The sequence below is a fragment of the Puma concolor genome, chromosome E4, assembly GCF_028749965.1.
Source record: "Puma concolor isolate L17-30 chromosome E4, mPumCon1.1.hap2, whole genome shotgun sequence".
NCBI lineage: Eukaryota > Metazoa > Chordata > Mammalia > Carnivora > Felidae > Puma > Puma concolor.
Window position 1 is genome coordinate 68,221,861 of NC_141683.1, and position 876,669 is coordinate 69,098,529.

At 49.4% G+C, this 876,669-nt stretch overlaps 12 protein-coding genes and 7 long non-coding RNA genes across 30 annotated transcripts; 13 read left to right on the top strand and 6 right to left on the bottom strand.

Moving 5' to 3' along the window:
• Positions 1–15,254: 15,254 nt before the first annotated feature.
• LOC147572773 (uncharacterized) lies at positions 15,255–18,545 on the top strand. Its single transcript, XR_015245816.1, has 2 exons — positions 15,255–15,329; positions 18,398–18,545. It is a non-coding gene; the product is annotated as an uncharacterized LOC147572773 (long non-coding RNA).
• A 9,487-nt stretch (positions 18,546–28,032) lies between these two features.
• On the bottom strand, positions 28,033–166,373 carry EPHX1 (epoxide hydrolase 1). The gene is made up of 10 exons (XM_086694334.1): positions 166,218–166,373; positions 154,241–154,428; positions 152,043–152,223; positions 145,029–145,256; positions 144,428–144,557; positions 143,818–144,023; positions 142,468–142,576; positions 139,348–139,464; positions 138,626–138,903; positions 28,033–28,050 (listed from the first exon to the last, which is right to left on the bottom strand). The coding sequence occupies exons 2-9, from the start codon at positions 154,421–154,423 to the stop codon at positions 138,702–138,704; spliced, it is 1,356 nt and encodes a 451-aa protein (XP_086550460.1). The 5' UTR covers positions 154,424–154,428; positions 166,218–166,373; the 3' UTR covers positions 28,033–28,050; positions 138,626–138,701.
• On the top strand, positions 29,606–34,690 carry LOC147572774 (uncharacterized). The gene is made up of 2 exons (XR_015246390.1): positions 29,606–30,250; positions 33,012–34,690. It is a non-coding gene; the product is annotated as an uncharacterized LOC147572774 (long non-coding RNA).
• LOC147572775 (uncharacterized) lies at positions 35,109–36,154 on the bottom strand. Its single transcript, XR_015246389.1, has 2 exons — positions 35,268–36,154; positions 35,109–35,188 (listed from the first exon to the last, which is right to left on the bottom strand). It is a non-coding gene; the product is annotated as an uncharacterized LOC147572775 (long non-coding RNA).
• SDE2 (spliceosome associated SDE2) lies at positions 36,281–51,040 on the top strand. The gene is made up of 7 exons (XM_086694615.1): positions 36,281–36,453; positions 42,336–42,453; positions 44,125–44,236; positions 44,483–44,652; positions 45,338–45,452; positions 47,520–48,015; positions 50,708–51,040. Exons 1-7 carry the CDS (start codon positions 36,334–36,336, stop codon positions 50,927–50,929), a joined length of 1,353 nt encoding a protein of 450 aa, XP_086550741.1. The 5' UTR covers positions 36,281–36,333; the 3' UTR covers positions 50,930–51,040.
• On the top strand, positions 74,831–78,410 carry LOC147572776 (left-right determination factor 1-like). The gene is made up of 4 exons (XM_086693900.1): positions 74,831–75,103; positions 76,111–76,357; positions 76,690–76,932; positions 77,203–78,410. The coding sequence occupies exons 1-4, from the start codon at positions 74,854–74,856 to the stop codon at positions 77,564–77,566; spliced, it is 1,104 nt and encodes a 367-aa protein (XP_086550026.1). The 5' UTR covers positions 74,831–74,853; the 3' UTR covers positions 77,567–78,410.
• LOC147572777 (uncharacterized) lies at positions 83,402–84,442 on the bottom strand. Of its 2 annotated transcripts, none has more exons than XR_015245742.1 (2): positions 83,775–84,086; positions 83,402–83,667 (listed from the first exon to the last, which is right to left on the bottom strand). XR_015245742.1 is itself a non-coding variant. In XM_086693068.1 (2 exons), exons 1-2 carry the CDS (start codon positions 84,440–84,442, stop codon positions 83,562–83,564), a joined length of 456 nt encoding a protein of 151 aa, XP_086549194.1. In that variant the 3' UTR covers positions 83,402–83,561. The 2 variants fall into 2 exon arrangements, 1 of the variants encoding a protein (XP_086549194.1); XM_086693068.1 differs by lacking the exon at positions 83,775–84,086 and adding an exon at positions 84,093–84,442.
• On the top strand, positions 84,353–87,655 carry PYCR2 (pyrroline-5-carboxylate reductase 2). The gene is made up of 7 exons (XM_025926189.2): positions 84,353–84,492; positions 84,573–84,643; positions 85,392–85,571; positions 85,658–85,879; positions 86,056–86,148; positions 86,361–86,524; positions 87,025–87,655. The coding sequence occupies exons 1-7, from the start codon at positions 84,426–84,428 to the stop codon at positions 87,188–87,190; spliced, it is 963 nt and encodes a 320-aa protein (XP_025781974.1). The 5' UTR covers positions 84,353–84,425; the 3' UTR covers positions 87,191–87,655.
• On the top strand, positions 104,158–107,535 carry LOC147572778 (left-right determination factor 1-like). The gene is made up of 4 exons (XM_086694316.1): positions 104,158–104,619; positions 105,631–105,877; positions 106,291–106,533; positions 106,806–107,535. Exons 1-4 carry the CDS (start codon positions 104,370–104,372, stop codon positions 107,167–107,169), a joined length of 1,104 nt encoding a protein of 367 aa, XP_086550442.1. The 5' UTR covers positions 104,158–104,369; the 3' UTR covers positions 107,170–107,535.
• TMEM63A (transmembrane protein 63A) lies at positions 109,659–137,853 on the top strand. Of its 4 annotated transcripts, XM_086694315.1 has the most exons (24): positions 109,661–109,763; positions 112,510–112,683; positions 113,898–114,097; positions 116,566–116,645; positions 118,342–118,408; positions 119,261–119,298; positions 121,407–121,549; positions 122,455–122,506; positions 122,673–122,781; positions 123,644–123,714; positions 125,070–125,150; positions 125,604–125,727; positions 125,814–125,947; positions 126,944–127,081; positions 128,214–128,367; positions 130,705–130,811; positions 130,904–130,990; positions 131,639–131,701; positions 133,352–133,514; positions 133,872–133,977; positions 135,332–135,499; positions 136,101–136,216; positions 136,454–136,516; positions 137,011–137,853. In XM_086694315.1, the coding sequence occupies exons 3-24, from the start codon at positions 113,912–113,914 to the stop codon at positions 137,188–137,190; spliced, it is 2,430 nt and encodes an 809-aa protein (XP_086550441.1). In that variant the 5' UTR covers positions 109,661–109,763; positions 112,510–112,683; positions 113,898–113,911; the 3' UTR covers positions 137,191–137,853. The 4 variants fall into 4 exon arrangements, with proteins under 4 accessions (XP_086550438.1, XP_086550439.1, XP_086550441.1 ...); XM_086694312.1 differs by lacking the exon at positions 112,510–112,683 and having other exon boundaries at positions 109,659–109,763; XM_086694313.1 differs by lacking the exon at positions 112,510–112,683 and having other exon boundaries at positions 109,659–109,763; positions 121,407–121,537.
• Positions 166,374–168,366: 1,993 nt separating the features above from the next.
• On the top strand, positions 168,367–174,598 carry LOC147572779 (uncharacterized). The gene is made up of 3 exons (XR_015245930.1): positions 168,367–168,499; positions 174,017–174,237; positions 174,350–174,598. It is a non-coding gene; the product is annotated as an uncharacterized LOC147572779 (long non-coding RNA).
• A 14,969-nt stretch (positions 174,599–189,567) lies between these two features.
• Positions 189,568–199,486, bottom strand: SRP9 (signal recognition particle 9). Its single transcript, XM_086694559.1, has 4 exons — positions 199,279–199,486; positions 194,187–194,255; positions 190,133–190,285; positions 189,568–189,770 (listed from the first exon to the last, which is right to left on the bottom strand). The coding sequence occupies exons 1-3, from the start codon at positions 199,348–199,350 to the stop codon at positions 190,166–190,168; spliced, it is 261 nt and encodes an 86-aa protein (XP_086550685.1). The 5' UTR covers positions 199,351–199,486; the 3' UTR covers positions 189,568–189,770; positions 190,133–190,165.
• A 6,129-nt stretch (positions 199,487–205,615) lies between these two features.
• LOC147572780 (uncharacterized) lies at positions 205,616–214,179 on the top strand. The gene is made up of 2 exons (XR_015246146.1): positions 205,616–205,808; positions 213,406–214,179. It is a non-coding gene; the product is annotated as an uncharacterized LOC147572780 (long non-coding RNA).
• A 64,878-nt stretch (positions 214,180–279,057) lies between these two features.
• ENAH (ENAH actin regulator) lies at positions 279,058–417,740 on the top strand. 7 transcript variants are annotated; one of them, XM_086693917.1, is made up of 16 exons: positions 279,058–279,366; positions 348,500–348,665; positions 357,731–357,908; positions 375,924–375,980; positions 380,727–380,811; positions 394,711–395,054; positions 396,159–396,953; positions 398,888–399,192; positions 400,105–400,250; positions 400,410–400,467; positions 401,199–401,247; positions 403,628–403,694; positions 406,546–406,608; positions 409,507–409,585; positions 414,225–414,282; positions 414,820–417,740. In XM_086693917.1, exons 1-16 carry the CDS (start codon positions 279,362–279,364, stop codon positions 414,855–414,857), a joined length of 2,493 nt encoding a protein of 830 aa, XP_086550043.1. In that variant the 5' UTR covers positions 279,058–279,361; the 3' UTR covers positions 414,858–417,740. The 7 variants fall into 7 exon arrangements, with proteins under 7 accessions (XP_086550043.1, XP_086550040.1, XP_086550042.1 ...); XM_086693914.1 differs by lacking the exon at positions 279,058–279,366 and adding an exon at positions 307,801–307,889; XM_086693916.1 differs by lacking the exons at positions 279,058–279,366; positions 406,546–406,608 and adding an exon at positions 307,801–307,889.
• Positions 417,741–421,071: 3,331 nt separating this feature from the next.
• Positions 421,072–445,353, top strand: LOC147572781 (uncharacterized). The gene is made up of 6 exons (XM_086693470.1): positions 421,072–421,221; positions 421,432–421,546; positions 428,548–428,666; positions 428,814–428,960; positions 430,224–430,755; positions 443,689–445,353. The coding sequence occupies exons 1-6, from the start codon at positions 421,072–421,074 to the stop codon at positions 444,204–444,206; spliced, it is 1,581 nt and encodes a 526-aa protein (XP_086549596.1). The 3' UTR covers positions 444,207–445,353.
• LOC147572782 (uncharacterized) lies at positions 430,762–436,651 on the top strand. The gene is made up of 2 exons (XR_015246053.1): positions 430,762–431,060; positions 435,857–436,651. It is a non-coding gene; the product is annotated as an uncharacterized LOC147572782 (long non-coding RNA).
• Positions 445,354–448,476: 3,123 nt separating the features above from the next.
• LOC147572783 (uncharacterized) lies at positions 448,477–451,058 on the bottom strand. Of its 2 annotated transcripts, none has more exons than XR_015245811.1 (2): positions 450,940–451,058; positions 448,477–449,471 (listed from the first exon to the last, which is right to left on the bottom strand). It is a non-coding gene; the product is annotated as an uncharacterized LOC147572783 (long non-coding RNA). The 2 variants fall into 2 exon arrangements; XR_015245810.1 differs by lacking the exon at positions 450,940–451,058 and adding an exon at positions 450,342–450,660.
• A 217-nt stretch (positions 451,059–451,275) lies between these two features.
• LBR (lamin B receptor) lies at positions 451,276–474,191 on the top strand. The gene is made up of 14 exons (XM_086693923.1): positions 451,276–451,392; positions 454,721–454,899; positions 456,369–456,572; positions 459,119–459,202; positions 459,932–460,121; positions 460,821–461,017; positions 462,012–462,066; positions 465,075–465,266; positions 465,887–465,990; positions 466,800–466,925; positions 470,225–470,393; positions 471,863–471,943; positions 472,041–472,163; positions 472,301–474,191. Exons 2-14 carry the CDS (start codon positions 454,735–454,737, stop codon positions 472,459–472,461), a joined length of 1,851 nt encoding a protein of 616 aa, XP_086550049.1. The 5' UTR covers positions 451,276–451,392; positions 454,721–454,734; the 3' UTR covers positions 472,462–474,191.
• Positions 474,192–474,840: 649 nt separating this feature from the next.
• Positions 474,841–809,313, bottom strand: DNAH14 (dynein axonemal heavy chain 14). Its single transcript, XM_086693941.1, has 86 exons — positions 809,169–809,313; positions 791,082–791,187; positions 780,791–780,954; positions 772,863–773,006; positions 766,758–766,888; positions 763,999–764,151; positions 762,732–762,844; positions 753,519–753,581; positions 748,207–748,351; positions 743,938–744,069; positions 736,745–736,995; positions 730,858–730,987; positions 722,679–722,958; positions 722,133–722,178; positions 721,949–722,046; positions 717,400–717,566; positions 716,338–716,682; positions 709,595–709,936; positions 706,747–707,116; positions 704,784–704,971; positions 701,607–701,852; positions 694,772–694,893; positions 692,745–692,916; positions 683,860–683,964; positions 683,653–683,771; positions 682,831–682,905; positions 677,351–677,438; positions 673,995–674,248; positions 669,435–669,666; positions 668,689–668,742; positions 667,115–667,260; positions 665,346–665,414; positions 664,360–664,546; positions 663,322–663,398; positions 660,334–660,505; positions 649,461–649,550; positions 647,042–647,176; positions 637,631–637,846; positions 634,958–635,051; positions 633,474–633,682; positions 632,469–632,721; positions 620,382–620,466; positions 619,024–619,253; positions 610,153–610,269; positions 606,593–606,751; positions 604,439–604,571; positions 602,837–602,898; positions 601,726–601,913; positions 600,408–600,536; positions 598,408–598,545; positions 596,276–596,443; positions 595,207–595,377; positions 590,745–590,912; positions 588,991–589,083; positions 579,883–580,080; positions 577,293–577,454; positions 574,688–574,879; positions 573,185–573,366; positions 572,538–572,646; positions 571,469–571,594; positions 568,505–568,599; positions 564,832–564,991; positions 557,077–557,208; positions 556,619–556,714; positions 546,888–547,028; positions 545,552–545,767; positions 541,811–542,041; positions 540,827–540,948; positions 538,735–538,979; positions 534,869–535,287; positions 534,592–534,790; positions 528,560–528,796; positions 526,207–526,292; positions 523,452–523,608; positions 521,961–522,171; positions 518,152–518,254; positions 516,062–516,289; positions 506,380–506,577; positions 505,153–505,349; positions 500,652–500,812; positions 499,177–499,373; positions 481,019–481,131; positions 479,981–480,120; positions 477,388–477,551; positions 476,174–476,320; positions 474,841–475,077 (listed from the first exon to the last, which is right to left on the bottom strand). Exons 2-86 carry the CDS (start codon positions 791,126–791,128, stop codon positions 474,862–474,864), a joined length of 13,845 nt encoding a protein of 4,614 aa, XP_086550067.1. The 5' UTR covers positions 791,129–791,187; positions 809,169–809,313; the 3' UTR covers positions 474,841–474,861.
• Positions 809,314–876,669: the final 67,356 nt, after the last annotated feature.

The following is an 876,669-nucleotide window of genomic DNA, read 5'->3' on the forward strand; positions in this document are numbered from 1 at the left end:
ACGTGTCCGGTTACTTACCTGGTGGATTCTGGAAGTTCACTCTCGCTGCGTGAATATATATCGAGCGACAGCTGCGCGTCAGGCACAATTCTGGATGCTGGGAACACAGCAGCGACCGCGCAAGCAACAACCCTGTCCTCATAGGGCTTATGATCTCTAGGAACATGGCTAGGAAGAGGCGCTTGGACGAGGGACAGGAAGGGGGTCTTCTGGAGCTCCTACGAGTGGCAGAAAGCTGTAGCCGACAGAAGAAGGCTTTCCAGTCCAGGCGATGGAGCGGGAGAGCTGCCCAGGCAAAAACAGGATGCTGAAGGGGCACCAGGGTGAGTCCTGAATTGGCTCTTCCTTCTCAAGCTCTTGGCTGGGGCGCCTGGGTGGCTCCATCGCTTAAGCGTCCGCCTTTGGCTCAGGTCATGATCTCGCGATACGTGGGTTCAAGCCCCGCATCGGGCTCTGTGATCTTATTTGTTTACTTGTGTATTATCTGCCTCTTCCCCCAAAGAATGTGAAGTCTAGGATAGTAGCAGGGTTATCTGTCCGTCTCCACTGGTCTAGTACCCTAACTCCACTCCCGGTTAGGGACCTTTCCGAATTTGCTGTACGTCCTTAGCCATGGAAATCATCAAAGATATGACCAAAGTAGAAAGAATAGTGTAATGAACCCCCATGCACCTATCATCTCGCTTCAAAAATGAGCTATTCGTGACCAGTCTCGCATTTCATCTACTCACTTGTCCTGCCTCTCCCACTTGAATTCTTCTGCAGCTAATCCCAGACTTTTTTTTTTTTTTAACATCATTTCATCTATAGATATTTCAGTAGGTATCGTGGGAGTCAAATAAACGGCTGATCTGCCTATTAAATCTCTTATCTATACATTCTCTCCTTTGCACTTTATCGAAAAATCCATCCTGAGGCTTTGGATCCCAGTGCTGTCCCCAGAACTGTTTTGCCCTTCAGTCTTGCCCAGTAAAGAGCACCGTGATTTACTCAGTCCTCACACCAGGAAGCACAGGCATCCTCCTGGAGACCCCCCTTCTCCCCCTCGTGGTCCTGCTGGTCCCTCCCTCTGAAAAGTCCTCAGGATGACCCACTTCTGTCTCTCCTCACCTTTATAGAAGGTAAATCAGCTGAAGTCGCATCCTTGCTCAAATCCACACAGGGGCTCCCACAGCTCTGGTGACAATCGGCGCTCGCAGGACGGGGATCGCTCCTGGAAATTGTCAAAGATATGACCAAAGTAGAAAGAATAGTATAATGAACCCCGACCTTGGGGCTGCAGCCCAGCCACCTTGGGGCTGTTTTCACAGGGAGCTACCTCACTGGTCTTGTCAGGCGGTATTTCCCACTTTCTCCTATCTTTTTACTCTTAAATTTTTTTTTTCCAACGTTTATTTATTTTTGGGACAGAGAGAGACAGAGCATGAACGGGGGAGGGGCAGAGAGAGAGGGAGACACAGAATCGGAAACAGGCTCCAGGCTCTGAGCCATCAGCCCAGAGCCCGACGCGGGGCTCGAACTCCCGGACCGCGAGATCGTGACCTGGCTGAAGTCGGACGCTTAACCGACTGCGCCACCCAGGCGCCCCTCTTTTTACTCTTAGAAAGGGATCCTGGGGGCGCCTGGGTGGCGCAGTCGGTTGAGCGTCCGACTTCAGCTCAGGTCACGATCTCGCGGTCCGGGAGTTCGAGCCCCGCGTCGGGCTCTGGGCTGATGGCTCAGAGCCTGGAGCCTGTTTCCGATTCTGTGTCTCCCTCTCTCTCTGCCCCTCGCCCGTTCATGCTCTGTCTCTCTCTGTCCCAAAAATAAATAAACGTTGAAAAAAAAAATTTAAAAAAATTAAAAAAAAAAAATCTCATTATTCATTTTTCTGCATTACATAATCACTAAACAAAACTGGTTGCATCTTAAGGAAGATATTAACCATGAAACTAGCGTAACACTCCCAAGTAAGATGTTTTCAAAGGTTTCAATTGGTAGCATTGAGCTTGTGTCTGTGAACATAATATTTTATATCAAGTTTTATGCTTGAAATGGCCATATTCCATTCCCGATCAAGACTTTATAATGAAGATCTCTTTAAATTCTTTTTTTTTTTTAAGTTTATTTATTTCTGCGGGAGAGAGAGTGCACGGAAGTGGGGTAGGAACAGAGAGACGAAGAGAATGCCAAGCAGACTCTGAGCTGTCAGCACAGAGCCCGACACGGGGCTCGATCTCATGAACCGTGAGATCATGACCTAGGCTGCAACCGAGAGCCGGACACTTAACTGACTGAGCCACCCAGGCGCCCCAAATCCAATGAACTTTTTTTTTTTTTTTCACCGTTTTTATTTATTTTTGGGACAGAGAGAGACAGAGCATGAACGGGGGAGGGGCAGAGAGAGAGGGAGACACAGAATCGGAAACAGGCTCCAGGCTCCGAGCCATCAGCCCAGAGCCTGACGCGGGGCTCGAACTCACGGACCGCGAGATCGTGACCTGGCTGAAGTCGGACGCTTAACCGACTGCGCCACCCAGGCGCCCCTCCAATGAACTTTTGAAAGGTCGAGTATTTACAAATAATCACGCAGCTCAAAGCTGTAGCAAGCACACGCGCCTGGGTCACCACCGAAAGGGCCTGTGCACTACAGTGGAGAGAAGTACCCGGCAGGGAGATGGAAATTCAGGTCTGCCCCGGGAGCCTGTTTCGCCTCCTTGCCTCCAACCCTAGCGGCTGCATTTGGGGACACACCAGTGCTCCTTGGGGGGCCTGGCGTGAGTATTCCTCGTGTCCTTGTCCACGATGGGACTGCTCCCCGCCCCGCAGGACTAAGACAGGGATGGGAGGGGCTGTGCTAATACCACGTGGAGCCGTGAGTGGGGGGGCGCCGCCCTCACCATGGGGCACAGGTCTGGCCCACGCTGCTGAGGCCGCCCTCCCAGGGGCCCTAGTCCTTAGGGCCGAAGGGACCTATCTCCTGTCCCCCCCGATAGCCCACAGACCGCTGGGCTGCTCTGAGGTCTCAGGGCACGACCCCAAGTTCCCGTGTTCCCATCCCTACCGCCCATATTGTCCTCTGTCACCTTCCCGGGATCATATCACAGCAATGCTCACAAGCTGATATTTTGCTGACTTGCTTCCTGATTTGTGGTCTCTCCACCTAGACTGTAATCGCAGAGGGAGCAAGGGCTTGGATACTTTTTATTTGTTTTTAATGTTTCATTTATTTTTGAGAGAGAGAGAGACAGAGACAGAGCATAAGCAGGGGAGGGGCAGAGAGAGAGAGGGAGACCCAGAACCCGAAGCAGGCTCCAGACTCCGAGCTGTCGGCCCAGAGCCCGACGCGGGGCTCGAACCCATGACCCGCGAGATCAGGAGCCACCCAGGTGCCCTGAGCATGTAGCTCTTGATCTCAGGGCCGTGAGTGCAAGCCCACATTGGGCGTGGAGCCTACTTTAAAAAAAAACTAAGGGGTGCTTGGGTGGCTTAGTTGGTTAAGCATCTGACTCAGGTCAGGATCTCGTGGCTTGTGAGTGCGAGCCCCACTTTGGGCTCTGCGCTGACGGCGTGGCCCCTGCGTGGTTTCTCTCTCTCTCTCCTCTCTTGCTGCCCCTCCCCCGCTCTCTTGGTCTCTCTCAAAATAAGTAAACTTAAAAAAACATTTTTCAAAAAGTATACGACAGAAGAATAAACAAAAAGCAACTGTACTACACAGGGTTTTGCAATCCGCACAGGGTTTTGCAATCCACCATGAGATGCATTTCGTAGGAGAGGCGCTTCTGGAAAGATGTGCCTTTCCTTGCACACGTTTCCTTGTATTCTCAGCGGGAAGAGGGCAGTCGGAAATGTTTTTCTCGGGATGAGGATGTGAGCGTGAAATCTGCCCGTTGGCCTGGGGCGGTCACTATTCATGTTTTATTGATTTCGGGCGCACTGTCAATGATTCGTGGCGTCCCCTCCGTATTCCCTGCTCCCCGAGCGGCCGTGGGATTGCAGCTGGGCCCCCTGTGTACATCGGGGATGCCTTCCCTGGACGCAGGAGACCTTCACCTTCTCCGTAAATGACGAAACAGGTGCCCTGGTTCCACCAGTCAGTGTCGGCCCGCCGTGAGGAGGGCGTGCCAAGAAGTGACAGCAGTTTCGGAGGCTGGAGGCCCAGGGCCACGCCTCGAATCGCCAAGCGAGTGGCACCTGGGAAGGTTTTGTTTTTTTTTTTTAATTTTTTTTTTCAACGTTTATTTATTTTTGGGACAGAGAGAGACAGAGCATGAACGGGGGAGGGTCAGAGAGAGAGGGAGACACAGAATCGGAAACAGGCTCCAGGCTCCGAGCCATCAGCCCAGAGCCCGACGCGGGGCTCGAACTCCCGGACCGCGAGATCGTGACCTGGCTGAAGTCGGACGCTTAACCGACTGCGCCACCCAGGCGCCCCTTTTTTTCAATAAAGTCATTTTCTTAAAAAAATTTTGTTTCAGGTTTATTTATTAATTTTGAGAGAGACAGAGAGAGGGAGAGAGGGAGCAAGCAGGGGAGGGGCAGAGAGAGCGGGGAGAGAGGGAATCCCAAGCAGGCTCCACGCTGTCAGCGCAGAGCCGACGTGGGGCTCGAACCCGCGAACTGTGAGATGGTGACTTGAGCCCAAACCCACCCCCCCCCACCTCCCTCCCTAACCCCCAGGCACAGCAGGGATAAAAGGAGGCCCGGAGGGAGGGGGCGAGGCTTCAGGATCGAATGGGCCTGAGTTTGAATCCTGCCCTGCTGCTTCCGGCTAGTTGAATATTAGCCTCTCTGGGTCTTAGCTTCCCCGTCTGTAAAATCAGTAAAATGTCCCTTGAAGTGTACCACTAATCCTGCCCCGCCAGGTCCCTGGGAGAGTTAGAAACGATGGGTACGGGGCACTGCCAGATTCCGGGCTCACTGTACCAACTCTGCCTCTACTGTTTCCAGAAGGCGTCATCTGCCGTGTCTGACCACAGTGTGCAATGGCCGTGTTCATTCTTACGTGCACGCCGTGACCTCTTTGGAGGCGGGCAGGGCCTGGTCACCTTTAGAGGATTCCTCATGCTTGATTTGGCTTCCGTCCCCTGCTGGGTAGCCAGTCAGTGTCCCCCGGGGCATAGCGCGGCCCGGTACTCCTACGTGAGGGTTAGGGAAGAAGCTTAAGGAAGAGGTAGACACGTTACTCGAAGCCCCACAATGTGCCTCAGTCCCTGCGGCAGGATGGTGATTGCAGGAACAGGACGGAGGGAGGAAGATCCTTCTGTGCCGGGTCCACAGGAGCGTTAACATCTCCCTGGGAGAAAGAGAGAGAGAGAGAGACTGAATCCACCTGGGCCATCTTTGGGCCTGCGAGGGCTGTCCTTCCCCGGATACTCGGCAAGGACACCCCAGTGTTACTCAGCATCAACGGGAAAAGTCCATTATTCCATGGAGAAGGGTTCCCCCCCCCCCACTTTATATAAGACTCAGTTATTCCGGATAATACTTTTGCACTCCCTCCAAGGGTGATCAGCTTTTCCTGGCTCTTCTGGGCTATCCTGGACACCAAAGTGGCTTATTCACAGCTACCTACCAGGAGTCAATGATGGGGCATCTCTTGTCATCATAGAGGCAAGGTTCTGTCCCTCTGTCCCTTAACCTTAGCAGGAAACAAAGAAACTCCAACACTAAGAGATAGCCAAGGGGCTCCTGGGGGGCTCAGTCAGTTAAGCATCTGACTCTTGATTGGCTCAGGTCAAGATCTCACGGTCGTGACATTGAGCCCTGCGTAAGGCTCTGTGCTGACTATGGAGCCTGCTTGAGATTCTCTCTCTGCCCCCCGAGGGTGCGAGCTCTCTCTTAAATTAAAAAGAGAGAGAGAGAGAGATCACTAAAAGTTTATCTGTTGCACTAAGGGCCCCTACAAATTTTCATTTGTGGGCATAGAATCCCTCTTCCTAATCGGCCCAGTGCTTGGAAAATTTAGAAGTCAGTATACGTGCTAGCAAATGGGAAAAGAAAATTAAAAAACATCGATCCAAATAATTCCGGTTAAAACGTAGTGGGTATTTGGATGGGTTAGATTTTTGTTTCTTACTTTATTGTAGTCTATGCTTCCCAGATTTTAATTTCTTTTTCTTTTTTAATCTTTATTTTTGAGAGCAAGCGAGCAGGGGAGGGGCAGAGAGAGAGGGAGAGAGAGGATCCCAAGCAGGGTCCACGCTGCCAGCACGGAGCCCGACTCGGGGCTCGATCCCGTGAACCACGAGATCACGACCCGAGCTAAAAATCAAGAATCTGCTGCTTAACTGACTGAGCCACTCAGGCGCCCTCAGATTTTAATTTTTTTGCAGTAAGATTGTATTCTCTCATCAGCAAAAATTGAAGTATAAAAACTGGGAGAAGGTGACCCCGGCTCCTGACAAAGTGGGAACAGCAAAGTCGCCTTTTACAGATGTGAGGCCAGGGTCTGCCCACAGGTCTTTCCCGGGCCTTCTAGTGGCTCACGAGGGGTGACGAGGGCAGTTTGACAGCATCTATTGAGTGCCTACTGTGTACCTTCTCCATGTGAGGCATTTGCTACAAAGGGAAAAATGTGGCTCCTGCCCCATTGAGAAAGGGGTGACCCTCAGCCTGGGGTGACGCATCGTCGGGAGGCACTCAGGGTTCTGTGGAAGCCTCGGGGGCAGGGAGCGTTGGGGAGGGGATGAGTCCTAACCTTTCTCTACAATGTTTTTTTTTTTTAATTTTTTTAAATCTTTATTTATTTTTGAGAGAGAGACAGATTGCGAGCAGGGGAGGAGCAGAGAAAGAGGGAGACAGAGAATCCCAAGCAGGCTCCACACTGTCAGCACAGAGCCCGACTTGGGGCTCGAACTCACAAACTGTGAGATCATGACCTGAGCCAAAGTTGGATGCTTAACCGGCTGAGCCACCACCCCTCAGAGAGATTAGTATCTAAATGCAAAAATCTTCCTGTAAGGAGGCTAAGTTATCAATCATTTGCCATGTGAGCAGTGAAACTTACCAAACTCCTTCCTTCTTCTTCTTCCTTCTTCTTCTTCTTCTTCTTCTTCTTCTTCTTCTTCTTCTTCTTCTTCTTCGTGTTTATTTATTTTTGAGAGAGAGAGAGAGAGAGAGAGCATGAGCAGGGGACGGGCAGGAAGCGAGGGAGACACAGAATCGGAAGCAGGCTCCAGGCTCCGAGCTGTCAGCACAGAGCCCGACACAGGGCTCGATCTCACGAATCGTGAGACCGTGACCTGAGCCAAAGGCAGACGCTCAATCCACTGAGCCGCGCAGGCGCCCTGATCCCGGCTTATTAGGGGAGAAACCCCGTGGGAAGGACCTGACTCCGCAGGTGCCCGCGAGTGCTGATGTCCCCGTCCCTGGGTCAGAGCCTAGCTGGTTGGTCTGTGTCTGGCCCCCGTTTACGACCACGTTGCAAAACGAGAGTCGTTCCCACATAGCACATCTATGAGCAGAGCTCGAAAGACGACACGGGGCAATGGTGCCTTCCAAGGGATCCGCAGAGAAGGAAGACTTTTCCTACGAGGCGGTGTGTGCGTTATCTTTTTTTTCTTCTGCTCACCTGGCTTAAAGACACCCCCGGCCAGTTTTTACTCTTTAGCATCTCTTCTGTTTCTTGTCCATTTTGTACCTGTACTTTCCCTTCTACAGTAGGGTTTTGGGGGCTCCTGGGTGGCTCAGTTGGCTGAGTGCCCGACTCTTGATTTCGGCTCAGGTCATGATCCCAGGGTCGCGAGTTCGAGCCCCGCGTGGGGCTCAGAGCCTGGAGCCTGTTTCGGATTCTATGTCTCCCTCTCTCTCTCTGCACCGCCCCCCCCAAGCTCTCTGTCTCTCAACAATGAATGAAACGTTAAAAAAATAATTTAAAAAAGGGTAATTTGTTGGAGAAAGTAGGATATAAAATTGTGTGTTTATTTTGGTAACGTGCTGGGAAAATTATACACTTGTGTATGCCTACCTACACGCCAGGCTAGTGGTATTATGGGTGGGATCTTTTTCTTCTTAATATTCCAAAATGTTAGTAATATGATTATATGGCTTTTATCGTGGAAAGATTTTTCATGCAAAAATTCTTCTAAGTACAATTAGAACCATATGATATTGTGATGCGCATTTTCACAACCAACAACACCAGGACACGTGGCCTGACGTCACAGTCTGGCAACTGGACCCCTGGTTTGAAATTGGAATTATTTTCCTGGCTCCCACACATACATACATGTGAACGGGCAATGACGGCTGCCAGCCAGAACGAATCGTGCCAATGGCTTTATTTGAGGGCCCCGCTCTGGCCACTGTGGTGTCAGTGACTTAAGGCCACCCATGGTGCCATCGTCTCAGGGCAGCGTTAGATATCGGGGCACCAAATAAAATCGATGCCCTGCCCTCCTGTGGCTAAAACAATGGGTCTTTTGAGTTACTATCAGACCCAGGAAGCGTCTCTGTTGGCAGGTGTCGTCATTCTGTACAAAGGCAGGTCCGTCAGTCCTGACCGACAGAAGCACTGTCCGAAAGTTTACAACTTTCGGGGGCTTTTGGGGGGGGAGTTCAGATGACCGCTTTGCCTGTCCTGGGAGAAGAGCCTCATTTCAGCGCCCGGTCCAGGGTGGAGGCCGGAGGAAAAAACCAGATGCTCCTTTTTGTGGTGGTTTTCTGGTTTCTGTGCCCCCCTGCCTCCCCCACCCCCTGGCCGCTATTACATAAACTCCAAATTTAGTTTTAATACAAAGGTATTGATGAAAGTCCTGAAGATTCATTCAGTCATTTGTTCATTCTATTAAAGGGTTAATTAAAACAGGCATCGTGTATTGTGCGCTGGAATTGAAAGGGCACAGAAATCATCCCTTCCCCTGCCCCCGGTTTACAGGCGATGACGTCAGAGTCACAGAAATTGCTGGGGAAGGGGAGTCCGGTCTGTGGGTTTAGGAGCTGGGGACTCCGTGAGATGGGCCACCTGTTCTGGGGGAGCAGGGCTCCCAGGGCAGGAGGGGAGGGGCTTTGGGGAGGGCAGGAGGGGAGGGGCTTTGGGAGGGCAGGTGACCCCCCCACCCCCACCCCAGGCATGCCACCAGCTGGAAACTTGGAGGGAGATGCAGAAAGGGGAGGGGAGGACATACTGGGGACGAACGTCACCTACTAGACCATTTTGCCTACGTCTGTCTCTTGAGTGAGGGCCAGCAGGACAGCGGCGTCCCCCTGTGGCATTCGGTACCCTTGGGTCCTTCTGCTGGTAGGAGAGGGTCACGGCCACCTGCCCAGGAGGCTCCCTAGGAATTTACTGAGCCAATGTCTCTCATGCCTGAGGTTTGACGCATGACAACAGTGGGCAGGCAGGGCCGACACTCAGGGAGACAGGCTACTTCTGCACCTGCCAGGGCTGTGTGGAGTGAGCGTGAGAGGCGGTGGGGGGGGGGGGGGGAGGGGGCTGGCCTTTGTGTTCTTTGAAAGGATTTCTGGAGAGGGCCAAGCCAGAATCTTCTGGGCCTAGGAGGTGGGAGGGCAAGGTGGACAGGTCTGACCAAGCACGAAAAGCCTCAACCCAAAGGCCCCGAATTTCTGTCTTCACATTGACATTGCGACGCGAGAAGAGAAACGCAAAGCAATCCTGCAGGGAAACTCAAGGGGCGATGCGCTTGCTGAGGCGGACGGACTACCCTGCCCGCTGCTGACGGACGGGGGCTGGGAGTCTGGCCCCCGGTCCCCCAGCTGGCGGGCTACACTGTGAATTAGCTGCTGGCATCTGATGGACGAGAGTGGCCGTGGGAGAGAAAATTAAGCAGAGGGCACTGGTCGAGACAGAGATGAGCAGGGCAGCCCCGGGAGAGGTGGGGCAGAAGGGACCAGAACCCCTGGGAGAGCAGAGGGGAGCCTCCCCTTGCGTCCATCGGTCCCCTGAGGCTCCACCCACGCGCCCCCCTGCCCCCCCTCCCTGCTCTTGGATCTAAGAAGTGAGATTTCCTATAGGGCCCTGCCCTCCACACCCTCTTTGGACCCGGCGAGCTCCAGTGGGTTCCTGTTCCTCCAGCCCCAATTACCTGCCTGGATCAGCACACTGTCCTCGTGGGGCCACCCCGCCGTCCCCTTCCCTGGGTGGCCGGAAGACGGAGCCCAGACATACCTGTCCTAGCCCTGCCTGGCCCAGCGCATTTCTTGTTAGACAGCGAACACCCCACACCAGTCTTGCCGTGAATGAACAACCTCAGACGGGCCCCAGCTTTCCTCTCGGGGACTCGTCGCCTGTCCTCGGTCCTCTCTCCTTCTCCACCTCTTCCGGGAGGCCCCTTCCGCCGCTCCCTCTGGACTGATTACAGCCGATGTGTCCTCGGTGCCCGCCGAGGGCCAGGCGTTATTCTAGGTGCTTTCCTCGTGTAAGTCTTTTATTCTCCTGAAACTTCAGAGCAAATCGCCCCATTTTATGGCCGAGAGAACTGAGGCGTGGGGCGAGTTTCCCCGTCCAGCCTCACAGAACAGGGATGATAGGACCGGACCAGCCCCGGGGGTGGCGTCCCTAAGCCCTTGTTAGTTTTGTGGTCACCAAACCAGCAGCGACCGGCAGCCTAAATAAGAGAGCAGAGCGAGGGCCTTATTCCTCAGGAGGGGCCAAGGCGACCACATCTTCAGGCAGCACGGTCTGGTTCTCCGTGGCTCAACCGTGGCCTCCTGGTTCACCAAGAACATCCAGGGAATCGGGCATCAGGTCCTGCTCCCCTGCAGACGTCCCCACCGGGCCACCCTCCCCGGCGTTCCTGGGGCTCAGAGACCTGGGTGTCCCCTCACTTTCCTGCTCTGGGTCCCCGTACCGGCCAGGGGAGACAGTGGTCCCGGGGCGCTGGGAGGGGTGCCTGGGAGAATGGGGTACAGTTGTGCTGGAGAGCAGCAAGCCTCGCCTCTCCCTCCTCCTGCCTCTCAGTTGTATAGAGAATTCTGGAAGCAGGAGGGAGAGGGACGCAGAGTAGGGCAGAGGAGGGAGGGTCTTGGCCAAACAGGGAAGAGCTAGCTCTCAGACATTCCCTCCGTCCGGAACTATCAGCCTCTCCCCTTTTTGTTGGTTTCTTTTCTGGGCTCCATCAGAGAGAACGTTCCCTCGAGGCTAACTTCCCCTCTACCGCCCACCTCTCCCTTCCTCTGCGGGCAAGCTCTTCCCCAGACTAGTTTATAATACTTTACTTTTTCCCTGTTACCTCTTTAAAAATCCTCGCTAAGTTTTAGATTTCAAACACTCACTGGGTTATGCAAAAAAAGAAATTTTTTTTAAAGTTTATTTCTTTTGAGAGAGAGAGAGAGCGCGAGAGAGAGCAGGGGAGGGGCAGAGAGAGAGGGAGAGAGGGAATCCCAAGCTGCCAGCGCAGAGCCCCATGCAGGGCTCGAACTCGCGAACCGTGAGATCACGACCTGAGCTGAAACCAAGAGTCAGACACTGAGCCGACTGAGCCCCCCCAGGTGACCCACAAAAGACATCGTTTTCAGTAGACTCCCTGTCCGATGTGGGGCTCAAACTCACGACCTCGAGATCAAGAGTCAAACGCTTCACCCGCTGAGCCGGCCGGGCTCAGTTACGCAAAATTGCCCCGAGTTAGGCAAAATCTGAACACTGTAAAAATATACAACATAGAAAGTAAAAAATCCTCCATCGTGTTAAGCACTTCCCTCCACACACACACACACACACACACACACACACACACAAACCCCAGAAATAACCACTCTGCCAAAAGTCTGATGCATGTTTGTTCAACTTTAAAAATATATATGTATAATCAGAATGGCTAAAAGAAACACCGATGACAACAGTAAATGCCAGCGAGGACACGGAGAAATCGGACCACGTGGATGTCGCCGGAGAGCGTGTGACACGGAACAGCCCATCTCCGAAGGACCGTGGTTGGGTCTTTCATCATTAAGTCAGCAGGCCCCACGTGACCCCGCCGTGAGCGCCCGGGGAACCTGTCCCAGGGAAACGGAGACTTACATCCACGCCAAAACCTGCGCACGGATGTTCGTCGTGGCTCTCTTCGCATTGGCCCCAGACCGGAAACACCCCCCCCCCCCAGTGCCCAAACCGATGACCTCCACTGTGGTGGCCTCCACCGTGGTCCATCCGTACCGTGGCATATGACTCCGCATCTAAACCAAAGGAGGTGCGGGTACACGGGCACCTGGATGGGTGGCTGAAGAAGCCCTCTCGGTGGAGACAGTCAGCCTGGAAGGCGAGAGCGTGTCGTTCTGTTCGTCTAACCGTCGTGAAGCGACGAAATTGTAGAGATGGCAAGCAGGGACCAGGTGCACGGGAGGAGGGATGGCTGGCCAGAAGGGCCACGCACCAGCGAGACGGGTGACAGGGGGCTCTCGACGGTGGTGGCTGTCACACCTGTTTTGTGGTCACAAACCAGCAGCGCCCGGCAGCCTAAATAAAAGGGAAATGGAGACGTACACGGAACTAAACACACACACACACACACACACACACACGCACACAGATGCACACAGACGGGTGTAGAACTGGCGAAACTCAGTGACCCGCCCTGACAGAGGCGCGGGCTGCAGGTTCGCGGCAATGTCCCCAGCTTCCCCGCTGTCACCCGCTGAACCGTCACGCAGATCGGTGTCTTCGGTAGAGAGGCAAACAGGCAATTGTCATTAGCTCCCCGACGTGGGGAGACTGAACCTCGACACGGTGGGAACAGTGGGGAACGGCCATCCGTGTGCTGAGTAAACACCTCCGGGCTCCTGACAGCGTGTGTCGTTCAGCGTGTGTGACTCCTCTGTGTGTTCAGGTGAGTGACGCTGTAGGGTGTCCATCCCGACGGGCAGCCTCGGGGCGCGTGGAGAGCCTTGCTCTCAGAGGTCAAGATCCAGGAGAAGGGAATACGGCTCATAGGCGCTCTTAGGCCGCGATGGCCGGCCGTGTGGCAGGGAGGCACTTAGAGACGAGAGTTTGGTCACCTTGGTCAGCGCCGGAAAGTCCCATAATCGCTGGAGCCTCGGCCATGAGGTCCTTCTGCACGAGACACTAAACGGGTGTCAGCAAAGGGACGAGATACGCCTCGTTCAGCAAAAGATGAACTTTCGTGCATTGGCAAGTCGAAGCGAAAGTAGCACCAGGGATATTTCTTCAACACAAAGGACAGGGCGGGCTTGACGGGAGAGAAGGCGTCTCGGAACGCTGAGAGAAGAGGCTACACCACCCGGTGGCCTCAGGGTGAGGGGGACGGGCCTCTTTTTCCAAAGAGCAAGCGGCGGCTGCAGGATGCAGGGTCAGCGGCCCGAGTCCCGTCCGGAGACCCCAGGGCGCGCGCGTCTCTTCCACCTGTTCGCAGAAGCGCGCATCTTGCGCCAGGGGACGAGTGAATTGGAACGCGCTCAGAACGCGGTGACTGAAGATCAAACTAAGCCGGCAGAGGAACGTGCCTCTGCCCCGGAGCTTCCCGTAATTTAAACGCGAGTGGTAAATGAAAAATAAACGTTTCCGTGTAACCCTTAAAAAAACGACAAGACAGGGGCACCTGGGTGTCTCGGTCGGCTCTTGACTCCTGCTGGGGTCATGATCTCGCGGTTAGTGGGTTCAAGCCCCGCGTGGGACTCTTTGCTGGCGGTGCAGAGCCTGCTTGGGATTCCCTCTCTCTGCCCCTCCCCCAGTCGTGCTCACGCTCAATCTCTCAAAATCAATAAACTAAAACAATTAAAAAAAAAAACCAAAGATAAACAAACAAAAAAACACAACTGCAGGATATTCTGATATATTGATATTCAGTTGTTTACAAAAAAATGTTTGATTGAGCTATGATTCGCCTCCCAAAAGGTTCACCCTTTTAATGCGTGCAGCTCAGGGGTCTTAGTATACTCTCAGAGCTGTGCACGCAACCACATGCTTCGAGAACGTTTTCATCACCCCAGAAAGAAACCCTGACCTCATCAGTCGCCACGCCCATCCTCCCATCCGTGGCCCCAGACCCACCAATCTGCTTTCAGTCTCCAAGCATTTGTCTGGCCTAGAGATTTTGTAGAAATGGAATCATAAAATGAGTGGCCTCTGATGTCTGGCTTCTTTCACTCGGCATAACGGTTTTCAAGGTTCATCCACATCGTAGCACGTATCAGGACTGCGTTTCTTTTCTGTCTTTTTTTTTTTTTTATTTTTTAATGTTTATTTATTTTTTTAACGTTTATTTATTTTTGAGACAGAGAGAGACAGAGCATGAACGGGGGAGGGGCAGAGAGAGAGGGAGACACAGAATCTGAAACAGGCTCCAGGCTCCGAGCCGTCGGCACAGAGCCCGACGCGGGGCTCGAACTCACGGACCGCGAGATCGTGACCTGAGCCGAAGTCGGACGCTCAACCGGCTGAGCCCCCCAGGAGCCCCGGGACTGTGATTTGTTTTTTGTTTTTTGTTTTTTTAATGGTCAAATCAGTTTCACTGAGTGGGATACGCTTCTCCATTTTCAGCAGTTGACGGACATTTGGGTTGTTTCCATTTCTGGGCTGTTATGCACGAGGCTGCTGGGCGCATTCGTGTCCGTGTGACTTTTGTCAACAGATGCTCCGGTGTCTACCTAGCAGTGGCATTGCTGAGTCGTGCGGTAGCTCTGGGGGGGACTCCGGACGAACCCCCAGGCTGCTCTCCGAAGGGCTGCACCGTTTTGCATTCCCGCCAGCGGTACAGGGATTTCTCCACACCCTCCCTGACGTTTGTCGCTGTCTTTATTATTACGACCCCCCTAGCGGGCGTGCCGTGCCGTGGCGGCTGAGCTCCTGGCTTCCCCCTTGGCCCCTCTCCAGCCTCACATCCTCTCCTCGGCTGCCCGCGGCGCTGGGGACACAGAGAGCGCCCAGAGCGACGACGACACGGTACGTCATGGTGAGCGCACGGGGCTTCGCCTCTAGGTCTAAGCTCTTGGAGCTTCACTGATGGGCCGGTGGCCTCACGGAGGCCACATCCCGGTAGAATTGAAACCGTTTTGTGAGCGGCAGAAAGAGGGACAGCTGGGGAGGAAGAGAGAAAAGAGGAAATGCCTTAGAGCCGCCACCTGGAGACTCCAAGCCGGAGCCCGCGAGAGAGTGTGCCGTCCCCTGCCGGGGGTGAAGACCGAAGACAAAAGGGAAGGGAGGGTACAAAACAACGCTGTCCCTGCTGTCCCTCCTTTGCTACATTCCGCCCCTGAATTCCCAGCTCAGAAGACTTTTATTTACCGAAAACACGTTCAGGATCCACGGCCTTAGACACTTGGTTCGTGTGTCCTCTTGAGAGCATTCTGAGACCCCCTCGGAGCAAATGTTGACCGATGGCTCTGCTGTCCCTCGGGAGCTCTTTTCTCCGGGAACACCCTCTCCTTCCAAGTAGGTGGGTGTTTGGAGTGAGCTCCTCTTCGGGAAAGCCCAGGAAAAATCCATGTGCATGCAATCGTTTCTAACTAGAAACTTATATTTGGGCAAAGATTCGTCCAGAGCAGGGGTGAAAAGGAATAAATGCACATGGGACTCACAGGGAAAGCCCCGTGCGAGCATCTGAACTTACCTCCAAAAAGGTTGAGTGAATTTTGCCAGTTTCTTTTGGCTTACACCGATTTTTTAAATTTTTTTTTCAACGTTTATTTATTTTTGGGACAGAGAGAGACAGAGCATGAACGGGGGAGGGGCAGAGAGAGAGGGAGACACAGAATCGGAAGCAGGCTCCAGGCTCTGAGCCATCAGCCCAGAGCCTGACGCGGGGCTCGAACTCCCAGACCGCGAGATCGTGACCTGGCTGAAGTCGGACGCTTAACCGACTGCGCCACCCAGGCACCCCCGATTTTTTAAAAAAAATAATCTTTTAATTTTAATTTTTGCTTATTTTTTTTAGAGTTTATTTATTTTGAGAGAGAGAGAGAGAGAGTGCTAGCAGAGGAAGGGCAGAGAGAGAGAGAGAGAGAGAGGGAGAGAGGGAGAGAGGGAGGGAGGGAGAATCTGAATCAGGCTCCACGCTGTCAGCACAGAGCACTTGAACTCACAGACTGTGAGAATGACCTGAGCCGAAATTAAGAGCCAGGTGCTTAATGGACTGAGCCGCCCAGATGCCCCTTTAGTAATTTTAAAAAAATTTTTTTAATGTTTTATTTATTTTTGACAGAGAGAGAGAGAGAGAGAGAGAGCATGAGCGAGGGAGGGGCAGAGAGAGAGGGAGACCCAGAATCCGAAGCAGCTCCAGGCTCCGAGCTGCCGGCACAGAACCCGACGCGGGGCTCGAACTCACGAACCGGGAGATCATGACCCGAGCCGAAGCCGGACGCTCAACCGACTGAGCCCCCCACCAGGCGCCCTGCTTATAGAGGTTTTATAAACGTTGTAGGATACACATGTATTAGTTCTGTAACAAGAAAAAAAAAGCCAGACGTTGGTTTCAAGGAAAACAGTTGCTGGCGGTGGACGCGGAGGAAAGGCCCCAGGAGAAGGCCGGAGGCGCAGGCGACGAGGAAGCGCGTTTGGCTCCCGTGATGTGCAGCGAATGACCAGAAACCCCGAGCCTCAAAGCCACGCTTGCTCGCTATCTCACGCCCCGGGGGTTCGGGAGGCCCGGCAGGTGCGGTCAGGCCCGGGTCCCGCAAGACGCCGTGGTCCCAGTGTCCGCGGGCTGCGCTTTTCTGGAAGCTTGACCGGCAACGGACCCGCGTCCGGGCTCAGCGGTTGGCAGGACTCCGCGCCTCGCCGCCGTGACCCCCGGGGCCCAGCCGGAGGCCACGCTCCTCCCCAACGAGCGGCTTGCCGCCTGGGTCCGTCCACAGGCCGTCTTGCGGTGTGGCAGCTTGTTCTGCGAGGCCATCGAGGACGGGAAGCTTTATAACGCAACCTCGTCCCCTTTGCCACATTCTGCCGGTGATCGCGGGTCACGGCGCATCCCGCCCCCCCTCGTGGAAAGTGGATTACATCAGGGGGTGGGTCCTGGGACGTGGGGGTTACGGGGGCCACCTCAGAGTCTGTTTGTCACCCGGGGTGTGAGAGTCCTCGTGGGAGGCGCATCTCCTCCCCATATGGCATTCCAGGACGTTCTCAAGGCTGCCCTACCCCAGGCACCTGTATGTAATTCTCTCCCTCCACGTGAGGGACAGACATGCCTGGACTTGACTCCCGTGGACTTGATGGGACGTGGTGGGGGGGGGGGGGGTCCCTCACTTCCTCACCCCTCGGGCAGGAAAATTCGGAGGAGTGTCCGAGGTTGTCTCCCAGGGTCCCCCGCAGGGCCGGGCCCCAGCCGCAGTCCCCACCGAGGTGGTTTTTGTGTCTGATGGAGACCCGCTTCCACCAGGTGGAAGGGGTGGGGGGCTCTCCGGGGCCTCTTTTATGGGGGGGGCACTAATCCCATTCATGAGGGCTCCGCCCTTGGGACCTAATCGCCCCCCAGAGCCCCACCTCCTTGGGCGTTAGGTTTGCAACAGAAGAATTTGGGAGGGGGACACAGACGTTCGGACCACAGCGGAGTCCGGCTGAAAGGGACCTGAAAGGGACCCGCAAGGATTCGAGAGAGAGCCTAGCGGGCCTGGTGGTGGACAGGAGGAAAACAGAAATCCAGACAGACTCCTCAACACCTTAGTCAAGCGGAACTAAGCTGGGAAGGGTTACGCTGCCCGGGTGTAGACGGGTAATACCCCAGGAATCCTCACGGTGTAATGAAGCGGGTTTTTGCACGCTCAGCCGCCGACCCGAGAGTGGCCGTGTGGACGCGTCACAGAGGAGAGGCCGGGCCTGGGCGCGTCTGACAATCAGTCAAGCGGTGTCGCTGGCTTTGGGGTGGCCCCTATCTATCTCCACTTCCTTCTCACTCGTACCCCGATTTTCCGTGCATGTCTTACGGGCACCTCAAAATCGGTAAGTCCCAAACCCAATCCACGGCGCTCCTCGCTGAACTTGGCCTCGTTTCGGCATTCCATAGCTCAAGGGGCGCCGGCACCCGCAGGAGGGCGAGAGCTGAACACGAAGGCCCCTGTCTGGCTCGCTCTTCTCCCTTCCCCTGCAGTCCCCGCCCAGGTCCGGCCATTTGACCTTCTCAGTTTCTGTTGAGTTCATCCGTTCCCCTGCATATCCATCACTGACTGCCCCGTCCACGTCCCTGCCATCTGGATTTCCAGAATTGTCTCCTGTGTCACTCTAGAACTCCTGGGGTTGGGGGGAGACCCTCCCGACTCCCACAGGCTCTGCTCCTTCCTTGGGAAGAGTTCCTGGCCATGCCTCCAACCCACCCCAAGACCCCCATAGCCTCCCACAGTGCCCTTTCAGCAGTCAATCGTGGCTGTGACGTACAACATTTGTAAACGTATTTTATTTTGACAAGAGAAATTGAGAGGAATTCAGAGACCGTATCAGGAACCTACACAGTCCTGAGCCAGAATGTACAGTGTGAACAAATGTTTCTTTCAAATGTTTCCCTTCTCTTCGCAGAGGAACCAGACTCAAAACGGATATGGTTATAATCCACTTTGAACACCGTTCCCCTCCCCCGTCCTGCTCTTTTCCCTTGTCAGAGAAACTGTGATCAAGAATCTCATTGTGTTTCTCTGCCATTCATATTTTTATGCTTTTAATATGCCACGTGTGTGTGTTTTTTTAATTATTATTTTAGAGAGAGAGAGAGAGAGAGAGAGTGTGCATGGGGAAGAGGGACAGAGGGAGAGAGAGAATCTTAAGCAGGCTCCACACTCAGCGTGGAGTTCGACATGGGGCTCGATCCCACGACCCGGGGATCATGAGCCAAAATCAAGAGTTGAACACTCAGCCGACTGAGCCACCCAGGCGCCCCCAACGTGTGTTTATAAAAATGAGCGGTGATGTTCCTGTTGGGTTTTTTTTTTTTTTTCAACGTTTATTTATTTTTGGGACAGAGAGAGACAGAGCATGAACGGGGGAGGGGCAGAGAGAGAGGGAGACACAGAATCGGAAACAGGCTCCAGGCTCTGAGCCATCAGCCCAGAGCCTGACGCGGGGCTCGAACTCACGGACCGCGAGATCGTGACCTGGCTGAAGTCGGACGCTTAACCGACTCCGCCACCCAGGCGCCCCTGTTGGGTTTTTAGATTATGTGAATGACACTCTATCATCAACGTAGAATCTCACACCTACTTGTATTCCTATTTGCTGAATAGTAATACTTGCTCGTAAACCCCATGAGAACAGAGTGGGTTTTCTCACTGTCAAGTCTGTAAACCTGCCACAGTGCCTTAGCACACTCTCCAGGCACCTAAGCGGCTCGGTCGGCCAGGGGTCTGACTTCGGCTCAGGCCATGATCCCACGCTTCGTGGGTTGGGATTAAAAATCCTGCTGAAAGTTGGGCCCTCCATCCCCAGCGGCCCAAACCGAACCGGACGCGTTTTTCTGGCAACCGCTTCGATTTCGTTCGGGCCGAGGCAATGCTGGTTCTCGCGGTGGGTGCAGGGGGGAAGCACGGGGGGGTTTTCAGCCCGTGTCGCCGCGGAGAAAGCGGAACGAGAGGAACCAGCTCCTCTTCCCGCCTGCTGCTGCTGTGTTCCTCCAGATACCGGAGCAGACCTGAGCAGAGCGCGTGATTCTTGGGGGCTGGCGTCTGCACTGCTGGTCTACTCCCGCCAGAGTTGGCGGGGGGGGGGGGGGGGGGGGGGGGGGGGTGTGTGTGGATGGAAATGAGGAAGTGGTAAGAGTGTCACCTTTGGAGTCAGATGGGCGTGGGTTCTTTCCTGGCGCCGTCTCTTCCCGGCGGTCTGTCCCCTGAGCGTCAGTTTCTTCTCTGTAACGCGAGGAGAAAGATCCCGTTTCACGAAGCAGCGTGGAGCGCAGCGTCCGGAACGTGATCGGGCCCCTTCATCTGAAGGTGGAAAGAGTAAAAGCTGAGACTGGGGGCTCTGCCCCGGGGGACTTAGGATGCGGCGTATGACATGCAGGGGACACGCAGGCAGCCGCAGGGGTCAGCGTGGGCGCCCGGCGTCCGCCCGCATCTGGTGGCCCCCAGAGGCCTGCCACGGTGACCCTATTCAGTAACCAGCAGGATGGTTCGGTGTTTGGGAGTGGCTCCCGTGGTTACTCACCGTGTCCCCGCGCCGGCCTCGTGTCCGTCCCACGCGCTGTTACTCACGCGTGGCAGGAGAGAGCGCGGTCTGCACTTTCAGAGAAACGTGCGGGCCGTGGCCTCCGGGAGCACACGGAGCTCCAAAGCTCCCAGTGTGGCTGGTTAGACCCTGTCCTGAGTGGAGAGGGCTGCTGCCGTCGGGCCCGTCGGGGATTTGTTTTCCCACGTTTGCAAGACTAGCAGCGGAGACAGCAGCGCTACGAGCTGACTCCACCTCTAGCTCCGCCTCCACCTCCACCCCCACGGTGTGTAACTTTAGGCTGGATAAACACCGCCGCCAAAGGAAGCATACATTATTCAGGGAATGTGAGCATGTAGGTCCCACGCCCACAGCAAGTATCGGCCCGCTCCAAAGAGGCTGTTGTGCACGGAGACTTGTGTCTTGCTCCAGATGCTACGAAGCTAGCAGCGATCGGAGCAAGAGGCTCAAGCGACGCATCTGGGGGTCCTCCTCCCAGGGCGGCAGGAAAGAATTTCGGTGGGCAGAGTTCAAGCCGATGACTTCTCCACCCAACCTCCCCTTCTAGCCCTTTCAAGCTGGTTTCACAAGGTCTTAAATAAGTCACCCCGTTGTGGGTGGGGCAGTACCTTCTGGGAACTACTCCTAGGTAGCTGAGATACCATTCGAGAATGAGCACAAGATCTGTTTCCGAGGCCAAGGGTCCTTCGGGGCTATAATTACTCTTCGTTGTACGCTGATCACGCACAGGCTTTCTGTTGGACTCCTAGGCTCGAACAGGTTGTTGGTTAGTGATTAAAAGATAAGCAGAATCATAAAATATGTGATATGTATCCTTCCTTCCTTGGTTATGACACGATTGCCCTGGAGCTAAGGCGCCAGGTATCAGAAAGTTTTACGTATACAGTCCGTGTCTTGGGTTGTGCGCTGCTTCTCAGATTCGGGCTTTGGCACAGATGCTGAACGCACGGATGCCAATTAGGAAACTAAAATCCAGTCATTACTCTGAGATTAAATATTTCAACACAGTGTCTCAAACTATAATTAAAGGCAGCGAGCTTCATTACTGGCATGAAAAAAAAAAAAAAAAAAACCCTGAGAGGCAGACAACTATTTTTGGAATGGCTCTTCTCTTCGATACGGTCTACTCTCCTTGAGGTTTTAGCCACTTGCTTACCTCGTACCCAAACGTACAAAAGCAATCCCGATGAGACGCCGCGAAGCGACACGTTTGTGAAATGGCCGAGGGAGACACAGGGGGGAAGGAGGCAGGTGAGGAGGTGGGGGGAACAGGGCAGAGGGATGGAGGGGTCCTTCCCCAAAAAGGTTGAGGAAAGACAGTGAAACAGTTAAACTCTGAAGTCTGTATTGGATTTCCTGGTGGTGGTTCACTTCAGTTGGGACCCAGATTTATCCTCTGTATTTTGTGACATCATCTGGCTCAAACTACAGTTGCAAGAATATAAAGTCCGTATGCACACGGTATGTCCGTGTCTCAAATATACACTAATGAGATTCATCGATTTGTAAGTATCAGGGTTTCTGTTGGGGTTTCTTTTAAGGTTGTTTTTTTTTTTATCATTTATTTTTGAAAGAGAGAGAGGGTGACGGACAGAGCGTGAGCGAGGGAGGAGCAGAGGGAGAGGGAGACACAGAATCCAAAGCAGGCTCCAGGCTCTAAATGGGTCAATATAGGGGCGCCTGGGTGGCGCAGTCGGTTAAGCGTCCGACTTCAGCCAGGTCACGATCTCGCGGTCCGTGAGTTCGAGCCCCGCGTCGGGCTCTGGGCTGATGGCTCAGAGCCTGGAGCCTGTTTCCGATTCTGTGTCTCCCTCTCTCTCTGCCCCTCCCCCGTTCATGCTCTGTCTCTCTCTGTCCCAAAAATAAATAAACATTGAAAAAAAAATTAAAAAAAAAAAAAAAAAAAAAGATAAATGGGTCAATATAGGTAAAGTGCTTAAAAGGACCATACAACTGTGTACGATTATTATTATTACTTCTGACTCTAGAAATTTACTGAGCTAAGGATATTTGACTATTTAGAAGGTATTAGAATATTTGACTGTATTTTTATTTTTTATTTTCGTTTTTGAGTTTATTTATTTTGAGAGGGAAAGAGAGAGGCACGCACAAAAGAGCAGGGGATGGGCAGAGAGAGAGAGGGAGAGAGAACCCCAAGCAGGCTCCGAGCCCAGCTCAGAGCCTGATGTGGAGCTCAGTCCCATGAACTGTGAGATCGTGACCTGAACCGAAGTCGGATGCTTAACCAACTGAGCCACCCAGGCACCCCAATATAAGAGTCAAGAACTTGAGAATTTTTTTAAGTAGTCGCCACACCCAACATGGGGCTCAAACTCACGACCCTGAGATTAAGAGTCAGAGGCTCAACCGACTGACCCACCCAGGTGCCCCCAGATCTTGAGAATTTGTTATCAAGGCTCTTCACCATTTGGTCCTGGGCCCCCTGGGTCTGTCACCTTATTGTTCACTGTTCTTCTAGCTGTGACAATATCAAGCCGTCTGGCATCTAAAGGAGTCAGGCACGTTCCTACCTCAGTCCCTTTGTCCCTGCTCTCATCCCCTGCTGGAATGCACGTGTTCACTTACACACACACACACACACACACACACACACACGGAGTATCCAAGGTCCAGTCCAAATCCTCCTCCGTGAAGCTCTCCTGGACTACCAGCAACCATGATGCTCTTTCCCACGGAAAACCTCTCGTTTTGCACTAATCGTGTCCTGTCTTAAAATAATTTTTATGTTATTATTCATTGTATGTACTTATCTTATCTCTTTAATAGGCTGTGAGCTCCCTGAGGGCGGGGGAATTCTTTGTACAGCCCAGAGACTTTGGCCCATGGCTATGTACTTAATAGGCAAGTTCATTTTCCCTACAAATTGGGGAAAAATAGTTACTTTTTCGTGAAGCGAATAATAGGATGGGAACTGACGTCTGCAGGTGTAGATGAAGCATCGGTGAGAGGCTCATGGGATCGTAATATCTGTTTACCTCCAACCAGTCCTGTGAGAATAATTAATGTTTACGTGGGTCTTTGAGATCTTCAGATGAAAGGGACTTTAGAAGATTCCAGAATGACGGCAACGGCTCCCGTGACTCCTTCAAAGCCTCAGACCACATATCCCGGCGTGCCTCAGGTTTCCCCAGACTGGGAGGAGGGTCCAGAGCCACCGAGGGGGCACCTCTCGACGCCACTGGGGACGTGCTGGAAAATCGAATTTAAGGCTGGAGGGAACTCCAAATCCCGGTGATGAACGCTTGGCTTCTGGAGCAAGACTGAAACCCGGATGCCCCTTTTCATGCTCCGGCCGGGAGACAGTGGACTCGGGGCCAGCTGTCCCCTTGCTGCTGGGGTCACCCTGGTCAGTCTTACGCCCTGGCTCTCCCGCGTCAGATCCTCTGTGCTCAGGGTATCGAAGCCCAGAGGCACTTTGGAAGTAGAGATTTTGGCCTGACTTCTGCTCTCCAGGAAGTATGTATTTGTCTCTGTCTCTCTGTCTCTGTCCCCCCTCCCCACTCCTGCACCCCATCGTGGGACAGCTCCAGGGGTCTCTTGATCCCGATCGAAAACCCATCCGTGGCCCAGGTTGGAGAATGTTGCATCACGCCGAAGCTCAGGGCCTCTCCAGCCTCCGTTTTCTTGTTTGTTTGTTTTTTAATTTGAGTTTTTTTATGTTTATTTATTTTTGAGAGAGAGAGAGACAGAGCGTGAGCAGGGGAGGGGCAGAGAGAGAGGGAGACCCAGAATCCGAAGCAGGCTCCAGGCTCCGAGCTGTCGGCACAGAGCCCGACGAGGGGCTCGAACCCCCGAACCGTGAGATCGTGACCTGAGCCGAAGTCAGAGGCTTAACCCACTGAGCCCCCCAGGCGCCCTGCCCGCCTCCATTTCCTTTGGCAACAACCTGCCTCTCTCTTCTCTTTGCTTTATTCCCGCATCCTTGTTTTGGTTGACTTGGCTGGGTACCTCTTTAGAAATAACTCGTGAACCGTAAACGACGGTCATCTCAGAAGCTGCCGCTGTGACTGCCTCGTGCTGGATGACAGGGAAAGACGTCCCCAGCTGGTACAGGCCCGGGCAGACGTGGGTACGGTTATAATTAAGCAGTAAATCACCGCAAGATGCTGTTCGAGCTTGCCTCGCAGGTGTTCGAAAACGTCGAGTGTCCTCACCTCGGGCCACCTGGCTTCTCGGCAGCGAGGCTGGCTCCAGCCACCTCCCGGTTGGCAAGGGGCGACTTCGGTTAGCCTAGCGCATGAGATCAGAAGTCCTCGGCCTGCCAGGGCCCGTGGGCCGGAAAGCCTGCCATTCGGTTGCAGCGGCGGCAGTGACAAGGCCCACGGTGAAAATGTCGCTCCAGACCCTTGGGGGGAAGGTGCCGGCCCTGACCCCGAGTCTGGCGTCGGTGAGCCAGGCTCGTGCTCCAGCTTCAAGGGCTCACTGTTGGGTTTGTCTCTGCGCGTCAGTGCGCGTGGCCCTTGGCTCCTGACTCAGACTTTAGGGAAACAGACAGGCCGCAGAGGAGGCCCGGACTCGACGCTCAGTCTCTGGATGCCCTTTGAGCCCAATTCAGGCCATGCTTCCGTGAGAGGACGTCTCTTCTGGGCAAACGTGAGCGGCTGATAACTCAGGCGTGCCTCCTCCCTGCGTTACTCGGACGGGAAAATGCCTCCTGAGCTATCACGGCTGGCCTATCACCTCTGGACCCCAATCCCTCCGTGGACAGCTGACTGTGCGTCCCGATCGCAGGCCCAGAGACGGTGTGCAAGCAGGGGAGGGGCAGAGAGAGAAAGGGAGGGAGAGAGTCCCGAGAAGGCGACACACTGTCCGCGCAGAGGCCGACGCGGGGCTCGAACTCACGACCTGAGCCGACGTCAGCGGTCGGACGCTCAACCGACCAAGCCCCCCGGGGAGCCCCGGACTCCACACTTTCTAATGGCTTCTCGTAGAAGGCCCGAGGTCCAGGGATCCCAGGGTCTGTCACGACCCAAGCGCCTCGATCTGGGACTCTGGAACGTGGTCTCGGGCAGCCCCGGGAGCTTGTTAGGAATGCAAATTCTCAGTCCTGCAGAATCGGAAGCCCTGGGGATGGGGCCCAGCACTCCGTTCGAACACCTCCTCTGGATGGCGCGGAGGTTCGAGAACCGCCGGTCCGTAGGAAGAGCACGCATGGATAGAGGGAGACAGGTGGGGAAGGATGTGCTATGGTCTACCTCGAGTGGACCCCACGCTCGCACGAACAACCCTCCCAACTCCGTGTCTTCACGGGGAAACTAGAAATTCTTTCCCCTGCTAACTGGGGCCGTAGGGAGAGGAAGCGATAGACAGGGACGCCGGGCAGAGAACCCTGTATTACCCACCAGGAGCGTGCTGTCTACGCACGCAGGACAGCGTGATGTTTTTGTATTGTTTTTAAATCGCACGGGTCTGCCAGTTTTCATGACATCTTTGTCAGGCCGTTTCCGAGCAGGTATTTAGGTCCTTGTTTATCTGTTTGTTTATTTATTTGTTTTTAAAGTGTATTCATTTTGAGAGAGAGACAGTGAGACAGAGAGAACGCGCGGGGGAGGGGCAGAGAGAGAGAGAGAGAGAGAGAGAGAATCCCAAGCAGGCTCCACGCCCTCGTTGCAGAGCCCGACACGGGGCTCTATCCCAGGGACCGTGAGATCATGACCTGAGCCGAAACGGAGAGTCGGATGCTTAACCGCACGAGCCCCCCAGGCGCCCCCTATCAGTTATTTATTGTAAAAGAAGCCCTACGTCCGATGCGGAGCTTGAACTCACAACCCCGCGATCGAGAGCCACACGCTGTACCGACCAGGCCCGCGGGGTGCCCCCGGTCCCGGCACATTGAGAACTCAACATACATTCGCAAAGCCCATTTCTACAGCTTTTATTTTATTTAATCTTTCTGCCCTCAGCATTGGGCTAAACACATCCTCCTCATTCATGCATGTGTTTATTGAGTTCTTTGTAACCACGCGACAGGCACCCCCAAACCCAGCCCCCGCGGACACCGGGGACTCCACCTGAAGGAACCTTTCGTCCCGAATCCTCTGCTCTCAGGCCCTTGCTTTTTTTCTTTTTACACCATTTTAGTCCATGCTGGTGTATTCCGGAAAAGTACGTTTCTATTTCGGTCATCTTTAACTTGACGCAAAGGGTATGTTGGGTTGAATGCAATCTTGCGGAATTTAATTTCTCACTTAATGGATTGCTGAGGTTCAGCCGTATCGTCATGGGTGGCTGTAGTTCATTCTCGTAACTGCCGAATCATTTTGTACCGTGGGGATAAAACACGGCTGCTCCAAGGGGGCGCCCGGGGGGGCTCAATCGGTCGAGCGGTCGACTCCTGATTTCGGCTCAGGGCGCGATCTCGTGGTTGGGGAGGTCGAGCCCCGCGTCGGACTCGGAGCCCACGGCACGGAGCCTGCTTGGGATTCCCTCTCCCTCTCTCTCTCTCTCTGCCCATCCCCTGCTCACGCTCCCTCGGCCTCAAAGTAAATAAATAAACTCAAAACAGAAACCCACAGCTTGTCTAGCTACTCTTGTCCTGAGGGGCATTTGGGTTGTTTTGGGTTTTTGCTCCTGTGAACAGGAGACGCGATGCTTGTAAAAGTTCTGCCAGACGCATCTGTCCCTGTAGACACCGAGGCCTATTTTGAATGATAGTAATCAGAGCTCTGCAGTCGTGGTGGCCGGGGCACCAACCGACCGGCGGAATAGAGCGGGCCGGTACGAAGCTGCCGGACGTCAGAGGTGACATTTAAGACAGTGAGGAAAGGAGAGACTGTTCAATAAATGGAGTTGGATGAAATTATTATCCGCATGAAAAAGGATGAAGCAGAATCCCTCCCTCGGTCTATAATAAAACTCAACACCAAATAAAGAACCTTCATACCAAAACAAAACATAAGAAACTCCGACTGGGAAACACACGTGAATCTTTCTGACCTCGGAGTTGGAAACATTTCTTAAGACAGGAAAACCCGCTCAACTCAAAAGGAAACACGGATACATCTGACTCTATTGAAACTAAGAACATTTGTGTACCTCTAGGTTTTCCGCACTCTCCAGGACTCAAGATTATTCTGCTGCTTTTGAGTAACTTTTTTTAAACATTTTTTTTTTAAGTTTACTTATTTTTGAGAGAGAGCACGAGCCGGGGAAGGGCAGAGAGAGAGGGAGACACAGAATCCCAAGCGGGATCCAGGCTCCGAGCTGTCAGCACAGAGCCCGGCGCGGGGCTTGAACCCATGAGCCGCGAGATCATGACCCGAGCCGAAGTCAGACCCTCAACAGACTGAGCCACCCCGGCGCCCCTGTCCTGCTGCTTTTAGCTCTACCCCCACGTTAAACCTTTCGTAATTTGAGACTAGATTTGGGTATAAACAGAGTTTCAGCTGCCTCCGTAGTCCTAGAGAGCACCCCCCTCTATTTCCCACCTGGAATAACGAAGGTCAGAGGCTTGTTTTATTTTTAGGGAATCTCCACACCCAGCGTGGGGCTCGAACTCACGACCCCAAGATCCAGAGTCCCACGCTCTTCTGACTCAGCCAGCCAGGCGCCCCCAAAGGTCAGAGCCTTTCTAGGCTGGGAACGGCGATGGGAGAAAAAGCTTAAACTCTGCTGTTTTGAAGCAAATAGGACGCGATCCCCACCCAAAAACGAGAACTTGAAGTTAGGAAAAATAAAGCTTCCAACGCAGCTAGTGACAATGAGTAAACGTTCCCTGGCCGAATCCGTATCGAGCACCGACTATCTGGAGGCTAGAAGCACGGAGGGCTGGTGGAGGGCGAGGGATGCTGGGGCAAGGCAGGCAGGGGTGGGTAAGGAGGTGGACACAGGAGCAGAAGAAGCCAGCAGGGCTGAGTCCGGTGGGGGAGGGGCGGAGGTCGGCAGGGCCAGTCTGGGGACCTGACTGTCCCCTATCTGACGTCACTAAGTCGGTTTCAGGGAGGTCCCTGGCAGCTGTGGAGTACAGGTGGGGGTTGCGGGGGGGGGGGGGGCAGGTGGGGAGGGCTGAAACCAGGCGTTAGCCCTGGGGGCAGAAGGGCTGGGAGAGAGGTGTAAAGGCCTTGGACAGCCATCAGATTTGGGGCATGACAAAGTATGGGGATCTGTGATGACCCTCGGCTTTACAAATTGAGGCCACGGGTAGATAGAGGTGAGGCGGTCACTGGGTTGGGGAATCCAGCAGGTTAAACAAGCTTTGGGGGGAGGGGGGTGGGGCCTGAGAGCAACTGGGACACCCTGAGGGCAGGCAGCTTACAGGTCTTGACGTCTTGTGAGTGTTGAGCTTTCATAGAAAAGGTAATGGCGTTTCCAGGAAGCCACTGAAGAAAGCCCTGAAGAAAGTCCTAGATGGCGTGCAAATGACCACACAGGGCCCCTGCTTCGGGGACAGCAAATGACCATTTCAACGTACAAACAAGGTACGAAGACCCGTCATGGGATTCTGGGCCGGGCGCGGACCTCACGTGTTCACCTGCACCTGCATTCCTAAAGTCCGTGGCAGCAGCTGGCCTTTTCCTGGGGTTTTTCTCTTTGCACAGGTCTGTGACGCAAACACACAAGCGTCTTCCAGATTCATGCAGATAACAGCAGAATATCACGAACACGAACTCACGGCGCGGCCTGTGGCGGGGGGGGGGGGGGGGGGGCAGACAGACCCGCGGAAAGGCGGCGAAAAGGCATCTGGCAAGAAGGTCCTTGATGATAAAGACACGACCGAAGGGAGCCCGGGACACGCCCCGCTCAGTACTTGGCAGTGACCTTGGGGGTTTCTGGCGGGAAGAAGTCGCCAGGCTGGAGGTTGGCCAAACGTCTCCTTTCTCGCTCCGTGACCTACTCTCTTCCAGGCGGTGATTTCTCTGGGCGGCCGCCTGTCCATTCTGCTTCCTCGGCGCCCCAAACCTGTTCTCTGACCCCCGCCAGTGCCCCATTCCCTGGGAACAGCAGACTCACTGTAGGTCTCCATGCTGCAGAATCAGAGCCGGAGCTGAAATCCTGGCTCTGACCGCCCCCCGCTCCCCGCCCTTGCTGTGTGACTTGGGTGAAGCCACTCAACCTCTCTGAGCCTGTTTCCATACTAGTCAAAGAGGAGTCCAGGGTCCAGGAGTCTCCAGGGTCATTGCTCTAAAGTACGCGTCTGATCGTGTCTCTTCTCTGTTTGAAACCTGCTCTGCCCACGGGGACAGAAGGCACAGGCAGGGAAAAGACTCGGGGGTATTGTAATCGCTGCAGGGTGACAGGTGGCAGCCTGCCACAGCATGACAGGGACACAGTGTAGACTTGTCCAGTCCCTATGTTGTACGCCTGAAAAGAGTGCAACGTTGTGCGGCGGCTGTATTTCAACAGAAACGCAAACAGAAACAGAAAGAGCCTTCTGTGGTCTCTCCTTCTGTGCAGATTGAGGTCTGGATGCCTCAGCCTGGCATTAAAAAGCCCAACGACTCCCCAGCCGTTATCTTCTGCGGCTTCCACCCCCTCCCCCCACCCCCGGCTGGGTGTGTGTGTGTGTGTGTGTGTTTTAACGTTTATTTATTTATTTAGAGACAGAGAGTGCAAACGGGTGACAGAAAGAGAGACACAGGATCCGAAGCAGGCTCCAGGCTCCGAGCTGTCGGCACAGCGCTCCACGCGGGGCTCGAACCCACAAACCGCGAGATCACGCCCTGAGCCGAAGTTGGGCGATTAACCGACTGAGCCACCCAGGCGCCCCCTGGCTGCACACGCGTTTAACAGTAACGTCGGATGGACTTCGCGCTGTTTCCTGAACCCCGAGCTCTGCTCCTCGGGGCCTTTCTAGACAGTAGTGCGTGTGCGCGAACGTGTGTCCCCAATCAGCTTATCCACACACACCCCTCCCAAACCCGGCGTCTCCGCTCCGGTCTCTCCTACGTGCCTACGGGATGCCGTGCGTGTGCGCGTGTGCGTGTGCGTGTGCGTGTGCGCGCCGCCACAACCGGTGTTGGTCTGAGATGCTTTAAGATGCTTGTATTTGCTAGGGATTTGGAGCATCTGGCGCACAGACCCTCGCCTGTTTATGTCGCTGTCTCTGCGTCCGGTCCCTTGCCGCCCACCTCTCCTCTCCAGCACTTAGGAGGTGAGAAATGGATGGCGGTGGAATTGAATTGAGCGACCAACTCACACGGCGGGCCACTAAATCTTCGGTGGGAGCTGGGACCATACAGAAGCTCTCTCGACACCGTAAGTTCCTCTGCGCGCTGGCCTCTGCTCCCGAGCAGGAGGAGGGCAAGTAATGCCGTTGTGTTCTGTTATTACCTTGTCCCCCCCAGAGGCAGAAAGAACGAGATAGCTCACCAGCACCGATGCTAAAAGCCAGAAAAAACACATATGGTAAAGTAGGTTTTGCGGGTATATGGAGAACAAAGTGTGCTTTTATGTATTACAATGAACCGAGCTCCCTAAATGCCCTGAGAAATTGCCCGGTTTCTCTCTCTCTCTGTCTCTTTTTTTTTAAACACCCCATTGGTTAATATTCAACACGTAGATAAAGGACTCCCACAACTCAATACCAAAAATGCAAATGATCCAATTAAAAAAGGCAGAGGACCGGAACAGACACTTTTTCCAAAGAACATTTTCCAAAATACATGACAAGGGGTTCAGCCTCATTGGTCATCAGGGAAATGCAAATCCAAACCACAGTGAGGTATCACTTCACGCCTGTCGGAATGGCCTGGGTGGCTCAGTTGGTTAAGCGTCTGACCTCGGCTCAGGTCATGATCTCCCAGTTCATGGTTCAGGTTCGTGGGTTCAAGCCCCACTTACGGCTCGGAGCCTGGAGCCTGCTCGGGATTCTGTGTCTCCCTCTCTCTGCCCCTTCCCTGCTCTCGCTCTGTCTCTTTCTCTTTCAAAAATAAGTAAACATTAAAAAATTAAAAAAATTTTTTTTCTTTTCTTTGTTTAATGTTTATTTTTGAGAGAGAGAGAGAGAGACAGCTTGAGCAGGGGAGAGGCAGAGAGAGAGAGGGAGACACAGAATCCCAAGCAGGCTCCAGGCTCCGAGCCGTCAGCACAGAGCCCGATGCGGGGCTCGAACCCACAAGCCGCGAGATCGTGACCTGAGCCGAAGTCAGATGCTCAACCGAGCTCCCCAGGCGCCCCAAGATTTTACTTGCAAGTAATCTCTACACCCAACGTGGGGCTCGAACTCACAATCCTGAGATCAAGAGTCAACACGCTCCACCCACTGAGCCAGCCAGGGGCCCCCTCCTTTAATTGAATATTAATATCAGCTGGAGGCTGTGTATGAATTTCTTGCATCTTCAAATTGCAGCGGCTAATGTGTGTCGTTTCGAACCTTCTGCCAGCGTCCAGAGGCTTTCCACGGTGATTACAGGATATCATGCATTCTGTTTCCTTTATGACTCCTTCCGAGAGCCCAGATACATGCATTGCAGATTTTTAGTAAATATTCAAAGGAGAGCCCTCTACGAATTTACAGAAAATCGGAGAATCCCTTTATCTTGTCATCCAGAGGGGCACAAGGCTCTGGGTAATTAAAAGAGAAATTATGGGGGCGCCTGGGTGGCGCAGTCGGTTGAGCGTCCGACTTCAGCCAGGTCACGATCTCGTGGTCCGTGAGTTCGAGCCCCGCGTCGGGCTCTGGGCTGATGGCTCGGAGCCTGGAGCCTGTTTCCGATTCTGTGTCTCCCTCTCTCTCTGCCCCTCCCCCGTTCATGCTCTGTCTCTCTCTGTCCCAAAAATAAATAAACGTTGAAAAAAAAAATTTTTTTTTAAATTAAAAAAAAAATAAAAGAGAAATTATGTGTTGAAATCACTGTCATCTTATAGTAACTGGAGAAAATTGGTTATTTGTACACAAAACAGTTTGTCTGACCCTCTATTTGAACTGCCTTAAAGTACAATAGGTGTTTAGGAGAGGGGACCGGAGCGGCTACGACTCTCGGTATCCAGTGCTTTGGGGACACATGCCGCCATATTGGACAGCTGAGTTTTCTTCGTTAGCGTTTAACCCGTGTGTTCATGAATGTTCAAATTTCTACCCTGTTTGGTGGGCTTCTAAAATGTGTATCAGAGGGTGCCCGGGGGCTCAGTTGGTTAAGCGTCCAAAGCATGGGTTAGGCTCAGGTCACGGTCTCTTGGTCTGTGAGATCGAGCCTCGCATCGGGCTCTGCGCTGACAGCTCAGAGCATGGAGCCTGCTTTGGATTCCGTCTGTCTCTCTCTGCAAAATAAATAAACATTAAACAAAAATTTTAAAGATAGTAAAAAAAAAGGAAGAGTCCATCGATGAGGCAGGCTTCACTGTCTTATTTTAAGAAATTGCCACAGCCCCCCAATCTTCAGCACCGACCACCCTGACCAACCAGCAGCCCCCAATATGGAGACCCTTCCAGACACAAAAGGATTACGACTCACTGAAAGCTCAGATGGTGGTTGGGGTGTTTTAGCAATGAGATATTTTTTCATTAAGGTGTGTGCATTGTTTTAGATGTAATGCTAATGCACACTTAATAGACTATAATATAGTGTAAACCTAACCTTTATATTCACTGGGAAACCAAGAAATTCCTTTGACTTGCTTTATTGTGATATTGGCTTTCTTGTGGTGGTCTGGAACTGAGCCCACAATGTCTCTGAGGTATGTCTGTACCCCCCCCCCCTCTCTCTCTCTATCCACCCTATTGGCTCTGTTTCTCTAGAAAACCCTAATACAGTCAACACATTCTAACGTCAGATCATTAAAAAATATTCCTACAGACCTATGAGTTTTCCAGGAGAAAAATCCCCTTTTCAATGGCTTGGCCATGCAGAATTCATAAAGAACTATGGGTCTTTATTGCCAAGAGAGAAATTGAATTTCAATGTTGAAAGAATTCCAGTGCTCAGATACTCCATTTATGGAAGATGTGTGCTACGCCAGTTTGCTTTATAATTCTAATACAGTGACCGAAATTAAATTTTTTTTTTTATCGTAACAGCATTATTTGATGGCGACTTACGAATGAGGATAACCAAGAGGCCCTTGGAAGCGAGTGTTGTGATAAATCAAACAAGGTAATATCCAGGGCGATCGGGAGTGACCGAATTTATTGATGAAAGTCCACCCCGAAGGAAGATCCTTCCTTCTTGCGGACACTGCAGAGAGGTGGGCTTCTGTACCCAGCACTGGCTGTGGGTCCAGATTTTTCTCCCGGCCGGGCACCGCCACCCTACTCCTCTGGAACCTCTGTCCTCTCCGGGTCCTGCCCAGCACCAGTGCTAAATGCACACCTTTTCTACCCTCAACTCCACCTCGCCCTTGACGCGTCCTGTTTCCTTCTGTCCAATAGAGGCGGCAGGGTGGGGCTGTGCCTTCTCTGGCTGCCACACGTCTTGGGTCCCTGTGTCAGGCTCCGCCTCCCATGCCATCCACCCCCCAGTGTGGACTCCACAGCTCCTACCCAGAAGCTGTTTTTCCATCCTAGGAGCTGACCTCATTGTTCCTGGGGCTGGAACCATCTAGAAGGCAACACTTGCCAGTTTAGGAGTTTATGCACTTTTGTGTTCGTGGCACAGGAGGAACCAAGCCGTACCATTGTCTTTTGTCATAACGATGGCATTAACAACTTCCTCTTCTTGCCCCTGAGCATGAACATGGCTGAAAACACATCAGTGTGCCCTGAATGTCACACGGGGACGTAGTCTGCAAATTCGCTAGTTTCGGAGCCCTGCTGTCGTTGGTAAAAATTGCCAGAATGTCCAGACTCGCTTCCTGTACTTGCGGCCCAGCGTGACATTTTGGCTCAGTTGAGCCCGTCATGGGTTGCCACACAAACATTGTCGGGAGCTGTCATTTCCTGGCAGGGGACAGTTATCCCACATCGCCCCGGGACGCTCTCACAGTGTCCTCCCGGCCCCAGCCAGTCCTCAAAGAGCAAAGGTGGAGCCAGAGTCAACCTTCTGGAGAACGCGGGCAGGAACAAAGTGTGGCTTATTGGAAAGAACACCTAATATGTCCCCGGAGCAGGGCTACCCTATTTTGCTAATAGAGGAACTGACCTCCACCCACTCACCACCTACTGGTCCCAACCCTACATGCATCTTCCTGTGCCTCCCCTGACACCATGAGGTGGGGAAGGTGACAGCAATTCTATGTTTTCGTAATCGCTGACCAGCCTGGCCACACAACAGTGCCCATTAGACACCACTGTATACTCTCAGCTGCCCAGCTAATCAGCTACCTGCCTAGAATTTTTTCTACTCCTATGACCTTGGCCAGAGCTCTAGCTTTAGGTAACTCAGTTTCCTCGTTATTGTTACTCATTTGTTTATTTCAGAGAGCTAGACCATTGTGTGGGGGAGGGGCGGAGGGAGAGAGAAGGTTCCAGGCTTAGTGTGACTGCAGGCTCCATCCACCAAAGTCTGGGATCATGACCTGAGCCGAAATCAAGAGTCAGACACTGAGCCCCCCAGGTGCCCCTCGAGTTGTTTTTTTTAATAATAGGAATTTAAGTGTAAGAATGAGATAAAGAGTGAACAGTTTCATTCAGACTTGGTTTTAGAAGGATGAGATTTAATGCCAGTAAATAAATGATGTGGACGTTCCTTACTAAAAAGGACTAATTGATCTTTACATATTTGAATCATTGCCCTGAAACAAAAATGTTATATAAAGCGAGGCTGGTCTTTTGTCTGCTTGCTTGTCGGAGAGGAGGACCTTTGAGATAGCCATTTTTTTTTTTTTTTTTAATCCCAAGGAAGAAGAAGAAATGAATGAACAAAGAGGCTTGGGGCTTGGCTCCCTCGAGGTTGCATGTTCAGGGGGCACTGAGGGTGGACAGTGGGGAGGCTCAAGTTTTCCAAAGTTTGGGCTGTGTTCTTTGTTTTTTAATGTTTATTTATTTTTGAGAGAGAGAGCGTGCAAGCAGGGGAGGGGCAGAGAGAGGGAGACTGAATCCAAAGCGAGCTCGGCGCCGAGCTCGAACTCACAAATGGCAAGATCATGACCTGAGCTGGTCTGCCGCTCAACCACCTTAGCCACCCAGGTGCCCCCCCCTTTTTTTTTTAATTTCTTTTTTAATGTCCGTTTATTTTGAGAGAGAATCCCAAGCAGGCTCCATGCTGTCAGTGCAGAGCCCCACGTGGGCCTCGATCCCACGAAGCAGGAGACCATGACCTGAGTAGAAACGCAGAGTCAGAGGCTTAACTGACTGAGCCGCTCAAGCGCCCCCCCGCCCCCGACTGTGTTTTCATACTTGGTGGGGCCACCAGAGCCACTCTCGGAAGCACTGCTCTCGAGGTACGACATCCTCACCATTTGGTGTAACTCTTCTGTCCCTGGGCCCTTTCTTTGCGTCCATTTCCCTCTGGTGTCAGGGAAATAAACACACCAGTTAGAGCCTGTAACTTCAGGGGCCTTGACCTTCCGAGTTCGCTCCTACAGCCACCCTTCAGTGACTTCCGAGTCTCTGCGAGGTGTCCTCTGCCCAGTGTCTTCAACCGCATAGGGTGGCCACCTCGGGTCAGCCCTGTGGAGTCCCCGCGCCGGGCGGTCTGCCTGCCTCGCCCTCTGCACCTCGGGGGACTTGGCTGTGCGGGCGGCCAGCCGCGGTCCCCATCGCCCCCGGGTCCCCGCACCGCGGGCCGCTGGGCTCTCCACCTCGCCCCACCCCAGCCCTCGCGCGGCCCGCTCCAGGGGGAGAGGGAAGGCGGTGTGCAAACGGCGCCGACAGCAGGAAGCAACAAGGCCCTGCGCGCGGCCGGCAGCGGCTGCCGAGGAGGTGGGCGCTGGGCCACCGGGGAGCCCCCGCGGCCGCTCCCTGGCCCTTGGGCGGGGCGGCTCCGAGGCCGGAGGAGGCCGCCCCAACCGCTTCCGGGACTGCAGGGCCGCGCCTCCCGCCCCGGGGGAGCGCGCCTCCTCCGGCCCCGGCTCGCCGAGACCCAAAAACAACCGCGCGGCGTCACCGAAGGGGCCGAGGCCCGCGAGCGGCGCCCCGCACCCGCCTTATCGCGCGCGGCCAGAGCGCTGGAAACCCGGCCCCGCGCGGCCTTTTATACGGGGTCCCCCGAGCCCCGCCCCAGCAACGTCTCCTAGCAACGCCTCGCCCGCGCGCTCCGGCGCCTTATCGGCCTCCTCCAGGCCCTTCCCGTTCCCCTCCCCCGCCGGCGCGGCGCGGCGCTGGGGCCCGGCCCACGTGACTGGCCCCAGGGGAGGGGCGGGGCGAGCGGCCGCTGTGGGGGCGGGGCGCTGAAGGCCCCGTGACGCCATCGAGGCGCGCCGGCGAGTCGTGGCTCCTTCTCCCCCGGCAGTCGCTCGCTGAGATGGCGGAGGCTGCGGCGCTGGTGTGGGTTCGCGGCCCCGGCCTCGGGTGCCAGGCGGTGCGCTGTGCCTCGGCCTCGTGCTCCGTACGCGATGTGATCCGCCGACACTGCCAGGATCAGGTGGGGTTCGCGCTCCTCGGGAGGAGGGAGACAGCGGCGGGCGGAGCGGGGCGGGGAGGGCAGGGCTGGGTGACCAGGGTCTGGCGGGGGCGCGTCTCTTCCCTGGGGTTGTGTTTCTGGGGCTGAAGGCCCCCCAGTGTGAAGGTGCTTCGAGCTGCTGCTGAGGCCTTGTTTTGCTTTTGTGTTGGGGTGGTGGCGGTTCTGTCTCCCTCCAGAGCGGGGAGCAGCCACTCCGCTCTCAGGCGCTCAGTCCAGCCCTCGGTCTGGACTCTCAGCGCCCCGGGGCATTGTTCCTCCGTGCGTTCAGGAGGCCGTGGGACCCGCTGGCTTCTGAGGCTCATTTCCTTACATTTCCCCTGCATGCACTCTATGCGTTTTGTCCCCTGATCACCCAGCCCGGTTAGCTCCAACCCGGGACAGAGTTCCCTGTCCAAACCCGGGCCACAGGATGGTGGCGGAGGGAGACGGGAAGTGGGTTGTTAAGGTCGCTGGTCGAGGCCCAGCCCTCCCACTCGTGTCCTGGTGAGGGCGTGGGTTCGTGCGGTCTGTCGTTTAGATCTCTTCATTTGGCGGTCACATTTGTCCGTGCATTATTTTTGAACACCTGTCACGGACTTGTGAAGTTCTGTGTGCGGTTTACTTAATAGTCAAGCAAGCAGCTTTTACCAGCCGTAAACTGGTAAACCTTGAACCTGTTTGATTCTTCAGTGGTCTCCCTGAATCTAATTTTAATTTTGGCACTTGATGGAGTCGTCTGTTTTTCTTTATAACTTCACAAAGTCCCTCTTTTCCTAGGCTGTTTCTTCTGCTTTGTTACTTACGGGCTTAACACATGTTAACACTGCAGTCTAAACCGAATTTGTATTTGGACCGGTTCCATGAGGAAGCAACACGTCTTTCCAAATAATGTGGTTTTTCAGCTTCCCCATTTGTTTTTCTACACTGCAGTCCAGTGTGAAAGCTGTCAGAGGTGTGTTTGGCCATCCAGGTGGGGAACTGTTTTACAAAATAGGTTTTAGTATCTCTGAAAATCTTATTTCATGAATAAGTGAAATATTAGTTTAGTGATTTTAATATCTCTGAAAATCTTATTTCATGAATGTAGTACGAAATACATGGGATTTTAATAACTCTGAAAATATTTTTTTTTTTAATTTTTTTTTTCAACGTTTATTTATTTTTGGGACAGAGAGAGACAGAGCATGAACAGGGGAGGGGCAGAGAGAGAGGGAGACACAGAATCGGAAACAGGCTCCAGGCTCTGAGCCATCAGCCCAGAGCCCGACGCGGGGCTCGAACTCACGGACCGCGAGATCGTGACCTGGCTGAAGTCGGACGCTTAACCGACTGCGCCACCCAGGCGCCCCGTGAAAATATTTCTTATCTCATGGCAGTTGATCCAAAATGACCAGAAAGAATAGGATCTTAATCATGAGAAGTATTGGAAAAAATAATTCTAAGTAAGAGGGGAGAAATATAAATGAAGGATTCAGTCGGGTGCTCAAGAAATCTAACCGTGGCATGTGTGAACAGAAACAAGAAACTTATAAAAGGGCATTTGATGAGATACTGGAACGAATAAAAATAGCTCAAGTTCACGTCTGTGCTTTTTATTTTTATTTATTTACTTATTAAAAAAAATTTTTTTTAAACATTTATTTATCTTTGAGAGACGGAGTGAGACAGAGCATGAGCAGGGGAGGGGCAGAGACACAGGGAGACACAGAATAGGAAGCAGCTCCAGGCTCCCAGCTGACAGCACACAGCCTGATGCGGGGGCTCAAACTCAGGAACTGCGAGATCGTGACCTGAGCCCCCCGGGTGCCCCACATCTGTGCTTTTTAAAGCCAAATTATTGGGACGCAGGATGAAGTCAGTGTTAGTTCCCACCGAGAGAGTAAAAATCTGTTGGCTGGTCTGCAGCCTAGGATAGCACAGATGAAGCCGGCTGCAGAATTAATAGGAAATTTATTTCTCCCGGGGACCTGGTGCGGTTGTGAAATGTCATCCTGACTCCCTCGGCAGTCTCCTGCTTTCTGATTCACCGAGAAGCCTCGATCTAGAAAATTACAGACTACGAGACACTTTCCTGTTTGAAACGTTATCAGTAAGAATGAAGCATCCCACTCTTGCCTGGAGATTCTAAGTCCCTTTGATCCAGAGAAGCACTCTCTCTGGATTTCCAGCCCGGGCGCAGAACTTCAGATTCGGAGTTCTGAACACGACATTCCACGTTTATCTTAACTTTGTGGTTTCCAAGGAGACAGGAGCCTGGATCTAATCTACTTCGTAGTCTGGACCTGATGTTGCCCCTTTTAGACACAGCTCAGCTCATTTTGAGTCTCTCGAAACACTTTCATTTAAATTTCACCCAAATTCCACCCTTGCGCCAAATCCTGCAACAATTATTTTTTGGTGGTGGTGGTGAGACACCCCTGCGAGTGCAATCCACCCCTCCACCCCCCCCCCCCCCCCCCAGTGAGTCAGTAAACTTGGCTTTGTTGAACTACTGGTCTGTCTCTGGTAGCCTCAGGCTTTGTGTTCGAAAAACTTGATAATGTGCAAAGGTTAAAGGCGCTTGAATTGATTCTAAATTTCCTTTACTCTTGGTTTCTACTGGTGATTGTTGACAAGAATGTGACAAGTAGAAAATGCAATTTTGTTGATCAGTCGTATTAACAAGCAGTTCTTGTTTGGAAATGGAGTGTGGTGTATATAATTTTTCTGCTTTCGCATGAATGTCTTTTAAAGTTATTTAGAATTTTGGGGGCACCTGGGTGGCCCAGTCGGCTAAGCATCCAACTTCGGCTCAGGTCATGATCTCACGGTTTGTGGGTTCAAACCCCACGTAGTCTCTGTGCTGATAGCTCGGAGCCTGGAGCCTGTTTTGGATTCTGTGTCTCCCTCTCTCTCTCTGCCCGTGCCCCGCTTGTGTTCTCTCTCTCTCGAAAATAAATGAGTAAACATTAAAAATTAAAAAAAAAATTGTAATTACCCTCGCTTTGCCCAGTGTCCTGTCCCGTCTTCCCTACTGAATGGCTTACTTAGCGTTAGTTCTCCCCTGCATTTCCCAGTGTTTTCCCTTTTTCCTGGATCAGTCCTCCCAGTGCGCATACTTGAGCCCACATCCCTTCCAGCTGTCCCCTCATCTTCCCTGGTTTTCTTTATAGAAAATACCCTTGAACGTAAACCTCTCTCCTTCGGTACGTCCTCCAGTTGGGCTTCCGTGCCCATCACTCCAGCAGACCAACTTGCGCCTCGCGGGTCAGGGTCTTATGCGTTGCCGTATCTGGTGATCAGTTTCCAGTCTTCCTCTCTCGTGGCCTCTCAGCATCCGTGGGCACAGGCAACCGTTCCCTCCTTGGCATGCTTTGCTTACCGGTCCAGACGTCACCCTCATTCTCTTCCACCTCACTAGCCTCCCTTCCAGTGTCTCTTGCCACTTCCTCCTTATCTCCCTGGTCTCTAAACCTTAGAGTGGCCGGGCCAAGTTTTCTGATCCTTGTTCTGACGCTTCCTCCTCCCCCACGTGGGCAACTTCGTCCATTCTCAGGGCGGTAAGTACCATCGGTGTGTTGACGTCTCCCAGATGTAAGGCTCCAGCCCAGCCCTCTGCCCCAGACTCCAGACTTGTGTCCCCACCGGGTTACCCCACATCTCGCATGGCTATTAGGCCTCTCAAAGAAGCACACCCAGCATGAGACCAGTACTCTCCCCAAATACGTGCCGTCTCACTCTTCCCCTTAGACCAGATTTTTGGGCTCCTCTGTATTCCTCTGTTGATCTCACTGCCCTCACTCAGGGCACTAGGGCCCCTCACGGTCCTCATCACCTTTCGTCTACCACCCCTGGTGCAGATGGCCCTTGCGTCTCACCTGGATTGTCATGATATGACGTCTCTGCTTCTGTAGTCTCATTTCCAGTTCACCAGCTTGAGTGATCCTTTTTTTTTTTTTTTTTTTAATTAATTTATTTATTTATTTTTTCAACGTCTTTTATTTATTTTTGGGACAGAGAGAGACAGAGCATGAACGGGGGAGGGGCAGAGAGAGAGGGAGACACAGAATCGGAAACAGGCTCCAGGCTCCGAGCCATCAGCCCAGAGCCTGATGTGGGGCTTGAACTCACGGACCGCGAGATCTTGACCTGGCTGAAGTCGGACGCTTAACCGACTGCGCCACCCAGGCGCCCCGATCCTTTTTTTTTTAAATTGTTTTAATGTGTTATTTATTTTTGAGACAGAGAGAGACAGAGCGTGAGCAGGGGAGGGGCAGAGAGAGAGAGGGAGACACAGAATCCGAAGCAGGCTCCAGGCTCCGAGCTGTCAGCACAGAGCCCAACACGGGACTCGAACCCATGAATCTCAAGATCATGACCTGAGCCGAAGTCGGATGCTTAACTGACTGAGCCACCCAGGCGCCCCATAGAGTGATCCTTAAAGACTATAACTCAGCTCTCAATTTGTTCAAAACCCTGCAGTGGCTTCACTCAGAGTAAAACCAAAGTCCTTACAGTGGCTTCTAAGGCCTTCTCCTTCCCCTTTTGTAGATTTCTTCCAGCCACATCGGTGGGGTTGCTGTTCCATGCGTATCTAGGCTTATCCCTCCTGCCCGCCTTTGCATTTGGGCTCTCTGGAGTGCTGTCCCCCACGTGGCCTGCTCTCTCCCTTTGCTTAATTCTCTGCTCAAATGTCACTTGGCCCGAGAGGCTCCTCTTGACCACCTGTATGTAAAACGTATTACCACCATGCCCGTCTGTGTATGCTGCCCCTTCACTCTGCTCATCGCCATTTGACATAGTATGTACTTCGTGTGTTCATCATCTGGGTTTCCCCACTGGAGTGTAAGCTCCGTGAGGGAGGGTCTGTGTTCACTGTATTATTCACTACAGCATCCCAGCGCTTAGAAAGTATCTGGCAAACAGTAGGGACTTCATATTTGTTGAATGAACAGGTAGTTCCTGTTGAAATAGCTGTGTGGTGTGGTTCAGAGTGAGTGTTCGTTGTGTCTATTTTAGGAAGATTCCAATCGTGCATTAAAAAAAAAATTCTTAGAGCTTGTATGTGCAAGCTGGGAAGGGGCAGAGGGAGGGGGAGAGAGAATCCCAAGCAGGCCCCACACTCAGCGAGGAGCTCAACACGGTACTTGATCTTACGACCATGAGATCCTGACCTGAGCCGAAATCAAGAGTCCGACACTCAATGGACGGAGTCACCCAGGCACCCCACTAGTCATGCATTTTTCCTTTTGTTGGGGTTTGGTCTCTTAGCACTTGATGTTACACATTTAATTGTGTACTTCGGAGGGTACTCCTCTGTTGTCTCACTTTATGGCATCACAGACTTGGTTAGAAAGACTTAACAGTTTATATATTTTTTATCTACCACTTGTTCTGAGAATTTTTGAAATACACGGAGCGGGCTTAGGGCTATGCCGGCTTCTGCTGTGAGTCGGGGACAGGAGCAGAGATCACCGCCGCCAGCTGGCCCAGAATACTTATGGTCACTTCCAAACCTGTTCGGCTTGACATTCCCCGTTTACAAAAGTCAGGACAGAATGGGACTTGCAGAGTTACTGGGTCTGAGCCCCATACAGCTCCCTACCTTGGCTCTGGTTTCCTGCCAGAGAAGAAGGCAGTGGTTTTTATTTTCACCCGAAAGACAAACAGTTGTCGTACGTGTCGTGGTGAGGTGTCAGGAAAAAATTGTGCGAAATGACTTTTTTCTTTCAGTAGTTTCGACTTTCAGTTCAGCAAATGCTCGTTGACCACTCGCTCTCTGCGTGTAACTGGAGTAATGAAAAGATAACGGGCCAGGCCCCTTCCTGCAGGAAACTCGTATTTGTCTCGTAAACAGCATTTAAAAACCCCAAACTTGTCTCTAGGATGTTCCAGTGGAATGCTTCTTTGTGAAGTGCGACGGATCGCTCACGGACACCAGTGACAGGGTGCGGCATGGCGCCGTCTATAGTCTGGAACCCAGGCTCCGCGGTGGCAAAGGAGGTAGGACAGGAGCGGCGGCTGCTCACCGTGGAGCCCCCACCTTGAGCCCCGTGCGTTAAATTCACCAGCTCCTTGGCCTCTGTAGTTTCCGGTTTTGTTTGCCTTCTGAAATCCTTTAGTTACTTACCTAGTTTTGAATATTTTCTCTTTTATTCCTTTTTTTTTTTTTTTTTAAAGTTTATTTGAGAGAGATCTCAAGCAGGGGAGGGGCAGAGGGGGGGGGAGAGAGAATCCCACACAGGCTCTGCACTGTCAGCACAGAGCCTGATGCGGGGCTTGATCTCACGAACCCTGAGGTCATCACCTAGTCAGGATCAAGGGTTGGACGCTTAATTGACCGAGCCACCCAGGCACCCGTTTCTTTTATTCTTTTTGAGGACTATATTGTCTGATTAGTTTCTACCTTCGTCAGCAGGATAGCACTCGGGCAACCTGGGTTCTAAAACTTCGGGGAAGATTTGATGAGAGATGATCATTACTCTGTCCAGTTTGCTGAAGGAGGAACGTTAAAACAACTAAATCGGCTGCTTTCATCAAGATTTTGTTTGGTTATTGTAGCTCCAAGGGAGGACTGACGTCGGCTTGTGAAATAACAGTCATTTCCAGGTCGGGGTAGATTAAGAGGGAAAAGAAACTAAACGAGCAAACACTGAGAATAACAGGGGTTCTGGGTATTTCTCCTGATGTACTGGCCTGTAATCCCGAAGCTTTCTCAACACCTACCGTGCTTTGGTGTGGTTTTCAGAGAGCTGGCGTTGAATTACAATCATCCTGCTGATGTTTGAAACTGTGTCCGGGAGGATGAAGCTGATCATATGAGCCAGTGACAACTTAAAATTGCTTTTCCTTTGAAACTCACTGCAAAATCTCACCATAAATTACTTCTTAATTTTTTTATTAAAATTTTTTCTAAGTGTATTTAAGACAGAGAGAGAGTTGGGGCACCTGGGTGGCTCAGTCGGTTAAGCGTTCGACTTCGACTCAGGTCATGATCTCGCCGTTTCTGGGTTCGAGCCCCGTGTCAGGGTCTGTGCTGACAGCTCAGAGCCCGGAGCCTGCTTTGGATTCTGTGTCTCCCTTTCTCTCTCTGGCCCTCCCCCCCACTCGCGTGCGTGCTCCCTCTCTCTCAAAAACAAAAAAAAAATTTTTTGAAAAATTAAAGAGACAGTGGACATGTGAATGCGAACGGGGGAGGGGGCGGGGGCAGAGAGAAGGGAGAGGGAGAACCCCAAGCAGGCTCCACGTTGTCTGCACAGAGCCCAATGTGGGCTCTGAACTCATGAACTGTGAGATCTTGACCTGAGCTGAAACCAGACGCTTGCTTAGCTGACTGAGCCACCCCATGGGCCCCTCACCATGAAGTTTTGTTTAAGTTCTTCATCCGGGAATCTTGGGATCTGTGGCACTGGGCAAAGCCCTCCGAAGAGCCCCAGTGGCGAGGATGCAGTGTTGCGGAGATCCAAAGGAAGGGCGAAGGTGTGAGGCTGAATCGAGTTTATCGGTACTTTTACCTGGGTGGGGTCCTGACATCCCTTTCTTAAAAAAAAAAAAAAAAAAGAATGAAAGAGATCCTTTTTACTCTTGTGGCCGAACACTGTTTTCGCGAATTGGCCTTTACCCACCCCCTTGAACCCCCTCACCTGCTCTCTCCAAATGTGTGTATCTGCTCAGGGTTCGGATCTATGCTCCGCGCACTTGGTGCTCAGATCGAGAAGACGACCAACCGAGAGGCTTGCCGGGACCTCAGCGGGCGGAGGCTGCGAGATGTCAACCACGAGAAGGCGTAAGACGCCCCCTGTTTTGGTTGTTTCGAAGAGAGCGGTGTTTTCTGTCGGTGGTGGTCGTGCGCGTGCCGTGCGTACGGATACGTAGACTTGAAATGTTAGCGCTCTCATCCATCGCTCTCGACTCTTCATCTCTCCCTGTCCGAGGGAAAGTCACAGCACGCGCGGGACAGGGTGAATTTGTCGCCGGGGAGGGGCTCTTTCTGCGTAAAGGGGCGGGCGCGTGATCGTCTCTTGCGTTCCAGGATGGCCGAGTGGGTGAAACAGCAGGCCGAGCGAGAGGCTGAAAAGGAGCAGAAGCGTCTGGAGCGGCTGCAGCGGAAGCTGGCGGAGCCCAGACCCTGCTCGGCCAACCCCGCCTACCAGCGGCAGTGCCACGAGATGGCCGAGCGCCTGGAGGACTCGGTCCTCAAAGGTGAGAAGGAGTCGCGCCGTCCCCCGAGGACCGGATGGAGGCCGGGGGGTGGGGGTCTCCACTCAGTGACAGCCCACACTCCTTACACCCCAGCACACATGGCACACTCACACGGTGTTTGTACTTGACTCCCGCGGGCCCCAGGTAAGAACCTCCTTGTGCTCGGTGGGGCTGTCCTGTGTCTTCAGGAGGAGCTGAGACCTCAGCACGTTTGTTTCTAGTTTTAGGTCAGTGTTTTTAACGGTATTTTAAGGAGAACGATGGTCCTCGGCTTCTGTGTGTGTTTTTTGTATCTGGAGCGTTAACGCTGGGGCCATTGGGGGTTCGGCTGAATAAGAAGGAATCTTTTCAGTCAGGAGGTTATGACAAAGTGATACCCAAGTAATGTGTACAAGGGGGCAGACGAGCAGGCGTGGGGAGGCCGGACACGAACCTGTCCGTGTCAGGGCTGCAGACTGGATGCCGGTGTTTTCCAACCTGCTTCCAGAGCCGGAATGCTCGGTGCTTAGCTCTATGTAAATTTGAGGTGACTCTCACAGTAACGGTAGCAAATCTTGGTCCGATAAGAGACTAAATCCAGAGCTTTGGATGACAACGCAGTTGTCTTGTAGTCCGTACTGGGTATGACTTCTTTAATTGTCCTTACTCCTGACAGCGTAACTGAGTTGTTAACACTTGTGGTTAGGTATGCAGGCTGCTTCCAGCAAGATGGTGTCGGCGGAAATTGGGGAGAGTCGGAAACGACCCAACAAATCAAAAACGGACAGAGGAGCCAGTTCAGGGAAGAGGAAATGCTTTTGGTAAGCATATGCTTCGTTTTCATCGCGAAGAGATCTGTGCGGACTGACGCATTTCCTTCTTGTCTCTCTGGCATAAACGCTTTTAGTTTTTCATTTTTATTTATTTTTTAAGTTCACTTATCTATTTTGAGGGGAGGGGAGAGGGAGGGAAAGAGGGAGGGAGAGGAGAGAGAGAGCATGCCAAGCAGCCTCTGCACTGGCCGTGCAGACCCCGACGTGGGGCTTGAACCCGTGAACTGTGAGATCACGACCTGAGCTGAAATCAAGGGTCGGACACTTATCCGACCGAGCCACCCAGGCGCCCCTGGCATAAACACTTTTTTTTTTTTTTTTAATTTTTTTTTTTTTCAACGTTTATTTATTTTTGGGACAGAGAGAGACAGAGCATGAACGGGGGAGGAGCAGAGAGAGAGGGAGACACAGAATCGGAAACAGGCTCCAGGCTCTGAGCCATCAGCCCAGAGCCTGATGCGGGGCTCAAACTCACGGACCGCGAGATCGTGACCTGGCTGAAGTCGGACGCTTAACCGACTGCGCCACCCAGGTGCCCCCATAAACACTTTTTAAAGTAATGTTTGAAGGGAGCTCAGAAATTTCCAGAATGCTTCGGTCTTCCAAGTCTGCACGGTTGTCACACTGGACACACCGCTCGTGGCTTCTGCCTCGAGTACCAGGCATGCCGTCTAAAGGAACAGGGTTTTTTTACAGTGAAAGATCACCCGAAAGTAAGTTTATACTTGAATTACTGTTTGGCGTTGAAAGAGTTAACTTTCAGACATTCTTGGTGGAAGCTGTACTTTCTAGATTGTTCTGTCTTCTCTGTGGTTTTTCACGGTCGTTACTGACGTGTTTGGCCGCTGCCCGACCTCTCCTGGCCGCTTGTGCACTTGCCGCTGGAAAGCACAGTGGTGCCTTTTCTTGTCCGTCCCCGGGAGCTCTCCCGCCCTTCCCACTTGGTCCTCCGGTTATTAGTTCTAGAAAACCCCTTGGGCCGAGTTCTAGAAAATCCGTCCAGATGGATCTTGCTTCTTTGTTGGCTTCTGCCTTGGGGATAGAAAGAAAATTATTAACCGAAGACCACGTAACTCTGCGAGTCCCGCATAGGATCTGGGGTGTTCTTTGTGAAATAGGAATCAAGCGTTCTTGAGAGAAAAGGTAGTGGTGTTGTGTGTTGGGGCAACGGCTAGCGAGACAGAGACAGTGTGAGCAGGGAAGGGGCAGAAGGAGAGGGAGACAGAGAGAGGATCCCAAGCAGGCTCTTCGATGTGGGGCTTGAACTCACGAACCGCGAGATCATGACCTGAGCCACAATCAAGAATCGGATGCTTAACCGACTGAGCCACCCAGGCGCCCCGAGATATGATTTATATACACCAAAATTCACACGTTCTGATTGAATAGTTGTGTGAGTGTTGAAAAATCGTGTAACCGCTACCAAAATCAAGACACAGAATATCGCATTTCCCTAAAAATTGCCGGTGTGCCCCTTCACGGTTAGTTCCCGCGCCCCCAACCCCAAACCCCGCTGATCTGTGATGGTTTTGTCTTTCTGGGGGTGTCCCACAGCCCTGCGTGTCTGGCTTTTCTCACTTAGCGCGATGCTTTGCAGCCTGTGGCTGGGATTGTATGCGTCATTCGTTCCTCCTTAGTGCCAAGTATTATCTTTTCTATCTCTCCATTCTCCTGTAGATAGTTTGGGAAGTTTCCAGTTTGGGGCAATTACAGACTTTTCTTTTAACTGCTTGTTATCTTATCTAGTTTCTAACAGTTGAGATTCATAGGCGATAGGAAAAATAGCTTTAGACAAAAATCAGTTTTGCTCTAAGAGATTCACGCCTTTAAAGAGGAGTCCTTCTCGGATCTTTAGGACAGTGGGTTCCAGGCGGGTTCCGGTCGTAACTGAATCTCGCCGTCCGCTTATCCCCGGGAGTATCTTCTGGAACTTACCTGCCCTCCATCTCCAGCGAGCAGATACTTGGATCCGACAGGGCCCGCTCCCTGGACAGAGGCGGGGGCTCTGCCCACATAGAAGCTGGGGGTGGTGTCACGCCTTTCTGTCCCCTGCAGGTTGGGCACGGAAGGACTAGAGACCGCGGAGGAGTCTAGCTCAGAGACCTCGGATGGCGACGGGGAAGAAGCTCCCGGCACTTCCGGAGTGAGCTTCCACACTCCCAGAAACGGCGATGGCGCTGAGGCGGCAGCCGAATCTGCCGGCAGCTGTCCGAGGGCGGGCGTGCGGGCTGCGGACTCTAGGCCCCCGGAGCCGCCGCAGGCGCCCGGGCCAGGCTCCGGGTGTGCAGTCTCCGCAGACGCCGGGCCGGGCCGGACCTCCGCCTGGGGGCGCGAGCAGGGGACCGTGGCCGTGGAAACAGAGAAGAGCCTGGAGCAGGGAGGGGCCGGGGGCGAGGAGCCCGCAGAAGAGGGGGCGGCCGGGGCAGGACCGACCGAAGAGTCACAGGCACAGGCACGGGAGGCGACTGACACGGCTGCCGAGGTAGCGCCCGGAGAGTGCGGGGGAAGCGCGCCTGTGACCAAACCGGAGGACGGCCGGTCAGGAAACTCGGTAAGTGACTTGGGGCCCCTTTCTCCGGCCACGTCAGCCTTATGGCCTCAGTAAGTCCTTGAAATGAAAACGTGCTTCCCCCCCGGGCTGCTTGGGGGAAGGTCCGTTAAATGACCAGCGGTGCGATGAGTGAAGCTTGCCTAACCCCTCCGAAAATCCTAGATTGGTTTCTTTTCAAGTCTGGGGTGTGTATCATTTTGCCACGGGGCGGTGTCCCTGGTTCCCTAGTTTATCGGTTCTAAGCTGCGCATTTACCATTTTAGTAATCTGTGAATTTGGACACACGTCACATATCATAGTTTAGTTGGTATCGGTTATCCTTTTTTTTTTTTTTTTATGTTTATTTTTGAGAGAGTGCAGGCGCCCACACGCGAGTGGGGCAGGGGCTGGGAGGGGGACACAGAGGGTCCGAAGCGGGTTCCACACTGACAGCAGCGAGCCCGACGCGGGGCTCGAACTCACGAGCCGCGAAATCACGACCGGAGCCAACTGCTGACGCCCAACGGACGCAGCCCCCCAGGCGCCCCTGTTTATTGTTTGTCGATAACACAGACGATAACGAGGCAAGATGCGGCAGATGGCATTTTAGAGGGGCTGAAACGTGCTCATTTTCTAGCACCGAATCCCCGGTTGCTTTGTTTCTTCCTCGCGTGCGAGACTGTTGGGACAGTTGGCGTCAGCGGGATGTGACGCTCTCTCTGCAGGGAGAGGGGCAGCTGCCTTCTAATTTGTCTTCGCATCTTAAGCTCTGCATCCCGCCATCAAAGGATGGTTTTCGCTGAGCACAGTGTCCCTCCGGTTGTTCAGGACTCGTGGCCTTCAGTGGACCAGCTTCCAGGAAGACTCTTCAACGTTTACCGTTTGATCTAATAATGATTTGCTTTTTAGACTAGATGCACCCGGAACCACCTGCTGTCCTTTGGCAAACACGAAGCCTGTCGTTACTTGTTTAACCAGCACCTTCCCTACCCTCAATTACAAAGCAGGAAGGCATCGATTGCACTCTCTAGGGAGGACAGTGGAATTGTTTATGCAAAGGGCTTTAATTTGGCTCTCACGCCATTTCTGCAGGGGTCAGCCTGTAGCTTTTGTGTTACTCTTTTTTTATGTTTACTTTTGAGACAGACGGAGTGTGAGCGGGGAAGGGGCAGAGAAAGAGAGGGAGACAGAATCCCAAGCAGGCTCCAGGCTCCGACAGCTCGGAGCCCAACACGGGGCTTGAACTCATGAACTTTGAGACGATGACCTGAGCCGAAGTCGGCCGCTCACCTGACTGAGCCACCCGGGCGCCCCTATAGTATTCTTATACATTAGAAGCTTTTTCCTGTCTGAAGTCATAGAAACGTGAGTAAAGGGATATTTTAGGCATAGGATGAGGAGTAAGACCCGGTTGACTTCTTTGAGCCTTCAGTCATGGAAACTGTTCTTGGTGGGGAGGTACGGATGTGTTCCTCACCACCGTGTGCAGCCGTAGGTGGTGATTTAGGATTTGGCCAGAAATAATGAAACCAAGATTTACTCCTGAAAGCTACCAAAATGGTTCTTTTTAAAAAATAAAGTTCAACAAGAAGGATTAAGATTCTGTCCCTAGAACTCTTTAACGATTGAAAGATAACTTACTGTGATGGAAAATTACTCTTCTTGAATATATATTTTTTATAATTTTTTTAATGTTGATTTATTTTTGAGAGAGAGACACACAGTGTGAGCAGGGGAGGGGCCGAGAGAGAGGGAGACACAGAATCGGAAGCAGGCTCCAGGCTCCGAGCTGTCAGCACACAGCCCGACGCGGGGCTCGAACCCACGGACTGCGAGATCATGACCTGAGCCGAAGTCGGACGCTTCACCGACTGAGCCACCCAGGCGCCCCATTGAATATATTTTTTAAAAACTCCCATATGTGAACATTTTTGTCCTTTGCAGAGCGTCCCTGGCTAGAAGTATTTCCTTGCGTCTGAGAGTCTGGAAAGGCTGCCGGACGGCTCGAACGATTACAAGGCTGTTGAACCGTGTTTGGATTTGTTGAGTTATAAACGTGGGAACTCAAACAGTCTTAATCATTAAGTTACAGAGCGTCAGGGTGATGGAATCAGAAGATGTGCAGGCCTGGAATCTCATGAATGTTAAACTTTACGAGGGTGCCACTCTTGGTTGTAACAGTGTGGGGCTGGGCTGGATGTGTCTTGCTGTTTGACCTACTGGAAAATCCAAAAAAGAGGAAAAGTCATATTAAGAATCTGGGGGGGCGGGGGTGCCTGGGTGGCCCAGTCGGTGAAGCGTCCGACTCTTGGTTTCAGCTCAGGTCATTATCTTGCAGTTTGAGAGTTCAAGCTCCCATTTGGGCCGACAGCGTGGAGCCTGCTTGGGATTCTCTCTCCCTCTCTCTCCGCCCCTTCCCCTCCCGCTCAGTCTGTCTCTCTTGAAATGAATACACTTAAAAAAGGGATCTGGGCATCTTGTAACTTCTGTGACTGTTCTGAATGCTTGTTTCTAAATGTACAGATAAATTCATGGTCGTCAGTGTTCGTAATGAGAATCTGTGTGGAATGACATGTAGACGATTATTAAAATTCAGTAGCGAGATACGGCTAATTAAATGAGAATTCCTTGATCAGCAGAGCACCGTGGACAGTTAAGGAGAGTCCTCAGGGGGAGGAGCTGGTTTTAAATACTTTCTTTTCTTTTCTCTCAGGATACTGGTCTGGCAACTCTAGACTTGCTGGCATTCACCTCCGCGGCGGAAATGGAGGCGCTGGGCTTGGACAGGCTCAAGAGTGAACTGACGGCCCGGGGGCTGAAATGTGGGGGCACCCTGCGGGAGCGGGCCGCCAGGCTCTTTTCTGTCCGCGGCCTGGCCAGGGAACAGATGGACCCCGCTCTGTTCGCCAGGCCGCCGAGGGGGAAGAAGAAATGAATGGCCGTGGCCGATTTCCTCCTCCTGTATCGTCTGGCGTTTCTAACGTGCATAGTGGTGGCTCTTGGCCATTCTTCCTGTTGATATTAAAGCTGACTTTTTAATAACCCAGTTCCAACTCTCCTTTTGTTCGCTCTTTATGGAATTAATGTGTGAGACCGTCTGGGCTGGAAGTTTTCTTTGCGGGATGGGTTTTTATAACAGATTTCATTTTCTTTAATACCTATAGGGCTGGTCGGCCTTTTGGTTTCCTCTTGTGTCGTTTAGGCAAGTCATACTGTTGACCCTTGAACATCACAGGTCTGGGAAGCACGGGTCCACAGGTATGTGGGTTTTTTTCAGTACGTACAGCACAGCACTGTAAACGTATTTTAGGATTTTTCCCAGTAACGTTTTCTTCTCTCGAGTTCACTTTATTGTGAGAATGCCACCTGCAAAGTAGGTGTTCAGCCGCCGTTTATGTTCTCAGTCAGGCCTCCCGTCCACAGGAGGGTAGGGGTAGCCGGGGTATTTGGGGACCGTCAAAAGTTATACACGGCTTTTTGGCTGCCCGGGGGTCGATGCCTCTAACCCCTGCGTCGTTCAAGGGTCAGCTGTGTTTTCGAGGAATTTATTCATTTGACCCAAGTTGTTAGTTTTTTGGACATAATTACTCATGGTGGTCCCTCCCTGTTTGTTTATTTACTTTTTAATTTAAGTTTTCTTTAATTTTGAGAGGAAGGAAGGGAGAGAGAGTGCGCACAGGGGAGGGGCAGAGAGAGGGAAAGAGAGAGGATCCCAAGCAGGCTCCGCGTTGCCAGGGCAGAGCCTGACACGGGGCTTGAACCCATGAACCGTGAGATCACGACCTGAGCCGAAATCAGGAGTCGGATGCTCAACTGACTGAGCCACCCAGGCGCCCCTAGGCCTTTCTCTGATACAAGTATTTAAAGTTACACGCTTTTCTTTAAGCACCGCTTTAGATTGGTGTTAGATTTATTTTGGGTTGATTATCTGGAAGTATATTGCCTACTTCACAGGGGTTTGTTTTCTTTCCCCTAAATATCTTACTGATTTGTGCTTTCATTCCATCCAGGTTGGAGAATATGTTTATGGTTTCAATCTTTGTAGTCTTACTCATGATATGACTCAGTATATGGCCTGTCTTGCTGAGCGTTCCACATACACTTGAAAAAAAAAATACGTTTTCCGAAACGGTGGGTGAATTTGTTCCGTAATACCAATTAGGTAATTAATACTATCGTTCACATTTCTGTGTCTTTACAGATTTTTTGTGTGTCATGTGTTGAGAGGTGTTCTAATCTATTGTGTTGTGCCATGGTCCCGTTCCTCTAATTGTATCGATTTACTCCATATCTGGAAGGTCTGTTACTAGGTTATGTTACATCCTACGAATGAATTGAGCATTTTGTTGTTACGAAACTTCCCTCTTTACCTCTGGTGACATCCTTTGTTTCCAACTCCGCTGTATCTGATGTGAATTAGAGCTTCTCCGGCCTTCTGATGCTGTTTGCATACCTTTTTCTGTTCATTCACTTCTTACCTCTCTGTGTCTTTCTATTTAAAAGAAGGGAAATTCCTGTAGACCCCATATACTTGGATCTCACACTTTTATCTGTTCTGGCCCTGCCACTTATTTATTTATGTCCTTATCACTTACAGATTTTTTTTTAGTTTTTAATTTCATTTATTTGTTTTTTCATTTACGCCCAAATTCGTCGCATATCATGCAACAGTGATTTCAGGAGTAGATTCCTTAGTGCCCCTGACACATGTAGCCCATCCCCCCCCCCAACCCCTCCCGTAACCCTCGGTTTGTTCTCCATATTTATGAGTCTCTTCTGTTTTGTCCCCCTCCCTGTTTTTATATTATTTTTGTTTCCCTTCCCTTATGTTCATCTGTTTTGTCTCAAAAGTCCTCATGTGAGTGAAGTCATACGATTTTTGTCTTTCTCTGACTAGTTTCACTTAGCATAATACCTTCCAGTTCCATCCACGTAGCTGCAAATGGCAAGATTTCATTCTTTTTGATTGTCGAGTGATACTCCATTGTGTGTGTGTGTGTGTTTGTGTGTGTATGTGTGTGTGTGTGTGTATATATATATATATATATACACACACACACACCACATCTTTATCCATTCATCCATCAGTGGATATTCGGGCTCTTTCCATACTTTGGCTCTTGTCGATAGTGCTGCTATAAACATGGGGGTGCACGCGTCCCTTCGAAACAGCACCCCTGTATCCCGTGGATAAATGCCTAGTAGTGCAATTGCTGGGTCGTAGGGTAGTTCTCTTTTTAGTTTTTTGAGGAACCTCCATCCTGTCTTCCAGAGTGGCTGCGCCAGCCTGCATTCCCAGACAGATTTTTAAAAAATAATATCTATACCCCACATGAGGTTCAAACTCACGACCCCAAGATCAAAAGTTGCATGGTCCACTGACTGAACCAGCCCGGTGCCCCAGGCTGAGCCTTTTTTGTGTGTTTATTAACATTAGATGTGATTATTGGTATAGTTCGATTTGGGTGTATCATTTTATTCTATTTTTTAAAAATGTTTATTTACCTTTGAGTGAGAGAGCACAAGCTGGGAGGGGCAGAGAGGGGGGGACAGAGGATCCTGATGGTGGAGCTCAAACCCATGCACTGCCAGATCATGACCTGAGCCGAAGTCTGATGCTCAACTGACTGAGCCCCCTGGGTGTCCCTCGGTTTATCATTTTCTTGTTTTCTGTTTGGCTTAGTTTTTTATTTTAGAATTGCATTTTAACTTATTGGCTTTTTAGCTGTACGGTCTTCGCATAATTTTTTTAGCGGAGGCTCTAGAAGTTACCATATACATTCTCAGGTTTTCAGTCTACCTAGAGTTAATGTACCACTTCCCATAAAATGTGGAAATCTTGAGAAGTGCCTGGGGGGCTCAGTCAGTTTGGGTGTCCGACTTCGGCTCAGGTCATGATCTCACAGTTCGTGGGTTTGAGCCCCGCGTCAGGCTCTGTGCCGACAGCTCGGAGCCTGGAGCCTCCTTTGGAATCTGTGTCTCCCTCTCTCTCTGCCCTTCCCCTGCTCACGCTCTGTCTCTGTCTCTCAAATATAAGTATTAAAAAATTTTTTTTTTAATGTGGAGATCTTGCAACTGTATAGGTCTGTTTACCATCCCTGTCTTTTATGGTTTTGTTATGTATTTTAAATTAAGAGGAGGGGCGCCTGGGTGGCTCAGTCGGTTGGGCGACCGACTTCGGCTCAGGTCATGATCTCACACTCTGTGAGTTCGAGCCCCGCATCGGGCTCTGTGCTGACAGCTCGGAGCCTGGAGCCTGTTTCAGATTCTGTCTCTCCTCTCTCTCTGACCCTCCCCCGTTCATGCTCTGTCTCTCTATGTCTCAAAAATAAATAAACGTCAAATAAAAAAAAATTAAAAAAAAATAAATTAAGAGGAAAAGTCTTTTATATTTATGCACATATTTACCATTTCTGATGCTTTTCATTCCTACTTAGAGATCTGGTATCATTTCCCTTTGGCCTGCAGAAATTTTTTTTTTAATTTTTCTAATATTTGTTTATTTTTGAGAGAGATAGAGTGAGAGGGGCAGGGGCAGAGAGAGAGGGAGACCCAGAATCCAAAGCAGGCTCCAGGCTCTGAGCTGTCGGCACAGAGCCTGATGCGGGGCTTGAACTCACAGACCGTGAGATCATGACCTGAGCCGAAGTCAGACGCTTAACCGACTGAGCCACCCAGGCGCCCCTTTGGATCTATAAACTTTAAAAAAAATTTTTTTTTTCAACGTTTTTTATTTTTTGGGACAGAGAGAGACAGAGCATGAACGGGGGAGGGGCAGAGAGAGAGGGAGACACAGAATCAGAAACAGGCTCCAGGCTCTGAGCCATCAGCCCAGAGCCTGACGCGGGGCTTGAACTCACGGACCGCGAGATCGTGACCTGGCTGAAGTCGGACGCTTAACCGACTGCATCACCCAGGCACCCCTGGATCTGTAAACTTAATACCATTAATCAGATTTGGGAAAATTGTGGCCGTTGTTTTTTCAGATTGTTTTTCTGTCCTATGTTTTCTCTCCCCTCCTTCAGAGACCTTGCCTACAAGGGCACCAGCAGGCCTCTGTGTGGTCCCTTCCGTGCCTGAGTGTTCTGTACACTGTTCCCACGCACACGTGTCTATCAACTTCTGCCGTGTAGAAGGTTCTCTGATGATCTCCTTTCCATTCTGCTAAGCCCGTATAAGGAACTGACTAGATTTTGTGATTTTTATATTTTTCAGTTCTACAATTTCCATTTTATGGATTTTTTTTTTTTTTTTTTTTTAAGTTTCTGTCTCTCTGCTGGCACTTCCTGCCTTCACATTACCCGCATGATTTCCGGCACATCCCTGAGCACGGTTAGGACAGCTGAGTCCTCGCCTAACGATCGGGAACTCCCTTGTTTGCTCAGCCTGACAGTGGATTATCTCAGCGTCAGTCTTGGTGGCCTCTCTTGAGAAGGGGTCTCATTCTCCCAATTCCTCACCCATGAGACGGCTTCAGATTCAGTCTTGGACGCGGTAAATGATGCGGAGAATCGGTTCTGTCCTGTGCCTCCCAGATTTCCTCGGTGTGCGAGTCCCCGGGGACGGTGCCCAGGGGTGGGGCCAAAGCTGTAAGAGTAGGAGACTTCCCTAGAGCCCTTGCCTCTTCTAAGTGTCAGCGCCCCTCCGGTCTCTGCCTGCTCCTGGTTGTTCGGCAGTGTATCCAGCTGGGTTTTTATATCCCGTCCAGGGTCTATAGTTCATAGTCACAGGAGGGCCGGTCGGCGTACCAGAAGCCGACCCTCTGCTGTCGCACTACGGATGCGTGTGCGCCTGCATCGGTCTGCAAACTGCCAAGAGATGCGTAGATTTTGAGATCCGAAGGGGTCATTTGAACTTGGCGAAACCGTTCGGACACACCCGTTCTGAGTCTTAACTCGGTGGGATGAGACGGTGTGCCTGGTTTCGCACGGACGCGCTCTCGTCCCGGGCAGAGCGACGCCTCTTAAGTGTCGCGGTTGAGAGCGTGGATTCCGGAGACCCTGTGGTCCTGGCTCTCGCGCGGCTTCACTCGCCGTGTGGCTTTGGACACGTGAACTGGCCTCTCTTGGAATCAGGCCAGCCCCTGTAAAAGGAGTAGGGGGTAGGGTTGTGGTGGAGGGTACACAAGGTATAATGTCCAGCACTCAACCCTGCACAGCACTTGGAAGACGCTCCCTTAGCTGTCGGTGTTAATCTGATTTTTCTTTCTTTTTTTTTTTATTTATTTTTTTTTAACGTTTATTCATTTTTGAGACAGAGACAGAGCATGAATGGAGGAGGGGCAGAGAGAGAGGGAGACACAGAATCCGAAGCAGGCTCCAGGCTCCGAGCCGTCAGCCCAGAGCCCGACGCGGGGCTCGAACTCGCGGACCGTGAGATCGTGACCTGAGCTGAAGTCGGACGCTTAACCGACTGAGCCACCCAGGCGCCCCAACTTTCTTTCTTCTTTTAATTTATTTTGAGAGAGAGACAGAGAGTGGGGGACAGAGCAGGGGAGGGGCAGCGGGAGGGGGACAGAGGATCCCTAGCGGGCTCGGAGCCCGACGCCGGGCTCGAAATCACGAGCCAGGATCATGACCCGAGCCACCCAGGCGCCCTACGTGATCTGATTTTGCAGATGATTTTCCTGAACGAAAGTCACTGCCGCGATGCCCTGCGCAGAGGGGGCAGGAATTCTTGGTTGGTATTCCGCGACATGGTTGGGCAAAATGGTACAGCGGACAGCCCCGAATCAGATGACTTCGGAGGGATCACGGGGCTTCAAGTTTCAGAGAAAGAAAAACCCTTTTCTGCGATCCCCTGTGATCTGTAGATTCCCCCTGGGGCAGGTGAGAGTCTGCAAGGGGGAGTGAGGTGCGGACGTATGTCCAGCATCTAGCCCGACGTTTCCGAGGCCGAAACAAATCTTGGGATTGAGCTCAGGTGTCTACAGAGAGAATCGACCGAAGTTTCAAAAGGAAGTGCGTTTTGGGCGCCTGGGTGGCTCAGTCGGTTAAGCGTCCGACTTCGGCTCAGGTCATGATCTCGTGGTTCGTGAGTTCAAGCCTCGCATCGGGCTCTGTGCTGACAGCTCAGAGCCTGGAGCCTGTTTCGGATTCTGTGTCTCCCTCTCTCTCTCTCTGACCCTCCCCCATTCATGCTCTGTCTCAAAAATAAATAAACGTTAAAAAAAAAATTAAAAAAATAAATAAAAAAAAAAAAACAAAAGGAGTGCGTTTTTTGGTATTTCCAAGCATGTCTTGAGTATTCGTTTCATGGTGATAGAAAACAACCTTCCAGAGGTTTTACTATGTTTTTCCTGGTTTCTGTTAATTGCTTTTAATTAATTAATTAATTATTATTTTTACTCTATCTGAACTCCCCTCCCTTCCCTTTTTTGTAATGGCTCAGGTTTTTATTTGGGCCCAAATGAGTGTTCATCGTTTGGCTGCCTGAAGTCTGGCCAGGTCTTTAATTCTTTATTTTTGTCTTTGGTCCTCTGGTATTCCTAATTTATTTTTCTTTTTTAATATCAACAGTATGTGAGTGGTGCACTTTCTGAACGCTCACATGGCCGGCATTCTGTTGGTTCGCACAGGCAAGGCCTTGACTGGGGCATCCAAACCTTGGCTTTCAAACGCCCAGATATTTGCTATTGTTTTTTGGTGTCAGGGAAGAGGAAGAAGCTTTATGCCTGTTTCTGAGTGTCATTGCTGTTTCATTACATACGGTGTGAGTTTTTCTCCTTAGACACCTCTATATTTTCTTTCTCCTTCAATCAAAAAAGGTCACCAGGTGGGGCGCCTGGGTGGCTCGGTCAGTTAAGCGTCAGACCAACTTCGGCTCAGGTCACCATTTCGCGGTTCGTGGGTTCGAGCCCCGCGTCGGGCTCTGTGCCGACAGCTTGGAGCCCGGAGCCTGCTTCGGATTCTGTGTCTCCCTCTCTCTCTGCCCCTCCCCCACTTGCGCTCTATCTCTCAAAAATGAAAAAAACATTAAAAAGTCGCCAGGTTATTTCTAGGCGTGGTCTCTTCCTTAATAGTTCTTAGTATCGGGTGACCCTTCTGAGGTTTCAAGACTGGCCTTATTTTAGACCATTTTTTTCCTACTAGTCAATTGTTGCTTTTTTCTCTGCTCTGTTCCCACGGAACCTGAGTTTTCTGTCGCATCCAGTCTGCCGTTTACCACTCTTCATGTCCTTGTCGATTCAACAGTTAAGATTTTTCCCGTAGAAAATCTTTCTCCCTCCAGATCGGACCTGGTCACGCTGGCTTTGGTCTTATAAATGTGCACGTGCACGCTGGGCTTGGCGAATCTCTTTCTTTCTTTCTTTCTTTCTTTCTTTCTTTTTTCTTTCTTTCTTTCAATTTTTAAATGTTTATTTATTTAAAATTTTAAAAGTTTTTATTTATTTTTGAGAGAGAGACAGAATGTGAGTGGGGAAGGGGCAGAGAGAGGGAGACCCAGAATCCAAAGCAGGCTCCAGGCTCCGAGCCGTCAGCACAGAGCCCGATGCGGGGCAAGAACCCACGAACGGCGAGATCATGCCCTGAGCCGAAGTTGGTCGGACGCTTAACCAGATCTTCTGTTTCTTTCATGGGGACACGTTTCCTCTCATCCCTCAAGTTGATCTCTTTGCAAATACTCTTTTTTTTTGTTTAACATGTCCACCTGTCCATGAATGGAGGTCTTTTGGGAGGAGATAGACGTCCAGGAGATCCTCTGGGGGCCGGTGCGGAATTGGGCAGGAAGGGTCCAGACGCAGGGCTCCCATGGAAGGCGAGGGAAGAAGAGAGGCCAGTGTAGCAGGAGTCCCAGACTGCAACGCATTTCCCGGGAAGGTTCGGCCAGGCCGACGAAGGAGCCTCCGGCCAAAGTGACCTGTCGCAAGGGGCATCTTGCTGGCTGGGGCTGCCTCATTGCCACCGCCGTGCTGACTGGCCGGAAAGCGTCGGCCCAAAGTGTGGCCCTGGTGGACCAAATCCTGCCTTTCCCACCTTGTAGTAGCGTTTTCTCAAACGAGCTACGTAAACTTTCTGAGCATCCGGTCCCTAAACCTGCCACGAGATGGGGGTCCTATCCGTTCTCGGCTCCCGAGGCTTAAATAAGATTGTAGGTAAATGCTTGACAGCTTGTGGGTGCTCAATAAACAGAAGGTGCCGGAGTATTCTGGGGACCACCGTCGTCCGATGGAAAAGCTGTGTGAGCCGCACACGTAATCTGAAATTTTCCCACAGTCACATTAAAGAGTACAGGGGCGCTGGTTAATTAAGCATCCGACTGCGGCTCAGGTCATGATCTCGCGGTCTGTGGGTTCGAGCCCCGCGTCGGGCTCTGGGCTGACGGCTCGGAGCCTGGAGCCTGCTTGGGATTCTGGGTCTCCCTCTCTGTCTGCGCCTCCCCTGCTCATGCTCTCTCTCTCAAAAATAAACAAGCATTAAAAAAAAAATTAAATAAAAAAAGAAAACGAACATTTTATTGAACCCAATATATTCAAAATATCATTTCAACATGTAATCAATATAAGACAATAATAAGATAGTTCGCTTTTTTGTTTTGTTTTGCTTTGGCACTAAGTCTTTGAAATCTGGTGTGTTTCACTCAGTCCGGACTAGCTGCTGCCCTTTCCCATCTGCCAATGCTCCTACTAGTTATTTTACTTATCAAATATCCCTCTCCCCCCATGGAGAATAAGCTCCATTCATGGCAGAGATTTTTGCCTGCTTCGTTCATGCCGGGTAATATTTGTTGAATGAGGGCACGTACTGTTGGACTAATGTGATGGTGTATCCTATAAGGCGATAATAGAATTCCAAATATTCTTCCCGTTCATCAGTGTATCACCCGGCCCATCACGGGGTGTGTTTGAAACCTGCGCCTGCCCACATGGGATGCCTTGGACGGCTGTTGAGGCAAATGACCGGAACTGAATGGTTTACTGAAAGCAAATCCGAGAGCAGCCCAAGCGCCGGTGTGAGAGCAAGGGTTCTCCACCCGGCGAACACGCCGCCCAGCTCTGCGAGGAAGGCAGGCCCTTGTTGCCAGCAGGGGGAGCTGGGCGCCTACAAACGGGATCGGCAAGCGAGGAGGGGCTGGCGGCGGGGAGGGTCCCTCAGACCCTCAGACCCACCGTCCCCCACACAGAATAAGGGACAGCTTACGGTTAGGGGCGGCCGGCCTGGACTGGACCAGACTCAGTCCTTCCTGGCTCTTGGATTCTCCCAGTTCCCCTCTGCCTCCGCGCCGCAGCCGTGAACCCATCATTTCCAGGCGTGCCGAGGGTCCCCCCAAACCTCTGCTTCTCCATAAACGCTTCCTTCCTACTCACTTACTCTTGTTTTCTGCTGGAGGAATTTGCATATTCGACAACCGCTTCCTTTTTGTGTTATAAAACATATTGGGGGGCGGGGCGCCTGCGGGGGTGCTCAGTGGGTGAAGCTTCCGACTGCGGCTCAGGTCATGATCTCCCGGTTCGTGGGTTCGAGCCCTGCGTCGGGCGCTGTGCCGACCGCTCGGAGCCTGGGGCCTGCCTCGGATTCCGTGTCTCCCTCTCTCTCTGCCCCTCCCCACTGGTGCTCCCGCATGCGCAGGCTTGCTCTCAAAAACAAAAGTAAAATATAAAGAAATAGGGTTTGTTGATAAAAACAATTTTGAAAGCATTTGGGCATTCATTCTTTATGGAAACGTGGTTTTTGGAAAAATGGAGAGTCCCAAACTGGGTAAAGGGGAAAGAATGGGTGAAAATGATGGCAAGATGTACGAACGGAATATCACACCTGGGGTACAGGTAAGAGCGGCCAGATATAAAAATCGTGCGCAGAGAATGCAAGATTATTATGCGAAAACAAAGATTATACCTCGGGAAGACGTCCCAGGACATTACAGGGGAAGGTTTGCCGGAATTATCACTGGGGGTGTGAAACGGATTATCTCCCCTCCCCGCCCCGATCTCCCATGTTCCCTACTTAATCTGTGACTTGGGGGTCAAAAGCTACTGTTGCGCCCCCGACACAACATGGCTATCAAGCGGGGGGGGGGGGTCCACATGCCACCCCGAGGTCTCCCGTACGCAGCTAGTGCCCGGGGCTGAGCGGGGAGGCTTGGCGGCCGCCCTTGACCCTGAAGCCCCCAGCAGACCGCCCCCCACCCCGGGCCTCCCCAGATAAACACAGCATCTGAGCGCCAGCGCTGTGCAAACACCTTCTATCTTGCTTCTCACAACCACCCTTCAAAGCAGACCCTGTTTCCACCCCGTTTTACAGACAGAACACCGAGGCTGACCAGTACTGACCCAGGCACACGGCGCAGAGAGGCCGAGGACTTGGGGCTCTGAGGCCCTGCTGTTTCCATCACCTTCCGGCCTCCTCACCCGCCCAGCCTCCCCGAGCTCGGCCTGGTCGGCCGGCCTCTCCCTCCGCAGAGCCGGAGCACCCCTCGGGGAGGCCGGGCTCAGCCTCCAGCCTGCAGGGCCCAGCCCACGGCCCAGAGGGGAAGGTGCCAGAAAGGCCTCTGAGGACCTCTGCGTTGCCCTCTGCCCCTGTGGGGCCCCGAGGGTTTCTGGGTGAGGGTCTGAGTGTCTCCCGAGGAGAATCCACCTCATCCCCACCCCGGCCCAGCCGGCTGACCATTCGACCTCCGTGAGCCTTACGTCCTCACTTGTGAAATAGGGGCCACCGTCCCTGCCTCCTAGGTGGCCTCAGGATTCAATGAGGCACTTCCCTAAAGCACCCCTCTTGGGCCCGGTGCCTTCTAGTGCTGGGGGGCTGGAGTTACGACCCTGTGCCATCAGACAAAGCCCAGGAGTCACGAGTGAGTGGGGCTCTTGGACCAGACCCCGCTGGAATGAGAGCCCTTACGGATGCGAGTTCCAGGCCGGCGTCCTGTGCCCTGACACGTGCCGGGCTTGGAGACTTGCAGTGGCCCGACATGTGGGCTTTTATTGGTTGATTTAAAAAAAAATTTTTTTTAATGTTTATTTTTTTTTTAATTTTTTATTTAAAAAAATTTTTTTGGGGGCGCCTGGGTGGCGCAGTCGGTTAAGCGTCCGACTTCAGCCAGGTCACGATCTCGCGGTCCGTGAGTTCGAGCCCCGCGTCGGGCTCTGGGCTGACAGCTCAGAGCCTGGAGCCTGTTTCCGATTCTGTGTCTCCCTCTCTCTCTGACCCTCCCCCGTTCATGCTCTGTCTCTCTCTGTCCCAAAAATAAACAAATGTTGAAAAAAAAAAAATTAAAAAAAAAAAATTTTTTTTAATGTTTATTTATTTTTGAGACAGAGACAGAGCATGAACGGGGGAGGGTCAGAGAGAGAGGGAGACACAGAATCCGAAACAGGCTCCAGGCTCTGAGCTGTCAGCCCAGAGCCCGACGCGGGGCTCAAACTCACGGACCGCGAGATCATGACCTGAGCCGAAGTCGGACGCTTAACCGACTGAGCCACCCAGGCGCCCCTTAATGTTTATTTTTGAGAGAGAGACAGAGCATGAGCAGGGCAGGGGCAGAGAGAGAGGGAGGCCCAGATTCCGAAGCCGGCCCCAGGCTCCGAGCCGTCAGCACAGAGCCCGACGCGGGGCTCGAACCCACGGGCTGTGAGATCGTGACCGGAGCCGAAGTCGGGCACCCAACCGACTGAGCCACCCAGGCGGCCCACGTGTGACTCTTGATCTCAGGGTCAAAAGTTTGACCCCACGGTGGGGATAGAGATTACTTAACAGATAAAAGTTTAAAACCTAAAACGCAAATCAGATCGTGTCACTTTTCTTGGCCTAGAACTCCTAGCGGCTTCCCAGGGCTCTGAGTCAGAGCCCTCCCATGGCCGGGGACCCCCTCCTCCTCCAGCCCCTGCCCCTTGCCTCTGTCTGCAGCCGCATGGGCCACTTCCTGGAACACACACCTCGCCTTTCCTGGGCCCCACACCCCTGCTGCCTCCCTGGATCGGCCCTCTCCGCCCCCCTTCATGCTGGCCCTTTCCATTCCAGACGACCCCCCCGCCCCTCGGGGAGGCCACCCCTGTCACTCTCTCTTTCATGACCCTGTTTACTTCCTCTCCCTTATCTGGTTTCTCTGGCGTCTTCTTTATTGTCTGTCTCCCCTCCTGGAAGGGGGGCCGTCCAGGCCCAGGCTGCGTCTGGGTCACAGCTGCCGGGCTCGGGGAGGATGTGCTGATGGGCGCCTGGCTGAACCCGTGGCTTGTGACTGTCCTACAAGCTCATCTACAACAACAGCAGTACTGGAGGCGGCGGTCGGCCTGGGAAGATCGGGGTCCCGGCTCCCACCCGTCCCCGCGCCCGTACCCCCGGATCACTCAGTGGGACAGGGTCAGGTCCCCCCACCTCACACCGAGGGAGGGGACCCCACCCCAGGCTCTTCCCCTTCCTTTCACAGGATGTAGGAGACAGAGACTCTGACAATATTGGGGAAAAATAAAGAGCTTGAGAAAAGAGCCTGTCGAATAATTTAACCACAGGGAAGAAAGAAACCCAGGGCAACATAAGAAACTTCTTTGAAAATTTTCCCCAGGGGCGCCTGGGTGGCTCAGTCGGTTGAGCGTCCGACTTCGGCTCAGGTCATGATCTCACGGTCCGTGGGTTCGAGCCCCGCGTCGGGCTCTGTGCTGACGGCTCAGAGCCTGGAGCCTGTTTCAGATTCTGTGTCTCCCTCTCTCTTTGCCCCTCCCCCGTTCATGCTCTGTCTCTGTCTCAAAAATAAATAAACGTTAAAAAAAATTAAAAAAAAAAAAAGAAAGAAAGAAAATTTTCCCCAGAGAAAGAGCACAAGTTCCACTCATCTGCATTCAGAAGTTCGTACTGGGGGGAAATCGATCCAATATACGCAAAAAGGAACTTAGTTTCCAATCACGCGTGTCTGCAGAAACACGTAAACTTACGTGGTGAGAGAAAGACGACCAGGCCCTGGTTTCGAGGGCAGGCAAGCCTCGGTGATGTTCTAGGGAAGTATTTCTTCCTGCTCTCAACTCGTCCTTCCATTAAGGGGCCTTGCTTTTCTTTTCTTTTCTTTTTTAACGTTTGTTTAGTTTTGAGACAGAGAGGATGAACGGGGGAGGGGTGGAGAGAGAGAGGGAGACACAGAATCCAAAGCAGGCTCCAGGCTCCGAGCTGTCAACACAGAGTCCAACGCGGGGCTCGAACCCACGGACCTCGAGATGGTGACCGGAGCCAAAGTCGGACGCTCAACCGACTGAGCCACCCTGGTGCCCCGAAAACAAATGGAAATGAACAAACCAACTGAGCCACCCAGGCGCCCTAATGGGGCCTTTCAACAAACGTACCGCTGAATGTCACAGAGAACCCGTGACTAAGCCGTAGTGCACAGGGTGGCTTGTTTACAATGCAACTGTGTGACCAGCACGCACAGCGAGAATCTGATTGTCACCAGCACCGGCAAAGCCCCTTGAGGCCTGCTCCTGGGCCGCGCCTCCCAAGGGCACATGCCATCCTGGCTTCCGGAAACCGAACGCGAACTCAGTTCTGTTGTGCGCACGTCCGTGTGGGATTCCGCATACCGCTCGGGCTAGTTGTCCATTCACATTTGTTGCCCTGCCACGTCCGTTCTACGACCGACGGACTTTTGCATGGTTTCCGGTGTGGGAGCATCACCGACGGCCGGCTATGAACGTCCTAGCACATGCTTTTGACGAACGCGTGACCCTTTTCTGTCGGGTACACGCCTACGCCCGTCATAGGAACGGATGCGCTCGGCTTTGGGAGACACAGAGGAATGTCAACCCTTTCTGTCCTTCCTGACAGCGGATGGTGGCCCGATGACCAGCGAGGCTGGGGTTTGTCGGCCACGTGGACGTCCCCCTCTAGTCTGGAAGACCATTTCGCAAATGCTCTACATCTGAGGGCTTGGAAGGAAGTTCCTTTGACTTTGTGGGTTAAGGAGCGTAGCTCAGCTTGTGCGGCCAAGAAGCACTTGAACGTTTTCCCAAAGCGTAAGGGCAGCAAACAGCCAATCCGTAAACAGCCTGGTTGAGTCCGACGTCCCTGGGGCGGGCACGACTCTTCCCCCGCGGCATCCCCTCTGGCACAAAGCGTGGTGAAGGGACGAGTCAGGAAATGGGCGCTTTCTGCCAGGCCGCCGGATCTGGCATTCTTTTCGCCCCTCGTTGTGCCTAACCAGACCCAGTGTCAGTGATTACGTCACTCACCCAAGGTTCTGAGCGGGCAGGTTATTGTAACGCCGTCTGTTGTGACGAGTTATCTGTTGTAACACCAGCATCGGTGCATTCAAAACAGCCACGCCAAAAAAAAAAAAAAAAAAAAAAAAAAAAAAAAAAACAAACCAAACCAAAAAAAACCCTCATTTTTCTGATTCTGGAACAAAAGCTTGCAAGAATTCTGGAAAACACAGAGAGTATAAAGATGACATTAAGGGGCGCCTGGGTGGCTCCGTCGGTGAAGCGCCCGACCTCGGCTCAGGTCATGGTCTCGAGGTTTGTGGGTTCGAGCCCCGCGTTGGGCTCTGCGCTGACAGTGTGGAGCCTGCTTGGGATTCTCTCTCTGCCCCTCCCCCACTTACACTTTCTCTCTCAAAATAAATAAACTTGAAAAAAAAAAAAAAAAAGGCGGCTCCTGTAAACACACCTGCTGACCGCCGCCTCTTCACAAGGGGTCCTCACTGACCACCTGCCTGCATGATGTTCCCTTCCCGCCGCCCAGGGCTGTGCTGTTCCTCCTGCTCCGTGGATGGGTCCTGCCCGAGGGCCCTGGGGTGAGTTAAACAGCCTCTGGGATCCTTTCTTTTCCTTTTTTTATCTTATAAAGCACTTACCTGGGGCTTTCCGTCTTCTGGCAACCGTTTTTTTTTTTTTTTTTAAAGTGAAATGATCACTTTTATTTATTTATTAAAAAAAAATTTTTTTTTTCAACGTTTATTTATTTTTGGGACAGAAAGAGACAGAGCATGAACGGGGGAGGGGCAGAGAGAGAGGGAGACACAGAATCAGAAACAGGCTCCAGGCTCTGAGCCATCAGCCCAGAGCCCAACGCGGGGCTCGAACTCACGGACCGTGAGATCGTGACCCTGAGCTGAAGTCGGACGCTTAACCGACTGCGCCACCCAGGCGCCCCGACCGTTTTAAGTGCTTCATAAGTACTGATTTAACAACCCTGCAAAGGCTGGGCCTTCTCCTTGTTCTGAGGATGGGGACGATGGCTCAGGGGCCAGCTGGGTCTGACCAGAGGGTGACACTGCCTGGCAGGAGGCGCTGGGGCCACTCAGAAGCAGGGAGGGGGGGCCTCTGCTGGGGGAAGAGGCCAGCCGGTCTGGCCTGGGTCTCAGGCACACATTTCCTGATTCATCGCTGTATTCCTTCCCTTCCCTTCCCTTCCCTTCCCTTCCCTTCCCTTCCCTTCCCTTCCCTTCCCTTTTTCCTTTCCTTTTTCCTTTTCTTTAATGTTTAGTTTTGAGAGAGAGAGAGAGACAGAGAGAGAGGGAGCCACAGAACCCAAGCAGGCTCCAGGCTCTGAGCCGTCAGCACCGAGCCCGACGCGGGGCTCGAACTCACAAACCGCGAGGTCATGACCTGAGCCGAAGTCGGACACTCAACCGACTGAGCCCCCCAACCCTGAAGTGGCCCATCCACTGGGATCAGGGGCTTGTTCCCCACGAGATGAAGGAGCAGTGGGGCAGCCTGGCTGCTCAGGGGCCCTGGGTTCAAATCCCAGTGGGGCCCCTGACAGGCTGCATGGCCTTGACACGGAATTAGTTTGGGCACTTTGGCCTCGGTTTCCCTTCCCAGCCTCCACTGTTTTAAGGGTAGAGACACGTAAGGGCCCGGAGCCCCGGACAGACACACACCGTGGGCGCCATGCCGTGGGGGTAGGGGCAGGCAGCCACGGGGCCCCGGCCTGCCCCTGCTCTTGGTCCTGCTGAGGAAAGGGGACACGGGACACCATTTGGGGTTCCCTGGCTGGACTTACCTCCTCTCCTCACAAGGGGCTCTGCCCTTAGACGGGCTTCAGCCGCCTCCCCGGGAAGAAACTGACGTGAGGGCAAAGGCCACTGGGGGGTCTGCCCAGAGACGTCCCACAGAGGCTGAGGCTGGGGTCTAGAAAGTTCTAAGCTTTCCTCCCACCTTTCCCACATTCGGGAGCAAGCCTGGTGATGTGGCCACAGCGCAGGGGGGACACAGGGAGCCGGAGGGGCGAGGGCCTGTCTCCGCCGAGCCTCCTCCCCTCCTGCCCCCTCCTCATCCCCTCTCCCACGAGGGCTGGGACCAGAGTGGGGTCAGTGACGCACTCACCTTGTACGCGACATTCAGGAGGCTCCGGAAACTCAGGAGTCAAGATAAATACTGTCTTAGTTGAGAATTTCAAAAAATCAAAATGAATGCCAAAGTGTCACATTTGAAACTAAAACCAGAATGGGTCTCAGACATTGGCTTCTGCGACATCCTGTTCTACTTCCATCTAGACAATTCCCAGGTTTCTACTTCCAGCCCCGACCTCCTCCCTCCAGCTGTGTCCTGGAGCTTCTGGAGAGTTCCACCTGGGGTCGCTGCCTTGGGTCCACGAGGGGTGAGCGAGCCCAGCTGGAGGCCGCCCCGCGGCCCTGACTGTGGTCCTGACCGCAACCCCCAGGGACCCTGGGCCAGAACCATCTAGCAAAGCCGCCCCTGGCCCCGTGGCCCGGCCTCTGTGAGATGGTACGTGTTTGGTGTTTTGGCCACGAGCCTCGACACCAGGCACCTGTCCCTGGAGAGACTTGGGCAGACCCCTTGTCTTCCCACGTGTCTTCCCGGGTGGCAGCTGTCCCCGGGGCTGACCCCTGCATTTATCTGGCGACACAACAGACCGTCTGCGGCCCCGGGGCCGAGACGCCAGGCTTGCGTGTGCTGTTTACACGTTTGCAAAGCGACAGAGGGACCAAGTCACCCACGGGATTGTTGAAACTCTGAGGGGAGGACGTCCTGCAGAGAGGGGGAGGGGCTGCACCTGGGGTTTCTGAACAGGGCGTCCACCGGGTCGTGTAAGTTAACACACACACACACACACAGACACATCATACACACGCACCCCCCCCCCCCCCCCCGCCCCGCACTCGTCTCTTTAGAAACCCCACCAGCTCCCACCAGGAACCTCTTGGAGCCAAATGCTCAAGGGGCAGCGAGAGCCGCGCAGGAAGCAACAGGTGTTCCCAGGAGGTGCGGGGGCTGCGCGGTGGCCCCGGGTGTCACACTCCCTAATGAAGAGCCGGGAGTGGGGGAAGTAGGCCGGAGGGGACAAAAGGGCCAAAGCTGGTTTCCTTCCCCAGACAGCTCCTGACAAAAGGCTGCGGCCTCCCGGGGGCCCCCTGTGCCCTTAGCCCACCTGCCCCGTCCCTGTCCCCCCCCCGGAGAGCGCGCACATCCTTCCTCCCCGCTATCAGCCGCCCTGCAGAGAGAGCCTCCCTGCTGCTGCTCCCGGGCTCTGGCTCCACGTGACCGACTCGGTACCTGCTGCCTGGAAAATGTGACTGCCCGTCTAGGGGCGCCTGGGGGGGCTCAGTCCATTAAGCGTCCGACTTCGGCTCAGGTCACAATCTCGCGGTCTGTGGGTTCGAGCCCCCCATCGGGCTCTGCGCTGACAGCACAGAAACTTCCTGGGATTCTCTCTCCCTCTCTCTGCCCCTCCCCTGCTCATGCTCTCCCTCTCTCTCCCAAAATAAATAAAGATTAAAAAAAAGAACTCGCCCACCCATGTATTCTTTCATCCCTTCCTCCCTCCCCCTGCCCCCCATCCCCACCCCGCCAACCCTGAGTGCCAACTGTTTGCCGGGCACTGGGCTGGGCAGGATTACTGGTTCCAACCAGAGGCTGTCCGTCCCCGGCCAAGCTGATAACTCTGTCCGGCACCAGATTGCCAAGAGGGAGTGTCACCCGGTGTTCCCATGAGGGGTCAAGGGCATCCAGGGAACAGAGGGAGGACCGGGCAGGGAGAGAGGCGGTGGTCAGAGCACCAGCAAGGGGTTTTCATGAAGGAAGTGAACTTTATGTTACACCTGCCAGTGGAGACTGTCTCCAAGGCAAAGAAGAAATGGAGAGCCAGCCAGTAGCTGACCTTCCCCGGGCTGTTCTGTGAGAGGCCAGGGTGCTGCTGGTGGCAGGGGTGGGGGGGTGTGGGGAGCCGGGCTGGGCCTCGGGAGAGCCTCCAGGGGTGCTCAGGAGGAGGAACCTGGGTCTTTGCCACAGAAGTGACAGGCTGGGGGTCCCCCAGGCAGAGGGGCCGCGGTTCAGACTTAGCACTGGCCTCCTGCTCCTGGGCCAGGGCTCTGGAAAGTGAAGATATCCAGAAAGACAGAAAAGAGTTTCTTTGCAGGAGAGGGTGGTGGTGGAGAATACTTATTTATTTATGTTCCAAATGTGTATTCGTTTTTGAGACGGGGACGGGGGGAGGGGGGACAGAGAGAGGGAGACACAGAATCTGAAGCAGGCTCCAGGCTCCGAGCTGTCAGCCCAGAGCCCGATGTGGGGCTCGAACTCACGAACCGCTAGATCATGACCTGAGCTGAAGTCAGTCACTTAACCGACTGAGCCCCCCACCCCCACCCCGGCGCCCCGAGAATTAACAGAGATTTAGAGGGAAATGTTGACCCACAGGGTGTGAACTCCAGAGTGTTGAATAGGAACCTCCGTTTGCATAGATCGTGATTGTGTTTGGAGTGTTTAGAGAGAGAAACCCCTTTCTGTCCCTCTCTTCTTACTCTCGAAGGCTCAGGGAAAGCCCAGAAAAGACCTCACGACAAAAATTCTTTTCCTTTTTTTTTTTTTTTCTGAGCCCTTTCTTTCCTCTCTCAGGCAATCAGGAAGCCGAGGAATTGTCTGGAACGGGCCAGGTTACCATGCCCTTAATGGCAGAACAGATGTCGTCTCCCTCACAGGCCTGCTCTCGCAGTCCCAGCCAGCCTCCCCCCTGCATCTGTCGGATTCCTGGACCGTGTAGCCCAGCGAGGCCCACTCAGGAGGCCTGGGGTCCAGCCGTCCGTGATTTTGCAGCTTCCTGGGTGATTCCGGGCAGAAATCACCGCACCCCGGGGCTCGCCCACGGAATAAACCGGACCTGGGAGGGAAGGTGCCAGAACGGGGCAGGGGCAGGTGCGGGGTGGGAAGCCCTCCTGCAAAGCTCAGGGTGGCCCGCGCTGTGGCTCCACCACGGCCAAGCTGTGCAGAAAGACTGGGCCGGGCAGCACCGGGTCAGGGAGAGCCACCGCAGGAACCGAGGAGTCCCCGACGCAGAGGCCAGAGCCAGCCGGAAGGCTGGGCTGTGCACGGGCCACCCGAGGAGGAGGGAGGGGACTTGGGTCGCGTGCTGAGCCCGAGTGCACATGCGTAGGGGTGCAGAGTACCGCCTACCCTTGAACGATGTGGGGGTCGGGGCGCCAACCCCTGTGCAGTCAAAATCTGCGTGGAACTTTCAACTCCCCCCCAGTTTAACCACCAGTAAACAGCCTGCTGAGGACCAGAGCTTTCGGACAGCATAGCTGGTGAACGTGTAGGTTGCATGTTCTGTGTGTTATATACGGTATTCTTTCAAGGAAGTAAGGCGGAGAAAGGAAAACGTCACCCAGAAAGTCACGAGGAAGGGGCACCGGGGTCCTCAGTTGGTTAAGCATCTGTCGTCGGCTCAGGTCATGATCTCACGGTTCGTGGGTTCGAGCCCCGCATCGGGCTCTGTGCTCATAGCTCGGAGCCTGGAGCCTGCTTCCAATTCTGTGCCTCCCTCTCTCTCTGCCCCTCCCCCGCTCAAGCTCGCGCACTCTCTCTCTCACTCTTTCGTAAACAAACACACAAACCTGAAAAAAAAAGGTCTTTGCAGAACTGGAAACCTACAGTACAGGGTGGTAAGTGGCTTGGCCTTCTGCCTTACAAAGCCCCGGGGAGCGAGGGCTGATTTCGACAGCTTTGTAAGTCTTCCTCTCGCGAGGTCAGAAGAGGTGATTTCGTAGTTCTCCCCCTTTTTGAGCCCACTCTGACCCCACAGGCTGCCAGACCAGACTGTCCACAGGTCACAGTGTTTGTAGGGTGGGCCTGCTTCCCGGCTCCGCATGACAAAGGCCACCACCCTCCCTCCTGCTGGCTGATGAGTCCCTCGGAAAAAGCATCCCAATCCACATTCGTGTTTTTTCTCTTTGGCCACTGGCTAATTGCCCAATTACTTTATTTCCCCAGCAGAACTTCAGTCGGCCTGGAATCCACATTCGGGACCAAAAGCCTGTGCCCAGGAAACCTCAGGAGTCGGGGGGCTGCCTGTCTGTCTGCTTCTCCGTGGCCCCCCGTCCAGTCCAAGCCGGACCCGGACTGACCGAGTCCCCAGCTCACTGGGGCCGCCGGGTGCGCCCTGCCGGCCTCAGCGTGAGGCAGGAGCTCAGCCTGGGAACTGGACGGCCTGGCTTCAACTGTCAGCCATCCATGACTGTGCGAGTTTGGCCAAGTGGTCGCCTCTCTGAGCCTCGGTTTTCTTGGCTTTGAAAACGGGAGGTGGGGGTGGGGGAGAGGGGCGCCTGGGGGGGGCTGCGTCGGGTAAGCTTGATCCGGGCTCAGGCCAGGATCTCCGGTTCATGAGATCGAACCCCGCGTCGGGCTCTGTGCTGACAGTGCGGAGCCTGCTTGGGATTCTCTCTCTCCGCCTCTCTCTGCCTCTCCCTCTCTCTCTTTCAAAATAATAAACAAGTAAACATAAAAAATAAATAAAGTAAAACCGGGGGGCGGGCAGAATGGCCTGGACGGTGCATTTCCGCTCTCAGATCCCTGAGGCTACAGAGTAGGGGGTGCGGGGGGAGAATTAGGGGCACCTTGCGGGGCAGTCCCTCTGGGGTGGGAGCTGAGGGCCCCCGGGCTCTCCCCCAGGCTACCCCTGAGGTCCCCACAATCCCGGAGAGCCACCTGCCCAGGTGCCCACGGCCCCCTGAGCACCCGGGCCCAGAAGCCCGTTCCTCAGTCAGAGGTGCTGGGTGTTGACTTGCGGTCCAGTTCGCACTCAGGACTCGGCTCTAGAGTCTTCTCCGTGCTGGGAGGCCAGGCCAGGAGCACGGTGACAGGCCTGGGGGAGGCAGAGATTCCAGCAGAGGAAGGTCTGCGGGTCTTTCTGCTTGACTTTCTTCTTGGGAAAGTGAAGTTTCAGGGTAACCGGTCGGTTTCCCCGTGGTGCAAAAGGGGCTTGGGGCACGGGGGGCTCCCAGAGGTGTCGGGGGCGGGGGGGAGCGTCCTGTCCGCTCGCAGCAACCTGTGACACCTCATCCTTGCTGGAACCAGCACAGGCGCCCACCGACCTCACCGCGAGGCTCCAGCCCCAGGGAGCTCCTGGGGCCGGGATGTTGGGGGCCCGGGGAGGGGGTCCCTGGCGTGCAAGAGGCAGCCCAGGTGTTACTTCCTTGGCACCTACTGGCCAGTGATAAGCCACCAGGCTTCCGCTCACCCCGCGGCAAGGGTGATGGACCGCTGCATATTTATGGGACACCAGCTCAGAAACGCTGCCGGGACTAAGGGACACGGTCCCGCTTGCCTGGGAATGTGACACTTCTGCACCTTTTGGCCCAAATGTTTGCATCGAGTAAGTCCCTGCTAATCACTCGCCAAGAAAAGCGACAGCTTCCCTGCTGTGGGAGGACGCACTTGGCCCAGAGCGAGCGACCGGGACGCCTGTGGGGCCGCTGGGGGGGGGGGGGGGCGGGGAGCGAGGGGCGGCGCCTCGCCGTGCAGGGGGGTTCAGACTATGGGAGACGTGAGCTCTGCCATGGGCTCCTGCCTGTGAATTGCACTGATTCTGCAGATGCAAGGCGGGTGGGGACGGGCGGGGGCGGTGGGGAAGGAGCTGAGGCCCCGATTCCCCTCTGGTGCGGCTGCTGCCTGGTTTCCGTCTTCCCCTTCCACGTACCGGGAACATATGTGCCAAAACCCGTTTCCTTCCCTTCGGACGACCTCGGGAAAGCCAGGGAGCAGTGTCGTGGCTCAGTTTCTTTCCAAAACGGGGACAATAGGGCACCTGGGTGGCTCAGTCGCTTAGGGGTCCGACTTCAGCTCAGGTCACGATCTCGCAGTTCATGAGTCCAAGTCCTCTGTCGGGCTCTGTGCTGACAGCTCGGAGCCCGGAGCCTGCTTCGGATTCTGGGTCTCCCTCTCTCTCTGTCCCCTCCGTTCACGCTCTGTCTCTCTCTCTCTCAAAAGTGAATAATAACCATTAAATTTTTCTTTCGGTACCGTCTTAAAGCTCTCGGCATAAGGAGAACAATTCTGTAACTATGTGTGGTGACCCATGTGAACCGGACTTACTGTGGGGAGCAGGTGGCCCAGTAAACAAATCATTACTTTGTATACGTGAAACTAACATAATGTTACATGTCGATTACACTGGAGTGTAAACAAAAGAGTTAATGTGTGTAAAGCACTCAGAACCGTGTGTAACCCGCAGGCACTGTTACCATGAGGTTCACGATCAGTGTTATTATTATTCCTCCAGTTCTAAGCGCCGCCCCCCCCACCGTTATTACAGGTTATTACATATTTCATATGCATACACCCATGGTGGCAATTTGTGCATGATGTCCCTGGGTTCTGATCCAGAGTATATTCCGCCCTTGAGCCGAGAAGTTTCTCTCCTCCTCTGCCTGGGATGTGTGGGAGCACAGAGGCAGGGGGGTGGCGTGGGAGACCTGTCAGTGATGCAGCGAACTGCGGAGGAGGCGGGGGGCTTCCTGGCTGCGGGGCCCCTTGGCGCTCAGGCACAGGCCGTGTCAGAACACCAGGCTATGAGGCCCACATGTTTCCTGCACCCCCCCCCCCCAAATCTCCTGCGCCACGCGGGGGCTTCTGGGGACAGATTCGGGCACTGGCCTCCTGGCCTCCAATGGCTGAGTGAGCCGGGACACCTTCCTTCCCTGGGCAGAGCTCTGGCTGCGTGTCGGGAGGGTACGCCTGCCGCCTCGGGCTGCTGTGAATCGTGTTCAGAGCTTAGAAGGCTTCCTGGCACACAGGGGGCACTCGAGAAACGATTGTTCTCGTTACTGGCATTTTTAGGAAAGCCGTGCCCTGAAGGTACACTGGGTGGACAGGTGATCAGGTGCACAGTCTCAACTGTGTGTTTTGTGGCACTGGGGGCTCCCACCCCCGTGGGCGCCATACCTGAGGCTGTGGGCAGGACGAGACTCTGGGCAGCTGTGGCCTCTGTTTTAGGGCATGGAGGGCCCCCAGAATGAAGTTCCTGTCTAAAGAGCTTCGAGTCTGTCGTGTGACAGCAAACACTTGCAAAACTGCTCTTCCTGGGACCCCTGGAGAGCCGGTCCTGACCGCAGGGGCCTCCTCTGTCATGGACGGGACACGGTCTTCCCAGGGCCTGTGGAGAGGAGCCGGGACGGGGGGTTGGGGGGCTGGCAAGGACAGAGAAAGGGGCAACATGAGTCCAGGGGCTTCTGGGGAAGCTCGCTGCAGGAACCCAGAGTCCTTCCTGCCTGATGACCAAACGGAGACCCACACTAGCCTCCAGGAGAGACTTAAACGGTCTCCTAATAGGACTCTCGTTCTCCCAGAATAGGCCCCCTTTTTCGCAGACTAGGACTGGGGCAGGGCCAGGGAAGTTCAACAGACACTAAAGTTGTCACTGAGCTGCCCAGACAGCAATAGCCAGAGGCCCCGGGCTGGTGCGGCATCCAGACGGGCCTCTGTGCCCTTTCCAGACGGCCCCCTCCTCGAGGCCCAGGGACCGTCTGGCTGCTGAGCTCCCAGGAGGTCCGAGGGGTGTGACCTCCCCCCTCCGCCCGGGCCCAGCTCAGGGCTGCCTATAAAGCTGGCCCGGCCCGGCCCTCCGCACACCGGGCTGGGACCCTCGCCGAGCCTCCTCGGGGGACGCGTGCTCTCTGACCCCCGCCCCCCCATCCCCGGGCGGCACCATGAGGCCCCTGTGGCTGTGCTGGGCGCTCTGGGCGCTGCCCCTGACGGGCCCCGGGGCCGCCCTGACCGGGGAGCAGGTGCGGGCCAGCCTGCTGCGGCAGCTGGGCCTGCGCGAGGCGCCCGTCCTGGACCAGCGCGACGTGGAGGGGCTGGTCACCCCGGCCCACGTGAGGGCCCAGTACGTGGCCCTGCTGCGGCGCAGCCACGGCGCCCACTCCCGCGGGAAGAGGTTCAGCCAGAGAGTCCGAGGTGAGGTCCCCCTCCCGCCGCAGCCCTGTGCTCGTTGGGAGCGGGGAGGCCGAGGCCAGCGGGCCTGTCCCGGGACGGCCGTCGTGGGGCGGGGGGGCCGGGCTCCACGGGACCGTGAGCGTGGCTGCGTCCGGGGCCCTGGTCTCCGTCTGCACCAGGGGCCCCACTGGCAGAGGCGAGGCAGGAACGACACCCTCGTGGGTGCAGAAGCCCCGTGGGAGGAGGGGAGACAGAGAAAGGGGACTTGGGGCTAGTGACAGGGAGGATGGCCTTGGCCGGTCAGGCGCCTGGAGGCCTGGGGACGAGGAGGCTGGTCCTGAACGCTCTGCAGAGCTGACCGCTGGCGGCCACGTGGCCCATGGTCAGGTGGTCCCACCGTCGGCCCGGAGCCTCAGGCGTTGGGGACACAGGGCCTGGTGCCTCTGGGGAACAGGAGCTGGTGACAGGCCCCAGGCGCCTCTTCCTCCGGTTGGGGACATTTCACTGGGCAGGAGCCCCCTCAGGCAGGGAGAGGAGAGGAAGTCGGGGCTCTTGCCCTCCCTCCTGGAAAGGCCACTCTCAGCTGGTGACCACAGATTTCCACGGTGGCTCTCTGCCTCCCTCTCTCCGCTGGCCCTCCCACTTTAGCCGAGCCCCTTCGCCTAAAGAAGGCTGCGTGTCGGGGCGCCTGGGGGGCTCAGTCGGTGAAGCGTCTGACTCTTGGTTTTGGCTCAGGTCGTGATCTCGGGGTTCGTGGGATCGAGTCCCACGTCAGGCTCTGCGCTGTCAGCACGGAGCCTGCTTGGGATTCCCTCTCTCCCTCGTTCTCTGCCCCTCTCCCTCTTGCACTTGCTCTCTCTGTCTATGAAAATAAATAAATAAACTTTAAAAAAAAAAAAAGAAGGCTGTGCAGGTGAGGCCCCGCCCCCACCTCTCCCTGCCTTCCTGGGGGATTCTGCTCACTGGCTCTGGGCCCCGCGCCCTCCCAGCTGGCCTGACCTGCCTCCTGACCCTGCTCCCGTCCCCAGAGGTGGCGGGCAGGTTGCTGGCGGCCGAGGCCTCCACGCACGTGCTGGTGTTCGGCATGGAGGGGCGCCTGCCCCCGAACAGCGAGCTGGTGCAGGCCGTGCTGCGCCTCTTCCAGGAGCCGGTCCCCAAGGCCGCGCTGCGCAGGCTCGAGCGGCTGTCCCCGCACGGCGCCCGCGCCCGCGTCACCGTCGAGTGGCTGCGCATCCACGAGGACAGCTCCAACCGCACCTACTTGGTGGACTCCAGGTGGGGAGGCCGTGGCCGGGCTGCCAGTGGGGAGGGGAGGGGGGCACAGGGGGGCCCAGGTCAGCAGGGTGGGTAGGGGTTGGTGGGGGATTGGGGGGAAGGGCTGTTGGAGGGGTGAGGGGGGAGGGGGAGGGGGAGGGGGGGAGGGGGAGCGTGGGCCCCAAGGGGGGAAGGGGGAGGTGGAGGGGGCTGGAGGGGGAGAAGGGGAGGATGGCATGTGGGCCTAGTGTGGGGGGGGAGAGAAGAAAGGGAGGGGAGGGGGAGGGGGGCAGGCTCCCCCCAGGGGGTGTCCCCAGCCCCAGCTCAGGCCCCCGTCTCCACGGGTGTCGCAGGCTGGTGTCCCTCCAGGAGAGTGGCTGGAAGGCCTTCGACGTGACCGAGGCCGTGAACTTCTGGCGCCAGCTGGGCGGGTCTGGGCAGCCGCTGCTGCTGCAGGTGTCCGTGCAGAGGGCGCACCTGGGCCCGCGGGCCTCGGGCGCCCACACGCTGCTCCGCTTCGCGTCCCAGGGCCAGGAGGGCACGGGGCAGGGCGAGCCCCAGCTGGAGCTGCACACCCTGGACCTCGGGGCCTACGGGTAGGCGCCTGGGCCCTCGGGGCCCCCCACGAGCGGGCGGGTTGGCGTGGGGTCTCCCAGGGGTGCCGTGGGAATCAAGGGACGCGGGGTTTCCCCCCCCTCCCGGGACTAAGGTCACGTACTGCGCAGGGTCTGGTTATTGGTGGTTCCCCGTCCCCGGCGCAAACCCCAGCCTGTGCAACGTGACGAGAGCTGGCGGTAAATCTCCCTCCCGGGTGCCCCCCCCCCCACCGTGACCTCAGCTGACCTGCGCCCCTCCCGTCCCCGCAGAGCCCAGGGCGACTGTGACCCCGAGGCGCCGGCGGCGGAGGGCACCCGCTGCTGCCGCCAGGAGACCTACGTTGACCTGCGGGGCATGCGGTGGGCCGAGAACTGGGTCCTGGAGCCCCCGGGCTTCCTGGCCTACGAGTGTGTGGGCGCGTGCCAGCAGCCCCCGGAGCCCCCGACCTTCAGGCGGCCGTTCCCGGGGCCGCGACAGTGCGTCGCCTCGGAGACGACCTCGCTGCCCCTGATCGTGGGCGTCAAGGAGGGCGGCAGGCCCAGGCCCCAGGTGGTCAGCCTGCCCAACATGAGGGTGGAGAAGTGCAGCTGCGCGTGGGACGGGGCGCCCGTGCCCAGGAGGCTGGGGCCTTAGGGCTGGCGGTGGCCACCGAGGTCTCCGATGGACGGGTGCACCGCCCGGGACCTTGGTGCAGATCTTCCAACTTAGCACCATAGCCCTGGCCCCTGCGGTAACTTTCCTGCCTACGTGCCCCTCCCCCTGTCCTCCTGTCCCTCCGTCACCCCAAGCACTTACAGGAGTAACTAATGCAGCGGGATTGCCGAGTTCCAGAAGGAGTCCCAGACTGCTCTGTAGAGGATGTAGCCAAGCACGGACAGATGGTCAGCCGGGACCTTCTCTGGCAAATTCGCAACGAAGCTTGGGGACAACACACCCCAATGACGAGAATGGGAGAAACAGACTGATTTACTCTATGGCAGCAGGGATTAAAACACAACCAAAAACTTCCTGTGTCCCCAACAACCGTTTCCCCAACACGTTGACCCATTCTCGACTTTTGTAAACGCCCTTCGGTCCCCCGCTCCCTGGGAGATGGCTGGGAGGGAGGACGAGGTGTCCGGCTGGGGGCAGTGGGCAGGGACCCAGGACACCTGGTTTCTGGAGCCAGCAGGGCCACACCTGTGACCTCAGGCAGATGGGGCAGCCTTTGGGCCACCGGGTTCCTCTGGAAAAGGAGGAGGTGGGAATCAGCTGTAAGAGTCATTACCCTCGGGGGCAGAGAGCCCTGCCCTCACCCGCACCTCCCCAGGCCCGGCTTTGCCTGTGCGAAGTTAGCTTCTTCCCCACCCCCCCCCAACCCCGTTTTGGAGAATTTACCACCAGAACCCACACGTGTTTCCTTTTTTAAAACAAATGTAGCAAAAACAATGGATTGTCAATCATCTGCCCAAAGAAAATAAAGTGATGTTTCACTGGGTCTCTGCAGTTGTTTCTAGCACTCTTTTTTTTTTTTTTTCAACGTTTATTTATTTTTGGGACAGAGAGAGACACAGCATGAACGGGGGAGGGGCAGAGAGAGAGGGAGACACAGAATCAGAAACAGGCTCCGAGCCATCAGCCCAGAGCCTGACGCGGGGCTCGAACTCACGGACCGTGAGATCGTGACCTGGCTGAAGTCGGACGCTTAACCGACTGCACCACCCAGGCGCTCCTCGTTTCTAGCACTCTTTACACAAGACGAAGGGGGGGGCAGTAACAGGGAACCGGGTCACGTGATGACGTGAAGAGAGGGGGTGACAGACCCCCAACCTCTGGGGTGCCGAAGACCGAAATCGCCAAGTTTGGACTACATTTCGTTTGTGTGTCCTCCCCGGAGTCTCATTCCAATACTAGTAAACTAGATCCCTCACATGTGCTGCCGCTTTAGAAAGCACGTCTGGGGGGCTCAGTCGGTTAAGCGTCTGACTTCAGCTCAGGTCACGATCTTGTGGTTCGTGGGTTCGAGCCCCGCGTCGGGCTCGCTGCTGTCAGAGCAGAGCCCGCTTGGGATCCTCTGTTCCCCTCGGTCTCTGCCCCTCCCCACTTGTGCGCTCTCTCTCTCTCTCTCAAAAACAAATAAACATAAAAAAAGGAAGAATTTAACTCTTATGGGGACAGGGCACGGGGTGACAGTGGTGGGGCAGGCAAGCTAACATGTCCTGAGTGCTCCCCATAAACCAGGCCACCTTGTATACGTGACAGCACTTAATTTCTGCAACGGATTCCTTGAGGTAGGTATTATTAGTCCCATTTTTCAGGTGAAGAGATCAAGATCGAGGCGATGCAGATCTGTGGAGAATGCGTTATAAAGCTCTTTCCCGCTGCAAGCCCCAGGAAGCGTGCTGGGCTGACGACTCGGGCATTAGTCACCGGGTCATTTGGAAGCCGCCACATCGGGCAGTCCCCCTGCATTCACCTTTCCCAGTCAGCTGGAGTCCCTTCTGCATGGCTGTTGAAGATCTGGGACTCAGTTTACCCGCAGAGCTAACAAAGAACAACTGGACGGTGGAGGGGAAGGTGGCGTTAGTCTCTGGACAGCCAGGGTCTGAGGACGTGGCGGGCATACCGTTGGAGGCGGGGAGGGAGGCTGTGGCTCTGACCCAGAGATGGCTAGGTCACCTCCAGAAGGCAGCCTTCCGCGTGGGATGCTGTGGGCACCAGGCACAGCTGTTTTCTCTACAGGAAGGATATCATACCCTTCTAAAGAATCCTACCAGCTACTCCGTGACCTCTCCGTGGCTCTAAACGACCTGTGGACCCCCAGCCAGTCACACTCCATCAGGGGCAGGGACGAGTCTGTTCGCATCATCCGATGTGAGCTAAAAAACAAATCCAGGAGATTGACTCCGTTTCAAAATGTAAGGACGTGTTCATCAGCGCAGGGAGACAGTGCGGGAGACAGAATATTCTCCCCGAGTACATCCAACCCCCCCAGTCCTTGGAGCCCGTTAGGTTACATGTCAAATGGGATTTTTTTTTTTAACTTTTTTTTCAGTGTTTATTTATTTTTTTTGGGACAGAGAGAGACAGAGCATGAACGGGGGAGGGTCAGAGAGAGAGGGAGACACAGAATCGGAAACAGGCTCCAGGCTCCGAGCCATCAGCCCAGAGCCTGACGTGGGGCTCGAACTCACGGACCGCGAGATCGTGACCTGGCTGAAGTTGGACGCTTAACCGACTGCGCCACCCAGGCGCCCCTCAAATGGGATTTTGAAGATGGGATTAAGGTTACAGACCTCACAGTGAGGAGGTGATCTTGGATGACCCAAGTATATCTGATCTTATCACAGGAGTCCTTCAAAGCAGAGAACTTTCTCTGGCTGGAGGCACAGAGATGAGGCTACTTGGGAAGGTCAATGAGAGGACGTGACTGCCAGTTGACCTGTGAGCTGGACCCGGGCAATGGAGGCGCCTCACCTCCTCTCCTGTCCTTGGAATGTGGCCCCGGGAGCCCTCTCCGGGAAGCTGCCCCAAGGACGGCCTTGAGACAGAGATGTGGCGCCGGGACCATCTGGAGGGTATGGGTGACCGAACCCCATTGCGGCCACTCTGTGAACTGTTAGGACGTGGCGGGCAGGTGCGGGGGTCCAGCATCCTGCAGCCTCGTAGGTCAGTTCCTTGTGTTCACTGCACCTGCCCCCTGCCCACCTGGAGCGGCCTCTTTCCTCCGTCCCTCCCTGTCCTCCGTGTTGGGGGGCCGGACTCAGATCGCAGCCGGGAGCTGCCAGCAGGGTGGGAACCAACAGAGGCAGAAGAGGAAGTCCCAAAGACTTGAAGCGGGGAGCCTGGATGGCATCCGATTCCTAATTTCGGCTCGGGTCACGATCCCACGTCTCACGGGATCAAGCCCTGCATCGGGGTCTGCGCAGACAGCATGGAGCCTGCCTGGGACTCTCTCTCTCTCTCTCTCTCTCTCTCTCTCTCTCTCTCTCTCTTTCTGTGCCCCTCTCCCGCTCACACCCCCACGCTCTCTCAAAATAAATAAACACTAAAAAAATAAAGAAATCAGACGCAGATGTAACACGTGCCCGATTTGTAAGCCAAAGAGGCGTCGAGCTATATTCCGAAGAGTCACGTTGGATCTCTTTAGGTGGTGGGATTAAACGCAATGACCGTTTTTCCCTTTGATCACGCTACATTTTTCTTTCTACAGCCAACACGAATTGCTGGAAGAAGTGCACGCAAAGTGTGCTTTCCTGGAGAACCTCCTCAGTCGGGAAAGGGTTGGGGGCAAGGGCTCTGCCACAGCGTTAGCGGGAAGCAGTTCAGAATCCTCCCTGGGTCATGTGTGGGTCACGTCCGTTCCTAGAACATGTGAGCCTGCTCATGAGGCCAGGAAGGAGGGCCCCTGGGATAAGCACCTGGACAGGTGGGGGCACTTTGTCGGGGAAGGGGGGGCGGGCACTGTGGGGAGGAAGGAGGGGGGAGGGGCCTCAGCAGCTGAACCCCCCTGAGTGGAGGAGGAGGTAGGGGTGAGGGAGGGAGGGAGGAGGGGGAGGGTGGCCGTCATGGGGAGCCTTTAAAGCCACTACCATGTTAGGGCGCCTGGGTGGCTCAGTCGGTTAAGCGTCCGACTTGGGCTCAGGTCATGATCTTATGGTTCGTGGGTTCGAGCCCCGTGTCAGGTTCTGTGCTGACAGCTCGGAGGCTGGAGCCTGGAGCCTGCTTGGGATTCTGTGTCTCCCTCTCTCTGCCCCTCCCCTGCCCATGCTCTGTCTCTCTCTCAAAAATAAATATTAAAAAAACATGGGGCGCCTGGGTGGCTCAGTCGGTTGAGCGTCCGACTTTGGGTCAGGTCATGATCTTGCAGCTTGTGAGTTTGAGCCCCGCGTCGGGCTCTGTGCTGGCAGCTCAGAGCCTGGAGCCTGTTTCAGATTCTGTATCTCCCTCTCTCTCTGCCCCTACCCTGCTCATGCTCTGTCTCTCTCGGTCTCAAAAATAAATAAACGTTAAAATAAAAAAAATTTTTTTAAATATTAAAAAACAAAAGCCACTAACCACATGTAACTAAGGAAATAACCAAAGAGTTAGGCAAAGGTTTCCTCACAGTAGTGTGAATAATTTTAAAAACTGATGTAAGTTTGTGAGGACAGGGACTTTGCCAATGGCTGTTCCCCACAACCTGGCTTGGTAGGCATCTGTGCAATGAATGGACCTCACTCTGACCTTTGGGACAGCGGTTACATCTGTGTGGCGCGTCCACATAATGGAATGCCAAGTAGTCACTAAGATCTTGTTTCAAATAACTTTTCAGTGGCCTTGGGAGATGCTTACTACGTATCTAGTATAGAAATTTCAAGACTGTTATGTTTATCATTTATTTCCAAAGATGGAAAAGTCTATACGCCTGTAAAATAAAACGTTAAGGAAATACACCAACAATGTTTCCAAAAAACTATCCCTAGGAGGTGTGATTGTAGGTGATTTTGACCCTTTTTAACTTTTACTGTTTTTGTATTTCCCGTATTTTCCTCAATATGCATGTATTCCTGTCTTTCTTTTTTGAGAGAGAGAGACAGAGAGAGAGAGAGAGAGAGAGAGAGAGAGAGAGAGCAAGCCGGAGCAGGGGAGGGGCAGAAGGAGAGAGAGAAAATCTTGAGGTTTCAGGCCCAGCGAGGAGCTCCATCTCAAGAGGTGGTGAGATCATGACCAGAGCGGAAATCAAGAGTCTGATTGACCTGAACCCCCCAGGCGCCCCTGCCTGTATTCCTTTTCTAATCAGAAAAACTTACGGGGCACCTGGGGGCACTCAGTCTGGTTAAGCATCCGACATCACTCAGGTCATGATCTCACCGTTCTGGGTTCAAGCCCCAAGTTGGGCTCTGTGCGGACAGCTCAGAGCCTGAAGCCTGCTTCAGATTCTGTGTCTCCCTCTCCCTCTGCCCCTCCCCTGCCCAGGCTCTGTCCCTCTCAACCTCAAAAATAAGTAAACATTAAAAAAAATAAAAACAAATAAAAACTTTTAATATAAAAATAGTGAACATTTGGCCTGCACCTTGAAGGGTGCAAGAACTGAGAGGGTGGGGCCTGCTCAGGGGGAGGAGGTAGAGGAAGCTCGCAGCCCAGGGAGGGGTGCAGGGAGGGGGCAGGGGCGGGGCTGCAGAACCGTAGGCAGACAGGGGCTGGGGAGGCAACAGTCTCTCCCGCTCCTGCCAATCCTTCAGGGATGCTGCGTTCTTCCTCCGTATTTTTTGTCACCCGGTCCCCGAGGCCCCTTACTTACACCTTTACTGCGGATGGAAGTGGAAACCGCCCGTGTGTGGGGCGTATACCGAGTGGTGGGGTGGCGAACGCATAGACCTCCCGGTACTTGGCGGGGCCCTACCTGTGCCCGGGGCGCAGGGGGCGAGAGCACCCGGCCCTGGGGGTCCCAGACAGACCAGATTCGGCTGCTGGCCACGCACAAAATCAAAGGCAGAGAGACGGATGGTGGGGAAACAGGAAAGGAATTTATTTCGGTGAGACCACCACCCGGAGACCGCAGACTAGGGTCTCAAAGACCGTCTCCAAAGCGCTCAAAGCACGTCCAGGTTCATATAAAGAAAGTGTGGGACACAGGTCGTGGGTCCGAGCAGGTGGGCAGCGAAGGTCAGGTCACCACGGTCTTGGGGTCGGGCACCAGGCTCAGGGCGGTCCCTGCGCTCCAGGGGGAAGTCTCGGTTCCCACGGGGGACGCTCTGCCCGCAGGTGTGTGCCTGGGTGGAGAGATCAGCCGGGAAGGGCGAATTAGGAAGCACAGACGGCGGTCGACCGGCAGGGGGCTGGCCGCCTCCCTACTTCACGAGTCCATCCTCCCAAGCACCGGAGAGAAGCCTATCCGCCACGCCTCGGGACCAGTTCCCGGGAGCCCTGCAGGTTCCAGCCGAGGACCGGCTGCTCGGCCACCACGCCCGCGGGCCGGGAGCGAGCGGGCAGCTGGGGCTTCCAGCGGCAGCCCCGCTCAGCCGGGGGCGCGCCGCCGCTAGCCGGCCCGATCCCCGCCCCGTTCATCCCTGCAACCCGGTGACGCCTCCTGCCCACAGTCGGCGGCGGCCGGTCCGCCCCAGGCACAACTCTGGCCATACTTCCGCCTGACCCGCGCCCGGAACCCCCGGACGTCTGGAGGAGCCCCCAGACGAACACGCCAGCTGAGGACACGACTTCCGGCCTCCGCTCCGGAGGCTCCGACCGCCCAATCCTGGACGCAAGGGGCGGGCACACGGCCCGAGCTCCCGGCCGCGGACTGGTCCGCCCGAGCTTCTGGCCGCGGATTGGTCCGTCGAGCTTCTGGCCGCGGATTGGCCGCCCTCGCGTGGCGCGCGGCGCCTTCTGCCGCGGAGGCAGTGGGGAGGGGTCCCGAAGCCGCCGGAAGCTCCGCGGGTCCGGCTTCCGGGGCGCGCGCGCGGGTCTCTGGGGGCTCTGTCGGCCCGGCCTCGTGTAGCTCCCGGGCGGCGCCGAGCCCCTTCCCGCGGTCATGAGCGTGGGCTTCATCGGCGCGGGCCAGCTGGCCTGTGCGCTGGCGCGGGGCTTCACGGCCGCAGGTGAGCGCGCGGGGGCGGACGGGCCGCAGCCGCGTCCGGGACTCCCGGGGGCGCCGGCTGACGGGTCCCGTCCTCCGCAGGCATCCTGTCGGCCCACAGGATCATAGCCAGCTCCCCGGAAATGGACCTGCCCACCGTGTCCTCGCTCCGGGTAGGCGGGGCCGGGGAGGCCGGGGCCGAGGGGCGGGCGAGGGGGCGGACGGCGCGGGGTGGGCCCGACACTGATGGAGGCCGAGGTGTGCTAAGCGCCCGGCACACTGATGCGCGGCGAACAACTGCCTAATTCGCCTGCTGGCAGTGCGACCCTAAGGTGCTCAACCACGCTGAGCCTCAGTTTCCTCTTTTGCAAAGCGGAGCCTACGGTAGCCCCTTTTCGGAGTTATTGTGAGGCACGAGTGATCGCTGGGAAAGCTGGCTGAGTTAGTTCTTCACCCTAAATCTGGGCAGCTCCCAGAACTGGAGGGCCCCGCTTTTCAGTTTGGAGCCCAAAGCGGAGGGGTGACCTCCGGGTCGCCCCTGGACCACGCGGAGACCGCGTGGCCCGGCGAACAGGTGTCCAGCCATGGTCCAAGGCTGGACCCAACTCCTCTGCCTCCCACTGGGCGCTCCCGGTTCACCTTTCCCTTTACCTGCGCCTTTTTCTATGCGAACCCCTGGATGGGAGACAGCTGTTTCCTGGCTGCCTCGGAGAAGCTGGTCCGTGCCCGGCATTTAGCTCACCCGCCTAGTAGTGGGACCGGGGACTTTGGGCCCCTGGGGGGAGGGGCAGGCTCCCCAAGGGACAGGAATTCCAGGCTACAGGGGCAGAGTGGGTTTGGCAGGGGCTCGCTTGCTCCCCGAGAGGACCTGGGCCCAGCGAGGCCTCCCCGCGCCCTGAGCTGGACCATCTCCTCCTGCAGAAGATGGGCGTGAACCTGACCCGGAGCAACAAGGAGACGGTGAGGCACAGTGACGTCCTGTTCCTGGCCGTGAAGCCGCACATCATCCCCTTCATCCTGGACGAGATCGGGGCGGACGTGCAGGCCAGGCACATCGTGGTCTCCTGTGCTGCCGGTGTCACCATCAGCTCTGTGGAGAAGGTGCCCCTTTTCTTTCCCGGGTGCTCCTGTGGGAGGGGGCGGGGTGCCGGTGGCAGGGACTCACTTGGGCCTCTTCCGCGTCCCAGAAGCTGATGGCGTTCCAGCCGGCCCCCAAGGTGATCCGCTGCATGACCAACACGCCCGTGGTGGTGCGGGAGGGCGCCACGGTATATGCCACGGGCACCCATGCCCTGGTGGAGGACGGGCAGCTTCTGGAACAGCTCATGAGCAGCGTGGGCTTCTGCACCGAGGTGGAGGAGGACCTGATCGACGCCGTCACCGGGCTCAGCGGCAGCGGGCCTGCCTACGTGAGGCCCTCTGGGGACCGAGGGCGGCAGGGGGGCTGTAGGCAGACTGGGGCTGGGGGCGTGGCCAGCTAGCGGAGGAGGTCAGCCTCTGCGGCCAGTTCCGATCACCGGGAGAGCGGGCCCTAGGGAATGCCGCGAGTGCCTGCTGCCCTGGGGCTCAGAGAGTGTCCCCGCAGGCATTCATGGCCCTGGACGCGCTGGCTGATGGCGGGGTGAAGATGGGCCTGCCCCGGCGCCTGGCCGTCCGACTGGGGGCCCAGGCCCTGCTGGTTGGTATCTACACGCTGCACCTTCTGGACCGGGGTGTGGGATGGGGGTTCCGTGGGTCCCTGAACTGGGAGTAGGGCATGGTGGGGAAGCCGGGGTAAGGCTGGGGAAGGGCGGGGCTGGTGTGGGGAAGGGCGCCGGGCGTGGGGAGGCTGGTCAAAGTTAGGAAGGCCCACCCGCCGCTCCCGCCTCCCCTCCTTCCCTCCCGCCCCAGGGCGCTGCCAAGATGTTGCTGGCGTCAGAGCAGCACCCTGGCCAGCTCAAGGACAACGTGTGCTCGCCCGGGGGTGCCACCATCCATGCCCTGCACTTCCTAGAGAGCGGGGGCTTCCGCTCCCTGCTCATCAACGCCGTGGAGGCCTCCTGTATCCGAACACGGTGGGTCACTCTCCCCGTGGCCCGTGGGCCAGCCCCGTCAGGCAGATCCTGCCGTCCCTGGTCCGTTAGCGGCGTCAGAGTCTGTGCTCTGCTCAGAGCCACGGTTCATTTGACTTTATTCAGCTGAGAGTTTGCAGGCCTTACTTCGCTAATGCCCGCCGTGGCTGTGGTGGCGGGGTGGCTGTGATCTATCGGGGTGAGGAAGGTGGGGCTTAGAGACGACGTCCCCAAGCTGAGGCGGCCAGTACGCGGTGGAGGCAGGGCCGGGGAAGCGTTGACTCCAAACCCGGGGCTTTTCCATGCCGACTCCTGCGACCGCAGGCACCGTGGGGAGCTGCACACCCGGTGGTGGCTCACACGTAGCTAAAGAGTGCTTCTGAGAAGCTTCCGGGGGCTCGTGGTTTGGGGCGGGCTCGGGTTCTCGGGGGCCCGGGGTCGTGCGCACCGGGCCGCCTCGTGAAGCTCAGGCTCCCGTAACCCCCGCGGGGCTCTGTCTGCAGGGAGCTGCAGTCCATGGCCGACCAGGAGAAGATCTCCCCGGCCGCACTCAAGAAGACCCTCCTGGACAGAGTGAAGCTGGAGTCCCCCACGGTGTCCACGCTGACCCATCCCAACTCCGGGAAGCTCCTGACGAGAAACCCGGCCCCCGGAGGCAAGAAGGAGTGAGGCCACCAGGCCTCCGATCCCCGAGGGGCTGTGCAGGGCCGGGCTCGGCTCCCTAGTGTGTAGGGCCTTGTGACGAATCCTCAGATGTGTTCAGGCCGGGCCACGCTGGTTTCCCATCCCGTCTGTGGGACGCTGCTCTGGGGGTTGATGCCGGCGGTGGGTGGGGGCGGTCCCGAGTCCCGCTCGGCAAGAAGGTCTGCAGACCTGCAGCCGAAGGCTCCCTCGGTCACGTTCTCCAGCCGGAGCCCGAGGCAGGGTCGGCCTGCTGCCGGCTTGAGGACAGAGAGGTACAAACGTGAGCGGGGCTGTTCGCTTTGAGTTACAGACGGGAAAGGTACGAGCAACTTAAAATTGTTCCAATTAGAAAGGTGTGCAGATAATTTAACTCGCCTGTCCTAGGTGTCCCACGGAACAAAGTGTTCTCTGGTTTGCTGTTTAGTTGCTTCAGTAAAGTTTTATTTTGTATTTTCCTGCCTTTTTTTTTTTTTTTTTTTTTAACACGAGCTCTACCCTCCACGTGGGGCTTGAACTCTCGACCCCAAAGTCAGTAGTTGTGCACGTCCTAGCAGCTGGGCCAGCCAGGCGCCCCTATTCCCTTGCTTTTTTATGCTTAATCTTAATTTCTTCTAGAAAACTCCAGGACCTTACTGGGCCCCCCCCCCTTCTGTGGGGAGCACTGTCTAAAGACAAGAAATTGTGGGCTAGACCCTGAGAGCTGGAAAGATACTCTGCTCCGTCCCGGCCCCCGGGAGCAGGTCAGGAGATTGTTCTAGAATGGACCAGAGCTCATGGCAGAGAAGAGCCTAGTGGCTGGGGTGCAGGAAGGGAGGGCAGCAGCCCGGACACAAAGGTGGAAGCTGCCAGCTCTGTCGGGCCTCTTACCTGCTGAACGCTGGGTCCAGACCAGCGCTCTCTGGGGGGGGGATGATTTTCCTCTCACTTTACACAAGATGCTGAGGCCCAGGGGCAGCTCTCCTCATGGAGCCGCTGATCGCTGGTGGGGCCGAGGCTGGGTGTGCCGTCCACACGGCCGGACTGAGCTGCCGTTTCCCCGTGCAGGCCAGTGTCCCTCGCGCATGTCCCCAGGGGCTGGCCGCCTGTGGCATTGGCATCAGCGTCGCTGGGTTCAAGTCTTGGTTTTGCCAATCCTCCACCCCCGCCCCACCAATTTGCTGGCAGTTTATTTTTACTTTAATTCCATCTAGTTGACCTACAGTCGTATTCGTTTCAAATGTACGACATAGGGATTTGGCACGTCCATCCGTCGCCGGGTGCCCATCGCGACAAGGGCTTCGACTCCAGACCCGAGAGCCTGTGGGCCAGGTTCGTCCCTGTGGGGCCAGAGTGACAGGCTCAACCCTGCTAAAAACCTGGGGCGCCTGGGGGGCTCAGTCGATAAAGTGTCCAACTTGGGCTCAGGTCACGATCTCACAGTTCGTAGGTTCGAGCCCCGCGTCGGGCTCTGTGCCGACCGCTCAGAGCCTGGAGCCTGTTTCACATCCTGTGTCGTCCTCTCTCTTTGCCCCTTCCCCCACTCACACTCTGTCTCTCTCTCTCTCTCTCTCTCTCTCTCTCAGAAATAAATGTTAGACAAATTCTTTTTAAATTAAAAAAATGTGAAGTGAGTCGCCCAAGTGTAATTGGCTGGAGAGTAGGCCCAGGGCTCACACCCACGTCTGACCCTCGATCCCGTCCTCTGGGTGCTGTGCCTGCTGGCGAACTGGCCTAGGTGACGGGTGACCCTCATCTTTCCTTCACCCCCCCCCCAAGGCCACCCCCTCCCGGGCCTAAATCCACCAACAGGCACTTACCCAGGACCTGCAACAGCCGGGCCCTGGCTCGTCCCTGGTGCACGGGGCCCACCCGGCACAGGGGGACCTCACCTGCTAAGGGCGCCTGCCCTTCGCTTCGGCCCTTTGAGCCGGTCAGGGCAGGGCTGGATTCGACCTCCAGGGAGAGGGAGGAGGGCGTCACCCCCCCGGAGGACACTTGCGTCCAGCTTCCCACAGAGCTGAGTGGCCCTGGGCTGGGGGGGGCCCGGAGCTGCAGGCAGACAGAGCCAGAGGCTGGGAGCTCCCGGGGGGGGGGGGGGGGTCGCGGGGCCCCCCGAGAGTCAGGCCTGTGCAGGTTTCGAGCTCGGGCCCGAGTGCCCCCTGCAAGGCTTTCAGGAGTAAGAGCTGGTGCTGGAGGCTCGCGCAGCCTCGCCAGGAAGTGCGTGCCGAGGACTCCCCTGCCTGGCGCCTGTGAGGCCTGGCCGCGCCCGGTCCCCGGTCAGTAAGACCGTCCTTGTTCGGAGTGGCCCGGGGGCCAGGGACACGTGTGGACACGGGACGTGGAGAACGTGGCAGGCAGAGGAAAAGGTGGTGCGGAGAGGGCTGGGGGTGTAAGGAAGGCGTGTGTGTAACTGCCTGCCCTGCCCCCCTCCCCCCTCCCCACTGCCCCCTGACCTCTGTCACCTGCCCTCTGCTCTCTGCCCTCTGCCCCCTGCCTCCAGCACCCCCACCCCCCACCCCAGCCCCTGCCCCCTGCCCTTCCCCACCCCCGTCCCCTGCCCCCCCCTCCATCAGGACCAGAGCAGGCCTCAATCCCCATTCCACAGGCCCATTCCCCAATCCCCAATCCACATTCTCTCCGGACCCCCGAAACTTCCTTCTCTGCTGCCCCAGTTTTGCTCTCCTGGGAAACGGTACAAATCTCGGCCCCACTGTTACCAGTAGTTACTTCCGGAAAGTGGCATCGAGGCTGTCTTCTCACCTGATTTTCTTTCTCTCTTTCCCTTGAGGTCGTGGCGGCCAGCGTGCAGACCCAGCATCCCCAGTTAGAAGGGGGGAGAGGGGGGGAGTGTCTGCGCCGCTCTCTGCCGGCCGCCTGGGGACACGTCCCTGTGCCCAGGTAGCCCTTACCAGGCGGCACACCCTGTCGCTGTTCCTGGTCAACAGTTCCTCCCGTGTGACCTACAACATGCGAAGTGCCTGAATCGACCGAGCGCCAGGCGCGATGTTACATGCGCGAGATGCATGACCTCATTTCATCTTTAAGTTGAGAATTATTATTATTACTTTGAGAGAGAGAGAGAGAGAGAGAGAGAGAGAGAATGAGTGGGGGAGGGGCAGAGAGAGAGGGAGACAGACCGAATCCCCAAGCAGGCTCCCCGCTGTCAGCGCAGAGCCCGACGTGGGACTTGAGTCCACAAACCGTGAGATCATAACCTGAGCCGAAACCCAGAGCCGGACACTTACCCGACTGAGCCCCCAGGCGCCCCTAATTTGAGAATTATGGTGGAATTAGTATTTCCCCATTTTACTGATGGGAACACTGGAGCTGGGAGAAGTTAGGAACGCAGCCAGTGAGGAGGAAAGCCCGTGGCCTAAACCTAAGACCCGTTTTCTGAAGCCCTGAGCTGTCCTCGCCCCTCCGACGGGCCCTCCGCGGGAGGAAGGGCGGGAAGGCCCGGCTGGTGAGGAGCTGGGGTGGAGGCAGGGGTCCCTGGCAGGGGCCTGGGAAGGAGACCCAGAAAGCCGAGGGGGTCAGGACTGGCCTCCTCACAGCCTACTCTGGAGGGTGGGAACCTTGTTCTGATGGTATTAAGCCTCTGGGAAACGTGCTTCAAGAAGTAGATGTTTTAGTTTTTTCTGTTTCGTAGAAGCAAATATTCCTCTTCCCTTTTTTTTTTTTAATGGGAAAAACTTCAAATTCCTAGTTGCTGACATTCTGAGTCAGTAAAGTCTTTTATGGATTTTTGAGAGAGAGAAAGAGACAGCAGAAGCAGGGGAGGGGCAGAGAGGGAGGGAGACACAGAATCCGAATCGGGCTCCAGGCTCCGAGCTGTCGGCACAGAGCCCGACGCGGGGCTCGAACCCACGAACCGCGAGATCATGAGCTGAAGTCGGATACGCAACCGACTGAGCCACCCCGGCGCCCTAAATTATACTTAAAAAAAAAAAAAAATACAAGTTATTCAATTCATTTATCTTTTTTTTTTTAACATTTATTTATTTTTGAGACAGAGAGAGACAGAGCATGAACGGGGGAGGGTCAGAGAGAGGGAGACACAGAATCTGAAACAGGCTCCAGGCTCTGAGCTGTCAGCACAGAGCCCAACGCGGGGCTCGAACTCACGGACCGCGAGGTCATGACCTGAGCTGAAGTCGGCCGCTTAACCGACTGAGCCACCCAGGCGCCCCTCTTCAATTCATTTAAACTAAATAAGAAAAACACTTCACCCATCTCATCTACCCCACAGCCACTGCCTCTGGCAACTACCAATCTATCCTCTGTATCTAGGATCCTGGTTTTGGTTTTTGGTTTTTGGTTTTTTAAGATTCCACATGTAAGAGAGATCGTATCATATAGTATTTGTCTTTCTCTATCTGACGAATTTCACTTAGGATAATGCCCTTGAGATGCGTCCTTGTTGCAAATGGCAAAGTTTCCCTCTTTTTTTATGGCCTAGTAATATTCCCTTATATTTACGCCGCATTTTCTTCGTCCGTTCACCTGTCGATGGCTGGCTGTTCCCGTGTCTTGGCGATTGTAAATAACGCTGCAGCGAACGTGGGAGGACAGACACCCTTCCGAGTTAGCGTTTTCGTTTCCTTCAGATGAAAACCCAGAAGTGGAGTAATATTTGTTTTTCATTTTTTGGGGAACCCCCGCGCCGTTTTCTGCGGTGGCTGCACCAGTCTGCATTCCCACCAACAGTGCCCGAGGGTTCCCCTTTCTCCGCATCCTCGCCCTCGTTTTCTTGTCTTTACGATTTTAGCCATTCTGACAGGCGTAAGGTGGTATCTCATTGTTTCGATTTGCATTTTCCTGATGGTGAGTGATGTTCAGCATCTTTCCACGTGTCTGTTGGCTGTCATCTGTCTTCTTTTTTTTTTTTTTTTAATTTTTTTTTCAATGTTTTTTATTTATTTTTGGGACAGAGAGAGACAGAGCATGAACGGGGGAGGGGCAGAGAGACAGGGAGACACAGAATCGGAAACAGGCTCCAGGCTCCGAGCCATCAGCCCAGAGCCCGACGCGGGGCTCGAACTCACGGACCGCGAGATCGTGACCTGGCTGAAGTCGGACGCTTAACCGACTGCGCCACCCAGGCGCCCCTCATCTGTCTTCTTTGGAGAAACGCCTCTTCCGATCTTCTGCCCATTTTCTGATGAAATGATTGTTACTGTTGTTGAGCTGTGTGGGTTCTTTATCTATTTCTGCTATAACCCCCTAATCGGATATGCTGTCTTCCCCTAGTCAGTAGGCCACCTTCTCATTTTGTTGATTGCTTCCTGAGCTGTGCAGAAGCTTTTTCGTACGATGTGGTCCTACTTGTCGATTTTCACTTCTGTGCCTTCTCCTTTTGGTGTCAAATTAAAAAAATCATCAGGGGGCGCCTGGGTAGCTCAGTCATTTAAGCGTCCGACTTCGGCTCAGGTCACGATCTCAAGGTCTGTGAGTTCGAGCCCCGCGTCGGGCTCTGTGGTGACAGCTCAGAGCCTGGAGCCTGCTTCGGATTCTGTGTCTCCCCCTCTCTCTGCCCCTCCACTACGCTCTCTGTCTCTCAAAAATAAATAAACATTTAAAAAATTAAAAAAAAAAAATCATCACCAAGACCAATGTCTAGTAGTTTACCACGTATGTTTTCTTCTGGGAGTTTTATGGTTTCAGGCCTTAACCTTCAAATCTTTAATCCATTTTGAGTTAGTTCCTGTGTGTGGTGTGAGAAAACGGTCCAGTTTTATTCTGTTGCATGCAGCTGTCCAGTTTTCCTGCGATTTATTGAAGAGACTGTCTTTCCCCGGTTGTATACTCTTGCCTCCTTTGTCGTAATTACCTGCCCGTATGCGTGTGGGTTTATTTGGGGGCTCTCTGTTCTGTTCCCTCGATCAACGTGTCTGTCTTCCCGCGGACACGATACTGTTTGTGTTACCGTAACTTTGTAACATAGTTTGGTGCCTCCAGCTTTGCTTCGGCCCTGCAGGATCTTTTGGGCGTCCACACGAATTTCAGGATGGTTTGTTCTATTTCGATGAAAAATGCCCCTGGAATTTTGACAGGCAGAGCATCGAGTCTGTAGATCGGGTTGGGCAGTACGGCCCTACCTGCCTTTTGGATTAAGAGAAAGGGTCGGGAAGTGAGCATTTCCAACCCCATGGCCTGGCTCTCCCCGGGAGGCTCACTTCGCCCTGCACGGACGTGTCTGTCTCTGCTGACGCCCTTCCCTGCCGCCCTCCCCGGCCGCACTTACACCGTCGCCTCTGCGGGGGACGCCTTCTCCTCCTTGGCTCCCCTGCCCCAGCCCCTTCCCCCACACCAGCCCTCCATCCGTCCGTGGCATCCGGGACCTGCGCTGTCACTTGTTTTCTCGTGAGCGCAATAGTTTGCTCTTCGGCAATGCTTTTGACCTGGCGAGGAGCTGTCACCTGTCTCTCCAGGGTCCCCGAGGCAGGCAGGGGGGCGGGGGGCGGGGGGCGGTGGGCATCCCTTCGCTCACATGAAGAACCCAAGGCACTTATTTAAGGCAGCTGGGGCCGGAATCCCAGCCTTCAGACCCCACTTCCTCTTTCCAGTGTCCCCCATTGTCCCCCAGAGAGCGCTCAGGGACAGCAGGTGGCTCCCATACGTGCCCCTGACAAAGGGACAGGCCCGGGAGGACGTTGTGCTCTGGCTGCCGGTGCCCCACTGCCCAGCTGCGCCACTAGAGGGCACCAGGCGCTAACCGCTGAGGCCCCAGGTCGCCGGACACGTGAGGAGACCCTGCAGGGACACCGGAGCCATCTCATTGCCTTTGCCAGCTGTGACAGGTGATTTCACGTATTCCCCACGACACAGTGACAAAGCGGCTTAGTATCCCTTAGAAGGAAGCTCTTGAATCTTCCTCCTCCGAGCCCCTGCCCCTGCCCCCAGCATCAGCGTCCCCGGTGTGCAGGCAGGTGACCTCTCGGCCACCCGCACCCCTCGCTGCCTCCTGGGTGGCCCGGCTGAGGGAAGGCCTTGTGGAGCGGCCCCCCGTGTCCAGGCTTCCCCTTGGTCTCAGCAAGAGGTCTGGAGAGGCACATCCCTTGGTAGCCATGTGACCTGAGGCAAGTTGCTTTGTCCTCCGGGAACTCACCTGCTGGGCTCGGTCCCACAGGACGCTGCTCCAATGATCAGGAGTTGCTCTTGTTCTCATGGGGATCGGAAAGGAATCTGGGGCTCAGGGAACATAACAGCTAGGAAGGCAGGTCCCAGATCCAGAGCTCTGGTCGGGGGTGGGGTGGGGGGGAGGGGGTGGCCACGGCCCCTGTTCCCGGCACCACTGGCTCCAGACTGGTTCTCAAACCAAGTGATCGCCTGCCCTTATTTTTAAAGTCATCTCTACGCTCAGCGTGGGGCTCACCCTCACGACCCGGAGATCAAGAGTCACGCTGCACCGAGCAAGCCAGCCGGTGCCCCCGGTCGCCTGCCTTTCTTTTTTCTTAAGTTTGTTTACTTATTTTGAGAGAAGGAGAGAGAGAGCAAGCGAGCAGGGGAGGGGCAGAGAGAGGGAGAGAGAATCCCAAGCAGGCTCCGTGCTGTCAGCACAAAGCCCGATGCAGGGGCTCGAACCCATGAACCGTGAGATCGTGACCTGAGCCGACACCGAGAGTCGGACGCTGAACCGGCTGAGCCCCCCGGGTGCCCCAATCACCTGCCTTTTTTAATGGAGGTCAGTGGAGAGGAAAGCAGCCTTGAGTCCCGTTTCCACTCTTACGGCCCTCTGCTCTCCAAGATGCTCCCTGAGCCCAGACCCCAGACCCAGCCTCGCCTGCACGCGCCCGGCCTCGTCTTGGTCGCCTGTCTGAATTGGCGGGTCCTCGTCTCCCACCCCAAACCTCAGAGTCCTCGGGTGGTCGGGGGGGCCGCCTCCTGGCACGTCCTGTGAGTCTGAGAGATGCTGTTGGACGGAGTCGAGCTGTGGCCACAGCCAACACGCCTGGGCCTCGGAGGAGACACGCCAGAAAGGAGCCGAAGACGGAGAAAACACGTGGCCGTTACGTCAGGAGGCGTTTATTTACGGCTTATCTGGAATGAGCTACAAAGTATTCGCGAACCGAGACCCTCGCCGAGCTGCTGTCAGTATCCTGAGATGTCCAGGGCAGCCCTGGGGGTCGGACACCCCGGGGACCGCGGGGTCAGGGGACAGGCAAGGCAGAGACGGAAGGTGGCCTTGAAGCCACCTTGTCCTTCCCCGGCCGTGGGAGGTGACGCGGGCGGAGGCGGAGGCAGCGCCCGGTTCGGTGGGAGACTCGCGTGAGGTCACCGGTCAGTGATTTACTCGATCTGCACGCCCGGAGCCCCACAGTGTGCGGGACACCAGAGCGGCGGATGTGACCCAGTCTCTTCCTCCCTGAAGGGCCTTCCGATCTGGTGGGGGAAGGAGACGTGGAAGGACGGCCGTAAGGCCGTCCCTCCGGGCGGTCAACGCTCGACAGGCGGTAAGAGTGCCGGGAGCGGACGGCAGGTGCTCGCGAGGAGCCCGCAGAGGCGGTGACGCTGCGGATTGGGCCTGAAAGATAAGGGGACCTTCCAGAGGGAAGAGGTGCCTGTGCCAGGCGGGGGCTGCCCGCCAGCACTCGGCGTCGGTAGCGTCTTCCACGTGGCAGGCGTCCAGAGCCAGCGTGGCACAGCTGTGGGACCCCACGATCGAAGGTGGGAGCACCCACGGGGATTTTAAGCAGGGGGTGGAGGGCGGGCCTATTTCCACTTAAGAAAGGAGACTGCAGGGGCACCTGGGGGACTCCGTCGGTTGGATGTCCGACTTCGGCTCAGGTCACGATCTCACGGTTCGTGGGTTCGGGCCCCGCGTCGGGCTCTGTGCTGACAGCTCGGAGCCCGGAGCCTGCTCTGGATTCTGTTGTCTCCCTCTCTCTCTGCCCCTCCCCCACGCTCGCTCGCTCTCTCTCCCTCTCAAAAAATAAATAAGCACAAAAAAACTGTAAAAACTGAATTTAAGAGGCGCCTGGGTGGCTCAGTCGGCTATGCATCTGACTCTTGATCGCAGCCCGGGTCTTGATCTCGGGGTCATGAGTTCAAGCCCCGTGTCGGGCTCCGCACTGCACGTGAAACCTACTTTAAAAAAAAGAGTTTGTGTGATCACTGTGCACATAAGCTGCCCCCACCTCCCCCACAGGCTTCACCCTGTGTGCTCGATAAACACCCTGGCACTCGCTGAGAAGGGGCTTGGTGGGGACCGGGGGCAGGTGAGGGAAAGCAGGGGCCGAGGCCCCAGGTGTGGGCGCACTAGCCTCAGCGTAACTTAGAGCCGGGTAGTTAGGGCTCTGCGCGTCCGAGTGAGGACACCAGAATATCCGTTTCCTCGGACTGTATAGAGAAGTCCCCCAGCCCGGGGGGTTTCAGCAACGAAAATCCCTTGTGGGCACCTACGCGACCTCGTTTTGCCTCAGTCACCTCCTTAGAGGCCGTACCTCTGAGTACAGTCACGTTCTGAGATCTGAGGCTTAGAGCTTCCGCCCATGAGTTCTGGGGACACCATTCAGCCCATAACACGCAGAGTCTGGGGGACAGGGACGTCACAGGGAGAAGGGGAAGAGAAGGACCAGAGAGCAAAGGGCAGGCAGTCTGGGGAGGGGCGCGGGGGTGCGGGGAGCTCGCAGGACGAGGCGGAGGAGAGGCCTGGCCAGCGACAGAGGCCACAAGTGATCCGGGTGGAGGGGGCTGGGCTCCGGAACCAGAACCCAGGGGAGTGGGGAGGCGCGCGGCAGGTGAAGGTCGTGGCTGGAGCGGCTGCCTCCACCTTGCAGAGTCAGTCATCTGTCCCACCAGTGCGGTCATGGGGGTCACCTCCGGCCGCCGCCGGTCGGGGCTGTGGTGTCTCCCGTTCTGTTCCTTTGCTGTCCCCAGGCTCCCCGTGTCTGGAGTCTCCCTACAGCTGTCCCTGCTCCGGAGACACCAGAACATCTCCTGGGACCGCCGCTAGCCTGCTCATGTCCCCTCGGTCCCCAGTGCTGCAGGGAAGGGATTGCACCATCACGCACACGCGCACACACACACGCACATGCACGCACCCCAGCGGATGCTTCTGTTTCACTCAACTGCTGCTCACACAGAGCGGATGCTTCTCGCTGTAAAAATGGACTCAAAATGAAACAGAGACACGTCTTGGATGATTCCCGACCAGGGAAGACGGCCGTGGTCTCGAACCGGCGTCGCTGGAGGGACGTGAGCACGCGCAGTTCGAATCCCTCTTGTCCCGAGAGGGCCCTGGGCTGCCCAAGGTCACACAGCTCACTGGTCCTGCCCGTGCCCCCGCGCAGGCTCCCTCAGCCACCCCGGGGGGCTGTGGTCACACCGGCCCGCAGGTGCCAAGACTGCTCCCCCGGCCTCCCACCTCCCCCGCAGCCTCCTTCCCTTCCAGGGCTCAGGGCAGGACACTGGGGCCCCGCACGGGGAACACGGAGCCCTGGGGACCGGCCCTCCCTCACTTTCCGTGTTACTGCAGTTTTGACTGTAGGGCTGAGGCTTTCTAACTGGAGTTTTGTTCTCCTGCAAGAAAGCCCCGTGGGCCCACTGCACAGAGCATGGGGGGGCGCGTGGGGCTCCGGGGGCCTGGGGTTGGAGACGTGGCGGGGGGGGGGGAGGAGGGCCCCTGTGGGCTCCCGGAGGGTGGGGGCAGAGCCTCTCCTGGGCCTGGGGAGACCGCATACCTCAGAGCTATTTTCCGGAGACGGAAATGAAGTCGGGCTCACCTCCTCAGTAAGGCTCAGGGTCAGCCCCGCAGCACAGAACCAACTGGGCCCCTGTGCGGACCTGGGGCCCCAGGCGGGTGCAGAGACTTCCCGGTCCACAGCAGGGCTCGCTGCACAAGGAACGGCCCTGCCCGCATGAGCCTGCTGCTCCAGGGGCTCCGGGGCAGGTGGGCCACAGCTGGGGAGCTGACGACCCTTCCCGGTCCCCGGGAGGCCATCCTTGGCGGGAACCTGCAGCCTCTCAGGCGGACGAGGGTTTGTCCAGGGAGAAGCCCCCCATCCTTCGCTCTCTCCTAGTGCTTTGGAGCTGGATGGAAAATCGAGTTTACGAAGAGACAGAGATCCTGAGACGTTCACCAAGTTCGCACAGAGTTAAGACTCCATCTTGCCATTCATTACTTCATTTATGCAATCAACAAATATTGATCGACTATCCAGCACAGGGGGCTGGCGGCCGTTCTCCCGCAGGGACACAGCCGTGAATGGGCCGGACAGAGTCACCGAGCCGTGGTGTCTACATTCTAATGGGGAGTCGGTCCACAAGCAGTTAAACAAACAGATAAAGAAGGTGATTTCAGATAGCACCAAGCAGCAGGAAGAAAATAAAGCTGGATAAGAGAGACCTTGATGGGTGGGGGCAGGAAGGGACGCACAGATTTTATGCATGGGCAAGAGAGGGCTTTCTGAGGACGTGACGTCTGATCTGAGTTCTGGATGATAGGAATTAGCTAACCCTGCCAAGGTCAGGGCACAGCACCTTGCAGGCAGAGGGGACGGCTAGTGCGAAGGCCCTGGGGTAGGACCGGCATGGCAGGTGTGCGGACGGTAAGAAGGCCCACGTGACCGGCTGTTGGGGAGCAAGTGAGGAACCGCGGGCTCGGAGGCAGGGAGTGAGCCTGGCCCAGGTCAGCCTGGGCTTTAAGATATTTGAGTTCCATCCAAAAGTACAGCAGGAAGTCATTGGAGGGTTTTTGCTTGGTGGTTGTTGTGTTTTAATCGACTTGATTTTTTTTTTATTATTTTTTTTGACGTTTATTTATTTTTGAGACAGAGAGAGACAGAGCATGAATGGGGGAGGGTCAGAGAGAGAGAAGGAAACACAGAATCCGAAACGGGCTCCAGGCTCTGAGCTGTCAGCACACAGCCCGATGGGGGGCTCGAACTCATGAACTGTGAGATCATGACCCGAGCCGAAATCAAGAGTCGGATGCTTGGACCTCCCAGGCGCCCGCATATATTTTTAAAAGTAAACTCTACCCCTGACGTGGGGCTCTTACTCACGACTCCCCAGATCAAGAATCACTTGCTCTACTGATGGAGCCAGCCAGGCACCTCTGCGGCTTTGCATTTTGGACTTAGATCTGTGATCCGTTTTGAGTTAATTCGGGAGGGTTTTAATTAATAGAGTACCTCTGATTAAAGTTTGTCTGGGATTCCTGTGGACTGTGGGGGCGGGGAAGGCAGAGGGAGGCGGCAGTCACAGCCTCCAGGACGAGGGATGGATGGTTGGTCCCAGATGGTCACCCCCCAGTGTGGGGGGTTGGGCCAGACGCCCCCGCAGCCAGGAGGAAAGAGAAGCCGGTTCATTCCCCGGCCTCCTGCCGTGTGCGGCTCAAGGGGGCCCTTCTGGCCCGGGGTCAGAGACACGGTGAGTTGCCTTCAATACAGCAGGCTGAGTGTGGACCCAGCGCGGGGACCAGTGGAGACAGACAGAGGGCCACTCTCCCAGACCTGTTAGCCCTCTGCAAACACAGCCCTTCTCCCGGATGTGGATTCCACTTGGGTTCAAGAGTTTTGCTGGGGACGTAAAACAACGGGGCAATCAAACAGAAGAAAGCCACTGTGGACAGGGACATTGGTCATGGGGGGGGTCGGCCCCCATGTTTGTCATACGCGGAGAGGGGCTCTGCCCCCCAGGCTGTGGGTCTGGGCAGAGCCGGGCCTTCTGTGGGGTCTGCTGGGCGGGGAAGTCATCTCAAAGCCAGACCTGCTGTCCCCGAGGGGAGGAGGGGGCATTGGGGTGGGGAGAATGAGGAGACCCTCGACAGCTCTGACCGAGGGCCTGCAGTTGAGGACATTTGGGGACTCGGGGCGGTGAAGGCTGGAGCCCAGGAGCGGCTTCACGTCGGCATCACCCTGTCCCCTCCTGTTCAGGGCCGGCACCGCTGTGGGTGCCCCAGAGATGGCCCGAGGCCCGGCCCCAGGTGCCCTGGGCTGTCCCAACCCTGCCGCCCTCAGCCTCCCAGACCCCGGACCTGGGGCCCACGTGGCCCCTTGGGGTCCTTCCAGGATGGCCGGGGTCCACGGGGCCACCCTTGCCCGGGGCTCCCTCCGCAGGAATGGGGACCCACGTTTCAGTTCGTCCAGCCCCTTCTTGGCAGGAGTGAGTCCTGGGCTCTCCTCGCTGTGCCGCCCACGAGCTGCATGTCGTCCGGCGAGTTTTCTACCCTCTTCAATATGTCTTCACCTGTAAACTAGGAATTATGTACTTTTTTTGGCAAGGAACGTCTTGGGGTTAATCGACATGTCACCAGAGTGCCCGCCATATACGTACAGTAGGTGCTTAATAAACAGGAGGAGTCTTTCACAGTGCTAATGTTTACAATGTTTTACTTTAAGAAAGTTAAGTTCGGGGCGCCTGGGTGGCTCAGCCAGATGAGATGAGATGAGAGAGGCAGAGCCCCACAACTATGGGGTGGGGTGGCCCCCCGAGTCTGGAGGCTTCCTCGGGCCAGAAGCTGTCTCGGAGGGGGCACCGTGATCTGGGGGGCACGTCTGGGGACAGGGGTGGGGTGGCCTGGGTCGTGCCCGAGAGCGGTGGCTGGAGGAAGGAGGCCTCCCGCAGCTGCGGAGCCCCCTTTGGCCCTTTTCTCTCCCTGGGGACAGTTTGGGACAGTGTCACTTAGTTGTCTGAGGCTGGAAGTACCTGAGGGGATGGGGGGGAGGAGGGACCGGACTGGAGGTGGGGGCCATCAGGTCAATGTGGGGGCCCCCATGTCCCCATATTCAGAGCCCACCAGAGTCCCAGGGAGGCTGGCTTTCCTGTCCCTGAGCTGTCCCACCCACACCGTCCTCCTGCCCGTGTGACCCAGGCAGGCTCGGGGCTCCCACTCCACCAATGCGGCCGGCGGCTGACCTCTGGCGGGTGACACGGGGCCTGCAGGGCTCCCGGCGCCCTGGACTGGGGCTGCTGGTGTGTGGGGAGGATCCCCCCCCACCCAGTGCTTGTCCTCTGTGCCCCCCAGGAGGGCTGCATGGGGACCCGCACCAGCCTCTGCGCAGCGATGCATGGTGGGCGCGTGCGTGGTTGCATGGGGACCTCCCTCCCCACCCCTGCATCTTCCTCTGGCGCTGGGGCAGGGGGAGCCTCTGGAGGGGGCGGGGCGGCTGGGCCCCAGAGGGCTTGGAGCTGGATCCCCGCCTGGTCTGCGGGGGCCCCCTTCCCTGCAACTTCCACGACGTATCTGACGAGTCTGTCTTTTGCTCTCTGTGTCACGGGCCTCACTCTGCCCAGAACAAAAGCACGGAAGCTCTGGTAGGACCTGGGATCGGTGACACAGGTAGGACAGTACGGTCGCCAGGGAAGGAGCCCCGGGACAGGCAGCGATCCCGGCGGGTGGATGGGCTCCCTCCCCGTCGGTGAACCACGGCCCGGGGGGGGGGGGGGGGGGGGGAGAAAACACCCAGATGTTCGTCTGGAGGACGAGCATCTGTTCCGGCCCATCTCCAGGCTGTGCTCCCCATGGCGGCTGTCGCCTGCCGCCTGCTGGTCTCTGTCCTCAGCGCTCTGGCCCGCCCTCCTCCCCATCCACCCCTCCTCAGTCCAGACGCCGCCCTCCCTCTCCCTTCTAATGACCCAGAGGCCCAGCGCTCAGAAACTCCAAACAGAACAATCACTGTTAGGTGGTAAGCCAGCGCAGATGGCTCCCTTCCTTCCCTCCCTCCCTCCCTCCCTCCCTCCCTCCTTCCTTCCTTCCTTCCTTCCTTCCTTCCTTCCTTCCTTCCTTCTCTCTTTCTTTCTCTCTTGGGGAGAGTTGTCAGCAATAATACTCTCTTTTTTGACTACCCAGTAAAAAACGTTCAAAAACACAAATGCCCACAGAAGCCAGTCTCTTTCCCCAAATCTTGCCCTGAAGAAGGATCTTCTGGAAGCCATGCATCTCCATAACCCCCGCTTCCTCCCTCCCTTTCTCTTCAGTTAATTAAGCAAATATTTATTGAGGACTTGGCTCCTTCTCCATGTCCTGGGGACACCTGTGGGGACAGAGAGGCAGCTGAGAGGAAAGGAAGCCCAAGTACAGCGTGGGGGCCCAGGGGACGGGAGGCACTCCCTGCAAAGCTGTGTTTAGGAGCTGAAGGGTGCCCCACTGCCCATTTTGGGGGATGCACAGTGGGCACTCTCACCCCGGCACAGCCTGGTGCCTCCCTTCCCTTTGGGGACCTCACGGTTCTCCTTCGCCCTCCCCACACCCTGGGTGGAAAACAATGTGGACATTTCACAGAGGCTCAGAGCAGTTGAGGCCCTTGCCCAAGGTCGAAGACTGTTAATGAGAGCACTGAGGGGTGCCCGGCCTGGCCCCTGACCTTGGACAAGTTCATCACCTGCCTGTGTGTGCTCTCCTTATCTGTCAGATGGGGGCATTAACAATGTGTGTCCTGTGAGCTCACGGGGAGGGGCTTAGGAGCCCGGATCCACATCAGCTCTCCTTGTCCGAATGCAAAGGCGTCCTTCCAGAAAGGCTCTACTGGCCTCACCCAGCTGACTAGCAGATAGCTGTCAGGAGGGAGGTTCAGTGACTCGAGAGGCCACACAGCTCGTGGGTGGCACAGCGAGGAGAACTCAGGACTCACTCCTGCCGGGAAGGGGCTGGACGAACTGAAACGTGGGTCCCCATTCCTGTGGAGGGAGCCCCGGGCAAGGGCGGCCCCGTGGACCCCGGCCGTCCTGGGAGGGCCCCACGGGGCCACGTGGGCCCCAGGCCCGGGGTCTGGGAGGCTGAGGGCGGCAGGGTTGGGACAGCCCAGGACACCTGGGGCCGGGCCTCGGGCCATCTCTGGGACACCCACGGCAGAGTCGGCCCTGAACAGGAGGGGACAGGGTGATGCTGACATGAAGCTGATCCTGGGCTCCAGCTTTCACTGCCCCAAGTCCCCTCTGCTTCTGAGCCCAGGTCCGGTCGGGCTCGTCCCCCAGCATGGAGGCCGAAGGTGACCTCCGAGCCCACGTTTTCCCGTGGCCCTCACTTGGCAGCCTGGACTCTGGCTGGGGTCAAATCCTGGCCCGAAGGGGCAGAGGGAGGTGGTGGTTCCCACCGCCTGCCCAGCCCGGCCCCCACCACCCATCTCTCCGGGACGAGCTGGGTGCCAGGTTCGCTGCCCACACCTCAGGCCGGTCCGGTGTCCCCCACGGTGCCCTTGGCTGGGTCCAAACAGGCCCTCAGGCAGTGGCACTGATCCCTCATTCCCTCACCCCCCTCTCCTCCCTCAGGACACAGGATCTGGCCCCAGGGCTGTTGAGCATCTCTGGCCCAAGGGACCCTGTGCAGGTGGAAGCCAGACTCCCGCCTCCGCATCACCACGGATGGGGCTGCCACGGCCCATTGTAACAAACGTCCCAATCCACACTGGCTTTCTGGCTGCCAGATTTAGCAAATCAAAGTATAGGACTCCCACTGAAATCCGGATTTCAGATAAACGGCAACTAATTAGTGAGTCTGAGTATGTCCCCCCTCGGTTTCTGGCTCAGAAGTCGGAAGGGGCCATGGATTGGTTTCCCCCCTCTAATGTCTGAATCCATGAACAGCCAAGAAGAGGGGGAGGGAGGGTCCTTATTGGACACCCACCCATCGGTGCTAAATTATCATAGGTTCCCTGGCCTGGGAAGGGTCCCCGGAGCAGGGGTTTCCCACCGGGGACAGCCCAGGATCTCAGCAGCCCCCACCGCCCTGCGAGCACCAGGCCGGAGGCTCATCCCTAAACCAGAACTGGTCCTTAATCCAAGAGCCCTGGTGGCGGGCAGGCACTCTACCTGCAGCCAGCAACTGGACGCCAGGGCCACACTCCGGTCGGTTCTGTGACCGGGGAGACTGGGAACGTGGCACAGAGGAGACGCCTGCTTCTTCTCCGGGAGACACATCTGTGAGGTTAACAGGGAAGGCGGCGTGAAGCAAGGCAGGGGCTCCCGGCCACCGTGCAGATAGCAACAGCCAGCTGTCCACAGTCCAGACGGGCCTCTGTGCCCTTTCCAGACGGCCCCCTCCTCGAGGCCCAGGGACCGTCTGGCTACTGAGCTCCCAGGAGGTCCGAGGGGTGTGACCTCCCCCCTCCGCCCGGGCCCAGCTCAGGGCTGCCTATAAAGCTGGCCCGGCCCGGCCCTCCGCACACCGGGCTGGGACCCTCGCCGAGCCTCCTCGGGGGACGCGTGCGCTCTGACCCCCGCCCCCCCATCCCCGGGCGGCACCATGAGGCCCCTGTGGCTGTGCTGGGCGCTCTGGGCGCTGCCCCTGACGGGCCCCGGGGCCGCCCTGACCGGGGAGCAGGTGCGGGCCAGCCTGCTGCGGCAGCTGGGCCTCCGCGAGGCACCCGTCCTGGACCAGCGCGACGTGGAGGGGCTGGTCACCCCGGCCCACGTGAGGGCCCAGTACGTGGCCCTGCTGCGGCGCAGCCACGGCGCCCACTCCCGCGGGAAGAGGTTCAGCCAGAGAGTCCGAGGTGAGGTCCCCCTCCCGCCGCAGCCCGGTGCTCGTTGGGAGCGGGGAGGCCGAGGCCAGCGGGCCTGTCCCGGGACGGCCGTCGTGGGGCGGGGGGGCCGGGCTCCACGGGACCGTGAGCGTGGCTGCGTCCGGGGCCCTGGTCTCCGTCTGCACCAGGGGCCCCACTGGCAGAGGCGAGGCAGGAACGACACCCTCGTGGGTGCAGAAGCCCCGTGGGAGGAGGGGAGACAGAGAAAGGGGACTTGGGGCTAGTGACAGGGAGGATGGCCTTGGCCGGTCAGGCGCCTGGAGGCCTGGGGACGAGGAGGCTGGTCCTGAACGCTCTGCAGAGCTGACCGCTGGCGGCCACGTGGCCCATGGTCAGGTGGTCCCACCGTCGGCCCGGAGCCTCAGGCGTTGGGGACACGGGGCCTGGTGCCTCTGGGGAACAGGAGCTGGTGACAGGCCCCAGGCGCCTCTTCCTCCGGTTGGGGACATTTCACTGGGCAGGAGCCCCCTCAGGCAGGGAGAGGAGAGGAAGTCGGGGCTCTTGCCCTCCCTCCTGGAAAGGCCACTCTCAGCTGGTGACCACAGATTTCCACGGTGGCTCTCTGCCTCCCTCTCTCCGCTGGCCCTCCCACTTTAGCCGAGCCCCTTCGCCTAAAGAAGGCTGCGTGTCGGGGCGCCTGGGGGGCTCAGTCGGTGAAGCGTCTGACTCTCGGTTTTGGCTCAGGTCGTGATCTCGGGGTTCGTGGGATCGAGTCCCATGTCAGGCTCTGCTCTGTCAGCACGGAGCCTGCTTGGGATTCCCTCTCTCCCTCGTTCTCTGCCCCTCTCCCTCTTGCACTTGCTCTCTCTGTCTCTCTATGAAAATAAATAAATAAACTTTAAAAAAAAAAAAAGAAGGCTGTGCAGGTGAGGCCCCGCCCCCACCTCTCCCTGCCTTCCTGGGGGATTCTGCTCACTGGCTCTGGGCCCCGCGCCCTCCCAGCTGGCCTGACCTGCCTCCTGACCCTGCTCCCGTCCCCAGAGGTGGCGGGCAGGTTGCTGGCGGCCGAGGCCTCCACGCACGTGCTGGTGTTCGGCATGGAGGGGCGCCTGCCCCCGAACAGCGAGCTGGTGCAGGCCGTGCTGCGCCTCTTCCAGGAGCCGGTCCCCAAGGCCGCGCTGCGCAGGCTCGAGCGGCTGTCCCCGCACGGCGCCCGCGCCCGCGTCACCGTCGAGTGGCTGCGCATCCACGAGGACAGCTCCAACCGCACCTACTTGGTGGACTCCAGGTGGGGAGGCCGTGGCCGGGCTGCCAGTGGGGAGGGGAGGGGGGCACAGGGGGGCCCAGGTCAGCAGGGTGGGTGGGGGTTGGTGGGGAGTGGGGGGGGAGGGGGGCTGTTAGGGGGGGCGGGGTGGGTGGGCCCTGAGGGGGGAAGGGGGAGGTGGAGGGGGCTGGAGGGGCAGAAGGGGAGGGTGGCAAGTGGGCTAGTGGGGGGGGAGAGAAGAGGGGGAGGGGAGGGGGGAGGGGGCTGGAGGGGGAGAAGGGGTGGGTGGCATGTGGGCCTAGTGTGGGAGAGGGGGGGAGAGAAGAGAGGGAGGGGAAGGGGAGGGGGCAGGTTGGCCCAGTGCCAGGGAGGGGGCAGGCTCCTCCTAGGGGTGTCCCCAGCCCCAGCTCAGGTCCCCGTCTCCACGGGTGTCGCAGGCTGGTGTCCCTCCAGGGGAGTGGCTGGAAGGCCTTCGACGTGACCGAGGCCGTGAACTTCTGGCGCCAGCTGGGCGGGTCTGGGCAGCCGCTGCTGCTGCAGGTGTCGGTGCAGAGGGCGTACCTGGGCCCGCGGGCCTCGGGCGCCCACACGCTGCTCCGCTTCGCGTCCCAGGGCCAGGAGGGCACGGGGCAGGGCGAGCCCCAGCTGGAGCTGCACACCCTGGACCTCGGGGCCTACGGGTAGGCGCCTGGGCCCTCGGGGCCCCCCACGAGCGGGCGGGTTGGCGTGGGGTCTCCCAGGGGTGCCGTGGGAATCAAGGGACGCGGGGTTTCCCCCCCCTCCCAGGACTAAGGTCACGTACTGCGCAGGGTCTGGTTATTGGTGGTTCCCCGTCCCCGGCGCAAACCCCAGCCTGTGCAACGTGACGAGAGCTGGCGGTAAATCTCCCTCCCGGGTGCCCCCCCCCCCCCACCGTGACCTCAGCTGACCTGCGCCCCTCCCGTCCCCGCAGAGCTCAGGGCGACTGTGACCCCGAGGCGCCGGCGGCGGAGGGCACCCGCTGCTGCCGCCAGGAGACCTACGTTGACCTGCGGGGCATGCGGTGGGCCGAGAACTGGGTCCTGGAGCCCCCGGGCTTCCTGGCCTACGAGTGTGTGGGCGCGTGCCAGCAGCCCCCGGAGCCCCCGACCTTCAGGCGGCCGTTCCCAGGGCCGCGAAAGTGCGTCGCCTCGGAGACGACCTCGCTGCCCCTGATCGTGGGCGTCAAGGAGGGCGGCAGGCCCAGGCCCCAGGTGGTCAGCCTGCCCAACGTGAGGGTGGAGAAGTGCAGCTGCGCGTGGGACGGGGCGCCCGTGCCCAGGAGGCTGGGGCCTTAGGGCTGGCCGTGGCCTCCGATGGACTTGCCTCTGTGTGCATCCAGGCATCGGGACAGCTGGGGACTAAGGACTGCTGATGGCCAACGCCAGGCCATCTACTGAGCTCAGAATTCGCTTCCTGTGTCCATTCAGCTCATCTCCTAATTTTTCTGCCCAGGGTCACAACTCCCGTGCTTTGCTCTGGTCATTCACTGCACATCCCAAGCACTTACCTCTGTCAGTTCCCAAACTGTCACTGTCTCCTCGTCCCCTCACTGGGTCTGGGCTCAGCTCTGTGGAAAGGGCCTACGTGGTCCGGTCAAGTACGGGTTATGCATTTCCAACCCGGATTGTAAGGGCATTATCTAATAAACAAATGAAACACGTTTTATTCTGTATTTCTCTATTTTCCCCGGAACCCCAAGGGAACAGAAAGTTCTATAGAGATTAGGTCAACCTGCTTAGAAAATCAAGGAAGGAGCAGAGCAACACAGGAAGCTAGGATTGAAACACATTGAGCCCTGTGTGTCTGTCCTCTTACAATCGAAACAGACATCTTTTTGTCGTGGTGGACGCCCTATGGGCACAGCAAGCCGGCTTTGTTTCAATGCTACTTGCTACAAAATAAAAAAGTCTGATGAAAATCATCAGTGGCACAAGCCTGTAGGTCACCCCTTTAGATTTAGGGGCACATGAGGGGAGCACCTGTGGAAAACGTTGGCTATGACAATTTATTTTTTATCATTTTTTAATGTTTATTTTTCAGAAAGAGAGACAGAGACAGAGCGTGAGCAGGGGAGGGGCAGAGAGAGAGGGAGACCCAGAATCCGAAGCAGGCTCCGGGCTCTGAGCTGTCCGCACAGAGCCCTAAGCAGGGCTGGAACTCAAGGACTGTGAGATCGTGACCTGAGCCAAAGTTGGATGCTTCACCGACTGAGCCACCTGGGGGACCCAGACAATTTAGAATGCCCAGATTATAGGGGCTGTTAAGCTGTGACTTTGTCGCAGGATCCTAGCCAGGACACTTTAATTCCTAGCAGGTCTGCACAGCACTAATTAGCAATTCCACACTCTGCAAACCCCTATTTCCTTCCCCATCAAACAACGATTCCTGACTCCCACATACTTACTGGAGATTTAAGCACCCCCTACACTGATCCATAACACGGACTGTGGTTAGTTACCTCAACACACCGTCTCACCCATTTGGCCTTCTCTTGATTTTGAAATAAACTTAACCTACTGAAAATAAAATTTAGAAATCCCTTCGCTGTGAAGTCAAAGACCCTGACGTTTCTTCTTCTCTTTTTTTGGTCAGTGGGTGGCTTCACCATTCTAATTACAGAGATTAGTTAGAACCAGGCATTTGCTGGGGCGCCTGGGGGGCTCAGTGGGTTAAGCATGGGGTTCTTGATCTCAGCTCAGCTCATGACCTCACAGTTCTTGAGTTTGAGCCCGGCCTGGGGCTCTGCGCTGACAGTGCAGGGCCTGCTTGGGATTCTCTCTTGGTCTTTCTCTGCCCCTCCCTGTCTTGTGCACATGTGCCCTCTCTCTCTCTCTCTCAAAATAGATAAACTTAGAACCAGGCATTTCCCTGGACCCTTCAGCACAGACCAGGCAGGTGCTGGTGACATTAACTGAGGCAGGGAAGCAGTGGGGACATGCAGGAGAGGGGTGTGAGAGGAGGTCTGATAAGTCTGGGGAGGTGGGGGGGGGCAGACATCCAGCCAACACCCCCCACCCCCATCACCTTGGGGGGGGGGGGATCAAGTGTGAGGCTCTGGGCAGCGGAGGTAAGAGCAGGGAAGGATAGATGTCCACGCACTTGCAGGGCGGAGCACAGGGGCTGAACGGACCGGGGCTGAGCTTAGGAGCGAGTGGACGGGCGGAGGGGACCAGGGCCCAGCGGACCGGGGCCAAGCGCAGGGGTGAGTGGACTGGGCCGAACGGACTAGGGCCGAGAGGGCCAGGGCCGAGAGCAGGGGCCGAGCGCAGGGGCTAAGTCGACGGGGGCTGAACGTACTGGGGGCCGAGCGTACTGGGGGCCGAGCTCAGGGGCCCTCTGCAAACTCCAGGAAATAACACTATAGTGGGGGCGGCAGCGGGGTGGGGAGAAGGAGGAGGCCAGATGGACGGAAAAGACCCCACAGGGAAGCAGCAGGAGACACCCGGACCCCAGCCCAGTGCAGGGAGTCACAGGCCGGGGCTCAGGTAGGGTCACAGTGATGGGTAGGGAGATAAGATACAGCCTTTATCGCTGCAACCCCAGAGGCCCGGAGGCGGAGGAGGCCGGGGCTGCAAGGGCACACGCCATCCAGGTCTCCCTCCCCAGCGGGACCCCTAGAAGGGCCTCAGGAGCAGCCACCCCCGCGCCCCGGGACCCTGGACCCCTGGACCTGCGCCCCCTCCCCCCGCGAGGTGGCCCCGGGGGCGCAGGGGCGGGGTCAGGTTCCGGGCGTAAGTCCCGGGGCGGCGCGCGGTCTGGCGGGGGCGGGGGCGGGATCCGAAAACAGGGCCCGCGGTGCGCATGTGCGGGAGGCGTCCGGAGTTTCACTTTGAAACTTTTCGGGGGCGGGACCCGCCGGTCAGGTGCAGCCGCTGCGCGGGCGCCGCAGGTACGGTGGGCAGGGGCGCCGGGTCGGGGTCGCCCGCAGCCCTCCCCGGGCCGAGTCCAGGGTCCCGGCCCGCGCGGACCCCGTCTCCGGGCAGGGCGGGGACGTGCTTCTCTAGCTTCCCCGCAGCCGTCTTGGACCGCCCCGCCCCCCGGGCCTTCGCTGGGGGGGCTGACCCGGCCGGATGGGGAGCAGGAGCGCAGCCGGGGAGGGGGTGGCTCTTCCTTCTCGGACGCCCCCCCCCCCCGGGGGGGTCAGGTGGGAGCCACTGGGCCCGTCCCTCGGTGACCCCTGCCCGCGGCCCTGCTGGAGTCCAGGGAGGCCGGGGTGTGGGGGGAGGGGGCCTTGCAGGGAGGGGAGGAGGAGGAGATCTCCACCTGGAAACCCAAACCGCCGGGTTCGGGGACCTGATAAGACGACGGGCTACCTGAGACTCCGGGGCGGCCTGCACGTCCCAGCCCCGGGTGGGGCGGCCGCTGGCGCAGGACTTGCCCGGGGTGATTGACCAGACGACCTCGAGCTTCCTTCCAGGCCCAGGAGTGCCTGCGTGCCACCCCCGCGTTGTCCAGGCTTCTCGGTTAAGCCAGGGGGCTGTGCCCACCAGTGCAGCCCGGGGCACAAGAGGGCAGGGGAGGGAGACCCGCCTTTCTGAGGCCCTGGCTCCTGCTCCGACAGGGCTGAGGCCGTGGGGGATGGGGACAGACTCCAGATCATCTCGAACCCGAGAAACAACCCGTATTGTTTCTCCTTTCCCTTCCGGCCCCGCATCACTGTCTTCCTCCCTCCTCCCCTCCCGGGACACCTGTCACAGCCCTGAGTCGCTTCTGCCTCCACGTGGACGTGAGCAGAAGCAGAAACCTCTCTTCACACCACCTCTTTGTTCAGTGTTGGGGCAAAGGTCTCCCTGGCTGTTCCCTGGGCTCTAACAGGGGAAAAACCTGGACCGGGTGCTGACCTTGTGGTTCCCATTGGCTGGAGGAGTGACTTAAAATAAAAGCCAGGAGCCTTTGGGTGCTCACGGACCAGGCGCTGGGCTGAGTGCTTCATGCACACGGTCTCAGGCGTGTGCCTCCCAACAGCCCGGGTTAAGAGAAATACCACCGCCCTGTTTCACAGGGATGGAAGTCAAGGCACTGAGCGTGTAAGCCGCTGTCTGAGCCCAAACTCCAGGGCTGCTCAGGTATCTGCTGGGCGCGCTGCCTCCCACTGTAGCCAAAGGCTGGGCCGTTTTCTTGACGCTCCAGGGCTGACATCTCTGGAGGTGGACAGCTGTCCAGGTTCCTGTGTACCCCCCCCCCCCGCCCCCCATTGTGTTTCCTTCACAACTTTCTTCTGCGTCTGGGAGCTCCAAGTCCGCCCCTCCCGTGGTGGAGGGACCCGGGCTGTTTGTGGTCTTGTTATTGTAACAAAACCGGAAGATCTGCGATGATAAAAATACCCTGAATTTGTGTGGGGCCTTTTTGTAAGAACTGATGATGCTCACGCACCTGGTGCTACGTTCTGGCGTATCCGGAAGGAAGGGGGAGGTGGTCAGGTGTGCTGTGTGGGCCGGTCCTTGCTGGACACACGTGGGCCGTGGGTTAGCACTGTGGCAAGTGGGAGACCAGCTGCCGGACCCAGCCCTCCCTCCCAACGGCCACGGCCAGGCTCTGGGGTGCACCTGGGCTGAACTTCGAGCTGGGGACCCGAGTCACCTGCTGCTCCAGGGGCTGCGGGGCCTCCACAGTGACTGTGGCTTTCCTGCCCTCACGTTGGTGGTGGGAACCCTCTGGAAGGCATAGATACGTGCTAGGCACTCACATAGGTCTGTCTATGCACACAGGGAGGACTGCACATCCATGAAGGAGGGCCTCCTCCCCAGCCCGCGAGGCTGCCCTGTGCTGGCTGTGTCCCCAGCGTCCTGTTGGGGAAAGTGCAGGGGAGCTGGCCCTGGAGGGAGCGCGACCTTTCAGCAGAGTTTGGACGCCATGTGTGTCCAGCGCAGGGACAGTCCACGATCGAGCCGAAAGGTCTGAGAGAGACCACCACCCTCCAAAGCTGTGCCCTCCCCCAGAAGGGGGCTGGCTCTGGGGAGCCCGGAGGCCCCCCCGACCAGGCTGGCAGTCCTTGCTGGCCGACCTGGCCAGTTCTTATCGGACTGTGTAAAACCAGCCAGGGAGCCAGTTTGGCAGGAGGGAAGGGACCCAGAGGTGTGCCCAGGGTGGAAGGAGGTACAAGGAAGACGAGCCTCGGGGGGCTTCCTCCCAGGGGACCTCTGCTCTGCTCAGCCTCAAGCGGCATCGGCCAGGGCCGCCCACCCCCAGTAGCCACTCCTTTCCAGGGACAGTGCTCCCTCTGTGAGCATTTTATGGGCGTGATTTTTCCTTTCCGCTTTACCTTTCAAGCCTTCCCTGTTCTGTTGTGTCCCTTTTCCTGATTCTGACCCTCGGGTAGCAGCTGCCCTTGGGGAGGCCCTTACCGGGGGCCCACAGCCACCCATGCTTCTGTGGAGTGGACCTTCCCTGGGCCCAGCGGGGCCTCGAGCCAGAGGTCAGGCTGCTGATGCTGGAGGAGGAGAGAGGGGCAGGCAGCACAGAGGAGCACCCAGAACCAGTTTGGGTGGTGGTGGGGGATTGGGGGGGGGGGAGCTGGGCGGGGGAAGCAGTGTGGAAACACCAAAGGCTGCATGTGAGGCCCTGAGTTCAGAGGCTTGGGGCGGGCGTGAGCCAAAGCGGAAAAGGCAGCTCCTGGTGACTCTGCGTTCCTTCAGGGAGGCCTGGAAAGGCCGTGCGGCCCGGTCCTGGGGTCGGGAGAGCCCAGCAGGAAGTGAGTGGCAGGCCTGAGGCAGCTTGGGAGGCGGCCGGGACTGTTCCTGTCTCTGCCGGCACTGGCTGAGGACCTCGCCCAGGGACTCGCCCGCAGTCCTTCCTTCCCTGGGCGTCTGGTATGTGTGAGGCAGGACAGGGGTTTTGGGTGGGGGGGGGGGGGGGCAGGCGCTGGCCTCAGTGTCAGGCCGGGCGCTCTGTCGGGGGTGGTGCCGCTGGGCGACCCTTAGAGCAGGGAAACCAAGATCTGCCTCCCAGAGGTAGTCTTTGTGAGTCTGTCGAGGGCCACCAGCTCCGTGGCTCTGGCGTCACACCGGCCGGCCATTGCCAAACCTCTCATAAGGGGTGAGACAGTGACTCAGGCTCCTGGGTCATCCTCCCATGCCCTTGCAGCTGCCTCTACCCGCTTCCTGCAGTCCATCCTGTGTGTGTGACATTGTCCCCAGCCAGCCCGTCCCGGGGGTCGAAGTGGCAGTCACCACCCCAGCCGCATCGCCAGGTAGTCCAGATATCTCCGTCCCTTTTCTTCTGGTCCCCAAGATTTTTGTCCCCGTGGCAGGTTAGAGAGAGCAGACCTCGCAGAAGTCCCCTGACAGACGAGTCGGAGCTTGAGGAAGGGTTGCTGAGTTATCGCTCCCGGCTCTCCAGCCACAGACGGTGTGAGGGGGCGCTAATTCGGGGGCCTTCAGGGGCCTTGGATGACAGGGACAGACACTGGTGGTTTCCTAGCTTCCTGGGGCTCCCAGAAGCCTCAGAAAGGAAAGGTCTACGAGCAGCCTGGAGTAACCTGGAGTCGTATTTGCTTTGAAAAGGCCAGGCCTTCCTGTTAGACTGGGGAGGTGGGGGGGGGGGGTTCCCCTTTCTGGCTGCCCCTTCAGGGCCTTCCTGGAGCTGACATGTGTATGCGTATTTGGATGGACGTCCCTTCCTCCTGATTTGTTTCTTCCTGCGTTTTCGTCTTTCCCACCTTTATCTCCCTCGTTTCTGTCCCCTGACTGTCCCCCGAGCCCCCAGGGGCTCCCCGGGGAGGACTTTCCTGGCAGGAGCTCAGGCACCTCTTAGGAGGCAGGCCCCTGTCTCCCCTCCCCCCCTTCCCTGCTGTGTCCTGATGAGCTGTCCACCGGGCCATCTGACCCTTGGGACTGTTCCCACAATGGGGCTATTCTCCTGGGCTCTGCCAGGCACGCGGGGCCCGGTGCCCGCCTCTCCCTGATTGCTTGCTGCTGGCTCCCAACGCCCAGCAGCCCCAGTGCCCACGTCGGGCCCTGCCAGCGCGGGTGGGGGACCCTCCGGGGACCCCTGGCCCTGACCATCTGCCCGGTTTGCTCTCCAGGGAGGAGGGGCACGATGAACAACTCCCTGATCCTGGAGCTGTGGCGGTCCAAGGCGGTGTCCGTGCGTGAGCGGCTGGGCATCGGGGACCAGCCCAATGACTCGTACTGCTACAACACGGCCAAAAACAGCACCGTGCTCCAGGGGGTCACCTTCGGGGGCGTCCCCACCGTCCTGCTCATAGACGTCAGTTGCTTCCTGGTGAGTCCCCTCCTGAATCGTGTCCCCCCCTCTCTTTCCGGGCCTTCTGGAAAACTCAGGTATGGGATCAGGCGTGCCCGAGTTCACACATGCGTGCCCCTCGCCTGCTGTACCCCGGGGAGCCTCGCTCTGCGGGTGGAGAACACGCAGCTGTCCCTCTGGTCACAGAGTCAGCCTGTTGTGTGGTGAGGCCCGTGGAAGGGGTCAGTCCACAGGGACCAGAGGCATGGGCTGGAATAGAGTGGCCGCACCTCCCAGCTTAGAAATGTCACCTCCTGTCCCCCGCTGGGTCCTGGGCCTTTTAGGGGATCAGTCACGGAGCAGAGGACACAGCTGGGGAAAGGCCCACCTTCGCGGCCTTCAGTGGCCCAGACCTGCCTGTTCCCAGGGGGTCCCCCGGTTTGCAGTATGCTGTTCTCCCCCGCGGGTGGTTGGGTGGGATTCCCGGGGACCACGGGGCCCCTTCTTGTGTTCCTGCCTGTGGGGTGGCCATACCTCCCGCTGAGGGTATAAATGTGAGTAGCTCGTGCCGGGGAGGGGGTGTCCCCAGGACTCAGATCCGCCCTGTTGCCCCAGGATTTGCCTCACAGTGGCACCTTAGAGGCTGGCATGGGAACCCACCTGCCACTCACGTCGCTTTCACGAGAAAGGGCTCTGTGGGGCACCCAGGGGGTTCAGTCGGTCAACCGTCCGACGCCTGATCTTGGCTCAGGTCCTGATCTCACGGTTCGTGGGTTCGAGCCCCACAGTGGGCTCTGTGCTGATGGGGAGGAGCCTGCCTGGGATTCTGTCTCCCTTTCTCTCTGTTCCTCCCTGGCTCGTGCGCTGTCTCTCCCTCTCTCTCTCTCTCTCTCTCTCAAATAAATAAACTTTAAAAACATTTATGAGAAGGGCTTTTAGGTGCCAGACAACCCGTTTCTTGGAGTCCACGTGTAGGTTGAGAACACCAGCCTCGGGTGACAGGGGTGGGGGGCCCGAGGGTGCACTGGTGACGCTGAGGGCTGGTGGGAGTAACGAGAAGGGACGCTGGAGAGTGAGGGTGGACACGGCTGCAGGGGCGCTGGCGAGGGGAGCTGGGTGTTTATCAGGGGACGTGATGGGTGCACACGTGAGCCAGAGTGGCCAGGAGAACATGGGTGCATGAGACACACACCCCAAGAAGGCAGCAGAGGGGGCGGCGGGGTGGGGAGCGCTTGCCGGACCGCCTTCAGCTTTGTCCTGAGACGTGACTCACCTGCCTCCGGGAATAGTCACCAGCTTCCCCGCCCACCTGGAGACGGTCCCGAAAGGGACGCGGCCCCTGTGGGGTTCTGGCCTCTGGATTCCCTTTAGGGAGACAAAACCACGTTTAAAAGGTCAGTTCTGGGCGCCTGAGTGGCCCAGTCGGTTAAGCATCTGACTCCTGATTTCGGCTCAGGTCATGATCTCTGAGTTCGTGGGTTTGGGCCCCACATTGGGGAGCCTGTTTGGGATTCTCTCTCTCTCTCTCTCTCTCTCTCTCTCTGCCCCCTCCCCTGGTTGCTCTCTCTGTCTCTCTCTCAAAATAAATAAATAAACCTTAAAAAAAAAAAAGCTTAGTTCCTAAAAAAATAAGTAAATAAAATAAAATGAAAATAAAATGAAAATAAAAAATAAAATGAAATAAAATAGAATGAAATGAAATAAAATAAAATAAAATAAAATAAAATAAAATAAAATAAAATAAAATAAAATAAAAATAAAAGCCTGGTTTGTGACCGAGGCTGGCAGGGGTAGGCGAATTGAAAACGGCTCTGTGTCACCCTCCCTGACCCTTGAAGGGAGGGGGTCTGTCCAGGCAAGACCGGGTCTGAGGACGGCCAAGGTGAACGCAGAGGAGGTGGTGTGGAGCTTACAGATTTTACAGCTGGACGGGGTTTAGAGCGATCTGCTGAGGGCCCCAGGCTGTGGAGACCGAGCTGCCAGAGTCCAGGCTCCTCGGTGGGCACTGTCCCCCCTCCAGGCTCCATGCTGGCATCCTCAGGGCTTGCCTGGGGGAGCACCCGGCTCAGCCTGGGGGAGCTCTGCTTCCTCGCTCTGTAATTAAGTGCAGTTCTGTGTAAGAGGAAGGAAGCGGGTCCTGGGCGGCTGTGAGGCCTGGTCTCGCCTTCCTGCTCAGGAGCACTGAGTGCTGATCAGCGCAGGGTCGGGGGGGTGGGGGTCCTGGCTGTTGCTGCCCTGAGAGCGAAGAGCGGGGCCGATGCTCGTGGTGAGGAGGGCGCCGGGGCCAGCTCAGGGCTGGGCTCATGGCCTCTGTGCCCTGGCATCGGCGACAGGCGCTCGTGAAGACGGTGGGCAAAGCGTCGGATGGTTGAGCTGTGTGGCCTTGGGCGGCTCGGTGCCCTCTCTGGGCCCTTGTAGCCCCGCTGGGTTCAGGCTGGTGGGCTTTGCCCCTAAGGCGGGCGTCTCTAATGAGAAGTCACTTTACTTGGTTTCTTTTCTCCTGTCAGTGTTTGATCTTGGTGTTTTCCATCATAAGAAGGAGATTCTGGGATTATGGCCGTATCGCCCTGGTGTCAGAAGCAGACAGGTAACCAGGACATATCACCTCAAGAGCGTGAGTGTGTGTGTGTGTGTGTGTGTGTGTGTGTGTGAGTCACTGGGACGGGGCTGGGGGCCCACACGTGATGCTGACACTACGTTGTCTTCACTGAGCACATCCGTCCGCCAGGCCTGGGTCAGAAGCCGTCTCTCCTCACCACAGGGGCCTCTCCCACGGCCGTGGCCTGGCCGTGGCCGTGGCCTGGCCGTGGTCGTGGCCGTGAACCTTGTTGGAGGAAGTCTAGTTGCTTTACACACTCGGGGCTTTCGTTATCAGCTGAGAGGGATGCCACTCTTCTTCCTCACCCTGAATGTGTCCCTTCTCTGACATGATTTAGCTGGGGGCTGGGGGCGAGGCGAGCCCCCGGGGAGCTGCTCCTGTCCCCGCTCAGGGTCAGCGTGGGCTGGTGGCCCTCACTCAGCCAGCGTCGGGTGAGTCTGGTGCAGCAGGGACCCCCTTGGCTGGACGTCACCTGGGCTCCGCTGGCTGCTCACGACTCCTCAAGGGGGGACCGTACTCTAGGTCCGCACCCTGGCGTCTCCAGCCCCCGCTGGCTGTCACACGGCCTGGGACCTGGTGTCAGATGCAGGACAGGAAGCAGTGGGGGGAGACACCCCTGTGGCCAGGCTCCCCCCACCGGGCCGCTCGGCTTCCCCCGGCCGACCTCCACCCTCGCTGCACAGGCGTTGGACTGTGGTCTCTGTGCGAGGCACGGGCCACGTCGCTGCGAAAGCTCCCTGCCGCCTCCTGCCTCCTGGGTCCTGGCGTTTGCGAAAGCCCGAGGGTGTTCACCTTGCCCCGAGGGCTTCTTGGGAGCCTTAGACAGTTTTGGGGGGACTCTGGGGACATGATGTGTTTGTGGCACCCCGAGTCCCAGGAGGGGCCGTGCACTGGAAAGGTACTGAGCCTGTGAACCCCAGGAGGCCCCGCTTCCTCCCTGGCTGCAAGGCGGGGGTCAAGTCCCCACCTTCTGGGGTTTTTCTCCTCCTGTCCCCTGTCCCCCGCAGGGCACCCGAAAGGTCAAATGAGAGAGCTGCCTGTGAAGGCTTTGAAAGTCAAGGTTCTTCCTGTCTTCTGCCCCTGCGAGTGAGGTTTTGGAATCGGTTCTAGAAAACTGGAAGTGAAAATGAACATAATTCACACACCGCAACCAACCCCCCGCACACAGGGCAGGAGAGGGGAGCCCCCCCCAGCATTCAGATGCCCGTGCTCCCATTTTTCTTGTCCCTGAAAGTGGGGTGCAGCTTACCATCAATGGCGGTCACACTTCAGTCTTTCTCATCGGTTCATAAGATTATTATGTCCCTTGCAGCCAGTGGTGGTGTCAATTTGATAAAACGAGGTTAATCTGACGTGCCGGGAGACGTATCGCAAACGTCAACAGCCTGAAGTCTCCTTGGGTGGGCCCGGAGCCGAGGCCCCAGGGTCCGGGGCGCGGGGACGGCCTGCCAGTGCCCTGACCCCTTGTCACCCGGCCCACGTAATGCGGGGTTTTGCGTCTTGCACGCCCAGGTGCGGCCGCCGCCCTGGTGGGTGTGTTTCACGGGCTGAGTTAGATCTTGTCCCAGACTTGGAGGAAGGCCGCAGCTTCGGTCCCGGGCCCTAAAGGATGGCGGAATACCAGACGGAGGTTTTCAGACTTCGAAAAAGGATTTCCTGGCATTTTTCCCTTTTGTGTTCCCAGCGACTCCAGGTTCCAGAGACTGTCATCGTCGTCCTCTTTTGGGCAACAAGATTTTGAGAGCGAGCTGGTTGGTATCGACCGGACAGGCGTGGCTGTGGCCGTGGTGGGGGCGGGGCAGGGCAGCCGGGTACCGGTTCGGGGGCCGACTTGGCCCCCCGCTTCCCGAGTGGCAGGTGCTGGTGGTGAGCCCCCTGGAGTTGGGACGGACCGCAGGGAGGATGCAGCGGGGAGGCCCAGGGGGTGACACGGGGTTAACTCTGAGGCAGGGGCTCCCGAGTCCCCTGTGGTCCCAGCGCTCGGCTCTGATCACACGCAGGGATCTGTGTGACGGTTCATTGCTGACGTGCCTGCTGGCGGCGAGTCAGAGGTGGGCGCCCCAGCCGGGTTCCCCGGCACCTGACCCTGAGGAGGTGCCCAGCGGGCCGGGGTCCAGCCCAGCTTTGGGGGCGGAGGGGTTACGATCAAGAGACGCGATGGACAGTCAGCCGACAGACCCTCTTCCCTCCAGAGTCCCACCTGGGGGGGGGGGGGGGGGCCTGTCCCATCCGTGAGGCTTGTTTCCTTGTGTCCGTCCTGCGTCTCGGTCAGCACTGCGGGCGATCCAGCAGAACAGTTCCAGAACCGCTCTGAGCTCTCACCGGCTCTCGGTTCAAGTTCAGGCCTCGGCCCTGGAGCAAACTGTCAAAACCTGAGAGGTTTTTACGAGCATTCCAGGCACAGGGTGCATGTCCCAGAGGACTGGGGGCTGGTGGACTCTGTCGCCTTGGGGACAAGCCGTAGCCTTTGCTGGATTTGGGACAAAAGCGCTGCTTTTATATAACGGGGGGTTAGATGGTTGGTGACCGTCAGAGGAGGTGATTCTATCCGCCTCCCGGGGACAGAGATGCTCAAAGCTGATCCCTGATCTCTCTGTTCCCAGGGATGCTGTCCCTGGCTGACTGCCATCTTCCGCCTACAGTGAGTACAGCGGGTGTGCGCGTGAGTGTGCGTGGGTGTGTTAGCGGGTGGGCGCGCGTGTCTGCCTGTCTTTCCTCGGCTGGCTTTGCCTCTGCGCTTGGCCAGCGAGGAGGAAAGGAGCCGGAATGCCTGACGCCGAGATGGGTCCCTAGATGCTTCTGGGTTCGAGGCGGAGCCTCGTGTGGGGGCCGGGCACGCAGGTGGCCCACACGGCCTGCACAGGCCACTTTCCCCTCGCTTTGGGCGGGGACGACCGCTCTGAGTGTCTAACACTAGCACAGCTGGAAGGAGGCTCTTCCGGGTCTTTGAGCGCAAAGCAGAGGAACGACGGTGGCCTTGCGCCTTCAACTCCTCCGGTTCCAAGTTTCCTTGTTGCTAACGTTTGGGGCCCGTGGGGAGAAATCCTGTGAAGCTGGGAGCGGCTGGGAGCGGAGGAGGCGCGGTTTCGGAGGTGGTGAAAGAGGAGGGCCTCTTAGAATTGATGAAATGCGGTGGTTGCAGGACGTCGGGTACGTCCCCCTCCCCGGGCCTCAGTTTCCACGACTGTAAGAGGGGCCCAGGCGACACAGCGGGAGAGGTGGGTCGGCCGGCCCCTGCCTGCCCACCGCCGCGAAATCACGTCACTGGGACGCGTTTCCTCCTGACGCGGCAGGTCACTCCGAGCGCGGGTCCGTCGCACACAGAGAGGATTTTAGGTCTCCTAGACCCTCCCCTGACACGTGCCCACGGCGGGTGCCCCTTGGGGGGCTGCGGCCTGTGGCCACTGCTGGGTGGGGCTCAGGAGGCTCCCCTGTCCCGGCGGTGGGGACCCCACTCAGCCTGGGTTGGGTGGGGCGCCGTGAGGCACGCTGCGTCGTCATTTCATGGTAACCCGCAAAGGCTGTTGGCAGATCTGCTCTGTACCCCTCCTCCCAACCCCCCCTTACCCCTTCCCTCTCCCCATGCCCCCCTTCTCCCCTCCATACCCCACCCTGTTCCGTGCCCCACCCCCCCAGTTCCCTCTGCTGGCACAGGCATTTCTCTGGAGGGGGGCTGTCACTGGTACTCTGAGTGTCCCCACTTTGTCCCTGTGACACCGTATCAGACACTGGGACTCCGCGTGTCCCTGTAACACTGTATTAGATCTGTTTTCAGGGTCCACTTCTTCCCTTTGCAGAAAGGATACTTTGACTGTTTTAAGGCCACAGTTGCGTTCTAACAGCTGCTCGCGGCCAGTGTCGCAGGTGACATTCAAAGCATCCCCTCAGTTTCCTTGGCTTTGCCTTCCTGGCAAGACAGGGAATCTGTCAGAGGTGTGTCTCCAGAAGACCTGTTGACGAAACAAAGTCGGAAGTCGCCGGGTTAGGTTTGGGCCCCCATCCTGTTTGTTTAGTGCGCACGGTTGGGGGCAGGGCAGGTACTTTCTAGCAGGTGATTGGGAAGTGCAGCCGGTGTGGTCAGGTGCAAAGCTCTGTCCTCCAGGTAAACAGCAGGCAGGGTAACGTCCGTCAGCAGGCTGGCTTCTGAGCATCCGCCCGGTGCCCGGCCGGCCTGGCGTACCCCCCTCACTGCCTCCCGTGTGGCCCGTGGCTCCCGCCGGTCTCCCACCTCTCGGATCTGCTTTGGTGCCGTGACACCCGCTTCTCTTACCGCTGCCCGCGCAGAATTTTCCTGCTTTTCTGGAAGCCGGACCCTCAGGGAGACCCCCCCCCTTTTCCCTCTGTGGCATTCTGGCTGTCAGCGCCTGGAATTTTCCAGGTCCCCAAGGGGGCCGGAGCGTCCAAATAGGGCAAGGAGGAAAGGGTGGAGCCCCCGTGAGGCCAGCAGGACACAGGCAGGGGGCCGGGCGGCAGGGTGGGGAGCCCGGAACGATTGACGTGTTGACAGAAGCAGGAGGGGCTGCGGGACCTCCCCCTGCACACGTGTCTGCAGGGATGTGGGCAGCAGGTGCCCGGGGGTGTGGTGTGGGGGGTGTGGTGCGGGGCGCTGGGAAGGAGGCTCCGGGCTTGCCCTGCCTCTGCCCTCCCGAGCTGCGAGACCGAAAGCTTCGTGTCCTGGGATGTGAGGAGACGGGACGGCCCGGCCCGGCCCTGCCGCTCACCCGGGTCCCCTGTGCGTGTCTTGGGCAGCGATGACCAGATTCTGGAGCGGTGTGGGGAGGACGCCATCCACTACCTGTCCTTCCAGAGACACGTCATCTTCCTGCTGGTGGTCGTCAGCTGCTTGTCCCTGTGCGTCATCCTGCCCGTCAACCTCTCGGGTGATTTGCTGGGTAATGTCCCCTCGTCTTGTGTGACTCACGGCCCGGGGTGGGGTTGGGGGGGGGGCTCGTGGGGCTGGGGCGGGCCCAGGTGTCAGTAGGCCTCGGGGTGACTCCGGGAACGTTCCCCTCTGCCTGGCCGTGCCTCTCAAGAGGCCCCCCCCACCCCCGGACCTGAGCCTGGGCCAGGAGCTGGGCCCCTGGTGTGAGCTTCGGTTCTAAGTAAGGGGAATAAAACCCCAAGACTTGTAGGATCGGGGGCCTTCGGAGAGCGTTTCATACTTTCCTGCCCCCACGCAATCACAATCGGGAGGCCTCGGTGAGTGGGTGTGGGAGATGTTCGTGACACTCAAAGTCACAGCCTGGAACCGTGTGTCCTGCCAGTGCGGGAGGCCGGCTTCCAAAATGCCAAAGAATCCGCTTCCTCCTCCCTCCCTCCCTTCTCTTCCTCCCTCTCCTCTCTTCCTCCTTCCTTCCTTCCTTCCCCTCTCTTTCTCCTTTCTCTCTTTCTCTCCACCCAACACGGGGCTGGAGCTCACGACCCCGAGATCCAGAGTCACACACTCTGCTGACTGAGCCAGCCAGGGGCCCCACAAATTCACTTCTCATGCCCAGGGATTCCCAGCTCGGTTTTGGGACCCGTTCAGGAGGATTTCAGATTCTCAAGGAATGTCACAAGAATCTCAAAGCAAGAGAAATTCCGATTGTGACTTACCCACGCGGCGGGTCGGGAAGAGGTTGTCGGGTAAAGCGGGGCCTTGGGTCGGTGCAGCTCTGAAAAGACCGGACGGCCGGTCCCTGCCCTCTGACGGGCCTGGCCGTCTCGTGCTTCCTCAGAGACCCACGGACCGAGGTGGGCCGCCCCCGTCCCCCTTCCCTAGTGTGACCCTAGGACTAAGTGTCTTGCTTGTCTGCAGACAAAGACCCTTACAGCTTTGGGAGGACGACCATCGCAAACCTGCAGACGGAGTGAGTACGGGGCGGGGGCCAGGGCTTTGCGGGCACTGCCCGCCCCGGGCAGTACTGCTGTGTGGGGTGGGGGTGGGGGGTGGTTAGGAGACGTGGAGGGCCCGGCACCCCCCCAAACCCCACCCTGTGTGGGAGCCGGGCCCTGATGGCAGGTGTCCCCGCTCAGCGATGACCTCCTTTGGCTGCACACCGTCTTTGCCGTCATTTATCTCCTCCTCACCGTGGGCTTCATGAGACACCACACCCGGTCCATCCAGTACCAGGAGGAGAACTCGGTGAGCGAGGCGGGGAGGGTCACGGGTGGGGCCAGAGCGGAGCCTTGACCCGGCCTGTTGCCAGCACACGGGAGCCGTGCGCTTAAAGAGGCCTCTGTGGGACCTGGCTGGCCTGTTTGTGCTCACGGTTGACTTCAGCTTTTCGTTCATTCGTTTGTTAATTTTTTTTTTTATTTCATAAATTTCTGTTTAACGTTTACTTGTTTTTGAGAGAGACAGAGACAGAATGTGAGTGGGTTAGGGGCAGAGAGAGGGGGAGACACGGAATCCGAGGCAGGCTCCAGGCTCTGAGCCGTCGGCACAGAGCCCGATGTGGGGCTCGAACCCACGAACGGTGAGATCGTGACCCGAGCTGAAGTCGGACGCTCAACCGGCTGAGCCACCCAGGCGCCCCAATTCATTTGTTATTTTTAAGGTTTTTATGTGTTTATCTTTTGAGAGAGAGAGAGGGAGAGATAGCACGAGCAGGGGAGGAGCAAAGAGAGAGGGAGAGAGGACCCCAAGCAGGCCTTGCCCTGTCAGCACAGAGCCCGATACGGGGCTCGATCCCACGAACCATGAGATCGTGACCTGAGCCGAAATCAGTGGTCGGACGCTTAACTGACTGAGCCACCCAGGTGCCTGACATTAGCTTCTAAAATTTTTCTGATTAGGGGCATCTGGGGGGGGGGGTCAGTCGGTTAAGCATGTGAAGGACCCCCTCTGGGCTCTGCCAGGGGAGCACCGGCCCCTCCGAGCTCTCACTGTGTTCGTGGGGAGGGGCGGGGCTGGGTGGGCTTGAACAGGGCAGAAACCCTGGGCCCACCTGGGGACTGGCGTGCCCTGGGGTGACATCCCCCTCCCCCATGTGTGTCTCTGGCAGGTGAGGCGGACCTTGTTCATCACGGGACTCCCCCGAGACAGCAAGAAGGAGACGGTGGAGACCCACTTCCGGTGAGCAGGGCTGTGGCCCCTCCAGGCGGGGCAGGTGCCTCAGGCGGGCGCTCTGTCTTCTCTTTGGGCGCCCAGAGACTTGGCGAAGGGCCCGGCCCTGCCATGCGAGCATCCCATGGCCGCCGTGTGCCAGCCCTGCTGTGGAAGGCTTCTAGAAGGCTGGGGTCTAGAAGGCTGGGGTCTAGAAGGCCTGTCCGCTGCAGGCCGCCCCGGGGGACCACAGCAGCTGGAGCACAGGCCAGGGTGTAGGTGCAGAGAAACAGCTCGAGGGCACGAGCGGGTCTCCGAGGGGGGGGCCTGCGCTGGCACAGGCGTAAGCCCACGGGTGTCTCTGGAGGGAGCACCTGCACCAAGGAGTCCTGCGGTGGAGGCGGAGGCAGGGCTCCCCTGGGGGAGGCCGTGTGTGTGTGTGTTGGGGGGGGGTACCAGGGATGCAGGGGAGGGGGTGTGGAGCAGGAGAGGGGAGGGCAGGTGCAGAGGCCCCGGGACCCCGGCTGGAGGGCTTGCCCCGGGTGGCGAGCCGAGGCTTCAGTCCGAATGCGCCCCTCCTAGTCCCGCAGCCACTAACTTGCAGCGGGGACTCGGGGTGACCACGGTGTAACTCAGCACTATTTGTGGACGACGGCGATTCGTAGAAACAGAGCGAGTGCCTGATTTTGCGTGTCTGGTGGGCAGGGAACATCGTTTAGCGGCCACTGGTGCCCGGCTGCCTGGATTCACATCTGGGCTCCGACAGCCACTCGCGGTGTGACCTGGGGCACAAGTCGCTTAACATCTCCGGCCCTTATTTTCCTCATCTGTAAAATGGGGACAGAACCTCCCAGGCTATGGTGAGGACGGCATAGTGAATACCGTGGGAGCACCCAGCCGGTGTGAGTCCACACACAGCACACTTGTGAGGAAGGTCTTACTACGGTTGTTAACGCGGGTGTAGACGTTTGCTGGGCTGCGAGCCCCCTGCGTTCATTGAGCCTGAAAGGTCTGTGATCTTCAAAAAGGGGCCACACGCTGGGTAGGATTTTCGCACGGCCCAAGGTAGGCGTGAGCCAGAGCAGACGATAGTGCTCTTCCTCCGGGTGGGTGAAGGAGGTCACGAACCGGATTCATCTGGCCCCACACGTGCCCGCTGACGTACAGCCGAGCGGGCACGAGCCTGTCAGTTTAAGGCGATTGCTTTCCTGCTGTTAGAAAAAAAAAAGGCCTCTTTGTGTTGAATTTCAAAATTTCGCCCTTTGTAAGAAGATGAAAGGAAAGAGGTTTCTGTGGGCACCGAAAAATACTCTCGGGGACTTGGGGGGGATCTCTCCTGCCGGGGGCGGGGGGTTCTCTTCTCCAATGGCCTGCCTTGTGCACAGGGACGCGTATCCCACGTGTGAAGTGGTGGACGTACAGTTGTGCTACGACGTGGCCAGGCTGATTCACCTGTGCAGGGAGAGGTGAGCGGGGCTGGTCAGCGGCCGGAAGCCTGGCCCTCCCTCCTGGGCCGCCCACCCTGCTGCCTCGCTGCTGGCGGGGGGCCTGGGCGGAGCCCCCAGGGGGAAGGCAGGAGGGGGGCTCTGCCCCTTTCTTGTTTGGAAAGCTGACCCCCTGGGGCGCCGGGGGGGGGGGGCTCAGTCGGTTAAGCGTCCGACCCTTGGTTTCGGATTGGTTCGTGAGTTCGAGACCCGCGTCGGGCTCCGCTTGGGCAGCGCGGATCCTGCTTGGGATTCTCTCTCCCCTGCTCTCCGCCCCTCCCCGGCTTGCGCTCTCTCTCTCTCTCTCTCTCTCTCAAAATAAACTTAAAAAAAGAAAGCTGAGCTCCTGGGCCTGGCGGTTGGACAGTGGGCGTGGGGTCTGTGCCGCAGGGTTATGGTGACTCTGACGTGGCCCCCCTACCCCCACCCCTGCAGGAAGAAGACAGAAAAGAGCCTGACCTATTACACGAACCTGCGGGCGAAGACAGGCCAGTGGACCCTCATCAACCCCAGGCCCTGCGGCCAGTTCTGCTGTTGCAAAGTGCCGGGGTGCGAGTGGGTGAGGGCCCGGCCCCCCGCGGGAGTGCCACGGGGTCCCCGCCGCCCGCGCAGGGCCCGTGGTCACGAGGGGGTGCGTGTCCTCAGGAGGATGCCGTCTCCTACTACGCGCGCATGAGGGACAGGCTGCTGGAGAGGATCGCGGACGAGGAGCGCCGGGTGCAGGAGCAGCCCCTGGGCATGGCCTTCGTCACCTTCCAGGAGAAGTCCATGGCCACCTAGTGAGTGGGGCGCGTCCGGGGCCCTTTGTCCCCTCCAGGTGACTTGGGACCCGCCCCTGGGACGGGCTGAGGCTGGGGCAGGCCACACTCCCCCCATCATCCCAGCCCAGGTGCGTGTGACACACGCGGGGTGATGCTCGCGCGAGGTGAGTCCCTCGTGGGTTGACGTGGCCTCACCCCCGGTCCGAGCTCCCACCAGCCGTGCCAGGGAAGGCATCCAGCATTCTGCCGCCCCCCTTCAGATGTCCACTCTGGACCGCAGATGATTTTCTGTGCTGGGCTTTCCATCGCACAGACGCACAGACCCCAGGCACTGGGGGTCTCCCTGCTGCAGAGCTGGGGGCCCCGGGGCCAGGCTGCGGAGCACACGTGGGCCCCAGCACGGGGCTCTGGCTCCTGGAGTGGCGTCACGCCTGGGGTGGGGGACGCAGGCGGCCACACAAGTGCCCCTTCCCTGCCCTCTCTGTGGGCACCGCACACCCGGGAAAAGTCCCCCGCAGCCAGGCCAGAGCCAGGAGGGGCTCGTGGAAAGGGGGGCGTGCCGAGGCAGGAGTGAGGGGCGTGGAGACGGCGGGGGTCCAGGTGGCAGTCCGGGGGGGGGCCCTGGGCGTCAGGGTGGGAAGAAGTGAGGACAGCGAGGCCCTGGCCCGGCCACGCGGTGCGTCCGTGGCCCCGGCTTCCTGGGCGGCCGGGGGTGATGATGGCGCAGGGAGCAGCCGTGGTCCGGGGGTGCAGCGGCCAGACGGGGTGCGCACCTGAGCCGGAGAGCCTCGGGATCCTGACGTGGAGGCAGGAGTGACCCCCGGCTTGCCGCGTGGTCCTGAGGATGAGACCAAGTCCTCCCCGTGAGCCGTAGCAACGGCTAACCTAGCAACCCGCTGATAGAGCAACAGCCTGGGGCCCCGCGGCGCCCGCCCTCACTGGGTCCTCTCTGCGCGTGTGCGCAGTGCCCCTGGTGCCTGGGCCACAGCCACGTCTGCTCTTCCTTCCTGGCAGCATCCTCAAAGACTTCAACGCCTGCAAGTGTCAGAGCCTCCGGTGCAAAGGCGAGCCCCAGCCGTCCTCCTGCAGTGCAGAGCTCTGTATCTCCAAGTGGACGGTCTCCTTTGCCACGTACCCCGAGGACATCTGCTGGTGAGGCCCCGGCCCTGGACCGGGGAGGGGGGAGGGGCCCCAGGCCGGGCATCACAGGTGCGAGCTGGCCTTCAGGGCCCCCCACCATAGCTCCTGGCTCCCCTCTGGGCCTGGGGCGGGCGTGGGGGGATGCGTCAGGTGGAGGGGGGCATCCACACCCGGCACTGCGCTCCAGTGATGCCCCCCGGCATCCGGGGTGTCCGGGAGCCACGTCTATAATTTCTAGTTTCCTTTCGGCCGCGTTGAAAAAGTAAAAGGAAACTGTTCAACTTAATTTCATAATCTCTCTCTCCCTATATATCCGAAATATTATCACTCTAACGTGATCAGTTACCTTCTAGTGGAGATGCGTCTCTTTTTCATACTTAGTAGCTCTGAAGTCCAGCGTGTATGTTCTCTTGAGTCGGACCAGCCCCGGTTCAGGGCTCGGTAGCCCCTGGCTGCTGTATCGTGTGGTGTTAGGTCTAGCCCGGGGACACGCTGCTGAGCTCGGCCGCGTCCACGGGGGCCGTTGGTGAGCCTTGAGCACAGTGCCGGGGGTGAGGGCAGCCCCAGCAGAGCCCCCAGCATGGCTGGCCTCAGCTCCCCACCCAGAGCGAGCTTTGGGAGCATCTCCATGGCTCTGAGCTGGCCTCTGATGGTTCACAGGGCTTCCCAAACGTGGGGGCAGCGTGCTGCTGTGTTCTCGGTGGGGTGAGAGGCCAGCATGGCTGCCGTGGGGCCTGGGCACTGCTGTCCCCTCCCTCCCTCCCCCTGCGTGCACCCAGCCCCCGGCCCCGTTACGCTGGTCACCAGTCCTTGCGGACATGGCCGTGTCGTAGCCTCGTTCTGTCTGTCTGGGTGACCGTGGAGTCCCTTTGGTGGGTTCTGGCCCCCGGGCTGTGGCCGGGGAGCCGTGTGAGCGGTGGATAACCTGTTTTCCCTCTGAACTCAAGGGGACCCCGCATTTGACCTTGCTGGAGCTGAAGGTCGGTGCAGAGGGCTCACCTGTACTCCTGGGGTCCAAGTGCCTCAATCTGGTCTCTTGCCGGGCCTTGATGTGACCTGCTGACCCACCTGGGGGCACCGGGGGCGTGGTCGGCAGCCCCGCCTGGGGGGGTTTCAGCCTCCAAGCCTGTGTCCCTTCCTGCAGGAAGAACCTCTCCGTCCAGGGCTTCCGCTGGTGGCTCCAGTGGCTGGGCATCAACTTCACTCTGTTCGTGGGGCTCTTCTTCCTGACCACGCCCGCCATCATCCTGTCCACCATTGACAAGTTCAATGTCACCAAACCCATCCGTGAGCTCAACGTGAGTGACCACGCTACAAGCCCGTCCTGCAGGGCTGGGGACGAGAAGGCGGGGGGGGGGGGGGGGGGGAGGCGGTGGCTGGAGCCCAGGGACGTGGGGGCTGAACCAGGAGCCGTGCCTCTCAGCTCACGTCCGTGCCTTTAGGCCTTGAGCAGGTGTGGCCACATTTATGACACTGGTTTACGACACACGCGCGCCCGTGCGTGTTTGAGAAATCAATCTGAACGTTCAACGGTAGGGTCATGTGAGCTGAACGGCACATACTGATGGAAAGTTAAGTATCTGTTACATAATCGTCGACTCGTTGATTCTAGATAGGCAACAAATGATTATTTAAAATCTTAGACGAATCGAGACAACGAAACGCTTCCTGAACTGGGCTCTGCTTGAAAACAATATTGGTTTCCCCAGGGCATCTGGGGGCTCAGGCGGTTAAGCGTCCGACTCTTGGTTTTGGCTCAGGTCGTGATCTCACAGTTCGTGAGATCGAGCCCCTGTGTCAGGCTCTGAGCTGATAGCGTGCAGCCTGCTTAGGATTCTCTCTCTCCTGCTCTCTCTCTCTGTCCCTCCCCTGCTCGCTCTTTCAAAATAAATAAATAAACGTAAAAAAATGAAAAAGATACTGATTTCCCATAATTGGCTCTGTTGAAATATCCCCCTAAATCTTTTTCTTTTTTCTCCAGTTCCACTTGGCATTCATTCAGTCACGCTCAGGGCAAGCACGCGGGGCTAGAAGGCGTGAGGGCCTCGCTGTGCCGTTCCCCAGCTGACGAATTCCGAACCCTTGGTTTTCATCCCAAAGCTGGGGCAGAGGCACCTGCCGGATGATCCTGGTGGGGTTCTGGTGATGGTGACCACATAAGCTGTTGTGTGGCCCAGGCCTTCTTACCCGACTACGTGTATAACAATAATAACCCCTTGCGCACATTAAGAATTTTGTTTATCTTTAAAAGCGTGTCAGTGTTCACGCCTTTGCGCATCTTTGGATGTATGGCCAAGTCTGTTCTTTTGAGAGTGGAATCGGCCGAGTGGAACCCTCTTTGCTGATTCTCTCTAAATCAGTTTCGGTTTCTTATGGTAAAGCAAGAATCTACAGATATTTGCAACACTGTTCTAAGAACAGGACCCTCCTGGATCTCATTCCGTCCGTTTTCTACAGTTCATTTACTCTAGTCTCATTCAGTAGCATTAAAAAATTTTTTTTATGTTTATTTTGTTTTTGAGAGAGAGAGAGAGAGAGACAGAGTGCGAGCAGGGGAGGGGCAGAGAGAGAGGGAGACACAGAGTCTGAAGCAGGCCCCAGGCCCTGAGCTGTCCGCACAGAGCCCGACGCGGGGCTCAAACCCACAAACTGCGAGATCGTGACAAAGTCGGATGTTTAACCAACTGAACAACCCAGGCGCCCCTCAATAGCACTTTTTAAATTTTTTCTTCGAGAGCGTGCACGGGTGGGGGTGGGGGAGGGGCAGAGGGCAAGAGAGAGAGAGAGAGAGAGAGAGAGACAGAGAATCTCAGGGAGACTCCAGGCTTAGTGCAGAGCCTGACATGGGGCTCGATCCCACGACCCTGGGATCATGACCTGAGCCGAAGTCGGACGCCCAACCGACTGAGCCGCCCAGGCGCCCCAGTACGCAGCTTTTTTTTTTTTCTTTTAAATTTTTTTTTTCAACGTTTATTCATTTTTGGGACAGAGAGAGACAGAGCATGAACGGGGGAGGGGCAGAGAGAGAGGGAGACACAGAATCGGAAACAGGCTCCAGGCTCTGAGCCATCAGCCCAGAACCTGACGCGGGGCTCGAACTCACGGACCGCGAGATCGTGACCTGGCCGAAGTCGGACGCTTAACCGACTGCGCCACCCAGGCGCCCCTACGCAGCTTTTTAAAAGTGCCCGTTTTATCAGGGAAAGCAGGCACCTCGTGTGATTGCAATAGTGAGCATATCAGGCACAGGCGGAGTTAGGTCACTGCTGGGCGGGAGGGAGCTGAGCGGGCCGGCCTCCTGGGTTCCGTGTTCCCACTTGCCCTTGGTTGCGCAGAGGGCAGCCGGCGGTGGGGGTAGGGGGGCGTGGTCGCTCTGGGCAGTCAGACAGGTGGAGATCGGTTGTATGTGAAGTTACTTTCTCTGCTCAACCAGCCCTACTAACACCGAGCGCTGTTCTGGTCTGTTCGGCCAACGGCACGGGACACCTGCTCTGTATGGGGCACAGTGTCGGCTCCGGGGGGCAAGGCAAGGGCCATCGGGAGTTCCCGGAGTTGCCGTGACAGCAGGTCGTGGCCTCCAAGCCCCCATGGCCACAGCCCCTCCACCTGTGTCTTCTGTGGGCCGTGTTTTGCAGGACCCGGTCATCAGTCAGTTTTTCCCGACCCTCCTCCTGTGGTCCTTCTCGGCCCTGCTCCCCACCATCGTCTACTACTCCACGCTGCTGGAGTCTCACTGGACCAAGTGAGTGAGGACGCTTGCCCGACGGCGTCCGTGGGCACCCAGCGGGGGTCTTGGGGGGGCACCGGGCAGGGCTCACCTCTGACTTCCTGCAGGTCGGGAGAAAATGAGATCATGATGTCCAAGGTCTATATATTCTTGATCTTCATGGTGTTGATCCTGCCGTCCCTCGGCCTCACCAGGTACGTGTCGTCACCTCCTGCCCTGAGTTCACAGTCAGGTTCTGGACGGCTCCGTCCCCAAGTGGTTTTAGAGGATGCAGATCCCTGATGACACTTAAGCTGGTCCCTCCCACTTGGGGTGCCGTTGGGCGGCAGGCTCACGGATTGTTCTGGAGATCCAATCTCTCTTCTTTAAAAATTTTTTTTTTTTCAACGTTTATTTTTGGGACAGAGAGAGACAGAGCATGAACGGGGGAGGGGCAGAGAGAGAGGGAGACACAGAATCGGAAACAGGCTCCAGGCTCTGAGCCATCAGCCCAGAGCCCGACGCGGGGCTCGAACTCACGGACCGCGAGATCGTGACCTGGCTGAAGTCGGACGCTTAACCGACTGCGCCACCCAGGCGCCCCCAATCTCTCTTCTTTAAAAAGAAGCTTGAAGACAACATTTCCGCCCAGGGGGAGGGTCGAGTCACGGCTGTGTTGATTTTAAGGGAGGGGGCCACCGTTGGAGCAGCCCCTCATTGGCTGCTCTGGAGTGGGGGGCACCTTAGACGACAGATGGGGTCCTGATGTCCCGCCTGCTGGTGAGAGCAGGAAAGAATAAAAACGGGTCGCGATCACCTGGAGGGCTGGACATAAATTCTTACGGGATTCATTTTTCTTCCAGTCTGGATTTTTTCTTCCGGTGGCTCTTTGACAAAACTTCCTCCGAAGCCTCTATCAGGTTGGAGTAAGTATGGGCCACGTTGCGTTTTGGAGCCGCGGTCCCGTGGGGAGGTCCCCCGGGGGCTCGGCCGTGGCTGCGCTGGGGCTGGGGGCACGGCGGCCTGTGCCCGGCACAGACGTCTCCTCCTGAGGCCATCGGGGCCGGGGAAGCCCCGGGTGCCTGGCAGGGCTGAGGCCGCCCTGTGGGAGCTGACCCGCTTTGTGCCATGTGTGCAGAAGTGTGGTTAATCTTTTAGGCTGAAACTCAATCAGGGGCAGTCTTGTTCATTCTTGGAAACTCACTTACTTACTGAGAACGGAGCCGCTCGGGGAGAGGGAACCCGTGGGTCCCAGTGGTGCCGGGGAGGCGGGGGTGGGGACGGCCACGCGGCTGTGTGGTTGGGCCTGGGCCCTGTTTACCCCGGAGAACAGAATTAAACCTGTCTCTGGGATGTGTCCCCCTGAGAGGGCGTTGCGGGCTAAATGCTTTATTCTTTTTCTCGTTGAACCTTTACGACAAGCTGTGGGGGTAGGCGCCATTGTTTCTCCATTTTATGGATGGGGAGACTGAGGCTCAGAGATGTTGGAATAGCTTGCCCTGGGCTACCCAGCCCGTTAACTTGGCCTGAGCCCCGACTGCCCTACCCTTTGGGCCCTAATACCGGCCCCCAGCCTTGGCATTGACTCGTCCAACCCAGGGTTGGTAGGAAGGCTGGCCGAGTTTCCTGGGGACATTAGACCGAATTATTCCACGTGGGTTCTTGCTGGTCAGGCTGAGGGCTCGGGGGCTGGTGGCCACAGGCGGGCACCCACACACCCGGCCAGCTCCCGTCTGGGTGGACCGTGGCTTCCAGATGGCCAGATCCGGCGCTCAGGGCTCGGCCCTCACTTTCATGAACCGTCAGCCACGTCTGACACATCGTCACGCCTTCGTCCGCGAAGGCTCCAGGATGGCCCTGTCCCGGTTCTCTCCTCCTCACGGGTTCTCCTGCATCTCCCCGACGCCAGTGGCCCTGCTCTCAGTGACCTCAGCTGGACCCCAGCCTTTGTGCCCCCGTGCTCCCGAGTTGGAGCCTGCAGGCCCCGTGCACCCGCGGCCCCATGCCCAGGGCTGCCCACGAGTGTCTGGCTGCTCCAGCCGAGGGGCCCTGGGGCCCTCCGTGCCCTCCCCCGCTGCACCTGGTCCACCAGCCTCTCCGGTCGCCCCGCCTCACCGATGCCAGCGGCCACTCCTGTGCAGCCCCAGCCCTCCCTGCACGCGTGCCCTGCCTCTCCCTGGCCCGCGGCCCCCCTGCCCTGTCGGTACGCGCGAGGGCCGCTCTCTGCCCGGTTCCTGGACTCTTGTCCTTGCCCTCCTGCTCCATGAGCACGGGTCTCACCTCCTTAGGCCTCTCTGGCGGCCCGTGTAACAGGGGGAACATCGTCCCTCCTCTGCTCCGGTTCCTCCGAGCACATGTCACATCTGGCACGCTGTGTGTCCCCTTTGCTGGGATGCAGGCTCCCACAGAGCAGGGCAGGGGCGGGGGTAGGGCAGAGGCAGGGGCAGGGCCCCCCTTTCATCTCTGAGCCCGGAACACGGAGCGAGCGTCCGCACCAAATGCAGGGGCTCCGCTCCCGCCCCGCCAAGCTCCCCTCCCGGGGCGGGAAAGAGGCTCACAGCCCGGCCGCCCCCCAGGTGCGTCTTCCTGCCCGACCAGGGCGCCTTCTTTGTGAACTACGTCATCGCCTCGGCCTTCATTGGCAACGGCATGGAGCTGCTGCGGCTGCCGGGCCTGGTCCTCTACACCTGCCGCATGGTCGTGGCCAAGACGGCCGCCGACCGCAGGAACATCAAGCAGGTACACCCTGCCCCCCTCCACGGGGCCGGTGATCACCCAGGAGGCGCGTCCTGGCGGGGGGGAACGCACTCTGCACCTGTCCTCTGCGTAGACGCGGGACTCTCGGGCCTGCTGCGTAGACCCGATTGGGGCAAGGGAAACACTGAGAGAACGAGACTCCTTTACCCCCGGCGGCCTGGGTGTGAGGCGAGCAGGGCCGGAGAGGTCCGTGCAGACGGCACCCGGGGCGGGCCGGAGAGGTCCGTGGGGCAGGGGGCAGCCATGAGCCTCCCATCTCCAAAGTCCTCCCCTTAAGGCCCCTGTGGCGTGGGCGGGTGGCGTCTGGAGCAAACCCTGCGCTCTGCCCTCTCGGCACAGAACCAGGCCTTCCAGTACGAGTTCGGAGCCATGTACGCGTGGATGCTGTGCGTCTTCACCGTCATCATGGCCTACAGCATCACTTGCCCCATCATCGCGCCGTTCGGTGAGTGTGGCCCCCGGGGGCGGTGGCTGACCCCTCGGGGCACCCTAGGGGTGCCCCCCGCACACTGAGGACTTCTGCAGCGCCCGGGAGCCACAGGGACATCCCTGGTCCTGCTGGCCATCCCTGGTGGCGCCCTGATCCCAGGGTCCGGGAGCTACCGCCTGGCTCGCGGGTGACTGCGCCGCGGGGCAGACACGCTCTGAATGTGTGTGCTCCGCGGGTTGTCACTCGTACCGCTCGACGCATCTCGTTTGTGGCCCCTTTCACACTCAGCGTGACACGAGTGAGGAGTAGACCCAGGATCTGAGCTGAGGACTGTTTGACTTTAAAGACCGAGGTCTTGCAGCTAAAATAAACGTGAGGAACTGCAGACGGATGGAAGATTCTAGAAGAAAGTAGAATACCCAGCACACTGTTGGCACTGCAGCTGAGGTTTAGGGGCGGGAGGAGGTTTTAGTTTTCCGTTTACTCTTGAACTATTTAAAAAATCAACAGGTTTACTTTTTTTTTTTTTTTTTTAGTGTCTGTTTTTTAGAGAGACGGAGTGCAGGTTGGGGGGGGGAGAGAGGGAGACACAGAATCTGAAGCAGCTCCAGGTTCTGAGCTGTCAGCACAGAGCCCGACGCGGGTCTCGAACTCACGAACCGTGAGATCATGATCTGAGCTGAAATCGGACGCTCAACCGACTGAACCCTCAGGTGCCCCAAAAGTATTACTCTTTGAAAACAAAACAGGGACACCCGGCTGGCTCTGTCGGTGGAATGTGTGACTCTTGGATCTCAGGTTGTGAGTTCAAGCCCTGCGTTGGGTGTAAAGATTACTTAACGATAAAACCTTAAAAAAAAATAAAAAACAAAACAAATTTTTAAAGATCCTGACATAACAGAAGCACATCCACCTTGTGTGCCGCCCCTGGGGCAGGACCCTCCGGCATCTGCTGACTGAGGAGTGCGGAGGGTCAGCTGGAGCCGGGAACGGAGGGAGAGAGGGAACCCGGCGGGACGGTGGGGGGCTTGCGGGGGAGGGCCCGGGCAGAGGTCGGGCCAGGCATCCGGTACAAAGTAACTTCTTTCTGCCAAATGATCCTAGAATTTCTGTTTTCCCTAGGGACAGAATGACACCTGCCTTTTACTCCTTGGGGTCAGGGAGAAGCTGGGAGAGGGCGGGGGAGAGAGCTAGCGAGCGCGAGAGTGCTCCCGAGCTGCCGGGATCTGCTTTGAGCCCCACTTTGCCTTCGTGTAGTCAGATGGCGGACCAGCCCGGCCCCGTGGACAGATCGATGCCCCGGGAGGGAGGGGGCACGGGGGCCCCTGGGGCCCCGCCAGGCTTGCTGCTCACGGCCCCGTGTCCGCAGGCCTCACCTACATCCTGCTCAAGCACCTGGTGGACCGTCACAACCTGTACTTCGCCTACCTCCCGGCCAAGCTGGAGAAAAGGATCCACTTAGCGGCCGTCAACCAGGCCTTGGCCGCCCCCATCTTGTGCCTCTTCTGGCTCTATTTCTTCTCCTTCCTGCGCCTGGGTGAGGGGCCCTCTGACCAGGGCGGGGTGGGGGCGGGTGGCGGCCCTCGGCCTCCTCTTTCCGCATCCACGCCAGCCCAACAGCACCCGACCCGGTGTCCGGCCGGAACGCGGTACCCGGGCTGAGGGCTGGCTGGGGACGGCGCCGACGCCCGGGTTCCCGAGCTGGCCTGAGCCCGGGGAACCCTGGAGGAGGCCGCGTCGCTCGAGAAGCCTTAGAATGCTCTTCGGGGGGTGGGTGTGGAGGAGGGAAAATGGACACTTTCCGGGAAAAGAAAGAGGCAGACAGGATGTGACCCAGCCCCGGCCAGTTGGGGGAGCCTCCGTCCCGCCTGGCCCAGGACGCTGGAGCCTGGAGGGGGCTGACCGTCGGCACAGGCCGTTGACTCGGTGTCCCAGTTCCTGCAGTCCAACCGGGGGCGAGGCCAGCGGGTCCCTCTGTCTGTCCCAGCTATGAAGACACCACCCCAGCTGCTGGAGGGCGGGGGGCAGGGGGGGAGGCTCTTTTCTTTCCCTTCTGCCCGAGGGAGAGGTCACGCGCGGCTCCTGCCCCAGACGTGGCCCCTCTCCCCCCACCGAGGCTGGCGTCCCTGTTCCCCCAGGTCTGAAGGCCCCCCTCACCCTGTTCACCTTCCTGGCCGTCCTGCTCACCATCCTGGTCTGCCTGGCCTACACCTGCTTCGGATGCTTCAAGCACCTCAGCCCTCTGAACTATAGGGTAAGGGGCACCTTGTCCCAGCGCGTGCAGCTTCTCCGTGGGGCAGGCCTGGGGCCGGGGTGCGCCCCGCGCTCCCCGCCCCTGCCCTGCCCTGCGCCGCCTGCCCCGGCCCCTGCTGCCGGGAGCCTGGTACCAGCTGGTGCTCTTATCCCGAGCGGTGCCGGTCTGTGTGCTGGGAGGGTGATCGTCCGGGAAGGGCCTTTGGTCTCTCATCGCGAGTTTCTGCTGTGTCTGCAGACGGAAGAATCGGCCAGCGACAAAGGGAGCGAGGCCGAGGCCCACAGGCCACCGCCGTTCACGGTGAGTGTCCCCGGGCGACGTGCCGAGCATCTCCTGTCCAGACAGAAGGGCCCCGACCGCGTGGCAGCCACGTTCCTACGTTGAGGTCACGGGAGAGGGCATCCCGGTCCCACGGGCTGGATGTTTCACCGGGTGCCCTCCTCCCTTCCCGGCGTGGCTAATGCCCGCTGCGGCCTGCTGCGTGAAGCCCCCGGGGTCCTGCTCCGGGTCCCTGACAAGAGCCAGGGCTGGGACAGAGACCCTGTCAGCAGCGGCCTTCTCTCCAGCCGCTTCAGGCACTCTGATGGGTGTCAGTCCTTGGACCAGCCCCAGGGAGACGGTTCTCAGATTCACTACCCAGGGGTGCACCTGCCTCCGTGGACGAGGAGACGGGCAGGCGGGTGGCGGAAATGCCTTTCTCAGCCAGGCTCTGGGGGAGGGGCCGGCGGGGGGAGTGGGGAGGACTCTAGTGCCCAGCCCCCACTCCGGGTGCTCATGCCCCTGTATGTCGGCAGCCCTACGTGCCCCGGATTCTGAGCGGCTTGTCCTCGGAGAGAACGGCCCTGTCCCCACAGCATCAGCAGACTTATGGCGCCGTCTGTGACATCAGTGGAACCGTCCTAGGGCAGTGTCCCGCCCAGGGCCCTGCAGACAGCGACAGTGACAGCAGGCCGGCTGCCTACCAGGAGGCCTGAGGGTGGCCGGGCCAGGCTCCGAGGACGTAGAGGAGGAGACCCAGGTGGAAAAGCGGCTTGACTCGGGCCCCAACCAGGCCCAGGACTACTTTGACCTGTGTGAAGCACACCTGCTCTGGGAAGATGGACCCAGAAAGGTTCCCCGGGCCCTTGGCCGAGGAAGACAGGGTGGGGCCGCCACGCAGGGAACGGCGGCCTTTCTGGTCACAGCAGCGGGGAGGGGGGCCGGTGCGTGCGGGGGACTCTGTGCGTCTCCGGGTCCCCCTTCTGCATAAATGTCCCGGCTCTGTAGCTGGGACACATCCCTGGTGACTCCGCAGGACCACATGTGGGAACGGTGCCCCAGCAGCCCCTGCGGCTGTCCCAGGTACCCGGGAGGACACAGCGAAGGACTGCTCCTCTGTGAGGACGGACTGCCCACCACTTCTGGGCACACACCCAGCTGATAACCAAAGAGCCTGCGCGCAGCTCCGGGCGGGTTCCTTCCAGACCCCCCCATCACCGCATCCAGCCGTCTCCCACCCATCGGGGCTGCACCGCGGGAGCAGGAAGGGACCAGGCTCCTTGTTTCTGTATCACACTGCCAGTGACAGTGGCTGGGTCAGGTCACCCTGCAGCAGGCAAGGGCAGGAGGACCACGAATAAAGTGCTCATTCGGCCAGACTGGTGAGGTCAGGGCCCCATCTACCTGCTCCCTCGCAGGCTGGGGCTAGTGCTCCCAGTGCCCTGGAGCCAGGGGGAAACCTGAGCAGGGCGGGGGGAGGAGGAGAGGGTGTCTGCCCCTAGCTGGGCCAGGCACCACCCTTAAGCTGTGAGGACAGGTGGCCCCTTGCCTTTTTTCTCCCCGTGGGACAGGGACTCCGCTCTGGGCACCTGCCAGAGAAGCAGCCTCTCAACTGCTATCGGGGCGCCAGAGGCCCAGGGGGCCCTTGTGCACAGGGTGGGTGGGTGGGGGCGGGGGGTGGCTCCATCCTGCAGGGGCGAGGCTGGGGCTCCATCCGGCAGGGGTGGGGTGGGGCTGGGGGGGGTGCGCTCCGTCCTTCAGAGAAGGGGTGAGGGGTGGGGCTCCATCCTGCAGGGGCAGGGCGTGGCCCAGGCCTCCTGAGACCCCACCCCTGCACCGCCCAGCCTCAGGCCCTGCTGGGTGTTCTAGGTGCCCAGGACACCCGGTGGGGGGGTCGAGTGGGGGCTCCTTCCCCAGCCCAGACCGTACGCCTGCCAGCTCTCCTGGGAGGGGACCCCATGTGGGGCTGGGACAAGCAGAGGTCACCTGGTTCCAGCTGCTCTGAGGACTAAAATCATTTATCGGCATCCACCTGCATGTGGGAGGGTGCGTGCAGCGCGCGCGGGGCTCAGGACGGGCAGGGGAGGGGGCGGGGGGGGGGATACACCTTCGCCAAGAGAAGACGGGGGAGGGGGGGAGGGAGGGGGGGAGGGAGGGGGCGGGGGGCTGCACTGGGAGGCGGCGGCTGACGGGAGGGAGAGTCGGCCCGGGGGCCACCCCCGCGGCATCAGGGCAGCTCGAGCAGCCCCACGAACTTGCGGATGTCCCGGGCCAGCAGCTCCGGCTCCTCTAGGGCGGCAAAGTGGCCCCCGCGGGGCATGTAGGAGTAGGACACGAGCCTTGGGTACTTGCCCTTCACCCACCTCTCCGGTATGTGCATCAGCTCACACGGGAAGGCGGCCAGGCCGGTGGGCACTGACACCTTGACCCTGGAAGGGACAGAGATCCCCTGAGAGGCGACGTTGCATCCTGGTCCCCTGCTGTCCCCACAGCGGGGGCTCAGGGACGGGGCGGAGGGGACAGGCGGTCAGAGCCAGGGTTGTGACCGCGCCCTCAACTCCAACCCACCCGGGGCCTTTCTGGAAGGGCTGGCCAGGCTGGGGAACAGGGCCAGGTGGGACGGGTGTCCCCTGTCCCTCCGCTGCCACCTGAGCGTCTCCGTGTGAGGTTCCAAGGGGCCCCGGAAGCAGGGGTGGCACAGCGGGCTGGCCCCGCGTTCCCTTCCTGAGCTAACTCCGGACGCGCGAGATTTCTCCCAGCGCCTCTGGCCCGCCCACAGATTCGTTCTCACGCTGGGCGTCTGCCCTCGGGTTCAAGGCCGGCTTGTCTTGCGGCTCCCTGCCCTGGAGGCCTCTGGGCTGGGCCAGGCTTACCGATCCTGCTTGAAGAGCTGCCCACTGTTCTCCTTGTAGAAGCGCTGGGAGGAGGTGATGGCGCCAGTCGTCCAGTAGAGCATGACGTTGGTCAGCAGGTCGTCCAGGGAGAACTTTCTGCGGAAGCAGAACCAGACGGCCGCTGAGCCCCGGGTGCACCAGAGGGCAGCCTCCGGGCCCGCCTGCTTTCCCCCCTCAGACCTCACTGCGACCGGGGCACAGGCAGGCTCCGCCCAGGGCCACCAGCCACCGTGACCGCAGGTGACGTGGCATGCAGACCGTGCACGAGGCAGGTTCCGCTGGCCCTCACGGCCGCCTGCACCCCCGACCACCCCCAGAGCGGTCCCACCTGGGCAGGAAACAGCAGGTGAGGACAACCGAACCCAGGAGCTTTGGGCTGGTCACCACCGGGTGCCCGGAGGTGGGTGCCCACCTCTGGCCCTCGTGGACCATCCCCACGTGGGCTCGCCCTGCCGGGGCCTGGGCAGGACGGGGTTTCCAGGCAGCGTTTGGAGCCCCTGGACGCGCCTGGCATTACCCACAAGCTTCCCGCCAAGTGAGTCACCCTAGGAGTCATGGGGCCCTGTGCAGAACCCCCCCCAACACACACACACTCAGGCTGGGACTGATGAGCAGGGGGACCCCACACAGGCTACGGGGCTCCACCCTTGGGGAGGAAAGAGCCATTTGGTCCTCTTGACCCTAGAAACCCCACATCCACTGCGCACAGACCCGCCAGCTTCCCACCCTGTCCCCCCCACTCTCATTCCCACAACGCCCTGCCAGTGCCCTCGGCCACCCAGACCCACCTGCTGGTCTACAGACCCCAGGGGACTCCAGCTCTGGGGACGGGTCCCAACCCTCGGTGCGTCCCGATGGCCACGTGCCACCCACAGCCCCCACCCTGCCAGCCTCCCTGAGGGAACCCAAGTCCGCACAGAGTTCCCCTCGGGCCTTCCCTGCTCCATTCCAGTCCTGGGGGCTTAGGAGATCTAAGCCTCCTTGTCGGGAGGCCCGATCCCTCCATCCGCCTCCAAGTCTCCCTCCCCTGCCCACGGTCTGCCGTCCGATGCCACCCGGGCCTGCCTTCTGCCTGCCCTCCCCCATGCCTCGGCACCCCCCCCCCCCCACGCTGCAACTCTCCATCCACACTCGCCCTTCTCACTACGTTCTGTCTTCCCAGACCTCCCTCCGTCCCCCTCCCGCGGCCAGTAAGCCAGGGGTCCCCCAAGCACCCCCCGATGCTGCCCCACCTGCACTGATGCCAACCGCTAATTTCCCCAAGCACAGAGAGGGTCATTTCCTCCCACTGGACCCCTCCCCAGGCTCAGATGTCAGTCCCGTTCCCCAGTGGGCACCTGGCACCCAGCATGTCCGGGACAGAAGTGTGCTCTGTGCCCAGCCCCTCTCGGACACACGCGCACGTGCACACTTTGAGGCACCCCTCCTCTGCCTCCCCTGCCACCTCCCTCACACCGACCCCATGACGCCCTGGCTGTCCCCCTCTGGGGGGGAGGCCCCGCAGTGTCACTGCGCCTGCCCAGCTCTCCGCCTCCAGGGAAGTGACTTCAGTTGAACCGAAGCCAATCTGCCGAATTTACTTGTTTGTGTCGGCTCTTTGGAGGCGGTCGGCCAAGTATGTTTTTATCCTCGGCACCACGTTTTAAGGAATGTTCGATTCACCCCTGCCCTGCTCCCCACCGGTGCAGCTTGAGACAGTGACGGGGGAAGGGAGAGCATTAACATTAATATGAAAATACGAAGGATTTGGGAGAAAAGAGGCTTCTCCGGAATGATGAACACGTTCATCAGGCATCTTCGTTTCCACATTCTCAGTCTCCAGCAACAGCGGCCCAGAGCGGGAACAGAGATGAGGGAACCTCCAAATGGAGAGCGGTCGATGGGAACAGAATGGTTAGAATCAACTCTCAAACCCTGTGAACTGGGCTTTTAGCGAGGTGGCTAAGGGCTCCCGTATTCCCTCGGCTCCGGTCCCGGCTTGGAAACTGCCACCACACCCGTCTCTGGCCTACCGCAGTCAGTGACCTTTCTAGAACACAGAGCTGATGGCACCTGCCCCCTGCTCCAGGCTCTGGTGCCCCCGGGGGCCAGGCGGCAGCTACAGTGGGTGGTCAGCCTGGGGTGGGGGGCGGTCTGGTGGGGCCCCTCACCTGGCTGCAGGTACTGTTGGGCAAGGAACAGGGCCAGCCCTGCCTAAGAGCTCCTGGTGGAGGCCCAGCCCCCTGGGGTCCTCTCCAATGTGGGGTAGGGAACAGACCCCAGGGTGAGGGCTGTGCATGGGTTCATGGCCCGGCCCCTGCATCCCTGCCCGAGGCCTCCGCCGAGCCAGCCTTTCCGGGAGCACCTGGTGTTTTCTCTTCGCCTAAATTCCCTTCTTCCACCCTGTCTGCCGGCAAACTGCTACTCGTCCCTCAAAGCCCAAATCCAGTAGATTCTCCCAGTCATTTCCGCCCCGCCCCTCAGACAAGGCAAAGCCTCCTTTCTCTGGACGGTCTCTCAGAGCTCATCCGTCCACTACAGATTTGTCGATTGCGTGCCCGGCATGGCCTAGACACGGTCCCCGCGCCCGAGGAGGGAGCCAGCCCCCCCCCCTCTGCTCCCACACCGGCACAGAGTCTGGCGCTCTGTGTGCCCCCGAAGTAACGAAGTCAGGGACGGATGCTGCAGAAGCCGGGTCAGGGCTGGCCGGGTAGCAGAGGCTGCAGCCTCTGAAGCTTCCCCAGTCTTTCTGAGGCAGCGTCCAGGGTTGCCTGCCCCGGGGCACACGGTCAGGTGGCCATGATGCCAGGCTCTCCTGGGTTCAGAGCAGGGGGACCCTGGGTGATCGCTGCCCTCTGGACCCCCTGATCCCGGGGGACGGGGGTGCTATTTAGCAAATGGAGCATAGACGTTCTCAAGGGCTCAACCCTGGTCTTGACCCCTCCGCGGCGAGGCCCGGAGCCAGTCGCCAGACCTCTGTCCGCTTCCTCATCCGGAGGACCTGAGGTGAGGGTCTGAGGAGCATCTGGCAGTGAGTGGAAGGTGCTGGCCGTCGGCCGGAGGGACGCTGGCTGCCGGGACGCGGGCCCATGGCTGGCGGGGCGGGGGTGGGGGGCTCACCTCTCCAGGCCCCCGTCCTCCAGCTCTTGGAACTCAGAATCGGTCCAGGTCGAAAACTTCTCCAGGATGTAGGCAGCCAGGCCCGCGGGAGAGTCGTTCAGAGCGCAGCCTGGCAAGGGGAGAGGCGGGGAGTGACACAGGCCTGGGACCCGCGAGCTGGCTGTCAGGACACGGGGTGCTGCGGGCCCCACAGGGCGGCGCCCAGGTCGGAGCACGGCTCTGCCCTAACTCTTGGGGTGCTCTGCACCCCGTCTACTTAACCCTTGGCCTTGGAATCCTGATCTGAGTAAAAGGGGGACACCCTCACGGCTTCCCGGGAGCCCACCCACTACGCGGGCAGCGTCCTGTGTTTGGGGAGGTCCACAAGCGAGATCTGTATGAATGCTGTTTTTTAAAAGGTGGGGTCTCGGGGGCACCCGGTCGGCTCATTTGGTGGAGCGTGCGACTCCGGATTTCAGGGTCACGAGCTGGAGCCCCTTTTGGGTGGAGATTACTTGCATACATAAATAGACCCGGGACGCCTGGGTGACTCAGCTGGTCAAGCGTCAGACTCTTGATCTTAGCCCGGGTCATGATCTCAGGGTTTGTGAGTTTGAGCCCCGCCTCAGGCTCTGTGCGAACACCGCGGAGCCGGCTTGGAATTCGCTCTCTCTCCCTCTTTCGCTCTCTGCCCCTCCCTTCTCAAAAATAAACATTAAAAAAAATAATAATAAATAAATAAATAAATTAAAAAAAAAAAAAATAAAGGGGCGCCTGGGTGGCGCAGTCGGTTAAGCGTCCGACTTGACTTCTCAGGTCCTGATCTCGTGGTTTGCGAGTTCGAGCCCCACATCAGGCTGTGTGCTGATGGTGCAGAGCCTGCTTAGGAATCTGTCTCCCCCTCTCTCTGCCCTTCCCCTGCTCACTCTCTCTCACGATAAATAAACATTTAAAAAGAAAAGGTGGGGCTTTTGGTTTATACGCTCTGATCAGTGAAAAGTAAGAAGCAGCCTAAACGTCCAAAACAGGGGATCCGTTACAAATGGACACGACCCCCTCCACCCCCCACGGTCCTGGGGCTGCCGGGCCCCCAGGCTTCCTGCTCCATTCAGGCTCATAGAGTCCGGGGGTCAGGGGTCAAAGCCAGTGCACACAGCATCAGCTCAAGCTGTCGTCTGGGACAACTGACCTCAAATGACCTCAGCGGAGACACGCAGCCTAAGAAAGAGCTCAGGTCCCTCCCAGGAGATGTGCGTCCCTGGAGCGCGGCTTCTGGGGCGGGTGAGCCCACCCCCCCCCCCCCACAGCGCCCGGCTGGATGGAAGGGGCGTGACCCCCGCCCTGGCCGCCGTGTCCCGAGCGCGGGCTCACCCACGGTGTCGGGCTTGGTGCTCTGGATGTGCATGTAGCCGCTCTCCCGCAGCGGTCTGTAGAAAATCTTCTCCTTGAAGGGCAACATCAGCTCCATATCCCTCTGGGTGAAACCGAAGAGCCTCGGGCAATGCCGAACCAGGAAGAGGGTCAGGATGCGGCCATTTAAAATAAAAGCCATGTTCAAGTGCAGGCCTTTCACGTGGCTGTGAGGGCAGAGAGCGGGCCCCGGTGAGGCTGGCGTCAGGGCCAGGGCAAGGGTGGGGGGAGGCCGGTAGGAGGAGGGAGGCGTTGTGGGGGGGGGAATACAGAGTTTCCAGAAAGTTCTGGCTTCTCCCAGGGCTCAGGCCACCAGAAGGGTCCACTCTGACGTTCCCCTCCTCTATCTGTCCCTCTCTGCCTGGGCACCTGGCCCAGCGTCACCAACCCCGTGTGATACCGAACGGAGAGGATCCACACCAAAGAGCTCCGGGCGCGGCTGGGTGACAGGGGACCCTCCGTGCTGTCCGCCTGGGCCCACAGACACCCCGCCCGGTGGCCCCCCGCAGGCAGATCCCGCCGCCCCTGTGCACACGGCAACCTCACGGGGGCTGTGCACATGCACACTCACCTGGGCACCATCTGGGCCATGTGGGTGCAGATCAGGGCCCCCCAGTCCCCGCCCTGAATGTAGAACTCCCGGAAGCCCAGCCGCAGCATCAGTTTGTAAAAGATCCTGGCGGTGGCCACTGAATTCAAGCCTGGTTGGGAGGGAAGGAGAACAGAGTCACAGGAAGTCACTCGTGGGGTCCTCTTGGGCTCCTGTGAAATTCCTCACACCCCTCTCGCCCCCTGCTGGGGTGACAGCAGCTCACAGGAGGGGAGGAGGCATCCCGGGCCCCAACGGTGGTGGCGAGGCCGCGGCCAGTGCCCCACAGGGAGCGAGCCTGGCATCCGCGTGGCAGGGAGGGACAGCGAGGGGACAGCCAAGCAGCGAGGGCGCGATGGGCTCAGGCCAGCCACCAGTGTGCTCCTGTGGGGCTCGGTCAGCCTCGCTGGCCTGGGACAGCCCGGGGCCCAGATGCGGGGAGCTCCCGAGGGCACGGGAGTCGGGGCCCCGGGGCCAGCGTCGGTCACCACTGCCCCTTGCCCGCCTCAGAGTCCGAGAGGGTGTGCTGGCTCCCTGCCTGGCGGGCAGGCCTGGTCCACGCCGCCCCCCGCAGCCCCCGTACCCTTTTTGGAGGCTGCCTCCGAGAAGGCGTAGCCAGGAATGGAAGGGCAGATGACTTCGAACACGTGCTCCTCGCTCAGGCCGTGGTTCGCGGGGTCAGTCAGGAGGGGGATGATCTTATAAAACTCGTAGAAGGAGCCGGGCCAGCCGTGTACCATGAGCAGGGGCTTGGGGGTGCGGCCGGGCGGCAGCTGGGGCGGCTTCACATGGACGAAGTGGATGTCCAGCCCTGGGGAGATGAGCACAGTCAGGCCGGCGGGCATCGGAGATATTGTCTGTCTTTATTTTTTAAAGTTTATTTATTTTTGAGAGGCAGAGACAGCGTGCGAGCCTGGGAGGGCAGGGAGGGAGGGAGACACAGAATCCGAACCCGGTTCCAGGCTCCTAGCTGTCAGCACAGAGCCTGACGCGGGGCTTGAACTCACGGACTGCGAGGTCATGACTTGAGCTGAAGTCGGATGCTTAACCGACTGAGCCACCCAGACGCCCCAAGATTTTATTTTTGTAAGTCATCTCTATGTGTCTCCCTCTCTCTGCCTCTCTCCTGCTCACACTGTTTCTCAAAATGAATAAATGAACTTAAAAAAAAAAGTGAAGGGGTGCCTGGATGTTCAAAAACCCAGAGGCGAGAGCTATTAAAGGGCTGTTCCCTTCCCGGAAACCGCCTGACCCCGGGACCACCTCGGGGTTCCCCAGGACGTCACAGCACAGAAACACCGTAAGCGCCACAAGGTGGGGTGACTCCCGGCACTGAGTCGTCCGGACAGCGGCCTGCGGTGGCTGCACCCAGGTGCCATCAGCCTCGTCCCCGCGCTGGTGGCCTGGCCCGGGCCCAGAGAGCCTTCGAGAGTCTTCCCCTGGCTCCCCGGCCCGGGTGGTCTCAGAGGGCCTCCCTCCTCTCCATTGCCTGCCGTCCTCGAACCTCACGCCCCGAACTTTCTGGGGTCCTCTCTGCCCCTACCCCCGGGCTCCAGCCTCTATGCTGGCTTCCCTGTTCTGCAAGGAGGCCTGGGCCTCCCTCGGGGGGTGAGGCAGGGCCTCCAGAGACAACAGCATTGCTGATCACAGGGAGGCTGAGGTTCAGGGCCCTTGTCCCTTCGCTTCCAGCCTCTGTCCCGGCGGCCGCTGGACCAGGACACCCCCCTCCAGGCCCCTCGTCACCCGCCAGGCCCGGGCCCAGCTCTGCTCCCGGGTTCTGAGCCCGCAGCCTGGGTCTGGGGTGCCTGGGGCTCCACAGACCTGCCGGGAAACAAGGAGGGCTTCCTCTTTGATTTTTTTTTTTTTAATTTTTTTTTTCAACGTTTATTTATTTTTGGGACAGAGAGAGACAGAGCATGAACAGGGGAGGGGCAGAGAGAGAGGGAGACACAGAATCGGAAACAGGCTCCAGGCTCTGAGCCATCAGCCCAGAGCCTGACGCGGGGCTCGAACTCACGGACCGCGAGATCGTGACCTGGCTGAAGTCGGACGCTTAACCGACTGCGCCACCCAGGCGCCCCTCCTCTTTGATTTTTAACGTCTGTCTTCATTTTTTTTTTTTAAAGTTCATTTATTTATTTTTGAGAGATAGCACGTGTGAGCAGGGGAGAGACAGGGAGAGGGAGAGAGAGAATCCCAAGCAGGCTCTGCGTCGTCAGCACAGAGCCCGACTACGGGCTCGAACCCACAAACCGTGAGATCGTGACCTAGAGTTGAACACTCAACCCACTGAGCCGCCCAGGCACCCCTTTGCTTTTAAAATTCAAACATTTAGGGGCGCTGGGGCGGCTCAGTCAGTTAAGCGTCCGACTTCGGCTCAGGTCATGATCTTGCGGTCTGTGGGCTGGAGCCCCACGTCCGGCTCTGTGCTGACAGCTCGGAGCCTGGAGCCTGCTTCAGATTCTGGGTCTCCCTCTCTCTTTGTCCCTCCCCTGCTCGTGCTCTGTCTCTCTCAAAACTAAAATAAACATAAAAAGCAATAAAATAAAACTCAAATATTTAAAATTCAAAAAGGATACAAGGGAACAGTGAACAGTCAGCCTTGGCCTCGGCCCTTCCCCCAGCCACCAGTCCCCTCCCGGAGGACAGCTTCCAAGGACCGCCGTGCGCACGCCAGCACGGGCGCGAATGAGTGGGTGTTCCCTAACTTTACACTCAGATGAAAAGGTGACAATCTGAATTCGAAATAACTGCACGCCGTGCAGTGTGTTCCAAAGGAGGTAAGGTCTCCTATGAATAGGAGTGCATTCATTTTCTTTTTCTTTTAAAAAAAAATTTTTTTTTTTTAACGTTTATTTATTTTTGCGACAGAGAGAGACAGAGCATGAACGGGGGAGGGTCAGAGAGAGAGGGAGACACAGAATCTGAAACAGGCTCCAGGCTCTGAGCTGTCAGCACAGAGCCCGACGCGACGCGGGGCTCGAACTCACAGACCTCGAGATCATGACCTGAGCCGAAGTCGGCCGCTTAACCGACTGAGCCACCCAGGCGCCCCCGAATAGGAGTGCATTCAGCAACGCGGAAGGACCCCGGGATATGTTGTCAAGTGGAAAACCACGTTCCAAAATAGAATGTACGTAGGGTTCTATTTTTGCTCAAGGCAAGTTAGGATCTGTGAGCCTTTTGTAAAAAGTCTGCACTGTCACAGCCCAGAGGAGCCTAGGGAGACATGGAAACAAAGCGTAATGGGGTGTCCAGGACGGGGTCCTGGGACAGAAATACAACATTAGGTGAAGACTGAGGAAATCTGAGCCATATCCCATTGTCTGTGGACACTGCATTGTTCAGTCTTTATTTTATTATTATTATTTTTTAATGTTTATTTATTTTTGAGAGACAGAGGGACAGAGCATGAGCGGGGAGGGGCAGAGAGAGAGGGAGACACAGAATCCCAAGCGGGCTCCAGGCTCCGAGCTGTCAGCACAGAGCCCGGCGCGGGGCTCGAACCCACAGACCGTGAGATCATGACCTGAACCGAAGCTGGACGCCCAACCGACTGAGCCACCCAGGTGCCCCACAACCAGAGAATTTAAAAAATAAAGATGTTTTTGAGGCACCTGGGTGGCTCAGTCGGTTGAGCATCCGACTTCGGCTCAGGTCACGATCTCGCGGTCCGTGAGTTCGAGCCCTGCGCCGGGTTCTGTGCTGACAGCCCGGAGCCTGGAGCCTGCTTCGGATTCTGTGTCTCCCTCTCTCTCTGCCCCCCCCCCCCAAATAAATTAACATAAAAATTTTTTTAAAAAGTAAAGATGTTTTTAACACTAAGGGAATCTGAATAAAGTATGGACTTTAGTGGAGGTATTAACATATCAGTACTGGTTCATTCCTTGTAACAAACGTACCAGACTAAGGTTAACAGTAAGGGGAAACTGGAAGTGAGTACAGGGGAACTTCCCATACCGTCCTCACGATTTTTCTGTAAATTTGAAATTGTTCCAAGGAGCGCCTGGGGGGCTCAGTCAGCTGAGTGTCTGACTCTTGATTTTGGCTCAGGTCGTGATCTCACGGTTCATGGGTTAGAGCTCCATGTCAGGCTCCCCACTGAGTGTGGAGCCTGCTTGGGATTCTCTCTCTTCCTCTCTCTCTGCCCCTCCCCTGCTTGCTCTCTCCTTCTGTCAACATAAGTAAATAAGCATTCTAAATCAATCAATCAATTAATCAATCAATCGTTCTGAGGTTAAAATAAGTGTTTCCAGCTTCTGCACAGCAAAGGAAACAACCAACAAAACTAAAAGGCAACCAACGGAATGGGAAAAGATATTTGCAAATGACATATCGGACAAAGGGCTAGTCTCCAAAATCTATAAAGAGCTCACCAAACTCCACACCCGAAAAGCAAATAACCCAGTGAAGAAATGGGCAGAAAACATGAATAGACACTTCTCTAAAGAAGACATCCGGATGGCCAACAGGCACATGAAAAGATGTTCAGCGTCGCTCCTTATCAGGGAAATACAAATCAAAACCACACTCAGATATCACCTCACGCCAGTCAGAGTGGCCAAAATGAACAAATCAGGAGACTATAGATGCTGGAGAGGATGTGGAGAAACGGGAACCCTCTTGCACTGTTGGTGGGAATGCAAATTGGTGCAGCCGCTCTGGAAAGCAGTGTGGAGGTTCCTCAGAAAATTAAAAATAGACCTACCCTATGACCCAGCAATAGCACTGCTAGGAATTTATCCAAGGGACACAGGAGTACTGATGCATAGGGGCACTTGTACCCCAATGTTCATAGCAGCACTCTCAACAATAGCCAAATTATGGAAAGAGCCTAAATGTCCATCAACTGATGAATGGATAAAGAAATTGTGGTTTATATACACAATGGAGTACTACGTGGCAATGAGAAAAAATGAAATATGGCCTTTTGTAGCAACGTGGATGGAACTGGAGAGTGTGATGCTAAGTGAAATAAGCCATACAGAGAAAGACAGATACCATATGGTTTCACTCTTATGTGGATCCTGAGAAACTTAAGAGAAACCCATGGGGGAGGGGAACAAAAAAAAAAAAAAAAAAAAAGAGGTTAGAGTGGGAGAGAGCCAAAGCATAAGAGACTGTTGAGAACTGAGAACAAACTAAGGGTTGATGGGGGGTGGGAGGGAGGAGAGGGTGGGTGATGGGTACTGAGGAGGGCACCTTTTGGGATGAGCACTGGGTGTTGTATGGAAACCAATTTGACAATAAATTTCATATATAAATAAAAAAAAAAAAAATTAAAAAAAAAAAAAAAATAAGTGTTTCCAACAGATGAACGGAACAGAATCACAATAAACCTGGGCATATGCAGTCAACTAAGCTTTAACAAGGGAGCCAAGAACACTCGATGGAGAGGAGATGGTCTCTTCAGTAAATGGCGCTGAGATAACTGGATGGTCACATGGAAAATAATGAGACTGGACCCCTACCTCACACCACTCACAAAGATGAAATTGAAAATGGATCAAAGACTTAAATGTAAGACCTGAAACCATGAAACTTCCAGAAGGAAACAGACACAGAGCTCTCTGACGTGGGTCTTGATGACAGTTTCTTGGAGGCTACATCCAATTAAAAGGCTTCTGCACAGCAAAGAAAACCATCAACAAAGCGAAAAGACCATCTGGGGAACGGGAGAAACTAATTGCAGACCATACATTTGATAAGGGATTAGTATCTAATATACATAAAGAACTCCTAATGACTCAATAGTAGAAAAACAAATAATTAAAACAATGGGCAAAGGACCTGAATAGACATTTCTCCAAAGAAGACAGACAACAACTAACAGACACATGAAAAGATGCTCACCATCACTCATCATCAGGGAAATGCAAATTAAAACCACAATGAGCTACCACTTCACACCTGTCTAACGGCCATGATCAAAAAAGGGGCACCCCTGCTCTCTCTCAAAATAAATAAATAAGCTTTTTTTTAAAGTGCCCCTCTCCCTCACTCACAGGTTCCCTCTCTCTCTAAAAATAATGATGATGATGATGATAATGCACCCCCGTTCACTGTAGCGTCATTTACAGTAGTTGAGACAAGGAAGCCACCTAAGTATCCATCAGTAGATGAACAGATAATGAAGATGTGGTCTTTCTCTATAAATATAAATGGAATACTATTCAGCCTTTAAAAACGAAGAAGCCTTGGGGGCGCCTGGGTGGCTCAGCGAGTTAGTGTCTGACTCTTGATTTCAGGTTCAGGTCCTGACCTTGAGTTTCATGAGTTCGAGCCCTGAGTCAGGCTCTGTGCTGACAGCATGGAGCCTGCTTGGGATTTTCTCTCTCCCTCTCAAGCAAATAAAATAAATAAAGTTTAAAAAAAAATGAGGAAGCCTTACCATTTATTTATTTTTATTTATTTTTAATTTTTTTTAACATTTATTTATTTTTGAGACAGAGACAGAGCATGAACAGGGGAGGGTCAGAGAAAGAGGGAGACACAGAATCCGAAACAGGCTCCAGGCTCCAAGCTGTCGGCACAGAGCCCGACGCGGGGCTCAAACCCATGGACTGTGAGATCGTCACCTGAGCCGAAGTCGGACCCCCAACCGACTGAGCCACCCAGGCGCCCCAAGGAGGCCTTGCCATTTATGACAACATGAGTGGACCTTGAAGGCACTGAGCTAAGTGAAATATGCCAGAGACAGAAAAAAGACAAATACCGCGTGATCTCATTTCTATGTGGGATCTAAAACGAAACGAAAGCCGAAATCGTAGAAAAAAGAGACCAGAGGAGGGGTGGGGGCGGGGGAGCCGGAGGGAGGGGTCAGAAGGTGCACACCCCACGTCGAGGTGAGCCCTGGGGGGGCGTCCGTCCAGCCTGGTGACGGGAGCTGGCACCGCTGTGGGTACGTAGGGAGGTTCAGAGTAAGTCCTGAGAGCTCAGCACGGGGAGAGGAATTTGTTCTCTCCTTGTATCGTCTCTGCAGGAGAAGCTGGATGTGAGCTGAGCCCCCCCCACTCCCTCTCCCCCCCACCCAGGCGATCACTTCACAGCAGATGTCAATCAAGCCATCACGCCCCACGCCTCACGCTTACCCGCTGACGGGCGTCAGTTACTTCTCAGCAGAACTGGGGGAAAATGCTTTTCCACCCAGGAAACTATTCCCTCACCCCAAATGATCTTGAGGTCACCTTGCCAAGACAGTTTTGGGCGGGAAGGGACCTCCCAGGTGATGCCGAGGGACAGCGGCGTCCCACAGCGGCAGGACGCCAGGTCTCGAGCCGCAGACAGGGAGGGCAATCGTTCTCAGGACCTTGACCGCCGGGCTGTCACGGCGTCAGGGACTCCAAACCCTCACGGAGCGGCGGACCAGATTCTGCGTATCTCTGGCTTTCAAATTACTGACGTGTCTTCCTGTCTCGCTCTAAAGCCCGCTGGATTTGTGGGGACTCTGCATTCTTTTTGCCCCAGTGAGGTCAGCCTGTAAATACACCCCAAGGACCAGTAACTGGATCCTAAGTTGGGTCCGGGTCCCCTCCGGCAGCTACAAGGCCGCTCCTGAGACACACACCCCTCTCCCGCCGGCGTCTGGGGAACGTACCTTCGATCCTGGTCTTGAAGTGAGGGTACCTGTTGAGCATCTCCACCTGCTTCCTCCAGTCAAATTCATTCCGCCAGTAGGAGAGGATCTTCTTCAGGTAGTTGGAGTTGAAGCCATAATGGAAGCGGCTGTCCTCCAAAGGTGGGGTTAAACGGGTCCCGTCGATCCTGCGGTGTAAGTCCTGGAGCAAAATGCAGGACCCCAGGGAGAGAGGGGTGGGTGGGGCAGAGCACAGAAGGTTTGTTTCCAGAAGGCGAGCACACCCGCAGCGGCCAGATACTGTGACAGGGGAGGCGAAGCCAAGTCCCTCGGGGAGGGTGAGGTCCCCCGGGTCCGCACAGGTGCCCTCGGGGTCGTCCGCTTTCCCCAGAAGGCACCTCGTTTCCCATGACCGCAGCTGTTCCCAAAGCTGTGTCCTTCACCCTCGACGTCACCCGTATATCTCCTCTTTGGGTTTTTTTTTTATTTTATTTTTTTATAAAATTTTTTTTTTTTTTAACATTTATTCATTTTTGAGACAGAGAGAGAGAGAGCATGAACGGGGGAGGGTCAGAGAGAGGGAGACACAGAATCTGAAACAGGCTCCAGGCTCTGAGCTGTCAGCACAGAGCCCGACGCGGGGCTCAAACTCACGGACCGCGAGCTTATGACCTGAGCTGAAGTCGGCCGCTCAACCGACTGAGCCACCCAGGTGCCCCAATCTCCTCTCTGTTTTTAAATGCATCACCGCTACATGCATCTTTAATGGACCTAGGCTGACCTCTGGCGGGGACCGGCACACTTTTTTGTAAGAGACCAGGCACTATGAACGTTCTAGGCCCTTTCCAGCTGCAGCTGGCCCACTCTGTCCTCGCAGTGCGGACGCAGCCACAGACACGGCGCGGACCAATGCACACGGCTGTGTTCCCGTAAAACTTTATTCGCAGACACTGACGTCTGAAGGCCAGGTGATTCTCACGGGTCACGAGACATTATTCTTGTCATGTCCTCAGCCATTTTAAAGACGTAAAGGCTATTCTTAACACGGGGGCTGTATAACCCGGGGGGCAGACAGATCTGTCCCAGGGCTGTGGTTTGCGGACGCGGGTACACAGCACTGAACGATACGCCGTAACTCGGCTGGGATAAAATGACAGACCGGGAGAGAAGTAAGGTGTGAGCCTAGCAGGCGAGGCCAGGGGACCAGCCCGGGCCCCCTCGGTGTCCTCCATAGCGCCCCGGGCTCCCAGATTCCGGACGTTTTAGACTCCAAGTCTCGGAACCCACGAAAGGCGTTATCCTCAGCCTGGTTTCTCTTGGGCGCAGCCCAGTTTCTGCTCTGTACTCTTTTCCTCCTCGGAAATCTCACGACTCGGGCACTTGTGAAAGCACGTACCCCCTGTTCATCTCTCAGCTACCTTTTCTCTGTGCACCTTCCTTTCTCAGCCACGGGACTAGGAGCTATTGGAGGGAGGGCCCCTCTCTTCTCCGAGCACCCAGCCCGCGCCTGCACACACACGTGCTCCGACGAGCTCAGAACGGGAGGGGACGTCCGGGTCACCCTCCTGGCCCAGCTCCCACGGCAGCACACCCCCCTGGTCACGTCCCAGCTGACTCCAGCGTGCGGGGTGGGGGCTGGGCTCTGGAGCTGACGGACCTGGGCTCAAATCCTGCTCATCCCTCGGTCACCTTGGGTAAAAAGCTTCAATTCCGGCACCTGCAGAGGGAACGACGGTCCTGCCTCCTACGGGGACTGAATGGGGCCTCGAACAGCTGTCACAGAGCAGGCGCGTCACCAATGCCGGCCCTGCGGCGGCCTCTCTGGACCCCAGCATCTGATGTCACCACGGCCCTGCGTCTCACTCAGGACCCCCGCCTAGGCCCTGATGACAACCTGCTCGCTTTCTCTGGCTAAACTCACCCCCAGGGTGGCAGGAGGGCGCGGAGGAGGGGAGAGCAGCTGCTGTCTGTGACCCGTGATGCCCGCGCCCAGGGCCAGCTGACACCCCCTGCCCACCTGGTGCTGCTGGGCTCTGGGCAGGGGTGGGTGGCAGAGGGGGACGGGGTGGGCACGGGGCGGGCTGGGCACGTCTCTGTAGGATCTGCCCCTGGCCGGTGTGAGAACAGCAGAGGGCGCCCCACTCCCAGCCTCCCAGGGAACACAGCCAGGCGTCCCCGCCCTCCCCTCGGCTCAGCCCCGCCTGGGGAAGGGGCCTCACCTTGATCTCCTCCTCTGACGTCTCTACCTTGAAAGGGCGGATGCTCTCGTCCTCTGGGGCCGTGGGCCTCGCCCCGGGGCCCCACCACCCATCTTCAAGTGGCAGCGTTTCCTCCTTGTCCCGGGAAACAAACCAGTAGACGACAAAGGCCAGCACTGAGGCGAGGAGAATTTCCAGCCACATGATTCCTGCAGGAGCGAGGAGGGCCCGTCAGTGCAGAGACCCCCCCCTCCCCGGCCGAGACCCCGACCCCCACCCTCCCTCCCACCCAGCCCCCGACCGCAGGAACTTGTGAAAGAAGAGTCTGAGCACGTGGAAAAAACAGAAATCAGCAGGAAAAAGACAAGAGCTGTGAAATTCATCCACCGAATTGGGAAAACACCAACACAGGATGGCCTCTCACGGCCCTGGATGCGGGGGCTGCACTTCTGAGGCCTCTTGTTTTTCTAAGGGGCCTTCTGCTCCATGCTTCTGGAAGCTTCTCTCCACCCTCGTGTGTGTGTGTGTGTGTGTGTGTGTGTGTGTGTGTGTGTGTCCCCACCCCCAGGAATGCTGGGCTCCCGAGGCTCCACCCCTGGCTGTCTCTGGGAGGGGCCTGTCCCCAGGGTGCCCATCAGGGGCCGGGCACACCCGGTTTGGGCCCGGCGAGTGTTGGGGGCCCGAACATGGCCACGCGGTTCAGCTGTATTTTTTTAAAGCAGGCTCCACGCCCCTGAGATCATGCCCTGAGCGGACCCTTAACCCACTGAGCCCCCCAGGAATCCTCAGCTTTTTTTTTAAAACAGCTCTATCGAGGCATAATTCGCGGGCCATATAATTCGCCCACTTAGAGTGTTCGATCTGGTGATTTTTTGTGTATGACAGACAGTGCGGCCATCACCCCAGCTTGACGCAGGGAGGCGGGGAGGCTGGGGAGGCCTCAGCCCTGCCACCAGGAGACTCAAGTGAGACCTTTCCCTTTAAGGAGGCGAGGGCACGTGGAGGGCACCGTCGGAACCATAGTGGCGGTCACTCCTAGAGAGAAGCTAGGAGAAGTCAACATCTAGCAGCAGACTTTTCCACCACCTCTCCGGAGCACTGGCGGAATCTACTAGAACTGGACATTCACAAACGCGAGGACTCCGCGATTCGCCCCGAGGCGCAGACCCAGCCCGAAGGTGCCCGTGGGTGCGCCACACCGAGCAGCTGTAGGTGGGGAGCCCCACACCTAGAAACGTCCCCGACGCCATCCGTCCACGCAGGGGGGGTCCCCAACGGTCCGCACCGAACGGGCCAGACACAAAACTGCATGTCCCGCAGACCGTTCCTAAAGGAAGACCGCTGTCAGGGCCACGGGACGGCAGTGTGGAGTTTCCTCTGGTGGTGGGGCCCGGGCCCGGCACTCACCGCGATGACAGTGTGCAGGGGGCACAGGCCTGTGTGTCGCCTGGGCCAGAGACACCCGAGGAGCCAGGCTCGGGCAGGTGCGGGACACAACTCAGGGGTGCACGGGGTCACCGCCGCGGGGACACCCCGTGGGGAGCCTGGGGTGGCCATGGTCACGGGCCTCCCGAGCCTGCACGCCGGCCCTCGACTGCGGCCCCCCGCCCGGGTTCTGACTCTACCCGGCGAGATCTGAGGATTCGGAGCCTGACTCCTGCAAGGTTAACGGCTCTAAACGCAGGAGGTCAAGCCAGGCAGGTGCTTCCCGTAGCCGGTAAACGGAACGTCGGCCTCGGAGTTTCACCGAAGGCGGTGTTTCTGTTAGGCTCGGGGCAAAAATACAAGCTTCAAAACCGTACCTACAACTCATTTGAGGCTTGGTCCTAAAAGCCGAAGTCAACTCTTGTAAGTTGAATGCGGTCTGGAAGGCACCAGAAGTCACTCGTTCTTTTCAGGTAAGAGATTCGAATCAGGGCCCCGGGAGGGGAAACGCAAGCTGGCTCGTGGGACCACAGGCGGGTTCGGCGGTCACCGCGTGGCTGTGACCGTGAGCCCGGCACTTTGCAGGCACAGGAGGTGGGTCACAGCCCTGTGCCGCCGGAGCTCATGCTCTGGTAGGACAGGCAGACAGATGAACAAGTGATGACAGCCGTCTACACAGACGAGGAGAAGCGTGCAAACGCAGCAGTGGTTAAGTCGGCCACAAAGGCTGCACGGACGAGGGGGGAGCGGAGCAGAGGTTTGAAGGATAAACAGGAATTTACGAGGCCGAGAGACAGTGCGCCGTGTAAGCAAGGAGCCTCTAGGATCTACATCCGGGTTCGGCGCAGGTGTGGACACTTGGGACCTCCGGGGTGCACTCTCTCCATTTCTACCTGCACCGGCCGAGACGGGTCTCTACCTCGCCTCCTGTGTATGCGGTTCCTTTTCCATGATGAAGCCCGGAGTTTTAACTCAGAAATCGGGTTTGCCATTCGGATGGCCCTCCTGTAAATTACAAGCCAAGACTCCGGAGAGAGGCGAGGACGGGCACTTGGGGAGGGGAGCACGGCATGGTTGTGTGAGAAAACGGGGGCCTGGGCAAGTTCCTCAAAACTCGGCACCCTAACCCCGGCCGCTCCGCAAACGCGCCCGCGGGTTGAGACACGGGGTGGCTGAGTCTGGCGGCTAAATTCGCCCCTTCCTTCCTCGCGATGGAATCGAATCGAGGGAATCGTTGTTGTTGGCAAAGCCCAGCTAAACACTGCATTTCCTGGTGCTCCCTGCAGCTTAGCAGCGAGCTGAGGATTTAAAGCAGCGATTAGGTGCTGACAAAGAGCTGTAGGTGTATTTGGGGCGGAGCACCCCCTCCTCCCCGCTTGTGGCCCAGACAGTACCTCCGTGTGAATTAGGAAAAGACCCCATTCTTCAAAACGCTGCCAGAAAATTAACCTAATCTGCTGCTTTTGTCATAGGATGCCTCATTGCCATCTGCCAGAAAGCACTTGTACGTAGATCTACATACATCTAGAGGATGACGTGCGTGGCATCCTCTAAGATTTGTGCAGTGCACAACGTGCACAACGGTGCATGGGTCCTGCCCGTGTGTGGAAGACTGGAAAGAGCCTGGACTCGGCTGGGAAGCACGCACCTTTTGCCCTTCCCCCTTCACGCTTCCGGGGGCATAGATGTGATGCCTGGACTCTGGTAGCCATTTTGGGCCATGAGGTTTTGAGGAAAGAGGTCAGCACCAGGACAATGACAGAAAATGGGTTCGTGCTAACCGCGGGACTACTTACTCCTAAACTTCCTCTGTGTGACAGGGAAACACATTTCTACATTGTTTAAGCCACTGCTGCTTTGAGTTTTCTATTATATAAACCTTAACATCATCCTCACTAACTGAACAAAGTCAGGGGGGGAAATAATATATCCAGTTCCCCGTGGACAAACTCTCAACAACAAATGCTCGGCCTTCAAAGTTGTCCTTTCGGTTCTTACAGATTTTATTTTTAAGTAACCAACGTGGGGCTCGACCTCACAACCCTGGGATCCAGAGTTGCACGCTCCACCCACTGAGCCCCCCAGGCGCCCCTCAGGCTGCTTCTGGGGGCAGGGAGGGGGGCCTCTCTCTGCGGATCATTGACCTCTGTTTACATACAATGCGGCCTCCCTGTTCTCTCGGTAGAAGGGTAAGACTGGCCACAACCTGGCCACAACCCGAGGGTCCACCAGTTGGGGATGAAATGCGAAATGCACTGTGACTGAGTCACAGAACGAATCTGTGCCCCTTTGGCAGAGTGATTATTTTACGGTTGTTTTTGTTTTTGTTTTTTTTTTTCAACGTTTATTTATTTTGGGACAGAGAGAGACAGAACATGAACGGGGGAGGGGCAGAGAGAGAGGGAGACACAGAATCGGAAACAGGCTCCAGGCTCCGAGCCATCAGCCCAGAGCCTGACGCGGGGCTCGAACTCCCGGACCGCGAGATCGTGACCTGGCTGAAGTCGGACGCTTAACCGACTGTGCCACCCAGGCGCCCCTCGGTTGTTTTTTTTTTAATTTTATTTTTTTAAAGGGGAAAGACCAGAAGGGTGACGGCCTTCCTGCGGCCCCACTTCCACAGTGCGTCAGACGCCCTCTCCACACAAGACCAATTGAGCAGCTGTGGCTGGGATCCTGCTGGGTGACTTTCTAGCGGCCAAGGACCCGTCGGGGGGGGGGGGGGGGGTAAAAAGGACGATCTGGAAACCCACAGGCCTCCGGAAACCAGTGGGTCAACAACGAAGCTGGCTGGGGCGCCAGAGAACCTGTGTCTGAAGGGGGCCACCCTTTCCGCGAACGTGGCTCCCGCCGTCACCCCTGCACAGACAGACAGGTGCGTGTTTCCCACCAAGATCCCAGCAGCCCCCTGCCGCCTCCCCTGCTCGTGAGCATCTCAACATCCCCTCCTCGCGCGTCTGCGGTCGCCCCGTGACCTTGTGCCCCTGAATTTGTCTCCTTCGGGGTTCCCTCGCTGTCGCGGGCACTACCCACCCCCTGAATGGCAAGCCAAGAGCCCAGGCGACGTCTCTGAAACCCCCTCCTTCGTCCCACCCCCGTGGATCCAATCAATCGGCAAGTTGCAAGGTCGATCTCAATCCACCTGCACGGCCGCCTCCCCTGGAGCAGAGCAAAGGCCCTGTCCGGTCCCCTCACACGTGCTCTGCCTCCCTGTCCCCGCCCCCAGCGTGCCCTGCGGCCAGAGTGACTTTCTGCAGATACAAACCTGACCTTGCACATCCCTGGTGTAAATCCCGGGACAGCTTCCTGCTGTCCTTGCAACAGCGAGATGCTGGCTAACCCTTCGGGGCCTGTGCTCTCTGACCCGCCCGCCCCTCCCCTCCTCGCCCTCCTGCGGTGGGGGAGCACCCTCTCCCCTCAGCTCCTGAATCCCTGCTCATCCTTCAGATTTCAAATCCAGCGTCCCTCCTCCCGGCAGCCTCCCGTGACCTAGTTCAGCTCTGTGCGCCTCCCACCCCTAGCTCGAGTCACGGTCACATCTGTTCAAGGTCCTGCGGCAATGTCGCCCCCACCCTCCCACCGCACCCCGGAAGTAAGCTCCCCAAGGGTAGAGGCCATGTCTTCTCTGGCTCCCCGCTGGTCCCCGGCACCTGGCACGTATTGGATGCTCAGAAAATCTCTGCTGAATGAATGAATTTAAAAATTCTTCGAGGGGCGCCTGGGGTGGCTCAGTGGCTTGAGCGTCTCAACTCTTCATCTCAGCTCAGGTCACGATCTTGCGGTTCGTGAGTTCGATCCCCGCGTCCTCTGTGCTGACGGCGCGGGGGCCGCTTGGGATTCTCTGTCTCCCTCTCTCTCTGCCTCTCCCCTGGCCACACATCCGCACCTGCCCGCGCTCTCTCTCAAAATAAATAAACATCAAAAAATAAATCAAAATAAAAAATTTTTCACTGACAATGTTGAAAATTTCCAGAGCTCGTGCCCAGAAAGATGGCTGAATTCTCCTTGAGGAGTTATATATATCATCTGCTTCTTAGACTATTCTGAGACACGGGCCGTGGGATGCAGGGAGAAGGCTGAGTAGGTGGGAGGTGGTGTTCTGGCAAATTCCCCCAGAAGGAAGACTGGAGAGCCAGGGTGCCCGGTGGCCTGCAGATATCAGGATTTGGGATCCAGAAGACGAGGCTCAGACTCTGGACCTTGCTGAACACTAGTGGGGAGTCCTGCCAGCCTGTCCTCAGAGACCCCCCCCCTCCCCCGGCCTCACACCCAGGCAGGTGCGAGAACCCTCAGAGCAGCTAAGCCCAGCTCTGAGCGCACCTGTACGGGCCGGGGTGGGGGCCGGGCATCCCGGGCTCTTCTTCGAGAAAAGAGGCCGGGAGGGCCCAGCTCTGTGCACAGGAGGCCTCCGCCCTCTGCCCTGCTTCCTGAGGGTTTTCTGCCAGTGACTCAGACTGACATGAGAGCGAGGGCCTCGGCTCCTTCTGGGGGAGGTCTGTCTGGACGGCACACCGCGGGGCAGAGCGAGAACGGGGGAGGCGAGCCAGACAGGAAGTGGGGCGCAGGGGTGTGCGTGCCTCCCCGGGCCCCGCGCCGCCCTCCCCACACCTCCCTGGAGGAAGGCAAAGGAACATCCAGCGGAAAGGGAAAAGCAGCTGGTTTCCCTTCGGAGCCAGGGCGGGCCTGCCAAGGCGGCGGAGCAGGGAGCCTCCCGCCCTCCTGCCGCCAACGCACGGCTCCCAGGGGCTCCCCGACGCCATCCCTGCGACGCCATCCCTGCTCGCTGTTGGGTCTGGTGGCAGCTGGCCCAGACAGAGCGGGAAAGCCTGGGGGGGGGGGAGGGGGAGGGATGGGGGGAAAGAGGAGAGAGAGGAGGGGGAGAGGACGTCCGGACTGCACCCCCTGTGTCCCCACAGCCTTTTCCCCGGAACCCCAGTGGCCAGACGAGGATGGGGACTCAAGATGGGCGAGGCGGGATGGGCCCTGCACCCCTGCCCGTGACAAGGGCCTTGTTTACCTCCTCCAGGCCGGGAGCCAAGCCCTGGGAGAAAGAACAGCCCAGAGCCAAGCCCCTAGGGAAGGGAAAATGCAGTTTGCAGGCAACCACAAAGCAGAATAATAGAGAAGTAAAAACAGGGGGGGTGGGGGTGGTGCAGGCTTCCTGGTGGGGGGGGCCCTGCTCTGGGCGGCAGTGAAGGGACATCCAGCTGCCTTGGAGGGGACTCTCCGGGGTGGACCCCTCGCCCCCCAACCCGACTCTCCAATTGCACCTGCGTGGACAGACAGACAGACAGGACTTGTGTTGCTGGTGTTACAGGGGCGTCCAGGGAGCCAGGGGTCAGCCGGCCGGTGTTTAGGCACCAACCTCTGGCCTCCAATCGTGCTCCTGCCACTCGCCAGCCACGTGACTTCAGGCTGGTGGCCCCACTTGTCCAGGCCTTGCTGAGCTGGGGATTCAATGAGTTACCTCGGTCAAGGGGTGGTGTCCCCACACGGGCACTCGCTAAAAATGGTTTTTTTTTTTAATATTTATTTTTGAGAGAGAGAGTGCCAGCAGGGGAGGGACAGAGGGAGAAGGAGACAGCATCCGAAGCAGGCTCCGGGCTCCCAGCTGTCAGCACGGAGCCTGACGCGGGGCTTGAACCCACGAGCCATGAGATCATGACCTGAGCCGAAGTCGGACGCCCAACCGACTGAGCCCCCCGGGCGCCCTGGGCATTCACTTTTGCACTTCAATCCCGAGAACGCGACAGGTGGGCGAGAGGGGGCGGAGGAGGCCGAGGGAACCTTCCCTGGAGACATGTGCTGCTGGGACCACGACAGGAAGCTTGGTGGTCTCTGTAGAGGAAAGAGCAGGCAGGACCTGGGGAACATGCGCCCCAAAGCCCAGGGTGGCGGAAGGCAGAAAGCGAGGGGCGCCCAGCACCTGCCGCAGGGGCCTCGGTGGGAGGAGGGAGGCCACCCGGCTGGGCTAGAGGCCCCCGGCACCTCTGGGGGGACTCGGCCGGCCGGAGTCGAGCCCTCCCCAGGCTCGTCTACACAGCCTTCCACGCAGGCCCGAAGCTGAACGATGCGAGGAGGGGCTTGGGGGCTCGCGCCCAGGGAGAGTCACTTGAGACCCTGTTCTGTCTCCTGGCTCAGTTTTCCATCGGTTTTAAGTGACGAGAGAAGGAGCCCGAGCGGACCACAGCTCGCCGCCTCGAGGAAAGCGCTGTGCTCTGTGGGGTTTCAGCACTTGGCATCTCTGAGCAGAGAAAAGACTCCGATTCCCGAGGATAAAGGTAACGGGCCAGGTGGCGCCCGGCTGAGCACCCCGGATCTCCTTCCCAGCGCTGACCTCGCTCTGCCGCCCTCGCCCCCCAGCTCAGGCAGCCCTCGACCAATGTGCTCCGGGCTCAGGACGCCTCCTCAGGGCTGTGTAACCGGAGAGCGCCCCTGGCTGGGCCCTGGCTGAGGAACCTAAGCCGCCTTCCCGTCTGGACGGCAGCGAAAGGGCCTCTGTGCTTCCTGTAGGGCGGCCCCTCGGGGCCGGGGTCCGGTGTCCGGGAATGTTCTGGGCCTGGGGTTCGTTTGCTTGCGGCAAAGTCTGGGCAGCAAAAAGGAATAAAAGTCGCAGAAGCCACAAACGGCTTCTGGAACTCCATCGAAGGTCCTGGTGGACAGAACAGCCCTGCCTCCGTGGGAGGGCGGGGACCGGAGCCGGGTGAGGGGGACGAGGTCACCCTCCCGCACCTGGTGGCGGGGCCCGTCAGCTCCTGCGGGGACAATGCGGCCTAGCAAGCAGGTCCTCCCACGGGCAAAAAAAACCTGGAAAGCCGGGAAGTACATCTGTTTGCCCCCCCGACTCCCCAAAAACCTGGTAAGAGACTCAGACTTCCCCGAGCTGTGCTGGACACCGGCCGGACGGATCCTGGCCCCGGAACCAAAGCACTTCTCTTACTTTCCAGAAGGCTCCGTCTGTCCAGTCCCAAGAAGAAGGGGAACACATGGGAGGATCACCACTCAGTGAGGCCAAGGGCGCCCGTCCCCCAGGGAAAAGCCAAGTCCCCCGGTTTCCTGCGCCCTCCTGGGCTCCGGGGGCAGGACACAGCCGGCTGAAGGCCGCCCGTGGGCCCCTGGTGGGGACGGTCCATCTGGGCACCACGGCCTTCTGTGAGGAGGCGGGGAGAAGCCCTGGGAGGGAAGGCTCTTCGAACACCCACTAACCCCGACAAGTGAGGGCTGGTTCCTTCTGTTTTAAAGAGACTCACAAAAACGAAGCTCGGGCGAAGCTGTTCTCTTGAGCCCACCGGCTCAGAAGCCCCAAGAAGACCCCTGAACACAGTTTACCCGGCCTCCCCAAAGGCAGCAGAAACCCCTGTTCCTGACCTGACCTCCTGTTCCTCCTATGGAATCTTCTGGAACATCTCTGAGCTCCTCAGACAGAAGAGCCCTTTTGTTCCCGAAATGCAAGCACCTCCAATGAGGCCTCAGAGGGGGAGACTTAGCTGCAGCGGGACCGTGTCCCCAGCCGCCGGACACGGACGATGGGGGGGCCACTTCAGGTCTGTGAGCCGCGCTGGGGGGGAGGGGCCTCGGCCAGGCCTTCAGGAGTCAAGGAACGATGAACTAGGACCTCCCTTGGCAAAGTAAACACACCTCAGCGAAAGCAAAAACACCAGTTTGAACTTGGCTGGCTCAGCTGTGTTACGTTATGTAAGCAGGGATGGGATCGCGAGGTCCTCTCCCGGGCGCCAGGGAGGATTTCCTGGAGCACCAACCACTCCTCCCTCCTCAGGGCAGCGGGTGGCTGGGTGCTCTGGGGGATCTGTGCGGGGAGAGGCCTTCTGCACCCCACCTTGTCCCCATGGCACCCGGGAGCGTCTGCTCCTAAAGGGCCAGGCCCAGGCCAAGAACACCCACCGGCAGTCCCCCGCTGTCCCCAGGAGGCCCGCCGGGCTGGGCAGTGACCCTTCTGCGTCAATCTGAAGTCCCTGCCCTCTGTCCCAGGGTTTGCCCCGCACCCTGGGGCCAGAGCCCTCACTGTCCTTGAAGCTGCCCTCAGCGGGCCTGGCACGGGCTTCAAGGCCACCCTGGCCCCTTCTGAACCGACCGCACCCCGCCTACGAATTTCCTTCCCTGAAGATCAGTTTGGACTTAACCACACAGTCACCACCCGCTGGAGCCACGAGGAGCCTTGCAGATAGATTGGCCCGGCCTCCTGTGTCCCCGGACCAGGCCTGGGCAGGGGACGTCTTGGCCCGGCCAGTGCATGACCCCGCTCTTCTCTCCACACCAGTTCTCTGTGCACATCGCTGCGTTCCCTCCAATCACTAGTGATGGGCTCTAGGGCCCTTGCAGAGGTGGGTTTTGAGCATGAGATCCAGGGGGGCACCCCCGAACCAAGACGCACCTTCTCCTTCTGCACACCCAGCCCCGGGTGGGTATCTTCTGGGCTCCTCCCTCGGCGGTGGCAACCCGCTCACGCTTAGATCTCCCTTGTTCATTTATTTTTAAGATTTTATTTGTAAGTAACCTCCACACCCAACTTGGGGCTCAAACTCACAGCTCCGAGATCAACACTCACACGCTCTACGGACTGAGCCGGCTGGGCGCCCCCGGCCCTCGCTTCTCCCCTAAGCCCAGCTCTGTGTCATCCGCTCAAGGGTGGAGAAGTGGGGCCTGGGCCTGGGCCAGGAGCCCGGGAGGGAAGTCAAAGCTGTCGGGTGGGTGATTATGAAGCCTGTGCAAGCTGGGCTCTCGGATCAACGGCAGGGGCTCCCTGCGAACTCCAGCTGATGCCCGGACGTGAGCGGGAGGCTCCTGGGGGAGGTGCTCTGCTTCCTGCAATGGCCAGTGCTCCTTCTTGAAAGGCCCCCCTGCCCAAGGGCATCCGGTCACTTCCGGCAGGCACCCCGCTCCCCAAAGCCGGTCTGGCCAGAGTGCCTAAGGCACAGGGGACCACGCGGGTCGGAGCAGATGGTGTCGAGGTTCACCTCGGCCGCCCTGCTGGGCAGTTACTGGCCGTGGAGCTCCTCCCGTTCCTGGAACTGGGGGGTCGGGGAGAGGCAGCATAGGTTCAGAAGTTCTGAGTCCTCTCGCTGTCAAGCTGGTTCAGTTTATGCAGGAGGTCATTCACACCAAAGGACACTGCTGGCAGCCAGGCCCGCCCGCACGCAGCAAACAGATCTAAAGCTCATCCATGCCAGGACCGCTCCTGCCACGGGGCCTTTGCCCCTGCTCTTCCCTCAGCCTGGTGCACTGTCACCCCCGACGGCAACCGGCCACTCCCAACTCCTCGGGGTCATTCAACCACCATCTCTCAGACGAGGCATCCCTTTCATCGGACACCCCCCTTCCCTCTTCCAGGGCTCTACACCCGACGGCACACGTACTCTACATTTTACAAGTTTATTTTATTGTCCGCCTCTCCCCAGCAAACCTGGGAGCCCAGTGAGTCCACGTTCCCTGCTGAGCCCCCCCCCCCCCCGCCGCCCAGGGCAGAAGGCGCCCCTGAGCACAGTCCACACTTCCTCAGGGAAACAAGAGTGTCCTCACATGGCCCTCCAAGTGCGGACGTTTGGGAAAAATGCTGAACAATCCCAGAACTTCTTACTAAGCCAGGCCCAGTGGGGCTCTGCCCTCCAGCCCCTACTCGCTCAGGCAACAACCTCCAGCCATCGGGGCAGAGGCCAGTGTTACTTTCTGGAGCCCCCGAGGCCTCCTGAGAACGGTTGCTCTTGGCGATGCCCCGGAGGGTCACAGAAACAGCTTTTGTCAGTGTCCTCAGCAATTTCCCACCAGAGATCACAAATCCGAGCAAAGGCGCTGAACGGACAGCAGGGACCCCGAATGCACAGGCCTGCCCGCCCCGCAGCCGGGGTGCTGCCCGGGCAGGGAGAGGGAAGTCTAGAAAGGGGGAGGGGTGTCTGCCCACGCGGGCGCAGGGCACATCCAGGCTTTGCGGACCCCGAGGATTATGGGGTGGGGGGTGGGGGGCGGGAGGGAGCAGGTGGAGAAAAAAGTCAAACTGCGCCTGACCACTGCTAGAGCCGCTGCCCCCACGATCCCGCCTCGCCTAGGCTTCAGAAAGGGGCGGGTGCAACTCAGGGCCACACGGCGAACTGGGACCCAGGCCCGGGTCCCCTCAGGTGGCTGTAGGCACCCCTTTCCCCCCGGGGGCGGGGGCGGCGGACAGCGAAGGCAAGAAAGCGCCTTCCAAACTCAAGATCCAAGCAGGGTTTAGGGGTCCAGAGACAAACACGTGCTTTTCACCGCGGGGCGCGACGCACCCTGTTAGCAGAACTCTCGGGGAGAGAGTGCGGGGCGGGGGAGGGGGGGCGCCGCCGCGCCCCTTCAGCCCCGGGGGCACGGAGGGGGCAGGCATGGGCGCGCCAGGCCCTCCGTCGGGTGCAGACGCGGGTCCCCGAAGCGAGAGTAAGTCACACTGCACCCCCCACCCCGAGCCCGCCCCCCGCGGAACCGCGCCCCCTCACCCACTCTTCCCCCCGGAATCGCGCCCAGACACCCGTCCCCCCAGCGCGCGCCCCCAGTCGCCCCCCCGACGCGTCCGCCCCCAGCCCGCGCTTCTTACGGTCGTCGGCTCCAGGCCCCAGGCTCCGGCGCGCGCTCGCTGGGACTGTGGCTCCGCCGCCCCGGGCGCCCCCGCGCTGATCCCGCCCAGGCTCGGCCCCGAGGGGCGGTCGGGGGCGGGGCCCACGGCCTAGGGACGACCCGGCCGGGTTACCCGGGCGACCCGAGAAGGGCGCGTCACCTGCGCGCCGCCGCGCACCTGCTCGCGCACAGGCGCGTCCGAGCGCGGCCCCTCGGCGGACTGTCTCGGGGCGGGGGGGTGTGTGGCTCGCACGCCGCGTGTCCTTCCCGCTTCTTCCCCGCAGACCTCGCCGCCCCTGCACCTCGCCCACGCGCGCGGCCACGCGCTGGCACACTTCCACGCGGTGTGCACGAAAGCGGGGCTCGTTCGCGGCCCTCCCGGTGAGGACCCGGGTCTGCGGCGCCGACTCGGGAGCGGCGGGTGCTGGGCTGAGTGCTCCCGCGGGCACCGATCCCCGGACCTTGGCCCTGGGACGGCCCAGGGTCGGTAACCTGCTCACGCCCCCGCGGCGCCTCGCTCCCGCGCTCCACAGGCGACTGTCCCCACGCCGGGCACCCTCAAGCCTCAGCCGGCGGATGGCCTGTCGCGGGGGGCGGGGTGCCGCGGACTGACTTACCCTCGGCCCCCTGCCTGGCCGCTCACCTCCGCCCTGGACTCTCCCCTGCAGCCAGAGAGGCTGCTTCTGGCCAGCGGACACACGGGACCGTCGCTGCCTCCAGGCCTTTGCTCGCGCCGCACCCGGAAGTGGTGCCCTCCTGCAGGAGCCTTCTGTCACCCTGCGGGCCCTGGCATCTCTATACTCTTCCAAAACTTGTCGTTACACACACACACACACACACACACACACACACGCCAACCTTCCCCCAAATCTTTCACATAGAAGTTCTGGCCGGTTCACCAAGGGACTCAAATTTGCTGTAACAAATCACCGTACAACTGGCGTGAGGATGGCAATCGCCTTCTAACCCTAAAATTAGGTCCTGGTGATGGCTGCACGCCCCATTGAACGGTACACTTTAGGAGGGTGGATTTCATAGTGTGTGAATTACATTTCAGTAACTGTTTTTATACGAACTACAGTGGGGGCGCCTGGGGGGCTCAGTGGGTTAAGCATCTGACTCTTGATCTCAGCTCAGGTCAGGATCTCAAGGTTCTTGAGTTCCAACCCCCGCATCAGGCTCTGGGCTGATGGTGCTGGAGCCCACTTGGGCTTCTCTCTCTCCCTCTCTCTGCCCTTCCCCTGCTTGTGCTCTCTCTCTCTCTCTCTCTAAATAAATAAACTAAAAATAAAAGATTAAAGAAATAAAACCAAGTAACTGCGGTGAGACTGTCACCTCAGGGCTCACTGCTGTGTCCTAACACCCTCCTCCTTGGTTACATCATCCGCCCAGCACTGGAATATGAAATCTACGATAGTGCAAGGCATTTCCAATCGCAGTCTGTGTATATGCAGTCCATAAATAAATAAGGCAGAGTCCCAGTCAACAGGGCAAAGTTTAGACAGTCATGTATTCACTGTCATGTGTCAAAAGCCACCGAAAAGGTTTATGAAGCAAAAGAGTGGATATAATGGGACCTCTAGAATACATTAGATTAAAAAAAAAAAAAAATCAGAACAAAGACTGTTCTGTGCTTGTAACATCTGGAAAGTTTCCAGGAACCTCAAGTAGAATGAAAAATGATTTCCGGGGGGTGGGGGTGGGGGGCAATCTTAAATAAAAATTGTAGATCAGTTCCGGATTCACCACAAAGGAAACAGCATTCTTTATGTCAAAAATGAACACATGAGGGGCGCCTGGGTGGCGCAGTCGGTTAAGCGTCCGACTTCAACCAGGTCACGATCTCACGGTCCGTGAGTTCGAGCCCCGCGTCGGGCTCTGGGCTGATGGCTCAGAGCCTGGAGCCTGTTTCCAATCTGTGTCTCCCTCTCTCTCTGCCCCTCGCCCGTTCATGCTCTGTCTCTCTCTGTCCCAAAAATAAATAAACGTTGAAAAAAAAATTAAAAAAAAAAAAAAATGAACACATGAGAAAAATCACCCAAAACCCAAATTAAGTAACGTTCCACAAACTGACGGCCTGTATCTCCAAAAATGGCAATGTCAAAACAACGTCAGTGTCACGAAACACAAAACAAGGCTGACAGGCTTTTCCTCATTAAAGGAGGCTATAGAGTCCTGAAAACCAACCCCAGTGTTGTACCTGGACCTGGCCCTGGGCTGAGAACAGTTCTAGAAAGGACTTATGGGGGACATCTGAGAAAGGTCTGTAGATTCAACAACGGCATTATAAATCTTGGAAAATTGAGTTCTTTTCTGAGTGAATATCTGTGCTCTTAGAAAATATACACTGAAGGGGCACCTGGGTGGCTCAGTTGGTTGAGCATCTGACTTCAGCTCAGGTCACGATCTCAAGGTCTGTGGGTTCGAGCCCTGCATCGGGTTCTGTGCTGATAGCTCAGAGCCGGGAGCCTGCTTCGGATTCTGTGTCTCCCTCTCTCTCGGCCCCTCCCCTGCTCACACTCTGTCTCTCTCTCTCTCTCAAAAATAAACATTAAAAAAATTTTTTTTTAAACTACACTTAAGTATTTAAGGAGTAGTGAATAGAACACCAGGTCTGAAATGGTTGTATCTATCTGTCTATCTATCTATCTATAGAAGGAGGGAGGGGGAAATTATAAAGGAAATGCTGTGAAGTATTAACAATTTGTAACTGGGTAAAGGGCGTATGGTAGCTCTTTGTACCATTCTTGCAACAACTTTTAAGTTTGGAATTATTTTGAAAGAAAAAGCTTAAAAACTTGTGGACCTAACAAACATATGCATTTGTCTCCGCTACTGAAAACAACGTGAAAATAACTACAGAGGGGGAAAACAGCTGTAAATTCCACAGGGATAAAGTGAGTGGGAGAAAAGATAGCAGCAGAGGAGAAATGTCAACGAGTTTTTGTAAGGTGGAAAACAGGGTGACTGAGTTAGCAAGACAAAGCTGAAAACCTTCCTTCAACCAGAAGCAAGCAGATTCTTGCTCTAGACCTGTGGGGCATCAGCAAACTACAGCCCACGGGCCAAATCTGACCCACCACTTTTTTTTAAAAACAGGAACCCTGTTTTGTGGTAGAGTCCCCTCCCTAAGGAAAGAAAAAAACAAAACAAAAAAAAACCTCAAGGCAACCTGGCCAAACGCCTATGTGACAGCATCCCTCACGACCTTGTAACAGGAGACCACTGAATCAGACTGCATGTTTGCATGTTACCATATACGGGAGACAAGGAAGTAGAAAATATATTTAAAAAACTACGCCACGTGGTGTTTGGGACTCAGTTCTTTGGGTAGGAACCCAACTGAGCGGTGCTGGCAGGAATAAAGTTGCTTCCAGGAAAGAAAAGCCTTGACGTCACGACTCTGTGTGAAAATCCTGCTGCATGACTTGGGGGCTCGTCCGGGATTCAGAGACGGTGCTGCGTTTCCACCTCTTTTGTCACCAGGGATGAGAACCCTGGGGCGCCGGGAGAGGCAGCTCACCTGGCACCAGGGGATCGCTTGATCTTTGCGAGACTAGCCCTCTGGCCGGGGCGAGGACCCCATGTGTGCCAGCGGAACCCGTGAGGCTCAGGAACCAGCACAGGGAGTGCCGCCCGTCAGACTGGTAAGAACCCAGGTTCGTTTCGGCAGACCTGCCCCTGAGAGGCAGAAGGGGAGCTTGATCACCTCCCGGAGCTGCCCTAGCTGTTCCAAAAGGGACAAGGAGGGGTCGGTTAAGTGTCCGACTTCAGCCAGGTCACGATCTCGCGGTCCGGGAGTTCGAGCCCCGCGTCAGGCTCTGGGCTGATGGCTCGGAGCCTGGAGCCTGTTTCCGATTCTGTGTCTCCCTCTCTCTCTGCCCCTCCCCCGTTCATGCTCTGTCTCTCTCTGTCCCAAAAATAAATAAACGTTGAAAAAAAAATTTAAAAAAAAAAGGGACAAGGAACAAAGCCACAACTCTAAGGCACTGGGCGCTCGGCGGTGGGTTGGAGTCGCCATGTGACTGTGCGGGGACTTGTCTCTCCCTCATTTGCTGGGTCAATGACTGTGATGATTAGAGCCAACTGTCTCTGGTTACTCTACCTCAGAATGGGGACCTCAAGGAATATTCCCAAGCAGCTGCTTAAACTCCCTTTGTTTCAGGGAAATTCCCTGGCTTCTCCGGACTGACACTGACTGCCTAATTCCACCTGTGGAAAACAAAACAAAACAAAACAAAACAAAACAAAACAAAACAAAACACAAAACAAAACAAACCTGGAGTTTGACCTCCCCAGAGGTCGAGGAGCAAAGACCCCCGAAGTCAGATTTCCCCACCAACTTCCCAGGGAAAAATCAACCACGGGGAACAAACTGTCTTATGTGGACCCAAGTAAAACGTATTCAATGTTTAAGCCAATTTAAGTTTGTTGGTTTGAGATAAAGAATGCTTATCAACATTAAATAAGAAAGAACTTTTACTCTCCCTAGATTTGCTAAAGGTCAAATGAGCTCACGTTATCTCTGTTCCAGTTTGTTAACAAAAGGATGGCTTAAAGTGATGGTTAATTTCGTCTGTCTCATAGTTTTCATGAGTAATTGTTAAGATAGCTTTCAAAGGGGCTCCTGGGTGGCTCAGTCGGTTGACTTGGCTCAGGTCATGATCTCACGGTTCGTGAGTTTGAGCCCTGCATTGGGCTCTGTGCTGACAGCTCAGAACCTGGAGCCTGCTTCGGATTCTGTGTCTCCCTCTCTTTTTGCCTCTCAAAAATAAAAAAAACTAATTAAAAAAATAAAAAAAAAAGATAGCTTTCAAAGTCTTTGGTAACCTAAAACGTTAGTTTTTGCTTGCATGATAAATTGGGATTGAATTCATTGGATGTCTAACGAGATAAGAGGCTAAAGCACTAATTATTAGATATGTAGGTTTGTGCTTCTGACTTGTTGCAAAAAACTAAGGATATTTGGATCTGTGGGAAAACATGTTTTGTGCTTAATTGATTCAAAAACTTGCCATCTAAGAAGTTCTGATGTAACAGGTCACAATTGGTTATACTTAGTTTTCACTGGAGACTAAAGTTTCTATGAGTTAAAATTCTGCTAAATGCAGTTAAGACTGATGAAAATAAGGAAAGCAATCTGCGTGTGGAAAAGTAGATATATAAAAAATATATAAGGAATGAAAATACATTTTTTGTTAAAGGTTAAAAAAAAAAAAAAAAAAAAAAGGTAATTTTGTCCTAAATGAGACTGGCTGTTTAGGGGAAAAAAAAAGGCTTAGGTCAAATCTAAAAGCAAAGTAAAATTGTAAAAGGTTTATAAAGGAAAATCTTTAAAAAGAAATTTTATATATGGTCAGGAGGTCTGAAGCTAAGCCTTTCAATTATGCTAAAGTAGCCACTGTCTTACAGACACATAATAAAACCCTGGTGGCCTGCCTGGAAAGGTTAAGGGGGCTCTCATGAAATATACGGCTATCCCCCCCGACACCCCTGAGGCTGAGACGATTCTAAAAGACAAATTTGTCACTCGATGGGCCCCAGATATTCGGAGAAAACGGCAAAAACTTGCTGTTGGTCCAGAAGGAGGAGATCTTACGAGCTGCCAGTTGGGTATATTACAACCAGGATCAAGAGGAGAATTAAAAAAAAAAGAAAAATCTGAGGCCTTAGTGGTGGCCTTCCGTACTATGTCAGACCAGGCTTCCCGAGGTCCTGGCCCCAAGTGCCATTTATACGGCCGTGAATTCAGAGCACTAAAATGAGAACATCCTCAGATGGGACAACCGAAATGAAAACCCCATAGGCTATGCCCCTTCTGTGGAGACGATCACTGGACATCTGAATGCCCTCGGGGCCCTGTATCTGTGAGGGCTCAGATAACCAGTGTCCCTGGAAGGGACTGACCGGGGCTTAGGGCTCTTCACGGTGGCTCCCCTAAACCAACTGTCCACCAGAAACCCAGAGCCTCGGGTAACTCTAAAAAAAATTGACCAGAGTGAACTTTTCTGTCCTCCTTTCCAACCATCCAAACACAGCGTGACGATTAGAGGCGTCTCCGGAAAACTTGTAACTAAATGTTTTCGCTCAGCCCCTGGGATGTCTTTGGGAAACCTAATTTTTTCTCTTTCTTTCCTGATAATGCCAGAGAGCCTTACTCCCTTGCTGGGAAGGGACATTATAACTGAATTAGAGACTGTGGTGCTACTAACTCCGAATAAACAATTGTGTGAGTTTTGGGGCATTCCTGGATGTCGTAGGCTGTAGATACCAGGGTTCAGGAAAATAGTTTGCCGCTATATCAATTATTAAGGAAGACTCAATTCCACCTACCCCCCCAAGAAACTAAACTGGGGTCTGACTCCTAGGCTCTGGGGTCTGTTTCCAGCCCTTGGAATGGTTACAAACAGAGCTGGGCAATTATGATTACCGAGCTCACAGAGCTAAAAAGATTAATAAAACACAGCATTAGGCCTTTCATTGAGGGAGGGACGAAACTTATCAAAGGGCCCAAAGGATGTTTACTGAAGAAAAAAAAAAAAAATCGTCAAGGACAGTTGTGCCAGGAATATCAGCATCTTAGAAACACTCCTTTCAAGCACAAACTTGCTCTCCCAGATAATCGAGGGACCGGAGGCTGTCCAGGGAAGACTGACAGTTAGGTTCACTCAGATGCCAAGGTCAAAGGAATCCCAACACCTGCCGGTATGGACCAATACTTGCACGAACTGAGTAAAGGCCTTCTCCTACAAGACAGAAAAGGCACGGAAAGTAATAAAAGTTCTGCCTTATAAAGTAATACCCAGGTATGGCTTCCCTAAACACCTGCAAATGAATAAGGGTGAACGACTGCTTTGACTCTTTCTCTAGTCGGACTCCTGGCTCTCGGAAAAGTGTTACACCTCAAAGTAAAGCACATTGTCTGCTTATACTCAGCAAAACTCCAAATAACACCTCACCAGCATCAGGGGCTTTAAAAAAGTTTTTTTAAACTAAGTTAGGGCCAAACTCCTGGAAACAGAGCCACCACTGATTACTTAATGCTCCTGCTTCTCCATCACCTGGGTTATGAGAGATTCCCTGATGTGTGTTGTTTACAAAGTCAGGGTCTCTCCGAGATTGTCCGGCGGGTTTGGAAACCGTAGACGCCATCTTAAGATGCCGTCTTGCTGGCCGGCAGAATCTTTACTTTGTGTTTTTCTCTTCACGTCTGCTCATGTTTATGCCGCCTCATGCCTGCCAGCCTCCCTGTCAACCATACCGTGGCCACTGGGCTGACCCTTGGGTTGACTCTGACTGCTGTACCCCCGCACCGCCCCTTACCAGCTTGAAGAAGCCAGAGCGGTCATCGTCCCTGTTCTCTAACCAGTCACAGGCCCTGTTCCAGGGGAGGAGTGAATAGGGAAGGGTTAACATCAGGCAGGGAGAGATCAGGGACCTTCCGGGAGGCAGACTGCAGCCGCAGGTGGGAGGCTGAAGAAGCCCACGGGGTTCTCCCCTTATGAAACCCTGTATGGGCGCCCTCCCCCCAATACCAAGGGCATGAGGGGGGATCTAAATGAGATAGACAATCTAACCCCGCGAGCACAGATGCGGGCCCTCGGCTCTACCCTAACCACCTTACACCACGGGGTCAGGGAGCGATTCCCTGCGAGTCTGACCACAGACGCTCGCCCCTTTAACCAGGAGATGCTGTGTGGGTGAAGGACTGGAGTGCCCAACCCCTAAGGCCCCTCTGGAGGGGCCCGTTCACTGTCATTTTGTCCACCCCTACCGCAGGAAAGGTGGCCGAAGTGGGTCCCTGGATTCACTACGGCAGAGCGAAGCCGGCATCTCGAAGCCGGGAGTGCTTTCCTGATCCATCCACGCCGCGCAAGCTGACCACACGGAAGGTTCTGCCACTCCAGAGGCTCCGGGAGACCGCAGCCCTGCTTTAGTCACTCCGGAAGCTGACTGAGCTATGCACGCCAGGAGCTTGAGGAATCGAAGGGGAATCGAAGGTCTGGTGGGACAAAAGACTGTCCTTATTTTCTAGATGTTTCCATGCTGTGACGCACTGTCACGCCCTGTTTCTTGCTCTTGTTGTGATTCTTGCTCTACTCTTTGCCACAGGATTGGCCGAGGCCGCCCGGGCCGGCTGCAAACGTGGGGAGAGGTTTCTGTGAACACTCACTCACCTGCCTCTCGTGGACAGGATGCTTCGTTGGTGCCAACACGGGAAAACAATGGCCATGAGAGACTAGAAAATCTGATCCCCACAAACCTTAACAGTAAAACAAAACACCCCAGTCCTGCTGGGGTTTGGCTTCTCTAAAGCTCAATTATTGGGAAAAACCTTCTTGCCTGGTGGGGCAAAGTTCATCGTCGTCTCTGTTAAAAACTTAACCTGCCTAGGCCAAAGACTTTATAACTTAACTGCCAGGAAAACCCAATGGTGGGGGACCCCAGATCACCTTGAACCAGATCCCCACCCCTTGTCTAACTTCTCTCTTCCCTGAGAGGCCTGGGACAGTGTCAGCGCAGCCATCAAATGGCGGGTCCAGGTGGACTGTCCTAGATACGTGGCAGGACAGCCTACACGGCCCTCCCCCCAGGCTGATCAGGGTCACGTGTGCTGGGAGCTCTTTGTCCACCTCTCTTCCTGCTCGCGCTTGCCAGAGGGAGACGTTTGGGAGTCCAAGTGTGTGGGGACAGGGAGACTCAGAGGAAGTGGCGTGTCCCACAAATCAGCAATTAAAAGACGACGAATGGCCTCCCGAGCGTATAATCCAATATTGTGGCCCTGCCACCTGGGCAGAGGACGGTGCCGGGACCACCACACTCCCACCTGCATGCTAACCCGCATAATCAGGCTGCAAGCAGTTGTAGAAATTATCACCAATGAAACCGCCAGAGCGCTTGACTTACCGGCCAAGCAGCAAACCGAAATGCACAATGCCATCTATCAAAATCGCCGGGCCTTAGACTACCTGCTTGCTTCTGAGGGAGGAGTTCATAAAAAGTTTAAGCTGGGCACCTGCTGCCTACAGATAGATAATTTTTTAAAAAAAGGTCATAGAAGAGATCACAGAGGAAATGAAAAGGACTTCTGCCCCCAGCCAGACCTGAAACAGTTAAAACCCCGGGGAGTTATTTAGAGGATGGTTTTCAACTTTCGAGGGATTCAAAACTCTCATAAAAATTATCCTCCTAATTCTGGAAGGGTGCTTAATCCTACACTGCTTAGTTCCCCTGGTTGTCTCAGTCTCACTGAGGACATGATTTTAAAAAAGATGGCCACTCATGTAGTGATGTTATAAAAGTATAAACCTCTAAACCAAGATGATGCTCTTTGACCCAAAATAGAGGGGTCCGAGCATCAATGGGGGGAATGTGGTAGGGTCCCCTCCCTAAGGAAAGGAAAAAAAATACACCCTCAAGGCCACTGGCCAAATGGTAATGACACTTGGGGGCCTCATAACAAAACTGTGGCTCCCCATCTTCCCTCCACTGAGGCCAACCTGGGGTCCTGCCCACCATGCACACAGACCTTCCAACTGGTGTTTTTGGGCCTCACTCCTAAATATTAAATGATCAGACACTTGGGGAAAGCCTCTGACATAAAAGGCAAAGCACAGAAGGAAAGTGTTCACAGGCAAAAGAAGAAGCTAGAATATCTACAGAGATAAGAAATGAATTGTATCTATGAAGCAGGAACAGGAGGTGATAAACCAAAGAAGCGTTCAGACAATTAGGTAACACTTTTTGAAATAAAAATTTCAACAGATAAGTCAGAACATGGAGTTAAGGAATTCTCCCAGAAAAACAGAACACAAACCAAAGAGATAGACAGTGGGAGAAAGAAGGAAGGAAGGAAGGAAGGAAGGAAGGAAGGAAGGAAGGAAGGAAGGAAGGGATGGAGGGAGGAAGGAGGAAGGAGGGAGGGAGGACAGCAAAGAGAGCAAGAAAGAAAATCAGAAGATCAATCCAGAAATCTGCAGACTAATCTGAGTTCCACAAGAGAGAAAAGATAATATAGACAGAAGTAAATTACTAAAGAAGTAATCCAAGAATATTTCCCAAATGAAAGGACAGAAGTCTCCAGATTGAAAAGACAAAATAAAAAGCCAGAACCACACCAATGCAAGTGGTCGTGAACTTTCAAAATACTGAAGAAAAGATAAGCTCCTAAAAACTCCTAAAGAGAAAAACAAAAACATAAAGAGGTCAACGCAAACACTCATTGGTCAGAATGTCATCAGTCTTCTATATTTTGAGAGAGAGAGAGAGAGAGAGAAGGGAGCACAAGCGGGGGTGGGGTGGGCAGAGGGAGTGAGGGAGGGAAGGAGGGAGGGAGGGAGAGAGAGAGAGAGATGGAGAGAGAGAGAGAGAGAGAGAGAGAGAGAGACAGAATCTTAAGCAGGCTCCACTCAGTGCAGAGCCTGAAGTGGGGCTCGACCCCACAGCCCTGGGTTCATGAACTGAACTGAAATCAGGTGGATGTTCAACCAACTGAGCCACCCAGATGCTCTCCTTTTTTTAAGTAAGCTCCATGCCCAGTGTGGAGCCCAAGGCGGGGCTTGAACTTACAACCCCGAGATGAAGATCTGAGCTGAGATCAAGAGTCAGCCGCTTGACCGACTGAGCCACCCAGGTGCCCCAGAATGTCACCAGTCTTCTTGGCAGTAATACTGATGCCATAAGATGGTGAAGCAAGGCCTTCAAAAGTTGGAGGAAAATTATCTTCAACAAAGAATCCTATAATGAAGTATGGGGACAAATTAGAGACATGTTCACACATGCAAGGACTAAAAACATTTTTATTTCTTGTGTACCCTTTCTTGAGATGTAACCAGCAGATGTGCTCCAGCAAAACAAGGGAGTAAATTATGAAAGGGGACACGGTCACTGGGAACAGGGGATCTAATACAGAGGAGCACAGCAGGCTGGTAACTGTGTAGCAGGCACAGGGCACAGGGAGGCAGGTCCCCAGAGAGGGGATGAAATACATACATTAACTGATAGAAGCTTCTGGAAAATAAAATGAATAGACATTTGTCGGATATGATGGCATATTTGGGGGGAAAAAACTAGGGAAAGGAACACAGAAAAAGAAGCAAAAGAAAGAGTTGAAAAACAAAGAAAACGTAATCACGGCACCCTGCTTGGCTCTGCTGTGAGTAGTATTTACGTGGTCACGATTGTGGAAACTGCTGATCTAACAAAAAGCCACTGTTACTATGTTGGGAAGGATGCATTCCAAGCAGTGGAGGTGGGGGTACACGACTTAAGTCTTTATCCACCATAACATCAATAGACAATGTCCCAAATCGACAAACCTGGAAATTCGCATTATGTGATTTCCGTTTACAGAAGGAAATGCTAAAAGACTTGGAAGGTAGAATAAGAAACGTGAGGGATGGGGATTGTTCTATTTTATTCTAAGCCTTGATTATTTTATTTTTTAAAAACCACGCACATGGATACAAATAAGAATTAACTTATAAATGTTATTTTCTGAGGTCACCGGACCCTCCCGGTTCATTGCTTTTTCCTTCATATTCTAGAGCATGCGTCGTGCCTGAGTTCAAACCCCAGGCTCGGATAGGTTCCTGTAAACCGCTGCCCCTTTCTCTCCTCACCTCAAGCGTTTCCTTCACCCTGGCTCACCCCCGGGGACTCCTGCCCTGCGCGATCTGCTATCTGGACACTCCCCATATTCACCAATAAATTCCTTTACCAGACACCAACCGAGAGCTTGCTGATTGCATCAGAACCTGCCCGCATCTTATTACAGTTTAGGTTCTCAAGAGGGCAGAGTGCCCACGATTCATTACTTCAAGATGAACAGATTGCAGATCCACCAGGACATTAAAGAAGCAAGGGTGGGGATACCAAACAGGCATTTTACAAAATGTCCTGGTGAGAGAGAATTTTGTAGCAATGTTAATTATATAGAATGGTTTCGTATCGGGCACCTGGCTGGCTCAGTTGGTGGAACGTGTGGCTCTTGATCTCGGGGTCATGCGTTCAAGCCCCATGTTGGGTGTAGAGATTACTAAAAATTAAAAAATAAAAATAAAATAAAAAGAGTAATTTCATATCTGTGTCGACTCATCATTTTCATAGTCCAGTATATTTACCAGTCATCTGTCAGTATATGGGGCTACCAATACATATGATAACCACCCACATGGGAACCACCCAATAAATAAAACATGAGCAGAATCCCTAGTTTCTAGAAACTTGACCGTGGACATGATGCAAGATAGTTTGCAAAGGTGTCTGTTGGGGAGATCAGGAATGACTAATACAGAATATATCCTATGTACTGAGTTACTACTAGGAAGTAGTCTTAGATTTTCTATGGATTTCACATTTATAAAACAGGCACCGGGGCGCCAGAGTGGCCCAGTCGGTTAAGCGTCTGACTTCGGCTCAGGTCATGATCTTGCGGTTCGTGAGTTCAAGCCCCGCGTCAGGCTCTGTGCTGACAGCTCAGAGCCTGGAGCCTGTTTCAGATTCTGTGTCTCCCTCTCTCTCTCTGACCCTCCTCCGTTCATGTTCTGTCTCTCTCTGTCTCAAAAATAAATAAACATTAAAAAAAAATTTAAAAAAAAAAAACAAAAACAGGCACCAATGAAAGATATGTTTTGTTGGATTTGAAAACATTTCCCCACGTCCCCAAAAAGGTAGGTTATTACTCACTGATCCCCAAAGTTCTTCCAAGTGACTTTGCACTGACTCCCCAGACTACTTCCTCCAGGTGTCCCGAGACCTTGGACAGTACCCTGTTCTCAGGGTTTCAAGGGCAATGATAAACGACATAATTGTGTGAGAATCAAGTCAACAGGAGGAAGTCAAGAAGCTCACAAGTAAACACAAAGTTCAAGGTCAGGAAGGGCCCTCTTCAGCCCTCTATGGGTCTGCCCCGGACACTTCATTGTTTCTACACCTCATTTGACTATGAAAATAATTTTGTTCCAGTTTGGCACTGATGGGGGGGGGGTGTTCTTTAAACTCCCCCCACCCCGTGTTTTAATCAGGTTTTTTTTTTTTTTTATTGTTGAATTTACATCCAAGTTAGTTAGCATCTAGTGCAATAATGATTTCAGGAGTAGATTCCAATGATTCATCCTCTATGTTTAACACCCAGTGCTCATCCCAACAAGTGCCCTCCCGAATGCCCCTCACCCATTTAGCCCATCGCCCCACCCAGCACCCCACCAGCAACCCTCAGTTTGTTCTCTGGATTTAAGTCTCTTATGTTTTGCCCCCCTCCCTGTTTTTATATTATTTTTGCTTCCCTTCCCTTATGTTCATCTGTTTTGTTTCTTAAAGTCCTCATATGAGTGAAATCATATGATATTTGTCTTTCTCTGACTAATTTCGCTTAGCATAATACCCTCTAGTTCCATCCACGTTGTTGCAAATGGCAAGATTTCATTCTTTTTGATTGCCGAGTAATACTCCATTGTGTGTGTGTGTGTGTGTATTCGTGTGTGTGTGTGTGTGTGTGTGTAAACACACACACACTTCTTCTTTATCCATTCATCCATCAATGGACATTTGGGCTCTTTCCATACTTTGGCTCTTGTCAATAGTGCTGCTATAAACATTGGGGTGCATGTGCCCCTACAAATTACACATCTGTATCCCTTGGGGAAATTCCTAGCAGTGCTATTGCTGGGTCATAGGGTAGTTCTATTTTTAATTTTTTGAGGAACCTCCATACTGTTTTCCAGAGTGGCTGCACCAACTTGCATTCCCGCCAGCAGTGCAGAAGAGATCCTCTTTCTTCGCATCCTCGCCAACATCTGCTGTTGCCTGAGTGGTTAATGTTAGCCATTCTGACATGTGTGAGTGGTGTCTCATTGTGGTTTTGATCTGTATTTCCCTGATGATGATGATGTTGAGCATTAGTCAGTTTTAATTTGAAGCGTCAAATGTCTCAAAGTGTTTAAGACAATAGTAGTTTCACCCCCAACCCCCATTCTCCTGGAAGAGTGAAAAGCCAGGTTTAACCCTTCCAGTGGATTCTTTTTATATTTGTGTACTTATGTTGGTTCCCTTTTTTCCCCACTCACATCTCCGCCACTACGTGTGCAAGGCCTCAACAGACGTGGAAGTGAGCTCTTACTTCAACTGACGTCCCTCTGTGGACTCCCATCCTTGCCCAAATCCCCCAACTAATTTTAGTTATATAATTGTTCACTGTTTTCATTGTTATGAAGCCAATTCAGGGCTGATCTATAGAACTATGATCAATTTTCTTTTCCTGTTTAACACATTTTCCCTAACATTAATATGTCTTAATTTTGCATGATCGGAGCCCCAACTTCAACACCAACCCCGCAATCGGTCATGCACAGCTCTTCCGAGTAAATTCATTCAGGTTGGATTTGCTTCGAGTTCATGGTTCTTAAGTGCCTGCGGAGACTTCCGACCTGCCTGGTCTGGTGTGTTTGCCCCACGCCTGGTGCACCACTGCGGCCAGGCTCCCCTTCACCTCTACCCTGGGGACCCTTTTGGGGCCCTCCTGTTACAAGTCTGCTTCCTGTATCCCACACCCCCCTCTTCCTTGGCTCACTCCTTTATTTTGGAGGAATGCATCCCAGAGGCGGGAGGTAAAGTTTTGAGACATCGTGTGGATTCTGTTCCCAGGCAATCCTGCCCTTTGCCTCGTGACCTCCGGTGCCTCCCTGCAGACGAGTGTAATTCCCCAGGTCACCGATGGCAGGCTTGCACGTGTCTCTTGCTTTGACCAATAGAATATGACGCAACATCTGAGCACCGGCTTTGAGAGCTGTTGTGAGATTTTGCTCTTTCCTCCTCGACCCTGGAGTCAAGACACTGGAGCAGGAGCAGGATGGTGGAACCACAGCTACCTCTAACGTAAGCAAAAAACTAAACTTTGTTCACGGTACTGAGATTGGTGGGGGTTGTTACCTCAGCAAAACATAATTGAAGTGTGGCTGGAAAACGTCTTTATTCGATGTTTCCCAGTGATTAATGCAAAACTCCAGAATGGAAAGATTTTCCCCTCAGAAGTTTGATGGCCTTGCTCCATGATCTCCTAGTTTCTGGTAGTAGCCACTGGCAAATCCAAAGTCATCCTCCTTCTTTTTTTTTTTGTTTATTTGTTTAAGTCATCTCTACACCCAACGTGGGGCTCGAACTCAACGATTCTGAGATCAAGAGCCAGTCAGACGCCCCAAGTCCAAAGCCATTTTGATGCGCGATCCTTTTAAAGAAGCTCGTTTTCCCTCTGGAAGCTTCTAGGATCTTTTCTTTACCCGCACTGTTCTGAAATTCCGTCACTGGCTTTGATACTCGGTTTACTTTTACGTGTTACAAGAGGCGCTAGGAGGGCCCTCCAGTCTGCAGAGTCGTGTCCTTTACTTCTGCCAGCATTTCCTAAGTCATCTTATTGAGGATTTCTTCATTTTCCTTCTTCTGTGATTCCTGTTATCCAAGTCTTGAACTGCTTTTCCTCTCCTCTCTTTTTCCTGCCTCCTTTTTTCTTTCTGGCTCTGATTTCTGAGATACTTCTGGAAGCAGAGGGTAAGACGTGGATTTCCATACAAGTAGCTCATTTGGGACATCATCCCAGGGACAGGAGTGAGGGCTGAGAGGTTCAAAGGAGGAAAAGACAATACAAGGATGTGTTTTCAACTTGGCCACTGGTGCTTGCTTCCATGGAACCTTCTGAGGAGCTCTAGAAGCTGAGTCCCGGAGCCGTCCACCAGGCTCCCAGGGAGTGGGAGGAATAGCTCCCAGCCCCCATTGGTCAAGTCGGCCAAGGGTGAGCTCACAGGCTTTGACTCTCCTGTGCTTCTGAGTTGTGTGTGTGAATGCCAACCACACTGACATCCAGTCCAAACCGTAAAGCCGTGGACTAGGAGAGACAGTGGCCAGTGTCCAAATCTGGAACTTGTGTCTGACAAAAGGCCCATCTCTAGCAGGCTGAGAAATAATGGCTCCCCCAAAGATATCCAGAACCTGTCAATATACGGCCTTAGGTGGCAAAAGCGACTTTGCACATGTGATTGGGATGGAGACATTATCCTGGAGTACGTGGATGGGCACTACACGTAATCACAAGAGTCTTTGTAAGAGGGAAGCAAGCAGGACAAACGAGGCAGAGGTGACGTGAAGACAGAAATGGGGTGCAAGAGGGGCGCCTGAGTGGCTCCGTCGGTTAAGCATCCGACTGCAGCTCAGGTCACGATCTCACGGCTCGTGAGTTCGAGCCCCGCGTCGGGCTCTGTGCTGACAGCTCGGAGCCCGGAGTCTGCTTCGGGTTCTGTGCCTCCCTCTCTCTCTGCGCCTCTCCTGCTCCTGCTCTCTCTCGAAACTAAAATAAACATTTTTTAAAAATTAAAAAAAAAGAAATGGGGCGATGTAATGTGGAGCCGTGAGCCAGGGGCCGGGAAAGGCAGAGAAATGGATTCTCCCCTAGAGGCCCCAGGAGGAGCGAGCCCTACTGGCAACTTCTCAGCTCTTTAAGAGTCCCTTTGGACTTCTGATCCTTTGAGGGAATAAATTCGTGCTGTTTTAAGCCACTAAACTTGTGGTGATTTGATGTGGCAGCCACAGGAAAGAAACTGGTTTGCAAGGAACCAAATCATCCCCACGCAAAAGTGCAGCACGAGGGACGGGTTGGGCAAAAACGTTTGCCACGTACATTGCAAAGGACATTCTGAACACACACAGGACCACGTTTTTTTTTGTGTTTACTGAACACGTAGAGACTGCTATGTGCCAGGCACGCTTTTAAGTGCTTTACACGTGATTAATTCCCTTCATCTGTATTACGACCCTACGAAGTAAATACTATTATCATTGCCATTCACACAGGAGGAAACTGAGGCACTGAGGTTAAGGAACTCGTCCGAGCTCCCAAGAACCCTTAAAGAAATGCCAACAACTCAACAGAAAATTAGCAAACATCTTCAAATTCAGATGACACACACGTGAAGGCACTGTATAAAGTCAAGTCCTCCAGAGAACACACCAAGCTGGAATAGGAAGCGTGCACATTTACTGGCAGAAACACCCACGAAGGGAGAGGCTGGGGAGAGCCTCAGAAGGCAGTGCCACCTGAAGTGGTGGCCAGGCCCCATGGGGCAGGACTGGCTCGCTGCTGGCACCCCTGCCGTGGTCAGATGCTGGCTGGGAGCAGCCCAGGAAGAGCGAGTTGGTGAAGACCCCTGTTACCCGCCCCCCCCCCCCCCCGCCCCGAGTGTCCTCGAGTCTCACTGCAATTCCTTCTGTTCACGTGCCCCTTTCCCCCAAGGGAACCCCTGATCTGCAGTCACTGTAGATTATTTTGCAGTTTCCAGAAATCTACCTAAGTTAAATCATTCGGCATGGAACTCCTGCACATCTGGTTCCTTTGACTCAGCATAATTATTTTGAGATTCACCCATGTTGTTGTGTGTGTTGAGTTTATTCCTTTTCATTGCTGAGTGGTATGGCCATGTGTGTGGACGTGCCACAACTTGTTTATCCAGTAACCGGACCTGTTGATGGACTTTGCGGTTGTTCCCAGTTTGGGGCTATCAGTGAATAAAGCCACTATCAACATTCATGTAGAAGTTGGGGCGCCCGGCTGGTTCAGTCCATAGAACATGCGAGTTTTGATCTCCGGGTTGTGAGTTTGAGCCCCATGTTAGGTGTAGAGACTACTTTCAAATAATATCACATAATATCACATACAGGCCTTTGTGTGCGTGGTAAGTGTATGCATAATTTTAAAAGAAACGGCCTGTTTTCCAAATGGCTGTATCAGGTTACATTCCAATCAGCTGCGTGAGAATTCCGGTTGCTTCTTCTTATTTTTAAACTTGATTTTTTTTTTTCAACGTTTTATTTATTTTTTTTGGGACAGAGAGAGACAGAGCATGAACGGGGGAGGGGCAGAGAGAGAGGGAGACACAGAATCGGAAACAGGCTCCAGGCTCTGAGCCATCAGCCCAGAGCCTGACGCGGGGCTCGAACTCACGGACCGCGAGATCGTGACCTGGCTGAAGTCGGACGCTTAACCGACTGCGCCACCCAGGCGCCCCTAAACTTGATTTTAAATGGCAACTAATGATGTTGAACATCTTTTCATGAGCTTTTGGGCATCTGTACATTTTCCCCAGTGAAGTGTTTGTGCAAATCTTTTGTGTACTTTTTTGGGGGGGGGCGGTTATGGAGTTTTCAGAGTTTTTTTATGTGAGAGTTCTTATATATTATATATATATGCTTTGCAAATAATTTTTTTTCTAGTTTATTTATTTTGAGAGAGCGAGTGAGCGCATGAGTGGAGGAGGCACAGAGAGGGAGAGACAGAATCCTAAGCAGACCCTGCTGACAGTGCAGAGCCTGATACGGGACTCGATCCCACGAACCATGACATCATGACCTGGGTTGAAACCAAGAACCAGATGCTTAACCAACTGAGCCACATAGGAGCCTCACAGATAATTTTTTCTGATACGTGGCTTGTCATTGTCTTAACAGTGACTCTGGAAGAACAGAAGATTTTAATTTTTTTTTTTTATAGGCTGCATACAGATTAAGAAATGTTTGCCTAACCAAGGTCACAAAAATCCTCGTTTTCTTCTAGAAGTTTTATGGCTTTATATTTAGATCCATAGTTCATTTTAAATTTTTAAAATACTTTCCTTTCAGTTGTCTCCATGCCCAGAGCAGAGCCCAATGTGGGGCCCGAACCCACGACCTTGAGATCAAGACCTGAGTTGAGATCAAGGGTTAGATGCCCAACTGACTAAGCCACCCAGGTTCCCCTGTGGTTCATCTTAAATTAATATTTGTGTATGGTACAAGGCAGAGGCCAAAGTTTACATTTGCAGGGCACTTGGCTGGCTCAGTTGGTGGAACGTGCAATTCTTGATCTTGGGGTTGTTGAGTTTGAGCCCCATGTTGGGTGTGGATTACATAATAAAATCCAAAACAAATATCTAATAATCTCAGCACCATTTGTTGAACAGACTGTCCTTTCTCCATGACTCGTTTTTGCATTTCTATAACATATCAGTTATCCACGTGTGTGTGGGTCTGTTCCCTATTCTCGACCAGGTCCTCCGCTCTTCCATGTGAATTTCAGATCAGAGTATCAATTTCTACAAAAAAGCCTACTGGGATTTTAACTAGAGATACAAGAGATACAATGGAAGTATAGATCAATTTAGGGAAAAATGACACTTTGATAATACGGATTCCTCTGACACGTGAATGCAATAGCTCACTCATTTAAATCTTAATTTCTCTTGGCAATTTCTCTTAGGACCTATCTTTTGATATTAAAATGTACTTGTTGGGGCATGGGTCTCTGAGTTTCCTGAATCTATAGGTTTAAGTTTTTCACCAAATTTGAGTGACATTTTCTAGCCAGTATTTCTTCAAATATTTCATGCTTTCTTCTCTCTTCCTGGGATTCCGAAGGCACAAATGTCAGACCCTGTATTATCGTCCTGCAGCTCTCTGAAGCTCTGCTCGTGTCTTTGCTGTCTCCCAATCTTTTTCTGTTCTTCAGATTAAATTCTCTTGGTTTATCTCCAAGTTTGTTCTTTCCTCCATTACACTAAAGACCATTCTGGGAGCTAATTTTGGTTACTGTGCATTTCAGTTCTGAAATTTCCACTTCGTTCTTCCATACATACATAACTATCTTCTATTTCTTTGCTGTGATTTGGGTTTTTTCATTGGCTACAAGACTATTCCTGATTACTTGCTGGAACACTTTTGTAATAGTTGCTTTAATGTTTTTGTCAAATAATCCCAACATCTGTGATAGCTCAGTGCTAGCATCTCCAGATGGTCTTTTTCTGAGAGTTGAGATTTCTCCCCATTTCCTGGTATGCCAGGTAATTCTGGACGGTTTCCTTGACATTCCGAACATCATTAAACCGGGTCTTGTTTAAATCCTACGGAAAATGCCAGGTTTTTCTTTCAGCAGGCAGTCAACCTGGTTAGGTTGCAGGCAAAGATTTATTTGTTTAATTCCGGCGTAACTGACATAAAACGTTAGTTTCATGTGTATAAGATCAGGCAAATGTTTTGACAGCTGATCGGACACTGGAATCCTAGCCTTCAGAAGGCAAGTGGGAATATGAGTTCAACTTTCAAAATCTTTGCAGTGCTTTTTGGACCTACTGCATGTGAATGCCTCCCAGTGGCCCGACTGGGATTTGGGTGGTGGTCTCTTTATTAGTTCAGGCGGAGTCTCTGGTCTGCTGAAAAGGATCAGATCATACATATGTGCAGGCTGGCAATGGACCCAGCAATGGACCCAGGAGTTCACAATTTACCAGGTCACTTTCTGAATTCTTCCTCTCTGTGATTTCTGGTACTTTCTGGTTCCTTCTATCTCTCGTTCTCCGGCCACTAGACTGCTTTTGCCGCGGTGTTTACACCCAGGCCAAGTAGATGGAGGGCAGAGAAAAATGCAGCGGAGACTGGCTCTTACCCTCTTGGAAATACAGCTAGAGTTGATGCCCTGACCATCCTGGGATTGCCTGGGGGGAGGGTTGTAAGGGAACACAAAACAAGGGAAAAAACCAAAACAAAGGATTTCTACACTCTCTTGGGCGTAGTAGGAGTTACCCTTCTCCTCCTTGAGCCAGACCGAGAGGGCTTGAGGTCCCCTGTCTGCGCCCCAGGACTCACTTCTAGGTTCTCAGTGTGCCGAGTTCAGGCTGGGGGATACCAGAAGGGGAGAAAGGACTCACCGCTGGCTCAGTGGTACTTCAAACTCTGATCTCCCCTAATCCACCGGTTTCCTTTCACGGTCCTCAAACAGCTGTTCCACGCACTCAGCTCCGCCTCATCGGGAACCAGCTCAAGCAGCGCTTTTGTTTTTTAGTAACCTCTACCCCCAACGCGGGGCTCAAACTCACGGCCCCGAGGCCAAGATCTGCACTCTCCTCTGCCAGCCAGGCGCCCCCCAACTAGCACAAGAGGGATGCCATACTTGGGACTCTCTTCCGCTCTCATAAATTTTAACCGCAGTACTAGGGGAACATTTTCCTTGCGTCTCGAAGAGAAATACTACGAACTACTACGATACCGCCATTACCACAAGGCGGGTTTTACTAGGTTGCACGGTAGGGGCGCAGTGAATACAGGGATCTGGTTTTTAGGTTCATTTTCAGTACGCGGGAAGGACGGGACCTCTTCCTGCTCCTGGGCAACTAATTTCACAGGTCTCATTTTGAACTGGTTTTAGAATACTGTGAAGGCCATGCCCACCAGGCGGTTGTTAACGTTAGGTATTTCTAAGGGCAGCAGGCGGTATCGACTGTAAAATTCTGCCAATCCCGCGTCTCATCAGTGACTTAAAAGCTGTGGCCGAGAAAGATTATTTTTAAGACAAAAGGTTGGCCGGCCAGGAGGCCCAAGGGGGAGAAGCCAACCCTTGACAGCAAAGAACACGTGTGGCCAACCAGCAACACTTCACGAGGTGCAGAGAGTGGGCCTTCGTCAGAGAAACACGAAATGCGACGATCTGACCTGCTAACTACATCTGGAATCTCAATCACCACGGTGACTTCTCCTGGCTTGTCTTAGCGTCAGCAGTGTTGGATCAAACACGCCACTGACAAGGTGCTGAAAATTCGTCCCCGGAAGCCGGATTACAGCGTCTAGAAACACTACATGATTAAAAAAACAACAAAAAACAAACAACGAAGGATACGGCACCGCAGTTTTCAGAACGTACGATGTTTGCTGTTTTGTTGTTTATGTGGTATTTTTTAAAAAAAATTTTTTTTTTTTCAACGTTTATTTATTTTTTTTGGGACAGAGAGAGACAGAGCATGAACGGGGGAGGGGCAGAGAGAGAGGGAGACACAGAATGGGAAACAGGCTCCAGGCTCTGAGCCATCAGCCCAGAGCCTGACGCAGGGCTTGAACTCACGGACCGCGAGATCGTGACCTGGCTGAAGTCGGACGCTTAACCGACTGCGCCACCCAGGCGCCCCTGTTTATGTGGTATTTAGGAAATGCAAGACGTTTACCAACGGATTCTCCTAATAACTTTATTTTGTGCAGGGACAAATAAACACAAGTTTTAGGTTCGAGGATTTCGGCTTCTCCCCACAGAAGAACACGCTCTGTTGCGGGCAGTCTCGTCTCACTTCCCAACTGGCAGAAGCAGCGTTTAATAGTAGACACAGCTCTCGGCAGAAAAGGCAGATGCGGTCTCTAAATAATCCTTCAATTAAAATTATGAGATAAAACTAAAGGCTGGCCATACCCTTTCCCTGAGAACCGTCCTCCTGCCGACAGCTCTTGTGATGGAGCTTTCCGCTGCGGGGACTGCGCCGAGGGCTTGAGAGAGGGGACGCCGTTCAGCCCTCGTCAAGTCCCAGGAGCACCTGCGAGCCCGGTGTCCGAAGCATCCTGAGACCAGGGTCGGCGAGCAGTGGGGCCAAGACCGGAGGCCAGGGAGTCTGGCGTGCGTGCGCCCTCTGCTCTGAGTTACGAGGACCCCAGGACCCCGAATCCCCAGTCTGTCCCTTCCAGGTTATTTTTACGAAGTACCGTTAAGAAGTGGAAGGTGTAAATGAGAGAAAAAAGATCCAAAAAATCCTCCAGTGACCCCATTCGTTCTAGGCGGCGGGGGTACCACAAACCCAAAATACCCTTTACTATTTGATGTTACTTTTCTTAACCAAGAAAACCACCTTGCCATCAACATAGATCTTCACAGAAAGTCATGTAATAAAAGGCACTGACAGACAAAAAAAAATTACTTACAGTATCACTAGGCTTATTTCAGACTAAATGAATATAGTATATGCCAGTCAAGAAATCAATAAATTCTTGAGAAGTTAGAAACTTCAAGAGACAACATACATCCATATAATATTTCATAGACTTCTCGGAAACATGAAAAAAGTCATATGGCTGACGGAATTTCCCAGGTTAAAATTTGTTCAACACGACAAATTCCTAACAAAAAATATTTTAACATAGGAAGCAACACGCGAACATTTAGGTGGTGAAACTCGGGTTACAATTATACGATGAGTATCAAATAACCTCATACTTCTGAGTATCAAATAACCTCATACTTCTGGTTCAGCGGACAACATAACATCGTGACAGTCACACAACATCCTGGTGAAGGGAGAGACGGGCAGCGGTGGCGCAGACACCCGCAGACTTCACGGGTCACATCGTTAGCCCTTCTGAGAAAACACAGACGGGAAACGTGTGGCAAGGCCTTCTGGAATACGGTGGTCTCAGTACAGCAGTGACCATGCGCTTGAAGTAACTGCGGTTGTTCTCGGGCACTGAAAGCTGGATTCAAAGCAAATATCTGCTCAACAAGCGAATGATACTACGAATCCTTTATGGTAAAAACTGCAGGCTAAAGCTGCAACGTTTTAGGTCAAGCACACTTGGTTCCATGATCACTTGGAGACACAGCTGAGACGCCTCGCCCACAGACAGGCGTGCTGCTGTGCACAGAATTCCACTCACCGTACCCGACGGTGGTGGGTCCTCAACGACACAATCGTTATGTTCCAAAAGAAACCTATCAATGCAGCAAAATGTGTACGGTTCATTTTCTTTTAAAGACAGATTCACTAAATTTAAGGAAGAATGGGCTTTTATTGACAGCTCATTTTCAAATTACGGATACAAACTTAACCATGGAATAATTATGTATTTCGCCCAACATCGATCTGCAAAAAGTTTCCAACATAGATGCATTTCTTGTTCAATTTCCAAAAATAAATAAAGGCTTTCTACCTGAAAGCATTTACAGTCCTAGCTCTCTAACGCAAACATTACAAAAAAAGTACAAAAAAACGATGTCCCGCTTCTGAAGAGCCCACTTAGTTACATAAAGTATTTTCTCTCCCGACACTGTTTTCAAATTCAAAAGATATTTACTTCCAAAGAAGGGTCATCTTCCTTCCAAACCATTCAGTCCGTTTCCATGGCAACGCTGCGGGATTCCTTGGCTACCATGAGTCGCATTAGTTGACTGTGGAATTTCTCAATCTTCTTGACATCTTGGGCTTGGTCTGTTCTATACACCAAACACTGTCAGAAATTTCAAAAGTGCACATTAACTCGTAAAACTGGATTAACAATGTAGCAAATGTAGGATTGGGTACAAACCTGAGTCTTTCCTACCACATTTTATCCCATTCCCTCCAGAGGTCATACTAAGGCAAATATAATCATTTCTTTCTTTTTCTAACGTTTATTTATTTTTGAGAGAGAGAGAGAGACAGACAGACAGAGAATCTGAAGCAGGCTCCAGGCTCTGAGCTGTCAGCACAGAGCCGACCGCGGGGCTCGAACTCACAAACCAGGAGATCATGACCTGAGCCCAAGTCGGAAGCTGTAACAGACTGAGCCACCCAGGCGCCCCAATACACTCAGGTTTTTAAGACCCCAGCAATTACATTCCTTTAGTATCTTACAGTATTCCCAACTCCACTGCTGTCAATTAAAAAAATGAAATGAACTCTCTCAGAGGTGTCTCAAAAATGACCAATTAAGTAATAAGCTAAATCCTGCTGTGGGGTCTGATGAGGACTCAAGGATTGGAATCAGCTTATTTCCCCCTGGGATCTGGTCATAAATCCCGGAGTCATGCTGGGGAAAGCAGCCGGATCAGGACCCCTTTCCCTACCGCAAACGGGAGATGGGGAGGAGGCGGTAATGAGAACTTAAGAGAAAATCCAGCGTCACTCGCTCACAGCTGCTCACTGCCTCCACTAAGCCGCATAAATCTGTCCAGCCTTGATATGCTGAAGGGATGTACGATGTTTAATCCAAACCAAATTCTTCTTTGCTGTAAGTTACACTGTTCACTAGGCAGGTACTTAAGACCTGCCGGAGGTCTCTCAAATACCATTTTTCTACAGTCTTCAAAAATATCAAATTTCGGCTGGCAGCTCTTTCCCTCATTTTGTAATAATAGGTCCATTTTTCTCCAGCCCATCTGAAGGGTTCACATGAGCCTTAAACAAAGGGAATGAACGATCCTGCAATAATGTTCATCAACTTAAGTAATCTACAGTTCGATCTTATCATCCCCAAATGGTCTGAATCCACTCTGCCCTCCAAAATCACTTACTGCAAATGTTTGCTCGCACATCGTGGGATGTGTGACAATCTCGTGATGAGGCCGTGAGGGCGAATGGATCTGCCTTGTCACTCCGGTCTCACAAAAAAGATTTCAGATTCATAGAAGATGTTTAAATCAGTCATGGGAGGAGGAAAAACCGATGCACAAATGGGATTATAGAAAAGCCAAAGCCACATGGGGACAACAATAAATGTAGCCCAAGGCTGAGTTTGCGAAGGGACCGTTAACTATTAAAACGCATTAGCAAGGGAGGTGCGCAAACTTGTTTCAAGGGTGAGTAGAGACCAGATTTTTACCGCTGGAGCGGATTCCCAGATCTACTGTTCAGGAGAATGGGTTCAACTGTGTCTGCTTCCTTCCAAACACGGACTAACTGTCAGCAATTTTAACAAAGAAACAAAAGATTGTATTTCGATCTGGTCACAGGAATCACAGGAGTGATGCATCAAGTCCTCCCCAAGACTGCCACCCGGGAGTCCTGAACCAGGCAGAATCACAACCAGACGCGGAAGGTCCTCAATCTGTGTGAACATCAGTTCTGTGTTGTTTGCTGTTTTAAACACAGAACGCAGCAGTTTCCACTCTGTGCCCGTCACACGATCCTCAGAGTGAACGCTCGAGGCTCAGGGACACGCGTGCGGCCCGAGAAGAGGCGGGGCAGAGCCGCGTCCTTCCCCACAGGTGGCTTACGGCCACGCCCCAGTCGGGTAAGTGACCGCCACCGGCGCTTCCAGGTCAGGAAACTGAGGCCCGGAAAGCCAAACTTTTGGCCCAAACCTCTCCAAGGCTGAAGGGCCGGGAAAGGGCCGAGCTAGGATTCGAACGCCTTGATTCCAGGTCTGACCGACTGCACCTCCGCTTACTTGTCCTGTCTCACGTTTCCAGTGACCTCACCCGACTTAAGTGGTTCCCGGAACACGTGGTGGTCATGCAAAGTCTGAATTTGTGCAACCCGACAATGGGACCTTCAACACAAATATACGATGCAAAAGTATAATACGTAACCGGAGACAAAAAGTGATTTCCAGTCACCATAAGATGTTTAAAAGAACTAACCTACGAAAAACACGTTTACCGGGGCGCCCGGCTGGCTCAGTCAATGGAGCCAGCGACTCTCGATCTTGGCGTTGTGAATTCGAGCCCCGCGTTGGGCGTAGAGAGAACCTAAAAAACTAAGCCTTACGAAAACAGTAATGGAAAGTAAACGCCTGCTCGCTGAGTACCGTCCGGGTCAAGGCCTCATCATGCCGACCACTAGCGACGCAGGTGGGAATTCTCTGCTCCCTGTTCTCTCGGAAGCCCACAATCCACTACAAAGACAAATACGGTGAAACAATGACGATACAGGACGAAGAGAGTGAGAAAGAAAAGCTGGAGGGAAGCAACCCTCTGAGCTGGGTCTGGGAAGAGAAGCATCAGTCTTGCCACACTGGGGCGGGGGTGGGATTCAGAGCCGCAGACACGGACACAGATCCCTCCGAAGCACGGAGAAGTGGGAAAGCTCACGACAGCCCGCAGGTCCCAGGAGCCCCCAGGTAACAGAAAAGGCGAAGGGTGGAGGGGCCACGCGAGCAGCAATGGGGAAGGCACTAAGGTGTCTTGGCAGGGTCCTAATGAGCAAATGTGCGTTTGTAGAAGTCCCTCGGGGCCACTGAAGACGAACTGGCGGCAGGCACACAGTCAGGAGACCGGTCTGGCAGGCTCGCCAGGTGAGGACGACACCCTGAACTGAGGGGAGAAGAGCGAAGACGGGGCCCTCGTGGCAGGACATGAGACAAGGGCGCTCGGGTCGGTCATTCCCGAAGGCCCGGGCGAGCACGTGGGCACGTGAGAGGATCAAAATACACGCTCTTCGAGTGCAGAACAGTGCAGGTGAGGACGGGAAAGGAGGGAGCCTGACATGATCCTAGGGTTTCCGAGCAGGTGGGTGAGAGTGTAACCAACCAAGGCCAGGAAACGGGAGGTGGCAGTCTGGTTCCACTCCAGACGGGCTAATTCCGAGAAGCACCGACGCGAGGATGCTCAACAGAGAGCTGGGCGGCAAGTCAGGAGAAAAGCACGAGCTAAATGTACAAATCTGGAGACAGGCCTAGACCCAGGCAGTCCTGGGCTCTGTGGCTGAACGGACTGCTCTAGAAGCAGTATGGAAAGATGGCCAAGGACAGAATCCTGGAGAAACCAATATTTATTAGCAAAGAGGAATGAAACAGAGAAGAGAAAAAAAAAAAAAAAAAGGAACCACAGATGTCAAAATAATTCCCACCGGAGAGTGGTTTCCTGTATCAGAGCAGCAGGGAGGTCCGGTAACACGCGAGCTGATGAGAACATGAGGTCTGAAAATGAGGGGCTGCTGACGGGGTCTCACCCAGAGTAGCTCAGCAGACGAGAGTAGCTCAGGGGAGAATAGCTCAGCAGACGGCCACTGGCGGTGGGGAGCAGTGGCCGGTGGGGAGCAGGTGGCAGGGGGCCGAGGGATTACTGGGATGTGTGCAAGTGACAAGACAGAGCAGACGGGGAAGGAGAGAGGGTGGACTATAAAGCCTAGAACCTGTGTTCAAATACCATCACCTTCTCACACGCTCATAAGGAGCGTCCACTTTGGGTCTCCACACTCCTCTCGCTTCAAGTCTGAAAGTAATTAAATTACACCTGACATACTGTATTGATGAAGGAAGTTATTCCCCAAAAGTCTATAAAGGCAGCTTCTAGAATGAGGTTGACTTTGGGACAAAATGCAAAGTAAGCATCCTAACAGGCGATCTGTATAAATGCTACATAAGTAATTTCAAAAGGATTAATTCCAACAAGTCTGGAAGTATGCAACAAATAAAAATGTATACTTACAACTAAATCATCTGTTACTTTAATACACAAACTCCCATCAGAATGCCTATATTTGAGAACCACACGTGCCTGAAATAAAAATACACATTTAGAAACAGTGAAGTCAGAAGACATTTTTCAAAAATAACTTAGTCTTCAGGTACGCTGAAAGCACTCTTTTAGAATTAATAGCCAAAACACCCAGAAGCATCTTTGCTATTATCGAAATGAGGTCGGAAAAGGTATTTCAGTCCATTCCTATCGCTACAATTCGTTTTTCAAAGACTTTTTTGAAAGCCGGGTATTTTATTTGCAGCCAGTTGGAAGAGATGTACTGAAAATTCCCAAGACACACCCACACGCAGGGAACGTCCAGGAGACTCTTCAGGTGGTTTGGCATTAAGAATACACAGACCTTTCTTAAGGGCGCCTGGGTGGTTCAGTCGGTTTAGGATACACAGACCTTTCTTGACTTATGATGGGGTCGTATCCCAATAAACCCACCGTCAGATGAAAATATCATAAACTGAAAATATCATGGGCGCCTGGCTGGCTTAGTCGGTACAGCATCTGACTCTTGATCTCAGGGTTGTGAATTCGAACCCCATGCTGGGTGTAGAAATCACTTTTAAGAAAGGGGGCGCTTGGCCGGCTCAGTAGACTCTTGATCTAGAGGTTGTTGAGTTCAAGCCCCACGTTGGGTGTAGAGATTACTTAAAAATAAAATCTTAAAAAAATACATATCGTTAAGTCGAAAATGCATTTCACATACCTACCTAACTTACCAAACGTCACAGCCTAGCGGACCTGAAACACGTTCCGAACGCTTACATTAGCCTCCAGTTGGGCCAAATTATCTAACACCAAGCCTATTTGATAACAAAATGCTGAACGTCTTATGTAATTTGTCGAACACCACACTGCAAACGATGCCTGCGTGGGTACAGAGGGGTTCGGAGCGTACCGGCTGTTTATCCTCTTGATGGTGTGGCCGATGGAGAGCTACGGCCTGCTACCGGCGGTTCTGGCTTCGTGGGAGCGTTGTCTGCTGATTACCGGCCCAAGAAAAGATCGAAATTCAAATTCGTAGCATGCGTTCTACTGAACTTATATTGCTTTTGCAGCACCGAAAGTCCAACCAACGTTAAGTTGGGGACGGTCTATTTACTGAAGGGGACCCCACCAAGCCACCTCAAACCTATCACTCTGGCATAAGGACTGACCCGAGCTCAGAGCAATTAGCTCTCTCTGCCCCTCCTGGCTACAAGCAGGACATAAATGAAGCTTTGTAAAAGTGACATGAGTTTCTTTCTTTTTTTTTTTTTCCAGTTTGTTTATTTATTTTGAGAGAGCCGCTCACGCAGGTGCAAGGGGGAGGGCCAGAGAGAGCAAGGGACAGAGAGAATCCCAAGCAGGCTGTGCTGTCAGCATGGAGCCCAACGTGGGGCTCAAACCCACCAACGTTGAGATCATGGCCTGAGCTGAAATCAAAAGGCGGATGCTTAAATGACTGAGCCCCCCAGGCGCCCCGACATAAACTTCTAAGAGTAAAGGCGTCCCTTTGTTCCTTACTGGGAAAAGAGGGCATCGCAAACCTTACGACTCTCATTCACCACACATTCCCACAGCATACCCTTCTTCCCGGAAGTTCCAAACCCGCTTTCCCTTGGGTACCCTCCTTTCCACACTTTAGGACCTTGGTAAGACAGGTTAGAGGCCCCGATTCTGTCTCCTCGGTCACACTGCTTTGTGAACTCGTGCACATTCATGCATGTGCACACGTGTCGGGGTTTTTTCCTCTGTTACTCTTGTCCTCTGTCAGGGTGATTTGCGGGTCCCCAGTTTTAAATACTAAACCTAAGGGGGGTAGAGGAGAAAGTTCTCCTTACCCTGCAATACCCACCACCCCGCCACAGAGGAATGATGGGAAAAGCAGTGGGAAAAACAGCAGACGGGGCGTCTGGGTCCAAATCCGTCTCAGGAAGCCCCGCCGCAGCAGTCCCTGCCATCCCTCCTCCAGGGTCTCAGGAGGCGGATTCGGACACAAACACGTCTTTATCACGATGGCACGACACGATGCGTTACGACAGAAAAGCAGAACTCTGTCTTGGAAAGAAGTCTCCATCTTCAACTTTTCCAAAATATTTCCTACATTGAGCGCCATGCTACACAGTTCCTTTCACTGCTCGGCATGCTACGGTTAGACAGCCAAGAAAATGACTCACCTAAAAGAAAGCGTCTCCCGACAGAGTTCACAACTTTGCTAACGTTATTCTTTTTTAAGAATAATGAGAGAGAGAGTGCATGAGAGAGGAAGGGGCAGAGAGGATCCCAAGCAGAGTCCATGCTGTCAGCGCAGAGCCCGACTCGGGTCTTGAACCCCTGAACCGTGAGATCATGCCCTGAGCTGAAGTCAGACTTAACAAACTGAGCCACCCAGGCGCCCCAGTAGGAACGTTTTTAAAATGGTTACAATGTAGAACCTGAAATCTCAAGACAAGTCTGGAAACAATATAAAAAGGGGTATTAAGAGCTGTAACCTACAGCCTTTCCCATCATGCTCTCTGCTCTCCCAGGACTGGGGGACAAAAAGGCCACCACCATGAGATTTGTTTTGGTGAAGGGCAAAAGGGAACTCACCAAGCACTTATGCAAATTACAACTAGATTATCTTTGGACACCCGATTCTATTTATTGGGCTATTTAATTCCGTTCTGCATGTTTTCAATAATCAGCTTTCCAGAAACACAATGAAACCTTACAATGTACAAAGCACGACAACTGTGCAAAGTCATCTCTCTGTTAAAAGAATGCCTGCTGGCTTCATGAGGAGAAATGAGAGTCACTGTAAGAGGGTCCATTTTGTAAGTCAGGGGGCACCTAAGACAACCAGGTCAGACGCCACAAAGAGAGAAAAAGCCATCAGGTTCTTGTTTTCTTATGAGTTCAACCAAAACACCAGACAGAGGACAGCACGGATCAAATCCCACGAAGGCATACTCGGGGTGGGGGGAAATGCTAGAAGAGAAAACAATGATTTAAGTTGGGGGAAGGGGAGGTGTAAGAAGGCTTCCTGAAGGCAGCTGTGGAAATGCATGCCGTTCTGCTTCTAGGGAAGAAGGCAGGAGAGAAGCTGAAGCAGCTGCATGAACGAAGACAATTCTGGAAAGTCAGGGCACCAGAGTGGAGGAAAAGCCAGAAAGACTGGAGAGGGTCAGACTGTGGACCGGGAGCCTGGACTTTCTCCGGCAATCGGCGTAAACACACCATTTAAGCAGGAAACAGAGAAGTCGGTTTTTGTCTCAGACAGTGTGGCCTGAGTGAATGAAGGAGGGACCGGAGACACAGAAGGACCGACTAGGAGGTTGTTACGTGGTCCAGCAGGAACACCGTCTCCAGCGACGTTAAAGGTGGCGGGTGTGCTGACGGGTTCAACGGGTGGAAGAGGACAGAGGGTTCCGCACTACCGGCTCCAGAGTCCCCAGGAAACGTCTCTTCGTCTTCACAGACCGGCAGGAAGAGCTCAGACTCGGGGTTTAGAGAAGTGGGTTCGAACTTTGGCTTCACCTCTTAGACCCCGGGGCAAACCAGCTAACGTATCAAAGACTGTTCGTTTCCCTCCAGGGAGAGTCTTAACTGCTCACATAAATCACACGCAGAAGGACCTGAATGGCTGTCACCTGGAAGGCGCCCAAGAAAACTTGGTCCAGCTCCCCCTCCGCACTCCTCCCCTCATCTCCATAAAACAACAAACACCCGCAGAAGGCTGTCATGAGGAGGCAGAGGTTTCCAGGGCACTGGGATTTTCTATGGGGTGAGGAGCTGAAAGGGTCCCCCTCTGGCCTCTTCTAGACTGGCCGTGTTCACAGCAATCCTCTGTAACTACCATTTTATTTTCATTTTCCCGACCCTGCTCTTGAAACATGATGGCTCCCGATGGGAACGTGTATGTTCTTTGCCCTGTTTTCAAACACTCTGGTAGCTGTGGGTACTGCTGGACGCGAGTCCTGGGCCGCACTGTCCCCGCAGCTGGAGCTGGAGAAGCAGCGTCCCTGCACGCAGGGAAGTCGACCAATGGAGGAGCCAGGGATCCGGTCATAAACAACATACTCAACCCCCAAAACATCTAACCCGTTCCACCACGTCTTATCATTGCAACCTTTTACTGTAAAGAATGGACTTTTTATTGTCTTACAGCTTCTTGCTACTTTTCTAGGTCTAGAAACCTAGCAAGCTTTTTAATTAGGAAGGAGCTATTTATTATTATTTTTCTGTCTTACTTTATATTTGAGAGAGAGACAGAGACAGACAGAGCATGAGCAGAGGAGGGGCAGAGAGAGGGAGACACAGAATCCGAAGCAGGCTCCAGGATCCGAGCTGTCAGCACAGAGCCGGATGCGGGGCTGGAACTCACAAACCCTGAGGTCATGACCTGAGCCGGGATCAAGAGTCAGATGCTCAACCGACTGAGCCACCCAGGCGCCCCATTATTTAAACACTCTTTGGGTATGACAACAAAATAAATAAAATCTCCAGCGGAAGAAAAATCAAGACCCGAAGGCTTAACTTCCCGCCACTGGGCCTTCCGTGCCCTTTAACGGTGACCTGACCTCTGGCATCTACTTACGACTTCTGGGGCGGTGGTGAACGAGCCCCCTAAACCCATCTGCAAACGCTGATGTTCTGGGGAAAGGGTGCAAGCACTCTCACTTACTCAAGAGGGCACCGACCTCCGAAAGGTTAAGAACCACGATTCTAAGGGGTACGGATGCCTCCCGACTGGGGGGCCTCTTTCAAGGGTCTCGGCGGGGACAGACAAACGTCCCGGTTTTATTTGCAGGAGGTCGGAAGAGGGCACCCGGGCCGCGGCTGCAGGGGGAGGAGCCCTACCCTGAGAGACACGTAAACCCAGCGAAGGCGCCGGGGAGGTTGAGGGCCTGGGGGCGAGGAGGACATGCGCAGGGCCGCGCGAGGACCCCGTCCGGCCGCTCCCCGGGGAGGAGAGAGTCCGTCTCCGCTCACCGCCAGCACGGGCCAGGGGGCTGGAGAAGCTCCGGAGGCCGCGCGGGCGGCAGGGAAGACATCCTGACCCGCGGCCCCGCCGGCGACTTACCTTCATAGGGTCGGCGAGATAGAGTTTCTCGGCCGCGCGGCTGAACTCCTCCCAGGTCTGGTACTGCGGCATCGTGGGGCCGCAGCGGAGCGCGAGAGGAGGCGAGGCCCGCGACCGCAGGCGGCACGACCCGACCCACCTTCCACCCACCTCGGGGAGCCAGCGACCGGTGCGAAGACCCAGCGGCCCAAGATGGCGGCGCCTCCTCGCACCAACGCCCCGTCCCATTGGACGGCCCGGCCCGCCCTCGCCCAATGGGAAGGAGGGATGCTGCCAGGAGGGGCGGAGCCGCGAGCGTGCGCGTCTGGGAGCTCGCCGGGAGGAGTCGAGAGCCGGGAGACAGGTGGCAGGGTGCCACAGCGCCCCCTGCAGGACTGGAGGAGCGGAACTGCGTGGTCAGGCCCAGGGTCCCGCTACCGCGGTGGAGCCGCTGGGCGGGAAGCGCAGGAGACAGCAGCCCGGAGACCACCGGGTCCGGCTGTCGCGCCCGCAGCCTAGCGAGGGAGAAGGAGACAGAAACGCAGGAGTACAACCGAAAAGTTTGGGCGACGGACCTTTATGTGGCTCGCGGGCCCCGGAAGAAGCGCGGTGGCCTGGGCGTCGCCGGCGCTCTAGCGGAGTCCGGGGGTGCCTGGGACAGCCAGGCCCACTTCAGATCTGGGAGCAGGGAGTGTGCGGGTGTGTAGGGGCAGGGGGAAGAGAAGAAGCCAGGGTGCCCTGCGCCAGGGTACGAGATGTGCCTTGGCTCTCCAGGCAGTGGGGTGACGCTTGCTTTCACCAAGTTTGTTTGGTTATATTTTACGTACAGTAAAACACACTGGTGTTAAACGTACAGTCCGCTGCATTTTGACCAACGTATATGTGTGTATACCCATTGGTCAATATGCCCAATACCACAATCAGGATCGGAGACCTTTCTTCATCTCCAGAAAGTTCCCTTGTGCTACTTTATATTTAATACCCCCCCAACACCCACCCCTGCCACCAGACGATCCCTGATCTGCTTTCGGCCACCATAGATGAGTTTTTCAATGCCTTTCATAGGGCTCCAGCTGTCACCCTGTACGGGGCAAGGAAAAAAGAGTAAGCTAGGAGGAGATTGGGGAAGACGGGGCGTTCAGTTCCGGGCTTGAGCTTCGGGACATCCAGGTGGAGCCCTCGGGTAGCTGAGCTGGTGTCTCCGTCAGAAACTGCAGGAGGGGTGTGAAGCAGCAGTCATCAGCAGATAGGGCATCAGGGAGCCTTCCTCGTGGGAGGACAGCGTGAGAAAAGGAGACTAACGGCAAACCTGGGGAACAGCCACAAGCTCGAAGGGTTAGAGAGACGGAGCAGAGCCCACAAAAGAGGCAGAGGGGAAATTGTCAAGAGAGAGAAAAGGAGGAGGCCAGGAGGGTTTTTGACGTGAGGGGAGGAGCAGGTTCTGAGGAGGGACCAGTCGGTGATCTCAGGCGGCAGACAGGGCACAGGTGCAAAGACCCGAAACAAGTCGATTGATGGTGGTCGTTGGTGACCTAGGCCGGAGGGGCCGCGGTCAGCCTGCGGGGTCTGGATGCAATCGATGGAGAGAAGCGAAGAGATGGAAAAGTGGAGGCGGCCGCTTTATACTCTATCAGAGCCTAACCATACATGGAAGGCTCACGATGTGGCTTGAAGACATTGGTGAAGAAAGAGTGTTTTGTTTTTTTGTTTTTTTTAAATTTTTTATTTGAGAGAGCAGGGGAGAGGGGCAGAGGGAGAGAGAGAGAGCAGCCCCAGTGCAGAGCCCAACACGGGACTTGATCCCACAACCCTGGGATCCTGACCCCGGCTGAAATCGAGAGTCGGATGCTCAACTGCCTGAGCCTCCCAGGCACCCCCGAGAGTGTTAATTTTTAAGATGGAAAGAGCTTGCGCCTGTTTGTAACTTCCAGAGATGGAATCGTACGAGGCGGAGAGATGAAAAGTACAAGAGAAATTGCAAAGCGGGATCTCAAAGAGAGCGTGAAGGGGAGGGCCAAAGGTACAGATGTGTGACCGGGGGAAGGCTCCCCCTTGCAGGGGACGGGGAGGGAGGACATGGTGAGCTGCGTTGTCCACACTTTACTAACATCACTTGTGGCTAGGAAAGACGGTATGATGAAGAGGAGGACTGAGGGCCAGGGGCCCAGTTAATGAGAATTGAGTGGAAGAGCCACCAAGAACAGAAGCGGGAGGCCTGGGGGGCTCAGCCTGTTAAGCGTCTGACTCGTGGACCGCGGGTCCGAGCCCTGTGTCGGGCTCTGTGCTGACAGCTCAGGGTCTGGAGCCTGCTTCGGATTCTGTGTCTCAGTCTCTCTCTGCCCGCTCTGTCTCTCAAAAGTGAATAGACATTAAAAAAAAAAAAAAAAAAAAACCCAGAGGAAAAAAAGACCATAGAAGTTGAGACAATGCCAGCTTTGCCCTCTGTTGCAGCGAGGAGCGGAACGTCTGTCAGTTGCAAGGCGGACCTCGTCCCAGCTTCACGGAGACCACACCTTGGCGGAAAGGGTGACAGTACAGCAGGGATTTCCAAGGTGAGGGTGCCCGTCACTCGGCCTGGGCCCGGCCCCTGAAGAGAGAGAAATGCGGATGAGGAAGAGGTTAGACTTCCGTGGATCATTCCAGTGCCCACGGCTACACTAGATGCATTCTCTGAACCAGGTTATTTTCCCAGCTGTAGACAAGCGGCTTCCGGAAGGCTACCAGAGGAGTGCCCTCTGTAAAGTGCACTTGGCTTCATTGTCACACACACGTATCTCATTTGGGCGTTAAAACAATCCCGTGAGGGGGGCCCTCCAGTCCTTATCAAGACCCTGGAAATCTGCAAAGCCCAGAAAAACAAAAGTATCTTAGTAACTCTGTTGGTAGAAAACTTGACCTGACCTCCTGGAAGGTTGTTTGGAGTCTTTATTTGTCCCACTTGGCGTGTTTGAGCACAGGGTGGAGCCCGGTCTGTGCCGGTGATGTTAGGTGGTTCACGGTGGGTGCACCGTGTTGCCTTGTGGAATCCAGTAAGCTGTGAATTCCCAAAAGCATGTGGCCGCAAGGAGTTTGGATAGGGGATTATGGGTCTGTGCAACTCTCCTTTCTAGGTGATGAAGAAACCAAGTCTGAGGGGCGCCTGGGGGGCTCAGTCGGTGAAGCATCCGACTTCGGCTCAGGTCACGATCTCGCGGTTCTTGAGTTCGAGCCCCGTGTCGGGCTCTGTGCCGACAGCTCAGGGCCTGGAGCCTGCTTCAGATTCTGGATCGCCCTCGCTCTCTGCCCCTCCCCCGCTCATGCTCTTGTCTCTCTCTCTCTCTCTCAAAAAATGAATAAACATTAAAAATTTTTTTGAAAAAAAAATAAAATTAAGAAATAAAATTTAAAAAATAAACAAAATCTTGGGGGGCACCTGGGCGGCTCAGTCAGGTAAGCCTCTGACTCTTGATTTCAGCTCAGGTCCTGATCTCGCGGTTCTTGAGTTCGAGCCCCGCGTCGGGCTCTGTGCCGACCGCCCCTGGAGCCTCCTTGGGATTCTCTCTCTCCTCTCCCTCCCCTCCCCCCCATAAATAAATAAACATTAAAAAAAAAAAGTGGAAACCAAGTCTGAGAGTAGATTATACTGCACAGGTCGGTGCAGGACTTCGCTCTCCGTTGCCCAGCAAGCAAGGCCGAAACCTAAAGCCCTTGCGCTCTCCCATCCTTGCCCCCCGTCAGCCCAAGCGCGTGGGTGGCATGTGTCCCCTCCGGCCACCCTGCGGCCACCCTGCAGCCTGAGCGGCTCTCACAGGTGTCCGCTGATCCCCGCAGACACCTCTCCGTCCTTTCTTGACTAGACTCTTCGGCCCCATTTGAGGCCACTCCCCACCCCGTTGTCTTTAAAACTTCCCAGACATGGGGCGCCTGGGTGGCGCAGTCGGTTAAGCGTCCGACTTCAGCCAGGTCACGATCTCGCGGTCCGTGAGTTCGAGCCCCGCGTCGGGCTCTGGGCTGATGGCTCGGAGCCTGGAGCCTGTTTCCGATTCTGTGTCTCCCTCTCTCCCTGCCCCTCCCCCGTTCATGCTCTGTCTCTCTCTGTCCCAAAAATAAATAAACATTAAAAAAAAAAAAAAAGTTAAAAAAAAAAAAAAAAAAAAACTTCCCAGACTTGCCAGGCCCTGTCCCTCCTTCTCCCCACCTGGCTTTACCTGCTCTGCGTCCTGGGGCCCCCAACTCCTTCGGGAGCCGTCCCGAGCTAGCAGACTTTGGGGGTCCCCCTTTGCGGTTCTTCCCCCCAGATTCCTGCTCAGTCCTGCCTTCCTCCCCGAGCCTCAGATTCGTGTGTCCAAATCCCTGCCAGCCCTGGGGCCCAGCCGAGTTCCGTTTGGGGAGATGAAAACAGCTTCTTGGCAAACTGAGGGGACTTGCTTTTCATGTTTCATGTTTATTTATTTATTTTGAGAGAGAGAAAGAGAGAGAGAGACAGGGAGGGGCAGAGAGAGGGAGAGAGAGAATCCCGAGCAGGCTTCCCACCCAGCACAGAGCCCGACGCAGGACTCCCACGGTGATGAGATCATGGTCTGGGCCAAAATCAGGAGGCCACGCTTAACCGACTGAGCCATCCAGGCGCCCCCACCCGACGCGACCTACAAGTGAGAAGTCTGATGAACCCACTAGACGCTGGGAGTCAGAGCAGCCACTGCTCCTCTGGTGCCTTCCTGGGTCACAAGAAATAAATCGGGTAAGAGGAGTGGACCGAGAAACCGGTTAGCCCAGTAGCTGTGTCCAGAGTGGGGAAGGTGTGTCCAGCGGAGGGCAGTGGTGAGCAGAAAGTCCCAGGGAGCTGTCCCTGTCCCGCCCCCCCCCCCCCCCCCCCCCCAGGAAGACGTCCCCAGGGAGCCACACTCCCAGCTCAGCCGGGGAAGCTGCTGGTGCCTTCGGTGACGGTGACGTTTTGCTCCATCAACCCTTCCTTTCTGGAAACACCGCCCCCCCCCCCCCCAGCCCCCGCACCGGGCTCCTATTTTGATCGCCAGGGACTTCCAGCCCAGTTTAATTCATTAATTACTCATAGAGCACCTCTCCCGGGCTCCAGTGAAAACAAAGCTGAGTGCGGGGAGCTCACACGCTAGTGAGAGCACAGGGGGACAGGGCTAAGGCAAGCTGACAGATAGCCAAAGCCCAAGGCAACGCCGAGCATGCATGGAGCCCCCAGGACCTGGGCACAGGGGCACACTGGGGAGTCAGGTGGACATAAGCATCCCCCCCCCCCAGGGGCTCAGCGGTGAGGACCAGACAGTAGAAGGTGTGACAGTATACAGTGTCCCAAACAGTTCTCCCTGGGGGGTCTGTGGGAGTAGCCCAGAGCTGCCCCTGGGACCCCACCCAGCACTCCGGAGCTGGTGGTGACAGTAGGATTACCCCGAGGCCGGGAGGGGCAAAGGGAGAGAAAGTTCCTCTAAGAGACAAAGCTCCTTCCAGGAGCCAGGGGCTCAGAGACCAGAGAAGCGTTAGAACCCGGATGCCCCCCTCAACCCCCAGCCTCTGCGGGTCCAGGCGCCCCCAGGTGCGAGGCTGTCCCAGGGGCACCCCGCTCCACAAGGCTGACATTGCCCTAGTTGGGCAGGTAATGATCTGTTTAAGGTGAAACAGACTGGGCAGAATGAAAATATCTCGAAAACAATAGGGTGTTCTGGAGCCCTGAGGCCCGCTGCCCGTGGAGGCGGGGACACCAAGATCCCCAGGCTCCTGGCCGTCAGTTGCATCTGAAATAGATTGGAATGAAATGCGAGTCCCAAGAAGCTGGGAAGAGAAGTCCCAAGTTCGCCCCCATGTGCTCCCCCCACTGGGCCCCAGCACGCTGCTGCCTGGCCGCCTCCCCCCCCCCCCCCCCCCGCCACCACTCAGTCCCCACGCTGCCCACGGGCCCCAGAGAATGGCCCCATTGTCCGCGAGACAAACCGAAATAGCAGCGTCCTCTGTTCTCCGCCTTAGGGAGATTCACTTGAACCCCCTAAGTCCCACGTGTGGGTGACAATGGAGGTGCTTGTTGCAAATTAGTGAGCCGGGGACAGAGGAGAGGCAGGTAGTCGGGAAGCAGCCAGGGCGGTGGGCCTGGCAGCCCGGGGACAAGTGCAAGTCCGCAGTCCCTCCATTAACCCAATTAGCAGTCACTGGTGGGAGCTCTGTTAATCACCACAGAAGCTGGGTGGGAAGGTGCGGGAAGGGGACAACCAGCTGGAGGGTGACGGGGGCCCGGGGGCCCGGGGGGGGGGGAGGGAGGGGAGAAAAGCCTGGGAGTTATTTCTAGGCTGGTAAATGTTATTTTTATCCTTTTTTTTTTTTTTTTTTTCAGTGTTCTGAATTTTTTTTTCTAACCATGCCCTGGAGCATTTGGATGAACTGTGTCTGCATTAATTAATAACTCAGATGACGTCTCCGCTCGGCGGCGAGGTCTGCCTCGGAAACCCTCTGGGTGGCCCGGGAAGTGGTGACTGCAGGCTCCTGACTGATCCCGGCTGCCTGTGTCTTCAGTCACTCAGTCCAGCAGTCAATCGACACGTTCTGAGCTGGTACTCGCCGGGGTTTCGTGAGGGCGGGGTGGGCCCAGCACAAGAAAGACAGGGTCCGGCCCAGGGCTAGCAGTAATGAGCAGCGTTCACGATCAAGTCTCAGAATTCTGCTGGGGGGGGGGGGGGTGGGTGGGAATCGGGACAGGCTGCACAGGGGAGCTGGGATTTGAGGATAAAGGCCAGATTATGACAGACGGAATGGCCAGGCCTTCGAATGCAGAGGGCGGGAGCAGAGACCAGCTTTCAGGGGGCAGGTGTGGAGCTTCCCCAGCGAGAGGTTGGGGTACCTGGGGTTTGGTGGGCTTGGGAGAGAGAGTGTTGAAGGGAGTAGAGGCCCCTGGAGACACGGAGGGCCGTGTGATCCCACCCGCCCCCCAGCACCCCGACTCGACTTTGTCTTTTTAAAAAATGTTTTAATGTTTAGTTATTTTTGAGAGAGAGAGAGAGAAAGACAGAGTGAGAGCAGGGGAGGGGCAGAGAGAGAGGGAGACACAGAACCCTAAGCAGGCTCCAGGCTCCGAGCTGTCAGAGCCTGATGCGGGGCTCGAACCCACCAACCGTGAGATCATGAGCTGAGCCAGTCGGAGGCTTGACTGCCCCGTCCCACGTCCCGTCCCCCCCTCTGGCCGCGCTCTCCACCTCAGACGCTGGGCGCACACCGAGTGTCTGTCCCTTGCTCTGGTCTCTGCCCACCTCACCCAGCCCTCCAGCCACTGCCAAAGAGGAACGGAACAAAGTGTGCAAAGCCTTTGTCTTCGGTACAAAGGTGGGGTGTTCCGTGTCCCCCCGGTGAGCGACCAGCTGCAAGCTGGGTGTGTCTGGTGGCTCAGGCTCCTGGGAAGCATTTCTGCCCTTTGTGGTCTGTCTTCAGGATGAAGGGGCTGGGGGGGGTGACGGGGGGGGGGGGCAGGCGCTGACCTTTGTAACCAGATACTTCAGAATGTCTCGCTCAGTCAGTGTTGCTGATGACATAGGGAGAAACTGCCTGCCCCCACCGACCAGTGATTTTAGGAAAACATTCTTTAATCACCCACTAGTGGGGTTTCTGTATCCCCTGAGACATGTCAGGTGCGCGTGCTGAGATCCGGACTGTCACACGCGTGGGGTGAGGGCTGGGAAACACGTCCCTCGTGGCTTCTAAACCTCCTTTCTACTGGACGTGGGTCGCCAGCATCCCACGGGCACAGCCGCCCTCCTGCCACTCCGGTTGGAAACCTCCCAGCTTCCCGGCCGGCCCGTCCACCCCCTGCATGGGGCCCGGATGGCGTCTGCACAGGGCCGACAGATGTCCTATGGCCGTCTGCACCCAATGGCACAATACGCCCCTGTTCTCCAAGCAGCGGCCCCAAGTCACTTCTGCTGCTTCTCAGGATGCGCAACTGCCCGGGGACGCGCGCCTGGTCCTGGTCCCCTGGGCCACAAGGCGGGGGAGCTGAGTCACCGTGGTACAGCTCAGAGGGCTCCTCGGCGTGGGCGTCTTCAGGAGTGAGCGCCCCCGCTCGGGGCAGGAAGACATGGGCGGGTCTCGGCCTCACCCGTGGGCAGAGGTGGGACACCTGCTTTGGCAGCGTAAGGGAACGTGGCCGGGCCGTGGCACGGTGCTGGGACTCTCCCAGCGTCCCCGAGTGAGCCCTGGCCCGTCTCCCAGCCGTGCTCGGCCCGGAGGCCCAGGCTCGGCTCTAGGCAAGCCCTGACCGCGGAGCGACAGGCCTCGAAAGCCTCCCGACTTCCTAGGGTAGGGGTGCGGCCATCGGCTGCTGCGGTTCCAGGGGGCCGGGCGCCCCCACCTCATCTCGGTCCAGACGCAGCGGACCACGGGCCCCAGCACCGCTCTGAAGCCGGCCTTGAACTCCCGTGGCCTATGTTGGTGTCGGGAAGCCCGGCAGCTGGTCCCGGCGGGCAGAACCTTCTCTCGCTGACTTGGGGCTTTTGGGGCCAGGGTGTTGGTGAGCAGAGTTCTGGCAAGAGCTGTGGCAGCTGGGGCCAGGAGGAGGCTGAAGGGAGATAATTGGACCTGGTAATTGGCTTGCTGATGGGCGGCAGTGACCGTGGCTGAGAGAGGAAGACGCGGAAGAAAGTTGTTCTCCGGACCCAAGGCTGAGCCGTCCCGTCCGGCCGTCCTGTCCCGTCTTGCCTAGCACATCTGTGTGTCAGGCTCGATTCTCTGCACCCACACTGCCCCCAGCGTGGCCACGTCGGTTCCCCGCCCCCAGGGCCACGCTCACCCGTGTCCGTGCCAAGCCTGGGGCCAGATGCCTTAGAACTTTGAATCTAAGAGTCATCTTAAACATTTTTTTAATGTTCATTTATTTTGAGAGAGACAGAGTGTGGCCAGGGGAGGGGCAGAGAGAGAGGGAGACAGAATCCGAAGCAGGCTCCGGGCTCCGAGCTGTCTGCGCAGAGTCCAACGCGGGGCTCGAACTCACGAGCTGTGAGATCGTGACCAAGTCAGACGTTCAACCGACTGAGCTCCCAGGTGCCCCCCCCGCCAAGGGTCAGGGGTCACCCCACTCTGGCTACCCCAAGGCGAGCGGCTGCTAGGCCTGTTGCAAGGACTTCAGTAAAGCCCTTGTTCATGGGCAGAGTCGACTCATCACTTCCCCCGCCAAGGAGTCTGCTCTCTGGGCGGTTTCCAGGCCCCTGTCCCTCCCGTGGGCCATTTCTGCAGACCAGCTGGCTCACATTAGGGCGTGCAATCCGCTGCCCCGTGTGGGCACATGTTCTGGATTTGTCCCAACCTGAGCAGCTGATTCGCCCGGACGTTCTGGGAAGGGCTCCCCATCTGATTCCGCCCTCCGCACGTGACCTTGGAAGCTGCGAGTCGGAGTCCCAGCTTTCGCGGGGAGCCCGTGGCCTCTAAGCGCAGACACAGAAGTGCGGCCCTGGGGACTGGCGTCGGGCGGCAGGCTGGGGGCCCCCGGAGCCGTGCAGTAGGTCCCGCCTTTGCAGGAGATGGTGGCTCGGAGTCCATCGGAGGGTGGGGTGTTTGGGGGTCTCGGGTAAAGCCTGGGAAGGAGTTCGTGCCCGGGGAAAGCCTGGGGGTCCAGGCTCAGACAGAATGGCCTTCCTAAGCCTCCTTCCCCGCCTCTGTCCTGGGCTACGTGAGTGCTTACCCAGCAGGTAGCTGCCGAGCACATCCGTTGTCCCAGACACGGTGCTTCGGGCTGGGGAATAAGGATACGGACGGTTGGTGCCTTCGAGGGACTCCCTGAGTGAGTCTGAGGCGGGCGAGCCCTTAGGACTAAGCCAGACGGCCCCGGTGCCGTTCGGGGACACCACAGCCACCACGGGCATCCGCTTCCTGCTGTGTAGAAGGAGCCTCATAGGCGCTTTGAGAGAATTCGCTTAGCTAGCAGATTCCGAGAGCCCAGCACCGTGCCCAGAGGGGTGACGATGGGCACAGCTGAGAGGTTTAGGGGGACCGACCGGAGGAAGGACTTGAGAGGAGTCAGGACCCCGGGGTCTGGACAGGTGCGGCCAGGAGAGCTGTGTCGGAGTCCAGGGTCCCCTGCTGTGCATATTTACTCTTGAACAATTGTGGCCTCGGTTTGTTCCCTTTTGGTGCGGGGTCATATTTTCCCTTCCAGCCTTATCAGAAGAAAGGAAGAGAGGCCGACATTTGAATCCACAGTCACCAGGCACAGCTGTATTCTGAAGATTGAGAGAAAGAACATATTTAAAATGTATTTCTTGGGGCGCCTGGGTGGTTCAGTCGGTTGAGCCTCCGACTTCGGCTCAGGTCATCATCTCACGGTTCGTGAGTTCAAGCCCCGCGTCGGGCTCTGTGAGGACAGCTCGGAGCCTGGAGCCTGCTTCGGATTCTGTATCTCCTTCTCTCTCTGACCCTCCCTCATTCATGCTCTGTCTCTGTCTCAAAAATAAATAAACATTAAAAAAAAATTAAAATAAAATAAAATTTCTTTCTTTTCTTTCTCTTTCTTTCTTTCTTTCTTTCTTTCTTTCTTTCTTTCTTTCATGTTATTTCCTTTGAGAGAGAGAGGCGTAGAAAGAGAGGGAGACAGAGAATCCCAAGCAGTCTCCATGCTGTCAGCACAGAGCCTGACACAGGGGTCGAACTCACGAACCGTGAGGTCACGACTTGAGCCAAAACCGAGAGTCGAACGCTCAACTGACTGAGCCCCCTGGGTGCCCCTTTGACTGTGTTTCTATTTTTAAAAAATCACGTTGTCGGGGCGCCTGGAGGGGCTCAGTCGGTTGAGCGTCCGACTTCGGCTCAGGTCACGATCTCGCGGTCCAGGCCCTGCGTCGGGCTCTGTGTGGACAGCTTGGAGCCCGGAGCCTGCTTCGGATTCTGTCTCCCCCTCTCTCTGCCCTTCCCCTGCTCACGCTCTCTCTCTCTCCGTCTCTTGAAAAGTGAATAAACTTAAACAAAATTTTTTTGTTTTAGAGAGCGTGTGCACAAGCACGAGGCAGGGAGGGGCAGAGAGAGAGAGAGAGAGAGAGAGAGAGAGAATCCCAAGCAGGCTCCGGGCTCAGCGCAGAGCCCAATGTGGGGCTCGTACCCACGGCCAACTGTGACCTCATGACCTGAGCGCAAATCAGGAGTTGGGCACTCAACCGATGGAGCCACCGGGCGCCCCTGGAAAGTGCTTTTTAAATGGAAGGAACTGGTCCAGGCACAGGATTGAGGGCCCAGAAGGCAAGAGTTGCTGAGCGCCGCCCTGGGGGCCTGTTCTGGCTACACGAGGCTCTTCTGCAGCCAGAGAGGAGATCTTGCCGGAAGAGAGCACCTCGCCTCGCTTCTCGGCAGTGGCCTGGGGTCCCAGGGAAAAGGAGTTTGCAAAGATCACAGAGCCGACTGGGCCATTTGCCTGGGGTCTTTGGGACAGCACAGGGGCTCCCCAGTCCGGGGCCAGCAGGGGCCCCATTTCCCGCAGGATTTGCGTTTGTACGCGACGGTATCTTCACCTTGTATCTAGCAAGGGTGAGTAATCTATCCGGGATATTCAACAAAAACCAGACATTACCTCACTGGTGTCTTATCCAAAGCTGCTCCAATCTTCCCGTTAACTCTAGTGACTTGGGCTCTTTTGCAGGGCTCCGCAGTGCAGGGAGGAATCCCTAGACTTTCTAGCGAAGGGAATCTAGTATTTGTACCCAAGCCCCCCTTTACCCCCGGAAACATCTGCGCCCTTCGATCTGAACACACCGCAGGGGGCGGGCAGGCTGTCACCGGCTTCTCTGGCTGCCACCTGATGGAACCTCCGGGGTCGTCCTCACGTAGAAGGACGGCCGTGGTAACCCCGGGGCCAGGCAGTGGGAAGTCTGTGATTGGCAGCAGAAAAATCAAAGCCCAGTGGAAAACTCCCAGGTACCCACAGTCACTACGCCCGAGGTGACGTGGCGGAGAAAGTGTTCATTTTGGCAGGTGTCACGGTGGCAGGATTACCGAATGTCCACCATTGTTTGACGGCTGCTGATGTATGTGGGGAGGACGTGATGTACAGTCTGGGATTTGCTTTAAAATGTGTGAGTGGGGGGGGCGCCGGCTGGCTCAGTCAGTGGAGCGTGTGACTATTGATCTCGGGGTCGTGGGTTCAAGCCCCACGTTGGGTGTAGAGATTACTTAAAAATAAAATCTTTTTTAACTGTTTATTTATTTTGAGAGAGAGAGTGTGGGCAATCGGGGGGGGGGGGTAGAGAATCCCAAGCAGGCTCCGCCCCGTCGGGCACTGAGCCCGACTTGGGGCTCGAACTCACGAACCTCGAGATCGTGACCTGAGCCGAAAGCAAGAGTCGGACGCTCAGCTGACTGAGTCACCCAGGGGCTCCCAAAATAAAATCTTTAAAAAATAGTAAAAGGGGCGCCTGGGTGGCTCAGTCGGCTGAGCGTCCGACTTCAGCTCAGGTCACGATCTCACGGTTCGTGAGTTCGAGCCCCGCGTCGGGCTCTGGGCTGATGGCTCAGAGCCTGGAGCCTGCTTCCGATTCTGTGTCTCCCTCTCTCTCTGCCCCTCCCCGATTCATGCTCTGTCTCTCTCTGTCTCAAAAATAAATAAACATTAAAAAAATAGTAAAAGAACATGTTAGCAGAGATAGAAGACAGAAAAAAGAGGTAAAGCGCACGAGACAAAGCCTTTTAGCAATTGAGCCTGAGTAACGGATAATATGATTTCATTTTACTCTTTTCTCAACTTTTGTGGTTGATTGAATATTTTCATAATGAAAAGGAAAACTAAAGACACCGACTAGTGTTAAAAGACAAGCCACAGACTGGGAGAAGATATTTACGACCACAGGCAACTGACAGGGGATTTCTGCCCAAAATATATAAAGAACTCCCACAAATTAGTTAAAAGACAAAAAAACAGGGGCACCGGGATGGCTCAGTCAGTTAATTTTCTGACTCTTGATATCCACTCAGGTCAAGATCTCGTGGTTTGTGAGTTTGAGCCCCAAGCTGTGCTCTGTGCTGACAGCATGGAGACTGCTTGGGATTCTCTCTCTCTGTCTGCCAATCTCTCTCTCTTTCTCAAAATAAATAAATAAACTTTAAAAAAGCAAAGCAAAACAAGACAAAATCCCAAAACTACCAACCCCATAGGAAAAAAGGCATAGATTACAAAAGCAATTTCAGGGCCGCCTGGGTGGCTCAGTCGGTTGAGCGTCCGACTTCAGCTTGGGTCATGATCTCGTGGTTTGTGAGTTCGAGCCCCGCGTCGGGTTCTGTGCTGACAGCTCGGAGCCTGGGGCCTGCTTCGGATTCTGTGTCCCCCTCTCTCTCCGCCCCACCCCTGCTTGTGCTCTGTCTCTCTCTGTCTTTCAAAAATGAATAAACATGAAAAAAAAAAAACAACTCTTGGGCACGTGCACGACATATATTTGGATCACACCTTCGATGCCCATTGATTTGTTGTTTGTGGAGAAATAAATCCTGGCATGTGCATATAAGGACATATGATATTAAAGTTAAAATAAATATAATACATATTAATATACATGTATATAATCATGGATGAATTTCCGACACATAACACAGGTATTGAGTGAAATAAAAGAAAATTTCAAAAAGATATGCATGTTATTGTACTGTGTATATAAACAATTTAGAATCCCTGCATAATATTTTCGGGTCCCTCTCTCTCGGTCGTAAGAGAAACATAAATAATTGGAAGGACCACAGAGCAAGAGGAGAATAGAGTTTCTCTCCAGGGAAGGGGAGGAGGGAAATGGGAGTGACCTCAGTTTTATCTGCGATGTTTGTTTTTTCTTTGGGGAAAAAATTTTTTTTTTTAATTGTTTTTTTTTTCAACTTTTTTTAAATTTATTTTTGGGACAGAGAGAGACAGAGCATGAACGGGGGAGGGGCAGAGAGAGAGGGAGACACAGAATCAGAAACAGGCTCCAAGCCATCAGCCCAGAGCCTGACGCGGGGCTCGAACCCACGGACCGCGAGATCGTGACCTGGCTGAAGTCGGACGCTTAACCGACTGCGCCACCCAGGCGCCCCTGGGGAAAAATGTTTTTAAAAGAATCTGAAGCAGATACATGGAAAGAGGGACACTTGACTATCTGAGTGTTTTTTATCAGGCCTACCTCGTTTTATTATGCTTCACAGGTATCGCATTTTTTACAGATTGAAGGTTCAGGACGTCAGGGGAGGGAGTCCCTGCAGCTGTGGTGGAAACAGCTAGGGAACCGGGGTCAGAAGTGGGGGCTGCAGACGGGACCGAAGACCTGCGATCTCCTTGTCAAACCTGATCGGATGCGCACATGGTTTCTGGAGGTGGAAGGTCCTCCCGGTGAAGACGCTGGGAAGACCGGTGAAATGACAACGGAGGATTTGGGACAGGACATCAGCTGAGCCGATAAGGCAGCGGCAGGGTCTGAGGCAGGACTCCAGTCCCGAAAGAAGTTCCGCCAGGGGTCAGATGCGATCAGGCTGCGTCGCGTGTTCCAGAGAATTCGCTCATGAAAGCAAGAGTCCAGCGATGAGGCGAACTTGTCTTATTTTCAGAAACTGCCCCGACCCCAACCTTCAGCCCCACCACCCTGACCAGTCAGCAGCCACCCAACAGGGAGGCAAGACCCTCCAGCAGCAGGCAAATCACGACTCACTGGAAACTCAGATGATGGTTAGGGTGTTTTAGTAATACAGTATTTTTTTTGAGTTTACTTATTTATTTTGAGAGAGAGACAGAGAGAGAGAGAGCACGCGCGCATGAACTGGGGAGGGGCAGAGACGGAGGGAGGGAGAGAATCCCAAGCAGCCTCCACGCCGTCAGCGCAGAGCCCAACACGGGGCTCGATCCCATGACTCTGGGATCATGACCTGAGCTGAAATCAAAAGTTAGATGCTTAACAGACTGAGCCCCCCAGGCGCCCCTACATTAAAGTATTTTTTGATTGAGGTATGCTTCTCGTTTTTAATTTTCTCGGACACTGTTTTTTTTTTTAATTTTTTTTTCAACGTTTATTTATTTTTTGGGACAGAGAGAGACAGAGCATGAACGGGGGGGGGGGGGGCAGAGAGAGAGGGAGACACAGAATCGGAAGCAGGCTCCAGGCTCTGAGCCATCAGCCCAGAGCCCGACGCGGGGCTCGAACTCACGGACCGCGAGATCGTGACCTGGCTGAAGTCGGACGCTTAACCGACTGCGCCACCCAGGCGCCCCTCGGACACTGTTTTTTAGACATCTGCTATTACGGACTTACCAGACTACGGTATCCTGCAAACATAGCTTTTATGTGCAGGAGGAAGAGGAAATTGATAATTTCTCTGGACTGGCTTTGTAGCATGGTCTGCTGGTCTGGGAGCACCCCCTTTCTGGGTCAGGGAGTACTCCCTCCCAGTCTGAGAGCACCCCCCCTGGTCTGGGAGCATCCCCCCTCCTGGTCTGGGAGCATCCCCCTGCTGGGTCTGGGAGCACCCCCTCCCCAGTCTGGGAGCACCCCCTCTGGGTCTGGGAGCACCCCCCTCCGGGCCTGGGAGCATCCCCCCTCCTGGTCTGGGAGCACCCCCCTCCAGGTCTGGAAGCACCCCTGCTGGGTCTGGGAGCATCCCCTCCCCAATTGGGAGCACTCCCTCCGGGTCTGGGAGCCCCCCCACCCCCCTGTGTGTCCGAGGTGCCTCTCTATTGTTGTCTATATTACTCCGCGTGTTTCAAATACTTTGTAACAAAAACCAGTTTCTCCGGAGAGGTCCTGAACCTTCCTTTCTGCTTTTCATCTTTTCCCATGACGTCAGAACCTCTGCGCGAGCGATTCCTGACCCGGCGTCCTCCCGTTCCCTCCCCAACGTCACGACTGCCTCCAGCCACCTGAAGGCTGATTCTTCTCCGATCTCATGTTGGTCATCCAGGTCGGTGACCTCTGCCCCCCGTGTCCCCAAACCGCTCTGTCTTGTCCTGTCCTCTTTCTGGTAATAGTCCCTCCAATAAATCTTGGGGTGTATTTTCCTTGTATTTTTTTCCTTAGGTGTCTCCCCCCTCTCCCCTGAAATGTTGTTTCACATCAATGATCCCCAAGCTCAAAATCCGGATGGTGGCCACGGCCAGCCCGAGAAGGTCCAAAACCCTGAAGCATTTGTGTACGACCCTGAAGTCAGCTGCCTACCTCTTCCTCCGGCTTTGCTGCCCGTGGTCAGCTGTCACTGAAGGACAGCACGGTCACCTGGTCCTGGTGCCCGTCTCTCTGCCTCCCTGCATTTTGTGGTCCTGAGATGCTTTGCCTCCTGGCTCAGATCGGACGCCTTCTTCACGGAGGCTTCGTTCAGCTCCGTGGCCGGGACCGTTCCTGCAGCAGGGTCTACACTGCCTCGGACACGGGCGACGCCTTACAGGCTCGTCCCTCCCCCTCCCCGGGTCCCTGTCCGTGAATCCCGAGCTCAGTTATTTGGCAGACCCAGGAAGCAGAGGCGGGGGGACTGGACTTGCTCACCCGTGTGGTACCTCGTCCTTGGAAACGCTGACTCCGTTCACCTCCACCTTCCTTTCCCCCCGGGCTTTCTCGAGCCGCATCAACTCCGGAGCAGGCTGGCCTCACATCAGACTCGCAGAGAGGGTGGGGTGCGGTGGCCTGACTCACTGCCAGAAGCTAATGGAAAAGAGATTATTACTCTGCGTGTGATATTGTATCAATTCTGAGATGCACTCCCCCCCCTCCATTTTAATATCTCTGAAATCAGGATGTGTTTTGCAATCAATGCAAGTTTTTTTTTTTCCCCCTTGGTGGTCTACAAAAATAAAAGCGCTTCTTCTATTGATGGTATCTATAATTGGATGAGATCAGGTACAGGGGAAGGTCATTTAAAATACATATAAAATGCAAATAAGTGGGTCTTTTTATTTGATTTGCATATTAGCTCTCAGTGTGAAAAGTGAGATTTTGGAACGCTGCTCTAGGCAGGCACACTGATTCATTCTTTCTTTCTTTCTTTCTTTCTTTCTTTCTTTCTTTCTTTGTCCAATGCGGGGCTCAAACTCACGACCTCAAGATCAAGAGTCGCACGCTCCACTGACTGAACCAGCCAGGTGTCCCATGGCAGGCACACTTTGAGAGGATGGTTCCAGAACATTCTAGCACATTCTCTCACAGAGGCAGCACTGTGTTCTGCACATTTTGTCAACTACTGGAGGGCAGAGAGACTCAGAGGAACAAAGAGCTTGGTATGCTCTGCGTGATAAAGAGCAGATGTGAAGCCCTGCGAGCAGCGGCTGTGAACCGGAGGGCTCTCTGGAGGAAGCGGCTGACCAACGGTGCAGAGACAATGTGCAGATGATCAGGAATTGAGCCCCAGCCTCCCGGCCCCCGGTCCTGGCTGCACTGCTACCCTCGGATCTCCCTACCCGTACCTCTCGCCGTGAGGAGAGCGTCTGGGTCATCAGACCGTCGCTGCGCATGACTGTCGTCATGACAGAGCGTGGCCCGGAATTCACTATTTGTACGTCTATGCTTTCCTGATTCGGTCCCCACCTGCTTGCACATCTCCACCGGCAAGGAGTCAGGCCCACCGGGCTCCCCCATCGTCCATCTGTCACCCCCTCACACCACTTTCTGGCGACGAGGGGGCCCCAACGAAGATCACTGTCCCTTCCTGGTCACCTTCTACCTCGCCTGCCCATCCTGTCTGGGTGACTTAGGCAGTAAATGCCCCGTGACAATCTGGGCGGTCGAGGGAGGCCCCGGATGCAGCATGGGCCTCCATAAACCGTGAACTGTGATCACTGTAAACGCAAGAACTCAGGAACCAGAGGGGGAGGAAAGAGAGGGGTTTGAAAACACACAGACACACACACAGGACGAGTTTTCTCAGCGAGCTGTCCTTATGTGGTTTTGTGTCATGCCCTTTCCTGCACTGGACCGCATTTACGGTCATAAATAGGCCGGTGGCCAGGTCGGTCCCTGGATGCGTGCTAGGGCGAGGGGCTGGCGGCGGATAACTTTTCCTGCTTACGGAAGCGGCAAGGGAACCGTGGGCTCCTTCCAAGGAGCTGGTGAGTGTGGTGACGGCCAAGGCAGCCCCGGGGGGGTGGGGAGCAGGAAGGTCTGAGGTCAGGGAGCCGCTGTGTGATGGTGAGTCCTCCCCGTGGCGCGCCCGGTGCGCCCCCGCTCTCCCTCTCCCTCCAGAGCCTGCTGAATGGAGGTCAGGGAATACTATTTTGAGGCTCGGACAGGGACGGGAGGCTGCTGGGGCGATCAGCCAGCCTGCAGAGGCCGAGGGGACAAAAGCATCGTCAATCAAGGCCGCGCTAAACACAGACGCTGTTCTTTGACCTTCACCCCAGGTGCTGCCTCGCTCCTGGTGCTTTATCTTTGCCAGAACCACGCTGAGAGGAAGCTGCTGAGACAAAGAGGTGACCGTGGAGCCAACTTCTATTTCTGGCCTGCGGTTGACCCTGGGAAGTAACCTTGAGCAGGCCGCTAACCGCCCACCCCAACCCAGGGTAATTATATTGGATTCCAGCCTATGTCAAGGGACTCCCGGGAAAATTGCAAAGTTGGGATTTTGAAGTGCTTTGAGATCTCAGGAGAGATAAGCAATCAATGTCTCGGGCAGGTGTTTCGGCGACCTTATGAGGGACAGTTGAAGAAACTCAAGTCCCGAGAGGTTAAGTAACTTTCCTAAGGTCACACAGTCAATAAGCCAGAGCCAGTATCTCCACTCTGGTCTCCTGAGTCCCGCGTCCGCTCTTCTCCGCGACCCTCGAGTGCAATTAACAACGGGCCGATTTGTCGTTAGTGAACACGGAGTGTGCGTTCTGGGCCGAGCTGGGCGGTATGAGATTGGGAACCGTATAAACAGGAGACAGGCAAAGGTGGGGCTCTGAATTGGTGATATCAAAGTGCTTTTGGAGATCTGAGCAAAGAGGGGTGAGTATGAGCTGGGCTTTTGGGGGAAACTCCAGGGAGACCATGAGGTTTGAGCTGTGCCGTGTAAACCGAGTTGAACGTTTAGGCTCTCCAGAATCACCGGGTCTACGAAGACGCCAATTTGTCCTGGGTGTGGGGAACGGGGCGCGGAGGAGGGACTCTTCCGAGGTCGAGTGTGGGGCCTGCACTGTCTCGAACTCGTTTGCAAGGCACCCTGACTCTCGAAACCTATGTGACGCTCTGCGCGGGGTGGGCGCTGAGACGACGCGGGCTGTGTGTCAATCACGTCTCAACTCCGTGTTAAAAAACCCGACTGGCACGTCCCCCAGGTGGTTTTGGCCGTAGAACGCGTCGTTCGTTGAACTTGTGTCAACCACTCGTAGACTTCCAAGCCTGGAAACCACGGAGGTAAAGGACGACACCCCCCTGGAAATGGGAGTCGTTGACGACTTAAGCAACTTAAGACCAAACTCCCCGGACGCCCAGTGTCATTTTCACCTTTTCAGAGCCGGCGCGCGTCACTTACCATTCTTTGGACACCTGGGTTTCTTCTCCGTGTTCCTACCCTCGCCAGACCACGAATATCTCATTTGCAAATACTCGGATGGTGTCCGTTTTAGGCACCACGGTTCCTAGCCCACGCCTTGTCTAAAGGTCAATGAAAATCTGTTGGTTTAAAATCAAAGGCAGAGGTAGGGGCGCCTGGCTGGCTCAGTCAGTGGAGCACGTGACTCTTGATCTCAGGGTCATGAGTTCAAGCCCCACTTTGGGGGTACTACTTACTTTTTTTTTTAATGTTTATTTATTTTTGAGAGAGAGCGAGACAGAGTGTGAGTGGGGGAGGGGCGGAGAGAGAGGGGGACACAGAATCCCAAGCAGGCTCCAGGCTCCGAGCTGTCAGCCCAGAGCCCGACGTGGGGCTTGAAACCAAGAACTGTGAGATTATGACGTGGGCCAGTCCTCAACGGACGAGCCCCCCAGGCGTCCCCCCAGATGTAGACCCTCCTTAAAAAAAAAAAAAAAAATCAGAGACAGAGCCGAGAGAAGAAAATGAAGAGGGGAAAAAAAAAAAGCACACTCGAAATGACAGCAATTATTGGCAATTTGCAACTGATTACTTGGTTGGTAATTGCTGCTGTCTATCAGTACTCTTCGGAAGACTAATCAATTGTTTAAAATGCAAATTAATGTAAATTTTTGTCTCGGTGGGAGCTGGATATGCGGTTACAGGGAACCAGCTTTGGGCCGTGATGTCTAAACATACCTTCCTGTATTATCTTAGACAGCCTTCTGCTCCGGCCACGGAGGTTTGACGCCTGGACCTGGGGTCTGACACCCGCGGGGTCAGCATGCCGCGGAGGGAATGACGACGTGTGATGCCACCATTCTCCGAACAACCCCCCGAGGGTGGTGGAAAGGCTGTGTTTGAAGGTACACGTGACGAGTGACGTGGTCCTCTGTCCCAACACGACCCCCTCCCTGACTTTGGACGCAGTGCCCAGGGCTGGGGAGGGCACCGTCTGGGAGGTTTGGGACTTCTAGGCTCTAAACGCCCTCACTCCTGACCCTAGTTTGGGGGCTAACCCACCCTCGGGGAAGCAACTCGTGAACCTTTGGCTGCTCCCACTTCGGAGGGGTCCCGGTGTGAGTGGGCAGGGACCTGACCGGTTTTCAGGAGGAGGGGGGACGGAGGGGGTCCTGATGGGGGTGGGGTCCCTGCACAGGGTGAAGGCGTTTCTGAACATCGGTAGCTTTGGCTTCAGAAAATCCTGGCTCCAGTGGGAAGAAAATTGATCTCGTTTGCTCTTTTGTTCTTGGTTGAGTTCCCAGTACGGACCTTGCAGGCGTCCTGCCCTTGGTGTCAGAACCACCCGGGCTTGGTCATCACTGGGCTGGACACTCCTACGGATTCCTGTCTCCCCCCCCCCCCCCCCCCGATCCAGGAAAGCCTGGCAGACTGCTGGAGGTGGTCTGGGGGCTTGGAGCCCGGCTGGCTGCGCGGCTACCTCCCCTCTGGAGGGGGGGTGAGGGGGGTGGGGGTGGTGGTCCTGGCTCCAGGCTATCTAGAAAAGACTGGAAGGAGGGTGTGGAGAGACTCAAAGCCTTGAAATTCGATCTGTGGTTGTTTTTCCTCTAAAACCAAACAGATCCCCACCCGCCACCTGGCCTGGGTGCCCTTCAAGTCCGGTAGTGACCCCTGGGAACTCGCTGGGAGGGGGGGCGGGTGCGAACCCCAGGCCCCATCTCCCGCTTCGGAAGCACTCAGGGACCAAGCTGGAGCCAGCGCGGTCCTCGTGACTGCCTCCTGCGCTGGCTCGTGTTTTGGAACCACGTGAGCCTGCCACGGCCACGGCCACGGCTGAAGTTTCCCAGTTAGCTTCCCACACTGATTCCCACGGGGCTGTGCCCACAGGGGTCTGAATGCTGATGCTGGCCTGGGGGGTTGGGGGGTGGGAGCTGGAGGCTGTTTTAAATCCGGCATTAAAGGGCGAGTGTCAGAATTCTGATCCTGATCCCGAATTTCTCTGCTGCCTGCTAAGGAGCCAGCGTGAGCATAGCCATCCTCCTGTCCCTGGCCCTGTCACCGCTGGGCACACCCACTGGTGTGACACAGAGAGTGTGTGGGCCCCTTGGTGTGAGGCTTGCGCCAGGCTCTCCTTCTCGTGACTCCCTCGTCCCCTGCCCCTCCTGCTCCGGTCACCCCCGCTTGTATCTGGTGTGGACAGTCTCTGCCCTGCCCTGCATTGAAGCTTGCGGCCAAGGGGCAGGTCCAATGTCCCATCAGTTAGCCTGGGGGGCCTGGCTTCCCTCGCGGGAGCCCCAGGGCGAGGGGACCATACAGCTCCCGGTCCGCTGGAGCAAACGGATCCCACCGCTACCTCATCGCGGGATTCCAGCGGCCTCAGCCGTGAACGGAATGCTCCAGATTCTTCCTCCTGACCGGCCTAGAGGCCGACACCCCCGTGGTCTTCCCGTGCGCCCAGCGCTCTCTGCCTGTCCTCTCGTGGGGGCCTCCCTATGACGCCACAAGGAAGGGTCGGTGCTCGCCCCAGTTTTATTGATGAGCTGAGAACAGAGAGGGGGCATAACTTGTCTGAGATCGTACAGCCAGTACAAGGCAGAGCTGAACGTTTAGGGATGAGTCTTAACCACCTTACCGTCTCTCGTGTAGGATGACTCCCCTTTGTCCCGGATTAGACCCTGTACATTTTGCCGAATCTGGGTCTCGTGTAATCGGTCTAGCCCAGGGGTCAGCAAGCTATGGTGTGTGGGCCAAATCTAGCGATAGCCTGTTTTTGCAAGGGCTGGTTTTTTACATTTTGATTTGTTATTTTATTTGCTTTTTAAATGTTCATTTATTCATTTTCAGAGAGAGAGACAGAGAGAGAGCACAAGTAGGGGGAGCAGAGAGAGAGAGAATCCCAAGCAGGCTCCACTCTGTCAGCACAGAGCCCAACGTGGGGCTCGATCTCATGAACCGTGAGATCATGACCTGAGCCGAAATCAGGAGTCAGATGCTTAACCAACTGAGCCACCCAGGCGCCCCCAGGTGCCCCCCCCCTTTTTTTTTTTACATTTTTTTTTTTTATTTAAAAAAAAAATTTTTTTTTCAACGTTTTTTATTTATTTTTGGGACGATAGACAGAGCATGAACGGGGGAGGGGCAGAGAGAGAGGGAGACACAGAATCGGAAACAGGCTCCAGGCTCCGAGCCATCAGCCCAGAGCCCGACGCGGGGCTCGAACTCACGGACCGCGAGATCATGACCTGGCTGAAGTCGGACGCTTAACCGACTGCGCCACCCAGGCGCCCTAAATATTTCTTCAAAAAAACATACCGTCAAATGTATCCTCGTCAGCGTTTTTAAGCGTAAGGCTCAGTAGTGTTGTGTTTTCACATTGTTGTTGTCGTTAGATGGGTCTCCAGAATTTGTCTCGCGAAACCGAAACTCTGTACCCGTCCCCCAGCACTTGTCAATTTCTCCCCGTCCCTGGCTACGTTCCCCCTTCTGTTTCTACGAATGTCCTTTAGGCGCCTCTCAGAAGTGGAGTCCACAACATTCGCCTTTCTGTGACGGGCTGATGACTCTCAGCACGACGTCCTCATGTCTCGCCCCTGTTCCGTCGCATGTAACGTGTGACCGGACAGGATCTTCTTCCTTTGCAGGGCTGAATAATATTCCATGGTGTGCATATGGATGTGTCTCATTTATTCATCCACTGAGGGCCGTTGGGTTGGCTCCACCTCTCGGCTACTGTGCATATGGGTGTGCAAATATCTCTTTGAGATCACGCTTCAGTCCTTTTGGATGTGAGCCGCACACCCGTCAGTGGGGTCGTGGGGTCTGTTTTTAGCTTTTTGAGGAAACGCCACACCGCTTTCCAAGGCGGTTGCACCCACTTTATGGTCCCACCTACAGTGCTCGAGGCTACCCAGTCTCCACATCCTCGCCAGCACACTTTATTTACTGGTTGGTCGGTTTGTTTTTCCTTCTGATCGGGACCATCCTCATGGGCGTGAGGTGATACCTCACTGTGGTTTTTGATTTCTGTTTCTCAAGTAATTAGTCATGTTGAGTGTAGGCTTGTTGGCCATCGTCTTGGGAGAGGTGTCTACGCAAGCCCTTGGCCTATTTTATAATTGGGTTATTTGATTTTTCTGTTGTTGACTTGTAGGAGTGCTTTGTATCGTCTGCGTATTAACCCCCGATCAGAAAAGTGGCTTTTGGAAATCTTCTCTCTCATTTCAAAGTTGCCTTTGGAATCTGCTGATGGTGTCCTTTTTTTTTTTTTTTTTTTTTAGTGTTTATTTATTTTGAGAGAAAGAAAGAACTTGTGTGTGTGCAGGGAAGGGGCAGAGAGAGAGGGAGAGAAAGAGACAACGTCTGAGAGGGGGAGGGACAGAGAGGGAGAGAGAGAATCCCAAGCAGGCTCCACGCTGTCAGTACAGAGCCCGATGCGGGGCTTGAACTCATGAACCATGAGATCGTGACCTGAGCTGAGATCAAGAGTCAGATGCTCAACCGACTGAGCCACCTAGGTGCCTTGAGTCAATTTAAAAAACATTTTTTTTTAATATTTATTTTTGACATAGAGAGAGACAGAGCACAAGCAGGAGAGGGGCAGAGAGAGAGGGAGACACAGAATCCGAAGCAGTCTCCAGGCTCCGAGTTGTCAGCACAGAGCCTGACGTGGGGCTCGAACTCAAGAACCACGAGATCAAGACCTGAGCCAAAGTTCGATGCTTAACCGACTGAGCCCCCTAGGTGCCCAGAGTCAAAAAAATTTTTTTAAGTAGACTTCACACCCAGCGTGGAGCCCAGCATGGGGCTTGAACTCACGACCCTGAGATCAAGACCCTGAAATCAAGAGTCAGACGCTTAACTGACTGAGCTACCCAGTCTCCCCGAGTTAATTTTTGTATATGGTGTAAGGTAGGGGTCCAATTGGATCCTTTTGCCTGTCGATATCCAGTTCTCCCAGCATCATTTTTTGGGGGGAGACTGTCCTTTCCCTACAGGGAAGAAGGTAAATTTTATGTTGTCTGTAATTTAACACAATTAAAAAAATTTTTTTCTAAAGGTTTTTATTTATTTTTGAGACAGAGAGACGGAACACAAGCAGGGGTGGGGCAGAGAGAGAGGGAGACACAGAATCCGAAGCAGGTTCCAGGCTCTGAGCCGTCAGCACAGAGCCCGACGCGGGGCTTGAACCCACAAACCAGGAGATCATGACCTGAGCCCAAGTCGGACGCTCAACCGACGGAGCCACCCAGGCGCCCCAACACAATTTTTTTTTCAAAAGTAGAAGAGGAAGGAGGAGGAGAAGGGGTGACAGAGGTGATATTTGGCCCACAAAGCCCAAAACCTTTCCTCTTTCGGATCCGGTCCTTTACAGGAAGATCACTCACACCCCAGCCTCCCTTTGCCCCCCCGGTCAACGTCGTGTTCCGTTATCGCTGTATCGACAGCGAGCCCCCGCGTGCTGGCTCTCATTCCCCGATTCTCGGATTCTCCTTGGACGCTGCCTCTTCCAAGAGGGCACTTAACAATTAGACACTCAGCGAACTCATCTGGGCGCGAAGACGGAGGTGCCCGTGGGGATTCTAAAACCTTTGGCCGCACCTTCGAGTCTGTGTCGACCTTGGCCCAGTTGCCTGGCGGGCCGGCCTGTGGCCCGCGTTTCTCGCTCTCCTGGCTGTGGAATAAGGATGAGTGAGACGTCTCGGCCTTGGAATGGAGAAGAATGAAAGAGGGGGAATCTGACCAAGGTTCCCCGAGACGCTGGCAGGGAGCCTGAGGCTTCTTAGAAGGAAGAACCGATACGGTTCACAGACGGCGAATGCTGGAGCTCCTGGCCTTCGGCTGGGGGAAATACCTTGTCTCGTGACGCTGGATGCACCCACGGCCTGGCTTTCTGTGTCTGGCCTCTCGCCCCGGGGCGGTGAGCTCCCTGAGGCCCGGTCTGGATCTCTAGTCCCCTGGTATCTTCTCTGAGCACAGGTGGTTCTTCCCATCTGCTACTGTCTGACTCCCGAGTTAAGAAAAGACGCTGAAAGGAACCAGACCCCCGGGTAGAGTCTGCTAGGGAGTAGGGGCCCCCCCAGAACAATCCTGAGGCCCGAGCTGGCTGGGAGTGCCCCACTGCCTCGGGCCGGGGTGCAGGGGGCCCAGGCTTGACTGCCCTCCCCTCCCTCCAGAAGCCAAACTCTTCAACCCCCGACCCTGATCAGTGCTCCGGGAGACATCACGAGGGTTAATTACTTCTCAGGGAGACTCAGTTTCCCCAGTGAGGGAGGCCTCGTAAGCGCTCAGGGAGGCAGGGGAGGCCCAGAACCCTTCAGACGTGCACCCCCCTCCCCCCCACCAACGTCGCGGGGCTGGTGCTGGGGGTGGGGCGGCCAGCGAGACAGGCCACGTGGGACACTCTCACCACCGGGGCTGCCTTTCAGCCGCCCCCCCTGGAGTCACCACCTGCTTTGCATTTTGTTGATTGGGGATTGTGTCCCTGAATGGAGCTTAATGTCCTCTCGAAATTATCTGTTCTTTTTTTCTCTCTTTTAAAAAATGTCTCCTGCTTTCTCCGTTCGGTTTAGATTGTCACTGTGTCCCTCTCTGTGAAGGTGGGTAATGAGCCGCCCGGAGGATAAGAACGATGGTGTCAGCACGGAGGGTCAGCTCTGAGGCCAAACTGGGGGCGGTGGGAGGAGGGAGGGTCAGTAGGGGACGGGCCCTGGGAGACATTTCTCTCCGGTCCCTACAGGATGGGAGCTGGGGGAGGGGAGCCTTGGGGGGAGGGAGGAGGCAGGCAGGGCCCCCAAACCAGAGCCGAGGAGATGGCCCGGGCTGTGGGAGCCAGGGAGCTGGGAACGAATGGATCCAGGGTGCTGGGATGGCTGGGGGGCGGGGTGGGGGTGGGGGCGGGGGCAGGAGAAGGCTCACTCAAAGAGGGGCGCCCGCTGCGCCAGTCATAGGAGCGTGAGACTCCTGGTCTCGGGTTGTGAGTTCGAGCCCCACGTTGGGTGTAGAGGTTACTAAAAAAAATAAACAAAAACTTAAAAGGCCCACGTGTGCTGGCCCAGAAGCCAGGCGGCGGGAGGCAGAAGCCACACGGCCCAGGGCTCACTCCGCGGCAGCCGGGGCCCCTGACCGGGACGGGGCAGCATGGTGTGCGTGGCACAGGGTGAACTCAGGTCGCGATCTCACTGTTCGTGGGTTCGGGCCCCGCACGGGGCTCTGCGCTGACAGCTCGGAGTTCTCTCTGCCCCTCCCCCACGCCCTCTCTCTCTCAAAATAACTAAATAAAAAAGAAAGTCCATTATAGAGCAGGAGGAGTGGACGTGGGCGCAGAGATGTCACGTGGAGACACTCCCGTCCCCGATTTTGTCTCGCTCCTGTGGCCACCGCCCACCTGCCTGCCGGTGGGCCGGAGACAAACCCTCTACCCCGCTCAGTGACTTGTCCTTTCGTGCGTGAGCTGGCTTGATTTGGTTTCTGCTACTTGGAACCAACTCGTTCTCGCCTTCAACGTGGACAAAAACTTCCTGCGAAGGGCAGGAGCGGCAGACCTCGATGTTATCAGGTCTGGGAGTGACAGTCAAACGGGGACTCCAGAGATCACCGGGGACGCTCCCTGCCCCTCACCCTCCTGTCCTCCCAGGCCAAGCCCACGAACGCAAACTGATCTGAATACGGAGTGTGACCCTCCCCTAAATCTACTCGTCGCCGAACATCAGGCTTTCTGACCCACACGCACCTGCCCCTTGCTCTGAGCCCTGGGAGGGAGTCCGCGTGGCAAAAGCAAAAGGAGGAAAAAGGCGAACTCCCTTCTGCACCGTGGGGACAGCGGTGGAGCGGAAACCAGTGTCGATCGCGGCGCGATCAGGGCAAACCTACAAGACTGTCAGCTGCCGTCATGGCCTGGTCGTGCCGTCCGTTAAAAAGGACTGCATGTCAGCTACAGAAAGCTTCTTTCTTTCTTTCTCTCTTTTTAAAAATTTTTTGTAATGTTTTTATTTATTTTTGAGAGAGACAGAGACAGAATGCGAGAGAGAGAGGGAGACACAGAATCCGAAGCAGGCTCCGGGCTCCGAGCTGTCAGCACAGAGCCCGACGCGGGGCTCAAACTCGCAAACCGCGAGATCATGACCTCAGCTAAGTCTGATGCTTAACCAACTAAGCCACTCAGACGCCCGATGGACCTTTTTTTCTTAATGTTTATTTCTGAGACCGAGAGAGAGAGAGAGAGCATAAGCAGGGGAGAGGCAGAGAGAGGGGGAGACACAGAATCTGAAGTAGACTCCAGGCTCTGAGCTGTCAGCACAGAGCCCGACGTGGGGCGTGAACTCACAAACCTCGAGATCATGACCTGAGCTGAAGTCGGACACTTAAACGACGGAGCCACCCAGGTGCCCCAAAAATGTTTATTTAGTTTGAGACAGAGAGAGACCAAGTGGGAGAGGGGCAGAGAGAGAAGGAGACCCAGAATCCGAAGCAGGCTCCAGGCTCCAGGCTCCACGCTGTCGGCACAGAGCCCCACGCGGGGCTCGAACTCACGAGTGGTGACACCATGACCCGAGCTGCAGTCCAGGCTTAACGGACTGGGCCCTAAGCACCCGGGGCCTCTTTTGTTTACAAGTTAGGAAACCCGCAGATCCGTAGACGGAGGGGTCCGCAGTCAGTACTTTGCTCCCCACTGGGAACAGTGAGCACAGGGGCAAGTGTGCAGGGGTGACCCCCGTGCTCTGCCTCTAGACCCTCGTCCCCCCAGGCACGTGGTCCCCACAGCGTCTTCCCCATGACACATCCAGAACCCCAGCTACCCCAAGATCTCTAATCAGCACGTCCTCAAACCGCGGCTGGATGGTCTGTGACACAAGAAATGTCCGAATGTGGGACGGCCGTGGTAAGGGAAGCACGGACAGGAGTCCTGCGCCTGGGCTGGGACCCTGCCCCTGTCCCTGCTGCTTTGGTAACATGTGGGGCTCCCCCCCCCACGCCCACCGAGTGTCCATGACCTCAGGGAAGACAGGAATGGTCATAACACCATGTCACGGGCTGCTCGGAGGCGCCCACAGGACAGAGTCGGTGACGGCAGGCAGTGGGAACCCAGGAGGACATGGCGAGCCTTCCTCGGGGCAAGCAGACCGCGCCCGCCGTTGTGAAGGCCCAAGCCCTGAACAAAGCCCCCCTGTGAAATTCGAGAACTTTGCGAGGCCTCGTTGGCTGCCATCCCAGGCAGGGACGGGCACTCACGGGGCAGAGCGGGGCCCCGGCCAGAGACAGCAGGCTCCGGACGCCCGGCCAGGCCCCCCAGCAGGTTCTCGTCTCATCCCGGGGACGCTGCGCTTGGAACGGCGTTATTGATTCTGTGGTTCGGGTCGTCGGAGGCAGGAAAGAAAGGAAGCATTTCGGCCTTCCTTCCGGACTTTCTGTTTCGCGAGACACTGGCGATCGTTTGAATCCCCTTAAAACAACCAACCACCTCGGAGATCACTGACTTCCAGTGCCTCGAGGCAGAGCACGGCGGGGCCTGGCCAAAGAGGGGCGGCCAAATGGGGGGGGGGGGCGTGAAGAGCTCACGGCTCCCGAACGTCCCGCTCCACCGGTGCCCGGCGGGGCCTCCGCGGTCACAGTCACGGCCGTGCGGCTCGCGTCCCAGGGGAAAGGCGGATGCGCGTATCTAGGCTACGGGACTGTGTTTCTTCCCAGTTGGGGCAGGAGGAGAAGGGTGGTCTGCCTACCAGCAGGTTCTGGAGCACAGAAGTGGGAGCCCATCTGGGGCACACGTCGCATCACAGCGCGGGGCCCCGGACACGGGTGTGGGGCAGTACAATGGCCCCTGGCAGCCCCTGTTTTCCCATCTGAGAGACATCATGGCTGGAGTGTGGCCCCGTTGGGGGGGGGGGGGTTGAGGCATAGAGCAGAGGCCCGTCCAGGGTCAAAATAAAGGTGGCTCACACTTAAGCCGCTGCACCTGCTGTGGGCAGAGCCCTGGTCTCAGACTTCACATCTCTTAGCTCATTTCTTTGCAGTGACTCTGTAAGGCATGTATGATCATTGTCCCTAAGCCCAGACTGTGCTGTTCACAATTCCCGGACCTTCACTGCCTCAAGCTGCCTGTCAGGACAGTCCCGAGGGTGAGCCCATGGAGCTCCGCGTGGGGCCGAGGCTCTGGTGGGGGGGGGGGGGGCAGCGCCCCTCACCCAGGAGCCCCCTGGCTCTGGCCACAGTAGTGTCACAATCTGTCCCTGATGCCACAGGGGGAGACCCCCTTGGCGTGTGCCCTGTGGGACGGGTCCATTTTCAGAGGACAGGATGCTTGGGGACCTGGCTGGAGCACACAGTGAGCCTGCGAGTCAGGCCGGGGACGGGAATTGGGAGGAGGGGGTGGGTTTGCTATGGCCAGCAGGCCCCTGAGATCAGCCCCCGAACCCGGGCCTCGCGTCACGGCTTCCTTGTCCTGGGAACAGCTCACCGGTTCCCAAGAACGCACGTTGCACTTCATTAATTCCAACACCCAAGGGGCTTCCTCCGCTCACTGTGGCAGAGCACCCCCCCCCCCCGTTCCAGAAAAATCCAAGCGACGACTGTGTTGGATTAAGTAGGCGACCCAGCGGAAGCTGCTCGCGTGGCCCCCCTCAACAGGGGTGCGGGATCCAGAAACCCCGGGACACCGAGCGTGTGCCCCTGCACGTCTGTTCCCTGCTGGCTGGTCACAAGCGGCCACTGGCGGTTTTCTGGACAAGGCTCGGCAAGCAAGCGGCTTGGGACAGTCAAGCTGACGCGCCGCCCGACCCTCTCTCTCTCCCTTCTCTGCTTCCTCCTAAGGCCTTCCCTCAACCAGGCGCTTCGTGGGACACATCGACAGCCAACGGGGTGGCAGCGAGTGAGCCACCGGGCCGAGCTGGCAGCGGTCACCGAGACTCCCCCGTGCTGCCTGCTGGCTTCCAAGCCGGGACGCAGGTGCCCGCCCCTCCCGTGGGGACTCTGCCAGATCTTTTGTAATATTTTAAAGCAGCCATTGAAATGCCAGCTGACAAAATTTCCCTGGGAGATGGAGACCTTGTGATTTGGACGATGGCAGGATTCTGGAGCCCGGGACGGATTGGCTCTCCAGGGGCTGGAAGGGGCAGGTCGGCGCTCCGGGCCCCCGTCTGAGCTCAGCAAAGGACCTTCTCTTTTTTGCTTCGTATACGGATAGCGGGTACAGACGTCCTTCGAGAGAGAGTTCTGGTTTTCAGACAACGTCCACGGGGGCCTGACTTGCGTTATCGCTGTCCTATCCACTGGCAGCGGAGTTTTGAAACAGGAAAATCCGGAGGGAGAGGGAGTGAGCCCTTGGGGACGTGGGGAAAGGATGCAAGTCACCTGGGGATCAGCAGGACGCCTGTGAAGGTGTCCCCACATCGGCAACACCACCTGCTGGGACCTGGAGGCGGGTCCTGGCCGAAAGGGATCCTGTCTGGGAGATGGGAAGGTCACAATTCGGACGATTAATCCGAGGTTGTCATCACATACCAAAGACTCCTGTATTCTCCATCCGCCGGATGACCCTACGTCATCCAGAGCTAAACAACGTGAAATTAAGGCACGGATTGCCCTCGGACATAGGAAGACATTCCTGGTCTCTCCCAGTCCCGAAAGGCACCACGGAGCCCGAGAAGAAACAGACGCTAACTTAAGGCTAATTTTCCCTTTCCCCTCTTCTCCGGGCGGCGTGAACCTCTGACTTCAAAGAGCCGGAATGGCGCATCTCAACCCATTTAGGTGGTGGCCTCTTTAAAAAAAAATTTTTTTAAATGTGTATTTATTTTTGAAAGAGAGACAGAGAGAGAGAGCGCGCGCGCACGAGCCAGCACAAGTCGGGGAGGGGCAGAGAGGGAGACGCAGAATCTGAAGCAGGACCGGGGGCTCCGGGCTGTCAGCACAGAGCCCGACGCGGGGCTTGAACTCAGGAACCGCGAGATCACGACCCGAGCCGAAGTCGGACATTTAACCGCTTAAGCGACTGAGCCACCGGGCACACCAGGCACCCCAGGCGGTGGCCTCTTTTAGCGCGAAATGTGAGGCCAGGGCTCCCTCCTGCCGCTGTCCGGAGTGTTCCCAGGAAGGCTCTCGGGCCATAACCGGGATGCCTGTCCAGTGGCCTTGGCTGGTGCCGCCTCTGGCTCCGCCTCCCCCGGGGCGTGCTGCCATCAGCTGACTGCTAACGTTTCCTTCCAGAGCCTTCTCCCCGCTGCCTGCCGGGTGAGCTCCGCGTACTAGCTTTGCAGGGTTCATTCACCCCAGGGCTGGGAGCTCTTCAGCAGTGTAGGAAGGTTACGCGCTTGCAAATCGGCATAGTAGGGGCAGAGTGACTTGGGAACCGCTTCATTTTTCAGTTCATCAAACGCCCACTCCCTGGGAAACTCTAAACCAGCCACGCGAAACCTCTATTGAGTTGTGACACCCTGTTGTCACTCATTTTATTTCATCAAACACCCACCCCTCTGAAAAAACGCCACGAGGCATGTATTTATTTTTAAGATTAAGGCGAATTGAAATTGGAAAATTACCTGAGAAAATTCTGGCACTCTAGCAAAAAGGAGATTTACGGGAGGTGATTGGAAATCAGAACTGGGGATCAGTACTGTCCGGGGGGAACGCGTTTGCCCAGACTGGGGAGTAGCAGGAACTTTGCTGTCTCCCTCCCAGCACACACGTCCTTCCCCCACTGGGCACCCCCTGCCCTGACTCCCGCGCCCCCTTGCTGCCCCCTCAAGCAGCCCCTCACCCCTGCCCTGGCCCTGCCTCCTTTCAGCGTTCCAGACACTTCTCCACCGCCACCTCCTCCTGCCGGTGGCTCTTGAAGGCTGGTCGTTGCTTTGGAGAGGCGCTGGGGCACCTTCCAAGTTCCCCTCGAGCACGAACACTTTACTAGGGTCAGCAGTAGTGAAAATTAATCCCTCCCAGGGATAATCGCAACGGAGCTGGAGGTAATACCACACCCAGAAGAGTGCATTTCCACTAGAATGTCAACAGGTGACAGAAATGGCCGGCGGGGAGTTGGGACAGGAGTCCGTCCGCTCCGCCTTACGGGATGCCCGTCCTCCCTACGCTTTGCTCCGGAGCAGCGTTCCGAAGGCACCGGATAAGGGTCAGGTGACGTGAATCTGGTTCGGAGTCAGCTTAGTTTCGGGCAGTGTTTAGGAAGCACCTGCTGTATGCCTGACATCGAGCGAGGTCCTAGGAGTCCACAAATGAAAGAAAGAGACATGCCCCGTGTCCTCAGTGAACTGCTTGTCTACCGGGAGGCAACTGATACCATGATCACTGCTTCCCCGGCGGGAGACGGAGTGTGGTGGGAACACAGAAGACAGGGTGATGAATTCTGCCTGGAGAAGGCACTCGGCCTTTCGGGGTGAGAAGGGCTTCAGCAGACCGAGAAACAAGGAGGACGGCGGCGGGGGCCAGGGGGCCAGGGGGACGCTGGAATAGAAGCACAGGAGGCGATCGCTTGGGGGGGGGGGTCCGATCATAAGGAGCACCATGAGGGAGGAGGCAGGCTGAAGCTGAAAAGCAAGGAGGGGGCCAGAGTAGAGTAGAAACGGTACCCTGCACGCGTGTGGAGCTGCGGGAGGTCCTCTGGACCTTCGTGGAAGCCCAGTTCACGGGACTGCCAGCTTTTTGCAGGCCAAGGTGATGGAGGGAAGGAGCGGGAAGGAAAGGGGAGGGAGTCAGGAGTGACAAATGAGGTGTCTTCCACAGGCTGCTAGGAAAAGTGGGGCCGTTAATCGCAGCCAGGGGCTAGAGCCCACGGGAGAGCATGAGCCTGGGCCGGGGCCCGGGACGTGAGGCTAGGGCGTGAGGTCAAGGTGGCTGTTGATGTCCCCGCAGAAGAGTCTTCTCTGGCTTATGAGCCGGTCATCTTAGAGGACGCCGATTCCTGTGGGAGTCTGTGCTAGCCGCATTCCACCTCTGACCTGGTTTTTCTGCCAATGCCGCCATTTCTTCTGTGAACCAGCAGAAAACGTTCGTGCTGGAAGGGACGAGGATGTATTAGCGCCTCTCCAAAGCAACGACTAGCCTACAAGAGCCACCCGCAGGAGGAGGTGGCGTTGGACAAGTGTTAACAGGGGTGTTGCGTGGGGACAGGTGCAAGGCAGGCAGAGTACGATCAAGAGTCCCTGGGATGGCTGCCCCATTAACCAGAGGCCAAGCCAGACGGAAGCTTCTGGAAGGTCAGGTCCCGCGCGAGTACAGACCTGTCTCGTCACGTTCTAGGCGTCCAGCTACCTTCCCTCTATCTATCTCTTCTGTTCTCTCTTCCGCAAGTAACGTCCTTGCCTCGGAAGCCGATTATTCTTCCAAAGAGAGCTTGTGACTTCCTTCTTGCTTGTTTCGGTGCATGTATTTTGTTCATCGTTGAGTGAAAAGCCAACGTTCATCTATGAATTAGAGCTCTGTGTGGAGATCGTGTAGTTTGGAGGTGCTTGGACAACTGGGAATGCATCTCGAAAACCCTGGAAATGTGCGCGTTCTTTGACCTCGTAACCCCACTTCTTAGCATTTACCCTAGAGTGATGGGGTCAGCTCCCACAGCAGGGAGAGGAAGCGGCAGGATCGGTCTGCGAAGCAGCCCCCTCGAGGCCGTCCGCCAGCCCCAAGGGCATGCAGGGCTGTCGTGGGTTAGGGCGCGGGACTAGGCCGTTCTGTCCCCGATTCCCCCGTCACGGGACGAGGACAGCCCTCGGGAAGGAACTAGACTGCACAACAGGGGTGAGTCCAGGACGGCTGACAGTGAGGCTGGGCACTGGCGGCCCCACCGGCCGCTGCGGGCGTAAGGCCCCGGGTCCCGATGGGGACCACATCGCAGCACCGCTTGTAACCACCCTTGGTGCGCCCAGATCCTCTCCCTCTAGAAGTTTCCCTCCAGACCCAGGGGGCTGCTCCTGGAGCAACTTAAGGGGGTGGGGCAGACCGTTTGGGGGCTCAAACTGACCCTCCTCTTCTCCCCTTGACCCCAGTGTCCACCCGAGGTTCCCCTCACCCACAGGTAGCACCTTTGCTGGTGGGGGGCCCAGAGCCTTCTTTCTGAGGCACCTGTCCCGGGTCACTGTGTGCTTCTCGGCCACTGTGGCTGCCCTTGCCCCTGAGCCGTCAGAACTGGGCGGGGGACAGCAGGAGTCACCTGCGTGCTGACACGTACTTTCCTGCCCCCGATGCGTCATAGCATCCTACCTCCTCTTGCCCATCGGCTGCATTTTCCCCCGACGTGATGCCTGCCGGTCGTTTGGCGCAAAGAGCCGGGACTCTCCACATGGGAGCCGGAGCTCAGAGAACAGGCTTTTCTGTGTCCCTCGGTGGAACCAGGACCTCTGTTCCCGCGTAGCCCAGAGTCACGGAGACTGGAGGCACAGGTCCCCTAAGCGGGGCGCGGAGAGAGGTGGTGGGGGGAGCTGGACGCGCTCCCACCTCTCGGTTCCCAGATTGAAAGGGTTTGTCGCCAACCTTGCGGTGTCCCCACGGGGATGCTTCAACAGGCCGCTCCAGCACGGCCTCTGACGAAGTGGTCGGGCAGGCATCACCCTCCCCGGCCTCTCTGGACCCTCTTTTGCCGTAACGTGGATCCCGTGGTCTGGTGGGACCCCGAGCCGGCCGACCGAACCCAGAGCCCTTGGATACTGGTGCTGGCTGAGGCCCCGCCTGGAGGAAGGCAGAGATGTCCCCGGAGTACCTGTCTAGCTCTTGCAGAATTAATTACAAAAAAGAAAAAGGAAAGAAAAGAAAAAAGAAAAAGGAAGCTCAAGTAAAATAAGGCTGTACCTCCTCACCAGCAAAATACATTGCAACCACTGAAAACTATTATTTTAAAAAAGTTTTTAAAAACGTGGGGCGCCTGGGTGGCTCAGTCGGTTAAGGGTCCAACTTCGGCTCAGGTCACGATCTCGCGGCTCGTGGGTTCGAGCCCCGCGTCAGGCTCTGCGCGGGCAGCTCGGAGCCTGGAGCCTGCTTTGGAATCTTGTGCTCACACTCTGTCTCTCTCAAAAAATAAATAAATGTTAAAAAATTTTTTTAATTAAAAAATATTTATTTATTTTTAAAAAAAAAATTTTTTTTTTCAATGTTTATTTATTTTTGGGACAGAGAGAGACAGAGCATGAACGGGGGAGGGGCAGAGAGAGAGGGAGACACAGAATCGGAAACAGGCTCCAGGCTCCAAGCCATCAGCCCAGAGCCTGACGCGGGGCTCGAACTCACGGACCGCGAGATCGTGACCTGGCTGAAGTCGGACGCTTAACCAACTGCGCCACCCAGGCGCCCCGAAAAAAATATTTATTTATTTTTTGAGAGAGACAGAGTGCAAGTGGGTTAGGGGCAGAGAGAGAGGGAGACACAGACTCTGAAGCGGGCTCCAGGCTCCGAGCTGTCCGCCCAGAGCCCGATGTGGGGCTCGAACCCACGAGCCGCGAGATCGTGACCTGAGCCAAGGTCAGACGTTTAACCGACTGAGCCCTCCAGGCGCCCCTCGTTTCTGCAACTCGAGTCCAATGCAAACTCTTCCCCAGTCTGTTGCCTCTGTATTTGCATAGAAGTTTTAAGTGTTAAAATATTCAAATCTGGTCATTTTTTTCCCGTCACTGGTCGCCTCCCTTGCTGTAAAGCCACGAAGGTAGTCATTCCCGCCCAGACCTCACGAATACTCGGTTTTCTGCCCGTCTGCTGTTAAAAACATCTGATTGCGACTCCTTTTAGGCGGCTGGCTGGACTCCTCGAGGGTTGAGACCAAAGAGAGAGCTCCGACCGGTCTCTCTGCCGGCAGGCAGGGCGCACAGGTCAGCGGCGCTGAGGGCACTGGCGCCATTGGGCCCACGGGTGGCCTGTGTCCCGCCCACTGTGGCCTGCACTGGGGTGACTCCAGCCCACCGGGTTATTGAGTACTTCTTCCTCGGCAGGTGCTATCTCGGGGACATTAGCGAGCTAACTGGCGACCTCGGCATGGCACGCCCCCTCCCATAGGTCCATCGAAGTGTCCGAATCACAGATGTCCTAGTTCCCGCCTTCAGATGTTTCTCTTTCAAGGCCAAGCCGCTCACCACTACTCACGAGCCCTTGTTTATTCCACACCCAGCTGCTTTTTTCTCACAAACCGGGTGACGGATTCATCACCGGAAGGTCTGGCCGCTGAGAGGACTCCGCCTACTATTGTTTCTCGAGGTCACCCCCGAGTGGTACCACGGAGCGGCCACCTTCCGTTTTCAGCTTGCACCCACACATCGAGCCAACCTCTCCACGAACCACGCTCAGGATCTTCCCTTCTCCGCTAACCGGTCATAACCTGCCATCCACATGGAGCCACGGGAGTGAGTTGAGAGGTGCTTGGTCAGTAGAGACGGGGGTCTGGCCCACCAACTGGCTCAGATCCCATCCCGTACGCCCTTCAGCCCTGCTCTCGGGCCATCCTGGATGTACCATTGCCATTTCACGGTGCGCCCTTTTAGGACCGCCTGGCCTTAGGATGCCAAAGGCTTGGGCATCCAAGCTCACGATGAGCAGTTCTGGATGCCTGGTCACCTGTCCCGTGGTCAAGGTCTGTCTCTAGGAGGGCCTACCGGCATGCCAGAAGGTTTCTAGAAAGGTATTTAATCCTCTGCTGCAGATGGCATGAACTCACTCCAGGAGCCTGGGGGATCTGAATTGTGATTCTCCCGCTGGTGCGTGTCACAAATTCCGCTGACACCTCTAGTCATGTAGGGTCACCCGGGCCATAGGGTCCACGCAGTGGGGCCGCGAATGCGGCAGCCCGGATGCTCTCCACAGAGCCCTCTCTTGCCCTTGGCCCTGCTTCAAGGTGACCGGCCTCCCCGCTGCCTGGTGCGTGGGTGGAAGTGATATTCCCGGGGGTGCAATGTGCTGCCTGTAAATCTCAGAGCCCCACAGGTGCGGGCTTCCGTGTTTGTGGCGGGACGTGCAGGAGCCAGTAACATATCCTTTACTTTGGGGGGACGTCTCGGCCTGTGGTCCACCAGACCACCGGACCCCTAAAACTATTGCTGAACATTGAGTGTTTTCCTCCCGATCTCTGGAATCCTGCGGTATGGAGGCCTCTAATGCACTAGGCGCTGCTGGCCCAGCTCGTCCGACGAGCGCGATGTCATCGACACCCAGCCGGTCGAGGTCTCTCGGGACCGCATCACGCCGAGAGCAGGAGCGTTAACGCCGCCCTGGGGCAAGACGTAAACGTATATGTTGTCTGTTCCAAATGAATCCAGTGTTCTGATCCCCTTTTGGTAGGGACGGAAAAGAATACGCTCCCTGGCTCCGTGGCCTCACATTATGTGCAATTATGTTAATTTGTCCCAGCAAACGGCAGCTGCAGATGTGGCTCCCGCCTGGTGGACCACAGTCATCTGTTGTCGTCGCCCGGGGTCTGCCCGACGCGTGCTGGCGCAGACCGGCCATCAACGGAGCCGTGATGGGGACCGCCAGCCCTAGACCCCTCGGGAGCCCGAATTCCTTCTGCAATCGCTTTGCAGGAGTTGCTGTGAAACCCCGTCCCCTCTCCATCCCCGCCGACGCGCGATTGTTTTTCATTTACTATCTTGGCTCCTGGGAACAGGCGTGGTACCAGCCAAGCCGTTTCAAAGGCCTTTCTGCTGGATAGTTTGCGTCCCGCAGGCCAGGAACCCAAGGTATGTGCATTCTAATGACACATTCAGGGGCTGGGGACATGACCACCTGCTGGGCCCGTAGACTCAGGTGGGCACACACGGGGCCAGTGGGGGGGGGGGCAGCCCCGGGCTAGCCTCCATTTACTAACTGGCCCCCCTCCGCACGCACTCTAACCGGGGTGCCGTGATGAAATTTCAGGTCTCAGGGTCTCGATCCTCGAAAGAGCAGCTAACACACGGCTACCAACATAAACACCACGGGCCGCTTTAGGGAAAAGCTGGGGGAACGCCCGCCGCGTGCACCGCCGTCGTGTTAAAGGGCCCTCCTACTGGGGACCTGAACTCTCCACGGGTCCTGGGTCTGCAAACTAGCTCCTTTCCCGAAACTGAGCAAAGGAGCACAACTGTGTATTGCAGCGGCTGACCTCGTCTTACCGATCATCCATTCTCAGTCCGTGGTCCTACGGACGGGGCAGAAGCTTTTCGCCCAGGTATGTTCGCTGTGTTCTATTCACTGCCCTCTGAGGGGCTCCGGCCCCCGGACTTTGATAACGGCAGCCACCTGGCTTCTGGGGGTTAACTTCTGGTCCTTGCTGTTTTGGGGTCTTCTCGCCCTCGTTACCATTTGTTATTGTGTTAACATTTATTTGTTTCTGAGAGAGAGAGAGAGACAGAGAGACAGAGCACGAGAGGGGGAGGAGCAGAGAGAGATGGAGACACAGAATCCAAAGCAGGCTCCAGGCTCTGAGCCATCAGCACAGAGCCCGACGCGGGGCTGTAATTCACAAACCTCAAGATCATGACCTGAGCCAAAGTGGGACACTTAACTGACGGAGGCACCCAGGAGCCCCAAAAATGTTTATTTATTTTGAGACAGAGAGAGAGCAAGTGGGGGAGGGGCAGAAAGAGAGGGAGACGAAGAATCCGAAACAGGCTCCAGGCTCCGAGCTGTCAGCACAGAGCCCGACGGGGGGCTCGAACTCACGAACCATGAGACTATGACCTGAGCGGAAGCTGGACGCTCAACTGACTGAGCCCCCCAGGCGCCCCAAAGTCCCCGTTACTGTTGGTGAGCTGACAGGCTCCTGGTGACACTGGTGCCCCCTCGCGCTTACCTCCGGCCCCCCCCAGGGAGTACAGTCTGCAGGCTCCCCTGCTGCACAGAGTGTTATCCATTCCAGCATGCCCGCCTCTCTGAACCTCGTCTCCCCTGCCTCATCGTCTGCCGGGTGACCCTGGCATCTCTCCCTCACTTAGCGAGGGCCGTCATTGGCTTCACGCTTCTAGAACCTTCAGGCAGCACGTTGAGTCTGTGCCCCTGGACTCCTGTGTCCTGAAGGACGACTCCCAAACTGATAATCTCTCTTTTGCAAACTCTTTCGCCCCTGGTCACCGCCCCCCCCCCCCCGCCTCCGTGCCACCACACCTCCCACGTAATCCTGCCCGCTGTCTCCCAGCGGCTCTAGGAGACAGATGCTCCCCTAGAGCAGCCTCTCTGCCCTTCTCAGACCCAGCCTGTCTCTGGCCCGGCCATGCCGTGGCTTCATCCTGGTTAGTGGTCAGAAGGGTGGAAGGCAGCAGAGTCCACGGGAGGGGTGCGCTGTCCCCAAGTGGACAGACGGAGTCGTGTCCGAGCAAGGAGGGGGTTCACCTCTGCGGGTTCGGGGGGGCTCAAGCGAGCTGGAGGCTCGAGATTTGGGGTTTTGCAGCGACTCGGATATTCACATTCACGTGACGTTTTTAAATTGCCGGTCGGGGCGCCTGGGGGGCTCAGTCAGTTAAGCATCCGACTTCGGCTCAGGGCATGATCTCACGGTTTGTGAGTTTGAGCCCCGCGTCGGGCTCCGTGCTGTCAGCACGGAGCCCGACGTGGGGCTCGATCCCACGAACCAACCGTGAAATCATGCCCTGAGCCGAAATCAAGAGTGGGACGCTCAACCGACTGAGCCCCCCAGGCGCCCCTGTAAGTTGTTAACATTAAAAAAATTTAATTGGGATTTTCTGGACGATCAAGAGAACGGACATCCCTAAGGGGCAGCGTCTCTCTATATCAGAGAGAACAATTGCTTTGACAGCACGCTTCAAATGGTCCTCTCTTAAGCTTGATCTTTAAATTGTCGAGTGCTTGGAACTGTGCCTGGCACAGAGCAGTTGTTCAGTAAATAGTTGCTTGCAAATTGAGGACAGAGACGGAGACAGGCATCATGGGATTTTAGGAGACATCTGCTCGGCTGTCGAAAACAGCATTGTCAGACCGAGGGGCTTAAAAATGCACCGTCCTGGTCTCTGTTTCCTATCTGTCAAACAGATAATAAATACTGGAGTACCAACAGGTGATAAATACTCCTGTTAGTGACCTCATAGACATACCTCAAGAACAGATGACACCAATACTCTCCCTACCAAAATCCCAGCTGCCTTTTTTTTTTTTGCAGACGTCCACAAAGGGATCCTACAATTCATATGGAAATCCAAGGGACCCAGAATAGTCAAAACAACGAAAACAACAGCAAAAGAGCAGTTGGGAGTCTCACGCTCCCTGATTTCTAAGCTTACGACAAAGATACAGTAGTCGCAAGAGAACGACAATAGCCTTGTCTATCATGTCCTATAAAAAGGAGCCCAAAGTGGGTCATGGACCTAAATGCAGGAGCTGAACTATGAAACTGTCAAGGGAAAGCACAGGAACAAATCTTTAAGCGCTTGGATCAGGCAGTGGTTTCTTAGATATGACACCACAAGCATGAGTGACAGAGGAAAAGATAGATACATTGGACTCATCACGATTAAAAACTCTTATGCTTCAAGGACGCCATTAAGAAAGTGAAAAGCCCGGGGGGGCTCAGCCGGTTAAGCGTCCGACTCTTCGTTTGGGCTCAGGTCATGATCTCACAGGATCGAGCCCCACGGCAGGCTCCCCGAGGACGGTTCGGAGTCTGCTTGGGATTCTCTCTCTCCATTTCTCTCTCTGCCCCTCCCCCTGCCCACGCTCTCACCCCTCTCTCTCAAAAATAAATAGATAAACATTTTTTAAAAATTAAAAAAACAAGAGTGAAAAGGCAACCCACAGAATTCGAGAAAATGTTTACAAATCATACGCCTGATAAGGGAGTCGTATATAGAATATATGAGGGACGTTTACAACATGACAATAAAAACAAAACCCAGTTTAAAAATGGGCGTGGGCGGGGCACCTGGGTCGCTTAGTCGGTTAAGCGTCCGACTTCGGCTCAGGTCATGATCTCGCAGTTTGTGGGTTCGAGCCCCACGTCGGGCTCTGTGCTGACAGCTCAGAGCCTGGAGCCTGTTTCGGATTCTGTGTCTCCCTCTCTCTCTGCCCCTCCCCTGCTCATGCTCTGTCTCTCTCTGTCTCAAAAATAAATAAACGTTAAAATAAAAATGGGCATGGGCTTCGAATAGACATTTCTCCTGAGAAGAGAGACAATGGCCAATGAGCACATGAAAACACACTGGACGTCGTCTGTCACAGGGGAGGTGCGAATGGAGACCACAGTGAGGAACTGCTTTGCCCCCCAGGAGAGCCACAGCGACAGCAAGTGGTGGGGGTGTGGGCAGTGGGAACGTCCACACACGGCTGGTGCGGGTGTAAAATGCAGCGACTGCTTTGCGAAACAGAAAGTTAAACGTGGGGGGCGCCCGGGCGGCTCAGTCGCTGGAGCGTCCGACTCTTGATTTCAGCTCAGGTCATGATCCCAGGGTCATGAGATCGAGCCCCCTGTCAGGCTCTGTGCTGGGGGATGGAGCCTGCTTAAGATTCTCTCTCTCCCTCCGCCCCTCTCCCTCTCCCCTTCTCTCTCTTCCTCTGTCTCAAATAAAATTAAAAAACAAAAAATTAAACACGGGCTTCCCAGAAATTCTGCTCCTGCAAGCATACCCAAGAGAATTGAAAACCTATGCTTATGCAAAAACGTATACACAAATGTTCAGAGCAGCATTCTTCTTTTTAAAAAAAAATTTTTTTTTAATTCTTTATTTCTTTTTGGGAAAGAGAGAGAAACAGAGCGTGAGTGGAGAGACCCAGAGTCTGACTTCAGCCCGGGTCACGATCTCGCGGTTTGTGAGTTCCAGTCCCGAGTCGGGCTCTTTGCCATCGGTACGGAGCCGGCTTCGGATCCTCTGTCCCCCTCGCTGCCCCTCCCCCCCCCAAATAGACATTAAAAAACCCACCTTTTTCAAAGATAAATGACAGCACGTGCTGTGTCTTGATCTTAAGAAGGGGAGGCTGGACGGGGCGCACAGCTCAGGGGGCCGGAAAGCCGCAGGGTCGCTGGGCAGCCCGCCCTTCTCCATCCGGGCTCACGGCGCAGGCCCGGGTGCCCCGTGCCCCTGGCGCTGTGCCCGCTGAAGGGAGCCCGGCTTAGCCGGCAGCCACGTGGGCCCCTGCCAAGCTGAGTGCCTGTGTCCCGGTCTGTTCCCACGACCCACCTGGGGGCTCTGGGTCCCCCCGCCTGGAAAGTCTCCCTGCCGCCCCCCACCTGTGTCCTCTCTCTTCTCCCACCAGATGACGCCCCCCTTCCCGCAGGCTTTTCCCCCTAACCCCCGAATCACAAAGTGCATCCACATCTCACCAAACCTGGTTGATCAAAAAACACCACTGGGTGATTTTTTTTTTTTTTTTTTTAAGGCGGATTCCTAAGGCTCAGCCCGCTGAAATTCTGAGTCAGTAGGTCTGGGTGCGTCTGGGAGTCGTGAGGCTCCCCCCAGGTGGTTCTCATGACCGGCCGGCCCTGGGAACCTTTGATCCAGTCCCCCCTCCCGCCCGGGCCACCGCATCCCTGCCAAGCGCCTGACTCAGCCTTTCCCAGGAACGTTCCCTGACTCGCCTGGCCCGCGTGGGCCGCCCCACCCACGAGCTCATCACCGCCCTTCTCAGTGTGCGGCTGGCTCACCCCCACCCTCACGAGACCGCAAGCTCTCCCGAGAAGGGGACTTTGTCTTATTTAATGTTTTACCCCCACCGCTTGACTCATAGTAAGGACTCCATACATTTGTTGAATGAACGAACGGATGGATGTCGCTGCTCACGGTGGTTGCTTCCGGTGTGACCATGGTGCTTAGAGAACATTTGGTCCAAGGAGTCTGGCAGCGACGGGATTTACATGGATGTTAGGGAAAGGGGGTTGGGATCTGACGGATGTGTCCATTCCGAATAGCTGACGGCGACCTAGCTGCCCGTTGGAGAAAGTGGTCGAGCTGTCTTCACAAGAGCGACATCCAGGAGGTTGGGCCATTGACTCGAAGGGTTGGATGGATGTCCTAGGACCAAGGATAGACCTTGACCCGGACTTGGGTGTCTGCGAGTGCCAGGTGAACGCGGGAGTGACCGTTTCTCAGCGCTGGGAAGACGGAGGCCCGTGCGTTCATCCGGCCCAGCGCACGTTCACATTTCGAGCGGCCGGCAGCTTAAATGACTCTGGAGGCCCTCTTTGAGAAAGATCTGGTCTCTCTGACACCCACACACCCACAGTGCCAGGAACCCAGGACATACTCAGTTTTGTGACCCCACAGCTGACCCTGCTCCCTCGCGTGGCACGGGCGAGTCTCCACGGTGGGTGGCTGGAATGTTCCTGGAAGTCGCTCCTACTCCGGCCAGCTAGAGATACCTCAGCACACCTCAAAAGGCAGCCTGAATATGTCCCCCATGGCCCATACGAAATGTCTCCCCGGTAGCTCCTCTTAGCCAGGTCTCCAAAGGCCCGTGGCCACTCCAGCGTCCCTTGACTTGAGGGCAGGGGATGGAGGGAGCTGGTTAGAGATAGAGGTGACGCCAGTGAAAATATCGTACTTTCGAAATTTTTATAAAAATGTAGAACTGTGACGGGGAGCCTGGGGGGCTCAGTCGGTTGTGTCTGATGCTCGATTTCGGCTCAGGTTGCGATCTCGCGGTTCATGGGTTCGAGCCCCGAGTCCGGGTTTGCACTGACAGCGTGGGGCCTGCTTGGAACTCTCTCTCTCCCTCTTTCTCTGTCCCTACCCTGCTCATGTGCTCTCTCTTTCTCTCAAAGTAAATAAACTTAAAAAACCCCAAAAACCTTATAACCGTGAAAGCACACAGTAGGGCCGCTCCCAGAGCCTGGGAAGGGGCCAGCGCAAGACGGGGTCTCCAACTTAAAGGTGGGAGCTGAAGCCTAAACTCCTCTGGCGTCACAGTCACCGCCCTGTGTAGCCAACACACGTTGGCTAAGCTGCCTGCATGCCGGGCACCGTCTCCGTCCTAGTCTGGCTGGAGCGGAGGCGTCCCCCGGCCCTGGAGGGGGGCGTCCACGCTGGATGAATCGGGTGCCACTGCCTGACTCTCAATAAACATTTGTGGAATGAGTGAATGAGCGATGGGGTGAGTGGAACATTCCAGAACTAAAAGCCGTCATGCTGCGGAGATTCGGCAAGTGAAAAATGAACGCTCGTACAAATTACAGTTGATCCAAGAGCCGGTGGAGGATTATAGGGACGGTAATGACAGGGGTGTGGCCGCGCAGTTTTCCAGGACGCAGCAGGACCATTGTTCCGACATGTGCCAGCAGGTGACCAGGGAGTCCTCCTTCTTTCTGGAACTACGTTGGCATTTTGGCTGGGACACCTCCAAGACAGGCCCTCCGTCCCTCCCTCAGCTTGCAGGGTGGAAGCGGGGAGAGGCAAGTGGGAACCAGTCCCCACTCCGGCGGATGGACCCTGCCAGGTGCTCGGCTGTCCCATGGCCCCTCCGCTGTCACCCCACCCTGAGTTCACAGACAGAGAGGACATCAGATGACCATTGCCCACGGTTTCCCGTCACCAAACCTGCCAAGCTGCCTGCGTCTGGGTCCCTCGTCCTTCCCTTCACTGCTGTTCACGTGGGACAGCCCCAGCCCCACGGCTTGCTAGCTCTGTGACACTGAGTGACTGGGGCAGCTGGGGGGGCCTCGGCTGAAAAGTGGCCCCATTTTAACTTATTTTTAACTAGGCGCCACGCCCGGCATGGAGCTCAACGCGGGCCCCGAACTCACCACCCTGAGATGGAGACGTGAACTGAGGTCGAGTGGGACGCTTAACCGACTGAGCCCTCAGGCGCCCCAACAAACTCTTTAAAAAAAATTTTTTTTTTTAAATGTTTATTTTTGAGAGAGAGGTAGACAGACAGAGTGTGAGCCAGGGAGGGGCAGAGAGAGAGGGAGACAGAATCCGAAGCAGGCTCCAGTCCCCGAGCTGTCAGCACAGAGCCCGACGTGGGGCTCGAACCCACAAACCGCGAGATCCTGACCTGAGCCGAAGTCGGACGCTCAACCGACTGAGCCACCCGGGCGCCCCTCTTTTTATAAAGGACTTTCTAGCATCAGAAAGACAAGAGACGACAGGCCTGGAGTGGATGTGGCCCAAAGGCAGCCCTTCCGGGTGTTGGTGGGAGCACCGGCGAAGCACGCGGGAGCACCTCACGTGGTGATGAGGGGCTCCCACGCGGTCCAGCAGCTCCACTTGGGGTGTTTGTCCCTGGGAAGCCAATCGCCACGTCCACCCCGTGCTCGTGTGCAAGAGACATCTGCCCACCCCGTGCTCCTAGTGCGTTATTTCCTGCAGCCAGGCGTGCAAACAACCTGTGTGCATCGACGGGCGGTGGGCGAGGAAGACACACACACGTGCACGCACATACACACGCACACTCACACGTGTGCGCGTACCAGGAAGGAAATCCTGCCATTTGCAACAACGTGGAGGGAGCTCGGGGGCGCGTGCGGAGGGACCGAGTCGGGCAGAGAAACGCCAATACCCCAGGCTCTCGCTTACACGTAGGATCTAAAACAAAGGGAAACAAAGTCCAAACTCACGGAGAAAGGGACGGGACGGGCGGCTACCAGAGGTGCGGTGGGGGCGGGGGTCAGAAGGGTGGAGCCCCCTGTAAAGCCAAGTGACCCTGGGGACTAACGTCAGGCCCGGAGACTGTAGCTGACGCTGCTGTGGGGGCGTCTGTGCAAGTCCCTAAGAGAGTAAATTCTCAAAGTTCTCGTCACGAGGAAGAAAACCGATTTTTCTTCGCTTTTCTGCGGGCGTATGCGGCGACCCGCGCCGAGCCGGCTGTGCCCGCCGCTTCACGACCCGGAAGTCAAGTCCTCATGCGCTGCGCGCCTCGACCTTCCACGTGGCTGCCGGGCCCTTAGACCTCAGTAACACGGAAAGACGGGCACCTGGGGGGCTCAGGCGGTCGAGCGTCTGACTCTTGATCTCGGCTCGGGTCACGATCTCACGGTTCGTGAGTTCGAGCCCCGCGTCGGGCTCTGCGCTGACGGCGCGGAGGCTGCTTGGGATTCTCTCTCCCTCTCTCTCTCTCTGCCCCTCCTCCACTTGCTCTCTCTGTCTCCAAATAAATAAATAAATAAACACTTAAAAAAAAGTTTAAAACGGAAAGAAGACAACGAGGAAAGGGAAGCAAGAGAGAGAAAAAAGACTCCCCTTTGCAATTCCTGCCCGCACTGTTTCCAACCCCCTTGCTGCTCGACCCCCAGTGTATACCCCACCGAAAATGCTCTCTTAAGGTCACCATGACCTTGCCTGCGCCTCACTCCCTCCACTGGCACAGGTGCCCTGGGTTTTCTACCTCGCCTTCCCGGTCACCCAACGAGAAGTGTCCTGTGTGCAGGTCTGTGCTGGGGGAGGAGAGGGGACCAGGAAGCGTCAGGTGTGGTCCCTGAGCGCCGAGAGGGGAATAAGATGAACGCACACGGAGCCTCATGGAGCCGGGGGTGGCGGGGTGCAGACACGTGCCGAGTCATGTCCTGGCGGGGAGGCGGGTGAACAGCGAAGCTGGACGGCCCCAGGGCGATGTTCAAGTGGAAGGTATGAGCTAAGCTGAACATGATGGGCAGGACTTGCGGGGGCCGGGGTGGGGTTAGGGAGCCAGGGCCCGTTAGAGCACGAAATGAGCAAAAGCCTCCCTCAACTTCCTTCTTCATACTAAGGTGTAAATGACTGACAAGAACTTCAAAAGAGACTACCACCTACCAGCTAACGCACGTTACGTGAGAGCCTTCGTTCAACTAAGAAGACGCAGCCTTAAGGATGAGATTTCTGGCGTCCGCTCTGAGCTGGAGAAGAATGTTAGAGTAAAAAACATAATACGCACCCCTCCCTCTCTGACTGCAAGTTTTCCCATAGAAGAACCGTGCTCGAATTTGCCAGCCCTGCTGTGCAAATATTTTCCTTGATAGGAGATCAGAGCCAGGTCCCAGCCTGCCTGGGGCACACGCAGCCTCTCGCCCTCCCGGCGGGCTGTTTATTCTCCGTGCTGTTTGACTTCAATCCCTGTTCAGCGTGCTTTCATAGCCCAAGTGTTACTTTCATCAAAACCGTGTTTTATTTTTTAAAAATCCTTTCTTATTTTGTGCAACATGGCTCTCTCCTGCATCACGAATAATAACATCAGACGCTCAGGTAGCGTTTCTGAACGCCCCGCGTGGGATCGCCCTGCTGAATCGTCATCAGCCCCATTTACACAGGGGGAAACTGAGGCACAGGCAAATGACATCGCGTGTCCACATGGAACAACTGGCTGTGAAGCTGGGGGACAGGACCCCACTCAGGAGGGCTGTGTGGCCACCCCCCTCGCAGGGAGGGAGGAGCTGACCCTCCATTGTTAGAAATGCTTGTCTTTTATTGGTGGCTTGAACGTTTCTAAAACTATCTGTTTAAAAATTTCCAATGATAGAGTGACACTTTTAAAATTGCTATGAAGTTTCTAAACGCTGACTTTTCTTTAAATCTGAGAGAGAGAGAGAGAGAGAGAGAGAGAGAATCTCAAGCAGGCTCCACACTCAGTGCGGAACCCGGCGTGGGGCTCGATCCCACGGCCCTGGGATCATGACCTGAGCCGAAATCAAGGGTCGGGCACTTAACCGGCCAAGCCACCCAGGCGCCCCTCAATGCTGACTTTCAGTGTCTATACTGATCTTGCAGGTCAACGGCCAACCTCTTGCGGACTGGCACTGGTTTGGGGACCATGTTTTGAGCGGCACAAATGCATAATTGTCAGCAAAAGCAGTCTCGTGCTTTTAATATCTCATTTCATTCAGTCAGTGATGCTTGTTAAGTGCTGACTTCACGGCAGACAATGAACCCGGTGCAGTAAACAAGAACGCTAGGGCCTTCGCCCAGCTGACATTCTAGCAGGGCAAGCCGACTTGAAACACTTCACTGCCGACTAGTATTTCAGATACACGCGAAGGAGATTGGGGTACTTGGCGTTCATATGAGTTTGCCCCACGCTAGACCGAGAGGTCAGGGAGTGTTTCTCCAGGGAAGCTCTCGTCTTAGAGCTCGAGAATGAGCAGGGAGTGCCAGGCCCAGATGGGGGAGAGAGGCTTCTGAGTAGAAGGAGGGGTAGGTGCAAGGGCCCTGAGGCAGAGAGGCAGGTGAGAGGCTCCTGAAATAAACAGGGGCTGAGTCCCCGGGGGTCTCTAGGGGACATGCCTAGGATTTTACATTTTACCTTCAAAGCTACAGAAAATTTCTGAAGGGTTTTAAGTGCAGGGGTTTGGGGGGGGAGGGGGAGTTGCAATGGTCGGATTTACCTTTTAGAAATGACCCAATTTAATTTTAACCCAGTGCGATTTCGTAATAATTAATTATATGGGGGAATTAGCATTCTGTTACAGAAATTTTCACACCTGGGGGCCCCTGGGTGGCTCAGTTGGTTAAACATCTGACTTTGGCTCAGGTCGTGACCTCGCGGTTCGTGAGTTCGAGCCCCGCATCAGGCTCTGAGCTGAGAGTATGAAGCCTGCTTGAGATTCTTTCTCTGCCTCTCTCTCTCTCTCTGCCTCTGTCCTGCTCACTCTCTCTAACAAAATAAATCAACTAAAACAGTTTTTTTCACGTACGCACAGAACTTTCTGGACTGCTGTCACATAAGCAAGGGACGCCCTTGTGTGGGATGCCTACCCCTCCGGGAACCCATGTGAACAACTGCTCAGCACCCTGCCCCCGCCGCGGTCCCCAAGTAGCCTCTGACCACACTTGGGCACTAACGGAGCCACGCTGTTCACGAGGGCAGCGCTCCCAGCTAGCACCCGAGCCTGTCGAGTGTGGCCACGTGACCCGGTTCAGGGTTCAGGGAGACCTGTCACTTCCCAGATGAAGGGAGGCCATCTGGCCAGCATGGCCCTGACCCCTTCTTCCTGCCTTAAAAACCCAGGCCGGTTAAGCGTCCGACACGGCCTTGCCTCCGTGACGGGGCAAACGCAAGGACACAGCCCGACCTGGCGAGGCTTGTGGACCAGGAAGAAGGGCTGAGTCTTTGATGACCCGGCCCGGCCCGCCGGCTTCCCGCCTCCTTGTTATGTGAAAAAAAAGAAATCTCTATGCGTCGGAGCCGCTGTGAGTCCGGTTTTCGGCCGCAGTTGAGCTGCCCAGTCGGAAGGGGATGGTCCGAAAAATCAGATCAAAATGCACAGCCCAGTACTCTCCCCTGTGACTGTGCCCATCTTTGGACGTTCGGGTAATTCAAAGGAAGAAGGCTTTTCTTTTTATTTCTGACGTCCTGTCCCCCTTCCCTCCAGGAGCCCTAACAGAATGAGCTGGCCTCCCCGGGGCTTTTGTTTCCTGAAAGGGACCGGGCAGCCATCAAGGCTTTGGGTGGAAACTGCTGATACATTAACCACATCAGAATGTGCTGTTCTCATGTGCTTTTCAATACAAACCCATCTCTGCATGCGGGCGCTGGCAAAAACTCGGCGGTTACGAAATGTTGGCGACGGAGGTCACATGGGAGGTAAGTGACTGGCAGCAAAGGAATCTTGTCTTCAAATTACACGGAACGCAAACCACTGTGGTTCGTGACATAGCTCCCACATTTTTTCCGTATGTACCCGCAGGGCCCCGGTGAAATCGATCGCCCCGTGCCATTTCTCAAGTGGACGCGCAAAGCCGCCTGGAAAAGCCGTGGGAAGGGCCGTCCCGCCGGCATGCTCCTGCATAAATGGTTCGTACAACGTCCGGGGATGAAGTTCAAGTTGTCGAAGAGGGCGACCACGTTCAGCGCCCAAGCAATCCGTGTACCTTTGTGCACGCGGGCGCAGAAGGCGTGGATACCAAGGGGCACTTCCGGGCAGAGGAGACATTGCAATTCTAGGCACACCCTGCCAGGAAACCCGTGCGTGTCTCCAGCGTAAAGAGCTTTTTCAGATTACTGGCTGTCTTTCAGGCAAAGCCGCCTCTACTAGAAATAATCCCATGTGATCAGACACGATAGGCAAAATGCTACTGCTTCGTATCTCAAGGGCAAAGGTACAATCAAAACAGAGTATAAACTCTGTGCCCACGAGAGAACCCCATGATGGGCTTTCTATCCAAGGAGTGACTTTCAAAAAAAAATTTTTTTTAATGTTTTATTTTATTTTTGAGACAGGGAGAGACAGAGCATGAACAGGGGAGGGGCAGAGAGAGGGAGACACAGAATCTGAAACAGGCTCCAGGCTCTGAACTGTCAGCACAGAGCCCGACGCGGGGTTTGAACCCACGGACCGCGAGATCATGACCTGAGCCGAAGTCGGCTGCTCAACCGACTGAGCCACCCAGGCGCCCCCCAAAAAAATTTTTTTTAATTTTATTCATTTATCTAGAGAGAGGGAGAGTGTAAACTGGGGGAGGGGCAGAGAGAGAGGGGGAGAGAGGGAGACAGAGAGAATCCCAAGCAGGCTCTGAGCTGCACAGAGCCCGATGTGGGGCTCGAACCCATGAACCGTGAGATCATGACCTGAGCTGAAACCAAGAGTCGGGCGCTTAACCGACTGAGCCACCCAGGCGCCCCAAGGAATGATGCTTTAAAGGAACTCACACAGCTATCCGGGAGGCCGAGTGAAAATAGAAAATGCTAAATTACATGCAGAGCAAAGCCTCCTTGGTTTCTAACGACGGTAAAATGCCACTGATGGGGTCTGGCTGGACGTCCACGTTAAGAGAACGAGGCTATAGTCCCTGTGACCTTGAGCTGGCAGCTGGAGACTTTAATGTATGTTCCTTCTCAGCCACTAAATTTTTGCGACATCTGCAGCATCATTAATGCCTAAAGAGGTTTAAGAACTTGTAATGATGCTAATAGCCACCGGTTGCTTCTGGAAAGCGGTCCCATTGTCAGAAAAATAACTGATCAGGCGCTTAAAGCCTCTGTCAGGGTGGAAAAAGGCATTTTGCCAAATATAGTCCCCTCTTAGAAATTGCTTGGCCGGCTTTCTGAGCTATATTTGAACTTCAGAAGCCCATGGTTTCTTCACCGGGTAAAATAGGTTTCCTGGTATTTTAAGTAGATTTAAAAAAATCTATGGAAAGTCTGAAAAGGTTCAGGTTCCCAATTTGGGGGGGGGGGGAAGCAATAGGATAAATATATGCACAGAAAACTACCTAAGGAAAAACTCTAACAGTTAAAGGGCGTGGTAGCATTAGTACTTTTTAATGCATTTCACATTTTGCAAATTTTCTAACATCAACATACGTTATTTTGATGACCAGGAAACTTTATAAGCTATTTTGGAGAAGGACAAAATGCTCTGAGATGCTCCTTAGAACGCCAGGCGGCCGCCCGTGGAGGGGAAAGCGAGTCGGTTTCCGCCTTGGCCATCGCTGGACCCCGTTATCGAGGGGGTCCTGCTCGATAACGGGGTCCTGGGGACACTGTTACGTAAGTGGGACAATGTACACGACGCACCTGCGACACTGCGGGGTACGAGGTAGGTGCTCAGGAAAGGACAGTTAGCGTGACCGTTCCTCCTCAAATGACGGTCAGTGCTCAAAACCGGTTAGGCGGGCCCCAGGTGTCAGGTTCCCTGGGACAAGAAAGTTCCCTGAATGTCCTAGTGAAACAGACAAACAAAGAAACAAACAAACAACTCTGTCCTGAAAACAGGAGAGAAAATAGTCCCCTCATTGATCCGAAGTGTGGGAACCCGCCTTCCCCCCCAGACTCCCTGGCAGGGACGAGGATGAGGTGGGGGGGGGGGGGCGGCGTGCACAGGGAACCACTGTTGGGGCCAGAGTCTGGCTCCCATCCACCTCCTGTTGGCTTCCAGACAGATGAAAACCATTTGTCAGGGATCCCCGGGCCCGGGGTCAGATGCAGTGACACGGGACACCGCGAATGCATCGCCACAGCTGTTGGCTCTCGGCCCTGGCGGGAGCTATCTCAGGCTCCACCCAGCCTTCCTTGCCCCATTAGCAAAGCTTCCAGAAATGCTTTGAACTCCTCAAGGGCAAAAAGGCCCCGCGTGGGGAGGAGGCCAGCCTTCTGCTAACTCAGCCGGGGTGAGGGTAGGGTTTCTCCTGGGTGGGGACGGGCTGCCGCCGCCCCAGGCCAGGGCTTTCGGGGAACAGACCCGGGAGCATCCCTGCTCCGGATCAAAGCCCTTGTGAAGATTTGCCGCTCGAGGTTTCTAGTCGTGGCCGCGAAACGTGGCTCGCAGCGTCTCAGAGGTCGGGCCAGGGTCGTAGCGGTGACTGTGGGCCAGGCTCACCGTGTGCCCGGCAGTGTCGTGAGCAGCCTGTATGTTGCAGCTTTTATTCCTCACGACGACCTTGGGACGCGGCCACAGCTGTGGTTCCTATGTCATAGACCACCGGCCCCGCCCCCCCCGTTCCCACGAACCCACAGCCACGCGTGATGCGTGTGCGCCTGGGAGCGTCCTCTCCCCATCCTCTCTCTCTCTCTTTCTCTCTCTCTCTCTCCTGTGGAATGTTATCAGTTTAGCTGTGCCCTTTGTCTTTACAAAGCTCCTGTTCCTTTTTCTCCACGCTCCCGCCGCACTGACCCCGCGTATTCCTCTAGAAGGCTCTGCGCGAAGGCTCCAAACAAGGTTTTTTCCTCTCACGTCCCTAAAGACTGACGCTCTGTGTCGTTGGCTCCAAGATTCTCCTGCAAGCCGCAAGACTCCTCGTTACGGCCCCGGGGGGAACAAATGTACCTCCACGATGACCGCCAGATAGGACGGGCCGGAGGGCCGGCCCGAACCATATGCACTGAATTTTTTAGCGTTAAGAAGAGCCCCGTGGAGACCGTTAATCATTTATCACACAGACGTCCACCGGGCGACAGCTGACAGGTGCAAAGATGGTGCGCCGCACGTGACCAGCTGTCGGGACACTGGGCGCAGCCCCCTCCTCCGTGCCCCCTTCCCCCGCCCCCCCCACCCCCCCTGCAAAGTCCACTCGTGGCAGACATATGGCAACCATTCGGGCCGGCTCTTTCTTTTCCCATGTCCAAGTTACATCGACAACAGTGGGGGGGGGGGGGGGGTGGTTCCCGACTGCCCCACATGGAGTGTTTCGTTCTCTTTCAGATTATTCCAAGTTTGGGGCCTGCTCAACGTTTTGTAACGACACAAAATATTTATCTGGAGGTTTTGGTTACTATATAAACATCACAAACACGACACCGGCCCCAGATGCAGTGGGTCACGTAAAAGTCTTCCGGTTACGAAAGAGGGGGGTGGGGAAGGGGCTAACGAAGGGCTTTGGGACTGATTCTTTTCATCCTGAAATATTTGTACCGCTATTTTTAAGGCCAGGCTTTTAAAATACTGAAGTGTGTTCTTCCTTGACTCTATGTAAATATTCAGACCTCACTGACTGTCCACCAGCCAACTTGCTCAAGCTTGAGCTGGGTCACAGGGACGCGGGAGAGAATGTGGAGGGGGTGAGGCACGGCTTCGCCTCTATAAATAAACTCAGGCGAAATGAGGAAAGCTGAAATTGACAAATGCCACTCTGGGCTTTGTCACCTGTGGAGGCAAGAGATCATTCTTTACGCTTGACGATCACGTCTTTGCGTCTGCTGGGGGGTCTGGCTGACACTTGAGGACGTCGGTAGAAAGAGCGGAAGCATCCAACGCCCCAGATGGTAATCACCGAGGGGAGCCACCAGGTACTCAGACCTAGGAAGCCCACGTTCACGAGAAGTATGGAGGGAGTATCGTTGTGCATTATTTTCTCACCCTTGTTTACCAGGAAGTTAACCCTCCAAAACCAAGGGGTGGAGTCGGTGAAGTCCGTGTTTTGTGCTCTGCCGATACGTGGTCTTAGGAGGAGGCCACTGACAGGACTCCCCAGCCCTCTGTAGAAAGGGTTGGTCCAGGGGCGCCCCACTGGCTCAGTCGGTGATCTCGGGGCTGTGAGTTCGAGCCCCACATTGGGTATAGAGGTGACTTCAAAATAAAATCTTAAAAAAAAAAAAAATAAGTGTTTGGTCCAGGAAAAGGGCATTGTTGGGCGTGGGCCCTGCTCCCTCCACCCTGGCCTGGACCCGTCTTACACATCTCTCTACTTTCCACAAAGTACATTTTATTCCGGACTTGGCTGGAGATGCCCCCAGCCACTCAGGCCCTTGCCTCGTTTTGCGGAGCCCGGGCCTCCTTCTGCTGAGAGCAGTGCTCTTGGTAAGCAATGTGCTTGGCGACAAATCTGGGTGAGGAGATCTCGGGGTGAAAGGTGATGAGCGTGAACGGCGATCGGGATGAATTTCTCCGGGGGGGAGCCCAGCCCCCGGGGCCGCGCCAATGCCCCGGTCTTCAGGAAGCCGCTTGCCATCCGAGGCCTTATTCTGCAAGTGCCTGGGCGTCTGGTGTGGACTCTGGAGACCTAAGAACACGGCGAATGACATCATCGGCGGTGCAAGGAAATGAGGGTTTATTTTTAGCTCTGACCCTTGTCTGTTCGATGGTCTGGATCCTCAAACAAAGAGGAAAGGAGGGAAGAGAGAGAAATATGGAGGCCGTGGAAGCAGGTGGGGTTCCTTCTTGATCTAAAGAGCAGCAGAGAGGAGCTCACGCACGGCTTTCCCATTTCTTTTCAGCCGGAAAGGTGCCGACAGGGAGAACGTATGAGCCGCGGAGGACGCGCGCCGTCTTCGGGGAATCCGGCCCCTTCCCTACACTCATTCATTTTGGGAACGTGGCTCCGAGTGTCTACGGTGGAGGTGATGGACTTTTCCAGATAACCAGCCTTGTGTGGCTTGCTGCTCGTTTATTCCTGGTCGTCGCGAGACGGGATTTCCAGGCGATCTGTCCTCCGGGGGGTCCTGGGCACATGCTGTGCCAAGACCAGGAGGAGAGAGAGAAGACCAGGCGCTGGGGTGAGACAGAAGGGGGTGTCTTCGGAGTGAAGGGTGGGGGGGAAGAGAAGACAGTGCTGGCAGGCAGAGGGGAGGACCCTGGGGTAAGGGCAGCGCCCCAGGCAGGAGACTCCGGAGGGCAAGCAGGAATGTCAGCCGTGGTGGGACAGACGAGAGGCCAAGGTCGAGAGACGTTTCTTTCCGCCGAGCACGGTGGGCTGACGCTACAGTGTGAAATGGGACCGAGAGTTTCGTCACGGTGCATCGGCATAGCCTACGCCCCAGGAATATCCGGGTTCTGGTCCCGGCTTTGTTGCTACATCACCGTGTGGCCTTGGAGAAGCCATTTGCGCTCAGTTGCCTTCTCTAAAAGCAAAGGAGGCTGTTGGGGCGCCCGGGGGGCTCAGTCGGTTGAGCATCGGACTCTTGGTTTCGGCTCAGGCCATGATCTCACGGTTTGTGAGTTTGAGTCCTGCGTCGGGCTCTGTGCTGACGGTGCGGAACCTGCTTGGGATTCTCTCTCCCTCTCTCTCTGCCCCACCCCTGCTCGAACTCTCTCTCTTTCAGAATAAATAAATAAACCCGAACAAACTAAATAAAAGCAAAAGAGGTTGGACCAGGATGGGGGGCCCCAGAGCAGAGATCTCATTCAGGACGGTCAAAGGGGATCTCAGACTCGCTGGGGGACCTGAGATGGTCGCCCAGCGGGGTCCCCCCCCACACCCCCTGCACCCCACTTCTGCAAGGAGGGAAGCTCTCTGGTCCCCGGGGGGGGGGTGTCTCTGTCTCCGTGTCAAGTATGATCCCACCCCACACCTCAGCTCCCCGGGGTCTCGGAAATCCAAAAGCAGCTCCCCCCCCCCCAGAATAGAACAAGCATCAAGGCCCTGAGACTTCTCTCGACTCTAAAACTATCGGATTTGCCGATTCTCTTCCAGAATAGGGTTGCAGACCACTCACGCGGCGACTGACGACAGACCCTTGGGCCAACCCGGAGGTGAGGTGTCCCCACTGCTGGGGCAGCCGAGCTTCGCACGGTCCTGCAGGGACCCTCCTATCGCTGTTCCTTCCTCCAGACTTGTCCTCGTCTGCGTGTGGGTGTGTGGGGGGATGTCGCTCAGCTTGGGCGATGGTGCAAGAGGGTACGTGGAGAAGCAGTTTCTTCTGTTCTCCCAGTGGAGAACACAGTCGTGCGGCCGCGCTAAACCATGGCAGGGCCGGGAAAGGAGGCGTCCGGCCGGGTGAGGGTGTGGGGCCCAAACTCCACTACTGGGGACGGAGGGAGCAGCGATCTGGAGAGGCAGCCCCGGTCGGCCACAGGAAGGACACAGAAGGTTATAGCAGCCAGGACAGGGGTGATTGGGAGTCCTTGAGCAGCCATCAAAATGTCACTGGAAGGGGGCGCCCCGGGGGGCTCAGTTGGTTAAGCGTCCGACTCTTGGTTTCAGCTCAGCTCATGATCTCGCGGTCTGTGAGTTCGAGCCCCGCGTCGGGCTCTGTGCCGACAGCTCGGAGCCTGGAGCCTGCTTTGGATTCTGTGTCTCCCTCTCTCTCTGCCCCTCCCCTCCTCATGCTCTCTCTCTCTCTGCTTCAAAAATAAATAAACATTGGGGCGCCTGGGTGGCGCAGTTGGTTAAGCGTCCGACTTCAGCCAGGTCACGATCTCGTGGTCCGTGAGTTCGAGCCCCGCGTCAGGCTCTGGGATGATGGCTCGGAGCCTGGAGCCTGTTTCCGATTCTGTGTCTCCCTCTCTCTCTGCCCCTCCCCCGTTCATGCTCTGTCTCTCTCTGTCCCAAAAAAATAAATAAACGTAAAAAAAAAATTAAAAAAAAAAATAAATAAATAAACATTAAAAAAAATTAAAAAAAAAAAAGAAACAAGTTGCATTTAGAAAAACAAGTTCTTACATGGGATTCAGCTTATAAAAAGGAAAACAACTGTTCTCTGGCTGAAGCAGAGGAGGGGGCCTGTTGGTCCCTTTGCTTTTGTTGGCTTGGCATCTTAGAGGTGGGCCCCCGAGGGGCTGGATGTCAAGTCCAAAGTTTCCCTCCAGGTGCGTGGGCTCCAAGAAGCCCAGGGTGGGAGCCCTGAAATGTGGGAAGCAGGGCCCAGAGCCGCTCCCGAGAGTAACGGCGTCGAAACAAAGCCACGGGAGCCCTGTGACCCTTGTCATAACAAAGTCGTGTTCCAGGTCACATGAGTGGCGAAGAGAACCTCGCTCGTTTTCAGGGTCAGAAGTTCATCCTTACGGAGGCCTGTGTATTGTTCGAATTTTGTGTTTAATGATATTGGGGTGGCTACGTTTATGCTTGATTTAGTCGACAACACAGACCCCAATTATAACATGGTCACCATGGAAAACCATCATCTGTTTGTGGTGTGGTTTCACGGACCCCACAGCCGCAAAAGGCTTCCTGGGACAAGGCCCAGGTGGCCCAGATGCGCCAGCACGGGGCCCTGGGCGAAACGTGCGGGCAGGGGTCCGTGAGCAGCACCATGACAATGCCACCAGCCCACGGTGGCCCGCGATTCTCCACCTCTTCTGGGGACACAGAGAGAAGGTCCAGAATTTCAGCTCCAGATGACAACACGGGTGCCATCAAAAGAAGTTTCTAGAGTGTGCAGGAGCCCATGATCCCAGTGTCAGGGGGGCAGGGGAGTAAGAAGGGTGGAAAAGAAATACGACAGGGTACCGGGCAGGGGTGGGGGCGGGGGGGGGGGGGGAGGCGGCTGTGTCTCCAGCAGTGTCAGTGAGAAGAGGTTGACAGCCTCAGATTGTCATCTTCGACAACTATTATGCATTCAAGAAAGGGACAAAGAGGGGCGCCTGGGTGGCACAGTCGGTTGAGCGTCCGACTTCAGCCAGGTCACGATCTCGCGGTCCGTGAGTTCGAGCCCCGCGTCAGGCTCTGGGCTGATGGCTCGGAGCCTGGAGCCTGTTTCCGATTCTGTGCCTCCCTCTCTCTCTGTCCCTTCCCCATTCATGCTCTGTCTCTCTCTGTCCCAAAAATAAATAAAAACGTTGGAAAAAAAAATTAAAAAAAAAAAAAAAAAAAAAAAGAAAGGGACGAAGAGAAAGAGCCCTGGGTCTAGCTGAGAGAGGGCAGTAGTCCTGAGGCACGCTTGCTCCTGACAAGGGTGACAGGAAGGCTTCGGTGGCAAAAACCCTCAGTTCCCCAAACCAGCTCAAGTTCCTTGGCTCCCCGCGCCCCGAACGGGGTTATCTTCCCACGTAAGCCCTGGGTGAGACGAGCCCACGCCGTGATGCCATTTGTCCAAAGGGTGCCGTGTCAGAAAGCCCGGCAGAAAAGTGGGCAAGAGGCAGGAGTGGTCACGTCGCGGAGAAGGTGAGGAAAGACTCAAAAACACGTCCAGGCTCATCATTCCTCCGGGAACTGCAAATGCAGACCTCGGTGAGATGTCCTTGCACAGCCCGCCGGTTAGCGTGAGCGAGCAGGTGTTGGGAGGGGGTGTGACACTGGGGCCTTTGCCCCCACCCCTGGAGGGCGTGTAGACTCCCAGGGTCCCTTTGGAGAACACTGTGGCATTTGGTTGTGAACTTGAACGTGCACAGAGCTACGGCTTGGCGGTTTCACTCCCGGGTACACAGTCGACCCTGGCACAGGGGGGGAGGCCAGAGGCAGTGGGCCCCAAGCAGTCGAAAATCCAAGTATAACTTTCGGCTTCCCCAAGTCCTAGTACACAGCCAGCATTTGTAACAAACCACGTGGAATACAATAGAGAAACTTAAGGGACGGTGTCCGTAGTAAGGAGAACTTCCGTCTCATCAAGGGCTTCATCTGAGCGTGAGTTCCCGTGTGGGGACTGAAGATGTATACAATTGTTACTGTACGTGCAGAATACGTTTATGACGCGTGTCCAGAATTTTTTTTTTTTTTTTAAGTTTGAAAACCAATGCCCTGGAGTAACTCGGGACATACGTACCGAGAGACCCGTGGAATGTTGGTTTATTCACACGAGGACAAAAACTGCTGACTACTCGAGTGTTCCTTTCCAGGAAGATGGACGAGTAAACTGCAGCATTAACACAAGGGACAATTACGTGACAACGGAAAGGAGTGAGAACTACGTGTGGCCATAGGGGTAGACCCCAGAGCCACAGCGCTGAAGGCAAAGAGCTGAGCAAAGATTACATATACTACCCTCCATTTATCTATCTATCTATTTTTTAAACGTTTCTTTTTTGAGAGAGAGAGCATGGGGGAGGGACAGAAGGACAGAGAGAGAATCCCAAGCAGGCTCCGCCCTGCCAGTGCGGAGCCCTGCGTGGGGCTTGATCTCACGACAGTGAGATCATGACCTGAGCCGAAATTAAGATTTGGACGCTTCACCCGCTGAGCCACCCAGACGCCCCAGTTTTATTTTATTTGTTTATTAAAAAAATTTTTTAACGTTTATTTGTTTTTTTTGTTTTTTTTTAATTTTTTTTTCAACGTTTTTTATTTATTTTTGGGACAGAGAGAGACAGAGCATGAACGGGGGAGGGGCAGAGAGAGAGGGAGACACAGAATCAGAAACAGGCTCCAGGCTCTGAGCCATCAGCCCAGAGCCCGACGCGGGGCTTGAACTCACGGACCGCGAGATCGTGACCTGGCTGAAGTCGGACGCTTAACCGACTGCGCCACCCAGGCGCCCCTAACGTTTATTTGTTTTTGAGAGACAGAGAGAGACAGAGCTCGAGTAGGGGAGGGGCAGAGAGAGAGAGAGAGGGAGACACGGAATCCGAAGCAGGCTCTGCGCCGACGGGCTGACAGCAGTGAGCCTGATGTGGGGCTCAAACCCATGAACCGGGAGATCATGACCTGATCCGAAGTCGGATGCTTAACCGACTGAGCCGCCCAGGCGCCCCTATTTATTTATTAAGTAGGCCTCACATGCAGCGTGGAGCCCAACTCAGGGCTTGAACTCACAACCCTGAGATCAAGATCTGAGCTGAGATGGAGAGTTGGACGCTTAGCCGACTGAGCCCCCCAGGCGTCCTGCACTCACTGCTTTCAGGGCGTTCCACACACCGCTAGGCAAAACAACACGTCGAGGACGTTACGTACATCCCGGGGGAGCGGGGAGTGACGGGTGATGTCTGGTCTTTAATCGGGGTGGTTGGTTTCACGTGTATTTATTTTATTGTTACAGTTGGTAATTTACAGATAGGTTTCATGTGTGTATCCACGTATACAATATTTGAATGTGCGCAACATTCCGTGAAACCGAAATCAATATAGTCATAAAAACATCTAATCCACTGACTCAAAAAACATCTGTTTCCAGTAAGCAATTATAACTTTCCCTCTCAAAATAGAGATTTCCATCAAAACCAACAAAAAATGGACCAAACAGAAGAAGAAGAAAAAAAGAACACCCCTTCAGGCTGTCCTCGCGGATTGTGTTAGGGCATCGATTACACCACCGATCTGAACCTGTTTTCATAGTTGGTAAGTGGATGAGGCGAGACCCTTGTTTGGGGACAGTGTTTGCTCCTGGGATCAGCCTTTGAATGTTAAAGCAGAAAAGGTGACCCGAGGGACCAGGCTCTTGGGTGGACGCAACTCATTTGCCGGTCTCTCTCTCCAAATGCAGTGAAGGTCTTTGTGTCCTGTAATCTGAACGCAAACAACGGATTCCAGGCATTTGGCTCACAAGCCCATCAAGTATTCATGATTGCTTATTCCTGAGAATAAAGTAAAATTAGCCACAGAGCCGCCCAGGAGACATATCTGCCCTCAGGCATTCAGCGTCACTACACTGTGGCAGAGTAGAGGGTCTTAAAATCATCTCTAGTCCCACGGAGTTCCTGGAATAAAAGCATCGATGATGAGCCATTGGGTTTGCGGAGGTGTGCTCTGGGTGGAATTGCCTCCCCTCAAAAATCCATGTGTCGACCCCCGGGACCTCAGACCGTGACTTTATTTGGAAATACAGTCACTGCAGATGTGATTTGTTAAGATGAGGTCATACGGGAGTAGGGTGAGCCCTTAATCCAAGATCACTGGTGTCCTTATAAAAAACGGGGGGATATTTGGACGCAGACACGTACATGGGGAACACGCTGTATGAACATCAAGGTGGAGAGTGAAGTCTCTTGGCAGAAACCAAGGGATGTGACAAGTTGCCAGAAAACCACCAGAAGTTAGGCGAGAGACGTGGAGTGGCCCTCGGGAGGAGTCACCTCACAGTTTGACTTTGGGTTCTTGTCTCCAGGACGAAGGCAATGATTTCTGTTGGGCTAAGCCACACAGTCGTGGTGCTCTGTTAAAGCGGTCCCGGCCAACAAATACGTTTTGGTTCTTTACGATTTAGGAAAATGCTCTATCTCCCATTCAAATGCCGAACATTGTAATTATGACCTCCGCAGTTTGACGGTCAACATGTGTAATCAAGAGTCCTGGAATAAAGATTCCATCCTGCCTTTTGATTGGCTGTCTGACCTCAAATAAATCTCTCACCCCCCCTTGGGCTCCTGTTCTCTTGTGCCAAACTGTCATGGTACCAGTAATGACCATAATGAGCACAGGCTCATCTCGCTATCCCCCATCTGTGTTCTTCCTCCCAGGGTCAGCTCTTCATTCCAACTGACTTTCTGCAGGAACTGTCTCTCCCCGTCTTCCCGAACCTCTTTCTTCTTGCCTTAAAACCCATTGCTGGGGCACCTGGGTGGCGCAGTCGGTTAAGCGTCCGACTTCAGCCAGGTCACGATCTCGAGGTCCGTGAGTTTGAGCCCCGCGTCGGGCTCTGGGCTGATGGCTCGGAGCCTGGAGCCTGTTTCCGATTCTGTGTCTCCCTCTCTCTCTGCCCCTCCCCCGTTCATGCTCTGTCTCTCTCTGTCCCAAAAATAAATAAATGTTGAAAAAAAAAAATTTTAAAACCCATTGCTAGCTTTGGTTAATCAAGCCCCGTGGTATTATAGATTTCTTGTCGTTACAAGAGCCCCCTGCACGGAGTTGTTTTATTTTAAGGAGACTTCGACCCAGGTGAACGGTGCTGTGTAGACGATTCTGGGTGAAAAACTGTCTCCGAGGGGGATAAGTAGATGCGTCCTCCGTTATTTACCTCTGTACCCATGTCTACCTTGGCTTCAAGACAGAGGACGGGGGCCACTTGGCCCGCTCAGCCTTTGCTCCCTCTGCTGTGCTGGTCACATAAAGTCTCCTTTAGATCAGCTGTGTTCAGCATGATGAAGATTTCTTTGCGTTAAAAATCAGAATAGCGGGGCGCCTGGGTGCATCAGTCGGTTGGGCGTCCGACTTCGGCTCAGGTCATGATCTCACAAGTTCGTGGGTTTGAGCCCCGCATCGGGCTCTGTGCTGACAGCTCAGGGCCTGGAGCCTGCTTAGGATTCCGTGTCTCTCTCTCTCTGCCTCTCCCAGACTTGTGCTCTGTCTCTCTCTGTCTCTCAAAAATAAGTAAACCTAAATAAAAAAAAATTTTTTTTTAAATCAGAATAGGGCCACTGGTTTAGAACTCAGACCAAAAACATCCATGTGAAACCGGCTGAATGAATCCAGATCCAAATTCTTGCCTCTACCTGTTCCCAGCCTTTCTGAGCCCCCAAAAGGCTAACTTTTTGCTTTATAAAGCTACTCTGAAGAACTGGTAATTCTCTCCTTCTGGGGCAATCACACGCGAATGAATGGTTCATTGTTAAGGAAGTCATTCCGCTGAACGAGACAATCTCTCCTTCATGCAAGGTTAGGAGCGTTGGACCAAATGTTATAATTAAGTCAAGTATTTGTCTACATTTCTGGTTTGCAGCCACGTGTGTATAGGCATTTCAAGTAACTGAATTTTGGGGGGTCCATCAATGTTTTCTGTCTTTTAAGACAAGTGACTTTATAGATGGGAGTGTAGTAAAGTACAGTCGTACGATCTTATATTTCCAAAAGGGTTCAGAGACACCTAAGATTTTCAAAAACGTGGACATTTTACTGGGAGTGGGGAAAGGAAGTAGCAGTTTCTGAAATGGCTAGAAGGATTTGCGAGCGTTTATATTACCACTGCTCTGATCCTTTTTCCAGAGGCCCAAGTCCCTGGCCCTCGTCCACTTACAATTACTACTGACATGTGAGTGTGAAATACAGATATAACTTACCGACTAAGCCAGTCCCAGAGTGACTAGAACAAAATAGGATATTCCAGAGAAGTAATAAGCACTTGTCTCTGATTTCTGGGAAAAAAACAAAAACAACCCCCCAAACTCCAAAAGTGATGTTAGAGATCCCTAAATTTCTGCTAAGAGATGTTACTTTTTTTTCCCTCCTGTGGGAAAATACACATACCGTAAAATTTACCATCTTGACCTTTTTTTTTTAATTTTTAAAATTTTTTATTTATTTTTGAGAAAGAGAGACAGACAGACAGACAGAGTGCGAGCAGGGGAGGGGCAGAGAGAGAGGGAGACACAGAATCTGAAGCAGGCGCCAGGCTCTGAGCCATCAGCACAGAGCCCGATGCGGGGCTCGGGCTCACAAACTGTAAGATCATGACCTGAGCTGAAATCGGACACTCAACCAACCGAGCCACCCAGGTGCCCCCCAAATCGCATTTTCAATGCACAGAAGAGCTGGCCCCTTAAAAGAGGCCTATAATCAATTATTTTAAAAGATCTTTTTAAAAATACCTTTCTTATTACAAAATAAGAAGCATTCATGATAGGAAATTTAGAAATTATGGAAAAGTAAGTAAAAGAAAAATAGTGCCACTGTCCAGAGATAACTTTGGTTAACATTTTCTGCATAGCCCTCCATTCTATACAATCCCCCCAACACACAGCCCACACATATGTATACGGACTTATGTACATAGGTACATATATTGTACCCGTGTGTATATGTTGGAGCCCGCATCGAGCTGGTTGCTGTCAGCTCAGACCCTGCTTCGGATCCTCTGTCCCCGCCTCTCTGCCTCTCCTCAACTGTCGCGTGCTCTTTCTGTCCCTCAAAAATTAATGGACGTTAAAAAATAAATAAATAAATGTTGGCCTTATTCTATTCTTACAATCCGAGAGCCTGGTTTTCTCATTTCACTGTATGTTAAAGAGCATTTCCCCATGTCCCCATATTTTTAAATAATTAACTTCCTTTTTGATAGCTGCACGGTAAAGCATCCTGAAAAAATAATCACTTCACATTATGCGTTTGGGAGGTTTTCCTGTTCTGGACTCTCTTGGGGATACTGTAGAGTTAAAACAAAACAAAACAAAACAAAACAAAACAAACCACGAAACCTGTTTTTGACAGGAGTCCCGCCGGGTAGACTCTTTCCCAAGACCGTTTCTCTCCTTTTCTAGATGGTGGAAGACAGCGAGCCAGAGGGGCAGTTCTGGCCTGGCACCTTTTTGAAAATGGTGGGAATATCGACCTGCTACGTATGGGAAAGACACCTGTAGAATGGGCCAATCCAATGTGGCTCTCAAACTGTCAGAGGAGGAAGAATGGCCCTAATTTGGACAAAACTCCTACAAAATATGAAGGGGTCTTGGAAGGCTGTTGTGACAGAATTCCATGAGCAGCTTTCACTTCTGAGTTACCTGACGGTTCATGGTTATTCGAATGCGGTTTCAGCTCCATCAGGCCTTTGCGGAGCGTGTCTTCACTTGCGTCTTTTTATAGAACAATTAATACATGTTGGCAGCGTGCTTGTGGTCTTTCTGAAATGCTTGCGAACAATGCTGTCGCTGCTGTAAGCTTGGTGTATTTTGGGTCTTACGAATGATTTACCACTTACTAAATTTGAAATCCAAATTATACAGCTGGCCCTGGCTGTTGCCAGCTAATAAATGCTGCAACACCGGGACCAAGTTCAGAAGCTCTCATAGACTGCTTCGATTTCTGACTTTTTCCAGGGTAATCATGGAGGAAAGAAACTCTTGGATTTTACGGGTCAAAACATATGATAGATAACCTGCGTTATTTAAAACAATATTTGTCCTGTTATATACAGAAAAAAAAGTCTCATCATATATTTTTAACTCGATATACCTGGTAAACAACCTTTTTTTGAAAAAAAGATGAGGGGCGCCTGGGTGGCTCAGTTGGTGAAGCATCCAACTCTTGATCTCGGCTCGGGTCATGATCTTATAGTTCATGAGTTTGAGCCCCGTGTTGGGCTATCTGCTGTCAGCATGGAGCCTGCTTGGGATTCTTTCTCTCCCTCTCTCTTTGTCCTGCTCTACTCACACACTCTCTCTCTCAGAATAAATAAATAAACTTAAAAAAATTTTTTTAAAGATGATCAATACTACAAGTTACAATTTAAGTCAGAATTACTAGGTCGCTTGAATTGTGACTATACAGCTAAATCGTATACTACGTGTTCCTAACTATTATCATTCTTCCTTCTTTAAAAAAAATTTTTTTTAATGTTTATTATTTTTGAGACACAGAGAGAGACAGAGCGTGAGCAGGGGAGGGGCAGAGAGAGGGAGACACAGAATCTGAAACAGGCTCCGGGCTCCGAGCTGTCAGCACAGAGCCTGATGCAGGGCTCGAACCTGCAGACTGTGAGATCATGACCTGAGCTGAAGTCGGACCCTTAATGGATGGAGCCGTCCAGGCGCCCCTATCATTCTTCCTTCTGCCTTCCCTCAAACTGTGGAAGAAAAAGCCCATGAAACATGGAAACATAACGGCATGGACTCGCGGGCACACGTGAGAACGTGCTATTGCTGCTACGCTGAGATTTAGCCCCAAAGGGTGCAATGTGTTCATCATCCAAGTTGGCCAGCAAAGGTGATTGGGAAGGGAACCATTTTCACCTTGTCACTTTCCTCTCGCATCAGACGCTGCTCCTGCAAGCATCACGGCCAAAGACAATCCAGTCATCTAATTAGCGCCCCTGGACCGTCAACCAGTTTTGGAATGCGGTGAAACCTACCCTTTCACCTGCTTTCCAATACAAATTATAGAATTTCAAAGCATTAGACCCGGAAGATGTTCTGAATCGGCTCTCGTACGTTCAGTGTACACGAGGAAATGGAGGTCTACAGAGGGTGGATGTCGGTCTCAAGGCAGGTGTTGTGTTTAACCAGTCAGTCACGCATCCCGTTCCAAGCAGGAGTCATTGCAAGGTCCTCGGGGTGCAGGAGGGTGCAGTGTTTAATAAACATTAAAAAACAATGTGCTGCTCTTGAAGAGTTACACTCCGGGCAGGCGGGCAGCGTCAGGTGCGGTGGGGACTGTGGTAGCAGCTCACGCCGAGCGCCAAAGAAGCATGAAGATAGATGTTAGCTCTACCCGAGGAGGTTGGGAAGGCTTCCCAGAAGAGGAGGCTTTCGAGCTGGACCTTAATGCGAGCATAGGGAGAAAAGATAAGGAAGGAAAGTGACAGGAAATTGGTCTTAAAAAAGTCTTGTGCCAACTTTATTCTGAGCAAATAGGGCTCCGTGAAGGCTTCTCAGTAGGGTGAGGATACGATCAGACCTAGATTCGCAGTGGAGTTGAATTAGCAGTTTACATTCGAGACCAGAGAGCCTAACCATGTAAGAGCGGCGATAACAAGGACCAAGGGAAGTATACAGATGGCCAACAAGCACACGAGAAGGCACTCAACATCGCCGGGCACCAGGGAAATGCAAACTAAAACCGCAGTGAGATAACAACACAGATCCACGGGAATGGTCACAATTGAAAAGGCTGACCAGGGGCGTCTGGGTGGCTTGGTCGGTTAAGCTTCCGACTTCAGCTCAGGACATGATCTCACGGTCCGTGAGTTCGAGCCCCGCGTCGGGCTCTGTGCTGACAGCTCAGAGCCTGGAGCCTGTTTCCGATTCTGTGTCTCCCTCTCTCTCTGCCCCTCCCCCGTTCATGCTCTGTCTCTCTCTGTCTCAAAAATAAATAAATGTTAAAAAAAAAAGAAAAAAAAAAGAAAAGGCTGACCAGACCAAGTGTTAACAGGATGTGGAGCGAAGGGAGCTCTCATATACGGGGAATAGAAAATGGCACAATAGTTTGGAAGCCAGTGTGGCAGTTTTCTGTAAAGTCAAAGTCAAATATATACTAACCATGTGATCCAGCCATTCCAAATCGAAACCTCTACCCCAAAGAAACGAAAACATACGTTCCCACAAAGGCTTGTACGTGAATGTTCGTACCAGCCGTATGCATGATAGCTTAAAAACTGGAAAGGACCCAACTGTCTATCGACAGATAGATGGATAAACAAGTTGCGGTCTATCCATACAGTGGAATACTACTCAGCAATAAAAAGGAACGATCTACTGTTGGACACAGCCTGGAAGGATCACGAATACATTTATGCGAAAGGACGTGATATATGAGTACACACTGCGAGATCACATCTGTATGAAACTCTAGGAAAAACAAACCTAATGTGTAATGACACAAAGCAGCCTGGAGGGAAGGAAGCTAGGAGTCACCAAAGAGCTTTTTGGGGTGATGGACTTTTTCTTTTCCTTGATTGTAACGGTGGTCACATGGCCTATAAATTTGCCAAAGCTCCTTGAAATAACGTATACGTAGGGAGTGCTATTATAGTACAATACATTTTATTTAAAAACAATAAGTTGAGGGGCGCCTGGGTGGCGCAGTCGGTTAAGCGTCCGACTTCAGCCAGGTCACAATCGTCGCGGTCCGGGAGTTCGAGCCCCGCGTCGGGCTCTGGGCTGATGGCTCAGAGCCTGGAGCCTGTTTCCGATTCTGTGTCTCCCTCTCTCTCTGCCCCTCCCCCGTTCATGCTCTGTCTCTCTCTGTCGCAAAAATAAATAAACGTTGAAAAAAAAAATTAAAAAAAAAAAACAATAAGTTGAACTTAGACGGTGGATGAAATCAATTAAAAACATGGCGGTTGATCCGATTTTACAGGCTTTCTTCTTGGTTCTATTTAGTTACGAATTGATGTCTTAAAAAATGTTTTTTAAACGTTTATTCATTTTTGAGAGACAGAGAGAGAGCGAGAGACAGAACGTGAGTGACAGAGGGGCAGAGAGAGAGGCAGACACAGGATCCAAAGCAGGCTCCAGGCTCCGAGCTGCCAGCACAGGGCTTGATGCGGGGCTCGAACCCACAAACCGTGAGACCATGACCTGAGTGAAGTCGGACACTTAACGGACTGAGCCGTCCAGACGCCCCTGGATTGATGTCTGAAAATAATCCAAATGGGCACAGACAGAAACAAATACAGAAAGACCTCTTGGTCCATCCAATCAACAAAGGGAGACATTTATACAGTAAAATTCAGTAGGCAATATAATACAAAGCCCCTGTTCCACACATTAGCGAAAAGCAACTCAACAAGATGTTAGCAGGGGTACTCACAAACTCCATGAGAATTAGAAATAATTTAAGGATTGACAAACCACCTTCCACCCGTTTGAAACGTTATCTTAATATTTTTCTGTGTTTTGAATGCATCTCTATTATGCAGACCACTGGGTTATCTTTAATACTGCTGGTTTTAAAAGCTTTCTTTATTCTTCTGTATTTTCGTTTTTATTGTTATGTTCACAATTTTGATTACACATCCAGGTGAAAAGAAATGCGGAGGGGCGCCCGGCTGGCTCCATCAGTTGAACATCCGACTCTTGATCTCGGGGTTCTGAGGTTGAATCCCATGTTCAGTGCAGAGATTACTTAGAAATAAAACATTAAGAGGAAGTCAAATATGGAGGGAGATAAAATGAAAAAAGAAAATAAAGGGAGAGAGAGAGAGACATTGCCCAGAACTCGGTCCGTAGGCACTCTGCCATTATTTAGACCTTATTCTGTTCTTTTCCATCTGACTCCTTAAACGAGCGGTCCATTGGGAAGCAGCAGGGCTTTGTAAGGAGGCCAGAAGAGTGTGCAGCTGTCTTATTTCCATCTTCAGAGAAAACCCCTCTCTTCTTTTGAGGAGCCTCCTTTGCTCTCCTTGCAGGGTCTCGTTCTAGAAGGGTTCCCCGGCCAGGCGTGGGACCCAGGCTAGACTGGGTGCTGGCACACGGCCCAGATGAGTCGATGAAAGTCGGTCTCTGTTTCCTCGCCCACGGTCGTTTGGAGTCCGTTGGAGTCCCCCCTCTGATGGCCAAGTAAGAGGCGAGCCAGGAGGTGCTGGCGGCCACGGTTAGAGCCAATTGGAGAGGAAGAAACTAACACTCAGGGAGGTAAAAACAAAAGACAGAGACAGTTTTGACTGAGACACCAGCCACCCCCCGCCTTTCCCGACTCTTTACTACATGAGAAATCATCCCCTCCGTGCAAGCTGGCTGTTACAACCGTTTAAGAGGGAGTGATCATTGGGGCGCCTGGGTGGTTCAGTCGGTTGAGCTTCCGACTCTTGATTTCGGCTCACGTCATGATTCCAGGGTGGTGGGATGGAGCCCCATGTCCGGCTCTTTGCTGAGCATGGAGTCTGCTTGGGAGTCTCTCCTTCTGTCCCTTCGCCCCCTCTTCCTCTCTCTCTAAAATAATAATAATAATAATAAAAAGGAAGTGATTGTTATAAGCCGTTCCACCTCTGGCATGCATGACAATCCAGTCGACCTGTCCAGGGCACCAGAGAGTGACTTGGGACCCCAAGGAGAAAAACACGGAGGGGTCCTCCAGTGAGGGCACACGTAATCTACTGGGTCCGGGACCCTCTTGTCCGACACTTCGCCCCAAGTATTTGCAAAGCACCTCTCATTCCTCTCCAGTCTGCCCTGGTTCTTCCCTCCTCCTGACCCCCACGTCCACATCTGTCAGACCTAAGTGTCTTGAGCTCTAAGTTTCCTTCTTACAGCCTCCTTGGATCTTTCACAAACTCTAGCTTTTCTGCAGTTGCTCCCCTGGATTGCCGCCTGGTACATCGACAGGCCAAGATCTAACATTTCGCTCTGAGACCTCCAGGAATATTTGCTTCCTCTCCTCTTCTCTCCTTGGAAGAAAATGGTCTTCTTGAACTCTTCTGGAGGATGACCTCAGTGTCTTTTTCAAATCGGAGAGAAACCTGGGTTTCATCCCAACTCACGCCTGGCTCCTTAGCCAGACAGCAGTCCCTCACTGAGAACTTTGCCAAGTGATTCTGAAGAGTCCGGTGGATTAGAGGGAGTATCGTTCTCATAGTTACCCTCACCACCAACCTGATGGCCTAAGAAGGGTGCTGTTCCCACTGGAACCTTAAACTTGAGCACAATGACTATTAATATCTCGTGAGCCCACTGGGAACAGTTTGGAACATTTAAATGAGATTTTAGTCAAGGCTTGAGGGATGCCCGGGTGGCTCGGTTGGTTAAGCGTCCAACTTTGACTCGGGTCATGATCTCATGGTCTGTGAGTTCGAGCCCCGAGTCAGGCTCTGTGCTGACAGCTCAGGGCCTGGAGCCTGCTTCGGATTTTGTCTCTCTCTCTCTCTGCCCCTCCCCCACTCGCACTCTGTCAATCTCTCAAAAACAAAATAAAAACATAAAAAAAATTTTAAATAAACTTTTTTAGTTTGTTTTACATTAAAGGTATTTATTTATTTATTTACTTATTTAGAGGAAAAAGAGAGAATTTCCAAGCAGGTTCCACACTGTCAGCACAGAGCCCGATAAGGGGCTCAAACCCACAAACCGTGAGATCATGACCTGAGCTGAAACCAAGAGTCAGATGCTTAACCCACTGGGCCACCCGGGCACCGTGCCCTCTTTTTTAAAGTTTTTATTTATTTTTAGGCCCTGAATTTTTATCATTTTGCTCACTCTTGCCCATCCTGCATTTCCTGTGCTCTCTTCTGCCTGAAGAACCCTCCAGTGTATCAACCAATCAACCAGTGAGGAGGTGTGCTGTCCCCACGTGGACCCTGAGGGGTCCTTGGAGTGGCCCTTGACATCGGAACCTGGACACGCTTCAGCTGGGCTTTCCCACAGATCGCCTCCTCACGACAGCAGCCATTGGCCTCCTCCAACACCGTGGGGACTTCTTGAAAAGAATCGGTATATCAGTTGTCTTGCTACATAGCAATCTGCCCATTATCTTAAGCGGCCTTCAAGCGATAACCATTATTTCTCATGGTTCTGTAGGTTGAGTGGGCAGTCGTTTTGGTCTGGATCAGCTCAGGTGGGGTTGGATGGTCTAGAACCCTCATTCACAAACTGGGGTTGACGGGCTGTTGGTCCAGGACCTCCACTCAGGCAACTGTCTTCTGTCCATGTGGCCTTTCATTCTTTGGCAAACGAGCCTAGCTTTCTTCACATGTCCGTGGCATTTTTGGTTTCCAAAGAGCAACACGTAAGGGCAGGCCCCAGTGAGCAAGACTTTACAAGTCTCTGCTTGTGTCACATTTGCTATTATCTCACTGGCCACAGTGAGTCACGTGACCGAGCTCAGCATCAATGTGGGAGACCAGCCCAAAGGCCTGGGGTATTATTATGACTATTCTAATATTATCTATTAGCATAAATTATATTTATCGTGATCATTTTTGTAAAGAATGTGACCACAGGGTGGACCCATGACCCATGTTCTCCTGGCCAGCTGGAGAACCTCTTTACCCTGGTCCCGAGGACTGGTTCGGGATGGTCATGCGGCTCAAGCTGGTCTGGAGTCCTTGATGGTTGGACAGGCTGTCCAGCTTGGGGATCACAGTGCTGGAAGAATGTGACATTGGGACTTGGGCAGTAGGAGAGACTAGGTTAGTGCACGAAGCTGGAGATGGTGACATTGAGCCCTGATCTAGCTTAGCCTGAAGATCGCACTTGAAATACATGGTAAATTCTTTTTTCTCTTTCTTTCTTTCTTTCTTTCTTTCTTTCTTTCTTTCTTTCTTTCTTTCTTTTGCATAAGCTACTTGGCATTGGGTTTTTGTCAGTGGCAATCAGAAGCCTGATAAAGGACCTGGAGGGAAGGACAAAGCAGAAAAGCTCCTTTTCTTTGACAAGTTGATAATAATGGCTAAGTAGCTGTGTTAGATTTAGCCTCAGGGCCCATGTTGCTGTATACCATTCAGTGTCGTCTCACCAGAAACCCCACCATTAGGAGACCATTCCGGGCCTCCACGCGATGGACTGATGTCAAGGAGGCACCAAAGAGATCAGATTGCCCCACGTCAAGAGGTTTGCTGCATCTCCGCTCACCACCTAGATGGTGCGAACCTTTCCCTCCCTGCTTGTAACCCCCCACCCAGTCACAGAACAGAGTTCCTTTGAAAGTCCCGGGAGTCAAACCTGACATAAACTATGAGCTTAGCTAGAGACGCCAACGTTCAATGTTAAACAGACTGTCCGGTGCTCCGGATACCAGAGGAAGATGAAGAATCGCAGGCCAGCTGTCTTAGGAATTGACTCTTAACTTAATTTGGGCATCGTTCAGTCAGAAAGGAACACCAGACCGGGCCTGATACTGAACAGAGGCCGGAAGATATAAATAACTCAAATCAAGCAACTCGAGGCTATCGTCTCATTAGCAATAGGGGAGAAAATAAAGTAAAAAATAAGAAGGAAAAGACCAGACTGTGAGCTTTTGAATTTTTTTTATGTTTATTTTTGAGAGAAACAGAGAGACAGAGAGACAGAGACAGAGCATGAGGGGGGGTGGGGCAGAGAGAGAGGGAGACACAGAATCCGAAGCAGGCTCCAGGCTCCGCGCTGTCAGCCCAGAGCCCGACACGGGGCTCAAACCCACAACTCTCGAGATCGTGACCTGAGCTGAAGTTGATCGCTGAACCACTGAGCCCCCCAGGCGCCCCCAGACTGTGAGCTTTTGAAGGGGAATGTTATTTGCAAGTGAGAGACGCTGAGTAAACTCAACTTCAGTGAGACGCTCAGTGAGGGCAACATTGCAAAAAACACACAAAACGGGAGCTATTTAAGGAAACATGAACGACGAGATGCTTGACAGATCTGAAATGCCACCTGGATTAGACAAGAAAGCACGGACGAGAGGCTAAGATAGTAAGTAGGCTTCCATTCAAGGCCTTTCCCTGACATATTATAACCACGTGCATTGGTGATATATTTTTAGTGAGTCCTTCAGGCCTAAAAAAGTCTCTCCCGAAAAGATAAAGGAAGAAAAATAGACGAGTCCTTTACAGAGATTTAAGTCTCCTATTAGACTGAGACTTTATGCCCGACTGCTCTGCAGACAACCAAAGTTCCAGGCAGCGTGGGGTCACCCAGGGGGTGTGGCACCTCCCCCATCTCGCCTCCCTGATACTGACTGGAAGATTAATAAGAAAGAGAAGGCAGATCCTTCTGGAGATCCCTTTATTTTTTTATTTTTTATTTAAAAAAAATTTTTTTTTCAACGTTTATTTATTTTTGGGACAGAGAGAGACAGAGCATGAACGGGGGAGGGGCAGAGAGAGAGGGAGACACAGAATCGGAAATAGGCTCCAGGCTCTGAGCCATCAGCCCAGAGCCCGACGCGGGGCTCGAACTCATGGACCGCGAGATCGTGACCTGGCTGAAGTCGGACGCTTAACCGACTGCACCACCCAGGCGCCCCTGGAGATCCCTTTAAAAACACACCTGGGCTTGGCCTCGTTGTCGATTGCCCTGTATCCCACCAAAAATGTCAGCCAACACACTCCAAGCGTTTCTACACGAGCTCTTGGTTCACTGAGTTGGTTCAAGAACCCGTTGCTCTGCTCCTCGTGAGCCTGGGATACCTGAGGTGAAGGTGTGGTGAAGGGGTCACTTCTCAGTAGCCTTACTATTCTGGAAAATAAGCAAACAAACTCTCATTCGCGTTATTATTGTGGAAAACAAACAAACAGACATTATTAGTGGTGTCTCATTGGAGACTCTTTGAGCTCATTTTTTGGGTCCCTACACTGCGCGAGGTATAAGCCTGGGTACTCAGGCTCAGGCTCAGGATACAAATCTCTGCCTGTGGCGGGGGGGGGGGGTGGGGGGGGTGGGGGGGGGTGGGGGGGGGCAGGTGGTGGTTATTTATGACCGGGTGGCCTGAGCCCCAGGATTTACTGGGCGGACCACCTGGGGCAGAAAGGAAGAGGTAAGTGACTTGTGAGTGTTTTGTCTTGTTTTGAAATGTTCGTCCCGTTTCCTAAGTGGACGTTGAACCCTTTTCTCTTTTTCTGTCTTTAATCGAGGAAGTGAAATCAAAGAGGCCATCGGGGGCAGAGCTTAAGAGCCTGGCCCGCGGAACCGGCCTTTCCGGCTTTCTCTTCTACTGCTTGGGTGGCTTGGGGCCAGCCTCCTAACCTCCCTGTGCTTCACTTTGGGGAGCTGTGAGGATGACCCTCAGGGGACCCACCTCCCAGGCCAGGCATGTCGGATGAACCGAGGTACATAAATGCCTGGCAGGCTGGCAGGTAACATCGTGGGCCAATCACAGCCACGCTCCGCTCCCATATTCCTGTGGCTCCAGAACATTACTTTTCTCAAACGTAGAGCCTGGCCGTATCGGCTTCCATCTAAAGCAGGTATTGTTAGTGCAGAGAGAGGAGAAGGAGAGGTTCTGTTCTGCCCTTCATTTCCTTACTTTTTGATCTGCAGTTCAATTCCCTTACTAGAAGTATTTAACCCCCGGCTACCTTCTCAAGGACTTTACAAATTCCACCCTTCTTGTGTAGAACTGATGGGACAACGCCATTTGATCTCATCATTTGACACCAAAGGCACTAAATGTGTGAAGGTTAAACCTTTCTTCCCGCTGTAGGAAGCCTTGACCAGAGACTGGATTTGGACTTTAAACTTAAGAAAAATCAAGATGCAAAGATAGTTTCTCAAACTAGAATTTGGTCGGATCACCGTGCTGGGCAACAGTTTCAACGAGAAGGATAATCAGGATTTTTATTTTTTATTTTTTTAACGTTTATTTTTGAGACAGAGAGAGACACAGCATGAACGGGGGAGGGTCAGAGAGAGAGACACAGAATCCGAAACAGGCTCCAGGCTCTGAGCGGTCAGCACAGAGCCCGACGCGGGGCTCAAACTCACGGACCGCGAGATCGTGACCTGAGCCGAAGTCAGACGCTTAACCGACTGAGCCACCCAGGCGCCCCGATAATCAGGATTTTTAATGGACTTTGAAACAACCTGGATGTGGGAGGGGAGCCCCAAACCACGTGGGGTGATGCAGTGTGAATTAATTCCCGACAGCTTCTTCAGGATACATGCTAGTGGTAATACCTTGCTTCTCTACTGCGATTAGGCAGAAACGAATCTTTTCTTTATTAACTTTCCTCCTGATCTCCTTTGAGGAGAGATTCCAAGGTGAGCTGTCACCTGATCGTCACGGTCCCTAAGGTGATTGCCCGGTATTCTCAAGTTTGATTACGTTACAGTACACGGGACGAGGAAATCAAGGCAAGAAGAACGGAAACCGCTAGCTTTTCTTCCCAAGCCACTGGCAGATTCTGCAAGACCCAAGAGCTCAGAATTAGATTGTGGTGGTGCTTCTTTTAATTTTAATTTTTTTTTCAACGTTTATTTATTTTGGGGACAGAGAGAGACAGAGCATGAACGGGGGAGGCGCAGAGAGAGAGGGAGACACAGAATCGGAAGCAGGCTCCAGGCTCCGAGCCATCAGCCCAGAGCCTGACGCGGGGCTCGAACTCACGGACAGCGAGATCGTGACCTGGCTGAAGTCGGACGCTTAACCGACTGCGCCACCCAGGCGCCCCAGGGCGCTTCTTTTAAATCCCATCTGTAAAGCACCATGATTTTATTGTTATCTAGAACTGAGCCCACCTGCCGTCCTCTTTAAATTAGCGGCCGGGGCTGAATTTTGTGGAAATGATGTAGCATTGCGTTTTATAGAATACGGTCTCTCCCAATTAATGTTACCGCAACGTTCCCGTTCGGGCTTTAACAATCTTCTGTCAAGTTCACACAGTGCAGCGCTGTGAAAAGAGACTCTGGGAAGAGGAAATGAAATTAACTGAATAAGTCCTAATTTGGAAGGGAGAAAATGACACATGGGAGAGGGAAAAAAAAAAAAAAGCAAATGTCAGAGGCAAATACTTTCCCCTCGCGTCTATGTCTCCTGATAATATTTTAGGACCCAGATTATATATGGGCGGCTAGAGCTGAAAGATGAGTAAGAAAAATATCTTGAGTCCTACTGGAATATCATGTTCTACATTATTTCTTTTTTCCATTCTTGGAGAGATAAACAAAAATTCTGCTGTGAACTGCCACAAAAGAAAAAAATACCGATACAGAGGAGTAGAAAAGGTCTCTGTATCGACCCACTGGATCACGACCCATCACGACCCACTGGAGACTACCTTCTCTTCCTTACCCGTCCCGTCCCTAAGTAACTCCTCTAATTTTTCAGGGGAGAGCCCTTTTCTGGGGCGCTGGGGAGACCGTGCCTACAATCTCTCGCGCTGTTTGCCTGACTGCTGAACCGCATTAGTCATGCCCATAAATGGAGGGCAAACCCACACTGATGTATCAGACGAATTTAAACACGGCATGTTCCGAGAGAACCCTCGGAGCCAGACTGACAACACTCCCAAAGCAAAGTCATCTTCGACAGAAGCGTATTTTCTGTTTCATCTTCCGCCTGGGTGCACCCTGCTAACAGAGGTGTAGACCAGCATTAAGGCTGTGGACGCCTGGGGCTCGGGGCAGGTCTATTCCGCTGGCTGTTCTAGATTGCCGCTGGGGTCTTGCTCTAGGGAGGGAGGTGGACGTTCATACACTTAGTATTAAGGAGAAAGCCTGTCTCTTTTGATGACTAGTCTCCTTTTCATCTTAGATTAGAGCAGGCAGCCCTTCCTGCCTTTCTAACATCTGGATGCCCACAGAAGGGCCAGGCATTGGGCTTCCGGCTGGACAACACTTGTGAGAGTTCAGACCATTTTCTCCATCCGGCCGAGCCAACAGAGTCTAATTGTTAAGCAGGGTCCACGAGAAGCGAATCAGCTTTAACTCTGACCGCCTCACGCCGCTGTTTCTCTTGCCACAGGAAGGTAGTGTGATGTGGCGGAAGCAGCAGTACACCGGTAACTGTTAATCTTGGGTTCAAGTCCGACCACAGAGGGGCTGTGTGACGGCGGGCAATTTACTTAACCTCTCTGGGTCCCACTTTCCCTTTTGGAAAAAAATGAGTGGGATGGACTTAAGATTCTTTCCATCTCTAAAATTCTTTTTTTAGAAAGAATATTTTTCTAAATTTTGTTTATTTAAGAGAGAGAGAGAGAGTGGAGGAGGGGCAGAGAGAGAGAGAGAGAGAGAGATACAGAATACGAAGCAGGCTCCTGGCTCCGAGCTGTCAGCCCAGAGCCTTACGCGGGGCTCGAACCCACAGACTGTGAGATCATGACCTGAGCTGAAGTCGGATGCTCAACCGACTGAGCCACCCAGGCACCCCTAAAATTCTTTAATTCTATAGGGTGACATGTTCCACAAAGTTTCCTCTGTGGCCAGAATTAGTCTGTGATTTCCCAGCTCCAGTTCCTCTCGGCCCTCTTTGACTGTTAAACCAAATATGCATGAGAAGCAATAACATTTTTGTCTTGGAGACAACAAATTGCCTTTCCACAGAATGACCTTTGGAGGTCAGGCCACCCGTTGCCATATCTAAATCCAAAGGCAATGGTATGACCGACTGGCGAGCTGCCATGCGAGAGGATGAAAATGGCCGTAGGCAGCCAAGATTCTTGGCTGGTACATTTTTAATAAACACAGGAAATAAGAGGAGGCTTTTCCACCCGGATTGCCTAATTCGGTGCCCGTACCGTTGGAATGTTTGCCGTCAGGATAGAGATGGGACAGATCGCTTACTGAGTGCGGCATGGATTAAATTTCACAAACGAGAAGTAAGTTATGGAGTCATCTGTAAGGCATTTTTATCCTTGCCTCTCTCTCTGACAGGGGGTGGTTTGAGTCATTACAGCAAAATCTCCACCCCTTTTGGCCCTTCCTGAGAGTTTTCCCTGAAACACAAGCTCTTGAATGGACTCAGGCAAAGTGGTGCAAATTCTCTGTGGTCGAACGTGTCTTATTAATACTTCCCCAACATACTTCAGCACGTCTTATTATTACTTTTCCAAGAAAAAAAGCCTCGGCAGCAAATGGTCTTTGGCTAATTGGGAGGGTAATATTGGGAGGGTAATATTGGAAGGGCCCCTGTCTTCATGATGGAAACCACCGCGGTACTGATGCGGAGACAATGACCTTCACAGTTGGTAGCTATCATTCTTAACGGTGCCCGTTGAACTAACTCGTCCAGTTCTTGAGCTCTTCACCTCCCTGTCTCTGCCCGGAATGTGGCAACAAGGACAGTTGACTGGCGAGGGTGTTCTCTCCCAGCGCTCGGAGGTCCCTGAATAAGATGCTGTGTGGCGGTAAGCTGTAATTAGGTGTGTGGGCAGAAATTAGCGTTCTTCAAGAACACCACGTTAAAGCAGAGGCACTGTGCTTTCCGCCACCTGAGGCCACCCTGGTCCTGTGCCATAGCTGCAGGTCACTGTTGGTTGGAGGCTGCGGGTTCCGAAAAGAAAATAACTCAGCGTCGAGTCTGAAACCAGGATGCTTTTTATAGTGAAAACTGGGCCGCGCGGTTCCATCACAGACAAGCCAGGCATTGACCAAGCATGCCTGTCGCCTGCTCACGTTTCCTTTGCAAGTGTAAACGGTCTCCAGTGGCATAACTACAGTTGGAATTGTACCTCCGTCTTAAAATAAACCATCCAAACTTTTGAACGGCTTCCTGGGGCCCTGCCTGGGCCTCCATCTTGGACGGGCCCGCGCAGGCCGCCGGGGAGCCCGCAGTAGCAGCCCTTTTCCTCCGGGCCACCTACCCCAGAGGAGACCCACCCTCCTCCTCCTCCTCCTCCTCCTCCTCCTGGCGACTGCAGGACGCCTGCCATTTGTCCAGACTGAATTCTTACTGGATTCCCGGATTTGCTTTGGGGGCCGACAACCTCCCACACCATAAATTCTGCCTCGCTGGAGGACGATCCCCAACCCCCCGCCCCCGTGGATTTCCACGGCGCCCCACTCGACAGCTCAAAGCGGGTGACTTGGAGCGCAGGGAAGACCTGCGCAAGCCTTTGCAACTGTCGCGGGTTCGCCCCCCCCCCCCCCCCCCCCCGGCCCGCGTCCTCCCCCCTCCCCCCCCCAGCGTGAGCCAGCCGATGAGGTCATGCCCGCCCCCAGTGCGCGTGTCTCCCGTGTCTCCCGGCTGGTGCGGCGCCCCGGCGGCCCTCGCGGCCCATTTAGGCGCCCCACCCCCGCCCAGGAGCCCGCTGGAGAGCCCGCAATCGCCCCCACCCACGCTGTCCCCCCCGACCCCCGCAGCCCCCCCAGGTCCCCGCTGTCCCCCCCAACGCCCGCTCCTCCCGCAGGCCTCGAAGCCCCCAGCTGCCGCCCCCGCAGGCCCCGCTGTCCGCCGCAGCACCACTGCCCCGCAGCCCCCAGCTGTCCCCCGCAGGCCTCCGCTGCTCCCGCCCCCGCACGCCAGGCAGCCCCCCGCCTCCCGCAGTCCCGCTAGCCACCCCCCCCCACCGAGGACCCGCTAGCCACTCGCCCCCCCCCGCAAGGCCCCCGCAGCCCGGCCGCCGGGGAAGGCCCGGGGGCAGCGCGGGCTGCGGGCGAGAGGCCACAAAGGGGCCCCGCCGAGCCCGCTCCGCAGGGCGGCGGGCCTGGGCGGCCGGCGCGGGGGCGCTCCCTCCCCGCCCCGCCCCTCCCCTCGCCGCGCGCCCCCCGCCCCGCCCCCGCGCCGGAGGGGGGGGAGGGGGAGGGGCGGGAGGGGGCGGGGAGGGAGCGAGGGCGGCGCCTGCGTGCTCCTCGGCCGCGCGCCCCGCCTCCCCGGCCCCGCGCGGCGCTCGCGGCTCTCCTCCGCGGCTGCGGCGCCGCCTGCACTCGGCCCGGCGGCGGCGGCGGCGGGCTCCCCTCCCAGGGCGGCCGGGCGCTCCCGCAGCGGGACGACGCGCAGCCTCGGCCCCCGCGCTCGCAGCCTCGCGGCCCCCGCCGCGTCTCCCGCGTCCGGCCGGCGCCGCCGCTTCGCGCGGGGACATGGTGTAGCGCCGGCCGCCAGCCGCGTCCCCGCCCCCGGAGGAGAGGCCCGGCTCGCGCCCCCCCGCGTCCCCGGCCGCCGGCACCATGAGGTGAGGGCGCGGGCGGGGGCGACGGGCCATTGTGCGGCGGGCGCCGCGACCCCGCGGAGTCCCCCCCCACCCCACCCCCAACCCCCGGCGGGCGCCGCCCGGCCTCGGCGCCTCCGTCCCTTTGTCCCTCGGGCCTCGCTCCGCACCCGCCGCCGCCCGGCTCCGCCCGCCGTCCCCGAGGCCCTGCTCGGCCGCTTCCCTCCCCCGCCCGCGCGCCCGGCCCGGCCCGGCCCGGGGGTGGGGATGGGGAGGGGGCCGCAGGCCCCGGCGTGCGCGTTGCCGGGAGACGGGCATTGTTCCGGGCGGAGGTGAGGAGTCGTGCGCCTTCGTCCCGAGAGCCCGGCTGTAACGGGGGTGGGCGGGTGGGGGGGGGGAGCAGAAAAGTTTGGGAGCCCCAAGCGTGCGGGCGCGGGGGCCCGCGGGGCGCCCGAAGGTGACCGGGAGGCGGCGGGGCGGGGGGCGCGGGCCCGCGTGGGTGTGGGGGGCGCGCTGGCTTCTGCCCCTGGGCGCCTCCCCCGCCGCCGAGCGCGGCCCCGGGGTGCCGTCGGGAAGCCTGGCGGCCTCGGCGGGCCCGGCGCTGCGGCGGTCTCTCCCCGCGCGTGGGGGCGGCCGCGAGGCGCCCCGGGGTCCGCGCAAGCCCGCCCGCGGGGGTCCCGCCTCCGGGGGTCCCGGGGGCGCCGGGCGCCGGCCTCGGGGGGCGGTGGTCTCGCGGCGCCTTCGCCGCGCTCGCTCCTTTGTGTTAAAGATTAACGGCCCGCCGCTGCCCAGACCTTCCGCAGGCGATGCGAGATTTCGGCGATCGAATCTGCGGATTCCTTCGCTTGGGCGAGAAAATGTCATGTCATGGGGATTCTGCCTCAATTTAAGTAGTTTCCATTTCCAACGCTAGTTTTCCTTCTTTTTATTCCATCAAGGTTGAACATTCCCCCCGCCCCCCCCTTTTTTTTTAATACATTCTCGTGTGACATAGCTGTATTTTTTCACTGTAGCTTACTGGGAATTTGAGTTCTGTTTTCTCTGATTCCAAGTTTCAAACCTTGATCTTCCTGGCCTTAAAAATGTGTTTAGTGCTGTGCCTCTAAGAGATCCCTTTTCCTTAGTCATTTCACACAACTTATTTTCAAACGGGAAGGATCAGTTTAAAATGTAATTATGGCATGCAAACCAAAAACATCATCTTTGTAAAATATGGCTTGAAAAACTTGAACCGTGGGTTTTGAGCATGGTTTTTTTCCTCCACGTACTGATGTCCTTGAAAACGCAAGAACTGTAATAAAACATGGGTAACCTTATATCTTCTCATACTATTGTTGATATTTTTTTCAAAGATTTAATGCTGTAGGAGTCTTGCAGACCAGAAGTTACAAGTTTTTTTTTACCCCCCCAAATTTTGGGTAAATTTATATCAATATTGAGAAATGTAGAACAGTGAAACTGGGGTGTTTTAAAATAAAATGATTATAAAGTTGTTTGATTCAGAGGTGATGAACCAAAAAAAAAATTAAAAAAAGTAGTTCTGGGTATTCAGTGAAGTTTGATCACTATCCTGTATAGTTGTCAGCCTGTCACAGGTAAATTATGTCTTCCCCTAAAAGTTCCTTTTCTAAGGAAGAATGATTTGTAATTTCTATGCTTCCTGCTCTGTTCCTTTCTAAATTTGGAGAGGAAGGAATCCCACGAATACTTTCCAGTAGCACAAAAACAAGCTGGTGCAGCGGTCTGAAAGGCTCGTCCAGGTAGTCCACGGCAATTCTTTGTAGGCTCATTTTGAATAATTTAAGAGCACAAAAGAGGATCAGCTTTTCACTTGGTAGGCATTAGATGGTTTGGTAGGTGGTTCGTACAACTCAGGTGGACACATTTCCACAGATCCCTATAAAAGTAGGCTGGTTTGGTATGGGAATAAAAGGTCCTTGGGCTGGTTGCAAAAGGCTTTGGGATATTTTGGTGCTTAAGGAAGGGCTTTTCAGGTTATATGAACATTTGACTTCATCTCAATGATGCTTTTAAGTGCTGTGGGACATACGCGTTGTAGTATTAAATTGAGTCTTTATATTAAGGAGTAGTTCTGATGTTTTAAAGTCCATCCAGAAATAGGAATGCATGGGCAGGAATTTCCATTTCAGTTGGTCAGAGTTCCGAAGAGAGGATATGATGAATATGTTGCCATTTAAGTATTTATGATAAGATCTCTCAGATGACTTCAATTTCAGGAATAGCAGGCTCGCTGCGTGTAATATTCCCAGGCTGGAGGGAACCGAGTGATGCTGTCCGTTCTTGAGACCATCTTAAAGGCATGCTACACGTGTCAAAGGCTGTCTGTGGAATTATGTGTTAATACTTCATTTAAAGAGGATCATTTACAAAACGAGAAAGTGTGTTTCTTACTCGAGACGGTGAAAAAAGGTGGAGACCCAGAAAACTGGTAGTTTTATTAGGGTAACGTGCAACTTTTTGGTTCTATTATTTTTCATTTGTGTAATGTTTTAGAAGTGGAAGAGGATTTATGTTTGAGGCAGGTGTGTGTATATGTAATTTTAACATAGTGTAGGCCTTTTGAGTGACTTTTTTTTTTTTTTTTTAATCTAGTTGGTTACTTCCTCAAGCTCTTTTCTGATGGAAAGAGGAGCTTGTCTGATATAACATAATTGCGTGTAGACTAGTGGCTAAGAGCTCAGACGTTCTTAGGTCCATATTACGTGTAAATCGTCCATACTTACACTCTCTACTGGGCGACTTTTTTTTTTTTTTTTTTAATGTTTATTTATTTTTGAGAGTGAGAGACAGAGCATGAGCAGGGGAGGGGCAGAGAGAGAGGGAGACACAGAATCCGAAGCAGGCTCCAGGCTCTGAGCTGTCGGCACAGAGCCCAACGCGGGGCTCGAACCCACGAACCTTGAGGTCATGACCTGAGCCGAAGTCAGTCGCTCAACCCACTGAGCCACCCAGGCGCCCCCCGGGCGACTTTCGTATTAAAAAGAAAAGGTGTGGTAGAGTTATGAGGGTTCATCAGAGCCATTTACTAGCTGGATACCCTTGAGCTAATCATGTTATTTCACTGATCCGCGTTTAAAAATATGTAAAAACAGGGACAGTTATTGCCTGGGTAGTGAGAGTCAAATGATAAGGGCAGAGAAGATGTTTTGTATGCTTTATAAAGCAGCATACAGTTCTATTCCTGCTCTTGTTTCCTGGCTCAGCTCTGTTTTAGACTAGTTATGTTAAACTTTCGGGCAGTTTGCTTTACCTTTCTGGGCCTTTTCTAGTTCAAGGATGGTAAGTAGGTTACATTTTGCTTATCTGCTCCCAACTGCTGGTGGCTGCCTTGTTGACTCACACGTAAATGCATTTCTGGGCTTGGTGGGAAAGCATGCATGAGTGGTGTTTGTTTGGGACGCGCGTGTGGCCACCCAGAGTGTGGCAGTGGGGGTGTCTCCTGGAATGGTCCTTCTCGTCTGATCTAGTCCAGCCTTCTTACTTCCTAAGCGAGGAGATTGATCTTTGACGTTTCCTTCCTATGTGGATGTTTAGAGTCTTCGAAATACTTGTTAGGATTTTGTTACCTTCATTTATGGTAATGATACGCTTAAGATGCACTTTAGAATGTACAATCAAGGCTCAGAAGATTCGGGATTTTCTCATTAATTGAGCAGACTGGTAAAAATGGAGGAGGTATCCTTTTATTTCACAGGATTGTCGTGTCAGGTGACAAGTGAGATACCCATGAAAGGATGCACAGACTGGCGTCTCTGTTGTCATTGCTCTTCATTTACACTGTACTTGTTGGATGTGTGACTTTCCCCCAGAGGAACTAGGCAGACCCCATTTGGCTGGTGTAGAAGGAATCACATACCGCACTGATGGTTTTGGTTACTTTTACCCTACTCACAGCTTCAATCTAGGGTAATTGTGTAACTTACAAAACACCCAGTCTTTATCGCCGGCGAAAGAAGGATTTGGGAAAATGTGATTTCAGTTTTTATGCGGTTGTGGGGGAGGAACGAGGGGACTTAAACACTTCCTGTGTCGACTTAACCCTCCCTCCCCCCAATTGATGGATGAGACTGAGTAAAAGTTAAAGGAGTCTGAGTTGAGCTGTACCTCAATAGATGTTTCTCCAAATAAGGGCTTATGAAGTTTTCTGGCATTCCCCTGTGTTCCCATATGCTCTGTATATTTTTTTGCTTTTGCGTTTACTGTGTTGTTTTATAAATATCTGAATCTATCTGTCTCTTTTCATTGTAAGCTCCTTGAAGGCAGGGATTGTATTTAAAAAAAAAAAAAAGTTTATTTATTTATTTTGAGAGAGCACACTTGAGGGGCAGAGAGGGGCGGGGCGCGGGGGGGGGGGGGGAAGAATCCTGAGCAGGCTCCACTCCGCACTGGTGGTGCAGTGCAGAGCCTGACGTGGGGCTTGATCTCACCAACGGAGATAGTGCCCTGAGCCCAAGTCGGATGCTTAACCAGCCGAGCCACCCAGGCACCCCTGCAGGGTTTGCATTTTTATGTTTATGGTATTGGTAAAATATTTGGCAAATAGTGGGTGTTCATGTAAATGTTTGGCTTTGACTAGGGTATTCCTTTCCAGGATCTGCTCACTGGTAATAGCAACCACCGTTTTGGGAGCACCTGTAATGTTCTTTAAGATGTTCTGGGTACGAAAGGGTGTATCATAGTATTTGGCATGAAATAAATGTTAATTTAATTCAAACAAATGCCAGCATCTGGAGCACAGGAATAGGTGTAGAGTTTGTTTCTTATTCAAACAGAAAGCTAAGAAATGGCCAAAAAGAGCGAGACTGGGGTTTGTTTAACTCCAGAGCCCTGTGGAGGATACCATGATCCTGGACTACCTTGTTGCATCCTGAATTAATAGAAGGGCCATCGTTCTGTTTTACAGTCTCTTCGATCATGGGACTTGTAAATACTGTTTTAGCAGAAAGCTTTTGCATGTGTGTGGGTTTAACTTACTTCCACTTAGTGCCTTCTTTGTTTTGTTTCTTACCACTGCTTAAAATGCTAATAATTGAATAGTTTCTGATACTCATGAAGGACGATGTGTTACTCAGCTCAGGCCGCCATAACCAAATACTGTAGACTGGGTGGCTTAAACCACAGAAACTTATGACCTCATGTAATCTTCATTACCTCCTAAAAGCCCTATCTCCGAATATAATCGCATTAGGGGTTAGGGCTTCAACTTGTGAATGTTGGGGGCACAGTTCAGTCCACGGTGGAAGATACCCAGATTTTTTTGGCCATTCATAGAACTTTGGCAGAAGAAGCTGATCTGTGTAATGTTTAGGCAATATATAGATAGGTTTTGTTTTCAGTAATACTGCATACAAATGTTATTTGCTAAAGAAAGTAAACAGTGAGTTGTGCAACAAGAGAGCTCATATTTTCTAGAAATTTCTTTCCATTGTGAAGCTTCTGTTTTAGAATGATTCTAATGAATTTAATTAACAAATAGCTTTTCCAAAGAATCATTTTGGTGTGAAGCAGTGTGCATGCATCTAAGCATACTGGTTGCTTGGCGGAGGGTGAAGGGGACCGGCTTTGAAGTCAGCCTGAGTTTGGCTTCTATTTTGTCATTTACTAAGTAGTTGATTTTTGAGTCGGTTATAGTCTGAGATTTGAATTTGTTTTGAAAATGGAGATACTTTTTGCATTATAGAACTACTGGGAAAACCAAATCAGAAATTCTATAAAACCCAGGCGTAGCACTTGGTGCACAAAATGGACTTGATGAGAGTGAATCCCTTCTTTGAAAGCCTGATGTCTCTTAAACTTGCGTTAAGAATGGTTACAGCTGCTGTGGGCACCTGGGGAGCTCGGCGCTGTCCCACCTCAGCTCCGTCCATGATCCCGTGGCTCGTGGGTTCGAGGCCCGTGTTGGGCTCTGTGCTGTCAGTGCAGATCCTGTTTCAGATCCTCTGTCCCCCTCTCTCTGCCCCTTCCCCGCTCCCGTGCACGCGGGCTTTCTCTCTCTCAAAAATAAACAAACATTACAAAAGAAAAAGAATGGCACAGCCGCTTTAGAAAACAGCTTGGCAGTTCCTTAAGAGGTTAAACGTAGAGTTGCTGTTGACCCAGCAGTTACTCTCCTAGCTGTAGACCGCAGAGAAATGAAAAGGTGGGTCCACGGAGAAATTAGCACGCAGACGTCCATGGCAGCATTATCCTCAATAGTCAAAAAGTGGAAACAGCCCGAACGTCCATTGATGATGAATGGATCATCAACGTGTGGTATGTCCATACGATGGGATAGTATTTGACCGTGAAAAGGAACAAAGTAGTGCCACATGCCACAGAGGGGTGAAAACATCTCAGGGAGGGAAGTCAGACACGAAAGGCCACGTTACAGGATTGCAGTGATAGGCAGTGTCCAGCAGAGGCGTCTTTAGAGACAGCGGGAAGATAAACGGTGGCCAGGGCCCGAGCAGGAGACTGAAGGAGGGGTGGGCAGTGGGTGCTCCTGTGGGTATGTGCCCGGCTCCTTTCTCCCGGGACGAAGATGTTCTGGAATGAAATGGTGCTGACGTTTGCACAACCCACTGAATCTGATCTTTTCAAATGGTGACGTTTAGGGTATGTGGATGATATCTCAGCCACACTACCTCATCCTGGGGTTATTATTTCCTCTTATTCACTAGAATAGATCTTGTCATTCGCTGTACACAGTTTCTGACATCTTTACAACTTTGGGCTAATATTTTAAATGGATGTGTTCATATTTTCTAAAGAAGAGAGGTCGGAGACCGAGTCCCTGGGCCTTTCCCTGTAGACAGCCAGGCAGGTGGGAGTGTGGGAGGGAAGCCTCACTGAGGCGCCTTGGGCGGCCTAAACAGCTTTGGGGCCCTCCCTCTGGTGGCCCCGGCAGGGGTCCTGATGGTGAGCTCACCGATGGTCCAGGAAGCAAATCAGGAGAATCTTAGGAGAACCGTGTAATCTGTTGGTGATTTTTCTTGGGTATGTCTGCAGTACCCTCAGATACCAAAGAGAGCTTTGTCTTTGGGGAACAGAGTAGTCTTGACATCTTTAGATGGACTGAGGACTTTTCCAGGGGTAAAGTTCTTCTAAAACATGTGGTCTTGGTATCCAGTGCATCTCATGGCACGAAGTCCAAAACTGACTGCCTTTCACTGTGTGTGCGAGGCCCTCCGTGTTCTGTCTTGTTCGGTCTCTGTGTTACTTGTGTCAGCTGGGTGCGGTGGAAGCTTCCTGAAGAACCCAGAGCATGAGTGAAATAAAAGGAATAGCTCTTTGGGTCGCATCGCAGGGGGGTGCAGGCTGGGCGTTCACCCCTGCAGCGAAGGGACCTTCCTGTGGTTTTAGGGTGACCACGCATTGGTTCCGTTTGAGTGTCTGCTTCGTTCTAGAGTCCTGAGATGTCCCTACCTCTCCCCTTCTCATGCTAGACTGGGGTTGCCAGCAAATTGTGACTCTTGAGTTTTTAACACTTTAAGATTTATGAATCATAAGTTTTAATTTAGAACATTGTTATTTTTATTGCTTTGTAATCTCTTTAATCTTTGCGTTTGCAGTATTTTGAGAAAATGAACCAATGACTATTGTCCCAATTAATGTCTGGTCAGTGTTTTGTTTTGTTTTGTTTTAGTTACTTTTTCCCTTCCCTTATAAACTCCCAGTACAGTTTTGATGTAGATTTCAGAAGGTATGGAAAGTATGAAGATGTTAATAACTCAAAATCAAACTATCTAGAGTTTTGCTGTTTTGATTTATAGCTTTCTAGACTTATTATAACGCACGTATGCAGCCATAAGTATGTTTATGTATATACGAGTGTGTTTTAAGTAAAAGTGAGATCGTACTGTTTGTAAGTGAAATTGTTCTACATTATATTTTTTGTAATTGATGCCTTTTTACATAATTCTTGTCACTCAGTACCGATCTATGTAATTTTAAGAGAATGCGTAGTATTTTCACTATGCTTTGGGTGACCTTAATCTGCTTAATTTACTCCTTAGGGGATGGACTTTTTGATTTTTTTTTCACCATTTTTGTTATTATAAAAACAGTGCTGTGAACATCTTCGGATATATGTCTTTGTGTACATATTTGATCTTTTTTTTTTTTTTTTTTTTTAAATTTTTTTTTTTTCAACGTTTTTATTTATTTATGGGACAGACAGAGACAGAGCATGAACGGGGGAGGGACAGAGAGAGAGGGAGACACAGAATCGGAAACAGGCTCCAGGCTCCGAGCCATCAGCCCAGAGCCTGACGCGGGGCTCGAACTCACGGACCGTGAGATCGTGACCTGGCTGAAGTCGGACGCTTAACCGACTGCGCCACCCAGGCGCCCCGATCTTTTTTATCTGCACATCTATTTATGTTCTGGGATAAATTCCTAGTATGTATTTTTTCCTCTCTCTTACTTTTTTCTGTTAGGTCCTCTGAGGTCAACCTGTTTGCTTCTTCGTCTCTCTGACGCCACTCAAATATGGGCCACCGGTCCCTTCGCGTGAACATTTATTTATTTTTAAGGTTTTATTTTTAAGTAATCTCTACACCCAACGTGGGGCTCACACTTAACAATGCCAAGATCAAGTCCCATGCTCCCCGGACAGCCAGCCAGGCGCCCCTCACGTGGACACGTAGCGTCTTCTCATTCCATCCTCATCCCCCCTTCTCTGGGCAGCAGTCAGAATGATCGTAAACGTGGCCGGTTGCTGTTGTCATTCGCTGCTAACGCCTTCTGTGGCATCTTAGTACTCCCAGAATAAAACCCGGATTATTAAGGTCCTGCCTGATCTGGCTGTGTTCCTAGTTCCCACCTAGGTGTCTACGAGTCCACAGTAAATATTTGAGTGAAAAATAAATGAGTTTACCAGACGAAAGGGAATTTTATTAGTTTCTGATACACGTTACCAAATTAGCCACAGTAGATGAGAGTGTCAGCTTTCCAACATTCCGTCCAATTTAGGGCAGTATCCAGCATTTTTAATCTTTGCCAATCTGGGGGCGCCTGGGTGGCGCAGTTGGTTAAGCGTCCGACTTCAGCCAGGTCACGATCTCGCGGTCCGTGAGTTCGAGCCCCGCGTCAGGCTCTGGGCTGATGGCTCGGAGCCTGGAGCCTGTTTCCGATGCTGTGTCTCCCTCTCTCTCTGCCCCTCCCCCGTTCATGCTCTGTTTCTCTCTGTCCCAAAAATAAATAAAAAATGTTGAAAAAAAAAATTTAATCTTTGCCAATCTGATAGGCAGAAGGCGTTATCTCACTGTTTTATTTTTTAGATTTTTCTTAAGCTCTTTCTATGCCCAACATGGTGGGGCTGGAGCTCACAACCCCCCGGGATCAGGAGTCATGGGCTCCACCGACTGGGCCAGCCAGGCACCCGTCAGTGTTTTGATTTGTGTTTCTTTGATTACTAGGAGAGTCGGACGTTTCCTCGTGTGATTATCGGACATCCCTGTACTTGTGCGAATCGTCTGTTCATGTGCTTGTCTGTTTCTCGGTGGGATGTTAAGTCATTCCTGCAGTGATTTATTGTGTCTTCAACAGGGAGCCCCTCATCGTGCAGGTATAACGTCTCCCGCGTGGTTGACACCCCAGCTCGCAGCCAGTAGGAGGCGCGTGAGGCACCTCCCTGGGACTCACCTGGGCCTTCTCGGGCCTTCTGTGGGCAGCTCACGCAGAAGTGGCAGCCTTGGTGTGCAGGCTCTTGTCGGACCCCTGCCTGTCACCTATCCCCTTGTCTCCTGGGCCCTGGCCGGTCATACGGTCAAGCCCAGAGTCTGCGTGGGAGCAGACTGCAGGGGACGGACCTGGGACACGATTCACCTTGGCTTTTAGTTTTCCTTGTTTCGGTAGAGAGGTGCCTCTGTCAGTCATCGCCTTGATAGTTTCTGCCTTTGCTGTCGTGCCTTCCCCAACCTAAAATTGTCTGTGTACTCACCTACGTTTTCTTCTTTTCTCTTTATGGCTTCATTTATGTTTCAGTGTAAGCCACCTACAATTTATTTTGATGTAAGGTGGTGGGAGTTTAGGTTAGGATCTGAGTATCGCGTGTCTGGTCACCTGTCACCATCCTCTGTTGACTAAGCCATCCTTTCTCATTGGCTTGAAACGCCACGTTCATGTGTACGTACTGGGTTTCCATAAACACCGAGTTCTGTTTCTGGACGCGGTAATGATCTAACTCGGTGCTATTTCCTCATGATTTAACAACTGTAAGTTTGTAGTTTAATGTCTAGTAAGGGAAGTTACTGTTTGTTTTCTTAGAACTTTCAAAACTTTGCTTTTCCATTTAATACATTCTTCTAAAGGGGTTTTAGAATTATTTTATCAGTTAACACAAATAAAAATGAAATAAAAGGAAAAGTGACACCCCCAAACCTGTTGGGATTTTAATTAGACTTGTGATAAATTAATGGATTAATTTGAGTAGAGGAGAGAATTGACCAAGTTTTCCATGCTTCCCCCCGCCCCGGCTTTCTGTACTCAGATTTTTCACATCCTCTCTAGAAGGTACGGCAACACAGTAGTTTCTAGCACAATAGATTTGATATGGTACCTTTAAAAAAGTTCTTCTCGGGGCGCCTGGGTGGCTCAGTCGGTCGAGCATCCGACTTCAGCTCAGGTCAGGATCTCACGGCTCGTGAGTTCGAGCCCTGTGTCGGGCTCTGGGCTGACAGCTCAGAGCCTGGAGCCTGCTTTGGATTCTGTGTCTCCCTCTCTCTCTGCCCTTTTCCCTGCTCACGCTCTGTCTCCCTCTTGTCTCTCAGAAATAAAAAAAATGTTAAAAAAAATAAAAATAAAGTTCTTCTATCTTTAGAAATTAAACTTATAGCTCCTTTACAGTATAAGTACAACATCTGTTTCCATGTTTGCTTGTCTTAATTTTATTTAAACTGTATGTGCTTGTATTTAAACATAATGCCTGGGATTTTAAGAAAGCTTTTCCTTTGCTAATAATTCAGTTCCACCGTTGGCGTTTATATACTTTGGTTGTCTTAGGTTTTGAAATATCATAGCTAACAGTTGTTGAGTACTCGTTGACTGAAATACTTTACATATTGCCTATTTAATGCTCCTCCAACAACTTCTGCCGTAGGAGCCGTTGTTACTTTGTAGATGAGGACACAGAGTCCCAGAAGAGCGGCTTCCACAGGGTCACCCACTAGTCCCCAGGGAACGGGGGTTCCGACCCAGGCAGGCCATTCTGGGGCTCACACTTTTGACCAGTCTGCCCCGGGGCCTCTGTGTCCTAGAACTTCTAGGACTTCTAGAACTTTTAAAATGCAGACATGTGAGTGAGTGAGTTATTTTCTTCGTGATCTCATCACATAAGGGATCTTTATTTTCTGAAGGTGATTGGTACAAGGCAAGGCCATGTCAAATGAATTGACCCTACAAGAGGAGTGCTACCTCAGTGATAGCCAGGTAGGGAGGAAAGGTTTTATTTGGGTTTCCTTTCGAAGAACGAAACAAAATTATGAAAACATTCGTGTTGTGGTTGCAGCTGTGTTAAATTCTTAGAATGGAACAAGAGTGAATCAAGTGTTAGTTGCTGATTTTTACATAATTTTTCTCTAAAATTTTAAGATAGCATGGAACTGCACCCTTCATATCGTGATAGACTTTTTTAAATAAACGTTTATTCATTTTTCAGAGACAGAGCGTGAGTGGGGGAAGGGCAGAGAGAGAGGGAGACACAGAATCCGAAGGAGGCTCCAGGCTCTGAGCCATCGGCACAGAGCCCGACCCGGGGCTCGAACTCACGAACCGCGAGATCGTGACCTGAGCCGAAGTCGGATGCTTAACTGATGGAGCCCCCCGGGCGCCCCTCGTGATAGACTTTTCTAGCGTCTTCCCAAAGAAAGTCGTTTTGCCAAAATGCTCAGGGGCTCCACTCGGAAGGCCAGGGGCTTTACCTCGATTTCCGGTGTATTTCTTTGACCTCCTGTTGCCTCGTCTGTCTTGGCTTTCTCCAGTCACTTGCTCATTGTCTCTGTTAAGATGCTTCTGGCTGCAAGTAACAGCCTGCCCCGTGCGAGGACGTTAGGCACGGTTGCTGCCCTGCACTGGGGGTCCCGGGCAGAGCGGGCCGCTGGCACCCTGCGCCCAGGGGTCTCTGCCACCTCTCTGCCTCCGGGGCCTGCTGGCTGTAGGGTTTCTAGGCTTCACATCCAGACCCAGTGCTTCTTGGAGGTCACAGGACATCTTGCGTTCCTTTTTCTCCCCCTTAAGGTCTAATGTAGATACGGCGGAGCGTATTGTAAGCGCACACACGGCGTGATGGAGTTTTACCGCGTCTACATGCGTGTGTAGCCACCACCCACGTCAGGATACAGAGCGCACCTCCCACCTGTCAGCCGCCCTCTCGTTCTCCTGCCCAGTCAGCGTCCCTCTCAAAATTGTCGTTTTTGTCAGCGGCTCTGCCGCTGGTTGGAAACTGTTCGTGTCGTGTTTGGTGACGTCACGAAGGCCCGCGTCTCCGGGAAGGTTTGCACTCCCGCTTCGTGCATGGTTTGCGTTGTGTTGCTCCGTCGTTGAAGCGTCCGTCAGTCACTGGGCCACTGACAGGGAGAAGGTGAACTGGACGGACAGGGGCTCATGCGACCTGGGAGGGATGTTTGATAGGGGCTGATTTTTTTTTTTGAAAAATTTTTAAGCTTATTTATTTGGAGAGAGAGAGAGCATGCACAAGTGGGTGAGGGCAGAGAGAAGGAGAGACAGAATCCCAAGCAGGCCCCACGCCATCAGTGCAGAGCCCAACGTGGGGCTCGAACTCACAAACTGTGAGATCGTGACCTGAGCCGCCCGAGATCAAGAGTCAGACCCTTAACCAGCTGTGCCACCCAGGCGCCTGATGGGGACTGATTTTATGAATGGTTAGTTCAGTAGTGGGTGTTATGGCAGTAGGTTACTTTTGCATCCCTGGGCAACCCTGGCATCTTAGGGGCATCTGGCAGCGAATCCCATCAAGACCCCTGAACCTGTTTTGTCCTGTATTACGTTTTAACATATGTATGCTTCTGGATTGCTGTTGCATCGGGCGGTTGTCCCATCTGGTCTCCTGTTACCTGTGCCACAGCAGCTCACAGGTGCTCTGCGTAGCTTACGGTCAGCTCAGTTTCCCGTATCACACGCCCCATGGCTTCCCCCTGCCGTGACACTCAAGACTGAGCTCCTGGTCATGGCCTGCAAGCATGGTTCCTGCGTGATCCTTCTTGCTCTGGGATTCCAAAGTTAGAGACACGGCCCAAAAAGATAAATCCTCAAAAACCACTTTAAAACAGTAAAGGTGAGCATAGACGTGACCCGTTCCCTTGTGCTTATAGCTTAGGCGGGGGCGTAGCGATGAATCACTTTTCAAAAGCTTTGAGGAATGGTATATGGATGGTATCGTGAGGCTAGAGACCATTTCGTGTATTTGTGTTTGATTTCTTTTGAAATATCTGCAAATCATACTTAAAATTTTTCTCATGTAGAGTGCTTTTTATTTATGGCAGATTGACAACGTTGTTTTGTATTGCTGTAGTGTTTTGTCATACTCATCTGTTATTTTGTTCGGATCGTCTACTTTAAGGAAAGTCTCTCTGTCATCCTCATGTTACTCTGGGTATGGAAGTTTTTCACAGTGTTTTCATTTTGGGAAGAGAAGTCAAGTTGAACAGAATCACCTTTAGCTTCAGAGCCCTTCCCTTTGCTGGCTGTGAGGCCTTCCGTTGGCTGCCCAGACCTCAGGGTCTTTCTGTGCACGATGAGATTACGCATCTGCTGCCTTGTCTTGCCGTCTGACATAACGCATTTGGAGGATTTATGGATTTGGTGTGCTCTAGTTATCGCTCTCTTCATGTTGTGCCTTTGCTTTTGTATTAGTAAGCACAGGCTTCTGAATGTTCTTTGCCTTTTTTCTTCAGCTTTTACCATGAAAGACTTCTGTTTTTAGGCACTCTAAAAGTAAGGAACGTTAAACTCTTAGAGAACCTAGATTTTAAAATGATGTCTGAAATATGTTAATATGATTCTTCAGATTGAGAAGCAGAGCCCTGAATGGTAGAACCATCACCTGCGCCACGGGGGACCAGCCTCCCTTCCCCACCATCGGACCCTCAGGCCTCCGCCCCTCCACCTTCCCGCTGTGTGTGATGCTTGGTGCCCCCCTCATGTCCTTCTGGAGAACCTCGGCCTGCCCCTGCGCGGCCCGCGGAAGGGGCGCCTCCGCCTGGCGCTCGGGGCCCTGCAGACCCTCCAGCCGTGCCTCAGTGCCCCTCGTTCATTTTGGAATGGTGTGCTTGAGGTTCCCCAGGGGCGCTACTGGGCTTTTGGTCTTGCTCCTTCTGTTCTGTCTTCCAGAAAGCTGCCTCTGTGCCCACGCAGTGTCTCTCGCTGCGGTTTCCTCTTCTAGTCTGCGTCTTCAGCGATCACTCCTGTAGTGAGCTCGGAGCATCTGTCCACCTTCCAGAGCGTTTGCCACTCCAGGCATAAACTCCCCTCGGAGACGCACTGGAGGCTTCTCTCTCTCCAGCCAGTTCCGTAAGCACTTTGCAACACCCCGGGTATAATCAGGGACTTCCAGTAACTCTAAAAAAAATACGTGTAAAAGCTAAACTCATGATTACTGATTGTTTTAGACCTTCCCATTTTAATTCTCTCTCTGAATCGTGATTTTCAAAGGTATTAAGACAGTACTTTGAACAATTTTGCGTTAAACACAGTATGTTTTTGTATCCCTGTGATCACGGTATGTGTACAGGTATGAATAAGTGACAAAGCAAAGGTGTCACGATGGGGTATTTGGATAAAGAACTTTTATATGTAAATGTTAATATGTAATGTACTTGAAAGCATATGGACAACACATCAAGTGTATCTTTTTCTGCCTGGAAACCTGATTATATGAATAAGTTCCTGTCACCCAGTCAGCAAGCCTGTTTCCCTTTAACTGATTAATTGATGCGGTTCTCTTTGAATCTGTGGAAAGCACTAAAATTAGAAACTGATTCATAAGGTTTTTTAAAATTTTATTTTATATTTAAAATTTTTATTTCTTGAGAGACAGAGAGAGAGAGAGAGAGTGCGCATGTGTATAAGAGCAGGGGGAGGAGCAGAGGGAGAGAGAGAATCCCAGGCAGAGTCCAAGCCCAGTGTGGAACCCGACTCAGGGCTCGAACCCATGACCCTGGGATTATGACCTGAACCATAATCAAGAGTTGGATGCTCACCCAACTGATCTACCCAGGCGCCCCAGAAACTGATGCAGTCAGGTTTTGGTATAGATCGTGGGCCACATTTATGAAGTAGGCAGTTTTTTCTTGTGATCTCCAGATCCCCTCTTTTCCTTTATTGATGGATGATTGGAATTGACTCATGGTATTGGGGGTTGATAAGTCTGAGCTTTGTAAGGCAGGCTGGAAACTCAGGGTTTTGTGTTACAGTCTTGAGGCAGAATTCCTTCCTTCCTTCCTTCCTTCCTTCCTTCCTTCCTTCCTTCCTTCCTTCCTTCCTTCCCTCCTTCCCTCCCTCCCTCCCTCCCTCCCTCCTTCCTTCCCTCGTCCAGCTTGTGGTGTTTGCTGGCAATCCTTGGCAATCCTTGGCAATCCTGGGCTTCTAGAAATGCATCACTCCCAATTTCTGCTTCTCTGATCATATGGCTGTCTTTTCCCCGTGTGTCTCTGTTTTCATGTGGTGGTTTCCTCTTTTAAGGAGACCAGTCATATTGGATTAAGGGCCCAGCCTACCCCAGTGTGACCTCATCACAACTAATTCATCTGTAATGACCCTGTTTTCAAGGAAGGTCACGTTCTGGGGTACTGGGGGTTAGGATGTCGATGTCATCTCTCGTCTGAGTTTCCCATTTGGGTGTGGACCGCAGCGTTGGCCTCATCCATCTCTCCCTTTAATCAGCTCACGGCCCCAGGTGACAGATACAGAGGCGGACGTGCACACACACACGTTACATATAAACACAGGCAGGACACCTGTAAGGCCACTAGAACTCATGAACAAGTTCAGCAAAGTTGTGGGTGTAAGATCAGCACACAAAAATCAGTTGTGTTTCCTTACACCAGCAGTGAACAATCCAGAAAGGAAAATAAGAAAGCAGTTCCATTTACTGTAGTGTCTAAAATAATAAAATACCTAGGAATAAATTTAAGCAAGGAAGGGACTTGTCTACTGAAAATTATAAAATATTGCCGAAAGAAATCAAAGACCTAATTAACTTGAACAGAGCTCTGTCCCTGGATTAAAGACTTAACGTTAAGATGACAGTACTACCTGCAGTGATCTACTACAGATTCAATATAATCTCTGTCAAAACCCGGCATATTTTTGCAGAAATAGAAAAACCCATCCTGAAAGTTAGATGGTATCCCATGGGACCCGGCATAGTCAAAAGCCATCTCGAAAAAGAACAAAGTTGGAAGACTCTCACTTAACTGATTTCGGAACTTACTACAGAGCTGCGGTAATCAAAACAGTGTGGTCCTGGCACAGACTGGCCCCATAGACCAGTGGATCCAAATAGAGACCCTGGACGTTAAACTTGCACATTTGTGGTCACGGGACTTTTGACAAGGGCGCCAAGACCAGTCGATGGGGAAAGGATCATCTTTTCAACAAATGATGCTTGGAAATCCTGGGTATTTCTAGTCGTATTGAAAGAAAGTTTAGTAAGAAAGCAAGTTTTCCTTCAAGATGGATCCCAACCTCTAAATCAGGGTTCCTCATCCTCGGCTGTATTGATGTTTGGGGTCAGATGATTCTGTTTCGTGGGGGCTGCCCTGGGCATTGTAGGATGCCCAGCCTTGCCCCTGGTGGCTGCCACTAGATGCCAGTACTTCACCCCACCCTACCCCCACCCCCCCGCCCCGTAGTGACAAGCAAAAATGTGTCCAGTGTCAGATTTTGAATGGGAGAAAAGTCAACCCAGTTGTGAACCACCACTCTGAATCCGGTAATGTCAGGAGCTACTGTACAATTTTTAAAAGTTAAAAAGTTTGACGTTTATTAAATTTTTTAATGTTTATTTTTGAGAGATTGGAGACAGAGTGCGAGCAGGGGAGGGGCAGAGAGAGAGGGAGATACAGAGTCCGAAGCAGGCTCCAGGCTCCGAGCTGTCAGCACAGAGCCCGACGCGTGGCTCAAACTCGCAGACTGTGAGATCATGACTTGAGCTGAAGTCGGACGCTTACCAAACTGAGCCACCCAGGCACCTCAAAAGTTTGACATTTAAAACATTTAAATGTTTTGTGTTTAAGTGAGAAAAAAAGGTGATTTTCATGCTGTTCCCTACTTTTATTGCAAAAGACTCATCTATTTGGTTATTTAGACTTTAGCTTGGTAACACAAGCACAATTTGTAAATAGTGTTTTAAAAAAGAAAATCTATCCTGAAAGTCCTTTCATACATTCCCATTTGAAGTTAGAAACTATATGAAGATGAAAAAAATAAGCTTTCGAATTTTAATGTGACAAAATAAAACCCATTCAAAGAAATTGTTATACCTCATTGTTAGTTGCATGTAAGTATTTAAAATAAACTTAGTGGTTTTTTTTTTTTTTAAAGTTTATTTATTTTGAGAGAGAGAGAAAATGAACAGGGGAGGGGCAGAGAGAGAGAGAGAGAGGGAGAGAATCCCAAGTAGGCTCTGCACTGTCAGTGCAGAGCCCGACGTGGGGCTCGAACCTACGAAACCGTGAGATCATGACCTGAGCTGAAATCAAGAGTCGGGTGCTTAACCGACTGAGCCACCCAGGTGCCCCAGTTCATTGTTTTTTAAAGATATTTTCATTGTTAACTTTTGTGTCCCAAAGACTTGCTGAATTGTCCTCATTGATCCCGATACACGTCGGGCACGGGGCACGAGTCCCTGGCCAGAGATTACAGTGTTTCCGAGGCTAACCTTTGCCTACACTGGGTACAAACCAAATGGGCCAGCCAGTTACATAGGACAACTTTTAATGTTCTCTGCTTACGTAGAATGAGTAGATCTGTGGTTGTCATAGCTACTCTTTGTTGCACTTTCAGGGACGGGCCAGGAGACTTGCTAAGTGCTTCCCGTGAGTCACTTTATGTGATGGATTAGGATGAGCCATGAGGTTGGTGTCCTCACTTACGGTGGAGGAAACTGAGGCTTAGTCGTGTGGTTGGTGAATGACAGCTGAGGTTCAAATCAGAGTCCTGCGTGATTCCAAAGACCCTGGCCCTAGCATTCTGTGTGGCCTCTAATTCTGTTACCTTCCGGTGCTGCTTCTCAGATTCAATTTCCCCTCCCTAAGATCGAATCCAGGGCGGTGTCTGCCTTCAGCTAGGAGTTTGCGCAGGAAGGAGGCGATGGGCCGTGTAGTGCAATTGGCTGGGCGTTGTGTGTGAGTCTTTGAACGACGAAGTGAAATGACGTGCTGTGTGGGCACAGCTGCCCTTTGGGGGAGGAATTCACCTCGGCGGTGCCCTGGCCCGGGAGTGCCCGGCCGGCGAGCGCTGGATCCTCCTGGACCCGGCGCCGTCTCAGTTCCAAACCTGGATGTGCTTTGCCCCAGGTCTTCAGAATGATTCCAGCTTTTCTCGTAGATGAATGACTTCCAATCGGTGGGCTCCGGGGGCAGCCGTAGGCTTGTCTTGAGGAGTCCGTGTGCACCTGTGTGCACCGAGCTTTGTCATCTGAGATGCCGTGTTCACGTGTGGTAGATGGCACGTGTGTGTACGTGCTGTTACATTACACAGATTAATTTAAAAGACAGGAAATTCAGACTGCTTTTAAGTCACATTTTCTCTGTCAATGCACATTAAAAATATACTTCATGAATTTAAATTTTTTTTAATGTTTATTTATAATTTTTGAGAGAGACAGAGACAGAATGTGAGTGGGTTAGGGGCAGAGACAGCGGGGCGGGGGGAACACAGAATCCGAAGCAGGCCCCAGGCTCTGAGCTGTCAGCACAGAGCCCGACACGGGCTCGAACGCACGAACCGCGAGATCATGACCTGAGCCGAAGTCGGTCGCTCAACCGACTGAGCCACTCAGGTGCCCCTACGCTTCATGAGTTTAAAGGGCCTTCTCTTTGAAAAGTTGGGGAACACGGTTGTGAGTTTATCTGTATTTAGTCGGGTTTCTTCGGTGGGGCTTGGCAGTCATTTCTCAAGAGAAATGGGGAAATCCCAACACAATGAAAGGATTTCAGACCAGGGCCAGAATAGCTGCAAGCTTTTGGTTTTCTTTAGACGAAACTGAATTCTGTTAAAAAAAAAAAAAAAAAAAAGTTTTATGAGATGTTACTAGTTACCCATATAGGTAATAACATAAAAATAGTTCCAATAAATTTTAAGTAGGAGAAAACTGTTAGGAAATTGTAGCCCTTGCTTATAAATTACGATTTTTAGAAACTAAACTGAAAGGATCAAATTACTTCTTTTAAATTATGCAACAAAAGGTGCGTGGGTATGTTATTACCTTGGAGTTTTAAAAAAACCAACTCTCGCAGGTGATGCTTTTAGAAGAAAGGCGTCCACCCTGAGTAGCAGTTGTTTCTAGCAGGGAAGCCCTGAGAGCGAGGAGACATCAGTGTCTTTCACGGTGCACAGGGGCTGGGATTTGGGTTTGGGATTCTCTAGTTCTAGAATTTGCATCCTCAGACCGCGGGTGTTGGTAGTGATGTCTGTAAAACGGTCTTTGCATCCTTTCTCAGCCTCGATGGGGTTAAGTGTGGCTCGGCGAGTCAAGAAAAGGGGTTCTGTCTGCTTTCAGACCGCAGGATCTCGTTGCTATGCAACAAGCATTGTCAGTCAGTATAGGGTGTAGTAAATTGGTATTCTCCGTCCCTTTGCACCGCGTGCTCATTTCGTAATCGGAGAGATGTGCTTTGGGGCTATTTTGCAAGGTTTTATTTTAAAACACACGTTTAAAGATGGTTTTTGTTGCTTTTTATAATGAGCTCCCTTTAAGGCCTGTGAGGTCTTTCTGCCCCTGTGTAGAAGCTACACCAAAATGCTTGTGTTCAAAGAAAGGGTTTCTGGTTTTGTTTTGTGTTGTATTTGTATTTTGGTTTTGTTATCATTTACTCAAAAATGAATACATTTTTCCTGGAAAATTCAAGTGAAATAATTCAGACCTTAGAGCTTTGCCGGAGCACAATACATTATTTTGAAATTTATATTTTAGAAGTATGACCCAGAAGTTGATATCAGAATCCCTTGATTGATAAAGATTATTTTTATAGGAATCCTAGATTTGCATAGAGTCTCATGTAGAATCTGATAGTGTTTTTTTTTTTTTTTTCCAGGAGAAATTAAAATTCTAATAGCAAAGCCTTTTTCTAAAAAATTGAGGCACGGTATAAACATGGTAAAACGTACTGTCCTAACTGTCCTCAGCGTGCAGTTTGGGGGCCTCACGTGCATTCACAGCGCTGTTCCGGCCACTGGCTCTGTCCTCCTCCAGGACTGAGGGACAGCTTCGTGTGTCTACTCTGTGACCTAGGCCAGGCCGGCTTCCAAGTGTTTTCGATAAACCGACTTGTCTAATCTTCGTGGCATCCCTAAAGGATGAGTCCTCTTGCTGTGTTCCAAATGGGGACAGAGGTGTAGAGAACAAACACAGTGCTGCTGGCAGCGGGGGTTCGGGCCCCAGCTTCCACAGCCGGCGCCCAGCTGCCACTGGACGGCGCCCTCTCTTGGCATCAGTTTCTTTTCTGGTTAGTGGTCTTCATAAAATTACCTCTGTAGGTTTTTCAAGTAAATTTAATGTACCTTAGTGGTATTTTGGACACTTAATGAGTTTAGTTTGACCACCAATCATAAATGTCATAAGTTTTAGGTGTTTTTTCCTAAGTATTTTTAAAGGATGCAGTTTGTATTATTTCATATTATGGTTAATTGTACATGAAATTATAAATGTTACAGCTAATCACATAAAGAAGATCGAGTTCCCTTTCCCAGTTTGTTTCTGGCCCATCTTCCGTGCTGTTCCTTCTGGGAGCATGTACAGAGAATGCAGGTCATTTTCCAACAGTGTAGAATGAACATAACCGGGAGGTACGTGGTTACTAGAGAATTCTGTGATGCCGTCCGGAGTCTTAAGCCAGTCGGCACCGGAGCACCTACTTAGTGTCTTCTGAATTCATGCTTTTCTTTTTCGCGGATAAGCTGGAGGTGATTTGGGGACTGGCAGTCTAATAACGGGCAGTGGGGCCAGAGTGAAGCCAGGTGTCACCCTAGCTTTCAGCTGATGTGAGGTTCCACTTCTTTTCTGCCGGACACGGTGTCTCTGTTCCCATTCTTCAGCTAAAGAACTTTTTCCCTCTGACTGCCTCCCTCCGCCCACCGAATATTCCGGCAAATTTTCTGCCTGAGACCCCCTTGCCCCCTATCCTCCCCAATTGGTATGCTCCCGTCCTGATCAACCAGAGTTGGCCTACTGTTTGCTTCCATTTCTCTTCACAGTTGCACCATCTTAAAAAAAAAAAAAAAAAATTCCTTTTTTTAAATGTTTATTTAAAAAAAAATTTTTTTTTTTACATTTATTTATTTTTGAGACAGAGAGAGAGCATGAACGGGGGAGGGTCAGAGAGAGGGACACACAGAATCTGAAACAGGCTCCAGGCTCTGAGCTGTCAGCACAGAGCCCGATGCGGGGCTCGAACTCACGGACCGCGAGATCGTGACCTGAGCCGAAGTCGGCAGCCCAACTGACTGAGCCACCCAGGCGCCCCGAAATGTTTATTTTTGAGAGAGAAAGAGACCGTGAGCTGGGAAGGGGCAGAGAGAGAGGGAGACACAGGATCCGAAGCAGGCTCTAGACTTCGAGCTGTCAGCAAAGAGCCGGACTCGAGGCTCGAACTCACGGACCGTGAGATCATGACCTGTGCTGAAGTCAGACGGTTAACTGACTGAGCCACCCAGGGACCCCCAAAATGTCCTCCTTTTATTTTTGTACATTTACATACATGTTTGATTATACTTTATGCATTTTTGTTCACTTGATGTTTTGCATTTTCTGTGCTTTAAAAAAACTCAATTTTATTAATTGCATATTTCACTGTAATTTACCTATTTCCTTGTAAATGGCTACTTACATGGTTGAAGGTGATTTTGTATAATGAATGATGCTTTCAGGAACCCAAAGGGTTTTTTCCTCCTTATTGCAGACTAATTCCTTAAGACAGATTTCCAGAAATAGTATTAGATCTCCAAATAAATAGAAACAGTTCTAAAATCTCCTGAATCGTAATGCCAAATGCTTTCCAGAAGCGTTGTAGCAGTCTTCCTGCCAGCCTGGGAAGGTACAGAGTGTCCACTTCACTGTAGCTGGAGCAGCGGACAATGTTTTGATGTTGACCTTTCAATCTAGAAGAATTGACTCACGGCTGCGCTGGGCTTTATCCTGAATCACACCTAGAGGCTAATGATGCGGGGATCGGGTTTGGGAGAAGGGGGGCCTGCCCACCAGCCTCTCCTTCGGCTTCCTTTAAGTTCCGTGGTGATGCATTGGCTGCCCAGGTGGGCTTTCATTAATACCGAGCCGTGGATGCAGGAAGCCACTGTCTTGTTCTGCTTCCAACACCCTGAATTGATTTGGTAAGTTGGGTGGTGTGGGACAAAGTGGTGAGTGTTTCCAGCGCCCTTCCCTTGGGAGCTGTCCCTGTCCTTCCCCCAGCCAGTGGGCTCTGCATGCTCAGCGGGGGCCTCCGGAGTCCCATTCGGGAGCCACCTGTCCAGGGGCACCTCCTCTGATGGAGCCCGAGTCACTGATGCTTCTTTAGCTGGCAGATCGTTAACTCTGGAGGCACGCTGGCTTTTCTCGAAACGGTCGTTCTAGGATTCCGAGCGGTTATGTGCTGGTAGATTGTCTTCTCCGAAGGGAGGAGGAGGAGGGAAGGGATTCCTGGTCGCCCCTGGCCTTGTCCCAGCCCCCGGTGCGGTGGGCCGTCCTGGCCTGGAGCCTCTGTGACGTGGGGACTTGCGGCTCTGGCTCCCACCCCCCCCCACCCCCCCACCGTTGGCTTCATCTCTTGGTCCTCCCCTGCACTCCCTTCTCTTGTCCCCCTCAGACTTCGGTCCTCCCCAGTGTTCGTAGCCCCTGGGCTTCACCCCTGCGTGCTGCTGACTCCCACCCTTCAATTTCTGGCCCGCTCTCTCTCGTGAGCTCTAGATGATAAGCTGACAGCTGAGTATCTACTCAGCACCCTAAATCTCACGTGTCCAGATCAACGTGTGTGGTATGTTCCTATGAAGTTATACTTGCTGATGAATAGGTATCACAATGACAGTGTTTTCTTAGAGTTTTAACTGAGAAAATAACGTAAAGGGCTAAATTCCAAAAAAATGTCAATATAAGGCTTGTAACATTAACACCAATATCTTCTGCCCTCATGTTGTAAGCTTTCGATGCCGTTATTTTCCTCCAGTGAGAGCAGTGTTACCTGTACCCCCCCGCCCCCCATGGCTGAGTGCGGGGGTTCCTACTGGGCTGTCCCTCGCGTGAGCGTCCCCCCGCAGCGTGGCCCCAGCCGGCAGACACTGCTCCTTGCTTGCACGTGGCACCGGTCCTTCAGCGGACGCGCGGCAACTTGAACTGTCGGCATGCTTGGCGGTTCAGTTTTGTCACTGCCCGGGCCTTCGTAGAGCCTACTGGGGCCCTTATTGGCATGAGGGCCCGGCGGAAGACACAAGAGGTTAATGACACAGCCGAGACCAGTCTGGAAGTCACCCGGTGTTCCCGAGGCGGCGGGGCTGCGCCCCGTCTGCACTTCAGCTGGCTGTGTCCGTGCGGGAGAGGAGGTGAAGGAAGTTCACGTCCACTGCAGAAGTGCGCGGCGTCCAGGACCCGAGCGGCCGTGGGGCCCGGGGAGGCGGGCAGAGCTGCGGTCTGGAGGCCCAGAGTCCCCCCCCGTGTCCCTCTGCGTGGCTTCACGTGGTTTCTGCACGTCCCCGCTCGTCCGGCTTTCGTAGATGGAAGTCAGGGAATGTTTTCTGTAGCCTTCAGGTGGAAACATCTTGGATTAAGAGTGGCGACGGCCCCGCTTGGGTCACTGTCCCTGTTCTCCAGTGCCGGTGGGGCACCGGGAGGAGCCCCAGTGGGTGGTGGGCACGGACACTCTCCCGAGTCTGAGGAGGAGCACCGGAAGCACACACCCAAGATGATCCCCAGGTGAGAGGAAGGTAGCAAAATTCAGTTACATATAAAAAAGATGGGAAATGTGTCTCAAAGGTGAAGATCTGTGATGGAAAAAGTTGATTAATACTTTAGGAATCTGTTGAATTTACAGGATTATAGAGCTTGTTGAGGAAGCAGGCTTGCAGCAACCCCTTTATGGTAACAAGAGAAGGTGAGGCTCAACTCGATTCTAGAAAATGTCAAAGAAACTTGGTAAGACAGCAGGTCATTTCTTATAAGACTCTGAGCTATTAAAAAGAAAATCACTTCCGTCTACCAAATGTTGTGTTGGGTAAGTCAGAAAAACTAGAATTAGAGGTGAGAATTATTTAGAAATAATGTACAATTATTTAGTATCATGTATTGCTTTTAAGTGGTTGCTTGTACCTTAGTGTTTGAAACTACAATATTCATCTCCTAACTAGGGATTTCATGTGTTTTGACTGTTGGAATGAAGACGCATTTTCCAGTTAGGACTGTTGCTAGGCTCTTGTCCACTCTGCTTTCAGGGGTGGGTCAGGTAGGAGAGTGGGGGTCCTGGGTGTTCCACGTGCACATCGTTGACCACAGCCTGCCACCGTCCAGTGTCAGACGAGGGGAGAGGCCAGCTCGCGTCCCACCAGGTCAGGCGCACTTTGTCCTTAGCTTTCCCACTTATTTGGGGATACAGGGATAACGGTGATGTCCACGCCGTGTAAGGGTGTGAGCTGGGGAGAATCGACCCTGCGACAGGTGTCACTAGTACCAGGACCCGGGCTGTGTCCCCTTCAGGGGACCTTCATCTGGGCTTCTTCAGCTCCTTGTGGTTAGAGTCCAGATGTGGGAAACAGAACGCCCTTTCGTTTTCTGGGACAGATCGCTTCACCTCCACTACCTTATGAAGCTTTTAACATGTAAAATCTCTATATTTTCCAAGAGACTTGTTAACGAGAGAGTCATTTTACTTTGGGTTAGCTTTAGGTGATTTTTTTCACCTCATTTATAGGTGAAATTATGGATTTGCTGATAAAAAGACTTGTTAGCGACTTACTTTCTCTTTTCTCAGTCTCTAAGGTAATACAGGTGTTTTTTTAGAATAGCTAACCAACCCAAAAGGGTTACCATCTAATCTGAGAGCCCTTGGGGAAGTATTTTACTAGTATTTATCAAAGTAAAAAGATTGGGAAAATATTTTAGGAAACAAATGGAAAGGACTAATTTACTAAATTATAGATAAAATACAAAAAACAGGGTAACCTATAAAAGCGAGGCACAAAGAGCATACATCCCTAAGCAAACAAGAAAACCCCCCACCTCTTTGTTTTATCTTGTCCGTTTCTCTGAGCCTATTTTTTCTGAGGCTTCTCAAATCCATGGGAAGAACTCTAGTGTCTTCAAAGTTCTTTGCTGCCTTTCTTCTGGGTTTTAGTCTAATTCAGAATCGTTTCTGCAATACTAAAGTTCTTCTCCTAACCCCTTAACTTGCAAATTCTTTTTTGCTTCAAGTAAAGAAGGCTTCTGCGCTCTGGGTGTGTGTGAGGGGTTCTCTTTAGAAGTGTATTTCTTTTTTTCTCGTGATTGTCATTTCTTCCTTTTGAAATTCACTCTCTGAGTGACTTTATGGAGGAGATTCCTGTCTGATCCCCCACCTTCCAGCCTGTCCTGTAGTTACATGTTTATGTCATTCTGCCATGGTTTCTCAAACACTGCATACCATGGAGACGTTTGAACAGCTTCATTGATGTACTCTTCATATACAGTCAGCGTCACATCTTCAGCGTGCGGTCTGATAAGTTTTGACATGCACGTACCCATGAAACCATCACCACAGCAGTCAAGCTAGTGAACCTATCCGTCACCTCCAATTTAAAATTAAAAGCACTGTCAACAAAAATGTGGACTACAGGAAAGCGAAGGAAGTTACCTATAAACCCTGACACTGTAGTTGCATAACCTTTGGTATCTTTCATTTAACACAGCATCCTGCACACTTTGCCATATCGTTGCATGGTCTTAATAAGACTTAAAGAGTTGACACGTTAAAAACACCCTCTCTGCACATCTAACGTGAGAGTACACAGAATGTTTCATGTTGGGGGTAGAAACAGATTTTTAGCTGCTTTTGAAGTCCGTGATTTGAGGAGAAGGCTCCCAGGAGAGAGTGTGTGTGAGCGTAAGTGGGTCCTGATGGTCCCTCCCTTCCGTAGCCAATGCTCCTGTCACCCCAGCTGTGGGAGTAGAGCTTTGCAAGGGAGAACAGGCACACCGCGGAGAGCTTAGGCGAAGCTGAAGCTGTGGGCCAGAGAGCGTGCCTGGGTGGGATGTGTTCAGTTGTTAGAGGTTCATGTGGCCCCTAGAAGTTTGAATTCAAAATATTTAATTTGATAAAAACCATTGAGGGGTGTGGTGGGTGAATGACAGGGTCCTCGCGACGTACGTGTAAAATAACCTCAGTGGTTGATTAAGAGGTAGGGTTGGGGGGGTCGCCTGGGTGGCTCAGTCTGTTGAGCTTTATACTCTTGATTTTGGCTCAGATCATGATATCACTGTTCGCAGGTTTGAGCCATGCATCCACCTGTGCTGTCCAGCTCAGAGCCTGCTTGAGATTCTCTCTGTCACTCTCCTCCTCTCAAAATAAATAAACATTAAAAAACAAAAAGAGGTAGGTTTAAGATGAGTGCCTGGGTGGCTCAGTCATTTGGGCACCCAACTCTTGATTTTGGCTCAAGTGATGATCTCACTGTTAGTGGGCTTGAGCACTGAGTTGGGCTCCTCACTCGAGCCTGCTTCGGATTCTCTCTCCCTCTCCCTCTGGTCTTCTTGTGCTTGTACGGGTGGGTGTGCATGCTCTCTCTCTCTCTCAAAAAAAAGGGGGGCACCTGGGTGTCTCAGTCCGTTAAGTGTCCGACTTCAGCTCAGGTCATGATCTTGAATTGAAGTTCGTGTGCTCCAGCCCCACCCACATCAGGCTCTGGGCTGACAGCTCAGAGCCTGGAGCCTGCTTCGGATTCTGTGTCTCCCTCTCTCTCTGCCCCCTCCCCCCCAAGATAAACATTAAAAAAATTTTTTAAACAAAAAAAGAGGTAGGTTTATTTATTACCTTACATATCCACCTCTTTCCCCGGCTTTATTGAGGTTTTGTTCACATATAACGTAGGTAAGTTTAAAGTGTGCAGTGTGAATCCGTGATGTTGGGATCCGTGTATGTTGGGAAGCGATGACCACAATAAGGTTGAGTAACCCCTCCGTGTCCTCACATAATTACCTTTTTCTTTGTGGTGAGAACATTTTTGAGATGCAGTGTGTGACCAGCGTTGCAGTGCACGGTATACGGTGAGCTGTGGTCACCGTGCTGTGCGGGAGACGTCCTGGAGTTTGGCTCCCAGCTGGACGTGTGGGACCCGTCCCCGGTTCCGCCGCCCCGGCCCGTTGGCAGCGCCTGGCCTCTGTTCCGGGGGGGTTGGCTCGTTTCCATTCCACTTGTGAGCGCGCACAGTAGCGGGGTTCCCCCGTGGCCGGCCGTTCTCGAGGCCACACTGCGTGCGTGGGACGGCGGTAGGTCGGGAGGGCTGCTGGCACACGAGCAGGTTACAGGTGGACCGGGGGTGAGGGGGCTCGTGTGCGGAAGCGTCCCTACGGCAGTGGCTTCGGCGGCGGCGAGGCAACACCGCGGGCCGTGAAGGGTGGCGCAGGTGTTCTGGAATTTGGTGTGACGCGGCCCGCTCTCCCTGTCCCGCGTCGGAAGATTCGGGCCAAGTTGAACCGGGGCAGGGATTTTCTGGCGAAGACCGAATCCCGGGCGGGTGTCTTGTTTCCCAGCACGAGACTCTGCACACAAGTGCATTTCCCCAGACTGGCGAGGGCCATGTCCACCGTCAGGGCCCGCACCCACTTTCTGAGGACTGCGCGGGGCCCGTGGGCGGAAACACGAGTGGACCGGGTGGGCCTCGCGGCGCCGGAAGGTAGCGTGCCCCCTCATCGGGGCCTGGGACTTCTCCGGTGGCTGGGGGACTGGCGCGGGGCGGGGACGCGGTCGGGGGGCGCGGTGCACCGTGGCCTCGACGTCAGCGGCGCATGAGGAGCGCGGCGCCTGTCCCGCCGCGTCCCCGCGTGTGTGGCACGGCTAGGCCCCGCCCCGGCACGTGCCGCGTCTGGAGGGTGGGTGCCGCCGGCCGCACTGCATGCCGGGAGGGCGGCAGCCCTGGCCGAGAGGGCGGCTCCGAGCCCGACGTTCTCGGGGCTGAGGTGTATCCCCCCCGCCGCCCCCCCCCCCCCCCCCCCCCCCCGCGACCGGCACTGAGGAGCGTCTCCTTTCTCGGCGCCGAGGAGCATGCCCCCAGCCGGCAATGAGGAGGACGTCCATTCCCGGGGCCGAGGAGCACCCCACCCTGGAGGGCCGAGGAGGCCCGGCCCTGGCGCGGTGAGTCGCGGTCAGGATGCACCTTGCAGGGCGTGCGCGGTCGGAAGACCGAGGACCGTGTCCGGAACAAAGACCTGTCGCCTGAACGCGGCTGGAAAAGGGCCGGCCTGTCCGACCCCTGGAGGCCAGCAGCCCCCAGCCGCCACGTTGTCCGGTTCATGCTCGTCCAGTCCCTCGTGCCGCCGGCGAGCGACCCCCGCCCGAGCACCCGCCCCGGGCTGACCGAGCTGAGCGGTGCCGCAGGGGCCGTCGTGAAACGGCCCGTGGCCCACACTCTGCGGCGGCTGGGCGCCCAGACCCCGTGGGGACCCCCGCGGACACCCCAAGGGGGACCCCATGGAGACCCCAGGAGAGGCCCCGCCCGCAGCGGGGACACCCCCCGGCGCCGTTGACACCCGCAGGCGGGACGCTGTGTGGCTCTTGCCCACGGCAGCTGCTGGCCCTCCCCAGCGTACTCTTCAGAAGTGGCCCAGGTGACCTACGGAGCGGTTAGAAATGGAAGATGTTCCTAAAGAGACCATTTAGAAAGCGGCGGTTTGATGTGGTTCGACCCAGTACGTTTAATCGTCCCAGATGTTTCCGGTGTCTGTATTCTGTTTGCTAGACACGTTGACCCGATGTCTTAGAAATCTTTCTCCGGACCACCCGTTCATCCCGAGTTCACACTGGGATGCCCGGGCCAGGAGGCCCCCTTCCCCTTGGTGCTGCTCCCTCACCTGCCTGGGGAGCGGGGACTCCCCTTCGTCTCCGGGTCCTGACGGGTTTCTCTCCAGTAGTTCTCCCTTTCTCTGTCCCCGCAATAAGGCTAGGGAGTGTTTTCGGGTGGTGGTCTTCAAACCGAGTTTTTAAACCTTGTTTATCACAACTGGAAGAGTAGACCGTGTCGGAATGCGTGGCACGTGACGGTGGCAGATGCCGTTCCACGCAGCTGTGCGTGTGCAGTGCTGGGTTGAAGTCTGCACGGCGTGTTCGTCACTGGCCTCAAAAGTTGGCAAATGCCATTTTGGGAGATGAATCGATGTGGGTTGGCCGTCTCTGCAGTTCAGGGTACCCATCGTAGGGGTGCTGGGGCTTCTTCTTAGCTTTTTGCCTTCCTACTGTGGCAGCATCCTGTGGGTTGTCTTGTTTCGCTTGAATGGCTTCCTGGTAGTCGTCCGTATAAAGGTAGTTAGAAAGCCTAAGGCACAGAGACAGCAGTCTCGTTCGTTCCAGCGTCGTAAGCAGATTATGAAAATCCCCAGTTGAGTTTTGCTTCTGAAATCCCTGAAGATTCATCAGTGACGCAGAGGAAAACAAGGCAGCATAGTGCTTGACATCTAGCAGGCTGTCGGGAATGGATGGATGGATGGGGGGAGCCCTGAGCGCTTTGTAGGGTCCGTGACCTCCTCACTAGTGAGTGATGAAGCAGGAGTGACAGTAGGCACAGAGGCGATTATTGCCACTTAGTTCCGTGTTCTACTCTCTGGGAAGGAGAGCGAGAAGGAGAGGGGAATCCCAGACCGGCACCTGGTTGATTAAAAGCAATCCCCGTGGCCAGTGTTGTATCCGGATGGCCATTCTTTTCAAGGGAGATGGGTAAGTAAGCCCTTCATACAAAGAGCTGCTGGTGGTGGTAGTTTTTAGGGATATTGGCCCTTGGTTAGCCCTTTCTTTTCCCCAGTTAGCGGAAAGTTGAATGTTAGGACGTTGTCATTTTCCTCCAGGGGGATGTTTGGAGGAGGCTGGAGGCAGCTTTGCAGGGGCAGCAGCTGCTGAGCAGTCCGTTTGGGGATTAGGTGCACATTGGTTGTAGCTGCAGTCTGCATTCTGGTTCCTTGGATCGGGTCGTGCTCCTTTGCCTCAAGGATGAGTGTATGCCCGCTCACTCGGTTACATTCACTTAATTCTGCTGGCTGGTAATGCTTCTGACTGATAACCTTTCTCTTTAGGGGAGCTTCCTTGGAAGAGGAGTTGACAGCTAGTATTGAGCAAATTAAAAATGTTGCTTCTGTCTTCTTTTCTTGCTCAGCGTTTAATCATGAGCTGGTGGTGGAAGAACACGAAAAATTAGCTGCGTGTTATTTTGGCAACGGCAGAGACACAAGTGCCTTCCTATTGTTTGGATGGCAGTGTGAGCGAGATTTATTCATATTTTGTGTTGGAATTTTCAATTCTAATAGCTTTTAGAAGCATTGGCATAGAATTTACTTGACTGCACGAATCCTGAGCTTGCCTAGTGGGTTTGGGTTGCATCCGGGGGGCAGATATCTTACCGGTTCTGATGGTTCTAGTTGTGTCAAGACTACAGAAGAGACTAACTTGATTGCCACCCTGTGACTTAGCACTGCCGTCTTGAGATTCTTTTGATCACGAGGGAACACTTCTTCAATACTACAGAAACGAGAACCTGCAGTGAGTACCTTTCATGTGGGTGTGTGCTCTACTTTTATATACCAGATAATGCGTCTGCATCCTAAGCCAGGATCTGAATAACCCCAGTGTCTATTTAGGCTTGGGCTTCAAGCTGTCAGTCATAAGCTAGGAAGTCTGCGTGTGCTACCTAGGGACGTCACCTAGAAGGTCTTTGGTGTATCTGAGCCTGGAAGGGTAAGGTGCAAGATTTTGGAGGTACGTTTGTGTATGTAGTTTGGTTGTATCATTGTGACTAGAACTTAAATCTGCATTTAAAATTGCTGGCACGTTGGCTAGTAGACTGGTAACTACAGAACGATAAGTGGAAATGACCGTTTTGTTATGTTTTGTCTTGATGTTCAGGGTTGCGTTCTTGGCCTGAGCTCAGTAGATTTTCAGCCCTTAAGCTGGACATCTTCAAACCTTGATTTAGTGGATGGGTAGTTTTCCAATCACTAGTGGAAACATAATAACAGTAAATTTTGAATGCTTGTATTTTATTGGAATCTGGCATTGTCCTCTACAAAATGGTAGCGCTTTTTTTTTTTTAATTTTAGAGCGTGTGTGCGCGCGCGCGAATGGGGGAGAGGGGCAGAGGGAGAGAGAGAGATTTTTTTTTTTAAATGTTTATTTTTGGCAGAGAGAGACAGAGCATGAGTGGGGGAGGGGCGGAGAGAGAGGGAGACACAGAATCCGAAGCAGGCTCCGGGCTCTGAGCTGTCAGCACAGAGCCCGACGCGGGGCTCGAACTCACAGACCACGAGATCACGACCTGAGCTGAAGTCGGACGCTCAGCCAGCTGAGCCACACAGGTGCCCCAAGAGAGAGATTCTTAAGCGGGGCTAGATCTCACAACTGGGAGGTCATGACCTGAGCTGAAATCGAGAGTTGGTTGCTTAACCCACTGGGCCACCCAGGTGTCCCAGCATACTTGATTCTCGAATATCTCAACCAACTCTTCAGAAAAGGAAATTTTTTTCAAGTTTTTATATATGGACGCAACATAAATATAATTATAGATACTAAATATAGTTATATTCTTGTGAAACTGCATTTCAGTTACAGATCAGAAGAGTAAATGCAGTTAGGCTGTTTTTTTTTTTTTTTTGAAATTCACTTATAAGAGTAAAATGAAATTTATTTATTTCTCAACATTATTTCATATTTTTGCATACTGTTTCCAGTGAGTTCTGAAATAATTTTCATGCCTCACATGCGACTCTTTTCAAATACCACTCAAATGATGTGTGTGTTCGGGGAAGGGCATGGGTGGTGGAACTAGAAATTTGGGACACGTCTCTGAGCTTCTGAAAATAGAAAAGATAGACTGTAAAGTGTACTAGAGCATTATCCTCTATTAGGAAGGATTTATAACTAGTTATTTTTGTTGTTAAGATTGGAAACCAGATCTTTGGCTTGTCCTTAGGGAGAATCCAACAAAGTTCTATATTTTCTTTGGTTTGGTAAGTAATTATTTACCCATTGAAATAGTTTTATATTTAAAAACAGGATTAAAAACAAAAATTATATGTGTTTATTATAGAAAATTGACAAACTGTGGGAAAGTAGACGGAACACGTTAATCAGTCAACTGGTATTCGTTGATTAGCTTCACAAATACTCATTTTTGCTGGCAGGTATGGTTATCTGGTGGGGATATGTGTCTAGACAAGGTAAAAGCCTCTGTCCCCAGGGGGCGTACGTCCTAGTAGGGGATGGAGGAGAAACATGTCCCAGTAAGTCAGTTATTCTCAGATGGGTGCAAAGAAGATAAAACGTGGGGTGGGAAAGGGGCGGGGCAGGGGATGCGCTGAGGCCTGATGTGATCCGAGTAGGTAGGGAAGGGGTGAAGTTTGAGGTGACCTGAAAGATGAGGAGACAGTCATGTGAGGTGAGGAAGAAGAGTACTCAGAGTCAGCAGAGCTGTTCCAAGGGCCCTGAGATGAGAAAGCTTGCTTTGTTCAAGGGACAGAAGGCAGAAAGAAAACAGTCACTGCAGCAAACCCATAGTAAACATTCTTTGAGGTGTTCTTGTTTATAGAATTTATATTCCTTGCTTTTAATCACATTTGCTTCGTAACATAAACATTCCCCCATTTTATGATAGATGCCTTTAGTAAACATTTTTAGTTTTGCCGTAATTTCTAACTATATTGTTGACTTACTTACCTATTCCCTGATGGCTTGTCATTTAGTTGTTTTTGGTGGTGTGTGTGTATGTGTGTGTGTGCTTGTTTTGCTATTATAAATGTTACAGCGGGCCCTTATGGATCTAAAGCTTTTTCGTTTCTTAGGGCTTTCAGGAGGAGACATGAACTGGGGCAAAGATGAATTACTTACTAATCGCCAAAATACTTTGCAAAATGGATTGTTTTTAGTTTATGTTCTAATTACCAATGTATGGAGAGTGCTTACTGTATTCTGGCCTGCATTTAAATGTTCCCTTTTTTCGAAAACATTTTTTTTATGGTGGTAAAATATGTAACGTAAAATTCACACCATGGTAACCATTTTACAGTGTACATTTGGGTGACATTAAGTACATTTATAATGTGTGACTGTCAGCACGATTTGGTTCCAGATTTCATCACTGCAAGTGGATGCCCTGTACCCATGAAGCAGTCACTTCCTGTTTCTTCCTGCCCCCGTCCCCTGCCCAGCCGTCCCCTCAGTCCCTGACAACCACCAGTCTGCATTCTGACTCTGCAGATTTGCCTATTCGGGGCATCTTATATAAATGGAATCATAAAACATGTGGCTTTTTGTGTCCAGCCTCTCCTGTCTAGCTGAGGTCTCGGGGGTCACCCGTGTTCCAGCAGGTGTCTATTTCAGTGGTTTTCACACTTTGATTCCTTTATACTCCTTTGTTGGGTATGTGGATAGGCTGCATCTCGATTGTTCGTTTATCTGTAGGTAGCTATTTGGGTTGTTTCTGCCTTCGGCTGTTGTCAGTAGAGCTGCTGTGGACACGTATATACAGGTGTTTGTTGGAGTGCCTCTTTCAGTTTCTTTGGACATACACCTGGGAGTGGAATTGCTGGGTCTTGCGCTAAATCCACGTTCAAATTACTGGCAGTGTGTCAAACCGGTTTCTCCAGGGGCCCTACTGTTTTACGTTCTCATCAGCAATGGGCGAGAGTTCCAGTTTCTCCACATCCTCTACCGACACTTGATTTTAGGTACTGTGTATGGGTTTTTGGGTTTTATTGTGGCCATCCTAGTGAGTATGAAGTGGGACTTCGTGGTTTTTGATTCATCTGTCCCTAATAATTAATGATGTTGAATATCTTTTCATGTGCTTGCTGGTCATCTGAATCTCAACCATTTTTTGATTTGAAGTTTGCATTGATGTATAACGTATACAGAAAAGTACACGTCCCGAGAGTGAACGCAGTTTTCACTGACTCAGCAGACCGGCGTAACTAGCACCGATTAAAGAGAACCCTGCTCCCTTCCTGCCCTCTCATAGTCACAGTCTGTCCCCACAGGGTAACCAGTGTCTGACATGTAACCACCTAGGTTGGTTTTGCCTGTTTGGGCACTCTGTAACTAGAATCGCAATGTTCTGGGTCTGGTTTCTTTCACTCTAACGTCAGATTTGTGTCACTCATGCATATCGTTCGTTTTACTCTGTGAAAGGCTGCTTTGTTTGTCCATTCTACTTTTGATGAGCGTTTGCATTAAGGTTGGGATATTATAATGTCAGGAACATTTGAGGATTTGTTCTTGCCCGAGCATGCGTGTGTGGGCCAAAGCCAGCATTCGTAGCGGTTGTCTTATAAATATTTCCTCTATTTTGTTGGTTGCCTTTTTTTCTCTTTGAATTTTAGCTCTGTTTTGGACATAAGGGAAGGTTTAAGTGGTTTCCTCGTTCCATCTCTTCGGTTACATTTTAAGCTTAGAAAGTGACCGTGTCGTCTAGCTGGAAGTCAGCTCTCTGAGTCTCGTAATCTTGGTGTGAAGTTTAAGACTGATGAAATGGAAGCACCCTTGGAAAAAAAATGAGAACACGTGAGGACCGGGCATTGTTTTGTTTTCTTGCTAGATTATAAGAGTGTCCCCCAGCGTTTTTATAGTATTTATCAAAATCACAAGTTTATTTTTAACTGCATGACGGGGCCTAAGTGACTTATTGGGGCAGGAATCAGTATTAATTTAATTCATCGGTCGTGGGGCTCTACTAACCTTTTACTCTTTCTTGGGTTGATTGAATTAGAAAGTAATGCACGTAAATTATAGAAAATTTGAACAACACAGAAAACTTATGTAAGGAAGTGAAAATAATGCCACTATTCCAGAAAAAAAACACTTTCAGTGTGTATTTTTATTTTTTTTCTTATGTAGGATTGGTTTTTTTAATTGAACATAATGTTCTATATTGTGATTCCTCCTTGGTAATGTACTGTGAATACTTTCCTGTGTAATTAAATATTGTTCTAAAGCGTGATTTTTAAAATTTAAAGCTGGATTCTAAAATGTAATTTTTATTAAAGTAGCATATAGTTCGTGAAGTCAAATAGTAATACGGGACCTAGAATTGAAAAAAAAAAGGGCTTCTTAGCCCTTTTCTTTTTTCCTGTAGAATCCAGGTCTCCACAGGAACCACTGCCACCTTTTCCTTGCTTCTACAGTTTCTTGGTATTTCCAACATTTAACCTGCTCCAGTTTTAGAATTTGTCTCTTGACTTCCTGTTATGGAAGATAGGGGTTTAGTTTTTTAGCACTGTCTCCCCATGATGTATGTGTGTTTTTCTTTTCGTCTTGTAGATAGATATGTAACAAATTTTGGTTAACCAGGATTTGCATTCTAATGATTACATAAACACCATTTACAGCTCAGCTTGGTTGTGTACCATGATCACATTTACCTTGCAAAAGACTGTTTTATCTAGATTTAGTGAATCTTAGTGTGCGTGTGCTTGATTTTCCATGCACTCACTACTTACTCAGGCTCAAACTCTCCCACTGATGGTTAACTTGCCTTTTAGCACAGACCAGGCTTATTTTCTTCTTGGATACCTTTAACCTTCTGTTCCGGTTTGGACCAGTTGTTTTTGTGGCCAACTTCTTGTAGTACAATTTTCACCGTCCCGGGGATTCTCTTTGCCTGTTTTTTGTCTTGGTTACCACTTGTAGCTTCCTAAGAAATGAGGCATGGGAAGCAAGTTCTTTTAGACCTACAATATTAAGAATACTAGAGGGGCCCTGGGTGGGGGGGGGGGGCTCAGTCAGTTAAACTTCTGATTCTTGGTATCTATTTAGGTCATGATCTCATGGTTTGTGAGATTGAGCACCACATTGGGGACTGTGCTGACAGTGTGGAGCCTGCTTGAGATTCTCTCTCTGCCCCTTCCCTGCTCTCTCTCTCAAAAATAAATTAAAAAAATAAACTAAAAAAAAGAGAGAATAATATCTTTTTTAAAATCTTGATTGGTAATTTGGCTGTGGCTAGAAGTCAAGGTTGGAAATTATTTTTCCTCAGAATTTTGAAGGCATCACTCCAGTGTCTTCAAGTTTCCAATGTTGCTCTGAAAAATTTGATGTCCTTCTGTTTCTCAGTCCTTTGGAAGAAACCAGTTTTGTCTTTCTGGAAGTCTTTAGGACTTGCCTTTATTCCTGGTGCTCTGAAACTTTACGTGTCTTAGTGTGAATCTAAAAAAACAGTTCATTGTGCTTGGCTTTTGATGGATGCTTCATTTATTTTTATTTTTTTTAAGTATTTTATTATTATTATTATTTTTTTTTTTTAATTTTTTTTTTTTTTTTCAACGTTTATTTATTTTTTTTTTTTGGGACAGAGAGAGACAGAGCATGAACGGGGGAGGGGCAGAGAGAGAGGGAGACACAGAATCGGAAACAGGCTCCAGGCTCCGAGCCATCAGCCCAGAGCCTGACGCGGGGCTCGAACTCCCAGACCACGAGATCGTGACCTGGCTGAAGTCGGACGCTTAACCGACTGCGCCACCCAGGCGCCCCAGTATTTTATTATTTTTAAGAGAGAAAGTGTGCAAGTGGGGGAGGGACAGAGAGAGAGAGAGGGGACAGAGGATCCAAAGCAGGCTCCATGCTGATAGCAGCCACCCTGATGTGGGGCTTGAACTCACGAAACATGAGATCATGACCTGAGCTGATGTCAGATCCTCAACCCACTGAGTCACCCAGGCGCCCCTTGATGGATGCTCTAAATCTAGAAACATGTGCCCTTCGATGCTAAAGCAATTTATTATTCCTTTGGTACTGGTTTGTCTGAAAAGGAAGATGTCTTGTTATGGGGTTTTGGGGCCTCTTGGACCAGTTTTTTTTATTTTTTATTTTTTTAATGTTTATTTATTTTTGAGAAAGACACAGAGCGCAAGTGGGGGAGGGGCAGAGAATGAGGGAGACACAGAATCTGAAGCAGGCTCCTGGCTCTGAGCTGTCCGTGCAGAGCCGGATGTGAGGCTTGAATTCACAAACTGTGGGATCATGACCTGAGCTGAAGTCGGATGCTTAACCAACTGAGCGACCCCGGTGCCCTGGACCAGTTTTTATTATTTTCTCTTTTCTTCCTCATTTATCTTAAAAAAAATTTTTTTAAATGTTTTTTTGAGAGAGAGAGGGACAGAGCGTGAGCAGGGGAGGGGCAGAGAGAGAGGGAGGCAAAGAATCCGAAGCAGGCTCCAGGCTCTGAGCTGTCAGCACGGAGCCCGATGCGGGGCTCGAACTCACGAACCATGAGATCGTGACCTGAACTGAAGTTGGACACTTAACCGACTGAGCTACCCAGGTGCCCCTATATATATATTTCTTCTAATAACATTCTTATTTCTCCAATGAATATCTTTATTTTTCCTTTGAAAATATTAATTATATATAATTTGCAATCTTTCCTCTTCCCTGCATTGTCTTGTTTTATAAAAAATTTCTCCTCTCCCTCTATTTTGTTTCTTACCTTTCAAGTTAGAAGATTTCTCAAATGTTCGAGGGCGCTTGGCAGTCAGTCAGAGTTAAGTGTGAGGCTTTGTTTTTTTGTGTTTTTCTTTTGCCATGAGCTGGGAGGAGTGTTTGTGCTGTGGGGCTGCATGAATGCACCTGATCTCCAGGAAGCGGGCAGCTGGCCGGGCAGGTGGCTTTTCCCTTCAGGGGACGGGGCTTCTGGCCTGCGGGCCTTGACAGGTGCTTAGTTATTCTGTTGGGTATGTGTCAGAGGGTCTAGTTCTAGGATTGTAAGGTTATTCATGCTTATTTTGAATGGACCAGCAGTGCTTTTTAACTAACATGGTGATTCTAGGAGGTTAAATTTATGTGTATTTCCAAAATGATGTAATATTTCTTTAAAAGTATTTGTAGGGGTACCAGGGTGGCTCAGTCAGTTAAGCGTCTGACTTCGGCTGAGGTCATGATCTCATGGCTTATGAGTTCGAGCCCCGCATCAGGCTCTGCCCTGACAGTGTGGAGCCTGCTTGTGATTCTCTCTCTCCCCCTCTCTCTCTGCCCTTCCCCACTTGCAGTCTCTCCCTGTCTCAAAAATAAATAAATAAACTTAAAAAAAAGTATTTGTAAGATATTTTCTTTTGGTGCTTTAGAATAATCTAGAAGGAGCATGTTTTCTTTAAAACCGGGGGACGTCATTTGTAGGTTTTTACAGCGTTCAGTATTTGTAGAGTAAGAGCACTGTATCAGCCTGCTACCGCCGCTGTAACAAAGTGCCACAGATGGTGGCTGAAACAAAAGTGTGTTTTCTCACAATTCTGGGGGTCGGAAATCTAAGACGAGGTATTGGCAGGTTTGTTTTTTTCTGATGCTTGTCTCCTCTGCCTGCGGTTGGCCCCCTTCTTGCCGTGTTCGCACTCTCTTCCCTTTTTGTCCTCATCTTTTCTCAGAAGGATTAGGGCCACCAGTATGGTCTCTTTTTACCTTAATTACCTCTCTAGAGACCCGTCTCCACATACAGTCACATTCTGAGGTGCTGAGGGTTAGAAGTCCAACAGATGGACTTTTTGGGGGGATACAACTCAGCCCCTAACAAATATTTTCATGATCTCTTGTGCTTTGAAAGCAGTATTATTTCATTTTTAATATACATGTTTTAAATATGTTCTGGATGTCTTTTACTGATTTTATTTTATAATATCAGTTCTAATACCACGGGAGAAAGGAATGTATTGGGGTGACATCTTGGAAATAGCATGGGCTTTGAGGTAGAATATATAAGGTCTGGTGTGAAGATTAGCCTTGCCTCGGACCGGTTCCCTGAATTACTTAACCTGAGATTTGCTCCCAAATCTGTGAAGTGAGAGCAACAGTACATTACAGGGTGATTGTCAGGAAATAAGGGACGATGTCTGTAAAGGTGCCAAGCATAGGGTTGACTGTAAGATATTCTCTTTGTAAATTTTTTTTTTTTTTTTTGAACGTTTATTTATTTTTGGGACAGAGAGAGACAGAGCATGAACGGGGGAGGGGCAGAGAGAGAGGGAGACACAGAATTGGAAACAGGCTCCAGGCTCTGAGCCATCAGCCCAGAGCCCGACGCGGGGCTCGAACTCCCGGACCGCGAGATCGTGACCTGGCTGAAGTCGGACGCTTAACCGACTGCGCCACCCAGGCGCCCCGTAGACCCATATTATTTAAAAAATTACCATATGCGTGTCTATTCACGAGTGACTGAATATCTGCAGTTTCATGAGATCTTTCATGCTTTCAAAGCACAAGAGATCATGAAAATACTTGTTAGGGGCTCAGTTGTATCCCCCCCAAAAAATCAGTCTGAAAATGTGTTTACCTAGTTGGTCCCATGTTGGAATTTTCCATCATCCAGAGGGCCTGTTGGTTTAGCATTCTTATATGTACATACACACTTACCTTAAGTAACGTGCTTGTAAACAATGTAATTGGCTGAGTCACTGCCTGTCTACATTTCAAAGACTCTTGATTTATAAGGGCAAATAGCCCTTGGAAATGGTTGTACCGGTTCACTTTTATCAACAAGGTAGGCCCCTTTCCCACATTGATACTATCAGGGTTTAAAAGGATATCTTGTTTTACTTTGCATTTCTTTGCCATAGAGAACTTGAATATTTTTCATCTCTGTCCATTTTCTCTAAATGTTCTATGAATTGTCCATTTTTATATCAGGGCATTTTTATATCAGGGCATCAGAGATTGATTGATCTCTCCTTTCCACAGCTTCTAGATCTGTCTTGTTTCATAGTTGAAAACACTATTGCTCTTTTTATGTTTGTTAGAATGTTTCATCACACGGATGAAGAAGTTGGAATGAAAAAGATCCAATTTATACACACTTGGTGGCAGTTTGGGGAAGCATCCTGGGCTCAGACGGCTCTTGTTTGAATCCTGGACTTATGGCTTCGTACATTTATAACCTTAGGCAAGTGGTTTCATGTCTGAGCCTCAGTGTCCTCATCTGCAAAATGGGGATAGCAACAGTACCTACTTCTGTGAATTTTGTGAGAATTGAGTATGACATGGTTGTGAAGCTCCTGTCCAGGTAGTCAGTGAAGCTAACCGTGAACTTGGCTGTCAGCCTTCGAATTAGTTAATGGCTGGGGGTAGAGTCCTTGATTCAGTGTTCTTCGTTTCCGGCATCCCTAACCTTCTCAATAGAAATCTCATTAGCATTTGATAGAATTTAAGAATTTTAAATAGTATTTATCATTTTTCACTTCAAGACACAGTGTGTATTTCCACCTAATTGTAGTTAGTGTTAAAATTATTTCTCGAATACGACTTATTTAGTTGCTTTTGCTTTTCTAATTCTGTGATGCTAGTTCAAAACCAGTATACGGTTCAGCGTCCGACTTTGGCTCAGGTCACGATCTCGTGGTTTGTGAGTTCGAGCTCCATGTTGGGCTTTGTGCTGACAGCCCACAGTCTGGAGCCTGCTTCAGATTCTGTGTCTCCCTCTCTCTCTGCCCCTCCCCCACTCATGCTCTGTCTCTGTGTCTCAAAAAATGAATAAACATTAAAAGAAAATTTAAAAAAAATAAGTAAAACCAGTATAGGATAGAGGACTCCTGTTGTAACTCAGCATTGGTTTTCAGTGGAGATCGGTAACCTGTGTTTGTGACGGTGCTTGCGTTTTTTAAGATTATAATTTGGTATTTCCTATTTGCATTTCAGAGATGAACAAGCATTTGATTGCTCTGGGTTCATATTTTTGGAATTGTTTTTCTCTTGTGTAGATTTTCTTTCAGAAACCCTGAGAGAAATCAACACGGTAGGGTGACATCATCCCCTTTGGGTATAAATTGTCTAACCCTGGACAGCCCCTCCTGTAATGTCTAATTGATGTTGACAAAAGTATGCTTGCAGCCATTTTGTGATCTTTTCACTTAGGGCTTCCCTAAACAGTCTGAATTATGCTTATTTTCAAGTCTTGTGTTTTCCCCATTTATAAATATATTGTGCTTTTTTGTGATACTCAGCTGAATACAAAAGGAGGCTTTCTACTGTTTGGTCTTATACATGTTGTTATTAACATAGTCCAGTGTTGCATGTTAACACGTAGGATTTGTAAACACTGGTGGTATTTCTAGTGGGTAAACTGTGTGTAGCTCTGCCTTGTTCGGTAGCAGCCAGTGCGGGTTTCCCACCAGCTTGTTTACGCTCCTGCTTGTAGGAAGCTCTGATTTCCCCTCTGGCTCCGTTTGTCCCTTCTCTCCCAAGGCACTGACATGGTCTGAAGGAAAAAAGGAACAGTAGTAACTTCATTGGCCAAAAATGGTAAAAAGAGTCTGGACTTTAATTTGCCTGGAATGCCCCCTAAGAGTTGGGTGTTTTCACAATGAAGGGACAAAGCATTCCCATTTTTATTGTCCACCACTAAAAATTGCTTAAGATTCTGAGTTTGTTCAGTGCGATGGATGACTTAATATTTTACTTATAATGTTGTACTGTTACTGAAAGTTTTTTGGCATACACACAACTTTTTGCTTATTAGCAGTTTCTAGCAGAAATTTCTAGCAGAACTTTCTCACAGAAAGTTTTACATTGAATTATAGTTGAAAAAATAACATTGACCCCTTACAACCTGATATGTGAAAGGCGTTTTTTGGTGGTTATTTTCATTTGTTTTATGTGACACATTTCTGATTTGACCATAATCTTGTTTCTTTATAATTCTAAGTGACTGACAATTTTTAATCTGACCATTCAGTCCCATAGCCATATGCTACTTAAGTTGTTGAAATTTTATATAAAGTGATTTCATTTTTGTTTTAATGTTTATTTATTTTTGAGACAGAGAGAGACAGAGCATGAACGGGGGAAGGTCAGAGAGAGAGGGAGACACAGAATCTGAAACAGGCTCCAGGCTCTGAGCTGTCAGCACAGAGCCTGACGCAGGGCTCGAACTCACGGACCGCGAGATCATGACCTGAGCCGAAGTCGACGCTTAACCGACTGAGCCACCCAGCCGCCCCTAAAGTGATTTCATTTTTATGTTTTTGTTTATTGGCTGATGCTATGATTTTTTTAAAACTTTACGTTTGGTAAATACAAATGTCATCCTTAATGTAGTTTTCCATAGTCCTTTTGATTTATATGCCCTGAGTGTTGTCTTTGAAAATGAGAGTGACTCATGGCACTAGGGACGAACTTTAGGATTTACAGAACTGCATTTTGGAGAAAGAGAAAAGCAAGGCTCTATTTGAAGGTGTACTTTGTCCACTTTTCTCTAATTTAGAGTATTATATAATTAAAAATAATTTTATGGGAGCTGCAAGCTATGGTATCTTGTCATTTCAGGGGTTGTTCCCTTTAATAGTTTCCTAGCTTATAAACATGTACTTTGAACTCTAGTAAAGAACTGTATGTGTTGTTAAAAAAAATCCTGTGAGGTTTCAAGAAGTTCCGCATCAGGGCACCTGGGTGGCTCAGTCGGTTAAACGTCCAGCTTCGGCTCAGGTCATGATCTCGTGGTTCGTGAGTTTGAGCCCCACGTCAGGCTCTGTGCTGAGAGCTTGGAGCCTAGAGCCTGCTTTGGATTCTGTCTGCCTCTCTCTCTGCCCCTCCCCACTCATGCTCAGTCTCTGCCTCTCAAAAATAAGTAAGTGTTAAAAAAAAAAAAAAAAGTTCCACATGTAATCTTAAGTGTTAAATTATTTACCTAATTTTTCTTAGGGAAAATGTTTGTTTTCAGGTAGAGTCCACATTTTGGACAGTTAAGAACCATTGATTAAACAGTCCATTTTTGGCCATTGATTTGAGATGCCCTTTTAGCCTTTATTAAGTCATCATGTCATTCTGTGTCACAGAGAAAGTTCCCATTTTTTCTGTGTGGCCCTTGTGCTTGGGCTCACACTTTGCTGTTCTCACTGTTGCATCTAGAATTTAATAGTATGTCTCACTGCCTGATTGTGCAAGTTTATTCTTTTTCAGCTTGATTTAGGTGTTGCATTATTTTTGCATAAATAGCTTAATTTATTGAGCTTCTTGAAGAAGCTGACTAAGGTTTGAGATTGCATGAAACGTACAGATTTGGTGGGGAATGGACTTCATCGGGTCTTTTAGCTAGATGGGGGTGTCACTGGCCATGGTGCCAGCTTGCTCTCTTCAGGTGAGCTCTCTTTCCTTTTTCCGTGTTGGCCAGTACAGTCTTCTGTGACTCACCGGAAGCAGGGGCTCGGCTGAAGTTTCTCTGTATTTGTTGTGGGCTTTTGTGGTGTATATAACCTTTACCAAAAGGAGGAAACTCTCCTCTGTTCTTGGCTTGAGAAGATTTTAAAATTGCTGAATAGACTCCTTCAAATTTTCTGCTTCTATTGAGGTAGACGTGTTTTTTCTTTTTATCTTTTAATATGGAGAATCTGTTTTTTTTTAATTATTTTTTAATGTTTATTTATTTTTGAGACAGAGAGAGACAGAGCGTGAACGGGGGAGGGGCAGAGAGAGAGGGAGACACAGAATCCGAAGCAGGCTCCAGCTTCTGAGCGGTCAGCACAGAGCCCGACGTGGGGCTCGAACTCACGGACCGTGAGATCCTGACCTGAGCGGAAGTCGGACGCTCAACCGACTGAGCCACCCACGCGCCCCCTGTTTTTTTTTTTTTAAGTACACTATTGGGTCTGTTTGGTCCGTAATTTATACGCCTACTTTTGTAAGTGAATTAGCCTGTAACTTTACCTGGTTTTTGAAGCGAGATCACGGTAGCCTGATAAAATGATTTAGGCAGCCTTTGGTCTTTACTTTCTGAACACACTTGTTTAAGATAAGAATGCTTTCCTCATTAGGTAAAACTTGATAGAATTTACCTAATAAAAATAGTCTCAGGAGTTTGTGTTGGTGTTGTCTGGGGTGTGTGTGTGTGTGCGCGCGCGCGCGAGTGGTGCATGTGTGGTATGTGTGATATGTGTCTGTGTGGTGTGTATGTGGTGGGCGTGAGTGTGAGAGGAACATTGCCATTTCAGTTTCTTTAGTCTTTTGATGTGTTTTTCGATCTGTTTTCTTTTCAATCTATTCAAATTTTCTATATTGTCTTGTGACAATTTTGGCAGTTATTCAGATTAGGCCTTCAGTAGTGTTTAGTTAAAATTCCTGTGTTGGGAACATCCAGTTAGTTCCCTACTCTTGGGTCGTCTTTCTCTTTTTCTTGATCATTCTCAGCAGCCTGTTGTCTGGCTTATTAGCATCGACCAGGAACAGGTTTGGTGGTGTTGATTTCCTCACTTGTTCTTTTGGTCGAAATTTGCATTGATCTCTGCCTTTCTTGTGATTTCCTTCCTTTTTATTCCTTTGAGTTTTCTCTTTTGGTTTAAAATTTTTTACCTTTTCTATTTTCTGATAAATGTGTTTAAAGCCACACATTTTCCTCTTCAGTTCCGCCTGTTCCGCCTTTGCTCTAACAGCTGTTTACTAAATGTTTCTTTTTTTTTTTTTTTTAATTTTTTTTTTCAACATTTATTTATTTTTGGGACAGAGAGAGACAGAGCATGAACGGGGGAGGGTCAGAGAGAGAGGGAGACACAGAATCGGAAACAGGCTCCAGGCTCTGAGCCATCAGCCCAGAGCCTGACGTGGGGCTCGAACTCACGGACCGCGAGATCGTGACCTGGCTGAAGTCGGACGCTCAACCGACTGCGCCACCCAGGCGCCCCTGTTTCTTAACTTTTACTGATTTCGTCTTTAACCTCAGGGTTATGTAATTATACTTTCTGGTTTCCAAGTTTGGGAATGTTTTGATACTTATTTTGTTATACATTTCTGATTTTATTGTATGATATCAGGGCATAATCTACAAAATAGACTCTTTGGCATTTAACAAGGTGTCCTTTTTTCCAATACATGGTTTATTTTTATAAATGTTTCAGATATGCTAGAAAAACTATGTATTTTCTCTTTGGAGTGGCATTCTGTGTACTTCCAGTTTGAGCCTTCTAATTGTGTTGTTCAGGACTTGATATTTTTGCTTGTATTTTGTTTGCTTGATTTGTCAGTTCTGAGCAGTAGGTTAAATTAAGAATAATTGTTGATTTTCTTCCTACAGTTTTGTTGTTAGGTATATTTCGAGGCATGTTGTTTAAAGTGAATTTGTTCATGGTAAATAGATCTTACTCTCCTGTTTTCATCAGTGTGTAATCTCTTTATTTATTTTGACATTCCTCTGAATTTACTTTTTTGGGAAAGACTTCAAAGTTACAAGAATGTTACAAAGAAAATTAATGTACTTGTTACATAGATTCACCAGTTAATACTTTTTCATATCTGCTTACCTTACAAGAGCATTCCTGTGCTCTACTCCCCAAGTATACTCCCCTTGTATATTTGTGTGTTGGGTACAGCCTTTGAGAGCTGCACGCAGCCCCACCAATGTGACAGCACAGGCACTTGCTTCTGTCACACAGCGAAGTCATCCCGCTGTAGGTGTTTAACGCTGATGCATGATGTCTAATGTACCGTCTTCACCCAGATTTTCTTAAGTTTACCAGCAACGTTCATTACTGCTCTTCCCCTCTGTCCATTCACCGGTTACATATGCTCATCCAGTCTCTTTGGTTTCCTTTAATCTAGATTCTGAAAACCATTCTTCAGCCTTTCCTCCCCCTTTTTTGCCATTGCCATTTTGAGGAATCCTGGCCAGTAGCTTTGTTAAATGCTCATTATTTTGGATATGTTCGATTGTTTCTGCTTGAGTGTACGTGGGCTAAACATTTGAGGCAGGGATATTACATAGCGACGTTGTGTTCTTTCCAGCCTGTCACGTGGAGCCCCGTGATGACCTTTTGCTCCAGTTCTGGGATGTTAGGTTTGATCATTTTGTTGACATGGTGCGCGTGCATCACGTCTCTTCGTTACAAAGGCCTCCGTGATGCTCTGTTATTATTAAGTAGTCTGTGGGGTGATGCTTTGAGACGGAACGAATGGGCAGCATCTCCATCTCAGTGTTTGGCATCCACTGATTTTTGCTTGAATCAAACATTATTATCACAGTTAAGATGGTAGTTTTCTGTCAGTTATCTTTTTATTCTGTTAGCTGCCATGCCTCTGTATTTTGCTTTATATTTTATTGGGTATTAAGACGGCTTTTCCAGCCTTTGTCTTTAATTTACTTTGCTTTTATTCTTTTTCACCCCTCTCTACTCTTCCCGCCTTCCACTGGATAGGTGGACTTTTCCCCTTTGGTTTGACAGTTATACTTTGTGTGCCCACGAGTGAGTGCCATCGGCTCTGAAAACGTGTATGTTTACTTTTGTTGGTTTTAAAAATTTACCAAAGACTGTATCTTCTCTAATGAGACAAGTACCTTATTACACCTGATGGTCTTGGTGAGGCCTCCCTTCTCCCGTTGAAGCTCCTGCTGATGTAGGACTTTTAGTGCCTTTTGTTATGGATACACCTTCTGACTGTCTTTCTTTTTTCCCTTTTTCTTTCTCCCTTTCTTCTTCCTCTTCTTCCTTCCCTCCTCCCTTCTCACTTTCTTGTTCCCTGTGTGCTTTTGTGTAGGTTTTTCTTAGACGGCAGCAGGAGATGGTATGTTTTATATTCTCTTTTTAAATGATTAATCATTAAAAATAAAGTTTCGGTACTTGGGGAGTAGAGCACAGGAATGCTCTTGTAAGGTAAACACCTTCCTTCTCTCTTAACTGCCCTGCCCGGAATGTGGCTGTAGTAAACTCTGTGTGAGGGGTCTGGGTCCAGCTGCACGCTCTGTGGTAGGTTCCCTCAGTCCTTCGCAGCTGCTACCGTGTCTTTAAAAAGCCATCAAGACACTGACCTTGCAGAGGTTTGTGAAGGTTAAGGTCATTTGAAAGCATAGAACTAGCTAATGCTGATACCGTACTTGTAAAAAACATTAAATAGAGGGAAACTCTTTATGCCACCGATTAAAAAGATTTAAATAAAAAGTTAAACAGCTTAACTTTGGATCTGGGTTGCCACAGACTATGATCTTAGAACATACCTTGTAGGCCTTATGAGTCGTTTATGGAAATGTGTTCAGATTTAGTGTAGCAAAGGGGTCCGCCCAGATGGCATGCGGGGTTTCCTTGTCACATGTCTCGTAACATGGAACAGGTCCTTGACCTGTTGGACGAAGACAGATTATTCTGTATAGCGTCCTCCAGCTTGGGTGGCGGGCTGGGTTTCAGGGTTAAGCTGGTCCCGGGGCACTACCTTTACAAAACAGAGTCTCTCTGGGTAAAGAGTCACGCTGTCACGCGTCCCTGGGAGAATCTTTGCTCTTTTGCGGACCAGAAGCACACACGAGTGGTTGCTGTGGGTAGGGGTGGTGTCCCGGGTGTGACTGGAGAGCTGCTCTGGTCTTTTTCGAGAGGGAGAAAGCAGGGGAGATACGGAAGGTGGGGGGAGGTTCCCCGTGAGTCTTGTGCCCCAGGTGCTCATTGAAATGACGCAAAGGGTGCCACACCAGCTGCCAGCTACGGCGCTTGTTCACCTGATGTGCCGTGTTCCTCTCACTGGTCAGGTGTTTCATTCTCATGAGAACGTGTAGAGCGAGTCCAGTCTTAGGTGGCAGCTGTGTGAGGAGTTGCCTGCCAGCTGCCGGCTGCGAGAGAAACCCTTTGCCACCGGGTTGCATCTGGATCACCTGCCTATGTTTTTATTTAGTGGCTTTTGAAGAGAAATGGCTGTCTGTCTAGTAGATCCAGTTTTTAACTCTAATCCTAGACCAAGTAAGTTAAATTTCCTGGAAATTGTTGTAACTAATTTAGAGTGGCATAATAGGCTAAATCACTCATTTCAGGCTTAATAATTGGACAAGACTATGTGGAGTCTTTGTTCTTGTAGTAGAATTTAAGTGCTACTTGATAAATTTAAATAGTTGAACTTTTTGAAAAAGCTTCATCGGAAGCCAGATCTGCCCCCTCCCGGCCCCGTCTTAGTCTGCAGCTGTATAGGGCTGTGTGTGGTCCTCCTATTTTGTGATACGACTTGGGTGACTTCAGGAGTCCTTTTGTTATAGAGATCAGGAAATCGTAGCCCAGAGAGAGCTGAAGTGCCCCTGAGCCCCCTGGACCCCCTGCTGATCCAGCCCAGGGGCTGACTGGTCCAGGGACCAGTCGGACAGGTTTGCTGGGTTACACCTAAGTGTAAGTCCCTGTTGTGATGGTCACTGAGGGGAGAAAAGTATCTGAATATTGGGTTTTTCAATAAGGAGTACTTCGCGTGAGATGGAGCCATCTGTCTGTCTCACTAGCGATGGGACTTGCAGAATAACAATATTAAAAGGTGACACGAACCTTTTGCAGTTTAAGTGGCTTATGAGGTCATTGGAGCAAAGACGAAGTAAGCCGGCTTCAGAAAAGTCTTTCTCTGTTACAGTTGTGGGAGGGCCGAGAATTATATCAGGATACTGAGGAAGCTATAGCTTCTAAATTTTTAGCCAAAAAGAATATCCTCTTTAGTAGAAGGAAAATAATAATAAAACGATTACTCTAAGTGCAGTTAGATGCAGGCATTACGTATCTTGAAGAAAAAAGAGGACACTTCTAAAATTAAAATACAGCCCAAAACGTTTTTATTTTTTATGAATTGGATTATGCATCATTTTGAATGCTGCCTTCTGCTAAATTACTTTAACGTGAATTAGGTTCAGTGATATTCCTAAATGCTAGATGAAATTCATTTAATGTTTGAACTTTATATTTTTAGATGTACTATGAAAATCCCACAGCTGTGCTTGGAGATGCTGTGAATGACAGAGGAATAAGATCAGGGTTTGGGACCTGTGCCAGTTGGTAGTCAGCTGCCACACATGGAAAAGATTAAGCTAACAGACGAGAACGTGGCAGAGACATCATACATGAGAATGTTCTGGGTAGTGTGTGGTATTTTAGGTACCCATTTGTCATGACAGAGCACGTTTCGTGATTCGGAGACTGTTGGGGAGCCGGGAGTACCTTCCCCTAATTTTGCTGGGAGTAAAGTAAGATCGGCCACCTACTCGTGTCGAGATGTGACTCGTTGTGATCTGATGAATAGAAATACTTAGTTTGAATCTTTGTGCCATGATTAGTGTGGTAGTTTTAAGAGTGAGTTGCTCCCAAGCTTCAGTGGCATAGACCTGATACTGTAAATGTTGAGTTTTCTATATGCCTGTTTTTCCTAAATTGTATCAATTCTGGATGTTTGGATAGTGCATTTTCCCTTGGTTTCAAATACGGAGTTGTAGGTTATTTCTGTGAAAGTTGATCTCTAATTTTGTAAAGTCTGAGAAGATTAAAATAGTGGTTGTCCAGTGTTTCATGTGGGCGTGGTAAATTGATTTGCTCATTTGACGTTCGGCCAACACTTGACTATGCTTCACGTATTAACATTGTGGATAGAGGTGCTGCCAGGACACCCCGCTGCCCTGCCACCCCTTCGGGTCAAAGAATCGTTGTAACACAGTGGGAATCATCGGTGGTAGGATTATTCCTGGACTGACTTCTGTGGCCCCTGCAGGCCTGCTGGAGGGGTGGCCCAGTGGATGTGAACGGGGAGAGGAGACTGAGCGGTAACAACTAACGAGATGATGAGACGAGGAAGGCTTTCCGCTTCCTCACGGCCGGCAGTAAATAGCATGCTGAACGGAACGGGGAAAAGAGAGACTGGTGCCTCCGTGGGCATGACAAGGTTTAGTAGATTGTGATGATGGGCTTTCGTTGAAGACATCCCAGAAACAGATTCTGTGCTGTGCTTGAAAGTGTCGTCGGTGAGGGGGCGCCTGGGGGGCTCAGTCAGTGGAGCCTCTGACTCTTGACTTTCGCTCAGGTCAAGATGCCAGAGAAGCAGTGTGTTTGGTTCTCAAGATGACAGAATCATCTTTCTATTCCTAGCCTTACCTGTACTTTTTTTTTTTTAACGTTTACTTATTTGAGAGTGAGCAAGTGGGCAGGGGAGGGACACAGAGAGAGAGAGAGAGAGAGAGAGAGAGAGGGAGGAAGAGAGAATCCCAAGCAGGCTCCTCACTGTCAGCTCAGAGCCCAGCGTGGGGCTCAATCTCATGAACCACGAGATCATGACCTGAGCTGAAATCAAGAGTCGGAGGCTGAAGCGACTGAGCTGCCCAGGCGCCCCTGTCTCACCTGAACTTTTATTGTGCATATACTCCTTTCGGCTTCTTAATGTAGACCACAGAGAATTTTTACGGCTGATACCAGGCAAGGTGCGTAACTAGGTTACCACTTTGGCAGGTGCCAGTAAACAGTCTTGCCTGCAAAGAAACCATTGACTGTTGGGGTGCCTGGGGGGCTCAGTCGGTTAAGCAGCCGACGTCAGCTCAGGTAGTGATCTCACGGTTCGTGAATTCGAGCCCCACGTCGCGCTCTGTGCTGACAGCCTGGAGCCTGCTTCGGATTCTGTGTCTCCCTCTGTCTCTGCCCCTCCCTCACTTGTGTTCTGTCTCTCTGTTTCTCTCTCAGAAATAAACACTGTAAAATTATAAAAAAAGAAACCACTGATTGTAATATAACTCCGCTTTGCCAGTAGTATCAGAAAAGCACAGCACTGAGGCCTTTTTGTCCAGCACCTTCTTTTTAAACACGTAATAGCTACCATTCCACCTCGTTTCAACATTTTATGGAAGCACAGGACAAAACGTGCCAAAATCTCTTGAACGGCATGCAGTTCGTATTGGGCCGAAGACCCGTGGTACGAGTGGGCCGCTGTTGTTCAGATTATGGCCGGTGATTCTCTTCGATCCTGCGGCGCTGTAATTCCTCTCTGAACACACCGCTGAAGTGTGTGAACGAAACATCATGCTAGTGACTCCTGAATCCCTCTTTGCTTCCGTCATGATACTCTGTTGTCAGTGACAGTCACATGACTTTTGTGCGGGCGCTCTCCTACCCTCGCGGGACAGGCCGTGGTATGCGAGATGAATTTGGCATACTTACCTGGAGGGTCAGTTCTATCGAGAGGCTTTTGGGGGAGCGTCATATTAAAATAAAACAGGTTGGATAATGGAGTGAATTGCAGAATACTCATTAAGTTTTAATATGAAACATGACACTTGCAAGAAATGTGTTTGCCATGGGCTCTCCAGGGCTCGCAGACCAGTGTACGTTATTGGAGGTCCGCCGTGTGCCATCTCACATAATCCTCGGATAGCCGTTTCTGTTATTCCTGCTGTGTGCGGTCCCGTGGTCTGGTTCGCAGAACTGAAGCGTGCCGACCTTGCCTGATCTAGTTAACTGTGCCGAGTGGTCCGGTGTGTCGCGTTTAGGGCCCGGACTCCTGGTGTGTATGCAGGAGCCTTACACGGGAAAGCGGTGAGGACATGCTTTCCCAGCTGCAGAGGACAGGCCAGGATTCAGGCCAGCATTTCGCAACATAGGAAATAGTTTTGAGCAGGAGTTGGCAGCTGGCGCATATGAATGTTCAAGAAATACTCTGGGAAAATTGAGGGTTTCCTTAGGATGATGAGAGAAGCAGGCTCAGGAGGCCATCTGCCAGCAGGAGCAGCATCAGGTCGTGATCCATTTAGTTTGACCAAGTATCTGAGGTACTACGGTGTCAAGTTTTGAGTTGACTTTTAATTCAAATATTAAACATTAACAAAAAGCACCTTCTTAGGACCCAGAGCACCCATAACCCTTGCTGAGTCACACACGGTGGCCGATCACGTAAATAGAAACAAGGGTGCGACGCTTCAGGGCCATTGTGAAGTCCCAGCCCTATAACTGGCCACCCAGCCTTGGTAGCTGCCCATAAAACAGCAGCCCCGGGATGAGCAGAGACAAGGAAGGCCCCGGTGATCACAGATGGTAGGAAGTTGGCCAGGCTCCGTTCACGCACGCCCACACCGGCAGAGTGGGAAGTCCCGATTTTGCACCTGTCGGAGGACGGCTCCACGCACGCGGTGGGTCTTCAGATTGTCAGCACGTTACATGTGAAGGGTGCACGGTGGTAGTCTGGTCGTGTTGTGCTCACCTGTGATTCTGGAACCCCGTTGAGTTGCTATCTTCCTTTGCCACAGTGCCGTTGCTGCAGTTCTAGTAACGGATGGTGTTACGGAGTATTCCCCGTGTGCCAGGCCCTTGAAGTGCTTGACGCACATGGTTTCATTCTCAGAACCGTTCTACGAGGTGGGTACTACTATGATTTCACTTTAGAAATGTGGAGGCGGAGGCTCTGAGAGGCTAAATAACGTGTTTGGGTCCACGGTTGTGTGAATGGAGTCCTCAGAGCTGGCAGCGAGGTTCACACCCATGATCTGTGCATCTGAAGACACCCGCTCCCTACAGTTTGCCACTGATGTTACGATTCCAGAAGGAAATGGGAAGCCTTGTTAACTGCGGGCTCTGTGAGGAAGAACGATATGGTTTGTGTAGCGATGGTTTTGGTAACATGTATACTTAGCGGTAGTTCTGTAATGAGGAAATCTAAGGTCTCAGTGTCATCTGGTCTTAACTACAGAAGTGGTGTGGTTATGTGAATAAACCGTCTTTAACAGTTTACCTGAAAGTGACATTAGTTAAACCAGCAGAAATGTGGATCTCTTTTGTAAAAGTCCTGCTTAAAATACTCTTAACTAAAGTCTCCTAGGGAGCAAAGTGGCACGTTCCATCTTGCAGGTAATGTTTGGAGGCCTGTCCTTGTCCAGGGCGTGCTGATGCTGGGCCGGGAGGCAGACATGGAGCCCCGCAGCAGCAGGAGACAAGGATGCGCCAACGCCTCGGCTGCCTGGCCGAAGGAGGAGGGTCCAGGAGAGACACTTGGGTGGCGCTGGCCAATGCAGAAATGGCAGTCGGAGCAGCCCTGCTCTTTCTAGCTGGGGCCAGACTGCAGGGGGTCTTCGGTGTCCGTCAGCTGGGATGGAAATGGAGGAGCACTTAGGGTGGGGAAAGCAAAGAGGGGGTGTTCTGAGGTTTGTTCGGGACATACTAGGCAGTCGTCCATGTGGGTTTGGAGCTGAGGAGAGAAGTATGGGCTGTAAATACCTGTATGGTGCTTACCCACAGCTACTGCTGAAACTGTCTCTGCGGGTGTGTGTGCGTGTGCGTGTGTGTGTGTGTGTGTGTGTGTGTGTGTGTGTGTAGTGAGAACAGGGGAGGGGACCAGTCATTATACTGCTGCCAGACTATTTTCATCTACACATTGTTTCTAAACTGATCCCGTTTAAAACTTTTAGAATTCTTATTTGAATGGATATGGAGAAATAAAGCATGCCAGTCTTTGTCTTTTCTTTATGTTAACAAAGATTTTAAAACGTACCGTGTCATATAATTGTCATTATGGGTGTGAAGTGTGTGCATAATTAGCTCGTTTACAGAGAATGCTGCACAGGCATGAGCCCTGGGTTAACCCCCTTACCCAAAAGTTTGTCGTGAGAAATTTCAAACGTACGAAACAGTTGAAAGAATTGTTCAGTGAAAATAAGTACACCCACAATCCAGATTCTGTTAATGTTTTTTTTAACATTGTTTGGGATTTTAATTTCAGCAGTATGAAATGTATATGCTTACTGGATTTTGGCACAAATGTGAAGAAAAATTACATGTGGTTATATCTTTTTTCTTCTTTAATTGAGATACAGTTGACATACTGGTTTCATGTGAACAGCATATAATGAATTGATGGATGTTTATACTGTGAGATGATCACCATAGGAAGTCTAGTTAACATCTGTCACTATGCACAGTTATAAATATTTTTTCTTGTGGTGAGAACTTTAAGATCTCCTGTCTTGCCCACGTTCAGGTGCACAATACATTGTTATCAACTATATTTGTCATGCTGGGACTTCTTTATAACTGCAAGGCTGTACCTTTTGACCCCCGCCATACCTCACCCCTCCCAACCTCCTGTCTCCAGCAGCCACCTGTCTGTCCATTCATCTTTTCCTGTATTTATCACATATCTATCCATTTATATGTGTGTGTATAAATTGCTTATTTAGATGTATGTCACTAGTTGCTAGCGCACTGTTCAAGGACTTCAGTATGTGTATCATTAACCAGGGTCCAGTAATAGTTTTTCTTCCTCTTGTGGCAAAACTGTTGGGAGAGTTTTGACAGATGCAGAACATGCTGGGAGGCAGAAGGCAGGGTTCCTTGAGGTCCCTTCCCATGTCATCCCCACTCTCGTCCCTCTCCTGCACAGGTAACCGCTGTTCTGTGCAGAAATAAACAGGTAACCGTTTATCTCTGCTATCGACGAGCGTTTCCCGTTCCAGAGCGTCATTGGTTAGCAGTCACAAAATGCATCCCTGTGTGTAAGTCTTCCTTCACAGCGGATGCGTGTGCCATTCACCTGTGTTGTTGCAGGTATCAGCCTTTCCTGCTCGGTGACACAGCATTGTGTGAACGCACCACAGTTACCGTTTTCCTGTTGCGGGATATCCGGGCACTTTCCAGGTCTTGGCGTCACCTAGCATTGGGATTGAAGGGTCAGAGGGTAGACACGTGTTGAGCTCTGTGAGCAGGTGCCGCATGGCCTTTCGGAGCTCCCGAGGCATTCGTGTGTGAAGGCCACGGTCGGGCCGCGTCGTAGCTATTCGGGTGGGTGGGCGGTGGTATCTCATTGTGATTTCCATTTGTGTTTCCCTGAGGACTAATGATGTTTAGCCCTTTTCTGTGGATTTCCTGACCGTTTATATATCATGTTTATATCATGTTTATCACGTTTATATATCATGTTCTATCTGTTCCAGTTATTTGCCCAATATTTGATGGGTTATCTGTCCTTTAATTGCAGACGGTTTCTGACTTCCAGTGGTTCAGCCGAGGACTTTCTGGCTTTACAGTGGCCCGAAACCGTGCTTGCAGCTTTGAATCTTGATCTTTTCCCAGGCCGGTGGTGTGCAGGGCTGCTCTCTGGCGGTGCTGGGCAGCGGCCTGGACCTCCCCTGCAGCTACACCGTCGGGGGGCAAACGATGGACGCAGCCATGCTGTATCCACACAGCCGTGCTGGGCCTCACTTTTTGTACGGCGTTCAGTAAACTACGTGAGATAGTCGACGCTTTGTTGTAAAAGAGGCTTTGTGTTGGAGGATTCGGCCCACCCGTAGGCTAGTGTCAGTGTTCTGAGCACGTGCGCGGTGGGTGGGGCCACGTGGGATGTTCCTTAGGCTAAGTGTGCTAGGTGCATTTTGACTTAAAAAATATCATTATCAAGACGTAATAACCTCATCCCATCATAAGTGGGTGGAGGATCTGTATTTAGTTGCAGGAGTTTTAAAAACAGAACCTGGATACATGTCAGGTTTATGTTTTGCTGATTTTTCCTCCTCTGAGCCTTGCTTTCCTCCCTCCTTCCTTTCTTTCTGTGATAGCTTTACTGAGATCTAGTTAGTGTTCATACATGTGCATTTTCTTAAAGGTGTGTGTTTGGATGGGAGTAAATTTTAACTTGCTGACTTTTTTCTTCCATGGTTTTTGCTGAAACTTCGCCTGTCCCCAGTTCACTGGACACTCTGTTTCTGTCTAAAACCTTTCTACGTTGAGCTTGTTTGAGTCGATGATATATCTTGAATTAATTTTTTTGGTGGCACGAGGTATGGATTGACATTCACGTTTTTCTGTCCTCTGGTCCCAGTTGTTTCTGAAGAAAAGTCCATGGTCATCTGAATTATATGTAATGTTTCATTTTTTTCTGGTGTTTCAAGCATTTCTCTTTATCTTGGGCTACCATATGCCTGCCTGTGGTTATTCCCACGTCTTTTACACTTGTTTTTGTTTTGGTTCCAGACTCTTCTTGCACGTATGTTAGACCTGCTGGTACCACCCTAAAGGTTCATCTTTTCCCCAGTCTTTTTTTCTCTCTCATCTTTAGATTGGGTAATTTCTATTGATACTTGGTAAAGTTCACCAATTCTTTCATCTGCCATCTCCATTCTGTTTAGGCCCATCCAGAGAATTTTAATCTTCAATAGTAAGGAAAACTACATATTTTCAATAATAGAGATTTCATTTGGTATTTAAAAATTTCTCACCTGTTCTTTCCTGTCTTCTCATTTCAGTTCTATCCTTGAACATGGAGATAGTAGCCGCCTTCAGTCCAACGCTGCTCACCTTCATCTTGTGGCGAGGCTCTGGTCTCTGTCTCTCCTCTGAGGCTGCTCAGTACTTCATTGAGTTAGGGGCCTGGTCGGTGATGTACTCTGGAGCCTGTGACTTCCCTTACAGTGATCTGCGGACTGGTGGTGACCTTGTTAGAGCAGGCGGGCAGCCACTCGTGTTTTAGTTGGTCTTTTAGCCTTGGAGAGGTTGCTCAGAAAGTTCCCGCACATGCATCATTTTAGGGGTCGCCAAGGGAGTTAGACCGTGCACCCCCTCTTTGTTCCCCTACAGTTATCCTCCCAATTTTCCAGCACCTTGCATTGCCCTCAGCATTATCTGTTGGTTCTTGAAGCTAGAAACACAGGGTTTTCTGTTGGGGCTGTTCTGCCTGGTAGCACAGACTCTGGGCCTGTCCTTGGGCTGAAGCTGTAAAATCAGGGATCTCTTCCTGTATTGTTTGTTTTTACCAGAGCTGATTGCCTTCCAGTCATTCTTCAGCACTTTCAGATAGTCGTTCTGTACATTTTACCCAGAGGTTAGCGTTTTATCTATAGGAGGCTCATTCGGAAAAAAGCCCATGAGGCCACTACTTGGGCCAGAAGCAGACCCTCCTGGCACAGACTTTTTTGGGGGGGGAAAGGTTGAGATCCTACAGCATTCTTCAGTTTTTCTCTCTTGATCGCATGTGGCACTTGTCTTTTGGTTTGTTGTCACACGTGTTCACTGAATTATTGCCTCAGGAGGTTAATAACCTACCAAAGTGAGAATATGAAGGATATAAGTGAAACCCCAGCCTCCCCTGCCCCACACCTGTTTTTACTTCTAAGTCAGTCCTAACTTGGTCCTGTCTGATGTCTTTATAGCTAAAATCATCTGTATGTGGTCTTTATAAAAATTGTTTAGAAGATTTTATTTTTTTAGGTAATCTCTACACCCAAAATGGGGCTCGAACTCACAACCCTGAAATCAAGAGTCACACATTCTACTAACTGAGGCGGCCGGGCGCCCCTTTGATATTTTTAACTCAGGCAGTGCTTGGAAGTACGGTGGCTGTTTTTTGCCCTATAACCTGGTGAAAATAATGTGAGGCCAAACCCCTCGGGAAACAGGTGAAATCATCTCTGATCAGTGGTTCTGAGAAAAATTTCTCGTTAACGGGAGGATTTGCCAGGATAGCGGAGGTATATGTTGCCCAGGGAAGTGTTTCCACATATTTCCCCCTTCTGTGACTGTTTCTAAATGTATATACTTTTTGTCAGCTCTCGTGCTATTAATGAGGTTTTAGGTTCGCTGGTATCTTGGAAATCGATCTTTGAAACTGCAAGTTCAATTCATAAAGGTGGGTGCCTGCCTAGAGAATATGCACCCTGTGTGTGTGTCACGTGCGAAGTGCCATGGGGTGTATGGAGTGTGAGATCCCCAAGGAGTCTCATTACAGTGCTGTGTTGTGTCTTTGTTAAGTTGTTAAGAGTTCTCATCACAAGAAAAAATATTTTTAACTGTGTAGGATGATGAATGTTGACTAGATTTATTGTCATCATTTTCACAATATACACACATATTGAATCATTGTCTGTACACCTGGAACTAATATAATGGGGGGAGAAGTTTAAGGTCTTAGGGACAGACGAGAGGGTATCGGTCCAGGTGGTGAAGTAATTCATGGCCATACAGTAAAACTACAGCAAAACATAATGACTTAAAACAATACACATTTGTTATCACACAGTTTCTGTGGATCGGGAATCCGAGTACGGCTTTCTCAGCAAGTGCTGTTGAGATGCTGGCCATGGCTACAGTCCCAGCCAAAGTCACCGCCGGAGGACCTGCTTCGAGGCCCCTTCACAGAAGTTATTGGTTGGATTCAGTTGCTTGTGGGCTGTTGGACTGAGGCGGGGGTCAGTTCCTTCCTGCCAGGTGGCCTTGTCATGTGGGCCTTTTCCTCAAGCGGAAGCCGCTGTCTTTGTAAATCGATCTTGGGAATGATATTCCATAACTTCTGCCGTAGAATGGAAGCAGATCGCTGGGTCCTGCCCACGTGCGGTGGGAGAAGATTACACGACGGTGTGAGTACCAGGAGGGTAGGGATCATTGGGAACCCTCTTTCTAGTCCTTGCGGGGGGCCAGAAATACATGGGGGTGAGATTTTACAGCCAAAGTTTAGAAGAAGGAAGAAATGGCTTGTCAGTAACAACCCAAAGAGATGTCTCAGAAACAAATCAGAGCAGTGGAGTATCTCAAACAAAGGAACATAACAAACCTTAAAGTTTTTATTATAACAAGTTAGATTAGTTCTGTAAGATGTCATCCGTTTTCTTTAGTAAAATTAAGTTTTTTAAACTTGTGTTAATACAACCTTTAACCAAATGCAAGTGAGGTGAACATAGTTTTATTCTTTGCTGGACAGGAATACTTTCTTACATTTTAAAGATATTTAAAACCATTATGTATATAGTTTTCACTGTGGTGAAATATATATAACTAAATTTACTATTTTTGTAATTTTTAGGTGTGTATTCAGTGGCCTTAAGTATATTCAAATTATTATGTACCCGTCACTGCCACCTGTTTCCAGAACTTGGTTATCATCCCAAACTGAACTTCGGCGCATTGAATAATCAGTCCTCATCCGTCCCTCCCTTCAGCCCCTGGCAGCCACTGTTCTCCTTTCTGTGAATTTGACCACTTCGGGTGCCTTGCGTAAATGGAGTCACACAGTATTTGTACTTTTGGGTCTCACTTATTTCACTCGGCATGACGTCTTCAAGGTTCATCCATGTTGTAGAGCGTGTCAAGATTTCATTCCTTTTTAAGACTAAGTAATATTCCGTTGTATATATAGTTGACCTGAACAGCACAGGGGTTAGGGGCACCGAACCCTCCTTGTGTAGTCAAAAATCCGCGTATAACTTCTGACTCCAAAACCCTTTACTACTATTATAGCCTCCTGTTGACTGGGAAACCTGACAAATAACATGAACAGTTGATTAGTACATATTTTATATGTTATATATGTATTATATGCTTTATTCTTACCACTAAGTAGGCTAGAGAGAAGGAAATGTTAGGGAAATCATAAGGAAGAGAAAATATGTTTACAGGATGGATCGTCATGTATCAGAAAATCCCCACACAATTGAAGCCCCTGTGTTCAAGGGTCAGTTGTATGTGGATTCCCTTCCCCTAGCTTCAAATAAAACATTACATAAAATATAATGTGGAAACAGTAGAAAACTTTGAAGAGGTAGTTTTGTGCGACTAGTAGAATTGAAAGACTCTGTTATTCAGGTAGAGTGGCCATGAGCCCGTACTCTGAAGCAGACTGGCAGCTCTGAACGCCCTTTCTGTCTCAATTTTCTGTCTGTACAATGGGGATATTGACGAATACCTACCAAAGAAGAAGGTTGGCAGATAAATGGATTAATAAAGGCAAAGTACGTAGAATAGTGTGTGGCACTTAGTGCTGTATTCATATATTCGTATTTTTGTTAGCATCGTTTTCTTCACAACACTGGCTCAGTAATTAAATACCTGTGTCACTGAAGTGTTTCTGGGTTTTAGGTCTTCGATAACGTAAAGAGATTTGGATTCTTACGACTATGACTTTTATTATTTTTTATTTTTATTTTTTTAGAAGTTTTATTTATTTTTGACAGAGTGCAAGCGGGGGAGGGGCAGAGAGCCAGGGGGACAGAGGATCCCAAGCGGGCTCTGTGCGGGGCTCGAACTCACAAGCCATGAGAACGGGACCTGAGCTGAAGTTGGACACTCAACTGGCTGAGCCACCCAGGCGTCCCATGCTATGACTTTTAGAGGGGGTGTGTCTGTCTGTACAAGGTACTATGGGGAGTAACCCGTTAATATATTTTCCTTCATTCTGTTAGGATTTTTGAGCATGCAGTGAAGTCATATGTTAAAACATAGACTCTGAAAATAAGTTTGTCCATGGATAGTTGTAGAGTGCAGTCTTCTGATGCAGTTGGTTTTAATATTTTTATAAAAGTAACATTTGCTTGGGACACCTGGGTGGCTCGGTCAGTTAAGTGTCTGATTCTTGATTTTGCTCAAGTCATAATCTCAGGGTCGTGGGATCGAGCCTCATGTTGGGCTTGAGAGCCTGCTTGGGATTCTCTCTCTCTCTCTCTCTCTCTCTCTCTCTCTCTCTCTCTGCTTCTCCCCGCCCCACGATAAAAAAATAAAACAAAACATTTGCTTTACTTTTGTTACCTAGTCTTCTTGGGTGCCCCAGAAGAGGCGGGGATGGGGGGGAGGGGCGGGCTTGAGTTTCCCTGTGCTCTTTTGTGGTGAGGCCAGATCTGCTTCCATCCGTGCCCAGTCTGGGTGGCCCTCGAGAGGTCCCCATCACCTCGCTGCTCCTGCTGCTTCCTGCCCGGCATGACCCCCTCTTCTTCTCTCCCCACAGACTCCCGTTCTCGTGTTCTCGAGAACCCCACGATTGTGCTTTTTCATTTGCTCTGTCGCTCCTCCCTCTCCAGGGACGCTGTGGATGGAGTCGAGCTCTTTTTTGTACTTAATTCAAGTAGGAGGCGTTCGTGGTGGAAGCCAGGTAGTACATAAAGGTGGCTATAAAGACCATCCTCGTTACTCCTGAAAACGCATGACCGCATGTATAAGTAAGTGGCCCCTTTCAGGTACTTCTACATTTTACCCAACCTAATGATTTCTCCCTATTTTAAGAGATTTTTTTTTCAGCCTACAGGAATACCCAACAGATTTGCTCAAACATTTTCTAACACATGCTATCTTGCCTTAGATGTACTGGTCGTTTTCCTTGGTGACTGGGTCATTTATTACGCCAGATTGCACGTGTGCTTCTCGCGTGCTGTGGGACAGAGTTTAGTAGTGACACACTGGTGTTTTCACTTGCTTTTTTAACCTTGGCATTTCTTAGAAAGGTGTACAACTGTGTGGTCTTCTCCGGAGGGTTTGCCTTTCTACGTACTTGGATCCGCTGCCTCCCAGATGGTTTCCCTGCCTTGCAGAAAACGGATTGCTGCCTTTATTTTGTCTCTGTCAGTGGCATTGACATCTCTCATGTGTCCCTCAGTGTCACAGCTGTGACAGCGGCACCTGACTGTTACTAGCAAGCAGCTTTCCCCCTGAATCTTAGCAAGTTTTTCGTGAAGGAGAAAAGCTTATTTAGCATTTCCTAACTGTGCCCTAAGCTCTCGAGCCCAGGGTGACCTGCCCTGGTGGTAATGGTAATGGTTGGGTAACCGAACTAGTTGACGTGTGGTGTCCTTAAAAATGATACGTGCCTTTAAACGTCTTAGTCTGCTTTATAACGTACGTGTTAATTCTGTACCCTTTTTCTCTTAAGCTTTTCATGTTGGTCTGGTGGTGAGAATTCTACATTATTTTTTTTTCCTAAGGCACACCCGTGTTCTATCATGCGTTTCAGCTTTGGTTTCTGGAAGGTGGGAGAGAACTGGGGCGCACGTGAAGTGTTCTGAATGTGAACCCTGCCAGACCCGGGTGAGCCCTCCGCCCTTGATAACGTGCCTCACAGCTGTTGAGTGATTCAGACCTTGACAGAGACTTTCCGAAACGCTCAACCTAATTTGGTAGGATTTCTATGTACTCGCACAGTGGCAGCTTAATCAGTTGCACAGTTGCGAGACAAATACAGTCGGAATGGCTACATTTGGGCACAAACACAGCTGACTCTTGATCAGGACACAAGGCAGCTGCTGGGAGAAGAGAGTGGGGTGTGGGGAGCCTCCCGGCTCTGGCTTTTGAGTGCTGATGATAGGTTTTACAGCCAGAAAGCAGAGGGCTTGGTAGGTTGTCCATATGGGTATTGAAAGTAAAAAAAGGGGGCTTTCCCTCGCATACTTCGGGGTTCTTACCAAAACTTACATTTTTTTTTTTTTTTTTTTACTTTTTTCAATTACTGTCTGTCACTACTTTTCAAGTCACTATTTTTAACAGATCTTAACTAGGAGAGGTGAAAAGATACAGTGCTTGCCCTTCAGGGGTTTAGTACGATGTTGGTGGAGAGGTGGTGCACATAGTGGGTTGTGAGAACAGAATGGGTGAACTCCTTTTGTGGGGGTGGGGGGGGCAGGAAAAACTTTCAAGAGGATGTGACACTTGTGTCTAAAATTGGGGGGCCAGCTGAGTACTAGGCAGAAGGCATTTGGGAAGAGGCAATGTGCAGGTAGGTAACGGGACAGGCAGGTGCAGGGTGTGGATATATGGACAAGGATGGCATCATGGTCACTGTGCTGTTGGGGGTGGACTGTTGTGAACACAGATGTGTCCCCAGCACTAGGGTGGTGGTGTGGTGCCTGGCACATTTTACATGCCTAATACATATGTGTGTTTAAACATTTTTAATTTTACTTTACATATTTTTTAATTTTTATTTTTTAAAATGTTTATTTTTAAGAGAGAGAGAGAGAGTGTGTGAGCGTGTGTGTGAGCGGGAGAGGGGCAGAGAAAGAGGAAGACAGGATCTGAAGCAGGCTCTGCACTGTCAGCAGAGCCAGATGTGGGGCTCAAACTCACAAATCTTGAGATCATGACCTGAGCTGAAATCAAGAGTCGGATGCTTAACCGACTGAGCCACCCAGGTGCCATCAATACATATTTGAAACAAAGAAAGGATGTTGAGGAACACAGAGGTCAAATCACCGTGGGCCTTGTCTGCCACGTTAGGAAGCCAGAGTCTGTCCTGAAATGAGTCTTTGGAATGTCTTAACCTGAAGAGTGACACGATCAGGCTTCACTTAGCAAAATGCCCCTGCAGAAGCGTTGGAGGAGGGAGTAAGATGCAGTCAGAAATACCAGTTAGGAGACTGCTGAGAAACTGGGGAGGGCCCAGAGCTTCTGAGCACTGTGAGCAAAGGGAGCTAAAGAATTTAGAAGTTCATTAGGAAGTAGAATTGGCAGGCCTTGGTGCTGAGTTGAGTGCCTGGGCGGATGAGGGTAGGGAGGATTCTGGAATGACCCATGGGTTTGCAGGGCTGCTGGATCCTGGAGTGGGGAGCCAAGAGAAAAAGCACTCTTGTGATTCTGCTGGTGCTTAACATCACACAGGTGTTCTTCCAGCTGGAGTGCATAATCTTTTATAACTGAGATGGCCTAGTTCCGTTTTACTCTGTGCCCGAGGAGCTGTGCAATATAGGCGTGAACGGTGTTTGTGGAATTGAATTGATATCTAACATTGTTTTGCTTTCAGCCTCTTTAATGCTTGACATGTTATAGAATTGCAGGCTTGAGCAAAAATATTGACATCAGAGCAGAAGATGGGAAATCCTGTCTTAAAAATTTGCAACTTTTGGTGTAATTTCTGTTTTAATATTTTATCTTCTGAATTACTGTCATCTTAGTTCATGGAATGACTCAGTATCACAACAGACCAGGTGCTAATTCTCTTTCTCTAAGAGGTTGGTTGTATAGTAGAGGTTGTATAGTATAGCCTAACCGCGGGTTAGGCTCTGTGTTGCATATTGGGGATTTCAGGGGTGCGGAAGGCACATTTATATGTGTGTAAAAATAAATAAGTGAATTGGGACCATGACTTTCAATAGTGATATGCACATGGCGTTGCACCCCATACTCCTTATCTGTAAAATGCTGGGTATTCATTATCTCTTCCTGTCTCTGCTTGTGCCCCCCCCTCCCGCCGTCTCCTAGCAGCAGACTGGTCTGGTGCGCTTCCGGCCTGGGTTCGCGTGCTGCCCTCCCCGTGCCTCCCCATGCGCACGGCCCGCACTGGTCTTCATGCCAGCCTGAGCGGCTTGAGTTCCTGTCACCTTCCTGAACTCTTTCTTGACACAGTAGCTCTGGTCCGCTTTTAAAAACAGAAGTCATGTTCTGCTTAAAGGCCTCAAGTAAAATCCCGGCCCCCTCTTGTGGCTCAAACATCTCAGAGAGTCCGTCCTGGTTGAAAGATCACCGAATGCTACGGCAACTCAGCGGGACCCCCGAAACACTTCTCAGAAGGGATGATACTTGATTCAGGCCTTGAGGAGTAGGATTTTGTTGGGTGAAACTGCACTGATGAGGCACTCAAAGAGCGCCTACTGTGTGCAAGGCACTGTCATAGTCATGCTTTATTGACAAGTTAATGACTAACGAGTGGTGTCTTTGAGAAGTTGCTGTTTTCAAAAATTCGGCTTTATGGCAACCTCAGTAAGTGGTGTGTAGGTAACCCAGCAGTCCTTAGTCTGCTGTTTAAACCCTGGGACCTATGAGAATAGAATTTGGCATGCCTTCTCTACCATCATGTAGTTTCGTCCCAGAAATTCGGCTGTATTCAGAAATGAATTACCTGGTGAAGCCACAAAATTGTAATGTAGTGTCATGGTTTTTATACCATGGTTTTTAAAATACCAAAATTAATATTAGGAAGATGAAATATCTTCCTGATGCATTTGGTCATAAAATGAAATTAAAAAAAAAATTTTTAATGTTTATTTATTTTTGAGAGAGAGTGAGAGAGGGAGACACAGAACTCGGAGTAAGGTCCAGGCTCCGAGCTGTCAGCACAGAGCCCGACGTGGGGCTCATACCTACGAACTGTGAGATCATGACCTGAGCTGAAGTTGGACGCTTAACCCACTGAGCCACCCAGGTGCCCCTGAAATTTTTATTTATAACTAATTTAGTGCTTGATCTTCACAAAACTGTAGCTTAGTAAAATATTAATATTAATATTAATCTTATGTGCAGTTCCTTTACTGACTCAGAATGTTGACTTCGACTAGGTGTTTATTTTAGAGGCTTAGTATAACACAGATAGAATGGTATTAGAAGGGTCATAAAATTTTTGTCTCTTGCTTTGCTTTTGTTTAGATCTTCATCTTCTTAATTTTTTTTTTTTTTTTTTGACTCTTCGGTAGCTTTGGTACTTAAATCTTTCACTTTTCCCTGAAAAACCACACATATGTATATAATTTCAGCAATTTGGAAGTTTACTCGTTTTCTCAGCTAAAATCCTAGAGAAAGCTAGAAATCTATCAGAAAAATCTGTAAGCTGTTTCTGTCAACTCTCCATTGCTCATATATACACCCACGTATAGGCAGTTCTTTCGTGACTGAGGCCAGTCCTACTTGAAAGCAGACCCTTTTAAGTATTTCACTGGACCAGGGAGAAATGGGGAAAAAATAGATTGTGTTCTAGAGAATTGTATAGAAAGCTAGTTATTACATTTACATTATTACATTACATGATTTTTATTTTGAGATTTTTAAGTTCCAGAATATCCTCATTTTAATAAGTTGCTGTGATGTTTCCTCCCTCCCCCCACCCCCCATCTCCTCCCTGGAAAGTAGACCAAAATTGTGTCAGCCGATTGTAGATCCATCCGGTCTATTTTTGAAGTCTGTGGGTTCATGAAATCCAAAACTGGGTACCACTGGCCTATTTTATGCTCACCTTTAATCGGAGCTGGTGTCTGTGTGGTTTTCTTCTTGCATCAACCAACCGCCAGTTCCATTTTCCAGCACCAACTGGGTGTCCCTGTTCAGTTCACTTCTGACACCCTCTGGAGTTAGCGCAGGTGCTATAGTTAAGGGCTCGGTCCCCCAGGACTGGCCCCACTTCAGGGACCAGCAGCCAGTGGGCTCCTTGGGCTGCCTGCACATTTAACGCCTAGCTGACCACAGATTCTGCTGTTCCCACCACCTCCCTTCAAGTTCAGGAATTTGCTAGAATAATTCCTAGAAGTCAGAAAACTGCTCGGCTTACTATTACTATTCTTTGTTTTGTTTTAAATAAAGGATATAATTTAGGAGCGGTCAGGTGGAAAAACTGCATAGTACACACTCTGGGGCAGGCACAGGGCTCCCGTGCCCTCTGCCGGCTTGCCACCCTCCCAGCACCGCGGGGTAAAGCTTGTCTGGGTGTGTTTATAGAGGCTTCGTTATGTAGGCATGAGTGATGACATGATTGCCCACTGGTGAGTGAAGTCAGTCTCTGGCCCTTCTACCTTCCCCGGAAGTGGGGGCTGGGGTGGAACTGAAAATTTCAACCCTCTAAGCAGGCTGGGTATTTCTGGCAGCCACCCTCCATCTTGAAGCATGGAGCCACTATTAGCATACCAGAGACATGTCTGTCGCCCAGGAGATCCCAGGGCTTTTAGGAGCCCCTTACCTGGAACTGGGGCACAGACCAAGGGATGTTTATAATGGCAGAGACGTCTGTCCAGTGAGGACAGGCCCTCCAATGCTGTGGAATGGAACTGGAAAGACTTGGTTTGCGTTTGTCACTAAGAATTCCAGTGGTCAGCGCCATCCCTTCTTGTCCGGGTCTTGCCGTGGCTTCCCTGAGCCCCCGGTGGCTTCCAGGACGACAGGGTTATTTGGGCATAACCTGTCCCTTACAGCTTTGCCACATGGCCGTGTTCCTGTTACCCGCTTCTTTTTCTTCTCTTTAATCTTGGCTTCTCTTGGTGCTTCTTGGCTTCGTTTAGAGCTGGATTTATATTTTTGACATCTCATTTTGAAGATTTCCTTTCATCTTCATTAGGAAACTAGTCAACTAATTTTTGCATTTTTGTCCTTGGCTACCTGGCTGTGTCCATCTGGCTTTGTTTCTGTGGTTGTAGCTTTCCCAGGGAAATGGAGGTGATCAGACATTTGATTGCTAAGTAGTTTGTATGTGTCTTGATTAATCAAGGATTAGTCAAAGCTGTTTGGTCAACTGTGTGCTTCAGTATTTGGAATGTCTCCAGAAACCCATTCTAGAGCAGTGGGGAAGGAAAATGGAGGTAAAAGTGGGGGCGTCTCTTGCTTTTAGATTTCCTACGTATATTAAAAAAATTGGGGTGGGGGGAACGTCTGGGTGATTTAGTCGAATGAGGGTCCAACTCGTAATTCTGGGTCAGGTCATGATCCACGGTTTGTGAGTTTGATCCTTGTTGTCAGCGCAGAGCCTGGCTTGGGATTCTCTCTCTCCTTCTCTGCCCCTCCCCTGCTCACTATATATCTCAAAATAAATAAATAAACTCAAAAACAGACAAACACTTTTTTTAGGCATGGAATGATTTAATATACAACAAATGGGGGTTTATTGCTTTGGCTTATATGATCCTGCTGGGACTTCTGGAGGAGATAGTGTATTTTGAACCTTAGGAAACATATGTCCCGAAATACTAATTTTTGAGAATGGGAAAATACTGTTATGTATTAATTTACAGATTTGTTATTTACGATTAATGGTAGATTTGTGTCTTGGATTGTATGCTGTAAGGGGCACTTTGCCTAAGCTTGTCTCACATAATCTTTGTGCAGGGCCCTGTAAATGCTGTCACTTGGCAAGTATTTCTGCTGTGAGCCATGAAGAGATTTCAACTTTTGAGCTGACAGGTGCTCTTTAATTAGGCATTTAGAGATAACTCACACTTTTTGTAATTAACTTGTTTTTATTCCCAGAACTAGTTTACCGAGAAATTTCAGTGCAGCATGGAAGTTTAGACAGTACCACTTTATTTCAGTGTTTGTGCTGCACACGTATTGTTATGAGTTCGTTTTTGTAAAGTTTCTCTGATGGAAAGGTAGAAATAGCGATGACCTCGCTGTTCTGAAGCAACCGTATCGCTCAGTGCTGTCACCCCAGTGGGTCTCCCCTGATCTTCTGTCATCACGTCACATGATAAGAGTAAAACACAGGCTATTGAGGGACGGGGCAGAGGTGTGAGTAAGAGGGGAGGGTCTGAGAGTGACTTGTTTTTGAGGATATTGGCCAAGAACCCACACTGATAACTGTTTAAAATCTTTGAGGCTAAAATTGGTAGAACGGGCAGTACTTTTGTTAAGGGTAAGGTTGGCTGAGCCACTGGGAGCACCTCCACTGGTCTCGGCTTTAAGCATCAGCTCAGTCTTGGACGTGGAGATTGAGTCGTTTCAATTGGTGTGGCCTAACATAACGTACCTGTTTTCTTCTGTTACCCACTCTTGGTACTTGATTTTTTAAAAATAAGATATGGTATGAAGTAATAAAATTCAAATCAGCCCTTTTTTCCCCAGTAGTAGTATAGAATATTTAAAAGATGAACTTAGTACATAATATGAAATTAGGATCATCTTTACATTTTATTTGTGTATCTCAGTCTTATTTGGTAACAAATAATGGGAATGAAACTGGGATTTAAAGATCCTTCCTGGAAATTAGTCTTTTCTTCTTTAATGTTTACTTATGAGGGTTAGAATCTAAAATCTCGAGGGATCTTTAGAAAGGATCTCATTTTACCTTCGCATGTTTAAATGAACATGGGATGTTGTCTTGCCCACGTGGAGTCAGGACTTAAGTCACATTGCCATCAGTTGATTGTTAGTGGCCACTCCATATCTCACGGACCGGATGGAAGTGGTCAGAGTTTGTTACGTTGGCCTTGCAGCGAGCCCGATGGTAAGAATCACCTTTCCAGTAAAGAGTGGGTAATCACAGGTCACCAGTATTATAAACATACGTGCAGTTGAACGATGACGGTTAATTTATATCTGTGGTTGTGTTCAGTTTGACGAATGTATTAGATACTCAGTGTATTAGATTAGAAAACATTTCTTGTGTTTCTGATTTATGTGCTCTTCGTGGATCCTGACTTCCTGCCGGTCCCACACTACACTTCAGTTTTTGGTCTCTTTTGCCCCCTTAGACTCTACCCATCGAGGCAGGAAGCCTCTGTCATGTTCCCCGTTGTTCTAGCAGCCAGTGAGGCACTAATTGTGGGCTCACTCTGGTTTGTAGAGCTGAATGGGAAACTTAGCATATTTTAAATGTCTTAAGTCTGCGTGTTTTATTTTTTACAGTGAACAGAGTATTTGTCAGGCAAGAGCTGCTGTGATGGTTTATGATGATGCCAACAAGAAGTGGGTGCCAGCTGGTGGCTCAACGGGGTTCAGCAGAGTTCACATATATCACCATACAGGCAACAACACGTTCAGAGTGGTGGGCAGGAAGATTCAGGACCATCAGGTAAGGGTCTCTTACCTTCTAGTGAAAGTTGGGTAGAATTACAGAAGGACTGTAAAGTAGTCCGCACCCTGAAGGAGCTCTTGGCCGCAACTACAGTCAGCCTACTCCGTGTGGGAAAACTGGGATGGGGTTGCCTTCCCACCCTGTCCACCTTGGATGGATGAGGATTTAGAGCTAACTGTACAAAAATACAAATATGACTTTAAATTATGAACATTCGTTAGATCTTCTGGCTTTCCCGCTATCTAGGTTTGGGAATCTAAGGTAAATTTAGGACCAAAAAAATGTGAAATACCACTTAAATAGCAGGTTGTGTTTAAGGAATTCATTTCCTGCCAAAGGTGTGGGGCTAGAGGAGGGAGTTGAAAATGTTAGTAATTTCAGCAAATACTGTAAATTCATGTATGATGGAAACATTGTAGATTTTAAGATTGCTGGAATAGTTGGGTTTTTGTAATTCGTACCTGGGATGAAAACTAAGCCTTTCCTATTTCCCTGCTCCGGATTTCTCAGAAAGGTGACTGCACTACCTGATGACGTGATGTCTGGGGTCTCAGCGGACTGCGAGCAGTGGTAGACAGAGGGAACGTGGGTGGGGCCTCACCAGCGCCAAGTATATGCCAACTGCAGCAAGAACTTGTATAACGGACAGATTTATGAAATACTTTTGGTTCTGGTAAGATGGTGGACTCGACCAGTGTCAAACCCCTGCAGGAAAATAGGAAATTTCCGGCTGAGTCCTTAACTAAGGAAAGGCCAGTCCCCGGGTTTCTGCCAGGAACCCTGGTGTAGTGTGCAGACAGGTGCGGCAGCAGCCTTGTGTTTCAGGATGGCAGTTAAGGACTGTGAATAGCTACGGACTCAGGTCTGTCGTCGATGTGCAGCCGCTGTGGGCCTGCAGGAGGTTGGGCTTTGAGACCTCCGTCTACACGGGGTGGGGCTCCGCGCTGGGCCACACACCATCAGCATAGGACGCAAAGGAGTGTGGATTTCTCTTTCTTCTTTCTTTTTTAAAGTTTGTTTATTTTGAGAGATAGAGATAGAGAGCGAGCAGGGGAGGGTAGAGGGAGAGGGAGAGAGAGAATCCCAAGCAGGCTCTGCACTGTCAGCACAGGGCTCGAGATCGTGACCTGAGCCGTAATCAAGAGTCAACGCTCAAGTGACCGAGCCACCCAGGTGTCCCAAAATGTTTGGAAACTTAAAAACACTTCTAAATTCATGACATGAAAATCACATCATTATGAAGAGTAAAAAATGTTTGGAAAATAAAAGACTTAGACTTGAGTGACAGGATGTGATATATAGAAACCTCTGGTACATCTAAGCTGCCCTCAGATGGACAAATCTTAATGGCTAGCTTGACCCAAAGAAAACAGAAGGAAATAGTAAAAATATAAGGAGAAATTAACTAAATAAAAAACATAAATAGAAATCATTAACCCAAAAGCTGTTTCATTGAATGGAAAAATTGGCAGAATCAAATAAAAAATGAAAAGTTACAAAAAATAGTAGGATTGGAAAAGAGATGTCATTATAGTTACGGTAAAGAGATCAACTGTACCATAAACAGCTTTATGCCAAGAAATGGGTCATTTTGTAGAAAAATACAATTGACCAAGACTGGCAGAATAATGGAAAGACAGACCCACAGTCAATAGTTAATAGTCTCCCCCCAAAATCTAAAAACCAAGGAGGGAGGGAATCTAAAGTATTTATAAACAAAATTTAAAAACCTTTAAGTTGTTACCTGTTTTATACAAACTCTTCTAAAGAGTAGTATTTTATGAGGTTAGTACAATTTTGGTATCTGAAACAGAACAATTTGAGAGAGGAAAATTATATGCCAGCCTCAGTTATGAACACTGGCATAGATACAAAAGTCCTCAATAAGATATCCATGGACCAAATGCAGCAATGTATATGAAAAAAATACCACCTCTTAACCAAATAAGGTTTGTCTCCATCTCAGTAATGTAAGGCTAGTTGAACATTAGCTAATTTTTTAATGTCCTTTACCAGGAGAAACATGCAAGAAATGAGAGATTCAGAAAAAGCATTTAATAAAATCCGTACATAAGCATCTCAGTATATTTGGCATAAAAATGAATTTTCTTAAGCTGATAAGGATGCATTGTATAAACCTACACCACACATCTTACAGGATAGTATAATATTGGGGGGGAATTTCCATTAAACTCGGGAATTAGTTGAGGATTTCAGCTTTCGTCATTTTCATTTAGCATTGCAGAGGCGGAGGTAACCTAGTGACATGAATATGGTGGAACACAAGCTATACAGATTGGAAACAGAGTTGACCTTATTCACTGAAGTACATAAAAAATGCCAAGAGCAGCTGCAGATAAAATATGAGAACTAGTAAGATTGCTCATCATGGTTGCTGGATGTAAGAGCAGTTTAACTAGCAACAAACAACTTGAAAATACAGCTGACCCTTGAACAAGCTGGGGGTTAGGGGCATCGCCTCCTGTGCAGTTGGAAATCCATGTATAACTTTTGACTCCCCCAGAGCTTAACTGTTAATAGCCTACTGTCTACTGGAAGTCTTTTTTTTTTTTTTTTTTTAATGTTTATTTTTTTTTTTTAAATTTTTTTTTTCAATGTTTATTTATTTTTGCGACAGAGAGAGACAGAGCATGAACGGGGGAGGGGCAGAGAGAGAGGGAGACACAGAATCGGAAGCAAGCTCCAGGCTCCGAGCCATCAGCCCAGAGCCTGACGCGGGGCTCGAACTCACGGACTGCGAGATCGTGACCTGGCTGAAGTCGGACGCTCAACCGACTGCGCCACCCAGGCGCCCCTTTTAATGTTTATTTTTGAGAGCGTGAGCAGGGGAGGGGCAGAGAGAGAGGGAGACACAGAATCGGAAGCAGGCTCCGGGCTCTGAGCTGTCAGCACAGGGCCTGACAAACTGTGAGATCATGACCTGAGCCAAAGTTGGACGCTTCACCGACTGAACCACCCAGGCACCCCTAGATTGGAAGTCTTACCAATAACATAGTCAATGAACATATATTTTGTAGTTTATATGTATTATTCATTTTGTTCTTAAAGTAAGGTGGGGCAAAGAAAATGTTCTTAAAATCATGAGGAAGAGAACATACACTTACAGGACTGTAAACAAGACTATTTTGGAAAAATGTTTGTGGGTAAGTAGACCCATGTGGTTTAAACCTTTGTCGTTCGAGGGTCAGCTGTATAATTTTATAAAGATATTGCTTGGAGTAACAAAAATGATTACCTAAGAATAAATCTGATAAATAATTGGTTTTCCAGAGTACCTTGTTATATTTTTCAATGGTTATCAGTGAAGCTGAAACAGACTATAATTTATTAAACAGTGTCTAAACTTTCTGTAGTAAGAGCCGTTTAAAAAATCACCTCCTCCTCCCCCCACCCCCCACTTTTTTTTGCTTCCCACTTGGTGCTTCCTGTGTTCTGGGCACCGTGCTTGGGTTTGCAGGAGGGCGTCAGTAGGGAATGGGGGGGAAGACACGCGGTGAGTGGTTTCAGCCTGGTACGTGCCATTCGCAGCACAGAGAGGTATACAAGAAGGATGTTTGCTGAGAAGACAGGGAAGAGGGTCGTGGACAACTTCGCAGATGAGATCAGGTGTTGAACCAAGGAGACCAGGAAGAGTTAGGCGTTCAGTGCACAGTGTGCTCGTTAGGGTCCGGAGGGGAGTGGGTGAGCACGTGTAGGATGGAACGTCACCGTTAATCTAGAGAATAACCCACGCGTTATTGTCAGGTCTGGACGTGAGGGCGCCCCTAGTGGACACCCAGCAAACACTTAGTGTTAAATGAACACGCGGGCTTTCCCTTACTTGTGAAGTTTGTAGAGAAGTGCCCGGCTGGCTTAGTCAGTGGAGGGCGCTGCTCTTGATTGCAGGGCCCATGAGTTCAAGCCCCATGTTGGGTGTGGAGCCTACTTGATAAAATAAAATAAATGAATAAAAAATAAAGTTTCTCGAGGTGATGTATGGCACTGCCTACCCTTGAAAGTTAAAAATGAATGAAGCAATTGAATGAACGTGTTAAATTTCTCACAGTGGAGAAAGTGAACCAGTGATGACATAATGTGATTTAAGTAATAATCTCCCCCCCCTTCTCTTAACATTCTGTTACTGAACAATTGAAAAAGTGAATGTGGCTGTTTTTTTTTTTTTGCCTGACCTTTTCAGACTGATTGCCAAGTAGGGATACAGACCCACCTTGCGGTGAGACTTACACCTTTATGGATGGCTTGTGTGTGGCCCCCCACCTCGATGCTTATAAACATCACATGACAAAAGGCCATCCTCTTTTAAATTATGGTAAAGTGCACACAATGTAAAATTTCCCATGTTACCCAGTTTTAAGTGTACGATTCAGTATTGAGCATCACCCCTGTTCATCTCCAGAACCATTTCATCCTCCCACACTGAAACTCCAAATCCGTTAAATAGGAAGTCCCTGTGTTCCTCTTCCTTAGTCCCTGGCAGACTTCATTCTATCTTTTTTTCTTTCCTCTTTTTTTTTAATGAGTTTGATTCTTACAGGTATTTCAGATAAGTGGAATGAGACAGTATTTGTCGATTTATGTCTGGCCTATTTCACTTAGTATAAGGTCTTCATATTTTATACATTTTATAATATAAGGCCATATTTTAAAAATAATTTCAAGTTTGGGTATTGGTAGATGAGGTAACATAGAGCTTCTCTGTGAGAACTAAAACAATTGGACAGAATGTTAAGAAGAAACTGTGTTTGGAGAGCCTACATGACAAAGAAGAATTCTGGGTCCAAGATCAGAAAGAAGTGAGACCCAGAGAAGTGAGCCCAGCTTCAGACCTCTGAGTCATGTCTTGGTTTTGAAAGAGGACTGAGCAGAGCTTTTGGCAGACTCCTGGGACCGGCAGAACAAAAATCCAAAGTTAGGGCCTGCTAATGAGGGGAGAGCTTTCTTGGTAATCCCCAGGCTGTGATGTGGGACCCAGAAGCCCTGTCCTGTGGGAAGAGGTTTGACTCCGAGTGAGGCTGGCCTTTATGGGAACTGAAACCCAGCCTGTAATCACTTCGTTCGCTGTTGGATGAAGTTGACTTCAGATTGTTAGTTTCCTAGCTGCTTGCCAGAAGCAAACATAAATCTTCCCTGGAAAACTAGAGCATCATTGTGGGTCTCAGACTTTCCATACAGTTGTCCACACACAATGTCTGGCATTAGGTCAAAGTAACCAGGCATATGAGGAGACAAGAGGAGCAGTAATAGAACAGATCCACTGGGAGTCCATCCAGTTAGCTGAATTATCAGAAATTGACTTTAAAATAACTAATACTAAATATATTCAGGGAAATAGCACAAAGGTGAGAATTTCAGCCGAGAACTGGCAGCTTGAAAAAAAGAACCAAAGGACATTTCAGAATTGAAGAATAACTGATACTGACGGGTCAGTGATGACTATGACGACAAATTAGTAACAGCTAAAAAGAATTCATAAACTGGAAGACGGATCATAAGAAAATGTTCAGACTGAAGCTAAGACACTCGGGGAGAGAAAAACATGGGCGTATAAAAAAGAGCTTAAGAGACCCAGGGAAACAAAAACTAATTCCAAAAGATATATGTACCCCTACGTTTATTGCAGCAATACTTACAGTAGCCAAGATGTGGAAGTAACCCAGGTGTCCACTGACACACGAATGGACAGAGGAGACGTATGTGTACACGGTGGAATGTTACGCAGCCAGGAGCACAGAAGGACATTGCTGTTTGCAATGACATGGATGGAACTGGAGAGTATGATTCTGAGCAAAAAATCTAATCTTTTTTTGTTTGTTTGTTTATTTTTGAGAGAGAGACGGAGCGTGAGCAGGGGAGGGGCAGAGGGAGAGGGAGGCACAGAATCTGAAGCAGGCCCCAGGCTCTGAGCTGTCAGCGCAGAGCCTGAAGCGGGGCTTGGACTGATGAACCGCGAGATCATGGCCTGAGCCGAAGTTGGACGCCTAACCGACTGAGCCACCCAGGTGCCCCTGAGCGAAAATCTAATCTTAACCCAAACCTCAGTGTAGTCCTAAAACAGAAACTGTGACCCTTGCCTTCAACTCTGCCCTCGGGAGAGGTCTCTGCACTGTGGGTGGATAGGCCCCTGTCTTCTCCTGGGTCCGAACCCTAACCCAGCCATGGCTCTGGCCCTACCCAGGCCCAAATCCTAGGTCCGAGGATACAGTGGATTTGGGACACATGACCAACACAGGATTACTCTGCCAGGTACACAGAAAGACACCGTGTCATTTGCAACGACCGGGATGGATCTGGAGGGTAGGGACAAGATGAATACCATAGGATTTCACTTACATGTGGAATCTAAAAAACAAAGGCTCATAAATCTTGAGAATAAATGGGGGTGGGCGGGGGTGGGGGGGCTGGGCGAAAGAGGTGAAGGGGATTAAGGGAAAAAAGACCTAGTGAATATAGTGGAAATTGTGTGTGTAATTGGGGGCCCGAAGGAGAGGAGACGATGGAGGGCAGAAGAAAAACTGAGGAGATCATGAACAATAATTTTCAAGTTTGTAATAGAATGTCAACTTAGAGATGCTGTAGACCTAAAGTAGGTAAATGGAAAGAAAACCATCTAAACCTGTCCCGTCGCGAACACCGGACGCTCACGCCTCGCAGCGTGAGGCCTGCAGGCTGCCAGTGGAAACAAGACTGAAGCGAGCGAGAGTGGTCAGCTGACTGACCAGCTGACCAGTGGTGCAGAACCAGCAAGAGCTAGGAAGGTACCGGGCTTGGAAGAAAACAAGTGACCCCTTCAAATTCTGTACCTGATAAAAATCCTCTCCAAGAATGAAGGTGAATTAAAGACACTTTCTGACAAAAATGGAGAGAATTCATCACGAGGAGATTTGCATCGAAAGAAATTGAAGTTCTAAAGCGTGTTTTTTGGGATCAGAAAGGGTCCCCTCAGAAGCCTGGAGAGGGCAGGAGGAATGAAATGCAGCAGAAAGTGTAAATGTGGGCAAATCCTAAGCGATCCGCTGTTGCATAAATGTGACAGTCATGTTTTGGTGCCTGTTGTGATCTCTAGGGCAGCCGCTAGCACAACAGCGGTGTGACTAGAGCTAGTAGAAGGGTAATAATAATTAAGTCCAAAAGAAGGTAGGATGGATTTAGACCCAAATTTATATGAAACATCATAAGTGGACTGAACACTCCAGTGAAAAGCAGAGACTGGCAGATGGCATAACCAACACGGAATGAATCGTGTGAATACAGAGCCGTGGCCGCACACAGGACTGAAGATAGCCCTGGAAGAATGAAGGGCAGAGTAAGGAGGACAGCACTCCAGCGGCAGTCAAGGCTTAGGAGAAGCCCACGATGAGGGAGACGCTCTCCTTTTGGCTCACAGGTGGGCATCTGACCAGTAGAACAAAATGGAGCTGTTGAGCCACCTGATTTGTGGAAAGTAGAAACCTGAAGCACAGTTAATAGTGCCGGATCGATTGGACGGCCATCCTGGGAAGGAAACTCGAGCCTTCTCTCACACCAGAGGCCTAAACCGTCTGCGGGTGGATTGGAGATGTAACTCTGGAAGTTAAAATGATAAAGCTCCTAAAATAACACGGGATAGTATTTTCATGGTCTTGGGACTGAGAAACACTTCTTAAGCAGGTTATAAAAGCATTAACTGTGAAAGGAAAGGAAGGCTAATTTGGACCGAATAAAAGTTAAGAACTTCCATTCATCGGAAGACACCGTTAGGGGAGAAGATATTTGCAGCACAGGTAACGGGGGTCTTGTTCAGAATATATAAAGGACTCTTACAGATCAATAAAGAAAAAGATGGATGGCTCAGGACAAAAACGGGCAAGAGATTTAATTAAAGCAGTGTTCATAAAAGAAGGTATCCAGATAGCCGTTACAACATGAAAAAGCACTAAATCTCATTAGTGATCAGAGAAATACAGTTCCAATAACGTGGTGGTGTTTGTGCACTCGTGCAAGCTGTCGCATGCTGCCAGGGGAGTGAAAATTGGCAGACCCAGTTTGGAATGCCACGTGGAGTTTTTTGCTGAAGCCGAACGTATCTTTGGCCCGTGACCACCCCACTGCCGGGTATACGCCCGACAGAGTGGGTGCTCATGTACTGGAAGACGGAAGACGTGCGGGATGTTCGTGACATCACTGCTTTTAATAGCGCTGAACTGCAAGTAATCCAAATGTCCAGTACTGGGAGGATGGGTCAGTAGGCATGGTCCGTACGATGGAGTGCCACCGAGCGGCAGCAGCGGGAGAGGACAAAGCACAGCCGCTCGCAGCGGACCGATGACGCCCACACACAGTTGTACTTGAGTCATGTGCCGTGAAGTTCAGAAAGCTGCAGGCCCGATCTGGGAGGTGGAACTGCGCTAGAGCCTTTGGGAGGTGGAGCATTTAGGAAGGAAGTTTCTGGTGTTAACATCCTGTTTCTCCATCAGGATTTTGGCTACGTGGGAACGTTCACTGAGATACGTGCTTACGTTTTGTATGCTTTCTGAATTGATAATGCTTTATTTACTTTTTATTTTCTTTAATGTTTGTTTATTTTTGACAGAGAGAGACAGAGCATGAGCGGGGGAGGGGCAGAGAGAGAGGGAGACACAGAATCAGAAACAGGCTCCAGGCTCTGAGCTGTCAGCACAGAGCCCGATGCGGGGCTAGAACTCACGGACCGCGAGATCATGACCTGGGCCGAAGTCGGACGCTCAAACGACTGAGCCACCCAGGCGTCCCGATAATGCTTTAATAAACATGTTAAAAATATATTTAACGAAGATATGGATTTTCTTTTGTCCTGCTGATTTACTGTTTAAAGGCCAGACCTTTGTAACCATCAGACAGCTAACTTCCGTCAGACTGTTATTTTTACAGGCTGATTTTACCATTGATAGTTGTTGTAACCAGTTTTGTTTTGTTTTGTTTTGGCCACGGTCCATCAGGACCAGTTTTGAATGAGTCTATCCAATCAGGATTTGTTGATATTGCCACTTACTGGGTTGACTCTATAAGGAATTACTGTCTTTTAGGTCGTGATAAACTGTGCCATTCCTAAAGGGTTGAAGTACAATCAAGCTACACAGACCTTCCACCAGTGGCGAGACGCCAGACAGGTGTATGGCCTCAACTTTGGCAGCAAGGAGGATGCCAATGTCTTCGCAAGTGCCATGATGCATGCCTTAGAGGTGTTGAATTCACAGGAAACAGGTACGGTGTCCAGGCTTACTCATTTCCTTGAACCGAGGTGCCATGTGTGTGTATGTGTTAAATAGATTTGAAATAATTCTTGAATTTTTGTTGTTTTCCACAGAAAGGTGAACTTTTGTTTGTTGATGCTAAACGTAGAGCCTGAAGATAGTCTTACGAGATTGGTTAGTTAGTAAATTTGTAACCCTGTCATTTGTAAATTAGTTATGCTCATTCTTCTCTAGAACCTCAGCTTTTGTTGCACGGATGTGAGGCTCAGAGAATGTGCAGTGGATAGAAATTACATGTATTTATCATCTCACCTCGTATGAAGACACAAGTGTTTTCTGAAACACGTTTTTGAAGCCACTACTGAGCCCATGAGCCTCAAGTAGGACTGGGTTTCCCTCATTCTAGTAGGCAAGAACTGGATTCTGAAAGTTGTTTAAAGGTTTTTAGGAGTGCCCTCAGGTGGTGCAAGCCATGAATTGCATTTCCTCTGACACTTGATGATGGTTAAAGATCTGCAGAGATAATTCACTGTAAAAACCCAGGATTTAAAACTATATAGGTATCAGAGATAAGCTGTGTTTTAATTTTGGTCCACAGAATTGAAAACGAAATACACCAATGTGTGGTTATCTCTTTGGGGAGATAGGTTTTATATTCTGAAAGTAAGTGTCTTATGTAAAACAATAGAAGTACAATTATTCTTGCCTTTGTTGTGTTGTTAGTAGTGATCTCGATGATATGAATGTGCTATCAACAAAATTTGTGTATTTTAAGAGGGGAGAGAGATTAATTTTGGATATTCTGTTGAAGGTACAGAGTTTGAAAACCTATCATAGATATGTTAGATACCTTATTTATACCATGCCTTATCTAGCCCATGTGTTAGTCTATTTCAGATACGAATTTCAGAGCAAGAAGACAGTTGGGAATCTTGCCGAAACTACGTTCTTATGCCTGTAGATGGTTTATGTTAGATCTTTTGAGGAAATTAAGATTTCTGCAGATAATCTGTACATAAGCTCTTACATCCTGTCGATCTGAGAAAATAGGCCTCTGGAGCTTCTGATGTGTCACTAAGTGCAGAAGATAGCATGGGACCGCTTGCTGGTGTGTACAGTCATGGGTGTGGATGGTCGAAGTGCCGCCAGTGGGGGTCCCTTGTGGGCGCCGTCGCGGGCACAGTGCTGCTCCTCTCTCGTCATGGTCTCACCCTAGGGAAGAAACCAGAGTTGTGACCCTTCACATCCCATGAAGAGGCCAGCTGCATAACACATAATCCAAGGACCAGAGTGTGGAGGGGGTATGTAGACAGTGACATTCGGCTTCGCTGTGTTTAAAACAGACTAGCAGTATTTTTATTTCTCAACCTTCAGAAGAGTGTCGGTGGACTTACATTAGGAACTGAATGCTATCGAAGTGGTTAAAATGATTGTTTTTTATCTTGTCATCCAGGTTTTTTTAATTAAATGGAAAGGATTGTTTTTATCAGCATGTAGTCCGATAGTTGGCTTTCGAAAGGCAAATGCTAATTAATGTTTTTTCTTCTGATCTGGATCTTTTGAAGTTAATGAGTCTTAATGTAGAGAGACTCAATTACATTTTCTTGTAATTTCCGAAGATCGCCCATCATCTCACTAGCTACAAACATTTTGGTAAGGCAGAAACATTTAGCAGAGTCTTCTCAGTTGGTCTTGAAGTTTTGTTCTCTTCTGTGTCGCAGCCTGAGCCTGTACTGCCGTGGGCTGAGGCGACGGAGAGGTTGCTAGGACAGGCTGGCCCGTCTTAACTGTCTCCCTGCATCGTGGCCCCTGTCAAGGCACAGAGGCCCTTGGTTTGATGGCAGTTTCATTAGAGAAAACAAAGCATGTGAGATGGATCGTGTTCTTTATAGTCTGATCTTTTTAGGAAATGACTTTTTTCATAAATTACTATAGATAAACGGTAATTTCTGATCTTTGATGGCATTAATTAATTGGCTTGGAAATGGAGGCACAGGAGGATTCAGATGCTAGGAAGCAGAAGGGTAAAATTTTTTCCGTGGATCTCCAAACTGGGATCTGGACGTATCACCCCAGTATTATTCAGGGGGCCCCTCCCAGCCACCTAAGCAAACACCCCCAGTAATGTCCCCCTCTCATCTGGAGCATGCCTTGCCTTCCACAGCTGTTTGCTCTGGGTCCACAGCCAGTTCCTTGCTGAAACCATCCATTGTCTTCCTGCCAAAACCAAGTCGAAAAAGCTTAACTTGTGTGTCCCCTCCCTACACAAACAATATACCCAATAAATCTCTGATCAGAAGCAACAGAAATAAACATTCCTAAGGGTAAAGCGACTGCAGATCCCCGTCTTCCTGCTTCTTCACGGTTAGCACTTTTTAAAACCACTTTTCTATATTGAATACTTGTGTTTCTTTGTTTGCTGTTTAGCTGTTAATGTCAGTACTAGCCACTGAATACCGGTTTATCCTTGTGAGTAAGTTTTAGGCTTGTTAAAGTCATACACACCTTTGTTCAGACAACGTCTTCTTCAGAAACCCAGTGCACACACAGACGAGACCGTGAAGCCGCTCTGACCTATGTGGGGGTCGGGGCCCCTGGCCGCCGAGGCGCCAAGCGGGGGCAGCGGTCACTAACCCGTCCATTCTGCCAAAACCCGCAATAGCCCGGTTTTCCTTTCTCTCTCCCTTGCCCCCGAGTCCTCTAAACCCTCAAAACAAATTTTTTTTTTAATTAAAAAACAGCTTTCTTTGGGGCTATTCATACTGACCTTTATAAGGTACTCTGTGTGGGGTGTGTGTGTGTGTGATATTTCCATCTCTTTTATGAAAAGGGAGGGTGGCAGGAATGTTTTCCTTTATTTTGTTTTTAACTTGCTGTGCAATTATCTAATATACTGGAAAGTACAGGAGGTGCTAAATACAGCCAGTTATATTTGGAATTTAAAAAACACAAATCACATGTTCTAACATTCTTGAAAAAGAATTGAATTAGGCTTCATTCTTTTATACCAAATGCTACAGTTTCTCGGTCTCCTTTCTCTAACGGACGTAGACTCGATTTTAAAGCGTTACATTCAAAATGTGTTATCCAGACTGATTATTTTTCATTTCTGTGTTATTTGTCAAGTACATTTATAACAGTTTTGCAGATAATAGTTGTGGGTTACATAAAATACACAGTTAGTCCTTGTGATGATTAGTGGAGGTAAATTTGCACAATCTGTTTTTGAGAAAGGTCCAGGTCATTTGAAAATAGGAAATAATCTTTTAAACTCACTTGTTTAAAAGGAAAATCAGACTGAAACCAGCAAGTATGTTCTGCTTTTGTTCTTTTCAACCAAGATTAAGCATACCTTTGTAGAAGGAACACCTTCAAATACCTTACCATTAACTAAGACTGTTTTTGATAGATATTATTTTATAGCTATTGAAGATGGGACCACAGTCAAAGAAATCCTCATGTTTAAAAAAATTTTTTTTTATTTTTTAAAACATTTAATATAGAGAGATTCCATTTTTTTTTTTTTTTTGCTCGAAACTTGGTCTGATATATCTTTCAATGGGAGCATTTATATGAATTTTATCTCAGCATTTTTTAATATTTTTGAGATATGCTTTAGAACTAATTGGATTTTAAAAATCTCAAAAAGTTTCTAGAAATATCTTAAGTTACCAGCGACACTTTCAGTCCTGAAGTTTTCAGTCCTGAAGATGGCAGTATCCACAGGACAATACTGAGGTCATGTTGCAGAAGCTGTCCTGTACGTTTTGAGCACAGGGTCTGTGCCAGGCACTGGGAATGTTCTCGCCAGAGAAGCCTGTCCCCGGCCCCTGGGCTTCCAGTCTGGCCGGAGCTGCTGGAAACGAGAGCGGCTCGTTGGCACACGGTGTGGAAGTGCTGTGAGTGAAGTATGCAGAAAGGCCTTTGGAATGCCCGAGAAGGTTCCAGGGTCAAAGTGGGGATTTAAAGAGAAGATGACACTTGAGTTATGTTTTGAAGAATGAGTAGGCCTCATGAGTGGTAGAACATTCTAGATGGGGTCGAGGGCATTGGAACTTGGGGAGATTGGGAAACAACAGAGAGACGTGTGGTGGCCTGGGCGCAAGGGGTTATGGAGGAGGGGACCTCGAAGGAGAAGTCGGGGAGGCTGGGAGGGCCTGCGACTCGGTGCCGGGCTGGGGGGACACTGGGTGAGTGCTCCTGTGACCAGGTGGGTGCTTTAGGACGGGAAGGGCTGCCCGGCAGGAGGTTGGTGCCACTGTGATGCTGCCCCGGAAGTGAAACAGCCCCAGCAAAAAGCGAGCAGAGTGGAGCACAGGTGACACTATGACCTTCCATGCCCGTCCGTCGGCATTTTGTCCTTAAAGCAGGGCTGAGGCGGGAACGACGTGTTCGTCAGGTGCCTGCTGCCCGCCGGCTCCCGACCGGGCGCATGCGTCAGTTGTGGTCTTTGTAATGGCCCACAGTCGGCCGTGACCTCCTGTGAGAGGCGGGGGCGCAGCCTGCACAAGTCCGGGGACTGGCCCCGGGCCACAGCCGCGACGTGGCCCTGTGCCCTGACTCGCTTACAGTTGTCCAGTGGCGTGCCGGGCGGGCCGGGACGAGGCTATGCCGTGGTCAGGTGGTGCCACATGTGTCCGGCAGGGGCCGTGGTGAACGTGGCCTTAAGCGGACGGGGACGGGGGTGGGGAGGCACAGATTCGGTGTGGACACCTGCATTGGGAGCACTTCAGTGCCCCCAGAAAACCATACAGGATCGGACCCTGGGAGGATCCCACACGTGACCTCGGGTGGTAGTTTCCACTTAGTTTGTTCGGTCACTTAAGCTTGTCACTATTGTCGCAGAACTGCTGCCTCATACTGAGGTTCGTTGTCTCGCCGCGTCGAACAAGGAAGGTGTGGGCGCAGTAGAACGAGCAGCAGGCAGAGGTTGATTCGAGTAGAAGATGAGGAAGGAGGAGTGCGGAAGCTCTTGTTACGGAGAGGGGACACGTGGGAGCGAGTGCCCGTGACGGTGGGCAGGGGTCCCTGTTCTGTAAGGTTCTGGTGGCTCCCATCCCTCTCCCCTCATCCCTCGCTGCTGGGCAGCCACAGGGGCTGGGTCGGCCAGTCCTGCTCAGCTCCCGTCTGTGGCCCCGTGGTCCCTGGTGTGGCGCACGTTTTATGCCACTCCTTATTTTCAGCCAGGTCTTCGGTCAGATTCCTAGGGGCACCTGAGGGGGCGCAGGTGGGGTCTGTTACATTCTTTAGAGGGACCTTAGGCCAGGTCAGCCAGGTCAGCGCTCCCAGCATCGTTCCAGAATATGTGTTCTGCCTCCCCACCCCCCCCACCCCCCTCCCCGGGACCTCAGGCCCTAATCTCTCCCTCTCTGCCTGTTTCGTCCTGTTTTTTCTTTTCGCACGATAACCTTTAGAAACAGGAAGCATTAGCTGCTCCTCAGGTTTGGGGTCGGTCGGTGGGACCGTCTTTTTGGAGGTGGCGTCACCATCACCTGCTGCTTCACTTTTGCCCTTCCCTCTTCTGCTTATGAAGTCAGTCTTCACAGTAAGGTGAGGTTGATCTGCAGGAACTGGGACCCCGGCTTCTAGTCACAAATATTGGCAGGGGAGACATGGGTTCCCTCAGGCCCTGCACAACCCGACAGACACACCCGGAGGAGGCCCGAGGCCGAGGACCCAGAGGGAGGCGGCCTGGGGTTGGGTCCTCTGGCCCTCAGGCCACAACTCTGCTTCTCAAATGGCATCTTCAAAGTGCATTTAAGAGGCTTTTGAGGAAAGTCACTTTAGGGTGAGAAAATAGGAAAGAAAGGAACTTTCATTTGTTTTTTGCTTTATGCCTTTCAGTAACATGTCACGGTCTTTTATTGTGATTCGGTGGAAAGCACTCACGATTGGAGCCCGAGATGTCTCCTCCTCTGGCGGGCACCTTCTCCAAAGTGGTTTCCCTTGTGGGAATGTGTTAGGATATCGTTATGGGAATTACAGGAGATGAAGGCGCTAGCAGTAGTGAGCTATAAAATGTTACCTTTGAACGCTGATATTTATAAATTCCTAGAAAATTCTGCTGTGTGGATTAACTTCAAGGACTAAAAAGTGGTAGAGAGACTTTGACATTTTCTCCGGCTTCTTCCGTGGCTTTACCCCCTGGTGAAGACCTGCCCAGTTGCTTTTATTTCCTCACAGGAAATTAGCGAATTCATCCATCATATGAGTGCATCTGAATGCCAGGGGTAGTAATTAGACTCAGATCTCCTCCAGGCTTCTTCTGGTCTCGTAGGATAAGACACAGCTATGATCCGAAAGAAGTTCCACGTGAAGGGGAGCGAGGCTGCTTTTCGCCGGAGCAGCTGGGCGTGCGTTCCTGCTGAGGTGGCGTTGTGAGCTGAGTGTGAAAAGTGCGTGCGGTGTAACAGTGTAAGTGCCGGGGTGGGGAGGCCGCCCGGCAGGGAAGGAGCCAACGATTGGGTTGTCCTGGGGCAGAAGGTAGGTGTGATCGCTTTGAGAGCCTCGTGACGCCGCTCAGTGGGGGGCTGGGAGCACGTGGATCCTGTGGATGAAGCCAGACCCCAGCAACCGGCGGTGGTTTGGCAAGGGGGCTGCGGGAGCCCGGGGGTCCTGACGAGAGAGGAAAACTGAAACCGGAGATTTCAGTGAGGGCCAGGCGAGTTTGAGCAGGAAGCCCGTGTTCCAGCACCGTGTCCCCTTAGGTGAGTGTGTGCATGAGAAAATCCCAACCGGTCGTTTCCCACGCCCCACGCCCGCTGTAGCCTGGGGGGGCGGCGTGTTTGCAGACCAAATGGCCCCACTGTCAGATGAAGAAAGTCCCCGGTTTGAGAGAAAGACATGGAAATGAAAATGTAGTTCAGCATAAAGCCGATTTCTCTATGAACCTGAGTCTGGGTTCTAGAAGGAAAAGCACACGGGCACAGTTTTGTTTTCAAGTAGCTCACGGTAGGGAAAAGAAACTTACTAACTTCTTTATTAGATGTTAAAATGAAATTAGAGCGCAAGTACGTTAATGTTAAGCCCACAGTTCAGTGATTTATTAAGAGAGTTAGCGTGTGCATTACATACGAATGTCCTTTTCCATGGAAGAGAATTCTGGTCAGATGAGAGCGGTGATTTTCAGGCTGTCACCAGAAGACCACTGGGACACAGCTGAAGTTGTGTGTCTTGGAAAGTTGTGGGAACAATGTGTGCCATACATTGTTACACGTACTTATTCAGATCCTGAGCTGCTTTGTTTGGGACTGAAATTTACCAGCTCTTCGTAGAGATAATTAGTCTAAAACCTATCAGAAGTTCTAATGGACTGTTGTTGACATTTAGGAATTTTCGGATCTTTTTGTGCTTTTGTGATTGTGCCAAGATACTGATAAGAAAAGTTGAAACAATCCCAGTACCTGAATTGAAAACATGACCCATTATGTATCTTTGATTACTTGTGAAAGATAGTTCTTTGGACAGGCTCACTCTGGACATCTGTCTGGTCGAGGGTGTTGGTTAGAGTAACAAAGGGTTTCCAGCTGTTGACCAGGCTAGAGGCTGCCGAGCTAGGCTCCTAGTTTCTGTGCCCCACCCGTCACGCAGCCTCAGTGTCCAGCCTGTGTCTCTGCCCTTCCCAACTGGGGTTCCATGGGGGAACTGAGGGTTTCTGGAAAGTGATTTGGGTGGTGGGTCTCAGCTCTCCCCAGCATGATACGTAGGTACCCTCACTTTCAGTGGGTACACCGAGCCAGATTTTCTTGGAAGGCTGCCTCTGCTACGTTCTGTTCCCTGGGCCTCCCTTTGCACCTCTGCTCTCTGATCTCACGTTCACCCACAAGGACTGCCTTGAAGTTCTGGGACAAGAAAGTGACTGTTGGATTCATGCAAATGATAATGACTCATGTATCACGTCCTTCTCATCTGTTTGGGATAACCCTGCCCTCTAGCATTTACACTAACTAATCCTTGGAATTATTCTGTATCTAGTTTTTTAGTCACCAGGGGGAAAGTTCGAATGTTCACTTTGTAGCTACCACTCCTTTCGTGTCGTGTCGTGTCGTGTCGTGTCGTGTCGTGTCGTGTCATGAGAGGGATTGATGCCTGGATTGAGGTCTGCCTGAGTGTTCTCCATATTCTCCTTTTCTTTGGGCTAAACTACCTGCAGCATCAGAAATCTTGAATTGAAAGCCCTAACTCAGGGATCTAAAAAGTGTGCTCCAAGGACCCTTGAGGACCCTCTCCTAGACCCTTTCAGGGGGTCCGTAAGGCACTCCATTTTCCTTACACTTCAGCTGGAACAGCGTGCCACACACAACACACCGAATGTGAATGAGAGTGAAATAATGCAGCTGTGTTCTACTAAACCAGACATTAAAGAGATTTGTAAAAATAGAAAAGCATGCTGTCCTAATAGCTAATATTTTTTTATCTGGAAAATAATAATGATAATTTTTAATTGCTATTTTTAAAGTGAATTACTAGAAGTTAAAAGTGGAAAAATATTGTCTATTTAATACAGCAAATGACAGCAGCTGTAACTCACGCAAATGCTCTTCAGGGGCTTCAGTAATTTTGAAGAGAGTTTGGGGGCCCCGTGACCAAAACTTTTGAGAATGACTGCCCTAACCCGTCATCAGGGAGACTGTTGACTGAGAAAAGAATTTCCAGCGTCTCTTTAGCTTTTCCCGGAAGCGTGGTGAAAACGTCTTGCCTGTGGGATAAGACTGGCTAGTGGATGAGAATTGATTATTGCATATTTTTTATTTCTTTAGTGCAGGATTCTGTCTTCAATACAAGCCTTGCTTTGCCTATAACAGAGAAACCTCCCTTCCTATTGTTATTATTCCCTCTTTTTCTGTTTTGTATCTTTTCTCCTGCCATCAGGATGACTTACTGGGGGCTGGGTGTGTGAGGGCGGGACTTCACCAGTTGGAGAAGTGGGCGGAGCCCAGTCCTGATCCCAGTCCTGATTCCCCCCCCCCCCCCCCCCCCCCCCCGTCGTCCTCATCTGTCAACAACAGGGAGAATGCAGGTCTGGTGGCCCTGTTTTGTGCCTGACGTATGGAAATTGCCCGGCGATTAGATTGAAACCACCTTCTGTCCAACACGAGTATCTGTGGTTGCTGTTCTAGCTCTGCCTCTTAGAAATTCAGGTTCTTCTGGTTTCTAACTGGTACGTTTGTGACTTCTTGGTTATGTTATGATAGATGAATGGTTACATGATCATATAATGTGGGGATTATTATTTATAATAAATGAACTGAAAATGGTTACTTCAAGACTTACAAGCTCCTGATCACTTGCTGTTTGGGAAAGCAAACAGCTTGGCCACAACTCAACTCTAATATTGCGCTGTTCACAAGCATGGCCTTCTTCATACATTGTAGGCCCAGGATACCTTGTCCCGCTCCAAGATGGATGTGACCGAATGACTAAAAGGGACAGATAGGACTTTTCTGATTAGTTTACGTGTCCTGGTCTTACCAAAGGTTACTTTAGCCTGAAGTTGGCTGTCAGGCAGACATGACAGTCTGTCTACGTCTCGTTCTCGTTTCTTTGCTTCTCTGGCAGACAGTTAGGCATCTCATAATGCCTGATGCAGGTCTAATGGGGGACCGCATTTCTCAACGTATTTTGCATTTAGCCTAAGTTTAATTAATTGTGCTGCAGTGACCCAAGGATGTCATCCTTGATGATTTGCTGGTTTCAGTACCTGAGAATAGTAATTTATGTACAATTACTTCACTTGAAGTCCTGATTTTAGTCTTACTTGTTGCCCATAGATTGGAGAAGCATTTGCTAGATGTCAGAAATTCAGATACCTGTTTTATAGGACTTTTCCATCTGTAAACACGGATGTAGGGGGTAGAGAGAAGCTTTAAAGGTTTTTTTTTTATGTTTGTTTATTTTTGAGAGAGAGAAACTGAGTGGGGAATGGGCAGAGAGAGGGAGACACAGAATCCGAAGCAGGCTCCAGTCTCTGAGCTGTCAGCGCAGAGCCCGACACGGGACTCAAAACCGTGAACCGTGAGATCATGAGCTGAGCCGAAGTCGGACGCTTAACTGACTGAGCCACCCAGGAGCCCCGAGAGAAGCTTTAATCGAATAGAGTCTATCCTGTTCATTAATGGTAAGAAATGAACCGTAGGATCCACTTCTCTGGGGAGACCGTCACAACCCACAGGCCTGCTGTGCAGATGTAATGGTTGGGAGTCGGCCGTGCTCTCATCCGCCTGGAAGTGTGGCAGTGGCCTGTGGGCTTGTCTGTCTGTGTTTGTATCCAGCACGTTAGTGCCGTGCGTGTGGGTGAACCTCGGGCATTCCTGTTTTATGTTGTAGGCAAGATAGGAAAATTCTAATCCATTTTTTGAAGATGGTATTAAACAGTGGTATCTTTAAAATTGGTATTTTATCCATAAGGAATATTGTTTTGGTAATCCATAAAAAACTCCTAAGAGGCAGGTGGTCTCATAATGTCAAAGAAGAAAAGTATTTGTTTTCCTAATAAGGTACTAGGTTGCATGCTATGAGAGAAACAAAAGCGAGTAATTTAAAGTAGTCGACCGAAGGGGCTGTGACCTGGGCAGAGAAGACAGACGTGGTCAGAAGTGTCTGCGAGGCAGCCCGAGTCCCACGCGTGGGACAGAGCGGCGGGGTCAGGTGGCGTGAGCCAACAGCGTACTCTCGTGCGGAGGAACCAGGAATAGTCCTCGTGAGTAGACCTGCTGTTTCCGTGGGCTTCTACAACGTCTGAGAAAATTCTCGCAGGAAACAGATGACCTCTGTTTTCTGGAAATTCTCAGGGGTATTTGGTTATGACGGTGTCATTCGTGTAGGAAGAGACACGTTTACAGGGAGGAGGTTCCTTTACAAACCCTGTTCTGCTCTTTACCGTGGTGCTGCCGTAGAAGAATTCCTTTTCCTTACTCCCTCAGGCTCACCGGTCTTCTACACTTAAGCCTTGAGTCACACTCGCCCAGTCTGAAGGTGACCGGGAGCGGGTCTCTGGTCTCTTCCGCAGATGGCACTCGGGGTGGACCTTGTGCTGATAGGACCGAAGTTAGTGTGATGTTTTCAAGGTTCAGCCGTCTTCTAAGAGCCTGTGTCCTGCCTGGCAGTGTGATAAGTAAATGCTAGTAAACAGCGTGTCTTCTGTGTCCAGGTGTGCTTTTTTCACCGTGCCAGTGGATTTGCACGCTTCAGCAATTGGCTTCCTCATTTTAAAGTTGTGTGACTGGTGTACAGTAAAAGTGATGACTGAATCTTAGCAGTTAAAAATTTTTTTAATGTTTATTTTTGAGAGAGAGGGAGAGCACAAGAAGGGGAGGGGCAGAGAGAGAGGGAGACACAGAATCGGAAGCAGGCTCCGGGCTCTGAGCCGTCCGCACAGAGCCCGACCCGGGGCTCGAACCCAGGAGCTGTGAGATCATGACCTGAGCTGAAGTCGGACGCTTCACTGATGGAGCCACCCAGGTGCCCCATGGATCTTAGCGGTTTTTTAAAGTAAAGAGCTTCAGAGCAAAGCAAAAAGCCTTCCACGGATTCTTTAGTTTAAAAAAACTGAACATTTTAGAGGCACCTGGCTGTCTCTGTGAGTGGAACGTGCGATTCTTGATCTCGGGGTTGTGAGTTCGAGCCCCACTTTGAGTGCAGAGATTACTTAATCTCTGGGGTGCCTGGGTGGCTCAGCTGGTTAAGAGTCTGCTGCTTGATTTTGGCTCATGTTACGACCCCAGGGTCGTGGGATTGAGCCCCACATCAGGCTCCGTGCTGGGCGTGCCTACTTGAGATTCCCCCCGCCCAACCCCCCCATCCCCCGCCTTAGCATTCCTGTGTGAGCGCACTCTCTGAATGAATGAATGAATGAATGAATGAATGATTTTTTTATACCCCCAGCATTTAAAAACTTGGTGAGTTATAGCAGAATTGTGCAGTAATTTTCCGTGCCAAGCTGTACATAGAGGTGAATGCATGACCGATTGGTGAAGTCTCTGACATTCATCCTCTTTTGTCTCTGAGCTCAGTTTTCCTGCCCAGAATTGCCTTGCCTTCATTTTTTCCCCACATCCAAGAGCATTAGCTTAGAAACTGTGTACTTTTATTGGTTCTGTTCATTCTTTTTCTCCTGTAAAAGTAGGGAAGAGACTTGGTCTTTGAAAGTCTCCATATTGTACATTTAGAATGAAAACACTTCTCGTGGTGACAAGACTTTCAGCTCTACATGTGGATAAGCAAGCAAAGTTGTGACTTTCCTTACAAATGATCTGAGACATCCTCATGTCACTGAGTGCACCCCCCCCCCCATGAACCTTGCCCACGGAACTGCACGTCTTTACCGTCACCCCCACCCGACTTCAGTTTTGTGGGCTGTCGCAAGTCCATTCTCTCTGTCTCTCTCTCATCCAAGTGTAAGTTTGGACCACTTTGCCTAATTGCAATATTATACTAAAACCTTTCTCCTAAGTCTTTAGATAGATTCTTCATCTTTCTCAGAAATTCTGATAATTATCTAAGTTTATATTTATGCTTATTATCTCCTTTCAGATTTTTTAAGTGGCTAACAAAAAAACATACATGATAGAACTTGAAGTAGGGGAAAGCGCTCCTGGTGAAGGGGGTAGTTCTCTTATTTGTCTGGGGGTAATAGGGACTCCAGTTGAGTGTTGGCTGCTCACAAGTTCTAGTTGGCTCAAAAGGAAATACTCCCGCCGACCACACCACGAGAAGAATGGCGTGGGCCTTCTGTGTGTGAGGTGGCCCTGTGGAGGGAGGGACATAGGGGGAGCACATCTGAAAGATGGAAAGACCAGTGTGCCTGGACCATCGGGAGACAGAGTATGGACTGGGTGAGATGGGCAGTGGTCACGTCACGGAGAGAAGGCACTGGAGTTTGCTATTTATCTTAAGAGCAGTGAGAAGCAGTGGAAGAAATTTTACCAAGGCAGGCAATTCCGTCTGGTTCGGTTGTTAGGGTCTCACTGGCTGCCGTGGGGAAGGGGAGGTACCGAGATCAGAATGGGCAGCTTCGTCCAGTGATGCTGTCGTCATCGCCCAGGCTGCTGGTATCTTCGTTTTTGAGCTTCTCCCCTGCTCCGGGTGTGTGTAGGGTTCAGTATATGCACTTCGGTGTGGACATACGGAGTACACGATAAAACATTAAGAAAGCAAGAAAAAGGATGAGAGAAAAATGAGCAGAAATAGAAATGCTGCTCTCTTGCCCACCCCAGTGTATGTTTAGCATTCTGGAGAAATGTGTCCCACTTTGAAAACCACCAGTGTGGACAAGAGGTCATGGAACATGACCCGTGGCAGTGGAGACCGTTCGAGAGATTACGGGGTTGCAAGTAGGTTAACTGGTAGTAGTAGAAAGGAGTGGGTGCGGAGGGCCCGAGGTTTCTAGTTCGTGCAGCCGAGATCACCATGCGGGCTGAAGAGTTAGCCAGTACTCCAGCAAACGCTGGTCGGGTTTTCGACAATAGTCTTCTGCTTGGCCGTGCACATACTTAATAATAATGCCTTTAGTGACCGAGGCAGGGGGGAGGTTGTCAGCTGGTCTGCTGGACGGCTCAGCTCTGCAGGGAAGAGGATGTGGGACGTGGGTCACTCCTGCCTTTACACAAGTGTTAGCAGGTGGCAGGACCGGGCCACTGCTTCCGGTTGACTCTTGAGGCTTCTTCGGCCGGAGGCAGAGCCTCCACGGCGGATCGGGTGCTGGGCTGGGAGCACATGGAGACTGTCGCCGTCCCAGCCTCTAGTAGATGATCGGCAGTCTGTGAGCTGTTAGCAGCTGTTCCACTCACGTTTTTGCTTGGAAGGAAATGAAATGCCTTTGAGGCCGTAAGTTGGGGAAAGATCGAAGAGATGAAGGGAGGCAGGGGAAGCCCATCACATGTGCAGTGTTGCCTGAGACACAGCACACGGACGGGAGAGCAGGGCGGCTGTGGGCGCTGTTCCAGGTGTGGCGTTAGATGCGTGGTGCTCCAATTCCTGAGATCGGTAAAGATTTTCTTTTGTTAAAAACCACATATTTTAAGAGGAAAAGTTTTTTGAAAATGTATTAAAGTGCCACTTTAAAAATGCCATCCCTCTGAACACAGTTTACTCTTTTCTCACCTCTTCTGGCACGGAGCCCTGCAGTCTGACACACACCCACACCCCCCCCCCCCAACACACACACGCGTATACATCCAGTTTTATTGAGGTATTACTGAAAAATAAAATTGTAAGATATTTAAAGTGTATGTCATGATGATCTGATATAGTATATATTGTGAAAGGATTTCTCCCATCTAGTTAGTTAACACATCCATCATCTTACCTCTTTTTTTTGTTTTTTTATGATTTTGGTGAGTTGGCAAATTTCATCTATACAGTACAGTGCTATGAAACTGTAGTCACCATGTTTTACATTAGATCCTCAGTCTTTACTCATCTTGCAGCTGAAAGTTTGCCTTTTTACCAACCTCTCCCTATTTACCCCCACGGGCCCTGGCAACCACTTTTCTACTGTTTCTATGAGTTTGGTGGTTTTTGTTTTGTTTTTAACATTTGTTTATTTTTGAGACAGAGACAGAGTGTGAGCGGGGAAGGGGCAGAGAAAGAGGGAGACCCAGAATCCGAAGCAGGCTCCAGGCTCCGAGCTCTCAGCACAGAGCCCAACGAGGGGCGCGAACTCATAAACTGTGAGATCATGACCTGAGCTGAAGTCAGATGCCCAACCACCTGAGCCACCCAAGCGCCCCAAGTGTGTTTGTTTTAAGTCACCGTACAAGTGATGCCACGTGGTCTTTTTCTCCACCTGGCTCATTTCACGTAGCATAATGCTCACAGGGTCCATCCATGTTGTTGCCAATGACAGGATTTTCCTCTTATGGCTGAGTAGTGTTCCACATCGTGTTGTGGAATGGAGTATTACACACACACACACACACTGCATCTTCTTTGTTCTTTCGTCTCAGGTAGTTTCCGTGTCTCGACCGTTGTGAGTGATGCTGCAGCAAACTGAGGAGTGTGGGTATTCCCTGGATACCATGTTTTCCTTTCCTTTGGATATGTACCCGGAAGTGGGATTGCCGGAAGTTAGGGTAGTTCTGTTTTTAATTTTTGAGGACCCTCCATACTGTTTCTGTAGTGGCTACAGCAGTCGGCATTCCCGTGGTACGTGTTTTTGTTTTGTGTTGTTTCTGATGCAGGCAGCGCAGTGTCTCCCTGCGTTCGGTTCTGGACACCTTAGAACAGACACACACACGTTTGCTTTCATTCCCTTTCAGTGTATGTAGTAGGACTTTGCAATCACGAGGGAAATACCGGGGGGCCCTTACTGATGGTCAGAAGCATGAACACTGCTCATTTGGAAGCTGGTGATGTGTGCTCACTCGACAGATCAGCTTTCCAGAGAGTAAATCAAATTAAAGCTGGCTTTAAGCAAACGATCTCATTTAATCCTCAGAAGAAATGATGAGATGGGTAATATCCCCTTTACAAGTGGCCGTGGGATGGGATGCTACGGGTCTGCTGTAGTGATCACATCTAGCGGGAAAATGTTGTCATGCCCATCGATTTGACCCGCCTCTCATTTTCGCTACTGCTGTCTGACCCGGCCTTCACCGTTGCGCCACTCGTACAAACACCTACGGGGAGAGAGTGGCGAAAGGCCGAGCCTGAGGGATCGCTGCCTTCCAGACCACGTTAGAAATGAGCAAACGGCCACGACGATACTGTTCTGTGGTCGGAGTAGCTGATACATGTCGTCAGTTTTCTTCTCCGGAAGTCAAATAGAGATGCTCAGTTTTGCTTTCTTGATTCCCCTTAACCTACTCCTCAGTTGATGCTTTCCTGGAGGGCCCGTCCTTTCTTCTCCCAGCTCGGAGCCCGTTCACAGCGAGGCCGACTCGGGGAGAGCCGCTGTTGTGGAGGCACATGCGCGGTGCCCGGGGTACTGATGGCAGCCGTGACCCTGCTTCCGCTGCGGGCCTCCCGGCACCGGACAGTGAGTGCTCCTTCCCACGCCCCTCCCTCCTCCTCCTCCTCCCCCCTCCCCCCGTGAGCTTCAGAGTTCAGCAGGAAGTGCCTGCAGGCGTATGCATGTGACTGAATGAATTATTCAGTGTCTCCGGGGAAGGGGAACTGCAGTAGGATGGAGAGGTGGCCGGGAGCTGGCCGGGAGCTGGCCGGGAGCTGGCGGGGAGCACGGGTCCTGGAAAGCAGGTGCCTGAGGATCCCAAGTGCAAGCGTGAGGCGTGATAGCGTAAACTGTGACAAGCACAGACGTTTCTGGTTGAAAATGTTCTGTCTCACGCAGTCCTAACGGTTCACCTGCATTCTGACAATTTGTCAGATGACTCTGCCGAAATGATCGGTACTGGAATGTGGCAGTTTCTTTGCTGTCAGAGGCGACATCATTTCTCAGGTTTTCCTTGTGAGTTTTTATATTTCCCTGACTCTTTTTCCCTTTAAATATGAATTAAAGGAACTGAAGAATAAAAGCTGAAGACCAGGCATGTTTATTTAATAAAGGCTTTATTAGAAGTGTCATTTACAGACATCGGTAAGACAGGTTCTTTTAAAGTTTAAACTTGAAATAGAATTATTGACAATTTCCTAAATCGTTTCTCTCCTCTGCAGTGATGTGCTTGACTTGGTAGACATGTTATATGCATGCCTGTGGTCTCTTCTGTCATTACAGTAATGTTGTGCCTGCGGCTCTCACAGGCCTCGAGTGGGTTGTTGGAGGTACTTAGCAAAGGTGCCTTTTATCAATCTTATTTATTCTGTTTCTGTTTGAAAATATCTGCTGTATGTATTGTTTTTAAAGCAAGATTTAAACTTAATTGGATTATATTAAATCTAATTTCTAAAAATGATAAATTCTCCTGATTATATAAGATTTATTACCATGTTCAGATGTACAATCTTTAAATATAAGTTGGTTTGTTCTGATTCTGTGGAGACTTTTTTAGTATTAATCGTGTTACCTAAAGAGCACAGTTCAGGGGAAATCTAAAATACCGTCTTGTTAGCCTTTATGCAGTCTTCCTTAAGCCAGTATGTTTTAATCTGTTCGTTGATTTTGGTTAATACCAGTGGAAAAGGAAAATATTTCCCATGCTGAAAAGAATTTCTTGGGGATTTTATAGAAAATTATTGATGTAAAGTTTTCGATGTCATTAATGTAATCCTAAGAAAAATACTAATTTTGTTTTTTCTACCCCACTTTTGAGCATCACCTTGATTTTATGTAACCCTTTCTTCCCCTTTTCATAAATTACCACCTTCTTCTTGAGTTTTTTCTCTTAAAGAGAATTTATTTCATTATTACTTAAGGTAAATTTTAATGTAGATAATCTAAATATTAAATGACTGTTTGATATGGCCACACGTTTTTAATATGATATCTTGTCAAGTATATATACACATTGAGGAGAAAAAAAGAACAAAATGTGGCTTCTTTAAACAATAGTTTTTTGATGCGTTTCAAAGTGCAAAGCAAACGAAGATGTTCTGATTTACATCAGTGACTTTAATAAGACACTTTAATTTCTCCAGGCTGTTTACAACGTCTTTTGTCTTTTTCAACTAGTGGAACTGAGTCCATCTTACGCTGAGTTCATCGTGAGCATTTCTCCAGAATGTTTCTCAGCCGTCAAGTCTTCTAAATGAGCAGTAATTCCATGGAACGAACTCAGCCTTGGGTCTTGACCTCATAAACCGTTCCATTTACTTTCTAAAACATAATCGTAAAATGTAAATGGATCGCACTCTCTGTGTCACCCGGAAAACAAGCTCTAAGGGCATCGTTTGGTCTGTGGCTTATTACAGGGTTTTTCCACAAATCAGATTACACATAAAAATTCATTTTCAAATTTATATTAAAGAAAATACGTTTTTATTAAATTACAGAGCTTCCAGAATGAGGATCTAGATAGGACGTATGTATAAAAACATTTTGAACCTTTCAAAGCACCTTTTAGTTTGTGTGAAGTTCTTCAGATGGCCCCGTTGTCCTTTGAAGCTTCTAACACCAAGGTGTCTGTTGCAGCCCAGAGCAAGGTTGCTGCTACCCAGGACAGCACTAATTTGCGATGTATTTTCTGTGGTAAGCAACATTATGTTTACATTACTTTTTCAAGCTGTGGTACATACTACTTGCACATTTCCATAACTTTTGTTTCCGTAGGCCATAGTCTGGTTTGTGGTGTTTGGGATCCACAGCGGCTACTGTTTCATGTTGTGATACTGTTGGGGCTCACGTAGGTGATTTGGGCAGCTTTTGAGTTGGCTTCTTAGTGGGGATTTGGTTAGAATGAGAGTCTTAAAACGAATTCCTCTTCAGTTCTTCCAACATGAACGAGAGGGGTTTTTGTTTCTGTTTTTAACTCTTTTGTTTGAAGCAGTCTTTTAATTTACAATTTCAGGGACAGCATTACACCCACCGTAGTGTGTTTTGAGGAATGTGCCTTATCTGAAGGGAGCTTTTGCTCAGGAATGAAGTTTGAGGTGACCCATGTCGTGAGGCAGACGTAAGCCATTGCTGCTTCACTGGGCTGGCTTGGGAGGGACGGCCTTCTTCCCGCACTAGGTTAGGCACCTGTTGCCGAGGAGTGGGTTTGGGCCTAGCGAGTGCTCTTCCGCTCCTGTGCACACGCGTGCGCACATGTGTGCCGTTCGCACGCAGCAGCCGACTGTGCCGCTTAGCTGCCCCAGGTTACAGGTAGTCAGACAGGTGCATCTTCGTACCCTTACCCGAGCAGAGGGCTGCGTGCGCACACACCCCCAGAGGCACGCACACACCAACCTTCGTCCGAGTTGTTTGTATCATTTGATTCTCACACTTTCCAGTTTGAAAACCCAAGTTCAAAAAGTGACTTGTAATTCTTAAAACTTCTTTTTTATTGGCTCCTGTATATATATATCTTTTTTTACTCCTGTATACCTGACTGGCCCAATTACCTTACAAGAGAGAAAATCATAAAGTGACCTACTGCTCAAATTTTAGATGAACAGTTCAGCTGTGTGTATGTACTTATCCATGTGACTCAGTTTTTGATGTGATTCTTCAGTATTTCTGATATTGTTTCTTTAGCTATAAAGAGAATTATTTTCAAATTTATGTACTTGCTGGTTGAGGCAAAGAAGCATGTGTTAGAAATTTCCAAAAATGAAAACTTGGATGTATTTCTTAATCACCTGAACATTCTGGGATTGCTCAGGGGAGACAGAGACAGCAGTGAGCCTGGGAGGGTGGCCCCTCGCGAGCCCCCGTCTTCCCCGGGGTTTATCTCACCTGTGATTCTCTGCCTCCTCCTGGGGGTTCTTCTAGGCCACCTTTTGAACTAGCCATGAGTTATTATTCGTATTGCTGTTATTAGAGGGCTTTTTTTTTTTTACTTCATTCTGAGAACCTACTTGGTGTTCTGTACTTTGCTACTTACCGTGTTGAGTTCCACATGCAGAATAATAGATACAGTTAACCCAATTGCAGAGAGAAGATTGATTTGCCCTTAATAAAGATGAATTTTTAAGTTGTAAAAATAATGTGTTAAAAAGCAGATTTTCCCCATTATTACCTTTAATCGATCTGTGTACAACAATGTAATGACCACATCGCTAAGTTTACACTTGATTGTATTGTGTATCATAGCACCTATTGGTCTTTTAGTCCTGTGTTTTTAAATAGTCTGTGGCTAAGTGTGAAAACTACATTTGTGAAAATTAAAACGTGGTGGCAGGTGGATGTGCTTTGGCCAAAACTCAGTATGAAGTCCTCGTTTCCAGGACCCTTCACTCTGATTTCCATCATTTATAGAGAACATAGCAGCGACATGGACACATTTTCTTTATCAGAAACTAAGTCACATCTCTGCTACGTGAATTGTAGCCAGGACAAATTAATATCAGCGCTTGTCTTTGGCTGTGGTAATAAAACAGAGGAACTAATCCTCGAATATCGCCGCTGTTCTTTATGACGCTCCAGGGGGAGCGAAGCGGGCTCCCTGGTTTCTCCTTACTTTCCCCCGGAGGAGAACAGTCAGCCAGCACACAAGCTCAGAGCTCATGATTCACCCGCTGCGTAGGAAAGTGCCTTTTTTGCATTCTCTGAGAAGACAGGTACCCATTTAGGAATATGACCCATGTGAAAAGTAAGATAATTGTTACATTACAGAAAATACAATGGCAGCTGGCAGCCGTGATTGGTCATAGTTGCCGTCTCATGTTGCTGTAATTGACCAGTTGTAGAACCCAGCGGGCTGACAGGAAGCATGACCTCGTATACCGGAGTTCATAATTGACCCAGAACTCTCCTGTCCATCGCTTTCAGTATATTTACATTATTTTTAAATGCACATGAATTTCAGTGTGTCACTGTCATGACTTGACAGTACTGATGGAGAAGAAGCCAACAAAACAACTAAAGTAAATAGAAGTACGAGAAGACGCCAGGGAGACGGCTTCTCCTCTCCGGCCACCGTGCAGAGGTCTATGGAGAGACCAGCTGCCCGTTATCACAAAGAACCGTGTAGAAAATCATCTTTAGAGTTTTTCTCGGATCAAAATTCCCCTCATTTTGAAAGGATTTTCCTTGAAGTTTTCCTGTTTTAGCTGCACGAATAAACTGTAGTACGTTATTTTTATAATTAATGATACCAGCCAGAAAATATTTCCCACATTCTTAAAACTTGCTTTTAAAACAAATTCATTAAGTTTTTAACTTAGAAAAAAACCAAAACAGTTTCTGTACATTCCTTTTAAAAAATACTTTTTTCTCATTCAAGCTTTTTCGAGTTCTATCGAACTTTTTGTTTTTTTTCAAATCTGTTTAATAAAATCAGGATTGAGTTGAAATTTTGACACCTTTTCCTTAAATTTACATATTTGAGTTAAAACTTGTATCAATAGATTTCTGTTGGTGAATTTCCTCTGTTGGCACGACGTGGAGGTAACACATGCTTGCTCTGGGTGTGAGCAGTCTGGCGCACCCGTGGAGGTGGAAGTGGGTGCCGGACTAGTCTCTCTGGCCTGCTGGCATCCAGCTGTTTAGTTATTCGAGCAGCATCAGGCTTTCATTTAAATAAACATTATTTTAAAAAAGAGTTAAACCATAATGGTCTCGTGAGTTGCCCAAGCTACATGCTCAACATTTAATATTTTTGGAAAGATGCAACTTTGGATTATAAAAAAATGCTTCCCCCAAATAGTTTCTATTTTCTCAGGTTTACCCCCACCCTGATCTTCTATTTTCTCCCTCCTTCTGCCAAAGAGGTGAGACATCTTCTCCTCATAAAAGTATTAGACATTAGTGTATGGCTTAATGTGATAGTCTGTTTTTAACATCAGTATGTTCATTCCCAAGAGAAGGAAAGAATTCCAGCCTGGTTGCTAGACAAGTTTTATTTTTTGTTTATGCAGATTTAAGTGCGTGTTTAATTTAAAAAGCTTTTTGATTTTTTTGTTGTTGCTGATGACATGGGGTTAATACATTTTAATACTTCCTTTATGTGGTTATCAAAATAGCAGACTGTTAGGAAATCTAATGAAATACATCACTGCAGTTGTCATGTAATTTGTCCTCCAAAAGACAAATTACATGATTAATCTAGAAATGGGGAAAGAGATGAGGAAAAAATTTAGTAGGTAAGTTTAGATCAAAGCATCTGCTTTTCTACATTTGGGACCTACCAGTACTGTATTATTATATTGCCATGTCCTTCTAGTTGTGAGGGTCACTTCACTCTACGGCACACAGTTGGTGCTCTTGTGCTGTTAACTTAGAGATACGAGCATTGGCATTAGTACACAGAAGTGTTTGTCCATCAACTCTTTCTTGTAGTAGTGGTCTACAAAACACTTTCACCATATCTGTTAGGGGCATTTGCTGACACACTAGATTTACTTGTTTACTGGATTCTTTTGTTTACTGGGTTAGAGTTCAAGATTGTTCTGTTTTAACCGTGGGCGTTGCATATTAGGTCCAGTGTTCATTTCTCTCATGATACATTTAATTTTTATATCCAGTGACATTAAAATGTCCCATATTTAATGGCATTCTTTATAAGATGCTAAAAATGGGTCTGCATTGTACATGGTACGTGGGAATGAAGGGTCATTAGTTTCTCGTGACAGAGCCGTGTTGGTTTGAACGCAGGGTTTTTGGTTTTTGGTTTTTTTTGGGGGGGGGGGTTTGTTTTTTACCCCAAGTGAAAAGTTGCTAAGATTACCTCTGTTACATTAAAAATTCAGAGAAGTAGGCTAATTCTGTTTAGAAGTTTAGCAAATGTTTGTTTTCACCAGTGCTGGAAATGCCAAGCCAGTAAATAAGAATGGCAGCTTAAATTGGGCAAATTTGATAAATGCATTAGCATACTTCATCCTAGTAATAAGGTTCTCATGCTCTCTCTCTCCTGTTTTTCATTTCCAGTGTTCTATTTAGGTGAGTTTTTGAATTCTGATTTTTTTCATTTAAGTTCTCCCTCCCCACTTCATGAATAAGTACCCTGAAGAGAATGTCTCATTGTCCTAGAAAATGCCAAGCTCAGGCGCCTATTCAGATGCTCATTGAACACTTGTTTTCCTCAAGCTCTTCATATGTAAATGTTTATTTTCCTTTATTGTTGGTGTTTTCCATTTGTTTCAAGTAAGCCTTCTGGGGATGATGGCAGTATTATGTCGCAGTCTTTCATTTGCTGTGTGTTATGTAAAGCTTATATTTTATTTTGCTAAACAAAAAAGAAGATACATTTGTAAATATGTGATGGTTTTATGTTATTCTTCTCATGATTTTATCTCCTCTGTCCAGCTAGCTATAAAGATAATGTTCATCTATAATGTTTTCCTCCCTTTTTAGGGCCAACATTGCCTAGACAAAATTCACAGCTACCTGCCCAAGTTCAAAATGGCCCATCACAAGAAGAATTGGAAATTCAAAGAAGGTAAATTTAAAAGTTGTTATTTGCAGTTTTTCTTTCTACTGCGGAAGGCCCGCGAGCATCCTGGTATAGGAAGTAGATTGTGTCTTGTCAGCCATTTAAAAGTCACTTAGCAGCACACGAAATGACTTTCACTTCACGGAGTCTTATTTTTATAGTGGTTATAGATTGATCTATGGTCATTACGGCTTTCACATAACTAATTTAACTAGAAAGTTGGCGTCGTGTTGGCTGTTCGGATAAGTCTCTGATCTTGAGATACTACCATAGAGCTTAGTAATGGATACAAACTCACTCTGTTCATGATTAAATCGCTGGTTCAGTGAGATCAATAGTATCATCTCGTTGCTTCAATGCCCTTTATAAAGAAATAGATTTGAAATTGTAACACAGCCTCAATTAGGTATAGTTTTTTTTTCTCCTGAATTAGCAGAGTTTCTGAACTGTAAGCTACCAAACTTGTAACAAAAGAGTTTTATATACATTCAGCAACTAAAACGGAATTAGTGAAACCAGGTGTTCCATTTTATTGTATTTTATTTTATCTTTTATTTATTTTGAGAGAGAGAGAGTAGGAGAGAGTGTGATCAAGGGCGGGGGGGGGGGACAGAGAGAGAGAAAGAGAGAGAGAGAGAGAGAGACAGAGAGAGAGAGAGAGACAGAGAGAGAGACAGAGAGAGAGAGAATATGAATCCCAAGCAGGCTCCACGCTGTCAGTGCAGAGCCTGACTCGGATCTCCATCTCACAAACCATGAGATCATGACCTGAGTTGAAATCAAGAGTTGGATGCTTAACTAACTGAGCCATCCAGGTTCTCCCAGGCCTTCCACTTTAAACAAATGAAAACTTTTTGGAGATGTTGACATTGCCTTTTTTTGTTTGTTTGTTTAATGTCTATTTACTTTTGAGAGACAGAGCATGAGCAGGGGAGGAGCAGAGAGAGAGGGAGACACAAAATCCTAGACAGGTCCCAGGCTAGAGCTGTCTGTCAGCACAGAGCCTGACGCAGGGCTCGAACCCACAAATCATGAGATCATGACCTGAGCCGAAGTCAGACGCCCAACCAACTGAGCCAGTCAGGCACCCCTGTTATTTTTAATCACTAGTAGGTCACTTGTTTATTACAGAGAGCTGATAACCGTCCTACAGATGGATTCTTCCAGTTGACAGACATTTGCTCCATGGCAAGCTAGAGTTTCTTCCTGTGACCTTTGATTTGGATCCATATTTGAAACACTCTTCATATTTTCCATGTTGTCTTGATATGTGTGTCATGTTCCTCTGAAAGACAGACAGACAGACAGACGGGGATCTTTCACCACGTTCTGTGTGTAAACGCGTGGCCCTTGGGGAAGGCCCTTCCGAAATGAATTTTGTTTTCATCACAACCTCTCTGGTTAAATCCCTCTCTATTTGGTTGAAAATCTGTCCAACTCTTTTGAGTGATGCTGTAACAGAAATAAAACTTAAGTTTTTGTAGAAATAAGGAAGGTTTAAAAGTTCTGTATTGAGTGTTTTAAACATTCCAAAATAATTTCAAGAGTTAGAAATTGTAATGATACTGTTGCCCACCCCCCCATACACACGGAAAAAGAATTAATAAAAAAATGATTGTAGTATTATCAGGAGTAACCCATTTGTAGAAAGCCAGGAAGAACCAGGAGAGAACCCAAATGTAACGGATAATTTTTCACGTTGTGGAGCAGACAAGCATGTGGCCCTGGGGACAGGTGCTGGGCGAGGACAGCACAGAGTAGACACCGGAGCCGCAGAGGATGCTGCCGGCTGGTTAAGGGTCTCTGAAGGGCCGTCCGCGACATGGAGGGCTGTCCACGACTTGCAGCTCGAGGCTGTACTGGAAATGAGTATTGAGCGAATTTTTTACTGATTGCTGTGAAAACGCTGTGTGTATCTGTCCCATCTGGGTGTTAGCCCTGCAGCGCTCAGCTGGACTTGAGGCTTTTCTGCTTGTATGTGGGAAGATACGTCAGGATTTGAAATTGGATGTTGTTTATATTACTTGTTTAGTTGAAGACTTGAAATCGTCCAAAAAATTGGTGTAAATTTTTAAATTATTTTCTGTCCATAGTCACACACAGACTTTCTTCTTTTTTTCTTTTTTAATTAAAAAAAAAAAAACAATGTTTATGTCTGCACCCAACGTAGGGCTTGAGCTCACAACCCCGAGATCAAGAGTCACAGTTCCCACCCAGCTGAGCCAGCCCGGCGCCCCTCTTCTTTCTCTTGGATAAACCTTCCATTGGACGCCACTTTCTTTCTCCTGGTGTTCATTTTTATCTCTGTTCCTTCCCTTTGCTCTCCTCCACCCGCTTCCATTTTTATCTGGTGAAATCTGTTGGTGTCTGCTCTGATCTCCTGGAAATGCTGCTTCCATCATCATTGGCTTGTTTCTGGTTTAGGTTTCTTCTCCTGGTGCACAGCCTGCCTCTGCTTTCTTCCTTTTGGTTCTGTAGTCTCTGTTCATCGCGGACTGCTCTCCCTTCCGTTTCTTCCGCAAGGGCGTGCGCTTAGCTGTCTCTGGGTTTTTTCCGTACATGGTATACCTTCAAAAAACTGAGGATTCTGTGGGATATTGTAGTTTTCTCTTAACTGTCTTATGCTGACGGCTCCCACGTTTACAGCCGTGATCCTGCACCTGAGATCTATATTTCCAATGAAATGGAATCCACGCGTCCTTTTGAGAATTTGGTGCCAGCAGCGGACTCCTGCCCTCTTCCACCCAGCCCTGCATCCTTCTTAAATGCGCGTACACGTGCTCTTCTGTGCAACACCTGCATGACATTTCGGAGGGTCACAGACCCCTCGGTTCCAACGAGTGGTCCTCAGTGAGTGTTCTGCTGCGGAACGCATGCGTTTGGGTATCCCGCTAATACCTCAGGGCACGCACACTTCCTTCTCTTCGTATTTCACCCGGACTTTCTGCTTTAGGAAGTCTGTAATTATCTTCATTCACAGGCTCTGTTCCGGCATACCCTGTGACTTCTGTCTCGGAAAGCCTGACAGATTGTCTCTTCGGACATTCTCGTCACCGATAGCTTTTCTGGCGTGTGTTCCCTTACGCACTGCCATCGTTTTCTAGTTGGTTTTCCTGCCTTTAACCTAGATCCCTTTCAGTTTTTCCCACTTGCTTACTGTCAGATTAATTCTTCTTTAAGTCGTGTGTTCATGGTAGAATCCCAGGTAGCGCCAGAGGGCCGGAGATGGGGGAGTGTGTGGCCTTCCTTTCGTGTTAATCTCCAGAATCAATCCCTCCTAACCGTTTCTGCTTTTAGTATTTTGGATGGCTTCTTCCATAGCGCGAGATAATATGTTTCTATTTCTGTCTCCTGATTAGTCGAGTGATGGCTAGTGGCGGCTGACTTTACTAGGAAACCCGAATTCTTCATGTCCCTGCCCGTTACCAGTGGCCACTATTTGTAGTCCTGTTGTCGGTTTCTCTTTCAAATTGAACCTGTGTCTCTTCACTGCTCCCTCTTCGAGGGGGGCTCAGTGGTCCTGCCGTCCCGCTCCGCCCCCTGGGTGTGCTGTCTTGTCCGTGTGTTTGCAGGGGAGCCCCCCCACCCCCTACCCCACTCTGGGGTCCCTTTAAACCTCATTAACCAGGGTAGTTGGAGTCCTCACGAATATGTGACTAGCTGAAGTTTTTGAGTTTTGTAGTTTCTTTCTCCCTCATTTCTTTCTTTAACCTCAATATTTAATAGACCTTTTCCATTTGAAAACTTAATAAGCACATCTCTTAATTTTAAAAAAAAAAAATTTATTTTTTTAACATGTCTTCTCTGTTTTCTCTGTTGACTTTTTTTGGGAACTCCTACATGTCAGATGCTGGCCTCCAGGGTTGTTGCTTTAGTATACTTCTATTTTTTCATTTTCTGCTTTTTTCTTTTTGTTCTGTATCATTGGCAATATTTTTAGCCACATATCCTAGATCAGCACTATTTAGTAGAAATACAGTATGGCCCATGTATGTAATTTTTAGTGGCCATATTAGCAAAAGTAAAAAAGAAACCTGTGACCTTAATTTTAATAATATATCGTGTTTAACCCAGTTTATCTAAAATCTTATCCCTCCAGGGGTGCCTGGGTGGCTCAGTCCGTTGAGCATCCGACTTCAGCTCAGGTCATGATCTTGCGGTCTGTGAGTTTGAGCCCCGCGTCGGGCTCTGTGCTGACAGCTCAGAGCCTGGAGCCTGCTTGGGATTCTGTCTCCCCCTCTCTCTGCTCCTCCCCCACTTGTGCGCGTGCGCGCTCTCTCTCTCTCTCTCTCTCTCTCTCTCTGTCAAAACTAAATAAACATTAAAAAATTTTTTTTAATATTATCATTCCAGCATAAAGTAAGTGTAGAAATTGTTACGGTGTTTTACATTCTCTTTTTCATACTGAGTCTTTAAAATTCGGAATGTATTTTACACTTACCACGCATTACTGTCCAGACAGGCCACATTGTACGCGCCCACAGGCCACACCCCTGGCCCACGGCCACCTAATCGGGTGGGACGTGGTGGATCTCTATTGAAAGATCAGTCTTAATCTCCAAGAGAGCTTTTTCTGTTTTGTAATCATTCCCTTTTTAACAGCCTGTTCCAGACTCACGATCGTATCTTAAGTCTCTCATGTTCTCGTCCTTTCTCTGAGTCCTCTCCCTCCTGTAGAGCTGGGTTGTTTGTCTTTTGTACTCCATATTCCTCAAATATCTGGTAATCTTGAGTGGTCCGCTTCTTTGTAAACGGATTCGATCGAATGGCATCCGTCCTTGGCTCGGGTTTCCCGTTGCATCATGGAGGTGACGTCTCTGCTGGACACAGCCTCCCTGAGAGCGAGGGCTGCCGGGGACGGGGGTCTGTGGAGGCGGGCAGAGCACACAGACTGGCAGGCTGTCCTTTAGGTAGGGAACAAGGGTGGAGGGCCGACCGGCCTCGGGACCCCACAAATGCGAGCTGGCCCTGGCTCCCCCAAAGCCGTGACTCACCCGAGGCCGCGCGTCTGCTTAGAGGGCAGTCTGTGGTCAACGCCGCTGCGTCTGTTGAGCTGAGCTCGGGGAGGAGAGGGTGGCGGTGCGGCTGCTCTTCAGACAGGGCGTGCGGTTATTAATCGGCCTGATCGTGGCTGCGTTGCCCGCTCGCGTCCTGTCCCCTGGCCTCGCGGGAGGCCTCTCCTGCCCCCTCTTCTCCCGTCTGCTTCAGCCACGTTCGGCACGGATGCCGGCTGTGGTCGCCCCCGCTCTGCGCCGCTCTGCGGCGAGGTTCCGGGCGCCGTCTGTTCCCCTGCTTACGACGGAGCGGGGCGGGGAGCGGGGCGGGGACGTCAACAGCCTTACCGCAGTCCGAGGGACCGGCGACCTCGTAGGCGAGTAGTGCCCCCGGAAGAGACCGAGTAGAGGGGACGCCGGCCAGGTCGGTGTCCGGGTGAAGTGCGCTGCGTGCGGAGGGAGCACCCCGGGCGGAGGCCTCGTGGTGCTCGTGCACGCGTGTGCCCGTGGACGAAGAGGCCCCTGGGGCTGGGGCCGAGAGAACAAGTGCACGGGGCGAGCGGTAGGTGGGTTTGAAGCCCGCGGAGAGTCCCGTCACGCGGGACGCGGCAGGCGATTGCGGAGAATTGAGCTTTCGTTCTGAGCGAAGGAGGAACCGCTGGGTGGTCTCGATGGACGTGAGTCGTCTTGCCGTCTCGGCCGTCAGTCTGGCTGCGCCGCGGAGACTAGCCCAGAGGGGAGCGCGCACGCAGGCGGGCGCGCGGCCGGGACCGTCCGGCGGGAGGACTCGGCGGCCGTCGCGGTCAACGAGGCGGGGACCCGGGGGTGGCTTCCGCCGAGGGGTGGACGGGGCGAGAAGGCAGAGTCTTGGGCTCCTTGGGGGCGGGGTGCCGGCAGGGGAGGGTCACGGCTTTTAACCGGAGCGGGTGGGGAGGGGAGGGTGAGTTGTCCTGGACGGAGCCGCGCGAGGGACTGTGCGAGCCGAGGGGGTTTTGTTGGGAGACACCGGGCTGGGGGAGCTCTTGACGGCGCCCGGTTGGGACCTTCGCCGGACGTGCGCGTAAGGGCGCCGGGCAGGTACTCGGCTACGCTGTCTACAGAGACGCGGGCGGGAGGCCGAGACTTCCGGCCCCGCTGTTCCCGCCTCCGTAGACCTGATGATGGAGTTGGTCTGCAGCCGACCCCTCCGTGTTCTACTTTGTCGTGAGTTTGTGTAGGCACGGTCAGGGTTTTTCCGGAATTCCGGGAGGGGAGAGTTTGACTGTTGACGTCTGCGGACCGGAATGAGTCCAGACAGTCCCGTGTGTCGCTTCCCCTCAGCGCTCCCGCGAGCCGTCCTCACGTCCGGCTTAGTTCTTTGGCCGGACGTCTGCGGGCATCGGGGTCCTGGGCCCCGGCGGTGTCTCTGCGCCCCGGCGTCCCCTCCGTGCCTCGCTCGGCGGCCGCTCGTTGTCCGCAGACTCTCCTCCGCGTCTGTCGGTGGCTTGCTTTTCTGAACCCTTGCGACTTAATCACCCGCTCTTTTACCTTTTACCGTTGAGGGTCTGGTTTACAGAAGGGCCTCCTTCACAGCGAACATCGTAGGCTGCTTGAGAGTAGAGAGCTGAATAAAGTTTCTGAGAAAAAGCCAGGAAGTTTCTGGTAGTGAATTCACGTATGTGTAGATGTTAGGTATAAGAGACAGAAAATGTGAGTGTATGTGGTTCGGAGTAGAGTTAGGTAAGACACGCTGTTTTCATGCCCCTTAGGCTTCTGTCTGTGCCGCTTGGGAGATGGCAGGAGGCTTCCCTGAGGAGATGGCTTTGAGCCAGGCCTTGAATGGGACCTGGCGGAGCGTTCCAGGCAGGAAGAGCAGAGGGTAAGGGCAGGGGCGACCAGGGGGCCCTCCTTCCTACCCCTCCCCCCCCACCTTAGACCAGTAGGTCGAGTCCAGCTCGCAAAGTGCTTTGTATGCCATGCTAAGAAACTGCTTTTTACTTATTTATTTATTTTTGAGAGAGAGAGCGAGAGCGTGCGCTCGCATGCTTTGGGGGGCGGGGGGGGGGGGGCGGGAGCAGAGAGAGGAATAGAGGGAATCAGCACAGAACCCGACATGGAGCTCAATCCCACGAGCTATGAGATCATGACCAGATCAAGAGTCAGACACTCAACTGACTGAGCCACCTAGGTGCCCCAGAAATTGCTTTTTAGTAGTCTTGTCTTGAATTTGTCGTATAATAAAAAGGCACCTTGCTTTTTAACACTTAAGTATTTTCCCATAACGAGAAAGGTATACACCATTTTCCTTTGGCCTGGATCCCGTAATCTGTCTTTGCTGGGCGGTTAGATCTACTGGGAAGAAGATACTTTGTAGCGGACCCTTAGTATTTGGTCCTTGCAGCAGCCAGCCCGGCTCCTGTGTTCTGTGGCCTGAAGACAGATGACAACAGACAGAACAAACTGAAGCTGGAGGAAATAGGTGTAATACAGGGAGCAGAAGAAAAGCTGAAAATACACTGTAACAGCTTTGGAAAACTAGGAGAATATATTTCACTCCTAAAGCAGAAACCCTAGTTATTTCAAAAATAATCATTCAGAGAGTAAGGAAATGTACTTAGACATTAAAAAAATAGAAGTTTTGAAAAATAAATTACCCTAGGAATAGTTATAATAAAAGATAAGGGACAGTAAACGAGAAAGAAAATAAAATAAGATCAGATTAGGAGGTCTGATATCCAAATAACGGGAGCTTTAAGGGAGCAAAGAACGAAAAGCCTGAGGAAACAGAATTTGCAAATAAATGACAGGAGAAAGTTTCCTGGACCTCAGTGATGTGGTCGTGTGGGTCAGAGCGCTGCAGACCTTTTCCGAGTAGGGCCAGGTGGTAAATGTTTTAGCCAGAGAGTGGCCACAAGGCTTCCGTGGCAGTGGTTCGCCTCTTTGCAGTTAGCTGGGGACAGCAGGGGCAAGCGGGAGTGGCCAGCTTTGGGCCCTGGGTTCTCACTTGTGGGGCCCCAGGTCTGGATGGACACGACTCGCCAGTGTCCGGCCCAGTAAGTGAGAAAAACAGACCCACCGACAGGGCCTGTCACTGGAGTTGTAGACTGCGAGAGTAGAACTTGGGGTGGGCGGGAGGGCTTCAAATCCTGAGAGGTTGTTTCCAAACTTCTTCTCTGTACGACTTCCCAGGAAGCTACTGGAAGGGGTGTTCTGTTAAAATGAGAGAATTGGGGCGCCTGCCTGGCTCAGTTGGTTAAGCATCCAACTTGGGCTCAGGTCTCGATTTCACGGTTCGTGAGTTGGAGTGCGGAGCCCGCTTCAGATCCTCTGTCTCCCTCTCTCTCTGCCCCACCCCCTCTCACGCATGCTCTCTCTCAAAAATAAACATTTAAAAATAAAGTGAGAGAATAAACCATTCAGGAATGAGGACGTCGTGGCCCCACCAGGAAACAAGGCACCCATCTTGGGATGAGATTAGGGAGTTCCCAGCGTCACTGAAGGTGAAAGCCAGACCTCGGGGCCCGTCCGATGGGCCAGGGATCCTGGGGTGCTTCCTGGGAAAAGCAAGAATGAGGGAACGCGAAATAGAGCAGATCACCTGATGCGCCGGGCCATGTCGAGAGGGTTTACAGTTCCGGTTGGAGAGTTTGGGGTGAAGTAGGGATAGTGTAAAGAAAAGAACCAGATGGGGAGGAGACCGTGATTTTTGACACCAGAACAAGGAAGAAATTGCTCGGAAGAGCAGATGTGATTGGCCGTGAATATTGGGATCCAAAGTGGTGTCGTGATTTTATCGGAAGAGCGAGGAAGGTGAGGTTCTGTGGCGGAGAGGGGCAGGAGGTGGCTCACCTGTGAAGGAGAAAGCGGGTACCGTGCGACTGAACAGCTGAGAACTGGGGAACTCAAGAAACCACCGTATGTGGGAACCTGACATCAGCGCCAGATCGAAAGGCTCTGCTTCTGGAGAGCGAGATCGGAAGCTGTGTTTTGTTACACGCTCTGTGACACGACTGTTAAGGTGTGTGTGCGTTTTACAAGTTTAATCTTTCTGTTTCAATGAGCGTGAATTCGAGTTGATGAAACAGATGTTGACTCCAGGCGTTGTCTTGGTGAGTCCAGTACCTTGACTCTGGTAGCGTGACGGTAGTTACTGGTTAGTTCTCTACCCCTGTACGTATCGTTTGTTGACGTCAGTCTTTGGTTTCTACTCGTATTAGTAATATCTGGCTTCTTTGACTGTGATGAAAACCGTATTTAAGAAACATGAGTCAGTCCTGTGTTCAGTCTCAACATAGGATGTAATTTAGTTAATGTCTATAAATAGCGAATGGGCACCACTACCTGAAAGATATAAAAGGGCCTGGTAGTCCCAGCACAGAGCAGGCCGGGAACCATGCGGTTGTACAGCCCCCCAGTCAGCCGGCCGGGGCCGGATGGACCCAGAGTCGACCGCCTGCTGCTGTGAGTACGGGCCTGTGTTGGGGGCTCTGTAACTGAGACCTGCATCCTCTGCTTTCATCTGGTCCGTTTTGTATTTGCTTACTAATGAAGAAGTGGAATAACCCACGGGATGTGATGAGAAGATGGATGTAGTCTTATTTTCTGACAAGTGTCGGTAGCATCGTAGTGTTACTAAATGTTGTCAACTCAGACTTTAAATCATTTCTCTATCTACCTAATAACACTCTTCATCATAGGCAAGGCTGTACGAAATGTGGTTTTAAATTTCATTATATTTTGCTCACTTTAAGAAAAATAGTCTTTGGGTCAACATAAACTAAATACGTGTCTGAATATATTTTTAAAAAACGATTACTCTCACCGTTGGCCAGTGCTTTGGGCATCTCTTGACATTTGGGGAGACTTCTTTCGAGGAAGGGGGTATTTGGGTGGTAGGAGGAACTATTTTTGAGTTTTTTAAATGCTCTTGGTGGCTATGATATTGGTCCTTTGCACTGTAATTGTTTCTGGAAAAATGTACATTTTCTCAGAAACTTTCAAATTATGGTAAAATGCACATCCTAACTTAAGAGAAAAATCAGTCTGGCAGAATTTGTGCGTACTTCAGGGTTAGAGCCCAGGTACTTTGGAGAGGTCCTCGGATGGTTCTAGCAAAGAGTGAAGAAACCGTGCAGCACAGCTCTAGGAGGAGGTGTCCCCTGCGTTTCCTGTATGAGAGTCGGGAGTGGTGTTTCTGGGAAAAGCAGAGATTATAAATTTGGAAACTGCCCCCCAAAAAGATAATACAAACGTTCTGCTTTAGAGATCAAAACGTGTGAATGTCATGTTTGTACGCCATCCCGTTTAGGTGAGAATTATTCACACTACTAAAGATTTGTAAGCCTGGGATTTTCTTGTTGACACACTACTTTGGGAAATATATTTAGATGCGCATCTTTTCAGTGAGCGGGCTGGAAATGAGCCAGGGGCTTTTAACGCTTTCCGTCCGTCCTTCAAATCAAGAGACTGTGCGGTCAGCGGAATCTTCTGCAGCTTGTGAACTGCCTCCTCCAGCCGTGTGTCCGTGATCGTGGGGAAGCCATCTGGCAATGTGCTCCTCTCCCACATCAGTAGATACTCTTGATCTTTGATAGGCTGAGAACCCTAGAATAAGTATCATAACCTGTGGAATAATCTTCTTAAGTCAGGATTCCCTGGCTGTAAATGCCATTATGCAGTAATCCTTCAGACCTGGCCTCTGCCTGTGACTTAAGCTTACTTTTAGTGATAAAAGCATTGTGTCGCCTGGAGAAGTGGCCATTAACTTGGAGGTAAAAACAAGCAAACAAACAATCAAAACCCAAAGAACTTAGAATGAGAACTGCAGTGAGGGGCGCCCGGCTGGCTCAGTCTGTGGAGCATGCGACTCTTGATCTCAGGGTCATGAGTTCCAGCCCCACCGTGGGTGCAGAGATTACTTTAAATAAATAAATAAAAAGAAATGCAGTGTAGTTTTAGGATACTCTATGGTTTAGCCGTGAACAGTATTTACATTATTGTGTCAGTGACATAAACTCTGATTATGGATCTCATTATTCTGCTGGGACTGTGCTTAGGGACCCCGGGTATGGTGAGGGCCCCACAGGAGGCATCGGTAGGCAGTCTCTAAAGTGAAAACAGAAGGAACGTCCAAAAAGAGTTGGCAGTAATGGTCTCTGGTGTTGGAGCCAGGGCTGGAAAGGTCGGAGCAGTCGTCTGTTGGTTTTGTTAGTAAGCTTCGCGCACCCACGTTATTTGACGGGAGTAAAATGAAAGAGGTGGCATGGAAGCGTGCAGGGGCCCAGTGACTTGGGTCTTTCGTCACACATTTCTCCGTGAGCTTCCGTGCCCTGAGATACCTCCCCTCAGCTTCCGGACGCAGATGCGCTCTGGTTAGAATAACGTGGGCGTCTCTTCGCCTTTTGGACCAATAGGTTGTTTAGACGATTCCATTATAGCGTATGCCCTTATTTTTTGACACAGACTGTGTTTTAAGTTTAATGGTACGTCCCAGCCAAGTTTATTTATTAGAAGGTATTACAAAAAGAACCGACTCTGTCTACCCAGTTTATTATTGAAAACATCCTTGTGAGTACACCGAATTTCTTGCCTTCACCCCTGCAGCGATATTGCTACCCTCCGTAACTTTGGCAGTTAGCGGTTGTCCAGGAGCATAACAAAGTCAGTACTGTGCCCTAAAACTCTGATTTATTATGTTCCAGCCAGTGTCTCCACCACTGCCTGTCCTGAGCACTGCCGTAGGTTTCTTCTGCTTCTCTCTTGCAATATTCTCTTTTAAAAAATATTTTTTTAGCATTTATTTATTTTTGAGAGACCGCGCGTGAGTGGGGGAGGGACAGAGAAAGAGGGGGACACAGAGTCTGAAGCAGCTCCAGGTTCTGAGCTGTCAGCCGACTGAGCCCCCCCAGGCACCCCGTCTCCTGCAATATTGTCAAGTCCGGTGACCTGTCCCAAGGGAGGCTTCGGGTTCTTCCGACAGAAGTGGGATTGGTTCACTTGTCAAGTGGGCTCTTTCCTTTTTTATAGTCAGTTTAGGAAACGGGGAGAGATTTCTGGAAGAATCTTAGTGGTTTATTGCTAGTGCTGGGAGGAACAAAGATTAGCATACACCCTCTGTCAGTTAGTTCTGCCTCTAATTGGAACCCAGCCAGGCTATTAGCCAGTCCAAGGAAAGTCCTAATTTGAAATTTCCAAACAATTATTATTATAGCTCACATTTATTGAGTGTTCATATGCTTTCAGGCACTTTTTAAAGAGCTTTCAAGGCATTACTTCATTTAATCTTACCCACGGTGCTATGAGATTATTATGTAGAAGATGGGGCCGAGTATTTTTATTTGGAGAAAAGTTAACTTTTATGGCAAGACTGTTGTTTGGGTCCAGGTGGGTACTTGGAGACCTTTGCTTGCTCTGTTATATGTATGTATGGAAGTTAAAAGCAAGCTATATGTTTCACAGCCACATACATTGGGCCTCTGTAGGTTTTAATATAATCACAGCGATTCCACAGCCAGCATTTGAAGTCCTAGCATGAAAGAAGGGGATTTTTAATTTAATTGCATAAATACTGAGACATTCCATACATTCTTAGACAAGGAGGTTAAAAGACATGAATGTTTTCCATCGATCTTCAAAGTTCAGAAAGTGTTAGTAGAACCGAGAAGGATCGGTCTTGGCAGAAGGGGTAGATTTAACAAAGTGATTCTAAAACTTAGCCAGAGAAAGCGAAGTATCTGAGAATCCTCTAGAAAAACTCAAAAGGATGAGGAATGAGGATGGAGGCACCCTACTAGATCGTTTCTTCCAGACGTCCAGGCATACTGGTGCCACTCTAGACAAACATCCACAAACCAAATGTTGTGGAATTTCAGAAACAGTCAACACACAGAAAGGTGGCATCTTCTGCCAGTAAAGGTACAGTATGTGGCTCACTACTGCGTGCCCAGACCCGAGATGAATTTCATATGAGCTAAGGATTTTGTTGTAAAAACATGTAATTCCATAATCTTGTGGGAAGGGGCTAAGAGGGATGTCAGAGGCAGAGCACATGAAGGAATCCCACCACTAGACTCTCTATGTAAAAGTTAAAAGCTGTATTACAGCTTTAACAAATCTAACATATTACAGTTTTAAATGACACTTTAAAAATCAAAGGCAGTTAAAAAGCCTAATAAAAGTTCAAAATACATACGACCAACATCTGTGACGATGGGTTGTTAGCTTTAATAGAGAAAAGAGCTCTACAAATGAGGATGGAATGTTAACTGTCCGGGAGAAAACCCATCAAAGGACACAGGCAGCTGTGTCCCAGTAGGCTGCAGGGGCCAGGAGGCCAGCTGTCACGTGACTGACAGCACGTGCATTAGCAGCAGTGAAAGACCCCAGTGGTGAAAGGAAGTTCTCTCTATCCTTGGGCTGCTGGGAAGCCCAGCCACTAATCCTGAACAGTTTGGAGCCATGTATCCAGAATCTTAAGATGTGTGTGCCTTTTCTCCTAGCAAATCTGCCGGTAGCGATCCTTCAGAAGCAGTAGGGAAACGGCTTAAAAATAAATGGAGCAAACTTTGGCGGAGCTGTTGTCGTGGCTCGCCGGCCGTTGTATTTCTAAAATTGTATCGTGAACATTCGAAAGAGTGACTTGGTCACTACGGTGGTACGCTCAGTTACTTGGAAAATTCATTTATTTGTGGCACTTCCCTCATGAACAGTGCACACTAAAATGAGCCGTTAGTGTCGTGTGCTACTAGTGACCCTGCTAAGTTACTCTCATCTCCGTGAGGCTGGGAAGTGGTGCGGGCCGCCGTGGACGGCAGGCTCCGCTCGCTTCGCCTGTGCATCGGAAGGGAGGCGCACGCGGGCTCCTCGCGAGTAGGCTTCTAAGGACGGCGGCCGTCGCCGCGCCGCTCTGATGGCTTTGGTCTCGGAATTCCAGGCAGCTGCAAGAACAGCAGCGGCAGAAGGAGCTGGAGCGGGAGCGCGTGGAGCGCGAGCGCGTGGAGCGCGCGGAGCGGGAGCGGCTGGAGCAGGAGCAGCTGGAGCGCGAGCGGCTGGAGCGGGAGCGCGAGCGGCAGGACCGGCTGGAGCGCGAGCGGCTGGAGCGGCTCGACCGCGAGAGGGAGCAGCGGGAGCAGCGCGAGCGGGAGCAGCGCGAGCGGCAGGAGCAGCGGGAACGCGAGCGCGAGCGGGAGCGGGAGCAGCGCGAGCGGCAGGAGCAGCTGGAGCGGCAGGAGCAGCTGGAGTGGGAGCGCGAGCGGGAGCGCCGGCTGTCGGCCGCCGGTAAGAAGGGCGCGCCGTGCTCCGTGCGGGTGCATGTGCGGGGGGGGGGGGGGGGGGCGGCGTGGGGGGCGGGCAGCAAGTGGGACACGGAGAAGCAGGCCGCACTTGTTGCTCTGCCGCCTCCTTCCCCCTCGCGGTGTTACTGCACTTAGCGCGGGGGGGGCTTGAGAAAGTCGGAAACGTGCCGCCCGGCTTTCCAAGTCTTCTCACTCCCTGTAAATTGGCTGTAAAGTGCAAGTGTGTTTTTGTGGGAAGTGTTTACTTTGGATGAACTTAGAACATGGCCCCCCCCTCCCCCGAGGTTGCTTAAATTGTCCTGACTCCTGTCCTGTTCAAGAACTTTGTTTGTGCTCTAAAGTGCTTGAAGGAGGAATTCAGAATAGTAGGCGAAAAGTACCCTCTCTAAAACTGACTGGCTTCCATGTATTCTAGTACTGCAAAAAATTAGCGAAAATTTCTAAATCGGATGGAATTTATCGAAAGATGTAAGCGTTAAAAAGCACAGTTTGAGACGTTCACTAAAATTGACATTTACTGTCATAGGATCTCAGAATTATTTTCCTATTCCATATGGCCTGTATCCGAGGTCTCAGTGTGGTTGATGGGTTGTCGTTTGAGCTAGTTTACTTGTTCTAGACTGCCTCGTTATTTTCTGGGGTTGTAGCCAACCAAAGAAACAAAACTTATCCACAAATAAGCACGAACAGGGGGCCCTTAGCCCTTTGTAAAACTTTTTGCCAGTTTCGCTATTTGTTGGTAAAACAACAAGCAGACTTACTCTTCTGTTTGTTTGTGGTCCTACTCACGTAACTTGAATGTCCTTTTAGTGGACTGAATAATGAGACTTGAGATAGAATCTTCTTCTTGCCAAAGACGAGCTAAGTAAGCAATGTCGTGTGTCAGTACGCTCGCCAGACGGAAAGCGAGCCCGTGTCCTCCTCCCCTGGGTCTCAGGATGCATGGACGAGTGAGCGCGTTCTCGGGGACTAACCGCGGTCTGCGTGTGTGCGCTGTGTCCGAGTGCTGGTTTTGTGGCTTCACTAGCTCCCTTTTTCTCTCTCCTTTTTTATCCCGTCTCTGCTGCCGCTCCCCACCTTCCCGCAGCTCCGCCCTCCGACAGCTCCCCGTATAGCGCGCCGCTGCCCGAGTATGCCGGCTGCCAGCCTCCTGCGGCACCTCCTCCATCCTATGCTAAAGTCATCGCAGCTCCAGGGTCAGACGCCAGTCCTGACTATGCTGTGGTGACCGCTTTGCCACCTACTTGCACGCCCCCCACACCACCTCTTCGGCACTCGGCGACACGTTTTGCAGCATCTGTAGGCTCAGCCTTCCACCCCGTTCTTCCCCATTACGCTACGGTTCCTCGTCCTCTGAACAAAAACTCTCGGCCTTCTTCTCCCGTGAACACACCCTCTTCTCAGCCTCCAGCCGCGAAGCCCTGTGCCTGGTCTACTTGCACTGTGTCGCCCCTCCCTCCATCTCCTCCGGTCATGATTAGCAGCCCCCCCGGCAAAGCGACCGGTCCGAGGCCTGTCCTCCCTGTCTGTGTTTCTTCTCCTGTGCCCCCACTGCCTCCGTCACCAACAGCACCCAACGGGCCGCTTGACTCTGTCACGTGTCCGGTGTCTCCGCCGCCTACCTCAGGGCCAGCAGCGCCGCCGCCGCCGCCGCCTTCCCTCGCACCGCGCTCACACTGTGGATCTCAAGCCTCTCCTCCTCCAAGCACCCCCATTGCCTCAACTCCCTCCTCCAAGCCTAGTGTTCTCCCTTCTCCCTCTGCAGCTGCCCCTGCGCCTGCCCCTGCGGAGACTCCTCTAAACTCTGTGCTGGGGGACTCCTCTGCTTCTGAGCCAGGCTCGCAGGCAGCCTCTCAGCCGGCCGAGACTCCAGCCCAACAGGGTAAGGCTTCCGTCGTTGCTGCTAACGACTCGTCCCTCGAAAGGTGGCGCGCCAGCGGCCGTCACTGCCTGGAAGGACGGGGAGGGTGGTGTCTCCAGGCGGACGGCCTCCCGTCACCGTGCCACGCTGTCTGTAGTTTGAACAAGTGGCCGACAAGTGAGGTGATCTGCTGGATCGGTTGCATTCGGAGGATCCATATGAGGAATTCCCACAGCGATTGGGACTTTGGTGTCTCCCACAGGATCACGGTGGGGGGGGGGTCCGGTATCTGGTGGCCCCCACGACACAGATCTTTTCAATTTCACTAGGAAGACGTTACTTACACGTTTGTCTGCACAGTGAATATGTGATCTCCCTTGTGTCCCTTTAACTTGTGGGAAATTTGGAGGATAGACTTGGTGCCCAGCTGTAGTCATTAAGCGTATCATCCTAGAGTCTGCTCTGGCACAGTTCCGGTCGTGGGCCCTGTCTCATTTGGGCTTCCCACATTGGACTCGAGGGGGTAGGTGCACCCTGAATCCTGTGGGGCAGCCTGACTTTGCACAAGGGGTGGGAAGAATGGCAGGCTTGCTGTATGCCCCAGTGGATTCCGTGCTCCCGAGTGACAGGCAGTGGTGGGCTGAAGGGTGGTTGGAAGGGAATACGCATCCTCTCCCGTTATCCCTCCCGCCCCTCCCCTTGCCCGGCTGTGCTGTCATGGTCACGGGGGAGGGCGGATGTGACCTTCTGAGGGTGGATTATTTGTAAGTAGAGGAGGACCTGGTTCTGGAAGTAAAGACGATGCTTAGCAACTCTTTTTTTCAAAAAGAGGATTTAGCAGGAAGTAAAGGAAGGAATAGGACAGATTTGTATTTATAAAGAAACAGTGTTACAGTCTGGATTTAAATTAAACACCTCCTTCAAAAAATCTTGGTTCTTAAGTAATAAGACTTGTTACTGCTGTGTACATATTTTTTTCTCCTTGACTTATCAAGTTGGCTTAAACACTGAGCCAGAATTCTAGTATGTGCAGATGCGTAACATGTGACCACAGTGCCGGACAGAGAGGCACAGTGAGCCTGACCTGACAGCCACCCCCCCCCCCCCCCCCCCGCCCTCGGGGCCCACTGCCCGGGAAGAGAGGCATCCCTGCTCTGTGCTCTTCTAGGAGCCATTGGTGTTCTCAGCTTGTGTGAACCGCTCAGTCAGTGCTCAGTTAGCAGCTGCAGAAAATCCCCACCCATTGTGCAAATAGCATTTTATTTGTCCTGAAACTCTCCAAGAGGGGAGTGCCTACTAGGTCATTCTTCTGATACGAAAGAAGTTCGTGTTCACTCTCTCTGTGGTTTTACTAGACGTGGAGACGTTTCTCTCTTCCCCTGTCTTCTAGACTAAAAAAACCTCTCTACTTCCAATTCCGGATCCTTTAATTACTTCTGGTTGTTTTGAGGTTGCGCTTTGTTCTAGTAGATTCCTTCATTTCGGTGATTCTGTGCACCCTGGATTTAAGTGTGGGACATGCGTAAGATACTGGAATGGGGACCCACGCCCTCTCATGGTCTCAGTCGGCACAGGCAGTGTCTCCACCACTGCAGACTTACCGTCTCAGCCTTTGGGGGTGCACGCAGACGACTTTGGGTCTGTTTCTTCAGGCCTTACTAACCGCCCTCACATACACTAGCTTGTTTTCGGGGACGCTGCCCCAGGCGCAGATTTTGCGAGCACTTATTTTATTTACCAAATCCCGGGAACACCCAAAAATCCAAAGTAAGAAGTCCTCTATTTTGGCTTTACAATTTAGTATCTTTTTCACCCCGATCCAGACTTTAACATTGTGCTAAGCGGAGCTCACGAACAGTAGTGAGAGTTGGAGGCGGTGGCGTCCTGCACCGCTTCCCAAAGAGGGTACCGCGCGGCGCCCCGTTGACCGGCTGTCTAACGTCTCTCTCCTGCAGGCGGTGTCTTGGGACCACCCGCACCTCCGCCCCCACCGCCGCTCCCACCCGGCCCCGCCCCGGCCGCCGCAGCACCGCCCCCCCACCCGGGGCCGCCGCCCCCTCCTCCGCTCCCCGCAGCGGGGCCACCGCCCCCACCGCCCCCGCCCCCCCTTCCCAACCAGGTCCCCCCCCCTCCTCCGCCCCCGCCCGCGCCCCCACTCCCCGCATCTGGATTTTTTGCGGGATCAGCGTCTGAAGACAATCGCCCGTTGACTGGACTTGCCGCTGCGATTGCCGGAGCAAAACTGAGGAAAGTGTCCCGGGTAAATGCGTTTCCGAGTGTCCCCTTTTCTGTGTGTGTGTCCTGTCCTTTTCTCAGCGACTCAAGTACCGAGTTTACCGTATTCTACTTTCACGAACTTCATTGACTGAGAAATTTGAGATAATTTATACTTCAGAACAGTTGAGAGAGTGCAGTTTCTGTGAACCCATCGCCCAGACTCACCGCTTACAGTATCTGCTTTGATTTTTCCGTGTGTTTGTGTTTCCTTCTGGGCGAACACAATACCCTCCCCTTTTGTCAGACACACCACTCCACAGTGTCCGTAAATCCTGCTTTGTAGGGACAGGGACATGCACCTGTGTGTCCGCTGTAGAATGATCAGAGTCAGGAAGCTGGATCGATGGGCTGTTAACAATCTACAGACCTACTCAGATTGCATCTGGGGTCAGTGATGTCTTTTCCGCCACTTTTCTAGCCCAAGATCCTGGAGTCCATCTCGTCGTGATGTCCCGAGTATGCTGTAATCTGTGTCAGCCCCTCAGTGTTTCTTACACGACGTTGACGTTGCTGACGTCTGCAAAGCACCGATTTTGTGGCTCATCCTTCAGTTTGGTTTCCCTGATAGGTTTCCTCATTGTATTATGCATTCTGGGGCAGGTTACCCTTTTTTTTTCCCCCTCCCAAAGTGTATGTCCTTGTCAGTGTATCGAACAGGGAGACATGTCTTATCCCATTATTTTTCTATCCCGTTTTATCCCATTACTGTTGACGTTAACTTTGATGAAACTTCCACCGATTTATGTAAATCCACGCCATTCACTCCATAGGTTCTTAAAAAGGTTTTACAAATAATACTCAGATGTTTGTATCGAAATTAAGTCTTCCTTCTGTTTTGAATGTAACGCTCAGGTCGTCTAACGTAGGGGCTCACCGTGTGTCTATTCTCATTAAGGTGGAGGATGCCTCTTTCCCGAGTGGAGGGAGCACCATCGGCGCGAACCCGGCCTTGTCCAAATCGGACACGGGTCGCGGGAACGGACCCCTCCCGTTAGGGGGCAGTGGGCTGATGGAGGAGATGAGCGCCCTGCTGGCCAGGAGGTAAGCGAGGAGTTACGTGAATGTGGTCACGATTGAGAGGGTTGTGTTCGTTTCATTCAGCTGTAATTGAGCCGGGCACAGTTCTTCCCCTCTGGAGAAGTAGCTGTTCTGCTAAGAGTTAGATGAATTTTTTAACAATCTGACTTACCCTCTTTCTAGGAGAAGAATTGCTGAAAAGGGATCAACGATAGACACCGAACAGAAAGAGGACAAACACGTGAGTTCATGAAGAGTCTGCCTGGCTGGGGCACGAGAGCCAGCGGAGCTCCTTCGGGAGACGGTGTTGGAGATTAGTTGGAATCTGTCGCTGCTTCTTTCGGTCCTTCACGTACAACAGATGGCTTGTTTGGAGCCTCACGTATAAATGTTTACTAGCATTCTTCGTAAGATGGGTTGAGTTTGTGGGGAAAGGACTGAATTCTAATCTGTAGAGTAAGTGCTGTACCTTAGGTGAGAGAATGACCTTTCACTTGAGCTTTAAAATCTCTTAGGGTCTCAGTTACCTGCTGTTGAAAACGAAGGAATTAGACTGAATCCTGGTTTTGAACTGTTTCCCTATGGTTCTGGGCTGTGCCCCCTCCTCCCTCCCCATGTCAGCCGGGCTTTATCTGCCTGGTGCCCCGGTGTCTGAGCAGTACAGGTGTTCTCCCCCGCCGTCCCCCCCGAGTTTGGTATTCCGTGCTATTACCCCGACCCGTCTGTGACATCTGGCTCTGTCTCGGTGGCTGGTGCCGCTCAGGGAGGGTGCTCGAGGACAGGACCCGGGGAGGGGAGTTGGGGCAGAGGAGGACAGTCTGTGCTGGAACGGAAGGGGCAGGAGGCTGACAAAAGACACAGCGGGCAGCGCACCAGAAGGGACTGGAGGCGGAGGAGAGTGCGGCACTGAGTCTGTGCCCCGGGTTATTCTAGCAGATGTGGTGTGGTTAATACGAGTTTCTGTATGTTTAGGAAGATTCCGAGCCCGTCACTTCTAAGGCCTCGTCGACAAGTACACCCGGTAAGTTTAGGAGATCTAGTTCAACCTTTGAGAACCTTCTCAAAATACTAACGCCCCTCAATTAAAAATTCCCCTTTACCCATGTTTGGACCAAGTACCTGCTTGGCCACGAAAATGTTAAAAGTGTTTCGTTCACGCTCAGAAGCAATGACTTGTTTTTCCTCTGCCTCTGTGATATTGGGAGATCCGTTAAAACCTGAAGATTTTTTCTGGTGATTCTTTCTTTGAAAATCATAATTTGTAACACATTCCGTGTGTACTAACTGTTAATGATTTGAAGTTATTTGCTAAAGCAAGGAAATATACATAGATGAAAGGGAAGTATCTTTAATCATTGATTCTTAAAGGTAAAGATTAAGTGAGGGGCGCCTGGATGGCTCAGTTGGTTGAGCAGCTGACCTCGGCTCAGGTCACGATCTCACTGTTCGTGGGTTCAAGCCCCGCGTCCGACTCTGTGCTGACAGCTCAGAGCCTGGAACCTGCTTCCGGTTCTGTGTCTCCCTCTCTCTCTACCCCTCCTCTGCTCATGCTCCGTTTCTCTCTTTCTGTCTCTTTCTCTCTCAAAAATAAACCTTAAAAAACATTAATGAAAAAAAAAGATTAAGTGAGTCTGTAGTTATTAGTACTAGCATCCATCTCAAAACGTTCTCAACTAGAGAGCATTGTCATTTTAACCATGCATTTGGGTGGTACTGATAAGGAAGTAAAGCTTCTAATTTGTAAGGTAAAAGGAAAATCTCGTTAAAGTCTTTGAAAAGCGTTGTTGAATTCAGTGCAGTTTCTGATGTGGAGAAATCTTGGGTGGAGAGTATTTCATGCAGAATACAAATAAACCACCTGTCACTGCGGGCACTGCAGGAGCGCGGTGTCCGTGCCTAGGATGTGAGGCTCTCATGTTTTACGTGTCATTTCCTTGTGTTTGACCAAAAGACAAAGAGCTGGACTGTCTCTTCAGCTTTTTTATCTAATTTGGAATAAAGCAACATGAATAAATTTGATGATTTCAATGAATTACTATCTTGAATGACCCATAAGTAATCACTGCAGAGAAATGTCCATGTTCATTCCTACTCGTTTTGATTTGGAGACTACCAGCGACCTCTAGAATTGCACTATTTAGAAATCCTAAAAAATTTCCATTTTTGTGATTGTAACCCATTCTCCAAAAAACCCAACAATAGTCTCATATTCTCATTATTGGATGGTGACTATTCGGTACTTCGATAGCTATCTTGTAGTTACGACTGTGACTTTGTAAATTGTTTTTCCTCTAAATAGGACTCAGATCACTTTGACATTGCCTTCCTTAAAAATCCTCTGTTTGTGAACCACTTACTGTAATAACTTTATCTTTCTTCCATAAGCCAAAATTTATATGTATGTTGTTACCAAGAGCACAGATTCTTCAGAGCTCCACTGTAAGTTAGGGTCCCAGAGCTGTTCACAAGGTGAAAGGAGCTGTGAATCCTCCCACCCCCAATGAGAAGGGGTGGCCGACTGTATTTTTATACAAACGTGTTCATAGTTCATTTGCATGTTCCCTGAGGCATGTCTATAGACCGCCAAGCCAAGAATTCCTCATCCGATAGGGAGCCCTGCTCATTAGACTTTTAGCCCCTGGCGTGCAGACATACACTGTTTTACATTTCACAGTCTGCAGTTTTCCTAGGGGGGCTGGTCACACTTGCTTATTCATTTCTTCCTGTTTTAAGGTCTGAGGTTATACAAATTAGAATCCTTATAGATTTTACTTTTTTTTTTCCAACGTTTTTTTTTATTTATTTTTGGGACAGAGCGAGACAGAGCATGAACGGGGGAGGGGCAGAGAGAGAGAGAGGGAGACACAGAATCGGAAACAGGCTCCAGGCTCTGAGCCATCAGCCCAGAGCCCGACGTGGGGCTCGAACCCACGGACCGTGAGATCGTGACCTGGCTGAAGTCGGACGCTTAACCGACTGCGCCACCCAGGCGCCCCAGATTTTACTTTTAAAAACAGTTTTTTAATGTTTGCTTTTGAGAGCGAGAGAGAGAGACAGGGCACAAGCAAGGGGGGGGGGGGGGGGCAGAGAGAGAGGGAGACACAGGATCCGAAGCCAGGCTCCAGGCTCGGAGCTGTCAGCCCAGAGCCCACGTGAGGCTTGAACTCACGGACCGTGAGATCATGACCTGAGCTGAAGTCAGACGCTCAGCAGACTGAGCCCCCCAGGCGCCCAGAATCCTTACAGATTTTAATTAAAGCTCAGAATTGAAATGAAAAATTTTTTGTTTATCTGTATTACTGCCTGAACGTGTATAGTGGCGTCTAGGATTTTGTTATTTGTTTCACAGTAACTCTGGGAGCACATAAGGTATTTAATAACTTATGTTCCATATTTTTAAGAACCAGCAAGAAAACCTTGGGAAAGAGCGAATACAGTGAATGGCAGCAAGTCACCTGTCATCTCCAGGTACCTGTGTTCTCTAAGGTTCACATTTACACGTGGTTAGCGGCTACATTTCCGTTGTAGGAAAAATCAAATGGTGGATTTGAGTGTGCAAAGGAGCAAATAAAACCTGTAATCCTACTGCTCTTGGAAACCACTGAGCACGTTCTATTCTTCCTAGTGATTGTCTGGACCCCACCGTATGCTTATTGTTAGCCAGTTGTCTGAAATTTTGAGATCGTTTTGGTCCTTCCGAACGGTTTTATTTTGAAGAATTCAGAACTACAGAAAAGTCGAGAGAAGAGCAAACACCCGTATGCCCATCGTCCAGACTCCCCAGTTCCTAGTTTTGCCACATTGGCTTTGAGCTCCTATTTACACATCCACGCTTGTTTCTCTGGAGTTCTGGAAAGCAGTTTGCAAATTTGCTTCATCCTGAATCCTTCATCCTTCTGCATTTTCCCTGAGGAGCAGGCTGTCCTCCTGCGGAACCCTAGTACCGTTCTCGCTTGCAAGAAAGTTAACATTGAGCCATGATGTGATGTGACATAGTCACATTTCCCCATTAGTCTCAGTGACATCCTTCATTTAGTGTTTAAGAAAGAGCAAAATAAAACCTGAAGTTCTGAATTTGTGAAGTAAAAAGATTGATTTCCCTCTCAGTTGAAACTTTAATTATAGTCAACTTAGAAAAAGTGCCCAGAAACAAGACTGGTTAATCTTGTTTATCCCGGGCCACGAGGCGTGGTCTTAGCAAACAGCATTTCTTAGCTGGGTGTGTTTTGTTGTCATAACTAATTTGTATCACAGGTCTTGAACATAGATGAGACTTTCCCTTGATTTCTGAGACAGTTTAAAGGACTTCTGTTTTTGGTTTTTGGTTTTTGTTTTTTGGGTTTTTTTTTCCAGAAAAAAGTATGTGTCTCGGGACCAAACGGTTTTTTGCCTTTTCTTTCTGGCCTTATTTGCCTTATTTTTGCCTCTTAAAAAGCAGACTTGACTCTAATGATAGAAACCTAAAAAGGGAAAAATTCGAGGATAGACACCCCTCCCCCCCCCCTCCGCCCCCGCCCCCGCCACAGATCTGTCCCATATCAGCCTGATCGTAAATTTGGGTGTGTTTCTCTGGGCTCTCTGTGCCGGCAGAGACGGGGCAGTGGCACAATTACGTGAGTTCCGCAAAGAAACGGAGCCTTTTTCAATGTATAGAATCTTCTGGTTTCTCTGTGACTGAAAGATGAGTGTATCTGACTTTCGGAAAAAATGCAGGAATTGCTTTTGTGGCCGTGTTTTCAGTGGAGTAGAAAGATTGGTGTTTATCAGATAACCTGACTGATAGGGCCTTCCAGCGCGTCCCTGGGAGTTTGCATGGCTTTTCTTCACGAGCACGTCTTGAAGCTCAGTTTATCCAGTGTGTCCCAGAGACCAGAACGGTGGTGTCCTGTGTGTCTGTTGAAGGTTGAAGTGCGGCGGGCTAGAATTCCTTCTCTCCTCGTCTAGTCCTCGTCCCCACCTTAGTGACCAGGGTTCCCTGCTGCGCTTGCCTGAAGCTAATCCCAAGTCCACGCCGGTAGGGGTATCTCGGGAGGGACCTGGGAGAGGTTCTCCAAACACAGGAGGTTCCTCGATGTGTTTGGGTTCATTTAAAAAATCTCTTTGAGGGGCGCCTGGGGGACTCAGTCGGTTAAGCGTCCGACTTCAGCTTAGGTCATGATCTCACAGTTTGTGAGTTCGAGCCCCCAGTCAGACTCTCTGCCCTTCCCCAGCTCGTTCTCTCTCTCCCAAAAATAAATAAACAGTAAGACAAGTTTAAAAAGAATTCTTTGAAAGAGTTTTCAGATTTCTAAAGGAAGTTAAGGAAGTGTTCTGAAAATCACGTTAAGAAAAGGAGTTTTCTGTTGAGTCACCAAACACTGGATCCTGTTACTCAGGAGTGTGTCGTAATCGTGTTCTGCTCTGGTGGATGGCTTGCTTCTCCTTTCCTGAAGTGGAAATTGTGAAACTGTCTGTCGTTTCCTGACCATTCATACACCTTTTGATGGATTCGATCCAGCCAGTGATTCCTGCCTTAAAATGTCACCACAAGCAGTTTTAAGCCCTAAGAGGGTTTTAGAAGTATGTCTGAGAGACTCAGAACTGTATTGCTTTTCTGCCCGTTTCCTCCCCTGTTCCTTCTGAGAGCCGGTGTATTGGCCACTTCACGTTTTCATTTAAGTGCACCTCACCTTTGCAGGGCAGTGAAAGTACCCCTTTCTGTCATGAATATCCCTGTCGAAGTTACGTCAGTGGTAAGGTGGGCGAATACCTTACAACACACGCCAGATAGTGCACTGTGCTGTAGTCGCTGAGTGAAGACCTCGGATAGTAGAGTGAAACCAAGAGTGTTCGAATACTTCAGACTGTGGCTGGAATGTACCATTGGAACCCTTGTGAGTTCTTCCTGTGGTTTTCAGTAAGAGCTCACAGATCTTACATCCAAGGCAGAAGAAAAGTTGTTTACGTGCTCTTTCGGAAGAGTCGATTTGTGTATACTTAAAGCGGCGGTGGTTTTTATTGGGTCTTGGTACTTGCGATACTCGGCGTGGGCAGCTTTTACTGTGTCTGCATGTGTGCTGTCTGTACAGAGGGTCAGCGCGCGTCTGTCCCCTTTCTGTCCTCAGTCATCAAGTAGAGGGAGTGACCTCACGGGACTGTAGACAGAGTTTGTGTCCAGATACCGTCTTCTGGACTGGAAAAAAATGATTGTTTTAAGGGTAAGGGACTCCTTTAATTGTTTTTGCTGTGACTGCAAACCTATAAAACGGTAACCTCATGAGAATTACTTTTTAAAAGTTTTCTATTGTATTTCCCTTTAAATGGTTTTTCCCCTTCATAGACGGGATTCTCCAAGGAAAAATCAGATTGTTTTTGACAACAGGTCCTATGATTCATTACACAGGTATCACCCTGATGTGACTTTGTGATTTGAGACTTTTAACTGACACGTTCAGGGCAGGGCTGAGCTTTTTCTACCTGGACTGGTAATCACCACGAGGGGGATACTTGGGAAGGTCAGACCTTTCACATTTAGCTTTATTTAGAGTTTTTTAAAAACTCTAAGAGATTATAATTAGAAAAGTTAATAGTATTCACCCCCCTACCATCACTCTGTAGTTGGCTGGGGATAAACAGCAGCGGGGCACACGTCCGCAGGGCCATGATAGGGGTCTCGGTCCCTGTGTTTTCTCCAGGCTCTTGGTAGCTTGTGCATTTTCTTCGAAAGGCTGTTCTCCATAGAGGTAGGAGACAAAACCTTTAAAAGGTGGAGCAGAAGATTTCTTACTGTTTGTCGGTGGAGCACGAGACTTTATTACAGCCGCAATTGTGAAAAATTTACGCTTTGAGGAAAATCTCTGTCTCCTACGTACTTGAGTGTCTTTAACAATCTGACATCTAACATCCCGAGCAGATTGTTCTCTAGGATAAGTCCTGTTATACCATTTTTTTTTTCATTACTAAAGTTAAGAGAAGAACCGCACATTTCATATTTTTTAATTAAAAAGTTGACAATTTTTAAAAATCCTCAAGTGCTTACACAATATTTAGAATTAATTTGGCAGAATAGGGACTTAAATATTATAGTACTTATTTTATAGGCAGGTATCCAGAGGTAGCACAAAAACCTCTGGGAAACCTCGTTTTGTTATCCATTTTCAGTGAAAATCCATGGGTTAGAAATAACCGAGATCTGCCCATGTTATTATATGCACCTGTTTTTAAAAATTCACATCAAGTCTACTGGGAACGTGACTTAAATAGTATACAGAGGGGTGTCCCTGGCGGTGATTTAGAAGTTCTGCAATCAGATTGTATTCGGCCAAATTGATACTAGCTAAAATTATTTTCATGCTGTTGATGCTGAAAAGATTTAAAGTTTGTCAGCCAGTTAAACCTGCATAAAATGTTTATATCACAAGTGTGAAATCATTTTTCCTGCTTTTTTTTTTTTGAGGTGGTTTAATCGTTGTAACCAAAAGACTTAGAAAATTTGCTAGTACGTAAGAGAGAAAAATAGCATTTAATGAGATTTTCTGTTGTTATTCTTCTCCATTATCTTGCTGCTTTCCCACGTAGAGCCCCCCCATAGAAGGTTGATAAACCTTTTTTTTTTTAAAGTGGTGATTACTTCTTTCCTTCAGTATGAAAAGTTCCCCCCTTTAGTTAATTATCATGGTGATGGGGCTGGGGGTGGTGATGGTGATGGTGGTGGTGGTGGTGGGTTGCATGTTAGCATGAATGAAAATTTCTTAATTGCATGTTTCCTCAATCGTTTATTGTATAATGCTTTGTATCATTTAATAAATATGGATATAGTCATAACATACCGCCCAGTTAATTAGCAGGCTGTAGGCACTCATATGAACGTCAGGGGATATTCATTATAGAACTAAGGAGGAAAGAATTTGCTGGTTGTACCACCTCAATGTAAAGAGTAAAAGAAAAGCAGAGGAATTAACAGTGTAACTCGACGAGCAGGAGCAGACAGCGTGGGGAAGGGAAATGCACACAGTGTGTCTGTCGACCATTAAGGGTTTTCACTAGTTGGGGCTCTGCAGGGAACCCCTGTCTTCCCTGCCGCGGATCTGCACGCCCTCGGTGACTAGGGGATTCAACAGTCCCCTCGGCGAAGTGTAAAGGGGTCTGTCCCCTCCCAGGGGAAAGGAGCTGTGTCCTGTAAATCTTCTCCCCGGCCCGGCTCAGTGCTTACTGAGGGGAGTTCTCGGAAAGGTATTATTTCCCTTGTTCCTAAGGGCAGAGCGGCGGCCGCCTAATGATACCAAATCGGTCGACTTGCTCCCTCCCAGCCTTTTAAGCAGTCGTATGTTGGATATGAAAGCAAAGTAACTCAATAGTTCATCTTCACGACCAGCGTCTATGGGTTTAGAGGATGATAAGCCTTGTAAGAGGCTTCGCAAAGTGATGGGTACCGAGTCCTGGTGCAGATTTGTGACGTTGGTCCTCCGCGAACTTGATGATATGTGACTTGACTACTAGTCTGCATCTGCATCGATGTGTGGCCCTCAGAGCGTGGCCACTTTACCAAGCTAACCAGCACCTGGGTGAACGCCCAGTAAAACTCCAGGTTTTCCCCTGGGCTTCTCTCTGGTTGCCAGAGTTGGAGAAGAGACAGGACTGGTTTATTTGATACTGAAACTGTTGTTTAAAATACCCGATTTCTAAGACTTAGTTCTTCACGTAGAAATTTTAGTAGAGCCTCGCGTTCCAAAAGTGTAGTCCTAGTTGGCAGTCTGCTTCTGTGTGGCATTTCCTTTTAAAACGAACGAACGAACGAACAAAATAAGTTTGTGGAAGTAGTTAGCTGGAAACGCGCTGTTCAGATGACATCTCCGTAAAAACTTCATCAGGAAAGTGTTTTTCGGCCCAAAACCAAGGCACAGGATTTGCAAATCGATTCACATTAGGGGTCAGTTCGCCAGACGTTTAGTGGGCACCGCACTGTTTTAGAAGAACGAGACTGTGTCGCACGCGGCCTCGCTCCAGCCCCTGCCCGGAGCACGCGCTCCTCCGCTCCTGCCGGAAGAAGCGCCGCGGTCCCATCGCGTTGCCTGGTCTCTTTACTGAGACCATTTACGGCTGGAAACGCTGAGTCCCGTGAGAAATACTTTCTGCTTTATGTTCCAGTCGGTCCTGCAACTTTGACAATTAACTTGTTAACACAGTGTGTTTTAAGAAAAGGACTTAAATCTGGTGTTGGGTTGGTAAATTTGCAGTTTTTTGTGGACTTCTTAAACATCCTAAGTGTCGTTTACCTGTCCTGGAAATTCTGTTTGTACAGACCAAAATCTGCACCTTCGTCGCAGCCCAGTGCCAACGGCGTCCAGACAGAGGGGCTAGACTACGACAGGCTGAAGCAGGTAGGCACGCTCATTGGCAGCTGCCTCTGGTGCACTGGTTTCTTTCTAGAACTGTCTCGTGTGCATGTGTTCGACAGAGCGTGAACGCACTTGAAAAGAATGTAGAGTTAAGGGGTGCCTGGGTGGCTCAGTCGGTTGAGAGTCTGACTCTTGATCTCGGTTCAGGCCGTGATCTCACAGTTCGTGAGTTCAAGTCCTGTGTCTGGCTCCACGCTGACCACACTGAGCCTGTTTGGGATTCATTCTCTCCCTCTCCCTGTCTCTCCCTCCCTCCCTCCCCCTCCCTCACTCTCCCTCCCTCCCTCCCTCCATCTGTCTCTCTGTCCCTCTCCCTCCCTCCCTCCCTCCCTCCCTCTCTCTCTCTCTCTCCCTCCCTCCCTCCGTGTCTCTCTCTCTCTCCCTCCCTCCGTGTGTCTCTCTCTCTCTCTCCCCCTCCCTCCCTCCCTCCATCTCTCTCTCTCTCTCTGTCCCTCCCTCCCTCCCTCCCCCTCCCTCTGTCTCTCTCTCCCCCTCCCTCCCTCCCTCTCCCCCTCCCTCCCTCTCCCTCCCTCCGTCTCTCTCTCTCTCTGTCCCTCTCTCCCTCCCTCCCTCCCTCTGTCTGTCTCTCTCTCTCTCCCTCCCCCCTCCCTCCCTCTCCCTCCCCCCTCCCTCCCCCTCCCTCCCACCCTCCCTCCCTCCGTGTGTCTCTCTCTCTCTCTCCCTCCCTCCCTCCCTCCATGTCTCTCTCTCTCTCCCTCCCTCTCCCTCCCTCCGTGTGTCTCTCTCTCTTCCCCTCCCTCCCTCCCTCCCTCCCTCCCTCCATCTCTCTCTCTCTCTGTCCCTCCCTCCCTCCCTCCCCCTCCCTCCGTCTCTCTCTCCCCTCCCTCCCTCCCTCTCCCCCTCCCTCCCTCTCCCTCCCTCCGTGTCTCTCTCTCTCTCTCTCTCTGTCCCTCTCTCCCTCCCTCTCCCTCCCTCCCTCCCTCCGTCTGTCTCTCTCTCTCTCCCTCCCCCCCTCCCTCCCTCTCCCTCCCTCCCTCTCTCTCCCTCCGTCTCTCTCTCTGTCCCTCTCTCTCCCTCCCTCCCCCTCCCTCCCTTCCTCTGTCTCTCTCTCTCCCTCCCTCCTCTCCCTCCCCCTCCCTCCCTCTCTCTCTCTCCCACTCTCTCCCTCCCTCCCTCCCTCCCTCCGTGTCTCTCTCCCTCCCTCCCTCCCTCTCCCTCCCTCCCTCCATCTATCTCTCTCTCTGTCCCTCCCTCCCTCCCTCTCCCTCCCTCCCTCCGTCTGTCTCTCTCTCTCTCCCTCCCCCCTCCCTCCCTCTCCCTCCCTCCGTCTCTCTCTCTGTCCCTCCCTCCCTTCCTCTGTCTCTCTCTCTCCCTCCCTCCTCTCCCTCCCCCTCCCTCCCTCCTCTCCCTCCCCCTCCCTCCCTCTCTCTCTCTCCCTCACCTCCCTCCCTCCCTCCGTGTCTCTCTCCCTCCCTCCCTCTCCCTCCCTCCCTCCGTCTCTCTCTCTCTCCCCTCCCTCCCTCCCTTTCCCTCCCTCCCTCCCTCCGTGTCTCTCTCTCCCTCCCTCTCCCTCCCTCCATCTCTCTCTTTCTCTGTCCCTCTCCCTCTCTCTCCCTCTCTCTCCCTCTCCCTCTCTCTCCCTCTCTCTCCCTCCCTTCCACCCTCCCCTCCCTCCGTGTTTCTCTCTCTCCCTCCCTCCCTCTCTCCCTTTCTCAAGTAAAGAAAAGTTAAAAAGAAGAATGTAGAGTTTAGATATTTTTATACAAATGAAATAGCATTAGTAGTGTATTATTGTTTTCAAACCTTAATTTTTTTGGTTCAGGGCATTAATGTAAAGTTCCAGCAGTGGCGCAATATAAACTTTAAACGTGAGTGCGTGGCGTATAATTGCGAAGGGAAATAGGCTTGCACTTGTCACCGGACACTGGCAAAAATGGACCCAACAGACCTGGCCTTGTCCAGAATGGGAGGGAGACGGGCACTCTCCGGTACCTCTGTTTTCTAGAAAGCAGTTTGGGAAAACAAGATAAATATCTTACCTTTGAACCCAGAAATTTCACTCCCAGGAATTTATGCTAAGAAAATACTGTAGAAGTATACGGATGGACAGTGCGGGGGAACACCCAGCGGCCATGAAGGAGTCACAGTTGAGAGCATTTAATACTGGATCGTGAGCCCTCACCCGTGCTGGCAAAGCAGTGACCAACCCGTGCCAGCAGTTAGCCCACCTTTATGAAAAAGAAAAAGATGTCCGTATTTTGGATACGTCGTACGGAGACGCACGCTGTACCCGAATGTGCGTCGTACGCGGACGTGCGTCGTACGTGGACGCGTGTCGTACGTGGACGCACGTTGTACGAGGACGTGCTCGGAAGCAGGAAAGGAGGAGGAGTGACGGGTGAGGAGATGGTGGACTTTCCAAGATTTTATTCCTAGAGGAGGTGGAATAGTTTTTAAAAATTGGTAGTGTTAACAGGATTCGAGGGGAAGGCCCGCCGGAGCACCTGAGCCCAGAGGAGCCGCAGCGAGAGCGTCCCCTTGGCCTTCCCGTCCCGCACACCCGGTGGCCTCTGGCAGCGGGGACCGCACCAGGCCCCGCGGTGGCCTCGTACCGACCCCCTGGCGGACGCGCAGGCCGGGCACTGGCCAGGCTCACGGCGCGGCACCGTCTAGGGGTCCTCGTGGAGGCCCGTCCAACAGCGTGGATACTCCAACTGTGTGCTTCGGAGGTTCTGAGAAGTTATGCCGCTCAGCCCCGCGGCTCCGTCCGTAGTTCGAGTCGGGATCAGAACCCAGACCTTTCCTCAAGGCCCGTTCTCCCCATGGCGTCACTCTTTTTTTTTTTTTTTTATTTTTTTTTCAACGTTTATTTATTTTTGGGACAGAGAGAGACAGAGCATGAACGGGCGAGGGGCAGAGAGAGAGGGAGACACAGAATCGGAAACAGGCTCCAGGCTCTGAGCCATCAGCCCAGAGCCCGACGCGGGGCTCGAACTCACGGACCGCGAGATCGTGACCTGGCTGAAGTCGGACACTTAACCGACTGCGCCACCCAGGCACCCCCGTCACTCCTTTTTTTAAATGCTAGCAGATGTTCGTGGCTCAAAAAGGGACGGATAATGTTGCGGGGGCAGGAGTTCGGAATTAAAGTCAAATACGAGTTAAGGAGAGAAATGCTAACAATGTTTCGGATAAACCTAATTTTTATAAACTGCAGAGCTGTTTGAAAAGTTAAATTGAGTTAGGTAGTTTGAAAAGGAAGCTTGAGGTCACTGATGATCAAGCCCCTATTTTCCCGTATATCTAACGTGACTTTCTTTTCTTGAAAACACTTTAAAGTAGAGTACTTGCACACGCTTGAGAACGTGGTACACTCTTGGCTGTCTGTAGGGGAGGAGAAGAGAGGAGAGGTTTGATTTTAGCGCTGATTTTCCTAGTGATTGGAATAAGGACACAGTGAGGCTGTTCCGATAACTGCTGTGCTTGTTCCTTATTGTAAAGTGGGGGAGTTACTGATAGTTTCGACCTTATTTTAAACCTGAAAAACCTTTTAAGAAAATGAACCTTAAGCAGAGCAGCTGAATCTGAACCTGAAGTGTGCAACGTTAAAGAAGGTCGCACGCAGGGAACTAGTCCACCCCGAGGGTAGCTGTTACTTTTCAGATTGCATCGCCTTGTCAAAAACCCTTTTAGTTGTCGCATGACCCCGTTCTTGGTCGTTTTTTAAGGGGGTGGGGGTGTCTGTTATTCCCAAGTCAACTTGGAAATCAAGATTTTGCAAAACATTCGAGGATGGAATGGTCTTCCTGGAGGAAGGAGCACCCAGGTCGACACTGTTGCATCGTAGTGTGACAGCGTCACGTGAATGCCGGAGAATCTGTGGCAGCCGCGGGAAGTCAGTGAAGTGGCGAAATTCATTCCACTATATCTTACTTAACCTAATAGAACTAAATAATATTTCCATATGTAATCAGTGTTTAAAAATTACTGAGGAGCTATTACACGTCATCACACATTATTGCTTCACGCCGAATCTTTGAACTCTGGTGCGTTTTACACGGGCGACGCGTCTCAGCCCAGCCTGGCCACGTCTCCGGTGCTCGGTGGCTGCGCGCGGCCGGTACCTGCCATTTCGGACCTGCGGGTCCAGCAGGGCCCCCTCCAGCCTCGTGTCCACCCGGTAGGGCAGCCCCGAGGGCCCGCCGGGGGAGTCCCGGAGTCCTCGAAACACAGCTGGCGGCTGTGGCGGGGCCCCCGGGGAATCCTGTGCTTCGGACCGGATCACCGCTTGGCCAGGATCTGCTCGTCTGGTGTAGTTTTCCTGTTCCTTGAAATTTCGTTCTGCACCAACTCTCAGACCGCTCCCAGAAGACGAGGTTCAAAGCAGAGCTGTTGTCTTTTCTAGAAATCAGATGAATCCTGCCTTTCTCTGGACAGCAGAATTATTTTTAGTTTTAGAAAGCATTCTGGTGTCTCATGTTTCGCTAGGCTGGAATCAGAGAAGACTGTTAAAACACGATTTGCCGAGGCTACCCTAAGACATAAGTGGTCTGGCAGCAAAACCGTACATCAAACTTCATATATTCTCAGAATTTTATGCAAGCAAGAGTATCTGGAGGAGTAATTTTTTTTGCATTCCTGTTTTTCTCTAATATTTTAGGACATTTTAGATGAAATGAGAAAAGAATTAACAAAGCTAAAAGAAGAGCTCATTGATGGTGAGTATGTCAGCAGATTTGCTGCCCCTGTACCGTTTGACGATACCTGTCTTTAAAGATCTGCACGTAAAGAAATAACCAGTTTATTGCTTGGGGGCATAAACCAATTACTTTCGCATAGTATCCTGCCCTTCGCGTGGGTCCGGGTGCGGGAAGAGCCCGCTCCTTACAGTGGAAGCCGTAAAAACCCAGGTAAAGAAGTCCTGACATCTCAGGTGTGGAGTCCAGGGGAGCTGGCCCGTCCCTGCCTGTCCTCCAGTCCCACCCGCTGCCCTCTTGTTCTGAGCCCGCGGCATCCACCCTTCTGTGTTGTAAGCAGGAGGGAGAGAGCGAGTGAATGAGTGTGCGTGTGTGTGTGTGTGTGTGTGTACACACATAAGAATTAGTACCATCTTTGTATTAAGAAAACAAAGGTCTGTGCAAGGTCAGTCCATCTTTTTTTGCTGGGCGCTTGAACACAGTCGCTGAGGGTTCTTAGGAATGAATCTTTCCCTCCACGTCAAATTTACTCGCAACGCGTTTCCTTCTCGTACCCAGCGATCAGGCAAGAACTGAGCAAGTCCAATTCTGCGTAGAGAAGCAAGCCCAGGAGAAACAGGACCGTAGCTGGAGGAAGAAAAAAGACCCCTGCAAACAACAGCTGTTAACAACAAGCCCCTACGTTTTGTGAGCCGCGAGAAGAAAGTGGATACAGATGGTCGGAAGGAGGAGAGCCGTTGCACTCGTGAGCCTTCAGATGCTGTTGCTCTGGCGATCAGCGATTTCCCTCCAGTTTGCTGCTTTCTTCTGACCTTTTCAACAGGATGGAAGGGTCGGATAAGAGTTCCCATTTAACGGTTATGCAGAAAACCCTAAGCCCATCAGGCAGAATCGCCGTGCATTGAGATATTTTCATGTCAAGATGAAATCGCACGTTTTCCACAACCCATTGCTAAAATAAAGAGGAGAAAGGCTTAAGAAGTTTGTTTTCAGAGAGTGCTGACGAAGAATTTAGCAAGTTACGCTATTGTATTGTAAATGTTTCTCTCAGGTTTGTCTTCCTATCACGTGTGATATTCTGTAATTGAGGTCAGCCCTGTGGAGGTTAAGATCCTAAAACGTGGAACAAATGGAATTGTATGTGCTTTCAAAGGGCGATATTTATAAGAAAGTGTCCTAAAAATGATTTGTCTGGCTTGAGGAATTTTAGAATGATAGGAAGTCTCTCGAGTTAGCCTTCATGCAATTTTGTAGATTACAACATAAAATTCATCCAGAATTTAAAGATTTAGATGCCTTCCTAAATTGTTAAAATGCTTTACCAAATCTATGACTCCTACATAACACACACCAGTGGTCAAATGTAAAACAATATATTGTAGATTTACTGTAGGTTTTCAACCTTTTTTAGATTTATGCATGTGGACATTTTTATAATGTAATTACAACCACCACAAAATTAGCTTTTTTAATTGCAAACAGTAATGCATGTCACACTAATATGTAGTGGCCTTTTCAAGGCCTGGTCCCAGGGAAAACATTTTGTAGAGTGTAGGGGGTGGGAGGAAGGGAAGGAATAAGTTTTCATTTAAAGTTAATTTCTGCATTGTCTTTTTTTCTCAATTACCTGCATGAATAATAATGAGGAATATTTTGTGACTTTAATTGGTAAATATGTTAGCAGAACCAAGTACTTAATCTTTTACATCATGTCTTCAGCTGTTCGTATTTTAGCTTCGGTAATTTCAGTGGTCTGAAACATGATTCTGAGCTTCACATGAATCACATCATACTGTGGGACTCGAAAACTCGATCCCTGAATCTGGCAGTTACTATGACCTAGGTGCCCTGCAGTCGGACAGGTGTTCAGGTGCATGTTCTGACCAGGAAAGCTGCTCTTGAATTGTGTTGTGTGGAAACATAAGAAGTGGCAATGTCAGCAGCGACTGAGGTCACAGGCGTCAGTCACGCGGCAGCGGGGACCGGCGAGGGGCTCTGAGTAGTTCTCTGGTGACAGAGTGAGACTTGGGGTAGGAGGACGGGATTAGATCCTCTGCTGACCCCGACTCGGGTGTGTGTGCGTGCGTTCGTAATCCACACCCTTCTCCTGGAAACTCATGAAGATTAAAATAGGGAAGACATTCTGTATGTTGCAACGATAGATTTTTTTTTTTTTGAAAATTTAGGAAATCAGAAACTCTCCAGGCTCTCCGTCTTGATGTATGCTTCAGTTACGTGCCATACTTGCTTTGAAATCTTTGATTATCTGAAGTTTCACTAAAGTTTTGAAGAAATAATCCATTTTCATCTGCTTTCTAGATTTCGTAATCTCATTTGGGAAGACGGAGCTTGTCGATAGCATAGTTTTCTAAAGGCTGCAGATTTGCCATTACCCTTCCAAACGGTGTGAACGAGGGAGGTTTTTCCTGCTTACGGTAGTTCCCGTTTGTGTAGAAACTGCAGTTTGACATTAATCTGTGATGGGTGAGCTGTCCTCACTCAGGTCTGTGGTTGTGTTTCCTGTCCCTCTTCATGGTCAGGCAGTAGTAAAGGCATTCAAGATGCGGCAGGCTTCTGAAGTACTGTTTTCTAGAAGAACTAGGAGGCATTTTCATCTTTATTACTGTACTTTCGGTTATGCAGACACTTCGATGGTATAAATGCTTATGTCCCCTATAAATCTGGTGAGAAATCACTTGATTTTGTTGGTTGTTGGTCTCTAGTAGGATAGGATGCTGGGTGCACGTGGTCCAAAGTGAGATAAAAGACTGCAGTAAAACGCTAGATCTCAAAAAGGAACCGGTTTACGCACTAACTGTCTCGTGCCTTTTGGTCTAACATTAGCAGGATGTCTGTGTAAAATGACAGAAAACCAGTGTTGAATCACGCCATTTTCCATCATTTTGCATTATCCCGGATTGCTAAATGTGTTCTTTACAAGACGTTTGATGAAATCACTGTACACATCCGCTGTCCTTCGTGACAGTTTTGTCATCGTTAGAGATTTCAGTAACTCACGCGGGAAGTTCTCAGAGCGATGTTCCTCGGAACCCCGTCAAATGATGGTTTTTGTGCTCTAGTCCACGGGCTGTCTGAAGCTGAGTGCAGTTCAGGGGTCCTTTCTAGTTACAGGAAGGCACTTCTTTCCTCAACACTGTGATCTGACCCGTGACCAATCCGTCCTGTGCGCTGTGTCAACGGCCGACGGTCCATCGCAAACCAACTGAATGTACACACCTCCCGCCGGTGCCGAGGTCTCTCCGGAACGGCTGTCCCGGTCGCGGTTCGTCCACACTTTGCCAGCGTCAAGCGTCCGTCGGAACCGAGGACGAAACACTAACGAATGTTGGATTCTCGTGCTTTAGGTGTGCTTCCTCTTTAGCCTTTTCGGTTCTCTGCCATTTTTACCGTACTGTTTCATTTAAATTTCCTACACGCTAACTTCGTTTGTGTGATTGAAATAAACTTGCAGTATATACGTGTTGCTTGTGTGTGACGCTCAGATAATACTGTGAAATAGGCTGTCGGCTCTGAAGTAAGTTCTGCTGCATGTGGAAAGCCCGTGCAAAACGCCCAGGACTTCACCACGTAAAGTTTACACGGCACGTCACCGTTCCCTCCAGAGTCCCTAAGTCGAACACACTGAGTAATGTAGACACAGATGTGATCGTGCGTACTTTTTGTTCTGAATGGCTGTTGTGTGTCCCCTCTCCTCTCAGCCCTGTTGGCGTCTCCCAGTCAAGAGTGACGAAAGTTTGATTTCACTCCGTTTTGTTCTGCGGCCTAGACGCTCACGCACGCAGTCCGGCCTCCCCGTGTGGTTTGCAGGGAGCAGGGCCTGAGCAAGCCCTGAATTCTAGACACCGTGAAGTCTGGTCTGCCGTGTCCATTTACTCAGTGTGCCAGCTTCTCGAAACCTTCATTAAGCAGCGGCACTTTTTACCTGACTTCACGAAACACTGATTTTTGAGTGCCATTTTACAGTTTGAATGTGTTCATCAGAGGTACGGGCTATCCTTGGCTTTCTTGTTTTGCCAGACCCGGGTTTTCCCTCCGTCAGCGTCCACCGTCCCCAAACGGTCCGCTGGTGTCCCTCTCCCTGTCCTGTCTCAGACTTTTGCTTCCCTTCATGTATCGATCACAAATCCCGCTCAAAAGTACATCAAGTAACGTGACAACCAATTAAATTTGCACAGCCACACGCGTGTGTCCGAGGACCTGTGTCTCCTTCCGGTGCCATCGTGAAGTGCTCTACAGAGCACCGTTGACAAATGCCACAGAGTCGCTGTCATTCTGTCGGTGGCCACCTTGTAATCCTGTCACCTCTGTCACTGGCAGCATGGAAATGGCATTGCATGAAGTGAGCCGTGTGAAAGAACTCTCTAGAGGCTCCTTTATGTCGACGCTCTGTAGTCTTGTTTCCTGAAGGCAGACCTTTTCCTGTGGTGCCGTTTTTGTTTTCACTACATGAATTGGTCCCTGTACGTCTCCTCAGAACTTAAGGGTTGAGAAAGGGATCGCGAGAGTAACACCGTAAGTCCTGGTGCTCAGTACTTCTGACTTGTCACTGAACAGTCACTCAGTATTTATACTTAGATACTTTTGAGTTAGAACTTGAAGTGTGTGTCCAAGGACCCGTGGATCTGAGTGAACAGAACCGTTGTAGGTACATAAAGGTGTGGTGGGGGACATTTACTTAAAAAAATTTTTTTTAATGTTTATCTTTTAGAGAGAGTGTGAGCAGGGGAGGGGCAGAGAGAGGGGGAGACACAGAACCGAAGGAGGCTCCGGGCTCCGAGCTGTCGGCACAGAGCCCGACACGGGGCTCGAACCCACGAGCTGTGAGATCATGACCTGACCTGGGTCAAAGTTGGACGCTTAGCCAACTGAGCCCCCCCAGGCGTCCCAGAACATGCACTGTTCAGAGTAGCTTTCTCCTGGGTCTGAATACAGTAAACGAAGACACTAGAGCGAACGGCCCTTCGGGAAAGGGCATTTGCGTGAGCCGAGCCCTGCTGGAGGTCCGTGGGCTGTGTGGGTCCCCTTGTGTCATTGCTAGATAATGGTTGAAGATCAAGAGATTTTTATATCTTAAAGATACTAGAAGAACAAAACATTAAAAAAAAAAAAAAAAGCCCAAGATTGATTAGAAAAGAAAGTGCTAAAACAGTGAGTTTTGGGTGGTCAGGATATAGAGCACTGACACAAACCAGCATCCGCGGTGCAGACCCCGTGGGCGGCTGGGGTTTCCCAGTGAGGGCACACGTGTGAACACTGCTCACGTACGGACTGGGTATGTGTAGCTGTCTTTCTAAGTAGTTTGTCTTTGTAAAGGACTTTTCCTTCCAACTATTACAGATGTCTGTTGCCCAGAAACTCCCTAACCTGGAGCCTCAAATAGGCCAGCGCACCTGCCGCTAGACGTGACCTGGCCTCCACGGTGTTCTGAGTATGACTTTCTGTTCGAATCAAAACCATTAGGAACACTCGCGTGTTTCATTAGAAAACCAAGTCTGTATTTATGCCCCAATGAAAAAATCCGTATGCGGGTGACAACCTCCGAGTTCATCGTGTCTAACTTTAACTCTTTCCCCCTCCCTTCCAAGAGTGATTTCTTCCGCAGCAGGTAACAGAATTGCTTCCATACGTAAAGAAGAAATCACTAACATAGCGAATGATGTTCCAGGAGTCTGTGTTCTTCATAAGTGGCGGTTTTGCGAGAAGGCTTCGTGTGTATAGAAAAGCGTGTAGCTGGCCCCTTTGGCCTTCATGAGAAACGACACTGAGAGGGAAAGAAATTTACACTAAGGATCAGGTACATGAGTCCTCATTCAGATCTAGAGACCAGGAAGGTAGGTTCTGGGCTCCCACTCGGCCCCTGCATCGCGGTCCCCCCGAGACTGTGCACCAACGGGCAGCTTTGCAAAATCGGTTCTCAAAACTCCCAACGTTCCGTGCCCTTAGTCACATCCATGGAGCCTGTAAGTCCCTTTTCTAAACAGCAAAGTCATTTTTAAACATCTCTGCGTTTGCTTCATTGAATTTTAGGTGGGAAGTCTCCACTTAGGAGTTTCCTTGTCCCGTCCCAGGGGAGCCCGTGTTCAGTTCTGTCCGCCGCACACTAGGGGCCCGGTGTCTGGGACTTCCCCTGGCCCTGTGCCCCCTCGAGTCTGGTGGCGCCTGTGTTCACAGCCCTCCTGTGTTCCGGCCATCACGCTGGTGGCTGGCCAGGCGACACGGGCGAGGAGCTAATGCAGAGCTGGGAACGGCCCGCAGAGTCCCTGTGGTGGGCACGGAATCTCCGGAAGCACCCTTTTCCCTGAGAAAACTACTGGGAGGGTTGAGATACTCAGAAGAGTCGTGCTAACACCCGGCATCGTTTTTCTTCTACTTACTAGGTATCCAGGGTGAGGGGTGGGGGTGTTCGGGCCTGAGCCGGGAGCTGGCCCCCCACGGGGACCGCTCCTTGTCACTGCCCCTGTCCTTGGCTGAGAGCAGATTTGGGGTTAGTGGTCTCTGAGAGCCGGTGGTGTTCCAGGATATGCGTTAATCCACCCTGCGCGCCTCCTCGGGCCTGATGCCCAAGTCACTGCTTTCACCCTGGCTGTGCGGGGCCCACTGGCTTCACCGGAGGGGAAGGGTGTGCAGGGCCCGGTCCCCTCCCTCTAGGCCTCACAGGTGGTGTCTCCTCTGCGGCCACTGGCTGGCTGCCTTACTCTTTCTTGATCCGAGAGAAGGGAAACTTCCCTCTTCTACCTTAAGCGCAGCTTGTAAGTGGCCCAAATCCTTAGGCCCCAATCGCTCAGGAACATGCATCCTCGGAACAAGGAAGAATCTGGGAGGCGACCACTGAGGTTGGTGCCGTCACTCCGGATCCTTGTGGTGCCCTCGGAACCACTGGTGTCTGCCTGGCAGCGTTCCTGCGTCTGGTCGCAGCCCTCAGCCCGGAGGCACAGTGCGGTGGCACTGTCTGTGTGCACCCCGGGCTCCTGTTCCCCTGCATCAACGACAGGACATCCTGTGACTCTGGTCCTGGAGCTGCTTCGGTGCACAGATGCGGAGGCCGCATGCCCTTGTGTATTGGAGTGGGGGGGGGGGGGGCTCCTCCACGGTTGGGTGTCCCCTGACCCTGCTATGCCCTGGCCCCCCCTGCCCTCTGCCCTTGTGTAGACGCGCACATGTTGTCACTCCTTCCTCGCCAGCCCGTTTGAGTGTCGTCCTGGGTACTTGCTTGGTGTCGACAACGGGAAGGTAATCGGCACGAAGTCAGAGGTCCAGCCGGAAGGTGTGGAGACTAAAAGTTGAGCCCTGTCTCGCGGATGTCCCGGTCCTTCAGTTCTAGGTGGGTGTGCATGTGCTCTGGAATTCTTTTTCTGTCGGCAAGAAGATAGGCTTTTCGTTACGCGAGTGTTCCTTTTTTGGGAAACTGAAGCGTTTCTAACGAAAGTGAATGAGCTAGGAAGAAAATTCTATCTTGAGACATCTGTAGTTGATGCGAAATATTCCAAACTCAATTACAGTATTTACATATTTTCATAGAAGTTCTATTTTTGGTTTGCTTGCGAAGACTGAATGAGGAAGCCTCCCGCGGTCGGTAATTACAGAAACTCACAGAAGATCTCTAGTCGGTAGCTGGGGGACGGAGCAGGTGTGCGAGGACCAGCCGTGACTGTGTCGTCAGCAGAGGTGGACGTTCGGGGTTCCAGGGTAAAGCTCCCTGCTGCCTTGCGTTTGGGAGGAACTTTCAGAAACTTCCTTTACGTGACCTAAACAAAAACTCCTCCTCCGATGTGCTTTCTGCTGACTCTTTGGGGGGTGAGAGCGGGCATCTGAGTGATAGGAAAGCTGGTTTGGCCCTTTGTATTTGGTCTTCGGTGGGGGGGGGGGGGGGGGTGGCCGCGACGACATCCGCTGTTTCCGTTATATTTCGGTTGTTAAATACATTGTCGTCTGCAGACCTGCCCAGGGGGTGGGCCGGAAGCATATGGGAGAATAGCACAACAGATAAAGTTTCAAGGCGAACTTCTAACGGTCCAAATGGCTTGGTCTCTCGTGATCTTGGTCTGTGACAGATTTTACCACTAGAAATGCGCATTTGTGTCCTTAGAAGGTTATGCGGGATGGTTTTCTTTGCTGAAAACACACAGCCCTCGAAAGCAGGACTTTATAACCTGGGAGTGAGCCACTGACAGCGGCGTGGACTGCACGCTTTAGAAGTTAAGGTTGATCCATGGGGCGCCCGGGTGGCTCAGTCGGTTGAGCGTTCGACTCTAGGTTTCGGCTCAGGTCATGATCTCCTGGTTCATGCGTTTGAGCCCCACATCAGGCTCCGCGCTGATGGTGTGGAGCCTGCTTGGGATTCTCGCTCACTCCCCTCTCTCTGCCCCTGCCCTGCTTGCTCTCGCTTTCAAAAATAAATGCATACACTTCAGAAAAAAATTTTTTAGGTTGATGTAAACAGCCACAAGGCGGTGGTGGTATTTTATGTGTACACAGAGCCTCATGAATGTTGCCTCACAGACTTTCTGAGTTACCGGCCGGGCTCCATTTCAGGAGTACAAGAAACGGCAGCGACTTGTCTTAAAGGCCGGGAGCAAAGGCAGGAAAGTAAAGATGAGCAAGTGGGGCCACAGCAAATTAAAAAGCTTCGGCACAGCAAAGGAGGCCATCAACAGAAGGAAAAGGGAACCTGCAGGATGGGAGAAAGAGATCTGCAGATCGTCTGTCTGGTGGGGGGGCTAATGTCCAAAACAGGCAGAACTCAACACAACTCAATAGCAAAAAAAAAATCTGATTAAAAAATAGTGGGAGGCTCGGAACAGACATTTCTCCAAAGAACACGTCCAGATGGCCACCAGGCACCGGAACAGATGCTCAGCGTCACCGATCCCGAGGGAAATACAGGTCAACACCACAGCGAGAGAGCACCGCACACTGTCAGGACGGCCGTCTTCAGAAACACAGAACAGCCGGTGTCGGCGGGGATGCGGAGAAGGGGGACCCCTCGTCCGGTGCAGGTGGGAATGTGACCCGGTGCGGCCGCTCTGGAGAACAGCACGGAGGTCCTTTGAAAAATTGAACGTAGAACGACCCTCTGACCCAGGAAGTCCTCCACTGGCTGTTTGTCTGAGGGAGACCCTGATCGGGACCCTAATTAGGACCCTCACGCTCACGGCAGCATTGTTTACAGCAGCCGAGGCGAGGAAGCCACGAGTGTCCGTGGAAGGGTGAGTGATGATACGTATGTGATTATACACATGATACTGGAATATGACTCAGCCATAAGGAAGAATGAAACTTGCCCCTTGGAACAACACAGACGGACCCGAGGACATTTCACTAAGCGACATGGGTCAGAGAAAAGTACCATAGGACCGTGTTTATAGTGAAACCTGAAAACCCAAACCCTGAGCTCATAGATACAGAGAATAGATTGGGGGCTGCCGGGGGTGGGGGTGAGGGTGAAATGGGTAAAGAGGATCAAAAAAAAAAAGGCCTTTCCTGTTGACATGACCCCATTTTGTTCATGTCCTTTCATCTCAGAAGTGTAGGTCCAGGCTGGGGCTGAAGGGGCCCTTGTTCTAGAGTGTCGTATAAGGGATGCCTGTTGCAAACTCCTGGGAAAGCCTTTTTCCCTCCTGGATTCGAGAAAGGCAAATGAGGAGAAATGTTCTACTCTGCTCTGCCCCTCACTTCTTTTCCTTGAATGTGATGTGGGTGTCTGATGCTCTGAGCAGTGGCAGCCATGTTGTAGTCATGAGGGGAAGGTGGAGAGAATCTCAGAGACCCCAGATCTGACATTACTGCATCACTGAACCAATGTCAGCAACCCTCTATCTTCCTACCTGAGGGAAAAATACCCACCCACCCCCATGTGTTGAAGCCACTGCTGGTCAGAATTTCTGTTACTTGCAGCCGAAGGGATTCCTGACCAGCATGAAAAAGGTACTGGGGGAGTGCAGAGGAAGACTTCCTGGCCGAGGAAGCGTCTGAGATCAACTTTGGAGGGTGAATGTGTGAAGGGCGTTCCAGGCTGAGCACTGAGGGGCAAGGGTATAGAAGTTCCAGAAGCCTCCAAGTTTTGATAATGTTGAATACGGCTGCTAAAACACCCACGTGGAGATTTTAGTGTGGATAGAAATTTCACCTCCTTCGGGGAGACACCCAGGAGCGTGATTGCTGGATCGTACGGGAAGGGTGTGTTTTTTAGGTTTTGTTAAGAAGGCACCAAAATGTCCTCCAAAGCGGCTGCACGACTTTGCGTCCCCACCGGGCAGGGAAGGAGAGTTTCCGCTGCTGCAAATCCTCACTTCATTGGCTGCCGTCACTGGACCTCCACCCTTCCACTAGGCATGTGTAGTTAAGTGGTCATTAAAAAAAATATTTTTAACGTTTATTCATTTTTGAGAGAGACAGCATGAGCAAGGGAGGGACAGAGAGAGAGGGAGACACAGAATCCGAAGCAGGCTCCAGGCTGCGAGCTGCCAGCACAGAGCCCAGCGCGGGGCTTAAACCCACGAACCGTGAGATCATGACCTGAGCCGAAGTTGGATTCTTAACTGACTGAGCCCCAGGGGCCCTGTTAAGTGGCCATTTTGACACGGGAACATTCCGAACTCTCAAAAACACAACATGTCAAATATTCTCTCGTTTTTCCAGAGTGAAAGTAATTTTTTTTTCTGATTAGAAAAGTATGAAGTTAGCAGTGTCTGGATGGCTCAGCCTATTAAGCATCTGACTCTTGATTTCTGCTCAGGTTATGATCTCACAGTTTGTGGGATCGAGCCCTGCATCGGGCTCTGCGCTGACAGCGTGGAGTCTTGGGATGCTCTCTCCCTCTCTCTCTGCCCCTCCCCCCCAAATAAAGAAACAAACAAACATACAAACATTAAAGAAAAGTAAGAGGTTGGCACTGAAGGATAACAAGACAACACTAAAGTTGTTACATATATTTAATTATGGTTCTACCCCCTGGAGGTAAGACTCCTGCTGCATACTCGTCCAGAGCATATTCTGTGGCTGTCTTATTACCTTCAAAAGAACTCAATACTATAATGTGGACTCGTCTCTACATGTACAACTATAGACCTACATCCTCGCGTTTAATCGTTACGAAAGATTTTGTTATCAGGATCCTGGCCAGTTACTTAACTTCCTGTTGATGGCCGCTGGATGGTCTTTCCCGCTATTGTAGCGGTCGGTGCAGCCCTGTGGAACCAGTCAGGATTATGGGAACGAAAATTAAACTTACCAAATCAATCAAGAGAAACGATTGTCCTGGGAGAAGTCTCTGGCGTGGGGCTGATGTGGCTCTAAGTCTTTCCCGGGGCTTGGGATCGGCAGGCTGGCCATCTCCCTCGCGGTGGAAGATGGCTCCCGGGAGCCTGACAACTGTCTTCTCAGAAGAGGAAGCAAGCTCTCTTTAAAAAAATAAAAATAAAATCAGTTCCTGCATTTACTCATTTACCCTAATTGGCCTGGCGTGGCCAGGGGCCCAACCCTGAGCCAGTCTTTGTGGCCAGGAGGCTGGTTTGATTGGCCAGACGTTGGAGCCCCTTGACGAGGGAGGCCGTGGGTGCTGGCGGGTGGGGGAACCACAACGTCCTCATGAACGTCGTTAACGTGCGCGAGACGCCCCCACCACGTGCAGCTGTTTCCAAGGACGGGCTCCAAAGAGGATATGTTGACTCGACAGATTTGCACACGTGCCAATTTCCTCCCTGTGCCCAAAGGACTGGTCTTTGCCACTGTGGCAGAAGAGAGTAAGACGGTGTCGTGTTGCTCCTGATTAGAACACCGTATTAGGGTTTTCCAGAGAAATAGAACTAGATGCGTGTATGTGCGCATAGCAGGAATATCATATATAGACGTATATGTGTCATATAGACACATAAGGAATATCGTATATGTATGATGTATATATACATATATACGTATAACGTGATCACAGAGGCCGACAAGTCCCAAGTGTGCAGTCAGCAAGCTGGAGACCCAGGAGGGGTGATGATACAGCTCTAGTCCGAAGGCCAGCAGGCTGGGGACCCGAGAAGAGTGGATGTTTCAGTTCAAGTCTATAGACAGGAAGAAGCTAATGCCCCAGCTTAAAAACAATGAAGATAGAGGGTTTTCCTCTTAACTCTGGGGGCCTCAGCCTTTTTGTGCTAGTCAGGCTTCAACTGATTGGGCGAGGCCCACCCACGTAGGGAAGGCAATCTGCTTTGCTCGGGCTACTGGTTTAAATGTTACTCTCGTCCAGAAACACCGTCACAGACACATCCAGTCTAACATTCGGCCAAACGTCGAATAGGGTACCCTATGGCCTAGTCAACTTGATATATAAAATTGACTATCATAGATCATGTCCTCCTGATACTCCCTTGGTTGCCAAGACCTGGGCAGATTCTTTGGAAACAGGACTTTTTCTCTGTTCTAAGCTAGATGGACCCTTGGCTTCATCCTCCACTAAGAGGAAGGGGCCCTGACCGGAAAGAGGTTTGGCCCCATTTCCTTGCCAAGAGGAGGAAGTGGAATTCAGGTATCTGCTTCTGTGTCCCAGGCATCATTCCCCAGACCCTTTTACTTCACCACCTGGGCCGCCTGTCTTGGTGGCCCTGGAGCGTTCTCCACTGAAGGGACCCTGTTCTGGGAGCTCTCATGCAGGGTAACGGGCATGAGGGGTGACAGGGTCCGTGAGGGTCACCAAGGCCGGGTGAGCGAAGGGATTGTTGGGGAAAGCGCCAGACTCAGCTCTGCCGTGTTCTTGGCCTTGACCGGGCTGCGGGTCACATGCATTCTTTCAGCAAATCTGCATCACACCCGGTCACACTGTCCCCGCGATTCCCACCAGGCACCCTTCACACCTGCTCATCGGCCACAGCGCCTGAGGTTTGATGCACATCTGGGGGCGGGTCTCTGACACACTCAGCCTTCCAGGAGGGAGGTGGGGTGCAGGGAAGGCGCAGCTGGTTCAGGGGTCGCTGGGAGCAGCTTTCCTGGCCTGGGGCTGTGGGTCAGAGGTGCAGCCAGGACCCGGCACAGCGTGGGGCGGTGGCGCTCGGGCGCCCCCTGGCGGCGGCCCGCGGTCCTCGCCTCCCCTCCCTCCGCAAGCCTGCTGGGCAGGTGCTCTCTGTGCTCGCCCCATTTTACAGTTAGGGAAACCGAGGCGAAGGTGTCTGCAGTGGATGCTCCTGAGGTGGAATGTGCGGCCGGGAAGGTCGCACAGTCCGCACCGGGTCTAGGAGGGCTAATGAGACCTCAGGGTACATCAAACAGGAAGGTGTCTGTGGAGCCATCCTGGCCCCAGCCCACCTGACCCGTCCCTGGGCACCCCACCCGGGGGAAGTCACCAGCAAACGGCAGCACGTCCAGCCTGCGTGGCCAGAGCGGTGGGGGAGCATCGGGGGCAGCTGGGGGCTGCAGGGACACGTGTGGCTGGCACGGAGGGATCTGGGTGGGTGTGAGGAGACCCTTCCTGGCGCTGACGGCCCTTCTGGGGGGCACAGGGCCCCAGGACCACCACCCCTCCGCTCTCCCCACTTTCCTCTGACCCGGGGTCCCCAGGCACAAGCAGGCAGTCACTAAAAATTGGCATCCGTCTCCGTACGTTGGCCTGGAGGGGCGGGGGCCGGGGGGTGGGGGGTTCAACGACGAACACGGATTCCTCGCGGCTCTGGAGGCTGGGGTCCAAGATCCGGACGCTGGCCGAGCAGAGCTGGGTCCACACCGCCACCCAAGCCAGAACCAGGAAGGCTCCTGGGGCTGGAGGCCGCCCCAGCGGGGCTCCCCCAGGTCATGGAGCCGTGGAAACCCAGAGCTCCAGGCCGCCCAGCTGTCAGCACAGAGCCCCACGCGGGGCTCGAACCCACGCACTGTGAGATCATGACCCGAGCCGGAGTCGGACGCGTAACCGACTGAGCCACCCAGGCGCCCCAGCCTGGTGTCGTGACCTCACCGTGTGGACGCTGGAAGTCCAGATCAAGCTGTGGGCGGGTTGGATCGTCTGGGCGCCGAGGGGGGGGGGGGGGGGGAATGTGTCCAGGCCTCTCTCCGTGAGCTGCGACGCCGTCTCCTGCCCGCGTCCTCACCGTCTTCCCTCCACACGCGTCTGTGCCCAAGTCCCCCCTTCGGGTGAGGTCATACGGGACCAGGCCCACCCTCCTGACCTCACCGCCTCCTGACGACGTCCTGAAGACGGTGTTAAGGTCAGACTCCGGTTCAGCCTGCCTCCTTTGTAGGGAAAACTCCAGATCTTTTCCTCCCCGTCTGTCTCCCTTCCTACTCGCACAGAACCTGTCGCTTCTGACACTTGGGTGCACCAGACGTGTGGCGTTTTCCCCGCCAGCGAGCAATTCTGCGACGCGAACCGGGTCCTGTGCTTTAACTCGGTTCTGACCCTGTGCACCCGGGTATCGCGTCGAGCCCACAGGTGAAGGGCTCGGTGCCCCGAGACCGCCCCCCACGGCCGACGCCAGCGGCAAGTAGTAAGCCCCCCGGGTGACCCACGACTCTGCCACTTTGGCCACAAACCGGAGTTCCCACGATCCCTCCCCCAGGGTGGATTGATCCGCGAGAGCGCCTCACAGAAGTCGGGGAGCGAGGTCCGTGTGAGCTCCAGGCCCCGGGTGCCTGTGTCACTCTCCCTGCCCCCCCAGAAGCTCTCGGAACCCACGACTAGTGGGGTTCTATGGGGGCCTCATCACGTAGGTGTGACCAAGTATTAACTCCATTTTCTGTCCGTCTCCCTTCTCAAGAGAATGGGGCGGGGAGGGGGCTTCTGGAAGTCCCACGCTTCCTGAGAATCACCGCTTAGTCTTTCCTGTGACCGCCTCCACCCAGGAGCCCATCGGGAGTGGCCTCATTAGAACAGGAGACAGTCGGGGCGCCTGGGTGGCTCAGTCGGTTAAGCACCTGACTCTTGACCTCGGCTCAGGTCACAAGCTTGTGGTCCGCGGGTTCGAGCCCCGTGTCGGGCTCTGTGCCGACAGGGAGGGACCTGCTTGAGACTCTCTCCTTCTCCCTCACTCGCGTGCAGTCTCTCAAAATAAATAAACCAGGAAATGGCAAGGGTTTCAGGAGCCAGGGGTGGAGACCAACATGTTTTCTATCAGCTCACAGATCCTGTCTCCAAATTAAGGTCACATTCCAGGGCCCTGGGGCTAGGACGTCAGCACAAACCAACCCTCGACTCACCCCAACCCCAAGTTGCCATAGTTCCTGGCGTCCAGGGTGGGAGTTGGCCATTTCTGAGTCGGCCCCATGGAGCCGGCTTCCTCGGGCAGGGGTCCCCGGGTCCCACGTGGAGCAGGTGACCGACCTGCCGTGACCCACGCTCACGTGTGTGACCACCTGGGGTGGGCAGACGAGAGAAGAAAGAGCCTAGGTCCGGTCTTGGCCCCCAAATCCCTATGCCCCCTCTGCAGGTGCCCAGGCCCGCCCCAGACCACTTGCCTTCTCTCTGGTGGGTGGGGGCAGGTGACAGGCGCCCCCGCCTGCCGCCCCTGAAAACTCCAGCTTGCAAACGGCCTCCTGTCTCAGGGGCTGGGGGTGCAGACCCCCCCCCCCCAGGAACCACAGATTTAGCAAATGAAAATACAGGGCACCCAGTTACATCCGAGTTTCAGGCTAACAACGAAATCTTTCTTAGTGTGTTTCCCGAACGTTGCTCAGGACGTGCCGATTCTGCAAAACGGCTAGTTTGTCTGTTAGACCAGGCCGTCGGGAAAGACCTCCGAGGAATGTTCAGCAGAGACGGTGAGACGGAGGGAGCGCGGCGCCGGTCTGGGGGAAAGCGGGGGCACAAGGGCTCTCGTGGAACAAGTGCAAAGGGCCTGCAGTCGTATGGTCTTGGGTCTTGGCGCGAGCTCCTGAGAAAGCAGTTTCTGGGCCCCGCCCCTGACTTGGGGGGGGACTCACGGTTTTAAAGAAGCCCTCTCTGAGTCTGCCTTCGTCACTCCTCCTTCTAGAGGTTTCTGCACACATTGCAGGGGGTTCTACTCACAGTCTTGGGGGTAGAGCCAGCAAGCCCCCCGGGGATCCCCTGGCCAAACCCACTCCGGGGGCCTCTCAGGGCCTCATCGAGGAGCACGGGGCCACAGCGAGGGGCCAGGTGTTTAGTTCTGTGTGTTTCTGGAAGGAGCCTGGGAACAGGTGCATGGTCTTGGAGAAGCTGCTGCCCCCACCCCCACTCCGGCACTGGCTCCCCCGGGGGAAGGAGAACTTCCCCGCCGGCCCTGCCCCTGCCCTGCGACGGCTGCACCCGGAGAACTGAGACAGGAAGTGGGTGGCGGCCGCAGGGAGGGCGGCACCCGTGCAGGCGGTTTACGTGGGAGCCACGAGGACCTTGCCCCACGGCCTCTTCTGGTGGCTTCGAGGGTCAGGACTTGGAGAACGTGGACACGGGACTTGAGCAGAAAGGCCTGGCGAGAAGTTGGAGCTTCTGTGACTTCTGTGCACTGACAGGCCCGCAGCCCCTGTGCCGGCGAGACCCCCGCCGAGGTGAGCGAGGCCCCAGGCCTGTCCTCGCTCGCTGGGTCTCCTTTTCCTCTGGGGGCTGTGGTGCAGCTGAGCCCAGGAAACGTGTGACGTTGCCGTAGAAACGGTAACCCACCCAGGTGCCTCACAGCGGCCCTTCCCCCTTCTTCCTGCCTGTCCTCCCTGCTGACTTCTGAGGTCACGGGGAGGGGACTCGGCAAGGGCAGGAGGCACATTTGGGGGGCGTCCCGTCCAGCTCGTGACGGAGGCGGCACGGGAGAGCAGTGTGCGAGAATCTGGCCCTCCGTGGCCTGGCTCTGTGACCTTCGGTGAGTTACTCAACCTCTCTGTGCCTCGGTCCCACATCTGCAGAACGGAGGTGGTGACAATCATGCTTATACCGCACGGGGTTGTCATGACGACGAAACCGGGTAACATTGTCAGTTCTGTGCTCGGCAAGTGCTCAACAGGGTGCCGATGACGTTAAGGGCTCTGATTACGACTGCGGGGGCGGGGGGGGGGCGGGATGGGGAGGAAGCGCAGATGAGCGGGGGGGGGGGGGGGGGGGGGGTGCTCTGCTGGCGTCCCAACGCCCGGACACCGTGCTCCTGCCACCTCGTCCTCTTTCCGATGAATCGCCTTTTTGTGGGTAAAAGTTTGGGTCTCTGTCACTGATCTGACTGCGTAACCACCCTGTGACATTGCCGACCTAGCGGCAGGGGGTTGGGGGTGGGTGGCAGTGAGGGGGCCCTTCCCCTGACTTCACTCGTCCCCCGCGCGGTTCCAGGGCCATCAGGCACCGCACACCTGCAGCCAGAGACTCTGGAGGAGAACACCTGTTTCCAGGGGGAGGATGCGCCAGGCTTGGGGGGCCAGACCACAACCCCGGGGGGCCCTGCCCCCGCCCCCAATCTTGACACGGGGCAGGAGGATCTGGCCACACCCGCTTTGCTCACCCAGAAAAAGATGAGGCTTCTATTTCCTCCTCCAAAGCCTGGGCTGAGCCGGTGGGGTCAGGTCCCTCTTTCCGATTTTACTTCCCGTCCCACCCTGGCCCCCCTGTGCCCTGAGCCACCCCACTCGAGCGTCACCTTCCGTCTTCAGCTCCCGGGCCATCAGATTCCCAGGCCACCCCAGGGAGCCTCACTCCCGCTCTCTTGGGAGCACGGCGGAGGCGACAGGGACACAGAACCCCTCTTGCTGCCCCAGCCCAGGCCTCCCGCCAGCTCCCTCCAGGCTGTGCGTCCCCTGGCCCCCCACCCCCAGCGCCTCTGCCCCCCACTCTGCCCTCTTCTCTGCACCTGCGGCCCAGGCGGCCTCAGGACCGCAGCACCTGTGCGGCCACACCTCGGGTCCGTCCTCCTGCAGGACGCACAGTGGGCTTGCGGGTGGGGGCCTCTGGATAAATGCCCAGACAGGGCTCCAGTCCCGTCCTTAAGAGGGGGATCCGAGAGTTGCTCAGAATTTTCTCATGTGGGCAAATCCCAAGACGAAGTCTTTGTTTTTGTTTTTGTTTTTTTTTTTTTAACAACTTTCAGCAAAGGAGAAACCCCAGTGGTCAAGCTTTATTTACTGTCAGCTCAATGGAAACAGACGTTTTAATTTAGAGGGAAAACCTGTGGTCCTCGAGTCTCCACCTCCTCCAGCCCCTGGGCACCGGGAGATCCTTCTTGCCGGGCAGAATTACATCCTCAGACTCTTTCTCGACCCAGTGCCTCAGGCAGCCAGTGCTGGTCACGGGATCTTATCTGCCCTTCCTGTGGGGCTGGGCCCCCAGCCTGACCACCTTAGCTGGGGTGGGCGCCGGGCTCCCACTGAGTCAGCCCCGCTCCGGCCAGGCCAGACCCCGTGCACCTGCCCCCCCCCCCCCCCCCGGCCTGTCCTGTTCGGTTCCCGGGTCCCCTCCCCCCAGGGGCCCACCAGGCTATTTCTGAACCGGCGGGGGTGGAGGGGGGGGTCGCAGGGTCGGGGCCCGCCGCCGGGGAGCAGGATGCTGGTGGGGGGACTGCGCTCCCCTAGAGACCCCAGGGCACCTGCACCGCTTTGGGCAGGGGCGGGGCTACCGAGCCACAAAGGAGGCTTGCCTAAGGGAGTTTGTTTTTAGGGGATCGTTTCATGTATTTTTGGCCAATTGGGTTTTCCTGTGCTTGAATGCAGCGCCTTCTGGTCCCTGTGGGCTTGGGCCCCGCCCCCTGCCCCACCTGCCCTCCAGACAGTCCCCCCTCCCCCCTGCAGACACCAGGGGACCCGGGAGGGGGCTGGGAGGAACAGTGGCCCGTGGGATGGGGGGCACCAGGCAATCCCACCCCTGCTGGCTGGTGTGGGCGGGGGGCACCCAAGCCAGCCCAGAGCAGAGAGGGGTGACTAGAGGGACAGGTGAAGTGACCCTGGGGCGGGGCCAAGGTGCTGGCCTGCTGGCAGGTGCAGGAACCACGGCTGTCTGTCACACCCAGCAGATGCTTGATCGGCAGTGCGGGGCTCCCAGGTTTGCCTTGGAACTAGAAGCCTGGGCGGGCCCTTGTTGGGGTAACAGTGACGTGAGGGGGCCTTGGGGACCTTGACCCAGAAGCACGGGGTGGGGTGCTGTTCACTCAGCCTGCGCTTGCCTAGAGGGTGTGACTCGAGAGAGCGGCGTTTGGGACATAGGCGGGTGGCGGCTGAGGCTTGGAGCTGGGAGAGGTCAAGGGCAGGTGTGGCCGGTTGGGGCCGGGGCCGCAGGTGGCTGCTGGGGCGGCCGTTGCCACTTTGGCATTAAGCCAGAGTTTCCTCAAGCTCGACGAGGAGGGGTTGTGGGCAGGGGGCACTCGGAGCAGAATCCAAACTTCGGAATGATTTAAATTATTGTATCACGATAGAGATTCTCTGCGGTTCCCGAATGTCTGCGAACTGTCCTTTGTCACTGAAATCTGTCCTATGCTCCCAAAGCAGGAAAGCCAGACCTGCCAGCACTGCCCCTGCTCTGGGCTGACAGGCGGGGGCGGGGAGGGAGTGTCTGCACCCCCCCTGCAGGGAAGGGTGACCCGGGAGCCCGCAGACCCCCGGACCCCAGCGGAGGCTTGACCCCTGGAGGCAGAGTCCGTGATTCTTCTTAGGATCCTCTCCTCCGTTCACGACCAGGCGCCTTTAAAGGGATCTCCTTCGGTGGTTTTTACACAGATGTCTCCGTGCCCCTCTCCCACCCACCTGCCGTCTGGCCGTGTCCCTCCACGCACACCCTGGTGGCCGTGGCCTCTGTCAGTCTCCACCCTCCAGGAGGGCTGAGATCTGGCACCTTCTCTCACCCCTCCTGCCTTTCCTTTGACTTGTGGTTTTTCTCCACCTCCTTCCTTGGTTCCTCTTCCTCTTCCCTCCCCAAGCATGGGGTGGGGGGTGGGGAGGGCGGGTCTCAGGTCTTCATCCCAAGTAGCACTTCCGTGTGATGTCACTCCCAGGGAGAACAGGTGTGTTCGATGACACGGACGTCTGTCCCTTAGGCCTCCTGTTTCATGTAACCCGTGGCCACATGGAATACCTACTGGCCATTCCGGAGGCCTCTCAAGTTCCTCCTCGCTCCTCGACCCCCAGCCCTCGTCCCTCCTTCTCGGAAAGTGGTGTCCCCTGCTCCCCGTCGCCTGGCCCAGAAGGAACAAGGAGGAATGCAGGCTTTGGGGTGGGGCCACCTGGCTCGGACCCCAGTTCCGCCAATCCTGTGTGACCCTGCAGGTCCCTGGACCCCTCTGAGCCTCAGTTTCACAGCACATAAACTGTGCCCGTCTTAACAGATCTCTGGGGAAAGAATAAATAAAGGAGATACTCCACGGGAGTATCCACTCCCACCTCCACGGGACGTGGCCACACAGGTGACACTAAGAAGGAGCCACACCCACCTCCACGCCCAAGCTCCGTCAGTGACAGGATCCTTGGGCTCCACCCTGAACTCCCCCAGCAGCCCCCTTCCTGTCCTGTCACCCTCGTGCTCTCCTGCTCCAGTCCAGCTGCAGAACACCTTGCAAAAACGCCACAGCTTGGGGCGCCGGCATGGCTCAGTCGGTTGAGTTTCCGACTTCAGCTCAGGTCACGATCTCACGGTTCGTGGGTTCGAGCCCCATGTCAGGCTCACTGCCCCCTTCGGATCCTCTGTCCCCCTCTCTCTGCCCCTCCCCTGCTCATTCTCTCTCTCTCTCTCTCTCTCAAAATAAATAAACTTTAAAAAAAGCTTTATAAAAAACATTTTAAAAACTTTTAAAATGCAACAGCTTTATTGAGAAATAATTCACATACCGTGTGATTCATTTGTTGAAAATGGATAATCAGTGGTTTGCAGCATATTCGCAGTGTCAGCCACCACCACAACCAACTTCAGAACATTTCTGTCCTCCCCAAAAGAAGCCCCGGGCCACCGACAGTCACTTTCCATTTCTGCCTCTGTCCCCAGCCCTAGGCAACCCCAAATCGACTTTCTGTCTGTATGGATTCGCTTATGCTGGACATTTTATATTCATGGAATCATACACTGGGTGCTCTTTTGGGACTGGCTTCTTTCACTTAGCGTGATGTTTGCAAGGCTTATCCATATTGTACCATGTTAGCATTCCTCTTTAGGGCCAATGATATTCCGCAGGATGGATGGTTATACCACATCTCGTTTACCCGTTCCCCAGATGATGGGCTGAACACCAAATGAGTTGTTTCTACCTTTTGGCAACTATGAATAATGCTGCCTATGAAGTTTGCGTACAAGTGTTTGTAAGGGCGTATGTTTTCATTTCTCTATATACCTAGCAGTCATATGGTACCTCGGTGTCTAACTTTTTGAGGAACTATTTCCCAAGGTGGCTGCACCATTTTATAATCCTCCCAGTGGAGTATGAGGGTTCCGTTTTCTCCACATCCTTGTCAACACTTATTATTTCTCTGTCTCTGTCTCTGTCTCTCTCTTTGTCTTTCTGTCTGTCTTTTTTACTATATACTTAGTGGGTATGAAGTGGTATGATTTTGATTTGCATCTCCCTGATGCTAATGATGTGCGTATTTTTCCGTGGGCTTATTGACCATTTGTATATCTTCTTTGGAGAAATGTCTATTCAGATCTTTTGCCCATTTTTTTTTAAATCTTTTTTAACATTTATTCATTTTTGAGAGACAGAGAGAGACAGAGCATGAGCGGGGAAGGACAGAGAGAGGGAGACACAGAATCCGAAGCAGGCTCCAGGCTTCAAGCTGTCAACACGCAGCCCAGCGTGGGGCTCGAACTCACAAACGGCGAGATCATGACCTGAGCCGAAGTTGGATGCTCAACCGACTGAGCCACTCATGCACCCCTGCCTATTTTAAAATTGGATTATTTATCTTTTTATCATTGAATTGTAAGAGTTCTTCATGTATTTGTAAAACATGTCTGTTAGTAGATACATGATTTGGAAACTTTTTTCTCAATTCTATGGGTTGTATTCTGTCTTTCTTGATAGTGTTCTTTAAAGTCCTTTAGAAGGTACAAAAGTTTTCAATTCTGATGAAGTCCAAAGTAGCTATATTTTTCTTTGATTGTTTATGCTTTTGGTATCATATCTAAGAAACCATTGCCTAATCAATCTCAAAACTTATGTCTATATTTTTCATCTAAGATTTGTCATTTTATCTCTACAGTTAGGTCTTTGATCCATTCCGAGCTAATTTTTGTGTATGGTGTGAGGTAGGGATCTAATTTCTTTCTTCTGCATGTGGATATCCAATTGTCCCAACACCATTTGTTGCAAGGACTCTTCTGGCCCTATTGATTTGTATTGGCTCCCTTGTCAAAGATCAGATGGCTGTAAATGTGAGGGTGTATTTCCAGACTTAATCCCATCCCATCGACCTATATGTCTACCCTTGTGCTGGTACCACAGTCTTGATTACTACAAGAGGGTAAGTTTTGAAATAAAAAAGTGTGAGCCCTCCATCTTTGTTCTTTTCCAGGACTTTTTCCTTTCCTTTCTTTCTTTCTTTTTTCTTTGGCTATTCTAGGTCCCTTGAATAAAAAAAGAATAATCTGGGTCACTCTTTTGCTTAAAGACCTCTTGTAATTTCCTGTGGACTGTGGGGCAGTTGGTGCGCAGGCTCTGGTCTCCTGGGATTCGCTGTAAGGGTGGGTTGTGTGGGAGGGCCAGCAGGAGCAGGCGGTCCCGCTGTTCCCGCTGACGTCTCCATCGCTCCGGCTGAGTCACCAGTACTTGAATCACAAGCTGGGGAATGTCAGGTAGGTGACAGGCTGGATTTGCTGGGCCTCGGGCCCCTAACCCAGTGCACTTCTGGATCACTGTGGGAACTCAAAATGCAGATGCCTGGGCCTTGTCACTCACGCAGGCACCTTGAGCACCTGCCATGTGCTGGCCAGACAGAGGAGCCCTTGCCCTTGGGGAGTCTCCACTCCGGGAGGGGGAAGGCTGATGGTGAACAAGATAATATCGAATACCCTTAGGTACTCCCAAAGAAAGTAATGGTAATGGCCTCAAGAGTACTGGAAGGGCTACTGTAGGTCAGGTGAGGGGAAAACTCTCTTAGGAGACAACGTTTCAGCTAAGATCTGAGTGACCAGAGTCTCCCACGAGGAGTTCCTCTGGGTGACCAGGAAGTGGTCCTTGGGGGTGACCATGGGGGACCCCTCCCTGGCCAACCTCAGGCATGGTCCGCACCTAAGGGTGTCCTCGGTTGATGTGAGCCACGTCCTTTTTCAAGGATGACCACAATCTTTTTCCAGAATTAAACATTAAAAAAAAAGAATTTTTGTCACGGACACTTCACGCCCCGCCATGGAGCCCAACGCGGGGCTTGAACTCACGACCCTGAGATCAAGATCTGAGCTGAGATCAAGAGTCGGACGCTTAACCGACAGAGCCCCCAGGCGCCCCCTCAAGAGTGACCGTTTTTATTTAGTTGTGTTCTTGTCGTGGTCTCCCGTCTCCCACCTGTGGATATGTTCACGGTCTAACCATGTTGTATCGTTACCGGTAGTGGGCAGGGGCAGGGACCGGGTCGTCCACGTCCCCGAGGGCAGCGCTGGAGGATTTGCTGCGCGTCAGGAGCTGTGCCGAGTGCCTACTGCATTACCCCTTCTGACCTTAATAGCGAGCCACACGGGGTAGGCGTGATCGTTGTCCCCACTTTACCAACGAGGAGAATGTGTTGCCTAGAGCCACTGACTTTCCAGAAGCCACGTGGCTGCCAGATGAGCCGCGGGAGTCTCAACGCAGGAACTAGGTCTTGGGACCTGCCGCTCTTGCCCCTTCCCCCAAGTAAACACCGAAAGGTGCCCCAGCCGATGGGTTCTGCGGATGAAATCCACCCAAACACACACGCATCTAAGCGCTGAGCGTAGATGTGAAAAACTTGCTGTGGTGGTACAACGTGCCTGGAATTTACCATTTTAACCGTGTTTGGGCGTTCGCTTCGGTGGCCTTACGCACGTTCGGTGCTGTGCGGCCATCACCGCCATCCGTCTCCAGAACATTCCGTGTTCTCAAACTTAGACTGTGCCTTCATTAAACTGCAACCCCCCAGCCGTGCCCCCCGGCCTCAGGCCCCTACCACTCTGCTCTCTGTTTCTCTGAATTTGGCCATTCTAGGTGCACGTGGAATCACGCAGAATTCGTCTTCTCGTGACTGGCGCATTGCACTTGACGTAACGGTCCTTCTGTTTGCCCATGTGGTGGCAGGGTATCAGGATTTCCTTATTTTTTAACAACACAATTCGGGGCGCCTGGGGGTGCTCAGTTGGTTGAGCTCAGTCAGTTGAGCGGTTGGCCCAGGTCACGATCTCACGGTTCATGGGTTCGAGCCCCGCATCAGGCTCTGTGCTGACAGCTCGTGAGCCTGGAGCCTCCTTCGGATTCTGTGTCTCCCTCCCTCTCTGCCCCTCCCCTGCTCACGCTCTGTCTCATTCAAAAATAAATATAAACATTAAAAAAAAAGAGACTTACTACTATTCCATCCAACCCCGTGTCGTTCATCCGTTCACCTGTCCGTGGGTGCCCCGCTTGCTTCCGCCTTTGGGGGCTGTGAATGACGCCCCGGCCACCAAGCAGGTGAGAAGCTCATTTCTGTCGTGGCGATTAAGGAAATCAGGGCCTCAGTGGAGCAAACGCATCACCTCGGCGGCCTTGTGCCCCCCCACCCCCACCCCCTGCCCCTGGCATCTCTGCAGGGACCCGCCGGCTGGGGCTGGGCCAGACCACGTCCTCGGCGGGGCCAGGCGGTGCACACACCCCTGTAACGGGCGCCGCGCCGGCATCGTGTGCTGGGAGCCGCTGCTCCTGGACGCCCGGTGCCTGCGCTGCGCCCCTGGACCCTGGAGGGGGCTCTGCATGGCGGGCGCACGCCTGGGACTCCTCCGCCCCCGGTGTCCTGCTCTCCTACCTGGTCTCTGGTTCCCCCCCCCCCCCAAGGCCGACAGGTGAGGACAAAGTGAAGCCTGAGGGTGTCTCACAGGCACTTTCTCGGACACTTAAAAAGTAATCTGAATAAAGGCTCCAGGAGATGCTGCTCCCAGAACAAAGGGGGGTCTCGGTGATGAAGAGGTGCCTGGGGGGTAAATTACTGAGCTGCCGCAGAAGGAGGTAACAGGGGCTTGGCTGCCGATGGCCACCGCTGCCCGATCGGAGACTGTCCCTTCTCCACGCTGCCGCTCAAAGGGCGTCTGGTTACACCACAGCCGCCGTGTGCTGTGGAGAAAGGACAGCCAGCCGCCCAGAGGCATAGGCTGCAGAAGGGAGGCTGAGCAGCCATTCCTTCCCCCGGTATTGAGGGAGCACCTGCCGTGGCCCTGGGGGTCGTCCTGGGGCTGGGGAAGCGGGCACCCGCCCACCCTGCAGGACCTTCTAGTCCTAAAACACTCAAGGAGGTAAACGGAGCGAGGTATATGTGTTTGATGGAAAGTGCCATGGAGAAAAGGAAAGGAAGTGTGGGCTTGGTCGTGGGCTGTGTCTTTCAGTAGAGTGGTCAGGAAGGGCCTTGCCGAGACGGTGACGCGGGGGCAAGACCTGAAGAAGAGAGGGAGAGAGCCACGGAGCGTCCAGAAGTGTTCTAGCAGAGAAGGCAGGATGCGCAAAGGCCCTGGGGTAGAAGGCAACGGCAAGGAGGCCGGGGTGGCTGGGGCTGAGTAAGCGGAGGGGAAGAGGGGGCCGGGGGGAGGATGAGGCCAGCGAAGGGCTGGGGGGCGGGCAGACTCGGAAGGGCCTTGTGCACCACTGTGAAAGATGGGACGCGGACACAGGACAGGACCTCACGCTTTCAGAGGAGAAAACCGGTGAAAGGGGGTGGGTAGTTGCCCCTTCCCCCATGGTTGTCGGTGAGGCTCACAGGACACACCGCGTGGACGCACTGAACGCGGCAGAGCGCCACGAAAATGGGGATTTTCCCCTCACCCGCCGCTGAGGTTCCACAGATAAAGCAGCCGACGATCGGGTTCAGTGGTAACTGTTTCCATCCGCGAGGGCACCGTCAGCGGGTGTCCCCCTGCGGAGGGGTCCCAGGGGGTCAGCCCGGTCTCGGGGCTGCCGTGCTGGGTGTCCACCCCGGGTCCCCGAGGCCCCGAATCCTGCCAGGGGCACCGTGGACCACCAAGCGTCAGGCCCGGGCCGTGGGTGGGGCGGTGTCCGGTCCGGGAGGGACCTGTTTTATTTGTCATTTTCTCTAGTCTGCACCGGAGGCATAGGCAGCCTGGGATTCAGCGACTCAGGCGAGAGGGAGGGGTAGGTGGGGAGGGGTGGGGGGAGGGGGTAGAGAGGGAGGGGTAGGTGGAGACAGGCAGGCAGCCTGGGATTCAGCGACTCAGGACTCAGGCGAGAGGGAGGTGTAGGCGGGGAGGGGTAGGTGGGGTGGGGTAGGATGGGGAGGGGAGGGGGGAGGGGGAGGGAGAGAGGGGTAGGTGGGGAGGGGTGGGGGAAGGGGAGGGTGGGGAGAGGGAGGGAGGGAGGGGAAGGGTGGGGCGAGGTAGGGAGGGAGGGGAAGGGTGGGGAGGGATGAGGGGAGGGGTGGGGGAGGGGTGGGGGAGGGGTGGGGGGAGGAGGGAGGACATCCTCTTCTTTGGGGGGAGCGTTTTCTTTGGCCTCAGTCCCCAGGAGAAGACATTCCCAGGAGAGATCTTTGTAACCTGGGTCGATGGGATGGGGGCGGGGCCAGGCGTCCCTGGGGCTCAGAACCGCTGAGCTGCTAGAGAGAGAGCTGAAACCAGTCGGGAGTGGGGCGCCTGGGGGGCTCAACCCCTCGAGCGTCCGACCTGGACCTCGGCTCAGGTCATGATCTCACCGTTTGTGGGTTCGAGCCCCGCGTCGGGCTCTGTGCGGACGACTCGGCGCCTGGAGCCTGCCTCCGATTCTGTGGCTCCCTCTCTCTCTCTGCCCCTCCCCGGCTCGTTCTCTCCCTCCCTCTCTCTCTCTCTCTCTCTCAAAAATAAACATTAAAAACAGTTGACAAAAGAAACGAAGGGAGGGAGCCCACCCCCCAGGTCCTTCCGAAGCCGCAGCAGGGAAATCTCCAAGGGGGTGCTGCTCGTGGAAACGGCCTCTCCCCGACCTGCTGGGTCCCACTGGAATGTCCCCACGCTGTCCGGGTGCCAGCCCCGTCTGTCTGTCCCACTAGGCCACGGCCAGGCGGCAGCCCCGGGCCTGCACACCACGGGTGCCCAGTAGACCCTGTCCTGCACGAGTGGACGTTTGTCCGCGGTCCGTCCGCGAGCCCCGCGTCCCCTTCCCTAGCGTCCTGAGGGCTACAGCCCCCAGCGCGGGCTCCTGCACCGGGCCCAGCGAGCCGTCCCTCAGGGTGCCAACTCTATCGTTTTCTTTCTGGCAACAACCCTTGGGATTGTTAAAAGTGTCTTTGAAATGAGCCCTTTAATTTACAGGATGAGTCCCTCCCCTGGGAAGGGGCCTTTCCCGGGGCTCCAGGAGCTTCTTGGCAGGATGCCCTCCCAAGGCAAGAGCGCCCCGAGAGCCTGTGGCCGCGATCAGCCGGGCGGGGGCCCCTGGGGGACACCAAGGGCCGTGGGGCGCTGTCCGGCTCTCCCCAGAGACCCCCGAGGAGGTCCCTCCCGCCGAGACCCAAAGTCTGGGGACTCGGGGTCCCTGCAGACGTGTTCCCCTGCCCCCAGATGCTCCCTTCACCCCGAGCAAAGCGCCGGTGCCTTCCTGCTGCTCTGGGCCTGTGCGCGTTTGCAGCGGTGGCTTCCCGCGTGGCTGCACGCAGGTGTCCTTGTTCTGGGACCCGGGGCAGAGCCACGCCCACCGAACTGGGAGGGGCTTCCGGCCACACCCAGGCAGCTGGGTACCCGCGCCCCCGCAGCCCCTGACAGCCTGGGACTTTCCCGGGCCACCTTCCTGCCCCGGACCTGGGTATTTAAGTCCCCGGTGCCAATTAAAATCAAAGTACCTCTGAGGTCCCCCTCCCGGGGCGCCACCCTCTGGACAGGGGTTTGCAGCCCGCCAGGGGCACCAGGGACACAGGAGCACCGCAGTCAGCTGGGGGTGCCCGCGGAAGTTTCACCGGTGGCGTCCAATCCTTTGGGACAACGAGAACTCGGGGGGAAGCGTGTGGCAGGTGACGTGCGGAGTGTGGCGCGGCCGCTCCTGGGCTCCTCGGGTCTCCGTTACCTGCTGCGCCAGCTGCCAGAGAGAGGACTGCAGGGGGCTCGTGTTCTCCCCGAACCCCGGAGCCAGTGAGGTGCACCCCGCCTGTGCGTCGGGGCCCCTCGGGTGTGACCGTCACAGGGTGGTTCGTCACACGGAGCCTCTGCACTTCTGCCCTTATCTGGCGCCTCCCCCTGCACTGGCCTCCCGTCGCGAGGTTTTCCAGCAAAGACAGTTTCCCGGCCGCCTGCGGGTGGCCCTTTCTGCCGGCGCCTTAGCGCTCGCAGCCCCTGGTGGCGATTGCTGACGGCCCCAAGCCCATTCACAGCCTTAAAAAGGCAGGTTTGGGGGCACCCGGGGGGTCAGTCGGTTGGGCATCTGACTTCAGCTCAGGTCACGATCTCACGGTTCGTGGGTTCAAGTCCCGCATCGGCCTCTGGGCTGACAGCTCAGAACCTGGAACCTGCTTCCGATTCTGTGTCTCCCTCTCTCTCTGCCCCTCCCCTGCTCACGCTCTGTCTCTCTCTGTTTCTCAAAAATGAATAAACGTTAAAAATAAAAATCTAAAAAGGCAGGTTGCCTCTGCCCGCTGGGACGCCCTGTGACCCCACCCAAGGGCGTCAACGCGTCCCCACCTCCTGTCACCCACTGACTCTGGCAAACTTAGGGAGGGGCTGTTAGTTTTTAGGGACGATCAGGCTAATTTTTTAAAAAATATCATCCTGGTAGACTCTGTTCTGACCCTTTCTGACGACACGATGACATGTTGGGCACGTTTCCAAGCGTTCCCGCCTGGCTGGCCTCCAGGACCCGTGGAGGGCAGAGCCTCCAGCCGCCGAGGTGGCCCCCCGGCGCCCCCAAGATCAGCTTCCCGGTTTCCGTGTTGCGACATTAACCAAACCACAGAGGTTCTGACACGTCTGTTTCTTCTTTCACGAACCTCCGGGCACAACGGGGGGCCTGCCCGCTTCCTGCTCACGTGCACGGGCGGCAACGACCTTGCCCTCCAGGAAGTGAGGTCAGGCCGAGGCCCGGACAACCTCGGGGCCGGCCCCCGGCCCGGCTCCCCGTCTTCTGCACCAGTTGACCTTCTGTGGTTCTTACAAAGAGCACACGGAGCGTCCCCAAAAGGCCACCGGGTCGGCGCCGGGCTGGGCTCTCGGACCCTCGCAGCCGTCGGAGGCCGGGCCCGCGGGCAGGTGCAGGCCGGGCTCCCAGGCTCCGGGCCCCCTCGTGGAGGGAGCCCCGGGGGGGAAGGGGGTGCCTGCAGGCCCCGGAGAGCCCCGCGATTCTCTTGCGCGTCAAGCCCTTGTTTCGTTCTTCCTGTTTAAAAACTTGAAACAGAAAACAAAGGGGTCACATGTTGTTCTCTCTGAAGTTCTTCAGGTGCCTAACAAACAGCGGAAGACTTTCCAGCCCCTTCGCTTTCGGTTTTGTGGGCTCCCTACAACAAGGTTCTGGAAGGCCTCCGAGCGGTGCAGATGGCAGTGCGGGCCGCCCCCGAGTGCCGTCCACTGGCGCCTCCCGCTCCTGTGTCCCCCCCCCCCCCGCCCCGCGTGGACGGGAAACCGCTCTCTGCAGGAGAGAAATGGAAGCAGAAGCGTCCCCGCCGCGGGAGCAGAGCCAGTAGAGGCGCTCGGGGGTGTCACCCGGGATTCGTCACACTTGGCGCGTGGACCGCCGGAGCCACAGCATTTGAAAACCACTCCGGCCTCACCGACAGAAAGCCAAACTCACCACGAGGCCCTCCCGAGCCCGTGGCCGGACCAAGCAAGGTCATTCCCACGCGGGCGAGGGTGGCCGTGTGACCTTGGGGACCCCAGGTCTGAGCACGACGAGCCGGCTCGCGCCCCGCGCCCTCCCCTCTCTGCCCGAGGCCTCCGGCGGACCCTCTGAGGACAGCCCGTGGGTGAGGTCTCAGAGGCCCGGCTGTGTGTGCTGGGCGGATGGCCGGCTCAGCCGACGGGAGGGCTTTCTGCCAGGCTGTCCCTGGCCTCCTGCCATCCCCTGGCGACCGTAAGTTCACCAAGTCCCTTGGTGGGGCCAAGTCCCTTCAGGGGGACAGTTTGGGATTCCGAGGTACCCCCAAGCACTAGTGATGTGGGAAGCAAAGGCAGAAGAAAAATGTGAATTTCCTCACTGTCTACACCCCACTGACAGTCCTTTAGACAGACAGAGTGACCCTCCTCCAGGGCCCCAGCTGCCTCAATGACGACACTTTGCTCAGGGCAAGAGGCAGCCGTAGCTTCACATTAGCCCCACGTCCGGGGTCCCGTATGTCTGCTTTACCACCTACACATTCCTCTGGAAACTTCCTTTATCTCTGCCGCCCAGGTACATGCTAGCAATCCTTTCCAAGCTTATGGTCCCGGATGTGCACCTGAAGGGTCTCATGACCGAGGTTTTACTGAACAGTACTAAGTGATCTTATCCTAGCAGCAGCTAGCCCCTGGTTTCTAAAGTCCTTAGAGACTTCCGCTGTCTCTAACCCCCTCCCAACCTGAGGGTCCCTAATCAGTCAGTCGGCACAGCCCAGGGCAGTGCTTCCTGCCCCTGGATCCTGTCTCCGTGCTTTTGTTATTATTTTTTAATGTTTATTTATTTTTGAGAGAGAGACAGAGTGCAAGTGGGTTAGGGGCAGGGAGAGAGGGAGACACAGAATCCGAAGCAGGCTCCGGGCTCCGAGCCGTCGGCACAGGGCCCGACGCGGGGCTCGAACCCACGAACCGTGAGATGGTGACCCGAGCCGAAGTCGGGTGCTTCACCGACTGAGCCACCCAGGCGCCCCCAACTGTTTATGTTTTAAGGGAAGACGTAGCATCGGACTCTTGTGACCTCAGCACCTGCCCTGCAAGCCTGGGTGCCGTCCACAGCGTCTGACACGTCTCTGTCCTCCTTGGAGCCCCAGGTGGGTTACTGGCTTCACCTGCATCTGTGAACACGGCCCCCTCGGAGGAACGTTCTCTTGCTTTGCGGAGGACAGTCCCGTGAGGCGCATCCTCCTTCACCTTGACCTACACTGAGATGAAGCGATTTGAGGCGACGGTGTGCTTCTGTGGTGATTTACTTTTGTTAATGTTTTATACGTCAGCTCCTCTCCAGTCCCGTTTTCCTGTGGGAACTGGAAGGGTTCTCCAGCATTTTTCTCACTCTTGGCGTTGGCCTCGAGGAGTTAGCAGAATTTTGAGCTATGCTCTCTCGGCAGCCATCCTGTGTTGTGCAAACGAAAACAAGAACAAAAACAAAACGCACGACACGAACACCAGTTAGTGGCTTAGAGCGATCATTGTCTAACGGTGTCCTGTGTGGTTGACTCAGCCTACGTGATAAAGATATCCTTAGTTCACAAATATCTTATTAGAACATTGGGAGGACCTGGGAATGCGAGCTGGTGCGGCCACTCTGGAAAACAGGATGGAGGTTCCTCAAAAAGCTAAAAAGAGAACAACTACCCCACGACCCAGCAATTGCACTACTGGGTATTTATCCAAGGGATACGGGTATGCTGTTTCAAAGGGACACATGCACCCCCATGTTTATAGCAGCACTATCGACAATAGCCAAAGTATGGAAAGAGCCCGAATGTCCATCGATGGATGAATGGATAAAGAAGAGGTGGGACATATAGACAATGGAGTATTGCTCAGCAATCAAAAAGAATGAAATCTCACCATTTGCAACTACGTGGATGGAACTGGAGGGTATTATGCTAAGTGAAATTAGTCAGAGAAAGACAAAAATTCTATGACTTCACTCATATAGGACTTTAAGAGGCAAAACAGATGAACATAAGGGAAGGGAAACAAAAATCATATAAAAACAGGGAGGGGGACAAAACAGAAGCGACTCTTAAATATGGAGAACAAACCGAGGGTTATGGGAGGGGTTTTGTGGGAGGGGAGGTGGGCTAAATGGGGGAGGGGCACTAAGGAATCTACTCCTGAAATCATTGTTGCACGATATGCGAACTAATTGGGATGTAAATTAAAAAAAAATTAAAAATAAATAAGTAGAAAAAGAAAAAAAAAAAAGAACACTGGGAGGACCACCTTTCACCCATTAGGATGGCTGCTAAAAACAAAAAAGCCAAAGAACCAGAAAATAACGGGTGTTGGTGAGGATGTGGAGAAACCGGAAGCTTCGTGCCCTGCTGGCGGGAAGGTCACGGAGCAGCCACTGTGGAAAACAGTATTGGCCGTTCCTAGAAAAATTTAGGATAGGGGCGCCTGGGTGGCTCCGTCGGTTAAGCGGCCGACTTCGGCTCAGGTCATGATCTCGCGGTCCGTGAGTTCGAGCCCCGCGTCGGGCTCTGTGCCGATGGCTCGGAGCCTGGAGCCTGCTTCGGATTCTGTGTCTCCCTCTCTGTGCCTCTCCCCTGGCCACACTCGGTCTCTCTCTCTCTCTCTCTCAAAAATAAATAAGCATAAAAAATTTAAAAAGAATGGTTGTGATGATAAATTTTATGTGATGTGCATTTTACGCTAGTTACAAAGGAAGCAAAAAAATTGTTAGTGTTTCCAGGTGTTACTGAGTAGGGTAGTGAGCGAGCCAAGTGTCTCCAAAGTAACCGGCAGGAAGTTATGCTGCCCTTTTGGATGCGATACAGAAAACTCGTTATTAACGGGAGCCCCTAATTTGACCCTATGGTTGGGAATGTTGAAAAGGGAGCCGCATCCCGTTGAAACCGTGGTCAGCTCGCTAGGACTGCCCAGAAGCGAATATACTGCCCCATAGGCTCATGGGAAGGAAGACTGGGGTCAAGGCCTAGGGCATTTCTTTAAAAGCTGAGCATCAGGGGCGCCTGGGTGGCGCAGTCGGTTAAGCGTCCGACTTCAGCCAGGTCACGATCTCGCGGTCCGTGAGTTCGAGCCCCGCGTCGGGCTCTGGGCTGACGGCTCAGAGCCTGGAGCCTGTTTCCGATTCTGTGTCTCCCTCTCTCTCTGCTCCTCCCCCGTTCATGCTCTGTCTCTCTCTGTCCCAAAAATAAGTAAACGTTGAAAAAAAAAAAAAAAAAAAAAGCTGAGCATCAGGGTTCCCGGGTAGCCTATCCTGGCCCCAGAAGGAGCCCCAGAGACAGACGCCCTGGGCGTCCGTCCTTCCGGTCACCACGGGGGTTAAGTCTTGGCTTAACCTACGGATCAACGGCAGCGGTCTCCGGGGCCCGGAGAACGAGCATGGAGAAGGTCAGAAGTTAAAAAGGAAAAAGGACTGGGCATTTTTAAAGAGGGAACGCCACGTGTCTGTAGATGTGACATTGTCGGCAGCACCGTCCCGATGCTGCTCTGTGGGTGGACGCCGTGGGAAGTTCGAACCTTGTACTTTTGTGCTTTACAAGTGAGATCGTTCCGGACCGTCCAACATAAACCTTCCTCTGTCGTGTTCCCAGGACACATCCCACGTACACCTGTCACCGCCCTCACCCCGTCACGGGCGTCTCCCCCATCACACAAACGGATGACTCGAAGTCCGTTGTACGTGTGCCTCTAGAAGCCAGACCAGAGGACGTTCTGTCCCTCCTGGGGACTTCTGAGCTTCGAGGCTGGTAACGTCAAGACACACGGAGCTTTCACTCCACCTGACCCCACTGTTCCATGAGCTGGAGGCTTCTCAGGCCGCTCAGAAAGCGGCTCGCACGTGGGCTTTCTGTCTACATTTCGGGGCCAAAGAACACCCGAGACTGCTCTCCCTGAGCACAGGAACTTGGCCTTGCCTCCACCCTTTGATTCTTCCCTCCAGGACTCTTCATTCTGATGCCCTGATTCTGGACTCTGGAGGACTGTCTGTCCTTCCCGAGGCCTGTCTTGGAACAAAGACTCAGGTAACCAGGGCAGGGTCACTGCAGTCCTTATGAGTACAGGAACCAGTGCAATTAGATCTGCGTAAAACACGCTTGAGGGCGATGATGTAAAATATTCGAGATGAATGTTTAAATTTTTTTAACGTTTATTTATCATTGAGAGACAGAGCATGAGCGGGGGAGGGGCAGAGAGAGAGGGAGACACAGAATCCGAAGCAGGTTCCGGGCTCCGAGCTGTCAGCGCAGAGCCCGACGCGGGGCTCGAACTCACGGACCGCGAGATCGTGACCTGAGCCGAAGTCGGACGCTCGACCAACTGAGCCCCCCGGGTGCCCCTCGAGATGAATGTTTAAAATAAAATTTGCATAATTATTTTAAGTTTCTTCACTTTATTTGAAGCAAGAACATCCTACATGTACAACCTAAAACCTGTTTGGAGCGCAGTAGTATGTTGCATTTTACTCAGAACACACACCGACATAAATGACTAAAAATCCGTGTGATTCTCTCGGACGGATGGCGTGTGATGCCAACACGGGTTACCTGGAGGTCGCAGAGTCGGCTCGAGTAGTGACCCAGCAGCTCTCAGGAGCATGTAGCATGAGTATTTGGGCAGAAAAAAAAAAAAAATCACATATTCATACTGCGTGGATTAAGAGATTCCGTTAAGGCTGAGGACAGCGTGGTATTTGGATCAATTCATTCAAAGCCTCCCCTTGTGCTAGCGAGACGCTGAGAAAAACCAGGGAAGTGCTACAGATATACACGAATGTGTTTCAAATAAAAATGAAGACAGTCAGTATCGAGACGGACATAGCTGTTCCCTCGCGGTCACCATGAAGTCCGCTTCGGCGTGAACAGAAACGATTCAGATCAGACCTCCGTAGAAATGTGCTATCAGGTGGCCCCCGGGGGATTTCCACCTGATGAAAAGTTTTCTGCAGCAACCAGGGTGTGGCAGCGTGTTCCCGAAAACAGCACCAGATGGGTCCAACTGGACGTCCTCACGCCACGTGGCACGGTGCCTAGACCTACTTCCTACGAGAATTGTTAGTCCTAACAGCCCAGATCCTCTGGGAAGCAGGACCGAAGAAGGGCGGTGAGGGATCCGCAGGGAGGATCCTGTTATTTCCGGTGTGGGGTTCCCGGCCCCTCCACTTCTCATCTTCCTTGCAAACGGGGGACGGGGGCTGTGCCACTCGCGGCTACATTCACGACGGCAGCACCAAGACGTGGCTCTGTAAGTGAGGTCTTCGTTGCCTGTTCCACGAAGCCACATCTGGCCAGTTGTGGCTGACAAGCATCTCTCGGAGAGCAAACCCCGGAAATTCTCCACTGCCAAGTATACACGCTGTCCGTTGTCTCTGTGAAAGCAAAAACAAGAGAACACTAACCGTTTCTTCACCGAGAAAGCGGCCGAGGTACTAAGCTTGATTTTTCCCGACATACTCCAGTCTACTAAACGAGAAACAAACAGTAACTGTTGCCTAGTTTCTCTGAGGTCAAAATCAGTTGTTTTGAAAAATGTTTTTGGTGATTCATAATTTATAAGCTGAGTCTGGTGGCTTATGATCTTTTAGCTTCATTTTGTTATGAAGCTTTAGGAACCTGACGTTTAAAGTGAAGTGTGTGTGTGTGTGTGTGTGTGTGTGTGTGTGTAAGAGAATCCTTTATCTCACGAACGGTAATGATCCAGGAAATGTGTACCTCAAGGGAAACCCAGTGAAACCCTGGTTCTGGGTAGGACGTAGCACAAGAGAACAGCACAGCACCACTTGGCTATGAAGAATAGAAGCTATCTTAGGGGCCCTTATACCTGAGATAGGGTTTTCATTTCTGTGTCACTTGCTGCAAACATTACCTACCTTAAAGGTTAAGGCGACCCAGGCCTAGGGCTCTGCCCCCAAATTAGGTTTTCTGACTTTGAAGTGCAATCAATGTGCATTTCTGTAGCTCAGACCTCCACAGGGCAAATCCCAGGACAGTGGACGACTTGAGGTCAGGGCTTGTTTTCAGGAAAGGCTCTAATGAAAACTTTCACACTGGTCGTGAATGTCTGAGAAAGCCCAGCTTACTAGATTTTTTTTTTTTTTTTTAAGTAGTAAACCTGGATGTTTTGTTATAACTTCGAGGTAAGAAAACTCTTGAGACTGAATCTGGGCTATGCATGAAAATGCCTGTTTCTTATAATTGAACGGATAGTGCTTTGACAACTGAAATTCACTAAAACTTACCTGGTAGGTTAGGTTAACCTAGTAGTCGGGTTAAGAAATACTTTAAGACCACACTGCAAAATGGGGAACTTCAATGGACTTCTTTAAATTCTCGACCTCAAAGGAAGGAAACCAACTAACCAATGATGATAACTTGGAGGAAAAAAGGGTTTAGGATCCACACCGTATCCGGAGTTAACGTAATGATTGGAGATGTGGCCACCAATTAACACCAGACTCGTGGGATGCGGGCGGAGGCTCAGCGTCTAAGAGTTTTTGGTCCCTGGCACCTCCAGCCCCCGCTTCCGCCCCCGCGGCCGTCGCGGGACAGGAGCCCGGGACCCCGTGTCCCCCCCCCTCCCCGCCCCAGTCCCCGCACGCTCTAGTCCTTGCGCGTCCCGGTCCCTGCGCCCGGACCCCGAGCCACCCCTGCCCTTCCCCCCGGTCCCTGCGCCCCCCGCCCGCGGCCCAGGCCCGGCCCGCCGCCGCCAGGACAAAGAAGTCGGGCGCCCTCGGGGCGGCCGCAGCCCCAAGCGGTTGGGAGCGCTCTGCCGGCGTCTCGGCCCGAAGCACCTGCGGCCGCGGACGGTTGATCCGCGTCGTCCGCACGCGAACGTACTGTTGTCCTGGCGGCTGTTTATTATCTCGGCCTCCAGGCCGCCCTGCGCCCCGAAGCCCGCGGCGGCGGCGGGGGGGACTCGAGACCCCGGGGCGCGGGGAGGCGGGGCGGGGGCGCGGCGCCTGGGCAGCGGCGATAAGCGCGCGCTGGGCGGGCCCCGCTCCCCACCGCCCCGCCTCCCCGCCTCCCCGCCTCCCCGCGGGCCCCGCCGGGCGGGGCGGACGCGCCACACGCACGACCAATCGGCGGCGCCGGCGACGATTCAAAAGGCCGAGGGGCCAATGGGAGCCCCGGGCGACCAGGCTGGGGGGCGGGGCCGGGGCGGGGCGCGGCGCGCGCTCGGGCGCGGGGGGCGCGGGCGCGGCGGGGCGGTGTCGTGCGCGCGGGAGCCGCCGCCGGTGCTGCTCGGCGACTGTCCCGGAGCCGTTCGTGTCCCGCAGGAGCCCGGCACAGGTGAGCGCTTCGCGCCCGCCTCTCGGCAACTCGGGGCGGGGGCGCGGCCTCGGCTTCCGCTGCTGGCGGTCGGCCGGGCCGCGGCGGAAGTGCAGCCGCCGTGGATCCGAATCGAGGACGCGTCCCTCCATTTTGGGCGCGCGGCGGCGGTGTCGGCCGGGAGGGCGGCGGTGGGGCCTCGGGTCCCTGCGTGCGGCGGCGGGGACGCGGGAGGCTGGCGGGCGGGACGGGGACACGGGCTGGGGGACGGGAGGTGCGCTGGCGGGCGGGACGCGGAACACGGGGGACACAAGGACGGGGGCGACGGGAGATGCGCCGACGGGGATGGGGGAGCCTGGCGGACAGGACGGGGACACGGGGTGGGGGACGGGGAACGGGAGGTGCGCCGACCGGGATGGGGGAGCCTGGCGGGACGGGGGACACGGGGGCGACGGGAGATGCGCCGGCGGGGATGGGGGAGCCTGGCGGGCGGGACGGGGGACAGCGGGTACCGGGATGCCCTCCGGCGTGGCTGCCCCCGGCCCCCGGCTCTGAGAGGAAGGTGATGCGGGCTGCTCGCCCCTGCTCAGTACAGCTGGATCCTGTGTTTTCACCGTCTCAAGGCCTCAGAAGGAGCCCCCCGACAAGGCCCGGCGGTTGGGGGGTGGGGTGGGACGGGAGCTGGCCGGGGAGGCCTGCACGGGGCGCGCGCACCTGCCGCCTGCACCAGAGCGAGGGTGGTTACGCGGGCAACAGCTGTGAGCAGGGCCCGGTGTGTAGACCCGGCTGCGCCGCCCCGCCTGGTCGCCGAGCGCTGTCTCCGGAGGAGGGAGAAGGGTGAGCAGCAGCGGCCGGGCCTTCCCTCTGGACATTTCTGTCACTCTGGGAGCGGTCCAGTGTTTGCCTTGGGCCCAGCTGTGCGAGGGAGGCGGTCAGCCGCCGGGTCGGGTGGGACGTGGCAGGGTGCGGAGGAGGGCGGGAGACCCTTGCAAGCACCTGCTCTGCGGTCAGCCCGCTGTCCTGTGTGAGAATGGTAGCATTTGGGGGCCGCCTTGGCAGTGAAGTTAGCAAGCACGTGGCTTGGGGACTTTGTGTTCGGTCAACAGCTTTTTTCTTTTCACACTGGAGGGAGGCCTTTCCGTGTGTGATGGCAGAGAGGCCCGTGTGTCCCGTCCCGGCCGCGCTCCTCCAGGAGGTGCTACTGGGACGGCCTGCGGGGTCACAGGGGTGGGAGGACGTGTGCGCAGCGCAGGTGCACAGACCTTTCTGGTTTCATCTTTGGGAGCACTTGCTGACGAGGTGGTGGTGGCCGGAGGGGGTGCTGGCCAGCCTTTCGTCTCAGCCACCAGACCCAATGTTGCTGGAAGTCCCAAACCTTAGTTGTCTTTTTTTTTTTTTTTTAAATTAAGCTTAGGGACCTAACCTATCCACTGCATAGCTTAATTAGTTTAACCCGGAGTATTTAACCAGGTAACAGAAGGTCCCGGTAAATAAGTGTTCAGAAAGGTGCTGTGTCTGCTCACGGGCCTGTTTACAAACCCTCCGTTAAAAGTCGGGGGGGCTGTGTGTTTCAGGTCCGTGAAGCGTTGTCGGAGACACGAATGGCATCTTCGTGTGGAAAGTGCCGGCTCTCAGCCCCGGTGTGGCCCACATCAGGGAATCAGAGCCAAGGCCGGGGTGTGGTGGCGGGGGGGGGGGGGGGGGGGGGGCCCTCCCGGGAGGGGGAGGGGCGCGAGAGAACAGAGGAGACGGCACGCTTCCTTCCTCTTTCTTGACCTAAGTGTTGAAACAGGCCGACTTGGCTGTTGTCACCTTCCTTTCTGTGCCCCTCCTCCGTGCCCCGAGATGTGCCCTGCCCCCTGCCCCCTGCTTCCCTACTGCTCCCCCCACTCCCCGTGAGTCCTCAGCCAGGTGTGACCCCTGTGACCTCACCCCGAGCCCCTCTCCCCGCCCCATCCAGTGCCAGGTGATGCCATCTCGGCCGGTGCTGGGCAGAGGGCGCTGTCCCAGCTCACACGTAGCCCCGACGCCCCCTAATCACTAGTGTATGCTGCTGGGTTCTTTCATCTGCTCGCCTGGCCGCTGTCTTTCTAAACAACCGAGGCCTGTAAAGTACCTTCTCAGGCGATTAACAGTGAAGAAATACAGCACTTATGAAAGATTCTCCCCGGGGGCGGGCAGGGTAATGTAACCCTCTCCTTCCTGAACCCCTGGAGGAGCTGGGCCAGGGGTGTGTGTTCGTGGGCCCAGACGGCCGGGCCCCGGGCGGGGTTGTTGTCGAGTTGGGCGGGAGGAAGGTGACTCTGCTCAGACCAGGCCCAGCTGGTTTGGCCGGTGACACGAGGCTGGGGGTGGGTGTACTGGGGTGACCGGGGGAACCTGCCGGTCCTGAGAGCTGGAGGCACCCTGCAGCCGGGTGAGCTCTGAGGAAGGGGGGCCGACAGCTCCCGGACTGTGTGTGGTTTCCAATGAGGAACGGGGCTTCCTGGGCGGGGGCGGGTGGGGGTGGGGAGTCAGGACAGTGGTGGGGGTCCGCCCGGCTGGCCGTGGGGTGACACAGATGCTGGGGATGCATTTGGGACTTTAGCTGTAAGACGAAGGCTGAATGAAAGAACCCCACATTTGCTATTCGCCACGGATTTGGAAATAGTTCTCTCCTTGTTGGTGGGTTGTAGGAATGTTAATTGTACATCCGTGATTTTCCCAGAGGGTTGGTTTCTTAGGGTTTGTTTTTCATGTAGATAATGTGTTAGAAATTAAGTACACTTTAAAGCCTTTGTAAGACCATGCGAATTTCTCTGTTTATTTAAAGTAAGCTCTATGCCCAATGTGGGGCTTGAACTTACGATCCGAGGTTAAGAGTCGCATGCTCTACCCACTGAGCCACACGCCCTATATGGGAATTTATAAATCAGAAAAGTCATCCTTTGTGGCCGTGCCTTGTTGTATAACAAGTGATCCGGTCACTTGGGCGTAAAAGTGTTGTGCAAAGCGCAAGCCGTGTGGTGCCTTCGTGTCCTGCTGCATCCTGCTGCTGTGGGTCCCTGGTGGGCACCACAGTGGCACGGTGGCGAGGTCGTCCTGGGTAAAGTGACTCCAGCTGATACACGCGCAGCGGAAAGAACAGCCTCTGGGGGTCCCAGCTCTGCCTGCGTTTCCGTCCTTGGGAAAACCGGTTAACACCTGCACACTTCAGGGTCGGACTCCTCCCCTCCAGAGGCCTTCCTGGTCCTAAGATCTTGACCAGTTAAGCGTTTGGGGAGGTTGTGAATGAGTGTTCAGTCTGCGAAAGAAAGAGCCACGTAAGCGTGTCCACGGTGACGCCGGTGTTTCCTTTCCGACTTTTCAGACTGGTGTTCGAAGATGCCGAGTCGGAAGTTCGCCGACGGGGAGGTGGTGCGGGCTCGCTGGCCCGGGAGCTCGCTTTACTACGAAGTTGAAATTCTGAGCCATGACAGCGGCTCCCAGCTCTACACCGTGAAGTACGAGGACGGGACGGAACTCGAGCTGAAGGAGGGTGACATCAAGGTGCGAGCCCCTCGGCTCCCCCAGAGGCGGTCACGCGGTGCGGGAAGGGCTGTGATGTGGCTGAGCTCGGGGCGGTCCCACCTGGCCCCCAGCAGGGCCGCGCTTCGGCTTTGGGTCGGACGCCGGGTCCGCCCTGGGGACGCACGGCTGCGCACGGCGGCCTGTCCCCGGGAGGCTCCCAGCCTCTTGGAGAAGACCTTCCGTGGGTCCTTTCCCGGGGGGGGGGGGGGGGGGGGGGGAGGGGGACGTTTGGCGGGCGGTGCTGTTGTGCATGGGGGTGGGGGGTGGTCCCGGTCTCAGGCTTGCAGGGGACACCTGGGCAGGTGCCGAGGCCACACAGGGAGCTCGGGGTGGAGGGCGGCATGCCAACGGCTTGGGGGTGGGGGTGGGGGGGGCCACGGGGGTGGTTACCCAGAGGGCCAAGAACGTGGTGGGCGAGGAGTGGGTTAAACGGGAGCAGAACCGGAGGGGTCTGGGCTTCGTCCTGACCACCAAGGATTTAATCAGGAGAGTGATGCTGATTAGACTTAAGTCTGGCCCGGGGCTTCTCGGCGTGTCTGTGAGCGCCTGGGCTCAAAATGATCTGATCCCAGGGGTGGAAATCATATGTAAAGTACCGGAAAGATGGCTCTATTTTCGGATGGAGAAAAAGACATACAAAGTAAAAGCCCCAACTTCTTATTGTTAGAGTCAACAAGCCTAAAATTACTTTGTCAGAATGCTATAAAAATTTCTCCACATCTGTTCTCGATTTCATTTTTTGTCACAGATCAGTAAGAAACGGTTCTTGAACCGGTGGCCTGTGGCCCGGGGGTGGGCAAAGTTCTTGAAGACAGGGGCAGATAGTAACTGTTCTAGGCTTCCTGGGCCATCTTTCCGCAGCGTGAGAGCGGCCCCCAGCAGGGCAGGTCGGGAGTGGGTGCACGTGGCTGTGTTCCAATAAGATTTCATTTGTGCACACTGACATTTGAATTTCAGGGGTTCTCAGGTGTCACAAAGTTGCATTTTCCTTCTGCTCTTGTCTGCAATCATTTAAAAAGTGTCAAGCCACGCTTCAGTCCTGGGCCACACGGACTCAGGTGGGAGAGGAGAGGGCGGGTGCGGCGTCGCTGAGCGTGATGCACCTCGCGCCCATTTGCCAGACCTGCCTGTGCGTGTCGCCCAGAGTGACACCGTAGGACCGAGTTTCTTGCCGTCCGTCCCGGTCCCGTCACCCGTTAACCCAGCGGGCTAGAGGGAGCCCTTCTAGTCTGTGCGGTTGGAAGGCACACGGCTCGCTGGTTTAGGCGCGGTCACTCCGCGTGGCTCTGCCTTCTGAGAAGGGTCGGGCGTGGAGCGGCCGCGTGCGTCCCGCGTGTCACTGGCCGGGCCCAGCAGGCACTCGGATGGCCTGAGGCCCGGGGTGGTTTCAGAGCCGACGGTACCGGGTCTGCCTCGTGGTAAAACTGTGCCTTCTTGTCCCTCTCTAGCCCTTGACTTCCTTCAGGCAAAGGAAGAGCGGCTCAGCCTCCAGCTCTCCCTCCAGACGCCGAGGGAGTAGGTCCAGGTCCCGCTCCCGATCCCCGGGCCGACCTCCCCGAAGCTCCCGCCGATCCGCCTCTGCCTCGCACCAGGCCGACGTTAAGGAGATGAGGAAGGAAGTGTTGGAAGTGAAGCTGACCCCGCTCGTGCTGGTGGGTGCACACGGCTCGCGCGAGGCCTCGGCCCTCGTCCGGGGTCAGGTCCCCAACAGGCTTCCCTCCGTGCCGTGCCGCCAGACTGCCTGCAGCGAGGGGACCTCCCGTCCAACGCGACGGCTCGGGAAGGCCACACCCTCACGCGGGGGTCGGGAAGAGTAGGAAGCGCGAGGCTCTGATTACCGGTGAAAAAGAAGGTTCAGTTACGAGGGTGCTGTGGTTTTAAAAGATATTGTGTTTTTTAATATTGTGGTTTTGAAAAAGAGCAGTGTTCACGTTGGAAATGGAGGAGGACTGTAGCTTGAACTGAAAAAGTTTTACAGTTTATAGATGTTCACGTATAAAATGACAGTGGGACGTCACTGGGTTCTAAAAACGTATTCTTGGTCTCTCAGTGTCATTGCCATTGACCCTCGACCACTTCTCTCCCACGACGGTAACTTCAAAGGAGTTGCTTTCCAAGTTGAAGCTTGGAAAGGTCGTTGTGCAAGCCTGTAGGCCCCTGTGCAGTGGCTGTCTCAGATGGCAGGCTAAATAGAAATGATTTTCTTTTTGTAAGTTTATTTATCAATTTTGAGAGAGAGACAGAAAGAGAGTCCCAAGGAGGCTCTGCACTATCGGTGGGGCTTAGTCCCATGAGCCGTGAGATGGTGACCTGAGCCGAAATCAAGAACTGGACGCTTAACTGACTGAGCCACTCAGGCGCCCCTAGTAGTGATTTTTAAGAAAAATAATTGAATAAAGATGATCTTTTATTCTATTCACTTAATATTACCTCTCTACTGGGTAAAAGGCACACAGACTTTTAATAACCCTAAGCAACTGGATGAAATACACACCGTTTTGCGGCTAGATTTGTAAATTTTAAAATATATCGGGAATAACATGCATTACATTTTTGTACGTCATTTTTGTCGCACGGTATTGTTTGGATAGACCACAGATTCTACAGATGTGACGTCATTGTTGAGATGCCTTGTGGGTAGGCTTTTAGCCTCTTCTCTAAATTTTCACTGTGGTGAGCAGATCTGCTTCTACAACATCTGATGTTTCGTTTCCTTCAGATAAATTTTTGAAAGCGGAACCGCGAGGCCGGCGGTAGTGCGGGTTTGAGGCCTTCACTGCACGCTGCCAGATCGCTGGCGCAAGGGTTATACCGCTGTCTGGCGTGTGGTGCCTGTTTTCTGATTCTGAGAATTACCATAATTGGCCTCCTTTTTGGCCAACGCGATGGCCAAAGAGTGTCCGCCCACCGCTCCACCTCGCGTTCCGAGAATTGCTTGTGAGCTCGAACGTTGCGTCCGACAGCGGCTCTCCTTACCAGGCGGGGGACACGTGCCGCTCTCTGTCACATTTTCATTTGTAGCATTTAGGGCCCGTTACATTCTTGCAGTGTGACCTTCTCCCAGTCCTGGTGACCCGAGGGCCGCAGGCCGGCCGTGCTCCTCCCCGGCGGAGCGGAGCCCGGGGCCACCGCGGAGCCGCCGCGGGAGTGAGGACGGTGTGTTGCCCGGGAAAGACCATCGCTGTGCTGCGTGTGGCTGTGACAGTCACTGCACCTTGTGGCCATGGTGCCTCATCGTGACCTCTCGCAGTACCTTGCCTCGCTGCGTGAGCGCCCTGTCACCTTGCACCCGGCAGAGTTCCCGCAGTGCGGGGTCACGGCTGTCGCTCCGTGCCGCTGAGAGCGAGGTATTTGCCGAGCGGCTTGTTGGCACTTTGGTAAACTGAGGTACACGTTGAGCTTTCTCACCGCTCGGTCTGGCTTTGATTGGAGCTAGAGTCTGACACCACATCACTGCCGTCCTTCGCCAGTGGGCCTCCCGAGGACGTACTTGCATTTTTAACTTGTTTTTCTCCTGTTGCTTTATTAGTGTGATAACGTATCAGGGATGTGGACGGGAGCTCAGTGACAGATTTCAGCCACGCGTTGCCCGGAAGGTCTTTTGCAAGCTGATGCACTTCCCCTGTTCGGTGCAATAAATGCTCTCCGCTGCCTGATGAGGGTGCAGGTTCGCGGCCGGGGACCCACAGGCAGGCAGAGAGAACACGGGGCTCAGTAGAAACCAGGCAGCCGGAACCCAGCAAGGAGGCAGTTTGTGGGTCATGGGCAGGGCTTCCCCAGTGCCTGTTGCTTGTTAATTTCCCCTTGGTGGCTGTTTTGGGCCAGTGAATGTCTTTCCCCCTTTTTCTTAACCAGTGAATGAACTAACTGAGTTTTACCTTATCTAACTCCTAGCAAATATTATTAGTGTTTGCCCTTGAACAATGGCATTATAACATTGAGTCTGCTTGTGTTTAAAAAATGAAAGATCTTGTGTAGAAATTTATATTGTCAAATCCAGTCACTTAAAGATTGGGAAATTCTAATCGATTTTAATCCTCTTCCTTTTTAACAAAAGTATGCTGAAATCCCTCAGAGTTGAAGCTGTGAAAATCTTTGTTTTATTGCTTGATTTCATAACGACATTCGGACATCATGTTCTGTTTAATGAGGTCTGATTCTTTCTTAAGTTCACGATATGCCGTCTTCTTCATTTTAGAAGCCATTCGGAAATAGCATCAGCAGATACAACGGGGAGACTGAGCGCTCCGAGAGAGGTGGCATGCCTCACGGACACGCTGAGGTGCGAGGTGTCCCGTTCCTCCCCCCGCTTTTTCTCTTTGTTAAGGTGACTTTCCCTCAAGAATCACATTGGAGGGGCGCCTGGGGGGGGGCTCTGTCGGTTGAGCGTCCGACTCTCGGTTTTAGCTCAGGTCACGATCTCACGGTTCATGAGTTCGAGCCCCGCGTCAGGCTCTGTGTTGACAGTGCGGAGCCTGCTTGGGATTCTCTGTCTCCCTCTCTGTGCCCCAACCCTGCTGTCTCTCTCACTTGCTCTCTTTCTCTCTCTCTCTCTCTCTCTCTGAAAATAAGTTAAAAAAAAAAAATCACATTGAAAACCAGTGTTTTCTTATAATCTTTTCTGTCCTTAAATTAAGGCTCAACATAATTTAACAAATGTATTCTTGTTAGTAGACGGCTATATTAAGATCCTGAGTTAATGTGATGGCATTAATGATAATTACTGACCATAAGTTTATTTTTTATTTTTTTTAAACTTTTTAAGTTTATTTTTGAGAGAGAGAAAAAAAAAATGAATGAGCGGGGGAGGGGCAGAGAGAGAGGGAGACACAGAATCGGAAGCAGGCTCCAGGCTCTGAGCTGTCAGCACAGAGCCCGGCGCAGGGCTTGAACTCGTGAACGGTGAGATCATGACCTGAGCCGGAGTCCAGCTGCTTAACCCACTGAGCCACCCAAGGCACCCTGATAATTATTGACTATAAATAGTTAGTGTTTTTTATTTTTCAACTAGGAAAAATTCCATCTATCAGAGGAACGTAGTTACGTATCTACACAGTATAGCCTGCGTCCTAGAAGAGAAGAGATAAAAGCAATGGACTCAAAGGAAGAAAACATTGTTACAACGACAAGATCTGCGTCGCTGAAAACCTCTCAAGCTCCAGCCACGCAGACCAAGGACCTGGAGTTTGGGGGAGTCCCTGGTAGGCAGCGCCCCCTGCTTGGTGTGGGGGGGGGGCGGTGGGGGCACGAGCCATCGCGGCAGTGGCGCCAAAGGAAAGGCCTTTCTCGGGAGGTATGTGAGGCGGCCAGGTCACAAGCCGGGTGGGGGCCCGGGCTCGCTGTTAGTAAGTGGGCGGTGATTGAAAGTAGTGACGATCTATGAGCTAGTAAAAGAAAACACTTTCGGCCGGTTCCAAGTCCTGCATGGCTTAATTGCTTCGTGTTTTGTAAGCAAACCCTGTGGGCTAGCGGGTCTGTGAGAGACGGTGTCCCGAGGTGCCTAGAATCTGTGCACCTGCTACATGGGAATCTGTTCTGTTAGAAACTTAGGTGTATAGAGTGCTTTACTTTTTTAAAAAAAGAGGAGGCTGATGGTTTTAGATGTTCTGATCTTCAGCTTGCTGGAATCTCAGCTTGTCTGCTCCCTAGTGGATGGAGTTGACACGTTTTGGAGCCTGGTTTCTGGGGCGGAGGTCGGCTGTCCGGTGCTGGCTAGCGGCTGATGTCCTCAGTGGCCACGGCACTTGCCCACCGGGCACGGCAGGTGCAGCCAGGAGTCTGTGATGGCCCGTTAGAAATCGCTTTCAGCGGTTAGCCAGGTTCCAGTCCTGACTTCAGAAGTCCCAAGGGGTCTTGACAGAGCGAGATAAACTGGACTGAAATTCAAGCCTTATCTGCAGGCGTGCTTCTCATCATGCTGGGACTGCCCGCCTGCCTCTGCCTGTTGCTGTTGATGTGTAAACAGAAGGAGCCCAGTCTTCTGAACTTCCCGCCTCCGTTGCCGGCCTGGCAGGATTTGTGGGAAACCAGAGTGTTTGGGGTCTACATCCTCTGGTTTTTAATGCAGGCTCTGTTCTACCTGCTGCCAGTCGGGAAGGTAAGTTTCTGCTGGTGGGGCTCATTGTCCCGGGACCTCCTCCCTCCTCAACTGATAAACTCCCGAGTTCCAGGGACCTCAGTCTGTATCTTTACTTTTCTTTAAGAAAAATTTTTAATGTTTATTTATTTTTGAGAGAGAGGGAGAGTGAGCGTGAGCAGGGGAGGGGCAGAGAGAGAGGGAGACCCAGAATCGGAAGCAGGCTCCAGGCTCTGAGCTGTCGGCACGGAGCCCGACGCGGGGCTCGAACTCACGGACCGTGAGATCGTGACCTGAGCTGAAATCGAGAGTAGGACGCTTAAACCCGGCCACCCACGTGCCCCTGTTGTTTCGTGTTTAAGATGAATCGCGACATTTCTGAATAGTTATTTTGGGGAGCAAGCTGTGGCCGCTGTCGGGCAAGTGGGGGTTTTATTCTGACTCCTCTCGTGGGAGGCGCGTGTCTATCGAGCACCTTTGGTGCGGGTGTGCCGTGCGCGATTGCCGACAGAGAGACGGAGTGCTCCTCGCGCGCGAAGTGCTCCCCGTCTCTTGGAGACAAAGGATCATGTGGAACGGTTGAGGGACCGAGTGTGCGCATCTGTGTAGGTAGAGGAGCGAGAAGTACACGAGGCGGCCTCCACGGCTAGGTGGGGCGCAGGCGCACGAGGTCCTCGCCGACGGGAGACCGCAGGCCCCTGCTCTGCTTTCTCAGTGGTGGGGAGCGAGCGGAGGACGAGATCATAGAGGGTTTTAAGTACGCGGAGCCGGTGGTGGCGCGGGCGGGGGAGGGTGGCCGTTCCCGCTGTCGCCGCTACCACCGGGGCGCGTGCCGGAGACATCCTGGCGGAACGGCTCCGCCGGTGAGCGGGTGCCCGTGAGACGCCTGCCGCTGGCCGCCGCCTTCCCTACGGGGGTCCTGGTTCTCCTCCCGCGTGTGGGAACCGACGACGACGTGTGACGCGAGGCTGTTTAAAGTCTTAGGTGAAGAAAATCCCTTTCTGTTCTTTTTGAGGTTGTGGAAGGAATGCCCCTTGCTGATGGAAGAAGGCTCAAGTACAGACTCAACGGTGAGTTGTTGTTTTCACGCCAACCGGTGAGCGCAGGAAGCCTGCGAGCGTCGCGCTCCGCCACCCTTGGGAGCCGGGTCCAGCCGGGCGGGGGGTGTGTGGGTGCGGGGACAGCGCCCGTCGCTTCTCCCTGGCACGCGGTTTCATTTTCCTAGTACGGTCACCGGTCGCCGTGTTTATATTTTATCGCCCTGGGTCACTGCCACGGTCTGGGGAGGCCCGTTCCAGCTTCTCGGCCACTCCTCCCCCACGCCCCACCCCTCACCCCCCGACTCCTGGCCTCTGGTGTCACTTGGCTGGGTCCACGGTGCTTTTTCTGGAAAACTGTCCCCAAAGTGTCCTGTGGCAGCTGCATCATTCCTGTCACGTCTCTGCTCAGAGGAGCCCTCGGGTCCCTTTCTCTCCTTTTTATGTCTTTTTTTAGTTTTAGTTTTTAATTTTATTTTAATTGCAGGGTAGATAGCGTTCGGTGTTCCACCAGTCTCGGGTGCGCTCTGGTGACTCCACGTTCCCCTGTGTGACCCAGTGCTCTCTTTCTGTCCCCATCATCCTGTTTATGGGCCTCCCCGACAGTCCCGGGCCGGGGACCTTGGTTGTGGGTCCCTGGGGACCCCTAGTGCCGGGCAGGGGGCTGGCCTGCGGGAGGCTTGTCAGCTGTGAGCACTGGGCAGGTCTATACCTCCGTCGGGTACGGCTGCCCTACTCTTAGAAGAGTTCTCCCTAAAGGGTTTTCCGCTTTAACAGGACTGCGTAGACTGTCCTCCTTTCCTTGGGAATTACATTGTACATTCTCATTCTTGGCCTTTTCAATCCTATTCCTATCACTTCTTTTTTCTTTTTTATGTTTATTTTTTTTTTTTAATTTTTTTTTTTTTTCCAACGTTTATTTATTTTTGGGACAGAGAGAGACAGAGCATGAACGGGGGAGGGGCAGAGAGAGAGGGAGACACAGAATGGAAAGCAGGCTCCAGGCTCCGAGCCATCAGCCCAGAGCCCGACGCGGGGCTCGAACTCACGGACCGCGAGATCGTGACCTGAGCTGAAGTCGGACACTTAACCGACTGTGCCACCCAGGCGCCCCTATGTTTATTTTTTAGAGAGAGACAGCGTGAGTGGGGGAGGGGCAGAGAGAGGGAGACACAGAATCGAAAGCAGACTCCAGGCTCTGAACAGTCAGCAGAGCCCCATGGGGGGCTCGAACTCACGAACCGTGAGGTCGTGATCTGAGCCGAAGGCAGATGCTCAACCCCACCAGGCGCCCCAGTCCTTTCACTTTTTACCTTTCTAACCGTGGGCACTTTATCCTGTGGCTTATTTAGCACCTGCTTTGTGAAGTCCTTCTGCTGGATTCTCAGAGGACAGCTGAAGATCCCGGAGGTGCCTTTCGTGCCGTGTGGAAAACATCGAGCCTAGCTCAGTGCCCGGCCCGTGGTGGGTGCTTAACACTCACTTGCCGCTGTCGGGCGTTTACAGACTTTTCCCAGATTTGCTGCTGTCAGAACCAGTGAGGCTGAGTCGGGACGGTGGGGAGGTTCTTCTTGCCCTCTGGTCTCTTGATCTTTGTGGGTTCTTCCTGGGCGCTGATTGCCTTCTTTTGTAAAAGGTCCTGCTTTCTGTTTTCAGTCCCCTGTGAGGGACTGTGGCCCCTCCGACAGGGCGCGAGCTGGATGGCAGCCCGCCGGACCAGCTGCCCGGTCCTTCTCTTTCAGATTCCAGATTCCCTGTCTGGTTCCTCTGCGTCCGTTGTCCTCGGTCTCTGTTCGTGAGATTTTACCCCTCACGCAGGAAGCGCCCAGGACATCGTGAAGGGTTCATTTTAATGCACGTGGGCCACAGGGCAGGAAGCTGTTCCGTCTGCTGCCGTTTTCCTTTAACATTCGTACATTTTACGAGAGTAAACGAATGGTTTAAAAAGCTGAAGGGAAAGTTACAACCGTTCGGAGTTACCCTAGGGCCAAAACCTGGCATGCGGCGCAGGCGCAGGTGGGTCTAGACGGTGGCCCAGAGACCGCGCAGTGCTGCACGGGAGCCGCCGTGTTAGAGTTCGTGCGGGAGCCGCGGCCGCCTCTCTTCTGTTCGCTTGTCGCTTGTCGATCCGAGCGTGGCGGTGCTTGGGGCGCTCCCTCCGGACGCGTGACTCCTGCTTTGGCTCGCGGAAGAGGCAGGCCGGGCACGCGCAGGCTTCCCGGGCCTCACGGGCGCCGTGGAGTCGGGAGTTGCCTGTGACCCAATGGCCCGTGCGCACTGGGCTCTCTGAGGCCCGGGTCCTGGGATCTGTTCCCCGGGAGGTGGGATGTAGCTAGGATCTTCTGGAACCATCGCGGGTAAGGTGTTTCAGGTAAAAGTACACTGGTGTAACTGCCAAGATGGCCCCGCGGATTGTGTGTGTGTGTGTGTGTGTGTGTGTGTGTGTGTGTGTGTGTGTGTTGGGCACAGCTCTGTTACTGATTTGGGCCCGAAGGTTAGGATTATGTGAATTTTGAGATTCTTCTCTGCTGTTTAATAGTGAATTTCTGTGCACTTTTAGCTTTGTTTTCATGAAAAGCACATATTGATGATTCACAGTGAAAACGAATAGCGTATGAACTATTAAAATATTGGAAAACCCGGGGCACCTGGGTGGTTCAGTTGGTTAAGCGTCCGACTCTTGTCTTGACTCAGGTCATGATCTCACGGTTTTGTGGGTTCGAGCCCCACATCGGGCTCCGAGGTGGGCGCAGCGCCTGCTTGGGACCCTTTCTCCCCCTCTCTCTGGCCCTTCCCCATTCGCGCTGTCTCTGTCTCTGTCTCAAAATAAATAAACTTCAAAAACAAATTAAAACACTTGACCCGTATGAGGGATCCAGCGTCTGTATTGAAGACCGGGGCGTTGCCTGCTTGCCCGCTCATGTGTTCTGAGCCCGATTCGTGCGAGTAAGCTTGGAAGCAATAACGTTGCGGTGTTTTCTCAGGGTATGGATCTTGCGAAGCCCGGGTGTCACGTGCACGTTTTCTCTTTCTCTTTAAAGGGTTCTGTGCTCTCCTCCTGACGTCCGCGGTCATAGGAGCAGCTGTCTTCTGGGGCGCGGACCTGTACTACGTGTACGGCCACTTCCTTCAGTTCGCGCTGGCCGCTGCCGCCTTCTCCCTGGGCCTGAGTGTCTACCTGGCGGTGCGGGCGGCGGGGGCACCTCCCGGTGCCCTGGCCCCCTCCAGCTCCGGTAAGTACCCCCCCCACCCCCCCAGCTCCAGGTCACAGCCATGATGAGGAGGAAGAAATAACAGGATGGAAAAAAAATGGGAAGGAAGATACGCTTAAAGGGAAAGAATCTATTCGCTCTTTTTTCCGACTTTCCTATTCATCTCTGTTCCTTTTTCAGTCACTTGATGACAGTTTATTTTAGTAACTTTTTTATTATAGTAACTGACATTTTAGTAACTTAGCATCACAGTTTATGACAGTTTTCTTTTTTGGTCTCATAAACATCCTCAAAACGACCCAAAATAACAGAGATTATACATTGGTTGATTCTGACCTTCAAGTAATTCAAATATTTTAAAAACTCAGGTTGTTTATTTAAAAAAATGGTGAGTCTTTGTTTTAAAAAAAAGCTCCAGTTCCCTTAAAATCAGGGCACCTGGCCCTAGGGGCCTAGCTGCTTCCAGCCAGGGGGGGCACCCTCCGGCCTCCTCGGTCCTCACCTCTGTGCCCGCCTGCCCACGCCGGCGCCTGCCGGGCTCCCTGAGAGGCTGAATTGGGACCCTGGACGGTAGACAGCAGGGCTTATTTTAAAGCCTCACAGTTGCCATACTGTTTGGGTAAGAACTTTTCCCTTTCCAGGAAATGCCATCTATGATTTCTTCATCGGCCGTGAATTGAATCCTCGGATTGGTACTTTTGACCTCAAATACTTTTGTGAATTGCGCCCTGGATTGATTGGATGGGTATGTCTTCTTTGTTTTTAAATTCAGTTCAGGAGTACAAATTAGTCTTGTGTTTAGAAAAGATTTTTAGACAACTTAAAGTGGGAGGTGGTATTTTTTTAGGAGTAATTACAGCTTTCCATGAGTCTGTATTTCAAGTATTGTTGTTCCCGTAAGTAGAGTGCACAGGGTTAAGGTGCCCTGTTCCAGGTGATTAAAGATGGAGAGTTTGTTTTATTTTGCTTATATCGGTATATTTAGGTAGGAATGTGATCGTGTAGGTGAATTCACGTGAGAAAAAATATATTTTCCCTGTCTTTAAAAAGAAAAGAAAATGCATTCTGACTCAATCGTAGACCTGAGGGAGGGTTGCAGACACACAGTCAGGATTCCCTTTGGCACCTCGCTCTCCCCGTGTCCGTATCCGCCCGGCAGATTCCCACTGTCACAGTGATAGTAGCTGAATCCCCAGGCCTTCTTTTTGCCTCCCCCCACCCTTCCTCCACCGTTGGCCCTTTTCTGTCCTGGGCCCCTCTCTCGAAGGCCCTTCGAGCCTGTGGTTGCGGTTCAGCTTTGTCTCCTGAGTCTTTCCCTGCCTCTCGTGACCGTGACATTTGCAGAGCGCCGGTCACGTACTTTGTCAGGGGCCATCGCGTCCTCATGACTGGAGTGAGTGACGTAGTTCTGACCGGAGTACCGGGGAGGCGACCGGGGGTCCTTCCCGGAGTGCCGCTCCTGGGTTCGTGGTGTTGGCGTCACCCCTGCAGGTCGCCGTTGTTGCTACGGATCTGGGCGGCGCCCTGAGACCGCACCTGCCCCTTTTCTTGTAGGTGGTGGTGAACCTGGCGATGCTTCTGGCTGAGATGAGGCTGCAGAACCGAGCTGCCCCGTCCTTAGCGATGACCCTGGTTAACAGTTTCCAGCTCTTGTATGTGGTGGACGCGCTCTGGAACGAGGTAAGTCATCTTAGGGGCAGAGGCCCTCGAGTCTGGCGGCGTTGAGTGTGGGCAAGCGGCCTCCGACACGGGGTGAGGAGGGCTGCTGGGAGGAGGCGGGGCGCCCGTCCACGCGGCGTGGTGAGCGTGTGCATCAGCTGCTCCTTGGCGCGAAGTATTTAAGATCTGTGCGTGTGTCCGGTTCCAATAAATAAATCCTAATTTCTTAATCACCGTGTCAAACGAACGTGGACGGATAGATCAGCACGGAGTTAGGGTCTTTCTCTTTGGATTGTCAGGCGGCAGCTGGTTCTTAAATAGCGAAGGTGTTTTGGTGGTGGTGCTTCAGAACATAGAGCTCCCGTCGGATGCATCTTAAATGAGGAGTCGTGATAACCAGGGAAACGGGTGTAAGTAAAGCTGAGCTCCTAACACGTGCCCTTACTGGCACATGGAGACGTCATCGGTGTTTTTGGGGCACCTGGGTGGCTCAGCCGGTTGAGCGTCCGGCTTCGCTCAGGTCATGATCTCGTGGTTCGTGAGTTCGAGCCCCACGTCGGGCTCTGTGCTGACCGCTCAGAGCCTGGAGCCTGCTTCAGATTCTGTTTCCATCTCTCTGCCCCTCCCCTGCTCATGCTCTGTCTCTTTCTGTCTTTCAAATGTAAAACGTTAAAAACAAAAAAAAAAGTCTGATCAGTGTTTTCTAGTTCTTGAAGACTGGCTTATATTTTCCTAATCTTTGTTTCAATATATTCCCTTTAAAAATCATGTATTCCTCAGGCCTGTTTTACTTTATCAATTTCCTGTTACCTTTGTAACCTGTGCCTCCAGGTTTCAAGTTGAGTTTTCTTCCAGTTTTAAAAACAAAATCAGGGTCGCCTGGTGGCTCAGTCGGTTAAGCATCCACCTCTTGATTCCGGCTCAGGTCATGATCTCACAGTTCGTGAGTTCAAGCCCCACATCAGGATATGTGCAGACAGCGTGGAGCCTGCTTGAGATTCTCTCTCCTGCTCTTTCTCTGCCCCGCCTTAAGTAAACTTAATAAAAACAAAACTGGCCTCCCTACATCACCACGTCCGAGTCAGTCTTCACAACAGTGTGTTGACCTCTCGAGTCGGAGGCTTGGCTGCTGCACCGGGTCACGGAGTCGGGTCAGGGTGACTCGGAAAGCGTCATGTTGCTATTTCCGTAATCTGCCTCTTGTCCGGTCAGGGCCTTTCAAGGTAAATAAACCTCAGCTACGAGTAGCCAGGGTACGGATTTTGTGAAGCTCCTTGGCTCTGCACTCTGAGAACTGCAGGCCCGTGGGGCACCCGCCGCTGGGGCCTCAGAAGGTTCCAGGTCCCCCCCAGAGGACTTGCGGGTGGGTGTCCTCCGCTGTGGTGCAGTCGGCAGCTCCCAGGGGGCCGGCACCTTCCGTCTCAGGAGCCCGGTGAGGCTTCACTGTTGCTTGGGTGTCACAGAGATGTCTCTTTACACTCCTTTCTGGTGGTGTTTCAGCGATGAGCAATTCTTCTAGCTTGCTGTCACGCGGTGGGAGTCACCATGGCCCTCGCTAGAAATTCATGTGTTCCGGAGATTTCGCCCAACGGTGACTTCTGTTGCTTTCTGTGAAGGCGGTTTGTCGCAGGTCCTGGGGGTCGAGCACTGGAGTTAGGGGTGGTTTTCCCTGTGTGTCATCAGTGCCCCAGCTCTGTGGACAAAGGGGCTTGACTTGATGATTTTCGCTGGCATCTGGCTGTGGCCGGGCAGTGAGGCTGACTCCTCTTGTTAGTTGGTTGACCTGAGGGAACGGAGGACGGTAATTAGATAGAAGTGACTTCCCTCTGTCTGCAAGGCTGTCCTGGGAGCGCCTGACCAGGCAGTGGCTGCCCGACAGCTCGTCCCTGCTCCTGTCCTGTGCACCAGGCTGCTGGCTCCCAGGAGATCAGATGGCAGGTCCTGAGAGCCTGTGTGCACGGGGATCGTGCACGGGGATCGGTGCTCTTGAGTGTGGCCTGAGGGCCCGGAGGTTGTGACTTCGGTTTTCCATTCCATGGTCCATTTGCTTGCTTTCTGGAAAAAAGGGGTCTTTGGAGTTCCCACCTTTTCCTTTCACCTGGGCCTCGGACCCCTCAGTGGAGCTTGCTCCCTGCTTTCCTGCGTCAGCCGCGTGGCCTGAGGTTGGAGGTGGTTAGACATTCCCTCGGGCCGGGCCTTCTGAGTTTGACCTCAGTGGCGTCTCCGATCTGGAGTCCGGCCTGCAGGTGTCTGGGCCCAGCGGTGATCTGGCGGCTTGCGTGTGCGGGCCAAACCCTGTTCCTGCATCATCAGCGGAGGGGGAAGCAGGGGCATCCCGTGTTGTGATCGGAAGGGAGACGGGTGCACGCGGGGTTGATACGGGGCAGCCGGCGGTGTCGTCATTCCTCCAGCAAACGCCGAAAATGCTGACTGTGTAGCGCGCCAGCCGTGCGCCGCGTGCTGGGGTGACGGTGACGAGCTGGAGACCTGGGGTCCCTGCCAGAGTGAGGACTTGGCGCGCCCACTGTGAGCGGGTGCGGCATCCGACAAGCGCCGCGTCTGAGGGGTCCAGGGGAGGCAGCTGGGGGGTGACTGGGGAGCCGGAGGCCGAGGTCGGAGAACGGCCCGGGTGAAGGCGGGAAGCACGAGAGGCGTTTTGGACACGTGTCATTTCCAGATCGTGGGATGAGAGGGTACCGTGAGCGGAGATGAAGGCGGCAAAGTGACCTGGTGAGGGACACGGGCCCAGGAACCAGAACCCCTCTTCCCCCCGCCTTTTTTTTTATGTTTATTTGTTTTAGAGAGACAGAGAGTGCCAGCAGGGGAGGGGCAGAGAGAGAGGGAGACGGAATCCGAAGCAGGCTCCAGGCTCTGAGCAAGCTGTCAGTGCAGAGCCTGACACGGGGCTCGAACCCACAAACCGTGAGATCGTGACCTGAGCGGAAAGTCAGATGCTTAACCACCTGAGCCCCCGGCGCCCCTCCCCTCTTCTATAACTTGCAGCTGCTGTGCCCTCCCAGAGCCCTGCATCCGTTTGTGAACCGGTGCTTTGTTTGAACACTTGGAACACAGAATTTTCATTCCCCAAGTGTTTTGTTGTTGTTGTTGAGAAAGTGTGCGAGTAGTGGAGGGGCGGGGGGGAGGGAATCCCAGGCGGGCTCCTCACTGTCAGCACAGAGCCTGATGCGGGGCTTGATCCCACGACCCTGGGATCATGACCTGAGCCGACATCAAGAGTCAACCGACTGAGCCACCCAGGCGGCCCCCGCCCCCCTCCCCAAACGTTCTTAAAATTTGCGTTTCCCTCTCTTTCCTAACAGGAAGCACTGTTGACAACCATGGACATCACCCACGACGGGTTTGGGTTCATGCTGGCGTTCGGAGACCTAGTGTGGGTTCCCTTCATCTACAGCTTCCAGGCCTTTTATCTGGTCGGCCACCCAAATGAAGTGTCTTGGCCGATGGCCTCTCTCATCATCGCCCTGAAACGTGAGTGCCGACCTCTGTCTCTGTGGATTAAATGTCGCGCACGGAGTCTCTTGGGCTCTCGTACGGGCCTATTCACAACGCGCCCTCGGAGAGGGACGTGATTAGCTCAGGTGTGAAGTAAGTGGTTTGATGAGTCATTTGAAAAGACGCTTGCCTTGCAGAGAGAATGGGTGCTTCGTTCCTGGGGTGGTTTTTCTTTGCAGCGGCTGCTCTTTCTGGTGGGCGTCTTGAAAAGCAGGAAGTCTGGTCCTGCTGTGCCAGCCCGGCCTGCCCTCAGGCGCGGGGCGACGCGTACGAGCACAAGTGGGGGGCCCGCCGCCCACGGCGGCCGTGTTGAAGGCGGTCGGGACTGGTCTCAGGGGAATAGCGGTCCGAGTGGCCTCGGTGGGGGAGGGTGCTCGATCTGAAGTGTAAACTGTAGCGGGTAAAGTGGGATCGGGTCGGGGGGGGGGGGGGGGGGGGGACATGCGGAAGCGGGGGAGGGCAGCCTGGCCGGAGCCGAGGAGCATCGCGGGTGGTCTTGGCTGAGTGTCACGGGCGGTTTGGTAAATGCCTGCAGCGGGGGCGGGGCAGGAAATTTAGCGCGACCTCCAAATATAGGGAGTTTTGCTGCTCTGATTGTCATCCCGGGGAGAAGAGGAGATTTAAGGCGAGGATTAAAATTAAGGTTCAGTTTCAACATTGGTTCGGCTCCTGCATATCACTCGAGGCGGTCCGTGTAGTTTACAGGTCAGCGACAGACGGGGAGTCGTTCCTTCCCACGCTATGGGGGACTGACAGACTCACTCGAGGGCTAATGGCCAGCGGTTGTTGGTCAGGGCCTCTCAATCTGACGCTCTGAAATCCGGACGAAAGCCGTCGGCCTGCAGGGGGATTCCGTGTGTGCGTGTACGTGCAGGTTCTCGTGCTGCTTCGGATCCAGGCGGCGTCCGTGTTCTGGCTCGTGGGTGTGACAGCAGCAGCGGGCCCCAGTACTGCTGTGGTTCTAACCGGGGCCGGATTAGCGTTCGTCTGTGGGTGGCACCGTATCAGTTGGTTTTGTGTCCCCCGGTGGATGAGGAAAGCGGTACAGTAGTGACATTTCAGGATACTCCTCTCTTGATGTCCTGAGGTGACGGGTTTGAGTTTTTAAAAAATGTTTATTTATTTTGAGAGAGAGCATGCGAGCAGGGGAGGGGCAGAGAGAAAGGGGGAGAGAGAGGATGCCAAGCAGGCTCCACAGTGTCCGCGCAGAGCCTGACACGGGGCTCGATCCCGCAAACCGTGACATCGCGACCTGAGCCAAGGTCAAGAGTCAGACACTCAATCGACTGAGCCCCCGGGCGCCCCTTTAATTGTTCCGGAAGAGAGCAGAGTATTCTCTACTTTGGAAGTTTCCTCAAAGCACAGAATTCCTAAGTGGAATCACTGATGCTCTCAAATATTAGATTGTATCTAAATTGTTAACACGAGATTTTGAAACATTACAGTTTGTGGATATGTCATCTTCCGACGTGCAAATTCTCAGAAAAACGCATTCCGGAAAAATCCCGCTGATCCAAAGCTTGCACGTAAGTGCGGGTTTATGTTTATGATGTTTACGTTACGTGAAGATTTTACGTCCGTCTGTCTACAGGTGATTAGAGATGTCTTTTTACTTTCACCTAGATTTGAAAACCATTCACACTTCGACGGGAAAAGACCTTCTGGTTTCTGGATGGTGGGGCTTTGTTCGCCACCCCAATTACCTGGGTGACCTCCTCATGGCCCTGGCGTGGTCCCTCCCCTGTGGTGAGCGCGGCGGGCAGAGTCGAGGTGGGGGGGGGGGGGGCTGGGGAATCTCGCGGTTCACCTCGGTGTGGGGGGGGCGCTGGGGGGAGTGTCGCGTAGGGATCGGAAACGTCACTGACGCTTGTGCCGTGACCCAGGTTTCGGTCACGCTCTGCCGTACTTCTACGTCGCCTACTTCACCGTGCTGCTGGTGCACCGGGAGGCCCGCGACGAGCGCCACTGCCGCAGGCGGTACGGCCTGGCTTGGGAGCGGTACTGCCGGCGGGTGCCCTACCGTATCCTGCCCCGCGTGTACTAGCCGCCCACGCGCCTGCCCCGCGGCTTCCCCGGGAGACCAAGAGAAGGCTCCGGAGCGAATCTTCATCCATCGCACCGACGGGGTCCTGCTTTTCTTTCTGAGTCCGGACCGGGGGGCCCGGTGGTCTTTTAACGCAGCCACGCCCGCGGCCACTTGGTCCTGACGCCGGACGGAGGACAAGGGGGATCGTTGGGATTTGCTTTGTGCCGGGAGACGGGCCGTCCTTGAAGATGCACTGAGACAATCCCGGTGACGTCTGTGGGTCTCCAGGACTTTCCAGCTGTGACTGTTTCGTTCTGTCCTCGTGTTTCCTAAGTGACACCAGCCGCCCCGTGGAGCCTCGTCCACGTCTCGTGAAGAGAACTCGCGTCCGCTTGCTTTTGAAGTAAATCATTCGTGGGCGACGGGGTTTGAAAGAGGACTCGGGTCCCGTGTCCGCTGCCGTGAGCGGGGACGGGGCCGTTCGCAGGGGCAGATGAAGGGAGACCCTCAGCAGTTCGCTTACCCTCCGCTTCTGGAACTGCGCCGGAAAGTGTAAGTACACAGATTTTATGTAATATATGGGGACTGCAGGTCTTTCTGTACAGTATTTTGAATGTGAAATAAGCGTTAGGACTAAGATCTTTTTAACGAAAACGTTTGCAGTATTTTAAATTAAATTTTATAAAGTCATACCTGTCGATTAAAAATTGTGAAACCATTAGAATTCACTTGACGTTGTCTAAAAGAGGCTGGTAAGACCCAGGAGGGGTGTTTTCCTTAACCCAAAGCTGGCGGATTTGGCTTTGCTACCTCACGCGCAGGTGTGTTTTGCCTTTATAAACTGTTGCAGATAGAAAAAAAAATAGAATATATATTTTTGGAGTCACAGCACTATTTAAACATTTTTACACAGATTGGTTTTTGAAAACTTGCCATTTCGGGCTAATATTTTTGTACGTTTTTGACTTTTTTAAGATAAAACCGTGATTTTGCTACGGGTGAGGCCACGCTGTTTATACTGTAGCTCGTACGTCCCTTGTCTTCACCAACGCTCCTCCCCGTGACGGGGGGCGGCGCTCCTCTTTAGAAGCCTGTCGATCTACAGATAATTGAAGGGAAGAGTCTATTTTGTTTAGTCATTGGTCCGTTTTAGTTTTACTTTTGTTTAACGGAGGTGCGCGGGGCCGCCGTAGCTGTGAAGTTCTAGTCGATGTAGTCTCCTAATTAATTGTCCTGTAACGGACCAGTAGCAGATTCACTAAAAGATTGTATTTAAATTGTTCTCGGGATCTTAACTGTGGGGGATCGAACGGAGCGTCTGGGGCGTCGATGCATCTTGTAGACGAGACACGGGTCCGCGGTGTTGTCCTGCGTTGCCGTGGGCGCCGTGTGTGACTTTGCTCCGTGAACGTGATGGTGACGCTGGCGGCCTCTGGCACCCTCGCCCGCACCCCGTGGTCTTCGTGTCTTCCACGCTGATGGAAGCAAGCAGCTTTTCTTCTGCTTTTCTCCTGCGCCGGAAAGAGTGTCCCATCGTGTCCTCGAGTCACCAACGAAGCTTTGGGGGAGGAAGGAGGAGGTCTAGTTCTTTCTCTGGTAATGTGAAAAGAGCCTTTACCAACATAGTGCTGCAGTTTCTGGATATCAGCTATGATTTGTTTTTAGTTGTTTTTGACATGTTTGTTTGACAAGTTTTATAATGAAGTTTGAAGTTGGAAATAAAGTTGAAAATAAAAAAGATGTTGGCCTTTGCGCCTCAGAGCCTCTTCCTTGTGCCTGTGACTCTGGGATCATTGGGGCCGACACGGGAGCCCATAGGTGACCACCGCCCGCCCTGCCTGCATCGTGGCTCTCAGGAGGTTGGAGAGGGGAGGGGTTAGTTGGGGGCCCCAGCTCCCGGCTCGTGGCCGTGCGTTTAGTGCTGGTTGTTTGCGAAGAGAGAAACGGCCGCGCCATTCAGACCCCGTCACACTCTCACGGGAGTTTGTCGGGGCCACGGAAGCACCTAGTACGTGGGAGGCCTGTGTCGGTGAGGTGAGCCCAGGTACCTTCTCAGTGGGAGGAGGTCTGGTGGAGCCACAAGACCACGTCTCATCAAGGGAAGCAGCCTGCGTGGGGCCGGGGAGAAGTGCTCCCGAGGACCCCCTCGCGTGTGTTGCGTCGTACGTGACCGCAGATGACACGCCCTGCCGTCTTCCGGGTGGAAACCACGGCGCCCGGCCAAGTCCCACCTGCTGTACCTGGGACGCCCCCAGGCACTCACTCACCTGGGACGGGGCAGCCGGAAGACCCCCGCTGCAGGTACAGAGGGAAGAAGGCCGCACCTGTCCGGTCTGGCTGAACACGCGGTGTTTTTGTGGTGGGTGCCGAGTCGCAAATCCGCTCAGGGACAAAAAGTAGGTGGGGTGGTGCACACGTTTATTTCTCCTTTTTCTCACACAGCAAGGCAACCCGTGTTGTGACCCAGTGACTGGGGGGTCTCTTCGTGGGTAAGTGCACGGAGGTCAGGAAGTCTGCAGGCAAGCCAGTGGTTGTCACAGTTCTTGACCTCTCAGGCGTCTGATACACCGGGCACTCAAACGTGTAGCGCTGCGTATCTGTCTGGTCAGAAGCACCTGCTCGCTCAGTGGAAAGCTGAAAAACAAATCCAACAGTTAGATGGCAAAGCAGGAGCTCACTTTCCACGCGCCAGGTTTGGGGGACGGCCGCTCGCTGAACACACGGCTGGTTAGGGGTTCTGTGGCCGGAGGACCTGTGTGACCATCGTGGCCTCGGGAACAGTCTGGAGAAGCAGCTGGTAGAGCATCTATTCCAGGTTTTAGCAATGTTCTAGGCTGTTGTATTTATTTTTATGTTTAAAGAATTTTTAATGTTTAGTTTCGAGAGAGACGTCAGAATGTGAGTGGAGGAGGGGCAGAGAGAGAGGGAGACAGAATCCGAAGCAGGCTCTAGGCTCCGAGCTGTCAGCACAGAGCCCGATGCGGGGGCTCGAACCCACAAACCGTGAGATCGTGACCTGAGCCAAAGTCAGACGCTCAGCCGACTGAGCCACTCAGGCTATTTTACATGTTTGCCATCTAGGGGCATCTGGGTGGCTCAGCGGTTAAGTGTCCAACTTCAGCTCAGGTCACGATCTCACAGTTTGTGAGTTCGAGCCCCGTACTGGGCTTCACTGGCAGTTCAGAGCCTGGAGCCTGCTTCGGATTCTGTGTCTTCCTCTCTCTCTGCCCCTCCCCTGCGTGTGCTCGCTCTCCCTCCCTCCCTCTTTCCCTCTCAAAAAAATATAAACGTTGAAACAACGATGTTTAAAAAAATGAACTTTCTTGAGGCAGAATTTATAAGTACTGTGTTTATTAACTTTATATGTGTGATTCAGTGAGTACTGAAAAGTACATATTAAAAATACATACCGGGGCGCCTGGGTGACTCAGTCCAATGAGCATCCAGCTTTGGCTCAGGTCATGATCTCCGGTTCGTGGGTTCGAGCCCTGCGTCCAGCTCCGTGCTGACAGCTCACAGCCCGGAGTCTGTGTCCCCCCCTCTCTCTGCCCCTTCCCCGCTCGCACTCTCTCTCAACAGTAAACGTTAAAAAAAAATTTTTTTTAATGTTGTCTAAAGCGTATCAGCAAATGTCCCTCGTGAAACCACAGGGAACGGGACAGGAAGGAACGGCTCGGGTCCCCGCGGGAAGGCCCACAAGGCCGACTGCACGGTAAACACATGCAATTACCTTTGTTGGCAGGAAGTAGATTTCAGGGAAATCATAACAGAGCTCACGAGGCAGCGAGTCCTCTAGTATGTTTTGTTCCCGATTCCACCTTGCGCCCTCGACGAATAAACCGAAAACGTGAACTCCGACGTGAGTGCGGTCTGTGCCCTGAGATGAAAGAGAGGCGGTGTGGGTGGGTCCCCGGGCAGGGCGCTTCCTTCAACCGAAGCTCCGTCTGGGGGAGGGTCCTGGGGGAGACGGAGAGCTGCCCTCCGAGACCCGCCCCCCGGACGCCCGAAGCTGCAGCTCGCACCGAGCCCTGTGTGGACCGGGGTCTCCCTACACTCCCACGGTGTGGTCTCGTGTATAAACGGGGCACGGGGAGAGGGTGACGGCAATAACTAAGAACAAAATAGAGCAGTTCTCACAACACCACGTAATAAAAGCCACGTGAATGTGGTCTCCCTCCCTCCCAAGATGTCTTGTCGGCCGCATCCCCCCTTCTTGTCGACCTTCTGACACTCAGGAGGGGGACTGTATGATCCCGACCGGGGACCACGGGCCACTGAAGCCACGGAAACCGTGGAGGGGCGCTCCTGTGTCCCGACACCGGCCACCACACAGATGAGTCCTGGAGACACTGTGCCGAGTGAAAGGGGCCAGTCGCAGGGACAGACGCTACAGGAGGCTCCTGTCGCCAGATTTATAGGGACAAAAAATAGATGCGATCAGGACAGGCGGGCGGGACGTGGACGTCCACGGGGACAGTGCCTCGGTTCCGGAGGTGGAGGGCGTGAGGGCCGCCCCGCAGCGTGGACGTGCTCAGGGCCACCCGGCTGTGCACTCAGAAACGGTGAGCATGAGGGCGCCTGGGGGGGCTCAGTCGGGTGAGCGTCCAGCTCTGGACTTCGGCTCGGGTCACCGTCTCACAGTTCGTGAGCTCGAGCCCCGCCCGGGGTTCTGCCCCGCCCCACTTGCACGCACTCTCTCTCTCTCTGTAAGTAAATAAACTTTAAAAAAGGAAATAGTTAAAATGGCAAGTCCAGTGTTACCTTATGTATATTCTGCCATAGAACAAAAGTAGGAAAAAGTAAAAGCTGCTTGAAGGAAAAGGGAAGACGGAGGGTCCGCGCGTCGCTTTGGGACTTGTGTGCTGCGCGGCACGGGGGAGGCTGAGTGGAGGCTGGCGAGGGGAAGACCGACAGCTCTCCCCAGTGCCCTCAGCGTTCTGGTACCTCAGAGGCCGTCCTGACTGTGTTGAGGTTCCCGTGGATGGCCGCGGAGAACCCCTCGTCTCTGCTGTCAGCGGTGTCCGAGATCACACGGTGGGCAAACGTGAGGGCGCCGAGAGAGATTCCCTGGGACCGTCCGTAGTCGTGAAGCACGGCCACGAGAAAAGCTTTGGGGAAAAGCACAGAGCGACGAGTTCCCTGTGAGTCAGGGGCACCCAGGGCTCTGCGTTCCCTCCTGGCCACAAGCCGGCTCCCGGGAGCAAGGAGGAGACCCGAGCACGTCAGAGTCTTGGTCGAGAAACGGCACACGGACGAGTGGGAAGAGGAAGGCACGTTTTCCTCTGGGGTCGCCAAGCTGTTGGGTGTCCCCTTGGCTGTGTGGACAAAGGCTACGTGCAGCTGAGAAAAAGGAGACCAAGACAGAGTGGAAACAGCCCAGATATGAGGAGGCAGAGGACAGTCGATCACCTGGATCCAGCCATTCCTGAAGCCAAACCTCTGGCCTGCCTTCCCACTCGCATGAGCCTATGACTTGCCCTGTTCTGCTCAAGCAGGTTTGGATTGCGTCCTGTGTCTTAACACCAGGATTCCTAACACAGCTCCCAACTGTTCTGCCAGCCAGTTCCCCCTCTTGCTTAATCCATCCTGCGTGAACTGCCAGGTTAGGAGCTTCACTCTGCTTCTGAATCGTGTAATGCCCCTGCTGGGGTCTCTATACCAGCGCTCACCGAGTCACCTGGGCACTGAGGCCCCCGCCACACTGGCGTGTTTCCCGTGCTGTGCCGTTGCGGGAAATGTCTGAGCGGGCACCCGGCTGGTGACTTCGCTCCTGCCCTCCTCCTGGGACGCGCTTCCTCCAAATTTCCTCAGAACTTTCCAAGGCCCGAGAAGCCGTCTCTGCCCTGGCCCTCCTCTGTGCGCCTCTCGGGGGTCCGCGGCCTCCAGGGGACAAGACTGGGGCCACCAACCTCTTTGTGCTTCTGGTGGTAGCTGGCACGCCCTGGCCCTGTCCCCCAGGTGCTCAGTGACACTGCCACGCTGTCGAGCCCCCGTGTCTCCTGAGCTCCAGCCCCCTAGAGCCACCTGCCCACCGCCCACCATGCGGTCTCCTCCGAACGTCTCAGACTTGACAGGTGACGGCCACCTCTCTGCCCATCACGTTGCTCCTCTCCCTGTGTCCCCGTGTCCCTGTGTCAGTAACGGTCGTCAGCCGCCACCCAGCTCTCTGAGCCCAAGACCGGGGAGCCTCCCTCTCTGCTCCCTCAGCGTCCTACGACTATTCTCTTCCACCCTCCTCTGTCGTCCTTCCAGGCCACCGCCAATTCTCGCCTGGGGAAAAGCAGACGCCTAAGTGCCTGGGACCCAGGCTCCGCTCCGGCCCCTCCCCCGTGTTGCGGAGTCAGGTCAAGGCCCCCCCGCCTGAGACGGGGCAGCGGCCCAGATCCCCCCCCCCACCAGGAGCCCCCACCAGGAGCCAGCCCTGCCCACCTTTTCAGCTTCATCCCACACCGTTCGCCCTTCGTGGGCTTTCACTCTGCCCCTGCCCACACTGAACGTTTCACGTGGGCTTCTCCCCCCTCGTATCTGGCCTTTGACCCGAACAGAAACGCGATTCCCAGTCAATGCTGTGTTTCAACACGTGGGTTTCTGCGTCACACGAGCCGAGTTCCGATCCCGGCTCAGTTGTGTGACTTTGGGAAAATTACTTACCTTCTCTGTGCCAGGGTTTTCCTGAGAACAGGGAGGGCCGTGTGAACACCACCACGGGACTGTCGTGAGGACTGCTCTCCACAGAGAGCTCGCGACAGCGCCCGGCCCCCGGTGAGCACGGGTCCTGGGATTAACCGCCGTCCCCTTGTGCGCTCGGCACCTGCCGCTTCCGGCAGCCGGCTCTCTGTCTCAGCAGCCTTTCCTGGTCCCCGCTCAGGTCCCCCTGCTTTATGCTCCCAAAGCCCTCACTGGTTCACTCATTCACACATTCGTTCAGAAACTCGTGTAATGGTTCTGGGATTACGTATCGGGAGTTTAAGGCGCTGGGGGCTGCGCGGCCTGGAGTAGAAAGATGGGGGGCTGCCCGCGTGGGGCTCCGTGGTGTCTTATACGCCCCATCACCCAACCATGCATCGTAACGCCCTCCGTGGGGACGTCTTCCCCTCCCGTGTGACCTGAGCAGTGGCTCCCGAGACCCGGCACGGTTCCAGGCGTTCGCTTTTGTTGAATGAATGAACAGAAATGGCTGAGGCACAGATTCTGTCCTTGGGGGGCACCCACCTCCCGCGGCCCCGATAAAGTGTGGTGGCCTTTGAGGGAGGCCACGTCGGCCTTTGACATCAGAGTCGGTGGAGGTGGTGACGCTCCTGCCAGGGGCAGGTGCAGTCAGGCAAGGGTGGTCCTACTGGGGAGGGGGGAGGTGGGGTGAGGAAGGGAAGGGAAGCGGAGGGAGGGAGGAGAGGCTCCCCACCCCCGGGGCGTAGTGCCTGGGGATGCAGGGCTGTGGCTTTGGGTCTTTCACGCTGAAGGGGAGGAGGAGGGAGGCCGGCAGGGAGCGCGAACGTGGGGGGCTGGGAGGGGGCCCTCGCCCTGTTCTCACACTCACCTTGCGGAAAGAAGAAAGCTGGGAGCCAGTATCTTGCAGGAAATCCTTCACAGAAATCACTGGTTTTATTGTCAGAGGATCTGGGGTTTTGGGCGGACGATGGAATGGAATGCTTCCCGGTGGCGACAAATCTCATGTACCTGTAGGAGGCAGACCGTAGACCGAGGGGTCACGGGCACCGTCATCGCCCGTCCACGCGGCCAGGCCCTCCACGGCCCCTCGTCCCCTTCTCATATGAGGCTTAACCCCACTCGGGACCCTCGTCTCGTCCTTCAGGGGAGACCAGCTGTGGCTTTGAAGGGCGAGGCCCTAACTCGCTGGAAGGCAATGGATTTAGGCAACGAGGGATGTGCTGGGCATCCTGACTGGGCGCCGAGGAGTCTGTGGATTGTTCCGGAGCTGGTGACTCTGAGAGGATAGGTCCTAGCATTTGCTTAGAGGTAAGTGGCACAAAAGGCGGTTTGGCACAGACTTTGGAACCAGATTTTCTGGCTTCAAATCTCAAGGCTTCTACCCTAGTTGTGAAACGCTGGGCAAGCTACTTCACATCCTTGTGCCTCACTCACATCTAAGACAAGGCTGACGAATGACCGGGCTGACTGCATCTCGCAGGGTTACTGTCAGAGTCACGTGAGGACGTGGGACACAGGCACTCCTTGAGCGATAGCTGCTCTCGTGCCCTTCAAATGATTTTGATCTATGTATTAAACTCGTTTAAAAATTACACGTAACTAACCCTTACTTCCTTTTGCACTTCCCTCTGCTGGTGTCACAGGACAGAGTGTAGAATAACAGGAAGGGAAATGTACCAGGTCTGGTCCTGTGTGTCCTTGAGCGGAGGGACCATGGACGGGACCCAGGGTATCCTGTGTCTCCAGGTCTCCATCCTAGACTGAAGACAACAGTACCCCCCCCCCAATCCCGCTTGATTCACATGTTGCTCTGAGAACCCAAAAGTCCAACCATATGAAACTACGTGGTAAACCGTTAAGTTCTTCGCAAAATTAAGGAAGAGAATAAAGCCGCTTTCATCCGTACCGATGATGTATTGCAGTGTAAGCCATTTTGGCCCAAGTGTTGAAGAAATTCACTCGCTGGATGAGATCGTTAACCCAGGAACTCAGAGGCTTACAGGACTTGTAGGCATGTTTCTGTTGGGATTTAGAGACAAGCACATCACTTTTAAATTTTTTTTTTTTAGGATTTGTCTTTGGGGTCATTGGGAACATCTCTGCAAACTTTGGTAACAGACTCGACTGCCAGGGAGAACGATGGCAGGAGGACGCCATTTTCCAGTGGAGAGCACATAATGGGGAACCCAAAGACCGACCGTCATGGTGACCGTGCTTCAGACAGGATGCCTGATGTTTCCATCCTGGCTGAACGCCCTTCTCACTCTTCCTAAGTCCTTTGGTCTGCCCCTCCCCCCTTCTCTGGGCGGCTAACTCGACATACCATTAAATGTGAGCAGTTCCAACTCACGGCCCCCCACACCAAATCCTATAACCCACCCACCCACCACTGATGAGCTGCCTCTTCCAGTGCAGAGTCCAGCTGACCCCTGCCCCATGCTCTGCACAGCCTTTCTGGAGAATTCTGTCTTCTGTAGTGTCAGCTATTTTCCACCCTGTTTATTAATGCGCTTGTATCCTAAAAACACAACCACCCAGCACTCAATCCTACTTATTTGATCCTCAACAAAATACTAGCAAATGGATTCCAGGAACACATTAAAAGGATCATAAACCATGATCAAGTGGGATTCACCCCAGGATGCAAGGATGGTTCAACACGGGCAAATCGATAAATGTGACGCACCACATAAACTGAATGAGGGATAAATCACATGATCATTTCAGTAAATGGGGAAAAAGCATTTGACAAAATTCAACATCCTCTCATGATAAAAACTCCCAACAAATTAGTATAGAAGGAATCTTGCTGAGCATAAGGGCCACATATGACAAGCCATAGCTAACATCATACTGAGTAGTGAAAGGTTAAAACCTTCTCCCTCTAAGATCAAGAACAAGAACTCTCATCATCTCTATTCAACATAGTACAGAGAGCCCTAGCCATAGCAATTAGGCAAGAAAAAGAATTAAAAGCATAAAAATTGGGAAGGAAGAAGTGAAATTGCCTCCGTTTGTAGGTGATATCATCTTATACACGGAAAGCCCTAAAGATTCCAAAAAACTGTTAGAACTAATAAATGAATTCAGTAAAATTGCAGGATATAAAATCAACAGAGAAATTAGTTGCATTACTACCCATTACCAACAAACTGTCTGAAAGAGAAATCACGAAAGCAGTCCTATCTACGATAGCATCAAAGATAACAAAATACTTAGGACTAAATTTCAACAAGGAGATAAAAGACCTGCACACTAAAAAATATACAAAGTTGGTGGAAGACCGTGAGGAAGACAGAAGTAACTGGAAAGACTTCCTGTCTTCTTGGATTAGAAGGATATTGTGAAAAATTCTTTCTACAGAAAAATCTATAATACAATACAGTCCTAATCAAAATCCCCATGGCATTTTTCACAGAAATAGAAAAAATATTCTAAAATTTGTATGGAAATACAAAAGACCCCAGATAGCCAGAGCAATTCTGAAAAAGGAGATCAAAGCTGGAGGCTTTGAAGGTCTCTTACAAAGTTGTAGTAGTAAAACCAATACGGTTCTGGCATAAAAACAGGCACATAGACCAGTGGAACAGAACAGAGCCCAGGCACAAACCCAGACGTATGTGGTCAACTAATTTTTTTTTTTTTTTGTCAACTCATTTTTGACAAGGGTGCCAGGAACACAGACTGGGGGGGGGGGGGGGAGGGGGAAAGAACGGTCTCCTCAACCAATGAAGCTGGGAAAACTGGGTCTCCACATGCAAAATAATGAAATTGGATCCCTATCTTACACCACTCACAAAAGTTAAGTAGAAATGGACCTACAAACGTGTGGGCAACTAATACTTGACAAAGCAGGAAAGAATATCCGATGGAAAAAAGACAGTCTCCTCAGCAAGTGGTGCTGGGAAAACTGGACAGTGACAAGAAGAAGAATGAGCCCGGACCACTTTCTCACACCATACACAAAAAGACACTCAAAATGGATGAAAGACCTAAATGTGAGGCAGGAAACCATCAAAATCCTAGAGGAGAAGACAGGCAACAACCTTTTTGACCTTGGCCACGGCAGCTTCTTACTACGCATTCCTCTGCAGGCAAGGGAAATAAAAGCAAAAATGAACTATTGGGACCTCATCAAGATAAAAAGCTTCTGCACAACGAAGGAAACCATCAACAAAACTAAAAGGTAACTGACGGAATGGGAGAAGATATTGGCAAACGACAAATCAGATAAAGGGTTAGTATCTAAAATCTATAAAGAACTTATCAAACTCAACACCCAAAAAACAAATAATCCAGTGAGGAAATGGGCAGAAGACATGAATATACATTTTCCTAAAGAAGACATCCAGATGGCTAACAGACACAGGAGAAAATGCTCAATATCGCTCATCATCAGGGAAATACAAATCAAAACCACACTGAGATACCACCTCACACCTGTCAGAATGGCTAAAACCAACAACTCAGGCAACAGCAGATGTTGGCGAGGGTGTGAAGAAAGAGGATCTCTTCTGCGCTGCTGGCGGGAATGCAAGCTGGGGCAGCCACTCTGGAAAACAGTATGGAGGTTCCTCAAAAAACTAAAAGTAGAACTACCCTATGACCCAGAAATTACACTACTAGATATTTATCCAGAGGTTACAAAAATGCTGATTCAAAGGAGATGCACCCCAATATTTATAGCTGCACTATCGACAATAGCCAAATTATGGGAAGAGCCCAAATGTCCATCGACTGATGAATGGATAAAGAAGACATGGGGTGTGTGTGTGTGTGTGTGTGTGTATAATGGAATATTACTCAGCGATCAAAAAGAATGAAATCTTGCCATTTGCAACAACGTGGATGGAACTAGAGTGTATTATGTTAAGCAAAATAAGTCAGAGAAAGACAAATATATGATTTCACTCATGGGAATTTAAGAAACACAATGGATGCACATTGGGGAAGGAAAAATAAGGTAAAAAACAGGGAGGCAGACCATAAGAGACTCTTAAATACAGAGAACAAACTGAGGGTTGCTGGAGGGGAGATGGGTGGGGGGATGGGCTAAATGGGTGACGGACATTAAGGAGGGCGCTTGCTGGGGCGAGCACGGGGTTTTACATGTCAGTGACAAATCACTAAATTATATTCTTGAATCCAATTCTATACTGTATGTTAACTAATTTAAATTTAATTTAAAAAAGTCAAGTAGAAATGATTCAAAGATTTAAATAAAATCTGGAACAATAAAACTTCTAGAAGAAACATGGAAAAAGATCCTTGACAATGGTCTTGGCAATGATTTCTTGGATAAGACACCGGAGCACATTCAACAAAAGCTAAAACAAGCGGGACTAGATTCCTTCTGCACAGCAAAGGAAACAATTGATAAACTGGAAAAGCAACTTACAGAATGGGAGAAGATATTCACAAGCCATCTATCTGACAAGGAATTAAATCCAAAGTATATATAAAGCACTCACTCATCCAACTCAACAGCCATAAAATCAATCCGATTAAAAAATGGGCGAAGGACCCGAAGAGACCTTTTCCCAAGGAAGATACACAATGGCCAACGGGTACCCGGAAACGTGCTCAACGTCAGTAGTCCTCAGGGAAATGCAAACCCAACCCCAAGGAGAGATCACCTCACACCTGCGGATGAAGGTTGGTTCATGAAGGTTGGAGGATGGTCACTACCGAGGGGACAGATGACGACAAACGTTGGGGAGAATGTGGAGAAAAGGAAACCCTGATACACTGTTGCCGGGAATTTCAGATGGTTCGGTCATTATGGAAGACAGTACTGTAGCTCCTTAAAACTTAAACACTGAACTCTCACACGACCCGGCAAGGCCACCCCGGGTCACCTATACGCAGGAACAGAGATCAGTGCTTTGAAGAGAGGTCTGCATTCCCACGTGCCCTGCTGCTTTATTCACAACAGCGCAGATGTGGAAGCAACCCAAGCGTCTCTCCACGCGTGACCGGAAGAGGAAAACGTGGCGTGTGCACACACAATCGGGTGTCACTCAGCCATAATAAAGGAAGGAAGTCCTGCCGTTTGCAACAACATGGATGAGCCCGCAGGGCATTCTGCCGAGTGAAATAAGCCAGACGGAGAAACCTAAAAACTGGATCACTCACGTGTGGAATCTAAGACAGAAAAGCCCGTTTCGTAGAGACTGAGACTAGGACGGTGGTGGCTGGGGTGGGGGCGGGGGAAATGGGGGTGATGTTGTCAAGGGGCACAAATCTTACAAGAATAAAAGTGGAAGCTGTGCCTGGAAGCCCTTTTAGGTCCTCAGATGTTCTGTGTCCACAGTAGGCTGTGGTCATCTGCCCTCAGACAGCTCTCCGCCCGCCGTCCGTGTGGCACACCACACAGCCAGTGGCACTCCTGGCCACCCGAACGTCCAAGCCGGACATTTCCACCCGGCCAGCTTCAGCCCGGGTCACTCTGGCAGGGGTGCCGACTCAGCCGGGGGTGGCTGTACCTGCTAGTGACCCACAGGGGGCCACATTCTCTCAGCCTGACCTTGAACACATGTACATCCCGGACCTGTCACAAGTTAGCCTCTCTGCCCCTCAGTTCCCATGTCCGCAGACTCAGCACCTCAACCTTCTGTGCCAGCGTGCGCACAGTTGTCATCGCTTTCTGGGACTCTGGGTTTTGTGGGCAGGTTTTGTTTTTGTTTTTTTTTAATTTGAAATACAATTTAGATAGCATAAAATTCACTCACTTCAATGCTTTTTAGTATATTCATCACCTTGTGGAGCCATCACCATAATCGTTTTTAGAACATTTTCATCACTTGAAGACAAAACCCCACACGCCCTTGACGAGTCAACCGCCAGTCATCCTCAGCCCCGGGCGACGGCTCATCTACTGCCCAGCTTGGCCGAGTTTCCTATTCTGGACGTTTCATGGAAGTGAGATGACATGTGGCCTTTCGGACTGCCTTCTCTCAGTTCCTATAATGTTTTGGGGGGTCATTCAGGCTGTAGTGTGTCTATACTTGAGTCGTGTTGATGGGTGAATAATGTTCCTCGGTATAGACGTGCTCGTGTGTATCATGTCTGTGTACCTACCGTGTTCTGTCTGTCCATTCGTCAGGAACGCTGGCGTGGTTTCTGTCTTACGAACAATGCTGCCGTGAACATTCGTGGCAAGTTTCGGTGTGACAAGGTTTGAATTTCCCTTGGGTATATACCTGGGAGGAGTGCTGGGTCAGATGGGGACTGTTTACCTTTCTGAGGAGTTTACAGACTGTTTTCCAGGGTGGCCACACCATTTTACATTCCCATCAAGCGCAAAGCCTCCAGCCTCACATGACTGCCGCGTTCCTTATCACCTGCCCTTTGGATTCTACTCTCCCTGGTGGGTGTGAAATTGTATCTCACTATGGTTTCGATTCACAGTTTCCTGATGACAAATGATGTTAAGCATCTTTTTGATGTGCCTATGTAGGTTTTTTTTTTTTTAATTGAGAGAGAGACAGAGAGAGAGAGAGACAGAGAGAGAGAGAGAGAGAGAATGAGTTGGGGCCAGGGTGGGGGGAGAGAGAATCCCAAGCAGGCTCCGCACCATCAGCACAGAGCCCAATGCAGGGCTTTGAACCCACGAACCATGAGATCATGACTTGAGCCGAAATCAAGACGCTCAAGTGACTGAGCCCCCCAGGTGCCCCTCTATACAGATTTTTAATCTGGTGTAGGATCCAGGGTTTGAGGGAGGCTGGTACTAACTATAAAGGGAGAATTAAACTTCAGGAGCAATGGTTTTGTAAGTTCAACATCGTGTTACCTTTTCGACAATCCTGCTCGCCTCCTACCCCAGGTTGCCAGAACTTCACGGCTGATTTTATTCTTGTTCTCATAAACGTTGTGTTTCTATGATTTGGTTTTCTGATTAAGCCTATGGCCCGGGAGTCATTCATCTTTCTGTTTTGCCTTTTTTTTTTTTAATTTAAAAGTGCCATTCATCGGGGCGCCTGGGTGGCTCAGTCGGTTGAGCGGCCGACTTCGGCTCAGGTCACGATCTCGCGGTCCGTGAGTTCGAGCCCCGCGTCGGGCTCTGTGCTGACAGCTCAGAGCCTGGAGCCCGTTTCAGATTCTGTGTCTCCCTCTCTCTCTGACCCTCCCCTGTTCATGCTCTGTCTCTCTCTGTCTCAAAAATAAATAAACGTTAAAAAAAAAAAATTAAAAAAAAAAAAAAGTGCCATTCAGCTTTTTCCTATACGGTCTCATCATCTAAATATGGAGATCTAGGAAGGACAAGGCAAAAATAGAAATCACGCAGAATCGTGTCACCCAGAGCAAATTCGTATGTTCTCTTCCAGCTCTCTCTCCATATATAGCTCTGTACACAGTTGGTGCTCTGTGTAGCGAAGTCACCGCGAACGCTGCGTCAGTGGGCACTGAACTGTTGTTCCTGTTTACATTTTTGTCACATAGTCAGTAAAGTGCTTAAAGACATCTTGATGGTACTGATGTGTTGAGACTGGACTCACGGCCAAAAGCACTAGAACTCACGAGTGAACGAAGCGGATCTGACACAGGTGTTTTCTCCATAAAGCACATCACAGCCTTCCGGGCAGCGACTCCACGCGGCGTTTCGGCTTTGCCACTGTAACCAGCAAGACCACCAACCGAAAGCACAAACATGAAAGCTGTGGCTGTAGACAGAGCACGAAGAGAGCACCTGTGTGACACTAGGAGAGCTACAACCAGAAGCCGGATGTCACCCGTTTGATCTCAGCGGGGACTGTGCATGGGGCGGGGAGACTGTGCACGGAGGGGGAGTGTGCACAGGGGGGTGGGGGGAACTGTGCACGGGGTGGGGAGTGTACATGGAGGGGAGCTGTGCACAGAGGGGGAGTGTGCAACGGGGGGGAACTGTACACGGGGGGGCAGTGTACACGGAGGGGAGCTGTGCACGGAGGGGGACTGTGCAGGGGGGAGGAACTGTGCATGGGGGCGGAGTGTGCACATGGTGGGAGCTGTGCACGGAGGGGGAGTGTGCACAGGGGGGTGGGGGGAACTGTGCACGGTGGGGAGTGTGCATGGAGGGGAGCTGTGCACGGAGGGGGAGTGTGCACAGGGGGGTGGGGGGAACTGTGCACGGTGGGGAGTGTACATGGAGGGGAGCTGTGCACGGAGGGGGACTGTGCAGGGGGGAGGAACTGTGCGGGGGGGGGGTGTGCACATGGTGGGAGCTGTGCATGGAGGGGGAGTGTGCAGGGGGGAGGAACTGTGCATGGGGGCAGAGTGTGCACATGATGGGAGCTGTGCACGGAGGGGGAGTGTGCACAGGGTGGGGACTGTGCACGGGGAGTGTACATGGAGGGGAGCTGTGCACGGAGGGAGACTGTGCAGGGGGGAGGAACTGTGCGGGGGGGGGTGTGCACATGGTGGGAGCTGTGCATGGAGGGGGCGTGTGCAGGGGAGAGGAACTGTGCATGGGGGCAGAGTGTGCACATGATGGGAACTGTGCACGGAGGGGGAGTGTGCACAGGGTGGGGACTGTGCACGGGGAGTGTACATGGAGGGGAGCTGTGCACAGAGGGGGACTGTGCAGGGGGGAGGAACTGTGCATGGGGGCGGAGTGTGCACATGGTGGGAGCTGTGCACGGAGGGGGAGTGTGCACAGGGGGGTGGGGGGAACTGTGCACGGTGGGGAGTGTGCATGGAGGGGAGCTGTGCACGGAGGGGGAGTGTGCACGGGGGGGGGACTGTGCATGGGGGGGAGAGTGTGCACACGGGGGGGAAACAGTGCATGGAGGGGGACTGTGCATGGGGAGTGTACACGGAGGGGAGCTGTGCACACGGCGGGGGGTGGGGGGGACTGAAACGTTTCTGCACTCGGCACACGTGTAAATGACCCCTAAGCACTGAGAGTACAGTTTTGGAGTTAGAAATTAGTTTCAACAAGCAGGCAAGTGTGCAAAGACGTAATGCCTGAGTGGTGACGAGTGACCTGTATGAGGGTGTGTGTGTGTAGTTTTGTCATCGTCTTTGAGCTTCCTTCTGTCGACAAAGCTGTAGCTGTGGTTCATTCCCCTGCATGACTGTATTGTCTGTCGTGTGAATACACCACGCATTTATCCATTCTGTTGTGGGTGACACATTGGAACTGTTTGTGACTAACAACGATGTTCTGAATATCATCGTACGTGTCCCCTGATGCCCAGGTGCAAGGGTTTACGTACCTACGAAGTCGAGATCGGACTGTGTGCCACCTTGGGACTTAAAAACTCCTCGTTCACGAAACAGCAGAACAAGCTTCTCTCCCTCCTCTAAGATTGGGGAAGTTGTGCAATTTTTTCCGACTGTTTTAGTGGCTGCTCTAAAAACCACAGCGTGCATACTTGACCTGCCCGAGTCTCCAGGTCATTGTTAAGTAGCCTCCTTGATAACACGAGACCTGAAACCTCCATACGCTCCCCAGGCCTGGCTTAGACGTTCTTCTTCGTCCCTCCACTTCATCTGGTCAACGTCCCGTCCCGCTCCAAAAGCCGGAGGCTAGTACGCTGCCTGATCTTTGTCGGGATCGATTTACCACTTGCTTTCCTCCTGTCCCGTCTCAGACCTTTCAATTGTTTCCCTTTCCCCTCTGCCTGAAGTATGTCAGTTAGCTCACATTATTAGTGTTTGCTAATGACGAATTCTGTTTTTCTCTCTTTTTGGCCTGTTTTATTTCATCCTCAATTTAGAAACAAGAGTTTCGTCTGCACAGCTTTAGTGTAACATTTCACTTCTCCCAACATATTGAAGATGCCATCCTCACGCCTTTGAATGTTCCTTTTCCTCTAGCTTCTTTAAGATTTTCCTTTGATTTTCTAGGGGACCTGATGGGCTCAGTCGGTTAAGCATCTGGCTTCGGCTCAGGTCATGATCTCGCAGTTCGTGAGTTCGAGTCCCACGTCAGGCTCTGTGCTGACAACTCGGAGCCTGGAGCCTGTTTCAGATTCTGTGTCTCCCTCTCTCTCTGCCCCTCCCCTGCTCACGCTCTCTGTCTCTCAAAAATACAGATGTTAAAAAAGATTTTCCTTTGATTTTCTGCAGTTCCATGAACGTGTATATATGTGCAAGTTTTTTTTTTTTTGTTTTTTTTTGTTTTTATTTTTTAAGACTTTATCTTGCTTGGGATTGAATTTGTCCCATCTGTTAATTCTGGAAAACTCTCAGCCTTTATCCTATCAATTACTGCCTCTGCTCTGTCTGCTCTCCTCCCCCTGAACTTCAGTTAAACTTGTGTCCGGCTTCTCACTTTGCCCTACGAATCCTAACGGCTCTTTCCTATTTCCATCCTCAGTGTCTTTGGGCTGCATTTTCTTCTGTTACATTCTCTGGCTTCCTGATTCTCTTTTCTGGTTCCGTTCAATCTCCTGCCACGCCTGCGAACACTATCACATTCTATTTAATGAATGATTTTCATTTCTGGATTCTTCTTCCAATCTGCTCTGCCATTTTCAGTAGTTCCTTGTTCTCCTAAAATATGTAGCTTGTTTAAATCTCTGTTCCTTTAAACACGGGAAGTATTTTGTCGTAATCTATATCTGATAATTCAAATGTCTGAAGTGTTAGGGTCAGTCTGTACTGTTTTATTATTTATTTGTTATTTTTTAAATGTTTACTTAGGGAGAGACAGACAGAGACAGAGAGAGAGGGAGACACGGAATCCGAAGCAGGCTCCAGGCTCCCAGCTGTCAGCACAGAGACCGATGTGGGGCTCGAACCCACGAACCGTGAGATCATGACCTGAGCTGAAGCTGGACGCCTACCTGACCAAGCCGCCCAGGTCACCTGTGCTGTATTTTCGCTATGGTTCTCACTCACGGTCCTTGTGTTTACGTGTGTTTAGCTATTTTTGACTGATTGTTCCTTGCAAAACACGTGTGCGACTCCCTGAGCCTTAGATGGAAGGTCTCTTCTCCCCGAGAGGCATTCTGGTTGCATTTCTACGTGCCCTTCACACTGGACTTGGGCTGCAGACTCTTTCAGGGGAGGACTTGGAGTTTACCGCGGCTCAGCAACAGGCTTTATTTTACTGCCTGCTCCCTACTTATTTATTTTTTTTTTTTTAATTTTTTTTTTCAACGTTTATTTATTTTTGGGACAGAGAGAGACAGAGCATGAACAGGGGAGGGGCAGAGAGAGAGGGAGACACAGAATCGGAAACAGGCTCCAGGCTCCGAGCCATCAGCCCAGAGCCTGACGCGGGGCTCGAACTCACGGACCGCGAGATCGTGACCTGGCTGAAGTCGGACGCTCAACCGACTGCGCCACCCAGGGGCCCCTCCCTACTTATTTTTAACCCAGGGTTTTTGGTTGTTTTCATTTAGAAACTGGTACAAATAACCAAGCTTGCTTTACTGGAAAAAGTAGCTTATACTTGCTTTGGAAATATTTGAAATTTGATACTAATTAAAAGACGTGAGACTTCCGGGGCGGAAGATGGTGGAATAGGAGGACCCTACGCTCCCCTCGTCCCACAGATACAACCAAGTTGACCCCCACATCAGTGTAAATAACTCAGAAAATCACGCGAAGACTGGCAGGACGTACTTGCCATGGCTCAGTAGAGAAGAGGCCACATCAAGAAGGGCCAGAAAGGAGACACAGTCCGAACAGACCTTTGGTGGGAGGAGGGAGGAGGTGGGTGCAGAGGGGGAGAGGAGTGGACACACCAGGCACCAGGCACGATCTCAGCCCCCGCCCCCCCCCAGGGAAGGCAAATCCCCAGAACTGTGGCTTTGTGAGTTCTTACAACCAGTGGGGCTTAACCCCTGGAGCTTTAAAACTCAGCAGCTAAGCCCTGGGAGAGGCAGGAAGGCCAGAGGAAACTGAGTCCCCGCCCTTAAGGAGACAGAACCACAAATAGCCTGTGGAGATTCAGCGCAGAAGGGGCTGTTTGAGCACCCCTCCCCCGCCCCCGCTCCCCCAGCCCTGGGCCAAGAGAGAGGGATTTGTATGCTGTTCACGGAGCCTGTCCTGGGGTGACAGAGGTCCTCTGGACACTTCTACACAACAGAGGAGGCGGCAAGCACCATCTCCCTCCCCCAACCTAGGTACACCTGTGGGAACCGGGTGCAGCTCCAACACTCCCACCTAGGATGCTAACAGTGTGCCCTGCCCCTGCACTCTTCTTCACTCGCCCCTCCAGCCAGTCCTCCGTGCAGGCCCCTCCCACGGCAGACTGTGCACCCCACATCCCCTGTTCTCCTGCGGATCAGCCTCCGACGTGCCCGTGGCAGGACTCCATCCAGAGTGGCACCACGAGCCTGGCAGTGTGCGAGCGGCCCCGACGGGGGCCACACCACCCCACAGTGAGTCCTGCCCCGGGGAGAGGGGAAGATAAGGTACACGCCGGTCTGACTGTGTGGCCCCAGCGGTGGGCTGGGGGCGGACATCGGGTCTGATTGCGGCCCCGCCCACCAATGCAAGTTTCTCCGGACCACACGGGAAGTGCCCTGCAGTTTGGAGCTACCGCATCTCTAGCAAACTCCTGCTCTGATCCGCCGCGCCCCAGACCGACCCGCTAACCGCACAGGGACCGGACCCTGCCCACAACAGGCAGAGCCACTGCACGGAAGGTGAACACGGTTCAGCCACTGCAGCAGGACACCCCTGTAGCAACACACACGGGGACACCCCTGAAGTGCCATTTTCCCGTGAACAGGGGACACTGCACTGCGGGGCACGACAGGACCTCGTCTTCCTAAGGCCACTGCTTTAAGTGAGGGAGACGCAGCTGGCTTTGCTGACACAAACAGACACAGAGAGTTAGACAACATGAAGAGACAAAGGAATATGTCCCAAGTGAATGAACAGGACAAAAATCGCAGCAAGAGAACTAAATGAAATGGAGATGGAGTAATGAAATGAAATGAGTAATGGAGTAATACGCCTGGTAGAGAATTTAAAGTAATGGTCATAAATATACTCACTGGACTTGAGAAAGAGTGGGGGACCTCAGTGAGACCCTCAACGCAGAGACAGAAAACATAAAAAAGAACCAATCAGTGACAAAGAACACAATAACTGATATTAAAAATACACGAGATGGAATAAATAGTAGACTAGAGGAAGCGGAAGAACAGATCAGTGACCTGGAGGACAGAGTAATGGAGAGAAATCAAGCTGAGTAGTTGAGAAAAAGAAAAAATGAGAACAAGTTAGGGGAACTCAGTGACACCATCAAGCCTAATAACATTTGCATTATTGGGGTCCTAGAAGGAGAAGAGAGAAAAGAGGACAGAAAATTTATTTGAAAAAAATGACAGCTGAAACCTTCCTGAATCTGGGGAAGGAAACAGAAGTCCAGATTCAGGAGGCACGGAGAGCCCCTAACAAAACCAAAGGAGGTCCACACCAAGGCACAGAGGAATTTAAATGGCAAGAAGCATGGATCAAGAGAGAGTTTTAAAAGCAGCAAGAGAAAAGAAAGCAGTTTCATACAAGGGAAATCCCATAAGGCAATCAGCTGCATTCTCAGCAGAAACTTTGCAGGCCAGAAGGGAGGGGCATGATATAATCAAAGTGCTGAAGGGAAAAGCCTGCAGCCAAGAATACTCTATCCAGCAAGGCTATCATTCAGAATAGAAGGATGGATAAGAGCTTCCCAAAGTTTAAAGGAGTCCATGACCACTAAACCAGACCCACAAGAAACGATAAAGGGGACTCTGAGAGGCAAGGAAAGACCATAAGCAGGAATAAGAAAAGCAGGAATCACAAAAGCAGTAAGAATAAGTATGTATGTAAAAATCTGTCAAAGGATTCACAAAATTAAAGTATGTAAAGTATGATACCAGATACCTACACCATGGGGAAGAGTAAAAATTTAGTGCCTTTACAATGGGTTCAAACTTAAGCAACCATCAACTTAATATAGACTCCTATACACATAAGACATTATATGCAAACCGAATGTTAACCACAAATCAAAAACTGGTAACAGATATGCAAAAAATAAAGAGAAAGGAATCCAAATATATCACTAAAGAAAGCAGCGGACTTCTCAAAAGAAAGGAACAGAGAAGAACTACGACCATAAAAGGAGTGACAAAATGGCAGTAAGTACACACATATCAATAATTACTTTGAATGTAAATGGACGCAATCCATTTTGCTCCAATCAAAAGACATAGGGTGACGTAATGGATAAAAAAGCAAGACCCATCTATATGCTGCCTACAAGAGACTCATTTCATTCCCAAAGACACCTGCAGGTTGAAAGTGAAGGGATGGAAAAGCATTTATCACATAAATGGAAGTGAAAAGGAAGCCAGGGTAACAATTCTTATTGAACGAAATAGACTTTAAAACAAAGTCTGTAATAAGAGACAAAGAAGGACAGTATGTAATAATAAAGGGGACAATCCTACAAGAAGATATAACAATTGTAAATATTTATGCACCCAACATAGAACACCCCAATACATAAAGCAGCTAATAACATGAAGGATGCAATTGATAAGGATACAAAAATAGTGGGGACTTTAGCACCCTGCTTACATCAATGGACAGATCATGTAAACAGAAAATCAACAAGGAAACAGTGGCTTTGAATGACACACTGGGGCAGCTGATCTAACAGGTATATTCAGACATTCCATCCAAAATCAGCAGAATGCACATTGTTTTCAAGTACACGTGAAACATTCTCCAGAACAGATCACATATCCAGCCACAAAACAAGTCTCAGCAAATTCCAAAGACTGAAGTCATAGCATGCATCTTTTCTAACCACAACTCTATGAAACTAAAAATCAACAAGAAAAAAATCTGGAAAGAACACAAATACATGGAGGTTAAATACATGCTACTAAACAATAAATGGATCAATTTGATCAAGAAATCAAAGAGGAAATAAAATAAAAAACACATGAGAAAATGAAAATGAAAATAGAATGGTCCCAAATCTTTGGGATGCAGCAGAAGCTGTTTTAAGAGGGAAGTTTATAGCAACACAGGGCTACCACAAGAAGCAAGAAAAACTCAAACAACGTAACCTTACACCTAATGGAGCTAGAAAAAGAACAAATAAAACCAAAAAGGAAAGGAAAGGAAGGGAATTCGAGTAGAAATAAATGAAACAGAAATTTAAAACATAGAACAGGTCAATGAAACCAAGAGCTGGAGTTTTGAAAAGATCAACAATATTGATGAGCGTAGCCCAGGCTCCTCAAAAAGAAAAAAAAGAAAAAAAGAAACAGAGACTCAAATAACTAATCAAATCAGAAATGAAAGGGGGAAAAAAATAACTGACACCACAGAATAATAAAAAGATTATAGGAGAACAGTACGTAAAATGGTATGCCAACAAGTTGGGCAACCTAGAAGAACTGGATACATTCCTAGAAACATATACACTCCAAAAACTGAATCAGAAAGAAATAGAAAATTTGAACAGATCAATTACTAGCAATTAAATTGAATCAGTAATCAAAAAACTTCCAACAAACAAAAGTCCAGGACCAGACAGCTTCATAGGTAAATTCTACCAAACATTTAAATTTATTTTTATTTTTTTTAATGTTTATTCATTTTTGAGAGAGAGAGAGAGAGGGAGAGAGAGAGCGTGTGAGCAAGTGAGCATGAGCAGGGGAGGGGCAGAGAGAGAGGGAGACACAGAACCTGGGGCAGGCTCTAGGCTCCGAGCTGTCAGCACAGAGCCCGACATGGGGCTCGAACTCACAACCATGCGATCCTGACCTGAGCCGAAGTCAGTCACTTAACTTAGCCACCCAGGCGCGCCATTTAATTTTTTAAAAATGTTTACTTATTTTTGAGAGACAAAGCATGAGTGGGGGAGGGATAGAGAGAAAGGGAGACACAGAATCCAAAGCAGGCCCCAGGCTCTGAGCTGTCACCACAGAGCCTGATGTGGGGCTCAAAGTCATGAACTACAAGATCGTGACCTAAGCTGAAGTCGGACGCTTAACATACTGAGCCACCCAGGCGCCCCTAATTCTACCAAACATTTAAAGAAGAGTTAATACCTGTTCTTCTCAAACTATTCCAAAAATAGAAGAGGAAGGAAAGCTTCCAAATTCATTCTATGGGGCCAGCATTACCCTGATACAGAAAACCAGAAAAAGACACTACAAAAAAAAAGAACTCGGGCCAATATCCATGATGAACACAGATGTAAAATCCTGACCAAAGCACTAGCAAACTGAATTCAACAATACAGTAAAAAAATTATCCACCACGATCAAGTGGGGTTTATCTCTGGGATGGAAGGGTGATTTAATATTTACAAATCAATCTACATGATACATCACATCAATAAGAGAAAGGATAAAAACCATATGATCCTTTCAATAGATGCAGAAACAGCATTTGACAAAGTACAACATCCATTCATGATAAAAACACTCAACAAAGTAGGTTTAGAGGGAAGGTATCTCAACATAATAAAGGGCATATATGAAAAACCCACAGCAAACATCGCTTCTTTCATGGGGAAAACAGAACTTTTCTCCTGAGATCAAGAACAAGACAAGGATGTCCACTCTCAGCACTTGTATTCAACATAGTATTGAAAGTCCACAGCAATCAGACAAGAATGAAAGGCATCTAAATTGGTGAAGAAGAAGTAAAAATTTACTACTTATAGGTGACATGACACTGTAGATAGAAAACCCGAAAGATTCCACCAAAAAAATTCTACAACTAATACATGAATTCAGTAAAGTTGTAGGATACAAAATCAACATACAGAAATCCAGTGCATTTTTATACACTAATAATAAAGCAACAGAGAGAGAAATTAAGAAAACAGTCTCATTTGCAATTGCACCAAAAATAATAAAATACCTAGGAATAAACTTGACTAAAGAGTTTAGGACTGAAAGACCTATATTCTGGAAACTATAAAACACTGATGAAAGAAATTAAAGATGACACAAACAAATGGAAAGATATTCTATGCTCATGGATTGGGAGAATAAATATTGTTAAAATATTTAACAATACTACCCAAAACAATCTACATATTTAATGCAATCCCTATGAAAATACCAATAGCATTTTTCACACAACTAGAACAAGCGATCCTAAAATTTGTATGGAACCACAAAAGACTCCAAATAGCCAAAGAAATCTTGAAAAAGAAGACTAAAAGTGTAGGTGTCACAATCCCAGATTTCAAGACCTACAACAAAGTTGTAGTAATCAAAACAGGATGGTATTACAGACAAACAGACACACAGATCAACTGAACAGAATAGAGAGCCCAGAAGTGAAACCACAATTATCTGGTCAATTAATCTTCAACAAAAGAGAAAGAATATGCAATGGGACAAAGACAGTCTCTTCAACAAATGGTGCTGGGAAAATTGGACAGTTATAAGCAAAAGAATAAAACTGAACCACTTTCTTACACCACGCACAAAAATGACAGTCAAAATAGATTAAAGACCCAAATGTGAGACCTGAAACCATAAAATCCTCGAAGACGGCACAGACAGTAATGCCTCTGACATTGGCTGTAGCAATGTTTTTCTAGACATGTCTCCTGGGAAAAGGGAAACAAAAGAAAAATAAACTATTGGGACTGAATCAAAATAAAAAGCTTCTGTACAGCAAAGGAAACAATCAACGAGACTAAAAGACAACTACTGAATGTGAGAAGATACTTGCAAATGACAGATCTGATAAAAGGTTAGTACCCAAAATATATAAAGAACTTATACAACTCAACACCAAAAAATAACCCAATTTAAAAATGGGCAGAAAACACGAACGGACATTTTCCCAAAGAAGACATCCAGATGGCCAACAGACACATGAAGAGATGCTCAGTGTCACTCATCATCCGGGAAATGCAAATCAGAACCACGATGAGATACCACCTCACACCTGTCAGAATGGCTCAAGTCAACAACATAAGAAACAACAAATATTGACCAAGATGTGGAGAAAGGGGAACACTCTTGCATTATTGGTGGGAATGCACACTGGTGCAGCCACTTGGAAAACAGTATGAAGTTTCCTCAAAGCATTAAAAATAGAGTCACCATATGATCAGTAATTCCACTACTGGGTATTTACCCAAAGAAACCAAAAACACTAATTCGAAAAGATACGTGCACCCTGATGTTTACTGCAGCACTATTTACGGTAGCCAAGGGTGGAGACAACCCAAGTCCATCGATAGACAAGTGGACGGACAACGAGGCATACGTACGCGACGGCATAGCAGTCCTCCATAGCAGAGAATGAAATCCTGCCATTTGCTACAACGTGGATGGGTCTAGAGGGTATCATGCTAAGCGAAAGAACAGACGGAGAAAGGCAAATACCATATGGTTTCACTCAAATGTGGAATTTAAGAAACAAAGCAAAAAAAGAGACAAATCAAAAAACAGACTCTTAACTTACAGAGAACACACTGCTGGTCACCAGAGGGGAGGTGGCGGGGGGGGGGGGGGGAATGGGTGAAATAGGTGATGGTGATAAATTAAGGGGCACCCTTGTCGTGATGAGCACAGAGTAGTGAATACGCGTGTTCAATCACTGTCCTGTACACCTGAAGCTAATCTAACCCTGTAGGTCAGTTATAACGGAATAAAAACTTAAAAAGACATGAATGTGATAAAAAAAAAAAATCAAAACCGTACAGTAAGATACAAGGATACGTAAAATGTAAAGTTAAAGCCTCTTTCCCACCCACGAGACCCTCCAGTCTCCCTCATTTAAGGCCACCACTGGGAAGAGTTGTGCATTTTCTTCCAAGACTTTCGGTTGGGGGTTCTTGAATCTAAAGCATAGATGCGTTTTTATAAGCATATGTATGCACACATTAGTATATAGGTTTTTATAATCTCTAAAAATGACATCATTTTCTGAAACTTAAAATTAATAACACATCTTAAATTTATCTGAGTGGAATTGCCAGATTGCCCTCTAAGAGGTTTTATTAATACATGCTCACACCCAACGTACATCAGCATCTTTCAATAATACTTAATACTTCATCAGGTGCCACAGTGAACGCCCCCCGCCCCCTGCCCGCACCCCACGCTTACGGCTCAGCAGTTAACGGGGTAGCGTGACGGCTCTCACCTGCCACAGCGTAGGCACTCTTCCATTGAGAAAAGACTCATACATTTCCTCCAGTTCTTGGGTGAGGATGGTTTTTCCTTTTATCGCAAGTTGAAGGCCTTTCAAAGATTCATGCACAACAAATAAGAACTTATCAAATCGTTCGATTTCTTGGCTCAGAAAGGTTAGCAGGACACAGTGGATGAGGGGATCATAGCCTGGATCGAGAAAGACAGAACATTAGGTTATTTTTCAGATAAAAGGAGAAACACAGGCTTTGGAAATGGAAGGAACTTCATGTGTCAAGACCAGGGGTCGCAACACACTTTCTGCAGAAAATCAGGAATCACTTCAGGCTCCGTGGCCACCCCGTCTGCGTCACGACTGCTGGGCTCTGCTTCCGTGGTGCGAACGCAGGCGCAGACGCACAAAACCGATAAGCTTGGCCGTTTGCCAATAAAGTTTTATTTGTGCAGCAGCCCTCGCGTTCATATTTCATATATTTATGGGTCCTAAAATATTCTTTTGGTTTTTTCCAACCAGTAAAGAATGTGAGACGCCTTTTAGCTTTCAGGCTGCACAGGAATGAACGGTGGCTGGACCTGGCCACAGCCCTAGGGTGCTGACCGTGGTTCCGACTCCGCAACAGCACCGATGTCACAGACTACCGCTCAGCATTGGGTTCCCGACGAACTTTCTTTAAAGGGGTAAGGTATAGGGGCGCCTGGGTGGCCCAGCTGGTTGAGCGTCTGACTGGCTCAGGTCATGATCTCGCGGTTTGGGGGGCGTCAAGCCTGACCTCGGGGTCTGTGCCGGTTGTGGGGTCAAGCCTGGCATCGGGCTCTGTGCCGTCGGCTCAGAGCCCGCCTCAGATCCTCTGTCCCCGTCTCTCTGTCCCTCCCCTACTTGTGCTCTCCCCCAAATAAATAAATATTTAAAAAATTTTCAAAAATAAACGGTTGAGATGTGGATGTTGAGAAGTTAACTGGGTCATTTGCCACGGCCCGGACGCTGGCCCCCGGGGCTGGGTGCCCTGTCACCCCTGGGCCTGCCCCCTTTCCAGAGCCCTCGGAGCGGGGGCCGCCGGTCAGAGGGTCCACGTTCCTCGTGCTCCGCAGGCAGGTCGGGGGGGGGGGCAGGGACGACCCCGCCCCCCCCCAGCTGCTCTATAACCTCAGGCAGGGCGGCTCCTTCCTGCTTTGCTACAAGCATATTTCTTCACTTTTAGTCTCCCAGCCACCCACCCCCTACCCCCCTACCCCCCTGCCCCAACAAAACCAGAAAGGAAGACAAAGCTACAGCACCCTTTCCTTCTCTGCCCCAAGCTTGGAGAGGGGGAGGGGGTGGTCTCTCAGCTTGGAGAGTGGGAAGGGGGGGCGTAGAGACCGCACTGCCTACCTCACTCGGCCTGGCTGCTTCTGTGGGGTCTTGGGGGACCCCCACCCCTTCCCCTTGGGGCCAGAGTCCTTTCCCGAGGACGCACGTCCTGTGCCTACCTTGGATGCTCTTACAGAGAGACTCCCAGAGGGGGCTGGACATGATGCACTTCAAGGTGCTGGGTGTTCCAGCACATTCTTCCTTCTCCACAGACCTCGGCAGCCGCTGTAGCAGGTCAGACAGGATTTCCATCAGCAGTTCGTCGTTACTCTGCTCGGGACTACAAAGGACACGGAGAGATGTGGATCTGTGTGACCCAGGACAGCCCGCTGTTCAGGCCCGGGCCAAGCCGCACGCGACTAGGCACACGACGGAGTCCGTGCATCTTACAGATGAGGAAGCGGCCGGCCGTGGAGCCGGCGCGGGGCTCGACCTCATCAACCGTGAGATCACGACCCGAGCTGAAATCAACGGTCGGGATAAAACTGGCCCCTTGCCCTGCTTCCCGAGAAATTTTTATTTTATTTATAATTTAACCTTTTTTTTTTATTCTAGTAGGCTCCACAAGGAGTGTGGAGCCCAATGCGGGACTTGAACCCACGACCCTGAGATCAAGAGTCAGACACTTAAGGGGCACCAGGGTGGCTCAGTTGGTTAAGTGTCCAGCTTCAGCTCAGGTCATGATCTCATAGTCTGTGGGTTTGAGCCCCGTGTCAGGCTCTGTGCTGACAGCTCGGAGCCTGGAGCCTGCTTCGGATTCTGTGTCTCCCTCTCTCTCTGCCCCTCCCCTGCTCATGCTCTGTCTCTCTCTCTCAAAAATAAACATTAAAAAAAAAAAAAAAAGACACTTAACTGACTGAGCCACCTAGGCGCCCCCTGCACTTTAGACGTTTACAAGAAAATATGTATTTTTAAAGGGTTCTTAAGATTTCTTTGTCGACAATTCATCGTCGGAACGCATCTGCGTGAAGTGTCAATACCGAAACGAAGGCGCAGGCGGCAACCCGACAGCGTGTGCTTGTCACCAACCGCGTGTCAGATTCCTCGGGGACGCTGGGCGGCCCATGGGGGCACAGGCCTGGACCAGGCGGGGCAGAGCGCGAAAGCTGGACGAGCTCTAAGCACTAACACTCCCCTGAGCTCGTGCTGTTACTCTAACTGCTGGCAGGGGCTGGTTTCAGCCGTCACCCAGGTCTCACACAGCCAGGGTGTCGTCCTGCACGGTGAGCGACAGCCTGGAAGCCACAGCCACGCTCAGTGCACTGCTTCTGCGTCCGCTCACCCCTCACGCCAAGTAGGAGGTTTTCCCATTTTGTTTTCACACTTAGGCGGTGACTTTAAAGCAAGGTTACTCAGTGGCATTCATCCAAGGTGGCTTCTGATGATTCAAAAGACTTCAAAAAGCACACATCTTCAAAGGGCAACTCTTTGCTACCCCTGAGGGCGTTAAGTCAAGTGGGACGGATCTTTTAGATCTAGTCATGCAGAGAAGTTTCTAGTATGTTTTGAGCACAGGCAGCATAATGGCAGCCATCCCAGCCTCCCAGAATGCCCGAGGGGCACGGATAAACACACTCAACATGCTTGCGAACAGCAGCCCCATAACCCATTTCTTACTGGCGAATTTGTTGAAGGCGGGAGGCACAGCCGTCAGTATTTACGAGCGCAGGACGCGCAGGGAATTGAACCTGATATTCTGGGGGCACACGGGAAGACTTCTAAGTAGCCACTCCTCTCTCGCTGTGTGTGCAGCTTTCCTGCACGTAGAAGGTAGGACGCGTTCACTCCGTCGGTGGGGGGAGGGCTCGGTTACACCTGTTTTGTGTCAGTGCAATGACCTTGGAAGAGAGCACCAGATGGTCAGCCAAAGCCACAGTGAGGATCCAATCAGATACCATTTTAATATGAGTTTTGTGGTCCAGAGACAGGAAGGGGCGCCTGGGTGGCACGGTCGCCTGAGTGTCCGACTCTCGGTTTCAGCTCGGGTCATGATCTCACAGTTTTATGGGTTCGAGCCCTGCGTTGGGCTCTGTGCTGACAGCATGGAGCCTGCTTGGGAGTCTCTCTCTCTCTCTCTCTCTCTCTCTCTCTGCTCCTCCCCTTCTCATTCGGTTTCTGTCTCTCTCAAGAAAAACAACAACTAAACAACAACAAAGAGACGAGAAGACCAAAGCGTACAGAGTTCCAATAGGTTCAGAGGTTTTAGAACTGAGTGGAAAAAAAATATAAAAAAGACATGTGTATCTTAGGAGCCTGTTAGGAGGTGGAGGAGGGAGACGTGTCCTCCAGACTAAGAGGACCACTTACAGTTTTACTCGGGGGAACTTACCATCGGGGGCGCCTGTGCGCAGAAGGTCCTGGCCGCACACGCCCATCCCCCACAAAGCCCTTGCCGCAGCCCAGCTTTTATAGAGCCAGACGCCTTGTGGTGACGTCACAGGGGGATTACCTAGAGCGGGGCCACCCGTGCACCAGCGGCAAGGACAAGACTGAGGACTCAGGTGGTCAGGTCCGCTGGCGCTCCTGCAGAGCAAGAGGGCCCTAAACCCGATCTGTGAGCCCACAGACTAACAGCCTAGGGGAACGTGGACTCGGATCCTGGGGACGTGGGCAACGTCACCATCACCGGGGGTTGGAGTTGCGATGACCTTAACGACGAGTATGATCGGGGTTCAAGGCATCCGATGCGTGTTCCCAACAAGCATCCGCTCGTGTTGTGGTTTAACTTTCGGTTTCAGTTTATTTACTTGTTTTCCCCCAAACCTGAAGCACCAAGAAGGCAAAACTCCCACGTCACGCACAGTGGCGCCACTGGTCCCGGGGAAGACTGAGAAGTTGCTGTAGACAGGATTAACAGAATCAAAACCACAGTGACGGTACTTTCGTGGTGAGGAATCTGTACCTGTTGGGATTTTCAGTATTTATGATATTTAAGAGATTTGGGGCTCTTAACACCTGAAGGTCAGCTTTGGGACTCTTATTTACAACAGGAAGTGGGGAAATTGGTTTCAGTTTATGATTTTGAGTTGAAATTCAGCTAAGCTGATATATTTGAAGACATAAGAGAATTTAAGATCCCACGTATTTGTTTAATTATTAGATTTATAAGAATTGTTGCAAGATTTGAAGAAGGTTTGGCGGTGAGGTAGCTGAAGTACATTAACTCTGTAATGAATATTATTATACTTGAAAGCGTTTACGTCAGTAGATAACCAAACGCTATTCAAAGACCTTTTAAAAATTATTGTTAAGGGGCGCCTGGGTGGCGCAGTCGGTTAAGCGTCCGACTTCAGCCAGGTCACGATCTCGCAGTCCGTGAGTTCGAGCCCCGCGTCGGGCTCTGGGCTGATGGCTCAGAGCCTGGAGCCTGTTTCCGATTCTGTGTCTCCTTCTCTCTCTGCCCCTCCCCCGTTCATGCTCTGTTTCTCTCTGTCCCAAAAATAAATAAAAAACGTTGAAAAAAAAATTAAAAAAAAAATTGTTAAAATCTGTAAGACTTACACATTGAAAAATTAGATTTTTAAGCTGCCCTTAACCTGAGGAACTCGTATTCTGAGAACAGCCCCACAGGTAGGCACGGTTATTATCTCAGATGCGAACGTGATGAACTTGAAGACTTAAGTGACGTCCCCAAGTCTGCAAAGTCAGGTGGTGGAACTGGGATTTGAACTCAGCGAGGGAAGAGGGAGGCGAGGCCTGTGTGGGCCACCTGCGTCCTCAGCGGTGTGAACAAGCACCCGAGAGGACGTCTGGGAACCTCAGGAACACACTTTGCTGGGGAGGCAGTGAGGCCACTGAGCTCACACCACGTAGCTGTGGCCTTGACAAACGTGACTTTGTCTTCTAGTTACAGGCTGCGGAGGCTTGAGAATTTGGGTTACGTCTGTTATAGCTTTTTAATGTTTGTTTATTTTTGAGAGAGAGAGAGAGAGAGAGAGAGACAGAGCATGAGCAGGGGAGGGGCAGAGAGAGAGGGAGACACAGAATCCGAAGTGCAGAGCCTGATGTGGGGCTTGAACGCACGAGCCGTGAGATCATGACCTGAGCCGAAGTGGGGCACTTCACCGACTGAGCCACCCAGGTGCCCCCATCTGTTACAGCTTTTAAAGCTCACAATGGCCTTGACGGGGAAACAGGCATTCTATGTTTATGGATAAGCAGAGTAAGGGTGTTGAGGCCCTGTGACTGTGGTATCGTTGGCCCTCTTCATCATACTGTCCTCTTACACTTTAGTTTCTGTTCGGATTGTTTTGTATTTTGCACTTTATTTTAAAGTTTACTTTGAGAGAGGGAGAGAGAGAGAGCCTGCGCATGCATGAGTGGGGGAGGGGCAGAGAGAGAGAGACAGAGAGAGAATCCCAGGCAGGCTCCACGCTGTCACCACAGAGCCCCACACGGGGCTCGATCTCACGAAACGCGAAATCATGACTTGAGCCAAAACCAAGAACTGGACGCTTAACCAACTGAGCCGCCTGGGCACCCCCACTATATCTTAGACTTATTTGTCTGCAAGTTCCGCACTGTAGCTCTTCAAATTCCTAAATATTCACTTAACACTTAATTATTTAATATGAATATTTAATAATTCCCGACCAACGACTGTTGCCAGTGAGTTCTTACCGGACCGCGAGATCGGCGCTGGTCCCGGGTTGCATGGTAATGAGACTGTCCACAAGGTGCCGGCCCTGGATCTCTCTGCCACCCCTTATGGCCTCTGGGTGCAGTCCCAAGAGCCCAGGCGTGTCGTCGTCAGGTAAGGACTGGACGATGTGTATGTAATCCCTCAAGCTCGCGGATTTCGGCACCGGCTGATGTATCTGAACATTTAACCACTTGTTAGTTTTTGTCCAGAGCGATACCTACTTTCCGTAATGTGTGTGGATACTTCTTCCCATAAAATTTTTACCGTATACAAATATATAAATACCATACGTAAATCATATAAAATTCCCATAACGTTTACACAGAAGGCTCCCCTTACTTCTGGGTGGCATATTCCAGACCCTCCTGTCAAAAGCTACCTTTGGGACGACTGCGTTTGTAAAGTGTGGCTCTGGGATACGCACAGGAGAGAGTGCGTAATGAATCATCCGCTGGGAAGAGAGACAGAAGAAGGGAAACCACTTTGGTTCTGACTACCTGTGGCCTCAGTGACCCATACCCACAGATAACGGACACAATCCGGCCTTAACAAACTGCCTTTCTTCGGCGAAGCTGTAGAAGGAATGTGACAACGATGTGAAGACTCCGTCTGAACACGTGGCGGGGGGGGGGGGGAGCAAAATGGGTGACGGTGGTCAAAAGATATGAAATCCCAGTTATGAAATGCATAATACATTTGTTTTAATTGAGAAGCTACTTAATGGTGTGGGAGAGCTCTTCATGCTGGTCACCAGCTCTTTCTTCCTGCGATTAGCTGTGTGGCTAAGTTCCCCTCTGTAAGGCTGACTCTCGTGTCACATCCCCTGGGGAGAAAACGGGCCTTCTAGAACCTATGAGGTGATAATGACGAACAGGGCTATGCTGGATAAAGAGACGCCCACAGCTTCTTGGACGCGATCCCTTTGAAACATGGAGCCCAATTCTCTCCCTGCACGGAGGCTGACCTAATGGTCTGCTTCTTGGATAAGCGAGGGGACAGAGGTCAGACCCTGGTCTTTCTGGCCTTGAGAGGATGCATGGGAAGATGAAACGTCAGCTGACATGGTAAATGGTGACTTGTTTTTACACTGCTGGCAGTTAATAAGAGCCATTAAAAGTGACCATGAAAATCCATTTAAATGCAGGTTTTAGATAACGCAGCTACATTTCAGTGATCAAGTACTGTAAGTAAATGCCTGTTCCCACCTCATCGCTGGAGAAACTGAAGTCATCTTTCAGCACTTCCGGGTTACAGAATTTGTGCAGAAGGGTGTTTAGACACCGCCTGTCCCAGGTGTCCGTCACCCGGCCGCCGTAAGTCACTTCCCCAATGAGGTAGTGCAGTTTCTGCCACGAAATACCGGTCTGTGCATTCAGGGAGTTCTCCAGCACCTTTATGGCAACCTGTAGAAAGTCCACCAGTCTTTACTATCTCAGAACGTGTTTGCAGCCCACTTTGATGTTTGCACGTAAAATCAACAACTCGCAACAGCTACCTGTATTTTCTCTTTAAAAATACCGTTGACCCTTGCACAACCGTGGGTTTGACGTATGTGGGTCCCCATATATGTGAATTTTTCACCGTTCCCGTAAATGGATTTTCTGTTCCTTGTGATTTTCTTAGTAATGCTTTCTTTCCTCGAGCTGCCTTTATTGTGAGAATACAGTGTACGATACATATAACACACAAAATACGTATTAATTGACTGTTGGCGTTATGGGTAAGGCTTTCAGTCAACAGTAGGCTATTAATAAAGCTTTGGGGCATCAGAAGTGATACGTGGATTTTTAACCACACAGGGGTCGGTGCCCCTGACCCCCGCCTTGTTCAAGGGTCAGTTGTACGTGGAAATAGCAAGAGGGGTAAAAATATCAGGATATACATTTTCATCCGTTAATTCTTTTTTGTTATTGAACATCGAATTACTAAATTAAAATTATTACTATTATTTGGAACAGACACCACAAGCTGTTCGGAAGGCACAACGGGGTAAGCAAGGGGACGTGAGTCTTCGGAGACCCCTGGTCTTCCAGTCAGATCCCTCCCGGAGGGCCCGCTGCCTTTGGGAGGTTTCTTGGGCCCCTTGACACAGATGTTCTCTGAACTCCCTGCACCGAGTGGATCTCATTCCTGCTTCTCTCTCCGACCCCCCTCCCCACCTCTCTACTTCAACTGCCGGCTCTCTTCCCCTCCCTCCCTCCCTTTCATCTTTGTTTCCTGTTTTCCTTCCAAAAATGCTAGTCCGGAGTCGCCTGGGTGGCTCAGTCCATTGAGCGACCGACTTGGGCTCAGGTCATGATCTCGCAGCTCGTGAGTTCGAGCCCCACGTCAGGCTCTGTGCTGACAGCTCAGTTGTCCTGCAACTGGACGATATAGCTTGTACGTGCACTTTTCTTTTTATTCCCTCATCCTTAATACGGATTAATACGATCTGACATCATTAATGTGGATTATGTCATTTTCTCACTGCGTTGACCAGAGCTTTTGAGGCGATGCTGAACGTTAATGGTGTAATCAGCATCCCTGTTTGATTCTTTTTGTTTTTTTGTTTGTTTTTTTTGATTCTTGATGTTAATAAAAACAACTTCAGTGTTGGCTATTTAAAATGATATTTGCTATAGTTTTTTGGTAGTCTTTCCCATATTTAAGTAGTCCCTTATAATCCCTATATATTTTTGAGTTCTTATCAGGAATGGTGTCTGAATTCATAATGAGAGACTTCTTTTTTTATTTATGATATTTATTAGTATTATATTTATATTGATATTATGTAGATCTATACATTAATACTAATGTACCAGACTCAAATGAACCAACGGTTGGTCTTAAGACAGAGAAATCAACAAGTAATTCTTTGAGTTGTAATTGTATACCAAGAATGGGTCGCAAACGCTACGTGATGAAAAGGCACGTCGTACCACCGGTCAGGGCGCAGGTAGCTACATATCAAATAGCCAACAGCAGCCAAATGACAGCCACGGAAGTTCCCGGGTTGCTAGAAGCCAACAGACCGTATCGTGAGGGACCACTGAAGCCTTGGAAAGCTGTGGAGAACAAGAACACACCCACAGACCTCTCCCTGAGGGAACAAGTGGGGTTTCATGTGGCGCTCTACACAGGCCACCAACAATGTCTTTGTTAAACTGTGCAGGTGTCTTCGCATGGTACACAACGCGGCCACCGATGGGTGAACTACTGACAGGAGCTTGCCCATAATGTACCTTTCGTCATGCATGTTTCATCCCGCTGATGCGCAACTGCGTTTGAAGTTTCTTCTGCCTGCCTTTTGTGGGTAGGCAAAAATTGACGTCATGTAAAAAATTAAGCAACTTGACACTGTCCTGCCTTTCGAACCCAGATTTTTTTTCTAATTTTTTTTTTATATTAAATATAATGTATTGTCCAATTGGCTTCCATGCAACACCCAGCGCTCATCCCAACAGGTGCCCTCCTCTATGCCCATCACCCACTTTCCCCTCTCCCCCACCCCCCATCAACCCTCAGTTTGTTCTCAGTGTTTAAGAGTCTCTTGTGGTTCGCCTCCCTCCCTCCCTCTCTGTAACTTTTTTTTTTTTTTACCCTTCCCCTCCCCCATGGTCTTAAGTTTCTGAGGATCCACATATGAGTGAAAACATATGGTATCTTTCTCTGCCTGACTTATTTCACTCAGCATAATACCCTCCAGTTCCATCCACGTTGCTGCAAATGGCAGGAGTTCATTCTTTCTCATTGCCAAGTAGCATTCCATTGTATATATAAACCATAACTTCTTTACCCATTCATCGGTTGATGGACATTTAGGCTCTTTCCATAATTTGGCTACCATTGAAAGTGCTGCTATAAACATTGGGGTACAAGTGCCCCTATGCATCAGCACTCCTGTATCCCTTGGGTAGACTCCTAGCAGTGCTATTGCTGGGTCGTAGGGTAGTTCTATTTTTAATTTTTTGAGGAAGCTCCACACTGTTTTCCAGAGCGGCTGTACCAGTTTGCATTCCCACCAACAGTGCAAGAGGGTTCCCCTTTCTCCACATCCTCGCCAGCATCTGTAGTCTCCCGATTTGTAGATTTTAGTCACTCTGACTGGCGTGAGGTGGTATCTCGGTGTGGTTCTGATTTGTATTTCCCTGATGATGAGTGACATTGAACATTGTTTCATGTGTCTGTTGGCCATCGGGATGTCTTCTTTGGAAAAGTGTCTATTCATGTCTTCTGCCCATTTCTTCACTGGATTATTTGTTTTTCAGGTGTGGAGTTTGGTGAGTTCTTTATAGATTTTGGATACTAGCCCTTTATCCGATATGTCATTTGCAAATCTCTTTCCCCATTCCTTCGGTTGCCTCTTAGTTTTGTTGATTGTTTCCTCTGCAGTGCAGAAGCTTTCTATCTTGATGAGGTCCCAATAGTTCATTTTTGCTTTTAATTCCCTTGCCTTTGGAGATGTGTTGAGTAAGAAATTGCTGCGGCAGAGGTCAGAGAGGTTTTTTCCTGCTTTCTCCTCTAGGGTTTTTTTTTTTTAAATTTTTTTTTTTTCAACGTTTATTTATTTTTGGGACAGAGAGAGACAGAGCATGAACGGGGGAGGGGCAGAGAGAGAGGGAGACACAGAATCGGAAACAGGCTCCAGGCTCTGAGCCATCAGCCCAGAGCCTGACGCGGGGCTCGAACTCACGGACCGCGAGATCGTGACCTGGCTGAAGTCGGACGCTTAACTGACTGCGCCACCCAGGCGCCCCTCTCCTCTAGGGTTTTGATGGCTTCCTGAATGAGAGGCTTTTCTGCATCTACTGATGTGATCATGGAAAGCGAGTTATAGATTTCCAGCTATCGAGCCTGTCTTGCGTTCTTGGACTCAGCCCTAGGGGGTCATAGTGCGTTATGCTTTTGATTCATTGCTGAAGCTTATCAATAATTTATACAGAATTTTTTACATCAGGTCCTAAGTACAACTAGACTGTATTCTTATATATATTATTTTTACCAGGTATTCACATTACTATTATGGTTTCATAGAATGGATTGGGGAAATTGCCATCTTTTTCTAAGGCTTGGAACAGCTTAAATAATATCAATGTCCGTGTCTTAAGGTCCAGAGTGAACTCAGCTGTGAAACCATTTCATTCCGGTGTTTATCTGCAGTGTCTTTTTTTTTTTTTTTTTTTTTTTTTTTTTTTTTAATTTTTTTTTTTTTTCAACGTTTATTTATTTTTGGGACAGAGAGAGACAGAGCATGAACGGGGGAGGGGCAGAGAGAGAGGGAGACACAGAATCGGAAACAGGCTCCAGGCTCTGAGCCATCAGCCCAGAGCCTGACGCGGGGCTCGAACTCCCGGACCGCGAGATCGTGACCTGGCTGAAGTCGGACGCTTAACCGACTGCGCCACCCAGGCGCCCCTATCTGCAGTGTCTTATAGCAGTTGGTCCACTCAGAACTTTCATATTTTTGGAGTCAATTTTGATAATTCGTATTTTCCCAGAAATCATTGGATCCATATAGACTTTCAAACTTTGTCTTATCAAAAACCAATTTTGGGATTTATTTTTCCGTTCTACTATTTTTTGTGTATTATTTTATCACTATTAAAATTAGATTCATTTGTCCCTTTTGTTGTTTTTTCTAATTTCTTAAGATGACTATGAATTTCCTGCACTTCCTCTTTAATAATGAAGATATTTAAGGCCATAGTTTATTCCTTTCTGAGCATATTTTATGCTGTCATAGTTTCAGTGTGAAGTATCTCATTTCCTTTGTGTTTGAGATATTTTGTGATTTTCCTTTGAACATCCTCTTCGATAAAAGACTTCTCTCCAGGCATGTTTCTTAATTTCCACCTTAAGATCTTTGGGGTCGAATTTTTATTACATATTAGATTACGATCCGAGAACGCGGCCCACACAGTAATTAAAGATTTTATTCCATGGCCGTGCTCCTGGCTGAACTTGCTACGAGTTCCTTGGATGTATGAAGGAAAACGTGTGCTGCCTACTAGAGGGATGTTGGGTTCTACAAAACTCTTCTTAATCGAATTTGTTGCTTACATTATTCTATTATCTGTCTTACTCTTGCTTATGGGGGCGCCCTAATTCCGAAAGGGGATTTGAAATCCCCCCTAGTGGTGACACAGGAGCACACACCCGTAGCACGCACAGGCATGTACGCGTCCCCACGCACCCACACGCACGTTTGTGAACACGTGCTACCGTAGGCTACGCTCTGCCACGTGTCGGGACCGGAGCGTGTGACAGACTCCGAAGCCAGGCCGCCTGTGTCCGAATCCTGTCGGTTCCCGCAGCTCCCTCAGCCTCAAATGGGGGAGGACGGCCCTCTTCCCGGGGCCGACGTGAGGCTCAAGTTCATCAGTCCCCAGAACACTCTCCGCAGAAGTTACCGGTTTCACACCGCCGTTTCCTCACAAATGTCCCCTTCCTGCTCTTTGGTGCTTTTTCAGATTCAGTCCCGTCTTGTCTGATGGTAACATTGCCATTCCTGCTTTCTCGCTGCCTTTACTTTCTTGGCAGTTTTGAACTGTCTTCCATCACGTAAGTGTTCTTCTTATAGATGGCGCGTGCCTCCTAGAGAGGGAATGTGGCCGCTCACGTTTCAGACACAGCCTGAGAAGATTCCCTCCGTATTACTTTGCTACCGTTTATGTACTTTGTGGTTTCTCTCCCTCCTCATTTCCGACAGGTCGGTCCAATGGCTTTTTCCTCTCCCTCCTTTGCTGATTTAGACACAGGCAGCCTTTCCGTTCCTTCAAGTCTTACTAACATTTCTTTTTTCAAGGGACGAGAAGACGACAGTTACTTCCCCGCCCCCAGTGGGAACAGTTCCCGCTTCTTCCTCTGCCCGCCCGGCCTCCCCTTCCTGTCCTCGCGGGACCCCGGTGCACACGTGCCCCTTCTCCCCGACCTCTGGGTTCCGCTGACTGAGGTTAGTGTTTTTAGCCTAAGACGATTACGGGACTTTTCTTGTAGCACGAGCCTTCCTTTTAAATCATCTGTGTTAGCACTTAGACCACTGGCGCTCAACAGTTCATTATTGTCTGTTTAGATTTAACAATGCGGCCAGGCCACAGATTTCCTGCTCTCCACACTCCCCACTCGGCCACTTCCCTTCATTGTGTCTCCGCCTCGGCCCTGATGCGGTCGCACACAGCTGCTACCGAGTTTGCAAGGACGAGAGCCAGAGCCAGGCTGGGCTGTGCAGGAACCCCTCCCCGCACCCCCCCCCCCATGCAGGAACCCCCTCTGCAGGACCCATCCCCCCCCCCCCCCCCGCAGGACTTCCCTTTGTGCAGGACCCCATGCAGGAATCACCCCCCACTGCGGGACCCCCACACAGCCTTCTCCGGCCGGCGTGCCTGCTCCCCCACTGCCTTCTGGCGGGACCCCTGACCAGCCTAGCGCCACCAGGGGTCGTCACAGCTTGTGCCGGCTCTGTGAGCGTTCTCAGTCCGCAGACTCCGACCTGTTGTCCATCTGTCGTCGTCGGTCGGGGGGGAAAGTAAAACCGCTTTCTTCCTACTTTGTTTTTCTCCATCTTCTCGGCCGGAATCCCTGTCGTTTGAAGGTGAGGTTACTCTTCGGACATCTTAATTGTCCCTCGTGATCTCCATCGTTCTGTCATTTCCTTCTCGTGCTCGGGCTGTTCCTTCTATCTGATCTTTCCAGCCGTTGACTCGACTTTGCACCACCACCACTGCCCCCCCCCCGACCCCCCCCCCCCCCCGTCTCATTTCGCGTTTAGCTCATAAGTCTCGGTGCGCGGCGTCTGCTGACGACGGTGTGCGGGGCCTGGGCACCGATGCGCCTCTGGCCTGCCCCTGCAAACCGGGGCCAAGCACCCCGACCCCCGCCCTGTTATTTTGTGATAACGAATAACCTTTGGAGGTTATGCAAATAAATCATAACCAGAGCTGTTAGGACGAAAGTAAAAACTCCAAAACGGGGGAGGAGGCCGAAGGGCGAGCACACATCTGTTCCACGTCACGCGGGGGCAGCATCCGGCGCTCTTTCACGGACGCTCAAGTGCTCCAGGAGCACCCACTTGTGTTCTGACGTGCTATTGGTCAGAGCACCCAGAGTTCTGTCCGAGTCCAGTTTACAGAAAGCCGATGGCCTGCACGTGCTTCCTTCTGAGAAGAACGCGGAGGAATTCCGTCCCTCAGACACACAAACGGTGTCTGGCTCATCAAGAAAATTACAGACCAAAGGCACAGTTTTATTGCCTGTAGGGCATTTATCAGTTCGGGATGCGACTTGGCAATCGTATTTCATGCCTCTCTCTCTCTCAGTATTTCCAGAAACTTCTTTCCTATATTTTTAGAAGTCAGTTTTACCGTCTCGCTGCCTCTTCTGTCAAGAAGGTAAAAAGAAACGGACGCGGGCTCACTTACAAACATCATGTGTGTGAAGTACGTGCGTGTGTGTGAAGCGTGTATATCCTTTCGGGCTCCTACAATTTTCTGTTCCATTGCTTGTTCCATTTCCTGTTCTTTCTCTCTCTGGCCACTGGATCGCATTAGGTATGTGATTTTCTCGGTCTTGCCCTTGGGGCTCAGGCCCAGGTTTTGGGGGGCTTTCGGGGGCCGTAGCCTGTGTGTGGTGGAGAATGCACTGGTGCTTGGCCCAGTAGACACGGTCACCTTGAGGGTCCGCCAGGACACCCCAAGCTCCCTGACCCGGCTGGCTGGCCGGGTGCTCCCCCTAGTGGGGGGAGCTGTGTCCAAACTCAACTTCCCAGGGAACTAGAAGTTCCCACTTCCTTAAGGAGGGGGGGCTGTGCATAAATCCAGTTTCCCGCAAAGCTCCCAGAACTTCCAGACTGTCGGCTCGGCACCCGCAGGGTCTTTCCCTCCACTGGCAAGGCTGCTGTCGCACGCGCCGCACAGAGAGGGGGAAGGACGGAGGGGAGGGACGGTTGTCCTCTTCTGGACAACAGCGCCATGATGTAGCCAGCTGCGTCCGGCTTGAGCAAGCCTCTCTGCAAAATGCCAAGAGAGCATCAGCACCCCGGGCATGCCAGCCTGCGCCAAGTTCACACGCGCTCTGCGGCGACAGAAGACCTGCTGACACCGGGCCACCCACTTCCTACCATCCGTTCCCCTGCAGGTGGTTTAGGATACATTTTCTAGAAAATCACTTGTAAGAGAGATGAATTATATATACACGCAGAATGAAATCCTGCTGACGGGCTCGGTTATAACCAATTTTCCTGATCAGTCCTATCAATGTGACTCTTTCTTTCTACATCAACGATAATAGGAATTCTTTGAAGAATTTTGATACAGATTACCAAGTTGCCTTCCAGAAAGTTAGCGACAGTTCCTGCCTCTCTGTGCCGTTGTCTTAGCCACTGTGGTTGCGAAAGGTGGTATCTCACTGCGGCTTTAACGAGCATTTCCCTGACGGCTGTGGAGTCCGCGTTCTCCAGAGAGCCAGGTGAGGAGCGCACATGCAGAGAGACTTGCTGTTAGGACCTGGCTCACGTAATTATGGAGACTGACAAATCTCCAGACCTGTGGCCGCGGACGCAGGAGAGACGACGGTGCACTTCCTGTCTGGAGGCCCCGAAAGAGCCGATGTTTCAGTTCAAGTCCAGAGGCTGGAAAAAGCCAGTGTTCCGGCTCAAAGGCAGACAGGCAGGAGGATTTCCTTTCTGTTCTAGTCAGTCCTTCGACCTACTGGACGAGGCCCACCCACATCGGGGAGAGGGATCTGCTTTATGACCTACCGGTTTGAATATGAATCTCACCCAGAAACATCCTCACAAACATACTCAAAACAACGTTTGGCCAAATACCTGGGGGTCTTGGGGTCCAGTCAAGTTGATATGTAAAATGAACAGCACGACTACTAATGAAATTGAACAAAGTTTCATCATCTGATTGCCTTTTTGTATTTATACTGTGAACTGCCTCTCCGGGTCCTTCACCCATTGGGGTGTTTTCTTTCTCTTCTTAATTTACAAGGAATCCTCATACAGTTAGCATATTGGCATATTAGCCATTGACATAGTAGATGCCACAGGTATTTCCCCCAATGTGTTGTCAGTCGGCCTGCTGACTGAGTGGGGTTTGGACAAAGTGCTTGAGCCCATATCCCTTGACAAAAGCCCGGAGCACAGCCCTTCGGTGTCCTGTCTGGTGAGGGGCAGAGGCACATACTCTGACTTGCAGAGGGCGTGAGCGCCAAGAAGCCCAATGAGGACGCAGAAGAGGCGGGAGGGCGCCCGTCCGGGCGGGTCTAGGTGGTGGACACCCAGAGGCAGAATCAAGATTTTGCTCAGGTTTTTGGCCTATAATCTAACCTGGCGAAAGTTTAAGCAGGCGTCGCCACATGTTTACCTTAGCAATAAAAAACCACCATGCATTAGGAAGCAGAGAGAAGGTTCTAGACAGAGAATAGTAAAGAAAGACTCCTAAACTGTGCTCCCCCCCTTTACACAAATCCCCCCGATTTGTGTAAAGTGCGCTCTCTCCTACTTTACACAAATCGGGCAGAAACCACAAACATTTCGAGCGGTTTCTGTGAGTCACGCACTGTGCTACGTGACCTATGTTAATTAGCCTGCCTCGTTCGGTGCCCTTTCGAGTGGGTGTAACATCTGGCTTGCCTTCCCTCATCCTGCTTTTTCCTTCCTTGGTCCAGGACCAAGACCCTGAGAGTTAATGAGCTCGCCCAACAGAGTAAACACTGGTACATCTATAAGCGGGAGAGCTGTGATCTGTTTCCAGAAAAGCCGGCGGCGCGGAGATCCAAGCTTTGAAACATTAGCCTTTGTTACCTAGTTACGGAGTTCACGGGAAAAACACTCAGTGTCCGTGTAGTTTGTATATATTGTTATTCATTTGTTGTTACTGTTTATTTTGAAGGTATGGCACTTACCTCCAAGTCTGAAGAACTAAATTTGTAAGCAATATTCCAGCCCAGTGTTCCATAATTTTTTCTCTCATTGATTAGAGCATTGAAAAAACATAAGCCGAATAAAAGCTTTTTCCACCACGGTCCACAGTCCAGTTTTTCAAATGTCTCTTCTGTCACCACTCCACTGCCACTGTATCCAAACGTCTGCAGTAAGTTACTTTTCAATCCTTGCGGATTTTCCACTGCAATCTTGAGAACAGGTGTGAGAAGGACAGCACATGAGACACAGGCACCAGGTCTAGAGGGGACAGAGCGGGGCAGGGGACTGGCTAAGAGGGCAAAACAAAAATCCCGGGTTAATTCTTTTCTCACTTGAAAGTTTCCGTAAGAGGACTGTACCAGATTTCCTATTGTTCCAATTCAGATTTTAAAACGAAAAGTGTAACACCGTCGGGCGCCTGGGTGGTTCAGTCGGCTAAGCGTCCGACTCTCGATTTCGGCTCAGGTCGTGATCCCGGGGTCGTGGGTTCGGGCTCCCTGTCGGGCTCTGTGCTGACAGCGCGGAACCTGCTTGGGATGTTTCTCTTTCTCTCTCCCTCTCTCTCCAAATAAATAAATAAATAAACTTCAAAAAAAGAAGATAGGACTCCATTTAAAAAAAAGAGTGTGGGGGGCGCCTGGGTGGCTCAGTCGGTTGGGCATCCGACTTCGGCTCAGGTCATGATCTCACGGTCTGTGGGTTCGAGCCCCGCATCGGGCTCTGTGCTGACAGCTCAGAACCTGGAGCCTGTTTCATATTCTGTGTCTCCCTCTCTCTCTCTGACCCACCCCTGTTCATGCTCTGTCTCTCTCTGTCTCAAAAATCAATAAACATTAAAAAAAATTAAAAAAAAAAAAAGAGCGTGGCTGTTAACTGTTGAAACCGTGAGGTGTCTGCAAAGCTCCCTCGTCTGCACATTGTACACAAACACATACAAGCTGTGTGCGTGTGCACGTGTGAGGATCCGTGGGTGGGAACGCGTAGGTGATACACGGACACGCGTGTACGTGAACAGCAGGTTTCCGGGTCAAGGCTCAGACCGACCACTCGCAGAGCCGCTCCTGGTGCCAGGCTCTGATGCCCCCCAGGGCCACCCAGTGGGAGTCGGATGTATCCTGAGTGCGCAGCGGGGTCTGTGTCCCGGAAGAGGACCTCGCTGCTTATCTGGACGGCCAGTGTCCGGCACAGCAGCCCCTCCTTCCAGGGATAGAGAAACGCGGGTTTGTTGGGGGAGCACAATCAGATCCTCTCCGGGGAGAGAGAAGGAGGGACCGGTCCCCGCCCCGGAGCCTAAGACTCTCACACTGCGGCCCGGGGCCTGGAGAGCGCCCCGTGGAGTGGGTATTCCGTACCTCCCAGCATGTTGACCTTTCGAATTCCCTTCACTGCAGATGGCCAGCAAGTTTGGCTGAGAAAGCCCTGAGGATGCGGAAATGAGGAATTTTCGTTGTGTTCCCTGTCATTACTGATCTTTGGAGCCTCCTGCTCGTGCCTCGCACCCGCGTAAGGAAGCATATGTGAGGGGGAAGGCGGGAGGGAGAGCGGGGGCAGGTGGGGAGAGAGGGAGAGAGAAAGTGTGACTCTGGGGAAGAAAGTTGCTAATATCTGAAGTGCAGCCGTGGCTTGCTAACCGCAGCGATGGACCTGCTTGAGGTGAAATGTTCCGCGAGGCCGCCCTCGGACCCCTGTCCCCAACACCTGCTCTCTGGCTGCTCTCTGCCAGAGCCGTTCCAGAGAATGAGCTGTGGGGTGACAGGGCAGCAGAGGCAGGAAAAGCCTGGGCCAAACGGCCAGGCAGAGGACACAGACCCCGTACTCCGGTTCACAGGTGCCGGAAGTCTTAGCATCCCTGTTTGAGAAAATGTCCAGCGAACTGTGAGTCTCTTGGAAGCAGGGATCTGGCCTGCTGTGTGTTAGTGTCCCTCCTGGACCACAGTGCAGGGCCGAGCGCAGAGGAGAGACTCAGCGTGCTACACTCAGCACCCTCTTCGAAATCCGAGTTATGAACACAAGACAGTTTACTTTCAGTGTTCCTCAGTCAATACCAAGCCCCGTCCTGCTTTGTCCGTACCTTTAAGCTCCTCTGAAGAATAGGAATCAGGAAAGAACTGCCCGACTTTGAGCTTAACCACAGCCTGAAGTCAGGGTCCACTGTCACATCTGGGCTGTTAAATCTGCAAAACAGAAGGGTGATAACCTAGTTTGATGAAAAATAGTCAAGCCAAACCAACATGTTTTTAGGAATCCCAGAATCTCCATGTTGGAAGTGACCCAGAGCTCATTTAAATAATCGTGTATGAGCCCCCCAGCTCTCCCTCTCCTGCGACGCAGGGATTTGCATAAGACCCAGTAAGGCCCAGCTTTGAAAAGTAGTTTTTCCACCTAAGCTCAAGAGTGCACACTGCAAAAATCCTTGGAAAAAGTACAAATTAAGAACAAAGTGAGTGAAGTGTTTCCCTGGTCAAATCTGGAACAACAACGTCGAAATAAGTGACGGTGGCCACAGATTATCCATCGAATAAAACAGGAACATGATTGATACAAAGAAGCCAATGAATAAATGCAGGAGAAGGTAAGCCTCCTCCTTAGGAAAGAACATCACTTAATAAATTTAGAAGGAATTGTGGAATTAGAAAGTCACTGTTTGGCAAATAACAAAGCCATAATTCAGTCAAAAATTCCCAATGGCGGTGCCTGGGTGGCTCAGTCGGTTGAGCGTCTGACTTCGGCTCGGGTCATGATCTCGCGGTTCGTGAGTTCGAGCCCCGTGTCGGGCTCTGTGCTGTCAGTTCAGAGCCTGGAACTTGCTTTAGATTCTGTGTCTCCCTCTCTCTATGCCCCTTCCCAGCTCACATGCTCTCTCTCTCAAAAATAGACGTTAAAGATTAAAAAAAAAAAATCCCAACTGTGTGCTCTCGATATGATGCACCAGGGACACAAATGTGCTGTGTGGCTTTTCTGCAATACTGTGTAACCACAGTCTGACCGTGAGAAAACAGCAGGCAAACCAAACGGATGGAACTGGCTGGTACTTTTCAGAACCGTCCAAGTTATGAAACACAAAGACTGAGGAACGATCTAGAATAAGGAGGATTTAAGAGCCAAGACAGCTGAATGCAATGAGAAATCCTGAATGAGAACCTGGACCAGAATTTTTTTTTTTCTTTTTTTCTTTCTTTCTTTTTTTTTTTGCAGTAAAAGATGTTATTTGGGGGCCAGCGGGCTAGGTAGGACTGAGGTGATCAGATCATCGGTGAGCACACTGGCGTGTCTGAGGCACCAAGCGGCATCATGTTCTCAGCTGACTTCCAATAATTCAGAAAAGAATTACATACAAATGTACGAACAAGCGAAAGACAAGAAATGGCCAATGTTAACAACCGGGAACCAGAGGGCGGGGGAGGGGAGCGGTCATCCTGTTCGTGCAGCTTTTCTGCATGTCTGATTATTTTTGTCAAATGTGCAAAACAAATCCAAACAACAAAAGCAAAACAAACAATGAAACAACCCCACAGAACCCAAAAGACAACAACAACAAAAATCAAACACAGAATTAAACAGAAAAACAAAAATAAACTAAAACCCTGGGGCTCTGGCTGGCTCAGTTGGTTGAACCTCTCACTCGGTTTCAGCTCAGGTCACGATCTCACCGTTGGTTGAGTTCGAGCCGCACTTCGGGCTCCGTACCAAGCGCGGAGTTGACCTGGGGTTTGCTCTGCCTCTCTCTCTGCCCCTCCCCTACTTGTGTTTTTTTTCTCTCTCTCTCAGAATAAACACCCACCCAGTAAAATCCCACTAACTAGGCATAAGTACGCCTTTCCTTTTCTCTTTCTCTTTTTTAAAATAAAAACAGTACACTGTAATACGGTTTGTAGCCCGATAGTTTTCCTTAGTAATATGTTGTGAACACATTTCCTTAACTCTTAAATCTAAGAAATTTGCTTCACAGTTTTCTCTCTCATAGTAGGCTGTAGTCTTAAACCCTTAAAGGCTTGATTTGATAAAGAAGTGTGAATTCCTCTTAATTATACTCTGACTACATAGACTGCTTTTTTTTTTATGCGCTGTTAACTACTTTTATTAAGCTTCTGAAATTCTGTTCTGAAGAACATTCCTCTAATTTCTCTTTTTCTTTTTTTAAAAGTTTTTTTTTTAAGGTTATTTATTCATTTATTTTTGAGAGAGGGAGAGAGAGAGCAGGGGAAGGGCAGAGAGAGAGAGAGGATCCCAAGCAGGCTCTGCACCGGTGCTGAGTCCGATGCTGGACTTGAACTCACAAACTGTGCGATCATGACCTGAGACGAAACCGAGACGCTCACCCGACTGAGCCTCGCAGGCGCCCCGACTAGTCTCTCTTTTTAAATGATACATTGCCATCTGCCATTCTGTTGTTCTCGAGCCTAGCGCACTCTGGAAGGCTGACCGACGTCGTCTGGTCCCTCCTGCGCACAGTCCCTAGACTGATTCTTGGCAGGTGCCCTGTTGGTAGTGTTCGAATGACTAATGAATGAGGGGTGTGCCGGGAATTATCATGTCGCCTTCCAAGGTTTACAAGTACTGAAATTACACCACTGAGCAGTCTTGTCTTCTGGCTCTTTTTTTTAAAAATTTTTTTTAATGTTTATTTATTTTTGAGACAGAGAGAGACAGAGCATGAACGGGGGAGGGTCAGAGAGAGGGAGACACAGAATCGGAAACGGGCTCCAGGCTCTGAGCTGTCAGCCCAGAGCCCGACGTGGGGCTCGAACTCACGGACCGCGAGATCATGACCCGAGCCGAAGTCGGCCGCTTAACCGACTGAGCCACCCAGGCACCCATCTTCTGGCTCTTAAATGGCAAAGTACATACGAGAAGGAGATTATTAAGAACTTTGTAAACTGTTGAAGGCACAGGAGTCAGAACAGAACGGACGATCCTAGCGAAGCTTTTAGAAATTTAATTGAGGCAGGTGATTTGGCTTCTGGTTCCCTGTGGGTGTGCCCAGCCTTAGAACATAGTGTGAAGGGGAGGGCCTTACACACACACATGTGCACACACTCACAGGACAGCGCGACCACACAGGTGAGGCCGACACAAGTGAACCGTTGGAGAGAAAACTATCGATGGCAACCGGTTAAAACTCACTCGACCAGTTTAAACCCCGCCCACCGCCGCTCCGTGTTAGCATAGCTACCTTCCAGCTACTTCCACCGCCAACAAGAAGCCGGAGCCCCGGGCAGCTTCTGCCCAAGTGAGAGTGAGCGTCTCTTTGCAACAGGACGGAGCCAGAGAAAGTCAGAGGAAGCGCTAAGGATAGGCCAGAAAGGAGGGACAGGAGCTGTTTGGAATCGTGTAGAATGTTAAAATCTAAGGTCTGGATGCACACGTGTGTGCGTGGGGCATGTTTTCTGCTGAGAGGGAGGGCTGAGGAGGAGAAAGTGGGCAACGGAATGGAGAGCAACAGTCAGGGAGGCTTTTTTTCCCTGTAAAACCGACGTATTCTTAGTGGAGTTTTAAAGTTCTTGGGGCAAAAAGAACCCAGGTAAGAAAGCTTAATTTTCCCCCGAGTGGCCCGGCACTTTACTTTATTATTGCTTAAATGCGTTCATTTCCACTTTCACCTCATTGTTTTTCTCTGTTTTTTTTTTTTTAAAGATTATTTATTTATTTTGAGAGAGGGAGGAGGGAGGGGCAGAGAGAGGGGGAGGCAGAGAGAATCCCAAGCAGGCTCCACACTGTCAGCACGGAGCCCGACGCGGGACTTGAACTCGTGAACCACGAGATCATGACCTGAGCCGAAATCAAGAGTCGGAGGCTCAACCGATGGAGCCCCCCAGGCGCCCCTCATCCCACTGTTTTGGTATTTAGCGGATCCCTTACAAATACACGTAAGCCTCTTACGATTCTATGATGGAGCAGAGCCGTGGCATGAACGACGTGGCGAGATGGCAGTTCTGGAGGAAGACCCACTGTGTGGGGCTGCTCAGGGCCTTCACAATGACCTCTTCTGCCTTAGCGGCCTGGCCACGGCCCAGGGAAAGCACCGTCACATGCTGCGTTCTTCCTTTCAACTCTTGCGCAAACTTCAGGAGCATGTTGGTGAGGTCAGTCCCTGTAACAACGTGGAAACGTGCACCCTGTTGTAAATACATTTCGTTCCCTCTTAAAAAAATGCAACCTAGTGATGATGGGGTTGTGGCAGGAGGCGCAGTCACAGAGGGGAAACTACAGGGTTTGGATCAAACACGGAGTTCAGATCTTGGTTCTGCTATTAACTGGGTGGCCTGGGTTTTCTAACATATGGGGGTGACAGTACCTACCTACAGCAGTGACTGCTGGTTATCTGCTCCAGCATCTAGTTGTCCCCCTCTCCTTAGCAGCTGACCCCAGTGTTACCCAAGATGACTGTGTCCCCAGCTGAAATACTTCATTTTTAGCAGCTAGGTATGGGCATCTAAGTTGGTAGCAGTTTGTTCAATTGTTGTATAATACTTCCTTTCTTCCATTCTATATATTGTTTGGAGTGTGGGCGTGAGGGCTGGAGCCCCGGCAGCCACCCTGGGCTACGTCCTCAGGAAATGCACAGCACCTACTATGAGTGTGTCAGGCACAGAGTGGCTGCTTTACATGAAAGGTTAGAGAGACAAAGCCTCCACAAGGACACACTTTTCTAATTCTTTTTTGCCTAATAGAATCAAAGTTTGAAAATGGTGAATTCTAAAGACATATTTGATCTGGAGATGATGAAGAATAAAAGGTGAGTTAAAATACTTCGCTTAGGGTCTGTTGGGCAAAGACAAGGGAAAAAGCATTTGGAGCTTTGAGGAATACAAGGGCTGGGTGGACGGGGCCGCTTTCTGATGGTTTGTTTTATATACATATTCATGAGCTAACATATTAAAACAGTTGATAAATACAAGGGCAGTCCCAACTTCCAGATCAATAATATGTGTTTAGGAGATATTTTCCGCACAGAAAATTGGTACCGGTAAGTTTTTCCACGGTTAGGTTATGAATCCGGGAAATTGTATTCTTCTTTGTTCTTTTACATTTTTGGAAACATTCAGTCTTCATATAACTTAACGTTTTAATCTGTCCCTTTCCCCAATTATGTAAGTAAGAATAGGAAAAGACTTTAAACATAAAAATACCCAACACAGAACCTACTTCTCTACGCCTTTTTTTAAAGTTTATTTATTTTGAGAGAGAGAGAGAGAGAGAGAGAGGGAGAGAGAGAATCCCAAGCAGGCTCCACGCCGTCACCACAGGGCCCGACGTGGGGCTTGAACTCACGAACCATGAAATCGTGACCCGAGCCGAAACCCAGAGTCGGACGCCTCGCCGACGGAGCCCCCGGCGCCCCGTTTGGTGAGCGCCGCACGGGCCTCTTACCGTGGGAGTGCAGAAGTATCAGTGGCGTTGTGGCACTGGATCCCTCATAGGACTCTTGCAAACGAATTCCAGTCCTGAGAGCATATTCATCTCCCATTTTTTCAGTTACAAACCTTCTCACTGAATTCTTTAGCTGCTCCGGCTGAAGAATTTTGATCTGAAAGAGAAAGCACCAAAGGCACGTTCCCTGTGGCAAAACGGAACCAAACAAGGAGGCGTTCGTCATTCTCGTCCCCGGAGCTCTGCGGTGTCCCTCGTTCTGGGAAACTGCAGCGGGCGGGTCTGTGCGGTGGGGAGACCGCAGCCACCGCTCGGGGGCCCTCACGTGGCCCTTCCTCGGGGCCTCTGTCTCTCACACTCTGACAGAGATCTTGCCTCGGACGTGAGATCCAGGTTATGGTCCCCGATTTCTCGTGGGCGCGTCCTTCCCGCTGTCTGCGTCTGGAGCAGGAAGACCCCACCGCGTGTGGATGGAAGTCAGGAGCGCCCTGGCTCCTCTAGTAACAACACGGAGATAAACAGCCCAGCAAGCTGGGTGCGGATCCGGAAAGAACTCTAGCGGGACCGAAAGGTTTTGGAAACCGTGTCCACGTGGTGAGTAGAGGGGCTCAGGGCCCGTCGGAAGAAATCACTGCACCTCTCGGAGGAAACACCTTCGGCATGAAAATTGTTTCAAACGAGCCACTTCTGTGCTCTCTGGGAACTGACCATGGATTCTGTCCTGAGCATTTTCAGCATCAGAGAGTCCGTCAGTTAAGGCAAAGCTGAAACCGTGTGGGTCTGTGAGGGTGCCCTGGGCTGGACCGTGGGAAGTTGCCATTTTTACATGTCAAATCCGTCAAATATCGGCAAAGTCACCGTTTAACATAATACATGTGATCAATACATCAAATTCGAATCTTTTCTGTTATTTCTTGGAAAAATTAATCTTAATTTTATTTGACTTAAGTGGAGCATGTATGTGTGTGTCTATATATATATTTTTCTTTCAAGTCTTTACAAAATTTATTATTTATTTTGAGGGGGGCGGAGGGGCAGAGCGAGAGGGAGAGAGAGAATCCCAAGCAGGCTCTGCACTGTCAGCACAGAGCCCAACACGGGGTTCGATCTCACAAACTGAGAGATCATGACCTGAGCCGAAATCAAGAGTCGGACGCTGAACCCACTGAGCCCCTCCCCGGGCGCCCCTGTGTGTAGATATTTTTAAATGAGTATCGGCTGCACACAGAGCATCTGGGGTCTAAGGGCCAAGCTCGGCCAGTGTGTCCAGTGAGTGGAAGCATTAGAATCAGCTGAGGCCAGCAGACAGTGAGGTGTGGTCCCGACACGTCACCACTGAGGGTGTCACCGCCGAGGGTCTGTGCTCCCAGATGTGAGTGTACCCCCCGCCCCCCTTACTTTACTGGCCAACAGAGCAGCACTGTAGGTCGGGGGTGTGCCGAACTCTTTTCCAAGCAGCCACGAGCAGTTCTGGAAAGTTTCCTCGCATCCTTGTCCCCCCGTCGCCATCCTTCCCGGCCGCTCTCCTGTCTGGCAGGCCGTCACGATGGGGAGCGGTGCGCTGACCGGACCGGGCCTTGTCCTGATGGGGCTCTGCGGTATCGTCCTTCCCCGGGCGCCCCGCCTTCTTTCTAATCTAGTCTCACTTCATCTCGCAGGGGGCGTCTCAGTTTCTGACTCTTACAGGTCAGACCCCGTTTCAAATATCCTAACCGGTTTCTTTGTACGTACATGCAACACTTTATCAGACCAGGTCTTCCGACTGTGGGTTTGGGAAACGCGATCAGTATACTCACAAAGTTTGTAGTTCACAAGTGGAGATCACCTGGCGCTTACCGGGCCAAGGAAATGTAGCAGAGGCCTTGACGACCAGTTAATTTCTCCGTGAAGGTCATACATACTGGCTACATAAAACTCGAGTGATACGAAAAGGCAGAAGTTGAAAAACGAAGGCCCTATTTTCTAGAAGACCACTGTCGTTTCTTGCGGCTCCTTCCATTCTCTGTGCGCGTGCGCACATCGCTTCTTCCACAAGGGGAGTCCTACCCGCAGACTGGTGCCCAGCATTCGTGTTAATATGGCTTAAATGTATCTTTGTGTTAGTCTGGTTCTCTTTCCTCAAGACTTCGAAGTCTCGTAAGAAAGATCTCCATAGGTTCAGATCCACTGGTCTGGGACAAATTACACTCGAAATGTTGAGACAAGCAAGACAAAGTGAACATGTCTATAAGCCACATGCGGTGTTTGGGGCAATCACCCTCTGGAGTAAATTTTAAAGTGTTACAAGAATAAAATTTAAGGCAGAAATCGAAGGGTTACCGGCTGTCGAGGCTGCTGTTTGCAGAAGTCGGGGCGGAGGTGGGAGAGAGAGGAGGGATTTCTCCATCACTAAACTAGATGGCGGATGACGAAATGAAAAGAGTTTTTTGGGTGATAAGGGTGAATCCAGGGTGATGTACTTGGAAGAAGTGGGCGGGTCCTGAAAGGGGCTGGGGAGAAGGCCTGTTCGTCCCTCAAATGCACCCACTTTCTAAGTCCTCGCCCCCTGGGGGGAGGGAGGGGGGGGCGGAGCACCACCCGACTGGACCCTCCGCACAAAAGAAACAGTAAGGAGCTGACTGCTTCCCTCCAACATCAACATTACTTGTAAAATCCACGTATTTTGCTAATAACAATTTAAATTGGAATGGTTTCAGTTACTGGTAAAGTGCTCAAAACACTGAGAACATCACTACTTTCTTGTAGCGCATCTTACCAGAATGAGTCTTTGAAATGGAGTGAGCTTCTCCCAGTGGAAATTCACAGGACTATGTATTTCTTCAACTTCATTCAGAAGTTCAGCTAGATTAAATTTAGAGAGAGACACAGAGATGGAAAGTCAAATGCCCTGGGTCACTAAAGAGACACCGCGATGAAAATTTTGGCATAAAACTGTCAGTTTTTTTTTTAGACATGGCTGACTTCTTTTAAAGAGAACTTTATTCCTATAAGACCTGAGGGGTCCTCGAGGTCACAGGTGAGGCGGACCTCGGGCCAGGGAGCAGGGCTTGGCCGACACTTCCTAACTTGCTCCGCATGTGAATACATGCTTTCCTGGTGAATACAAACTGATAACTCTAGGGGTTAGACATTTCTATTCATGGGGTGCCTGGGCGGCTCAGTCGGTTGGGCATCCGACTTCAGCTCAGGTCACGATCTCGTGGTTCGTGGGTTCGAGCCCCGTGTCGGGCTCTGCGCTGACGGCTCGGAGCTTGGAGCCTGCTTTGGATTCTGTGTCTCCCTCTCTCTCTGCCCCTCCCGTGCTTACACTCTGTCTCTGTCTCTCTCAAAAATAAATAAACATTAAAAAAAAAAATTTTTTTTTTATTTTTAAAAAAAAAATTTTTTTTTCAACGTTTTTTATTTATTTTTGGGACAGAGAGAGACAGAGCATGAACGGGGGAGGGGCAGAGAGAGAGGGAGACACAGAATCGGAAACAGGCTCCAGGCTCCGAGCCATCAGCCCAGAGCCCGACGCGGGGCTCGAACTCCCGGGCCGCGAGATCGTGACCTGGCTGAAGTCGGACGCTTAACCAACTGCGCCACCCAGGCGCCCCCAAAAAAATTTTTTTTAAATATATACAAAAAAGAGATTTCTATTCATAATCTACCCGTAACAGATATGGGACATGAGAATTAAATGGAAACGCAACACGATTCCTGAATTTTGGAAAAAACTGACTATTATCCATATCTGGTTGTTTCGTGCTGCCACAGGGTCCTCTGGGCTCACCCGCCCCCACGAGGTGGGGAGCCTTCTGGTTTCGCTTTCAGCCATCCCCGACGCAGTCATGGTTCCTACCTACCTCCTATCCCTAGGTATTTCCCTTCCCCAGCGTCTACCTTTAAATACAACTTGGATTATAGAAATAGCTTTTTTGAATAGAGTGAAAATAGGTTTGCTGGTCTTAGAAAAAAAAGCCTACGATACATGAGAGTCTAGTTACAAATGGATACATCGTTTTGTTCCCCCTAAAATAAAAAGATCTTCACTTTACAAAATAATGACCGGGGGCGGGGGGGGGGGGAGGGGGGCGGGGAGGAGAGCTTCTAAATCCGAACTGGAAATCAGGAAGCTGTAAAAGAAAGAAAAATAGACGTGACTACTGGCCACACAGACACTTCAGCATGGCTGGCACAGACACCATCGATAAATCCAACCGACAGTGGCCGATTTGTAAAAATACTTGAACGAACAAGTTAGCATCCTCGACGAAACAGAGCTGATCATCGATTACACCAGTAGGGTTCTTACAGGTGGCCAAAGAAGAATGAGCAATTCAGTAGAAAAATGGGCCGAGTACATTAACAGGTAAATCCAAATGGTCAACAAACACCCGAGAAGGTACTTAAATGTAGTGCTGGCCAGGAAATCCAAGTTAGAGTACCTTAACGTTTTCAGATTGGCAAAAGTTACCAAAAAATCAATAGCCCTCTTGGAAAAGAGGAAGTCATGTATCGCTGGTGGAAACAGAAATTATGCTGGACTTTTCAGACAAGCAACCTAGCGGCAATCTATTACCATAAAAATAATATGCTTTTGATCCACGAGGTCCCTTTCTGGCCGCCTGTCCCAAGGAAAAAGAGCAAAGGAAATGCCTGTAAGGATGCGTCGGTTCCCACGAGACAGAGTGGCATCTTGTGACAGGAATGTGGAAGAAGAGTGGACAGGAGTGTGGAGGGAGACACGCTAGGATGTGGGTGGAGGTCAGGGGGCAGCGAGCAGGGCAGGGCGCCCGAGGGGCAGGCGCGACAGGACAGGTGTGCCGAAAACAGCGCCATCTGCAGTGAGCGACTTCCAGAGCGCACCTGCTACATAAAACGACCCATGGGACACGGGTGGGGTGCACGCGTGGCGGTGGGTGGCGCGGGAGCCGCCCGAGTTCATGCTCAGTCGCAAGACCCGCGTGAAGCCTGCATTAAGCGACACGAGCCGGGCTCACAGCTGAGCTACGTTCCTCCCTGCGATTTTCTCATAAGACATTGAGCCACATGTGTAAGCTGACAATCCACACACACGCACACGCGCGACTAGGTCAGAGTAAACAGAACGTTGAATGCTCTCTTACTTCCCTCCGGTGGTTTCTTCCTTTCCTCCGCTGGAGCCTTTTCTGGAGAGAAAGGCAGGCTCATCAGGCAATAGACAGCCTCACTGCTTTTGAAAGCGTCCCACTGTGACACATTTGACAGAAGGGACTCGCACAGCAGAGCGAACGGTTCAAGTTCGTGGCTGACGTACAGACACTGCTTCCACGTGGAATCCGACAACCACTGAAGGTGCCGATTTCTGCAAGTTTCATACCTGTCTAATAGAGAATGGGAAAGAAGCATGTTAAAAAGAGACGATGTTCTTGACCTTTGAGTTGCTCACCAAAAGCAGACGATTAATAAATATCTGTTGTTGAGGAAAAGCTCATGTTATGTAAAAATCAGTTACACAAATGGCCACTTTTTATTGTGGCAAAAACACATAAAATTTCTCTCTTAGCCAACTGTAAGTGTAGAGTTCATCAGTGTTACGTACGTTCATATTGTCGGGAAACAGATCTCCGGAACTTCCCCTGAGAGTCTGAAACTCTGTCCCCATGAAACAGCCCTCCCCTAGCCCCTGGGCACCCCTGTCATACTTCCTGTTTCTCGGATCCCAGCCACTCCAGGTACCTGGAGTTGTGTAAGTGCAGTTACAGTCTTCGTCTCCTTGTGACTGGCTTATTTCACTCAGCACGATGTCCTCCAGGTTCATCCATGCCGTAGCAGGTGACAGGCTGTCCTCCTTTTCAAGGCTGAAAAATATTCCCTTGCACGTATACACCATTTTGTTTATCCCTTCACCCGTTGGTGGATATCTGGGTTGCTTGCACCTATCGGCTGTTGTGAACAGTACTGCCGTGAACACAGGTGTGCAAATATCAGTCTGAGACCCTGCTTTCAATTCTTGTGGCTATGTACGTAGATACGGTGTTGCTGGATCATACGGTAGTTTTATTTTTAATTTTTTGAGGAGCCTCCATGCTGTTTTCCATTAAGAGTTGCACCATTTTACAATCCCACCAATAATGCACAAGGGTTCTGATATCCACACATCCTTGTCAGCACTTGTGATTTTCTGTTTTTGTTTTGTTTTGCAGCAGCTATCCTAATGAGTGTGAGATGATATCTCATTATGATCTTTTGATTTGCATTTCCTGATGATTAAGGATGTTGAACATCTTTTCATATGCTTGTTGGCCGTTTGTGTATCATCTTTAGAGAAACGTCTATTCAAGTCCTTTGCCCATTTTTAAATTGGGTTATTTGATTTTTTGTTGTTGTTGAGTTATTGAGTTCCTTAGGTACTCCGTACATTAACTCCTTATCAATATCCTTATTAATATTATATCCTTATTGATATAGAATTTGAAATAGCTTTTCCTATTCCACAGGTTGCCTTCTGACTCTGTTGTTTGTGTCCTTTGAGGTTCCTAAGTTCGATGTAGTCCTATTTGTCTGTATTTGCTTTTGTTGCCTGTGCACTGGTGTCATATCCAAGAGATCACTGCCGACTCCACTATCAGAAAACTTTTCCCTTAGGCTTTCTTCTAAGAGTTTTGTAGTTTTAGGTCTTACATTTAGATCTTGAATCCATTTCGAGTTTGTTTTTGATTTGGCATAAGGATCCGATTTCATTCTTTTCATGTGGATACCCAGTTTTCCCAGCTCCGTTTGTTAAAGAGACTGTCCTCTCCTCCACCGAGTGGTCTTTCCGTCCTTATTGAAGATCACTGGACCATATAGGTGAGGGTTAATTTGTTCTGCTCCATTGGTCTGTTTAGCTGTCCTTATGCCAGGGCCAGACTGTTTTCATTCCTGTAGCCTTATACTAGAGCTTGGCACCAAGAAGTATGATGCCTCCAACTTCGTTTTTCTTTTTCAAAATTGTTTTGTCTATTTAGAGTCCCTGGGGATTCTACATGAATTTTAGGAAGAATTTTTCTATACTTGCAAAAAGTGCCTTTGGGATTGTGTTAGGAATTGCACTGAATCTGTAGATTGCTCTGGGTTCGTATGGACATCTTAACAATATTAAGTATGCCAATCCATGAACATGGGATGTCTTTCCATTTATTTGTGTTGTCTTTGATGTTTTTCAGCAATGTTTTATAGTTTTCAGTGTACACATCTTTCACCTCCTCAGTTAGGTTTATTCCGAAGTGTTTTATTCCTTTTGATGTTATTATAAATGGGATTGTTTTCTTAATTTCCTTTTCATATTACTTGTTGTTAATGTATAAAAAAGCACCTGATGATGTACATTGGTTTTGTATCTTGCAACTTTGCTGTTTTGGTTTACTACCTGTAACAGGGGTTTTGTGGACACTTAAGAGTTTTCTTACATAGAAGATCATGTCATCTGTGAACAAAGATAATTTTACTTCTTCCTTCCCAATTTGGATGTCTCTTCTTTCTTTTTCTTGTCTAATGTTTGGCTTTAACTTCCGTTGTTAAAAACAAGTGGTGAGAGCAGGGGGCATCCTTGCCTTGTTTCTGATCTTAGAGAAAAACCTCAGTGTTTCACCACCGAGTACAATGTTAGCTGTGGGTTTTTCCCAAATGACTTTTCCTGTGTGGACGTACTTTGCTTCTATTCCCAGTTTGTTGAGTGTTTTTAATCCTGAAAGAGCTGAATCTTATCAAATGCTTTTTCTGCCTCAATTAAAATGGTCATGTGGTTTTGTCCTTCATTCTGTTAATGTGGTTATTACATTGATTGGTTTTTCTTGTGTAAAAACGTCCTTGCAATTCCAGGAATAAATTGTGCTTGGTCATGGTGTGTAATCCTTTTAATAGGCTATTGAATCTGGTTTGCTGTATTTTGTTGAGAAATTTTACACCTATAGTCATCAGAAATATTGGTCTGTAGTTTTCTTTTCTGAAGGAATCCCTGGCTTTGGTATCAGGTTAACGCTGGTCTTCCAGAACAAGCTTGGAAGTGTTCCCTCCTCCTCATTTTTTTTGAAGAGTTTCAGGAAAATTTGTGTTTATTCTTTTTTAAATGTTTGGTAGAATTTTCCCGTGCAGCCATTTGGCCCAGGCCTTTTCTTTGTTGGGAGATTTTTGCTTAATGAGTCAATCTCCTTACTTGTTATAAGTCTGTTCAAATTTTCCATTTCTTCATGATTCAGTCTTGGTAGATTATGTGTTTCCATTTCTTCTAGGCTGTCCAACTGGTTGGCATATAGTTGTTCATAGTAGTCCCCTATGATCCTTTTTATTTTTGAGCATCAGTTTTAATGTTCCTGCTTTCATTTCTGATTTTATTCAAGTCTTATTTTATTAATCTAGCTTAGACTTTGTTAATTTTGTTGATATTTTCAAGAAGCCAGCTATAGGTTTTCTTTTCTATTTTTTAATTCTCTATTTTGTTTGTGCTTCATTCTTTCCTGTTTCTTTCCTTCTGCTAGCTTTGTGTTTAGTTAGTTCTTTGTTTTCGCTAGTTCTTTGAGGTAGTTTATTTGAGACCTGTTTTTTTTAAATATTAAAAAAATTTTTTTTTAATGTTTATTTAGTTTTTGAGAGAGAGAGAGACAGAGCGTGAGTTGGGGAGGGCCAGAGAGAGGGAGACACAGAAGCCGAAGCAGGCTCCAGGCTCTGAGCTGTCAGCACAGAGCCCGACGCGGGGCTCGAACCCACGAACCGTGAGATCACGACCTGAGCTGAAGTCGGATGCTTAACTGACTGAGCCACCCAGGCGCCCCTTAAAATATTTTTTAATGTTTTATTTATTTTTGAGAGACAGAGAGAGAAAGAGAGAGAGACAGAGCATGAGCAGGAGTGAGAGAGAGGGAGACATAGAATCAGAAGCAGGCTCTGGACTGAGCTGTCAGCACAGAGCCTGATATGGGGCTTGAACTCACGGACCACGACATCATGACCTGAGCCGAAGTCGGACACTTAACTGACTGAGCCACCCAGACGCCCTGAGACCTGTTTTTTTATCGTATGCATTTATAGTTATAAACTTCTGTCTTACTATTGCTTTTGCTGTATCCCATAAGTGACGTATTGTTTTCATTTTTATTTGTCTCAAGATATTTTCTAATCTCCCTTGTGACTTCTTTGACCCATTGGTTAAGAGTATGTTATTTAATATCCACATCAATATCCACATTTTGGATTTTTCATATGATATCGATTTCAGTCCCTGTGGACAGAAAAGGATACTTTATATGTCAATCATAGTGCTTCGAGACCCAAGTCTCTAACTTAAGAGAGTGGTTACTTGAGTTTTGGTCCATTCAAAAACTGGAATGTCGTGTAGACATTAAAAGTCTATTTCCTGGCAGAGGAAGCTCCTTGTGACATGTCATTAATTTGAAAAAGGTTAGGTGTAAGTCTGTTCAGCAAAGTCACCTTAAAGAATACAGGAGTATTCTTATACGAGTATGAATGTATGTAAAGAAGACATATAGGGAGGAAAACTAGTGGAAGGAAAAACCACAAAAATATTAACAGCGATTATCTCAGGACTGTGGAATTACACAAGATTCATTTGCTTCTTTTTGCTTCTCTGTAGGTTGTAATGGTTTGCTTAATAAACACATGCTGCTTATATAATAATAATAATAATAAGGGAAGCTATTAAAGTTTGTTGTTTCTTTAAATACACTGGAGATGTTTTCAGGGTTCCGAGTGCAGGGGATGCCGGTGGGCTGGCTGTTTGGCTGCCGGCCTTGTCTCCTGGTCACAGGTGAGGGGTTCGGGAGCGGGTCCCTGACTGGGGCTGTGGCGCGCAGACCCGCCCTCTCGGACCCGTGGGGTCTGACCGAGGACTGTTGGGCGCTGAGTTGTGGTGACAGCAGTCACCGCTCTTCTCGTGCTGCTGCGTGGCTCTGCGTACTTTCCTTGCTGTTTCCTGAGATACCCCAGATTCCTTCTCAACATTTTTATTTTATTTTTGGGTTTAAGATATCGAGTTATTAAAAAAATTTTAATGTTTTTATTTTTGATAGAGAGAGAAGCATGAGCGGGGGAGGGGCAGAGAGAGACGGAGACACAGAATCCGAAGCAGGCTCCAGGCTCCAAGCCGTCGGCACACAGCCCGACGCGGGGCTCGAACTCGTGAACCCCGAGATCACGACCTGAGCCGAAGTCGGACACTCAACTGACTGAGCTACCCAGGCGCCCCAAGATACTGAGTTATTGTCTGTTTTTCTGCAAGCAAAGCAATCTTAATAAACTCATAAGAACATTTACTGACTCAACAGTCATTTACCGAACATCCGCATACCAGGCTTCAGTAAAATAAAAACAAATGAAAACCAAAACAAAACTATCCAAACGTCTGGTGTCCTCAAGAGCAATTCTTTTGTATTTCCCTTCTGACTTCTATGCTCTGCTAATAGTCTCAAAAACTTGCCAAGGACATTCCAAACCAGCCCCTCTTCTCCCTCGGGGACAGCATCAGACGACCTTTAACTGGACACTTCCTGTGACTTAAGGTCCCAACACAGCACTACGATGTGCCATTGAACTGCATGCTTAAAAATAGCTGAGAAGGTGAATTCTATGCTGTGTGTATTTTACCACAATTTAAGAAATAAATATATTTAAAAATGTGCAGCACAGGAGGATTTGAAAAGATCCCGCACTTACGTGGTTTTGCTAACCATTTTGCAGAAGCATGATTTTTTGTGATTCAAATTTTCAAGGAATTTTCATAAGAAACTGAGGGGGACTGTGGTTAGGAGGGGTAAAGTTTCGCTCTAGGTGGTATTTAATCAGTGTGTGTGTGTGCGTGTGTGTGTACGTGTGTGTGCATGTGTCCTTAACGACCAGCACTGGGCATTCGGTGTAATACAACAGGATTACAATAACCACAGCAAACGCCATTCATTCATTCATTCATTCATTCACTTCTTCAACAATTACTAAGCACCAATTATATGTTCAATGGATGAAGATACAAGGATGAATTACACGTCACACTTGACCTGAAGCTACTTTTAGTTTAGTCCATATAGAAACACCGGCTTGGAGCACCTTAAACATCTCTCGGGGTTTTTCAGGGAAACACGTTTTTAACAGGTTTTTGCTGAACCCAGAGCAAGGACGTTTTACTTACTGTTAAGCCTAGGCTGGGGCATCACACCTTTAACGTTCGTCAACGTGTCGGAATGTAAGAAGATGTCCCATTCTTCGTCCGGTAGGGACCCGATGTCATCCGGCACTGGACTGCCCCCAGCATTATTCTGCATGATCGTGGTGCAAAGCCGGAAGGAGAAACACAGCTTGTGTTGGTGAAACAGAGCCGAGGACACCACCTAGGGGGAAACGTTAACGTCAGACTAGCCCTCCTCCTGTACAGAAGTCTGTAAAAGTCACAGAAGAGAAGGTCTCACCTTAAAAACATTTCTTGTCAGCACATCTACTGACTGTTGCAGATGTTTCTCCAAGAGATGCCTGTCGCTCTCGAACTTTGGTTCCTTGGCGAGGTCTGTGGTATCACCAACTTTTTTCTGAGACGTTTTCTCCCTCTTCAGGCCGTGTTCCTGTTCTTTGCTCCGGGGAGCTACTGATCGAACGAACACCTGGCGAAACCAGTCCAGGGAGAACTGGTACACGGAGTTGAGGCGGGCGAGCCCGGCCACGAGGAAGTAGAGCAGGGCGCCTCGAGTCGCGACAGACCGGTAGTGTTCCCGCAGCGTTTGGATTTCACTTTCTGCTTTTTCTGTCGCTTTGATGCGCTTGGAAATCTCATTTGAAGTCGTTTTGGATTTTCTTAAGATGTCTACAATTTCCTCATCATCTAACACACGTGCTACAGACAAAAAATGAATTTGAATGGATAAAAACCATGGGAATGTTAAACACAGTTCATTCCCTCCTCCTCAAATCTTTCTCTAAAGAGTTTCTTTTTTCAAGTTTATTTTGAAAGAGAGAGAGAGAGGGAGGGAGGGAGGGAGGAGATGGAGAGAGAGAGAGAATCCCAAGCAGGCTCCACACTGTCAGCACAGAGCCCGATGTGGGGCTCGATCCCACGGACCCAGGATCATGACCTGAGCTTGAAATCAAGCATTGGATGCTTAACCGACTGAGCCACCCAGGTGCCCCTCTGTAAGAGTTTTTACAGTTGACTTTTTGGTGGTTTTATTTTGGAGATGGGCTCTTAACTGAGTCATATTTCTGAATAATCTGGTTAATAGCACACATGTACCCCCCCCCACTTATCTCTTCTTTATATTATTTCAGTGTGTGTGGGTTCTATTTTTAATTTTTATAGATTTTTGACAGAGAGAGAGAGAGAGAGAGAGAGAGAGAGAGAAATGAATGAGTGGGGGAGGGGCAGACAGAGAGGGAGACACACAACTCAAGCAGGTTCCAGGCTCCGAGCTGTCAGCACAGAGCCTGATGTGGGGCTTGAACCCATGAACCGTGAGATCATGATCTGAGCTGAAGTCGGATGCTTAACCGACTGAGCTCCCCAGGCACCCCATGTAGGTTCTATTTTTACTGTAAGCACATAATAAGTAGCCATTCCGTCCGAAGGACGGAAGGAAATGAAAACCAAATTTCTAGAAAATAACAAGTGCCTCATTATTTCCTGTGATGTACTCTGATATTTTCTATTGTATTCTATTTTGTTAAGCAAATCAGGTTGATAATGACCAAGGAAAGTGATTTCTCATTCCACTATCAGGCTACAACTTATCTTTTGAAAAGGCATTGCTCTAGAAACACAGAATAATTCTATCCTTTTTGAATATTTAGGACGATTCTCATATTTCCATCAGAAATTCTATTATTTTATGAACAAAACATTCCCATTTTCCTCAGGTGCTTTTGTAAATGATATGATTGATAGACTCCTCACTGTCCTTGATGCTTACCTTGGGACACCTTGGTTTGAAAAGAGCCCTCTTAAAACGTGGTATCTAGAACTAAACCCAGCTTCACATGATCATTTCAAGGAATGATGGGATTATTACATTCCACGACCGGGATACCGCATGCTTCTTGATTTCGGTGATGCTTCCTAAGTGATGTCTGGACCTCAGCTATGGGCTACCTCTCATAGTCCCCACTCTACCTGGGTTTACCACAGCGGTTTGGAAGCCACAGTAAAGATAGAATATTTACAAAGAGATATAAGGATGATCTACTTTACTAAAACTTGGAAAAAGGGAAGAAAAAATATGTACTGAGTCAAGGAGTCTCTTTAGTTTTTTTCCAGAACAATTTTTATTATAACCACTACTGGTAACATTATAACCACTATTAGTAAAAGGTTAGTCTTTACAAAAATCTCAGAGGGGCACCAGGGGGGCTCAGTCAGTTAAGCACCCGACTCTTGATCTCGGCTCAGGTCAAGATCTCACAGTTTGTGGGACTGAGCCCTGTGCTGGGCTCTCTGCTGGCAGTGTGGAGCCTGCTTGGGATTCTGTCTGTCTGTCTCTTTCTCTGCTCTTCCCCCGCTTGTGCTCTTTCTCTTTCAAAATAAATAAACTTAAAAAAAAAAAAACAACCCTCAGACTCTACCACGAGGAACAGCGGTAGGAACAAGCACCAAAGGCATAATGACACGCTGTGCGGATGTGTGCGGACGTGTGCGGACGTGTGCGGACGTGTGCGGGCGTGTGCGGGCGTGTGCGGGCGTGTGCGGACGTGTGCGGGCGTGTGCGGGCGTGTGCGGGCGTGTGCTGATGTGTGTCATCAGAAACAACTTTCCTTTTGTCTCATCAAGTCTGTCTTTGGTTCAACGTAGACAAAAGTTATAGCCCAAACGTGACAGTTGCATATAACGGTTCATGAAACGGGACTTGTGAGTCGGACCAACCGTGTCGCCTTCTGTGTGTCACCTAAGACCTACGTGTCCTGCTTTTGCTGCTGACTCATTCCACCTCCCGAGGGAAACAGACGTGACAACCTGGCCCATGTGACTGGTCTTGTCATTAACAGAAGCATGGCTTAGCCATATGTTACACAGAAATAGCGTAATGGCTGTGATTAGAACAGGAAGGAATGTAGTCGATCCTTAATAGGAACGAAAGCATCTGAGAGTCGGTCGAGCCCCAGAGTCGCCAGTAAAGAGAGAGAACGAACAGGAACCCACCGTTAGATAACAAGTATGTGACCTCAGATGAGCTGTGACCCTGTGACCTATAATAAGAAATATACACGAGGTCTTCCTCCCGGCTGAGAGCTCTAAAAACCCTGGGGATTTCTAAAGGACAGAAGAGGGTAAGAAAGGTGTGTTTTGTTAGGTTAGCGAGGCGACCCTGGACTCCACCTCAGGACGGCGGATCACCTCACCGGGAGGGAGGGTGCTGGACAGAGGGCTAACATGGCAGCCGCACCGTCCCCAGACCTCGTCTACGCCCACCAGGCTGGTCCGAGTTCCATCCTTTCACAAGAGACCAGGAATCCAGAGAGCAAACGGGTTTCCTGGGCTCTGTGAGCGCTGCAGCAAACGAATCAGACCTCAGGAGGGGTTGCTGGAACTTGGGATCTGAAGCCCGTCTGTGGGGAGGGGGCGGTCTCGTGGGACTGAAACCGTAAGGGGAAGGGAATCTGATGCCGGCTCCGGGTAGACAGTGTCGGATGGCGGCACCCGTAGGACACCCGTCTAGCGTCTCATGCTTGCTAGCGTGAGCGCACCCCCATCCTGCGTGTTGAAACTGGGGATCCAGGACCCCTTCAGGGGCAGAGCAGCCAGTCCGCCCCAGGAAGTTGTAATGCTTCATCTTTAGCTGTTTAGAAATTATTTTGTGAAATGTAAAGAGTATGGTTTCTTAGCTACTTCCTGTGTCGAAGAGGAAAACCGTTTCTACTGCTATTGTAATAAACACCATCTTTTAATGGGACACACACAAGTCACCGCATTATGGCCTTGTATATGTTAGTTATGAATTCGTGGGGAAACCTATTCTTTAGGTCTCCAGTCTAACCTGATACATAGAACAGATGTCAGACAACTGACGTAAATGGCAGAGAACAAGGAGGCACCCGCCAGCCTCTGTAGGATTTTTCTTACAACTTCTATTGACTGCCTCGTGGCGAATGTCCTGCAGCATGACGAGCTGACACAGAGGTGGGACCACATTTCATTTTAGAGACAGGGTGTTTCACCCCCATCAATCAGTTCTCTGGTGGAAATGGCAGATCTGGTATTTTTGGTACCGATTCAGAATAGGGCCCTTCTGGCTTTTCTTCTGTCCTTCACGGAGTTAGCAAAGGTCTCCCAATGCCACGAAATACCTTAACTAACCTTGGACGGTCTCCAGTACATTTAACGTTTGTTCTTCTAGCTCTTCAAGAGTCCCAGCATCAAGGGATATACTCTCCGACAACTGGAAACGTTGACTTTCTAAGTGAGGAACTTCGTGAGTTAATACCGTAGAAAGGAGTTGATCCTGCAAATCTCGGAACGTTAAGGTGAAGTTGATCACGGTAACAAAGTTATAAACCGACGGAGGAAGATGGGGGTTGTCTACCTCTGTGGAAATGAACAACCTAAAGCATGAGAAAGACGCCAGTTATTCAAAGGGCCCGCGGCGGCAGGAAAACAAAGGAAACTAATTTATGAAATAGTGGAAAGAAATATTTCTCCCGGAAGCAGACACGGTTAATTTTTAGTGTTGTTCAGCCCTGTATGCAAAATAGGCTCTCCATCTATACTCTGTGAAGGAATTTGCTGTTTATAACTTAAAATAAAACACAGCCACAGATTACGTTCCGACCATATTTGGTCCCCGCATCGGGACAGAGGAGAGAGAAGTGTTAACTAACTAGTAGGAGCCCTGACCTGCCCTCTGGGGACCGTCAGCACCGTGGTGTTTGCACCGAGTGAGAGCCCCACGGAAGCTGGGGGCAGAGGGTGGCCGGCCTTCTCCAACGGGCCCCTCCAGCTGCCACCTGGACAGTAACCAGGGTGGGGGTGGGGATGGGGGAGAAGGAAGCGGGCGACTGGTTAACATGGGAGAGATGATGGTGGCCTGGAGCAGGGTGGTGCCCGGGGGGAGGGTCAGGAGTGATTCTGGGCCTTGTGCGGTCTCCACATGACCCGATACCCCAATACAGCAGGGGCGATTCCTCGTCCCATTTTATAGAGGGTGGAATGGGGGCTGCGAGGGTCCACGTAAGCTGCTCACAGTCCACGGCCAGAAAGTGACAGAGCGGGGACCTGTCGCCAGTCTGCCCTCCGCGACCGTGCCCTCCACCCCCTCCTCACACACACAATTCAGACACGGGCACCGGGCTGTCCACTCAGCAGGACATTGCTTCATTCATTACTGGGGCTGTTGCTCAATCTGTAATTTGTCGGCTGTGTCCCGGAGAGGGTTTGTTAAATCAGGGATTTTAAGTCCTCGAGGGAAAAGGCCTGCTGTCTAACCTTCTTTAACCTCGCGCTTTTCAAAACTATGGGACCCCTTTTTTGAGTGACACCTATCAAATCCCTAGAATGTTGTTTGGAGGAACATAACTGTACTTTGCAAAATGTTTTCTTAACCGAAGGAGGGAGGCTGGGAGAGGGGATTCCCGGCTGCAAGAGGGTGGTGAGGAGCCAGACTTTGGGACCCTGCCCGGGGGCGAGGACCCGCTGACCCACAGATCGACCCACTGACCACCAGGACCAGGTGAGGACCCAGCGTGTCAGAGCCCCCGTAGCGCAGTTAAGCACACCGGGCTGGGGACCAGTAAACCCAGCTTCTAACTCCCCTGTGCTGATCACTCCCTACATAACGACCTGCTGGTTATGAGTTCACAGGGAGAGTGCTTGTCTCTGGCAACTCAAATGTCTCATTCCCTCGGGAACTGCATTTTTATAGTGTTCAATGTGACGGTATAAAAGTCCTTGGCGAAGTTGGCTGGTCGGGGAGTTGGTGGGGGGGGCAGAGTTCCTGAAGGTCCTTAACTGCCGGGAACATGGAAACGTTTTCATCGGACCAGGCAAAATCTCTCCCTGCTCCCTCCACATATCCAGTACGGATTTTGTCTGATAAAGGAGCAGAAGCTTTTCCTGCCGAAATCAGATGTGATGCAAACAGATCAAGTGGGGTCGAGTGGGGTCCGGCTTCCGGCTGGCTGCCACTCCACACCTTTCTGGGGACCCCTCTTGCCCCAGGTTTTATCAGGCACGGCACGGAAAATGCTGGTTGGGAACGGCTCGATGAACAAAACTCCGTTCTCTCTTCTGTGTACTGATGAATGTGCCCCGGAAACACAAACAAAACATTCCAAACGCAATCTCACCATTTCCTCCAGGAAAAGCTCACCAGGACTGAGGCACAGGGCCTTCCATGATATCGATCTTGGGAGAATACAAACATTTGACTCAATTTAACTGTGAGAGACATTACCTAAATTGGGAATTGTATTCAATCTCAGAATCCTCGACCCTTATGAAATATTGTCCTCTTTTCTGATAGATCTCCTTCTTCAAAATTGCCTTTAAACTTGGAGCTAATGTTTCAGGGAGATTCTGAAAGACCCAACAGACAAAGATAAAAAGTTCATCTTATAATAAATAAGTCAGTTGGAAAGTCACAGCATTTAAAAATGTAAATCTTGTTAGTACTTGGCCACCAAAGAAAGCCTGATCTGAGAGAACTGAACATTGAAAAGTCACTGTACGTATGTACTTATTACTTTTCCCTTGACAAAGTTACCTGTAATTAAAAGCTTTTAGTCTCTACGCTCGGCGCGTGGTCTATACTGCAGCTGCAGGGAATTAGGGGGTCCATGCTCAGTGCATGGTCTATACTGCAGCTGCACGAATTAGGGGAGTCTGTGCTCGGTGCATACGGTCTATACTGCAGCTGCAGGGAATTAGGGGGTCCATGCTCGGTGCATGCTATACTGCAGCTGCATGAATTAGGGGGTCCATGCTCGGTGCATGGTCTATACTGCAGCTGCACGAATTAGGGGAGTCTGCACTCGGTGCATGGTCTATACTGCAGCTGCACGAAATAGGGGAGTCTGTGCTCGGTGCATACGGTCTATACTGCAGCTGCACGAATTAGGGGGTCCATGCTCAGTGCATGGTCTATACTGCAGCTGCAGGGAATTAGGGGAGTCTACACTCGGTGCACGGTCTATACTGCAGCTGCACGAATTAGGGGAGTCTATGCTCAGTGCATACGGTCTATACTGCAGCTGCAGGGAATTAGGGGGTCCATGCTCGGTGCATGGTCTCTACTGCAGCTGCACGAATTAGGGGAGTCTATGCTCGGTGCATACGGTCTATACTGCAGCTGCAGGGAATTAGGGGAGTCTACGCTCGGTGCATACGGTCTATACTGCAGCTGCACGAATTAGGGAGCTAGGCCATTCCGTCCAAATACCTGCAAGAGGACACTCCCTCCTGTCTTCACAGCATTTTCAATAGTTTGGATGTGGCTGCCGTCCTCCATGGAGAGCTCCTGCAGCCTGGACCCTTCCGTCTGCCGGATCCAGTTGTGAGCCTGCTTATGTGGGTCAATCAGCAGTGGCCACTGCAGGCTGTTCCTGGTCAAGATGGCGTTCTCCGTTGAATACTGACCGGGCGGGAGCCCCTGAGAATGCCACCGGCGGATCTGGAATGAGAGCGTTAGTGCTTCCGCTGCTCCACACGCCTGCTCGTGCCGTCCCTACGGGACACTGAGGCACCCTCCAGGGCCACTGCTTTAGAAAAAGCAAATGATGTTTAAAAGGAGTGAGGACATGAATCATTTAAAACACTGGGATACGAATTCCGGGTAACTATTCGCTAAATCACCCCTTTCTGTTCATCAGGACGGAGGAGCGGCCCTCACAACAAAGATGCGACGGGAGATCGATACGAAATAGGACGGGCGCCTGTTCCCAAGGACGCTGGGCTCCGACGTGTCTGTGACACGCGCAATGCCACAGAATCGTACAGATGGAGGCGCGGCGGCCACCGCACACCCGCCGCCAAGGACACACGTCATCGTCTAGTTACACTGCTGCAGCCCTCACTTCTCAGGAGGAGGAACTGGGCTTCGCCCGCGGTCGTGCCGTCAGAATAAGAGGCAGACCGAGGCTTTGACTCCGAAGCTGACTCCAATGGATAAACTTCATCCGGATTTCCTGGCAGTCTCAGCAGGTTGGGAGAAAAAAGCCCAGAAGGCCCATGGAGGTCGGGGAAGGAAAGGACAGCAGAGACATTCCAGGGAGAGGCGCCAGGGCATCCCCGTGAGGAGCCAAGGATACTTTTCAGTTTTGAAAGAAAGAAGAATATTTTGTTTAAGCCTGTGAAGAACTGTGTGCTCTTGACGTCTACATAGAAGGAAACATGAGGGGGCGAAGAATCCTGAAAACCACAGGGAGTCCCGCTGATTGGGGCACAGACTGCCCCCAAGTAGAGGCGTGGAGCAGAGGTCAGCGTGGACAGAGATATAAGCTGCTGACTCGAGTTTCTACTTTATATTATTATTATTATTTTTTTTTTTTAATTTTTTTTTTCAACGTTTATTTATTTTTGGGACAGAGAGAGACAGAGCATGAATGGGGGAGGGGCAGAGAGAGAGGGAGACACAGAATCGGAAACAGGCTCCAGGCTCTGAGCCATCAGCCCAGAGCCTGACGCGGGGCTCGAACTCACAGACCGCGAGATCGTGACCTGGCTGAAGTCAGACGCTTAACCGACTGCGCCACCCAGGCGCCCCTGATTTTTTAAGAAAGCTTCATATTCAGTAATTGCTTCTGGATTTTTTTTTAAATGTGTATTCATTTTTGAGAGAGAGGGCGTGAGTGGGGAAGGTGCAGAGGGACAGGGATAGAGGATCCGAAGCAGGCTCCGTGCTGTCAGCAGAGAGCCTGACGTGGGGCTTGAACTCCCAAACCGTGAGATCGTGACATGAGCCGAGGTTGGGTGCTTAACCGACGGAGCCACCCAGGCGCTCCCAGAGTTTGTATTTTAAAAAATTAATCATGCCCCCGACTTTCATGCTTTTCCTTATTGTCTTACTGAAGTAGGTATTCCTATAGTTTCATTTTGCTAATTTTGGAACTTTCGATCAAGGAAAGTTAAAGTATATCCTCTTTTCTGTCTGGCTTTGTGGGTGTAGTGCTCCAACTGTATCCACTGTATGAACATACCCAGGCTTATTTATTTATCCATCCTATTGGGGAGGGCACTTGGATTGTGTCTCAAGTTTTTGGCTAAAACAACGCCACAGTGAACGTTCTTTTATATTCTTTTGATCAACTTATATATGCATTTCTTTGGGGAAACACCTAGTACTGTTGGGTCTTAGGGTATGTGGATTTTTAATACTTGTAGCTAAAGTCAGCTTTCTAAGATGATTTTAGCATTTTGTATTCTCACCAGCAGTATATGAGAATTTGTTACTCCAGATCCGTGCTGACTCTTAATATTGTTAGTCTTTCAGATTTTAGTCCTTTGGCTGATGTGTTGTGATATCTCTAGAGTTAACTCTCATTCCCCCAATGAATAGTGATGGTAAGCCCCTTTCAAATATTTATTGGCTATTTGCATAGTCTCTTGTGAGCGACCTGTTCAAGGCTCTCGCCCATTTATTTACTGGGTTGAACGTCTCTTGCTCATTGATTGGTGGTTACTGTACCACGGCTAGGACGCTTCGGCCCTTTGTTGAACTCAGGTGTTACAAATATCCTCTCCTGTTCTTTGACTTCTCTTTACACCCTCTCAGTGGTGTCTTTGGATGAACAGAAGATGTAAATTTTAATGTAATTCGATTAATGTTTTCCTTTATGGTTAGTTCTGCTTGAAAAATCTTTTCTTAACCTGGGTCATGAACATACTCTCCTAAATTATGCTTTATTCCTGTGTCTTCCACAGTTGGGTCCACAGTTCAACTGCAGTTGACTTTTTATGTTTGGTGTGAGGTCATGGTCAAATTTCTTTCTTTCTTTCTTTCTTTCTTTCTTTCTTTCTTTCTTTCTTTCTTTCTTTCTCTTTCTCTCTCTCTCTCTCTTTCTTTCCTTTCTCTCTTTCCTTTCTCTTTCTTTCTTTCTTTCTTTCTTTCTTTTTCTTTCTTTCTCTCTCTCCTTCCTTCCTTCCTTCCTTCCTTCCTTCCTTCCTTCCTTCCTTCCTTCCAGATATTCAATTACTCGGCCCTATTTACTGAAAAGACTACCCATTCCTCCCTGCACTGTAATATCAGCTTTGTCTGTGTGTGTATGGGCCTGTTTTGGGCTCTCTGTTCTCCTTTGGTGTCACTGTTTGTCCTGGCACACATACGGACCTTTAAGACTGTTTACATCTAATGTAATGACGGATATGTTTGGGCTTAAGTTGGTTACTACTATTATGAAAATGAGAAGCCAGTATCTGCTTCTGAGACTTTTTATAGATTGGATAGTCAGTTTAAGTTGAGTTATCACTGGGGGAATCAATCTAAAATTACTCTCTGGGGATGAATTAAAAAAGAGGTATTTCTTTTTTTTATCCTTTCAACATAGATCGACAACAAATATTTATTGATACGTGGATAAATGTGAGGTCTATATTTTTGGCTCTTTCTAAGAACGCTACCTGTGGTTCAGTAAGTTCACCGATTTTATTAATGAAAGGGGTTTCTGGGAGAGAAACTGGCTATACTTCTTAGGGTAGGTTGGGAGGATTACAACGAGTAAGAGGATATTCTGTGACTTTTGCCCAGAGGATGGGAAAGAGATGGAACTGAGGCATTGGAACTATAATTTAAAAGGGGCGCCTGGGTGGCTCAGTCGGTTAAGCGTCTGACTTCGGCTCAGGTTATGATCTCGCGGTCTGTGAGTTCGCGCCCCGCGTCGGGCTCTGTGCTGACGGCTCAGAGCCTGGAGCCTGTTTCAGATTCTGTGTCTCCCTCTCTCTGACCCTCCCCCATTCATGCTCTGTCTCTGTCTCAAAAATAAATAAACGTTAAAAAAAAAAAATAAAAAAAGAAAGAACTATAATTTAAAAAACAATTTTTTTTAAAGACCCGGAACAAAATTCAGTATTTTCCTTTGTTAAAACAAGTTGTGGAAAAGATCTAAGCCAAAACAAAATGCACTTACACCCCATATTCAAATCAACAACAGCAGCCCCTTAACTGATAATAGAAATACGTTAGTACCTCGTGGTTTGGGGCCATGACTTCAATTAAAGAAAAGTTGGGCGACAAAGGGATGCTGTTTTCGGTGCAGAGAGTCTCCCATTTGTTCACAATCAACTGGCGAAATTCTGCTGTCAACGCCCCGCTGTAGACGATGCACGCTGCTGAAAGAAGCACGTCACCCCAGATTCTTTCCAACTTCTTGTCTATTTGATCGATTGTTTCTGGCCATTGAGTCTAAATGTTAACATAAAAGTGAGCTCTTGAAACTTGACATCAAATACGCTATCATGAGACATTTAGGTATTCATGGTCCTCCACTGGGACCCAGCGTTGCTACCACTATGACCCTTTTCATCGGTGTTTGCATCGAAGGGAGTAATGGAGGACATTATAACACAAACTGTTTTCTGAGGATAACACGAGTCCTACCCTTGGATTTGTCAACAGTGTCATGTGTGTTAGGGCTGATAGCCACGTCAAATCCTTTGTGTGATGAAGATAACTTTTAACATAAGTAGAGTAATTCACTGTATTATTAATGATATTCAATAATAATAGTGATCAGCATTTATCGAATCCTAACATGTCTAACCGGCATTTTACCTTGAACATCTCACTTGGCACTTCTAATACCCTGTTAAGCAAAAGCCACTGACTTCACTTTCGGAGGACGAGGTTGAAGCTTAGGGAGGATCAGGGGGAATGTAAAACAGAAGATAAAAGATCTCTAGAGGTGTTCCTCTCCCTTCCTGATGACATCCCCTCCCTTTCAGCCACCCTTGTTTCATGCGTTCGGCGGGGGTGGTCCCTGCGCTGGACCGGGGAGCTCATGACATACTCACGGACTCTGTGCCCCTCATCAGACAAGGGAACTGACGTCTTGGGAGCAAGAGAAAGTAAGGTCTGATCTGTGCAGTCTGTTCCCTCTGTCTTAAGGCTACTTGACCAGGACTCCTTTGTTTATTTAAAAGAAATTTTTTTTTTACATGTATTCATTTTTGAGAGACAGAGAGACAGAGCACAAGTGGGGGAGGGGCAGAGAGAGAGGGAGACACAGAATCTGAACCAGGCTCCAGGCTCTGAGCCATCAGCACAGAGCCCGCCGCGGGGTTCGAACTCACGAACCGTGAGATCATGACCCGAGCAGCAGTCGGACGCTCAACCGACTGAGCCACCCAGGTGCCCCAGGACTCCTTTATTTTTATCAGGAGTGTCTGCTGATCTCAGTAAAAAAGACTGGACGAGAAGAGAGTTTGAGGAGGTACGTGATACGACCTTCAGGGAAAGTGACATCTTGGGTTCGCCAAGCCCAGTAGCCATTAAGGACGGGACATAAAGCCAGAGAGAGCCACACCTTCTCGCCTTCCAGGCTGGTTAGTAAGACAGATGCACACTGCAGGCGCCTGGTGGCCCGTTTCCTTCTGTTTGCTAGCAGCTGCTTTTTGGCCACGAGGTCTTTGTAGGCCGCCTGCAAGGCCAGCACGTGTTCTTCCACCTGAAAGACAGTTCGTTCACCGTTGAGACCAAGTGTCACTCTCATGTTGCCTCAAGAGTTTAACTGTCATTTGTACGCGTATGGTGTGTAACCACTCCATTTACACATCCTGGACAGAGGATTGTGTTGACAAGAAAAATGTAGTAACTAAGTACAGGATTTCTTGATACTAAAGTTACTGTGTAAAATGCCACCTTCCTCACTAGGCTTTCTTACGAGCTTGGCCCTTGAAGATTCATCCTTTTCTGATTTATTTTTTGCACTGAAAATGTTGTGTCACATCCAGTTTCCTTCTCTAACAAAGTGACCGAACTTCGTCATTCTAGATACACTGACCAGCCTGGAGGAACCGATGAGTTTTCGAAGTAAGGCTGGTCGGACGAAGTGGCCATTAGACCATCCGCAGGCAGTCAGCTGGAAACACATTTTCGTGAACAGCCGATAAGGTGATTTCCTTCAATTACCACTTATCTTGCTAGCGCCCTTGCTCAAAAGCATTGGAGCATCTGAGTCTCTATAGAAGTGACTGCCTACAGATATGGCTCAAATTTCTGGCCTTGTCAATAAAAGCCTCCACGGTCTGGCCCCAACCCCCTCCTCCCCAACGCCATGTCCTTTCCCGTAATAGTACACTGTAGCCAGACTGCTTTTGTCCACATTTCTGAAACACTCCTTAAACGTGTGTCCTTCTGGGATGTGGCTCCTGTCCTTTCCTAATGCCTGAAACCGTTCCTTAAAGGGGTGCAGATCCAAGGCATTCTTTAAAATTCTCACCACTTTGCAGCTGTCACAAAGCCTCAGTCTTGTCAAGTCCACAGTTTATAACTGCCATTTGAGAAGTAATTATACGTTGCCTGTTATTATCTCTGGGGTTGTGGCCTCAGTATCCTTATATTATCTTTATGTTGTCATTTGTAGTTTTGAAAGATGTTTTCGTCTTCTCAAAATCTTGGAAGACTGTATTTAGCATGGGGACTTGAACACGGCAGGTTCACAAACTGTGTTCACAAAACTGTGCCTACTGAACGCAGTTCATAATTTGTGCTTTCTCCTCCTATCCTAAACATGTTATCCTGGTGAAAATACCTAATCTTTAAACACATACACACACGAGCTACTTTTGGAGTGACTAATGATTTACGACGCACTCCTGGTTCACCCACAATCATTACTCCGTTGCTTCTACTCTGATATAAAATGTTGTGTTTGCTTGCTCATTCCCTCCGATTTGATTTTTCTGAGAAAACACTCTTGCTACTCATGGCCGAGCGAGTCATATAAAGATTCAAGTGAACGACTTACGGATTCAATTAAACACATGAAATCTTTTTTTTTTGCTTTGTACCATCACTTACTTACTTAAATTTTTTTATTTTCTTTAGTTCCAGTTTAATGTACAGGGTTATATTAGTTTCAGGTGTATAATACAGTGATTCAACACTTCCCTACATCACCCGGTGCTCATCACAAGTGCCCTCCTTATCCCCCATCTCCTATTTCCCCCATCCCCCCCACTCACTGCCCTCTGGTGACCAGCACTGTGTTCTCTGCAGTTAAGAGTCCGTTTCTTGGTTTCTCTATTTTCCCCTTTGCTTGTTTGTTTTTTTTTTTAAATTCCAAGTATGAGCGAAATCATACGTATTTTTCTTTCTCTGACTTATTTTGCTTAGCATTATACTCTCTAGCTTCATCCACGTTATCGCAAATGGCAAGTTTCATTATTTTTTATGGCTGAGTAATATTCCACTGTGTATATATGCCGCATCTTCTTTATCCACTTGTCTACTGATGGACACTTAGGTTGCTTCCATGTCTTGGCTTTGGTAAATAACATTGCAATAAACACAGGGTTGCATGCCTCTTTTCGAATTAGTGTTTCTGTATTCTTTGGGTAAATACCCAGTCGTGGAATTACTGGGTCATAATATGGAAATTCTCTTTTTAATGCTTTGAGGAACCTCCATACTGTTCTCCACAGTGGTTGCATTCCCACCAACAGTGCACAAGGGTTCCCCTTCCTCCCCATCCTTGCCAGCACTGTGGTTTCTTGTGTTGTTGATTTTAGCCACCCTGACAGGTGTATGATGGCATCTTGTTGTATCTTCCTTGACAGTCAGTGATGTTGAGCATCTTTAAACACACGGAATTTCTATTATATGACAACGCTGTGTTCCCAAGGTAACGTGTTTTAAAAAGCTTATTTATTTCTGAGAGAGATCGAGAGAGAAAGCATGTGCACATGGATGGGGGAGGGGCAGAGAGCGAGAGAGAGAGAGAATCCCAAGCAGGCTGCGTGCAGTCAGTGCAGAGCCGGACGTGGGGCTCAAACATGAACCATGAGATTCGACCTGAGACAAAATCAAGAGTTGGACCCTTAATCAACTCAGCCACCCAGGTACTCCCCAAGGTAACATTTTAAATGAATGTTCATGTAATATAATATGTTCTTGCGCTATTGATTTCCCCTAAGTTCCCTAGAGTTTTACCAATTTTTTTTTACACTAGGGCACAGATGAACAGGAGACCTATTTTTAAAATGGGAGACAGAATATAACTCAGTGAGGAGAAAACCTCAGTGAAGGGCTTAAAATCAGTGGAGTTAACTACTACACTCAGTTTTAAAGTATTAAGTGTATCTGTCAGTATTTTATATACATATATACATTTCAAATACACTTGTGTGAGTTCAATGAGTTAACATATTAGCAACTTCTCATGAAGGCCATGGTTGCGAGCTGGAGGGGAATGGAGAGTATCAGTGAGTAAGGTTCTGATTGAAATGTAGACTTTATTTTTTTCTCGCCTACCACTTGATAATAATCAAAACAAATAGACAGTATTATAAATAAGTATTTGTTGGGTAAATGAGTGAAAATATAAAAAATACACAAAAAATCGTGAGGATCGTGGGAATTGAGTACATACCAAAATGGAAGACACCACGAGTCAAGAATAAGTGAAAGGGAGTTCTAGATCCAAATGGTGAGATGAGGAATCTGAACTCACCTGCTCCTGTGGCCACACCAAGCCTACGGCCACGCATGGGGCTGTTCCCCATGAAAGAAATTCGGAAACCAGCGGAGCGACTCCTATATGTTGGGCGAATGAGAAGTACTCACATCCAAACATGGAAGGCTGAGACACACTCTCACCATAACCCCGCCCCTGGCACAGCGATATGCAAGAGATACACAAGAGAGAACTCCCAACTCCCAACTTCTCCCTGATGGCAAAGGTTTTGAACCCAACACCTAGTGTCTCAACTTTTAAGACTTCTGCCTGAGCGATGGGAGTCCGAACAGTTAGCTCTGAAAGCCAAGAGGGCCTGCATCCATAGGACCGCTAGACTACAGCAAACAAATACTTTCTGACTGGCTGTTCCCCCAGGACACAGCACAAAGGTGGAGATAGAAATGTCTCCCACCCAGGCTTTGCTTTAAAGAGGCCTCTCTGAATGAGGCTGTGGCCTGAGGACCAGGCTTCTAGCTTAGTGCACATTTAGGGGGGACCAGTAGGTACCATCTCCACATTCTCCCTTTGGCACACTCAAGGTCTCTGCCCTCTCCCTGGAAGGAACTTGTGCACATATATGGCATCCCGGCCTTGGTGGCTGTGGCCCAGAGGATATACCACTGAGCACCTGGCTTTGGTGGCCAGCAGCTCTTGCATTTGTGGGTCCCATAGAACTATAATAAACAAAGAAACAGATCTTAATTGGCTCAGTGCCGAGGATGCAGACAAAAACACCCATCTCCCAAGCTGTCCCTAAAGAGAACTATTTACACAGGCTTCCAATGAGCCTCAGTGCTGACTGAGATGCTTCTCTTTGGGACATTGATAGATCTTGGCACACGCTGAATACGGGGAGCGACTGAGAACACACAGGCTGCCTGGGCAGTCGCAGTGGTGTGAGAGACAACCAGGAGCTCAGGCTGGGCTGATGAGGTTCATCCCCCTCTCTGGACCACTCTGTCAGGACAGGGAGGGGTGGCTATTTTATCAAATGCACAGAGACCAACACAGAGAGTCAAGAAAGATCCAGAAACATAATTATTTATCCCAAACTACAGAATAATAAAGCAACTGACCTGAAAAATAAAACTACAGACTAATATCCTCGATGGATATAGATACAAAAATTCTCAACAAAATACTAGCAAACTGGATTTAAAAACACATTAAAAGATTTGTTACACCATGACCATGAAGGATTTAACCCCTGGATGCAAGGGTAGTTGAACATGTGCAAATCAGTAGAATGATCAAAATCACATGATCATCACAATAAATGCAGAAAAAGCATCTGACAGAACACAATACACTTTCATGATAAAAATTGTCAACACACTGGATACAGAAGGAACAAATCTCAAGATGATAAAGGGCAGTTACAGGGGAGCTTGGGTGGCTCAGTCAGTTAAGCGTCTGATTTTGCTCAGGTCATGATCTCAGTGTTTGTGAGTCTGAACTCCATGTTGGGCTCTGTACTGACAGCTCAGAGCCTGGAGCCTGCTTCGGATTCTGTGTCTCCCTCTCTCTCTGACCCTCCCCTACTCACTCTCTCTCTCTCTCTCTCTCAAAACTAAACATTTAAAAAATTAAAAAAAAAAATAAAAAGCAGTTATGACAAACCCACAGCTAACGTTATACTCAACGGTGAGAAACTGGGAGCTTTCCCTCTAAGCTCAGGAACAAGACACGGATGCCCGCCCCCTCCATTCTTATTCAATGTAGTCCTGAAAGTCCTGATTAGAGCAACCACGCAAGACAAAGAACTAGAAAGCACCTAAATCAGAAAGGAGTAAGTTGGGGCGCCTGGGTGGCTCAGTCGGTTGACTGTCTGACTTCAGTTCACCGTCATATCTCACAGTTCGTGAGTTCAAGCCCTGCGTCAGGCTCTGTGCTGACAGCTTAGAGCCTGGAGCCTGCTTCAGATTCTGTGTCTCCCTTTCTCTCTGCTCCTCCCCTGCTCACACACTATCTCTCTCTCTCTCTCTCTCTCAAAAATAAATAAAGATTAAAAAAATTAAAAAAAAGGAATAAGTAAAAATGTCACTATTTGTAGATGATATGATCTTTGTATATAGAAAATCCCAGAGACTCAACCAAAAAACTGTTAATCAACAATTTTAGTGAGGTTGCAGGATGTAAGACCAACACACAGAAACCAGTAGCATTTCTATACAGTAATAAAACAGTGTGGTACTGGCATAAAATAGATACACAGACCAGTGGAACAGAGTAGAGAGCCCAGGATCAAATCTGGCAAATCTGGCAACTCAACAAGGGAGCCAAGAACACCCAACGGGGAAAGGCCAGTCTCTTCAACAAATGCTGCTGGGAAAACACGCAGAACAATGAAAGCAGACTCCTATCTTACACCACTCACAAAAATTAACTCCAAATAAATCTAAATACCATAGAACTGATACCATAAAACTCCTAGTAGAAAATGTAGGCAAGAAACTGCTCGACATTGGACTTGGTAATGATTTTTTTGGCCGTAACACCAACACCACAAACAACAAAAGCAAAAATTGATTCATGGGACTACCTCAAACTCAAAAGTTTCTGCAGAACAAGATAAACAATCAACAAAATGAAAGAACAGTTAACAAAATGGGAGAACAGTTTTGCTACCCATATGTTGGAGAAGAGGCTAATCTCCAGAGAGCTCCTGCAAGTCAATAACAAAAAACCACAGTATCTGATTGGAAAATGGGCGAAGGAACTCAACAGACATTCTCCCAACGAAGACACACAAAGGCCAGCAGGATAAGATGTTCAACATCATTCATCATCAGGGAAATGCTGATCAAACAAAACCACAATGAGACACCACCTTGCACCTGTTAGAATGGCCATCATCAAAAAGACAAAAGGTAACAAATTTTGTAGTTCCATACACATTTTAGGACTGTTCGTTCTATTTCTGTGAAAAGTGCCTTGGAATTTTGACAAGGGGTGGCATTCAATCTGAGGCTTGGTTTGGGTAGTGTGGGCGCTTTGCAATATTAATTCTTCCCAGCCATGAGCATGGAGTATCTTTCCATTTATTTGTGTCTTCTTCCTTTTCTTTCTTCAGTGTCTTAACGTTTTCAGAAAATAGGTCTGTCACCTCCTTGGTTAAATGTATTCCTCGGCATTTTATTCTTTTGACACAATTGTAAATATGATTGATTTCTTAATTTCTTTTTTGGATAGTTTGTTGTTGGCTTATAGAAATGCAACTGATTTTTGTATATTGATTTAGCATTTTGCAACTTTATTTTATTTATTTATTAAAAAATTTTTTTAATGTTTATTTTTGAGTTAGAGACAGAACATGAACGGGGGAGGGGCAGAAAGTGAGGGAAACACAGAATCCCAAGCAGGCTCCGGCTCCAGGCTCCGAGCCGTCAGCACAGAGCCCGACGTGCGGCTCAAACTCGGGAACAGCGAGATCATGACTTGAGCCGAAGTCGGATGCCCAACTGACTGAGCCCCCTAGGTGCCCTGTCTTTAAGTATTTTCTAATTTGCCTTATGATTTCTTCTTTGGCCCAGGGATTGCTTAAGAGTTTATTGTTTACAGATTACAAATCTTCACATATTTGTGAATTTCCCAGTTTTCCTCTGTTGTTGGCTTCAACTTCGTTCCATGCGGTCCGAGAAGATACGTGGTACAATACTGATCTTTTAAAACCCATGAAGACTCATTTTGTGGCCTCACATCGGGTCTGCCCTGGAGAACGTCCATGTGCACTTGAGAAGAACGTGGGTTCTGCTGCTGTGTGGAGTGTCCTGCACTGTCTGTGGGTCTCATCGGTTTACTGTTCTGTTCATCCCTCTCTTTCCTCATCTTCTGTCTCAGACCCTTTAAATCTCTGATTTTTGCTTGTTCAGTCTTTCAAGTTGTTTTTTTTTTTTTATGCTTATTTATTTATTTTGAGAGAGTGAGAGAGCACAAGCAGGACACGGGCAAAGAGAGAGTGGGGGAGAGAGAATCCCAAGCAGGCCATCCGCGCTGTCAGCACGGAGCCCAACACGGTGCCCAAACTCATGACCCATAAGGTCATGACCTGAACCGAAATCAAGGGTTGGATGCTCAACCGACTGAGCCACCCAGGCATCCCTCAAGTTTTCTTTAATTGACTTTTAGTGACTAAGAATGTCCTGGAAAACCAGGCACATCATCATTTTAAGATTTATTTACATAGTGTTTCTAATAATTATTGGAAAAAAAGCCCAAATGGACATTTACGCTAAATTAAAAATTATAGCTGAGCCTTGAACACAGGGGTTAGGGTGCCGACCCCCCATGCAACTGAAAATCCACGTAAAACTTTTGACTCCCTAAAACTTCTCTTCTAATAGCTTGCTGTTGAACGGAAGCCTCACTGGTAACAGTCAATTAACACACACGCGGCATGTCACATGTATTACAGACTATATTCTTACAATACGGCAAGGTAGAAAAAAGAAAATGCCGTTAGGAAAACCATAAGGAAGAGAAAAATACATTTACAGGCCTGTCCTGGTATTTATGGGGAAAAATCCGTGTAGACGGACCGGTGCTGTCCGAGACTCGACTGCATCTGTTCTCGAACTGCCTGCTTACCGGGTTGTATAGCGTCTAATTGTTTTCCTTTAAGTTCCGAAGCAGACTTTTTCCTTTCCTGGATCATTAACTTGTGTGTGGGACAGAACTAGGCTGATGTAGGCACACTGGTTGTTAAAATGTCGAGATACATCTGTGGTGGTTGCTGAACGGGCCTGCCTCATGCCCTGGAGAGCCCACTGTCGGCCCTACCCCGCCTACCCTGGCCCTCTACCCCCCGTCAGTCCTCTCTGGTGGCCTCTGGACCTGAAGCTGCTCTGTGACAAGAGCTGGCGCTCCCTGGTTGGTGCCTGAGCCACAATGGCTGCCGGATGCCTCCCATATCACTCCTGCATAGGAGAGTTTTGTAGGGTCGGAGGTCAGTGTGTGGGCTTGAGCGAGACGGCCTGGGTTAGAGCGTGGGCACCACTTAGAGGCTCAAGATGTTGGGCAAATAGGGCGCCTGGGGGCATGAGTCAGCTGAGTGTCTGACTTCAGCTCAGGTCATGATCTCATGGCTCATGGGTTCGAGCTCCACGTCGGGATCTCTGCTGTCAGTGTGGAGCCTGCTTCAGATCCTTTGTCCCCCTCTGTCTCTGTCTCTCCCCTGTTCACGCTTCTCTCTCTCTCAAAAATAAAAACATTAAAAAAAAAGATGCTGGACAAATGTTGAATCTTTCGATTTAGTTTTCTCCCTTATAAACATCGCCCTTATAAACCTTCTGAAAGCTGACCTGAGGATTAAATGACAAGTCTGTATAAAGCAGCAGCATGGTATTTGCAACATATTGCACACACACAATGGATGTCAGCTATTATCCACACGTATCTAAATATTACTATATAGGTAGATCATAACCTGCAACAAAATATTAGCAAAAAAATGACCTATCCACATAAAGAAAAAAAATTAATAATTTCCTTCAAAAATGTCCAACACTTTATATACATATTTGGGTTTGCAAGAAATGCCCAGGGGGCCAAGCAGGTGACAGAAATGCCTGACGTGACTTGGGGGCTCATTATCGCCTGGTGAGCATGCCGGCCCAGGGCTGCCTGATCTTCTGAATTAATCAGGAGAAGACAGATATTCAAATTTTAAATAAATACCCAGATTTAAATTAAAAAAAAATTTTATGTTTAGTTTTGAGAGAGAGAAAGAGAGAGAGACAGAGACACAGAGTGCCAGCGGGGGGGGGGGGGGTGCAGAGAGAGGGAGACACAGAATCGGAAGCAGGCTCCAGGCTCTGAGCTGTCAGCACAGAGCCTGACGCGGGGCTCGAACTCACGAAACGTGAGATCATGACCTAAGCTGAAGTTGGACGCTTAACTGACTGAACCACCCGGGTGCCCCATTAAATAAATTCCCAGATTTTAAAGTATAGATAACCACATTGAAATGTAGGGGTTTGGGAGACATTCCCTGCTATGTGGCCATCCGCAGGGTGCCACCTCACCCACTCTCAGGATGTGTGTCTGAGGGCTGGTGACCTCAGTCCTGGCTCCCATAATGACACCCCAACTTTAGCTTAAACCAAGACATTTAAGAAATAACCATGTCTTGGGGCCCCTGGGTGGCTCAGTCGGTGAAGCGTCCGACTTCGGCTCAGGTCATGATCTCGCGGTCCATGAGTTTGAGCCCTGAGTCGGGCTCTGTGCTGACAGCTTGGATTGATAATTGATATAAACAGGTTAAGGACATTTTTAAGAACACAGGTTGATACTGGGTGAGTCTTCGGTAAACTGAAGTCACAAAGCTCTCCTGGGAGAAATTCGGTGAAACGGGCCAATATATTATGGACACAGTAATAATTAGCATTACTGAGCGTCTTATTATGTGATGGCGCCTTACATATAGTGTCTGTGTTATTTACTTAACCACGATTAATCTCTTCACCACCCTTGTTATCCTCGTTTTCTCCTGAACTGGTAAACTCTCCTGGGACAATGACTCTTCTTGGCGAGTCGTCTCACAAAGTGCCTGTAAGTTTAACAAGCAAATAATGCCTTACCCGCTGCAAACCTCTTTGTTTTTCGGCCAGCCTCTGTCGTGCAATTTTTAGGACACGTTGAGCTTCTGCCACTTGGATCTGCTTGGGGCCCACGAGCTGAAAAAGAAGGTCACAACACCTAAGTGGTCAAAAAGGTCAAGTTCGCCGTTAAAAATGTCGCTTTTGATTGGCAGGCATTTGTGTCAATTCTTATAACAACCTCTCCTGGAATGATGTGCACAAAAGGGGTGTAAAGTAACTCAGTGTGGTAACACACACTAAAACAACTAAAACAGCACAGCTGCCATAAATAAAACAACCCAACAGATGCACTTGCTATCTGCAGGCGTCAGCATAGGGTCTTTGAGGAAAGTGGTTCTCGTGAGGTATTCTGTGAGCACTGTTAAGCACGAGCTACTTCTGGGACGAGGAAGCGTCCCTTCCGGGCTGTTCTCGATATTTCCGGGGAAAGAGCGTACCTTCTGCACTTCATGATAGTTATTCAAAGCTATGACCCACTGGCACATAGAGCAACAGGCTATAGAAACGAGGGCAATCTTGTTTGGGTTGAAATCAGGGAAGAGCAAAATTTTTTTCAGCTTCATGAAAACCTAGAGAAAACACAATTCATGTATTACAAGAAAAAGACGTGCTGAGCTGAGGCTTTCTTCCCCCAGTTCACATGAAAGTGAAATTTTATTTCGTATGAGAAATACTCAACTACTCTTCGGTGGCAGAATTAATGACACGTAGCCGCGGGTGCAACGGCCCTGCAGCAGAGGAGGGGGAAGTCGCTGCTGTAAACATCTGATTATTGCTACTGTTGTCACAGTGGCTTTGCTGTACTGTTTAAAAAGGAACTTTGTTTTATTTTTTTAAGTTTATTTACTTATTTTAAGAGAGAGACAAAGAGAAGGAGGGGGGGGAGGGGCAGGGAGAGGGAGAGAGAGAGTCTCAAGCAGGCTCTGAGCTGTCAGTGCAGAGCCCAACACAGGGCTCCATCCCAGGAACCATGAGATCATGACCTGAGCCGAAATCGAGAGTCGGACACTTAACTGAGCCCCCCGGTTGTCCCGGGAACTCCGTTTTAAAACAAAAGTACACCAGGTTAACTTCCTCCAGCTTGCAAGGTCTGAAGCCTCCTTGTGCACCTGAGGCTTCAGGGAGCAGGACCCTGCCCGCAGCTTCTGCTGCCCGAGAGGCACATCCGCCGGGCATTGTGCCTATTTAAAGGTCTGTCTAGTCAGGGGTGGCGGTGCGGCCGGGGGGACACGGAGGCTCACTGAGGACACTCTCTCGCTCATCCGTGTCACGTGCCCAGAGAGCCACCTCGGCTCCATGGTACTCCTTGTTCCGAGGTGGGCACATACTATTTCTCATCTACTTTGGGGAGCCAGAACTGGAATAAAATCTTTCTCAGACTGACAGTCCTTTTGTCTTCCTTTCCAACCAGGCATTTCCCCTCTTGTAGGACAGAACCATTTTGCTAAATAATTTAGACGGCAGGTGGCCCATTATCGGATTACTATTGGCGTTCTCATTATTGCTTCAAATACTGTCATGCTTTTAACAACTTCTTTAGATGAGCTATTATTTTAGCTTGAAAGATCTGTTTAAACCACAGGGAATCCTTTTGGTAAGAACGCTTCAGAGAGTGAGCAGCTGTTACGTTAATTCATGAATAATATGGACATCAACATTAACACTCTGCTAAACAATTCACCTTGTTCATACAGGGCCCTACATCCCAATAGCCAGATCATCATTCTAAGTAATTATTTAACTGTGCAATGAGCTCTTGGATGTCTGGCTTCCCTATTCCGTATAAAGGAACGGGTTGCTCCTGTGACCTAGCATAATGTCTCTTATGTCCCCTGGAAGGAAGCTACTCCACCAAGCTGCTCCTCCAAGACTCGCCTGCCCAGCACGGCCTCCCACCTGCCCGGGGCCCTGAGCCCGATGCTTGCAGGCCTTGGCCCTGTTCTCATGCTCCTGGAATCCTACAGGAAATCTATATTCTTCTGAATTCAATCTACTCCAGCAAAGCCCTTCACTAGGCATCCAGACTACCTTATTTTCTTCAATTTGTTCTATGCCCCAGTCTGTCCCCCATCTCCTCAAGCATGAACTAATATTTTTTAAGTGTTCATAAGAGTTTCTGGCACATGCTGTTCTATGAATATTTGTTGAGCAAATAAAAATAAATCTCAGGGATCTAGTTCAAGATGGCGATGTAGGAGGATCCGACACTCGCCCCCTCCCACGGACACACCGGGAACTACACACAGAACAGTTATCTCCAAAAGAAACCCAGACACGACCTGAATGACCCACAGACATCGGGTGGATGTTCTGAGACACCCTCGAAATGGGCACGAGGAGCTAAGACGCAATCTCGCCGTAACCTCCACTCTTGGCACAGTAACCCACCATTGGGAGGGAACTCAGCAGCCCAAGCTTCTCTCTGAAGAGTAGAGGGCTTGAACCCCACATCTGGCACCTCAACTTTTTAAATTAAAAAATTGTTTTAATGTTTATTTATTTTTGAGAGACACAGAGAGAGAACACACAAATCGGGGAGGGGCAGAGAGAGACACACACAGAATCCGAAGCAGGCTCCAGGTTCTGAGCTGTCAGCATGCAGCCCAAGGCAGGGCTCGAACCCATGAACTGGGAGACAATGACCTGAACTGAGCTGCAACACCTAACCCGACTGAGCTACCTGGGCACCCCTGCACCTCAACTTTTTAGACCTGCACCTGAGAGAAGATACTGGAAACACCTAGTTTTGCAAATCCATAGGGCTTCTATTCATGAGACCCACAAGGCCACAGTGAGCTGAGAAACAGTCCTGAAAGGGCTGGTGCAGACTCACCCACCCCAGGGCCCAGCACCCAGGAGGGTGACTGAAAAGTTTCCAGCCTTTCAGTGAAAGAGGCCTATTTGCTTCGACCTGAGGGTCAGTCTTGTAATTCAACATACCCCCAAAAACTAGCAGAAGAAGAACGAGTGGAGTCCAAAGTTAGTAGAAGGAAGAAACAACAGGAACGAGAGCAGAAATAAACGACAGAGACTGAAAAAGCAATGGCGAAGATCAATGAATCTAAGAGTTGGTTTTTTCGGAAAAACAAACAAAATTGAAAAACCTATAGCTAACTCACCAAGAGAAAAAGAGAGAGTGCCCAAAGAATAAAGGGAGAAACAAAAGAGATATCACAACTGATACCACAGAAGTACAAATGGGTCACAAGAGACTGCTATGAACAATTACACACCAACAAATAGGACGATTTAAAAGAAATGGATAAATTCCTAAAATCATACAGCTTACCAAAACTGAATCATGAAGAAATAGAAAATCTGGACAGAATAATTATTGGTAAGGAGACTGCATGAGTGGTGAAAAACCTCCCAACAAACAAGTCCAAGACCAGTTGGCTTCAGTGGTGAATTCTACCAAACGTTAAAAAGAATTAATATCAATCCTTCTCAAAGGCTTCCAAAAAGCAGAAAGAGAAGAAACACATCCAAACTCACTCTATGAGGCCAGTATTACCCTGATACCAAAACCAGACAAGGATGCTGCAAAAAAGGAAAATTAAAGACCAATATCCCTGATGAACAATGATGCAAAAATCCTCAACAAAATATTAGGAAACTGAATTCACTATTACACTAAAAGTACCATAAACCATGATCAAGTGGGATTTATTCCCAAGGGCAAGGATGGTCCAACATCAATCAATGCGATATACCGCACTAAGAAAACGAAGCATAAAAATCATACTATCATCTCAATAGATGCAGAAGAAGCATTTGACTAACTTCAATATCCATTCATGAAAAAACTCTCAACAAACTGGGTATAGCCAGAATACACCTCAACATAATAAAGACTGTACATTACAAGCCCCCAGTTAACATCATACTTAGTAGTGAGAAGCTGAAAGCTTTTCTTCTAAGATCAGGAACAGGAGAAGGATGCTTCTTCCCACAGTATTGGGACTTCTAGCCAGAGCAACTGGGCAAGAAAGAGATGAAAGTCATCCAAATCGGAAAAAAATAAATAAAACTGTCACCATTACAGAGGACGTGATATTACATGTGGAAGGCCCTAAAGACTCCATCCAAAAACTGTTAGAAGAAACAAATTCATTACAGTTGCAAGATACAAAATCAATATACAAGATTCAGCTGCATTTCTCTACGTCAACAATGGACCATCAGAAAGAGAGATTATGAAAACAATCCCATTTGTGGTTGCATCGAAAAGAAAATATCTTGGGGCACCTGGGTGGCTCAGTCGGTTGAGTATCCAACTTTGGCTCAGGTCATGATCTCATGGTTTGGGGGTCAAGCCCCACATTAGGCTTTGTGCTGACAACTCAGAGCCTGGAGCCTGCTTCAGATTCTCTGTCTCCCTCTCTCTCTGCCCCTCCCCCACTCATGCTTGCTCACACGCTTTCTTTCTCAAAAATAAACATTAAAAGAATAAAATACTTAGAAATAAATTTAACCAAGGAGATGACAGACCTTCCAGTACCCTGAAAACTATAAGGCACGGATGAAGGAAACTGAGGAAGACACAGTAAGTCAAAAGATACTTTATACTCACCAATTGAAAGAATATTGTTAAAATGTCTGTAATACCCAAAGTAATCTACAGATCGAATGCAATCTCTATCAAAATTCCAATAGCATTTTTCACAAAAATAGGACAAATAATCTAAAATGTATATGGAACCACAAAAAATCCCAAGTAGCCCAAAAGTCTTGAAAAAGGAGAACAAGGCTAGAGGCATCACACTTTCTGATTTCGAACTGTGTTACAGAGCTACAGTGATCAGAACAGTGTGGTACTGGCATAAAACAGACACACAGGTCAATGGAACAGAGAGCCTAGAAATGAGCCCATGCATATATACAGTTGATTCATTTATGTCAAAGAAGCCAAGAATATATGACGGGGAAAGGACAATCTGTACAATAAATGATGTTGGGAAAATTGCACAGCCACATGTGAAAGAAGGAAGCTGGACCCCTATCTCACATCACACCCAGAAATAACTCAAAATGGATTGAAGACTTGGAGGTAGACCTGAAGCCATAACACTCCTGGAAGAAAACACAGGTGGTGAGCTCCTTGACATCGATTTTGGCAATGACTTCGGATTTGACACCAAAAACAGAGGTAACAAAAGCAAAAATAAATAAATATGACTACATCAAACTAAAAAGCTTCTGCACAATAAAGAGAACCATCAGCAAAATGATAAAGCAACCTACGCAGAGGGAGAAAATATTTGCAAACCACATATGTTGATAAAGGGTTAATATCCAACGTATATAAAAAACTCATACAACTCAATAGCAAAAAACAAAAACAAAACCAAAATGCACCAAAAACAAACAAAAACAAAAACCAGAAATAAATAAAACCCCAAACCCAATCTGATTAAAAAATGGGCAGAGGATCTGAATGTACATTTTTCTAAAAGAAGACACATAGATGGCCAACAGACACATGAAAACATGCTCAACATCCCTCCTCATCAGGGGAATGCAAATCAGAACCACAATGAGATACCACCCCACGCCTTTCAGAATGGCTAGTAGCAAAAAGACAAGACACAACAGATGTTGGCAGGATGTAGAGAAAAGAGAACGTTTGTGCACTGGTGGTGGGAATGTAAATTGGGGCAGCCATCATGGAAGAAAGTATGGAGGCTCCTCAATGACATTGAAAACAGAACTACCATATGATCCAGCAGTTCTACTTCTGGGCATTTACCTAAAAGAAACAAAAACACGAACTTGCAAAGGTACATGCATTCCTATGTTCACTGAAGCACTATTTACAACAACTAAGACATGGGAGCCAACTAAGTGTCCATTGAAGGATGAACACATAAAGAAAAAATACAAACACACATATACAATGTGATATATATATACACACACATATACAATGTGATGTGTATATACACATACACCTATATAATGTGATATATATATACACACACATATATGATGTGATATATATATATATATACACACATATACAATGTGACATGTATACACACACATAATGTGATAGATATATATACACACACACATATATGATGTTATATATATATACACACATATATAATGTGATAAGTATACACACACACTCATATATAATGTGATATACATACACACACTTATGTTATATATATACACACACATATATGATATATATATACACACACACATATAATGTGATATATATATAACACAACATATAATGTGATATACATATATATACATATACACACATATATAATGTAATATATATACACACACATACACATAATTAATGTGATATATATACACACACATATAATGTGATATATATACATATACATATAATGTGATATATATATATACACACACACACATAATGTATATATATATAACACAATGTATCAACATGATATATATATATACATATGCACACATATATAACATAATATATATCTATACACACATACATGTAATTAATGTGATATGATATATACGCACACATATATAATGTGATATATATGCACACATATGTGATATATATAACATACACACATATAATGTGATATATATATACATACACACAAATATATATTGTGAGATATATCTACACACACATACATAATGTGACACATATCTATACACACACATAATAATGTGATATACATATAACACATGCACATATATAATGCGAGATATATATATACACACACACGTAATGCGATATATACACACATATAATGCAATATATATATACACACACACGTATTATGTGACATATATATACATAACACACATATGTAATGATATATATACACACATACATATATAATGTGATATATATACACACATGTATATGTGATATATATATATCACACACATATAATGTGATACATATACACACACATATAATGTGACATATGTATACACACACATATATAAGGTGATATATATATAACACACTCATAACGTGATATGTATACACACATATATAATGTGATACATATACACACACATATAATGTGATATATATACACACACACGTGATATATGTATACACACACATACACGTAGTGTGATATATACACATATATAATGTGATACATATACACAACATATAATGTGATATATATACACACACATATAATGTGATATATGTATACACACATACATGTAGTGTGATATATATATATACACACACATATAATGTGATACATATACACACATATATAATGTGATATATATATATACACACACATACACATAGTGTGATATATACACACACACACATATAATGTGATATATATACATACACACAAATATATAATGTGATATAGATCTACACACACACATATATAATGCGATACACACACACACACACACAATGCAGTATTATTCAGCCGTAATAAAGAAGGAAATCCTCCCAGTGTGGCAACACGGATGGGCCTTGAGGGCATCACACTAAGTGAAATAAGACAGAGAAAGACGACCTCACTTAGATGTGGAATCTGAAACAAAACACTGAACTCACAGACACAGAGAGTGGACCGGTGGCCGCCAGAGGTGGGGGTGAGGGATGGTGAAAGGGGTCAAAAGGTGCCAACTGCCAGTTAGGAGAGATAAATAAGTCCTGGGGATGTAACGCACGGCACGATGACTATAGTTAACAATACCGTGTTGTACATTTGAGGGTTGTTACCGAGTAGATCTTGCAAGTTATCATCTATCATCCTAAGAAAAAATATTTGTAGCTATGAGGGGACAGATGATAAGCAGGTGTGCTGTGGTGATCATTCCGGGAACAAGCACCAAATGCTGCACACCTGAAACCAATACAACGTTACATGCCAACTGTATCTCAAATAAAAAAAAAAATCTCAGACGCTTGAATCGCTCCTTGCGTTACCTGGTGTGGTGCGATCCACCCAGAGAGACCTTCTCCCACCGGTGGCCTCCCCGCTTGTTACAGAGATCCTTGGTGGAGGCGTTTTCCAACGTGCGCGGCGCGGCGGGCTGCTGTCCCCGGGCACTCCCGGCAACCCCACCGCGTGTGGGCGTGGGGCCTGCTGCACCACCGCCTTCCAGTTGGAGCGCACGGGTCCAAGTTCCACACTGGGGACCAAGGGGTGGAATGCGTTAATTACGCACTAATTAGGCACCGACTCTCTTACCTTGTCGGGGATGCTGTCCCTGTCCAGGTTGATCAGTTTTTTTAGGAAACCGGTTTGAGAAAGAAGCAACTTCGCCGAGGCCCAGTTGGGTTTCTTCTGCAGAAGAATGCACACAGCGTTCATGACCATCAGCACGAGGGAGGGAGGCCGCGTGTACACCCTGCAGCGGGCGGGAAACCACGAGGTCAGTACGCACAGATGCTGAACAGGCACGGTCATGCGATTTCACCCTCGGGGATCTTTAAACAGGGGGGCCTGTTGAATGTGGGTATCTTTGCTTTAGGAAGACGAAATGATAAAACCTGAACATGCAGAACAGTGAGGGAGAGGGCAGTTCTTGTCACTATGAACGCACTCAGGGCACAGTTCCTTAGAGTCGGAGCCCTCCCGTTCCGTCCCAGCGTCGATGTGCTAGTGACGACGTGATGAGACCAGCACACCCCTCCCCTCAAATGCGTCGTCTGACTTCTCTTCATCCTGATCTCGGGCTCCTATCGTAAAGTCACGGAAACAACACCGTGCGGGAGGGGGCGTCTCTCAGGTGGTTAATAATGTGATTACCGGAACACCGGAGGCCGCCTCTCGCTGTGTCCTAGTCCGAGTAGCGGGAAGGCGACACTCTGGAGAGCCAGGGGTCAGGATAACAGTCACAAGAAGCGAGTTTCGCTGAAAAGCCACCAGGTGTGGTTGCTATGCGACAGCCTTTGGGACTCGGGAACAAAAGGGCAGGTCCCCCCGTGGTAATGGGTCTCCCCCGCACGAAGCCATACACACTTCCCAAAAGAAGGCAGGCAACGAAGCCAGCTTTACGAGTGCAACACTGTCTACAGGGGTCACCGGGAAGGCCGCCCCGCCTTAAATTTCATCATTAGAGATTCATTCGTTTAGATTCACCTTTGTTCTTTTACAGTCTCCTTTTAAAATGCAGATATTTTTCAGGACCGACTAAGCCATCAACACTGTGTTTAGAACTAATTTATCAGATTGCTTTTCTGGGATTCTCAGTATGGCTTTTTTGAAATAAGGAGAATGATCATAACAGAGGAACTAGCGAGAGAGAGACAAGGTCCACAGAGGAGAAATGAGAGGTCCAAAAACAAGCTTTTCCTCAGTTTTGCCTGTGTTTGGCTCTTTTTTTTTTTTAAGTTTATTTATTTATTTTGAGAGAGAGAGACAGCGAGTGAGCATGAGCAGAAAGGGGCCAAGAGAGAGGGAGAGAGAATCCTGAGGAGGCTCTGTGTTGACTGATGCAGGGATTGAACTCACGAACCGCGAGATCACGGCCTGAGCTGAAATCAAGAGTCGGTCACTCAGCCCAGGAGTCCCTGCCTCTTTTTAAAGCGAACATCACAGGAATGTAGTCAAATTGAGATGAGATGTATTATCTCTAAAATTTTAATGTAAATTAAACGGAAAACAGATTGACTTGACTACAGTTCCGCCTACATGTCACCTTCTGGAAACAAATGCCCGATTCCAAGTGAGACCTACTGACACTGACAATCTGCTTTAGAGGCTCATTACTGCTCTAATCTGCACCTTCTCCTATCTCCCTGCTAGCGGTGACGTTGCTAGCTGGCAAAGGACCGTGCTGTCACCGGGCCGTTGTGTTTGCACTCAGATGCTGGGAACGGCCGTGAGGAAGGAGAACGGACTGGACTGGTCTCCGCTGGGCGCCTCTGCTGCACTTCCTAAGAGCAGCAACAATGATCGTGTCACAAGGCTCCCCCGTTATCTGGCACTGGGGTCGAAGACACGCGCCTTAGCAACATCACAAGGGAGAATCCCAGACAGACAAACACCCACCCCCCGTCCCCCGCAAGACACAAGGAAGGAACCCCGGGGGAGGGAGTTTGTCTGCGCTACTGTGGGTGGGGGGGGCCGCTGGGTCCAAGGACACCTGTCAGCATTGAAGTGGCTTAGCACCTGCCTCAAGCCAGACTCCATTGTGAGCACTTCACACGTTTCTACTGTGCAACCTGTGATCCCCGCTGCACAAGAGGGAAACCGAGGCCCAGAGAGGCCCTACAGGTAGAAGGCGGCAAAGCCAGGGTCCCAACCCAGGAGGCCTGGCACTGGAGCCGTGGGCTCAGCCCCCTTCACACCCTGCACTCAGGAGCCAACTGGAAATCGAGCTGGGCTCTCCTGGGAATCTGCCGGAGAAAAGCCAAGGGAACAGGACTTCTGGGACACAGTCGGGAGGTACAGGGCGGGTGACGCTGGGGAGGCCCGGGCGAGGCTCCCGTCCCATGCCGCCTCCAGCCACCCCCTCGCGCTCACAGGCCGCAGCCATCGTGGCGTCAGCAGCTCCTGAAACCCAGGAAGCACATTTGTGCTTTTGGACTTTGGCGCTTTCCATCTCTCCCGCTTAGAACATTCCTCCTGCAGACACCTGTCCGGTTCACGTACAAACCTCACGAGGTCCTCCGCTTCCCGGCCGCCTCGTCGGACACTGAGAACGTCTGCGGGACGACCGCGTGAGGACGCGTTCCCGTGAGTGAGGCCAGAAAGGACAACGATCAAAAACGTCTTCTGTTCCCGTCGTCTGTCTCTGCGTCCGACTGTCGCTAAGGGACCAGCCTCCCAGCCCGTGGCGCACACTGTCCTCCCCGTAGAGTCACGCTGATTAAAGAGTGCTTCTTTGTCGTCTTCTCTTCTTGTCCCCAGAGTTCATAATGTAAATATCATGGTGGATTTGCTCACTCCTGCATCTTTAATTGAAATACTACTTTTCCTGGGGCGCCTGGGGGGCTCAGGCGGTTGAGCGTCCAACTTCGGCTCAGGTCATGATCTTGCAGTTCGTGGGTTCAAGCCCCGCGTGGGCTCTGTGCTGACGGCTCAGAGCCCGGAGCCTGCTTCAGATTCTGTGTCTCCCACTCTCTCTCTGACCCTCCCCTGCTCACATGTGTGCTCTCTCTCTCAAAAATAAATAAACATGAAAAAAAGTTTTGCAATACATGTCCTACTTTTCTATAAATAATAGAAAACGGAACACATCCGAGAGGTGATGGCAAAGTCTCGCCTGCTGGGCTGCGGAGCTCCAGTCTGGAGTGTCTCACCCAAAGATCCGAACTAGACACACAGGTCAGGTTCTGGACCTCGGAGCATCTCATTTCTCCTGGTATGTTCCTACGCGTTGGTCCTTCCTGGCTTCCCGCGCAGTAGGCGCCTGGGCTCGGGCACAGGGCGGTGGGTCCCGGGGGGCTGCAGCACCAGGCGCGTGTCCCTGCGTCCCTGCAGCCCGTGGGCACAGGCAGCGGCCCCACAACCGCTGTCACCCCACCTGTGGGACCCCACATCACCCCGCGTCAGGGGTTTCCGGAACCGCAACGGCTTCCGCCTGCACACCTGGGCACACGGTGCTGCGCCGGTCCCGGGGGCACATCTCACGTTCTGAGACTGGCGTTTGGTTCACAGCCAGAAGCCCATCACGCAGTTTACCTGGCAGTCAGTTTTCTTTCTTGAGGCTCCAAAAGATGCCAACGCGCCTGCCTCTGATGGCACCAGACACTGAGAAGGTGCGGCAGGTGATGCACAGAGCGAAGAACTTAAAGTAGCCAAGACGGGCAAAAGGGACTCAATCTGAAAATGTCTGAATACAGACTCCTAACTTTACCACGCGTTTATGCTTCAGTTTGAGCTTTTCCAACTCAGAACAAACGAGGTGCATTACCTTAGCTCGGTGATGTCGGCTTTATCCAGGGTGCTCAGGGCCACGGTGGCCTTGTCCAGAGCTGGCAGCACACTCCTTCTCTCTCTGGCGGTTCTCTGCAATAGACAGAAGCCCCCGAGGCCGTGTGAACGCACAGGGTTTATACACCGTGCACGGTCACCTCTCTGTATAATTCCGTTATTGCAAAAGCCGTCTCAAGTCAGAACGACTTCCAGATACTTCTGCTGTCCCCCGCCCCAGCTTTCCTGGTCGTGTGACACTGCGGTGCTGGGGCCAGGGGTCCAGTTGTAAGATACATTCGTATGACAGAGCTCAGTGGGTAGTGGCAGAGAAACGAGGCTGGCGACATCTGCATCCAGAACCCGGGTTTTCTGTGGAAAGTCCTTCTGTTGATCAGGAAGTGGGGGGTCAGGTTCTCACAGACACCTAACTCAAAGCGGAAGTTCACGCCTTCGCAACGACTCCAGATAATGCAGGGCACACTATTCCAAACCTGCCTGCCATTCGTGTTCCGCTTTTCTGGAAGGGAGGCTACGCAACAAGAATTCATCAGAATTTCTAAGTTTTGGGGAATAGTGACTGCATTTAAAAAATTGTTTTGGGGTATCTCAATGAACCGTGAAAAATTACAGTTCCTCACACAGATATATGTGAAAAGTGCCTCATTTTATAATTTAAAATTTTTATTTACAAATAAATATTGAAGGCAAAAATTCATGGACCATAACACGAAAGGGATTAAGTGCTAAAATCCATACAGATTATGTGGAGAGAGGAGGAAATGCGACGACAATTTTCAGGTCATACCAAAAGCTATAATTTAGTAAGAGGAAAAAATACATTTAGGACAGAGGTAACGATCTGCCTCTTGTCTGCTTAATAATCCAATTCATAAAGAAGAATGTGTCATGTGATCACACTGGAAAAATTCAAGGTTCTGGCTGAGTGTGCAAGAAATACTGACATGAGTGAAAACACGAATATCAGAAAACAACTGAAGACACTCGTGGAAAATTGGTAATGAATGCTTTCCATTCACTCGACATCTAAAATTATTCACCGCCCAAGAAACCTTGAAATGCTGGTTTGCCTACAGCCATCGAGAGTGACGTTAAAAATATTCATGGTGTTATCAGTGACATTATGAAATTGAAGGAAAACGCCTTAAACCAGCAAAAACGAAAACCGCACCTTTGTGAACTGCGCTGGCCACCCCATGGGAACGATAGCCCCGATTTTCACACGAGGACACGTTCAGCCCGCAGTGGGAAAATGCAGGGGGGAGGCGTTACCGGGCATCTAAGGCAGATAATCAACAAACATTACCATGTTATTTTTCTAGATTTTGTGACGTTTGTAGTAACTGTCAGCTTTTAAAAATTTGTATTCCTGGGGCGCCTGGGTGGCGCAGTCGGTTAAGCGTCCGACTTCAGCCAGGTCACGATCTCGCGGTCCGTGAGTTCGAGCCCCGCGTCGGGCTCTGGGCTGGTGGCTCGGAGCCTGGAGCCTGTTTCCGATTCTGTGTCTCCCTCTCTCTCTGCCCCTCCCCCGTTCATGCTCTGTCTCTCTCTGTCCCAAAAATAAATAAACGTTGAAAAAAAAAAATTAAAAAAAAAAATTTGTATTTCATTTGATGTTTTACTTATCTAAATAAATACTTTTATGTTTAATTGTGAACTAGTAATTTTAGATTCTAAAAAATATGCCCCCAAAGCCGTGTGAGCTTCAGGCCCCGCACAACCTGGACTTGTCCCTGAAGCCACACCCTGTGATGGGGGCACAAACAGGAACCGCAGAACAAAACATGAACTCTTCTGTATCCATTTTCTTTCGGCCGGAAGCTAAAGACTGAAATCAGGCCCAGCAGGGCCCGCGGGCCGCCCACGGGGGACTCTGGCGACCCGAGGGAGGGGAGAGGCCCACCACTGGGAGGGCTGGCAGGGGGTGGCCCACCATTTAGGACGTGTGCTTGTGTGCATACAAGGAAGGGCATTTGCTCTTACGCCATCAAGTGTGAAGTAAGCCAGCCCTCAAAACGAACAGGGTCCTAGAAGGCTCCCGAGAGGAGCGGGGGCTTGGGGACGTGAACCCGGAGGCAGGAGGGGGCAGGAGGGGGCAGAGAGGGGGCGGCCGCTCCCTGCTTGTCCCGGCCATGAGCTGCCCCCACTCTCCTCAGCCATGGCCTAACGTGAACACGACGCTGATCGAATCGGGCCCGACGCGGAGCCAGCCATCACGTCTGTAAGTCCCCTCGGGGACCGTCTGAGGTGTGTGTCCGCATCCACTCTGCTCACGCGAACCCGCCCGTGGGGGCTGACTGTGCTGTGACGTCTGCTAGCGATAGGAGCTCGTGCGTGTCATTTACAAATAAGTCACTGCACACAGATCGCGGGGACCGGCTTACGTGTAGCTTTTGGACGGACGGAGTTGATGGAGGAGAAACCGCCGCCCGTGGAAGACGCGAGAGGCTCACCCTTCATGCCCTCCGAGCGGGTGCGCCCGAGCAGCCCCGGGGGGGGGCAGCTGGCCGACAGCTGCACCGAGCGGATTCCTGCCGGCCTCCCACTGGAGGGCTCGGAGGGCTCGGCCGGTGAAACGGGGTTAAGACCGGTTACGCGTGTAACTGGTGACAACGGGTGCCCGGGGCGGCTCGGTCCCCGCAGGCGCCCCTCTCGCAGGCCATGTGTGTCTGTGAGGTGGCTCAGGGGACTTCCCGCTGTGGTGACCCCGAGAGCCGGGCTGTCTCTGTCTCTGCCTGGGGAGGCAGCTTTCTGGGGGACAGGGATCCTGCGTCTCTGTGCTCCCAGTTCCGTCTACAATAAATCCTTGTGGGGCTAAGAATTAAAAGCATCCATACTTGAGCACGATAGATTTAACAGCAGTCAACCCACCTTCACATTTTGGGGTTGGGGGATAATTTTGCAAACCTCCAGGTGATTGTCATGGATTGTATTTTAGTCTTACCTGAGCACATTCTTCCACAATTCTGACTTCTTCTGCCATAATTTCTTCATCTTGTTGAACCAGCATCTGAACTTTCTCAACTACTTGTGAATCTCTCCACAGTCTTTCCATCAGGGCTTCCTTTTCCTAATGAAACACACAGTTCTTTGGAAGATGAATTTTCAGAGACACGGCATCTCTTTTTTGAAGAGAAATTCGTTTAAAGAAAAATCCACAGCTCATTTAATTACTATAAAATGTATCAAAATCAGCCTAAATATATTTGGTTAACAGACGAAACCAGAGAGGATGACAGAGCCGAGATCATTCTCTTGCAATGCACGTCAAGAGTGGTAAGTATGATTTGTATTTTAATTTATTATTATTATTGTTACTATTTATTTTCTATTTTTTAAAGTAGACTTCACACCCAGCATGGAGCCCAATGATGGGCCTTGAACTCATGACCCTGAGATCGAGACCTGAGTTGAGATCACGAGTCCGATGCTTAGGGTCACCTGGGGGGCTCAGTCAGTTAAGCATTCGACGTCGACTCAGGTCATGATCTCACGCTTCGTGAGTTCAAGCCCCGTGTCGGGCTCTGTGCTGACGGCTCAGAGCCTGGAACCTGCTTTGGATTCTGTGTCTCCCCTCTCTCTACCCCTCCTCCACTTACACTCTGTCTCGCTCTCTCTCTCACACACACACACAAAAGTCAGATACTTAACCGACTGAGCCATCCAGGCAGTGTGAGAAGCATGATTTTTAGAGCACCCGGCAGGTTGCAAATTACTACAGCATAGTTTGGGTTGATTTAACTAAGAATGACAGAATTTTCCTGTGTGAGCTTTTATCATTAGTTATATGCCTGCTATCACACTTAATTAGAAAATACAACGATGTTACTATTTTGCTATCATTGTTATTGTTTTGCTCATTTTACGATAAGAAAGTTGAGCCCAAGAGGCCACGCAGCCACGTGCTAACACAGTGGGGCTCTGATCCGTCTCTGCCAAGTGCGAGGGCTCGGCTTCCCAGCCTGTCGTACTCAACTATAAAGTATTCAAAAGAGGTTTCACACCAGACGCACCTTTGTTTTTTGTTCTATCTGAGGGCCAAGAATCAAGAGCTCCTCCTGTGTTTCTGTAACCAGAGCGCTGGCTTCCAGGATCTTGGACAGGCCCATGTGCAAACGACTCCTGCGGGGAAGAGAGGGTTCAGAAGGTGTGAGACACGATGAGACGTTAGCGAAGCAGGACCTTCTGTGCCCACGTGCCGTCATCGTGAAGGTGCCGACTCCCTGCGGCAGCCTCCGAACGCCTTACCTCTTGGGCTTTTGTCTTTCCCCCTTGGGAAGGTAGATTCCGGCTCGTTCTTTTGTATTTGTGTCTCCTTTTTCTTTTACAAATAAAAGCACCAATTTATTTATTTATTAAATAATTTGTTTTAAACGTTTATTTATTTTTGAGAGAGAGAGAGAGAGAGAGAGAGAGAGAGAGAGAGAGGGAAACAGAGCACGAACAGGGGAGGGGCAGAGAGAGAGGGAGACACAGAATCCAAAGCAGGCTCCAGGCTCCGAGCTGTCAGCACAGAGCCCGACGCAGGGCTTGAACTCACAAATGGTGAGATCATGTCCTGAGCCGAAGTCAGACACTTAACCGACTGAGCCCCCCAGGTGCCCCTAAAAGCACCAATTTAAAAAAGACACGCGTTTCTGATTTGGCCTCAAACTCTTACCTCTTTGCTTCCATTTCCTTCTGGCGTGACCTCAAAATGTGAGCAAATGTATCCATGAATCGCAAGTAGCTGTTGGGAGTGACGTAATTACGCCGTCCGGTTTTCTGAAAGTATTTTGTGTTCAAGTCTTTTATGCTTTTGTGGATTTGGACACACGTCGAGGCGAGTTTTTCCTTTAAGTGCTGCAAAATAATAATTTTCAAGAATTTATGCATCAAGAAAGGGGAAACTGAACGTGCTGAGTAACTTGAAAGAGTATCGTTCTGGGGTGCGGGGCAGTTGATAAAGAGCCTGGGTGAAGGGGACCAAGAAAATAGAAGTTTTAGGGGTTTGGATGGTGTCAGGAGCGGACAGGGCGACAACATGGCCAGTGACTAATGACTCATTCCTCCGGGCCTGACCCGCATTTCTGCTACAGCCGTCCAAGGGTTTACGGAGCCGTCATCATGGCCAAGGTTCACGGTGACTGACTGACTGATTGATTAACATCTCCTATCGTCCTTTCCTAAAGTGGGTTATCAAATGCACAAGACTCAATTTCACCTCCTTGAGTGAAGTAAAGCTGTGACAATGTAAGGCCTCAAAGGATATACTGATATGCTGGGTGGGAAAACCAGAGGAGAAAGAACGCCCGGGGGTAAGTTTCAGGGAGAATTCTGTCTGAGACACAAGCTGGCGCCCACCCCAGCCCACGGGGGTCTAGCCGTTCCCTGGCCAGCTTCCCCCCAGCCGGCTCTGCACAGACTCTCCCCCCAGCCTTTCACTCCTTGGACGCTTGGCTAGTCAGGCCGCCAGCCCTTTTCTGGGTGCCGCACCGAGTTTTGGGGTGTATGCTTTTACAGCTTCCTTTGTTATCAAAGGCTGGGTAAAGAGCCTTCCTTACTGCGGCTCACGAACTCTGAGCGGATGTGGTTTGCTGCACACAAGCCAGAGGCGTTTCCGGGGAACACACCTCACCACGGCATCTGGCACATCTTCTCCCGGTCAAGGACACCTGCTGGTCTCCTCGGGGCACAGTAGCGGGGACACCCAGGCAGGGAGGAGTCTGGGCGTCTTTGAAATCGGATGGACCAGGGGGCAAAAGACACGGGAGCTGACAGAGTCAAGACAACCGCTTGACGTACTTCAAATTTTTGTCCACCTAGGATTCACTGCTATTCCGGACATAATTCTGCCAGACGCCGTTAACAGCCTGGAACTTCCCTCGTGTCAGGTCTTTATTTTTTTTTTTTTTTTTTTTTTTTTTTTAAATTTTTTTTTTTTTTCTTCAACGTTTATTTATTTTTGGGACAGAGAGAAACAGAGCATGAACGGGGGAGGGGCAGAGAGAGAGGGAGACACAGAATCGGAAACAGGCTCCAGGCTCCGAGCCATCAGCCCAGAGCCCGACGCGGGGCTCGAACTCCCGGACCGCGAGATCGTGACCTGGCTGAAGTCGGACGCTCAACCGACTGCGCCACCCAGGCGCCCCCGTGTCAGGTCTTTAAAGGAGGCTGCGCTTACCTCCCTGCTGCCTAAGTCCACCTTCTCTCTTAGGAAAGAATCGGCCACAGCGAGGAGGGCATCCTCTGGCCACTCCCCGTACCAGTCCACCGTGCAGGCGGTGACCACGGAAGGGCGCAGTCGGCACTGCTGGCGGAAGCTGGGTCCTGTGGGACTCACGGTCACAAAGACGTGAAGATTTTTATGTATTCTCTGCAAGTTAATGAAAACACAAGTCGTTAACGTGGAAGCCACTGCTTTGGAAAAAACACCGCGATGGAAGTTCCATTTGGAACTCGTTTCCGTTCTCTACCCAATGGGCGGAGAGGAGACCGAGGGCCTCCCAGAGCAGGCAGCTCTTGTGGGGGAAGCAGCCGGGTGGTGCTGGAGGCGGGGGGGCCCGGAGCGCCCCTTGTACAAGTCGGACCCTGGGGGGTGTGGCGCTCAAGTTCTGCTCCACAGGGACCTTAGGTCAGATGCGGCGCGGTGGGGGGGGGGGGGGTGGCGTCTGCTGCCCTCTTTCTCTGGGGTGCGGGCATTCGGGACGCTCAGAAAGTCAAGGGGACAAGTGGGCAGATGATGGAACGCTGAAAGGCACAGAGAGAACAGACAGGGGGGCATCCCTCAACTCCCACAGCAGAAGGATCGGAGCCCCCACGCTCCTGTAGGTCTTTGGCAAAGCGCTAGTTTCCGTGAAATCTCCCTGCCTCTTCCCTCCAGAAGGCCTTGCGGCGCGGCTGCTTTTCCTGGCTTCTTGCCAGGCCGGCGTGCGCACAGAGTCTCCCTCGTTTCCGGGTGTCACTTTAGAGGAGCCCACGTTACCGAAAGCAGCTGCGGTCAATCAGCGTTCAGCGCACAGTCCCGTGTGTACAAAGCGATGGTGTGCTTGCGTGTGAAGGAACCTATGTGCCCCAGAAGCGTGCTAAGGCTGGAAGAGTGATGTGCGGAAGATTCTTTCTCTGCCTTTTCGGCTTTCAAAAACGTAGAAAAGCAAATTAAACCACTCGGCGCAAAATGCATACAACACAGAAATGTTTAAATCAAAAACGAAATGACCTCTCTTTGCTTTACTCATCCCCAAATTCCTACTTGAGGATAGTCAGTGTTCACAGTTTAAAGTATGCCTTTGCTGTTATGATTATTGGAAGACACTTCAAATCATTTTTGGAAGTGGAATTGTGGCATGAAATACACATGTAAGTAATTAAATAAGCAATTGCAACTGATTTCTAACTGAGATCCTTGGTCTGTTTTTTTTTTTACTTCTGGCGTGCACTATTCTCTACACTCCAAATGAGAATTTCTTTGCTGTTCTTACTGATCATAATCTATATACACCGATTTGGTAACAAGGCACTGGAGTGCCACCAGGGATCAGAAAAATTGCTCTTTCTGCCATAGCATTTAAAAAATATAACTCGGGGCACCTGGTTGGCTCAGTCGGTTAAGAGTCTGACTCTTGACTTTGGCTCAGGTCATGATCTCATGGTTTGTGAGTTTGAGCACACGTTGGGCTCTTTGCTGACAGCACAGAGAATGCTTGGAATTCTCTCTCTCACTGCCCCTCCTCCGTTCACACTTGCTCTCTCTCAAAAAAAATAAAAATAAAATAAAAATATAACTCAATGTAAACATCCATTCATATGACATTGTCTCTTAATTGTGGATCCCATTCCTGGAATTTTCTACATCTTCTCCTTGTGCCAGATCACTGTCCACTGAGAATGGAAGACGGCCCAGTTCAATTTTCGGATGACTCCATTATAGACAGAAACGGATCCCAGAAACAAGTCGGCCTGTGGTCCTTCCCCTGTGAACACCTGGTCTGGGCGGTCACGTCTGTCTCCACTGAGCCGCTGGTCAGTCATCGCGCCTTTAAGACACAGAAAGCTTAGCTCGTTGGTCTGGACTCTGTCTCCCTCCCACCCAGTCCTTTGCCGACCCCGCTGCTGAGCTCCTTCTGACTATCACCTGCCCTCTCTGGATTACTCCTCCTGTGCCACTTCCAGGGCTGTCAAAGGGACGAAAGGACGAAAGGACTCTTGGATCCTGCCCTTCCCAGGATCTTATTTGTCTTTTTTATCTTATTTTTCATTTAGAAAAAAATTTTCATGTTTATTTATTTATTTTGAGAAAGAGAGAGAGCACGAGCAGGGGAAGGGCAGACAGAGAGGATCCCAAGCAGGCTCCACGCTGTCAGCGCAGAGCCTGATGCAGGGCTCGAACCCACGAACCGTGAGATCATGACCTGCGCTGAGATCCAGAGTCAGACGCTGAGCCGACTGAGCCCCCCAGGCATCCCCTCATTCTCTCATCATTGCCTCTCACCGTTACCATTTTCTTTAGCCCCTGATCACCGGGCAGGCCCAGATCCTTGCTAATCTTGGCTTTCCCTAAGAGTGTGATGTGTGTGTGTCTATGTGTGGGGATGGTTTGCGTGGACCCGTTAGTTATAGCTTTGAAAACTCATTTATCCCCTCCTGAGAGGATTAAAAAAAAGAAAAAAGCAAGGCTCATTTAAAGACCTAAAAACAATTATCCAACTTGGAAACCACGTACAGAATTATACACGTGTCTACTTTTAATGTAAGTGGTAATTTGCTGAAGCGAACCCACAAGAGCGCACCTTCTGGAAGAGTGTGAGGAAAGACTGCCTGTCGTCAACAGAACCAGACGGCTCAGCAAAGGATCGGATCTGTAGCGTGATGGAGCCCAGCTCGTCATCTTCAAACAAGTCAAGGGTTTTCTGCGCGTTGAGAACGCTGTCCAAATCTTCCAAAAATGACTCCTTAGGTGAAACGGATATTCAATCAAGAGTGATTCCATTCTTAACACACCAAACTGAGACGGCCAAAGTATTTAAGGACAATTCAGGTTAATTTTTTTTTTTTTTTGAAAGCTAAACTTCCCTTAAACCCATCCAATGTCTTTTCTGTCTGAGTAAAAATAAGCGTCGTCCCTCCGTTCATTCACTGGAACAGGAGAGAGACGTGTGCGGTACTGAGGGCATGCAAACGCCCGTGCCACTGGGACCAGACTCATGGCAGGGGTGGGGGGTGGGGGGCGGTACGAGCGGCGCGGGGACCTGGCTCCAGACGGCTTATGGAGACCACCACACACGCACGGGCTACAAGCAACACGGCGGCAGGGTTCCAGATCCAGCGAGAGAGGGGCCAGGGGACAAAGGGCAGTGAAAGGAACTCTAGAGAGGAGTTCTTACCGAAAAGTACGAGCATTTTCATTTTAAGAATAAATCCGAGCTGTATTTAAAAAACATGCATTTCTACCATCCTCAGGCTCCTCAGGCTCCTGGTGTTTCAGCCCCGGCGGGGGCGGGGGTGGGAGAGGGCAGCGAGCTGGCGGGCAGGGGCCAGCAGGGCCAGGATTGCTGACACGGGGCTACCGGATTTCCTGCCGCTCCCGGAACTCAGCTTATGAGACACACCGATTTCCCACTGGTAGTTTTAGCTACTCTGTGGTGTCGCGGCCTCAGCATCTATTCTGTCCCACCGAGCAGCCTGCGGGGACCCTGATGGTACGCCAGCCGCTCACGCGGTAGCCGGCAGAGTCACAAGCAGGAACGAGCTCCTGGCAGGTCTTCCCCGCCACCCGGGGTCCCCGTACCCAGTGTACCCCTTAAATAGGACCCCCGTGGGGGCACACTGAAACAATGCTCTTTAGATTTGAGCGGACAGATCTGGCCCCGACCCGGGAACCCCGAGTCACTCCACTCACAGACCCCGATGAAGGCACACGCCCCGGGTCCTGCCTCTCTGCCCGCACTCCACCTTGACCTCCCCACACGGTCCCTCGAGGCAGGCTGTGTGCTTCTTGCAGGACCTGTGAGTAAGAAACTTCTCTATTTCAGTGTCTCTTGTCGTCTTCTGCAGAACTGTGGCTCACCATCCCCCTGTGCTCCACTTAACAAATGTTAATTTAACAGGGTCATGACACTATTTTGGGGATTCACATGGAAAGCAATGATGCGGCCAGGAGAAACCTGGAGAGTGTGGAGACGAGATCCAATGACCTTGACGTCCTGGGTAAGATGGGTCCATCTCAGCTTTGACCTGATAGTGGTTTTCTGAAAAATGATTTCTTAAATTAAACAGCAGGCCCCTGGCATGAGACAGGACATCCTCTGAAATCCAGAAGTGCCTGGAAGAAACCTCAAGCAGAGGAAGAGGGCGGGGTATCTAGAGGGAGGGGTGCCTGGGTGGCTCAGCTGGTTGATCACCGACTCTTGGTTTTGGCTCAGGTCATGATCTCACGGATCATGTGTTCGAGCCCCACTTTAGGCTCTGTGCTGACCACGTGGAGCCTGCTTGGGATTCTCTTTCTCTCTGCCCCTCCCCCACTCACCCTGTCTGTCTCAAAAAACAAAAACAAAAACAAAACTTAAAAAAAATAAGTAAGTTTGGGAGAGGGAAGACATATGATTAAGGCAGAAAATTGGACACTATGGAGAACAGCAGATACAACATAGCACTCACTCGGATTTACCCTCAAAATACCACATGAAGGAAAAACAAAACTCTAGGGACAGAGGCTCAGGATTAGAGAAGAAACAAGAGGAAAGTGAAACAACACTCGTAAGTGTATGAGTCTGGATCATAGATCATAAACAATGTTGCCTTTAAATGTCGCCACAAAGAAGTAACTACAACCTGAGCGGGATTCCCCAATTCCGTGGAGGCCGTGGAAAGGCATGGTTTACACCAAGCAACAGATTAAAAAAGTAGCTGGGTGATTAGCATTTTTTTGTTTGTTTGTTTTGCTTATCTGTAAACAAAGCATCTCCTGCAAGGAAAGTGCTAAATTCGACGGTAAAATTAGCACAGGACGCTGTGCCCAAGAGTAGACAGCGGATTCAGATGATAGCGTTTTTTGTTTTGTGTCTTTGTGTTTTTTTTTTCCAAAACCCAGACTAGAAAACAAGTTCAGCTACACAGACAAATTACTCGCAACGAAAATTATATTTCGTTGATTACAACGAACATTATAAAGACGGAAAATGCTTCTGTTGTAGGGCTCATGCAAAAAACTACATGCAGTGTGGGTTCCCAACCAGGGCCTCTGTGGGCTGTGCTTGGGGAAGGGCAGAATCATGAACAACACAGCAGGCGCCGGCCAGATTTTCTTTCCGGATATTAAATGGGCGGGGGAGCCACTTACACAGCAAACGTCAGCAAATAACAAAGATCAAAGGTACTTACCTGCTTTAGGTTTATGTTAGCAACTATCAAAGCGGTGGGGCTCCCTTCTAATCCTGCTTGGATAACCCCCCTTTTGAGGGCTTCTTTGAACTCCGCATGGGCCTGACTGTGAGCTGAGGGCACGGGGGACAGCTTGCACTCCATCAGGTGACACGCCAGGGTCGCACACGCTTCCTTCCCACACCCGTCTACTCCAATCTTTGGAAGAAGAACAATCCAACATGAGATTCCTGTGGACGCCCTGGGAATCTTTCAATCTTTCACTGTTTCCCAAGTCTGTGCACCAGAAATTCACACAGTGAAAGTACCTATTTTTATAACCTTTCTGGGAAACACATTAAACATAGCTAAAGCATTGATCAGAGTTCTGTAAGGTGTTCATACACATTCAGTATTCTCTTCTTTGCTCTTTGTGGTCTCTTGAAATGTATGAGATGCCTTCACCGTAAAGATAACCCCATCTGGAAAAATGGCATCGACAGGTTTACAAAATCATCGTTATGTTATTGCCAATATTTGCTTTCTCATTTGTAAGAATTGAAGTAGGTCCTTTATTCTGAGTAGTAAAAACTTAAGTGCTCTTTGGTAATCATGACAAAGTATTACCTTTATTACCAAAGTATTAGCTCTACTGGGGTATAATTTACAGACCACCGGCTTTCATACGTACCATTTGATAATTTTTAGTAAAATCACAGAGTTATGCAACTGTTACCACAGTCCATTTTTTTAAAAAAAAGCTTATTGATTTATTTTGAGAGAAGGTGACAGCCACAGCATGAGCAGGGGAGAGGCAGGGAGAGAGGAAGACAGAGAATCCCAAGCAGGCTCCAGGCTCCATGCTGTCAGCGCAAAGCCCAACGCGGGGACCCGAACCCATGAACCATGAGATCATGACCTAAGCTGAAATCAAGAGTCGTATGCTTAACCGACTGAGCCCTCCAGGCGCCCCTACCACAGTCCATGTTTAGAAAGATACCCCAAGGCCTGTCTACAGTGTTCATCCTGGCATCAGTCCCAGGCAGCCATTAACATGCTCCTGTCTCTACAGATTCGCAGTGTTTGGATGTTTCCTACAAACTGAATCATAAACATGAAGCCTTTTGCACATCACTCACCAGGATGGTTTGTGGTTCCTGTGTGTTAGTAGTTTGCTCCTTTTTACTGCTACATAGTATCCTGTTGGATGGGATAGATCACGTTTTGTTTATGCATCATCTACTGATGGATGTTCCGAGAGTTTCCGTTTTGTGGCCGCTATAATAATGCTCCCGTGATCCTTTCTGTGCAAGTCGTTGAGAGAACATTTGTTTTACTTTCTTTTGCATAGATACGGAGGAATGGAACCACTCAGTCAAAGGGTAAATCTGGGTTCACTTCAGAAGAAATGCTCAAACTGTTTTACATCAGCAATGTATCCGAGGTCCAGTTTATCCACATCCTGGTCAACACTGGCTACTGACCATCTTTTTGACGACAGTCATTCAAGTAGATGTGTGGTGACATCTCAGTGTGGTTTCAATTTGTGTTTCCCTGAGGATTAATGATGTTGACTATTTTTTTTGCATGCTTACTAGCATTCATGCATCTTCTCTAGTGAATTATCTAGTTAAATCTCTTGTGCATTAAAAAAAAATAAGTTTTGGGGCGCCTGGGTGGCGCAGTCGGTTAAGCGTCCGACTTCAGCCAGGTCACGATCTCGCGGTCTGTGAGTTCGAGCCCCGCGTCGGGCTCTGGGCTGATGGCTCAGAGCCTGGAGCCTGTTTCTGATTCTGTGTCTCCCTCTCTCTCTGCCCCTCCCCCGTTCATGCTCTGTCTCTCTCTGTCCCCAAAATAAATAAACGTTGAAAAAAAAATAAGTTTTTAAAAAAATTTTTAGGAGGGTTTTGATTTACAATAAAATTGCCAAGATACAAAAGATAATTGGCATATACCCGGCATCCAGTTTCCCCTACGAACATCTAACTAGTAGGATGCATTTGTTACCACTAGTGAAACAATACTGATACATAATTATTAACTAGATCCATACATTATTTGGCATTCCTTTGTTTTCCCTTAATGTCCCCTTCTGGGTCAGGGTCCTATCAAGGACACCACATCACATTTAGTAGTTAAATCTCCGTAGGTTCCTCTGGCCTATGACGGTTTCAGACTTTTCGTTTTTGTTTGTTTGGTTTTGATGACCTGGGCAATTTTGAAGAGTGCTGGTCAGGCGTCGTGGTTGGGACCTTCTTGGTGTTTTCCTTGTGACCACACAAGGGGTACGTGCTTTGGGGTGGGAAGACCACAGGGATAAAGTGCCATTTACCAACACGATTTATCACCGTCGATGCTGACCTTGGCCACCTAGATAATGTTGTGTGTGTCAGGCTTCTCCACTGTGAAGTTACTGCTTTTCCCCCTTTCCACTCTGCACCCTTTGGGAGAAAGTCACTGATAGCAGCTCACAGTCAAGGAGGGGGTAGTTATGCTCCAACTCCTTGCGGGCAGATATCTGCATACATTATTTAGAATTCTGTATGGGAGATGTGTCTCTTTACTCCACTTGTTTACTTATCCAATCATGTTTTTACATGCATGGACTCATGGAGATTTATCATTTGAGTTATAACCAATGCTACTTTGTTTTGTTGTTTTGGGGTACGGCCACCGGGAGATCTCGAAGTTGGCTCCTTTTATCCCTCTGACGTACTCCTGTCACTGAGTCTTTTGAAGCACTTCCTTTCTGGCCCTACAAGTCAAGACATTCCATGGTCATACGGTGCCTCTCATGCCAGCCCTCAGTAAGCCATTTTTCCCAGGAGCCCTGGCCCTTTTATTGAAGGATGGCATCAGAAACCAAGACCTGGGTGCTGGGTGTGCCTGTGTTCCTGCTGCACGTTTCCAGCTTCTCTCGGCTGATACAACGAGGACGCTTGTGGTTGTATGCCAACCTTGTGCACGCACACTTTCCCGTAAGTACGTCTGTATGTAACCATCCACGTTAAATCCAATGTGAGTTCGACTGAGGTCTTCACCTCTCATCCGTCACTCCACGGATCACTGTCGCCTCTTCCGCTGGCTCGTCTGTAACTGCCTACTCCTGTAGTGAGAACACTGGCTGCCCCGCGTGCCATCCTTTACCTAACTGTTCAGCTGTGACACGTACGTACACACATATGGTGGCATCGGAAGTTAACCGTCCTCCCGCGGACACCACTCCATCAGCTCCAGATCAGTGCTCACGAGCGGTTTCCTCCACTCATTTCCAGAGTTCTTCAGGTCACTTCCTTTCCCCCCCACCCTCTTCGGGGAGCTCGCTGCACCTTTGGCAACAGTCTGATCGTCCTGTCACGTTCTGCACTCCATCCCGGGACCCCCGACCGCCTAAATGACTTTTTGAAAGTTTTATACATCAAGGTTCTCTCTTTGGCCTGGACACACGCACGTTCCTATTCCTCCTTACAGCATCGTACAGAATAGCCGCTCCTCTCCGACAGCAGGTGTCTCACCCTCCCTTCTCTCTGCAAGCCCGTGCCGACCCCCAATCATGTGTCATTTCTATGGTTTTGCTGCTTCCAGAATGTCACAGGGCTGGAATCACACGGTGTGTAGGATTTCCAGACTGACTTTTTTCACTCAGCAACAAGCCTTTATGATTTGCCCATGTCTTTCTGTGGCTTGATTATTTCATTTCTTTGGGTCTTTGGATAATATTCCATTGTACTCCACTTCATCTCTTATTGAAGGACGTTTCGGTTGTGTCAGGTTTAGAATGAAGTCACTATCATCACGCATGGGAAGGTTTTTGTGAGGATATAAGTTTTCAAATATGTTGGGAGCGTGACTGCTAGACTATGGGGTGAGGCTACGTTTAGTTTTGTAAACACCCACCAACTTATCTTTCAAAGTGACTGTGCCATTTTGCCTTTCCACCAGCGAAAAAACAGAGTATCCTTGCTAGCAATTCCTACTATGTTTGTTTTTTTAAATTTTTAATGTTTTATTAGTGAGACAGCGTGCGCAGAAGGGAGGGGCAGAGAAAGAGGGAGACACATAATTGAAAGCAGGCTCCAGGCTCTGAGCTGTCAGCACAGAGCCCGATGTGGGGCTTGAACTCACCAACTGTGAGATCATGACCTGAGATGAAGTCAGGCTCTTAACCAACTGAACCAAGTGTCCCTTGGACTATTTTTAATCAGTTGGTTCATCCTTAGGATTTTCTAGAAACAGGATCATGTGGATTGTGAATAAAGACAGTTTTACTTCTTATAAGTATCTGGATGCCTTTTCCCCCCTTTTTCTTGTCTAACTGCATTGGCTGAAGCACCAGTGTATGGCTGAGTAGAAATTGTGAGAGACAACATCCTTGCTTTGTTCCCGGTCTGAGGGAAAAACATTCTTTCACCAGTAAGCATGAGGCTAACTACAAGTTTTTCACAGATGCCTTTTATAGGTTGGTGAAGCTCCCTTCTGTTTCTTTTTGCTGAGAGTTTAAAACGATCATAAATGGTGTTGGATTCTATCAAACACATTTTCTGCACAGACACTCCTGTGGTTTTTGCCCTGTGTCGTATTAATACGATTCACCGCAGCACCGCTTTCTGGATATTATTAATGCAGACACGCATTCCTGGGAGAAGTCTCACTTGGCCACCGTGGAGGATACCTAGCATGTTGCTGCATTTGGTTCACGGATACCTTGTTCAGGAAATTTACAACTCTATTCACAAGAGATCTTGGTCTGTAGTGTTCTCTTGCCTTGATGTGTCTGTCTGGTTTCGGTATCGGGCGATACTGGCCTCGTGGGTGGGTTGTGATCTGTTCCCTCATCTATTCTCTGGAAGAGTTTGTAAGGATTCATTTAATTGTTTCTTAAATGTTGGACAGATTTTTCCAGGGAAGCTGTTTGGCCCTGGGCTTTTCTTCATGGGAAGTTTTCAAATTCCCAGTTAAATCTCGTTGTGGAGGTCTATTCAGACTTCTGGTATCCTTAGTTCAATCATCTGTGTCTTCCCAGCAAGTGTCCGTTTCCTCTGGGCCATCTGATGTGCAGGCAGACAGGTGTTCACAATATTCTCGTAGAACCTTTATTTCTGTAATGTTGGTAGTTTCGTCCCCTCCTTAATTCCTGGTTTCAGTAATTTTAATAATGGACTTTTCTTTCTCTTTTTTTCTTGGTTTGTCAATTTTGTTGATCTTTTCAAAGAGCAAACCTTTGGTTTCATTGATATTCTCTATTATGTTTCTGTTCTCTACTTTCTTCTCTCTTCTTTATTGGTTCTTCCTTTCTGCTTGCGCTGGGTTTTCTTTCCTTCCTGTAGTTTCCTAATGTGGAAGGTTGAGATTTTTCTTCTTTTTAAAAATATCGGCATTGATAGCTGTAAATCTCCCTCCAAGCACCGCTCTATGTATCTTGTGTTTTTATCCATCTCAAAGTATTTTCTAATATCTCTTGTGATTTCTGCTTTGACTCATAGGGATATGTTGTTAAAATTTCACATGCTTGTGAATATGTCAAGTTTCTTTCTGTTACTGATTTCTGCTTTAATTCTATTGTGGTTAGAGGACCTACTTCGAATGACTTCAATCCTTTTAACTTTGAGGCCTGTGTTAGAGCCTGGCGGTGGTCTATGCTGGAGAATGTTCCAGCGAGCTTCAGAAGGACATGTACTTTGCTGCTGCTAGATGGGGTCTTCTATATATGTCAACTAGGTCAAGTTGTTTTACAATATCATTGATGTGTTTACGTCCTCGCTGATTTTTATCTAGCAGCTCTGCCAGTTATTGAGAGTGGGGACATCGAGTCTCCAATCATTGCTGTTGAAATGCTGATTTCTCTCTCTTCACTGCTGTCTGTTTGGCGTCACATATTTTGGGCTTAGTCGTTTGTGTGTGTGTGTGTGTGTGTGTGTGTTTATAACTGTTATATCTTTCTGGTGATTGATCCTTTTATCATTACAGCATCTTTCTTTTCCCTCAGAACACTTTTTTTTCCCTGAAAAGTGTATTTTGTCTGATATTAGTATCACCACTCCAACTCTCTTGTGGGAATTGTTGGCATGACTTATCTTTCTCCATCTTTCCACGTTCAACCATTCTGTGTCTTTGAATCTAAAGCGCAACTCTTGTTGATGGCGTATGCTTGGAGTTTGTCCTTTTACAAATGCTTCCTACAATCTCTGTCTTTTTATTGGAACATTTCATGGATTTATATTTAGTGTTATGATTGATATGATTTGATTTACGTCTGCCATTTTGCTGTTTTTTACATGTCTTGTGTCTTTTTCTTTTGTTTCTCCTTAACTACCTTTTTTAGCGTTAACTCAATATTTTCTAGAGTTCTATTTTAATTCATTTGTTGTTTTTTATAATGTATTTTTTGAGTTTTTTTTCATGGTTTGTCTAGGAATTATGCTGGATATTTTATCTACTCCAGATTAATACTGACTTAATTCCAGTAAAACATAGAAAGTTTGCTTCAGTATAACTCCATTTGCTCCTTCCTCTTTTGTGCTATTATTATAGATACTAAATATTTATGTCATAAGCCTAACAATTTTATAATTATTGTTTTATGTACCCGTCTTTGAAAGCAGTTAAAAGAAATATATATTTGTACTGTCTGTGTTAGGCAGGATAATACCCTTGCAACCCTCGCCCTCACCCCCAAATATGTCCCTAGAACCTGTGAATGGATTACCTTATATGGCAAAAAAGACATTGCCAGTGTGATTAAAATTAACGACCTTGAAATGGGGAGATGATTTCGGATAATCTGGTTGGACCCAGTCTAAATATATGAGTCCTTAAAAACAGGGAACCTTTCCTAGCTGTGGTCAGATGGAGAGACAGAGGGAGAGGTGTGACAGCTGAAGGGTCAGAAAGATGCCATGTTGCCGGTTTTGGAGACAGGAGCCATGAGCCAAGGTGGGAGGGCAGCCTCTAGAAGCTTATTTTCTGGCTCTGGTAGTTCGGCGACACAATCCAGCTGAACTAAGTAACGCTTACTTTTAACAAGTCATGTAGGATTTGTTTTTTACTTTACCTATTCAACTAAGCTCATTTGAATTAACGAATATAGATCTTGTGTATTTTTAAATCTGTTTTAAATGTTCTTTGTCAAGTCATTACACTCCTTCCGGCTGCCTCTTCTTGCTGAAGCCTCAGGCTGGGTCAGCTTTCAGTCGTGTTTCTGTTTTTTGTTTTTTTTTTTTTTTTTTTAATGCCAGCTGTGACTTTTTGTTTTTATTTTTATTTTTTAAAAATAAAAATGTTTAGGGGCTCCTGGGTGGCTCAGTCGGTTAAGCGTCCGACTTTGGCTCAGGTCATGATCTCACAGTTCGTGAGTTCGAGCCCCGCGTCGGGCTCTGTGCTGACAGCTCAGAGCCTGGAGCCTGCTTTGGATTCTGTCTCTCCCTCTCTCTCTGCCCCATCCCCACTCACGCTCTGTCTCTCTCTGTCTTAAAAATAAATTTAAAAAATTAAAAAAAACGTTTATTTATTTATTGAGAGAGAGAGAGAGAGAGAGAGAGAGACAGTGTGAGTGGGGGAGGGGGGCGGGGGGGGTGAAGAGAGAGAATCCCAAGCAGGTTCCATGCTGTCAGCACAGAGCCCAATGCAGGGCTCAATCCCACAACCGTGAGATCATGACCTGAGCTGAAATCAAGAGTTGCACACTCAACTGACTGGGCCACCCAGGCGCCCCCATATCACTGTTTTACACAAGTGAACCCTAGTGCTAGCTTGACCCAGGGCAAAGATCTATTGATGGTGTTAAACTGGGAAAAGTAGACACAGGATCAGAGAGGAAACAGGGACTTGCCAGGCTTTACCTTGTATTTTAACAGGGCCTCTGATACGATGATAGCGCCGTGAGAAAGCATCGTTAAGGAGGCAAGCTTCCAGCTGAGTGTTATGTTTTAAAAAATTGTTCTGAATGCAATCTCAGGAATTTTAGAATTGAGAACTTTTGGTAAACTTACTTGTTATTAGGAAAGAAAGAGTTACTTTGTGGTAAAAGAAGCAAACGGAGACTATGTACCATTTGGGAGTTAAAAAATAACGTGCTGATAATGGAAATAAGACAGAGGAAATCGTCGCTGTTAGAGCTTCTGTTCCAAATGTGGAGACAGATAATAAGTAAGTGACAAATTAAATAGATCAGATCAGATAGCGCTAAGGACTAGGAAGTGGAATCAAGGGACGAGTGACAGGGACTGCGGGAGGCAAGCGGCTGCAGGAGCCCAGGGGAGGTGGGAGCGGCCCGGGCAGGGCGGCGACGGCGGAGATGCGTACAAGAGAGCAGACTTGGAATACATCTCAGAAGTCGCATCGCCAGGACATACTGATGACCGAGGGTGGGGTGTGACGGAGACGCCCCAAGAATGAGGGGTTCCTGGCTTTCTGGCCAGAGCAGATCTACGCGGGTGCCATTTATGAGGTGAGAAAGGCTAGTTAAAGGGACCGTTTTGGCGGAGAAAGTACTGGCCTTCGTGTTTTTACTTCAATTTTTCCAATTTTAACTCCTTTTAATTAGTCTTGCACACGTCTGTTTAAAGAAAGCTCTAGCACTTCTGGGGAAAAAACGGTGTTAAGCAAACAGTTACAACAGTATGAAATAGATAAGTAATAGGCATGAACGGTAGCTTAAATGTTCACGAATAACATGATTCGTGTCATTGGCCGAATATGTTGGACTTCACTGAGCCTCCTGAAAGCTTTCCTCTAGTCCAGTTACTTGGGGATTGTCCAAAAATCTAACTCCCACTTGCTTTCGTGAGAGGTAGAACTTTGTGCGAAGACTCATGTTTCTAAGTCAATCTTCCAGTAAGTGCACTGTTCTCAAGTTCCACCTGCACAGAGGCTGCACTAGTGCTGGGGACATGTGACAGACGGTGACAGTGCCATCACCTGCCTTCCCAAACCAAGCATTTTTCTGTGCGGATACAGGTCTTATGCAAACCCTAGAGAGGAAAATGCTCTTGCCGCGGGGCTCGATGGCTGCAAGCTTCCACTGGTACAAAGTTGGCATAAATAGGACTTCTGTAAGCGAGGTAGATTTTATCAGACCTCCTCAATGTTTACTTTGCGAGCTTAAAAATATCTGAGCAATTTAATCCCTACCAGTAACATGTGACTCCCCGGCTGCCGGAGGACCCTGGCCGCTCTTGCGATGTGTTCTATGGCTTCCTTGAAGAACACCATGGAATGAGAAGTCTGGGAGAGGAAAGGGGACAAGAAAACTGCTTGGAGGCACAGGCAAACCACGTGTTCACTGCAGCTGTACATACAGGGACCCAGGAGTGAGACTCAATATTCTCCAATCCTGTCAACTGGGTCACACGTGTGGAAGGGAAACGTGTGCGATGAGGCCTGTCCCTACGTCAGTGTTCCTGTGGGCATGCCGGGGGATAGTATGGGCTGGAGGGAGGAGGAGGAGGAGGAGGAGGAGGAGGGGGAGGAGGGGGAGGAGGGGGAGGAGGGGGGTTCTGGCTGGAGGGAGGAGGAGGGGGAGGAAGAGAGGAAGAGAGGAAGGAGGAGGAGGAGGAGGTAGAGGCTGGAGAAAGGCGGGGGAGGAGGGGGGTTTGGGCTTGAGGGAGGAGGAGGGGGAGGAGGGAGGTTCTGGCTGGAGGGAGGAAGAGGGGGGAGGGGGGTTTGGGCTGGAGGGAGGAGGAGGGGGAGGAGGGGGAGGAGGGGGAGGAGGGGGGTTCTGGCTGGAGGGAGGAGGAGGGGGAGGAAGAGAGGAAGAGAGGAAGGAGGAGGAGGAGGAGGTAGAGGCTGGAGAAAGGAGGGGGAGGAGGGGGGTTTGGGCTTGAGGGAGGAGGAGGGGGAGGAGGGAGGTTCTGGCTGGAGGGAGGAGGAGGGGGAGGAGGGGGTTCTGGCTGGAGGGAGGAAGAGGGGGGAGGGGGGTTCGGGCTGGAGGGAGGAGGAGGGGGAGGAAGAGAGGAAGAGAGGAAGGAGGAGGAGGAGGAGGTAGAGGCTGGATAAAGGAGGGGGAGGAGGGGGGTTTGGGCTTGAGGGAGGAGGAGGGGGAGGAGGGAGGTTCTGGCTGGAGGGAGGAGGAGGGGGAGGAGGGGGTTCTGGCTGGAGGGAGGAAGAGGGGGGAGGGGGGTTCGGGCTGGAGGGAGGAGGAGGGGGAGGAAGAGAGGAAGGAGGAGGAGGAGGAGGTACAGGCTGGAGAAAGGCGGGGGAGGAGGGGGAGGAGGGAGGTTCTGGCTGGAGGGAGGAGGAGGGGGGAGGGGGGTTCGGGCTGGAGGGAGGAGGAGGGGGAGGAAGAGAGGAAGGAGGAGGAGGAGGAGGAGGTACAGGCTGGAGAAAGGCGGGGGAGGAGGGGGAGGAGGGAGGTTCTGGCTGGAGGGAGGAGGAGGGGGGAGGGGGGTTCGGGCTGGAGGGAGGAGGAGGGGGAGGAGGAGGGGGAGGAGGAGGAGTACGGGTTGGAGGGAGGAGGAGCGGGGGAACAACAGCATCCAGGTTGTGCCTCTACTGCTCCGTTAGGGGTGGGACATGGGGGCGGGGAGGGCGTTCCCAGGAAATGGGGTCAGGCGCCTGTGACTTGGAGGGCGCCTCTGTGCCGACACCATTCTGCCCGCGACCGCAGCGTAAGGGGGGCTGTTCCCAAAGCGGCCTCGGCCTCTCCTGCGTTTCTCAGCTCCTCTCGCCCTGATCCCGCAGCCCCCACAGCCTGAGTCGTGCACCTGGCTTACAACGCGCCCTGCGAGCGGAAGCCAGCCAGGACGGAGCCGTGGAAACCCACGGTTCCAATGGTCCGCCCGGTGGGGGCACACCCTTCCCCTGCTCCTTCTTACACTCGCGGGCACACGCGCGCACGCGCACACAACAACAGCACTCCTCCGATTTCACATGGTGCGTGTCTGTACCTCCGAGGATGATAAACTCAGCTTCATTTGGAATTCATTCAGCACACTGGCCAGTTTCTCATAGTCGCTGGTGCTCTGATAGAACTTTTTTCTGTGAGGCTTGTTTATATCCAAGAAATCCACAAAGACAATTGAGTCGTCCATCAGTTTTTCTTTGGTCCAATTAATCTATTGTAAGATCATAATTAAATATCTGTTAAGAGCAAAATTCTACTTGTTATGAAAACGAATGTAATATATCTACTCCGGAGAAGCTCTGGGCACAGTCGATCCGGGGGTTCTTCACCTTTTTGTGCCACGGACCTTTTTAGGCCGCGAGGCCTATGCAGCCCTTCTCGGGACGGTATTTTAAGTGCAGAGAGTAACATACAGGGGCTGCAAAGGAAACCACACGCACTGATGTGGACTTCCGTCCACGGTCTCCCTGAAGGCCTGCGGGCCCTAAGAGCCCCTGTTGTGGAAATAGCAACTTGAAGTCTCACCAACAATGAAAAATAAAGACTCTTCCCTTATTCGTGTGTTAAATACCACCGTGCAGGGGCGCCTGGGTGGCGCAGTCGGTTAAGCGTCCGACTTCAGCCAGGTCACGATCTCGCGGTCCGTGAGTTCGAGCCCCGCGTCAGGCTCTGGGCTGATGGCTGGGAGCCTGGAGCCTGTTTCCGATTCTGTGTCTCCCTCTCTCTCTGCCCCTCCCCCGTTCATGCTCTGTCTCTCTCTGTCCCAAAAATAAATAAACGTTGAAAAAAAAATTTTTTTAAATACCACCGTGCAGCTGGTAGCAGGGGTGGCGGCGGGGAACAGTTCTAGGTCACGACCGCGGTGGTGGTTTCGCAAACCAATCCACGTGATGATGGTTCCCAGACAAACTGCAATCTCCCCGCCTCCACGAATGCTTAATTAAACGCTTGGCGATTCCAAATAAAGTCTGCAGTTTAGTCGACAACGACACCATCCCGTTCCCCCGGGGCCAGCTCCTATCTTTCGTACCAAGGTCACGGGCTACCTCCCCTTGGAAGTCGGACCATGTCCTGCTCCCCTAAAACTAGGGGGAGGGAGCATTCCTTCTTGGCCCCGTCCTCGCGGCATGTGCGTGGACCTGTCTCGGCCCTTCCAGAGACACGCCCCCCGCGTGGGGTCCCGGCACCGCCGTCAGGTGGTGTCCGGCACGCAACTTCCTGACAGGCACTCGGGAGACAAGGTCGAGGTTCGGGTTCCGGGGGCACCTGGAGGCAGCTACCCTGGGTTTGGAGGACCCCACCACCTAACGAGCTCTGTCACCTCGGACAAGCTCCCAGCCCCTCTCCGCCTCAGTGTCTTCATCTGTAAAGTGAGGGTAACAACGGAACGTACCTCGCAGGGATGCCTTGGACACCGTCTCTGAAAACAGGCGCGCTCCCAGCGTTAGCTGCTGTCAGCGTCACCGCATGTTGTTGTTTAAAAAGCCAGCCAGCCGACCAGCTGACGGACTGATACTGCATACACCCTCATTCGCACGGGGGTAACTGGTGACCTTCTGTCCTTCGGGAAGGTTTGTTACTCTGTCTTTAACTTGGGGCACCGCAGCTGTTGCGGCCCGCCACAGGGCAGGAGTCTAGGGCAAACTCGTGTCCTACCCCCTCTACAGCTATTGCTTGGTCTAGCAAAGTCTTTTTTTTTTTTAAGCTTGTGAAATAAATAAATAATAAATCATAAATAAAATACGACACAGAGAGAGACAGAGAATCCCAAGCAGGCTCTGCACTGTCAGCATTGAGCCCCACACGGGGTTTGAACTCAGGAACCGTGAGGTCGTGACCTGAGCCGAAATCAAGAGTCAGACGCTTAACCCACTGAGCCACCCAGGCGCCCCCAGTCTAGCAAAGCCCTAAATCCGAACTGCAGTCGGCATCTACAGGAGAGAGTTTAGGAACTTCACCAGGGGCAGGAATGGGCTCTCTTTAGGTAGTTATTTTAGCAAAGTTTCTGCATCCTTTCCTTCCCACCCTTCCCCTCCTTCCTTCCTCCCTCCCTCCCTCCCTCCCTCCCTCCCTCCCTCCCTCCTTCCTTCCTTCCTCCCTCCCTCCCTCCCTCCCTTCCCCCCAGGTATCTTTATCAAGCACCAACTGAGAGTAAGGAGGGTGCTAAATTCTGGAGACTTAGGAAGAGAGAAAAATCAATGACTTCATTCTCATGGACTCAGAGGCTGGAGGGAGAGGTAAGTAATCACATGATCATAAGTTGTAAGGTAGGAAGAGTCCAGAGTCCTAGGAAGATACAGAGAGGGGACACTCAAACTAGAAAGGGTATGGTGTTGGCCAGAAAAATCTGCCGAAAGAGGAAGTGCGAGCTGGATCTTGAGGGGTGGCCAGAGGCGCGCCTGGGGAGGGACCCACCGAGCGGAGGCAGAGACAGGGGACACTGCTACCTTCTGGCCACCCCATGGGCTGAGATGCCGAGGTTTCTGGTGCGGCTGCGGGCCTGGGTGGGTGTGCCACACCCCCGACCTGAGGTGGGAAACACCGGGCCAGGGCGACCGGGCGGTGCAGAGGGCACAGTGGACAAACACCGAACGGTCTTGCGGGTGGTTTTGCGCGTTGAGCGTGAAGTACCCCGGGGAGCACGAGACAGATCTGGACGGCAAACCAAGGTCTGGCTTTGGAGTTCAGGTTCTTTCTGCCAAACCACCTGTCTATATTCGCAGCGTCGATATAAGGTCTAGTTCTTCCCTCACAAGCTGTTCTAAACACCTGACGTAAATTAGTGCCATTAATTCTCACAGACTACGAGGTGGGTATGCGGGCTACCCCCAGGTCCAAGGAAGGAGAACCGGCCGCCGGCCAAGCCCTGAGAGACTCCACAAGAGAGTGGAGGTGGAGCTGAACATGGGCATAGGAAGGATTACCCCTGGGCACTTAGCAGGATTATTTTACTAGATGTTAAAAAAAAAAAAAAAAAAAAAGATTGGCGGGCGGAGTGATGTGCGTTAACATGAAGACAGCAAGAGGGATCTGGACGGAGGAGCAGGGAACTTGGATTAGAAAAAAATAAGGATGAGAGTGTCTAGAGAATAGTTGTTGTTTTTAATGTGTGTGTGTGTTTTGAGAGACACAGTGAAGCGGAGAAGGGGCAGAGAGAGGAGGACAGAGGATCCGAAGCAGGCTCCAGGCTCCGAGCCGTCAGCACAGAGCCCGACGCGGCGCTCGAACTCACAAACTGTGAGATCACGACCTGAGCCCAAGTCGGACGCTCAACCGACTGAGCCACCCAGGCGCCCCTAGAAAATATTTTTGAAAGTTTTCTGAATTTGTGTCTTGTGTGAAAAGTACGTACGTTCACGAACACAGATTGACATACCCGTGCACGTGTCGTATTCTGAGTTTATGTTCATGAGTGTATCTCTATGGATAAGGTCTGTGTTCCAACATTCTGTTTTTACTGTTGTAAATATAGTAGTACCTTTGAATTTGTCATCTTCCTGGGCTCCTGCAAATGGGCTGACAGAAAGAGGCACCACCAAGAAGACAAAAAAGAACAGAGGCGTCGCCTCTGGAAAGGAATTCCAAAGCGTCTCCCTAATTCTCCTGAGAGGAGCCAGCAAGGAGGCCCCTCAAAGGCCCTGAGCTTGTCCCTCCGCTTCCTTACAACCCTCGTGGGCCGGTCCACGGGACCTCCTTCCTTCCTTCGGGACCTGGACCACAGGGCACCTGGGAGAACAAAGTTGAAGGGGGCGCAGGTACCGCGAGTGCACACGCCTGCCCGGCCTGGAGAGAAATGAGCAGCCTCAGGGCTCGCGGAGGCCAAGTGCACGAGCAGAGGCATCCAGACCCGATCATTTCCATCATATCAAATCTAGACTTATTTAGACATTATCAAGTGAAAAAAGGGGATTGTTAATAAAGCTCCTTTCGTTAATACCATAGAAATGTCTAAGGAGGCATCTGGGCGGCTCAGTTGGTTGACCGTCTGTCCAACTCTTGATTTTGGCTCAGGTCATGATCTCACAGTTCGTGGGATCGAGCCCCGCGTTGGGCTCCGGGCTCAGCGCAGAGCCCCTTTGGGATTCTCTGTCTCTCCCTCTGCCCCTTTCCCTCCGACTTGCGTTCGCGCTCTCTAAAATAATTAAAAAATTGGGGCGCCTGGGTGGCGCAGTCGGTTAAGTGTCCGACTTCAGCCAGGTCACGATCTCGCGGTCCGTGAGTTCGAGCCCCGCGTCGGGCTCTGGGCTGATGGCTCAGAGCCTGGAGCCTGTTTCCGATTCTGTGTCTCCCTCTCTCTCTGCCCCTCCCCCGTTCATGCTCTGTCTCTCTCTGTCCCAAAAATAAATAAACGTTGAAAAAAAAAATAAAAAAAAAAAATAAAATAAATAAAATAATTAAAAAATTAAAAAAACTAAAATAAAGAAATAGAGATGTCTGAGGATTTTTAGAAAACAATGCTTTTGCCCAAGATACCATTTGAAATACTTTTTAAAATAGAAGTTTACCTGAAAATAATTCTCAAGTTCTTTTGAAAGAAACTGATAGAAAAGTCCTTTCTCAGCAGAGTCAATCAAACGATCATGGAACACTCGAGTGGCTTCGTGAACAAAGAACAGGGCCGCCGTCTCTTTGGAGTTGATAACGGCCTTCTCAGCTTGTAGCAAGCCTAGGAGAAGCTATTAGAGATCGCAGCATGAGAGTTCCTTTTTAACATTAGAAGGCAGTGTGTGAAGTAAAGGCTCAATTTTTGCACGTTTAGGATTCTGTAAAAACAGAAGCAATTATCCAAGGTAAGAACTGTCCATCTCTACAAGTGACAAACTGAAGTTCTGAGGAGACGGGCCGGTCACCAGTCAGGGAAAGACGGCATGGCATCGCCCCTGGAGGGAGAGGGTCTGAGGACCCCTCGGCCAGGTGCCTTGGAGGCCTCGCCAGCACGGGAAGCCGAGTCTGGACTTTGGTACCGACCTGGAGGCAGGGTGCCGGTGGTGACAGAGACGTGCTTCTTAAGGTGGACGTGTCCTAAGATTGTGAATTGGGACTCAAACATGATATGCACTATCTTGGACTATGGAGTCCATGGCAAGGAGAGAAAGACCAAATTCAAAATAGTTGGTCTTCGTATTTTCACTCGGAAAATTATTTGACCGAGGCTAATGACCGAATCGGCACCGCGGGCAACATTTCCTGTCGTGAAGAGCAGGGCTTGTGGAAATTCAAGCATCTTTATGAAATGCAAGTACGCTTTCACTTCCCGAGAGCTGCAGTAACATCTCAGAAAGAGAGCAAACCCCAAGTCTGTGCTTTCCCCGCTGAGAATCTTAATACGCTAACGGTCTTAGCAGCTTCATCACCAAATTCTCTGCGTGGAATTATCTTAATGATTCTTTTCTAAGTGGCTCCCGGGATAAGTGGCTGAGAAATAGCAAAACGAATCGACTTGGATTTCTCCTTCTCCCCCTTCTAATAATCGCATGTTGATGGCAGAGAAATGGAGAAAAGAATCAAGTTAGTAAAATACATCTGCTCACCTTAACATTTACCACGAGGCTAGCGAATGAACTGAAAACACACCTTAAACATGTCTCGAAGGTTAAATATGTAGTGGCACTTGGCGGGGGTCGGCAGCATGTTCTGGCACACTTGGTGGTACACAGCCAGAGAGCAAGATGTTGTTTGATCCTTACTTCTCTGGACGTCGACGGTGAAGTTATTGATGGAGAAATACATTCCCAAATGAGCCTTTAGAAAGAAATGTTATAGTTAGCCCCAAATCTTAAGCACGATCCTTCCTAGGGAATCCCTGATAGAAAGGAGAGGCGTGTGCTCTCACGGAGGATTAATGGCATTTAAACCGTTAGCATCTCGAATCCATTTTGAGCAGACGGCAAACACTCAGTTCTCACAAACTGGGGAGAATTCCGGCCGGTCCGAGTCTGGTGAATGATCTAGAGGGCTGTGTTGTGCGTTCTCTGGGGAATATTCACGCCCTACTTGTGTGTATCCCACCGGATGCCCTGGCAATTCTTGTACCTCTTTGCTCCTCAGTAGGGATCATGAGATGAAACACAAAGTGATAAAACCATTACCTTGGTTTGGGTTGATGTATGCACATGCACACACACTCACATGCACACACACGCACACACGCGCACATGCATGCACACACACATTCTTCTACATCAAGACTTTTTCTTTTAGGTGTGGGTTATTGTGTAGAGTTACCAAGTGCTTTTTGAAAATAGATGTAAAAATTAATATTTAAATTTTATATTATGAAGAAGAAAACATATAATTAGTTTTGAAGAAATTGGTAATCTCGCAGATTTTTCCTTTAAAAAAATTTTTTTAATGTTTTTATTTATTTTTGAGAGAGAGAGAGGGAGAGACAGAGAGTGAGTGGAGGAAGGGCAGACAGAGAGGGAGACACAGATTCTGAAGCAGGTTCCAGGCTCCAGGCTCTGAGCTGTCAGCACAGAGCCTGACACGGGCTCAAACCCACAAACAGTGAGATCATGACCTGAGCTGAAGTTGGACGCTTAACCAACTGAGTCCCCCAGGTGCCCCGCAGATTTATTTTTCTAATCAAACTAATTTCAAGTTGAGCTATTTTTCTAATAAGGCATTTCAGATTTTTTCTCTCGTTTTGTATTCTACAATGAAACAAAAAGAACAAATCATTTAGCAAAACTTCAGGTGTGCTGATTAATGACTCAGCTCCCTGAGCTCCAACCCAGAGACACTGGATCAGAATCCTGTGAAGATGGGGTCTGAGGGTCTACACTGCAAACACGCGTTAAATGTGCATCACAGGTGTTTCTCGGGGCACCTGGGGGGCTTGATTACGGCTCCTGTCATGATCTCAATGTTCATGGGATAGAGCCCTGGGTCAGGCTCAGTGCTGACAGTGGGGAGCCTGCGTGGGATTCTCTCTCTGCCCCTCCCCCACTCTGCACGTGCTCGTTCTTTCTCTCAAAATAAATACATAAACTCTAAAAAAATGTTTAAAAAGTGTGCACCACATGTATTTCTTATGCACACTAACACAACATTTTTGCTATTTAGAGACAAATTACAACCACAGGCCAGAAAGAATTGGAAAGCGGGGGAGTAAAACCCATCCCCTTAAGGGAATTTTCGTTCAACATCAGTGGTTTTATTTTATTAAAAAAAATTTTTTTTTCAACGTTTATTTATTTTTTTGGGGACAGAGAGAGACAGAGCATGAACGGGGGAGGGGCAGAGAGAGAGGGAGACACAGAATCGGAAACAGGCTCCAGGCTCTGAGCCATCAGCCCAGAGCCCGACGCGGGGCTCGAACTCATGGACCGCGAGATCGTGACCTGGCTGAAGTCGGACGCTTAACCGACTGTGCCACCCAGGCGCCCCCAACATCAGTGGTTTTAAACTCTCACGTTTTCTCTCACACTGTGGAACTAGAATTCTTTTTCAATTTTTTTTTTTTAACGTTTATTTATTTTTGAGACAGAGAGAGACAGAGCATGAATGGGGGAGGGTCAGAGAGAGGGAGACACAGAATCTGAAGCAGGCTCCGGGCTCCGAGCTGTCAGCACAGAGCCCGACGCAGGGCTCGAACTCACGGACCGCGAGATCATGACCTGAGCCGAAGTCGGCTGCTTAACCGACTGAGCCACCCAGCCGCCCCTAAAATTCTTTTTCAGTAGAAAATGTAGCGGACGTGTTACCTGGAAAATCGTACGTAAGGCGCTCTGTGAAGGATGCGGCAGCACCAGAACGGAAAAGTGTCTGAGGAGGCGCGGGCTCATGTGCCTCCTGGCTACTGAAGGGACACAAGCGGCAACCAGAGAAAGATCTTGAATATTCTGTGGGAAGAGTGAAAAGGACAATGCAGAAAGGGAGGTATCACTCATTTCCCAGCCCCAACGAACCAAGATTTACATTTGTTTAGACAAAAAAAAAAAATCCCTTACTGCAAAAACAAAAGTTATGATGATAACAGAAATCTATGTTCTTAGAAGTAACCAAAATCCTAAAATGCAATTCCAAGGCGTATTACTTCTAGGAGGCTTTCTAAAGGCCATCAAGAAATAGCCTATCTTTAAAAAAAATTTTTTTTTTTTTTTACATTTTTTCATTTTTGAGAGACAGAGACAGACAGAGCACAGCAGGGGAGGGGCAGAGAGAGGGAGACACAGAATCCAAAGCAGGTTCCAGGCTCCGAGCTATCCGCACGGAGCCTGACATGGGGTGCGAACCCACAAACCACGAGATCATGACCCGAGCCGAAGTCGGACGCTCAACCGACTGAGCCACCCAGGTGCCCCAGAAATAGCCTATATTTTAAAAAGCAATTACTGGAAAATAAGCAACATGTTTTTGAGGCTAGCGAAGAGAGCCTGGTGATGAGCAATGAACCAGAGGAACGTGACTGAGTCTCCAGAAAAGCCAGGGCTGGCTTGGGGACTGTCTATCCAGCCATAGGCCGTGGATGCACTGTCACATCACAGCATCCCAGCCCTGCAAGCTGGGTGGGGCCCTGCAGGTGTCTCATCTACGCACAGGAAATGTTTTTTAACAGGTGTGCTTCTGCCTGGGGCCCCGGCCCAGCCACAGAAACTCCACAAAAGGTCAGTTTCACTACTTTCTTCTCAGTTCCAGAACTTCTCCAGGCTGTCCTCCAGACCCATTTCTTGCTCCCTCTCTTGCCCTAGTCGCCTAGGTTCTCCCTGGGCTTCTCCCTCCACTGTGGCTCAATGGATGGTTCAGGATGGTCTGGTGTCTGAGCTGACACCACTCATCAGCCAGGGTGCCGTCCAGGATCCTGGGCCCAAGTTTCTCTGAGACACGAAACCATTTGTAATGCAACCATCTAATTCTACAGATAAAGTCCGTTCTGGAGCACAGGGCTCGTGATTTACCGAGAAGGAATCGAATGAGGCATGTCCGTTTACTTTTTAAAAACCTTAAGCCATTCTGATTTGGTTCCATTAACAAAAATAATCGCACAGGAACAGCTCCCTGGGAATTTGTTGAACTTTGCAATACTACTAAAGATCCTTGATCTGTGTTCTTGAAAATAAAGATGAAGAGGGGAGCCTGGGGGGCTCGGTCGGTTGAGCGTCTGACTTCGGCTCAGTTCATGATCTCCCAGTTCATGAGTTCAAGCCCCGTGTCGGGCTCTGTGCTGATGGCTCGGAGCCTGGAGCCTGCTTCTGATTCTGTGTCTCCCTCTCTCTCTGCCTGTCCCCTGCTCATGTTCTGTCTGTCTCTCTCAAAAACAAATAAACATTCGAAAAAAATTTATAAAAAAAAAAAAAAGAAAAGAAAGATGAAGAGTAGTCTTCCATAAAGAGCATGTATTTGTTAGGGCACATTTTCACTAGCTTTTCTCATATGCGTTAACTGCCAACATACTGAAAAGTTTGGATAACTCTTGATGTGATAATAGTGAGCATTTATATATACCCAGAAATTAAACCTACAGGACACTTGTAATTTTTACCAATATTTAATCCTACTACAAGAATCTCCATGAACCCACGGACCTATGTCAAACTGCAAAAGGTGCCATTGGTTAAATTAGGGTGAAATTAGGATTTTGGATTTGTTCTATATGTTCATCTGACTGGATATTCTAAATTTCTCAATTCACTCAGAGCTGTTATAAATATTTCATTGTTGAGTAACAACAGTTAACGTGAACAAGATCTTAGGTACACTGTACCTTCCACGTGAGTTTTTTGGTATCGTAAAGTCCTCCCAAATCCAGTAGCTGTCTGACTAACTCCAGGGGCGGCTGTGCCCCATACGTGTCCGATTCGGGCACATTCAGGTCATCAATGAATATTACAATCTTGAGGAAGACAAAAGGTTTTAGAACACATGAGTTAGTACCGCCTTCCTTTAAATTACAAATTAGGAATAGTAATTACGCTGCGGCGTGCGAACAAAGTCATGTGTCACGACAGCCCTGTTTTTCTACGAAAAGCAGCAGCCCCGATTCCGTTTTGAAGACAGGATTTTAGAAAGCAGCACGTTTTCAGAAGAGCAGAAACTACTCCACAAGGTCATCCTCTTGGTACCGTTCCCTGAGGCTGTGGGTAGTTTCCCTCTTTCTGTCATGTTCAAAATAACACAACAGACCCTGAGCCATCACTTAACAGTAAGCCCCATGTCACCAAACCCAGAGCGACAGCTGTCTGCTCTCCCAGAATGGAATCTTAAAGTAGACCCTCAGCACCATGAGGTCATCTGCCCGGCGGACCGTGCCAGCCTGGAGGACAGTGATACCACCACAACCAACCGCTATTGGCCCGGAGTAACCTCTTTGCTCCCGCGCCCTGTGCCTGGAAAAGTCGTTCGTTTCGTACAGCTTCGTGGAGCTCCCTCTGTCTCTAGGTGGATACCTCGCAGATTCACAAATAACTGAATAAAGCCAATAAATGTTAAAAGTTTACTCAGCTAAATTTTGGTTTTTAACGGTCCCGAGCCATGCTCACGGGAAGAAAACGTGGTCAAACACGCTGTTCCCAAACCAATGGCATCTAACACATTTTCTTGCCTTCTCTGTTCACGTTTAATGTAGATTCCAGGAGCTTCTTTTGGCTTTAGTAATTCTGAATGAGTATAATTCATCGTGTTGGAAACCATACTATATTGATTTTTAAAACCAAAGTCTCCATGGAGCGCCTGGGTGGCTCAGTCGGTTCAGCGTCCGACTTCAGCTCAGGTCACGATCTCACGGCTTGTGGGTTCAAGCCCCGCGTCGGACCCGGTGCTGACAGCGCGGAGCCTGGAGCCTGTTTCGGATTCTGTGTCTCCCTCGCTCTCTGCCCCTCCCCCACTCGCGCTCTCTCAAAAATAAACAAACTTAAAAAAACATTAAAACCAAAAACCAAAGCCTCCATTTCAAAGTGCATTTTCTAGTAATGCGCAGGACTCTATGCTACACTTATCCTTTTCTGTTTATTATTATTAATGAAAATAAGTCACATTATGACGTGAGTGGGTGAAGTCGGTCAGAAGGCATGGGAGGGCTCTACCTGGTTGCTCTTTGGCGCTCCAAGACTGTCTTTCGTTCTTCTTACTAACTTCTTAAGGATCATCTCCTTGGCTTTGGCAGCGGTCATACTGATGCTAAAATTTATCGTTGAGACGATAATTCCTTTATTATTGTCTTTCAGTGAACTTTCTTCAGTTTTGACTTCTGGCTTTTTAATAGTCTTCCCATCTTTTATGCCAAATATGGAAAGAAACACAAATTTAGAGTACTTTGAGAATATCCGTGATTTATTTTAAGGTGTTAGGAAATACGAAAATTACATAATTTTAGTATACTGTAGTCATTTTCAAGCAATTACCCCGAGGACAGTTCAGTGAGAGAAGGAATGTTTCCAGTGACTTCCTTACTCGTATGTGGTGTGCAGTGTCTCTGTGCCACCACGGCCGCATGCAACGGTAGGACAGCCACAAACTCTGTACATTTCTGCACAATCGACACGGGTAACTTTCTACGACTTAAAAATATCTAGGTTTGCAAGACGTTACGCATCTACTGGAAGGAAGTGCACGTGAGAGGCGTGAAGGCCGCACACAGGTGTGTCCACCGAAGGCATCGGAAGCAGGACTCATTCATTCCCCGAGCGAGGCTTGTCTACCACGGCCACTTGGGATGGAACGACAGCAAATGTCATGGGAAAACCAGACCCCAAAACTCTTGTGGCAGGAACCCTGCGGCCAGGCCCTTTCCCTTCCCCGCAGCTCCCTGTGGGCGGCTGGCTCTTCCTCTTCAGAAATGGGGGGCTGCTCCCAAACCCTTCAGTCAGGGCTCTCCAGGACGAGGTTCCGGAAGCTCATCCGGAATTTTAACTTCTCCACAAGCACGAGAATAGAACAGGCCGACGCTGCCTCCAGGGACACCTAGACCTAGTCCAGAATCCCCGGGGAAGCCAGAGTCCCACTTTCTGGCAAGTTCTCCCATAACTATTCCAGCATTTGGGTGGGGCATGGCGTTTGACAGGAGAGTGGATGTTTTTCAGGATTTTCCATTTGAAACTATCGGTGGAAGTGTTGGTTCCGAGATCCCTGACAAGCACACCGTGACTTGCACAAGCAGACAGGAAGCAGTTTTCACATGAGGTGATTAATACGCACCTAGACTTGAGGATCCTGTCTTGTGACTTTCAGAGAGCAAGATGTTGATATTCTGCTTCAGGCTGTTGGAACAAAAGGTTTTAAAGATTCAAAATTTGCCTGTTTACCACTGCAGCCGGAGGAACAAAATGTAATCAAAGTGTCAGGGTGTTGAGTTTATCTCTCTCTCCTACAGGGAAACAAATATTTTTTCCTGTTTCTGCTTTTTTACAGGTAACACCGTGTCACCGCTGTCACCATCACAACCGATACCCAGACTTAACAACACAGGCTGACTCTAAAAAACAAACCAGACAGGAGCGCCTGGGTGGCTCAGTCAGGTAAGCGTCCGACTTCGGCTCAGGTCTCACAGCTCTTGGGTTCGAGCCCCACGTCGGGCTCTGTGCTGACAGCTCAGAGCCTGGAGCCTGCTTCGGATTCTGTGTCTCCCTCTCTTTCTCTGTCCCAACCCCATGGACGCTCTGTCTCTCAAAACTGAATAAACATTAAAAAAAATTTTTTTTAAACAAATTCTCAGGATTCCAGGCTATTGGTATTTCCAATGGGTAGTGAACCATTATTAACTCACTTGTCCCTTTATAAAGCCCTGCTCACCTCTAGTTTGGTTTTGGCTTCAGGTGTTTCTTTTTAATATTATCTTTCTTTATTAAAACGTTCAGTTTAGATAGTGAGCATAGAGTGAGATTTATTTTTTAAAGTCCACTATAATAATTCAGATAAGGAAAAATTCTTATGGTATTAAATGTTCTTCGGATTTTTTACAGCCTCATTTAAGGTCAGTGGGATTCTATCCCAAAATTATTCGTGTAACACATAGGTGACAACGGCCCAGACCAAGAGTGGTATTGGGTAAAGACAGGGGCAGAAGTTCATGATGTCTTGGGAAGACAGGGCAGCCTTGACTAGTGCGGATGCAAAATGGGAACGCGGTTTGGGGGGAATCAGCCAGGCTTCCCACCAGGAGACCACCTGCAGGGAGGGCAGGTGTCTCTTCCGCACCTGCGCCTGAGCCACGGGGCCGGGGTTCGTGCTGGGCCTCGAGGGGGGCCCCGGACCCGGGTGTCTGACGTTTACAAGAGGGCCCGACACAGGTGTCCCCACGGTCCACCTGCTTATTCCGTCCAAACAACAGCACACCTACCATTTTAATTAACTTCAAAATTTTGCATTTTTCTAGGATTTTCATTCCTTCTTTTGTAATTCAGGAAGAGACATAGAGAATGACAAAGTTCTTTGTAAAGAATACTTTTGTATTTCATGAGAAGAAAATGTATTTGTAGTGTAAGAGAACCCATTACGTGCAACTCTTCATTTGTATGTTTCAGGTGCACTTCTTCAGGAAGGAAAATACACTTTGTTATGTAAAAAAACTTGAGATTTTAAATTTAGTTATATTTAAAATAAATGTAAAATTTCTCATTTAAAGGAATTAATCCGGGAGTTAATACTTTGGAAAAGTAAAGATTTTCTTAACCCCTCTTTTGAGTAATTTTGCATTTTTCCATAACAGGTTTGCTTTTTAAAACAAGGCACATTTATATATTAGAGCAAACTTTTTTTTTTTTTACCACACAAATCAAATTTAGAGTTTAAATATACAACCTTGATTTTTTAATTTCGTTATACAACAGGACTTCTCCTAAAATTGACCCATATTTCACATCAAATGCTCCAGGGCCCTCCAACCTTTCAAGCATTTGATTAATGGTAGTGGTTTTCCCAACACCAGAGTCTCCTAAGGGGAAAAAAAAAGACATTAGGTTAGATTTACAGCCAAGAAAATGAATAGACGTTAACATATTAAGATGAACCAGTAACATTTTACTTGAAAATTGTGTGAAAAAATGGATTCTTTTCTTCCCTTTTTAAAAAATGTGGTTAAGGGGCGCCTGGGTGGCGCAGTCGGTTAAGCGTCCGACTTCAGCCAGGTCACGATCTCGCGGTCCGGGAGTTCGAGCCCCGCGTCAGGCTCTGGGCTGATGGCTCAGAGCCTGGAGCCTGTTTCCGATTCTGTGTCTCCCTCTCTCTCTGCCCCTCCCCCGTTCATGCTCTGTCTCTCTCTGTCGCAAAAATAAATAAATGTTGAAAAAAAAATTTTTAAAAATGTGGTTAAGATTGGGTAAACCAGCGAGTAAATATGAAATCTGCTCTAATTATTTACATCTTTTATAAAAGGATAGATTAGGAGTTAGCCGTTATTTAAACAATTTTTTTTTAATGTTTATTTTTGAGAGAGAGAGAGACAGAGACAGAGCATGAGCAGGGGAGGGGCAGAGAGAGAGGGAGACACAGAATCCAAAACAGACTCCAGGCTCTGAGCTGTCAGCACGGAGCCTGACGCTTGAACTCATGAACCACAAGATCATGACCTGGGCTGAAGTTGGACGCTTAACCAACTGAGCCACCCAGATGCCCCAGGAGTTAGCCGTTGTATTTAATCAAATGTTCATTCACACCCATCACAAATCCTTTTGCTTCTAGCAGAGCAGAGCTACTCCATGAAATGAATTTCCCTGAAAATTTTTGCCAAAACAGTCTTGGGGAGAGAGGAGAGGATGAACTATAGCAACAGAATGGGGAGTCATGACTTTACAATCCACCAAATATTAAGTAAGAATAAGAATTTTCTTAGACCAAATTGGAGGCAAGGTGTGGATTATCTGAGAGTTCCGATTTTGTTTTGCCGAGTACGGGACTCGGAGTGTCGTCCTGTTGCCTCTGGTGACCGGCAGCACTGCGTAGGAGCCAGAAATGGTAAGAAAAGGGTAAAATAAATGCTAACAAAGAAGTGGGACCGTATTGAATTACTCATTTGGTAATGTTAAAAGACTGAAAATTCTTAACATTGGGTTGAGGAACTATATGTGTAAATTTTTTTTTTATTTTTTTTTAACGTTTTTATTTATTTTTGAGACAGAGAGAGACAGAGCATGAATGGGGGAGGGGCAGAGAGAGAAGGAGACACAGAATCGGAACCAGGCTCCAGGCTCTGAGCCATCAGCCCAGAGCCCGACGCGGGGCTCGAACTCACGGACCGTGAGATCGTGACCTGAGCCGAAGTTGGATGCTTAACCGACTGAGCCACCCAGGCGCCCCTATATGTGTAAATTTTTTAAAAATCAGGCAGTTTCTTTTAATTTTTTCCTTGTATGTAATTATGTGAGTAAATTTAGCTAAACCAATCAACGTTCCTACCATCAGGCACCCTCTGGGGCCATCAGCCCACAGGCTGTGAAGGCCATGCATGTATGAATCCTGTAGTCTACTTCTGGAATTTGTCTGGGAAGGAATGAAAACATGAAGAGACTAATAATGTCCTCTGTGGGCAAACATGTGGGGAAATGGGCATTCATATACTTTTAGTAAGAATATATATTGATATATAGTGTATAAAGCTTTTCAGGGTGTATCTTTTCCCCAAGTTTTAACATAAAATGTTTAGACTAAGTAATTACTAAGCCTCTTCCTAACCCTGAAATTCTCCTGGTTTTTTTTTTTTTTTTAAATTTACCTATTTAGTTTTGAGAGAGAGAGAGAGAGACAGGCAGAGAGAGAGTGGGGGAGGGGCAGAGAGGGAGGGAGACACAGAATCCAAAGCAGGTTCCAGGCTCTGAGCTGTCAGCACAGGGCCTGACGTGGGGCTTGAACCCACAAACTGTGAGATCATCACCTGAGCTGAAATCAAGAGTTGGACACTTAACTGACTGAGTCCCCCAGGTGCCTCTGAAATTCTCCTTCTTTAAATCTTTTTAATACCTGTGAGAAGTACAGGGCAGAAATTCTTTAAAAGAAGGCTGATGAGGAAAGAAAAGGACACCGTGTCGCTGGTGGCGATATGGTTGATGTTCTCGCCGTACTCTGTGATCTTCAAGAGGTTCTCGCTGGATGCTTGCGGGTCAGCTAGCATTGAAGTTCCTAAGGTAAAGTTTTTAAAAAAAGTTTCAAATAGCCTATACATAAATGTTAAGCTATTTTTTTAGGTTCTAAATACTTCCTGGAAAAGTCTGTTTGGTATAAAGCGATATCAACATGTGCGGATAGGCGAAACCCGATGCAAGTGCCTGGGAGGGGGGTCCCAGCGGATCTCGTCCACACTCGCAGCTGGAAACCACTCCCCACCCTGCCCCACCATCCCTAAGTCTAGCATGTACACACCCTCCCACCCTCCCACCCCCCTGTGCTCTGCCCGCTTCTCCTCCTCGTTCCCTGGAGTGCAAGTGAAGACAGCCCCTCTCCTGCGTCCTTTTAAAGAACTTTGCTCCTTTGGTGAGCCTTCTCCCCCCCCCCCCCCCCCATGATCTGTCTCTTTCTTTCTGCTGAAATTTTCCATTGTGGAAACACATATGCACTAGTATCTCCAATCTCTTTATTGGTTGAACTATGGGAAACTGACATTTAGTAAAAACCCGTTGAATATAGGCAATTTTATAGGAAGTAAAACACACACACACACACACACCCACAAACAAAAACTAAACCAAATCTCTCTTGATACAACAGCTTCCTGTGAATACCATCCCAATTCTTCCCCCCACATTACACAGCCAAAACTCTCGAAAGGGTTAAATACAACACAGACCTCACTTCATCTCTGAAGCACTAGAAACGGACCAGCCAGGACATTCACATGGTGCACAATTCAAACGTACATCAGGGAATGCACTCAGCGGTCTCCCTCACTCCCTCATCCCAGGGACCAGTCCCCACCCCACACTGTGTACCCTGCACAGCAATTATTAAAAATTTAGTACATTTTAGAGATCCTCTATCCCACAGAGACTTCTTTCTAGCTAATATTCTTCTATTTGATGAATGTATCGTACTTTTCTTACCAGCGCTCCAGCAATGGATAATTACTGTAGTTTCGGTCTTGGGCTGACTTTATGTAATATACGCCTACCATTTTGCACATAGCTTCTCATGTGCACAGTTGTCGGGTCACTACAAAGTGGGACACGGTTTATAATTTTGATATGTATTGACAAACTGCCTTCCAGTGCTTTCCTTCCAAAGCACCTCACACAGCCAGTGGTATTTCTGAGATGCTTTCTGGATTATTGTATGAACAAAATGTGGGGTTTTTTTTTTTGTTTTTTTTTTCTGTGGGAGTGCCAGAGACTGGCCTGGACCAGGACCCCTAACTTACTTTGCATGGTGCTAGATCGAAGAGGACGTTGTGATGCTGTGACATTTAGATTCCTGTTACAGGTTTGGGTTTGAAAGCTTGAGAGGGTTTCAGTTTCTTCTAAGCCTGTTGCCTACAATTAGGATAAGATGGAACCGGGGAAAGTGGGGTCTTCATAGGTTTGGAGGAAATACCTCTGTTTTCCCATAGGAACGGCACACTAAGATACTGAGTTACGTACACTGACGTTGTTATATTTTTGTATGTAGTAGTAAAAGTTAAGGATAAAAATAACCAACATTAGCTGCTTTGACATATGAGACACAATTCAGAGGTTTCAAAGAAACAGAATCACCCACTAATACTTATGTACTTTTTAAGATCAATATTGTATATTTTGTTAAAAAAATAAAAAATAAAGAACACATAATTTTCAGATTGAAGGTACGCATCTTCAATAGTACCAACAAGTGAAAGTTGTTTGGTTATACTGGTGGACTCTTCCCTGTTCCTGACCTACTGAGCAGGTATGTAAGATGCTTCTATTTATGCAAATGATCTGATAGCATTTCTCCACATCCTATACGCAGACTGTTTGTATAAATTAGTTCAAAATTAGCGCTTTCTGGATGCCTATAATTATGGTATCTCTGGCTGTTTTCTATCAAAAAGGCTTATAACCAAACTTTGAAATTCACTGATGAGAGAAGCCTAACGTCAAAGAAATTCAACTCCATTTGCATTTATTGAATTTCTTGTATGTGCAGCTTTGCCTCAACTTCAACCGAGCTCTCACGGCACAACAATTTTCTACATCTTTGTTTTCTATGTGTATAAGCAAAAGATGGAGAATGAAAACCATGCAGCATGTTGTGGGTGTTAAGTCGCAGTTGGTTTTTTCTCATTAGCAGTTTCTTTTATAATCAAGTGTAGTTCTTACATATACAGTTGTCCTTTCTTTTTTTAAATGTTTATTTTTGAGAGAGAAAGAGAGAGAGAGGATGTGAGCAGGGGAAAGGCAGAGAGAGAGAAGGGGACAGAGGATCCAAAGTGGGCTTGGGCTGACAGCAGACAGCCTGACGTGGGGCTCGAACTCATGTACCATAAGATCATGACCTGAGCTGAAGTCGGGACGTATAACTGACATGAGCCTCCCAGGCTCCCCTGCTTTTCCTCTTTCAAAAGAAGTCCTCCCCCTTCTCTGCTCTCAGTCATCACAGCTAATTAAAATGATACGTATTTTCCATCAGGAAGCCCTTCAATCAACCACAGCTTCACCATGCACACCTGACACAATCAAATATATTCCAGTTTCTCAGAAAGCAACATTCAGTGGTTACTTGTTTAAAGGCATGTTTTGTAAACATAGATCTAAACTGGTTCCACCACAGATGCTGGCGAGGATGTGGAGAAACGGGAACCCTCTTGCGCTGCTGGCGGGAATGCAAACTGGTGCAGCCGCTCTGGAAAACAGTGTGGAGGTCCCTCAAAAAATTAAAAATAGATCTACCCTATGACCCAGCAACAGCACTGCTAGGAATCTACCCAAGGGATACAGGAGTGCTGATGCAAGGGGCACTTGTACCCCAATGTTTATAGCGGCACTTTCAACAATAGCCAAATTATGGAAAGAGACTAAATGTCCATCAACTGATGAATGGATAAAGAAGATGTGGTTTATATATACAATGGAATACTACTTGGCAACGAGGAAGAGTGAAATCCTGCCATTTGTAGCAACGTGGATGGAACTGGAGGGTATCATGCTGAGTGAAATAAGTCAGGCAGAGAAAGACACATACCATATGTTTTCACTCATATGTGGATATTGAGAAACGTTAACAGAAGACCATGGGGGAGGGAAGGGGAAAAAAATAGTTACCAACAGAGAGGGAGGGAGGCAAACCGCAAGAGACTCTTAAATATAGAGAACAAACTGAGGGTGGATGGGGGGTGGGGGAGAGGGGAAAGTGGGTGATGGGCACCGAGGAGGGAGCTTGTTGGGATGAGCACTGGGTGTTGTATGTAAGCCAATTTGACAACAAATCATATTTAAAAAAGGGGGGAAAATTGATCCCGCACGACCTTGGAATATATCAATCTTCAAAGTTGCTAACATATCTACTTTTATATGTAGAGTAATTCCAATATTTTAGAAAAGTTAGAGAATGATTCTTAGAATTAGTCTTACCTTTCTGAATGAGTGTCTGAATACTAGGAAGTAACTCTGACCATGGTATGAATTCGCATTGCTGTAAATCCACAAAATACCCAAAGATCGAATGCTTACCAGTTGGTAGGCTGATACCTGTGTTTGAAAATGACAAATAAACAGGTCCAAGTAAGAAAGGTTTGTTTATGGAATTTTCATTAATGATATGATCTCTATGTGAAAAATCTGATTGTTGAACTAGAAACAGTAACTGTTCACCAAGGGTATATCCAAATATATAAAACAGGCCTATCTTTTTCTTCTTCTTATCTTTAATTATATAAAAACATCTTTTTTATATCCCAAAATCAAGGTGAATCATGATGTGATACTCTTTGAGGTCTTACCCGGACGTCCTGCTTATCACCCTGTGCTGGATATTATTAAGTGACAGTCACGGGTAGAGTCAAAACAATATATCAGGTAAGTCTGCCACTTATTTGCAAATCACATTCACTTTTCCATTATAAAATTAGTAAATTTTCTTAATAGATTCGGGAAAATACAGGATAATAAAAGCAGGATCATTTAGCCATGATTTCACCATATGAAGATAACAGTGCTAATATTTCATATAGTTCTTTGAATCATTTCTAAAATTTTCATACACAGGAAAATTCATTTTTGGGGAGTATACAGTTCTATGAGTTTTTTTTTTTTTTTTTACCACATGCATGTATTCTTGTAATCACTGCAGTAGACGAGATAAGAGAACAATTCTAAAACCCCCCAAAATTCCCTTGTGCCTACCCCTTTTGTATTCAGTCCTAACCCCTGGTAACCACTGATCTATTATTTTTTTACTTTTATCTATTTATTTATTTATTTTTTGAGAGAGAGAGAGAGAGAGAGAGAGAGAGAACACATCCCAAGCAGGCTCTGCACTATCAGTGCAGAACCCAATGTGGGGCTTGATCCCATGACCTCAGGATCATGACCTGAACCAAAATGGAGAGTTGGACACTCAACCAACTGAGCCACCCAGGTGCCCCTGTTCTCTATATTTGCTTTATCCAAACTGTCATGGAAATGGAAAACTACAGTATGCACCTTTTGGAAACTGAGTTCTGTCACTACATAATGCATTTAAGATTCATTCCTGTCGTTCATCACTCTTCATCAATAGCTCATTCCCTTTCACTGCTGAATAGTATTCCACTGTGTGGGTGGACCACAGTTTGTTTAATCACTGACCCATTAAAGAACACTTGAGTTCTTCCCAATTATTGTCAACTATGAATAATGCTGCCATGAATATTTGTGTGTAGGTTTGAGTGAATATAAGATTTCATTGATCTGGGATAAGTACCTAGAGGCATGACGGTGGGTCATATGGTACATGCATATTGAACATTTTTTTTTTTCAACGTTTTTTTTTTTTTATTATTATTTTTTTTTTATTTATTTTTGGGACAGAGAGAGACAGAGCATGAACGGGGGAGGGGCAGAGAGAGAGGGAGACACAGAATCGGAAACAGGCTCTAGGCTCCGAGCCATCAGCCCAGAGCCCGACGCGGGGCTCGAACTCACGGACCGCGAGATCGTGACCTGGCTGAAGTCGGACGCTTAACCGACTGCACCACCCAGGCGCCCCTATTGAACATTTTAAGAAACTCATACCGCTTTCCAGAGTGGCTGTGTTTTTATCCTACAATTAGCAGTATATGAAACCACCTGTTGCTCTATAGTCATGCTAACACTTGGTATTGATTTAAAAAATTTTTAGTTTTCCATCTTTATTGAGACATAAATGGCAAATGATATCATGTAAGATTAAAGTGCACAATGGGATGATTTGATACATACATATATTGAGAAAAAATTACAACAAGGTTAGTTAATAACTTCATCACCTCACATAATTATCTGTCTGTGAACGTGTGAGAACATTTACGATCTACCCTCTTAGCGACGTTCCGACATACAGTCTGCACGTTACATTCCCAGTTTTGATTATTTGATAATTGGAAGTTTGTATTCGTTGACCAACATCTCCTCATGTCCCCCACCCACCGGGCACCTGGCAGCCACCGTCTTATTCTCCAGGAGTGTGGCTTTTTTAGGCCCCACGTATAAGTGAAATTGTACAGTATCTGTCTTTCTCAGTTTGACTTATTTTGCTATATATATCACATTTTCTCTATCCATTTATCTGTCGATGAACCCTTAGGTTGTTTCCATGTCCTGGCTATTATGAATAATCCTGCAATGAACATGGGGATAATATTATTTCTTGGAGACAGTGAATTCATTGCCTTTGGATATACACCCAAAATAAGATTGCTGGATCACACGGTAGCTCTATTTCTAATTTTTTGAGTCACCTCCATATTGTCTCCCACAGTGGCTGCACCAACCCCATAATGTTTCCACAGTGGCCGTGTGAATTTAAATACTCACCAAGAGTGTACAAGATTCCCTTTTCTCTACATCCTAACATTTGCCGTCGTTTGCCATTTTAATAATAGTCATTCTAACAGATGTGAGGTAATAATACCTCATTGCGGTTTTCATGTGCATTTACGTGATGATTACACTGGACTTTTCATGGCCCTATTTGTCATTTGTGTGTCTTTGGGAAAGTGTCTTCTGTTCAGGTCCTCTGCCATTTTTAATCAGAGCATTTGGGGTTATTTATAAATTTATGTTTTGCTCTTGAGTTGTAGGAGTCCCTTATATATTTTGGATATGAACCCCTTATCACACATGTATATGGCGTGCAAGTGTTTTCTCCTGTTCTATGGATTCATTTATGTCTTTAATCCATTCTGAGTTAATTTTTGTCAGTGGTGTAAATAGGGGTCCGACTTCATTATTCAGTTTGCATGTGATTATCCAGTTTTCCCAATTCTCTTTACTGAAGGGACTATCTTCTTGGTGCCTTTGTCAAAAATTGGTTGGCTATATAAGCACGGGCTTGTTTCTGGACTCTCTGTTCTGTTCCATTGGTCCATGTGTCTGTGTTCAGTGCCAGCATCATGCTGTTTTGACTTTTATAGTTTTGTAATACAGTCTGATATAAGGGGGTGTGATGCCTTCAGCTTTGTCCTTCTGCCAAAACAGGACTGTTTTGTCTACTCAGTCTTTTATAGTTCCCTTGTTCCCTCTTCCTCTCTTCCTGCCTTCCTTTGTGAACTGATGATTTTCCCTAGTGGTGTGCTTGAATTTCCTTCTCTTTATCTCTTGTGTATCTACAGTTGGTTTTTGGTTTTTGGTCTGTGGTTACCATGACATTTGCATACAATGTCTTATAGCTATAACAGTCTTTTAAGCTGATAACAAGCTCATTTCAGTCACATGTAAAAACTCTTTTACCCCTCCTCCTATTTTATGCTATTCATGTCACAGTTTACTTCCCTTTATTACTGGAGCTACAGTAATTTTTAATGTTTTTATCTTTTAATTTTTATACTAGAGTTAAGTGATTCACAGACCGACATGTTACAATATTAGAACATTTGACTATATACTAACCTTTACCAATGTTTTTTACAATTTCACGTGTTCTCCTGTTACTAATTAACATCCTTCCTCATTTCAATTTGAAAAGCTCCTTTTAGCATTTTTTGTAAGGCAGGTCTAGTGGTGATGAACTCCCCAGCTTTTGTGTGGGAGAGTCTTCATCCCTCCTTCATTTCTGAAGGACAACTCTGTGGGGTGAAGTATTCTTGGTTGGCAGTTTTTTTTTCTTTCAGCACGTTGAATATATCATCCTACTCTGTCCTGGTGTGCAAGGTTTGTGCCAAGAAATTTGCTGAGCCTTATGGTATTCCCTGTAGGTGGGCAATTTTTTCCCTTGCCTATTTTCAAATTATCTTTCTTTAGATAGTTTATAAGGTGTCTGAGAAGATTCTTGGGTTGAAATTATTGGAGGACCTCTGAAATTCATGTAATGGGTATCTAAATCTCTCCCTGGATTCAGTCAGTTCTCTACCACAATTCCTTTAAGCCTTTGCCCCTCTCTCCCTCACTTCTCCTTCTGGGACCCCAGTAATGTGTAGAGTTTTAAAAATTAATGATATCCCATATTTCACAGGCTTTCTTCATTCTTTTCTCTTTGTTTTCCTATGAGTGGATAATTTCAAATGACCTGCTTTCTGTCTTAGAGGTTCTTTCTTCTGCTTGATCCAGTCTGGTTGATGTTCTGTTTCATTCATTGTGCTCTCCAGCTCCACCACTTGTGTTTGGTTCTTATTTATGATTCCAATCTCCATTAAATTTCTTATTTTGTTCATGTTAAATTTCTTATTTTGTTTTCCTGATTTCATTGAATCATCTTCCAGTATTTTCTTTTTAGCTCACTGGGCTTCCTCAAAACAAGTATTTTAAATTCTTTACTGGGAAAACCACAGACCTCTGTTTCTTTGGGGCCAGTTACTATAAAAATACTGCACTTCTTTGGCTGCCATGTGTCCTTGACTTTTCATGCTCATTGAAGTCCTTCACTGCAGTCTCCACATTTGATGATGCCGTTTCCTCCAGTCTTTTTTTTTTTTTTTTTAATTTTTTTTTCAACGTTTATTTATTTTTGGGACAGAGAGAGACAGAGCATGAACGGGTGAGGGGCAGAGAGAGAGGGAGACACAGAATCGGAAACAGGCTCCAGGCTCTGAGCCATCAGCCCAGAGCCCGACGCGGGGCTCGAACTCACGGACTGCGAGATCGTGACCTGGCTGAAGTCGGACGCTTAACTGACTGCGCCACCCAGGCGCCTCTCCTCCAGTCTTTACTAACTGGCTGTGGGAGAGAAAAAACTCCCTTCGACCCATTGAGGATTCTGAGGCTTTCTCAGTATTTTCTATGGCAATGCTTGCTGCACTCTTCTGGTTCTCTCCAGTTGGGTAATTTTTGGGCATGTGTGCCTTCTCTCCATCCTGCCTGGCCAGGCGGGGCACCGACAGTCTCCCTGTTGCTTTCCCTAAGGTGGTGGTTGGATGCTGTATTTGCGTGTGATTTCTCCCAATCCTGCAGCTGGGCTAGTTTTGTACCAGCCATCTGAAAAAGTTCCCTTCTGTGGTGCACACAGGGTGCTGGCCACTGGATGAGGGTGTTTATGGGTGAGGCTCATGGAGTGTTCGGGTGCCCATGGGCCAGTTCAGGGGATCCTCAGGCAAGGTGTCCCCAGCAGCTCATGGGTAGAGCTCCTTGGAGTCCTAAAGTTGTTCAGCAGGATTCGTGTCCCTTTCATATGCTCCACTCTGAATCCTGACTGCTGTTCTCCCAGCCACTCACTGCCTCACACTCAATAGTTCACAATTCAGTCCTTTGTGTGGGGCTAACGAGAAATGGGCCTCCCTGGTAGGGTCCCGCACAACTGAGAAGCTGGCTGCTCACACACACGCCGTCACTTTCCCTCCTGGCACTGGGCTGTGCCGCCAAGGGAAGGGTGACACAAGTAAAGAGCTGAGAAATGTGTCTATTGTACCAACAAATGTACACATGTTGATTTCACTTCTGCATTATCTGCATATCTATCAAGCAAAGAAAGCAGGAGTTCAGGCTAAAAATGCCTTTGTGTAAGTTTTCTATTGCTGCTGTAACAAATCACCACAAACTTAGGGGTCTTAAAACAACACAGATTTATTCTCTTTCAGTCCTAGAGGTCAGGAGTCCAACCCGTTTTCACTGGGCTAAAATCAGAGTGTTGGCAGGACTCTGTTCCTCTGGAGGCTCTCGAGGAGAATCCCGCTCTTTCCCTTTCCAGTTTTGGGAGGCCACCTGCTGTCCGTGGCTCGTGGCCCCCGCCTCCATCTTCAAAGCCGGCAACTGCCCATCTCTTCAGCCATCCACTTACATCCTCACACCCGCTTCTTGGACTCTTCTGCCTCCCTCTTGCATCGGAAAGGACTCCTGTGACGAGATTGGCCCCCCGTAAAGTAACCCAGGATAATCTTCCCATCTCAGGATCCTTCACTTCATCACATCCATAAACTCCCTTTTGTTATGAGACAGCATATTCACAGGGTCCAAGGGGTGAGATGTGGGAATCTCCGGGAAGCCACTATTCTGCAAGGGGGTTCATTGTAACATCCGTTCTTTGCCTTCTTTCCCTGTTGTTTTTATCTCCTGCAACTAAGAGCTAGTTTGTGAGGAAACGGTTTCTGGTTAGGGAACGAGCCTGCCCCTCACCTAATTCTGCCCTAAGGGTAACATGCACTGATGATCTTTAGCTGTGATGGCTGCAGCGGGTACACTTTCCACAGAATGGAACTGTTAAACTCAACCGTAAATTATTCCTACAGATAGTTTTTTCACATTTAATCATCAGTTAAAGGTAACGAGCAGAAACAAAGGAACAGCCATAAATTAACAAGACTTGAATGACTGGAACGATCAGGTGCATAATCTAAGACGGCCATGCTTGCTACATTTAAAGAAATAAAAGTAAGCTTGAAAAGACCTAAAAAGAATGAGAAACTATGAAAAAGTGACAAAGCCTATTTGAAACAAAGGAACCAAATACAGCTCCTAAAAATGAGAAGAGGGCGGACACAATAACAAAACCAGGACCACACTTACTGGGGAAGCACTTTTAAGTGCTACCATTTAGAATGGTAAACCTAAAACCAAAGGAAAAAAAGATGAAATACTTACAACTAAGCTTAGTAAGAAATACACAAAGTCAATATGAGGAAAACTCGAAGACTTGTCTCTAGGTTTCTATTTACTAATTCTTTCTCTGGTGATGCCAAGGGTAGAATTTCTATTTGGTCCTTTTTCATAGCCACATGTTTGTTCATTTCTACTTGTTTTTGTTTGTTTGTTTTTGCTTCATAATTGCTTATTTATGTAAAAACAGATGCCATTTCCTTATCTTTTAGAGAACCCTAAACACATTCACATTAAAGTAAAGTCTCTGTTAGGATCCGATACTTTCATCTGGAATGAGTTAATATAATGACGGGTGACTTTGCTGGTATTGTTTTGTGTTTTGCAATTTTGGTCACGGGATGATTACGAGTGGGAGGTCTGTGGGCTGTCTTCCCTTCTCATTTCCACTCCGATGGTCTTGTACTTTGTACAACTGCTCCCACCTGCCTCTCCTTCCTTGCCTTCATACACGCTCGTCCCAGACTAGCTTTTCCACTGGTGCTTCAGATCACAGAACAGAATTTCATATTCATCATTTTGAGATCAACAATCTAAGATAATGTGTAATTTATGATCTTGTCTTCAGGCTCACAGGGAGAGGAAACAATGGAACTGAGGGCAGTTTATACACCATAAGAGTTAGCGACATCAAGTTGAATCACAGAGTTGGACGACAAATTAACATGCCATGCTTTGACATTAAAAGTTAATTTCCAGGGGCGCCTGGGTGGCGCAGTCGGTTAAGCGTCCGACTTCAGCCAGGTCACGATCTCGCGGTCCGTGAGTTTGAGCCCCGCGTCGGGCTCTGGGCTGATGGCTCAGAGCCTGGAGCCTGTTTCCGATTCTGTGTCTCCCTCTCTCTCTGCCCCTCCCCCGTTCATGCTCTGTTTCTCTCTGTCCCAAAAATAAATAAACGTTGAAAAAAAAAAATTAAAAAAAAAAAAAGTTAATTTCCATAGGAAATAACATAAAACTTTGCGATCCAGACGTCTTAAACAGAACTCTTAGAAATAACTTCAAAAGGATGCTTTAAGAGTTACATCACACAAAGTAGTAGAATTTGTACTTCTGGTCATTTTTTTTTTTTCTCTCTCATCTTTATCTAACAAAGTTCTTCTAAATATATTCACGTTCAGTATTTGGGCCTTTCGGGCACCTGAACCAATGGAGTCTTTGTCTTCTCCAGGTCCCTTTAATCGACAACAGCTAATTGGCAAGGGTGACTGTTTCAGAACGTTAGGATAGATTCCATTTGTTAGAACTGATGCAAAAAACATACACAATAAAGAAACCTAAGTCCTCCTAAGATAATTTTTAAAATGTTAGTCTTTAAATATGGGGTGCCTGGGTGGCTCAGTCAGTTAAGAGTCCGACTCTTGATTTCGGCTCAGGTCACGATCTCATGGTTCATAGGTTCGAGCCCTGCGTCGGGCTCTGCACTGATGGTGTGGAGCCTGCTTGGGATTCTCTGTTTCTCCCCCCTCTCTGCCCTTCCCCTGCTCATTCTCTCTGAATAAATAAGTAAACATTAAACATACGTTAAAAAATAAAATAAAACCATATGAAACAGGTATTTCCTTCTGCAGAAGTTCCCGCTGGGAGATGCTGTGGCGAATACAGACCCAGCTGTTCAGCCGAAGGGCTCAGCGGGGCTGAGGTCACGGTTTTGAGGCGCTACCTCTGTTCTTCTGCTTTCCTTCAATTACAGCTTCCTGGGAAACCAGAAGCAGCCCGGAATCTAATTTCCTTCTACCTCATTTCCTGGGAGGACGGGGCTGGAGTATGGATATTAACATTTTGCCTTTCACCTCACATTTGCAAGGATGGGCATTTTATTTTATTTTTTTTCAATATATGAAATTTATTGTCAAATTGGTTTCCATACAACACCCAGTGCTCATCCCAAAAGGTGCCCTCCTCAATACCCATCACCCACCCTCCCCTCCCTCCCACCCCCCATCAATCCTCAGTTTGTTCTTAGTTTTTAACAGGCTCTTATTCTTTTGCTCTCTCCCACTCTAACCTCTTTTTTTTTTCCTTCCCCTCCCCCATGGGTTTCTGTTAAGTTTCTCAGGATCCACATAAGAGTGAAACCATATGGCATCTGTCTTTCTCTGTATGGCTTATTTCACTTAGCATCACACTCTCCAGTTCCAAGATGGGCATTTTAATATGAGCCCAACCATACGGAGTTTCAAACTAACATTCTAAAGTGAGCATAATTACGACTGTTTCCCCCGAACACCGCCCAGAACTTACCTACTTGTGGGTTATTTTCAAACAGTTTGCGGACGAGATTGTCGAAGCCGTAAGTGACTCTGGCGGCTGAACTGGGATCACAGCTCCGATACAGCACCGTCTCACCTTCAGGGTCACTTTCATGTTGTAAAACGCCTCCAAACGCCCACGTAAATGCAAACATGAAGAGCTTCTGAATCACTACTTTCAATTTATCAGGATTCTTTTCCAGATACCATGTACTTTCAGCTCTGGGGTAGATGCATGTGGAAGGACGAAGGTTAACATTTTTAGAAGAAAGTTCAGTGATGTATTTCAATTTCATGTCCAAGTCTCATTATTAAACGTTAGGATACAGTTAGGTGTTGACATAAATGTTTTAAGGTTAATGTGGAATCTTCTTTGCTAAGTCATGTAGATTATATACTGTTAATATTTTTTTTCAATTTTTCTTAATGTTTATTTTTGAGACAGAGAGAGAGAGAGAGAGAGAGAGAGAGAGAATGAGGGAGGGGCAGAGAGAGAGAGAGACACAGAGAATCTGAAGCAGGCTCCAGGCTCTGAGGTGTCAGCACAGAGCCCAATGCTAGGCTTGAACTCACGAACCGTAAGATCATGACCTGAGCCGAAGTTGGACACTTAACCGACTGAGCCACCCAGGCGCCCCAATACTGTCACTATTTTTAAAGCACCATTAGTGTAAGAGATTTGTAGTCAACCTTTATTTCACTGATTTAGTACACGTGATTCACTTCTATTTTAGGTCAAGTTATTAGCTGAGATTTACCTATCTTTTGGGAGAGGATCTGGTATTTTTCCATTTTATGTAGATATACACAAGCAAATGAATAGTTGCTCATACGGTCTCCTCTCAACCAAGTCCTAGGGCCTGATTTACTTCAACCTGGCTAGTGGCAGGTGCTGTAAGTGTGGGGAGAGTCTCGTCCAGTCTGGGCTGACGGGGTCACCCTGGTCTGTGGACCCTGAAATTCTACAGAAACCGGGCCGAAGGTGATGGAGCTGAATCAGGGGCTTGGGCCTGATTTCAAGGCATGTAAAATAGTTCAGGATTTAGCATTATCATAAAATTATTTACAAATTATGAAAATCCTAGAAACAGATCACTGAACCGAAGCGTATTGGCAAACATTCTTCTACAGTACACATACACAACGGTATTTAAAATTTCCAGTCCTGTGAAACAGTTCATTTAGAGAATGTTTACTGAATTCCTACTGTGTATCAGCTACTCCAGACAAAACAAACACGACCCCTTCTTTCCAGAACTGGTACAGGTTTATTGCCTAGTAATTCTGTGCTTATTTGAGTGTCTGGCACCCAGAAGGTACTTAACCATGTCTGCTGAATGAATAACTGACCTCTCTTCTGTATTCTTGAATTTGGCAGAAACTTTTGCACATGGAGAATTTTTCTCCCCAGTTGAAACGTCCTTCCAATCGTCACCTTAAAAAGGGAAGAGTATTTTTCCGCAGTGAACAATAGACCCAGAATTTACCTGGTTAATTAGCGAGGTTTAACATTCAACACTGTTTCATTTCTGAACTGTCACAGAGGTTTTTCTTGCACATACAGCTACTCATCAGACCAGAGTGTGAGCTACCTTTCGAAGGAAAGAGGAGCAGGGAACGGACCTGCCATTGTCTGAAATGCTTCTTACTTATTTGAAGCGTACATCTACATACTTCGTCATTCTATTCTAGCAACTTTTCTGTAAGTTTGACTGTTCTAACATGAAACCCTAGAACATTCAGGTAATGTGGTGCATGTGACAAACTAAATAATACATGGGTCCTGATGAAGAGAAGGACGCTTTCAGACAACAGATTTAAATTCGCTGAAACAAACAGCAAACAGGTGCATCTTCGGCAGGGGGACGGGGTGTTGGTTTCCTTCCATCTCCCGTCACCCACCTGTCTCGTCCCCGTCACGCACACCATGCAGGAGCACAAAGAGTGAGGGATTATTTCTTCCTCCCTTTAGCTTACTTTTGTTGTTATGATGTTTGTTTTCTTTATACTGACATAATACAGGCTTCTTGTAGAACCTGCCATTCTACGATTCCACCACACGTGGGTAACGATGATTAAATGCTCATGCATGTCATGATGGCATTTAATACAATGTCATTCTAGTATTTTTAAATACAATACTTTAACATCTAAGCTCAAATCAAAAGTTAGAAAGAGGGTTGGCTTCTCATCCTGCTTTTTAAGTTCGTCTTCATGTCTTTCCAGTGAAATGTGACATTGCCACACCATAGTCCAGGAAGTCCTTCTCCTGCTGATGGAATTCAGATTCTTGCTGTTTTATGATTATAAATAATTCTGCTATAAATAAAGCTCCTTGTGCATAAATCTGTATACTTCAGTTATTACTTCTTTATAATGAATTCTTAGAATAAGAGATTCTAGGGCAGAGTATTTTGCTATTCAAAAAAAATTTTTTTTAACGTTTATTTATTGTTGAGAGAGAGAGACAGAGTGTGAGCAGGGACAGGGGCAGAGAGAGGGGGAGACACAGAATCCGAAGCAGGCCCTGGGCTCTGAGCTGTCAGCACAGAGCCCGACGCGGGGCTCCAACTCTCGAACCGTGAGATCATGAACTGAGCTGAAGTCGGACGCTCAACCGACTGAGCCACCCAAGCACCCCATATTTTTAACATATATTGCCAGATGGTTCACTAAGAAAGGCTGAATCAATTTATATCTCAAATAGCTTCTGTGAGAGTTTATAGGTGAATACATTTAGCTATCGGTGTGTTTTCTTCATTCAAAAATCTCTTATTAGATGAAAATTGTATGCTATTTTCAAAGAAATGTTCCTTTCACGATCTGTAAGGTTAAACATTTTCTTAAGAATTTTATGTATTGGAAATTTTAGTAGTTGTGAAAAGATCCCCAGACTCGGGTAACTTCTACATCTGCTCTCCCCTCTATCCTGTCTCGGTCGATAGGTTAGCTGAAAATGTGGAGGAAGAATCCTCCATATACGCATACATTGTAGGGTGTGGAATGGTCTATGATGGCAGGAATGCCACTGCATATTTGAGGGTTTATATAAAGTCCTGAAAAATTTGGGGGAATAATTTAAAAAACTCTTTTTATTAGGTAAAATATATACCATAAAATTGACCATTTTGACCACTAACTGTACACTTCAATGGCATTATGTACGTTTATGGCTTTGCACAACCATCTCCACCATCCATATCTAGAACTTTCCATCATCTCATACTAAAACTCTACACCCTTTACACAACAACTCCCCATTCCCTTTTCTCCCGAGACCCTGGTAATTGCTAGTCTACTTTCTGTCCCCATGCATTTGCCTTTTCCAGGTACCTCATATAAGTGGATTCATACAATTGTGTCCTTTTGTCACTTGCTTATTTTACTTAGTATACTGTCCCCCAGGGTCATCCATGTTGTAGCATGTGTCAGAATTCCTTTTTGTGGCTGAAGAATATCCATTCTTCTGTCAAGAGACCACTGGGTGGTTTCCACCTTTGGGCTATTATGAATCGCACTGTTGTGAACACGGGTGTGCAAATACCTGTTCAAGTCCTTGCTTCAGGTCTTTTGCATATATACTCAGAAGTGGAATTGTTGGGTCAAGTGATAATTTTATGTCCAATCTGTTTAGGAACAGCCATACCGTTCTCCATAGTGGCTGCCTCATTCTACATGGTCATCAACAGTGCACAAGAGTTCCAATTTCTCCACATCCATGCCCCAATCTGTTATCTTCTGATTTTCAAAAAATTTTATAATGGCCATCCTAGTGGCTATGAAGTGGTATCTCACTGTGGTTTTGCCTTCATGCATTTCTTTAGTAATTAGTGATGTCGGGCATTTTTCATTTGCTTGTTGGCCATTTGCATATTTTCTCTGGAGAAATGTCTATTCAGGTCTTTCACCTACTTTTAAATTAGGTTGTTTGGGGTGCTCGGGTGGCTCAGTGGGTTAAGTGTCTGACTTCGGCTCGGGTCACGATCTCACGGTTCATGAGTTCGAGCCCCACCTCGGGCTCAGTGCTGACAGTTCGGAGCCTGCTTCAGGTCCTCTGCACCCCTCTCTGTCTGCCCCTCCCCCGTTTTCTTTCTCTCAAAATAAATAAATAAACAATTAGGTTGTTTGGGTTTTTGTTAAGTTGCAGGAATTCCTTATATATTCTGGATATTAACTCTTTAGCAGATAATGTGATTTGAAAATAATTTCTCCCAGTCTGAGGTTTTCTTTTTACACTGTTGATAATTTAAGCTAAAAATAAAACTCTTAACAAGGTTAAAAAATATAGGTTATAACAAAATATATTTCATAACCAGGTTATAAAATATAGAAGGATATTTTTATGGAACTTGGTGGTAAGTACACTACTGATGTTTGCCCACTGATTTAACATCTGGTGACTTTGCTGTAATCTCCAATTCTAATCAACTGCTGATTTTTGTTTTTTTTTTAATAATGAATAGGACTATAGCCTCTGCATACAGTAATAGTTTTGTCTCTTTCTGTTTTTTTAATGTTTATTTTTGAGAGGGAGCATGAGCGAGGGAGGGGCAGAGAGAGAGAGAGAGAGAATCCCAAGCAGGGTCTGTACTGCCAGCTCGGAGCCCGATGTGGGGTCAAACTCATAAGCCTTGAGTTCATGCGTGACCTTGGCCAAAATCAAGAGTCAGACACTTAACGGACGGAGCCAGCCAGATGCCCCTCTTCCTTTTTACTTCTCAGAAACCTCCTTTTTCCCCTCTAACTATTGCTACATTGATTAGCACCCCCAAGACCATGGTGAATAGTAACAGGAGTAAACGCAGCATTAACAGAATTGTTAGAGGAGGCCATCGAGAGGACGTGACCGCGGCTGAGCCACAAGCTGGACCCAGGCAACTGGACATTTGTTACCCCTCTCCGGTTGTTGGAGTGCACGTGTTGCCCACTGTTCCAACGCCAGGAGCCATTCCAAGAATGTGGTCTCGAGAGAGCAACGTGTTGTCGAGAACACCCTGAATGAATAGGATGACCGAATCCCGCTAAGGCCTCTGTATAAGCTTTTAAGATTCTTGTGCGTGGGTGCGGGGATCCGCTCATCTTGCAGTCCTTCAAGACGAGCCTTGTATGTAGGCTCTCTCGCTGACCGCCACAGCCACCTACAACCTGGAGTGGCCTCTTGGGTGTCTCCCTGCCTCCGCGTATAGGGGCCAATTTGAACTCCATCCGGGAAGCAAACCTACAACTGTCAGGGGACAAAAGAAACTTGACTTGGGAACAAGGCATCCACGAGGGGAAGTCCCAGGCTAGCCACGAACCTCTGCACAGGGAGGGATGGCCCCTGAGTCGGATGTGAGCTGAGGACACACGGTAGCACGGCGCAGCAGAGAAGGGCACTGGTGGCTGCCGTGAGGGGCTGGCCACTGACGCCCGAGCGGCGTCTGGAGTTCGGGTTAGGAAGTGAGAAGAACCGAGGTGAGAACGAGATGCGCACCTGTCTGCCCCCCTTCCGTCTGCTGGTTTTACGGAACGAGGAGGGCCCAAGTGCCACACGTCAGGGCCCGAGCCCTCGGACAAATCCTGATGGGGAATCTAAGAGGGGGAATCACGGACAAAATGAGGACAGCAGAAGGGAGGACGTTCGGCTGGACAACGAAGCAGATGAAGTGCCCCATGTCATCTGACCCTAATATGAAGACAGATTTTAATTTTTTTTTTTTCAACGTTTATTTATTTTTGGGACAGAGAGAGACAGAGCATGAATGGGGGAGGGGCAGAGAGAGAGGGAGACACAGAATCGGAAACAGGCTCCAGGCCCTGAGCCATCAGCCCAGAGCCCGACGCGGGGCTCGAACTCACGGACCGCGAGATCGTGACCTGGCTGAAGTCGGACGCTTAACCGACTGCGCCACCCAGGCGCCCCAAGAGGACAGATTTTAAACAGCGACTACCCCGGACGTCTGCTAATACAGAAGTACACCCCAAAAGTCCTAGGAGGAAAACTTACATTTTCTCTCTGTCCCTTGAAAATGGAAATCTGATCGTGTCTTTAAAATGTGATTACCCCACGAGAGAACTAAGACGCCACCCCTGCGCACCTGAGACAGGAACAGAAGGGTGGATACAGGGGGCAGTACAAGCTTCTCCCCCACATCCAGGCCTCAGCCTCCAGGAGGAAACTCATCAAGGGCAAACACAAACCTTAAGTCTTCCCCGCGAATACCAGTAAAACACTCTGGCCATTCGGTCGGAAAACCTTAACTTGCCCCATCTGCCACAGACACGGTCTGAGCTCAACTGTTATTTATAAACTAGTGGGTTTTACCAGATTCCTGGGTACATTTTATTATTAAAACTATAGGGTCTCTGTAGCTGTCTGGGTGTGTATGTATGTGTATGGGTATATGCTCTCTATAAATAACATGTTTGTACCTCCAGATAATATTGTCAAAATTAATTTATAAAAGATCTCTATTTAATTGGCCTAAAGAAAAATAAGCTTTGGTATCAAGAATTAACACATTGGTTATGTTGAACTCCTCCCTCTGAGCGAGGGTTCTAAACATGTCCTATTTGGTCTGGACGCCACATCGGGTCTAACCCAAGCTTTCCCCTACTGCTATGCAAGCCCGGCTATTGTCGTGAGGGGACTAAAGAAGCTGAGCCCCGTATACCAATGCCCTTGTTGAACAGAACAATGACCGAGGGCCACATTTTAAAGGTCATGATATACAAGATGAGGCAAAAGAACACCACACTAAATGGAGGATGCACCTTCCAGTATCTTCTGCAAGCAGAAAGGTTAACTGAAAAAAATATAAAGCAGCAGACTGAATTACTAACGAGTAAGAAGATCTCCTTGGCCGGGTAGACTGAAGTACCGCCCCAGGCTTTAAGACGTGTGAATAGTCAGAGTCCATTGCCCCATGGGCCAGACTGGGGACCCCAGCCCAAACACCCAGTAGCACAAAGACGTAAAATCACAGGACACATCCAAGCCCCATCATGCCTGGGAAGACATTATCTCGTAGAACTTGCAATGAGTCATCCCGCTGGAACAGAGGAGTTCCCGCCCCTGGCCAACAGGTGTGGTATGCACAACCAAGTCCGGTTTCTAAAGCTGTCGACCTCTCCCTCTCCAAGGCAAGGTGGGCACATCCTGTTTTCGCATGGCTGCCACCTTTGTTTCCTCCACCTGCCTGGAGGGCACCACAGCACACACAGAAGCCACCAAATCCGTTCGGCAAGCCTCACATGAGAGCCAACAAAGCCCATCTTTACTGAATCCGAAAATATCTCTAATGAGAAAAGCTGTCTTCCAAAATAAGATGGCCTTGGCCATGATTACTGTCTAACAAGGAGGCCCCCGTACTATTATACAAGCAAAATGTTATGCGTTCATACCTGATGAGTCTGTTAATGTATCATATTTATTAAGTCACATGAACCCACAAGTGAAGGTGTTAATGATCCCAGCCCCAACCTAGGGCACTTGATAAATCAGCGGTTTGGATCACGGGGCTCTGAATGGAAACAAACATTATTGCTTATTTTGGGAATCATGATCTTCATCTGTGTCTTCTCCTGAATGTGCCTGTATTGTTGCTGTGGTACCTGCCCCAGTGCAGCCAGATAACCACCAAACGAGCCATCTCCACGCTGCTGAGACCCCATGCTGACCACTCAGGGCACATTGTGGAAGAGGGGGCAATTAAGATTGTAAAAACCCATCACAGGAGATAAAATGGTGAAGGAAGTCATCGAGAAGACATGACTGCTGGTGACCTCTACGCTGGATGGAGGTAATCAGAGGTTCCTTCCCCTCCCTTGTCCTGGGGATGGATGTTCTGCCCGCTTCCTCCACTCGGAGCCATTTCAAGGACGCAGCCTTGAGACAGCAACGTGTTGACACCATCTGGACTATGTACGTTACCAAACCTCATTAAGGCCTCTACATAAACTTTTAAAACTCTGGAAAGCAGGTGTGGAGACCTACCCATAGCTGCCCAAGACAAACGTCATCTCTTAGTTCCCTAGCTTACTGAACTGTAGCAGCAGAAGCAGGCGGTTTTTATACGCGAGGAAACTGACAGATGAGGTCTGTGCTGGACGGCTGTGGGTGCAAACTGGTGCAGCCACTGTAGAAAACAGTAGGGAGGTTCCTCAAAAAATTGAAAACAGAAGTCCACTACTGGGTATTCACCTAAAGAGAACTGAAAACACGAATTCAAAAAGATATAGCATCCGTATGTTTCTTGCAGCGTTATTTATAATAGCCAAGATACGGAAACAACCCAAGTGTCCATCCATAAATCAGTGGAATGAAACAGAAAACCCAGAAATGAATCCACAACGCTATGGTCAGTTAATCTTTGACACAGCAGGAAAGAATATCCAATGGAAAAAAGACACTCTCTTTAACAAATGGTGTTGGGAAAACTGGACAGCTACATGCAAAAGAATGGAACTACACCAACATAAATTCAAAATAGATGAAAGACATAAGTGTGAGACATGAAACCATAGAAATCCTAGAGGAAAACATAGTTGGTAACCTCTTTGACCTCAGCTGTAGCAACTTATTTCTAGATAAGTCTCCTAAGGCAAGGGAAACAAAAGCAAAAATAATCCATTGGGACTTCATCAAGATAAAAAGCTTCTCCACAGAGAAGGAAACAATCAATGAAACTAAAAGGTGACCTACAGAATGGGAGAAGATATTTGCAAATAAAGGGTTAGTATCCAAAATATATAAAAAACTGATCTAACTCAATACCCCAAAAACAAATAATCCAATTAAAAATGGGCAGAAGACATAAACAGACATTTTTTCCAAGGACGACATCCAGATGGCCAACACACACATGGAAAGATGCTCAACATCACTCATCATCAGGAAAATGCAGATCAAAACCATGAGGAGATACCACCTCACACCTGTCAGAATGGCTAAAATTAACAACTCAGGGGGCGCCTGGGTGGCGCAGTCGGTTAAGCGTCCGACTTCAGCCAGGTCACGATCTCGCGGTCCGTGAGTTCGAGCCCCGCGTCGGGCTCTGGGCTGATGGCTCGGAGCCTGGAGCCTGTTTCCCATTCTGTGTCTCCCTCTCTCTCTGCCCCTCCCCCGTTCATGCTCTGTCTCTCTCTGTCCCAAAAATAAATAAATGTTAAAAAAAAAAAATTAAAAAAAAAAAATTAACAACTCAGGCAAGGACAGATGTTGGTGAGGATGCGGAGAAAGGCGAACACTTTTGCCCTTTTGGTAGGAATGCAAACTGGTGCAGCCACTCTGGAAAACAGTGTGGAGTTTCCTTGAAAAGTTAAAAATAGAACTACCCTATGACCCAACAATTGCACTACTAGGGTATTTACCCAAAGGATACAAAAATATTAATTCAAAGGGATACATACACCCCTATGTTTATAGCAGCGCTATCTATAATAACCAAATTATGGAAATAGCCCAAGTGTCCAGTGACTGATGAATGGATAAAGAGGATGTGGTGTGTATATATACAATGGGATACTGTTCAGCCGTAAAAAGAATGAAATCTTGCCATTTGCAATCATGTGGACAGAGCTAGGGAGTATGATGCTAAGCAAAATAAGTCAGAGAAAGACAAATACCATATGATTTCACTCATATGTGGAATTTAAGAAACAAAACAAATGAGCAAAAGGAAAAAAGAGAGAGAGAGGCAAACCAACAAACAGACTCTTAACTCTAGAGAACACACTTACAGTCACCAGAGGGGAGGTGGTGGGGGACGGGGGAGATAGGACATGGGGATTAAGGAGGGCACTTGTTGTGATGAGCACCGGGTGACGCAGGGAAGTGTTGGATCACTGTGCTGTGCACCCGAAACTAATATAACACTGTATGTTCACTATCTGAAATTTAAGTAAAAACTTACAAAAAACAGATGAATGGATAAAGAAGTAGGGTGTGTGTGTGTGTGTGTGTGTGTGTGTGTGTGTGTGTGTGTGTGTGATGGGATGTTACTGAGCCATGAAAAAGAATGAAATCTTGCCATTTGGAATGACATGGAGGGACCTAGAAGGCATCATCCTAAGTGAAATCAGTCGGGAAGACAAATACCATATGATTTTGAGCATACATGGAATTTAAGAAACAAAACAAATGAACAAAGACAAACAGAGACAAACAAAAAACAAAAAACAAAAACACCCCAGACCCTTAAAAACAGAGAACAAACTGGTGGTTGCCAGAGGGGAGCTGGGTGGGGGGGTGGGTGGAACAGGTGAAGGGAACTAAGAGAACACCCGTCATGCTGAGCACAGGGTGAGGTGCGGAAAGGTTGAATCACGGTACTGCACCCAAAACTAACAATGCTGTCTGTTAACTCTGCTTCAATTACAAAAAAGAAAACCCTGCCAGCTCCCAATCTGGATTAGTCTGCCCCTTTCTTTGGTCTCTCCTCACCCTCCAGGTGTGGGTGCCAGTTTCAGATTCACCCAAGAAACTCCCAAGGTTCTGAATCGATAGGAATGCATCTAATGATTACTGCTGAAAATGTTTACTGTAGGTTTTTAATAGAAAAAGCGAAGAGTTAAGAAAGTTATCTTTCTGGGGCGCCTGGGTGGCTCAGTCGGTTGAGCGTCCGACTTTGGCTCAGGTTATGATCTCGCGGTTTGTGGGTTCGAGCCCCGCATCAGGCTCCGTGCTGACAGCTTGCTCAGAGCCTGGAGCCTGCTCCGGATTCTGTCTCCCTTTCTCTCTGCCCCTGCCCTGTTCACACTCTGTCTCTGTCTCTCTCAAAAATACATAAACATTAAAAAAAAAAAAAGTAAGTTATCTTTTTTTGGATTGCCAAGTATCTTTTATTATTTTTTTAATGTTTATTTTTTTTGGGGGGGGGGGTCAGAGAGAGGGAAACAGGCTCCAGAGAGAGGGAATCTGAAAGCAGGCTCCAGGCCCTGAGCTGTCAGCACATAGCCCAATGCGGGGCTTGAACCCACAAACGGTGAGATCATGACCTGAGCTGAAGTCCATTAACTGAGCCACCCAGGCACCCCACCAAGTGTCTTTTAACATATAAGTTGTACAATGTTATTTAAATGCATTTCCCATTTATTGAAATGAGTTTCTTTCTTTTGATAGGCTTATTTGGCAAGTTATTCTGATAGATAACTGTCACGTTAAATCATTCTTACATGCTGAAGGCAAAGCTACTTTGTCGTGGTGTATCTTTAGTCCCCCTAGTTTTCTAGTATTTTTTTTATAATCTCAGCATCCACATTTAGGAACAGACTTGGTCTATAATTGTCCATTCCGTATCACCTTGTCTGGTTTGGGCATCAACTGCATACGAACTTCATAAAACAAGTTGTGTAGCTTTCCTTCTTTTTCTATTCTTTTGAACAGATTCTATAAAGATAATTTGTTCTGCAAAAGCTTGGTGAAATTTACCAACAAAATTTAATGAGCTTGGCTCAGTATTTTTGGGAGGGTGGGAGAAGGCTTTTAAAAATTCAACTTTCAGGGCACCTGAATGGCTCAGTCAGTTAAGCGTCTGACTTCGGCTCAGGTCATGATCTCACCGTTCGTGAGTTCGAGCCCTGCATCGGGCTCTGTGCTGACAGCTTGGAGGCTGGAGCCTGCTTCGGATTCTGTGTCTCCCTCCCTCCCTCTCTCTCTCTCTCAAAAATAAATGTTAAAAAAAATTCAACTTTCTATCAGATTTTTCCTTTTTTAAAGATCACTTGGGAAAATTTATATTTCACTTCAAAATTATCCTTCTCAAATAGGTTTTCCAATTTACTGAATCTCATTAATGTGGCAAATCAGCCAGACACACACACACAAGTGCGGAGAAAAACTATCCTAACAAGAGCTAACCACAGCTGAGCTATAAAAAGGGGGTGGGGCACTCCCTCAGAATCAGACACAAAGAACAAAGTCAGAGGACTAAATGGGCACGCACCACCCACTGCGCCCTGGGGTGTGGCACCCAGTGTGGGCTGCGGCAGAACCGGGCTTTTGTGAGTGATCCAGGAGGGTGGACTTTGTGCAAGAGAGGGAAGGCAGCAGGATTAGCAGGATTGAATGGACCTGGGGCCCTGAGGCCCTGAAAGAGCTTCCCGGTGAAAACGGGACTAGGAAAGGTCAGCTGCTGAGGGAAGCTACAAGGAAACGTCTTCCAGCCTAGGTTTCTGGCTGACTGAAGTGTCCCAAGAGAAAACAGGACCTCAGGTATGGGCCCCACATGTACGCAACCCTGAGATTTCCCTGTAATAAAGTTCAAAAATAAGGGAAAATAAGAGACGGTAATCCCACCACTGGGAAGAAAATGCAAACACGAATTCAGAAACGTGCCCGCACGGCTACGCGTATCGTAGCGTCACTGGATGGACCTAGAGAGAATGAGGCCAAGGGAAGTGAGTCCCTCAGCTGACCAAGTCAGCGTTCAACCCATTTATCGTGTTCTTTCTTTCACCCGCTTCCTGCTGTGTTTCCAGCGCTCCCACTTCCCTGGCTCGTGCCCCTGGTGCCTCTGGAATTGTGTATCTGGAGAGGGAGTGGACGCTCTTCAAGGCAGGAAACCTGATCCTCGATGACACTGCTCTCTTTCAAATGCGGGCTCTTTCTCTTAATCGCTTAGACTTTAAGATGTGTGTGTGTGTGGGGGGGGGGGGGTGGCGGTGGGAAGAAACATGCATTTACCTGCTCCTTAACCTCGTGGGGCCTCACTGCCAACACGGTATTGTGTTGCTGCCTCCGGCCAGGCTGGGCTGTCCCCATGGGCAAAGGCAGGAGTGACGGTCCATTCAGGCCCATTCGTGGCATCCGGCTCTCTTCCTCTCGGACCTACCGCGCTCCCCACGTGGGACCTTACCCTCTTGCCACCCCAGGGGCTTCTTACCATTTCTGTTAGTTTGGGGGATCCAGAATTGGGTTTCAGAGACAGCGTTGGGAGCCCGGCCTAATTAGCCATCTCCTCGGGAAGCAGTGGAACCGGTCTGGGGAGGCAGGCTTCTGACACCAGGGGCCGTGCTGTCAGCGATAATGCTACCCGGTCTCCAGAGTTTTTTGCTCTCACCCAACATGTTTTACTACTCTCCAGGTTTACACCTGTGCATGATTACAGCTTTTGCCGAGGATCCCGGACACACTTCCCTCCCTTATTTCCATCTCTAAGAATCCTTAAAGCCACAGACAAGCAAAGCATTCTTCCCTCAGAAAGACCCTCTTGGAATTCCTTATCCTCGTTTTCCACGTGACCCACCAACATATGTACGACATTAGTTTACGTCACCGATATGCCCCTTTGTTAGTGATTTTTAGTTTCTTCCGTGTGTGTCTGGTTCAAATAGACTGAAAATTCCTGGGCTTCCTTTCTCTGTTTTCTCTTGTAAAATTTAATAGAAGGTGATAAATAGTTGGCATTAAGTGACACACAAGACCATTGATGTGACTTAGAAGGGGAAAAAGCTCACATTTTCCAAAGCCTCCATTTTCACTCATGAACTCAAAGAAGGCATCGAGAATCCTGCAGAGAGTTGTGACCACTGCTAGGTCCTGTACAGGAAACGGCTGACATGTCTGATGCTTCTTTATAAACTGTAGTCCGTCTGTGACGCTATTTTTAATCAAGAATTCAAGACAACTCACTCCTGTTTGACTCATAATTTTAGAAGTCTTCAACAGCCATGACTTGACATAGGGCTCCCATCCCAGATCAACAGGATCCTAACAATATAAAGCACAAGGTAATTTTACGTAAATAAGGAAAAATGAGGCGTCCATCCTCCTCCTTACTATCTTTACTTCACCTCCGCCCCCAGCAAAACACAGCATCATCAGTCGTCAAAGGGCAGCTGATCAAGACCTTGAAGAAGCACCTGTCTCTGAGACGACTTACGGTTTTAACCCTGGTCTTACAAGACAACACATGGTGGCGGACTGTGTGTAGGGAGGGGTTGGGGGGGAGGCTACGTGTACCCAGCAAGGGGAGCGGCTTAGCCAGAAAAGCAGCGCTGTTCTTAGCTTCGTTACAGCGAGTTCAGCGGATCAGAACACAGGGCCAACCATGGCTAACGATTAATTTCATGGAGAGAAGACACTTAATCTTTGTGTGCCTTCCATCTCCCACCACTGTCTTGGCAAAATATACTTCACGGGCCCTCAGGGTCACAGGCAGGTGAGGAAAGGTGTCTCTCCTCTGTGGGAAAGACAAGTCACCAGCAGCCTGTGCTGTCCATCGAAAGCACCGCTCACAGTTGTGGGACACCTGCCACCCCAATTACTGGGTCGTCCTCCTTTAAACAGGAGAGACTACGCTTTCACTCCTGGGTTAGGAGACTTGAGGGGACACAAAACCCTGCCAGATCCAGAGGTAATCATAAAACAATCATCAGGAACGCTGTAGGTAATGACTAGTTATTACCCTTATTACCCTAAACAACACGTTTTCCTTGAGACGTTTGTTTTTGGGAACTTACCATGTAGACCATTGCACACCGGCTGACGGTTGCAGGACTGGCCTGAGAGAGACTGTCGGTCTCAAAAACCACTCGTATGTTACTAGTTAAGGCTATTCGCTCACTGTTTGCCAGACACAGCGTTCTAGTATCATCCAGCATGGAGTTTAGATTTTCTACCCAAAACGTATCCACTGGACCATCCAAAATAATCCACTGCCAATCGTGGTCTGGAGAGAGAAATATTTTTAACGTAACAGAGTATCTCAGTCTTCTTGTATTACAATTTTACAAATTCCCTATTTTGTTTGGAAAATATTTTCTAACAAGGTGAAAAATGACACCCTAGAGAATAGCAGAGTGAATGTGTTCATGTGTAGTCTCTAACATGTTAGGTAGAAATAACTACTCGCACCACAGGCTTAACCACCCTTCAAACCCGGCCCACATTCTCTGATTGCTGCTTGTGTAGTCGGCCCTTACATTTGGGGAAGAGCAAGACCCTGGATCTGTCTTTCCCATAATCATGTGCTTGGTGAGCTCCCCGTCCACCCAGGATACTTTCTGGACATGCTGCCTCTGGGGGACAGAGAAGGGAAGTAGACAAATAGAGTTGTTTGCGCTGTGGCCCCACTGGCTCCTCTTTCCATGTTCTACGCGCACCAACCTGCTCCTCAGTTCTAGGAAATCTGTCGGGTCAAGACAGGGGAGGAGCGTGTGGGTCACCGTGCAGACGGAAAATAGTTACCGCCTGAAGGACATTAAAGGATCCCAGGGCCAGGACCAAGAGGCCGGGATGCTAAGTCAGCGGCGGCCATACTTGCCTCCAGGCCTGTCTTAGAACCCCCGGAAGGCACCTGCTCTGCCCGCAGACCACACTCCCCAACCTGAATGCGGGAGAGGGACACACAGACATTCAGGAATTCTAAATCAGGACAAGCAAGAGCAGAAGTCTCTTTCCGGGCCTGGAACATAAGCGTCCGGCTGGTGCCTGTGGTGCTCGAGGCTCAGCCCGGAGCAGTGAGCTGATGGGGCTCCGGCCGGGACCCTCACCTCCTCCGGAGCAGGCGCCTTACCACACGCTCTCTGTGCCCCGCCTCCTCGCACCCCGCACCGCACACCCACGCCACAAAGCAGCACACGATGGATGCGTAGTTCTGTTTAGACGCGTGTGTACGGGCTGTGTTATTTGGGCCGGGAGCGTCCGCAGGCTTCCACCCAAGACTTCTCTCTACTTGAACGTCTGCTTGCTTCTTGTGAGATATTAATGTCCGTTTATAAGCTGAAAGGGCCGTGCACGACCTACCGCTTCAGCGCCATAATTATGTATGTAGGTAGGATGCTATAACATGCGGTAAACACGCACGTACATAAATTTTAAGTGAGGGAAAAATAAACAGTATAGGAACAAAAATCAACATTTTTAAAGATATAGATTCAGCTCATTTGTTCAGTTTCTTCCCTGTTAATGAATCATCTTTACTGAATTTAATAGTAACACTTACTCTGACTTTCTGGGATTTTAACATCTTTCTCCATCTCCTGCTTAGAAATGTTATCGTCAATATCTGCTATATCAGAGGAATCAAGTTTGAAAACCTAAAAGAGGTAATCAATAATGTTTATTTCATCACACTTTCCAACTCAAACATGTCAATATGCTGAGTACTATAATAGAAAAGGCACACATTCTGTGGCTGAAAGACCTCCCTGTAACCAGCACAGGGTGGCTTAGCTGAGTTGTGAGTACAGGCCATTTTCTTCTAGAAAATTCTTTCAGTTTTTTTTTCCAGTTAGTACATGTTTGTTGTACAGCATTAAAATAATGCCATAAAGCAAGAAAGCAAATGTTCTCTGAATTCCCACCATCTATAAAGAAACTGTTGATATTTCAGTATATATATTTTCCTAGACCCTCCTTCACAGTAGTTTTAAAATTTGGGGGTAACACACTAAAATGTAATAACATTTTAGAAATATAAAGTACTATGGTTTTCTTCCCAGATTTCTTAAAACTCTTGGAACATTTGTGCTTCCAAATGAACTTTACAATCATTTAATTCAATTTTTTTAATTGGGATTTTGCTTGGAAAGACACTATATACATATATTAATTTGGTATAGGTTGGCATTTTTAGGATGGAAGTCCTTTTATACAGGAATAGAGTATATCTTCCATTTATTCAATTTTTGCCAACTGCACAGGCATCCCTGCCCCCCTCCCCTGCCCCCGTCCCTGCCATCCTGCTATGACAAGTTCCTTTCTTGTACATTTTTCCAATATAGTTTTCATAGTGGCATCACTGTTAGAATTTTTCCCATTTCCATTTCTAACTGGTATAATTAGTGAATTGTATCATGTTCCTTCTCTGTCAATTACTGAGGAAGATGTAATAAAATCTCACACTAGCTTTGCATTTGTCAATTTCCCTATGAAACTGACGTACATGTTTACATTATGTCACAGGCACATAATAGCCCAGAACTGCCATCTTTTTCTGCACCAAGAGCACACTGTTTTCCCCTAATTTTATAATAATTCTTGACATCTGGCAGATCTCATCACCCAAATTCTTCCCTTTTTTTAAATTCGGGAATGTCATGGCCCTTGGTTCTTCTATATACATTACAGAATCAGTTTGCCAAGGTCTTAAAATCGACTTTAATTTTCTATTTCAAAACTCAGGGCAAAGCTCTAGTTTTCAAGTGTGGCGTTAGCGTAAGGGCAGATATGAAGATGAATGGAACAGAACTATGAGTCCAGAAATAAATCCCTACATTTATGATCAGCTGATTTTGACATGGGTGACAAGACAATACAAGCAATGGGGGAAAGAATAGTCTTTTTTTTTTTTTTTTTTAAGAATAGTCTTTTCAACAAATAATTCCGGAACAACTGAACTGGGATCCCTGCCTTGTACTGTCCACAAAAAATCAACTCAAAATAGACTAAAGACCTAAATGTAAAACTTAAAACTATAAAACTCTTAGAATAAAACTTAAAAGAAAGTCTTTGTGACCTTGAATTATACAAAGCTTTTTAAAGCTATGATATAAAAACAAAAAAACAAAAAAACAGGTGACAAGGTAAAAAGTAGACTGAACTTCATCAGGGTTGAAAACTTTGGTGTTTCACAAGATACCTTCAAGAAAGTAAAGACAACCCACAAAATGAAAGAAAGTGTTTGCAAATCATAGTCCCTGATAAGGGACTTGTATCCAGAATATATAGATGTGTGTGTGTGTGTGTGTGTGTGTGTGTGTGTGTCCATGATATAAATACTTTTATGGATTAGAAGACTCAATGTTGTTCTTTTTTTATATTAATTCCAGTGTCGTTAACATACAGTGTTACATTAGTTTCAGTCTATAACATAGTGATTCAACAATCTATACATTATTCATATGTAGTATTTAAGAAACAAATGAGCAAAGGGGGAAAAAAGAGAGGGAGAGAGAGACAAACCAAGAAACAGACTCTTGACTACAGAAAACACACTGCTGGTCACCAGAGGGGAGGTGGGTAGGACAGTGGGTGAAACAGGTGACGGGGATTAAGGAGTGCACCTGTGAGCATGAGCATCAGGTGACGTATGGAAGTGCTGAATCACAATATTGTAACCTGAAGCTAATATTATACTATGTTAACTACAATTTAAGTAAAAACTTAAAAAAAAAAAAAACCTCTGCTTATCTGTTTGGTTCTAAATGTCATTCTTCTGTTAATATAGTTTGGCTAATGAAATTTACTAGTAAGCTCTATAACTAATGAGAATACAAGTCTTCAAAAGTTTTTTGCTATTTATGTTTATTCTACGATGAACTTTGTATCAAAAGCTTTATTCGCTTTTCCACTGAAGTGTTTTCGTAGCTCATTAATTTGTAAGGTGTCCTGGTGGTGCTAGATTCACTAGAGCAACCCCCACTAACACCTCATCCCCTGTGTTCCTTTAAAAGCAAGTATCTTTCATTTTATTGTTTACCAACCATTTTAAAACGCAATGACATATTTTCTGTTGTTTTTCATAGCTTATAATTTTTCTTTTTAAAAACTGATTATAATAACTTTTAAATTTACTTTTATACTGGTAAGTATCTAATAATGCTTAAATACCAATTTTTAATCAATGAAGTAATCCACAGAGTCAAATAATAATAATCCTTCCACATTAACTTACATTAGATGCATCCGAGATTCTTGATTTCAGTCCAAGATCGCTGTCTTTTTTTGAGTACCTTGCAGTATTAGAATATACATAATTTCGAACTGTGCTTGATAATAATCCATCAGTCCATTCCATAGTGTTAGGGTCCAGTTGTCCATATAGTTCACTAAGAGTGATACACTTTGGATTTAAAACACAAATATCTACCTTTCCTTTTCTTCCTGGAACCTGAACAAAATCCAGTGTGGTTTCTTAAAAGCATCAGCCAGAGTATAATTATTTACATTTTTGCGCTATTAACACCAAAGGGTTTTAGGAGAGGTTTTTCACTCCAAAGAAAGATACCCGATAAAGACAGTAACTTAAATTTTAAAAAGGACAGCAATTTAAAAAGGACAGTAACAATTGACTTTTTAAAATTAGCCATAATATTCAAATCACTACTTTAAAAATTCTAAATACTATAATGATATCTCTGGAAGAAATGGGGGAAAAAATCCCACTGGTCCTCATCCAGGAACACAACATATGAACTGGGATGTGGTGTGTCTGGAGTCAGGGCTAGACATATGGATGCGGGAGAGCAGAAGACAGTTTTTAGCTGCAGGTCAGAGCTGGCACCCAAGAAGACCTTGTCTGCTACCTTCTAGCCTGCCTGGGGGCTGCCTGCAGGACCGGTGTCCGTTCCACCAAACTCAGATCTCAGGTGGGAAAAGAGTCAGGCACTTCTTGTGAAGGCTTCAGGGAGACTACAGACCCACAAAAGCCTAAAACCAGACCTTATGGATGAATTCAAGCAACAGACCATATATAGCCTGAGGGAGACACTAGGGTAGGAGGAATTTTTAGGAAACTAAGACACTCAAGTTAAGCTGTGTAGCCAGTGGAATGGTGAAAGTCAAACTGTGAAAGTCCAGTCAAGATGCATTGCCCAGAAAAAACTTGAGAAGACGTTAAACTTTCGTCTCAGAGAGGAGACCCCGCTAATCAGTGAGGAACAACCCCGTGACAGAGCAGCTTTGTAAAGACTGGGAAAGGTGGCTGTTTTTATAAATGCCCCATTTTCAACAAATATCACAAGGCATGTAAAGAAACATAAAAACTTGGCCCATTAAAAAGACAATAAATTGACAGAAGCCATCCTGGATGAAGGTTAGTCTGAAAAGAAGCCATAAAATAACTCTCAGTTGAGCTTTCTCCCTAAAATCAAGAACAAGACAAGGATGGCCAGCCACTCTCAGCACTTTTATTCAGCCCAGTACTGGAAGTCCCAGCCACAGCAATCAGACAAGAAAAAGAAGTAAGAGGCATCCATACTGGTAGAAAGGAGGGCATTATTTGTAAAAGACATGACATTATACATAAAAAATCCTAGATTCCACCAAAACTTGTCAGAAATAATACATGAATTCAGTCAAGTTGCAGGATACAAAATTAATACCAAGAAATAGTGTTTCTATACACTAATAATGAAGTAGCAAAAGAGGAATAAAAAAAAAACAACAACTACCATTTGTAACTGCACCAAAAAGAATAAAATGCCTAGGGATTAAACTTAACCGAGGAGGTAAAAGACCCATACTCTGAAAACTATAAAACAATGATGAAAGAAATTGAAGATGACACATAAATGGAAAGATATTCCATAGTCACGAATTGGAAGAACAAATATTGTTAAAATGTTGATACTACCCAAAGCAATCTAAAGATTCGATGTGATCCTTATCAAAATACAAATACAATTTTTTTCACAAACCTAGAACAAACAATCCTAAAATTTATATGGAACCACAATGACCCTGAATAGGCAAAGTAATCTTGAGAAAGAACAACAAAGCTAGAGGTATCACAATTCCACATGACAAGCTGTATTCTAAAGCTGCAGTAATCAAAACAGTATGGTACTGGCACAAAAATAGACACATAAATAAAACAGAACAGGGAGCCCAGAAGTTAATCCACACTTATATGGTCAATTAATCTATGACAAAGGAGACAAGAATATATAATGGGGAAAAGACAGTCTCTTCATTCAATGTGCTGGAAAAATTGGACAGCTACATGTAAAAGAATGAAAGTGGACCACTTTCCATCACCATGAACAAAAATACACTCCAAATGGATTAAAGACCTAAATGTGAGACCTGGAACCATAAAAAAACCAGAAGAGAACCGCAGACAGTAATCTCTCAGACACTGGCCATGTCAACATTTTTATAGATGTGTCTCCTAAGGCAAAGGAAACAAAAGCAAAAATAAACTATTGGGATTACATCCAAATGAAAAGCTTTGTGCACAGTGAAGGAAATCAACAACAAAACAAAAGGGCAACTTTATGTTTTAATTTTAATATTTCCTCAGTGGGAGAAGATATTTGCAAATGATATACCCAATAAAAGGTTACTATTCAAAATATATAAAGAACTTATACATCTCAACACCAAAACAACCCAAACAATCTGATTAAAAAATGGGCAGAAGACCTGAATGGACAATTTTCAAAAAAAGACCTACAGATGGCCAACAGACACAGGAAAAGATGCCCAATATCACTCATCATCAAGAAAATACAAATTAAAACCACAGTGAGATACCATCTGTCAACTATTATCAAAAAAGACACACACACACACACAAAACCCAAACCCCACAAACAAGTGTTGGCAAGAATGTGTAGAAAGGGAACCCTTTTGCACTCTTGGTGGGCATGTAAATTGGTGCAGCCACTACGGAAAACAGTATGGAGTTTCCTAAAAAAATAAAAAAAAAAACACCTAAAAATAGAACTACCATACGATCTAGCAATTCCACTCCTTGGTATCTATTTGAAAGAAAACAAAAACACTTATTTGCTATATGCACCTCCATGTTAATTTCAACATTGTTTACAATGACCAAGATACAGAAGCTAGCTAAACGTCCACTGATGGACGAGTGGATAAAGATGTGATGTGGGGGCGCCTGGGTGGCGCAGTCGGTTAAGCGTCCGACTTCAGCCAGGTCACGATCTCGCGGTCCGGGAGTTCGAGCCCCGCGTCGGGCTCTGGGCTGATGGCTCGGAGCCTGGAGCCTGTTTCCGATTCTGTGTCTCCCTCTCTCTCTGCCCCTCCCCCGTTCATGCTCTGTCTCTCTCTGTCCCAAAAATAAATAAATGTTGAAAAAAAAAAATTAAAAAAAAAAAAAAAAGATGTGATGTGTACACACACATGCACACACCCACGCACATGATGGAATCCTACTCAGTCATTAAAAAAGAAAGAAATCTCTCCATTTGTAACAGCATGGATAGATCGTGGGGTTATGCTCAGGAAATAAGTCAGAGAGGGAAAGACAAACACCACATGATTTCACTTACATGTGGAACCTAAAAGACAAAACAAACCTGAGACTCACAGATGCAGAGACTATACTGGTGGTTGCCAGAGGGGAAGAGTATTGCTAGAGGGGCCAAAATAGGTGAAAGGAATTAAGAAGTAAAAATTCCAGCTATAAAATAAGTAAGTGATGGGGCTGCAATGCACAGCATGGGAGTATTGTCAGCAATCCTGCATTAATTGTGTGCGACAGATGGTAACTAGACTAGTGGTGATCATTTCACAGTGTACATAAAAGTCAAATCACTAGGTTGTACACCTGAAGCAATATGATATTGTATGTCAATAATACCTCAATTAAAAGGAAATAATTATTAAACAAAAAAGACACAAATAAATAATATCAGAAATAAAAGTATGAACATTACTAGCGCCTTAAGGAAATTAAAAGGATTATAAGAGAACACCAGGAGCAAATTACATAATCCACGGGCTACAAATTCCTAGAAATAACAAAAATTACCAAAAGTGACTCAAGAACAAGTAGAAAATCTCAACAGATTTGTAACAAACAGAGATTGAATTAGTAACCCAAATCTCTCTAAGAAAGTCCAAAATCAGATGGCAGATGAATTCTACGAAACACTTGAAAAATGATTAACACCAATGCTACTCAAACTCTTGCAAAAAATAGAAGAGGAGGGAATGCTTCTTAACACATTCTATGAGGCCAGAATTACCCTGATATTAAACCCCCACAAAGACACCATAAGGAAGCTACAGACAGACATCCCTTATGAATACAGATGCAAAATTCTCCAGAAAGTGCTAGCAAACAGAACACAACAACACATTAAGGGATTATTCACTCAGACCAAATGAGATTTATTTCAAGAATGGAGGGGCAGGTTCAACATAAGACAATCAATGTAATATATCATGTTAATATAACAAAAGAAACAAACCACATAATCATATGAAGAGAGGCAAAAAAGCATTTTATAAAATTCCAGGCCCTTTCAGGAGAAAAACACTCAAACTAGAAATAGGAAGGCACTTCCTTACTGTGATAAGGGCTATTTGTGAAGAACCCACAGCTGACATCACACTCAGTGGTGAAAGACTGAAAACTTTCTCCCTCAAGTCAGGCACAAGGCAAGACTTCCCATTTTCACCACAGCTATGAAACACTGTACTGTAAGTCCTAGCCTGGTAATTAGGTGAGGAAAAAAAGTAATAAGCATCCAAATTGGAAAGAAAGAAGTGAAGGTATCTCTATTGAAATATGACATGATTCCATATACGGAAAATCCCAATGAATCTACAAAACAACTACTAGAGCTAATAAATGAACCAGCATGTCTATAGGGTACAGGATCAACATACAAAAACCAGCTGCGTTTATATATAGCACCAACGAACCCACTTCAACACAACAAAAAAATAATTAAGAAAGCAATTCCATTTATAGTAGCATCCAAAGAAAAAAATGCTTTGAAATAAATTTAATCAAGGAGGAGAAAGACTTACCTATTGAAAACTACAAAAAAGAAAAAAATTTTCTTACTTACTAACAATGGACCTAAAAATGGAAAGACATCTTATGTTTGTAAACTAGAAAACCTAATATTGTTAACATGGTAATATTCTCTAATGTAATCTACAGATACTTTGTAATCCCTATGAATGTTCCTATGGCCTGTTTTGCAGAAAAAAGAATGGGATAGGCAATTCATATGGAATCCAAGGGGGCCTCAAATATCCAAAATAATACTAAAAAACAAAAACAAACCAAAAAAAAAAAAATCAAAGAGGACTCATACTTCCCAACTTCAAAACTTACTAGAAAACTACAATAATCATAAAAAAAAATAATAAAAAAAAAAAGAAAACTACAATAATCAAATTATATATATCGTGGGACAAGGACACACACAGGACAATGGAATAAAACTGGGAGTCCAGAAACAAACGCAAACATCTATGGCCAACTGATTTTTTATAAATTATTTTAAAGAGAAAGAGAGACCAGGAGCAGGGGAGAGGGGCAGAGAGAGAGAATCTTAAGCAGGCTCCTCACTCAGCACAGAGCCCAATGCAGGGCTCTATCCCACAACCCTGAAATCAGGACCTGAGCTGAGATCAGGGGCCAGATGCTCAGCTGAGCTATCCAGGCATCCCTATGGCCAATTGATTTCTGACAAGAATGCCAACACCATTCTATATGGAAAAGAATAATAATTTCATTAACGAACGGAAACTGGATATCCACATGCAAAAGAATGAAGTTGGACCCCTACTTCACTCCATATACAAAAAATTAACTCCAAATAGATGGGTTCCTTCAGTTTAAGAACTAAAAGTACACAATTAGTACAAGAAAACACGGGGGTAAATCTTCACGGCTTTGAATTTGTAAACGGATTCTTGGATTGGATGGCAAAAGCACAAGCAATAAAAGAAAAAATAAATTGGACCCGATAAAAATCAACGGCCTTAGTGCGTCAGAGGACATTACCGAGGAAGCAAAAAGGCAACTCACAGAACAGGAAAAAATATTTGCAAATCGTGTATTTGATAAGGGCTTCATGAGCACAATATATAAAGAATTCTTCCAACTCAACAACAAAAAGGACAATCCAATTATAAAATGGACAAAAGATGTGAATAGATGTTTCTCCGAAGAAGATCCACAAATGGCCTGTAAGCACGTAAAAGGGTGTTCGACATCTATCAGTAATTAAGAAAATGCAGATAAAACTGCTACAAGATACCACTTCACATCCACTAAAATGGAAAAAAACAAAGACAAGTGTAGGTGAGGATCTGGAGAAAGCGGGAAGCTTCGTTACAGTGCTGGTGGTAATTTAAAATGGTTCGGCTGCTGTGGAGAAGAGTGTGGTGCTTCCCCAGAAATGTAAACAGAACTGGCGTATGACCCAGCAAGTCCACTCCTAGGCACAGATGTCCACATAAAATGAAAACATATACCCACATAAAAGCTTGTACACAAATGTTTGTAGTGACATTATTCATAACAGCTAAAAGGTGGAAACAACTCAAATATGCATCAAAGGAGGAACAGATACATTGTGATGAATGGATCGACAAAGATTCCACAAAATGGACCATTATTCGGTCATGAAATGGAATTAAGCAGCGACACATGCTATACCTTGAATGAACCTGAAAAACATATGCTAACTGAAAGCAGCCAGAGACAAGAGGTCACATGCTGTGATTCCTTTTACACAAAACAGTCTGAACAAACAAATCCATAGAGACAGGAAGCCGCCCAGCGGTTTCCAGAGAATAGAGAGAGAAGGTAATGGGGAGAGATTTCTTAATGGATACGGGGTATTCTCCTGCAGTGATGAAAGAGTTTTGAAAGCAGAGAGAGGTGGTGACTGCACAACACTGTGAGTGCACGAAATGTCACTGAACTGCACACCTTGAAGTGGCTAATTACATGATATGTGAGTTTCACCTTCAATCTCACCTCACAGTAGGTAGCGAAATTATACCTTACTGCAAACCAATCCCATTCCTAGAGAGACATTTTCAAGGGATACACCTATACAAGGACCCACAGTAAACACATTACAGGGTTCCGATGATGAAGAGGGAAGAGAGGGTAAGGTTAGGAAATAAAGGAAACGAAACTGCACTAAAAGAAACTAAAGAGAAGGCCTTGAAGAGACTAATGAGGAAAAAGCCACGAACTAAGGAGGAAAATAAAAAAAATTTCCATTACCTAAGGCCCTGTCACCAACCTAAATATTTTATTGTCATTACATTTTTAAAAACACCAAATTTAAAAATGTTACGCATGAGAGAATTATAAATAAATGATAGTATAGTCATGTGTACAGAATACAGTCACTGAAATCACACTGTAAGAAAATTTTAATGACATGGGGTTAATTCGCAGTGTACGGTATTAGGTGAAAATGCCAACATTAATAAAATTGAGGTAATTTATACGCAGTACTATCTCAATTATTTTAAAATATATTTTGTGTAGGAAAAATAATCAAAGGGAATACAGCAATGTTTGTAGTCATTCTCTGTAGGTGGTTATTAATTCTTTATGTTTTTGCATTTTCCCCAAGTTTCTCACAATTGTACATACTTCTTATGTAATTTAAAAAATGTTTTTAATAAAACAAATTCCTGCCCACAGGGCTATTGTGAGGACGAATGAGACAATTCAACTAAAAGTGCTTTAGCCGGTATCTGACTCATATTTAGTATTTCATAAATATTATTACTACTGTCATAGCTCACCTCTTATTAATGACAATAATTGGTTAAGAACTAATTCAGACTTGTTGACAGGGAGGTAGAAAGAGAACAGAACAAAGGCTATGAACCACCACAGGCACAATTTTGAAGCAGGGAATTGCACACTAACTGAAAAAAAAAAATCCACAAAACTGAGAACTTGACTTTCTAAAACTTTTGGAATATACTGCCAACGGGTCTTTACAAACATCTTTTTTTTTTTTCAACGTTTATTTTTGGGACAGAGAGAGACAGAGCATGAACGGGGGAGGGGCAGAGAGAGAGGGAGACACAGAATCGGAAACAGGCTCCAGGCTCTGAGCCATCAGCCCAGAGCCCGACGCGGGGCTCGAACTCACAGACCGCGAGATCGTGACCTGGCTGAAGTCGGACGCTTAACCGACTGCGCCAACCAGGCGGCCCCCAACGGGTCTTTAAATAAGAGAACTGAAGTACACGTTATTTATTGGAATCTAACTTTATATTAAATAAAATATCACTCAGCCATCAAAAAGAACGAAACCTTGCCATTTGCAATGACGTGGATGGAGCCAGAATGTATTCTGCTAAGCGAAATGAGTCAATCAGAGAAAGACAAATACCATGGGATTTCACTCATATGTGGAATTTAAGAAACAAAACAGATGAACATATGGGAAGGGGGGGGGGAAGAGAAGAGAGGGAAACAAACGACAAGAGACTCTTAATGAAAGAAAACGAACTGACAGTTGATGGAGGGAGGTGGGTGGGGGTGGGCTAGATGGGAGATGGGTATTTCTTTTTAAATTTTTTTTTTAACGTTTATTCATTTTTTGAGAGACAGAGAGAGACAGAGTGTGAGTGGGGAAGGGGCAGAGAGAGAGACAGAGAATCCGAAGCACGCTGCAGGCTCCAGGCTCCGAGAGCACAGAGCCCGACTTGGGGCTCAAACCCACAAACCGTGGGATCTTCACCTGAGCCAAAGTCAGATGCCCAACTGACTGAGCCACCCAGGTGCCCTGATGGGGGATGGGTATTAAGGAGGACACGTGTTGTGATGAGCACTGGGGTATTGTATGTAAGTGATGAATCACTGAATTCTACTCCTGAAACCAATGTTGCACTGTACGTTAACTACAATTTAAGTTAAAAAAAAAAAATACATATATCATGAAAAAGTGGGAGTTATTCTAGGAATTCAAGGACAATTTAACATTAGCAAATCTATCAACATAACTTATTACATTAACCAATTACAACATAACAAAATAGATTCTAAAAAATCCTACAATAGATTCTAAAAAATTACTTCATAAACCCCAAAAAGTCAAAAACCAAAGTATAATGAGAATGGAAGAAAATTTCCAAAGTATGAAAGAGTATCTATCATACACCAATAGCAAATACCATATTAAATGTAGAAATATTAACTGCATTTCAGATAAAGTAAGGAATAAGATACTATTATGGTTAACGTTGTTTTGGAGGGTTAATCAATGCAATAAGAGTATAAACTATATAAATAATACAAAAGAGACAAAATTATATTCACTGAAGATGATTCAATTGATCATCTATAAAAACAATTACAACTTACCATTACCAGTCCATTAAGGTGACTAAATACAAAATAAATATACAATTCGCTACATTTATTTTACACTAGTAATTACTAGTTTGAGATTCAAATGAAAAAAATAAGTCCCATTTACTACAATGATTCCTAATTATAAGATTCCCAGCAATAAATTTAATAAGAATATACTTATATAAATAGGATATAAAATGTTACTGAAGTATAAAGATCTGAAGAAATAGAGAAACATTTGGTTAGTACACAATTTACCTGTGAAATAGATTCGCTTTCTTTAGTTGATAGGAAGTCTTCAATTGGTAATAGTGTTAATGCTCTTTCTAAAATTCTTCTGACTGTTGTTTTTCCTCCACCTGTTGGGCCTACTAACATCACACCAACACAAGTCTAAAACAAAATTGCAAATTTATGATTTAATTTTGGTTTACTGATGGTTCAGCTAAATGAAAATCTGAAGGTTCTTATTTACAAATACATCTTGATATCCACAAACCCTTCCTTCAAATTATTGTTCAATCTCTTGTAATCTGTGTTCTGTTTTCATTGAATAGGTTAATGTTAAAATGTACAGAGATCTCCTAATTTTCAAATTCAAAGCATAACTGTCAATTCTTATTTTTGACACTTTGTCTTACTTTCCTATTCTCCTTTATTTCTGTATCTTTCTCGAAGATTGGTTTCTTTTTTTTTTTTTTTTTTTTTTTTTTTTTTAAATTTTTTTTCAACGTTTATTTATTTTTGGGACAGAGAGAGACAGAGCATGAACGGGGGAGGGGCAGAGAGAGAGGGAGACACAGAATCGGAAACAGGCTCCAGGCTCTGAGCCATCAGCCCAGAGCCTGACGCGGGGCTCGAACTCACGGACCGCGAGATCATGACCTGGCTGAAGTCGGACGCTTAACCGACTGCGCCACCCAGGCGCCCCTCGAAGATTGGTTTCTGTAATATGTTTTCTCTCAGCTTTCCTCTTCTGAATTTTTTTCTCTTTTGAGTTTTGAATGCCATTTCCGTGTTAGTCTTCCCTAATTCATCCTTTTCCCTCTCTCTCTCTCTCTCTCTCTCTCTCTCCCCCCTACATTGGCCCTATCCTGTCTCATCAACTTGAATATCTCTAACTACAACCTGAGTTCTAATGACTTCCTAATGTACGCATTTCTTCCAGTCTCTGGTTCTGTGTGCCTGAGTGAAATTTTGGTAGTTTACTGTATATTTCCATCTGGATATCTCACAAGATTTTCAGAGTCAACATAATCTACTCTACACCTTCTTTTCACACTTGTCACTTCTCTTATTTCCTGATCTAGTAAATAAAATCACTAGCTGTACATTGTCCAAAGTCCCTCAGCTCTTATAAAATCTGCTTGATTCCATCTTCTTCTCCAACCCAATCACAATCGCTGTTATAGAGTGAAAGTCTGTGAATGTCTGTGTCTCCCTAAAATTCAAATGTTGAAGCCCACACCCAATGTGATAATGTTGGAAGTGGGGCCTCTGGTAGGTAATTAGGTTTAGATGATGTCATGAGGGTGGGTCTGTGATGGGATTAGTGTCCTTAGAAAGAGAAGCAGAGAGACCAGTTCCGTATCTCTCCACTATGTGAGGACGCAGTGAGAAGGTGGCCACCTGCAAGCCAGAAGAGGGCTCTCACCAGAAACCAAACCTGCTAACACTTCGATCTTAAACTTTCCAGCCCCTAGAACTGTGAGAAATAAATGTGGCTTAAACCGCCCGGTCTATGGTATTTTGTCACATCCTCCCAGATGGACTAAGCCAAGGGGGAAAGGGTCAGATGGTGAAGCTCGCCCTCTTCTAGACTACTGTAATAGTAGTAAAGGAAGGATTATTTTTAATAATGCATCACACACATACATTAAAATTCAAATATGGATGAAGCTAAAACATTTTTTCCCTTCCATTCCAATCTCTTTATCCTCATGGAGGAAAATAAATACCAGACAACTTAAAAATGGAAAGTGCAAATATCAGAAACTTTTAGAAAAAATTATAGAAAATATCTTTATGAAATAGGATAGAAAAGATTTCTAAAAATTCAGAAAAACACAAACCATAACAACAAATCAATAGACTTTACTGCATTAACAACAACGTCTCCTGCACAACTGAACTCTAGGAACATTTCTGAAAACCCAAGACTTTGAGAATTTATTTGCAACACATATAAACAATTAAGAAATAGGACATAAAATGCATAATGAAAAGCCTACATGTTTGGTAAGAAAAAGACAAAAAACTCAACTGAGAAATGAGTACATTACATAATCTGGCAATTCACAGGACACTCAAATGGCAAGTAAATATAGACAAAGGCATACAGTTTTACCAGTCATCGATGAAATGCATCACCGTTTCCAAATGGTTCATTCACAGGGATAGGAAATTCAAAGAAGGTGTAGTTATGGAAGGCCACATTTATACCACATTTGTGGGGTTTTTTACAATTATGTATTAAGGGGATGAAGGTGAAGAAAATGAATCTGTTCAAAGTTAAAGTGAGGGCTGAATAACCACACGTGGGTAAATAAATGAGTAAGCCACTTTACTCTGAAGAACATTAGACTAGTTCTCTTTTATCGTTATCCTGGTTTTCTCCTTGATCAGACCTATTATAATTCAGGAGCAAAGAAGTGCCAACATGCCATTCTACACTTACCTGAAGTTGATTATAAAACTGTATGGTTTTCTTGTTCTGAGCTGGCCACTGATGGAAACCCAACTGTTGTGTTGCAATAGATACTACTTTCTAAAAGGAAATAAATACGTTTAAAATGCATTGCAAATTGAACCCTTAATACATAATCCTATAAAATCTCTCTTAACCAGGTACTGAATACTGCACTTTAAGAGTGTAGTTCTTAATTTCTTAGTTCCTCAACCTGATTATTACTTTCCCCCCAAACTACGATACACACAAAATTTTATGTTGACAGATCCCTGGTAGCAGATTCATAGACCTTCCCTCAATTTAGGAATTTATTCTTTAGGATGTATTTAAGAACTATCTGTTACCATAGTACGTAGTCTAATTATCCTACACTAAAAGAAAATTTAAGAGTCTCTATCTTTGTGTAATTCCAATCACCATTAAGGTAGATTTTCAGCTCTGTAACAAGTATTTTAATGTTTCCGTGTTCAGAATATTCTAGGATAGTAAGTACAATTTGTTAAGATTGAAGACTTGATGTGGTTATATATTAAAACATCCAGAAGTGGCTGCAGCTTGGAAAGATGCTTAATATTATAACACAGGAATTATGAGGGCAGCCAGGTTTCCTTCCACAGTGGGGTCAATACTATTGGTAATTGTCGACAGAAAAAAGCGGGATTTATCCTTTTTCTCACCGACCTCTCCCAGTCCATTTCCCATTCCTTGCATTCCCACAGTGGGACAAGGGAGCAGCTGAAGGAGACCCAGAACACTCAGCAGGGGCTGTACAAATAGAGAAAAAGTAGTTCCTGTGGCAAGGCCGCTGGGGGTAGGAAATCAGCTGAGAGCAATCTCATTTAAGTGGAGTTGATGAGACACCCACTTAAGGCGTGTACTTGGAGCGGTTTTAGATGCAGGGGCTAGGAGTCCTCTGCCACGGATAATACAAACCTAGACATCTCCCTGGATGTAAGCAAACAGGCCCGCAGGAGTGGACTAGGGATAGCATGGCTAGCACAGAAGATCAGCAGAAATGGGACAAAGAAGAGATATTTGGACAGGTAATCCTAGTTGGCTGAAGGTTTTCACAGAAGGTTTTAACATAAAATCATAATCGTACTGTCAAGTATTTATGGCTGTAAACGATGTTCCGTAGAGTCAACCGGATGACAAACTATATATAGTTTATTGCAGGATATGGTTTCAGTAACTCTCTGTTAATCCCTTGGTTGCTCTGAGTTAATGACCCTCCCCCACCCACACTGTTAGATACTGTCAGCGACAGAAACGTGAACAAGTTGGATATATTCCAATCGCCCATCGCATGCAATTCGGATTCTTGTGAACAAGAAGTATAAACAGCATGCCTACAGAATATTTATTTAGTAACATATACTCCTGTGTGGATATGCTATATGACCGATCATTGTGTAAACCATCAAAAATACACCATTAAATAAAAGACTGGATTATTCGAAATTTAATATTAAAATGATAACTTTAAATCGTGATCTTTGTGCTATTTCTTGAGCCATATATTGCTATTTGGTAACATTTTATTTAACAGTTTGTTTGTTTGTTTGTTTATTTATTTATTTATTTAACAGTTGAGAGCCTGCATATTTAGCAATATAAAAATTGTATGAAGGGGAAAGTAGCAGAATACACGGATAGGTTTTACAGAAAACTTTTCTATAAGCTCAGGCTGCAAAAAACTGTAAAACTGATGAAAACGTGAATATATAATGAAGTTAAAAAGTCACATCATCGATGTGCATGTAGAAATGCTACTATGATGGCCACGCTATTTGTTTTAGCTGTGACTTGAGAAATGTTAAGGGTAACACATAACTGGAGGAAGGAGAGGAAGGAATCGATGGGTCCTGTCGGGTTGGGATGAAAAATGCTTACATAAGACAGAGAAAGCAAGACTTGTCAACTAACATCTTCCTTCCTTTGTTCTAGCAAAGTGAAAATTCTCAAAATGTAAATGTAGATATTCAAAATACAGGCAATAGCTTAGGTGCAAATATCCACTGTGCTTCCCCTGGAAACCACGCAGAGCACCACAGAGAGATATACATAGAATTGATATCAAACTGCATTTTTATTAAAATAAGAACACAAAAAAATACGTACAAGATCTAAAACTCCTGTAAGTGCTGTGAGAATAGGTAAGCTTATTCAGCTTACTTAGCTTAGAGTTTGAACCTACAATTTGGTGGTCTGGAAAAGTCCAACTCGTTTAATCACGTGGAAGAGAGAATCTGATAGGGTAAGTCTCCTTGCTATCAACTTAGAGAACTAAAAATAATGATTACATATTAAAAGGGTTAACAGAATATGAAACTTCCTAACTAGAGAATTTAAAGTGAGGTTTAGAATATCAAAGACAGAATGAAAGTTTTAAAAACTCCCAGAGAGACTTCCAGGGAAGTTGGCAGAGCAGGAGGACCCTGGGCTCACCTCATCCCTCGGATACAATGGCTACAAGGAGACAGCACTAACGTCCGTGTAAATGACCCAGAAAATGACCCGCCGGCAGGACAGACTCCCCACAGCTAAACGTAGACCAGAGGCCACATCGAAGAGCGTAGGAAGGGCAGAGATGGAGTTGGGAACCAAACTGACCTGTGACACTGTCCATGGGAGGGAGGGACCTGTGGGCATGGAGGGAGAAGAGGAGCAGACCCCACCCCGGGCACCCCAGACATAGGGGTGCTGCGTGGGGAAGACAAATCCCCGTAACATTTGGCTTTGAAAACCAGAGGGGCCTAACTTCAAGAGTTCTTACTATCCGTGGGGCTTAACACCTGGAACTTTAAATATCAGCAGCTCGGAGAGGAAGTTGACTCCTTGCCCTTAAAGACACAGCACAACAAACGGCCCCTCTGAGACACAGCAAAAAAAAGCAGCAGTTTGAAAAACACGTGGGGTACACAGGAAGAGGCTTACTTGCTCGTCTCGGAACGCGTGCTAGAGGAGCGGGGATCTTCGGAGACTTGTCCGACAACAAAGGAGCTGGTGGGCACCATTTCCCTCCCTCGTCCCCTGGCCTAGGTACACAGACACCTGAAGGAACCGGTGCAGGGGGACACTCTCCAGCCGGCCTGCTAACAGTGTGCTCCACCCCGTGTTCTCCTGCAGACACGCCACCTCCGGCCAGGCCTCAGCTCCGGGTCTCACACGCACCCACGCAAACCTTGCTAACGCCTCCCACCCCGCCCCTGCACCTTCTCCTGCAGACCTGCCCCCTCCAACACACCCTCGGCAGAAGCCTATCCAATGTGGGACCACAAGCACGGCAGGGTACGAACAGTTCCAACAGCGACCAGCACCACTCTGAAGTGACTCCTGCCCCAGGGAAAGGGTAGGATAACCACATGTAGGAGTTTGACTCTGGCCCCACCCAACACAGGGAATATGTCCCGTAGTCTGACGCCACCAAAGCTCTGGCAAATGCCAGGCCTGGCCCGACTTGAGCCCAGGGGGCCCCAGACTGGCCCACTAACAACACAAGGACCTTGCCCACAAGAGGCAAAGGGAGACACTGCAGACGACTGGACTGAAGGCAAAGGCGGCTGAGCCACAACGGTAGGACACACGCATCACACAAAGGAGACGCCCCTGAAGTGCCAAGTTCTAGTGAACAGAACAGAGGGCACCATAGGACTTCTTTGTAAGACCACTGCTTTCAAGAGCAAGAGACGTAGATGACTTTCCCAACACATAAAAATGGACACAGAGAGACAAAATGAGACAGGGGCAGATGTTCTAACTGAAGGGACAGGAAAAAAATTCACATCAAGAGATCTAAACAAAACAAAGGTAAGTCATATGCCTGATGGAGGATCTAAAGTAACAGTCATTAGATACTCACTGGACTTGAGAAGAGGGTGGAGGACCTCAGTGAGACCATCACAGAGAGAAAACAAAAAAAGAACCCATCAGAGATGAAGAACTCAATAACTGACATTTAAAATACACAAGAGGGGGGGCGCCTGGGTGGCGCAGTCGGTTAAGCGTCTGACTTCAGCCAGGTCACGATCTCACGGTCCGTGAGTTCGAGCCCCGCGTCAGGCTCTGGGCTGATGGCTCGGAACCTGGAGCCTGTTTCCGATTCCGTGTCTCCCTCTCTCTCTGCTCCTCCCCCATTCATGCTCTGTCTCTCTCTGTCCCAAAAATAAATAAAAAACGTTGAAAAAAAAAAAAAGAAAAATAAAATACACAAGAGGGAATCAACAGCAGACTAGAGGAAGCAGAAGAATGGATCAGCAACTTGGAGGACAGAGTAATGGAAAGCAATCGAGCTGAACGGAGAGCAAAAAGGGAATAATAAAGACTGAGAACAGGTTAAGAGAATTCAGCAACACCTTCAAGTGTAATAACATTCGCATTATAGGGATCCGAAAAGGAGAAGAGAGAAAAAAGGGGGCAGAACATTTATTTGAAGAAATAATGCCAAAAACTTCCCAAATCTGGGGAAAGAAACAGAAATCCAGATCTAGGAGGCACAGAGAACCCCCAAAAAAATCAGCCCAAGGAGGTCCACAAAAAGACACATAGCAATTAAAATGGCAAAAAGTGGTGATAAAGAGAGAATTTTAAAAGCAGCAAGAGAAAAGAAAACAGTTACATACAAGAGAGACCCCATATGGTATCAGCTGATTGTTCAGCAGAAACTTGGCAGGCCAGAGGGAGCAGAATGGTATATTCAAGGTGCTTAAAGGAAAACACCTACAGCCAAGAACACTCTATTCAGCAAGGCTGTCCTTCAGAACAGAAGGAGAGACAGAGTTTCCCAGACAAATTTCAAGGAATTCATGACCACCAAACAGCCCTATAAGAAATGATACAGGAGATTCTTTGAGTGAAAAGGAAAGATCATAAGCAGAAGAATAGCAGGAAGCATAAAAGAGGTAAAACTACATGTATCCGTAAAAATCAGCCAAGGGATTCACAAAATAAAGGGATATACAGTATGACACCATATACCTAAAATGTGGGGGCGAGAGGGGGATTTAAGAATGCACTCAAGGGGCACGTGGGTGGCTCAGTCAATTGAGCGTCTGACTTTGGCTCAGGTCACGATCTCGCGGCTCGTGAGTTCGAGCCCCGCGTTGGGCTCTGTGCTGACAGCTTAGAGCCTGGAGCTTGCTTTGGATTCTGGGTCTCCCTCTCTCTCTCGGCCCCTTCCTCGCTCATGCTGTCTCTCTCTGTCTCTCAAAAATAAATAAACATTAAAAAAATTTTTAAAAAGAATGCATTCAATATATGGAATTATTGAGTTCCTACACTTACCCCTAAAATCAATACAACACTGTATGTTAACTACATCAGAATTAAAATTTTAAAAATAAAGAAATTAAACAAAAAACAAAAAAACCCTACAAGAAACAATAAGTGTGGACGAGGATGTGGAGAAAAAGGAATCTTTGTGCACTGTTGGTGGGAATGCAAATTGGTGCAGCCTCTGTGGGAAACGGTATGGAGGTTCCTCAAAATAAATAAGTAAATAAATAAAATTATCATATGATCCAATAATTCCACAGTATTTACCTAAACAATATGAAAACAGTAATTTGAAAAGATGTATGTACCCCCATGTTTACTGCAGCATTATTTACAATAGCCAAGATATGGAAGCAGCCCAAGTGTCACTGGTAAATAAACGGATAAAGAGGATGTGGTATAATACACAATGGAATATTATTCAGCCATAAAAAGAATGAAACCTTGCCATTTGCAACAATAGGGATGGGACTAGAGGGTATTATGCTAAGCAAAATAAGTCAGTCAAGGAAAGACAAATACCATATGATTTCACTCATCTGTGGAATTTAAGACGAAGACATCAATATATATACCACTTATATCTTCAAAGTACATAAGGGCAGCAATTGATGGAAAGGCCGGGAAAAAAATATGTATCAACAATTGTAGTTAAGATCTTAATAGACCCCTTCCAGAAACTGATGGATCGATAAAAATGAAACAGATATCAAAGGGACAGAATAGTGTACATATATAACATTACATCCAATGGGCACAGAATACATATTGTTTTAAGCACACATGAATCACTTATAAAACAATACCATTAGGGGAGGTCGAAAAGCTCAAAGAAGGTTATCTCAAAGGGATAAATACATACAGGACAGCATATTGTCCCCAGTCAAAACTAACCATGAATGGAGATTAATAATAAAAGGGGTAGTTTAGATTCTCCGAATTTGGAAAAACAAACAAACAGACTCCTGGGCGACAAAAAGTCATAAAGGCAATTAAGAAACCTTTCTAGAGAAATGCTAATTAAAACACTACATGTGCAAACTTGTGGGAGACAGCCAAAAGAGTATATAGAGGAAAACTCAGATCTCTAAATACTTGAGGAGGAAACACAGGTAAATAAACTAAGCATTAAACTCAAGAAACTAGGAAAAAGGAGAACAAGTCCAATGAAATAAAGGAATATGTAAATAGTGAAGGAAAGAAATCAACCAAATAGACAAAAAAAAAAAAAAAAAAAAAAGGGAAAATAATCAAAACCAAAAGTGAGCTCTTTGGAAAACTAACTATTGGCAGACCTCAAGAAAGAATGATCAGTAATGAGAAAAAGAAATAACTGTAGCAGAGACTGAAAACTGATGAGAGTGGGAGAAATAAGTTAATACATTTAGAAACACAGAAATGTTATATACAAAATAGGGAATGTGATCGCTAAGTAACAAAAAGTTAAAATAGTAGTCAAAGCTTCTCTTCCCACCCCTACGAAACCCAGATCCAAATACTTCCATAGTGAGTTTGACCACAAATCTATGCAATAGTTCATCTCAATCTCATGCAAGTTTTTTTCAGAAAACAAAAGAACATCTGTCATTCAGCCTATTTTGAGGAGCTAGTAATAATCTCGGTTCTAAAAACAGATAAGGATAGTTCACGTGTAAGTGTACATGTGAAAATCCTAAATAAGACATTAACTAACTTCCTCTTGGTGTGTTAAAAATCACATGGTGATAAAGCATGGAGTATCCCAGGAATGTGGGAGTGATTTCACACTGGAAAAGTATCATAAGAAGAACAGGAGACCCAAGGACTGGAGGGAGGAGGTCCCACTGTCTGTATGATGGGAACCCCCAAGAGGACACACAAAATCAGAGCTAATTTTGGACGAATAAGAGAATTCAGCAACGTTGCCATATTCGAGAGGAGCTTCGAATCAAAGGCATTTCGATACACCTGTAATAAACCTCTAGGAGTATCATAAAAATATGACACCACTTTCACCAAAAACTCTACGACATCGGGAAGCAGCTGAGTGTCACTAGGCCGTGCCGCAGTGACACAGCTGAGAAGAGTGGGAGGGATGAGGCCAGGGGCCTGGGGGAGCACAGGAAGTTCACGGGTGCCTTTCCCGCAGAGTCATAGACATCACTTCTAATTTACAAAGATTCAAAAAAAAAAAAAAAGGCAGGTAATACTGTTGTGTAAATTTGGGCAAAGAGACAACAAAAAGGGGAGAAGAGACACAGACTAATTTTCCTCATTGTTCATATCAGGGAACTAACAGACAATACCCAAGTAAGTAGGAAATTATGGGTATTACTATAAAAATGTACAAAGCTACCCTTAGAGTAAAATATTAACCTGCAGGAACATCAGCAGAATAAAACAAAAGTTAAAAAACCACTTCACTCGGTGCAAATTATAGTTTGAAAGAAAAATAGTCCAAAAGTATACCAGGCAAACAAAAAATGGAGTAACAGTCTTACCAAAGTGGAATTCAAGCCAAAAAGCAGTAGCCAAGAAATGCAAAAGCACTGTATATTATTAAAGGGCACAACTCATACAATGACTCGGTATTGATGTTTGTATATCAAACAACATACTAACAACTAGGAGAAGGCAGAGATCCTAGGAGTAAACATTCATGTGCTAGTAGGAGACATCCCCTCACTTCTCTGGGCCCAAGGAAAACAAGTACACAGGTACACGTCTGGCTGTAAGGACACACAACATAATCAAGAAGACAGAGAAAATGGGGTTGAGGGTTCAGAGAAGGTATTTTTGTTCTGCCCGACAGCCTGCGGGGACAGGAAGCCACCACACCAGCGCCCCCAGGGACAGGAGCCCACGGAGTCGGAGTCGGGAGCAGGTGCGAGCTCCTGGTAGGTCTTTCCCACCACCCAGGGCCTTCTCCCCATGCACAGCTTAGGTAGGACCCACGTGGAACTTTCCAAGACCCTGCTGCGCGTGGTGTGCACTGACCAACCCCGGCTTAGACTGGAGCCCCCAAAGCACGCCACCCACGGACCCTGATGAAGGCATGTGCCGGGGGCCTGGCTGCTCTCTGCCTGCACCCTGCCCTGAGGGGCCCTGGAGGCCTGTACAGAGTACTTCCCGTAATAAGCGTCTTGATTTCAGTGTCTCTCGTGGTCTCTTGCTGACTGTGGCTCACCCTCCCACATCCTGCGCTCCACTTAACAAACGCTAATTTAAGAGTCGTAACAAATGGAGATAAACTGAACTCTGTCTATATTTGCAGCCGATAAGAGAATATATCTTTTTTCCATGTGCATAGGGAATATTCATAAAAATTCCCTATATATTAGGCCATTAAAAAGTCTAAATTAAATTCTTAAGGAAAAATAACAAAGACAATATTCTCTGAACATAATTCAGTAAGTAGCTGGCAACAGAATCAGAAAATAAAAAGATTCTTTACCTGGAAATTAAAAGCATGAAAAAACTCTGTTTTAAAAGAACACTTAGGAGGGGGCACTGGGTGGCTCAGTCGGTTGAGCATCCGGCTTTGGCTCAGGTCATGATCTCACGGTTCGTGAATTTGAGCCCCATATTGGGCTCTGTGCTGACAGCTCAGAGCCTGGAGCCTGCTTCTGATTCTGTGTCTCTTTCTCTCTCTGCCCCTCCCCCTGATCTGTCTCTCTCTCTCTCTTTCTCTCAAAAATAAATAGGGGCGCCTGGGTGGCGCAGTCGGTTAAGCGTCCGACTTCAGCCAGGTCACGATCTCGCGGTCCATGAGTTCAAGCCCCGCGTCGAGCTCTGGGCTGATGGCTCAGAGCCTGGAGCCTGTTTCCGATTCTGTGTCTCCCTCTCTCTCTGCCCCTCCCCCGTTCATGCTCTCTCTCTGTCCCAAAAATAAAATAAAACATTGAAAAAAAAATTAAAAAAAAAAAAATAAACATTAAAAAAATTATATATAAAAAAAGGAATACTTAGGGAAAAAAAGGAAGAGTTAGCTATCGAATTTCTAGAGAAAAAATGCTTGGGAAAACCCTACCTACCTGAACGTAAGCATATGTAACTAAAGCAGTGCTTGGATGAAGTTACATAGTTTTATAAACTTACATTAGTAAAAAAATAAACTACATGGATTAGACATCTTCCTCAAACAGCTGGACAGAGAAAAACAACACAAAACCCAGAGGAATAATGGAAGATACTTAAAAAATATTAATATGGGTATTGAAAGACTGGAAATCAAAAAGAGGTATTAAATAAAAAGCTGGTTTTTTTTGAAGAAAGCAATTAGATAAACTTCTAGGCAATCTATGTAATGGAGAAAACCCAAGTTAAGAAAACAAGAAATGACCAGGCAAATGACGTCAGAAATTGGAAACTGAAAGGATATCAAGGTAGGGTTTGCTCAAATCCACATGGGGCGTTCTAACGCTTGAATGAAATGAGAATGTTATCTAGTTTAATGAAACTGACCCAGGAGGGACATGAAATCTAACTAGACCAGAACCATGAAAGAACTATCCTGTCATAAAACTCCTGGTCCACATGGTTTTCAAGGAACATGCTCCCAAATACATAACCTAATGAATGAGCTTTTTTGCGAAGTGCTTCATGTGGCCTACAAATAATACGTATTCTGCGCCTGTTGGAAATGAAGTTACACGTACAGCTTATGCCTGTATTTAAAGAACAGATCATTATGAAGGTGTTTCCACTATAAGCTACTGAAACCATGTATTTTTTTTTAATATGAAATTTATTGTCAAATTGGTTTCCATACAACACCCAGTGCTCATCCCAACAGGTGCCCATGTATTTTAAAATAAACTTTACACAGTCTTTTTGAAAACTGGGCAGGGTCCCAGGGAAAGGAAGCTGTGGGTTTGATGGCCTGCCACCTGATAAAAGCCCGGGAAAAGCCAGAGAACTGGGAGAAATCCAGGACAGAAAGAACGGCAGGAGGACAAAGGATGGGAGATCCTGGAAAGGTGGCCCGGTTTGGCCAGACCGTGGAGGCATCGTAAGAATATATGTCAGGGTAACTGATTTTGGGTTTCGTCCAACAGTGGCTTTGTTGATGCGATCAAACATATGTTTCTGGAAAGCACTGCTGGCGGCCACCGGTCCCAGATGAGGCCAGGGGGTAGCGGGAGGCTGGCTCCCAGTACGAGAGCTGTTGAGGTCCCACCCACAAGAAGGCAATGACCGTAAGGCCGCAGGTGTAAGAGGGAAAACAGAGGGCTCTACAATCATTAACACCTAATCTTTCACGATCACAAACTACTTGCATGTTAAAGTCTTTTTTCATAATTCTGACCTAATTTGATTCTGAAAGCACCCCTTTACAGGAGGAAGAGAAAACATCATCACTCCCATTGGAAAGATGGGAAAACCGGGAAACCAAATAGAGAGCACCTTCTTTGCTTGAAGCTTCTTCGTCGAGGCCGTGTCTCTCCCAAAGGGAAAATATACGTGCAAGTATTTTAATCCCCCCAATTATAACAGGAATAGACTATTTCAGGAAGAACTATAATATTTTTAACTTACATTACGCTTTTTATCCTAATTAATATTCCACATCTAAACCACTTGTGACTATTTCCAAAAGTCTTATTACCTCCAAGGCAACTTGATTTTCTGTCGAAACTGCTGCTCCAGGAAAAATGTCTGCCATGATCTTTTCAAAAAGTGGGACATCTTCAGGGAGAAATTTTGGTAAACTAGCTTCTCTTACAGCCTCGGTAAGGATCAGACTTTCATCCGTTTCAGAAAGCTCGCTATTGGTGTTACTTTGGGGGGGGAAGAAAAGACATATAAAGAACAAGTTAGCAAGTACGCTCTGCTGACATTAAAGGCCATCCTTAGTCTTTTTTAGAGGTGGCCACCCCACATCCTTTCCCCTTCTCCTTCACTGCAGAGCAGCCACGTGGTGTGGGTGAGGCTAATCTGGTCCCCAGATCCAGAGACGGACCGTGGCTGGTCTCAAACAATCAGGATAATGTCACTCCCCAGTCACTGATTCAGGGATGGGCATTGTATCAGTAAGGTGTTTCAGCTGCCAACAACAGAAATTCATGTGGGCTGATATGAAATGGAAAGTAACATGATGATTTATTAAAAATCTCTAGGTGGGCCAGAGAAGTCAGCTTGCAGGCTATATAGCTGGGAACAGTGGCCAAGACTATGCTACAGAACCGGCCCTGTGAACACCTGACAGCTAACCTAACAGGTCCAGGGGCCTTGCGTGTGCATTTCTTTTCCCACTAGCTTCAGGTTCAGACTGGAGTTTAACCGTCTCCGATTTGCCCAGGCTGTATGTTTAAGCCATGATTATAAGGGAGTTTTGAAAGGCAAGAATGGGGGCTGACAAATGTTCCTTAAAGGAATGTGATCCCAGCTCCGGTCAGTGGCAGTCATGAGGACACAGTGATTCCAATGCCCTGTGTGTTCAGAGTGGTTCGGGACTCGGTTCAGTGGGGCGGATGGCTCCGGGGATCCTTCCAAACCACCAGAAAGGAAGCCGACCAAGCCAGGACGCGCAGGGCTGCAGTGCTGACAACATCACAGAGAAATAAAGCCGAAACCGGCATCCAAGTCATCAGACCCCGCCCTCCTCTGCATTTTCTGATTGAAACAGTAAATTCCTCCTACTGTTTAAGCCAGCTTCAGTTTTCTGTTATTTGCCACAAAGGGCTCCAGATGTAAAAGCTGTCACATAATATGTTGTCCCATAACAACATTTTACACATTTATCCCTTTACCACATATTCTTATATATTAAACAAGCAACCGAAAGAAATAACTGCATGTGGTGTGATACAATTGTAGAGAGGCAAAGGAAGAAGAGTTTTCTGTGCAAAAGTGTCCTTCTCCTCTCCTGTCGACGGCTGGTCCAGAAATTCTTCATCAGGATGGTGGTAATTTTTAAGTCTTCGATCCTTAGTAAAGATAGGTAATAGCTAACATTTATTGGGTACTTTTTACTGGGCACTTTTTTTTTTTTTTAAACTTTAGTTTTGAGAGACTGCAAGTGGGGCAGGGGCAGACAGAGAGGGAGACACAGAATCTGAAGCAGGCTCCAGGCTCCGAGCTGTCAGCACAGAGCCTGATACAGGGCTCTGTACCTCAAGATCATACTCACGGACCTCGAGACCATAAGCTGAGCCAAAGTCCGACACTTAACCGACTGAGCCACCCAGGTGCCCCTTCAAGATTTTTATGTTTCTTTTTCTGAGAACTGTCCTTGGCCCTACAATGTCTTCCCTGCATTTTCTAGGCAGTCCTCACGCATCATGGGGATGACCTATCCCACCGCGACAGGAAATGCAAACACCTTTCTTCCAGTTTATCATCTGTCTTCTGACCTTACCGTGTTTTTTGACCATTATCAATCATTCTTTACCTTTATGGCTTCTGGATTTTGAGTCTTAGTTTTAAAGGTCTTCTCTAGTTGCAGGATATAAAGGGCATTTTGTTTCTTCAAATACTTGTATGTTTTTAGTGCTTTTCTGGTCCTTTTATCTGGGAAAATGACGTTGGCTGCGGCTCCAACTCAGTCTTATGCACGTGGCAGTCTAGTTCCCCATCAGTACTCACTGGAAGTCTGTTCTTGCCTCACAACTGATGACAGAATACATGCCCAGTCATGAGGTCCCACCTCTGGGCTTGCTCTCCTGACCCGATGGCTCACCTCTCTGTCCGTAAGCCAGCACCACGGTGCTGGGACCAGTGAAACTCCATAATACGTCTCAATACTTACAGGGATATTTCTCCTTCACTGCCCTCACTTTTAAACATTTTTCTAGCTAGTCTTTATTGTTTGTCTATGTGAACTTTAGAATCAGCCCACCTAAAAACAAATAATACCTTTAGGTATATTCACTGGGCTGTGTTTCTATATATAAATGAACATTTAGAGTCTTTAAATCTTTATGATGCTAAGCCCTTTAAGATGTTATAATATTACGTACCTGGTATATTATTTCATTTACTCACATTTTCATTTGTGTCCTTTACGAATGTTTTCTTCGTGTGGGTTGTACACATTTTTCATATAGGCATATTCATATAGGTTTTTTACATTTCTCCTTTTAAATGAGGCCTTTTATTCCAGTGTATCTTTTAGGTTTATTTATTTTGAGACAGAGAGCGTGTGTGAGCATGTGCACAAGTGGGGAGGGGCAGACAGAGAGGAGAACAGAAGATCCCAAGCAGGCTCTGAACCATTAGCACAGAGCCTGATGTGGGGCTTGAACCCACGAACCACAAGATCATAACCTGAGCTGAAGCCGGGCACTTAACTGACTGAGCCACCCAGGCGCCCCAGTGTATCTTTTATTACATAAAGCTAAGATATAGTTGTTTTGTTTTGTTTTTTTTTAAAGAATAGGTCCTTTTGTGGAAAAATACCCAGGGATTTTGTGCATTTTCTTCTTCTTCTTTCACATTCTTAAACATTCTTCACCTCTACCATATTTTTATCTCTACTTAAACATCCTGAGAGCTCCCTGTTTTATCGTGACATCATGACTTAGATTTTTACAAATTATTTTCCCCATGTCATGTAACTCTCTTTGACCTAACACTCAATCAAAATTCAACTCACCGTTTAAACACCCATTTCTTCTTTCCAGCCGCTATTAAAACTGTCTTTAGAGACCTCAAGCCAAAATCATAATGATCCTAGAAAGCATTAAAATATTTGAGTTATTAAAGTGTCTCAGGGAAAAACGGAACTTGGAAATAAATGGGTCTCCGACACAGTCAACTCCCTCTTCACGTACACCGTGGAGACAGACCACGATGTGACTCAAGAAAGCCTCCATTTTGCTTCCAATCCCCTCGCCTCCCTCCCAAACTGGTGCCCCAAGCCTCCTTTTTTTTTTTTTTTTTAAAGTTTATTTATTTGAGAGAGAGAGGGAGAGCGCGCTCGCGAGTGTGCACGAGCAGGGGGAGGGGCAGAGAAAGAGGGAGACAGAGAGTCCCACTCAGGCTCGGTGCAGAGCCTGATGTCGGGCTCGACCTCACGAATTGTGAGATCGTGACCTGAGCTGAAATCGAGAGCTGGACGCTTCGACCGACTGAGCCCCCCAGGAGGACCCTCGAAGCCTCCTTCTAAAAAGAAAGTTAGCTGTCCCTGTCCCAACCATGTTGGGTTACAGACAAGTACTCTTCACGCTGGCGTATCCCAGGACAATCATTTTCAAAACATGGCGCTCAGACGAGCAGCATCAGGCACTCTTAGGAACTTGTCAGAAACACAAAGTCTCAAGCGCCACCCCAGACAAGCGGAACGCTGGTGGGAGAAGTCCAGTGACTGGTGTTTTAACCAGTCCTCCCAAGTGTTTCGAAGCACAATGAGGTGTGACAGTCACCGCTGTATCTGTCAGCTTCCTGGTATGGAGAGAGCAGCCCATCATGTAAAAGAGCAGATGCTTCGCGACTGTCTCCAGGGCCCAGAGGAAAGGCTTAGAGCCCTGCCTGACTTTACACATCACCTCACATCCGCACTGGCTCATGAACCCGATGCGCTAACAGGATTCCAGCTCCATTATTTCCCCAGGTCATCCCTGGTCCGATGCCCCAAGAGTCTCATTTGAAGTTTCATAGAATCACTTCTATTTTGAGAAAAGCAGTTTGTTACCTGTTGTGAGAGCTGTTTGTTAGCTAATTCGTAAATGCTAACCAGCTTTCCAGAGAGGGATTTTGCAGATTTGAAACCGGATGAAAACAGCATTATTTCAGTAATCATTTGATAATGGGGAGCCATCATCGCCACTGGGCGAAACAGAGATTTTAAGTTATCTGGGAGTTCTACTCGACCTTTGTACCTTAAGCGGGCAAGAAAAACAAAGACACAAAAAAACCAGACCACTTTTCAGTTTTTCTAATGAGGAACCACACAATATAGTTTCCCCCCAAATAATCCGGTTAGCTTTCTACTAGTTTGTCACATTAAGTTTATTTTTGAGAGAGAGAGGTGAGGGGGAGGCAGGGAAGGAGGGGCAGAGAGAGACGGAAACACGGAATCCAAAGCAGGCTCCAGGCTCTGAGCTGTCAGCACAGAGCCCGACACGGGGCTCGAACTGAAGAACTGTGAGATCATGACCTGAGCTGAGGTGGGACACTTAACCAACTGAGCCACCCAGGCGCCCCGTGTGACCTTTACCTGAAAACAAGTTTGCAAGACAGTTTCTATTGTAGTTTTCATCTCAAGAGCTTCCTCCTTTACTGTCCTTTCTCCCTGTGCCTCCTCCCACAGGGCCCCCCATCCCCTCACCAGGTGGGACCATCCGTCCTCCCTCGAGCCCTCCCAGCCTCCGCTCCTTGTAACCACCGTGTTCTGCTCCCCCTGCTACTCTCTGTTTGTTTGTTTTCTGTCTTCTTTGCGACAAACTGCCGACCTTTGCCTTTCCCCCTGGCTATTCATGAAGTGAAAAATCCCTCAGTCAGAAACGTCCACGTGGATAATTCCGGAGCCACGGCTGTTTAAGACACGTGGGGGTAGAGAGATTCGGGCGTTGGCGAGGGGATGGCAGATTACAGTGTCAGACAACTGCGTCACGGCTAAGAGTTAAGAAAAGATTTTGACCTGTCTCCAACCGCCAGCACAGGTTAACCGATACTTACTCAGGATTCATGGTGACAAATACCGCACAAGACATATTGATACGAATGTCTTTTCCTTCCAGTACAAACCTAGAAGACATCGGAAAGGGGTTCAGAATGAGCCCCCACCCCCATGTGCCACTCTGGTAGGTGGATTATTTTTCCCTGAAAACGAAGGCCCGAAAAACCCAGAAAGAACCTTCTACCTCCCCCTTAACTGCTTCTAAGAATTCAGACGGAGGGCCCGGTCCAGAAGGAGAGCGGTCACCAGAGACAACTACGGCAGGTTTGGGCCGCGTGTGGCAAGCTGTGGGGGGCTCAGCACAGCCCGCTTATCCCAACTCCTGTGTCCCATGGTCTCTGCAGGACACGACAACTGTCTGTTCACCAAACATGTGCTCTTCCCATCTCCTGTGAGTTCTCTTCCTTCCCTCGAAGCCCCAGACTCCTTCCCCCTTCTCCTTAGCTCAGGATGGCACACAAAGCTTAACCGTCTGCCTGTCTTTGAACGTCTCACGTGTGTGTGAGGCTCCCCTATGTATGGAATTAAAGTTTTCTCCTGTTAATTTATCTTACGTCGGCCAAAAGAGCCTAAAAGGGTAAAGGAAACATTTTCCTCCCCTGTACAATATGATTCATTACTAAGAGGACTGTTTTCTCTAAGCCAAAGGATGTTCAAACTATAAGTGAGCTTGGGAACTTTCCTAAGGCTGTTTTACATTTAAATCCAAACTGCACGGACTGGGGGAAAATGACTGTAAGAGGGAAAGAAGAGGCTGATCTCGAGCCCATGTTGCGAGCCCTGCTGGGGTTCAGATTTATTTGATTGTGTCTGTGGAGTTTTGTGGGGCCTGAGGCGGGAAGGCACCCACCTGAATGAACTGACTGAACGGGAAAAGAACCCTAGGAGACCCTCGGACACAGGGTTCTCCCTTGGTGACAGCGTGGAGCGAAGAGTGATGATGGCGCAGAGTTCCTGCATTAGCACGGGACGCAGCCCGCCCTCAGCTCCCCGACTGAGTAATTTTGGGAACGCTGGGAAGGAGAACCCTTGGCATGGACATTAGCGCCCTGCTGTCAGCACCAGACAGAGGGACCGTGGAGAGAAAGCCTCCAGTGATTTTATGGACGTCTAATACCGGTGAGGGTGGTCGAAGCAGGAAAGGAAAACCACTGGCAACAAAGCCTGGGGACACCCCCCCCCACTTCTGTTTTTTAAAGATTGTAATAGACATTTTAAACCCACAAGTCCAATTACACCCATAAAGTAAACCATGTGAGCTCCTGAATTTATCTGACGAGAAAGACATTTTTGCTTGGATTAGTAAACATTAGTAATCTGAACATACAAATAGTATTTTTACAGGATTTTTTCAATACAAGTCTATTAATTCAGAGTAATGGGATAAGGGAGGGCTTCAGGTGTGTGGCCAGTATAATTTTATTTTTTAAAAAGATGTAGAATTAAAGAAAAAGTCTTTGGTTTCTTCACGTGAAATAGGTACTAAGAGAATTTAAGCCCTAAAGTAAAATTAGTTGGAACATATTTGCGACCTTGTCCTGGTGGCTCCCAAGACCGTTCCAAGGCTGGGCAAGAGCCTGGATACCCCCAGGTTGGCATGAAAGTTAGTTACATATATTCACACGTTACTTGACGAGCAAAGGGGACATTCAAGACAAATGTCATTCTTTTCGGTCTATGTTCGGGGAGGGGGGAAGAACCCAAACCCAAACACTTACTGTACAACAAAGTATTTGACAGTAAGTAACCAAACACATTCAACCGATACCTGACCAAATAGCTGTCTTTTGTGGCCTTAATTGTTAGGATCTGCGACGCAATCACAGAGAGGACCTGCACATCGATCCGATTGAACTCGTCCAAACAGCACCACGCTCCCGACTGAACCAGTCCGAGGAAGAGTCTTCCTATTATCTTGAAAACAATTATTACACAGGTGAACACTCTCCCGGGGCCACGGCTTTTACCCGAACACTCTCCCGGGGCCATTCGGCCTTTTACCCGAACAGGTGCACTGTGCGCGGCTGGTGCTCGGACCCCGCAGGGCAGGCTGGCGCTCTGGGGAGCTCACGGCTCAGCACAGGGGTCCTCACATCCGCTCTCCTGCAGCCACAGCCTCGGGGCCGAGCGGAGGGCGTGCTGCTGCTGGGTGATGCACCCGAGGACCTGCGGGAGCTGGGCCACACTGGGGCGGCCCCCCAGAGCCCCGGCAGGTGCAGGTCGGAGTGCCCGGGGCTCTCGGCGCTCCCGGGAGACTCACGGTCTGGAACCTACCAATGGGTAAATGCTGGCCGCAAAAACAAGTGAAAACTCTGTAGGCCCGGCAGAACCTGTGTGGACGAAGACAGGCTAGGGACCGTGTGAGCTAGGGCATGGGAGGCGGGAGCGCACGTGGGAGCCCCTCCGGGTGGGACACAGGGCCTGGTTCTCCCCACTGGCTGCAGGAATCACATCGTGTCTTTATTTAAAATTTTGATATTTGGTTTATCGTGCGTTTTTTGATTCTAAAAAAGTATTGCATTAAAATATTATTTGATTAGCAGGCTTCCCAGCTCCCCCTCAGGTTTTGCGTGGGCAGGCAGGCGCCTCAGTCCTGTCCCTCCCCCAGCCCTGCTGCCCCCACCGCAGGAAGAGACAAGAGACTACTTCCTAAAGGTCTTAATGATATGGATGCAATCAGCTTGTTTAGGTTTCACTGATATTCTTGATGTGCTAAGTGAGCACAAACTGAAAACGCAAGATCTCCGGATAATGGACTTTGAACTGCAAATGAACTGACTGCCATAAAAGGTAACTGGCCGGAACTTAACATGCAAGACAAAATAGAATGTTTCAAAACTTCAGGTCAATTTGGGACAGGCACAGAGGTACATTAAATTTTAATAAATATTTCAGAATGTTATGAGCTACACCTTAGGTCACGTGCTATCATAACAAGGCTGACATAAACTCAATCCTCCGTATCAACCCTGCCTCACATTTTTGTGTTAATAGCCTCCTTGTTCTTAACGATTACCTTTTCAGTAAATAAAGGTATAAGGTTAGAACTTATAAATTTATATTAATAAAGCAGTACTCTTAATTTCTTAATATAGTCACATCCTATATCAGATTTTGTTTGGAAAAGTCCCCCATTAGAAAGTTTGAAAACCACTGTCTTAGGTAGTTCAACTGCATAATGTTGTAAGTCTCAGTTACGTTAATTTAAAAGAATTAACAGCATTTGCAGTTGCTAACACTCAGTGTCTCTCCAAGGGAAATATTTTCCTTGTTCTTTCAATCCTCCATGAACTATTTCTATGTATGCTATTTTTTTCCTGCATAGATATGAACAGACTTTACCTTATAATCCAAATCCTCAAAACAGGTGAACACCACACAATGTTTGCCTAACGACTGAAAAACAACATTATTTTAGTACATTGCTCAGCTTCTGACGCGAAATACTAATGTTAAAACTTCTAGAGTAATAAAATGTCTTTACTCTTTTGAGAAAACGTTGCAATATAAGCATGCATTACCCACCAAATTTAGAAACACTCAAAACCGAGTGGAGTCTGAATGCGCATACGCTGTTTGTTAAGTTGATCAGTACGTGGAACGCTAAGGTCCTGTTTTTAAAACACACCAACGAGTAACTGAGAAAAAAGCATTCCAGTGACATCGTTCCAGGGACGTCAAACACGTCTTGTGTTCATCAGTTACTTCTCTGTCTCTGTCTCTCACACACACACACACACACACACACACACACACACACACACACACTGCTATTAATCACAAAGACTAGGTAAAAGTCTGTGTGGGGGGCTCAAACAAAACGGGTCACCCTTAAATGAAGGGGGACAAGACCACCGTTCATGCGTCAGCTTGTCCGGTGGAATCCCAAACACGACGCACGCTCGGCGTGCAGAGAGGCCAAGTCCCTGTGCACTGTGGACATTTAAAAATTAAAGGACGAATTATATGAATTAATAAGCATGGTGAGATGTCTGTTAAATGTTAGGAACATCTCAATAGCAGGAACAGTGTGAATTTAAGGTACTGTTAAGGTCTGTGTATTTATTCTGGATACAGAAACCGCTTACCTTTGCTAGATCTTTGACACTCTCTGTTTTGCCCGTCCCGGTGGGCCCAGAGGGGCAGCCTCCGAGATTCAAGAGCAGAGCCCCCGTGAGCGTGAGCTGGCACCTGTTGGTGAGGGGCGTAAGGACCAGTCTGGGGGTACAGCCCAGGTACTCGTAGCCATAAGTAAAGCTGGCATCGCCTTGGGACACGTAGCACAGCTGTTGTTTTTCGTTCCACTGATACTGCAAATGTCTGAGAACGGTATTTTCAATGCTCATGTTATTTGGACAAAACTATTTTTAGTTTTTTTTGCACATGTAGAAACACAATAAAAACTAAAAACGGGATGTTGACTAAAAAACAAGTACAAACATTAAAATAAAAATGACAGGAGTTACAGATCATTCAACGGCTACATCAGACACGAAATATTAGGACTCAGAACTCTACAAGCTTACGAGCACTTTTCCCGGCGAGGAAAATGGCCTTGCTGAATCTTGCCGCTGCTTTGGTGTGGTGTGGGCAGCACTAACGGAGGATTTATACAAGAATGATCCCTATGAAGTTTTTTACAGTTCTCAATAAAAACGTGGCTTATGATATTGCTCATTATAACCAGGACCCTTCCTATAAGGGTAACTGAGGGAAATGCTCTTTGTTCTTAGTATCGAACAAAACCATTGTATTTATCTTATGACCCCGTCAACTGTGTGCTAACTGTAAATCTTGTCTTCTATAAGAGGCTCTGGGTAAAACTTGTGACCAATCTGTAGCTTTACAGTATGTGTTCTTCCCTCCCCCCCATTTTTATCGAGATATCGACATATACCTTTGTGTTAAAGGTGAACACACAACATAACGATTTGATACATGTACATACTGTGAAAGAATCACAATAAATTTAGGTAACATCCTTCATTCACACAGGTATGAACTTCATTTTCTTGTGACGACATCATTTAAGATCTACTGTCTTGGCATCGTTCCAATAAAGAATTGTTAACTACAGGCGCCATGCTATACATTCCATCCCCAGAACTTATTTCTAACTGGAAGTTGGTACTATGATGTCCTTCATCCATCTTCCACCCCAGCTCCATCCCCGGCCTCTGGCAACCCCCAATCTCTTCTCTGTTTCTATGAATTCAGTGTTTTGGGGTTTCCCATATAAGTGGGGTCATAGATTACCTGACTTATTTCATTTAGCATAATGCCATCGAGGCCCATCCATGTTGTAGGATTTCCTTCATTTTTTATGGCTGCGTGGTATCCCATTCTATCCATGTACTACATTTTCTTTTTTAATATTTTTTTAATGTTTACCTATTCTTGAGAGAGAGAGAGAAAGAGAGAGGGAGAGAGGGAAGGAGGGGAGGAGGGGCAGAGTGAGAGAGAGAGACACATAGAATCCGAAGCAGCCTCCAGGCTCTGAGCTGTCAGCAGAGCCCAACACGGGGCTCAAACTCACAGACAATGAGATCATGACCTGAGCTGAAGTCGGACGCTCGACTGATTAAGCCACCCTGGTGCCCCTACATTTTCTTTATTCCTTCATCAGTTAATGAATGTCTTGGCTATTATAAATAATGGTACGATGAACATGGGGGTACAGATATATTTTTGAGATAGTGATTTCATTTCATCAGGGAAAATACCCAGAAGTGGAATGGCTGGATCACATGGTAGTTATATTCTTAATTTTATGAGAGACCACCATCCATTTCCAGAGTACGTACACCAATTTACATCTCCACCAACAGTGTATAAATGTATTTTCTCCACAGCCACAACAAAATTTGTTACTTCTGGTCTTTCTGGTAATAGGCATTGTGACACATGTGAGGTGATATCTCATTGTGGTTTTGATTTGCATTTCCCTGGTGACTAGTCGTGCCGAACAGCTTTTCACATACCTGTTGGCCATCTGCATTTCTTCCTTAGACTGCATGTCTATTCAGTTCCTCTGCCCATTTTTTTAATCAAAAACATTTATTTTGCTGAGTTGTAGTTCTTTATATATTTTAGATCTTAACCCCTTATTAGATTAATGGTTTGCAAATATTTTCTCTCATTGCATAGGCTGCCTTTATTTTATTTAAAAAACTTTTTTTTAACATTTATTCATTTTTGAGAGACAGAGAGAGGCAGAGTGTGAGTAGGGAAGGGGCAGAGAGAGAGGGAGACACAGAATCCGAAGCAGGATCCGGGCTCTGAGCTGGCAGCACAGAGCCCGACGTGGGGCTTGAACTCACGAACTGAGAGATCCTGACCTGAGCCGAAGTCGGACGCTCAACTGACTGAGCCACCCAGGCGCCCCCATAGGCTGCCTTTGAAATTTATTGATGGTCTCCTTTCTTGTGCAGAAGCTTTTGGCTTGATGTAGACCCATTTGTTTATTTTTGCTTTTGTTTCCTTTACTTTTGGTGTCAAATCCGAAAATTATTGCCAAGACCAATAACAAGGAATTTACTGTCCATGTTTTTGTGTAGAAGTTTTATGGTTTTAAGTCTTATGTTCAAGTCTTTAATCCATTTCAGTTGGTTTCTGTGAGGGGCATCAGGTAGGGGTCCAATTTCATTCTTTGCATGCAGCTGTCCAGTTTTCCAAACACTATTTATTGAAGAGACTATCCTTTCCCCATTGCCTATTCTTGGCTCTTTGGTCACAGATTGACTACATATACGTCAACATATATATACACGTATATACGTCTATATGCATGTCTATACATATCTCTCTCTCTATCTATCTATCTATCTATCTATCTATCTATCTATCTATCTCCTGGCTTTCTATTCTGTTCCATTGGTCTATGTGTCAATTTTTATGCTAATACCATAGTGTTTTGATTATTATAGCTCTGTAATATGGCTTGAAATCAGGAAGTGTGATACCTCCTTCTTTGTTCTTCTTTCTCAAGACTGTTTTGGATATTTGAGAGGTCTTTTGTGGTTCCACAGAAATTTTAGGATTTTTTTTTTCTATTTCTGTGAAAATTGCCATTGGAATTTTGAGAAGGTTTGCATGGAATCCATAGATCACTTTGGGTCATATGGACATTTTAACAATATTAATTTTTTTCAATCCTTGATCATGGGTTATCTTTCCACTTGATCCCATGACCCCGGGATCATGACCTCAGTCAAAATTAAGAGTCAGATGCTTAACTGACTGAGCCACCCAGGTGCCCCAAGAGAAAATCATTTTTTTGTCATTGTTAAATAATCACAGTTATTTACTAATGGGATGTGTGTATGTGTTGTGCGCTACATAATTTCTCAAACCTTAGAATCAGATAGTATACTGCCAATCTTGTTTCACGTTAATGTTCATTTAGTGCTTGCCTTTTTTATTAATCAGGGAAACTGTCCAAAACCTAGCTTTGCAAGGATAAGAAATCACTGACCGTTTATCACGTGGTCTCACGTTAAACCTGTCAGTTACTCGGAGCTACTAGTTTGCCTGGTGTCTGACAGGTGTTCTGTATCCCTCCGACTCCTTCAAAAGTTTAACATTTTTTGCTCACTGGTGTCCTGTGAGTTCCCTGTGGTGCCTTAGGTCATGCTGGCCCGTAATTTGGGAACCGTAGCCCTAGAATCACAGGTGCTCTCAGGGTTTATTGGAATCACGTCTTTTCCACTTTGCTTTTCTACATATGCTCTTCCACCCTTGGTTTTCACTCTCCGAGAGTCACTAGCAAAGTAGCAATGACACACTAAACTCTGGGGTGATGGTTCAAAAAGATGACGTATTTCCTTGGGAACTAAAAATGTAGACCGTTATACTTCTGCCAGAAGACGAACGTGTGAGTACGTGTCAAATAGAAAGTACTCAGGTGAAATATACGCAAGTGGTGTTAGTCAAATATTTCGGCCTCTCTGCTCCATTTTCCCTAGAGTTTAAGGAAATTGTCACATCAAAAATAAGGAGATTTATAGTAACGCAGAATTTCTTAACAGTGAGCTTTTCTTAAGAACCAAAGACCTTACGCAGGCAGGACAGTTGTTTTTCCATGAACAGAGGAAACCGTAGAGAAAAATTAGCTCAGAAGTTTGAAACTGCACATTTATCACAGGACTCTTATGCTTGATCTTTTCTCCCCAAAGCCGGTGGTTCTGTTTTTCTACAGTGTCGTGTTTGCACACGAAACACCACGTAAGTGTGAGTACGCGCGCTCCCAGGCTCCTGGCGGGAAAAAGGGGTCCTGAGACCTGACTTGTGTCCCAGAATTGAGCGCGCACGGGGGGGAAGTGGAGACCCGAGGGAGAGCTGCTGTCACGGCCCACTGAGAGCTGCCCTCTGGCTGAAAGGCGAGGGAAAACGCAACCACAGGAAGAAGGAAGCCAGTCCAGGAAGACGGAGCAGAAAGAGGTTCGAACCAAGCGGAAGGACAGTGGAAAGGAGGAAGCAGCAGAGGCACGCAGTATCCAAACCGACACGGTTTGCTCAGAATTTCTACACGTCCTGGAAAAGTAAAATTTGGGTTCGACAAAATCTGACGCAGAGAATTAATTTACCGAGAGGGAGCGCTGGACGAGGGACGAGCTATTTTAGGTGGTGTTGTCGTCTCACCTACTCACCTTGTCCACTCAAAATCATCTGCGCTGAAGACCCCTTTCAGCAGCAGGTCCCCCACTACGTCTCTGCAGTGAACGTACAGCGTGAGCAGCGCCCCCAGGACGGCTTTCGTGCGCGCGTTACCGCAATCCAGCGCCACAAGCTCCGAAATCTCCTCCAGCTGACCCATCAGACCAGCACGGACTTTCTCCAGCTCCTCTCTTGAACGAGAGCTCGCAAAACTTCTGATGCAATCATTAGAAAACATGATCTGGCTCTGAAAAAGAGGTCAAGATGACGAGTGAAGAATAAACTTGATGAATTAAACCAGACGTTTTCATACCACGTGAGTGTGCGCAGTTCACCCGCTTGTATGTATCTGAGAGTAAGACACTGAACTCGGGTTAACGCCTGTGGGGCCCTTGTTTTTTAAGAAGCCGAAATGTATTTACCACCAATATTTATACTTTTGAAATCTTGTGTTTTTTTTTTTTTTAAGTCTATTTATTTCTTTTGAGAGAGAGAGAAAGCATTGAGTGGAGAAGGTGCAGAGAGTGAGGGAGACACAGAATCCCAAGCAGGCTCTACACTGTCAGCACAGAGCCCGATGTGGAGCTTGAACTCATGAACCGTGAGATCATGACCTGAGCTGAAGTCGGACGCTTAATCAACCGAGCCACCCAGGTGCCCTGAAATCTTGTATTCTTAACCACCATCACTAGCCTGAGCAGTAATCCAGGGACAGTGATAATGGTAGAAAACCCCAACAGGAAGTCAGCACCGTTTCCTCAGTTGAACCCAGAAATACTAGTCTTAGAATATGGTGTCTGCAATCATAATTTTCAGGAACTCCGAATAACTTGTTACTTGATCCATTTTCGGACACTCACTCTTACCATAAACGCCAGAGCTGTTTTAAGAAGGCTACTGGATTAACGTCACATTGACCTGGAAGTCGGTGGAGGGGACACGTCAGGAGGCTTGTAGGCTTCTGCCCCATAATGAGATCAATCGTGATTTCGGTCACTAGGATAGTCCTACTGAGGGGGAAGTGTGCTGCGGGTGAGAGGGGACAGTGAATTCGTTTTGGGATTTTATGAATCTGAAGTGCCTAAGAAGCATATAAGTAAGGCTGTGAAGAAATAAATACCGGAATAATTAACATGGAGGTAATCTGTATAGCGAGGCGGTGGGGGGGCTTTTGCCCAGAGCAAGGTCAGAGGGTAGAGGATGGGACACCTGATGCACCCGTCGGTGCTGCTGGCTGACTTTCTTCGAGGATGTGGTAACCCACAGCAGTGGATCAACAGGAGGCTGGACACGGAGGCTCAGGAAGTAGGCGGGAGCAAGTCTGGGCCAGGCAGCAGGGACCGTCATCGAGGCCACAGCACTTAACCAGAGCCAGAAGCCACCGCACTGCTGGGTTTGAGGCATCTATTCAAGATTCCCAGCCTCGGGGGAGAGCATCCAATGGGCCGAGTGCCCTCCCCGGGCTGCAGCAGTGGGGACGGAGGAGGATTTGGTCCCAGCGAGGTGGACCGGGAACCAGATCTTCATTTATTTATGTAGATGGATGGAAGGGAGTCCTCACTCGCTACGGCTTGGATAAACCCACGCTGGGATTCTGGAATTCTGTCGGTGGCCAGAGCGTGCAAACATCTCACCCCCGCCCGCCCGCAGGCGTCTGCCGGGAGAAGGTTCCCAGCCGCGTCACGTGCGCAGGAGAAAGGGAGGCTGTCAACTGTACAGGGAGGAGAGGTGAGCAGTGGGCAGCCTGGGAGAAAACGGGGCAAAGTCTGTTCGGTGATTTAAGCTCAAGCCTATAATAAAGCATTTCTGGAAATGACCCAGCCTGCTTCTCACTGTTAACATTTTCGGAGGACCAGGGACCTGGGGAAGATCTTTTCTTTGTAGAGCGGATTCGATCATTCGAATGCCCGGTAAACCACAGAAACATCCAGATGGCTTCATTACAATTTCGCCGCCTTTGCAGACAACAGCTTCAGCAAGTCCTCGGCCCAGGATCTTAGAGGATCTGATCGATCTTCAGTCAAGGGGACGACAGACGGGACCAAGGGGATTTGACGTCGGAATTCGGGTCCATAATCCCAGGTTCTCTTAACAGAGACTCGGCCGTTGTGGTGGCACAAGGCAGAGTAAAACGAGGTGATGTTGGTCTTACGTTTAACAGAGGAGTTAATAGAGCCACTCGACGACAGTAACTCCTGATGACGAGACTTCCGCCTTCACCACTGCGGGAAAACTACTGTCTCCATGGTTCCTGCAGACCCTCCTCGCCAACGGACACAGAGGACTCTTCAGGCCTCTCTAGAGCATCTTAAAATGACGAGCAGGCACTTTTTCTAGAGGAAAGTCCATCAGATTCCCTCTCTCCTGCCTTGGCTTCCAGGACCCCCTCCTGGGCACTCGATTCCCTCCTTGCACCGCCCCCTCCTTCATCTGTTTGTCACAGGGGGGTGTCCACTGGGGTCTTTCCTCTTCCTTGTCTTTTTCTGCGGGTCCTATACACTCTCTCAGCTTCAGCCATCACTTCACCGGCTCTGCTCACAGGAGCTGCCCGCCTTGGCTTTCTTGGTACCACACGGGCCTTGCGTTTCTTCCTCTTCCCCTTCGAGGTCCAGAATGATGGCTCCCTGCAAAGATATCCAGGCGCTAGTCCCCAGGTGCTTCTGGCACCTCACTTAATTACATCAAGACCTTGAGGTGGAGAGATTACTCTGGATGATCTGTGTGGTCCCGACATGATCACACGGGAGAACTTTTTCTGCCTGCGAACAGAGGGAGGTCAGACGAAGGAGACCGGCCAGAGAGACACAAACCACGCTGGCTTTGAAAATGAAGGAGGGGCCACAAGCCAAGGGGTGTCAGTGGTCTCTAGAAGCTGGAAAAGATGAGGAAAGGGAGGCTCCCCCAGAGCCTCCAGGAAGGAATGTGGCCCGGCTGACGCCTTGATTTTAGCCAGTGGGCCCAGGGGGGCCTGGAACCGGCAGAGCCGCGACGTAATGAACGTATGCTAAGTTTGTGGTAACTCTCTAATGGCGATGGTAGAAAACAAACACAATGCAACAGAGTGACATCCCTAAGAAAATAGTGTGCGATTTATTTTCATTCAACGTTTTCTTATGAAAACATTTAAAAACGTGAAAAGGTGGAATTATAAAACGAATACCCATATACCCACCACCTATGTGCTAATTTTTTGCTACATTTGCCTTCTTGCACATCTGTCCATGCATCCGTCCGTTCGTCCGTCTTATGTTTTGATGCATTTCAAAGTAAGTGGCACATATAAGTACCGTTCGTGATGGTTTATTTCTACATCTTTGCTTTCTTGGCAGTCTAGTTCAAATGAACTTACCACTGTGAGGACCACTTGTCCCGGATGAGACACCACCCACACGGAAAAAGTCTGGTAGCTCCAGTCTTCGACCCCTTGACTTACAAATCTATAAACAAAATGTTTTATTTCCATTATTACATGTGATCATTGTGGCCCCTTAATGATCAAGCGTGACAAGATTTTCCCTTAGGATCCCTAATTTTTTAACTCTAAGTATATGTATGGGATCAAATGCTAGAGATAACAGAGCCTTAATTCATGCATAATGAATATTCCTTAAACTTCTCTTTAATACCACCTGTACGTGTCCAGTGAGGGGCCGCCAAGTTTTGGGGATGGTAAAGCTAGAAGGGGGAGACGACACATATTTAGGTTTGAACTTCATACTATCAGTGACAAAGTCAGCATTTAAAATAATTTGTACAAGGGTGCCTGGGTGGCTCAGTCGGTTAAGCGTCGGACTTCGGCCCAGGTCACGATTCACAGTTCGTGAGTTTAGGCCCCGCGTCGGGCTCTGTGCTGACAGCTCAGAGCCTGGAGCCTGCTTTGGGTTCTGTGTCTCCCTCCCCCTCTCTCTGCCCCTCCCATGCTCATGCTCTGTCTCTCTGTCTCAAAAATGAATAAAATGTTTAAAAAATAATACTAATTTGTACAAGATGGAGTACTGGGCTGAAACCACCAAATGAACTTTAGCAGTAAAGCCTTGCATTTAACTTTAAAAATGAGTCATAATGAAGAAAATAGGATTTATGAAAAATATGTAGAAATTTTTCTTTAAGACTAAGTTCATGTGTGCCATCAGTATATGTCTTCATATTGTATGGTGGGTTTTTTTTCACTCACAGTTTTAAGTTTCTATATAGTCAAATTGATGACTCTTCACATTTTCTCACTGAAATTCTCACACATTTTCTCACTGAAATTAGAAATTCTCAACACTAAATCTGTTTTCTTCTAATACTTCATTTATCAATCTTTAGACTCTGATTTTTTTAAATTAAAAAATGTGTATTTATTTTGAGAGAGAGAGAGAGAGAACCAACCGTGAGATCATGACCTGAGTTGAAACCAAGAGTCAGACACTTAACCGTCTGAGCCCTCCAGGTGCCCCTAGAATTTATTTGATTTTTAAAATGAATATTGATTCTAATTTTTGCTGTAATTGCAAATGGTGTCTGTTTTTATTATTTTCTTCTTTATCATTGCCACTGAGGGCAAATAGGTTTATAGTGACTTTTTATATATTTCAAGACAACATCAGTGGTGAATGTATGTTTAATCAACTAAATTGGTCTTTTATTTCATTTAGTGTTTGTTTTCTTTTGGTTTGTTATTCCATGAACTGTCTTTATTGCTTTTATTCATAACTTTTTGTAGCATGGCTGTATCTCTCAAACAGGATACAGTTCCATTTATCTTTTGACAAGATCTTTTAATTAGGATCATATTCCTATTTTGACCCTCTCCCCCCACCCACTGCACACTGTATTTTCTTTATTTTGTTTCTCCCAGGGTTTGGGAAATATTTATTCTGATTTTTTATAGTCTATAGTGTGAGTGGATCAAGATTTTTGACTTAATAATCCTGTCTTCATCCTGAACCATATTCTTTCAAATGACAGATGAGACGCGAATATTATATATAATACACATATTACATATTTTATACATACACACGCACACACATGCACACCACACTGGACGACAACAAAGTGTGCTCTGGGACACTGACGACGAGGAAAGTCTCTCGCAGACAGACAGCAAACTGGGATTGAATTACAGAAAGAAGAGCAGAGAAACCAAAGAACACCGCTGTCGGGTGCGACAAACACAACAGCACCCGGGGAGCATCTTCGGACGGTCACGAGAGCCGTGACCTCTGCCTGTGTCTCCACCACCTGCCCTGTGCTGACTTCCGGGCGGGGGTGGGGGCGTTGGGAGCGTCCTAGGGTGAATGCTGGAGGGAGCAGCAGAGCAGGGCCCGAAATCACAGCACACACCCTGAACCACGGATGGGGAAGATAAAAGGAACGGAGGGTGGGGGTGGGGAGAGAGGGAGGGAGAGCAAACAAGGGAAGGGGACCCTGGCATTTTCCCCTAAGAGGAGGAAGATCTGAAGCGGGGCTGGAACTCCGGGACCAGCGAGGTGACCCGGGAGGTGACAGAGGGGGTGTGCAGGCTCCGGGAGAGACAGAAGGAATCTGCAGACGCTGAGAGATGAGCCACCACGGACTGGGCCCCGCGTCCGTCCTGCCAACCGCAGCCGTGGCGGGCGGCCCGCTGCGATTACGCACCGGTGTTTGCTCGCCGGGGGATAGGGACTCGCCGGTGTGAGCGTGAATAACCCAGTCTGCCCAGGGGCGCGGTGTGAACGGAGCCCACGCAGCCTCGCGCAGCTCCGTTCCCAAAGCCAGCACACATCCGAGGCTCCGGGACCCGATGCAGGTCACGGGTGGGCGGCGGCTGACGATCGCTCAGCCAGAGGGGAGTGTCACTTCTGAATACGAACCTCACCTGGAGAGACAGAACACTGCCAAGTCCTGCAACACTCGATAAAATAAAAGTAACTTCTCCAAAGGTGAGAGAAGACCTCAGTTTGGGCTGACCTGCAGAATGGTCACGTATCAGAACGAAATCGATGCCTCTCCCAAAACCCGGCAGAAAAGGGCAGACCCTGCATGTCCACCACCCCTGCGCTGTTGTCTCCTGCTCTTGACCCAGGTGTCATCAAGCCCCCACCGAGAGGCCCGCCTGAGGCCACACTGCAGCATCCCAGAAGACATTCCAGCTCTGTCCTGCCCACCTGGTGCTCCGAGGGTCTCTCGGTGTTTCTCCCTGACCCGATCCACTCAGCTCTTCCTCACCAACGCATCGCTTTGGTGATATTTTGGGGGAGCTAGCATTCAACACGTTGGATTTGACCTTAGAAACTAATTCCACTCAGATTAGCATGCAAGTAAGAGAGCAAAATAAAAATATTTGCCACTCACAGATGCTTTCTGAAAAAATTACTTGGAAACATATAGCAGAATGAAACTAAACTCTACAGTGTGAGACGTATGAATCCATCCTGAACAAAAACCAAACCAAACAGACCAAAAAATTACTAACACTAGAGAATTACAGGGAGTTCAATTTGGAATAAAATCCCACATGATTACGGAGGTGACGGGAGGGCATTCTGGAGTGACCATGCACACTGGGGACAAGTCGGATTTTACCACAGGCTTTGACTACATTAACATTTTAAGAGTATTCACCAGGAAAAAGTGTCTCTGACTTTGGCATGTCTACCCCAAAAGAGATGAGGAAACTCAATATAACAACAGTAAGTGAACTCCCCCCACCAAAACCAAGAGCCCAGTCACGAGAAGACATACAACCGGAAACCACGGGAAGGAGCACACAAGAGGGTGCTCGGGGAGTTTACGGAAGGGACTCTGCGGACGTGCAGCAAGGTTAAGGGAGGCAACAGGGGTGGTGAAGCATTTATTTATTAAAAATAGTGCTGGGCATCCAGGTGGCTCAGTCAAGCATCCAACTCTTGACTCGGGCTCATGTCATGATCTCACGGTTTGTGAGTTCGAGTCCTGAATTGGCTCTGCACTGACATCGTGGATCCTGCTTAGGATCCTCTCTCTCCTCTCTCTGCTCCTCCCCAGCTCACACATGCATGTGTGCTCTCTCAAAATAAATAAATAAACTTAAAAAAAAAAAAAAAAAAAAAAGAAAGAGGGGGCCTGGGTGGCTCAGTTGGTTGAGTGACCGACTTCGGCTCAGGTCATGATCTCACAGTCTGTGAGTTCGAGCCCCACGTGGGGCTCTGTGCTGACAGCTCAGAGCCTGGAGCCTGCTTTGGATTCTGTCTCCCTCTCTCTCTGCCCCTCTCTCACTCATGCTCACTCTCTCTCTCTCTCAAAGAATAAACAAATATTTTTTAAAGATTTTTTAAAAGAAAGAAAGAAATGCTAGAAATACGAAAAGGATAAAAATCCACAGAAAAGGAAGAAATGTTTAACACAGTTTTCTAAAAAAAAAAAAGTAAGTGGACCAAAGAATGAACAGGAAAACAAGGAAAATTCAACATAAGGAAATTTGTTATTGTAATTCATGACAACCACAAATCAAAGTTAAAAGAGTATTTGGGATTCTTGATAGTTTCATTAAGAAAACCCTCTGACCTTAATAAACATCCTTTAATTATTAAAAACTCTGCAAACAAGGAATAGAACAAAACTCTTTACTTTGATGAGGGGTATATTCCAGAAATCTAAGCATCGTTACAAATGGAAATACTAGAGATGTTCCCAGTAAAGTCAGGAACAAGAGAAGGATGCTCACTGTCACCTCTGCTTTTCAACACTGTACATCTGTCATCCTAAACAACATGAAAAGGAAGTGACACTTTTCAAAGGACTGTAAAGAGACCTTAGTAGCAGTATTATCATTATTATCAAATGACAAGACTCTCTAATCAGAAAACTCCCAGAGTAACAAGTGGAAATCTGTTGGTCTCTCAAATGCCCAGATGCCTTTTGCGGGGCGGGGGGAGGGGGGGGGCGTCCTTGCCCAGAGGAGTTCCTGCCCTCACACATAAGAGGACATCTGGCCCTTATCACATCACCCCCAGGGAAAAACCAGAGCCAGGGAAAGCCACTGTGGTTATTTATGTAAGTAAATAATAATCTACTCTGCTCTAGAAGCCTTGTGTGGGCATTCAGGATCATATTAATAAATACAGATATTAAAACCTCAAGACCAATAAGTAGCTTTTCTTTTTTTTTTAAGTTTATTTTTATTTAATTTGAGAGAGAGATAGAGAGCAAGGCAGAGAGGGGCAGAGAGAGAGGAGGAGCGAGAGAATCCACAGGCTCCACACTGTCAGCACAGAGCCCGATGTGGGGCTCAAACTCATGAACTATGAGATCATGACCTGAACTGAAATCAAGAGTCAGATGCTTAACCGACCGAACCACGCAGGCACCCCCCAACCAGTAAGTAGCCTTTCTAGAATCGACCACAAATAATTAGAAATGTACAAGACTGCTCTAGTCAAATTAGCTTTACAAGTTCCCACTCTGAGGCTCTTCCTTCAGGAACAGTAGCCAACGACAGACTGAAACGTAAGGAGGAGAACATTATGAAGACTGAACCGAACAAACAGTGTGAGGAAGCAGAAGCCGGGTGAGCTGCGTCTTTTGGAAGCAGGTGGCGATGCCCACCCCAAGTTCAGGTCCGGGCCAGTTTGAAGATAGTTGCGAGTCTCAAAGCACACAAAAACCGCCCAAGTGCGGTCTGTGATGATGCTCTCAAACAGACATTCACACTGTAAAAATGATGATTTTCCATTCAGCCATATGCCATCGTGTTCTATCCAAGCCCATTTCAAAGACTTTACTCCATACATTTCTGCGGATACTTCCCACTTAGATTAATAAATAATTAACGGAGTTTAAAATATATATAATGTAATCTTAAGATTTAAAAATCGTACTCACTTTTTCATCACATCAAACATCCTTTTCTCAACATTTACCAGCCACTGTTCCACGGCACTTCTTACTCGAATTTTCCTATATTTTTTTCAAAAATAATTTGCAAGGAATTCTTTTTATTCATGTCTCGTTCCTTTGATAAGACTGTAGACTAAGTCTTCTACACTTATAACATTCACAGGCCAAAAGATCATAAATCTGTCATTTTGTTTATTCTAGATCTTAATTTGGAAATCTACACGGAAAACATTCCACCTAACTTGAGGAAATCCTGACGTCAAACCAGGGGTTTACAAAATTAAGAGTTTCCAGTAAGATGTGAGCTGACAAAGTAGATAAATTACATTACAAAGCGTTTTTGTATTCCTCCCTGGTTCTTTTCAACAGCCGGCCTGGGGCAGGGCTGGGTTAGGGAGGCTGGTGATGGGAGCACATGGGTGTAGCCTTTTTAGTCAGCTCACATCAGGAAGCACACGCCAAAGGCTGGCTGGCAAACTGGACCAGTGTGGCAGCAGGACCTGGCTAACTTGGGGACATTCACAACGGGGCCCGGGGTCGGGGAGGAAGCAGGGGAAGCAACATGAACAACCCCAAGCAAATTGCCAATCTCCTTCCTAAGTTCCTAGAATAAAACCTCGTGGTGGCATTCAGGACGATAGCAACAAATACAGAAATGGAAAGGTAAAATTCTGCATAGCTACGTTAGTTTTGAAGAAATCATTGGCTCAGCAAACTTCCGTGAAATATCAGAAATGTCCAAGCAGATTATTCAATAAAGAAGTTTTACAGACTGGGAATGCTGAGTCTGTAACCTACAAACCGTACTTGGGCAGCAGAAGGCACTCTCCTTCAGCGGATATGAGCATTATGACGGCAGGGGGCCCAATTTCTTGCTTCCACAGCAGTAACCGTTTTATATTTTCAAAACATTTCGCAAGATGAGGCTATGGACCAGAAACGAATGTCAGCAACGCTGAGAAATTCTGACCTGGTTGGGAAATAGCATCGCTGAGCGTGGAATGATGACATTACCTGTAGACACTCTGGATTTCTGCTATTCGCTATGATGTCGAGAAGTTCAGTGTTGCTGAGAAAGTAAAATCTGGGGAAAATCATTCTTTTAGTTTCAAGGTAGTCCTGTCCAGAACCAAAAGAAATGAGAGTTCATAATCTATGATTAATCATGCTAGGACTCACTTCCCCATTCGGGCCTCTGTTTACACGCAAAACCCACAGTATTTAACTTGCAGTGTGCAGACTACCAGTAAAAGGGTGACCCGTGCTCGATCTATGCTTCAATTGCTAAAAACAATTCTTTTTTTTTTTTTTTTTTTAAATGTTTTATTTTATTTTTGGGACAGAGAGAGACAGAGCATGAACGGGGGAGGGGCAGAGAGAGAGGGAGACACAGAATCGGAAACAGGCTCCAGGCTCCGAGCCATCAGCCCAGAGCCCGACGCGGGGCTCGAACTCACGGACCGCGAGATCGTGACCTGGCTGAAGTCGGACGCTTAACCGACTGCGCCACCCAGGCGCCCCTAAAAACAATTCTTAATAAACAAAACCAAAACAAATGAAAATAAAAGCAAAAGTCCCGCAGGTGAACACATGCGCACAGACACCACTCACAAAGCGCTGTGGGCCCCCAGGCCCCACCTTTCTGCTGTTGCCCGACCCTGTGGTCCCGTTGAGGACAAGGTCCCTCTGCCGGTGGCCCCCCTGCTAATGGACTGACAGGGATGCCGCTCTCCTGTTTTCTTCATCCCTCCGCCACTCATGACCATTTGCTTCCAGGACTGCTGTGGAGCCCATGCTCCCCAGCCCCTCTCCCCTCCCACTTGCCACTGTACTTCCTGCCCGGCTGGGCACCTGCTCCGTGGCTCCTGTCACTTCCCTGTGTCCCACACCTACGCGTCCAAATGCTGATCGAAGATGTTCATTTGACTGCCCCATAAGACTTAGATTTCCAACATGTACAGAATTCACTTGTTTCCACGCAAGCCTCCTCCCCCTACTCCCTATCCCTGCGGTGTAATCACTTTCCCCTCCCGTGGCCATGACCCTGGGCCTCTGTCCTCTCTCCTCCACACACCCACCTGAAGCTCCCGGTCCACCTTCTTTCATCCTGACCATCGTCCCCCCTCAGTCCCCCCAGGACTTCTAGCCTTGTAACTGGTTTCTGTATATGTATTCCCACTGCCCCCGATCTAGACATACTCTGTGCTCCCTTCTACGGACACATTTCTCAAGCAAGTCATTTTACTCCCCCAGTCAAAATCCAATGACATTCAAGGCCCTTCGTCATCTGGTCCTGCTTCCCGGAGAATCTCCCCTTTCCCCTCTTGCCCCTTTGCGACCGAGGCATCCTCTGTACCAACCCATTGACAACTCCCGAACGTGCCACACTTGCTCGTGTTCTTCCCCCTGGCCTAGGGTGCTCCTCCCAGCCACCCCCTCCCGGACTCTTTCACCTGGCTAACTCACACACTTCTTCCCAAACCCAGGTGAGTTCTCACTTCTCCCAGGGCAAGGGGTGAATCTCTCTCCTTTCATGTGACCGTACCATCCAACCCATCACAGCATACATCACATGCTAGCATCTCTCTACTCTGGTTCCTATAATAGATCTCGAGTTCTGTAATAGGAGGGGAGGATGTGGGGAGTCCCAGTATGCAGCTGCAGTGCCTGGTATGAAGCAGGTGCTCAATACATGAATAAATGGAAAATCCCCGGTTGGTAATGATGCTTAGTAATAGTCCAAAGATGCGCTAGAAATAATGAGAAGACTTATTTCAGTCCCTACTCGGTAAACTTGCTATTATTAACCAGATCCCTCTGGGAGGGGCCTCAGATCCTGGATTCATATAGCAGAAGGTCTTCCTGGGCAGAGAACTTTCTATAGGCTGAAACTGCCATATGTAGGTATTCTGGAGAGGTCATTCCAACCACTGTGAATTGTGTTCAACAAGGAGAAAGAGATAAAAAACTGGAAAGAGATCTTGGCTTATGAAGTGAATATATTCACCCCGAATCTCAAATATTAAAACCTGATATTTAAAAAATATGTATGTCTAGATGACAATTTAATGTTCTGGCAAAGGTGTTTTTTGTTTTGTTATTTGAGATAGAGAGAGAGAGATGTAGAGAGAACACATGCCAGGGAGGGGGCAGAGGGAGACAGAAAGAATCTTCAGCATATTCCGCACTGAGCATAGAACCTGACGTGGGGCTCGATCTCACAAATTGTGAGATCAGGACCTGAGCCAAAACCAAGATTCAGATGCTTAATCGACTAAGCCACTTAACCTAGGTGCCCCTGGCAATTTAAATATACGGAATCAATAACTTACTTTATAAAATTATCAAACTAGGACTTCTAGGGATGATGGCAGAGTAGGAGGACCCAGGCTTGCCCCACTACCCAGGTACACCTAGGTAACACCCACGTCAGCATATATAACTCAGAAAATGACACAAAGACTGGCAGAACAATCCCCCCCCCCCCGCCCAAATAAATGTAGAGAAGAGGTCACAGTGGGGAAGAGAGGAAGGGCAGAGAGGTGCTGAGGACCTAAATGGACCTAGGAGTCTGTCTGCAGGAGAGAGTGGGTGCAGAGAAGGGAGAGAAACAGAGCCTCTCATGGGGAGCCAGCATGAGAAAAATAAATCCCCATAACATCTGGCTTGGAAAATGAGACAGGTCAAATTTCACAAGTTCTTACAACCAACAGGACTAAAAAATCTAGAATTTTAAAAATCAGTAGCTGTGCTGGAGAGACAGAGATCAGCGAGGGAGTTCTCCAGGAACAAAGTTGCTGCAGGTACCATTTCCCGCCCTTCCCCCCAGCCTAGATATCCTGACACCTCCCGGAACTAACTTGCTAACGGCAACTCCCCTTACTTGGGTGTGTACAGTCCCCCTCCAGCCAGACCTCAGCTCTAGGTCCCCTCCCACAGCACACCTGCACAGACCACGGTAGCACAGTGCTCCCATCCATGTGCATGCTGCGGATCCACCCTGTCTAATACGCTCGTGACCAGATCCCATCGAAGCAGCACCACAATCCTGGCAGTGTGCGAGCAGCCCAGACAGGGGCCACGCCACTCCACAGTGAGTCCCGCCCTTGGGAAAGGGGAGGATAACATACACACCAGTCTGACCGTAGCCCCAGCGGTGGGCTGGGGGCAGACATCGGGTCTGACTGCGGCCTCGCCCACCAATACGAGTTTCTCCGGACCACACAGGGGAAGTGCCCTGCAGTTTGGAGCTACCGCATCTCTAGCAAACTCCTGGTCTGATCCGCCGCGCCCCAGACCGACCCGCTAACCGCACAGGGACGGGACCCTGCCCACAACAGGCAGAGCCACTGCAGACGACTGGATGGAAGGTGAACACAGTTTGGCCACAGTAGGACACCCCTGTAGCAACGCACAGAGGGGACACCCTTGAAGCGCCGTTTTCCGGTGAACAGGGGACACTGCACCGTGGGGCGCTACAGGACCTCGTCTTCCTAAGGCCACTGCTTTAAGTGCGGGAGACGCAGCTGACTTTGCTAACAGAGACACAGACGCAGCAGTAGACAAAATGAGGAGACGGAGGAATAGGTTCCAAATGAAAGAACAGAACAAAATCACATCAAGAGAGCTACATGAAAGAAAGATAAGTAATGTGCCTGACAGAATTTAAAGTAACCATCATAAATGACTGGACTTGAGAAGACAGTGGGGCATCTCAGTGAGACACTCAACAAAGATAGAAATCAGAGACGAAGAAGACAACTGAAGTTAAAAATACACGAGAGAGCATACATAGTAGACTAGAGGAAGCAGAAGAATGGATCAGCTACCTAGAGAACAGAGTAATGGAGAGCAATCAAGCTGAACAGAAAAGAGAAAAAAGAATAATAAAAACTGAGAACAGGTTAAGGGAATTCAGAAACACCAGGAAGCACAGTAACATTCACATTACAGGGATCCAGAAAGGGAAGGGAGAGAAGGGGGGCAGAAAATTTATTTGAAGAAATAATAGCTGAAAATTTCCCAAATTTGGGGAAGGAAACAGAAATTCAGATCCAGGAGGCACAGAAAACCCTTAACAAACCAACCCACAGAGGTCAACACCAAGACACATAGTAATTAAAAAGGCAAAAAGTAGTGATCAAGACAGAATTTTAAAAGCAGCAAGAGAGAGCACATGGGTGGCTCAGTCAATTAAGTGTCCAACTTCAGCTCAGGTCATGATCTTGCCATTTGTGAGTTCAAGCCCTACGATGGGCTTTGGGCTGTCAGCACAGAACTCACTTCAGATCCTCTATCTCCTTCTCTCTCTGCCCCTCGCCTATATTCTCTCTGTCACTCTCTCAGAAATAAGTAAACATTTATAAAAGCAGCAAGGGAAAAGAAAAACAGTAACATACAAGGGAACCCCCAAAAGGCTATTAGCTGATTTTTCAGCAGAAACTTTGCAGGCCAGAAGGGAGGGGCATGATATAATCAAAGTGCTTAAAGGAAAACACCTGTAGCCAAGAATACTCTATCCAGCGAGGCTATCATTCGGAACAGAAGGAGAGATAAAGAGCTTCCTACACACAAAAAAGTTAAAGGAGTTCATGACCACTAAACCAGCCCTACAAGAAATGATAAAGGGGACTCTGAGTGGAAAGGAAAGACCATAAACAGGAGTAAGAAAAGCAGGAATCACAAAAGCAGTGAAAATAAGTATATACGTAAAAATCTGTCGAGGGATTCACAAAATAAAAGTAAAGTATGTAAAGTATGACACCATATACATAAAATGTGGAGAGGAGTAAAAATTTAGTACTTTACAATGGGCTCAGACTTAAGCGACCATCAACTTAGTATAGATTTCTATATGCATAAGATGTTATGTACACACCCAATGGGAACCACAAATCCCAAACCAGTAATAGATATGCAAAAAATAAAGAGAGAAGAATCTAAGTATATCACTAAACAAAGTCAGCAAACCATGAGAGAAAACAGCAAGAGAAGAAAGGAACAGAGAAGAACTACAAAAACAACCACAAAATGAGTAACAGAATGGCAATAAGTACATACCTGTCAATAATTACTCTGAATGGAAACAGACTAAACGCTCCAATTAAAAGACACAGGGTGACAGAATGGATAAAAAAGCAAGACCCATCTTGCCTGCAAGAGACTCATTTCAGACCTAAAGACACCTACAGATTGAAAGTGAAGGGATAGAAAAGCATATATCAAGAGAGTAAGTGAAAAGAAAGTCAGGGTAGCAATACTTATATTGGACAAAGTAGACACTAGATCGAAGACTGTAACAAGAGACAAAGAAAGACACTATATAATCATAAGGGAAATATTTCAACAAGAAGATAGAACGATTGTAAATATTTATGTACCCAATACGAGGGCACTCAAATACATAAATCAGCTAATAACAAACATTAAGGAAATAATCAACAGTAATACAATGATAGTAGGGGACTTTACCACTCCACTTACATCAATGGATAGATCATCCAAACAGAAAATCAATAAGGAAACAGTGGCTTTGAATGACACATTAGACCACATGAATCTAACATATATTAAGAACATTCAATCCCTGAACAGCAGAATACACATTCTTGTCAACTGCACAGGGAACATTCTCCAGAACAGATCACATGTTAGACCACAAAACAAGTCTCAACAAATTAACAAAATCAAGGTCATGCCATGCTTTTCTGACTGCAATGCTACAAAACTAGAAATCAACCACAAGAAAAGATTTGAAAAGAGCACAAATACGTGGAGGTTAAACACATGCTACTAAACAATGAGTGGGTCAATCAAGAAATCAAAGAGGCAATTAAAAAATACATTGAGATAAATGAAAGGAAAACACTATGGTCCAAAACCTTTGGGATGCAGCAAAAGTGGTTCTAAGAGGGAAGTTTATAGCAATACAGGCCTACCTCAATGAAGAATAAAAATCTCAAATACCTAACCTTACACCTAACGGAGCTACAAAAAGAAGAACAGGACTCAAAATCAGTAGAAGGAAGGAAATAATAAGGATTGAGCAGAAATAAACAAAACAGAAACTAAAAAAACCACAATAGATCAATGAAAACAAGACCTGGCTCTTTGAAAAGATCAACAAAATTGATAGATCTTTAGCCAGATTCATCCCCCCCCCCCAAAAAAAAGAAGACTCAAATAAAATCAGAAATGAAAAAGAAATAACAAATGACAAGACAGAAACACAGAGGATTATACGATTATAAGGGAATATTATGAAAAATTACATACCAACAAATTGGACAACCTAGAAGAAATGGATAAATTCCTAGAAACATATAACCTCCCAAAACTGAATCAGAAAGAAACATAAACTTTGAACAGACTGATTATCAGCAATGAAATTGAATCAGTAATTAAAAGCCTCCCAAAAAACCAAAAGTCCAGGACCAGAAGCTTCACAGGTAAATTCTACCAAACGTTTTTGAAAAAGTTAATACGTATTCTTCTCAAACTATTCCAAAAAATAGACAAGGAAAGAAAGCTTCCAAATTCATTCTATGAGGCCAGCATTACCCTGACACCAAAACCACAGAAAGACACTAGAAAAAGAAAGAGAACTACTGGCCAAACCTCTGATGAACATAGATGTACAAATCCTCAACAAAATACTAGCAAACCAAACCCAACAATACATTAAAATTCATTCATCATGATCAAGTGGAATTTATTCCCAGGATGTTCTCATTACACAGAATGAGAACAAACATTCCTAAAATTTGTATGGAACCACCAAAGACCCTGAAGAGACAAAGTGATCTTGAAAAAGAACAAAGCTGGAGGCATCACAATCCCAGATTTCATGGTACTGACGTAAAAATAGACACATCGATCCATGAAATACAACAGAAAACCCAGAAATAAACCCATAATTATATGGTCAATTAATCTTTGATAAAGCAAGAAAGAATATCCAGTGGGAAAAAAATGGTCTCTTGAACAAATGGTGCTGGGAAAACTGGATAGCTACATGCAAAAGAATGAAACTGGACCACTTTCTCACACCATACACAAAAAGAAATTCAAAATGGATTAAAGACCTAAATGTGAGACATGAAAACATTAAAATCCTAGAGAAGAACACAGACCTCTTTGCCACTGGCCATAGTAACTTCCTTCTGTATGTCTTTTGAGGCAAGGGAAACAAAAGCAAAAATAAACAAGCGAGACCACACCAAAATACAAAGCTTCTGCACAGTAAAGGAAACAATCAACAAAACTAAAAGGCAACCCACAGAATTGGAGAAGGTATTTCCAAATGACATATTTGATAAAGGGCTAGTATCTGGAATATATAAAGAATTTATATATCCTGATACCAAAAAACCCCCAAATAATCCAAATAAAAAATGGGCAGAAGACATGAACAGACATTTCTCCAAAGAAGATATACAGATGGCTACCAGACACATGAAAAGGTGCTCAACACCACTCACCATCAGGGAAATGCAAATCAAAACCACCATGAGATATCACCTCATGCCTGTCAGAGTGGCTAAAATCCAAAACACAAGGAACAACAAATGTGGTGAGGATGTGGAGAAAAAGGGATCCTAGGGCACCGTTGGTGGGAACGTAAACTGGCACAGCCATCATGGAAAACAATATGGGGGTTCCTCAAAAAATTAAAAATAGAACTATCCTATGATCCTGTAATTCCACTACTGGGTATTTAGCCAAAGAATATGAAAACACTAATTCAAAAGGATACATACACCCCAATGTTTATAACAGCACTATCGCCAATAGCCAAATTATGGGAGCAACCCAAGTGTCCACTGAATGATGAATGGATAAAGAAGATGTGGTGTATATACACAACGGAATATTACTCAGCCATAAAAAGGAATGAAATCTTGCCATATGCAATGACATGGATTACTTGTAGAGGGTAAAAGGCTAAGTGAAGTCAGTCAGTCAGAGAAAAACAAATATGATTTGTTTTTACTCATATGATTTTACTCACATGTGTAATTTAAGAAACAACAAATAAACAAAGGGAAAACAAAGAAACAGACACTTAACTCTAGAGAACAAACAGGTAGTTACCAGAGGGTAGGTGGGGGGGGGGATGGGTGAATTCGGTGAAGGGGATTAAAGTACACCTATCACGATGAGCACCGTAGGATACAGGAGTCCTGAATCACTATAGCGTACACCTGAAACTAGTATTATGCTCCATGTTGACTATACTGGATTTAAGATCAAATTAAAGGGGCGCCTGGGTGGTTCAGTAGATTGAGCATCTGACTCTTGATTTCAGCTCAGGTCATGATCTCATGGTTTGTGAGTCTGAGTCCCAAGTCGGCCTCTGTGCCGATGGCTCAGAGTCTGCTTGGGATTCTCTCTCTTCCTCCCTCTCTGGCCCTCCGCTGCTTGAGCTCTCTCTCTCCTGAAAATAAACTTTAAAAAATATTTTAAAAATTAAAAAAAATAAAACCATCGAACTATTTTCAACTTCAACTTTTGCTGATTTTGTCAATTTGATAACAACAGTAGTGCCAATATAAATAACTGGCACTCATGAAATACTTTCTCTGTGCCAGCTCTTGTGCTGTAAACGCATTACCTTATTTAACACAAAGCCCCTCAAGGTAGGCACCGCCATTATTCCCAACGTGAAGAGAAGGAAACCTAGGCACTGAAAAATTGGTTTTGTCTCAGGCCATTTAGATGGGTCTATCTGCTTTTTTGTTTGACTTGATAGTATTTTCATTAACCCTGTAGTTGGTGAGAGCTGGACATATCGTGGGCAGCTACAGTACAGAAAATCCACGTTGGGATTCATTTCCGTCATGCCCTACATTACATTTCGAAGATACAATCATTCCCCACTTTCGGATTGCCGGTGTTACCTCAAGACTTTTCATTATATGTTCAAGATGCAGATTGCAATTCTGCAGAGTTTCAAGGACCCCTGCAGAAATGGTTATTCGCAAAGCATCCAGCTTGTTCTGTATTTTTGACATGATTTCTCTCCACATGGAGATCACTTGAGAGAAGAGTTTTGCTTCCACAGGGAGTTGCCTTTAGGGAGGGAACAAGAGAGAATGTCATCTGTTTAAAAATGTCGTGACATGTTTTATTTTTTGCTGATCATTACAGATATTTTATAGCGTTTATTATATACAGCGACGCACACGTAGGAAATCTGTGACAAACCAGACATCCATCCGTCATTTAACGGGATTATACTTGGTGTGAGTTCCGAGACAGATAAACACAGTTCTAGTAAAAGTGATTTGTGTCCTAGGATGTAGGAAAGCAAAGGCTACTGCAATTCTAGAGGAAATGCGATCTTAGAGAGCTGCTTCTCCAAGCAGCTGTTTTTGGCACTAGCTTCTCCCAATGTCCCCGAGAGGGCAACATCGCCTGCGGTTGAGAACCGATGGCCCACAGCAGCTAGGTGCTCTCGTGCTTCTGTCCAGGGAAGATGCAGGTCCTCATTTCCGATGCCCCCAACCCCAGGGCAATACCTGTCAAGCTCTTCCACGAGCCCCCCACCACTATCCCATTCCCCATTTGGGGCGATGGGCCTAGAAACTTCTTCAGCTCAGCAAAAATCCTGTCAAGGAGGGGCCTTCACCCTCCCCTCTGTCGGGCACCCTCCCGACTGCAACAGGAGGCTCTGGGGGGACCTCACGGGGAGTTTGGAGAGAGGGGAATGGACTGCATCTTTGTCCCTCACACAGTCTCTGTAAGGAATTCTCCCTGCTAATGAACCTCCCTTCCCCTTCCTCTCTTTCACACCCCCCGCCCCGGAATCAGGGCCCACCATCCTTCTCCACTTCTCAAAGGCAGGGCCATGGCAGACGTGTGTTTCCTTTCCTTTAGCACTGGGGTGCAGGAGTCTTCAGCACCCCTTAATTACATGCCCCCTTTTCTCTCATAGCAAAGCCTGGGAAGAACGACGTGGTGACACTCTGAGCCAGAAGTCGTATCTCTCCACCGATTAAGAAGTCTTTAGTAAAGAGGACTACTGAAGTTTGAATTTAAGGCGCTAAGTTGTAACCACAAAGGACACATTCCCCAGGTATGTGGTTTCCCGTGAGAACTACACAATAACTAGAGCTTGACCCAAGCCCTTTAGAAAGCCGTCCTCCGACAAGAAATATACACGTATTACAAAAATGGATATTGTTCTCTGCAACGCAGTACTCAAACCTACACAGTTTTCTTTCGTGAGCCGCTTGAAGCTCTCTCTGCCCCTAAAATAAACTTCGCAATACTTAACCTGATATCCAAGGTCTCCCTTCATCTGCTCTAACACCTTACAAACACGCGCTCTGTGATGCCTACTTATTTCAGAACGGCTCCTATGCTAGCTTGTGTGATTCATGGTCAACACTTTAAATTCTGTCTAGACAACACAGATGTCACAAGTTACGCACTCTTAAGACCGGTGACTTTAAAGAGAGACCAAGTAATCTGAATGCTGTGAATAAAAAGAAAAGGGAGAATTTCCCCCCAACTGTCTAGGACCTCCATTCTTTCACCTGGTCCAAAGAAACAAACATACATACAGTCATGTATGTAGACTATTAAAAACATGTGTATTGCTCATATCAACACCACACTAATGTTCTAGAACTAAGTAGACACATGGTATTGTGGTTTAGGGATTACAATGACCTGACATTTCTTACCCAATCCTTAACAGTTTTATATCTAAAATTGAGAAATAGGACTTTTTTAAAGAGCTGATGCTTGCTTTCATGAAAGAAAAAATAATAATTCAGCACAATTTACTCCTGTGCCCGTGGCAGATTATTTTAGAATGTTCATTGAACAAATGACTTCTCAGGGATTACAGGCAATAAACACCCACCATATGTTTTTTTAACCTCTATACAGCTTTTTTTTTTTTTTTTTTTTTTTTTACCTTTGTATTTCCACAGAATGAAAGATTGGTTCCAGATAAAGCCAATTTCTTTGACAATTCATCGATTCCTCAAGAGTAGAAGAGAAGAGAGACAAGTTCTGATCCCACTTTTCCACAAGATCCTGTAAGATAAACACACACATGGTCACAAAACAAGGTGTATAATATGGCTGCATTTATGTAACCATAAATAGTACATATTACATTAATGTTACATAAATGCACTTATATTATACGCATTGCTTTCTAACTTTTTTGTGTTTTGTTTTTGTTTTTTTGGCTTTTTTACCTAACAGTGTCTTTTAGAGACGCTTTACATCAGTACTCACACTTTTCTTTTTTCTTTTTTTATTTAAAAACATTTTTTTTTTTAATGTTTATTTACTTTGAGAGAAACAGAGAGAGCGCATGAGCAGAGGAGGGGCAGAGAGAGAGGGAGAAAGTGAGAATCCCAAGCAGGCTCTGAGCTGTCAGTGCAGAGCCTGACGCGGGGCTCGAACTCACAAACCGTGAGATCATGACCCGAGCCGAAATCAAGAGTTGGGGGCTTAACCGACTGAGCCACCCTGGCGCCCCGCATTCTTTTAATTAAATATAATAAGCATTGTGTGGATATTACATCTTTCTCCAGCTAGTATATTTATTAAAGTAAGAGAAAAATGGTTAAAAACCAATTAGTACTAAAATGCTTACAAACCAGGAGACTGGCCCACCCCCTAATGTGGACTCATAAGAGGGACCCACGCATAAGTCATTTACTTTTGCTGTGTATCTCCATGTTTCCTTCTATATCCATTTTATATCTCAATACCTTTATTAAGGTATAACTGACTTCAGTAAATGGTGCATTTTTAAATCGCACAATTTAATGTTTTGACATGTGTGTTTTTTTTAAATATCAAAAATTTCATGGACTAGAAACACTCTGCATTCTTCTGATGGAAAGCATCTGATGAGTTTCACATTTTAAATGTTACTGTGAGCAAACATTACAGTCAGGTTGGCAAGTGAAGCTCCATTGAGTACAATGGCTTCTTGTTTACATTTCAAAGTTCTTTTATAGTTGACTTCTGATTTTTAAAATTTATTTAAAACTAAATTCATTTAATTCATTTATGGTCATTGCAAAACTGAGACACAAAAAGAAAGAAAACGTAATTTAAAAAATTTCAAAATCCTAACACCCAGAGACAGCTCCTGATATTTCCTCCCATTTTTCTTTAGTTTATTATATTTTTAAAAATTGTAAAAGTAGCACATCATCTTCATATGATGGAAATAGTACTAAGGTATATTAAGAAAAAGCTTATAATCTTCTCTTTCACACATTGCTGAGGTAACCATTATTAGTAGTTTGCTATCAATCATTTGGTGCTTTCCTCTACACTCAAACAAATATAGACAAAAGATAGATAACTTTAGATTTTAAAAAAAAAATTTTTTTTTAACGTTTATTTATTTTTGAGACAGAGAGAGACAGAGCATGAACAGGGGAGGAACAGAGAGAGAGGGAGACACAGAATCGGAAACAGGCTCCAGACTCTGAGCTGTCAGCACAGAGCCCGACGCGGGGCTCGAACTCACAGACCGTGACATCGTGACCTGAGCTGAAGTCAGATGCTTAACCGACCGAGCCACCCAGGCGCCCCACTTTAGATTTTTTTAAAACAAATATTGAATTGTACTATATGCATTGTTCTACAATTGTATTTTTGATATTATAGTTACATTTAAATATGTTAATATACGGACCTGTGCATATATCTAAATCATTCTTTTTTTTTAATTTTCTTTTTTATTTTTTTAAATTTATATCCAAGTTAGTATATCGTGCAACGATTTCAGGAGTAGATTCCTTAGTGCCCCTCCCCCAACCCCTCCCATAACCCTCAGTTTGTTCTCCATATTTATGAGTCTCTTCTGTTTTGTCCCCCTCCCTGTTTTTATATTTTTGTTTCCCTTCCCTTACATTCACCTGTTTTGTCTCTTAAAATCCTCATATAAAGGAAGCCATATGATTTTTGTCTTTCTTTAATTTCGCTTAGCATAATACCCCCCAGTTCCATCCACGTAGTTGCAAATGGCGAGATTTCATTCTTTTTGATCACCAAGTAATACTCCATTGTATATATATATACCACATCTTTATCCATTCATCCATCAATGGCCATTTGGGCTCTTTCCACACTTTGGCTATTGTTGACAGTGCTGCTATAAACATGGGGGTGCATGTGTCCCTTCGAAACAGCACACCTGTATCCCTTGGATAAATGCCTAGTAATGCAATTGCTGGGTCGTTGGGTAGTTCGATTTTCAGTTTTTTGAGGAACCTCCATACTGTTTTCCAGAGTGGCTGCACCAGCTTGCATTCCCACCAGCAGTGCAGAAGAGATCCTCTTTCTCCGCATCCTCACCAACATCTGTTGTTGCCTGAGTTGTTCATGTTAGCCATTCTGACAGGTGTGAGGTGGTATCTCATTGTGGTTTTGATTTGTATTTCGCTGATGATGAGTACTGTTGTGCATTTTTTCATGTGTCGGTTGGCCATCTGGATGTCTTCTTTGGAGAAGTGTCTATTCATGTCTTTTGCCCATTTCTTCACTGGATTATTTGGTTTTTGGGGGTTGAGTTTGGTAAGTAATTTATAGATTGTGGGTACTAACCCTTTATCTGATATGTCATTTGCAAATACCTTCTCCCATTCTGTCAGTTGCCTTTTAGTTTTGCTGGTTGTTTCTTTCGCCGTGCGGAAGATTTTATTTTGACGAGGTCCCAGTAGTTCACTTTTGCTTTTGTCTCCCTTGCCTCCGGAGACATGTTGAGTAAGAAGTTGCAGCGGTGACATGTGTTTCTAACTGTGAAGCAGTCACCTCACGATAAGGAACATACCCTGACCTTGGAAAGGTTTCCTGTGCCCTGCTGTGATTCCTTCCCCTACACCAGCCTATTCCCATCCCTAAACAAGCTCAGATTGACTTTCTGAAACTACACCCTAGTTTATGTTTTCTAGAATTTTATATAAATGAAACCATATGATAGGTATTCTTTCTGGTCTGACTTCTTTCACTCAGCATAATTATTTTGAGATTCGCTCATGTTGTTGCATAGATCAGTACTGCATTTCTTTTTCACTGCCGAGTAGTATTCCATGGTATAGATATACGACAATGTGTGTATCATCCACCAAGCGTCCACCCAGGTTGCGTCTGTTTTTCACTAATACAAATAAAGCTGCCGTGAATATTCAGGTGTAAGTCTTTGTACGGACACAAAGCTTCCTTCCTTTTGGGTAAATACCTAGGAGTGGAATGGCTGCATCACGTGGTGGGTCCATTTTTTAACTTTTAAAGAAACCTTTCAAGTGATTATAACATTTTACCTGTTACACGGCAGTGTACGAGAGTTCCCACCAACACTTGGGGTGATCAGTCTTTTTTGTTTTAGTCATTCCATAAGACGTTCAGTGGTGCCTCACTGGGAATCCAACTTTTCCCCAATGAGCAGTGAAGTTAACATCTTTTCACATGTTTATTTTCCCTCCAAATATTTTCTTTGGTGAAGTATCCACTTAAATCTTTTGCCCATTTCTGGTTTTTTTTTTTTTTTTTTGAGAATTCTTTACATATTCTTGAAAGAAGTCCTTTACCAAACATAGGCTTTGCAAATATTTCATTCCAGTCCTGGCTTATATATATTTTTGCCCTAACAGTGTCTTTTGAGGAGCACAAATTTTTAATTTTGATGAAATCCAGTTGATAGATTTTTCCTTCTATTGATCAGTCTTTGGGTGTCATGCTGAAGAAAAGTGCCTAGCCTGAGGTCACAAAAATTTTGTTTTCTTCTCAAGATTTCAAAATTTCTTCTGATCTTTTAGGTTTATGATCTGCTTCTGAGTTAAAGTTTACATGTGCTACAAGATATGGCTTGAGGGGATGTTAAAAATTTGTTTTGCATATAACTGTTAGCTTTGTCAGCACCATTTCTAAAAAGACTTCTTTCTGGAAATGTCTTTACACTTTTGTTGAAAATCAGGTGCCTGTGTGTGTGTATGCACGCATAATTTTTTTGTAATCTCTATTCTTTTTTTTAGGTTTATTTGATAGTGACACAGAGTGCAAGCAGAGGATGGACAGAGAGAGAGGGAGAGAGACTGAGACAGGCAGAGAGAGAGAGGGAGAAAGAGAATCCCAAGCAGGCTCCGCACTGTCAGGGCAGAGCCTGAGTGGGTCTTGAACCCACAAACCGTGAGATCATGACCTGGGCTGAAATCAAGTGTTGGATTCTTAACCGACTGAGCCCCACCACCACCACCCCAGTGCTCCTGTAATCCCTATTCTGTTCCATTTGTTTATCTTTATGCCAATACAAAGAACTGTTTTGATTAGCTTTACAAGAAGTCTTAGTATCAGGTAGTGTTGATGGTCTAACTTTGTTCTTCTTTTTAAAACTTTAAAGTCACTCATCTTCTTTCCTGTAAAGTCTGATCTGCGGTCAATCTCCCCCAGTGTGCATTTCACCTTCTGACCTGCAGTCAATTCCCTCCCTCCCCTCCCCCCCCAGGGTGTGTATTTCACCTAAGGTATTACAGTTTTTATCCGCACAAGTTTGACTTTGGTCTCCACATTTGTATCTGGTGTATATGGTCTTCCACAATCTACTTGTTTCACCGTCCTCGTCTCCAATTCAGACTGCTGCATCAGTTCAGGATCCGTTTCCATCAGTAAATTTTTTTCATTATGAATTCTATTTTCTTACTTTTTAAAATGTCTGATAATTTTTGGTTGGATTCGAGACACGGTGATTTTATCATGTGGGTACTGGATACTTTTCCTATAAATATTCCTATAAATATTTTCCTAAGAATATTCCTGAGCTTTGTTCCGAGTGCTGTTAAATTGCTTAGAACCGGTTTCATCATCACGGGTTTTGCTGTTAAGGTGTGTTAGAGCAGCGTTTAACATAAGGCTAACTGCTGTGCCCTTCAAGCGCTCCATCGACCGCTCACGGAATGCGGCTGGTGGACACGGGCACTGCTCCCAGCCCAGTGTGAGTGGTCCCCTCACCCTGACACGTGGTCTTTTCCCGGGTGCCCAGGAGTTTCCTGGAGTTCACGTGCCAGCATCAGTACTTCCACGGGCCCTTAGAGCTGTGCCCCCCTGGTCCTGCAGCCTGCAGGCTCCGGCCGACTTTCAGCAGCACCTCCTCTTTCCAGGCTCTGGCCGGGTCACCCTGCTCACCCCCACGCAAGGCCTGCAAACTCAGGTGGGGGCCACCTCGGCTCTTCTCGCTTGTTTCCCCTCTCTGTGGGGTCCTGTCGTTCGATGCCTGATGTCGCACCCTGGAAGCACAGTCTGTCTCTTTTCTTCTGTTCTGCTGTGGGTACGTCAGGCGCAAGGTGAATCTGGTCCCTCACCTGGAAGCGGAAGTCAGTGTGCACGCATGTGCGTGCACGCAGGTGTACATGTATGTGCATGTGCAGGTGTGTGTGCACGTGTGTGTGCGCGCGGGTGTGTGTGCACACAGGCGTGCTGTTGTTCAGCTTCAGTACGCCCCATGTATCATTCACTACGTTCATTTTACTTTTTATTTATTTCTTTTTAATTATTATGTTCATTTATTTTTGAGAGAGAGAGAGAGGCAGAGTGTGAGTAGGGGAAGGGCAGAGAGAGAGGGAGACACAGAATAGAATCCGAAGCAGGCTCCAGGCTCTGAGCTGTCAGCAAAGAGCCCAACACGGGGCTCGAACTCACAAACCGTGAGATCATGACCTGAGCTCAAGTTGGACGCCTAACCAACTGAGCCACCCAGGCACCCCTTCATTTTACTTTTTAATGAAAGCACCAGGTGCTCTAAATACTCCTTTTCACGGAGCTCTAAGCCAATTGTGACAAGGTTTGATTTAGAATTCTTTCTGCTTTTTCTAATTTTAAAATATTTTAGTACATTTCCTATATATTCTTATGGATGCTTTTAAATTAGTTTTTTGTGATAGCTTTGCTGCTGTTGTTGTCTATTTTTTGTTGTTTCTCTGTTCATTTTTTATTTTAATGTCTGTGGTTGGAGAATATGGTTTATATGGTTTATCCCTTTTTTGCAATTTATTGAGTTTTTTTTCCCCTCTAAGGTTCAATTAACTGACATCTTCCCTAAATGCTAGTGTGTTTGCAAATAATATGAACTCCATTTGATGGGTACACATTTCTCTCTGTCACACTACCTATAATCAATTATGGTACCTTTACTATTAAGGACGTTCATATTATTACATACCTTGTTGAGTTTCCTTAATTCTTTAAGTGATTCTTGGCCACGTTAGCGGATGTGGGGCTGTGCAGAGAGGGACTATCAGGACCACTGAACCTGAGCTGACCCGATGTTTCAATTCCTAATCATGATGCGTTCTAGCAAACGGCAGGGACACACACAGGTGTGGACACACAGGACTCATCTTAAGAGCAACCGCACAGGAAACAGAAATGAAGCGACTGCGTCAGCAAGCAGAGTCTGCAGGCAGTGGAATTGGCGTGGGCCCCGCCAGAACCACGGATGTTTCCAGTAGCAGTGGCACTGCTGGTAAGTCCTGGCTTACGGGGTCCTATTTTTGTATGATTTAAACTTATTTTATTTGCCCAAACTGAAGTTTATGACAACTCTTCATGAACAGTTAATGTTTCCCAAAAAAGTTATTTCTAGTATTCAAAATACTAAATAATCTCATTTCTATATGGGTATATACATGATTTACACAATTCAAAAGGTTGTGAAATGCACAAAATTAAAGTGATAAATAAAACTATAAACAATGACAGTATTTTCCCTTTGCCATAATATTTACCTTAAAGGGCCCGAGAGAGGAAGACCCTTTAACTGTTGCCAGTGTGATCTGAGACTCTTCCAGCTGAGTGAGTATGTCGTCTATGGACGAAATGATCAGGATGGAGTACGTCTCGGAGTGATGCACAACCAAGTGTAACGGGGTCGTGTTCCACAGATCAATAATCTTAAACAGCGTCTTCTCAAGGATAGCCTCCTTAGTGGCGGAGATTGAGATTTCGTTTATTTCGTGTTGGTGCTGAAACATCTGAAATGAAACATCATTCTTTAATATTTAGCGGATGAAGGATTCCTGATGCGCTTACGATGCGGGACTTCCGTGAGCGTGCCCCTCCCGGCCTGACCCTCAGGACAAAGCCCTTCCTAACCATTTCCCATTTCCCACTCTGAGCTCTCAGTGAAGTTTCTAGTCATCGTGTACTTCCTCTAATTGCAGCCCGCGAGAAGGTCAGTGGACACCACCTTCGGTACCCGTGCAGATGGACCTACCCCCTTCAGCTCTCCCTTCTCTGCACTAACGCCGACGGCTTCACCCCTCCGCGACACACTCTTACTTCTGACAGTAACTCTCGTGATACGACGATCTGAGAGAACGGAATCCGAAAGACCCAGCTTTCCCTGGCTTCCCTTCCCTTCCTTATCTCCGTGAGGATAAGTGGCTCGAGCATACATTGGTGGATGGAGCATACGCGTAGGCCTTCTTTCCAGTCCCCACAGACAAGATCCTGATACAAGATCTCACAATCACTGCCACAGAGATACTGGGAGAGGTTTGCACTTCCACATCGGAGAATTAACTCACGGGCTAACTGCTCTTATCCCTCAAAGGATCTCCCGCTGGTCCCACATGTCATCTCCATGGGGTTGAAGAGTGATGCCTGAACCTGTGTTTTGGTAAAACACGACCAGTGTTCATCACCTACCAGAGACGGGCATCACGGTGATGAAATCAGCTGAACGCTTATGGCCTAAACAGAGAGTTTGAGAAGGACGTGTGCCTCTGGATGCAGATTATTCAGCCAAAGGCAGATAGGCAACCATAGGACCATCAAGCTTCTGTGCTGAACAAAGAACCTTGTACGTCACACTGACATTCTGAAATTGCTAATAATCAACTCCAAACACTGAGAACGTGTAGGGCAAAATCTCAACGAAGTGTACGTATAGCCCTTTCAACGCCTTATGGTCTGAGTCTGGGACCTGACTGACCAATGGTCGGATCTCCCAAGTAACTTGGTAATATCTAGGAGGCTTCAGATGAGTCTTAGGCCTATCGTTGATTATCTGCCTCTGTGATAAAGCACACGGTTTCTAAAGTGAAAAAGATCAACCACGAAGTGACTGTGTTCGTTTTATGGAAACTATCGAGCTCTTCCTCTGAATTTACATTGTGACACGTCACACGTTTTTCAGAGACTACATAACATGTTGGACAGAAACTGCTGTCATATAACGTCATCATCTATCCACCCGGTAGGACCACAAGTGGTCTCCTGTCACGGGCTGTCCTGAGCAGTCTTGCAGCATGACCGCCGTCCGTCTCTGGGTCAACTACGTGATACGCATCCTGTAGGAAATGAAGGCTGGGTCCCTAGGCCCAATCCTGTCCATCTAGGTACCCATGTTCTACTACGTAAGTTGGTGAACAGAAACAGGATGATCCAAATCTTCCAGGAACTCTTGGAGTTCAGTTAAGATGAGCAGCTGATGGCCTGCTCTCCCCTCTGACCACTGCAACGATCAACCTCGGGAAGAGAGGATTCCTCTGACTCCTGCCGACAGCGTTGCAGAGGCTGAAGACCTTGTTCACTTTTGTTCAGATGTTGCATTAACTGTCTTAATTTGGATCCTTCGAAAACTGCATGAGAATCCCTTTTTAAACTATCTATTCACATTAGAAATACAGGGATAGCACGCTGGAACCCTTTCAGGTTCTGGAGCCACCAGCCCACCAGCTGATCCCCTCGAGGCCCATCTGCCCTCACTTTTAGTGCTTGCTGCTAGACTGCCAAATGTCACCCTTTACGTGACTTGCCCAGGGATGATGACTCCCATAGCCCAAGACTTTGTAAAGGAAAATGTCATTGCAGTTGTGCTATGTTTCTGGAATGCTGTTTTGGATACACCTAGCCGATGATGTTGACATACATGCTCTTAAATTATCTAGACATTTTGCTGAATTCACCGCTGGCACACAGATCAGTTAGGAGGCCTGATGATGACCCAGGACAGGGTAAGAGATTTAGACGGGATGAGGATAGAGAGAGCAAAAGAAGACTGAAAGGTTAGTTCATCACTTTCAGCCTAAGCAACTGGAAAACAATGGAGGCGCCATGTGCTGAGATGGGGAAGGGAAGGAAGAGTGGGGTCTGGGAGACGGAGAACGATACCTGGGAGATCTCTGAGACCAGTAAGTGCACCTACTAAATAGGGAAGCGGATACGTGAGTTCAGGGGGAAAACCAAGGTCAGGGCAAGACAGATGCAGTAATCTAATTTTAAAGATCACCTAAAGGTGTCTTTTAAAATTCTTCTTTTTAAATTCCTTAAACTATCCCCCCCCCCATTTCCTCATTTCAACAGATCATTTAGTAGAAAATTATAAAATACTATTTTAAATGACAACAGATGCTGTTAATCACAAAGCCTGAAATAAAAATGAAGCTTACTGTAAACTAGTTATGAAAACAGAAAAAATTGTAACCATATAAATCACGGATTCTATTTTTATAACAAAACCTAGATAGCAAAGCAAATAGCTCCTAATTGTGTATTTTAAGTATCATATCAAGTTACCGGCAGAGCCATCCCAACACGCTCTTCATTTTACGTGAAACGGAATACAGCAGCTTGATGTTTCTGTCCCTAGAAGGTGTGCTCTCTGTGAGAAGTAGCCCCGCTACAAAATAAAACACTAATCTCATCTGTCACACAGGCAAACCACTGCCGCTGCTCTCGAATCACCGGGATCACGGTGCACGGAACGGCGTACCCCGCACCTGCAGCTACACGTAGTTTCTGACCACCTGTCCCCTGCCAGCCTTACTCCCATTTGCACGGACGGTCGACCAACGTCTCCCTTTTCTAATTCCTATTCCTTGCAGATTTACTCACTTGCTTAAAAAATTGGCCCCTCTGGTATTTCAACCTATTTTTGTTTTCAAATAATTTTTGTTTACCTTGAGAGCTAGAAGATTCTCTACTGTGCAGTTCTTATCAAGAGAAACTGACTTTCCAATAATCTGGAGAGCATCCCAGTGCCTTGGCTTCAGACAGGGGTTTCCCAGAGCTATGATAGTAGGCAGCCCTTGTTTAAATTCTGTCACTGATTGCTTAAGATGGGTCACCAGGTCGTTTTTAGGTAAACCTGCAAATAACAACCAAACCAATCATACTTTTTAAACCAGAAAACAAGTTTGCTATTTAACATAATTCTAGTTTTGCAGTTATTAGGCTGTACTAAAATAGTGAGTTTTATTAACATCACCCTCCCAGAGGAATCAACTGTGGATTAAAACGAAGAGCAACAGGGGCGGCCTGGGTGGCTCAGTCGGTTAAGCATCAACTGCGGCTCTGGTCATGATCTCACGGTTCGTGAGTTCGAGGCCCGCGTCGGGCTCTGTGCTGACAGCTCGGAGCCTGGAGCCCGCTTCGGGTTCCGTGTCTCCCTCTCTCTCTGCCCCTCCCCCAGTCATGCTCTGTCTCTCTCAAGAATGAATAAACATTAAAAAAAAATTAAAAGAAAAAACAAAGAGGAACAGTTATCAGAACTGATGATTAAAACCCGAGACCAGCAAAGCCAAGTTTTCTTGGCAAATCTGACGCCAGGGCTAGCCAGCTACCACAAAGTTTCCCAGATTTTTACTGACTAGATATACAGACTAGTACACATATACACATTCAAAAGACTGTTACAGGTTTGGGGCTTTTACATTCTGCTCAGTAAGGAGGACCGTCAAAGGGCGGGGGTCCCTCACTAGCATTTCATAAAGAACATATTTAACACTGCAACACAGGCATGTAGGTCAAAGTTCTGCCACAGACCAGGGCCAGTCTGTCCTCTGGCCCTGGCAAACCTTGCCAGACGGGACTCAAAACCTCTGCCGCTGAAGGTTCAAACCTCCTAAAAGAAAAAGACAGGAGACAGAGGCCTAGCCAAAGATGGGGACTCAGAAAACCCAAAAACTACACCTATATGCTTGAATATCCAATCTGTCCAGATGGGGCTTCTTTCATAAAGCCATGCTGAATGATAAAATGTTTCTAGAGACCTAAAGGAAAAGAGAATAGCTTTGGCTTCTCTAAGGCTACATTTTGGAAAAGAGCAAGATTTTTCTGGGAAACTGTGGATAAGAGAAGCAGTGTCTATTTGCTACTTCACACACCGTTCGCTGGGGCAGAGACGGGACAAGGCGCCGGGAGAGAATTCGCAGAATGAGCGTCACGTCCCAGCAGTGACACTACGGATGATCTGTCCCCGGCTTTCCTCTTTTCTAAATGTTTCGTGATATTGTTATTATTTCTCGTAGAATTCAAACCCGAGCAAGGTCAAGTATTTTTCTGGCGAGGAGGTTGCAGTCTGCAGCGTCCTGAGGGTAAGGGAGGAGCATCAAGAGCGAAGGTGCTCCCTTGCCAGGCGGGTGAGACACTCGCCTTGCGGAGAGGACAGGTCTCACAGAATCGCTGGAACAGGAACATCAGTGTCGGCAAGATTTCAAATTCGAGGATTCGCAGAAGGGAAACCTCTCAAAGGGACTTTTTAGCTATTTCTCCCACTGGCCAAGGGAAGCTGTGGGCGAAAACGGTGAGCATCTGGGTGAACCCTCCGCGTATGGGTGGGCCTCTGTCATCAAAGCCACGATCGTGGTGAAGCGTCTGCGGTCTGGCCTAGGGAAATGGCTTCTAAAGAATACACAAAATTGTTATTACTCAAAAAAAATTTTTTTCCCACCAAATTTTAATCTTTCTCTTCTTCAGGAAACGATTCTGGCCCCTACACTCCTGTGCTGCCTCTCCAGCCACTAATGGCCAGGCCTTGGGAATAGGCAAAGCGGTTAAGGTCAAGAACAGTGATCTTCCTGACCCAGAGGCCATGCGGTGTGCATAATTCTAGGTGGGAAAGCTTGAAATAGATGCCGTTACCTTTCTCTAGCACGGAGATCACATGCATCCATCTTGAAACGTTTCTCTGCATGGATTCTGTGTCGACACTGTGGAGAGGTCTGTTCCTCCACTCCCTAAGGAGCGTTCTCCATTCCTCCTGTGCAGCCCACAGTGTCTTCCTCAAGGTCAGGTCATACTCGATGTCGGCGATCTCCGCACGGACGATCTGCGCCACATCCTCCATGTTCAGGGAGTGCATGTGGGACTCGGCGTCGTCAAAGCAGTGCTGGAATTTGGAGTAGGTTCTAGCTTTGTGAGCCAGACCTGCGGCTTCCTCCGTGAGTGTCTGCATCATCTCCATGGCGCTGGCCACACCAGTCTCGGCACAGAGCAGAACAGGAGTTCTGATCTGAAACACGGCAGGAAGACATTCTAAGAGATCATACCGTTCAGGACCCCAACATGTTTTACTGACAGCAGGTTAGCATGTGACCTAAGCTTTAATAAACAGTCAGCATCTGCAAGGACTGTCCTTAATTTATAATTGTTTGTGTCTATCAGGAGGACTTTTAATTATTATTACCATCGTAGCAATAATTTGTCGTGTTTCTTCCCTCTCTCGGGCACCGTGGAACTTTAAGTAACACATTACCTTACTTACTAAATCCGGACAACAATCCTGAGAGGAGTTAATATTTTTCGCAATTTTTCAGGGAACTTCTAGTTATCAATAATTGTCCCATCGTCAAATGGTAAGTGGCAGTTTCAGGGTATGGCTGGCTCCTGAAGTCATTTCCTTTTTCTGATTCTGTTTAACTTTGTACAATTTTTTGTTTTAAGATGTTATTTTTTTAGGGGCACCCGGGTGGCTCAGTCAGTTGGGGATCCAACTTCGGCTCAGGTCATGATCTCACAGTTCGTGAGTTTGAGCCCCTCATTGGGCTCTGCGCTGACAGCTCAGAGCTTAGAGCCTGCTTCGCATTCTGTGTCCCCCTCTCTCTCTGTCCCTCTCCGCTCTCTCTCAAAAATACACATTACAAAAAATTTAAAAAGATTTTATTTTTTTTTAAGTAATCTCTACACCCAATGCGGGGCCTGAACTCACGACCCAACTGAGATGGCCAGGCACCCCGTAACTCTGTAACTTTGTACTATTTTCAGGGCGCTTGTCACACGCTGCCTTGTATTTGGGTTTGACTACCTCACATGAAATTGTGGGCATTTGCAACACTGACCTCCAAACAAAGATAGAAGTTAAGGTCTTCCCTGATTTATTATTAAATTATCACCTTCTCAAGATGGACAGTTTCATCCACTTATTTCTGAACACCTCATGGAACCTCGTACAGAAAATGTAGAATGGAATTGTGTGTGACGTTGTGTTATATGCAGTGTGGTCACCCAGTAAACGTTGAGAACAATCATAACGTAATACGCTGTATAAAACTACTAAACGGTATTGGTGATAATGGATAGAGCTTAATATGTACTCTGTAAGAGGGATGCCCGTGTCATGCGTATATAATAAAGTTTTCCTTAGGCGTCTCCCATACTTTTCCATTTGTGAACATTCATCTGTGTTTGTCAATGAGGAACCCCCGGGAGAGGCAGCTGGAGAAAGGGTCTTCCTGGCCCACAGGCGGTCGGTTTCCGCAGCCCCGTCTGCTGCCTTTTCCAACTGAGATCTTCACAGAGGGACCTCAGCCCTCAGGTACGTAAATCGTGTGAAACGTTACAGTTCAGGTCAGAAGGCGGTAAGGAGGCCCCACCCCGAGTGTCTGGTGGAGACAGGTTGGTACCTGCTCAGCTCAGCTCTGCTCACTGGTGCACACGACCTGCAACACAGGCCCCGGTCTCGGTCGGGTGTCCCACCTTGCACACTTTAACAAATGTGAATTGTGTAAACCGGACACTTGTGTAAGGGCCTGTGACTTTCGAGTACTGTTTATTTAAAATAAGTGCACAGGGGAAGGGACAGAGAAAGAGAGAGAGAATCGCAAGCGGGCTCCACACTGTCAGCCCAGAGCCCGATGCGGGGCTCCAACTCACGAGCCCGGAGATCAGGACCCGAGCCAAAGTTAAAGTCAGTCGCCCACCTGAGCCCCCAAGAGCCCCTCAGTCATATCTGAAAGACCGTAGGTGGGATGTGTGCACCAAGCACCTTCGTGAGGAATGTGTTTCACCTTCCTGTGTCTGTGTGAAACAGTACAGATCGCCCGTGTCGGTGGAGACACTGAACAGGCATAATCTCACTGAATGACACTGTGCCCGAGGCACGGTCAGTATGGGACTCACAACTTGGGGTGGTGCTGAGGGCAGAGGGGTGCACACAAGCACGGTCTCTGGAGCCTGGCTCGGACTTGCTGTGTGACCTTCAGCAAGTTACTAGACCTCCTTAAATCTCACTGTTATTTGCAGGCAGGTACAGGCGTAAAGCACGCGGCACACAGCACCTCTGACACTCGGGGAGGGTGTTTATCGTACGCTTTGCTCCTCTGAAGTGACTCAAGTTGTAGCGCTCGTTACTGCCGGCCTGGAATGAGGCCCAGAGAGACTTCACGGGTCTAGCCCTTTGGGCCAGGGGCCTCGTGTGGCAGAACGATGAATCCTACGGAAAAAGTCACCACTGTGCTGTTGTTCGTGGTCTGCATGCGTTCATCACCGAAGACAATGCTAAATGTCAGTTACAGGTTCGTGAAAACAGACATGCAATTTTTCCTCCCGTTGAGGTTCACAAGTCACCAACGTGCTGTCTGCGGAGTCTAGGTGAGGAATACTTGGATTAAATTATTTACCTAAGATTCTGCAGGCAGCAAGTGCCGCTATGCTTATTAGGTCTACGGGAAACTAAGAATCAGCTGATTTTTGATGAAAAACACACACTGACCTTGGCCTTCAAGTTGCTGACGTCAACTCGCAGACCCGTGATGTGAGCTTCCAGATTGTCTCTGAATTTAGCAATAGCGGCGTCTTTATTCATCTCCCTTAACTTCATGGAGGTTTTTAGCTGCCCAAACTTGACGAGAAGAATTTTATAGATGGCAATTTGCTCTCCTGAAATCTGGACCTGGTAATACCTTACAACAGAATGCAGCTGAGCAACGACGGAGTGTTCTTTCTCTAACACAGACAATTTTGAGGAAATCCCCTCCAAAAAAGCAAAATGTTCCACAAATTCTTCAATTTCAGTGGGATCGCACTCCATCTTCCTCAGTGAGGTCTCCACAACCTGGATCATTAACACGTCAATTGTCATTACAGAAGGATTGTTCACGGTTTTAGAAGACGGATTACTCTTTTAGCATCTGTCACTACCTTACAGAATTATAATTTCACAAGAAAACGAAGACATCATCCAGACATCATTCTAGATAGTGTTTAAACACTGGAGCGTGAACACGCTCAAATCCTTTCTATTGTTAATAGAGGGAACGTGAGGGTACCTGCATATAAAATAAACGCTAAGATATAAAGGAAGTAATGTTGTGAATAATTCTGTCCCTAAGAAATGAACGCAACAACGATGGGAAGGGTTTGGCCACCACGGGATAACGCGGAATTGCTACCACGTTTGGAGCGTGTACATTCCAGCTCTATATATACGTGATCCCGCTTTGCTCTGATCACGTGTTGGTTCATTCGGTGTTGTCTTCTCCAGTTTATGCAGGAGGAAATGAGTCTCAGAGGGATTCAATTTTGACCTCACTACAGGCAAAGGTGTAGTGAGTTACAGAGCTATGATTCACCCAAACACGATTCCAAATCCTATTTTTATCCGTTGTAAGTATTCATTATAATTATATGCATAACATCAATACTTCTCCTAAGTGTATTTATATCATTCCGTGAAACTTTCAAAATAATTGCATTTCTATACTCACATTACAATTTTTATTTTTGTCTCCTACTTCCAGGCTCTTAATGAATACTCATGCGTGATTTTGGAAGCAATGTCATTTCCATTTTCAATCTCACAGGCTTGAATTAATTGACTGTATGTGTCTAATTTTTCAAGCACTATATTCTCTTTGATCGTCAAATAGATGTTCGTACAAAACACGCAATACAAAAAAGCTTTTAAAAGAGAAAATCCCTATTACGCCATCACTCAGAGGTCACCACTGTTAACCCACCAGCACTTCACATGAACAGGCTTTACAGAGAGGCTTGTGTCTGAATCCCAGCTCCAGCACTTCCTAACTGTGTGACCCTGGGCAAGTAGCTTTACCTTAATAAACTTGGAGTCTTCATCTATAGTTTTGAGGATAAAACTTCCACATTTGACTGAAAATGTTCAAAACAAAAGACCGAGTAAACGCAGCTATCCTGACTGTACCCACAAATCCCATTTAAAGGCCAGAGAGGGGCGCCTGGGTGGCGCAGTCGGTTAAGCGTCCGACTTCAGCCAGGTCACGATCTCGCGGTCCGTGAGTTCGAGCCCCGCGTCAGGCTCTGGGCTGATGGCTCAGAGCCTGGAGCCTGTTTCCGATTCTGTGTCTCCCTCTCTCTCTGCCCCTCCCCCGTTCATGCTCTGTCTCTCTCTGTCCCAAAAATAAATAAACGTTGAAAAAAAAAATTTTTATAAAGGCCAGAGAAAAGAAACATTTTAAAATGCAGATTTGTATCACAAAGAAAACAGATAATTCCAATTTTGCGCAAGAGAGGGCAGGAAAAGGTGAAATATACCTAAACTTCCTTCATGTCACTAGTAGGACACTGATATCAAAGACCGATAAGGATGGTAAAGGAAAGTCACAGACAAATTTCACTTACGGGAATAGATGCAAAAGTCCTAAAAACGATGCCTGTAGGGGAGCCTGGGTGGCTCAGTCAGTTGAGTGTCCGACTTCAGCTCAGGTCATGATCTCACAGTTTGTGAGTTCAAGCCCCACGTTGGGCTGCAGCCTGGAGCCTGCTTCAGATTCTCTGTCTCCCTCTCTCTCTGCCCCTGCCCCACTCGCGCTCGGTCTCCCTCTCCTTCAAAAGTAAATAAACATCTAAAAAATTTTAAAAAATATAAAGTTCGTGTACGTGCACGTGCACGCTGGCCGCTAAGGCAGTCTGGAGGCAAGAGCGACCTAAGAAAGTCAATTAATGCAACAACCACATTAAAGGCTTAAAGAAAAAACCCTGCATGATTATGTCAATAGATGCAGAATAAGCATTTGATAAAATTCATTTCTGATAAAAATTACTCGTGTCAGATTAGTAACTCTCATCCAGATAGGGGAACTGCTTTAACCACATCAAAGGAAGCTACCCGAAGCCTCAGGAAATAAATAATAAATAAAAACACACCAGGGAGCATGCAGGAGCCAGAGAGAGGATGAACAGAGAGGACTTTCAGAACAGGTTCCTAAACCAATTACAACTCAGAGAGTTTTCTGGAACAAAAAACCCTGATTCTTCCAGCCGCAGAGATGCGGTTTGCGGAGGCTCACGTGTGTCTTAGGGTTGTGTGCCGGAAGCGTTTGAGAGCTTTATGATCGGTACCTGATTTCACTCCTACAACCTCTCCAGGTGAGTGGCCAATATTATCCCCAACTTACAGATAAAGAAACTGAGGTAGGGTGAGAATAAGGATATTAACTAAGGTCTTCCACATAGGAAATGGAAAGGCCAAGATTTTTTTAAAAAAATCAGGTGATGCAAAATTTACATATAAAAGATGCTAACTGAACGTTAGTGAGTTTTAACACAGTTATGCACCTGTGTAGTTACCCCCATAATCAAAACATAGAAAGCTTTCACTGCCCTGAGACCCCTCGGGCCCCATCCCAATCTTCTCCTGCCCCTGGCCTCACACAGCCACCTCTGGTTGCTGTGACCACGGGTAAACTCGGACTTGTCACGTGACATACACACGGAGCTGTCCAGCAGGCACTCCTTCGTGTCTGGCTTCTTTCGGTCAACGTATTTTTGAGGTTCATCCAAATCGCACATAGGGGGAGTTAAGCTCCTTTTCCCCAGTGAACGCTATGCCCACGCACGAATGTGCCGCCTTTTCTCTGCTCACGTCTTGCGGGGAATCTGGATTCACTACAGGCTGTGGTGTGGTACTTGTGGGCGAGGCTTCTGCGAGTATTTGAGTCAAAGTCTTTGTGCAGACCTGTTTTTATTCCTGTTTGGCAAACGACGTGCCGTGGGACTGCCGGGTCCAGTGGTCGGTGAACACGTCCCCTTATAAGAAAGGGCCAGTTTTCCGAAGTGACTGCACCTGCTTCGTTCTCACCAACAACGGCTGGAAGCTCTGGTCCCTCCGCGTCCTCCTCAGAACGTGCTATTGTCGGCCTTTTCAATTGTAGCCGTTGAAACGGGAGTGCGGTGGGACCTCCCTGTGGATTTGACTTCCCTGAGGACGGCGACGCTGGGAACACTTGAATCTGGTGACTGCCTTCTTTTGGGAAGCTGCGTTTGTTACCGGCGGTGGCAAAATAGTGGTCACGATGGTGCCTGCTCTTTCTTGGGGCTGATCCCGTGTGCTAACCAAAGCCACAGCTTCGGGCGAATAGTAGGAAAACTTGGTATCGCGTGCTGTCTCTTCTGTTACTTTCAGTGAAACCCCGGGAGATGACCTCACGCCACACGAAGCTGGGCAGAGACTGAGGGAACCGCAGCTCTGGTAAGAAAATCTTCTTCTGCCTTCTGCACAGAGTTGACTTGAGGATTCTTGAAGTCAAAGGCCGTAGAAGTTGAGACAGCTAACCGCTTCTGAGCTCTCAATGAAAAAGGCGGCTTCAGTGGTGGCCTTAGCAGGAGAGGTGACTAGAGCCCTGCCTTAACCGAGCACCCTCACCGAAGGTGGGACGACAGGACTGGCAGAAAGCTCACCGGTGGACTAGTAAGGGTGTAACTTTCCCCCCAAGTCCATGTTCCAAACAGCACCACACACAGAACCGTACCTTTAGGGGGGATGGGGAAGTGTGCAGCACAGACAGCAGCTAAATATAAAAAGGTGTCAGGCTTAAAAATCACACCTGGACTTGTATGCAATTAACCAGAAGCAGATAGGGAAAAAGTATTTAAGGAAGAAAGCCCTGGGGCACCTGGGTGGCTCAGTCGGTTGAGCATCCGAGTTCGGCTCAGGTCATGATCTCATGGTTCATGAGTTCGAGCCCCGCGTCGGGCTCTGTGCTGATGGCTCAGAACCTGGAGCCTGCTTCAGATTCTGTGTCTCCCTCTCTCTCTGCCCCTCCCCCACTTGCACTCTGTCTCTGTCTCAAAAATAAACATTTAAAAAAAAAAAAAAAGAAAGTCCAAGCCTAATAGTCATCAGTGATGCTTCCTAAGGCCCACCCAGGTGTCCAAACTCATGCCCTTGCCTTAGTTGTTCAGTGCCCAGCAAGCACAACCTCACCAATGCCCGGCTCGGATGGGGCGGGTCATGCAGAATGATACACCCGGAGAGTCATCCTACGGGCACAAGCGGGGCCGCAGGGGACAAGAGACGGAGATTTCCCCCGAGATCTGAGGGGAAGGCTGCCAGACTGACTAAGCACAGAAATTAGTCTACCGAGAAGCAAATTCTTGTCCCTTCTGTCCACCAAGATTTGGTATTAGCTGCAGACCACTAAAGATAGCTACTTCTCCATTTTCTTTTTTTATAGGAGGGAAGTTTTAATTACAGCTACCCTGTCCCTTCACCATCTTACACCGGGCCAGGGGGGCTGCAGCCTGGTCTTTATTTACGGATCACCAGAACACTAAGAGGCCAGGTTGCACTTGATAAGGAGGGCCGGACGTGGCGTGGGGCCCACAGTCACCCCTACCTCTCAGGTGTCCATGAGGAGGGAGCCCCGCTCGCCTAGCCCCCTGGTGTCCCACCGCTTCGCACCCACGTCCCGGGGAAGCCGAGTGACTCCCGCCACGCGGAATGTGGGGGCAGGGAGCGCCAGGCTCAGCACAGGTACCTCCTCTCAGCCAGCCAGCCTGCCCCACAAAGGCCATGTGCTCCCCTCTGCTCACTGCTGGACAAGGCCAGGGGTTGGCCAAAGTTTCCAGGGCAGCCGGTGCCGAGAGGGCTGAGTCTCTCCCTCATTCTGACCTTCAGTTTGGGGAGGGCTAATTTTAAATAAATAGAAGCCATCTTCCCCAAGGTCCACCTTATCAGTCAACAACAAAGGAACTATTTTCATCTCCCTTTGCCTTACCTTGTCTTACTTCTCAGTTGGCTCAGTGCCCAGCCGGGTATATTTATTCCCAGAGTGGGAACATTTATTGTGTCCCCTAAACCTGGATACATGGGAAGAAGGGTGCGGACAGCCAAGGTGTCGAGTGCGCAGACGCCGTGAACTGGCAGACCTGACGCTCAAGCCGCCCCTCTCTGGCCTGCCTCCCTCCGCCGCCACGGAAGAGGAGCCTGAGACGTGCCCACTGGGCCAGGTCCCTCTGCAGCCGGAGGGGGAGGCGGCACGGGGACGTGCAGTCACATGCACCACGCTGCCGCTTCCCCGAATTTCTGCCTAAGTGAGGGCGTGGCGAGAGAGGAGCAGTCCCCACCACGGGAGCCAAGCGGAAAGAGCCAAGACGCCGAGCTCCTGGCCACGTGCGGCCATCGGACCGGCCTGGGCGACTGGCACCCAGACTTCTTTGCGCACGAGACAGAGAAACCCGTCGTTTAATAGCCTTTTGGGGGCTTTTGGATCCTTGTTGGGGGAATTCGGTCCCGAGTGAGCCAGAAGTGACTTCCTATGTGTCTCAGGGTTGCTGTGGTTGTAAAGATGACGGGAACCCCAACGTACACAGCACACAGTGCCTCTGGTCTAACGGACACTTGCGATCCTCTTCACTCTTCACGGATTTAACAACTACTAAACGCTCCCTCCTTCTGCAGACGCTCCCTCGCTTCCCCATGTCTCCGGTCACCCTGCAGGCTCCCCTTCCTCTAACAACCTCCTAAATATTGATGTTCTGGAGGCTCTTTTCCATCGTCACCACACACATAACCGGGGCATTCCCATTCACTCCGACGACCTCTAGGACCACTCGGATGCCGGTTGTTAAATGTGCGCTCCCGTACGGACTCCCTCCTGCTGGCCGGACATACACACGTGCACATCTCTACCTGAGGACGGCACCGTGGAGCAAGCACGGTGCTCCCTCTCCTGCGCCCCACGGCCCACCCCGCTGCCTAACCAACACGCTGCAAGTGTCATTAATTCCTCACTTTCTCCTATTCCCACATTCTGCCAATCACTAAACCTGTCGATTCTCTTTCTGAAATAGATCTCAACTTCCTCTGCTCCCCAGACTCCACACTGCTACTGCCCTCGTCCGAGCGCTCATCACCTCTCCCCCAGAGTCTAGAAACCACTCTCCTCCCGTCTCATCCTACCTGAATCCCAGAGTGGTCCCTGCAGAAATGAAAGTGGCATCATGTCGTTTTCCCATTTATAATCTTGCAACGATTCCCAGCAGGGAAAAAAGGGAAAACGTGGGGTGCAATTTTAGAGACGGTGGAGGAGGTTTCTTTGAGGAAATGACATCTGATCAAAGACCCAAACAAATGTAATACGTATCACATTTCTGAGGATAACACTCATCAAGTATGTTTCCGAAGTACGTCTTTTAAAATTATAACCTAATAATCATAAAGACTCTCACGCAAGAGGCATTTCCAAAAATACTTACTTCTAATAGATTTGTGCTCTTGTTTTCAATTACAGATCGCAGGAGGTCGTGACTCAGACGTATGATATTCTCAACATATGGTAAGCATTCTGACTGATAATCGAGACTTGTAACATTGAAAATACCAATGCGTTTCTCAATGACCATGTTGACAATGTGTTTCAGATACTTTCTGAATTTAGCTAGTATAGTTTTAAACTGTGTTGGAGTTAATTCTTCCATAGAGGACATTTTCATACTCATGACTTTGGCACTCTGTACGATGGTACAGTATTTTCTAAACTGGCAGCTGTAAGCACTAACCAGGCCCATTGAGTTACCAATAAAAGTCAGGAGACTGGCAATCTGTAAATAAAAATGTCAAAAAGTCAGAATTTTAAGAGTAAAAAACTTGTGCTCTAAGGGGCTAATAGTTCTATTAAAATATTTAAAACCATAGTTTTTTTGTGGAGTTCATTTTGTTGGGAACCTACACTAAAGAACTATGTTGGAAACATAAGACTTTAAGAAATTAAGATAGCCTTTTAAATATGTGGTGTTTCTGAAAAGGCCTACCAAGCCATTTATCTTTATCGTCAGCATGTTGTCTTGAGCCGTGGCCTAGAAACACCAATCACTCATTCCCTCGCTTGACCCCACTTCAGAATAGACACTGTGCACAGCCCTGAACCAGGGCACTTCTATATACTGTGTGAACTCTCCCAAGACACAGCTATTGGACGAGGAATCATCTGACCCAAGTGAAGACAATTAGATTCTCCTGTAAATCTGAACAAAAATACCCAGCCAGATGGCAACGGGAATGTAGGGGCCAATGCAGGTCAACGACTGGAAGTCAGTATTATGCAGGAACCATAAAACAGAAAGCTCATTTTCGGAGGGGAAGTTGGAAAAGAACAAAGGAGAAGAACTGAGCTGAAAGCACATGAGCGGGACAGATGGGGGAGAAGATGGAAATAGCATTTCAATTGTCCTAAGTTAGGATACTCAAATTTTTCAATAAATCCCTTTAATCTAAGAATCAGCCCAGTATTCCCTAAGACAAATCGTTCTTAAACTCACTTTGTTTTGGTAGGTAGGATCCACTTCAAAAAGAACCTGACAATCTGGCCATCTGGTTGTCTTCTTACAGGCAATGCCACTTTCAGTCTTATTAGGTAAATTCACAATTAAAACCGATTCAGTAAAGACAGACAGGCGGGGATCTTGGCAAAGAGGAATAATCTTGGCTAAAATACATAATTCGAAAGTTAGTATTTTCTGATGTCCCACTGAAAACAACACATTAAAATTATCCATGACATCTAAAACCACTGGACTGAGGCTAATTTATTATGAGGGCTATATAGTATTCTATACTGATAAATGGAATTTAAGACAGTGTAAAAGTTTGGATTTAATATTATGGAAACAACAGAACCACTCACAGATACTGGGTGGTGTTGGGGCGAGGCATAATTAAATAGAAGCTAAGAAAAGTCATTAAGAAATAGTTGGAATGCCCATGCTATGTGATGCCACGTGGAGAGCATTAGACCAGCACAGTGAGGGGATGAACGGGAGACAAAGCTTCACCGCCAGTGCGTTCACAGACAAGCTGAAAAACCGGGTGTCCATGGGCAAAAACCAACCAACCAACAAACACAAAACTTTAACCTACACTTCACACACTATGCAAAAATTAACTCAAGATAAGCCATATACCTAAATATAAAGCACAACTTTATTAATATTCCAAGAGGAAATACAGGAAAAATCTGTATTGGCTGTGAGTTAGACAAAGAGTTTGCAGGCAACAAAACATAACCTGTAATAGAAAAAAAGTGGTGAGCCGTACTTTATCAGAGTTCAGAAGGTTCCCTCTGTGACAAAGAATGAAAAGATGAGGCACAGACTGGGAGAAAATGTGTGCAAATCTTGTATCTCATGAAAGACTTGTATCGACGATACATATAAAGACTTCTCACGACTCAACAATAAGGAAACAAACATCCTAATGAAAATAAGCAAAAGATGTAAAGATCTGACCACAAAAAATGTATCCAAGCATATGCATATAAGCTCATGAAGAGATGAACAGGGAAACAAAATACAACCACAATGAGACCCACTACAACCTACCAGAATGGCTACTTTTTTTTTTTTTTAATCTGACAATACCAAGAGGTGACAAGGATACAGAGTGACTGTGAAAGGGCGAGCCTATGCCGGCCGACTCCATCTTGTTCTGTGTCCTCCACCTTGAGTGACTATGTCCCCGACATGACCCCTTTCCCGGGAAAATCGCAGAAACCTCAGACCGCGCCTCCTCCCCTTGAGTAACCTCCCGCTCACCCGTTCAAACTTCCTGATCAAAACACACCCAGCGACCTGCGTAACAGGACTCCGACCCTTCCCCAGCCAATCGGCCGAGGCCACGACCCTTCCCCAGCCAATCGGCTGAGGCCACAGCCATTACCTCACCAACTGCCCCTAGACCCCTATAAAACCTTTGTGCTTTTGAAACTCGCTCTCTCTCCCCGGTATCTCACCGCTGCGTCGGTGCAGGTAGGGGACTGAGCTCGAGCTAGCTCGAATAAAGGCTCTTCTGCTTTTGCATCGGACTCGGCTCCCTAGTGGTCTTTGGGGATCACGAATTCTGGGCATAACTACTGGAGCTTTAAACATTGTTGGCAGGAATGCAAAATGATAGAACCACGTTACAATTCTCATACAATTAAACATACACCTACCATATGACCCAGCAAACCCACCCCTCGTTATCAACTCAAGAAAAAAGGAATCTTACGTTGTCCAAAAACCTGTATGTGAATGTTTACGGCAATTTTATTCATAATTGCCCCAAACTGGAAACGACCCAGATGTGACTGCAGAAAGAAACTTTGGTATATCCAGACAGTAGACTACGACTCAGCAATGAAGAGGAGTAAGGCTGCTGTCCCCCACAGCAAGATGGATGAATCTGAAATGCATCTTTCTAAGTGAAAAAAGCCAGACCAAAAGGCTACCTATGCATCCACTTGTATGACCTTCTGGAAAAGGCAGAACTATAAAGACAGGAAACAGATCCGCGGTTGCCAGGGATAAGAGGTGTGGAGGGTCCAACCACGAAGGGGCAGCACCAGGGAACCTGGGCGTGATGGAGTGGTTTTGTATGGAACCTGGATGGCGGATACGTAATTGTCAAAACCCACAAACTGCATGGCGCACAGAGTGACGTAGTAGGTCTTAAAACGCCAAGCAGGATGCTGGGAGAACCCAACACGAATACGGATGGTGACAAAGTAGCCTGCTGTGTTACTAGTGACTCAAGAGGAGGGGTAACAAAGGAGACTCTGGAGAGCAGTGTTTTGACTGAAAACTCTGAGGACAGAGGGGGGAAAAAAACGCCCACAAACACTCTGGTTGATACATTTGCGTCTCAAACAGGTGCAGAGTAGCCATGCTGACATTATTCTACCTGCATAACAAGTCAGTAACTACACTGTTACTTTCCATGTTACTTTCTAGGTCTTTTCACTGATGGGCCTCTGAGCGGCCCCACTCCCGCAATGAGCCCGTCCCGGGGCTGTCCCTGAGGAAACACAAGACGGGTGTGAGCCTCCTGTGCCCAAAGAAGCTACAGTGCTCTCCACAAAAGGGCACAGGGCCCATTCGGAAAGAGCAGTTCTCTGAAAATAAGGCCAACCTGAGCAACAAATTAAGTAACAGTAATACTCTCTTTACACTCCCCAGACTAACACAAATATCCCTGAACCTAGGAAATCCCTGGGGGCAAAATGTGACATAATTAAAACAGCACAGTACTGGCACACGAGTTATAGACACAGTCCAAAAATGAAATAAAATAAAATACTAAAATACAATAAATGATCACAGTGCCGTTTCAAGTCAGCGAGGGTGAGGAACGGATTATTCAACGAATGATACTGGGACAGACACATCATTAGTGCTTTGGGAAAAAGCACTAATTAGTGCTTTGGGAAAAAGTCTGTGTATGCAAATACATTTTAGAGCAATCGAAAGCTTAAACATAAAAATGAAATCATAATTAGAAGACAAGTAGGAGAATGTTGTTTATAATATGTGTTCATAATATGGGCAAGCGTCTCTATGATACCACGCCCTGAAGCCTTTTTCCAAAGGCTCTACAAATGTTATACTTTAAAAATAATGTTCTGCTTAGGAAAAAATATCACCATAAAATCAAGGCAAATGACCCATTTTTCTTAAAACTCCTATTAAAGATTAAGGGTTAATTTTCTTAACCCAGAAGAACTACCAAGCAGTACGAGAAAGACTTCTGCCCCATCAGTGCCGCTCCTGTGGACTTAGTCTGAGAAGAACCCCATGGAAGCCACAAGCCATGTGCCAGACGTTAACTTCATGACTGGGTATAGGAATGAGCACGTTTAATTCTGCATGCATGGTTAAACATATTATGGCACGTTAGTGTAAGGGAGTATTATCTAGCCATCTAAGTGACAATTATGAGAGCGACTGCAGCAATGAGGAAAATGCCTCCAATATAACGCTAAGTGATAATAAAATGTTTTGTTAAAGTTTTTTTTTTTAATACTGATTTTTGAGAAAGAGAGACAGAGTGCGAGCAGGGGAGGGGCAGAGAGAGAGAGAGAATCCCAAGCAGGCTCTGAGCCGTCAGCGCACGGCCCCGTGCGGGGCTCGAACTCACAAAACCACAAGATCATGACCTGAGCTGAGATCAAGAGTCAGATGCTTAACTGACTGAGCCACCCAAGCTCCCTGATAACAAACCATTTTAAATCTAAGTTTCACTCTTGTATGCTTATGAAGGTAAAAATGCAAAAACCATGTGAAAACACATAGTTGTCATATGCAGGCAGCTGAAATGATGGGGTGGTTTAAATTTTTTATTTTTTTTCTCAAGTAAGTTTACATGCACACAAATGCACATATGTATACAAACATATACAAATCTGAATGTAGATCAGTGAGTCCACATTTACATAAATAACTGAATAAAGAAATGGATCTGCTAAGGTGATAAGATCCCCCAATAAAGGCTAAAATTAGGGGGTAAAATTTTCAGAAGAAACAAAAAGATATTTGACAATCTCAAAATATCCCTCCCCAAATTGACTAATAACAAGAGGAAATATACACCTTCTAAGAGTTGCCACGGGTCCTGCTGTTATAAGATGTTTTAAGACTCAGACCGAGAGGAAGGGACACGTTCGGTGGCCAGGCTAGTAATAGCTGTGTAGTGTCAGACTGGATACACAGAACTAGAAAAGGACTGATCGAAATCGGTTTCAGATGGAAACAGTATCTGTTATGCTAATAAGATATAACTTAGTTAAGTCTTATAAAATTCTGTGGTATATAAAAAACCCAAACCTTACACTGTTTTCCTAATTCCCGTCTTTTATGCACTCTACAGTTACGTGTAGAAGTCACACATCCTCAAATAATCCCAAATTCACATTGACTGATCCCAAAGACTGCACATTCCCGATCCCAATGGACGGTGGTGTGTGCTCCACCACTGGGTGTGAACATCAGATGCCTGAGCCTGAGAGAATATTCCCAAAGGAGACAGTGTATCTAGCTACGCTTCAAAAACACTTACTTATATGTTTTTCAATGTCAGTCACCATATTTTGAATTTTTCTTGAAAAATCTAATCTGTTGGGAACTATGAAGAGATTTGTAGCAAATTCTGAAAACCTGAAAAAAAAAAATAAAAGCATATTTCAGAAAAATGCAGTAACCACCAGAGACTACTTGTAATATCAAAAAGGTCTGCTACTTACTCATCACACATGTATTTATTCTCGAACTCGGTCATGATTTCTATGTCTACAAGAGTCCATTGAAAAAAAGAGAGAATGAAACACTGATTGGTATTTAAACCAGCTAGGTGACCACTTGCTACGTGGCAGTGCTTTGCAGACATCCGAGAATACGCGGGAAGGTCACCTAAGAGGTAGCATTCTAGCACTCCACCGCACCCCGGACTGTGATAATGAGGGCCGAGCTGCGGTCTGAGGGCCTGGGTTTCTGACAAGCACGCAGGGGTGTTCACTGCCAGGAAGGGGGTCATCAGGCCCCAGGACTGAGAATGGTGTGCGTAGGAGACCAGAATGAGTAACGGTGTTATCGCTCACATGCACCACAGATGATGTGAGCTTGTGCTTAGAGCTTTCTTAACATTTATACTGCCGAGAAATGATATTATCTCTTAATATTTATTATCGCCGGTCAGCGATAATAGATAAACTACTAAAATTTTCTGTCATTTGCTCTTTTCCGGCTGTTAGCGTATCTCCTTTCATTCTTAATAGTCTCACTCATCTTACCTGAAGGTATTTCTTCAAGGTTGTAACAAACTTTTTTTGGTTTCTTCATTATTGGCATTTCTTCACTCGACTGTTTTATGACACAACTGACTTCATTTTTTGGTGCCTCCTCTTGTTCACACACCCCAGGTTCCTCAGAGCCATTGTCAGACTCATGAAAGTTCTCTGTGGAAGTTTCTGAAGAGTCACTCTCTTCAGGAGACCTCAAGCGTAGAGTCACTTCAAATACTGGTGCATATACTTTCCTCAAATTGCTCTCCACTTTGATATGATTCAAAATCTAATTGATAGATATTAGAGTGACAGTGACAATATATAACCAAAAGAATATTCCTTTCAATTCAGGATAATATAGACCTAAACTTTAAATGATAAACAATAACTTTGGTGTAATGAATACTTGCATGTTAAAATACGGTAATGTAAAATACACGATGCATTGTAATGCAGGAGTTCCCCCAAAAGACTGTGTAAATTAACACCAGAGTGGTGACATATTGATCATTTGGGAGCTTGTTAAAAATACAAATTCTTGGGGGCGCCTGGGTGGCCCAGTCGGTTAAGCGTCCGACTTCAGCCAGGTCACGATCTCGCGGTCCATGAGTTCGAGCCCCGCGTCGGGCTCTGGGCTGATGGCTCAGAGCCTGGAGCCTGCTTCGGATTCTGTGTCTCCCTCTCTCTCTGACCCTCCCCCGTTCATGCTCTGTCTCTCTCTGTCTCAAAAATAAATAAACATTAAAAAAAATTAAAAAAAAAATATGAATTCTTGGGGGCGCCTGGGTGGCTCAGTCAGTTAAGCGTCTGACTTCGGCTCAGGTCATGATCTCACAGTTTGTGAGTTCGAGCCCCGTGTTGGGCTCTGTGCTGATAGCTCCGAGCCTGGAGCCTGCTTCAGATTCTGTGTCTCCCTCTCTCTCTGACCCTCCCCAACTTGTGCTCTGTCTCTCTATGTCTCTCAAAAAATAAATAAATGGAAAAAAAAAATTAAAAATACAAATTCTTGGGCCCCATCCCCAGAGATTGAGTTAAAAGGTCTGCGGCAGGGCCCAAGAATCTTTCTGTAATTAAAGTATAATTAACATACAATGTTATATTAGTTTCAGGTGTACAATACATTGATTGAACAATTTTATACCAAGAATATGAATCATTTAAAAGCTGTGCAAGTGAGTCTACTGTGTACTCACGGTTGAGAATTAGAAATCTGGAATCTCCTTCAAAACCACTGCTGCAGGTCTGACTTCTTCACTGGAATATACACATCCAGGTACAGGTACCCGCCCCTACTGGCGTGTACACATCCTGGTACGGAGAATATGTACTGAGAATATGCACATCCCGGTACAGGTACACGTCCCTGCTGGAATACCCCCATTCTGGTACAGGCACCCGTCCCTCCTGAGAAACAGCCAGACGATTTCACGGATAAACACCTTTCTTAGACAATGTATCTGCTCGTAGGCTCTGTCTAGGCAGGTGTTCTCAACTAATGTGTCCATCTCTCTTACCCACACACAGCCCGCTGTTCTGGAGGCATCCAGGGTTTCTCAGAGTGGTTGTCTCACTCACCTGCCAGAACCTCAACTACTTCATAACGAATAAAGGCGGTTGACACCGTACACAAACATCGTCAGCACCCCGTGAAGCCGCTAAGGAAGAGCCTGAGCAGATGCTGAAGGGGACACGCAATCTTTAGAGGTTGTACACAAATAAACGCGGGAGTTTTGGGGGGTGACACACTGCTGCAGAGTGGGTAATGGTGACTGCACACAGCCCCGCGCGTGTGGTAACGCCACTGAATTTCACGTGTAAAATATGCTCGAAACGGGCAAGTGGATGTTATGTATGTTTTATCACAATCAAGAAGTTCACAGACAATTTCAAACAAACATAATGCGTTGTATAGCTTCTTCTGGAAAATAACCTCTAATCCTGGTAACGACCGGACCTTGAACCCTACACACTTTCTCATGTTACAGTATTACAAATAGTTGGCGTAGAATCATTCCTGAAATGCACGTAGTACAACTACTATTCGATACGGCATACTTGTATCTGTGTCCACTACTTGAGTACACCTGATACAGTATACTCCTAGCACACTGTATTATTGGACACAGTTACTCTTGGGTGAGTGCTTATCATGTCCTAGGCACTAGAGTAAACAAGTTGCCCTCACCTCACCTTCACAGCAACCTGGACAGAAATGATTACTCTTATTATATATAAAAAAGCTGGTATTAGTTTGTCAAAGGCTATATTGCCAGCATGTGGTAAGGCGGAAGTCATGGGTCTGCCCCTCCCTTGCCCGTTCTCTTTCTCTTGCAAAATAAATAAATAGAGAATAGAAAGCTTCTTGGCAAAATACAAAGGTATGAGAGTGAAGTCAAGCCACAAGACTTGAAGTCAAGTCAGGATGGGACAAAATATTTGCAAAAGACATAGCTGCTAAAGGTCTGTTCTCTAAAATATGCAAAGAACCCTTCCAACTCAACAGTTAGAAAACACATAACCCAATTAAAAATGAGTCAAAGACCTTAACTGACACATCAACAAAGAAAGTATACAGGTGGCAAACAAACATATGAAGACGTGGTCCACATTATTTGTCATCAGAGAAATGCAATTTAGAACAAGGACAATTTAGAACAAGACAAGGAGTGAGAGTCCCAAGCAGGACCCGTGCTGTCAGCACAGAGCCCGATGTGGGGCTCGAACTCACGAACCAGGAGATCGTGATCTGAGGCTAAACCAAGAGGTAGATGCTTGACCGACTAAGCCACCCAGGCGACCCAAAAAGTCTTCTATTTCAATGAAGTCCAGCTTATCAGTTCTTTCATGGATCGTGCCTTTGGTGTTGTGTCTAAAAAGTCACTGCCACACTTAAGGTCATCTAGGTTTTTTCTTATGTTACCTTTAAGAGTTTCTTTAATTTTGCATTTGACAAATAGGTCTATGATCCATTTTGAGTTAATTCTGTGAAAGATGTGAAGTCTGAGTCTATATTCATTGTTTTTGGCACGTGGACGTCCAGTTGTTCCAGCACATTTATTGAGTACCATCTCTGCTCCACTGTATTGCTCTTGTTCCTTTGTCAAACATCAGTTGACTACACAGTAAGATCTTGGATTGTGAGTAACTTGTTCTGCAAATGTTCCACAAGACGAGCAAATGTTTCTAATAAATTTTAACTTGATAAACAAGCGATGTCTTGCAATACGAGTAGTATGTGACACCAAACATCACATGATCACCACTAAACCGATGGTTCTTGAAATTTGCTTTGATATACAAGTGCTCTGGACTACAAGCATGTTTCTGGAACGAATTATGCTCACACACCAAGGTTTTACTGTATTTATGGGAATCCACTTCTGGCCTCTCTATTCTGTTCCAGTGGTCTATTTGACTGTTCTTTCATTAATACCAAACTGTCTTGATTATCATACCCTTAAAGTAAATCATAACGTCAGACAGTGTCGGTCCTCCAAATTTGTTCTCCTTCAGTATGGTATTGGCTATTCTGGGTCTTTCGTCTCTCCATATAAACTTTGGAATTAGTTTGTCATGATCCACAAAATAGGCCCTGGGATTTTGATTGGCATCGCATTGAAACTATAGATCAAGTTGGGAAAAGCTGACATGTTGATAATACGGAGTCTTCCCATCCATGAACATGGACTATCACTTCATTCTTTTAGTTCTCTTTTGATCTCTTTCATTAGAGTTTTGTAGTTTTCCTCATATATACCCTGTATGTATTTTGTAAGATTTATACCCAAGTATTTCATTTGGGAAGGTGCTAACGTAAATAGTATTGTTTTCAACTTCAAATTTCACTTGTTCACTGCAGGCATATAGGAAAGTGACTGACCTTTTAAAATTAACCCTGTAGCCTGCAACCTCACTATAATCACTAATTAGTTCCAGATTTTTTGTTGATTCTTTTGGATTTTCTACATAGATGAGCATGTCATCTGCAAAGGAAGTTTTAGTTCTTCCTTCCCAAACCGTATACTTTTTGTTTCCTTTTCTTGTCTTGTTGCATAAGCTAGTATTTCCAGTACAATGTTGAAAAGCATTAGTCAGAGGGAACATTTCTGCTTTGTTCCTGATCTTAACAGAAAAGCTTCAAGCTTGTCACCATTAAATGTAAGGTGAGCTACAGGTTTTTTGGTAAAGATTCTCTATCAAGTTGAAGAAGTTACCTTCTCTTTCTAGTTTACTGAGAACTTTTATCATGAATGGGTGTTATATTTTCTCATATACTTTTCCTGCATCTATTATATGAGCATGTGATTTTTTTTTTTTTTTTAGCCTACTGATGTGATGGATTGCATTAGCTTTCAAGAGTTGAACTAGCTTACATACCTAGGATAAATCCCACTTGGTGTACAATTCTATGTTGGATTGTGATTTGAAGATTTTTACATCTGTGTTCATGAGAGATATCTGTCTGTAGCTTTCTTGTACTGTCTGTCTGGTTTTGGTATTAAAGTAACATTGGTCTCATAGAATAAGTTAGAAAGTATTCTATCTTCTGCATTCCTCTGAAAAAGACTGTAGAAAATTGGTATAATTTCTGTCTTAAATGTTTGGTAGAATTTACCAGTGAACCCAGGTGGGACAGGTTTTTAATTACTCAAAAAAAATCTTCCTCATACTAGAAACACTAGTAACAAAACGAAAAACAACGCATTAAGATTTATATTTTCATGATATAACAAATGGTTATGGTCTGTACTTTATAAATAGTTTTGTAATTCAGTAAGAAAAAGGAAGAGAAAACGCCATCAGAAAAATGGGAAAGAACATCAAAAGGTCATAAAAATGAGAAATACAAATAGCTAATAAGTATAAGAAAAACACTCACTACAAGTAATAAGTAAAAAGATCAGTTAATCTGAGATTTCAGTTATCAATAAGCAACGGTCAGTATAAAATAGGATACATGTAAAAGGCACTCTTTGATAGAAATTAGTATAACTTTGTCTAAAGAGATACTCTGCAAATGGAAGACCGTAGAAGGGCCTATTGTGCTGATTGAGTATTAATCCTAAGGAAAAAATTGTAACAGTGCAGGGGCACCTGGGTGGCTCAGTCGGTTAAGCCTCCGACTTCAACTCAGGTCATGATCCTGTACCTCATGGGTTCGAGCCCCACATTGGGCTCTGTGCTGACAGCTCAGAGCCTGGAGCTTGCTTCAGATTCTGTGTTTCCCTCTCTCTCTGCCCCTCCCCACTCACACTCTGTCTCTCTCTCTCGAAAATAAATTTAAAAACATTAAAAAATTAAAAAAAACCAGTGCATGTGTTTTTATCTAAAAATATTTCTATTCTAAAGTGTTCATAAAGAACTAGTAGAAGCATCTAAAATAACAACTCCCGGGGCGCCTGGATGGCTCCGTCGGTTGAGCATCTGACTTCGGCTCAGGTCATGATCTCACGGTTTGTGAGTTCGAGCCCCGCGTCGGGCTCTGGGTTGACAGCTCAGAGCCTGGAACCTGCTTCAGCTTCTGTGTCTACCTCTCTCTGCCTGTCTCCTGCTCATGCTCTGTTTCTCTCTCAAAAATAAATAAACATTAAAAATTTAAAAAAATAAATAAATAAAATAACAACTCCCAGTACAGGCTGGGGCTACAAGGCTCACAGGTTAAATCTAACAAAAAAATATCTAAGATTTTTATGGAGAAATTATAAAAGACATTGAAAAAATTCAAGAAGACTTAAATAGCACAATCATGTCGGGAAGATTCAATATCATAAAATATTAACTCTCCCCATCTTCTAGGCAATTTCAACCAAAATCCAAATAGGGTTTGAATCTAAACTGTATACAGAAGAGCAAATGGCTGAGAATAAAAGAAGCCTTATCTCGGGGGCGCCTGGGTGGCGCAGTCGGTTAAGCGTCCGACTTCAGCCAGGTCACGATCTCACGGTCCGTGAGTTCGAGCCCCGCGTCGGGCTCTGGGCTGATGATGGCTCAGAGCCTGGAGCCTGTTTCCGATTCTGTGTCTCCCTCTCTCTCTGCCCCTCCCCCGTTCATGCTCTGTCTCTGTCTGTCCCAAAAATAAATAAACGTTGAAAAAAAATTTAAAAAAAAAAAAAAAAAAAAAGAAGCCTTATCTCAAAGCTATATACCATTAATCCAGTGTGGGATCGGCACAGTGAGAGGCAAATAGATCAACAGGACAGAGTAACAGCTGGGGAACAGAAGACCCACATATGGGAATCAGATGGTAAATGATAAAGAAAGAGCTGCCAGTGCAGATCAGCAGGGAAAGGATGTAAAGAAACTACGTCTGGGCAATGGCTACTCACACAGAAATACCTGAAAATGGACCCCAGCCTACACTACACACAGACACATTAAAGACACATGTGAAGGCCAGACTCTAGAGCTTCTATGAGAAAATAAAGGAAAATATATTTATGGCTCAGGATGGTAAATTTAATCTCAGACACTAACACAAATAAAAGGATTGATAAATTCCACTACACTGAAATGAAGAATTACTGATAAAAATTACCACGAGGGAATAAAAGTAGCAAGCCATCTAGCAGAAAAGATAATTGCAATATAAATATGAAGAATTCCTACAAAATAATAGAAAAATCTATTCAGCAGATAAATGGACAAAAAACATAGAAGACAAAATACGAGTCTACAATAACATATTTAAAAAAAAATTTTTTTTAACATTTATTTCTTTTTGAGACAATGTGACAGAGTGCAAGCAGCGGAAGGACAGACAAAGGGAGACACAGAATCCGAAGCAGGCTCCAGGCTCCGAGCTGTCAGCACAGAGCCTGACCCGGGGCGGGAGCTCACGAACCGTGAGATCATGACCTGGGCCGAAGTCGAACGCCCAACCGACAGAGCCACTCAGCCGCCCCTCCAATAACATATTTTTTAAAATACAGAATTAAGCTATAATAAGAGAAATACAAACTGAAATTTAAAATGTGAACATTTTCCCTTGTTACCAAATCTACCTAAAATATTAAAAAATATGTAAAACATACATATTATACAGTGCTATCTCATAAAAATGCTGCTTTTGCAAAGTAGAAAAAGTACCTACTGTATAAAGTTTAATCCCGAGAAAATATTGTCGGGGGCAGGATACAATTCCTCATGTCAAGAAAAGATTTCCCAGGGCACCTGGGTGGTTCAGTCAGGCAGGCATCTAACTCTTGATTTGGGCTCAGGTCATGATTTCATGGTTCGTAAGATCGAGCCCTGCATCAGGCTCTGTGCCAAAAGCATGGATCCTGCTTAGGATTCTTGCTCTCCTTCTCTCTCTGCCCCTCCCCCACTCACATGCACTCTCTCTCCCTCTCAAAATAAATAAACATTAAAAAAAAAAAAGATTTCCTAGTGTAAGTTTTTCTAGGATTCTGTTAAGAGTTTTCATATTTGGCTTGTGTCATTTTTGAGTTAATAACAAAAAATTTTTTTGTTATTTGCTGTCTTCTGTAGAATGGTAAAGAGTCTGGGGCGCCTGGGTGGCGCAGTCGGTTAAGCGTCCGACTTCAGCCAGGTCACGATCTCGCGGTCCGTGAGTTCGAGCCCCGCGTCACGCTCTGGGCTGATGGCTCAGAGCCTGGAGCCTGTTTCTGATTCTGTGTCTCCCTCTCTCTCTGCCCCTCCCCCGTTCATGCTCTGTCTCTCTCTGTCCCAAAAATAAATAAACGTTGAAAAAAAAAATTAAAAAAAAAAAAAAAAAAAAAGAGTCAAAGGTAGACAATAGTGGGGGTGGAGGGGGTAACTGCTACTTTAGATAGGGTGGCCCTCCCGCACCAGTCCAGTGTGAAAGCAGCATACGGCAGCACTCCGCATTGCCTTATCTACCTTTGTGCTTCCTCACTGCACTCATCACTTCAGTCCCTGTCTCTCCTGGTGCAGAACATAAGCTCCAAGAGATCAGGGAATTCGTTCCACCCGCTGGTGAATTTCAGAACCGAGCCCAGTGACCGGTGTATAGTAAGTACTCAATAACGCATGAACAAATGAACCAACTGAGATAAGTGTCATTACAGCTTTCTACAGTGGGAGGGACGTGTATGTGTGTGTGGTGCGCAAACAATTGTGAATAATCATGAATCACATTTTTAATTACAAAACTTATTCATTTTACATTAAAAATCTGTGCTCATATTTTTCAAAGACCACTCACCTCATTAATATCTGCTTCCATTTTCACTTCTGACTTTAAAACAGAAGTGGCACGTAAATTTGAATTACCGACAAATTCTTCACCATCATTTGTCATCTTTCCAGGGAAAGTAAAGATATTCTTGTACATTCTAGATTAAGAAATAAGAAAAAAAAGTCTTTCTAAACTTTGATATCTTACTAATATCCAGAACACATAAATAATTAGACATTCCCCCAAAGAAGATATACAGATGGTCAATTAGTACATGAAAACATGTTTAGCATCACTCATCATTAGGGAAATACAAATCAAGACCACAATGAGATGTAACTTTACACCAAACAGGACGGCTACTATTCTCTAAAAGAGGAAAGTAGTGTTGGTGAGAATTAGAATCCTGGTGCTTCCTGGTGGGAATTAAAATAGGGCGGTTACTGTGGAAAATACCGGGGAAATTCCTCAGAAAGTTACCTGTTGAATTACCAGGTGATCCAGCAACGCCACCTCAGGGCATATAAACGAAAGAACTGAAAACAGTGATTCAAACAGATATTTACACGTCAATGTTTATAGCAATGTCATTCACGATAGCCAAAAGGTGAAAATGACCCAGATGTCTATCAACAGATGAACAGATAAATAAAATCTAGTATACACATACAATCATTATCTAGCCTTAAAAAGGAAATTCTCATACGTGTCACAACATGGATGAACCTTGAAAACATTATGCTAAGAGAAATAAGCCAGAAACAATGAACAAATATCGTGTAACTCCACCAAATGAGGTACCTAGAATAGGTAAATCCATAGACAGAAAGTCTCTCTGCGCTGAAAGCATGGAAACTGCTTGGGATTCTTGTCCCTCCCTCTCTGCCCTTCCCCTGCTCGTGTGCATGTACGTGCATGTGCTCCTTCTCCCTCTGTCTAAAAATAAGCTTTAATAAGTGAAGCATTTTTATGGAAAAGTAAAGATTTACAAATATAAGCTAACAAAAATAGAATTTAAATAATAATTATTAGGAAGATGGAGAATACGTAAACACACTGCAAAGCATAAGAAACACTAAAACAAGGAGGTAAGAAGGAGGCACAGGGAATTAAGAGCCATTTGAGTGAATCAAGAAAAATAAGAAAACAGAAAAGGAAAGAGAAAAAAACCAAAGTAAAATAAATAATAAGCATAAATGAAATGGGAGGCGCAAAAGCAAAGCATACCAGTTACTAAATCTAAATAGGTTTAATTTCCTAATTAAAAGACAGAAACTATCGGATTAAGTTAAAAAGCAAAATCAAACCATAGTAAGATAGGCATCTCAATTTAAGGTGAAAAGGGCAGAAAATAAAACTATTAGGAGCTTCTGGCAGCAAGAGAATGGCACAGAACTTTTTAAAAAATCTTTCCACATCCCCTCATAAAAATCAGAGAAATAGATAATCTGAATAGGACATCTATTAAAGAAACTGAACAAATAATTTGTAAGCTTTCAAAATAGAACGCCCTGGGCCCAGACAGGTTTCCGTGTGAAGTCTGTCAAATACTTAAGAAAGAAATTATACCAGTTCATTCTATGAGCCCAGAATTTTCCTGGAACCCAAACCAGACACAGACATCGTAAGAAAACTACAGACTAATACCTTTATGAATAGAGACACACAAATCCTTAACAAAATATTAGCAAACTCAATCTAGCTGCCTATACAAAGGATTATATATCATAATTGAGTGGAAACTATCCCAAAAATGCAAGGTTGGTTCAACATACAAAAATGTATATATGTAACATAATGTAGTATACCATATTGGCAGCATAAAGTAAAAAACACATGATCAACTGACACAGAAAAATAGCATTTAACAAAATCCAACATTTCATGCAAAAACATTAAACAAACTAACAATAGAGGGGAACTTCCTCGACCTGATAAGAAACACTTGCAAAAACCCCACAGTTAACATCATACTTAATGATAAAAGACTTAAAGTTTCCCTCTTGAGACAAGGAATAAAACAGGAATGTTCACTGTTGCCACTTCTAATAACGTTGTATTGAAGATTCTAGCCAGGGCAATCAGGCAACAAAAAGTAATAAAAGATATCAGACTGGGAAAAAAAGAAGTAAAACGATCTCTATTTACAGGTGTCACAACCCTGTATAGAAAATCTTAAGGAGTTAACACACACACACACACACACACCATTAGTACTAATAAACAAGTTGAGCAAGGTTGCTGGATACAAGATCAATATACAAAAATCAGCTCTATTTCAATATGTTAGCAATTAATAATCCAAAATAAAACTTAAAAAATGGTGTTTACAATAGCATCAAAAAGAATGAAATACTTCAAAATAAACATAACAAAAGAAGTGTGACACATACACTGAAAACCGTAAAAGACTACTGACAGAAATTAGACTACCCATATAAATGCAATGACAATCTCACATCCATGGACTGGAAAACTTTATACTGTTAAAATAAAAATGCTCCCCATATTTATCTAAAGATTCAGTGCAATCCTTACATAAATTCCAGTTGTTGTTTTTGTTTTAGATAGAAATTGGCAATCTTACTCTACAGTTCACAGGAAATGCAAGGGACCCAGAATAGTCCAAACAATGTTGAAAAGGAACAGTGTTATAAAATTCACACTTTCCAATTTCAAAACTTATTACAAAGCTACAGTAATCAAGACTGTGGTACTGACAGACATAGAGATCACCTGAACAAAATTTACAGTCCATATATAAATCCATACATCTATCGTCAACTGATTGTCAACAGGATGCCAACACAATTCAATGGAGAAAGAATAGTCTTTCTGAGAAACAGTGCTGGGACAGTTGGATATCCATACGGGAAAGAATGAATTTATACCCTTATCTCAGACTGTATACAAAAATTAAAACAAAATGGATCAAAGACCTAAATGCAGCAGCTAAAATTAAAAATCTTAGGAGAATATAAAGGTATAAATCTTCATGATCTTGGATTGGGAAATGATTTCTTTTATATAACAGTTAAAGTACAATCAAGGAGGGGCGCCTGGGTGGCTCAGTTGGTTAAGTGTCCAACTTCAGATCAGGTCATAATCTCACAGTTCGTGGGTTTGGGCCTTGCGTTGGGGTCTGTGCTGACAGCTCAGAGCCTGGAGCCTGCTTTGGATTCTGTGTCTCCCTCTCCTCTCTCTGTCCCTCCCCGACTCGTGCTCTGTCACTCTCTCAAAAATAAATAAACGTTAAAAAATTTTTAAAAAATAGTACAATCAAAGAAAAAATAAATTGGCCTTTTTCTTTTTTTTTTTTTTAACGTTTATTTATTTTTGGGACAGAGAGAGACAGAGCATGAACGGGGGAGGGGCAGAGAGAGAGGGAGACACAGAATTGGAAACAGGCTCCAGGCTCTGAGCCATCAGCCCAGAGCCTGACGCAGGGCTCGAACTCACGGACCGCGAGATCATGACCCGAGCTGAAGTCGGACGCTTAACTGACTGCGCCACCCAGGCGCCCCAGAATTGGCCTTTTTCAAAATTAAATACGTTTGTGTTCGAAAGGATACTATCAAGAAAGTGAAAAGATGATGTATAGAATGAAAGAAAATTTTTGCAAGTAATTATTTCATGATAATAAGGCTCTTGTACCCAAAATATATTTTTAAAATTCTTTATAACTTAACAATAAAGACAATACAGTTTTTTTTAACGTTTATTTATTTTTGAGACAGAGAGAGACAGAGCATGAATGGGGGAGGGGCAGAGAGAGAGGGAGACACAGAATCCGAAGCAGGCTCCAGGCTCCGAGCTGCCAGCAGAGCCCGATGCAGGGCTCGAATCTGTAAACTGTGAGATCATGGCCTGAGCCGAAGTCGGATGCTTAACCGACTGAGCTATTCAGGGTGCCCCAAGACAACACAATTTAAAAATGGACGGGGGCACCTGGGTGGCTCAGTCAGTTAAGTGTCTGACTCTTGATTTCAGCTCAGGTCACGATCTCGCAGTTTACGAGTTCAAGCCCCACATCAAGCTCTCCACAAGTGGGCACAGAGCCCACTTGGGTCCTCTGTTCCCTTCTCTCTCTGCCCTGCCTCTGCTTGCACTCTCTCAAAAATAAACATTAAAAAATAAATAAAAATAAAAATGGACAAAGGACTTGAACAGACATTTTGTCTGAGAACATCTACAGATAGCCAATAATATCAAAGGATGCACAGTATCATTAGTCATTACGGAAATACAAACCAATACTGTTTAGGAGGTCAGTGGGAACAGATTCAGTAATGGTAGCACCTACTCAGCAGGCATTTAATCTGTTTATTCTCAAAGAACCTAATGATATAGGTATTATTGTTATCTCTAGTTTATAGATGAGGAAACTGAGGTTTAAAGAATTTATATAACCTCTGTTAGTTTACTAGCTAACCTAAGTCACACAACATGTCAGAGATGAAACGGGGATTAACCCAGGTGGTATGATTCTAAAAATACATATACTTGAAATACACAAGTATTTCTCCTGTAACATTAAAAAAAAAGTATACAAGGCATGTTGTATTTTTAAAATAAGCTATGAAATAGTACCATGGAAAAATACATAGGAAAAGTTTGTAATTAGGATAATTTTTGTTTTCAATATTTTCTAGTATATGACCAATTTAATATAATAATAAATATATATTTTAAAAAATTATGTTCAGGGGCCTGGGTGGCTCAGTCAGTTAAGTGTCTGACTTTGGCTCAGGTCATGATCTCGTGACTCATGAGTTTGAGCCCCACGTTGGGCTGTCTGCTGTCAGCACAGAGCTCTCTTTGGATCCTCTGTCCCCCTCTCCCCTGCTTGTGCTCTCTCTCTCTCTCAAAAATAAACACTAAAATATAAATAAGGAAGGAAGGAAGGAAGGAAGGAAGGAAGGAAGGAAGGAAGGAAGGAAGGAAGTTCCAAATTAAAAACTTCTCCTAAACACACAAACACACACATACACACATACTTGTAGTTTTAGGAGAAATAAAGTTATAATGTGCTATTACTAAATAGTGCTCTTATATAGGTTAAAGTCCTGGCACTGACTCAAATCACTTATGAGGCCTTAGATCAATGACTTAAGCTCTGCTGGATCCAATAATAAATTAGAGAAATAACATATTTAAAATTCTTCAAATTTTTATGAATTGATATATTTTTCACTCTCCAGTTATGATACTAAAACTCTGATTTGACTTAAAATAATATTGCTAAATTTTGACAGTTTGAACATAAAGTATCTACAGTCTCAGTTCATATTCCATGGCTCACAAGGCACAGTGATAGATCCAGTTGCGGAAAATAAGAAAAAGGTTTTAACAGTAGTATTTAAATAGAAGCTGAAAACATTTTGTTTTCAATAGATAGTTGGAATTGACCCAAATTCCAAATGAACCTTGTGGCTACTTCCAGAATCATCCTCACACATCTTTAAGGGCTAGTTCTGAACTTTGAAGATACAGTATACCTATGCATAGGATTGCCAGGTTTAACAAATTAAAAATAAAGAACACCAAATTAAATTTGAATTCCAAGATAAACAATAATTTAGGTAATATTGGGACATACTGTACTAAAATATTATTCATTGTTAATCTGAATTTCAAATTTCACTGGACATCATGTATCTCAAAGGGCAAGCTAACCTATGCAGAATTTGGGGGTGGAAAGGGGAAGAGGGAAATTTTCTTAAATTTCATGGACAGTATTAAGGAGGGTATTACCAGATAAGAAGCTCAGAAAATTGCAAAAACTGAGTACATATAATTTACAAGGAGAATTTTCAAATTCTAGCTTAAGTTACTGGATATCTCCTCCGTAAGTGGCAACATATTACATTATGATCATAAATTCTTTTTACAAGCCAAAAAAAGTTCGATTTACTTGATGAGATTTTCATTCTTTCTTTCCCTTGAAAATGGCACTCTAGCAGAATTATTAAATAATTCCAAAAGCAGTGTGACGGCAGTGTTCATCAGTTGACGGATGAGTTCCTGAAATATGTAGTCAACCAGCATCAGAAACCTCAAAATTGTTTTTAATAAACGTCGATATTCAGGCAGCTTGAAATGTGTTGTGTAGTCTTCAGAGAGGTTTGACTCAAAATATTCTTTAATTTCTTTCTTTTCTGCCACCTACAATTCAATAAACAATGGAGAAACAAGTGACAACTTTCTATGTTAATACAGCACGATTTCTAATGTATAGTATTTTCATTAGTCTAAATAACATTGCAACTCAACGTTATTAGGACAACTCTCAAAAAACTTTATGTTTGCACCGTATTTGAAGAGCAGACCAAAAGAGGCCTATGAAGTTCAGGGTGTCCCTTACAAGCGGACAAGTTTATGGAAGTCCAACGGGAAGTACATACTGATGATTACCTAAGCGTTCCTGCATAGAGGGACCCTCCTCAAGTACACTAAGAGCTGCCAACGGGGGAGAGTCAAATCTAAATAAAAGGTTCCTTGGCAAACGGCAAATGGCAAATGGCAGAAGCACAGTGAGACCCTCCTCCAGAGGATCAGCGGGGGTGTGTGCCACGTGGGACCTTAAAATGTGGAGTTCTGACACCCAGCCACGTGCCTCAGATAACACACAGGAGTACTGTGCCGCCTGGCACACAGCTCGGACGCAGACAGGGCGAAGGCAGGGATCTGACGGAAGCTGGGGACACAAGAGGGGTGATTGTTTGCTTTTCCTGAAAAGTGACAGGTGCGAACTCGCCACTCTGGGGACAAGAGTGGGGGGGACACCATTTTGCCACTGCCACAGCTCCAGCCCACCGGCACTGATGAACGTCAGTGAACACAGCACCTCCCAGTGGAGACAGGAGCCAACTACCCCGCCCGCGCCCCTGCGCCCTGCAGGTGCATCTTCGCTCGGGCAAGTCCGCCTGAGAGTCAGCGCCGAAGGCCCCTCACGGAGAAGACCAGCACAGACCTCCCCCACGCATCAAGTCTACTCATCAAAGAGGCTGCAAATTTCGTCTCTAGGGCAAACAGGATCTAGCTTCTTTTTTCTTTTTCTTTTGATCTAGCTTCTATTAACGAGCAGACCAAAACACATCTAGTTAAAACTTGCCATACGGTGAGAGGACAAGGTCCAAACACCCCCCATGCAGGCAAGGAGAAACCCTGCAAGGGACTGGCCTGAGGGCAGGAGCAGCCAGAACACGACAGCAGAGTGCAGAGGGGCTGCCTCACCCCTTCTTTTCTGGACCTCTTCTTAATACAGCCATCACTCTCAGGCTTTCCTAACAATCACACACCAAAAAACAGTGATATAGACAAAATGACCAGACGGAGGAATTTACCCCAAAAGGAAGAATAGGAAGAAGTAACAGATAGGGTTTTAATTAACACAGACATAATTAAGATGTCTGAACTAGAATTAAACAATTATAAGGCTACTAGCTGGGCTTGAAAAATGCACAGAAGACACCAGAGAATCCCTTACTGCAGAGATAAAAGAACTAAAACCCAGTCAGGCCAAAATTAAAAATGCTGTAACGGAGTTGCAAGCCCAACTGAATGCAATGCCAGTGAGGACGGACACAGCACAGGGATGAACTGGTGACATGGAAGGGAAAACTATGGAAACTAATGACTCAGAAAAGAAGAGGGAAAGAAAGGCACTGGATCACAAATACAGACTTAGGGAAAAAGCACAGTAACACTTGTATCATAGGAGTCCCAAAAGAAGAGAGAGAAAAAGAGGCAGAGGGTTTATTTGAGCAAACTATAGCTGAGAACTTCCTCAATCCGGGGAATGAAACAGCCACTGAAGTCCAAGAAGCACAGAAAAATCCCACCAAATTCAACAAAAGCCAGCCACTGCCAAGATGACACACTGGACCGGATGGACTTAATGGATATATTCAGAATATTTCATCTTAAAACAGCAGAATACACATTCTTTTTGAATGCACATGGAACATTCTTCAGAACAGATCAAATATTAGGCCTCAACAGTACAAAAAGATTGAGATCATACCATGCATATTTTCACACCACAACACTATGAAACTTGAAGTCAACCCCAAGAAAAAATTCGGATAACCACAAACACATGGAGATTAAAGAACATCCTACTAAAGAATGAACTGGTTAACCAAGAAGTTAAAGAACTAAAGTACATGGAAGCAAATGGATATGAAAACACAACAGTCTAAAACCTTTGGGATGCAGCAAAGGCAGTCCTAAGAGGGAAGTATACTGCAATACAGGCCTACCTCAAGAAGGAAGAAAGGGGGCACCTGGGTGGCTCAGTCAGTTAGGCGTCTGATGTCAACTCAGGTCATGATCTCACGGTTCGTGGGTTCGGGCCCCTCGTCAGGCTCTGTGCTAATAGCACAGAGCATGCTTTGGATCTTCTGTCTCGTGCGCTCTCTCTCTCTGCCCCTCCCCCGCTTGCTTGCGCTCGCTTTCTCTCTCTTGCTCTCAAAAAGTAAACATTAAAAAAATTTAACAAAAGAGCTGGTTCTTCAAAAGAATTAATAAAATTGATAAACCTCTAGCCATACTTAGCAAAAAGTAAAGAGAAAGGACCCAAATAATATCACAAATGAAGGAGGATAGATCACAACCACCACCACAGAAATATAAACAATTATAAGAGACTATTATTAAAAATTACATGCCAAGGGGTGCCTGGGTGGCTCAGTTGGTTAAGCATTAGACTTTAAGCTCAGCTCAGGTCATGATCTCATGGTTTGTGAGTTCAAGCCCCAGACAGGGCTTTGTGCTGACAGCACAGGGTCTGCTTGGAACTCTCTTTCTGTCTCTCTCTGTCCCTACCCCGCTTGTGAGCTTTCTCTCTCTCAAAATAAATAAACTTTAAAAAACTAAAAAAAATATATACATGCCAACAAACTGGGCAATCTGGAAGAAATGGACAAATTCCTAGAAACATACAAACTACCAAAACTGAAACAGGAAGAAATAGAAAATTTAAACAGACCCATAACCAGCAAAGAAATCGAATCGGTAATCAAAACTCTCCCAACAAACAAGAGTGTGAGGCCAGGTGGCTTCTCAGGGGAATTCTACCAGATATTTAAAGGAGTTAGTACCTATTCTTCTCAAGCTGTTCCAAAAAAATATAAATGGAAGGAAAACTTCCAAACTCATTCTACAAGGCCAGCATTGCCTTGATTCCAAAAGCAAAGACCCCACGAAAAAGGAGAATGAACAGGTGATAAACACAGATGCAAAAATTCTCTACAAGATACTAGCAAATTGAATCCAACAGTACATTAAAAGAACTATTCCTCATGATCAAGCGGGATTCATTCCTGGGCTACAGGGTTGGTTCACTAATCACGTATCAATTAACCTGATATACCATGTTAATAAAAAAAAAGGATAAGAACCATATGATCCTCTCAATAGATGCAGAAAAAGCATTTGACAAAATACAGCATCCTTTCATGATAAAAACTCTCAACAAAGTATAGATGGAACATACCTCAACATCATAAAGGTCATATTTGGAAGACCCACAGCTAGTATCATCCTCAATGGGGGAAAAGAGAGAGCTTTTCCTCTACAGTCAGGAATAAGACACAGATGTCCACTCTCACCAATACTATCTAACATAGTACTAGAAATCTTAGCCTCAGAAATCAGACAACAAAAAGAAATAAAAGACTACCAAGTCATCAAGGAAGAAGTCAAACGTTGACTATCTGCAGACAACATGATACTCTGTAGAAAACTTGAAAAACTCAACCAAAAAATTGCTAGAACACATGAATTCAGCAAAGTCGCAGGATACAAACTCAATGTTCAGAAATCTGTTTCACTTCTATACAATAATGAAACAGCAGACAGAGAAATTCAGAAAACAGTCCCATTTACAATGGCACCAAAACCCACAAAATACCTAGGAATAAACTTAACTGAAGAGATAAAAGATTTGCACCCTGAAAACTACAGAACACTTATGAAAGAAACTGAAGACGTCGCAAAAAAAGGAGAAACATTCCATGTTCACAGATTGGAAGAACGGACATCGTTAAAATGTCTGTACTACCCAAACCAATGTATATCTTTAATGCAATCACCATCACAATGCCACTAGCATTGTTCACAGAGCTAGAACAATCTGAAAACTTTTATGGAACCAGAAAAGACTCCAAATAGCCAAAGTAATACTGAAAAAGAAAACCAAAGCAGGAGACATCACGATCCTGGACTTCAAGCTGTGTTACAAAGTTGTAATCAATAAGACAATATGGTACTAACACAAAAACAGACACAGATCAATGGAACAGAAGACAGAACCCAGAAATAGACCACAAACGTATGGCCAACTAATCTTTGACAAAGCAGGAAAGTATATGCAGTGGAAAAAGGACAGTCTCTTCAACAAATGGTGTTGGGAAAACTGGATAGTGACCACGTAAGAATGAAACTGGAGCACTTTCTTACACCATACACAAAAATGAATTCAAAATGGATGAAAAACCTAAATGTAAGGCGGGAAACCATCAAAATCCTAGAGAACACAGGCAGCAACCTTTCTGACCTCAGCTGTAGCAACTTTTTTTTTTTTTTTTTTTGAGAGAGAGAGACAGAGTGAGCATGCAGGAGTGGGCAGAGGGAGGAGAAGGGGGGAGGGAGGGAAAGAGGGAGGGGAAAGGGAGGGAAGGAGGGAGGGGGAAGGGGGAAGAGAGAGAATGAAATCTTGCCATTTGCAATGATGTGGATAGAGCTAGAGTGTATCATGCTAAGCAAAGTAAGTGAGTCAGAGAAAGACAAATACCATATGATTTCACTCATTTGTGGAATTTAGGAAACAAAACAGATGGGGGGGGGGCACCTGGGTGGCTCAGTTAAGCATCCAACTTTGGTTCAGGTCATGATCTTGTGGTTCGTGGGTTCGAGCCCGACATCGGGCTCTGTGCTGACAGCTCGGAGCCTGGAGCCTGCTTTGGATTCTGTGTCTGCCTCGCTCTCTGCCCCTCCCCCACTCACATTCTGTCTCTCAAAAATAAATAATAAACATTAAAATTTTTTTTAAAAAGTAAACAGGTGGACATAGGGGAAGGAAAAATAAAGGGAGGGAGGGAGGGGGAGGGAGGGAGGGAGGGAGAGAGAGAGAGAGAGAGAGAGAAACCATAAGAGCCTTAACTATAGAGAACAATCTGAGGGTTGATGGAGGGAGGTGGGGGCGATGGGCATTAAGGAGGGCACTTGCTGTGATGAGCACTGGGTGTTGTATGTAAGAGATGAATAACCAAATTCTACACCTGAAACCAATTTTTACCATATATGTTAACGAACGAGAATTAAATAAAAACTTGAAAAAAAGTCTAAACATTTCAGTTATAAGTCATATAAACCAAATCAAACTAGTTTCTGTAGGGAGGGAGGACTTGTTGCCTATCACAACTTAAATGGAAACCTCTTAACAAATATTTATTTTTTTTTCTTTTTTTTTTTTTTTTCAACGTTTATTTATTTTTGGGACAGAGAGAGACAGAGCATGAACGGGGGAGGGACAGAGAGAGAGGGAGACACAGAATCGGAAACAGGCTCCAGGCTCTGAGCCATCAGCCCAGAGCCTGACGCGGGGCTCGAACTCACGGACCGCGAGATCGTGACCTGGCTGAAGTCGGACGCTTAACCGACTGCGCCACCCAGGCGCCCCTTAACAAATATTTATGATGAGACCCTGATGAATGGGAGAAATGGGCTGAATGGGAGAAACCAGACCGTGAGTAATCCGTAACCAGGGTCCCAAGACAGATGCCGTTAATCCCTTGGCCAGTGTCCCGGAGTCTGCCTGGGACACGACTGGGCTTCAGGAAGTTAGGGTGACTGAGCAACCAGATGAGGAAGGAGAGTCCTTGTTCCATTGATGAAAAACAGCCGCACTGCATCTTCTTGTCAACAGGCGAAGGCTTGAACTCACTGCTACCCAGTCTCCACCAGAAGTTAATTCAGAGAAACTCTGTCTGAAAACTGAGGGGGACCCGGTCCGCCTCTCCCCCCAGAGCCTCCGCTGTGCGCCTGGACTCGGCCAAAGCAGCGGAGAGAGGCCGCCAGCCTGTAACCAGACGACACGGCATCAGTCCCTCATCCAAGGGCGGCTGTGAAGGACGCTTCCACGCACTGTCATTCCCCGACTGGGGAAACTCCGTAAAATAATCCTGTCAAGTGAGTCACAGCATCTCAGAGAACAATGTTCTGAGGACACTGCTCATTGAATTATTGAGTCCTTTTCATAAAATCCTCAGGCAAGTTTTGTCTCATCTGGTTATGTTTCTCTTGAGCAATGAGTTTTTGTCTTATAAACACTGAACTTTGTAACAAATCGTATTTCCCTATATATGCCAGGTCGGGTTAGATTTTAAGTATCTTGAAGGTATATACGTAAACATCCATACGCGTGCATTTACGCACACATGCACGCTCGCGCGCACGCGCGCGCACACACACACACACTCTTATGCAGGCTTCCCCCACTCTCCAAAGGTAGAGTTGCTATGAAACCTTCCAAAAGCCGCAGCAGCATAAAGCCAAGAAGCCATTACCATTAATTTATATGGAAATTTTTTGAGCCTTCCCACACCCCAAAAGGCTTTGCTGACAGCTGCACAAAACTAACTGATGCTCAGAGACACCTCCACTGGCAGCCCCGCCCAAGGGAGGCTGCATGGGGCCTGGGGAAGGAGCTGGGCCGGCGCCCTCGCTGCCCCGTAACAGACGCGGTGGGCTCTCTGTGCTTCTGGCCTTTTTTTGTAAAAGCAACATCCTCTCTGGATTTCAGCTAACAAACCAGCTATGCATATACATCTGCTGTAAAGCAAAGTGGCGTAAACGAACTTTCACAAGGTTGGGGGGTGGGGGGATATACCTGCACGCGCGTACACCTGCACCCCACACGGCCCCTGCAAAGTGTCCCGCGCCCGGTGACCATGCGGCATTAGCTGCTTGGCCTAAGGAACCACCTTTGTCCCTCCGCCTGCCCATTTCTAACTCCGCCTCCAGGCATGCAACCGGGAGACGCTGCTTCGGTCAGTATGTTACAGTCTGACAGAGAGAGAGAGGAGAGAATGAAAGAATTACCTTTAAAAATGTACGTTTCATTTCGCAAATAGCCTTCTCTCTGATATCCTCAAGCTGTTTCACTGCCTGGGTAGCCTGCCGTGCCTGTTCTTCACAAAATCCATCCAGAGAATACGTTCGGGACCTATCCAGCTACTCACCCGATAGATGTTGAATGTTGGAAAGTCAAAGTTTGTTACAAAAAAAAAAAAAAAAGACACGAAATATTCTGGTCATCCTTTCATGTCATAAAGAGCATATTTTAAACTCTCTTTCATATACATTATGCTTTATACACCAAATGCTTTCCGTGTTCTTCAAATCCACACACTCACAGTTAAACTACATCTTAATAAAACACAGAAAAAAATACGTTATTATTTTAACTGTAACGAAGATTAAGCCTAAGCAGAAGAACTCAGGAGTTGAGGTGTTTTGAAATATCTGAGCCCCGGGGAGCCACCAAACCCAGGAATTGCTTTTACCCTTGAAATGTCGATTGCGTGCAAAATTACAGATATGAGCACTAAATATCGGATAAAGAGGCTAAAATAATCCAAATGACGTGAAGTGTGCATGAGCTCACTCGGAATGCAGCACGGGGGAAATCCCATCGGCTGTGCTACTGGGCCCCACAGCACACAGACACTTCACCCACTCACGGTAGCCCAGTAGCCTTTCCTCCTTGCGGTGTTTTCCTGTTTTTCCCACCATGTGTTAATTCTCTCACCAAAACGCATTTTCACCAACAAACACGCACCTTTATCCCGAGTGGTACTCTAATACTTGGTAAGTGTAGGCTTGCAAAAAAAAAAAAAAAAAAAAAAAAAAAGATTGAAAAGTGCTCCCCTAACCTTAAAATTCTGGATTAACTCTGTGTTCTCCCTCTCCTCGTCCTTTTTCTGGTTACCAGGCCCTGATCTTTCCAGTAAAGGGTGTCTCAAAATGTCGCTCCCTTTCTGAGCTCACTGCCAACCACTAACTGAAGTCACTCTTGCTCACACCTGCATTATTCTAGTGCTCTAACCATCTCTTTGCCTCTCCCTGCCTTCCATTTCCCCCACAAAGTGACATCACATTAATTTTCCTAAAATGACATGTTCAGAAACTTTCAATCACTGTTAAGAATAATTCTCAGAGTTTACTCTACAGAAGAACCGCGCGGGGAGCCTGTGAAACGTGTAGATGACTAGCACCGCCCACTGCACTCTCCCCCAACAGGGGTGGGACACAAACACTCACATTTTCACGAGGCAAAGTACTGAGCCCCCAAGACACAATTATTCTTGAACGCAAATCCAACTCTCCAGCTGGTTCTATGGCCTTGGATAAACCGGTCTCCCTAGGTCTGGACGAAATGAGAACGCAGGCCCTTTCCCATCTGTTGTGGATGCTCCGGATGCTCCGGGGCCCTGCGGCGCTCACTCATCCACACAGCATGTGCACAATCGCTCTGGGCCCTGTGGCGCACATTCATCCACACAAGCACGCGCACACCTGCTCCAGGGCCTTGAAGCACACACCCGCTCACCACAGCACGTGCACACCCATCCCGGGGCCCTTCAGTGTACATTCATCCACAAGACACACACACTCACTCCGGGGCTCTGTGGTGCACACTCATCCACATAGCACGCGCACACCAGCTCCAGGGCCCCGCAGCGCACAGTCGTCCACACAGCACGCGCACACTTGCCCACCATACCACACACACACCCGCTCCAGGGCCCTGCGGCGCACACTGGTCCACACAGCACGCGCACACTCGCTCCGGGCCCTGTGGCGCACATTCGTCCACACAGCACGCGCACACCTGCCTCGGGGACCCCTCCTTGGTACCTGCGTCCCCAGCAGTCCACCTTCTGACTCCTGACCCCCGACTCGGTTCTCCAGGCTACGAATCCCTGCTGTCCCTCCTTCTGGGCCTGGTTTCTCCAGTGGGTCTCAGGAACTCCTGTCCCCGCGAACTTTCCTCACAACCCCCACCAGGAGCGCCCCCGCTCACAGCAGGTTCAGCTCCTAGCTCTCCCTCAGTCTGCTATTCTTGGCCCAACATTCAGACCCAACCTAACTTTCGAATCTAACATAAACTGAGCGCTTTCCTCACATTCACATCACCCCCCCACCCGACCCAGCTCTCCGGCTCCTCAAATCCAGCGCGGCCCAGCTCATCACGTCCTCCTTTCCCGCAACACGCCTAGACTTCCACTGCAAAGGCTGGTCTCCGCTTCCCCTGAATCTCTGGGGCGTGAGTATTTCACAAGCATCGTTTACCGATAAATCCTCCTTGCCTTCTATTTTGCTACCTGGTTGGCTAGAATGATTAGCAAAGTTGAGGGACTACCTCTAGAATTAGCAGTCATTTTTCTATGTAAAGAATCATCTCTTCCAATAAACTGTAAGCAAAGGAAAATTAACAATACCTCATTTTTAGTTTTACCCATCTCCTCTGCGTAAAATAGGTAATTGACAAATATTTACAGGGTCTAAGGTCTCCAGGGAAGAGTCCTATCATCCCTTCTCTGTCACTCTGTGAGCATTACCATCCATGAGGCACAGCCTTCACGGATATACTAAAGTTTCCTTTGCCTTGACGCCCACCATTAACTGGTAAATTCTGTGACTCGGTCACTCATAAAACAATCTAATATAGCTGTCCAACCAATTTCCTTCTAGAATAAAACCATATAAAAGTACTCTTCAATGAAATGTCTCATACTTAACTTGAATTTAATCCTTTTGAAACAAGGATTCAATTCAGTTATACAATACAGTTATAAAAAATACACTTCATCTGTAATAATTCATTTTTTCATTAATTCTTTTATTCACTCGAAGACTACTTATTAAGCATCTACGTATCAGCCACTATACATAATCAATTCTAAAAATACGCTGATTTATAGGTATTAACCATATTACACATATATAGTCAACACAATTAATTTTTTAGTTGATTATCCAATTTGAGTTGATTTATCAAATCCTTTCACTATTTTTAAGTCTAGATGACTATCAATTTTACTTTTAGTACCTCCTTCACACAGTGGGTAAATGAAGCAAAAGCTGCTGGAATCCTGTTCAATTGTATACTAAACACTTAAAACATATAGTTCTATATACTTTAACCTCTCTGAAAGAACTATTCTAGGGACGCCTGGATGGCTCAGTCAGTTAACTGTCTGGCTTTGGCTCAGGTCACGATCTCATGGTTTTGCTCATAAGTTCGAATCCCGCATCAGGGTCCCTGCTCTCAGCACAGAGCCCGCTCGGATCCTCTGTTCCCTTCTTTCTCTCTGCTCCCTACCCTCACTCTGTCACTCTCTCAAAAATAAATAAAACATTAAAAAAAAAAAAGAAAGAACTATATAAACTAAAACATTCATTAAGAAGGTCACCCTTTCTGGGGCGCCTGGGTGGCTCAGTTAAGCATCCGACTTCAGCTCAGGTCATGATCTCACAGTCTGTGAGTTCGAGCCCTGTGTCGGGCTCTGTGCTGACAGTTCAGAGCCTGGAGCCTGCTTCAGGTTCTGTGTCTCCCTCTCTCTCTGCCCCTCCCCTACTCATGCTCTGTCTCTATCTCAAAAATAAATAAAAACATTAAAAAAAATTTTTTAAAAAGAAGGTCACCCTTTCTTAGAATTGTGGAACAGAAAAACCCATAAATTGAAGCAAAACCTCCAAGTGGCAACTTATGACAATTTCTTGCCATGTAATCTTGAGAGAGAAGAACATCGCAGGTAGCTAACAATTATATATTAGAAATTACTATTTATAAATGATATTGCACATTTAGAGTTTTGAAAATAAAGAAATGGCCTCATAACAGACTTAGGTTGAATTGAGGGATGAAACTATGTATAAAGAATGTTGTTAGGGGCGTCTCGGCGGCACAGTCAGTTAAGCGTCCAACTCATGATTTCAGCTCAGTTCATGATCTCACGTTTTGTGAGTTCAAGCCCCTCACCGGGCTCTGTACTGACAGTGCGGAGCCCGCCTGGGATTCTCTCTCTCTGTCTCTCTCTCTCTCTCTCTGCCCCTACCCTGCTTGCTCACTCTTTCTCAAGTAAATATACTTAAAAGAATTTTTTTTAATAAAGAATGTTATTAATTATTAAAAATGACTATCCATGGAAACGATGTTCTTTGCAACTATTTTGGAACGTTAGTCATCCGTAGTGATGGTTTCTTCTGGACCTAGAGACAGGTGTTCCTTTGATTCAAAACTCCTTTTGTTCCTCCTGGTTTCTACCTGCAAACAGAGGCTAACAGTAGTATGCTGCTCCTCACCTTGATGAGGCAAATGGCAGATGGAGTTTCTTCATATTCTTTTCCATGTTTGCCATCAACTGCATCTTCACAAAGTCCCTTTACATAGAGCAGACAGCCTTGAAATAACTCATCAGCCCCAAAAAGATGGCGGCACAAAAATGACCTGAAAGGTAAAAACTTTCCAGACTTATCTGGCTCCTGTTCAAAATGAATACAGCTCACTTAGAGGGAACCGTGTAATTTGTTTTGTATCCATATGTATTATATCTATTTTAAATGACATTAATAAACATAAGCATAATGGGGTTTGTTTGGCTGATAATGTTGAAAGCAAGGTTCTGGTATTGGGTGTGCTGAGTAAAAAAATACGAGGGCAAACAAGTGATGATATAATTTTACGCCACTGAGTTCTAACAACTTTGAAACAGTAGGCAGCGATGTACAACATAAGTTATACTTCCCCTGTTAAATTTAAATACTTTTCCTCAATTTATGTTTTCCCCAATTACAGGAAGAAAAATTAGCTAGACTTGGGAACCGTTTGGAGAATGTTTCTTAAGTTCTCCAACCACCTGTGTCCCAGAAGAGAAAAGATGGGCCTTGCTCTTTCCTCTGCCCCTTTCTGCCGGTCCGGTCGTGGTCGCAAAGGTGAGTATTCTCACTTCTAACAACACAAGACAGAACTGAAGGAGAAAAGAGCAAAGTGAAAGAGACCAGGCTCCTGAAAAACTGGATCAAGAAAAGCGAACCTCCCTGTGCAACAGTGTATCAAAGAAGGGGGCGGGGGGGGGGGGGGGCTTCTGCCCTTCACCGATCCCTTGTGGGGTGGCTAACTTTTATAGCTGATTTTGGTATATTTTATATAAAAAGACAATCATCAGAAATTAGCCTTTTCCTGTCTTTCCATTTTATTGGCGAAAGCTTTATGCACCATGAAGAAGCTCCCTGGGCCCTTTATTCTCACTGCCCTCCCCCTCCCCAAGGCCTTGTGGTCTTTGTCATAAAGGCCTCCTCAAATGACACAGGCCCCGCATAACCTGGAGCTACTCACAGAGGTGGAATTTGTTCATGGACACTCCCCTGGGTATCTAGTACAGGGAAGAAAAGAAATCATACTAAAGACAGATGGCACATTCCAGAAGGTGAACCGCCACAAAAAAAATCAAACCCCGTCTTGGGATTTATTCACAAGAGAATGATGATGAAGATTCACATAGTAACGAATCCACATTACCCAGCATTGTTTAAAGCTTCCTTCTTTCCTTTAAAAAAATATAATTGACTTTATGTGTGTATTTTAACACAGATATGAGGAAACTAGGGAGGGTTCACTGTGAAAACAATTATAGGTGGGGAAAGCATGAAAACATTTAGAACTGTGATGGTGAGATCTGACAAGAGAAAAATAATGCATCATCTGATGACTATTCAGGCAAAGGTGTTACCAGGAACTCGCCAACAAATTTCCACCGTATTGTACTAGAGAGCTAAATACATTCTCGCAAACTTGACTCACAAGATTGAACTGCTTGGCATTAGAACATATATCACAGAAATCTCTTAAAACTCAGGTCCTGGCTCCTATAAAAATGGGGTAAGTGTACTTTTCACTACTCTTCCCTCTAGGTACAACTAAAAACTCTGAACGTTACATGTGAAGTGAACATGAGAAGACACCGAGAGGTAGAGAAGACAGACCGGCCAGGAGTGACAGGGTCATCAGGTGCGTCTTCTTCTGCCTTCTACAGCCCAGGCTTGGAAATGCCAACAGGTGCGGACAGAAACGCCTGCTGTCTGGCTCGAGGGCCAGAAAGGGGCAGCCGAGCAAGACAGAAAACTTTTCAACAACCACCATTCTATCCCAGCGAGATACCACAGGGGGGGAAGGCCACGTGGAGAGCCTGGCATCGTGCGCCGGGCAACTGGTAGTGAGCTTCCCTAGCGGTCCTCTGGGGGTTTTCAGGGAAAGCTGAGCAGGGAATAGGGAAGGTCATCCTCCCTGGGTGGTGGTGAGCAGAGAAACAGAAGACATATCATTTTATAAGTTAAAAAATATAATGACTGGGGCGCCTGGGTGGCGCAGTCGGTTAAGCGTCCGACTTCAGCCAGGTCACGATCTCGCGGTCCGTGAGTTCGAGCCCCGCGTCAGGCTCTGGGCTGATGGCTCAGAGCCTGGAGCCTGTTTCCCATTCTGTGTCTCCCTCTCTCTCTGCCCCTCCCCCGTTCATGCTCTGTCTCTCTCTGTCCCAAAAAAATAAATAAACGTTGAAAAAAAAATTAAAAAAAAAAATATATAATGACTGAAATGGAAAACTCAGTATGTTGGCTCAACAGCAGAACGGAGTGGACAGAGAAATCAGTGAACCGAAAGAAGAACAACAGAAAGCATTCAATCTGAACAACAGAGTAAAGACTGACTGAAAAAAATAAGCGGACCCTCAGGGACCAGCAGGACCATAAAAAAGATCTAGCATTTGCCTCCCCAGTCCTAGAAGCAGAGGAAGGAGAGGGCAGGACTAAAAACACTTGAAGAAATATGGACGAAAATGCAACAAGTTTGTCAATGGATGCACGAACCAGAGGTTTAGAAGCCAGGTGACTACAACAGGATAAAGACAGAAGTCCAACCACCACACATCAAAGTCAAAACTTCCGAAAACTACAGCCAAAAGAAAAAGTGTCAAAAGCAGCAAGAGAAAAAACCGTCTACAGAAGAAAAGCAATTCGAATGACCACGGAGGCCAGGAGATGGGCTCAGAGGAAAGAACTGTCCACTCAGAATCCCATATTCAGCAGAATCTTCTTCGATGACAGAGAAACAAAGAAGACGCTTTCGGACATGGGAGAAGCAGGAGACTTTGCTGCCCGCAGACCTGCCCTAACAGAATGGCTAATGTAAGTTCTCGCAACAGAAATACACAACAAAACAGCCCAAGGAGCCCTGCGACATTGAGAAGGAAGCAAGAGCATGATAAACAAACCAAACTGAATACATTTTAAAAACACACAGACTGTCGTTCTCGTTCTCGAGTTTTACAATGTATATTTGATGGTGGAAGCAAAAAACTGTAACAGTGCCGAACACAAGCGGAGGAAACATCTAAGACCGTCGTACTGTAAATGGGGGAGGGCAGAGGGACACAGAGGTAAGGTTTCTACAGTTCACTCAAACTAATAAAATGCAACGCTAGTAAATGGCACGCTACGTATGTATGATGTTACGCCAACAGCAACCACCAAACAGCTACACAGAAATACGTTAAACAATAGTATAGAAAAATCCAAATAGAATTCTGAGAAATACTGCTTTAGTTGAATATTCAAATAATCCACAGAAAGAAGAAACAGACAAAAAGCAGAGGGAAGAAACAGAAACCAGAAAATAAAATGGCAAACTTAAGCCCTAACAAATAAATAATCAGACTGCACGTCAAGGGTCTAAACACAGCAAGTAAAGACCGAGATTGGCAGACGGATCTGAAAACGTGATCAAACCATATGCTGCCTCCTAGAAACGAATGGCCATCGACAACCCCCCTTCCTCCCAACCCCTCACCCACGCCCCTCCCTCCAACCACCCCTGTAGCAAAGGGTGTCCCTTGAACAGAGGAGGAGTTCAGCTCTCCTCATCAAAGCCACCCAGGCCAACGAAGCAGTGAGGCTAGAGAGTTACGTTAACCCGTTCACAAAGCAGGCTAACTCTAGCCTCATGCCTGGCACGTAGAGATGCTAAATAAATATTCTTGAATTAAAAAAAAAAAAAAAGACAAGCCAAATCTGGGAGAAAATGTTTATAAACCAGGCACAAGGGACTCGTGTCGAGACTATAAAAAGAACCCTTAAAAACTCAACAGTATATTGGGGCGCCTGGGTGGCGCAGTCGGTTAAGCGTCCGACTTCAGCCAGGTCACGATCTCGCGGTCAGTGAGTTCAAGCCCCGCGTCAGGCTCTGGGCTGATGGCTCAGAGCCTGGAGCCTGTTTCCGATTCTGTGTCTCCCTCTCTCTCTGCCCCTCCCCCGTTCATGCTCTGTCTCTCTCTGCCCCAAAAATAAACGTTGAAAAAAAAAAAAAAAAAAAAACTCAACAGTATAAAGATAAACAATCCCACCAGAGACATGGAGAGACATCTCACCAGAGAGACATGGAGAGACATCGCACCAAAGAAGATTCCCAGATGGCCCATAAGCACACGGAAAGATGCCCAACATCATCAGGGAGACGCAAACTGAAACCACAACACGATACTGCCAGAAAACTGCCGGAATACCTAAAACAAAAGAACAGTGACAATTCCAAATGGCGGCAGGGAGGTGGAGAAGCTAAATCACTCCTACGTTGCTGTCGGGGATGGAAAAAACAGAACAAAACTAAACGTGCAATCGCCATATGACCCAGGAGTGCACTCCGGGGCATTCACCCCAGACAAATGAAAACCTGTGTTCCCATAAAAACCCACATATGACGGTTTAGAGGGCTTTACCTACAGTCAACAAGCGCTGGAGAACAGCGCGTGTACTTCCCAGTCTCAGCACGCGCCGCTCCCCAGCCATCGAGGAACGCCGGATAAACGCGGCAGCCTGGATGGAAGTCCAGAGTTGCGCTCAGGGAAGAGCCAACCCCGACCCAAAGGTCGTATACTGCATGACGGCACTTATACAACGTTCTCGAAAAGACAAAATCACAGAAATGGGGGCCCGCGTCGTGCTTGCCACGGGCTAAGAAGAGGGTGGGACTGGGAGGGAAGCGAGTATGGCTGTACAAGGGCAACACGAGGGACCCTGCGGTGGCCAATCTTCTGTATCTTGATGACGTCAGTGCCACTGTCCTGGCTGCCATATTGTACAGTGAGTTTGGGGGTTCTACCTCTGGGGGAAACAGGAGGTCTCTCGGCATCATCTCTTACAACTGCATTCAATCACAGTTACCTCAAAGTACAAAGTTCAATAACAACAACAACAACACCACGGGGCTGCCAGAGACCCCGTAAAACAGGATTAACAGCCATTTGACTCCCATGACGTAGTCACTCCCCTTTCTGGAAGCAGAAAGGTCAATCAAGCGACCAGGGGAAGTCCTCATAAGCTGTTCACAGAACTATCATCTCCTCATGCCGCAGACTGACATACTGGGAAATGTCGTCAGTGTTTATCATCACGTGCGATCTACAAAAATGGTGTTTGAAAGTAAGATTGACTAAACCTACTCATAACCGCGACATGACTTTGCAATCGCTGAGTGAAAAGTGATTTATACCTGCTACCATACTACATATTTAAGATAAGGTTTCCCCTTAACATAGTTAAAAATGCATTTGCCTCTTTAAGCTTACCTGCTCTTCTCTGTCTTAATTCTTCTAACATTCAATTTCCAAGTAACAAATGCTTTATTAATTCTGAAAGGAAAGATATTTCTTACATTCTATATTTGTAAGTCATGTATTTATATGGAATACATTTATTTTATTTTTTTTTTAATATGAGATTTAGTGTCAAATTGGTTTCCGCACAACACCCAGCGCTCCTCCCAACAGGTGCCCTCCTTGATACCCATCCCCCCCCCCCCCCCCCATCAACCCTCAGTCTATTCTCAGTTTGTAAGAGTCTCTCATGGTTTGGAATACATTTAGTAACGTCTTAGAAATCCTAGATGTCCTAGAACAGGTCGCATTCATCAAAAACTTTACTTAAAGCAAATACCAGACCACATCACTTCTCTCCCAAACTATCAACAGAACAGAGAAAAGTAAATGTCATCAAAACTCATTATAATTCTCATAGACACATAATTAGTTTAGTTACTGTTAGGACGTCCCTGGAACCACAGTGGAGGGGACGGCCATCTTGCCAATGCAACCCAATGAAAAGCCCCTAGTAGCTGCCAGAACGAATTGGAGGTCAACCAATCACCGGGCGACAGCACGAACTGGCGCGAAAAAGGCCCACCCGGGAACCGCTGCAGCTTAAAAGCCCCACCCCACCACACCTGGGCGCGACCTAACTCCTCTCTCTCTCTCTCTCCCTGAGTCACGGAACCCCGCCCGAGACCTTAGTTCCCAATAAAGCCTTTGACTGCTAAAACTTTTAGTTCTTGACTCTTACCTTTGCCCTAGCCTACGCCTGACCCCACCAGTTACCACATCCCAATTAATATAAATCTATAAAAATATATTCTTTTCCCTTATACCTTTATTAGCTTACTGGTTTTAAAAGAGATTCTATTTCGAGAAGAATCAAGGTTCAATTTTCAGTGATAAGAAAAGTAACGTTGGTAAGAAATCACTGTATACTGGTAAATAAAAAATTAAGATAGTGTATATCATATTGATATTTAATATTTATGTTTTTGAAAGGATGCATTTGTAATTTTAAAACCTCAAGGAACCCGTCTGAGAAGGATGGTAACGGTGACACTTGGTGACACTTTCAAGGTGACGCTTGTTTGCCAAAGCGAGATTCCTTACGCGGCAGGCAAGAGCCAACTGGGAGAGGACCGCCTGAGCGGCCAATCGGAACCAGCCCATCTTCCTGGCTGATTCTGAACCACAGAAGACTGAAGGAGCCCCAGGGACAAGCAAGCAGTTCAGAAAGTGTCCCATGATGTCACACAAACAGGCACACCCAAGGCCTTAGAAACACCTCAGATCTGGTAACGTGACCTAAATCAGGCTCCCAACAGGCATTTCAGTTGAGTTCCTGTCTCACTTCCAACCGGTCACAGAACCTCAGGACTCCAGAACCGTGGAAACCAGACGAATCACCCCAATGACAGTGTGATGAGTGTCCACACCGGGCCACAGCACAAGTCCTCCGGGACGGCCCACGAGGTAAAAGGCGGGCACTGCAGCTCAAGTCACCCCTGCACGAGACACACATCACCTCCGTAAGCCGCCAAGCCCCTACACTGGACACACCACGTTGCCTCCATAAGCCGCTAACCCCCCCTGCACCGGACACAGCACATCGCCTCTGTGAGCCACTAACTCTTCAGATTCTCCTTTTTCCTGCTTGACATGTTGTTACAATTATATGTCATAAAAAAAAAAACTTTACAAAATGTTAAAAATAAAATTTTTAAATCAAATGAATTTATAGGTTTTAATCTGTGTAAACTTTAGCTTATACTTCGCTTAACATGAATTTTAAAAAAATGAATCATTTTGACCACGGACTTATTGATGCTAAATGTCCTATAAGATGACTCATCCCAGTTCCAACTACGCTTCAAAAGCTTAATCAATTGAAATTACTTAGAATGGAGCGAACCCCAAGGATGTGTTACAAGGCAAGGATGACGGCGGAAAGCCCAACGATGACAGTTTACACTGGCACCTAATTTACAGGGATGCGATGATCATCTATTTTCTTGAAGACGAACTTCTCAGAACTGTCTCTCAGTCACCTACACGGCATGTGACTCAGGTTCGGACAGACAGCCAGAGCCCGCGTCCTTGCCGACCAACCTCTCCGACACTTCGGCGTCAGCGGTACCATCTCTACCTCTGGGTACACACCGACCTTGATCCTGCCTCCCAACTTCTGACCTCGCTATGTGCTCTGTCTAAACTATTCCCTCAAGACCCCCTGTGGACGTGTCCTTCTCATCAATGAGGCCTCCGCTTAAACAGCACCTCTCTGGCCGTCCTACTTAAAGTAGCAACCACACATCTCTGCGTTATTATCTTTCTGGCCCCTATCACCAGCTGAAATAATCTTATTTATTTACTTGTTATCTATCTCCCTCCATGAGAATGAATTTCTACAGGAACACAGACGTTGCACGTTTTTTACACGATGATACCTCCGGTGTCCAGAACGGTGGAGCAAAAGTACACAATACTTGTTTTGTAAGTGAGGAACTTCTCTGCTACAAAATCCACTCACTTCTCTTATAAAAGTAAACTTCCTCAGGTTCTTAGTTATTCCAACTATTTGATATCAAATGTAACCATTTAAGATATGACATCTCTTCTCCTAGTCTCCACCAGGTAGCAGCAGACCACAAGGAAATACATATGTTAGAAACAAAAAAATTATGGTAACAGCACCATTCACGGGTGCGGCGTGGTGCACAGCACAATGTACGGACGCCTGAAACTAATGTGACATCAGGTGTCGACTACACACGAACAAAAGGAAAGAAAAAAACCAGGTACAAACACTAGGAGAACAAATCTGGGACCGCTGTGTGAAGGATCGGACTCGCAGAAACCCTGGTGTCCTTGTCCCGCCGTGTCACTCAGAACTGGATGAGTTATTAAGTGATGACCTCGAACCAAGCTGCCCCAGCCCCCTAATTCTGATCTATTTTCCTCTATAGCATTCCTTCTGCCCCTGGTATTCCACGTATTTATGTTTTTACCTCTTACCCACTACAAGACATTTGAGAGCAAGACAATTGTTTTGTTCAACAGTCTCTCCAGCATCCAGAACAATGCGTGGTTCTTGCAAACTCAATAAATACTCATTTAATGAATCAATGCATGAAAAATACACGGTTTCTGCACGGTCATTATATACATTATACACATTATACACGGTCATTATAGTTAACTTAAATCTGACCATAAAAAAATCTTTTTCTTACAATATTTATCCAAAAAGATGGGCGTTTTCATACCTAAATGGGTAAGCTTCCTTTATCTAAAGAAAACTGTATCGCAGTATAATTGACATACAGTATTATATTAGTTTCAGGTGTGCAACACAGTAATTTGACACTGTAGACCCTGTGAACTGATGCCTACAATAAATGTAGTTATCATCTGTGACCATATGGTTAATACGGCACTCGCGACTGTATTCCATAGGCTGTACATTCCATCACTGTGACTTATTTCATAACGGGAAGTCTGTAACTTCTCTTCACTCGTTTCATCCCCCACCCAGCACCTCTCCCCTCTGGCAAGACACAACTCTGCGCTCTGTATCTATGAGTCTTGGTTTTGTTTCGGTTTTTAGGTTCCACATATACGTGAAATGATGTGGTATAGTTCTTTCTCTGTCTTACTTCCCTTAGCAGAATACTTTAGGGTCCCATCCGTGTTGATGCAAATGGCAAGATTTCATTTTTTTTTTTTTTCTGGCTGAGTACTGTTCTGTTGTATATAGGTACCACCTTTTCTTTATCCATTCATCTCTACCAGTGAGCCCTTTGGTTGTTTCTATGTCTTAGCTACTGCAAATAGAGCCACCAGAAACAAAGGAGTGCGTTATCTTTTCAAAGTAGTCTTTTCATTTTCTTAGGATACCCAGAAGTGGAACTGCTCAATTGTTCGGTAGTCCTAATTTTAATTTTTTCAGGAATCTCCATCCTGTTTTCCATAGTGGCCGCACCAGTTTACATTCCCACAAGCAGTGAGTGAGGGCCCCTTTTCTCCACATCCCCATCAATTCTTGTGATTTCTTTTTTTAATAATAGTCATCCTGACATGTAGCAGGTAATATCCTATTGTGGTTTTGACCTGCATTTCCCTGATTAATGATGTTAAGCATCTTTTCATGTGTCTGTTGGCCACCTGGATGCAGGTCCTGGAAAAATGCCTCTTCATATCCTCTGCCCATTTATGAATTGGATTGTTTTTGTTACCGAGTTGTATGAATTCCTTTTTTGCTTTTTTTGGATATTCACTCCTCGTTATATATGATTTACAAACATCTTATCCCAGTCAGTAGTTGGCCTTTCCATTCTATTGATGGCTTCCTTCACTGCTCACAAGCTTTCCCGTTAGATGCCATCCCATTTGTTTACTTTCCCTTCTGCTGCCTTTGCCTTTAAGTCAGATCTAAGAAAACATCTCCAAGAATGACGTCAAGGAGTTTACCACCTACTTTCTGTTGGGTGTTTCATGCATTCAGTTCTTACTTTCAAGTCTTTAACCCATTTTGAGTTTACTTTTGTGTGTGGTGTAAGCAAGTGGTCCAGTTTTCCCAACACCATTTGTGAAACAGACTTTTTCCCGTGGCATATTCTTGCCTCCTTTGTGGAAGATTAATTGGCCATATAATCGTGGGTTTACTCCTAGGCTCGCTATTCTGTTCCTTTGATCTACATGTTTATTTTTGTGCCAGTACCATACTGTTTGATCACTACAGCTTTGTAGTGGATCTTGAAATCTGAGATTGCAATATCTACAGCTTTGTTCTTCCATACATAGTATAATGTCATGTGTAAATAATAACAGTTTAATTCTTCCTTTCCAATTTGGATGCCTTTTATTTTTTTCTTGCCTAACTTCCGTGGCTGACTTCCAATTCTATGCTAAGAAATGTAGTCACCCTTGTCTTGATCCTGACCTTAGAGTAAAAGCTTTTAGCTTTTCAAAGTTGGAATATTATTTTAGCTGTGGGTTTGTCATATATGGCTTGTACTGTGTTGAGGTACATTCCCTCCATATGCACTTTGTTGAGAGTTCTTATCATAAATGAATGTTGACTTATGTCAAATGCTTTTTCTGCATCTACTGAGATGATACAACTTTTATCTTTCATTTTTTTTTAATGTGGTGTATCACAGTATGTCACATTGTTTTGCAGATGTTGAACCTCTCCATTCCTGAAATCAATGCCACTTGACCATGATGTATGATCCTTCTAACGTATTTTCTAATTTGATTTGTCAATATTTTGTTGAGGATTTTTGCATGTGTGTTCATGAGGGATATTGGCCCGTAATTTTATTTTTGTGGTATCCTCTGGTTTTGATATCAGGATAACTGATGGCCTCATAAAATGACTTTGGAAGCTGTCATTCCTCTTCCATTTTTTTTTTGAAGAGTTTAAGAATAATAGTTATTAAATATTCTTTGAATGTTTAGTACAATTCACCAGTGAATTCTGATCCTGGACTTTGTTGGGAAGTTTTGGATTATTATTTAATCTCCTTACTAGTAATTGGTCTATTTAAATTTTCTACCTTTTCATGATTCAGCCTTGCTAGGTTATATGTTTCTAGGAATTTATCCATTTCTTGTAGGTTGTCCGGTTTGCCTGTGTGTGACTGTTGTCTCTGTTATGATTCTTCATATTTCTATGGTGTCAGTTATAACTTCTTCTGATTTTGAGTTCTCTTTTTCTTCATTAGTCACCAATTTCATCTTTTTGTGGAACGAGCTCTTGGTTTCATTGATCTTTTCTGTTGTCTTTTTAGTCTCTATTTTACTTATTTCCACTCTGATCTTCATTATTTCCTTCCTTATACTAACTTTGGGTTTCATTTGCTCTTCTTTTCCAATTCTTTAGGTTTAAAGTTAGGCTGTTTGGGATTTTTCTTCTTAACGTAGGCCTGTATTGTTATGAACTTCTCTCTCGTAACTGCTTTCGCTGCATCCTGTAGGTTTTTGATATGTCCTATTTATGTTTTCATTTGTCTCTAGGTATTTTTTTTTAATTTCTCCTTTTTTTCCTTCAAAGGTCCCTTCATTTCAGTAGCATGTTGTTTAATCTCCACATTTTTTGTGGTTTTTCCAATTTTCTTCTCGTAGCTGATTTCCAGTTCTACACCATCATGGTTGAAAAGATGTTTGATGATTTCAATCTCGCTAAATTTACTGAGATGTTTTTGTGGCCTAGCATGTTATTTACCCTGAAGAGTGTGCCGTGTGCACTCAAGATGAAACATATTATGCTGCTTTTGAATGTAATGTTCTATATAGATCTCTTAAGTCCATCTGGTCTAATGTGTCATTTGAGGCCAATGTTTCCTTACAGACTTTCTGTATGAATGATGTAATTATTAACAAAAGTGGGATGTTAAAGTCCCCTCCTATTATTGGATCGCTGTCTCTTTCTCCCTTTATGTCTGTTGATATTTCCTTTAAACATTTTGGTGGGTTCATTAAACATTATGTTGAGTTCATATACATTTATAAATATTATATCCTCTTGCTGGACTGACCCCTTTATCATTATCTATTTAATGCCCTACTTTATTTTCTATAAGTCTTTAAGTCTATTTTGTGTGAATATAAGCTACCATAGCCTTCTTTTCATTTCCATTTGCATAAAATATATTTTTTCATACCTTCACTTTCCGTCTGTGTGCCGTTACTTTTGAAGTGAGTCTCTTCTCAGCAGCATATGGAGGAGACTTTTTTTTTTTTAGAAGCCCATTCAGTCACTCTACATCCTTTGGAGAATTTAGTTCATTTACATTTAATTTTAATAGGTATGTACTTACTGCCCTTTGTTATTGTTTTCTAGCTGTTTTTATAGTTTCTGTTCTTTTATTCTTCCCTTCTCTCTTCCCCTGATGTCTGACAACTTTCTTTAGTGTTGAGATTCCTTTCTCATTTTGTGTATTCATTGAAAGTTTTTGTGGTTATCATGAGGTTCAGCTACAACATCGTACGTATATGATGATGTGTTTTAAGTTCACAGCAACTTAAATGTGAATACATTCCAAAATTCTACATTTTCATCCCCCTCTGTTAATGTTTTAGGTTTTTTGTCACATTTTACAACTTTTTATGTATTACTTAACTAATTATTGTAGTTTTAGTTAATTTGACTATGTTGGTCTTTTGAATTTCACATTAGTTTTATAAATGATTTACTACCTTCACTATATACTTGCCTTTTTCCACTGAGATTTTCACTTTCATATGTTTTCTTGTCATTAATTAGTGCCATTTCTTCTTAGCTTAAAGAAGGCCCTTTAGAACTTCTTGCAAGGCTGGTTGGGTGGTAATGATGTCCTTTAGCTTTTGTTATATGAAAATTCTCTCTCTCCTTCAATTCTGAGTGGCCGGGTACAGTATTATCGGTTGCAATTTTTTTGTACTTTGAATATGTCCTGCCGCTCCCTTCTGCCTTGCAAAGTTTCTGCTAAGAAACCTGCTGATAGCCTCCTGGGGTTACCTTGTGTGTAAACAAGTTGTTTCTCTCTTGCTGCTTTTAAGATTCTCTACCTTTAACTTTTGACGTTTTAATTATATCTTGGGGTGAAACCCTTTGGATTCTTATTTGGCACTCTCTGGGATTCCTGGGTGTGGAGGTCTGTTTCCTCTGCCAGATTAAGGAAATTTTCAGCCATTATTTCTTCAGGTAAGTTTTTCTGCCCCCTTTTCTCTCCTTCTGCGGCTCCTATAACGTGAATGTTACTTTGCTTGAAATTGTCCCACGGGTCACCTAAGTTGTCTTCATTTTTTAAACAATCTCTCTCATTTTTGCTGCTCTGTCTGGGTGAGTCCCATTGCTCTGTCCTCTGGTTCACTCTCTGACCTCTTCTGATTCGCCCAGTCTGCTGGTGAACCCCTTTAGTGTATACTTCAGTTATTTGTTCTGCTTCAGCTCTCCGACTTCCATTTGGTAGTCTCTTATGTTCTCCATCTCTCTGTTGCAGTTCTCACTGTGCTCATCCATTCTTCTCCCAAGCTCGGGAGGCATCTTTATGACCACTGCTTTGAACTCTCCGTCAGGTAATTTACTGACGTTGCCATTTCATTAAGGTCTTTTTCTGAGGTTTTGTCTTGTTCTTTCATTTGGAAGAGAATTCCTCTGTCTCATCTTGCCTGATTTTCTGTGTTTTTTTTTTTTTTCTATATATGAGGCAAAACAGCTACCTCTCCCAGTCTTGAAGAAGTGGCCTTGTGTAGATGACCCCTGAGGCCGAGAAGCACAATCCCATCTGGCCACCAGTGCCAGGTACTCCAGGGTGGTCCCGAGTGTGGGCTACTCGCACCTGCTGGCTGTGGGGAGGCCGGGGCTGTGGCACCGAGAGGCATGGCACTCATCTGGCAAGGTGGCTGCAGTTTTGGCCAGGGGAGGACGGGATGCCTGCCCAGCTGGCTGTGGTGCGGCTGTGGCATGGAGTGATGGGGCATGCCCAGGTTACAGGAAGATTGCCAAAATGGCTAACGCCAACACTGGCATTAGCAAAGTACAACAGGATTGCAAAATGACACCTGTCCCAGGAAGATCCTGCTTCTCTGCAATTCACTTCAGGAATAAGGGGGTCAGTCTCCTTTCGGTATGGCCTAGATGCTTCTCAAAGTGCAGCTTTTGTTCTGGGTCCCAGGGTGAGTTGAGTGTGCGTGCAAACCCTTTACGGGCAGGTTCTCTGTTCCCCAGTTTTATGGTTTTCCTGGACACAATCCCCATTGTTTTACATTTTGGCAGCTCATCTCTCCGGTGCAGAACCCAACAACTGAGGTGCCCGATGTGTGAAACATCCCCTACTCCTCAGGGAGAGTCCCCACATTTTTGAGATCTCTCCTGATCGTGGCTGCCGCACTGGGGATAGGCTGTTTGGTGAGAGCATGTCTCTGTCTCTTCTACCCGTCTCCATGCGGCCTCTGTCCTCTGTTTCCAGGACTTTTCCAGAGGAAATTATTCCACATGTAGGTGTGTTGTGTCTGTGGGAGGTAGGAAGTTCAGGATCTTCCTGCACCTGCATCTAGCCTAAAACACCCCTATGGAGTACCCCGTTTCCTCTGTAACTCCCCACAAAGATGGCACCGGGCGGCAGAACCCACATGTCAGCCGAGCGGTTTCTGTTTCAACAGGACCGTACTGCAAATAATTGGCTGCGTTTTCTTTCATCTCACCGAAACTTGGAAAATATCCTGAACTGCTGCAATAAATGGTAACACGTTCTTTCTAAAAGCCATTCCACAGTCGGTACAGATTCTACTTCTTCTACGCCACCTACGTTAGTAACCTGTAAACACAGAGCACAAAAGCATGACTTTATTTTCTTAAAACAAATATGCACAATTTTCAAGGACTTAGGCAACCCTGGGTTTGCCTCATAACTACTTGCCTTGATAATGAGGCCTGTTCTGTATACGACCTCCACCACTTCGTCTCTACCCAAACTTGGTTTCCCGTCCCACACGGCTTCCATTCTTGCCATTTTTCTAATGCTATTTCTTGTGCTCCGACAGAGAAAGAATACGAGAAACTTCCTCACCTTGACATACTTTTCACAGATGCCTGTTCTTTTCAGTCTCAAAATTCTCACATTTTCTATACAGGTAGTATTTATGAGCTCAATTTTAACTACAGGGGTAGAGTGGTTCCAGAGGGGCTAATAATCCCATTGCCAAGATACCCCATTTTGACATTCAAGAACCACAGGACTTTCTTTCCTCAAGGAATTCTCTTCCAAAGAACCCCTCTCCCCCATGTGAATGGTAGCCTTTTCTTAAATGTCTTCTAGGAATAAAAGTATGCCTATATCACCACATACGTATTTACGTGCATACTTTTGTTTATATAGAAGTCGTTCTTTCCATTTTCAGTTGATAATACACACGGGGCATCCCCACACGTGCACCTACAGATTTGTTTCCTTTGGATGTGGCCCCGCCCACACGTGCTTACAGTGTAGCCGGGAGGCTGGCGCCACAGACACTAAACAAACGGCCCAAACAAGTAACAAGTTGTACGATCACAACTTGTGATCAGTATCAAAGCCCTATTTGAGTGTATTGGGGGAGTGAGGTTTCTACCTCTGGCAATGACCAACCTGAGAAAACAGTTTTTTCTTTTATTATTATAATTCCTATGATGTCAGCAAATCCCTGTAGTCTAGTTTTCTTTAAACACACACACACACACACACACACACACACACACACACACACACACACACACACTTAAGGTATTTGAGATAAAATTGAATCCCCAAACCTAAATCTCTAGAAAAAAGAAAAGGAACCTCGCCATTAAAAAGCTTTCTCCCAAAGAGGATCTGAAACATAAGCTACTTCTCAAATGGCCAGGTTTGTCTGAAACACACAAAGATATTCTAAATTGAATAATATTTTTCCATTATGACTCTCCAAGCTGAGCACGCCCGCCCTCTGTTACCTTGGAGACAGATGATGCTGTAATAATCCAGAATTCTTTGCCATGTCTAGCTCTGTGAGCAGAGACCACCTGGAGGTCATACGGATTATAGACACCTTTACTATTTTTCCGAGAAAGGCAATATACAAATTCTCCATCATCTTTTAAAGGTTCCTGAGGTTAAAAAAATTTTAATTAACTTGATCAAATTAAGTAGTAAAATGGCTGAACAGGTTACTCGATAAACTGAAACGATTTTAGATGAAAATTAAGAATAATATCCCTGAGGAAAGTTAACATCAAATTGTGTCCAACCGAAGTTCAACAAGATCAATCTTATGAAAGATTTAAAATATATAATTTTCATTCTTACAGCGTGGTGAAAAAACATTCACGAAAACTGATCTATGTGCTCACTCATGCGTGCTTATTCACACAAAGAACTTGGCAACATACATTTTACAACACGCTCCACCTTCAGTCAATCTTCCGACACCGGAAGCCTTTTGAGCACATTAATCATTTATTTTGTTAATGACGGTGGCTTAGTATTAGAGTAACAGTAGCTAATATTTGTTAGGTAAATAATTTGTTAGGTAAATAATAAATATTTAATAAGTGATAACGTTCATATATGTTATATTAACAACCACGAGAATTTAATTGCTTGAATTTTTTAAATTAACCACGGACGATGATCGTTAAATAGATGCAGAAATTACTAGTTTGAGAAATTAGGTCATTTGAGAAGAGTCACAAAGACAGGCAGGGGCAGGCTAAGATGTGAGCATGTGTCTGACCAAACCCACACTCCGACACACTGCAATTTACCCTAACGCCTGCTTCTTTTTTACCTGGCATTATTGAGAAATCAGCCATTCCACATTAAGAAAAAATTCTAAGTGAAATTTCTTTCTTCTAGCTTTGAACATTTTTAACTTTCACTATGAACCCTCTACAAGAAAGTTCAAGTTAGTCATTCCTGGATAATTAAAATTTATTATTAAAAAAATTATAATTCAGTGATGCCTTCAGAAGCTATTGAACTGAGTAAACAGTTTCTAATTACTGGAATTTAAAATTCTGGATCCAGTTTTACTTCTTAAAAAACCATCTTCCCTTAAGACCCTTCGTGTTCCTTCTCAATGTCTCAACCGTTCCCTTTTCTTGTTCTGACCGGACACAATGCATCCCTGGAAACCTTAAGAAACAAGTCTACAAACCGCGAGTCAACGTTAATAACTCAGCTCTGGGTGGCGACGTGCACGGTGGCGGCTGTGTTCCAGTCACTGGGCCACTCGAGGCATTTCTGTTCTAATTATCGTTCAGAAAGTTAAGGATGTTAGAACCTTAACGCAGACACGACTCTCCCAATGGGTCGTGTATGTAATTAAATCATCCACGTACAAGAAGCACAGTATGTTCCAATTAAATATTGTCTTTCGATTAAAAACAAGTATTTGTTTCACATTCTCAACCCTCTCTTCACATACACGCGAAACACACCTTGTCAGTGAGTCCAGGGGCATCCAGCTCACGGACAGCTTTGTGAAACCACGGCGCCCACCATCTGCCAGGCACACGCCACGCGCATTGCCTCATTTCCTGGCCACAGCTCCCTAACGTTAAGTACTATTATTTCCGCTTCGACATCAAAGAAGCTCACGCTCAGAGAGGCCAGGAACTTGCCCAAAATAACGCCGGGAGCGTACAGATAGAGCCTCACACCCGGGAGACTCCGATTCCATCATGCGTGGTGCTTGCCTTTACGTTAACGCTGCCTCCGACAACGATCAAAAGAGCACTCGTCCTCCTGGTGACAGCCTAGAGCAGGGCCAGCAAACCACGGCCAGGCCCACGCGCCTGTTTCAGTAAATGAAGACCCCCTGGAACACAGCCACACCCACTTGTTGCTCCCGCACCACGATGACAGACCTGAGTGGTTACGACAGAGGTCAGGGGGCCCGCACAGCCTAAAATATTTACCATGTGGCGTTTTTCAGAAAAAGGGAAGTCGGCCCCTGGTCTAGAAACACCGTTCTCAATTGTGCATCAGAATCGCCTGGGGCAGCTTCATAAAACGCGGATCGCTGGGCTCCACCCCCAGAGTCTCTGACTCACAAGTGGGGGCTAGAGAGGGGACTGTGGATTGCTAAAAAGCTCCAGGGGACACTGATGCTGCTGGCCTGGGGCCTGCCATTTGAGCGCCCTGGGTCTCCGGGGTAGGACGAGAGGGTCCTGCCCAGTCTTTCATCTTCTGTAATGAAGGAGGTCACAGGAGGCAGAGTTACCAGTGCTTGTCGCTGCCTGGACTCCCCGGTCACGTGACCCCGGACATGCTAGAACTTCCCCGAACAGGAAGGGATAAGGACATACACAGATAATGAGACAGAAAATGGGGCACGAGCAGTAAGGGTGCAGATACATGCTACAAACGCACGTTAGGATTTCTTCTTAAATCGCAAAATAACTGATAAACAGGAACATAAGAATAGATTCAAATTTCGGACACATGTCGTATCTGTTTCTCCGTTCTTGGAATAAGTGAAATGAAATGATGCCCCACACTTTCAGTTTTTGATTGTTTTGGTTTTTTTTTGTTTTTTTTTTTTTTACATCCAACACTTTTATAAGCATGTACTATGAAATCATGATTGTTAATTTGATGTTAATGGGATATTTAATTTTGATGTAATATGTGCAGTGAATGAAATAAAGATTAAGATACACTTTCAAATAACAACTTTTATAGCACAAAACTGAATAAAACAGAGTAATACCTTTAGAATAATCTTCTGAACTGCAAGTTTGGAACTTTTGTACTCCAAACAGCGCTGCGGTAACATTGTTTGCCAGCCAAACTTTTCTCGTAGCCTTATAATATGTCTTGTCACATCATCATCCTCCGGTTCTGGTTTACAACATTAAAAAAAAAAAGATCTAATAAAGTGTGAATATGGGCATCACTTAAGGATAATGTATACTACTCCAAATATTTCTAAACGGAGAAAACATTTTAATGGGAACTTAAAAGTTTACACAAAGGCTCTATAATTGGAAGAGAAAAAATAGCTTAACATTTACTTTTAACATAAGCTGGAAAGAAGGAATAACATTTTTCCCCCTAAGAAAGGTATCGCAGAAGCCCTAATTCTGCAATCACACGGTTGGTGGCGCGAGAAGACACCGAACAGGCGCCGGTTAGAAGGTTTTCTTAACAGAAGCCCATGCTGGGCTGGGAAAGAAGTGATGACCACCCACGGTGGGAATATGCTTCCTAAAGATACTCATATTCCACAGACACCTTTGAGACCTTTTTTTTCTTGATCTCTTAGCGGCTAAAGATTCTCTCCTTCTGGAAACGTTCCTGTTGCTTGGTTTGTATCTGCCATGCCTACAGGTTGTCCCTCTTAGCCCTTAAGCTTTTCTTGATACATCACGGGAAGGGAAGCAATCCCAACACCATGCTGGCAAAACCGGCAATGCTATGAAGTTGTTCAAGATTTCTGGTCCTCTTGCGGCCCCTGGGTGGCTCAGTTGGGTAAGCGTCCGACTTCAGCTCAGGTCATGATCTCGTGGTTTGTGAGTTCAAGCCCCACGTCGGGCTCTGTGCTGACAGCTCAGAGCCTGGAGCTGCTTCAGATTCTGTGTCTCCCTCTCTATGTCCTTCACCTGCTCTTGCTCTGTCTCTCTCTCTCAAAAGTAAAGAAATAAACATTAAAAAAAAATTTTTTTTAAAGATTTCTGGTCCTCTAGGGATGCCTGGGTGGCTCAGTTGGTTAAGCAGCCAACTTCGACTCGGGTCATGATCTCACACTTCATGGGCTCGAGCCCCACATCAGGCTCTGTGCTGACAGCTCAGAGCCTGGAGCCTGCTTTGGATTCTGTGTCTCCCTCTCTCTCTCTCTGTCCTTCCCCAGCTTGTGCTCTCTCTCTCTCAAAACATTTAAACATTTAAAAAAATATTAAAAAAAAGATTTCTGGTCATGTAGAAACAACAAACACCAGCTGATCGAAACAGGGTCTATGCTAGGGATTAAGGGAGACTTGAACTGTTATGTAAAACAGCATCAGGACAGAATGAGGGTAAGGTACTGCAAAACCCCAAGAGTCGGTTCCTCTTTAAACCTTGTGCCCTTGGCCTCAGCCTCATCCAGGCCCTATCTGTTGCTGAGACACAGAAAGAAACTTAAAATTCTTAACTGACAAGACAGCTAGTTAATATTAGTACAAACAGAGACCCGCACAAGGGACCAAGACGTAAGGAATACAGACGAGGGTACAGAAACACCTACCTACCAAAATCAAAGGATATGGTTGTGACCTAGGAAAATAGATCAGAGAACCCATTAGAGTCCAGAGATAGGACCGTTTACAAAAGACAATCTAGTAAGTGAAAAAGATATTTCAAATCAATAGAGGAATCATTACCTGTTCACAAATCACAATGGCAAAGTGGTTAGCCACTTGGAAAACTATGCAGTTATATGCAAGTGTAAATTACACATGGATTACAGAAGTATATGTGGAAAAGAAAATGATAGAAGTATTAGAAGAAAATATAGAATATGTTCCTGAAAAAGAATGTTAAAAAAAAATAATAAATTGGACTTCTTCAAATTTAGCAACTTATGTGCAAAAAAGCCACCATCAATAAAGTTAAAGCATAATTAACAGGTGAGAAGAAAATGTTTATAACCCATGTAAGAAGCTAAGGATTAACGTATAAAATATTTTAAAGCGTATTTTAAATAATACGTTTAATTAACGTATAAAATATTTCAGTAAAAAATAAACATTCTGATACAAAGGTGAACAATTTATAGGAAAAAACAGCCAGTAAACATACTAAAAAATGTTTAACCCAGTTAGTATTCAGGAAATCACAATTTAAAATCATAATGAAAAATCATTCTCACCCATCAGACGTGCAAAATATTAAATAAGAAAATATCAACTGCTGACCAGTGTATTCCTTTTTTTTTTTTTTTCCCAGTGTATTCCTTTCACGCAATATTGTAAAAGCACCCGTCCGTTCTTGGTGGCTACCTGGCAGATTGAATGAACTGATGGAGGCCGTTGGGGAATGGAAGCGATTTAGGGCAAATTTAAAAAAAATGACTTTTCACAATCAATAGTAAATTTAAGGAAAACATACAGCCTCCAAAAAGCCGGGGAGAAATTTCTGTCGAAAGCCAGATTAATTCAGAAAATCACAGATATTTACTAAAACCGGACAGTAGTTACACACCTTAACACTGGAGTGTGAGGCCCCGCCCTAGCATGCTGGGTGCACGGTACAATCCCAGAGAGCAATTCTTTACATCAGAAATAGAAGATTAGCCTGCATCCCACTTTCGCAGTGAGTCACGAATCTGGGGACCAGGGGCGCCTGGGTGGCTCAGTCGGTTGAGCGACGGACTCTTGACTTCAGCTCAGGTCATGATCTCACAGTTCGTGAGATTGAGCCTCACGTTGGGCTCTGCCCTATCAGCACGGAGCCTACTTGGGATTCCGTCTCTCCCCCTCTCTTTCTGCCCCTTCCCTGCTCGCGCACGTGCGTGCCTTCTCTCCATTTCTCTCAAAACAAATAATCACGGAACTCAAAAAAAAAAAAACAAAAAAAACAAAAAGAATACAGGTACCAGAAGTCACATCAGGAAATTGTAACTTTCAAGAGAAAGCCTTCCAGAGAAAAACCATGAAACAAGAAAAAGAAAGAGGGAGAGAGCAACATAAAGACTACATTAACTGTGCTACGTAGACACAGCACAGCATCTTCTGTTCTAGACACAATAAAACCTCACCAGCGAGCATGGAGGCTGACTTCTAGTTCCCTCGCCTTCTCAGCTCACAGCCTTGAAGAGGCACTACCACAGGACAGAATCCTCAACAGCAGCGACAGTGAAGACAGTGGCGAAGAAAAGTTCTGGCATCTTAAGGGGAAAATTACATTATCTTCAGAATGAAAATAAAACTTTTCTTTTTGGGGCGCCTGGGTGGCACAGTCGGTTAAACGTCCGACTTCAGCCAGGTCACGATCTCGCGGTCCGTGAGTTCGAGCCCCGCGTCAGGCTCTGGGCTGATGGCTCGGAGCCTGGAGCCTGTTTCCGATTCTGTGTCTCCCTCTCTCTCTGCCCCTCCCCCGTTCATGCTCTGTCTCTCTCTGTCCCAAAAATAAACGTTGAAAAAAAAAAAAAACAAAAAAAAAAACTTTTCTTTTGAAAAGTTTAAAACGGAACTGCTGCCTTAGAGCTGAAGATGTAAGTGATGATACCATCCCGCCATGTGAACGTGTCGTCATAATGAAAAGCCGTCAAGCAGCCATACTGCCACTGAGTGCTACGTGAGCTCCGAGGCGGGATGCCGCTGCACTCTAGGGGCCTCGCTGAGAGCTCTAAGAGATTCACAGAATGCATGTTAACCTAAGGCTCAAGACGGGCAAAAAGAGAAAAGAGGGCATTCTACACACAAAAAAACAGCGAAAGAGTAAATTCCAAAGGCACACGTCAGCGAGAATCATCTCAAAAAGACAGGTTACAAAAGGTTACAATAAAATGTCACGTAGGCATAGACTTTAACACTTCCACTGAAGCGTGACATCCACGGAGAAGCACACACGGCACGCGTAGGTAGAGGACTTCGTGCACAGCAGTCAGGAAGAAAGCGACATCAGCCGTCCTAACGTCCCCCCTGAAGCCCTGCCCTATTACCATTCCCGCTTCGACCCATTCCCACAGAAGTACCGCTCGCTGATTTCTAAGATTAGAGATCAGTTTTTCCTAGCGTTTATTCATATAACCGAATCGTACCGCATGTATCCTTCTCTGTGTGACCTTCCCACGCACAAAATAATGCATGTATTTAATGGATGTATTCGTTATCCACCGATGTGTAAGTAACCGTCCTAAAACTTAGAGGTTTAAAACAAGAAATGTTGATCATCTCTCAATTTCTATGGGTCAGGAATTCAGAAGGAGCTTAGCTAGGTGGCTCCAGCCCAGATTCCCATGAGGGCACAATCAAAATGTTGGCCAGGGTGACAGTCACCTGAAGGCTCTGGGGCGGGAGGATCACTTTCCAGGACAGCGCACTCGGGTGCCTCAGCTCTTTCACTGCGTGGACCTCCCCGCAGGGCTGCAGTGTCCCACGTGACACTGGCGTCCCCCAGAGAGTGAGCAGAGCGACAAAGCAGAAGGCACCGCTACGCCTGGTCACACACCGTCCCTTCCACCACACCGTACTTTGTCAAACTGCCAACTGTCGCTTCCACCATACTACTTGGTTAGAACGGAGGCTGTGAGTCTGGCCTTCACTTAGAGGGAGAAGAGCAAGGCTCCACCTTTTGAAGGAAGGGGTGTCAGAACAGATGTGGACAAATTTTTAAACCACCATGATGGATGAATATAAATGGAGAAAATGCATAAAACCGTAAATGGAAACGAGTCACCGGTTTCAGAATAACTGTTTGCTGGCGTGAACTGTAACTGGGGCCAGAGAACAGGCAGCAGAAAAGGGGAGTGCCTTTCGCTACACCTGCACCATGTCACCCCTGCACCTGCTTTCTACTGCTGCGTAACAAGTTACCACAAACCGGGTCTAAGACGACACACCTTCAGAGCCCCACGGTTTCCCGGGTCAGGGATCTCGGCTCAGCGTCTGCAGGGCTGAAACCGAGGTGTCGGCTGACCGGGCCCGCATCTCGAGACACGCTAGGAAGCCATCCGCCTCTAAGCTCCCCTCGGCTGTTGGCAGAACTCGTTTCCTTGTGGCTGCAGGACCGAGGTCCCCATTTTGCTGCTGACTCTTGGCGGGGTACTCTCGTGAGCTACTTGCGATGGGGCCCCGCCCGCAACATGGCAGTTTGCCCCTTCGGTGACGGCAGTGTGGCATCTACTACTGCCTCTGGTCTCTTTTACAGGCCAGGTCTCTTTTATAGGGAGGGCTTGCCCAGGAAAAAGGGCCTTAACTACATCTCAGAAATGCCACACGGAATGACCTACTTCTGGGAGCAAGGCTCCATCCCGCTGGGGTCCTGCCTGCACTCGCAGGGAGGGGACTGCGGAAGCACGAACCCCCACACCCACACAGTGGGCGCCTGGGTGGCTCAGTCGGTTAAGTGTCTGACTTCAGCTCAGGTCACAATCGATCTTGCAGTTCATGGGTTCGAGCCCCTTGTCGGGCTCTGTGCTGACAGCTCAGAGCCTGGAGCCTGCTTCGGATTCTGTGTCTCCCCCTCTCTCTGCTCCTCCCCTGCTCATGCTCTGTGTCTCTGTCTCTCAAAAATAAATAAACATTAAAAAATAAATAATAAAAAAAAATAAAAGAATGAAGCCTGTTTATGTCAGGCCCGGAAATTTAAGCTTCAATAGCTTTACGATTAATCTGCCCTGGACCGTGGTATGTCAGTAAAACATAGAAAAGTTTCCTTTTCCTGTCAAACTGAAAATATTAATACAAATCAGAATTGGAGGCATAGAGAAAGTACAAACTGGAGAATGTCAGTAAGAAATTCAGTTTCAATGAATTACTTATTTGGGGACTTAACCTCTGTGTCAGACGAAGACACAAAATTATTAAATATAATGATACTATAAAATTTTACTGAAAGTTGAAGACAAAACCACACAACTTCATTTCTCTAACCATAACCTTCAGGGATTGCTCCTAATTAAGAACATAGTCAGTGAACCATCTGTCAATTTTTTGATCTATTGATATTTTAGGTTTTCAAGGATTTAAAAAAACCCAACAATTCTAAGCAACCCGAATTCAGTAAGACTGTTTCTTCTAAAATCAGTGTCCTACTTAAGCACATAAAACCACAAAATAATCTGAAAGAACGTAGTGTCTTCTCAACAAGCCGGGTCTGCGATGCTACGTACCTGTCCTATCATACGACGCAAGCCTTTTCTTCTTAACTTTTGGACAAGCGTTAGTTGGGCCCTTTTTTTCCTTTGATACCTCTTTCTTCTTATGAGGAACTGGCTTTGAAAGCTCCTGCAGAGTTCTACTTTCTTGAAGGTACTCTGAAAACAAAAGCATCATTAACTGAGTAACCAGCACGCGCCATACACGATGGCAGGGCCCGCTACGTGCCAGGCCACGCAGGAGATCACAGTGCAATTTCAGTCTCTAAGAGCACAGGCTCCGGGTCAGACGGCCCGAGCTCCACGCGCCGTTCCGAGCTTCCCTGCCCAGTCCTGCGATTTACTCTGTGAGGAACCGTCCCCCTCCCTTTCCTCACCTGGGAAACGAGGACTGTTCCAGGGAGAACCTCGGCAGGCGTCAGAGGCTGAAGCCGTTCCTACGTTTAAAGCGAATGGTAAGTGCTTACAAAGACCAGTATTAACTTTATTGTTACAATAAACCTTTGGGGCGCCTGGGTGGCGCAGTCGGTTAAGCGCCGACTTCAGCCAGGTCCCGATCTCGCGGTCCGTGAGTTCGAGCCCCGCGTCGGGCTCTGGTCTGATGGCTCAGAGCCTGGAGCCTGCTTCCGATTCTGTGTCTCCCTCTCTCTCTGCCCCTCCCCCGTTCATGCTCTGTCTCTCTCTCTGTCTCAGAAATAAATAAATGTTAAAAAAAAAAAAAAAAAAAAATTTAAAAAACAATAAACCTTTAAAATGCGAATGCTCCTGTGAAATCTACAACAAAAGCTTTTTTTATTAACTGCGGTTCGTAACAAGGCCAGAAACAGATACAAATGCAGAAAAGTCACATTTGGCCAATTTCCCAGATTCCTTCTATGACTCACCTGACCGGTGGGATCTCAGCATGAAGAAGGCAGAAATTACTGAAAATGCACTTTTCAAAAGCAAACAAATTATACATTTTCTCCTTGATATGATGAAAATGTATGTAGTGTGGTGAGCCTCCGGTTAAGTAGGGAATAAGTACGATAATTACACACAACACAAAATGAGTACAAGCGACACAGCTGGTAAGTTCCATTTCCACCCAAGTCCCAAGTCAGAGGAGACAGACAGAGAGAGAGAGAGAGAGAGAGAGAGAGAGAGAGAGAGAGAACATCCCATCTGTAGAGTCAGAGACCACACACCCACCCGGCCGGAGGAATCACATGTCGAGGAGGGTAAGGACTTTCACTGCGGCGGGGACAGGGCTGGGGAGGAGAGAGGTAAGAAAACACAAGTACCGTCCAGGGGGCCACGAGAACGTCTGTGGGAAAGAGCCGTGAAACCTTCCCTTCTCCCCAACATCGAGCCCGGGAGTTTCTCACACTCCTGTGCCTTAACTGAAACCCAGTGATCTCCCAGACGTCACGCACACGCAGCCCTCTCAAGCGCTGGTCGGTGACAGTCCTGCACCCCGCGTGCCTCAAGCCTGGAAAGTGGGCTCGTTTTCGTCCCCGCTCCCACTTCCACTCCCGAACCATTACGTCTCACCCTCTTAAACAAAACCCTACGCCCGAAACTCATGCCTTCTCACTATGTCCTACTCTTGCACAGCTCACGGACATCCACCAATGAACCTGGGGCCCAGGCTCCAGCGAGGGCCTGTTTCCCCAAATCAGACCTGCCATCTTTCTGGCGTCTGATACAACACCCTGGCCCGCTCCCTGAACATCCTCACCTCTAGCCCGATCACAGCCCAGCACCTGCCGTCACCTGCCTGTCTCCTTCCTGCACACTTAACGCTCCCAACATCACGTTTTTAAACTTCACCAGCACCTCCAGTTCATGGCCCCATCACTGACGATCCATCATCCCTCTGTTTATTTTCCTCTTTCTCTCTATCCAGCTGAAATTATGTCGCCAACACGCCGCACCTTCACCGTCTTTTGATCTCATCTCCATGGCAGAGCAGCAGCCCTGGACGAACCCAACTCTGCGTGCTCGACTTGCCGTCCCGCAGCCCAGTGCCATCACACAAAGGCCCACAACGAGGGGATCAGTAACTCCCGAAGGTCACCTTTATTAATCACAACCTGAAATCCCGGTCTGCCTGGCTGACTTGCCCTTCTGGCTCATCAGTGGCTAGAATTCCTCCATGCACCTCAAACCTCTGAACCTCCACCTTCCGCTCTCTACTCACCTGCTCTTCATGCCTACTTCCCAGGGAACACAAAGGCATCCGGCAGGAATTCTCTCAACGTGCCACGACTACACAAGCCAACGAACCCACTCCTGCACCCGTCTTTCCCTCCCGTCCCTTCTGACTTAAATAAGGGGGGTGTGTTTCTCTTCCCATCCAAACCAATCCTTTCCGCCTTTTGCCCACACCACCCCCGCATGCCTACACTATTAACGATTCTTCTTTTCCTCTGTGTCCAGCTACAGCATGAATCACCTCGTCCTAGACCACACTCCCCTCCAGTTGACCATCTCTATCTTGCCTTCCGTCACAAACTTCTAGAAAGAGTTGCACGTCATCAGTATTCTGTTTCTTCATCTTCTGCCACTTCTTTTTCTCTTCTGGGCAGGTTCTGGACCTCCACTCACACAGCACTCCTGCGACTGACCCTTCAGGGTTACTACTTCAACGCACACTTTCAGCCCTCATTTTACTCACCAGTATCGTTACTTTCAACCTCTCCTTCCTTTTTAAGCTATAATTGACAAATAACATCAGGTTGGCTTCGGGTGCCCAACACGATGATTTGATACTTGTACATCTTGCAAGATGATCACCACAAAGAGTCTAGCTAACATTCATCACCACGCAGTTACAATTTCTTTTCTTGTGATGAGAACCTCGAAGATTTACTCTCTTAGCACCTTTCAAACTTGCAAGACAGTATCATTAACAGTCACCATGCTGAACATCACATCCCCACAACTTGTTTATAACTGGAGTCTGTACGTCTGACCACCTTCACCCATTTCACTTGAGTCTTCGTGTGTGTGTGTGTGCATGCACGATTCTTCCTAAAGGTCTTTCAACTGTTTATCCTTTCAAAGAAACATCTCTTGGTGTCATTAATCTTTCCTATTGTCTTTTTAGTCTCCATTTCATTTATTTCTGCTCTGATCTTCATTATTTCCTTCCTTCTACTGACTTTTTTTCTTTTCTACTTCAAGTGTAAAGTTAGATTGAGATTTTTCTCACTTAATTGAAGTAGGCCTGTACTGCTATGAACTTCCCTCTTCTAACTACTTTGCTGTATCCTGTAACTTTGGTATGCTGTATTTAGATTTTCATTTGTCTCAAGGTATTTCTTTCCTTCATTTTTTCTTTGGTCCTTAGTTGTTCAGTAGCACACTGCTTAATCTCCACGTTTCTGTATTTTCCAGTTTTCTTTTTGTAAATTATTTCTAGTTTTTTGTTTTTTACCATTGTGACAGGTAAGATGCTTAATATGATTTCAACCTTCTTATAGTTATTGAGACTTGTTTTGTGGCCTGCTGTATGATCTATCCTGAAGAATGTCTGTCCCATGTACACACATGTCCCATGTACACACGTGTAGTCTGTTGCTTTTAGATGAAATGTACTACTACATCTGTTAAATCCATCTGGTCTCACACGTTAAGACCAAGGTTTCCTTATTGTTTTGGAGTGTGGGTTTTGTTTTTGTTTGTTTGTTTGTTTTGTCTGGATGATCTAACCACTGATATAAGTAGGATGTTAAAGTCCCCTGCTATTACTGTTTCGCTATTTCTATTCAGGTGCCCCTATGTTGGGTCCGTATTTACAAACGTTATATTCTCTTGCTGTATTGAATCCTTTGTCATTATATATTGACGTCTCTGTCTCTTATTACAGTCCATTACTACCCCAGCTTGCTTTCTTCTGGTTTCCATTCACATGGAGTATCTTTTTCTATCCTTTCATTTCAGTCTGTGTGTGTTTGTGCAACTGAAGTGAGTCTCCTGTAGGCAGCATATAGACGGGTCTTGGTTCTTATCCATTTGGCCACTCTGTATTTGTTGTTTGGAGAATTAGTGCATTTGTAGTTGAAGTAATTAACGATAGGAATGGACTTAATGCCATTTTGTTAACTGTTTTCTGGTTGTTTTGCAATTCCTTTGTTCCTTCTTCTCTTGCCCTCTTCCTTTGTGATCTCATAGTTTTCTATAGTGTATTCTTACATTCCTGTCTATCTTTTGTGTATCTACCGTAGGTTTTTGCCTTGTGCTTACCACGAGGCTTACATAAAACAACTTATAACAATCTAAGTTGATGGCACGGTTTGAATGCATTCTAAAATTCTACACTTTTCTCCTCCATCCCACATTTTTATGTCTTTGATGTTCACAATTTACTTTTTTATCCTGTGTATTCATTAACAACAATTCGTGGTCATAGTTCTTTTTGCTACTTTAATCTCTTAACCTTCATAAGTACTCTGCATATAAGTGATTAACCCACCCCCCCTTTACACTAGATTATTCTGACAGACTGTGGATGCACCTCACTACACTCTCTGATCTGTGGGACAGGTGGCCCGTAAGAGCTATTTCTCCATTTGTAACAGTTCAGCAGGACTCACATGTGCGAGCCCCATGGTCACCAGGCCCAGGAGGTCAAAAGGGGTCTCCTGGGTGGCAGACAAAAAACTCAGGGTGCCAGACTAGTGTGCCAGCTCCCCGCCCCAGGAGAGTCCAGTGACCCAGAGTGGGATAGAGGAGAGCACCCCCCACCAGATGTGCCCACTGGGCTCTGTCCCCCGAGGGTATCTCAGTGGGCCCTCATATGTTCACCAAAGAAGCCTGCCCTGTAGGCTGAAGCTTCAGGACAAGACAACAGACCCCTTTCTCAGAAGGACTGGGGGTCTCTTCCAGTCTGCTGAGTCTGTGCTGGGCCCTGGGTGGAGCCAGGTAAGAACTCCACCTTTATAACAGTTCTATGGGACCTGCAGTGTAAGCCCCTCTGGCCACTGGTCAGGCCATCTAGAGGTTCCCCCAGGGCAGCAGCCACAAAACTCAGGGCGCCAAGTGAGCGTACGTGCTCCTTTCCTGGAGATGCTGGGGCTCTGGAGCAAGGCACAGGGAGAGGGTAAGGACGGCACCTGCCAGTCTCCCTTTTTGGACAGCATTTCAATAGGGCCCTGGATGTCAGAAGCCTGACTCTCAGAGCTGAGCTTTAGGATAATCTGATAGGCCTCGTTCACTGAAAGGCTGGGAACATTTTAGTCATTCGCTCGCCTGCCTGTGCGCTAGGCCCTGGGGAGGGTGACCGCTAAGTCCTTTAAGAACTGTTTCTCAGTTCCCTGTAGCCTTGTAGGTGTCCTGGATCAAAGCCCTGGACTTCAAAGCTAGCTGTCTGCAGGGCTCATCTCTCAGGGATAGGCCTTAAAACTTGGGGTGCCCAGTGTGGCTCAGGGAGAGGCTCAGGACTGTGAGTCCCCTCCTGGATGTGGGCTACGGGGCCGTGGGCGGGGATTATGGTGAGACTGTGCCTCAGTCTCTCCTACCCATTTTCATGGGACTTTTCCCTTCATTCCCCAATGTGCAGTTGATGAGCTAGTTTTGGGGTGTTTTCCGGTGGAAACGGTCACAGACGTAGCTGTATACTTGGTGTGCGTGCAGGAAGAGGGGAGTTCAGGATCCTTCTACATCAGCCGTCTTGAACCGGGACCCACTCCTTCGTTCCTGGTAGTTTTTTCCTCTGGCTTCTGTGACACCACGTACTCATCCTCTCGCTCATCATTCTATGTAGCCTGGCTCTGACCGTCCCCACGTGTCCACTACAGCCACCCTCCTTTACCCGGGTCGTCGCTGCTACAGCTCTTCGGTCCCTCTTCCGTCTCACTTCGTACTCTCTCCTTCGGGAATCTCACCGCGTCCACGGCTTAAGTTGCCACCCACATAACTACTCCAAGTACGTCGTCTCTGCCCTGGCTTCTCTGAGCCCCAGACACATATTCGGTTGCTTGCTTGACATCTCCCGGAGTGTACCAAAGGTAGTTCAAATTCCACGTGTCCCAAATTGAAATCACAATCTGCTCCCAGCCCCCACAGACCGACCCTTCTTCAGGGCTCCCTGTCTCAGAGAACAGCACCACTATTCGTTCTATCAGACAAGCCAGAAACCTAGCTCTCACCTTTGACACCACCTCTCTCTCACCAACCCACCACCCTGACTGATAATCCTACCTTCAGAACAGCCAAAGCCTCGGGGCGCCCGGGTGGCTCAGTCGCTTGAGCGTGCGACTCTTGACTTCAGCTCAGGTCATGATGCCAGGCTTGTGGGATCGAGCCCCATGTCAGGTTCTGTCCTGAGCATGGAGCCTGCTTAAGATATTCTCTCTCTCTCTCTCATTCTCTCTCCCTCTGCCCCTCCCCCTGCTTGTGTGCTCTCTCTCTCTCTCTCTAAAAATAAAAAAAAAAAATTGAAAAAAAAAAAAAAGAACATCCAAAGGCTCCCTGTACCAATTCTTATTCCCCTCCAGTCTATTCTTCAATCTGCAGCCAGAGTGATCTTTTCAAAGTAGAAATCTGATGTCAGCTCTTTGTTTAGACCCTTTACATGGCTTTTGTCTTTGCAAGATAATGACCTGAATCCTTAACACAGCCAACAAGCCGTTACTTTGCCTGGCCCCTCTATTCCTATCCAGCCTTGTATTTCTGCCCCCTGTTTACTGAGGAAACTGACGGAAGGGTCACAGCTCTTCTACTTTTCACTCCGCTGGAGCGGAAGCTCTGCCAGCCCCGCGGACACTTAGCTATAAGGCCCAGGCACTCTAGGAGCGAGACAAGTACCGACATGGGGCCGGGGAGGTGCAAGTTAGATGTCTCCATGCGATTACCTCGATTTTAATTTTTCGTTTTCATAAAGCAGGAAGCATAAACAAGTAAGAGAGGCTTAAGGTCGAACCGCAACAGGGTAAACAGACGCCGTGGGCAACGAGAGGCAAAGCTAAAAGCAGGCCGGCTGGCACCGGGTGGTGCGGAGCGCCCCACGGATGCTGGGGACCATGGCTCAGGGAACAGAACCCACACAGACAAGGGTGCGAGAGCGTCCTGCAAAAAGGCTTACCGGTCCGAGAGGGAAAGCAGGGAAAACCGGCAATTAAACTGAGTAGCGCTGAAGTCTGGACAACCCGGGAGCAGAGAAGCGGGAAGGGCGGAGGATACTAGTATCACAGAGGCTGCTGGAGGGAGAAGGGGGCCATGGATGGAGACCAAAGAGCAACCTTCATAAGGTGAGGACATAAAAGAGCTGTGGACAGGGTGCCCAGGGGGTCAGTCGGTGAAGCGTCTGACTCCTGACTCCGGCTCAGGTCGTGACCGTTCGTGCATTCGAGCCCCGCGTCAGGCTCCGTGCTGACAGCGTGGAGCCGGGAACCTGCTTCAGATTCTGTGTCTCCCTCTGTCTCTGCTCCTCCCCCTCTCGCCCTCGGTCTCTGTCTCTCTCTCAAAATAAAAGTTGAAAAATTAAAAAATTTTTAATTTATTTTACATATGGTTAATGGCAGAATTTGAGACCAGCAGAAAGACTGAACCGACGGAGGCGTGTGGGGGAGTAATCAGGGCCCCCACAGACAAGAGCGACAAAGGAGGTCACGGCACAACCAGAGGTACGGGGGCCTTCAGGGAATGCTGAGCCAACTTTAGAGTCCTTGCCTCACAAAAACCCCCAAAGTTACAGAAACGTCAGATTTTCTCGGTGGTGGCAGCGAGATCACTGTTGTTATTTTGATTACGATAACAGCATTTAGATTATGTCCCCTTTAAGAGGCAAGCTCTCTATCTGAAGATACTACCAACTGCCAAGACTAATGAAACCCATCAAGTACCAAACCTCGTATTTTGAAAGTGAACTAGTATTTCAGTGTACATTACTTGTTTTCTCAGTTTACGCTATTGAAATTTCTTCCCATCTCCGTAAAAGAAAACATAAATTGACATGCCTGGATAGTAATCTTGATAGATTTCTTCTGTCTGTCCTGACTTCAAGGCTCCAGAAAACGTTTCAAGTGTTTTATATTTTAAGGTTTCCTTTGCTGCTGCTTTAGCTGGTTGAGTCTCTGATGATGTGTCGTCTCCATACTCCTGTTCCTCGTATTTCCGAAGCCTGATGTGACAAAGAAAGTCAGATGGCGTGGTCGACGTTCTCTAGGACTTGACGCTTAAATCTTTATACTATACAATATAACACCTATCCTTTCAAACACTTTTTGATAGACCCTCTAAAATGTAGATCTGAACAAGGAGAGGCTATCTAGTTAAATGCAAAAGAGATCTGATATTATTGTTGAAATTTTAATGCTGGAAAGGACTTAAGAATCCTCACCTAACCTAAAAGATGAAGAACTGTTACCCGATTAGCGGCAGAGTGAGGTCAGAATACAGTTTCCTGGAATTCAGTACCCTTCTTTATAAAACAATCACCCACAACCACACTTATTGAGATTCAAACCAAAATCTTTTCACAATACATTAGCCAACTGCCTGTTTGTAAATGCTGGAAAACCTTTTCGTAAGAACCGAATCCACAATCACTGCCTACAACTGACTTACACCACAGACCGTGTTTTTACGAGGCGGGGGAAATTCAGGGTTCTGTAGATCCTCACATACTGCTCGGTGGGAAACAGTAACTACCAGTAGGGTAACAAGAAGGGAAGTTCCTCGCAAAGACAGAGCACGACCTCTCTATACTTGCTCATGGATACTTTCCTTAGGTGTTAAATCTTCCTTGAGTGTTTTGAGTCCCCTTAGTTTAAAAACTCCTTGAGGGGCGCCTGGGTGGCGCAGTCGGTTAAGCGTCCGACTTCAGCCAGGTCACGATCTCACGGTCCGTGAGTTCGAGCCCCGCGTCGGGCTCTGGGCTGATGGCTCAGAGCCTGGAGCCTGTTTCCGATTCTGTGTCTCCCTCTCTCTCTGCCCCTCCCCCATTCATGCTCTGTCTCTCTCTGTCCCAAAAAATAAATAAACGTTGAAAAAAAAATTTTTTTTTAAATAAAAAAAAATAAAAAAATAAAAACTCCTTGAACAGTTTCCTCTTCATTGAAATGTCAGTCCATACCCTCTGTTCGTTTTTTATACTGAATCGCATACCACTTTCTTAACAACGCTTAGTTCTTCATGCACTTTGGATAGTAACCTTCTGCCATTTTATATGTGCTGAAGATGTCTTCTGGTTTGGTCGTCTCACTTCCTTGATGAAATCTTCACAAATGTAAGTTCTTCACTTTAATATAAGCTAATTTATCTATCTTTGTCTTTATGATTTGTGTTTATTCTTAAGAAATCTGCCCTTACTCCAATCTTGACAAAATTCTTGTACTATTTCCTAACAGTTTTAAAGTTTTGCCTTTTACAAGTCTTATACATCATATGTTGGTTCTTTTTTTTTTTTTTTTTCAACGTTTATTTATTTTTTGGGACAGAGAGAGACAGAGCATGAACGGGTGAGGGGCAGAGAGAGAGGGAGACACAGAATCGGAAACAGGCTCCAGGCTCTGAGCCATCAGCCCAGAGCCCAACGCGGGGCTCGAACTCGCGGACCGCGAGATCGTGACCTGGCTGAAGTCGGACGCTTAACCGACTGCGCCACCCAGGCGCCCCTCATATGTTGGTTCTTAAATCCCCGAGTTTTGGGTACGATGTGTGGGGCAGGCCCTCCCTCCCCCCCCACACTCCCATAAGGATCTGTGATGCCACAGCACCATTATCGAACACCCCCATCCTTCCCTTCCCTGACCTGTAACAACAAGTCCGTGTTACTCAAAATGTATATACCGTTATCCACCTGTTTCTTTATTTGTATTGGTTTCTCCTTGTTTCTGTATCCCAGTGCTTTAATTGCTAGAGTTGTGACAGCTGTAGGGTAAGACTCCCAACTTTCTTTTTCTTGAAGAGTGCTGACACACTCGTGGCCCTTTGCTTTTCTATACAAATTGTGTTGCATTCTCAATTATATTTTGTAATTTTCTCCATTAAGGTCAAACATATAATTTCAAAAATGATTTTTTCCAGGTACTGGATTTTTCATTACAATTACAAATGGTAGTTATGATTTATTTACATTTTCAATCTATCGCTGGAATGAAATTTACTTACATAAATTGATTTTAATCTAGCAGTCTTGCTAAATTAAATTCACTTATTAATTATGAAACTTTGTAAATTCTTTTCTACTTTTTTCTAGACATCATTTATAAATGATTAGGTTTCTCCTTCTTTTTTTTTTTAATTTTTTTTTCAACGTTTATTTATTTTTGGGACAGAGAGAGACAGAGCATGAACGGGCGAGGGGCAGAGAGAGAGGGAGACACAGAATCGGAAACAGGCTCCAGGCTCTGAGCCATCAGCCCAGAGCCCGACGCGGGGCTCGAACTCACGGACCGCGAGATCGTGACCTGGCTGAAGTCGGACGCTTAACCGACTGCGCCACCCAGGCGCCCCTAGGTTTCTCCTTTTTTAAACCTTTCAGCTTTCATCTCCTTTTGTCCTTTTTTTCTTGTCTTACTGCCCTAGGACATTTTATAGGATGTCACATAAAAGTGGCAATAGCAAATATCCTTGTCAATTTTCTCAACTTACAAGGAACACTTTTAGCTCTTGACAATTAAAAATATTTGCTTCAGGGGCGCCTGGGTGGCGCAGTCGGTTAAGCGTCCGACTTCAGCCAGGTCACGATCTCGCAGTCCGTGAGTTCGAGCCCCGCGTCGGGCTCTGGGCTGATGGCTCAGAGCCTGGAGCCTGTTGCCGATTCTGTGTCTCCCTCTCTCTCTGCCCCTCGCCCGTTCATGCTCTGTCTCTCTCTGTCCCAAAAATAAATAAACGTTGCAAAAAAAATTAAAAAAAAAAATATTTGCTTCAGATTTTTGGTAAATTCCCCTAATCGTGTAGTTTGCTAACAGTTTTTATCATTAACAGACAATGCACGCATTTTATCAAATGCTTTTCTTCCTTTGATCTATTAATGGTAATTGGTATCGATGCATTTTCTCAACGTTTATTTATTTTTGGGACAGAGAGAGACAGAGCATGAACGGGGGAGGGGCAGAGAGAGAGGGAGACACAGAATCGGAAACAGGCTCCAGGCTCTGAGCCATCAGCCCAGAGCCCGACGCGGGGCTCGAACTCACGGACCGCGAGATCGTGACCTGGCTGAAGTCGGACGCTTAACCGACTGCGCCACCCAGGCGCCCCTCGATGCATTTTCTAATGTTCAACTAACCTTGTACTTCTGAGATGAGATACTCAATTTGATCTTGGTGTATCATCCACTTTTACAAGCTGCTATAACCTGTAGGTTACAGGTTAAGTAACCTGTAACCTATAACGCATTTAGGGTTTTTTACTTCTCAGGTTGTGAATGAAACTGACTAGGAAGATTATGTCCTAACTCAATTTAGGGACTATCTTCTCTTTTTCTGTTCTGTGGAAGAAGCTGTGAAAGATTAGACTTATTTTTTCTTGAATTTATGTTAGAACCCGTAAACCTGTTAGAAACTCAGAAACTCTGGGAATCTGCCTGAGCCTGATATGTGTGGTCGGGGGCAGGGGGGGGGGGTTCAGTCATGATTCATAACTACCAATGCGACAATTTTAGTGGATAAAAAGTTCATCTTCCCTATTACCTATTGAGCCTATTTTGTTCATACCTTTCCTAAAAATTTGATATCGTGTTTCAGACTAACTGCTATTGAACAGTGAATTTACTCATCTTCTCTGCAGATCTTCCAGTACCCACCTAGGCCACCCCCGCCCCCCCCAGATGTGTCTGTTGGCCATCTGGATGTCTTCTTTAGAGAAGTGTCTATTCATGTTTTCTGCCCATTTCTTCACTGGTTTATTTGTTTTTCGGGTGTGGAGTTTGGTGAGCTCTTTATAGGTTTTGGATGCTAGCCCTTTGTCTGATAGGTCATTTGCAAATATCTTTTCCCATTCCATTGGTTGCCTTTTAGTTTTGTTGATTGTGTCCTTTGCTGTTCAGAAGCTTTTTATCTTCATGAGGTCCCAATAGTTCATTTTTGCTTTTAATTCCCTTGCCTTTGGGGATGTGACAAGTAAGAAACTGCTGCGGCTGAGGTCAGAGAGGTCTTTTCCAGCTTTCTCCTCTAGGGTTTTGATGGTTTCCTGTCTCACATTCAGGTCCTTTATCCATTTTGAGTTTATTTTTGTGAATGGTGTAAGAAAGTGGTCTAGTTTCATTCTCCTGCATGTTGCTGTCCAGTTCTCCCAGCACCATTTCTTAAAGAGACTGTCTTTTTTCCATTGGATATTCTTTCCCGCTTTGTCAAAGATGAGTTGGCCATACATTTGTGGGTCTAGTTCTGGGGTTTCTATTCTATTCCATTGGTCTATGTGTCTGTTTTTGTGCCAATACCATGCTGTCTTGATGATGACAGCTTTGTAGTAGAGGCTAAAGTCTGGGATTGTGATGCCTCCTGCTTTGGTCTTCTTCAAAATTACTTTGGCTATTCGGGGCCTTTTGTGGTTCCATATGAATTTTAGGATTGCTTGTTCTAGCTTCGAGAAGAAAGCTGGTGCAATTTTGATTGGGATTGCATTGAATGTGTAGATAGCTTTGGGTAGTATTGACATTTTAACAATATTTATTCTTCCAACCCATGAGCACGGAATGTTTTTCCATTTCTTTGTATCTTCTTCAATTTCCTTCATAAGCTTTCTACAGTTTTCAGCATACAGATCTTTTACATCTTTGGTTAGATTTATTGCTAGGTATTTTATGCCTCTTGGTGCAATTGTGAATGGGATCAGTTTCTTTATTTGTCTTTCTGTTGCTTCATTATTAGTGTATAAGAATGCAACTGATTTCTGTACATTGGTTTTGTATCCTGTGGCTTTGCTGAATTCATGTTATCAGTTCTAGCAGACTTTTGGTGGAGTCTATCGGATTTTCCATGTATAATATCGTGTCATCTGCAAAAAGTGAAAGCTGGACTTCATCTTTGCCAATTTTGATGCCTTTGATGTCCTTTTGTTGTCTGATTGCTGATGCTAGCACTTCCAACACTATGTTAAACAACAGCGGTGAGAGTGGACATCCCTGTCGTGTTCCTGATCTCAGGGAAAAAGCTCTCAGTTTTTCCCCATTGAGGATGATGTTAGCTGTGGGCTTTTCATAAATGGCTTTTATGATGTTTAAGCGTGTTCCTTCTATCCTGACTTTCTCGAGGGTTTTTATTAAGAAAGGATGCTGAATTTTGTCAAATGCTTTTTCTGCATCGATTGACAGGATCATACAGTTCTTATCTTTTCTTTTATTAATGTGATGTATCACGTTGATTGATTTGCAAATGTTGAACCAGCCCTGCATCCCAGGAATGAATCCCACTTGATCGTGGTGAATAATTCTTTTTATATGCTGTTGAATTTGATTTGCTAGTATCTCATTGAGAATTTTTGCATCCATATTCATCAGGGATATTGGCCTGTAGTTCTCTTTTTTTACTGGGTCTCTGTCTGGTTTAGGAATCAAAGTAATACTGGCTTCATAGAATGAGTCTGGAAGCTTTCCTTCCCTATTTTTTGGAATAGCTTGAGAAGGACAGGTATTATCTCTGCTTTAAATGTCTGGTAGAATTCCCCAGGGAAGCCATCTGGTCCTGGGCTCTTATTTATTGGGAGATTTTTGATAACTGATTCAATTTTTTCGCTGGTTATGGGTCTGTTCAAGCTTTCTATTTCCTCCTGTTTGAGTTTTGGAAGTGTGTGGGTGCTGAGGAATTTGTCCATTTCTTCCAGGTTGTCCAGTTGGCATATAATTTTTCATAGTATTCCCTGATAACTGTTTGTATCTCTGAGGGATTGGTTGTAATAATTCCATTTTCATTCATGATTTTATCCATTTGGGTCATCTCCCTTTTTATTTTTGAGAAGCCTAGCTAGAGGTTTGTCAATTTTGTTTATTTTTTCAAAAAACCAACTCTTGGTTTCGTTGATCTGCTCTACAGTTTTTTTAGATTCTATATTGTTTATTTCTGCTCTGATCTTTATTATTTTTCTTCTTCTGCTAGGTTTGGGGTGTCTTTGCTTCTCTGCTTCTATTTCCTTTAGGTGTGCTGTTAGATTTTGTATTTGAGATTTCTCTTGTTTCTGGAGATAGGCCTGGATTGCAATGTATTTTCCTCTCAGGACTGCCTTCCCTGCATCCCAAAGCGTTTGGATTGTTGTATTTTCATTTTCGTTTGTTTCCATATATTTTTTAATTTCTTCTCTAATTGCCTGGTTGACCCATTCATTCTTTAGTAGGGTGTTCTTTAACCTCCATGCTTTTGGAGGTTTTCCAGACTTTTTCCTGTGGTTGATTTCAAGCTTCATAGCATTGTGGTCTGAAAGTTTTCATGGTATGATCTCAATTCTTGTATACTTATGAAGGGCTGTTTTGTGGCCCAGTGTGTGATCTATATTGGAGAATGTTCCATGTGCACTCGAGAAGAAAGTATATTCTGTTGCTTTGGGATGCAGAGTTCTAAATATATCTGTCAAGTCCATCGGATCCAATGTATCATTCAGGGCCCTTGTTTCTTTATTGACCATGTGTCTAGATGATCTATCCATTGTTGTAAGTGGAGTATTAAAGTCCCCTGCAATTACCACATTATTGTCAATAAGGTTGCTTATGTTTGTGAGTAATTGTTTATATATTTGGGGCTCCCATATTCGGCACACAGACATTTATAACGGTTAGTTCTTCTTGATGGATAGACCCTGTAATTATTATATAATGCACTTCTTCATCTCTTGTTACAGTCTTTAATTTAAAGTCTAGTTTGTCTGATATAAGTATGGCTACTCCAGCTTTCTTTTGGCTTCCAGTAGCATGATAAATAGTTCTCCATCCCCTCACTTTCAATCTGAAGGTATCCTCATGTCTAAAATGAGTCTCTTGTAGACAGCAAATAGATGGGTCTTGTTTCTTTACCCATTCTGATACCCTATATCTTTGGGTTGGCACATTTAGTCCATTTATATTCAGTGTTACTATAGAAAGATATGGGTTTAGAGTCATTGTGATGTCTGTATGTTTTATGCTTGTAGTGATGTCTCTGGTACTTTGTCTCGCAGGGTCCCCCTTAGGATCTCTTGTAGGGCTGGTTTAGTGGTGATAAATTCCTTCAGTTTTTGTTTGTTTGGGAAGACCTTTATCTCTCCTTCTATTCTAAATGACAGATTTGCTGGATAAAGGATTCTTGGCTGCATATTTTTTTTTTTGTTCATCACATTGAAGATTTTCTGCCATTCCTTTCTGGCCTGCCAAGTTTCAGTAGAGAGATCCGTCACGAGTCTTATCAGTCTCCCTTTATATGTTAGAGCATGTCTATCCCTAGCTGCTTTCAGAATTTTCTCTTTATCCTTGTATTTTGCCAGTTTCACTATGATATGTCGTGCAGAAGATCGATTCAAGTTACGTCTGAAGGGAGTTCTGTGTGCCTCTTGGATTTCAATGCCTTTTTCCTTCCCCAGATCAGGGAAGTTCTCAGCTATGATTTCTTCAAGTACACCTTCAGCACTTTTCCCTCTCTCTTCCTCCTCTGGAATACCAATTATGTGTAGATTATTTCTCTTTAGTGCATCACTTAGTTCTCTAATTTTCCCCTCATACTCCTGGATTTTTTTATCTTTTTCTCAGCTTCCTCTTTTTCCATAATTTTATCTTCTAGTTCACCTATTCTCTCCTCTGCCTCTTCAATCCAAGCTGTGGTCACCTCCATTTTATTTTGCAGCTCATTTACAGCATTTTTAGCTCCTCCTGGCTGTTCCTTAGTCCCCTGATCTCTGTAGCAATAGAGTCTCTGCTGTCCTCCATACTGTTTTCAAGCCCAGCGATTAATTTTATGACTATTATTTTAAATTCCCTTTCTGTTATATTGTTTAAATCGTATTTGATCAGTTCGTTAGCTGTCGCTACTTCCTGGAGTTTCTTTTGAGGGGAATTCTTCCGTTTTGTATTTTGGATAGTCCCTGGAGTGGTGCGGGACTGCAGCGCACTTCCTCTGTGCTGTCTTGAATAACTTGCGTTGGTGGGCGGGGCTTCAGTCAGACCCGATGTCTGCCCCCAGCCCACTGCTGGGGCCACAGTCAGACTGGTGTGTACCTTCTCTTCCCCTCTCCTAGGGGTGGGATTCACTGTGGGGTGGCGTGGCCCGTCTGTGCTACTTGCACACTGCCAGGCTTGTGGTGCTGGGGATCTGGCGTATTAGCTGGGGTGGATCGGCAAGGTGCACGAGGAGGGGCAGGCTCAGCTCGCTTTTCCTTCGGTGATCTGCTTTGGGAGGGGCCCTGCGGCACTGGGAGGGAGTCAGACCCTCCGGAGGGATGGATCCGCAGAAGCACAGTGTTGGGTGTTTGTGCGGTGCAAGCAAGTTCCCTGTTGGGAACCGGTTCCCTTTGGGATTTTGGCTGGGGGATGGGCGGGGGAGATGGCGCTGGCGAGCGCCTTTGTTCCCCGCCAAACTGAGCTCTGTCGTCCTGGGGCTCAACAACTCTCCCTCCCATTGTCCTCCAGCCCTCCCGCTCTCCGAGCAGAGCTGTTAACTTAGAACCTTCCAGATCTTAAGTCCCGCTTGCTGTCGGAACACACTCCGTCCGGCCCCTCCGCTTTTGCCGCCAGACTCGGGGGCTCTACTTGGCCGGCGGGCCGCCCCTCCGCCCCGGCTCCCTCCCGCCAGTCCGTGGAGCGCACACCGCCTCTCCACCCTTCCCACCCTCTTCCGTGGGCCTCTCGTCTGCACTTGGCTCTGGAGACTCCGTTCTGCTAGTCTTCTGGCGGTTTTCTGGGTTAGTTAGGCAGGTGTGGGTGGAATCTAAGTGATCTGCAGGACGCGGTGAGCCCAGCGTCCTCCTACGCCGCCATCTTCCTCCCTTCCTACTCCCCAATTTTCAATCTCTACCTTTTCATTCTTCTTTCTGAAGAATTTCCTCAGCTTTACTTCTGCTACTATATATTTAATTTCCAAAAGATGTTTTGCCTCCAAATGTCCCTCATTTTTAATTCTCCCCTTGCTGTTTCCTCGGTCACCTGACGATCCATGACGGGCTTCTGTGATTTGAGTTTCTATCAAGCTATAAACTTCCCTCCCACGGTCACGGGTCACCCATTCGTGTTTAAGAATCCTCACCGAGATCAAGCTGTGGGGCCACTCTTCATGCTCTGTCATGCTGTCAAATGGCAGATTTCACTGTGGGATAATCGGAGGTTTTCCCCGCTGGCATTAGGTGTAGATCTTTCCTGTTGGCTGGTCAGTTTCCCAGAGGACACTTTTCTTGCCTTTGGCTGTGAGTGTTCTCAGAGGCAAGCGGAGGAAGAATACTAAAGTCACCGCTGACCCGGGGACAGTGATCTACCCTCAGCTGGGTCTGCTGTCCCCACATCCCGGAACTCTCCTATCGGAATGAAGGAAGAAACACTCTCCTGGCCGAGTGGCGTGAAGGAAGGGCACCTGCCTTCTACCTGCTGCTTCTACAAACTCCCAAGCTCCTGCTCTCACTGCCACTGCCCCCTCAGCCCCGGCATGCTCACCGAGGGGAGGGAAGAGGAGGGGCGGGGAGAGACGCAGGGGTGAAGCAGCTGCTTCCGGGCTTCGCCTGCCGCCGCCTGGGGTGTGCTGTGTCCTCTCTGCGGAATCCGTAGTCACTTAACCGTGTCTCTGGTCTCCCAGAACTACTCCGGTGTCTCCCACATGCTCTTGTCTCCTCCCTCTGTCCTTTGCGGGTTCGTTCCTTTGTAGTCTCCTCCTACCAGCTCAGTGCGATTTCAGGAAGGAGACCCTGAGCCCATCAGCGTTTCCTTATTTTCTTCCCAAGTGGATGCTGATCCGAGAGGAATGTGAAAAAGGAAAACACAGGGTCCCTCCAACCTCCTCTCCACTCTGCGCTGCCTCTTCCGCTCTGAGCTGTCGTTTTCTATCCACCATCGACACCAACAACTAACCACCTGTTGCCTTCCCGGGGCTTTTCAGTTTTTGGTCACTTTCTCATTTCCATCAACTCCTCTCTCACTTTTTGGCACGTCCAGCATTGGGCTGGGGAAGGAGCGAGGAGCCGGCGTGAATCCGCCCGTCCTGCCGGCACCATGCCTAAGGACCACTCCGTCATAAAGGCCGGCACCATCATCTGATCCTCCCAGGACTCCTCCCAGGACACTTGGCATTTTTCACTGTCAGAAGGGCTTACCGCTAGCATACAGTATTGAAATTTTAACTTGGTTATATCTTATTTTACCTTGCTTTTGTGTTGCTTTTCTCCCGGTTCATGTCTTCATCTGTCATCACGTCAATGGGTATATTTTCGATATTTTTTTTTCTAAACAGGACTCTGAAATAACAGGCTGCAAAATATACATTCATGTTATCTTTTAAACATAAAGTATGCTTTCACAGCTATGACTACCAGTTTCAAACCTGCATATGTGGTTCCCATCCTCCCACTAGGCTTAATTTAACATCTCCATGACCTTCAAGTATTTCCTCCGAATCGCAGAATTTCCTGACCCTTCACGAGGCTAGCTATCCCTCTCAGGGCAGTCTCGGTATGCTCTAACTTCCTCTAAGGCAGCTTTTTCCTTCTTACAAAGACGGGTTTGTGTGCATATAATTCCAATTTACCTTCAACTCCATACTAAAGGTAATTATAAGGTTTAAGAGCCTCCCCTTAGGAAGAATCATCAGAAAGAACTTAGGGTAGTCAACATCACCAGTGGCCGAAGCTATTAAACTCGTTCACCATATTCACTAAGTACTAAAAGGCCATATCCATACACCACCAGCATTCTTCAGACAGAACAAAAGGGAGCGGGTTTTGAAATAAGAAAAAGAAAGGCTCGTTTTCTGATTCCTGAGGGATATCTAACAAGATCCAGAAATCTTCCAAAAAAGGATGATGTTCTGCCCAGGCGTGGAAGTATACTGTAACTAAAGTTAAGACAAGATGTTAGCCTAGAATCCATGTAGGGTGGAAAAAGCTTTAGTTGTCATGTGACTCAGCAACAGACAAATCAACTATGACTGCAATAGGCCAGAGGCAAGAGTAGTTCTTACTGGAATAGAAAGGATAGAGAGTTCTACACTAGCTATGAAGCCAACAACAGCAGTATCAACACGGGACAGGTCTATCTGGTGATGAGACTCAGAGTGTACAAATCAGACCCAAAGAGTACCAGGAACGGCCACAGAAAGATCATTTACTGCAACCAGGAACTGAAGGCTACAAATTTGGGGCCCACACTTGAGACAAGGAGACGAATCCAAGGGAGACTCCCACTAGATTCAAAAGCATCCCTGAATCAAACCCATTCTGGATTTGCAACAGAATAGAGGTCGGCAAAATTTTTCTAAAAGGCCAAAGGGCATTTTAGGCTTGTGGACCAGAAGGCAAAAATCAAAGATGTTACTTATGTATTCGTCATACAACAAAAGATAAAACAAATTTCCACAAATGTTTTATTGATGAAATTCAATGTACAAAAATAGTTGAGTATAAGTGTTTTTAATACAAGCCTTTTCTTTTTTTGAGAGAGCAAGTGAGCACGAGCAGAGGAGAGGGGCAGAGGGAGAGAGAGAATCCCAAGCAGACTCCTTGCTCAGCGCTGAGCCCAATGCAGGACTCGAAGGGAGGGGATATTGCCGTACAAAATACGGCAATAAAGAAAACAAAGGTAAGAGCATTAAACTCATTCCAGGACCCTGGAATCATGACCCAAGCCAAAATCACATGTCAGATGCTCAACCAACTGAGCCACCCAGGCACCCCAATACAAACCTTTTAATGAAGAAAATAGAATTCTTTTGAGAAGGACAACATTTTATGTGACTGGGATTCAAAGTTAGTATTACCTATCATCAAACTGCTTGTCATTATTCCTTTACAAAAACCATTCTCAGCTTGTAGACATAGAAAAACAGGTGGCAGGCCAGATTCAACCAATAGGCCATCATTTGCCAGCCACTACTAGAGAGGAGACATCAGTCCCAACAGCTAATTTAACTGTGGAGTGGCATATACTTTCATACTGTCACCATCACCACCAAACATTAAAAAAAAAGAGGAAAGTTGTTCAATCTCACTCTTACACAAATCTAAATGAGTTGGTAAAAAAAATCAAATGAGTTACTCTTTTTTTCTAGAAGACAAGTGAAAAAATCAAGTCAACCTCACACTTCTCCACAGCAACATTCAAATGCCAGAACATTTCCTCAGGAGAAAAGAGTGGCTTAAGAATTTCATCAGAGCCAAGTTTTCATGTAAGTATGAAGCTAACATTTTCACACGTGCAGAATTCAGTAAAGATATCGTCCACGGACCTTTCTTGTAAAATGTATGCAATAATTTTTGCATAGAGATGAAGGCAAAAATATGGCAATAAAGAAAACAAAGGTAAGAGCATTAAACTCATTCAAGTATAGAATTAGGTCAAAACAACTATTGGACGTACGATTACAGAACCGAACACTTTTGTCCAGGAAAAATAGTATAAGTACTGAAAAAAATCAAGAGGGGGAGAAGAGAAACTAAATGGAATATAGGAAGCATGAGTGTTCTTCATCTTTCAAATACACAGGTCAACAGACACTACTTAAAGCTGATAAATAAGAGAAGCCTAACTATATTACTTAAAAGTATAAAGATACCCGCAAGAAGAACTAAAATTATAATACATGCCATAAAAATATGGGAGTAAGAAGTACCAGTTAAGAATGTAAATGCATGAATTATGTTCTAATTTCTTCATTTCACAACATGGAGTCAACGGGTGATACCTAAAGTGCATAGATAACAAAATAAAGGTTAAAATATATTCTATGTCGTAAGTCTAGAAGAACTGGAATAATGCATGAACCTTTCAAAATATCAGAAGCAAAACGCAACTCTGTGTTTACACAAAACGGATTTAAAACACCAAAAAAAAAAAACAAAGGATAACTGTGGTTGACTTCAGTAGGCTGCCCATATAATATTCAATCCCTCCTTCCCTTTCCCAAATAGTACCCACCTTTTATTTAGGTAGATCTGAACAAATTATCAAGGGATAGAGATGGAAAAAATGAGGACAGGTTAAACAGTAGAGACGGCAGAATGGTAAATCTGACATAACACTCATCAGGAGTCTGGAAGAAGAGAGATAATGGGGAATATAATGACCGAGAGTTTTCCAGACACTGATCTACAGTTTCACAGAGTTCCACAAATTCTAACGCATATGTTCATATATATGAACATATACATATATAAGTGTACACATGCATGTGTACACACACCCCTTCAACACAGTGAAACTGTAGAACACCAAAGACAAAAAGGAGATCTTAACAGTAGCCAGAGACAGATTACTTAAAATGAGAATAAGTATGAACTTCTTTATAGCACACATGCGTGTGCACACACGCGCACACACACCCCTAAAACAACAGTATAACATCTCCAATGTTCTATGTGCTGTCAACTTAGAATTCTATACCTAGCAAAAATGTGTTTCAAAAAATGAAGGCAAGATAAAGACATTTCAGGCAAATAAAATCAATAGACAAATAAAATGTACTCCACAAGGACTTAAAAAAGAAGGAATACTATCCCAAGATGACAGGTCTAAGATACAAGAAATGATCACTAGCAGAAGTAATGAATATGTGTAAATCTAAATGAACACTAACTACATAAAGCAGTAATTATTTCTTGGGGGATTAAAAGTGAGGTGGAACCAGACTCGATAACAACAGCACACAGGTCAGGAGGGGGATGATCAAAATTAAATTAAGATCCTTGTATTTTCTGCAGGAAGATTAAAATCGGTTAAATTGACACTTTGGTAAGTTAAGCGTACATCTTAAAATTTCTATGGTAACCACAACATAAGGTGGCAGAAATAACCCAAAACATATGAATAATTATAGTCACTACAAGTAGACTAAATTCTCTACAAAGACAAAGATAGAAAAACTGGGGGGTGGAGAGAAATCCAGGTAGATCTTACTTAAAAGACACATATCTAAAACAAAAGGATACCAAAAGGATGCAGTAAAAGCTAGGAAAAAGATATACCAGACAACTATTAAGCAAAATGAAGATATTATAGCTATATTTATATCAAAAAAATAGGCAGTAAGGCAGAAAGAGTCACTAGATCTAGAGAAGTTCACTATATAATGATTCAGGTTCATTTCACCAGAAAAATGAAACAGTTCTGAACTTCCACCTACAACATGACTTCAAAATATGTGATGCAAAATACACAATTCAAAACTGACAGAATCATAGGGAGAAACAACTAAATATAGCATGATAATGAAACACTGTGACAAATTCAGTTAATCAGGCCAACCCCCTCTGGCACCAAACAAAACAAAAACAAAACTAGCAAGGATACAGATTTTACTAATCTAATTTAAAACTATGACCTAACAAATACACAGTGTACAACTCAAGAAATGGGGAATGCACGTATTTTTTTAGTAAAATTTTTTAATGTTTATTTTTGAGAGAGAGACAGAGCATAAGCAGGGGAGGGGCAGACAGAGAGGGAGACACAGAATCCGAAGCAGGCTCTAGGGTCCTGAGCTGTCAGCACAGACCCACCAACCATGAGATCATGACCTGAGCCGAAGTCAGACGCTTAACCGACTGAGCTACCCAGGCGCCCCGAGAATGCATGTATTTAAAAAAATTTTTTTTAACATTTTTTTATTTTTTATTTTTGAGACAGAGAGAGAGAGAGCATGAACAGGGGAGGGTCAGAGAAAGAGGGAGACACAGAATCCGACACAGGCTCCAGGCTCTGAGCGGTCAGCCCAGAGCCCGACGCGGGGCTCGAACTCACGGACCGCGAGATCGTGACCTGAGCCGAAGTCGGACGCTCAACCGACGGAGCCACCCAGGCGCCCCAGAGCATGCATGTATTTTATTTTATTTTATTTATTTATTTTTTTTTTAATTTTTTAACGTTTATTTATTTTTGAGACAGAGAGAGACAGAGCATGAACAGGGGAGAGGCAGAGAGAGAGGGAGACACAGAATCCGAAACAGGCTCCAGGCTCTGAGCTGTCAGCACAGAGCCCGATGCGGGGCTCGAACTCACGGACCGTGAGATCATGACCTGAGCCGAAGTCGGACGCTCAACCGACCGAGCCACCCAGGCGCCCCAACATGCATGTATTTTAAAGTGCACACGGCACAGTCTCAAAATTAACCACTATTTGATCATAATGCAGATCTCAACAAATTCCAAATAATTTATCTTCATACAATCCAAATTCCACGCCCACAATTCAACCAGATTAGAAATAAAGGAATAAGAAATGAAATCTCATAAATCCAGAAATTAAGAAACACCTACGTAACTCAGGGATCACGATGAAAATCCAAAACGTTAACAATTAGATGCTAAGATATTAAGTATTAAAACTTGTGAGATACATCTAAAGAAGTACTTACAGGCAACTAAAAGCTTTAAGATCTCCTATAAAGAAAGACTAAATCAAGAAGTTAGAAAAAGCAAAACTTTATAAACGCAAAGAAAATAAAGAGAGAAGAGATCAGGCCTCTGGACATCAGCAAGATACGGAGCAGGAGCACCCACTCCCTGTCCCCCCACAAAAAGAACAGACAGCTAGCTACGTGCAAAAAGGGCCTGGGGGCTCGAGAGTCCAATTAAGAACCGGCAGCCACACGGGGGGGGGGGGGGGGGGGGGGGGGAGAGAAGAGTCACTGCACAGAAGGACCCCTGCGGAGACTGGCTGCGCCGAGACACCTGCTGAGGACAAAGGAGCCGGGCCGTCAGCATCAGCCACACAGGGGCTGCCATCACAGTCCCCAGTGGCACGCTCTGCAGAGAGGACCCGGGAGCCTTCCTCACCGAGGATCTCAGCGGCCCCCACAACAGCCGCAGACCCCCCACGGCGCTCATAGGGAAGATCCCACAGTGTGAGTCGCGCGGACCCCCGCGTGCTGCTCCACAGAGGACAGCAGCGGCCTTAGCCACCGAGGGAACCAACAGCCCCCACTACCACGGACCGTTCCGCGTGGAGACACTGCTGCAGCCCTCCCCCCAGAAGGGGCTGCCGCTCTGCTGCCCCGGGCCGCAACCCCACACGTACCTTGGGTCCCGGCGCCCCAAGTGCTCCAGCTGTGTGCACGACGCAGAGGCAGAGGCCGATTCGTGGCCACTCTGCAGCCATCCACGTCGCAGGCCCGGCAGCCACTGTGGGGTAAGCGGCTACTCAGACCCCAAAGCTTCTGTCACTCCCAAAGCGCCCACACGTCAGACACCAGTGCTGCCACCACTACCAGGGCACTCGGGAGCCAGACCCCGAGTTGAGAGGGATCCCCTCAACCGTAACAGCCCTCACGGGGGGACAAATTGATGCCCACGCCGACTTCTCTGAAGACGCTATGCGGACATGATGCCGCAGGGTCGTTCCCAGAGCCAGAACTGCCCCCTGCCCCAAGCCAGTGCCCTTGCACCCACCGGCACGTGGTCTTTAACCAGCAAAGCCGGTCCCTAAAGCTGGGAGAGAGACCGCTCCACCAAAAGCAGACATCAACACGGGGCTTCCACAAACTTAGGAAACATGACACCACCCAAGGAACACAGTAATTTTCCCCTAACAGATCTCAAAGAAACGTAGGTGTATGAATTTCTGGACAGAGAATTCAAAACGACTGTTTTCAGGAAGCTCAGTGAGCTACGAGAGAACACAGACAACTAAACAGAATCAGGGAAACAAAATGTGAACAAACTGAGAAGGCCAACAGAGAGAGAGAAACCATAAAAAGGAACCAAACAAATTCTGGAGCTGAAGAAAACAATTAATGGAAAAAAAAATGCAGCAGCATCAACAGCAGACTTGATCATTTGAAATTACGCGATCAGAGAAAAAGGACCAGGAATGAAAAAGACTAAGGAAAGCCTATATATATGTGGGGTACTATCAAGTAAAATAATATTAGGATATGACAGTCCCAGAAGAAGCGAGAAAGGAGGTGAACGTGTTTTCAAATAATGGCTAAAAATCGCCCATATCTGGGGAGAAAGCTGGGACGTCCAGGTGCATGAAGCCAATAAGAGCCCACTCAGGTATCCAGTGACTGATGATTGGAAAAAGAAAATGTGGTGCAAATACACAACAGGATATTGATACTCGGCCATAAAAAAGAATGAAATCTTGCCATCTGCAATGACATGGATGTAGAGTATATTACGCGAAGTGAAAAAAACAAACGATCGTGGTGGGGCACAAAGAGAGGAAAACCAAGAAACAGATTCTTAACTACAGAGAACATTCTGCTGGTCACTAGAGGGGTGATGGGTGGGGGATGGGTGCAAATAGGTGATGGGGATTAAGGGGTACACTTGTGATGAGCACAGGGTGTTTTATGTAAGTGTTGAATCAACAAATGCTACACCTGAAACTAGTATGTTAACTAACTGGAATTTAAATAAGAACTTAAAAAAAATCCCCATACAGATTCAACACAGAGGGGACTTAGCTAAGACACACTGTATTCAAACTATCAAAAATCAAAAGAGAGAATTTTGAAAATAGTGGGACAAAACAATCTCATCTCCTAAAACGGAACTCTCGTAAGGCAATCAGGGGATTTCTCACCAGAAACCTTGCAGACCAGGAGAGAGTGGAATGATATATTCAAAGTACTGAAAGGAAAAATCTGCCAACAAAAAATACTGTACCCAGAAAAGCTGTCCTTTACATGTGAAGGACAGATAAAGGCCTTCCCAGACAGACAAAATCTGAAGGCGCTCATCTCCATTAGACCTGCCTTGTAAGAAATGTTAAAGGGAACGCTTCAAGCTGAAATAAAAGGGTGCTAATTTGTAATATGAAAACATATGGAAGTATAAAACTTACAACTTACTGGTAAAGATAATATAGACAAATTTAGAATATCACCATAATGGGGGTATATAAATCACTTAACTCTAGTATAATGATTAAAAAACAAAAGTATTAAAAATACTATAGCTAAAATAATTTTTAATGTATACGTAATATAAAAAGATGTAAACTGTGACATCAAAACCATAAAATGTGGGAGAGGGAGTAAAAGGATAGAGCTTTTGTATGCAGTCAAGGTCAAATTGTTTTCAGCCTAAAACAGACTATCATCACAATAAGGGGTTGTATGTAAGCCTCTTGGTAACCACCAGGGAAAACCCTATAGTAAATGCATAAAAAGTAAAAGAAAGGAATCAAAGCACACCGAACCACAATCAAACCACATCATGAAACCACAAAGGAAGAGAGCAAAGAAGGGAGAAAGTAACAAAGGAACTATAAAATAGCCAGAAGACATTTAACAAGATGTTAACTGCAAATAATTATTTTACATGTAAATGCACTAAATTTTCCAATAAAAAGATGGAATGGCTGATTGGATTAAAAAGGCTCAACTGTATGCTGCCTACGAAAGACTCACTTCAACTTTGAGAACACATACAGGCTCAAAGAAAAGAGATGGAGAAAGATATTCCATGCAAACAGTAACCAAAAAAGACTGGGGGTGGGGGGCGGCTTATATCAGATGAAATAAACTTTAAGTCAAAAGCTACAGCCAGAGACAAAGAAGGCCATTATATAATGACACAGGAATCTATTCATCAAGAGGATATAGCGACTGTAAACATATAGGCACCCAACGTTAGGGAACATAAATATATAAGGCAAATATTAACAGATCTGAAGGTAGAAATATACAGCAATGCAGTAATAATAGATAGCGGCCTTGAGTACTCCACTTTCAGAACGGATAACTCTTCATCCAGACAGAAAATCAACAAAGAAACTTTTTATCTGAACTACACTTTAGACCAAATGGATATAACAGATACATGGAAAACACGCCATCAAAGAGCAGCAGAATATACATACTTCTCAGGTGAATGCAGAACATTCCCTAGGATAGATCACGTATGAGGCCACAAAAGAAGTCTTAAGAAATTAAAGAAGCCTTGAAATCATATCACATATCTTTTCCAGACACAATGTTATAAAACTGGAAATCAAAAACAGGAGGAAACCTGAAATATTCACAAGTGAGTAGAAATTAAACAACACATTCCTAAACAACCATTGGGTCCATGAAGAAATCAAGAGGAAAATCAAAGATATCTTGAGAGGGGCGCCTGGGTGGCGCAGTCGGTTAAGCGTCCGACTTCAGCCAGGTCACGATCTCGCGGTCCGTGAGTTCGAGCCCCGCGTCGGGCTCTGGGCTGATGGCTCGGAGCCTGGAGCCTGTTTCCGATTCTGTGTCTCCCTCTCTCTCTGCCCCTCCCCCGTTCATGCTCTGTTTCTCTCTGTCCCACAAATAAATAAACGTTGAAAAAAAAATTAAAAAAAAAAAAGATATCTTGAGATAAATGAAAATGGAAATACAACATACCAAAAACTATGCTGCAAAAGTAGTTCTAAGAGGAAAGTTCATAGCAATTAATGCCAACATTATCCTATCAAACCTTTAAAGAAGAACTAATGCCAATCCTTCTCAAATTCTTCCAGAAAAAGACAAGAAGAGAGAACACGTCCAGGGTCATTGTATGAGGCCAGTATTACCCTGATCCCAAAGTCAGATTAGGAAACAAGAAAATAAAATTACAGGCCATATCCCTGAGGCATACAGAAGCAAAACCCCTCAACCAAAAAAACACACCAAATTAATAGCACAATAAAAGGATGATACAACATGATAAAGTGGGATTTACCCCTGGGTTGTGAGGATGGTTCAAATATGCAAATCAATAAATGTGACACACCACCTTAACAGAATGAAGGATAAAAATCCATATGATCATCTCAACAGATACAGAAAAAGCATTTGACAACATTCAACATCCTCTTATGATGAAAAAACTGTCAACATATTAGACACAGAAGGAATATACCTCAACATAATAAAGGTTATATATGACAAGACCACAGATAATGTTATATATAGTCGATGGTGAAAAAGTAAAGACTCTTCCTCAAAGATAAGAAAAGGATGCCCATTTTCACCACTTCTATTCAACATCGTACTTGAAGTCCTAGCCAGAGCAATTAGGCAAGAAAAATAAAATGCATCTAAATTACAAAAGAAGAGGTAAAATTAACTGCAGATGACATGATGCTATATATGTGTGTGTGTGTGTGTGTGTATATATATATATATATATATATATAATGCTAAAGACTCCATCAAAACGCTGTTAGAACTAATAAATTAGTAGAGTTGCAGGATACAAAATCAACATGTACATTTCATTGCATTTCTTGACACTAACTACAAACTATCTGAAAAAGAAATTAAGAAAGCAATCCTATTTACAAATAGTATCAATAAGAATGAAATGCGTAGCAATAAATTTAACCATGGAAGTGAAAAACCTGTACACTGAAAACTCTAAGACACTGATGAAGACACAAATAAATGGAAATCTCTACCATGAGCATGGAATGGAAGAATTGATATAATGGAAATGTCCACACTACACCAAATGGTCTACAGATTCAGTGCTGTCTCTATCTAAATTCCAATGCCATCTTCACAGAAATTGAAACAAAAAGTCCTAAAATTTGTATGAAACCACAAAAGACCCTAAATAGCCAAAGCAATCTTAAGAAAGAAAAATAAAGCTAGAGGTATCACATGTTCTGACTTAAAAGGTATATTACAAAGCTATAGTAATCAAAACAGTACGGTACTGGCATAAAACTAGACACATAAGCCAACGGAACAGAACAGAGAGCCCAGAAATAAACTTACACATATACACATCAACTAATTTTTCACAAGGGCACCAAGAACATACAATGGGAAAAGGATAGGTTTTTCTACTAAATGGTGTTAAGAAAACTGAATATTCCAATGCAAAAGAATGAAACTAGACCTTTATCTTATACCATACACAAAAATTAACTGCAAATGGATGAAAGACTTAAATTGAAAACCTGAAATGGTGAAACTCCCAGAAGAAAACAGAGGGGGAAAGCTCCGTGACACTGGTCTTGGCAATGATTGTTTGGACATGACAAAAAAAGCGCTTGTAATAAAAGCAAAAATAGACAAGTGGGGCCAACATCAAACTAAAGCCTTCCGAAGAGCAAAGGAAATAATCAACAAAATGAAAAGGCAATCTACAGAGTGGTATAAAAAGTGCATAAACCATAGATGTGACAAGAAGTTAATATCTAAAATATGTAACAAACTCCTACAACTCGGTAGCAAAAATCCCACAAATAATTGGATGAAAAAATGGACAGGGGACCTAAACAGACATTTTTCCAAAGAAGACACACAGGTGGCCAACAGACATGAAAAGATGCTCAACACCACTCATCATCAGGGTAATGCCAATCAAAACCACAAAGAGATATCACCTCATACCTGTCAGAGAGGCTAGACTCGAAAAGGCGAGAAATAACAAATACTGGCGAAGACGAAGAGAAAACGGAATCCTCGTGCACTGTTAGGAGAGATGTAAATTGACGCAGCCACTATGGAAATCACTCTGGAATTCCTCAAAAAATTAAAAATAGAACTACCACATGACCAGCAATCCCACTTCTGGACATACCTCCAAAGGAAGTGGAATCAGCACCTCAAAGAGGTATCTGCACCCCCATGGTCACTGCAGCATTATTCACAACAGCCTCGACAGGGAGACAGCGTAAGTATCTGTCAACAGATGAATGGATGAAGAAAATGTGGTCTATGTATACAATGGTATATTATTCAGGCCATTGCAACAACACGGATGAACCTGCAGATGTTCTGCTAAGTGAAATAAGCCAGACAGAGAAGGATAAATACTGTACGGTATCATTTATATGTGGAATCTGAAGAAGGAGGAAAAAAAGCTCAACTCCTAGAGAATCAAATGATGGACGAGTGACGGAGGGGACAGAGAGATGCTGGTCAAAGGATACAAACATTCGGTTACAAGACGATTACGTTCTGGAAAGCTAACGTACAGCGTGAAAATGTGGTCGGGGGTTTCGGCAGGGGGAGATCTCAGCCCTACCACTCCTAGCAACTGCAGACCCGACAGGAAGAGACCAACTTGACCTTACCTTTGCCCGTGGATACTACTCTGCTACTCTGGCAGAAGGAAGAGACAATTTCCTCATTCCCCCCGCCGCCCCCCCCCCCCCCAGCCCCTCACAACAGCTCAGCCAATGAGAAGCCACCACACTCTGAACTCCCAGTTTACTCCTGTGGACTTTTAGCTCATAACAGCTTCCCAACTTACCGCTTTTCTCCTTAAAAAAGTGTACCTCTTCTTTGTTCCCCAGACTTGCCTGGGGTTTTGCCACGGCTCGCTTGTCCTGGATTGCAATTCTCTTTTATTCCCAAGTAAACCCATCTTTTGTTGGTAAGATAACTGGTAGTTTTTACTTTTAAGGTGAACACCAGCACTGTGACTGTAGTTAATAATACCATGTTGTACACCTGAAATTTGCCGAGAGTATAAGCTTCTCACCGCGTACACACACACACACACACACACACACACACACACACACACACACGTGTAAGTGCGAGGTGACAGATGTGCGAATTTACTCACAGTAATCATTACACAATGCATAGGTATGCTAAGTCATTACATTCCACACCTTAAATATATACAGTATTTTTGTCAAATATACTTCAATGAAACCGGAAACAGAATTTTCAGAAAAAAACCTAGAGCAGAAACTTAACAAAGAGAAAACAAACACGTACTAGAGAAGATCAAAAGAGCTAAGCATTAATAGAAAGACATTAAAATGTCACTTGTCTCTTGACTGATCCTTACATTCAATAAAACCCCATTCAAAATCTTAAGTTTTTTTTTTTTAAAGTTTTTGACAAGAGGACTTAAAAAATTACAGAGTATCAGGGTGATGTGGAGCAGAATTGGAAAAACTGAGTCTTCCTCCGATATATCTCTTTTCCTTTCACATTATTTGCCACACCCAGGTACTTCCGGTCACCAAACGAGTGGTTTCCCACGCCAAACAATTCTGTGACAACAGCCGTGTGTCCTACAATTTAACTCAGTTCTGACCCTGCCTACCCGGAGACCATGTCAGACCCCACAGGTTAAGGGCTCAATCCCAGGAGACTGCTCCCCACTCCAGATGCCAATCGCAAGTCGGAGGTGCCCAGGAGACCCGCAACTTCTGTCTGACTTGGCTAAAAATTAGTTTTCCGGGACCCCCTTCTCATTTAATTGAATCATTTACAGAACTCAGGGAAACACCGACATAAATTTACCAGTTATTAAAGGATGTGATCAAGGATACAGATGAATAGCCAGATGAAGAGATACATAGGTCGAAGTCTACACCCGAGTGCAGAAGCTTCTGTCCTTGTGGAGATGGGACCCGTCTTCCCAGTATGTGAACGTGCTCACCACACTGAAAGCTTTCTGAACCCCATTTACTGGAGTTTTTATGGGGACTTCCACACAGGCACGACCACCTATTAACTCCACGTCCTGCCCCTCTTCCCTCTCTAGACACTGAGGGATGGGAAGGGCTGCAAATGTCAAGCTCCTGATCATGGCTGGGTCTTTCTGATAACATAGCCCCCCTCTCCAGAAGCCTCCAAGAGCCTGCCTAGAGGAACCTCATAAGAACAACTACCACCACCACCACCAAAATGAAAAACTCCTATCACCCAAAAGATTACAAGGGATTTAGGAGTCCTGCATCAGGAACCAGGATCAGAGACCTATAATATATATGTTTATTATTATTTCGCAACAATCTGTTGTGGGCTAGCTTTGAAGAGGGAAAGACCAGTTCTGTTAGAACCAACAAATTCAATCAAGTTGCATGATACAAAATCAAGACACAAAAATCATTTGTGTTTCCACACACTAACAACAAACTATCAGAGAAATTAAGAAAACAATGTCATTTGCAAGTGAATCAAAAAAGAATTAAATACTTAGGAATAAATTTAACGAATGAGGTGAAAGATCTGAACACTGAAAACTCTAAGACACTGATGAAAGACATTTAAGACACAAACAGAAATATATCCTGTGCTCATGGATTAGAAGAATTACTATCATTGAAATGTCCACACTACCCAAAACAATCTACAGATTCAGTACTATCTCTATCAAAATTTCAATGGCATTTTTCACAGAAACAGAATTATCCTAAAATTTGTATGGAACCAAAAAATACCCCAAATAGCCAAAGCAGGCTTGAGAAAAAAACACTGAAGCTAGAAGCTGACTTCAAACTATATTACAAAGCTATAGTAATCATAACAGTGTGGCGCTGACATAAAAACAGACACACAGACCAACAGAACAGAAAAGAGAGCCCAGAAATAAACGCACACATACAGTCAACTAATTTATGACAAAGGAGGCAAGAATATACAATGGGGAAAGGACAGTCTCTCCAACAAATGGTTGGGAAAACCGGACAGCCACATGCAAAAGAACGAAACTGGACCACCGTCTCACACTTCTGCGATACTGTACTTCATAAGAAATATCTATTTGGTCTTTGTCTTCATTGCCAGCACAAAGCTCCTAAAACTCCCAAAATATCCTAAATGAGTACAGTGATAAAGGTGTCCTTTGCTACATTAATGAGTTGACTTTTGGACCTCACCTACAGATGGAGGCTGGTTGCCAAGAGAACCAACCACATGACTGATGAGAGGGTTGGAGCTTTCAGCCCCACCACCTTGACCTCTGGGGACAGGGGAGGGGCCGCAGGTGGAATTAACTGCCAATGATTTAACCAATCGTGCCTATGCAATAAAGCCTCCGTAAAAACCCAAAAGGATAGGTTTCAGAGAGCTACTGAGCAGGTGAACACATGGAGACTCAGGGAGTGTGGTGCACCTGAAGGCATAGAGGCCCCGTGCCTTCTCCCCCTACTTTGTCCCCAGGCCTCTTCTCCATCTGGCTGTTTCTGAGTTATACCCATCAATAACAAACCGGTAATAAATGAAATCTATCCCTGCGGTCCGTGAGCCATTCTAGCAAAGTAATGGAACCCACAGAGGAGTCATTACAGCCTCCTACCTACAGCTGGTCAGTCGGAAACACAGGTGATAACCCGGGCCTGAGACTGGCATTGAAGTGGGGAGGGGGTGGGATCAGTACACGGTTACAGGACTGAGCCCTTAACCCGTGAGATGGGAAGGGATCTCCAGACGGATAGTGTCAGAAGTGAGCTGAACTGCAGGACATCACCAGGTGTCTGGGCATTGCTTGGTGGTAAGAACCACGCCCCCCCCGCCCTCCCCCACCACACACACACACACACACACACGTTGGAATTGGGTACAGAATCACATTACCCCTCAAAAATTAACTCAAAATGAATTCAAGACTTAAATTTCAGACCTGAAACCACAAAACTACTAGAAGAAAACACAGGGGATAAACTTCCTGACATTGGTCTTGGCAGTGATTTTTTTCAGATGACACCAAAAACAAAAATAACAACAACAACAATAATAATAAAAGCAAAAAAGAAACACCAAAAGAAATGACACCAAAAACAAATAAATAATAATACAAACAAAAAGAAACAAGTGGAACCACATCAAATGAAAATGCTTCTGCACAGCAAAGGAAACCATCGACAAAACAAAAAAGCAGCCCACGGAACAGGAGAAAACACCTGCCAGTCCTCTGATGAGGGGTTCATATCCAAAATATACAAACTCACACAACTCAACTGCAAAAAAACAAACAATCCAACTCAAACGGGCAGATTTTCTAAAGACATACAAACGGCCGGGCAATAGGTACGTGAAAAGGTGTTCGACACGCTCATCGTCAAGGAAATGCAAACCAAAACCACAATATCGCCTCACACCTGTAAGAATGACCGTTATCACAAAGGAATAACACGTGTTGGCGAGGATGTGGAAAAAAGGGAACCATCGTGCACGGTTGGTGGGAATGTAACTGGCATAGCTACTATGAAAACAGTAGGGAGTTCCTCATTAAATTAAAAGGAGATTACTATATGGTCCAGCAATCCCACGTCTGGAAATACAGCCAAAGGCAATGAAAACAGAATCTTGAAGACACATTTCCACTCCCATGTTTGCTGCAACAGTACTCTCAATGTCAAGAGTCAAAAACAACCCAAGTGTCTCACACACACACACACAGATTTTCTGACTCGTGCCACCACATGGATAAACCTCGACTGAAGACATCACGCTAAGTAAAATTAAGCAAAACACAAAGGACAAATACTGTACGATTCCACTTATATGAGGTTCCTAGCGGCTATGAGGAGTGGAGAAAGGGGTAACGGGAGTTACTGCTCAAGGGGTATGGAATCTCAGTTTGGGATGATGACACATTCTGGAGACAGATGCTGGTGATGGTTACACAACAGTGTGAACGTACTTAATGCTGCTGAACTGTACGCTTAAGAATGATTAAAGTGATAAATCTTATGCTGTGCGTATTTTACCACAATAAAAAAATAAAGGAATCGAAAACACCATACTATGCCAATGCAAACAAAAAGAAAACTGGTGGGGTGCCTGGGTGGCTCAGTCGGTTAAGCGTCTGACTTCAGCTCAGGTCATGATCTCGCAGTTCATAGGTTCCGACGCTGCATCGGGCTCTGTGCTGACATCTCGGAGCCTGGAGCCGGCTTCATTCTGTGTCTCCCTCTCTCTCTCTCTGCCCCTCCCCTGTTCATGCTCTGTCTCTCCCTCTCTCTCAAAAATAAATAAACATTAAAAAAATAAATTTAAAAAAATAAATATTTAATAAAAAAAAAACCTGGTAACAATATTCTACCAGACAAAGTAAGGGAAAAGCAGTAAGAAGGAGTAACTGCATCTCAACAGAATAGAAGGGAAAATCCATCAAGAAGCTACAACTTACAACTTTCACATACCTAACACTGCCTCAAAATATATAAAGCAAAACCTGACGGAATTACAGAAAATCTGACATTTCAAAAAAAACAGTGACAGTGTGCTATTTTAACACACCCGTTTCAATGATTTACAGATCAAGTGAACTAAAGTAATAAGTAAACGAAAGTATTTGACTCTTGGGGCACCTGGGTGGCTCAGTCAGTTAAGCATCTGACTCCTGGTTTTGGCTCAGGCCGTGATCTCACAGTTAATGAGTTCCAGCCCGGCATTCAGCTCTGTGCTGACAGCATGGAGCCTGCTTGGGATTCTCTAATTAAATAAATAAATAAGTTTTTAAAAAGTTCCTGTCTCTTAAAAAAGAAAAAAAGAAAAAAAAAGGAAGTATTTGACCTTCACAATTAATAGGCTTGACCTAACAAAGAACCCTATACATAAAAATCAAGGAATGCACTTTTCAAATCATATAAAGCATTTATGAAAACTGACCATATCCTTCGTAACAAGACTTCACAAATCTCAGACTCAATATTACGCAGACCCCGTTTTCCAATATAATGCAAATAAATCGTACGTCAACAAAAATGCACTTTTAGAAGTGCTCCCTATTTAGAAATCTGAAATAGCACTCCTAAGTAAACCATGGATTAAAAATAAGGAAATCACCCTCTAGAACCATTCCACAATTACAATATCACATATTCAAATTTGGTGGATCCAGCTACAGTAGTTCTTAAGACTTAGAAATTAAAATTTATGAGTACTGAATGCATTTAATATTTTATTTTTTTTAATGTTTACTTATTTTTGAGAGCGAGAGCTCAAGCAGGGGAGGGGCAGGGAGAGAGGGACAAAAGCCTGCAAGTGGGCTCCCTGCAGAGAGCCGGGGGGGGGGGGGGGGGGTTCAAACCCACAAACTGTGAGATCCTGACCTGAACCCAGGTCGGGAGGCTCAACCAACCGAGCCACCCAGGCGCCCTTAACGCATTTAATATTTTGAAGGCTGATGTGTTCAATAAAGAAGCCAGGCTATGAACAAGCTAAAAGTAAAAGAAATTAATATAACAGAAAACGAACAAGAATCAAGATCAATAAAACTAAACGCTGATGAGGAACGGAGAGAGAGAGTACCCACAGGGCTCTCCTTTACGCAAAGACACGAGGCCACGGGAGTCTGGCCAACGAGCTTTCTCCAACACGCAAAGAACTGAGAATCCTCGTAATAGCACAAACTCTCAGAAATAAAGCCCCTTCCCGGCTCCCGACGCCCTGGCCTTGCACCCCTGACCCCGCCCCGCTCCTGGCCCCTCCCCCCGCCACACCTCAGCCCGGCTCCCCCGGCCCCGCCCCAGCCCTGCCCACCCCGCGTGGCCCCTCCCCCCAAGCCCGGCTCGACAGACGCCCCCCCCCCTCAAAGTTAAGGGGCCGTCGAGGGTCCCGGCCGCCCGCCCTCACCCACAGCGACGTGGCCACACGGCCGCTTCGGCCCCTTTTCGGGCCAAGAGGCGAAGGTCCGGCTGGCACACACCGGAGAGAGAGCCGGGCGAGGACAGCCCCGAGGGGAGGGTCGGCGCCGCTACCCTTCCTGCTCGTAACCGCCGGCCAGCCTGGGGCCTCGAGGCTGCTGGGATCCTGAGGTCCTCACAGTGCATGCTGGGGGCTGGGGCGGGGGGTGGGGGGGGCGGCTCTAGCAGCGCACCCTGCGTGCTGGGCCTCGAGGCCTGCGCAGTGCATGCTGGGGCTGCTTGCGCAGCGTGTCCTGCGTGCTGGGCCTCGGGGCCTGCGCAATGCATGCCGGGGAAAGGGTCTCAAGGCCTGCGCAATGCATGCTGGGGGCTGGAGCTAGTGGTTCCCGCAATGCATGCTGGGGTCCGAGGCTGGGGTTGGAGTGCGCAGGTGAGGGAGGAGGCGGGTGGTGGCTCCGCGGAGGCTCCCATCCAGGCTATGGGCCCGAGGGGGGGCGGGGGGTGTCGTGACACCGGCCATGCCTTTGCGAGACCCAGAAATGTGCGTCATGGGCGGATCAGATAGGTACACTAAGCAGGCCAAGGACCGGGGGTAACTTCTCTCTTCACCTGCTTGAAGGTGGCCTGAATGCTAGAGAAACCGGTGACTGCAGATCAGGCGGCTCTGGGACCTACCACAGGAGTGATTAAGATTTTCACAACCTGGGGGCATGAATAGGCACCTAATAGCAAAAGATTGTATATGGAGATGTAATAGAATGGGTCTAGGAGAAACATTCTAAGAAGCGTGGGTGTGAAAATACCTCCTTTTTATGTGTCTTATTAAAAAAAAAAAAACCAACACGGAATGTCCTGTGTTTCACTCGCCCAACTATTTACTGAGCACTTACTATATGCCAGGTGCACAAGGCACATAGGCCCCTTTCTTTACATTTCGTGGTAGAGGCCACAGAAAAACAATACAGGGTCTACTGTATCTAAAAGTGTGTTTAACTTAAAAAAAGAATACACTTCCCACATTTAATGTTAATAAGCTTGAATATATAATCATTCCGCATGTCAGGACAAAATCTGATGCCTTTGAGCCTTTGAGAAGCTGCTGAGAGGGTTTGAGTGTTGAGGGTGAGGAAAGACCGCGTTAAAAGGAAAAATCATTTTGGAAATACTATATGCCAATAATCATTTATATTTGATAAAATTAGCCAAAATGTTTAGAGTCAACTCAATAAAATATCTGTCAACACAACGTCTAAAACAAAACAAGGTGAAAAAGACAGATTATGAAACCATGTTCTTCAGTCTTCCCTGTCTCTGGGGTGGAATCTTCTTTGACACTTTCCTCTCCTATTCCCCACCCCAGTTGAATTTATTACCAAGTTCTGCAGGTTTTACCCACAAACTATGTTTGGTCTGTCACTCTGTTCCATCCTTACTGTCAGCCGTAGGCAGAGCACTGGTCTTCAAATTAGGGAACGGTGCCTCTGGAGGAATCACAGACTTTCAGGGCTGTGCGGATAGTGATGATTTTAAAGGAATCCGTTTATAGATCCAGGCCTTCATATATACCCTTTGCTAAAAGCCTGAAGATTCGCCTTTTCTAACCCCTCTTTCAAAATTCCTTCATCCACTTTACAAGAGAAAGACAAGTTCTCTCCTATCTGAAATCCCACTACAAAAACTTGCAAGGACACCAAAAAGCCAGTGCAAAAAAACAAAACGAAAAAATCAGGATGAGGCACATCTCTTAATGATTAATTAAGGCATCTATAAGCACGTTGTAAGCCTTCCCATTTTTCTGTCTTTATTTCTGTCAAGAGCAAAGAGGGATGCTAGACATCACAGCCATTAGGCTGTCCTGATGGCAGATTACTGTACATAATGTGGACAATGGATTCATGAGGATTTTCTTTTAATGGACTCATCTCTTCCATACCCTGACCAGTGTCAAATAATTGTTTGCTCTTAATGGAGAATCCAATAAATGCAAAACAGAATCGCTAATAAATATTGCTTACTAAATAGGGCTTTTATTTCAAGTATTAAAATGTAAGCAATATTTTTCAGCTGTTCATAACACTCATTCCCCAGAATACATTACCTAGCAATAAAAGACCTTCACACAGGTTAGTGACACTAATTCTTCTAAATGTAACTAGAATACTTTCTAGACCACCAGATTCTTCAAAAACACACTGGACAAAACCTGAGGACTAAAATGTTATGAGATTTATTTTAAATTCATCCTGTGATACCCTAAGTTAAAGCATTTTATCTAATTATCTCATGAACTATAGATATAATTTATTCCATGAAGTATCAGATTTAATTTTATAAACTATGAAGTTAAATTACATTCAATTTTCTTCTCATTTTATTTCTTAATATGTGTACTGTTTTCTACTATCAAAAAAATTCATGTTTTTAGTCTCACATCCTTCATTAAATACGTAGGGATATTTTGCTCATCACATATATGACATAAAGAGTTATTTCCAAAGCAATCTCTACGATGCTTTACCACAAAAGCTGATAATCAGTTTTCAACACCAAAGAAGTAGCATGCTTTTAATCACAACCCTTCATTCATGAATCATGTATCTTTTAACTATATATTACATGGCAGTATTATAATCTAGGTAATTAGAAATGGTATATAGATTTATTCTTATTTATTTATTTATTTAATTTATTTATTTTCAACGTTTATTTATTTTTGGGACAGAGAGAGACAGCATGAACGGGGGAGGGGCAGAGAGAGAGGGAGACACAGAATCCGAAGCAGGCTCCAGGCTCTGAGCCATCAGCCCAGAGCCCGACGCGGGGCTCGAACTCCCGGACCGCGAGATCCTGACCTGGCTGAAGTCGGACGCTTAACCGACTGCGCCACCCAGGCGCCCCGATTTATTCTTATTTATATAGCTTATTAATATGAGTATATCTACATTACTTAACCTTGATTTGATTGGCTTTATTAATCCATTTCTAAAAATGCATCCATAATTTCTTTCACAGTACTTTCTGTAATAGCTTTGGAAATGTTTATTAATCAATTTGTTTGAATTAAAAACTGAAGTCAAATTTTATGATGGAAAGTCCATCCGATTTACCTAACTGATTTGGCAATGCTCATAAACAGCAGACATTTTCCATAAACTCCGTTAACTAAATCCACAGACTGATGGTCTCATGGTTTTGGCAAAAAGATATTATTGAAAGACATGAAAATAACAAGAGTCTTTAAAACTGTATTACCAAAAGTGTATTAAAATGGTTTAAAATACTTCTATTTTCCTAGCCCTTTCTGAAAACATTGGTTTAAATGAGGCACCTGTTAGGGTAAAAAGATACAACAGTATAATTAAGTCCTTGGATAAAAATCTTGGTAATATTTTGGAGATAATACTTGCCTAAAATTGAGAGAATGAATGGGTAGGTAATCAGTACCACCCTGAGACCTTCCTCCACTGCTGGGCGGCTCCCGGGGGAGCAGGGAGTCCGCACAAAGCCTCTGCCCTTCTCTTCCAGTCCGGCCAAGCTGAGTGGACTCTTCCTGCTCTACTCCTGCGTAGAACCCCAAGGGATCTGATACTTCTAAATTTAAATCTAGCCTTCCATGTCCTTATGAAAGTATATGTAGATATGGAGCTAGATCGATGATGATAGAGATCCACAGAACCTATTTCATTTGGCAATGTATGAATTTGATTTCAACAGCCCGTCTTCATTCATGGGTTCTAGATCTGTAAATTTGCCTGCTCACTCAGATGTGTGTGTATCCCCCAAATCAGTACTTGTGGGGCTTTGTGGTTATGTGCGGACATGCACAGAGCGGTGACAATTTTGAGTGGCCCAACAGGCAGGTTCCTGGCTGAGGCTGAAGGAGGCAATGCCCTGATCTCTCGTTTCAGCCCTCATACTGCGAACAGGCGATCTTTCCAGACCTAGTCAGTGCCACGTTTCACACGTTTTTATGACTTTTGCTGGTATTTTGGCTATATTAAATGGCCCCCAAATGTAGTGCTATCTAGTGTTCCTAAGTGCAAGAAGGCTATGATGTGTCCTAGAGAGAAAATAGATGTGTTAGATACAGATGTGTTACAGTGCTCTTGGCTCTGAGTTCAATGTCAATGAATCATAATACATATTAAACACCTTTAAACAGAAACACACATAAAACAAGGCTATGGATTGATCAGTTGATAAAAACGCTGTGAGTAAATGCTCTCAGGAACCTAACCCTGTATTTCCCTCGAAGCAATGATTCAATATTTGCTAAATCAGTGCTTGCAGCAACCTTTTAGCACCTAGCTTCTGGAAATATCAAGAATCAACTGTATATTTTCACAGAGTTAAATACATGTTTTGGGGCTTCCTTTACTTTCAATCCTATGAATGTTAGGGCATATAGGGTTATAAATCAATCTTTTCCAAATTTTTGCTTTCTAAAAAAAAAAAAAAAACTGAAGGAAGATCTAATAAAATTGTTAACTGATAGATTATAGAAAATAATTTTTACGATGAATTTTTGTTTTGGATTTTCGCATGTAACTTGGGGGTTCAAACAATTACAACAAAACTCCTTCGTTCTTACCTGCTGTAGTTATATGAACGTGGGTGCTGCCTCTTTCAGCTATAAAAATGGAAAATAGGACCAGAATTGCTGAACCCTGTTTAATCCCATCAATAGCTGAAATAAATCATGTTTCCCATAGCGATGTGAAGTACTTGGGGAAAAAAGTACCTCATTCATCTCACAAAAGGTGATTTCCAAAACAATTTTGTCTAATAATTGTAAAGGTCTCTATCCCAGGATGGCCAGAGCCCAGCCCGTCTGTCATTCTACTCCTCCGCTCTGGACCACGGGCCACTCACCGTGACCCTGATGCCTCTGCCTCCGCTGTCTGCCCCGAAGCCCTCACCTCTTCAACTTCATCTCACCCTCCAGGGAGCAACTGAAACATCACTTCCTTAAAGAAGCCTACCCTGGTGCCCCAATCTAAATTGTGTCCCTTGGCAATCACATCACCTTTTATAATTATGTGTTTATCGGTATAATTACTGGTTTAACGTGTGTCACCCCGACTAGACTTTGCTCCATGAGGGCCTGTTCTCTGCTTCGTTCAACACCATTCTCGCGGTGGTGAACACACAGCAGATTCTCAACAAATATCACACACACATCACACAAAGGAAGTAAGATTGATAAATTAGCATTGTTTTCTTTGGAAAAACATCAGCTCCCACGTGAGTCATATCTTTCTTCCACTTTTTAGCTCTAATTTTAGAGACTGAAATTCATCTATTTTTGAAAAGCTCTTCCTACCCTTCTCTGTGAATTCGCACTCCCTCACAATCTGAACACACACCTCAAAACCCACCTTTTGGGTTAAATCCACAGCAATTCCGCCACCAGGTTCTATTTGTATGCGTGCCCATTTTAGTTATGTTTTCTATTACTTTTAATGTATATTTTTGAGAGAGAGAGAGAGACAGAGCATGAGCAGGGGAGGGGCAGAGAGAGAGGGAGACACAGAATCCCAAGCAGGTTCCAGGCTCTGAGCTGTCAGCACAGAGCCTGATGCGGGGCTCGAACTCTTGAACGATGAGATCATGACCTGAGCTGAAGTCAGACGTTTAGCCAACTGAGCCATCCAGGTGCCCTGGGAAAGATTTCTAACATCATATTTCTAGCCTGCCCTTGGCCCAAATCTCATTACGAGTTGTTTTCAGAGACTGAGACGTGGGCGTGTACGGCATGCTATTTTAGGTGTGTACAACGTAAAACAGGAATGGGGTAGTAAGGTGACTGAGCCATGACCCAGGAGAACCCCAATTAACTGGAGCAGTAGACCAAATCCACCATGACCCAATTTCACAGGGGTGTATATAGAATACATTTGCATCTAAAAAGCTGATTTTACCAAAACATAAGAGAGTAGATGTGTTCAAGAATAGTAATGGTGAGGGCGCGTGATGGCTCAGTTTGGGTTTGGCTCAGATCATGATCTCACCATTTGTGCGTTCAAGCCCCACACAGGGCTCCGTGATGACAGTGTGGAGCTTGCTTGGAATCATCTCTCTTTCCCTCTCTCCGCCCCTGGCCCCCTCAAAATAAATAAATAAGGGGCACCTGGGTGGTTCAGTCGGTTGAGCGTCGGACTTCGACTCAGGTCATGATCTCCTGGTTTGTGATTTCGAGCCCTGCATCGGGCTCTGTGCTGATGGCTCAGAGCCTGGAGCCTGCTTCGGATTCCGTCTCTCCCTCTCTCTGCCCCTTCCCTGCTCACGTTGTCTCTCTCTCTCTCGCAAAAATAAATAAAGGTGAAAAAAAAAAAGAAATGAGGTCTTTGATTTTGTACGAAGACCCCTCCATATTGCATCAGTGCCCAATAATCAGGGCAATCAGCTGGCAGGGAGGGGAAGACCCCACTGGAGAAACACCTCTAAAGACACTCGGGCTAAGGGCTGTTTTTTATATCAACCTTAACCCTTCATACGAGAGAAAGAATCTGCTGGCTCTCAAATTAAAACTGAGAAGAGCTGACGACATCCTGTACAACTGTTGGTCCCCACCAGGCTACACGGGTGTCTCCCTCACTCAAGGTTATTAAACAGAGAAAGGAACACAAGAGTAACAGCACGGAGCCACAACGAGGCACCATTTTGAATTCCATACCAGTGACCCCCATAACCTCCCTCAGCTCTGACCACCCTTCAGTGTAAACTCTGATCTGCAGTGGAATTCCTTTGAATATTTCCCCCTTCGAGTGAACACAGCGTCCAGCTTTCTCAGTAGAGAGTTCTGGAAACACACTGCCAGAGGAGGGGGCCCTCCTGCCCTCTCCGGCAGAAGCGGGGGTCGGTGGTAGAGGCGTGAGTTCGTTCAGCAGAGCCCACGCCAGCCACGGGCCCGAACTGGTGCCTCTGTGACCCTGGCGATACCCTTTCCAAAGCCCTTTCGACATGGAAGCCGTGGGCCCTGAAGGGCTCCCATCCCTGCGGACGCCCACTGCAAGCCCCAACCATGCCTGCTCATCGCCAGCTTGCTTTCCTTGCCCAGAAGCTCCAGCCTGGCCAAACAAGGTCACTTTTTGCTACTCGTGGGCTGACCCACATTTTCTCCAACGGAGGTCTGAGCTCTTTCCAGGTCTGTCCTGCCCGCCTCCCTCAGCCTGTGGGACCACACGGAGTTTCCCTCTACCGTATACTTAGTTTTTCATCATGATTAATACATTCTCACATGAAACTTCCCGAGTCGAGCCTACTGTGTGGTTTCTGTCTCCAGACGGGACCAAACCGCAGGTCCTTTAAGTAAATTGACTCGTTCACCTCCCATCCCAACCCTATGAAGTGAGTTCTACTTTCAACCTTATTTTCAGATGAAGAAGTTAGGGGAGATTAGGTAACTCACACAACAACTGAGCCTTTATTGTTAAAGATCCTTGAAAGTGTGGGGCGCCTGGGTGGCTCAGTTGGTTAAGCATCCAACTTCAGCTCAGGTCATGATCTCACAGTTCGGGGGTTCAGGCCCTGCATCAGGCTCTGTGCTGACAGCTCAGAGCCTGGAGCCTGCTTCGGATTCTGTGTCTCCCTCTCTCTCTCTCTCTCTGGCCCTTCCCTGCTTGAGCTCTGTCTCTCTCTCTCTCTCTCAAAAATAAATAAACATTAAAAAAGAAAGAAAGAAAGAAAGAAAAATGCAGGCCAGAGAAGTCAAGGTGTCACCAGCTGGACCCCAAGACCTGACCTTGACCGCCCACCTGCTTCTCCTCACTGACCTCCATCCCACATTTTTCCCTGGACTCTTCTCTCCAGCTTAACTCAGGCACGTGGAAACCAAACCACCTGTGCAGCAACAGCAATGGTCCTGACGGGTCCTCTAGCCGACCCCGATCACCCAGGCCCGTCTGCGTGAGACCCGACAAGCACCTGCACAGAGGGACCATGGAGTGACCTCTAGAATGACTGACGGCTACCTTTACCTCCTTGTAATAGAAAAGCTCTGCCCAAGGAGGAGCAAAGGCCTCATTTACATAACGTACGTCGTATGCGCAGGCATGTTTCCCTAAAGGCACACGTGTGACCTCGTGCCTGCCTCTACATGCAGTCCCAAGGCTTTCCTTCCTAAATACTCGTCCTAAGTGAGAGGAACACATTCATCCTCCCTCGGGAGTCACCACTTTGGAAACCATTTGCCGCAAATAAAGTTCGTGCGACAATGCACCTCGTGGGGTTTCTGACTCGCCAAGGAGTGAACTCACGTTGGTTCCATTACAAAGGCAAGCCTACAGGGGCGCCTGGGTGGCGCAGTCGGTTAAGCGTCCGACTTCAGCCAGGTCACGATCTCGCGCTCCGTGAGTTCGAGCCCCGCGTCGGGCTCTGGGCTGATGGCTCAGAGCCTGGAGCCTGTTTCCGATTCTGTGTCTCCCTCTCTCTCTGCCCCTCCCCCGTTCATGCTCTGTCTCTCTCTGTCCCAAAAAATAAATAAACGTTGAAAAAAAAAAAAATTCAAAGGCAAGCCTACAAAATTTAGATCTGCCCCAAGAAATAACTAGAACGAGGGGGTCAAGCATACCCAGCAGAGGTTCCAAGAAGAAATGGAGATTCATAAATCACTCCCCGGGGAGATTTCTGCAATTGTCATACAACCTCCTCCAAACCCTGCTGGCACTTTCTTTACACGCGGGCACCTGACTCTGTCTGGAAACACACTGAGGGTCCGTTCACTTGTCATCTGGAATGTTCTCACACCTCAGCCCCCAGTCGCAGTGCTATATCTACCTTAGAATATACCTTACATTTACCGAAAGTACTTTCTCTACCTTAAAAAATGTAAAAATACCTAGAAAATGACCCCTGAACCGGGACCTTTATATCTCAACGTGAGCCTAAATATTCAAGGACAGAAATCAGGTCTGTCCCCTTGTATCCCCAGCAGCACCCTACAACTGTAAGCGCCCTGTAAATACTTACTGAGTGTGTTTAATTTACAACGAAGCCTGGGAGAATTAACATCTAAATCTGCCCAACTGTCACAGAAGAAACAATGGGTTCCATAAAGACCAGAAAAGATGAATAGAATTGATTGTGTTTGTTGACAGAAACAAAATTCATTTCTTCCTGCTAATTGTTTTAATCTTAATGTTTACAAAAGACAATGAACACTAAGCTTTTCAGTATGGATAGTAAATTTTGATAATTTCTTCCATTCTATGTTACAACGGAAACACTTTAGTTCAATATACTGTAATTGATTGCTAAGCTGTGGTGCAGAATGGTGATTTGTAACAGTTTGTTTTCACACACACACAAAAGAAATTGATTCAAAATGGCAGAAGAAAATTATAGCAATTAACATAACCGTCCAAAGCAGTGCTGTCTAAGCACATAAGATCACTGGCACAGTCAGAAATTTGCAATAATTTAGACTCACAAATCTGTCAACTTAAATCAAGAACCTTAAATTCCCAATTGTAAATCAAGTTGTAAAAATCAGTACCCGTCTAGAGACAAACCTGAGGACTTCCCTAGGCCTGCTATGGAAATAACCAATGTCATCTGGGCACCTGGGTCATGATCTCCTGGTTCATGGGTTGGAGCCCCGCATCAGGCTCTGTGCTGACAGCTCAGAGCCTGGAGCCTGCTTCAGATTCTGTGTGTGTGTCTCTCTCTGCCCCTCCCTGCTTATGCTCTCTCTCTCTTTCTCTCTCTCTCTCTCAAAAGTAAATAAACTTAAAAAAATATTTCCTAACCAATGTTATCCAAAGACTTTTCTCAGACTCTTGTCTGGTAACATGCTGCTTGATGTCGGTAACAGAGGCCACTCCCACGGAATTCACCCAAGTCCAGAATGTCCCCTGAGCGTGAATTAGTATCACCTCTGTGGAGGTATTCTGTCTCTCAGGTCACCAGACGGATTCCGTTTTCTGTTCTGAGTTGAGTTGATGGGCAGTTCCCACATCGACACGCTCAAGCATGAATCTTACAGACATGGAGACTAAGTCTGGAGAAAGCCTGGTGACCTCAGCCCTGGGAGCCACCCCGAGTTTGCATTTCGTCGTACCCAATGAGACTGAGCTGGTTCTCCGGCAACTTCTGCATTGTTTGCACACTGGGCTTCGTGGTGAAGGCTTGCGTGAGGCTCAGATCCATCTAGATGAGCGCGTTTTTCTCTCTGCTTCCACACAATTCACTTGCACAGTTTGGTCCCACTGGGAGCGTTCACAAATAGGTCTCGTATTCCAATTCAGAAGAACAGGGAGCTTGAAACAGGGTGGAGCTTGAAAGTCCCTTGTCCGGGACTCGTCACCTTGAACTTGCCTCAGAGAATTGCTGTGTAGACGGCTTCTGTTCTCTATCTGTGCTCTCAGCTAAAATCATCAGTAGGCAGACGATCCTTCCTAGATCCTCTAGGAAGAAGTAGGCAGGAGTCTGTGCACCTGAGTTTGTGGAAAGCCTTGCGATAGTCTATTTCCAACAATTGGAGATAATTTGCTCTCCCCCTGACTCATTTGTGCTGCCTGATTTCCTGTTCTTTGAACCCGTGTTTCTGACCAAGTTCGCATCAAATTGCTTAAAATAACAGATTTGCTTTCGGCAACGTTCACAACCTAGTCCCTGACTGTATTTCACTCTGAATTCTTACTTCCAGTCTCCTTCTCTGTAAACAGAAGAGGATTTGTGAAGCACATACATGACTAAACTTGAAAGTCTGCATGAGTTTACCTGACTCCGAGCCTCCCGGGCAGCTGAGTGATTTGGACTGTGGGCAGGGGTGTGTGAATGGAGCCGGCTGCGGGAAAGAAAAAGCTGTGATCCTGGGGTTTGGGTCCCTGCTGCAGGAAGGCGGCTGTGAGGGCCCCGGACACCGGGCAGGGACACAGAAAAGGAAGGGGGTGGAATCTGGAAGCCCGACTTCACCGAACCCACGGGACGTGGAACCCGTCCTGCTCACTGGAACCGAGCGTGGCCCCGTATGCCCTGCAGGAACCGTCATCCTCTCCGGCCACCTAGGACTAGTGGCCGTGGTAAACTCCACTGTGGGCCGGTGTATCTGCTAGGGATGGAGTCCACCACGAGGCCTCTGACCCTGCTTGTCGTGGTCACCACAGAGCAGAAAACGTGAAGCTTTCTTTAAAATTAGAGCGCACTTTATCGTGTTTTGCTTATTAAGGCCATTTAAACAGAATAGCTACTTTCTTTGCTTCCACGTGGTAAGCTCCTTGGAATTTCCCGATTGGGGTGTCTTTCTCATTCATGGTGGGCCCCTTGGACCACACCTGAGAGTTATCCTACTAAGATGACTATTCAAGGGACACACTTCCAGCTCTAAGGAGCTGGAAACCGAGTTCAAACACGTGGGCAATCGATCAATCAATCATGCCTAAGTAACGAAGCCTCAGTGTGATCTCTGGACGTCAAAGCTGGGCTGAGCTTCTAGGACTGACAACACTCCATGAGTATAGCCACACATCAGGGCCCAGGGAGGCGCAAGTTACCTGAGTCACCTGATACAATGGAACCCACATCTTTAGCTTCCTGGACTGTCCTCTGTCTATTCCTGTGGCTGATTCTAACATGTGCCCTTTCCCTGTAGTAAATGTGTCCATGAGTATAACGATTCTCAGTGAGTTCTGTGAGATCTGGAACCTGAGGGTAGTTCTGGGAAACCTGTAAACTTGCAGTTGCTGTCAGAAGTCTTGGATGGACGTGACGGTCTGGAGAACTGTGCCCCTAAGCTTGAGTGTGGCTAATTCCAGACAGATGCCTTTTGCCTCTCCCGGACTTGAAATTGGACATGGTCCGCCACTGTGTCGTCATTTTGAAGTTCTTGGAGATCATTCTTTCTCTGAGAATGGCCTCATTCACACTACATGGTCTTGCCCTCCTACCCATAGTTGGCTAGACATGGGGTCAACCCTTGACCAAAACTGGTGAGTCAGATTCTCCTCCTACCGGTGTAGACTGGGACTGAGAGACAGGCAATCCCTGTGTGGGGCCACATGATGCAACGTTGGCTGACTTGACGGGGGAGCCAGTGTGTAGGTAAAGGACAAGAGAAGAGCCCCAAAGAGAGAGGCAGAGATGAGCAACAAAGCTTTCTTGCGTCTCCACAGCCCTTAGTTTCCAGTTGCCTCCCCGAGCTTTCCCCTGAAAACTTGAATTGGTTCTCGTGACTTATGACAAAATGTCCTATCTGATCCCCGATTGTTTCCCTTCAGTCTAGTCTAATCCTTGGGCCCAGCCCCCCAGTCCTGCTCCATCCACGGTCATCTCTATCTGAACATCACCTCCACCATGGCAAGGATCTCCTGTAACTTTTTCGATACAGATCAACTGTGATTGTATAAAATAATCACTCTAGAGACGCAAGTTTTTAAGGTTAAGACACCTTTGAAATGCAGGATACTTAAAGGGATTAAACACTGAAGCAGCGCGGAACAGGGACCGTCACTGGAAGCGGGAGAAAAAATGAAAGGCCGTGGAGATGTTTGCGCCCCTGGTTCGTGGCAGTAAATGTCTGCTCGATGACCTCATGAGATGTAGAAAGAACAGGAGGTCACATCCAGTTTGTCCCAAAGGATTCAAGAATAAATCCCACATGTAAGTTGTGATTCAGACAGAGTAACATGTTCAGTGTCCTGTGACCATATCTCCCTGCAGCCTGAGCCTCCCTTGTCTACCCCAGGGTGACGTTTAAGACATTCCCAAGGTTGGAAGATAACCACTAGGGCTTGAACTTGGAAGTTCGAGGCTGATGTAGCGATTCTGTGACCGTGTGCAGAATTTCACTCAGCTCTGTTCACTCCCTTCATTGTTTTCTGTATAATTTGTGGACACGTGTAAGTTCCTGGTAGATTGCAAGTTACTTGAGTGTGAAAGCCATGCCAGATTTACCTTTATCTCCTTTGTGGGAGGGTGTTTTGTACCTAGTAAGTGTTTATGTGGACGAAATACTGGACAAAGAGACAGAAGAACCCAGCCTCCTTTTAGGAGAAAGGAAAATATATGACTCACCATGACCCTACTAGATGGACATTCTTCCCGTATTTGCTACATATCGCCATGCCTCTCCTTTTTCCTTAGATGTAACCATGCACGCCTCCAGGACCTAAAGGCATTGTTTTGCAGAAGAAATAGAGTTGCTGGCGCACCCGGGTGGTTCAGTCAGTCAAGTGTCCGACTTCGGCTCAGGCCATGATCTCACGGTTCATGGGTTCAAGCCCCGCGTCGGGCTCTGTGCTGACAGCTCAAAGCTCGCATCCTGCTTCAGATTCTGTGTCTCCCTCCCTTTCTGCCCCTCCCCCAACTCACGCTCTGTCTCTCTGTCTCTCAAAAATGAATAAACATTAAGAAAAAAATTTTTTTAAGAAGAAGAAACAGAGTTGCTGATATTTTAGAAATAGGATGTAGCTGGCCAAACAGTGGCCTCCCCACAATGTCCACATCTTAATTCCCAGAATCTAGGAATATGTTACATTACATGGTAACAGGGAGTTAAGGTAGCAAATGGGATTTAGGGTTGCTAATCAGCTGACCTCAAAATGTGGAGATTATCCTGGATTATCTGGGTGGACCAGAGAGTGCTTAAAAGCAGGAAAGGGACCCACTCCTTGGTTTTGTTCCCGTGAGACTCACTTTGGAATTCCGATCTCCAGGACTGGGGATGGGCTGTCCAATGGGAGGTGGAGTCACAGAGGAGTGCAGCAATTGAAGGAACAACCTCAAAGCGGGGGTGTGGGATGGAATGCTCTGGAATTATCCCCTGCCCCCACCTTCTGTCTTTGCCAAAGTCCACCTATCCAGGAAGCCAGCGAGTCTGGAAAAGATGTTCCCTGCCACACAGCACAGAGGAAGGCAGGATCTGAGAGCAGGTAGTTCAGTGCTTGGAATGCCTTCCCGTAGCTGCTACCTCGCAGGAAATGAAACCTTTCGTGGCCATGGGAAGGGAAACGTCTGTGGCCTGGTCCTCTCCGGTCTTTTATTTCCCACTGACCACGTCCCAGGTCAGTCTGGCACGGTCACTCCTTTGTATCAGGGCCTTTGAGACTACACCCAGGTAACGTCCAGTTGGAGATGGCTCAAAATTCAGGCTTCAGATATTGTCACGGATGTTGGATGCCCTCTGCCTGCTCTCAGTTCACCTGCAGTGACAGCGGACAGCATCTGTGCACACGGGCCACTTCTAGACTCTGGGACCCACACCTGTGCTTCTCTGCGGAGTCTTCCCCAGGCACCCCACAAGCTTGCCTATTCGGAAAGGCCACCCCCAATGGCCAGACTTAACGCCCCAGTGGCAACCCTCAGTCGGCCTGGGACGGTTGCCGGTGGGGAAGTCCTCCTGCTTCCCGGGCCCCTGCTGGAACATCCTGAGCTGCAGGACATCCACACTGCAGGACCGAGCCCTGGTCACTACAGGGGGAGCCCGCACGATGGCACGTCCTTATTGGCTTTTCTCCCTCCCCCTGGCTCACGTTCCCCGCTCCCTCACTTGCGTCTAAGCCCTTGTCTTAGAGTTTATTTCAGGGACAAGCAAACTAAGAAACATGTAAGGTAAACGAAGTCTTGCTAAAACGTTGGCTGGCCCTCCCACCGTGGACGTGGTGTCTGCTTTTCACGTGAGCTCACACCTCCTGGGGCGTCGTTGGTGATGCTGGGGTGCGTAGAGAGGTATTTATACTCCGACATGCCCTGTGACGGGGGGTGGGGGGCGGGGGGGAGAGGACAGGGTTCGGCAAAGAACGCTACTCTGTCTTTTGGGGAGCGCTTGGATTCCGGGCCATTATTTGCCTGTGGTTACTACACCCCTCCTTTGGCGTGGCTGCATAACACATTTCTGTTCTGTAGGTACTTGTTTTGCAGTCCTGGTGTGTGTCCATGGCACCCGGCAGGCTTTAAAAATACAGATCCCAGGGCACGTGGGGGGCTCAGTCGCTTAAGCATCTGACTCTGGATTTCAGCTCAGGTCATGATCTCACAGTTCACGGGTTCAAGGCCCGAGTCGGGCCCTGTGCTGACGGCGCAGACCCTGCTGGGGATGCTCTCTTTCCGTCTCTCTCTGCCCCTCCCCCACTCGTTCTCTCCCCTCCCCACTCTCTCTCTCAAAATAAATAAATAAACTTAAAAAAAAAATACAAATTCCTGCGCTCCAACCTTTGATTTACAGAATTTGTCTCTCTGCGAGTGAGGGTGTGTGTGTGTGTGTGTGTGTGTGTGTGTGTGTAAACCCCAGCTGATTCCGATGCGTGGTTCAGTCTGGGAACTGCACAAGAGCTGAGCATAATCTCTCCATTTCTTACCTTTAATGGGAGAGCATTACGAAAGTCAGGCTGGTAAGACAACGCGTGGGACGGAGGCTTGTAACAGGCGGTAATTGAGACACTAGAATGCTACAGCTCCGTAATGAAGACGATTTAGTGACAACGTCGAAGTCTGCGCCCGGATCGCTGAGAAGTCTCTCAGACCGGCCTGTCACCGCCACAGCCTGTAACGTAAGGACACAAGCCTCTTCGATGGTAAAGTGTCATCCTTGAATATCTTTTATGTAAATGTAACCTTTAGGTGAGGAAGGGGGGAGAGACAATATAATTGGGGAATCGAACGCAGGGGTTGAGCACCTCGCGGAGTACTGGCATATGATCACAAGGCTGAGAAGCCCGTGACTTGATATCTGGGTGAAGAAACAAGGAAAAACACCTGGAACTCATTCTGCACCGTTCAGGTAGGGTTCTTGGAGGTCTATTTCCAACACGACATCAAGCAGCACACGCTAAACCAACCGAAAAAAACCTTGCGAAACCGCAAATCCGGAAGGCAGGTGCAAACGATCTCTTCTCACTTGCTATATCTACTTCACAAAATCGTGAGCGGTGAGGTTTTACAACCCTCCGTCGAAATGCAAAGAATACACTACATTTCCTAATGCCACAACACCCTTGTGATTAAATCTGTCAGCCTGCCCAATTTCCATCCGCCCTCCACACGCCGCGGGGTCTGCACAAAGTGCTATGGTGGCGGGGGCTGGTTTCCTCCCTTTGTGCGGCCTCTGTGGGTCACGTGGTATGCCGCAGCGCCCGGGGCGCGATTCACAAATGCAGAAGTGAACGAATGCATGTGTTCATCGCGCTGCACAGCCCCCCACACTCCCATAGTCGAAACCGGCCTTGCAGGCTTTTCCCGGCATTGCCAAACATTGTCGCACACGGCCCGTGCTAGGGTGCGGACAGCAGCAAGGCCGGGCGTCAGTCATGGTGATGGAAACGGCATTCGCCAACTGCTGATGGCAAGGGAAGAGCAGAGCTCCGTTCCGATTTGTGCAGACGTGGCTGGGGACTTTACAGGGAGAAGTTGGGTGGGGGGACACAAGTCATCACAGAAGTGAAAAAGGACAAAGCACAGGCCAGTGTAAACGTCATTAGGCAGCTATGTCCGCTAGCTGGCAAGTGTCAGAGTCAAGACCATCATCCCACCGGATCGGGAGGCAGAGGCCCTGTCTTTCCTGATGGCTGTCATGTCCCGGAGAGAGACACCCGGAGTTACAGGAGATTCATATACACCTTGGAGGGACAGAGACGTTCACAACTGTATGCCCTTTATAGCGAATGCTCTGAGAGACAGAGGTCAGAGGCCGATTGGCAGGTGTTGGCTAGAACAAACGGTAAATTCTTTCCACAGCTCTGAGCTTTTTCAGACGGGTCAAAGCAGGGCTGGGTTGTCCCAGGGACGCTGGCCTCAGCCTGACAGAAACCGTGTTCACGTTTGCTCATGTCTCTTAGCACGGGGAGTTTGGGGAGTCACCATGTGCTGAGAATTCTCTACAGTTCCTGGGGGCCTTGAACCAAACGACGGTGAGTGAGACCAGCTGCCTGTTTTCAAGGTCTTCACTACGGAGACAGGAAGAGCACAAATGCCACATGGAACAGAATATTATACAGGTGGGAGGAACTTGTTTTTACACAGGGCAGCGGAAAGGACTCATAGCCGTTGTCATGGAATATGGGACAATGTTATGGATCAGCAACGAGAGAATGCTAGGAAATGAACCGGAAGCCAGAAAATTCGTAAATGGGATGCGCGAATACACTGGAAAGTGGGCAGTCTGAGCTCTGGCAGCCCAGCGAGAGAAAGGGCGAGGTGGACACAGATGGGGATTCTGGTGTGGGAGAGGGAACACCATTTTCCTTTCGCCCTTCTAAATTCTCTGCTGTAGGTCCTGCCACGAAAGACACATTAACAAGAAAGAAACAAAATTTTTTTCTTTTTAATTTTTTTAATGTTTACTTATGAGAGAGACAGATTGCAAGTGGGGGAGGGGCAGAGAGAGAGGGAGACACAGAATCGGAAGCAGGCTCCAGGCTCCGAGCTGTCAGCACAGAGCCCGACGTGGGGCCTGAACTTGTGAACCACAGAATCGTGATCTGAGCCGAAGCCGGACACTCAATCAGCTGAGCCACCCAGGTGCTCCAAACAGTAGTTTATTTTATTTATTTATTTATTTATTTTTTTTAAAGAACACTTGGGTTTTCAACGTTTATTTATTTTTGGGACAGAGAGAGACAGAGCATGAATGGGGGGGGGGGCAGAGAGAGAGGGAGACACAGAATCGGAAACAGGCTCCAGGCTCTGAGCCATCAGCCCAGAGCCCGATGCGGGGCTCGAACTCACGGACCGCGAGATCGTGACCTGGCTGAAGTCGGACGCTTAACCGACTGCGCCACCCAGGCGCCCCTAAACAGTAGTTTATTAATACACAGACCTCATGTGTACCTGGGACACGCCTGGGGAGAAGCAAGTACATCTCAAAGAGGTGGCTTGGAACTCAGGCTTCAATACAGCTTCAGCTAAATCAACGAGAGCAAAGCTGTGGCCGAGGCCAGTTCTGGGCAGGTGACCAGGAAAAGTAAACAGGACTGAGGCTCGTCATGCAGATCTGAGTCGTATCTTCTCTGTTGGTGAGCGTGTCCTGAGACGTAGCCATCCTTCTCTCCCTGCCACAGGAGGGGGGATAGATCCCCTCTGTCATTGTCCAGTCCCTTAGAAAAGGCTAACGTCCATTCTATTTCCAAAGCTTCTCCTTCCTGTGTTTGCTGTTTCCCAAAATAATCCGCTCAAAATAACCCTGCTGCCAAAGAGGCATCTTCTGCCACCATGGCTCACACAGGCCTGGCTCAGCCCCCGGGCAAGCCCGCGAGGGGCGGGAAAGGCTGGCCGTTTCAGGCTCTGTGCCTGCAGGACAGGCTGGAAGCGGTGTCCCCGTCACACCTGGACAAGGATTCTCAGACCCGGTCTGAAGCGCGGCTGGCAGGACCCGGGGAAGCACAAGCCACGTGGAGACCGCCCACGAACTCCAGGCTGACATCCGCGTCCACGCTCAGCAAGAATAAAGCTAGTGCACTGAGTAAATTGGGGGGAGGACAGAGAGCTCATTGATAAAGTTTGATAAAGCATCTGGCCAACACCTGTTGTTGCTTGTGTTGGTTTTAGCCATTCCGACAGGTGTGAGGTGGCATCTCATTGTGGTTTTGCTTTGTATTTCCCTGATAATGAGTGATATTGAGCATCTTTTCATGTGTCTGTTGGCCATCTGGACGTCTTCTTTGGAAAAGTGTCTACTCATGTCTTCTGCCCATTTGTAATTGGATTATTTGTCCTTTGGGTATTGAGTTGTATCAGTTCTTTATAGATTTTGCATACTAGTCCTTCATCAGATATGTCATTGGCAAATATCTTCTCCCCTTCTGTAGGTTGCCTTTTAGTTTTGTTGATTATTCCCTTCACTGGGCAGAAAATTTTTATTTTGATGAAGTCCTGGTAATTTACTTTTGCCTTTGTTTCCCTCGCCTCAGGAGACATCTAGAAAAATGTCGCTACGGTCCATGTCAGAGACATTATTGCCTGTGTTCTCTTCTAGAATTTTTATGGTTTCAGGACTCACATTTATGCCTTTAATGCATTTTGAGTTTATTTTTGTGCGTGGCGTAAGAAAGCGGTCCGGTTCCATTCTTCTGTATGTTGCCGTCCAGTTTTCCCAACACCATTTGTTGACGAGACTGTCTTTTCCGCATTGGATAGTCTTTCCTCCTTTGTCAAAGATTAATGGACCAAATAAATGTGGGTTTATTTCTGGGTCCTCTATTCTGTTCCATTGATCCATGTGCCTGTTTTTTGTGCCAGTACCATACTGTCTTGATTACCACGACTTTGTAATATAACTTGAATCTGGAATTGTGATATTTTCAGCCTTGCTTTTCTTTCTCAAGATTGCTTTGGTTATTCAGGGTCTTTTGCTCTTCCATACAAATTTTAGGATTGTTTGTTCTAGCTGTGCAAAAAATGCTGTTGGTATTTTGATAGGGATTGCATTAAATGTGTAGATTGCTTTAGGGAGTATAGACATTTTCACAATATTTGTTCTTCCAATTCACGAGCATGGGAAGTCTTTCTGTTTCTGTGTGTCTTCTTTAATTTCTTTCATCCATGTTTTATAGTTTTCAGAGTACAGGTCTTTTACCTCTTTGGTTAGGTTTATTCCTAGGTATCTTATTATCTTTGGTGAAATTGTAAATGGGACTGTTTCTTAATTTTTCTTTCTGCTGCTACATTATTGGTGTATAGAAATGCAACAGATTTCTGAACACTGATTTTGTATCCTGTGACTTTACTGAATTCATTTGTCATCTCTAATTGTTTTTTTGGTGGAGACTTTAGGGTTTTCTATATATACTATCATGTCATCTGCAAATAGTGCAAGTTTTAGTTCTTCCTTACAGATTTAGATGCTTTTATTTCTTTCTGTTGTCCGATTGCTGGGGCTAGGACTTCCAGTACTATGGTGAATAAAATTGGTGTCTTGCTCCTGACCGTAGAAGGAACGCTCTCTGTTTTTCCCCATTAAGGATGATGTTGGCTGTGGGTTTTTCATATATGGCCTTTATTATATTGAGGTGTGTTCCCTTTAAACTTATTTTGTTGAGGGTTTTTATCAGGAATCGATGTTGTACTTTGTCAGATGCTTTTTCTGCATCTATTGAAACGATAATATGGTTCTTATCCTTTCACTTATTGATGTGATGTATCACATTGATCCATTTGTGAATACTGAACCACCCTTGCATCCTGGGAATAAATTTCACTTGATCGTCGTGAATGATTTTTTTTAACATATTGTTGGATTTGTTTTGCTTATATTTTGTTGAGGGTTTTTGCATCTATGTTCATCAGGAATATTGGCCTGTTATTTTCTTTTTTAGTGCTGTCTTTATCCAGTATTGACATCAGGGTAATGCTGGCCTCATAGAATGAATTTGGAAGTTTTCCTTCCTTTTCTATTTTTTGGAATAGTTTGAAAATAGGTATTAACTCTTCTTTAAATGTTTGGTAGAATTGGCCTGTGAAACCATCTGGCCTTGGACTTTTGTTTTTTGGGAGGTTTTTGATTACTGATTAAATTTCTTTGCTGGTCATCTGTTAAAATTTTGTATTTCTTTCTATTTCAGTTTTGGTAGTTTATGTTTCTAGGAATTTATCCATTTCTTCTAGGTTGTCCATTTGTTAGCATATAGTTTTTCATAATATTCTTTTATAATTGTTTGTATTTCTGTAGTGTTGGTTGGAATTTCCCTTCTCTCATTTGTGATTTCAGTTGTTTTTTTTTTTTTTTTGATAAGTCTGGCTAGAGGTTTGTCAATTTTATTGAGTTTTTCAAAGAACCAGCTCCTGGTTTCATCAATCTGTTTATTGTTTTTCTAATTTCTATATAATTTATTTCTGCTTTATTTTTTTTTATTTTTTTTAATGTTTATTTATTTTTGAGGCAGAGAGAGACAGAGCATGAATGGGGGAGGGTCAGAGAGAGAGAGGGAGACACAGAATCCGAAACAGGTTCCAGGCTCTGAGCTGTCAGCACAGAGCCCGACGTGACGCGGGGCTCGAACTCACAGACCGCGAGATCATGACCTGAGCTGAAGTCAGACGTTTAACCGACTGAGCCACCCAGGTGCCCCTATTTCTGCTTTAATCTTTAGTATTTCCTTCCTTCTGCTGGCTTTAGGTTTTGTCTGTTGTTCTTTTTCTAGCTCCTTTGGGTGTAAGGTTAGGTTGTTTATTTGATATTTTTGTTGCTTCTTGATGTAGGCCTATATTGCTAGAAATTTCCCTCTTAGAACCGCTATTGCTACATCCCAAGGTTTTGGACTGTTGTATTTTCATTTTCATTTGTTTCCATGTACTTTTTTAAAATGCATATTTATTTTTTAGAGAGAGAAAGAGAGAGACAGAACAAGCAGGGGAGGAGCAGAGAGGAGAGGGAGACACAGAACCTGAAGCAGGCTCCAGGCCCTGAGCCATCAGCACAGAGCCCCACACAGGGCTCGAACTCACGAACCATGAGATCATGACCTGCACCAAAGTCAAATGCTTAACTGACTGAGACACCCAGGTGCTCCTCCATGTACTTTTTAAATTTCTTCTTGTATTTCCTGGTTGACCCATTCATTGTTTAGTAGCATATTACTTAACCTCAATGTATTTGTGGTGTTTCCAGAGTTTCTTATGGTTGACTTCTAGTTTTATACTGTTGTAATCAGAAAAGATGTATGGTATGATTTTGGTCTTCTTGAATTCATTAAGGCTTGCTTTGTGGGCTAATATGTGACTTATTCTAGAGAATGTTCCATGTACACTTGAAAAGAATGTGTACTCTACTGTTTTAGGATGGATTGTTTTGTTAAATCCATCTGGTCCAGTGTGTTATTCAAAGCCATTGTTTCCTTGTTGATTTCCTGCTTAGATGATCTGTCCATTGATGTAAGTGGGATGTTAAAGCCCCCTACTATTATTGTATTATCATCAGTTAGTTCCTTTATGTTTGTTCTTAACTGTTTTATATATTTGGGTGTCTCAAGTTGGGTGCATAATTATTTACAATTGTTATATCTTCTTGTTGGATCATCTTCTTTGTTATTATTTAGTGCCCTTCTTTGTCTTTGTTTTAATGTCTACTTTGTCCAATAATGTCTACTTTGTCCAGCTTTCTTTTGATTTCCATTTGCATGATAGATGGTTCTCCATCCCCTCACTTTCAATCTGCAGGTGTCTTTAGCCTAAAATGAGTCTCTTGTAGGCAGCATATAGATGGGCCTTGTTTTTTTACCCATTTTGTCACCCTGTATTTTTTTTTTTGTTTGAGCATTTAGTCCATTTATACTGAAAGTAGTTGCTGATAAGTATGTAATTATCGTCATTTTGTTATTTGTTTTGTGGTTATTTCTGAAGATCCTACCTGATCCTTTCTTGTCTTTCTTTCTTTTGTGGTTTGCTGATTTTCCTTAGACATGTATTTGGATTTCTTTCTCTTTATTCTTTGCATATTTATTAGTAGTTTTGATATATGGTTACCATTAGATTTGTATATAGCCTCTTCTGCAAATAGCAGTCTATCTTAAGCTGATGGTCATTTAAGTTTGAACCCATTCTTTTCTCCTCTTCTCACATTTTAGACATATGTTATTATATTTTATATGCTTTTTTGTGAGTTCCTTGACTGCTTTTTACAGAAATATTCCTTTTTACTGCTTTTGTTTCCACCTTAATCTGTCACTTTCGGTATTTCCTTTCCACTCAAACTGTACCCTTTAATAGTTCTTGCAGGGCTGGTTTAGTGGTCATGAGCTCCTTTAATTTTTGTTTTTCTGGGATGTTCTCTATCTCTCCTTGCATTCTGAATGATAGCCTTGCTGGATAGGGTATTCTTGGCTGCAGATTTTTCCCATTCAGCATGTTAAATACATCATGCCACTTCCTTCTGGCTTGCCAAGTTTCTGTTGAAAAATTTCCTGCTAGCCTTATGGGTTTTCTCTCGTAAATTACTGACTTCTTTTGTATTGCTGCTTTAAAATTTTTTCTTTGTCACACTATTTTGCCAATTTACTTACATTGTGTCTTGGTGTGGATCTGCTTTTGTTGATTTTGTTGGGGGTTCTCTATCTGGATATCTGTTTCCTTCCCCAGATTAGGGAAGTTTTCAGCTATTATTTCTTCAAATAAATTTTCTGCCGCCTTTTCTCTCTCTTCTCTTTCTGGGACTCCTATAATACTAATGTTATTATGTTTGATGGAGTCACTGAGTTCCCTAAGTCTATTCTCATTTTACATAATTCTCTCTCTCTCTTTTGTTCAGCTTAATTACTTTCCATTATTCTGTTTTCTACATCATTAATTCACTCTTCTGCTTCTTCTAGTCTGCTGTTTATTCCATCAAGTGTGTTTCTCATTTCATTTATTGAGCAACTTTATCTCTGCTACGTCATTTCTGATCTGTCTGTAGAGGATCTCACTCATGTCTTCCACTCTTTTCTCAAGTCCAGTGAGTACCCTCATGATCGTTGTTTTAAATTCTCTATCAGGCATGTTACTTATATCCATTTCACTTAGATCTTTGGATGTAGCCTTGTTCTGTTCTTTCATTTTGGACAAATCCTGTGTCTTCTCACTTTGTCTAACTCTCTGTGCCTATTTCTACGTGTTAAGAAAGTTGGCAACATCTCCTGGTCTTGAGGGTAATGGCCTTATGAGGAAGAGGTCCTGTAGTGCCCTGTTGTATAGTGTCCCCTGTTTCCAGGGCCTGGTGCATCCAGGAATGTCTCTAATGTGTGCTCTTTGTGCTCTGCTGCTTTGTCCTGGCTGCTATATCCTTAAGGCCAGTCATCTATAGAGTCTCTCTTTCTCTGCTATGGGCAGTGTTTGGTACCTGGCCTGAATGTGGTGCAGAATGAGGCCTGTCACCACCACCACTGGAACTGAGGCTCTACAAAACTCTTGTGTCCAGAGACACACTGCGAGCAGGGGTTTGGGCCAGTCTTCTAGGGGAGGGGGCCCACCGTGCTGGGACTGAGGCAAGCATGACCGAGAAGAGACGATCCCCTGGAAGGAGGGGTGGGGCTTGGTGGAAGCAAGTTAGGTAGCAGCGTAGGCTCTGTGCTAGTTCCCAAAGGTGGCCCTGTGCTTCCCAGAGAGGTTTCTCTGTGAATGCTGTCTCTCAGGGTCGTGCGTGGAGAAGAGCGAATGACCTCCCCACTGTGTGCCCCAGGCGCTCTCCAGAGCACTGTCTCCATGCTGCGTGTCTGTGCGTTGTTTACCTGCCTGCTACCCAAGAGCAGTGCAAAGCCCTCCAGGCTCTATGCCAGCCAAGCCTGCTGACCTTTAGAACTCCAGGCTTAAAGCCCCACTTGTTACAAGAACTCAGGAGATTCAGTCCCTCTTGCTTTCCAAGTCAATTGCTCTGGGGGTTCGTCTTCCTCGTGAGCTCCCCTGTGCCAGTCTGTCTCTCACCCTTCTTGCAACCATGGTTCCCTCCCCATGACAGTAGCCATGATCCACTTCTCCCCCAAACCATGTCTCCACACTTCCTACCTTCTTCGACGTGGCCTCTTCTCTACCTTCAGTTGCGGAGTTTGTTCTGCCAGACTTCAGGTCGATTTCCCGAATATTTAGGATGATTTGATAGTTATCTAGTTGTGTTCATGGGACAAGGTGAGCCTAGGGTTTTAAATTCTCTATCAGGCATGTTACTTATATCCATTTCACTTAGATCTTTGGATGTAGCCTTGTTCTATTCTTTCATTTTGGACAAATCCTGTGTCTTCTCACTTTGTCTAGGAGCCTAGGGTCCTCCTCCTCTGCCACCACCTTCCAGCCCTCAGTTTAAATGAGATAATTTTCATATGCAATTCTAACAAATGTTCTTCCATTGGAAGACCAGTGTTAACATTACTTAATGGAAAACTCAAGTATAGAATACTCCATGTGTGGTTTAGGGTTTTTTTGTTTGTTTGTTAAAATCTGAGGATGATAACATTTTCTTCCGATTAGTTCCGTGGTAACTGATGAATTAATACCTTAACAATTCTCTCGTGTGAGCCTATAAATCCTCTAGTATTTTAAAAATCCATAAATTTTACAACTCACCTTCTATCTGCCCATTTGAATTCGCCGCGGAGGTAAGGACTCATGGTGACAACGGAATGAACTGATTTAGAAAAAAATGAGATCCAGGAATTACATACTATTACTTAATTCCAAGCACTTAAAACAAAAGAATGTATTGAGATGATATAGTAAGGCTGCTCGAGTCCTTCCTGAATAACCATAAAAAGATAACTACATTTTTTCTTTCAAAAACAACCCAAGAATAATGAAACCATAACTACCTTTTGGAGTGTAGACTAAATTAGCTTCATATACCACTAAATCACATCCTAAGGTAGATACTAAAAACCAGTAGCTGATAGAAAGCTGGAGATACTAACCTGTGACTATCTTAGTTATAATACTTTCTCCCCCACACTATTAGCCAGTAATTGGGACATATACACGTGAGGATATAGAGGCGATCACCAAGCGTTTAAACCAGCGAGTAGCATTATTACATAATGAGCTCATTTCTTTCCCTTGAGTTTATTTATAAATGATAAAACCACTAGACGGATGAAGAAAAATCAAAGGGCAGAGCGCTCCTGGGGGTTTATAACTCAGAAATGAATTTCTGTGTGGGTTAATACTGGCCCCAAAGAAGGACATCATTTATGTATTTCCTTCCTCTGTTAATCCCAGATTCTCAGGATGTTGCCTGAGATCATTTTAACTAGTGATTTTTTCCAGTTGCAGACGGTGACGTGCATAAAAGCCAGGGGACGCTCCTTTGCTGCAAAGCTTCTGAACACGAGCCCTGGCATTAGACCCGCGTCTGTCCCTTACAGTGTTCCCTCGGCAAGTTATCTTCCCTTTCTCCGCTTTGGTTTTTCTTCTGTCAATTGGAGGTAATAATAGTATATACTTCACAGGGTTGAGGCGGTGATTGTATTGCCTAATTCGTGGAGAGCACGTGAGAACAGTGCCTGACAATAAACCGCAGTTACTAGTTGATATATCAGTCCAGAGTTTGGGTTGTTGACTCAGATCATACGGAATAACTAAAACGAAAAGGAAAACTTTCAGCCTCTCGCGGTGACTTACGTCATGCCAGAAAGCGTCATGGCCATCTGACCACTGCTCTCCCGGCTCTCCAAATGCAAGAGCATTCATTGCGTCCTGGTGGTCTCTCTGGAGAAAGTGCTCTCTGACAAAGAGGTGAAGGTTGCTGGTGCAGGTCTGTGAACATGGGGGTTGCCGGGGAACTGACGTGAAATGACCAGAGAACTCGTGTGTCTCTGTCTGAGCACCAGCTCCTCCCCCACTAACAGGTGGCACTAAGGAATGAGACTCACACGTGCATGTGCTCTGGCCACCTGGCTGTTTGCTGCCGTGCAGGCAGGGCGGGTGCCCCGCTCGTCCCAGGGTCGTTGACCTCAGAGCCAAACTCTGGTCCAGAGAGTGGGAGTCCCTCTGCTTCTGGTCAAGGTAGGGCCGCCCCAGATCCGGGTGGACTGGCTAGTCTGGCACCGAGGGCAAGGCCATCCCCGTGCCTGCGACAGATCTAGGAATAGGTACGCCGCACGATCGGCCAGCAGCAGGCAGGGAAGTCTGCACAGGGGAGATTGGAAATGTCTTTCCTCTCTTACAAAGATGAGCGTCCTGTCTTCCAGCCGTAGGGTGTTACTGCACGAGGGTGGGGATCCTGGGAAGACGGCACGTGCTGAGGCCGAGAGGAGGAGAGCAAAGCAGGAGGGGGACGCTGGTGACTGCTGAGCCCCCCAACCCCCAGCCCTGGGACCGTGTCCTGGGCCCTGTTGTTACAGGAGGGGATGGATCGGCCTTATCGTTTCAGCCACTTCTTAAACTAACATGCGTCCACCCTCCTGAGGTCTCGGGAAGTACGGCCATGAGTTACCAGGCCTGGGTGGCGCCCAAGATTGTGTTTCCCTAGGTGACAGAGACGATGCTGGTCTGTAAACCACACCTGCAGTGTGAGGGTCCAAGCTACCCTGGGCTGGGTGTTCTGCTCCCTGCAGCTTGGGGTGCTTTCGGTTATGCGGGGAATCGAAATGGAAGGGGGGGAGAAGGAAGCTAAAAAGAAAACAGACTGTCTGCATAGCTGGGTCTCTAAACTCAGCGCCACACTTGTGCTAGTGATCAATTCGCAGAAGACGACAGAGGAAGAGAAGAGGCCGGCAGAGAGGAACCAAAACAAGAGCCAGAATTTCCTGGTTTCCGTCCCATTCCTCCCCGAGGCCCAGCTGCATCCCTGCCCTTAGGAAAACCCTCTGCTTCAAGTGTCTCAAGCCGATTTCTGTAACTTGCCCCCAAACAATCCTATTACTTAACCAGTGGGGTCGCGTGAGTATGTTTTTGCTTCTTGAACTGGCAGCTTTGACACACCCCACGGCACTGACTCTGCTCTCTAGGACTTCACATTTACATGTATGGATATTTACAGAGGTAGGTATTATATTTATCTCTATTCCTAGAGGCTGGATATATATTCACTTATCAGTTTATTCCTCAGCACCTAAAATGGTGTTTGATACATCCTAAAAGCCATTTATGAAAAGCCCACAGCTAACATCACCCTCAATGGGGAAAAATTGAGAGCTTTTTCCCTGAGATCAGGAACATGACAGGGATGCCCACTCTCACCGCTGTCGTTTAACATAGTGTTGGAAGTGCTAGCATCAGCAATCAGACAACGAAAGGAAATCAGAGGCATCAAAATTGGCAAAGATGAAGTCCAGCTTTCACTTTTTGCAGATGACATGATACTATACATGGAAAATCCGATAGACTCCACCAAAAGTCTGCTAGAACGGATACATGAATTCAGCAAAGTCGCAGGATACAAAATCAATGTACAGAAATCAGTTGCATTCTTATACACTAACAATGAAGCAACAGAAAGACAAATAAAGAAAATGATCCCATTCACAATTGCACCAAGAGGCATAAAATACCTAGCAATAAATCTAACCAAAGATGTAAAAGATCTGTATGCTGAAAACTGTAGAAAGCTTATGAAGGAAATTGAAGAAGATACAAAGAAATGGAAAAACATTCCGTGCTCATGGGTTGGAAGAATAAATATTGTCAAAATGTCAATTCTACCCAAAGCTATCTACACATTCAATGCAATCCCAATCAAAATTGCACCAGCATTCTTCTCGAAGCTAGAACAAGCAATCCTAAAATTCATATGGAACCACAAAAGGCCCCGAATAGCCAAAGTAATTTTGAAGAAGACCAAAGCAGGAGGCAACACAATCCCAGACTTTAGCCTCTACTACAAAGCTGTCATCATCAAGACAGCATGGTATTGGCACAAAAACAGACACATAGACCAATGGAATAGAATTGAAACCCCAGAACTAGACCCACAAAAGTATGGCCAACTCATCTTTGACAAAGTGGGAAAGAATATCCAATGGAAAAAACACAGTCTCTTTAAGAAATGGTGCTGGGAGAACTGGACAGCAACATGCAGGAGAATGAAACTAGACCACTTTCTTACACCATTCACAAAATAAACTCAAAATGGATAAAGGACCTGAATGTGAGACAGGAAACCATCAAAACCCTAGAGGAGAAAGCTGGAAAAGACCTCTCTGACCTCAGCCGCAGCAATTTCTTACTTGACACATCCCCAAAGGCGAGGGAATTAAAAGCAAAAATGAACTATTGGGACCTCATGAAGATAAAAAGCTTCTGCACAGCAAGGGACACAATCAACAAAACTAAAAGGCAACCAATGGAATGGGAAGAGATATTTGCAAATGACCTATCGGACAAAGGGTTAGTATCCAAAATCTATAAAGAGCTCACCAAACTCCACACCCGAAAAACAAATAACCCAGTGAAGAAATGGGCAGAAAACATGAATAGACACTTCTCTTAAAGAAGACATCCAGATGGCCAACAGGCACATGAAAAGATGCTCAACGTCGCTCCTCATCAGGGAAATACAAGTCAAAACCACACTCAGATATCACCTCACGCCAGTCAGAGTGGCCAAAATGAACAAATCAGGAGACTATAGATGCTGGAGAGGATGTGGAGAAACGGGAACCCTCCTGCACTGTTGGTGGGAATGCAAATTGGTGCAGCCGCTCTGGAAAACAGTGTGGAGGTTCCTCAAAAAATTAAAAATAGACCTACCCTATGACCCAGCAATAGCACTGCTAGGAATCTACCCAAGGGATACAGGAGTGCTGATGCATAGGGGCACTTGTACCCCAATGTTTATAGCAGTGCTTTCAACAATAGCCAAATTGTGGGAAGAGCCTAAATGTCCATCAACTGATGAATGGATAAAGAAATTGTGGTTCATATACACAATGGAGTACTACGTGGCAATGAGAAAGAATGAAATATGGCCCCTTGTAGCAACGTGGATGGAACTGGAGAGTGTGATGCTAAGTGAAATAAGCCATACTGAGAAAGTCAGATACCATATGGTTTCACTCTTATGTGGATCCTGAGAAACTTAACAGAAACCCATGGGGGAGGGGAAGGAAAAAAAAAAAAGAGGTTAGAGTGGGAGAGAGCCAAAGCATAAGAGACTTAAAAACTGAGAACAAACTGAGGGCTGATGGGGGGTGGGAGGGAGGGGAGGGTGGGTGATGGGTATTGAGGAGGGCACCTTTTGGGATGAGCACTGGGTGTTGTATGGAAACCAATTTGACAATAAATTTCATATATTGAAAAAAAAATTAAAAATAAAAAAAAATAAAATAAAATGGTGTTTCATAGAAAATACATGGCCCAAACATTCTGACTTAGTGAATAAAAAGAAGACATATCCACTAGAAACTTACAGGAAACAGGCACCTAGTTCAATCAATTCTTATTTCATGTAAATCTCCTTCATATAATTTGCTTTCACCAAATCTGCTAGTGCTGAAGTCCTTTGTGCAAATGGCTATGAAATGATGCAGTGACGGGAGCCTGGGTGGCCCAGTCAACTGAGCATCTGACTTTGGCTCAGAACATGATCTCACAGCTCGTGGGTTCGAGCCCCGTGTCGGGCTCTGTGCTGATAGCTTGGAGTCCGGAGCCTGCTTCAGATTCTGTGTCTCCCCCTCTCTCTGCCCCTCCCCTGCTCACGCTCTGTCTCTCGGAAAAAAGAAATGCTTAAACATTTTTTTAAAAAATAGAGGAGATGAGTTTTTCCAGATAATCGGTGATCTCTTGGTTGCAGATGAAGTTTCTTTCAGATAGGACTTTTTCCAACCAGTGAAACAACTTTTCATTATTTTTAATTTACTTAAAAATTAGGACAACCCACTCATCATTATTTTTATCTACGTGTTTCACATACATATGCCCACTGAATACAGCACCTGCTGTGATAGTTCTTTATGGGATGTAGGTATTCTTATTTATGCTTATTTTTATTTTTTAAATAATAGCTAACACTTTTATTATTTTTTTAATGTTTATTTATTTTTGAGGCAGAGAGAGCCAGAGCATGAGCTGGGGAGGGGCAGAGAGAGAGGGAGGCACAGAATCCGAAGCAGGCTCCGGGCTCCGAGCTGCCAGCACAGAGCCCGACGCGGGGCTCGAACCCATGAAACTGTGAGATCATGACCTGAGCCAAAGCCAAGAGCTGGATGCTCCACCGGCCGAGCCACCCAGGCGCCCCATCTTGACCACAGAATATTTTAACTAGTTTCTAATATTTGCCTCTCCCAACCCTCTAACCTCATTCCCATTTAACCAGAACAAATGTCTTACACACGGGACACTGTATTCCCCTAACCAAGTATTTCACAGAATAGTCTCCAATCCGCCCTCATCAAAAATCTGGGAGTATCTGTTTAAGATGCAGTTTTCTGGTCCCCCACCCCAGACTTAATGCATGGGTACCCCTGGTACTTCTAACAAGCTGCCAGGGGACTCCTACACGATTAATAATCACTGTTCCTACATTGTTTCGAATGCTTTATATTCATTCATGCATTCATCCTCACAGCAACTCTATTTTCCCCATTTCACAGATGAGAAACCGAGGCACGGACCCTCGGGTCCAGGAAAACAACGCTAGTATCGGAGAGGAAGAGACCGTTTTCCTCAACATATACATGTTGAGGAGAAAAACATATACATGTATTTAATATAAATTTTACATAACACGAGAGGCTCCGTAAGGAAATGAAGACTCAGGGAAACCGTGAAAGCCGAGCGCCTCGATGCTGGGTTTGCTGGAGAGTGGAGGTCACGGGGACATAAAACAAGCAGAGTACGAGCTAACCGTAGCAAACGGGAAACAGCAACGTCTGTTCGTCCGGAGTCTTCCCATCGTCCCTCGACTTGGAGACAAACGTTCCTTGGAGAGGTACGGGGAGGGCACCTCTCACACGAGGGGCCCGCGGAGTGGTTACCGGGTTACTCTCAGGTAACAAACAGTCTATTATTCTTCCAGGTATTGAAACATCGAGGCCAGGGGCGCCTGGGCGGCGGGGGGGGGGGGGGGGGGGGCGCCGTAGGTGGAGAGTCCGGCTCTTGATTTCGGCTCAGGTCATGATCTCACGGTTCATGGGTTCGAGCCCCATGTCAGGTTTGCTGCTGTGAGCACGGGTCCCACTTCAGATCCTATGTCCACCCCCGCCCCCGCCCCCGCCCTTCCCCCAACTGGTTCCCTCTCTCAAAAATAAATAAATAAGGGGCTGCTGGGTGGCTCAGTCGGTGAAGCGTCCGACTTCGGCCCAGGTCATGATCTCCCAGTTCGTGGGTTCGAGCCCCGCGTCGGGCTCCGTGCTGACGGCTCGGAGCCTGGATCCTGCTTCGGATTCTGTGTCTCCCCCTCTCTCTGCCTCTCCCCAGCTCATGCTCTCACTCTGTCTCTGTCGAAAATAAAGAAACTTAAAAAAATGTTTTAAAAATAAATAAATAAATAAATAAATAAATAAATTTAAAAAAAAATTAAAAGAACAAAACAAAACAATAATACATCAAGGCCAGTACAGTGTCAAGAGCCTGGACCCCATCCAGTCTCCCTTCCTCAGCTTGGCCTGGCCTCAGGCTACAGAGGCCACAGCGGGCCTGGCAGGAACCAGGTGGGGGACAGGTGCAGTGCTTTCTGGCTGGTGCTGTAACCTGGGGCCAGGCCTTCCGTGAGGCAGGCACCCCCCCCGCCCAGGCTCCCTGCCCTGTGAGGTTTCCTCGTCCCTGCCCCCGCTTCAGCGCACGCCTCCCACGGCCACTCAGCGCTGTCCCCTCCCTCCAGTCTCCGTTCCCTTTGGTGTGGCTCTAGCCTCGTTCCATCAAGGTGTCCCCACACGGCAGGAGGCTGCCTGGGCCAGGCTCTTACGGAGGGCGAGCAGCCCGCGTCCTGGTCCCCGAGAACCTCCGTCCCTGCCCCTCCCCGGGGACAGGGACACCTCCCACGCTTTTCTCTGTAGCCTCTCGTTTTGTTCCTTTCTAGTGTGAATCACATCGAAGTCCCTGCTTACTCCGGGGACGTGGCTGAGCTCTGGAGGGGATTTCTCTTCCCCCCGGCCTGAGTCCCATGGCCCGTGGATCAGAGGAGGGCGACGTGCATCTGCTCTAGGCCGCGAAGGCGTAAACACGGGGGCGGAGTGCGTGGAAACGTTTTGGCGATCTGACGTTGCCACAACACGCGAGAGGGTGACTGCATTTCACAAAGGCATCCTTCTGTCACGGATCGGACCGTCCTTCTCCAGAAATTGTGCAGGTAGACGAGCTCTCAGGATATGGGGTCTTTGTACCCCTTGTTTGGTTTCTTGGCCTCTGCGGAAACTCTGTGGATACTTGACCTTCCTCATCAACCGCAGTAACAGAGGAAATCTACAAGTCCAGGCTATGCCGACAGCCACCCCCCACTTACGTGCCCGGGGTGCCTCGTGCCCCCGAGTCACCAGCAGAGGCCAGCAGGACTCGGTCTCACCCTGACGTGCGCCTGCCGAGGAGACGCCCATCCCCCGCAGAAAGGCAGCTTTCTGAGCCGCCTGGTCATCGTTCCAGCCTCCAAGTAGACAGACGTGAAACTCAGCCCTGAGCTGGCTCCTTTCCGTCCCTGAACACAGCCTCGAAGGCTGTCACCGTGGAGCCTGCGGGGCCGCTCAGAAGCGCCGGGGGCGGGTGACGGTGCTCAGGGCCGGTTGGGCAGTGGGTGTCGTGGACAAGACCGTAGTGCCCGCTCCCGCACAGCACCACCCAGGCGGGTCTACGCTCCCTCCGGGGAAGCTGATCCCCACCTGCCCCTGGGCCCCGCGGACAGGCGTCCAGAGTGTCTGTCTAGGACTCCAGCCGTCAGCCCGTCTGGCACGCACACGCACCCCCACCTCCGGCACCAGGCAGCCATCCCGCGGGCAGAGTCCCAGCTGCCACCAGCGCCTGACACACCATGGCCCAGGGCCACCGTCGTTGCTTCCAGCGTCCGCCCCCTTCCTCCACACTCTCGGGAATCTCCCTCGGAGATTTCCAGGGCGTTTGGGAAACCCACCTGCACTGGGCTCTCGTCCACTCATTCTCCAACTTGGGAGTCCTCTGCGCAGCGTGGGAGAAACTAACGCCCGGCCACTTCTGCTTTGACTGACGGGTCCGGGGTCCGGCCCGGGGGTGGGTTGCGGGCAAAGCTTCCCTGCTGATTCCAACGCGCAGCAAGTGGGAGAGTCGCTGACCTCCCCCTGCCCCCCGCCCCGGGGCAGAAGAGAGGAACACAGCCGCACACAGGGGCTCGTGGCAACCGCCCAGCCCTCCCCGCCGCTTTCCTATCCACGGCTCAGGGCCTCGGCTCGGACGAAGGCCGCACAGAGCCCCCCCGGCCCCCCGACGTCGCTGCCAGCATTTCGCGTTCGTGAGCCGGAGGCCGATCTCTGCACGCCCCTGCGGCGGCGAGGAAGGTAACAACAATACTAATTATTGTTGTGATGGTTTCTAACAGATAGAATGATGCTCTCCAGAGAGCCTGCCGGCGTGGTAAAGGTGCCAGCGGCACAGAAGGCACACCGCGAAGGCTGTGGATCTGGGAACAGCCCGAAGTTTCGTCCCCGTGTTTCTTGGAAGCGGCACAGCGCCGGCAAAATCTGAACCGGTTCCCGGGAATCACGTCCGTTGAACGACTCGACGCCAACGCCAGCTGCTTTGCCAGTTACTGGTAAGGGTGGGGGTGGGGGGGGGGAGTACGAGGAATTAAGGGGAAACGTGTTACTCAGCAGCTCAGAGGGCCTTCTCTCAGTCCAGAGAATATTTGAAACGAAGGGCAGACATGAACTTCGCTTCTGGCTTCAGCCCTAAAAACAGCCAGGAAAAACATGTACACTCGAAACGTCCCCCCTCCGTCCGAGGTCTACCCCACCTTCGGTCTCCCCCAAAACATCCACGCGTTTATACCTGTTGCGCGAACTCATGGCAACGGCAGTCAGGTGATCTGGGCGATACTAACACTTCGGGAAGGCAGCACCCGGTTCTAGAGAGAGCACGGGGCTTCGGAGGGGGCGCACGAGAAGGGAAACCTCACCAAAACCCGAGTCGCGAAGGCGCGAGGGCCCCCAGCAGGGGGAGGGAGGACACCTTCCACGCGGGACTCTGACTCCTAGGGAAAAGGAAAATCCCTCCCTGCAGCAGGCCGTGGAGACACCCGCACAACGCCCTGTTCTTCCTCCACGAACGCTTGCTCAGAACACCCCTCCCCACGTCCTCCTGAAACCTAACGGAATCTGACCTGCCCTCTGTCCCCTCAGACCTGCCCCTGCTTTGCTATGTCTGCTCGTCCCGAATTGCAAATCCTCCGCTCTTCCCAGATAGACTCATGCTGTCAGTGAAATCGTGACTCTGTTGTATTTACGGATGACAGGTCCTGCACAGCTGGCTTTGGGTGTGAATTTAAGCGTGACCCCGGACGGCCTATTGAAACTCTCGGGGCGCCTGGGTGGCGCAGTCGGTTAAGCGTCCGACTTCAGCCAGGTCACGATCTCGCGGTCCGCGAGTTCGAGCCCCGCGTCGGGCTCTGGACTGATGGCTCAGAGCCTGGAGCCTGTTTCCGATTCTGTGTCTCCCTCTCTCTCTGCCCCTCCCCCGTTCATGCTCTGTCTCTCTCTGTCCCAAAAATAAATGTTGAAACTCTGAATCTCGGTTTCCTGTGAAATAGAACCATCTCGTTTTTATCCCAGCACCACACGCAGCTGAGGGGGTGCGGAGGGGACTAAAATGGAGGACGTCTGTGACACTAGACAAATCTCAATTCTTCCCTTCCCTTCTTTTCAGTCCATTCACCGGGAAACCCTAACTACCCGTCCGCCCTCGTAACCTTACTATTCCAAGCAAATAACCCGCTTGTTCATTAGAAGAACGTCCCAAAGATTCCCCAGCTCTGCCTAGGAACCATCAACAGAGGGGCTGCAGCCTAAGGTTTCTCTGCTTCAAAATCTTTGCCTTGCTGTTTCCCACCCATTCAAAAAAATTTTTTTTTTTTAATGTTGATTTATTTTTGGGAGACAGAGTGCCAGCAGGCGAGGGGCAGAGAGAGGGAGGGAGACACAGAATCCGAAGCAGGCTCCAGGCTCTGAGCTGTCAGCACAGAGCTCAACGTGGGGCTCGAACCCATGAGGTACGGGATCATGACCTGAGTTGAAGTCGGAGGCTTAACCGACTGAGCGTCCCGGGCGCCCGTTTCCCACCCATTCTAAACCACGGGAGACACAATCCTCAAACGAGCAGTGCCCAGACCGCACGTACGGAGCTCTGACCTACAGTCTGCGGCGGCCAGCCCAGGAACGGACTCACCATCAACAGAAACCAGCCCAGGAAGCCAACCCACCACCTGCAGATTGGACTTCTGAGAAAGCCCACCGTCTCTCGCAAACGGTCCAGGAGGCCAAGCAGTGACGCCTGTAACTCGCCTCAAGCAGCCAGGACTCGATCAATAGTTGCCTGATTTCCGGGCCTACTTCCCACTCGGACCGACGGAAGGAGAAAGCCAGACATGTGCCCTGACCAGTCACATCGGATGCCGTGCCTCTGGCTAGCCTGCCCGTACCTTCCCGGTGCCGATGGCCCCGATCGGGACACACGTGACTTCCCTTTTTCCCACTCCCCTGCCTTCCTCTGTCTCTGTGCTGACTGCAGGCGATGATGGCTGACGTCTTTGCTCTGATAAACAGTCTTTGCCTCTTCTCGTGTGGATGGTCTTCCTTTGGTCCCGCGACCGCTGTGTCGCGATCCACCCCCAGTCCCAATTAACGCTATGTTGGGAAGTAAACGTTTTCATAGGGCTCTCTGAGCAAGCTTTACTGGGATCTGGTCAAAGGACAAGCCTCAGACGTCGAAGGGCGTGTAGATACAACAGAAGAACGCCAGAAAGGATCACCTCTCTGGCGATGCACATAGAGACACTCCAGGGTTGTGAGGAAGTCCTGAGAGGCTTGTCTTATGTATCCCCCAGAGACATTTAGTTACATTCCAGGGGGGTCTGCTCTTCCCAAGGAGACCGTGTTTATGGGCATCCGGGGTACGGCACATGAAGCCCTATGTAAACAGACTGACAATTTCGGGGTTCCTGTCTTGTGGTGCAGGGAGCCCCCCATACACACATCTGGCTCTCACATCGCCCCAAAAGAGGCAAGAATTGGCCTGTGGGGGAACTCTAAAGCTATTGCTGTTAAGTAAATAATCATCTGCCTGGATCCAGAGACCTCCTGGTTTCAGGATAATATAAACAAATAAAAATATATAAAATGTAATGTTAAAGCTTTGAAGATACTAAAGGTATTTCTAAAGGCGTTAAAAACTTACTAGGATGCCCCCTCCCTTTGTGAGATTTGCCTTAAACCCAACTTCAAACCAGCAGTAAACTCCAACCGTCCCTTCCCTCTGGGAGGCCCTGAGGTCAAGGTGGTGTTCTCCCCTCCAGCTATGTCTTATCAATGGTTGATGTTGGTGATCTTGGGGAGCTGGTTCTTGATACAACCAATGTTTGTTGAGTACCAACTGTATGCAGGGGACTGACCTGGGCACTTGGGCTCCATCGGGGCACAGAACAGAGTGCCCAGCCCTCAGAACTCATGTTCCGCTGGGGTGAGGGTGCAGCCAGCCCAGGAAGGTGAAGGAGACAGAGCGGTACGGTAAAGGGGGGCCAGGGATGCCTAAGGAGGGGGAGGTGGGTTGCAGGAGGAGAGAGTGTGAGATTTGAGGAGGCACCTTGCAGGGGAGGAAAAGCAATTTTCCATCCACCCTTCTAGGTTCTCGCCTGAGATCTCTTGTCATAACAGATGGTAATGGGAGAAACCCCCGGAAGTCTAATGATACGTGTACCTCCTACATCCACGGGAGAGACCCCAGAGTAACTCTCTGAAATGGCCCAGATCGTCACCTCAAATACTGTCTCCAGCTAAAGACAAAAGGAGACTGCGGGAGTAGGGCTGGGGGTGGGGAAGTAGGGGTGGGCAGCTGGGGAACCGGTCATGTGAGTTCAGACAAAACACAGTAGTAAACGATAGGGGTGTTGGGCACTTTTAGGACATTGCCTTCTTCGCCGATAAGAGTTTCTGGAGTTTTGGTCATCCTCCCCCTTCCTGGTGCAGAGAGGGAGACATTGTACAGATGGAGATTTCCCTTATAAACGTAAAGGTGTCTTACGAAAGGGTCACTTCTAGTCAGTTCTCAGAACTTCTCTTTTAAAAAAAAAACTTTTTTAATGTTTATTTGTATTAGAAAGAGAGAGAAAGACAGTGCATGAGTGGGGGAGGGGCAGAGAAAAAGACAGAATCTGAAGTGGGCTCCAGGCTCTGAGCTGTCAGCACAGAGCCCGACGTGGGGCTCGAACTCACAGACCGTGAGATCATGACCTGAGCCGAAGTTGGACACTTAACCGGCTGAACCACCCAGGCGCCCCTCCCAGACCTTCTCTTATGGCTGCTGTTTTTTAAAAATAACCAGCTTGGGATGCCCAGGGGGCTCTGTCAGTGAAGCGTCCGACTCTCGATTTTGGCTCAGGTCATGATCTCACAGTTCATGAGACCGAGTCCCCGCTTCGGGGTCTGTGCTGACAGCATGAAGCCTGCTTGGGATTCTCTCCCTCCCTCTCTCTCTGCTCTCCCCTCCCCCTCAAAATAAACAAACATGCAAAACTAAAGAAATAAATAATAAAAATAACCAACTCAAGATAATCCTATGCCAAAGAGGCGCATTTGGGGTAACGTATTCTACTCCCCTTCAGCTTGAAAGGGGTGAGGGCATCGGCTTCTGGGATACCCGCGGGGGGAGGCATTTGGGCAGAGGGACCAGCCAGAGCCCCCGAGAGCTGAAACCATCCCATGAATCGGGCCGCACACGGCATTCACTAGAGTTGCAAAATCATCCTGAAACGCTTCCTTAACTGTGCCTTGAAAATGATTCACCCCATTCTGTATCTCCACTGTATTTGCAACTCAGCTCCCAATGAGAAATGCAGAAGTATAACCATCAGTGTGCGAGAAGAAGGAGTTAATAAATTATGCCTGATGTTTCCAGACGGAGGGTTCCTTACAAGGATTAAAGTCCAGTGTGCCTAGGAAACTAAATATTTTATTGGATTTGCAGCAATCCAAAATGCCACAAGAAGGCCAAAGTCTTAACAGCAAAAAAAACCAAGGTAATGAAATGTCTTTGCCTCTGCATGCCCTTTCTCAACACATGAAAAAATCTGATTTCGGTCTTTTAAAACACAATAAAAGGTTGTTGTTTGGTGGTTCAAACACCTTTGCTTTAGTAGTTTTTATTTTCTTAAGTTAATCGAAACTTCATCATATACCATAAATAAGCAGAGAGTCCCTGCCCCAGACCTATGCCAGGTTAATGAGTAAGACCAGCCCTGCCCCTGGGCCGTTCACAGCCTCCGGAGAGAAGCATGTAGATAAATAACCACCATACAAATGGCAGGGAGAAAACAGAGGCGTTTACCAGGCGTGATGGGGTTCACAGAGGAAGGGGCTTTGGAGCAGGCACTTGAAAAATGACAGTAGCTAAAATAAATAAATAAATAAATAAATAAATAAATAAATAAATAAAATTTTAAAAGTTAAAGAAAAAAGAGAAGAAAAGAAGGGGCGCCTGGGTGGCTCAGTCGGTGGAGCGTCCGACTTCCGCTCAGGTCACGATCTCACGGTCCGTGGGTTCGAGCCCCGCGTCGGGCTCTGTGCTGACAGCTCAGAGCCTGGAGCCTGTTTCGGATTCTGTGTCTCCCTCTCTCTCTGCCCCTCCCCCGCTCACACTCTGTCTCTGTCTCTCTCTCTCTCAAAAATGAATAAACATTAAAGAAAATGAAAAAAAAAGAAAAGAAAGATGACGGTAACAAGCGGTGTTGCTGAGTGTTGGCTTTGCTCTGACTGCTTCACGACAAGGAGGTCACTTTATCCGAACCACAGAGCCAGGAGATGGAAATTTTTTTTTAATGTTTATTTACTTATTTGGAGAGAGAAACAGAAAGTGCAAGCAGGGAGGGGCAGAGAGAGAGAGAGAGAGAGAGGGAGAATGTCAAGCAGGCTCTGCACCAGCAGCTCACAGCCCAACTCAGGGCCTGATCCCATGAACCGCGAGACCATGACCTGAGCTAAAAGCAAGAGTCCGGATGCTCAACCGACTGAGCCACCAGGCGCCCCTGGAAATTGGTTTTAATCACACTTGTGGTTGGGAAAAGTGAGGCACAGAGAGGTTAAGGCACTCACTTGCCCAACATCAGCACAGCGAGTAAGTGACCCCCTCAGGAACAGAGCCCACGCGGTCTGGTTCCCAAATGTGTGTCCTTACCCCCCATGCGTCCTCTCTAAGAGCGGGAGTATCCCCTTCCTGGCGTCTGACTCGTCTTCCTAACACACTGCAGGGGAGGAAGATGTTTTCCTGCTCTGCTGAGGTCCCCTGGCCGGGTCTGAACAAAGTGTTTCTGCCGTATTAACTTCAGGTGTACAATATATGACTTACGTACACATCGTGAAATCATCCGTCGCCACACAGAGCACAGTTTATGTTTCTCGTGATGAGAACCCCCAGGATTTACTCTTAGCAACTTTCAGATACGCAATGCGGTATTAGTCACCATGCACAGTCACCGTGCTGTGCCTCGCCTCCCCAGGGCTTACTCTTCTGGGATTGGAAGTGGGCACCCCCAGACCCCTTTCACCCATCTGGCCCACTCCCCACCCCCACCTCTGGCAACTACCAGTCCGTTCTCTGCAGCTATGAGTTCGGGGGCGGGGGGAGGGTTGGATTCCACACGTAAGTGATGTTCTCCTGTGTTTGTCTTTCTCTGTCTGGACTATTTCACTTAGCAGAATGCCCTGAATCATGAATTATTACTGAATTCATTTATTCATTCTAAGAGTTTCTTGGGGAGTCATTAGGGTTTTCTATATATAGTATCATATCGTCTGCAAATAGAGACAGTTTTGGGTCTTCTGTTCTGATCTGGATCTCCTTCCTCCTCCCCTCCCTGCTGCTCCTTTTTTCTCCCATCCTTCCATCCTTCCTTCCCTCCCTCCCTCCCTCCCTCCTTCCTTCCTTCCATCCTTCCTTCCTCCCTCCCTCCTTCCCTCCCCCCCTCCCTCTCTCTTTCTATCTCTCTCTCTCTTTCTATTTTGTGCCTAACTGTTGTGGCCAGGACTTGAGCTCTTTGTTGACTAAGTGGCAAGAATGGGCATCCTGTCTTGTTTCCAATCTTACAGGAAAAGCTCTCACTTTTCACTGTTTACGATGTCAGCTGTGGCCTTCGCGATGCTGACGTACATTCCCTCCAGTGCTTTATCATGAATGGGTGGTGGTTTTTGTCAAATGCTCTCCTTTTTTGTCAAATATTTTCCCTTGACCCTCTCGGGGTGCCTGATTGGGTCTGAAACGGAACAAGAGGCTTTTATAGCTTCTGGGCAAGAAAGGGATAGACGGTGAAGCACCCTCAAGATGAAGGGGGGCGGGCGGTGAGTGGTGGAGAAGTAACTAGGAAGGTGAGGTTGCTTTAACAAGGTTTGTCTGCACAGGTCTCCCGGCCCCCAGTTCCCCGTTTCTGGGTCTCTGGTGACGAGACTGTCTCCTGTCCTCCTAGTACAGGGAGGGCACTTCCACATGGGGTGTCATGGCCTGTTCCAGGGAGGAGGGGCCGGGGCGGTCAGGGTGACCTTCCTGCCTCTGCTATTTCTTCAGCTCGGGAATATTTAATCCCCCACATTTGGGGGGTAGCGTGTCCTGGGCCCCGTCCATGTGCGCATGAAAAGCATCAGTCTTCCCCACTGCCTTCACGATAGTACAGCGCCCTGTCCCTCCGTGGGCACACCTTCCCTTGCACCTCGAACTCAGCTCCCGGGCGCGAGCCAATGCGTCCTGGGCTTCCTAGAGTCCAAAGGTCAAGGCCGAACCTGCCGTGCCTTTGTCCAGACCACCTGTGAAACCCCTGCCTGCTATTTACCTAGCGGTTCACCTCCAGCAGCGGCGTTGGCCGTGGAGGTAAAGTTAGCCCTGAGCTCGCCTGGCGATCTTGTAAAGGCAGCGGCCTTCGGGGCCCCTCGCAGACGTTGGGACACAGCTGGCCTCGGATTCTCGGGGCGCCGGGCCTGGCGTTACATCCTCGGCGCTGTCCCCCCCAGGGCCCGGCACAAGGCAGGATCTCAGTCCCTGATCGGGTGTCTGTCGAGTGAATAAGCCACACCCACAACCGCTCTGTGAGGCAGGTGCTCTCTTACCCATTCTACAGTTGAGGAAACTGAGGCTCCAGGACATAAGCGATTCGCCGAGAAGACAGGGAGTCAACTGGATCTAATCCTTCTGACTCTGAGTCCTGTGTCCTGCCTGCTCCTGCGGAGGGAGGGTGGCCCCAGGGACGCGCCTGCGGCAGGTGGCGCTGGGCAGGTGCAGCCCCCATAAGGGAAGAAGCCCCTTTGGGTTATCTCGATGCCAAGTCTGCAGTGGGCCTCAGGCTGTTCCAGAACTCTGTGCCCTTTCCTGAATTTTCAAGGTTCTCCTTAAAACTCACGCTTCCTTAAAACTTTGCCCGTCTTCTTGTTTTTAATGAATTATGAGCCATCACTTATTTATAACCCATCTACAGCTGCCTTTATGGGGCAGAAAATGAACTACTTGCCAAGGTAATTACCCTTTTTATAGCCTTAGAACAAATGCTCACAGCCCATTCCTTTCTAAATGGCTGCGGTGCTAGGTTTCTGCTCTTTTCTGACCTGCCTGAATCTCTGTGCTCGTTATGGACCAGTCAGGACTATTCCCCTAAGTCATCCTAGGAGCCAGACCGACTTACGCAGAAAGCTGGCTTCTTTCCGGAAGAGATCAAGCATTTTTAGTAAAAGGCTGTTCCCTTCCCAAGCGTGAACAGGTGCCTTAAGACTAACACAGCCTTCTCCAGGCACAGGCTCATCATCTTTTCATAGATGAAAACACACTTTGGTGTGGGGTTCAACTTGTCCAGCCTGGCGGCAACAAGGGAGGCCTCACGATTTGTTCAGCTTGGGCAGGAAACATTTGGGCGTCTGTGCCAAAAGAAAAATAACCACAAAAAGTTACGAGCTGTCAACCTGATTCGATATTTCTATTTAATAGCTCTGTTTCATATTCCTGTTTATACACGTATGTAAACGTATACGCCTAGAGCAACATATGGTTCCTTTGGTCATTATTCTAATTATTCTAGTAATTCTTTTTTTTTTTTTTTTTTTTTTTTTTTTTTTTTTTTTAAGCAGGCTCCACACCCAGCGCCGAGCCCAGTGTGGGGCTTGAACTCACGACCCTAAGATCAAGACCTGAGCTGAGCTAGGAGGCGGATGCTTAACCATCCGAGCCCCGCCAAGTGCAACCTCTAGTATCTCGTCCAGTTTCTGAAAGGAACCGCACGCCGAGAGCTGTTGTTCCCACGCGTTTAAGAATCAGTCTTTACGTTACGAGATCAGCACCTGACGTCCTCCAAACGCGAGTGTAGTCTTTAAAGGTGACCCTACACCGGCCTTTTCGAGAGCGAGGCGAAGAGACCCAGAAGTCCTGCCGGTGGATGACAGGCGGGTTTCCGCGGTTGGGATCAGTTCACGGCATCGGGCCTGGAGCCAGCCTCGTTCCCGGGCTCCCATCCCTGGTCGCGGCTCAGAAACCGGGCCGGGTCTGGACCGTGCTCACCGGCTCTCTCCGTGGTGACAAGCAGAAACGTGGAAGTCCGCGTCAGTGTTCGCTGGCGAGCGACTGTGGGGAGACTTAAGGTGTCACTTAGCCTAGAATGCGGTGATCTTAAGCTCTGTTCAGGGCTGGTGAGTGCGCCGCAAGCTGGGGGAGCCACCGCGCCCCTTTCCAGACTGGCTTCCTCACTCGGGAAAGAGACGTCTGTGAATATGTGGCAAGAGACCAGGGAGGATGGGGTAATCTGGAGGTGGGAAGAGACCAGAGGAGGATCGAGCGCCCTACCGAAGAAAAGGTGGGGCCCCCCGAGCATCACTTCCGAGCGAGGGGAAGGGACAGAAAGGGACGAGCAGGTCAGTGAGCACAGGCGACCAGCGAGCCGGCTGACCGTGCACCAGGGCAGGGGCCACAGCTGGCCGAGTCCCTCCCTCCTCCTGCCTCCCGCCTTTGTGGTCTTCTGGCGGCTTCTCTGGAGAAGGGGCGCGGGGCCGCCCTGCCCCTGGGGCCCTGGGGCCCTGCTGACGGCTGCAGGCACAGGGGACAGGGGACAGCCAGACTGTTCCACACGGCGGCTTTCTCGTGGTTGCTGTTTTCCTTGAGGACTTTTTAAAAAATTATGGTTCGGGCGCCTGCGCGGGTCAGTCGGTTAAGCGTCCGACTTCGGCTCAGGTCATAATCTCGTGGTTCGTGGGTTCGAGCCCCGCGTCGGGCTCTGTGCTGACTGCTCAGTGCCTAGAGCCTAATCCAGATTCTGTGTGTCTCTCTCTCTGCACCTCCCATGCTCATGCTCGCTTGCTCTCGCTCTCTCTCTCTCTAAAATAAACATTAAAAGAAAGTTTTTAATAAAAAATGAAATTAAAATTAAAAAATGATGGTTGTACCTCCAGAAAATGTGTGTTTGAAACACAGTACTTTGGACAGAAAGGAGGCCATGACGTATTCGCTTCCACCCTTCACTTTTACGGATGAAGAAAACACAGACCGTATTTTACGGCCACTTACGTGGATGATGCTTGAGGTATGTGAGAACCTCATAAACATGACACACTTCGTAGAGAACCTCCAATGAGAGGTGGCTTATTACGTCTGTGCTTCTTTCCAGCTGCTTCTGTACTGAGTCTCCCTAACTGGGGCATAAACGTATCTGGGAAAGTTTACGACGGGCTGCTTCTTAATTCCGCCCCAAACGCACACCCGGGCACTGTGCACACGCTCATAGACGTACAACGCGCAGCCACACCACCGCACACCCGTAAGGCACACACGTGGGCCTGCATGCACGCGGGCACGCGTGCATACCACACAGGCCCCAGCCCACACACGTACACACATACATGTCACCAGCTTGTGTCCACAGCGCCCGCATCTTTCCATCTTGCAAATCTCAGGATGTCTGAATTCCGTGTTCTTTAAACCGTGCTTTCAAACAGACCAGTGTGACTTTATTAAAAGCAAGAAACAATGGGGCGCCTGGGTGGCTTAGGTGGCTGGGCATCTGACTCTTGATTTCAGCTCAGGTCATGATCGCAGGGCTGTGCCCTGTGCGGAGCCTGCTCAAGATTCTCCCTCTCCCTCCCTCTGCTCCTCTCCTCCACTCTTTCTCTCTCTCTCTCTCAAAAAAAAAAAAACTTAAGAAACATTGCTAACAGAATGAAAAGATAAGCCATCAGCTGGGAGAATACATCTATACATTTGCGCCATTGGACTTGTATCCAGCATATACAAAGAACTCCCAAAACTCACTAATTAAAGAAACAAACGACACAGTTTCTTAAATGGGCAGAAGATTTGAACAGACACTTCACCAAAGACACCATCTGGTTGACAAGAAGCACACATGGGATGTTCCACATAAGTGGCCACTAGGGAGATGCCACTATTCGTTCATCCGCTGGCCCACCTACGGGGGGCGGGGGGCAGGCTGGCAGGAACGCCGACCGCCAGAGCTCTCATGCTGCTGGCGGGAACAGAAAACACACGAGCACTTTGGAAACAGCCCGACGGTGCCCTACAAAGTCAGCCATACGCTGACCACATGACCCAGCGACCTTACTCCTAGATATTTGCCCAATGGAAAGGAAAATGTCACTTCACTCAAAAACCAGGGTGCACATGTGTATAGTGGCTTTATTTGCAACTGCCGAAAACGGGAAGGGACCCACGTGCTCTAAGACGAGTGGATCAACCAGGGGACATTTACACAAAATAATACCCCAAAGAAGGAAGGCTGAACTATCGTTGCACACACATCAGCACGGGCAGACCTGAAATGCGTAAAGTCAGTGACAGAAGCCAGACCCAAAGGCCAACCGACTGTCTCTGCACAAGTTTAAAGAAACAAAACAGAACCGGAGAGATAGCTAGGCAATTTTTTCCTTCCAGCACTTGGAGTACAGCATGCGCCCTCCCTCCTGGCCCGCAAGGCTCTGCCGAGAAGTCCCCTGACAGCCGGACGGGGGCCCCTTCCTTTGCCCTGCTCCCCATCCGGCAACCCCGAATCGTGGCCGTGTTCGTCCTCCAGGAAATAACTTCACAGCACCTGTTACAGCGGTGAAGGCCCTGCATTCTCCATGTTAAGCACGGAGAGAAACGTGCTGTTATCGTTGGATGCTGGGTGGGGTGGGGGGCTGGGGGGCTCAGTCGGTTGAGCGTCTGATTCTTGATTGCGGCTCAGGTCACGATCTCACAGGTCACGGGTTCAACCCCTGCAATCGGGCTCTGCACTGTCAGCACAGAGTCTACTTGTGATTCTCTCTCTCCCTCTCTCTCTGCCCCTCCCCCTCTTGTGCACCCTCTCTCTCAAAATAAATAAATAAAACAACACTAAAAGACAATAACATTGGAGGGGGTGAGCATGCAGAGGCCAGGACGATGGAGCGACAGAGGGAGAAGGTGGCGGGGCTTGGGAGCGCTGCACACAGGCCACTCCACCACCTGCCTGCCTGTCCCTCCGCCTCCCGCTCAAACACAGACCATTTTCGGAAATGCCTGGGGATGTTTACAACCGCCCACGGCCCCCCTGACAATCAAGAGAGCACTTTCACAGTGGCAGGGGGAGCCTGGGCGGCTCAGTCGGTTAAGCATCTGACTTCAGCTCAGGTCGTGATCTCACGGTTCGTGGGTTCGAGCCCCGCGTCGGGCTCTGTGCTGAAAGCTCAGAGCCCGGGGCCTGCTTCGGATTCTGCGTCTCCCTCTCTCTCGACCCCTCCCTCATTCGCGCTCTGTCTCTGTCTCTCTCTCTCTCTCAAAAATAAACATGAAAAATTTTTTAAAAAGGGCACTTTCACAGAAGGAGCATTTTTAGAAACATAACCTGCACGCCCCTCAAGATAGAAGGAGGACGTGTGCTTCCTGGTCGTGATGTCGGCGGTGTGATTTATTACTCTGAGAGAGAGAGGCATACGGCACACAGACACCCTTCAGGCCCGCAGACGAGCCGTCGTGAAGCCGCTCGTGAAAAGCCTCTCAGTTCGACGCGTCAACGGCCGCAAACCAGCTGCCGCCACCGCACAGTGTGCGATCCTGGGTGGCACTCGGGAGACTGACAACAAAAGAAATCGGTACTGGATGTACTTCTGGTGTCAGGAATAATTATGCTCCCCAACAGTTGCTGAAATCTATTTTTAACATACATCTCAATAATAGGCATAAAAAGGAAAGATTCTGTAAACCTACTCCAGAGAGGAAAGAGACTCAGGTTTGGAGAATTTAAGGGAGCTGGGAGCTCATTACCAGCTTTGTCCTCTTGAAGGTCAAGGACGGCCACTCTCCAAATCCTCTCGTCCGCGTTCATTCCCCACCCCGCTTCTAAAACGCTGCCTTTTCTTGCTTCTCTTCGTCTCTGTTCCTCTGGGTACGTTCCTGGGCATTGTTTTTGCAGAAGAAACACGGCTGTTGGGGCGCCTGGGTGGCCCAGTCGGTTAGGCGTCCGACTTCGGCTCAGGCCATGATCTCACGGCTAGTGAGTTCGAGCCCCGCGTCGGGCTCTGCACTGACAGCTCGGAGCCTGGAGCCTGCTTCGGATTCTGTGTCTCCCTCTCTCTCTGCCCCTCCCCTGCTCACACTCTGTCTCTCTTTCTCTCTCTCTCAAAAATAAGTAAACATTACAAAAAAAAATTAGAAGAAAATTTTAACTACAGAGCTTGGAAGAAAACGCAGAGGGAAGTCTCTGCCCCTCCCCCACTCACATTCCCTCTCTCTCAAAAATAAACATGTAAAACATTTTTTAAAAATCAGATCTGATTTAAAAAATTTTTTTTAATTAAAATCAGGGCTTTATATATATATTTTTAATGTTTATTTATTTTTGAGACAGGGAGAGACAGAGCATGAACAGGGGCGGGTCTGAGAGAGGGAGACAAAGAATCCGAAACAGGCTCCAGGCTCTGAGCTGTCAGCACAGAGCCCGACGCAGGGCTAGAACTCACGGACTGAGAGATCATGACCTGAGCCAAAGTGGGCCGCTTAACCGACTGAGCCACCCAGGCACCACAGGGCTTTATATTTTATTTTATTTTTTTATTTTTTTTTTTAATTTTTTTTTTTCAACGTTTATTTATTTTTGGGACAGAGAGAGACAGAGCATGAACGGGGGAGGGGCAGAGAGAGAGGGAGACACAGAATCGGAAACAGGCTCCAGGCTCTGAGCCATCAGCCCAGAGCCTGACGCGGGGCTCGAACTCCCAGACCGCGAGATCGTGACCTGGCTGAAGTCGGACGCTCAACCGACTGCGCCACCCAGGCGCCCCAGGGCTTTATATTTTAAAAGGAGGGGAGAGTGTGCACTGGCGAGGCACCTGGCAGGGTCTGCCACGGGACCCTCCTTCCAGGATCCCCCCCCCCCCAAACTCCTCGCAAGGCCCGGCCCCAGGGCTCTGCCTCCATGACCTCAGCACGCGGCAGGGCACCTCTCTGTGACGCGGCCTGCCACGGTCTTGGAACAATAAATGTCTGAGGGTCTCTGTTTTTTCTTTTGTTTGCTTTGGGCTGGGACAATCCTTTCCCTGTGACTTTTGCCAAGTTGTACTAGCTCCGCTTCATGAGACCACACCGGACACATCCACGCTTCCCTTCAGTGTGACAGTGAGTGCTTTATGGAGCGGTGGGACACGTGTCACTGGTGGGACAAGGGTCACATTCTTAAAGAAAGCCACTCTGTGGTAAATGGAAGGCTGTGTTCTTCGAGCTCCGTCTCTTCCGTTCCCGACACTGTTCTTGCCCTCCAGCTTGTCACAGGCTCCCGGGCTGTGCGGAACGTTCCGGATCTGAGCCAGCCAAGGCGGGGGCGGGGGGACCTTGCCGGAATGAATGCTGTCCCTGCTCAGGTGATCTGAGGCTGAACTGGCTTCTTTGTCAACCGCACGGTACTGGGGGCGTGGAGGGAGCTGTGTTCTGCAAAAGCCCCAGGTATTTTTCACATGACCCCCTATGCAGACAAGTGCTCCCATTTTGTGGCAAATTTCTTTTGACCTTGTGGCTCCTCTCTAGCGTGTGGGCCCCAAACTTCAACGTGTTAAGACCTTTCGAAATTTTGATGCCACCATCCAGGTATTTCCTTTTTTTTTTTTTTTAATGTTGTTTAATGTTTATTTTTGAGAGAGAGAGAGAGAGGCAGAGAGAGAGTGCGCATGTGCAAACTGGGGAGGGGCAGAGAGAGGGAGACACAGAATCCGAACCATCTGGAAGATCTTTGTCACGTGGGGTACAAAGTCACGTGCCAGGACTGGGGGCATTTCATGGCGTAAGGCAGGTTGGGCAGGGAACAGCCCCACCAGGAAAAGGGGGAGGCTTACAAAATGACGGTCCGCGAGAGCAGGGAAGAGTGGGGTCATCCTTTCTCGCAAGGTCTTCAGGGGAGGGGGCGGGCCAGGGGAGGGGCTGGAGAACCACCTCCCCGGAAGCCCGGGTCTGGGGGACGGCTGCTCCCGGGCCTTCTTGGGAAAGCAAGCTGCTTTCCAGCAGGGGGACCAGCAGGGACCCGGGGCCATGGGACGCCGCAGAGCTCACGGGAGGACGCCACGGGCACTTCCCACGTGCCACAGGGGAACAGGTGCCCCGAAGCCGAGCTGGCTGCTTGTGCAGACAACCTGGAGGGAGTCCCCTGGGTCATTTCTGCCCCATGCTGCCGCCCGCACTGCACCTATTAATTAAGGACTCTGGATTTGGTCTTCTGTTCAGCTACAAACTCGCCTAAGGATACTGACGTCCGACCCGAAGCATCTGTCTCCTCCATAAAGAAGTCGGTAAAAACGTGCAGCCCTCACCAAAAACTCACTGCCCGGGTTACCCACGCACCGCGGCTCCCCCCTTCCCGGGACAGAAGCTCCTCGAGCACACAGACCGTGCGTTATTGTGCCACGTGCAGGATCGCAGCGGTGACCTGTCCAGGGCAGTAGTCACACTTAGGGACTGTAAGAGACAGGCCCTGCGCCAGGGGTTACAGACGGTTCCATGGGGTTATGTACTTTTCCACGGGGCTACAGACCGTTCCACGGGGTTACAGGGCACTCACGGAGGTGGGGCCCCTCGAGAGCGGGCCCTCTCTGTCTCCTTCTCCTCCGCCCCATTCGGGAGCTGGAGTTGGGGCCTCTCCACGTGGGCTGGGGGTTGGACAGGACCCGAGTGACACGCTTCATGGTTCCTCTCGAACCCTGCTCCGGGGACCACCGCCCTGGTGCGGTCGGTCCCCCGGCCCCTCACAAGCTCCCTGCCCACCCCAGCGCAGGTTCCGCCTCCAGCAAAACGGCCGCAGCCCCTCCCGGGGCAGGTGCCCCCCACGCACAGAGCACTCCCGAGCGGAGGTCCGTGCAGGTTACTCACGGCCGCTCCTCAAGCCTGGAGAGCCCACGGCACCCCGTGGGGTGGCGCCTTCCTCTCCGGCTCTTGGCGAAGGGAAAGGCCCGGGGTCCTCGGCCCCTGCACCCTGACAGCTCCCCCGGGCCCCTCGAGGCGTCCTGTGGCCTCTCCGCCTCTTCTTCTCTGCACCTGCAGGTGTGGGCGTGGAGGGGCCACTGCCCTGGCTGTGTTGCTCCCGTTACCATAGCAACGGGTGTGTCTGCTGTCCTCTTACCCAAGTAGGACACACAAGACACCTGGGTAAGAATAAAGCAAGTCAAAGCTGCGGAGGTGGGGGTGGGGGAATAAAGTGATCCACCAGGGAAAGGGAGGCATTAACAGCGACGCCATGGGCGGGGTGGGGGTGGGGGGGCACCTAGCTTATGCCCCGCACGCGCTCCACCCTTCGTAACCCTCACAGCACCCTCTCGGGGCCCAGGTGTGACCCCGCCGCAGGTGCATCCTCCCGAAACTTCCAGAGGGGGCGCCGAGGTCAATGCCTTCAGCGGGAGCACGGCTGGCGTGTCTGATCCAAACCCACGCACTTGACCCCCGTCCCCCGCAGCCGACCCCTCCCTGGGAGCCACGCCCTGGCCGGGGGTGGCTTTCGAGGCTGATCCCGTGGCGTCTCGGGACAGTTTCCCGCCAGAGCCAAGCTCCTCCACCCACCGTCCCGGGTCCTGCAGCGAGGCCACGAGCCAGCTCCGGGGACCCCCTCCCACCCCCACCCACCCCGCACAAGTGCCGTCCTGGCAAACTCCCTTCCGTGAGTGCCACACGCCCCCCCTAAAACGGTCACCCCATTCTGCGTCGGCAATCCGCATTAGACACCAGTTCTGACTCACACATCACCCTGGCTTTTCCTGGTTTTCCTAAGGACGGGGGCTTCCCAGGGGGCAGAGGGGACGGTCATAGCTGCAGTTGGCTCTCATGGCCGCTAGATGGGGGCCTTGTGATGCTGAGACGAAATGCTGACTCAGTTTCCCAAGAGGAACCAAGAAACAGAGAGGCGGAAGCCCAACAGGCAGTGGTGAGGCGGTCCTAAGCGTTCGCGTGCAGAGGTGAGTAGGTGAAAACACGTAAGTGCAGGGGGCCGGCCTGCCTCTCCTAAGGCCTGCAGTGTGAGCTGGCGCGTGGGGTCCCAGGCCGTGTTCTGCCGCTCCTGGCCCACCGTCCGTGCCCTGGGAGCGGGCACTCAGACCGCTGGGAGGGGGTGAGGGTCCCGCAGGGGCCCCGGGTTCCCCGTGGAGCGGGAGGGCGTCCGGTCAGGGTCCCGGGTGGTTCCCCGTCGAGCAGGGCGGGGCTCTGGTCAGCGCATCGCCCTTGAACTGGGGTCTTCAGCTCGGCACCTAGGCCGGACCTTCCCTGACACAGACACACAGGACAGCGCGAGGAGCCTCCGAACTTTCCAGACTCCGTGTTTGTCACGGGAACGGGGTGGGATGGAGCAGGCTGAGGAGCGGAGCCGAAACCACCCTCACCAGCCTCTGCCACTCCCCCGCTTTTGTTCCCAGCCAGTGACCTGCCCTTCCCCCGTGGCAAGCCAGGCAGGTGTCCGCCCCCAGCAGAGGGCCCTGCGCCCTGGCCGGAGCTGGCGTTCCTCAGGCTCCATGTGCCATAAGAACATTCCTGAAGCCGGAGCCTTGTGATCACGCCCACTATTAAACCCCGGGCTTCGGGACGTTCAGTTCAGTTCAGTACGCTCAGCAGAAGTGGGCTGAGGCGGGATGGGGTGAGGGGGTCGGGTGCGTGGGGCACCTCTGTGCTCACAGCTCAGAGCCCGGAGCCTGCTTCAGGTTCTGTGTCTCTCTCGCTCTCTGCCCCTTCCCCACTCGCGCCCTGTCTCTCTCTCTCTCAAAAATAAACAAACATTAGAGACTCCATTGGTGGGACAGGTAGGTTTTGAGAAAAGGCCTCACCTCACGTGAAAGTGTTCAGATAATGTCTCGTAATTAGCAGGATCGGGAGCAGCTCGCTTCATGAACCAGAGGGCAAGTTTGGACTGCAAGATCCCAGAGTGACATTGTGATCAGGGGGCCCCTGCAGGGCCCCACCTTCTTTTTAAAAATTTTTTTAATTTTTATTTTTACATTTATTTATTTTAAAAAAAAAATTTTTTTTTCAACGTGTATTTATTTTTGGGACAGAGAGAGACAGAGCATGAACGGGCGAGGGGCAGAGAGAGAGGGAGACACAGAATCGGAAACAGGCTCCAGGCTCTGAGCCATCAGCCCAGAGCCTGACGCGGGGCTCGAACTCACGGACCGTGAGATCGTGACCTGGTTGAAGTCGGACGCTTAACCGACTGCTCCACCCAGGCGCCCCAGCATTTATTTATTTTTGAGAGAGCATGTGTGCGTGTGCTCACGCGCACAAATGGGGGAGGGGCAGAGAGAGAGGGAGACACAGAATCCGAAGCAGGCTCCAGGATCTGAGCTGTCAGCACAGAGCTGGACGCGGGGCTCGAACTCACAAACTGCGAGATCATGACCCGAGCCGAAGTCGGACACTTAACCGACTGAGCTACCCAGGCGCCCCATGGGGGTCCCATCTTCTTGCAGCACCAACCTTTCTGTCCAAGCTGTGACCCTCAGATGGGGAGGAAGACCCAGCTCGCATTTCACAGAGAAGCATCGTGAACCTGAGTGCTGGGCACCGTCCCCAGCTGCTGGCTGCCAGGCCCTGAGCCGGAGCCTCTCTGGCTTTGTTCCAGGTGAGCATCCAAGGAGAAACCCGATTCCCAGGCACGATCGAAGACACCAGGGAATACCCCATACAGAAAGGCGCAATCACAGCTCCTGGCTTTCAAACTTGGCACTGATATGCATAGGTGCCACAAAATTGAATTTTATAAAAATGTAAGTTATCTGAATATTAATAATCAATTCATGATTAATTGGCAACTGAATGCTGTAGATCAGAGTCCTAAGACTTCTGGGGGGGGCACCCGGGTGGCTCCGTTGGTTAAGGGACTCTTGATCTCAGCTCAGGTCATGATCTCACGGTTTGTGGGTTCGAGCCCCACGTGGGGCCTGGTGCTGACAGCTCAGAGCCTGGAGCCTGCTTCAGATTCTGTGTCTCCCTCTCTCTCCCTCTCCCCTGCTCATGGTCTGTCTCTCTCTCAAAAAGAAATAAACATGAAAAAAAGAAAAAAAGAAAAAGAAAAAGAGTGCTAAGACTTTAGAAAACAGAGCTGCTGTGAGTCAGACACCTGGCACAGGGGAGGGGGGAGGGGGCGGCAGACGGCCTTGAAGGTGGAAACGTTTGGGAGCTGAGCACTTTTCTTTCATCTGATGCATTTAGCCACAAAGACTGGTATTTCTTAACTCCATTGGATTTGGATTCTCCCCGGAAAGTCTGGTGCTGCTTCTGTTTCAGCCACAGCCATTTTTCCAGGACAAGAGTCAAGCTCCCGCCGGTGATTATTTCTTCCCTGATTCTGCTGTCCCCATCAGCAGTGGGCCGCCCTGACCTGAAGCGTCTCAGGGCCAAGGCCGAGGAGCCAGCACACAGCCGCCTGTCCCCACAGGGTCCCCGCTGCAGGGTCCTAGCCAGGGACCACCTGCCAGATGGCTCGCAGGGCATCCCAGCCCCTTCCTGCTCAGCCATATGCAGCAGGCACATGGGCACGGGGCCACAGACATGACTGAGACATGGCTGTTGTAGATGGGGTGGGGGGGGACACAGTCCACATGTGAACCTCAGCTCTGGGTCGTGAGCACCACGGGAGCATACAAAGGGAACCGAGGGAGTGGCGAGGGGGTTCCAGAAGGTTCTGGGGAGGAGGTGGTGCAGGAGATGGGCCCCGAGGAAGTAACCAGGCCACGGGAGAGAGCTGCTGGGAGGCGCCACAAGACAACACCAGGAACGCACGGGGACCTGGGAAACCGTGGCAGGGGCACACGGGGCCGGCTTCTCCGAGTGTGGACGCGCATCAGTTTCCGCCTGTTAAAACTCTGGTTCCTCGAAACTGGCCTCGGTGGGAGTATTTATGTCATGGAAATTGCAAATGCTACAAATAAGGACTTTTTTTTTTTTGCTTATGGGGAGCAAGTTGACCAGCACGCCATCAGACTGTGTGTGTGAGGAACCAAAGATACTGGTCAATTTTAGAACCACCGAGGGTCTTGGTTAAAAGGAACAGAAGCTGGGGCTCCTGGGTGGCTCAGTCCCTTGAGTGTCTGACTTAATTTTGGTTCAGGTCATGATCTCATGGCTCATGAGATCAAGCCTCATGTCGGGCTCTGCGCTGATAGCACAGAGCCTGCTTGGAATTCTCTTACCCTCTCTGTCCTTCCCCTGCTCTCTCTCTCTCAAAATAAATAAACTTAAAGAAAAAGAAGGGAACAGAAGTCTATACTACGGATAGTGGGCTACCTTGTGGCCCCGAGGAAGCCGCAGGCCTTCGGGAAAGGATGTAACCAAGAACCTGAACACGGTCAGAACTTTCCGGCATTCAGCTCTGCCTTCTTATGACATCTCTCTGTCCCTCCCTCATTTTTATTTCCCTCCTTCTCCCAAGGGCTTTTCTGTGTCCCAGTTTCAGGGAACATGGCTGATATGGCTCTTAAATATGACAGCCAACTCCTGCAAAAAGACTGATTTCTCCTTCTCTGTTCTAGTTCCAAAACGTCCCACAGAAAAACCGTAAGTCACTACGTCACTCGCTTTGGCCAGGTGTTCACTTCTGGACCGACCGGCTGTGGCAGGGAACGCACGCTTCAGGGAAGGAACCAAAATGGTCTCTATTCAGTGACAAGCCAGTCCCAGAACTGACGGGACGGTGGCCAGAGGTCACATGGACACTGCCACTCGCAAGGTAATGGTGTGGACGTGTAGGGGGTGTTCCAGGAGGAAGGACCCACGAGTCAGAAGAGGAATGGGCTTCGAGGTGGAGGAGGAGGAGAACACAAGATGAGCCGGGAAGGCGGGCAGACGATCATGTGGCGGGCAGACTTGGGCTGTTCCCGGCGCGTGACACAGGCCCAGGGCACAGGCCACCTGGGTGGGAGAGGCCTGGTCAGATTTCGGGGTGGGGGGGGGTTGTGTTTTTGACACTGGCTGAATTTTTATTACTTTTGTGTACAGAAAGCTCAACAGCGTCCACTCAGCCCAGTTCAGTGGCCAGTGTTTTATCCTTTGCCTTTTCCAGCTCAGCCCGTGAGCTGGCGGCTCGGGACGCAGGACATTGACACCCAGTGGTGGCGGATCCCATCCCGTCTCCCGCCACAGCTGGTCCTGATCGCCTCCAGCAGCCCAGCCCAAGCGCCGCTGTCTCCGGGCTGACCTGTGAGACCGCGACAGGGGTGCGGGCCTGCCTGTGGACGGCCGCCCGGCCTGCTTTCCGCTGGACCATGCAGGGCTCTGCCGACACGAGCCACAGGAAGACAGCGTGCTCAAGGGGGCCCCCATCATGTGCTGCCAGTGCCAGGGGAAGCTTTTTCCCTCCCCCAGGGTGGTGACGGGCTTCACACCCCTGCTCGAGGGTCAGGGGGCTTCTCAGGGGGGCATCCGGGCCCACTGCCTCTGCGTCTTCTCCTGCTTTGTCTCTGGTCTGTGTGTGGGGGCCACCTGCCGCAGGTGAGTAGTCGTTTGGGGGCCCAAGGCCCGGTCCTTAATCGCGGGGGACGCTTTCAGACTCGATTGCAGCTGCCGGCCATAGCGGGGCCAGATGACAAAGCGGGGGAGTCCCTTTGGAGCTGGATGTTTTATCTTTTGGCATCTTGGACAGCTGGAGGGAGAGTCAGATTTCTGCCTGGATTGCGTCGTCCCATCGTGGACGATGAGTGTGTGACAGTTCAGACACGGAATGCAATTCCAGCATGATTCTCAGGCCTGGACGAGTGCTGGTCCAGGGTGCTCCCTCTGGGGTTGTGCTCCCAGTGCTGTGCTTTGTTCTTCCTTTCCGCCCCACCTCCCTGACCCTGCAAATGCTTGGGGCCCTGGGGGCTGTCCTCTTCACCCAGGGGTCACAGGCACACTCATTCTTCTCTTTGTATCAAATAAGGTGCAAACTGTTTCCTCACCACCAGCGTGACTTGTTCAGCCTGTGTGGCTCCTAACCCCAGGGTGGCCTCCAGCAGGTGTCACTCCCCAGAATGAAGTGAAATGGGCAAGACTGGAAAAGCTGGAGAGAGTAGGGGGACAACCCAGAACCCCAGGCTGAGCCGGGAGGGAGCAGAGCACAGGGAAGGAAGGACACGGCTGTGTGATGACTTCTGCTTGTCAACCTCCTTCCTCCGTCTGCACCAACACCCATCCAGCTGGGGTCCCGGATGCATACACATGATAATTTGTTAAGTCCCTTTGTAAAAACTATTACTGGGGCACCTGAGTGGCTGAGTCAGTTGAGCATGCGACTTTGGCTCAGGTCATGATCTCACGGTTGGTGAGTTTGAGCCCCGCATTGGGCTCTGCGCTGATGGCTCAGAACCTGCAGCCTGCTTCGGATTCTGTGTCTCCCTCTCTCTCTGCCCCTCCCCTGCTCACACTCTCTTTCAAAAAGTAAACATTAAAAAAAAAAACAAATCTCTTATTGAGTGAAGTCTGGGGATCTTTTATTAAAATATACATTCATGGGGCGCCCGGGTAGCTCTGTTGGTTGTGTCCAACTCTTGATTTCAGCTCAGGTCATGATCTCAGAGTCGTGGGATCGAGCCTCACATAAGCTCTGCATTGAGCATGGAGCCTGCTTGGGATTCTCAATCTCTCTCTCTCTGCCCCTCTCCCCTGCCCATGCTCTCTTTAAAATAAACAATAAAATAAAAGCTATGTGCAAAAAAGGATCGCTAAGCTCAAAGGTTTTTCACAAACCGAACAGATTCTACCTGTGGATCCAACACCCAAATCCAGAAGCAGGATTACAGGAACCCAAGGGGTCCCCTCCCTGCCTTGTCACTAAAAGCTGTAAAGATGAGCCCAGCCTTTGCTTTTAACAGGACGGGTTGGGTTTTGCCTGGTTTTATGCTCTATGTCTGTAAATTGATTCATATGGCGTATTCTCTCCTGCCCAGCTTCTCTGGCTGAACGTTGTGTAGGTGATGTTCACCCACATTGTAGCAGGAAGTTATAGGTCATCTCCGTTCTGCTGGGTGGGGACGCTACGTCTGACCCATGCTCCTGGCTGGTAGCTTCCTGTTTACGATTACCGTGAACACTGCTGCTGTGGCCCGTGTATCAGCTGTGAACATGGAAGGTAGTACAAAATGCCTTCTTCCTAACCTATTAATTTTTCAGCATCAAGGAATAGATCAAGGTGTTTAACCAGGGCTGGATAGATGGAAAGAAAGAACAGAAAGGGAGAGAAACGAAGAGTGAGAGAGAAAATAGAATGAAAGAGAATAAAACTCTGCGTCAGGACAAACGAACTCCGTGGCAAGATCACAAAACGGCAGAATTGCCTTCATTTCTGTGGGACGCTCTGTCCGTAAATGCGTTTCCTTCCCTCACCCCCAACTTCACACAACAAGAGAACAGTGCAATGTTTCATTCAATCCATGGTCATAAACACCACGGTCACACTTCCATCGGCGTCTGCCCGCATTACCACTTTTGTTGGACAACAAATCCAAAATTTTATTATTCATTTTGCTGAGAGAGACCCTGTCGTGTTTTAAATTGCCCCCCTCCCCACTGGCCCATTTCTTTACATCTCCACATACATTTGCCTTTGAGATTGGCATCGAGCCTATTCATGATCCAGGAAACAAAAACAATCTCTATATGAGGCAACGCACTGTGGGTCCTCAGAGTTTGTCAGCAACACACACACTCAGTTTGCCACTGTAAGAATTTTCTACCTTCTTAGAGTTGGCATCCAGCCCGCATCTGAATTGTGGAAAATAACACTTCTAAGATAAACCGGCAGAGCGCTGATGACCTTGCCATCTGCATGAATTATTTTAACTTTGGAGTCTAATGAAGGATGTAGTAGCAAATGTTGCATTCCTGTCTCGTGGCTGTCCCCGTGGCCGTGCTTCCTGTTTCCTGCTTGAAATAAAGGCGGGGAGCATGGGGGGCGGGGGGAGCAGCTAGGGCAGGACATCAGTCAGGGACTGGAATGTGACAACGGCATCACTGCAATTAGGAGGCAGGTGGGGACCCAATGTGCAGTAAACGCCGTCAGCCCCGCCATTGAGTCTCTCTAAACAGTGTAGTGATGATGAGAATTTAGGAGAAGAGTTCTGCCAACAAGCCCAAATAATCCTTCTACATCACTGATCGGTTCTTTGTTTGAGGAGGTTAATGTTTGATTTGAAAAGCTTTGCATTTAAAAAAAAATGTTAATGTCTATTTTTGAGAGAGAGACAGAGAGAGCGAGCATGAGCAGGGGAGCATGAGCAGAGAGAAAGAGAGGGAGACACAGAATCGGAATCAGGCTCCAGGCTCTGAGCTGTCAGCACAGAGCCTGATGCGGGGCTCGAATTCACAGACCACAAGATCATGACTCTGAGCTGAAGCTGGATGCTTAACCGACCGAACCACCCAGGCGCCCCGAAAAGCTCTGCATTTTAAAGTAGCTTTCAGCCCAGGAAAGAGCACCCGATCAGGAGCCCAAAGACCTGCGTGCCAGTCTAGTCTCTGCCACCTCTTGGCTGTTTGACCCTGAGCAAGTCACAGCCTCTCTGGGCCTCTGTGTCCTCACCGATGAGTCCCAAATAAATAAGACGATCAATATGAAAGTGTGCTCTCTAAACGGTTCAGTTCTGCTCTCTGCCAATGAATTAAGCTTGTGACAAGCTATTTCCCTGGGGAAAGCAAGTCTTCCAGAAATAACGTGCCAGCTAATAATATAAACGTTTGTGCTCTGTCCTTCTGTTAATTTCCCTTTTCTGCTTGTGGCTTCTGGGCCATGTGGAAGGTCCACGTGCCCATATAGGTGAGCCGTCCGGAAACACAGATCTGTCCCCACAACGATCGTGGCTTGATTGCTCTACAGTGAGAGGGTATGAGTTCGGTGGGCGGTGTGGAACACAGGAGGACGAAGCAGGGCCCCTGGGCCTCCAGAATAGCCATAAACATTTTTTTTTATGGAAAGATAAATTGGAAGACAGAAAAAAAGAGATGAGCCTCTTCTCCCTTGGAAGGCTGATGAGCCTGCGGGGACACTCTGCAATGGGGTAAGGGCTCTGGGAAGGCCTCTCAGCTCTAAGAGACCCTGCAATCTCTAAGAACCAAAGTCCCCCTCCCCATCAGACCTTTTCACTCAAACGGAACCAAGATGGGATGAGCTTTTCTAACATTTAGACGGATGAGCATGTAGGTATCCAGAAGCTTTTCTAGTGCCAGGGGGTGGATGACCTTGGACAGCACTGGGGGCCTGAGAGCTGGGAGAGGAGTGGAATGAACTGAGGGAACAGAAGGGCTCCGTAGAAAGCCAGGGGTAAGAGATACAGACTCTGTCCTCAAGGAGGTCAGTCTAATAAGGACCAAAAACATAAGCCAAAAGTAACGTAAGTTAAAGTGCGCAAACATATGCAACCCCGCAAATGATGAGTCTGCTTTGCTCATTTTCTATGTGGGAAAACAGGCCCAGAGGGTGAGTCAGTGACTTGTCCAAGGTCATTCAGCTGGTGGCAGGGTCACACCAAGGATCCAAGCCTCCCACCCCCTCACCTCCCCCCTTCCCTTCCTGCCTCTCTCTCCCCAGAAAGGCTGCTGGTTATTTGGCACCTTTAATGTGCCAGCCCTGTGCCAAGTGTGCACATGGATATCTCCTATGACCACCTGGTATGAAACGAGAAATTAATTACCTGAAGAAAACGGAAAAATTCATAAATATGTGGAAGTTAAACAACATGCGACTGAATAACCAAGGGCGCAAAGAAGACATCGAAAAAGAAAACAAAAAATGTCTTGAGACAAACCAAGATGGAAATACAGCATACCGAAATTCGTGGCACACAGCAAAAGCAGTCCTAAAAGAGACATTCATGGCAATAAACGCCTAACTCAATAACACAGGAAAAGTCTCAAACAAACAACCTAAATTACACCTCAAGGAACGAGGAAAAGAACAAAGCCCAAAGTTAGTAGAAAGAAGGAAATAACAAACAGCAGAGCAGAAATACATGAAATAGAGACTAAAGAGAAAATAGAAAAGATCAATGAAACTAAGAGCTGGTTCCTTGAAAGGATAAACAAAATGGATGAGCCCTTGGCTAGACGCACCAAGAAATAAAGAGAGAAGACTCAAATAAATCAAATCAGAGGGGCTCAGTCAGACAAGTATCCAACTCTTGATTTTAGCTCAGGTCATGATCTCATGGTTCATGAGAGAGCCACATCGGGCTCTTCACTGACAGCATGGAGCCTGCTTGGGATTCTCTCTCTCTCCCTCTCCCTCTGTCCCTCCCCCCTCCCCAAGAATAAATAAGTAAACTTTAAAAAATCAGATATGAAAGAGATGCTACAACTCATACCACAGAAATACAAAGGATAAGAGACACTATGGATAGTTACATGCCAACAAATTGGGTAACCTAGAAGAAATGGATAAATTCCTAGGAATGTATGACCTACCAATCCAACTGAATCATGATGAAATAGAAAATCTCAACAAACTGATTACTAGTAAGGAGATTGAATCAGTAATTAAAAACTTCCCAACAGGGGCACCTCGGTGACTTGGGTAAGCATCCAACTGCGGCTCAGGTCATGATCTCGTGGTTCATGAGTTCGAGCCCTGCGTCAGGCTCTGTGCTGACAGCTCAGAGCCTGGAGCCTGCTTTGGATTCTGTGTGTCCCTCTCTCTCTGCCCCTCCCCTGCTCACACTCTGTCTCTCTCTCTCTCTAAAAAACAAACATTAAAAATTTTTTAAAAAAGATACTTCCCAATAAACAAAAGTCCAGGAACCAGTTGGCTTCACTGATGAATTCTACCAAATATTAAAAGAACAGTTAATACCAATCCTTCTCAAATTCTTCAAAGAAGTAAAAGAGGAGGGAACTCTTCCAAACTCATTTTATGAGGTCACCATTACCCTGATACCAGAGCCAGACAAGGATGCCACAAGAAAAGAAAATTACAGGTCAGTATCCCTGATCAACATAGATGTACAAACCCTCAACAAAATAGTAGCAAACTGAGTCTAACAACACATTAAAAGGATCACACGCCATGATCAAATGGGATTTATTCCAGGGATGCAAAGATAGTTCAACATCCACAAATCATGTGACATACCACATTAACAAAATAAAGGATAAAAATCATATGATCCTCTCAAGAGATGCAGAAGAATCATCTGACAAAATTCAGCATCCATTTATGATAAAAACACTCAACAACATGGATATGAAGGGAATGTACTTCAACATAGTAAAGACCACCTATGCCAAGCTCACAGCTAGTATCATACTCAATAGAGAAAAACTGAAAACTTTTTCCGTAATAGCAGGAACAAGATAAGGATGACCACACTTCCTACTTTCATTCAACATAGTATTAGGAGTCTTAGCCACAGCAATTAGGCAAGAAAAAGAAATAAAGGGCATCCAAACCAGAAAGGAAGAAGTGAAACTGTCATTATGTACAGATGACATTATACTCTATTTATAAAACTCTAAAGACTCCACCAAAAACCTGTCAGAGCTAATAAAAAAATTCAATAAAGTGTCAGGACACAAAACCAACATACAAAAATCGATTGCATTTGTATATGCTAATAAACCATCAGAAAGAGAAACTAAGAAAACAATCCAATTTCAACTGCATCAAAAAGAATAAAATACCTAGAAGTCAATTTAACCAAGGAGACAAAAGACCTTTATATTGAAAACTACAAGACATTAATGAAATAAATTGAAAAAGACACCAATAAATGAAAAGATATTCTGTGCTCATGGGTTGGAAGAATCAGTCTTGTTGAAATGTCCACACGACCCAAAGCAATCTACAGACTCAGTGTAATCTTTATCAAACCCCAATGGCATTTTTCTTTTTTTTTCTTTTCTTTTCTTTTTTTTTTTTTTTTTAACGTTTATTTTTGAGACAGAGAGAGACACAGCATGAACGGGGGAGGGTCAGAGAGAGGGAGACACAGAATCTGAAACAGGCTCCAGGCTCTAAGCTATCAGCACAGAGTCCGACGTGGGGCTCGAATTCACGGACCGCGAGATCATGACCTGAGCCGAAGTTGGCCGCTTAACCGACTGAGCCACCCAGGTGCCCCTCCCAATGGTATTTTTCAAAGAAACAGAAAAAATAATCCTAAAATTTGTATGGAACCACAAAAAATCCAAACAGCCAAAGAGATCTTGAGAAAAAAGAATAAACCTGGAAGCATCATGCTCCCTGATTTCCAACCATATTATCAAGTTGTAGTAATGAAAAAATACGGTATTGGCATAGAAGCAGATATGTAGATGAATGGGACAGAATAGAGAGCCCAGAAATAAACCTAAAAATTTGTAGTCAATTAATTTACAACAAAGGAGCCAAGAATATCGAATGAGGAAAGGACAGTCTCTTCAATAAGTGATGTTAAGAAAACTGGACAGCCATGTGCAAAAGAATGAAACCAGGTCATTATCTTACATTATATACAAAAATTAACTCAAAATGGATTAAAGAGTAGGGACACCTGGATGGCTCAGTCAGTTAGGCATCCGACTGTTGATTTTGGCTCAATTCATGATCTCACCATTCATGGGTTTGAGCCCCGCATTGGGCTCTGTGCTGACAGTGTGGAGCCTGCTTGGGATTCTCTCTCTCTCTCTCTCTCTCTGCCCCTCCCTTGCTTGCACACTCTTTCTCTCCCTCTCAAAATGGAAAAAAAAAAAGAGAGGGAGAGAGCCAAACCATAAGAGACTGTTAAAAACTGAGAATAAACTGAGGGTTGATGGGGGGTGGGAGGGAGGGGAGGGTGGGTGATGGGCATTGAGGAGGGCACCTATTGGGATGAGCACTGAGTGTTGTATGGAAACCAATTTGACAATAAATTTCATATTGAAAAAATGGATAAACTTTTAAAAAAATGGATTAAAGATCTGACCATAAGACCTGAAACCATAAAATTCTTGTAAGAAAAAAAATCATAGGGGATAAACTCCTTGGTGATGGTTTTTTTAATCCAACACCAAGGGCAACAAAAGTAAAAATAAACTATTGAGACGACATCATACTAAAAATTTTCTACGCAGCAAAGGAAACCATCAATAAAATGAAAAGACAACCTATGGAATGGGAGAAAATATTTGCCAATCATCTATGATGAGGGGTTAGTATCCAAAGTATATAAAGAACTCACACAACTCAATAGCAAGAAAACAATCCACTTTTTAAAAATGATCAGAAGATTGGAATAGGCATTTTTCCAAAGAAGACATCCAGGTGGCCAACAGATACATCTGTGACAAGATGCTCAACATCACTCATCATCAAGGAAATGCAAATCAAACCACAGCAAGATGTCACCTCACATCTGTCAGGATGGCTAAAATTAACAACACAGGCAACAACAGATGTTGGTGAGGATGCGGAGAAAAAGGAACCCTTATGCACTGTTGGTGGGAATGTAAATTGTTGCAGCCACTGTAGAAAACAGTATGGGGGTTCCTTAAAAACTCAGGGGTGCCAGGATGGCTCAGTTGGTTAAGCGTCCTGATTCGGCTCAGGTCATGATCTCATGGTCCATGAGTTTGAGCCCTGTGTCGGACTCTGTGCTGACAGCTCAGAGACTGGAGCCTGCTTTGCATTCTGTGTCTCCCGGTGTCTGTCTGTCTGTCTCTCTCAAAAATAAACAAACATTTTTTAAAAATGAAAATAAGACTTCCTTATGATCCAGCAATTCAGCTTCCAGGTATTTATCCAAAGAAAATATCAACACTAACTCGAAAAGGTATCTGCACCTCCATGTTCACTGCAGTGCTAATTATAAGAGCAGACAGACAGAAACAACCTGTGTCCATCAACGGATGAATGGATCCAGGAATAGAGGTATATATGTATGCGATGGAATATTATTCAGCCATAAACAGAATAAAACTTACCACCTGCAACATCATAGATGGACCTTGAGGGCATTACACTAAGCGAAAGAGGTCAGCTAGAGAAAGACACATACTGTATGATCTCTCTTACATGTGGAATCTAAAAAAAAAAAAAAAAAAAGGAAAGACAAAGACCAGCTCAGAGATACAGAGAACAGACTGGAGGTCACCAGAGGCAGACAACGGTGGGGCGGGGGTTGGGGGGGTGGGGGGGATCAAAAGGTAAAAAAAGAAAGGCTATTGTGTTATAGCCATTATACAACTGGGTCTCTTTGTCAGCTGTTGCCTATCCAAACTCTCACAATGAGACGCACCTTAAAATGGTTAAGTAACAGACTCAAGACGGCACAGCAATGCAGTGATTTGGTCATGGCTTTTTCTAAGATCCAAACTCCAAACCACTGGTCTGCAAAGTGGAGCCCAAGAGAACCCAGTGTTCGAGAGGACAGGGTTTAAATATGAAAACTCTACTAATGTTTTGTATTTTGCATAATTTTTAGATGTATGCATTGCACCGGCACAGCTGTATACGGACATAATCTATCAATAAAGATATGTACCTATTTTGGTGATATGTGTCTGAAGTTCTGTACCGATGGGCAAACTGGCGAAAGAGCTGGGCTGAGTGGTCCTCACTGGGAAGGGGAGGTAGACGCTCGGTGGTGGTTTTGCCCCCGTGGTCCAGGAGCCGTGGCTCGGGCTTCCTTACGAATCGCTATTTGTCAGCAGGCTCTTCGATCCCGTCTGTAACACTGTGAGCCTTGCTTGTGCGTGTGCTCATTTGGGCTCACGCCTGTGCTTCTGCGAAAGCGATCCCCCTGCAGCACTGAACCTGACCTTGCTGACACACGTAGGTTCCTCGTGGGCCGGAATGCTACAAATCCTTGCAATTCTTCTGAGTTTCTTACGTGTTGCCCGGCCTCTTCGTGGTCAAGAGCTCCAAACGGGCACCTGGAAGTCACGGCCATCCTGTTTGCACGCTCTTCTGCCCTAGGCTTCAGCTTTAGGGGACTTTTCCAGTTATCGCTGCCTAAGAAACTATCCCAAAACTCAGGGTCCTAAAACAACATTTATTTTACTCTGCAGTCGGGCAAGGCCGGGTGGAGGAAGCTGGTCTCTGCTCTACTCGGCTTCAGTGAGGATGGTCTGGCTGGCGACTGGAATCCTCTGAGGGTGCATGTACGTGTTTGGTGGTTAATGCTGGCTGTCAGCGAGTCTAACACTACAGCAGCAACACGTGGCCTCCCCATGTGGCTGAGCCCCAAAGGCAAGGGTCTTGAGAGACAGAGTGAGCCGGATAGGAGTCATCCCACCTTCCATGACCTTGGAGTCCCTCTCCCGCCATAGTCTAAAATTGAGGCAGGTGCAAATGCCACCCAGCCCTGACCCCCAGCCCAATTTCAAGCGGAGGGAAAACAGACTCCACCTCTGGGTTGGGGGGGGGGCGGTGGTGATGCTCTGGGAGCACGCGTAGAAGCAGAGATATCCCCGTGCCTTTGGGGGAAAATGCATGCGGCCACAGAGATCTCGCGACGGTGATGCTGTGGGCTCTCCCCGTCAGGAGACTCCATTTCTTTCCATTTCTAATCACGATGGGAGTAGTTAGGGCTACCTCAAATTGCAAACCTCCGGTTTCTTGTTCTTTGACTGCTACGTTTAAAATTAAAGCAAAAATTCTCCACCATTTTATGGAGAAAACAGAGCACACATTCATATGGTTTCATAACAAATATTGTTTGTCAGGAGTAAAATAAGATTCTCATTGTTTATGCCAGAAGAGTGTCTTCTTACACTGATACGTGTTCTGACACTGGTAGGAGACATGATTTTTCAAGAGCTTTCAAAATAAATTCTTCTCTTGCCGTCTGCGCACACATTTCCATCTGTTCGTGGCTGACACGGGAGGCGGTCCAACTTCCTTCAAGGTCATTTGAAACAAACTTTTGTTGCACGGCAGTAAACACTGTCACTTGGTAACAGACTTGTAGAATTTTTGGACGGATGCATTTCGATGCACTTCACCCACCGGCCGTCTTGGATCTGCCTACGGCTTCCCGCTGGCAGCGAGGCAGCTACGGCTGCGAGAGCGAAATCTTGGAAGAGCAGGAAAACCTAAACTAATTAACCCGTGAGACATGTTCGAGGTTGGCCAGCCCCACCGAATTTGCCTCAACGGTAAAGCCTGGACCTCGCTCTGAGCCACAAAAGGGCACGAGCTTGGACGTGAGCCGCTCGCCTGGCGTCACGCACGATCCGGCTGGTTCATCTCCCCGGATCATACCTCCTGTTCTCAATTTCACGGTTTCCAGCTCCTGCCCCCCGCAGTCCCCTGGCCGACCTGTCCTCTGACACTGCCAGTCCCAGTTCAACAGGCTTCCATGGCTATCAATTAAAGTCTACACTTCTTCAAGCACAGGGGAGAAAATCTGTCCCTGTATCTGGCTCCGAGTCTCTTTTCTTCACCTGTCCCAACCCCACCTGCTTCTCGGGATCTAACACAAGTGCTCCCGGGCAGTCTGCCCTGATCCCCATGGCCGGAGGGGACGGTCCTGACTCTGGGCCCTCACACTTACCCTCTCTACCTCGTGTGCCCACCGCTCAGGAACACGTCGTTTCACTCTTCAGCCCAGAGCTCCCTGTGGACAGAGGACCCTGCGGGACTCCCTGCAGACGTCATCAGAGCATCTGCCTCCTTCCTCCCGAAACCTCTGTTCCAGGCATGACGCCATCCCTTTCCATGTGCACAGCACTGCTCCCACCAAACAGACCCTTCCACAGGGACGCCACTGTGCCTCTTGGAACGCGCCGGTCCTTCGCCCTGGACTAAATCCCAGGTCCTCCCCGAGGCCCTCCCACCCTCGTGACACTTCTGGTGTCAGCGTTGTGTACGTGTCCTCCACCACCGAAAGCTGACAGGTGAAACTTCTGTGGCTTTGATGAAAACATGTCACTTTATGCCATTTTGAAAGATCTGTCTTGCTTCGCTCACTCTCCTGGATCCGCCAAGCCCTGTTAGCGGACGCCCCGTGGCCCCACCCATTGCTCTGGGGCCCTGACCCCTGGGGGGCACGTCTCTCTCTGCTTCAAGGGCCGGGCAGGGGTTGGAATTAACACCCCCCTGGAGCTGCCCTCAACGGTCACAGACAGGAGTCCCTGTACAAGTACTTCAGACCCCTCCCCCGTCGGGGGTCTTTTCTAAGGAGCCTGTTTTACATTATCATCTGAGCTTCCCCAGGGATTAGCTCCGGACGCTCACAAAGGAGGCTGCTTTGCTCCCCCATCTCCTCACTAAACCCTGGCCTCCTGCTCCTCAGGTCGGCTTTGCGCCTCAGAGCCCTCATCTCTGGTCCCCTTCTGAGGGGCCCAAACTAGGACACCACGTGTCGACAAAGACCTGCCCATGAGAAGCTATCGTATTTCCCGGTCAGGCTTTCTGTGTAACAAAGACGACCCACCCCCCTCCTCTCTGCAGGTGCTTTTCCTTCCCTGGCCTGCTCCGACCGTGACCTCCAGCTCACATTTGGGCATGTAATCTGGGACCCGCCGCCCAGATCTATCCTCCACTCTGCCGACTTACATCTTTGCGAAATCCCCTGCCTCAGATCTCCCCCTCCCCGCAGGGAGCAGACCGCGATCCTTGGCTCGGC

Coding starts and splice junctions, on each gene's coding strand:
- SDE2 (XM_086694615.1), top strand. CDS start 36,334: ATGGCGGAGGCTGCGGCGCTGGTGTGGGTTCGCGGCCCCGGCCTCGGG. Junction 42,454..44,124: donor GCTCCGCGGTGGCAAAGGAG/GTAGGACAGGAG, acceptor GTATCTGCTCAG/GGTTCGGATCTATGCTCCGC. Junction 48,016..50,707: donor ACGGCCGGTCAGGAAACTCG/GTAAGTGACTTG, acceptor CTTTTCTCTCAG/GATACTGGTCTGGCAACTCT.
- LOC147572776 (XM_086693900.1), top strand. CDS start 74,854: ATGAGGCCCCTGTGGCTGTGCTGGGCGCTCTGGGCGCTGCCCCTGACG. Junction 75,104..76,110: donor GTTCAGCCAGAGAGTCCGAG/GTGAGGTCCCCC, acceptor TCCCGTCCCCAG/AGGTGGCGGGCAGGTTGCTG. Junction 76,358..76,689: donor ACCTACTTGGTGGACTCCAG/GTGGGGAGGCCG, acceptor CGGGTGTCGCAG/GCTGGTGTCCCTCCAGGAGA.
- PYCR2 (XM_025926189.2), top strand. CDS start 84,426: ATGAGCGTGGGCTTCATCGGCGCGGGCCAGCTGGCCTGTGCGCTGGCG. Junction 84,493..84,572: donor GCGGGGCTTCACGGCCGCAG/GTGAGCGCGCGG, acceptor CGTCCTCCGCAG/GCATCCTGTCGGCCCACAGG. Junction 84,644..85,391: donor CCACCGTGTCCTCGCTCCGG/GTAGGCGGGGCC, acceptor CTCCTCCTGCAG/AAGATGGGCGTGAACCTGAC.
- LOC147572777 (XM_086693068.1), bottom strand. CDS start 84,442: ATGAAGCCCACGCTCATGACCGCGGGAAGGGGCTCGGCGCCGCCCGGG. Junction 83,668..84,092: donor GTCGTGTCCTCAGCTGGCGT/GTTCGTCTGGGG, acceptor CTCTCCACCCAG/GCACACACCTGCGGGCAGAG.
- LOC147572778 (XM_086694316.1), top strand. CDS start 104,370: ATGAGGCCCCTGTGGCTGTGCTGGGCGCTCTGGGCGCTGCCCCTGACG. Junction 105,878..106,290: donor ACCTACTTGGTGGACTCCAG/GTGGGGAGGCCG, acceptor CGGGTGTCGCAG/GCTGGTGTCCCTCCAGGGGA. Junction 106,534..106,805: donor CTGGACCTCGGGGCCTACGG/GTAGGCGCCTGG, acceptor CCGTCCCCGCAG/AGCTCAGGGCGACTGTGACC.
- TMEM63A (XM_086694312.1), top strand. CDS start 109,676: ATGTGCGGGAGGCGTCCGGAGTTTCACTTTGAAACTTTTCGGGGGCGG. Junction 122,507..122,672: donor ATCGCAAACCTGCAGACGGA/GTGAGTACGGGG, acceptor GTCCCCGCTCAG/CGATGACCTCCTTTGGCTGC. Junction 133,978..135,331: donor CCCCATCATCGCGCCGTTCG/GTGAGTGTGGCC, acceptor CCGTGTCCGCAG/GCCTCACCTACATCCTGCTC.
- EPHX1 (XM_086694334.1), bottom strand. CDS start 154,423: ATGTGGCTGGAAATTCTCCTCGCCTCAGTGCTGGCCTTTGTCGTCTAC. Junction 152,224..154,240: donor CGTCAGAGGAGGAGATCAAG/GTGAGGCCCCTT, acceptor ATTTTGCTCCAG/GACTTACACCGCAGGATCGA. Junction 142,577..143,817: donor CACCAAGCCCGACACCGTGG/GTGAGCCCGCGC, acceptor TCCCCTTGCCAG/GCTGCGCTCTGAACGACTCT.
- SRP9 (XM_086694559.1), bottom strand. CDS start 199,350: ATGCCGCAGTACCAGACCTGGGAGGAGTTCAGCCGCGCGGCCGAGAAA. Junction 194,256..199,278: donor ATCTCGCCGACCCTATGAAG/GTAAGTCGCCGG, acceptor TTTTTATTTCAG/GCACGTGTGGTTCTCAAATA. Junction 190,286..194,186: donor AAGTAACAGATGATTTAGTT/GTAAGTATACAT, acceptor AATTTCTGACAG/TGTTTGGTGTATAGAACAGA.
- ENAH (XM_086693914.1), top strand. CDS start 307,816: ATGAGGAGGACGTCCATTCCCGGGGCCGAGGAGCACCCCACCCTGGAG. Junction 348,666..357,730: donor GGAAGATTCAGGACCATCAG/GTAAGGGTCTCT, acceptor ACTGTCTTTTAG/GTCGTGATAAACTGTGCCAT. Junction 414,283..414,819: donor AAAAGAAGAGCTCATTGATG/GTGAGTATGTCA, acceptor TCTCGTACCCAG/CGATCAGGCAAGAACTGAGC.
- LOC147572781 (XM_086693470.1), top strand. CDS start 421,072: ATGCATCCTCGGAACAAGGAAGAATCTGGGAGGCGACCACTGAGGTTG. Junction 421,547..428,547: donor GTCAGAGGTCCAGCCGGAAG/GTGTGGAGACTA, acceptor CTACTCGCACAG/AACCTGTCGCTTCTGACACT. Junction 430,756..443,688: donor CCGGCGAGACCCCCGCCGAG/GTGAGCGAGGCC, acceptor TTCTCTCTGAAG/TTCTTCAGGTGCCTAACAAA.
- LBR (XM_086693923.1), top strand. CDS start 454,735: ATGCCGAGTCGGAAGTTCGCCGACGGGGAGGTGGTGCGGGCTCGCTGG. Junction 461,018..462,011: donor ACCTGCTGCCAGTCGGGAAG/GTAAGTTTCTGC, acceptor GTTCTTTTTGAG/GTTGTGGAAGGAATGCCCCT. Junction 471,944..472,040: donor CGCTGATCCAAAGCTTGCAC/GTAAGTGCGGGT, acceptor ACTTTCACCTAG/ATTTGAAAACCATTCACACT.
- DNAH14 (XM_086693941.1), bottom strand. CDS start 791,128: ATGACAGATGAAGACATGAACCGGGAGAAAAGCAACACAAAAGCAAG. Junction 677,439..682,830: donor ATGTTTGATGTGATGAAAAA/GTGAGTACGATT, acceptor TTTTGTTTATAG/ATTTGTAAGTCAAGGGGTCG. Junction 572,647..573,184: donor AAGGAAATGGAAGCAAAGAG/GTAAGAGTTTGA, acceptor TCTTCCCCGCAG/GAGTCGTTTGCACATGGGCC.